Below are 965,443 nucleotides of genomic sequence, written 5' to 3'. Positions count from 1 at the left end.
TTGAAACAACAAATCAGTTATTCGTCAGAGCAAGTTCCGTGCAAGTGATTCACAGAAACAGCCTACCCGGAACCAGCACCAGCGATTTACTATCAGCCAGACAAAAGAATGTCCATTTAGACCCATCTTGCTCTTTTAGAATGTTGGTGTTGTTCTTGATGTGAGAAGTTGCACCTGAAGCAAGATACCACACTTCATCTTCCCCAACTACCTCAGCAGCAACTCTCCTCCGGACTCCAATTTTACAACAATTTTCGCTTGCTATGGATTTTCAATTTCGCAAACTTCCCATGGGAGAACAGGCCCAATTCCTGGAACTTCTGAATCAAGAATGGACACAAGATTCCTTCCCAGAGGAGGCACAGTCTCACCATCCCGATCCCCAAACCAAACAATGTGGGAAACGAAGTCTACAAGTACCGGCCAATTTCTCTAACATGCTGCGCATCGAAGATAATGGAGATGATGGTGAATAGGAGACTACTCAGTTTCCTGGAAGACGGTAATCTTCTAGACCACCGCCAACACGCATTCAGACCGGGCACGGGACCAGCACCTACTTCGGATCCCTAAGCAAGGCCCTTCAGGATACATTTTCCAAAAACCATCACGCAGAACTGGTCACTTTCGACCTATCCAAAGCATACAACCGGGCATGGATGCCGGGAGTACTTGACCAGCTGAAGAAATGGGGATTCAAGGGACACATCCTAAAATTTATCCAGAACTTTTTGTGCAAACGTACCTTCCAAGTCACGCTTGGAAACTGCCGATCGATCCAAAACATTCGAGGAGGAAACAGGGGTACCACAGGGTTCCGTGATCGCCGTTACCCTTTTCCTCATTCACGCGGTTACCAGTTGGAATCTTCATCTTCGTCTACGTGACGACATCGTGCTAATGGCTGTCAAGAAAACGATGAAGGCACTGCGAAGAAAGCTTATTCAGGCCATCACCTACGTATCGACATGGACCTCGTCGGGCGGCTTCCAGCTATCCGCTACTAACAGCGGGTTCACCCACATCTGTCCGATAAAACACCAAGTCCTCAGCACCAAAGTCTGCATCAAAGAAGACCTAATTCCGTTTCGGAAAACGATCCGAATCCTCGGGGTCTGCTTTGACCGACATCTCACCTGCGATACACAATTCAACGATGTCAAAAACGGATGCAAACAGCGTATCAACCTGCTCAAAACTCTAGCGGGACGCCATCCAAATGCCAACCGAAGATCACGACTGAACGTGGCGAAAGTCATCATCAACTCACGCCTAACCTACGGAATCGAAGTGATCGAAAAGCTAGCGCCGGTCTATCAACAATCTCTCCGAATCTGTTCGGGTCTTTTGCCAGGTACCCCGGAATAGCTGCTTGCATCGAAGGAGGACTGCTCCCCTTTGATTGCTTCTTCTCCAAAACTATCTGCCAACGAGCCATCGGACTTTACCAGCAGACATAAGGAGACGACAAGGAAGATTCCCTCCTCACGGAGACGAACAATTCACTCACGGAAGCATCCAATCCGACTCTCCCCCAATACCCAAGTTTACTGGGTCGGAGTGAGGGGTTGGAACAAGCCGAAGATTATGACCGACCACACAATCAAACACCAATTCAGAGCTGGTGCCAATCCTTCAGCGGTGGCACAAGCGGTACTCCAACTCCAGAACCGGAAATACGGAGGATACACCATTCGGTACTCGGATGGCTCGGTAGCCCAGGGAAAGGTAGGAATCGGGATTTTCGGTCCAAACCTCGCGGAATGACATAGACTCCCGGATCAGTGCTCCATTTTCTCTGCGGAAACCATTGCCGCCTTCATTGCAGCCCCCATTCCCGACGACCGACCAATAGCCATATTCACCGAATCCGCTAGTGTGGTAGCCGCACTGGAAACCGATACGAGCAAACACCCTTGGATCCAGGCTATACAGGAACACGCGCCAAACAACACAGTCTTTGTGTGGATACCTGGACACTGCGGGGTCCATGGTAACGTAAAAGCGGACCAACTAGCCAACACAGGTCGTTGTATGGCCAAGTACACGCGAATTGTACCTGTTTCGGACCTCAAAAAATGGGTATCAAAAATCACCAACGAAAGTTGGGCTCGCGATTGGGTGGCCAGTGAAACCCCTGCCAGCAGAAAAATTAAAAGAGACAGCTCCAGGTGGACGGACCCACCGATACATCGAGAGCAGGTCATAGTATCCCGACTTCGAACACATCATATAAACATCTCCCACAACTACAAGGGAGACGATTCCATAGGATCTGTGATCTATGCCAAATTCCACAAACGGTGGATCCCGTTATCTGCCACTGTCCGAAATACGAAGCACCAAGAACCCGCTACGACATTCTGGGAAGCATCCGCGATGCTCTCGATAACGATCCTACCAGAATTACAGCCCTTCTAGCTTTCCTGCGGGAAGCTTAGCTGTTCGATCTAATCTGATCACCTCACTCACCATCATCATCATCACCACCATACCAGATCACACTCGGAACCTGAATCTCACAAGTATACAGACCAACGCAACGAAAACGGAATTCTCCAACAAAAAGACAGAATTAAGACAGCCACAAAGCAACTAAGGGACCCCTTTTCGGAGCCCCACCCTCGGAGGTTCCCTTCCAGGACCACCTAATTAAAAACTCCGTAGCTAAAAACTCTGTTTCTATGGCCCCACGCTCTTTTCGGAAATCCCCTCTGGAATCCAAACTATGTTGTTAGGGTAATTTCCCTCTGGAATTCCCACCCCCATCAAATAGGAGATTCCCCATCTGGGATTCCCAGAAACGAACCAGCTCAAGGCTAAAAGTTTCTTTAATAAAGAAAAAATAATAATAATTTCGCAAACTGTCATTTTTTTTGCAGCAATGACAGTTTCTCTTTGCTATAGGTTTCTTCTTCAAGGAACCGATCGTTAGAACTTCCTTCTTAGTCCAGCAAGTATCTCTTGGAAAAATTGACCACCAAATTCACATCTGGTCGACTTTTGAGTACTATTATCAATCTGCCGTCGTTAAGCGATTCAAAAGTTTCGCGAACGAAACAATGCATTCATTTGCGATCCTTTTGACAATCATTCAAAATCAAGCTGAACATTGAATTAGGTCTTAAGTAACATTGACAGATTCTCTTCGACTTTCTCTTTGTATCCCTACGGCCATGTAAAGACATTCGTAGGTATTTTCTGCACACCGATCGATAAAAGAAGCTTTTATCTAGCATCTAATACGACAAACACATCAAGAAACGGTTCTGTGCTCAAGTTAATAGCGAAAGAGAAAGTCGACGAAGAGAATCGATCGATGTTACTTAGGACCTAATGCAATGTTCAGCTAGAAATGCGAAGCAAGTAACGTGAGAATGAATCAATGGATGAACATGAACATCAATGAACACTGTCAACCTTTTCATGTTTACCTCCTGTTGTGTGAGCGCTAAACTCTCCACAGCCAGGGTTGCTGAGATATCACAACAGAAAAATGTTCAATGATGATTTCAAATTGAACGTTTCGAAAATGATTTTTAAAATGCCTGGTGGAGGCGACTTCTTCGGACAGCAGAGGACATCAAGGCCTTAGCCTGATTGGTAGGGCAAGGTAAGTTATGAGTGACCTACGTTTTTGCGAGTTTGAGTGAACGATACTCAAATATAAGTCAGATTAATTTGCCGTTTGTTTCATATAGAAAATGCCAATCTATCAGTTATTCTTCGTGCTGCCACTAATACCCCACGAGAAATATTTTACTTTCCATAGAGTTCTCCAGATGCACAAAAGTGTGCGTGAGACCGCGCGCTACCTTTTTAAGTAGTTGTGATATCGCGATACCTTTTTGTTTCTTCTTCTTCTTCGTTGTTACGTATGGATGTTGGATTTTAGTGTTCGTGAGATTGCGCTTGGAGATCTCTATAGGGAAAAAGTTCAAGGAATCGTTTGCGCATGCTCACATATAAACCTAATCTCATTTAATTAAATTCGTGATATAGATATAAAAAACACACTTATCAAAAAAAATTTGAAGATCACTGATTTTCTCCGAAGTTCTCAGATTTTTCCTGAAGCTTGTTGATCTTCTTTGAAGTTCTTAGAATGTTCGTGAAACTTGCTGATCTTCTCTAAAGTTTGCAGAATTTTACTGAAGTTCGGTGATTTCCTCTGGTTGTCAGAATTTAGTAAATTTTGTTGATCTTATCTGACGTTATAAGAACTTTCGTTAAATTATCTGATCACTGATCTGAGTTCTCAGATTTTTCCTGATTTGCTGATTTTCTCGGAAGTTCTCAGAATTTTCCTGAAGTTTATTGATCTTCTCTGAAGTTATTAGTGTTCGTGAAATTGTTGAGAGCACACAATAAGCTAATATGCGCTAAGCAATAAGCTTGAAAATGCGAATAAGAAGAAGAAGAAGAAGATACCAAAAACTGAAAATTCTCAGAATTTCCCTAAAGTTTCCTGATTTTCTGTAGAGTTCTCAGAATTTCCTGAAGTTTGCTATTGTTTCAGAAGATCCCTGATCTTCTCTAAAGTTCTCAGTCAATTTCTGGAGTTCCCTGAGTTTCTGTGAAGTTCTCTGAATTTCCCTGAAGTATGTTAATTTTTTTCTGAAATTCTTAGAATTTTTGTAAAATTTGCTGATCTTCTCTTAAATTTTCAGAATTTTTGTGAATTTGTGATCTTTTTCTGAAGTTCCCGGAATTTTCCTGAAGTTTTCTGATCTCTTGTAAAGTTCTCAGAATTTTCCTGAAGTTTGCTTATTTTTTCTGAAGATTCCTGGTCTTCAAAAGTTCACAGACAATCTCTGAAGTCCGCTAACTTTCTCTTAAGTTTTCAGAACTTTCCTGAAGTTTGTTGAGCTTCTCTGAAGGTCTTAGAATTTTCGTGGGATTTGCTGAAGTTCTCAGAATTTTCCTGAAGTTTGCTAAATTTTCTCTGAAGATCCCTGCGCACTGACTTCAGATCGCCGAAGTCGGTAAAATTTAACCAGATTTAAGAACAGCTGAAAAAGTCAGTTAAATTACAAATAAGAAATCTATAAAATCGACACATATTATTTTTTATCATCAAATGGGATTAACTGAACAAAGTATTGGAACTTAGTTCGGAATCCATTTTCTAATTTTTCTAATTTTTCGCTAATTCTAGATAGAGCTGGAATTAGGGCGAAACAGCTTTTGTAAACAATGACTTCTCTCGATGATTTCTAGAAAGCCAAGACTCGCTCACTCAAATCAACGTCGCCATCGGGTAGGGGAAGACTTCACCTTCCCGTTGGCTATGTTGGTTTGCGTGGGCGTGCCTTGAGTTTTGAGAAATCATCTAGAGAAGTCATTGTTTGCAAAAGCTGTTACGCCCTAATTCCAGCTCTATCAAGATTTTTTTTAACATTTACCGAACACCGCACGCCTGGATTAGTGTGTGTGGTCATCTCTGAAGATCTCAGACAATTTCTGGAGTTCCCTGATTTTCCCTGAAGTTCTCAGAATTTACCCGAAGTTTGTTGATTTTCTCTGAAGTGCTAGGAATTTTCGAGAAATTTTCAAATCTTCTCTGAAGTTCTCCAAATTTTTCTGAAGTTTTCTGATCTTCTGTAAAGGTTTCAAAATTTTCCTGAAGTTTTCTGATTTTCTTTGTAGATTCCTGGTTTTCTCTTAAAGTGCTCAGAAAATTTCTCAAGTTCCCTGATTTTCTCTGAAGTTGTCAGAATTTTCCTGAAGTGTGTTCATTTTCTTTGAAGTTTTAAGAATTTTGAAGCAATTTGCAGATCTTCTCTGAAGTTCGCTGATTTTCTTTCACGCTATTAGAATATTCCTAAGGCTTTCTGATCTTCTCTTAAGTTCTCAGCATATCCCTTTAGTTTACTGGTTTTCTCTGAAAATTCCTGGTCTTCTTTATGGTTCTCAGAAATTTTCTGAAGTTCGCTGATTTTCTCAGAAGTTCTCAGAATTTTCGTGAAGTTTGTTGATCTGCTCGGCAGTTCATAGAGTTTTTATGACCTTCGAATAAGGTCTCGAAATTTTCCTGAAGTTCACTGATTTTTCTGTTGTTCTCAGAATCTTTCGGATTTTCTCTGAAGGTTCCCGGTCTTCTCTAAAGCTTCCAGAAAATTCCTGAAACTGATTTTCTCTGAAATTTGTGAAATTTGCTTATCTTCAAGTTTTCGGAATTTTCATGAAGTTTACTGTTTTTTTTTCTGAAAATCTCTAGTGTTCTCTAATGTTCTCAGGAAATGTCTGGAGTTCGTTGATTTTCTCAGAAGTTATCAGAATTTGTCTGAAGTTTGTTGATGTTCTTTGAACATTCTAAGAACATGTTTGTGAAATTGGCTGATCTTCTCTAAAGTTCTCTTAATATTCCTGGTGTTCAGTGATTTTCTCTGAAGTTCTTCAATTGTTCGTGAAGTTTGTTGATCTTCTCTGAAGCTCTTAGAACTTTCGTGAAATTTGCCGATCTTCTTTAAAGTTTTCAGATTTTTCCTGATTTATAAAGTTCTCATAAATTTCCTAAAGTTTGCTGATCTTTTCGGAGGTTCTTAGAATTTTCGTTAAATTGGCAGTTCTTAGAGTTTTTGCGATCTTCTTTAAAGTTCTCATAATTTTCCTGAAGTTCACTCATTTTCTCTTAAGTTATCAGAATATTCCTGAATGTTTCTGATCTTCTCTAAAGTTCTCAGAAAATTTGTGACGTATGCTAATTTTTCTCAAATTTTCAGAATTTTTCTAAAGTTTGTTGATCTTTTCTGAGGTTTTCAGAATTTTCGAAAAATTTACTTATCCAGAATTTTCCTGTGGTTCACTGATGTACTCTGATTTTCTCAGAATTTTCCAAAAGTTTTCCGATCTTCTGTAAAGATCACAGAATTTTCCTGACGTTTGCTGATTTTCTCTGAAGATTACTGGAGCCTCATTGCGGAATTCAAAACAACGCTTGTATGAAAAAGTTTGTCGTTTCGACTTGCGAAATGAGGCAATTTTTGAGTTCTGAAAATTTTCCAGATGTTTGTTGATATTCTCCGCAATTCTCAGAATTTTCAGAATTTTCTCTGAAGTTCTCAGAATATCCGTGAAGTTTTCCGATCTTCTCTACAGCTCTCAGACAATTTCTGAAGATCGCTGATTTTCTCTAAAGTTCTCAGAATTTTCGTGAAGTTTGTTGATCTTCTCTGAAGTTCTGAGAATTTTAGTAAAATTTACTGATCTTCTCTTAAGGTCTCAAAATTTTCCTGAAGTTTGCTGATTTTCTCTGAAGATATCAGAATATTCCTGCAGGTTTCTGATCTGCACTGAAGTTCTCTTAAGTTCTCAGAATTGTCCTGAAGTTTTCTGATTTTCTCTGAAGATTCCTGGTCTTCTCTAAAATTCTCAGATAATTTCGGAAATTCGCTGAATTTCTCTGAAGTTTGTTGATCTTCTCTGGAGTTCTTAAAATTTTTAAGAAATTTGTTAATCTTTCGTAAAGTTCTGAGAATTTTCCTGAAGTTTGCTGATTTTCTCTGAAGATCCCTGGTCTTCTCAAAAATTCTCAGGTAATTTCGGAAATTCGCAGATTTTCTCTTAAGTTCTCAGAATTTTCCTGAAGTTTGTTGATCTTCTCTAAAGTTCTTAGAATTTTCATGAAATTTGCTAAACTTCTCAAAAGTTCTCATAATTTTCCTGAAGTTCGGTGATTTTCTCTTAAGTTCTCAGAACTTTCCTGAAGTTTTCTGATTTTCTCTGAAGTTCTCATAATTTTCGTGAAGTTTGTTGATCTTCTCTGAAGTTCTGAGAATTTTAGTAAAATTTTCTGATCTTCTCTTAAGGTCTCAAAATTTTCCCGAAGTTTGCTGATTTTCTCTGAAGATATCAGAATATTCCTGCAGGTTTCTGATCTGCACTGAAGTTCTCTGAAGTTCTCAGAATTTTCCTGAAGTTTTCTGATTTTCTTTGAAAATTCCTGGTCTTTTCTACAGTTCTCAGACAATTTCTGAAGTTCACTGATCTTCTCTGGAGTTCATAGATTTTTTGAGAAATTTGTTAATCTTTCGTAAAGTTCTCAGAATTTTCCTGAAGTTTGCTGATTTTCTCTGAAGATCCCTGGTCTTCTCAAAAATTCTCAGGTAATTTCGGAAATTCGCATAACTTTCCTGAAGTTTGCTGATTTTCTCTGAAGATTCCTGGTCTTCTCTACAGTTCTCAGACAATTTCGGAAATTCGCTGATTTTCTCTGAAGTTTGTTGATCTTCTCTGGAGTTCTTAGAATTTTTGAGAAATTTGCTAATCTTTCGTAAAGTTCTGAGAATTTTCCTGAAGTTTGCTGATTTTCTCTGAAGATTACTGGAGCCTCATTGCGGAATTCAAAACAACGCTTGTATGAAAAAGTTTGTCGTTTCGACTTGCGAAATGAGGCAATTTTTGATTTTCTCTGAAGTTCTGAAAATTTTCCAGATGTTTGTTGATATTCTCCGCAATTCTCAGAATTTTAAGAATTTTCTCTGAAGTTCTCAGAATATCCGTGAAGTTTTCCGATCTTCTCTAAAGCTCTCAGACAATTTCTGAAGATCGCTGATTTTCTCTAAAGTTCTCAGAATTTTCGTGAAGTTTGTTGATCTTCTCTGAAGTTCTGAGAATTTTAGTAAAATTTACTGATCTTCTCTTAAGGTCTAAAATTTTTCCTGAAGTTCGCTGATTTTCTCTGAAGTTATCAAAATATTCCAGCAGGTTTCTGATCTTCTCTGAAGTTCTCTTAAGTTCTCAGAATTTTCCTGAAGTTTTCTGATTTTCTCTGAAGATTCCTGGTCTTCTCAAAAATTCTCAGATAATTTCGGAAATTCGCTGAATTTCTCTGAAGTTTGTTGATCTTCTCTGGAGTTCTTAAAATTTTTAAGAAATTTGCTAATCTTTCGTAAAGTTCTGAGAATTTTCCTGAAGTTTGCTGATTTTCTCTGAAGATTCCTGGGGCCTCATTGCGGAATTCAAAACAACGCTTGTATGAAAAAGTTTGTCATTTTGACTTGCGAAATGAGGCAATTTTTGATTTTCTCTGAAGTTCTGAAAATTTTCCAGATGTTTGTTGATATTCTCCGCAATTCTCAGAATTTTAAGAATTTTCTCTGAAGTTCTCAGAATATCCGTGAAGTTTTCTGATCTTCTCTAAAGCTCTCAGACAATTTCTGAAGATCGCTGATTTTCTCTAAAGTTCTCAGAATTTTCGTGAAGTTTGTTGATCTTCTCTGAAGTTCTGAGAATTTAAGTAAAATTTACTGATCTTCTCTTAAGGTCTAAAATTTTTCCTGAAGTTCGCTGATTTTCTCTGAAGTTATCAAAATATTCCAGCAGGTTTCTGATCTTCTCTGAAGTTTTCTTAAGTTCTCAGAATTTTCCTGAAGTTTTCTGATTTTCTCTGAAGATTCCTGGTCTTCTCAAAAATTCTCAGATAATTTCGGAAATTCGCTGAATTTCTCTGAAGTTTGTTGATCTTCTCTGGAGTTCTTAAAAATTTTAAGAAATTTGTTAATCTTTCGTAAAGTTCTGAGAATTTTCCTGAAGTTTGCTGATTTTCTCTGAAGATCCCTGGTCTTCTCGAAAATTCGCAGATAATTTCTGAAATTCGCTGATTTTATCTGAAGTTCTCAGAATTTTCCTGAAGTTTGTTAATCTTCTCTAAAGTTCTTAGAATTTTCATGAAATTTGCTAAACTTCTTTAAAGTTCTCATAATTTTCCTGAAGTTCGGTGATTTTCTTTTAAGTTCTCAGAACTTTCCTGAAGTTTTCTGATTTTCTCTGAAGTTCTCATAATTTTCGTGAAGTTTGTTGATCTTCTCTGAAGTTCTGAGAATTTTAGTAAAATTTTCTGATCTTCTCTTAAGGTCTCAAAATTTTCCTGAAGTTTGCTGATTTTCTCTGAAGATATCAGAATATTCCTGCAGGTTTCTGATCTGCACTGAAGTTCTCTGAAGTTCTCAGAATTTTCCTGAAGTTTCTTGATTTTCTTTGAAAATTCCTGGTCTTTTCTACAGTTCTCAGACAATTTCTGAAGTTCACTGATCTTCTCTGGAGTTCATAGATTTTTGAGAAATTTGTTAATCTTTCGTAAAGTTTTGAGAATTTTCCTGAAGTTTGCTGATTTTCTCTGAAGATCCCTGGTCTTCTCAAAAATTCTCAGGTAATTTCGGAAATTCGCAGATTTTCTCTGAAGTTCTCAGAATTTTCCTGAAGTTTGTTGATCTTCTCTAAAGTTCTTAGAATTTTCATGAAATTTGCTAAACTTCTCAAAAGTTCTCATAATTTTCCTGAAGTTCGCTGATTTTCTTTAAAGTTCTCAGAATTTTCCTAAAGTTTGCTGATATTCTCTGAAGATCCCTGGTCTTCTCGAAAAATTGCATATAATTTCGGAAATTAGCTGATTTTTTCTGAAGTTCCCAGAATTTTCCTGAAGTTCGGTGATTTTCTCTTAATTTCTCAGCATTTTCCTGAAGTTTGCTGATTTTCTCTGAAGATTTCTGGTCTTCTAAAAATTATCAGATAATTTCTGAAATGCACTGACTTTCTCTGAAGTTCTCAGAATTTTCCTGAAGTTTGTTAATCTTCTCTAAAGTTCTTAGAATTTTCATGAAATTTGCTTAACTTCTCTAAAGTTCTCATAATTTTCCTAAAGTTCGGTGATTTTCTCTGAAGTTATCAGAATATTTTGTTGATCTTCTCTGAAGTTCTTAGAATTTCCGTGAAATTAACTGTTCGTCTCTGAAAGTCACGGAATTTTAGTGGAGTTTGCTGATCTTCTCATAAGTTCGCAGAATTTTCCGTAAGCACAGTGATATTCTTTGATGTTATCATAATATTCCTGAGGTTGTCTGATCTTTTGTAAAGCTCTCAGAATTTTCCTGAAGTTTTCTAATTTTCTCTGAAGTGTTCAGAAAATTTCTGATATTCGCTGATTTTCTCTGAAGTTTGCTGATCTTCTGTAAAGATCTCAGAATTTTCATGAAGTTTGATGATCTTCTCAGATAAATTTTGACGTTTTCTGATCTTCTGTAAATTTCTGAGAATTTTCCTGAAAATTTCTGATCTTCTGTAAAGTTTCCAGAATGTTCATGAAGTTTTATGATCTTCTATAAATTTCTCAGAATTTTCCTGAAGTTTGTTGATATTCTCTGAAGTTCTCAGACAAATTTTGAAGTTTTCTGATCTTCTGAAAAATTCTCAGAATTTTTCTGAAGTTTGCTGATTGTCTCTGAACAGGAATCTTCTCAGGAAGTTCTGAGAAAATTTTCGAAGTTCGCAAATTTTCTCTGAAGTTATCAGAATGTTACTGAAGTTTGCTGATCTCCTCTGACGAACAACTTAAAGACATTTCTTATCCGCCCTGGTGTATTGTAGCTCAAGGTACAGTACTGGCAATAATAACATAATCACCGTGAAACTTGTCAGTATTTGTATCAAAATGACTGAAATATTGGCAACTGGTGAATCAAATATTCAAAGTTTATTGGTTATGCTTTATGCTTCATTGAATTTTATCAAATTGCTTTTAATTGAAGCACAAAGATCCAAGTAGGCTGTATTTTAAGAGAGGAGCGGACTGGCTTGTTTTGAGCCAAACGAACTGTCAAAGCCAGAGCCAATCGAGCAGCGCCTATCTTGATTGCATTGGCAATGTTGCTAGAAATCACCTAGACATAGGTTGCCAAGGCAGTTTGTTTTGAATCCGCTCTCCAAATCTCCATTGTTTTGAATCCGAATCTCCAAACTCATTCAAACAACTACCAACATTTATGGTCAACGGATAACATCAGCAAGATGACGACTTTCGGTTTTCAAAATACCTTCTCAAACACTATAATATGAGTATTTTTGTAACAGAGAAGATGGAACTGTTGACCGCGAAAGGCTCTAAATGCATATTTCCTGCTAAATTCCCATTCTGGACCATTGTGCAATAATACTTCATGCCCAAGGAAGTCGAGAAAATGTCCTGCCCAAGATTTCAATGACCGGACCAGGAATCGAACCCATGCTCCTAACGATAAAGGTCATGATTTCAAATTTCACCCCCGGAAAAGTCACGAACGACCTAAAATGTATTGAAGAGACTATAATAGAAGAAAAGATTCAGCGAAATTATTAAGATAATTCAGAGACTAGGAAAAATTTTCAAGATTTTGAGATGAGAATGTTAGAATGTAAACCTCAAACTCACAGGTTTTTTTTTCCTCTTCAATTTTGTTTTATGGTGATTCAGCTTCAAAAGAAGAGTGTTTTGTGACGAGTAACAAAAACTACAAGCGACAACCCTATGGGGTTGTATGCAATGGTGACGTAGGACTACGTGGTCTTATATAATAAATCTTATTTATTAACTGCAGCAGCAGCTTGTGTTTTGTGTAGGAATAGGAATTTGAGCGGGGTTTTCTCTGTTTATACTCTTTAGTATGACGCGCTTGACATAGATGGCCTACAGCGACTCACGAAGAGCTACTGATTCCGATCAATAGCGGTGCAGCTGCTTCCTCCTTCTATGAATGCCCAAGTGGGCTGCAGCTCTCTGCTATCAGGCAGCCTTTCGTTGTGTACTGGAGAACACCACCACTCACCACGCGGTGATTGAATAAACACCGTTTGGTGAGACCGGATGGAATTCAACTTTGAAATCTGTGTTAGGGAAATCGCTTTTCGCAGGCAATCGGTAATAATTTTAACTATCATAGCAACAGTTGCACATTGGTGTAAATTTCAAAAGTGACATTTTGAAAAATGATAAAGTCTTAAATTTCACAGATGCGTAGAAATATTTCTGATCCATTGGTTATAAAATTATTGAAATTGGCTCAGGGGCAGCTGAGTTATTAACGTTCAAAATCTTTCATGATTTTGTTACATGTTCCATTTTCGGTTTTCACAAAGTGTACCCCCATATAGAAATCACAGACGTAGCCCTACGTCAAAAAATTATGCTGAAGTTTGTTGATTAACTCACTAAAACTGATTTTATACCGCTCAAATGTCATTTGACAAAACAGAAACTCGTGAAATTTTATGTCTTTTTGATATTTTTTTATATATTGCTTAATATGCTCAAAAGCCATGAGCAGGCTCATTTAACTGAAACACTACAAACATTGAGAATCAAAACAAAGTTGCCCCTCTCTATTCCGAACCCTGGCGACGCCCTTGGGTGACAAATATTGAAACTACATTGTTGAACCTTAGAAAATTGATTTTCCAGCGTAGGAAGAAATTTCCAAGATTTCGTTGTCGTTCTCTGAAATTCTCTCGAACAGATTCGTCCCATGAATGCTCTACTAAGGCGCAACGTGCTTGAGTGAGTACGCCAACGAAGGCCCAACAATCGCAAATCTAAACTAATAATCGACTGCCAATCCATAAGGACAGGAGCTCTTATTATCCAATACTGTGTAGGTATTTATAAAAATCAATCCAAAATATCATTCATCCCGTAAAATATACACAAACCATTGCGTAGGTAATCCATGTCCACTCTATAATCGTCTGCTTTTCGGCATCCATTAAATAATAAAATAAGAGTACGATTGTTGAATTTGTTTCCCGATTCTTGCCTTACGCTTCCTGTTGCGACATAGACCTTTATCAACAACAAACATCTTATTCAAATCTCGCCACGTAGGTATTCCAATTCAATCATCTCCACTGCACTACTACTGTCATCAATCACTCAAAATTTACAAAATTCCAATCCGTACATATTACAAATATATATTCAACTTTTATAAAAAGTTTTCACCAGCAACATCAAACTTAGCTCGTAGCATAATCCAAGTGGTGCATTTCGTAATATTTAATAAAACTCTAAATTACACACACACACACATACAAGTCTACGTTACTACAATTAAGACGAACAACAAGAAATCAATTTGTAAAAAAATAATCCATCAAACAAGAACCAGACACGTTGCATTTTCTCTCTCGGAATTTTCCGATTTAAGTTTACACGTACGTAGGTTATGTTTAGAGTGTAAGAATCTCGAAAACAACAACAAACTATACACAAACTCTCAGCAGAGGTATAGGCTTCTTCCGAATGATTGCTAACAAGGTGATAACTCGAACAATGAAAGCTGCTTCCGAGCAAGACAAGAAAAGGCTCTTTTGTAAATAGTGACATATCAGTTTTCTTTTTTCAACATAACATTGATGGTTTCTCTTCCATCGCATTTTGGGAGATTCCCTTAATGCTAATAAACTGTAAGGTGATAAGAAGTTTGGAGCGTAGGATTTCCTTTCTTCTACTCATACAACAAACAACACACAACGGACAAGTAAGAAAAAACAACAACAACAAAATATGGTCTAGTCATTTGAAAGGCGAAGTATATTCGGTCAATTTAAGTAGAAATCAGTTCGTTTTTAACATAAGAAGGGATTATTTCCCCTACGCGATCGACGAAAGTAAGGCGAATTTTTGTTTTTCGTAATGTTTGATAAATTTCAGTATTTTAACGATAATCGAAATCAGAAAAGTTATTAGACTAGTTAAGAATCAATTTGCTGCTGCAGAAATGGTTACATCAAATGATAAGAATAAACGGAAACTGAATGCTTAAGCGGTGCTGTTAAGCGGTTATTGATCCGAACATGTCCCTTATTGTTAACATTGGGAGGGCTGTCATCGAAGAAAAACGCCCCAACGGAGTACTCTAGTAAAATTGTATTTGTTTCTACCCAGAGATGGATATCCTAAAGTGGAAAGTACAGTAATATTGGTACGGATATCATGCAAAAGTCTATCTAAAAAGGTTCATTACTTCTCTAACCTCGATTCACGAGTCTCACAATTTGGTAACGCCCTAATATTCGAGTATCACCAATGCGCATAGCTCGATTGACTGATCTACATTGAATTTAATTCCAGTTTGTCCTACCCTACTAGCCGATAAAATCTATCGAAAAAAAAAAGGATTACATTTACAATTTATAAAATGTCAGCCGTCTAAAATAATCCCCAAGACCCCGCCGCCTTCATCTTCCAAGGGGCAGTGTGTGACCTACCGTTAAACAAGGAAAACATCTGATCCAATCTGCCGCGCAGCGCAGCAGTGCGGACGTCTATTAGTCTCTCAATTAACCTACCCATTATTATTAGTTATATTATTGTAGTTATCATTTCGATAAAAAGAATCACAAGTGTTTTCCTCCCATTTTAGTTTTGCTTTCGCCCCTAGCAGAATTGGTTTGGCACTTACCCTGGCTTATTTTCTTACAAACTGCGCTCAGTACTGCTCGTCGCGATAGGTGCGGAAGAAGCGGACCACAATCTCCGGCAGGTTCGGGGCCCGGCAGATGTACCGGTGGCCGTAGTGGCTCGTTTTCTCGAACCGATGGAACTCGATTGGGCCCCACGATTTGCCGCGGGTGTCCAGGGCGGTGCGGTAGAGCTGCAAGTAGAGAAGGTTGTAAGTGGTTGGTTAGTAATCTTTTCTTCAATTAGAATAGTGGTGGATCGAAGTAGGTCGCGCTGAAAAAGTTACGTGTTTGAATTTTGCTCCCATAGAGAAGATTGGCTACATTTATCGTACGCACACTACGTCACGTATACTAATGTTTTCATCGGGAAAATAAAACTTCATAGCGGAAAATTTTCCCGATGAAAATAAATCACTGACATAATCATACTTTAGCAATCTCTATTAGCGAATTTGTTTTTGATTCAGTTCCAACCTGGATCGGGTATCAAGATTGGGTCTGCTTGTTGCCTTTCAAACGTCAGTGTTAACGTTTGTTTTTGTAACCTGGCTCGGGTTGAGGTTCGCATTGGCAATGAGCTCGGATTCGCACGGGTTGGAACTGGTTCCAACCTGGATAATAAACAAATTCGCTATATGTTTCTGTGATTTAAATTTCCAAATTCAGGACCAACAATTGAAAAGGCCTCAACCCCATTTTGTAAACCAACGTCGTGAACCGAAGTCCGCCAACGCAAACCAACAAAATGAACAGGTAGGGGAAATTCTCCTACACCCGATTGTGTTTTAGGTTTGCGAATGTAGGTTTCGGTTCGCGACAAAATGGCCTTACAAGGTTTGTTTACAAAATGGAGTTGAGGCCTTTTCAATTGTTGGTCTTGAAGGGTGAACTTTCTTGCGAATGTGTTTTTGCGTATTGGAATTTTTGGATCTGAGAGTAGATTAAAAGTGCAATTCATCGGAAACAGTTACAGCTGATCGGAAACGAGGTTCTGACAATGCTGAAATGACGGTGCGTTTTTTTCCGATGCACTTCTTCCCGAGGCCAGGAGAAATTATCAGGATCAAGGAGATGGAGCTTCATTTGGGAGAACAATTCAAGCTGAACATTGCATTAGGTCCTAAGTAACATTGATCGATTCTCTTCGTCGACTTTCTCTTTCGTTAATAACTTGAGCACATAACCGTTAACCCAACTCCGTAGCATCTATAGGGACAATCAGCAGATACATGCTAGTTGCCAGTATGCAATCTACGGATTACTCCGTTAAAAATGCAACGCAACGCAATCTTTTCTTCAATTAGAATAGCTCTGTTGTTTTACACAAGAGTACTGTACTCGTAGCTTGCCATCATTACATATTTTTTTTCATGGAACTCCCGGACATGATGAAGAACAATAATAAGATCACATTCCTACCTTGGAATCGATTCTGGCTGTTCTGGATTATGGTTCCATATGGTCAAATGTATTATCTACAATAAACAATTCAAATGACATATCAAATCACATCTACTCGACGAAATATGTCCAATGGCACTTTTCAATTTGATCTCCAGCTTTGCTCGGGTAGTGCAACTTCCAGCTGGAAAACCCTCTAAAATGAACTCTGGGTAAAATCCAGGACGATATTTAAACGATATTTCCGAGCGTAATCGAATAAAATGTCCGAGAAATCAGAAGAAAATTTGGTTGAATAATTCAAGGATAAAATTTAGCAAATTATAGCAAGAATTTTGAAAAGTCCGAAAACGTTTTGTAAAATGAATACCTAGATTTATTTCGAGAGAATCTTTAGAGTGTTCTGCTGACGAATCCTACACGCAAACCAAAAATCTATTACAATAAATGTTAGTTCCGTTTCCTATCATCCTCTGTTCATGAATATCACAACGAATGTTAGGAATTGACCATGCAAGCGATGTAATGGTTTTTTGTCTTTTTTATTTCGTGTTAGCGTGGATATTTCGACTATACCAGTAAGATTGTAGAACGACGCACGTTGTAGAACATTGTAGAACGACGCACACACTTGCCTCAAATGCCTCTAAGGGGCTGTCCATAAACTACGTAGTCAGTTTAGGGGGGGGGGGGGTTGACAATTATCCACGGCCCATACAAATTTTAAATTTTTTGCATGGACAATTGTCTACGCAGGGGGAGGGGGGGTCAAGAATCCCAAAAAACTGGCTACGTAGTTTGTGAACAGGCCCCATTACAATGAATGTTAGTTCCGTAATGGTTTTTGTCTTTTTCATTTCGTGTTCTATCTACGCTTTCGACTATACCAGTAAGCTTGTAGAACGACGCACATTGTAGAACCACAAACGAAGTGACAGACGGAGCGGCTCGAAAACTTTGGTGACTAACCTGCTATTGCAATTTTTCAGTGTACCACATGGCAACACCACTACTACTGGATTGTACCACATGGCAACACTACTACTAGATTGAACTAGCATTTTCACCAAATGTACTAGAATGTTTTGGTTCTATCTCTTTCACTCTACTCAAAACTGAAATGCATAAAAAAATGACAAAATGATACGCACTGTTTGCACACTGTCAAAGAATCATTGTACACAAAATCAACTTTGTTCAAATCAAAACAAAAAACTAACCCATCTGGTGGATGATGGCACAAGCTTCCAAGAAAATTCTATTACACCTGACAAGAGCAAAATGTTCTATGTAACATTTTTCACGTTTTCATAGAAAAAAATGTATGAAACGGGTAGATTATAATTTCAATTTCAATTTTACTATCGCATTTTACTATTAAAGGTCTTAAAAATGTCAAAAGTTGATTTGGTTTAAAATAGTATCAAAAAAGATTTTGTCAATCTTCAACCTCGTTTTTCTCGAAAAGAGTGAAATGTTAGATAGGACCTTTTGAAAAGTTAGGCGAGAATTCATCTAGAAAATTTTGAAATTCTTGAAAACAAAAGTCCATCATCATTCAAGACATCATCTAAAGAATGATGCCACAAAAAATTGCCTGTAGTTCAATTTTTAACCATATTTCGTGAAATTTCTCGTTCAGGTATACAGTTTACGGGAAAATACAGTCTATGAAAAAGCATGAAATAGTTGAACTAAATAGAAAATGCTGATGATGGTACAGCACGCAACAACTACCCTACTGCTTTCTCTCTGAGATGACCACGTTGGTCATGACGAGAGGAGCAACACAGTACTCGATGAACAATTCAAAAAGTCTTATCTGCTTTGATCGGTTCTCTTCATCGACTTTCTCTTTTGATAACCACTGCTATGCAAACAGGTTTTGCGCTCTTTTTACCACATGGTTTGATAAAGGATGATCTTATCTTGCCTCCAATAAGTCAAATACAACAGGAAAAGGTTTTACAGCTGAGTCATTAACGAAAGAGAAAGTCGATGAAGAGAATCGATAAATGCAGATAGGACATTTTGAAATGTTTATCTAATGGTTTGGTAAAGAAGAATTCTCGATGAACATTTCAAATGGTCCTATCTGCTTTGATCGATTCTCTTCATCGACTTTCTCTGTTCATAACCAGTGCTATGCAAACAAATTTCGCGCTAATTCTATCACATAGTTTGATAAAGGAGGTTCTTATCTAGCGTCCAAAACGTCAAATACAACAGGGAAAGGTTTAGCAGCTGAGTTATTGACGAAAGAGAAAGTCGATGAAGAGAATCGATCAATGCAGATAGGACCTTTTGAAATGTTTATCTAGAATTGCATTATAACAAACCATCGACTGGAAAATGCTCTCGCAACGTGGGGCTTTAGGTAGTGATGAAACGTCGCTAGAACTATTCCACAGCCGCAGTCAGTAATGAGCAAGGGCGGACGCACATCTTTTTGCCTGTAGATTTGAAGACATACCTCAAATCTCCGCGTACATCGTACGCGTTAGGTAAAAAGGTGTGCGTTTGACTTTGTACTGTCGCATTAATCGCTCATTTTCAACTTCTATTCAATTTTCATACTGCCGTACTCTAACGTAACTATCCACCTACACTCTTCTAAAGATCATTCTCTAGCTAATAAATTATCACACTAAAGCTTCATGTTAGCATTTCCAACCAACTCAGAAAATATACGTTTGAAAATTATGAACGGCAATCAAAATCCGATTAGTATGGTAAATAGTGTAGGAATACGAAAAAGATCAGTCTAAACTTATAAAATACTGTTTAATAATTTAAATACCTATAAATCATTATATAGATTATGATCGCTTGGATCAAACGTGTTACAATTTTTAATAAATTGTAATACTCCTGGGCTTCTCCTTACAATCCAATAAAAAAAAATCTCTCCTCCGATTCACTAAGTTCTTTTGATCATTATACCCTTGGAATATATTCCAACGAATTCAACTGAAGTTCTCCTCGTACAACCTATTGAATTCTCTCCATAATCACCTTGAAATTCTCCAATGGAATTAAAAAAAAAATACTCTCCAGAATTCCCGTAACCTATAGCTCATACCGTAGTAGGCTGTGTATAAAAGAAAATGATTTACTTAGTTTGACAGTTACACCATGACGGTGTGGCAGCGTATTCGTGATTTGTTCCAAGCGCAAATGTCGCAAAAAGACATTTCAACCGCCGTGGGAGAAAGGACAACTATCAGCGAACGTGGCCACAGGTCGTCCTAGGTCAGCTCAGGTTCCGAGGGTTATCGTTGCTATCAAAAGGAAGATTCCGGTGAATCCAGTGCGTTCATAAAGAAAATGGCAAAGGAACACGGGATCAGTGACTTTACGGAACTTCTTGGGGCTCCGAGCCACACCTCGAACCGCACTCAGAAGTGGTTGCAGGAACATCTTCTGTTCTGGGCGAAGGATATGTGGCCGCCATCCAGCCCCGATCTTAATCCGCTGGATTACTCAATATGGCGCGTCATGAAGGCCAAGGCCTGTTCTAAACGCCACCCGAGTACAGCAAGCCTCATTATTAGAACCTGCCGTGCATTCCGGAAGCGTGTGAAGGTCGTAATTGCAGCAAGTGGAAACTCGATCGATGATTAACATAGTTTAAGAATCTGAGAAACATCCCCCGTTTGAATAAATAAAAAAAAACTCGAAAAGAAATTTTTGAGATTTTTTTTTAAATTTTGACATTGCTCAATGGTGCAAACATTATCACGCATAGGGTACAGTGTATCTCAAAATTGAGCGTACAGAGGTCCTTAAATTAAAGAAAAACTGCTTTAAAAGCATAATCTAAAGAGATACGTTTCTGAATTTCTGGCTGCTGAATCATCATAAATTTATCAACACAGTGTTGGGCTTATCTGGTTGCGTTGATCAAAAGTAAGAGCTTATTGAGAAAAACGCCTTTTCCTTGAAAAATCATAATATCTTGAAATGTAATGAACTAAACTTTTTTTTTGAAATTTTGACCATTTTTAGTCATAATAAAGATCATTTATATCCCACTGATTTTACTAAAATTCGTCCACTAAATAAAAAGTTGAAAATTGAGCGTTTTACTAAAATAAATCTAACTTAATACAGGTTCTTCCAATAAAGTCCAAAACTAAAGCGATAAATCAATAAACACCTGCCTAACCACCAGCCAAGATTTAAAAATATATATTTATTCACAATGTTTCACTAGGGTGTATTCAAAATGTTCCACTAGGGTGTACGCTCAGTTTTGCGATACACTGTATATACAGACCATGCAAATATTGGATGTAAGATCTTTCAAAGGGGGGGTTGTTGAAAAGCCCAAAACATGCTTACATAGTTGACTCCAATGAATTTGGAATTACACCAAATTATGTAGTTAATGTCGTAGAGCAGTCCCGTAGCCTTGTCGTCTTTGTCGGATACCGTTTTCGCCACCCCCTCACTACGTTCCTGCGTACAGGAACTTACGTGGTCACACGCTTCATTAATGATGTATAAAATTGAAATAAGAATAATCGTAAGGAAAGATTGTGAAAATTTTTCCGATTCCTAACCTATACTGCCTATAATCGCATATCAGTCCCATATGGATTTACGTTAACAACGTTTTCCACTGTCAATTGGCATCTACTTTCATATTACGTGATAAAACTACGGACTTTGATCATGAAAAATGTGAAAACAACATCAAGTCAGTTTGTCCCATCAAGCAAAGTAATCGCATATCAGTCCCATCCTGAAATTCAATCGTCCAGTTACAGTTCTGCTTTTTGTGTTGCCATATTTTTCGCTGGTAGGTATAACAAACCATGGTAGGGGAAATGTTGGCTTCGGCAATACCTTAACCTATTATCGTCAGGGGGTAAACAACGTCCTTGAGAGCTCAATTTGGGTCATGTTGATACATTGTGTTTCAGAGCATCTATTGGCCAAATGTGAGTGCTCTAGGACTTTGTTTGCCCCCATGACGATAATAGGTTAAGGTATAGCCGAGGTCAACATTTCCCCTAACTGATTTTATCTTGAAAAAAAATATGAATAAATTTACTATGATTTTTCATATATTTACATGGGAATTGCACTTCGTTACTTCAACTGTCAATTTCTCAATGCCTACTTATTCCATATGGGATTGATATGGGATTATAGGCAGTTGACCACTTTGTCAAGCAGTTTTGGCGTGATTTTCCACCAGCGATTTCACAAAACTGGACCAACTAATTTCTATTTTTTTTTTATGAAACGTATAAATGACTTTTCGCGTGAAGAAAAAAATCTCAAAATTATGTTTTATTTCAGTGGTAGTGGTAGTAAACGTCATTTTTTAACTGCTCGAATGAAGTGGTTAGTTGTGGCATCTGCGTAACAGACGCCATCGAATTCTGTTCATTTCCAGCAGATCGCATTTGCTGCGCCACTGCTGAGTCAAGATTCCCTAACTGTCGTCAGTCATCGACCACCCTACAATACGTGTCGAGGTACATACTGCATAATCAATTTCCGAGGAAAGGATCTAATTACTAATGCCAATGCACTACGCCTGTTTCCAAGCGGCGTTATCACCATGCGACATGTAACGTGGGAAAGCCGCAGCGTGGTTTCTCTCTTGATCATATCTGTCCCTCTCTTGCTCGATCTATGTATCGATCGCTGATTGACTAGCAAATACATAATGACTTCAAATACCTCCAGTTTAGGCTAAGTTAAATTTGAATAATAAAATCAATCTTGTATGAACCATCAACAAGTGAAGTTGAGTCTTTCAATGAGAAACACAAGTGACTACTTCGCACAGTATACTACCTATAATCCCATATCAGTCACGTATGGAAAAAGGAGGCATAGAACAACTAACAGTTGAAGTTAAGAAGTTCGATTTCCATATAAATATTTAAAAATCAGTTACCATGAGGCTTGCATGTTTTGGTCTATCAGCGAAAAATATGGCGATTCAAAGAGTAGCACTGTAACTTGACTTCTGGACGATTGAATTTCAGGATGGGATTACTTTGCTTGATGGGACTCACTGACTTGATGTTGTTTTCATATTGTTCATGATCAACGTCTGTAGTTTTGTCACGTAATATGAAAGTAAATGTCAATTGATTGTGGATAGCGTTATTATCTTAACATTGACGAAAATCCATATGGGACTGATATGCGATTAAAGGGAGTCTATTTTCCTGATGATTTATAACGATTGTTGATTCCAAACGTAAAAAAATGTATGCAAGTTAGGTGACAGTCGCATCCCCTCCTTTGATTCACATCGAGTTCTCATTCATAGTGATATGACTTACCTTATAACCTAAGCTGAACGGAACCACATGATCATCCTCGGCGTGTAACATCAGCACCGGTTGTCTGAATTCAGCAATGTGTTGATCTGACTCGAATCGCAGTTCGTTGGCGTACATGGGACGGGAAATTGTGTAGTCGAACCACGGGAGGTGCCGATATAACTAAAATGATTCAGTGTTATTAACGTTTGTGATCTCGCACAGACATCATACCTTAGAAAATGGATGCGCGCAAATCTCCTCCCGAATATTGTTGAACGGACTCTCCAGCACGACAGCCCTCGGTCCGGGCAAGCTCATATCGGTCAGTAGCGACAGCAAATGCGTGGCCACTCCGGTCCCCAGCGAGTGGCCCCACAGGTAGACCGGGTTCTTACTAATACTAGTGATATACTGATAAACGGCCAGCGCATCGTACACGACTCCCCGCTCCGTGGGTGAAATGTCGGCCGAATCGCCGTAGCCCCGGTAGTCCAATGCCACCACGTGGTAGTTGAGACTGCGGAGCAGTTTGTACAATTCCACTCGATGGGAAGCACCCCGCGATGCGGTGTTCCCGTGCAGGTACAGCACAATGTCATTGGTGGTGGCCCGGAGGGTCTCTTCGAACAGTTCCTTCTGGGTGGCTTCATCCGCCAGGTTCAGGTTCGAGCGGTGAAGAATTCGCTCCAAATTACCATACTTGGATGAGTCATTTTCGGCAAGCTTGTCCACTTTGTCGCGCACGTCCTCCGGGGCCGTCATGTTGGATAGAGTGGCCTGCAAACCGGAGGAAAGAGATGAATGATCGTTAACACGATTTACAAGCAAAATGCGAGATGAAGCATGAATCCTATTTATAGCGCACGCGACTCGTTTTGCCCTAATTTTCTTATGAAGAATTTCGCTTTCGAACAAGATTTGCGTTGTTTTGTGCATATGTTGCTCTATTTACGCTCTGCCTTTTCGCAACCGACGACGCACATGCTCTTTGGTATGTACATATAGGAAAATGTGCTAAGTACACTTGAACTGACATTTGCTTTTACAATGTAATCAAGTTCAATTGACTCAATTAGCTTCGAGAGGAGTAATTCCTTCTTATCAGCTCAAGTTACCTCATCAATTTGCAGTTCCTTCCCGAACCGTCGGACGAGATCATTAGGAAGCACGTGCCACACCGCGACGTCGACATCGATATCCTCCTCCTGGTCCCGATAGGTGACGTAGAGATTCCGCGTAGCACACAGCCCACTCTTCTCCGGTTTCTTGAGATCTAGGTTTGGTGGGTAGGTTACTGAAAAAAAAGAAACCGACTAAATTTTAGTTCTATTCAAACTCACCCAAATACCCACACTTACTGAACGTGAGAAACAGAATGCTTTTCTGCAGGGCAAAGGAAAACTTGAATATCAACGGCAGCACGATGAAGATAATCACAAACACCAGGATGCTGATTTTGCACGTCGTCAAACAGATTCTGCAACGAGAAAGAAAAACACACCTCACTGATTACATAAGTTCACACGCAGCGGAATAATTGCTCGAGATTGGGAAGATTTCTAGAGGAGAAACGGACTTTTTTCGCATCGCAAAATAGGGCATCCTGACTGGCTGGTCCAAACCAGTTCGTAAGCGCTATAAGTCACCGCCGTCGTTCGAAAGATATCGGTGCCTCTCAGTTGATGCAGCGTGCTTGAACTTGACCTTGAATACCTCAGACGGTGGTTGGTGGACGTTAAGTAAGTAAGTTATGATAGTATGGTGTTCAATAGTTGATGGGCCACAGTTAAGCTCGGTGTAAATCGGGATTACAGCGCACTTGCAGATTGCCGTTGGCAGTAAACTCTTTCGCGCGGACGACTTAGCCGGTCTGAGAGTCGATCGGTTCTCAGTCTCAGTCGTAGCGGCGGTCTACACCGTCTGTCCATCGCTGTTGCAGCAAAGTGCAAATATAGATTAGTTTATTTTCATTTCACGACTAGACTGGGCGTGTAGCGGCGGGCAGACGGGGCGGATGAGCCGCCGTCTTCATAAAACCTTGCACTTGAGAAACGTTGCCGAGCGGTTTATGGGAAAATATTTTTGCAAACATTTCGCTTCTCTGGGGGAAGCTACTGTAAACAAACGGTAGAATGCGTGGTGTGTTTAAATTATGTGTCACTGGAAATGAGCTGCCAGAAATGTAAAGGAATGAGAATTGCACAAGCTGCAGAAACATTGGAAGGCATAAATTATCCTATGAGAAGTTAAATGAAAATTTGCGTTGAATTTGTATGGACTCTCGGTTGACACGGTTGAATTTGTATGGACTCTCTTAAAAAATATAAAATTCCGAAGGGGCAAAACAAATTCGGCCATATTTAAAATTATTATTCATTCTGCGCTTTTTTCCTAAAACTATTTTTTTTATATTAATTTATTACGTATTAATTCATAACCTAAAAAATCAATTTCCCTTGTTATTTATATTTTTGCCACCATACCCCGACCCTCCACTCGACCTATTCAAGAACGATTCATGGAACTATGTGGAGCAGGTTTGGACAGCCATCAATCTGGGTGATCGCACACTATTTCTATTCGCTCTGATCGAGTCCGGGACAATGAACTCATCGATACTCACTGTCAGGCGTTTCGTGGAGTCCATCTCATAGCGGATTCATGTATCCAGATCCTGATAGTTCTACATTTCCCGCAGGAGCTATTAGCCTTCTCGACAACTACAGTGCAACAACGCTCACAGGACAGGGCTCCATCAATTTCCTCGGCTCCTTGTGCACTAGCTAAGCTAGTTCCACATCACCCTCCTCTAATTGTCACTGTTGAGGACAAACTCGTGAATGATTTCGAAGAGCGTCATAGATGGCATGAGAACATCCTTGATCCAGATAACGTTGAAGCAGCAGCGCAAACCTTTTCACATGTCTTGGCATATGCCATTGACAGACACGTCCCGAAAAGAACTCACCAAAAAGTGTCTCACCCTCCCTGGCAGGCGAGAGAGCTAGCTAGGTTGAAGTCAATCAAGAGAGCAGCATTGAGAAGATTTCCGAAGTATCTAACGCTTCCTCTGAAATTACATTATGTGAATCTGAATCACATGTACTAGCGAGTCAGTCGTGAATGCTTTTCAAGTTTCCAACGAGGCATCCAGCGCAAACTTAAGCTAAACCCGAAATCCGTTTTGGAACTACGTGAACCAGCAACGCAGGGAATCTGGCCTCCCATCGTCTATGGAATTCAACGGAGAAGTTGCTGCCACCGTTCAGGATATATGCCGCCTTTTTTCCAACAGGTTTGCACTAATGAGATACTAACTGACGACCATATTAACCTGGCTGCCAGGAACGTTCCAGTAAATGATCAAACACTGGGTGCAATTGATGTTAATACTGAGATGATTTCCAAGGTCGCGACTCTGCTCAAGTCATCCTTAAATCCTGTGGACCTGATGAAGTTCCATCCAAGGGGCAAGACAGCTGTACTCAGAATAAATATATTTGCTGCGAGTAGGTTTGAGTTGCTCATATTTACTCAAAAATGAACAAAGTAGTCTCGTATTTTTCATCATAAGAAGTTCTGGAAACAACCACCGTATGACAGAATGTTTTGTTTAAATATTTTCAATTAAGAGAAAATTTAGCATTTGGCGTTACATTATCAACTTTAATATAGCATGATGTTCATGAAACGGCAATATTAAGTTTTCATTTTTAAAAGATCCAAGGTAAATTGATTTTGTCCAGGCCTCTTTTGCTTTCTAGGGATTGATGATCTTCGAAGATTTTCGTAATGTGGTGGTGTGATTTCAAGTCCAAATAAGTTGGGATTTGACTAGAAATACTCATAGGGAGAGATGGGCGGAGAAAACAAAATACAATTCGGCAGCAGTGATTTGTACCTAAATTATCTTACACCCCTTGTTAGAAGCTAGCATTTCAAATGACTTTCACTTTCGATTCGATTGACGTGCAAAATAATAATTGAGTGCATCTTGAGTGCATCGCAATATATTGCACATTTCTTGGTGCCATTAATTAACCAACTAAGATCAATTAATCAATAGAGTTAGAATATTGTTTTTGATCCCAAAAACTAGTTGAATTTGAGAAGCACACGAAACATAAAAGTGATTGAATTTCTGTTCGATTGCAATACTCTCAAATTTAATGTAGTAAGAATAAGATATGTTCGGAAAAATTCTAATGGGAATGTTCGTTTGGTTCAGATTTTGACAGTTCATTTGGCTCAAAATATTCTCTCCGCCCATCTCTCCCTCTGAGTATTTCTAGATTTAACCTAATATTATTTAAGCTCATGAAAATTAATACTAAACCTCTCAAAATCGATTTAAGAGGCTTCTTGTTCTGTGGAATTAGTTTCTGGCATAAGGAAACTCAACATTACTTATTATCTATAATTGAGGTGTACAGTGATCAGCAAAATTAAATTTACAAGCTTCCATAATGGAAGATCGATATAAATCTCCGGAAAAAAATTCTATAGAAAAAGTCAGACTAGTGGTAAACTGTCACTATAAACTTCCGTTGTTTTCCCTGATACTCTTAGAAAAAGACATCCACATTTAGCACAAATGGAACATTGATGAATGCGGTTTTTATGTAGCTGTTCATCCTAAGTCACAATAGGTTAGTTTTGGCTAACTTCATAGTTGATTCCATTCCGACACTTATAGCGAAACCGAACTTTTTGTCAGTGTGAACCTCAACCTGAGCTGGGTTTTGAAAACAAACGATCAAACTGACGTTTGTCAGAAAACAAGCAGACCCAATCTTGACACCCGATCCAGGTTGGAACTGAATAATAAACGAATTCGCTATTACATGAGTGATCGTCGAAGGAATTGGAGGAATTCCATCATCTCTTTTTTGTCATGCTACTTAGAATTGTTCAGAATCTTCCATTTGGGATGACTGTAGTCCCCCCTGAGATTTTCTGGAATCTCCCTGGAATTGTAGGGATTCCTTTCTGGGATTATTTGGAATCCTCTCTGGACTGTCATTAATGCCCCTCAAATTAACTGAAATCGTCCTTTTGACTGTCCATAATCCCTGTTGGGTTTGCCCGAAGTCCCCTCTGATGTTGTCCGGAAGCCATACTGAGAGTGTATGAAATCTTTTCTGATAATTGTCTGGAATCACCCCTAAGCTAGTTCAGAGTCCCTCCGTCATAAATTCCCTTTTCGATTGACTGGAATCCTTCCAGAGATTGTCCGAAGTCTTCTAGGGATTGTCCAGAATCCCTTTAGGAGTGTCCTGAATCCTTCTTGTGATTGTCCATCAGAATCCGTATTATGTGGTTGCTAATGTTTCGCAGCGTGCTATATGAAAGTGCAGTTGCCGTATTACAAATTTACAAATGCAATTACCCCCCTTTGAAATGTTGTCACTGAATTATCTTTGCTTGACAGCATCGGTTTCAACCAAACAATCAGGTTGCTATGTGTAAGAGCAACCGTAACGGTCGTTGTCATTTTAGTCACTCTTCTCCACACCGGTCGCTGCTATCGCGGTTATCAATTTTTTTTTCCTCTGGTTTGTTTTCCGTCGATCTTGTTTTCCGTGCTGAGCACCAATGCTACCGACGCCAGGAAGGCAGCTCCCACACCTGGACCCTACCTATCGACCCATCAACTCATGAACCGGGGACCAACGGCTTTACTTCCCTTCCGAAGGAAGGCGTGATCAGAGATGTTATGCCTCAGAACATCCCGGCGGCACCGCTCGGTTATCAATTTACTTACCGTAGTCCATACCGGTAGTGAGCATTTTGACATTTCTACGAATAGCAACCTTTCTCCCGCGCTGCTATCGGGCTGCTAAATTTGGTAACGCGCTTCTCACCGAGAAGCCGACTGCTATTTTAGTTACTCGTATGGCTGCGCTATGATGAGGGCTGCTAAAATGAGTTTAGCAGCGTACCGTTACGGTTGCTATAAATGTTGTTGAACAATGCAAGTTACTCACAGTTACTCAAAATTAACTCCGATTGTACTCATGATCGAAAGCTGTCTTGCCCCAAGGTTCCATCTGTATTTTCGAAGAGGCATATTGCTAGCTTGTTAATTCCGTTTCAAGGAAACGAGCTGTGGATAACTATCGAGGAATTACATCGTTAAGTGGTGCCGTTTCGAAGCTATTCGAGCTAGTGATTATGGATCCGTTGCTGTCCCATTGCAAGCAGTATTTGAGTGCTGATCAACATGGGTTTACTGTCGGCCGCTCTACAACCACTAATCTGCTGTGTCTCACATCGTATATAACCGAAGGCATGTCGGATCGGATCAAACGGACGTTATTTATTCAGATTTATCCGTAGCATTCGACAAGTTGAACCATGCTATTGCGATTGCTAAACCCGGCAGGCTCGGTGTATGCGGTAATCTTCTGAGTTGGGTTCGGTCATATCTTACCGGTTGCCAATTAACAATTGCCACAGGAGATTGCAGATCAGCTAGCTTCTTCGCCACATCAGGTATACCTCAGAGAAGCCACATGGGACCGTTGATTTTTATACTGTACTTCAACGACGTGCATCTGGTCATCCAAGCTCCTCGGTTATCATATGCAGATGACCTTAAAATCTTCTTACGAATCCGCTCCATTGCTGACTGTCACTTTTTTCAACGTCAGCTGAATGTATTCGCTAGTTGGGGCAGTTTAACCATAGAGGTAACTCCCGAAGAAAATCATTATTATTTTTGGCTCACTCAGTACCAGAACAACGGTCCCAAGCAGTCCCAAGCTATTTCACTCACCCCTGCATGTTCTGCATGAATCCACACACCCCTGATGTTATCTGTCAAACTTTCATAGCGAATCAAAACAAACATAGTGTACAAACGATTTTAAATTGACTCACTACTTGACTAGCCTAGTGGTCCCAAGCAAACGATTAACGTACCCCATTCTAGTCGAAATTCTAGTATTACACAATATTTGTTTTGATTCGCTATGAAAATTTGACAGATAAATTGAGGGGTTCGTGGATGTTTCGAGGGGTGCATCGATTAGCTTGGGACCGAAGATAGTACCAGAGCTGAGCCAAAAAGTTAAGCACGTTTCTTCGGGACCTTCTAGTCTTAGAGTTATCTCTATGGTACTACCATAGAGGTAACTCTAAGACCAGAAGGTCCCAAAGAAACGAGCTCAACTTTTTGGCTCAGCTCTGGTACTATCTTCGGTCCCAACCCTAATAAAAAAACACCATACCCGAACCATAACCCAAATTATTGAACTATTCCACAAATGGTTGGGATGATACCCTAAACACGTCGTTAAGCAAAATAACCATACAAATTTTATTAGGGAAGCTAGTCGATGAACCCCTCGAAGCATAGGAAAATCCACGAACCCCTCATTTTATCTGTCAAACTTTCATAGCGAATCAAAAGAAACATAGTGTAGTACTAGAATTTCGACTATAATGGGGTACGTTAATCGATTTGCTTGGGACCAATAGGCTAGTCAAGTAGTGAGCCAATTTAAAATCATTAGTTTCGTATTGATTGATACCAACTAAGTAACATTTAAATTGATCGTTAAATGCGTATTCGATTAACAACTTGCGAGTGATATGTCTGTTTGTCTGGTATGGTATTCGTTTCAGTGTAGAATGAAAAAAAAAGAGATGAACGCCGAATTCGGTAAACAGAAATACCGAACACACACAGTTAATTAAAAATCAGTTTACCGAACTTCTGATACTTTCAGACAGTCAAACCGTGAGACTCGTTTGTTTACAATAAAAATGCTAAATCCAGAAAGAGGCGACACTTGGGAAAAGTTATTCCCATCAAGCACACAACCTGTCAAATGGTCTAATGACCCAATTCAGCCTCTGTAATTTACAACTGAAAGGTTAGGGCCTCCCTTAGCTCAGTCGGTAAAGGCACAGCTACAAAGCAAGACCATGCTGGAGGTGGCTGGGTTCCCTGGCTGGATGCCCGGTCCGGTCAAGGCATTTTTCTGGTTGGAAAATTTCTTGACTTCCCTGGGCTTGTTTTTGACTACCCTTACTTGCCACACAATTATACTAATGCAGAAATGGTACTGGCATCGAAAGCTCTCAATCATTAAACTGTGGAAGTGCATCTAGAATACTAATAGCGAATTCGTTTATTATTCAGTTCCAACCTGGATCGGGTATCAAGATTGGGTCTGCTTGTTTGCTGACAAACGTCAGTTTGATCGTTTGTTTTTAAAACCCAGCTCAGGTTGAGGTTCGCACTGACAAAAAGTTCGGTTTCACTCTGGGTTGGAACTGGTTCCAACCCCGATAATAAACGAATTCGCTATAAGATGAGAGCACGCACGGAGATGAAAAACTAACCAAAATTAAGTACTTTTCCCTCAATTCCGGGGTTTAGCCCAATAACCCAATTATGAGTAAATCGCATATAGTAGTTTCCATTTAACACCAGCAAAATAAATGACTTACTCTTAAGTATATTCTACCCAAAATTAAGTTTAGTTCACGTAAATTTGAGAATATGCAATTTACTCAAAAGTAACTTATTGGGCTGAACTATATCGTTGGGTCGAATCTCTCGTACCTTTTTTGACAACAGTAAAAAGTGCAAGTGAGAGGCTCTCAACTCAATATTGAGTAAAAAGAACTTAAATTTTTTTTCCGTGCGCAATAATCTAATATCAAGAGCAAATTTTCATTACGTCGAATGTAACAAAGGTAAACAAAGTCGAGCTATCAGTGTCAATCGATGCTCCTGCTATTACACTATATACTGTACGAATATAGGATCACATCCCATTTTTAAATTTATTTACCAGTCGAATTGCTTTTTGACGTAATCACCTACCGATCAAAATAGTTTTCGATGTTACTTAAGTCACCCGATTTCTATGGAGATGCCGTTTGCCTTAAGTAACAGCACTGAGAAACCCGTGAAAAGTGTACTTTCGTCGTTTCGCTTTCTCATTATTAAAGTGAATAAATAGAACTGTTTGTTGCTAAGATGATTTCGGTGGACCTAAAATGATGAATGGGCTGCACGTAAGGAGACGTAATTGATAATTCTCCCGAATATCCTGGTAAATACACTTTGACTTAAGTAACAATAGGGGCCACCAAACGACGTATAATAACTTTTGACTCAAAAACCAGTATTTCTTAGCATGAAAGCTAGCGATTTGCCTTTGTATGATCAAAACCCGACTAAATATGTTAAACATTGCTATCACTATGAGATTATATGTGTTTAATTGGAAATAGGAATAACTTTTCGGTCATCAAAGCAAAACTTTATTTTTCTCGGATCGGTGCGAATGTTACTTACGACATAATGAAAATTTGCTCTTGATATGCGCTAAGCAATAAGCTTAAAATGCGAAGAAGAAGCTGTAAAGTGCGACCGTGACCAGGTATAAAAACACATGTTAGACCGAGGGGGACAACTCTATCTACGTTGCAGAAAAGATTGTGTTTTGCTGTGGCAAGCTGCGTGCACGCTGAAAGCAGATTAATGAAGATTCTGAAGATTTCCTGTAAAAAGATGCAAGTAGATGCGAGAACTGAAAGAAGAGTTTTCAAAGATTGATTCGCTAGTGTGAAATTTTTTGAGCATCTAGTATTGAGATTTAGATGTGTAGTCCCCTCGTGTTAGACTATAGTGAACGCATCACCACTGAAATGTACCGTGAGTAAATGTGTATTTAATTAGCTCAATTATTTTCCAGGCATTACCAGCGCTGGCGTGTTTTTTTGTGCCGCGAACATATTTTTAGTTATCCATCTGAATCGAGATCTGAACTGCATCACCACATAAAAAGACACCTGCAGTAATTGACGGCGAATACATTTTCGATTGTTACGTTCGATATGCTAATTTATTGATTTTTACCCGGGCAGGGTCTGCGGATATCGAAATATTATCAAAATTATATTAAATTTTGTATACCTTTTACGCTGTTTTCCTTTTAATTCTTTTACTATTGTATAACTTTCACTTTCACTAATTCACTTCCACTATCACTTTAAACTATAACAGATACGTATTTAGTTTACTACTTGCAAACTTCTTCAGTGTCTAGTCATAGACTTGACTAGACACTGCAGAAGTTTGTAAGTAGTAAACAAAATACGTATCTGTTATACCTAGTTTAAAGTGATAGTGAAAGCACGTAAAAGTGAATTAGTGAAAGTGAAAGAGTGAGAGTAAAAGGTATACAATTATTCTACTAAAACGCTCATCAACCAATTTAGATTAAATTTTGTTTTTAAAAGCATATTGACAACAAATTTTGAAAAAAGTTTTCCCAAAACAAAAGTTGAGTTCATCGTGGACATGTAAAGGGTGTTACTATGAAAGTTTGGTCGTCTTAAACTTAATGAATTTCTTTTAATCGAGCATTTAACAAACCTGAACAGTCTTCATTTTTGTAGGTGTGTGCGTGCAGAATGATGCCGTTATTTTGATTTTGACATTTGCTCTTCTGTTATCAAAATGGCGTCCAAGCAAGAGGAGCAACGCATCAAAGTTATCCACGCGTGCACGCGAAACCTTTGTCAAGGCAGTCTTTAAACAGCATCCTGGGCAGGAGTTTGAGACGGCAACCGGCATAGGACAGGTGACAGACATTTTCAAGCATATGAAACTGTCGAAGTTCGCTAAGAAATATCTGGTTTGGCAGACTATCTGTACCTGTGGCTTGAAAAACAGGGACCATCAACCAGGAAATTTACGTGAACGAGTGTCTGGAAAAACGTCTGCTGCCATTCCTGAAGCAAACAACGGCGTCAACGAGATTCAACCATGGCGCCAAAGGGTCCGAAACCACTAAAGGCTCTTTCAGGCTCAGCTAATCAAATCAATGTTCGTATTGCGCGTCTCGAAGAACTATAGGAGTCTATCAAGGAGACTGTTTGGGAGATAGAAAGTCATGAAGATTTCGAAGAGAGTGAAACCATTCAGAAGCATCAGGCCGAATTCGAATCCCGTTTCTTCGATGTCAAATCGTTCCTGTTGGACAAGCTGAGCGAGTTGCAAGATATGTCATCCCTAAAACGCTGTCCAGACTGAGCAGTTATACATGTTATAACGGTTGTCAAATAATTGCAACACAGAAACCACCATCAAGATAGCGCTATAACATGTTATAACTCTGTAGTCTGTACGTACTATAAGTCAATCCGTCCGAGGAGGTGATGCTTCGTTGTGGAACATGTTCGTCTAGCAATCCAACTACAACATTTTGATGGGAATATAGAGTGGTTGAGCTTCACGGACGTATACACTTCTCTGATTCACCACAAAACTGAATTCCCACTTGTTGATAAATTTCACTATCTCAAAGGATACCTAGGAGGAGAGGCAAAGGCACTCGTTGATCCTCTGAAGATTACTGCTGCCAACTATTCAATTGCGTGGGATACGTTGGTGAAACGTTATGATAACAGCAAACTTCTTCAGCAAGTTCAGTTAATGATCTACAACGACTGGTAGAGGAATTCGATCAAGTAGTAGATCCTGCGGAATACAAGAACTTGGTGTTAGTTGAGCTGCTCAGTTCCCATTAGATCCTACAACTCGGCACGGTTGGGAGGAAATTCACGTCTGCTAAAGACAAGGGCACCGCCAAGGATTTGATGGATTTTCTTCAACAGCGAATCCAGATCTTGAATCGCTACCACTTAAACCAGAGACAAGACTGAACTCTACGCTACAGGAAATACGAAAACCAGTTGTTCAAAGAGCAAGACACAATGCTGTTCGATCCAACGGTGCAAAATATGTTTCCTGCTCAGACATCCACGGATTATATATTTGTCCTGTTTTCTTTAAGATGTCGATGTCTTCCAGGGAGTCATTTCTGCGTAGCAACTCTCTTTGCAGCAATTGTCCGAAACGTGGCCACATCGCTAGGGAATGCTTTTCAAAATTCAGTTGCCGGAAATGTAAGGCTAGACACCACACCGTTATGTGCTTCAAATCAGAAGGGTCCAGTTTTAACCATAGTTCATCAGAACCTGGAGCAAACACAGAAGGCGCTAAGCTAAGTTCAGCGATTTCAGATCCAAAAGCGTCGACTTAAACTTCCACGACTACAGAATCATCTCACATGGCAAAGGTTACGTCGTCCTAAGTTCTAATCTAATCTAATCTAATCTTATCTAATACAATCGCAGCCAGTACGAGAAAGCATCCTGGAAAATCATTAGGTTAGATAAGACCTGATGATTTTTCTTGTCAACATTGATGTTTGCAGTATATCTGAGATATGACACAAACATCAAATTGGCCAGGCTTACTGCGTTGCATTTGCCGCAAAGATGATTATGTGAAAGGATTCGAGTTCAAATAAACCGTGGAGGCACCATATTCGAAGCCGTTCCTAAATCGACGCACTCCATAACGTTCGACTATTTTGAATAATTATGTTTGAAATGTTACTTCTGCAAATATTAGTTTCAGAGCTCTAGGGATGATGGTGTTACAAGGTTTAAAAAAATATTTTGTCAAAATAGACGAGTGCGTCATCATTAGGAACGTGTCAAATATGGTGCTGGCACGGTATATCTAAACAGCGATGCATTTCGTGAATCTTCAGGCGTGGAAGGATGCGTGGACATACCGTACCAAACGCTCCGATCTCACCAAATGCCTCCAATGTTAACCAAATTCCCGATTTCCATTTGACGTTTGTCAGCTGTAAGCTTCTTTCTGGCACTTGAAAGTCCTACCTCGGCAACATGATCGCACTGAACGATGGGACGTTGGGGGTTTGGTGGCTTGACAGCGGCTCCAGGAACAAGCTGGGGGATATTGTAGGTCCTGCAGACCGTCGATGTACGTACACTCGCGGAGTTCCGAATGGAAGATCTTCCGTTGCTGATGATTGGCCATTTGCGCCAGGAATTGAGCTGCTCGTGAAAATAACATCTTGAATCTCGGCTTTGGTGGCAACCCAGAACCGGGCAATCGAATCCAGGTCCATCTATGGTAGTTGTTGACCGGATCAGCACCCAAGTATAAATATAACACAGGTCATCACTGGAATTTCGAACCGCGGAAAATGTGCTCCAATTACGAGGCAAGCTATCACACATAAATTATTAATTTTAAATTTTCCAAATTTTCAAACGCGACAAAGAAAACAAACGTCACGGCCGTACCGACGCACAGCCTACTCTCTACGGCGTCCTAAGTTCTAACTAACAACTACTTACTAGCGTGCACAGGAATCTTGTGAAGGAGGGGCAATTGTTTTTTCTATGGTGCATTTAATCTGGGGATGGGGAGTATTCCAAAGTGCGTGGGAGATGGTGATGTCCACCCACCACTGTTTCCCTACTGTTCAATTTAGCTAATTTTATTTATTTTTTATTCCGGTGGTGGTTCATCTTCTTCAATGGAAACTGCTTTCAGACAGCCAATGGAATTGACAATTTAATCCCATCGACAATGTCGATGATGATCAGTTCGTCAAATGGTTGCAATAGTAGGGCTTTAACCGAAATGATACATTCGCTGCAATGTTGTTGCCTTGGTGGTTGGATTCAGCTGAAGTCACTTCAGATGGTGGTGATAGCACCGACAAACTGATATGAATGACCAATAAGAATCGCATTCTCCTTTCGCATGCACACTGCGTCGACAAGTACAAGGTTCAAACAGTGCGCATAGCAGTGAACAAACAGTGTATTACTCTTGATCAATCCAATCTTGATCAGTGGTGTCGAGTACTTGGCACTGATGAAGTCTGCAAGTAGTAGACGAAATACGCGTATCTGTCAAAAGAAAATAAACCAACACACTCAAAGCTCTTCATAAAAGTATATTGCTGTTTTCGTCCTTGCACTTGGCTTGTACTCCAGCAGTGCTGCCAGCCATTGGGCTGGCACTGCCAACACCTGCTCCCAAGAAATCTGCATCGCTGTCAGGACCTCAGCAATAGTATTGAAGATGGTCGTCGCGTCTGTTTTCAACATCCGTCTCACACCCACGAATGTTTCCGTCGGCCGATCATTATCAATATACCTGATGACAATCGCCAACTGCTCGTTGTAGCCACAATCGCTCGTCTCATCTGCAATGATTACCACTGGTTTTCCTCGCAAGGATTTCGCAATGTTCCGCAACATTACATTGTGCAACGATGTAATCATGTCATTTTGAATACGGTTACTTGTGTACTGGCAATTTTTGGCTCCTTCCGCCAAGTGGTTTTCCAGCACAGGATCGTAGTTAGTCACCAGCTGGGTGGCACATTTTCCTCTCCTTCCGAATGTTCACGAAGTGGTCGGCCACCTTTACAAAGTATGCGCATAATATCGATGAAACGTTCCATTATATAGCGATTTTGTAGCCGCTTTGCCTTACTAGCAGCAATCATACCTCTTTTTTTTTATTTTGTGGTCCAGTTCTTCGTCGATACCCTTCCTGATTTTGAAATTCTTCCACGCTTCCATACTACCAACATGGGTATCACTGCAATTGTGTTTGCCCAGCATCTCGGTCGCTTTCTTCCAATTTCTGAACCCTGTAGGAATCGTTGTAATAATGTTTTGCGGCATGCTCTTCTTTACAGGTTTAAAATATAAACCAAAGAAAATAAATTCTTCAAGGTACTGGTACCATCTTTTATGCAGTTACCTTTCTGAAATGTTGTGCAGTACGTTTTTGTATATTTTGAAGGTATCATTACAGTTTATTTTTGACCATTTCAAGGTTTTGTAAGCCCTTATATGCACTTAACTATTACCGTTGCGAGTACGTTGAACTTGGTCATTTTCAGCGAAAATTGTAGTTCTATTTTTTTCAAATTTTGACCTAAATACCAAGGATTATACGATCATTAAAGAGGTTTAACAAATATTGAACGACTGGAACAAACGCGCACAAAACTATTTTGACAAGTGAGTACATGATTGTTAACGGAATGACGACTTGTGCGAAGGATTGAATCCCAAAGTACCGCCAGTCGGGGTGACAGAAAATAATATTCAACATGTTTTAAAGATGATGTAAAGGACAAACCCGAATTTATTGCAACGCACATAAACAGCTGTAACTTTTTAACCACGGTAACAAATGACTTTAAATTTTCAGACAAGATTCTTAGACGAATTTTTAGTAACACAACAATAGACCAAAGTTCAATGGGAAACTAATACCCACTTTTCAATTAAGGAATCCAAAAGCTGTCTTTGTACAGTTGCGAAAAAGTCCATCCTCAGAATTCCTTGAGGTTCTTTTCGAAATTTTTAGAACTCTATGAGCTTTTTTGAAATTCTTCTCAGAAGTCCTCTGGAATTATTTTTAGAACTCTTCTTGACTTTTACTCAGAACACCTTGGAACTAAAATTCCCTTGGAGTTTCAGAAGAATTTCCTCTGTATTCTCCAGAAATTCTTCACAGAATTAGCTTAAAATTATCCTCGGAATTCCCTTGAAATTTTCCTCAACATCCCTTTGGAATTTCATTCAAAATTTGATTCTCTCGGTATTCTTTTCGAAATTATCTTGGAACTATCTGCAGGATTCACTAGAAATTATTCGCAGAATTTTCATGAAATCATTCCCAGAAATATTTTCTTTTGGAACTGTCCTCAGAATTCAATACGCTTTACGTTCTTCTTGGAAATCAAGTTTAATTTGTCTGTCTATTCACCAAAGCGTTGTAGTTTTTCTACCAGAAATGTTCAATAAAACTTGCCCCTCCATTCACCAGAAATGTGCAATTTTTAGATCAGTAATTTTCAATTTCCATGCAGCAGAATGTCGCAAATCATACACCAGAAATTATCAATGCAAACTTGCCCCCAGAAAATTTAACACCAGAAAAATTGAATTGACCAGAACGATGCAAATCTTCCACCGTTAATGTTCAATTAAAATTGCTTCTCCAATCTTCTGATTGGTGCCGATTTTCTTTTTCCATTTTCCACCAGACATTTTCAAATAAAGCTTGCCCCTATTTACATATTTTTCACCATAAATTTTCAGTAAAGCAGCTTCCCTCCAATCATCAGAATGGTGCAAATTTTACACCAGAAATTATTATTAAAATTTGTTTCTCATTCAGCAAATTTAAGACCAAACATTTTTCGAAAAGCTTGCCCATCCGTTCACCCGAATGATGCAGATTTTCCACCAGAAATTTTAAATTTAGCCTAATTTTAAATAAAGCTTGTGCCTTCATTTACCAGACTAGTGCAAGTTTTCCACCAGAAATTTTCTGTTCATTTCATGTTCATCGAAAGCTTTGCATTCATTAGAACATTAGAAAAAGCTTTTTCTTCGATTTACCACCACGAAGGTGAATTTTTTTAACCTTAAATTTACCCTTTTCTTTTAACCCTCCATGAACAATCTTGATAAAAAAAAATTACACCAGATTTTTTTTTTGTGTTCACCAATGTGGTGCAATTTTTGACCTAAATTTTTATTGAAGTTTGTTCCTTCATTTGTGGTGCAATTTTCAGGCACCATCTCTAAGGAATTGACGCAATAAAAGGGTTTCAATTTTACCTTCAAATCAAGTTATCAAGAAATCTAGATATTTTTTATCATAACTTTGAAAATGTAGATTGCCCCACCCTGCGCACGCCAGTCAACTACTCTCCAGCAGGAATGCGCTGCGAGGAACAGTTCAGCCGAACAGTACAAGGGGAAGCAGATGGTCGCAACACCGAAGCCCTTCCTAAGGACTGTAGCGGTCGGACACGGAATAAAGAACGATTAGTTACGAAATACTTAAAATCTTTATTTTTACTTTCAATAGAAAAACAACCACGTTCGCGCGTTGATAGCTGCGTAGCAAAGATTGACAGCTTGAGTTCTTTTTCTTCGACGACGACCCGATGGAAGCCAGGCTGACCAGTGTTGCCGGGCGATGCCACAGGGCCCCTCCAGTTACATCAAAAATCTTACGCGATGTCCAGATTGTGTAACTTTCGTACGATGATCATCTTGAGGATATTTCTGCAAATCCGGATTACAAGTGAAAGCTGCTTTTATTCGGTCGACTGAAATGCGCTGCTGTTTTCCAGAAATAAGTACGTCGAAGAACTTATCATCTCGTCTTATTACCTTGAATGGACCTTCATAAGGATGCTGCAACGGTCGCTTCACAGAATCCACTCGTACAAATACATGTGTACATGTTTTCAAATTGGCGTTGACAAAAACTTGTCGTTCTCCATGACGTTTAGTATCGTGCGGTTTTATATTGTCGAACGTACGGTGAAGCATTTGGGCAAACTCCGATCGGTCGATATCTCCAGGTGCAGACTGAAAGAATTCACCAGGAATCCGTAAAGCCTGACCGTAAACCATATCCGCAATCGAGCACTGCAGGTCGTCCCTAAATGCCACCCTTAGTCCCAGAAGAATCATTGGAAGTTCGTCGTACCAATTCTTAGAGTTTACACACATTATCGATGCTTTCAATGTTCGGTGAAAACGTTCTACGATGCCGTTTGCTTGTGGGTGATAGGCATTCGTACGAATATGGTGAACACCTAACATTCGCGTTAACTCCCGAAAGAGATCGGACTCAAATTGCCGTCCCTGGTCGGTTGTCAGGTTTTCTGGGACTCCAAATCTTGCTATCCATGTTGAGTACAGTGCTTGAGCCACAGATGCTGCAGTCACATCGACAAGTGGAACCGCTTCGGGCCATCTGGTAAAACGGTCAATCATGGTCAGTAGGTAGCGGTATCCTTGTGACGGCGGCAAAGGACCAACCAGATCAATATGAAGGTGTTGGAAACGAGCCTTCGGTAGGTCAAATTTTCCCAACGGAGAGACGGTATGTCGATGCACCTTCGACCGTTGGCAGTCGACGCAGTGTTTGACAAACTCATTTATTTCACGGTTCATAGCTGGCCAAACGAATCGCTCGGAGATTAACTTCCTGCTGCCTCGTGCTCCTGGGTGAGAAATTCCGTGTAGGCATTCCATGATGGTTCTCCGTTGAGTACTTGGAACGAAAGGTCGTGGTTTTCCGGTCGAGACGTCACAGTAGATCGGTTGAGAACAACCACTCATCCGTTTTGCTTCAAATTTCAGCGAAGTAGATTTGGATTGCATCAACTGCTGAAGCTCCGCGTCGTTTTTCTGCTTTCGTCCGATTTCTTCATAGTCCACCGAAGTAGGCGCTAGTATACTCTCCACACGAGACAATGCATCGGCGACGTAATTTTCACTTCCACTGACATGTTGTATATCCGTAGTAAATTCCGAGATGAAACGTAGGTATCGTTCTTCATGCGGTAGCCGAGAGCTGGAATCGGTTGTTAGCGCGTATGTTAGTGGGCGATGGTCAGTGAAGATCGTGAAGTTGCGTCCTTCAACGGAAGTGCCGAAAATATTTCACAGACATTTTCATCGCAGTCAGTTCACGGCCAAAAGTAGAGTATTTCATTTGGGACATCGAAAATTTTTCGGAATAAAATCCGAGTGGTTCCCAATTCTGACCATTTAGCTGCTGCAAGACAGCCCCCGCAGCAATATTTGAGGCATCGATCATCAGAGCTAATGGTTTCGACGAGTCAGGATAGTGAAGCAGTGCTGTCTCCGCTAATGATTTTTTACAACGCTCGAAGCTTGATGAAGCTGCATCTGTCCACTGTAGTTTACGTATGTCGTTTTCCTGTTCCCGGGAATAAGCTTCTGCAACTCAGCTTGGATGTCGGATGCATGACGAACGAAGCGTTTGTAGCCGTTGGCGAGTGCCAGAAAGCGACGGAGTTCCTTGACTGTTGTCGGTTTCTCGTAGTCCATAATGGCTTGGACGCGTGACGGGAACGGCCGCACTCCATCACTGCTGATCAGGTATCCTAAAAATTCCACTTCCTTTTGGGCAAACACGCTCTTACCCAAATTTAGAACGAGTCCGTGCTGGCGTAGGCGGTCAAACACTATGCGTAGATGCTCCTGGTGTTGAGCAAGGGATTCAGAAGCGATGCATATGTCATCTATAAAGACAACAACGAAATCAAGATCACCAAAGATTCGGTTCATGTAGCGCTGGAACGTCTGACTTGCGTTACATAACCCAAATTGCATGCGGGTGAACTCAAACAAGCCAAACGATGTGATGACCGCCGTTTTGGGAATGTCTGCTTCCTCCACCGCAACCTGATGATACGCTCGCTCCAGATCAAGAGTTGTGAAAACGGACTTACCATGAAGCGAATGCAGCAAATCGTGGATGTGCGGTACCGGATAACGGTCAGGTGTAGTGATATGATTTAAGCGACGGTAGTCACCAACGAAACGCCATTTCCCTTTCAGCACACAATGCAAAGGACTTGCCCAACTGCTACTCGATGGTCTGCATATTCCTAGGTCACACATAAGGCGAAACTCTTCCTTAGCAGCTTTAACTTTGTCCGGATGCATTCGTCGAACTTTAGACGCCACGGGTGGTCCACGAGTAACTATGTGATGGGTTACGTCACACTGCGTGACAGAACGAAGCGTCGATGGCAGAGTTATTTCCCGGTACTCCATTAACAAATCGTGGAACGGATGATCGGCACCAACAAGTGTTACACTGTGCAGAACAGCAGTCATCATACCTCCAGAAGACTTCAATCCTGTCTGGCCATCTATCAGTTTTTGGTTTTTCAAATCGACGAGTATGCCGAAGTGCGCCAAAAAATCAGCACCGATTATTGGCATCGTCACTTCAGCAACGAGGAAATTCCAGGTGAATCTTCGTCTCAATCCTAGGTCAACAGGAATAAATTTCGTTCCAAATGTCCGAATTCTACTTCCTTTGGCTGCGTGGAGCTGTTGTATAACGGTACCGTTCAATCGATCTCTCCTGGAGGCAGGCAATATTGTGACGTCCGATCCAGTGTCGATTAGAAAGCGTGTATTGTTCGTCCTTTCAAAAATTACCATTCGGCGACTTTCCGACACTCCGGCCACCACCGCCGATGATGGTGGGGAGGATGCTAGTTTTTTGAGCTCAGATGAGCAGTTAGTACAGCAAGGTCTAAGGTCGGTTCCGTCAATTTATGGCAGTCGCAGATGTGGAAAAAATGTTCCGGCAGATTTGGGTCAACCGGCTCGACAGTGCATTCTATGGTTTGGCCCAGAAAACCAAATTACCACACATGAACTAATTACGGTGACTTATGGTACGAAATCAGCACCGTTCTCAGCTACTCGTACGTTAAAACAATTGGCAGAGAATGATCGAGCGAACTATCCATTAGCTGCTAAAGCCGTTGACGAAGCCGTTTATATGGACGATGGGATCTCCGAAGCGGATGATAAGGAGTCTGCCATTGGCGTTGACGGCGCCTCTGTAACTCTTTACTCCTATGGTAAAATCCATAAGCAAACGTCAAACTGTGCGTGAAACATGGCGGACTTCGTACTATTCTTTCACTCCACCGAGAAATTCCATAAGAAACTGTCAATATTTTCTAGAAGAGACGATTTTTCGACGGTGCCGTCAACGCCAATTTAACTACGATGTCAATTGGATGCTATGCTAAGGGCTGGTAGTGGATATGTAATATAATAGTAGTGACTTTAGTGACTAAAATATTGAAAATAGTGACCAAATAGTGACTTTAAAGAAATAAAAAGAGGCTAATAGTGACATTTTTAATGGGAAAAAATGGTTACAATATTTCGTTGACTGCAACCCACTTCGAGAAATTTTATAAACTCACAATCACAACCCATCCTGAGCATTTTTCATGCTCCTTTAAAATAAAACAAATAATGGTTTAGCGATCCCATAAAGTTGACTCGAAAAATTAATATTTATTTATTTTACAGTGAACCAGGAATTCAGGGAAACCGGGGAAAGGGCGCGAATTCGAAATCGCTGGGAAAAAATCGGGAAAAGCCCGTAAATTTCGATGACGAACCGGGAAAAATAATAGTCTGGATCTTTAAACAATTGTAAGGCCCCTGGACTGTAAAATGTTTTCAGGATACAGTCACTTTAATGAACTAAATATTATGAGAATTTTTAAAAGATTTTAGGATGAATGCTGCAGATAACAACCATGTTTTTTTTAGAGATAAATACCAATAGATCTTTTTTAAGAACTCTAAGAGATATTTCACTACAACTTTGTGGGACTTCAGTCGTTCAGAGTAGAATCTTTAGGTAGCTCTTTTGGAAAATTAATTACGATTGTGAAGCCGATTCCAGGTCCATTTCAAATGAATAGTCAAAATAAGTTCTTGAGAATTGTGATAACAATCCGAAGGAAATTCTTAGAAAATTTAAAGATAATTTAGTGCATTCTAAAGAGAGTTTCAAGGATCCCACGATACATACCAAGGGAATCGAATTTTACAATTCCAAAGGAATTCTGACATGAGTTTTATGAGAATTCCGAGTTTAATTCCAAGAGCATATCGAGAAGAATTTCAAGGGTATTCTGAGGAGAATTCCAAGCAAATTTTCAGAATTATTTAGTGGAGAGCTCCAAGATAATTATGAGCAGAATCTGGGAGTGTGTTCAATCACTTCAAAAATTGTCTTGTCATAATCAAGTCAACTTATATTGGGTTCCTGGTCATTGCGGGATTGAGGGAAATGAAAGAGCTGATGCACTAGCAAGACTCGGATCTTCTCATAAGTTCATCGGGCCAGAGCCCTTTTGTGGCTTATCGGCTGCATCTCTTAGAATGGAGCTAAAAGCGTGGGAATCTTCAAAAGTGGAGGAAAACTGGAAGAACACTTCCATTGCTAGGCAGTCGAAGCGATTTATTAATCCAAACATTTCTGTGACCCACAAAATCCTGGAACTTTCTAAGAAAGATCTTAGTATATATGCAGGTCTTATAACAGGTCATTGTCCGAGCCGTTATCACTTGAAGCTGATTGGAAAACTTCAAGATGATGTGTGTCGCTTCTGTGGCATAGAAAAGGAAGACTCGGAACATTTGCTATGCCACTGTCCGACAATTTTCAATAAAAGGCGTAAGTTCTTCGACAAGGGGCTGATAGAACCCTTTGACATTTGGAGAACAACTCCCAGTACGGCAGTGCACTTTATTCGAAGTATAATGCCGTGCTGGGATAATGCTGTTAGTCAAACGATGGCGATCACTCCTAATAATAGTGATACGGCATCTTGATATAGCTAAAGAAAAAAAAAAATGGGGAATATATCACAATAGATCAGAAAAATGGTCGCAGTGATGAAAATACCCGACAAGGAAAAAAAAAAAAAAAAATGAGCAGAATTGTATGACAATTCTGAGGAGAATTGCATGAAAATTTTAAGAAATATTCAGACTAATTCTAAATAGAATGTAAGGAAGTTTCAGTAAGTTTTTTTCGAAACGAATCTTAGGATGAATTCTTCGATCTCAAAACAACCGGGGAAATCAACAAAATTCCGGGAAAACCCCGGAAAATTACAAATTGGGATTTGCTGGTCATTATGATTATGACAAATTCAAATTTGATTTTTGTTTTAAGTCACCCAAAATTTGAAAATTTAGCTTTTTTTAAATCGTTTTCCTCTCTACGCTTTATTCAAAGAGTGCACAAAATATGAATTTATCATTAAATGAGTTGCTTATACGTAAATTTATTTCATTTTTTTTATTTTTTATTATTTGCCCCTCCTCGACCTATTTGAGTGATGTCGGACATGAAATGAAAATATTATTTGCATCATCCGTATGCCTTATTAGTTAATCAAATAATAATAACAAGACAAATGTTAACAATTTTTAGACAATCAATTTTGAAGACCTCGGATATAGAAACCACAATTTTTCTAGATAGCGGTCCAAGCAGAAATCTCATTATTCTGGAACGAGGTCAATTTTCCAAGATGGAAAGATCGTGAATTCACACGGCAAATCAATCTGACTCATAATGGAGTCAAGTTCACTTATATTGGCAAAAACGTAGGTCAGTGAGTAATTTTTTACTCAAAGGTGCGTAAATGTCACTCATCAATGAATAAATGTCATTCAAATATGAGTGATATTTGCTCATATTTGAGTAAAAATTTACTCAAATGCGAATTTTAGTGAACGTGGGACTCACATATGAACCAGATTTATTTGCCGTGTAGAATATTTGGCATGCGTCTCGAACTTACCATCTGGAAATCGAAAAAAAAATACAGATTCTGGGATAAATTTTAGAGATTTTGGACCAATTTAATTTTGCAGGGCTGGGACTTAAGCATTCGAAATCTCTAAGACAAACAAGTTAAGAAACGGCCCGGAATAATTTTCATATTTTGAATATATGGACTTTAAGTTCATTATTATTATTATTATTATTTTAATTTTATTTTATTTTTTTTTTTTTGTGGGCGTTGGCCAAATTTGGATTTTTCAGATGTAATCCTAAATAGGACCTAGATTATTTAATACTCTAGTAAACTCAAGTCCGTGCTCTGTCACAATGTTTCATTGTGATTAATCAACACTCAAAGGGGTAAAATATAAAATTTGGGGTAAATTTGAAAGAAAGGGAACTTGGAGTGTAGAGCTCACTGCCCACTGGACGATTCTGAAGCCTGGCCAAGTCAGTGGGGTATGGGTTTATTTGATTGAACGTCATTTCCAATGTATATATTGATACATTCAAACCATTGGCATTTTTTGATAAGACAGAGATAGGATGCGGAGGGCCCGCTTAGGAGGAGCGTAACCCATGTTATGGTTTCCATTTATTAAATAGTTCAGATAGGCTAGAAATGACAGGTTTATAGTGAGAGAATGTACCATATTGGGAAATCATAATTTTCATAGGGTTCAGAGCGGCTGAGCTGTTCGTTTGTAGTTTGACCTTCCTTCAAAACCAATTTGGCTCTTGAACAATTTTAAACTTGTTCTGCATTATTCACATGTTGCAATTATTGAAAAAGAGCTCGATATAAGATAGCCACAGAGAACAGACGTTGAGGCTCCAAAATTTCTCTAAAAACTTGTGTAAAGATTCCTATTCGACTTAAGCGCCACTAACGGCGACTTCCCCACTTAAAACCCTCTTTGACAACATGATGGCGCTGGTGTTGCAAAACTTACACTAGACACTTAGTGCTGGTCGCTGGTGGCAATTTTCAGCAGATAATTTATCGATACTAGCGCCAAATTGGTCGAAAGTGATAAATTTATAGATGAAATCAGGAGATGCTAGCGCTACGTAACGGCAACGTTTCCACTTATCTCTGTGAGATAGCTTAATACAATTAAATAGAAATGCCAAAATCTTACCGAGTAGTTTAGCTGTTTTGATTTCGGTACAGTTTGTTGAGGTCGGGTATAGTTTCTGAGTATGGATGCCCATTTTGAAATAACTTATACTAGCACAGAGTAATAGTTTTATTGCTAGGGAACATTCTTTTGGGATCGTCTTTTCTTCATACAATTCTCATTATTCATACTATACTAATCATGTTCAGTCTTAGACATGTTATATGTTTAAGCCCCGTTCTAGATTTGTTTGTTATTCATATCTTATGCATTACAGCTCGCGAGAGGTTACCAAATATGGGTTCTTTTTCTCATCCACAATAGTTTGGAGGGAGGGGGCGATCTGAGAGCTGAATAGAGGCAAATAAAATAGGGAACACAACACCATGACCCAAATGACTAACCAACGCACTTAACTTGTTCTATTTCTTTCTTCCCCTCATGTACCAATATTACCCACCTGAGAACAAATGGGAACACGGCCAGAATTTCAATAGGAAGAAGGAAAAAGCGAGAAAACGTAAGAGAGTAAGCAGTCAGAAAGGATTAGGCCATTTGGAAACAGCCAATTTATACTGGATGGAACTGGTAAGTAGGATAAGAATTGTAAAAAGGTGTGTGCTTGCATGATTTACCTATTTTAGAATTACCTATAAGCCACATAAGAATATCATTTCCTTCAATTACTAGTCCATTGCAGCACACACCTAATAATGATCACTAACATTCATATAGTTTCAGCATTATCGACATTTATAATCAAAAGGTGAGTTGCAAAGTATAATTACCATGCATAGATATAAGTTAATGTACCAGAACCTGGACGAACACGAGCCTACCCAGGGGAGGACCCGAATACGACCACCCATGTGTGTCTAGAGTATCGCACGAGCTGACGAGTGCAACGGGAAGGACAGTAGGTGTATAGACTAGGGGGTTAGTCCCTAGATAAGTCAACTTAGCGGTTGGCACAGCCTATACACTGAACAATTAAAATTACAATTACAATTTAAGTTCACAATCCTTGAAAAATTTAAATACTTCTGAAGCGTAAATAACATTTTATGATCTTGGACATAGATTTTTTTCTAAAATCTAGTCTTAAAAATGTTAGGACGAATATTCAAGCTACCGAGCTTCAAAGATTTTTCAAAATTATAGTCTTTGAAAAAATGTCTAGCGCAAGTGAATTTTCCTAGACCATTTTTCGAAATATCTAAGACATGGAAAACTTCCTAGATCACGAAGTAAAGAACCCAGGATGTTGAAATCAGTTTTTTTTTTTATCGAAACCTCTGAAAATTTGAGATAAAATTTTCTTTGGCTATTAAAAGATCACAAGGCAAAGGACAAACTTAGAAATTTTATAATCTGTTCTTGAAAAAATCGAAGATAACGGACCCGAATGTCTAGATCACGAAGATGAAAAAAATAAAATAAAATATTAGTGATTCTATCAGCACCAATTGGACAGTTCTGGTTTGTTCGCAACTATTCTTTGCCGGACTTTACACGCTGATTTTTAACGAACCTTTTTAACACAAATTTGTTACCAAATCAAGCTGTTACTTGCTGTGATTTTTTAAAGACAAATTATTCACTCTTGGCATTATTAGTCGTAAAAAAGTGACTTTAGTGACTAAATTTTAAGAAATAGTGACTTTAGTGACTTTTAGGTGAAAAAAGTGACTTTTTAGTGACTGAGTTGAAAATAGTGACCAAGTCACTAAAAAGTGACCTGCTACCAGCCTTGTGCTGCTCACTGCTGCTATCAGTCGATCACTCACTACGTAGTGTCTTCGCCGTGTCCGACAAATTCGCTCAGCTATAATTGTGCTCGTGTAGGGTAAGTGATAGTTGAACAGCAAAGCGTTCAAAATCTTATTATTATTAAGAAGGGTATTCGCCCTTTCCTTGTCTTCACCAAGTTGAAAAGTTGTGGGGAAGACATGTGAATTTCTTTTTTTTCGATCTCGTTGAAGACTGTTTCTTAAAACACAAGAATGACATCCCTGTTTATAAGAGAGACTCTAAAGCGACTTAGCGCTTTTGAATTACAGATCAGTTATTTGCCGTTCTCTTCACTGGAATATTTTCAAAGAATTTCGATCGTTCCACAAGTGTCATATTACAATAAAATTGAAAACCATTACCAAAGAAAAACAACATAGAACAACATTTACTTACAAATCCGACAGCCACAGTGTCGTTATGATCCCCGGAATAACGAACGTCTTGAACAGGGTGCTGGTGATCAGATCGATGTCAATCAGTGCCATCGTGCGTTTTTGTACTAAGTTGCTTGACACACCAAATCAAAGAGAGCACAAACTTTCGTCGTTGATATTTTTGCGCACCCGGGGAGTTGTTTTTGTCGGCTTCTTCTCTTTTCGCTCACCTCAGCCTCAGCTGTTCCGTTGTTGACTATTAGGTACTATCAAAGCAGTATAACACACGGAACACTTTCACGCAGCGAAATTTCCCTATCAGCGAGCGTTGATTAAAAACTATTCACTACTAGCTTTCGAGTTATTCGTATGCGGGTGGTGGCTTTCAGATGAAGTATTTTTATTTATACCTCTCCTACGTCGTCGTACACATTCAAAGCATGCACTCTTGATCTACTAAATGATCGGAGCTATCCCCTTTGTGTTGTTATATCACTGGCTGAATGGCTCGCTTTTTGTGCCACTTCCGCGGCGACGACTTCTTGGTTGTATATTTTTAATTCTTTTAAGCAAGCGTTTCCTTTGTCCCGTAAAAGGAAATCAAGAGCTTTATTGAGGCATTCTCACACGAAACTACTAGAGGGTGAAACCAAATTGAAATACAGCGTAGGTACTAGATGTGTACCACAATAAGCAAATAGTTACAATAGCTCTTACATAAGCGCGTAGAATAACTGTTATTTGTTAATGCTAGCTAACACACTCCGGTTTGTTTGGGTCGATATCGATTAGTCAGCAGCAGAAGCGACTGCAATTTCAAACTTTACTCCACTCACTCACAGTTCACGTTCGCTGGCCGAACAAAAGCGCAACAACTGGTACACAATTATTGTTTAAAATATACGTACTTTCCACGACAAGAGAAACCGGATAGAATGAAATGATAAAGAAAAAAAAAATAGTTACTATAATCACCTCTTGAACAGTCGCCGTCGAAACGACAGGTACATTCTGAGCGTTCCGACCGCTGACGACAGACTAGTTGCTTTGACTATGATGACTGCTCTCCTCATCCCGTACAATGCTCAGCTTCTCAGTCCGGCTCGTTTTGATTCTCTCTCGACTGTTTTTTATTTTTTGTTCGAGAATTTCACTGAGACCGGTTTGGCGTCCCTCTGCTGGCTGGCTCTGAATCGTAAACAATGATGCCTAGTTAATGCTATCAAGTAGCAAGCGAAAACATGACGGCTTGACTTGTACTTATGTTCTCTTTCTTTCCTCGCGCTGTTTGCTGATAATGTTTTCTTGGGCGATTGCAAAAAAGCGGTACCGTTTTCGCGATGTTACTGAGTTGTTGCTCGACTCGGTTCGCGGTTGATGGAAGACGCACTCACGTCGACGGCAGAGAGTAATCGCATGAGGAAATTACGATAATCGTATCGCACTGATTATTCTTTCTCTGGGTAGCGGAATTGCTCGGCTCAAAGGTCGATCATGCGAGGCTCGGTAAATTATTGTCAGCAAATGAGGATGTCGCTGTTTGCTGGAACAGTAAAACAGAAACAGATATTCAATATTATCACCTATTACCTTGTTAACTGTCATTTTAGTCAATGACAAAAAATAATAACTGGGTTTGAGAAAATTGAGCTACAGTTCCTTAAATATTATACGGCAATTTGTAAAACTTATACAAAGTCAATCAAGCAGCATTCAAGCATTTTGTTTAATTGAAATGTCCATTTGAAAAGACCAAAATAATTTAACTAATATCCGCAGAGCACGTTCTAAAAATAGAACAGTGGGGCAAGATGGGTCAGCTAGTACATTTATAAATTTATGTGTTTGTCACAATCAACAGGTTCAATGCAACCCCAATACCAACTTTTTTCTCAGTGTGCCTGCTGTGCCGAGAGTGTCATTAGACTGATTTTTTTGTTTCGTATAATGGTATTGTTGGCAACCCGGTTAATTTGACAGTTCAAATGTTTTGTTTTGAAGACAACAAAACAACAAGCAGTGGAATCCTATCCCATATACTAACTGCCGTGACTCTCGGTTCGTTGCTCTTAAATTCTATCGGAAAAGGACTACACTAAACCTAATAAGCAACGGCCTCAGCCACCGAATCGAAGCTTGGAGCGATAACCTCCGGGGGAGGTACTTCCAATTTTTGACAGGACAATAACTTCTACTGGATTGGAGTATGATGAGGACTCGGATGAACCACAGGTGACGGTGGTAAGTAGACGAAGCGAGCGTGCATCATCAGAGGAAACTGGTCCAGATCCTCTTCAGATTCTGATGAACGCTTCCGTGAGGAGCGATGCATGCGTCGCCAGCGTTCTAGTGGGAGTTTCAACCGGAATCAGACTTCCCTGGTGGAGGAGGGGTTTAATATTTCCACACGGTAAGATAGTCCAACGATCGGACAAATGGAGAGAAGTATGATGTCTTTGGCAAGAAGCAGTGCCGGCCAGAGAACACCTGTAAAAGCTGGGGCGCTGTCAATGGTAGAAAAGCAAACACCGGTGAAGATTCACCTCCGAATATGGTCCGAATGATCATCGAAGGCGAATACATCTATGTCAGTTACAATGAGGATCGAATCATGGAACTGAACTGGTTGGTTGATCAACGAAGTGGTGAAGCGTTACGGAATCAAACATGCTAAACGACCACTGATAAAACTACTACGGCCAGATGGTGGCCTTTGTATGGACACCAATCCCCCTACGAACTTTTGTGCGGCTCGGATTCCATAATCTATTCGTATCTCATAGAGTTCGAAAAGCTGCGTTCGGATCAGTTCTACGAGGATCGCGATATTGAAATGCTTACCGAACTGCTCCAATCGCTGGGCACCATGGAAAACACCGATCTCTAAGAGCTAAACCTATAAACCTTCAACCAACTCACCGATATCAACTTTCAGGAGCACACCCCGCCACAAATCGATCTACCAACATCTTCAACGTTCCATTCACTCCCTCCTTCAAGGTTTCGCTCTCCCCACTAACCAACTAACGAATCACATTCCAAATCGGCATTATGACCAGTCCCTACATGGTCATCTTTTCAATCAGCTTCCGGAACGATGCCACCCCTTTCCCAACTTCGATCAAACTGTTCTGAAACACCAAAGCCTTCCGCACCAGATCCTCGAACAGTTCGATCGTCTTGAGTGGAGGTTCTCCGATCTCGAAGTCTTTCGGTAGCGACTCCAGCACCATCCGGAAGACCTCCATATTACCAAAGAGGTAACTCTAAGACTAGAAGGCCCCGAAGAAACATGCGCAACTTTTTGGCTCAGCTCTGGTACTCTCTTCGGTCCCAAGCTAATCGATGCACCCCTCGAAACATAAGAAAATCCACGAACCCCTCATTTTTTTCTGTCAAACTTTCATAGCGAATCAAAACAAACATAGTGTAGTACTAGAAATTCAACTACAATGGGGTACATTAATCGATTTGCTTGGGACCAATAGGCTAGTCAAGTAGTGAGCCAATCAAGAGGTGGTCACTCTACACACTTATTTTGCGCCAACATTTTTCTCAGTGTACCTCAGTGTGCCGCAGCTGTACGGGCAGTGCCAAGAAGTCATTGAACTGACTTTTATTTGCTTGTGAATAATGCCTTGCTTGGCAACCCGGTATTTTAACAGCTCTTGTTTTTGTTTTGTTTTTCAATGTTTTCAAAAACGACATGGACTCCCGTTGGGATTATACACTGGATGCATCCGTCTCCAAGGATGCCTGCAACGGACGAGCTCCGTTGCTACACGATCCTTCCATCTTCGGTGGAGCCGACCCCGCACAAACTGGAAACCAACACAGGCCAGAACACACGTTGGACTGATGAAAGACGCACCGCTAACCCGAAACGGACCAGTCAACTTCATTCAATCGGCACAGCAACAGAGCGCAGTGATGATGGTCTACGGACACGATAACAACACAGCCAACACCAATAAGCTGTTCAATCTGTTCTGCCTGTATGGAAATGTTGTCAGGATCTCGGCAGGATAAAGTTCCTGAAGACCAACGAAGGTACCGCCATGGTCCAGATGGGAGACGCCATCGTTGTTGAACCAGTCGAACGCAGCATCCATCACTTGAACAACATCGAATGAATGGAAATGATGTGGCAAAATTCAAATTGCATTTTCCAAGCAGAACTACTTGTCAGAGTCCACCAACCCGTACACCATGCCAGACAATTCGATAAGCTTCAAGGTCTACAGCGCCTCCAAGAACAATCGCTTCCCAGGCCAGCAAAAATCGCATTCTCCACTTCTTCAATACCCCACCCGTATGCCGTCCGAGGATCTGCTGCTGACTGCATTCACCACCAAGGACAACCACCCGTCGCAAGTGCGAATGTTCCCGCTGAAATCGGAAAGTTCCTCCACCGGATTGGTCGAGTTCTCAAGCAACCCTGGCGAACGCCATCACAAAATTCCCGTTCATTATGAACTTGTGCTTCTCCTCCTCCAAGAAGATTAACGGTGCGTGGAGCAACGAGAACATCGAAAACACGTTAGCTTTGAAAGAGCCGAAGTTTGTTTTTCTAAGAACAGAAAGGATTTTCCTTTTTATGTGTAGTTAATTTTATAATTCGTTATTAGGTATAGGTAATTTCTTATTGTGTTGGAAGTGCAAAAAGTCAAGAGAGTACAAATAATTTGTTGAACTATTTGAGATTTTGCCAAGACGGTCCTCCAACATTATACGTTGAATGATGGAATCTTTGGTGTAGCAGCCACCGCCATGGATGTATTCGAGCAGTTTGAATGGTCGGATGGTATAGTTTTTGTATGGTTGTTGACTTTCCGATTAAATCTCAAACACCGCTTGTCGAGACCGGACCGAGATTTCCATCGTCGACCACGGCTATACGAATTAGCGATGCAACTCCCGCGGCTGCTTCCAATGCTGCTGCTACTGCTGATCCTTCTGCTGGTTCGTCTCCTGTAAAATTCGCCAAAAAAGACGGACCAGCAGCAGCATTGGAAGCAGCCGCAGCCGTGGGAGCTGCATCGCTAGTTAGTGTAGCCATGACCGGAAACCTTGTTCAGGTCAAGATACCGATGTCAGCTGTTCTTCGTCTGGGAGGAAATGTGGATGCGACTGCCGTCACGGGTGTAACGGTTTTGAGAATCCATGGCGAGACTTGGTGGAGATTCACGGTTGTTTTGAAAGTAATTTGATTATATTGTGGCAACATCAATAACAAATTTTGACACATGCACACTGCAAGCGCAGAAAAAGTTCAGTGTTGCCAGTAACTTTAAAGATCATAAAAATTGTAACCATGGGTGCCAAACAGCACCAATGACTTCGCCCGGGTGTGCCCAAGTTTGATTTTGGCACACTGTGTAGAGTGACCAACCCCTTGGAGCCAATTTAAAATCGTTAGTTTCCACCGGTTGATATTACTGTTGTACTTGGCAACGGTCATCGCCTTGATGACCTAGCTCATCCTGTAAGGAAATTCACGGTTGAAGTTATGAAATCAAAAATCGGATCGTGTCAACAACAATGATTGTCATTTTGACACATGCACAGAGCAGGCGCAGATATAGTACAGTGTTGCCAGTAACTTTAAATATCATGACAATTTCTAACCAGGGGTGCCAATGAAAATGCCCACGTGTGCCCGTCTGTATTTTTGGCACACTATGCGGAGTGGCCAACCCCTTGGAATATCCTTATAGATCTTCGCAGAATTATTTTGGATGTGTACCCTCAAAATTCGCTACCTACGGCATTATTCACGATTCCTGGAATCCTCTTCACTCTTGGGAGTTCCTCTTAGGGATTTTTCGAAAGCTAGCTAGAAAATCTTCTCAGAAATACCTTGGTGTTATCTTCAGAACTCTTTCTAAAATCTGTTCAAATTTGCTTTAAAAAAAATTCTAAAATTCTCTTAAAAGATCTTCAAAGTGACTGTATTTTGAAAATCTAATCTTTTCTTCGAATACCACACACTCTTTTGGATAATCTGAGCGCCCGTTTTGTTCCACCATCTCTTCATCTATGTTGTAAGTTGCGGCTTACCTGCCCGATTTACTCCGGCGGGGCGGCTACGAGCAGAGTACTTCCCCCAAAGACGTTCGGATTTGGATGGATTGATGAACGTCTATTAAAGGGTGATACGGTCAAAATTTGGTCAAGGGAAAACGCGTGTAAATCGGTGAAATCAAATTAAATTTCTTTTTCAAGTTCAATTAGTATAAAATTCAGGAAAAATATTCAGTTAGGCTTCCGCTTCTCCAAATCAGAATTGCCGGGCCTTACGCTTGACCCCTGCCATCAGATTTTGTACAGCCACCTTGTCCACCTTCTTCGCCGCAGAAAGCCAGTTTGCCTTGAACTGCTGCTCGCCCTTAGCAGTTTTTTTGGTCTTCTTTAGGTTCCGCTTGACAATAGCCCAGTATTTCTCAATTGGGCGGAGCTCTGGCGTGTTGGGAGGGTTCTTGTCCTTGGGAACCACCTGCACGTTGTTGGCGGCGTACCACTCCATGGCCTTTTTACCGTAATGGCAAGATGCCAAATCCGGCCAAAACAGTACGGAACAACCGTGTTTCTTCAGGAAAGGCAGCAGACGTTTATTCAAACACTCTTTCACGTAAATTTCTTGGTTGACAGTCCCGGAGGCTATGAAAATGCTGCTTTTCAAGCCACAGGTACAGATGGCTTGCCAAACCAGATATTTCTTTGCGAACTTTGACAGTTTCATGTGCTTGAAAACATCTGCTACCTTTCCCCTTCCTTTTGCCGTGTAAAACTCCTATCCCGGAAGCTGCTTGTAGTCGGCTTTGACGTAGGTTTCGTCGTCCATTACCACGCAGTCAAACTTCGTCAGCATCGTCGTGTACAGCCTCCGGGATCGCGCTTTGGCCGTCGTATTTTGTTTATCATCGCGATTTGGAGTCACTACCTTCTTGTAAGTCGATAGTCCGGCTCGTTTTTTGGCTCGATGCACGGTTGTAGACGATACACCCAGCTTATTTGCGGCATCTCGGAGAGAGAGGTTAGGGTTTCGCTTGAAACTACCGGCAACTCTCTTTGTCGTCTCAGCGGCTTCCGGTTTTCGATTTCCCCCCGATCCAGACTTCCTGGCTGTCGACAAACGTTCCCCAAACACTTTAATTACATTTGTAACGGTTGATTTGGCAACTTTTAGCGATTTTGCCAACTTTGCGTGCGAGTAGCTCGGATTTTCGCGATGCGCGAGCAAAATTTTGATACGCTGCTCTTCTTGCTTGGACGGCATTTTGACAACTGAAGAGTGAATTCCAAAATCAAAATAGGAGCAACATTCTACACACACACACCTTCAAAATGAGGGGTGTTCAGGTTTTTTTTAATGCAAAATTGAAAGAAATACGTCAAGTTGATATTGACCAAATTTTGACCGTATAACCCTTTATTCTCTAACCTTTCCCTTTTCTCCTTGTTGTCCTCGGTGTCCTCGGTGGGGCCCTTGGACGATAGCGGCGGCGGTTGCTGTTTGTTCACTTCGGCTCCAGACACGGTCTGTGCCGAGCGTTTTCTCCTTCACTTTAGCTGCAGCAGCGGTCCTTGGCGTTTAGCGGGGGGGGGGGGGGGATGAGCAAGGCTCCTTTATCGGAACCCCCCGGCGACGATGGTGACGAATTACCGGACCAACTACTCGCCGTAGATGGTCCCGGTAGTCACCGCAGTGCACTACCCAGGCGAACGCTCCTTCGGTTCGGCCTGCTTCGTCCCTCCTTGACTTTTAACTGCGGTGGCGAAACTGGCTCTACTGGCTGAGCCACCGCAGTGAGGACGGTGGGTGTTCGGGATCCTTGATGGTTAGCCGGGAAGCGAAATAATCCTTTACGCTTAGCTTCCCTTGGCGGCGATCCGACACTCTTCACTAATGCAGCTCACGAACCACGGCACTTTTCGAGGAAACGACGTCACTTCCACGCGACGATGCTGGGAATTATCCCTAGAGCAGACAAACGCCACGAAAACGGCACTCCAACTCTCGTTTTTACTTAAAAGGACGGGGCAAAAAAAAAGATTTCCTACCGTGGCTCGTAACTTTTTCTCTTTTTCCGTACTAGCTGACAATCACCGACAATACAATAATCGCCATCGTTCTCCTGCAACCGCGCTCGAATGTTGTGCTGCTTATGTTTTCACCTTCTTTTGCAGCGGGAGGAGAAACGGGACCTAATTTTATACTAAACGCGAGGCAAAATCAATCGATAATTTTTGCACTACATTCTAATCCTAAAAACATGCCTACACGAATAAAATCTACTAAGAAAATAACAAATTAAAATATTTACAAATAAAGCAGTGGTGAGTATGTTGCCGAGCGTGCGACCAAAACAAAAACAATTCATAACAGACAAGGCACACGCTAGTGGCAAACACGTTAAAAGGGTGGGTTATTAATTGTCACCCTAGACGAGGGTTACACCAACAATCAATACGAAACTAACAATTTTAAATTGGCTCACTACTTGACTAGCCTATTGGTCCATAGAGGTAACTCTAAGACCACTGGGTCCCGAAGAAAATCATTATTATTTTTGGCTCACTCAGTACCAGAACAACGGTCCCAAGCAGTCCCAAGCTATTTCACTCACCACTGCATGTTCTGCATGAATCCACACACCCGTGATGTTATCTGTCAAACTTTCATATAGCGAATCAAAACAAACATAGTGTAGTAATAGAATTTCAACTAGAATAGAGTACGTTAATCGTTTGCTTGGGACCAATAGGCTACTAAAGTGGTGAGCCAATTTAAAATCGTTAGTTTCGTAGTGATTGTTGATTGGTCCCAAGCAAACGATTAACGTATCCCATTCTAGTCGAAATTCTAGTACTACACAATGTTTGTTTTGATTCGCTATGAAAGTTTGACAGATAAAATGAGGGGTTATTGGTTTTTCCTATGTTTCGAGCGGTGAATCGGTTAGCTTGGGACCGAAGAGAGTACCAGTGCTGAGCCAAAAAGTTGAGCACGGTATTTCGGGTCCTTCTCGTCTTAGAGTTACCTCTATGGTTACACTGTCACATTCCGAGTCACCCTTCCACTCTTCTTCAACTTTTGTTTGACAATTGCCCACTATTTCTCAATTGGGCGGAATTAAGGGCAGTTGGGTGGATTGATGTCCTTTTAGAAGAAATCTATCCCCGTTGTCCCCGATACCACTGTAGAACTTCTCCGCTGTAGTGGCAACTTGCCAAATCAGGCCAAAACTTTACAGGTCCATTGTGAGCCTTAATGTACGCAAAAATAGGTTTTTTTTCAGGCACTCCTGCTGGTACATTTTTAAATCCATAGTCTAGTTTGTCACGAAAACCTGGGTTTTTTATCCGCAGCTGTAAATACCTTGCCAGATCATAAGCTTTCTTGCAAATTTATCGGCAAAAACGAATCTTTACTTGCTAGGGACATCACCTCGACCAGTGGCTTTATAGAACTTTTGTCCGGGAAGCTGCCCATAATCCATTTCCGTTTCGTCGTCCCATGATGGATGGATCCTTCGTGCTTTGCAAGAACCTCATTGTACAACTTCCGGGCACGTTTGCTGGCCACTAGATTCTTGCTTCAGTGTCCTGTTTGGTTGCTTACTGGCCCGAAAAGATCGAAATCCTTTTCGCTGACGAATCTTTCTAATGGATGCTTTGCCTGGCATTGAATTTCTTGGCGATATCATAATCCGACAGCCCTGGGTGTGCCCTAACCGTTCTCAACATTCAACACTTCTCAACAACCGTTCTTCAAATGCAGCTGCAGATCCTTAGTTCCACTACCTGCCGATCGATAGTATGCTGCTCACGGAAACGTTTGAGAACACTGCAAACGATCGATTTAGCCAATTTCAACGACTTTGCGATTGTTGAACTATCCATCATAACTTCTTTTAAACAAAATTAATCGTGACGAACTTTTCAGCACTGAAAAATGAAACACTTAAAAACAAAATGCTGTCAAACATTCCACATTCGACCGGTAGGAGCACTGCAGTAAAATAAACATTGCGTCCAGATGTTAAATGACTCAAGCTTTAGTCCAGTCCAAGAGTCGAAATCGTATTTTTTTCAAAGAGAGGACGAGGTACAAATTCCCATTTTTTCCGGTTTTCCCGGTTCACTGGTTATTCTGAATTTTATACATCAAGCACTTGTTTTTAACCCCATTATATTTGTTTTGCCTTGAGCACATTTTGAGACCCAGCTCCGCAAGAAAATTATTCCGGATAATACGCTTAACCAAAAGTTTATTCGCGGGCGGATTCCTCCAGTGGGAAATCGTAAAAGCGCTTTCACCTCCAAAATTCTGTAAGCAATAACATTACAATACTAAAACTTCTCTGAGAAGCTAATTTTACGAGCTAACCAGGTTTACAATGAAGACCTAGAATACTCAATAAAGCCACTCTATGCTGTCAAGGCAATGCTTATCTACGTACAGTGGTGGCCTTTAAATTAGCACAATAGGCGGATTTCCATACAAACTAGCCAACTTTGACATGTTACAACTACGTTTTGTTTTGATCAATTGAGCTGAAATTTTGACACAGAACTACAAATATGCTGAATTTTGCGTGTACTTAATATCAAATTATTGGAAGCGCTTGTCGGAAATTGCCGGGCTGGTTGAAATGGCCAACTAAAATTTAATCGGGAAAAGACTGTCTTCACAGAATTTCAAATGTCTTCAAAATGAGGACATATCGACAGTGAGCATGCATAAGGGCGAATACGCGATGATCGATTCTCTTCATCGATTTTCTCTTTTCATTGCTACAGCTAAGCGAAACAATTTTCTAGAATTTGTTCAATCCAGAGTAGTAACAGGTTGTATTGGGTATCAAAAGCAACAGCAAACGCACCGAGAAACGTTAAATCTAGCGAGTTATTAACAAAAGAGAAAATCGACGAAAAGAATCGAACATCGCGTATAGGCCCTTATGCATGCGATATGTTCAAATCTGGCAACCCCAGGGAAGTCGCGAAAATTTCCTACACGAGATTTCCTAGACCGGACCAACTCCCCGCCTCCGGCTTGGTAATGCCGCGTCTGTACTGACTAGGATATCTGAGGCTCCACAACCCTAATTAGTGGACTTCCCATGAATCACGCGGACCTTTCCCACACTGCGTAGGCAATCATCCATACCGTGCATATTTTTCAAACCACCTAAACTTAAACCCTTCCCACAAACTGTGCACTTAGACATGTGTGAGTATGTGGACAACCCCTAATATATCGAAAACAAAACTGGTGAAACTCTCTGGAATCAAAAGCTTGTATAATCTTATCTCATCTAGGTTCAGACATTTGCGAGATGCTGCAGTTGTGCTGCAGGTGAATGCAGCAAGCATTCTTGATATTAGTATAAATTGTCATAGTTGATATTTTAACCAATCACCGACGGGCATCGATTGCCAATTGGCTTAGCCAATCCTTGATAAATCACCGACGGCAATCGATTGTCAGGAAGGCGACTGCACACCTGGAACTTATCAAACCCATCAACACATGGACGCGGACGGACGACTTTGATCCCGGCTGGATTGGAACCCAGACACATTGGGGGTGAGAAGGCAGTAACGCTTATAGTTGATAATTAAACAACACCATTAATAATTAAATAATGTCTCGAAAAAACGCTTGCCCGCCGTGCTTACGTTTGACTAAATAAATTACAATTAACAATAATATTATTGTAGGTAAATATATTAACAATTATTATTGAATTATTCCAATAGATAAACACATTTAAGTCTTCCAGTAACAAACAAAAGTATGAAAATTGTCGTCATCGCTGCTGCCTGTCTTCCTATTGAATTTCCAAATGCAAACATAACTACAACACCTACCGTTAAAATAGTTCCACCGGTTGTAAATAGTGCACAACTAACGGGATCGTTTGTAACAATGGATCAATGATCACACTAGAACACAAATCGCCCACGCAAATACGAATGAAAACCAACCCGACTCCGAGCCGCAACCGAAGCACTGAACAAAACAAAAACAGCTGTCCGGCCGCAATTTTGACGTTTTCCGTCGGCATGGTAGAAGAAGTGTTGCCACTCACTGTTAGCTTCTGCTTGCCTTGAAGTTGACAACTACTCACATCTCTTTTCAAAGCTGCCAACAAATTTTGTTCTTAATATGCGTCTGCATCAGCACCCACCAATGAAAAAAGTTTTGTGCTGATTTTTAAATAATGTTTCCACAGAAATACGTGCCATGTCTACTAATAAACTAAATCTAATAAAAAATCATTGTACCACATTCGGTTCCAGATTTTAGTTTATTATTCCCCTCTAGTTTTGCATCGTTTCAAGGGGACGAACCCGGAATTATATTCCCTTTCAGTTCATCCCTCTGAGAAACCCCTAAATAATTGTGTGTACAATAAAACACCGCACGACCGAACGGTTTACTTGTTGGCCTCCCACTTGGCCTGTTCTTCGTTTTCACGCTTGACCTCCTCCAGGTACGGTTCCAGATATTTGGTATCCTCCTCGTACTTGGTCCACTGTTCCTTGGGCAGGATGGTCTTGGTCAGTGACAGGTGCAACGCCCGGGTGATGCGGTAGTTGCGCTCATCCTTCAGCTTCTCCGGCAGACGGCGGATCGCTTCCTTCACTTCGTCATCCTCGTACAGGCAATCGTCACGGTGCAGACCTGGATTGGAAGCAGCAGGCATAATTGTGAGGTTAGCGCGGTGCTGGGTGTTTACTTCGAATCCGATTACGGAGGTCGCAACACTTACCGTACTGGTTGAATCCGGACAAATTGTAGGCCCACCGTCCGAGAGCGGCTGAAATTGGGAAATTGGGACGCTTTAAGTTTTGTGAAAATTGAAGCAAGCTCTAGAGGCGAGAAGGAGCAGCACAATAACATTATGTAATTTTTCGCGGATGGCAAAGTAGCACAAAGTATGTAGCTTTCTGTGGAAGCATTAGGCACAACTTCCAAAGGGGAATCGATGTAAAATCACTGAACTAATAATGCTTACACACAACTTGCGGCCCCTTCCTGGCAACGTAGGACATTTTTATCGTGGAAAATCTGGGTTTATTTCACGAGAGACTACGATACAACTTCTACACACTCGGGTGGAGGAAAGTTCTACAACGGGGTTTGTTCGTGAAATGACAATTCGCGAAGTGACGTTTCCTTTTCTTGAAGTTGTCGAATAATAGACGTTCGATTTGTGCTAGAGTGGTTACGATGTGGAAAACAACGGGGGAGTTGAGGTTGAGCGTTTCAGATTAACCTTTTATTTTTCACAAAGATGGCGCTGTTCCATTAGTACTTTTTATCGGACAAAATGGGCCGAAAGTTCTTACGGATTTTCCCGGACATCACGTACTTTGAAAATTCATAACTCATAAACCAAGAAAATAATCTCAGAAATCCATTTAAGATATAATTTGAAAAATGCTTCGCACGAAAATTGTCACGATGGAGGAAAATCAGGAAAAAACATTTTCTGAGTGATGAAAATGTTTCCATAAATTTTTTTTTCACGCTTAAAAAACCTGGGTACTGTGAACCTCGATGTGAACTGTCAAACGGGAGCCAAACGTTCAGCAGTAATAAATTCAGATACTGTTCTTGTCTATCGTCAAGCATTGTAATCTAAAGTTAAACAAGCTACAATTAAATGAAAGTATTGCGCATTTCACACCAACTGAACAAATGAGCGCGTTTTTGTAACTTCTACTCAGATGTGTATATAAATTTCTAAAACTGCAGGAACTCAGCGCTGAGACCTGCAGTTTTTAGAAATTTCGCATAATTTCTGGATGGTAATGTTAATTTGTGTGGGCGAGCCTTGACTTTCTAGAAATCATCGAGAGAAGTAATTGTTTACAAAAGCTGTTACCACAGACAAACAGACATAACACATTGAATAATTCTCACTGTAAAACATGGTCGCTAAAACATTACCGCCATCTGTTAAGCACACTGTGCTGGGTAGTACCAACAATCAATACGAAACTAACGATTTTAAATTGGCTCACCACTTTAGTAGCCTATTGGTCCCAAGCAAACGATTAACGTACCCTATTCTAGTTGAAATTCTATTACTACACTATGTTTGTTTTGATTCGCTATGAAAGTTTGACAGATAACATCAGGGGTGTGTGGATTCATGCAGAACATGCAGGGGTGAGTGAAATAGCTTGGGACTGCTTGGGACCGTTGTTCTGGTACTTAGTGAGCCAAAAATAATAATGATTTTCTTCGGGACCCAGTGGTCTTAGAGTTACCTCTATGGTAGTACGCTGAACAGATGGCGGTAGTGTGTAAACGTCATACGCAAGGGAATTGACTATGCGCGCCGCTGGTGGCGGTACTACCAACTACGATACTTTTATATTGTCCGTTAAATGCTTGTTTGATGAACAACTTGCGAGTGTTATGTCTGTTTGTCTGTGCTGTAACCGTAAACCGCCCTAATTCTGCGCAGTTAAGGAATATGAAAATTCAACTAAGTATTAAAAAAAAATATCATAGATGCTAGCGATAAACTGTTTTTACCCGAAAGTAGTGCTATTATAGTAGTATGTCAGGAAAATAAATCACAACCTAAATCTACGACCAAATTTTTTTTTAAAAAAGGAAAATTGTTTCCGATGTACTTGTGCCTAATTCCACGCATTTGACAAGTGAAAATCCTAATTCCGTGCAAAAATGACCCTAATTCCGCGCACGTTAAAAATAATTATAATTGAGAAATTTTTTGCGCTTTTGTGATTGCGACTTAGTCGTACATCCAGGGATATCCCACGCGTATAGGGACGATCCATAAATGACGTAGCATTTGAGGGGAAAGGGGAGGGGGCTTACACAAGTTGTGACTAACCATGTATAGAGTAAAGAAAAAATTGCTACAAGGAAGAATAAGATGTCTAAAATTAGCCAACCATATGCTATGTCATTTATGAATATTCCCTTAGTTCATTCTTCCATATGAAAAAAAAACACCTATCTTTATGAAAAACAACTCAATAATTCAGCATATTAAAGGTTTACTTTAAAAAAAATGTTTGGAACCTGGTTTGGAATTGATCTTTACAAAATTTTGCTCTTCATTTCTTCTGTTTTAGCAATCGATCGAATTTCTTCTTAAGCATTTCTCTTTCCTTCTGTTTTTTCTTGAGCATTTTCTGGTCCTTTTTTTTTTGGCGTTCCACTTCTTCCTGCAGCTTGTTTTTTTAATTCCATCCTCATAATCCTTATAGGCCTTGCTCGTGGCTACCGACGGCGGATGGCCTTTCTTCATCTTTCGGGCAGGAACCTTCAATGTTGGCTTCTTAAATGATTCACTGAAACTGCCATTAGTCTCTTTCTGTGAGTTAGCGATGCTTGGTGCAGATACATCAAGGGTGTTATCTTAATACAATTAAAACAAGTTACGTATTTTTGAACAGCTGGTGCACGCCTAAAACAAAACGGTATACCTTTCGATTTCTGATCGTCTAGGCGAAAACCCTCAAATGGGGGTTCGTTTTCAAGATCATCAAAATAACAATTCATGGATGATGACACAAAACTGGCTTCCATTCCTAATTTTGCTTTTTTCCATACAACGAATAAATTAGTGTCCTGGATCGGACCCGCCCAATCTCCCTATCGATATTTGCTTGGAAACGTTGTTGTTGTTCAGGTGTTAAGTATGTTTCCAATTCCTTCAAGAAATCATTGTTGATCGTGGATACGATGTGAAAGCTCCTTGTTCGTGGTGTTCAAGACTCGATGCCTCATTATTGTCTGTTACCAATGAATCGTAGTTGACTGCGTCTACATCAAAAGGGTACAATCCGGATCGCCGAAAGCCATTCACCAAGGTTGATGTTAAATGAACCATCTTTCCAATGGCTTTTTGAAGCAGAGGTGCGATTTCACTTCTTGGAAGTATTTCACCTCCGTGATCGATTCTCCATTCCAAAAAATTAAACGTCGAGTGGCTGCGTAATTTGCGTGGTAGATATATCAGTATTATATTTGCTTTCAGACACAGCTCCAGATAGTGCGGGGGGACACGTGGCTTTTGTGGCCGTCTACAAATACTACAACCGGTAAAGCAATCTTCTCTGTCAGCAGCCATGGATGGAACACGTCACGAAGGTACAAATAAAACGTGTCCCTATTCATCCATCCCGTTTCCGTTCTCCCAGCTGCCCAATTCGGTAGTAATTTTTTCAAAAATTTCTCCGGGAATCCGTTGCTTGTATGGAAATAGCATTAAGCATTAGAGTTGGCGCTAATGTTCCGGAGCCGATCGCGGCAAATAAAGCAGTATAGGACTCTTTATCGGAATTGCCAACACGAACATGAAGATGACGGGTTCCTGTGCCAACTAATTCTTTAGTCGGTATTGTGCGCACTGCGGTTTCGTCCATGTTAAATATTCTCGATGGATCCTTCAAAATATATCCGTGGCCCTCCGCTTGGATGTATCCTTTAATTTCCGTAAACCAGTGCCTGATCTGGCATTCGGATACAGCAGCTCGGTGCTTCGGAAGCACACTTGGGACACGTCGAGCTATGTTTGGGTGACGTTTCAAAAAAAGCTTCATCCATTTTCCTCCCGGAATGCCTCCTTTAAACTTTGTCTTCCTTCCTTGAACGTAATGTGCCAAACATGCGGTCAATTTCTGGGTATTGACAGGGAATCCCACTTTGGCCATTTCCAAAATCCAAGAAACGATGCGGTTTTCTTCATCGTATGATAAAACGGTAGGCGCTCCAGGTTTCTCTTGTTGGGAGGTTGTTTTCAATTTATCCCGCAGCGTACTCTCCGGGATTCCACTGGAACGAGATACCTGACGGATCCGGTTACCCTTCCGGATTGATGCCAGAAAAAAAAAGAAGGTGACACGGCAACAGACCTTGGGGCACGCGAAGAAGATGACAGGCTACCGGCCCCTGATCTTCAAGAAGTTGAGGAGGAGATCGGTCGGTTGAAGAACAACAAAGCAACTGGTGTAGATCAACTACCAAGTGAGCTATTAGAATACGGTGGGGAAGCACTGGCTAGAGCGCTGCACTGGGTAATTGCCAAGATTTGGAAGGAGGAGATTTTACCGGAGGAGTGGATGGAAGGTGTCGTATGCCCAATCTACAAATAAGGCGACAAGTTGGATTGCTGCAACTACCGCACGATCACACTGCTGAGCGCCGCCTACAAGTTACTCTCCCAAATTCTATGCCGCCACCTGTCACCATTTGCAAGAGAGTTCGTGGGGCAATACCAGGCAGGATTCATGGGTGCCCGCGCAACCACGGACCAAATTTTCGCGATTCGGCAGGTTCTGCAGAAATGCCGCGAATACAACGTGCCCACACATCATTTGTTCATCGATTTCAAATCCACATACGACACAATCGATCGAGATCAGATATGGCAGATGGCGATTGGTCAAGGCGACGATGGATCGAGTGATGTGCGTTGTTCGAGTATCGGGGGTTACGGCAAGGTGATGGACTTTCGTGTCTGCTATTCAACATCGCGTTAGAAGACAATAGTGGCACGGAACTTTGAGACGATGGCGGAAACGTACATCAGACGAAGGCTGAAGCTAGGCGGATTGTACTTGCCATCAACGCATCAAATACAACATACATGAAAGGAAGAGGTTCTAGGGAAGACAATGTTACCCTCCCACCCCGAATTTAGATTCATGGTGACGAAATCGAGGTGGTCGATGAGTTCGTGTATTTGGGCTCACTGGTGACCGCCAAAAATAATACCAGCAGAGAAATTCAAAGACGCATTATGGCAGGGAATCCTGCCTACTTTGGACTCCGGAGGACGCTCCGGTCGAATACAACTCGCCGCTGCACGAAGTTGACTGTCTACAAGACGCTGATTAGACCGGTGGTCCTCTACGGCCACGAGACCTGGACTATGCTCGTGGAGGTGTTTTTGAACGGAAGGTGTTGCGTACCATCTACGGTGGAGTGCAGATGGATGACGGAACGTAGAGGAGGCGAATGAACCACGAATTGCACCAGCTGCTGCGTGAACCATCCATCGTCCACATTGCAAAAATTGGGCCACTACGGTGGGCTGGGCACGTCGTAAGAATGCCGCACGACGACCCAGTGAAAATGGTTCTAATTTTCGCTAGTGGATTATTCTAATTTTCAACTGTAAAAGTAGCGACAGTATTATAACATCGACTCTGAGCCTAATGACCCATCACGCTCTGTGCAATGTTCCAAGTTTCGATCAATCACGGTCTACTAACTACGAATTTTATGGGCATCGTTTACTTTTATCTTACCTTAAGTCGATCTACTCGAACAGCCCATTGCTATATGCAGGCGTTTCCATTGTCATCATCATCATCACTAAATTATTGTATGACCCCAGTAAATATCTAGATAGAGCTGGAATTAGGGAATAACAGCTTTTGTAAACAATGACGTCTTCTCTCGATGATTTCTAGAAAGTAAAGGCTCGTCCACTCAATTCAACGTCACCATCGGGTAGGGGAAGACTTCTGTTACGCCCTAATTCCAGCTCTATCAAGATATACAGTTTCAAAACATAACCTCACTTTCCAAGAAATTTCTCTATACACTTCTTCACATATAAAACATTGTCTAAAGGTTTTTATAACATTTTCCATATTATTGTTGCTCTAATACATTAATCGTACAAGGTACTAGTATTGTCAAACCTAAGCCTAACTGTTGTTAATCATGTCTACAGAATAATAGTATATAGTGATGTTATTGGATTACATATCTTTTAATAATTTGTGCACAGTCCGCCTTCGATCGATAAACGATAAAGTCAAGAACAGAAATTGTGTGAGTTGTAGCCAGGCCAATTTCTTAGTACTCAGATTCAGCTTCAGCAAATTATTTATCGGTGGTGCTGGAGGGACATACCAGTAGTGCAAAAAGCAAAACTCTCCCATCGCAACAGACCACATATTCAAGATCTCTTGTTACTTTGAATGTTAATAAAAACGAATCAACTCAAAAACTAAAATGTGTGTGTTAGTGAAAGAATAAACGAAAAAAAAAAATATTCTAAGTAAGCGTTCGTCAAAGAAACCCATCCTAAAAATAAATGATATGGTTTGTATTCTTGATCAAGTTTCTGCTTAGTTTTCCACGCGGAGAAAGGAAAAGAAAGTAACGTTCTTGGCAGCTTACGCTAACGGCTAACGGTGTCCTAAATATAAGAATTTTAGCAGTCTAAACTAAACACGAATGAAATACACATCCCAATTTGTAACTAAATCAAAAAAATCGCTAAGAACAAAGTAAATATAATTACGCTCTAATAATAAAGAAGCCTATGTTTACTATATGAAAGGATTGAAAAGGTGATGATTCCCAACTTCCTTCAATCAAGATTTCTAAATTTGTCAGTGGAAATTTTGATCATTTTGTTTTTCTGTTAAGATAATAAAATTAACCAATGTCACATAACTGCATAACTGTTATAAACAGTAATACATTTACGCGATTACCATGTTTAACCAGTGCTACATAAATCTGTGGTACAATTATCACAATTATATGAATTTTTGTTTGGTCCTAATAAAAAAAATCCTCTCTAGAGTAGAATTTCGGGGAGCTTCCGATGCGGTTGTACACAAGCTCGTTTCAAATTTATTTTAAATAATTTGTTGTCGTCAGTCTTTTTCTTTTTCTTCCCAATTTTCACCTCATTAGAATGCGAATCGCATCCGAAATTTTAAAATGATTAGCACTTCATTTTGCCGTCGATTTGTTTCGACAGTTGTTTTTATACTACACGCGGTCGCCCGAACAATGGGGTGGCGTGGGGAATCGAGGTGATAAAGAAAAATGTGGCACAAAAAAACAAAACCGATAAAGAGAATGGTTTCGCAAAAAGTGTCGCCCTGTGTTGTTTGTGTTGTTACGCTCGCGCCCCTTGATAGTTTTTTTTTCCATTCCGCAAATCTACATTTTAAATGACCAACACACTTTAACCCTTCGAAGGCCATTTCTCGAATGGTTGTAAAAATACACGACCGACCCCGGCCAGCCGGCTCTGTTGTGGAATTTGATGAATCATTGCACTTGCCGTTTTTTAGAACTTTTTTTTTTGTTAGAGTTGTGTCACATAGGCTTTCATTCGTCACGACTGTTACCGGGACCGGCACTACCGGTATTTCAAAAACCCATAGCATGCTTCAGGTTCTCGGTGCTGGCACCCTTCATAGCGTCCAAAATGCCATGGAAGCAGTCCTCCATGTACGGTTTGCCCACCAGATTCGATACCACCGGAATCGGTTCCTGCCCTGGGACGAGCAGGCTGATTTCCTGGATTATACCCTGGAAAAAAACAAACAAAGCAACCATTAATATAGAATATAGGTACCAATCAAAATAGCATCCGACCAACGCACCTTCTCAACATCGACCTTGACCTTCATCTCATGCTGTTGTTGGTCCGCGCCCTCCGATTTCAGCTGGATGCTCTTCTGGACGGAGAATTTCGGCGTCTTGCCAATGCGCCAGTCCCAGGAGGAAAAGTTCTCACGCAGCTCGCTGATACCGGGGAACCACTTCTCGGTGGGATTGATCAGTTGGAAACCGAGCTGTTTCATCAGCAGGTCACGACCACCATCCGTCAGTTGCGTGGCCGGCGTGCGCAGAAATTCGTATCTGTGCGGTAGGGACAAGAAAGACGTTGAAAATTAAGGCCACATTTCTTATAGGTGGGTAATTTGATAAGATTTCGTTTTTTTTTCTTTTCTTCCACAGCTTTGTACTCACCCAATGGCCGATAAGAGCTGCTGGATGTTGACGGTGCGGTTCACGTCGGTCAAATTTTTGATTGGCGATGGCACTGAAGCGGTGGCCTTGCTGATGACTTCGGCCTGGAAATAAGCAGCCAAGAGAAAAGGCGGGAATTAGTCACTTCTTTGAATAGTAGAATGGGCTCGAATAGAGAATTGGACTTCCGTGTGAACGACGATAATATATGGATGTAGTAAAGACATTTCGTTTTTGAAAGTTTATTTATTAATTTTGACGTAGAATTAAGTCTTTCGGCAACATATTGGCAAGGCAATTAAAAAAAACAAAATCGACCGCGTTACGAAAAGTGGTCAGGTTTTCACCACTTATTCTGTCAATAGCGGATGGATTTTAATTCTAAACAAACCAATCGATTGGTAATTTTTCTACTAAATGAATACTTTATCAATTTCTAATGGGTCAATTTTTTTTTTTTTTTTTTTTAATTCTTTATTTAAGAGATTTTCTCTAATAGGTCAATGTCCAACTGTTGCAATGGTGATTAAAATTATCTCCGATTGCCTGCAAATAGTGGTTCCCCTAGCATAGTCGCCAAATATTGATACCGATCCTACGTTATCCTACGTCAAATCTACGGTGGAGTCTTGGATACAACCTCTTAATTTTTTTGGGAGTTCAATGCTTTTCTAACTCGCAGGGCTCCATGGAGATGTGCATGTTAAGAAGTTCCAAAGGATTAGGGCGGTACTTTCGGTTGCAGAACGATAATCGGCACCTGCTTCATATCTCCGGCTCCAAGAAGGGAATTCCAGTACTGCTAATTTTAATCTCAAATTTCAATGTTAATTGTATTAAAGGGTGATACGGTCAAAATTTGGTCAATATCAACTTGACGTATTTCTTTCAATTTTGCATTTAAAAAACCTGAACACCCCTCATTTTGAAGGTGTGTGTGTGTGTAGAATGTTGCTCCTATTTTGATTTTGGAATTCACTCTTCAGTTGTCAAAATGCCGTCCAAGCAAGAAGAGCAGCGTATCAAAATTTTGCTCGCGCATCGCGAAAATCCGAGCTACTCGCACGCAAAGTTGGCAAAATCGCTAAAAGTTGCCAAATCAACCGTTACAAATGTAATTAAAGTGTTTAGGGAACGTTTGTCGACAGCCAGGAAGTCTGGATCGGGGGGAAATCGAAAACCGGAAGCCGCTGAGACGACAAAGAGAGTTGCCGGTAGTTTCAAGCGAAACCCTAACCTCTCTCTCCGAGATGCCGCAAATAAGCTGGGTGTATCGTCTACAACCGTGCATCGAGCCAAAAAACGAGCCGGACTATCGACTTACAAGAAGGTAGTGACTCCAAATCGCGATGATAAACAAAATACGACGGCCAAAGCGCGATCCCGGAGGCTGTACACGACGATGCTGACGAAGTTTGACTGCGTGGTAATGGACGACGAAACCTACGTCAAAGCCGACTACAAGCAGCTTCCGGGACAGGAGTTTTATACGGCAAAAGGAAGGGGAAAGGTAGCAGATGTTTTCAAGCACATGAAACTGTCGAAGTTCGCAAAGAAATATCTGGTTTGGCAAGCCATCTGTACCTGTGGCTTGAAAAGCAGCATTTTCATAGCTTCCGGGACTGTCAACCAAGAAATTTACGTGAAAGAGTGTTTGAATAAACGTCTGCTGCCTTTCCTGAAGAAACACGGTTGTTCCGTACTGTTTTGGCCGGATTTGGCATCTTGCCATTACGGTAAAAAGGCCATGGAGTGGTACGCCGCCAACAACGTGCAGGTGGTTCCCAAGGACAAGAACCCTCCCAACACGCCAGAGCTCCGCCCAATTGAGAAATACTGGGCTATTGTCAAGCGGAACCTAAAGAAGACCAAAAAAACTGCTAAGGGCGAGCAGCAGTTCAAGGCAAACTGGCTTTCTGCGGCGAAGAAGGTGGCTGTACAAAATCTGATGGCAGGGGTCAAGCGTAAGGCCCGGCAATTCGGATTTGGAAAAGCGGAAGCCTAACTGAATATTTTTCCTGAATTTTATACTAATTGAACTTGAAAAAGAAATTTAATTTGATTTTTTAAATAAACGATTTCACCGATTTACACGCGTTTTCCCTTGACCAAATTTTGACCGTATCACCCTTTATCAGCTAGGTCATTTAGTACTATACCCGTTTGATTAGTACTAAATTGAACAAAATTTCCTCTCCATTAGATTTTAAAAATAATACCAAATTGAGGATCAAATAAGGAGATAAGGACAGAAGGCTGAATCACCAAAGGCCGAAAATGTATGAACCTATCACAACAGGCCGAAACACAAAAGCCGAAAATGTATGAATCTTCGATAATTGATCACTCCGCTTCGACTCGTCGTTGATCAATCGTGACTTCATCAGCTCGTATGTCATATCCTGCTTCGCAAGATTCTCTAGCGCCGTCACTCGATTCAGCCATTTGAAGTTGACGAATAAAGTCTGTAGCGGTATTCTGATTAGATATTAAATTAATGTAGCATGAAGTTCAAATGCTACAAATGTTCACTGTTACTATTCGAAACGACACGACCTATCCCAATTCACTTGTATGCAACTGGTGAACTCATATCAAGATTAAATTATCCCTGCATGAAATTTCACTCATTATTTTGTTCATCCGCTCACTAGGCGCGTAAGTTTTCTCATTTGAGGTGGCATGAAATTTGATCCGTGGGATTGAGTATAATCTCCCAGTAGGATTACTTGTCGTCGGAAATTTAATAATAAGAAAAATACTTTAAGTTAAAAATTGGAATGAGCTAGACAGATGTGGGATACTTGGGAGGAAAAGAGGTAGTATCTCTGATCGAATCGGAAGGTAATCGGAGATCGCCTTGATCGTTTTTTCGGTTTCCGGAACGAAGGCCAAGAATTGTTAGCGGCCTTTCTGAGGAATCCCAAGTTCTTTCTCGTCCACTTTAATCCAACCCGTGGAAGAGGCAGGACTGTGAAGTTTTTTTTTAATAGTTTCGCGGTGTGTTTGTAGAGGTATATTTAAATGTGAGAAGTGTCTTAAAGTTCAGTGTAATTAATTGTTCGTTAATTCCTTTTGATTAGGTGTAGTTACTACTGAATAAGTTTAGTAGGCTACTGCGATACTGTGCGCGATTTAAGTTTCAACAAAAAGGTAAATGATTTGCTATGCGGTTTTTCAACAATGCGCTCATCCAGTTGTACAGCCGTTTGACGGCTTTTTGTTTCTAGTTTCGTCCCACCTCCCGCTCGGCATACCGCGCCCCCTCGATATTACCACTACCCTGACCCCACGCGTCGGTATTAAAGGACCTAACTTCGGCCGGAGTTAGAAGGGAGCTGCACCGTCTATATCGCGCTCCAGGTGAGCACTTTTCCCAACCACCGGGATATCCCCACGCAACGCAGTTGGTGAAGAGCAGTCGGTAAAGCAGAAGCGTGAGTAGAACTGTACAATGTCCGCATGCATGCATTAAATCTAGATGAAGCGCCAGTTATAAATAGCCATTTAGAAATCCACACAGTTAGGTAGGGAATTAGAGAGAGAGTAAAGAGAAGAACGATGGTTCCCGGATAAAAATGTTTAGGTAATAAAATGTTCGTTCTATTAGTTTTTCTAAATAAATGCTTTTTAATTCTGCTAAATAATTGTGTTGATTGTTAGGTTAGAATTTCCCGTTCAATGAGTGCACTGGTCTGAAGAAGTTTCTCACGTTTCGTTCGTTCTTGTAGTTTTCGTTGTTTGGTTTTACTCCAAGTCGGACTGCTTGGGAATCTCAGTCCACCGTTTCTGTCCTGAAGCGTGTAGATTTTGTGTTTGGGGAAGAGCTTGACCTGTGCTGAGAACAGGTCGTCCAGTGCATTCGCTCCGGTAGTTTTAGTTAGTGGTTAGTTTTCATTCGGTTGGATTTAGTGTTTTCTTTTGAATCTAAAGTACTTTATGTCTACTAGCGCGTTCCAATCCTTTGCATTAGACTGAACTCGCCTGGGGTTTTGAGTTTGCCGGGCATCCGAAACGACAAGTGGTCCTCTATGGAGGTGGCGCTTAAGCCATTTGTTTAAAAACCAATCTACGGAACGCTCTAGTAGACCGATTTCGGCTAGCCAACTTTATGACGGCTACAAGTCTTCGAACTCTAGGAGATGAGCGCGCATCGAAACTCCTTCCTTCAGGTGTAGTCTAGCAATCTGCTTCATTGCTGTTTTTTTTGCAAACGTCGAGGGTCTTCCACATAGCCTTCACTGTAGTTTTGCCACGAATACAGCTAAGGTATTCATCGGCTATAAAACGGTCCATGCCTTGATCTCTTCCTTGATGACCGCATCACAGACGTTGCACGCGAAACTGCCAGGTGCAAGGGATAGGTCACTCCACACACCAATATTGGGTCAACATTTGTCTCAGTGTGCCGCAGGTGTGCCGATTGTGTCCACAGGACTGCAACGCCTGTCATCTGCGAACAACTCGAGTGAAGCCAAATTTCTCTGGTGTTCTGGTGCTAATTTGACAGCCCCTCCTTTTCCTCTATGATTAAGCTTGGTACACACAGATAAAAATTCTGAATTTTAACTGTGATGTAAACATTCATTCACGTAGACTTGTATTTCATTTCACGCAACCGAGGAACTTGCAAACAATGTTATTTACAAAGATGGGTTTTTGTATACAATATTTGTGCCAGAACTTTACATGATATATAATGTAAACGTATATGATATGTGATGCTCCATTTATGTGCATCATATTGAACAGAAATTTACACTACTTTTTCGAACTGTGCATGTCGCGCAGCGTTGCGGAAAATAGATAGAGTTTTCTAGATAACATTATAGGAAAGCTGATTCACGCAAATTGTGCTCCTCAATTCGCAAACATCTAAATCATTTTTTGATTGTCCATTGCGGAAAAGTAATAATGGTTTTGAAGGCATTACATTTGTTGCCACTGTGCCGCATTTAATGTTACATGGTATAGCTTAAATATGTTATGGATCACCAGTGTTACTGATGTTTTCGGCAGTTTCAAGAACTGGATCGCATTGCAGGGGGTTGATTGTGCCGATTGTGCGATTTTTTTTTGTAAAATACGAATATTATGGTATATTTGGCAACCCGGTATTTCTGAGAGCTTGAATGTTTTGGTTTGCAATCGCAAGGATAAAGGCCCGAACGCAATGCGGACGGAAGTGGAACCGAAACGGAAAGTTTGACAGTTGTCACAAATGACATCAAGAAGCCTAACCGATGTCGATTTGGTTCTACCTAGTTTTTAATCCGACAAGTAGGCTTACTCAGATTGGGCTTTTTCGTTTCGTTTGGGCCTTAACATCGGTCTAGCGACAACCAAGGAGGAATGCTGACGAGATGGACCGTGAGCGGTATCAGCCGTCCAACAGGACACAACAAAGAAAAAAAGTAGAAGGATCTGTGCCTAGGGGCACGAACGGAAGCTTGACGTAGGACCGCTAGTGGACGGAACAAATGTGAACATTTAGTTCTTTTAATTGATCAATCATCAATTATCTTAACTCTTTCCGTTTTTTATTTGTAAGCGTATAAAATTTTTAGTATTTATTTCAAAGAGAAAGTTGATGAAGAGAATCCAAGGGACTGTCAACTTGAGTATTTTCGATTCATCTACCCGATATTTATGAATTTTTAAGTTTTGTGCATTTTGGTATTAGAGTGTATTCAATTCACCCCTCACAGGAATTCCTTCCGAATTATATGAATGGGGCGGGGCGGAAAGTGTCGTTTGTGCAGAAAATGTAAAAAAGGAGGGACTTCGAGAGATTGAACTCGTGAGAGCTAATTTTCTCACAAATTTGATTTTATTGGTTTTCTGAGGACTGAATATACACCCAAAGCGAATTATTCCCACTTCTCTCAAATTCTATATGGATTTTTAACACTTCCTACCAGCGTGTTCTGGAAAATGGTCGGACGATGATTAATCTCACCAATACATTCGGGCCTACAATTCCACACCTTCTATAGAGACCAGGTTGAGCCTTGATAGCTAGCTGCTTGCGGGAACTGATGACCTTGACAAATGTCCAAATAATACTCTTAACCTTTTTGTGTGATGGTTGAGTAATGCTGAGCTGAGCACGACGAGCTACTGGTTCCGATCCTAGCCTAGCGGTGGGAGTTCTGGAACTTAAACGAAAGAAACGAATCGTGCGGAATGAAAGCCGAGGAAAAACTAATTGCACCAATATATTCAGGCCTACAATTCCACACCTTCTATAGACAGGTTGAGCCTTGATAGCTAGCTGCTTGCGGGAACTGATGACCTTGACCAATGTCCAAATAATGCTCTTTAACAAATTTTTGGTGGCCCTGAAAAGGACCGTTTTATAGTGATGGATGAGTAATTCTGAGCTAGGTGTTCAACACGGATGAGGCTGTCGAGCTGTATGTCGTTTGGAGCGAGGGTGACACGCTTGGCATAGATGACCGACCCGCAGCGACTCACGAAGAGCTACTGATTCCGATCCATAGCATAGCGGTACAGCTTCTTCCTCCTTTGATGGTTGTTTATGCGGGCTCTGTAGCTCGCTGCTTGCAGGCAGCCTTTCGTTGTTACTGGAGAACAATTTTCAACACCACACGCCGAAAGCACTGCTACTGCTGCTACTAATTTCGACGACCGAACACCACCACACAGTGGTGTGGTCGTTGGGAGCGTGTGGTTCTGAGTATGGCGATGAGTGTGCAAAATATTACGCAATTCCATCCTCCCTATTCGCACGCGCCCGAGGATCGGAGGCGAATGCCACTTCGACTTGTTTCGTCTACTTACTACTCTCTGACGACTGTGCTGGGGAAGCAGCATATGCATGTAGGTAATTGGTGGATTTGTTAGTTAATTCGACGCTTTTGGACAATGCTGGACATTTGCCATTTTTTTAATAGTTTCTTGTTGAAAATCAACATTTGGAAGCATTTTTATCGATGCGTAGCCATATTTCTGATCACTTGGTGATAAAATTATTGAAATTGGACCAGGGGCAGCTGAGTTATTAACGCTCAAAATCTTTCTTAATTTGTTACATGTTCCATTTTCGGTTTTCACAAAGTGTACCCTCATATAGAAATCAAAGACGTAGTCCTACGTCAAAAAACCGGAGAGCAACCGAAAGTGTCCCCGCATCGAAAACCGTTGGATGCGATAATGGAACGGCCCCGAAAATGTCGAATATCGTGCTCGATAAGGAACCAGAGTTTTCCCAAGATGATTCGCTGCAGAAGGTGGATTGCATTCTGACGGCGGTCGGCGTAGACGAGGAAACCATTTACAGCAAATCCACCTCGCTGCAGACCTGGCTGCTGGGATACGAGCTGACCGATACGATTACGAAAGACAAGGCCAATTTTGAAAAGCTGCTGGAAGCAATCAAGGGATCCAAGGACAACTTCTGTGACTCGTGGCGAGCTTTCGTCAACGACAAGAGCTTCAACACGGTTGACATCAGCGTCCCAATCGGGTACATCATGTGCTCCAAGGAGCACTCCGAGGTTATCACCATCAAGAAGGCTTGTGGAGGCCTCCTTTAGCTCAGTCGGTAAAGGCGCAGCTACAAAGCAATACCATGCTGGAGGTGGCTGGGTTCGATTCCCGGTCCGGTCTAGGAATTTTTCGGGTTGGAAAATTTCTCGACTTCCCTGGTCATAGAAGTATGATTGGACTTGCCACACAATTATACCAATGCAAAAATGGTGCAGGCATTGAAAGCTCTCAATTAATAACTGTGGAAGTGCATCTTAGAACACTAAGTTGAGAGCACGCAATAAGCTAATATGCGATGCGATATGCAATAAGTTTGAAATGCGAAGAAGAAGAAGAAGAAGAAGAAGAAGAAGAAGAAGAAGAAGGCTTGTGGCCTGGTGACGGTAGACGTATTCAACAAGTACCTCAAGGATCACATCATGGAGATATTATCGATGCAGATAAGAAAGTAACACATGGCAAACTGTCGCAGGGTGTCGAGCAGGCTCTGACGAACAAAAGGTACGTCTCCGGTGTGGATACCAACTAGTTGGACATGTGCTACCCGGCGATTATCCAGACGGGTGGCGATCACTGGTTGAAGTTCAGTACATTCCTTTGGTTTGTTTTTTCCGTCGATCTTGTTTTCCGTGCTGAGCACCAATGCTATCGACGTGCCAGGAAGGCAGCTCCCACACCTGGACCCTACCACCTATCGACCCATCAACTCATGAACCGGGGACCAACGGCTTTACTTCCCATCCGAAGGAAGGCGTGATCAGAGATGTTATGCCTCAGAACATCCCGGCGGCACCGACTGGGATTGAACCCAGGCCTACTGGGGTGAGAGGTAATCACGCTTACCACTACACCAGCGGCGCCGTTAAGTTCAGTACATTCAACGACAAGAACTATCTGCACTTCGGATCGATCATCTGTGCTCTGGGTGCGCGTTACAAGTTCTACTGCTCCAATGTCGTCCGAACGTTGCTGGTCAATCCGAAGGAAACAATTCAGCAGCACTACACCTTTCTGGAACGGCGCCGGTGGTGTAGTGGTAAGCGTGATTACCTCTCACCCCAGCAGGCCTGGGTTCAATCCCAGTCGGCGCCGCCGGGATGTTCTGAGGCATAACATCTCTGATCACGCCTTCCTTCGGATGGGAAGTAAAGCCGTTGGTCCCCGGTTCATGAGTTGATGGGTCGATAGGTGGTAGGGTCCAGGTGTGGGAGCTGCCTTCCTGGCACGTCGATAGCATTGGTGCTCAGCACGGAAAACAAGATCGACGGAAAAAACAAACCAAAGGAAAAAAAAAAAAAAAAAAATACACCTTTCTGCTCAATCTGGAAGAGTAACTGCTGAAGGTGATGCTTCCGGGTAAACAGCTCTCCTATGCCAAATGGGTTAATGCAGTTCGCTTTATGATTAACTTTTACAAATTGCTGGAATCCAATCTAGCGGGACAAAATTAATAACTCAGCAAAGAACTATTTCCGTGGCATAGAACCTTCAAAAAAGTTGTATTGACATAAGCAGGTACAGTCAACTCTCAACTACTCGATGCCCACTAACTTGATATCGAATAATGTGAAAGTTAATGTCATGGCCACTGTGATGGTGATTTCCCATGGGATTGTTGTTCTATAACTCGATAATTCTATTACTCTATGGTCCCTTTAATATATATATCCAGTAGAGAGTTCACTTTAGTTCGAAGCTATACCGGTGGCTATACAATCTTCGCCAAAATTTAAATTTTTATTTAGACATTTTGGAGACTTGCCTTCAGTGCTTGAACTTGATTTAATTCTCGTCAAACTGCTGAATCTTCCCTACCTAAAAACCAGCAAACATGGCAGATTTTTATAGATTTTTAGATTTTGATTTGCTGGCTATTTTTTAAAATGTACTCGTATCCCTGTCAACTAGAAATACTATAGAAGGCAGAGCTGCCAGGTGGTTTTATAAAAAATCTGTATCCACTCTATTAAAAAATCTGTATTTTCTGTATTGACGATTTTTTTCTTAATTAATCATGTTTTGTTGTTTTACAAATACAGTGCATACAAAATAACCATAAAAAGTGCTTAACCACCTATTCGGGCTATCGTACTAACCATACGGGATATAATTGCGCCATTTGTGATATCGTCCATACTTATTTATAAGAGTGATATGAAGCCGCTTGAAAATGTATGGAGATTTTAGTTTCTATTCATTATCTTCCTGATAAGCAGTTTTAAATGCAAAAAAGTGCACGAGTTCATTACTATTTGATATTTTTAATATAGATGAATACAATTAATTACATCATTTGTGTGGTATTTACACCGAAAAGTCAAGAGATGTCGCCCCGCCAGTGCTGGTAAAATCATTTTTGCAGTATGGAGAATATCAGAAAATCCGCAATTTCTTACGAAATACATTTTCAATGCAAGTAAAATGTTTACGAGTACTTGTATTTGTACCATTTTAATGTGCTCGGGCACTTTTCTTGTATTTAACATACATGCTTATATTGGAAATATTCAATTAATACTGTAAATCCCCATACAATCTCAAATCGTTTACTACCAGCTCCATATGCATCCGAAAGCGGTTGGTCCTCTGGTTGTGAATGCTGTCAAAAACACCATCACATGATTAATTGTCGATGGAAATTTGATAGGTTCCCGAGCAGAGGGTGAGAACAAAATGAAAACAAGAATTATGTTGTTTTCATTATTCCTGATAACTCAAATTGATTTCATTTTGATGGAGTTGATGGCTACCCGCATAAATCACAACCTTACTGTTACCACATTGAAAATGGTTTATCTTCCTGTGAAAGTTAAAGTAAAGTTTTGACCATATTGATTAAGGTTTTCGAAGACCTAACCATACGAATAATGGGTGGTTAAGAACGTTCACCATACGAAATCTCACTTTTTCCCATACATTTTTTGCAAAGAAACTATGGGCTAACCACATCAGAAAAGGTTCAAGTTGGAAATGTGAAACCTATTTCCATTAACGTTCGAATAAGGTACCCGCATAGAAAAGAACCATTTCTAGAACAGTTCAAACTTCACTGACACCTTACTAGCTATGTTAACTTTATACAAAATAGTTTTGTTATGGTTTATGAAATGTAATAAACAGAAAAGAAACATTACTTTCTACTGTTACAGTTTCTGGTATATTCCAGCTACATTTTGTTACGGTTGATCAACTACGAAACTATTTTGAACTGTTTCAAAACATTACGAATAATAGTTGTATACAACTTGTACAATGCTTACGTGTTTCGCTTATGGTTGCCTTATGTTTTTTCTTTGGAACGGCAGCCATGACTTCACGGTTTTTTTTTTTGCTTTATTATTTTATTTTTAAAACTACTCCAAATGGAAAACATGTTTTATCGTTGAGAAAAATGAATAAGGTAAGTAATACCAGCTTAAAGTTTAAAGTATTTCTAAAATAGCATGTATTTCCTACAAAAATATCTAGGGCCTTTGACAATCCCAACCATCATGGATAAGTAACAGCGGTCTACATGGGTTGGAAATTTTGATTCTTCTGGCTCACATCAACCCAAACAGGAAATCGAAGCAGGTTCATTTTGCTGGTAAAAATTTATCTATTTATTAAAATAGAATGGAGGTTTGTTTTGCAGGGTATATTTTTTTAGTGCTATGTTTATCTGAAGAACAATAAAAACAATTTCCAAGTGAAGGGAGAGGTATTCTCAAAAAGCAATCTTGTAAATCACATTAAAATTAAAGAACAAACTATATCTGCTGTATTCCACATAAGCTACGACAGTATTATAACGTCAATAAGTATGGTCATTTCTACCCGTTCATAGTATATATTGAGGTTAACAACAATGGTTGTTTCTAAAACGTACTACCTTATTCGAACGTTAATGGAAATAGGTTTCACATTTCCAACTTGAACCTTTTCTGATGTGGTTAGCCCATAGTTTCTTTGCAAAAAATGTATGGGAAAAAGTGAGATTTCGTATGGTGAACGTTCTTAACCACCCATTATTCGTATGGTTAGGTCTTCGAAAACCTTAATCAATATGGTCAAAACTTTACCTAGGTACGGTTCGATTAAAGTTGACTGAACCATTCTCATTATGGTTTTCACAGGAAGATAAACCATTTTCAATGTGGTAACAGTAAGGTTGTGTTTATATACAACTATTATTCGTAATGTTTTGAAACAGTTCAAAATAGTTTCGTAGTTGATCAACCGTAACAAATGTAGCTGGAATATACCAGAAACTGTAACAGTAGAAAGTAATGTTTCTTTTCTGTTTATTACATTCCATAAACCATAACAAAACTATTTTGTATAAAGTTAACATAGCTAGTAAGGTGTCAGTGAAGTTTGAACTGTTCTAGAAATGGTTCTTTTCTATGCGGGTAACAGAACAAAAATGAGAGCTAAAAGATATGCGAAGAATATCAAAATTATAACATATATTGATATTAGTGAGAACTGCTTGATAACTTATTTTGATATAGATTTTTTTCTCAAGCATTTTATAAAAATCTGTATAAATCTGTATTGTAATTTAAAAATCTGTGATAAATCTGTATTCTGTATCGGGTCTGTATTAAGATTAAAAAATCTGTATAATACAGATAAATCTGTATAAATGGCAGCGCTGATAGAAGGAGAGATGAGCGGAGAGAATTTTTTGAGCCAAATGAACTGTCAAAATCAGAGCCAAACCCATTAGATTTTTTCCGAGGATTTCTTATTCTTACTATATTAAATTTGAGCGTATTGCAATCGAACAGAAATAAAATCACCTTTATGTTTCGTGTGCCTCTCAAATTCAACTAGTTTTTGGAATCAAAAGCAATATTCTAGCTCTATTGATTAATTGACCACTTTGTCAAGCAGTTTTGGCGTGACTTTCTACTAGCGATTTCACAAAACTGGACCAACTAATTTCTATTTTTTTATAAAACGCACAAATGTTGGCTACTTTTCTCGAGGTTCTAGAAGAAAAAATCTCAAAATAATGTTTCATTTCAAAGTTCGAGTGGTAGTAAACGTCATTTTATCTGCTCGAATGAAGTGGTTAATTGATCTTAGTTGGTTAATTAATGACACCAAAAAATGAGCAAAATATTGCGATGCAATCAATTATTAATTTACACGTAAATCGAATCAAAAGTAAAAGTTATGTGAAATGCTAAGTTTTAGCAACGGTTGCAAGATAATTTAGAAACAAATCCCTGCTGCCGAATTGTGTTTTGTTTTCTCCGCCCAACTCTCCTTCTGAGTATTTCTACTGTAAACTATAACCTTACTTTGTACTCGGTTCGCACTGACAAACCTGATTAAACAAAAATGTATTATCAAAAAAAAAATAAAAAAAAATAAAGGAGTTCATATCTGAGTCTATCGGCTTCAAAATCCAATCACGCAAACAAGTCGTCCGAAGCAACAACACACAGAGAAAGCCGCTTGTTTTGAAAAAAAAACTTGGAAGGCAGGTCTGTGCTCTGAACCTCCCTGCACTATGCTTCGTGGACATTGGACCCCACGTCTCGGGGCGGCAGATCATTCGAATTACGCACTTGGCGTTGTTTTGAACCGGCTGCCACAGCTATCATACACATTTAACATGTTTGTTATCTTCCCATTTCTGTCTTGTCTTCTTCTTATTCACCCACTTGAATGTAACCAGTTCAAACTGGCGGTTCTAACCGGACGGAACTCAGTTCAAATCAACAAACGATGATACATTTTGCACACCATTTTTTCAGAAATTGGGGCACTCGTGTTGTGGAAAATTTTCCGTATTTACCTTGTTATTGGAAATTATTTCTACCGCTAACTCGTCTTGAATGCTACGCTTTGTTTGATTTCTTATCAGCGTCGAATAGCCCGGGAACAATCAGTCAGAGAGCCGATAACACCGACAATACCGGCTTCTTCTGGAACCGGTTGTTTTGTTTTCGGCCAAATGCACGGTACACATTAAGATGCGGCAGTAACCTATATCTAGTAGGAATACGTCGCAAGGAAGCCCAAGGTCTAAAGTTCGATGAAGTTTATCACTCCCGGTGACTGCTTATTGGAAATCGAAATCGGTGTTTGCAGCTCATGTGTCATTGAGGATGAGGATTTCCTTTGTACGTTATCAACGAAAGGTTCTTAATTAGGCATTCAACTGAAATTGAAAGTGTTGTTTGTCTAGATTTTGTCTAGTAGATTACAGTGACGGTTGATAAGACATTCATTTTCTCGGCCGAGACGGTTTCTATGCAAATGTTCTGCCATCGTCGTGTGAGGTCAGACAAAGCAACAAACAAGTTGTTTGTGCATCAATCAAGATCTTATAAAAATTTATGATATGGCAACAAGCTCGAGCTATTAGACGGGTGCAGTTGGTACTTACGTTGTCTTTGACCAGAGATTCTCCCAGATGAAGCTTGTTCGAGTTGACCAGCAGGGTGCAGTGATGGTATGCGTTAGGTTGACCCAGTTTAGCCGCGGTGCCTGAGATCTGTAATGGGAAGGAGATGGAAATTGGCATTAGATTTTATCATTTGAAAGAACGATTTTTTTTTTCTAAAAATGTACGTTTCCAATGTGGAAGACTAGTGACGTGCAGCCGAGGGAAAATGCAGCCACGCGTCCCGAACGTGAACAGAGACCACAGAGAAAGAAATCGCGTTTTTCATTTTGAAAACACGCACAACTGAACCCCCTATATTTATGGGACAGCTCGCACGTCAACCCGCTAATGGATGTACGTAAGTATCCCGACTGTCAGGAAATTTCAAGTTAATGGCAAAAAACCAAGAGGCAAACATTTCTTTTCGGTAACACCGAAAAAGACGATGAAGATAAACAACTGACAGAACAAGCTCAAGAACGCACGAGTACACAGAAAACAAAGCAATTGACACACATGCACACGCGGCGACTCAATGAACCTTGGACAACGGATCCGTTATTAATGCAGTTAATGGAAATAACCTATGCCAATCGCCAATGTCGTTGACTGTTTGGCTTTCAATACAAGTTGAATGAACCTCAACTTGGAACTAACCATCCAGAAAAGCAAGTCAGTTCCAAAAACGAGTTCACCGGTTTGATTCAAGGATCATACTAATCCGCATCTGTGTATTCAATCGCCCCCATCAACCAGCCTGATAAGGAGCATCGGTGCACACCCATTTCGACCAACATTGGCGCAAACCGGTACTAAACCTGGCAATAAGCGCGCGCGCACGTGATTAGGGATATAGTAAACATTCATCCAAAGGTAGAAAATGCAAAACCGAATCAATGTGGGCAAACATAAACAATTGGAAAACCGGTTCTGCGCCAGCAAAGTCACGCTTCCAGCACGTGATACCGGCGTAATATAGTGGCGAATGACCCCCCGATCGTCGTCAGCTTCGGTCCACATGTCCGAGCATGGCGTTTGGCAATGCGTCGATGCTGGAAAGGAAATTGCAAAAACAGATATTTTTTGCAGCTCGATCACAGCTCGGTTGTCAAGCTGAAGTTTAGTGAAATATAGTGGACGTGACCATCCGCACGGTTCCTTATCAGGTTCCAGCCAATATTAATATGAACTCGATCGCATTTTGTTTTTCATTCTAAATGTTTTTTTTTTTTTTATGGAAGTCAATAGGTGACTTTTGTGGTTTGCTTTGTAACTGTTTTGTTACAATTTGTCACAATTTTGTCTTACTTATGATATGTACTATTTTCACGTGTTAAAATTGCGAATAGAAATAAAATACTGCTTTAATTTAAGTTTTGTCATTGTAATGCAATGGGACAGAAGCCAGCGTTGTTCTCGTTAGTGATTGTTGTGTCATTATTTCTGTCGAAACACGTACCCACCCACACAGATACTAGAAAATTTATTATATACATACATACACACATGTCGTTAGATGGGATTCGAACCATGACCTTCCGATCATCAACCGCTTGCCTTGCCATCTGAGCTATCCTAGCATACATCATATGGGCAGCTACATACAGCGTTGCCAGGTTGCCAGATTTATCTGGCACAGCCAGAGAAATTTAAGCTCTGCCAGACAGATTTTTTGAGAAATCTGGCAGCTCCCTATGTATATTTGCTGTGCCAGATTTTTGCCAGACATTTTTTTCGGGTTTTGCCAGATTTTTTCAAAATAAGCCTGGCATTTCTGGCTACATAAGCAATAAAAGCTTGAATCTGAATACCTATCAGCACGCCTAGCCGTAACTCTAGCTAATTCAAGGAGATGTGAGAATGATTAATTCATTCATATTTGTTTTACATGAGACCAATGTTAACTCTCCATCTCTCTAAATTCGATGGATTCTGGGCTATTCTTTTCGATAGATCGATGAATTGGTTGTCGTGAGCGATACGATCTATGATTACGATTTAAATTAATTAGGTGTAGACAATAAATAAAAAAACAGGGATGAGGCTGGGATTGAACTCACGACCTTCTACTTGGAAGGCGGAAACGGTAACCACTATGCAACCAATGTCGTTTTGTTGTTTGCCTGAAACAGTGTTGTGGAATAATGAATTAATACGCCGTTTGTAAAGCATTTACAAAGCATGCAATTAAAACATGGACGAATAGTGGTATAAGAGCTATTATGCTGACTGTATTCACCTTTATTCAGCAATATTGTTAAGCAATGCAATGGAATCTAATAATGGACCTAGAAAACAATTATTAGACGTACAATAAAGCATGCTATTAAATGAATTGAAAACAGTCGAATTAAAGCGTCAATGTATGTGCAAATAACACTTATTCAGTTTGTTATAAGATCAAACTTCTGGTGTTGAATCAGGAAGACAGTCATCGTTTGTATAGCTTTCAATAAGTATATTAATCAAATCAGAGCAAATAGCGGAATAAAGGCGCATCTATCGATCTTAATGAGGTTTTTTCAGTACATAATTTGACAACCCGTTTTATTCAGTATTGTACACTGTTATAAAGCATTTATTCACTATATATGCTTATTTGTGACTCTGAATTGTTTGTTGGGCAATGGAGGGGACCGCTTTGAGAATCGGTCAAGAACGGTTATGTGTTTTTGCTCCGCTGCGTGCTTTTATTTTATTTTATTTATTTTTTTAGCTCGGGCTGCTTAGTGCTGGCATGTAGTTTTTCGGTGCTCGTCTAAGAGGAAGAGAAGACAACTGGCTTCTTACCAAGGGGTAAGTCACTCAGCACATTGTGCCGAAATTAGATTCGGCACATCCATCGGCACACCTTCGGCACAATCACGTTCATTCGATCGTTGTAAATAAAATGGGAGCATTGCTGGACAACTGTCATTGAAGTTGTTCACAACATTACGTGCTGTTAAACTGTATATTCAGGAACATCCTCTATATTCTGCGGTCAAGCGTGACTCAGTGTATGAAGTGAATAAGCTTTGGCGCAATAGAAAAATTGTTGGCGCATTGCAGTGCATTTTTCGGCGGTCCAATTGTGCGTTTCGCGGTGTGATCACGAACGGTGACGAGGAGAGCACATTTTGAAGGTGAGCCATTTTACGACGATCGAAGCGCCAGGAACGATAACGAAGCAGCCAGGAGCGACAGCAGACATACTGGATTCGCAGCATAGTTGGAAAGTAGTGTGCATGTTTATCATCAAGGTGGTCTGTTGCATGTGGTTATCGAGAGGCATCCATAAATGATTGAATGTGCATGCGAGTTTCTCCTTTACAGCGTAGCCTTGTGGGTTCTCTCAATGGCAAGGGCTCGGAAGTCTGCTGGAATTTTCGGCTTCACTCTAAGACAGGGTGCGGACTATTGGATGACTTTCCGGACGCTTGTTGGACAGAATCGTTCTCGTATAGACGAAATCATGAACTGCTGTCCACCATGCAGCATCTTACGATGGTAGTGGACAACGACGATGTGTGAGAATTTTCGGGTGTTTGCGACGGGTAGGAATCGATGCGTGACGAAGCCGGCTGCCAGTATATTTGATGGTTCTCGAGCTTCTCTGCCATTCTTCAGACGTTTAAGCTCGTGCGAGAAACTTTCTCGTACCAATAGCTTCAGAGCGAGCGTTGTGAGGAATCCAAGACGTCCAAGAATCCACAGCTTGCTTGATATGCCCAGCCTCAACCAGAATTTCACGCATTTTTTTTCTGACTGGGGCGGGGCTTAGCAACCCTAATAAAAATTGTATGGTTAATTTGCTTAACGACGTGTTCTGGGTATCATCCAAACCATTTGTGGAATAGTTCAATGATTTGGGTTATCGTTCGTTTATGGTTATTTTTTATTAGGGAAGCAAGTTTTATGTTGAGAAATGCATAAGTAGAGTTACCAGATATGTTTTGAAGTCTGAGAAAGGAATTTCTATGTTTGTTGACTGCACTTTCCTCTGTTTACAACCCATGGAAAACAGTTTGTGTAATTTTTAATAGATGTCACCACACACTCAACAGTGATGGCCAATAAGTGCAGAAACGATTTCCAACGATTAATTCCCTAGAAACTGTTATAAGTATTCCCTTGGAAATTAACTCCAAAAGCAAGCTGCTGTGGAGAGTTCAAATGCGGCGATCTAAAGAATTGGAATTTTCCTCAGAATTCTCGTGGAATTATTATCAGAGTTTTCTTTTAATTAGTATGAAAGTATGAGTTTTCATTTAATTAGTATGAAATTCTCCTCAAAATTAGTTTGCATCCGAATCAAAACTCTGTTGGGAAGCTTCTCCGGATTATTTTGAAGCTCTCCTGCAATTATTCGCAATTTACCACCATGAAGTTCTGCTCCGGCTTATTTTTCTCTAAAGAACTTCTTGAAATTATTCTCAGTATTCTATTCCAAATTTCATCAGAATTCCTTAGGAGTTTAGCTCAGAAATTCCAATGGATTTTCATTAAAATTTCCTTTGAATCCTATTCAGTGGCTTTGTTGGAATTCTACTAAGACAGATCTACCTTGATATTCTCTTTACGTTTCACATTGAGCCTGGAATTCCTCAGAACTACCTTGAAAGTAGATTCAAGTTGGTATTTTCCTCACAATTGGGTTCTTTAATTTTGAAACAATTATCGCCTTTTATATATCATCTGAAAGAGCTTCGTTTTCTGAGTAAAACGATATTTTTTCGATCCCATTTACTTGCATCTCGATTTTAAAATCAAGATTCACTGTTTGTTACAAAACTACCAAATTGACAGTTCACTCCCATACAAAGTACCATCGAGGGGCGCTAAGATGGTGATATTCACCCCTATTCTGAATTTCGTTTCGAACGAAATTCTCATACAAAAAAATATTTTTTTGTATGAGAATTTCGTTCGAAACGAAATACAGAATAGGGGTGATTTGCTAATTCAAACCAGTGATGCAAAATATCATAACTCTCACGTGACACTCGTCTACGCATCAACCGACTATCGCTGACAGAAGGTTTTGTCACGCAGTGAGTGGCAGAGCCATGGCAAACAACAATCACCAGTAATGGTCGTTGCTCACAAGTAAAAAGTTACACTCGTTGCTGATGATGAAATGCACAACGAAAACAGTGAAGACTTCTGTAGTACGATCATGAGAAAAGTGAAACGACAGAAGAATATGAAAACAATGCCTGCGTATTCCAAATTCGTCTCGACAGGTACAAACAAAGCAGGCACCATTAAACGGAAGCTGTTGGGCTCACTGACCAACACACTCACATAAGCAAGCAAACCAGCAACTGCTTGAAAACGAGCACAGATGAGTGTCGTGATTGTCGGGAATGACCAGATCGGTGATGGATCACAACAGAAGACGACATTCACCAGTTGCTTTTTACTTCTTTCGTCAACTTGATGGATGATCATGGAGAGAGCTTCGACGAGCACATCGATAGGAATGTACAAAGCGTTACTACCATCACATCAGCTGTTTGACGATCGTGATTGTGATAGGTTGCAACTCTGATTCAAACACATTTATTTAAAATAGATCCAGTGCTCCAAAATTGATAAAATTTCGGATTTTGGTTCCATTTGATATGCAGATTACGAATATTCAATAACCTCAATACCCCTAAGGAACCAAATTATGCTGAAAAGGTAGTTCACTACCAAATTGACAACTCGCTCCCATACTAAGTACCACCGAGGGGTGCCAATTCTTCCCAGAACTCCAATTGGAAAGAGTTCCATTTAAATCCCCATCAAATTCATTCATTCAATTTCATGAGCTTTCAAAATTTTGCAAAGTCCTTAAAAATTTGTTTTTATCAAATCTGTGGTTTTGTAAAATGTGTTATGTCCAATATCATGAAACATCAAATAAAATTAAAACTGAACCAGACTAGTGGGAGAAAAATCCACGCTATACTGCAAATAAAGCGCACATCAGCGTAGCATTTACTATCTAATGAACTGAGACATGAATTGACATGAACATGTGAAGTTCAGCTCTTACTTTTTCAATGAATAACTTAAAGTAAAACGATCGCATATGCAACGGTTGAATTAACGAAATATTTTTATCTGTGACTTTTTGCACGAATTGAACCCAATAAATTGAAAAATCATAGTTGGTTGGAAATGCTAACATGAAGCTTTAGTGTGATAATCACATCGACTGGAAATGCTCTCGCAAAACGTGGGGCTTTAGGTAGTGATGAAACGTCGCTAGAACTTATCCACAGCCGCAGTCAGTTATGAGCAGAAGGAGGACGCACATCTTTTGCCTGTAGACTTGAAGACATACTTCAAGTCTCCGCGTACATCGTACGGGTTAGGCAAAAGATGTGCGTCTGACTTCAAAAACTGTCGCATTAATGGCCCTTCGCTCATTTTCAACTTCTATTCAATTTTCATACTGCCGTACTCTAACGGAACTATCCACCTACCCTCTTCTAAAGATCATTCTCTCTAGCAAATAAATTATCACACTAATAGCGAATTCGTTTATTAACGGGGTTGGAATCAGTTCCAACCCAGTGCGAAACCGAACTTTTTGTCAGTGCGAACCTCAACCTGAGCTAGTTTTTAAAAACAAACGAGCAAACTGACGTTTGTCAGAAAACAAGCAGACCCAATATTGATACCCGATCCAGGTTAGAACTGAATAATAAACGGATTCGCTATAAAGCTTCATGTTAGCATTTCCAACCAACTCTGAAAACGCTAACTTCGCGTATGAAGTAACATAAAAACACTTTGAATGAAAATCATACAACGTACATCCGAGCATCATAGCGATGGAATTTTCCATTCGACTCTAGACCCGTTTTTATCAGCCTCTGTCCGCTCCTTCCTATGCGCTAGCATAGTGTTCTAACACACAACACCGAACAGCATATACCTATACAAGAAAACCAGTTCCCAACACCACCCCTTGTGCGTTTACACTCACCTTCTTGCCCATCACGGTGATATCGTCCCGGTCGGAGATGTCCGCACTGATACCGTACTCGCGGTACAGCGCCCTGGTGATCAGATTCAAGTTGTACTTCCGATCGTACCGAGCGCGTGGCGTAAAGAAGGTACAATTCAGATTGCCCAGATCGTGATAGACCGCTCCTCCGCCGCTGTTCCGGCGGGCCAGTTCCATCCCATTGCGCATCAGTGCCGACACATTGGCCTCGGCAAATGGGTTCTGATGGCGCCCAACGACCACCGTCGGCGAGTTGATCCACAGCATCAGGATGTGATGATGGGCGAAATCAAAGTTCCGATAGATCCAGTCCTCCAGGGCCAGGTTCGAGTAGATATCGTTCGACTGGGAGATGAAGACGGACTTTCTGACTTCGCTGTCCGGTATCTTCTTCACGTCGGCCGACGACAGCTGTTTGCCTTTGCCGCCGTTGTTGTTGTTTTGAATTTGCACCGGGCTGGTAGTGGTGATGGTTCGCGCCAGCAGTGATGTGTTCGTACCAGTGCTGGCCACATACAGCTTGCACACGGCCCGTGCAGCTGTATTGCAGCGTTGTACAATGAGGGCAGCCATCTTGGAACTTTCTCACTTCTTTATTTTGATCTCTTTGTCCTATATATAATTTCACTTTTTGTTCTTTTTCTTCCCTGGTGGGCTTAAATTTTTGGGGGGCGATGTTATGATTTTTTCCTTTACAGTGTTGTGTATTGCGTAACGAACGATGGGATAGGATGATGGATCTTCAGGAGTAGTTTTCCTTTTCGGATAGTTCTTGAACTTTTGATGGGTTGCACTGTTCGGGATCAATGAGTTCTAAATTTATATCACAAGCTAATTTTTCGATGTTGGCAGTGTTCGTTGACAGTTCTCGTCGCAAAGACAGTTCACGGATTTTTTACACTTTTGAATTGACTAGTTGAACGGATAGTAGGAAGGCTGTAAATGTTCTTTTTCTCGGGCTAAAAAAAGTTGACAATCTTCGCTCTTTTCACCTTAACACTATTGAACTGATTGATTGCTGCTATTTTAGTTAACACTTTTGCTTAATACGCTAGTAGGGTAAGATTTCGGTAGGCTGTGTTGTTGGATTTCTCCTTAGATCGCGCACTTAATTTCCTGGCCGGTAACGTCTGTATCGGACGAGCTCATAGAGATCAGATACTCGTGCAGGGCGATGGTCTGGTGCAGCCACTTCCAGGTCTGGTGCAGGGAGTTGATGCGGTATCTAATACCAACACAGTCGCGACTGCAATTAAAGGGCATTCCTTTCAGTTAGCGAACAGTAGAAAAAGGTAATATCCGCACTGCCTATCGATGAACGGCAGGCACAACTGTCCCTATTCGCTACGACGTAGATCTCTCCACGTTTTCCACTGCACAATTCTAATCACCCAAACTTGGGATTCACACTTCCACTGGTGGTTGAACTACTTCTCGATCTGTTCATAAGAACGAAACAGGGTGACATTCACTGATTACAGCTTGGAGGCCAATCACTTCACATAAAATGCGTTAGACGACGAGATGAAAACACAGAAACCACTCGGAAGGACGAACGAAATGCAACTGAATGCGAAGCAGGTTCGGGTCGTTCATTTATATATTTATTTCACCCTCCAGTTGTCTGTTGCCTACACTACTCCACTGCTGGCACGACAACCGTGAATACGGGCGCGAACGAGCACACTCTACGCGCCGTAGCCACAATACAGCCAATGCATCAAACGCACTTTACGACGTATTGGTTGACACACGAAGCTGCCGCTGCGAGTCGAACTCGAACCACGATATCAGCTGATGATCCACCGCAAACGTTCCTCCCAAACATGGACTGGGGACGCGTGCTCAAGATTCAGCTGAGTCCGTACGTGTCGGGTCGGGATGCTCCCTTTTTCGACATAGCAACATGCTGCCCGGCTCGACGCTCGCTTTTATTTGCGTTCTTCGACCTGCGGCCTACGGCTTATGGCCGATGCGTTTTCACGCGAGTGCACATGAACCAAGCTCCAAGCCGTCCGTTGTCGTCGTCGTATGTTTCGAGATAGGATGTTCTGGATGAATGGAAATTTCCCAAAGCTTCAGCTTCAGGAGGTACATATTGAGCGGCGTTGGTTTCATTGTTTGTCTCCTACCTCTTTCCTTGAGGAAGGTCAGGAACTGGACCTTGCCTCGCCGGCTGATTGACTGACATGTTGTGAACAAGGGTTCCGTGAAATGTTTGTTGGAAAATATGACTGATGCTGTGGGATATTTTCAAGTGTTTTAAAATACATCACAATTTCAAGCAAACATATTGAACGACTTCTCGTTTACGCCTCGCAATGCTAATTTCAACTAGGATACTATTTTTCGGAATTATTAAACAAACTATTTTAGCTGAAATGAGCATTTGCAAGCTTGGTTTCAAGAGAAATTAAAAAGACAAATTAGACTAACACGCGTTACAATACATATTTACATACCTACACTGTCATAAACATAATAAAGTCCATTGAGTTGCAATTTGTTGCAAAATGAAATAATATAGTGTGACATACTTTGAAGTATTTTGAACCGGTTTAATGCATTTCTGGTTACTGTAAATAAACATTGTTCAGTAAGTACCTGGTTGTTCATGTTTGGAACCTTTGAATGGGATAGGAACTGAATTTTGAAATATCAAAATTTCATTCAATTAAGGATGCTGTACTTTGAATTAAATGTTTGTTTATTTTAGAATAAAATTTATCAATGAACATGAGCATGATTGACCGCCCACGGTTGCTACTCTGTTATTGCCAGATCAGCCGTAATTACACAGAGAACCCAACGATGCTTGGGACTAGAATTTATCCTCAATGTGTAAAAACTGGTGACCACAAACTAGGTATTACCAGCACCGGCTGCGCCCGAACGCAGGTCAAGAAAGGAATGGGTATGAATGTGTTGACTTGACACTCGCTTTGATGGAAGCCGAGAACACCTCTGCACTTCCACGAGGAATCATTGGGATGTTGGGTTGGGTTTGCAGCAGGGTTCGTATATGTCCTAACGATCATTTAACGTGGAGGAGCTTGGGATTGAACCCACGGGCTTCTGCTCAGTAAGCAAAAACGTTTGCCTCTAGGCAAACGAGCTCCTTTGTAATCATCGAGTTGCTGCTATTAGCACGTAGTCATATTAACAAATAAAATGATTGACGAATCTTGAATGTAGATGGGCCTGAGATTCGACTCATGATGTTTTGTTCAGTAAGCAAATACGGTCACTCTAAGGCCATCGAGCCCCTCTTAACACATCATACCGTTACTCGAGTTGTTGTAACCATTCAAACCCGGAACAGTTTCGCAAAATACACGATAAACAAGCGACTCGATCATAGGACTGCGATTTTCTGTTCAGTAAACAAGCCAACCGACGATCTTTCAAATCCGAAAACTAAAAGCTGCGAAAAAGCACTTAGGCCATCATTAAGTTCCACTTTCTATGATAATCAGCGAAATTATCTGCAAGCATCAAATTGATGATACAATTTTTCTTTTTCTTCCCAGACGCGTACGAATACGTAAATACTATAAGGTACAAGTCCATTTGATACGCAACTTGCTGCCGAGTTTATTAAGAAATATATATAGTAGATAAGCGCCGAGCAATTTACCCAGGGCTGGTAGCGATCAATGCTGTCAAAAATAGTGATTTTAGTGACCATGTTGAAGAAATAAGTGACCAAATAGTAACTTAAAGTTGTAAAAAAGTGACTAAAAAGTGCCTAAGGGAAATAAATTAGTCGTTCTGATGGCATACCAAATTAATGTTTGACTTATTCAATTAGATTCTCACAAACACTTAAATATGTACGATAGGAACCAAAGTGAAAGATTCAATAGACAGTTTATGACTAAACCTCCAAGCTTCTACTACCTGTAAAAACATGGAAAACCAGGAATTCGCAGGGAAATTTATTTTTCCTGAAAATACCTGAAAGGATCAGGGAATCTTATCATTTCTTAGGAAATTTAATATTTTTTTTTTTACTAAGACTGCATTTTAAAATAAAAACATTTAATATTCCTAGTTATTTTCATTCACACGTTGAACTTTATAGATCCACAATGGATTAATCTTCAGTAACAAATACATAAATTTATAAATTCTGAACTGAAAAGTAATAATACTTTCAGAAATTTACAAGAATCTGGAGTCGAATTCCTTGCACAGTTTAAAGGCTCATGGAATTTTATTATAAATTCTAAGGACCTTATTCCACGGGAGTTCTGGAAAAAAAAAATTATGAGGAAAACGTCAACTGCAATCTGCTTTCATGGTACTTCTGAGGAATTTTAGACTTCATGTGAAGCCTAAGCTCCGTTGAATATGGAATGGACTAATCTGAGGTCTTCATAACTACTTGAAAGTTCCCAAAATATTCCTGAATTTAATTAAACTGCCTTGAAGTTCTTTTGTAGTTTGAGAAACGAACCTGATGCTCGCAATACTTCTCATCATTTCTTATAACTTCTCTAAACTTTTTCGGACTTCCTAAAGTCTCCACAATTTTCCTAACGATCATGAATCTTTACTGAATTTCTCGAAACTTTTTTAAAATTTATGTAATATCCCTGCTCTGGAATATCTCTGCTCTGAGGATATCCGTTCTTTCTTGAAGTTTTTTTTTGTTTAGAGCTTTATTAGCGAGATCAATATCTTTCTCGAAGTTCTCGAAACTTATCTTAAGTGTTTGCAGTTCTCATGAAGCTTGTTGTACTACCATAAATTAAATTGAACTGTTCTAAGAATATTTAAGCTTGCATGAACTTGACTTATGTGAAAAACTCAATAATTTTCTTAACATCTCTAAAGTTCTCTGAAAATCTGGGAACTTCTTGAAATTAATTGAACTGAACTCCCCTGAAATTCCCTATGTTTTTAGAGCTTCACTAAACTTATTTGGGATGCTCCCAAGATGTCCATAAAAGTTCCTGAAGTTCTCGGATCTTCCCTTAAGTTCCATAGACTTTTATGAAGTTCTCAAAATGTTTCTGAAGATCTGTGTACTTCTGTGAAATTTTCGAAGTTGTTCTGAACTTTCAGGAACTTTTTTAGGCTTCCGCTCCGCAGCGAAATAATTAATATAGTTCTATGATTTTCACTGAAGTTCTCAAGATTTGTCTGAAGTTTAAATTATCGAAACTAATTCATAACTTCTTCACTAGTCTAGAGTTTCCTGATGTTTTTAAAACTGTCCAAACTATTTCTCAATTTCCTTGAAATTCTCTATACTGCCCTGCCTTAGTATATTTTTAAAGAACCCACCATTTTACTGGAATTAATTTAATTGCCTTCAAGTTCTACAATTTTCCTTAATTTTTATAAAGTTTATAAACGCTCACGGAACTTTGCCTTAAATCATTAATTTTCCCTGCAAGAAGTTTTCTATGCTTACCTTAATTTCTCTAAATTGATCAAATGTTTATCTAATAAACTTAGCTAAATTTTCGAATTTTCTATACATCTTGAAATTCCCATGATATAACACACCCTTGAAATACGCTCACATTTTCCGGATGTTCATATAATTTTTATTGCGTTCCAGAAATTTTCTCTGAGCAAACCGAAGTTTCCGAAAATTCCGGTTTCTGAAATTTACTTGAAATTTTTGTAACTGCCCTTTAATTCTCTGATGTCATCATGTTCTCGGAGCTTCCCGAAAGATCTCAATTCTAATAGAGATCTCAGTTCTGTTTTTTGAATAAATGGAATTCTCTGGATTTCTGTGAAGTTCCTGAAATATTTCTGAAGTTTTTATAAATTTTCTGAAGGCCTCTATACTGAATCTCTCGGAACATCTTAAGGGTTCTCGATTTTATTTCAGCACCTCATGGAACTATCGTGAATTTTTCTAAACTCACACTTATAGATTTTTAAACCAATTCAAGTGTCGGGAACTACCCCTTAAGATCTCTGGAATTCCCCAAAGATCTCTAGATCTAGCTTTTCTGAGCTCTATAGAACTTCATTAAAGATTCCACATTTTTGATAGTACGAAACGTTAAGACATTAAAAATGTTGTGATCTTAGACTTACTAAAATGAAGTAAGTGTTCGACTTCAACATTTAATGGATTTGAGCTAAAGCTGTTTCTTTAAAACTGATTGTCATGTCTTAAAAAGTTTGCATATTTTTAACGCATTTCATAAATAGTATTCTTTTCATAGACCTGGCAATTATCCGCCAAAGTTATGAAAAAACCTGGAAAACTCAGGGAACTTTATTTAGCCAAATGAGTGGACACCCTGTAGATAGAGAAGAACGATTAAACGTAAAAAAATCCCTGTACCAGGTCGTCAACTTCGAATTGTTCAAAAATAGAACAAAATATAGGTCTATCCAGAAGAATGATCAATCTTGAAATAAATTCACGATAAAAAAAAGTTTGAAATAGTGACTTATTACAAGAAAAAGTGACTTTAGTGACTTGGCCTTAAAAAAAGAAACTTTTTAGTGACTGGCTTGAAAAAAGTGACTCGCTACCAGCCCTGTTATCTAAAAGTATCCCTTCTTTCAAGAAATTTTAATTTTAATATCAAATTTCATTTAAATCTACTTTACAATTCAACAGGCATTGTGGCTATTTCTCAGAGTCTTGTCACCAATAACAAGGCATACAATGTAACAAGGACTAAAATGTGTTGCTTTGATTACTGAAAAATCCTGTTCCCCTAGTTTGAAGTTGTCAAGACTAGGGTTCAGAGGTAGATCTTATGCCAGTAACGTACCACGAAAAGGTGATATTGGTTCCAAATATATCTTTTCCAAGGAAGAGACAAAAATGTGTTAACCATGATTTAAAACGTAGACCCTATTCTGCGTGTCGTGTGACTCTCTGTTACTAGTGAGGTGACAAAAGTCTCGTCGTGTGTCACTCTCGGTGCAAATCAAATGTAAAATCATCTCACACGACGTGACTTTTGTCACCTCACTAGCGACAAAGAGCCACACAACTCGCAGAAAAAGGGGGACCATTTAGATTACGTCGCCTACATTCATCAGCGATGATTTAATATATTATTAAAACTCTATACTGATGCCGGATTTAACAACGATTAAATCCAGTGCGGCATAAACATTCCGGTGCATTGCCGGCCATCCCGCCGTGCGTAAATGCCCTTCGGAGGTCAACTATTCTAGTTTACCTCAATTTATGCACCACATTACCTCCAGTTGACGCGATCATTGGGAGACGTGAATACTGGATCACGTGTTCGTCCCACTATTCCAGAGCATCACCGTTTCCCATACAAAGAGATGAAAGCAGGCGCGTGGTCGTGTAAACTTTTACTACTAGAAACCCACGTCTCTGGTTAGAATGTATTAGCAGCTTGATTGGACCACTCTGATAGATGATAAGCGTCATTCGAGTGAAAGTAGGACAACATGGTGATGTGTTGATCTGCTTGTGTAATTGATTCTGGAAGGCATCATTCCCCGGCGTCACTGAGCCGCGCAATAATTGGAATCGTAGATCAACTCGCACCGGGAAAACTGATCAGCCGTTTGTTATCAGCACTCAGCAGATCTATTTTAGAGGCTGTTCTTTGAATGGCGCAAAGGGGCTGTCGGAACTTCTATCGGAAATTGTTTCATTTCTTTACATTTTACAACACAATCGACCGTATTGCTCATAAACGAACAAACGGCTATTATGCCATCCAGGTCGAATCGCCGAAAACAGCAGCACGCGGTAGGTATGATCTCTATCCATGACCATGTGGAAAACGATTGTGAACTGAATTTTGAGGGCTGCGGATTGAAGAATCTGAATGGCCAATATGCCATATAAATGAAGAATTGTCCAATATCCACTTTTTCGGAGTACATTTTTTGAAATTTAAATCCAAACGGCATGTCTTCCAACAGTTCCAACAGAACGTTTATCGTTTATTATAGCTTAATACATTTAAACCCCTTTTAATTCAACATTTTAGTTTTTGGCATATTAGCCATATCTTCATGTATGGGCAGCGTAGGTATGTGTTGAACTTAGATTCTGCTGTCGGCTATCAATATTGTTTACTCGTGTATGGTTTCGTACGAACGTACACTTCGAAACATTTCTCTTTCATCGGAGAAAGAATCGCCTATAAGACAGGAGCAAGTGCAAACGCTTAATATAAACTGGTTTAAATCAGTTCAGAACTAAGATTGGGTTCTGGAATACGGCGCAGCGCGGTTGCAAATCAATATTACGCACTTGCCTGCAGTTGAGTGCAACTAATAACGCAAATTGTAGCAATTGCTTGTTATAGTTCCTTAGCTGGAGCGGTACGGTGATGAGGTGATGATCAGATGTCCGGTCACCGGAACGTTCGGTCGGACATATGTGCCGAGTCACTGCGTGAAACATATGGCAGAAGCTTATAAAGAAATTTACATGGACTGGCCGTGACGACTGCTGCAAACAGTGCTGCGATTCGTCAATGCGAGTCATTATCAGTGAGATATGTTCAGGTTGATGATATATTGATAAAGGGTGGAACGAACAAAAAGTAGTAAATTCAAATTTAGTTCAAAACAAACAATCATTGATTTTCGAAGGTGTGTGTCTGCGAAATGTCTTGTCATTTTTGGTTTTGGAATTTTGAGTTCAGTTTTTAAGATGGCTACCAAACAAGAGAACCGGCATTTTAAAATTCTTCACGCGCATTCGTTAAATTCAAACCATTCTTTGTGAAGGCTGATTTTGAACAGCTTCCTGGTCAAGAATGTTATACCATAGAGGTAACTCTAAGACCACTGGGTCCCGAAGAAAATCATTATTATTTTTGGCTCACTCAGTACCAGAACAACGGTCCCAAGCAGTCCCAAGCTATTTCACTCACCCCTGCATGTTCTGCATGAATCCACACACCCCTGATGTTATCTGTCAAACTTTCATAGCGAATCAAAACAAACATAGTGTAGTAATAGAATTTCAACTAGAATAGGGTACGTTAATCGTTTGCTTGGGACCAATAGGCTACTAAAGTGGTGAGCCAATTTAAAATCGTTAGTTTCGTATTGATTGTTGGTTATACTGCAACCGGAATAGAACTAGTTCAGGACAACTTAGGCAAAAAAAAAATCAGATGACATTCCTGATGAATGTGTGCGTCTTAGTGGAATACCTGTATAAAGAGAGAGAGAGAGAGAGAGAAAGATTAGTAATTTCCATTTAATTCCACTACCTTATTTGCTTATCCTTGACAGATACGCGTATTTCGTCTACAATGTGCAGACTTCTTCAGTATCTTGAACTAATACTCGACATTTTCAAGAAAACTATTTGTTCGGGCAGGTGATAATAACCTCTGATTGTCATCAACATATCACAGTTTGAAGGGCCAAAAACGAGAATCTCCTTCCAGCCACATGATCATACAATTGGTCAAAAACGAGCCGTCCGCCAGAAGGATACCCCAATGAGTGTGGAGAAGAGCCCGCCCTGTTTGCACGAGATGTTAACAACAGGGAGTTGACAGTTTCACTCTCCCCATCCAAATCACTTCAATTGGGTGCCCTGGTGGTCCCTCCACTTCCCATCATTTATTAGTTCATATAAATAATAATATAATGTTTTATATGCATATGCTATCATTTTGTGAAAGTATATACGGTGACTTACCTTTGATGATGAGGTAACTTACCTAACTGATAACCATCTTTTGTTGACCTTCTTGTAGGTGGTTGGCCTAAGGTCTCCTATCCTCTGATGGGACTGCCAATCTTAGGTGTAGCTTCCGGGGAAGAGCATTTCTTATTCAGCCGCTGGATGCCAGTCAGACGTTTTTTGAGCCGCACCTCCGTGGTGGACAGACGCTCGGAGGCGAAGCATTTCCTCTACCGCCGTGCTATGGCTACCGCGCCAGTGTTCGCTTCGCACCCCCTCACTTTGCTATTGTCGGATTGACAACATTACCCAGGCTACGCCACCCAGCTGTGTCCATATTTCAGCTGGTAGTCGTTTGTAATCATATGACTCGTAGAGGCGTGAGGTAGGGACTTGTGAGGACCGGAGCTAGGAATCACTCTCCTTCCACGCTGTCAACTCACCATTTTGTAGCCCACTAACAACGTTGCAGTTGTAGACAAAAACTAGAACCCACCAATATATAATATATATATAATTCGGAAATTTTTAAAATATTGATCATCCATCACGAGAAACCTCAAGAAGGATCCAGAATAAGTTGATGTGAAAAAATCAAAACAAAATGGCGTACATTGTCAAATGATTTAATTTAACAATACAATAAGGTTGTGCATATCATTCTAGTCAAAATTCTAGTACTACACAATGTTTGTTTTGATTCGCTACCTTCGAATTGAATATTCACATCGGTGACATCATAAAATGAAAATGAAAATGTTTAAATCCGTTGAACCTTCGCTGAGATAGGGCCATTTGGTACAGATAACGTAAGTTTTTTTTTGGCACCGACGAATGCTTAACAAAATCACACTTAACAAAATCAGAGAGCGTATAGGACGTCGTTGTGCCTATTTGGTCGTGGCACATTTCGAGTATGAGAGAGTGATTGCAGTTAGACCAAAAGAACCTGAGAAAAATGCAAGCACTTTCGCGGATTACCCGGAGTTGCGATAGTGAAGGTATGATCACAGACAAGCAGACATAACATGCTTAAGATGTTCATCGAAATCGCTTATAACGGTTAATTTAAATGTTGCTTAGTTGGTACTACCATAGAGGTAACTCTAAGACTAGAAGGTCCCGAAATAACGTGCTCAACTTTTTGGCTCAGCTCTGGTACTCTCTTCGGTCCCAAGCTAATCGATTCACCCCTCGAAACATAAGAAAAACCAACAACCCCTCATTTTATCTGTCAAACTTTCATAGCGAATCAAAACAAACATTGTGTAGTACTAGAATTTTGACTAGAATGGGGTAGGTTAATTGATTTGCTTGAGACCAATAGACTAGTCAAATAGTGAGCCAATTTCAAATCGTTCTCAACAAACAATTGCCTCTTGACGATTTTATTCAACTGCATGCTTAATAATATTTGTACTATTTTGATAATAACTTCTGTTCAGACTTTGTTCACACAAATCTGGAGAATTTATTCAACCACAACATCGACATATTTGTTGTTGAATAAGGTATGTCGAGAAGCTTTTATTCGACTTGCAAGAGTTGTAACAGAGCTTTATTCGATCAATTTTTTGATTATTCAGCGTTTATTAGACATCATTTACTTCCTTAAACAGCGATGGTATAATGGTGTATTTATATACGTTTGATTCACATGTGAAATAATGTTTAATTAAACACTATTATACGATTATTCAACTACGGGATAATTAATCCGAAAATAAGAACGGCACAGAAGCAGGGTTGTTTTTCTCGTTCGTGATTGTTGTGCCATTAATTTCTTCAGTCGCAGCACGCACCCGCCAGACAGATACTAGAAAATTTACTACATGCATACACACACATGTCGTTAGATGGGATTCGAACCATGACCTTCCGATCACCAGCCGCTTGCCTTGCCATCTGAGCTATCCTAGATTACATCATATGGGCAGCTAAATAATCAATAAAAGCTTGAATCTGAAAACCTATCAGCACTCCCAGCCGTAACTCTAGCTAATTCAAGGAGATGTGAGAATGATTAATTCATTCATAGTTATTTAACATTAGACCAACGTTACCTCTCCATTTTTTCTAATTTCGATGGAAAGGATGCTATTCTTTTCGATAGATCTATGAATTGGTTGTACACAGAAAAAAAAAGATGTTGTATATTACATTCAAACTGCTGGAACCAGGTCAATCCATCGGTTGTGTAATATAACGTTGTACGATGTACATCGATTTTGCGAACAAAATTACATCCATTGATGTAATATTGTATCTGCTTTTTTGCTATTACATCATTATTTCATACATCAGCTTGAATTACATTGATCGATATTACATTTTTTTTTTGCTGTGTATGTAGTGAGCGCCTAGCATCTCTATTCAATACCGCACAGGAAAGGCAGCAGGCTTGGCGGAAGACGTATGTTTCTACGACGACGGTTCGCCCCGGAGGTAACAGGTACTTCTTCTGATGCTATATCTTCAGCTTCCTGTTGAGGCTTCACATTTTTCGGAACTTCCCTGTTTGAATGAAAATGCTTCAACTTCATCTTCCTCATCCAATCCATCATCGAAAAATTCAACTACGGATTCATCCCCCTCGAAGGTCAATGCGGATTGAATGTTATCGTCAGTATCTGGAAACAACCCTATTATTTATAACTTACATTCATTATGTTATTGTCTTTTACAATACTATAATCCCACTCTGCGAATTCAGTTGCAGTTTTCGGTTGTAGTTTATAATAATCACAGGAATAATCACTTGTTTTATAATCTCGTGCAGGTAGCTTGCCGAGAGACGTATCTTCATCTCTATCACCAGTTAGAAGCATCATTTTTCGTGTTATTCCGGAATCGCTATCGTGTAGATTCGCCGGGTGTTTTTCTGAGACGTTTGGAAGCAGCAGGTTTCTCGGACAACGTGTGTCTTGTACGACGGCGAATTGTTCTTGAAACTTCTGATATCAAATCTTCAGCTTCCTCTTGTGGCTTCACTCTTTTTTTTTAAATTGCCTTGTTTGTATCAGATACTTCAACTTTATCCTCGATGTCGTCGTACCATCCTCCGATTTCTTGAACTTCACATACTTCTTCCTCGAAATTCAATGCGATTTGAACATTATTGTCAGTATGTAGAAATTGCAGGTATTTTTTGACGTAGGACTACGTCTTTCGGGAAGGCTGCCAATCTAGGGAAATGCAACGAAAATTGGTCAGACTTTAAATGCTAATAACTTGGCCAATAATTAATGGATTTTGATGGTTTGTATGTCGTTCGATTCGGCAGTTTTATAAGATTTGTGTAGTATGTCACACATTATAAATGCTGATCATTTAAATAGTTAAAAATTAAGAAATATGGAAACATTCAAATTTCTCATACATTTTCTTCGACCGTAACGTGCTCACGCCTAACACAGCCATCAGAAAATTGGTCCCTAACAACACAAACCGAAGCCGCATCATTTAGCGTTGCACGTTGGACGCGTCGACCTCGAACTTGCTCGCTGCAGGGTGGACATCGTAGCATTTTTTTTTTTTTTCATTCACCTACACGCGATTTTAAATTGGCTCACTACTTCACTAGCCTATTGGTCCCAAGCAAATCGATTAACACTATGTTTGTTTTGATTCGCTATGAAAGTTAGATAAAATGAGGGGTTCGTGGATTTCCCTAGATTAGCTTGGATTAGTTTGGGACTGAAGATAGTACCAGAGCTGAGCCGTTTCTTCGGGACCTACTAGTCTTAGAGTTACCTCTATGGTTTGACTACAGTCATTGTTTGGCTGCCGAGTGATAAACAGGGGTGTTAGTTGCGTTGCACACTGAAAACGAAACTAGCTCAGAGAGTGAATAACTTTTACTCAGTTGTGAGTCACTTTAACTCATTCGTATGAAATTTTTCTTAAAGCGTAGGTTATTCAACGCATGAGTAACCTACGATTTAAAAAAAAATCTCCATACGAGTCAGTAAAAGAAACTGATTCTCTGAGTATTATTCGTTTTCAATGTATTTAGCTTGCCATCTCGGCTAGAAATTGGATGTTGGATAGTCAAGCGCAGTGTGCAATTTGCAACAAATTCCATGTTTTAACTTGACAGCACGGCCAGAAAGTAGGTTTCTGTATTCAGTGAAGTTATTCGGATGGACAATACCTATCGCATGATTGGTCTCTTAGTTCAGAATTCAGTCACCATACAGCGCAAGTAACATTTGATTCAAAAGGCTGGCTTAAGCAGTTTACATTCACTGAAAATGAATCTTATTCAGAGAGTGAGTCACTATTGCTTAGGTTACTCATGGGCTAAGTGACGCATTTAGAAATGTATCCTTATGAATGAGCAAAAGTTACTCACTCTCTGAGTTAGTTTCGTTTTCTGTGTTTCGACTAGATAGGCGATTGCTATCTCTGGTAATCCAGAGATGATTGGAAATGCTATCTAACATGAAGCTTTAGTGAGATAATTTTTTAGCTAGAGAATGATCTTACAAGAGGGTAGGTAAATAGTTCCGTTAGAGTACGGCAGTATGAAAATTGAGTAGAAGTTGAAAATGAGCGAAGGGCCACTAATTCGACAGTCACACAGACAAACGCACACTCTTTGTCTTTAAATCTACAGGCAAAAAGTGTGCACCTGTCTTTACTTAAATACTGCCTGCGGCTGTGGAATAGTTCTACCGACGTTTCATCACTACATAAAGCCCCACGTTGCCGAATGCATTTCCAGTCGATGGTGTATTATAATGCAATTCTACTTTAGCCAACTATTCTGTTGCTCCTCTCCATCGTAGCTAATCCATCTGATTTCATCGTACTTTTCTTCTTCTTTCCTTTATTTAACGTCGGTCTCTGTTCCGCAATCTAGTGCCAATCACCGACGGACATCGATTGCCATCCATTGACGGCAATCGAATGTGCAGGAAGGCAGCTACCACACCTGCGTAGGGTATCGTACCCATTCAAACACACATGGGCCGGGACCAACGGCTTTACTTCCCTTCCGAAGGAAGACGTGACCAGAGATTTTTATGACTCAGAAAAATCACACCGACCTCGGCTGGGATTGAACCCAGACTCTTTGGGGTGAGAAAGCAGTCACGCTTACCACTACACCACCGGCGCCGGCATTTCATCGTACTTCTAAAGCACGTTTTGGCTGTATCCCATAGGAACGTATTTTTCACTTTTAGGACCACAATTAAATTATGAACAGAAGTTATGATTTCATATAATGAGAATCCTACCCAGAACTGCCATTAAAATTATAGAAATTATGACTCAAATTCAAAACCGGAAAATTAATTAGTGGTTTTAGTGCTTAAAGCTGCATACAATCGTAAAAGTACACACATAGATTATTTTACCGAAATCTGTGAAATTTTACCGAAATCTCAACAGCTGAACGTTCGGTAAACAGTTCGGTGATTTTTCACAGTTATCCTGTAATTTTTCAACGAATTCCGTGAAAAATCACAGAAAATTTGTGAAAAATCACCGAACTGTTAACCGAACGTTGAGCTGTTCAGATTTCGGTAAAAGTTCACAGATTTCGGTTAAATAATCTAAGTGTGTAGTCTAAACCAATAAATCCGTACCTTTCAACATAGCTCGACTTTTCTAATTAACGACTTGCTCAGCATCGCGTAAACATACATACAGATTTTATTTCTGATATAAATTCTCCAGCAGAATTTCTCTCACTATTCTCGGCTTCAGCTCCAGATCATCAGCTCAGAACCAGATCCGGAGCTGAATAGTGAAGAATCGAGAGAGAAAAAAATCCCAAGAGCTGGACGGATCCGAGAGTTGTCATCCTAAACAGCTTCCAGTGAATCATTCGAGTCGATGATTCGGATCCGGAGCTGAGCTGATAAGCTGGAGAGCTGCATTTCGATTTTCGATTATTTGCTTTTGTGCGGATCTTCCGCTCCCCCAGAGAATGATGGAAGGAGAGGTGAGAGCACATATGTTGGAGGAATAATATCAGCAATAAGAGCCGGGTACATACATAAATTGCATAATACCAGTAGAAAATGAACATCGCGTAGCACATGTACATATGTCACTCTCTCTCAAACAGCCGCTTGGAAGTTTCCTTTTACCGTTGGTGCTGTCGATCAATAGGCATATATGTTGTATTGTGCATGCGTCTTGGTTTACGTGGTCCTTTTTGAAAAGTTCCGCTATGAGTGATGGATTGAATGGTTTAGACTTGTGATATCAGTGAGCTGATGAGCTGCGGTTCCTAAAAAATAAACTGCGGGTCATCAGGTCACTTTAGAGAATCGGGTATATAGAAGAGCTCGGCAACGGATCGCCCATCTCTAAGGTGGTGTACCCACTGGAGCTGGAATGACCCATAGATGAAAACTAACTAACTCATTTTGACGTAGGACTACGTCTGTGATTTCTATATGGGGGTGCACTTTGTGAAAACCGAAAATCGAACATGTAACAACATTATGAAAGATTTTGAACGCTAATAACTCAGCTGCCCCTAGACCAATTTTAATAATTTTATCACCAATCGATAAGCAATATTTCTACGCATCTCGTAGTTTAAGACTTTATCATTTTTCAAAATGTCACTTTTGAAAATTGCACGAATGTGCAACTGTTGCTATGATAATTAAAATTATTACCGATTGCCTGCGAAAAGCGATTTCCCTAACACAGATTTCAAAGTTGAATTCCATCCGGTCTCACCAAACGATGTTTATTCAATCACCGCGTGGTGAGTGGTGGTGTTCTCCAGTACACAACGAAAGGCTCCCCGCAAGCAGCTAGCTATCATGGCTGATCGGATTCAGTTCCAATCACCGTGTGTGATGGTGTCCGGTCGTCGGCATCAGCAGCAGCAGTGCTTTCGGCGCGTGGACTAAAGACTACCTGCAAGCAGCGAGCTGCTGCCCACATGAGCATACTTAGAAGGTGAAAGAAGCCACACCTCTATTGATCGGAATCAGTAGCTTTTCGTAAGTCGCTGTGGGTCATCTATGCCAAGCGCGTCACCCTCATTCCAAACAACATACAGCTCACCAGCCTCATCTGCGTTAACACCCTAATAGCTCAACATAACTCAACTATCACGACAAAATGGTCCTTTTTTAGGACCACCATAAATTTTAGTATTTTTGCACATTTGTTAAAGGCCTTCAATCGGATGTCAGTTCCCAAGATAGAGCTGTAATTAGGGCGTAACAGCTTTTGTAAACAATGACTTCTTTCGATGATGTCTTGATAGTCAAGGCTCGCTCACGCAAATCAACATCACCATCAGGTAGGGTAAGACCCCTACCAGATAATTAAAGCTCTTCGTGAGTCGCTGTGGGTCATCCATGTCAAGCCCGTCATACTAAAAAGTATAAACAGAGAGAACTCCGCTCAAATTCCTATTCCTACACAAAACACAAGCTCCTGCTGCAGTTAACAAATAAGATTTATTATATAAGACCACGTAGTCCTACGTCACCATTGCATACAACCCCATAGGGTTGTCCCTTGTAGTTTTTTCCTTGTTTCAAGATCATCCTCGGTGGACAAAGCCGATACTCTTGTCACTATCAACAAGGCATAACAAGTAACAAGGACTAAGATGTGTTCCTTTGATTACTGAAAAATCCTGTTCCCCTAGTTTGAAACAGTCAGGAGTAGGAATCGGTGGTAGATCTTACATCCCGTAACGTACCACGAAAAGGTGATCTACCCACGTTACGGGGGTACTAGAAGTTCAAATTAAAGATTAACCCCGTTAATATGCACGCGGTGTCGTTCAGATTAACGGGGGTCCACGCTATTTTATTATGAAAAAAAACACCGACAATGACAAGGAAAGGGTTAATGTTTCCAATATTTTCACGACTGAAAGTTTAAATCCGCGCCTGTTCCAATATAGGCCCTGCAAATCCCACTTGTGGATTTGACCAATCACGGAGTAGCAACTACGAATTGTACGGGGTCATCATTGGCTCATGTTCAACGGTCGCTGGTCATTTCGGCATAAATAAACTCCCTTACAACAGTGTGCATTTACTTTTCACATAAGCTAGACTTAGTCACTTTACTTTCTGTTTCTTTTGCTTGTTTTTATTTTTTTTTGCATTCGTATGCCGATCGATACATTTAGATTAGCTGAATCCGAAGTTTCTGCTTTAGCTAGCGGTCATCATTTTTGCTTTAGCAATCTTCATTTAATAATTTTTGCTTTCTTTTCTCTGCTACTAGCCAAAGTGCGGTTAATCGATTTTGCATCTGGGTTCTTTCATGTTTGTTGACAACATTCAAATGGCTGCTTAAAACCTAATATGAAGATTTGCTTTTTATTTTTTTTTTAAATGTTTAATATAGCTTTCTCTTACTTTGCGATAAATAAATCTCTCATAAAAACAAGGAAATAATGATTTCGGGGGGAAGAAAGGAGTTGGACAAAACACAGAAGGGTTGCTAGAAACTACACTACTTATAAAACTCTTGTCACTATTAAATTGTAGGTAATGATAGGTCAACTAACTGAGAACTAAAACGAAAGGATCGGATTACATGGGATTAATTTGAAAACAAACACTATAAGGAGGATGTGATGACTAAGGAAAAAAAACCCAACTTGGGCACCGAATTGGCAATCTGCACTTCGGATGACAATTATACGATAGTCCTAAACGAAACGATCAAACATTACACACTGGTGGTCGTAAGCAAAATGGTGTTGTAGTACACTTCCTCATTGTTCATTAACGTTAATGTTTCGCGCAAAAAGCTTGGTTACAAAAATATATGATTGTGTGTTTTGTTTCGATTTTTGTTCTAAAAGGTCACAGACTAAACCTTTAAATACGCAACATCCTTTGTCCTAAATGAACAAACTACTTTTTAAAAAAGAGGTTTTATCGGGAGACATGTAAGATTGTTTTCAAAAGAGGAAAGCAAATAACGGAAAACAACAGAAGAATTCTACACGGATAGAGAATAAGTTAAGGGGGGTTCTGTTAACGGATAACTTAGTACGTTCGATCTGTTCTATTGCTCCTCTCGGAAGCGGAAGCTTCTGCGACTGCTTCTTCGTTCTCGGAATGTTAATTAAAATTAGGAAATAAATAGACGTACAGAAATACACAGTAATAGATAGTTGTAATAGTAGCAGTTAATAGTAGTAGTACACATATAGAATCTACACAGATTGCAAACGATCGTGAAACGAGTCGAAGAAAGAGAGAAATTCGATTACAAATAAGGCAACGATTTTTATCTTTTCATTATTATCCGTTCGCTCCGTCATTTTTTTGCTTCCAGCTGATAGCTAACACGATCACTAACTCTTTATCCACGGTTTCGTTATTGCAATGATTTTGGTCGTACGTTTGATTGATTCCTTTTCCCATACTGCCTTCGTAAATCGCCATTCAGTGAACACGATGATGGTTGTTTTTTTTTTGTTGGTTAAATACGTTCAGCTAAAAATTCCACTAATTCATATACTTTCTTTCAGGCAAATTTTGCAAGAGAACTAGGATTTACTTTGTTTGTTGGTAAAGAGGTAAGACGATTGAGAGGTTGGAAAAAGTATGCAACTATGTTTGATATATGATGTAAATTTTAGCTACGATCGCTATATGTATAATGTCAATTGTTGTGTAGATAAAGGAGCACGACGAAATGCTTGGTACGAATCTCTCTTTCTCTGTCAACGTTCAGCAATATTTTAGCATTGATCTCGTCCTCTCGGGAAAATGGTTTCCAACTTCCCGCTTTGCAAACATGAAACATTGAAAGCAAATACTCGAATAATATTTCCTCTGCCCTTTTTTCTTTCTCTCTCTCTCTCTCTCTCTAAATATAGACTGCTTCCATCAATCAATAATATAAGCTTCTTGATTTTTTTTTCCTTTCTCATGTGTTTGTGTGTAAATATTGTTAAATATTGTTCAACAACTTTGCTTCTTATCATTGTTATTTTTTTTCTCCAATAGCAGAACAACATAGTCAGACATAAAGCGATTTGATTGTTTTTTCTTGTATTTATCATTTTATATAATATTTGTCCTCTCGTTAATTAAAATTAGAAAATGCTTAAACTAGAACAACTGTCCTTATTTTTCGCCATTCGTCGCGGAATCGTCGGCATGTCGCATTCAACTATTTATACTTTCATACTTAAAATTAGCTCGCGTCGAGAAAAAAAAATGTAAAACAATAGTGTGTGAAAATTGTGATGACATTTCTGTGTAGAAACCGGTTTACTACACACAGCCGGACAAAAGCATGCTGTATTCTTGCACGTGACTCGCGCAGACCTGCCCCGAGGGTTCCAGTTTTGAATCGTCAAAATCATGCTCGGCAGACCTTACCTTTTTTTTAATATTTTTGTTCGTTTACTGCGTTTGCTGCTGGATTTCGATCTTCTCTACGGTCATATCCGGATTCATGGCGGTTGCTTCCTGGAATGGGGAAAAATAACGAACCGATCAGCACGGTGGAAATCATATACTTTCACTACCCGTTCTTACGGGGACCGTTTGATACAATTTAGCTTATATCGGGTTGAAAAAAAGTAGTTATAACGATCCAATTTGCAATTCGTGAATGGAATAAATAGGAAAACAAAAAATATATAAGCACAATACAAATGGTAGTTAAATGAAATCGAAGAATTGTGATAGCAAAACAGAACACAGAGAAAATAAGCAACCAATTAAAACTCAAACTGCGAATGATTTGGACGAGAAAAAGGAATGGGAAACTTTGGAGAATAATTAAAAAAAAAGATTATGTAAACGGTGGTTAAAATGAATAGCTGGGATAAAATGAACAGGTACTGTTACAGTAATCATAATGAAAATAGTAAGGTGTGACCTTGTTGAATAATATAAATCAAACACCCTAAAGTGGCCTGAACTTTTCTGAGATTCCCTAGATTTCCTGGAATGTCTAAGACGATCCCTAATGTTAATGAATGAAATCCTTCATTCAAGCATGATCAATATTCCCTAAACCAGCGGTTCTCAAACTTTTATCGAATGCGACCCACTTTGACACATTTCATAATCTCGCGACCCACCAATATTGCCTGCAAATGTTGTAAGGCCAAAATGACAAAAAAAACTCCAAAGAACATGTGTAAATGACGGGGTATTTGAGACGAGGAGACGAGGATAAAAGAATTTGTAAACTGTCAAGTATTTTTAAAACCTAATAAATGTAAACGATAGAGCTTTTTGTACTGAACAATATTTGTTCTATGAATACTTTTGTTTTTAAGTCAAAATCAAGAAAATGAAAATATCAAAAACTATTTTGATATATTCAGCTAAGGTGTCCTGCCCCCTGGATGCTCATAAAATGGCTTCAAGGTGATTCCTTGTTGAGTACACAAATGGCCGCTACGTTAAGTCTGGAACGCGCAAAAATTGGTCAACTTCAAATTGGTGTACTTCTGTTAAAAATGCATAAAAAACCTGAAATGCTGCATTTGGAAGTTGAGTGTATATGGTTGCTATGATGAGTTTTCACGCAGCAAGAGAATCCGACGTTGTCAAACGTCAAGTTAGCAAAATTGTTGGATGTGGCCAAATCGACCGTGACAAACGTTTTAAAAGTGTTCGGGGAGCGTCTGGAAGCCTGGAAGCGGCGGCAATTGTAATCCGGACGTGGCAGCGACGACGAAGAAAGTGGCGGTGAAATATAAGCGGAATCCTAACCTCTCCATCCGGGACGTCGCTGGCAAGCTCAATGTCTACCATACTACTGTGAAGCTGGCCAACAAACGAGCAGGGTTGTCGACGTTTAAGGAGGTGAAGGTGGCGAACCGAGATTACAAACAAAACACGTCGGCAAAGCAGCGGTCCCGAAAGCTGTACACGAATCTGCTCACAAAGTTCGACTGTGCCGTCAAGGACGACGAAACTTATGTGAAGGCGGATTTCAAGCAGCTTCTGGGACAGGAGTTTTATCCCGCCTTAGGAAAAGGGAAGGTGGCTGAAATTTTCAAAACCATCAAACTATCGAAGTTCCCTACTAAATATCTCGTCTGGCAGGCCATATGCATTTTCATTACGACGGGAAACATCAATCAAGAGATCTACGCCCAGGAGTGCCTGGAAAAGCGGCTGCTACCATTCCTAAAGCAACATAATAGAGCTGTGCTGTTCTGGCCGGACTTGGCGAGCTGCCCCCATAGTGACCAAAAAAGGCAATCTAGTGGTGCGATGTGAACAACGTACCCAAAAACCAACCCTCCCAACAGCCCAGAACTCCACCCTATCGAACGGTATTGGGCCTTGGTCAAACGGAATCTCAAAAAAACTAATCCATGGAAAACGAGCAGCAGTTTAAATCTACCTGGCGTTAAGTGGAAGGCACGGCAGTTCGGATTTGGCAAACCAAAAGAATAAACGAACATTTTTTCCTTAAATTATATGAATTGAACTACCAAAAGAAAAATAAGAAGATTTTTGTGATATAAATTTTGACTGAAAGAAATTTTTTTTTTGTCGACCAATTTTTGCGAGTTCCAGTCTTTAGGCTATACATGCACTTCCACTTCGAATTTTCAATTACGCAAATCTCGGAAATCAGTGCACCATTTCATTTGAAATTGCTACTTCATGTCAGTGCTGCGTGCTGCCAACAATGTCAATTGACGTAAGATATTGGTCTAGCACTGAATTTCACTTCCGACACTGATATTCGTAGTAAGCATAATACGGCATAGGTACGGCTTTGATATTACTATCCATATGAATATCACAAGGGAAAAGTTTAAAATCTTACTTTTATCCCGATAAATCAACTTTTTTGTATAACCGTTGCATTGTTTTAATATTCCTGATGAGTTTTATAAAGATCGGTACTCGATTAGCTGACGTATATAAGAAACATTTGCGGTAGTACTTTGAATATTAGTGGTCCCTTTACGATGTCAATGTCATTTGAACACTGACATTGAGGCGAATGATATGGATATTATAACAGTGTGAACTGATACTGACATCAGGTGTCACAGCGAATCACCTTAAATCGCCAAATTGCATGATTAACTGAAACCGAAAAACTTTAAAATAGCCATTGTTTCCAAAAAACTTAAAATATCTAAAAATTACAGACGGTATACTGCCTATAATCGAAGACAACAAATCAAGAAGACTGGCAACTCTTCCATTTTCTCATACGAACGCTATGAGACAGGTACAATTGCGTCATCTGCCGCTCAAAGGTAAATGCTTCGAACGAATTTGATAGCAAAGATTACATCCTCAGACGAAGGGTTTGTGTATTTGCTCATTTTTCTATGCGTTGCTTCCACCTTCACTCAAGCGCAGTGCTACTGTATCTGTCGCTTGGATTCTGGCAGAGTTGCCAGTCTTCTTGATATGATGTCTTTGCTATAATGCTATATCAGTCCCATATGGAAAAAGTAGGCATTGAGAAAATGGCAATCGAAGTACGAAATGCGATTCCCATATTTGAAAAATCATAGTAAAATTATTATTATTTATTTCAAGTTAAAATTGTGCTTGAATTATGTCAAGTTCAAATTCAAGTTAAAATTGAAGCTTGCATGTTATGTTATATCAGAAAAAATATGGCAACTCGAAAAGTAAACTGTAACTTCACCTCTGGACGATTGAATTTAATAATGGGACTGATATGCGATTACTTTGCATGATGGGACAAACTGACTTGATGTTGTTTTCACATTTTTCATGATCAAAGTCCGCAGTTTTATCACATAATATGAAAGTAGATATCAATTGATAGTAGGTAGCATTGTTATCTCAAAATTTACGAAAATCCATATGGGACTGATATGCGATTATAGGCAGTATAGTAAACGCAGACTGGCGAAGACGAATCCAGCGGAGGCCAAACGGATTGTCAAAAAGTGTATCCAAACGGACAACCGTTTCGCTTGTGGAGAGTATTGAAATCACCAAACATTATTCCAATAAGGAAAATATATATAGAGTTTTCAGAAGGGCAATTCAATAAATAAAAAAATTGAAAGCAATTTTTTGAAAAAAGAGTGGAACGGTCAAAAATTTGTCGACGAAAATTTTGCACTTAAAACACTTGAACACCCCTCATTTTGTGAGTGTGTGCGGACGGAATGTTGCCTTTATTTTGCTATTGCCATTTAATATTTAGTTTTCAAAATGGCGTCGAAGCAAGAGGAACAGCGTATAAAATTTTTGCTCGCGCAGACTTGGAAAATCGTTGACACGTTATTAAGGTTCAATTTACTTTGATACATTTTTTAAAAATTTAAAAGCAGTTTTTTTCTACGCATTCTTTTAGATTGCAAAAAGCTCGCGTCATTTTGTGTAAAATATCAAAAGGAATCGAATAGTGCGAGCTTTTTGCAATCTGAAATAATGCGTCGGAAAAAACTGCTTTTGAAATTTTCCAAAAAGCATCAAAGTAAATTGAACCTTAAAGTGTTCGGGGAACGTCTGACGACTTCTAGGAAACCAGGCTTAGGAGGAAACCGAAAGCAGGATGCGCAGCGACTAGTAGAAGAATGGCTAGCGTTTTCAAGTGTAATCCTAACCTTTCCATCAGAGATGTGGGAAAGAAGCTAGGAACAGGGCTTGAAACAGTTGACGTTTTTACAACACTCGCTTCGTTGTCGTGCACGACAGTCTGTTTGTATTCGTACACTCATGCTCTATCGTCGTCTCTCTCACACAACACATCCGGTAGAATAACATTCGAGCAAAAAGAAAATTATCAAATAACTATCATATGACATGAGTGATTTCGTTCTAATTCCGCAATTTGGTGTAAATTAAACCATTTCTGATTAGAAATCAAGAGCCACATGTGAAAAGGGCATACAAGATTTTTGTAAACAAACCTTTATAGGCCCTATAGGGCATAAGAAGGTTTGTTTACAAAAAGCTTGTATGCCCTTTTCGCATGTTGTTCTTGAACTGATATTCCTAGGATATCATTGCTTACTATTTTCAGAATTCACACAAGCACAACATCAACAGCTCTTATTATGAGAAAGACTAAAATACATACATTCGTGACGGTCTTCTGCGACAGTGTCGTTTGACAGAGCCTTTCGTATGACATTTGAGTTTGGTACTGTGCTATGATAGCTTGTTTTGCAAGTGTCGATTATCACAGAAAATGTGTCGACTACCGTGACCGCATATAAGACTGGCTGGGAATATCGCACACAACAGTGCAAAGAGCCAAGAAACGAGCCGGATTGTCAACATACAAGTGACACCCAATCAAGATGATAAGCAAAACACCACACAGCGTTGCCAGATATAACGATTTTCGAACTTGATACCGATGTACAGATATGGTTTCTCTGCATACCGATTTTTAGTTTTTATACCGATTTATACCGATTTTTGTTACCGAATGGGAATTTAAGCAGGGTTCTCTCTATTTATACTGTTGCTGTATGCTGTATGACGCAAGTTGATTGACATAGACGGCCTATAGCGACTCACGAAGAACTACTGATTCCGATCAATAGCGGTGCGGCTTCTTCCGTTGAATATGGAATGAGCTCTTCTGAGGTCTTCAGAACTACTTGAAAGTTCCCATTTTTTCAGAAGTTAATGAAACTGCCTTAAAGTTCTTTTGTAGTTCGAGGAACTAGCCTGATGCTCATAATACTTCTCATCAAATTCTTAAACTTCCCTGAACTTTATAGGACTTCCTAAAGCTTCCTCAATTTTTCCTACGATCATGGATCTCCTCTAAAGGTTTAAAAATTCGCTGAAGTTCTCTAAACTTCTTTGAAATTTATATGACTTCTCAAATGTCAACGGAACTGCTCTGAGGTTCTCTGTTCATCTCTGAAATTCTCAAAACTTCTCTAAATTTTTTGAAGTTCTCATGAAGTATGTTGTACTGCGCTGAACCTAATTGAAACGCCCTAAAAATGTTTAAGCTTTAGTGAACTTCTGATCTTATTTTTTTAACTAGTGCGTTTATTTACTAGGCTCAGTCGTGTGTGACACTTTGCGGAGCCAAAAATCAGTAATTCTTAAATTTACATCTTTGTAAACAACATTGTTTGCAAGCTGCTCGGTTGCGTAAAATGAAATACAAGTCTACGTGATTCAATACAAGTCAATCACAATTAAAATTCAGAATTTTTATCTGTGTAGGGTAGTATTGGGTACCAATTACTCGTGGCGGGCTCGATGTTAATGGGTAACAATTTCGATTGGAAGGATCTAGGTAGGAAACTGTTTTCTGAAGCCTCCTTCAGAACTTTCGGACGGTTAACCAAATCCTGGCAGAAGGAAAATAAGACTGGGACACAATGGCTGGAAATTGTGTGGAAACGAGAGGATGGTCACATCAAACTCTAACATCAGGCAAACAAAGGAATTCGTAGATCGCCTGCATGTAGGGAAGATCACGGGTTCCTGATACATCTCTTACTTCACGGAAGGGTTGTCTACCTCTGGCCACAAGGGTATCCAAAAGTCGTGCTCTGGAGGCGTTATTACTTGGGTAATACCAAACTGCGTGATCGATGTCATCATAACCGGTTCTGCACCTACATATATTGATGTCAACGAGGTTTATTCTGTAGAGATGTGCGTCTAGCGAGTAGTGGTTGGACATAAGTCTTGACATCACGCGAATCCCCGACTTACGTCCAGACCTTTGAAACACGCTCTCGAAGAAACATTTGGAATAATGGAATGTAACCACCGCCCGAGAGAATTACTTGTCCAATTGTTTTGCCAACTTAAAAGTGAACTCTGACGTACTAATGGGAAAAATTCATCATGTGAAATTCTTCTATCATAAATTTCGCCTTGTTGTGCGCCCATCTTTGCGAGAGAGTCTGCCTTCTCATTGCCTGGGATTAAGCAATGTAAGGGGACCCATACAAAGGTAATCATATATGATCTTTCGATCAGCAAACTCATCTGCTCCCTTACCTCTGAAAGGAAATAAGATTAGTGCCTACCTTGTTTCGTCGACCGAATAGCCTCAATCGAACTGAGACTATCCGAGAAGACCTCAATTAACTTTTAAACGTCTCTGAAGCTATCTTAAAATTTGAGAACTGCTTCAAATTTCCCACTAATTTTCTGAAACTAATGGAACTGACCTCCCTCTGAAATTTCTCCAATTTTCGTAGCTTACTAAACTTCTTTCAAATGCTCCCGCATTTTGCTAACGTTCATAAAAATTCCTGAAGTTCGGGGATCTCCCCTTAAGCTCCATAGATTTCTGTTTCTCAGAAAATTCTTAGAGGTTTCTACAATTTCCTTGAAATTATTTGAACTGCTTTTTGATTCTCTGATCTGTCTTGATGTTCTCGAAGCTTCTCGGAAGCTCTCAATTCTATTGAAAACCTCGCTTCTGTTTGGAAATAAATGGAATTCCCGTAAAACCTTTAAATTTCTCTGAAATTCTCTGTTCTTCTGACAATAGAGAAAGACGATTAAACGTCACAAAGCAAAGAATGATAATTGATAATTCACGCTAAAAAAAGTTGAAAATAGTGACTGATTACAAGAAAAAGCTACCAGCCCTGCACCCCGTAAGTTATTTTCCGCTTCCTACGGAAAAGTTCATTTGGAAGTTTCTTCTGACTTCGCTCGAAAGGTTCTTCCGTCTTCTCCCGCCAGTTTTTGTTTTTCAACTTCCCCGGAACTTCAGGGATGCTTAAAGTGTTTTATTGCGGTTACATTTCTGGTTCAGAAAAACTGCAGGAACTTTCAAGAAGTTCTGAATCTTCAGAATAGTCCATACTTTGGTAAGTTTAAAGATCTGCCAGGGTACGTTCCGATGAATACAAGAAAGTTTAATTAAATTCTGTTAAAATTTGAAAACCCGGGAATTTCAGGAAAGTCCAGAAAACTCCAATGAAACTAAGAAAATATCAGAAATACTTTGGAAACTTCACAAGTGCAAAGCACTGCAGGGAAATTTAATGGTTTTCAGAACTGTTCCATTTTTTTCCGGGGGAATTCAGAGAACTTAGGGGAAGCTCTGAGAACATCAGAGCAGATCATTTAATTTAATGGAAATTGCTGAAACTTTAAAGGAGGTTAAGAAAACATTGGAAACGTAAGAGAAGTAACATGAAGATTAGAAAATTGTACGATCATATTAAAGAAAGTTTCGAGAACTTTCAAAAAGTAAAAAAATCGAGAAGATCAAGGAACTGACTGATGTTCCCTTAATTCAAGAATAAAGTGAGGAATGTTCAAGAAACTTCAGGGGCATTGTTGGGTCTTCAGTGATGTTTTATAAAAATCAGGAAAATTACTCAGAAACATTAGAACATGTAAGGAACTTCATGGAATGTTGTGCTAAAATCCCCAAGAAATCCAGATGTTTTCCCTAAACTTCTCCTTGAAGTTTCTTTCGACCAAGTCCCCGGCAAAGTGACATATAACCTAAGTTTCACGTACCCACTTGCAAATAGTAGATGTCGCCACCAAGGTTGCAAATATTCATTTCAGCTAAAACAATGTTTTTTTTTAATTATGAAATAATTTGATGCCATGATAATATTTTGTATTGGTAGGATACAAGAAGAGGTTGCAAAGAATGTGTTTGACATATTAAACCTGTTTATTTCACTTCATGAGAGTCAAAATCAGCGATTTTTCACAATCTCACTAACTCACTCACTCACTCACTCAGCGATCAGAAAATCGCTGATTGTGACTCATAGAATGCAAAATTTACAGGTTTTATATTTCAAACGCATACTTTGTAACCTCTTCTTGTAAGTTACAAGTAAAACATACCGTCATACCATCTTTTGGTTTTATTATTCCGAAAAACATTATTTTAGCTGAAATGAGTATTTGCAACCTTGGTCGCCACACGACGTAAACAATAGGATTGTCCTTCACCGCCGCAACGGTATTTCTCTATGGAAAAGCAACTTTTTGTTTCACCATGTGTGGATGTCAAACAACAGACAAGAATGCCTTACAAAAAGAGCTAATTTATGATTTTCGTGGTGAAATGAAATAAATGCATAATAATACTTTAGTTTCTTCAGTTTTTTTCACCTAAATTTGATTATCCTTCAGATTATTGCTTTGAGCATAGTTGTGTAATAAAGGCTTGTCCTGGGCCCGTAAAAAAAGTTTACTTTCCCGTGTTTCTCTTAAGGGGTAAGTGAAGTAAACAGCTGAAATTAAACAAAGTTCACCACTGTACAAGGGGTAATCAACTCTGCACCATGTGCCGATACACAGCATGGCACACTGTGCGGCACGTTAAGGCACACTTTGACAAGTAGGACACAAATAATATAACATAAAACGGCATCACTGTTGAGTGTTGACGTTTTGCCAATCGTTGCTAAGGTTTACTACACGGTTGAATACTTTGTTTATTCAAAAACTAAGCTAGGGGCCTCCCTTAGCTCAGTCGGTAAAGGCACAGCTACAAAGCAAGACCATGCTGGAGGCGGCTGGGTTCGAATCCCGGTCCGGTCTAGGAATTTTTCGGGTTGGAAAATTTCTCGACTTCCCTGGACTTAGAGTATAATTGTACTTGCCACACAATTATACTAATGCAAAATGGTACCTGGCATCGAAAGTTCTCAATTAATAACTGTGGAAGTGCATCTAGAACACTAAGTTGAGAGCACGCAATAAGCTAATATGCGATAAGCAATAAGCTTGGAAAGCGAAAAAAAGAAGAAGAAGAAGTGAGAGAATTTGTTATCATACTGGTTATACATCGATTCAAGCAAGAATTTAAAAACGACAAACGGATCGTTTGAAAAATTCTGAAAGTATTATCCGAATCCACACCATGGGCGGTTGAGAGCGTCTTGTCGATACAGCAGTCAAAATGGCCGAAACGGATTACCTCTAGAGACGATTCGTTTTCGATTGAAACATGCCCGACAGTTGTCTTTGATGGTAAATTTGGAAGACAACACAAACAATTCCATCAATATCAAGCAAATGGAACCCAACTATATAACGGGATGGCGGAACACCTAATCTATGCGGTTATTCGTACAAAAAGAAGAATACCATACATCCTGTGAATATCGGATTTAAGTTTTATAACGGTGAGCATCCTCACATTGAGTATTGGACAACTTCACCAAAAATCAATATGACTCGCGAACTTTTCCAACGCTGCTCCCATTCACGCCCACATGCCTTACACAAAAGTACTGAAGGCGTATTCCAAAATACGTTTCTTATTTTTGAACTAAACCATTTGGACCGTCATGGGTATCCAATATCGAAGCGTACAATCAACAATCAATACGAAACTAACGATTTTAAATTGGCTCACCACTTTAGTAGCCTATTGGTCCCAAGCAAACGATTAACGTACCCTATTCTAGTCAAAATTCTAGTACTACGCAATGTTTGTTTTGATTCGCTATGAAAGTTTGACAGATAAAATGAGGGGTTATTGGTTTTTCCTATGTTTCGAGGGGTGAATCGATTAGCTTGGGACCGAAGAGAGTACCAGAGCTGAGCCAAAAAGTTGAGCACGTTATTTCGGGACCTTCTTGTCTTAGAGTTACCTCTATGGTACAATCATAGAGGTAACTCTAAGACCAGAAGGTCCCGAAGATACGTGCTCAACTTTTTGGCTCCGCTCTGTTACTATCTTCGGTCCCAAGCTAATCGATGCACCCCTCGAAACATTAGAAAATCCACGAACCCCTCATGTTATCAGTCAAACTTTCATAGCAAATCAAAACAAACATAGTGTTGTACTAGAATTTCGACTAGAATGGGATATGTTAATCGTTTGCTTGGGACCAATAGGCTCGTCAAGTAGTGAGCCAATTTTAAATCGTTAGTTTCGAATTGATTGTTGGTACAATGAAGGATCTTCTGCGAGAGCTGAGCTACATTAACATTTTTGTTATGGAGAATGAGCAATAAAGAAGAACAAAAACTTATCATAGGGGAGGCGGCCAGATTTTAATTCCGGGTTTGTCGAGGATCTTCTGAGATGGCCCTGCATTTTTCCTCGGCTATTATTCCCAGTTTCATTTAGTATGGACTACAGTCAGATGGGGGATGTCAATACGTATTAATCCCAAATATATAAGCTCTTGAATCACGAATCGCTAACATTTATCATCTGTGTGGAGCTGAATGGATTGAGGGGAAACTTCTCTAGTTCTATACAGACCTACAGGCGCTTTCACTGAAGACTGCGGTTGCCGAAAATAATCACCGATACCATAGGTTTGAGTTATATCTTCGAGGACACCCACTTCTGAGTCGATCAGATGCTTTATAACTGGTTCGACGATGTTGTTCCTAGTGGGATTGAACTCTCGCTCGTTCAGGTTCTAAGGGAGAATTTAATAGGCCAAAAATCATCGATCGGATGTCTCCTTTTTTCCTGTACACCTGTCCATCAACAGATCAAAGAGACATCGAGCCAAAATCTTGTGGATGGGTTAAATGTGCTTGAACGTAATAGCCAATATAGCCATCAATCCCAGTTCCGCTTCCACCTCCAGACCTACTAACGCCATAGAGGTAACTCTAAGACCACTGGGTCCCGAAGAAAATCATTATTATTTTTGGTTCACTCAGTACCAGAACAACGGTCCCAAGCAGTCCCAAGCTATTTCACTCACCCCTGCATGTTCTGCATGAATCCACACACCCCTGATGTTATCTGTCAAACTTTCATAGCGAATCAAAACAAACATAGTGTAGTAATAGAATTTCAACTAGAATAGGGTACGTTAATCGTTTGCTTGGGACCAATAGGCTACTAAAGTGGTGAGCCAATTTAAAATCGTTAGTTTCGTATTGATTGTTGCTAACGCTCTAATGAGAATGAAGGTGAACGTTTGCCATGATCAGAGAAATTGAAATACACAATGTTTGTTTTGATTCGCTATGAAAGTTTGACAGATAAAATGAGGGGTTATTGGATTTTCCTATGTTTCGAGGGGTGAATCGATTAGCTTGCAAGGCTGGTAGCAACAATCAATACGAAACTAACGATTTTAAATTGGCTCACTACTTGACTAGCCTATTTGTCCCAAGCATACGATTAACGTACCCCATTCTAGTCGAAATTCTAGTACTACGCAATGTTTGTTTTGATTCGCTATGAAAGCTCGACAGGTAAAATGAGGGGTTATTGGTTTTTCCTATGTTTCGAGGGGTGAATCGATTAGCTTGGGACCGAAGATAGTACCAGAGCTGAGCCAAAAAGTTGAGCACGTTTCTTCTGGACTTACTAGTCTTAGAGTTACCTCTATGGTAAAAGCGTTGAAATCATCGATAGTATCCACGCTCAATTCTCATTTGTTTCGTTTAATTCGATGACAAACACATATTTTCGTTTTACAAATCATAGGTATGTTAAAACTTTTTGTTCTGTTCTGCTCAAAGACACACGAGACTACAAAAAAAGTTTCATAAATTGATTATGAATTGTGCATACGACTGAAAATCAAAACGACATTTCTCGTTTGCATCACTGGATTTCCTATGTCGCTAACGTTAATTTTGACGTCGGACGCGCATTCCGGCTTGGTGGGCGCGCGACAAAAAGAAGAATTTTAAGCTTGGATTGTACTTATTGTACATCATTTCCGCAGTCGCCCTAATCAGATAACCCTTCTGAAACTTGTGAGTTTGACAGAACCACCAGCACCAAATTGTCGGCGTACACTGGCAATATACTGGAGTTGTCAAGTTGCCCCGGGTTGCTTTCGACTGATCCGTAAGCCACATGACTTCCGATTTGCTCCAGAAGTTTCTTCCAATCTACCTTAGAAAGTTTCTTCCAGCGTCTCCAGGAAGTTCAATTAAACTTCTACCCAATGTATCTCCCAGAAATTCCGTTCCTCTTCCTCTGGAGCTTTCCCCATAAGCCATCATCCGTAGGTTTTTTTTCGGCTTCTATTGGAAGGTTTTTCTGAGCTTATTCTGGCTTTCCCTGGAAATAGCTACTCCAGGAAAGTGTTTCAGATTTCCGAATCTTGCCTGGCTTCATCTGGATGTGCCATCCGATTTTTTCCCGAAAGCTTCTTTAAATTGTCACCAGAAGTTTCTCAATATTTGTCTTGGAAGTTCCTCGGATGTTTTTCCGACTTCTATTAGAACTTTCTGCAAACTTTTTCCAGAAGAGCCACTTTATTTTTTCTCTGGAAGTTTTATCTGCTTCCTTCAGAAGCTAGTTCAGACATTGCCCGGAAATTTATTCCAACTTCTCCTGGAAAGCAAATTTTCCATTTTTAGTCCAAAAGTTTGAATTTTTGCTACCAAAAACGACAAAAATATCAAATTAATTAAGATATTAAGTACCGATAGATACCGATTTCTTTAAACGGTTGATACCGATAAGCCGGGAAACAATCTGGCAACACTGTCACCACGGCCAAAGCAAGAGCACGTAAGTTTCAGAGACCACTCAAAGGCTCTTTATGCGATGATCTTATATCTTCAAAGAAATCTGACCAATTCTCAAGGTTTTGAATAAAAACTTTTGATACCTTTTACGTATAACTGCGCTGTCGACTTTCCGAAACCGTTGACACTACAATGTTGTTAAACTTTAATAATTGTAAAGATTTTGCTTTACAACGTAGCCATTTTTTTGTATATAAGACAACATTTCGAGTAATCCTGAGTGAAGTGATCATGCTGAATGTGATGAAGTAATACGCATAAGCTAACAAACTAGACAACTATTAGGGGTACATTCGAACGACTGAGCCTTTAAGCATGATCATGGTCATTTTTTTTCTCAAACCAAAACAAAACCTCTCTCTTTTTTTTAACAATTTGAAACAAAACGAAAAACAATCATCGGAACAAGCCTACCAACAACACCGTACCAACCGCATCGCCTTGCAATATCTCTAGAACGTAATGTTCGTTACTGCGGAAAATTATACTTCTCGTACATGTAATTCTTAAACTGAGCGATGCGCTCCTCTGGATCCGTTCGGAATCGCCGGGAAGCCTGCACACAAATAAGGATTAAACAGATGTGTACACATTTAACGCGAAAGCAAAGATTCAAACGAAAACTGTTTGTAGTAGTACTACTGTGATTGTGTGCCTTTCATGTTTTTGGAGGTGACCATTTCGATTGCGAAAGAAGACCAGATTAATCAAAACAGGCTATCAATAAGCTAAATTTTGCGAGTACAAATGATATAGAAAAAGAAGTTTCAAAATGTGATTCGTGGATTTTTGGTTAACCAAACTTTCGGCAGTACTGACCTGAATGGCTTCTGCTAGCGCCTTGTCGTGATCGATCGGATCGCCGTCCGATTGGATGGTGATCTTCTGTTCCACTCGCGTTTCCACCACTCCGTCCCGTTCCGTTTTGTACTGCAATGGTTTTATTGATTAGTATGAGGAAGAGAAATCGAATCAATGTGGGCAACTTACGGTAATTGTTTCCACCGTTCGCGTCTTGCTGCTGACCGTCTGAGAGGATACAATCTCACCCTCAGCTGTGACGCCTTCCTGCGAATCGTCGAGCAGCACCCGATGGTGTTCCACATTCGGACCGGTTGGAACCTTCGATGCTCCAGCAACGTCATCAACACCCTACGGAATAGGAACGGGGGAGAATGTTCAACTCTAGATGTCCAACAATTTTTAAAAGTAGTTTCGTTTTGACTTTTGATATTTAAATGCGAGCAATTATGCTACGAAATGGTTACAACTATCCATCGAATACCAACCGTGTAGCTCTTGTTGTAGATAACCGTGGAGTCGTCCTCCTCGCCGTACGGACCATCGATTGGGGTTCCGGAATCGCCGGAACTCGTCGACGAAATGCTATCACGGCGGGTAAACTATAGCATTTACCGCGTGCATTACATCAACCAAATCATACAATCAAACACAGTTCAAGCGGGAGCCAATCGGGAGCGTAATTAGCATAATTTGTAGAAGCATGCGCGCAAAATTAGGTTGTGAAGGGGTAAAAACGTAAGAAATAAAAATAAAAACGAATTATTAAACGATGCGGTATGGAGAAATGGGTTTATCAAAAAAGCTCTCGTGTCTCGCGGGGTACCCTACCTGATCGCCACTGGTGACGGTGGCGGTGGTCTTGACTTCCTGTGTGACTACTCGCTGCTCCTGTTGTTCGCCGCGTTGCGTCGTAGTCGTTGCGACGGTCTTCTCCTCCAGCTGTTGCGTCTTGACGTTGCTTTCGAGATTTTCGTGGGTCGTGGCCGTGCGCGTCGTTACGGCCGTTGCCGTTAGGAATTTACCCTGAATGTCACTGGGGGCGTCGGCCTGCGATTTTCGTGGTTTGATTCGGTTTATGAGGTTAGGTTATCATGGGAGACGGGTTGGCGCTACCAGACGATACACTCAAATGGGAGGGGGCGTGTTTTGCCATTCGCGTACCATTTAGGACCTACTTTCATTGGTGTAGCTAATGGGAATGCCTAGGGTACCTGGGCCTTCCAGAATGATCCAGGCTCCCTCCAGATTTTTTTTGTAGATTCTAATACATATACTTTAAATTATATAAATCTTCAAAAAATGCTGGAGGGGGCCAAGATAATTCTGGAGGGGGAAAACCCTAGGCAACCCCATTAGCTACGACAATGTCTACTTTCATGCATTCAAAATGTCATGGGGTTCTCCAAACCGTGCTGGAGTTTAGATCACATGATTCGGGAACTCTATGAATCTGCTTCGACATGTATCGTTGGTGCAGATATCACGAAAGCTCATATTGATCCGGTAAATCAAATGATTTACACTCGACGACGTATTGGAGAACCTTGAGCGTCTTAGATACAACACAAATTAGAACATAATGTACATGGACTCTAGGAATCTGCTTGGACATGTTTTGTTACAGAGGATATCGTGCAAGTTCCGGTTGATCTAGTGGATCGAATGATCAGAACTCCAGTATGATTTGGAGAACTTAGAACACCTTTTGTACAAGGAACGTAAATGATGCACAAAGATTTTTTGAATATGCTGGGGATATCTCTGTATCCATGGAATGCGATCGTATATGATGAGAATGTATTCCATAAATCTGTATCGTTGCATCGTTCAAACCCTGGTTGATCTAGTAGATCATGCAAGTGGAACTTTTGAACAATTTGGAGGACCTAGAATATCTCATGGCTAAGGAAACTAATCCTGACTGTCGTTTGACTGAAAAACTTGGCTAGATATATCTTTGAACTCCAGAATATTTAGGATAGATTGCGTCCTGTGATTATCAGCAATGGAGATCTCTTCAATCACAACTTGACTATCTCAACGTAGAAATATTTATGATAATCAAGTTGTTTTTTAAGAAGGTAACTTTTCTTTTCTCAGACACCAAATCTCCACAAGGTTTTGGAGATGTAGGTCGACAATCATATGTAAACAACTATCCTGTAAAGTCAACGTCAGAATGTCAGAGCCAATGATAGGAGTCAATTGTATGCCCAACCCAAAGGATATCATCTGGTAAACCCAACCAACGGACCGAGGTTAATTCTGAGGGTTACACTTGAGTAACGCTGCAAGCGTCTTCTTTTTGTTTTGTACAATAATGATATCAAGAGCAGTATTGTCATGCACAAAAGCAGCAATTTCGAGGGCTATTTAGTATTTGCTCTAACAACAAAGAAGCATCACTCAAACTGTATATATATACATACAGCAATCAAGCCTACCGCTATCCCGCTTACCTTATGCTCCTGTGTCGAGTAGACGATCTGTCCGGTTCCCAGATTCTGCACCTCCTCCTCGACGTTATGCGTAACGCCATCTTCGTTCTTCGTAATAACCTGCTTCGTTGTCGTTTTAACCACCGTTGGCGCTCCGAACTTTCCACCGGCGGCGGCGGCTGCCTTCGGAGTTCCCGAGCTGATCTCCTTAACGTTTTCGCTGTCATACTGGGCCATCTCGTCGTCGGAGCTTTCCGAGTCCCGTCGGATCGCCTTCTTGCCCAGATGCTTGATGCCTTCGTAGAACTGTTCCCTCGTGATGGGGACCGTTTCCTTCGTGACCGTTACATTCTTGCCAAAGTGGCTCGGTTCGATGTCGGCGTAGTTGAGGATCAGTTTGCCCGTCACCGGATCGCGGATAGCCGTAGCCGGATCGATGTCTCCGGTGTTCGGGTCGATGTGACCCCATTCAGATTTAATGCGTCCGGTGAGTGGATCGATTTCACCGCTCAGGGTCATAGTTTGGGTAACGGTGGTGCGAGCTCCGGCAATGCTGGGGTCATTGGGATCGACCTGATAGGTTTCCCCGGTAATTGGATCGCGCATCTTGTACACGTACACCGTCTTGGTGGCAATGTTGTTGATCTTGCCGGTTATCGGATCAAAGTCCACTCCGTTGACATCGACCTCCTCGGGTTTTCCACGTTCATCCTTCTTCGTCAGGATGAAGATCTTGATGATCACCAACCTACCGGTCTTTGGATCCACCTTGCCGACCTTGGTGTAGATCTCTCCGCTTTCTTCGTTGATTTGCGAAGCGGCGAACAATGGTTCACCCGTTGCTTCATCCACTTGACCGGTGGCAGCATAGATCTGTCCAGTCGTGGGGTCAACCTTGGTAAGATTAGGATCCAGTTTGGTCTGTTTCTCGATATCGTTGGTCTTCGGATTCAGATAACCGTAGATGGTGATCACGTAGCCTGTCTTCGGATCGACCTGGCTGGAAGTGTAGATCGTTTCACCGGTTCGGGGATCCTTACCTTCCGGCACCCAGACCTGGTTGGTCTTCGGATCGATCCTGATGTCCTTATCTTCAACTGTGGAAACATGCTTTCCTGTAGCCGGATCGATGCGATTATGAACAATTCTGATAGAAATGATCCTTCCGTAATCCTTATCGGCCTTTCCGGTCTTGGGATTGACCTGGTTCTTCAGCAGCACCTGTCCCGTAACCGGATCGATCTTGACTTCTTTAGTCTCAGTTTTACCCGTTTTCGGATCAACGAACGTTAGCGTCTGTTTCGCCAAATCAAACTGTCCGAACTTGGTGTTGATTTTACCGTCCTTGGTATCCAGCTGGCCGGTGCTCTTATCGAATGTTACCGTCTTCGGATCAACGATTCCCTTCTTGTCCAACTTACCGAGAACCGATGTGACTTCAACGACCGGATCTACCTGGTTGCCAATCGCCACCAAGTGAGCCTGACTGTTGTCGACCTTATGCGTCTTGGGATCAGTAACTCCCACGATCGTAATCTGTCCGTTATCCTTATCGACGGCTACCGATCGACTGCTAGCTTTTCCACTCTTTGGATCTACCGTTCGCAACTCCCCGGTCTTGGGATTGATATCTCCGTACTTGGTAGACACAACTCCCGTCTTGCTGTTCAGAATACCTCGAGTTCTTTCCACATCGCCATTGGTCGTATCGACCTTACCGGTGTTGGGATCGACCTTACCCGTGATGGTCGTAATTTCCACAATGGAATCGTCATCCGGAGCCACAATGATAACCTGTCCCAGATTGTCATCCACCTTTCCTGTGCTAGGATCGACCACTCCGCTAACAACATGAAGCTGTCCGGATTTCGGGTCCGTCTGTCCCTGGAAGGTTTCGTTCTGTCCGGTTCTTGGATTGAAGTTGACAACCGTACCCGCCTTGGGATCAATCACTCCATACTTACTTTCAATCTGACCGGACTTCGTGTCCAGCACTCCAGTCGAGTGTTCCACCACGCCGCTAGCCGTATCGACCTTCTTCGTCTTGGGATCAAATCTCGAAATGATCACCATGATCTTAACCTTCTTTTTAACCGGTTCGAGTGGTCCCGCAATCACCGGTACAATTCCTGCTACCTGTTCTCCCTTGATAAAGGCCGCATTCGGATCGGACTGGATGTCATCCAACGGGCGGAACGATCCCGCTCCGCTAGTCAGTGGGTCAACCGTCTTACCCTTGTTGGGTGAATACGAGCGGGCACTGGTTCTTACTCCCTTCTGCTCATCTGTCTCCCCAGCCAGTCCCCTGCCACCGGTCTGGGGCGATAATTTGTCCTTCGCATCACCCGCTTGCGGTGAACCAGGACTACCAGGAGCCTTACGCTTCTCTACCGATTCCCGGACCTTTTCATCCTCCCCAGGGGCATAGTTGAACGCCAAGCCCGTGGCCCGTCGGCTCTGCGAATTCGGACTAAGCTGTGCTTCCTCCTTGTCCCTAGCATACTGCGAGGGATCCTCATCGTACCGAAAGCCACGGGATTTCACGTTCTTCTTGTTGGGACTAGTGTCCTTTTCGCTCTCCGAGTACTCGTACGGTTTAGTGAACCCGGGTTTGCCGGCGTCTTTCTGCGCCTGCTGAGCTTGCGTTTGGGCCTCGGCCAGTTCCTTCACCGGAGAGGCATCTCCCTTCTTGCTACCGTCACCGTTGGTAACCGGGGTAGCCGTAGCACCAGCGGTCTTCTTCTCCTTGGGAGATTTGCGACCCGAAGAGAACAGGAAACCCTACGTCGAAATTGTGAAGCCATCGTAATACATTACCAAAACGTACCAAAACGAAAAGGGAAACGAAATAAAAAAGAAAACTTGTGTAAAAATCTAAAATTACTACGGCAGACTTACAACCTATTATTGGGTAAAGTATTGGGATGTAACACCTAAACAAGGCTCCGGGTACAGTACATTCTAGGATATGAGGGTCCAAAATATCAAACTTGGAATCGAGAAGTATTCGAAAGTACGTACTTATGAAAGAGTCTAGAGCTACTACTAGAGGAAGAATACGTGAAAGAAGAAAACAAGTTACAGACTAAGTACTGACGAAGGACAAAAGTGAATTTTGCATTCTCAGAGATCTTAAGTTCATGTAGGTAGATGATAGATGTCGTGTACTTCTGGTCAGGACTTACCTTTCGCTTTCCAGCAGGGGAGGTCTTCTCCTCGGTGGATGAATTGAGCGCTTCCTGGTTGCCGTTGTTGCCTGAAAATCAAAATAAATCCAAAGTTAACAAGACTTCAAAGAAGAAGAAAAAAGCAAGGTGCGAAATCGAAGTCACGCTACTACCATTGACGCCTTCCTCCTTGACAGGCGAAGCCGGTTCCTTGGCTTCCTTGTCCTTCTTTCCGGCACCGGGGAAGACTGCTATTCCACCGATCGGTTTCTGTAAGAACGTAACAATCATCGGTCCGGTTAGATGGTTGTCGGCTTTTTTTTTCGATATATACAATATAAGAGATTTTTTTTCAATACTTAAATGAGAAGGATTGATTCAAAACAAAAAAACCAGTGCAGCCAAAGCGTCTAATCTACGGAGGCGATAGAAGAAGGAAGGTTAGTACGATGATTCCCAAACTGATGACTGGCAATTTGTAGGGATAGCTGGACGTGCCACGTAAGCAAATAGACAACAGGTACAATACAAATGTTCACTTTTAAGAAATTCAAACAAATAAGGTACTTGATCGGACTTTTCCGAGCGAGTTGTAAGCAAGATGTGCAGTGGCGTGCGCACCCCATGCGGCCTCTTGATGCTTTATCATCCACAAAAAATACTTTTAAGCTATCAAAATAATTTTAAAATTTATATAGACATCCCAGACTCCCTATTATTGCAATTCAATCTCTCAAAATTTTCAAAAGAGATTAATAGTGACTTAGAACTTCCAAATGCTTCAAAATCAAAATCAACAAGTTTCTATCGAAACCCTAAACGCCCTGATGTTACAGTTCAACCTCCAAACAAATTTTTCAGGAGATTTGCAGTGTTACTAAGCGTCCAGTCGTCCAAAAAAATAGTATGTTTCTAAATACACCTCGAACGTCCTTTAGTTGCAGATCAACCTTCCAAAATGTTGGTATAAGTTCAATTTTCATCTTTTACGCCCTATTGCTACCTCAAAATCATCAAATTTCTATAGATGACGATGATGATAATAGACCACCTACTGTAACAAGGCGCCTGCACATAGCAATGGACTGTTCCTACTACATGACTTGATCAAGATTTGATTTCTTATCATACTCATCATACTCATGTATGAAGGGCAAAAAACGGTGAGACGGACCTGTAAGACACTTTCGCGAAACCCGCGGGAGTGATAGAGATTCTCCTTCCAGAAGTAAGATTTTTCAACCAGAAACCAAATCAAGCCATCGTGTGGAAAAATGTCCCAATAAATGGGGAGAAGAGCCCACCCTCTATCCACGAAATATTAGCAACAGGGAATTGGCTATAGACACCTTAAACGCCCTGCTGTTGCAATTCAAACTAACATATTTTTAGCACTGTAGTCATCCTAAACTTGCTTGCTTTCTACCATTTGATGGTCCTTAAAAAATATATCAAATTTCTGAAGGCACCTGTAGCAGTTCAATCTCCTAAAATATTTAAAGGTCATCAATAGTGACTTAGAACGTCCTTCTGCTGCTTGAAAATTATCCAAATGATCAAGAAGTTTCTATCGACACCCTAAAGCCCTGCTGTTGCAGATCAACCTCCAAAAAAATTGGGAGGAGATCTGTAGTCATCCCAAGGCGTTGGTCCCTCCGCACAGTGTGCCAAAAATACAGACGGGCACACCTGGGTACTTTCATTGGCACCAATGGTTAGACATTTTCATGATATTTAAAGTTACTGGCAACACTGTACTATATCTGCCCCTGCTCTGTGCATGTGTCAAAATGATAATCATTGTTGTTGACACACTCCGATTTTTGGTTTTATAACTTCAATCGTGAATTTCCTCACAGCGGACATGTTGTCAAAACATTAGGATGAGCGAGGTCATCAAGGCGATGACCGGTGCCAAGTACAACTGTAATCTGGGGGTCTTACTAGGTTTCTTCCCGATGGTGCTGGAGTCGCTACCGGAAGACTTCGAGATCGGAGAACCTCCACTCAAGACGATCGAACTGTTCGAGGATCTGGTGCGGAAGGCTTTGGTGTTTCAGATAAACTGTTGTTCGAAGTTGGGAAAGGGGTGGCATCGTTCCGGAAGCTGATTGAAGAGATGACCATGAAGGGACTGCTACTGGTGATAATACCGATTCGGAATGTGATTAGTGAGTTGGTTAGTGGGGAGAGCAAAACCCTGAAGGAGTAAGTGAAAGGAACGTTGAAGATGTTGGTGGATCGATTTGTGGCGCGAAGATTCGTGACGGAGCTGAAATCAAAGCCAAAGGAGGTTGAGTGGAATTGTAAACTGTTGATTGGTCATTGATTGGTGGGCTGAAGGTGAGCTCCTGAAAGTTGACATCGGTGAGTTGGTAGAAGTATAGGTTTAGCTCTTAGACACGACCCGGGTAACTCAGAGCTTGAAATAGAATATTTATAGGCTTGGCGGTGAAGAAGTCCCGGTGAAGTGTAAAGAGACCGGTGTTCCCCATGGTACCGAGCGATTGGAGCAGTTCGGTAAGCATTTCAACATCGTGATGTTTGCAATCATCCTCGTAGAACTGATCCGAAAGCAGCTTTTCGAACTCTATGAGGTACGAATGGATTATGGAATTCGAGCAGCAAAGAAGGTCGTAAGGAGATCGGTGTCCATACAAAGACCGCCATCTGGCCGTAGTAGTTTTAACAGTGGTCATTTACAGGTGTTCTCTGGCCGGCACTGTTTTTTGCCAGAGACATCATATTTCTCTCCATTTGTCCGATCGTTGTACTATCTTACCGTGTGGAAATATTAAACCCTACCTCCACCAGGGAAGTGTGATTCCGGTTGAAACTCCCACTAGAACGCTGGCGACGCATGCATCGCTCCTCACGGAAGCGTTCATCAGAATCTGAAGATCATCTGGACCAGCTTCCTCTGATGATGCACGCTCGCTTGGTCTACTTACCACCGTCACCTGTGGTTCATCCGAGTCCTCATCATACTCCAATCCAGTAGAAGTTATTGTCCTGTCGGAAATTGGAAGTGCCTCCCCCGGAGAACGTTATCGTTCCAAGCTTCGATTGGATGGCTGAGGCCGTTGCTTATTAGGTTCAGTGTAGTCCTTTTCCGATAGAATTTGGGAGCAACGAACCGAGAGTCACGACAGTAAGGATCTGGGACACTGCTTGTTGTTTTGTTTCTTCAAAACAAAACATGTGAACTGTCTAATTTACCGGGTAGCCAAACACACCATTATATGAAAAAAAAAATCAGTCTGATGACACTCTCGGCACTGCCGGCACACTGAGAAAAAAGTTGGCGCAAAATACGTGGGTAGAGTGACCACCCCCTGAGTCATCCCTAACGTTCTTCCTACTTCAAAATCATCAAAAAAATCATTAAATTTCTTAAGACTCCTCTAACGCCCTACTTGTGAAGTTAGGAGAAAACTCTTTCAATGATTGCAATACGTTTGATCGCCTGCCAACTCTTCTTCTACATGGTTATCTTAGTTGAAGCCTAAGAGTAGAGTTTTAATTTGCCCGTAATTTTGAATACCCAAGTTTCAGGAAGTAGCCGATTTGCCTTGGAAGATTATTCTGGCTCTCTGGCTTACTTCCCCAGGAAGACTCTTCTAGCATCTCTTTGAACTTTCTTCCAACTAACTTAGAAGTTCTCCTAGCTTCCTTTGAAAGTATCTCCGATTTTGTTTTACATTTTCTCTCTAAAATTGTTTTCTTTGAGATTTTCTTCATATCATCCATAAATGTTTGGTTCGCATTTCATTCGTATAATAAAGCTGTTTCTAGGCTAGTCACACCAATCGCTTCCTAGCTAGTTGGGTAATCGCTTCCTGAGTATGAAACTAGGCTAGATTGCTATTGAATCTGATCTTCCACAACTTTTTAGATATAATCCAAGATCTGCTCAGGTATGATAATTCGTCAAGGATAACAGCAACGTCCACAAGGCAATAAAGGAAATGGAGACGGATATCAAATCCACCATGATTGCTGCCAAACGTGAACAGGATGCGCTGAGGACGAGAGCCGGGATTGCAGAATGGGCACTGATCGACGCCAAGGAGAAAGCAACAGTTGAAGCACAGCAGACGCCGAAGGGACCCCGAAATCGACACTCGGACAAGAGGAAAAGGAAACGCCAGGAGAGGAAGAGGAGTTGAAAAAACCTAAGAACGACAAGGAAGACAACAAGGTTGGCGTACCATCGAGAAGCCGAAGGAGGATTGAAAAAAAAAACGAAAGGAAATAGAAGTGAAGAAGAAAGAAGAACCCTAGGCCTCGTCGGGAACGCAGTAAGGGCGATGCTCTGATTGGCAAAGCAAAGGACAAAACGACGTACGGGGCACTCCTCCGAAAGGTTCGAGAGGATCCGGAGTTGAAGGAACTAGGAGAGAAAGTGGTGAAAACCAGGCGCACCCAGAAAGGTGAGATGCTCTTTGAGCCTTCAAGGAGCTCGTCGAAAAGTCGACCCCAGGAGACAGTGGTTGAGTGCAGGGATCTGGACAAGATCACTTCAGAAGAGGAGCTAAAAAGTGCGTTTAGAGTGCACTGCGATCTGGGGGATGTCCCGATGTCAATCCGGGTAAGGAAGGCGTACGGCGGCATGCAAACGGCGGTGATACAGCTTTCGACAGCTGCAGAGAATAAGCTGCTGAAGACGGGCAAGGTGGTCAGCGTGCTCGCTGAAAGTCACTCCTTGGGTTACCACGCAACTGGAGCGATAGGTTTCGGACACCAGCCGAGAAACTGCAATAGCCTTGACAGATCTGATCTGTGCAGGAAAAACGGGGAGAAAGTTCACATTGCAAGAGGCTTCACAGTAATGGAGGTAACCAAGATAAACCTCAATCATAGCGACACTGCAGAGCATCTGTTGTGGTAGTCGACAACAGAAATAAAGTGCGACGTATCGAGTCCCTCCCGATAACGGTAACTGTGTGGCGGATAGAGCTCGGATGGCTGCAATACAAGTTATGGGCAGATACCCCATTCAAGAAGTGGTAGCGAGCTCATACGAAGGTGTCGTGATAGTCAAAATTAACGGAATCTTCATATGTAACTGTTACTCACGATGGAGCAGTTCCATGTGATGCTGGATGGACTTACCGAAGAGCTGATCGGACGAAGACCGGTAGTCATCGTAGGACACTTCAATGCTTGGGCAGTGCAGTGAGGAACCAGATGATCCAATGCAAGAGAGCATAGTCTGCTGGAAGCTCTGGCAAAGCATGAAGTTGTGCTGTCCAACAAAGGCACCAGTAGCACTTTTCGCAGAAATGACCGGGAATCCATTATCGACGTCACTTTCTGCAGTCCGTTGCTGGTGGCAAAGATGAATTGGAAAGTGTACGAAGGATATATCCATAGCGACCATCAGGCGATCCGATATGACATCGGTCAACGGAATACCGTGGCAGTACGGAGGACGAGAACTTGCGACTGGAAGGCTTTCGACAAGGATCTTTTCGTTGAAGCACTCCGTGTGGACATGGGCCCCGCCGTTTTGAACGCGCACGAGCTGACAGAAACGTTAGTGAGAGCATGGGACACGACCATGCCGAGGAAGCTGGAGCCAAATAACAGACGGCGTCCAGCTTACTGGTGAAACGAAGCTCTTAGCATCCTCCGCGCTAGTTGTCTCAGAGCTAGAAGACGTGTTCAGAGTTCTTGTTCTCTGAGCAGAGAGGAACAAAGAGGAGTGAGTGTTCCGAGTGGCCACGACCGCACTTAAACGAGAGACTGTTTTAATGAGCTCTGTCGGGACGCTGATGCCAACCATTCGGGCGAGGCATACAGAGTCGTGATGGCGAAGATCAGAGGTTCAACGATGCCCGCTGAAATGTGCATAGAGAAGCTGAAAGTCATCGTGAAAGAACTTTTACCGAAGCCCGACCCAACGACCTGGCCACCTACACCGTACGGAAAGGGAGAGGGAGATAACGTCAAAGTCACCAACGAGGACTCGTGGCAGTGGCGAAAGGATTGAAGGTGAAGAAAGCTCCCGGTCCGGATGTAATCCCCAACGTGGCGTTGACATGTTCAGGGTGGTGCTACAGAAATGCCTGGACGAGGGTCACTTCCCTGACAGGTGGAAGATACGGAAGCTAGTTTTGCTGCCGAAACCTGGAAAACCGCCAGGGGATCCAACATCGTCTGCTGGATACACTCGTAAAACTCTTGGAGAGGATCATCCTAAACAGACTGACGAAAGCACGGAGAGTGAGCACGGATTGTCGCAGAGGCAGTTCGGATTCCGGAAAGGGAGATCAACGGTGGATGTAATGCGGACAGTGGTCGAGAGAGCCGAGAAGGCATACAAACAGAAGGGGAGAGGAGATCGATATTGCGCCGTGATAACGGTCGACGTCAAGAATGTGTTCAACAGCGCCAGCTGGGAGGCCATCGCCGAAGCGCTGCATAAAATGAAGGTATTTGACTACCTGTGCAGTAACATTAGTAGTTATTTCCAGAACCGGGCTCTGGTCTACGATACAGACATGGAACAGAGATCGATTAGGATCACAGCGGAAGTTCCACAAGGTTCCATCCTTGGCCCAACGCTCTGGAACGGGATGTACAACCACCGACAAACCGACATGAATGACCATAGAAATTACCTCCAAATTTCTGCTCAAAGCACACTATCGACATCTGTCTCCGTGTTCGCGGAAAACGTTTATCTAAGCCATGAACACGAGTGCAAAACGTATGGATTGGTTCGTGTATGATCTATTCTGGACAAGTTATTTTTATCTAGATGAAAAGTTTCTATGGTTTCGACAGATGGTATCGCTGCACATTTGAATCGACCGTTATAGATTTTCGAGCGAAAGTTAAGTTTAAGTTTCATGTCGGTTTGTCGGTGGTATAACCATAGAGGTAACTCTAAGACTAGAAGGTCCCGAAATAACGTGCTCAACTTTTTGGCTCAGCTCTGGTACTCTCTTCGGTCCCAAGCTAAACGATTCACCCCTCGAAACATAGGAAAAACCAATAACCCCTCATTTTATCTGTCAAACTTTCAAAGCGAATCAAAACAAACATTGCGTAGTACTAGAATTTCGACTAGAATAGGGTACGTTAATCGTTTGCTTGGGACCAATAGGCTACTAAAGTGGTGAGCCAATTTAAAATCGTTAGTTTCGTATTGATTGTTGGTATAACGGCGTGCTAACGCTGAAGCTGCCCAAAGGAGTTGAGATCGTTGGCTATGCGGACGACGTCGTCTTGACGGTAACAGGCGAGACGCTGGAAGAGGTGGAAGTGTTGGCGACCGAGGCGATCGACCTAATTGGCGAAGAAGCGAAACTGCAGATAGCCCACCACAAAATGGACGTGCTATTGGTCAGTAACTGTAAAGCGGTGCAGCGTGCAGAAATCACCGTCGCCATAACCTCGAAACGTGTGTTGAAATACCTGGGAGTGATGATCGATGACCGGCTAAACTTCAACAGCCACGTCGAATATGCTTGTTAGAAGGCTTCGAAGGTCATCAACGCGATAGCTTGAATCATGCCCAACAACTCTGGTCCCAGCAGTAGCAAGAGGCGTCTTCTGGTCAGTGTGTCGTCGTCAATACTGAGCTATGGAGGTCCAGCCTGGGTTACAGCCCTGGAAACGAAGCAGAACCAAACGAAACTGAGCAGTACGTTCCGGCTCATGGCCATGCGAGTCGTGAGTGCGTACAGAATCATCTCGTCAAAGCAGTAATTATCCCTATCGGCATCACCCTGGTGGAGGACAGCCGGAAGAGTACGGAAAGTGGTGAGAGCGGCTAAGTCGTTGGCTAAGTGGTAACAGAAATGGAACACGGCGGAGAACGGACACATATAATAATACCGATTCTTTCGACCTGGGTGATCAGAAAACACGGAGAAGTCAACTTCTACCTAACGCAGTTCCTTTCTGGCCACGGCTGGTTCAGGAAATACTTGAATTGTTTCGGACACGCAGCGTCACCCCTCTGATCGGCGTGTGGCAATGTCGATGAAACGCCGGAGCAAGTGGTCTTCGACTGTCCAAGGGTCGAGGCAGTGCGAAGCGAGATGCCCATCCTTAGCGTGGATAATGTCATCGATAAAATGTGTACGGCGAATGAGAACGACCCAAATTTAAGTTTAGTTCACTCATAATCGCCAAAAGTGCAGGAACTCAGCGATGAGCAAAATTTGTGTCATGGTTTCCTGTGGAAAACCTAAAAAATCTGCCGGAAAATTTCCTCATTGATGAAAATTTTATTCAGTTTCGGAGTAGTACCAATAGACTGAGTGAATCCAATCTTTACTTTCTCAAATTCGGGAATTTTTCCCTGGAAAAACCAGGGAAAACATGAGGCAAATTTACTCATCGCTGAGTTCCTGCACTTTTGGCGATTATGAGTGAACTAAACTCAAATTTGGGTTGTTCTCATTCGCCGTGTGTCGAGAGGATGGCACTTGGAATGCCTGTCAGAGCTGCAGCGTAAATGGAGAGAAGAGCAGTGATCTAGCAACGCCAGCTAGCACTGAGAGTATCAGAATTGCATGAGCACAACCCCACAGAAGAATGCTCAAAATGAGGTATTTAAAAAAATTTAATGATCCTAGATCTAAACAAAACAAAAATCATTTTAATCGGCCTTGAACAATTTTATAGGCTCTGAGACTTGGAAGAATTTTTAGGTTCCAAACAATTTAAAGAATAATCCATAGAATTCTGATGCGAATACCTGTGGAATTTTGAGAAAAATTGAACTACCTGAGGCTCCTAAGAATTTTAGAAATGGATGTAGTATTTAAATACTTCAAATTCTTAATGTCCCGGGCAGTGTTGGCAAAATCCTCAATCAAATAATATTTTTCCGCTCTCATACGCTCTCAATATCACGCGTGATATTGGATCAAAATATCATGTTTGATATTGATTTTTCATGATCCTTTGATATTGCGAGACTATTCACAGCATGCAAAAATCAAGCTGAGAGTTGACTCGACACAAAACTGATTCCGTTGCACATCGTATTCTTAGAAAGAGAAAGCATAGTTTGCTATCTCTTTTTAATCTTCACCGATGGTAGACACGAAGGGACTGCTGCAAGCCGTTATGGAAGTTTCGGTTGTATTCGGGTGTAAAGCAAAAATCATTAAACTCAATCTCACCACAGTTTGGGGTGAGATTTGCAGTTGCTGAGTTTTGTTAGCTTGATATTCCGAGCTGCGATATCACAGCTTGCAAATCAACCGCATTTGTTTGTTTTTTTGATTTTTGTCTGCGAAAATCAAACGTGATCTTGGGCATTAATAAGATTTGATTTTTTGATATTTTTCCAACACTGGTCCCGGGTTTCTGGAGCTCTGTTGCAAGAATCTCTGGAGGTTTTACGCGCCATAAAGAGTCCCAAAAATGACGAACATCTTCAAGTTCCTCGGGTCGGGATTCTAGGTTTCTTAAGTTCCAATAGCCCCGGAATTTTCCAAAGTTTAGGAGTTACTCTGTATTATTATTCTTCACAATATCCGGCAGAAACTTTCTGAACAACAACAGCACGTGCGACGCTTTCTTTCGTTCATCTTTATGGGAATCATTGTAGCATTTTTTAAAGTGAAACTATGAACTACTATTCTACGGTACAGAATGTTTGAAAGGGTAAAAAGAGAGTTACGAATGTCATGCAAAAACAATAAACCTAAAGAACTCATAATTGGAACATAACACATAACGTTCAATAAACGCAAGGTAAAAACGGAACAGGTGGTTGAATTTGATACCAAAATGCGCACTGTAATTTATTTCTCAATCTGGACGAAAAAGGAAAACGGACAGCACAGATGTAGCTCACATATTTTCTCTTAAACATCACGCGAAAAAAAGTGGAAAACTTTCGATTACACAATCGGACGTGGAAGCCAAAATTGAAGCGCCAAAACAAAGCGAAAAATTTCGGAATTCTGCATAATCGAAAGTTTAAGTTAAAAAAAAAAACTAGAAACTCCCAGTAATTCCAGGTAATTCCGCAACTGATTGCGGAAGCACCTACAATCGCTTCATGGGAAAAAAGGGAAGCTAAGATTCATCGCCGCATCGCTAGAACTCCCACTCGAATTCGGAAGGCAGAAACTCAAAATAGGTAGAACTTAAAATGATGGTTGATAAGTTATAGGAAGTTGTAAGATATAAAAGGGAAAGCTTTGTTTGGTTAGTACGGGTGTTATCATAACCTGGCTCATCGGAACAACGTTAGACGACGACGCAGTGATATCGTAATCACCCTCGAGTGAGCTCTGAGACGACGCTGAAGCCGTTCCGGTGCTAGACTCGCGCTTCAGCTGCAGTTGAACGTTGTTGTTGTTGTTGTGGTCGAATGTGTTGATGTTGTTGTTGTTGTTCGAATGTTAGAATGTTGATGGATTTGGTTAAGTGTGATTGTGTGAGATTGGTGTTGTTGTTGTTGTCGTCGTCGTTGATCCGAACGATAAAAAAAAATAGTAAAAGAATACATAAATACATACGGATTAGTTGTTACGCTCGGTTAGTATGCAAATAACCACCCAAAATGTAATACATGAAATCCCATAACCTTCAAGAAACAAAGATGAACTGAATGATTTATGGGGGTGAAATACTGGATTTTATGTTGAATCGGTATCCAATAGAAAACAGAGCGAGAGAGAAAGAGGGAAGATAGGTAGTCAACTTTTGTTATCAAGCTGTTTAGTGATGTTGTTTCGGAATACAAGGAATTCTATATGAAACAAGAGTGGTGGGTGAAGTAAACGGGGGTTTCTCAACGGGGGGTGTTTTATTTCTGTAACGGATGAGGGGGACAGGAGACTCGGTCTAGTGGGTACTCACGCGTTCTTTCTTTTCCTTTTTGATCGGGCTTCGGGAGCCACGGGTGGGCGATTCCAGATCCGGAATGTGATCCGGTGGATGTGACATGGTGTGTCGTTTGTTGGCGTCCTTGTTCGGGTCCTTGAGGGCAGCTCGCTCCTTTTCCTGGTGGCCAAGGGCTGCAAAAAATACGATTGATTATCTTCTTATTTTTCGCATTTCAAGCTTATTGATTATCGCATATTAGTTTATTGCGTGCTCTCAACTTAGTGTTCTAGATGCACTTTCACAGTTATTAATTGAGAGCTTTCGATGTCTGTACCATTTTTGCATTAGATAATTGTATGGCAAGTACAATCACACCAAATTTTGCAAACCGAAAAATTCCTAAACCGGACCGGGAAATGAACCCAGCCACGTCTAGCATGGTCTTGCTTTGTGCTACGCCTTTACCGACTGAGCTAAGGGAGGCCCCGGTTGATTATCATACGCCTAAATCTGGACTGACCCTTCCAACTTACCATCCATGCTTCTGCTGGACATCCGCTTCCCGGTGAGGCTTCGCTTGAAGTCGGGCGCCGGCCGATCGACGGGGGTCTTCCGGGTTTCGTAATGCGTGCGCCCGGAGTAGCGGAACTTGGAGCCTAGCCGCGGGAAAAGACCCGCCTTGGACGTCGGTTCCGGCGTCATCAGGCGGAAGAAGGTGTGATGCTCGACGCAAGCCTTCCACAGCTTCTTGGCGGCGCGATGGTTCTCCAGCTTGAAGCCGATCGTCGATTCGTACTGCTCGAACTCACCCGGCCGGATCTTGATGTAGAAGTTGTTTCGCTTGTACGAGATTTTCAGGATTTTGGGCCATGCGAAACGATTGATTCGGAGTCTGCAAGTAGTTGGTTGTTAGAATTTCATTCACCCTGTACGCAGTTAAACTAATGAAACTTACTTATCTCTGTACACCAACAATCCGGACGCACAAACTCCCAGCATGATATCGACTCCTTCGGAGTCCTTGGCGGGATGCAGATCAACACCGTACATTGCCAATTTCTTGGCATTCTCCAGGTAGTGCAACTCGGCTTCCGCTGGGGTCTGACTCCTGCACAAAAAAAAACACTCTTGAGTAACTAGTCCCGAAAGGCCAAACAAAAACACCCTTACTTGTGCGTCTTGTGCAGATCCATCACTTTGTCCAGCAGTTCCGGCGTCTGGTTCGGTGCAATCTTAAACTCCTTCAGGTACGCGCGATCCTTCATCTCGTCCGGATCGTAGTCGCCCAGCTCCGACTGAACTAGATACGATCCGAGCAGGGCATGCGTCACGAACGAACATGGCAGCCGGCCCTCGAGGATGTCATTTCGCACTTGCAAGCACAGATGGTAGCGGGTGATGTCCTCCTGCAGCTGTGCCGGTTCCGGAGGGTAGAATTTGACTTCAAAGTTCAGCTCCCACGGATCGGAGCGGAAGAATTTGGCTACCGGTCGTTCCAGGTCCAGCCATACCCGGGGATCGACCGCCGTTACGTACGTCAAACCGAAATAATCCTTCTCGATGATGTTCATCCCAGCGCAGACTGAGTTCAGCAGATCTCGACCGCGAGCTTTGCGCTGGAAAAAAAAATCACTCGTTAGAATTATTCAAAGTTTCGGCTCGAATCACACTCTACACTTACATCGATGGTCACTTCCAGTATCGATCCATCCAGGACTGTGACTTTGGCTAGCGCCGCCTTACCGGACGACGTGGCGGGCTTCTTCTTCGGTGTGCTCGGATTGGTGGCTGGCGCCGGTTCCGCCGTTTTGGACTCGCCTGGCATCGTGGCAAAGGTGCCTTGTGCCGGCAACGGTAAAGGATGGTTGTTGGCTCTGTTTCAATTTTATCCTGACCACCACCACCAGCACCAGGAACCAGGGAGGTAGTAGGTGCGCGTTCCGAACTGCAAGAGAGATGGAGAGGAAACAGGAAAGCGCAATTTAATTTCACTCAATATGCTCGCAACTCCGGGACGCCTGTCGTCGTCGTGGTGGTCGTCGTCGTCGTCGTCGTCGCCGGTGACCATTAATGAAATGGGTGTCCATATTTCAGGAACCGGATGGATAGAAGCAGGTCGTTCGAGCACGAAGGAAGGGGAAAGTAATTGAGTTATGTGGGTAAATGGGTAGGGTAAGAGGGAGCAAAGGAACGGACGAACTAGCGGAGAGTGTAATAATTAGGCGACTGACTGGCTAGACCTTTTTGCTGTGTGCGAGTACCGAGCACCTCTACTGCTGGCTGTACATTAGGATGATAGTGCAAATTGGACGAGAAGATATTTTTTGCCTGGCAGCCAGGAGGAAAATTATGGAAATGCAAATGGACCAATTAGAGCACTGCAACCGGGGAATGATTTGAATAATTTTGATCGGGTAATCATGCGATTACGCGGGTCAAATTGCTTGGATGGAACAAACAGGACGTCAAGTGTCGTTCGGTCCTCCCATGTTGCATTTCGGTCTTCGGTTTCGATACATCAAAATGTAAACAAAATGTACACACGCGCAATGCTCAACCATATCTTATCGAATGGAACATGTGCTTTCGAGCCTCGCTTCTTTCAAGTTTTTTTTTGAGTCATCCGTTGCAGTGATCCCGTACCCTTGCCCTAGTAGCACGCTTGTCACAAATTGGTTGTGGCAACTTCTATACAACTTATGCCAGTCATAAACAAGTTGCTGCAACTTATTGTGACGGAAATGTGCTACTCGGGTGAAGCGGTGCACAGAATGTTGGATGTTTTTTCAAAATTCGTCAAATGATTTTGATCCTAAATTGAGCTTCTATGGTAGTTCATTATACAAAAGTTTTCATTGAACACATCACAAATTGGAAGGATCAACCAAAACTAAAACATAAATAGGTAGACGGGCTTGCAATGCATCGGAAGAAAGAAGATTCGAACGTGATCGATTGAAGATAACCTTCATAGAATGATCTATTTTATAGAAAATCAAAGGAAAAAAAATGACATTGAAGCTTTAAATAAAAAAGGACACTGAAATTCATTTGAAATTTGATTGTTGATAAGCAAATTTGACGAATAAATCCGTTGAAGCTTTCAGAAAATGTTGGAAGACCTATTAAGGACTGATCTTATAAAAATTCAACAAAACCTTTAGCCTTTAATGAGTAAAGGATAACATCAAATTGAACAGAAGATTCAAATAATCACGAGAAGACATTCAAAAAGGAAAAAAAAGTTACTCTAAGAGTTCTATAATAAAGTGATACTGCAGATAGTGAACTTTTTTCTATGTTGAAAGGGCTTTAAAATAATCATCACAGCTTCATATTGGTCTTGAAAATGCGTGTTCCTACACACTTAAACAGAGACCCTGAGTTCGGTAAAAAAAATTACCGTCTTAGATCGGTAATCCTAAAAATTACAGATGTTTCGGTATTTTCTCGCTCTATTGCTGAAAACTGTGAATAAAATTACCGAATTTCGGTGTTTTCATTTCAATTTAACGAAAACGGTAAAAAAAATTACCGGTAGATCTGTAAATCAGCTTCATCACTGACTTCGGTGAAATATTTTACTGAAGTTTCGGTAAACAAACCGTTCCATTACCGAGTTCGGTAGTTTTCACAGCGAGAAACGTCAAATTCACCATATTGTGATTTTCGACCTTCTTAAAAAAAAATTGTAAGTGGAAACTTGTGAAAAATAAAAAGTTCAATTATGGAGGCTGTTACGAGCCAGCTGCAACACCAAGATGAGCGAATCGTAGATATTTTCCGTAAGTAATGATATTTCGTTATCTAAATAAATACCCATTGTTACAGATGGCCGATGCTGTTGCTTGTTTTTTCATCAATGACCACATAAAAAAGAAAGATTTTATACCGGCAAACACAATTTTTGATTGTACATATCAGAAATGTGATGCAAGATATAGAAACTTCTATTCTTTAAAACGCCAAATCATTGAAAAGCATCCACTTGAAGGCTTTGTTCCAGCCGGAAGTACCACGAAGGGAAACGATCCACTCGGGGAAGCCCTTTTCATCGGTCATGAAATGCCTACTCAATGCGATGAAGCAAGTTCTACCCGTGAAACAGATACATCATTGAATGAACTCAAAAAAACTATTCATCTGAGTATTTGTATTTAATTTGTATAATTGATAAGACCCGAAAAAATACTTTGAAACAATATTAAACCGAATTAAATTTAAGTCGGTAGACTTTTAAAAAAATTACAGATCTTTCGGTAGTTTTTATTTTCCATATCGACTCCAAAATTACAGTTCTCCGGTAAAATCAATTACAAATCAAGCTTGTTTTTTCGGTAAACGTTACCGATCGTTCGGTAAATTTGACAGCTAATTTTGCTGATTCAGTTTACAGATTTTTCGGTAATGTTCTCGATTACCGAACACATTACCGACCGATCAGCTGTTGAGAATTCGGTAAATGAATTACCGAAGTCGGTATTTTTTTCTAAGTGTGTACCAAGCGTTCTGGATTGCTTTTCTGAATGTCGTATGACAGAACGCCGTTTAGCCGAATTTTCTTGAAGTGATTCCCTGAATTCCTTGAAATGATCCGCAGAATTCCACAGGAGTGTTCCTTCACTAAAGATGATTACAGCAACAACCTTGAAAGTCTCCCTAGAAATCCTTTGAAATTCACCATAAAACTTCGTTGGAAATCTCCTAGAATCTTTCATCCAAACTACTTTCAAATACGCCTAAGAGTACTTTTGAAATAATCCTCAGAATTTGAATTGAATTATTTTCCGAATACTCTTTGGATTCTCCTTCTTCTCTTGGAATTCTATTTACAAGCACCTTGGAGTTTTCCTTAGAATTCACTTTCAGTTCTCCCTTCAAATCCCTTAGAAAAGTTTCTTCAAAATTAATTTGCAGATTTAGTCAGACCCAGGCATGGCAAATCATTTACATTCATTTGCCTCTAACTTTTTTCATCAACAGAATTCCATGAGATGATGTATGAAGCTTTTGTAGGTTTTGATATTAGCTACAACCTTTTTGAATAACTCAAATCTGTATATCTTATGCATGATGAACCGGGGTGAACAGAACTTACCTATGTTTTTCAGTGAATGTAAATTACATTCACTGAAAAATAGTAACAAGTTCTGCCCACTCTAGTTCATCATACGTAAGAGGTACAGATTTGAGTTGTAGTTAATATCAAAACCTACAAAAGTTTCATACATAATTTAACGGAATTCTGTTGATGGAAAAAGTTAGAGGCAAATTAATGTAAATTAATGCACGTAATGAATGTTATTGATTTTCCATGCCTGACTCAGGCTTCTCTTTGAATTCTATTTGGAATTACATTGAAATGTTACACATAATGTTCTTGTAAATATACTCTGAATTCTACTCAGGATTCCCTTAGAATTACATTCAGAACTACCTTGGAATTCTCCTTACGTTTCACCTGGAGTCATCCTCAGAATTAATTTGAAAAGAATCCTGAAATTTCAATTACCTAAAAATTCATCCATTCATATTTTCCCCTGAATTCCCTTTAAATTATCCCTAAAGATACTTGGAAATTCTCATAAAATTTATAACCTTTGAAACATTTGCAATATCCTTAATTTATTTGAAATCTGGGATCTTGGAATTTATTCTATGACCATAGTCTTGAATATTTATTTTCGATTCTTGAAAATTTCTGCAAGTTTGATTTTATCAGCTCCAATATTTCAAAAAGCGGTCTAAGTTTAAAATCTATAATAATTATCCATGTTAAAAAAACACAATTATAGCTTAAGAATTTATGTTGTTACTGAAGATAATTATTTCGCTGCCTTTCGTTCAAAGAGTAAAAGTAGCAAACGAGGAATATAAAGTTGGCTGAATTATAACATATTTTAAAATTCCTGGAAAGGTTCTCTGACGTACTTCAATACTGTTCTAAATTAGATTAGATTTCTAGTCAGAACACTTTTCAAATTATCCTACGAATTTCTTTGAAGTTCTCTTGGAATTCATCTCACATTTAGACCCTTATTACGGGTGTCACTTCACTACACGGCGAAAACGAAGTGAAGTGACCAGTTGTCACTCACGGTGAAGTGACTGCCATGTAAATCAAATGGGAATCACTTCACCGTGAGTGATAAGTTGTCACTTCACCGTGAAGTGACATCGGTAATAAGGGCCTTAATTGTACTCAGAATCATCGTAAAATCACCGTGATAATAATTTTATAAATTTTCTCCGGACTTCTTTGCAAAATTTCCTTTGAATGATATTCAGGATTCCATGGTGAGCAGCAAATCCCGATTAGCAATTTCCCGAAATTTTGGAATTTTTCCCGGTTGTGCGATAATAAAACCATAGAGGTAACTCTAAGACCACTGGGTCCCGAAGAAAATTATTATTATTTTTGGCTCACTTAGTACCAGAACAACGGTCCCAAGCAGTCCCAAGCTATTTCACTCACCCCTGCATGTTCTGCATGAATCCACACACCCCTGATGTTATCTGTCAAACTTTCATAGCGAATCAAAACAAACATAGTGTAGTAATAGAATTTCAACTAGAATAGGGTACGTTAATCGTTTGCTTGGGACCAATAGGCTACTAAAGTGGTGAGCCAATTTAAAATCGTTAGTTTCGTATTGATTGTTGATAAAACTAAATGCAATTGAACCGAAGAGATAACCAAGTTAAATGATTGATTACTAAAACAGCAAAATTTTTCCTGGATCTTGAATTTGGTTCTGCGTTCTTGCAGACTTCGAATTTGCATATGAAAATTCCCTCAAAACTTAATAGGATTTAATTTAATTGTTCTCGAGCATTTCCATTCGAACAATTTCCCTTCACAGAGTTCTTTTCAGAATTCTTCTAACAGAAATTTGATATTCTCTCTAAGAGTACCTTGAAAATGTTTTTATATCAGTTCAGAAATTTTGGCAGAACACTCCAAAAAATTCATGGAATTCAACCTTAGATTTTAAACTAATTTTGAACTTTTTTTCTAAGAATTCACTGAAGCTTTCGAATTGTTTATTAAACTGGCTTGAATCCTACCTAAAATTCCCATTCAATTTACATCAGAATTGTCTTACATTTTTACTCAGAATTACCTTGGGAATTCTCCTCTAAATTCTTCCAAAAATTCACTTGTAATTCTCCATAAAATCAACTAGAAATTCTTTTTGAGTGTGTTGACTGTTGTTCTTTTTAATTCCGTTCTGATTGCTTATCTTTTGACAGACACGCGTATTTCGTCTACTACTTGCAGGCTTCATCAGTGCCAAGCACTCAACACCACTGAACAGGGGCGTCGCGTAACCTCACTTTTTACCTGTGCACCAACTTTCAAAAACAGATTTAATGCAGATAAACAGATATTCATACTCGAATCGGTTGAAAAATACACTGAATCTTCTAGTTAACTCGATATCTATCAATTGCAAGCAATATTTTGACAATTGTTTATGTTTTGAGAGTTGGTGCACAGGTAGATTGAGGTTACGCCACTGCCACTGAAGAATCCATATTTTATCTACGACTTATATCAGATCAGAAATCTGCTTCGCATAAGCTGGCCAACCTTCGTTCAGGAAATTCACCACTTGCTGAAGAACTGGATCTGGTGCGTGACTGGAAGGTTGCTGATGGTGTCGTTGAGAATTGCTTTGGCTTCCGATTCGATGTACACGGCGTCCGTCACGTAATCCTCGTCGGCGGCCGTCACGTAATCCTCGTGATGCAATGACATTAGCCGGGACAGGAAATCTGCATGGACGAAACGTGATGGATGTCGAAATCGCACAGCAGGAGTGTCAAGGCCCAGCGCTGCAAACGTTTTGCTGTGTAAACGGGCATACCTTTCTTTGAGCCGAAAAAACCTTGAGCAACGGTTGATGATCGGTTTGCAGGAGGAAGTGTCGTCCATACAGCATCTCGTGGAAACGGGTGACTTGGTGGTTGGTTTTATGAAGGTTCTGCAGACCATGATTTAGACTTGTAAAATGCTATAAAACCTCTATAAAACTGGAAATGTTACTTGGGATGCTTCACTTGTCCGTAGTTCATCTGTGCTGGGGTCAGTGAGCGATGTGAGCTAGTGAGCTGCTGCAACAATGATCTCCTTAGACGGGTCGTAGTGTGTAAGCAGCAGGTCGGAAAGTAGAATGGTCTTAATCTGCTCGAAGATTTCTGGCAATCCTATGTTCAGTTCCAGCGTGCATCTTTTTTGAGAAGGTTGACTTGGGGAGCCCTGAGTTTTTTTTTTCTTTGATTTGGTTTCCGTCGATCTTGTTTTCAGTGCTGAGCACCAATGCTACCGACGCCAGGGAGGCAGCTTCCACACCTGGACCCTACCTATCGACCCAACAACTCATGAACCGGGGACCAACGGCCTTACTTCCCTTCCGAAGGAAGGCGTCATCAGAGATGTTATGCTTCAGAACATCCCGGCGGCGCCGACTGGGATTGACCCAGACCTGCTGGGGTAATCACGCTAACCACTACACCACCGGTACCGCTGGGAGCTCAGAGTTGCTTCATCTGCTTCACGAATCTACCATAGAAGTTGACAGCGCCGAGGTAGGAGCGGAGTTGCTGGACATCCTTCGGAGACTGTATCTTCGAAATGGCTTCTGTTTTTGCAGGATCAGGTCGAATGCCGTCCTTGTCCACGATGTGTACGAGGAACTCGATCTTGGAGAGTTCGAAACGACGTTTTTCTAGGCGTAGGTGAAAACCATACTCACGTATCTGCTCGAGAACCGCGTAAAGACTGCGATCTTGTTCCTGTCTTTCAGATACGGGTTGTCTCCGAGAATGTCAGCCACCATGCTGTCGATGATGCGCTGGAAAGCGCCGGGTGCCGACTTGACTCCAGGGGATAGTCGGTTGTACTGGAACAGTCCACGATGCGTGTTGACCGTGAGTAGCTTTCGCGATTCCTCTTCGACCTCGACCACTAGGTAGGCGTCAGACAAATCGAGATGGGTAAATTAACGTGCTCCAGCCAGATCCGCAAAGAGGTCGTCGGGATGAGGGAGCGGATGACGGTCACATTCCACCACCGTTGAATAATCGCCACACACACGACGAACTGATACGTTGTCCGACTTACGTACGACGACTATTGGTGCTGCCCAATCCGAGAATTGAACTGGAGACGTTGTTCTGGAGCCTTTCAAGTTCTGCGTCCACCTTGTGGAGTGCAGGGTACGCTACTGGTCGTTTCGGGCAATAGGCGGGACGTGCTTCGGGCTTCCGGTAAAGCTTCACTTGTGCTTATGTGCAACTACCCAGCATGCTTCGGAATATCTCTGAAAACTGTTGCTTGAGTTGATTGGTGAACTGATCGGAACGATGGTGAACGACGTTAACCAAGCTGCTTATCGGCACAGACCACAAATCGAACAGATCCATCGCTTCGATTCTTAAAACGTTGAGCTCAGAGCTTCTCGAGATGAAAACGCAAGAACAGCTGAATCGCTTCACAGTGTTTGTTCACCATGGCTGAAAAACCGACTTCTGTCGACCGAACAGTTTCTTCAATATTGCGACGGTCTCGTACAAGCTCTCTCATTCACTGGATCTTCTTTTCCAGCTCATTTTCAATTGCGGGGGACCAGCGATACCTAGGGGGCCTTTTCGATCGCTCACCTTCCAAGATGTCTATCCTGTGTAGCAGCACATTCGTTCTGCCAAGTTTTCCGTCTCCTTTCAGAATTTCAACAATTCCCAGAAGTTCTTTCCTCTCTCCTGGCGCTAGTTCTTCCGTTGAAATTTGAGATAGCTTCAAATTGGTTGGTTTCTCGACAGACGGTAAATCGAGACTGACAATAATGTCCGGTTTGATAATGTTGGTTGATTGGTTCCAGTACTAGGTTAATTGGTCGGATTTCGATTAGGTTTTTCTTTTTACATTTGAAGGACTCACCCTGAGTCTCGCCCGGATTTCGATCGTCTTGCTTGGCGCTAAAGTGAAGTAAGTTAAAGAAAAATCCAGAATCGGTTCCAACCTTATTTTGATCCGTTACAAGGTGTGATGCTTGGGAAGAATGGTATGGACATACTTCTCGTGCAAAGGCGTGCTTAGCTTGCGTAGAAGCAAAATCACACGGGCGGCGTCATCCAGGGAATGACCGTTGTTTGTAAAAACATCCTCGTACCTCGCATACCAGCCATCGGATCCCGCTTGCCATGCACTCAATAATCTTCTCACTGCCAGCAATCGGATTTCTCTGATTTTCCAGGTTTTCAATTCACATTACGGAGTTCCACGTCGGACATCTTCTTGCTTGAGGCTTCAAGATACTTGAGGGTCTTCGAGATGCTTCCAAACCTTTTCTCGTCGCCAAATTGTAGAACTAGTTGTTCTTAGGATCTACTATTTATTACGTCTCACTTGGTTGGTGGTTGGAATACTAATGACAATCTTTCTACTATCATTCAGGTCTACAGTTTCAGGAAGGGGCAGGGCATTTTATTTATAACATTATAGAACGACGCACACAGTTGCCACAATTATCTCCAATTCCCGCTCAGTAGAAAAAGTATGCGAAATTGAGCGGTCGTACTATGAGCGTTTCTTATTTCCTATTAGCATTTCCAAGTTCTGACTACTGGAGAGAGCTGTGGAGAAACCTCCTTAACCTCAATCTACCTGTGCACCAACTCTCAAAACATAAACAATTTTCAAAAAATTGCTTGCAATGGATAGATATTGAGTAAACTAGAAGATTAAATGTATTTTTCAACCGATTCGAGTATGAATATGGCATTAAATCTGGTATTGAAAGTTGGTGCACAGGTAAAAAGTGAGGTTACGCGACGCCACTGTATCACCTACAACTTTGGTGAATAACTCAAATGTGTAAATCTGACATGTGAAAATAATTAAACCATGCCCTAGCAAAGTCGGATATCAAAATAATATCAAATTACGTTTTTTTTTTTTTTTTTTTTTTTTTTTTTTTTTTTTTTTTTTTTTTTTTTTTTTTTTTTTTTTTTTTATTGGGTATCAAGCTGGAGCTGCGTGACAGCTTAGTTTTCAAGACTTGATCCATTTGAATAAATTTTGCTTCTATCTTTGACAATACAGCAGAAGGACTAGCCTATGTTGGCCGCTTGAACACTGGATTCCGTATGTATTGTTTCAAGATAGTTATACAAAAAATGCTGTGACGTGTGCGCGTAGATACATCCGCGTAGTAAACCGATTGAATAAGTAAATCCGTTTCGAACGAAATATCTAAATTATGTAAGTTACGAAAACCGCGCGAATTCCGAAAGCCGTGCGAGACAACCGAAGCGAGAAAAAGGCTTATTATCATTTAAAGAGTGCCACCAAAATAAATGTGATAGCCTATGTTGGCAAGTTGATTAATTTTGGTTTCCTCCCTAGATATTCTACTTACTTACTGCTGAGCTTTGTATCAAATTAGTTAATTTAAAGAACGTATCAATTATTTCAAGATTTCGCGACCGCACCGAACAAATTCTATGAGCTCAAAAGCGTTTGACAAACTTTACCGAATTGCGTATCACTTCTGCGTAAGCTCCGTAGACGTAGGCGCGTTGAATCCGACAGTCGGCAAAGGTTTAACCTGTACCAACACCGCTTAAGGAACGACCTCAAGTCAAGTCAGTGAAACCGTTTATAGCTAAACATCTAAAAACGCCACGCGAAACAACCGTAGAGAAAAAAAAACAACTTATTATCACTTAAAGAGTGCCACCAAAATAAATGTGATAGCCTATGTTGGCAAGTTGATTAATTTTGGTTTCCTCCCTAAATATTCTACTTATTTTACTGTTGAGCTTTGTTTCAATTTAGTTATTTTACCGCACGTATCAATCATTTCAAGATTTCGCGACCTTAACGAACAAATTCTATACTACAGAAGCTCAAAAAAACTTTTGGTGAGCTCTACCGCATTTGCGCATCACTTCTGCGTAAGCTCCGTAGACGTAGGCGCGTTGATTCCGACAGCCGCGAAAAGTTAAACATGCATCAATACCACATAAGGAAAGATCGATTTTACGTATGGTTTAGTTCATAGATTAGCATTGACTGCTGTTTACAAATGTAAGTACTTGAACACTAAGAAATAAGTTAACTCAAATGCTTTAACCGCATATATAAGAGATTTCGCGTATTGAGAGAATTATATAGTAATCGAGTACAACAAACTCAGGGGAATACAATACATCCAAAAGTTTAAAAGCTATTAATTGTCACATACCTTTACTTTTACTTATTTCCTAAACTATTCCTCTCCTTGTTAATCTGCTGCGTTTTCTTGTTAATGTTCAAACCTAAATAAGAAGATTTATTCTACAACTTTAAAGGTTAGTTGCCTCCTAAGCGGACCCCCCGCATCCTAATTCTTTTGTTAATCTACTTAATGTCTTTAGACTTTCTGAAGTTTCTTATTTAAGTTCATTTGATGATTATGATATCTCATTAGTCTAATTTAATAAATTATTAAAAGCTCTAATTCACCTAATCAATCATAACCCATGCTTTATAAAGTACCTGCACTTGTGCTTGTAATCTAAAATTAAACGTGTTTCAAGTACTTTTGATTTAAGCCTATACCTATTTATTATATCTTAGTTCGACCCAGGTAGCACCTTCATGTGACTAAAATGCTTCATTTTGAAGTTAGTTTCCTAGCTGATATTTACATTATATAGGGTATATGTTCCAATTACGCTCTCACGTTTCCACTATGTCGCACCACAAAAATACATATGGGTATGTCACAATAGAAGCACACCACAGTGGAAATCCCGAGCCATAGTTCAAACACTTATCCCAAATCAAAATGAAGCACATATAAGATTATTTACAATACCATGTCCAAAATGGTGTTTAACATTGTTCCCTGAGTAATACCTCAATGAAAACAACAATGAAAGCTTGTCACGCAAATAGAAGGAGCACCGATGGGCACTTTCTGAAATACTTCAATAGTATAATTCCCTTGCAAACCCAAATAAATCTATCGTAAAAAATAAATAAAATAAGAGTGATTTGCGGCAAAACCCGCCAGTATCACACCCAACGTCAGTGCCTATACGTAAGCGTACTACGACGCGGCTCTCAATAAAAGGAGTAACAAGTGTGATACTATCACTGCTAGACTAGATCTTTGGTTCTCTCATGCAGTGGTTTATCAGAGAGGGGAAGCTTAGTAATCCCCATTGCCTGCCCATGACGCCATTCTATCGCAGCATGAGCCAGCAACGCCGACCATAAACCCACCGTCTCCAACACTCCACTAGCATGAAATTAAGCCCGCCCACCAACAGCAAGGTGCAAAAACTAGCCAAGGGGAGGGAATAATATCAAATTACGTTTTTGAAATCATATTGATAACATATTTTGATATACCGTAAAACGGGGTATCTTCGATAATGCGGGTAACTTTGATAGTAGAATACAATGATTAAATTTACTCTCTGAGCCTTTTCCGAATTGGAAACATTGGTTCCATATTGTAGCTTAGGGCATTTCCGTTGATATGGTATATAGTTTTTATATTGTATGTGTTACAAATTTTACAAACATATTAAAATTCAATTTTCTTCTTTATCGCCTGTTTGAAAAAGCACTAAAATCATCACTTATGAAATGTATTTCTAATATATCCATCATAAATTAAATGTTGTATTCTTATTACTGATGATGTTTTCTGATTATATACTCATTCAAAGTTGCATATTTCAAGAACTAAATTGTTTGATTTTCACGCATTTTCTTCTACATTCAACGAGGATTATCAAAGTAAACCCAAATCAAAATACTGATGTTCTGTCACAAGACTAAAAAAATAGTGCAAATGATTTAATTTCCGTCAAGCATATTACTAACGAAAGATCATCAGTACTTGTTTTAAAAAAATAAAATTTGAAAAACAAATTATTGCTGTAAAAAATGTTTAGAATATGCTTAAAAAAACTATCAATGTTACCCCGTTTTACGGTACTATTTTTTTAATTTCAGTTGAATTCATATTTTGATTTTATTTTGATATTTCTAAAAAATATAATTAAAAGCAAAATGTTATATTTTATGAAAAGAGCATCCACATTTCACATTTCAGCATCACAAAGACAATTATGATTTTTACAGTTATATTTTACAACATTTATTGATATTAATCTACCTGCGAATTTAATTTACAAATAGATATCGATAGAACTGATTGATATATAGGTTTGTTTTTATTTTGAATAAATGTAAACTTATTGATAACATATTTAGATATTGCAGCTTGATATCAACCAATAGATATCAAAACATGCAGATTACTAAATTTGATATTATGATATCAAAATAATAACTAATTTAGTTTTATTTTTTGGTTTCCTACCACAGTTAAAATAACATATTGATTACTTATTTTGTTTATTATTAACGAAATTACTGATATCAAAACGCATTCAAAGATTTGTTATCAAGAAAACATGATTTGTTATATTTTTAATTTCCTTCATATACCATTTAGATCTAATTTTTGTTATGATTTCTGTTAACTCGATCACACAAATATCTTATCACGAACGCTTATATCAAAATATCAAATTAAGTTTTCATTTTGTTTGCATTCTCTGCTTGGGTGGGCTTCAATTCATTCGTACGAAAAATAATTATTTAAAGAAGGAGAAGATTATCATTATCGAAAAACAGCTCTTGAGCAAAATAATGGTAACCCAAGTAACGTTGCAAGTTTTATAGTGGTTTTAAAGCATGCTACAAGTCTAAATCATGGTCTACAGAACCCTCATAGAACCAAAATTGTTACTTGAGAAGTTTCGTGATTCGGTCAAACGACCCATCATAAAAAGCAACCCATATCGAAACCCAGCTAGCCTTCGGCACTTATCTGAATATAACAGAAACCATAAATGTACAAAGAAGGTTAAGATTGTTCTCGAAGAACAGCTCACGATAAAAAAAAGAATGGCCAATGTTGTGTTTCGATCAAATAACTGATCATGAAAAAATTGCCCGTATCAAAACAAAGCTAGGCCTTTGACTCTTATTTGAAAATAACATAAATTATGAATGTACAAAGAAGACTAAGATTGTTCGCAAAGAACAGCTCATGAAAGAAAGAATGGACAATTTTGGGGATTTTTCATTGAAACATGAATTATTCCTAATGTTTATTATGCTTATCGTATTTAATGCCTAACGTCGTGCACCCGAATTCACCTCATCATTTGAGAGTATTTCAAAATATTTATGAAAAAAGGATAGTGATTTGTTTTGGGATGCTTCTGAAATTCTTTGAGTCTTGCATTAAAATCGTATTGCTCTTATAAAATTCACTTGGGTTTTTTCATAAATTATCTCAGACCTTTTTCAAAACTCTGCATGCTGTCATTGATAGTTCTTTGTGTAAAACTTTAATAAAAGTTTTTAATAAAAGTTCCGGTGATTCTTTTTCCACAAAACATCCTAATTCCACGCTACCGTCTCCAACACACAGTGACACACATTTTTCCATTTCATTTCACTTGTCCGGTCCTTCGCTTCGCTTATCAGTGCTGTCGCTCCTCACATTGTCGCCTGCCACCGTTCCGGTACTAGTGGAAAGATATTTATTCCCTCTTGCTTTTTTATTACGACAACACAAATAAACAAGGGGCGCAACAGTAAACAAACATTGCCAAACGATTCTCCCCCGGGAAGATTGAGCAATACACCGGCAAGAGTTTAAAAACGCGATACCTATTCAAACATTGAGCAATCGCTTTAGTGAACATCTTCTTCTCCTCCGTGGTGGGGGGGTGAGGTTACCAACTTTGAACAAAGTGAGAATTCAAAGAATTCCCGCACATAAAAAAACTCTGTCGGATGGAAACCAAACATCCTTATCAGGAAGGATCGCAAAAGTTAAACATCAATTACCATTCGTGCTTGTTGAGGCGGCAGGTGGCGGTCGCAGACTTGTTGTCGTCGTCGTCTCCCACACACACTTTCCACGGAACCGATAACAATCGCCACCGGCCATGGTATTAAAGGTGCGAAATGTCAGTCAGTGAGTAATAAATGCTACCGATGTCCTTGCTCTGTCGTAGGTACAACTCGAAGCCTGCGCCTGGGGGAGTTCCGTTTTAACGATTTACGTTATCTCTACCTAAACCAAGACCCAGCTGGACGTTCGAACGGCTGTGGTGACTGGGTGTGGCCACAGGTTGATACAATGTAGTAAACATAAAACTCAAAACCATGGCATGGCTTTGGATTTCTCGACGCTAAAATATGCCTCTTCCTTAGTGGGTCGTTAAATTCGAGCAATTTGACGATGAAGGGGAAAAATTCGATTCTTGGAAATGGAAGCCCAAGGAACGGGTTGGGGCTATGTGGGCTCTTAACTGGAGGCATAGGAACCAAAGTAGTTTGAGGTTAATAGGATACAATTTGGCTGGCGCCAAGATGGCCGTACTGGCGAGTAGGTCGGGCCCGGGCCGGGTATTGCGTAATTTGTGTGTTTTCTTCTATAAATGGTAAAGCGACACGGTAACAATGGACTGGAACGTAAGGTTGATGGAAAAACTGATGGCTTTAGCTAGGTTTTAATCGTGAAGAAAATTTCCAGGTTATGGTTATCAACTGAAATAGCAATGGCCCTAGGGCAGGGGTTTTGGATCACAGCAGAACGCGTTCAGTAGTTCTTCATTTGAACTAAATTAAATGGTTTTGAAATGACAAAAACAGCGTCTAGTTGGAAAAAAAAACTACAAGGGGCAGCCCTATGGAGTTGTACGCAACAGGGACGGAGGACTACGTGTTCTTATATAATAAATCTTATTTGTTAACTGAAGCAAGAGCTTGTGTTTTGTGTAGGAATAGGAATTTGAGCAGGGTTATCTCTGTTTGTACTCTTTAGTATGATATGCTTGACATAGACATTCCAACGCCGAATCACGAAGAGCTACAGATTCCGACCAATAACGGTGCGGCTTCTTCCTTCTTCTATGGATGCTCATGTGGACTGCAGCTCGCTACTTGCAGGCAGCATTTCGTTGAGACTGGAGAACACCACCACTCACCTTGCGGTGATTAAATAAACACCGTTTGGTGAGACCGGTTGGAACTCAACTTTGAAATCTGTGTTAGGAAAATCTCTTTTCGCAGGCAATCGGTGTTAACTTTAACTATAACAGCAATAGTTGCACATTCGTGCAAATATCAATAGTGACATTTTGAAAAATGAAATATTTCTAATCGATTGGTGATAAAATTATTTAGATTGGTCTAGGGGCAGCTGAGTTATTAACGTTCAAAATCTTTCATAATATTGTAACATGTTCAACTCTCGGTTTTCACAAACCCCATATATAAATCACAGACGTAGGCCTACGTAAAAAAAATACTTCGTTTAGCCTAAATTCAATGCAGTGGATTGTAGCCCTACATGATACCAGTAATTAGCGAGTCTAGAGCTGACTATTGAGACCCCTTAAATCAATATTTACGGTTTGAAGGCCATAAACCCTTTTAAGACTTCCCAAATTGTCACATGAGATCTATGTAGATGTGATTCTTGAAACTTCTAGACAGGAATCAAAGGGCTTTTGAAATTGACCCATCTATTCAGTTCCAACTGCTGGTAATCTAAAAACAAATCTAACTAGTCCAGCATGGTCTTGCTGTATAGCTACGTCTTTACCTACAGATTAAAGTTGACAGTAAAGGCTAGTACACACCTAGATTCTTAGTTGCGCAACAACGTCGCGATCGCAGCAAGCTGGACGCCGTCAGCCAACTCGCTGCGATCGGGACATTCTTAAGCGTCAAATAACCTAGGTGTGTAACTAGCCTAATGATCTTTGAACCATACGATCTTCGAATTAAACTCTGAAATACACCCAAGATATCCGACATCGATCCTCTCTGAAGATAATGAATACGGCCTAAGGATTTGACCTGTAAGGCATTTCGGTATAATCTATAAGATCGTTGCTGATCATCTATCATATTTCCATAGTAGATCCATAAAATATCTGGAATTTAATCATTACGCTTCTTGAAAAAACCTATAGGGCCCATAAAATGACCTCGATGGATATGTAAACTTATCCCGTAAAGATAATGAGGGATTCGTAGTGTATCCGAGGGAATTGACTAGGAAGACTTCTACATAACTTTTATCCATAGGATGACTCTGAAATTGACCCAGTAGATATGTGAGATTAATCCGTAAGGGTAGTAGGGAGGACCCACAAGTTATCTTATGTGGTTCAATAAAATTTCAATCTCTAAAGGTCATCCCTATGTAGAAACACTGATCTCCGGAATTATCCATAGGGTGATTTGAACCATCAAGATTTTTGAAATTACCCTGCGAAAAATCGAAGTTAATCAATATAATCAGTACAATGTATAAGGTCTTATAATTTAACGTTTTTTTTTTTAAAATCAGAAGCCGATTTATAGTTCGAAAGGGATATGAACTCAACCTATTACAGGGTGGCCAGTGAATTTTCATTTTGAAACGTGACCAAGCGTAAATTTGCGATGATACTCGATGGATATGTTGGTTTGTGTAGGTATGCCGTGAATTCCTAGAAATCAACGAGAAGCCATTGTTTACAAAGGCTGTTACGCCCTAATTCCAGCTATATCTAGATTTGTTCTTTATGTTAGACTACGACATGTGTTTTGAGATGTGTGACTTTTAAAATTTTCGCGATCTTAGATTGCGGAACCACAAAACAGAATCGGATTTTTTGTTCCATCCATTCCATTTTCAATCTGAGGTTGAAAAAAATACCCAAAATGTAGATTTGAAGAAAAAAAAAACATATTCAAGGTTCTTACAATTTATAGAATGTTCTATAAAATTCTGACGATAATACCGATAATCTGAAGCGGAACTAAAAAAAAAGAAATGAAGTGTTGAGAAGGAACCTAAGAAACTTTAAGGAATTACAACCAGAATTCCAAGATAATTTTAAGATAAAGTCCTAAACAATACTGAGATAAAGGCCAAGATAGTTCAAAAGAGAAGAAATTAATTCACAGATTATTCTCAGAAAAATTCCATAGGGATTGTGAGGAGAACGTCAAACTGAATTGCTAGGTTGTGAGCAGAAGAGCAGATGGATTTTAATTAACATTCCGAGGGATCTGATAAGAATTGTAAAACAATAGTAAGGAAGATTCATAACAGAATTGAAAGAAATTCAAAGGAAAGCTTCAAGAAAAGTCAGAAAGTAAATTCGAAGGATTTATGAGGAAAATTTTAGGGGATTTCTGAAGAGAAGTTCGAAGGGTTTCTGAGAAGAGATTTGACTACAGTTCAAAGAAAAAAAAAAGGTTCAAAGGAATCGAGCTTTCATGATAGCGCCAAAGGATTCAAAGGAAATTATTAGGAGAGTTTCGAACCGAATGGCCAGTGAATTTTCATTTTGAAATCCTCGGTTCAAATCTAAAAAAACGGTTTTTAATGTTCTCCAAAAAGCTGAATTGTTAAAATGATTGCAATATCTCTTTATTTTCTAGATAGGGTGGTGTTCCAGTTATGGCTATACGTTCCTATTATGGTGTATTCCAATTATGGCCCATGGAATTCCCATAGGCCATAATTGGAAAACACCATAATAGAAACGTATAGCCATAACTGGTACACATAACCTACTTAATATCATAGGTCATTATACCGAACTTTAGAGTGAAAAATTAACGATAAACATACTTTGATGCATTTTAAAAAAAAATCAAAGGCAGTTTTTATCATCACATCATCTCAGATCGCAAAAATCTCGACGAACAAAAATTGTTTTTCAGTTTTTAGAAAATACATCAAAATAAATTGAACCTTAACTTAATACATTGTTTTAAAAATCGTGAACTTTATACAAATATTTCGAAGCAAGAAAATGTTTATTCGAGATTTGCGACTTTAAATGTGAGATTTCGAAAAGTTCCCAAGATCCCAGATTTGAAAAAAAAAATATTATAGCCTCTGAAATATTTTTAGGGTTCTAATAATTTGCTGGTTTTTTAAATAAAATCGAAAATTCAAAGGAAATGCAAAATAATTTCTAGAAAATTAAAAGAAAATATTGGAAAACCCTTCAAATCAAAATCCCAAAAAATGAATAAGTTCCATGAAATTCAGAATCCTAAGAATGCAGAGGATTTCCAAGTGAATTAATGTGTAATTCTAAGGATAATAGCTGGTTTGAACACTCTGTAATCTATACTAACAGGAATGTTGAAAAAATCTGAGGCTTCGAAATTTCTATTTTTTTTTAATTTGTTGACCTAGACTTCAAGATCGTAGAGCTAGAAAAAAAAAAACTGATTTTATTTAAAATATGGGATTGAAAAAAAATTCGAAGCATTAAACTTTTTAAAATTTACAAGAACCTAAATTAAAAAAGATCCTAACGGAAATCTGACCAGGATTCCAAGATAATTCAGATAATGTCATAAGGAATTCTGAGTCAAATTCCCAAGAATTTCGGGGAAGAAGAAAAGAAGTTCTGAAATGAATTCCTAAGTAATTCATAGAATAATTTCGTAAATGTTGTGAAAAGAACGTCATGTGAAATTTTATGGGGATCGTGAAGCGAATAGCTTAAGAGTATTTCCTTCAGAATGTTGACGAGAATTCAAACAGATTTATAAATAGACTCAGAAAAATGTCTGAGACAAGTTTTCAAATCTGGTTTTCAGATGCTAGGATTCCAGAGGAGAAAAAATATTGCTGAATATTGAGAATATTTTCAAAGGAAGTGCATTCTCAGGTTAGTATTAAAGGGTTTATATGGAGGATTCCAAAGAAAATTATAAGGTGAATGGTATCAATGGAATTCTGAAGCTAATTCCAAGGTACGAAAAAAGCTCCATGGATATTTTCTTGTGAGATTAAAGAAAATCCCATGATGATACCCAGAAAAATTTCATGGTAATTATGGAAAAACAAAAGCTGTTTATTGATGATGAATAGATTAATATTAAACTATTTGGAAAAATAATTAATGATTTTCCCCGGTTATTTCACGGTTCACTAGCCACCCTGTTCAAAGGAATTTCAAGAAGAATTCCGAGGAGAGTTTTCAGTAATTTTAAGAAGAATTTCATGATAATTATCATGCTATGGTGATGTTACGGAACTATCACTCACTGTAGCAAGACAACTGTCGGTAGACTGTTAACTATCCTTGCTGTTCGACTTGATCAAGATTAATATCCTTTAACTGTACTTAAGCTGCCATTGTATGAAGAACCATAGGTGAACCTGTAGGCAACATCGCCCACGTGTCTCCACGATATAAATGAGAATCTCCTTCCAGCACCAGGATCATATAAGCGGTCAAAAACAGGCAATCCAACAGGAGGATGTCCCAATGAGTGGGGAGAAGAACCCGCTCTCTTTTCACGAAATGTTAAAGACAGGAAGTTGGTATTTCCTCTCTCCCCATCCATTTCGCTTCAATGGGGTGCCATTCCATGATAATTATGAGCAGAAACCCACGGTAATTCTGTGATTAATACCATAGAAATTCAAATAAAAAATCATGCTAACATCGATTTACAAAATCAAGGATAATTTTTAACTATAACTTCACTAGTTGATTATAAAGCTATGGCGTGAAAAAATTACCAGTCGTTAAGGATTATTGATTTTAATGTTAATGCTGATGTTATGAGTTTGATTATCATTAATTCAATCATTGCATAATTTTGTTTGGATCATTATCTATTTATGTTCCGAAGAAACAATACGAATACAATGAAAAATGAAAAAATATTGAAATTTTTTGTTTGTCATTTTATAAACTGAACCGTCCTTATTGTTGTGGATTTCAAGCCATTTTGGCCTTGCAATATTTATTTTCAATATTGGTGAGTAGCGAATTTTAAGACATTACAAGCTTCATACAAAATCAGGACTGGTAACCATCACTGCTGTCACAAATAGTGATTTTAGTGACCATGTTGAAGAAATAAGTGACTAAATAGTGAATGATCGTTGTAAAAATAGTGACTAAAAAGTGACCCTGAATTGAATTAAAAATAAATTTTATTGAAAACTCTTAGGAATTTCTGAGAAGCACAACTCCTGTGAACTTCAAAGGAAAATTCCAAAGGCATTCTGAGAATAATTTCATAAAGTGTGTGGGAAAAAACAAATTCGGAGCATAAGTCCTTGGATTTTTTTTTTGAAAATACTAAAAGAAGGATTACAATATCTGAGAATAACTCCAGGACATCTTCAAAGGAATTTGGAAAATAAATTCAGGAGAGTTTTCCAAACAACTTATGAGAAGAAATCTAAGGAAATTGTGAGTAGAAATGCCAATGAATTCTTAGGAGACTTTCAATGTGAGTAGAATTCCAAGGGAAGGAGTGAAATTCAAAAGGAAATCTGAAATGAATTCAATGAATATTCTGATAATCTTTCCAAAGGGTGTCTTATTGTGGAGAATTTCAAGGTAATTCCGATAAAAACTAAAAGAAAATTGAATTCGGAGGATAGCTTCATCGAAATTTCCTTTGAATATGAAATGGACTATTCTGAGAACTTCCCAATTTTTTCCTATGAAGTTCTCGAAATGTTTCTGAATACAACTGTTCTACTGTGAAGTTTTCGAAGTTTTTCTAAATTTCTCGAACTTTTGTGCTTCCGCAGTTCTTATGGAATTAGAATGAAATAATTAGTATAGTTTTATGATTTTCACTTAAATTCTCATGATTTTTTTGAAGTTTATGAAACTTCCATTAAATTATCGACACTAATTTAAAACTTCTTCAATAGTCTAGACTTTCCGGGAGTTATTAAAACTGCCTAAACGAATTTCTTTAAAGTTCTCTTGGTTGCCCTGAATTTATCAGTATTTTTTAACAACATGCAACTTTACTGAAATTAATTGATTTGCCTTGAGTATTCTAACCATTAAAAACGCTCACTTATTTTCCCTGAATTATGCTTACCTGAAGTTCTCTAAATTTGTTTGTCTGGCAAATTTTCTGATATATATTATATATATAAAATTCCCTGACCCTGATCAATCATAGAATTCTTGGAATAACCCATAATTCCACGGAATTCCTCGTAAGTCACTGCAAATTTACTTAAGTTAATGGGATTATTCTGAAGCTATTTGATCGTCCTCGAAGTACTCGGAGCTTCGCTGAATATCATGAAACTATCTAAATTCTAAGTTCTCTGGAATTTATTGAAGATATTTATCGCTGTTTACTAAAAGTTCTTACATTTTTTTTTAAATGAATGGAACTTCGTTGGTATTCTCTAATTAACTTAGCTAAACTTTCGTAGTTCTTGATATTTCCATGATATAACACTCTTAAAATACTCTCACGTTTTCGGGATGTTCATATAATTTTTATCACGTTCCAGAAGTTCTATCGGAGCATTGTTGAAGTTTCCGGAACTTCTTTAAGGTTTCTACAATTTTCTTTAAATTATTTGAACTGCCCTTGATTCTCTGATCTGTCTTGATGTTCTCGAAGCTTCCCTAAAGCTCTCAATTATATTGAAGATAAATTTCCCTGAAATTCTTTGGACTTCCTGAAATATTTATGAAGTTTTCATAAATTATCTGATGGTGTCTGTACTTCCCTGAAATTCTCGGAACATCTTAAGGGTTCTAAATTTTCCTAAATTTACGATTATAGATATTTAAACTGCTCTAAAAAGTATGAACTAAAGTCATAGGAACTGCTCTTAAGATCTGAAATTCCCCAAAGATCTCTAGATCTAGCTTTTCTGAGGTGCTTAGATTTTTTTTTTAATTTGCACAATAACCCTCAAGGTTTCTATATTTCTCAAGTTTGCTTAACACCTGTGATGTGCTCTGAAATTCTAGGAACTTCATAAAAGTTTTTGAAAATTTTAGAATGTTAAAATAACCGATTTGAGAATCTTAAAGTTTCCAGTAAGTTCCTCATAATTTCAGTGTGTTAACTTCCCTTATGCTCCCGCAGTTTGTTTATGGAGCTTTACTGAAATTCTCAGAATTTCCTTTCATTCCTCAGAACTTCTTCAAAGTTCCTACAATTGTTGTGAATTAATGGGACTGCAATGCAGATCTCTAATATTTCATAAAGTTAATTACGAACTTGAAATAAATCATTTAATGTTTTCCTTAATTCAGGCACTTTGAAAATTTTCAATATCATGAACTTGTACATGGAATACGAAACTACAAGACATTGAATGTTTTTAGATTTTGGACTTACTCAAATTAAGTAAGTTTTTTTATACTGTGAACAGTGAAAAATTAAGTTCAACATTCATTGGATTTGATTACAAACTTGTTTCTTTAAAACTGATTGCCATGTCTTAAAAACGCCTGAGTTAATTACTGTTGATCTTCCAGAAAAAGTATATTTTGAACGCATTTTAAGCCTTGAATTTATCCGTTAAAGTTCTGGGAAAACCTGGAAAACTAAGGAAATTTTATTTAGAGTAGACAGCCTGTAGATAGAGAAAGAGGATTAAACGTCACAAAGCATTTAATGATCAATATTGAAATAAATTCACGCTAAAATAGTTGAAAATAGTGACTGATTACAAGAAAAAGTGACTTTAGTGACTTGACCTTAAAAAAAGAGACTTTTTAGTGACTGGCTTGAAAAAAGTAACTCACTAGCAGCTCTGAAAATTTAACATACTACATCTCATATTGGCAATATCGTACATTCTAACAAATCGTGCCAGATTTCATAGAAAAAATAAATTGTTTGAACAAGAAATGAACCGAAACGTTGCTCGTCCACGACACAACATCTGAAAATGTAATACTTGCATAGTTTCTCTACTAGCGCTCCCCTCAAACTGCAACCGACACCATACCTACATAAACCAATATTTCAACAGTTATGTGATATACCTGAACAAAGAGAACTGTTTAGCACTGACGGCACTGACGGAGGACGACACAGGTTTTGGGAAATTGGACCCCCTTAAAAGCATACACCACCATTAACGACGACCAGCTTGGCATATGGGCATGGCTCGCCGACGACATGCGTGGGTTCGCCTCTATTCATCTTTCACTCACCAAGCTGACCACCACCGTTTCGTCCCTTTGTTGTGGTTGCTACATTTGATGGGAAAGCTGCCTGCCTGCCTGCCTGCCTAGTAGGTCTACCAGTAATTAGAAACAGGTTTTCTCCTATGAATTGTAGCAAGCGAGGGTCAACTTTGATAGGTTTATAATTGTGGCCGCCGCCGTTTACGCGTGTAGTTGCTTGACGATGATGATGATTGATTTCGGCAATCTGTTGCGAGGAGAAATTTCTTGGAAACTGACGATCCCAAATCTTCCGTAAAGTACAATTTAGGTTTCCACCTACTGTCATTACTGTAATCACTATTACCGAGATCCACCCCGAACGAATATACGAGCGCGCAAACACAGTGGAAACCGGAAGCTAATCTCCCTGCATCCGACTGTGAGCGGCGTGAGGAGATTGAGACAAAAACTACAACTCCCTGTGGTGAGGAAATGAGCTTCCAAGCAATTACGCGTAAGCTACAAGAACAAGAGGGAAAATCGGTGCACTTCGAATCTTTAGATCGAGTGGCGAGAGTTTGGTGGATTATTCACCTCTAGGGAACGTATGAACATTACATACATGCCCATCTTGTTGGCAACGGGTCTCACTCAACTGTACATCGCGAGAGGATTCACACGGACGGAGGTGTGAATGTGTAAACACATCCCTAATTGATTGATTGATGTTGTATGGCGGGCGATGGCGATGGGATGAGAGGAAATTTGCTTTCAACGTTGCTTCCAATAGAAGAAGGGGAAACGACGGCAGCGAGATACGTAATCGCTTTGGGACGAATTAGGTTGATTTGCGGTGGGAAATTTACTTTTCCCGGTGTGTGAATATGTGCTCAGTTGTTAGTGATGTAGGTCAACGTGAGTCACTAGAGCGATTATCGGAGTAAATTAGCGTGAACTACTTAACAGGATTATGACCAGTAGTGTGATTCGAAATTAATTTTCTCTGAGCATGTAGTTCAATTGATTTTGAATTATTTCTTGCTACACATACCTCCAAGAATCTTCTCCTCTATTACTTTCCATCAGATACGTTTTAGATGATTTAATAAAAGAATTCTTTAAATTCTGGTAATACGTATTTTGATTATGGAGGTATTTTGATTATGGAGGAATCCCTTGAAGTTTTTCAAGAAATTTGTGAGAAATACATTAAGGAACTACATTAATTGTTGGTCTTAAGGGATTTACTGAAATACTTCAAAACTACAACATAGTTTTTATTCCTGATAGAACTCCAAAAATTGCATGCATTTCTGATCGAAATCCTGGAGTTTATGGAATAGTCAATAACTTGTCCTTGAATACCTGGTGAAGTCTTTTAAACTTCTGATGGGATTTCTAGAATTCCTAGTTGTAATCAAAGAGTTTTGATTGAATTCCAAAAAGATTTTCTGATAATTATGGTGTTATTGTTTTAATTTCCGATAGAACTCCAAGAATTGATCCGTTTGAATTATTTATGGGATTCCAGAAATTACTGATGGAATTCCTTAAATTCCTTAAGGAATATTTTAAATTCCTGATGAAATTGTTTGAATTCTTGAAGAAATTCCTGATGCATTTTCTGAAATTGATGATCCAATTCCTCGCATCCCTGATGGGATTTGTTGAAATTCGCATGAAATTCCCTTGAATTCCTCGAGCGCTTGATTGTTTATTGAAGGAGAATTCGTGAAGTAATAGTTGATGTTTAAATTACTAAAAGAATTTCAAGAATTGGTTGAATTACCGGTGAAATTCCTGGCACCAAATTCTTCGAGAGGAAGTGCTCCGCCAAAGGAATTACTGACCAAACTCCTCGCGTTTCTTATTAAATGTCTTGAAGGAGAATTTCTGACATGTTGGCTTGCTGTTAAGAAATCGCATACCATTCAAGAACTGCCTACACTACTGATGGTATTGCTTGAATTCCGGATTGAATTCGTGGACTTTTCGATAAAATTTCTTGAATTCCTGAAGGAATTCCGACCCGCAACCTAAAGTTCCTTTAACACTTTCAAAGTTGTTAAGAGTCGTGAAGTGGAAATGGGTTTAATATTGGTCGATTGATGCGTGATGCAGCCCTTTCACGTGAGATAGAACCCACGATCTTCTGCCTAGTAAGCAAAAACGTTCACTACAAGTCCACCGAACCCCTTACATCACAACAAACCACGATGAACGACTGTTTTCGAACCCGGATCAAGCCTACGTTATATTTCAAAGCGAAAAAAACTATTTTTCTTTTTCGCTCTGGACTGTCCAAGATCCATCAAACAGCAGTTCCAGGCAAAAAGCGAAAAAAAATTGAATCAAGCTGCAACTCTTCACGCAATTGTTTGTTATTATCACATATTTTGCCAAAATTCAACCATTTTGAATCATAAAAAAATTATCAAAATGGTGGCTTTGATCTAAATGATGGTTGAGACAAAGTTGTAGAGAAAAGTAATGTCATTCTGGGGAAACATATACAAAACAAGTGAAAGTGATACAATAGTACTAGAATTAAAAGGAAAAATATCGTATTAAGATATACAAAACATGTTTTAATTTATTTTAATAACATTTTAAAAAATATAAAAAAAAACCCAAATGCCTCCAAATGTCTTTACTCGATTTTGAATTGAAAAATATGAAAAAAGCCTATAAAAATACTAACTTTTGGAATGTTTAAAACCATGGACACTTGAAAACTTTTAAAAAATCGTAGAACAAGAATATTTGTTCAAATTTCTGAACTTATTGTTAGTACGCTTTTTTCTGTATTTCATCACAGAAAATGAATTTAAGTGTCTTAAACATTGTTTTCTGAGTATATATAACTCACAAAAAACGTTTTAACAACATCATTCCGGTGAGTGGTTCCTATATTTGTTGGATGGTACCCCCCCTGAGCCTCTACTCTTTGTTGTATATTCATGACAGGGTGGCCAGTGAATTTTTATTTTGGAATTTCCGGTTTTTCTCGGTTTTCCCGGTTCAGAACTAAAAAATATCCCGGTTTATAATATTCAGTAAAAAAACGAAGGTAATTCAATCGTTTTTTTAAACGTTACAAACTGCAAATTTGAGATGATATGGCTGGGTGAGTTTTCTTAAAGAACCATTTTTCGAAGTACAATTCAACAAAATGGCTCGCTTGATATATTCGAAAATAAACCATCGATTTTTACGATGTTTCCATCCATTACACATCCATTGTACAGTCATCCCACCATTATGGATCAGATAATAATAGTGATGAACATGTCAGTCCAACGTGTCAGTAAATTGGAAGTGATCCTTAAATTTGGAGTGAGCGAAAAATTTCTGAATTAAATCTCTCACTCTTTACAATGCGGTCTAATGACCAATTCAGTTCAATAGCCTAGTGACCATTAAAATGTTCCATGCATCAGTTGCTCAATAAGTTCTCGGGCTTTGCAAACGTAAGAGTATCATTTACTTTTGGTTAACCAATATTGGTATGGTCGCTAGGCAGAAGACTATTGAGCTGAATTAATCATGTTACTTTGCTTCTGCGTTAATTTTCCTTCAGATGTCACTGCTGCTCTTAATGGTGACATATATCAGAAATTACGCATACACTTAGTTCCGTTAATTGTTAACAGAGGGCAGTGCGCTCAAAACATGTATGATACTTCTATATATGCAGTTATATTAACATCCGAAGTTCCTCCTTTCTTATTTTTCCTAAATGGGAAATCTTAGGGTTTCAAAATATTTTCAGGACTAGGTACTTTATTTTGTAGTCTGTGAAAGGGAAATCACAAATCATGTGTCATTAATATACGTGGTATGTTGAGAGATTGACCTCGTGAGAGATAACTTTCGCTCTTGGATTAGATTTGTTTGGCTCTTTTGTGACTGGTAGTAAAGCGGATAAAAATTGTTTTTATTTAATTGTAGCTTGTTTAAGAATAATATTCAGCAAGCAAATGAACGACAAACTCCCTGACTGATTTCTTTTGACCTGAATATGCATCGAAAGCGAATTATACCCATTTCTCTCAATATGAGGATTTTTTATTAATTCCTACCAGCGGAACAGCGCCATATCTGTGGAAAACTGCCTGACGATATCATTCATTGGTCATTAGACCGAATTGTAAAGAGTGAGAGATTGAATTTAGAAATTGTTTACGAAATCTCTAAATACAAATGAAATCTACGGAAAATCTCGGAGTAAGACAACGTTTGAATACTCCGGACACACTCAATCTAACTCGGTAAAATGTGCAAAATCTGATTAGCACGTCATTTACTTTTGCTGGTATATATGCGAAGTATCTATTTGTTAGTTAAGATCTCTGCGAAATTCTTATTCGTTCGGCAATTAGCAAATTAAAATGCTGAACTAATCGGCTGTTAAAATCTCGGTAATAAAAGTTAAGAGTGTAGTTTGAACTAGCAGAAATCTTAGAAATGGGAATAAGAACTTTTCCAATATTTTGAAGCTATGAGATTTGTTAGGAGCATTGGACTGTGATTTTTTTTTTAAATTTTGATCGCAAAGTTCACACCGCGTTAAACTCATGCGCTGAAAATAAATAGGTACACAGTAATATTTTTGCATTTGACAGTAATATTTTAAATATTTGACTTCTTAAAGTTTTGTAGATCATGAATTTATTAGTGTAGCTTGTCCATAGCTTTCAAATGTGTCAATTTTAAAATTTTCTGACCTGTGCGAAAACATTTCTATGCAATAATGTTGCTTATTACTATGCAATTATGTTACACATTATGATCTTAGATTTAAATAAAAATGATTTCTTTAAGAATATGGCATTGGAAAACATACCTACTCACAATGGGGAATGTAAGAAAATGTACAAGATCACAAATAAAAAAAAAACAATATTTTAGTCCTGGACAGTTTTAAAAGCTCTGCAACTTGGAAGAATTTAAGAATAAAATACAGAGAAAAATAACTAAATGGCAAAGGTAAATGACTAATGTTGAGTGAAACTATTTCTGCTTGTTATGAAACCATACTAGAAGGCAAGAACATGTATTTATGTGGTGATATATGCTGCGAATAATCCACTTCCTACAGGTGGGAATCGAACCCACACCTCCCAGTACGCTAGACGGGCGCTCTACCTCTATGCTACCGCAAACTTGATGCTACCCTCATCAATCTTACGAAGCGGTAATGTGATAGAGACGCTCCAACTCTCCATTAGTAAGCGGGATGTGATTCATCATTCTCGCAACACACTCAACCACCACATGTTCTCTACATAACTACAAAATTCTGATAAACATCCTAAGGGACTAGGATTCCATGATAATTTTCCATGAAATTCCAAGATGGATTCCAAGGAATTTACGGGGAGAATAAGGAAAGTTCTAATTTGACTTCCTATGTAATTCTTAGAATAATTCCATAGGAGTTTTGAATTTTCATTTTGATATTTCTCGGTTGGTAATTTTCAGCAAGAAACGAAAATGATCAATGATTTTATGTTTTCAAAGTAATCAAATACAAATTGTCAAAGTTATTCTAATCTAATCTAATACACACGCAGCCAGTACGAGAAAGCATCCTGGAAAATGATTAGGTTAGATGATGTCTAATCATTTTTCTTCTCTAATTGATGTTTACAGCATATTTGAGATATGATATAAACATCAATACGGCCTACTGCGTTGTATTTGCCGCAAAGATGATTCTTGAGAATGAATGAGAACATTTCTAGAATCTACAGGGGTGGAAGGATGCGGGGACATACCGTACCAAACGCTCCGAGTTACTATGTGTAGTTGTGTGTAATGTGTAATGTGTAAATATTTGTACAATATTGAAGAATCATAAAATAATGCAATGGAAGGATCTTACCGAATTTTCTCCTATGTTGGTAATGATTCTTCTATAAAACATAATTATTTGCAGATAAAAAAGAGCGATCTCACCCAAATAGTCAAGTGGAGCTCCTCCTTATCAGCTGTTCCAGAAAAATTGCTATACCAGCTCCGATGCTTCAAGTGAATATTTTCAAGCTACTCGTCAGCGTGGATCAGAGGCAATTCACAAAGAGCCGTAGATAGCGATGAATACGCAGCTTGTGAAGAAATGAACTTTGAAGTTTGGCTCTGGTAACAGGTTGGGCAAAACGGCCTTCGATAGATTTTGACCGGATCAGCAACCAAATAAAGGGGGGAAAACACAACAACCGACGGAAAATCGACACTGACTACTTCTTGAATGCTTGGAAATAAATTTTGTCACATACTTTGAAGTATTTTGAAATCATAATTGTTCAATTTACGGAAGGAAAAAACGCAGCTGAAAAACAACACGTCAGATTTTCAGCGCAGCCTACTTCAATCTATCCAAATTGTCAAAGTTATTTGTTAATAATTCCAAACATTTCAGGGACTAACAGATTTTTTTGTTTATCAAAGAAAGATCTCAGTGTCTTGGTTTGATAACAGTACATTGTCCATGTAAAATGGTATCACAATAGAACAAAGTAATGGTCGTAGTGATTAATATACCCAACACGAATAAAACAATTTGATTTTTCCCGGTTCTCCCATTGAATTTCCGGGATTTTCCCAGTTTTCCCGGATACTTTTCGAATTCCCTGATAATTTTCATTTTTCCCGGTTCGCTGGCCACCCTTTTCATGATATATTCATATACCTTACTTATCATTGCGACAACATGTTGATTTTTCTCGAGGAACTCTCGAAAATGATAGAGAACAATCATAAGACTCCACACCTACCTTGGAAACGGTTCCAGATGTTCCGAATGATGGATCCATATTGACAAATTTATTATCTATCATAACCATATAAAATATGGCTCTACGGTTGTCGTTTTGAGAGTCATTGGTCATATTTTGTCGAGTAGATGTGATTTAATATGTCACTTGATATGGTTTTGAGACATCAAATATAACCATACGGAATCATAATCCGGAATATCCGGAACCGGTTCTACGGTGGCCATATGACTCTATGGATGTCGTTTTGAGTGACATTGGTCATATTTCGTCGAGTAGATGTGATTTAATGTGTCGCTTGATATGGTTATAGTAGATTATAAATTTGACCATATGGAACCATAGTCCGGCACATCCAAAACCGATTCCATGGTAGGCATGTGGTCTTATGATTGTTCCATCATTTTCTAAAATTCTCTTAATAGTTCTTCAAAGTGACTGTATCCTGAAAATCTAGTCCAGAACGCGGTATAGTTTTCCAGATTTGTAATCCTTCGTTTTTTCCGGTGACTTAAAATTCCCAGATTTTTCCCGGTTCACTGGTCACTCTGCATTTTCCATATGAAACACTTGTTTTTAATCCCATTATATTTGTTTTACCTTGAACACATTTCGAGACCCAGCTCCGCAAGAAAATTATTCCGGATAATACGCTTAAACAAAAGTTGATTCGCGGACGGATTCCGGATCGTGAATGCAGCACTTTCACCTCCGAAATTCTGTAAGTTAATTCCATCTAAATTGCAATAGCAGCAGCTAATTTGACTAGGTAACCAGGTTTACAATGAAGACCTGGAATACTCAATAAAGCTGTCAAGGCAATGTTTGTCGACGTAGAGTTGAATCATTATTCTACTCCAAGCAATAAAAAAAAATCCTCCCAAGTAAGACCATTATCCTAAATTCTAATTTAGTTAGTTCTCTGAGATAATCAAGCTGTTGAGAACACAATAAAGAACAATAACTAGAAGTATTCAGAAGAAATCATCATCTTCTCTTAAAGCTGGTTTTAGACAAGGCAAGTCAATTGATCAACTCAGTTGAAACCGTACCATTCAACTGACTTGATCAACGCACTCGAATTGAAAAAAAAATCGGTTCAAGCCAATTGAATTCAACTGAGTTGATCAATGGCTTGCCTTGTCTAAGCCCAGCTTAACTCTCTCCAGTCGTAGGATGCCTTCCTTCAAATAACAACTGAAGTGCGGTAAAAATTCGGTAGAACTGTTTCAAACACACAGTTGGTACATGAGCGGGTCGGTTTTCATCTCTTTTTGCCAGTGGTGGCGGGGGGGGGGGGACACTCCTCACCATCCCTCTCCAAAGGGGGAGTTTGGTAAAGAGAGATGAAAAAACCGATTTGTACCTTCCTTAAAAGTTGTCCTAGCTCGCTTGTCTAATATCTATATACAATCTTCACACTGCCGTACTCTAACGGAACTATCAACTCTATGCTTTCATCTACTCAATCTATCGTATAAAAATTACCACTACAGTCTGTTATTTGAAATTAGCATCTTCAACTATGTAAATCGTTGACTTCACGTAGAAGTAATACTAAAAACATATAGTCAAAGTAAGATTTCCTGGTTTTCCAGGTACAAAAATGAATTCCCTGATATGTCCTGATTTTCTGGGTATTTACAGGTAGTCGATACCCTGGAAAGTTAAAACTGATTCTTCCAAAAGAGTTGCAAAATTGGAAACATGTTAAGAATTTTATTAAATCTTCTTATCATTCATTGTTTAGGTGAAGAAGATTGAAGGTAATATGAACCGATTATGTTCCAAATATTCACAAATCTTCAACTTTCTCGCATTTCGAACTTCGATTCAAAAACAGCAAACCGCACTCGCACCGATAGAATCAAACTCCAACCACGTCGCCTGATCCATCATCTTCCAACAGCACAGAAGGGCGGGAAAATGTTATATTTTTATCGAATCTGGCAGATGACCTAATTCTCTTCATAAGCAAACCCAGCCCAGCCAGAAACGGCCACGCGGCCGCGGTCAAACACGATATAGCTTTCTCTCGCCTCGATGATGACGGCAGCGACCGGTAATCGACGACGACGGACGGACACACGTTTGCTGGATAGATGTTGAAGATTTTTTTTTTTTTCTACGTAAACTTTCCAACACACACACGACTGCCATGCTATGATGGCATAGATTTGCGGACCCGCCGCCAAGCACCGAAACAATGGCAACAAAAATATACATTCTTCGGTAGTCGACAGTACATTAAAACGCTACAGCGCGACGACCTTCCTGAGGCTGTGTTTACCTTTCGGTAGGGAAAACAAATTGTATTTTCAGCATCGAGTTGCGTCAGTTTTGAGCTAACGTCTTCGTCATTGTTTCGCACCCGGAACCGAGGAGGAACACAAATGCTTGTTAGTTAACTCATTTCATGGGTGAAATGAAGTCACGATCTTCCCAAACGGGGAAGTAATTTCACAATGTCATTTTGCCGCACGACGATGAGTCTAGTTGGAGCAAACTGCAGAAGATTTGGCCGTATGTACATTTGATCAACGATTGCATATTTCGGGTATTAAGGGTATAGATCATAGAACGAACAACGCTCGGACCGGATACGATCGCGATTGCCTGTGTCTCTGTTCCTCGATTTTATTTTGTTTGCTTTATATCGCCTTCATTCGCGGCCATGCGATGAGATTCTTTATTGCAATGACCTTCAATTGACGCAAACATTGATAGAGGCATGTGGTATTTATGGTTTCTGTTGATTCGAAACCAAGTGCGCAAATGCAGCTTTAAATTTGGACAAAAAATCCTTACTGAGTTATTGAAACCACCTATGTCTCACAAGATTCTAATACCAAAACAGATTGTCAGGCACAAATTATTTCTGTTGTTCAAATTGAAAGTTCAATGCAACATAATCTCGACGGAAGCCATGCATATTACGCCCAATTACGCCCGTCACGTCAAGTTGACTAATTCAATCTCCCAGTTTATCTCCGCCACCGCTATCATCGTCGTCGTCGTCGTCGTCGTTAACACGTACCACATCCATGCTCCGCTCCACACGCGTCATCATTTTAAATTCAAATTGCTCAAAACTTCACGGCTTTTACGCTACATTATGCACTGTGCTTCAACTTGAATTCACTCCATCATAACCCATACAAACACAATGATGTCATCAACGAGCGCAAAATCCACCTTCCCCGCACATTTACGATTGCATCCAAACGTTATTACCTACGCCTTCTTGCCGTCAAATTCAGAAAGAAACAGAACCAAGCCTATATGAGAATCCATCTTTCGTAATATCGTCGACATCATCGTCGTTCGCGCCACCATCACCGCAGCCAAGTCACGAACAAAGTTTGGACCCCCGATGATGTCATCTCAGTCGAGAATCGATTCAAGACTACTTCCACAGTCATGCCAAAAAAAAAATATGTAGTCGCACCATCTGCACACTTCACAGTCTACATACAGCAGAGCAGTCGAAAAAATCCTTTCCTTCCGGAAATGGTCCTGTCCAAAGCCAGCACGTGCTTGCTTGTATTACTGCGTCCGACACAATCTGGCTGGCGTCCAGTTGTTTGCAATCTTGGACAAAAGGAGTGACCAACCACTGACCGGGATTAAACATATAAATCACCAAGCCCGCAAGCATGCCAGCAGAGATGGAATTAATTATGCACGCGCGCCACACGAACCGAAGTTTTGAATTAACAACTACGAAAGCATCATTCATATAATTAAACATCTCACGCTGTGCGAAAGTGAAACCCACACCTCTCTCCGGTCTAGGCGTTGTCATCGGTGCTACTAGGGTCGACGCCCTTATACGGAATAGTTGGCTGCGTGATTCGAAACTATTGTTCAAAAATGTAGTTCACTGTTTTTAGAGGTGAACATTTGAGGTCGTTGAAAATAAAAATCCCATCCACTAGAAACCACTACATACAATGTACCGCGCCATTCAAGCTCGTTTGTGTGTTTACAATAATGCACTGCACAAGATAAGATAAAACGCTATTTTCAATGTTGACCTGCTGTTGCACCGGACGTCATCCGACAATGGAATGGATTGATCCGAATGCAATGCCAACAACTATAAGAACGCGATCAATCAAGAGCTTCGATTGCGATTGATTGATTTATCGACGAATTGACCTTGGCGCGCAAATCCAGGCTAGTAGTGTGACTCCAATTCAGTTCAACAACTCAAAACTCATAATCATATCTGCTCTGACGTTATCTCTAACCAGGGACAATACGCACACACCCACCCACGCCCACAGCTAGTGCTCCTTATTTCCGTCGTTTAGACAACTCATCAGAAGCGGCGCCAACCGACAAAGCAATTACAAACCAAAACAGAGAAGCGCCAAACCAAAATAAAACCAAAGATTGATCATCTCACCTTTGTGCTTTGTACCACCGACCGACCGTTTTGCAACCACACACAGCTTAATTAGGTTTGGGCGTGTACTTTTTCTAGGTTACCAATTGTTGTACTACTACTTACAACCTTTGCTCAAACCTGCCACTCTCGCTAGAGAGTAGGTAAATACTAACAACATAAGCTTTTTCCTCTTCAGTGGTCGTGCTTGAATGTTTCTGGACTAACATTTGAAAAGAGCGGAAGAGCCAAAGTGTAAACGAACTATATTTTGCTACATATAGGGAGAACAGTTTACAAACTACTCTGTAAATGCGAACAAGTAGAAGAAAGTATCATTTCAAATCATCACCTGTTTGTTACGCATTGCACCAACACTACGAATTGTAATGTTTTAATATGCAAAACTACGTATTAATTCATTTGAAATGCAACCGTTTGATATTTCATGTGTAAACAACAAACAAAAAGAAAGCCAAACAATTTCCGGCTCCACTCTCACGAAATAGTTGACAGAAGAGCCAAGGCGGAACAACAAACAAAGTAATCCCGAGGGTGTCATGCTTGGCATGCACAGTTGTACTCACCAACTGCTCATTTGGTAATAACTTTTCACTCAGATGTTGAAATTTATTTTTCTTTAAAGTAATTGATAGATTAGGCTCATAGTTTACTATAGATATGCGAAGATTAGGTAAAGTTTAACATTTGAATCAACAGTAATCAATTTAACACTTAAATTCCGAGATGTGTAGTGAGCATTTCTCACCTCATTTTTACAACGCAAAAACAAATACAGTTTACTACTAGCATTAAAATCTACTTGGTTTTACATATCTATAACAAGCTTACACTCTGTTTTATCTACTGCTTCAAAAAGAACTATGTTCCGTCAGCTGTGTGCAAAGTTATTATCAAATGAGCAGTTCGTGACCAAAACTGTGTATGCCAAGCATGGAGGGTGTATTTCCACGGCTTATCACCACACACTAAGATTTTGTTTTCGTGTTCGGTAAATTTGACCGAAATCAGAGCAGCTTTGACCTTCATTTTAGAGGCTATTGAATTTGAAAATAATTTCAAAACATGTTCAACCTTGTTTAAATGATAAAATCTTGTCATTTTACTGGAGATTTTGTTTCAAAGTGGGGGAAATGACGGCTTCGGCATGCCAGATTATTTTCGGCAACCCAAATTGAAACACTATTTTCACTGGATTTTCTTACGAAAACACTTCGCTGAATGCATGCAAACGATTCTTTATGCTTTCAGCTTCAATTTGACTATATTTTTACCACTGAGAAAAAGCAATCTAGCAATGTTTTCTTGAAATGAAACACACGCACTACAAATTGTAGCAGATATCGAGTTGCCGATAATAGAACAGCAGATTTACATGCAGTTCAAATGGAACGGTTGCCGAAGAAAAACTGGTTGCCGACAATACTCGCTCTCACTAGAGAACATTGAAGCTTTGTAAAAGCGTTTCAAAACAGTTTTTGACAATTCTTTCGACTGAAATTGTTAGAGCAGCTGGCAGCAAAAGATTGTAAACAAACCAATACTGCATATGTGTGCGTTCCTTAGAGAAAAAAAAACTATAGAAAGAAAGTCGCTGCTTAGGTTGCCGAGAATACGTAAATTCCCCTAGCTGAAAATCAATTGAATTGAATTGCATAAATTTTACCGAACAGTTCAGCTGTTCAGATTTCGGTAAAAACTACCGAAGTCGGCGATAATTTTTAAGTGTGCAATGTTGGCAGTTCAGAGGGTGATTACACTATTAACTATGAGTCAAGCAAATAAACATCATCCAGGAAATGGTAATTCGTGAAATGGGATTTATTTTTTTAGTAACCAAAATTCGGAAACGGTTTTCTCGATATGGCGATTTTGGACTTCGGCCCTTTTCAGATGTTAGTTAAGGTTTAAGCTCAGTTATCGGCGCCCCGGTCGTTGTGGTTGTTCGCCAACAGTCATCATCGGCGAGGCTGTGATTCATCGCTAGAAATATGCCACTCGTGACTCTCGTGGTGTAGTTGATTCTGATTTTCACTAGAAATAACAACGGCAGTCTGTCAATGGGGCTATAATTAGACATTCAACTGAGTGCAACTGATGATTGTAAAAATCGACTGCGAACGAGTATGTGCCCGCTTTTGGAGAACATCGCAGATAAGCGTACCCAGCAGAAGCAGTTGGTAAATCGACATCAACATTTTAAGAAGATGAAACAGCTTTTGTAAACGGGGGGGAGGGTCATTAGGCCGAATACCAATGAGTCACTAGGCCGAAATTTTAAAAGTATTTCATTTTTCATCATACGACATCAGTATTGATACGGTTTATGAAAAGAATCAACAGCTACTAAAAAAAGGCCAAATCTTTCTCAATTCATCTTCAAGTTGGATGTTTAAGATATGCTTTGGTGCATAAGACCACTGCAAAGTGAACCAGGAATAAAATCTAACAGGAAAAAAATAATGGCGCTCTGGGATTGCATTGAATTGAGTTAACGTCTTCAGTGAAGTTTTTTGAATTAGTTAGGACTACAATTTGGTAGATGTGTGCTGTCGTCGGCAAAGTCGTAGAACGTGAAATTTTATGAAAAGTTGACGGAGACATAAGAGCTGTACATCTTCGAACAACTGTTATATACGAAGTTTATAAAATTTGCCTGAAATTCACGTTTTTGACGTAGGACTACGTCTGTGATTTCTATATGGGGGTACACTTTGTGAAAACCGAAAATGGAACCTGTAACAAAATTATGAAAGATTTTGAACGTTAATTACTCAGCTGCCTCTGGACCAATTTCAATAATTGTATCACCAATCGATCAGAAATATTTCTACGCATCTTTAAAACTTTATCATTTTTGCAAATGCCACTATTGAAAATGTGCAACTGTTGCTATTTGCTATGTTATATAATAATAAATTATCACCGATTGTCTACGAAAAGCGATTTTCCTAACACAGATTTCAAAGTTGAATGCCATCCGGTCTCACCAAACGATGTTCAATCACCGCGTGGTGAGTGGTGGTGTTCTCCAGTACACAACGAATGGCTCCCCACAAGCAGTTAGCTATCAAGGCTGCCCACAATCGCTGATCGGATTCAGTTCTAATCACCGTGTGGGGTGGTGTCCAATTGTCGGCATCAGCAGGAGCAGCAGTGCATTCGGCGCGTGGCGTTGAACATTGGTCTTCAGTACACAACGAAAGGCTGCCTGCAAGCAGCGAGCTGCAGCCCACATGAGCATCCATAGAAGGAAGAAGTGAGTCGCTCTCGGCCATCTATGTCATACTAAAGAGTATCAACAGAGAGAACCTCGTTCAAATTCATATGCCTACACAAAACACAAGCTCCTGCTGCAGTTAACAAATAAGATTTATTATATAAGACCAGGAAGTCCAACGTTACCATTGCGTAGAACCCCATTCGGTTGTCCCTTGTAGTTTTAGAATTATATTTTGACCATTCGTTCGAAAGTATTGTTTTATCATTTTTCCTCGATCGGTACAGATCAATTAAATATTTTCCAGATTATTTGGAGTACTGAAACATATCACATGAAATTAAAAAAAAATACATGATTTTCTGAATGAGTTTTCCAAAAACATGCGCTTTGGCGCTTACTTCGAATGGCGAGTATGATGGAGAACCAGAAATCCTTCATGGACGTAATGTGGCAACAGTGACCCGGCAGAACATGGAGATGCAACACATCAATTCGCGCTAATTTTTTAAGACGAATACGACGGATTACCACAGAACTCTCTTAGACGAAATCTGGACACAGTGGCCAGTATCCGGATCTTCCAAAACCGGGTTTCGTTGACCATTTTTCTCTCCGACAAAACATGGACTTGTGACACACAAATTTACGCTATTATTCAAAGGCGAATAAGATGGGGAGTCGAGTTTCGAACGCCTTTGGATACGGTTGTGCATTAAGTGTGTTCTCTGTTTTGTGCGTGCATTCGCTTTCATAGTTTTCGGCTGCATTTGCCGGATTAACGCTGGCACTCTGCCTCCCGGACGGTTATACATGTGTGAGTGGCGGTTTTCTCGCTTTCCGAGAAGTTTTAGAATCGAGAAAGAAAACATGATTCATCATGTTTGCAAGCAACAGAAGATTTGACGCTATCTGCGTTTGATTTTTTCTCCCGGTCCAGAAATTTGTGGCATCGCGAGTGATAATTTTAATTTTAGTTTATTTACGCGGTGATGATGTTGGTTCACTCGCAACTATTTTTGAAAAAAAAAAATTGAGTGTTTTCGAACGAAAGTGTACCAAAAGTGCTTCTGAACGTGTTTCGCAGTTGGGTGTAGTGAAATTCGTGCATTCCCGGTTGATTGTCGAAATCCGTATCACAAAATTGCCCACCGATTTCTTTTTTTTTTGCCGTTCGACGACGACGGGTGTGCTTTCGCAAGAGTGACGTTTATTGGATCAGTTTCTTTGCACGGGTATTTTTTTTATAACTAGCGTAAGTGTGCCTGCGATTTGCATTGAGTGTCGGAGATTGAGAGTAAGCTGAAGGATGTCTCGCTGGATATGCCCAAGTCTGGACAAGCGGTAGCTGGTGGCCGTGAACGGTTCCTGGGGAAAGCACTAGATGCGACCCGCCTCCCAGATGGCCATGGCAATACAGGAAGTATTTCAACAATGGTAATTGCTATTAGATATTTTGCAAACAGTGACAGATAGCGGACATGAAGGACCATTGGAGGTGCGGGGCAAAGATGTTTATCCTAGACAAATGGTAAGTTACAAATTCGCCGTTATCGTTGTCGTAGGCGCCGTCGTAGTCACTGTCGTAATCGCCGTCGTAGTCGTAGGCAGTACCGTTAGTATATTTAAAATTAACCACCAACCGCTGAAAATATGAATTATCGCGTATTTCTGTTGTTCATTACATGCCAAGTGAAATTCGAGAACGTAATTTTATTTGAATAACTTGTTTAACCAGGTCTTAAACAATCGTCACGTCGGTCATTGCTTGTTATGATTGCCTGAACCATGCGTAAAGAGAAAATCGAAACATTGAACGTCGCGTGAAAGTGGATCTTAATGAAGGCCTAAGTACTCTTTCGTAGCTTTTAGTTTTAGGATTTCAAAGATCGTCGGTTGCCGTGGCTTGCTTACTGAGCAGAAAAACGCGGTCCCAGGTCCTTTCATATTAAAAATGTATGGTAAGATCACTTGTTTATCGTGTATTTTGTAAAACTTTTCGTTGTCGTCGGTGCCGAGTTTGAATAGTTATAAAAACTTGAGTAACGCTATAATGTGATATGAGGGGCTCGGTGGCCTTAGAGCAACCGGTTTTGCTTACTGAGCAGAACATCATGAGTCTAATCTCAAGCCCATCCACATTCAAGATTCGTCAATCGTTTTATTTGTTAACATGACTATATGGTAATAACAGCAACTCGATGATTAAAAAGGAGCTCGTCTGCCTAGTGGCTAACGTTTTTGCTTACTGAGCAGAAGACCGTGGGTTCAATCCCAAGCTCCTTCGCGTTATATGATTGCTAGGACATCAATTCAGCTTATCGTTTACCAAAACGTACCCTGCTGCAAACCCAACCCTCTTATCCAACATCCCAGTGATTCCTCGTGGAATTGCAGAGGTGTTCTCGGCTTCCATCAAAGCGAGTGTCACGTCAACACATTCCTACCCCTTCCTTTCTTGACCTGTGTTCGGGCGCGGCCGGCGCTGGTATTGCCTAGTTTGAGATCACCAGTTTTTACACATTGAGGATGATTGGTAGTCCCAAGCATCGTCTATTGGTTCTCTGTGTAATTACAGCTGGTCTGGCAATAACAGAGTAGCAACCGTGGGCGGTCAATCATGCTCATGCTAATGCTCAATATTCAAAGGCGAATAAGATGGTGTATCAGAAATCCCTCCTGAATATAACCTGGACACAGTGGCCAGTATCCGCATCTTCAGAAATCCGGTTGCGAGGACACCTTTTCACCACTGAAAAATACTGATCAATTAAGGGCAGTCTTGAGAACTTTAAAGAAATCCAGTAATCGTTTAGGCACCAGGAAAGTCTAGACTATTGAAGAAGTTTTAAATTAGTGTCGATTATTTAAGGGAAGTTTTATGAACTTCAGAAAAATCTTGGGAACTTCAGTGAAAATCATAGAACTACATAGATTAATTATTTCGTTCTAATTCCATGAAAATTGCGTTAGCACAAAAATTCCATAAATTTAGAAAAACTTCGGAACTTCACTGAAATACAGTGCTCTTCAGAAACAAAAAAAAAATTATTTCTTATTGAATATTAATCCAACTGTGAATCTTTAAAGTTCAAAGTGTAAATGAAAATAACGAGAAAAATTAAATGGTTGTATTTCAAAATACACTATTTTCTTTAAATCATCCTTAGTGAGAACATTTTTAAATTCTTTGAGAATTCCAGGTATTTTAAGGAAACAAAAAGTTTCCTGAGGATTCTAATTTTCCAGATTTTTGAAGTTAGTAGACACCGTGACTAATACCGTGGGTTTGGTTATAAACTTTCTATTGAATCTCTCGTTTTAAAGGTTCATATCGTACATAAGTGTTTACGAGATGTTTTAAAAAAAAATTAAAAGAAATTTTTAAGAACCGGCAACTTTACTGAAATTAATTAATTTGGCTTGAAGTGAAGTTTCAAAAAATTTCCTTAAGTATTACAACCATTATTAACACTCGCTTTTCCCTGAAGTTCTCTAAATTTGTTTAATAATCCAGCAAATTTTCTGATATATATTCATAGTTCCCTGACGCTTCTGACGTTTGAGGATCAATCATAGAATTCTTGGAATACCTTATAATTCCACGGAACTCCTTGTAAGTCGCTGCAAATTTTCTTAAGTTAATGGGATTATTCTGAAGCTATCTGATCGTCCTCGAAGTACTCGGAAGTTCGATAAAAATCATTAAACTATCTAAAAATATCTAAATTTAGTTCTCTGGAATTTCTTGAAGATATCGCTGCTTGCTAAGAGTTCTCGCTTTTTTTATTAATGGAACTTCGTTGATGTTCTCTACTCAACTTAGCTAAATTTTCGCATTTTTAAGTTCTTCGAATCTCCATGATATAACACCCTTAAAATACTCTCACATTTTCCGGATGTTCATAAAATTTCCAGGAATTCTTTCGGAGCTTTGCTGAAGTTTTCGGAAATTCACTGAGTTTCTCGAAACTTCTTTAAGGTTTCTAATATTTCCTTGAAATTATTTGAACTGCCCTTTGATTCTCTGACCTGCCGTGATGTTCTCGAAGCTTCCATAAAGCTCTTAGTTCTATTGAAGATCTCGGTTCTGCTCGGAAATAAGTAGAATTCCCGTAAACACCTTTAAATTTCCCTGAAATTCTCTGGACTTCTGTGAAGTTTCTGAAATATTTCTGAAGGTCTCTGTAGTTCCCTAAAATTCACGGAACATCTTAAGGGTTCTCGATTTGTTTTTTGAATTTATCTAAATTTACGATTCAGATTTTTAATCTATTTTGCTTTTCTGAGGTGCTTAGAACTTCTTAAAAAAATGTGCAATACCCCTAAAGTTTTCTAAATTTCTCAAGTTCGCTTGACACCAGTGAAGTTTTCTGAAATTCTAGGAACTTCATAAAAAGTTCCTGAAAAGTTTCGGATGCTAAAAGAACTGCTTTGAAGTTCTTACAGCTTTCAATAAGTTTCCCATATTTTCAACGTGTTAACTTCCCTTATGTTCCTGCAGTTTGTTTATAGAGCTTCACTGAAATTCTCAGCATTTCTTTTCATTCCTCAGAACTTCTCCGAAATTTCTACAATTGTTGTAAACTTAATGGGATGGGATTAATGGCATTGAAGATCTCTAATCTTTCATAAAATTAATTACGAACTTGAAATAAATCATTTATTTTTTACTTAATTCTGGCACTTTCAATATCTTGAACTTGTACATGGAATACTTCGGACTTCGGACATTTAATATTTTTAGATCTTGTACTTGCTTACTTGGAAAACTCAGATAATTTTATCCAGAAAAATGAGTAAACATCCTGTATATTGAGAAAGACGATTAAACGTCACAACGCAAAGAATAATGAATCTTTAAATAAATTCACGCTAAAAAAAGTTGAAAATAGTGACTTATTACAAGAAAAAGTGACTTTAGAAGGGTGGTCAGTGAATTTTCATTTTGAAATTTCCGGTTTTCCCGGTTCAAGTCTTAAAAATTTCCCGGTTGTTAATATTCAGCAAAAAATGAAACAGTACGCATTTTTAAAAACGCGACCAACTGTAAATTTTCGGATAAAACAGCAAAAAAGGTTATCTTCCATTTAATTCCACTAAATTAATTTTGGTATTCATGACAGATACGTATTTCGACTACAATGTGCAGTCTTCATCAGTATCATTCCCACTAAAGAACTTATCAAAATCTAACCCCCTAGAGGGATGAGTAGTTAAGGGATCGTGGAGTTATAACTATCACGGTTCGCATTTTAAGGGTTATAACATATTACAGAACAATCTATAGAATCTTGCGGACAAACCCTGGAATTTTTAGTAAAAATTAAAACGATTCAAAGTGTTGATTTCAAACAAATATTGAGGAGGATTCCCACATAATTTTCGAAGAGAGAAGTTCTGAGCAGAATTCCATGATTATTCTGACATGAAGCCCTTAGAAATTGTTAGAAATTGTGCAGAAGAATGCAGATTCTAAATTAAACTCTTAGGTAGTTTTAGAAATTTCAAAATGAGTTTTGAAAAAAAAAAAATCTTCAAGGGAAATTCCTACGTGATTCTGAGGAGATTTGAATGGGAATCGGGAGGAAAATCACGGTTGAATTTTAGGACGAATTCCAAGAGAATTATGATGAGAATTCAACAAGAAACAGAGTTCTAAGAGTGTTCCGGGAATAATTTTAACCCTAGTACGAAAAATTCATCACAGAGCTCCTACAGAATTGATTGCCAAAAAATTGCTGATAATTAGAAAGAAATTCTTTAAAATACTTCAAGGAGTTTTTAAATAAAATTTCAAAAGATTTCTGCTGTTTAAAATAGAAAATTTTGAAAAGAATTTCAAAGGAATTAAAGTCTCCGAATAGGTTTAAGGCAATTCTAAGAAGGATTCCAATCAAATTCTTAGAAAGAGTTTCATGGAAATTCCAAAAAAGAATTCAACGGTAATTATTACTCGGAGTGTTTCTGGTTAATTTCAGAAAAAGTCCATGATAATTCAGAGTAGAACTTCAAGTTAATTCTGGAATTCATATCATGAGCATTTTGAAGTATGAAAAATTAAAACCCCAGAAAAGAATAGTTTAGTTTCGGTTTTACAAATATTTGTTTCGAAAGTCCAGCATCTTCAATATTTTCTTGTAATACCCATGCACTTTACATCTGAAATCACCAGAGATTTCTACTGCACATAATGCGACCACGATGACTAGCATACGGATCTTCCGAAATCCGATTTCAATGACCACTTTTCTCCCCACCATAACATGAGCCGTTATTTCACACTAAGGCGAGAACCATGGAGGAATAGAGATCTCTCCAAGATGCAATTTGGTGGTCAGTATCCGGATCATCCAGACTCTAGTTTTTAAGTCCAATTGTCTCTCTAACGGATTGATTTGCAACATCCCAGCATTAAAAGGAACTTTCTATTACTGGATAGCCTCACTCAGATTCCATAGCATTATGCTTTATTGTGCGACCGACAACCTTTATAAACATCAGAATACGACTGAAATAAAGTTACAACCAGTGCTGAGATTTGTCATTGTCACTGACAGATTTTCGCGCGATATTGACAAAATTGTTTGTCAAAAAATCACTAATAGAGTTGATCCTCAAAAAAACCTTTGTCAAAATCTCATTCATCTTTTCGTCAAATGACAAAGATTCACCTGGTAACAAAAAGCGTAATTTTGTGCATTCTCAGTCACATTATTGTTATCCAAGCAGTTCAGGACGTAGATACTTGTTCACTTTAACGGCTCAATGCAATTGTTTTGCTCAAGTCATTTAATTCCGTTTCAAATTTAGCTAATAAAAAAAAATGTGTACATGTTCGTCACTGACAGCATTGTCACTGACAATTGAAATGGTTTACCTTGACCATGACTGTTAGCTCAAATGAATGGACAAAGCAGAATTTTGAATATCGCTGTGTATTGTCGAGATTTTGCAGCACTGGTTACAACACGCAAAACACATTTCTCTTCTATTCAATGTAAGGTTGGATTTAATACATGGTCTGTATGTTTCATGCAAACAACGTAATGGAAGTTCTTGCAATGGACTGTAAGCAATCCAAGTAACAATTCAGCAACCATTTGGCATCCACTCTAATTTATGATGGTTTTATAATGGCAATGAACAATCCATTTAGTGAAAATATAGCATTTCAAAGTGCAAAACATTGCTGTTTAGTAATTCAGCGTGTTGCTGTTTCAAAAACCTTTTATAGTCTGGCGAGAAAGTCGACGATTGCCTAATTTTAAAAATAAATTTAAAGCAGTTCTCAATCCCTCAATCATAAACTTCGTCAGCAATTGTTTATTGATGTCTTGATCAAATACTCTATAAAAGTGTTCTAAATTATTAGTTTTTAAATGAGAGCAAAAGGCACATTTTAATGTTTTTTAATCTTTTTAAAGTGTATTATAAAAGCCACCAATTCTCTGCTTACAAATTGAACTTAAAAGATATGGATCCTCATAGTGAATAAAACCAAAATTTATGACAAGGAAATCTCGAAGGATGGACGTAGTAAATTCAAGCGATTCTAACGATCGAAGGGAAGTTTATTTCAGCAAAATTTATTTCTTTAGAAGAACCAGCACTTCCGGCTGAACCGGTACCAATAGGTGACAATCGGAATTACTTGGATCAGTACCGACAACAAATTGCCAGCTAGCAGAGATTAGCTGATTTCCGATCCATGGCAGCGATTTTATTCGGCGAAAGGGTTAACTCATCAAAAATTTCATTCAAGCGTACATTCCTGCGTCGTTGGATGGTGTACTTCGGAAAACATCCGGAAGAAGAGGATCGTCTTCGGGAACAAGCTGTTCGAAATGCTAAATATAATACAACAATATCGCACATTAACTGCACAACTATAGAAAGATAAACAAACTTTGACATTTAAATTTTTGCCGGCAGCTTTGCCTCCATAAATGCTGGCATAAATCTGAACGGGTTAGGATCAAGCAAAACGGCTTTGGATAAATACAATTCAGTCTGCAAGTTTTCTTCGTAAAAGCTTTTTTAAAACCTTTTTAATTTGTTAGGGATTTCTTGAAAGCAAAAGAACTTTTTCACAAATGGTCCATGAAAATTAACTTGTATGCCTCCGCCATATTACAATTATTTTGTTGGTTTTCCACCATCGTCGTTTATCAATCTACATTTCCTTGGACGTAACTTTATTTTGATCAATTTAGCAAATAACAATCTTAAGAATAATTTTGTTTTTACTTAAATTTAAAATAATTAGTAAATTCGACATTTTCCGAGGGCGGACTAATTTTGTTCGGTGCTATCACGTAAATTTCGCATGAGATGTAATATGACACCTAAGACTAGGCCGCTTTATGATAACAATTAAAATGATTTAGGTAATTCAACAGGATTTTTATACGATCAGTTTTTATTTTAGTTATTTTGATAAGATCGGATGGTAATTATGAATTCTTTTCTATCTTGATTGATGCTTTTCTAGTGGATATAGCAAGCAGCTAAGGAAAACGGCTCAAGAAAGAGTTTTATTGTAGGTTTTCAAATGGTTCTCAATGCGATCGTCATATAACCTTCTTGCAGTAAATCAATCTTGAAGAGCTCCGAGAATACATCTTTCAGAACCTTCTCCAGGGTGGGCCAACTCGACAGATTCTAGTCTTAATGAGGTTTTGGTTGATGCATCAATGGCAAAGCAGCCTTAACCAGGGTTTTGTGAATATTGTTTTATTGTAGCTTCGTAGTATTTAATAACATTTAAAATGTTATTTGGGAAGTTTTTTCAGAATGCATATTTTTGTATAAATCCATCACGAGGATGATTTTCTGAAGGCAATGCATTTTGGGAAACAAACTTGTTCGGAAAAAAGTTAACATAAAAATTACAAAACTATTTTTTTTTTTAATCCGGCGACCACATTTCAGAATTTGCTCATGTCGTAAAACATTGAAAATTCTGCATTATTAAGTAATGAAATTGGGTTGTTAATGGAATGCACTTGGTCTCGGTGCTGCAACCTTCGACGAATGTTTCAACCCTATATACTATATGGAAGAAAAAAGTCATTCCAAAAGTTGAGCAGCAGATAAAAATATCGAATGTATCGTCAAATGAAACGATTTACAACCCTACGAGTCAGATAGGAGTTGTACAGATAGGGTTTTCGAAAATCTAGCTAGCACAGGGAATCAGGTGGCTCCACTGCTCGACGCGCACGAAGTGAGAAAAACCCGAAGGCGCGTAAATCACGTGATACGATCGTATGATGATAATTGGCTACCTACATTCAAAACCGGCACTTCTATATAAGGGTCCCGATCCTTAATAGAGGCCTCTTGTATCCTGGGAAGCGAAGAAGATTGGTATATCCAGAAAAGTTAATTAAAAGTTAAGCAAGTTATTGCAAATCGTTATTTTACCGTAGTTAGAGAAGTTTTGGACAGCCAGTATTAATTACTCTAGCCGGTTGAGTCTTTACAGAGTTATAACGTGTTATAGCACTATCTTGATGGTGGTTTCTGTGTTGCAATTATTTGACAACCGTTATAACATGTTATAACTCTCCAGTCTGGACAGCGTTTTAGCTCCAAGTGCAACCTAACTCGCCAAGAACAATACACGGTAGTGTGTGCTTTAGTGACCACGTGGTGGTATACTGAACCTCCTTATCACTAACATTGAAATTAGAATACTGACAGGTCGTCTTCCGGTTTGTGAAGTTTAAGTCGACACTCTGAAGAACTGACCGTGAAGTAAAAACCGGTCCGGGGTCGCGGTGCGAGTTAGGTTGAATTCCTCTCGAAGTGTGTGAAGATTGCGCACAGTGAACCGCTTCCCAGATGCGCTGAACCGGACGTCAACACACGACCTAGCACCCCGTTTTGAATCGGAACGGTATCAGCATCGGCCCTGGTAAGGGTGAAGCGATCCAGCGGCAACGGCGGCGGTGTCGGCATTAGCGAGGCAAGCATCAGCAGACATCAGGCAGTGAGTCAAAACCTTAGAACATTTTCGATTTCCTAAAATACAAAAGTGTTCCAAAGTTTGATTCTTGATATTATTGAATTTCCCTTGAATATATTGTTTGGCTTGATGTTCTTAACGTAACGCTTGTGTTCTAAATCTTGCATGCACCGAAAGAAAAGTTTCAGGTTGGAATTTTGTCGCTGGTTGGATTCAGGTGAGTTGCTTCTACTGCGGTTTGCCGACCCTGAAAATTAGAGTTGAGCTAGCCGTTAGTTACAGCGCATATGTTGATCGATGGGATATGTACCGGCGAAAAATAAACAAAGGAAATAAAAGTATTGCACACTCAATATGAGATGGATTCGCAAAGTGGCACAGAATGTGTCTTCGTACCATCAATTTCGGCTCATGATCATAAAAGAAGATGACAAACAACCGGCCCGTCATAAATCGCTCAGTGCTAATAAAACAAATTGCTCTGTGCCAACATATGTGATGGAGAAAGATCGAGCACATTTGCACATGGCACACCACATTCGAGACTGGACTCCTTTCGAGCTCAAGAAAGTTGATTCGATCTCAAAAGTCAAATAATCAACGACCAAACGACGGAAATGATGATTTAAGCAAAATAGAAATAACTTTCTGTTTGATCATTAATCATACGGAACAGATTTTCCGGGAAGACGAATTTTTAGTCTGCAAACTCGAAGTAATTCAAAATGTAGAAATAGAGACAGGACATGAAACCCAGACTATCATCCTCTGGGCACGCACCTACGGTAGGTCTATTTCGCCATCGTCTGGTGGTCTGTGCCATGAAGTATCTATATTTATGTACCTATGTCATGTTTTATCGATACACGTGCTTCAAACCGCGTTTGGACGATTTTCCAACAGGGCGAGTGCTTTCCAATGGAAGGAGATGCGATATACTTGTTGCCTCATCGTCATTGTTAGGGTTCGATGGTTTCATCAAATTATGACAGGCTACAAAGCAGTAACACAGGGTTTGCAACCTCAACGACAAGGCCGTTCGGAAATGTATTGCGGAAAATCTGTGCCACCCCAGTAGAAATTACACCAATCGTTCCAAATTTCTGGTGTGGAAAGCAAAAAACTCCGAGCTCGTTAATTATGCTTCCTGCTTCGCACGTCACGAAACCAATAATAATGTGGGAGCCGGAGAGCGCATAGATTTGGACAACCTTGGCAAACATTGAACATTGGGGTGACCTCAAAAAAGGAAGCCAAGTAAAATTAGCCGGATCGTGCGTCCACTGGCTTTTACTTTCCTGCTGTCATGTTTGTTGTTGTTGTTGCTGCTGTTGATGAGGGGCATGGCATGTGCCACAATAAAGAATACAGTTGAATGCCGAGCCCTTGAGAGACGTAGTTGTTTATGAGAGATGCGATGCGGTAGCAGCAGCAACACCAGTGGCAGTAAAATATTTTGAGACTGGGAATGTTTACCCTTTGCGATGCGGATTTGGGTGTTGACTAAGCTTGGGTCAGAAATTAAACTTCCAAGAATTTTAGGATGATTCCAGGAGAAATCCTCGGATTCCTCCGACAAAATAACTCTCCACTTCGCTCACTACCCGTTGACATCACGTCCACTGGGGAACCGCACAAATTATTGCCTCATCGCTAACGCCCGGCAGTCATTAATCATACCGAGAACTATACACACTCGCTGCTACCCATACCGCAATGTTTATTTTGCCTCCACGCTCCCACAACTCGCATCTGGCTATTAATCGCTTCCCGAGCACGTTCCAACCATGAGTGGCTCACATTGTACTATTATTAATATTAGAACCAACTAACGGCTTTTCGCCGAGCAGCAAGTGAAGATTACAGTTGCGCTTTCGGAAATTGAAGAATTCAGGTCAACGATCAAGATCATTCCGAATGGAGTTTCGCTTGTCCAGCTGTTTGATAGAACCCAACGGCCATCAACAATAAATTCACGTCAAGTACCACCGTCATATCTAGCCGTATTTGAACCACTTGACCCCGCGACTGGAGCTGCATCGAAGATGATTTATCATGCCACACGAACCGTAAGTGGTCATCATCATGGAATGGACGGAGTCGTAGCGAAGGGATGCATCATCATAGCTCGCTGCACAATAATCGCGTGTGTCAGTCAAAAAATCTCACTCCGGAAACTCGAAACACTCGTGGAGCATATGACTACAACGACGACGACGACGTCATGTTCCAAACTTGTTCAAGTTGAAATTTAGATCCTGACATCATCACGCAATCTGACGACGACGACGCCTGGATTTATAAAACAACTCCATTAGACTTCCGTTTCTCCCTCGAACTCTCTACCACCGCAATTTGTAACGTTGGCTCAGTGACGTCAGCCAGCAGATGACTTCATCTGTAAAACTTTACACAGAATGAAACTGAATATATGGGGACCGCAGGAGCACTTCGTCGTATGACAGGCAGGTGAAACATATTCCATTAGCCCGAAACTACACACACACACACACACACACACACACACACACATGTGAACTTTTCCTTTCCGCACCCGGTGGGACCAATTTCCTCTCCATTAGGTACTCCGGTATAGGCATCAGCGGAATCTGGGTCTCGTCCAGTGTGTGCCGTAGTCGTCTCTAATCGGCCGGCAAATCCAATTATCCCGTTCAATTGTTTTCTAATATTGACATGTTTTTATTGTATGATTATAGACACCAGCTTTGTCGATGCTTGTCGTAAAACCGGTCTATTTTTGGGCAACCTTCGTAATTGAGTTTGCAGATATTCTCTTGCTCCCCTGTCTTCGGTCTTGGGGGTTAAATGTTATGTGTTCCATTTTGCAAGGTCAAATTTTGATAGCAGTCATAGCTCTTTGGGGCCGGGATGATGATGATGGGTTCCATGGGTGGAAAAAGGGGCACTCGAGGAAGGTTTGTGGAGGAAAGTGGATGAACACCCACCTTTTGGCTTACCAATGCTTCGGAAGGTTTACCTGGAATAGAAAAAAAAAGAGAATGGATTAGACCGGCGGTGTTTTAAAGCTTACTATATGTTAGTTACAGTATAAAGTCTTAGGTAACATTTGAAAAGGGCGTATAATTTTTTGTAAAGGCCCCTTTTGCGCGAACCGAAGTACCCCCACGCAAACCAAGAACACTATAGGGAAGGGGAGAATTTCTTCTACCCTATGGAGTTGTTAGTTTGCGTCGACGTACTTCGGTTCTCTTGGAAAGTGCCTTTGAAGTTTTGTTTGCAAAAGATGATATGCCCTTTTCAAATGTTACGCGACAATTATCTTTAAGGAAAGTTGATTTTGTTCGCCAATAATTTATTTTTTCATGAATTCGATAATGGAAAATAAAATACGTGTGGATGCAGTTCTCCGCAATTTCTAATAAATTTTTACATAATTTCCATAAAAATAATTAATAGTTCGCAAACTAACAAAGTTGCAATCCATTCTTTTTTTTTGTAAGAGATTTCTGATTTAAATGGGACACCATTCAATTCCGTAGAATTTAACTCAAATTTAAGTTCCGAGAAAATTGAGTAAAAATCTGCTTGAGACTCTAATCGACTCGCATAGTTTTTTAGACGCTATGCTTCTGATTATCTGATAATTGTATTAAATATTACTCAGGGTGGCAAGTGAATTTCCATTTTGAAATTCCTGGTTTTCCTGGTCAATGATTTAAAAATTTCCTGGTTTTAAAAACCAATTTAAAAAACAATTTTTAATAAAAAAAAATATAGTGAATCCTTGTACCATCATTCTTCGCGCAATGCGGAATTTCACGAACCAAAATAAGTATTAAGGTTCTTGTGAATGCCCGTGAAATCTTTATTTGTAGGGCTAGTAGGGAGCCGCGCTACTTCGTCGTATCATGGCGCCTATTTCCGTTCTATGTGCTAAAACTATAATAGCAAAGCGTTTCACTCATGTTTTTGCAAAAACATCTTTGCAGATTAATTACGATTGACACTGAAAAATTTGCGATAACCCGTAAAATGAGCGATTTTAGACGACCGACTATCCCTATCTAATGTCTGAAATTTAGAGATCTATAAGCCCCTAAATCTTGAGATTTCTGTTTTTGAAACTATGATTTTTTTTAACTTTATTATTGAGATTTTTAGCCAACGGTGAAATTGCGAAGTGTGATATGAATGAGGACTCTTTAAACAAACCTTTGCTTCTAACAATTTTACGGATTTCCAGTTTGTTTAAATATTCCGCAAATTTTCAACGATTAAGGATCTTATTTAGCGGAATTTTGATTACAACATTATTTCAAAATCATATGATTAAAAGATTTCATAAACAACGCCTAAAGTTCGTAGAACTTCCCTGAAGCGTTAAGGTCTTTCCTGAAGGGTTCATTGAAGTTTGTATTGCCTGAATTTCATGGGACTTCCCCGAAGTTCGGAGGACTTTTTTTAAGATCTTAGGACTTCCCTAAAGTTCGGAGTTTTTTGAAATTCATGGGAATTTCTTAAATATCGTAGAAGTGCCACAAAGTTCGTAGAAATTCTCAGAAGTTCGTAAGACTTCCTTCAAGTTCGAAGAACTTTCTCGAAGATCTGAGGACTTCCCTGAAGTTTGAAGGACTTAACTGAATATATGAGGACCCTAAATTTAGAAGAGCTTCCCTGAAGCTCATAAGGCATTAAATATCGAAGGGTTTCCCAAAAGTTTGTGGGTCTTTTCTTAATTTCTTGGAAATTCCATGAAGTTTGGAGAGCTCCCATGAATTTCGTAGGACTTTAGTTCAATCGACTTCTCGGAAGTTCTAGGAACTTTTTTGAGCTTGGAGAACTATGTTAAGTTCAGAGGACTTCCCAAGAGTATTGAAGACTTCTCTGAAGCTCAGTAAAAATCCAAAAGTGTCATAGGATTATCCTTAAGTTTTAAGCAATGCCTAAAGAAGTTACATTAAATCTGTAGAAAATTCTGTAAAATTCGTAGTTATTCCCCAAAGATTAAAGGACTTCCCTGAAGTTCGTAAGACTTCTCTGAAATTTGTAGAACTTCTCTGAAGATTCGAAGAGATTTCCTGACCGTCGTAGGTCATCACAGTAGTTCACAGGATTTTCCTGAAACTTGTAAGACTTTCCCGAATTTTGTAGAACTTGCATGAAGTTCAAAGGCCTTATCTGAAGATTTAAGAAATAGAACTTTTTTAGACCAGGTACTTCAAAGTAGTTACACTGCTTAAGTCTGCTATAAATTAAGCACAAATCATACATGCAATTGATCCGGGAAAAAAATTAAATTAAAAATAAATACAAAATATATTTACTAAATTCTCAGGGTAAATTTTGTTCATCAATGTTTAGTTGTAAGATTTAGCTTGAACAAAATTGTTACTTTTGACCTGATTATAAAAAGAAACTTTGACGTACATAAAATTTAAAACCTATTTAAATTATACAAACAAGATTATTTTCCTGGTGGACTTATGAAATTCCTGGTTTTTTCCCGGTTTTTCCTGGTGAAAATAAATTCCCGACTTTTCCCCGGTTTTCCTGGTTCACTTGCCACCCTTTATGTATCAAAAATTCGGAATGAGGAGGGACCATCAGGGCACTCAACTGAAGCGATTTGGATGAGGAGAGTGAAGATGTCAACTCTCTGTTGCTAAAATTTCGTGGATAAATGGTGAGCTCTTCTCCCCATGCATTGAGGCATCTTCCTATTCTATGGCTTGTTTTCTGACCAATTGGCTGATCAAGTTGTTGGAAGGAGATTCTTAACTGTCCCAAGGAAATGAATAGGCGAATCGCCTATCAATCCATCCATTCGTTTTCGGCCCTTCAGTTCGGTTTGCTGATGATAATCAGAGGTTATTAAGCTTGATCAAGTTCAACAGTGAGGAGAACCCAAAGCTATCGAACTAGTTTCCATGCTACAATGAGTGGTAGACCACTATCATCATCATCATCATCATAAAAACTGAGTAAAAATCTGTTTGAATCTGAGTAAACACCAATTGCTCGACAGTTACTTTGATTCGAGTAGAACTTCACTCAGTCTATGGCAGTTTTAGCGAAACTGAGTATACGAATTTTAAATTTGAGGTAAATTCTACACTCAAAGAACTACCTTAAAATTCTTCTCAAAACTTATTTAGAATATTCATTAGAAATAGTGTATTCGATTCATCCAGTCAGTCAGAAAAATTGTGGTGTCCTAGATATTACAGACGTGTCAGTCTAAACCAAACAGAATAATGGAACCTGAGATTGAACCAACGATTTGTGCTCATTAAGCAAACATGGTCGTTACTAGGCCACCGAGCCCTTCATCATCACAACACACTACTGTTGTTATTACCATTGAAATTCGGCATTTTCACACAAAGCGAAGGCTGAGCGAACCAAGCAAGCAATCAAAGTGCTACAATAGAAGATAAAGTTCAAGTGGTGTAATGATCAAAAAAAAATATTTTAATAAAATAACTCAAAAATTTTGGTTAAATTTCGGATTTTCTTCAACAATGTTCAAAGTTATGTATTTTATCTGGGCGTGTATCAAAATTCCTGAAATATTGAATTTTAATCTGTACAATTTTAGGCTTGATCGATTGGGTCTGTCGGCAGAACACTCCAAACTGTGGAATCCACCCCAATTTGAATCAAATTTTAAATAGTTCTACGAAGAATGCACTGAGGCGTCCTTGGATCATCCTATCTAAAACTTCAATGTACCTCTGGAATGTCTTGAAATTTTGCTAAAAATTATCGTTGAATTCTCCTTTGATTATAATAATAATTGTTTCTGATAATCCACTTGGAATTCTCCTCAAATTTCTCTAGAAACTCTTCTTGGAATGCTCTTGGTATTATCCTACACACTCAGAATGTATTGTCGTGTTCGGTTTTGTTTTACCGAAATTTAAACAGCTGAACGCACGGTAAATCTTTGACCTTCATTTTAAAGCCTATGTTGCTCAAAAATAATATCAAAACACGTTAAATCATGTTCAAATGCTCAAATCTTGTTATTTTAGTTACGGTTAGCCATTTTGCAGTCAATATTAATTGTTTATGAAAAGAGTTAGAAGATACTGAGAGGTAAGCACATATTATCGGTTAGAGACGTGTGTGTGTGTGTGTGTGTGTGTGTGTGTGTGTGTGTGTGTGTGTGTGTGTGTGTGTGTGTGTGTGTGTGTGTGTGTTGTAATTGTAGTTGAGATTTCGTTTTAAAATAGCTTTAAAACAATTATATTGACTTGCCAAAATTTTTCCGAACAGTTCAGCTGTTGAAATTCCCTTGAAACTCTTCTCGGAATTCTCTCAGAATTTTCTTTAAAATCAACTTGGAGTTATTCTCAAAATTTCATTGGAAGAAATTATTTAGAAACTATCCTCAGAAGTAGTATTTCCAATTCCAGGCAATTTTTGGTTTCCCGGGAAACGGGAAATATTTTAGTTCAAGGTCCAGGCAAGTATTACGTTGAATTAATGACAGTTGCGGAACAGAATTTTTTCTGGTTTCTGCAAAACGATTTATAAGTAATCAACCACTTCTTCCATAATTTTAGCTACGATTACTCTCGGGAGTTTCTTTTGATCCAGAAGACATATCCGAATTCTCCCAGGGGTCTCTTAAAATTTTCCTAGAAATGTTCATCTGATTTCATCGGAAGCTTCTTCCAGTAGTACTTCTTCAGCAAGTTTTTTATAACTTTCATTGGCAGTTTCTATTCAATTGTTTTAAGCTAGCCCAGAATTCGACGTCCCAGGAAGTTTCTTCCGACTTCCTTGATTAGTCTTTTTCAGTTCGCATAGAAATTTCGTCTGAATTCCCCTAAAGTTTATCCAAGACTCGCCCAGAAATTTCTTCTGACTTCCCTCGGAAAATTCTTCCGACTTCTTCTGGAACATTCTTTCAATTTACTTTAGAAGATCTTCAGATTCCTCTGAAAGTTAATGCAAACTTCTTCTTTGGAAGTTCTGTTTTGCTCCTTTGGGAAATTTTCATGTAATTTCACCAAAAATAATTTTAAAATTGTTTCACGGGAATTTGGAACAGATTCCATTAAATTGGATTAGAAAAATTTTTTTTCAACGAATTCAGTATTTTTTATTAAAAACATAATGTCTAATCTTTAAAAAAAACGTCAATGAATATTTGAGAAGGGGCCCTGGTCAGCCGTACGACGCAACTTAGTCGCGATGCTATTACAAGAGCGCTGGACGGCACTGAAATCATTCTCATTTTTTTTGAACACCCGTTACTTTGCCGCATTGTGTAGAATGCATTATGCGCCGCTCTTCTGTTTGTCTAAGATTATTGGTCCGGGGAACAATATTTCTAAAATGACTCAAATTTCCTGCAAGCTGATTTAGAACTCACGCAAACGCGATTTAATCTTCTTCTTCTTCTTTCTCGCATTTCAAGCTTATTGCTTATCACATATTAGCATATTGCGTGCTCTCAACTTAGTGTTCTAGATGCACTTTCACTGTTATTAATTGAGAGCTTTCGATGCTTGTACCATTTTTCCATTAGTATAATTAAGTGGCAAGTACAATCATATATTCTGTGCCCAGGGAAGTCGAGAAATTTTCCAACGCGAAAAATTCCTAGACCGATCCGGTAACCAGAGCAAAGTAAAATAACGACCCGATATCATCTTGAAAACAAGTCTTGTTAATCCAGATATCATTTTGTGTCAACCTCGACTAATTTAGCTATCGGTTGTTATTACAACAAAGAAGGAGAAATTTTGGATATTTGAAATCTTCCAAAATCCGGTTGTTTGTCTACGGCAGAGATCTCGAAACAAAATTAAAATTTCTAAAATGTTGCACCCTTGTAATACTTTTTTCAACCTTAATCTATTTAGAAATTGAAGTCTGTAGCCTCGAGTAAGTAGTGAACGATCGGACCCTTCGACTAACTAGAATTTTAACATTTAATCAAAGTGTTTTGTTACTTCATACGTGAAGTTTACGATTTTCAGAGCTGCGAGAAAATGTTATACTAATATCAACGTGAAGCTTTAGTATAATTTATTAGCTAGAGAATGCTCGGAAGAGGATAGTTTGATAGATCCGCTAGAGTACGGCCGTGTGAAAATTGAACAGAAGTTGAAATTGAGCGATGGGCCATTCATGCGCGACAGTATTAATCAAATGCGCACTTCTTTACCTAGCTCATACTTTGATGGATGAAGGGATTTGAGGTATGTCATCAAATACACAGGCAAAAGAGTGCACGTTTCATTTGCTCATAAACTGTCCTACGATTGTGGAATAGTTGTAACGACGTTTATCACTACCTAAAGCCCAAGTTGCCGAAAGCATTTCCAAGCAATGGTGTGATATAATGCAACTCTTTAACCCAACTATTGTTTTTCTTCTCTCGTCATAACCAACGCAGTCATTTCGTAGGCTTTAGGTAGTGATAAACGTCGCTAGAACTATTCAACAGCCGCATACAGTATATGAGCAAGTCAAACGGGCACTCTTTGGCCTGCGGATTTGTGGACATACCTCAACTCTCCTCATCCATCAATGTATGAGCCAGGTAAAGAAGTGAGCATTTGATTAGTATTGTCGCATAAATGGCCCTTCGCTCAATTTCAATTTCTGTTTAATTTTTACGCTGCCGTACTCTAGCGGAACTATCAATGTATCTTTTTCAGAACTTTCTCTAGCTAAAATATTATCGCACTTAAGCTTCATTTTGATATTAGTATAGCATTTCCTCCAACTCTTAAGTTTTTGGGGAAAAATGTAAAACGAATCATTGAATTACGGTCCAGCGAAACTACCGCCAGTGAGCCTTGATAAATAAATTAGTTGTAAAAAATGATAAATGCTTAAAATTCTCTCTTGAATGCATCGAACCAAATGTTGACAACATTGAAGCGATAAAATTTTACGAACATACATTTCGAAAATTTTCCTCGCCGCCACAATCCAGACTATGTAAACATCCCGAACTCATCGACACCCAATGAAGACCGACTACTTGTTCATCATGTAGCACATAGGCATAGACGCATAGACATATCCAACCACATAAAAGACCCGATGAGACAGTACTCCCCGTGCCTATATGTTGGCGTCACTTTTACTAGACTCGTTATTTTCCTCTTTTCCCTTCTTTTTTTCTCCACATAAAGCGACCTGCGAGAAACGAAAGAGGCCTACAACCCCGCTTTCCGCTGCCAGTTCGTCCGATCACCATCCATCCGCTATGCTAGATATTCCACCAAGTATCCATACAGCACTCGCAGACAGTCAGTGTATCAACATTATGTCGAAAGTGTGCTTGAAGAATGCGTTACATACCTACTACCGACATATCCTACGAACGAATGCGATAATCGGGTGCGTATGACAGGAAAGTTCATGCCTTTCTCCAGTTATTAAATGTCGAATATCTTACCCCGAGACGGTTTTCTCTGTGTGACAAGTCGATCCATTCCGCTCAAACGAAACGATTATAATCACACACGAACCCCTGAATCATTTACGATGGCGCGAGGAAGGAAGCGACGACGATACGACTCGGTGAAATATGTGCATGTGACGAGTTCAAAAATCCAGTAAATTAAAACATACCACACTCTTCTAGCCCTTCTGACGACGAGCGGCTTGAACCCATCATAAATGCTGCTGTCATTTGCATTTCACTGCATATATGTAGCACCTTCTGCAGCAGTCGGGGAGTCGAGTCACATAAAAAGCTCAATAATAATGTTCTGTTGACATTCCTCCGAAAGACTCTAATTATTATTCTTGAACTTTCAAGAAAATGTTTGCTTTGTTGAGAATGTGTGTGGTTGGGAATGTAGCCGCTGTCGCTGTCGTCGTCGGGTTGGGTTGGAAGACAAATTGAATACTTAATTGACCGTTAGGAATGGTGTGAGAGACCATCGTTTCGACACGAAATAGCAAAAGTTCGATGAGTCATCATCCGTTTTTTGGTAGCAGAGTTGATAGTCCGAGATCGTCGGTAGATATTAGGTAGCGAACCGAGTGCCTGGAACTTTGGTACGGCATGATGAGATGCGATGGAATTGATTAGGTACAAAGTATAGGTAACTAGAATTAATCACTCCGGGTACTTTTATGTTTCGAATTGGAAACCGGTTGCTGTTCCATCCATCGCTAGAACTGTTTCGGTTGTGGCAGAGTATATAGGCAAATGAAAGTGGTCGGATATTGTCTATGCTTCGGCAAGACATATACTAAAATTGGAACGATACAGAGAAGATTAGCATGGCCCCTGCGCAAGGATGACACGCAAATTCGTGAAGCGTTCCACATTTTTTTATTAAGAGTCTACTCATATTTTTAAATGCCCGAAATACATTTCGCTAAACTATATCATATTAGCTACTTTGACTTCAGCACGAATTTTTGTCGAGAAGAAAGCATATAACATCTTGTAGAGTGTTGAACGGCAACAACGATCTTTTGTCCAGTAAGCAAAAGCAGTCACCACTAGGCCACCGAGCGTTAACATCACAACAAATGATTACGACGATTGTTCAAAACCCGGAAACATGAAGATATTCATATGAAATGACGTTCCCGAATACAGTCAACAATTAAAGTGAACGCAGCGACGCTCAGAGAATGTTTATGAGCATTAAAAGAGAATTATAAGCAGAATTTAAGGAAATAGATTCAAGGAAATTCCGAGAAAAATACCAAAGGAATCATATTCTGAGATTAATTTTTAAAAAGTGGAGCAAAATTAAAACGAAATATCTTAGGAAATTTCCAAGAAAATTCTAAGGGATTTCTGAGGAGATTTCCAAATGATTTATGGGGTGAGTTTTGACTAGAAGATTGAAAATAGAATAAGATTAAATAGAAAGTTCAAAGGCATATGAATATTCACGTTTGATGATGATGATGGTTCCACCGCTTACCCCTAAAAAGGTTTGACCTGGGCAATTTATCTTTAAGATAATTAAGTATAACATTTCCAACCAGATTAGCAAACAAAAACGAACTGGTTACAGTTACAGACAGTGACATTGATCATATTTCGTCGAGTAGATGTGATTTGATATGTCGCTTCATATGGTTACGAGAAATATCAAATTTGACCATGTGGAACCACTAACCAGAATATGCAGAACTGGTCCTACGGAGACTATATCGTTTCATGGTTGTTGTTTTGAGTGTCATTGGTCATATTTTGCCGAGTATATGTGATTTAATATGCGTCTAGCATCAAAGTACAAGAAGTGAATCTATTACATCTGAAAATCATACACATTATTTTATTCTGCAAGCGCTGTAATCTAGATGAGTCTAGATGAGGAGAGATGATTGATTTGTATAGCTGTATTTTATTGGTAATAGTTAAATCGTTTTTCAACCAACATAGAATTCCATAATTCTTGGCAATTTTCTTGATGACATTGTCAATGTGAGAGTTGAACTTAAGTTTGTCATCAATAATCACGCTAAGATATTTAATCTCCCGAATGCGATCAAAACGCCCCCATCAATTACACAACAGAGACGTTCTCATTTACTCGATTCCGCGAAATTACCATGAATTTAGTTTTACTTATATTCAATCTCAATTGCTTATACTTCAACCACTTGCTTAAAGAATTCAAATCTACATTCAAGTGCAAAACGACATCATTTAAATACTTGGCTGTAATGAATAACACAGTATCATCTGCAAAAAGAATTGTCACAAAATCGTAAAACACTTCACAAGTCATTAATATACATAATAAATAAAAGGGGCCCTAATACACTTTCCTGGGACACTCCAAGGTTATTCCTCACGGAACTTGAAACAGCATCATTCAAAACAGTCCGTTGAGTTCTTTCACACAAATAGCTTTCAAACCAGTTTTATGTAGTAACACGAGTGATTGATCGTAGCAAATAGAAATTGTTTCAAAAGCGCGTTTTAAATCCAAAAAACAGCAACAATCGTATTTTTACGCTGCAAGTTATCTTTCCACTTCGCTAATACCAAATTCAAAGGGGTTTCACAAGATTGTCTTCCCGATATCCCGATTGTTTTGGTATCAACAAACTATTACTATTTAGATACTCTAACACCTGGCCTTTCACAACAAGTTCTGAAATTTTCTCTAATGTGTGCAACATGTTGATGGGACGAAACTTATCGGCTTTAATCGTTCCAGCAACTTTTTGAATAGGAGTCACCAAGGATTCCTTCCAATTTGTGGCACATGCCCAGTTTGCAATGATTCGTTAATAACGTCCAACAAGATGTGGCCAATGACATAAAACCAATCCTCAATAACTCTAGCATTAACATTATCACGGCATAGGTACGGTATTACCAAGCCGAAGGCGGTGGGTTCGATTCCCATCGAGTTCGGCCGAGGAAATCTTTCGGATTGAACATTTTCTCGACTTTCCTGGAATAGAATAGGACAGCTAGAACGCAGGCACATAAGCTGTACACACAAATGTTAACAAAACCACACTGCTGTATCACTTCAAACAAATTCCGGGAAACCAGTATGTGACTGACTGCGAAAGACAAGTTCGATGTTTTTTTAGAGTCCCCAGGAAACAGCAAGTGTCGAAGTTCCCCAAGAAATTTATGATTTGGCAGGCTATTTGTTCGCTTGAGCTTGAGCTTGATTGACCGCCCACGGTTGCTACTCTGTTACTGCCGGATCAGCTGTAATTACACAGAGAACCAATAGACGATGCTTGGGACTAGCAATCATCCTCAATGTGTAAAAACTGGTGATCTTAAATTAGGCAATACCAGTGCCGGCCGCACCCGAACACAGGTCATGAAAGGAATGGGAAGGATTGTGTTGACATGACACTCGCTTTGATGGAAGTCGAGAACACCTCTGCACTTCCACGAGGAATCACTGGGATGTTGGATAAGAGGGTTGGGTTTGCAGCAGGGTTCGTTTTGGTAAACGATAAGCTGAATTGATGTCCTAACGATCATATAACGCGAAGGAGCTTGGGGCTAAACCCACGGTCTTCTGCTCAGTAAGCAAAAACGTTTGCCACTAGGCAGACGAGCACCTTTTTAATCACCGAGTTTCTGTTATTACCATGTAGTCAATTAACAAATAAAACGATTGACGAATCTTGAATGTGGATGGGCCTGAGATAAGACTCATGATGTTCTTCTCAGTAAGCAAAAACGGTTGCTCTAAGGCCACCGAGCCCCTCATATCACATAATACCGTTGCTCAAATTTGTGTATCCATTCAAACCCGGAACCAACGACAACAACGAGTTTCGCAAAATACACGATACACAAGCGATTTTACCATAAATCTCTTTGATATGTAAGGACCTGGGACCGCAGGCCACTGTAACCGACGATCTTTCAAATCCGAAAACTAAAAACTACGAAAAAGTACTTAGGCCTTCATTAAGTTCCAATTTCACGCGACGTTCAATGACAGGGTCGTATCCAGGATTACATCAGAAAAATCCAAATCTGGCCAACGCCCACCTAAACCTGTTCTAATCCACCTGAAATGACTAACGAATGGAAAACTTTGACTACCCAGCCATGCAATAGTCTCATTCCGTGCCTTATGGCAACTTGATGATTCTATTGCGCTCACCCAGGGGAGACTTGGTCCTGTACCCAATGCTTAACTTATCTCCATTCCACTCAGCTACTCGCAATTTCTTGTGATATAGTGGGCGGAATATTATTATATGAGACAATTCAATGCAGACGTCTTTCCAAATTTGGCAGATCGACAGGTAATCGGTGAGTTACCACGATAGTTGCTATTCAACAACTCGACAACGTCCCATCGTCAACGCCTGCTATGAGAATTTCCCATAGCAGACGCCAACGAAATGACGTCAACGAGCTATCGACCAACTACCCTGGTTATCGCCTGGTACCTTATAGCACGATGCTAGGAGACGAACCGGAAGAATCGATGAGCTACCTCTCCCCCGATTTGGCAGACGATTTGTTCGTGCGAAAAACGGAGCAAGCCCTTCGTAACAACTACAACCGTAAATGGCCAAATCTACATGAATGAGTGCTTGAAGAAACGACTGCTTCCATTTCTGGAATCATATTTTCCTACAATATTTTGGACGGATCTAGCCTCCCACTCCAAGAACGTTCTGAAGTGGTACAAGAGGAATGAAGTCAATTTCGTACCGAAAGATCTCAATCCCCCGGATCACACCGGAGTTACAGCCGATCGAAAGATACTGGTCTGTAATGAAGCAAGAATTCCGTAAGCATCCTAAAGTTGTCACTACGGAGCAGGAAATATTGAAATCATGGTTGGAAGCAGAAAACAATGTCGATTCGACCGTTGTACAAAACCTTAAGGGTGGAATTATGAAGAAAGTTCGGGCATTTGGATTTGGTGTAGAAATAGAGTGAAAGAAAGATACGTAAACCAAGCTGTTTTTATAATATTACATTCCCTGAAAATTTCATGACAATCGGTTGAGAGACTTATTCATGGTGAGTACTTCTAAGTGATGCAATTTAACTGTGGACACCCTTTAAGTCCCCTGGTTAGGTTAGGTTAGGTTAGGTTATCTTTATTATTAGGGAATCCAGAAGGGGTCCCCCCTAGTGACAGAGTTGGAAATAGCGGTGGGGAACCAGAAGGGACCCCCTAGTTATAGAGTTAATTAGGTGGGGTATCCAGAAGGAAACCACTAATTAAGAAGAGTGGACAGTCCAGAAGAGACCTCCCTAGTAACAGAGTTGGCTGTCGATGTGCTGTCGTAGTTAGTAGATGTTCCTGGTTTGGTGCATTTGGTCGGCTAATTGTTATGGTGGTGTATTCAGAGTCCGTTATAAGGGTTGGTCCTGGTTCGATGCAGTGGGTCGGTTATGGTTGGTTCTTGTCAGTGAGTTAGGTCAGATGTTCTAATATATGATGACGTGCTTGATGAAACATATAACAGCTGCTTCGGTTGAAGGGTCATTGGCCAAGGCGTTTCTAATGTTCGTCGGGATGCCATAAAGATCCCTAATTCCCTGGAAACCTGGGCAATTCACTAAGAGGTGCTCTACCGTCATCGTTGTGTTGCAAATATCACAGTGTTTTCGGAACGAAGTCGCACTTCCCATATTATGGGTCGTCCGAGTATGTTCTGAGTGGAGACGAGAAAGAATCAGTAGTTGGTCATGACGGTTTGGGGAATCTTGTCACTTGGTGGTTTCCCCTTTGTTTTTACGGAGGAACGGTTCCCTTTTGCTGGCCAACTCTTGAGCCCAAGCATTCCGAAGTTTGAACTTCATCCAAGTCTTGATATTAGGTCCTTAAACGATTTTAGTAGCGAGCCTTCCAGATCGGCCCGTAGCCGCAAGATGGTCTGCTTCACAATTCCCCCGGATGTCGCAATGCCCGGGGATCCATAGGAAGGTAGTGTTCGACGGGACGTACATAGTACTGGCGTGGAAGATTGCCGCACTTTCCGTAGAGAACACATATAACTGGCCCAGGAGTCGGAAGAAAAAACTGGCAGCGGGATCTGCAATTCCAAGGCCGACCCAAGGTCTTAGAGCCATCCGTATATCTGTGGTGGTGGTTGGAGTATTTCGCACGAAGCAGTTCAGTCACGTATGCGTGCATTTCTCGCGAGTTGTTACCAGCCTGGAATCGTCTAGCAACCGAGAGGTCAACGTGAAGGCTTGGTTCTGCCCATCCTCTGGTTCCGGTCCATTGTAGTCTCGACAATGGGGGGAGCTCCTGATGGGCCTTAAGTCCCCTGTCCTAGGGGCCAGGCTTCCCCCTAGAATTACCTAGTCTCCACGCAGAATTTTTTGTGATTTGTTAATTTTTACCCCCAACAAACAAAGATGTTTTTAATGTCCAATTTACAGACTACTTTTCTTAACCTTTACGTACCTGACCCTCGACACCCACAATTCAAATTGCTACCAATACGTCACCGTTCGATCTAATGCGGGTTAAACACTTCGGGATCTCTAACATTAACATTGAAGGCCTAATAGAATAGAAAAATTTAAATACTTTTGAAACATAGAAAACATGTTATGATGCTGGACATATGATTTTTTATCTAAAATTTGGACATGGCATTTTTTTTTATTCCAGATTACAAGTCCAGAAAAAATACAATACAATCTAATGGACTTAGAAAAGAACTCAAGATTCTGCGACATGATTTTTTTTTTCTCGATAAGTTCGATAGGTTGAGATTCGGGAGCAATTTGAGAGTTCTGTTTTTGAGGTGCTCTGTCGGTGTCCTGGACGATATGTCTTGGATACAAGCTCTTACTTTAACTCTTTAGTTAACTTTTTTATCAGTCATTTGTGGTCCTGAAAGGACCGATGGGTTGGAAGCTTGGAAACCAGTTTAGAGCAATGCTATGGATTTTTTTCCTCGATGTTCTTGGATATGATAGCGGTGCGGAAATGATATCTGTGTTAGGGAAAACACATCAATCACATAATCTGAACATACCAGACGTTACCTACGTTTCTACTTTTTATGCCCCTTCTATTAAGAGAATTCGGCAAGATTTTTTTTGGCATAATTCTCTTAATAGGAGGGGCTTAAAATTTGCATTAAAAGCCATAAAGATAGGTACCGTCTGGCATGTTCAGGCTTGGTATCAATATTCGGCGACTGTGTTAGGGAAACCACTTCTCCCATCACGGAAATGCCTCGTGATAAAATTACGCATTTTCGTGCTCAAAACGACCGGAATTTTTGGGGGGGAGGTAGCTCATCGATTCTTCCGGTTCGCCTCCTAGCATCGTGCTATAAGGTACCAGGCGATAACCAGGGTAGTTGATCGATAGCTCGATGACATCATTTCGTTGGCGTCTGCAATGGGAAATTCTCATAGCAGGCGTTGACGATGGGACGTTGCGAGTTGTTGAATAGCAACTATCGTGGTAACTCACCGATTACCTGTCGATCTGCCAAATTTGGAAAGACGTCTGCATTGAATTGTCTCATATAATAATATTCCGCCCACTATATCACAAGAAATTGCGAGTAGCTGAGTGGAATGGAGATAAGTTAAGCATTGGGTACAGGACCAAGTCTCCCCTGGGTGGTGCCAAAAGATGAGCGCAATAGAATCATCAAGTTGCCATTAGGCACGGAATGAGACTATTGCATGGCTGGGTAGTCAAAGTCTTCCATTCGTTAGTCATTTCAGGTGGATTAGAACAGGTTTGGATTTTTCAGATATAAGATACATTCATACCATTGGCATTTGGTATTTGAGATAAAGACAGAGACAGGATGCGGAGGGCCCGCTTAGGGGGAGCGTAACCCATGTTATGGCTTCCATTTATTAAATAGTTCAGATAGGCTGGAAATGATAGGTTCATGGTGAGAAAATGTACCATATGGTGCCCGTTCACTGATCATTGCAAAGTTGATGATTTCCTATAGTGACACATATCACCTTCTTAATGCTTCAGTATGCCTCAAACGATTAATTCTTAGTTGTTAATAGAACTTCCTTAATGAAATCGGCTGCTTCATGCAGACTGAGCAATTCTGATTATAGTGTCAGATTTGTTCTGTATACAGAGGAACTGGGAGGGCTTATTAGAAACTTATCACCAATAAAATAATGATCTTCTAGTAAATTTTGCATTTAATTTTATTAATATTTTATTTTATTTAAGCATATTATTTTTGTTACAGTCAATTTGCATTAGCATATGATACAAGAGATTTAATATTACTTGCTCGTTTTCGCGTAAAATAATCAATATTTATCTTACTTGTAATTACCTTTGAAAGGTTTTTTTTATGTTTTTTTTTTGTGATCTGAAAATTTACCCAGTTTGGTTAGAAGTTTCGAAGCTAACGCATGTCCACAGGCCTAATAGAAAGATAGGCAGAACAAGTGTATCATTAAGAATGGTTGCATGCAGGGTTGCTTCCACTCACTTGCTATAGATGAGTGATTTTCGGAGCTTTGAATTCGTTAGATGTTGTAATGGAGATTTGTGCTGTTGGATGCGGGTGGAGATTGGAGGGCGGGTGTTTGATGCATAGAGCCTGTCAATTTCGCTTTCAGAGTGTCGCAGTCAGCGGTTTTATGATTCGTGAGCGCTCGCGATTCGTAGAATCGTTGATTGTGACTGCTAGTGGATTTGACGGGTTTTGTGTTTCGGACGCTTGTTTTTGGCCTTTTCTTGTGTCTAACATGTGCAGAGTATCATTATAACGTCTACTGGTTTTGAGATTCCTGGTGGCGTGAAATATATTTGTGAGAATATCTTTTTGAGATTTTAACAGTCACGTTTTGTTTGTAGTTTATATTTTATTTATTCATGTAATTATCGTAAATAATAGTTATTCAATAATAGATAGTTCATCCATATATTCGTACTTTGACGCGAAGCGCTGTGGATTATGAGATGCTCGATGACCCTGGAGGGATCGATTTTGCTTACTGAGCAGAAAATCATAGATTTAACCCCAAGCTCTTCAACAGCACAATAAATCGCCACCATCATGTGTATATTTGATATTAAACATTAACCTTGGAAACTATTTGCATATCAAGCGAAAACGTAGTCCTGTATTGTCGCGAAGCGTTATGGTTCTGAGATGCTCGATGACCCTGGAGGGATCGTTTTTGCTTACTGAGCAGAAAATTATGGGTTTAATCCCAAGCTCTCCGTCATGACTCTTAAAATTCATTATCACTAAACAAAATTAATATGTTCTTTCGATAGCCGGCTATCGAGAGATTAAATAAACAACAAATAAACAATACATACTTTTGGTTGCATCGCCAACTTGAGGTGAATCCTAACCGAATACCCTACCCAACCCTCCAACTCCGTAGCACTTATGAGGGTGTCGCTAAGTCGGTGGCCTCTCGTTAAGTAAGTACTACATCAACATTTCCTTCCCTATCCCTAGTTATGGTAAAGATGGGCGTGGCCGGGAATAGCGACAGTCATGCTTCTGTTACTCTTGTTTAGATTGGAACCAATGTTTACTCCTCAGCATTATTCCTGAAAGTAGTCTAACTGAGAATTTCAGAAGAGACGTGAGTGTCGCTAGTATCCAATCTACGAAGTATATCATAACAACGCTAACGCTAACGCAAAACGACCGGAATTTTTGGCTTTTTGGCTCGAGATAAATAGTAAAAATAAAGCAAAAATTGTTTGAATTTCTTTGATAAATTTTTCCCATCGCGAGATGTTTGCGATCATCATCCATATAAATTCGTAAATCTGTGTTATATCTCAATCAATCGGTGATAATTTTCAGTATTATTGCAACAGTTACACATTCGTGCAATTTGAAAATTGATAAAGTGTTTATTCTAGCAGATTCGTAGATGACATTCCAATCGATTGACGTGTTTAGAATTCATATCCATCCGCTATTGACAGAATTATAAGTGGTCAAATCCTTTTTTTTCCGCTTTTCGGTGCGGTCGATTTTGGTTTTTTGAAATCCCACCCCCAATATGTTACCGAAAAACGTAATCATACTTTTTAGTGACTGACCTGAAAATAGTGACCTAGTCACTAAAAAGTGACCTGCTACGAGCCTTGTAAGTTCCGTTAAAATTTCGGGTTTACTAATTGGGATCGGTGTTTGAGCATTGTTAACCGGCCCTCAAACTGGGTCACTTGATCATTGTCAGCAGCCTCTCGATTTGGAGAGTGTCGCTTAAGTTGCTGTTTGCAAAGAGCTTAAAACGTTCGTTATAACACAATATACAAATTCATTGGTTGGCATAGAAAGTTCAAAATAAATAACTATGTATCTGGAAGTGAAGTGTATCTAGAATACTAAGTGGAGACCCGTCAAAACGCTCGCTACAGAAGCGTAACAAAGCCCAGAAGACGAATTCTGAAAAAAATCCCATTTGTGCAATCGCATATCGAGATATCTTTCTCAGAGGAAACGAAAACAGAACCGGATGACCAGTTCCGAGCGGATAGAAGCCTCTTTTTTACGATATCGAATCAAGCTTTTCCCCCTCGTATTTTCCACCTTTTTGCTTCCAAGAGACATTCTGCATTTTATATAGATAAATAAAGGCGAGGGCCACTGTGTGTGTGCGTCTTCACGGCGACCTACACGGGAATAACAGGTGTGCTCTCACCTCAAATGTCGGATATTTAATCGATGTAATGAATGTTTAAACAACTTGTATTTTACGAGAACCTTCTTCTCCGTGAAAGTGGGACCACGTTAAATCCCTAGGGTTTTGTTTCTTGGGATGCGTGTATACGTGAATTTGAGCGGTGGAAAAAAGAACTGTTCCTACGTGATGATTGTGCACAATGGAAAAATGATGATATTATTCTCAAATAAATTGGTAAAGTATAAGTCTTAGCCGTTCGCACGAATTATTTTCCCACTGTGCATTATGATTAATTTCATGAGTTCCGAAAATGACGTCTCTCATATGTTAAAAAGAAAATAGTTCAAAATACTAACAACAACCTCTGTCGGAGGAATATTTGTGAACTCACTAATGGTCGATGTCGCATATTTGTTTCCACGAGTAACACCTGTTCTAAGAATTTTTTTTCCGTGGAATTTTAAACCGTTACATAGACTGACCAGTCGAATGTTTTGTTTTGACGAGTCCTACGACAGGAGCGATAATTTGAGCCTTGTCTTACGTAGACGTAGAACATTAATCATCATAAGAATTTACGCCACATAAAAAAATAGTGAAGGACAAGTGTGTAGCATTTCTCTAAAAGCTAAAAAAAATGTGGAACGCTTCACGATTTTGCGTGTCATCCTTGCGCAGGGGCCATGCTAATCTTCTCTGTATCGTTCCAATTTTAGTATATGTCTTGCCGAAGCTAAGACAAAGTCTGTCCAAATGCACCTCTCTTATATAGGAAGTTTTTAATTAAATTGATTCTAGCGATGCATATGAATCACTCAGTCTCCGTCAGGTACAACCGTTCCAATAAGTCAATAACAACCGGCTTTTCCCCATGTTTGCCAATTAAGCTAACATTCAAATTGGATTCCGGCCAAAGTAGATGCACTGCATGGAAAAACTACACAGTATAATCTCCAATCAGCCGGCAGCTAGATTTTCCAGACTTCCCCTCTAGTCACAAGAACGGCGACAACGACAATGTGCATAATACCCGAGCAAATCAAATTTGTCTGGCAGCTCCAATTAGACTCGTTAAAATTTAAATCACTTCCACCAACTAGCATCCAGCGGGGTGTCGTCTCTGCTGGGGTTTTTCTCGTTGTTACTTTGAACGCCATTCTGCATTATATTTTCTCCAACCATCGTTAAATCCCATACAATTTGTTTCAATTTTTGTTACTCGCCTCATCTCAGGGGGTTTGGGCAATATAGTCTTAACGCCTCCGAAAGATAAGGAGGAATCGCTTTCCTCGTCTCGTAAGCTGATCACCACCATCATCATCATCACCATAAGCACAGGCAGTTGCGAAAAACGATCAGCACACAAGCGGTGATACTTTTCCCTGGCATATTTTTTCCGGTTGACTAGGGTTGATTTCCTACCTATCCACCTTTGCTTCACGTGAAGAAGAGGGGAAGGGATATGTTAAAATATTAAAACGTGTCATGTTCGTTACACGCGAGGTTTACTTCCATTACAGCAAACGCAAAATTTCTCTCGATTCTCGGAAAGTCTAATTGCAGAGGTATGAATATCGTCTTATAAGACACAATACTACCCCTCTAGGGACCTTTTTCAATCCATCAATCGCTAGAACCATTCCGTTTCTTTCGAACTATATAAGCATATCAACGTACCTGGGAATTGTCTTCGCTTCGGCAAGACATATACTAAAATTGGAACGATACAGAGAAGATTAGCATGGCCCCTGCGCAAGGATGACACGCAAAATCGTGAAGCGTTCCACATTTTTTTGGTACCTTCAAAACAGGGTAGAATACCGTTGATGTTGCACTAGGACTACGATTTGGTAAAAAATAATTAAAATCCTTAAATCGATACAGATTGGTTGTAAAATTGGGTTGGACGGCTCCGTAAAACTAACGCGATAGAGCCTCTAAATAAACGAGCTAGAAAACTAGATTGGTAATTAAAATTATAATTGCTTAGCAATAGTTCTAATGGTTGTGGAATTGATAATTTGTTCAAAGTTTTTGGTGAAAATCTTAGACTGATGCAAAGTTTGAAATTTTCGCTCCAAAATGCGCAATCGGTTCCAAATCGGGTCTCGATTAGCCTCCCAAAATTTGAACTCATTTGGTATGGACATCCAATCTAAAGTTAGGTACTCTATTCTGAAATCTGTGAAAGGGAATCTAGTATCATTTAGAATAAAACTTCCAATGTAACATTTATTGATTATGTCATTGAGACAAAAGGTTTGGGCCAAGTCAGTTGCTGACTAAATGAGATCAAATTTTGGGAGGCTAATCAAGACCCAATTTGGAACCATTGGATCACTGTGTAGTGAAAATTTCAAATTTTGCATCAGTCTACTGTACACTGATGAACCGATAGGGGATCCCTAACACGGACTACAATTGCAGATACCAAAACACGAACAGAGACTTAAATTCAATCATTGAACAAATTTCATATGTGACTGCAACAGCAAATGGGTGGAGTATCATGCGTTATTTCGTTCTAATTCCTCAATTTGGTGAAACATTGAACCATGTCTGATCAGAAATGTTATTTCTAGGACATCGTTGCTTGCTATTTCCAGAATTCACACAAGCACAACATCAGCACCTCTTATTATGAGAAAAACTAAAATACATACATTCGTGACGGTCTTCGACAACAGTCATATGACATTTTGAGTTTGGTACTGTAATTTGATAGCTTGTTTTGCAAGTGTCGGATGCACAGGCAGTCGATTATGTGACCGCTTACAAGACTGGCGGCAACAGCTCGAAGTGAATAATTATTTGCTTAAACTTGAGAGCTCCACTGGATCAGAGGTGCCAGGTATTTTGAGAAAAAATCTTCAACGAGATGGAATAAATGTCATCAGCCGCTTTTGATCAAGTTGGAGTGCTGTGGGGGAAGGATTTCTGTATATGATGTCATTATCAATAATCCTTAAAGCAGAAAAGATGGATACAGAGAGAATGCTAATACAGTTTCTTAATAATTTTTCAGATATTTTTTAGATTTCGGAAGTTCAAGCATATTGAAACATTTTATAATTTTACGTATCTACAATGTAAATTGTTTATGTGCGCGATCTAAGCTTTGTCTCTGATTTCGATGTCTGTGAACACTACTGGGATAAATACGTGTCATGAACACAACTTTTGCAAACAGAAGGAATACAGTTTGAAATTGTTTTCGACCTTTTGAAATTGAATTAATTGAGATCCGGAACAAATTTTTAAAATTTCATTGATTAAAGAATCTTCATGACTGTGATATTCAATGCAATTTTGAAAAGCATTAGTTAGATTTCTAAGATTCTAAAAAAAAATATAGGGCTGATGAAAATGTTCAATTCTTGTACAAGATTATTCAAGGGGCTTGAAGAAATTTTCAAGATTCTGGAACGAAGATTGAAAGATTGAAATGTTTTCCTAGATCCCAAAACAAATATCAATAAAATGGATCTTAGGAAATATTCAAGGTTCATGGGCTTGAAGAAAATACTCATGATTCTGGAATTTCTTGGCATTACCTTGGGAATTTCTGAAGCATTTCGAAGCAAAGTTAAAGGGATTTCTAAGGGAGTTCTGACTGGAATTCCACTTTAGGTTTGAGGAGAACTTCAAGCGAAGTCTGTGGAATGCTTCGAAGGTTAATGCTCAGGAAATTTTAAAGGGAGTTCTGAGATGAATTCCTCGGTAGTTCTGAGAAGTATTCAAATGAGAAGAGTTTCAATTTAATTCTAAGTAGAATTCCAAAATGAAAAGAAAGTTCAACAGATTATTCAAACACAATTACTAAGCAAATGTGAGAATAATTCTAATTAATTTTTGAGTAGAATTTCAACGGGAGATCCAAACATGATTCCACCAGAAAAGAGGAAATTGGAATATTGGCTAGGAATTGTGAGGAGAATTGTGAGGTGAATTTTAAGGCGAATGTGAAAAGAATCCAGAAGATAATTTGAAGGGAATTCTGGTTACAATTTCAGGAGAATTATTCGATAATATAATTCGATTGAGTTTCTTAGGATACATCCAAAATTACTTAAGGGTGCATTCCAAAGGAATTCTTAAGAGAGCCTAAAAATAATTCCATGGAGTATTCAAATGCAATTCCTATGAGAATTTCATGGAAACTAAAAGTGAAATTCCATTAGAATTCTGAAGAATATTTTGAGGAATTCCTGAGCAGATATAAAAAGTAATTTAAGGAATAGGGCCTTAGATCTAATTTTGGGCCTACTAAGCACAACTGCCTTTTGCCTCTATTTATCGAGCGGATTTTTCTTCCACAAAATTGAATGTTTTCACTGCAGATGACTTCTAAATGTATTTACCTTTCCGTACGGACCGTAAGATTTGCTAAAGTCGAACACTGCTTCTTGACCCCAAATTCGGCTTACGGATTCTAAATTAGTATAATCGAAATATCGAACATTGAAAAAAAAAAAATAAAAATTTCAAAATTGAATTATTGGACTAAACAAATCCAGGTCTCTAATTAGGACTTTGAATTAATTTCATGGAATTCAGCAAAACAAATCTGAACTGGGGTTAGGAAAAAATATTTAAATTTAAAAAAGTACGTCTTAGCCTTTCTTAAATCTCAAACTAAAACACAAATCAAAAGTGGTTCAAAAGTTATGAATTTTTGAAAAAAAAAACGATTTTTTAAATCTTGACTTTAAGAAAATCAAGATTCTGGATCCAGAAAAATGTCAAGATCCTTAATTTAAGAACGCTGAATTTGGGGGCCGCAAATATGGTACGGTATTATAAAGCCGGCGGCCCTGGGCTTTGAGTATTATTGTACTAGCTTCATAATATACAAATCCAAGGAAAAACTTCCCTGAGAAACAAGAAGAGATTTTTGGAGAAAATTTATATGAAATCCTAAGAAAATCACGGAAGAAGAAATATACAGCAAGAGTAAAAAAAAACCCGGAAAAAGACAGCAGACAGTTCTAGACGAAAGCAGGCAATTCTGGAGAAAGTCGGTAGAGACTTCCGGTAGAAGTCAGAAAAAAAAAACAATCGGGTGAAGTGTGAACCAATTTCCAGAGGAAGTCGAACGCAACTTCTGGGAGAACACGAAAGAAACTTCCAGGAGAAGTAAGAAGAGGAAAACTTCTGGAGAAAGTCATAAGAATCTTCCGGTGGAGCCGGGAAGTGATTCCGAGGGTTGTCGAAAGAATCTTCCGGAAGGAAGTCAGACGGACTTCTAAGAGATGTCAGGAGAAACATTCGGAGAAAATCGGAATGACAGAAAATTCAGCCGAATCTTTAAAGAAACTTCCGGAAGAAGACGGAAGAGTTTTTCATGAGAAGTTAGAAGGCATTTGCGGGAGCAGTTGGGACAAAACTTTCAGGCGAAAACTTGAAGGACTGCTCGAAAAAATTCCAGATATCAGAATGAGACACTTCCCGATAACACAAAATTGGAAGAATTTTCCAGGCGAAGTCAGAAGAAACTACCGGGAGAAGCTGGAATAAATTTTCGATAGCAGTCGGAAGAAACATTCGAGGGGAACTTTTCAGGGGATGTCGAAATATTGAAATTAAGTGCTTGAAACTATTTAATACTTCCAGAACCTGGCTTCTAGAAAAGCCAAGAAAACTTCCGGGCAGAATACAATTCCAGACGAAAGCAGAAAGTCGGAAGAGACTTCTGGTAGAAATCAGAAGAAAAATAAACTATCGGGAGAAGTCGGAATAAATTTCCAGAGGAAGCCGAACGAAACTTCTGAGAGAACTCGAAGAAACTTCCAGGAGAAGTTAGAGTAGGAAGTCATAAAAATCTTCCGATGGAACCAGCAAGTGTTTCCGAGGGCAATCGAAAGAATATTCCCGAAGGAAATCGGAAAAAAAATTGGAAGACACTTCTGGGTAAAGCCTGATGGACTTCTAAGGGATGTCAGGAGAACCATTCGGAGAAAATCGCAGATCTCAGAAAATTCACGCGAAAGTTAAAAGAAACTTCCGGGAGAAGACGGAGACTCTCCCGGAGTTTCTTTTAGGCTTCGCCTAAATTTTATGCGATCTTGCGATTCTTCCCGAATGGTTCTCCTGACATCCCTTATAAGTCCTTCTGGTTTTACCCAGAAGTGTCTTTCAACTTTTTCCTAATTTCCTTCGGGAAGATTCCTTCGACCGGGTGAAGTGAGAAGGCATTTTCGGGGGCAGTCACAAAGAAAAACTTTCGGGAGAAGCTTGAAGGACTTCTCGAAGACATTCAGGATTCGGGATTGAAGATCCAAAGGTAGTAGGAAGAACTGGTCGCGGAACATAGGAGAAACCGGTGGAAGTCGAAAGAGTTTAGCAAAGGAAATCGGTCGATACTTCCGGGAGAGTTCGGAATAAACTTCCAGGGAAGTCAGAAGACTTCTCCAGAAAAAAACTAGAAAGGCTTGTATCACAAACATCCGGGGGAAATCGATAAAAAGAAACTTACGGGACACGTTGGAATACATTTAGTGGGAAGAAACATTTGGGCGGGAATTTGGGGCGGACTTTCAAAATATTACAATTAAATACTTAAAACTATTTAATGCTTCTAGATCCTGGGTGGTCACTGTTCCGATTTCCACGAATTTCCAGGAAGAATCATCAGCTGTTTCCCGATTTGCGGGTAGCTAAAAATGGTCGGTAAATAGATACACTTTCGCTAATTCTCGCAAAAAATTCATAGATTTATCTCCAACTTTACATTTCCAGATCTTTTAAAATTACGTGGAAAATTCCTCTAACTTCCCTTAGTATACCGTTCAGATTTACTTTAGAATACTTCTCAATTTCAAGAATTTCACCTCTGAATCGCCCTGCCCAGAACTCATCTAAAAAATCCTCGGAATTCTTCTCAGAATTCTCTAAGAATGCTCACACAAAATCCTTGAATTCTTGACGGAATTTACTTCAAACTAACCCTGAATTCTCTTGGAATTCTTTCCAAGATTTCATAAGAGTTTTGCCCGGACTTATTTCAGTTGTCTTCAGAATTCCCTAGAGTTGCTTACGGAAATTCGTTGCAATTCTCCTTAAATTTTACATGAAAAAGTAGCACAAGTCTTATTATCAGAATTTCCTTAGAACTCGTTTTCTTTGGAATCTTCTTCAGAATGCCCTTCAAAATATTTTCACAACTCCCTTAGAATTCTAGTCTAATCTAATCTAACACCAAAAGTATCCTGGAAAATATGGAAATACCTCCATAATGTTTGTCTATTTCTTGACATCGAAGAGCAGGCATGGAAAATCATTTACATTCATTTCGTGCATTCATTTACATTCATTTGCTCCTAACTTTTTTCATCAACAGAATTCCGCGAAATGATGTATGGAGCTTTTGTAGGTTTTGTTAGTAGCTACAACTTTTGTTAAAAATTAAAATCTGTAAATCTTATGCATGACGAACCAGAGCGAACAGAAGCCACTACTGTTTTTCAGTGAATGTGTTTCATAATTCAACAGTAACAAGATCTGCTCGCTCTAATTCGTGATGCATAAGAGATACAGATTTGAGTTTGAGGACAAAAGTTGTAGCTAATAAAAAAACCTACAAAATCTCTATACATCATTTTGTGGAATGCTGTTGATGGAAAAAGTTAGAGGCGAATGAATGTAAATGAATGCATGAAATGAATGTAAATGATTTTCCATGCCTGTCGAAGAGACGACACACATATCAGAACGGCTAGGACTACTGTGCGGTATTTAAGGGGCAAGATTCAGATTCAGAATCAGAAATCATCGGGCCTACACACTTAGAAATTATCGCCGACTTCGGTAATTTTTACCGAAATCTGAACAGCTGAACTGTTCGGTAAAATTTATGCAATTAAATTCAATTGCTTTTCAGCTACTTTGAAACTGAATCTCCTCTAAAATTACAAGATTTGATCATTTAAACAAGGTTGAACATGTTTTGAAATTATTTTCAAATTCAATAGCCTTTAAAATGAAGGTCAAAGTCTTACCGAACGTTCAGCTGTTCTGATTTCAGTAAAATTTACCGAACACGAAAACAAAATCTTAGTGTGTAAAAACACTATGCTTCAGAATCCGGAATATTGTTCCATGTCTAAAAGCCCTGCCACTCAGACCTGTTGAGGAAATCCTTCGGATCTTTCGCCTGAAGTTTTGCAACGCACCATGAAGGAAATTTTTCTGTAAACCATTTGAATTTCCACTCAATGCTAAATCGATGATGTCGGAAATGCCCTGCTGGGGGACCTTTCAGATGGCTTCCTGATCTCCAAAAGAATAAAAATTTGCATTCGTTCGACGATTTTATCGCAAGACAAACGGTTAACTTTTAGGGTGAGACGTTTTAGCGTGAGAGGACTGGCAGGGTGGATCCACAGAATTTGTGGTTTTCAAGATGGATTTTACAAAGACATTTTCAAAACCATCACTTGATAATTCTGCAAATTTCTGTGAATAGAGGCACACGCTAACATAGACATCAATTTCAAGTACGTTAACTGGCCAGCGGAATCATTCTAATGAGCGGAGGTTGAGTCATAATTACGGAATTTCCTGTAGAAATTGGATCACTGAACTCAAGTTATATGGAAGTACGGCAACCATGGGGTTGATTTCCTAACACAGACATCAATTTCAAATATCTAAGCTAAACGATCAAAAGCATGTCACTTTTGGATGAATGGGGATGTGTCGATTGTGAATGCAATGCTCCCTAACACTTGCTGTCTGATAGTAAATAAAGATTTTTCAATTATTATGAACTTCCTTCCCAAATCGACCAATCGAAAATATTAACGTGTCGGTCACGAATGCAATGTTCCCTAACACAGACATCAAAATCATGATAGTATGTAAAGATTTTACAATTATTATCAACTCCCTCCCATATCGACCAAACAAAAATAAGGACGTTACGACTTCGTCAGGTCGATGTACAATATATTAGTCCAGTAGTCCCTATTTCTAAATCATCTAGAAATTTTTAAAGAACTATCCTTAGATATAATTAAGATTATTCGAAAACATAAGCTTGTAATTTAAATCGTTATCTCTAGTCATCCTTGAAACTTCTTCTGATTTTACTACAGATGATTATCGAACTAACTCTTAAGGTTCTCGTAGTTCTCAGTGAGACTTCCAAATATGCTCTAAAATTCTCGTGATTCCTATAAGATTCCTTAACATTTCTCAAAGCCCAGCACTCAACCAGAGAATGGAGAATTCTCTTAGTTTTGTATAAATCACAACACATACAGATTCTGTTATGTTGTTGCCGTTTTGCATATACAAACGTTTCAACCCGAACTTGCCTGCGAACATGTTCCAAAGAACATTTGAGCTTCATTTAAGTGTCCATAGTCCTCAAAAAGACACCCATTCTTCAAACTGCAAACACAAATTTCGTTTCGTTTTACGATGTAAACACTTGAAACATGTGCGACTGCAGAGATGTGAGAGGATGTTACTTTTTCCCGGTGCACACTGCAGTATTTCCCTGCCCGCACACAGCCACATTTCACGGCGGAAGAAAAGCAAGTGTATTTAACATCGAATGGGCGTGCAGCTGGAAAGTGTCACGAGTTTTCCCCCATGGCTGCCACGGCCTTCCTCTCACTCTCCTCAGAAGGAGGAACTCGGAGACTGCAGAATGTGGCTCCGTTCAAATGAACGCGCACGGGGCACCATGTGAGCATCGAACGCCCGACGAATCCAAATGAGGGAAGTAAACTGGCAGAATGCATGCATTTTGCTTTCGTAGTTGTTGTTGTTGTTGCTGCTGTAAAGCTAGATCGGATGTAGGTCAGCCAGTTTTCTTATTCCCGCTTGGCTCGCTTCTGCTGGTCTGCCTGATACGAACAGTGATGCCACATTTTTTTTTTCAATTTGAATTGCAAAAATCTTTTTTATCTGTGAATGCTCAAGAATCGGTAAAATCTTTATAAATCTGTACATATTTTCAAAAATCTTTATCTGTATTAACAGATTTCGGAAACGAGAATTTTCAAAAAATTCTGTGCATATGGCATCACTGGATGCGAACCGATGAAAAATGCGGATTCTATGTAGTTAGGTACTACGGGCAGGTTGTTAATGTTGTTTACAGGTTGCACATGCACATGAACGATGGAAACAGGAAGATGTGCACTGCGATGCAAGTGGGTAACCATTCTCCTCGAGTGCAGTAATATAAACAAACTTTGAGACGATGGTGTCATCAACATGCACGCGTTGTTTACTGGATTCCGGATGAAGAAGTGAGCTTTCTCCGATTGAGTTGGTGTTTTTCTTCTTCTTGATAGTAATATGAGGATGGGCGGAAGGGTGCCCTTGATTGTGTTCGATATGCGCGAGTTGTAACGGAAAAAAATAGCTACTTCAACACAGCGCGCGGCACCGTTATCAGTGCGATGACTGTGACTGTCTGACGGTGGATGATGGAAAGGGAAGGTCTTTAGGATAAGAGCAGAAGTGGGTGACATACCTACCCAGTTCATGATACAGTTGAAATGTGATTATTTGCTAAACACCGTAATTTTCTGAAATTGAAGGGTTTTTGGACTTTCAATTGACTTCAACTTTTCTGGAACATAATATTGGACCTTAACATTGAATTTGAGAGTGTAAGTCATAGCTTTTCCGGTTCAATGTAAACAGCTAAATATGGTTAGAATACCCCAAGTTTTATCGAGGTTCTACAAGAGCATGATAAGACCTCAACTGTTACTTGGAACATGGATCATTATCTCGGACATTACCTATCGACCCATCAACTTGGACCGGGGACCAACGGCTTTACTTCCCTTACGAAGAAAGGCGTGATCAGAGATTTTATGCCTCAGAAAATCCCGCCGGCGCCGACTGGAATTGAAGCCAGGCCTTTTGAGGTGAGAGGCAATCACGTTTGTCGCCATCTTGCCACATGTTGAATGTGACAAACTTGGGGAGCCAGGACTTCGGTCATCCCAAATGGCTGAACCGGAAGCCGGAGAACACGATGGGGCCAGACTCCGTCTACGGCTTTTGAATTGCCCCTATTTAAAGTACCGGGAAACCTCGGTTTACTGAGATAGCATATCGATTGACAAACTGAGATTAGATTAGTTTTATTTATTGAGGACGAACCTCGTATTGTTGGGGGGGAAACTTCGGATTATCTGGGTAGAACCTCGATGTTTTGTGAGGAGATAGGGACATGTTCACACTTTGTATGTTGATTGGGACGTTACATTCTCCAATAATTACCGGGGTCCAATTTACAAGTCTTACAACTTCACAACTTCACGCAGTTTCAGGGCTGCTCACACCAAATTATCGTTTGACGTTTTAGACTTATTCAATAAGTATCTCATAAACACTTATGTACGATATGAACCTTGAAAGCGAAAGATTAAATGGATAGTTTATTAAATTTTCCTGAAAAAACCTGGTAGTCGCAAGAAAATTAATAATTTTATCGAGTAAATTTTAAAGAAAATAATGCATTTTGACAACCAAACATTTTCCTCGTTATTTTCATGCACACATTGAACTTCATAGATCCACAGTAGATTAATTTTCAGTAACAAATAAATTTAAAAAAATCAGGGCCTTCAATATTTTGTTCTGATTTTCGAATATTCATATTTCACACAAATTTAAATTTGAACATGTTTTTGAAATCCCGGTTCTAAAAATTATAATACTTCAAGAAATTTTCAAGCATCTTATCTTATCAAGCATCTTATCTGTGTTAGGGAAATCGCTTTTCGCAGGCAATCGGTGATAATTTTAATTATCAAAGCAACAGTTGCACATTCGTGCAATTTTCAACAATAATATTTTTAAAAATGATAATCTCTTAAACTTAACAGATGCGTAGAAATATATCTCATCGATTGGTGATAAAATTATTGAAATTGGTCCAGGGGCAGCTGAGTTATTAACGTTCAAAATCTTTCATAATTTTGTTACATGTTCCATTTTCGGTTTTCACAAAGTGTACTCCCATATAGAAATCACAGACGTAGTCCTACGTCAAAAATTAAGATTTCATGAGAAGCCGGAGATAGGGGAAATGACGGCTTCGGCATGACAGACTATTTTCGGCAACCCAAATTGAAACACTATTTTCACTGGATTTTCTTACGAAAATACTTCGCTGAATGCATGCAAACGATTCTTTATGCTTTCAGCTTCAATTTGACTATATTTTTACCACTTAGAAAAAGCAATCTAGCAAGGTTTTCTTGAAATGCAACACACGCACTACAAATTGTAGCTGATTTCGAGTTGCCGATAATAGAACAGCAGATTTACATGCAGTTCAAATGGAACGGTTGCCGAAGAAAAATTGGTTGCCGACAATACTCGCTCTCACTAGAGAAGATTGGAGCTTTGTAAAAGCGTTTCAAAACAGTTTTTGACAATTCTTTCGACTGAAATTGCTAGATCAGCTGGCAGCAAAAGATTGTAAACAAACCAATACTGCATATGTGTGCGTTCCTTAGAGAAAAAGGCTTCCGTGAACTTCTGACCTTATGTGAAGACCTCAATAACTTTCTTAACATCTCTGAAGTTCCCTAAAAGCCTGATAACTTGATCATGGATCTTCTCCAAAATTTTAACAAATCACTGAAGTTCTCGAAACTTCTTTAACATTTGTGTAATTTCTCGAATGTTAACGGAACTGCTCTGAGGTTATCTGTTCGTTCATGAAGCTTATTGTACTGCCCTGAAATGAATTGAACTGCCCCAAAAATGTTAAGGCTTCCATCAACATTTCAACTTTGTCACATAAGCTCAAGCTCAATAGATTTCTTAACATCTCTGAAGTTCTTTGAAAATCTGGGAACTTCTTAAAATTTCCCGCTAATTTTCTGAAACCAATGGAACTAGACGCTCCCTGAAATTCCCTCTATTTTTGGAGTTTAGACTTCTATGAAGTTCTCGAAATGTTTCTTAAGATCTCTGCACTTCGGGGAGGTTATCGGGGAGGTTGTGAAATTTCTGGAACTTCTTTAACTTAAGGGTCCTGTGCACCACCAGCGGTGCAAAGGGCCAACGTGAAAGACTTCCATCCTGGGCGGCTGCTCGCTTTTGCCAGATTCCTATCGACTTGCTTAATTTCCTTATTGAGGCTCCGCCGCCATGAGCCCCTGGGTCTGCCTCTGCTGCGATGTCCTGCCGGATTCCAATCCAGCGCTTGCTTGCAGATTTCGTTTCCGCCCCGTCGAAGTGTGTGGCCGACCCACCTCCACTTTCGCTCTCGAATTTCTGTTGCTATCGGCTTCTGATGACATCGACGATGGAGCTCGGCATTCGAGATCCAGTTGTGAGGCAACCAGGCACGAATTATATACCGCAGGCATCGGTTGATGAAGACCTGCAGCTTTTGAGTGTTCTCCACTGATACACACCACGTCTCGCTGGCGTATAACAACACAGATTTCACGTTCGAGTTGAAAATTCGGATTTTGGTGCGTTGACTTATCTGGTTGGATCTCCATACGTTTTGTAAACTCGCAAAGGCAGCCCTAGCCTTCTTGATTCGTGCACCTATGTCGCTCTTGGTCCCGCCGTCCAACGCTATTTGGCTGCCAAAATATTGGAAACTTTCGACCTTCTCCACTGCTTTCCCCGCTACCGTAAAGTTGGAAGGGTTGCTCGTGTTGATATCCAACGATTTGGTCTTGTTGACGTTGATGGTGAGACTCGCCGCAGAGGAGCGTTCGGCTAGGTCATTGAGCTTACTCTGCATATCAGAGCGCCGTTGTGCTAGTAGAGCAACATCATCAGCCAAATCGAAGTCGTTGAGATGCTCCATGGTGATAGGCTGCCAAAGCAGCCCACGGTTCGGTACATCGTCGATTACGATGAGAAACAGTAGCGGTGATAGTATACATCCTTGTCTCACACCAGCGACTACCCGGATAGGGTCGGACAAGGCTCCGTTATGCAGAACTCTGCACGTGAAAGCCTCATACTGCGCTTCGATGAGGTTGACGATTTTATCCGGGACTCCCTTGCGTCTCAGGGCGCCCCACAGATTCTCGTGATTGAGACGGTCGAAAGCTTTTTCGTAGTCAATGAATACCAAATAAAGGGACTCTTGGAATTCATTGACCTGCTCCAGGATGATGCGGAGCGTGACAATATGGTCCACACAAGATCTTCCGGCACGGAATCCTGCCTGCTGCCGTCGGAGAGTCTCGTCAATCTTCTCCTGTATCCGATTCAGGATAACTTTGCACAGAACTTTGAGAACAATACACAGTAATATGATGCCTCGCCAATTGTCGCAGACAGTCAGATCCCCCTTCTTTGGGACCTTCACTAAGATGCCCTGCATCCAGTCGGCGGGAAAAGTCGCGGTGTCCCAGATATTACAGAATAGCTGACGCAACATTTGTGCGGATAGCATGGGGTCAGCTTTGAGCATCTCTGCTAATATGCGATCGACCCCTGGAGCCTTGTTGGATTTCATGCTTCGGATAGCTGCTTCAATCTCCTGCAGTGATGGGGCCTCGGAATTGACGCGAGTGATGCGCCGCACCCTAGGCGGATCATGCCGAGATGTTGATGGCTGGTTGGCCGTCGAAACTTGAAGAAGTTGTTCGAAGTGCTCAAACCAGCGTTTCAGCTGGTCAGTGGGGTCGGTAAGCAATTGTCCAGTCGTGTCCTTCACTGGCATCCTCGGGTTCATCCTTGCTCCACTCAGGCGTCGTGAGATATCGTAGAGGAGGCGTATATCGCCAGTGTTTGCGGCTTTCTCTCTAGAGCCGAGTACCGTTGACGGGCTTCGTTCTTGGCTCCTCTGGTTCTCGCCCGCTCTATCACGGCTTTTGCTTCTCTACGCTCCTCAATCTTCCACCAGGTTTCATCTGTGATCCACTCTTTCCTCTCGGTGCGCAGCTCACCCAAGTTGTTCTCGCTTGTTTCTATAAAGGCATTCTTGATGGCCGTCCATTGTTCTTCTACGCTGCCACCTTCTGGAACGTCCGCAGCTCGAGTCTCAAGTTCTTCAACAAAAGACCTTTTTACCACTGGATCTTCAAGTCGGCGTGTGTTGAACCACCGCCCGAGTCTCTCTTCCCGTCGCTGGATCCGCGCCATGTGTAGGAGGATTTCACCGATTAGAAGGTGATGGTCAGACGCGATGTCGGCGCTGCGTTTATTCCGAACATCAAGAAGGCTCCGTCTCCATTTTCGGCTGATGCAGATGTGGTCGATCTGATTTTCGGTATGTCCATCACGGGAAACCCACGTGACTTTGTGCACTGGCCGATGGGGGAAGAGCGAGCCCCCGATCACCATGTCGTTATTGCCACAAAATTCTGCAAACAGCTCACCGTTCTCGCTCATTTCGCCGAGACCATGGCGTCCCATGACACGCTCATAGTCCGTGTTGTCGGAGCCGATCTTCGCATTGAAGTCGCCAGTGTAGATCTTTCCCAGTGAATGCGAATTTCCACAGAGCCACCATTCACGGGTTTTACCGTTCCGATTGGCCACCCACAACTCTAATCGGTTCCTTGTCTGTACCGTTTGAAAGTAGATAGTCATACCTTTCAAGTAGTGGCTCAATCTTAAGATGTGGTAACCAAATTGCCGAGAACCAGTCATGTCAACATGAATCAACACGCATTTTGCTCAGGACTTTTCCGGGTTTTTTTCCGTTCCGGCTGGTCAACCACAGGTCCAATTGGGTTCCTATCTATTCAAAATAAAATTAGATAGCCATATCTTTCGATTGGAGGCTGGAACCATGGGTCATCGCATTGCTGAGAACCAGCCATGTCAACTATGAATCGACACGCATTATGCAGCCTTGGTACTTTGAGGAAGTTTCGATGGCTTGGGATTATGGCAGTTAATAAGGAGACTTTCAGCCCTGGGCTGGTTCGTCTCCGGAATTCTGAAATGAATGGAACTGAACTCACCCTGAAATTCCTCCGTATTTTTGGAGCTCACTAAACTTCTTTGCAATGCTCCCGCATTTTGCTAATGTTCACGAAAGTTCCTGATGTTCTCGGATCTTCCCTTTAGTTCCAAAGACTTTCTTCTTCTTTGAAGTTCTCCAAATGTTTCTGAAGATCTCTGCACTTCTGTGAAGTTTCCGAAGTATTTCTGAAATGTCTGGTACTTCTTTAAGTTCTTGTAATTTTCTTGGAATCAAAACGGTAATTAACAAAGTTCTATTATTTCCACTGAAGTTCTCAAGATTTTAAGATTTCATTAGAGTTCTCTACCCAAGTAACAATTTTGGTTTAATGAGGGATCTGTAGACCATGATTTAGACACGTAGAATGCTATAAAACTTCAATAAAACTTACGATGTTACTTGGGTAGCCTTCCCTGATTTGTTCAGTATTTCTTATAAGAACCCGTACTATTTTTATAAGAATTTTACAGGAATTAAATGATACTTCAATCCACAATTTTCCTTAAGTTTTATAAACTTTACAAACGCTCACGGAAGGTTGCCTTAAATCACTAATTTTCTCTGAAGTTATATGGATATCCCTGAATTTTTCAATGCTTAGGGGCTGTTCATAAACTACGTTGACAGTTTTTTTGGGATTCTTTACCACCCCCTCTCCCTGCGTAGATAATTGTATGGGCCGTGGATAATTGTCAACCTCCCCCCCTAAACTGTCTACGTAGTTTATGAACAACCCCTTATCTGAAGTTCTCTAAATTTGTTTAATGTTTCTGAAGTTTTTGTTCAATCCTATCAATCCTATCCTTGGAATATCCCATAACTCGACGGAAAGGAGTTCCGTAAGCGGTGCCGGTGGTGTAGTGGTAAGCGTGATTACCTCTCATCCCAGCAGGCCTGGGTTCAATCCCAGTCGGCACCGCCGGGATGTTCTGTGGCATAACATCTCTGATCACGTCTCACGTCACGCCTTGAAATTATTTGAATTGGCCCTTTGATTCTCTGATCTGTCTTGGTGTTCTCTGAGCTTCCCTGAAGCTCTCAATTGTATTGAAGATTTAGGTTAAGTTTTAGTTTAGAGTAGAATCATTACCCATTACCAGGGTGGCCAGTGACTTTTCATTTTTAAATTCTCGGTTTTTTCCCGGTTTTCCCGGTTCAAATCTTAAAAATTTCCCGGTTGTTGATATTCAACAAAAAACGAAACTGTACGCATTTCTTAAAACGTGGCCAACTGTAAATTTTCAGTGGTTATTTGTGGGAAAAATGAAAGCCAAATTACAGAAAGTGTTTTCTAAAGCTATAAGAAAAATTCAACTCTATGAGTCACTTAGTATTCAGAACAACTTATTGATCTTTCGAGATAGATTTCGAGAATTCTATCACTTTTTATGATCGACAGAGATGAAGGTTACTGGGCCAAATGCTATCTGGATTAATAGGTTATAAAATAGGTGAATTGTGAAGAATAAGAGATTTAATTAAAAAAAAAATGTATCAGAAAAATGAACTTGGTACAAATGAGAATAAGAGTAAATTGATAGTGATATCGGATAGAGAAGATGTGTATTCACTGAAAGATTATTTATTTAAAAGACAGATTCCCAAGAATCTGGGGCTCTGAAAATAAAACTTTTCTTCAAAATTTGGGATTAATAACAATCTTCGTGATGCAAGATTTGGAGAAAAATTAGTTAAAATGTGAGTTTAAAAATTTTTCAACATCACAGATTTAAAAAAAAATCATATTTATTAAATAGTCGTGCAGTTATAATTTTCAAGGCTCTGATACTTGAAAGTATTTTAAGAGTTAAAACAAATTACAGAACAATCGATACAATCTTGCGGACAAATCCTAGAATTTTCAGTAAAATTTAAAATTATTCTATTGAGGAGGATCCCACATAGTTTTCGAAGGAGAAGTTCTGAGCAGAATTCCAAAATTATTCTGAAGTCCTTAGAAATTATTAGGTAATTTTTGAAGAATCCCAAGAGAATTATGATGAGAATTCAACAAGAAACAGAGTTCTAAGAGTGTTCTGGCTATAATTTCAACCCTAGTGTGAATGATTGATCAAAGAGCTCCAACAAAATTTATTTTAAAAAAATTGCTAATAATTAGGAAAAATTTCTTTAAAATACTCCAAGGGGTTTCTAAATGATTCCAAATTTCGAAAGATTTATGTTAGAGTTAAAAGAAAATTTTTAAAAGGATTTCAATGAAAACAAAGTCTCCGAATAGGCTTAAGGGAATTCTAAGACGGATTCCAAACAATTTCTTAGAAGGGATTTCAAGGAAATTCCAAAAAGAATTCAAAGGTAATTAATACGCAGAGTGTTTTCTGGTTAATTTTTAAAGAATTCTTAGATAATTCAGAGCAGAATTCCAAGTTCATTCTGAAATTTATATCATATAGAATTTTTAATAAAATTAAAACCCGGGAAAAGAATAGTTAATTTTCAGTTTTTACAAATATTTGTTTCTTAAGTCCAGCATCTTCAATATTTTATTTTAAGGCCCATGCACTTTACATCTGAAATTGATTCGCAAAAATCAATTTGAAATATTACTGAGTGATTAAATTCTAAAAACAATAAGGCGCGAATCCGAAGAAAATTATGCAGCAAATAAAGATTAATTTATTTTTCCCGGTTCTCTCATTGAATTCCCGGATTTTTCCCGGTTTTCCGGTTACTTTTCAAATTCCCGGATATTTCCCGGTTTTCCCGGTTCACTGGCCACCCTGCATTACAAACAATTACGCAAAGTTTCTACAAATCAGAGAAGGTCGATTCAAAAAATCATTATTTGTTTCGCTATTTAGCCTGGAACTGCTCAGCTAGTGAAAAATTAGCAAAAATTGCATTCCGTCGAAATTTTTGTATGGGTCCAATATTAGGGACATTGACCCTATACAACTGAAATGACACAGCCCCACGCTTAGCTAAATTTGGAAAGTTTCGCCATGTCATCAAGAACTATGTCGGCTTGCGCGAACCATGTTCAATCGAATAATACTCCAGAATCCAATTATCACCGTTGGGCAAAACCTCAGTCTACTTTGCTTAAAAATAGATCCCATAAAAGCCACTCACAACAGCACACCGCAGTAACCCTTTCACACGTGCCAATTCCCGCTTGAATGGACTTCGATTGTTGTATTATAGTTTGCATTCGCCATCGCCTCGCATTCTTGTCCCATCGCCGTGTGTATTGTGCTTTATCAAGTGCGCATTGACTGCCATTGTCACCGCCACCGCCGCCTGGCCGTTTCCAAAGTGGCCAACATAATAGGTCTGTCTCCAATTCAGAGCATTTGCAAAATAAAAAGCAAAAACACCCAGCTCCGGTTGGAAGTTGGAATGGTTTGGGTTCACCACAGCAGTCGCACGCACGACGAGAATGACGTTTCACTCCCCGTATAGGTACCTACTCGTGAAATGCACTCCCGTTTGATAACGGTAAAGTGCTTTGGCTTAACTACTGGTGAGGTTCTATTATGCTTATAGCTGGTTGTTTTGATTGACTTATAAAGTGGTGGCTTTCAGCGTACATCATGCAGCAGCTCATGGGCATAGGTCACCTCTGTTCTTTTGGGATGGAGCGTACCTACGAGGAGGACCTCAATTGAAATCTCGATAGCGATCAGTGAAATTCAATTAAATATGAGCTCGTTGGTAATTGAAATTGATTGAATTGATGACGACGGACTAGAGGCAGATGATGTGAGCGAAAAATCATGTGTCTCTGGATGTCATTTGACACAATGCGAACACTGCACAGCAGCTCTATGCACAGGCCATCTGGTGATATTAATAGCACTTGGTCGAAATGATACCTCTGGAGAATTTGAAACGATCGTCAACGAGCAAGTGAAACGTTCTTGACTGTGGCGGCATTCGTGTGTCATATTAGAAATAAACAAAAACAAAAAGTCGAAAAGGTCGTACCCCGAGGAATATGAAAATAATAATATTTTCATTCGGGAGGATGACGCCACCTTTCAACCATTTCTCAGTGCTGTGCGATGAAATTATTCATTCGGCGTGACTCGGGGCCTGTTTTGGGGGCACAGTAGTTTCAGTTTTCGCAATTGGAAGTCAAGGAATTTTGGGGGGTAATTTAGGCAAATGTTCTCGCCTACGCGTCGCAGTCAAGTCAGAAGAGTGCTCGGCTCTTATGGGTGGTAGAAAGGGATGGGCTGCCGCCAGTCTCTCATCATTCAATTTCAATATATATAGTAAACGTTGCCGGCGAGTGTGTTTACAAACGGAGCGACCGTAGAGAATTTTGTTTACGAAAGATCATCATTTTTAAGATCAAATGGCGTAAACATTCATCCAACTTTACTAGTGGGATAATCACTGACAGCAACATCCAGCATGACAAAGGGCCTATAATGAGGAGGATCAAATTTCCTGGTTTGGAAATACAAATTGAACTTAGCAGCGGGGTATAAATAGTAAACAAGTTTTTATGCATAATTCTGCTGTTTGAAGCATCACTTTCCATAGATGGAGTCAAGGAGCATCGGATTATTGTCGATTTCAGGGCTGGTAGTTGGTATGTAGTAGTGACTTTAGTGACTAAAATAACGAAAATAGTGACCAAATAATGACATTTATTGATCGAAAAAAATGGTCCCAATCTTTCGTCAATCACTTCGAGAAATTTTATAAACTCACACTTTTATACCACACCCATCATGGGCATTTTTCATGCTCAGGGTGTCGACTCAACGAAGCAGACAAAATTCCCTGATATTCCCTGATTTTCCAGTAATTTTCAAAAAAAAAAAAACATCCAGGTGCGGTGCCTACCCGGTTCTGAAAACACAACCCCATCTGCTATAACTTTCCTCAGAATATATTAGTGCTTTATGGTCATTTTTCATGACCTCTACCTTCACGGACCTCTAAACCCATGAAGAGTGGTCCAGTACAATTTTAAATTACCTAAATAAAGCCTTTTCATACATTTTATAGAATAAAAAAAATAGAAATCTCGTGTTGCCAAAAACGGGAAGGGTTCACATTCTACACTAGGCGCATAAATTCATCCAAATCTCCTTCATCTTCATGGTGACCAGCAAATCTCGATTAGCAAATGTCCCGTTTTTCTCCCGGAATTTTGGAAATTATCGCGGTTTAGGTATTTTAATCAAGCACAAAACTGAATGCGATTAAGACGCAGGTTAAATGGGTAATTTCTATGACAGCAGCACCTTTGCTGGATCTTGAATTTGGATCTGCGACAGGTTCGAAGTCTTCACAATTTGTGTATGAAAATTTCGCTCAAAACTTTACAGGCTTTTATTTGATTGTTCTCAAGCCTTTCCTTTGGATTAATTTGCTTTCACAGAGATCTCTTCAGAATTCTTCTAAAATAAATCAGAAATTCTCTCTGAAAATCCCTTGATTTTTTTTTTTAATAGAACAGAAACTATCTGTAGAACACTCAAAAAAATTCTTAAAATTCACCCTTTCTTCGAATTTTTAACTTCTTCTAAGAACTCACTGAAGCTTCATTTTTTTTAAATTTGCTTGAAATTCTTCGTAGAATTCACCTTGGACCAACAATTGAAAAGGGTCTATTGGCTTTTGTGAGCAAAACTTGTAATCCCCCTTCCCTGCCAACACCATCATCAGGACTGGTAGCGATCACTGCTGTCAAAAATACTGATTTTAGTGACCATGTTGAAGAAATAAGTGGCCAAATAGTGACCAAATAGTGACTTATAGTTGTAACAATAGTGACTAAAAAGTGACCTAAGAGAAAATAAATGTTTGAAGTTTTAGACTTATTCAACAAGTTTCTCATAAACACTTATGTATGATATGAACCATTAAAACGAAAGATTAAATAGAATGTTTATGGCCAAACCTACGGTCTACTAACTGCAAAAACCTAGAAAACCGGCAATGGTTAGGAATTTTTTTTAAATACCCGGAAGACTCAGATAATTTAATAATTTTCTAACTAAAGATATTTAAAAAAAAAGAATGAACTATAAAATACAAGCATCTAATGTTTCTCGTTTTTTTTTGTTTGGAACATGCACATTTCCTAGAAATTTTGAATTTGAACTAGTTCTGGACTTAAAAGCTATAATACTTCAAGAAATTTTCAAGAATCTGGAGTCAAAATCCATGCACAGTTTTAAAAGCTCGTGGAATTTTATTATAATTTCTAATGACCTCATTTCGATGAAGTTCTGGGGAAAAATCTTTCAGAAAAACATCAAATGCGATCTGCTTTTAAGGTAGTTTATTGAGGAATTGTAGATTTTTTGTGAAGTCTGAAAGTTTTGAATAGAATTTCAAGAAACCCTGAATTTAATGCAATTTTTAATGAAAACTCTGAAAATTTCTGAGGAGCACAACTCCTTCAGAGCAAAATTCCAAGGGCCTTCTGAGGATTATTTTATAAAGTTGTGCGAGAAAATTAATCCGGAGCATAAGTCCTTGGAATATTTTTGAAAATACTAAAAGGCGTATTACAATTCAATCCGAGAATAACTCCAGAACACCTTCAAAAGAATTCGGAAAATAAATTCAGGAGGGTTTGCCAAACCAATTATGAGAAGAAATCTAAGGAATTTGTGAGGAGAAATGCCACTGAATTCTTAGGAGACTTTCAATGTGAGTAGAATTTCAAGGGAAGGAGTGAGATTCAAAAGGAAATCTGAAATGAATTCAATGAATATTCGGAGATTTTTTTCCAACGGGTTTCTTATTGTGGAGAATTTCAAGGTAACTCCGAGGAAAACTAAAAGAAATTTTAATTAGGAGGATAGCTTTATTGACTTGTTGAGGAATATTTCAATGGAAATCAGAATGGACCATTCTGAGGTCTTCAGAACTACTTGGAAGTTCCCAAATTTTTCCTGAAGTTAACGAAACTGCCTTGAACTTATCTATGGTTACCTGAAGTTCTCTAAATTTGTTTAATAATCCGGCAAATTTTCTAATATATATTCATAATTCCCTGACGCTTCTGACGTTTTCGGATCAATCATAGAATTCATGGAATACCCCATAATTCCACGGAACTCCTTGTAAGTCTCTGTAAATTTGCTTAAGTTAATGGGATTATTCTGAAGCTATCTGATCGTTCTTGAAGTACTCGTAACTTCGCTGAGTATCATGAAACTATCTAAAAGTATCTATATTTATAAGAAGTTTTCTGAAATTTCTTGAAGATATCACTGCTTGCAAAAGTTCTTGCATTTTTTTTTATAATTAATGGAACTTCGTTGATTTTCTTTAAGCATTTTCTTAAGTTCTTGAAATCTCCATAGTATAACACGCTTAAAATACTCTCACGTTTTCCGGATGTTCATATAATTTTTATCACGTTCCAGAAATTCTCTCGAAGCTTTGCTGAAGTTTCCGGAAATTCCCTGAGTCTCTCGCAACATCTTCAAGGTTTCTACAATTTCCAAGAAATTATTTGAACTGCCCTTTGATTATCTAATCTGTCTGGATGTTCTCGAAGCTTCCCTAAAGCTCTCAATTCTATTGAAGATCTCGGTTCTGCTCGGAAATAAATGGAATTCCTGTAAACACCTTTAAATCTCCTTGAAATTTTCTGGACTTCTGTGAAGTTTCTGAAATATTTCTTAAGTTTTCATAAATTCTCTGAAGGACTCTGTGCTTCCCTGAAATTCTCGGAACATCTTAAGGGTTTTCAATTTTTTTTAATGGAACTATCCTGATTTTTTTTTTCTAAATTTACGGTTATAGATCTTTAAACTACTCCAAAAGCTAAAGCTATGGAAACTGCTCTTAAGATCTGAAATTCTGAGGTACTTAGAACTTCTTAAAAATTTGCACAATACCCCTCATGTTTTCTATATTTCCCAAGTTTGCTTGACGCCTGTGAAGTTCTTTGAAATTCTAGGAATTTCATAAAACTTCCCGAAAATTTTCGGATGCTAAAAGAACCGCTTTGAGGTTCTTGAAGCTTCCAGTAAGTTCCCCATATTTTCAGCGTATTAACTTCCCTTATGTTCCTGCAGTTTGTTGATGGAGCTTTACTGAAATTCTCAGCATTTCTTTTCACTACTCAGAACTTCTCCAAAGCTCCTAAAATTACGAACTTAAGATAAATCATGGGAATTTGAAAATTTTCAATATCTTGAACATGGAATATCTTAGACTTACTCAATTTTTTTTAACTTTATTAAGTGAGAAATTAAGTAAGTTTTAAACTTGTTGAGAAATTAAGTAAACTTGGATTTTATTGGAAAGCTGTTTCCCAAACTTTTTTAAAACATGGCAATCAGTTTTAAATGATTGCCATGTCTTAAAAAAGTTTGGGTAAATTGCTGTTGTTTTTTATGTATAAAAAAAAACATATTTTTAACGCATTTAAAAAATAGCTTTCTTATTATAAACCTGGAATTTATCCGTAATTCTATTTAGAAAAATGAGTAGACACCCTGTAGATAGAGAAAGGCGATTGAACGCCACAAAGCAAAGAATGATCAATTTTGAAATAAATTCACGCTAAAAAAGTGGAAAATAGTGACTGATTACAAGAAAAAGTGACTTTAGTGACTTGGCCTTAAAAAAAAACGACTTTTTAGTGACTGGCTTGAAAAAAGTGACCAAGTCACTAAAAAGCGACTCGCTACCAGCCCTGGCATTCTGGCAGGGGAAATTCTCCTGCCGAGAATCGTCTTAAAATTTTGCTAAGAATTATCTTGGAGTTCTCCTCTAGATTCGTCTGAAAATTGCATGGAATTCTCATCAACACTCTCTAGAAATTCTTTTCGAGATGCGCTTGTAATAATACTTGGACTATCGTTATAGATCTTCACCTAATTATTTTGGAACTGTACCATCAAAATTCACGTTCCTTGGTATTTTTCAAGAATCCTGGAATCCTCTTCACTCTTGGGAGATCTAGTAAAACTCTTCTATAGGTTTTCCTAAAGCTCCCTAGAAAATATTCTCGGAACCTTGGTGTTATCTCTAGAATTCATTCTAAAAAAGGCGTACAAGGGAAAAAAATGGTTTTTTTTAAGGACTTGAATGTTGAATGTCTAGATCACGGAGTTGAAAAAATCTAAATATTAGTGATTTCAACACCAGTAGTTGAACAGTTCTGGTCTGTTCGTAACTCTTTTCGTCGGACTTTACACTCTGTTTTTTAATTAACCAAATCAAGCTGTGATTTGAGTTGATTTTTGAACGGCAAATTCATTCCTCTTAACATTATTGGTCGTAAAAAATTTTAATAGTGACTTCGATGAAAAAAGTGCCTGACTTGAAAATAGTGACCTAGCAACTAAAAAGTGACCTGCTATCAACCCTAATATTTATTTTAAATCCCGGCAACATGGAAATGAATTTTTCATCGCTAGTTCATAATTCAGACCAATAAACAAACAAAATTATGTTAACAATCAACGAACGACTTTATTATTTAGAAGTCGCTTATTGGTTACTCGTTCTTTCCATCAGTATAGTTGAAAATTTGATACTCAGAGTTGTGCTTTCACAAAATTAGAGATTTTGGTCCATGTGACCCTGAGTTCAATATTTAATCATAACCTACTATTTCAAGCAATCAAAAATTCGTCCAGCAAGCAGGATCATAATTCTACATTTTCATGGGAAAGCCTAATGTCCGAATTTATCCGGATATTATTATGCAAACAATGAGGAACTAGAACTACAAGTATTCAGAAATATATTTTTAACTTTTGGTTATTCTTGCATTTTTTGTTTGACCGATCTAAACACAGAACCACCCAGAAACGCGCATGAATTTTGTCACAACCAACAATGAATAGCTCTACTCAAAGATGTAAATGGATTTTTACCGTCCCTCTGGATCCCACTTCAACTCAGGGACAGCCCAAAATCAAAGAAATTAAGTTCACCAAGCAGAATCTAACGAAAAATAGCGTTTAAATTCATAGGATTTTGACAGTTTTTACAGTAATGAATCTGTAATTTTTATACAATACATATGCAGCTGGGGAAGGCTATGTTCTCTGTTTAGGCAATTGATCCGTAATACTTTTCAGAGAGGATTAAGAAATATTTCCCTGTTTTTTTAATGAAATTCCCGGATATTGCCAGACTTTCCAGGTTTTCCTAGGTAGTAGACACTCTGCCTGATATCTGATATTGAAGTTCTGCGATATACGATGATTCGACTTAATGAAAGAATGGATACCTTCAAGAGAATTCATAAGTATTATGAGGGATTTTTAAGAAGTTTTCGGGATGGGTTTTTGCAGGAAATTATGAGCATATTTCCAATCTGCAAGAAAGCTCAAAGGAGAGTTACAAGATGATTCAAACGAAACTTAAAGCTAGACAGATTGGACTTGCCATCAACGCATCGAAGACGAAATACATGAGAGGAAGAGCTTCTAGGGAAGACAATGTTAGCCTCCCACCCCGAGTTCAGATTGACGGTGACGAAATCGAGGTGGTCGACGAGTTCGTGTATTTAGGCTCACTGGTGACCACCGAAAATGATACCAGCAGAAAAATTCAAAGAGGCATTATGGCAGAGATTCGTGCTCCGGAGGGCGGAGTGGTTGAATAAAATTAGTCACCGCACGACGTTGACTATCTACAAGACGTTGATTAGACCGGTGATCCTCTACGGTCACTAGACCTGGAATATGCTAATAATTTAAGCCAAAATTTTTTGGAATGTTGTTTAAAAACATACTGAAAACCCGAAATTATTGCATTTATTCAATTCTCTTAAAAAATGTAAGTATTCTAAGACCATTTTTTTTACAAATTAAGGACTATTGGACATAGACGTAGCCAGGGGGAGGGAGGCAAGTGCTCAGCTGCAAAATATATTTTTTAGATTTTAATTATCTGGAAAAAAAAAGTTTATTTTTTTTAGTTTAACTAGCTTTTGTGAACTTTTTTTATAATGTTTATCCTCCACATTTTTCTGAGTTTCCGAATCAGATTGAAGTTAGATTCATTATTTCAGTATCGAAAAAAAAAGCATTTTTTTTCTTGGTAATTACCGACAACGAAACATCTCATGAATCTTGGTTTTTGTTAAAGGACTAAGAACAGATTTTAAGATTTTAAAATATTTTGTTCTTTTAATCCAATTTGTAACTTTGATTTTTTCTTTTCCATGAAACTCAAATGACTCTAAAACTTTCCCAAGAATCTGACATATTGAAATATGTTCAAAGTTCTTATAATTAGCTTGTTTTTCAACAGTCTGACAATTTTGGGTACAATTCTAAAGAAATTTTAAGCTCGAGGGATAATTTCAATGGGTCCTTAATAAATATTAGGGAATTTTAAGGAGAATCCTTGCAACATTCAAAGAAAAAAATTAACAAAGTTCTGACGAAATTTTCAGGAGTATTCCGAGGAAAGTTTGAAGAAAATTATTAGCAGAATTCAATAGCAGGTCTGAGGTGAATTTCAAAAGGTTTCTGAAAAATGCTTATAGGTAAATCTGAAGAATTGACCAAAGGAACTGTAATGAATATAACAACAGTATTTTATACATTGAATAAACTGAAGTGCTAGTTTTCATGAGAATACCAACAATACTTTAAAGTGAATTAAAAAAAAATCAGTAGATGGTGAAAGTTTGAAGGGAATTTCAATTAGAATCCAAATTGTTTCTAGTGTGTCAGAAGTTTTACTTGCGTAAATTTATATATTTTTTAAATTATCACAATTGGGTGCAAAACATGGATGGTCGAAAAATAATCGTAAGTGCCATTTTTTTTATCTAATTCCCACCCCTTAAATCTAAAATAAAATTAAAATAAAAAAGTTTCTAACAAATTTTCAAGTTAATTATAATGATTATTATTGAAAAACTATTATCAAATGAAATGGTAGATCTCTACCAAGACTAAGTTTTCAAACATAGTTTTGTAAGTTGTTAAAGATAAATAGATGATATGAGATGATAAGAAGAAATCTTTAAGTATTGAACGTTCACCAAATTGTAGAATATTAAAATCCTTTTTATGCAAAAAAAAGCGCAACATCTTTTTAATTATACGTTTATTTAAATTTTCAATGAATTAGGGATACTAAAGATGTTTTATCATTTTGCTTTGCTTAATTTAAGTTCCAAAATATTGTAAATTTTTTTAAATGCTAATCGTTTAGAGTTGATTATATGGACAACTTTTAAAGGACTATTATTGCAAGGTTATGATCCTTTTATAAGTCTTGGTTTAGAAAAAAAAAAATGTTCGAAATGTTCAACATTTACCGAAGCAGAAAAAAATTTAAATTATATTAGAATCCGAATTTTTTAAATCTCCTACTGTCTGGTGAAAATAAAGTTCAGATATCGAGCAAAACATGAGTTCGTAGCCTAAAAAAAACTATTCTTTGAATCTTAATTTCTTGCAAGCTTTAGATGCCTTAAACAATTCCTGAAACCGATTTATCGCTTTTCCACCCTGGTTAATTATTAATTCTGATTTTCTTCCTAATGTCATTGAGCATGATTCCCGTCATCTTTATCAATAATTTGAATGAGATAACTTGAAACTTGTTACTAAAAAAAATTCTTGGGAAAATTAAAAAAAAATATGTTGTTAGGCGTTAGACTTAAAACTAACTTAATTTTAATACGACTAGGAAAAAACTTGAAACTTGAAGACAATCCCTAGAGTTTTGAAAGGTTCTGGCACCCTGGATACATTATTTATAAACATGTTGTATTTTTATACAAATTCATAAAATACCGATGACGTATGCAGAAGTACAACTGAAATTCAGTTTCGGTTAAACGACGATCGACCTAGTAATCCATACGGTATAATGGTGTCCAGCTAATCGGCGTCCAACTTAATAATCCATAAAAAAATGTTTTACTCCCCCCCCCCCCCCCCCTAATTCGAAACCTGGCTACGCCCTTGCTATGTGATGATGATATCACGACACTTTCGCACTCAAATATTATAAGTCAAAAAAATCTCGATTTTGGCAATTATACATATAGCAGTGTGTGGAAAACCAAGAGATCCCGCTGACTTGATATTGCATTTGAGATCTCTAATGCAATGTATATTATTTACATGTAAAATTCTGTAACATCTCAGACAGGGCTTCTGTCTGTCCTTTTTTTCATGCGCAGTCAACATAACCATTCATTCAATTTCATGTAGTCTTTTGTGTGCGGTACTTCGTATACCATCCGTTGCTCCACGCTACTTTTCGCATTCATACTTCCAAATGCACAGCTTTACGAATAGGTAGAAAAATCAGTTCTTGCTCCCTCTCGTAAAAAATCCTCTCTCGTTTAGTCACTCTGCTTCGTTTTGATTTTTTTTCACATTTTCATTTCGGTCAAGTTCCCTTTGTCGTTTGCTGTAGTGAATGACTGCAAAAAAAATCAGTTCTACGGCAGTCACCTCTAGCGCAGATAGTGTTATATGTTATATTTGCAAACTTAGCAGTGTTGTTTTTAATAAGAAACTGGTTGAAATTGGAAAGAAAAATCGCAGGCAAGAGGAAGTTTCGTGATTAGGCGAAGGATTTCGTAGTGCAAAATTACGTGGGTGTGTGGTGTAGGTTGAGTGGTGATGAAAGTTGTAAATATTTCCAGAAGAATTTTGATGCGGGAAATTTTGTGCGTAATTTTCGCAGTACACATTTTGCGTTGGCCAAGGAAAGGGTTTTTTTTTTAAGGAAGGTGAGGAAGTGGAAGCAAAATCGAAGAAAATGAAATAACGTCGGTGGCTATTGTCGATTCATTGAGGAATATGCCTTTGTCTTCGATTGACTGGCCCGAAATGCGTGCGATTCTTGACACGCTAGCTAGTGCGTTAGGTACCAGTTTTTCATCGGGGAAAACCAAGAAATACATTAACATCGATGCTGAGAAAATTCAGAAAAACATTCCACATGAGATGAGAGGACAATTAATTTCACTGAAGATCGACTCTGCATCGCGACATGGTCGTCATATTTTGGGGATTAACGTGCAATTTGAGAATGAAGACCAAATCGTCATAAGAACCCTTGGTAAGATATATATTTTTGTTCAACCGTAGTGCCTCAACAAATTGGATGGTGTTGTGCTAGTGGTCACCACTATTTCATCGCTGTTTTTCAATTGATTGAAGGAAAGCGCAGAAAAAGCGGTGAGCAGATAGTATCACTCTTAATTTATTCATCATTTAAATCTATGGTGCGGTTCCATTGCAGCATACCTCACTTCACTTCGGCAAACCCCCAAAAATCAGTCTTCCGACAGCGCCATACACACAGCTTTTTTAATTAAACTTCTGAGCAAATCATTTCTTACATTTATATATTTTGGATATCGCTGTTTGTATTCATTATTTTTGACGCGTATAACGGAAACTTTTCCAATATTCTGAAGTAGTGCTTCACCCTACAACCTTGTTTCTAAGAGCATTCGTTCTCAAGTTATGTACTCTTATAGCAAGTGATGTTCTGAAAACCTCGAAAAGTTGAACTGAAATTCGCTGAGATAAACTCTAATTTTTCCTTCCATCTAATAATAATAAACTCTACCCAAGGGCAACATTTTATTAAATTTCGATACTCTGATACCCTTTAGCCCACTCGCAAATAAAATAAACGTAACATTTCCCTAACCACCCTTTATTAGGACAAACCTGTAAGATAATAAAGAAATGACCCCAGTTCGAATGCTTTACCGTTTTTTCCCTCAAATTCGATACATTTTTTACGCTAGAGATTGCTAGGTTGCTAAAACAACAGGCTGAAAATGTTCATAAATTATCTTTAGCATATCCATGACTTACCTCTATACAAGGGTGTTTAAAAATATAGATTTTGCTCTACCCTGCTCAATCGATTATAATTTCTGACTATTCTCCAGAAATTTGAACCCATTTGGTTGCGATCTTATACTTCTCTTTGATTTTTATAAGGAAATTATTACGAGAAAATTTGAGAAAGTTCTTTCAAAAAGTGGTCTCCAAATTTTACATAAGAAAAGATAGTATGCATACCCGTACATCATTTTGGAAAAAGGCTAAAACGAAGAAAATAAAACAAAATATTTTTTTTCCCTTGTAATTGCCATTTAAACCTCGAAAGGCTATTGTGGTATGAAATAACAAGCAAATTACAACTCAAACGCAAAAGAATAATCTGGACGGACCTACTTTGGCGGAGGTGGAGCAAAATCTGAAAAATCATTGCAGGGGTTTCTTTCCAAACACTTCTATGGCCACTAGAGGCCCTACGGGAACCAACTCCGGGACAATCCATCGGATGATCACAAAATTATGATAAACAGTCTCCTGCTGTAAATTCATGAATTTTGATACCCATATTGTAGGGGTTTCTTCCAAAACTCTTCCATGGCCACTAGAGGCCCTACGGGAACCTGCGCCGGAATGGCCGTTCCGGGGAGAAACCTTAAACTGGTCCTCAAGTAAGCTGAAATTGTTTCTTGAAGGAGATTCTACTTTGATATCGATTCCTTCAATATTCTAGCGAGAGGCAAGAAAATGCTTAGTTATGGAACATTATACAAGAAATCCGGATTTCTGGGAACCAGACTATTCCGAATGGACATTGTTGGCAATGTCCAGAAAGAAGACAAGTTTCTGAATCCTATGGTGCCAAAAGATTCAAAATCGATCAAATTTGGCCGTAGTAGCAAGTATTTCAATTTGTGGAAGTACCTTGTCGAGCTCCTAAAGGTGTTTTTTTTGTCGATCACATAACGGTTAATTACTTGGCTACAAAACCGTTGCTGATAATACCTTCTTTTATCAAACTGTGATTTGAAAATAGCTGGAAATTAATATTTATGGCCATGCAAAGATAAAATCGACAAAGAGAATCTGTCAATGTTACAAAGGATCTGATTCATTGTTCGGCTCGGTAGGAAGAAAGAAGTCGATTTCATTTTTGTACGTAAAAAGTATTAACCAGAGACTTCAAATATTAAAAATTAGATCGATTGGTTTGAAAACAGCCGAGTTATAGCGGTGAATATAACATATTTCCTACCGCGTTTATCGGGAGACTCGTACAGCATAGCTCACCATTGGAAAAGAGAAATGAAAACAAAATACGCAGAGTACTCCCGGTCATTCTGCAGCTTCAACTTTCAACATGCACGATAAGCGGGAGAATGAATGAATTGAAAAATCGGCTTCCACCGAGTTGCTGCGGCAAACACCACACAAGCAATCGACAAAAGGCAGAACGACTGCGCCATTTTGCCAGTCAAACCGCCGTGCTTGCTTCGCACATTGAATGCAGAAAACGTACGCGATCACGCAGTCACAGTCGATATGCGATCCCCTTTCAAGCCCTGATCTCAGACACAGCCGAATTTCTATACTATTCATCTGAATCAGTGAATTGTGAGATTTTTAGATTAAGGCTCTACAATCTTAAAGATCCAAAAGGAACTTCGATTCACTCGCTTCAACGCTCTCGCGTTCCAAGACCGAAACGTCCAACAGAGAGATAGATTTAAAGTTCGTTCGAGACGACTGTTATATAATCTGAAAAACACAATAACATAATTCTGGGGATTATAAATAATTTAAAAATTCCAATCTAGGAAAAAATCTAAAGAAGTTTCTGAGACTAAATGTGATCTCGGATTAACACTTTTTCATGATTCTTGAGTTTGAACTTTTGAATTTTAATTAATAAATAGAGTCAATCAACAAACTGAAAATAGAACCCGATTCAACAACTCCAATTAACTTACTTTAAAAAATCTTTGATTGATGGCAAAATTATCTGATAATTTGAGGATTTTTTAGGTTTTTTGCATTCTCTGATTATTCCAGGTTTCCAAGTTTTTTTTTCAGATTATTGCTACCCTGTTATTTCCCGAGATCCCGGGACATCCATTTTTTATTCCCGATTACCGGTAGTTGGTTCCCCCGGGAAATTTGAAAACCCTAGTTTTAATCAAGAAAGTGTTGTCTTAAAAATTTGGTACAGTGGTGAAAAACTGCATTAACGGATTATGAATCTTTATAGTGTGATAGAAAATACTGTTTTTGCTTAGCGTAAAAGGATTGGTTTTTCATTTAGAGTTTGGATTTTTAAAGTAAAAATGAGGCGAATTTTTGAAGTGTAATTTCTGACCAGCTGCACAACATCTCAAAAAAAAAAAAAACATTTGGCAACAAAATTGGTTTGGTTCCAGCAACAATTAAGGAATAATTTAATTGCATATCCGCTGATTTCAAATTTGAGACTGTACAACATTTTTTAGACAGCATGTTGTTTTCATAACTATTATTCGAGATAAAGCACCTCTCAGACCTCCATAAAAATTACATCCGTATGGTATGGACTTCTGGTCTTCACTTAAAATTTCACGTCATTTGGTATAAAAGTTTAAAAGTTACTGCTAAAAAGGTAAAACCGAAGCATAACGGAGCTGTAATTCATTACGTTGTCATTGCAATCACGCAAATCTCGGCAAACAGTAATTAATATTTACTTAACACATCAACGCAATAATCCATCTTTCGAAAAACCAATTTAGAATGATGGAAGATCTCCCTATACGGCATGTCGAATGTTTATTTTAAAGCTCAATACGATATTTACAACAAACGATTAATTGAATAGAGTAGAAAACCAGATCGACGCCGTTAATCTAATCGTTCTAATAATCCCTAGAACCTGAACAAGCTTACCATTGCGTAACGATACTAATTAATATCTCCGACTGTTGGCGGGGATTCACCAGCAGCACTCGGATCACCTTGCGACTGTCCGTACCAGGGTGAAAACAGATTGCTTCCATTCCGCTTTTGGCACGTCCTTGTCGAAGGAATGCCTAAAGTCAAAGCGTCAATAAAATCTCGACAAAAATTACTGCGGAATACTATCCGACAGCCGAGACCAGGCAGCAGCAGAGATGCGGCATAAGTATGATGTCTCTCGTCGTTCCTCTGAATTTATGCTTTGGTAGTGTTCGCGAGAAGGGACCCTCTAAATTTACTTCGTAAACAAAGTCTCAAGACGACGACGACGACGACGGACTGACGAAGATGCCCCTAAACCGTACCGCAGCCAACAGTGAGAAACGGTTTTCCAAAATTGATCTGTATGTGTCTGTGGTACTTCTCAACCACTCGCTCTTTCGTCGTTTTCTACCGTTGAGGTGTTGCCTAAGAAAGTTTCACCGTCACGATTCATGCCTTCAAATTTTGATTTTTTGAATTCAACTTCCAACCATCCGATAATCGACTGATTCGAGATTCCAGCTGCTAGCCACCGCCCGTCGAATATGTCATACATACCTATCTAGCGGCTAGACATGTTTGTGTGTCTTTCTGTGTTTGGAGTGGGTTTCGCGAAACAGACCGGTCGGTACTGCAGCAGCCGATCGTGGTTTGAGTGACAACAAGTGCCAATGCGACTCAAGTGGTTGGATGATGACGTATCTACTCTCGATGTATCGAAACGGAGACCGGGCACATATACTCGCTCGGAATTCAGCGTTAATCATCAACAACAATTTTATCGCGGCTTGACCGTGGCTCACCAATGAATGACACCACCCCTTCTGCAAATTCGAGTCAAGCTAAAAAAAGACGTGGGAAATTCTTGGATTTCATCTCGTTTCTTTTCTGCATCATTTACACAAACATTTCGGCAGTCAGTGCAGAAGGACGACGACGACGGTTGGATGAGATAAAAATTATGTCATTCCTATTTAAATTTGTTTGATGAAGAACAGCCCCACCAGTCATTGTGACAGTGTGTGTGTTTTGTTTGTGACAACGTGGAGTCAAGGTTGGGAAGTACTCTCGCCGCGGAGGAATGAATTCCTAAGCAAACTGGCAGCGCACATCGATGCTCGGATTTTAGGAATTGTTTTTTTCTGTCGATGACATCTGAAAGCGATTTTCCTTCTGCTGATTATTCTTATGAGTTGTTACTAACAGGTATACCTCGATCATAGACAAACAGACGCATTTAACGGTTGATTTGAATATTATCAGTTCCGCGAACAACTCGCCGCAGCGCTGGCGTCGGATCACTTTGACGTTTCTATACATTCAATAGAACTTTATGCAATAATATTTGCGAGTTAGCGAGCAAGCTTGTTTTCCGCGAGAAGCCCGGGAGATGTCGTTACTGAGGTCCTATGTTTTGAGCTAATATGTTTTTAAGAAAAACTTTTTCAAAGAGTTACTAAAACTGAAGTATTTACTGCACATAATTATATTTGTAACAATACCTTTAAAAAAATCAAATTCTCTTGGAGTTCACTTTAGAATTGGTATGGAAATATCCTCAATTCAATTACCTTGAGCTTTGCCACGCCAAATGCCGAATCAATCAGACGCAACCTTTTCCGATTTCAGGGCTGGTAGTGCTGATGCGATATAATAGTAGTGACTTTAGTGACTAAAATTACGGAAATAGTGACCAAATAGTGACTTGTAAATACTAAATAAGTAACCATTTATATGGTAACTTAGAAATTCAAATACGGTTTGATATTTAAATAAACTTTGTATGTCATGGAACTCAAAATCAAATTTCATAAATTTCTCTAATTTAATCGAATCTCACAACGGAATCTCCTGTGAAGAGCATTTGAAGTGATTTGAATAATTTACTTTTGCTTACGTTATACATGATGACTAGCAAATAGTAATTCCCATTTTTTATGATCTTCAATTTGGTTCTGCGTTCGAAATCTTTAAATATTTGATATATCTAGGTGGATAACTTTAATAATTTGCTATGAACTTTTCACAGAATTTCTTCAGAATGATCTCTAGAACTTTTTTAGAATAATTTCCCTTCTCTTAAACTTAGAGGAAAATAAGCATTTGCAAACATAATATTGCATCCTTGAAATTATTTTCGTAGAATAGATTATTTTCGTAGTTGGAAATGCTTAACATTAAACATCAGAATTAAAATGGACATTGTAGACGATGGATGAGGAGATGAAAGTAAAGTAGATTATTTTCGATTTTTTATTGATTCTTCTAGGAACTCCCTGAAGGCTCCTTCCATAAATCCATCATAAGAATTTCCATGCAATTAACCTCAGAAATTCCACAAATTTCTGTTTAGAATAATCTTGGACTTCTCCCTTGCATTCAATTCATATTCTCCTTAGAATCCTCAGAATTCTCAAAACAAAAATCCATCACAAGCTTTGAAACTCTTCTCAGAATTCCGTTGGGATTGAACCCTCAAAATTCGATTCAATTGGAATTCTTCTCGGAATTTATTTCGAACTCTTTAGAATTCTGTTTGAAGTATCGTCAGATATCACCCCAGAATTCTTTTAGAACTATCCGCAGAGACCATCTTTGGAGTTCACGGGATTTTCATGGAATTTTCATCAGAGCCCACTTAAGCAACATTTCAGAAATAATGTTGAATTCTTATTAGAATTAGAATCCTCATCCAATCATCATAGAATTCTTCTCAGAACTCTCGATAAAATGCACTGTCAATTATATTAGAATTATTTCCTAAATTGTTTCGGAGCTGAATTTTGCGTCTCTTATAATTTAAACAATAATCAAAAGCGACGCTCGTATGTGTTAAACCAAGTTTAACTATATAGGTAAACCTGGCTTAAGATTTAAGCAGAGAAGAAGAAATCGGTCCTCAGAGCACTTAATTTTACATGAGACTTTCGTAGTCTGTACTTTGGTATTCTTTTCCGATATATCTAGGTGTCATCCCTAGAATCCTTTAAAATTCTCTTAAAATTTACTTTGGATTTTTTAAAGTTCTTAATCATCCTTGAAAGACTTTTGAAAATCCATCACAGACCTTTGGAAGGTTACAATTTATTTTCTGGGAAAGGAGGCATATTTTTCCCGATTTTTAATCGAAATTGTAGGCATTTCCCAATAGATTTCCTGGTGTTCAAAAGTTTTGCGATTCACTGGTCACCCTGGTTAAAATTTTCAATTTTTTAACAGATATGTATATTTTGTTAAAACTGCTGTATACTTTCTTAGTGCCAAGTACTCAATTTAAACATTTTGTTGATATTTTTAAATTTCACTCTATTTTAGTAGTGAAAAAGTGACTTAAGTGACTATTTTTAGGGAAATAGTGACTTTAGTGACTTTTGAGTGTAAAAAGTGACTTTTTAGTGACTGGCTTTAAAAAAGTGACCAAGTCACTAAAAAGTGACCTGCTACCAGCCCTGCGATTTTTATGAAACTTTGCAGAATTATGGTGGCGTCCCATAACCTTACTTTTTACCTGTGCACCAACTTTCAAAACCAGATTTAATGCCATATTCATACTCGAATCGGCTGAAAAATACACTTAATCTTCTAGTTTACTCGATATCTATCCATTGCAAGCAATATTTTGATAATTGTTTATGTTTTGAGAGTTGTAAATTTTACCGAAATCAGAACAGCTGAACGTTCGGTAAAATTTTGACCTTCATTTTAAAGGCTATTGAATTTGAAAAATAATTTCAAAACATGTTCAACCTTGCTTAAATGATCAAATCTTGTCATTTTAGTGGACATTTAGTTTCAAAGTAGCTGAAAAGCAATTGAATTGAATTCGATAAATTTTACCGAACGGCTGTTCAGATTTCGGTAAAAATTACCGAAGTCGGCGATAATTGCTAAGTGTGTATATTTACTTAATCTAGATACTAGAATTTGATCCTAAAATCTGGTAACATACAATTTGTTCCTAAACGCTATATACTGGTAAATACTAAGTGACTAGTAGTAGCTTATTCTACATCGTTGGCGTGCCTAACTTAAATAATAATTGAATCCCTAAATCCTAAATCTAACAAAATCTTTGTTGAAAGAGTGACGGAAGATAACTCTCGGTTTGAAAAATCTCCCGCTCAGCCTCCTATCGCTTTTCATGAAGGAATTTATCTTCCTCCAGCGCTTTTCTCCTGCTGCAACTGCTCTAGGGATTCCTCCAGGCTGACCTCATTGGTACTTCCTTTTCCAAATTCGGATCCGGCATCAATCCTCGCACTATTCTTTCTGCTAGGTGGTTTCTTTGGGACAGACTTCTTGGTTCCTTTTGGTACCTTCAGCATATTTGTGCACTTCGAGCACGTCTACGGAACCTCCTTTACAGCTGTTGTCTTACCAGCACAACTATAATGGGTCCAGAAATCGCAGACATCACACTGGACCATATCATCTACGTGGTCATGGCCTTCACAAAGCGTACAGTTTCGATCGCTGTTCTGTTCTTCACTCAACGGTGGTGTTGATCCCTCTGACATTTTGAGTTTATATCCGATGTTGTTCTTCAAGAATGATCGGATTAATTAAAGCAACTTCCTCAGAGCAGTCTCGTTTTGGACAGCTTGAAGCTGAAATAGGTTTTGTTATATGCATTAAGATTGGTTTAGATTTTATATTAGTTTAATAAAACCTATTTCTGCTTCAAACTGTCCAAAACGAGACTGCTCTGAGGAAGTTGCTTTCATTAATCCGAACATGTCTATATTTTTAAGTGCACAAACTTGATTTTCTATGGATCACTTTCTTTAGTTTAAGGTTACGGATCAATTGCAATATGTTTATGGGTAATTCGTTCAATTTCAATGCTCATTCTTTAGAAATTTAACGGTACATTTTTAAAATTGTGTTGCTAAATTTTACATAAAATATGGATCATATTCATATTTTTTATGGATCATTCACACTTTTTTAAGGATTTTCTCCGATGTTTTATGGATCATTTATTGGTTTTTATATTCAAACGTATGTTTGCCCCAATACATCAGGGTAGGGGAAAGCTTTCCCTAGCCTATATTGTCGTTGGTATGCGTAGAAGAGCTTCAATTCACAAGAAAAAGCCGCTAGAAGTTTTGTTTACATAATCTGATGAGGCCTTTTCAATTGTTGATCTTGATTTGAGCTCAAATTTGATCATTTTGAATCAAAGTTTCAGGCAAATTGAAGAAGGTTGAGCCTGAAATTCTAGTTTTTTTTTGGGTAATCGGCCTGGAAATGCTCCTGGGATTATTCTAGGAATTTCTTACGAACTCTTCACTAAATTTCTATGAATTCTCCTCGGAATACCTTTGCATATATTTTAAAAATTCTCATTGAATTATCTTTAAAATACCTTTGAAATGATTTTAGAGTTTTAGTCAGAACGAACATGAAACACTCAGGGTGGCCAGTGAATTTTCATTTTAAAATTCCCGGTTCAAAACTCAAAATGTTCCCGGCTTTTAATATTTAGTAAAAATCATTATTGCAATATCAAGTTATTTTCGAGCTACTTTGAATCAATAGGGCGTGAAAATAGTGAGTTTTAAATAATAACATAGTTATTAATAGTGAAAGTTATAGGGTGGCAGAACATTTTCCAGAATTTCATCCGAACATTTTCAAGAACATTCTTAGGATGTGTGAAGGAAACTGCAACCATCTCGATATAAATCTACTTTCCTGGATCTTGAATTTAGCTCTGGGACCCGTTCGAAGTATTCACAATTTGTCTATGAAAATTCACTCAAAGCTTAACAGGATTTTATTTGATTGTTCTTAAGCATTTCCTTTAGAATCATTTCTATTCACAGAGTTCTTTTCAGAATTCATTTCAATTTTTGACGCCCAAAAATTCATGAAATTCATCCATAGATTATCTTTGAATTTTAAACTCTTTTAATGAAGCTTATTTTTTTTTAATTCGCTTTAATTCTCGGAATTCTCCCATGACATTTACCTCAGAATTCTTGACCACCAATTGAAAAGCGTCTATTAGCTTTTGAGAGCAAAACTTGAAATCCCCTTTCCCTGCCAACACCATCGGGCAGGAGAAATTCTCCCGTCGAAAATTGTCTTCAAATTTTGTTCAGGACCATCTTCGGGGTCTCCTCTAAATTCATCTGGAAATTGCTTGGAACTCTCCTTAAAATTATGTAGAAATTCTTTTCGAAATGCGCATGGAAACATCCACAGAATTTTCTTTGGAATTGTTCACTCCAAAGTCAATTCCCTTGGTATTTTCTTACGAATCCTGGAGTCCTTGTCACAATCGTCATGAAAAATCACTCAATTGACATCTCTCTAAAAATGTTCTTGAAATACTTTGGTGTTATTTCTAGAATTTATTCTAAAATCTGTTCAAAGTTGTTTTGGAAAAAAAATCTAAAATTATCTTAATAGTTCTACAAAGTGACTGTATCCTGAAAATCTAGTCGAATCCAAGGGTCTTGAAATCTATTTTTTCTTTTTCGAAGAGAGGACGAAATATGTTTTTTCAGATTTGTCATCGAAATTCACGGGATTTTTCCGGTTTTTTTCCCGATGGCTTCAGCCCGGCTTCTCGGTTTCCCAGATCACTGGTCACTATGCAAAATTTGAAATTTTCACTCCACAATACTTAAACGATTCCAAATCGGATCCTGACTAACCTCTCAAAATTTAAACCCATTTGGTGAGAAACTGAGATGGCACAAACCATTTGAAGTTTGTATGGGAATTACTATGGTAAAACCAAGATTTTTGTTCATGTCTATCTAATAATTCACCATATCAGTCTGCTTCAAAAGCTACAACTTTGCTCAAGACCACTTTTTGATTAAATGCAAGGATCGAAAATTATCAATGGTTCAATGCGCTGATGTCTTATGATCATGCTCAATCAACTGCTCAGCAGGCAACATTGGTGTTTCTGGGGTGTTGAATAGGACACAAGAATTATGGCTACTATGTCACACTGCAAAATAGAGTGTTGCCTACAGAGCAGCTGCTCGATCATGTCATAAGTTTACCAATCTCTTAAATAATTAATAACTTTTTCCTGTCTCGTTTTACATAGAAACAATCTGGAGCAAAGTTGTAGCTGAGAAAATTTTATATAAGAATGGCTATAGAACTGTTTCGCAGCTTAATATGGAAAAAGACTAGAAGGCTATGAACATAAAGTTGAGATATCCCATAGTAATTTACATGTAAACTTCAAATGGCTTGTGCGAAGTCTGTTTCTAACCAAATGAGTTGTAACTTTGAGAGGCTAATCAGGACCCGATTTGAAACCATTTAAGCAATGTGGAGCGAAAAAGTCAAAATTTGCATCAGTCTACTGGTCACCCTGCATTTTAGATATGAAGCACTTGTCTTTAATCCCATTATTTGTTTTCCTTTGAACTCATTTCGAGACCAAGCTCCGCTATAAAATTATACGGATAATACGCTTAACCAAAAACTAATTCTCGGGCGGATTCGGGAAATAGTAAACACAGCGATGTCCCCAAAAAATCTGTAAGTTAATTTTACGACTATAGCCCAGTTAAAAAGCAGTTATACACCAGCAATAGACGTCACATTTAGTTTGAAATTTCGTTGTCATAATTGGTGAGGGACATTCGAATGGAATATTAGGTGTTAATATAAATAAATTTGTAATTATTTTCATCTCACATTGAAATCAAGACTTGAAAGCGTATTTAGCGAAAGCGTTAAGCCCATTTAAATCGCAAGTGCAATGCAGTGAAACTATACTTAAGAAACATTACACTGTTTCAACTTAAGACACGTGAAATTAACGTCGATCAAACAAGCCATTGAAGTTCACCTCAGTGTTTTTTTGACGTTTGACGCATTTACTGACAGGTGCAAAATCAGGATGGCAAGTAATTTCCATTTTGAAATTCCTGGTTTTTTCCTGGTCAATGATTTAAAAAATTCCTGGTTTTAAGGACCATGTATTTAAAAAACAATTTTTAATAAAAAAAAAATATAGTGAATTCTTGTACCATCTAGAGTCGGTGTATAATGAGTCACGCCAAGAGTGAAGCCAAGTCTATCTATTGAATTGTCAAACCGGCTACCTATCGTGCAAAGTAAACAAGCATTACGATGCTATGAAAGGTCAACGAAAGGTATTGCAATTAAATATAAAATATAATCGAAGAAATGATCATAAACACGCAGTGAGCATTACATTTGTCATGCGATACGTTTTGTAATGGTCAGTAATGAGAATTTCTACTATTTTTCGTTAAGGTAAATTGACAAAATCACTAATTTAATGATGTACTACAGTCTTTACTTTTTTTCCTCGCTAGAAGTCATTTAAAGTTGATGCAGAAGTCCTCTGTTGCCAAGTGAAAAAAAGGGAATCTTTAGAAAACCGTGATGCGAGTTCAACTGTTTTTCTCTTGGCGTGACTCATTATACACCGACTCTAGTACCAGCATTCTTCGCGCAATGCGGAATTTCACAAACCAAAATAGGTATTAAGGTTCTTGTGAATGCCCGTGAAATCTTTATCTGATTGTTTGCTGTAAAGAAGCTAGTAGGGGGTCGCGCTACTTCGTCGTAATATGGCGCCTATTTCCGTACTATGTCTTCTTCTTCTTATTCGCATTTCAAGCTTATTGCTTAGCACATATTAGCTTATTGCGTGCTCTCAACTTAGTGTTCTAAATGCACTTCCACAGCTATTAATTGAGAGCTTTCGATGCCAATACCAATGCATGAATTTGTATATTGTGTGGCAAGCACAATGATACTCTATGCCCAGGGAAGTCGAGAAAATTTCCAACCCGAAAGATTCCCTCGACCGGACCGGGAATCGAACCCACCGCCTTCGGCTTGGTAATACCGTGCCTTTACTGACTAGGCTATAAGGCCCCACACTATGTGATAAAACTATAATAGCAAAGCGTTTTCACTCATGTTTTTGCAAAAATATCTTTGCTCACAAGATTAACTGCGATTGACACTGAAACATTTGCGATAACCCGTAAAATGAGCGATTTTAGGGGTGTCTGACGAAGAAAAGCTAAGATACGACGGACTAGCGCGGAGCCCTATCTAATGTCTGAAATTTAGAGATCTATATGCCCCTAAATCTTGAAATTTCTGTTTTTGGAACTGTGATTTTTTTAACTTTATTATTGAGACTTTTTGAGTTTATCTCAAGGTGAAATTTCGAAGTGTGATATGAATGAGGACTCTTTAAATAAACCTTTGCTTCTAACAATTTTAAGGATTTCCAGTTTGTTTAAATTTTCCGCAAATTGTCTACTATTAAGGATCTTATTTAGCGGAATTTTGATTACAACATGATTTCAAAATCATATCATTAAAAGATTTCATAAACAACGCCTAAAGTTCGTAGAACTTCCCTGAAGCGTTAAGGTCTTTCTTGAAGGGTTCATTGAAGTTTGTATTGCCTGAATTTCATGGGACTTCCCCGAAGTTCGAAGGACTTTTTTTTTAAGAACTTAGGACTTCCCTAAAGTTCGGAGTTTTTTTGAAATTCATGGGAATTTCTTAAATATCATAGAAGTACCACAAGGTTCATAGAAACTCTCAGAAGTTCGCAAGACTTCCTTCAAGTTCGAAGAACTTTCTCGAAGATCTGAGGACTTCCCTGAAGTTTGAAGGACTTAACTGAATACATGAGAACCCTAAATTTTCCTGAAACTTGTAAGACTTTCCCGAATTTTGTAGAACTTGCATGAAGTTCGATGGCCTTCTCTGAAGTTTTTAGAAATAGAACTTTTTTATTGAACATGTTGAACAGGTACTTCAAAGTAGTTACGCGTCGGCACTGCTTAAGTCTGCTATCAATTAAGCACAAATCATACATGCAATTGATTCGAGAAAAAATTTAATTAAAAATAAATCCAATATATATTTACTAAACTCTCAGGGTAAATTTTGTTCATCAATGTTTAGTTGTGTGAAAGATTTAGCTTGAACAAAATGGTTAGTTTTGACCTGATTATAAAAAGAAACTTTGACATACATAAAATTTAAAACCTTTTTAAATTATACAAACAAGATTATTTTCCTGGTGGACTTAGGAAATTCCTGGTTTTTTCCCGGTGAAAATAAATTCCCGACTTTTTCCTGGTTTTCCTGGTTCACTTGCCACCCTGTCAAATGCACTCAAAGGATTGATTTTTGTTGAACACAGCTGGATCGAACATATACATCAATTTACTCAAAGGTTAAATTTTGCCAGATACAACTAAGCGCAACATATATTACGAGAGGCACACTCATTTCGAGATAACATTTTGCAACAACTAACACCGTCTAGCGACTACAAAAATGGGGTTTTTATCAACCCTCAAGGCCCAAAAACAATGTGGACGGAAGCGAAACGGAAATGGAAAGTTTGACAGTTGTCACAAATGACTTCAAGATGCCTGACCGAAGTCGATTTGGTTCCAACAAGTTTTCAATCCGACAAGTTGGCTTACTCAGATCGAGCTTTTCCACTGTCAGTTGAACTCAGGAATGTTCCAACACCCAATGGGAGCTGAATTTATGTTAGACCCAAAATCATCGAAAAATCCTTTTATTTAAATTTTGAAAAATTTGAAATGAGCAACCATCTTCATACTCCACCGAGTTATTGTTTAAAACTTGCGATATAAATCATACTCATTAATAAGTTTCTGAAGAAAGATTTCCCTGAATTTGAATGAAATTCCCTGAGATTCCCTGATTTTCCAGACTAAAAATGAATTCTCTAATATTCCCTAATTTTCCAGTTTTTTTTTCTTCAGGTAGTTGACACCCTAAATTATTATGCAATTAACCTCAGAAATGTCCTAAATTTCTGCTCAGAATAATGCTCCATTAAAATACAGCCATCAAATTTCGTCAAAACTCGTTCGTATAGTAATCGTGCTCGCTTTTTGGTCACTAAATTTTGTTTCAGGGAGCGATTTGGATGTTTACTGGCAAAAAAAGACTTATATCCTTCTCTTGAAAGGATGTTACGCACGGTGGAAAAGTTGGAATCGTATTTCTTTGCCAAATCCCGTATGGAGACACCTGGGTTGCTTTTCACGTACCTCAACGCCTTTCTCCTCAGCTCTTTGTCCCTAGTGCCACTTTTATGATAGATGCACTGTGCTCTATCCACACTCAGAGTATCCTTGTAACGTTTGATTACAATACTCACCGTTGACTTTGGGAATTTTAACACTTTTGCTATTTTTGAGACAGACCACGAAGGGTTCTCTAGATGCGTCGATCAATCGAGAAAAACTTTTCACCAATTTCTTCGTCAATGAAACATCAACAAATGGCTGTCAAACGTTTTTTTGTTCCAGGGGCGCGGTGGTGTATTAAACCGTGCGTCCAGATTTACTTTCAATCGAGCTTAAGTATGGGCATCTTGAAAAACAAATGATGAATGCTTTGTGTACAACACAATAAGATTGTCGATCGTGGACTTCGATGATTTCAAGAAAGTTTTTGGAAAAGTTAACATACACAGTAAAGATTCCATTATATTCAACCAAATGCATCCACGGCAGTATTTACAGAAGGACGATACGACAACGGATCTTCTGAATCAGTCAACAGGAACATTATTTTAACTACAAAATATGGTAGCAGCTATCAACTTGATGAATGAACACACCATGTGACAGAAATACCATAATTGTTAACTTCGTAGCTCCTAGTTGTTTTTAGACAATTATACGTACTTTTTTAATAATGCCAATATTGGAAGATGTGTATACATCGTTGCTACATAAAATTGCATTTCAAATCATGTTATTTTGTCTTTGGTTAATTTCAAGATCATTACACTGCTTCTTATCAATTGAATATAATATCTTTAATAATGCACAGTTTGAAAACTGAACTATAATCTGGTGTTTTTTTAAATATGAATTCCCGTTTCTCTTAATATTTTACATCATAAAATAAAGCTTCTACTTCCTGAAATGACTCATTGAGTTTCTTTTGATCATATAAATCCTGTTTCGATCATTCGTGCACTCAAATCGATTCGTCAATAAAAGATTCAGTAAAAAATTCTTTGTGGGACAGTTATGCGTAGAATTTCAACATGGGACAGTTAGATTTGATGTTGTTTTCAAATAAGCCCAAAACAAATAATATGTTTTTCTATTTTCATTCGAAAGTTTACCTAAAAAAGTACTGTTTTATGAACAAAAGTGAAAAACGTCCAAAAGTGACATGGGACAGATATGCGTAGAACGGCAGTACAGAGCTTACGGGATTCACAATTCAATACTGATTCAATCGGATTACTACGAGGATGTATCTTTTGCCTCGTTAATACGTACTCACATCACAGCATTTTTCTCCAAAATTATCTTGAAACAATACACAAGAACCAGTGTTCAACCTGCCAACATAGGCTAGTCCTTCTGTATTATAGTCAAAAGATAGAAGCAAAATTTACTGAAATTTTGAAAACTAAGGTGTCACGCAGCTCCAGCTTGATACCATACAAAATAATAATAATAATAAACTGTATTCTTTTAAATAACAGACATTCCACTTGGCTTTGTAAGTATCTCTTTCATAAATTTCCTTCCTCATCCCAACCTTTATCTAACAAATTCAAGTTCCCAAAAAATCCCCCTTCCATGTAGTGGTGAGACCAATATCCCAATGTTTGTGTTTACTGCACCTTATTAGCTATTCCGGTGGGGCTCTTGCCGCTCTCCGATGACGACGCAGAACCTGACTGGTTGGGTGGCTTTTGCTGTCTTCTGTTGCTTCCTCCGCTTTCTCTCTCTCTCTGACTCTCCTTTTTGGTGTCTGCTTCTTGCTTCTACCACACTACTTCTTTACTATACTTTTACACACCTCTTCAATGACGGTGCATCGGTGTCACTATTATTTTCCGCACTTCTTCTTAAATCGCTCACAAACACTCGCACACACTATACTTCGTAGAAAATGATGATTATGAGGCGCTACGCTACGGGAAAAGCATACGCGCAGTTTTCCAAATATTACTGTAGTAATAAAACTTCTTCCAATTGGATTCTCCGGGAAACTTTCTTCTAACGAAAATAAAGCAAAAACACTACCTGTAAAGCAATCACATTATTGTTTTGTTAAAAACAACCGAATTTCCCCACCATTCGGTGCCACTGCACCGAAGCCATTCAAGAAAGAAATTGGGAGGCTCAATCATTTCCCATTGTTGCTTGACGTTGCTTTGTTGTGATTTTCTCAACCAAGCCACAGCAACCAAAATAAAACGAACGGAACACTGAACGAAAAAAAAATCAAAACAAAACTTCCACCTCACGCACCTTGGCCGAGAGGAAAAATAATTCTCTTTTGCTGCGAATTAAAAAAAAACTAAAATCCCCAAAAGAGACACACGATTGTAACGAAACCCACTTTTTATTTTATTTTTTTGGTTGCGTTTTACTGTTTCCCCTCTTTGCTTCTCACACGGGCATATTATTTTGAGGCCGAGCGTCGCGAACCGCGAATTATCAGCTTTTCTTCTTTTTCTTCCCCTGAAAATTCGATTGATGACTGTCTCGCCTTCAGTGCAGCGTCTATCCTACTAGCCCGGAAAAAAAAATTACACAAAGGCACCAAGGTTTTGCGTTTTTCTCAGCATCTGACACGCACTTTTCACGCAGGATTTTCCCGAATTCACACAAATTTGTCGTTGTTTTGAGCCATCCGTCGTTGTCGTCGTCGCTTCTTGGATCACTTTCACGCGATTCACACACCCTGCCTCCAAACACACGACACCAGATAGAGCGAGACGGCAAAAAAAAAATGCTACAACCGATTCTCCTCCTCCTCCGCCCGCTCCCGCTGTATCCAGTGTTGAGGAAACAAGAAGACAAACCATACACACTAGAAACACTTTTGATAGAAGAACAAACCGCCGGGCGGGATTGCACACACGAATAACCGCTACGAAACACGTCCACTTTACTCAACGTTCGCGATGCGATTAAAAATAAAAACCGTTGCCTTTCGCTTCGCCGTTCGTCCGTCGCTCGCTGTTCGTTCTTTTGATGGTGTGGGGTAACGGATTCGCGATTCGCGAGGCCAAGTTGCACAAATGAGAATGAACGAGATGAAAAGTATCGCCGAAGATCATTTGCTGGAGCGAGCTGGAGGATGTTGAAATGAAGGATGACGTCACCCTTTCGTTTATGCAAAACAGTGATGCCGCATTGAACAATTTATCTACGATAAAAGTTTTTTTTCAGGAAAATTTTCGACGATGAAGTCTGTTAGTATAAGCACTGATTTTTGAGGTACACAACCCTAATAAACAAATACCATAAACGAACGATAAACCCAAATAATCGAACGCACGAACACGTCGTTAAGATAAATAACCATACAATTTTTATTTGGGAATTTTGAACAGCATGTGGGGAAAAATTGATTCACTTGTTTTAAAGGCTTAAACTGAAGATTGAAGATTATTAAAACTCAAAATTAACCACTTCATTCGGGCAGTTAGAATCTCGTTTAAAATGACGTTTACTACCACTCAAACTTGAAATAAAACATCATTTTGATATTTTTTCTTCTAGAACCACGAGAAAAGTAGCCAACATTTGTGCGTTTCATAAAAAATAGAAATTAGTTGGTCCAGTTTTGTGGAATCGCTGGTAGAAAGTCTCACCAAAACTGCTTGACGCAAAGTTCAGATGGAAATATGGAAAATATGGCATCACTGATACCTGTCACGTTCGATTTGAGTGTAGGGGTTCGTTAACGGATTTTTTTTGACACGAAAGAAACGAAAGTTCTCCGCTGCGAAGCTTTTGGATAGATGATTCAAAATTGTTAACGGAAAGGGTTCCGAGGGGTTCGTCGAAGTCCATGAAGCTTTCTAGACGAAGATTTCAAAAGATCCTATCTGCTTTGATCGATTCCCTTCATCGACTTTCTCTATTGATATTGTGTTGAGAAATTACAGTATAAGCTCTACGCAGATGTCGCCACTGCATGATGATGATAATGTCGACAGACTGCATAGAAAAGTCATGAAAATGAGCATTAAAACACAATTTTCATCAAATCTGCAAAACATCCATGCAATACAATTGTGTAGGAAAACGTAATTGCAATCAGACTCCTGTGCATCTTCGACTTTTCCAGTTGGATTTTTATACGAAACCTTTATTTCATTTCATGACCCCGTTAACAAAAGATGTAAACAAGAGTAAATTTCATAAATTGATCGAAATAAAGATGATTTTCCACTATGGTATCACCATACAACCAACAATCAATACGAAACTAACGATTTAAAATTGGCTCACCACTTTAGTAGCCTATTGGTCCCAAGCAAACGATTAACTTACCCTATTCTAGTTGAAATTCTATTACTACACTATGTTTGTTTTGATTCGCTATGAAAGTTTGACAGATAACATCAGGGGTGTGTGGATTCATGCAGAACATGCAGGGGTGAGTGAAATAGCTTGGGACTGCTTGGGACCGTTGTTCTGGTACTGAGTGAGCCAAAAATAATAATGATTTTCTTCGGGACCCAGTGGTCTTAGAGTTACCTCTATGATACAACCAACAATCAATACGAAACTAACGATTTTAAATTGGTTCACCACTTGACTAGCCTATTGGTCCCAAGCAAATCCACTAACGTACCCCGTTCTAGTATAAATTCCAGTACTACACTATGTTTGTTTTGATTCGCTATGAAAGTTTGACAGATAAAATGAGGGGTTATTGGTTTTTCCTATGTTTCGAGGGGTGAATCGATTAGCTTGGGACCGAAGAGAGTACCAGAGCTGAGCCAAAAAGTTGAGCACGTTATTTCGGGGCCTTCTAGTCTTACACTGAAACAAGGATCATAGTTAGGAATACTATTTTGCAGAAAACACTTATTATCAATATAACCACGCTTATTACTGTTAAATCTACTATGAATTCAGTATAGTTGACTACGAATGTAAAACAATTTACTATGATTCTGGCGAAACTACTATGCTTGCTCAAAATGCATAGTAATTTTGATAGAAATAATAGTAAAATTAAATGAAATTGTTTTCTGCACAAATCTATTGGTAAGGGTATTTAATTTAAACCAGCAATATAGTATTTTTGCCAATAGATTTAGTATCAGTGTAGAGTTACCTCTATGTTAACAGTGCCAGTCTTCGAACTAACTTTATTTGTTAATAATTACGGGTTTCCAGTATTTTGACAGCTGGCACGGATCTTAATCGAACCCCACACGTTTCAATATATTGTTGCGAAGGGGAATTATTGACAATAATATTGATGATGTGAATACAGAAATATTGTCAATACCGATGTATTGACGTCAATATAGAATGTATTGACAATACAGGGGGTAAGTCACTCTGCCACCTTGTGCTAAACACATCAAAAACACCTTCGACACACTTAAACACCCTTTAATCACCATGAGAACAATTTTTCAATCTTTTTTGGCCGCACTGCCTAGAGCCAAGAATGTTTACATTCGTGTGATGCTCTTTTTTGTTTTTTTTGTATTTTTCTTAAGTAGAGATCACCCTCCAGCAATCGGTAGGATTCCACAGAAATCTTATCGGGACACGGACTCCTGATTTCGTCGAACGTCTGTCGGTATCAGGGTCGGTATGCGGAATTTCGAGCGGTGGACCGAGTTGTGACGATCTGGAACGGGAGGATTATGACGGTTCCGTGTTTGCAAGTCGGATGTGTTTGCAAGTCGGGACGTGAATGTGGTGGAGAAACGACTGTTGATGAAGTTTCTGCAGAGTTGCGCAAGTTGGGAAGGGGAAGGAGAAGGGAGCGAGCATCAGGCAGCGGAAGTCGAGGGAAAGACGTTCCTGGAGTATTTGAAGAAACAAAAGTTGACCCCGCATTGGGGAATGACCACACTAGCTGCCGGGGCGGGTTACAAGGGGTGAAGAAGTTTCTGCTTAGTTTGGGTCGGTACGGAAATAGTCCGTTTCTGTTTCCGATGTACGGATGCGGGGAGATTCCGCAGTGTTTCTGCCGGCTGTGCGCCGTTTTCGGAGGGATTTATTGTCTGGGTAAGCCGATCGTGGGTATTAATTTAAAGCGAGATGAAAGGGGCTATCAATCGTTAAAGTTCGGCAATCAAACGATAGAGGCCAAAGGGTTGGTCATAGGGCAGGGGTACGTTGAGTAAGAGGTTTTCGGAGAAAAGGAAGGCTCGAGGGAAGAGAAGCGAAAGGAGCACTGTGGACAGATGGCACGTGCTATATTTTTGACGAATGTTCCGTTGGGTGGTGCATCGCAGAATTCCGGTGGAGGTGGCGTGTCGCTGATGAAACTGTCCCCCGTGGAAAGGCACGAAGATGAGGCTACCATTATCCAGTTGGCACACTTTAGGGGCATTTGCCCAAAGGACATTTGTAAGTAATCAGGTCTGCCTAGGCGTGTTGACAATTTATTATTTATTTTGATTGTTTTCAAGATCTCATCCACGTGACGGCAAAATCCATCAGCGGTGACCCGAGGGCAGATTTGGAGCCCTACGTGTCGCAGATTCTCTCAAAAGATTATTTCATACCTCCGGAAGAGCTTGTGGAAGACAAGGAAGCACTGGAGAATAACGTATAAACAATCCTCTATGAATTGTACTTCAACATTCCAAAATGCGTCGCGTTCCAGCATCCGTCCAGCTCCCTGCCGGAAGGAATCCATCTGGCCTGCGGTCCGCTTTACGAGTTGGACTACGCTGAAAGCATAGCGCGAGCACGTTCGATCTTTAAGGATATCTACCCGGATGAGGAGTTCCTGCCGCGAGCTCCCGATCCGGAGGGTCTCTATTGCTGCAATGATGACTCCCGCAATTGGGGATGATGATTCAACGTCAAGCTCAACATTATAAAAGTAGACCATTTCAGCCTAATGAGCTAGATTATCCGTAACTATATGTAGAAATGAGCGGATTATAATCATCCAGTCAATGATTGACCGATGGCTGTAGAAAGATATTCCTTTCTATTTTGGTAGTCATTCCATATACGCACTACCAAATCAGAGAGATCCGGCCTACAGCCGGCGGTTAATTTTTGCAGGACGAGTCTAGGGGGCACGATAATGAAAGTTGATCGAATGGTTGCTGAGCAGATGTGGGCTATTTCATCGGATTATTCAGAATATGCTTTGTTCTTCCCGTTATGCCACTCAACAAGTTCATATATGGCTATGAAGACAGTTACGAAGAAAAAGCTGGTTATGCATACTTTGTGTGTATGCCAAAACTAGCGCTACTTGGGAAAAATCCATTCCCGTATTCGTGAACTACTATGAAATATGCACCTGTTCCCGTTCACTAAGTATATTAAGACATCAAACGACCAAATGCGTGCTTCGTGGGTGGCATAATTGAAATCCTCCCGATCATATTTGCATCGATCCTTGCTCCATGTATTCTTACGAGGAGGTCACCACTCGTTCCGACCCATTCCACCGGCAATGGGTTGTCGGCTGCAATATCCGATGTATTCTTTGACGGCCCGGTCATCCCTAATACAAATGTTATGGTTAATTTGCTTAACGACGTGTTCGTGGTATCATCCAAACCATTTGTGGAATAGTTCAATCATTTGGGTTATCGTTCGTGTAAGGTAATTTTTGATTAGGGATATCAAAGCAGGATCTAACGTCTCCAGGTAGTTAGCAGTCATCAAGACAATTCTCGCCTCCGTCGATGCCACTCCGTTCGTTTAACAAACCACTAAACGATTCAAACCCTCGAATGCTGCCTTTTGCACGCGATAATAAAGCGGCGTCTATGTGTACTAGTATGATCAATTGCTAAGGTGTCACGCCTATCACTTGATTCTGGCTGCAAACAAAGAAAATCTCAGTGACATTCACTCAACTTTTTGGCTCAGCTCTGGTACTCTCTTCGGTCCCAAGCTAATCGATTCACCCCTCGAAATATAGGAAAAACCAATAACCCCTCATTTTATCTGTCAAACTTTCATAGCAAATCAAAACAAACATTGAGTAGTATTAGAATTTCGACTAGAATAGGGTACGTTAATCGTTTACTTGGGACCAATAGGCTACTAAAGTGGTGAACCAATTTAAAATCGTTAGTTTCGTATTGATTGTAGGTATTTCCGCGTGCAAATCCAGTGTGTGTTGTTCTCTGACTTGGTCCACCATGATCCACGTTCATCCGTATCGCAGCACGTTCGGCAGGAGTAGTCTGAAAATTCAATACCAACATTTCAAAGGGTTGTAATTGCATTTGTAAACAATGTAAACAATACACAAATGAGTGCATTGGTTGACATAGAAAAAGTTTTTTTTATTATATATCTTTATTAAGGAGCCCAGGGCTGAAGGCTGGTTCGTCTCCGACTAGAAATATAGAAAATGATCTCAATTAATAACTATGGAAGAGTTTCAAAGAACACTGGCCCCAAACATCGTCAATATTATCAAATTCAGTCAGGCAAACTGGCTCGCACCTGCTCGGAAGTCATTCTGTAAAATGCGGCGAGGTAAAATGGACGGGTGGCGATAGCAATCCGAACCCCTGCGCGTAACTTTCTTCATCGATTTCTTCGCTCTTTCTGTCGCATACCGAAAATCGATCAACGCCGCGAAAGCTTTCGGTTTTCTTTTCCGAAACTTGCAACACTTTTTTCCCGTCATCGCGAACGATCCGGCATTTTACTTTTCTTCCTGCAAGTAAGTTTTTTTCCCTGGAGCTAGCGTGAGATTTTTCGTCTGAAAACAGCTAAGTTGACCTCATTCTTCAATCCTTTCCAGCTGCAGCAGCATCAAGTAGTGTTTGAAGACCAAACCGAGCGAGCTAAAATGGGTGTACAGGTTCAAACGCTTTCCGCCGGAGACGGTAAGTTTGAGTGGAATGTGGAATGGTGAAAAAATTGTGGCTCCTGCAGCGAAGCGGAAAGGCGAAGCAAAGGAATGACCTCCTTCCGCTTGTCATGCGAGTCGTGCTTAGGCGGAGACATTTTTCTCACTTAATATGGCGTGTCTTTTATTTCCGATTTCCGCAGAAGCAACTTACCCAAAGAAGGGCCAGGTTGCCGTCGTGCACTACACCGGCACGTTGGACAACGGAACCGTGTTCGATTCGTCCCGCACCCGTGGCAAGCCATTCCGGTTCACCGTTGGAAAGGGTGAGGTCATCCGCGGCTGGGATGAGGGCGTAGCTCAGGTGGGTTTCGGCATGTCTATTGATATTTATTTTTCTATTGCATGGGAATTTTACTGGTCCATTGACCTTGTCATTTTTTTTTGTTTCGAACGAGGGGTGAGTCACTAGGGAGTGGGTTGCTAAAATAAGACCACATTTTGATTCTTGTATATGGAAATGATGTTTACCCGAAATTTAACGTAATTTTTCAGATGTCGGTCGGACAGCGTGCCAAGCTGGTGTGCTCACCGGACTACGCCTACGGAAGCCGTGGTCATCCAGGAGTTATTCCACCAAATTCCACACTTACCTTTGATGTTGAACTGTTGAGGGTTGAATAAGCTGAGAAGGACGAGGAAGGGTCTTGTATCATCTAAAATAGCAAATAACAGCAATGAATACGAAACCGGCAACTTGATAACTCACTCAACAAAGAGAACAAAACAACCACAACACAAACCACAACATGAAAATAATGAAGCAATCCTAGAATCCGGGCCTGATAAGGAAGCTCTATGTAGTCCTTTAAATGTAGTGATGAGGGAATCAACGATCGATAATCAAACCGTAAGAAGGTCATCGTTATAAGTTACATACTCTCTCTCTCTCCCAGGTTTTCACTCCGACATTCAACAAAAGTAGGAACAGAACAAATCAGCAAACGATGCATTTAAACTGTAGCCAATCTACTTCCAATTTTATTGCGGCATGTGCAGTCGACAGTTTCTCCTTCTCGGAATTCCAACTTTCGAAAAACATATAAATTGTGTATTGTTCCAAGTTTTTTTTTTTTAGCAGAAAGTATCATCTCTCTTTGCTCACACTTTGAAAACGGAAGGAAAACTAGCAAAACCAAAACACTTTTACACGAGTTAGTAGTTATTGTACAACACACTTACTTCTATTGCTCCGGTAGCAGTTTCAAAACTCATACTCTATTTAAATATACAAAAAGTTCAAAATTTTAACTGAAAATCTGTTTGCTGTCTCTTATTAACAGTAATAATCAGCATGTTCCGAAAGAAAAGTAATTATTAATATCTAATCCAATCTGAGTCAGAATTACAAAAGCAAACATAGACAGCATTTAAAGGTAACAAGACTCCATTTGACGTTACGATTACAGAACAACAACAACAACAATACCTATCTGATTAATAATATGAGGTAAAGAAAGATCAATCGATTTGGGTTAGGTCAGTTAAGTCCGAAAATCCTTGCAGTGGTAGACTTCGTTTGTTTCTGATGTTCAGGCATAACGGCACAAAACCATTTGTAAACAAACTTTCTAAGGCCCTTTAAACGCGAACCAAAGTACGCCCACGCAAACCAATACAACTTTCGGAAAGGTGATAGTTGCCCCTATCTGATGATGTTGTTGGTTTGCGTGGTCGTACGTTGTAAAGGGCCTTAGAAGGTTTGTTTACAAATGAATGTGCCGTTATCAAATGTTATGCCTGATTTCCTTAGCATGGACCAGGAGGATTAGAAAGAGAAAAGCACAATCAACTCGCGCCAAACACGTCGAAATCTGATCGTCGACGCACAAGAAGGAAGCAGGAACCAAATCGTGAGGTCCACGAATATGGTATATGGGGTTGTTTTTAGTTCAAGTAATAACGAAGGTGGTCATTGGGCCAGCTCTTCAGGCCGAAAACTGCACGGCCGTAGAATTTACCTAAAATTTATTAAGAGCTTTGAGTGGGTTGGTTTATTTCCTTTAAATTCCGTTATAATTGCTTATCTTTTGACAGATACGCGTATTTCGTCTACTACTTGCAGACTTCATCAGTGCCAAGTACTCAACACCACTTGGCACTGATGAAGTCTGCAAGTAGTAGACGAAATACGCGTATCTGTCAAAAGATAAACAATTATAACGGAGTTTAAAGGAAATAAACCAACCCACTCAAAGCTCTTCATAAAGGGATTCCGTTAAGAGGTTCGACAAATTTAAAGGATTAAAATTTATTATTATTATTATTTATGGTAGATGTTGGCCAAATTAGGATTTTTGAAATAATCCTAATAAGACTGCTACGCCAAGTGATCAAAATTTCAAATTGAATCAACCAACAACATCATCGAGAAGGGGAAAGTTTCCCCTACCCGGTTGTGCAATATAATATCTAAGCAGGCCTTGATAACATGATAGTTAATAAATTCAGAATATACTGTGCTACCGAACAGATAACAAGTACTTTAACTGTTTGTTTGCATGAATTGGAATCAGAACATACCAAAATAACCACACCAGAAACTGCGAAATGTTTAAGAGTGCTGAAAATTAGACTTCCGTATCCTGAGCACTCAATCAACGCTGTGATTCCAGTAAGGCAACGGCAATTTCCCAAGATGCAGAACGTTCAAGTGAGGATTCCCGTTAATCAAGATGTCACTCCAATCGTTCAAAGAGCCCGTCGTCCTCCTATTGCATTACTCAGTCGGATTGAAGATAAATTGGATCAGCTTTTAGCTAGGTCGGTAAATGCTGGGTAATGCGCATTACAGATCCCATTGAGATCACTAGCCTCTTCCCAGCAACTGCTATCCCTACCTCCCCGTGGTACCGGCCTGGAACTGTGAGCAACCTTAGGGAAGATCGGGTAACCAACCCCGGTGGGAACTTTGGTCATAAGCTGACAGGGAAGGGGGGTTTGCTTCGGCAAGCCTGAGCGTCTGTTCTCCAGGAGGAGCGGCTCACAACAGCGTCTGTTCCCCATGTTAGGGGCGGCTGATATACGTCCGAGTGCCAGTGAAGGACTCCAAGCACAACTGTGCACCCTGGTCCTCCGGAAAGTTAGAGGGTTGGTGTCAGGCCCTGCGAGCCAGCCGTAAAAAAGGCATTGCAATGGAAAATTAGCAACATAGGCATACGAACCGAGACCAACGGCAACGACCCCAGCGACGAAATAGGACTTGCGATTGGAAACTCGGTACGTGGAACTGTCGATCTCTCAATTTCATCGGGAGCACCCGAATACTCGCCAATCTACTGAAGGACCGCAGATTCGGCATCGTAGCGCTGCAGGAGGTGTGTTGGACAGGATCCATGGTGCGAACGTTTAGAGGTAATCATACCATCTTCCAGAGTTGCGGCAACACAAGCGAGCTGGGCACAGCTTTCATCGTGATGGGCGAAATGCAGAAGCGCGTGATCGGTTGGTGGCCGATCGACGAAAGAATGTGCAGGTTGAGGATCAAGGGCCGATTCTTCAACTTTAGCATAATCAACGTGCACAGCCCTCACTCAGCTTATGAAATAATTAGATGCCATGATCAAATTTTGAATTGGTAGGATACAAGAAGAGGTTGCAAAGAATGTGTTTGACATATTAAACCTGTTTATTTCACTTCATGAGGGTCACAATCAGCGATTTTTCACAAACTCACTCATTCACTCAGCGATCAGCAAATCGCTGATTGTGACTCATAGAAAGCAAAATTTATAGGTTTATGTTTCCAACGCATACTTTGTAACCTCTTCTTGTAAGTTACAAGTAAAACATGCCATCATACCATCTTTTGGTTTTATTATTCCGAAAAACATTATTTTAGCTGAAATGAGTCTTTGCAACCTTGCATAGGAGACCTAAACGCTCAGGTAGGCCAGGAGGAGGAATTCAGACCGACGATTGGAAAGTTCAGCGCCCACCAGCTGAAGAACGTGGCCATACGTAGCACCTTTTTCCGTTACACCTGAAGATCCCCACAGCAGACGGAATCGCAAATCGACCACGTTCTGATTGATGGACGGCACTTCTCCGACATTGGGCCTCCCTTAGCTCAGCCGGTAAAGGCGCAGCTACAAAGCAAGACCATGCTGGAGGTGGCTGGGTTCGATTCCCGGTCCGGTCTAGGAATTTTTCGTGTTGGAAAATTTCTCGACTTCCCTGGGCAAGGAAGTATGATTGGACTTGCCATACAATTATACCAATGCAAAAATGGTACAGGCATCGAAAGCTCTCAATTAATAACTGTGGAAGTGCATCTAGAACACTAAGTTGAGAGCACGCAATAAGCTAATATGCGATATGCAATAAGCTTGAAATGCGAAGAAGAAGAAGAAGAAGAAGAAGAAGACTTCTCCGACATTATCGACGTCAGGACCAATTGGGAGATTGCCGTAAAAGCTCGACGCAGATGTCGCCACTGCATGATGATGATAATGTTGACAGACTGCATATAAAATTCGTGAAAATTAGCATTAAATCATAATTTTCATCAAGCCTGCGTAAAATCCTTCCAATATAACATTCGAATTGAAGAAGAAAATGTTTTCACGATCAGACTGATGTGCATCTTTGACTTTTCCAGATGAACTTTCATAAGATATATTCATTTCATTTCACAGCTCCATCAATGCTGCATCGTACATATGATGTTAACAGAAGTAAATTGCTCAATTACTCAAAATAAAGATGATTTGTCATCTTGTTATCACTTTATAAACCATCGAGCACCATTTTATAGTATTGTGCGTGTTGAGTAAATTAAGTTCCGTTGCGTTTTCCGTCGAAAATTGCGAGGGGGGCGACACATCTAAATCTCAAGTTTAGATGGTCAACAAATCTCACACTAGCGAATCAATCTTCGAACAATCTTCTTTCATTTGTCGCATCTACTTGCATCGCTCATCAATTTTTTGCAGGAAATCTTCAGAATCGTCATAAATCTTCTTTCTATCTACTCAGCGTTGGCGCAGCTAGCCACAGCAAAACACAATCTTTTTTGCATCGTAGATAGAGTCGTCCCCCTCGGAAAATTGTGAGTATCAATATGTTTCCTTAAAAAAGGCCAAAATGAACATTTATTGAATATTGGCGTCCTATACAACCAATTCTCTATTACCACCAGCATGATACCATAGAGGTAACTCTAAGACCACTGGGTCCCGAAGAAAATCATTATTATTATTGGCTCACTCAGTACCAGAACAACGGTCCCAAGCAGTCCCAAGCTATTTCACTCACCCCTGCATGTTCTGCATGAATCCACACACCCCTGATGTTATCTGTCAAACTTTCATAGCGAATCAAAACAAACATAGTGTAGTAATAGAATTTCAACTAGAATAGGGTACGTTAATCGTTTGCTTGGGACCAATAGGCTACTAAAGTGGTGAGCCAATTTAAAATCGTTAGTTTCGTATTGATTGTTGATGATACAACGTTTCCTAAGTAAATTCACTTAATTTCCACATTCATCTTAGTGAAAATCGCACATATTCACCGTTTTCCGAAAAATGCAGCTGCGCAGGAGGTAACCTCTCCCTGTGGGTGCAAACTTGTTATGCATAATTTGCCATGAAAACTTCTCCGATCCATACCGAAATAATAACAGTTAGTTTGCAAACACGTTTTCTTACACGATTCAAGCAAAAGTTTCCACCTGAAATTATTAGTTTTTCTTTATGGACCGATTTGCCCCAAAAATCGTCTGTTTTACTTAGAGAATTTGGAAACTATCCTCCTTCTAGTAGTTCTCCCTTCGAAATGTAGGTGGAGAAAGCTTGGAAAAGTTTCACTGCAAGACGCCAATCGTGGCGCTAACATCGACTCTGACCACTACCTAGTTTGAGAATAGGTTAAGATCATGTCGAACCTTAGGCCTCTATCATTCGCTTTACCAGATAAGAATAGAGTTCGAAACGTTACGAAACTTCGGAGGGAATCAGCTACTAGATGGTTCTATTGGTCTGTCGCCCCTATGCCCAATTCTGACATTCGATTTGCACGTCAGAACTGCTTCGATCCTCCATCAGGGTTTCCCCTGACTTCAACCTGATCAGGCATAGTTCACCATCTTTCGGGTCACATCCTGCACACTCACGGTATGTTGTGGCACGGTAGGGCCCCGGAGGGCCTCATCGCATGCCTGGTACAACACCCGGGGATTGAGGGACGCTGTAGAGAGCCACGCCCGTAATCCCGCACAGCTCAAGTTATGTTTTTTGTGTCTTTGGTGTTCCGGAGGACAACCATTGGCTCGCGCCCAAAACTTTGCGTCATCAACAATGTACGGGAACGGCGCCGGTGGTGTAGTGGTATGCGTGATTACCTCTCACCCCAACAGGCCTGGGTTCAATTCCAGTCGGCGCCGCCGGGATGTTCTGAGGCATAACATCTCTGATCACGCCTTCCTTCGGATGGGAAGTAAAGCCGTTGGTCCCCGGTTCATGAGTTGATGGGTCGATAGGTAGGGTCCAGGTGTGGGAGCTGCCTTCCTGGCACGTCGGTAGCATTGGTGCTCAGCACGGAAAACAAGATCGACGAAAAAAACAAACCAAAGGAAAAAAAAAAAAAGAAGATGCGGATTGTATAAAATCGCTCATAGCAGAAGTTGACAAGATGGTTCGAACGCAGACCAGTGAAAGTGATGTGAAACGATGGTTGAATGACCAAGTTATAGATTCTGAGGGAAATGTGCTGTGTGGAACGAGTCAGGTATACACCGACGTTGAGATTGTAACTGGCGTTCTCCGTGGTTTCGATGAATCAGTCTGCATGCAAGAAGAGTGGCTAAACGACACCGACGAGAGTGCTTCAGGCAACGTTTCCGGATCTGGGCTAATGACAGTCGATGAGGAACCGACAACAAAGCAGGATTTCGCTAATGTACTGCAATCACTTGACAAGGTCATTCAGTACGTAGAAAACGATGTTTCGGAGGTTACGCGACTCAAATCCTTGAGAACTAAGCTGATTGAAGCTGAGTGGCAAAAGCAAAACCTGTAATGTGTGCAATTTTTATTATTTTTGTATGAATTTCAAATAAACATTCATTAAACACAATACGCAATGTAAAATGCATTCGTTCACCCCTAGAAAAGAATTGACGTCTGGTTGTCAACTTCAATTTGACAAGAGATTTTGACATCCAGTTGCTTTTTAATTGGGTCACCGCCCAATTAGCGGAGGCCCAACCATAGAGGTAACTCTAAGACCAGAAGGTCCCGTAGAAACGTGCTCAACTTTTTGGCTCAGCTCTGGTAATATCATAGAGGTAACTCTAAGACCGCTGGGTCCCGAAGAAAATCATTATTATTTTTGGCTCACTCAGTACCAGAACAACGGTCCCAAGCAGTCCCAAGCTATTTCACTCACCCCTGCATGTTCTGCATGAATCCACACACCCCTGATGTTATCTGTCAAACTTTCATAGCGAATCAAAACAAACATAGTGTAGTAATAGAATTTCAACTAGAATAGGGTACGTTAATCGTTTGCTTGGGACCAATAGGCTAGTCAAGTAGTGAGCCAATTTAAAATTGTTAGTTGCCACCAACTAGCGGAGGCCCAATTAAAAAGCAGCCCAAGTATTAAAAGCCCAACCACCGAATTCCAACTGTATCTCCGGTCCCAAGCTAATCGATGAACCCCTCGAAGCATAGGAAAATCCTCGAACCCATAATTTTATCTGTCAAACTTTCATAGCGAATTAAAACAAACATAGTTTAGTACTCAAATTTCGACTAGAATGGGGTACGTTAATCGATTTGCTTGGGACCAATACACTGAGATTATTAATCAATCGAATTTCATAGAAATATCGTATGATTTTTTGCGACAAGATTTTATGTTGAATTTCATACGACCGAACTATGAAGAACTGTCAGTTTTTCGTCAATCAGCCATCGTATGATTTTTCATGCATATAACTATGAATCTCAATATAAACGAACGATAGCTATCATTGGATATTACGAACAATTTCTTTTTTTCATTTCGTATGAAACTACACACTCAATTTTGAAATCAAGTTCCAGCAAAACAAATTGCTGAACAGCTTCCAGCAAAACCATGTTCTGCTGTATGTTCAGTAATTTGTAATATTTTGCTGGATGCTCAGTAACGTGTGTGAGCTCTCAAACTATCACCCTTCACTTTCCCGCGTATTCTGTTTTGCAATTTCAACAGTGCCAGCTATCATTAATTACAGGTAAAAACAATGAGAATAATTGCAAATTTATTGTGAACTCTACATTTAATTTAAAATCTTGTTCGTAATATTTCTATTCTCTGCTTTAATGTAGCTGCAACAATTGCCGGATTAGACAGTCAATGAGTATCGTCGAGTGTACGATGAATCAAAGCGGATCCAAGGGAAATATTTACCTTTTTTAAATTATAAACAACAGTTATCTAGTTAGTTAGTCTATGTGTAATTTTTATGCGAAATTTAAAAGTGCGTAATATAATACCACATTAGATTGTGTTTTATTTCATTTTTAAATGCAATTCCAATTCAATCGTATTACAACAAATTACTGATCTTTCAGCAAAATCATTGCCTCTCGGGTTTGCTGGATATCCAGTAAATATTGCTGATGTTTCAGTAAACAGCTGTCACTTTTACGTCGGGTCATTTTGCTGGTCGTTCAGCAACAATATTTTGCTGGAAGAATTGCTGATTTTACAGCTCGGCAAAATCCAGCAAAACTTTGCTGGTTTCCAGCAAAATAAAAATAGTGTGTATGGATATGAATGAAAAATATAGTTTGAGTTGATTAATTACTATATTATTATTATAACATTTTTATTATTACATTTTCCAAGGACCTCCTTTTCTGCAGCACTTTAGCGTCATTTTCTGTCAACCATGTTGCCTTCAACCGAAGACAACAAATCAAGAAGACTGGCAACTTTGCCAGAATCCAAGCGACAGATACAGTAGCGCTGCACTTGAGTGAAGGTGGAAGCAACGTATAAACAAATGAGCAAATACACAAACCCTTCTTCTGAGGATGTAATCTTTGCTATCAAATTCGTTCGAAGCATTTACCTTTGAGCGGCAGATGACGCGATTGTATCTGTCTCATAGCATTTGTATGAGAAAATGGAAGAGTCTTGATTTGTTGTCTTCGCTTCAACACAGCTGGAATAGAAGATTCCAGTTGAATTATTGAAGCTGTGGCAGGAGGAAAAGCTGATTTGGATATTGATGGTGGTTCCAATTTCTGTAAACAAAAATTGTAAAGTTAGGTTAGGTTTTCTTTATAAGGGAGGCTTTTAGCTCGGGGCTGGATAACCTTCGGTATTGTAAAAAAATAACGAATCAACTGAGAACTTTATACTTACGATTTTGCGAGTAGTTTTGCTTGTACTCGTGTCCGATTCCCGTTCAAAAATTTTTACTGTTGTATTAAATTATCAAAACAAAAACGAAAAATAAATCTGACACTTACCCGATCCGGTTGTCTCTTCCGACGTGCTGTTGAAAGCAGAAGCAGTTGTAGCAACAATCAATACGAAACTAACGATTTTAAATTGGCTCACCACTTTAGTAGCCTATTGGTCCCAAGCAAACGATTAACGTACCCTATTCTAGTTGAAATTCTATTACTACACTATGTTTGTTTTGATTCGCTATGAAAGTTTGACAGATAACATCAGGGGTGTGTGGATTCATGCAGAACATGCAGGGGTGAGTGAAATAGCTTGGGACTGCTTGGGACCGTTGTTCTGGTACTGAGTGAGCCAAAAATAATAATGATTTTCTTCGGGACCCAGTGGTCTTAGAGTTACCTCTATGGTTGTAGCAGCAGCAGCAGCTTGCTTAACTGTCTACAAATGTAAATAAAGTTGTAAACTACAATGAAACAATACGAATTACATTTACTTACAGGTTTACGGAGCCTTGCGCCACGTCTTGAAGCTCGATCCGCCATCTTGTTTTTTGTTGTTTTGATTTGCACTGTCTTAATAAATTTCTAACGATCTTCGTATGATTTTTTGCCGTAAGCTGAACCAAAATAATTCATACGATGTGTTTATGAAATTTTAATGTTTTTCGTATCCTTCTTGTTGTATCAAATTATGAATACTATAGATGGAGTATGAGAACATAAGATAATTTATTATGAAATTGATTCAGGCTTGTATTTGCATGCGTTCATACGATGTAGTTTATGAAATTTGTAGGGATAATTATCTCAGTATAGGCTAGTCAAGTAGTGAGCCAATTTAAAATCGTTAGTTTCCACTGGTTGCTGCAACTATATAAGCAAGATTAGTATTCTGTTTGATTCAACAGTGTAACATTTTGCCACAGACAAACAGACATAACGCATTGAATATTTCTCACTGTAAAACATCGTCGTTAAAACATTACCGCCATCTATTGAGTACACTGTGGTGGGTAGTACGTTGAACAGATGGCGGTTGTGTGTAAACGTCAAACGCAAGGTAATTGACTATGCGCGCCACAGGTGGCGGTACTACCAACTACGATACTTTTAAATTGACCGTTAAATGCTTGTTCGATGAACAACTTGCAAGTGTTATGTCTGATTGTCTGTGATTTTGCTCTCATTTTGCTGTGTTAACCGTTAAGTCAACCACAATGAGATCAACTGGAGTTATCAAAATAAGTTACATCATAACAGCAAATTTTGATTTCAATTTGATCTCCAGCTTTGCTCTGTGGACAAAACAACCAGCCAACAGGAAGCAACACATGCGGAAAAGGACGAAAAAGGAACTTCGGATAATGAAACTTAGAACAACCGATTACAGTACTACATAATTATATTTACGTCCAACATACACGAGTTGTTGTCTGCTATTGAAAGAAATAAAACAAACATCGCTGCACACTGAAAAATATCAGATCAGTATCTCGAATTCAACTACCTTACCAAGGTGTGTGTAGATAGGTGGTCAATGATATTCTCCTACACTCCTCCTCAATGATCACCGCAGAAATTCATCCGATGAGTCCAGTTTGTTCCAACATCTGTCGAAACTTGGTCGCTCCCAACGGTTTTGTTAGTGCATCAGCTATCATCATCTCTGATGGACAGAACTCCAATTTCACAACGCCTTGATTTACCAAATCCTTGATGAAATGCTGCTTTGTATCAATGTGTTTGGATCTCTTGCTTGTTCGTTCCGCCTTGATGAAACTCAAACAGCTTTGATTGTCCTCGTAGACTGTTGTGCACTGCTGAACTTGCCCAAGATCTTCCATCAATCGACGCAGCCAGATTAGCTCCTGGCACGCCTCGCTTAATGCCACATATTCCGCTTCCATAGAAGATAAACTTACACAGGATTGTTTATGACTCACCCATGCAATCGGTCCAGCTCCAAAGAAGAATATGTACCCACTTGTAGATTTCCGAGTCGCTTGGTCGCCTGCCCAGTCTGCATCTGAGTAGCCCTCGAGTATCCATCCTTTTCCAGCTCCAAATTCCAGCTTAAGGTCTTTTGTTCCCTTTAGATATCTGACTACCCGCTTCGCCGCTTTCCAATCTATTTCTGAAGGATTGCTCACTTTTCTTCCAAGAAGAGATACACTTGCTGCCACATCTGGCCTAGCATTTACCGCCACGTAAAGGAGGGCACCTACTAAACTTCGGTACAGAGTAACATCTTCAAACGGCTTGCTGTTGCTATCCGATTTGACATAGCTCGGATCCATTGGTGATTTAGAAGGGTTGCAGTCCTTGAGACCAAACTTCTCGATCAAAGCATCGATGTAACTTGTCAAGCGTAGGCTGTAGAATCCTCCATTGCAGCGCACCTCATGACCAAGAAAATGCTTCACCTTTCCAAGGTTTGTAACATCGAACTCCTTCCGAAGTGCTTCGAACACAGCATCTATAACTGCTGTTTGCGTACACGCAACTAATATGTCGTCGACGTATACAAGAAGATATACCGTCTTCGAACCATCACGTCGAACATACAAACAGGGATCTGATTCACATTGTTCAAGCTTTAGCTTCATCAACACCGCATGTAATGCACGATTCCAGCATCGTGCTGACTGCTTGAGGCCATAGATGCTCCTCCTGAGTCGGCACACCATGTTCTCCTTACCAGCAACTTCATATCCGGGGGGCTGTCGCATGTAGATCTCCTCTTCGATGGTACCGTGTAGGTACGCCGTTTTAACATCCATGTGTTGCACTACCATACGTTTCTTCCCTGCTACTGCCAGAAGCGCACGTAGAGTTTCCTGCCGCGTTACCGGAGCGAACACATCCAAGTAATCAACACCGTAGCGTTGATTGTAGCCTTGCGCCACCAGTCTTGCCTTATGCTTCACGACTTCCCCACTTTCGTTACGTTTTAGCTTGAACACCCACCGTGACCCAACCACTTTTCTTCCTTCCGGTAGATGAACCAGCTCCCAGGTTCCATTCAAGTTGTGTGATCCAATTTCCGAATCCATCGCTTCCTTCCATTTCGAAATCTCCAACGCCTTCCGGTAATCGGTTGGTTCAAATGAAGAAAACTCAGCGATACCCACAACAAAATTGTCATACCGTCTTGGTAGAACACCTCTAGTTCTCCTTTGAATACGCTGCAATGTTTGCTCCTCCTCTTGACGATCACCTTCATCACTGAAACCTTGAAAATCTTCTTCTGACGGATCATCCGCAGAACTCCAACCTTCAAAGTCATCAGAAGAAACATCATCGTCTACAGCATTTCGACCAGTCGTCACCGGGTTGATCGGGATAACAACGGAATCATCCAACTCCTCTGACACAACCTCAGATTTCCGTTCACCCAATCGTTCCGATCCATTACCAAGCTCAATGAACATCGCATCTCTACTTATGGTCACACGATTAGTAACCAAATCGAGAAAACGATATCCCTTATGGTCCTCAGAATAGCCAACGAAAGTTAGTTTAATAGACTTCTCATCTAACTTAGATCGTTTTGCATCAGGTATGTGCACATAAGCATCACATCCAAATACACGAAGATGTTCAAAACTTGGCTTGCGTCCTGTCCAAAGTTCGAACGGTGTCTTCACTACAACCCTGGATGGTAGCCGGTTTTGCAGGTAAGTTGCCGTCAAGACAGCCTCGCCCCAATACAGTTTTCCTAATCCAGCATCTGCTAACATACAAATCGCCATTTCCTGTATTGATCGGTTCTTGCGCTCGGCGACGCCGTTTTGTTGCGGAGAATACGGCATGGTGTACTGCGCCTTTATGCCCTCAGCTTCATAAAACTCCCGCAGCTCACGGTTGACGTACTCGCCTCCGCCATCGGATCGAATGACGCGTGGCTTACGCCCGAAACAATTCTCCACCCACCGAACATACAGCTGAATCTTTCCTGAGGCTTCTGATTTATTCTTCAGCAGATACACGGTTGTGTACCGGCTGAAATCGTCAATGAGCGTCATCAGATAGCGATTTCCCGATGGTGTAGTGGTTTCCATTGGGCCACACAGATCCGTGTGAACCAACTCCAGGGGCTGTGAAGATTTCCGCTCAGTCACAGGAGGAAAAGGCTTTCGCGCAAGCTTGCCCTTCATGCAACACTCGCAGACGATGCGAGCCCCACAATCATGTAAAATGAAACCACTTACCAGCTCATCTGCTACTATTCGCCTCAGCACATCAGGGTCTCGATGGCCAATCCGACGATGCCAAGTATGCTGGCACCGCTCATGATGTTCACCGCCAACTTTCATTGAACGTTCATAAATCCGCAACCGGTATAGGTTGCTAACTTTATCTGCAACTAGCACTGATTCACCCTTTTCATTCTGGATCACACACGACGCTGCATCGAATTTCGCCGCGAATCCATTCGCAGCCAGTTGACTCACCGAAATTAAACCACCATCCAGTTCCGGCACGTACAGTACGTTTTTCAAAGTTACTTCTACCCGGTCACCACGTCCGTTCTCACCGAAAACGACGCCCTCACCGACACCGCACACTTTCGTTTTATTACCGTCGGCAAGCGTAACTCTCGAATAGTCACTAGCGTTCATTGACTCGAAAAACGATCGATCACTCGTCATATGACGCGTCGCACCACTGTCAATTACCCAACAGCCCGGCATCGCATCACCAGCCATAAAACACACGGATCCCCCAGAACCACCCGCGTTATGGGCCTGTTTTGCTTTAGGATTTCCACCTCTGTAATTATCATCCTTCCGATGCCACTGTTTCTTCTCATCTTCACAAATATTCTTCTTCGACTGCAACTTCTTGCAATGCTTTCGAAAATGACCGGGTTGTTTACAGAAATAACACACTTTTTCTCTTCTGTTTTCACCTGCATCGAGCTTCATCGCTTTCATATCGTTCGACAAAACATCACTTCTCTCCCGCCGTTGGTTGTACTCATCCAAAAGGCGAGCTTTTACCAGCACAACTGTCCAATCAGCATCTGCCCGGCACTGTAAACTTTGCACCAAGCTTCGATACGACGGAGGAACACTACGGAAAATCATTGCTATCTGCAACGACTCGTCCAAGTTTTGCCCCGCAGCAATCAACTTATCAAACAACTCTTCCATCGTGTTCAAGTGTTCTTCCATGTTCCCATTTTCAGCCATATTTGCACTACACAGTTGGTTTAGATAATGCACAACGGTGGACATTGTTGCTTTTTCGTGGTGCTCCCGTAGAGCATTCCACATCCCACGAGCACTGTCTGAATTCTTCACCAACTTGAATTGACTTTCATCGAGAAAAAGTCCAATGTTCGCACGAGCTTTCCGATCGCGACTCTTCCATTCTTCCGTCTCCGGTTCCGGCTTTGCAACACTTATGACATCCCACAAATCCTCCTTCTCGAGCAACCATTCCATTCGTTGCTTCCAAGAAGCCCAGTTCGTTTGACTCAACTTGGGGAATGAAACTTTTGCACCGTCCGCCATTATGAAAAAAAAAAAATGGCTACCACACGTTTAGAGTCCGCGAGAAAATAAAATAAAAAACACTAGAACAGTTTCTTTTTCAGTTCAGCACTTTTCTTCACTTCTCCTGCGCTGGGCCCATAACCTGTGGACAAAACAACCAGCCAACAGGAAGCAACACATGCGGAAAAGGACGAAAAAGGAACTTCGGATAATGAAACTTAGAACAACCGATTACAGTACTACATAATTATATTTACGTCCAACATACACGAGTTGTTGTCTGCTATTGAAAGAAATAAAACAAACATCGCTACACACTGAAAAATATCAGATCAGTATCTCGAATTCAACTACCTTACCAAGGTGTGTGTAGATAGGTGGTCAATGATATTCTCCTACATGCTCGGGTAGCGTTCGGCCAGGAAGCGCCTAAATGTATGTATCTCCTATGTGATCATTGATGATCAACCAATGATTTTTTTTTGTGAATTTTGAGAACTTCTACCGATTGAATATGCTTAAAATTTAGCAAAAATCGAGATTAATGAGAACTCTTTGATTAATTTGGAGCCGCAATAATTGATGACATGCTAAATCATGCATCGGAAGTTACCAATTTCCCTTCGATTTTGTATGGCGTCTTTATATTTATTTCCGTAGGAGAAAATCACCTTTCCTTTTTTTCTCCTAGGTATATTATGTAATTGGTTCATTCTTAGGTTTATATTGTAACATGATAATGTGACTTCCAAACACGCATGCTTTAGAATTAATTTGATTCTTAAAGTTTGGAGGAGCCATACATAGACACGTTAAAGTCTTTATTGTATTTTGATCCAGTAAGAGCGACTTGACCTTTTGACCATTTGAACCATTTAAGTATTCGACCTTTTTGTCTATTTTTTCAATCTGTTATGCATCGATATTGACGGGAGCAGAGGTGGTAAATGTACATTTTTACTGCAGAGATGTCCCCACTAAATGGTATGTGGTGCTTAGGAAACATGAATGAATCAAAACATATTTATAGTGGAGAATAGAATACTTTATTATAGCAAATCTTCCAGAATCCCTTTAATGGTGACCTCAACGTCAATGATTCAAATTGACTAAATACTCTAATACTTTGTAGTTTGATATATTCGATTTAAATACAACGATTCCCCAAAATGTATTACCGAGTGTTTTCGCCTTCCCTCTTCCCGACTAGCTAACAATAAATACACCATAAGATACAACAAAAATAAAACCACATCCACTAGCTTAGTAGAAGAACAGTTCCGGGAAATTGTTCTCGTAGATCGGCCGCTGCTGGTTCAACTTGCCCCCTCCAAGTCCGCCGCCAATGCCTCCGTCCACGACCGTCGTCGCAGCGGCGGAATTCAGCACCAGCTGATTGCCGCAGTGGATCTGCCGCTCCGCCGACAGCGAGTTGAAGATTTCGTTCAGCTTGTTCTGCAGCACATCGTGTTGCGGCTCCGTCCGGCGAACCAAATCTTCGAATGCCGTCTCGCGGAAGGTTCGCCCGATGGCGGCTTGCTTTTCGCGAGCTTCGCGCTTGTTGGCCTCCGTCGGCTCGGCCAACACCCGCTTCATCGATTCGAAGTTGAAGTCCAACGGCAGACTGCGCTTCTGTACCCCGGGGGAACTGCTGACAGATTCGACGTCGTTGTAGTTGGCGTCCACGATGCTGTTCCGGGCTGCACCTGAAATTCGGAGAATTTGGAAATTGATTGGTTGTTTTGATTGAGATTCGAACTATAGCACTTACTGGTATCGACCCACGAGTGGCGATGAGCGGACATGTCCGTCTGGTTCAGAGAGTAGGGCGTTCCCGTCTGCACTCGGTTGTGCTCCAAACCCGCCTGCTGGAGGCATTCGGCCAAGGCCAGTTTGTCGATCATCAAGTGGGGTTGATTCGTGTTCAGCGTGCTCGGAGCGGGCTTTTCGTTATCCATCAGCGGTGGCAGCAGGTAGGTGGCGTCCTCCAGACGAGATTGAATGACTTTTTCGGCGTATTCCACGAGAGTTCCGATGCCGGTGCAGCGACCGATTAGGATCAACAGAGCGACGGCAATGCTGTGGAGATTGCAACGATGCTTCGGAGACAGCTCGACTTCGGTGATGGCCACCTGCTGGACACTGAAACGGTGGAAAAGCGCGCGTTAAAAGACTAAACGGTGATCAAGTATCTAGAAAAAAATACCTTAGTACAAACAGCAGGAACTCCTGCACCGTTTCGCTGCAAGCCATCTCCACGATCATCAGTCCGGCGGTGTTGTACGACGATTTCAGTACTTCCATGTGGTTCTCCTGGGACATTCCATCCAGAATTGCCTGCAGTATGTTCGATCCATATTTGTGCGTGAAGAGGATGTCCGATCGGGAAGCTTGCTCCACCGTGAGGGTGGGATAATTGCTCACTTCGATCACGAACAGCAGGTGCTGATTCTGGTGGCGATCGAGCAACTGTTGGAAGATTTGCATGACAATGACTCGAATCGGAACGGATGTGGCCCGTGCCATCTTGAGCAGTGGCTGCAGGAACGACACGGGGAAGGCTTTTTCAAAGGACACGGTCCGATACTGGGTTCCGACTTTGAGCAACGACTTGAGAAGGATGTTCTGAAGAAGCTGATCGCCTTTGCTCTTCTTCGAAGGGTCCGGAACGGTGTTCATAATGAAGAGCATAATTTCGATCTTCTGATAGTCCGGGTGGTGATTGGCAAACTCGCCTAGAGCGTTGATCAGAGCTTCCTGGTACTGGGTCTCCTCCGGAGTGGACTCGTGCTGGGTACTGACCGATGTCTTCAGATGCGTTAGCAGATTGTTGATAATGTCCAGGGCGGATGGTCCTACGCTCTCCCCAGCAGCGATGGCGATGATCTTGGATAGAACAACCGCGAGCGAAGTTCGTGTTTTCGGCGAGGAAGCCAAGTTCTGATCCAGATGGGACATCAGCGTCTCGACTACGGTGTACGAATACTGAGGTTGAATCGAGATCATCACAATCCGGAAGGTGTCGATCGCAAAGCGATTCGGTACCCACAGCTTGTGGCTATCCAAGTGAGTCAGCAGGGGTTTCAACACTGCTCGGATATGTCCAAAAGAAGCACGGGAAACCAGCTCCCTGAGCACAGCTTCCGCCAGAACCGGAGGCGTCGACGGAGTCGCTTCCTGGTCCACCGACTTGCTACCACTCGCCGATTGCATATTGAACAGCAATGACGGAACGATCTTCTCCATGTGCTGTTTCTCCCAAATATTCTCCACCAAATCATCCGAAACCGTCTTCCGGATGACCCCCTGCAGCCCCTTAATGCCCGCCATCCGCATATTATCCCTCAGTTCCACATCATCATTGTTTCCGTAGCACATCGAGCTGAACTTGGAAATGAAGAAATCGTACCGCCGATGATAAGAAGGCGTATCCTCCTCGATGTTCGCGAATCGCACAAACGAATTCGTTGCCATAATCTGCAGCGTCGGATTGGTGTCCTCCATCAGTTTCTGCACCATTCGGAGGAAACTCTCGACGAACAGATTCAAAATCTGAGCATGGCAAGCCATCAGCAGCAAGTCCATCGCCTCCATGGCTATCTCCACAAACTTGTACCGCTTCCGGTTGATGTCCTTCGACGCTCGCTGGTACAGATACTCCCCGATGCGGTCCAGCTTTTCCGGCGAGCGCAAAGAATAGAAGGTGAGCTTCTCCATGTTCGACTTGACCAGGCCATCCTCCGGGTTCACCGGGAAGATGTTATCCACCAGGCGTTTGTAGCGAGGCCGCAAGGCCGAACAGCAACCGCAACAACCTGAAGAGAAAATCGATTGTTAATTTATTTAGTAGGTATTGCCATTAAAGGGATGAGTCATTGCATTAAACTTTTTAATCATTTTGATTCAATGCCAACATGGCTGCGTCTGATGAGAAAGTAGAAAACGGTGATTTACCCATCATTTTAGGACGATATTTCGAGTGAAGAGTCACTTTTCAATCACTGAGCTTTACACGTAAACAGACTGAATACATTAAGGGGAAAATATGGTCAGTTTTGTGCACTTTTGATACATTTTTCTTCCAGACGGATGAAAAGAAAAAAAAACTGAATCCAAAAATTATTTTGGTGTGAGTTGTTATTTTTTTTTTTTCGTCCAGCACGACTGTCAACAGCGGGGAACGGAATGGAAATGGAACGAACGCAAACATCATCAGCTGATTGAAAACCGACAGGGGTGTGACGGTCTGATGAAGCCTTGACTCTGAGTGCAGGGTTGAACTCACTGCTCGTAAAATGCAGTGCACAAATGGCCTTTTTCATTATCGGTAGCTTTTATCGGTAGTTATCGGTACCCTAATAAAAAATAACCATAAACGAACGATAACCCAAATCATTGAACTATTCCATAAATGGTTTGGATGATACCCAGAACACGTCGTTAAGCAAATTAACCATACAATTTTTATTAGGGTAGGCCGTCTTAAGAAGGCTTTCCCGATACTTGATACACTGTCCTTCAGTTCTTCTGCTTTAAACGTGTCGAAATCAATATTTCTTATTTTAATCTCGATTCTAATGCTAATTCTGACTACACGGAAAACAGAACATTGGTATTGAACATTTTTCAAGGTTACAAAAAATCTGTGATTCTCGGTAGGATAAGGGAAAAATCGGTAGCATTTCTAGATAGAGCGGGAATTAGGGCGTAAAAGCTTTCGTAAACAATGACTTCTCTCGACGATTTCTACACAGCAAAAAAAAATGTAATAGCGATCAATGTAATTCAAGCTGATGTATGAAATAATGATGTAATAGTAAAAAGCAGATACAATATTACATCAATGGATGTAATTTTGTTTGCAAAATCGATGTACATCGTACAATGTGATATTACACAACCGATGGATTGACCTGGTTGCAGCAGTTTCGATGTAATATTCAACAACTTTTTTTGCTGTGTAGGAAATAAAGGTACGCCAACGCAAACCATAGATAGAGGAAGCCTTTCCCTATTCGATGGTGATTTTGATTTGTGTGGGCAAGCCTTGGTTTTCTAGAATTCTTCGAAAGAAGTCAGTGTTTACCTAAGCTGTTACGCCCTAATTCCTGCTCTATCTAGAATTTAACCTTTCGTCTGTGAATCGGTAAGCAAATCGGTAGGTCTGGCCACCCTGTGCACAATCTTGAGGAATAGAGCTGGCAGCTTTTGCCATTCGATCGATGTACACAAGCAACACGCTATTTTTGAACGACTCACTGGGTGAGTCGATCGTACTCACTTTTGTCCGATGTATGGAATTGTCAAAAATTGAGTAAACGAGAAACGTAAAATTGAGTAAAAGCCACTCAATCAGCAACAGCCGGTACTTTATAAAGGATTCCATGTTATCTGTTGGTACTGAAATGATAAGGTTTTGCGCCCACTATAGTGTGGGCTTTTCCCCTCCAAATAAATAAGCGTGAAGTGAAAACCAGATTCAATGTTATAGCGATTAGTGACGTTTAACGAACGCACACGGCGAATGAGAACGACCCAAATTTGAGTTTAGTTCACTCATAATCGCCAAAAGTGCACGAACTCAGCGATGAGTGAAATTTGTATCCTGTGGAAAACCTAAAAAATCTGCCGGAAAACGAGGAAATCCCTAATAAACAAGTAGCATAAACGAACTGTATCCTGGATGGGTAAACTATCCCACAAATGGTTTGGATGATACCCCGAACACGTCGTTAAGCTTTCTTTTATGGTTATTTTTATTAGGGATTGATGAAAATTTTATTCAGTCTCGGAGTAGTACCAATAGACTAGAAACACTGGAATAAGAGACCAGCGGCGAAAAAAAAAAACATGAATTTGGCCGAGGGGGACGACTCTATCTACGATGGAGAAAAGATTGTGTTTCGCTGTGGCTAGCTGCACGCACGCTGAGTAGATAGAAGGAAGATTTATGTCGATTTTGAAGATTTCCTGCAAAAAGATGAAGCACGATGCAAGTAGATGCGAGAAATTAAAGATGATTTTTCGAAGATTGATTCGCTAATGTGGGATTTTTTGAGCATTTAGAATTGAGATTTAGATGTGTCGCCTCCCTCGAATTTGGCAACAAGATAAACATCAATGCAATCCTGGCGTCATTTGCATTTGTAACTGCTTGCGAGTGACTTCGCCAATGCACCGACGATCGAGTTCATGAGTGATTGGTAAACGATTTTAATACTCCTCCCTAATTGAAGCAAACCATTTGTTAACATTGCAGATTGGAACCACTTTTGACAGTTCGATTGGAATCATAACAGTGTCTCCGCTGGTGTTCCAGCATAGAGGTAACTCTAAGACCACTGGGTCCCGAAAAAATCATTATTATTTTTGGCTCACTCAGTACCAGAACAACGGTCCCAACCAGTCCCAAGCTATTTCACTCACCCCTGCATGTTCTGCATGAATCCACACACCCCTGATGTTATCTGTCAAACTTTCATAGCAAATCAAAACAAACATAGTGTAGTAATAGAATTTCAACTAGAATAGGGTACGTTAATCGTTTGCTTGGGACCAATAGGCTACTAAAGTGGTGAGCCAATTTAAAATCGTTAGTTTCGTATTGATTGTTGGTTCCAGTGTTTCTACAATAGACTGAGTGAATCCAATCTTTACTTTTCTGAAATTCGGGAATTTTTCCCTGGAAAATCCTGGAAAAACCTGCGAAAACATGAGGCAAATTTACTCATCGCTGAGTTCCTGCACTTTTGGCGATTATGAGTGAACTAAACTCAAATTTGGGTCGTTCTCATTCACCGGGGTCACTAGCGGGAGCACTTTACACGGCAAGTTGTTGATTATTTTCCTCTGGATAACCTAAAAAGTGTATGAAAGTAGATCTTTCAAAATGAGGTTGACATCGATTTGTTATATATTTTCCTCGGATATTCACTAGCACACACAAAAAATATTCGTTTATAAAATTAAAAAAACCATTAGTAGAATTGAAAGTTTGCATTGGTTCTTTTTGGTAGAAAGTCATTAGCATTCAAAACAAAAGTCTGTCAACTCTCAATTCAAAAGTTGCCCCAAAAGTTGAAACTTTCAAAACGAATTGCAGCACTGTGAAATGAAAAACGTTGCAGTGTTGAAATTAAAAGTGGATTATTCTCATTTCAAAACAAACTTTTACCAGAAAAGTGTGGTGTAGTTAAAATGACATGGGCTATTTTTAATCGGAAATAAAATAAATTCATTTTTAGAGCAAGCGTTTCTTAATTTGAATTTTAACAAACGTTAAAAAAAGCATTATTATACAGGAAAAATATTTATTTACAATTATGTTATAAAATGACGTCTAGAAAGTACTTGTGCTGATAGAACACTTGGTAGGAATCACGACAGGTGATGGTCATCACGAAGAATGCGCGGAACGCATGATCCGGTTTCGGACACTGCCATACATTGGAATGTGTGTATACCCGCCGAGTGCCTCGTTGGTCTGCATTTTGCAATTGTACCTTGCTTGTGCCATTCTTTACACAGAAAAGGAACACCAGGGACCACTACGAGTAACCGGTTTTCTGCAAATACAAAAATGTTTTTTAAATTTAACGTTAAGTGTGTTGACTTTCGTTATCAACTAATTTTAACTCACGCAGCGGGTACAGCCGTCGTCGATAGCAAACTACGACATCATAATATCTGATTGATAACCATGTCTCCGATCAAGCTACTTCCATCGGATCTACCCTCACCGTATGGTCGATCCCTTCCTTCGTTTGTCGCACAACCTGGTCGAACCTGTCCCCGTGAAGTCGTGAATCCGAAGGCAACGGTTTTGTCGAAGGCAAAGATCAGATTGAATGAATTCTCGATCATTCCAACGAGCAACCATATTCTAAAATTTAAAATAATATTCAGTTTCTTACTCACACCAACCACGAAACTATCCTCATCAGCCACTTACCACTTTGAAGACAGTTCAATGATTATATTAAACACACTCATATTTAATAGACAATCGAGGCAAATTACAGAATTACATTACGGCCGCTGTTTTTCATTTCTTCTGGAATAAAATTTATCTCGTTTTCGCAGCTGACGTCAACATTCCACAAGTGGAAAAGGCGGCAATTGTAGGTTACCCGGGTTGCCAGTAAACGCAGTAATCACATCGTTGAAGAGATATTTTTGACAGTTAAACACGTTTAATTTTGAAAAATGAACTTTTAAAATTACAAGTTGATCGTGAAAAAAAAACTTTTATGCCAACAATTTAACTTTTATGTTGACTGTTTTTGTAGTTAGTTCATAGAATTGAGGGGAACTTTTAAATTGAAAATGGACTATTTTTATAGATACAATTTTTGTTCTTTGTGTGCACGCTCTCACATACACGCAGAAAAAAGTATCGTCGTAACAAAAATATTTGAGGTAAATTTAAACGTAAATTCAGTTTGTTCTGGCCACAAACATAAATTAGGTTGATTTCAAACGTATTTCTTGTTTGAAGCCATGTGAAATCAATGTTTAAAATAAAAATAATGTTACGTTTATTTCAAAAATATTCGTGTTGAAAATAAACGCATATATTTTTGTTTGGTTTGACAGCTATGCGAACAATAATAAATATGTTTATTTTAAACATGCTTCTCATGTTTGCAAAGAAATGAAAAAAAGAACTTGGGGCAGGGCATCTAAATTCCTGCTCTTTTTTCGGGTGCGATTAAAGGTGACCTGTGGGTATTGGGGTCCTGGTCCGGGATGCGAGGACCCGTCGGGGTGGGTGTCCGGGGGTTCCAGTTCAGTGGAACCGGTGCAAATTTGTGTTATTAGCGTCGTTTTGCCGTTTCTGCCTCGGTTTCTGCCACTCGTCCTCATACCGGTTTCTTCCCATGTTCGGTATCGGAGGAGGATCCGGAATGGATGGCCGTTTTCTGTTGAGGTTGAGCAAAGCTGGGGCAACTTTTTCCGAATGTAACAAGAAGAAAATAAAAAGGCATGACACGCTAAAAACCATTTACCCAAATCCTATATTGTTGAAATAAACATGGTTTTGAATTTAATTCAAACATAAATATTTTGGTTTTAAACATGCTTTCAATTTACTTTGAATAATTCATATGTTTAGAGTACAAACATTTATATTTTTGTTTTAAATGAACAAAATTCGTATCCGTGTAAATCAAGTTCAAAGCAAAATAATTACTTCACTGTTTGACACAAAACTAGCAAATTAACAGCTCGCACCCATACAAAGTACCACCGAGGGGCGCTAAGATGGTGACTTTTGCTAATGTAATCACACTTATTTAAAATAGTTCCAATGATCTAAAATTGATGAAATTTTGGATTTTGGTTCCATTTGTAATGCAGATTTCGAATATGCAATTACCTCAATACCCCCAAAGAACCCAATTATAACATCGAATCTGGTGAAAACCAGAGTCGATGTTATAATAAGATCCCCGCCAAGAGAAAATGTTGCGAACAATCAACACTGTTTGTGATTTATTTTTCGTCAGAGTAAACGTGGTGAAAAATGGCCTTGTAAATCTCTATGAAAGATTGTGGACGGATGGATCACACAAAAAATGCTAGATGTCGGAGCTGCGGGAAGCTGAATCATTTCGCGAACGTTTGCCGTATGAAACCTCTTAGGTCTGAACAAGGTGACTACATATCAGGCATAACATTTGATAACGGCACAAAAGCATTTGTAAACAAACTTTCTAAGGCCCTTTACACCCGAACCAAAGTACGCCCACGCAAACCAATACCCCTTTCGGGAAGGTGATAGTTGCACCTATCCGATGATGTTGTTGGTTTGCGCGGGCGTACTTCGGTTCCCGTGTAAAGGGCATTAGAAAGTTTGTTTACAAATGCTTTTGTGCCGTTATCAAATGTTATGCCTGATATATACCCACCATGGGTCTGAAGAAGAACGAAGAAAAGCAGGAGTGGAAAGTGGAGGCAAAAGTATACACGCTTACTTCAGCTTACTCACCGGGTGAGTCGATCGTACTCAATTTCGGCTGATGCATTAGGTTCGAGATTAGGTTGTCAAAATCTGCGTAAACGAGAAATGTCAAACTGAGTAAGAGCCACTCAGTCAGCCAAATCTGGGAAAAAAGGCAAGCCGTGTCAGAGCAAACCCTAATAACCGGGTACCATACACTAACGCTATCATAGATGGTACGACCATAGCATATAAAGTTGGGATGATATCCAGAATTGGTGGTTAGGCGCTTCTTATGGTTATTGTTTATGCGGGAACGCTTTAAGAAACGGCGAAATTATTGTATCCAGCTTGCTATGCTCGGTAATGACGGCGTGTTTGTATGATAAATGTATCCTTCACTGTGCTTTTTGACACTATCTGGATTTTGACCCCTCCCTTTCGGTCTCCCAGGAACAGAAAAAAATGGAACAACATACGTCATATAGCACAGTGAAGGATACATTTATTCATACAAACAGGCCGCCATTACCGAGCATGGAAAGCTGGATAACACCGCCCGAAGTTTATTAAGGTTAGTAGGAATTGTATGCGGAGACGGTTTCCAGTCGTCTTCAGCTCCAGTTAAATGAATCTGGAGCAGGTAAATTCTTTTTTTTTATCGAAACAAATAAAAAACAAACTTCCCGGCGGAAAATATCACAGAGTGGTTTTGACGGACATGTGCTCTCGAAGGACGGTTTGACACCAGACCCAAGTAAGACGACCGTTATTAGTAAAATGCACCAGCCTAACAACGCAGTAGAATCAACAATAAATACGAAACTAACGATTTTAAATTGGCTCACTACTTGACTAGCCTATCCAGCTTTCCATGCTCGGTAATGGCGGCCTGTTTGTATGAATAAATGTATCCTTCACTGTGCTTTTTGACACTAACTGGAGGGCGTATGTTGTTCCATTTTCTACTGTTCTTGGGAGAGGGAAAGAGAAGGGGTTGAAATTCGAACATCCAGATAGTGTCAAAAAGCACAGTGAAGGATACATTTATTCATACAAACAGGCCGCCATTACCGAACATGGAAAGCTGGATTGGTCCCAAGCAAACGATTAATGTACCCCATTCTAGTCGAAATTCTAGTACTACACTATGTTTATTTTCATTCGCTATGAAATTTTGACAGATAAAATAAGGGGTTAGTGGATTTTTCTATGTTTCGAGGGGTGAATCGATTAGCTTGGGACCGACGATAGTACCAGAGCTGAGCCAAAAAGTTCACCACGTTATGTCGGGACCTTCTAGTCTTAGAGTTACCTCTATGGTAGAATCGCAACGGTTTCTTGGTCTAGCGAACTAGATGTCAAAGTTTATACCGAAGCTTTTAGAAATGAGTGTGGAACTCGGAGATGCTCTAGCAGAAGATGCGTGTTCTTGGGGAAACCGTCGCAGAAAAGGCACTCGAGGCTCGGAAGAAGCAGATTACTCGAAACGATGATTCAGTGTGACGCGAGCAGTTCTGCGATACACTGAAACAAATCGACATGTACCGTTTATTGGATCCATCTTATAACATAGCAATGTCAGGAGATTTATTCATTCTATGTGATGATTGATAGATTCCAATGGATTATCACTTAAAAACTATGACTGCGATATGGAATGATTTCTATCGTAATTTCACATACTTAGTACTTGATAATACTTTGCTTCGAACGTGGTTAGCGATAGGTAAGATGTATATGAATATTGTCTGATATATTTCATGGTGAAAAACTGTTGATATGTCATGGGTGGGAACAGGCATCTAGAAACTAATGGAAAATCATATAAGTTTGCACTATGAGCAAATCGAGTAAAATGTACCTGTTTTCATGATGAATATTGCTCACTAAAAGATATATCATATAAGATAATCATGTATATTTTATTGGAGTTGGTTTTAACGATTTTTGACGTTTGTTGATATGTCGCGTGTAAACAGACATGTAGAAACTATTGGACTGTCATTTAACTTTGCAGTATAGGAAAACATGTATATCTCATTGGAATAGCTTCCTTTGATTTTTGAGGTTTGAATATTGTAAAAAGATCTATCCCAATCATTAAATAGTCATATAGATTTGCCTTTTAAGAAATCCAACAGCAAACATTTGTTTTGGTATGTTTTTCTGGGATGAACATCGCTCCCAATAAAATACATCTTACATAATTGTTCTTTATAAATTATTGAAACAATTTTCAACTATGTTATCGTACACTCATTAGAATGATTAGTCGAACTAAATATTGCTAACAACAATGATACTGTAATAAATAATCATTGTTTGTTATTGTTTCATAAGATAAGGGGTTCCGGAAAAGAATGTTTTGAGATTGAAAAAAAATGATTCTACTGCAATATTTATTTGCTAAGATTCTAATTGTAAGCCTTCTACACGGCTAATTCAGATTCCAGCACTAGTACTCGAACTTCATGATCCAGTTCCATGAACTCATATAATGTAGTCGTTGTTTTATTGCACACAGGAGCATTAATAATGATTTGAATACACGACACCACTGAAACGGAGCATATATTGGTCAGTGCTATTTTTCTTCACTCTAGCAAAACGAGCATAACGTTGCTCTATATTCCATGTTGGGAGAGCTGTTATTACTTCATGCTAATTGAACGAGTTCAATATTGAAGTCAGCCGTGGCCCAATGGAATCGAGCGCAGACACGAAAAGCATCACAGCTCAACAGTTCTGGATCGAATCTTAAATCAGCTACAATAAAAAAAACACAACTGTGAAAGCTCCCACTGCCTGGTGTTTATTTTTCTATTTATTTTTAGAAATCGATTAAATATATGTGTCAAAAGAATAAGTAAATTTCATGTGATTTTCACATAAACTTTACTTCGATTGATTTATGACACATATATTATATTGTGGTGAAAAGTAAAGCTTATGCTTATGGGTTTCAAATCCATTTCAGTTAATTATTATAATTTGACCGATTTTCATTTATCATATGGCGATCATATAAAAGTTTTCATATTATCAGCATTGTCAATGTATCAGATATTCATATAGAATTTACCTGACACATTTTCAATCATATCATTTTTAATGGATTATCTTATAGCGCAAAATTATTAGACTTCCACATAACAGGAATATGTCAAATTGGTTCAGTGTAGGTTCGGTTCTAACATAGAGGTAACTCTAAGACCAGAAGGTCCCGAAGAAACGTGCTCAACTTTTTGGCTCAGCTCTAGTACTATCTTCGGTCCCAAGCTAATCGAATCACCCCTCGAAAACATAGGAACATCCACGGACCTCCCATTTTATCTGACAAACTTTCATAGCGAATCAAAACAATCATAGTGTAGTACTAGAATTTCGACTAGAATGGGGTACGTTAATCGTTTGCTTGGGACCAATAGGCTAGTCAAGTAATGAGCCAATTTAAAATCGTTAGTTTCCAGCGGTTGGTTCTAATGCATCGGTACTGTATGCTGACTAAGACCGAACAAAAATATGCTCAGATCGAGAAGGAAACTCTGGCAATTTTATTCGCGTGTACAAGGTTCGACCAATATATATTTGGGAGTCAGCGAGTTATGGTAAAGACTGACCATCTAACGGTACTATCGATCTTCAAGAAGCCAGTATCGTGTGCCCCGAAACGAATCCAGAGGATGATTTTGAGTCATCAACGCTACAATCTGGAAGTGAAGTACGTCAAAGGAAATAAGCTAATTCTAGCAGATATCCTCTCACGGAACTTTGACGTAGATCAGACAGCAGATAGTGAAGAGATAGAGGCGTTGTGAAAGGCAATTGAGAAGGTTAACACACTGGAGCATATCGAGATTCAAGACGATCTGTTACAACACATAAAGCGTGTCCACAGTTAAATTGCATCACTTTCAAAAAGTTGTGACATTTTGCGCTTTGGATTAATTTTAATGAAATTTTGGGTGAGATGGCGTCAGCGTGTATTGTTTACACTACGTGAGTTTCATTGTGAAATTTCTAATAGTTTTGAAAATAGAGTCAACGCGTGCGCGAGAAAATTTTGCACACTCACTTCAATAACCCAAATCTTTCGAGCCATCGGAAAGATGTTGGGAATCCAACAATCTACTGTTTCTCGTGTCATAAAACGTTTCGGAGAATGTTTAACTGTCGATCGGAAGCAATCGAGTGCAAGAAAAAATGTTCCGTACTGCGTTAAAGATCACAAGTCAGTGGTTGCTGCCTTGGAATGAAAGCTCTAAACCTATTACACTACAGTCATCAGGGAGAGCGAGCTACACAGCGGAAAGCGCATTCGGTGGTATACTGGCCAAACATGAACGATCATATCCGTAACCAGAAACTGACGGGCAGGAAAACCAGAGGAATTTTTCCAGTTCCTCAGCATCAACTGCAAATCAAGTCAGTAGATGCAGATCGAGTCAGGGAAGATGAAGTCTAAGTTCTACCACGACAGGGCAGTACAGGAGTTGTCAAAACTACAGCGCGGACAGTTGAAACCGAAAAGTACCACGCAATAGACCCGAGGAAGAATAGCAGAAGTTCTGAATGATCTTGACTACCAGGTACAAGTAGGAGAAGCAGTCTATCGCCGAAATAGGAAGTATGTGTGGGATGCTAATACGTCAGCATTTTGTGGTTACCAGGACTCTACGGAACTGACCAGAACCAACGGTCCTCAGGAAGCAACAACAGCCGATAGTTTTCTCAGTGCATCTAGTGGCCGAGATCAACATATTACAAGTACATCAAGAACCAATACATCGTCTAAAATCAAGTTTGAACCTGCTGAAGATCAACAAAGCACTCCGATCGATCAACCACGGCTTCGAACCACGAACAGTCGACATCGACCGATCTTCGTCGTTCATCAACAGCGCGTGCAGAGACTCCCAGTCGTCCTAAGCGGACTACCCGACGATCGTTGTGGCTAGATGATTACCAGTTGGAGGATTAGTTCTTCGACTGTTCGACTGTGTGACATCCAAATACATGGCATGTTGAGAAATTGAGCTCGTGAAAGAGAAGTTGCTCTCTCAAATTTGATTTTGTTTGGCTTTTCCAAATTTCAATATGAGGAATATTATTACTGCCAATGGAACAGCGCCATCTGTGTGAAAAACAGCCTAAACTCATTCATACACATAGTAGTAGCACAGACAAACAGACGTAACACTTCATTGTGTATCTTCGTTCACGCATTTAACGGTTGTTTTGAATATTATCAGTTCCGCGAACTACTCGCCGCAGCGCTGGCACCTGATCACTTTGACGTTTATATACATTCTATAGAACTTTTATGCAATATTGTTTGCGAGTTAGCGAGCAAGCTTGTTTTCCGCGAGAAGCCCGAGAGATGTCGTTACTGAGGTCCTATGTTTTGAGATACTATGTTTTCAAGAAAAACTTTTTCAAAGAGTTACGTCTGTTTGTCTGTGGTAGTAGATAGATTAAAAAAAAAAATATTTTTTTTGCTATTTTACCAGGAACTGCTCAAAAGTGGATTTACTCAAAATCTGATGGATGAAAGCACTTTCAATTACGGACCGAAATTGAAATGCCACACGAGTATAAGCTTTTGCTCGGGAAAGACTCGATGCTCTATTTGGATCGTTATCCGTGTTCATTTTTTGATAGACATAACCGTATCGAATAAGTCCGTTTATTATTGTCCATTACCACCCTCTCCTCCTCCTTAAACACGATAGTCCATAATCTGATTGTTTTTACGTCAAGCTTTGTCTGATGAAAAATCATTTAAACGACGGATACAGCCATAGCTATTGCCATCAGAATAAAATAGAACGAATTAGCTAAGAGCAACAGCCTTCTTCGTTCGAGCGACTATATGTATAGGCTACACACATCACCAAGGCCTACTACATGCCAATTTTCTTATGCTTGCGGACTGTTGAAAGTTATATAATCCCAGTAAAGGAGGAAGTAATTGTCCTCGTGGGAAAATGTTCCCGAAATGCTTAGCGAATCAATACTTACATCCTTCGGTGCATTTTTTCACAAACGAATCCAGAAACTCTGGCATCTCCACCGGTTCGAAGCAGCATCTTATCATCGACATTTTGCTTTTGTTTTGGAGTTTATCTGCTTCGTACTAACTAATGAGATGCTTCAAAATTGATACAATTTTACACACTGATAACACTAAGCTACAACTGGTTGAACTTTTTTGGTAGAATCGAGCATTTTGGCTGTTTTTACGTCGAAGCAAACACTTGGGCAAACTTAATTAGGGTTGATCTATAAATAACCTTTAGCAGGCTTAAAGCTTATTTGAGAACGATTCTGATCTAGTTTCAGTTATACGAGCACAACAATCGGAAGCAATTACGACTAACTATTGGAACTAGTTTTGCGTTTCGTTTCCACTATTTTCACGACAGAAAAAACAGAACTCAATGGAGGCCCACTTAGAGATGACCTTTCCGCTCCATATCTCGCTTGCTTTTAAAAGTTCACTTTGTTGGCAAAAATTTTCATCTACACTAAAGTTCGCGTCATGCGCAGTCTCATCGTTTATTACTGTACCTACGGTTATCAGTGATTGACTAAAAGCGAAGACGACGCGGCGATTTCCCATCGCTGTAGCGGAGAACTGAGCTAGTAATTATTGTGCCAACGAAAAAAAAAAACAAACAAAACATAAAGCGCACACAACAGCAAACAACAACCCCAAATCAACTTACTCACCATCCACACCAGATCAAGCGAGCGAGCGAGCGATTCAAAAACTCACCACACCACCCCCCGCATTGAACGGACACAGGCAAGCTACACAGTGTGAAGATTTCCCGCCTCCTTGGTGACTTGCGTGACTGCGCATGGCCACCCTCGATGTTTTGATTTTGGAATTTTCCCTCGAGTGCGGCCGATTTTTATGAATGAACGTAAAGCTGTGGTGGTGTGGTTCCATATTCACCACAAAAGCGTCACAGCTGATTTCGTGCGAACTTGCGAAAACGTTTGACAGCTAGTCATCGTCGTCGTCGTGGTCGTCGTCGGTTGGAGTGAAATTCGGTTCACCTCAAATACTTTGACCTTAGAAACCGCTGCCGCGGCCATCATGATGCATCAGCGGACGGGGGATTTTGAATTTGAATTTCGTGTTTTAAGGCTGTTAAAGGTTTAAAGATTTACTCAAAAGAGAACACTTAGACAAGGCTGGTTGATCGAGCAATGTTTCTATTGACAAACAAGAAACATTTTAACGTAGCTGTTCTGAGCCGTGAAGCATGGAAAATGTGTTTAAATTGTTGTGGTTGACATTTCGGGAATGTCACAAAACGCTTGGCAGTCGCCGACGAAGCTATTTTACACATAGCAAAAACAAATGTTTCTAAGTAACAAAAACCTGAACGTAGCATGCCATGTCATGCCGCTGAACAAACTCATCAATCGCGCACGGGGCTAACGAGTGGCCATATGTGCGAAAATGGTTGAAAAGCGCGATCAATCATAGCAATCCAGCCATAGCCAAACAACCTGCTGTCAGAGTGCAGCTTTTGCACACACACACACATGGCATGCTGCGCTGCGTCGCGTTGGTCGCAGAAATTTTTGTTTGGTCCGGTTCGTTTCAAGGTCGAACAGTTGTTGGCTTTGTGCTAGCATGTTGTGGACGGTCCGAAGCGCTTGCCTTCGGTATTGGATGCTCCGCTTATGGAACTGGCCCGCTTTTTTATGCTCGTCTTGCTGGTATCTCCTTCGGTGTACCTGTCTGCCTTTGATTGACAGTGTGGGTCGATTCGAGCAATTAGGGTTCATAGTGATAGCTTGTTTGGGAATTTCGTTGATACTTTAAGGACAATGTGCGAAATGAACTCATTACAACAGCTCCGTAAAGCTGCGTGATTGAGCCTTCCAAAAAATAAAAATTGAAAAATAAAAACATCAAAACAAGGGGAAAGAGAAAATAGATATGTATAGAGTACACGGTAACAGGACACGGAGTACATTTTCGAGGGAAACTGGGACTACCCATTAAATGAGTAAAATTTTACCCATTTATGAGTAATTACAACTACAAAAACAAGTATAGTAAGTATTAATTTTTGAGTAGCAAATTCTCATAAATGGGTAATATTTTTACTCATTCAATGGGTAGTCCCAGTCTCCCTCGAAAATGCTTACTTTGTAGTCATTATTGGGTATTTTGCGATTACCGTGTAAAGGTCGGCTTCAGCACCCATTGACTGTTTTCGGCAACCAAAATTTAAACGTTAATTTCACTGTATTTTCCCATTAAAACACTTCTTAGAAGTCTTTCAGCTTCAATCTTATTACATTTTTACGACTGCGCAATCATGTTAAAAACTAATACCATAGAGGTAACTCTAAGACTAGTAGGTCCCGAAGAAACGTGCTCAACTTTTTGGCTCAGCTCTGGTACTATCTTCGGTCCCAAGCTAATCGATGCGACCCTCGAAACATAGGAAAATCCACGAACCCATCATTTTATCTGTCAATCTTTCATAGCGAATCAAAACAAGCATTGTGTAGTACTGGAATTTCGACTAGAATGGGGTACGTTAATCGATTTGCTTGGGACCAATAGGCTAGTCAAGTAGTGAGCCAATTTAAAATCGTTAGTTTCCACCGGTTGCCTATAGTGTACATAAATGAAAGGCTTTCGTTAGTTGAGCTAATCTATCAAAGCTACTATTGAAGCACAAACACACATGTTAACAAGCTCAGTTCAAAGGAAAAAATTCGCTGCAGACCCTCCAATCCGCAGTCTAAACGGTCAAAACCAATAAACGTAACGTTCCGGTTACCTTCACTGCTGCACTTGACCTTCGGTGTCAATAAATGACAACCCGGTCGGTGGATGTGGTGATGATGGCACACAGTCAGATTGATGTCGAATCAAACCACACATCGATTACCCACAACTGCTACCTTACCGTACCGATGATGGTGATGATGATGGCTGCTACCGGCGGCGGAGAGGACCTACTAAAACTCCATGAAGATCGGTTTCATTTTTTTTTTCTGTTTTCATTGTTTACTTTTTTCCGTTTTCGGATGGTCGAATCTTTGCTTTGACATTCGCAGGGCATCATCATCAACATCGAAGCCTACTTTGTGTGCACACTCCGACCGGCGAAACGACGAAGCGAGATGGACGAAAGCGCTCTAGGCAGAGGTTTCTGTGGATGCCCATCTCGTAATCCACTTGCCTACCCCGCGTGGCCGTAATTATCTGTAATTTGACTGTACCCCTGGGCATTGTGTAATCGCCGAAATACCTATCTATCGAATCAAGCTAACTGAACGGGCAAGAATCCTCGAAAACGGAGATGTTTGTTTTTGTTGAACCGGCGCGGCATGGCCACAGCAGAAATACATTTTCACCAATAATTTGGAATCGATTGCTGTGGCAAGGTCTCCTTCTCGCTGGTTGTGCCATAATTTAAATGCAAAGAAAGAGAATCCGAGAAAGTGCTTGGCTCGCAAAATTGGATAGTCCATCGTTGGGTACAAATAAATGCGAAATGTCCTTGCTGTGGATAGAAATGGGATGGAACAGAAAATGTCAGTACCGGAGAGCTTGCGAAGGTCATTTGTGATTGTAAGCAAAAACGATCGAGGAAAATGGCACACTCACTCGGACATGGACCAGTCAAGCGGCGGAGAGGTAGAGAATGGCAGAGCCGTAAAGGTGCGCAATTAAACGATAATTGCACGCGGAAGATGGGCTGTAAATTTTCGCATATGTACATGCTTTTCGTCGGCTTGGTGGCTACTGCACGTAGCTACAAGTGTTTTCGAATTGAGTAATGGTCAGTGTCGGTCAGGCGAACAAAAATGGACCACAGATCAATAAAATTTGGATTGTGAACAACACTGAGGGACATTTAAAAATCCGTTCCAGTGCATCATAATAAAGTGAATGCAATATCCATTACTGACACACTGCAGTACATACATCATAGCAACGTTCAATACTGAACGCAAGACAATTCCGTGGGATTTACGCCAAAGGTACAGCACAGAAATTGGTGTATGTAGATAGAACGCACTTGGTGGTAGATAGAACGCTTATGATTAGAAATCCTCAGAGGAAGCGAGTGGGACCGAGATTCTATTCGAAGACTATAAATATAGCAACTATATTTCGCATTCCCCTGATTTCGTGTATGTCGACTTCCAGTATTGCCGAATTCACTCCAAATAAAGGTCACTCGCCCATGAAATCGGATGTGGGACACGCGATGTCCAACGACAATATTTAAATTAGTGACATAGGAAGTTCAACTATGCCAGCTAGAAAATTTAATGTCGTTTTGATTTTCAGTTGTATGCACACTTATATAGATTACAGAGAGTTAAATGGAACTTCTGAAAACGATTCCAAAATAATGCTAAGGATATGAATGCTGAATTCCGTAGTAAATGGTAGACTGCCCCGGCGTAGTAGTTAACATCCATACCTCTCACGTCAAAGTCACGAGATCGAGTCTCATCCCCGTACAAGACATGAAAAATGTAATTCCTAAGAGAATCACACGGGAGTTAAATGTAGAATTTCAAGCAGTGCTATATCATGGACCCCCGGTAATCTGGCCGTTTTTAATCTGAACACTTTTTAATTTGAACCCCGCTAATCCGCGCGCCGTGCTAATTAAAAATTGCTCAAACGTCATTTAGCGCATGGCATGGAGGAAAGCGAAGTGGAACATTGTGAAACGGAACGCAGCATCAAAACAAAACAGTAAATAAAACTACCAGAAACATGTTTTTTTTTAAGATGGGGGGTTAGTAAATCCGGAGTGATTTGAGATTTGGGCGTAATTACATTTGTAAACAAACACGTCAATCGACGATTTCTCACAAATAAAACCTCAATCTCGAAAACTAATAACACCATCAGGTAGAGGATTGGTTTATCTATCATTTGGTATAGTTTGTGTACGAAATTGAGCGTTTATTCGTGAGAAATCAGTGATTGACATGTTTGTTTACAAAAGCAATTACGCCCAAATCTCAAATCACTCCGGAAATAGAAGCTCGAATTAAAAATGAACACCGTTAATTTGAATGAAGTGTCGTTCAGGTTAGCGGGGGTCCACGGTTCGAGGCACTAAAACTAATAAAAACCCAATAAATTTGTCCCATTCACTTCACATCAATTGTAGGAACTTTACGGAAGATCTGAGGAATAAATGGTAATGTTAAGAATTAAGGTGAAGCTTAATAAACAAGCTTCTGGAACATGAGGGAAGTTCTTAAAACATCTAGAAAATATGTGGAACTTCACGGTAGCCTTAAGAACTTCAAAGCGGTTCCATTAGCTTAAAAAAACTGCAGAAACATTAAAAAAGTTCTTGTAATTTCAGGAATATTCAGAATTTTGAGAAGGCCTGAAAACTTATAAGAAGTTCCAAATACATCAGAAAAGCTAGATCTAGAGATCTTTGGTGAATTTCAGCGATCTTAAGGGCAGTTCCCGTAACTGCAGGAAAGTCCAGACTATTGGAAGAGGTTACAAATCTATAAGCGTGAGATTTGATGAATTCAGAACAGCATCATGTTCTTCCGGGAAAACAAATACGAGAACCCTTATAGATGTGCCGAGAATTTTCAGGAAATATAAAGACCTTCAGAAAACTTATGAAAACTTCTGAGAAATTATGAAAACTTCTGAAAAATCTCGGGACGTTCACAGAGGTCCAGACAGCTTCAGGAAAGTTTAAAAGTGTTCAGAAGAGTTTCATTTATTTCAGAGCAGAACCAATATATTGTAGTATTGTGAGTCAGGGAAGCTTCTCCGATCTGTAGTTCAAATAATTTCATGGGAATTACAGACATTTCGATAAATTCAGGGAAATTCCGGCAAAGCTCCGAAAAAATTTCGTAAACTTAAGGGAAGTTATATTAATATCAGGAAAATGTGATAGATTTTTAAGAATTTTATATGATTATGGAATTTGAAGAATTTATAAAAATTGGCGAAAATTTAACTAAGTTGATTAGGCAGTTCCATCAATAAAAACCCGAATTTATCCACCTATGGTGTGATCAGACCCTTCTTACTTATTCAAGTTTATTTATTTTATTGTCATTATCAGTGACCAAGCCCCCCACCCCCGTGTCATCCAGTGACGCTACGCCACTGCCTGGGGGTACCCGGAATATATCCGGGTGTAGTCTATTTGGTGAGGCTACCAATCACCTTATCATCGTATTTTAATGTGATTTAATTCAATTAATATTCAAGCAACTTCCCCGGGGTACCCAGAACATGTCCAAGTGTGTCCAATGTGGTCTGGAACACTTAACACGACTTGCATTGATCTTATTTTTGAATTCTGTAGTAATTTGATGTGTCGCATGATGGTTTTCCGTTAAATCCAGCGTGAAGGCCCATATTAACCGGATCTTATTCCGGCCATATCTCCGGAACCGGTTCACCGATTCCAAAACCGTTCAATAGCGTTCAATTGGACCCCAAGACCTATCATTTGGCGCCGAGTTTGTCCAAATCGGTTGAGCGGTTGCTGAGAAACGTGAGCGCATTCATTTCGTTACATACACACACACATACACACATACACACACACACACACACACAGACATGTTCCGATCTCGTCGAGCTGAGTCGAATGGTATATGACACTCGGCCCTCCGGGCCTCGGATCGATAGTCGGTTTTTCAAGTGATATCTATACCCTTCTTTGTAAGAAGGGTAAAAAGGTATATCTTCAAAACATTCCAGAGATCAGCATAGAAATCTATTTTTTTTCCTTGATTTGTTTTCCGTCGATCTTGTTTTCCGTGCTGAGCACCAATGCTACCGACGCCAGGGAGGCAGCTCCCACATCTGGACCCTACCTATCGACCCATCAAACTCATGAACCGGGCGTGATCATAGATGTTATGCCTCAGAACATCCCGGCGGTGCCGACTGGGATTGAACCCAGGCCTGCTGGGGTGAGAGATAATCACGCTTACCACTACACCACCGGCGCCGCTAGCATAGAATTCTTAAAACATTTACATATTTCATGATATTTAGAGTGCATCGAGGACAATATTAGCAGAGACTTACAAAAAGTTCCGTGGAATTATGGGATACTCCTAGAATTCTATGAATGATCCGAAAACTTCATAAGCGTCAGTGAATTATGGAAATTTAGGGAAACTACAGGGATGTCCAGAGAAGTTCAGGGAAAATTAGTGATTCAAGGCAAAGTTCCGTGAGCGTTTATGAAGTTTACAAAACTTTAGGAAAATTATGGAAAATTAAAGGCAATTCAGTTAACTTCAGTCATATTGCGGGTAGTTATAAAAATACTGAGCAATTCAGGGCAGTCTAGAGAATTTAAAAGAAATTCCGAAATCTTTTGCACAATTTTAATAACATCAGGAAAGTCTAGACTATTGGAAAAAGTCATGAATTAGTGGCGATAACTTAAGGGCAGTTCTATGTACTTCAGGAAATTCTCGAGAACGACTATGCAAATCTTTGAGTTTTCTTCCGGAACAGGCCCCTATGAAGGCTAAGTCTTAAGTGCACAGGCCACACTTCAGAAGGCAAGTGGAATTACACACTTAGAAAAATTCATGTAAATTTAGGTGCTCTGAGAGTGACATATACGAGCGTCATTTTTGACATAAATTTGAGTCATAACAGACGCGAAATATAGCTCAATCAAACGTACTTTTCGTCGCACAATGAACTTTTCAGTCTCTGAGCATTTAAAATTACATAACATGTTTGTTTACGTCTCATCTTTTATGTCAAAGATGGATTCCGTCAAGTGTAAAATTAGTTATTTCTAAGAGTGTAGGTGATCTTTTTTTAAAGCTTTGTTAGCGAGATTTTTAGCTCGTTGGCTAGTTCATCTCGTGGAACCAGGTGATCGATATGAGAACTTTGATGAAAATTTTAGATCTAAATTAATAAGGGGAAATTTCGGCTTCGGCAATGCCTTTACCTATTATTGTCGCCCTTCATCCAAACAATCAGCGCTCAACGACTTCATTTACCCTTGACGATAATAAGTTAAGAAGTTCCGAACCCGTACTCTCACTTATTTCGTTTTTCCAGAAAAATTGAGGAAACCAAAAAAAGAAATTTCAGGGAAGTGAAGACATTTCAGAAAAAAACAGAGGTCTTCAGAAAAAAAAAACTTCGGGAACTTCATGGGCTTTCATGGAGCTTTAAGAAAGATCCAAGAGCTCCACGAATGTTTCATGAGCATTAGGAAAATATGGGAATATGTGAAAGAAGTTCGGTAACCTCCAAAAATTCTGGAACTCCAGCATAGTTTCATGAATTTCAGGAAATTAGCGGTAAATGTTGAGAATTTCCCAGATTTTCGTTGAACTTCACAGATGTTAAGATTTTTTTAGTTATTCTCATAAGTTCAGTGAACTTCACGGAAGCTTAGACATTTTTAGGATAGCTTAATTAAATTCATGGCAGTACGAGAACTACAAAAATGTTAGGGAGTTTTTTTTTAGAATTTCAGGAAAAACAGAAAACCTCTGGGCAGTTTTACAAGCTTAAGGGAAATAACATAAATTTTTAAATAGTTTCGAGAACTTCAGTGGATTGCTAAAACATCAAGAGCTTCCTAAAAATCTAGAAAAAATTCGGAAACTTCATTGTTGTCAAATGAAAAAGTGACATAGTCGAAACCATGTTCAATTTTCACTTTTCACCATATTCGAGTTCTGCATCCGTAATGACACCCAAAAACACTTAACACTTGCAGAAACTGTTCTGAGACGAATCTAAGGACATTATGCATCCACGTATGACTTAATTTTCAATCACTTCTTTCATAATCCACAACCTGGTAATTTGGTTTCAGCCAACATGATCAACATTCGAGTAAAATTTTTCCAAACAACCTCAATTCGGGCAACATTTCACTTCTCGGCATATCAAATCGGCTCGACAAAGGGAGCACGGCTTATGCAATCCTTCCACATTTCTGGGTTCATTATCCAATGCCTCACGACGCTCTGACTGACAGCCACCGACGTCGTCCGTTTGGGGCAGTTCGAAGCCAGCGGCTTTCAGCTGATTCGATTCGCCCCACTTGCGCGCGGTAATCGACACTAACAAACCACATACACACACCCATCACTCAAGTATGGATGATGACTGCGAGAAAATGCGAAATGCAAAACATCATCTTCAACCTCCCCCCCTCCCCCATGTGGACCTTGCCCACGCAGTTTCTTCTTTATTATTATAATTTAATCAAATGTTGCAAGGTCTGCCAGCGTAATATGGAAGATGGCCAGGTGAAGATCGCCTCCCTCGGCTGCCTTCATTGATATTTGATTATACTATTATTGCACTGTTGTTGCCCGCCCATCGATCGCGGTCACACACTACTGCCGCCTGCCTGCCCAATTGATGCCTCTAACACACAATCAATCAGATTTTGTTTGTGCGATGATGACTGGTGATGGCGATGATCGCGATGGGTACCGAAGTAGCGGAGGTTTACCGTCCAAAGTTACGCCCGATGCGGTCCAAATTAGAGCATTTTAGTCAAATTACACCAATCAGCGCGAAATGGTCCCATTTGGGCGCGGGTGCAGTGGCCAAATCATGCGCTAGTGGCCAAATTTGCAAACATATGTTTTGCACCCGCGCGCTCCGTTGCGGTTTGGATTCGATTGGATTGGATTGAATTGAGCAGACAGGCAAGGTTGGGGTCGGTTGGGTGGTAGTGGAATTTTACGCTTCATTCATTCCGAATGCTGCCTCGAGACACACTCTACTCTGCGTTTTACGTGCTACCAATCAATAGTAGGTACCTCATTGTGAGTGAGTATGGTAAACGCTTGTACAGTATGCGAATGCATGCATAGACCGTTTTGTCGATCGCGATCTTTGTCGAAAAGTACCAGCCACCAGTCACCAATAGCTCTCGTGGTCTCGTGTTGTGATCGTTAGTTTTAATAGCAGCAGGTCACGGCATGTGCGCAGCAGTAGGACTTGTTGATGTTGGTATCCGTAGTTGCAGGTAAACGTTAACACTTCAGAAAATATGCTCATAAATCAACTAACCGTTTTGTTGGGTGTATTGGATCTTTTGGATGTGTGCTTTGAAATTCTATGAAGTTCTTAAACATTTAAACATCGTTCTTCATTTTGCAAATATCTTTAGAAGGATCATCACCACCAAAATACAAACCATTAACCCTAACAAAAAATACCAATAGCAAACGATAACCAAAAAGGTACAACTGTTCCACAAATAACAATACCCCAAACATGTCGTTCAGCATTTTGTATAGATTGTTTCTTTTATTAAAGCAACCATCTCTGCTAACTAAACCGTAAACAGCAGGGCTTAACTTGTTAACAAGATTGCTTGCTCGTCATAAGCAAGATAGGTACTTACATACAATATTTCTCGTCGTTTTTTGGCGTAGGATTACGTCTGCCGGCAATATATGGATTTTAATTCTAAACAAGCCAATCGGTTGGAAATATTCAACTGGGCATCTATTTCAATGGTGTTCAAAGTTATTACCGAATGCCTGCAAATAGCGCTTTCCCTAACACAGATTTCAAAATCGAATTCCACCGGTTACCGTCAAGACGACATCGTCCGCAAGCCAACGATCTCAACTCCTTTGGCCAGCTTGAGCGTCAGCACGCCATTGTTCATTCCGTTCCACCCATTATTTTCAGGCTGATGGGTATGAACATCTTTAAATCGATTTATCTGCGTAAATACGGCTTTAATCGAGATTTGGAGGGCTTTTCGGTGTCAGAATTTTTTCCCAAAAAAAATGTCCCAACCCATTATTTTCAGGCTGGCGGGTTTTGAAAATCTTTACATCGATTTATCTCCGTAAATACGGCTCTAATCGAGAATTGGAGGGTTATTTGGCGTCAAATTTTTTTCCCAAAAAAAAAAAAAAAATGTTCCAAATGTCCCAGGCTGGCGGGTTTTGAAAATCTTTAAATCGATTTATCTCCGTTAATACGGCTCTAATCGAGATTTGGATAGTTTTTTGGCGCCAGAAATTTCCTATTTAAATCGATTTATCTCCGTTAATACGACTCTAATCGAGATTTGGAGGGTTTTAAGGTGTCAAAATTTTTTTCCCAAAAAAAAAAAAAAAAATGTCTTAACCCATTATTTTCAGGCTGGCGGGTTTTGAAAATCTTTAAATCGATTTATCTCCGTAAATACGGCTCTAATCGAGATTTGGAGGGTTTTTTGGTGTCAAAATTTATTTCCCAAAAATAAAAGGTTCCAACCTATTATTTTCAGGCTGGCGGGTATGAAAATCTTTAAATCGATTTATCTCCGTAAATACGGCTCTAATCGAGAATTGGAGGGTTATTTCGTGTCAAAATTTTTTTCCCAAAAAAAAAAAAAAATGTCCCAACCCCTTATTTTCAGGCTGGCGGGTATGAAAATCTTTTAATCGATTTATCTCTGTAACCACGGCTCTAATCGAGATTTGGAGAGTTTTTTGGCGCCAGAAATATCCTATTTAAATCGATTTATCTCCGTTAATACGGCTCTAATCGAGATTTGGAGGGTTTTAAGGTGTCAAAAATTTTTTCCCAAAAAAAAAAAAAAATAAATGTCCTAACCCATTATTTTCAGGCTGGCGGGTATGAAAATCTTTAAATCGATTTATCTCCGTAAATACGGCTCTAATCGAGATTTGGAGGGTTTTTTGGTATCAAATTTTATTTCCCAAAAAAAAAAAAAATGGCCCTACTCAATGTTTTCAGGCTGGCGGGTATGAAAATCTTTAAATCGATTTATCTCTGTAAATACGGCTCTAATCGAGATTTGGAGGGTTATTAGGTGTCAGAAATTTTTTCCCAAAAAAAAATGTCCCAACTCATTATTTTCAGGCTGGCAGGTAAGAAAATCTTTAAATCGATTTATCTCCGTAAATACGGCTCTAATCGAGATTTGGAGGGTTTTTTGGTGTCAGAATTTTTTTCCTTTTGGAAGGAAGAAAACAAACTATTTCAGGATAGGGTTTTTAATACATGAAGCAATTGCATGGCTTTCGAGTTCTCAGAACCTCTGGGCTTTTTTTTAAATCTAGTTCGTTTATTTGTAAGGCTCAATCGCGTTAGCTTTACGGAGCCGATAATTCATTGTTCTTTGTTTGTAACAAAATTCACTTAATTTTATGTCTAGTAGGAGTTGGGCCGAATACTCGCGGCTTACTCGAGGTTAGAGAGGTACATTGTCGAAGGATAGGAAAAGGAGAGGAGCTTGGGAGTAGGGTTTAGTTATCTCATCAAAGCGTTGTCGCCAGTATGAACGGTAGTGTGGTTCTAGATTGTCACGAGCGTTTTGAAAGATACTTTCTGTAGAACTCGTTCCTGCTGTTACGAAGAGTGAATCTGCAAAGTACAGCCGGTGTCATTCCTGAACCAATAGGTACACGAGACAGTCGTTGAAGGTCAACCAATGGAATACAGTTCTCAGCACAACCGATTGAAACAGCAATCTTCCAGAAAATACCTTGCAAATCCTCTCGGTCTTGATGCGGAATTCCAGAGAAAATCAAGTCTTTGTTTTTGTCCATTCGGTAAGCAACTTCGATTGAATGATCCATATCACTACGAACAGCAGTTACAGCTTCCTCAAGTCGATCTACTTTTTCGGAACACTCCTCCCGCACAGCCACCAGCTGTTTGTCGGTGTTCGAAATTCGTTTCTCTAACACATAATTACAGCTCTCAATTTTCGTCTCAATCCGTTCAGTGGTGTTTACAAGCATCGATTGCATTCTGTTCCACAAGTCATCCAGGCTGCCAATTTCACCCTCATCAGATTGTTTTTATATATCATCATGAGATCGCTTGGTCGATGAACAAATTGCACTCAGCGATGAAGCCGATCCAGATCGAGTGACGGTTTTGTTGTTTTGAAGGTGATTGGTGATGTATTTTTGTTAAGAAAAATCCTTTAATAAGCCACTTCATACTGTTTCTTCTTAAGCCATAACTACAGAAATCTAGCGTCACGAAGTAGTAGCACAATATTTAAGAAACAGAGCTATTTTACGGGTGATAAACGTTTGGTTTGGCTGCGAGCACTTTTGAGCTTATTCACTGCCGTACATCCCTTCAGAAAACTGTATGCCATTTAATCAAATGACAATTTAGCTTTCACTTTATTCAACCTTTAGCACTTTTAACCAATCAATAATCAGCCATTGCTCTCGCACTTTGGAGATATGTCGCATATAATTTTCATTATTTATTAGTGTGTGCCTCATAATGCTACAAAAGCTTTGGTTGTCAAACAACCTGTGTTAAGATGCTGATTTTCCTCAGAAATGTCGATATTTCCGATACATCATGCAGATGCCTTAACGAAGTTTTTGGGCAAATTTATTCTATTCCTCTTCCTAAATAGCTCCACTTTTCTTATTATCGCATACATCCAGTTGTTTGTATTCAACCATACTAACGATCTCGAGCGTTGGAAAAGCTCCACATGCATCGCGTCAACACAGAGCATAAAACACCGAATCGGTCTGCAGCGTAGTGGCGGTGAGAGGAACGCAAAATGAATCGGTTCAACGGTCCTGCTGTGCAAAACAAAACAAACCCGAAAAAAATGCGCACCAAGATGGCATGCAGCCATGCCAAGGTAAATTTGCTGAGCGCTACTCCATCATCATTAAGCACCACAAAGAAAGGGAAAAAAAAAGCCCATAGTTACAGGTTGTTGCGAAAAAGCAGTTCATCTTCAGTCAAAGGTGATTATATGAATGACGTTGAGTGGTTTGAAGATTGCCGATCTCGGGACAACTTTGCTTGTCCGATTGTCTGTGAACTCGGCCATGCGTTCTAACCAAAACAAAAACCCGCCACTTTTTCGGCATTTTTCGCATCGCGGATTCCGACTCGTTATTTATGGTTATTGCTGAAAATTGTTATTCACAAAATTAAAAACTCTGCATAAAATTATGCTCCCGCGAGTGAAGGGCCTCCGCTGCCCTAATGGTTCTCGAGGGGATTCCGGCAGAAAAAGGGAACATGCTGTGAGTTAATCAAAACTTTTCCCTCGGGCGGAGATCGCCGATCGCAAGTCAAACGTGGGAAGGACTTGGACGGGAGCGGAAGCGACGAACGGCGCGCGTGTTTTGTCGAAACGAGGACTTCATTAGCGCAAGAAATGCAATGCACGTTTGTCCTTTCCGAATCCGGCAGTGTCATTGAGCATAATCCGACTCGAGTTGTAAAATATGACCGAGCATATTTCAGAGTACGGTTTAATCCTAATTTAATTTATTTGCAGCGGCTGCTCCCAATGTAAGTGTACCGCTCTAATAAGGTTGCAATTCTCGGGTCATTGGAGTAGGTGCAGCAGCAGCGGTGGCAGTCGACGATGGGTGCAACGAACGATCATCATCGTTAATGGCAGGGAGGATAAATTTCAAAATTATTATTGCCAGAAGCGCACAGTATGACAAAGCCGAACGGAGCAGGGAGTGTCGGTCGTCCCTTCACGAACACTGAGCGCGGTTGTTATCGTTTGTTGGTTTAGGGCGATCGGACTGCGAGGTTCAGGTGATCCAAGGGGAGAATTGACTGCGCTGGTAACCCTTTCCGACACAACTTTCGGTGGCCATTGCGATCAGACCGGCGAAATTTGCGCGTTAATTTGATTTACGACCTCTTTTGAGAGTCGTCGTCGTCGTCGTCGTTAAGGAAAAATGCGATTTTCTGAGATGCTTCACGGCACGCAAATCCCGTTGACCTCCTTGGGACGAGCTTTACGTCTTAATTTGAGAGGAAATTTATTTCGACAAATGAGTATAAATAACTCAACCGTACAAATGAGCAAACAGAAATTTCACTTCTAAATAAGGAAAGCATACTTCCAACAAACAAGCGACGGAAATGTGTGACAGCATAACTCAGATAGTTAAACGCGCTAATTTGCTAAACAAATTCCAACATTCCCTCGGTAAAGGTCACGCCTTCGTTTACGCCGTTTAACTATTTTTCGTGCCTAAATGATCTAAACTACAGGCAGCCGGATCTACTCAAGCGTGGCACCTACTGGTGCACTGGAGAAAAAAAAATGCCTCAAACCGCAAAAGTGCTATATTTCATTCTGCTACAAAAACCACGATTCTCTGTAGATCTTACAATGAACTCTCTTCTCCCGCATAAGCCATTCACGCCGTCCGCCGATCTGATCGTCGACCTGATCGTCACCGCGTGTCAATTTGAATCTCAATTTACACCTTCACCCACCTGTGTACCAGAAGCCAGAAACGGTTCGCGCATAGTTGTGCGAGAGATTTAGCCTCAGTTCAAGAACGTTGTCGTCGTAGTTGACTATCTACCCACACAACAACGCCCATTTAGTCAACAAGTCCTACCTATAGTCTCTCTTTCGTTGTTTCTCTCTTGCTAAAAGTTTCTAAGCCGCACTTGTGTATTTGGGGGCGCCTCGCCTTGCCGCCGTCGTTCGGGATCCGATCATCGCGGTTCTTCGACTAGCTGTGTTCAAATCGCATACAACTGGTTCTTTGAGTGACTTCGTATGGTACCTACTAAGACACTGTCGTCGGGGAATCTGATGGTGTGGAACGAGTCTCGCACACAATTCATGGATTCAATTGTAGTTGAAAGTTTGCGTAATTGCTATTTATGGGCAATGATGCACATTTTTGCTAAAATTCGGCCATTTTGAATATTCTAAAATTTTCAAAATAGCGTCCTTGTTTTTTTTTTAAGAAAAATGTAGAATCGAATCGAAATGACGTCTGAGATGAAATTGTCGGGAAAAATAATGTATTTCTAGAACATGAGCATTAGACTGATGCAAAATTTAAATTTTTTGCTCCACAGTGCTTAAACGGTTCCAAATCGGGTCCTGATTAGCCTCCCAAAATTTGAACTACTTTAGTAAGAAACTGACTTGGCACAAACCATTTCAAGTTTGTATGGGAATTACTATGGGAAAACTTATGTTTTTGTTCATATGTATCTAACAATTCACCACATCAGTATGCTTTTAAAAATGATAGCAGTGATTGTAGCAAATTTTTTTAGCTACAACTTTGTTGAAAACCACTTTTCAAACAAATGGAAGGAACAAAAGTTATTAATGATACAAGTCACTGATGTCTTATGATTATGCTCATTCAACTGTTCAGCAGGCAACATTGGTGTTTCTGATGCGAAGAATAGATCACAAATATTATGGCTACTATGTCACACTGCAGAATACAGTGTTGCCCACAGAACAGCTGCTTGATCATGCCATAAGATTATCAATCTCTTAAACAATTAATAAAAATTTAGTTTGACATTTGGCTGAAAAACGATATTACACAAAGTTGTAGCTTAGAATATTTCCCGTAAGAATAGTTATAGAAATATTCGAAATAGCAATATTAAAAATGGGTAGAAGACAATGAACAAAAAGTTTGGTTTTCCCATAGTAATTTCCATATAAACTTCGAATAGTTTGTGCCAAGTCAGTTTCTTACCAAATGAGATTAAATTTTGGTAGGCTAATCAGGACCTGGATTGAAACCGTTTGAGCACTGTGGAGCGAAAATTTCAAATTTTGCATCAGTCTAATGAGCATGAGCATTGAAGGCCATACATTTCAGTAGTTGCTACTCTAGTGGGAAGAGTAAGTTAGATCTGGAATCACATTGGGAAGTGATGCGATCTTTTAAAGCCTGTCAAGCAAATGTCGCGACCCTATCAACTCAGTAATTTAAAGGAGCTTGGGTTCTAACCCACGATCTTCTGCTTAGTAAGCAATAACGGTCGCTCTAAGGCCACCGTGCCCCTTTCATCACAACAAGCTACGACCGACGATCGTTCATTATCGGTTACAAGAAGCTATTACAATGAAATGAAACCCTCCAAAGTAGTTAGCAATGTCTTCCGAATCGGATCAGGCGTACGTCACATTGGTCCAAGTATACTTATTACTTTTCTGAATCGTTCCTCCAATTTCTGTTATTAACAATTTTCTACAATAGTGGCCTGGATGATAGATCAACTCAGTAATGCAATGAGACTTGGGTTTTAACCCATGATCTTCTGCTCAATAAGTAAAGACAGTTGCTCTATAGCCACCGTGCCCCTTAGATTACCACAATCTACGACCAACTTAACAGAAAGCTATTCAAATGAAGCGACGTCTCTGAAAGCAGCCAACAATGTCTGCCAAACTAGATCACGCATACACCCTTTCCGAAACTCATGGTTTAAACAATTCAAGTATTGATTATTAACTGCGCTTTATGCTCTCGGAACCCAACGATGGCGGTTTAATATGTTGTGGGAGAGCTTGTACCGCCAACTGCGACTACAATGTAACTCTACTCTCTGTATCCCGGTAAAAACGCTCAGTAGCAAGAAACCTCTCGAGCTGTGTCTCAAAGTCGGCTTACTACTGGGTAATCTGGAGGGGCTTCGCGATCCTAATGTGCAGTACTGTCACCTGACTAAAAGCTATGGAAAGTTTAAGTGACACAGTAATCAAAGGGTGTATACTAATTATTTATTAATAAAAGCTATAGCAGGTGTGGATTGGATTTCTAATAGTAGTTCTATTGAATTTTATGGGTGTACAGTGGGTTTTTACTATGGGGGTTTGACGTACCGGTACTGAACTGCTGCCGTTGGTTCTGCTCCGCCGAAGACTACTCTGCCGATGTGCGAGCGCTCGCCGATGATCCTACGTACGACGAGCTTGACGTCGGGCGAATAAAGCTTGACAGGGTGGTGATGTTGGAACAACAGCTCGACTCAACTTGATGGTGATCTGCGGTCTCCTGGCGTCTACCCTCGTTGACGAGAATCACCAGAGTCCAGGCAAGGCCGGAGTGACTCTGCTGAGAGGGGTCCTCTTTTGCGTTTAGAGCCGCCTTGGCCCGAGGAATGCGGCGATTTTGACCTTGCAATGCCAAATCGAAATGATGTCCTTTACTGTTAGGATTAATAGCCACTAAGGACCAATAATCCGACTCGTGTGCTTCCTGACCGACTTAGTCGGTTGGTTCACAAAATGGCGCTGTACCGAATGGTACCACAAAAAGGTCCTGATTGAACAGATAGGTATTCCCGCGATTCACCACTCACTTTTATTACTTTAAGGACACTTGGTTTTAACGGTCCGAAGCACACGAACGCCAGATACTGATTCAGGAATGGCGGTTTTCCTTCGCGCTTTTCCCATCCCATTGCTCTCCTCGTTAGACGTTATTTTCCACCCATTTTGAATTCGTAGTTTCGCCCGAATGTTGTTGTACCTACTGGTAGAATACTCATACCCACTATACTGTTGTACGGTTTTATACAATTTTCAAATTTAAAAACAATTAATCCTACTAACAAATTAACATTTTTTTTTTACAACGACTACTAACCCTACTAATTCAAAACCAAATAACTTTAAGAGACGTGACGGTACATTTAACAACTGTGCACAAATTAAAAATCTAACATGTTTTGTAACAAACAGTTACAACAACGTCAAATACGACGGTGCCTACGACGATGACAACAGCGAATTTGTATCTATCCATTTGTCCAAGAGGATATAACACCTTTGCCCGGCACCTCCACTTGAGCTTCATGTCTGCTCTCTGTCACTGTTTGCAAAAATATCTAATAGCAATTACCCTTGTTGTAATACTTCCACTGTCATCTGGAAGCATGTTCGCGTCTAGTGCTTTCCCCAGGAACCGTTCACGGCCACCAGCTCTCTCCAGTCTTGGGCGTATCCAGCGAGGCATCCTTCAGCTTGCTCACAATCTCCGACACTGGCGAGAGACCAGCAAACGAGCACTTTTTCAATCACCACCAAAACCCGCGACGGACACATTATCAGCACTTTCCCCGGCTAATCCGCCAGCCGGACCGTGTTCAAACTCGCACACGGTGAGGAGACTCTCGATAGAACTACACGCCTAAAGCGTGACATCCGCACACGGTGAACCGTCCTCCTGGGAGGCAATGAAAATCACAAGCACACTTACACTCCGCTGGTTACAAAAAACACACCCGTGCAAAGAACGGATCCAATAAACGTCATTCTCCCGAAAGCAAACCCGTCGTCATGCTTGGCATACACAGTTTTGCTCACGAACTGCTCATTTGCTAATAACTTTGCACAAAGTTGACGAAACATAGTTCTGTTTGAAGCAGTCGATAGAATAGAAGTTAAGCTTCTTATAGATGCGTAAAAAATGATGTGTTAATTTTAGTAATAAACTGTATTTGATTTTGCGTTGCAAAAATGAAGTGAGAAATGCTCGCTGCACATCTCGGACTTTAAGTGTAAAAATTCATTGGTGTTGATTCAAAAGATAGGATTTACCTACTCTTTGCATGTCTACAGTAAACTATGATCCCAATCTATCAATTACTTTAAAGAACACTGGATTTCAACAACTGAGTGAAAAGTCATTAACAAATGAGCAGTTGGTGTGTACAACTGTACATGCCAAGCATGCCCGTCGTCGTCGAACGGCAAAAAAAGGAACTTTGTGATACTGAATTTCAACCGTTCATGCACAAATTTCACCACAGTCAACTGCGAAACACGTTCAGAAGCACTTTTGGTACACTTTCGACATCAATTTTAGTCACTTAATTTTTTGCAAAAATAGTTGCAATCGAACCAACATCAATACTGACCGTGCCGAGCTCTTTCACGCACCTTACAGTGCGTAAATAAACTTTAAAAATTATCACTCGCGATGTCAAAAATTTCTAGTCCGGAAAAAAATCAAACAACGCAGATAGCGACATCTCTTCTGATGCTTGCAAACATGATGAATCACGTTTTCTTTCCCCAGGAAAAATAATGTCTTCCTAGAAAAAAAAAAAAAACAAACAAAAAATGTTTTTTGACGTAGACTACGTCTTACGGGAAGGTACAGGTAAATAAAAAATCAAAAATTGTAGCCGTCACAAAAATGTGTTGGATTTTAAACGCTTATAACTTTGTCATTTATAGGTAACATTAAAATCCAAATACACTAATCGATAGGAAATAGCTTCACAAATCTACTGAAATAAATATTTTTCCAATTTTTCATAAAAATCTTCTGAATAGGTACAATTTTTTTTCCCTTGATTTGTTTTCCGTCGATCTTGTTTTCCGTGCTGAGCACCAATGATACCGACGCCAGGGAGGCAGCTCCCACACCTGGATCCTACCTATCGACCCATCAACTCATGAACCGGGGACCAACGGCTTTACTGCGTGATCAGAGATGTTATGCCTCAGAACATCCCGGCGGCGCCGACTGGGATTGAACCCAGGTCTGCTTACCACTACACCACTGGCGCCGCTTAAAAGGTACAAATAAAAAGTGATAACTTTGTCATTGTTTCAGCAAAAAAAAAAAGGTTTTCCCTAACCCAGTCGTCATCTTCGAGTACCACTTGGTTTCGCATCATTCTGCTTGAATATGTGAAGTTATAAAATAGCGCTGCTATCGCGGCTCCGCTCAATATTCTCTGCAGTTCAGTTCAGTTTTAGCTCGTGCTCTCGAGTTGTTTGGAAAGTTCGTTGCGATAGTGTTCGCGTGCTCTCGTTCGCGGTGTTTGTGTGTGTGTGTGTGTGTGCTCCAAAATGAGAAAACATCGCTCGCAAAGCCCGCTGAAGGAAGCTCGGGTGTACCTACATCCAACAGGTTTGCTGTTCTTCCCATCGATGGGATTACCCAGCCAGCTGTGCCTGAAAAGCGCAGCAAGAAAAAGAAGAAAAAGAAGAAGAATCGGGGCCAGTCCGATGGTGACTGCGATGAATGACAGTGATGTTGGAGATTTTGGTGACGCTGCCAAAATGAGCGTGGCAAAAGTGAAGCTAGCTCCTTTGATAGTGAAAACTGCCCATCTTAACGAGCTCATCGCGGACCTGTCGCCGTTGGGCGTCAAAGCCGAATTCAAGTTGGGCAAATTCGACACCAAGGTGGTGCTCAGTACGAAAGCGGAGTATGACTTGCAAGGTGAAATTCTTCACCCACGACATTCCCAGTGAGAAAATGTTCTAGGTCGTTATCAGGGGTCTACCAAACTTCGACCGGAAGTTTATCGAAGCTGAAATCAGAGACCGGTACAAGCTGGCCTCAAGTGCCGTCTATCGAATGACAAGGAGAGACGAGAATGTGAAGGCGTATTCGGATTGCCTTTTCCTCGTACACTTCCAGAAGGGAACGGTGACGCTCAACGCGCTGAAAACCATCCGGTCCATCAATTCCATCATCAGGCCCTCTTGGACAGGATGAAACTGGAGTACTTCTCGCACGACGTCGAGGCCATCAAGCCGCTGAAAGTGGTGCTGCGTGGGCTCCACGACATGGACACCACCACCTTAATGGACGAGATTAAGGCGAACGGCCTCAAGCCGGTCGAAATCCACAAGATGACCCACAGCAAGGCCATCAAGTATCGTGACCAGCTCTACCTGATCCATCTGGAGAAGAACTCCACAACCGTGAAGGATCTCCAAACGACACGCACACTGTTCCACATCGTAGTGCAGTGAGAGCGGTATAAGCCGACCCACCGTGGCGTCACTCAGTGCTCGAACTGCCTATTGTTCGGGCACGGCACCAGGAACTTCCGCATGGCCAGCCGCTGCATCAAATGCGGCAAAACCACAAGATCGACGACTGCGACAGCATCGAGGAAGCCGCTCCCACATTCACCAACTGCGGTGCCGCCCACAAGGCCACGAGTAAGGCCTGGCCGAATCGGGCCGAATACGCCGAGATCCGGAAGAAGGCCTCGTCCAACAACCAGGTCGAAAGAAGGTTCCGGAAAACAACGCGCAGAACTTTCCTCCGTTATCACCGGTCCAACCACGGCCAATTCCAGTGTTGCCGCCGCTCCCGTTCAACCAACAGTTGGCTGCTGCACAGTCGGCTGCCGCTGCAGTACCCGGTCAACCTCCGGGCCATCGACGGATCCCCCTGCTCCGGGATTGGCCGGTACAACCGGCGAAGCTACAGACGATTCTCCGCTGTCAACGGATGAGATCGTCACACTGTTGGCCCAGGCCATCATCATCAAGCGCACCTACTCTACAAGAACACAACAGCTCCAAGCTATCATCTCCTTCGTCGCTAATTATGGACCGTGAAGCCATAAAGATCGCCAACTGGAACGCTCGCTCCGTAAGGGCGAAAAACACGACATCGACGTGGGCCTTCTCACCGAGACCCACCTCAAGACCGGTGACAGCTTCTGGCTGCCCGACCACAGCATTGTCCGGCTTGATCGCACCAGCTCCAGGGGGGGGGGCGGTGTCGCGGTCATCATCAAGAAAGGCATCAAGTACCGCACCCTACCCCACTACCGCACTTCCATCATCGAGGCCGTCGGCGTAGAGGTAGAAACATCGACCGGAAACGTCCGGTTCATCGCCGCCTACTGCCCCCGGCAATGTACCGTTAGCAATGGTACAGCACAGCAGTTCAAGAACGACCTTGCCATCATAACCCGCACCAATGCCCGCTTCGTAATCGGAGGGGACCTGAACGCCCGGCACGAGGTCTGGCGTAACTACCAGCAGAACCAGAACGGCCGCCTGCTATTCGACCATTCCCAGCATGGTCTCTATTCCGTCTGGTTTCCGGACGAACCAACCTTCACATCACCGGCGGGCAACCCATCGACGCTGGACCTGTTATTGGCAAACACCGGATTAGCCAAGCCGGTTGCCGTCAACGACCTGAGTTCGGACCACCAACCGGTGCTGACCGAGCTGGGCTACAACGTGGCCCCTGCACCGTGCCTGCGGAAGGACTACCATCGAGTCAACTGGGTCCAGTTTCGGCGCGTAGTCGACCGCCACATCGACGACAACCCACCGCTCGACACAGTGGAGGACATCGACCGGGCCCTGGAGGGTCTCCATCAAGCCATATCCGTGGCTGACGAAGAGTGCGTTCGACGAGTTCCTGTAAGGGGTAAGTTTCAAGCAATTGATTCCCACACCAAACTCTTGATTCGGCTCAGAAATGTTCGTAGACGCCAGTTTCAGCGGACTGGGGATCTGCAGCGTAAATACGAAATGGTCGATCTGAATCGACAGATCGCTTCCAGAATGGTCTCAATCCGGAACGAGAACCTGGACGACCGTTCCAGACCATTCTGGAAGGTTGCCAAGGTGCTGAAGTCTCACCCCAAGCCCATTCCACCACTTAGAGTCAATGACGAACGGCTTATCACCAACGAAGAGAAGGCCAATGCGATTAGGGAGCACATTACCCAGTCGCATTTGCTTGGCTCCACAATCCCAAGTCCACTCGAGAACCAGGTTGTGCAGTGCGTCCAGACGTCCCTTGTGCCGTCCCTCCAGAAGAACGTATTACAGAGGAACAAATTTGCTCAGCGCTGAAATACAGTAAGAACATTAAGGCTCCCGGGTTTGACGGAATATTTAACCTAGCGTTGAAAAATCTCAGCCCGAGGGTCCACTCGCTGCTGGCTGCCATCCTCAACAGATGCTTGGAGCTGCACTACTTTCCAAGCATCTGGAAGGTGGCAAAAATCATCCCGATCCGCAAACCTGGGAAAGACCCTTCACTACCGTCAAGCTACAGACCGATTAGCCTGCTCTCAGCGCTGAGCAAGCTGATCGAAAAATTGATCCTCAGCCGACTGAACAAGTTTGAGGAGGAACATGATATTCTTCTTCCGGAACAGTTTGGGTTCCGTAAGGGGCATTCCACCAATCATCAGCTAGTGCGGGTGATGAATAACATCCGAAGTAACAAAGCTGTATCCAAGTCCACAGCCATGGCCTTGTTAGACGTCGAAAAGGCGTTTGACAATGTCTGGCACGACGGACTTATATACAAACTTTGTAACTCCAACTTTCCACCATACCTTGTGAAAATCACCCGTAACTACCCCCAGCAAAGGTCGTTCAGGGTGTCGTTGAATAGTTCCCTTTCGGGACAATTTCCGATCCCAGCAGGTGTTCCGCAAGGGAGTCTGCTGGGACCACTGCTTTACAGCATCTACACGTCGGACATCCCTCCTCTAGGAGACGGTTGCGTGTTCTTTCTGTTCGCAGATGACACCGCGATAGCCGTCAGGGTAGGATGCGTCGTGAAATTACGAACAAGCTCCAACGATGCCTTGACACCTTTACTGATTATGCCACCACGTGGAAAATCAAAATCAACGCCTCGAAAACCCAAGCGATCATGTTCCTTCACAGACAATCGCCAAAACTTAAACCGTCTCCCTCCTGTACCGTAATAATGGATGGTACAAGGGTCGAGTGGTCCGCTGATGTTACTTATCTCGGGATGTTGTTCGATGAGAAGCTCCTGTTCCGCTCGCACATAGAGAAACCCCTAGTTAAGTGCTCCGCCTTGGTTAGGTGTTTGTATCCGCTCATTTGCCGCAGATCCCGCCTCTCAAGGCAAAACAAACTGGCTGTTTACAAACAGATCATAGCCCCCGCGATCTTCTATGCCGCCCCGGTGTGGGAATCGTGCGCTCAGACCCACAGGAACAAAATCCAGGTTGTACAGAATAGAGTGTTGAGGATGATCCTAGATCGTCCATTCGACACAAGAATAGCAGACCTCCATCAAGAGGCAGAAATTCCCAAAGTAGATTCCAAAATTGAGGATATGCCAACCAAATTTATCCAAAAATGCAATCTTTCTGAACATGCTTTAATAAGCAATTTGTACATAGTAGGTTAAGTGTATATAGTAGAGTAGGTTAGTTTTAAGCTGTAAATAGTAGTATTAAGTAGTTTCTCTTCAAATTCTAAAAACAAAACGAACCAATCCCTCCAAGGTGGTCGACGGTGTACTAAGTCTAGGACTAATTCTGTAAATTTTTTTAGATGAAGAAAGCAATTAAATCACTTAGAAAAATGTATATGGTAATCATCCAAGTTGAACTGAAATAAAGATCATTTAAAGTATATAAAGTATAAGTTGTTGCATATAACAGTTGCGATTCACCAGTCCAACGGTAAACAACCAGATCCAGAAGGCATGACTGGTCGTGGCAAGGGTGGCAAAGGATTTGGTAAAGGAGTCGCCAAGTGTCATCGTGTGATAACATCCAGGGCCTGCCATTGGTCGTCTGGCTCGACGTGGTGGTGTCAAGCTCCGGTCTGATGTACGACGAAACGCGAGGTGTGCTGAAGGTGTGCCGAGAAAATGTGATTTGTGATGCCGTCACTGAATATGCAGCTGCCTACACGTCATCATTATCTTCCAAGGGCTTTAAGCCTGTACTATCATCGGCCCTTTTCAGGGCCACCAACATTTTCCAAAAGAGTTCTGAACATGTCCCAAATAAAATTCATATCAAAAGGTTCTTTTCAGGGCAATCATAGTCATACTAAAGAGTATAAACAGAGAAAACACCGCTAAAATTTCTATTCCTACAGAAAACACAAGCTCCTGCTGCAGTTAACAAAAATATTTATTATATCATACCACGCACGCTATGTCTGAAGGCACTTTTTTTGCAACATTCATGTACCTCAGTTTTATCTTCACAGGAAGTTAGAAATGATCATTACAATCAAATCTGCGAAGATTTTAAAATATTTCATCTTGGGTTTTTTGAGAAAAAGTGTTTTGAAGTTTACTTAGCTGTTAACAAAGGTGTATACGGACTATTGATGATACAAAACTGTTACGGATCGAAACAAATTCAGCTGAAAATGATTCAAAAGGGGATTAAAGTTGTCAAAACACTAAGTTTCAATGATACAGTAAGATTCCCTCTTCGGTACCGTCAGATATCGTAGCAATGTCATGATCTCAGAATGTTTAAATTAATCAAATAATTAAACAATGGTTTAGTCTTTAAATTTACTATTATTAAGCCATTTCATTGCAAAACGATATATTGTTTCTCAGAATTTGGTAGGAAATGGTAGTTTTGATCCTTATCGTAAATTTATTTTTTGTCGTTAGGGTGACTATTTCAACGTTAGGGTAGTCCAAGAAACGTTTATTTTTTATTTTTTTTCAAAAATGACTATTTTTAAAAATTTGTAGCTTTTGAACAACTGGGCCAATTTTAAAGATCAAAATATCAAATGAAAGGTAATTAAAAGTACTTGTAATGATGCAATATAATGATATTAAAAAAATTGGATTTTATATTTGAAAACATTGATTGTATTCGTTTATTATGGTTTTCATGGTTTGTAGATAGAGGGTGCAAAGTGTTTTTATATTTTTTATTAAAAATTTAGGCTTTTTTACACAACATATCGAAAAATCAGCGATGTGTTGTTTTTCATTAGCTGATGATTAAAATTTCATCCTTCAAAAACTGCACGATTATCAGGCAATGGCGTTTATCAAGCACCTACAATGGCGACCAGTGAATCAAATTGCGTATGCTGAGTCGCATTTGCGGCAGCCACCATATTGCGTTATTGGGATCATTCTTGGCCGCGTTGTCTTTCCTCATAGCTGATTTGAGGCCGTCTCATACATTTAGCCAATTTTAGCGTCTATAATATAACAAAAGTATAGTTTAAAGTCATGTAAAATATAAAGTTATAAAGATAACTGTTGCATACTGACCTTATTAACACTCAGATTAAGATCTTTCTTAAAGCTGAGTAAATCTTCGTGAGAAATCTTAGATTTTTTCCTGACTGTTTCAAATTTAAACGCATTGGTCTTCCTGCGACGTTTGAAAAACTAACCTAGACTAGTTTTTTGCCTGCTAACTATCTAATGCGTTTGGCAACAAAGTGATGCTTACTTTCATCTGCCAATTTGGAGAGATTCTGAAGTCTGAATCCTGAAACCTGCGTCCGACATAATTTGAAATTTTTTATGAATTTCTTTTTTTTCTGTGGTGTTTTTTTCTTACAAATATCTACACACCCGAACAACTTTGACTGTCGAGTTTGGTCTTCTGGATATTTATGAACCTCAATTTTCATAAACTGCTCCCTTTTTTATACCGGTAAACGGCAATGTAACATGCGTGAGCCGTACTCACGATTTTTTTTAGGTGGCAAACTCTCATTTTTACGCCCTTCCACCCTGCTAATGCCCTCGATCACATTTCATAAAGGAAGCGTAAAAGAGAAAGAGATATTGCAACAAATTTCAATATTATACCTGTTTTCTAAGACATGGAGTTGGAGTTGTTTCACCAACGACCCGATGAGACAGCTTATAGAAGTTACATTCAAATTCAAATCCCTGTTCATATGTTTTCCTTGATTTCGTTGAACTTCGACGAAATTCTTATAACTTTCATGATGTTCTTTGATGTTCTTGTTTTTTTTCCTGAAATTCTCAGACGTTTTTTAAAATTCATAGTAGGTACTTTCCTAATGTTATTAAATTTTCCTGTGGTTCACAGACCATCCTAAAGGTTGCAAAAATTTCCTCACGTTTAAAGAACTGTTTGCAGAACATCATTGAAATTCATATAATGTTGCTATAGTTCACAGAACTCTCTTGAAGTTCGTAGAACTTACCAGGAAGGCATTGAACTCCTCTGAAGCTCACAAAATGTCCCTGAAGTTGGCAGATCTGGAGAGCGAAGCACACCTGAAGTTCAATGAACTTCTCTGAAAGTTGTTGAATTTTTCTGCTTCTTTGGAGGAACTAATTTATAGTTTGCCGAAATTTCCTAAAATTCACTACAATTCCCTATAGTTCGCAGAATTTCCTAGAAAGTGCTGAACCTTCCTAAATGTTTTCTTATTCAAAATATGGGAATTGCAATGAAGCTCTAGCAATTCTGTAGTAATTCAATGTTAGGACTACCTAAACTCACTGGGCAAAAGTAGCTAACCTCATGTGAGTTTCATTCCTGTATTATCGGTCATGGTTGCCAGAAATTATTTTCGATCTCGCCATTGAGTCAAACATATCTGTTTTTTTTTTTTAAATCCAAGCAAATTGTCCACTCCTCGGGATGTTTTTAATCTTTCCAGATTTTCTACACGATACCTCCAATAAAAACAAAAACACTCGAAACAGGAAGAAAATCAATGCCTACTATGATTAGCTGGCTGCCTCAGAATGTCCTGCTCGTTTCTTTCTCTTTTACTATTATAAGGGAAGAGAAATTAATTAAGAAGTTGTTCTAGCAACAATTATTAATTGATTTTGGTCAAAGTCGACATAATCAATACGGATCTTACTTGAGAGTCAAAGAGAACTCTTTAATGCCATTTAGATTAATTCAATCATCATTTGAATCTTGTTTAACTGCATTTGTTCAATTCGTAATAGTTTTGTATCGTCAATAGTCCATATACGCCTTCATAATCGGCTTTGTAAACTTCAAAACACTTTTTCTCAAAAAACCCAAGGTGAAATATTTTAAAACCATCACAGATTTGATTGTTAGGATCAATACTAACATCCTGTTAAGGAAAATCTGAGGTACATGAATGTTGCAAAAAACGTGCCTTCAGACATAGCGTGCCACGTAGTCCTACGTCATCATTGCGTTCAACCCCATTGGGCTGTCCTTTGTAGTTTTTTCATGCGTTATAAACCGAAGACAACATATCTAGAAGACTAGCAACTCTCCCATTTTATCATACGACCGGTATGAGACAGGTTCAATCGCGTCATGTGCCGTTCAAAGGTATTTATCTCCGAACGAATTGAATAGCTAAGATTCCATCCTCATAAGAAAAGTTTGTCTTGTTTATTAATTTATTTGATAAGGCTCAACCGAATTAACTTTACAGAGCCGAGGATTCTTGGTCACTATACAATACATCTTAAAATTATAGTCAAAAGGTACAACACAATAAATACTTTATCTTCCGCTATCCAAAAAGCCTCCTCCATCATAACTGGAGCCGCTTCTAGTAGTTTCATTGTATGGCAAATTGTTGTACGCCAACGAGGGTCAGAGCGCGTCCATTGCAGCAATGGACGCAAAACGTGGTCAGCACTCACACACTCATCACGAAACAGTTGCTTTCCAAAGTCGACGACGCATCGACCGAAAGAACTGCTGATGAAGAACAATGAGGAGGACCACACAATGGTTGCTGCCGCGAAAACAGACGATCGCGTGGCACACATCGAGAGTGGCCTGCTTTTGTCGACAGCCGAGTGAACACTGATAAGAAAAGTTTGTGTATTTGCTGATTTTTCTATGTGTTGCTTCCACCTTCGCTCGAGCGCAGCGTAATTGTATCTGTCACTTGGGTTCTGGCACAGTTGCCAAGTCTTCGCATGAACTCTACCTATATTGGCAAAAATTCATAAAATTCCGAGACCCTTCGGTCCGTTTTATCCGATGATAATAAATAATCCCCAAGTAAATTTAAGCGTTGAAGGATGCTCTAAAACCTTGATAAAACTTACACAACAAAAAACAGAATTTTTCTTGTGATGAAAACATTCCTAGCGTTAGCGTTAGCATTAGCGTTGTTATGAAATACTTCGTAGATTGGATATTAGCGACACTCACGTCTCTCCTGAAATTATCAGTTAGACTACTTTCAGGAATAATGCTGGGGAGTAAACATTGGTTCCAATCTAAATAAGAGTAACAGAAGCATCAGTGTCGCTGTTCCCGGCCACGCCCATCTTTACCATAACTAGGGATAGGGAAGGAAATGTTGATGTAGTACTTACTTAACGAGAGGCCACCGACTTAGCGACACCCGCCTCATAAGTGCTACGGAGTTGGAGGGTTGGGTAGGGTATTCGGTTAGGATTCACCTCAAGTTGGCGATGCAACCAAAAGTATGTATTGTTTATTTGTTGTTTATTTAATCTCTCGATAGCCGGTTATCGAAAGAACATATTCATTTTGTTTAGTGATCATGAATTTTAAGAGTCATGACGGAGAGCTTGGGATTAAACCCATGATTTTTTGCTCAATAAGCAAAAACGATCCCTCCAGGGTCATCGAGCATCTCTGAACCATAACGCTTCGCGACAATACAGGACTACGTTTGCGCTTGATACGCAAATAGTTTCCGAGGTTAATGTTCAATAGCAAATATACAAATGATGGTGCCGATTTATTGTGCTGTGGAAGAGCTTGGGGTTAAATCCATGATTTTCTGCTCAGTAAGCAAAATCGATCCCTCCAGGGTCATCGAGCATCTCTTAATCCACAGCGCTTCGCGTCAAAGTACGATTAAGTTCTCTTTAGGTATGTAACGAACGATTAAGATATGCAGAATTCATATGCAGGTTGCAGTGAACATATTAGTGATGTTTCATTCAAAAAATCATGTCCAAAGGGTTTACGTTTTGGGCTGGAAATGCCCCATAGATTAGCATTAAGCAAGTTGCACAAATTCGTAGGTGGTACAAGTCCTAGACCATTTTATGTGAGTACTGCCACCTCCGTCCATTACCGTATTGACCGAGATATGGGATTGATCTCGGCCTCTTAGATGAAAGTAGCAGTATCAGTGTAACTGCTGCGGATGGGAAGGATTTTTAGTTGGACACTTACTTAAGAGAGAGATGCAGAGAACTCTACGACCGCTCATAAGTGTCACAGGAGTTTGAAGGTTTCTTAGTGAGGAGGGTAAGGCCATACATTCGGTAAACGTTGCTGGCAGATTTGCGATAGCATTGGTTATGTTATATTTATGTGTCAAAATAAAGTAAATGTGTATGTGTGAGTGTTTTAATAAATAAAAATGGATAGCTTTCACCAATTTTGCGATGTTGAAAGCTGCTTCTTGCTCTATTTGAATTCCTTTGTGATAAATTCATGGGATTCCATTGGGTTGGGTTTCTAGCCAGTTTCAAAATTTTCCAGATTTAGCAGACTTTTCTTGGTCATTGGCGATTCTTGAAAACTATCTGTGTAAAATCGTACTAAAATCCAAACGTAACTACCCGAAACACGAAAAAACGGAACAAAATCAATATATTTTCTGTGCTGGAAATGCCCTAGAGATGCTCGAAAAATCTCAATCTACGAAAAATTTACTTCCATTTTTTGCATCTACTTGCATCGCGCTTCATCTTTTTACAGGAAATCTTCAAAATTTTCTTTCTATCTACTCAATAATTGGGATGTGAACATTCCTTAACGTAAACGTATTTAAATTCACGCAAAAGAGCAACTTATGAGCAATGTTGTTTACAAAAATGGGCTTTTATACAAAATATTTGCAACTTTTCATGAAATGTCTCAGATCTTTACACGACTTTCAATGTAACCTTATATGATATGAGACGCTCCATTTATGTGCATCATATTGAACAAACATTAACACTACGTTTTTCGAACTGTGATTTTGTCATATTTAGTTGTTTTTATTCCGAAAATACTATCCTAGATAACCGGGAGAGACCGGAAATTTCAAATCTTAAATCCAGAGGCCTCGCATCATTGCAGCATAACGGTTTGAACCTGATAGGGTTAAATACCCTATTTCCGGCCTGTTAAGCACAACCCGCACTTAATCTTTCTTAATCTAGCGCAGTTTAGCACCAAATGGAATGATATTATTACTGATGGCTTCCAAAGTTATTTACCTTTCCGTATGTACCGTGATATTTGATAAAGAGAAACCAATCGTTGAGATATTGTCAAAAGTCTAACACTGCTTTTTGACGCCAAACTCGGCCTACGAATTCTTAACTCGGCCTAACGCATTGAAACGCCATTGAAACGCCAATGAAATCACTTCGGCCTATCGGATGAAGATATAAATTTATTCGGTCGGAGCGCTTCTTTTGTTTTTGGGAATAATGGGTGCAAACCTTCATATCACGCGTTCTAATTGACTTCGTTCCGTAGCTTATTAACTAAAGCATTGGACCAAACACATAATTGATTTGTTAACTCTGAAATCATAGATTTATTTGAAGATTTCTGCTCGATAGGCCCAAAATGGGCTATTAGGCCGAAGTAGTTCCCTACCCTACAGTTTTCTTTTCATATAAAGTTTGAGGGTTACCTTTAACATGGCACAAAATTTGCTGTACTGTTAGCTTCGCAAAAAAGCCCAAGATTGGATCCAGTTAAGTAAAGACAAAAGGTGGTAAAATTTCGCTTTGGAAGGATATGTATCTTTTTACCGTATTAATTGCCAATTAAAATTTGGTTGTTAGAAAACTTCCCGATTACTTTTTCGACGGAACGTATCAGTTTTTGTAAAAAATCCATTTTCATTAACTGGTAGCTCACCTACGCATGCTAACGGATAGGGGAAATATTCCCCAACCTGATAGTGTTGTTAGTATGTGTGGGTGAGCTACCAGCTACGCCAAACCGACGATCAAACGCATTATTTACAAAAGCTGATACATACGTCCCTTTGAAAAAAGTAATCGAGACTTCTTGCTTATGTGATGCCAATAAATGTGACATGTTTTCCCTAGGAATTTTATCAGAGCTTCACTAACATAATCTCCCCCCAAACAAGCACTCTCAGTCTCAGCTGCGCGTGCAAAACCACTGCATCGCATTCTCACCACTAAGGTAGGTACTAAGACAGCGATTCAACCTGATCCTCCTAGTCGCTGCTTGCATACTCATTGTAGTGGATAGATCGACATACTAAAGAATATAGATACATATTATACACAATACCCGTCGTCGGTTTGCATGAATGAACCCGAAAGGCTGCTAGCTACCTTTTTTGGCATCTGATACTCACCTTGCTCGGCTGGGCTGCGAGCGCGTTGTTGACTCTATAGAGCTCTGCTGCGGTGACACACGGCAGGGGGAGGGGGGTTGAACCCGGTGCTCGGAGAGTCCACCAAAGATCGCGGTTCGTTCTCCCGCATTCAAGCAACATTCTCGCCGTTCCAAGCCCGCTCATTCGTGGGGCGTCCGTCCATGTAGGTAAATGTGCCTGCGATTCGGTTTTGATTTGTAAATTTTTGCAGTCTCAGTTCGATCGCGGTGTCGCGCGCACTTGTTTTCTTCTGTCTCTTGTCGGTTGTGTACTGTCAGCCTGTCGATCAAGTTGGATTTCAACGACTCTGCTCTCCACTTGCTCCGTGTTGTTTGTGCATTTTTCGACTCAGCGAGAGTGTGTTCTTGGAAACGACGATCATTCGACGATCGACGACGACGACGACGACGCTAATTGAATTTTTCCACAGGATTTCTGCGGTTTCATTTTTTTCGAGTGCTGAAACGACTTTCGATTTTCGGCTTTTCGGTGGTGCACTGTGCTTAATCGAGAAGAAAACGAATTGTTTAGCATAATTTTAGTTTTTGTTTTGGTGACTGAGTGATTTCAAAGATTCTCCTGATCCCAGTCGGTGCGAGTGACTGCGGGAGAATTAGCAATAAGTGACGAACCCCGAATCGAAAACACAGGTGTTTGAGAGCGGTGAATAAATTAGCGACCTTTCAGAAGTACGTGTGATAGAAGCAAATTACACATCTAGCTACCCTCGGCTCGATCACGAACATCTCGAGTGCCATTCAAACGAAGTGATAAACAACCCAATCTTTGTGATCATTTTTTTTCCGCTGAAGATTTGAGTGATTTCAAAAGTGCCAGACCACAAGGTGCTGAAAGGTTCTTGACTCGACTGTCAACCTGAAGTGGAAAATTGAATAAATCCTAGAATTTTACGACCCGTCCGGATTATCATTGGAAATCATCAGATCCGCTAGTGCTGGAGTATATTTGGCAAACGCTGATCTTCAAAACAAAACAAAAAACATTCTGGAAATACCCGCTGTTGTCATCCTGATTTCGATATTCTTCTTGACTGCGATTATTATTTTTTTCGGTAAGTTAACAATGTTGACATTGATGTATAATTACGCTTAAAGAATAATCAAATAGTTTTAGAACGTAATTACGGTCGCCGAGTTTGACAAGTAAATAATTTCGATGATTGTCGCTCTATCGACATTATTAAATCCAATATCTTATTTTTTATATGGGAAAAGACAGTTGGGTAAATAAAGTTCTTGAGCGCGGATTTTCTGTACCAAAGTGAATCATGTCCTAGAGCATCGTTTAAATTATCATTCTAAGACTTCATATACCCCCTTACGATAACAGGTAAAGACGTGCTGAAGCCGTCATTTCCTCTAGTATTGCGCTTTTTTGCCGTTCAAGTAAATTGTGCTAGGTATATTTTCATTGTATTTCTTTATACAAGACAGAATTTAAAAAGTGTTAACATCATTTGAATAGTACTTTCAAGCCACACAAATACATTCATGATACAATTTCTTAATAAGATTTAAATTTAAATTCTATGATTATTACTCCATATCGAGTTATAGAACCATGGTAAAATTAAATTTCAAGGCTACTACGATGGTGATCTACTAACGGATTGTTTGTCAACAACTCGATGATTCCTTTAATTTCGAGTTCACTGCATACTGCACACTGCAAACTATGTACAGGGTGCGTGACGAATTTTTGCAGTAAATGGCATATTTTAGAAAAAATACACCAGTTAGTTATTCTAGCAATGAATTTTGTGCGATTTATTTTCTTTCGCAACATATGGAAGTTGTAAGTAAATTTATTCAAAAAAATTGCCTTCCCTTTCGACGACTGTAGTTAGACGCTTCCGGAAACTGCAGTATGCACGTTTTAAAATGTTTAGATCCATAGATGTCATCACTGCCTTGATTTTAGCTTTTAGCGACTTAAGTGTGGTGTGAGGGGTTCTATTGGTATCCCGTTGGACGACGCCCTATACAAAATAATCCAACGGATTGATATCGGGACTGCTTGGGGGCCAAATTTCTTCCTCCCAAATTTACGAAATATTTTCCGTAAGCCATTTATGTGCTTTATTAGCAGTATCAGCAGGTGCTCCGTCTTAACACTTTCCCAATTATTTCTTTCATGCATACTCCGGCGCGCAACAAAGCGACAACGGCTGACAGATTGCTCTCTTGTTTCGACATCTTTACGTTTACTCAACATTGTTTGTTTAAATCTTACACCTAATAGTATAAGCTATCCAGTGCTGCCAAATATATCTAAATCATGATGCACAAGCATGAGAAATTACTATTTGAAATTTACTGCAAAAATTCGTCACGCACCCTGTACATGTGCTCTGATGCTGCGATATACGAGCGTCAATATTGAAATAAAATTGAGTCATAACCGACGTGAAATTCAGCTCAATCATACGTAATTTTCAGTCTCAGAACCAGTGTTGGAAAAATATCAAAAAATCAAATCTCTCCAAAGCCCAAGATCACGCTTGATTTTCGTAGACAAAAATCAACAAGCACACAACTGCGGTTGATATTGCAAGATGCCATGTCGCAGCTCGGAATATCAAGCTAACAAAATTCACCAGCTGCAAATCTCTCCAAACTGTGGTGAGATTGAGTTTCATGATTTTTGCTTTACACCCGAACGCAACCGAAACTTCCATAGCGGCTAGCAGCAGTCGCTTCGTGTCTGCCATCGGTGAAGATAGAAAAGAGATAGCATTATTATACCTTCTCTTTCTAAGAAAACGAGGTAGAGCACTACTTCGTCGTAATCGCCCATCTATCGATGAGAAAAGATCAATGATATCAATGATTTCACCGTCCACAAATCAAAAATATGTAGGTTTGTTCCGATGCGTTAGTTCATTAGCTACAACATAAATCCTGTTAGAGCGCATTGTATGAATATTTACGCTCATTGTTCTCAAAACGAAACAAGTGCTCCTAGCGCATCCCCTTTTTCTACGCTTATACGTAGGACGAAGAACATCTAATGGCGTTTCAATGCGTTTGGACGGAATTGAAACTCGTAGAACGAATTTAGAATCAAGAAGCAGTATTAGATTTTAAACAATATCTCAACAACTTGTGACCCTTTATCAAATCCAACGGTACGTATGGAAAAGTGAATAAATTTAGGAGGCATTTTTGACTGAAATATTTAATTTTTTGTTTAAACTCGTTCAGAAAAGAGAGGTAAAGTGCGGGTTGTGCTTAGTAGGACGGAAATTAGATCCTCTCCTCCTCCTTCTTCGCATTTCAAGCTTATTGCATATCGCATATTAGCTTATTGCGTGCTCTCAACTTAGTGTTCTAGATGCACTTCCATAGTTATTAATTGAGAGCTTTCGATGCCTGTACCATTTTTGCATTGATATAATTGTGTGGCAAGTCCAATCATACTTATATGCTCACGGAAGTAGAGACATTTTTCAACCCGGAAAATTTCTAAACCGGACCGGAAATCGAACCCAGCCACCTCCAGCATTGTCTTGCTTTGTAGCTGCGCCTTTACCGACTGAGCTAAGGGAGGTCCCAACGGAAATTAGATCAAAAACCCTATAACGAAATCATTTTTGCGTCGATTCAACTCTCAGCTTCTACTTTACACGTTGTGAATAGTCTCGCAATATCAAGGTAGCTTGTAAAATCAATATCAAGCATTAAGGGTATTCACGTAAACTTCCATTACACTCCAAATGACCCTGCTATTTTTACAACTTTTCTGAAGATTCCACAGTTTTCCAGAAATTTTTGGAACATTCTTGCAATTCTTGGAATATTCTATAACTCCTTGGCACTTCTTGAAAGTTCCTGAAATTAATTAACGGAGTTGCTCGAAATACTCGGAACATCCCTGAAAATAATAAATCTGCGGTGGAAGTCTAGAATTCCCTAAAATCCCGGAACTTCTTATAGTTACTCAAAACTTTCTTGAAGCTCATGGTGCAGTCCTGAATGTATATAATTTAATGCTAATGGTGGTTTCGACTGGTTGATTGGAATTCTTTTATGGGGTGGCTTTCTCAGTCTTTTAGTAGAAACGATGAATTTTTTACGTTCCCGACGTTTCGACCGTTTGGTTGCGGCCTTTCTCAAGGGTTGTAATCAGTGTTGGAAAAGTTCGCGATATTTCACGAAGTTCACCAAGGGAAAAGTTCGCGAGTCATAGGGAACTTTGATGAACTTTTCCATCACTGGTTGTAATGTCTATCGTTTCCCGTTATAAACTTTTACGCATCGAGGACAGCGTAAATGTAGATTTTTCATGACCTGTTGTTACTTGCGCCTCGTTACTCGATGGCTTCAATCTGCATGGTCTGTATCAAGTTAACTATATTATTAATCAGAACATGCGAATTTTGGATTTCGCTTTGGTGAATGAAGCAACGCTCTCTCGATGCCAGATTGAAGCAGCTGTAGAACCACTCTCTTTTCTTGATACCGATCATCCCGCTTTTGAAGTAAATATTAGTCTCGAACAGCCTACTGAATTTGAGAGTTTCCCGGACGAACCTGGGCTTGACTTTCACCTCGCTGACTTTGGAGGATTACTTGAAGAGCTTCGCCAAACTGACTGGCACATCCTTGAATCCGCTGAAGATATTGACATTGCTGTAAGGTACTTCACCAGTGTGTTGAAGAGTTACTTGGTTGATTTTGTTCCACTGCGCAGGCCATATTTGAAACCACCTTGGGGAAATATACATTTACGACGACTCAAACGTCTAAGATCCAAAGCACTCCGAACCTACTGCCAGTCTCGTTGTCCTTTTTCCAAGCAACATTTCGCACGTGCTAGTAACAATTATCGCACGTATAACCGTTATCTGTACAAACGCTACTGCAAGCAAACTCAGTAAAATCTACGCAGACATCCACAAACATTTTTGGAAATTTGTCGGCTCTAAACGGAAAGAGCCATTCAGATGTTTCTGGGCGATGAAGTCGCCACCTCCGCTTTGGAAAAGTGCAATTTGTTTGCCACTCACTGTAGAAGGGCATTTAATGATTCTACGTCGTCTGCACGTCAAATCACAGCAGCTCACCGAGTGGGGTCTGTTCTCTGAGAAGCTTTGCGATCACGTCGAATCAGGTGGACTCCGCAATAAACAAATTGAAATACTCTGTGTCCAGTCCAGATGGCATGCATCCTGAAAAAATGCGGCGAAGAGTTGATTTTCCCTCTTACGACACTTTTCAACATATCATAACGAGAGTGGTTGTTTTCCCACAAGCTGGAAAACATCGGTCATGTTCCCCGTGTTTAAAAAGGGGGATCGACAGTACATCGAGAATTACAGAGAAATAACTTCGTTGTGTGCTTGATCGAAGGTTTTCGAAATCATAATAAATGATGTAATTTTCGACTCCTGCAAGAATTATATTTCTACGGATCAGCACGGTTTCTACCCCAAAAGATCAACATCTACGAATCTCGTCCAGTTTACTTCGTTTTGCATACGCAACATTGATGCTGGTGTTCAGATCGACACCGCATACACTGATTTGAAATTAGCTTTCGATAGAGTTGACCACGGAATATTACTGAAACGTCTAGGAAGAATTCATGTCTCTGCGGATCTTGTTAGCTGGTTTGGATCATACATTACGGATCGTAGCCTCACCGTTAATGTCGGATTTGAATCTTCGGAACAATTTTTAAACTTATCTGGTGTGCCACAGGGTAGCAACCTGGGTCCTTTGTTATTCTCACTCTTCATCAACCGAGCTTTCTCTCGTACTACCATCTGGCTGCCGTGTGTTTTACGCTGATGACGTCAAAATATACATGATCATTAAAGGTATCGAGGACTGCTATGCTCTACAATTGCTGCTGAATAGTTTTGCTGATTGGTGCACCCGGAACTTGCTGACGTTGAGCTTCCACAAATGTAACGTTATATCGTTTCATCGCAAGCTCAACCCGATTACGTATGATTATTCAATTAATGGTCAGTCCCTTGAGCGTTGTCTTCAAGTTCATGATCTTGGTGTCATCCTGGATTCAGCGCTGACCTTCCGATCGCACTACAATGATATTATCTGTAGAGCCAACCGACAGCTGGGATTTATGTTTAAAATATCCTGCGAATTTACCGATCCTCTCTGCCTCCGGTCTCTGTACTGCGCACTGGTGCGATCGATTCTGGAATCCGTTAAACCTACCACAATATGGAGATCGATGCAGAAACTTCTCACAGGAGAAACTGACGCACCGGAGTTACTAGGTCAACTTAACCTTTACGTTCCTGAACGATTACTTCGCCAACGGAACTTTTTGCTGCTTGAGCCCCGCAACTCCTTGTACGGCCTTCATGATCCTGTCCGCTTTATGTCGACTAGGTTCAACGAAGTCTACATCCTCTTCGACTTCAACTCTACTGTGGCAACATTTAAGCGTAGACTGACTGAATTGCATTAATGGATCGAGTGAACCAAACAGTCGAAACTTCGGGAACGTAAAATATCAATCGTTTCTACTAAAAGACTGAGAAAGCCACCCCATAAAAGAATATAGAATTTAACATTTACAGATCTCAGTACTACTTAGTATCCTCTGCAAAAAACTACAGATCAACAATCTTTCCCGAAAGTCTGAACCTAAGATTTTAAGATCTCTAGAGCTAGCTATCTTAAAAGTTTCCAAAATTCTCCTAAAAGTTCTGCAGACTTGTCAGATGAAGTTTTCTGGATTTCTCTGAAGTCTTTGAACGTCTTAAAAGTTACAGCAGTTCCCGTGAAGCTGATGGATTCGCCTTGAAGTTGAAGATGATATTCCCACAATTTTACAGAAGTTTCCTTATTATCATGAAACTTCCCCGAAATCCTCGGTATTTTCTTTCAATCCTCAAGTTTTCGAAACTTCCATTTACCTAGAGAATCTCATTCTTGAGGGTTTCCACATTTTTTCGGATGTGAATTCATCATTTGTCAAGTTTCTGCATTCATATTCCATCAGATGTCACTGCTGTTGTTTGCGGTGACATCTATCGGAAACTACGCACAATCTGTTTTCCGTTAATTGTTCACTGAGGACAGTGCAGTGCAAAACAAGTCTGGCACCTCTATATGTGCATCTAGATTAGTATTCGAAGTCCTTCCTTTTTTAAATATTCTGCACAAAAAATAGCTCACTCCTCACTGGGACGAGACTTGACAAACGGGGAGCGATTTTGAGCCAATCTGCTGTCAAATCCGAGGCAGTTGCTGATTGGTCGATTTGACAGTGGCAATCGTGGAATAAAAAGGGCAGAGGGATCACATCAATCTGGCTGGCAGTGATGCCGGAATCAATGTTGACGTCAATGGCGTTGTTAATTGTTTATATTTACGAAAGGAAAGTTGGAAAATAGGGTCTACGGCGTGCTTTAAGAGATGGATATTCTTGTTTTGTTTGTGGTTGTTTTTATTGTGTTAAGTAAAAATGCAGTAGAAACTCCAAACCAAATTAAAATTAAAATAGAAAAAAATCATTTTGCAATCCTGGCATCATTGATTAACTCCGTCAAACACCATGCACTAATTTTCGACAGCCTTTCAAAACATTAAGAAGAGTGAGAAGCTGGATTGTTAAGTCCAGGTAACATGGCAGGTTTGATCTCGGTTTCATAGCATTCTACAAGTCTAAATCATGGTCTACAGAACCCTCATAAAACCAAAATTGTTACTTTGGGTGGTCAAGTCCCGTCCCGGACTCCTCACAGGATTTCCTGCCGATTTTTATGAATGGGGTGGGGCACAAACTATCTTTTGTGCAGAATATGTAAAAAAAGGAGGGACTTCGAATGTTAATCTAAATGCATGTATAGAGGTACCAGACATGTTTTGTAGTGTCAGGTACTCTATTTTGTAATCTGTGAAAGGGAAATCACAAATCGAGTGTCATCAAATACATGGCATTTTGAGAGATTGAGCTCGTGAGAGAGAATTTTCTTTCTCAAGTTTGAATTTTTTGGCTCTCTGGGGACTGATACTAAAGTGGTTGAAAAGTGTATGGGAAAAAACCTATTTTATTTAATTGTAGCATGTTTAAGAATAATTCCCAGGAAAAAAGTGAACGACAAAGTCTATGAATTATTTCTTTAGGTTGTCGTCAACTTGTTTTGACACCATAGCCGGTCGAACTCCAGATGAAACTAAAACCGCACTACCGTTCATACGGCGACAACGCTCTGATGAGACAACGAAACCTTACCCCAAGCTCCTCCCCTGATCCTATCCTTCGACAATGTACCACTCTGACCTCGAGTAAGCCGCGAGTATTCGGCCAAACTCCTACTAGACATAGAATTAAGTGAATTTTGTTACAAACAAAGAACAATGAACTATCGGCTCCGTAAAGCTAACGCGATTGAACCTTACAAATAAAAGAACTAGTTAAAAAAACTTCTTTTGACCAGAATATGCATCAAAAGCGTATTATTTCCACTTTTACAAATTTCTATATGGGGATTTTTATTACTTTCTACCCATGGGACAGCGCCATCTGCGTGAAAAATAGCCTTGACTAAATGGTTCATTGAACTGACATAAAGTTTTCAAAATTTTCCTGAAGTTTTAGGACTTCCAATTTTTTTGATCTTTTCTGGAGTTTGTTTTTGGAAAATCTGTAAAGTTCCTGCATTTTCCTGAAGTTAATTTAACTGCCCTTAAGTTTTCATGTTTTTCCTAAAGTTTTCGGAACTTCCCTAAAGTTGCCACTAATTAAAAGTTCCTGGTGTTTTTTGAACTGTCACGAAATTATCTGTTCTACATCTTAGTTCATGAAATTTTCCTGAATTTTTGGAATTTACTTTTGTGAAAGAATTTTGAAGTCCTCTGAGCGTCAGAAAAATTACGAGAACTTGAATAAAGTTCCAAGTGCTTCGAGAAACTTATGAAATCATTAGATTAGTAAGCGGTGCCTGTGGTGTAGTGGTAAGCGTGATTACCTCTCACCCGAGCAGGCCTGGGTTCAATCCCAGTCGGCTCCGCCGGGATGTTCTGAGGCATAACATCTCTGATCACGGGAAGTAAAGCCGTTGGTCCCCGGTTCATGAGTTGATGGGTCGATAGGTAGGGTCCAGGTGTGGGAGTTGCCACCCTGGCGTCGGTAGCATTGATGCTCAGCACGGAAAACAAGATCGACCGAAAACAAATCAAGGAAAAAAAATATATAAGTTCCATTAACATCAAAAAACTTGCGAGAACTTTCAAGAACCTCAAAGAATTTCAAGGAAATTCTGAAAAGTTAAATGAAGATCTGAAAATTTCAGGGCAGTTCCATGAACTTAAAAAACGTCCAGAACAACTGGAAAGTTTTAAATCTTTTAGGGTTGGTTACGATAGGGTCAGGAAAATTTTGAGAACTTTTGTGAAGAACGAAATGCCTCAGGTCAGTTCCATTAACTTCAGGAAAATTGCAGGAGCTTTGATTGAGTTCAGTTAAGTCTCAACATCGTTAGGGAAGTTATGTGAACTTCGGGCAGTGCTGTGAAATTTAGGGCAGTTTCATGAATATTAGGAAAATTACAAGTACTTCAGAGGAGTTCCAAAAATTTCGGGTAAATTTTAAGAGCTTAAGGGCAGTTCCATTAAATTCAGGAAAGTAGCGACAACTTTCAAAAACTAAAAAAATAAAAAAAATCAAGAAAACATCCAGTAAGTTTAGTTAACTTGAGAGAGAATTGAAACTTCACAGAAATTTCGAAAAATTCAAGGAAGTTCAGAAAACGTATTGAAGCATGGGGCAGTTTAAATAATTTCAGGGCAATTTCAGGAACATTATTAGAAGAACTGAGGAATGAAAGGAAATACCGGCGAAGTTTCATGAATAAACTGAGGAATAATAAGGGATAAGGGAAGTTCAGAAAACTTTTGTAAAATTTCGAGCACAGGGAAGCTTCGAGAACTTCAAGACTGGAAAACGGAAACTGCAGGAACTTTAAGAAACTCAAGGATATCTTCAAGAAGAACTTCAGGAATGTCAAGAAAACTTCAGAGAGATTCAGAAAACTACAAGTTAGTCGCTATAAATAAATGGAGACGCATGGTAGTAGAGTATTGAGCGATAACCCAAAACTTGATAACTTAAAAAAAATATAACTCTAAAACGAAAAAAAAACATACATCGCTGTTTTTTTTATATGCCGTGTAAAAAAGCCTTAAATTTCAAGGAAAATTTTAAAAACATATTACAAACCATGAAAACCATCAAAAATAAATACAATCAATGTTTTTCAATATAAAATCATATTTTTTCAATATCATTATATTTTTTCTAAAAAAGTTTGTTTAATTACCTTTCATTTTATATTTTGCTAAAAACAAAAAGTGGTTCAAAAGTTAAGAATTTTTGAAAAAAGTCATTTATGAAAAAAAAACGATATTTTAGACCACCCTAACATGGAAATGGTCACCCTAATACCAAAGTAAAAAATATGGGTCTAATATTTTGCGATACAAATTTTTACGAAATTTTGGTATGAGTCTGCATGAACGCATTTTACTACTATTGACATTGTCTCAGTCAAGTTGACCTTTTCGATCGTTTGGTCCGATATCCAGGACAGTTTGGAGAACCTAAAACATCTAAAACTCATAAAACTGGAATTTGAATTTTGCGGATGAACATCATGAATCTTTGATGACATTCGTTACTGAGTGCAGAATACAAAACGTGGTTTATCTAGCAGATCATTTGTTCTGAACTATCGGACGATGTGGAGAACCTAGAACAAAATACATGAAAACAAGTCGTGGATGGTGTCCATATCCTGTATGCATCTGATTGAACATATATCATTGCTGAGGACCTCGTGCAAGCCCTGGTTGATCCAGTGGTTCAAATAATCTGAACTCAAAGACATTTTGGAACCCGAGTTGAAGACCTTAGAAATTACGGTTAAGTAAAATTAAACTGAATTATGATTTAGGCCCTAAACAGGATCAAGTGCATGTGCTTAAACATAAAATCTTCATAAAGTTTTGGATATCTGTGACTTCTTCTTTCTTTATACTTAACATCCGAAAGTACAACTTTTTCGAAGATCTTCTTCTTCTTCTTCTTATTTGCATTTCAAGCTTATTGCATATCGCATATTAGCTTATTGCGTGCTCTCAACTTAGTGTTCTAGATGCACTTCCACAGTTATTAATTGAGAACTTTCGATGCCTGTACCATTTTTGCATTTGTATAATTGTGTGGCAAGTCCAATCATACTTCTATGCCCAGGGAAGTCGAGACATTTTCCAACCCGAAAAATTCCTAGACCGGACCGGGAATTGAACCCAGCCACCTCCAGCGCTTTGTAGCTGCGCCTTTACCGACTGAGCTAAGGGAGGCCTCGTTGTAACGTTTAGGTATTAAATAATATCCTTCCTTAAGGATAAACAGAGAGCAAAACTAAACCACTTATCGTCTACATGCGAATAGGACGCGCGTGGGCGTGTTTAACTTAATTTGAACACATTATCGTTCCTAGATAAATAGTGCAAGGAGATTATGTAAAAGAGCGATTGTTCCTTTTTCCTTGCTTTTCAACCTGGTATCGACATCAGCAGGACTTGTGCAACTATATGGGTCCCCTAGACCCCCCTTATTTGTGGTAATAATGCATGTAATCTTTTGATCTAAATGTTATAATTTTATTTTTTCATAAACTCATTCAAATATTACGACCATAAGGTGCAATTTTACGATGGAGTGTTTCATAAAAATTCAAAACCAGTTTTTTCGATGCATCATTTCAGATTGCAACAAGCAGTCATCAATTTGTTCCCATTGTCAATTTACATAAGATGACATCAGCTTATTGTACTCTAACCAGATCCGAAGAAAAAAACTGGGATGCAATTTTTGAAAAATGCATCAAAGTAAATTGCACCAGAGATCAGATTTATGATTTTTACAAGCGATTTAATTTCGTCCTTACCAAGTCCTTTGGGGCGATTACGTGAATGTGAATAGTAAACAAAGCTACCCAACTATAAGTAGCCAAAAGCAACAGTAATGAAACTCAATATATTACAACAGTTGATCCTACCCTCATGTATGCCGATTTGGACCGCACAAGTACCGTGTAGGCCGCAAACAATTACATAAGAAATATTGCGAACCATTCATTATTGACACTTTTTGCAGCTACAGCTGAAATGAGCTCAAATTTTCGCGCACACCAGACGACAAGCTGCCCAATCGGGACAAAACAAGAATCCGACAGCGGAGACTGCAACAACAACAACAACCAAAAAAACCTGTCCCGAACCTCCCACACCGAAAACCTCCGGGCTGCCGTGCTGTCGTCGAACTTCACAGAGCTCGTTTTAATGACCATAAGCCAAAAACCGCCAAGGTGCTGGCTGACGAACGGTCTCCATCATTGAGCGCAGACCTACCTGTCCTGTCAGCGCGCACCGGTGATCACGACGACCGTTCGAAGCTAGGCGATATTTTCTTCGACCGGTAGGAATCGTGATTGCTTCTCGGGATTTGGGCATTCAATTCGGAGCGAGGACAGTGACTCGGTAATATTAATCTGCACTCGCGGTAAGATCCCAGCCGATCCTGTCCCGGTGAATGATGATACGTATAAAGACGATAAATGACACCGATCGCGATCACGACGGTGCGAACCCACGCAGAGTGACCTGTTCCCGGGTCCCGAAATTTTCGGAACCCACCAAGTGGGAGACCGATGCGGGGAAGCAATTATCGAAAATTAAATGAGACTCTTAATTCCTGATTAACAGCGTCTTCGTCGTCCTCGTCCGCGCCCGGGCCCTTGAGAAATGGGCAAAATCGTCCACAGAAATCAAAAATCGGCTTCGGTAGAATTGACACCTTTGTTTGGCCAAGTGTGCTGCCTGCTGGAGTGAGCTTTTCGGCTTTTCTGGACCCACCACCGTCGTCCGGCCTGCAATCAATGGGGGGGTTTGACTTATGAGCTGGAGCTGGAATGACTTGGCTGTCAAAATATTGTGTTCGATTTAGGATTTGTGGGCTCGGAATTCGGAGAAGCGGCGTAACAAATCAACGAAAATTCGAAACGTCACCACTCGGGTGTCGGGAGGGTCAAATCTCCCATCGAAGCGTTGTCATAAATCGCGTACTTTGCAAATTCATCGATGGGTGCGTCGTCGGCAGTGTTGATCAATATTCATGTGGACAGCGAACGCAGAGGTCATTAGCATTCGTGATGGACAACCTAAAGTGCCGAATAAAAAAAAGGTGCTGCTCATCACCGTTTAAGCATGAGCATAAATAAAGATCTCCGTGCATATGCTTTTTTTTTGTTTGGGAAAACGCTCTGTCGAACCTCATTTGAAATTCATTGAAGCCGCTTGATGGCGAATTAATTTCCCCAGTCGCAATTCGCTGTCTCTTCGATCTCGACAAAAAACAACAACAACAACAACAACCCATTTATTATCTCCCTATGGATGATTCTCCGCACAGGTGATGTCACCCTCGCCAACAAAGCGAAAGGGTTAAGCTGATCAATCTGTAGGAACGTCTTTCGGGTGACCGAAAACAATTGAGTTGAGTGATGGTGGCTAGCTAGGTACTTATCAATCAACAAAAAGCGACACAATGAATTTGAAAAGCCAGGTGTCAGACGCAGAATGTATCTCATTGTGCCTTTACGGCGAAAAGTGCCTTATAAATCAAAAAATGTGCCAGACATGCAGGTATTAAAAAAAATTACTGAACACGGTAAGTGAATCCATGAAGATTGTAGACTTGGACTGTGCGATGAGACCCGAAAATTGAAGGTAATTCACCTATTGGGGGTGAATACTTTTACGTAGCTCACGGTAAACAAATGATTTACTCGGATTGAAATCTACAGCAATATTTTATATGATTTGCCACATTATTTTCATTGGACCACACAGGTCTTCTCCTAAATTCTTCCAATTCTTCTGAAGCTCTTGGTACTGCCCTGAATTTAATACAACACAGTTAAATTTCATTACCTAAAGGCTGAATAAAAGTAAATTGATACGTCCCTCGCGCGGAGCTAGCACGCCTCTAGTTTTGGGAATCCAACATTTTTGACAGTGGTTTGTTTAAAATTCTATGGAGAACAACTGCTGCAAGTTTGATCGAAGTAGTCGATCGCGTTCAGAAATAACGTCAAATGGAACTCGAAAGAAGAAAACATATTGTGCACAAACATCTTGAAAATCCGGAGTGGTCCGGCTCCAAGCTGGCTAAAGTGCTGAAGATGCCGAAAACCCTGGGGATCGTCAGCTGCGCAGCAAGGTGTTGAGGTGCGTTAAAGCCAACCCCGGTCTTTCGATCCGAGATGTGGCCAGAAGGTACAACGCTAACTTTCAAACGGTGCAGAACATCCTTGCCAGGGAAGGATACAAGTCGTACAAAGCCAGTAAACATCCAAACCGGCACATGAAGCAGAATTCCGTGGCCAAAAATCGTGCAAGGCTCTTGTACGACCGTGTTTTGACGAAGCACAAGGGCTGCACTTTGATCGATGACGAAACATACGTCAAACTCGATTTTAAGCAGCTTCCCGGTCACAAGTTTTACATCGCGACTGGACGTGGGGATGTGCCGGGAAGATTCAGGCCATGATTTGGCAAGCGATTTGTAGTTGTGGCTTGAAAACAGAACCATTCGTCACATCCTCAACGATGACATCCCAAGTTTACATCGAAGAATGCCTGAAAAAGCATGTATTGCCGTTCATCCGCAAGCATAGGGGCGAAGTCATCTTTTGGCCCGATTTGGCAAGCTACCACTATTCCAAGGTGGATCTGGAATGGTATGCTGCCAACAAGATCGATACTGTCCCCAAGCTAATGAATCCTCCGAATTGCCCGGAATTTCCAATCTTACCCTAATTGATGTGGACGTTCATATACGTTTTGGAACTTTCCGGAAATCTTTGGTACCATCTCTGAAAGTCCCTTCAGATCTCAAAAGCTACTTGGAGCTTCAACTTCACAGACATCCACATAGATGGAGCTTAGGGTAAGATTTCCATCTTCAGTGTACTAGTTGACCGATTCATTCTATTTTTAGATCGGTACTGACCCTAGTCAGCTCCTCACGGTCTGGGGGAGGGGAAGAATGCGTAGTTCGACAATCGTTGCTACTAGAGATCGATTTTACCTTTGCATCTCTACAATTACCACGGGAAGGATAGTTGTGTTAGTGGTTTGGGTTTTTTTTTAGATTACTGTGGTAAGTGATGCGATCATTAAAATCAATATTTAAATCTAGTGTGGATAGAATAAGGCATAGTGAAAAATTGCAAGGAACTCCCGACCTTCTGCTCGGTAATCAGAAACGGTATCCACTAAACTACCGAGCCTCGTATCACTTTTCCGAAATTCTGCATATTCCTGAAGTTCTTAAAACTTCTTTAAAGTTTCTGCAGTTTTCCTGAAGTTAATGGAAACGTCTTGAAGATCATCAAGCTTTTCTGATCATCCCAAAATTTACAAACAGTTTTCGGAACTTCCCTTATGTTGCCGCTGTTTGTTTATGAAACATTCCTAAAAATTCCCTACACATTCAAGTTATTACCATTCCGGTCCGGAGAGTGCTTATGACCTGTGGTACTCCTTGCAGCAAGAGAAGTTGACTTCGCACAGCCTCTAAAGCCGATCCCTTAAGACATTCCTGAAGTCTAACAAGGTTCTCGACTTCTGTGAATCCACAAGCCTCCGTGGAGTTCACGAAACTGCTATAAAACAGTGGCCATTCTTCGGATCTCCCCGTAAATGTGGGCAGATTCTTTGAGAGTACCTGCCGAGCTGCACGCTGAGCTCGCGTAGGTCCCGGTTCGTACCTCGATGCTGTGCCAGTCAGTGAATTGCAGGTCGCGGATATATGGGTTCCCGAACTCCCTACTGAAGAGTGTTTCATCGCTCTCATCGTCGTTGCGCGTTTCGTGGGCACCAACGTTGACAGTGCCGAGGGTTGGAATCTTCTTGTTTTTCAACCAGTCAACGGCTGTTTGAGGGCTCGATATCGCCTCTTTTGAGGTGCTTATCACCAACTGCACCTTTCTTTTCCAGCTTTTCTCCAACCGCGCCTTCTTGCTCATAAAGCCCATGTGCAGTAGACTGATGCAAAATTTGATTTTATCGCTCCACAGTGCTTAAATGGTTTCAAATCAGGTCCTGATTAGCCTCCCAAAGTTACAACTCATTTGGTTAGAAACAGACTTCGCACAAACCATTTGAAGTTTACATGTAAATTACTATGGGAAATCTCAATTTTTTGTTCATTGCCTTCTAGTCTTTTGCCATATTGAGCTGCAAAACAATTCGATAGCCATTCTTATAGAAAATTTTCTCAGCTACAACTTTGCTCAAGATCGTTTCTGTGTAAAACGAGACAGGAAAAAGTTATTAATTATTCAAGAGATTGGTAAACCTATGACATGATCAAGCAGCTGCTGTGTAGGCAATACTGTATTTTGCAGTGTGACATAGTAGCCATGATTTTTGTGTCCTATTCAACGCCCCAGAAACACCAATGTGGCCTGCTGAGCAGTTAATTGAGCATGATCATAAGACATCAGCGCATTGAACCATTGATAACTTTCGATCCTTGCATTTAATTAAAAAGTGATCTTGAGCAAAGTTGTAGCTGGGAAAAATTACTACAAGTACAGTTGAAAGCTTTTGAAGCAGATCGATACATATGGTGATACGATATGGTGAATTATTAGATAGACATGAACAAAAATCTTGGTTTTACCATAGTAATTCCCATACAAACTTCAAATGGTTTGTGCCATCTCAGTTTCTCACCAAATGGGTTCAAATTTTGAGATGTTAGTCAGGATCCGATTTAGAATCAATGAAAGTATTGTGGAGTGAAAATTTCAAATTTTGCATCACTCTAATGTGCAGCTACGTTAAGCTCGGCCTTAGCACCACAGACAAACCGACATGAATGACCATAGCAAAAACAATAAAATTTCTGACCAAAGCACACTAGTAACATCTGGTTCTGTGTTCGCGGGAAATATTTAGCTAAGCCATGATCCCGCATGCAAAAGTTATGAATTAGCTCGTGTCTGATCTATTCTGGACAAATTATTTTTATCTAGATCAAACAATTCTATGGTTTTGACAGTTCGGATCACTGCACATTTAAATCGATCGTTTACTATTTTCGGGCATAAGTCCGAATTGAGTATCATGTCGGTTTGTCGGTGTTATCACACTCTAACTTCTCCCTGAGAAAACACTGCTTCTGCTGGAATGCTGCCTCTCCAGCTAACCGTGTTTCCAACAGAAACTTCTCTTGTGCAAGCTGTATCTGCTTAAGCTCCCGCTCCATCAACAGTCGCTTCTTGGCCAGAATCTGCTACTTCCAGATGCCTTTCGCGGATAACTTGTTCAATATTCATCTCCATTTCCGCTTTCAAGAATTGCTCTTCCATTCGACGGAACTCGACCTGCAACCTCCTTGATTCAACTGTTGTAAGATCATTGCCAGCTGCTTTTTTTCGAGGGTTTTTCATCACCCAGATTACCAGCAACACTGCTACCATAGAGGTAACTCTAAGACCAGAAGATCGCGAAGAAACGTGCTCAACCTTTTGGCTCAGCTCTGGTACTCTCTTTGGTCCCAAGCTAATCGATGCACCCCTCGAAACATAGGAAAATCCCCGAACCCCTCATTTTATCTGTCAAACTTTCATAGCGAATCAAAACAAACATACAAACATACTCACGATTTTCCACTTCGGGACTTAAGGCCGGCGCACAATATATACGTTTTCAGGTTTTTTGACAGTTAGTCCATGCATTATCTGTCAAAAAACCCGAAAACGTATCTATTGTGCGCCGGCCTTTACTCCTGCACTACTGAAATGCAGCCACACTTTACACTCGTCACAAGCCACCATCTCCGGGGTGTCTGGCTGATCGCACTTCGTACAACTTCCCGGCATCTCGAATTGAGGTTATAACATTCTTTGAGAATGTTGGGGATGATTCGGATTGTGCGAGAGAAATGTAATTATTAAAGCAGCTCGTTGTTTATCAGCTCAACTATAAGGTTAGTACACATTTTAGGATAGGATATTAGGATAATTTGAAGTTACTTACATAATTTTCGTATTCTTTTCTCCCGTGTACAACGTGCTCCTGACCTGATGGGGCTCGTAGTTTTAGGTTCCAAATTGGTAGAATAGGTATTTTAATTCATTTAGGTAATAAGAAACTTACTTTTAGGTGTTCAAATTCAGTTAGCAAGTAATTTTAGTACAAGCGCACAACTATTTTAAGCAAATTTAATTGTACTATGGATCACTTCTGTTCACGTTTCAACCTAGAATCGTATTTTGACTTAGGACTACGTCTGTGATTTATATATGGGGGTACACTTTGTGAAAACCGAAAATGGAACATGTAACAAAATTATGAAAGATTTTGACCGTTAATAGCTCAGTTGCCCCTGGACCAATTTCAATAATTTTATAACCAATGGATCAGAAATATTTCTACGCATTTGTTAAATTAAATCGTTTTTCAAAATGTCACTATCAGGCATGGAAAATCATTTGTATTCATTTCTAACATTCATTTACATTCATTTGCCTCTAACTTTTTTCATCAACAGCATTCCACAAAATAATGTAAAGAGCTTTTGTAGGTTTTGATATTAACTACAACTTTTGTCGATAACTCAAATCTGTGCCTCTTACGTATGACGACCTAGAGCGGGCAGAACTTGTTACTATTTTTCAGTGAATGTAAAATACATTCGCTGAAAAACAGTAGTGGCTTCTGTTCGCTCTGGTTCGTCATACATAAGAGATACGGATTTGAGTTGTAAACAAAAGTTGTAGCTAATCTCCAATCATCATTTTGCGGAATTCTGTTGAATAAAAAAGCTAGAGGCAAATGAATGTAAATGAATGCACGAAATGAATGTAAATGATTTTCCATGCTTGGTCACTATTGAAAATTTTACGAATGTTAAAACTATTACCGATTGCTTGCGAAAAGCGATTTCTCTAACACAGATTTCAAAGTTGAATTCCATCTGGTCTCACCAAACGGTGTATATTCAATCACCGCGTGGTGAGTGGTGGTGTTTGCCAGTCAACAACGGAAGGCTCCCCGCAAGAAGCTACCTATCAAGGCTGCCTGATCGGATTCAGTCCAATCACCGTGTGTGGTGGTGTCCGGTCGTCGGCATCAGCAGCGCAAGTGTTTTCAGGGCGTGGCGCTGAACATTGTTCTCCAGCACACAACGAAAAGCTGCCTGCAAGCAGTGCGCTGCAGCCCACATCTATGCCAAGCACGTCACCCTCATTCTAAACAACATACAGCGCACCACCCTCGTATGTGTTTAACACCCAAATAGCTCAGCATTACTCAACCATCACGACAAAACGGTCCTTTTCAGGACCACCATAAATTTGTAAAAGAGTATGTTTTTGGTAATTTGTCAAGGTCCTCAATCGGATGTCAATTCTCATATCAAGATAGAACTGGAATTAAGGCGCAACAGCTTTTGTAAACAATGACTTCTTTCGATGATCACCATCAAGTAGGGTAAGACTTCCCCTACCCGACGGTAACGTTGGTTTGCGTTAGCGTGCCTTGAATTTCTAAAAAAATATCCAGAGAAGTCATTGTTTACTAAAGCTGTTACGCCATGATTACAGGTCTATCTAGATATGTTTAAATCTAACATTCTTGAAGACAACATTGGGGGTGCAATTTCAAATACCAAAGTCGATCTTATTTTGATCCAGAGATGATGTATTTTAATTCTTAATGCGCCAATCGATAGGAATTTTTTTTACGATTCTGTTAAAATTAAGACTTTATCATTTTTCAAAATGTCAATATTGAAAATTGCACGAATGTTCAACTGTTGCTATGAAAATTAAAATTATCACCGGTTGCCTGCGAAAAGTGATTCCCTAACATAGATTTCATAGTTGAATTCCATCCGGTCTCACCAAACGGTGTGACACGTAGTCCTACGTCACCATAGCGTACAACCATAGAGGTAACTCTTAGAAGGTCCCGAAGAAACGTGCTCAACTTTTTGGCTCAGCTCTGGTACTCTCTTCGGTCCTTAGCTAATCGATGCACCCCTCGAAACATAGGAAAATCCACGAACCCCTCATTTTATCTGTCAAACTTTCATAGCGAATGAAAACAAACATAGTGTAGTACTAGAATTTCGACTAGAATGGGGTACGTTAATCGATTTGCTTGGGACCAATAGGCCAATTTAAAATCGTTAGTTTCCACCGGTTGGTACAACCCCATAGGGCTGTCCCTTGTAGTTTTTTCTTCCCTTTCCTGGTGACATCATCTCATACCTGTCAGTCCTCGTATCTGTCATGTCATATAGAATTTCGATCTATCAAATAGCGGAACCAATTCAATATATAATAGACCAACAACTGAAGAGGCACTTTACTTTCATAAACAAAACGTTGATTATTCTTTCCTCGCAAATCGAACGCAAATTACCGGCACCATCGGTTAGGGGAAACTTTCCTCAACCCAAAGATGGTGTAAGTTTGCGTAGGCGAGCCTTGAGTCACGAGAAAAGGGTCTCCGAAGTTTTGTTCACAATAGCTGGTGTGCTCTTTTCTGTTGTTGGTCGTGATTTTATCGTTTGGTTCCGCTATTTGACAGCTCAATTAGTTTCCCGAGATTCTATCCGCCAGACTATGAATATAGCGACTATATTACTAATGAGGTAGGCTCATAACTGCCTTGCTGCATAGTGGGCTTAACCTGGGACGGGACTTGACAATAGGGTAGCGATTTTGAGCCAATTTGCTGTCAAATCCGAGCCAGTTGCTGATTGGTCGATTTGACAGTAGCAATCGTGGAATAAAAAGGACATAGGGATCACATTAATCTGGCTGGCAGTAATGCCGGAATCAATGTTGACGTCAATGGCGTTGTTAATTGTTTATATTTGCGAAAGGAAAGTTGGAAAATAGGGTCTTCGGTGCGCTTTAAGAGATGGATATCCTTGTTTGTTTATGGTTGTTTTTATTGTGTTAAGTAAAAATGATGTACAAGGTGCTAAACTGCGGTAGAAATTCCGAATCAAATTAAAATTAAAATAGAAAAATCATTTTGCAATCCTGGCATCACTGGTCAACTTCGTCAAGCACCATGCACTAATTTTCGACGGGCATTCATCAAAAACATTAAGAAGAGTGAGAAGCTGGATTGTCAAGTCCCATCCCGGAGCTTACCACTTAGTAATAATATTTCCCGATTCCTGGGAGCTTTACCGATTCTGCAACATCGTTTACACAAAACTGTAAGACAACCTAACACTCTCTGGTTGGGTGCATTTTGAAACGTTGAAGATAACATTTCCTTTTCTTTCTTGTTTTCAGGTAAGTGCATACGTCACTACATAGATATTCCTACACATCGATTGCCACAGCTCCCGTCCCACTCAAACAACGTGCGACATTCAATTCGCATCAATGAGCGTAAATAAGCCGTGGCGTGCTATTCCAGGTAAATGTACAATAAAAGACACATAAACAGTCATCGATTTCCCATGGGCTGCTACGATTGGCCACCAGCACACCACCGATCGTCATCTCCCAAGAACTCTCACAACCGTGTCCCATCTCCTGAAGACCTGCACCCGCATGACCTGTGGCGCGAATCTTCCCCTTGGGTCCCCGCACACCAATAAAAAGTCGAACAGCACTTTGTATAAATTTAAATAAACAAGTAATATCTGCAGACTGTCACCCTCGCAAAACAAAACAAACGCGAACGGTGGACCAAATTCAAGGCGCTTGCTCTCGGCCCGGAGCCAGCTGAGCTGAGACACTCACCACTGGGACAGTGCCGCCCAGTCGATCGCGTTTATTGCATATGATTAAGTCTCTATTTATGACGATGACATCATGGAAAGCAAAGCCACCACTTGCGAGTGAGCCACTTTGGGGCGGACCGGTCGTCGTCGTCGTCGAATAGAGGGAAGAATTTATCTGAAGGCCGAACGCGAGTAGTGTTCTTTTCCTCCTCTCTGCTGCTGGGTGAAAAGTGTCACTTCCAATGCCACTTTTTTCGCTACAATAATGCTCCGATTATTCGAAAAAGTTCCATCTCGATGGGACAGTTTCACAAGTTTTTTTTATGCAAATCGAGTCCTTCACACGTATGTGGAGCAGTGAATGTTATTGCATGTCACCCGCCATCACGAATACCGCCGGGGTCACCTAGATGAGCGAACAAAACGAACCTTAATTTGCAATTGTTGTTGTGACCGGACACCGCGGATTCATGAGCTCGCATGGCACACGCGGTTCGTCGCTTGGTCGGCAGAGTCGGTCATTGAGCTCACCGTAGGCAACCATTGCATTGCAAGAAGCGCTTAGTCAGATAACAAGGCGTTTTCAAAACTGAATTGAATGTGGCTCGTGCTGACACAGCTAGGGGGGACCGCTCAATTTCTATTCGGTATCGGCGGCGTTTGCCGCGACAGATCCCAGCCGAAAGTGAAGAGAAACTTATTAAACCGTTTCATCGATGTGTCATGCGCGAAAATAAATAGCCGAACGATGGTGAATATTTTGCATCTCTTGGACGGGATATGGCGATGGTGGGAAGATTGTGCTGAGTTAACACCTAAACGTAACATATATTTTCAACCACAGGAATATGTAGTTGCTTGGTGGGACACCTCGGTGGACGAAGATGATGGGTCTGGAAACGTGAACGGTACAAAAGAATTCAATTAAGGTATTAAATTTCACTTTGTTTTGTATGGGCAGAGGGGAAAAATGAATCATGGAGACAAATTGAGTAAAGATCATTGAAATAAGAAGAATAAGCTGAAAATTAAAAAGTAGCTATAAATACTGTTTATGTATGCTTTGAAGAAGAGGTTTGAAAGGACGAATCGAAGGAAAGTTCAGTGGTCCTTAACGTGAAGTTCACTAGGGCCAGATTGTTGTAAAGCGTAAATAAGAGAAAACCCAACTAGTTTGATGGAGTAATGAACAACGACTGAAGATAATTTATTTCTGCTGATTATACTGCCCATAATCGCAAGTCAGTCCCATCTGTAAAAAACTGGAAATGAGAAAACGGCGTTCAAAGATTTTTCAAGTTTTCTGATTTGACACTTATTTTGGAGGAATAAATTTTAAAATTAACATACAATATGATAGAATGCATCTATGTTTACCCAAAAATATTGGAAAAATATCGTGAAATTTTTATTTTATAGCCAAAATCTGAGTGGGACTGACTTGCGATTACACTTAACGTCAATGAGAAAAATAACCGCAAGTCAGTCACAATTCCATGACGATGCTGCATTACTTTAGCACAGTATTGAACAGTAGAACGAAACCATGGTCCCATAGAACGTTATTAAATATTTCTGGATTTGTTCCGCTGGTTCCAGAGCAATAGCTGGAATATATTCCGGTAAGTATGGGTTTTCATCAGACCAGCGATTTTCATAAACGTGCCAAACCCACCATGCGATACATCAATTCACATGAGCATTCAAAAATAAGATCAATAAGAGTCATGATGAGTGACCAGCACCAAGTTGGCCACACCCGAACATGTTCCGGGTATCCCCGAGGAAGTGATAAATATCCATTTTAAATCAAAATCCATCAAGCGATACATCTAATCACATGAGAATGCAAAGCCAAATCCATTGGCGGTCAAACTGAGTTTCGTAAGAACTACATTGGCCACATCCGGACATGTTCTAGATACCCTAGGGAAAGTGGACAAAATCTGTCTTGACACAAATCTCATGATGCGATGTGTTATCTAACATTTCTAATATATTTTTTTTTCTAATGGGACTGACTTGCGGTTACTTTTCGCTGTGGGACAATTTCACTTGGTATTGTTTTTCATTTTTCTAGAACAAACCACATTTTTTCAATAGTACATCTTAAAAAACATAGAAAGATAAACTGAATAATTATGCTAACTCAAAATTGATAAAAATGCAGATGGGACTTACTTGCGATTACCGGCAGTATAATGCTTGCTATGATTGAATGGATACTTATTCTAGGTTGCTTCGTTGAATGCAGTTTGAATTCGCACTCAACACTCCTCCTCAACATAGTCAACGATTGCCTTCCAGATTTCCTTGGACGCCAATCGCCTTTCGATGTCTTTCCAGCTTCACCCGGTCCAATGGCTTAGTCATCAGATCGGCTTCCATCTGAGCGGTTGGTAGATACCGCAAATCGATAATCCCTTGTAGACGTTGATGCATGCTTCGTTTCAAAGTGTTTCCATGCGATCGAACACGACCATCTTGATGCAGGATTGCTTGTCCTTCCACACAACGATTGGATATGCTGGTTCCTCATTGATATCGTTCATCAGCTTCCGCATCCATAACAGCTCCTGGCATCCCTGAGCCAAGGCCACAAACTCGGCTTCTGTTGAAGAAAGTGCAACGCAAGACTGTTTGTGGGTGCCCCAACTTACCAGCCCTGCACCGAATTTGATCAGGAAACCAGAGTTGGATTTTCGGTCTCCTTCATCTCCAGCCCAGTCTGCGTCGACAAAACATTCCAAGCTTTCATTTCCGGATCCCAGATGTAGGGAAAAGTCCTTGGTTGCCTTGAGATATCTCAGCACCCGTTTTACCTCCGTCCAGTCGCGGTTTGTTGGTTTGGAAACCTTCCTTCCCAGCAATGAAGTTGCAAGGCAGATGTCTGGCCGCGTGTTGACGCCAACGTACAGCTAACTACCTACCAAGCTACGGTACGATTCATTGGTAGGCAGTTCTTCCTCCTCCTTTTGCTTTACGTAATCTGGGTCGAGTGGAATCTTGTCGATGTAACCGGCCTGGTTCAACACGTAGTGTCCGTCTTGCTTCTCGATGCGTATCCCAAGTAACAGTCGTAGTTCTCCCAGGCTTGAGAATTTGAACTGCTTCGCCCGCGCTTTTATGATTGTCTGTAATTCGTATTTTGAGTGGAAGCTCACAACCATGTCATCAACGTAGATCAAGATGTAACTGCTTTTACCATGTTGCTCCTTCACGTACAAGCAAGGATCCGATTCGGCAGAATTGAATACCACACGCTATGTCTGAAGGCACTTTTTTTTTGCAACTTTCATGTACCTCAGTTTTTTCATCACGTGAAGTTTATATTGATCCTAACAATCAAATCTGTGAAGGTTTTGAAATATTTCATCTAGGGTTTTTTGAGAAAAAGTCTTTTGAAGTATACTTAGGCGTTTATGAAGGCGTATGTGGACTATTGACGATACAAAACTGTTAAGGATCGAAGCAAATTCAGCTGAAAATGATTCCAAAAAAGATAAAAAAATACTACAAATATTAAATACAAATATCAAAATACTACATTTTACTGGAACAGTAAGATTCCCTCTTCGGTACCGTAAGATATCATAACTTTGTCATGTTTAAATAAATAAAATAAGTTAATTACAATGGTTTTATCTCTAAATCTACTATTATTACACTAGTTTACAGCATATTTGAACTTTGTCGCTGATGGTCATTTCCCATTTAAAATTGTGCGCTGAATCCAAAAATGTCAGTCGGACAATAGCATACATATTGTCCAAAACTTTTAGCTGATGATCAAAATTGCATCCTTTCTAAACTACACGTTTATCAAGCACCTACAATCGCGACCAGCGAATCCAAATTGCGCATGCTGAGTCGCATTTGCAGCAACCACCCAATTTGAAGCGTTATCGTCGATCACATTTCATAAGGAAAGCGTAAAAGAGAAAGAGATATCACAACACATTTTCTCTATCATACCTGTTTTCTAAGACATGGAGTGTAAGTTGTTTCACCAGAGACCCAATGAGACAGCTTATAGAAGTTACATTCAAATTCAACTCCATGTTCATAAAATTTTCCTTGACTTCGTTGAACTTCGCTGAAATTCTTCAAACTTTCCTGATGTTCTTAGAACTTCTTTAAAGTTCACAGAACGTCTCTGAGTTTAGAATTTTCTGGAATTCTCAGATATTTCTTTAAGTTCACAAGTTTCCCTAATGTTATTAATTTTTCTCTTTGGTTCACAGACCATCCTTAAGTTTACATACATTTCTTGGCTTTTTGCAGAGCATCATTGAAATTCATCTAATATTGCTATAATTCACATAACTCTCTTGAAGTGCGTAGAACTTACCAGGAGGATATTGCACTCCCCTGAAGCTCACAAAACGTCGCTGAAGTTGGCAGAATTTTCCAAAAGTTTATAGAACTTCTCTCAATATCGAAGCATATCTTTAAAGTTTAAAGAATTTTCCTGAAGTTTGTACAACTTCCCTGAAGTTCAATAAACTTTTCTGAAAGTTACACAAATTCACTACAGTTTCATGTAGTTCGCAGAATTTCCTTGAAAGTCGCTGAACCTTAATGACAGTTCCCTTAGAAAAAATATGCGAACTGCAATGAAGCTCCAGCCAAGGGGTGAGTCACTCAGCACATTGTGCCGAAATAAGATTCGGCACAGCTTGGGCACATCGATCGGTTGTGAATAAAATGGGAGCACTGCTGGACAACTGTCATTGAAGTGGTTCACAACATTACGTACTGTTTGACTCTATGTTCAGGAACATCATCAAATTGAATATACCAACTCATGAACTCAGACCAGAAGTTCAATTATAGATCTTAATACGAAATATAGCTTCTAGAGTGAGCTCAAGAGAAATAGACAGTTAATCAGACCCCTTCATTCAAATAATGCTACAACTCACACAAAACAAACTAAAGAAGTCTATTCATCATCCTTTATAGTCGATTTTCAACAATATTCCCCACCGGTTCTAACTCTTTCCGGCCGCTGATATACCGCTGCTTTTCACACCACGAAAGGCTAGGTTTCTGCTCTGCCTTTGATGGCATTACAGGACTCTAAAACACAGGACTTTTATTAGCCTATGAACACAAAACACCAAAATTTCGCACACTCGCCACTTCCCGCGTCATCCTGAATCCAATTTATCCTTGCTTTCAAACAAAAACATACAAGGTGTCAGAAATACCGGGTTGCCGGGATGGGTATTTTACAAACAATCACAGCTTGCTCTATGACCTGCACAATCAACACACTTGCGGCACACTGACAAAAAAGATGACCCAAGATTGGTGTGCGGAGTGACCTACCCCTTGGCTCCAGCAGTTCTGTAGTAATTCAAGGTGAGGGCTACCTAAACTCACTGGGCAAGAGTAACTAACCTCATGTGAGTTTAATTCCTGTATTATCGGCGTTATCGCCTAAACAATTTTCAAACAAATTCGTCATGGTTGCCAGAACTTATTTTCAATCTCGCCGTTGAGTCAAACATGTCTATTTATTTAAAAAAAAAATACAAGCAAATTTTTTGCCGCACAGGATTGCAAATGCCACCTTTGCCACCTGCTGAGTACGGGACAGAAAATGTCGGATACGTACTATCTCCTTTATTGAACTCCGATAAAAATCTTTCAACGATCGTCGCTACTAAAGTGGAGTGAATTTTTTTCTTGACAGAGTCGCTTTTTCGAAGCACAACAAGCGAACGCTCTATTTTCTCCGTGATTTTTTTTTATTTTCCGGATTTTCTACACGATACATCTATAAAAAAACACTCGGAACAGGACGAAGATCAATGCCTACTATGATTACGTGGCTGTACTAGACTGTCCTGCTGGTCCTTTATATTTTACTCTTATGAGGGAAGAGAAATTAAACAAGATGTTGCTCTAGCAACAAATATTTATTGATTCTGCGTAAATGGATCAATACGAATCTTACTTGAAAGTCAAAGAGAGCTCTTTAAAGCCATTTGGATTAATTCAATCAACTTTTAAACCTTATTTAACTCCTAAGTTCAATTTGTAATAGTTTTGTATCGCCAATATGGCCATAGACTCGGCTTTGTAAACTTCAAAACACTTTTTCTCAAAAAACCCTAGGTGAAATATTTTAAAACTACCACAGATATGATTGTAAGGATCAATTTTAACATCCTGTGAAGAAAAAAACTGAGGTACATGAAAGTTGCAAAAAAAGGGCCTTCAGACATAGCGTGCACCATCTTCTTAAACGTGATGTCGATTTACCGGTTCCAAACCCGTGCCGATTGCTTCAGCCCGCAGATGCTGCGTTTCAACCGACAATCTCCTTGTGCGACCAACCTGGCCTTGTATCGCACTGTGTTGACATTTTTAACGAGCTTTTTCCACTTTCACACAACGGTCTTCCTTCCAGGGGGCAGTGGTACTAACTCCCAAGTTTGGTTGTCCAGTAACGACTGTAGCTCCTCCTTCATTGCGAAATTCCGGTAGTACTGATGACGCCGTTGACCTCTGAGTAACGTGTCGGCAGGATTACCTTGGTGACTCTCGTGGATCGTCTCAGTTCAGTTGGTGGTTTGATGTTCACATTGATATCGCCGTCGCTTTCTATGGATTGACTCGATTGATCAGCGTCGTTGTCGCCGTCGTCGACGTCGTCTGGCTCGCTCCCAACAGCAGTATCGTAGTCATCACCACCGTCATCGTCTCTTCTTCTTCTCGACCGTCGTCCTCATCGTCGGGCATATCTGCTACGGTGGGCTTCAGTGTCGAATGATATTCTACCGTGTTCTCCTGCTGAAGATTTTCGATCGGCTTTTCTGGTCCGGCCTCGACAAACGTTGCGCCCCGGCTGATGTAGATTTTCCGGGTTGCTTTATCCAGGAAGCTATACGCCTTGTGGTCCTGGGAACATCTGACGAAGATCAGTTTCTGAGCTGTAGGGTTGAGCTTCTTCCTCTTTTGCTTCGGGATGTGTACCCAGGTACTGGTACCAAAAACTTGCAGATGACCAACGTCTGGTTTTCGGTCGTTCCAGAGTTCGTACGGCGTGACTGTAACGGATCTTGATGGTGATATGTTTTGCAAATACACCGTCGTATTCAATGCTTCCGCCCAATAACACTGATGCAATCCAGAATCGAACAGCAGGCACCTACCCATTTCGATGAGATAACGGTTTCGTCGCTCTGCCACTCCGTTGCCTTCTTGACGGTAGAACGAACGCAGTTTCTCGCTGCTATATTCTCCTCCTTGATCGGACTTCACGACTCGTGGTTTGCGGCCAAACTGGGTCTTGACCGTTTCGACATATTCGACGATTTCTCTCTCAGCAAATACAGCGTACAGTACCTCGAATAGTCGTCGATAATGGTCATGAAGTATCGAAAACCACCTACCGATGGTACATCCACTGGACCACACACATCCGTGTGCACTATGTCCAACGGTGCCTTCGAGCTCGATTTCGATTCCTTGGGAAAGAGGATACGGGAGCTTGTATAAAAACTCGCAATTCTCGTTAACTCCGCATTCGTTGATCTTCAATCCGCTGACCAAGTCATCCTTCTCCATTGGGGTTATCGCTTTGAGATTTCTGTGACCGAATTTCCTGTGCCACTCATGTTTGCAGCCTTTCTTGTGGTTCCTGCCTGCCAGCAGGATTACTACGTTCGGCTGCTTCAAGTAGTACAAACCTTGTTTGAGCGTTGCCATGGCGACTGTTTGCTCGGGGTCTGTTTTCAACTGCTCCAAAACCCAATCAGCGAACACACGGCACTGTCTATGATCGTTACGTTTGAGCTCCTGGGTCAATTGGATCTTGTATGGGTGCAGACCCAAGTCTCCACGCAGGATTCGCCAAGTTGAAGCCTGCGAGAGGCCCAGTTCTTGTGTGCGGCAGGGAATCGACTGCCGCGAGTTCTCCTGCATATTCTCGGCCAAACCTTGCGTTCCGTTCACGTACGGGTACCAGTTTCCTCGAATTTGTTCACCACATTGCGAATAGTCCTCTCGGTAGGACGATTATTTCGACCGTGAAATAGGCGGAACGCTGCTCGCAAAGAACTCTTACTTTGATAAAACAATTTTATCATTTGCACGTGCTGTTGGACGCTGTAACTTTCCACACTCAATAAATGACAGCTAATTTAACACTTTTAGCTTCAACAATATGGCCGCAAATAACTGTGAAAGTTAGGAAATACCTATTGGAAAACCCTTTATTGCTGAGAACATTGCGAAAATACGGTATACTTAGTACCATATGCCCTGAACTCCAGGACGATTTGGAGAATCTAGATCACCCCTTTGTTCAGGTCTTAATCTCTGTGACCAATACATTGATCTTTTGTGATAATGAATCTCCTTAGACCTGTATCGTTGCTGATAACATAGATGAATCATTATTAATCTAGTAAAGTATGGCCCATATAAAAAATGCGAAAATTTTCATATCACAATAATCCCTAGTCCACTGTTCCGCCTGGAATTTCTAATGTTCACTGTCGAGCACTTGGGAATCAACTCCAAAGGTCTTACTGATTACGCTAATAGGACTCATTAGTCAGGGTTTGTTAAAAAAAATATCGCCATTTTGAATTTATTTTCGAGATTCAAACTGGCCGAATTTTAGCTTAAATGTGAATGATCACCCATAACAAACAAATTATCAAAACTATCATGCAAATTGGAAAAGGTCGCGTCAGATCGACCATTGAACTGATCTAGTCCTGTTGCACAGTGGTCCAGAATGGGAATTTAGAAAGAAATATGCATTTAGAGTCTCAAATTGAACCTTTAGAGAACGAATTTCTTCTACTTAGTTGTTTCTTAAAGTAGGCCCCCATTTTGGTGTCAATAAGTACTAGGGTGGTCTATTTTATAATTAAAATAAACAAAAAATACAAGGGTCAGCCCTATAGGGTTGTACGTAATGGTGAAGTATGACTACGTGGTCTTATATAATAAATGTTATTTGATAACTGCAGCAGGAGCTTGTGTTTTGTGTAGGAATAGGACTCTTTAGTATGATGCGCTCGGCATAGATGGCCCACAGCGACTCACAAAGAGCTACTGATTCCGATCAATAGCGCTGCGACTTTTTCCGCCTTCTATGGATGCTCATGTGGGCTGCAGCTCGCTGCTTGCAGGCAGCCTTTCGTTGTGTACTGGAGAACACCACCACTCACCACGTGGTGATTAAATAAACACCGGATGGAATTCAACTTTGAAATCTATGTTAGGGAAGTCGCTTTTTGCAGGCAATCGGTGATAATTTTAATAATCATAACAACAATTGCACAGTCGTGTAATTTTCAATAGTGACATTTTGAAAAACGATAACAGACGCGTAGAAATATTTCTGATCCATTGGTTATAAAATTGCTAAAATTGGTCCAGGGGCAGCTGAGTTATTAACGTTCAAAATCTTTCAAAATTTTGTTACATGTTCCATTTTTGGTATTCACAAAGTGTACTCCCTATAGAAATCACAGACGTAGTCCTACGTAAAATTCCACTACATGTTTAATCAAAGTTGATGCTCAGCTAATTTCAAGCAACTTTGCAATAAATCTTTTAAATTTGTCGAACCTCTTAACGGAATTCCTTTATGAAGGTTTATTTCCTTTAAATTCCGTTATAATTGCTTATCTTTTGACGAGTATTTCTTCTACTACTTGCAAACTTTATCAGTGCCAAGTACTCAACACCAGTGGTGTTTTAATATACAACTCTGTTTGGTTCTCTTGAACTAACCGTTTGAGAGCAATTTTCCTTAATTGACTTAGGGTGTTTCTAAAAAAACAGTGTTTCTGCTACATTTTTTTAAATTTCAAATTTCTCGGCAAAGTTGTCTGGAGATAACTGTATAGAACTTCTGAAGTCGCGCTGAACTCGTCGTTATCTTTTGCCGATCAAGAGTTATTGACATTTTTCCATTGTAAATACGACTTTTTAAAATGATAATGTCTCTTGTTGAGGCAATACAATTCAATGTATACAAATATTTTATTTTTATAATTTCTATAAAATCGATTTGACTTTGATCCTTTTATTAAATATAATTGGGTATAACTTCTTTATATAAAGAGATACAGACGACGTTTTTCCAACAAAACATGCGTCCCGTGATGCTTAAAAAGTTTTTCGATGATGACTTTCATGATAAATTTTAATTGTATAGCTATGACTTCACCTACACTCTACCTTTCCAGCAGTTCAACCTACTGTCGTTTTTCATCATCATCCAAAATTCTGATTCCCATTTCCAAGAACCTGGCATCTGATGGTCATTAGAATGACATTGAGCTCCGCACTGAAGACAGCCAGACAGGGTTTAGCGAATCGGCTTACCGCGAGCCGACCGGATCTGGACTCTTCAACGGCAAGCAACGCAATAAAACCCTTCATCCATGTGTGAGTGTCGCTAAGCTAGAAATTCCTAATGAGCATTTAAGTGCTACTCGCCCGAGAGTGAAAGACACAGAACGGAAACGAATGACGCGCACAGATTCTATCGAAGCCATTTAATCGAGAACTTGAGTGTGTGGGCCAAAAACGCTTCCCGCTGTCAATCTCCCGCTCAATTGGAAATTGGCGTAGTGATGGGGGATTGCGTAGTGGAGGGGAAGGAGCGATCTTCTAATGATCGCACACGATCGCACCTCTCTTTGGGTGGTTGATTGATGTTTGCGACGGCGGCAGTTGAGAGATTTAAGATGACAATAAGCCGGTAATTGGATTTACTGCGCGCTCCGATGATGACCTTGACCGAGCGATGCTGGCAGTTCCCCCTCGATAGTGGGATACTTTGTAGCGCGTAATCTCGGGAGTTTTCGGGGTGTGGTGCTTCTCGGTGGTGTTCTTTGTTCTCTGGTCAGTCGAGCGTGAAATAGGGCTGAATGTGTACAAACATAATTTAGGGCAACGAACGTGAATGAACGATGATGGGCTGATGGTGGGAGCGATTTAATTGTCCGATATACCTTGGGAGGTTGATTTTTAAATGATCAGACATTTGGGTCACTCGGGTAATGATGAGAATTGTGATTGTTGGAGGTTAATTTTCCAACATTCAAATCGGGTGACCTTCTAGCTAAGTGTAGATATCTCTGATCCTAAATAAGATCTGTTGATCGCTTGATCGGAATCTCAACGACTGCCAACGAACTGCCGTGTAAACACAACGCTTAACCAAGCAAAAGTGAAAACAATTTCGCGCGTTCAAGGTGAACCTGCCCCACGTTTGTAGGTATGTACCTTATTCTTGCATACACGAAGCATAGCACTTTCCACAAAAGGGAATCCATCTCGCTTCGTGTGCCCTGTTGCATTGCATAATCGTTTCAAGTTGATCTGCCATTGTGCGAGCATGCAGTCTTGCTGACGATAGAGCTCGATGTGTTGTCCGTAAAAGGAAAGCTGCAAGAAATGCCGACGACGACCGACGTAAATCATGTGAACCGCTCTCGGAGTCCAGCGAGGAACCTTGCCCGAGGGGTCCTGCATGATTGTTTTGTTAAGCTGCCATTCATAATTGTTCAACCTCCGAAGGGGGCATCGCGGATGGACCAGCAAAAAGGGGCACGGTTGGGTCTTTCTTTCGGTCGCTGATCGAAATTTAGGTTACCGGTAATTGGTCGGGTGCCATATTAGTACCGAGCAGGTTCTCCATTCGTGTGTGGCGCTCGCTTGGCATCTATCTTGAAGAATCTATCGGCCCGATTGTGATTAATTATGGCGGTGACCGTACTGAGACGACAGTTGAATCGGATCAATTTCTCGGCGATCGAGAGCCGGAATTCACGACCAAACTGTAGCGGCACAAATTGCACCAATTCGTGCAATCGCTGATCGGTGATACGTGCGACCTGCTGCTGTCGACGGTGAATTAATTTATTAAATAAATCAGCACCCCTTAAGGGGGGTGATTTCACCATAAACCGACCGCGTTGGTCCAAGGTCCAGCTAGTCATGGCTCGAGTTCTAGGCGGTTGGCGGGAAATTGGAGCTCGAGTTGTGATGCTAACAACGGCAAACAATTGAACTCTTCATTAGTTCTCTTCCCCTGTTAAAGAAAAAACACGCCCACGATTTCCGATTGCGTGGTCGAGAGCCAAAAGCGTGCCAAACGTTTGCGCTACTTAATTGTAAACCCACGGAATCGCTAATAGTATTATTTATGAGATTCTGTGTGTGTGTGCCGGAGACAAAGAAACCTGCTGAGTAGTTTCATATCGCGTTTACGGAGCCAAATGAAAAATTCTCGAAATACAATGCGCCTTGATCCCGAAAGCACTTCCCAATGCCAGGTTCGTCGCTTGCGATCGTGCATTGAAGTCTGTCGGTAGAAATCACGAAACTAAAACCCATTCGAACCGCCATAAGATTCAATCAGCAAATCAATTACATGTTAATTATTCGAACAAGATTCGTTCAATGCTTTTTACATAATTTTTACGACAGTTGCTCTACCCGCGGATCATCGCATCATCATCGTCTTCTCGGCGGAGGCGGCCTCAGCTCAACTCATTGACTGAAATTATGTCACTTTATTAGCAATTTTCCCACTTTATGCTCACCTCTAGCAAGGCGCGCTTTGGCTTGCAAGATCGTTGATGCTTTTTTGTTGCTTCTAACGCATGTAGGAAAATCTCATCGTGCCGGAGAAGAAGTGCTAATAACAAAATATGCAATGCTGGTGAGGCTGTGTTGCAACGATCTTGCCCCCGGAGGGCGATTTCGGCTTCTTTCGCACCCGATATTACTATTCATGCTACCAGCTACCGCAACTCCACAACAAGCGCTGCCGATATCGACAATCTTTGGACCAACCGAGCGGCAGCCAGTGAACCAGCCCCGCCCGGCTCTCTTCTAATAAATATGCTGATGAGCGATCGAACGCACGGCCGATTAAACCGACTCAAATTCGAGGTTCGTTCCACGCCAAATAACGAATCAGAAAAACTTGACCTTATCCGATTTGCATGAAACTTTGCATAATTGTTTGTTATGGGCAATCACACACAGCAAACAATTCTGAGTTTTAATTGTGATGTAAACATTCATTGACGTAAACTTCAATTCATTTCACGCAAAGGAGCAACTTGTAAGCAATGTTGTTTGCAAAGATTGGATTTAGTATACAATATTTGCAACCTTTCGTGATATGTCTCAGAACTTTACACGATTTAGAATGTAAACTTATGTGATATGTGACGCTCCATTTATGTGCATCATATTGAACAGAATTTTACACTACTTTTTCGAACCGTGCATTCAAAATGGCTTCTTTGTCTTTCTTCAAGAAATTGTAGTTCGAAAACGGTACTTCTGGCTGAAATGACGTCCAAAACAAGTTTTTTGTTGTGTAAATTTTAGTAAAAAAAAAATAAATAAAACTAAACACTGAAATATTTCAAAAAGCATATAACGAATTCCAGGCTAACTCGACTTGGCCACACCCTCTCAGATTTGAAAGAAATTTTGTTGGTGTAGCGATATTTTCTGCAAAAAAAAAACTTTGCATACTTAATTTATTTAAAAAAATATCAACACCACCATTTGAAAAGGGCTGAATAACATTTTCTACAAAAAAAAATGTGTGTGTGTGTGTGTGTACAATCTAACCCCCACTGTCCGGCAGTGTTATTATGGAAGAAAACTGCTTTTTATTACCCTTAAATTAAAGCAGGTTTAGTCCGGGAGTTAGAAGGTGTTAGCTCTATTGCAGCTCCAGTGACCCATTTCAGAATGCCTGGTAATTCACGACCACTCCGAGGTCACTTTTACTTACAATAAGCCCCGCATGTTCACTCTACCTTTATCAAATGGATAATGGTATCATAAACACACTTCCAGATTCAAAAAATATTATTTCCAAATCTGGCACGTATATAGTTTTGAAATTTGTTCAACTGTATTAAATCGATTTGAATGGACATTTCTTATCAATTTTGTTTCGAATACCTCTTGATTGATCTGCTGGCAGCACTTACTGGCCCTTACCGGCGACCAACTCATCTGCCCGCAAATGCAACAACGCCTAAATCTCAAAGCTGACCGAACGTCCCCTCGAAAATGCAATCGAGATATGTATAAGAACAATCTTCAACTGGAACGTACTCACCAAATCAATACATCCGGGAGAAAATTCCCGATGCTTATTTTTCTCTCGCAAACCCGTCGTCGTCGAACGGCAAAAAAAGGAAACTCGGTGAGCAATTTTGTGACACGGAATTTTCACTGAACATAAACCGCGAATTCACGAATTTCACCACACCCAACTGCGAATCTCGTTCAAAAGCACTTTTGGTACAATTTCGATCAATTTCTTTCGAAAACACAACAAAAAAAGTTACAAGCGAGCCAACATCAACACCGATTGTGCCGAGCTTTTTCACGCACCTTGCAGCGCGTAAATAAACTGAAATTAAAAATTATCACGCGCGATGCCACTAATTTCTGGTCCGGGAGAAAATCAAACAACGCAGATTACGACATCTCTTCTGATGCTTGCAAACATGTTGAATCACCTTTTCTTTCTCTAATCTAAAATTTCCCGGAAAGCGAGAAAACTACCAATCACACACGTATAAACGTCTGGCAGAGCGCCAGCGATAATCCGGCAATTGCAGCCGAAAACTATGAGAGTGAACGCACGCACAAAACAGAGAACAAACTTAAAACACAACCGTATCCAAAGGCGTTCGAAACTGCACCCGCACTTTAGGTGAATCATCCTGTCGCAAAAAAGCCATGCAGGAGACGGATTCTTCATCGCCTTTAACTGGTTTAGCGCATTGGTCACAGGCGGAAGTCATGCTGACTCAGTTTCCAAAAGTGATTTAGAAACAGCGGTGGAGATGCTCTAATACGCAAAAAGGAATTGGATTCTCAAGATCGCCCAATGCTAGACAGTATACACTACAATATGTCTGATTGGATAACTTTTTCACTGTTTTCACAACACAAAATATGCTCTAATTAGACGATTATCGCAACGAACTGCACTTTCTACTAACAACCAGTACAATATTACAGGTATACCGAACGGAAAAAAGCGAATAACGATAGCCCGTGTGATAAAAAATCGACAAATTTAGCAGCGCACAATCACGACGATGTGAATAACAACAACTGTCAAATTCACATCCACATTTTCTACAAAAAAAAAATATATATATATATAGCTCAAAATTGATAAGTCCTATACAAATGTTTTCAAGAAGTGATTTGTAGAAAATTGTATGAAGTGTCATAATGAAATATGAAAATAAAAAATAAAGTTATTACTACACTAAAAAAAATACTTAAAATGTTTTAATAGAGTTTTCTCAAAAACAATTTTTTTAATCTGAATTTTTTATACAGAAATACAGACTATTTATCTACAAGTTATCCATACATCTTAAGATGGCCACTTTTGAAGAAATAAAGCTATTCGTGACAACAGTAACAAATATGTTTTTAGTGTAGTATTTTTTTAAATTTTTTTAATATTTTTTTTTTACTTAATGCTCATAAAATTTCCTACAAATCGATTTATTGGATTTATCAATTTTGAGTTATATTTTTTTGTAGAAACTATGGTACAGGTTTCCCGACTGTGTAGAGCATGAGATCAATGCCTACTATGATTACGTGGCTGTACTAGACTGTCCTGCTGGTCCTTTATATTTTACTCTTATGAGGGAAGAGAAATTAAACAAGATGTTGCTCTAGCAACAAATATTTATTGATTCTGCGTAAATGGATCAATACGAATCTTACTTGAAAGTCAAAGAGAGCTCTTTAAAGCCATTTGGATTAATTCAATCAACTTTTAAACCTTATTTAACTCCTAAGTTCAATTTGTAATAGTTTTGTATCGCCAATATGGCCATAGACTCGGCTTTGTAAACTTCAAAACACTTTTTCTCAAAAAACCCTAGGTGAAATATTTTAAAACTACCACAGATATGATTGTAAGGATCAATTTTAACATCCTGTGAAGAAAAAAACTGAGGTACATGAAAGTTGCAAAAAAAGGGCCTTCAGACATAGCGTGCACCATCTTCTTAAACGTGATGTCGATTTACCGGTTCCAAACCCGTGCCGATTGCTTCAGCCCGCAGATGCTGCGTTTCAACCGACAATCTCCTTGTGCGACCAACCTGGCCTTGTATCGCACTGTGTTGACATTTTTAACGAGCTTTTTCCACTTTCACACAACGGTCTTCCTTCCAGGGGGCAGTGGTACTAACTCCCAAGTTTGGTTGTCCAGTAACGACTGTAGCTCCTCCTTCATTGCGAAATTCCGGTAGTACTGATGACGCCGTTGACCTCTGAGTAACGTGTCGGCAGGATTACCTTGGTGACTCTCGTGGATCGTCTCAGTTCAGTTGGTGGTTTGATGTTCACATTGATATCGCCGTCGCTTTCTATGGATTGACTCGATTGATCAGCGTCGTTGTCGCCGTCGTCGACGTCGTCTGGCTCGCTCCCAACAGCAGTATCGTAGTCATCACCACCGTCATCGTCTCTTCTTCTTCTCGACCGTCGTCCTCATCGTCGGGCATATCTGCTACGGTGGGCTTCAGTGTCGAATGATATTCTACCGTGTTCTCCTGCTGAAGATTTTCGATCGGCTTTTCTGGTCCGGCCTCGACAAACGTTGCGCCCCGGCTGATGTAGATTTTCCGGGTTGCTTTATCCAGGAAGCTATACGCCTTGTGGTCCTGGGAACATCTGACGAAGATCAGTTTCTGAGCTGTAGGGTTGAGCTTCTTCCTCTTTTGCTTCGGGATGTGTACCCAGGTACTGGTACCAAAAACTTGCAGATGACCAACGTCTGGTTTTCGGTCGTTCCAGAGTTCGTACGGCGTGACTGTAACGGATCTTGATGGTGATATGTTTTGCAAATACACCGTCGTATTCAATGCTTCCGCCCAATAACACTGATGCAATCCAGAATCGAACAGCAGGCACCTACCCATTTCGATGAGATAACGGTTTCGTCGCTCTGCCACTCCGTTGCCTTCTTGACGGTAGAACGAACGCAGTTTCTCGCTGCTATATTCTCCTCCTTGATCGGACTTCACGACTCGTGGTTTGCGGCCAAACTGGGTCTTGACCGTTTCGACATATTCGACGATTTCTCTCTCAGCAAATACAGCGTACAGTACCTCGAATAGTCGTCGATAATGGTCATGAAGTATCGAAAACCACCTACCGATGGTACATCCACTGGACCACACACATCCGTGTGCACTATGTCCAACGGTGCCTTCGAGCTCGATTTCGATTCCTTGGGAAAGAGGATACGGGAGCTTGTATAAAAACTCGCAATTCTCGTTAACTCCGCATTCGTTGATCTTCAATCCGCTGACCAAGTCATCCTTCTCCATTGGGGTTATCGCTTTGAGATTTCTGTGACCGAATTTCCTGTGCCACTCATGTTTGCAGCCTTTCTTGTGGTTCCTGCCTGCCAGCAGGATTACTACGTTCGGCTGCTTCAAGTAGTACAAACCTTGTTTGAGCGTTGCCATGGCGACTGTTTGCTCGGGGTCTGTTTTCAACTGCTCCAAAACCCAATCAGCGAACACACGGCACTGTCTATGATCGTTACGTTTGAGCTCCTGGGTCAATTGGATCTTGTATGGGTGCAGACCCAAGTCTCCACGCAGGATTCGCCAAGTTGAAGCCTGCGAGAGGCCCAGTTCTTGTGTGCGGCAGGGAATCGACTGCCGCGAGTTCTCCTGCATATTCTCGGCCAAACCTTGCGTTCCGTTCACGTACGGGTACCAGTTTCCTCGAATTTGTTCACCACATTGCGAATAGTCCTCTCGGTAGGACGATTATTTCGACCGTGAAATAGGCGGAACGCTGCTCGCAAAGAACTCTTACTTTGATAAAACAATTTTATCATTTGCACGTGCTGTTGGACGCTGTAACTTTCCACACTCAATAAATGACAGCTAATTTAACACTTTTAGCTTCAACAATATGGCCGCAAATAACTGTGAAAGTTAGGAAATACCTATTGGAAAACCCTTTATTGCTGAGAACATTGCGAAAATACGGTATACTTAGTACCATATGCCCTGAACTCCAGGACGATTTGGAGAATCTAGATCACCCCTTTGTTCAGGTCTTAATCTCTGTGACCAATACATTGATCTTTTGTGATAATGAATCTCCTTAGACCTGTATCGTTGCTGATAACATAGATGAATCATTATTAATCTAGTAAAGTATGGCCCATATAAAAAATGCGAAAATTTTCATATCACAATAATCCCTAGTCCACTGTTCCGCCTGGAATTTCTAATGTTCACTGTCGAGCACTTGGGAATCAACTCCAAAGGTCTTACTGATTACGCTAATAGGACTCATTAGTCAGGGTTTGTTAAAAAAAATATCGCCATTTTGAATTTATTTTCGAGATTCAAACTGGCCGAATTTTAGCTTAAATGTGAATGATCACCCATAACAAACAAATTATCAAAACTATCATGCAAATTGGAAAAGGTCGCGTCAGATCGACCATTGAACTGATCTAGTCCTGTTGCACAGTGGTCCAGAATGGGAATTTAGAAAGAAATATGCATTTAGAGTCTCAAATTGAACCTTTAGAGAACGAATTTCTTCTACTTAGTTGTTTCTTAAAGTAGGCCCCCATTTTGGTGTCAATAAGTACTAGGGTGGTCTATTTTATAATTAAAATAAACAAAAAATACAAGGGTCAGCCCTATAGGGTTGTACGTAATGGTGAAGTATGACTACGTGGTCTTATATAATAAATGTTATTTGATAACTGCAGCAGGAGCTTGTGTTTTGTGTAGGAATAGGACTCTTTAGTATGATGCGCTCGGCATAGATGGCCCACAGCGACTCACAAAGAGCTACTGATTCCGATCAATAGCGCTGCGACTTTTTCCGCCTTCTATGGATGCTCATGTGGGCTGCAGCTCGCTGCTTGCAGGCAGCCTTTCGTTGTGTACTGGAGAACACCACCACTCACCACGTGGTGATTAAATAAACACCGGATGGAATTCAACTTTGAAATCTATGTTAGGGAAGTCGCTTTTTGCAGGCAATCGGTGATAATTTTAATAATCATAACAACAATTGCACAGTCGTGTAATTTTCAATAGTGACATTTTGAAAAACGATAACAGACGCGTAGAAATATTTCTGATCCATTGGTTATAAAATTGCTAAAATTGGTCCAGGGGCAGCTGAGTTATTAACGTTCAAAATCTTTCAAAATTTTGTTACATGTTCCATTTTTGGTATTCACAAAGTGTACTCCCTATAGAAATCACAGACGTAGTCCTACGTAAAATTCCACTACATGTTTAATCAAAGTTGATGCTCAGCTAATTTCAAGCAACTTTGCAATAAATCTTTTAAATTTGTCGAACCTCTTAACGGAATTCCTTTATGAAGGTTTATTTCCTTTAAATTCCGTTATAATTGCTTATCTTTTGACGAGTATTTCTTCTACTACTTGCAAACTTTATCAGTGCCAAGTACTCAACACCAGTGGTGTTTTAATATACAACTCTGTTTGGTTCTCTTGAACTAACCGTTTGAGAGCAATTTTCCTTAATTGACTTAGGGTGTTTCTAAAAAAACAGTGTTTCTGCTACATTTTTTTAAATTTCAAATTTCTCGGCAAAGTTGTCTGGAGATAACTGTATAGAACTTCTGAAGTCGCGCTGAACTCGTCGTTATCTTTTGCCGATCAAGAGTTATTGACATTTTTCCATTGTAAATACGACTTTTTAAAATGATAATGTCTCTTGTTGAGGCAATACAATTCAATGTATACAAATATTTTATTTTTATAATTTCTATAAAATCGATTTGACTTTGATCCTTTTATTAAATATAATTGGGTATAACTTCTTTATATAAAGAGATACAGACGACGTTTTTCCAACAAAACATGCGTCCCGTGATGCTTAAAAAGTTTTTCGATGATGACTTTCATGATAAATTTTAATTGTATAGCTATGACTTCACCTACACTCTACCTTTCCAGCAGTTCAACCTACTGTCGTTTTTCATCATCATCCAAAATTCTGATTCCCATTTCCAAGAACCTGGCATCTGATGGTCATTAGAATGACATTGAGCTCCGCACTGAAGACAGCCAGACAGGGTTTAGCGAATCGGCTTACCGCGAGCCGACCGGATCTGGACTCTTCAACGGCAAGCAACGCAATAAAACCCTTCATCCATGTGTGAGTGTCGCTAAGCTAGAAATTCCTAATGAGCATTTAAGTGCTACTCGCCCGAGAGTGAAAGACACAGAACGGAAACGAATGACGCGCACAGATTCTATCGAAGCCATTTAATCGAGAACTTGAGTGTGTGGGCCAAAAACGCTTCCCGCTGTCAATCTCCCGCTCAATTGGAAATTGGCGTAGTGATGGGGGATTGCGTAGTGGAGGGGAAGGAGCGATCTTCTAATGATCGCACACGATCGCACCTCTCTTTGGGTGGTTGATTGATGTTTGCGACGGCGGCAGTTGAGAGATTTAAGATGACAATAAGCCGGTAATTGGATTTACTGCGCGCTCCGATGATGACCTTGACCGAGCGATGCTGGCAGTTCCCCCTCGATAGTGGGATACTTTGTAGCGCGTAATCTCGGGAGTTTTCGGGGTGTGGTGCTTCTCGGTGGTGTTCTTTGTTCTCTGGTCAGTCGAGCGTGAAATAGGGCTGAATGTGTACAAACATAATTTAGGGCAACGAACGTGAATGAACGATGATGGGCTGATGGTGGGAGCGATTTAATTGTCCGATATACCTTGGGAGGTTGATTTTTAAATGATCAGACATTTGGGTCACTCGGGTAATGATGAGAATTGTGATTGTTGGAGGTTAATTTTCCAACATTCAAATCGGGTGACCTTCTAGCTAAGTGTAGATATCTCTGATCCTAAATAAGATCTGTTGATCGCTTGATCGGAATCTCAACGACTGCCAACGAACTGCCGTGTAAACACAACGCTTAACCAAGCAAAAGTGAAAACAATTTCGCGCGTTCAAGGTGAACCTGCCCCACGTTTGTAGGTATGTACCTTATTCTTGCATACACGAAGCATAGCACTTTCCACAAAAGGGAATCCATCTCGCTTCGTGTGCCCTGTTGCATTGCATAATCGTTTCAAGTTGATCTGCCATTGTGCGAGCATGCAGTCTTGCTGACGATAGAGCTCGATGTGTTGTCCGTAAAAGGAAAGCTGCAAGAAATGCCGACGACGACCGACGTAAATCATGTGAACCGCTCTCGGAGTCCAGCGAGGAACCTTGCCCGAGGGGTCCTGCATGATTGTTTTGTTAAGCTGCCATTCATAATTGTTCAACCTCCGAAGGGGGCATCGCGGATGGACCAGCAAAAAGGGGCACGGTTGGGTCTTTCTTTCGGTCGCTGATCGAAATTTAGGTTACCGGTAATTGGTCGGGTGCCATATTAGTACCGAGCAGGTTCTCCATTCGTGTGTGGCGCTCGCTTGGCATCTATCTTGAAGAATCTATCGGCCCGATTGTGATTAATTATGGCGGTGACCGTACTGAGACGACAGTTGAATCGGATCAATTTCTCGGCGATCGAGAGCCGGAATTCACGACCAAACTGTAGCGGCACAAATTGCACCAATTCGTGCAATCGCTGATCGGTGATACGTGCGACCTGCTGCTGTCGACGGTGAATTAATTTATTAAATAAATCAGCACCCCTTAAGGGGGGTGATTTCACCATAAACCGACCGCGTTGGTCCAAGGTCCAGCTAGTCATGGCTCGAGTTCTAGGCGGTTGGCGGGAAATTGGAGCTCGAGTTGTGATGCTAACAACGGCAAACAATTGAACTCTTCATTAGTTCTCTTCCCCTGTTAAAGAAAAAACACGCCCACGATTTCCGATTGCGTGGTCGAGAGCCAAAAGCGTGCCAAACGTTTGCGCTACTTAATTGTAAACCCACGGAATCGCTAATAGTATTATTTATGAGATTCTGTGTGTGTGTGCCGGAGACAAAGAAACCTGCTGAGTAGTTTCATATCGCGTTTACGGAGCCAAATGAAAAATTCTCGAAATACAATGCGCCTTGATCCCGAAAGCACTTCCCAATGCCAGGTTCGTCGCTTGCGATCGTGCATTGAAGTCTGTCGGTAGAAATCACGAAACTAAAACCCATTCGAACCGCCATAAGATTCAATCAGCAAATCAATTACATGTTAATTATTCGAACAAGATTCGTTCAATGCTTTTTACATAATTTTTACGACAGTTGCTCTACCCGCGGATCATCGCATCATCATCGTCTTCTCGGCGGAGGCGGCCTCAGCTCAACTCATTGACTGAAATTATGTCACTTTATTAGCAATTTTCCCACTTTATGCTCACCTCTAGCAAGGCGCGCTTTGGCTTGCAAGATCGTTGATGCTTTTTTGTTGCTTCTAACGCATGTAGGAAAATCTCATCGTGCCGGAGAAGAAGTGCTAATAACAAAATATGCAATGCTGGTGAGGCTGTGTTGCAACGATGTTGCCCCCGGAGGGCGATTTCGGCTTCTTTCGCACCCGATATTACTATTCATGCTACCAGCTACCGCAACTCCACAACAAGCGCTGCCGATATCGACAATCTTTGGACCAACCGAGCGGCAGCCAGTGAACCAGCCCCGCCCGGCTCTCTTCTAATAAATATGCTGATGAGCGATCGAACGCACGGCCGATTAAACCGACTCAAATTCGAGGTTCGTTCCACGCCAAATAACGAATCAGAAAAACTTGACCTTATCCGATTTGCATGAAACTTTGCATAATTGTTTGTTATGGGCAATCACACACAGCAAACAATTCTGAGTTTTAATTGTGATGTAAACATTCATTGACGTAAACTTCAATTCATTTCACGCAAAGGAGCAACTTGTAAGCAATGTTGTTTGCAAAGATTGGATTTAGTATACAATATTTGCAACCTTTCGTGATATGTCTCAGAACTTTACACGATTTAGAATGTAAACTTATGTGATATGTGACGCTCCATTTATGTGCATCATATTGAACAGAATTTTACACTACTTTTTCGAACCGTGCATTCAAAATGGCTTCTTTGTCTTTCTTCAAGAAATTGTAGTTCGAAAACGGTACTTCTGGCTGAAATGACGTCCAAAACAAGTTTTTTGTTGTGTAAATTTTAGTAAAAAAAAAATAAATAAAACTAAACACTGAAATATTTCAAAAAGCATATAACGAATTCCAGGCTAACTCGACTTGGCCACACCCTCTCAGATTTGAAAGAAATTTTGTTGGTGTAGCGATATTTTCTGCAAAAAAAAAACTTTGCATACTTAATTTATTTAAAAAAATATCAACACCACCATTTGAAAAGGGCTGAATAACATTTTCTACAAAAAAAAATGTGTGTGTGTGTGTGTGTACAATCTAACCCCCACTGTCCGGCAGTGTTATTATGGAAGAAAACTGCTTTTTATTACCCTTAAATTAAAGCAGGTTTAGTCCGGGAGTTAGAAGGTGTTAGCTCTATTGCAGCTCCAGTGACCCATTTCAGAATGCCTGGTAATTCACGACCACTCCGAGGTCACTTTTACTTACAATAAGCCCCGCATGTTCACTCTACCTTTATCAAATGGATAATGGTATCATAAACACACTTCCAGATTCAAAAAATATTATTTCCAAATCTGGCACGTATATAGTTTTGAAATTTGTTCAACTGTATTAAATCGATTTGAATGGACATTTCTTATCAATTTTGTTTCGAATACCTCTTGATTGATCTGCTGGCAGCACTTACTGGCCCTTACCGGCGACCAACTCATCTGCCCGCAAATGCAACAACGCCTAAATCTCAAAGCTGACCGAACGTCCCCTCGAAAATGCAATCGAGATATGTATAAGAACAATCTTCAACTGGAACGTACTCACCAAATCAATACATCCGGGAGAAAATTCCCGATGCTTATTTTTCTCTCGCAAACCCGTCGTCGTCGAACGGCAAAAAAAGGAAACTCGGTGAGCAATTTTGTGACACGGAATTTTCACTGAACATAAACCGCGAATTCACGAATTTCACCACACCCAACTGCGAATCTCGTTCAAAAGCACTTTTGGTACAATTTCGATCAATTTCTTTCGAAAACACAACAAAAAAAGTTACAAGCGAGCCAACATCAACACCGATTGTGCCGAGCTTTTTCACGCACCTTGCAGCGCGTAAATAAACTGAAATTAAAAATTATCACGCGCGATGCCACTAATTTCTGGTCCGGGAGAAAATCAAACAACGCAGATTACGACATCTCTTCTGATGCTTGCAAACATGTTGAATCACCTTTTCTTTCTCTAATCTAAAATTTCCCGGAAAGCGAGAAAACTACCAATCACACACGTATAAACGTCTGGCAGAGCGCCAGCGATAATCCGGCAATTGCAGCCGAAAACTATGAGAGTGAACGCACGCACAAAACAGAGAACAAACTTAAAACACAACCGTATCCAAAGGCGTTCGAAACTGCACCCGCACTTTAGGTGAATCATCCTGTCGCAAAAAAGCCATGCAGGAGACGGATTCTTCATCGCCTTTAACTGGTTTAGCGCATTGGTCACAGGCGGAAGTCATGCTGACTCAGTTTCCAAAAGTGATTTAGAAACAGCGGTGGAGATGCTCTAATACGCAAAAAGGAATTGGATTCTCAAGATCGCCCAATGCTAGACAGTATACACTACAATATGTCTGATTGGATAACTTTTTCACTGTTTTCACAACACAAAATATGCTCTAATTAGACGATTATCGCAACGAACTGCACTTTCTACTAACAACCAGTACAATATTACAGGTATACCGAACGGAAAAAAGCGAATAACGATAGCCCGTGTGATAAAAAATCGACAAATTTAGCAGCGCACAATCACGACGATGTGAATAACAACAACTGTCAAATTCACATCCACATTTTCTACAAAAAAAAAATATATATATATATAGCTCAAAATTGATAAGTCCTATACAAATGTTTTCAAGAAGTGATTTGTAGAAAATTGTATGAAGTGTCATAATGAAATATGAAAATAAAAAATAAAGTTATTACTACACTAAAAAAAATACTTAAAATGTTTTAATAGAGTTTTCTCAAAAACAATTTTTTTAATCTGAATTTTTTATACAGAAATACAGACTATTTATCTACAAGTTATCCATACATCTTAAGATGGCCACTTTTGAAGAAATAAAGCTATTCGTGACAACAGTAACAAATATGTTTTTAGTGTAGTATTTTTTTAAATTTTTTTAATATTTTTTTTTTACTTAATGCTCATAAAATTTCCTACAAATCGATTTATTGGATTTATCAATTTTGAGTTATATTTTTTTGTAGAAACTATGGTACAGGTTTCCCGACTGTGTAGAGCATGACCACCGCATAACAGCCAAAACCAGAACACAAATCGGCAATTACACCAACAAATCAGAAACAGGTGTTGATTCTCTTAATGAACGGATTTATTAACACCTTTCTTCACCCCACATTCCTCTAAATCGATATCCTAACTCTTCCTCTTATGCTTACTATTCTTCTTCTCTCTAATAACTACATACCACTGCCTTCATATAGTTGTTCTTCGGCTTCGTTTGACGTCCGCCCACAAAGTATTCCGGAACGTACTCACTTTTCTTCACTCCTACTGCTCACCATCGGCTCGCTGCTGCCGTGACTGCACTGCGTACGCGTCCTTCGACGGCGCGGGAAAGGTTCCAGGCTACCAGCCATTGCCTGCCAGCGACCCACCAAGCCAGTGCATCGTACCGCAAATCTTCGTGACACGCCGTGATCACAAGTTTGCCTATCGCCTACTTCACTTGCCGACTGCGTTATTCGTCGAGGCTTCTCGATGCCCAGTTATCGCCACGCCACAATCGCTCAAGGCGAAACGAATCCGAAGCCGGAGCAAAAGTCCAAACGAAAATGTCGGAACAGAAAAGTCCAATAAAAAACAAAAAGGGATCCTGTGTTAGGGAAGCGGTTTAAGTTTGGGATCGATTTTAGAATCGTATTGCACTTACGGTTTTATTCGATCCCTTTTGTGCTTCGAGCCTGCCTGCTCGATCGATACTACGGCCCCGTGTTTGGCCTCTGACCAGCTTAGCTTCCGGCTGCGTTGGATCCTATCCCAAAAAGCAGGGTTAACACAGGTCTTGCATCAAAAGCTATCTCTAGTTACCTGCACCTTTCTCCGCAGTTCGTTCAAATAGAACCGATTGGTACCCGGTGTTCTTCCTCGGTGCAGTTTTACAGATGCTCACAATCCAGCAGATCGATGTAAGTCCGGACGACCAGGTGGTTCGGTTGCACTGCGCTAGTGTGAATTGCGAACGTCTAGCCTTTTCTTCCGTACGCGGGGTCTGCTGCATGCTACCGAAAGTGAAAGGTTGGTTTCACGTAGAACCGAACAATGCCGAGAGATTTTGACAAGCGAATGGCGGAAATCAGGATCGCTTGCACCGCTTTTGTTATAGCTTCACCACGGATCCATCCGCCGGGTGGCGTGGGTTTTTCTCCGTACACTTTGTCTAACCCGCGAACTGATCGACGATGTTCTCGAACCGACAAGCAGGAAAAGAAGTTCCCACGGCAGTAAGAAAGCGCACTCCGAATGAAAAGCTTTTTCCGGCACTCTGAACCACGCCGTTTGCGTGTCAGTCGAACGATGTCACTCTTTGTTCTCATCGTTCGCTGCTGGCGAGGGTATGCTTTGTGCGTGCCTTGTTTGTGTGTGTGCGGTGTGAAGAATCCAATACGATGACGTGGCAGCTTGCGTGTGGTGCACAGCCTAGACGGTGTTGTCGCGAGGACGCTCGTTTTCTCACAGTGGGTTCGGCTCTTATGGTCGAAGCATAGTGCGAGTGGCGAAAAGTTTGCGGCGAGATTGATTGGTTGTTGTATTTTGCATATCGAATAATGATTCTAATAACATAATATTTACAAACGTAACAAATATTCGAAAAAAAAAGTTTGGCCCATACACACAAAAAATAAAAATTGTTCCTTCAAAAATAATGCATTTTCAAATTAAAAGTGTCCCAGCTTTGGTTGTTTCAACTACGACAATATTTAACATGAAAGCATTATTGTTATTTTAAAAGTTTGTCTTTCACTTTATACTTGTTATTTTAAAAAGGCATATTTTCAAAATGAAAATTGTTAAACTGTCAAAAATACCATTGACTAAATGTTGGGTTGTTTCGTTTTTTCGTGCACCACAGCCATCACAAGTGAAAAAAAAACAAAAAAAAACCGGGGAAAAAATCTACCAGTTTGATTTACTTAAATTTAGTTTAAAATATTAAAATACATATGAATTCGCATGTTCAGTGGAGTGCAGTGTGCAGCATATGGAAGTGCTGGAATCAGGTTTGGCCAAGAGTAGGAAGCTTATTTCGGAATGTGCAACTGGAGTTGAATAATAGGTAAGTTACGTTGGGGTTAGCTTTTAAAGGTGAATTATTTAAAGGTGGTCTTATCTTGTTGCAGATATTGACTCGTTTCTTGAAAGTACGAAGCACTTTGCACCATCTTCGGTGTTGACACCACAGAAGCCACTACGGATGCCATTGACGGTGGTTTCACCGGGAAAGCATTCCTCTAGCCGATCCGATGTATCCTCCGGAGCGAGAATTGCAAGAACTGACAAAGGAATGTTATTAGAAGTATCCGGCGCCCAGCTTGGCAAATATGAAACGGTACATCGAAGGAATACCCGCATAAACGCGAACCATAAATTGACCTTACCTAAAATGGTTAAAAATTGTTTATAATCCCTGCTAAACTTTAACTGAAATGGTTATGAAACTTTACATGAACGTTTAATGATAAAGTTTCAACCTTATGTATTATGGTTTTTTGGAAGCGGACCTTACAAATAATGGGTTGTTAAGAACCATTACCATTCCAAATTCTTGTTTTCTCCATACATTTTCGGAAAGAGAACTATATTAGAACCTTTTAACTTATGGTTTGAGAACTTTAATGGTAATGGTTATGGTAGTCAGTAAGGTCCACGAATGGTTTTGTAACATCGATCAACTTTATGTGGAATATATCGCAAATTGGTTGCCTGTAATTTACTGATTACCAATTCACGATATATTCCACGTAAAGTTGAGCGATAATACAAAACCATTAATGGACCTTACTGACTACCATAACCATTACCATTAATGTTCTCAAATCATAAGTAAAAACGTTCTTATATAGTTCTCTTTCTGAAAATGTATGGAGAAAACAAGAATTTGGAATGGTAATGGTTCTTAACAACCCATTATTTGTAAGGTCCAGTTCCAAAAAACCATAATACATAAGGTTGAAACTTTATCATTGAACGTTCATGTAAAGTTACATAACCATTTCAGTTAAAGTTTAGCAGGGATTATAAACAATTTTTAACCATTTTAGGTAAGGTCAATTTATGGTTCGCGTTTATGCGGGTATCGGAGTCTATAAAACCTGCGAAAAATATCGTAGTATATAAAACCTTCTCTTGGACCTGGAGTACTTCCCTAAAGATTACGAGTAACTGGGATATCAATAAATATATATTAATTAAATTATAATAAAAACATTAGGAATTAAAAAAACTGATACTAATATTTTATAGAATTTAAAATGAAAATTATGTGTTATAATATTAAAATTGCATATTTTTTAACTGAATTTTTATTATTTCAAACGCAAAATTACCCCTCTTATTTCATTCATACCAAACTTTCAAGCCCAAAAGCATGATTTTAATTTAAAAAATCCACTTTTAATTTCAACCCAGTTGAGCTTTTCTTTTGACAGTAGAACAATTTATTTTGAAAGTTTCAACTTTTAAAAACAGTGACCAGGCAACTTTTGATTAGAAAGTTGTCTGACTTTTGTTTTGAATGCTACTGACTTTCTACCAAAAAGAACCAATGCAAACTTTTAATTCTACCAATGGTTTTTTTTAATTTTATTAGCGATAATTTTTTTGTGTCAAGATTTTTTTTTAATAAAAGAAGCATGCAAAGTTTCTTAAGTAAAAGATATCTTTACATCGACAAAGTTTCATTAAAATCTGAGAGGGTTCTTCCAACCATTTGTAAATAGATGAACACATAAAGTCATCATATTTAGTTACAAATCCTCTGAGCAAATATCAATTTGCATACCAGGAAGGTAAGTCATCAGTAACAGCACTCCATACGGTTGTTACAAAACTAGAAAGATCTTTTGAAGCAAAAGAAACTTCACTAGCTGCATTCCTTGACATGACATTGAAGGTGTATTTGATAATTCATCTCACGATTCAATGACTACAGCTATGATGAAACGTGGTTTCGATCAAAGCATTGTAAATTGGATCAATGAAATGTTATTAAAAAGAGAAATATCAGCAAACCTTGGAAGCTCACTCATCAGTGTAAGAGCAACCAAAGGATGCCCGCAAGGAGGCGTGTTATCACCTCTATTGTGGTCTTTAATAGTTGATGATCTTCTCAAAAATTTAATAGCCCAAGGCTTCGAAATAGTTGGCTTCGCGGATGATATAGTCATAATTGTACGTGGCAAATATGATTGTATTATCGCTAACAGAATGCAAATTACTTTAAATTTTATCTCATCGTGGTGAGATAGGGAAGGATTAAACATAAATCCTTCTAAAACTACTATCGTGCCATTTACCCGAAGGAAGAAATTTTCATTAGACAACATAAGATTGAAAGGCACACTTTTGGAACTTTCTAATGCTGTCAAATATCTTGGAGTAATCCTCGATAGTAAACTTAATTGGAATATGCACCTAGAGCAGGCAATAAACAATTGGTCTGGTGGCCAAAAACAAAAGAGAGTGTTGTTCAGAGAAAGTTAGAAAAACTCCAAAGGTTAGTAAATCTCTCAATAACAGGTGCAATGAGAAGTACACCATCGAAGGCATTGGATGCTTTGCTTTATATGCTACCATTGCATCAATTTGTACAATCAGAAGCCGAAAAGTGTGCTCTAAGGATTACAAGGTCAGTGACACTCTTTGAAGGAGACCTTAGAGGACATCTGAGGATTCTAAAAACTGTTAGTATCAACTCTCTAGTAAGGAACAACGAAGACTGGATGGAGAAAAGATACAATTTCAATCGACTTTTTCAAGTAGTTGTCGCTGGGCGTAATTCATGGCAATTTGGTCCAGGATCGATTGTTTTTTAAACAGATGGTTCAAGATTGAACAATCAAGTGGGAGCAGGAGTAACTGGCCCAGGGATAGAAATATCGGTTCCTATGGGCAGATGGCCAACTGTGTTCCAAGTGTTATATGTTTGCGTAGAAACTATAAGAGTTCAAATATATGCGTCATGTCCGACAGTCAAGCTGCTCTAAATGCTTTAAAGTCGGCGACATGTACATCAAAACTTGTCTGGGAGTGTGTTCAATCACATCAAAAATTGTCTTGTCATAATCAAGTCAACTTATATTGGGTTCCTGGTCATTGCGGGATTGAGGGAAATGAAAGAGCTGATGCACTAGCAAGACTCGGATCTTCTCATAAGTTCATCGGGCCAGAGCCCTTTTGTGGCTTATCGGCTGCATCTCTTAGAATGGAGCTAAAAGCGTGGGAATCTTCAAAAGTGGAGGAAACTGGAAGAACACTTTTATTGCTAGGCAGTCGAAGCGATTTATTAATCCAAACATTTCTGTGACCCACAAAATCCTGGAACTTTCTAAGAAAGATCTTAGCATATATGCAGGTCTTATAACAGGTCATTGTCCGAGCCGTTATCACTTGAAGCTGATTGGAAAACTTCAAGATGATGTATGTCGCTTCTGTGGTATAGAAAAGGAAGACTTGGAACATTTGCGTTGGCACTGTCCGGCAATTTTCAATAAAAGGCGTAAGTTCTTCGATAGAACCCTTTGACATTTGGAGAACAACTCCCAGTACGGCAGTGCACTTTATTCGAAGTATAAAGCCGTGCTGGGTTTGTAGAGTTGGCGTGAAATTCATCATATCCTTAATTTTCAAATTAAAAAAAAAAACTGTTGGAAAATGCATACTTTTGGAATACTTTTAGGGTTTCTATATTATTCGTAGAAAGGCTATTTTTGTCTACAACTTTGTCTCAGACGTCATTCGATTAGAAGTGACTTTTTGGTACTACAATTTATTGAAAAATGTCAAAGATGTAATTTTGAAAAATAATTCAAGATCCAAAATGGCCGAATTTAAGCAAAAATGTGAATGATTGACCATAGCAAACATTTATGCAAAGCTTCATGCCAATCGGGGAAGGTTCAGTCATTAAAATTTTTGTTTGGCTATTTGGCCTGGAACTGCTCTTTTTCAAGATACTTGAAATTTCCTCCACACATTGGAAAAGTTATCTACAAGATGTGTGCCGAAACAAAACTTATTTGTTCTTTGTTTTGCTTTTTGGCTTCGAACAGCTTTTTATTCAAATTCGCAAAAAGCATAGGTTACTCAAAGACTGAGTAAAATTTTCCTCGATTTTCCAGGAAACAACTTTTAGAATATGAGGAAAATCGAGTGATTTTCCTCATATTCGAGCAGATTTTTGTGGAACAACTGTCAATCAGCCCACTCACTTTTGCGTCGATCGCATCGGCCGTGCGAGGAACAAAGTAGAAGCAAGTGGCCAGACAACATCGCGAAAAGCGCATCCCATTGACAGGAGGACGCCCCTTTTGGGTGATTAAAATCTAGTTAAAAAGGCGCCGCGAGTGTGAAGGGGCGGTGCGGTCCTTTGAGGGGCAGGCTGAAGTGGAAATGAGAGTGAATTAAATTGGAAAATTTGGGAGAAACAAAATGAGAAGAGGAACATTACTCCGTAGGAAGGCTGATTGATCGGTAAGATGCTCTAAAATCAGATCGAGTTGTGTCTTTTTCCAGGCAACGTTGTTTAACGCATTATTTGCAAAACGTCTGTCTAGCCTAGCAACGCCATACGAAAATGAAAAAGAAGCTTGTTAAGTACGAAAGCACAGAACAGAAGGGGAAGTGCAAACAAATCAGTGAATCAAAAAGTTGTTCGGTTTTCTGCTCAACAAGCGACGTGTTGTGGTAGCGTTCCACACGGGCTTTCTATGTGCACTCACACTATCATAGCATGCTGCCTGTCTTAACTGCAGGCAGAAGATGCCTTCTACCGCTAGGTGCGCTAGTGTTCGCAAATGACAAGTGGAGCCACTTTCTTATTCGAAGTTCCACTCCTGTGACGAAAGGCTAGCTGTGGATTTTCTCGTTTTGCTTTATGCCCTTTCTTTTCAATAAATTGTGCAGTTCATGTTTGAAACAAAAATAAAAAGGTAAAACGATGGTCTTTTAAAATTAATAATCTCCAAGATAGAAATCTCCTATAATTTTCAAAGTTCCGGGAGTAGAATGTTTTTCCATGTTACAGAAGATAACACACATTCTGCTATGCTTTGTGGTTTTGTAATCCCGAGCCAAGTCTAGAAATCTTGAAAATTATGTTAAACCCCTTTACATTTAATATTTGCTTTAATCGCAGAGTAAGGAAGATTTTTTCTAAAAATCTTGAAATTATTTCCAAGCCTGTAGCCTTGGCATTTTAAGAAGATATGGCTTTTTGAATTTTTGTTTCTTTTTTTCAAGCAACATAGCCGTGATATTCTTTTGTCAAATATGTTGGAATTGAATCGTCCAAGATTTTGTAATTTTTCTAACCCTCGGAAATCTCTACTTAATGGAGTTCTGTGGGAACAGTCGACCTGATTATACGCATTTTTAGTTAATCTTGGCTTGAACAATCCTCGTTCGTAATGGTTTGTTGCTATGTGAGCAGCTCGATGACCTAGTAGCAACCATTCTTGATTAAATTCCGTTAAAGGGTTTTTAAGAAGAGAAGGTAGAAAATCGCTGCTGACAGAACATGATTGAAACTGTGGTGAAAACCAGACTTGGAAAAACACCCACCGGCACTGCGAGCCGTGCAATAATATTGCTCCCCGTTTAAAGCTAACACGCACTCGGTTTCGGTACCTCTTGTCGGCTCGCCACCGATACGAACAAGAAACCTGAACGCGGAGCCGTTTTATTCGGCTTGGTGCCGTGCTATGGTTATTCGGTGCGCTCCGTGCGGGCTCCGTGCCAGGGTCCGGTGCCAGACAGAATACCGTGCTTCTTCTTCTTTGTTTCCATTATCGCAGTCTACCTGTAACTAATTTTTATTTCGTTCCTTTTCTGATTGACCTTTCCGGCGATACTGTACCTCTTTACTCCTATGGGAAAACCCCACCAACAACTGTCATTTTGTGCGTGAAGCATGGCGGGCTGTTCCGTACTCTGTCGCTCAAATGAAAAATCTCAAATGGGGCTGTTCATTAACTACGTATACAGTTTTTTAGGATTCTTGACCCCCCTGAAATTTTAAAATTTGTATGGACCGTGGACAATTGCCATTATTTTGCCCCCCCCTCTAACCTGTCTACGTAGTTTATGAACAGCACCTAAGGAACTATCACACTGTGAAGAGCCAATGCCGTCAATGCGAATTAATGCAACAGCGATTTTCACCATGTAGCATTAATGCGGCAAATATAATTGCCTTAAAACCATAGTTTTTTTTTCCGCAAAGGTCAATTACAAGTTAATTGTTTTGTTCTTATTTTCACTGGCGAATACAATTTGCTTCACTATAACGTTAGGGGCTGTTCATTAACTACGTAGACAGTTTTTTGGGATTCTTGATCCCCTCCCCCTGCGTGAACAATTGTCCATACAAAAATTTTAAAATTTGTATGGGCCGTGGATAATTACCAAACCCCCCCCCCCCTCTAAACTGTCTACGTAGTTTATGAACAGCCTCTTATTTAGAAAACTTTCTTTAGTTTACGCAGCGCGGCACAACATGTACCAAACATAATCGTAGACGAGAATGATGAGTGGTAAAATTAGCACCAGAGCACCAAAGAAGTTCTGTATTAACAATAGAAAAGGGCCCTTCAGCATTTGTAAACAACCCGTTCTAAAGACCTTTCCTTACTAAGCGAAGGCCACCCACGTAAACCAACGCCATATCATGTAGGAGAAACTTTCCCTTATCCGATGATGGTGTTGGTTTGCGTAGGCGGCCTTTGCTGTGTTAGGAAAGGGCTTTAGAACGATTTGTTTACAAATGCTGATGGGCCCTTTTCTATGGTTGATCTAGACATTTTGCTTCACCCGGTTATTCATAATTTTCAACATTTCGAAAATGGCCAACACATCCGTATCCGAACGAACCCTGTTCCTGTCGAGAGAAATGACGGAAGCAATTAAGAACGCGTTTTAAGTTTGCTTCGCACCATAGATTCTTATGTAAAGGGAAAAGCTACTTGCCCATTTTTCTAAACTATTTCATAACAAATTTCTTGAGTTCATCGAGTATAATTAAACTATGAGCTACTTGCAACCACTTCCATTGAAAAACTCAGTTTTGACAAAAACGCAAATGGGACCGAGTATAGCGCATCACCAACAACGAACGATACGAAATCATGAGCTCCGTTGGCTCCGTGCCGCACGGTGGCGAGCCGAAGCCCGTAGCACCGCGTTTGGGTTTCTCTTTTGGTTCGGTGGCGTGCCAACATGTTGCACCGACACCGGGTGCTTTATCGGAGAAACCAAGTGCTGTGCATACATGAGTAGGGTGCCACCGAGCCGCACCGAGCGGTGTTTTTACCAAGTCTGGTGAAAACAAAAGCAGGATTCTCAGTTAAATATAACGTATCTTCGGTTCGGGTTAGTAAACATAGTTGAGTCATGCCATTCCATTTCAATAGCTTCATGTTACCTTGCGAAATCATCTTGCGTAGTGCTTAGTTGTCATAGGGCTCTATGACCTAGAGGAGATCATTTTTGCTTATTGAGCAGACAATCGTGGGTTTAATCCCAGGCTGCTTTACTTTACAGAGTTGTTAGGGTAGCATTGTTTACTTGTTACACAAAGGATCTATGAAGTTTTGACCGTATTTGGCAAGCTGCAACTACAGCCTTCAGTGGTATCGTGACAACGGGGTGGATTTAATCAAAATGGTCATTAATTGCCCCCAATTCCACACCATCAAAACATATTGGCCTATTATATAACAGAAGTTGAAGAAGACAAACTCAGGATGCTGCAGAGGTGGCCAGTTGTTGGAGCTCTGACCATACTTGGCATACACAGTTTTGGTCACGAACTGCTCATTTGCTAATAACATTGCACACAGTTGACGAAACATAGTTCTGCTCGAAGCAGTTGATAGGACAGAGTTGAAGCTTGTTATATATGCGTAGATTTTAATTCTAGTAATAAACTGTTTTTGTTTTTGCGTTGTAAAAATGAAGTGAGAAATGGTAGAGGTAGCTCATCGATTCTTCCGGTTCGCCTCATAGCATCGTGCTATAAGGTACCAGGCGATAACCAGGGTAGTTGATCGATAGCTCGATGACGTCATTTCGTTGGCGTCTGCAATGGGAAATTCTCATAGCAGGCGTTGACGATGGGACGTTGTCGAGTTGTTGAATAGGAACTATCGTGGTAACTCACCGATTACCTGTCGATCTGCCAAATTTGGAAAGACGTCTGCATTGAATTGTCTCATATAATAATATTCCGCCCACTATATCACAAGAAATTGCGAGTAGCTGAGTGGAATGGAGATAAGTTAAGCATTGGGTACAGGACCAAGTCTCCCCTGGGTGGTGCCAAAAGATGAGCACAATAGAATCATCAAGTTGCCATAAGGCACGGTATGAGACTATTGCATGGCTGGGTAGTCAAAGCCTTCCATTCGTTAGTCATTTCAGGTGGATTAGAACAAGTTTAGGTGGGCGTTGGCCACATTTGTATTTTTCAGATGTAATCCTGGATAGGACCCTGTCATTGAACGTCGCGTGAAAGTGGAACTTAATGAAGGCCTAAGTACTTTTTCGTAGTTTTTAGTTTTCGGATTTGAAAGATCGTCGGTTACAGTGGCCTGCTTACTAAGTAGAAAAACGCGGTCCCAGGTCCTTACATATCAAAGCGATTAATGGTAAAATCGCTTGTGTATCGTGTATTTTGCGAAACTCGTTGTTGTCGTTGGTTCCGGGTTTGAATGGATACACAAATTTGAGCAACGGTATTATGTGATATGAGGAGCTCGGTGGCCTTAGAGCAACCGTTTTTGCTTACTGAGCAGAACACCATGAGTCTAATCTCAGGCCCATCCACATTCAAGATTCGTCAATCGTTTTATTTGTTAATATGACTACATGGTAATAACAGCAACTCGGTGATTAAAAAGGTGCTAGTGGCAAACGTTTTTGCTAACTGAGAAGAAGACAGTGGGTTTAGTCCCAAGCTCCTTCGCGTTATATGATCGTTAGGACATCAATTCAGCTTATCGTTTACCAAAACGAACCCTGCTGCAAACCCAACCCTCTTATCCAACATCCTAGTGATTCCTCGTGGAAGTGCAGAGGTGTTCTCGGCTTCCATCAAAGTGAGTGTCATGTCAACACAATCCTTCCCATTCCTTTGACTGTAAATAGCAAAGTTTTCAAAGATAATGGGGGGAATTTCCTGGGTCTTCAATGAAAACTCTAGCGCCTTCAGCAAACGGCAGCTTTTCACTGAGATCCAGCGAAATAAAATGCTGAGCTGCTTGGTGCTGCCCATTTTGGCAAAACCAAAAATCTAGGCATGTAAGAAATGCTCCTCGTGTTTATTCGCGAAATTCACTTTAATAAAAATTTAAAAAATGATCACTTGCGTAGGAAATCAATTTGGCAAAGCATTTTGATCAGCAAACACTTTCCGGTTGGATGAAACAGGTCCAAACCTATCCAAATCTGTTCGTAATTTTTGTTTGTTTTCGCATTCTTTATGGCAAAACATGGCATTCTTTATGAGTATTAACATCAAATAACTCACTAGCGGACCCCTTGGTTTCCGCTGCTGTGTGACGATGTCATGGATTCCTTTGCAACATATCGGGTGAGATCTTTCCTTTATTTTTATCTTAACTTTCATTCCATTATATGAAACCTCGTATGAAACATTAAATGCTGGGGACGGGAGGGTCCAACTAGGGTTCCGATTGAAGTGAAATGGATGGGAGAGTGGAAATTAGACTGTTGCAAAATTTGAAATTTTCGCTCCACAGTGCTTAAACGGTTTGAAATTGGGTCCTGCTTAGTCTCCCAAAATTTGAACTACTTTAGTAAGAAACTGACTTGGCACAAACCATTTCAAGTTTATATGGGAATTACTATGGGAAAACTTATGTTTTTGTTCATATCTATCTAACAATTTGCCACATCACTATGCTTTTGAAAATGATAGCAGTGACTGTAGCAAATTTTCTCAGCTACTACTTTGTTCAAAACCGTTTGCAACCAAATGTAAGGAACAAAAGTTATTAATGATTCAAGTCACTGATGTCTTATGATTATGCTCATTCAACTGTTCAGCAAGCAACATTGGTGTTTCTGGTACGAAGAATAGAGCACAAAAATCATGGCTACTATGTCACACTGCAGAATACAGGGTTGCCCACAGAACAGCTGCTTGATCATGCCATAAGATTATCAATCTCTTAAACAATTAATATCATTTTAATTTGACATTTGGCTGAAAAACTATGTTCGGCAAAGTTGTAGCTTAATTGCCCGTAAGAATAGTTATAGAAATTTTCGAAAAAGCAGTATGGAAAATTGGTAGAAGACAATGAACAAAAAGTTTGGTTTTCCCATAGTAATTTCCATATAAACTTAGAATAGTTTGTGCCAAGTCAGTTTCTCACCAAATGAGTTTAAATTGTGGGAGGCTAATCAGGACCGTTTGAGCACTGTGGAGCGAAAATTTCAAATTTCGCATCAGTCTAGTGGAAATCTCAACTCCCTGTCTTTAACATTTCGTGAATAGAGGGCGGGCTCCTCTCCCCACTCATTGGGGCATCCTCTTGTTGGATGGCCTGTTTTTTGACCGGTTGTATGCTCCTGTTGTTGGAAGAAGATTCTCATTGATGCAAGTGGGCGATGTTACCGCGGATTTACCCAAACCGTTTTTGGCCCTTTATACAATGGCAGGTTGAGTACAGTTAGAGGCTATTAAACATGATCAAGTCGAACAGCGAGGATATTCCACAGTCTACCGACAGTTGTCTTGCTACAGTGAGTAGTAGTTCCATATCTGAGCGAGCTGGTAGCAATCAACTTAGCATTTGGGATGATTTCCAACATGCCCGCAAGATTACAACCATTACTGCATCTTCTCGGATAGTCTCAGTTCGATTGAGGCTTATCGGTAGATGAAACCGGGTAGGTACTCATATTATTTATTTTTTAAAGTAAAGGAGCATATGAGTGTGCTGGCCGAAATAACATATATGGGTCCCATCACATTGCTCAATCCCAGGCAATGAGAAGGTGGGCTCTCTCGCAAAGGTGGGTACGCAGGAAGGCGAATTGTATTACATGCAAATTTCACAAGATGAATTTTACCGATTAGTGCGTCAGAGTACGCTTTCGAGTTGGCATTGGTGGTTACATTCAATTATTCTAAATGTTTATTCGAGAGCGTGGTTTAAATGTCTAGTATAATAATTTAATTCGTGTCTCTTTTGCATCTTTTTATTAATTTTTGTTTATCTTGTGCTCCCGTCTCGATGAGTCTCATAGTCGCATACTGGTCACCATAGCTGGTCGAAGTCCAGACAAATCCAGAACCGCACTACAGTGCATACTGGCGACAAAGCTTTGATGAGACAACAAAACCCCATCCCTAAGCTCCTCCTCTGATCCTATCCTTCGACAATGTACCTCTTTAAACTCAGGCAAGCAACGAGTAATGAATTATCGGCTCCGTAAAGCTACCGCGATTGAGCCTTCAAAATAAACGAACTAGATAAAAATGGTGGGAATTTCAAGAAAAGTCCTTGGGTTTTAAGAAGTCTAATGGAACAATTTTGTGATATTTTGTAATTGTGCAATAAAACGCTTCAATTTGACAACATTACAATTTTGTTACGTCAAACCGATCCCCAAATCAAGCTGAGCTACTCTCTTGGGTAGCTGGAACATGCTTTACATTATCGGAAAAAAACAACAGTGCATTTTCAGGCAAAAAAGCAAAATTAAATTAAATTTCAGACTCCACCTTTTCCAATTTCCATGAAACTTTGCATAATTATTTGTTATGGTTAATCATTCACAATTGTGCTAAAATTCTGCCATTTTGTATCCCGCTAAATAAAAAAATCAAAATTGCGTAATCGGTATTTTTCAACAAATCATAACAGCTTCACTTCTAATCGGAATCTGAGACAAAGTAGTAGTAAAATTTAAGAAATATCTAATAATTTTGGCTAAAAATCCCAAAAAGTGTTTAAAACATAAATTTCAAAAAATTACCCTCTTCAATATTTTTTGAATATTGTTCATTAAAAAGCTTATGATAAATGATATCTTTTGTGCAAATCTTCAAGTTGGACATATTAAAATTTTTCAAAATCATAAAAAACAACTTGCGCTAAAATGTTTGTACTTTTTTGATATATTTTTTGATGTGAATTTGTGCACATAAAACGAATGTGAAAGTCTAAAAAGCGGTTTCAGTTAAAAAAATCATGATAAATTGTTTGAACAAAAAGATTTAAAAAAAATGTCTACGAGATGATGTTCTATGATTTTTGTTAATTTTAGTGTGTACAACTTGAAAATTTGACATAAGATAGCATTTTTTATATGCCTTATATCATGTAAAGTTCTGACACATTTCATGCAATGTAGCAAATATTGTATACAAAAGCCCATCTTTGTAAACAACATTGTTTGCAAGTTGCTCGGTTGCTTGAAATGAAATACAAGTCTACGTGAATGAATGTTTACATCACAGTTAAAATTCAGAATTTTTATCTGTGTGTACCAAGCTTAATCATAGAGGAAAAGGAGGGGCTGCCAAATTAGCACCAGAACACCAGAGAAATTTGGCTTCACTCGAGTTGTTCGCAGATGACAGGCGTTGCAGTCCTGTGGGCACAATCGGCACACCTGTGGCATACTGAGACAAATGTTGTGTGTGTGTATTCAATCTAACCCCCACTGGCCGGCAGTGGTATTATGGAAGAAATTTGCTTACAACAATCCTTGATGTAATAATTTAAAGCAAGTTTAGTCCGGGAGTTAGAAAGCGATAGCTCTACCGTAGAGGTAACTCTAAGACTAGAAGGTCCCGAAATAACGTGCTCAACTTTTTGGTTCAGCTCTGGTACTCTCTTCGGTCCCGGAGTCGAGTTTCGAACGCATTTGGATACGGTTGTGTCTAAATTTGCTCTCTGTTTTGTTTTCATAGTTTTCGGCTGCATTTGCCGGATTAGCGCTGGCACTCTGCCTCCCGGACGGTTATACGTGTGTGAGTGGTGGTTTTCTCGCTTTCCGAGAAGTTTTAGAATCAAGAAAGAAAACATGATTCATCATGTTTGCAAAATTGCAAGCATCAGAAGATTTGGCGCTGCGTGGTTTGATTGTTTCTCCCGGACCAAAAATTTGTGTCATCGCGAGTGAAAATTTTAATTTCTGTTTATTTACGCGGTGATGTGCACGGAGTGTCTTGAAAAAGAAAAGTGAAGAAAAGTGATATTTGGTTGTTGTGTGGTTGGAGTGGAGAGAAAAATATGCGTGGAAGCATCGGGAATGCGCTCCCGGGTGAAGTGATTTTATGAGCACGTTCCAGTTGAAGATTGTTGACAATTGTATTTGTGGTGATGCAAATTATGGTTTAGATGACGCATGGCTTCAAACATTTTGTGTATCCAAATAAAACATATTACATACTAAATACGCACAGGGCATCGTCTGCTGACCATTGCCGCGGGTATATCGTGGGAGTCCCAGGTACTCGGTTCAAGCTTTAGTTGGCGGCGGTGGCTCTTCTTGACCTTCTACCCCCTGAGTAGTTAGTGTGAATAAGGGCGTCTATGTGATGTTTTGCTGTACCTGTTGTGGACATCTAGTACATCCTGTTCCCTTAACTTCTTGAGGACACCCTGTCTTGCCTCAAAAGTTACCCTTTTTGAAGTACTAGTCTTCACAACATAAAGGACACCATTACGGAGCATGAGATTTGATCAAATTATTCGCAGTACTACTTGTCCAACGCCCCCGGCTGGGTGAGGGATAGAGGATGACACACACACACAGATAGCATTTTTTATATGCCTTTTAATGAACACTATTTAAGGGTATTTTTTGTTATTTAAGTTTAAAAATTGTTTTTTTGATATTTTACTAAAACTTACTTAATTTTCTACCGTGTATATTTTTTCCTGAAAAGAAATTATGCTTTCTTATTACTTTGACTCAGACGTCATTTCGATTGGGAGTGGTGTTTTCAAGTTATGATTGTTGAAAAGAGTTGAATATTCAAACGAGTTTGAAAACAGCTGAATTTTAGCTCAAATGTTAAAGTTTGACCATGCAGCGAACAATTATGCATAGTTTCACGCAAGTTGGAGAAGGTCGCATCAGATCGATTCATCATTTGGACTGGAAATGCTCTTAAACTAAATTTCAGATTTTATCACATTCCAAAAGGGTCGATACAAAATCTGCAAACAAACCCTGAATTGGAATCCGACAGGACATTGCATCAGGGATAGATCTAAGGATTTAATGTCTTGATATCACTGTAAAGCACTACTGATATGATTATTGAACAATAGAATCGTGGCAGTTAAAATCTCCATAATTCAGAAAATTCATCTTTTAATTCCCATAAAATCTGACGGTTGATGACAGCTAAGACAACGCTTCACCAACGTCGAATTGTTTTACACACCATCAATTTGCAGTCCACCGATACCCACGGATCCCGGTCTAGTTTGCAAAAAATACGCCCATTAGTATTCCGCTCAGACCGCATTAAAATTTATGACTATATTTGGAGCGCTCGCTGTCTTCCAAAGAAATCCCTCGTATCGTCGTTACCCCCTTTCAGTCATTAATTCGCATAAAAGTATAAATCGATACAAATATCACCTCGATAGAGGCGTTCTCAGGTGGCACTCGTCACGAATCTGTTGTTTCCTCGCTCCTGCTCCTGGTGCCCCGGCAGGCAGAGATATGTTAATTTACCACCTTTTAGTGCCAACTGCCATTTGGCTTAAGAATTTAATACTGTCACCCAACCAACCAAACCGAATCCGATCGAATCGAATCGTTTAAGTGTCCGTCCAGCGTGAGCTGCACTGTTGAAATCCAATCGATCGATATGTCGTTCAAATGGGAGCGAACCGGTTGGTAACGATAGGTTGAGTGATTTGACCACTCTGCAGCCAAAGATCACTCAGCTCAGTTCGGATCTCGGACACAGTCACTTACACCACTGCGGTATATAGAGAGATTTGGAGTAATTATCAGAGTAGAGTCACAAATTGGCTTTTAAATTTATTAATGTTCGGAATTGGCTCAATTTTGGAGTGAGATGTTGATTTTTCGGATGCCGATCTTTGATGTCAGCTGTCGGCGAAGCGGCTCTGATCAAACGAATGTGCTTCAAGGATTGTAACCGAAATTGGAACCTTTTTGCACGTGTCTAAGGAGGATGAAGCGGAAAAGACCATCACGAATTGCTGTTTGAACAATTGCTCTGGTCACGGCATGATTTGGTCGTTTTATCCTTATTACCAATTATGAACGCAAATTTGACGTTCAAGGACAGCGTTCCACTTTGCTCCCCGTGCACTTAATTTGAATCGTTCCCTACGATACGATCGCATATATCACCTTCCCGAAGGTGGTGATGTCATGTTCCTTGTTTACCCCGGCAGAGACTGACGCCACAAACATGTTTACTCACTTTTACCCGAACAATTGAAGTCGATTCCGTTTTGCCCATTTGTTAACGCAAACCTTCGCGCCTTTTATGACGATGGGTTCCACCAGGGCATTATTTGCCTAAAGACTGACGCCAGAGCCAGAGCACTCGGTACGATTCCAGTCTTGATTAATTCCCAACAGCATGTGTCACACCTACGACAATAAATAAAAAGTGACTGCACCGAAAATAAAAAAAAAAAAAAACCTACAACTTAAGACACTGAAGTGCCAAATCTAAGGCACGTTTGTTTTGCGCAAATAAGTACAATAGCCAAAGCGCGAAGGAACAATTAAAATGTTTTTATAGTTGGCACCTTTGCGAACACATTAATGTCAAACTGGATGGGTTGGATGAGTGTTCTGTTTGGCACGGTCGGTTAATTTTAATGCGTTTACGTTTTTTTTTTATTTGGTTTTGGTGGATCAACAGATCGTTTCCTTGTTGACCGGCATTTGAGCGATTTCCGATTGGTTCAATTTGGAGCCGAACTCTATTCCTCTATTGCTGCAAGGCAGACATTCTTATGGTTATCCTAATGAACGTTGGTGTCCATAGTGGAATATTTGTCTAATGTAATCTAATTTCCGCCAGTACGAGAAAGCATTCAGGTCAAACGACCGAAATTCTGCTGAAAATGCACAGTGAATTATCCTTAGTTTGGCCATAAAATCTTGCACTCGCGAACTTCTATAGAAAAATGTTATCAATTGGCAGAGCGCCTCCAATGACATTTAAATAAGGTCTGGGCCAACAGGCAACTTGCTGGTGTTAAAAGCAAAAATGTTGTAAACATTGCTGAACATCTGCGAACAGATAGAAATACGTCACTGCCAACAGCTGTTTCGTGTAAAAAGATAAACATTGCAATAAAATACGAACACCACTAAACATTTGCACATTTCACTAACACCAATAAGCCCTTTGGCCCAGACCTTATATAAACGTCATTGGAGTGCCTCCGCATTAAAATTGAAAAAAAAATGCTACTGAAAAACATATATGTCTATAGACGAACAATTTGACAACCGGAAAATTTTCGCGTCCGTTTAGAAGCAGGGCACACTTTGATTCTTGTCTAAAGTGGAATTACGGTGTAGATAAATAAAGAGAAGGATTAGTCATTTCTGTAACCGCGGCAGGAGCTCGAAGAACGTTCGGAATATAAAACTGAACTAAACACCTCATCACGACACGTATTCAATTACTACAAGAACTATATTTCCGTAAGAGGCTAGAACGATATAATGATGCGTACTGTTTAGAGGTTTACTTTGACTAATTTGATACTGGTTTGCATTTAGGAACATACATATGGGAATTCAAACTAGAAGGGATTGCTCAAAAAGCCTTTCCTACTCTCTATCGAGATCAATTTAAAGGCCAGTGATAGCAGAGGCAAGATTGTTAATGACATTCTTATGGGAGTAAACGAGATCGATAGTGCTATCTTATACCATTGTCTATATCAGTGCATGAGTTTGTTGAAATAGGGATACATTAATTCTTAATCCTAGGGTGGCTCCAACAATTTCCATTTAATAGGCTTTTTCAATGCACCACTTATGTAAGGGGCGCCAGGCGAGTTCGAGAGGAAAAATCAACCAAACCGTTTGTTTACATCAGAATACAAATTGAAGCATTTTCATTGAACATCTTAACCAATTTCCATTGGTAGTTGTCTTATTTTACGGTTTTCTACAGATCTAAGATGATTTACATCTCAACTGTTCACACACAGGAAATCCGGGAGATCATAACCTCTATGCCACCAGGCTTGCTTCCACTCACTTGCTATAAAAAAATGATTTTCTGAATTTTGAAATTATTAGATGTTATAATGCTATTTTGTGCTTGTTAGATACAAGAAGAGGATGAAAGGCAAGTGTTTGACTCATAAAACCTGTTAATTTTGCTACCAGAGTATTACAATAAGCGATTTTATGATTCGTGAGCGTTCACTCAGAGTGTGCGCTCGCTAGTCGTAAAATCGCTGATTGTGACTATCTGAAAGCGAATTTAACAGGTTTCATGTGTCAAACACTTGCATTTCAACCTCTTCTTGCATCTAACAAGTACAAAATATGATTATAACATCTAATGATTTCAAAATTCGGGAAATCATGTTTTTATAGCAAGTGAGTGGAAGTATAATTTTCCATTTTTATCAATAAAAATATTCCTGAACTCCGGCAGGATGCTTGCAGAAACGATGCAGAATTAAATTTGTCAACTGTAGATGGCGTTGTATAGCATCTCAGATGAATCAATTTATCAGGAAAAGTGAAAAAATGTCCTGTTTGCTATGTCTTACCGCAACAATTTCTGCTCACAACACTCTTTTTGACGTTCTCCGATTCACCACGAGAGACTGAATCGATCGATTGGATTCTATTAAAAAGGCGTATTCCACTACTTGCATATTGACAGATACGCGTATTAAGGCTGTGAACCATTTGCCGAGTTAAATTTAACTCGTGGTTAAAAGTGACATTTCGAAAGTTATTTTCTATGTTCGAAAATCCCCGTGCTGTCGATCGACCGGTTTTCGAGCCACGGTTGTCAAAATTTAACTTCTTGTCTGTCAGAAATAACCATGCTCGGATAGCAGGGTTAATCGATAACTTTTCATCTGTCAAATTTTAACCAAAAGTTAAAATAATCCACCAAATGGTTCAGAGCCTAAATCTACAATGAGCAGACTTCTGCAGTGTCTTGCACTAATACTCAGTAGTATGTGGTGGTGTGTGGGTATTTGTAAATCAGTATCCAGCTTTCTATGCTCGGTAATGGCGGCCTGTTTGAATGAATAAATGTATCCTTCACTGTGTTTTTTGACACTATCTGGATGTTCGGATTTCGACCCCTCCCTTTCCCTCTCCCAGGAACAGAAGAAAATGGAACAACATACGCCCTCCAGTTAGTGTCAAAAAGCACAGTGAAGGACACATTTATTCATACAAACAGGCCGCCATTACCGAGCACGGAAAGCTGGATACCAACAATCAATACGAAACTAATGATTTCAAAATAGGCTCATTACTTGACTAGCCCCTCGGTCCCAAGCACATCTATAAGTTATAGAGGGCCTAGTATAAGAGAGGAGCGAATTCAAAACAAACTGCCTTGGCAACTTATGCCTAGGTGATTTCTAGCAACACTGCCAATGCAATCAAGATAGGCGCTGCTCGATTGGCTCTGGCTTTGACAGTTCGTTTGGCTTAAGACCAGCCAGTCCACTCCTCTCTTATACTAGACCCTCTCTACTATAAGCGTATCCCATTCTCGTACTAGAATCGTGTTTGTTTTGATTCGCCTTATAAATTTGGTAGAATTTAATGAGGGGTCGTGGATATTCCTAAGTTTCGAGGGGTGATTCAATTAACTGGGGTCTGGTACCAAAATATTGAGCATGTTTCTTCGGGACCCTCAAGGGGTAAGACAGCTGCTTGCTTTTCAGGCATCTCGAGTAACTCACATTGCTCAGTGAGCAAGATCACTGTCATTTGCTTTCTAACTTTTCGCATCACAGCAACATATGGAGGTGCGAAGCCCAAAAGGTGCTGTCAAGCAAAGCATCAACAACAATCGGGGGCTTTCGGCCTGCGACTCCAGGCGAGTGGGCTGAAGACTAAAATTGACTCGTTTTTCTTGGCTGATTTGATCGTATTGACGGAAACATGACTGGATGACCAGATCTATGCATCGCAACTTTTCGGATCACTTTATTCCGTCTTCAGAACTGACCGATCTCCCCTGAACAGTCAAACATCGCGCGGTGGAGGCGTTCTGATTGCTGTCTCAACAAGACTAACCAGCTACCCATTTCCAGTCTACTGGAACAGCTCTGGATTGTCGTGGAATTTCCACAACATATTCTCAGTATAGGCGCTGTTTACCTGCCTCCCGACCGAAGAAACGACTGCACGATCATCCGTTAGATTATGGAATCGTTAGGCTCGATGTCGTCTCGATTGTGTCCCCGCTCTCCCACTACAACCAAGCTGGTTTGCAGTGGCGCTTCACCGACAGCGACACACCATTCATTGAGCTACTGCTATCGCATATTTTTTGGACGAGTTTACTCAAGAAAACACTTTTCCGAACCGAAACGGACGATTGCTAGATCTTGTCCTGGCCTTCCAGATTCCGAATTACCGGGTACTTCTACTTCTTGACCGGTCGAGCCACTGATTACGAGTGTCACTTTACGGTGAAAACGTGAGTGATAAGTTGTCACTTCACCGTGAAGTGACATCGGTAATAAGGGCCGTCACGTCATTCAGGTTACCTATTCCGGTTTTAAATAGACCAATCTACATTGATCGATTCTCTTCATCGACTCTCTATTTCGTAAACAACTCGGCTACAGAAACGTTTCCTGTTGTCTTTGTCGTATTAAATGCTGGATTGTTGCTCCTTCCATCGATCTGTGTGTCGAAAATATCCGGAAATATCTTAACACAAAGTCGGTGAAGATAATCGATCAGTGTAGATAGGATTTATTGAAAAGCTATGAGATAATTTTATTTTGTTTACAAACAGGACTGACGCCTAATATGTAAAGGTGGTAAACGGAGTAAGCCGAGCAGTAAACACATTAGGCATATCATTTGATAACGGCACAAAAGCATTTGTAAACAAACTTTCTAAGGCCTTTTACGCGCGAACCAAAGTACGCCCACGCAAACCAACAACATCATCGGATAGGGGCCACTATCACCTTTCCGAAAGTGGTATTGGTTTGCGTGGGCGTACTTTGGTTCGCGTGTAAAGGGCCTTAGAAAGTTTGTTTACAAATGCTTTTGTGCCGTTATCAAATGTTATGCCTGAGATAGAAAAATCGATGAACGTCGATTAAAATTGGAGGTACTACACAGCAAAAAAATAATTTTGATATCACATCAAAGTGGATGCACTACAATCATGTCGAAAATTTCATGTAATTTTTATGACCACATAAATAAACAAATGCAGTAAAAGCAGCGTAATGTCAGTTCATGCATTGTATTAATGATAATTTTGTCCTTTTTAGCAAGTAATATTACACCATATTTTCGACATGATTGTAGTGCATCCACTTTGACGTGATTTCAAAATTATTTTTTTGCTGTGTACAGTTAGTTACTCGCTGAAAAAAAAAACAACTCAGAGTAAAGTTGTCTCACCCCTTGGGGACCCCCTGGTCTTAGTGTTAGTCTATGAGCATACCGGGATAATTTGACTTTTTGTCCCATTCAACGTTTAGTCCATTCGACTATTTGTTCCTCTTTGAGCCTTTTGACCTTCTGTCCCTCGTTCGACCATTCGAGCTTTTTTCCCCTCTTTGAACCATTCGACCTTTTGTCTCCCTTATTATCATTCGACCGATTCTCGTCATTCGACCTTTTGTGCATTCGAAAATTTGTTCATTCGACCCTTTGATCATTCCACCTTTTGTATTTCAATGTTTTATCATTCGAGGTTTTGTCTTTCCACCATTTGTTCATTCGACAATTTGTTCATTCGATAATTTGTTCATTCGACCTTTTGTTCATTCCACGTTTTGTATTTTAACGTTTTGTCATTCGACGTTTTGTCTTTCGACCATTTGTCCCACACCTGCAGAATTTATGACAAAAGGTCGAATGAACAAAAGGTCGAAGGGTCAAAAGGTCGACCACTTGACCAGATGGCTGATAGTAGAAAGAATACTTTACGGAAATTATGGTGGCTTTAAGAAATTAATGTAGACATCTCCAAAGGTTCAGGACCTGACGGGATTCCACCCGTATTTATGGAAAGCTTAGCAATGGAGCTTACGGTCCCACTGTTTTGGATTTTTAATAAATCTCTGGAATCTGGGAACTTCCCGAAAACATGGAAAAGTTCTTAGTGCCACCATAGAGGTAACTCTAAGACAAGTAGGTCCCGAAGAAACGTGCTCAACTTTTTGGCTCAGCTCTGGTACTATCTTCGGTCCCAAGCTAGTTGAATCACCCCCCGAAACATAGGAAAATCCAATAACCCCTCGTTTTATCTGTCAAACTTTCATAGCGAATCAAAACAAACATAGTGTGGTACTAGAATTTTGACTGAAATGGGGTACGTTAATCGATTTGCTTGGGACCAATAGGCTAGTCAAGTAGTGAGCCAATTTAAAATCGTTAGTTTCGTATTGATTGTTGGTGCCACGGGGCACAGGGGAAAAATCTGACATACGTAATTACCGTGGGATTGCCATTATCTCTTGCATTCCAAAGATTTTTGAACCGAAAAGCATTCCATCAAATCAAAAACAGAATCACTTACATGCAACATGGTTTCTTCAAAGGCCGTTCAACTAGGACAAATTTACTCGCATTTACCAACTATTCGCTGATTGCAATGGATAATGGAAATAGACTTCAGTAAGGTATTTGATCGCACTGACATACCCTTGCTACTCTTCAAATTGTAAAAAAATGGGAACTGAGCCAGGACAACTCAAATGGCTCGAATCACACCTAGCTAATCGCCAACAAATAGTTAGATACAAAGGGAAGAAATCGAATCCCATTAAAGTCACCTCAGGAGTACCGCAAGGATCCTCCTTTGTTTATATTTTTTTGTATATGACATATCCTTTATTCTAAAGAACATAAAAGTTTTAATTTATACCGACGACATGAAGCTCTTTCTAGAAATAAGGAACAAGGAATACATCAGGACATTCCAGAATGAAATACAAATGTTCTATATTTGGTGCAACAAAAGCCTTTTACAACTAAATGTAAAAAAATGAAGTTCAATAGCTATTAGTAGAAAAGGAAGGATACCAGATATTATAATCTTTTTAGGAAATCATCCGGCAGAAAAGTGTGAAAGAGTTAGGGATTTAGGAGTTATCATATATTCCAAACTAACATTCAGCGAACATTATAAAGGGTGATACGGTCAAAATTTGGTCAATATCAACTTGACGTATTTCTTTCAATTTTGCATTTAAAAAACCTGAACACCCCTCATTCTGAAGGTGTGTGTGTGTAGAATGTTGCTCCTATTTTGATTTTGGAATTCACTCTTCAGTTGTCAAAATGCCGTCCAAGCAAGAAGAGCAGCGTATCAAAATTTTGCTCGCGCATCGCGAAAATCCGAGCTACTCGCACGCAAAGTTGGCAAAATCGCTAAAAGTTGCCAAATCAACCGTTACAAATGTAATTAAAGTGTTTGGGGAACGTTTGTCGACAGCCAGGAAGTCTGGATCGGGGGGAAATCGAAAACCGGAAGCCGCTGAGACGACAAAGAGAGTTGCCGGTAGTTTCAAGCGAAACCCTAACCTCTCTCTCCGAGATGCCGCAAATAAGCTGGGTGTATCGTCTACAACCGTGCATCGAGCCAAAAAACGAGCCGGATTATCGACTTACAAGAAGGTAGTGACTCCAAATCGCGATGATAAACAAAATACGACGGCCAAAGCGCGATCCCGGAGGCTGTACACGACGATGCTGACGAAGTTTGACTGCGTGGTAATGGACGACGAAACCTTCGTCAAAGCCGACTACAAGCAGCTTCCGGGACAGAAGTTTTATACGGCAAAAGGAAGGGGAAAGGTAGCAGATGTTTTCAAGCACATGAAACTGTCAAAGTTCGCAAAGAAATATCTGGTTTGGCAAGCCATCTGTACCTGTGGCTTGAAAAGCAGCATTTTCATAGCTTCCAGGACTGTCAACCAAGAAATTTACGTGAAAGAGTGTTTGAATAAACGTCTGCTGCCTTTCCTGAAGAAACACGGTTGTTCCGTACTGTTTTGGCCGGATTTGGCATCTTGCCATTACGGTAAAAAGGCCATGGAGTGGTACGCCGCCAACAACGTGCAGGTGGTTCCCAAGGACAAGAACCCTCCCAACACGCCAGAGCTCCGCCCAATTGAGAAATACTGGGCTATTGTCAAGCGGAACCTAAAGAAGACCAAAAAAACTGCTAAGGGCGAGCAGCAGATCAAGGCAAACTGGCTTTCTGCGGCGAAGAAGGTGGACAAGGTGGCTGTACAAAATCTGATGGCAGGGGTCAAGCGTAAGGCCCGGCAATTCGGATTTGGAGAAGCGGAAGCCTAACTGAATATTTTTCCTGAATTTTATACTAATTGAACTTGAAAAAGAAATTTAATTTGATTTTTTAAATAAACGATTTCACCGATTTACACGCGTTTTCCCTTGACCAAATTTTGATCGTATCACCCTTTAATATACAGTGTCCCAGAATATCTAAGCACAACTTTTGAACACCCCTGCTTGTTTCAGATGACGTTTAAACAGCTGATTATCGCGCTGGATCATTGTTTACATTTCGACGAACAGTTTCGTGTATCGTAAGTGCATCGAAGCATTTCTCCGGAAAAGTGCAAACAGATCGTGCACAAATGGTGTTGTATCCCCAACATTTCCTTGAGTCAATTAGTGAAATTGGAAGGTGTAAGCCGTTCGAAACGCGATTCGGAAATATGGTGAAGTAGCAACTCTCCAGGACAAGCAAAAATCTGGGCGTAAACCGAACCCTGTTGACCGAAATCTGGACCGGAAAATTGTGCAAACTTTCACTCGCAAGAAAAGTGTTTCGGTTCGAGATGTGGCTAAAAAAGAGGGATCCTCGAAAATTAACGTCCAGTGGGCCAAGGCAAGAATGGGGCTAAAGACGTATAAGAAGCAGAAGAAGCCAGTGAAAAACAAGCCGCATCTGTCAAACCGGTGGCTCGGAAGTTATACCATAGAGGTAACTCTAAGACCAGAAGGTCCCGAATAAACGATTCACCCCTCGAAACATAGGAAAATCCACTACCCCTAATTTTATCTGTCAAACTTTCATAGCGAATCAAAACAAACATTGTGTAGTACTAGAATTTTGACTACAATGGGGTACGTTAATCGATTTGCTTGGGACCAATAGGCTAGTCAAGTAGTGAGCCAATTTAAAATCGTTAGTTTCCACCGGTTGGTACTACACCGTTCGTGATGGTCGAAATGTTGACGACGCGGATAAGTCGATTTTTACCGAAATCCAATCTGATGCTTGATTTAATATTCTTGAAACAATAAACGCCATTCCATGCTAATGATTCATCAAATTTCCAATCACATGTGTACACAATGGTAAGCAAGATCAGAAAAAAAAACCAGTCATCCCTCACGCTTGACCAAATTCTCACGAAAGATGTAAATTAGCTTGATCCACAAAATCAAAACAAAGAAAAACGACGCAGACACACCGCGCCAAAAAAAAAAAGCAATACCTACTTACCAAAACTAGGAAACGTGCAATCAAGACGTCGTCGTCGTCGTCATCCTGAGTACCGCCGCCACCGTCTGACTATTGATTGACATTGATTTCTGTTGCGTCACTGCTGCTGAATGTGGACAAAACCAAAACACAATCCAAACTGCCCGTATTCATCTCCGGCTGCTACCTGGCAGAGAGAAGCACGCGCGAAATCAATGGGAAGCGATTCGATTACAATTCCAGGCAAGTCCACCCGGATCGATAGAATAATGGTCCTCGCGTGACGACAAACCAAAATGCACCCGTCGTCGTCGTCGTCGTCAATCCAAGTTGGCCATCTTCGCGATACACTTCATTCAGATGATGGAATAGAGTAGTAGCCGTTTGCTATACAAAGATGTTGCAAGATGCTACCGGAATGCGAAATCGCAACGTCGATTAGTGCCATCACTATTGGGCTCATTGAAAACTGACGAAACGAGGGAAATTATACCCCCCCGGACGAGAGGCGAGAGAGAATTCGCTTCTCGAAACCGTGATTTGGCAGAAAGGAGGCGCTGTAGATTTAGAGTTGCAAACTAGAAGCCAATTATCCAATTTTCGCTGCAAACATTGCAAATCTCGCTGCAAACATTGAAATTCTGATCGGTGGTGGAGCCGAGTGCAATATCATAGCTCCATCATCATTTCACACGTCCTCGAAGCGGTGTGAGATTGAAACTGAGTGGTCATTACTATTGAGAGAGGACTTCTTCTCTTCCATCCTCGCCATCTTCGATGGCGAATGATGAAGAGGAAAGCATCATGGTAATCAAATCGAAGCTCAACCATTGCCAGAAGAAGGTCAACTCCACCGTCGCGCCGTCGTTGGAAGCGCCGTGCTCTTCTCGAACGATGCTTCTTGCACGTTTTAATTGAATTGCATGGGCGAACCCCGATGGAACGTGGCGTGGAATACATTAGAGGTCGATTCGAGCCGGACGGATGGATGGCAGTGAGCGCGTTTACGATGGGAATATTTTACATTATGTAAATTGATGGAACCCAATAGGTAATCTTCACTTTTTTTTTAGAACCCATCGCCCATCGTGAATTTAAGCTCTAGGCAAGTTCTGATCATCACCGCCTACTAATTTGAATCGCGTGCACTTCTCCAGCCGGCGGCGGTCAGTTTGGCATATGCAAATCGTACCCAGTCAGTGTAGTGGGTGTCAGAATGACAAAAAACCGGTTCAATATCCATCCACACTGGCTCTGTGCGTGAGAGAGGGTGTCTGTATTTGTCTGTTGCAGATTTATGCTGTTTCGAATGCGCCAGGTGGTTTTCTTGCTGACCACCTGAGACGCATAGCAGCATAACAAGTGGCTGACATTTCGAATCTTGCTAAATCATGGCAGCCTCCGATCGAAATGTGTATGATTTAAAACGGATAATAACAGGACGGTTGCCTTCTCCGGGCTGACAGTTGATGAGGTGCGTGACCCTGACTGACGCGTGGGGAGAGAACCGCTGCATTCGTTGAGGGTTGTTACACAATGTAGGATGCTGCAGTGGATCCGGTTTGATACTTACAGATAAACACGTTTAACAATTTTATGAATTCAAATTCACAACTGTTATAAGAAATTTGCATGTTTTCCCAATCATTTCGGACGATCACTCCGGTCGGCAGAACCTTTTTCCGCGTATTTTTCGCGAATCCGGAACCTGTTTCTCGGTGGTACCTAAGTTTGTAATCTGGAGTGAAAATCGTGGGAAGTTCCATCAGATAATGCATTCCGATTAATTGTGTGTTTGATGTTTGAGCGTGGCGAATATGTTGTCGCTTTATGAAGAATCCAGTTTTGCAATTAAGGCCAGCAGTGTGGAATGGTTGTGTGTGTGTGTGTGTTGTTTTGTGGATGAAAAGAAATTTCGAGTGCACAGTAAACGGTTAACATGAAATTCGATCCCCTTAGTCTATGTTTATCAGATAAACTGATATTTCATCACAAAGTTGGTAGTCTTTTGGGCAAGATACGCTCGAATTCAATGCTGATTTTTGAGCATTGCCTCTTTGACTAGGACAATAACGGGGCTGTTTAAAACATGCTCATGATTTTGGGAATGAAAATTTAGAATCTTAAATTGAGACAAATTTACAGAAGTTTGATTTTTTATGATTCCTGTGACTGAGGAAAGCATGGTGAATTGAGCAGGCTTGGCCTTCTAAGATTTGCATGAATCCTTAAATAATCGTTTGTTATGGGCAATCATTCCCATTTGAGCTAAAATCCGGCCATTTTGAACTTTGTATTTTTTTTATAAAATAGTCTATTTAAAAAATTTCAATAAATCGTAGCACGAAAACGTCACTTTCAATCGAAATGACGTCTGACACAAAGTTGTAGGGAAAAATATTAACTATCTAGAAAAAATAAATACGTTAATAGCAAAGAACTAACAACCCAAGTTCTTAACTTTCAATACAAGGTATTTTTTAGTAATTTGAAATAAAAATTCAAAAAAAAAAGTGATAAAGCTTGAATAACAAAACATTTTTTTGCTCAACATTTTAGATTTTTTTTAGAATAAAAAAGAAATGCAAGCTTTTGAAACATTTTTAACCTTGGACACTTAAAAACTTACACTTAAAATCGTACTTTTGGTCTTATTTTTGATATATTTTTGTTTGTAAAATTATAGGATTTTTTGCCCAAAATCAATTTAATAGTTTTCAAACATCCTTTTCTGTGCAAAAATTGCAAAAATAAAAGCGTTTTAACAAAAAGTTAAAATATCTGATCAACAGTTGTTTTACTACGATTCTAGTCAATTTTTAAGAGTCCATGGTTTTTAAAATTTCAAATGGCAGCCTTTTTCATAAGTTTTTTTTTCGATTGAATATCAAAATATTAAGCGACATTATTTTTTGTTTCTTAAGTTTTTAACTTGTTTTTGATTTTTTTTAATACTATTGTTTTAACTCATGTATATTTTTCTTATAAAAATTTTTTTTTTCCACTACAGCTTTGCCTCAAATGTCATTTCTATTAGAAGTGACGTTTCCAAGCTACGATTTGTTTTATCTAGTTCGTTCATTTGGAAGGCTCAATCGCGTAAGCATTACGGTGCCGATAATTCATTGTTCTTTGTTCGTAACAAAATTCACTTAATTCTGTGTCTAGTAGGAGTTGGGCCGAATAGAGGGGTACATTGTCGAAGGATAGGATCAGGGGAGGAGCTTAGAGCTACAATTTATTAAAAAATGTCAAATACGTCATTTTGAAAAAAAAAATCAAGATGTCCGAATTTTAGCACAAGTGCTAATGATTACCCATGAAAAACCATTATGCAAAGTTTCATTCAAATCGAAGCAGGTCGAGTCAAACAATATTTTTTCTTGCTTTTTGGTCTGGACCTGCTCAGGACTTACAAAGGACCGAAACATTTCCAAAACCTTGGAAATTTACAAATTTTCATATTTATGGGCTTCAAAAATGGGATGCTCTAAATCCTGTGAGACTTTGTCAAATTAACAAGCTTCTGGAGCTTCTCGAAAATAAAAATCAAATTGCATGTTTTTTTTCGTTTTTGAGTTGTATTTTTTTAAGTTGTCAAGTTTTGGGTTTTCGCTCAATACTCCTATGCGACTAGACTACCATGCGTATCCATTGATTTATAGTGACTGTAACATGGTCACATTTTCTATACTTGGCATGGCAAGGGGGTCCCATTGAAGTTGTTTTAACTTCCCTGAAGTTCCCGAAATTTTCGTGAAGTTTATGTAACCACCCTGTAGCTAATGGATCTTCTCTTTAAATCTCTGAGATTTCCTGATCTTCTATTTTTTCCCTTTTTTTTTACCGAACTTGTTTTCCGTACTGAGTACCAATGCTACTGCCACCAGGAAGGCAGCTCCCACACCCATCAACTCATGGACAGGGGACCAACGGCATTACTTCGCTTCCGAAGGAAAGCGAGATCAGAGATTTTATGCCTCAGAAAATCTCAGGTGTGGATTAAGCCCTGATCTTCTATGGACTTCGCTGAAATTTTCAACGCTTTGCTGATTTTTTCTACATTCCTAGATATTCATGGAACTTCCCTAAAGACCGCGCAATTTTCTCAGAACTTCCCTGAAATTCTCGGAATCTCCCTTAGTGGCACGGAGGTTCTATAAAGTGCATGCAATTTTCCGGAAGCTAATGGGACTGCATCGAAGTTCTCTGTTCTTCTCCGAAGTTTATGGATATTATTGAGATGTCCTAAAGATCACTGAAATCTCGTAATTTATTAAGCCTTAAGGTAATTCATACCGGAGACGATTACTAGAGACGTGCAAAGGCTGAAGCCAAAAAGACCAAATGAACCTTCAAGCGCTGAACCAAACGGGCAAAGTACATAAGCATTATCGTTCCCAGACCCAATGCACTTCAAGTATTGCGTTCATTATAGAAAATATTTAAATCTATTTGCAGAAAAAACAAACATAACAACACATCGTTTAGTGCATATTGTTGTCGATATCTTAATGCAAGCATTTCAGTCAAAACTATTTCAGGACACATGGAGGTTATTATCTCTCAGAACCATCATTACTGAAAATACTTTTTCTAAGCCTTTCGATGCTAACACAATTGCTTCCTGAAATTAATGGAATTGCTTTGAAATCCTCTGTTCTTTCTTAAAGCTTCCGCAATTTTCTTGAAGAAAAAAAAATCCATGATGACATTGATGAAGCTTCGTAAAGATCTCTCCAACATCAAACTGATCAACTCTTGAAATAATTTCGGATCAAGCTGCCACTTGAAGACTCGAAAAAAACATTCAGGAAACTTCATTGAAATCTTCAATCAGCTGGGGATAAGAAATAATTCAAGAGATTACTTATCAAACTGCCATCGTGAGAGCATAAAGGGTGATACGGTCAAAATTTGGTCAAGGGAAAACGCGTGTAAATCGGTGAAATCGTTTATTTGAAAAATCAAATTAAATTTCTTTTTCAAGTTCAATTAGTATAAAATTCAGGAAAAATATTCAGTTAGGCTTCCGCTTTTCCAAATCCGAATTGCCGGGCCTTACGCTTGACCCCTGCCATCAGATTTTGTACAGCCACCTTGTCCACCTTCTTCGCCGCAGAAAGCCAGTTTGCCTTGAACTGCTGCTCGCCCTTAGCAGTTTTTTGGTCTTCTTTAGGTTCCGCTTGACAATAGCCCAGTATTTCTCAATTGGGCGGAGCTCTGGCGTGTTGGGAGGGTTCTTGTCCTTGGGAACCACCTGCACGTTGTTGGCGGCGTACCACTCCATGGCCTTTTTACCGTAATGGCAAGATGCCAAATCCGGCCAAAACAGTACGGAACAACCGTGTTTCTTCAGAAAAGGCAGCAGACGTTTATTCAAACACTCTTTCACGTAAATTTCTTGGTTGACAGTCCCGGAAGCTATGAAAATGCTGCTTTTCAAGCCACAGGTACAGATGGCTTGCCAAACCAGATATTTCTTTGCGAACTTTGACAGTTTCATGTGCTTGAAAACAGCTGCTACCTTTCCCCTTCCTTTTGCCGTATAAAACTCCTGTCCCGGAAGCTGCTTGTAGTCGGCTTTGACGTAGGTTTCGTCGTCCATTACCACGCAGTCAAACTTCGTCAGCATCGTCGTGTACAGCCTCCGGGATCGCGCTTTGGCCGTCGTATTTTGTTTATCATCGCGATTTGGAGTCACTACCTTCTTGTAAGTCGATAGTCCGGCTCGTTTTTTGACTCGATGCACGGTTGTAGACGATACACCCAGCTTATTTGCGGCATCTCGGAGAGAGAGGTTAGGGTTTCGCTTGAAACTACCGGCAACTCTCTTTGTCGTCTCAGCGGCTTCCGGTTTTCGATTTCCTCCCGATCCAGACTTCCTGGCTGTCGACAAACGTTCCCCAAACACTTTAATTACATTTGTAACGGTTGATTTGGCAACTTTTAGCGATTTTGCCAACTTTGCGTGCGAGTAGCTCGGATTTTCGCGATGCGCGAGCAAAATTTTGATACGCTGCTCTTCTTGCTTGGACGGCATTTTGACAACTGAAGAGTGAATTCCAAAATCAAAATAGGAGCAACATTCTACACACACACACCTTCAAAATGAGGGGTGTTCAGGTTTTTTAAATGCAAAATTGAAAGAAATACGTCAAGTTGATATTGACCAAATTTTGACCGTATCACCCTTTATGTCAGATATTTCATTTAAATATTGTGACAATTGATATGCTGGAGAATAAAAGCTGATCTACCTGAAAACGTGAATATACAGATTCGATCACCTGGAGATCTTTTAAAGACCTCCTGCGACCTGACATTTTGACGACATATCTGAGTGACATCGTTTGAATTTTAGGACAGTCGGAGATCTTGCGACGCCAGGGAGGCAGCTGGACCCTACCTATCGACCCATCGATCTTATGCTAAGTTCCGAAAGTTTTCGAAATTTCAAGACCTTTGTACTGGAATAGAGTTTCAGGATAAAGTCTTTTAGAAGACTTAACAAAATAATTCCGCCAATTTTGAAAAGATTCAAGAATGGACTATAGAGATAACACCTAAAAATTTTAAAGAGATTTTTGTGAAGAACTCTACGAGAGTTTTGTCTAGATATCCAACTAAATTGTGAGGGTTCAGAGTAAAATCTGTGGACTTTTCTAAATAGATCTAATCCATACGCCAAAAACTATGTCAGTAGCGAAACGACACTGGCCGATTTACTATAAAAATAGAATGCCTCGCGAGTAACGCCACTCGACCTTGTTCTGATTCTCCCAAGGCCGAGTCCAGTGAAATCTTCAGGAAAGTTGGGAAAAGAGAGAGTTGTGACTTTGAACGAAGGCCCAGCGATCAGAATAATCTCTCGCATTGCCGATCTAGTTCTAAGAAGTTCGCGGGAAAATCGAACTTCCGTTCAGTTCGGCCGACGTCACCTTCCCTAATCTGAGGGTCACGGTTTCGCTTCACTTTCGTCCGAACCGCAGATTACAGTGGAAGTGTTTGGTTTTGTTCGCGTTATTGTATAGTTTTGTAAAGTGAGTTAAAGCAACGTGGTTTTACCTTGTACTTCTCATTTCTCCTTGTTGATTGTTTAGACAGTTAGTTATAAAGCATAGGCTAGTCATAGGCTAGATTTTGTGTGCGAATAGTCGAATCTAGACCAGGTAATGTGCTCGTCGACGTGCTTGTTAAATATAATATGTGCATTGTGGTAAATGCTCTTTTCAACAGCCGATGGCTACGTCGACTTCCAACGCCATCACCTGCATCCCCGGGGTGAAATATTCCGGCAACCGTCCCCTTGTCCGGTGGAAAGCGATATGCAAGCACATCGCTTATCGGTTGTGGTTGTCGAGTGCCACTTCTGGTCAGATCACCGTTCGTCCACCCACGTGGTAATCGATAGCCGTTTAGCAACCAACGATCGAACGCCAAACGGTCGAACGCGCATCATAGTCGCAGCTGGCAACAACAGCGCAGGAATCAACAGCAGTTAAACCAACTGGTGAGTTCGTCCCGATTGTTTTTTGTTGAGTGTGGCGTCCGGTGAAGGCGACACGGAGGATATTCTTTGCCGACCATAGGTCGATGAGCATAATGCTTCATGAATTTGGACAAGTCCCATGAATTGGAGGTTGGGTGTCGCAAAAACGCGCGCACGTGTCGTCATCCATGGACGTCATTTGATTTGATTCCGTATCGAAGACAACAAATCAAGAAGACTGGCATCTCTTCCTTTTTCTCATACAAACGCTATGAGGCAGGTAAAATCGCGTCAGCTACCGCTCAAAGGTAAATGCTTCGAACGAATTTTAAAGCAAAGATTACATCCTCAGAAGAAAGGTTGCCAGTCTTCTTGATATGATGTCTTCCGTAAAATACTATTATTGAATGGAATGAGAGGAAGAAAGTGTCGTCACGTTGTTTTGGGTCCGTTTCGTAATTCTGTTGTTGTCTTCCGCGTGGTCGGAATTTGACTTTTATGTTGAGTATCTCTTTTGCTGTGCGGGGACGAACCAGCATTCGGCTGACTGAAAGTCTTCTTAATAAATATAACTAACTAACTCTTTTGCTGTGCCTGCGCCTCTGGCGGAAAGCAGGTGGAACTGACCATGAGGAGAACTTGACGTGTAGCGTCGTTTTAGGTTTGTGTGCTCTCTTACCGGGTGCTTTAGAGAAATATTTCATTGATGTGATAGATTATGCTGCTTCGCAATAGGGGTTTCTACCCGATCAAATTCGGTGGTAGTCAAGCTGGTTCGATCTCTTCTTTTTAGGAAGATTTATACTTGGACTCGCCCGGATACAGTCTCATGCGGGCAAACTCAAATTGGCATGCGGTCTTCTTTACCGGAGTGGCGCTTAAGCCACATGCTTACACGAGATCGGCCAGTGTCGGCAACAAGGGTCAGTGATAAATACTAAGAGAATAGAATTTTTAAGGTACAATTCCAAAAGAATTCTGCGAACAGTTTTATGGGAATGACGACGATATTTCCAAGGGCATTTCGAAAAGAGTTTTGACGTAGGACTACGTCTGTGATTTCTATATGGGGGTACAATTTGTGAAAACTGAAAATGGAACATTTAACAAAATTATGAAAGATTTTGAACGTTAATAACTCAGCTGCCCCTGGACCAAGTTCAATAATTTTATCACCAATCGATCAGAAATATTTCTACGCATCTTTTAAATTTAAGACCTTATAATTTCCAAAATATTGCTGTTGAAAATTACACGACTGTGCAGCTGTTGCTATGATAATTAATATTATCACGGATTGCCTGCGAAAAGCGATTTCCCTAACACAGATTTCAAAGTTGAATTCCATCTGCTCTCACCACAAGGTGTTTATTCAATCACCGCGTGGTGAGCGGTGGTGTTCTCCAGTACACAACGAAAAGTTCCCCGCAAGCAGCTAGCTATTAAGGATAGCCTCAACCGCTGATCGGATTCAGTTCCAATCACCGTGTGTGGTGGTGTCCCGTCGTTGGCATCATCATCATCATCAGCAGCAGCAGCAGTGCTTTCGGCGCGCGGCCCTGAACATTGTTCTCCAGTAATGGGGTGTTTACATCTGTGTGGATTTACTAGCGCTAGTGTACTCGCCAACTAGCACGAATTTCAGTTGCTCCTGAAATTTCATGCTGGTAGACGCTGATGCACTGTTTACATTATGCAAGTGGGATTTTTTGCAAGCAGCTAGCTCATTAGCACTAGTGAAATAGCATACGTGTAAACACCCCATAAACAACGAAAGGCTGCCTGCAAGCAGCGCGCTGCAGCCCACATGAGAATCCATAGAAGGAGGAAGAAGCCGCACCGCTATTGATCGGAATCAGTAGCTCTTTGTGAGTCGCTGTGGGCTATCTATGTCAAGTGCGTCACCCTCACTCCAAACAACATACAGCTCACCAGCCTCATCGGTGTTTAATATCCTAATAGCTCAGCTCAACCATCACGACAAAACGGTCATTTTCAGGACCACCATAAATTTGTAAAAGAGTATTTTTTTTGGACATTTGTCAGGGTCATCAATCGGATGTCAGTTCCCATATCAAGATAGAGCTGGAATTAGGGCTTAACAGATTTAGTAAACAATGACTTATTTCGATGATGTCTTGAAAGTCAAAGCTCACCCATGCAAATCAACATCACCATCAGGTAGGGTAAGACTTCCCTTACCCGACGGTAATGATGGTTTGCGTGGGCATGCCTTGAATTCCTAGAAATCATCGAGTCATTGTTTACAAAAGATGTTACGCCTAGTTCCAGCTCTATCTAGATATGTTTAAATCTAACACACCATGTACATTAAGAAAACATTGGGGGTGCAATTTTAAAAATCAAAGTCGGTTGCGGCATGAAAGTGGTCTGATTTTGATTCAGAGCAGAGATGATGGATTTTAATTCTTAAAACGCAAATTGATAGGATTTTTTCTACGAATCTGTTAAAATTAACGCTTTATTATTTTTCAAAATGTCACTATTGAAAACTGCACGAAGGTGCAGCTGTTGCTATGATAGTTAATATTATCACGAATTGCCTGCGAAAAGCAATTTCCCTAACACAGATTTCAAAGTTGAATTTCATCTGGTCTCACCAAACGGTGTTTATTCAATCACCGCGTGGTGAGTGGTGGTGTTGTCCAGTACACAACGAAAGGTTGCCTGCAAGCAGCGGGCTGCAACCCAAATGAGCATCCATAGAAGGAGAAAGAGGCCGCACCGCTATTGATCGGAATCAGTAGCTCTTCGTGAGTCGCTGTGGGCCATCTATGTCAAGTGCATCATACTAAAGAGTATAAACAGAGAGAACCCCGCTCAAATTCCTATTCCTACACAAAACACAAGCTCCTGCTGCAGTTAACAAATAAGATTTATTGTATACGACCACGCAGTCCTACGTCACCATTGCGTACCACCCCATAGGGCTGTCCTTTGTAGTTTTTTGAGAACTTTAAGACAAGGTTGCATATACTCATTTCAGCTAAAATAATGTTTTTTTAAATTATGAAATAATTAGATGCAATGATCATATTTTGAATTGGTAAAATACAAGACGAGGTTGCAAAGAATGTGTTTGACATATTAAACCTTTTTTTTCACTTCATGAGAGTCACAATCAGTGATTTTTCACACACTCACTAACTCATTCACTCACTCACTCACTCAGCGATCAGCAAATCGCTGATTGTGACTCATAGAAAGCAAAATTTACAGGATTTATGTTTCAAACGCATACTTTGTAACCTCTTCTTGTAAGTTACAAGTAAAACATGTCATCATACCATCTTTTGGTTTTATTATTCTGAAAAACATTATTTTAGCTGAAATGAGTATTTGCAACCTAGCTTTAAGACAGTGTTCTGAGCAAAATTTTAAAACTATTTTGAAGTGAATTGCATGATAATTCTAAGCAGAATTCAAGCAAATTTAAACAATGGAATTCAGTGAATTTTATGAGAGTAAAAAATAACATTCAAAAAGAATCTAAGGACGAATTACATGATTTTTTTTTTACGTTTTCTGCTGAAAATGTCCGGATTGGTATGAAGAAATCGTCAATGCAAATTTAAGTTACAAGAATTCTAAAAAGATCTTTGTAAAGAGAATTGATTCTAAGGCAAATGTTTGAGAACTATCCAATGAAATCCTGTCCTGAGTTTTTAGCCAATTTTCAAGGTAGTTAGACACATTTGAAGAACGTGAAACCAAATTCAAGATCCTGGAAAATGCTACTTAAGTCTTACTTATTTAACTTATTCTTATTTTTTTCGAATCAATCCTATTTGGTTTTGTGCTCAACTTAAATGCATATATCACAATTCCGAGAAAACCGGGAAATTGCTTATAGTTTTACTTGAATAATTCCTATTAATAGTGCAAGTAGTTCATGTTTAAGAATGGTTCGATATACAGTGGTGGCCTTTAAGTTAGCACAATAGGCCGATTTTCATACAAACTAGCCAACTTTGGCATATTGCAATTATGCTTTGTTATGATCAATTGAGCTGAAATTTTGACACAGAACTACTAATTATTGGAAGCGCTTGCCGGAAATTGACGGGCTGGTTGATAATGGCCTTAAAGGGGAAATCGATGTAATGTTGGCCTAAGTGTCCCTAATTTGGGTCCATACATAAATTCAGCAATCGACTAAATTTTCAATAGCGACCAAAAATATCCAATAGTACCGTACCAATGACGCGTTCTTCTAGATAAAATTGATAAATAGCAGATTTTTAGCGATGGGCCCAATCTTCGATCCATAGGCCAACATTAGAGCCATTTCCCCTAATTTGCACATTTATAATTCCAAATTTCCGAAGTGTTATAGTTTTTAAATTTTCAACCATATTGCCAATAAACGACGGAGTGCTTAAAAAAGTTATTTACGATATGTTCAAAAATTTCCGAAATAATAGAGTTCGGAAATTTTGAATCAAATCGAGAAACTTCTCAACACTTCATGGAAGAGCAAGGAAGTGTGCACAGAAGTTCAGCGTACTTCGTAAAAGCTCGGCAAGATTTTTTAGAGTTTCGTGCTTTGAAGATGGGGATATTGTAGAAATTCTAGATCTTTGCCAAATTTCCTGGAATAGTGAAATCTTGGCAAAATCTTGTAAAATTTTAGTTGTAGTTTGTGTAAGCTATAAATAAATCGCATAAGATCAGAAAATTTCGTAGAAGCGGACTCAACTTTCCAGCAATTCGCATAGCTTCCGAAAATGTTGGAAACTTCATAGAGGTTCAGGGATAAGTTAAATGGATTGGCAAGAAGTTCAGGGAGCTTTATTTGAATTCATGGAATTGAATTAAAGTATCTTTGTAGAAGTGCAGGTACATTCGTATAAATTTTATAGAACTATAGTTGATATCCATGGATTATCAATATCATTTTGATAAAGTTCTCTGGATGATTTTCAAAGTCTTGATAAATGAAAAGGTTTATTCAGTATTATTCTGCAGATCTGAAACACATCTTCATAGACTTTGTTTTCAAAATTAAGACATATCTTCAAAAAATGAAGAGGTTTGACCTTTATATGAGACGTTTGCGTGTAATTGAACAAAAGATAAAGGTCAATCATCATGACTATAAATTTAAAATCGCAGCAGAGTTTTTTTTTCAGATAATCTGGAAAAATATCGTAATTCTTACATGTAATGCAAAAAAAAAGATTGCTCTTGTATTAATTTCATAAATTCACTGGGTTAATTTCATGGCGTCAATGGCCGATTCTTCTTCAATCCGCTTTAATGTTCACGGATTGGAGTATCGGTAGGCCACAAGTGACCTTGATAGGCTGTTCCTGGCATAAAGGGTGATACGGTCAAAATTTGGTCAAGGGAAAACGCGTGTAAATCGGTGAAATCGTTTATTTAAAAAATCAAATTAAATTTCTTTTTCAAGTTCAATTAGTATAAAATTCAGGAAAAATATTCAGTTAGGCTTCCGCTTTTCCAAATCCGAATTGCCGGGCCTTACGCTTGACCCATGCCATCAGATTTTGTACAGCCACCTTGTCCACCTTCTTCGCCGCAGAAAGCCAGTTTGCCTTGAACTGCTGCTCGCCCTTAGCAGTTTTTTTGGTCTTCTTTAGGTTCCGCTTGACAATAGCCCAGTATTTCTCAATTGGGCGGAGCTCTGGCGTGTTGGGTGGGTTCTTGTCCTTGGGAACCACCTGCACGTTGTTGGCGGCGTACCACTCCATGGCCTTTTTACCTTAATGGCAAGATGCCAAATCCGGCCAAAACAGTACGGAACAACCGTGTTTCTTCAGGAAAGGCAGCAGACGTTTATTCAAACACTCTTTCACGTAAATTTCTTGGTTGACAGTCCCGGAAGCTATGAAAATGCTGCTTTTCAAGCCACAGGTACAGATGGCTTGCCAAACCAGATATTTCTTTGCGAACTTTGACAGTTTCATGTGCTTGAAAACATCTGCTACCTTTCCCCTTCCTTTTGCCGTATAAAACTCCTGTCCCGGAAGCTGCTTGTAGTCGGCTTTGACGTAGGTTTCGTCGTCCATTACCACGCAGTCAAACTTCGTCAGCATCGTCGTGTACAGCCTCCGGGATCGCGCTTTGGCCGTCGTATGTTGTTTATCATCGCGATTTGGAGTCACTACCTTCTTGTAAGTCGATAGTCCGGCTCGTTTTTTGGCTCGATGCACGGTTGTAGACGATACACCCAGCTTATTTGCGGCATCTCGGAGAGAGAGGTTAGGGTTTCGCTTGAAACTACCGGCAACTCTCTTTGTCGTCTCAGCGGCTTCCGGTTTTCGATTTCCCCCCGATCCAGACTTCCTGGCTGTCGACAAATGTTCCCCAAACACTTTAATTACATTTGTAACGGTTGATTTGCCAACTTTGCGTGCGAGTAGCTCGGATTTTCGCGATGCGCGAGCAAAATTTTGATACGCTGTTCTTCTTGCTTGGACGGCATTTTGACAACTGAAGAGTGAATTCCAAAATCAAAATAGGAGCAACATTCTACACACACACACCTTCAAAATGAGGGGTGTTCAGGTTTTTTAAATGCAAAATTGAAAGAAATACGTCAAGTTGATATTGACCAAATTTTTACCGTATCACCCTTTATATTGGGCGTAGAATTCAAACTAATTCACTTGGGGAAAATCCCCAGATTTCTTGTGGTCAGACAAAATGGAGCCCAACATTTTCGTAACGATAGACTGCAGATCTTGAACAGTAGATGGATCTGATGTTTGGTAAGCTCATTTCTGAACAAGCTGACATCCTTTGACGCGGTAAACAGCGGGTGAATCTTTTCCTGTTTCTAAACTGGAGCTACTCCCGCATCCTCGCGAAGAACCGAGAATGGATTGATCGACCGAATGGCCTAATGTTACATGTTAAAATTTTCTGAAACACGTTAGATTTTCGGAGTCAAACAAATCTTCAGTTTACAAATCCGTCCACTACGATCGTTTTAATAACCGAAGATGTTTGTTTCATTACTAAATGGACCATGCTTTAAATGTCCATGAAATAAATTTCAATAACAACTTTCAACACATCCCCCAATAACTCCCAATATTTATTTAACTAGTAATTACCTCCACATCGCATCCGTAGCCAATGAGTCGGATCGAAACAATTACAAATATCCAATCGATGCGGCAGGCAGTCATCACCCTCAAAGTCGTGCCTACTCGCACTCATCAAGCCCAAGCCACTTAAAGGTCAATGCAAATTCAATTATTCACCGTAAAAAAAATTAAATCAGCGCAAAACGTGCCTTCCTTCTACTGCTATTTGAGTAGGAGCTACTATGTACCTACTAAACCAGGAAGCCGATCACTTACCACACACACGCCGGAGAACGAACCAGAAATTATTCCATTCAAGAACCCTTCCCTGCCCCCTGCTTCTTCCATCGCACCAGTCGGGATCAGCTCTAAGCTCTAATCCAAGCCGTCATCAGGTTCGAGGTGGTGGGCTTCGAGAGAACCACAACACGGAGCTCTAGGACGTTGTCGTCGTCGTCGTCGTCGTTGTTTGGAGGTGCAGTGAATAAATCAATTCCTTTTGGATCTGTGCTCTGTATATGCAAAGCAAGAATCTTGCCATCCCATATGAATCAAATTCCGTAGGCAGCCCGCGGTTCAGAATGTTTGCGGTTTCGTCGCCGTCATCGTCATCACACTGACTGCGAGGATGAGACCGGCGCCGCCAGCAGGGACAATGTCAGTGACGCGCGCGACTATTTTCAAGGCCATCATCGACTAGCAACTCCAAGTAGCTTCCGTGATCTTTCCTCTTCGTAGAGATCGTAAATTTCACTCGGTCGCTGCTGGGCGTGCTGGAGCCTCGTAACGAAGAAAAGGGCGTTCCGGTAATGGCAGCAAACCACAGGGGCTACGGTAAATTGAAGAATGATCCCGCGACAGTTGCGCAAAATTTATACCACCACATAATGCGCTTATTACAGTCTATTAAGGTGAATTTATTGACTGATTAATGGCAACTTAAGCCAGGTCGTAAATATCCTGCGTGTCGCGATCGGTCGATGAAGGGTCCATTTGGCTCTGGGCTGTGGGGAGGTGATCACAGGATCACAGCCTGGTGGTGGGTGACCTTCGGGTTGTGGTTTTATTGCTGCTTTGCCGTCGCCGTGAAATTGAAAACTATACTCACAGTCAATGGCTGCCAATATCAACAAGCCACCACCACTCTACAACCAGTCAGTCGGGTCGGAAGACGGAGCAGGAGATTTAATTATTCCGGTTTTTTGTAGCGCGGAAAAAAAACAAGTCATTCGCTGATAGCGAGAGAAAAGGATTGTTTCGAGCTTTCCAGATCAAGGAATCAACCGCCGTTGGTTTACGTAGATACAGAATAATCAGAATAAGGAATCCATTATTAAAGATTAAAGTTGATCCCGTAATTTTTCTGAAGCAGTATTCGCGACCTTGGTCCACCGTCAGCTTGGAAATCGTCCGCCCGAACATCACTGCTGTTAAAGCATCACATTCCTTTAATGTTCCAAAGTGTTGTGCTTTCGCTATGACAGCACGCCAACAAGCTTTGCGCTGCTGGGTTCGGCCGTTTGGGGGTTCAGCAATTGTTACCTCCCATCCAATACTCCTCCTCAACGATTGCCAGCATCAAAACCAATCATCGAAGAAAATTTCAATAACTTGATCCTGCCCAGAGCGGTTTGGTGAGTACGTCCGCTACCATCTCTTCGGTCGGACAGCAAACCAACTCAAGAATCTTTCCATCACAAAGTTCTTTGACGTAGCATTCCCTAGTCTTGATGTGCTTCGATCGACGACTGCTTCTTTCCGATCCGACAAACTTAATGCAACTCTGGTTGTCTTTCATTATTTTCACCAGTTCCATCACAGGTTCGCCGAATTCCTCCATCAGTTTTCGTAGCCATACTGCCTCCTGACTTCCTTCACTTAGAGCAACGTACTCGGACTTCATCGATGACAAAGTCACGCAGCCCTGCAAACGACTTGCCCAAGACACTGCTGCACCAGCATACAGAAAAACGATGCCTGTCGTTGGCTTCCGAGTATTGAAATCACCGGCCCAGTCTGCGTCGGAATACCCCATCAGTTTTCCTTCTGGATCTCCGTACTGCAGACGCCAATGTTCCGTCACCTTCAAGTATCGGACCACACGCTTGGCTGCTACCCAATCCTCTTCCCGCGGTGCACTAACACTTCTTCCTAATACTGAAGCACTTACTGCTATGTCCGGCCTTGCACAGACTGCAATATACAGTAGAGCTCCTACTAGGCTTCTATATTTTGTCACATCCTCCAGAAGTGGACTCTTGTTGTCAGCCTTCGTGAATCCTTCTTCAATTGGACCTTTGCGTCACGAAGTCCAAATCGCTCAGCCACACGGTCGATGTAGCCTTCAAGAGAGATGCTGTACTTCCCTTCCGATCTGGTAACCTCCAGACCCAGAAAGTAGTTCAAATCACCAAGATCAGTCATCTCAAATTCCTGTCTCAGTGCATTATAGATTTTCTCTATTTCTGCATCGCTTTCACTGCCAACCAGAATATCGTCCACATAAACCAGCAAGTAGACGCGCTTTCTGTCGACGATCTTCGTGTAGAAGCATGGATAAGCCGTACCTTGCTTAAAGCCTAGCCCTAGGAGAACGGAATGTAGTCGGTGGTTCCAACAGCGGGCCGACTGCTTCAACCCGCAGATGCTCCTCCTCAAGCGACAGATCAACGTCTCCTTGCCTTGGACTTCGAACCCAGTTGGCTGCTTCATGTACAGCTCCTCCTTCAAGTTATCCGTACAGATAAGCCGTCTTTACGTCGAAATGCTTCAGGGTCAGGTTTCGCTTATTCGCAACGGCCAGCAAAGTCCTCAGCGTAGTTTGCTTTGTCACAGGGGCAAACACCTCATCGCAGTCCTGTCCGAACTTTTGACTGAACCCCTGAGCTACCAACCGCGCCTTGTACTTCATCACCTCGCCAGTTGCATTCCGCTTTAGCTTAAACACACCCATCGGCATCCGACAGGCTTACGACCTTCAGGTAACTTCACAAGACCCCACGTTCTATTAAAAGCATGTGATTCGATTTCAGCTTCCATAGCACTTTTCCACTCGGTCCGTTGCTTGCAGCTGACCGCTTCCTTAAAAGTGCTTGTTTCCTTCAGCTCCTTGGACGTAAGATCACCGACTGCAAAGATCTCTTCGATCAGTCTTTTCGGTGCAACTCCTTTGCTCGACCTCGTTGAACGCCTAGCAATCGCGTCCAAAGGAAAACCTCTAAATGACGATTCCCCTTCAGATGCATTTTCGTACAACGTGGTATCCAAGCTCGTATCCATGTTTGAATCCGCTACTTCATCATCGCCAGGATCTGATTCTGAATCCGTTTCGGTGTGTGTATCCACTGGTTGATTCTGATCGCCACTCGACACCATTCGATTGTCCGTACCTTCTGCAGACGATTTCTTCTTGAGCGACTCCGATTTCTTTCCTGACGGCTGCAGGATCACTGGTTGTTCACCTGTACATTCTTCGACTCGCGTTGAATCGCTCAAGCTACCAAACTCGAAAAATGTGGCATCCCTGCTGATAGCGATCCAGTCATTTTCCGTGTCCAGGAAACGGTATGCTTTTCGCCCTTCCGCGTATCCAACGAAGACCATCTTCGTTGCCTTCTTGTCCAGCTCCCGCCGCTTCTCCTTGGGCACATGATGGCTTCTTTCCATGCCACAGTTCGTACGTTGGCAACGATTCTGCAGATAGTTTGCAGTACAAATCGCTTCCCCCCAGTATTTCTTGTCGAGACCCGACTCCGCCAACAAACACCTCACCATCTCTACTTCATACTGGTTCTTACGTTCCGCCTTCCCATTCTGCTGCGGTGAATAGGGTGCCGTTTGCTGCAGAATAATACCGTTCTCAAAAGGGTAGTTCCTTAAAGATGCACTAGAATACTCCCCGCCTCCTTCGTTACTGTGTATTGTTCTCAAAGTTCTGTGCAAAGTTATCCTGAATCGGATACAGGAGAAGATCGATGCGACTCTCCGACGGCAGCAGGCAGGATTCCGTGCCGGAAGATCTTGTATGGACCATATTGTCACGCTCCGCATCATCCTGGAGCAGGTCAATGAATTCCAAGAGTCCCTTTATTTGGTATTGATTGACTACGAAAAAGCTTTCGACCGTCTCAATCACGAGAATCTGTGGGGCGCCCTGAGACGCAAGGGAGTCCCGGATAAAATCGTCAACCTCATCGAAGCGCAGTATGAGGCTTTCACGTGCAGAGTTCTGCATAACGGAGCCTTGTCCGACCCTATCCGGGTAGTCGCTGGTGTGAGACAAGGATGTATACTATCACCGCTACTGTTTCTCATCGTAATCGACGAGATCATGGTAGGTGCAATTGACCGTGTACCGAACCGTGGGCTGCATTGGCAGCCTATCACCATGGAGCATCTCAACGACTTCGATTTGGCTGATGATGTTGCTCTACTAGCACAACGGCGCTCTGATATGTAGAGTAAGCTCAATGACCTAGCCGAACGCTCCTCTGCGGCGGGTCTCACCATCAACGTCAACAAGACCAAATCGTTGGATATCAACACGGGCAACCCTTCCAACTATACGGTAGCGGGGCAAGCCGTGGAGAAGGCCGAAAGTTTCCAATATCTTGGCAGCCAAATAGCGTCGGACGGCGGGACCAAGAGCGACATAGGTAATTCGTGCCGGGTGGCCTCACAACTGGATCTCGAATGCCGAGCTCCATCGTCGATGTCATCAGAAGCCGATAGTAACAGAAATTCGAGAGCGAAAGTGGAGGTGGGTCGGCCACACACTTCGACGGGGCGGAACCGAAATCTGCAAGCAAGCGCTGGATTGGAATCCAGCAGGACATCGCAGCAGAGGCAGACCCAGGGGCTCATGGCGGTGGAGCCTCAATAAGGAAATTAAGCAAGTCGATAGAAATCTGACCTGGGCCCAGGTCAAGGCAAAAGCGAGCAGCCGCTCAGAATGGAAGTCTTTCACGTTGGCCCTTTGCACCGCTGGTGGTGCACAGGACCCTTAAGTAAGTAAGTAAATCTCCGTCGGTTCGAATAACTTTCGAAGCCCAAATCTTCACGCACTATCTTCGATACCGCCTCAGGATCACGATGCCCGAACCTTCGATGCCACAGGTGCTGGCACAGGTCCGGATGCGCAGCCTTGGTCACAAGTGCTTGGTGAGAAAATTGCTTCAAGCGGTATAAGCCACCACTCCTCTCGCCCACCAGCACAGATTCCTGACCTTTCAAAACTTTGCATCCAGCTCGATCGAATAAAACATTGTAATCCAAATCACAAATTTTACTCACTGAGAGCAGGTTTCTTGACAACGAAGGGACATCCAAAGTTCAAAGTGACATCCATCCGAATACCTTTACCGGTAACTGACACCACCTTTCCGCTTCCAGCACCGCTCGACTTAATTTTGGTTCCGTCGGCCAAACAAATTTCCGGCTGCTTCGCTGCGTTCACGTTCTTCACGAGCTTCTTGTCACTGGTCATGTGAGACGTAGCACCGGAGTCAAAGTACCACTGGTTTGCCCTAGAGGTCGTCACAGCCATCAGATACATCTCCATCCCGCCCGGAACTTCAGCAGCCAAATTCGCCTTTCCATCTTCCGACTTCTTCTTTTCATGCCTACCTTTGGTCAACTTCGGACACTCCCGTCGAAAATGACCATCTTCTTGGCAATAATGGCACACACCTTTCTTCTTCTTGTCCGTCGTTTTAGACTTCACACTTTTCATCACCTTCTCGCTGCTATGCACACTTCCACCGTTGCACTCGAAGCGACGACGCCAACTCGTCGCGCAGCTTGCTCTTCACGAAATCCACCATCAGTTCGTTCTGCGGCTTGTTTTCGATCACGGTAATCAAGCTGCCATACGATGGCGGAAGGCTCGACAAAATTAGCGCCATGAAAACACGATCTTTCAGACCTTCCCCAATCACCTCCAAACGATTCTCCAAATCCGTCATCTCGTTCAGGTGCTCGGGAAGATTACCCTCTTCCGATAGCCGCAGGGAACACAGCTTTCTTAAGATGTGAAGTGTCAAAGATAGAGACGTCGCCTCGTGAATCTGTTTCAACGAGTCCCACATCTCCTTCGCCGTCTGCTTTCCAATGATGTGAACCAGCTGACCGTCGTCCCCCGCCAAGCCGATCATAGCGCGAGCCTTCCCGTCTTCCGCTAGCCACTCCGCACTGATCGCTTCAGGCTTTGGATCCGTCACAAGCTTTAACAATTCTTCCTTCAGCAGCAGAAGCTCCATCTTGAACTTCCAGATTGAAAAGTTCTCGTCGTTCAGTTTCTCCAACGAAACCTTTGCATCCGCCATTTTGTTTTACACTCGCGACGCAAAATTGTTCGTTCTTGAAAAACACTTGACGTTCCGGGTTTTCACTATCGTCCACAAATGTACACAAAACTCCGCGTTACACTGGGCCCTTACCCTATTGGGCTGAGCTAGCAGGTTAAATAATAACACCGGAATTAATTGGTTTGATAATAAAAGTAAACTGATTTATTAAACAAATGTTTACAGTTCGAGATAAGAAACGATAATCAGCAAAATGGGCGATCGCAGTAGACGATCGCATAGAAAAGCGTCTCTCATTTCTAGTTGTGCTTTCGCTATGACAGCACGAAAACAAGCTTTGCGCTGCAAGGTTCAGCGGTTTGAGGGGTTCGGCAATTGTTGCCTCCCATCCAATAGAACTTATATTTCGTATTTAGATCTGATAGTTCTTCTGGAGGATGCTCCTGAATATACAGTCACACAGCACGTAATGTTGTGAGCAACTTCAATGACCGTTGTCCAGCAGAGCTCTCATTTTATTTACAACAATCCAATGCCTACGAGATTGTGCCGAAGGTGTTCCAATGGATGTGCCCAAGCTGTGCCGAATCTAATTTCGGCACAATGTGCTGAGTGACTTTCCCCTTAAAAAAATACTATAGCTCAAAGAACGATGAGAGTTGCAATCGAATCATCACAGTTGAATGTTTCGAGTGTCAACATTATTTTAAATCAAATAAAACTAGCAAAGGAATCGAAACTGTTATGTTATTAATTAATATTATTTGAGATGTATTGGTTCATTTGTGACAAAAATTCAATTATTAAGTAAATTGCACGTAAATTACGCATTTAAAAGAAAATTGACGAAAAGTACCTCCCCTCACCTAATGCGATTATTATCGTCACAATGACGGGACGCTATATTGTTGCGCATGCACTTCACTATTGCAATAAATTTGTTTGGTCACAAAGACCATTACTCACATCTTCTATAGATTTGTTTTTTTTTTAGTATATCCACATCCGCTCAAACCACTTAAATTGTTCTTTACTCAACCTTATCAACCAGCAAACATCAGCTCAGTTCCGTTCTCGGAATCAAGACTCCGCGCTTCATAGCGGGGTTAAAACGAACACACGCCAACCCCCCTCCCCCTTCCTCATTCCGAGAATGAGCCGTAATCATTGACGACTCCTTAAAAGGCATCGGGAAGGTAACCTCCTTTTCCAGAAGTAGTGGCCTACGTGATATGTGTGAGTGCGGCTCCATAGCCTACTGTGCGCCGCGCGCTGCTGGTTCAAAGCGGTTCAAATGGGCGCTTGTTTATGAAGTATTACTGGCATTCTCGCCTACCGGGATGACGAAATTCCCGCACATTGCGCTGCGGCAGTTTTTATGGACACATTGCGCTTCCAGGTTGTCAAAAAATAATTGATTAAGTTTAAGTGCATCCCGTCTTGAACAATTAGATGTTTCTTCCAGATGCGGAGATTGGCTCCTGACTGAAGATGTGTGATTAAATTATTACCAGTCGTTAACCGACGAGTTACTGCTATTGTGTCGAGTTTCGAGAGAGCCCAGCAGCCGCAGAGTCGCAGACAAATTTGGAGCTGTGTACTTGAGATACCACTTCCTCTCTCGCTTAAGTCGTCAACCTCTCCGGGGGTAGTTAATGACCAATAACAACGGGCGAGAAACCGTTGAGCTTTGTCTTCTTGTTCTGCCTGGCTTGGAGAGGAGCGGGCCATACGGTTACTGTTTCAGTTCTGTTGATGTGTCCCGTAGGTTGTAACCCTACGATGTAAGAAGAAGAAGAAGAAGAAGAGAAGTACAATGGACCCGATGGATAATGGATGGTCTCATCTCAACCCCCGAAGGCGGTGGTGGTGGCGAGAAGTCACCGACCACCACCGCACTGAGTCTGAGCTTGAGCTCGTTGCTGACCTCGAGAGATACGAAAATGGGCATGCCTCCGGTGGTTGTAGCGTGCCGATGATGAATCTGCAAATTGGCTGCAGACGACGCGACGCGCTTCGTCTTCGTCCGGGGTCGCTGGATGTGGGAATGTTGTGACTATTTTCGCTTTCCTTGGAAGGGGACGCCTCGGAATAGGTACCTGACTGTCTTGTCTGTCTATATAGCTTTGTTGACTGATTGGGGCTGTGGGTTTTTTTTATTGGTAGCTGGCCAATCCATCATTTATTGACGATTATCGGAAATATGATCGGATGATGACTGTATTCTGTTTTTCTTTTGCAGATTGACCTAGACAACGCGAAACACTGAGTACCTGAACTAAAAGTCTGACTGAAACTATAGTGAATAAAAACCGATACTCTTCAACCGGAGGTAAGTGCAGAGATTCTGTGATTCTAAATAAACTAACGTAATGACGCATTTCAGATCGCATTTCAACTTTTTTTCTTCAGAGATTTTTATTTTACTTTTCAAATGCTCTCAAACGAGTGTTACGATTTTGAAAAGACCAACGAATGTTTGAAGAGTTGGGTTATGGTTCGCTGCAAAATTTTTCGTTTTTTTCATACTACACAATACTTTGCTTTATTATAGAGACTTTCAGCCTTTAGCTGGTTCGTCTCTTTGAAAGGAAGGGGCTCCTGAGGGGGTCCCGGAGAAAGAAAATAAATATATTACATAGTGTTTGTTACAGAGTTTAAGGATCTCAGAGTTCTGTGTCGATTGTTGTAACAGTAAGGAAGGTGAATTTCCAAGAGAGAGAGTCAATGTCCGTAGCCTGCAGGGTTGTCATCGGTGTTCTTCCGTTTGACATGTCATTTACCGAGCTGGTGTTGTCCAAGTGCCGTCGTTCGTCCGTTGTCGTGTCATTGTTCGTTGCGGGGTTCTACGTAGATTGATAATAGCCTGTGTCTTTAAGGAAGTCGAGAAGTGATCTTTCGCTGTCTGGGTCATTGGATAATGCGTCTCTAATGCTGCGACCGATACCGTATTGGTCTCGGAGGTTTTGATGTGCAGGGCAATTTATTATGAGATGCTAAACTGACATTTTGGTTACTACACAACACTACTGTTTTAAGCAAGAGTATTTATATATGATGCGCCCGAATGCAAAGGGATGCAATAGAAAGTTTGGTGAAACTTGCCATAATTTAATAATTGCCAAAGGCACTGTTGACCCTCGCTAAACGTAACTACAATTAATTTATCAATGGCTTATTTTTAATTTGAACTTCTTGTAATATTCCGGATCTACAATAGTAATCAGGGGTTACCTTTAATTTTTTAAGCTGTAGTGCAGGAGCCATTGAGAAATAGGTAGGAACTGTTGTGGCGTTACGTAGAATGTGTCAGAGTGTATACATTTTATTTGTGTTCGAACCTAGGACCGTTTTCGGCCATTTGGAATTAAGTGAATGCACCATTGGACATCCGGGATAACCTCGATCGTACGCGATCTTCTGTTCGGTTTTAGTTAGAATAATTGTTTTGGTGTATTTTCGTTATGTTGTTTATGAACGTGTGACAGCTCGGTTGGAGTGATGTGAAATAAAAAAAGCGATAAAGTCGGTAAGAAGTGACAGATGCTCCACCCGGGTGCAAGAACATAGTTGAATCTTGCTGGGAAGAGACATTCTCAAGTAACATTTCTGGTTTTATAATGTTCTTCAATTCAATTCTTAACCTCTTCAAAACCATGATAAAACCCAAATTGTTACTTGGGATTATGATCTAAATGGTGAACACAAGACATAGACAGCTGTAACTTTTTAACCACGATACCAAGTGTCTTGGAATTTTTCTAATCATGAAATCAAAAGGTTGTCTTTAAAATTTTGTTCAATTTACTTTAACATTTAGCATCTATTCTATTGGTCTATTCTTTGTTCAATTTATTTACCGATTATACAACTTTAAAGTGTGGCAGAACTTTCTGTTTTTTTTTTGTTTGAAAGGTTTGAGTTGTCGTTTGCTTAGAGGGGTTTGGTTTTTTTGCGTCAAAATGAACTAAAATTTGGAAGCGTTATAACTGATCAACTGCACTATATTTGGAGATGGAATAAAATGGCCAAAGATCAACAAATTTACAGCCTGAACCAATGATTTAAAGTTCGAGACCGAGCAATTTTATTTTTATAGCGGTGTGTTCACTTTACTGTAACTCGGGATTAAAACATCTCTTGGACGGTCTACACAATTATACGAGTAAAATGTGGACTAATGGAAATGTCATTTGGTAACGTGGTTAAAAAGTTGCAGCTGTTTATGTGTGTGGCATTAATTTGGTGATCACCCTTTATCGCATACCACCATTGTAGAAAATCATAGCTGACAGAGCTCGGATGGATGATTCAAATCCTTCAATTTTAGATTTAAGACATTAATAATGTATAACGCAAATGATAACTTGACTCTGTAAAGTTTATGCACTTGAGCCTGTACAAATAAAGTAATTAATAAAAAAACGGGTGAATCGATCAGGGATGATAAGAATGTTTAGAAAAAATTGACGATCCAGTTTGGAAAATAATCAGACTGCTTTCAGGGACGTAATTTCATTTGAATAGCTTTTTTTTCCAGGGCTTGAACAAAAATGAATTTATTAGAAAGTTAGTTGTATATTCCGGGCAAAAGCCGTGGAAAACCAGGAAAAACGTCTCGAATATGACGAAAATCCATGAAAATTTTACTCAGTCTGCCTTGACCATAAGTAGAAAATATCAACCATATCAATCGTATCAATACATACACACACAACGACTTGTTCATACTATATTGTTACTGTTTCTCTGAAATGTGCTGCCTCTGTAATATGAATATAATAAATACACGTAGAGTAACCGTGTGCCTTCACCATGACAGAACAGTCCAAATCATCATCGCTTTTATTTAATAAAACCAACGTAGAAAATTGCGTCCTATCGTGCACAATGAAGGAGTATACTAATGAGTGAAACCTCTTACGATTTTCTTCATATTAGAATAGTTTTTCCCGGAAAAGCCCGTAAAATTCAACTCTCTTTTGAGTATATCCACTTTAGCCGAAATTGAGTCGACTCAACTAAATTTTGGGTCGGTCAGAACCACCGCATAGATGGTATGATATGATATGAGGGGCTCGGTGGCCTTAGAGCGACCGCTTTTGCTTACTGAGCAGAACATCATGAGTTTAATCTCAAGCCTCTCCAGATTCAAGATTCGTTACTGGCTTTATTTGCTAATATGAATAAATGGTAATAACAACAACTGTTGTCATATAAGGAGCTCGTTTTCCTAGTTTCAAACATTTTTGCTTACTGAGCAGAAAACCGTGGGTTCAATCCCAAGCTCCTGCGCATTATACGATCGTTAGGACATCAATTCAGCTTATCGTTTACCAAAACGAATCCTTTCTCACCCTTTTATCCAACATCCTCGTTGAAGTGCAGAGGATTTCTCGGCATCCATCAAAGTGAGTGTCACGTCAACGCATTCCTACCCATTGCTTTATTGATCTTCATTCGGACGCGGCCGGCCCTTGTATTGCCAAGTTTGAGATCACGATTGAAAACCAATAGATGTCTGGTGAAGGAAGCTTTAGAAATTACTTAATCAAGGTGGTGAGAATGCCAAATGAGTTTTGAGAAGAACTGTAGAGGAATTCTAGGGATGATTATAAATGAATTCTGGGGAGACTTTCAATGGAATTTGAATATTAATTTCAGGTAATTGCAGCTCTACTGTCTGTTCCCGGAAAGTTCTCAATAGCAAGAGACCTCTCGAGCTGGGTCTCAAGGTCGGCGCTTACTGCTGGGCAATCGGAGGGTCTACGCGACCAAATGTGCAGAATACTATTATTGTGGGTGTGGGTGTAAAGTGGGTGGTTTATTTTCGAAAAACGTACCGGTACTGCTAATGATGATGACTGATGCTGAAGATGGACGGCTTCGACGAAGTTGGGCGAGCGCTCGCTGGACTCACTGTGCTGCGAGTTCTGCAGGATTCGATGTGGTGATCGTGGTCAAAGTTGGCTGTGTGGCGGTGTGAGGGAGCGGTTTCGTTGGCGCCTGAAACCACTAAAGGTCCTCCCAGGCGTCTTCTCTCATAGACATACATCGGCAGAGCCCAGGCAAGGCCGGAGTAACTCTACCGAGAGGGAAACGTCTCCTTGGCGGTTAGGGACGGTTCCCGAGACAAATTCCTTCCATCCGATTATTTTTGGTCTGGCTTGAAAAAGGCTAGTTCCTTTGCTTTTAGACCTAGCGGCCCTTAGAGACTGCTAAGCCGGATCACGTGCGCGTCGGTTGATCTTGTCAACGGACAAAATGGCGGTGTGTACCAAACGATAATACAAAAGGTCCTGTGAGGTTATCGAATGAACGTTAGTTCAGCCGTTAGCTTTAGTTTGGGCAGAGAACTATTTACCTGAATTGAGCTGTGGTGCAGCAAATCGTCACACTCGAATATTACCACTCATTACTGGCTATTTCAAGCACTTTAATTGTTCAACACCTTTCACACGCGAACGCCTGGATAGTTATGAGAAATGGCGAATCGTTAGTGGGCTATCTGACCTCTGTCCCTCCGCTTTTCCATCGCTCCATCCATCCTCAAGTTAATTGGCCATGAGGCAAACTTAACTATGACTACAATTCTGAAACAACACCTAACGATCACCCATAACTGAAAACCTCTTAAATGTTGATCGATCGATTAATCAAAGATAAATTCTGATGAGAGCTGCGATAAAATAAATGCAATAAATCCAAGGGAATCTAATAATATAGCTAAAACAAAAATCGTTACCGAAGTTTAAGCTAGTTTGAAGAAAGTTTGAAGAGATTTTATAAAGAAAGTTATGGGAATTTTTAAGAAATATCAAAAAGTATTGGAGGACTTGGCTGGAAATTTAGAGAATATTTCAAAAGAATCTCTCAGTAGTGTTCCAGAAGATTCTGAAGAAATTTACAGGGGAATTCTAAGGAGAGTTTCAAGAAAATTTCTAGAGATCTTCGTCCAGAGCATTTTGGAAAGCATTTCAGGGAAATTCGAATGAAAATACCTATCGAATTGTGAGGATAAATACAAGAAAATTTTGCGATGACTGTTTTCTAAGTTCTAAATGGCATTTCCAGGAATATTCCCAACGAAGTGTGAAGACTATAATGAAGAGAAATTAAAGCAATTTCTTGCCAGAATTTCTAAGAATACAAGAGTTAATTTCAAGAGTTTTCTTTCTTTCTCTATAGTGTTCTGCACAAAATTACGACTTTTATCGGGGAAATTTCTAGGGACTACCGGTCAAAAACATAAAATAATTGAGGAGAATCCTGAAAGCAAAAGCAATTCTGAAGACAACTTGCAATGATCCTAAGGAAATCCTTCAGATATATGCAAACATATCCTATTATAAGTTAAGGCCACCCCCAGAAGGGTCCTCAGGTCGCTACGCACCTCTTCTTCTTGTTCCTGTTGGGTCGCTTTCGAGAACCATTTTCACTGGTTCTCGTCCGGCATTTCACTGGTCGTCGTCCGGCATTCTCACGACGTGCCCAGTCCACAGAGTGGATGATGGATGGTTCTCCCAGCCAGAGTTGCGACCTATCACAATCACGATCGTCAAACAGCTGATGGTAGTAACGCTTTGTACATTCCTATCAATGTGCTCGTCGAAGCTCTCTCCATTACCTTCCATTAAGTTCACGAAAGAAGTAAAAAGCAACTGGTGAATGTCGTCTTCAGATGTGATCCATCACCGATCTGGTCATTCCCGACAATCATGACACTCATATGTGCTCATTTTGAAGCAGTTGCTGCTTTGCTTGCTTATGTGAGTGTGTTGATGAGTGAGCTCAACAGCTTCCGTTTAATGTTGCCTGCTTTGTTTGTAACTCACACAGTCGCGCCTGCCGAGACGAACGTGGAATGCGTAGGCATTGTTTTGATTTTCTTCTGTCGTTTCGCTTTTTCTCATGATCGTACTGCAGAGGTCTTCACTGGTTTCGTTGTGCTTTCCATCATCAGCAGCGAGTGTAACGTTTTGCTTGTGAGCAGCGACCATTACTGGTGATTGTTATTTGCCATGGTTTTACCTCTCATTGCGTGACAAAACGTTCTGTCAGCGATAGTCGGTTGATACGTAGACGAGTGTCACGTGAGAGTCATGATATTTTGCATCTCGGCTCCCAGCAGCTGGTGCAATTCATGGTCCAGTCGCCTTTCCACGTTCCGTCATCCGTCACACACTTAGATTTTGTGCCAAGATTAGTACCACCGAGCAGGCTCGGCATTTATGTTTACTGAGATCTCAGCAAAATTTATGTTTGTTAGCTGAGATCTCAGCAAAATTTCCGTTTGTGCGCTGAATCTCGGCAAGTTTTTCCCTGAGATCCAGCAAAATAAAATGCCGAGCTGTTCGGCGGTGCCCATCTCGGCAAAAAATATAAGTGTACACCGTGGATGGTACGCAACACCTTCCGTTCTAAAACACCAAGGTTGGTTCTCCACGAGCATAGTCTAGGTCTCGTGCCCGTAGAGGCCACCGGTCTAATCAGCGTCTTGTAGATAGTAAACTTCATGTGGTGACGAATTTTATACGACCGGAGTGTCCTCCGGAGTCCAAAGTAAGCCCGATTCCCGGCCATGATGGGTCTTAGCATTTCTCTGCTGGTATCATTTCCGGCGGTCACCAGTGAACCCAAATACACGGACTCGTCGACCACCTCGATTTCATCACCGTCAATCTGAATTCGGGGTGGGAGGCTAACATTGTCTTCCCTAGAACCTCTTCCTCTCATGTGTTTTGTCTTCGATGCGTTGATGGCTTCAGCCTTCAGTCTGATGTACGTTTGCGCCATCGTCTCAAAGTTCCGTGCCATGATGTCAATGTCATCGGCGAAGCCAAGAAGCTGGATGGAATTCCTGAAGATCGTATCTATCATAGCTCTTCTTATCATACCTTCTAATGCGATGTTTAATAGCAGACACGAAATTCCATCACCTTGCCGTAACCCCTTTCGAGATTCAAAGGGACTCGATAGTGTCCTCGATACTCGAACAACGCACATCACTCGATCCATCGTCGCCTTGATCAATCGCGTCAGTTTATCCGGAAATCCGTACTAGTACATAATCTGCCATAGCTGATCTCGATCGATTGTGTCGTTTGCGGATTTGAAATAGATGAACAAATGAAATGTGGGCACGTTGTATTCGCGGCATTTCTGCTGAATAGTTATAGGGGACGGCATTGAATTTGGGAGAGTAAAGACTGACTAAAAGTAAATTGGTACGCACAAAAAGACCTGCAAATCGTGCGTGATTCAATAAGTTTAAAAAGTCCATTAATGATTGCTTCACAGTACTTTTATTAAAACTACAAAGTTACAGCATTAGATGGTTACATTTCTCCAGTTCGAACGAAATCTCGAACCTTCCTCTTGATGGAGTTCATCAACACCCGCACAGTGGAAACGAACACGCAATCTGTGCATTTCTTCCATTTTGCCCGCATTTGCTGGATGTCCCTGACTGCCCCACCGCTTCGTCGAAGTTGGTGCTTTGAAATTGCCCAGTATTTTTTGATTGGTCTTAATTCTAGGAAATTCGTAGGATTCATTAGTTTGAGGACACAATGGACCTTGTTGGCAGCATACCACTCCAGAACCATCTTGGAGTAGTGCCAGCTGACCAAATCGGGCCAAAAGATGACTTTGCCCCTATGCTTGCGAATTAACGCTTTTTCAGGCATTCTTCGATGTAAACTTGGGATGTCATCGTCGAGGATGTGACTGTGAACTGCAAATCGCTTCCCAAATCATGGTCTTCTTCGCGAACTTGTTGGCAAACATGAACTTGAATCTTCCCGGAACATTCCCACGTCCAGTCGCGATGTAAAACTTTTAAACGGGAAGCTGCTTAAAATCGAGTTTGACGTATGTTTTGTCATCGATCAAAGTGCAGCCCTTGTGCTTCGTCAAAACACGGTCGTACAAGAGCCTTGCACGCTTTTCGGCCACGGAATTCTGCTTCATGTGCCAGTTCGGATGTTTACTGGCTTTGTACGACTTGTATCCTTCCTTGGCAAGGATGTTCCGCTCCGTTTGAAAGTTGGCGTTGTACCTTCTGGCCATATCTCGGATCGAAAGACCCGGGTTGGCGACCCCTGGTTTTAGTTTTTTCGTAGGTCCACTGATTCCTTTCCACACTCAGGGTTTCCTTGTAGGTTTTGAGCCCTCGACAAACTGTTGTGTTCGGCATTTTCAGCACTTTAGCCAGCATGGAATTGGACCACTACGGATTTTCCAGGTATTTGTGCACAATATTTTTTTCTGCTTCCGAGTTCCATTTGATGTTATTTCTGAACGCGATCGACTACTTTGATCAAACTTGCACCCGTTGTTCTCTATTGAAGTGTAAACAAACCACTGTCAAAGATTTTCGATTCCCAACACCAGAGGCATGCTAGCGGTGCGCGAGGGGCGTACCAATTTACTTGTAATCAGCCTTTACCTTGTAAGTGGCGCTCAGCAGTGTGATCGCGCGGTAGTTGCAGCCAGCTAACTTGTCGCGATCGGGCATACGACACTTTCCATCCACTCCTCCGGTAATATTTCCACCACCCAAATCTTGGAAATTAGTTCAGCTTAACCACCGTATTTTAAAACCTCGCTTAACTTCCTGGAGATCAGGGCCGGTACGCAGGGCTGGTACACAGAAGACGACATCTGTGCGTGCTCCTAGGTCTGGTGCCGTGCCACCTTCGTTTTCTGCTGCATTACCGTTAAGGTTCTCGTCATAGTACCATCTAGTCCCTCTCTAGAATTATCTAGGCCCCCTCCAGAATTATCTCGGCCCCCTCCAGATACATTGTCTAGCTACGCCAATGAGTACCATAGAGGTAACTCTAAGACCGGAAGGTCCCGAAACGTTTTCAACTTTTTGGCTCAGGTCTGGTACTCTCATCGGTCTCAAGCTATTCGATGCACCCCCCCCCCCCCTCCCCCCAAACATAGGAAAATCCGCGAACCGCTCTTTTCATCTGTCAAACTTTCATAGCGAATCAAAACAAACATAGTGTAGTAATAGAATTTCGACTAGAATGGGGTACGTTAATCGATTTGCTTGGGATCTTTTTTCCTTTGATTTGTTTTCTGTCGATATTGTTTTCCGTCGATCTTGTTTTCCGTGCTGAGCACCAATGCTACCGACGCTCAAGCCCTACAGTAAAAGTATGGACGTCTGTCAAAAGTTGTTCCAATCGAACCGTCAAAATGCACCGCTTTGCTCGATTGGAACAGCTTTTCCAGTTTTGTGGTGACAGTCGTCCATACTTTTACTGTAGGGCTTTAACCGACGCCAGGGAGGCAGCTCCCACAGCTGGACTCTACCTATCGACCCATCAACTCATGAACCCATGACTGGGATTGAACCCAGGCCTGCTGTGGTGAGAAGTAATCGCGCTTACCAATACATCACCGGCGCCGGTTAGTGAGTCATTTTAAAATCGTTAGTTTCCCCGGTTGATAGTACTGCTTCCACCTCTCAACAAAGAATATTGAGCCTTCAAAAATGCACAAGTAAACAAACAATACGATGCTATGAAAGGTCCACGAAGAAATGATCATAAACACGCAGTTAGCATTAAATTTTCATGGGATTCGTTTGATAATGATCAGTAATGAGAATATATACTATTTTTTCTTAAGATAATTTGAGAAAACCACTGTTCTAATAATTTACTACAGCCGCTATTTTTTCTCGCTAGAAGTCATTTGAAGTTGATGTAGAAGTCCTCTGTTGCCAAGTGAAAAGAAAGGGAATCTTCCCAAAACCAAAAAAGGAGAAACAGAAAAAAAGCATATCCTCTAGGAGACAGACAGAGAAAGTCGATTAAACTAGAGTCGGTGTATAATGAGTCACGCCAAGAGAAAAACAGTTGAACTCGCATCACGGTTTTCGAAAGATTCCCTTTCTTTTCACTTGGCAACAGACGACTTCTACATCAACTTCAAATGACTTCTAGCAAGGAAAAAAAGTAATGACTGTAGTACATCATTAAATTAGTGATTTTGTCAATTTACCTTAACGAAAAGTAGTAGAAATTCTCAGTACTGACCATTACAAACCGTATCGCATGACAAATGTAATGCTCACTGCGTGTTTATGATCATTTCTTCGATTTTATTTTATATTTAATTTCAATACCTTTCGCGGACCTTTCATAGCATCGTAATGCTTGTTTACTTTGCACGATAGGTAGCCGGTTTGACAGTTCAATAGGTAGACTTGGCTTCACTCTTGGGGTGACTCATTATACACCGACACTAGATTAAGCTTGCTTGAGCTTGAGCTTGAGCTTGATTGACCGCCCACGGTTCCTACTCTGTTACTGCCAGATCAGCTGTAATTACACAGAGAACCAATAGACGATGCTTGGGACTAGCAATCATCCTCAATGTGTAAAAACTGGTGATCTTAAATTAGGCAATACCAGCGCCGGCCGCGCCCGAACACAGGTCAAGAAAGGAATGGGAAGGATTGTGTTGACATGACACTCGCTTTGATGGAAGCCGAGAACACCTCTGCACTTCCACGAGGAATCACTGGGATGTTGGATAAGAGGGTTGGGTTTGCAGCAGGGTTCGTTTTGGTAAACGATAAGCTGAATTGATGTCCTAACGATCATATAACGCGAAGGAGCTTGGGACTAAACCCACGGTCTTCTGCTCAGTAAGCAAAAACGTTTGCCACTAGGCATACGAGCACCTTTTTAATCACCGAGTTGCTGTTATTACCATGTAGTAATATAATTTATAAAACGATTGACGAATCTTGAATGTGGATGGGCCTGAGATTAGACTCATGATGTTCTGCTCAGTAAGCGAAAACGGTTGCTCTAAGGCCACCGAGCCCCTCATATCACATAATACCGTTGCTCAAATTTGTGTATCCATTCAAACCCGGAACCAACGACAGCAACGAGTTTCGCAAAATACACGATACACAAGCGATTTTACCATAAATATCTTTGATATGTAAGGACCTGGGACTGCGTTTTTCTGCTCAGTAAGCAGGCCACTGTAACCGACGATCTTTCAAATCCTAAAACTAAAAACTACGAAAAAGTACTAGGCCTTCATTAAGTTTCACTTTCACCCGACGTTCAATGACAGGGTCCTATCCAGGATTACATCTGAAAAATCCAAATCTGGCCAACGCCCACCCTAAACCTAAACCTGTTCTAATCCACCTGAAATGACTAACGAATGGAAGACTTTGATTACCCAGCCATGCAATAGTCTCATTCCGTGCCTTATGGCAACTTGATGATTCTATTGCGCTCATCTTTTGGCACCACCCAGGGGAGACTTGGTCCTGTACCCAATGCTTAACTTATCTCCATTCCACTCAGCTACTCGCAATTTCTTGTGATATAGTGGGCGGAATATTATTATATGAGACAATTCAATGCAGACGTCTTTCCAAATTTGGCAGATCGACAGGTAATCGGTGAGTTACCACGATAGTTGCTATTCAACAACTCGATAACGTCCCATCGTCAACGCCTGCTATGAGAATTTCCCATTGCAGACGCCAACGAAATGACGTCATCGAGTTATCGATCAACTACCCTGGTTATCGCCTGGTACCTTATAGCACGATGCTAGGAGGCGAACCGGAAGAATCGATGAGCTACCTCTCCCCCAAATACACCGACACTAGATTAAACGTAAACAAACTCATCCGTTTGGATTTAAGTTGCAAAACGTATCGCGTTCGATCAAATTGATTGACTATAGTCGGAAAACAAAACATAGGTATTCAACATTTGGCATTACTAAAAATCTGTGATTCTCGGTAGGAAAAGGGAAAAATCGGTAGTTTTGAACAGGGGACTGGCAACCCCATATCAATCCTATACGTTTGATAGTAGGCAAGATCACGGGCCACGCCTGACCTATACAAAAAAGGGAAAGGACGCAAAATCGTGTTGTAAGCAGAAAGACAAGAGCAGATGAAAGCACCAAAAACATGGCCGCCAGCCAGGACCCTGGTTTTGAACCTTTCGCCTGTGAATCGGTAGGCATCCCGAAAATCGGTAGGACTACCGATAAATCGGTAGGTATGGCCACCCTGGTCAATCTCAACATAACAAGCCAATATTCACAATAGAGCTTTTGACGTTTAATCGGCGCACACTACTGCACCATTTAAATTGAACGAGTGTGAGCAAGAGGGAAACAGATTAGTGGGAAAACAAACCGTTCATTCATCCATGTGTGCTAGATAGAGAAAGATCATTAAACGTCAAAAAGGTCAATATACGTGAGGCACACTGAGAAAAAAGTTTGCGTAAAATAAGTGTGTAGAGTGACTACACCCTTTGGTATGCAAAATTAATCGATTCTTTAATCTACTTCATTTGATTCAACAAGTTTGAATGTGTCCAATGTAGCCCGTCCAGTCCAAAGAAGGCCACCACGATGGTTATCAAGATTGTAAAAATTGCCTGGGGTCATATTGACCCCAAGATACAAACAAAGGATTAAATTAATCAGAGGTTTGGTTTGAAGATAATGAAAATTAATGACTGTAAAATTCGACTTTGTGCACCCAAAGAGTCCTCCCAAACCCATAAGACTGTCAGCGTATCAGTAAGTATTCAACCTATAAAAAAAGTAATGCGATCTGATAATTTGACCGATAGTTTGCACATAGTACAGCCGTAGTTTAACACACGCTTTCCCTAATTTAAACCCATGCACCAAAGTTCTCGGAATTGATGTTCAAAATCTTTTCTATCCCCCGTGCAGACTTTAGATGCAGTTCTTAGCTGTGTGCTATTGACTACCGTAGTTTAGTTCATTTTGTCTGCTTAAATGAGTTCAAGCCGATTGTAGTCGTAGTCGTAGTATATTATAAGCCTATATATCGACCCTGCAAAAATTTACCGCTATGAGTAGATGGAACCTTGCCGCCGTACGCCTTCTTCTAGCTTTGGTGTCGTAGTAGTCGCACCAGTAGAATGACGGATGTTGCCCACCCGATCCTGCCGATTCCTTCGCTAGCCGCTTCGACCAACTCGAACTCGAAAGCCACCGCTGCTGCTGCTGCTGCTGCCACTGCTGGTCCCCAAGTGCCGCCGCGTACCGTGTCCTTCAATCGGGACGTGCATGTCAAAAGAATTGGTTTGTCAAAATTTTCAATTGCTATTGCTTGTGTTGCTTTATGTGTTCAAAAAGGTCACACGCATCCGTCACGATCGTAAATAATCACTTGTTTTGAACTGCACGCTAACCGACTAATGGAATGATTTACACCACACGAACGGTGCTTCCTAGTTGCACACCCACACCCGCGCACACTCACACTAATATTCCGTTCCGTTTTGGCGCTTAACTAATGGCGATGTATTAACATTGATCCTAGTAATTAACTGTGAAACTAATCACTGTAATTGTAACTCCCGTCAGAACGTGCAAGCTGTGAATCAGTGCGGAAATGCCTCACAACACATTTTAGCACAGTTGGGGCTAACGCGTGACACACACTTGACAATTAACAACCGCCTTACGTCACTCGCTCACATATGCAGGCCGTCCCCGGAACAACGATGCTAGATAAAAAAAAATGCGTGGAACTGTGTCAGGCCCACACATCCGAAAGAAGATGCAAATTTACATAGCCGAGCAAGAATCTAGCACTATAAAACTTGTTCACCGCGACGACGACAACAACAAATAGCACATGTCATCGGGAGAAAAGAATTCTAATTCACCAACTCAGTAGGCCGAGCGGCGACGTCATGATGGTGAAGCCTTGAGATAGGTAGATACTCTTGTGAAATCTGCGGAGGTTTACCGCCGCGTAGCAGCAGGCCATGCTAAAGCGAATCAAAATGCGCATGATACAGTTTTCGTGGGCGGCCGCACCACCGCTGCTACAGAATGGGAAATGAGCGGAGCCGGACGGTCAAAGAATGATCTTGATCTTATGTAAGTTAAGTAGGAAGATCTTGGCGGTCTCGTCGAGACGGAATGCCGTGCTGTCGGATAGGAGTTCCGTGATTCAACACGCGTGCGGAAGTTATTGCTGCGGTGGTGTAGGTGGCATGTTTAGGTTAAACTGGGTTGTTGATTCGACCCGATTTGTCTGACGGGAGTTCAGAACTTCGTTCAGGATGCTAGGGAATCGGGCAACAATGTTTCAACGCTATGATTTATCCAACCTTAATCCAATTTATTAACGTCATCCGTGAAATTGATTTTCCCAGCCCAAGTGCACGCCTGGGAGGTGTCGGAAGGTTCGAAACAATCTTGCTCTCTCTCGCGCGCTTTGGCTTGGTGTGTTCCGAATCATGCTGCTCCGTTTAGCATAAGGCATAGTTGGCGGTGCGAACAAGCAATCATTTAAGTGGTGCGCTGAGCCGCAAACAGCAGTAGGCCGGTGCTGATTTATGCCACATCCATTTATGTTGGAGCAGCGCGACCCCGTGCGAGCGTTCTTCTCGAGGGTACTCCCACGGAGGGCACACTTTTCGAACATAAACAGCACTTTCCTTCGGAGCTGCTGTTGGTGCTACCTTTTCTCCGCTTTTGAAGGAGAGAAGCAAAACAAACAAGTGCTACTTAACTTGCACAGAACGATCACTTTGTTGTTTTTGTTATTGTTGTTGAGTAGAGCCACTTGTACAGATGCATAAATAATAACCCGGTGCAGCCGGTGGTAGTATGCGTTGACGGTCAAATGAGCCTTACAGAAACACGTAGCTCGTAAATTACGGCCAAGTGCCTACTTGGACCGCTGCTCCGGTGCTGGAGGATCCTACAGGTCCGGGTTGCTTTGCATAAATTGTTACGATTTCCAAGAATTACTTGTGAACGTCATAAATTAGACCGCTTAAACCTGTTTCGGAATGTGCTGGTGAATGCTAATCTAGAACTGATGCCTAATTTTATCACTCTAATCCATTCCTTACCAAGGCTAACAGCTTTCTATCATTCCCCCTCCCACAGGATCACGTTCGGAACCGCGAACCTTCCCTACCAATTCGAACGTCCGCAAGGAAGCGCAGAAGCTATCTCCGGAAGCCCTCCGCAAGGAGGCCGAATTCGTTCTAGCCCAAGCGGATCGCCTAGATCGGGCTCGATCCCATAGCAGCAGCACCAACGGAAAGGACGACAAGTTCAACTCGCTCCCGTCGAGGAAGTCCCGTGGAAAGGCCACCGTCAACCGAAGTTCCAGTGACGCTTCCTCGAAGAAACCTCAGAAGAATCTGCTGAGCTTGTTCAACAAGACCAGGCATGACGGATCCGGATCTGTGAAGCCACCAGCCGAAGACAAGCCCCGCATCACCGTCAGCCGTAGCAAGAGTGATGTTGGTCAAAACCGTCAAGTGAGAACTCCTCGTCGAATCCCTCGAAGAAACACCCAGGAGCTGAAAAATGATCCACTAACACCGATCATTGAAGCTTCCCCCGTGGAGTACACCAAACCCGTAGATCCACTTACCGCGTACACTCAACAGAAGCATCCGACCGGGATCCACAGTTTCCTAGCCAGTCAGGACTTGGATATCTTCCCAAACCGACCCGCGTCCAAGCCCGTAATGGAAACCATCGCCCTGCTGCGACACAACTCCAAATCCCAAGAACGCCTGCACAGCTCCCAACAACCACCGGACAAGCCCAACCTCACCAAAGGCGTAACCGTCGAGAACATCGTCAAACGCCTTTCCACCGAACGACACACCTCTCCGCCACCAGCACAGATCGTTCGCGACGGCTTCTCGTACACTCGCCCAAGCGAACCCATCGTCTACGCCCAGGTCGTGTGCAACAATGATAGCAAGGAAAAGCACACCGTCCGCAATCAATACCTAGCCAACACCAGCGACGAAGACGTCAAGAAATGTAGTCCACACGACGACCTCACCGACAGGATGGCCACCAAGGAGTACCTCACCATGAAACGTCCGAGTCCTCCACTTCCCAAGTACACCCTGGACGAGACGGACAACTTTCCTCGGACCAAACTGAAACCCTACAACAGCGACGAAGACGAAGGCTTGGGCATAGACTACAGCAAACGCTTCTCAACCTCCTACCTCAAGACCACCCACCAGACGACGGCGACGGCGGTGACGGATTCCTTCACCAATTCCGACGAAGATCACATCACTCCAACCGTCAAGTACACTCCGCCGTCGTACGTTGCAAATCACAACTTCAGCGCCAACTACCGTGGCCAGGCCGATGGCAAGGAGTACTTCCCCGAGTTTCACGAACTCAGTCAACGGCGAGAGATTCTGGAGTCAAGAATTCGCAACCGCATCGGCTCGAGGGAAGTGCTGGACAAGGGCTCACCCGATCGAGATGTGGTTAGACGGGGCAGCGCTTCCCACTACGAGAGTTACCTGCAAAATAGCACTGCGCGGAGAAGCGTTGATCGGATGGCCAGTGCTTCACCGGTGCGAAGGAGCACTCTGTCACCACCACCGGTGGAGGAAGACTTGATTCGTCGTAAGAATTCCAAGAACCAGCAGGTGGAATCATTCATCACGAAGACGGTGGTTAACCGCGATGGAAGACCGTACTCGGAAGAGTACGTGGAGCGAATCAAGTACCCGAGCAAGAACATGGAAGATATCCGGACGACGAGAACTACGTTCGAACGGGATGGATCCGTGGAGCGGACTGAGGTGCAGAACTTTTCCAGAAACCTGGGTGAGACTAGTCACTCGGGGCAAGTGATGGACAAGGGAGACTCCGGGATTGAGAACGACTTCCGAAAGGATTCGCTCAATAACGAGTATCCAACGGGGTGAGTTGGATAAGAATTGGTAATCTGAGGATTTCAAATAAATTTGTATTGTCGATTTCAGGAAGAAATTCACCTTGGCCCAGAACATACATGCAAGCGAGAGTTTTCTTCGTCATGAACGGAATCATACTAACAGTTGTCTCCGAAAGCCGAAGCGGATGTATTCCTACCGGGAACGGAGCATAGACGACGGCAGTCGGTTCGATCCCCGGCTAGATGACTATCCGGATTCGGGCCGTGGTTATCAGAAAGAGTTGAAATCTTCGTTGAAGCAGGAGAAAAAGACCGGTGGATTGGCTAAGGTGAGTCATCGGAGGTGGTCAACTGATCGTAAACTAAAGCGAGGTTTAAATTTCCAGGTCAAGCAGTTCATGAGTTCCACCAAGAAGAAACTGGTCAGGATGGGTGAATCGGACAAGAAGGACTCCCGGCAGAGTAGCATCCGTAGCGATGAGAGGATGCGATTCGATGATCAATACAACTCCAAGGTAAGACGATCTTATTGAATTACATTAAAATGTTGGTCAACAATCCTCGAATCCACAGGTCCCAGACATTGCCAACCGCCGGCGGTTGTCAACCCCAAAGTCCAGCCCATCGACGACAAAGCGTTCACTGTCGTTCAAGAGCACGAAAACGAGTGATACGCCGAAAGCTTCCCGTACGGACTGGTTTAAGTCATTCGATAGGTTGTCCCGCAAGAAGTCCGACTCCAAGTCACAGCTGGGAAGTGACCTCAAATCGTCCTCCGGTGGGTCGAAGCAGCAGAAAAACCTGCGGTTCTTCGGTGATACCGATACAGAGTATGCCAATGCCCCCAGTAGACCTAGTCGGTAAGTAATTGCAGATCCAGCCTGCATTCCTCCTAATTCTACCGTTGTCTCGTTTTCCAGTTCCAAGTCTTCGCTGACGAAGGCGGATAAGAAATATCAGAGCGCTTACGATTTGGAAGCGACACCAAAGATCAGAGAGACCCGCAACCGTGCGACGTCGATGCAGAATCTGGACGAAGAAGAGCACCGAAACGAATCTAAGGTATGATCAGGCCCTCCGATAATTTAGAGTTCTGATTCATGTAATCTCCCGCTCTCAATACAGAGAAAGGACCTGTATGACATTTCCGAGTACTCGACGAGCTATCGGATGCACTCGCCTTCACCTGGTGGCAATCCGGTACGGCGGCAGCACAGCATGAGCCGAGAATACACTCCGGATCGCACCATTAACCGCAAGAGCTACAGCCGCTCGCGAGAAAACAGTGTAGATCACGTGGAATCCGAGCGTTATCAACGATCCAGTCGAAGTCGCAGCGAACAGCAACATAGGAAACCTCCTTCCGGTCCGCAGAAGCCGGCTCGAAGTTTCGAACGGAGAGGTAGCTTAACCAGGTGAGTTGTCGACTGAGGTTGATGGTAGAGCTAGGCTAACCTAATGTCTAATTCACAGGGAAATGGATCGCGTTCAGGACAGTTCCGGCACCGAGGGTGAGTCTAGTCAGCAGAGCCAGCGTAGCGTGGTATTCCTGCACGCAACCACCGGTGAGCTATTCAACAGCTATTCTCCTCCAATGCATACAGTTATCTTACCATTCCTCACATTTTCAGTTGGCGACATTCCTCACCCGCACATTGCGAACGCCCACCGGATGGCGTACTCCCGTGAATCGTTGAACAACCCGAAAAACGTCCAACCGATGACCCGTACGGTTTCACGATCGGTTTCGGTTCTGGCTCCGTGGAAACCGAAGCACATGCGTGATGGCTACGAAATCAACTACCACAACGACCAGCAGCAACAGGTGGTGAAACCGATCTCAACCCTACCGCGACCGATCAAGAATCGATCCTCCAGCCAGTCGACGTTGAGTCGCACCAAGCAGAAGACCCGACGGAGTCAAACGGGCAGCAAGGACGATCTGGATTCGGACAAGAGTTCATCGTTTGACAATTCGAGGAAATCCTATCGGACGTCCGACGGGGATGGCAGAGTAGCCGGCAGCGGCGGCGGCCATCAGACACATTCGTTGCCTAGGAGAACGCGGGAAAGCGGGCCGGCATCCGGTAGCTCGAAGACTAACACCCTTCAGAAACAACGGAGAATCTAACCTCAAACTGCGAATCGGCGTGAAGTTACTAATCCCTGGAATAATTTTAACCATTTCTCATTTTAGCTTCACAATGAAATTAGTAATTATTCAAGCCTGCAAAAATTCGGCCGTGTGATGATTGATGTTTGGATCTGGAGTTTTAAAGTGGTCACATTTCTGTTTAACAAAAGGGGAAAAAATGTTGCAAAAAATGTTAACGTTTGTTTTGAGAGATTTTTTTTTACTATTGAAAATAATGAATGTACTAAAAAGTAATAAAATTTGAATAAAGCTCACCGAGTTTCCCAATACTTGGGTTGGGTTGTTTATTTCTGTCACATTTTCTGCGGATTTTTAAATTCGATGATAGGTTCTGCTTATATCAAAATTCAAAAATATTGCATGACTTGGAAATACCGTGGGGGCGCTAATCTGAACGGCACTTCATGCATATTAACTATGTTCATTTTTTTTTACATCAGAAATGGTAGCCTTATTTGCTGTTTTGTTTTTATTCTGCGTCCTCGTCTGCGTCTCGTTTCGGAATGTTTTATTTTGCTTTCCTCCATTCCATATACTGAATGACTTATGAGCAAATTTTAGTTTGAACGGTGTGCGAATCAGCGGGGTTCAAAATAAAAAGTGATCAGATTAAAAATGGTCAGATTACCGGGGGTCCACGGTAGAATGCATGTTGATTCGGTATTCAAATGTTTTTATTCATTATTTGCGACTAGACTCCGATTTATTCACCTTGCCTAAAGCAAGCAAGTTTCACGGTTCACCCTGTGACTGAAGTTTCAATCGTTCCACTTCCCATTGCGTTCCTCTTGAGAAGCGATGAACGTCAAAATCATTTGGTTTGGATTGTTTTGTTTTGTTTTTACAAACAAACCGGTTGTTTCCGATCCTCGAGAGTTTGGTATTTCCCACCCAACTCCTCTGGGAATATCACAAACAATGAAAGAAAATGCCTTCGGATCAAACGGCCATCCCATCCGCAGTCGATAGCGACCTCGGAAATGTTCCCCTACCGACGGCGGCAGTAGATTCTCTCTCGTTGCTGATGATCGTCGTGGTGGCACTCTTCTGGGGTGCTACGAATCCGTTCATTCGGCGGGGAAGTCTCGGCTACAACAATCTGAAATCGCCGACCAAATGGAGACAAATTTGGCTGGAGGTCAAATTCCTGATCTCACGGTGGCAGTATTTGCTCCCGCTAGCACTGAACCAGTTCGGGAGTGTTGTTTACGTCTTTGCCCTGCAGCGAACGGAACTTTCGTTGATTGTTCCGATGGCAAATTCGCTGACGTTCGTGTTTACAGCCATAACTGCACGGCTGCTCGGCGAGCAGGGCACCAGTTCGAGTAAGTATGGTTTGACGTTGGATTGTTTTCAGTAACATAGATTTGAATTTTGTTTTAGAAACATACACTGGAATGGTGTTGGTTATTGCTGGGACGGTACTCTGCAGTATCGAGAAGGTTATGTGATAGAGATTTGGCCAAATTGTTAGGATTTAAGTTTTTGAAATAAATAGTCGGCTTGTTGAAATAAGTAGAAATCTGTAGTTTTACTTTGGTAACATGTATAGTGGTATAATGGACTGTGATAACGCCAAACTATTAGCAGAACTCAGTGCACCATTTTGTCAGTGCGAACCTGAGTTAAGTTTTAAAAAGAAACGATCAAACTGTCGTTAGTCAGAAAACCAGCAGACTCAACATTGATAACCGATCCAGGTTGAAACCAAATACAATATATTAACAATATAGTTCACTCTTCGATTTTCCATATACATCACGCAGGGGACAGAAACTGCCTTTTCGCCACACAATGTAACGTCCAACTAACATGCACTAAACAATTATACAATTCATTATTAGATTTGAAAATAAACATTTTTCAAATACGCCGGTTGCGCTTCTTAGACTAAATTTTACACTATCATACACGGCGAATGAGAACGACCCAAATTTGAGTTTAGTTCACTCATAATCGCCAAAAGTGCAGGAACTCAGCGATAAGTAAATTTGCCTCATGTTTTCCCAGGATTTTCCAGGGAAAAATTCCCGAATTTGAGAAAAGTAAAGATTGGATTCACTCAGTCAATTGGTACTACTCCGAGACTGAATGAAATTTTCGTCAATTCCCTCATTTTCCGGCAGATTTTTTAGGTTTTCCACAGGAAACCATGAGACAAATTTTACTCATCGCTGAGTTCCTGTACTTTTGGCGATTATGAGCGAACTAAACTCAAATTTGGGTCGTTCTCATTCGCCGTGTAGTTTTAATTTTATACTAAGTATAAATGACAGTCAAAAAGTCTTCATAATTTTAAAATTTCTAAAATGATGATGCTCTAGTATACTTCTAAAAATCTTCAAATCCGATTTACGTGAAAACATAGGTGGTTTTCGTCCACCCTATTTTTCACGTAACTTTTACCGGAATTACACGTAGCCGATCAAAATCCAGCTTCGATTATCTACGTGATTAGTCAGGTAAATAAGACCTGATTTTCCCATACTGCTTACGTGAAATCGGGGTGAAAACTACTGGACAACTGGTAACTTTTACGTGACATTCCGTTTTGTTTAATTTGTAATTTGTACGTGAATTTTGAATGCAAATAAAGGAACGTATATATAAAAGCAGTCAATATTATGCAATTTTATCGGGCAGATATAAAATCCACGTGTTGACATTAATGCTTATATCTACTCATAAAATTGTAAATTATTGACTAATTGATTATTATGAGGTAGAAACGTGTATGAGTTTTTTTTTTATTTCTGACAAACTTTTAACAATTGTTTGCAGCGATGTTTGCAGACTTAAAATGCTGATTCCACCGTCTGAAATTATAAAACTAGAAAAATTATACTGAACGCTATGGTAAACTTTACCGATCTTTCAGTAAAATTTACAGTCCAGGTCAGTAAATTTTGACAGGCCACAAGCGAAGAAAATTTACAGAACGGATTGTAAATTAAAAAATTACCGAATGTTCAGCTGTTCCTTATTTGGTAAAAAATTACAGTATACTGTAAAAAAATCTTAGTGTGTAACAAATTGTTTACAAAGGTTGATAGGCCGTTTACAAATCAGGCATAACATTTGATAACGGCACAAAAGCATTTGTAAACAAACCTTCAAAGGCCCTTTACACGCGAACCAAAGTACGCCCACGCAAACCAACAACATCATCGCATAGGGGCAACTATCACCTTTCCGTATGTGGTATTGGTTTGCGTGGGCGTACTTTAGTTCGCGTGTAAAGGGCCTTAGAATGTTTGTTTACAAATGCTTTTGTGCCGTTATCAAATGTTATGCCTGATTTACATTAATTGAGTTATGATTATATGTCGCATTTTTCTAGTTTTATAATTTCAGACGGTGGAGTCAGCATTTTAAGTCTGCAAACCTCGCTGCAAACAATTGTTAAAAGTTTGTCAGAAATAATCCAAACGGCCAATTAGATCAACCCTCATTTGAGTTCAGTTTACTCATCAATCGCAAACGTGCAGGAGCTCAGCGATGAGTAAATGGGCCTCATGTTTTCTCCGGTTTTTCAGGAAAAAAAATTCCCGAATATGAGAAAAGTAAAGTGGATTCTCTCAGTCTATTGGTACTACTCCTAGACTGAGTAAAATTTTCGTCAATTTTCCTTATTTTCTGGTAGATTTTTTATGTTTTCCACAGAAATTTACTGAGTTCCTGCACTTTTTGCGATTATGAGTAAACTGAACTCAAATTTGGGTTGATCTCATTGCCCGTACAGGCTGTTGGAATTCATTCAATAGCTTATTCATTCTTGGTTGTAACATAGAGGTTGTAAGCTCCATCGAGTATAAAACGCAATTTAATTAAGATTCTCAAAAATCTTGATTAAATTGTAATACCCCATTCGGTAAGCTCCAAGAGAGGATAAAAATTAGGGAGCATGCAGCCATTCTCTCTCGCATAAGGTAGAAAATTTCAACGAGTGAGTGAATTCTGTTTTGCCGGCGGAAGAAGAGTACTAGACCAATAATTGAAATAGGTAGAACTAAAGAGGCTGAATTTATAAAGAGACGACATGTCAGAATTGGAACAATCGATTATCTGTTAAAGTCATTCCAATCGAGCAGAAGACCTGTCTCGTATTTTGCATCATAAGAAGTTCTGGCAACAACCACCGTCTGACAGAATGTTTTGTTTAAATATTTTCAATTAAGAGAAAATTTAGCATTTGGCGTTACATTATCAACTTTAATATAGCATGATGTTCATGAGACGGCAATATTAAATTTTCAGTTTTTAAAAGATCCAAGTTACATTGATTTTATCGAGGCCTCTTTTGCTTTCTAGGGATTGATGACCTTCGAAGTTTTTCGTGATGTGATTTCAAGTCCAAAGAAGTTGGGATTTGACTAGAAATACTCATAGGGAGAGATGGGCGGAGAAAACCAAATACAATTCGGCAGCAGGGATTTGTACCTTACAAATTATTATCTTACAACCCTTGCTAGAAGCTAGCATTTCAAATGACTTTCACTTTTGATTCGATTTACGTGCAAAATAATAATTGAGTGCATCTTGAGTGCATCGCAATATTTTGCATATTTCTTCTAATCTAATCTTATCTAATCTAATCTAATCCTACACCAACACAGCTAGTTCATGAAAGCATCCTGGAAAATGATAGATATACCTCCATCCTTTCTCTTGTCTATTTGGTATATTGTGTACCTCAGAGATGCGCAAAATATACCAAAATGGCCAGGCTTACTGTGCAGCATTTAAGGTGCAAGATGATTAAGAAACATCGGGCATGTTAAAAAAAAAAGATTTAAACACGATGCTTCAGAATCCAATAAATGGATGATCTCGTACCGCACGTTCCGTTGTTATAAATGATTGGTCGTTGGGAGCATCTAATCTAAAAAAGTTATATGATGCTCCATTTTCCTCGAGTGGTTGGGCTATATGCCATTACTCGCTTTCTGAAAAGAAAAAAAAAATGGAATAAAAGGCCGTAGGAGAAAGGAAAAGGAAGAAGGAACCCTAGTTCTATCTTCCCATGTGTAAAAACTGAAAAAAAAACAGATCTTTAATCAATATACAGGAAAAGTTTACTCACAATGACTCGATTTTTCCATAATTTTCTGCTCAGTAAGCAAAATTGGTCAACAAGCTCCTTAAATCACAGAAAAATTACGATAAAGTTCCCGTTCAACTTGCTGTCACTAGATTTCGATCCCAGCGGTGATCTTACCGACGCCGACAACAACTGCTCTTGAGAAGGATTGTATATGTAATTCCGATCAACACATTAGCGTTAGCGTCAGCGTTGATACGATATACTTCGGATACTCACGTCTCTTTTGAAATTCTTAGTCAGACAAGTTACTCATAGATACTCAAAATTAACTCCGATTATACTCATGATCGAAAGCTGTCTTGCCCCAAGTATTCACCCATAGCTCGTACATTCCAACTTCACCAAATTTCCTCTGCATACCGAGTAGCTAAAACCACTTCCTTGGTAAGTTCAATCGTTCAATCCACTTCCAATAAATTCCGTCATATTATCTAGCTTCTCATTATTCACCTAACTGCAATAAGCAGAAAAATTTGACAAATTTCAGTGAAGTTATGGAAATCTCAGATGAGCTCAACTTCATAACATAACTTCATTTAGAGAACATAACTTCACTAGACTTCTCAAAATTACACTAAACATCTCAAAACTGGTCTGCATACATAATAGAAGTTCAGAGGGAAGTTCACATAGCTTCAGAGAAGATCTGCGAACTTCAGTTAATCTTCCTAATTAAATTCCTATGCGTTCTGATGAAGTATGCCCTACTTCAGAGCGGTTTTACAATCTTACGAGTAATCTTACCAATTCCCTGTAAACTTCAGAGAGGCTAAATATGTATAGTGTAGAGATTATAATTTCTGGCCTATTCTGCGTGGTGTGAGATGTGAGGTGACTCGCTGTCCTGGTGAAGTAACACGCCACCTCAACCTTATAAGTACGTTCAGACTATAGCTGATATCATGTAATATAGGCTATCTTGCAATGAGCACTCATACATAGGATTTCCAGTGAAACTGTACGGGGTATTAGACATGATATTTGAAGATCACTAGATTAAACTTGAAGTTCACAAAATTCGGAGAAGTTCTCGAGTTTTAACGTTCGAAGAATTTTTCTGATGTTCACTGCCCTTTTCAGCATAGTTGTCCCATTCGTTAAAACAGCAAGCTGAGAAAAACGCTGTTGAAGATTTTTTTCTCCATGGGCTCTTATGGATGGGACAACATAGTTTTGTTATTTTTCGCGACATTTTCTGAACAACGTAGGATTTTTTTCGTATACATTGTAAAGTGATGGTACTTGACAATCGATTCCAATGTATAACTCATAATCGCCAAAAATGCTAATGGGACTGTTATGCCGCACAGGGCAGTTCACACAATAATTCTTAAGTGCGCTAAACTTTTTAGAGCTTGCAAATTCCTTGAACATCGCAGAAGTACTCCGAAGGAGCTTTAAAGAGTCCTTTGCAATATATGAACTCAAGGGAAGTTCTCTGATCTTAGAAGGAAGTTCTCTGAACTTCAATCGAAATACTCTGAAATTCAGTGGAATTCTCTGAACTTCATGCGAAATTCTTTGAACTTCAAGCGAAATTCTTTGAACATTAGGCGAAAAGCTCTGAACTTAAAGAAAAGTTCACAGAACGCGTAATTTCCGAAAAATGATCACAGAACTTCCGACAAAAAAGTTTACAGATCTTCCCTGAAGTTCACCCAACTAACAATTTTCACAATATAAACGCTTAACTCATTTCATGTATACAGCCTCAAGCTGTATTCAAACGTTATACGATATGAGGAAACCTATATTCAATCCCTATACAAGCAAATCTGACGAACTTAGTCAGCTACTTATGGCTGTTGGGACTGTTGGGACAAGCTCTTATTGCATATCCATTTAACGCTTCTATACAGCTGTTATCCTGCTGTTTAGTTGTGTGTGGACTTGAAAGGCGCTTATTCAACCTTTTCCCGGTTATCCAATAATAACTACACAGCTTTGTCTTGAAGCCGGGATAAATATTATTTACGCTATTTTTTAATGGAGGAATTTATTGAGTTTATATTTTGCTGTAAATCAAATTAATCCAAATTAGTTACAAGCAACACCACCAAATTATTTACCCTGCACTGGAATCTGGAATCGAACTTGAGGCGACCGCATTGGCAATACTTGACACTACCAACTGTGCTACGCTAACACTTTGAACTGATGTAAAAAAATTAACATGCCCTTCTACAACAAAATCGTTGAGTAGAGGCTTTATAATAGTGCACATGACTCACTTTTCTCGACTAGTTACTTCACCTTTGTGAAGGAGCAGAGTAAAAGCTGTAAAACTGCACACGTCTAAAAATAAACCTAGCTAACTATAAAAATGCGTCCAAAGCAGTACTAACAAAGTTTATAAGCTGAGTACAGGTTGTTTAGTTGTTGGAAAAGCACTTTTGATGTTGATGTTAATCATCAAGAGTGGTTGGTTGTGTAGAAGCCATCAAATGAGTAACATGTTCACTTTATTAGCTTTGCTTTGCAGCTAGAAGTTGAAAGTTGATTCGCATGTGTATAAAAGTGACATTAGCGTTTATTGGCCGTTGTTATTCAGTGAGACTGGTAAATTGAATAATTATTGTGAAAAAGTTGAGTAAACGCCCTTCAAAACAATTTTGCTAGCTTCTGTTTGTAGCTGTATCTGCAGCTTTTTTCCAGCTACTTGACAGCACAACGCTGCAAAAGTTGGATTACAAAGCTGAAAATGTTAGTTGGGCAGAGTACTTAAAAAATTCTCTTAAATTCAGAGAACTTCCCTTCACAATCAAAGTTCCCTGAAGTTCGACGAAAATTTCAGAGAACTTCCGACAAGAAGTTAAGAGAATTTCCGACGAGAGGTTCAGAGATCTTCTTAAGAGAAGTTAAGAGATCTTCCAACGAGCAGTTCAGATTACTGCTGATGAGATGTACAGAGATCTTCCGACGAGAAGCTCAAGGAACTCCTGCTGAGAAGCTCAGATAACTTCCGACGAGAAGTTCAGAGATTTTCCGAAGATAAGTTCCGAGAAGTTCTCAGAACATAATTTAAGTTCTCTGAAATTCTGACGAGAAGTTCAGAGGGCATCCCAAGAGAAGTTCAAAGCTTACGAGAATAAATTCAACGAACATCCGACGAAAAATTTCAAAAAAATCCGATGAGAACTTCACAAAATTCCCGACGAGAAGTTCAGAAAACGTTCGAGGATAGATTCACAGATTCTTTGATGAATGCCAGAACTTTCGACGAGAAATTCAGAGAACTGACGATAAATTCCTAAAAGTTCCTACTAGAAATTCACAGTACTTCCGACGAGAAGTTCACACAGCTCAGTTGTCTCACAGCTGTCTACAGCAGCATTTCGGTGTGAATCACGCGATAGCCTGTTTTCGAGACTCGCTATTATATAGGTAGTTGCTCTTTGTTTGTTGCTAGCAGTTCGGTGCCTTTTGTTGCTATGGTGCAAGATGTGTGAAGTAAAAAACACCATCAAGACTTATGATGCTAAACCAAACATCGGAGAGATTGCAAATTTCGCCAAAGCACTCGACGCGGCTGAAATGGAAGGTGTTTATTAGGGTGTTTTATTATGGAAAAAAATGATATTTTTGATAGGCCACCCCCTAGTTCAGTTCATAACACAAAAACAAATTCTTGTGCAAAGAATCAGCCAAATTGGTCAACGTTAAAAGGTCGCGCCAACGATTTCAATTTTGTTCGGGATTTTCGTCAAATTAGTATGGGAGAAAATGATGACCCACTAAAATCATTCTAACTTTTTTCTTAATGAACTGATGTGCATGAAATTGAATAATGTTTTCGGAACTCAGATTGCAGATAAACCTTGATTTGAGCAGAAAAGCAGGTATGCTGATAGGGCATATTTCATAGTATGCTTTGCCAGATTTTTTTTTTACCTCAATGTTTATAAACACATTGTGCTGTCACCTCTGGATACAATAGTGCCATAGAGTTGAGAAGTGATACGGAGAAGTGGTTGATCAGTCAGCTCATTAGCAGGTTCACCGGTAATTCCGAGTAACTGAGAAGTACTCCAGCGCTTCTTTTTTCATCGCACACAATCTCGCTCCACGATACGACAATGCTGCTGGAAGGTGGTTCAATTGGCAGAATGATCCCGAATTGGCAACACGTTTTTTGACAAACATGGAACATAATTTATGGGAAATAGGATGTTGCGGAAAAGTCCGTTGTGGGATTTTATATTCTTGCCGACACTTTGAATCACTTGCTGTTTCCTCCCGAATAAGATGCGTAGAACTTTACCGAATTTATTTACTGCATCGATCGGATTGTCCAGGAGATGAAGACGATGAAAAATAATGCATCCGCGGAAGGCCGTTCCAATTGGGACCAGGTCTGGTAGCTGCAGACAGAACTGCTGCAGCGAATCGGATTTCACAAACATAAACAGAAAAATTACATTTGATTGCAGTGCAGTGTGAGCAGATCTTGTTTTGGCTGCGTTCTTTTTGAAAATCCAAGATTTTCTCTAATACGCCGAAATCGGCGTATTGAAGTTATATCTGAGATTAATATTGAGGATAATACGAGCCCCTTCTATCTAGTCCAGATGTTAAATTAGAGCAAACAATAAAAAATTAATGTCACACTAGAGCCGCCTGGTAAGTGAATTTTGAACTAAACCCTTTTCCTTAAGATAGTCCTGTACATCTAAACAACTTTGCTGAAGACGGAAACCACCCATTTGAGCAGGATCTGTAGATAGCGTTATATAATGCGTACATAAGATGGCACAACTTGATCGTTTTCGTGTTTGCGCCATCTAGTGAGTAAATTATTTCAAACACCATGCATAAAGGCTAATTAAAAGTAAATTGGTACGCTACTCGCGTGCCGCTAGCACGCCACTAGTGTTGCGAATCGAAAATATTTGACAGTGATTTGTTTACAATTCTATTCAAGAACAACTGGTGCGAGTTTGATCAAAGTAGTCGATCGCGTTCAGAAATAACGTCAAATGGAACTCGAAAGAAGAAAACATATTGTGCAGAAACACATGGAAAATCCGGGGTGGTCCGGTTCCAAGCGGGCTAAAGTGCTGTAGAAGTCGAAAACAACAGTTTGTCAAGTGCTCAAAACCTAAAAGGAAGCCTTGAGTGTAGAAATGAATCAGCGGACCTACAAAAAACTGGAACCAGGGATCGTCAGCTGCGCAACAAGGTGTTGAGGTGCGTTAAAGTCAACCCAGATCTTTCGATCCGAGATGTGGCCAGAAGGTACAACGCTAACTTTCAAACGGTGCGGAACATCATTGCCAGTGAAGGATACAAGTCGTATAAAGCCAGTAAATATCCGAACCGGCACATGAAGTAGAATTCCGTAGCCAAAAAGCTTGTAATGCTCTTGTACGACCGTGTTTTGACGAAGCTCAAGGGCTGCACTTTGATCGATGATGAAAAATACGTCAAACTCGCTTCAAGCAGCTTCCCGGTCAAAACTTTTACACCGCGACTGGACGTGGGGATGTGCCGGGATGGTTTATGTTCGTGTTTGCCGACAAGTTCCCGAAGAAGGCAATGATTTGGCAAGCGACTTGCAATTGTGGCCTGAAAACGGAACCATTCGTCACATCCTCGACGATGACATCCCAAGTTTACATCAAAGAATGCCTGAAAAAGCGTGTATTGCCGTTCATCCGCAAGCATAGGAGCAAAGTCATCTTTTGGCCCGATTTGGCAAGCTGCCACTACTTCAAGATGGTTCTGGAGTGGTATGCTGCCAGCAAGATCAATTTTGTCCCCAAGCTAATGAATCCTCTAAGTTGCCCGGAACTTCGACAGACAAATGACATCTAGCAAATGCGAGCAAAATGGAAGAAATGCGCTGATTCCGTGTCCGTTTCCACTGTGCGCATGCTGATGGGCTCAATCAAGAGGAAGGTTCGAGATTTCGTTCGAACTGGAGAAATGTAACCATCCAATGCTGTAACTTTGAAGTTTTAATAAAAGTACTGTAAAGCAACCATTAATGGACTTTTGAACATGATTGAATCATGAATTACAGATCTTTTTGTGCGCACCAATTTACTTTTAGTCAGCCTTTACTTTTGAACACCTTGTATTCCTGAATATCTTTGCAAAAGGAAGCAACATCCTATTTGGTTGGGATCTGGTGATAGAAACATCTCTATCATCAAAATATGCCACTTCATGGCTATACATGCCTAACGTAACAGGGAAACACAGAGTTGTGGAAACGCGCTTAGTAAGTTGGGTGTAGAGTAGAACACAACAAGAATCAAATCTAACCGAATTTGTATCATAGCCGTAGATGGACGCCATAATTAATCAAAGACGGATTTATGCAAAACCACGCATACACTTAACAAAAAAACGTAGCCTCTGTAAGCCACACAACCAACACAGTACCTATCCAATTTTCTAAATCCTCTTAATTGTAGAAATCCTTGAAAATGTTGAAATATATCACCGAAACGTCGGAGAGTTGAAGCAATACAACGTTTTTGCTGCTGTAAAAAGACTGAAAGAGCCGTTAAACCCTTCAATCAATCCATATAACACACCTGTCGTAAGCTCTCAAACTTTCGACCTTTTTATGTTCCTGGTGTTCATTCAGGACCTTTTTTTTGGTTTATTCCACGGATATCCTCACGATCGGCACTTTTCGACTAAGTCAGTCTCGACTGTCTTGGTCTAAATATCAAGGAACTTCAACTCTCCGGCTTAATAATTGCCAGAAAGGAGAGCATCCTCGGACTCGGTAGTCCTAATTGTTAAGGAGGACGACCCTGCTCGCCTCGACCAAGGTGGCCTTGTCACGGTCAGCTGATGTTCGCCAACGATGGGAGACGCCGTGGACACCGAAAAGGCTACTTCAGTAGCTGCACAGGGATTGCTATATTCCCTGGTTGCGAACCGCCATCGCAACGCGCAAACCCAAGCCTCAAACCCGCCATTGTAGTGACCACAACTCCAGTCACCAGGCGCCATCTTCCAGACCAGTTGAAGACACCGATCCGCCATTGTCGACGGAGTGATTAAGCCACAGATCGCCATCGCGGTCAAACAACAGCTGCCCAATATAATCACCGCCATCGTCCAGCAAACACCACCGATACGTACCAAGGAAGCAGAAACTCATAGAACACACCCCATAATAGCCAAATAAAACCATCCGCACCATAGTTCCATTTTAATAAACTTCTAGACTTTTTCCACCCACACTTTAGCTTCCAATTAATTTCACTATCACTTAATAAATCCCACAGTTTCTGCACAGTTTGTTCCGCGTACCCCTCCGAATTACCAAGTAGCATGCCGGCCCTGTGACACAGTTCAGGGGTCTCATGATACTAAGCTAGATATCCGGGAGTCTTGGTTGAGCCACTAGGGTGAGTCTCATCTAGTCTCAGGTTTGTTAGCATTAATAGTGCTAGCTAAAGGGTTATTATCACCAGTAGTGTTGAAATGAGGTCAATTTAACGCTCTGAACTAATGTTTATGGTTGCTTGGATAGGCCAAAGGCATTCTCTTAAAATATAAATCAGAGCATTATAAATTTTGAATTCAAAACAGTTGACCTATTTTCATGGAACCAAAGATGGTATCCTAAAAATGCATTCCATCCAACAGACCGCAAATCATATTCCAGCATTCAAATTTCCCCGTTCAATTCGGATGACTCACTAGAAAAATCCCACCCGCACTAGTGCCCTACTTTCCAGAATGCGCACAGCATAGACATAAAAAAGCCCCCACCAAGTTCTCACTCCACTCTAGCAGTCGATAAATAACTCCTCTTTCAATGCCATTGCCGAGATCAAAACAGATAAACAATTTTCCACTAGCAGAACATAGAAAATCTCATGCCGGGCAATGAAGCAAATATGTACGAGGCAGAAAAAATCTGCGAAAACACGTGCATCAAGCTTAAAGCTACTCCCTCTCTCTTTCTTTGTCTCTCTTTCCGTTCCCTCTTTAGTAGCATAAAGCATCAACAACAAGGACCACAAAGCTAGTAGAGCATAGCGAATGTGAATCCTTCTTTCCACTCAGCACTCCCTATGCCCGGGAAAGAAAGGTAATCGCTAGGGATATGCTTTCTTCAATGTCGAAGGCTTTTCCCGCTGACAAAGCAGCATTGTCACTGATTGAGGCTTTCAGATTCTGCTACTCATTGGTACTTAGTAGTAGGCTGTGCGGAATATGCAAGATCAAAAAAAATCACAGCACACGTGCGAAATGCTGCATAGCAGGCGGATGCTTTTCAAGTTCGCGACGCAGCAGTCAGTGTAATGGAAACGGAAGGGCCGGGCATTGTTTATGTTTGTTATGCTCTCCAGGTTGGATGAGCTCTCGTGGATCGTGTTCCTCTGGCTGGAAGGTCTCTGCTGCTTCGGGAGCAGAGAGCTAGGAAAGAAGAAAAACGACGGGTCCGTCCAACCCACTTGAGAATGGCAAATGAGAGCGAGAGAGAGAGAGAGAGAGAGAGATTGGGATTACCGGGAGCATTGCGGAAGTTGGCAGCAACAACAGAAAGGATGTTATGTTTGTCCCGAACCCGAGGGATGTGATGGGGAACAACACTGTCAAACGGTCGGGTTTTGAGCTTCGGGTGGAAATGTGGAAGTCAATGCAAATGTGACGGAAAATCACAATCCCCCCGCTATCGTTGCAGGGTTGATTCGGACAAATTCGGACTAGTCAAGGACCAGGTTCAGTGAAGCCGCCTACCTGCCCACGTTTTAAATAACACAAATCTCGCCTAACATTTAAAAATGGCCGATTTCGACAGTGAGCATGCATAAGGGCCATGGCCTAGGCCAGGGCCTAGGCCAGGGCTGGCAAATGTCGTTTTCAATGAAAAATCTCACGTGATATTTACAGAGATACTTCTGTCATCATCGGATGAGAAAACGATGATAGAGATTTTTTTCAAAATCTCATCTAATTTTTTGTCATGACAACGTGACAGTGTTGTGGTCATCGTAATATTTAGCTCATTTATTGCTATTAAAGTTACTTGTACCGAGAAAATCTCAATAATATATTCACTCAACCGATTACACATGGTTGTTTGCTTAAATTAATCTAAATCACTTAGAAATGTTGATGTCAAAACCGCATAAGAATTATTCTCATGAGTGCTTGATCACTGGAAAATGACAAGGAATCTCGTGATAGGTAGTTTCGTCTCGTGATAGTGAGAGGACCGGTTTTCTCACTGTCACATGACGGCCGTGATATTTACCAGCTCTGATAAGGGCTAATTGCGATGATCGATAATCATTCATTTTAAATTGCTACAGCTAAGGCAAGCAATTTTCTAAAATTTGTCTAATACAGCGCTGTAACGGGTTGTATTGGAAGCCAAAAGCAACAACAAACGCACACAGCAAAAAATAAATTTTAATATTACATCCAAGAGGATGCACTTCAATCATGTCGAAAATCTCATGTAATTTTTATGGTCACAAAAATAAACAAATGCAGTAAAAGCAGCGTAATGTTAGTTCATGCACTGTATTAATGATAATTTTGTCCTTTTTGGCTAGTAATATTACACCATATTTTTGACAAGATTGAAGTGCTTCTAATCAAAATTATTTTTTTGCTGTGCACCGAGAAATGTTAATCCAAGCGAGTTATTAAGAGCACCCGCACCAATGCGTTGCTAAAGCTCCTTTAGCAACCCCCACCATAACGCAACTACCGCACCGGGGGTTGCTATTCAGAAGCTGGAAATAGCAATCCACACCTCGGGAAGTAGCGAGTTCATAAATCTAGCAACACGGTAGCAACCGAGGGGGACGACTCTATCTACGATGCAGAAAAGATTGTGTTTTGCTGTGGCTAGCTGCGCGCACGCTGAGTAGATAGAAAGAAGATTGATGACGATTCTGAAGATTTCCTGCAAAAAGATGATGCGCGATGCAAGTAGATGCGATAAATGAAAGAAGATTTTTCGAAGATTTATTAGCTAGTGTGAGATTTGTTGAGCATCTAAACTTGAGATTTAGATGTGTCGCCCCCCTCGGTAGCAACGCATCGCAAAGTTGCTATTTGAAACAAACGTCAAATGTTTGTTTTGCTTTTTGTCCGCCTTGATTTTGTTTACGTGATTTTCGTTGCAGGCGGTAATTTTTAAAGTGCTAATATTACAGTTTTTATACAATGAGTGCTTCAAAACGCGGATCAAATTGGACCACGCAGGAGGATGAAGCATTTGTGTATTGCGTGGTTGAATACTTCGCAGGACGCAAGTGTCGGTACCAACCAGCGAGCGAAAACAATGTACGATCGCGTGTATAATAATTTTCTTGAGATTTGCTCGGAGAAACAAGTTCCAGCAAACCCGGAGCTACGTGCCCCTAGTGGCATCAAAGCCAGATGGCACCATATCAGTAAAATGGTTAGCAAGTTCGCTGGCAGTCTAGCTCAAATAGAGAATCGTTGCCAGAGTGGTGCTTCTCCGGAAGATGTAGTTAAAGAGGCGGTTGCATTATTTGCAACCAAGGAAAAAACTACTTTTACGTTGATGCACTGCTTCATATCATTTTACATGGTGCACCGAAGTGGCAGCAATACCACACAGTAAAGGTATGTATTTCTTATATTTCAACCATTATTATTACGAATATTATTGCTGTTTTTCTAGACACCACCGAATCGAAAAAGGGCCGCAACAGAAAACATTGATTTGGCAAGAGAAGAAACAAGTATGCCAGACGCTGAGCCATCATCTTCCAGTCGTCCGATCGGGCAAAAGGCCAGTAAAGCTCGAAAGGCAAATCAACAATGTGCCACTGCTCATGCAGGAATTGCAATGGCAAAGGCTGGAAATCTGCTGGCTTTTGCTGCAACGGAAAGGTTAACCTACAGTAAGCAAAAAGCTCTATCTTTGAGCAGATTGGCAAACCATTCAATAATGTCAATGGACTTGAATGGTTTAAATGATACTGCCAGGGAATTTTATTTGCTGGAGCAGAAGAGGATCCTTAACGAAACCAGAAAGTATGCCCAAATGGAACTGAAACCGAGACCGGAACTTCTGGATAATGATGGTTGGGTGTACGTGGATGGTACTCCCGAAGAAAATGACGAGGAATATGATCCAGATGGAACAGCCGAACATTTAATTGACAGCGATTTTGACGATGATTTTTAGCTTCACTGTACCGTACTCAAAAATCGTTCTTCTGTTACTTAATCCATAAGTATTGGTTAATAAAAGATACTTTATTGGTTTGAATTTATTATAGAAAATAATAAAATGTGAAACACAATTCAGTTCGGTTTCTTTTTGACTGATTGACACAAGCCATTAGGGCTGTCTAGGAAACTAAGTTCCTCTCGAGGCCCCTCCTGAGTTGTGTAGGACCTCTATAATGTAACAACCTATTAGGTTGACAATATGTATCGCTTCCGAACACAATTTTTTTCAAGACTTATCATACAAAAACATCTATAAGCAGAGATGCTGCTTATTGACCTTTCTGACGTTTATAACACGCACACTTGCGTAATCCCATTTTCAAGTGCGTGATTTGTTATCCTCACTTTCACTCCAGTCAAAAAGGTTGGTTTGTTATTGTTATCCTCACTTTCGCACTGTCAATATTCGTGCGCATAGAAAGGTTAATAGGTCCCAGGTTAATAGATGTTCCCAATTTTGATTGTTTGAATTCTTCCAGATCTCTTGCAGCAGGTATGTTCAAATGCAGAATTAACATTCAAAGTAATAAACGATATTTTTTTCATGTCGAAGAATGGTCCCCAGGATGGTCCCTCCAAGATATAGTCTGGCCACGGTAGTCAATATCCAGATCCTCCAATTATACAACTTTTTTTCTGCAACGGAACAAAAGCACGCGACGCATTCCAGGCTAATTTTCAAAGACAAGTGTGATGAAGTACCAGAGATCCTTCCAAGCTGCAGTCTGGGCACGATGGCTAGAGCTTCTGGAATGCGGTTCTGCATGCCACTTTTTGTCCTCGACGGAACATGAGCATGCAACATATAGTTCAAGCCAGCTCATACTAATTTTCAACGGCGAGTATGATGGAATATCAAAGATCTCTCCAAGTTGTAGTCTGGTCACGGTGATCAGTATTCATAGCTTGTGAACAGGAGGTGAGATCGCTTCAAAACAGTTTTATAACCTGGGTTTTTGAAATTCTTTGATTTATTACTTGTTAAGATTGAAATTGAAGCAACATTGAAGTAAATATTAAATTAATCTTCGTCCCCCTTCATATTCCACAGACGCTCAATCAGATCATTCTGAGGTTGATGGTGAAGGCTTGTGTTATGTACTTTCATATACCGATTCAGGAACACTGCAAAATTATCCACTGGTCTCATTACTTCATGAACACTATTTTCCTCTCCATCGAATGGCGTAGGATCATCATGTTCATTTTCAATGATCATATTGTGTAGAATTATACAGGTGCGAATAATGGATTTTAAATCCTCTTTATTCCACAACCTGGCCGGATTTTTTATAATGACAAACCGAGCCATCAACACTCCAAAGGCACGTTCAACATCCTTCCTGGCCGATTCTTGCTTTTCTGCGAAGTACTGTGAACAAAAGAAATAGTGGAACAAATTTTTTAAACATGAACTTAAACTTAACAAATGTAACTCTAAACTTTTTTCAAAAAAAGGTTTTAAAACTTTTTCTTTTGGAAAAGTTTAGAGTTACAGTAATTTATATATGGGTAAAAAAGTTCTTTTCAAAGAGAAATGCTCTAACTCATCGATGCGGGAGGTTATTTAGCTCCAGTTGATATTTTTTTTTTCAATTTTGTCCTGGTTTTCGAGACATACAGTTAAGGTTCCTATTAGTACGGATTCGTTTATTCCGGATTCCTATAGAACGGTTGATTTGGCTTTAACGAATACACGTAGTATATGGGATTTGAGCTAATTGGGACCCAACTCTGGGGCCACATTGCGCAGCTCGAAACGGAACATTTTTTATACGAACGCTTGTTTGAAAAGGTTTTTCGTTTCGAGCTGCGCAATGTGGCCCCTGATTTTGGGATTATTTCAAGAGAGAGCTTCCTGGTGTCTTTGGGGAAAATGTTGTGCAGATAGTATTCCTTTTGGTAGAACTTTGCTTCCAGCAGGTCACTAACTGGTCCTCCGGAAGATCCGGAACAATCGAAAAAGTAGTTAATTCATGAAACTGTTACTAGAGCTCCGTGGTTTTTTCAAAAGCACTTGTTGATGTGTTGTCAGAATGAATTCAAAGTTGTGACCGAAAAATGGTCCCTGGGGCCTTGGGGTGAACCACCGAATGATCCGGAACAACCGTAAAAGCGGTCAATTAACTAAGTTGATCATAAAGCTCCACGATGTTTTCAAAAACACTTGTTGATGCGTTATCAGGATGAATTTGATATTGTGACCGGAATAAGGACCCTGAAGGGTACGGGATGATCCTCCGGAAGATCCGGAACAACCATAAAAGTGGTTAATTCAAAAAACTGATTATACAGCTCTGCGGTTTTTTCCGAAAGCACTTGTTGATGTGTTTTTTAGGATACATTTGATATTTTGTCCGGAATATGGACCCACTGGGGGCTACGGGGTGATTCTCCGGAAGATCCGGAACCACTGTAAAAGTATTCAATTTATGAAATTTATCCTAGAGTTCCGTGGTTTTTTCGAAAGCACTTGTTGATGTGTTATCAGAATGAATTAAAAATTGTGACTGAAAAATTTACCCTGGAGGCCTTGGGGTGATCCTCCGGATGATGCGATACAACCGTAAAAGTGGTCATTTCATGAAACTGCTCCTACAGCACCGTGGTTTTTTCGAAAGCATTTCTTGAATGAGTTGTCACAACGAATTAGATGTTGTGACCGTGAAATGGACCCAGGGAGCTTCGGAGGGATCATCCGGAAGATCCGGAGCAATAGTAAAAGTGATCAATTCATAAAATTGATCCTAGAGCTACGTGGTTTTTTTTAAACTACTTTAGACGTCTTACCAGAAATAATTCGATATTATGACCGTAATATGGACCCTAGGAGCCACGAGTGATCCACTGGAAGATCCGAAACATCCGTGAAAGATCCCAATTAAAAATAATTGTTCTAGAATTCGGAGGTTTTTTCGAAAGCACTTGTTGATTTATTTTCAGAATGAATTCGAAGTTGTGACCGGAACATGGACCCCCAGGGTGATCCTTTGGAAGATCTAGAACATCTGTATAAGTGGTCAATTCATGAAATTTATCCTAGACCTCCGTGATTTATTCCAAAGCACTTGTTGATGTGTTATCGAAATAAATTCGATGTCGTGACCGGTAGGCCATGGGTGATCCTCCGGATTCGGAACAACCATACACCGTAAAAGCGGTCAAAGCATGAAACTAAACCTAGACTAGGCCTAAGGCCGGGCGCCCATTAATGTGGCGGAGGTGTGACATCATAAAACATGTCATGTTTTGACATGCTAGCAGATGCCCCACCTCCACCACACTAGTGGGCGCCCAGCATAAGACTTTTTATAATACCTACATGAATAAACATTTAACTACATACCTTTCGTTTTTGTCCAGCGGGTGACGATATAGTTTGTACCAGTGTGGAGAGAGGAGGATATATTCCGTCAGCTAAATAATATCCGGTGTTGTAGGTGCGACCATTGACACTGAACTCAACTGGTGGAGTTTTGCCGCAGTAAACGTTGGAGAAGAGCGGAGACCGATCCAGCACATTTATATCATTGTTGGATCCTGGCATTCCAAAAAAAGCGTGCCAAATCCACAGATCATACGACGCGACCGCTTCGAGGATTATAGTAGGTTTTTTCTCCTTCCCTCTATACTGCCCAGCCCAAGCAGTAGGGCAGTTTTTCCACTGCCAATGGCAGCAATCCAGCGATCCTAACATACCTGGAAAGCCCCGCTTTTCTCCTACTTCAAGTAATCGTTGCAAATCCATTTGCGTTGGAGAGCGCAAGTATTGCTCGCTAAAAATTTCATCAACAGTGCCACAAAACACCAGCAGGCACTTCCGAGCTGTTGACTCTCCGATTCGGACGTATTCGTCTATAGCATCCGATGGTGAGCCATATGCGAGTTGCCGGATAGCTGCAGTACATTTTTGGATGCATGTCAAACCCAACTTTCCTGTGGCATCAGGTTTTTGAAGGAAATATTCGTTTGTTTCCATCGCTGTTGTGATTTTCAGAAACAAATTCCGATGCATCCGAAAGCGCCGTCGAAACTGTTCATTCGTATAAGTTGACGTCTCAGAAAAATAATCATCATGTAATCGGGCTGCTCCTTCCTCTGCATGTCTGTTAATGTTCGGCCGTTTCCCAGGCTGGGAACCACCCCGACTTTTTTCAGCATTCAAGAATACGGTTCCCTGCGCATGTAGTAGTAGCTTCACGGCAAATTCTTCTTCCTCATCACTGGATTCTGAGAAATACTCAAACAAAATCTCCGCGTTCTCCATTTCACAATTGTTGTTCTATCCAGCACGTAAATTTAGAAGAAACTCAAACAACAACAAATAGCTGTCACTCTTTCAGAGTTCTTCATGCAACCGGTGATAGTTATCAGAATTAGCAACTAGCGGTGCGAAAATTAGAAGGTTAATTAACAACTATTAGCGAATTCGTTTATTATTCAGTTCCAACCTGGATCGGGTATCAAGATTGGGTCTGCTTGTTTTCTGACAAACGTCAGTTTGCTCGTTTGTTTTTAAAACCTAACTCAGGTTGAGGTTCACACTGACAAAAAGTTCGGTTTCGCACTGGGTTGGAACTGGTGTTAACCCCGATAATAAACGAATTCGCTATATGATAGCAACGGCGGGTGCGTAAATCGATAGTTAACTAAAATAGCAACCACCAAAGTTATCATAATAACAGCGCAAATGGCTATGCATTGGTGCGGGTGCTCTAACAAAAGAGAAAACCGACGAAGAGAATCGGTTATACCAATGAGTAAATAAGGCACATTTACCAACCTCTACCATAACGCTACTTGCGTACCGGGGGTTGCTATTCAGGTGGGAGAAATAGCCATCCGCACCTTGGGAAGTAGTGAGTTCATACATTTAGCAACCCGGTAGCAACGCATCAGACGGTTGCTATTTTGAATGGGGGCTTCAGTGGAGCTAGGTAAAATTAAGTTAAACAGGAAAACTCAATTTTGAGTAATCCTGATGAAGAATCCATTGAGTAAAAATAACCTAACGATCAATCGAATGGAACAGGTGAAAAATACCCAACGTACCAGCATGCAACCGGTTTTCGTTGCAAATTTTTTTTTGTCTAATACCCCCTATGGATACCAAACACAAACGATATCTGTTAATCGCTAGCCAGATGGGCTAGTTTAAAGGGATTCCCCTAACCTCTGGTCTAGCCACGGAGATCATCTGGGATGGGCTACACTCGCCTCTTTTGTTGGCTAGCTCGAACTTGAAACCCTGGAGCTTCAAGGTCGGCTCCTGGCTTGTCGACACTGATCAGAAGTACAAAACACCTTTTGATCACTTTTTACTAGTTTATTGTCTCACTCACTTGTTATGTCTGTGTGTGTGTAGTGCTGGCCAGCGATGACGGGATTCTGCAGTGGGTGGGGTTTTTCCGCGACGGTAGATGCCAGTGCTCGACGGTTGTCACCGTGTGGCACGACGGATGTTGCACTGGGGCTCGATCGGGTGATCGACGGTGGTTGTCGGTGTATTACCGATGGACGCTTGCTATACGGGTGCTGGCTTTATAACGGACGCCCTCGTGTTTTAGCCCGTAATTAATAGGTCCTGAAGGAAATATGAGAGGTGGTTTTAAGGCTGGGAATTCCTCTACCGGGTTATTGATTGGGTCCTACCTGACTCCGTATTCGGTGGTGTTAGCCGGTATTTGTTGGTAACTCTTCACTATTTTTTCCAAAACTTATAGCAAACTGGGCAGATCGATTTATCTCACGCAATGGCTGAAGTGAAAGAGAACCTTCTCTTCAGTTTGACCCAGTAGCTTCTCCCTTGACCTAAGCCCATTTCCACCTCCATCCCACTTTTCCACCACCCCTTGTCCATATCCTTCTACTGTTTCCAACGCCCACCTTCATCCTTACTCCTTCCCGCACACTACCAAAAAGTAATGTAAATTTCCGTGCCCAGAGACCGACACATGCAAGCGGCCCAAATGACATAAGAATCAGTTGAAAGAAACGAGAAAATAAATTCAATCAATCGTACTTTTCGTCGAGTTGCGTATGTTTCGGTTTGAGAACACTTAATTTTACATGACATGTTTGTTTACGTTCCATAATTTACGTCAAAGATGGATTACGTCTCATGTAAAATTAGTTATTTTTAAGTGTGCGTTATGTGTTCTGTGTTACGTGTTGTTGGTGTGACTGGGTTACAATATTTAATTGGACCGTTGGTTTGGGAGTGGTCTTTCATTTGCCTCACATATTTTATTATATTTACATTCAAAACAAGACAATATTGCATACAAGAAACTGACATACAGATTGAATTCACAATGAACACACATATACCCTATTCCTCGCTCTCGCTATCTCCTGATTTTTCTTGCTCGAAGAGAATCAATAGGGTACAGGAACCAAAACGGTAACATATCATAGATGGTACGACCATACCGCATAGAGTTGGGCTGATATCCTGAATTGGTGGTTAGGCGTTTCTTATGTTTATGCAGGATATGTACCAAACACTAACGAAGATTAACTTTTCAGTCTCGGAGCACTTAATTTTACATTACATGTTTGTTTACGTCTCATCCTTTATGTCACAGAAGGATTCCGTCACGTGTAAAATTAGGTATTTCTAAGTGTGTAGATAAGAACCTCCTTTATCAAACTATGTGGTAGAATTGGTGTGAAATCTGTTTGAATAGCAGCATAACCACTGAGAAAGTCGATGAAGAGAATCGATCAAAGCAGATAGGACCATTTAAAATGTTCATCGAGATTTGCAGTCGGGATATTGGCGAAAGATAAAATTTTGTCAGTTTTCATATAAGCGAGAATACACGGTAAGAAAAAAGTACCCAAAAGTAAGTTCTTTTCACACATTTCGGCACTGTAGTGCAGGAACCCAAAAGTAGGTAAAACCTGCTGTCAAATCAGCCTACTGATCATTCTTGTATGAAACTGGTTCCAAACGTAAACAAACGCTGTATGTTTCTTGTTTACGTTTGGAACCAGTTATGCGAGGTAGGCGACGATTGTTCGTATTTGACAGCCACCTCCCCCCCTTGGGTAAAACGGGTCAAAGTAGTTTTCATTTACTTGTGTGCAATTCGTATGGAATTTTCCACTAACTTTCTACCCAAAAATTAGTTAGTTGTACCCAAAACTTGGTAAATAAGATTATACTCAAAATTGGGTTCTCACACTTTACCTAAGAGGAAGAGGTGACAATTGGCTTCTTCCTCTTTTATTTCTATATCTATGTCTATCTTTATCTATCTCTATCTCTATCTCTATCTTATGCACATGAAATCGGCCAATCAGGAGCTGGTTCACGTTTGACAGAAAAGTGGTTCATTTTCGCCCCCGTATTGTCACCTCTTCTCTTAACAGTTTACTACCCCTGTTGGGTGGTTTTGCTCCTCCGTTTTTGATTTGGAGAAAAGGAGACAAACTAGTCAAAAGTAGGTGAAAGTGAATTTGCCGTTGGGTACATTTTTCTTACCGTGTAGAATTAGAGTTTTCTCGGTTTCTTCTTCCTTTTACTTCCTCTTACGTAATTTTCTTCTATTTTTCTCTTTCAGGAAGCGAGTAATGGCACTATAACCATAAGCCATATAGGGCAAGGATAAGTGTTAGTGCTCTTCTCCCGATCACTAGAGGAAAATGGAGCATCTCTTAACCTTTTAAGATTAGGGTGATTCTGGTTGGACCTATCTAAAAGCTGATGATAGTTGGACCTATTTTTTCAATCGCTAGTTTAGTCAATCTTTGCTAATTTTTTATTTTCAAAGATCACTTTACTATCATAAAAAACTCTTTTTCTTCAATTTGAAAGGGTGTTTTATTGAAAAAACTTCAAAACAATTGAGTTTCAATGTGTTTTCAAAACAGTTCACTTTCCACGCATTAGCTCGTCATCATGCCTTACTTTCAAACATACAAAAAAGGAATATTTTTTACATTTATTTTAATTTTCATGCAGTAAAATACTGCTTTAAGGTGTAAACAACACGTTAGTACGCCATTTATCCATTGGATTCACTAAAATGTTTGAATAATTGACGAAATTCGAATAGATAAATATGATCATGGTTGGACCTACGGATGATAATGTTTGTATCAATGTGTTTCCTAAGACGGCCGCTAGGTGCGCTTCGGTTTGTCTACATCCTTCATGCGCAGCTGATTTGAAATTCGATTTCGTTTTGGCCGAGTGATCAGTTTCTTCGATTGAAAAAATGGCTAAAGAAAAGAGTTATACGGTCGAAAATCTTAAAAAGGCTGTTCTTTTAGTAAGAAATAAATAACTTATCGCGTATCAGGCACAGAAAAGGTACAATATTCCGAAAACGACACTTCACGCAAAAATTAAGGGAACACGGCAAAAAATATGGAAGGGAAATAGTGTTGAATGTTGATTTGGAGAACCAGCTAGGGGATTGGGTTTGTATGTGCGCTGCTTCTGGCAGTCCCAAGACGACCAAAAATATCTTGGAAGCTGCTAAAGACCTTGCGTCACTAGTTGGGCGTAAATTTAAAGGAGGAATTCCATCGTCAGGTTGGCTGAAAGGGTAACCACCGATTTCCGAACTACCACGAAAGCGCCGAAAGAATCTGTTAATATGAATTTACATTGAGTACTTCTCATACACCTTCTATGTGTGAATTAATTTGAAATAAAATGTTAACAAACTAAAAATTGCTAACTAAAGCTTATTTCCGAAAAAAAAACACCTAGGAGAAAAAAAAAACTATAAACCGGAATTAGGTTCTGATATTCAGTCATTTTATACCGCTAAATTCTCCGGAGGCACCCAGAACATGCCCGGAAGTGGCCAATGTGGTCCAAGGCACTCAATTTTGTTATTGATCTCGTTATCAAATGATAGGTTTTATTCCTTCCATGTCAAAATTAGGTCCATGTTCCATATACCCTGGAATTTGTTCCGGCCATATCTCCGGAACCAGTTGACCGATTCCAAAAATATTAGATAGCTTTCAATGGAACCACAATACCTATAGTTTGACGTTAAAAATTTTCCAAATCGGGTCAATGATTTCCGAGAAAATGAGCCATGATGAATAGCTAATGCGTGGAAAGTGAACTTTTTTAAAAACAAAGTTAAACTCAAATTTCTTGATTTTTTTAAAATAGCAAATTCATAAAAACTGTATAAAAAGGGTTTTTCATGATACCAATTAGCTCTAAACAAAGTTTTTGAACAAATATGGGCTAAACTAGCATTTGCAAAAATAGGTCCAACCATCATCATTTTTTAGGTCCATCCAAAATCATAATTCTTTGCTGAATAAAAACGTTTTATAAAATCATTTGTTCATAATATTTAACTTTTTATGTTATTATTAGAAACAAGAAAGGTAGATCTTTCCCCCAATCACGCATTTTTCATAATTATATGTTGAATTCATAAAAAAAAAATACGACATGAATGTTGACGTCGTGTGAAACCGGCCTAAATAGGTCCAACCATCATCAGTTACCCTAGATGCTCACAACGGCCAATTATTTATGAATAAAAAGATTGCAATTGTTTGCCGAAACACTAATTCTCGCGCAACATTTTCTCTTTCGCGAATTGGCGTTCACGGCGACTGTGTAGCTCTTTACTGCTAAGATGAAATACATAAGCAAACGTTAGACTGTGCGTGAAACATGGCGGACGTCGTACTATCCCAAGTAGCATTTCTTGTTTTATTGCACTCTATTAGTGGTTATTGAGATCAATTTTATAAAACCGTCAATAAAATTAATAGCTCCAGCACAACCTCTTGATAACCGCTATAAGATCGTCTTCCAGCTTAGTGGACCACTCTTGATAAGGTTTATAAAGCATGTTTGAGAATCACAATAAAGCTGTCTTAAAACCTTTTATCAGAAAGCCCCATACTCTACAAAAGGTTCTCATAGCCTCTATAAGAGTAATATTGTATCCAAGCAGCTTTATTACGCTTTGGTGAAAATCAGTTATAAAGCCAATTTAATTTTTATTGGCTTCAAAGCAACCGCCATAAATTAGCTTGTTGTTGTTCTGTTCTGCTGAAACTTTTTTTTTTCAATATGGAAATCTTTATCGGTAAAAATAGGTTTGAGTGTTGGTGTCAAGATCATCATGCAATCAATTTTGTTTCATGGCGACATTAGTGAAAATCTTAGAGAAAATATACGACTTTTTTGAAGTTCCAAAACATATGCGCTTGAAATTTTATCGTGTATATTGGGATAATATGAGCGTTAAATAAATGCGCCTCCAAAATAATTCAAGTTAACAAAAAAGATTGTTTCAGAAATCAAATGAATTTGATGAAAGAACCTTAATTTTACAGAAAATATATCTCAATACATAAATTCATACCAATGCACACTGGAAATCATTTCGGATCCCTTATTTAGCCATTATTTTATTGAAATTTCTTGGATTTTATTCCAAGGCTAATGGCATTTTCATAATGACAATATGGCGACAGAGGACAGCAGGCAAGAAAAACACCAAGCGCAATTTCTTAAAATGTCTTGCACACTGGGTCACAAATCCAACCTAGCGGAGCAAAATTAATAACTCTGAAATGAAACATTTCCGTGACTTGGTGTCTTGGGCAAAATTTCTCATCATAATAAGGACCATCTATTGACATAAACAAATAGTTCAAAACTCTTCCGCAAAGATGGTGCCACAATCTAACTTCTTTCTCTGACGTTTTGGAGACTTGATGTCTTGGGCAAAGTTGTTTATCTTGACAAAATGAACAGCTCTTTAAAAGACGTTAAATTTGCACAGTCTACTAGTTCCAAGTTATATGGAGTTAAAGAAAAAATGTCGAAAATATGGTTTTTTCTTTCTGTTTCGGTTTTTTTGCTTACAACTATATAATATTATATTTTTCTCTTATGCAAATACATTAAATAAATAGCTTTTTTGAAGAAACATACTGTGCGATTTAAGTCTTTACATGACCGTGGGGATGCAAAGAGAAAGTCGAAGAAGAGAATCTGTCAATGTTGCTTAGGACCTAATGCAATGTTCAGCTTGAATTCATTTTTTTATTTGAGGGCAAATGTATATTCCTATACTACGGGTGCAACCGATGAATTTTACAAACATTTGGAAAAATTTTGAATGGTACATTAACCTTTATGAAAAGTTATGCGTGATTTCAACCTTTTTGTCCTAGGACTGTCACCATTCCATGCATTTCGACCAAGATTCGACCGTGTCACCCCATGTATATGCGAGTGAGAACGAAAGAATTATAGAGATTGCTGACGTTTTTCTTACGCACACTACGTCGCGTATACGTATACACGAAATGTTTTCATGCTCATGCTGACAATTTTGTTGATATTCTTTGCGCTCCGCTTGGAAGTACCGGAAAGTTTTGATTCTTTTCTATGTTGCAGAAATAAACCGCCTATTTACATTTCTGACAAGTTGCAACTGAATGCTTATAATTGGTTTAAAATAACCATTTCATGGCCAACTAGTTTTATTGCGCTTACGCATAAAGCAACAACAGGATTTAGTTTTTGGGTTTTGTAAGGGCAATTCATATTACTTTTTTTTATACTTCAAAGCAATCATAAAACCTTTCATAAGTGAAAATAGCATTAGCATCAGTTGGTTTTTTAATTAGCTTTATAGGGGTTTTGTAGCTAGCTATAAGAATGTTTCATGACTTGCATTGTATATGACCGTCATAAAGCTGTAGGTAATGGTTGCAGCTGCAATAAAACCTTTATAAATTTTGAATATAGCCAAGCAGCTCTAGAATTGTTACTTGGGATCCTTGCACTCAACCAAAAATTCCCATAAGAAACTGTCTATACTGGCTGGAAGAGAAGATTTTTCGACGGTGCCGTCAACGCCAATAACCCGACTGCAAATGAATTCGACGGTGAGCATGCATAAGGGCGCAAACGCGATGATCGATTCTCTTCGTCGATTTAATCTTGTGTTAATAACTCGCTAGAATTAACGTTTCTCGGTACGTTTGCTGTTGCTCTGCATTGAAGAAATTCGAGAAAATTGTTTCGCTTAACTGTATCAATGCAAAGGTAAAATCGATGAAGAGAATCGATATTCGCGTATACGCCCTTATGGATGCTCACTGTCGAATTGTTTTCTAAGTTCATGCATTTTATAAAGCCCTACAGTAAAAGTATGGGTATCTGTCAAAAGTTGTTCCAATCGAACCGTCAAACTACAACACTTTGCTCGATTGGAACAGCTTTTTTAAGTTTTATGGTGGTAGTCGTCCATACTAACTAGAGGGATTTAGCATTTTAACGTTCCACTGCAATCGCCAATACAACGATACGGTATGTTCCACGTTTCATCATTTTATTGGATTCTAAAAAAATCATTAAACAGTCCCGATGTTTCTGTATCATCTTTCCCCTTAAATGCTGTACAGTAGGCCTGGCCATATATTTTGCGAACGTCTGATGTGCAACATGTACCAAATAGGGGAAATGGATGTAATGTCGGCCTAAATACAGGAATCGACTAAATTTTCAATAGACCAAAAATATCCATTAGTACCGTCCCAAGGACGCGTTCATCTTGATAAAATTGATAAATAGCAGATTTTTAGTGATGGGCCCAATCTTAGATCCATAGGCTAACATTAGGTCGTATGAATAAAAGCGTTTACTTTACTTTCCCCGTAAGAAAAGCACGGGAAAGTAAAGTAAACTCTTTTTATTCATACGGCTCATTAGACCCATTTCCCCTATACAAGAAAAAACGATTCTTTCATGAACTGCCTGCGTTGGTTTTTGATTACATTAGAATAGACACAAATCTCATCAACCATATGCCGTACTGATCTCGAAATTTAACTCAACGCTTGCATCTCTGCAGCAAATACTGAGTTGCATTTTCAGCTTCGCCCGTTAAGTAAATCGTCAGTTGCCTGCCGGAGAAAATTCAAACCCGTAAACCAAGCTGCAAACGGGACAGTTTTACCACTCAACCATTGATTCCCCACCGAATGCGCTCCGGAGCAAATCATGAATGAAATCGCCCCCTGTACGTGCTTCGATTCGCGCAGCTTTTCCCCTCCGGCAGGGTGCATTTTCCGAACGCGTAAAACAGCACCATAAGCATTTCCCTCCGTGACACATCCATTGAGCTCTTGGCACTAGCCATCTTACCACATGACAGCTGCAGAAGAGGAGAAAATCCGACCCACGACGAACGACGAGCCAGTGACGAGCCAAGAACGGAGCACGACAGGACGACCCCGTCCACCCACGATCAGCTATTTCAGCGAACGACAGCCACCGAATCGTCTCATACCGAGCTCTGACTTGGAGCAGTGAAGAAGGCAAAAGTTACTCCTCTCGTTCGCCGTCGGTTCTCATATTAGTGTGTGGAAAAGTGGTGGAAAATTTAAGCTCCCTTTCGGGTTTGGAATTGGAAAAGTTAGGGCAGTTTGTGAGTTGTGACAAGTCACCGTTGGATCATTGTACTTAACGAAAAAAAAAGTGAGTTGATTGTTTTATGGATTGATCCTGCCGAATTGTCCCGCAGAGATCGGTAATTGCTCACCAACACATATAGACAGAAAATGGAAACAAACATAGGGGTTTTTTTTTTCATTACTCGCGCAATCAAATATTTACTAGACGAAGTTGGGTCCCTGCTATTTCCTTTGACTTAAGATTGAAATTGTTCCAATACGAATAAGATCGACGATTGATAGTTCTTATGAGTTTTCACGAAAAGATTGCTGCTGCTGCGACTGCGGCTGATACCATTGACAACAAGTGTTTTCCAGCGCCCACTTGGTGGGGGGAGTGAGTGTGTTTGTTTTTATCCCCATTGCTGCTCGCGCGTGTCGTGGTTGTCAAAGGACAAGAAAAAAAATGATGCATGTATGTAGCATAAAAGCTGGGTAGGGTGGTGAAAGTGGTGAAGCATGAAACTGATTGAAAAGGACAGGAAAATCGTGGCATGTTCTTTCCCTCCGTGCTCGCTTACCACTACCATCACTGCTGGTCCGGCTTTTGTCACGTTTTTTGTTCTTCTTCTTTTTTGATTCGACGATGTTCACCAATGAAGAGGTTTGTCGTTTTCGGGGCAAGGTGAATGATTCAGCGTGTTTTAGCGAATGATGTGTTAATCTAACGAACCTTATAATAGAGCTTTTTGCTAGGCAGAATATTGCTATTTGATAAGTAGCGGAGAATTTGGAAGTTTTTTTTTGTAAGTGAGACAAAATCTGATAGTTTTTGAAAAATCTCGTTATTAAAGGGACCATTGAGTTAGGGACGATACCGAGCTAGGGAGGTAAATTTTGGAAACTTGTGTGGGAAAAGTGGTCAAAGTAGCCTACATTTCCATTAAGTTAAAGAGAATATCGAGTTAGAGCAATGATTATCTGGGAATTTGAAAAGAATAGACTATATTGAAGTATGCCAGAGATCCATCTCAAGAATTTCAAAATATTTTGTAATGCAACCAAATTTATCTTTCTCGTTAGTTACTCTTACTCTTTAGACGAAATACTTCTGGAGTGAATTTATCTCCAGTAATAACATGAATTCCTTGGCTGCAATCATGTTTTTTACAGTTCAACAGATTTTAATCTAACATTACTTTTTTGAAACCTTGTACCTAATGAAATCAAACTTGGAGACATTTTCAAGAATCTGTAACGTTGATCAAATTCCAAGATCCAAGATTAAAAAATAAATGGGTCATGCAAAAGTTTCAGCTTATGAACTTTAATGAATCAATTTGATGATGATTTTCAAGGATCACCAGCAATAATTTCAAGAGAATTCAGAGGAAAATATAAAATGATGATTTTTTAAGAAAGTGAAATCTACGGATTCTTTTCAAATTAGTTCTGCGGAACTCCAAACTCCAGATGAAACCTAAGGAGAATTTCAAGGTAGTTATGAGTAGAATTACAATGAATTCGTGAGTAGGATTGCAAGTGTAAGATAATTCTGTGGAGCATTTCAAGGTTAATTTAAAGAGAATTCAAAGATAGTTCTGACTAAAACTGCAAAGTAACTTTGAAGAGACTCTTCTAATCGATTTTTAAGGAGAACTGCAAACAAATTTTAAGGATAACTTCAAGGTGAGCAGTTCCACGCCGGAAATTGGAATTGGAAAAACTCGACCTTCCGATCGATTTGCATAGAACTATGTATAATTGTGAGTTATGGACAATCAACCAGATTTTTAAAAAAATCGGCAATTGTGGATGTCGAATTTCTTTTTCGAAAGTGTATTTTTATTTTTTTTTTTCAATAAATTGTAGCACGAAAATGGCAGTTCTGATCGAAATGAGGCCTGAGACAAAGTTGCAGATTACAATAAAGGTTTTCTGGAAAAAAATATACATTGTATTTTTGCTTAGTAATTTCGATACAAAATAAAAAAAAGTGTAAAAAACCCCAATTGTTCAAAAAGTTCTCCATGTTTTTTTATTAAAAAAGCTCATAAAAATGTAAACTTTTGGAACATTTAAAACCTTGGACAATTGAAAATTAACAAACATCGTTGAACAAGAACTTTTTGTCAATTTTTGCTAGTACGCCTTTTTTATGTAATCTTTACACAGGAAACAATATATGAGACATTCTTAACCATTCGCAGTGCAAAAATTATATGAAAAACCAAGTTAAATACTCCTAAAGTTTGCATTTTCGTGTACTTTATTTAATAAATAAATTATTAATATTGAAGATGTACTTTTTGATATATTTCAGTGTTTAACACTTTTTTGAATTACTCAAAATTACTATTAAAAAATAACCGTGTATATTTTTCCCAGAATTACTTAACTTTTCCAAACAATTTTGACTCAGACATCATTTCGATCAGAACCCAAGTAACAATTGTGGTTTAAGAGGGTTTTGTAGACCATGATTTAGACTTGTAGTACTGCCGTTATACGCATAAGAGTCCTACGATGCATAAAGACTGCATAGAACATGGGACAGTTATGCGTATAACGGCAGAGTATGCTTTAAAACCTCGATATAACTTGCTATGTTACTTGAGAAGTGCTACAATTTATTGAAAAACAACAAAATCACAAAATACATCTTAAAACTATAGTGAAAAGGTACATTACAATAAACACTATATCTTGCCCTATTCAATAAGCTTCCACCATCAGTACGGAAGAGGCTTAAAGTGGATTTATTGTATGACAGTATCGCCAACGGGGGGCAGAGTGCTTCCATTGCAGCAATGCACAGTGGTCCTGAATACAGATTTAGGTGGAATGATATGTTTTGAGCCTGAAATTGAAACTTTAGACTTAAAGTCTCTTGTACAAAGTTGTTCTTTATAGTTAGGCCCTCATTTTTATGGCAATGAATTTTAGGGTGGTTCCTATTATCAATAAAATCCAAAATTTAACTTATTTGTTTGAATAAATTAAGGTATACATTCTTGGGCAAAGTTATAGCTGAGCTAATTTAAAGCAAGTTTGTCGAAATTAACTTTTTTGCATCTCTTAAATTGGCCGATTTAGAGCTATTTCCTTGAATTGAGTTAGGGTGGCTCTTAAAAACCTGCTCTAGTTTTCTTATTTTGAATTTATTAGCAAAGGTATCTTCAGATAACTTTTAGATCTTAAGAAGGCGCAAATTTTTGCTACACAAAGCTTGTCAATATCTTTCGCCGATCAAGGGTTATTGACGTTTTTATACTAAAAATATGCACTTTTCAAATGTTAATATCTCTGGTTGGGGCAAACAAAAAACAAGTTTTTTTTTACGGAATTTGAATAGGCGAATGTTATTCTCAATAATATGAAAAAATTGGAGGTATGTTATTTTTTAAACTCGTATAAAATCAATTTGAATTTATTCATATTTTTTACTAAATTTGGGTATATCTTTTTTTTTATTAAAAGAGATACAGGCAACAAACTCAGCTATAGAACATTTGTCTTAAGGAGTTTTAAAATTCTCTAGAAGATAACTTTCATGAGAAATTTCAAATAAAAAAGTTATTGCTAAAAAACTATTTTTTCCAGGAACACCCTAAGTCAACTCCAAAAAATTACTCTAAAATAAGAACGTTAAGATATAGAAAAAAAATTACTTCGACAAAGTTGCTTGCAACTAACTTTGCTACAAACATGTTTTTATTTTGTAAAACAAAAAAGTTAGTTTAAAAAATTCCCTAATTTGAAGACCACCCTGACGTTTGCAAACACCAAAAGAGGGGAATTTTTAAGAACAAAAACTACTTCCAAGACACTAAATATCCAAATATTGAAACAAATGTACTAGCACATTTTTTAGTAATTTGTCATTAGAGTGACCCTATGAAATCCATCTCTTGCCAATAACTTTTTTATTTGAAATTTATCATGAAAGTCATCTTCTAAAGACTTTTAAAACTCTTTAAGACAAATGTTTCATAGCTGAATTTGTTGCCTGTATCTCTTCTAATAAAAAAGATATACCCATATATAGTAAAAATTGTGAATAAATTCAAATTGATTTTATACGAGTTTAAAAAATAACATACCTCAATTTTTTCATATTATTGAGAATAACATATGCCCTTTCAAATGCCGTAAAAAAAACTTTTTTTTTGTTTGCCCCAACCAGAGATATTAACATTTGAAAAGTGCATATTTTTAGTATAAAAACGTCAATAACTCTTGATCAACGAAAGATATTGACAAGCTTTGCGGAGCAAAAATTTGCGCCTTCTTAAGATCTAAAAGTTATTTGCAGATACCTTTGCCAATAAATTCAAAATAAGAAAACTAGATCAGGTTTTTTAAGAGCCACCCTAACTCAATTCAAGGAAATGGCTCTAAATCAGCCAAAAAAGTTAATTTCCACAAATTTGCTTGAAATTAGCTCAGCTATAACTTTGCCGAAAAATGTATACCTTAATTTATTCAAACAAAAAAGTTAGATTTTTGATTTTAATGATAATAGGAACCACCCTAGAATTCATTGTCATAAAAATGAGGGCCTAACTATAAGGAACAACTTTGTACAAGAGACTTTTAGTCTTAAGTTTCAATTTCAGGCTCAAAACATATTATTTATAGGATTTCGCTTATATTTCACCGCCACCTTCTTCGTCGTCGCTGCCACGTCCAGATCAGGCTTCCTGGTGGTCGACAGACGCTCCCCGAACAATCGCCGCTTGTAGCTCCAGACGTGGCACGGAAAGGGGTTTCAGCGGAGCAACTTTTGTTTTAGCCGCCACCAACGCGCATCGAGGAGAACCGTTGTCCACGAAGCGAAGATACAAAACTGCTGCGCAAGCCACTTCGCTCGCATCTACGAATAGATGTGCCTCGACGTTCTCGAGAGCGGAGCTGTTCACTCCTTTGAAGAAGCATCGCGGTACTGCCACCTCTTCCAAGCGCTGCATGTACTCACACCAACACCGCCACTTATCCTGCAATTCCTCCGGAATAGGTTCGTCCCAATCGGTACCGGATCTCCAGATCTGCTGCATTAAGATTTTTCCGTGCACGACGAAATGCGAAACCAGTCCCAGCGGATCAAATAACGACATGACAGTGCGCAGAACCTGCCGTTTGGTTGGGACCGTTGAGCCGCTAATCAACGTTTTGATCTCTTCCTTGAGACTGCTCATATCGAAGGTGAAGACGTCCTCTTTTGGCCTCCACACCAGACCCAGTATACGCTCCGAGTCTGTCGATTTCTCCAAGTTCATGGATACTTCCTGTGGTGTTCTGCATTCCCCGATGCTTGCCAGTACTTCGGCCGAATTGGAGCAGAAGTTTCGGATTTCAAACCCTGCTTGAGAGTGGATGTATTTCACCTCGTTGATCAACGCCACAGCTTCCTCTTCCGTGTCTACACTATCCAAGAAATCGTCAACGTAGTGGTTATGAATTATTGCATTCACCGCCCTGGGAAATGTCTCGGCAAATTCCTTCGCGTTCACGTTCTTCACGAACTGTGCCAGACTAGGCGAGCAGGTCGCACCGAAAAAGGCGACATCCATTATGTAGATCTGTGGATTCGATCCTGGTTCAAGGCAGAAAAGGAAACGCTGTGATTGTTTGTCTTCGTCCCGGATGCGGAGCTGGTGAAACATCTCCTTTATGTCGCCGACGATAGCAATGTCCCTCTGCCTGAAACGCAACAGTACTGCTACCAGCGCCACCAAAAGGTCCGGACCCTTCATCAACATATCGTTGAAAGACACTCCTCCAGCTCGAGCCTTGGCATCCCAGATCAGCCGTAACTTGGCCGGTTTCTTCGAGTTCTGCACAATACCTAGAGGTAGATACCAGACCTTGCTGGGATCCGTAGACTGCAGCTCGTCTGCCGTGATACGATGTGCATACCCTTTCGCTTCATACTCTGCAATCTGCTCCCTCACCTTCGCTTCGAGGATTGGGTCCTTTCGCAATCGCTTGACCAGTGCGTTCAGCCGACGTAGCGCCATTGGGTAGCTATCAGGGAAGCAGATGTGATCGTACTTCCATAAAAGTCCCGTCTCGAAAGCGCCATTCACCCTTCGGGTCGTAGCTTCCATTATCTTCCACGCTCGCTTATCTTCTTCAGCTTCCGGTTTTATGGTAACGCTGGACTCTTCGACTGCGAAGAATTGCTTCATCCACAGATGTAGTTCTCGATTATCGGGATCACCATCAAGGTGCAGATTCAATTGTTCCAGCACGGAATCATTGCCGGAGTTCTTTCCGAAAATGCACCATCCGAGGCGCGTCTTCGTCGCCACAGGTTCGTTGTCTTTACCTTCTCGTACTCGCAACGAAGTTAGAAGTCGAACGTGTTCTAGTCCGATAATGATCCCCGGCGTAGCTTCCGTATAACTGCGAACTGGCAGACCCTTCAGGTGCGGGTAGGTCTGCTGCAACTCTTCATACTGCATTGTTTGACTTGGAAGTTGAAGCTCTTGCACTGTCCGAACGTTGCTGAGTTTGAACTTCTCTCTAACGCCAGAGATAACCACGGTTACACGTTGAGATCCTTTCTCCTCCCTCGAAATATTTCCGGTCCAACTCAAACAAAAGTTGTCGGTTGGCCCCGTGATACCCAGCGCCGATGCAATACTGGATTCAAGGAGGGTAGACGACGAACCATCATCCAGAAAAGCATAGGTGTTGATTTGCTGACCGTTACCATGCATAGTCACGGGTAAATATCGAAACAAAGAGTATGCAACCGAAGAGTGGAGATTTTGGTGCACAACGTTATTCGTAGACCGCGACGAGCTTCCTGCTTCCACTCTGTTTTGCGAGGGATTCCTAGTTGAATGCAGTAGCTTGTGATGATGAACTCTGCATCCATCGACGCCGCACTCCTTGTTAGAACGGCAGGGCCACTTCCGATGTGGTATGAGACAGCTTCTGCACAAATTCTTTTGTTTGATCGCCTTCCATCTCCCATCCAGATCGAGTCCCTTGAACTGTACGCAGTTCACGATTTCATGATTCGCACAGGCACAGTACGTGCAGGTCTTCTTCATCGACTCCACTGACGGCTTCTTGTCGTAGTCCACTACTTGTCCAGTTTTCGTTTCCTCGGAGTGTACATACAGCTTCGGTTTTTCCTTCCCCGGTTTGATGGATCTCGCGTTCATGGTGAGACCGTCTATTGGAAGCGTAACGTCCGAAGCCATCACCACTAGTTCGGACATGAAAGCGCTGAAGGTCGCCAGGTTGACATAAGCGCATCTGCTCTTGTAATAGGACCACTGCATTTTGAGCTGAGATGGCAGTTTCTCTATTAGCTCATGAAGCAGTGTCGGATTCCACAGATGGTCATGAAGATTGGCGATAGACATATGGTCCACAACGTTTTGCACCGCGAGACCGAAGGTTATCTGTGACTGCAATTTATCGGTCTTCGGAGAGGGAACTGAACGCAATTTTTGGAGGAGAGAATGTATCAGAATTTCCGGTCGACCATACAACCTCCGTAATATATCAATTACAGAGGGCACCGACTGTGGCATCAGCAATCGGCTTTTAACTGCTTCCAATGCATTCCCCTTCAAACAGCGCTGCAATCGCGCCAAGTTTTCGGAGTCTGTGTACCCGCATGTTTCCGTAGAGTTCCAAAACGAGCTATAGAACAGCGGCCAATCTTGAGGATCTCCTGAAAAGTTCGGCAACTCTCGTGGCATCACCTGTCTCGCTGCAAGTTGTCCACTAGATGGCCCACTTCTAGCTGGATCGACAGGATGCTGATGTTGTGGATGTTGCGGTTGAGATGGTGGTTGTTGGCTAAACCAGGGAATGCGGGAATCTCTTGAGCCCGCCGCTGATTGCGTCACCGGAATCTCGAACTGAAGTGGATCAACGATGTATGCAGGTGGCACCGTCCCATTAGAAGTTACTGGGGCCCCCCCATTGTTGACAAACGTTCTTTCACGCTGCGATGGAACTGGGATGTGACTTACATTTCCCGATTGTATCCCACCGACATCCGTACTGGCCAGATTGTTATTGATCCACGTTGATTGACAACCGGAACTTAACACTGGTCGGGAGTGTACCAGTGGTACTGATGAGACGGGATTCTGGGATGACCCTTGACCCCCGGTGACTAATGACGTTCTTGGATTAGTACCAACGTTTTGAAAGGCGACGCTACTACTATAGTTTTGTGCCGGAATGCTTGTAGCGAACGGTTGACTCTGCCCTGATACTGCGGTCGGAAATGCGGAATTGTAGCTAACAATTGGCGTACACCCATAGTTTATAGAAGAGACTTGTGGTACGCTTGTAATTACTATGCTATCCTGCAATATTGGCCTACTACTTGAGGGAAATGTGACGGCATAATCACCACATCCCGATGCCCTACTCCCACTAATTGGATCTTTATTAACTCGTGGGTAATGACTACTGGACATAGGGTGAATTTCTATATTCGGAGGCGGAGCACTACTGTTGACTTTCCGCGGACCATCCATCGTAGCTGAAGTGTCGATCCCGACAGTAGAATTGCATCTCGTAAGCAAGGAGGAACTTACCAGAGGCCGTTGGGGAACGTCGAATGTGATTTCGGTGCGTGATACGAAGCTGCCGTCTGACCTCACTGGAATCGGAATTTGAGGTACCATCGTTGCCAATGAACGCTTCACGCTTCTGGAACCATCCACTGAATTTGGCGTTGAAGTTGACGCTGGATCCGAAGTTACTATGGCGGGAACGTTTGACGTGATCGGACTTGATGTGATAGGAGCTGGAATTGTAGACTGTTGAACTGCTTCTGTGGCTACGACCGTTGACTTCATGCTACTGGAGGGCACTACTGTCACTTGCTGTGCTGTGCTGTCTTCCTGTCTGCTAAGCCACGATCGAACCTTCTCTCGACTAGTTCGACTGCTCAGTCTTGATTTCCTACTGGCTCCTTCTTCCGCATCATCCGCTTCGGTCATGAGCGATCGTACTTCTGCCTCAAAAACCGCTCCTCCTCTTCGGCTAGCTTGTTTCGCGCTACTGCTTGAGCCGCCTGTTCCTCTAGGATTCTCCTCATCCGCAACGCTTTCTGCTCTTCAATCATCTGCAGGCTTAGCTCTACTCGGGTCGAGCGTTTACTCATAGACGAGCGACTGACGGACGTCCTCGAATGGGAAACAACATCATCTTCCAGCGATCGGCATCGATCACACTTCCAAGTGCGATCCGGATCGGCGATGGAGTCCGTAACACCCGCGCAGTCGAAGTGCACCCACGTCTCACACATATCGCATCCAACGAGATGGTTTGCTGTGTCCAGCCGATCGCATTTGGCACAGTGTTTTGCATTACTGTCGCTCATTTTTCGGTTCGACTAGAACCTCCGGAAAATCTTTAAAGATTGTTCGGATAGATTTTCGGGCAGACGTAAACACGTTTTGATATTGAAGTAATGAAATTGGGTTGTTAGCGGAATGCTAAATAAAACAGCAAAAGGGTTTATCTTCCATTTAATTCCACTTAATTAATTTTTGTATCCATGACAGATACGTATTTCGACTACAATGTGCAGTCTTCATCAGTGTCATTCCCACTAAAGAACTTATCAAGTTTTGATAGCAGCATAAGCAGCTTCAAAGCTGTAATTGTATATTTGTTTGAGTTTTAATGGATTTTAAATAAAGGTTTTCACTTACATTTTCGTGTTGTTCTTCCTGTTCAAACCCGAAACTCTATGTGAACGTGAATTATCGCTAGCAACAAATTGCCCTAGGTTTTATAAATATTGATTAAGTTTTACAAATTTCGCATGTTAGGATAAGTTTAATTAAGTACTTACTCTTAGGTTTGTAATATTAAGCAATTGGTATAAATCCAGCCGTACTAATAGTAGAACTAGTTATCTATAATAAATTTAGGGTTAGGATTTTCTTTGCGCGTAAATAGGCAATAAATGTATATAATTTTACCTAGGTTGATAATTTCATTAAATTCACTTGACAATAGTTCACCAAATCTAGATTTACAAGCTTTAGGTAGGATTTACTTATTATTATATTCGATTTCATTGACTTTTAGTTTACTCTCGAATTTACTCCACTTTCACGATCACATTGTTGTTTTTTGCTGAAGTGACGTTTGAGTGACACGTCACCGGCTATGCTCTGTTTGACGTTTGCTGGTTGCCAGATCTTGGGTGGTACGGAACTCACCTCGCTACCAATGAGCCTGCCCTGTGGTATCGTAACAACACTGACAAAAAAGATGACCCAAGATTGGTGTGTGGAGTGATCTACCCCTTGGGTATTTCAATGATTTTGGGTCTAATATAAAATCAGCTCCCACTAGGTGTTGGCACATTTCAAAATTGAACTGAGATTCTGAGGGTTGATAAAAATCTATTTCCGTAGACGCTAGACGTTATTAGTTGTTACAAAATTTAACCTCCAAATGGGTATGTGCGTCTCTTAATAGATGTTACATCTAATTGCTTCTGACAAAATTTAACCTTCGAGTAGATTGGTGTGTCTGCTTGATTCAGCTGTGTCCAACAAAAATCTATTCTTTGAGCGCATTGGAGCGCCTTTAAGTAAATGCAAAAGTAGTAAAGAGTTAAGATAATTCGATGATTTTTTCCGAATATTTTTAGTTCTTGCTCCTTATTGTGTTCTTAACAGCCTGATTTTCACAGAGCATTGGAAATTACTTACATAATTTTGAAGGTGATATCGCTGTTTTTACGATTTCCCACCAGAGGAATCCGGCCGCAAATTAGCGTTTGGTTAAACTTACCAGAAAATTCTCTTGAAACTGTACTCGGATTTTCTTTGGACTGCCCTTGAAACTCTCCAAAGCATTCCCTTGGAATCCATCTTAAAATACCGTTGCAACTAAAGTGATAAATTCCAGACAACATTCTCGTTGATCTCAAAACTCTCATAAGCAAACCCCTAGATGTTCCCTGATCAAACCCAGCCACCTCCCACCATTGTCTTGCTTTGTAGCTCCGCCTTTATCGACTCAATGTGAATGTAGTCTAAATTTGCATCGAGTTAGGGACAATTTCGAGTAACGAAGAATTTACTGTAGTTTCAATCTAATCACTTTAAAAATGAAATACTTTAATCATACAAGAAAAAAGCAACAACACCACAGCCAGCATATTACCGCAATTAACGCAGTTGTGCGTCACGCCGAAATATCCGTCTACTACGTGCTAAACGGCTCCACAGGGCATTATTTATGTTTACCTTTTCTGTCTCTATTTTGGTCCTTTCAATTACCAGGAATTTTCGTCGCCTGCTGCTATGCGCTTTTGTTGCTGTTAAGATTACACACAGAAATTTATGTTCTCATTTTCGTTTCTTTTCATGCATCTTCATCCCGGCCGTTCCAGGATAGAGGAAGAAGAAACCCTCTGCTCCCCCAAGAGGCGCGGTGGTGGTGTTAGTGCGATACAATCGACCCGACGTGGAAAGCTTTCTTTTTTACCGATAAAGTGCGTGTGTATGTGGTAGCTCTGTGGGAAGGAAGTGAAAGGGAAATCCCAACCCGGCAGAGGAGGGAAAAGAAATCAAACACCACGACTACTACGACTACGATCTGTGGTCGTTGTTGTCGTTGACGTCTGTTCAGCCACAGGACCCAGTCTGCTGTGGTTTGTTTTTCCAGGCTCTCTTTCCTTTGCGTGTTGTTTGCTCACATATGGTGCCGGTGTATTGAATTTCAGCTAGGTGAAGAATAAGAAGAAACTAGGGAAAAACATAAACATATTACAAGGCTAGGACGAGTTTTTTTTCTTTTCGGGTGGAACGAGTCGTCGTTGTCGTCGTCGCCGCAGCCACAGAGCGGAGCGGATAGAAAGAAGGTAAGTTTTGGTAAATATAGATTATCGATGGGGGCGACGGAAGCGAGTAAACAGCCGGGCGTCTCCATGATGTAATGTTATTGTTGCGTTCGGGCGCCTCCTTATCTGCAGCGGTTGTTGAAAGGGATTTTCCTCGGTACCCAATGGATTTCCCATTTCGCTTCGGACTGCCAACATTAATGGATTCCAGAGAATTTATATCACTCATATTTCTTGGCTGTGAAGCCGTAGATGAATTACAAAGAATTTATGGGATTTTGTGCTGCGCAATTGGAATATCCGTCTTAGGGAATCAACTGCGATTCAATCTTGAAAGTTGGAAATTGAAAAACGATTTTTTTTTTCGAAAAAGAAACTTTTGTCATCATGATGAGGTTGCCGTGTGTCACTCGTGTTATGTGGTGTAACAGCTCATTCTCTTAGAACGTTGTTTTCGACTGGCATCTGCTCCATTCCCGAGAAAATCAACTCCGGAAAGTAAGAGATGAACTAGCCCCAGGCTAAAAATCTCTATAATAAAGACTAAAAAAAAAAAAAAAAAACTCCGGAAAGCCTGTCACGATGTCACGTCAAACCAATGAAAATCCATTATCTTCTGGGGCTTTCCGTCCAACAAGCAACCAGCCGGTGGGATTACATACAAGGTAGGGTAGGACAGGCCAAAACGCACCCCTGGGGGAAAATGTCCCCGCGCGGCTTTTCATAACTTTCCCATTATCAATTCGGAGATTTAACGTGCATCATTGGTAGGTCAGTACTTGCTAGCATTTCGGCACCTAAAATCCCAGAATGTGCAATGGGAAAGTAATGAAAAACCGCGTGAGGCCTTTTTCGCCCCCGGGATGCATTGTGGACCGTTCTCCCCTACAGGTCATGTAGGTTTTGGTACGAAGCGTTGCTCATTCGTATCCATATTGCGACGGGAAAGTGAAGTGATTCTCTACATGTTGATTCACGGTCGGTTGGAGGGTGAAACGTGTTCGCGAGAGATTTTTCAATTTTAATCTTTGTGATGTGACTGGAATTTCAGGCATTTTCCGTCTTGGAAAAGTCACTTGGTGTCGAGATTGGCGTCCATTAGCGAAAAATGAAAATGATGTTTTTACATATACATATCGCTTGGAAAACCGACTTTCGATCCAAGCTTTTCAAAAATAACTGGTAAATGCACCCAAAAAATCTGGATCCTCATAAAAATTTATATTGGTAAGACTCCACTGTTAAAAAACCTTTACGAAGCCGAGACTCTATTGATTTGAAGATGTAGCATTACTAATTATCGTTGACATATTGAATGGAAAAAAGTTAACAAATGTTCCATTACGAATCGATTACGAATAGTTCTGAGTAGAATTCCTTGGAATTTATAAATTGGATTCAAAGTAAGCTTTAACGAAAATTAATTACCAAGGTTATTTCCTGAGGAATTTGGGGAAAATTCGGAAGAGAATTCTGAGAATTAATTCAAGATAATTCTGAGGAGAACTTCTAGGCAATTACATTTTAGTAAGCTGTGACATTGTAAATTTCTGCTTTCGTTCGTTTTTACTTGTGTCTCTGTAGTGTTGCATGTAAAGTTTATGTGTATAGGTGGATAGATAAGGCAGAGTGTGCAATATGTTATTTGGGAATGTTGGTAAGTGATTTGCCGGTTATCTGTGTGGGTAAGTGTGCTCGTGTATTTCATTGCAAATGCACTGCACTTACGCGGACTCAGACAAAGCCTATCACGGACAATGCAAATGTTCTGTTCAAGTGTGATCATTGTCTATATTGATCAGAGTTGCGACGAGCAGAACGATCTCATCTCGCACGTCAAAAGGATAGAGGAAGAGATGAAGAATGTATTTCAACTCTCGGACTCGATCACTGGCATTGGCATGCTGCGTTAAAGAGCGGGGTGGTAGACATTAGCCGAAATGTAAATGGTATTCAAAAATTAATTTATGAGAAATTGGACAATATGAAAAACTCATTTTTCAAATTACAGCGGAAAAACAATTAGCTGTAACGAATGACCAGCGCATTGTATCTAGGACGATTCAGTCGGAATCGGACCAAAATACCGGACGCAAAAAACGTAAATTAGTAATAGTGATCATGATGATGATGTTTTTCAAGAAAATGCGAGTTTTGCGGTTGTTGTAAAAAGACATAGTCGTGCAAGTAAAAGTAAAAATATTAGTAACAGTAACAGTAACAAACAGAGTAATCGTTAGACTCGTCCGGTCATTGTGATTAAATCAAAAGAGTCTATAAAAGACTTTTTGATCAGAAGAAAAGCAGCTTGCGTTTCGGTAAATAGAAGCCAAGTTCCAGGAATGTGAATCCTTTCGATTTTTTGAATTTGAATATTGCGGGGTTGTCAACAAACTACGTAGCATTACGTCAGATTTTTAAGGAAAAACGTCCTCTTTTGGTTTTATTATCTGAAACTCATATTGTAGAAACTGAAGCTTTTGATCAATATAGTATTCCGGAATATAGTGTTGCTGCTTGTTTATCACATTCTAGACACACTGGGGTGTTGCTATTTATGTCAAAGAATCAGTTCAATTCACCCTTCGTACCAACGAAGTTATTGATGGCAACTGGTTCTTGGGCATTACAGATGTACGTGGCATGAAGATGGGTAATTATGGTGTTTTGTATCATTCTCCCAGTTCTAGTGACCACCGTTTTGTTGAAGTTTTAGAGAACTGGCTAGTAAATTAAATATATTAGCTGATGATTTTAATATTAATTGGCGTGATAACCATAATTCGAATCATTTGAAGCGTTTAGCTGAGTTTTTTTTTTAATTTACAGCAAGCGGTATTTCTAGGCACAGTAGAACTTAATTGATCACGTTTATTCCAATTTTGATTCCATTTGTTCAGTTACGGATACTGACTTGAAAATAACCGATCATGAGACTTTAGTGATTAATATCTTAGACCATGTTAACGATAACGATAATTTTGTAAAATTGAACTGCTGGAGGAAATATTCGAAGCAAGCTGATTCGAATCTTGTTAAGAAGAGCGTGGATTTTCCATTCGTGGCCGGTAACTTAGATGAATCTACAGCTGTTCTTAAGAACGCTTTGAAAACGTGTACCAAGAAATCAAGTTGAGCAAAAGTTTGTTTCTTTGAAAAACTCGAACAGCTGGTACAATTTGGATCTTTTGCGTCTTAAACGGAAATGGAAGAAATGGAACAAAAAGTTGTGTAGATCAAATAATGACAATCATTGGAATAGGCACACAATCGCGTATAATAAGTATTCACAATCGATAAAGAAACCTCGTTGTGAATATGTTCAAAGGAAGATTGATCAGCATCAAAACAACAGCAAAGAGTTATGGAAAATTTTGAAATTTTTATTAAAACGTAGTAATTGCATTCCGCGATCCATAACTTTTAATGGCACGTTAGAACAGTCAGAACAAGTTATTACATCTAAGTGTAATGATTATTTTGTAGACAGTGTTTCATTGATTAATCAATCCATTGAATTGGTCGATGAACCTGACGAAATAAAACAGCCAGTTAATAGTAGTTGTAGATTTGAAGGTTTTCACCCAATTGCATTAGATGAACTTAGAGTTATTTGTATTTCATTAGGAAAATCAGCTGGAGTAGATTATGTTAATGCTAGAGTTATTCAAGATTGCTTTCATGTCATTGGCCACATCTTGCTGGACATGTGCCACAAATTTGGAAGGAATGCTTAATTGTCTTTATTCAAAAAGTTGCTGGAACGATTAAAGTCGAAGAGTTTGGTCCCATCAACATGTTGCACACATTAGAGAAAATCTTAGAACTTGTTATTAAAGGCCAGCTGTTCGAGTATTTGAATAGTAATAGTTTGTTGATACCAGAACAATCGGGATATCGGGAAGGTTATTCTTGTGAAACCGCGTTGAATTTGGTATTAGCGAAGTGGAAAAATAACTTGGAGTGCAAAGATACGATTGTTGCTGTTTTTTTTATCTTAAACGCGCTGTTGAAACAATTTCTAGGCCCTTATTGTTAAGATCAATCAAGCGCTTTGGAATAACGAGTACTGCATACAAATGTTTTGAAAGCTGGTTTGTCTGACATACCTCAACGGACTGTTTTTTATAATTCTGTTTCCAGTTCCGTGGAGAATAACCTTGGAGCGCCCCAGGGAAGTGTATTAGGGCCCCTGTTATTTATTATGTATATTAATGACTTCCGACGTGTTTCACGATTTTGCGACATTAATCTTTTTGCAGATGACACTGTGTTATTCCCCAGACAACCAGAATGCACGTATATTCAAAGTTGTTTTCGTGATATACAAACATATATACAAACCAACAAATCGTATAGAATGCAAAGAAATGGCTTATACGTACAAAAGTGGAGGCCATATACGTGCAAATTTTAATTTAATTTTAAACGAGTAGATTTAACATCATATACGATTTAATCTGTAATAACAAATTCACTTTGAAAAGACTTACGATGTAATCCGATTTGATTTGTGATACCGTACTACTGAAAAATGAATCATCGCATATAGGTCGGAAATTTGGATTCTATACGATTAAACTTAAACATAATGCGATGCATGCCATTCTTATATGCGATTTTGACTTAAACTATAGCAATTTACGATACTGTCTGCACATTGTTATACGACTTCTGGTTGTCTGGGTCATTGCAGCTAAGGATTAAGATGATGCCGTTTTACACTTGAATGAAGATTTACGTTCTCTAAGGAGATGGTTGAAGTTCAATCAGTTGAAATTGAATACAAGTAAAACTAAATTTATGGTAATTTCGCGGAATCGATTAAATGAGAACGTCTCTGTTGTAATTGATGATGAGACTATTGATCGCGTTCGGGAGATTAAATATCTTGGCGTGATTATTGATGAAAAACTTAAGTTCAACCGAAGACTGGCAACTCTGCATAAAATCAGGAGACAGTAACGGCAACGGCTCTTCAGAGCAAAAGTGGAACCTGTGTGTGATGGTGCGACAATCCTCGATCATTAATTTGCTAGCTCAGAATTATCTTCCACTTTTCCTTAGCCCTTTAGTGATGTATTTATGGGCATTCGTATGGTGCATTAGTAAAATGAATGCCCGTTTCGCACGGCTTTGGCACCTGAATTTTCACCAGCTTTCGAATGACGGTAGTTCACTCAACAGAGGTAGAATCCGCCAATTCTTTATAATTGATTGCTTCCAACAGGCAAAGTAAACAATATTTCGGTTCATCGTACACAAGTAAAAATTACTTTCACTTGGTATCGATGACAAGTTTTTCGGTTTGGAGTAGGAAAACCACCGGTTTGCTGTGATTAGGATAGAAATTGCCGTAAAATTTTGTAGAGCAAAACAAAAACAACAACGAGTACCGTGTTATGATTATTCGTTTCGGTGACATTAAGTCACATACACAGTCACTGTGTCACAACTTGTGCTTCAAAGTTCCACCTTTGATTGGCAGAGGCGCTGTTATCAGTGACGTTTGCAATTTGTTTGGGAGAAGAGAACAGTTGCCAGTCTTCTTGATTTGTAGTCTTCGGTTCAACTCTCACTTTGTCAACGTCATCAAAAAAAAAAAATTGCCAAGAAGTATGGAACTCTATGTCGACTGAAAAACAATTTAACAAATAGCTGTAAAATATAGCTATAAAAATCAATCATCTCTCCTCATCTAGACTTTTGCCCTTCCATTTTAATTCTAGCCAATGAAACACAAATATCGAGATTACAGCGCTTGCAGAGTAAAATAATGCGTTTGATTTCGAGATGTAATAGATTCACTTCCTCAACTTTGATGCTAGATGCCATACAATGGTTGTAGGTGAAGCAAAGAATTGTATATTTGAGTGTTCATTTTTAAAGTAGCTAACGGTGCCTCGATATTTGTGTGATCGAATTGAAAGGGGAATGTTACACTAGCGCTGCCTGGTGAGTTAGTTCAGAGTTGAATTCTTTACCATAATATAGGTCTTGTGAATCTGAAAAACTTTGCCAAGGACGGGAACCTTCTATCTAGTCAAGATGTTAAGTTAGGACAAACGATTCAAAATTACCATAAGCGCTACCTAGTAAGTGAATTCTGAACTAAACTCTTTACCTTAGAATGGGTCTTGTCCATCTGAACAACTTTGCCGGAGACGGAAACCTTCTATCTAGGCCATATGTCAAGTTATGGAAAACAATATAACATTATTATCACACATCAGCACCGCCTGGTGAGTTACTTCTGAGCTGAACTTTGACAAAGAATGAAACCTTCTGTCTAGTCAAGATGCTAAGTTAGGACAAACAGTTCAAAAACAAATGTCACACTAGCGCTGCCTGGTGAAAGAATTCGGAACTAAACTGTTCACCTTAAAATTGGTCCTACCCATCTGAACAACTTTACCCTAGACGCAAACCTTCTATCTAGTTCACATGCTAAGTTAGGACAATCAATGAAACATGAATGTCATACTAGCGCCGCCTGGTGAGCGAGTTATGAGCTGAACCCTGTACCATAAAATGGATCTTGTTCATCTGAACAACTTTGTCCAGGACAGGAACGTTCTATCTAGTCAAGATGTTAAGTTAGGGCAAACAATGGAAATTTAATGTTACACTAGTGCCATCTGGTGAGTGAAATCTGAACTAAACTCTTTACCATAAAATAGATCTTGTTCATCTGAGCAACTTTGCTGAAGACGGAACTTTATATCTAGTCCATATGAGAGCTAATAATTCAAAATGAATGTCCCACTAGTGCTGCCTGGTGAGTAAATTCTGAGCTGAATGCTTTACCTTGGGATAGGTTCAGTGCTGCAAAATATCAATATCAATACCTACAAAATGCTGAATTTCCCTAGTCACCTGATGTCAGCATCAGTTCACACAGTTAGAATATCAGTATCATTCGCCTCAATGTCAGTGCGCAAATGACATTGACATCGTAAAGGGATCACTGATATTCAACGTTCTGCCGCAAATGTTTCTTATTTGCGCCAGCTAATCGAGTACCGATATTTAGAAAACTTATCAGTAATATTAAAACAATGCAACGGTTATACAAAAAAGTTAATTTATTGAAATAAATGTAAGATTTTCAACTTTTCCCTAGTGATATTTATATCGATAGCGTACATTTGATAGATGATTACAAAGAATATCAGTGTCGAAAGTGAAATTCAGTGCTAGGCCAATATCTTACGTCAATTGACATTGCTGACAGCACGCAGCACTGGATAGGTCTTGTTCATCTGAAGAAATTTGCCGAGGACGGAAACCTTATATCTAGTCCATACGGTTAGGGCAAACAATGAAACATTATTGTCACACTAGCACCTGGTGAGTGCATTATGAGCTGAGCTCTTTACAATAAACTAGGTCTTGGTCATTCGACCAGTTTTGCCGAAGACGGGAACCTTGTTCCTAGTCAACATGTTAAAGTAGGGCAGACAATTCAAAATTTATGTCACACTAGCACCGCCTGGTTATTGAATGCTGAAGTTAACTCTTTACCATTAAATAGGTCTTGTACACAGTGCTGCAAAATATCAGTATCAATACCTACAAAATTCAGAATTTCACTAGCCACCTGATGTCAGTATCAGTGCACACAGTTTGAATATCAATATCATTCGCCTCAATGTCAGTGCGCTAACGACATTGACATCGTAAAACGACCACTGATATTTAAAGTTCTGACGCAATTTTGTCTTACATACGGCAGCTAATCGAGTACCGATCTCTAGTAAACACATCTGTAATATTAAAACAATGCAACGGTTTTAGAAAAAAATTGATTTATTGAAATAAAAGTAATATTTTCAGCTTTGCCCTAGTGATATTCATATGGACAATAAAGCCCGATTCAGGGTAAATTTGGACGCATTCAAGTGATCATAACTCGAGAATTAAACAACATACACGGTTGATCAAAACGTCAAACAAAAGGGTATTTATTCAGCTTTCAAACGATATATAACAAGCTATTACATTTTACCATTTCGAACGAACTGTCGTACTTTAATTGTGATTGATGCCATCATGAACTGCACAGTCGCTGGTGACACTGTACCGGCGAACTTATTCCACTTTAAACGCATTTGTTGTGCATTTGTCACTTCTTTACCGCATCCTCGAAGTTTTCACTTGACAATTGCCCAATATTTTCGATCGGTCTGAACTCAGGGCAATTCGGAGGAGTAATCTCTTTGGCGTCGAAATTAACATTGTTTGCAGCATATCATTCTAGTGCCTCCTTAGAGTAATGGCAGCTAGCTAGATCCGGCCAAAACATAACGTTGGTCTTGTGTTGCCGAATGAAGGGTAAAATCCGCTTTTTCAGACACTCTTTAATGTAAACCTTCGACGTCATTGTGTGAGATGTGATGAAAACCTTGGTTTTAAGGCCACAACTGCAGATTCCTTGCCAAATCATTAGTTTCCGAGCAATTTTATCAGCAAAAACAAATTTATACCTGGAAAGAACATCCCCACGACCAGTTGACAGGTAAAATTTTCGTCCGGAGATTTGTTTATAATTCATTTGGACATATGTTTCGTCATCCATTAAAATACAGCCATCAAATTTCGTCAAAATTCGTTCGTATAGTAATCGTGCTCGCTTTTTGGCCACTAAATTTTGTTTCAGGGAGCGATTCTGATGTTTACTGGCACAAAAAGACTTATATCCTTCTCTTGAAAGGATGTTACGCACGGTGGAAAAGTTGGAATCGTATTTCTTTGCCAAATCACGTATGGAGACACCTGGGTTGCTTTTCACGTACCTCAACACCTTTCTCCTCAGCTCTTTGTCCCTAGTGCCACTTTTATGATAGATGCGCTATGCTCTATCCACACTCAGAGTATCCTTGTAACGTTTGATTACAAGACTTACCGTTGACTTTGGGTATTTTAACACTTTTGCTATTTTTAAGGCAGACCACGAAGGGTTCTCTAGATGTTTTTGCACAATTAATTTTCTTTTCTCAAGTTCCATCATCCGTAATTTCGGGATGCGTCTATCAATCGAGAAAAACTTTTCACCAATTTCTTCTTCAATGAAACATCAGGCATTTGTGTCAAACGTTTTTTGTTCCAACCACCAGGGGCGCGGTGTCCAGATTTACTTTGAATCGAGCCTTAATGTCCAATCCGACAATTTTGCTGGAGTAGGGAACCTTGTATACAGTCTAGATGTTAAATTAGGGTAAAACCAAGGGGTGAGACAGGTTTACTCTGAGTTGCTTTTTTGCAGCGAGTAACTCAATGTACCTCAATATTTTCTCTGCCTACTCCGTTTACTCTTTTTAAGCATATACGTCTCATATTAGACGTCAGTTTTGTTAGTAAATAAAGTAATCCCAAATGTATTCTGAGCGTTTCGAATAACTGGAATATTATGCAAGAACCTGTGCCGGTGCCTGGTTACTACCAATAACAACTCACATTTCCAACTAGCTTTAAGGGTTGTGCTTCCTCCTCAGCAACCAGTCCCAGTCGTCACTTCGAAACGATCATCTCTGATCAAAAAACTCTCCAATATCTTTCTAAACATCTGAAATTCCACCTATAATGCAGCGATCCCATCATCTTAGATTTCTTCAGTCGTAACAGCAGTGCTATTGGAAAAGGCTTCACCAGTCAATGTGGTAATAACTAACACCGATCCCCTTTCAACTAAAATTCCCGTTGGCACCATGGCAAACAAAGAGTAGTGAGTAATATTTCAACCATAGCCCCTCCAACGGCACCCGCCGCCACAGTTTTCGGTATAGAAAATATCTCTCGGTGGGGCAACAACCGATTAGCATCCAATTCCATTACCCCGTGAAATGTTTGGCCAAAGCATCAGTGCAGCCGCTGCCACTGCCGAAGAGGAGGATGACGATGAAGTAGCTGCTGTTTCCGGTGAATGCGATCCTCGTTTGAACTTCAAACCCATTAACGATCTACCGGACGAAATCGAAGTGAAAACCCGTCATGAAGACGAAGCACAAATCAAGCTGACAGATTCTCTTCGTCGACTTTCTCCTGGAGACTTCGGTTGACGGCCGCAGCAGAAACGGAACAGCGCCGTGGTAATTCAGAGCTCGGTTCGCAGTTCCATCCAACGGCAGTTTGTCAAGCGATGGGGCGGCATTGCTTCGACGAGTATCGATTTTGAGTATTTGGTCAGGCAGATCGGGTTTTCTACCATATCAACCTGATAAGCATTCGACTGTCGTAAGTGTAAGGTTGCAACAGGTTCCAATCACGTTCACGGTTGGTAAGGGTTGAACGAAGGTTATTAAACTGAGATGATTTAAGTGTCTCCGAGTTCCGCTTTTATTGTTGTTTTATTTGACAGCAGCTTTTTGGTTTTGCATGAAGGTGTACCTTTAAATGTTGCTGTGATGCGAAAAGTGAGAAAGCAAATGTCAGCGATCTTGCTCACTAAGCAATTTGAGTTACTCGAGGTGCCTCAAAAGCAACTCTGAAATTTCTCATGATTAGGAGCTGTCTTGCCCCTTGGGTAAAACGAATGACACACTAGCGCCGTCTAATGAGTGCATTCTAAACTAAACTCTTTTCCATAAGATAGGTCCTGTCTATCTGAACAACTTTACTTAAGACGGAAACCATCCATATGAGCAACATCTGTAGATAGCGTTATATACACATGAATATGCTATAATTAGTTCGCTGTATGGGCAGGCGCAGTATTGAATTATTCCGTAGGGCTCGGGGTTGAAAATTGATGTCATCTTGCTCAAGGACAACAGGGCAATCGGTGCGTCCTTGCAAAATATCTGCAATTAGTAATACCCTTGCTGTATCTCTTCGGACTGACAGGGGCTCCAGATGGATCAGTTGCACACGACTTTCATAGCTAAGAAATCGGAAGGGATCCGTCCACGGTAGTTTACGCAGGCGGCAACACTTTTGACACCGTTGTTGTAGTGAGGAGTCCAGACAACCGAGCAGTATTCTAATGTGGAGCGAGACAAGGAGCAGTACAACGATTTAGGGCAGTAGATATCCGTGAAGACTACGGCAATCCTGAAGATAAACCCTAGAATTCTGGAAGCTTTGTCGACGGCATACGAGATGTACTGCTTGAAAGTGAGGTGTGTATCCAGAATCATACCTAGCTCCTTAATTTGCTTAACAAAACATAATAGTCTCTTTCTTGCGCGAAAAAGAGATAACCGAGAATTTGGACGGGTTAACCTACATACGATTCAGAATACACCAATCACCAAAAGCATTCAACTGACGCTGAAGGAAGTAACAGTCTTCAATTTAGTGAATTCAAAGGAAGAGTATAAGGTCATCTCAAGGGGTGGTCACTCTACACACTTATTTTGTGTCAACCTTTTTTTCAGTGTACCTCAGTGTGCCGCAGTTGTAAAGACAGTGCCAAGAAGTCATTGAACTGACTTTTGTTTGCTTTTGAATAATGCCTTGTTTGGCAACCCGGTATTTTAACAGCTCTTGTTTTCATTTTTTTCAAAAACGACACGGACTCCAGTTGGGTCTACACACTGGATGCATCCGTCTCCATGGGTGCCTGCAACGGACGAGCTCCGTTGCTACACGATCCTTCCATCTTCGGTGGAAGGCCGACCCCGCCAACGAACGTCAATCATGAGTCAACCAGTGGGAGCCGGTGGAGGAAACGGACTTGCACCGATTTTTTTTACCGCCCGAGTATCATCCGTTGAAAAACTGGAAACCAACACCGGCCAGACCACACGTCGGACTGACGAAGGGCCTGACCTGATGACCCGAAACGGACCAGCCAACTTCATTCAACCGGCACAGCAACAGGGCGCAGTGATGATGGTCTACGGACTCGGTACCGCCATGGTCCAGATGGGATACGCCATCGCAGTCGAACCAGTTGAACGCTTTTTGCAAGCAGAACTACTTGTCAGAGTCCATCAACCCGTATATTCTGCCGGACAATTCGATCATCTTCAAGGTGTACAGCACCTCCAAGAACAATCGCTTCCATTCCCGAGCAAGTTTCTCCACTTCTTCAATACCCCACCCGGTATGTCCGAGGATTTGCTTCTGACTGCATTCACCACCAAGGACTGCCACTCCTCGCAAGTGCGAATGTTCCTGCTAAAATCGGAACGTTCCTCCTTCGGATTGATCGAGTTCCCGAGTGAAGCCCTGGCGGTGTACGCCATCATGAAGTGCAACCACATCGCGATCGATCACAAAGGCACTAAATTCCCGTTCATTATGAAGCTGTGCTTTTCCTCCTCCAAGTCTCCGGTGCGTGAAGCAACGAGAACATCGAAAGCACGTATGCTTGGAAAGAGCGGAAGCTGCTTTTTCTGAGAAAATAAAGAAATGATTTTCCTTTTTCTGTGTAGTTAATGTTATGATTCGTAATTATAAGTGTAAAAAGGCAGGAGAGTAAAAATAATTTGTTGAACTATATGAGATTTTGCCAAGACGGTCCTCCAACATTATATGATTATATGTTGGACGATGGAATGGTTGGTGTAGCAGCCACCGCCAAGGATGTATTCAAGCAGTTCGAATCGTCGGATGGTATAGTTTTTGTTTGGTTGTTGACTTTCTGATTAAACTCAAGCACCATTTGTCGTGACCGGCCTAAGATTTCCAGCGTCAGCCACGGCTACACGAATTAGCGATGCAGCTCCCACGGCTGCGGCTGCTGCCAATGCTGCTCCTGCTTTAGTTACTGCTGTTCCTTCTGCTGGTCCGGCTCCTCTAAAATTCGTCAGAAAAGACGGACCAGCAGCAGCATTGGAAGCAGCCGCAGCCGTGGGAGCTGCATCGCTAGTTCGTGTAGCCATGGCCGGAAACCTCGGTCAGGTCAAGATACCGCTGTCAGTTGTTCTTCGTCTGGGAGGAGATGTTGACGCGACTGCCTTCACAGGTGTAACGATTGTGAGAATCCATGGCGGGACTTGGTTGAAAATAATTTGATTATATTGTGGCAACATCAATAACAAATTTTGACACATGCAAACTGCGCAGGCGCAGAAAAAGATCAGTGTTGCCAGTAGCTTTGAAAATCATTAAAAATTGTAACCATGGGTGCCAAACAGCGCCAATGACTGCACCCGGGTGTGCCCAAGTTTGATTTTGGCACAATGTGTAGAGTGACCAACCCCTTGGGTCATCTGCGTAAGATAATAGTGTTCCCTCAAATACCAGATTCACGTTGTTGAAGTAAATCAGGAAAATCAGTGGTCCCAGATGCCTACCCTGGGGTATGCCGCACGTGGCAGCGAACATACGGACTGGTGAGCATGCTTGGCATGCACATTTGTACACACCAACTACTCATTTGTTAATAACTTTTCACTCAGTTTTTGAAATTTAGTGTTCTTTAAAGTAATTGATAGGTAAGGATCATAGTTTACTGTAGACATGCAAAGGGTAGGTAAATTTTATCATTTGAATCAACACCAATGAATTTTTATACATTAAGTCCGAGATGTGCAGCGAGCATTTCTCACTTCATTTTTGCAACGCAAAATCAAAACAGTTTATTACTAGAATTACAATATCCTTTTTTAACGTATCTATAAGAAGCCTAACCCAAGTAACAATACAAGCTGAACATTAAGAACAGAAGCTGATTGTTGGTTGATTTAAGATGTACAAGCTGATTAACATCAGGCTGAATATATAGTTAATTAGTAGTGCATGAAGCGAATTGTATCCCCATAATCCAACCTCAATAGGTGAGCTGATCCAAAGATTGAACAAGCCTTATTTAAGCTTAACATAACTCCACAAATCAGCAATGCGTTGCACATATTTTGATAGCTTGATTTGTTAATTACTAATTACTAATTACATCCAAACGACCATCAAAATAAGTCGCGTGCTTGTGTCCACATTGTGTTAAGTGCACTTGAAAATGAGAGGAATCTTTAACTGTAACCAGTTGTTGCTTACAATTCTGCATTGCTGTATAATACTGTTCCGGGTGCTGTTATTCAACTTAAATTTGACGTGCTTCAAATTAATGATCATACCTTTTACCACACATATGCCTAAATGGTCCAGTAGGTATGGTTGATGCCTATGATTCAGCGACTGCTGGTTCGAATCTCGAAATGCAAAGGTAATTTTTAGACTTATATTAACATTATAAATATGTTAATCCAATTAGTCAGCAACAAGTTGAAGCAGTTCCAATATAAATACATAAGATATGAAGCGGTCTTCTATTATTATTTTTGAAAAAAAAACTAGAAGGCTGAACAAGAGTTGGAAAAGACTGTTACTTAATGCCTTAAAAAGCTTATAATGTCTATTACTGTTAAGCTTTTGGCTGATTAAAATCACCAGATTTAAATGTTTAAAAGCTGGACAAAGGTTAACGTGGTCTATGTACAGCAATTATTCAATCTAAGGCTAAATTCCCAGGTAACAATTTAATGCTTAACAAGTGTTGATTAATCGATTTCAATTTAGCCTTAGATTGAATAATTGCTGTAGTTAGACCACGTTAACCTTTGTCCAGCTTTTAAACATCTAAATCTGGTGATTTTAATCAGCCAAAAGCTTAACAGTAATAGACATTATAATCTTTTTAAGGCATTAGGTAACAGTCTTTTCCAACTCTTGTTCAGCCTTCTAGTTTTTTTTTCAAAAATAATAATAGAAGACCGCTTCATGTCTTATGTATTTATATTGGAACTGCTTTAACTTGTTGCTGACTAATTGTATTAACATACGATTTAGGTTAGCGACTGAAAGTCAATTTTTATTTTGTTATATGCGACAGTTAGAAGATACTGAGAGGTTAGCACATATCATCGGCAAGAGACGTGCGTGTGAGAAAATTTGCGAAAAAATCTAAGGGCACCGGTGGGATTCGAACCCACAATTCCCATTCAGTACACGGGTGCATTTCCAATTATACAACGGTGGACCTATGGTCTACGGATGTATTTGGCTAATGACATATGAGTTTCGAATCCGTTTCCCTCCCTTAGTCTTTTTGCGCAAGCGTTCTCAATACACAACAATCGTCTATTACCGACGATATGTGCTTGTACCGCAACCACTCAGTATCGGTCGATGTGAACAAACACAACTCGTGTACTGAATGGGAATTGTGGGTTCAAATCCCACCGGTGCCCTTAGATTTTTTCGCAAATTTTCTCATACGCACGTCTCTTGCCGATGATATGTGCTAACCTCTCAGTATCTTCTAACTGTATTAACATATTTATAATGTTAATATAGTCTAGTCTAGTCTAGTCTAGTCTAGTCTAGTCTAGTCTACACATACACAGCCAGTACTTGAAAGAATCCTGGAAAATGATACATCTATCATTTTTCTTGTCATTATTAATGCCTGCTGCACATCAAGGATGTGAAACAAACAATAAAGCGGCCAGGCCTACTGTGTAGCGTTAAGTTAATTTTTGTGGAAGTGAATGTTTACCATGTCTACTTAATAAGTATAGACAGTGGTTAACATTTAATCCACAGGTAATCAAAGAGCGGGGACATACCGTACCAACCGCTCCGTATGCAGGATTTGAAAATAGGCTATATAAATCGTTGGGAGTGACAGAGCTAAGAAAGTTAATGTACACTCCTTGATTGTCCGATCTCCTGGGATGGAACACAGGTATTTACCCCTTGTGTTCGAGCGTACAGTCCTCCCTCCGTACAAGCGTGGACGGCACCGCCAACCCACTGCCATCCCTCAATCGATCCAGCCGACCTCAGTCGAAGGACAACAGAGAGCGGTGTGCGGACGTAACCTATACGGAGGGAATGCTGTATTCGCCTAGGTTATAGCGCCCTTGCTCGCTACCATTTTCTTCTAGCGGTTGGGACCTGAGCACTAACTCTTGTCCTAGCCCTATATGGCATATGGTTATAGCGCCATTACTCGCTTTCTGAAAAGAGAAGAAGGGAAGGGAAGGAGAGGAAAAGGACTTGGGAAAAGGAAATGCGGAATTCCTTTCCTCATTAGTATTTGTATCGTCAACTTTTATGAAAACTATATAAATCATTCTTCCTTGGTCAGAGGTATTATTACGACATTTGAATAAGATTGTCTTATCATTTCCCTAATAAAAATAACCATAAAAGAGAGCTTAACGACGTGTTCGGGGTATCATCCAAACCCTATGTGGGATGGTTTACCTATCCGAGATACAGTTCGTTTATGGTATTTGTTTATTAGGGTTGTTATTCAAAATTTAATGTTATAATGATCAACATAGCTTTGGATTATCCAATATAAATCGGTAACACTGTCCTGCAACCGATGTAGGAAGCACCAAAGAATATATATAGACAAATCTCAAAAACACAGTTTTAACTGATAGTACTTTATAAACATCAAACTGTCCAATATTGGATCCTGCCAATTATTAGCACCAGAATAAATTGCAACGGACTCACCAAATTGATCCATAAACGATGTCTTGTTACAGTGATCTCCATACTCAAGGGTTGGTTGACTGGGCTCGAAAATAGGTTTTCCTATTCTTAGTATCGGACAAGCGAACCAAAAATCTTGTATGGCCAATCAGTTGATTAGTCAGATGATGAAAGCACAATTGTGGCTGAATGGATTCAGGCTGCTAATCGGAGAATCTTACCCACTTGTAAGGAACACAAAGAGCCACAAAGAACAACCAATGGTGCTAGGTTCCGAGATGATCAGTGGTTTAAGAACGCTGGGGTGGCAAATAGTTGAAGGAACACTAATTACAACTTCACAAAAGTCTAGAAAAAACGGAGCAAAAATTCTAACATATTTATAATGTTAATATAAGTCTAAAAATTACCTTTGCATTTCGGGATTCGAACCAGCAGTCGCTGAATCATAGGCGTCAACCATACCTACTGGACCATTTAGGCATATGTGTGGTAAAAGGTATGATCATTGACTTAAAGCACGTCAAATTTAAGTTGAATAACAGCACCCGGAACAGTATTATACAGCAATGCAGAATTGTAAGCAACAACTGGTTACAGTTAAAGATTCCTCTCATTTTCAAGAGCACTTAACACAATGTGGACACAAGCACGCGACTTATTTTGATGGTCGTTTGGATGTAATTAGTAATTAGAAAGGTAGGCAGTGAATTTAGTAGAACTAAAATGTCGGACATGCAACAGAAACTGACGACATGTAACAAATCAAGCTATCAACATATGTGTAACGTATTGCTGATTTGTGGAATTGTGTTAAGCTTAAATAAGGCTTGTTCAATCTTTGGATCAGCTAACCTATTGAGGTTGGATTATGGGGATACAATTCGCTTCATGCACTACTAATCAACTATATATTCAGCCTGATGTTAATCAGCTTGTACACCTTAAATCAACCAATAATCAGCTTCTGTTCTTAATGTTCAGCTTGTATTGTTACTTGGGTTGAAATCGATTAATCAACACTTGTTAAGCATCAAATTATTACCTGGGAATATCTAATCTATCGACTGTTTCAAACAGAACTATGTTTCGTCAACTCTGTGCAAAGTTATTAGCAAATGAACAGTTCGTGAGCAAAACGGTGTATGCCAAGCATGCTGGTGAGCACCATTGACAACAGTAAGATAGCGATCGGTGAGGTACGACTGAAACCATTGCAAAAGGCAGCTGTGGATACCGAGCCTGTCCAGTTTTGCGATTGATATGCGGTGATTCAATGTATCGAAAAAGAATTCGTCTTGTTTATACTTCAAGGTAAACAATTCAAATTTAAACAATGTATGGAAATTATTTAGAGGAAAAAGTTATACTATTCCCCTGTTGAAAGTTATGTGGGGGGTGGTGTAATAACTTACTACTCCCCCCTAAATTGGCGTCTATGTCCGCTGGTCACGGTTGGTGGATTCACCAGGATTTTTTTATTTGTTTTGTTGTCAAATCGATCTGTGCGTTGCTAGAGCATGATGTTTACATATCTGAGTTTCATGTGCATTTAATATCTTTTCCGTAATACAGTACCTTCTCGTTTTTGACGGCAACACATGTTTTGGGTTCCTTTATTTTCCATAAAGGCCAGTGAATTACATTTATAAATTGATTTTATTTCATTACTAGAACGTTCTTTAGTGATCAGAGATATCTGGTACTGTATCAAAAATTATCCAGAAAACATTAGTACACAATTGGGTAAGAAATAACTGATAAAGTCGTGTTGTCAAAAAATAGCAAGGCACTGTACACCAAAAAACCACAACGTTCCCCCGCATAAATTAATGAACTCAAATATAAACCAACAATAACCTCCTAAATTTTACGGTCTCCCTGCTGAATTTGTTCCCTCGAAGAAGCGGTTGAACGAAATCATCTGCTTCCTTCACCTTTGCATTCACAGAATAAATAATCGATAATTTTCATACGAAACCGCGTTTGCACACTCCTTCGAGCAGGCAGATTTTCCCACAGTCAAACATTCCTCGCGAACCAACTGGCATGGAAAGAAAGTGGTTCCTGTTATTGTTAAGCAGGCAGGTTACACTATTCCTATTTTTAATTCCTCCTCCTCCATCGCCTCCTGCTTTCTCAAGAAGACGCGCACGGATTTGGAATCAGAGCAGGCATCGTTTTTCACTTTCCCGCTCGCTATTTATCTTGCCACGCTTCCGCTCCGGTCTTCTGTTGCAGAACGATAATATGTGAACTCGTCGCATAAACAATTAATTCCAATTTTTTTCACGAACTGAAACTCTCCGATTGTGTTTACATTAGTCGCATCACACGACGAAAATGATGGGTTAATTTACTGCATGCCGGGTGAATTGGGAACATCTGGAGATGGGAATAAGCGTAATTTTCATCTATCCACAATCACGCTGAAAACGTAAGGAAAGTTCGCTAAAATCTTACTTTTGGAAAATGTGCTATTAGCAATTTTGACCGCATCCAAAAAAAATGTACACCAAGCAAAACATGGAACATCCAAGCAACCATTTGTTTGCATCAACGTCTACTCCTCACGTGAGCACAACGGGCACAGAAACCGTCCACAAAACAGAACAAACCCAAAACAAACACCGGAAAGAGACAGATACCACGCCACTTCCGCCCCATACTGCTGTTTGGTTGTCATCATCCTCCCTGCAGCTACAAAATAAAAACCCAACTACAATAATTTTCCACATTAGTGAAAGCTGCTTTGGCTTTCCGCAGGACTAAACCCGTACGGGCGGAGCCCTGACAAAACCAGAAAGGCGTGTGCTTTGGGAGTCCGAACCGGAACACGAGTGGTACGGTTTTTCCTCCTAGCCCGTTGTAATTCTCCCGAGCTCGTTAACTTGATAAGTTTTTACATTAGAGCTTTTTCCTGCTTTTTCCGCTTACAGTTGGACAAACTTTGGGGGAGGAAAAGATGACTTTTTCCTCCGGAGCATTTTTTTTTCGACCAGTGAAGTAGTACACATTTTGCGTTTTTTCGCATTCTCTCAGTTTCTCGCCTGCTTCGTTCTTCTGCTGTAAGGTTTGAGTCTACAATAGTCGTTCGCTTCGATGATTTTTTGAATAGTCACATTAACACTCTTGGGTCATTCGTAACTTGAGATTTGAACTCGTGACTTTGGCGTGAGAGGTATGGATGCTAACCACTTTGAAGTGGTAAAAGTTATGCAAAACATGTGAATACAATTCTCGCGACACAAAAGTTGGACGGTCAGAAAAATGATTCGATTTCTAGAACGAATTTGTACCACCCCGATTTTCATTTGTTTCGATCACGTGCAGCGTGAATATTAAACAACAGCCCAAAAGCGATCCTAAACATAGATTCCACGCACAGCACCAGCATTGCGTAATTTAGTATTTTCGCCAAATCATTATTTTGAGGTGCGTGCAGCTGAAAATAGTGCCACCTCACGATTTTCACCCCCTTATTTCGACTATTTCTGGGACAGTCCACAATATCTATACAAATACAACTCACGAACACACAACTGGCTGCAGAGGAAAAATTATGTCGCTATCGATTTTGTAACTTGTAGCATCCGGTCCCGGCTCGGTCCAATTCCCCTAGGCGCCAGAAGTAACAGCTGCCTCTAAGAGAGTTTGTTTTGTTTTTCTCCAGCCATGATATGGCATTGATCCTGACTAGCCATCTATAGATACTGATACAGAGACTGCGGCAATCGAAATTCCGAATCAACAAGCCCATAACCTTCGTTGTCGTGTTTGATGTTGTTGTTGTCTTCGTAGCCGGCGACGTTTAATATGTGTTTCAATTTTTTTTATTTCTGTGGAACCATTCCGAAATCGCGAAGACATTCCCAACAAACAATTTTAGCTGCAGCTTAGCTTATACAGGCAAAAATTAGCTGCATAAGGCAAATTTTGGCTGTATAAGCTAATCTGCAGCTAAAATTGTTTGTTGGGTTTTGCAATAAAATTCCAACTAGGTACCTTCTGACGCATGCTTTAGATGATCCACACGTTCAAGCAGTTTAGCAGAGAAGGTATGCGTTGTACGTGAGCGTAGCACATTTTGGCCCGCACGAAAATTCAAATGTTGCCCAAAGATTGCCTGGGCCTTTGATCTAAAATTATCGGCGCTGGTCGGTGGCTAATCAAAGCCGATTCCAAGGCAAACGATTCTGATCAGAAGCTTTCCGAACATGCAATCACAGACAAACATACGTGGATTTGGTTTTTATTTTTCAAGTTGCGAAATTGGCAAATTGATATGATGAGGATTTAGATATAATTTTCGGCCTACTTTACCTCTCTTTTTCGAACGGGGTTTTATATAAAATTGAATGTTTTTACTAGGGCTGACTTCAAAATTCATGTATCTTTCCATATGTGCCGTTGGATTTGATAGACAGTCACTAATTGCTTTTACAGTCAACTCTCCATAACTCGATATTACAGGGGCCATCGAGTTATATAATAAACTAAATTGATCGTCTATAATTTAAGGAATAATACCGAAGTAGTCGATTTACTGGAATATATAGCTTTATTTACTCATATATATTCAAAAAATTGTTCAAGGTTCCATTTGTGGAAGTTAGCAGTTAATTTATAATATTAAATTAATATACACAAAACACGCAATAGGGCAGCCAGCTCTTGAAATTTAATTTGTCAATATATCAAAGGTTCTGGTCAGTCCACCCTAAGGGTGATGACGAGCTTCCTTTCACAGTTGTTATGATTTTAAGATTTTAAGTGCTTCGATATTTGTTCTAACTGCTTGGACGTACCAGAATCTTGGAAATTTCTCCATGTTCTGAATATTTTAAAATAAACTCCTACCTCAGTACTTAATCCGGATCATGACATTTTCTAAATCTCAACATTTATGAATTTATTAAATTTTTCCAATCTAATCCTGGATCTTGATTCTTTCTTTTTGACCAATATCTAGAAAAAAATCTACGATGGAATCATCCTAATACACTGGAACCTCCATTTACGAACCAAAACGGGGGTTCGTAAATCGAATTAGTTCGTAAAAAAAACCTCGTTATTTGGGATTTACTTCGTAAAAAGAGGTTTTTGACAATATTGTCAAATACCCCACAATATGGGTATTTTTGGAATCAGGGTGACGTGTAGGGACCGGAAATCGATGTCTGACGCCATCTAGAAATCCAAGATGGCGGCTTGCGGTAGCGTAAAAACATCGAAATTCTGTCAAATACCCTACAATATGGGTATTTTTGGAATCGGAGTAACGTAAATCGATGTCTGAATTCATTTTGAAATCCAAGATGGTGGCTTCCGGTTACAGGTAAACATCGAATATCTTGATGAAGTAATGAAATTGGGTTGTTAGCGGAATGCTTAAATAAAACAGCAAAAAAAAAGGTAATCTTCCATTAAATTCCACTTAATTAATTTTGGTATCCATGACAGATACGTATTTCGACTACAATGTGCAATCTTCATCAGTGTCATTCCCACTAAAGAACTTTTCAAAATCTAACCCCCTTAAGTACTCATCCCCTAGGTATAAAAGTCAAGATCACAGGTATAAAAATGAAACTAAAATGTGTTGAATCGGAACTTCATTACTTCATTATCAATCTTTGGTTTTAATTAGTTAGGTAGGCGACCTGTGAGAACCGGGAATCCATGTCTGACCCTATTTCGAAATCCAAGATGGTGACATCCGGTTACAGAAACACTGGAAAATACTGTCAAATACTCCACAATACAGGTTTTTTGAATCGGGGTGACTTATTAGGACTGAAAACCCATGTCTGACGCCATTTTGAAATGCAATATGGCGACTTCCGGTTACATAAAAACATAAAAATAATGTTAAATAACCTACAATATGGGTATCTTAAGAATCGGGGTGATGTGGTGGTATTTGCCAATTTTTCTGTAACCAGAAGCCACCATCTTGGATTTCAAAATGGCGTCAGACATAAATTTCCGGTTCTTAGACATCACTCCAATAAAAAAACACATATTGTGGGGTATATGACAGAATTTCCAAGCTTTTCTGTTACAGAAAGCCACATCTTGGATTTAAAAATGGCGTCAGACATCGATTTCCGGTCCCTAAACGTCACTCCGATTCCAAAAATACCCATATTCTGGTGTATTTGGCAGAATTTCAAGTAACAAGTTTTTATGTAACCGGAAGTCGCCATCTTGGATTTAAAAATAGCATCAGACATTGATTTCCGGTCTCTACAAGTCACTCTGATTTCAAAAATACCCATATTGTGGGGTATTTGGCAGAATTTCCAAGTTTTAATGCAACCGGAAGTCGCCATCTTGGATTTAAAAATGGCATCAGACATTGATTTCCGGTCTCTACACGTCACTCCGATTCCAAAAATACCCATATTGTGGGGTATTTGGCAGAATTTCCAAGTTTTTATGTAACCGGAAGTCGCCATCTTGGATTTCTAAATGGAGTCAGACACCGATTTCCGGTCCCTACACGTCACTCCGCTTCCAAAAATACCCATATTGTGGGATATTTGACAGAATTTCCATGTTTTCCTGTAACCGGAAGCCATCATCTTGGATTTCAAAATGGCATCAGACATCGATTTCCGGTCCCTACACGTCACTCCGATTCCAACAAGATCGATATTGTGGGGTATTTCACAATATATCCCAGTTTCCCAAAATCTCAAAAAAAAAAAACTTGTTATTTGGAATTTACTTCGTAAAAAGAGGGACGTAAATTGAATACTGCGTAAAAAAAAGACTTCGTAAATGGAGGTTTCAGTGTACTGTAAGAAATCTGTACAGGGTATCTTCAGTATTTTCTGAAAAATTTGCATCTCAGAATACTCTCAGAGTTCATCTTAGACCTCTATCTAGTATTTTCATCTGCAGAACACTTTTTGAATTCAATCTGCAATGCTCTTCAAATTATTATTATTTGAAGTAGTATATATTACATAGAAATTCCCATGTGATTTTTCCGAAAAATGTACTCCAATTTGTACTTAATATACATGTTCTCTGTAGTATTCTCCTTCAATTGGATGAAAATAATCCGCAGTTTCTTTAATCGTATGCCAAGGAGTGAACTTTTGATCTGACGCTGCCCATGAACTTCAGCACAGATTTCTTGCCAATAATTTTGGCCACATTTGTCCACCCTAATAACAATAACCATATAAGAGAGCTTAACGACGTGACATTTATAGGAAAGTTTAGCCATCCGGGATATAGTTCGTTAATGGTATTTTTATTAGGACAGTCTTTTTCAAATTCTTCCATTGGATTCACTTCGCAAGGGCCCAAAAAGTTTCGATTGTTCGGGCCTCCGAACAATTCGGAGGATTCATCTCTTTTGGCTCGTATTACACTTTGTTTGCTTTGTACCAAGCTACCGTGTCTTTCGAGTAGTACATTGACACCAAATCGTACCAAAATAGTACTGAGCCATCATGTAGACGGATCATGGGCCGCAGACGCCGATTCAAACACTCCTGAACGTAAATTTCAGTGTTCATCGTCTCCTTTGTCACAAATGGCTTTGACAACTTGCCGCACTCACATATCGCTTGCCAAACCATGGCCTTCTTGCCAATTTTTTCGGTAAACATTGACTTATCGGCATCTTCATCTTCCTAACCATCACGGACTGTGTAGTATTGGTCTCTTGGAAGCGTCTTGTAGTCAAATTTGACGTATGTTTAATCGTCCATGATAACGCACGCCAATTTCCAATACAGCAGGCTATCATATACCTTCCGAGCCCTCGGTTTGACAGATGCGGCTTGTTTCTGACTCCGTTTCGGCTTCTTCTGCTTCTTGAACGTTTTCAGCCCGTTTCTTGCCTTGGCCGTTGGACGTTATCCTTCGATGTTCTCATTTTTTTGGCCAAATCTCGAATAGTTAGAGGCACTTTTCTGATTGACGAAAGTTTAGTGATCTTCTGGTTCACTTTTCGGTCCACCGGTCCTGGTTTGGATGTGACCTCGAAGGTAACTTTATTACCGAACTTCCGGATGGTGGTTTGGACTGCTCCGATACTTAATTCCTTACTGATAGTTTGGGAATAGTGTGCCATTTGTGCAAGATCTGTTTGCGCTGTTCCGGGGAAATGCCTCGCATTCTGATGATTTTGTAAAACAAAACTTTGAGCATCCACACTTGTTGAGCAATAAGTAAACAACAACACACATCGATGAACAGCTGATATACTTCATCGGGGTAGAAATGGCGGTGAATTGAAAGTGTGCTTATACTATCTGGGACACCCTATATTATCTAGAAACCATGGAACTTTGCTAAGAATTCCTTTTAAAATTTGGTTCGTGACTCCCATAAATTCTTTGAAATGCTCCTCACATTTCCTTCGGAACTTTTCTTTGAATGATCTAAAAAATATCACCGGAACATGATTACAATTCCCATGAAATGTTACTTGAAATTTCTTTGCAATTATCCTCGGAATTCAATTCCGAAGGAATTTACCTTGGAATTAGCTTGAAATGCTCCTTAGTAAGAATTGCTGTGGAATTATTCTCAGAATTTTCAATGACTTCATTTCAGAAAGTCCTTTGAATTCGACTCCTTCCCTTGGAATTCTACTCAGTTTGAATGTTTCATTAAAAATTCATACATTGCTCTTTTAAAATTATTTGGCATATGTGGGAGATGAGATAAGGTGCCGTAATTAAAACTTATAATAACTCATAACTTCCAGGGTAATACTCAACCATACCTTTATATTAACCTCATTGAGTGGAACCCACCAAGGCGAAAAGTCGAAACGAGTCCAGTTCTTTCTCTTCCCCTTTGCTTGAGTGGCGTGCTCTAATGTCGTGTTCGTTTTTGCGGTGTAGCACCGGTGTAGTGTAAGCAGGAATAGGCGCGAGTCTTTGACAGTTCAACATCATTTCTAGATAGAGCTGGAATTAGGGCGTAACAGATTTTGTAAACAATGATTTCTCTCGATGATTTCTACAAAATCAAGGCTCGCCCACGCAAATCAACATCATCATCGAGTAGAGGAAGACTTCCCCTACCCGATAGTTGTATTGGATTGCGTAGGCGTGCCTTGAATTCCTAGAAATCTTTAAGAGAAGTCATTGTTTACAAAAGCTGTTACGCCCTAATTCCAGCTTTATCTAGATTTGTTTGTAAACAAAGGTGCATTCTATATCTACACCGTAAATTACTTCGGTGTACGGCAGTGTAGCACCGGTGTAGCTACATCGCAAAAACGAAAACGACATAAGAACAGAGGTATTGTCTGTATTGGTGTCAGTGTGCGTTTATTTCTTGCTTCGTGACGCAAATGGAAAAGAGGGGAAGCTCGTAGATATGGAGTGGTTTCGTGTAAGTGACATCTACCAGTAAAATATTATGGATTTGGCCGTATGCTTAAGAACTGATTGAAGTGTGTCAGTGTGTTGAGATAGAAATTGGACGTGACGAGGGGATTGACTAGTAACGGGATTGATACGACGACTCTTGCTGCGAACGGACGCATGTGGATTACAATGGAGAGTTACCACAGCATACAAGTCTGAACTCTTCTGGAATTCATTTCCGAGTTTCTTTGAAGTTTTTTTGGAATTATTTTCAGATTTAATTGTAATCCTCCTTTCAGCATACTACCGAAAATTCCATGGGAATATGCGCTGGATACTTTTTCTCCCTAAAACTTCTTGAAATTATCCTCAGAATTCCATTTGAATTTTTGTTGGAATTTCCTTGGAGTCCTCCTCTGAATACCTTAGCAATTAACTTCAGAAACTCGAATGAGATTTCATTAACATTTCTATCACCCCTCACCAATTGGTGAGTTTGGTAAAGGGAATGCTCGACCTGATTCGAACCTTCCTCAAAATTGTCCTTTACTCGCTTTCTACTTGCTACAGGCAATTTTCACACTGCCGCATACTGAAAAATTACAGGAAATCTGTGAAAAATCACCGAATTGTTTACCGAACGTTCATCTGTTGAGATTTCGGTAAAATTTCACTCATTTCAGTAAAATAATCTAAGTGTGTAACGGAACTATCAATTCTTTGCTTTCATCGACTCATCTATCGTATAAAATGTTCACTTCAAGTCTAACATTGACGTTAAGTATCTCTAACTATACTTATATTTTGTTAAATATGCAAAACTGCTTCTTGATTCCAAATTTGGCCTGCAGGTTTCAATTTCATGCAAACACGAGAGAACGTCGATGGATTTACCAACCGGTGGAAACTAAAATTCTAGTACTACACTATGTTTGTTTTGATTTGCTATGAAAGTTTGACAGATAAAATGAGGGGTACGTGGATTTTATATGCTTCGAGGGGTGCATCGATTAGCTTGGAACCGAAGAAAGTACCAGAGCTGAGCCAAAAAGTTGAAACGTGCTCACCTTCGTGGGACCTTCTGGTCTAAGAATTCCCTCTATGGAAAGACCAGAAGGTCCCAAAGAAACGTGTTCAACTTTTTGGCTCAGCTCTGGTACTATCTTCGGTCCCAAGCTAATCGATGCACCCCTCGAAACATAGGAAAATCCACGAATCCCTCATTTTATCTGTCAAACTTTCATAGCGAATCAAAACAAACATAGTGTAGTACTAGAAATTCAACTACAATGGGGTACATTAATCGATTTGCTTGGCACCAATAGGCTAGTCAAGTAGTGAGCCAATTAAAAATCGTTAGTTTCCACCGGTTGGTATAATTCTGAAGATCTAGAACTGTACATCATTTCAGTTGCTCAAAAATGATTCCAAAGACCTTTAAGTTTTCAAAGATCTTAATAAGGACCTCTGGATATTTTTCCATGACTAGAGGATGATCAGGCATCATTTTGAAAAACTTTAAAACTGCATAACAATTCAACTCACGCTGTATTTGATTTCTTAAAGGACAAACCAGTTTGCTACAACTTTGTCTCAGACGTCATTTCGATTAGATGAGCCGTTTTCGTACTATAATTTTGATTGATTAGAAAATATCGAATACGTAATTTTGAAAAACTAGGCGAGACGATAGTCAAAATTCCAGCACAAACTTGGTTCATTATCCCAATTGCGAACAATTTAACGAAGATTCATGGAATTCAGAAAGGGGAACATAAAATCGATTCGTCAGTTGGCGGTGGCAGATGGACAATGGAAATGTGTTGTCCGTTTGTCAGTGGTTCAGGTGGCCAGTCGGCGATCTGATGGGCTATTCTGCTTCGCGATAAAGGATTGATTGAATGTGTGTTTTTATTTCGCTGCTGCATGGAACGGCTCGGTTGCTCTTGGGTTCAGGTAGATATGGCCTCGAACGCACCTTTTTCGTGGTAGGCCTCGCTGCTCTGAGAATAGGTTTCGCAAATATTGTTCCAAATGATTATTTTACATGAATATTACACGGAGCTTGGAATGGGTAAACACGTGTTCAAACAAGGATAATAAAGCATTGGCTGCGGGTGCGGTTGCGAAAGGAATGCTGCGTGGCTGGTTGGAATTACGATGCGAGGATTTATTCTGGGTTCGATGGCGTTTGTGTGTTAGGCAAATATAATTTGGGGTAAATTTCCAATTGTTGCTTGGGCTTTTTGTTATTTTGTATATGTATTTGTTATTATTAATTAATAAATATTTCTAGAGGTTATTTTAAATTTATATTCGTGAAAACTTTCTTAATAATAGATCTTTTGAATGATTATCGGAGCCCAATTGTTACATGCATCATTTGCTTTGCGTTTTTGTCTATTCTTTATTTGAGAGATATTTGAACTTTAAACGATATGATTTATTGAATCATTGATAATCATGCCCCATTACAGATGAAAATTACTGTTGATCCGAGTGCTCCATGGATTGATTCATCCATAAAAAAAAACTCTCCCAAACGCGATCTAAAGCTTATGATCGTTGGAAAACAGATAAATCTAGTGCAGCCAATTGGAATGCTTTTGCACGGTTGCAAAAGTTGCACGGTTTATTGACTTATCATGCTGTAAGATAATCTAATGACGCTTACTTTTGGCGCCTCCTTAACCCTTCTCTTTTTTCCAATAAACTTTGGGAGAATATAAAACGTTTGGTTACCAGTTACCAGTCACTCAGTGTTTTGAAAAATGCTCTCGTTTTGATTTTTCCTACTATAACGAACGTATACAATCACATTATAACAACTTCAACATTTCCACAACCAGTGTTGGCAAAATCATCAATCAAATTATATTTTTCCGTTGTCATACGCTCTCAATATCACGCTTGATATTGGAACAAAATATCATGAATAATATTGGTTTTACAAGCTCCTTTGATATTGCGAGACTATTCACAACATGCAAAAATCAAGCTGAGAGCTACTGACGAAGCTACTGCTGCCAGCAGTGACGATAGTTTCGGGTCACGTTCGGATGTAAAGCAAAAATCATTGAACTTAAACTCACCACGATTTGGTAAGAATTGTAGCTGGTGAGTTTTGATAGCTTGATATTCGTAGGTACAATATCATCCGGAGTTGCTTGCTTGTTGATTTTTTTCTACGAAAATTAAATGTGATCTTGGGTATTGGTGAGATTTGATTTTTTTTTATATTTTACCAACACTGATCACAACTATGGAAGACAGCACGTGTTATACCAATTAGCAAAGTTGATAACCCAATGAACAGCAAGGACTACAAACTGATTAACATCCTTCCCGCTATATCTAAATTTTTTGAAAGTCTTCTGAGCAAACAACTAAACATTGTAGGACCACAACAGCTTTAATAAACTGCGCTTGACAAACGGAACATAACAATTCTAGTTCTTTTGAAAATTAGCAAATCTTTCGATTCTATCAATCATAAATTGTTGTCTATCTCGATACAACTTCTGTAAACTTACTTTCTTCATATCATAAAGGACGTTCGCCATATGTTGAATTCAATAATTCTAAATCGGAGCTCTTAAATGTAACAAGGTGTGTACCACAAGGGTATGTTGTAAGACCACTGCTATGTTCCATGTATATTAATGACTTTCTAAGTAATATAGATTATTGCGCTTACCATCTCTTTGCCGATGATGTTCAATTATACCTTTTAGATAGGACCAATGTTTAAGAGTACATTATTTTTGCTAAAATAATGCACTCTTAAACATATTCGTTCGGAGTTAGTCCAAAGCCTCCTAGTTCCGCTTTTTAATTATGCTGATGTCCTAAACACATCTACTTCTTACAATAATACACGAAAATTGCAACTTGCATCTAGTTCTGTTACAAATTGACATCAATCACAAGAGGATTCTGGGTTGCACTTATGAAAATGGTACGAGCTGAGAGTATGTACCCAAACGTACAAAGTTTTGACGAAGGTCCTGGGTATTTTCATTCTTTTTATTTCTGAGGTCATCTCGTTCAAATGTGACATTTACCGGACAGAAATTTTAAGATGCTATTTTCATGAACGTGCTGTAAAATCATGGAATGAACTGCACTGTGAATTTCAAACAAACTGTTACATATGTGAACTTTAAAAACCAATGTATAATACTATTTTCTAGATGGAATTGATCATCTCTCAGTGTAGTTCGAGCTTTGAGAAGACATGGGGTTATTTGTAGTACATACATATATATTATTTGTTTAATTATATATATATATATATATAATTAAACAAATAATTTAGCCGTCGGGTACTATTGCACATAGTGTTTCTATTTTCCTGACAGTTTTGGTTTTCGGGAAACGGGAAACAGCTGTTGGTTCTTCCCGGAAATTCCAGAGATTTGGGAAATATTGTAGTTGAGAGAAGTTTAATTCTAATCACAAATTTAACCACTAAATTTTAATATGTTTGCTTCCATTAATCATTTCCGAGCTGCATTCGAATTTTCTTCCAACTTTTCCTCGGGAGTTTCTCGAAGATACATCCAAATTCTTCTAAAAGTCTCTTCCAACTATCGTAGAAATTTTCGTATGAATTCATCTGAACCTTCTTCCAGATGTACTTCTGACTTCCACCAACCGGTCAGCACTCATGTTTTGATTAGCCCCAGTACCTTTCAAATTGTCTCATTATTTATGAAAGACCCTTATATTTGAAATTGGCGTTGGATGTCAAAATTACATTTCACATTCATCTAGTGGAGTCCGAATTTTATTCGAATAATCGATTAATCGATTAACGAACTGAAAAATAAATTACGTTTAATCGGTAACATCATGTCCAGTAACTTACAAGCCTTAATTGTTATGATGTATATCTAAAAACTATAAAAACATATGGCTAATAAAAAATAAAAACACTATGGTGGCTGAATATTCTGTTTATCACTACTCTTAACCTTTTCTACGAATATCTTCGAACAGCTGGGGTTTTTTTTCCTGAAGTTAAATAAAAACAAAATTCCCAAACCTTCCAGGAAGTTCATTGAGTATTTTTAAGTAAGTCCTGATACGAAGTTCCCTAAACTAAAACGAAGATACCTGTAGTTCTTAGAAGTTTTCTGAACTTCTACAATATTCTTGGTTCTTCTACGAGGTCTGCTGAACTTCTACTATGTTTATCGAGCTTCTACGAAGATCCATGAACTTTTACGAAATGCTCTGAATTTCTTTGAACTTTTACGAAGTTCCTATAACTACTACGCAATTCTCTAAACTTCTAGGTTCCCGAAGGTTCCCTGAACATTGAAAAAAACTGCCTGTTTTCTACAAAGTTCCCTGAAATTTCCTGAAATTCTTAGGAATTCCAATAAATATTCCTAGGCTATAAAACTTCAACGAACTGCCCTGAAGTTGAAAGAAGGTAACCAAACGTTTAACGACGTTTCCTGAAATTAAGCAAAGTTTCTTAAACTTCTACAAAGTTCCATAACATACATCTATTGTGAAATTTTTGAATCAAAATTCGTGGTTGCGCTTCTCCAAATCCATAAATTGGAATGTGTCATCAACAATTCGACTGTGAGCATGTATAAGAGCCTAACTGCATGATTCTCTTCTCGTTTATATAACCTGTTACAGTACTGTATTGGACAAATTTTCAAAAATGGTTTCCCTTAGCTGTAGCATATTAAAGAGAAAATCGATTGAAAGAATCGATCATCGCAGTTCGGCTGTAATGAATGCTCACTGTTGAATTATTTTACACATCAAGCTGAGCAAATGCATTAGGTCCTAAATAACAGAATCTCTTCATCGAATTTCTCTTTGCATCCTCACGGCCAAGACATTTGCTGCTATTTTCAGCACACAGATCGGTGAAAGAAGCTATTATCTAGCTTCTAATACGGCAAACACGTCTAGAAACAGTTCTGTACCCAAGTTATTAACAAAAGATAAAGTAGATGAAAAGAATTGATCAATGTTACTTAGGACCTTGTGCATTGTTCAGCTAAACATGCGCTGCGCAGGCGTAGAGATAACACAGTGTTGCCAGTATCTTCAAAGATCATGACAATATGGTTAGAAATTGCCACAGAAAACGGTGTTTTCGGTATACTGTGTGGAGTGACCAACCCCCTTGGAAATGGTTCATTCGGACGAATGTTATAGAATCCATCTAGAGATTGTACTCGAAAAAAATGCAACACTTTCTTTTGTGTATAACTTTTTATTGCATGGGTAAAAATTGGTGATATTTTGAGGAAAACTAGTTTAGAGTGTAATGTTAACATGTGCAAAACTTCATCACAATCTGTCAAGTGGTTGTCGAGATGGCTTCCAAGCAAGAAGTACTTTGACCAGTGTTATGAAAATCACTTGTATCATAAATATCACGCCAACCAAATATCAGCTCTGATTAAAACTCATTTGATATTTTTAAATACGTCACTCATTTGAGTTACTGCCAACCCCCCAAGCAATGATGCATTACAACTCAGCACTCACGTATTATTTTCATTTTTCACTCTCAAAGGATTATACCCATGCACTTTCCATTCAATGAAACGAAATATGCAAACGTTTCGTTTTGTGCACCAACACCTCAGTCTATATGTGTGAGTATTGATGTTCCATAAGTGGGGATAACAATACGAACAATCGTCGCCTACCTCGCAGAACTGGCTCCAAACGTAAACAACCAATAAGAAACCTACAGAGTTTGTTTGCGTTTGGAACCAATTTCATACAAGAATGATCAGTAGGCTGATGTGACAGCACGTCCTCCCAGCGAAAGTGAGGATAACAAACTTCTCACTTAAAAATTGGATTACTAAAATGTGCGTGCTATAAACGTCAGAAAGGCCAATGAAAAACAAACTGCCAAAACGACCAGCAGCAAGCAGCTATAGACCTTTTTGACGTTTAATGATCTTTCTCTATCTAGCACACGAAGATTAATGGATTCATTGTTTTCCCACTAATCAGTTTCCCTCTTGCTTGCACTTCTTCGATTTAGCTAGTGCAGTAGAGTAGTGCGCGCTGATTAAACGACAAAAAGCTCCATACACGTAACCTAGCGCCTATGATCAGATAAACAGATCGTGCGTTCTAAATTTACCACCTCTTTCTTTCCTAAGTTGTTCTTATGGAACGTTTGCGTGACATCACAACAACATTCCAAAAGAGTAACAAGGAAAAAATACATTTCAAATTCATGTTGCATCACCTGTTTTTTTCCGCTCTTCCCTAAGAGGAAGAGGAGACAACTGGCTTCTTACTCTTTTATCTCTATCTCTATCTCTATCTATATCTATATCTATATCTATCTCTATCTTACGCACTTCAAATTGGCCAATCACGAGCTGGATCGCGTTTGACAGAAAAGTGGTTCGTTTTCGCTCCTGTATTATCTCCTCTTCTCTTAGGTTCTTCCTGACAAGATGACCCTCATTTTCCTCTTAGGCTGTGAACCATTTGCCAAGTTAAATTTAACTCGTGGTTAAAAGTGACATTTCGAAAGTTATTTTCTATGTTCGAAAATCCCCGTGCTGTCGATCGACCGGTTTTCGAGCCACGGTTGTCAAAATTTAACTTCTTGTCTGTCAGAAATAACCATGCTCGGATAGCAGGGTTAATCGATAACTTTTCATCTGTCAAATTTTAACCAAAAGTTAAAATAATCCACCAAATGGTTCAGAGCCTTAGTTGCTTAGATTTTGGATCTCTGCGTTGCGCGTTGCTCCATTTTCACTTTAGAGCACTAAAAATATCATAATGACAGAAAGCATAGCCAAAGATTTCACGGCTGATTCAAAGGCCGTGCGTGTGTGAGTGTTATAAGTAGAGTGAGAGAAAATCTCACGTGAGTTTTTATTATGACACTATGAGTGAGTTACCATTGCATATCACTAGTGATAGCGGATCTATTGTGAGAGCAAATTGATATTTTTTTTATCGTTAGTGGAACAACATTGGCTTTGACAATAAATTATGAGATCGGTCGTGGAAAATCCAGGCCAGTCCCACAGGCGGATCGCGAAACAGTTTGAAATCGAGAATTCGACCGTGTCCCGTGTGGTAAAATCGTTCAAGGAGACCCAGACGACCCAGCGGCGAGCTGGCAGTGGAACAAAAGCGAAGACGACCGACCCCGTGAACGCAAGGAAGGTGAGAGTTTTTTCTTCTGTCTAGTTCGTCCAGCAGACAATGAAGTGGGTCGGACTTCATGCCTCCAAGGTAAGAAAGGCGCCTAACCGAACTGTTAAACAGAATACGGTGCCCAAATCCTGCGCCAGGAAGCTGTACCGCGAGTGGTTGTTCCGGAGATGTTCCGACAAATTTGCCAAGAAGTACTTAGTACGGCTAAATAAATAAAGAAGAATGCCTCCAGAAGCGCCTGCTGTCCTTCCTCCGGTCCCACGAAGGTGACATTCTGTTTTCGTCGGATCTGGCATCGTGCCATTATGCGAAACCGGTGATGGAGTGGTACGAAGTCAACGATGTTGTTTTTGTGCCGCCAAACTCGCCAGAACTTCGCCTAAAATTCTGGGCGATTATGAAGGGCAAGCTCCGGAAAACAGGTAATGTCTTCAAAAAAGACAAGGATAGAAAGAGTGGCGCAAGTGTTGCACAGGATTTGATGGGTAGCGTTAAGTTCAAGGTGCGCGCATTCAGCCTACGAGAGGAGGGTGAATAAACCAACTTTGCAAGAATATCCTAAATAAAGTGAGACAAATTGAAAGGGTGACAAATTGTCGTGTCGTGTTATCAATAATATTGACGCAAATATTGACGACGAAAGTATTGATGAACATATTGACGCAAAAGTGGACCCCACACGATAGCTTTTATTTCGTGGTTAAAAGTGACATTTCGAAAGTTATTCTCTATGTTCAAAAATCCCTGTGCTGTCGATCGACCGGTTTTCAAGTAGAACTCAGCCACAGTTGTCAAAATTTAACTTCTTCTCTGTCAGAAGTAACCACGCTCGGATAGCAGGGTTAATCGATAACTTTCCATCTGTCAAATTTTAACCAAAAGTTAAAATAATCCACCAAATAATCAGAGCCTTAATAGAAACTAAGCGATCGCTTCAACCTCTGGTGGTGAATAATAGAACATCAAAAAAAAAAAGTGTTGTGAGCAGAATTTATTGCCGTGAGACATACGAAGCGGAATATTGCCGTAAGACATACGAGGCGGAACACTTTTTCACTATTCCTGATAAATTGATTCATCTAAGATGCTCTGATCTACAGTTGAAAAATTTAATTCTTCGTCGTTTTTGGGGGATCCTGCTGGTGTTCAGTTGTTTGTTGAGAAAAATGGAAAATTAGAAAAGTGCTTTAGTGGTGATGATCTTCCGGATTTCTTGTGTGTGACAAGTTTAGATGCAAATCAGTTCAGATCTATGGAAAATTGTTAAATAAGACAATTTCCAATGGAAATTGTCAAAATATTCAATGACAAATTCTTTAATTTGCGTGTGTATAATCTTTATTCTGATGTAAACAAACGGTTTGGTTGACATTTCCTCTCAAACTCGCCTGGCGCACTCTACGTTGGTAGTGCCTTCAAAAAGGCCTATTGAAGCAGCGTCCGCACTTCTATAAGGCTGTTCACGAGACAGTTGAGATCAGCTGACTTTTTGTTTACCAAGAACTTTTGACAGATCTCAGTAGAACTGGCAGTTTATTCTCATATGAATTTCTGCTTTGTTTATGCATACACAGAAATTCAAAACAACCCAAAATTAAGTTCTTTTCACTCATCTCCCATGTTCCGTACGATGTATGTATGTATGTATGTATATACAATCCAACTTCCACTGTCCGGCAGTGTTTTTATGGAAGAAAAATGTTTGCAATATAATCTATTATTATTATACTGACCTCATTGCAAACAATTCCTGCTTTGTAGATGGCACGTATTTAGTAGGATGCATTTCATATTTTTATATCTAGTTGTAATCAGTTAGATCTCACCGCTTATGTATTGTGTCCTCGACGTGGAAGGATCTTAGTCTAATCTGCAAAATCATCTTTCCCGGTTATTGTCCAGGGGGCAGAACGCCAATACCAAATACGTAAAAAGACACGGCAAACGTTGCTTCCGGGAGTGGAGGCGTAGCACCGAAACACATTAGCACGACGCTACAGCAACACAACTATTCAACAAAAAAAATCTAACCCGGGAATTTTCACAATAATTTACAATATTAAAACACCGATAAATTAATCATGATGAATCTATATTCACATGATAATAATGAAAACGAATTACTTTTTTCCTTGGTACAAGCCAAACAGCACGCGGAAAACACGGAATTTGTGACAGCGAAATTAAAACCGACCGTTTGCGGGCAGAGCCTACTGCGCACTCCATCTCCCATGTTCCGTACGATAAGCCAAATTTGGGTAAACCGGCTCAAAGTAGTTTGCATTTAAGCACGGCAAAAAAAATTACCCATCGCTATGTTATTTTCAATTTTTTCTACCCAAAATTAAGTTCAATTAACTCAAATTTGGGTATATCGCATATTACTCAATTTTGGCTTCTCGTACGGAACTAGACGGTTGAGTCGAATCTTTCGTTCTATTTTTGACAACAATAGCGAGAGAAAATGAAACGGGCAGAGGTCAAATAACTCAAATTTGAGTTTAAAAAACCCAAGCGGTGGGTAGTTTTGTTTTTCTGTGTACATTCAGTACCATTAACACCAGATCACTCACACACTCTAGATTTCTAGCTGTCAGTTCCACTGAGAAACGTCTTTTGGATCACCTTATTAGCATTTTCTTAGCGTCACGCACGCATACATTTCTAGATAGAGCTGGAATTAGGGCGTAGCAGCTTTTGTTAACAATGACTTCTTGTGACTATTTCTTAAAAGTCAAGGCTTGTCAACGCAAATCAACATCACCATCGGGTAGGAGAAGAGTTCCCCTACCCGATGGTGATGTTGCTTTGCGTCGGCATGCCTTCAATTCCTAGAAATAATCGAGTGAAGTCATTGTTTCCAACAGCTGTTACGCCCTAACTCCAGCTCTATCTAGATTTATTTGCTGCTTGCTGCTCTATCCCATGGTGGGTATATACATGGTGATACAGCTTTGTCATTATATGGGCGAGGAAGAAATCGCGAGGGGGGGAGGGCGGTTTTTGAGCAAATTGTAAACAAACTCGGTCGCTGTCCCATACAAAAATCCAACATGGCTGAATCATGAATCTGACACATTAGAACAACCTTGCTCTATCCATTCCAATAGACAGAATTGGGTTGTTTAGGGGTATTGAGATAAATACATATTCGTTATTTGCATTATTAATGTAACCGAAATCCAAAATTTCATCGATTTTGGTATCCTGGAACTATTTTAAATAAGTACGATTACATTAGCAAAAGTCACCGTCTTAGCGCCCCTTGGTGGGACTTTGCATGGGAGCGAGCTGTCATAGATCATAGATTTAGTGTCAACGATCAAAAAATTGAATCTTGATTTAAAAATCGAGATGAATGACTACGGGATCGATAAAAATATCATTGTGCTCAGAAAACGAAGCTCTATCGGATGATGTATAAAAATCTGTTTATTTTTCGAAATTAAACAACCCAATTCTCGCGTCACTTTTCAAATAGACCAATAAACATTGATGGATTCTCTTCATCAACTCTCTTTTTCGTTAATAACTTGGCTGCATTCATATTTAGGGCTAATTTTGGTACATAATCTGTTGAAATCAGAACAGCTGAACGATCTGAAAAGCATTTGAATTGAAGTGCATAAATTTTACCGAAAAGTTCAGCTGTTCAGATCTCGGTAAAAATTACCGAAGATGGCGATAATTTCTAAGTGTGCATATTTCATTTACAGAAAAATCTGGCATCACAGGATTGCTCAGTCGTAAAAATGTATTCAGATTGAAGCTGAAAGACTTAGCATTCGTTTGAATACATTCAGCGAAGTGTTTTGACAGGAAAATACTGTAACATAACCGATTAAATTTTGGTTGCCGAAAACAGTCAATGGGTGTCGAAGCCAAAATTTACCCTAAATGATTTAAATTCGATTTTAATCAGGCCACGTTATGGTAAGTGTGGCAAACCGTCGGAAATAAATCATCCGTTGTTTCAAAAGCCTAGTAATCCATAAACAATCCAAGTACATCTGTGGAACCAATTCTCATCTGCATGTGACGTAATTTGCATTCCAATGCCACAAAGCACCAGGAAAACCTCTAAGCAACCATAATATATTGTCATCCAACTGTAGTTCCGAACAGCACCAACAAGGACATGCGTGCCGAAAGGTCAATCGAAGACACCGGTGACCTTCATTACCATTCATGCACAGAGTGTGTGTGTGTGTTGGTGACCAAAAGCCAACCATGATCGAATAAATCACTCAATTGAATGGAACCCCTTTTGATCGTCACCGAATCCGCTCGAAGTAGGGTCGGAAAGACAAATTATCTTCTGTCACCGGTAACGAGCAGAAACGGGTTCCTGTGTTTTCCTTTGCTATTGACTAAACATCGATTAAATACGAGAAGAAAGGAAAAAACATGTGACGTAGCACACCCCAATTCCAGACACGGGCAAAAGATCAAAAGTGGAAGATTTATCTTTGGCGTGCTTGTCTTCGGAGTCATCAGTAAACTGGTCACATATGGATGATGGCTGAAGCTACAAGATGGGATTGACGAGGATCGAGATAGGAGCACAAACTTTCAATCATCACGTTTAATCTTTGAGGGGTGGTGAGTGCGGACGGGAAAGAACATGAATCAATAAATTTTCATATCTTGACTTTTGTGCCACATTTTTCATTTTCAAGAACCAAATAGAAAGGTGTGAAATGAGAAAGTTATGGCTTGAATGATTGATGTTTACTTTGGATTTGCGGAAGTTTTTTTTTCTCATAAAATTTGACAGATTGATCGAAGATGACTTGCTCGAAAAGTAGCTGCAGTACGTGTACCAGTCGCGTTTCGTGTTGTAGTCCATTCTACAAAATGTCACAATTCATTTTGTCTGACAAGACTGATATTGACAATCGTGAAACAAAATAGCATTGCATTTGACAACCACATCTTTGAACGCATGCTGAGTAGAAACACTGGAATAAGAGACCAGCGGAGACACTGTTATGATTCCAATCGAACTGACAAAAGCGGTTCCAATCTGCAATGTTTACAAATGGTTTGCTTCAATTAGGGAGGAGTATTAAAATCGTTTAACAATCACTCATGAACTCGCACGTCGGTACATTGGCGAAGTCACTCGCAAACAGTTACAAATGCAAGTGATGCTAGGATTGCTTTGATGTTTATCTTGTTGCCAAATTCATGTTTTTTTTCTCCGCTGGTCTCTTATTCCAGTGTTTCTAATGCTGAGGTTGTCAAATGCAATGCTTATTTTGCAACAATACTGATCTGATGTTGGTTCTCGCGTTGCTAACACGGCCGATGAGTTCAACTCAATATTGAGTCGGATTTTACTCAACATCGTAAGATATGTTTTCCTCGGTTGGGCTCTTTAAGGGTACAGTAATCCTTCATCCTTCATTTATGCGGTGGGTGGTACCGTCCACTCACCGCTATTTCTCGACTGCCCTTCCACCGTTACCGTGACGTCCACTGTCAATGTCAAATATAAGGGCCGGTCGTAAACAATTTGAAAGGGACCGGGGCTAATCACAAATGACGTCTCCATGATAACTGACACCCACCGCATATATGGAGGGATTACTGTATTGAGATAAATGCCTCTTTGTCATCTACATTAAAAATTAAACCGAAATCCAACATTTCGTCAAATTTGGTGCATTGGTACTATTTTAAATAAGTGCGATTACATTAGCGAAAATCACCATTATAGCGCCCCTCGGTGGGACTTTGCATGAAAACGAGCTATCAATTAGTTAGTTTAGTGTCAAAATGTGAAGTTATTATTTTACATTAAATCTTGATTTAATGTAACATTTTTTTTTTTCAATAAATCAAGCTGAACAATGCATTAGGTTCTAAGTAACATTGATCAATTCTCTTAATCAATTTTATCTTTCGGTAATAACTTGGGTACGGAACCGTTTCTTGTCGTGTTTGCCGTATTAGAAGCTGCCGATCTGTGTGTTGAAAATAGCTGGGTCGAGAAAATCGACGAAGAGAATATGTCAATGTGTTTGTTAGACCTGTTCATTTTAAACGAAATGTTCCGAATGTAACGGGTCAACCGTGATTACTGTTCGTCATGTTAATTTGTACTTCTGTGTAAATTTTCAGCAAAATCGATGATGATTTAGAGGTGCTTCAAGTTAATTTTATGTTTTTAAGGTAATTAATCATATTGTCGAGCAGTTTTGGAATGACCTTCTACCAGCGATTTTACGGAAATGAAACAATAAATTCCAGATTTTTCAAGCATATTACAATTAATACCCTATTTTCTCTAGGTTGTAGAAGAAAAAATATCTTAATATTGTTCCACGTTAAAGTTCGAGTGGTAGGAAACGTCATTTCAAACTGCTCGAATGATGTGATCAATTTACGGCTTACAATATTTGTATCTCGAGACTGAAATAACGAAAACTGCTGTAACAACTTTCATAGCAAAGTTTAATGTGTCATGTATCAACTTTGTAACCAAAGGTTGACTATTCGAAGTGATTTTATTGAATTTTCACTTAGTTTCATGCTCGAAGAAATCTTAAAATGTGAAGAATTTTAAAGTATTTGTTCTACAAATTTTCCACCCATATGATATAAAAATGTGTAGTGTACGGCATAATGTTCTTCATATTGTTCTAGAAGTTTCGTTCCAACATAGTTTTCGTGTATATTTCATAGATTGAGAGATAAAAATCAGAAAAGAGGCCGTTTAGCTAAAATTCACAAGACAACAGAACCAATAAAAGTCAATTAGATTGACAGAACATAGTTGCATTGCTTTTCAATGACGACCGATGACTGTTTCATTGATATATGATTTTTTCATAAATATGAATCCTCAGTAGACGTGTTTTTTTTATCAAAGGCAAGTGTCACTCGAGCCATTCAAAATGTTCGTTATTTTATAAATTGCTGTTATGGTTCGAGTGACACTTGCCTTTGATAAAAAACACGTCTACTGAGGATTCATATTTATGAAAAAATCATATATCAATGAAACAGTCATCGGTCGTCATTGAAAAGCAATGCAACTATGTTCTGTCAATCTAATTGACTTTTATTGGTTCTGTTGTCTTGTGAATTTTAGCTAAACGGCCTCTTTTCTGATTTTTTTCTCTCAATCTATGAAATATACACGAAAACTATTTTGGAACGAAACTTCTAGAACAATATGAGGAACATTATGCCGTACACTACACATTTTTATATCATATGGGTGGAAAATTCGTAGAACAAATACTTTAAAATTCTTCACATTTTAAGATATCTTCGAGCATGAAACTAAGTGAAAATTCAATAAATTCACTTCGAATAGTCAACCTTTGGCCACAAAGTTGGTAGATAACACATTAAGCTTTGCTATGAAAGTTGTTACAGCAGCTTTCGTTGTTTCAGTCTCGAGATACAAATATTATAAGCCGTAAATTACCTTGAAAACATAAAATTAATTTGAAGCACCTCTAAATCAACACCGACAAATTAACATGACGAACAGTAATCACGGTTGACCCGTTACATTCCGAACATTTCGTTTAAAATGAACAGGTCTAGTGTTTGTGCATCGTCAATTATTTGTGCCACTACCCACTGTACGATTCTAGAAAACAATATACTTGTATGCCTCCGCCATGGCAGGATGGCGATGCAATCGGTGCGTTTTAATTCTATCCATGTTCGTAATTATCATAACAATCAACACAACGTAGCGATCCCGTCCGTGCGCGATCACAATATTACTTAGGACCTAATGTAATGTTCAGCTTGAAATGCTATCTGAGATAGTTTACTTTTTTTTAAGCCACAAAAATCGTCTGCAATTCATGCACGCTTGAACAAGAAGTAGCCTACTTGCTTGCTTTTCACCGATTAGCAACAAAAGACATCGTACGACAATAGCAAAGTAGGCCAATCGGCCCCATCTTCTCTTCAGGTTATTTAGTAACAATTCCACTTGCACAGTTTTCCTCCCACATTCATTCCGTCCATTCCACGTTCTCTGTATGTGAAATGAATCCATTGCGAGCCATGCCTATAGTGTGTATACGTTACCGGTGCGGTGGCCTTCACTTGCAGCAGACCGATTCCATTTTCCATTTCCCTCGGTCGTATGAATTTCTTCATACGACGACAGCGATGGAGGTGAAAAACGAGACAGGTCTTCCTGCTCGTTGCAAAAGTCCACACAATGGCACGATGGCGTAAACACACACTCACATATATCATCGAGTGTCACGTTACGGGTTTCATCCTGCTAGCTTGTTGCTGCGACTGACTCCCACCGCAGGACACTGGGATCCGGGTGGGACTGCCCAGCTGGGAGTAGCCATTCGCAAAAGGCACATCCGTTCCGTCATCATATTTATTATATGCAGAGCATCTATGAATTATTGTTCGATGCGGAAAATGTAGAATTTTGCAATTTAGGCGACAGTAAACTTTTGGAATCAGCCATGCGTCTCCATCATAACGGTGTGCAGTGCAATCAAGTGAGAATTTACCACACGGCCAATGAGCGTAACCCAAATCGAATTCGACTCAACAGTGCTAAAAGTGGAGTTACTCAGTGGGTGAGTAAAATCATCCACATTTTTCGGGGAAAAACTGCGTGAAGAAAATCGACTGAGTAACTCCACTTTTAGCCCTTTTGAGTCGAATTCGACTCAATTTTGCGTTACTCTCATTACTCGCCGCCGTGCATTGAAAGTCTCGCACCTTTCCCACTCGCTAGCTTTGTGAAAGAGATGAGCTCCTTAAATCACAGACCAACTGACAGCTCGTTTACTTATGGAAGCTGCTGCACCTCGTTTGCTACGATTGCCATCCATGGCGACCATGGAGGGCGACGACGATGAACGCAAGAAGCTGCTCCAGTAATAAACTAAACTTCATTTCAACACCTGTGCTGACAGACGGGCGACTATTTACGTAGAAAGCGGTTAAGGGGTAAGCGGGAGGGGAAGGGGGGTAATGGAAATAATAATTTCCACACGTACGCAACTTCCAGCAGGGTCTGGCTAGTAAAGAATGTCTTACTAATGTGATGAAATGAGCACTACCAGGTGGGCGACGAAAACAAACAAACAGTAGGCAGTTGGGGGTGTTATTTCGCATAAACGATGAGCTGGACGGAAATTGATGGAGGGAGCCCGGGAGTAAAGAATTTAATCAGCATATTTTCACGGATGTCTACGGATGGAGTGACGAATCATAAATCGTTCAATGATCTTAAGGTTGCAATGGCTAAGCGTGATGTTATGAAATTATTTTCTTGTGACATCATAGTTTGTTTTAAGGAGTGGGAGGGAGAGTGATAAAATGACAAAATAGGGTACCGAAGACAACATATCAAGAAGAGTGGCAACTCTCCCATTTTGTCATTCGACCGGTTTGAGACAGGTACAATCGCACAGGCACAGATTGACACGATTGAGATTCTCATGGATTTTTACGCACTCACACTGACAATGCAAAAAATTGATTCCAGCTTAAAATTAATAAAAACCGCTCAAACGCCATTTGTTATCATGCTCATGCATGTTTTGTTAGTTTTCTATACACTAATGGAAAAACAACAGTATCAACAATAATAACGCCAAAATATAAAGAAATGATTTTTTCAACCTGAAAACTCATCGATTAATTTGGCGCAGTGGAATTTCACACGGAAAAACTCATTGGCGATGAAACTCACGCATGAGATTTGAGTTTTCGAGTTTCTCCGAACACTGATGACAGCTGATGGTTGAGTGGTTGAATGCTGATGTGATGTGATGGATTTTTGACCAGATCCTCGGGGGCATCCAAAACATGTTCAATATGTGACCAAATGCTGTAATTGACAGATGTTGTAACTGATGAGATTTCATGTGTCAGATGAAGATGTTGGGCTGAAATCATATATTTCTCACTTCCTTAGGACACTGTTTTTGGCTATGCAGCCGGAACCATTTCTCCAATTAAGATTATATTTGCGTTCAATGGAACATAAATACATATACAAACTGGTGATCAGCGCACGGAAATTCGTTCCCTCAATCCCAAGAAAAGTGAGTAATTTTCAAAAAGTAATCACATCATGCCAGAACTGCGGTGCAGTCAGGATTTCTGTGTGTAAAGGGTTTTGTTGAAATACAAAAAAAAACTGCCTACACTGGTTGACGAAATAAATAAATAAACAAAAAGTAGGGGAATGTAAGTCGGCCTAAATGCCCCTAATTTAGGCCCATACATAAATTCTGCAATCGACTAAATTGTCAATAGGGACCAAATATATCCGATAGTACCGTCCCAATGACGCGTTCAACAAGATGAAATTGATAAATAGAAGATTTTTAGCGATAGGCCCAAATCAAACTGTAGACAAATGTGAAAGAGTTAGGGATTTAGGAATTATCTTAGACTCTAAGCTAACTTTCATAGACCATTACAATACAATTATTCACAGGGCAAATAACATGCTAGGCTTTATCAAGCGCTTTTGCTATAACTTTCAGGACCCTTACACAATTAAAACACTATATATTGCCTATGTGAGGTCAATACTGGAATATTGCAGCATTGTATGGTCTCCATTTTCAATCACGCACGAAGAAAGATTAGAATCAGTACAAAAACAATTTCTATTATACGCTCTTCGTAAATTAGGTTGGACTTCATTTCCTCTTCCATCATATGAAGCACGCTGCATGCTTATAAACATACAAACATTAAAAGAGCGTCGTGAATATGCAATGGTTTCATTTGTAAATGATATCGTTTCGCAGCGAATTGACTCAACAGAACTTTTATCAAAATTAAATTTCCATGCACCCCTTTCGGCAACTCCGAAATCGAAATTTATTTGCCATAAAACATCATCGCACAAATTATGCAAAATATGGGCCATTAAACCGCATGATGGCCTCTTACAATAAACACTGCGAAACCATTGACTTAACAATGTCTCGGCATAAACTAAAGCAATATTTTTATTCCATAAGAAATAACAACTCATAAAAGAAAAGACAAGAAAGCTGACACTACTTTTTTATATAAATATATATTTAAGAAAACAAAACTGTATTAGTTGTACTAGTCTACGTTGGTTGACGAAATAAATAAATAAATCTTAGATCCATAGGCCAACATTAGAGCCATTTTCTCTATTTTGAAAATATTGTCAAATACCCCACAATGCAAGATGGCGACTTTCGGTTAAAAAAAAACTGGAAAATGCTGTCAAATATCCCACAATATGGATATTTTAGGAATTCGAGTACCAAGAAAAAATTCTGAATTTTAACTATCGCGTAAAATCTCCCTTCGTTTAATTTTGAGCTTTACTTGGCATAAACAGCGAAATCGCTTAAAATCTTGCATACAATATTTCTAATTTATGCGATATTGCGCTTAAATTTACACGAAATATAGTGTAAATTTATGCCAAATCTAGTGTTAATTTTATGTGCGCTATATCTCGCAGAAATTTGCATGAATTTTTTGAACGGTGTAACGTATAGGGAACGGAATATTGTCAGACGCCATTTTTTTAAATCCAAGATGGTGGTTTCCGGTTACAGAAAAACTGAAATACTGTCAAATTCTCCACAATATGGGTATTTTTGGAATCGGGGTCACGTGTAGGAACCGGAAATCCATGTCTGGACCCATTTTGAATGACTGAAATATTAACAGGACGTAAAAGTTATTGAAAAGTAGCAACAGAAAATAATGGAATTGCAAATATATAACTACAATTGAGCACAAAACAAGTGAAGGAAGTCACTCAAAAATAGGCTTACCTTGTTGTACAAGGGCATGTAGATTTGTTTACATCAGGGGCCACATTGCGCATCTCGAAACGAAAAAAAATTTCATACAAGCGTTCAAAAAGTCTTTAGTTCCGAGATTTGCAATGTGACCCCAGCTCAAAGTGTTTGTGTAGCTAAGTTGGTAGTGTCAAGGTTTGCCAATGTGGTCGTCTCGATTTCGATTCCAGGTTTCCGGTACAAGGTAAATAAATTTAGTGGTGTGGTTATAACTAATTTCAATTAATTTGATTCTCAGTAAAACAAACTTAATAAAACCCTCCAACAAAAAAGCGTTAAACAATATCTAACCCGGCTTCCAGAGAAAGCTGTGAAGTGATTATTGGATAACCGGTAAAAGGTTGAATAATCGCCTTTCAAGTTCACACACAACTAAACAGCAGAATAACAACTGCATAGAAGTGTAATTGGATATGCAATAAGAGCTTGTCCCAACCGGTCCCAACAGCCATAAGTACACCGAGGCAAAAGAACGTAAGAATTCCATAAGAACCACTTATGAATTTTAGCCACAAGAAATCGGTATGAATTTCATAGATTTGCCTTATGAAAAATAATGTCGACAAAAAAATAATTAACTGGAGCAGATTGGAACCGAACCATGGACGTTGAGATTACGGGTCTTGTGTCTGGACCACTCGTCTGTCGACGCTTGGGTGAATAGAATGGCTAAACGCGTATAAGACCTACCTTATGTTAGACGAAAATCTTTCATAAGTCGCGCTTATGAAATTCATATGTGTCGTTCATAAGTCGAGGCTTATGAAATTATTAAGTCTATTTGCCTCAGTGTAGCTGACTAAGTTCGCCGGATTTGCTTGCAAAGAGATTGAGTAAAGTTGCCTCATATCGTATAACATTTGAACACAGCTAGAGGCTGTATATTATACAGTGTATAAATGAAATGAGTAAAACGTATACGTTGCGAAAATTGTTAGTTGGGAGATGTTTTTCGATGAATCAGTTTATTCAAGCTTTGTATCCAGCTTTCCCTAAGAGGAAGAGGAGATAACTGGCTTCTTTTTGTCTGTGACGTGTTCTTCTTTTCTCGCGTAAACGACCGGGCAAAACTATAGTCGCTATATTCATAGTCTGGCGGATAGAATTTTGATCTATAAAAAAGCGGAACCAATTCAATATATTTTAGACCAACAATTGAAAAGGTACTATCAACTTCTATAAACAAAACGTTGATTATTCTTTCCTCGCCAATCGAACGCAAATTACCGGGATCATCGGATAGGAGAAACTTTCCCCAACCTAAAGATGGTGTTAGTTTGCGTAGGCGAGCCTTGAGTCACGAGAAAAGGGTTTCCGAAGTTTTGTTCGCAATAGCTGATGTGCTCTTTTCTGTTTTTGGTCGTGATTTGCTCGATTGGTTCCGCTATTTGACAGCTCAATTGGTTCCCAAGATTCTATCCGCCAGACTATGAATATAGTGACTATAGGCAAAACTATTTCATTATGGGCGATGCAGTCGACTGTCAAAATACAAGAAAATAGATCCCCATTGTAAATTTTTTTCTTTGTTCTCATTGCCCCTTATTAGACTCACAGGCAAAAAAATTTGTCTCACCAAAATATGCTCACACCCTTCCACTTGGCTCTACAGTGTATCCCGAAATTTAGATACCAACAAAACTGTGGCATGATTTATCATTAAAGCAATAGTTTCAAGCTATCTGAGATATTAAATAACAACAAAAGTGCAATCTAATTTCATTATATGCTATCAAAACGCAAAATAAGTATAAATAATCTTGATTTATTTACTGGCAATCAGAATTAATTGTAAGCATACAATTTTATTTTGATTTTTTACCGTATCAGTATTGTGGGTACTCACTGTAGTTGCATTTTGACAGAAGATTTATGTTTACGTTCTGTGTTTACGCTGAACTTTCGAATCAAACTGGATTTTATAGAAAGCAGTAAGTAGATATTCATAAACAGCAATAAATTTATTTATTTTCATTAAATTATTGAAATTTCTAGGAAAGAAATCATGGCCGATGCAGTTATGCGGAACAGTGATTCCCAATCGTTCGAGGTTTTTTTTTTTTTTTTTTTGTCTTTATTTTAGAGATTTTTAGCCTGAGGCTAGTTCATCTCTTAAAATCGTTCGAGGATCCACCTAACGATCCTTTGATCGATTACGAGGATCCATCTATCGATCCTTTGATCGACTACGATTTGGAGGAGCTGGAGGAAGATGAACCAGAGGGAAATAACCCGGTGAAGGAGCCTCCACCAAGTGATACTACGGGCGGAGTGCGTAATCATTCGGATGGTTTATTTTTCTGCAATTTGAATGCGTACAAGCGGCAATTTAAAGGCTAATCGTCTGGCAGTTACATCGCTCGTTGGGAAATTTCAGCCGGAAGCAGTGATCAATTTGTGCAGAAAGTGTGGAACTAGTCCAAGGAACATTTGGCCCGTGAAATCATTTTCGTTCCTAACGCGGGTGGAACTACTAGCCCAAGTTGGAGCTCCGACGACTCTCCTGCGAAAGGCGATTTCGAAAAGTTTGCCATTTTCTAGTCGGGACGACGCAGCTACACGTTGGACAAGTTGAAGGACAAAAAATCGAATCTTCTTCGGAATTGGCGTGCTGTGTGGAATGCAGTAAAGGAAGCATTGATCGACCTCACTGAGAAAGACAGGTCAGGTGCAGCAGTCACACACGCCGTTTTTTTGATTTGTTGGATGAATTGAGAGCTACTCACGGGGATCACCTTGAAGGACACGGCATGGCATGGCCATTTTGGGCCAACACAATACTAAATGCACCGGCTCATCTAAGGGAGTAAATGAAAGATTATCGTCCATAACATTTGGTCCATCTGTCAAAAGAGCAAAAGAGGACCCACGCGTTTGTGCGATGCGCAGAGAACTCACTGTGGCTCACAGTTTTAACAGAAGCTATTATGAAGAGCTCTCTTCCATCCGTCAAGCCCACAATGTCGTGGAATTAGACGTGAACAATGTGATGATATCAATGAGGACTTTGAAGAGCTGTTTGGAAGCTTTGGAAATTCGAGATAGGCTCAGCGAGTCACTCATCAGAGCAATGGAGACATCTGTAAACGTCCAAGAGGACCAGCTGGGAGTGTCTTTGAGTTCTCAGATAACCGATATCAAAGACATTGATCATGTATAATGTTTTGATTTACGATTTATTGTTTTTAATATCAAGCTGTTTTTACAATATAAGTTTATTAAAAGGCATATAAAACCGAGAATAAAAAAATTCAAATGAATGAAAAAAGTCACACAGTTTCTTCACAAACCAAATCGATCAAATTTTCAGGAGCAGCAATAGTGGGATCAAATTTTCCTCCTGTATGTAACCACACTTGTGGAATAGTTTGTCCATTTTGTATTTAGAGAAAGACATCATAATTTCGGCAACAGTCATTTTCAAATCCTTCGATGTGTTTTCTTGATTAACCTTTTGCATCCTCTTCTTAACCAAACCAAACACAATCTCTATAGGATTGTAAAATGGACAGTATGCTGGTAGAAAAAGATCAAATACACCCAAAGAGCAAAGGTACGAGATTATTTTGTCATCACAATGAATCCGGGCGCCAGCAAGGATCCATACTGAGTGGAAACCCGGATACGTCTCTACTTTTCCACTCCTCAAAGCAAATTGCTTGCAGTGTTGGAAGAAATTAAGTCTAGTAAATGTTCCTTCAGTAATGGAGCATTCCAACATACCCTCTTAGCCTATCATGCATAGACACGAAACTCGGGGCTTGCGAATGAACTGACCCCGGCAGATTAGTTTCGTTCCTTTAGCTGAGTAGCCACGGTTTCGGAGCATGCCACGACTCTCAAAAGATACCTCATCTAGGAAAACTAGATTAAGATAGTCCAAATTTAAGTCGCTTAGCTCCTTCCAAAACCTATAGATGTCTTTCTGCTGGATTTGTATGGCCCTTCTCTCTATCCGTTTCCTTGTTAGTCCCTCGCTGTGAAGTAAACGGCATACGGAGGCCGCAGATATCTTCATTTTAAAATGCTCTTCAAATGCAGTCTTGGCCTCATCCAAATAGAGCAATGGATGCTTCTTTTATAAATCTACCAGCCATTGCCGCTTTTCTTCTCCGAAATTCCGAGCAATTGCTCTTGCCAGTTTCCGATTGAAACAACTATTTCTCTCGTAACTGGAGATCCAATTTGATATTGTACTTGGGGGGGGGGGGGCTCACAATTCTAGATGCTCGAAAAATCTCACAATAGCGAATAAATCTTCAAAAAATCTTCTTTCAGTTTTCGCATCTAGTTGCATCGCAACTCTTTTCGCAGGAAATCTTCCGAATCTTTTTGCAGGAAATCTTCCGAATCATCATCAATCTTCTTTCTATCTGCTCAGCGTGCGCGCAGCGAACCACAGCAAAACAAAATCTTTCCTGCATTGCAGATAGAGTCGCCCCCTCGACTTTTTGTCAATGCGAACCTCAATCTGAGCTAGGTTTAAAAAACAAACGAGCAAACTGACGTTTGTCAAACAACCAGATCCAATCTCGATACCCGATGCAGGTTGGAACAGAATAATAAACGAATTTGTGCCGGCATGTCATACTGGAATCGCTCCAAAATGGCTTCTCGGTTAAACTTATCTCGACATCCATTTGGTTACGCTTCGTTTCACTTACGTTGACTATACGCATTGGGAGTGATTTGCCAAACCCAGCTCGACAGGATCCATGGAGCAGTGACTTTTTAAAACCGCAACCATTATCATCTAAATAAAGGAAGCGACTGACGATAATATCTCCAACTGACAAACTCCAACTGTATACACTTTCGTGCCGTCATTCACCATTTGCAGAGTGATATGGAAGCAAGCAGACGCGATGCTCGAAAGCGGGGGTGATTACAATCATGTTCGCTTCGCTATCAAATGAATGAACCCAAAGTCACAAGGCTTGCACCGAAAACAAAAGAAAAAGAAACTCTCATTATGAGGAACGATTCGAGTCACCTATTTGCCATCGATGACTGAGCAAAGTCCCTTCTTTTATTGTTTGCTATGAGTATGAGTGTGTTTTGCTGTTATCACAGTTCGGAGGTAAGCACAATAGAACAAAACAAATCTTCTGTGTCTACCACAAGGATTATGCAACTGCCGTTCAAGAAGATGTTGAGCACGGGGGAAAAAAACGTTTCAAAACCGTGGGTGATGGAGAAAATGAAGGGAAACCGTAGATGAACACAAGCAACAGAACACAAAATGAAGTGACATTATCTCCAGCCGTCCTCCTTCCGCTGCGTTTTTTTATATGTTCTGAGTTGAGATGCTTCTGAGCTTTTTTTTTCGCTCCTTCTGAGCGAAGAGTGGCGATAGTGCCGTTTGTTTCTGTGTCGATGTCCTACAACCAACTACCTACCTACATGTGAACGCGGAAGAGGGGAGGGGTTAGGGGAAATCGTAGTGCCTTTTTCTGCTTCCATTTCTCCTGAGAGCACTTCTACCGTGAAAAGAAAAAAAAAATAGCGATATCGTTGCCTTGGTATCGATATGGTTTTAGATAGTGGCAGAGAATGGAAGGAAACTGCAAATTGTGCTCGGGAACGATCGGTGATAAGAATGCAATGAGGTACAGAGAGAGGTGGCGCAGATCGTGAAATAGGGTTGTATTAGTAAACCAAAAAATCAACGTAAACGCAAGTAGTGACGTCACTACTTGCGTGTACTTGCGTGTATCGTACAGTGGTTGTGTGAGTGATTGCTTCACCTCGGTAATCCAGCTCATTGATAAGAATGAGGTTAAAATTTCGATTTGAAGGTGGTTACTTTTGAACTTTGTGATTTTGTAGAGATCCGGGCTGACTAACAAGTTGGATAAGGTCGATTTCCGTTTCGTGGTGAAGAAATCGTCTTCATGGTAAAACACAGGAGCAAGTAGAAAAGATATAAAGAAAAGGTCAAAACCAAGTTCTCACATCATCGTTATGGTTCTGTGGTTTCAGCCCAGGAAGGGGAAACCCATTTATTCCAATGGATTAGTCCTTTGAAAATATAACAAACAGTTTCAGTTTATCACAATCTGACACCGCACTGTAAATCTCCACAGGTATCCTGCTTCGGGTAGTGTAGCATATAGAAAGATTTGTTCATATGAAACTTTAGCCGATTAGTTTAAGGTACTAGATCAGCCATTCCATAGCAAAACGATATAGTGGTTCTCATAATTTCGTAAAAATTTGTAGTTTTGTTAATTACCGTAAAATATTAAATCCGTTTTTATTTTTAATATTTTGTCATTAGGTTGACCTTTTCCATGTAAGGGTGGTCCACAAAGTTATTTTTTTTTACAAAAATTACTTTTCAAAAATTCGAAACTTTTGAACTACTGGACCGATTTTTTTAGGAAAAATATAATGTTATATTAGAAATTTAAGATTTTGCATTAAAAATATTGATTGTATTTGTTTTTTTATTGTTTGCATGATTTGAAGACAGAAGTGAAGTATATTTTTTTTATTTTTCCTTGAAAATTCAAGCTTGTGAATTTATTTAAATTAATATAAGTAACATTTTAGTTGGTTCTTATGCAGGGTGTCTACTTATTTTGCTAAATTATCTTGATAATATTAATGTGATTTCCAGGTTTTTCCTAAATTTTTCGGATAATTTCCATGTTTATAAGGTTGCTAGTTGCGTAAAAAATGTGCTATTTTTGATAAAACAACAACTTTATTTCCACAAACGATTTCAAGATATGACGATCAGTTTGTACAATCAAAACCATGAAAAGTTGAAGCGGGAATTCGAAGTCTCCAAGAGAAAAACTGGTAAAATCCCACGAATTTCGATGACAAATCGGGGAATAAAATTGGAGGTTATTCCGAGAGTCGAAGTCACTTTTGTTACTAGTGAAGTTCCGAGAGAATAGCCCTCAATTACTTAACTTTTTTGACGTAGGACTACGTCTTTAATTTATATACTGGGGTTCACATTAAAAAAAATCAAAATTCAGACATGTAACGAAAAATCCCAAACACGGACGCAACGATAGAGCGCAAATCGAACAAACGACACATTGCGCATGCTCACAAAACCTAGCTCAATGCTCGGTTGATCGCTTACTATTTCGCTAATGAAAGGAAAGGAGGAGAAAAGCAGCGATACTAAAAACGCTTGCCAAATCGTTTTCTTCGTCTCGTTCGCAAATCGAATGAGCTCCGCGTTGTGTAGTGACGCTCTCGCTGACCCAGCCATGGGTAAGAAATCGCACGATAACGCGAGTGCCGGTTTACCGGGAAAACAGACTCGCGACCACCGAGCCACCCCAGAAGAAGCAGAAGAAAACCCCATTGCCCGTCCCGACGGGCGTTGCGGACCCGCAGTTGGGGCCTCCCGGAACTAAACGACCCAGACCTGAAGACAGCATCGGCAGCAAAAAAGCTGCTGAGCAACAATCCGTTCTCGGCCCTGCAGAACGGAGCCCAGCCGCAGTCGGACCCTGAGACGGTGCCGAAAAAAGTGAAGTTGCCACCCTTCTATGTGAAGGGCTTTCCTCCCGGGCTATGGGAGCAGCTGGATTTCTACATTAAGCAGGGCCTTCGCTGCACCATTCAACGGTGAACGGAAGGCTACAAACTGATGGTCCCGGCCGAAAAACACTTCAACACAGTCCAGGCCCTCTTGGACAGGATGAAGCTGGAGTACTTCTCCCACGACGTCAAGGCCACCAAGCCGTTGAAAGTGGTGCTGCATGGACACCACCACCTGCTGCATGGACGAGATTAAGGCGAACGGCCGCAAGCCGGTCGAAATCCACAAGATGACCCGCAGCAAGGCCATCAAGTATCGTGACCAGCTCTACCTGCTCCATCTGCAGAAGAACTCCACAACCGTGAAGGATCTCCAGACGACACGCACACTGTTCCACATCGTAGTGAAGTGGGAGCGGTATAAGCCGACCCACCGTGGCGTCACTCAGTGCTCGAACTGCCTATTGTTCGGGCACGGCACCAGGAACTGCCGCATGGCCAGCCGCTGCATTAAATGCGGCAAAAACCACAAGATCGACAACTGCCAACTGCGGTGCCGCCCACAAGGCCACGAGTAAGGCCTGTCCGAAGCGGGCCGAATACGCCGAGATCCGGAAGAAGGCCTTGTCTAACAGCCAGCTCGGTCGCAAGAAGGTTCCGGAAAACAACGCGCAGAACTTTCCTCCGTTATCACCGGTCCAACCACGGCCAATTCCAGTGTTGCTGCCGCTCCCGCTCAACCAACAGTTGGCTGCTGCCCAGTCAACTGCCGCTGCAGTACCCGGTCAAGCCTCCGGGCCATCGACGGATCCTCCTGCTCCGGGATTGTCCGGTACAATCGGCGAAGCTACAGACGATTCTCCGCTGTCAACGGATGAGATCGTCACACAGTTGGCCCAGGCCATCATCATCAAGCGCACCTGCGCTACAAGAACACAACAGCTCCAAGCTATCATCTCCTTCGTCGCTAATTATGGACCGTGAAGCCATAAAGATCGCCAACTGGAACGCTCGCTCCGTAGGGGCGAAAAACATTGAGCTTGCAGACTTCCTCCGCAAGCACGACATCGACGTGGGCCTTCTCACTGAGACCCACCTCAAGACCGGTGACAGCTTCTGGCTGCCCGACCACAGCATTGTCCGGCTTGATCGCACCAGCTCCAGGGGGGGCGGTGTCACGGTCATCATCAAGAAAGGCATCAAGTACTGCACCCTACTCCACTACCGCACTTCCATCATCGAGGCCGTCGGCGTAGAGATGGAAACATCGACCGGAAACGTCCGGTTCATCGCCGCCTACTGCCCCCGGCAATGTACCGTTAGCAATGGTACAGCACAGCAGTTCAAGAACGACCTTGCCATCATAACCCGCACCAATGCCCGCTTCGTAATCGGAGGGGACCTGAACGCCCGGCACGAGGTCTGGCGAAACTACCAGCAGAACCAGAACGGCCGCCTGCTATTCGACCATTCCCAGCATGGTCTCTATTCCGTCTGGTTTCCGGACGAACAAACCTTCACATCACCGGCGGGCAACCCATCGACGCTGGACCTGTTCTTGGCAAACACCGGATTAGCCAAGTCGGTTGCCGTCAACGACCTGAGTTTGGACCACCAACCGGTGCTGACCGAGCTGGGCTGCAACGTGGCCCCTGCACCGTACCTGCGGAAGGACTATCATCGAGTCAACTGAGTCCAGTTTCGGCGCATGGTCGACCGCCACATCGACGACAACCCACCGCTCGACACAGTGGAGGACATCGACCGGGCCCTGGAGGGTCTCCATCAAGCCATATCCATGGCTGACGAAGAGTGCGTTCGACGAGTTCCTGTGAGGGGTAAGTTTCAAGCAATTGATTCCCACACCAAACTCTTGATTCGGCTCAGAAATGTTCGTAGACGCCAGTTTCAGCGGACTGGGGATCTGCAGCGTAAATACGAAATGGTCGATCTGAATCGGCAGATCGCTTCCAGAATGGTCTCAATCCGGAACGAGAGTTTCGGGCGGCTCGTTCAGAACCTGGACGACCGTTCCAGACCATTCTGGAAGGTTTCCAAGGTGCTGAAGTCTCACCCCAAGCCCATTCCACCACTTAGAGTCAATGACGAACGGCTTATCACCAACAAAGGGAAGGCCAATGCGATTGGGGAGCACATTGCCCAGTCGCATTTGCTTGGCTCCACAATCCCAAGTCCACTCGATAACCAGGTTGCGCAGTGCGTCCAGACGTTAGATGCCTCCCCTTGTGCCGTCCCTCCAGAAGAACGGATTACAGAGGAACAAATTTGCTCAGCGCTGAAATACAGTAAGAACATGAAGGCTCCCGGGTTTGACGGAATATTCAACCTAGCGTTGAAAAATCTCAACCCGAGGGTCCACTCGCTGCTGGCTGCCATCCTCAACAGATGCTTGGAGCTGCACTACTTTCCAAGCATCTGGAAGGAGGCAAAAATCATCCCGATCCGCAAACCTGGGAAAGACCCTTCACTACCGTCAAGCTACAGACCGATTAGCCTGCTCTCAGCGCTGAGCAAGCTGTTCGAAAAATTGATCCTCAGCCGACTGAACAAGTTTGTGGAGGAACATGACATTCTTCTTCCGGAACCGTTCGAGTTCCGTAAGGGGCATTCCACCAATCATCAGCTAGTGTGGGTGATGAATAACATCCGAAGTAACAAAGCTGTATCCAAGTCCACAGCCATGGCCTTGTTAGACGTCGAAAAGGCGTTTGTCAATGTCTGGCACAACGGACTTATTTACTAGCTTTGTAACTCTAACTTTCCACCATACCTTGTGAAAATCACCCGTAACTATCTCCAGCAAAGGTCGTTCAGGGTGTTGTTGAATGGTTCCCTTTCGGGACAATTTCCGATCCCAGCAGGTGTTCCGCAAGGGAGTCTGCTGGGACCACTCGAAGGTACGAAAATACCATTTAGAAATATTTATGTCCAGGTATAACGATTTGGAAAACCTAAATCATGACTTGCGTCAAATTTATGGAAAAAATCAGGAATAAACATTTCGAACACCTAAACACCCATCGAATCGCGATAAAGGCCATATTTACGTAGATAAATTGGTTTAAAAATATGGAAAACCCAAATCATGATATGGATATCCACATCTTTAAACCCATTTATCTCCGTAAATATGGCCTTAATAGCGATTTGAGGGATGTTTGGGTGTTCTCAATTTGGCGACCCCGGCGTAGTGGTTAGCATCCATACCTCTCACGCCAAAGTCACGAGTTCAAATCTCATCCCCGGACAAGTCACGAATGACCCAAGAGCGTTAAAGTGACTATAATAATAAAAAAAAAATAATTTGTATACTTGTTTTTCTCCGTAAATTTGGCGTAAAATCAAGATTGGTGTTTTCCAAATCTTTAAACCAATTTATGTCCGTAAACATGGCCTTAATCACGGAGTGTTCACTTCGTGTCGTGGTGTTCGAAATTTTTGCCTGTCAGTGTCTGTAGCCTTCTTGCTCATTCACCGCAGGCAGTTCATTTCACTAGCTCTAAATTATCAACCCCCGCCGCCGATGGAGAATCATAGTATTTCATTACCATTTGATGTAATTCGACACCTTGCCCTGCCTTACAGTATAGTGCCGTTGGTGGTCTGTGGTGGTACCTTCGTTAGCAAAATGTGGTCCATGACATCCTAGCAGCAGCAGCACTCCTGGAGCATCGTTCCGGTTTGCAGTGTGTACCTATAACTAGATGTCGCCAGTAGAATGGCATGCTAGTGGATTTAGATTATAATTTGTGGACGACGCCGTTCAGGTTGGGTTTCGGAATTTAGTGTTCAGCACAGACACTTAACTCGATAACGCACGGTGTTAATGAGCGTAATAATCGAGTGAGTAGCTATATAGCACGTTTACACGAGGTGGTCCCAGTTTGCATGCACCAACTATTTACGAGTACTTGCGAGGACAGTTGAAAGGATAAATTAATGCGACTTGTTTTTGACAGCTCAGCACTCTTCGGCCGAACGTGATTTAGGTGTAAGTGGATGGTTTGCTTCCAGCGAACGATTAGATTAGCTGCATGTCTCTAGCTGGATCATTGTGGCGAGGGTTTCGGTTGTTATTGAAGTGGTTTTGGGTGATGACGGTTTTGGGTTTTAGATTTTAATTGGGTTTTAATTCATGAACAGGTGAATCTCCAACTATCCAATCAAAAAGTTCGCAGAGAAGTTGTTTTTATTCGGATCATTACTTTTAAAATTGTGTAGTTGGGAAATCTTTCAATCCTTATTTAAAAAGCTAAACTTATGACAGACAAGCAAAGTACACCGTTGTACTGGTTTGAGCTAGTACCACAAATTGTACTTTTGGAGGTGTTAGATTAAAGAAGTACAACGGCACTGCTTTGTATGTCTGTCCTGTCGATGGTATTATCTGCAGCTGCTTAATTGGGCTTGGGCTATTTTGTAAACGACATGCACGTTTGTCAAACGACTATCTGAATCTATTTCTATCTTATTTTCATTTCAGGTACGTTGATTGCATCGCTCATCCATCCTTTTGTAAGTTCGCTCTTTCCGATCATCTGTGCCTTGTCACACAAAAATATCTCCAATCAGCGCAGCTGCTTCCTAGTACATTCGTAATCGGATAGAAAAAAAATATGTTGCTATCGTCTACCTGCAGGTGTGATCAATTTTCTGTTTGTCACAATGTCAGCACAATCGAAAGACAGCTCTATTCAACTGATATTTGTAGTACTCACGTGTCATGCGTGGTGCATATGCAAACAACTGTGCCTTCGTTTGCCTGAATGGTGATAATTGAAGGCCATTTTGATTCAAGACTCTATATTCCCATTTCTAGAATGCCTAATAACTCACGAACATCACAATATTTTCACTACTGAGCCGATAATGGAGAATAAACGGATTATGGTGATACACAACCACACTTATACCCTGTTCACATTCCAGCCTATATCACGTAATATAGGCTGTCTTGCAATGAGCACTCATACATAGGATTTCCAGTGAAAACTAGATGCATGAGTGCTCATTGCAAGACAGCGTATATCACGTGATATATGCTGTAATGTGAACGGGGTATTACATTGTTTTGCCGTGATACGAAGACGGCATTCCGTAGATAGCTAGTTCCAAACACCCAAAGCTTTTCGATTACTCGCGTAACACGCAGAACCGAAATCCATATACCTAACGTCTATAACGGTTAACATCACATATCCTTCCTATAGTTTTTCCAAGCAACATAGAATTACTCAAAACTATAAGAAAATTTATACAAAAAGTCTCTATCTCTTGAATCAAAACTCGTACGCTGCACAGCAAAAAAATAATTTTGATATCACATCAAAGTGGATGCACTACAATCATGTCGAAAATTTCATGTAATTTTTATGACCACATAAATAAACAAATGCAGTAAAAGCAGCGTAATATCAGTTCATGCATTGTATTAATGATAATTTTGTCCTTTTTAGCAAGTAATATTACACCATATTTTCGACATGATTGTAGTGCATCCACTTTGACGTGATATCAAAATTATTTTTTTGCTGTGTGTGGGGAGATTTAGAAGCTGGTATGGCGGAGACGTAATGATTTTCGAACCAAGTTGAACTGTAAATATCGAACCAACGTTTTTGCTGTTGGAAGGAGAATACATAAATGCATTAAATGTAGAGTAAATAGCGAATCGTAATTTTTTCACAAATCCCTTCAAAATAATTCCCATGCTCATGTTCAGTTTTTCCGGTGCACTTGCAGTGCATGTACAGAATAATCTCGTGACTCCACATTCCAATAATTATAGAAAAACGAAAAAAATCGAGCTAAACAATTACTATGAGAGAGTCACGCATTGATTTGTTTTGTTTATCAATTTGAAATCCATCGCAGCAGTCTGAGGGTGACTGAGATTTGTCTCTGCCAGACCCAGTTAAAAAGTATGCGACATGCAATGTGTGGAAAAAAAACGTGAGTAAGACAGTAGGAGGCCTTTATCGAATTACACAGCTGTCTTTCGTCTACAGAAATTCCTGCCGTGGCCGTCAATAGCATCCACTGTATAATCGGGGTACACGACGTTAGACATACGGACGTTAGGCATTCGGATGTTAGGCATACGGACGTTAGGCATAATGGACGTTGGGCATAAAGGACGTTAAGCATAAAGGACGTTAGGCATAATCTACCCGATGAATTCCAGAAGGATGATAATGGGGACCGTCTATTGATTGCTGACTACGGTGACTATAATGAAAGAGCCTTAATTTTTGGAACTCATGAAAACTTGCGACGTATTAGGTTACAGATGGTACGTTTGCCACAGTTCCTTGTTTGTTTTGGGCAACTCGTCACTGTTCATGGAAGTATCGCTCCCTCACATCAGCAGTCCGTTCCGCTAATTTTTCTTCTGATGACAACAAAAACAGAATCGTTGTAACGAAAAATATGGCAGGACATCCTGGAAGCAGCAAGTATGTTTTTTTGCTATTGAATAAAAAACCCACAGAATTCAAAATTCTTCATTTCATGAGCTGTTCTTTGGCATCATATTTTATTCAACCTTAGCTGTTTTTTTGTTATTGAATGAAAAATCACAGAATTCACCAATCTTTATTTCATGAGCTGTTCTTTGAAGAAAATCTTTTCTTCTTTGACAATTGCAATACGTATGTAAGAATATATTACAACAAATGTGTGATTTTTTTATTTCTAGATGCGATAGATTTCAAGATATAGTTCAAAACTATGCTGAGTTTTCATTGCCAGATTACTTAACCGCAATCGCTACTAATCTGGGATTTAAGTAAATATGTAGCTACGTCACTTATGATATGATAAATAATGGCTTCCAAACTGTGCTTTTTAAATATACTATGTTCACAGACAAACAGACATAACACTCGCAAGATGTTCATCGAACAAGCATTTATCGGTCAATTTAAAAGTATCTTAGTTGGTAGTACCGCCACCTGTGGCGCGCATAGTCAATTCCCTTGCGTTTGACGTTTACACACTACCGCCATCTGTTCAGCGTACTACCCACCACAGTGTACTCAACAGATGGCGGTAATGTTTTAACGACGATGTTTTACAGTGAGAAATATTCAATGTGTTATGTCTGTTTGTCTGTGCTATGTTTGTTTAACTTGTATCATTTTTTATTCAACGCTTAGCCTAATTTAAGCATTGTTTACCATGCTCGAAACAGGTTTGTAGAGTTGCACAGCAGCAAGGTATTTTATGCCTAACGTCCATTATGCCTAACGTATATTATGCCTAACGTCCATTATGCCTAATGACTTTATGCCTAACGTCCATTATGCCTAACATCCGTATGCCTAACGCCCGTATGCCTAACGCCCGTATGCCTAACGTATTTATGCCTAATGGGGTAAAGGAAGGCTCCTCGCTCTTGAGATTACCGAATGAACATGGCATCTTTTATGATGATGATGATGATGATGATGGTCCAACCTCTTACCCCTACAAAGGTTTGAGCTGGACGAGTTATCTTTAAGATAATTAAATATAAACATTTTAACCAGGTTTGCAAACAAAATCGAGCTGGTTACAATTACAGATATAAATGTCCTGTTAAATATGTTAAAGGCATCAACCAAAAACATTCAAAGGTGTAACTAGTTATCAAAAGTCCAAGTATAGTCCTCGACAATACTTCCATTTACACGTGACCTGGGATTTACACGTTTAAGCTTCCGCAGTGCCAGGACTATATCCAAGGAAACGACTTCCAGCCAATCCTTTACTAATTCAAGGCTTTTGCCACAATTTCCACGTATTAGTCATTTATACCTGTATTCCGCGCGCGAAGCTCAAACCATTGTAGACTACTCAAAGCTATTTTTACTATTACTAAAACAAAATCAAAAAACTAAAAATCCATCATCACCATCGAGGCAAACAATGTAGTTTTTTGTATATGCTACACAAATTACTAAAATGTCTTGATGACAGTCTCCATACAAAATAATCCGTTAGTGATAACTTTGTCAAGATACATGATTTATCCATTCATAAAAATTTAACTGCTCAATAAACAGCTTTTACATGTGAAATGCAGCGTCTCTTGAATTCTGTAAGTGTAGTTGCACGCTTGATGTGTCTAGGCATCGAATTGAAAACATTTATACCTTTGAAAAATAATGAATTTTGTGAAGCATTATTCAAAAGATGTGGTGTTCTTACTTCATCCGCGTTTCTAGTGTTATATCTATGAAAATCACTTCCTCTTTCAATCCGATCACACAAATATCGAGGCAGCAAACCGTTAACTACTTTAAAAATGCACACCATAGTCAAAAACACAATTCTTTGCTTCACTGACAGCCATTGCAAAGCGTCCAGCATAAAAGTTGAGGAAGTGAATCTATTACATCTTAAAATCAAACGCATTACTTTATTCTGCAAACGCTGTAATCTCGATATTTGTGTTTCATTGGCCAAAAATAAAATGGAAGGGCAAAAGTCTAGATAAGGGGAGATGATTGATTTGTATAACTGTATTTTACTACCAATAGTTAAATCGTTTTTCAAGCGACAGAGGATTCCATACTTCTTGGCAATTTTCTTGATGACATTGTCAATATGAGAATTGAACTTGAGTTTGTCATCAATAATCACGCCAAGATATTTAATTTCCTGAACGCGATCAAGTGTCTCATCATCAATAACAACAGAGACATCATCATCTACACGATTCCGCGAAATTACCATGAATTTAGTTTTACTTATATTCAGTTTCAATTGTTTATACTTCAACCATCTACTTAGAGAACGCAAATCTTCATTCAAGCGTGAAACGGCTTCTTCTAAAACTTTAGCTGCAATGAATAACACAGTATCGTCAGCAAAGAGATTAATATCACAAAACCGTAAAACTCGTCGCATGTCATTAATATACATAATAAATAAAAGGGGCCCTAATACACTTCCCTGAGGCACTCCAAGGTCATTGTTAACGGGACAAGATACAAAATCATTAAAAACAGTCCTTTGTGTTCTGTCAAATAAATAGCTTTCAAACCATTTGTATGCAGAACCCGAAATTCCAAAGCGCTTGATTGTTCTCAACAATAAGGGCCTAGAAATTGTCTCAAAAGCGCGTTTTAGATCCAAAAACACAGCAACAATCGTATCTTTATGCTCAAAATTTTCTTTCCATTTAGCTAACACTAAGTTTAACGCGGTTTCACAAGAATGGCCTTCCCGGTATCCCGATTGTTCCGGTATCAACAAACAGTTACTATTTAAATATTCTAACAGCTGGCCTTTTACAACAAGTTCTAAAATTTTCTCTAATGTGTGCAACATGTTGATGGGACGAAACTCTTCGGCTTTAATCGTCCCAGCAACTTTTTGTATAGGAACAACTAAAGATTCTTTCCAAATATGCGGCACGTGCCCAGATTGCAATGATTGATTAATAAGGTCCCGCAGAGTGTGTCGAATGACATGAAAGCAATCTTGAATAACTCTAGCATTAACATTATCTATTCCAGCCGTTTTTCCTAATGAAAAGCAAATATTTTTAAGTTCATCTAATGTAATTGGGTGAAAACCATTAAATCTACAATTACTATTAATCGGCTGTTTTATTTCGTCCGGTTCATTGATCAGTTCAATAGATTGATTGATCAGTAAAACGCTCTCGACGAAATAGTTATTAAACTTAGAAGCAATTACTGGTTCTGACTGTTCTAATATGCCATCAAAAGTTATGGTCCGCGATTTACAATTACTAGGCTTCATCAAAGATTTCAAAATTTTCCATAACTCTTTGCTGTTGTTTTGATGCTGATCAATTTTCCTCTGAATATATTCACATCGAGTTTTCTTAATTGATTGTGAATATTTATTACGCGCGACCGTTTACCTATTCCAATGATTATCACTATTAGATCTACAAAACTTTTTGTACCATTTGTCCCTCCTACGTTTAAGACGCAAAAGATCCAAATTGTACCAGCTGTTCGAGTTTTTCAAAGAAACAAACTTTTGTTCAACTAATTTATTGGTACAAGTTTTCAAAACGTTAGTAAGAACAGCTGCATCTTCATCTAAAGTTCCGGTAACTAATGGAAAATCCACGCTTCTCTCAACAAGATTCGAAACAGCTTGCTTCGAATATTTCCTCCAGCACTTCATTTTTACAAAATTATCGTTATCGTTAACACTGTCTAAAACATTAATTACTAAAGTTTCATGATCGGTTATTTTCAAATCAGCTTGAGTAACTGAACTGACCGAATCAAAATTAGAATAAACATGGTCAATCAAAGTTCTACTGTGACGGGAAATACGCGTACATTCACTTACTAATTGTTTTAAATTAAAGAAATCAGCTAATTGCTTCAGATGGTTCGAATTGCTAGTATCATGCCAATTAATGTTAAAATCACCCGCAAGTATATTTAATTTACTAGAATCTAAAAATGTCTCGAACCAGTTCTCTAAAATTTCAATAAAACGCTGATTACTTGAACTGGGAGAATGATACAAAACACCATAATTACCCATCTTCATGCCACGTTCAACTGTTCATGCCTAAGAACCAATTGCCATCAATAACTTCGTTTTGGCGAAGATTGGATTGAACTGATTCTTTGACATAAATAGCAACACCGCCAGTGTGCCTTGAATGTGACAAACAAGCAGCAGCTTTATATCCCGGAATGCTATACTGATCAAAAGATTCAATTTCTACAATATGTGTTTCTGCTAACAAAACCAAAAGTGGACGATTATCTTCTACAATCTGACGTAATGTTACGTAGTTTGAATATATCCCCGCAATATTCAAATACAAAATCTCTAATTTACTCACATTACTACTGGAACTTGGTTGCTATTTATTGAAATGTAAGCTGCTTTTTTCTGATCATATAGTTTTTTATACACAAAACAATTAGAACTAAATGCTGCGTGGTTGACGTCCAGATTTAATTTACGCTCCTTATTAGTTTTTAAACAATTAACGCATTTCAATACAGTTGACGTACACTTAGAGGTGCTATGTTGTTTGCTGCATCTAGAGCATCGTTCGCAATTTTTGCAATCCATGCTTTTGTGCCCGAATTCTCCACATCTGAAGCATCGCAAAACATTAATCACGGGAACTATCGAGCACCGATCAAACCCTACATTTACTTTTTTCGAACATAACAAACATGTATACGTCTCGATATCGACTTCAATCACAACACTAAACTTGTTGTAAGTGAAGCGTGGATTTTCAAACATGTTAACTACTTTTACATCATTAATTGCGATGTCTTCATTTTGACTTTTTAAGAAGTCAATGAAGACATCGGAGGAATACTGATCACTCATGCCCAACACTTTTAACATTGGCACCGATGTGGGAACAACAGCGTTGTAGTTTTCACCCAAATTGCTTTCAATGCCCTTTTTCACCTCATTTCTATTGTATCCTGTTGCACACTCAACAATAATGGAGCCATGTTTCCCGTTTCTAAAGTTACTAATTTTGTGTGTTTTTGGATCCAGGTTTGTTTTCAAAAACTTGCGAGTTTCCTCGCAGTCTTGTTTGGACTCTTTAGGTTTAATCACAATGACCGGGCGAGCCTTACGGTTGTTCAGTTTTTTACTTTCAAACTTACTTTTATCATTTTCAACTTTATTTTTACTGATATTCTTACTTTTACCGTCCCCTTGTCCTTTTTTCAAAGCATCCGCGAAACTACATTTAACTTTATCATTAGTAGAATTCTCTTCGTCATGACTATTACTATTACCATCGGGGATTTGACCCGCTTCAGAGAGAATCGGCCCAGATCCACTGCTATTATTCATTGCAACTAAATTTTTGTCCGCAATAATTCTCGAAAATGAACTAGTCATATTTTCCAATTTTTCATTTAATAATATTTCAAGTCCGCCAACGGCTTCCTTCAGGGTACCATTTACATTTAAACGGATAGCTTCCATACCGGTCTTCAACGCGTTATCAATTTGAGCAGCAATCTGATCTCGCATGTTTGTGATCGAGGCCGAAATAGAAGATATTCTCTTCACTTCTTCCTCAATATTTCTAACATGCGAGATCGAATCACTCGGCTCGTCACAACTAGACAGACAATCGTCACACTTGTATAGGAGATTAACATTCTCCATGACAACCTTTGCCGTACTCCTTGTAAGTGTAGTGCATCTCATGTGGAACACACGAGAACTCTTACCACTACAGGTTAACGGCAGATCGCTTGCCATTACCCCCGACTCGCATTTTGGACATTCCATTTTTACCTAAACACAGTCAATAAACAATACACAGGGTACAGAAGAGACAATTAAATATCGATTTCACCGCCGCAGCTACTATAGGAAAGCAATTGCTTCCTTTCAGTGCGCCGGGGGGATCGAAGAATAAGCAAAATTTTACGAGAACGGCTACTTTTGTAACCTGTTCTCCTACTTATCCTGCAATGAAATACAATTGGGCACGCGTTGCAATTAATCAATCGCGGCACACAACACAATTTCACACGTAATTAAAAATAATTTTTTCACTGCACAACAAATTGAACTACACTGTTTGCCATCACACAGAGCAATGGTGCAAATAGTAACGGAATGGCATAATCTCTATCCGGGATACTTCCCGAAAGGATTTTCCACCGCGTACCATGAAGATAACGTTCTTAAAATACTCCGGCATGTATTTAACGTTGGCTACTTATAATTATTCTTAAATTATCTCGCAGTCTGTGCAAGACTAGAAGATTCAAAATGATCGAATTTTAGCGAAATTGTAAATCATTGCCCATATCAAATAATTATAAAAAGTGTCATGCAAATTGGAGAAGGTCGAATCCTTCCGATTCGTCATTTGGCGTCCCGTTAGGTCTTTAAACACAGTTGAAGCTTTGGCAACTCCTGTTAAGTTCATGCAATTTTCCAAAATTTAATGGACCTGTTCCTGAAAATTATGGAAGTGCTCTGAAAGTATTGAAACCTTATACTTGAACTTCTCGGTAGTTCTGATGATTCATGCAATTTTTTTTAATTTTTCGGTGTGCCATTATTATCGAATACACCCTTTAGATAATTCAATTCTATTAGTCTCCCTATCAAAATGCAAAATTTTCGCACTGTAGAGCCATAGAGGTAACTCTAAGACTAGAAGGTCCCGAAATAACGTGCTCAACTTTTTGGCTCAGCTCTGGTACTCTCTCCGGTCCCAAGCTAATCGATTCACCCCTCGAAACATAGGAAAAATCAATAACCCCTCATTTTATCTGTCGAACTTTCATAGCGAATCAAAACAAACAGTGCGTAGTACTAGAATTTCGACTAGAATGGCGTACGTTAATCGATTTGCTTGGGACCAATAGGCTAGTCAAGTAGTGAGCAAATGTAAAATCGTTAGTTTCGTATTGATTGTTGGTAGAGCCACACTCTGTGTTTTCAATAAAGGTGCACTTTAGAGTGTTTTCGAGTGCACTTTCACCATAACGTAAGCTTCTCTGTTAAAAATAATGAAAAAGTTTCAAAAGAGCGCAAACGAGGGAAAACAAATCTGACAGTGCAAGCAGAAGATGAACCGTTCCCGACAGAGCTTGCTGTGATTTAAGCCGTCTAGTAAAGGTATGAACGACTGTCATCATATTAACTGTCAAAATCCGTTCCAATCGAACAAAGCAAAGTGATTTGGTAGTTTGATTGCATTGGCGTAGCTAAAAAAATTATCTGGATGGGGCTTAGGGGAGGGGGGGGGGGTTATATAAAAACTAGCGAGGATGCTTGTTTTTGAGTACATTTTTTCTGTAAAACAATCATATGACATTGAGGCCTACTTTTATTTTAATGGTGATACAGTAAATTTTATTATATTTATTTCATAGCAATGATTGGGACCTCGATTGGGGGAGTCTTAAAAGATTACTGAATTTAAACAATCAATGATCCTTTGTTCATGCTATGCATCTGGATGTCATATATTTAAGCATCTCAAACTTAGGAAAATGCTCAGAGTTAGGTAATTCCATGAATTTTATGTCTAGTTTTTTTTTTAGATTCTGAATATTTCATCATCAGTTAAATCTCAGACACAGGAACCACAGACAAACAGATATAACACATTGAATATTTCTCACTGTAAAACATCGTCACTAAACATTACCGCCATATGTTGAGTACACTGTGGTGGGCACTACGCTGAACAGATGGCGGTAGTGTGTAAACGTCAAACAAGGGAATTGACTATGAGCGCGACAGGTGGCGGTGCTACCAACTACAATACTTTTAAATTGTCCGTTAAATGCATGTTCGATGAACAAATTGTGAGTGTTATGTCTGTTTGTCTGTGCAGGAACCATACTTAAATTCTAGGTGTTTGAATCTGAAACATAGTAAAGTGCAAACAAAATAAATTTCATACTTTTAGGACTTTAACATGTTCCAGATTAAGATTTAAACATTTCGAAAAATATTGAAAAGTCTGGTTTTAATTTGTCATGATTCTGATAGTTAAAAGAAAAGAAAGTAATAAAGCATTTATTCAGAACAATTTTGTATTCGATGCATCGGACTGACTAACATTCGGAGTCAAGTAAGATTTAACTTAATTTCTAATCGAGAGGAATGAACTCGAAACTTGAATGATTGTGTCCCTGTTTGTAATTAGATTATAATTGACTTTATTTTTAATAAAGCATTGTTTATTAAATTTTAAATGAAGTTAGTTTTGGTTATTCCCATTTGGATCCAATTAATTATTTACACGAGCTTTTTAGGTGTTCTTGGTTTATTTAAAAAAAATATGCACAAAAGCACGGATTTTTTTATGTGCCAAGGCTGAACTATCCTGCAGTTGAATTTCGGGCTTGAATTCGAAAAGAAATAAATTCATACATATTTGATATAGGGAAAATGGCTTTAATGTTGGCTTATGGATCTAAGATTGGACCCATCGTTAAAAATCAGCTATTTATCAATTTTATCTAGATGAACGCGTCATTGGGACGATACTAATAAATATTTTAGTTTACTATTGAAAATTTAGTCGATTGCTCAATGTATGTTCGGGCCCAAATTAGGGGCATTTAGGCCGACATTACATCAATTTCCCCTATGTAGAAATTTCCATATTTTAATGTTAAAATTTATGCCCGAAATTTAGCTGCTGGAGTGCTAATTCTTGATAATATAGGTGAATCACCAAGGCCCCTTCTCTATATAGAGAATGTACAAACATGTCCATACAATCTAGATTCATCATTCAAGATACAATCAGATTGAATTAGCTGGAAAACTTTTGAATACCGTAATCCGAGGATAAATTGATTACTATTTAACGTAAATAAATAAATTTCTACAATAAATTAAATTGAAAAACTAATGGTATTTAAATTAGAAACTGTGAAAGCTCCATCGTTCTGCATGATTTCTTATGATATTGAATGTTTTTTTGGATATTGGAATTTTTAGGAAATTTTTGCATTTCTAGTAATTGTTCTTATTAAATGTGAGTTCCCTGAGCCCGATTCAGATGCTGAAACCCTTGTGTGAAAAGTATTTTCAGTAGAAACGCCAAAAAAGATGTCTTATATGCACAGTTGCACCTAATTGTAGGCAATTTCATTCAAAATCTCTGGTAATTTTGTGAAAAACCCTGGATTTCGTGATATTCGAAACATTCTACCGCAATTTCTTAAATAATTCGGATTCATTGGCACTTAGCTTAGTAAAACATGATACTTGAATGGTAATGACATCAATCATTGCAGTCCTACGATCGTTTGTTTGATGTTAATATTGTATGTATTTAACGTCAGCTCTATTAAATTGAAATTTATGCAATCATTTTGTTTTGTAGGAAAAACACATCTAGGCAATCATTGGAGTCTTTTGAAGTCTTTTGAATATTTCCTGCTGTCTAGGAAGGATGACTGAAGGAATATCCTGTAACTTATGCAACGTTTCCTGAACATCTACAAAACTCCCTTAAGCTTTACGAAATTTCCTCAACTTCTATGAAGTTCCCTGAATTTATTCCAAACTCCATATTGTGTCAAACTCTCTTAATTCTACGAAGATCTCTGAACATCTTTGCACTTCTGGAAAGGCACCTATCATCTACAAATACTGTTGAACACCTGAAAAGTTCCTTGAAATTTAACAAAGTACTCAAAACCCCCAAGAAATTCATGGATCTTTTCTGAATTATGATCTCTGACAAACTGCAACGAAGTTCTCTAAATATACTGAAGCGAGGATCTCTGAAGTTCCTAGAAGTTTATTGAACTACCATTAGATCTTCAATAAAATTCCCTGAACTTTTTCAGAATTTCTTACACTTATATGAAGTTTTGCGCAGCTCCTCAAAATGCTACGAAATTTGCAAAACTTCTACAAAGTTTGCTGTACTTCTACGTTTCTCGATGATTTTCCGCGAAGTTCCACGAACGAAATTTCTTGCATTTGTACGTATTTCCACAACTATTCCAAGACCATGAGGCTTCAAAAAAGTGCCCCAAAATTATATACCAGTTCCCGCTCAATAATGAGCTTCCCTAAAATAAAATAATGTTCCCTTAACTTCTAAGATGCTTCTCAAACTCAAATAAATTTTCCACATCTACGCAGTTTTCAGAACTTTTCAAGTTCCTTGTTTGTACGATTTTTTCTGTAGATCTCTGAAGTTCTCAAAAATATGTGATAAGTTCCCTCAATTTCTACGATGTTCCCTGAACTTCTTAGAAGTCCTTGAAGTTTTACGAAGTTCCCAGGAATTAAAGAAAAATCCCTTGACTCATTACCAATTAGTAGAGCTTGTAGACGTCTTACTATGCCATCGATTAAATATCGATGCAATATAATTTATCAAAATTGCTTCTTCAAGTCCAGAACGTAAGAAAAGTAGTCAACATAAAGGACTTCAAAAAAAGATTAGTAACATCGAAATTGATAAACTTGACAAAATACCGGTGAATAAATAAAAAAAAACACCAAAAGTTCTGGGGCGGGGCCTAGATAATTCTGGAGGGAGCCTGGCCCCCTTGGCACCCCCAGTAGCTACGCAAATGTTCGATTATAATGGCTTTCGACAGACGTCTAAACATTTTCTTCAACCAAACAAATCCATGCCAACCCAGATGGATCCCGGTTACAATAAATGACCGCAATAATTGCATCACCATTCTTAAATATAATATTCTGATAAAAATGCAACCTAATAATAATATTTCCCTATTAATTTCCTTTCGCTCCAGCGCACCCTGCACTGCCGGGCAAATTTCACGCAATATTTAACAACAAATTTGCATATTTTCTTACCAGCTCTTCTCGCTTTCTCCGACGAACGAATAACTGTGTACCGTCTTCTCCGGTATTATAAGGCACGAACCACCCCTTTGCCCAGTGGGCTGCTAGGTCAGTGCAAAGTTGTAGCAGCTGGCAGTGCAAAATGTTGTTCCTTTGTAGGTGCAACGCTGCACGTAAATACATCCGGAAGGGATGGAGAAAGCATCAATTTTGTTAGTTCACCCTTCACCGTTGCTTGGCCCCTAATTAAATTGTTCATGCCCAGTTTACTGCTTAAATTCAATGCCATCTTCCTTGGCTAAAGGCGGAAGGCACTGCATAATTGATTATGTGAAAATTTCCCAATTGGATCTTTACCGTACCGGGACATGCACATGGAGGAATTTGGTGCACTAGGCGTTATTTATTACCGGATAGCATGCTACTTCCTTGTGATTGACAGGCACGAAACCGATGTCGTGCCTAAAATGCGTCCAATCAGCAAAGAAATTAGCATATCATATTTCGCGATTGCAGACTAATTTCGGAACGCGGAATCCGGAACAACAAAGGGGAAAGAAATCACCACTCTTTCCTGTCATACTCATAAGCCTTTTATGAACCCCTTCGCCACTGTCTGCCGGTGGTGGTGGCAGAATAGAAAAAAAAAATCAAGTCGTTAAAAGGCCATTTCCTGTTGTCGGATTGCAGCAGAGCTGTTTTGTTGGCAGGAAAAGCTAACTTGCCACGATGATTTTTTTTATCCGCAAAATAAAAAAAAAATATGAAAGGTCATGAGCCAACCATAAAAGCCAAATGTGAATCGGTGACACACAGTTTCTGGCAAATCATTCACCACCTGTTGCATCATGGACGTGGAAGGGCAGTCGATGGGTCGGTGGGTAGTTGTTAACAGTGCACGGTAAGAAAATATTACCCAAAGTTAAGTTATTTCACTCATCTCGACACTAGGGTTTTCTTATTTCCCGGGAATCGACCTCCCAGGAATTAGAAAATGAAAACCCAAATTTCCCCGGGAATGAGAACAAAATGCTCAAAAATAAACATAAGAATTGAAAAGGATATTCTTTTTCTAACAAAGCAAAAGTAATACTTAAATCATCATCTTATTCTTTTTTCTTTATTAGGAGACTTTCATCCATCGGCTGGTTCATCTCAAAAATATTTTAATATTACAGTCGTCACATTTTGTCATCAGTCCGTTGGAAAAACATTGTACATCGTTCAGTTTTGTTGCATCAAATTGAATAGGGAGAAGACACAATCACTTTCAATTGAAGTCCACTGGATTATCTTAGCTTAGCATAGCTTAGCTTATACTGACTGCACATATCAATGGTTGCTACTCCGTGATTGATTAGAATCAGTGAAATTGTACAATGAATCAACTGAATGGGGCTGGGAGTGACCGTCCATTCGCATTGTACAAGTTTAAGTGACTCCATGTTTTGCAGATGAATAACGGCGCCGGCCACGTCCTTGCAATCAGGTGGGAGTAGGGAAGGAATATTAGAGTGACCTTTGCTGCTTGTGGGCCGTGTTTACCTCTGCTCCCCAACAAAAGACACAGGAAAGGAGATTGTGTTAGTAAGTTGGGTTCGTTGGATCAGGATTCACCTTGATAAGTGATGGGACCATGGTTTTAAATGAATCAGTGTTATCATGCATTATACTTGGATTTGTCTGAAGCCTGAACAAAATGGTGGATCATTATAATATAAATCTGAAGACGTTCCATCATTGAAAAGCTGAAAATAAACTTAGAGCATGAGCATGAGCAAAATTGACCGCCCGCGACTGCCAACACCAAAGAGCTGTGAAAGCTGTAAGAGTGAATAATTACAGTATTAATCTAATGATGTTCCGTTATCGAAGAACTGCAAGAAATATTTAAATAATTTAAATCAATAGATCTAGTCTGAATGAAGGCTGGAAAAAGGGAATAATTATACAGCAATGACCCCATTTTGTCAGCTAGCAAAGTATGTGTATCTTAAACATCCATCTTGAAGGAGGAAGATATGAAATCACAGTTATGTGGAGTTACTGAAAAATAACAGTCTGATGCGCGGAGAGGCTGACAGGATCGGGTCATAACTGTAATGTGAATATTAGGAAGATTTATCATCATCATCTAACTATTCTTGAATTAACATGGAAGAATGCTTGTGAATAATTGTTGTACAGATAAATTTAATTGATAAACTAAATGGTTCAAACAACAACTCCAGCCTGTAGAAAAGCTGAAAAACGGGAATCTTTACAATGTGTATCCTACGCTATTCCACTATCGATGAACTGAAAGTATTCAGTCTAGATCAATAGATTTAGTTATTTGAACTAAAGCTGGAAAAGAAAGAAAAAAATATACGATTCACATCCATCGTAGTAAAAATGTACCACGTACCAAGCCATATAATACATTATACGTTCACTTGAAGTCCGCTGGATTATCTTGAAATCATAAAGTAATTGCTTAAAGATCATGAGTAAAAAATTATTAAAAAAACATATTGACTTCAGGTATTTCTTGAATAGTATAATCAAGTTGTAGTAAAGGGTGTTACGGTCAAAATTTGGTCAACTTAAACTTAACGCATTTCGTTTAATCGAGGAATTAAAAAAACCTGAACACCCCTCATTTTATAGGTATGTGCGTGTAGAATGATGCATCTTTCTTTTTTTTTCCTTGATTTGTACGTACTGAGTACCAATGCTACCGACACCAGGGAGGCAGCTCTAACACCTGGACTTTACCTATCAATTCATCAACTCATAGACCGGGGATCAACGGCCCTTCGTGATCAGAGATTTTATGCCTCAGAAAATCCTACACCCAACCGGTGGATGTAAGATTTGCTTACAATTATGTGGGATTCATCATCAGAGGATGTAAGTGGAGACCGCATGAACCGAGGATGCAATATACCTAGCTGCGGTCCAATGCAAGAGAATTGGAGACCGAAAAATGTGGAGTGTATTAGTGAATGAAATGAATCATGTCGAAAAAAAAAATTGGAAAAAGGTTGCCGACTGGGACTCGAACCACGAACGTTGTGATTATCAGACCTGTGCTTTCTCCACTGCTTCTGAATATGGATAGCCTAAAAGCAAACAAGAAGCGCTCATTTCCTCTCACACTTGACTTCGTATGCTTTTTCTGCTGGAGAGATTCGAGGCAAGTGTGTGCGTCGTTCTGCCATGTTATACATAAAAATCAAGGCAAATGCTTGCTTGTGTAGATGAAAGAACAGACAGAACACGAAATTAAAAAGGCAAAAAACTATTACATCGGCTGCAAGGTCAACTTCTAACATTCGCTGCGATGTTCATGAACAGAGGATGATAGGAAATGGAACTAACATTCATTGTAATAAATTTTTGGTTTGCGTGTAGCGGCTCCGATTGGCATTGAACCCAGGCCTTTTGGGGTGACAAGAATGATGCCTCTATTTTAATTTTGTCATTTGCTCTTCAGTAAGCGGCTCCGGTGGTGTAGTGGTAAGCGTGATTAACTCTGACTCCAGCAGGCCTGGGTTCAATCCCAGTGGGCGCCGCCGGGATGTTCTGAGACATAACATCATCACGCCGGAACAACGGAAGTAAAGCCGTTGGTCCCCGGTTTATGAGTTGATGGGTCGATAGGTAGAGTCCAGGTGTGGGAGCTGCCTTCCTGGCGTCGGTAGCATTGGTGCTCAGCACAGAAAACAAGATCGACGGAAAACAAATCGAGGAAAAAAAAACTAAGTCCGACAGCAGTTCTCTGTTTGTCTTGATCAAGCTTAATAACCTCTGATTGTCCTCAACACGTCGCTGTATGAAGGGCCAAAATGGATTGCGTGAATCTCCTTCCAGCAAAATTATCACCCAATTGGTGAAAAAGACGAGTTCCCAAACAGGAAGATTCCCCCTTGAGTGTTGATGAGAGCCCGCCCTTTATCCACGATATGTTATCAACAGGGAGTTGGCATTCCCACTCTCCCAGTCCAAATCGCTTCAATCGGGTGCCGTGTTGGACCCTCCTTCCCTTTTGTATATGTATTTAAATGTTATGATTATTGTCACAACCAACAAATTATCATCACAGAAACCAAATTTGAATCGTAGACCAGCTCCATTAACAATACACTCGTTCCGAGAAGGGATTCTATAGTACCACTCATCCTGTATAGTCATCTTCTTCTTCTTCAAGTTCGCTCACCACCCGGAATAAACGCTTGGTGCGGTTAGTACTATCAAATAGTGTTACATGCAAACGAAAAAGAGCTACAACCAACAAATCAATCTTTGAGCATCAAACCCAAATCCTATTTTCACTAAATAAAATTTCATTGTATTATCTTCAAATGGACTTGGAATCTTTTGAATCGACTTCAAAGCAAAAAAGGTTATGTTCCATTTAATTCCACTTAATTAATTTGGTATCCATGACAGATCCGTATTTCAACTACAATGTGCAGTCTTCATCAGTGTCATTCTCACTAAAGAACTTAACAAAATTGAACCCCCTTAAGTACTCATCACCTAGTAAAAAAAGTTTTTTTTTTATCTAGTTCGTTTATTTGGAAGGCTCAATCGCGTTAGCTTTACGGAGCCGATAATTCATTGTTCACTGTGTGTAACAAAATTCACTTAATTCTATGTCTAGTAGGAGTTGGGCCGATTACTCGCGGTTTACTCGAGGTTAGAAGGGTACATTTTCGAAGGATAGGATCAGGGGAGGAGCTTGGGGTAGGGTTTCGTTGTCTCATCAGAGCGTTGTCGCCAGTATGAACGGTAGTGCTGTTCTAGCTTCGTCCGGAGTTCGACCGGCTATGGTGGGTGACCAGTGGGCGACGATGAGACTCATCGAGACGGGGGGACAAGACAAACAAAAAGTAATAAAGAGAGACAAAAGATAAAAGGAATTAAATTCTTATACTAGACATTTGAAGAAAAACATAAACGGACTGCATATAGCAGAGATCACGGGTTGCCAACACGTCTCTGATAGGAACATAGGGTTGTCTTCCTTGGGCCTCGAGGGTATTCAAAAGTCGCTTTCTGGCGGCGTCATTATCCGTACATTGCCAAACTGCGTGTTCGATGTCATCATCGTTTCCACACCGACAGATGTTGCTGTCCACGAGGTTTATTCTATTGAGATGAGCATCTAGCGAGTAGTGGTTGGACATAAGTCTACTCATCACGCGAATGAAGTCACGACTTAAGCCCAAGCCTTTAAACCACGCTCTCGAAGAAACATTAGGAATAATTGAATGTAACCACCGTCCAAGATTTCCAGTGTCCCAATCGGTTTGCCAACTCGAAAAGGTACTCTGACGCACTAAATGGTAAAATTCATCGTGTGAAATTTGCCTGTCATACAATTCGCCTTCCTGCGCGCCCACCTTTGCGAGAGAGTCCGCCTTCTCATTGCCTGGGATTGAGCAATGTGAGGGGACCCATACAAAGGTAATCATATATGATCTTTCGACCAGCACACACATCTGCTCCCTTACCCTTGAAAGAAAATAAGATGAGTGCCTACTTGGTTTCATCGACCGAATAGCCTCAATCGAACTGAGACTATCCGAGAAGATGAAGTAATGGTCTGTGGGCATATTGGAAAATATCCCCAATGCGAAGTTGATTGCTGCCAGCTCAGCAACAAAAACGGAACAAGGTTCCTGAAGTTTGCGGAAGGCGCTAGAGTTTTCATTGAAGACACCGAAGCCAGTGGATCCATTGAGACGGGACCCGTCTGTAAAATATCTTTTCATGCAATTGACTTGTTGGTACTTTTCAGTAAAAATACGCGGAATAATAATAGGTCGAAGTTGATCGGGAATCCCATGAGTTGCTTGTTTCATGGTCAGATCATATTCAATTGAGGAACTGCGATTGGTGAAGTGAACACGGTCTGGAGTATAACAAGGAAGACACATATCTGATGATATGTAGTGGTGGTAGATTCTCATAAATCGAGATTGTGTGTTCAGCCCAAGAATTTCTTCAAAATTAGCAATTATAAGTGTGTTCGTCACTCCGCATTTGATTAGTATTCTGAGAGAGAGCTCTCAGAAACGGTTCTGGAGGGGTGTTACTCCTGCCAGAACCTCGAGACTCATGTTATGCGTTGAGTGCATACAGCCTAGAGCAATACGCAGACAACGATATTGAATTCGTTCCAATTTTATTAGGTGACATTTTCTTGCCGAGAGAAAGTAGAAAGAGCCGTACTCTAGAACAGAGAGAATAGTTGTTTTATAAAGCGTTATGAGGTCTCCCGGATGAGCACCTCACCATGTGCCGCAAATTGAACGGAGAAAGTTGATCCTCTGCTGACATTTTTGCTTCAAATACGTAATATGGGCATTCCAAGAGTACTTTGAATCAAACCAGACCCCAAGGTACTTGAAAGACAATGATTGGGTAACGTTTCTGCCCAAAAGATTAAGCTGCATTTGGGCTGGGTACCGCTTTCGAGTAAACACTACCAGTTCAGTTTTCTGCGGCGAGAATTCGATCCCTAGTATCATAGCCCAAGAAGACAAGTTATCTAAGGAATTTTGCAATGGACCTTGCAAGTCCACGGCATGTGGACCTCTTACGGAAACCACTCCGTCATCTGCAAGTTGTCTTAGCGTGCATTGTTCTGCCAAACAGTTGTCGATATCTTTGACATAAAAGTTATAAAGAAGAGGGCTGAGGCATGAGCCTTGGGGCAGGCCCATGTAACTAATTCTGGAAGTTGTCAGTTTTCCAAGAGAAAAGTTCATTTGCTTTTCTGACAACAAATTGTACAAGAAATTATTTAAAATTCCAGAAAGTCCACATCTGTGCAGATTGTCTGACAGAATTTCAATGGAAACTGAATCAAAAGCCCCCTTAATGTCCAAGAATACTGAAGCCAATTGCTCCTTGTGCGCAAAGGCCAGTTGAATATCTGTGGAAAGCAGCGCTAGACAATCGTTTGTTCCTTTGCTCTTGCGGAACCCAAACTGTGTATTTGATAGCAAGTTATTTGTTTCGACCCACTGATCGAGTCTCCGAAGGATCATTTTCTCCAACAATTTCCTAATGCACGAAAGCATCGCAATCGGACGGTATGAGTTATGGTCAGACGCTGATTTCCCAGGTTTTTTAATGGCTATTACTTTAACCTGTCTCCATTCAGGCGGTACAATGTTGTTTACTAGCAAGGAATTGAATAAATCTAGCAAGCGTCTTCTAGCGATATCTGGGAGATTTTTCAGAAGATTGAATTTAATCATATCGCTTCGCGGTGAGGTGTTGTTCGATGAAAGAAGAGACATAGAGAAATCCAGCATTGAGAATGGTCTATCCAGAGAGCCGCCGCTAGGAGACGCTTCTCGAAGAATATTTTGTGCTGGAACTGAGTCCGGACAGACCTTTTTAGCGGAATCGAATATCCATCGGTTGGAGTATTCTTCACTCTCATTGAAAGATGAGCGGTTACGCATGTTGCGAGCCACCCTCCACAAGGTGTTCATTGAGGTTTCTCGTGAGAGTCCCTCGACGAAATTGCGCCAATAACCGCGTTTTTTTGCTTTGATTAATTGTTTCAGCTTTGTCTCAAGCTTTGAATATTCCTCGAAGTATGTGGAGGTTTTGTGTCTACGAAAAGCTTTGAAAGCATCAGATTTTTCTACATACAATTTTGTGCATTCTTCGTCCCAACCAGGTGTGGCTGGTCTCCTTTTAAAGGGTGCACTTGGAACTTTTCTTTTTTGTGCTTCCAGTGAGCTTTTGTAAATCAAATCGGCTAGGAATCGATATTCTTCCAATGGTGGAAGCGCATCTATTGATTCGACACCGATTGTCACCGCCGTTGCATATTTCTGCCAGTCGATGTTCCTTGTAAGATCAAATGGAACCCGAGATGGTTCTGCAGAGTGAGGGCCACACTTAATTGAAATGATGATTGGCAAATTATCGCTACCATGGGGATCATTGATAACCTTCCACTGACAATCCAATGATAGCGATCTTGAACACAAAGATAGGTCGAGTCGGCTTTCTCGAGCCGGAGGATTTGCTATACGTGTCGCTTCACCAGTGTTCAAAATAGTCAAATTGAAATCGTCACATAAATCGTAAAAAATAGCCGCTCTATTGTCGTCATATAGATCGCCCCACCCAGTACCATGGGAGTTCATATCACCCAGAATTAATACTGGGGATGGAAGAATCGAAACTAGATTCCAGAGTTGACTACGGCTAATGGAGGTTCTTGGTGGAACGTATACTGAAGCTATGCAAAGATCTTCGTTCTTCACATTTATTTGGCAAGCAACGATTTCGACGCCGGATAGAGCAGGAAGGGAAATTTTGTAGAAAGGGTAGCACTTTTTGATCCCTAAAAGTACTCCTCCATAAGAATCGTCTCTATCCAGGCGAATAATGTTAAAATCGTGGAAGTTGAGTTCTTTATCGGAAGAAAGCCATGTTTCAAAGAGAGCAAATATATCACAATCAGAATTATGAAGTAAAAATTTGAACGAGTCTAGTTTAGGCACTAGACTACGGCAGTTCCACTGTAGCACCGTGATCATATCTTCAACCTCGTTCGACGAATTATCCATCGAAAGATATGATTGATGCAAGGAGGGGCCATGAAACAGTCAATTGCTTAAGATATGATTCTAACGTTGGAAGCAAGGCAGAAACTAAGCTTCTTAGAGGGTCTTGTATGTTGAACATGTTTAATATGAATTCCACAATGTCCGAAAAAGCTAGCAAACCTCGTTCGGACTTGGATTTCTTTTGGGAAGTTTGAGGAGCAGCTTTTTTATTTTGTTTTATCTTTGTTGGGCAATGGCGGAAAATTCTTGCTGCATCCAGGGATTGGATCAACAGGAGCCTTTGGTTTTGTTTTTTCATCCCCATTACCCTGGGAATTTGGCAATCGTCTCGAGGTGACTTTAGTTTTCTTACGGCGCACTTTCGGGGAGGGGCATTTTCTTTTTGAGGAACCGTCCATTTTTGAAGGTGCGTGTACCACCGTAGAATCACCTTCATCGGATGAGTCAGAGTCCGATTCTTCAACTGACAAAACCGAAAATTGGTTTGCATCTTGGACGGCTGATGCAGCCTTCAACATTTGAGCATATGTCTGCTTGGAGCGTCCAGAGATTGAACGCTGCACTTTATCGGAGTGCTGTTTGTACATCGGGCACTCCTGCAAGGGGTGAAGCCGTTGGACATAGACACTTAAATAAAACAGCAAACAAGGTAATCTGCCATTTAATGCTACCTTATTAATGTTTGGATCCATGACAGATGCGTATTTCGACTAAAATGTGCAGTTTTCATCAGTGTCATTCCCACTTTCATTACTTCATAACGACACTTGAAAATTAACAAAACTCGTAGGACGTCAACTTTTGGTCATATTTCTAAACTTCTTGTTAACTAGCTTCTTTATGTAATTTTGGTACAGATAACGATTTACTATGTCTCAAATGTTGTTTCCTGTGAAGAACGAAGAACAATGAGTAGGACCACACAATTGTTGCTGCCGAGTAAACAGACGATCGCGTAACCACACATCGATAGTGGCCTGCTTCTGCCAACAGCCGAGTGAACACTGAAATCCGTCAGTTCTATAGCTGTAAATTTATCCTCCAAAAAATTATTGATTTAATGTCCACCTTTCCTGCTGTTTCCGTTTTTACCGACATTCCCATACATGACCTGCTAATCGTTGAACTTGACTCCTCGAATCAGGCTGCACTAGAAGCGTGTGGTCTCTATTTCTCTCTTTTTGAATCATTTATCGCCCACGATATGCAACGATGACTGCCAGTGTAATGCCATGGACGGTTGTAAAAACCAAGCCGAAAATGGGAAACTGACGACCAAGTGACAGCTCTCCGTCACAGGAACGGGAGATAATGAATTTAGGAGCAATTTACACGTGAAACAGCCATCACACCACGTTGGCTTTCATGTTCCATACATAGTGCTAACTGATGAAGAGCAGCGAACAATGTTCGTCGTCATTCGTGCGGCTTGACTTCTACGTGAATCGTTTTAGCATGGAGGAAAAAATATATAGATCTACCAGTAGTGTAGCATGACGACGACGACGTAAGTGACAGCGCTAAGTGAGTTGAGGGTGTTAAAACATTCACTCCCATCATCAATCAAGCTGTGCTCGAGCAGCGGCGTTTCCTGCAGCGGAAGGCTTGGCGGAAGTTCGTCGCTTTCTTTTGGTTGGTGTGGTGTCAGTTCACTATGAACGATGATGACGAAGCTTCCTATGCAAAACCAATGCAAATGTGAATGTTCTACAAAGTGATTTTTTTTTGCATTTATCGGCATATTCGAAAGGCAAATGAGTGATTTTGAACCTTCCTTTCCTTCTTTGTGATAACGTAGTGGAAAAAAAAAGTTGAACAAGAAGCAATTCTGTCGGTAATTTATCACCCTGTCCTGTGAAGTCAGAATCAATATAACGAGCACCGCCATCGATTTCGAATCCAATCGAAACATTATTTATGATTTTCATTCTACCTTTCTGTACTGTTGCTATTTGCTGTGTTGTTTCATCAGTCCTTTGCCATTTTTCCTATTTGCTGCTATGTGGAATCCGTTCTCGGCCAGCATGACGACACAACGCTCTTGTTCGAAGGGAGGGGAAATCCACCAGGGCTTATCGTTCGGTCTGTTTTCCCAGTCAGCCTCGGCATGTTGGCTCGATTTCGTTTTTGATACACTTTATCGTCCAGAATGCGCTACAGCCCCCATTGATTGTCTGCGCAAATAGGAGATATTGTGGTCTGTCAGCTTCTCGGTTTGCATTGAAATTCATTTTTTTTTTATATTCGCCAGAAAATTTACCAAACCCTTCACTGAAAAATAATCACAACTGCTGCCAAACCGGGGGCCGAAAACTTTTCCAATAACCGAAACGGAGGTCGAAGATACAATCGCCTGTCGGAATTTTAATTCGTTCTCTTTTTCGCCTGTCGTTCCCCTTCTAAGCTTCAATTAATTTCCGGTGTCTTACGGAGTTAGTTTTTCGAATGCGTCTCGCTTTTTGTTTGTGTCCTTGGAAGGGATTTTCCTCGCAAATAAACAACCATATATATGTGTCCATTGTGGGTGAAGAGGTCAAAAAACAAACCAAAGAACAAAACAATTTCACACCATGTCGGTTTTGGATTGCCGGCTGGAGATGCCTTCACTGTACTGCTGGGAGCACACAATATTTGATCAGCAAAGTGGAACTTGTTTACTTTAGTTGTGACACTCATCTTCGGGCAAAATATTTATTCGGTTGTTTTTTGTTTACTCATGCAGTGTATTTTTCTAACAAACATTGCGGAAATCTGTTTGTTTGAGCATGAAAGCTAGTCTAGATGGGGTTTGCTCCTGAGTGCTTAGAGCGGCATGAATTTACATGCATTTCAATCTATGATGCTTGTAGAAACTTTCTGGTGCAGCTGGAGTTCCCATTTAAAATATGGGAAAGAGATAATCTGCACACTTAGAAAAAATGATGTAAATTTAGGTGCTCTGAGACTGACATATACGAGCGTCAATTTTGACATAAAATTGATTTATAATAGACGCGAAATTCACGTCAATCAAACGTACTTTCGATCTTTTCAGTCTTGGAGCACTTAATTTTAAATGACATGTTTGTTTACGTCTCATCCTTTATGTCAAAGATAGATTCCGTCACGTGTAAGATTAGGTATTTCTAAGTGTGTGTCTTGGGGCAAGACAACTTTTGATCATGAGTTGATTTTGAGTAATTCTGAGTAACTCGCGTTGCTCAACATCAATAACTCATAGCAACCGATACTGTCAAGCAAAGTAAGTTTACGTATTTCAACAATTTAATCGGTGTGCTTGTAATGCTTAACCGGGAAGATCTTTCGGTAATGGAAGGGAAATTGCACGTGTACGAAAGGAACTACAAAGCTGCACCCTCAAAATGTATGGAAGATTTTTATCACAGAGAACAGACGAACTGGCTCATACGAATATAACGAAAAATCATGTGTAAGATTTTTAAAAAACCGTTTCGATTGCTAATATAGTGGCGCCGCATTACGGCGACATTCCATACCAAATTACGCTACCGTAATGATAAATGTTTATCTCTAGACAAACGTGTGAGAAAGGCCAGTGTGCCAAATATAAACAATGTCTTTAAACACCTAGCAAGACTCGTGCAAGCAAGCCAATAGCCGCATCTGGTAGAGCAAGTTTGCTCTATTCTAGTGTAGGGTAACCCGGTGTAATATGCCCCCCTTGAGAAAATATGGAAATATCCGTATGCTTAACACTAGATTACATGTATTAATCACGTTAATTGGTTCATTAGTTAATAGATTGATTGAAAATTGCACCTACGTAATATTAAAAAAAAATATATGATCTTTTCTATCATCATCTAAATCTTGAATTTCAAATAGAACCAGGACAATATGCCTCAGCTGCAGTGTAATATGCCCCACAACAAATGGATAGTATGCCCCACAACAGATGGATAATATGCCCCACAACACAGGGGTTATACGCCCCATCTATGCCAGACATTTACGTCCGACACAAAATTACAGAAGAACGTCATAGAGAACAAAATTATAAACGCATTAGAATCACAGTTTGCTATCAATTTATATTTATTTTCGAAGAAAACAACTTTTCAACAAATTCATACTCACTTGTTAAACAAATCCATGGCACTGCCAAATTATATCTTTCAAAATAAAACGATGGTTTCTTTTCAATTCAGTTTCAAACGCGTTTGAAAATAGGTATAACAAATAAAAGAGATCCTTGTAAGGTGTCTTTTTTGTAAGTCGAGTCAAGTGGACCAACAGTAGTCGGCCTTATCACACTACATCGTTTGCCTGCTCAGTTTGACGCGGTGATCATAGCTGAATGGATTGTGTCGACTCGATTTTCAAAACAGACCCTTAAATGCAGATATAGCATGTCACAGAGTCAGCAGTTGAACCCTGACAATCGATATGGAACCACTCAGTGCATTTGATGCACCGCTTCCACCCAACTCCATTCAAGGAAGAACTGAAGGCCGACCTACACGTCGGACATAAAACATCTTCCAGTTTATCGTCTCCCTTCGATTTGCGTTTACGGGTAGGTTTCTTCTTGATGTTTTTGATATCCTTTAGTGCCTGAGCTTGCTTCAGCTCTTTTCGGTACTCGGACGAGGTCAGTTCGGCACACTCCTGCTTCCTATTACCAGCCTTGCGTTTCTTCTCTCTTTGAATTTGAACATCAGGGTCGAGATCGGTCATCCGTGGGGGAAGCACGAAGGTAGAAGATTTGTTTTGCAACTTCGGGAACCCACGATCCCATGGACGTCGCTTCAGGTTCAGCGGTGTAGCGATTGCAGATGGAGCAATGTTTTCTTGATCTTCGTTCGATGGTTCGATGATTCGATGGTCGGTCGGTCGGTCGATGATCGATGGTTCGATGGTCGGTATTGGTTCATCCGTAGTCAGACCTTCGTTAGCATCCATCGATGTGTGGACCAGATTTCCTGAGCTATGAGTGTCATCCTGAACATCCGCACAAGTTGTCAGGAAACTGTAATCCTGATAGTTTTCCTGCACAATCAGCGATGTGACGATGCCGTTGTCATCAACGAAGTAGAAGGTAGAGTCGTAATCACATCAGAGACATTGATCACATTTTGCGATACAATTGTACTAGCTGTAACAAAAGCAAGCGTTTGTTTAATTACTGTGATTTTTAAATAAACAGAATGATTCTTTGACATACCTGTCAACTGTTGAGGATCACTCGATGAGCCTTCCAATGGTACACACGCCAATCCGGTTGAAACTGAAGATTCTGCAGCATTTTGGTCCACTGACTGAACCAGGAAATCAGCCGGAGCGTAGTCGCTTTCTGGAAAAACTTGTCGGTTGAACGGGTAAATTCCGGTTTTTCGGAACCCATTCTGAGCTACACTGACCGTAGCTGCAGCAGTAAATGCATCATTAACCAAACCAGCAACGTGATAGGCAGTGATAGGGTTTCCGTTCAACCGTTTCATGCACCTGTTCAATGCCTTACCATAGTAGGTTTTCAGCGGACCCATGAATGATACGTCGAGAGGTTGTGATTTGTGCGAGGTATGGGGCGGAATGGAGATGATATGAACATGGTTTATCTTGGCTTTCTCCAGCACTTCCAAATTCTTCGTATGGCTCGTGTGGCCATCCAAAATGAGAAGAACTGGGTCCTCAGCTGTCGGACGCGCAAACTTTAAAAAGTAGTCGAAAGTTTGTCTCGAAAGTGCTCCAACCAGAGGCGTTACATGTAAACGCCGATTCTGGGGGTGAACCAACCTTGAGTCCATCATTCATACGCAGCCGCTGGAGAATGAAAAAAGGTGCCATAAACTGTCCTGCTGCTGACATGGCAACCGTCACAGTCGTATTCACACCACGCTCTGCTGAGGCCATTTTTCCAACTTGGTGCTGTCCCTTTCTTGCCAACACTTTCGGGTTTCGCGACTGAACCTACAAACAATAAATTAAGAGAACCGTTATTTAGTTTTGAAAACTGCTTAAATCCTATTGATAATGTAATAGGAAGGGATAATAAATCACGTCACGTATCAAGTGCAGACAGCTTAAAAGTGTGATAACTCATCCAACATTTTCGTAGGACCAAATGTGTGTCTAGGCTTTAAAAGTGATCAATGTTACCATGATGTCATTACCGTAACATCCCATTCGGGCTTTAAAGTACATTTAAATGAACAAATGTTGCTTACCGTACTGACACATGTTTCGTCGAGATTCCAGATTCTGCTCGGTGGATACTCGTGCTCCTCGTTAATCCGTTCGAGTAGATTGAAAAACTTTCCGACACTTTCCGGATTGAAACCTCTTGCTCGTGCTAGTGATGTGTTTTCCGGCGCCCGCATTGTGAGTGCTGGGTGGCGCTGGAGAAATCTTTTCATCCAATCTGGGCCGGCTAGTTTGAGCTCCGCATCAAATGGGTGTGGAATGCCATTTTTCTGCGCTATTTGGAATGCCAGGCTGCGCATTTCTCTGGCACTTAATCCATATAAAGATTCACCCAATTCAATGGCGTAATTCACAAGCTGCTGCTCCTGCTCCACAGTGAAGACGGGCTTGAAGTTTCCAAGGGGATTAAGCTATACTTGCTCTGGTTTCCCGGCCGTTTCGGATTGCTTTTCCAAATACTGACGAAGAGTGCGTTTTGGAATGCCATGTACTCTAGCTGCCTGATTCCGCGACATGCCGTGCTTAACCGCCGTAACGGCCTGTGTCATTTTATCAGCAGTCCACAGGCACCTTTCGGGTTTTCCGGTAATCTTCCGCGGCATCTGCAACAATGCAATTTGTAAATAAAACAATAAATGACAGACTGGTTCCAACAGTGGGGCATATCGCCCGGCCGGCGGTGGGGCATATTGTCCAGAGCTGAGCCGTTGTAAAAAAATGAATTTTTCAGGGAATTTACCTTCGTTTTTCACCGTACCAAAAGATGACGGACGTTCTTCAGTCTCTACGTTGATTTTTTTTTTTTTTTTATAATCCATTTATTTGTTAAGGCTCAAATGCGTTAGCTTTGCGGAGCCGAATATTTTTACATAATTGTGTGTGAATATCATTTTCTTACAACTAATGTTAGTAGAACGGTGGCCGATTACTCGCGGTTTACTCGAGATTAGGGATTACATTTATTTATCATTTGGAGGGAGGACAAGGGAAAGCATTTTGAACTAATTTAAAACTTAAACGTAAAGGATGACTAAAACACAAAACACTAAACACATAAATCAACAGCTTTAAGAAAGTCGTAAATAAGCTTCATAAAGTCGATATCACGGCAAGCCAAGACGTCTCTAATTGGCTTAAAGGGTTGTTTTCCTCGGACCCTAAGGGAATCACACAGAACGGATCTCGCCTCATGATGCAAGGAGCAGGACCAAACAACATGCTCGATGTCGTGATAACCGTTTCCACAGGTGCACAAGTTGCTGTCGGCAAGCGTAATACGGAAGAGGTGGGCGTTTAACGAACAGTGATTGGACATGAGCCTGGACATTACACGAATAAAATCACGACTCATATCCAACCCTTTGAACCAGGGTTTGATCGACACCTGTGGGACAATAGAATGTAGCCATCTTCCCAGATCACCATCATTCCACTTTTGTTGCCAGTTGGCGAGGACTTGCTGACGAGAAATCGTGAAAAATTCGTGGTAGGCGATTTGTCGCTCGTAAATATCGCCTTCCATAGCGCCCACCTTGGCCAGCGAGTCCGCTTTCTCATTGCCCGGGATAGAGCAATGAGAAGGGACCCATACCAAGGTGATGACATGTGAGCTGTTTGATAAAGCACTCAATGACGATCGTATTTCCTGGAGGAAATACGCCGAGTGCTTCATCGGCCTCATTGAACGCAAAGCCTCCAGGGAGCTTAGGCTATCCGTAAAAATGAAATATTGGTCAGATGGAAGTGAGGCAATACGCTCTAACGTGTACGATATAGCTGCTAGTTCAGCAACGTATACCGAACACGGCTTTTGAAGCTTGTATGAGGCACTATGAAGATCGTGGAATACTCCAAAACCAGTGGACGCATTTATCACCGACCCATCTGTGAAAAATCTCTTCTCGGTGGGGACGTGGCGGTATTTGTTCGCAAAAATAGTTGGGACAATCAGGGCACGGTGAGGCTCTGGAATTCCTTGAATCTCCTGCCTCATTGTGAGATCGAATCTCACGGAAGAACCACTGAAATGATGGGAGACAGCGCGATTGGGGTTGAACGAGGAGGGGCCGATGTCCAGAGTCATGTACTCGTAGTACAAGCTCATGAATCGTGTTTGAGGATTCCGCTCTAGCAGCTTCTCAAAGTTTTCGATCACCAGCGGGTTCATGACTTCACAGCGGATGAGGAACCGGAACGATAAATCCGCAAAACGATTTGTTAAGGGGAGGACGCCCGCAAGAACTTCAAGACTCATGGTATGCGTCGATTGCATACAACCTAGCGCGATTCGAATGCAACGATATTGAATCCTTTGGAGCTTCAATATGTGCGTCCCCGCCGCCGATTGAAAGCAAAAGCTACCGTACTCCAAAATCGAGAGAATGGTGGTCTTGTAGAGTCTTATCAGATCTTCCGGATGGGCTCCCCATGAAGTGCCGGTAATGGAACGAAGGAAATTGATTCGCTGTTGGCATCTCTGCCTCAGATACGCTATGTGTTTTCCCCAAGTGCACTTGGAATCGAACCAGACACCTAAATACTTAAACGACATGCTGTGAGTGATTGTTCTACCCATAAGTTGAAGCTGAAACTGTGCTGGATAAAGCTTCCTAGAAAAAACAACCATCTCTGTTTTCTCCGGAGAGAATTCGATACCCAAATTCATTGCCCAAGTAGACAAATTATCCAAGGTATCTTGCAATGGTCCTTGCAGGTCCGGTGCTGTTGGTCCAACCATGGAAACCACGCCGTCATCTGCAAGCTGCCTTAGCGTGCAATTTTCGGCCAGACATTCATCAATGTCTTTGACATAGAAGTTGTACAGGAGGGGACTTAAACATGAGCCTTGTGGAAGACCCATGTAGCTGATTCGTGCAATTTCCGTGTTGCCATGAGAGAAGCTCATTCGTTTCTCGGACAACAAATTAAACAGGAAATTGTTGATAATCGGAGAAAGCCCACTCGCATGGAGTTTGTCCGAGAGGATGTCGATGGAAACAGAATCAAACGCCCCTTTAATGTCCAAGAAAACTGAACCCATCTGCTGTTTTTAAGCATAGGCTAATTGGATTTCAGTTGAAAGCAACGCAAGGCAGTCGTTCGTCCCTTTGCCCCTACGGAATCCAAATTGCGTATCTGAGAGTAAGCCATTCACCTCGACCCACTTGTCCAGACGAAGAAGAATCATTTTTTCTAACAGCTTCCGAATACACGACAGCATCGCGATGGGACGGTACGAATTATGATCCGAAGCGGGTTTACCGGGCTTCTGGATGGCGATAACTCTCACTTGTCTCCAATCATCCGGAACAACGTTAAGCTCCAGGAATCGATTGAACAAGTTCAACAATCGCCTCTTTGTGACGTCTGGGAGGTTCTTGAGCAGGTTGAACTTGATTCGATCTATTCCCGGAGCCGAGTTATTGCATGAAAGAAGAGCAATTGAGAATTCTACCATCGAAAACGGGGAGTCTATGTCATCGTTTTCCAGCGGCGGATCGCGAGTGTTGCATCGAACCGGAACCGAATCGGGACAAACCTTACGCGCGAAGTCGAAAATCCACTTGTTAGAGTACTCCTTGCCCTCGTTGACCGACGATGCCGCGTTACGCATTCTCCTGCCGACATTCCAGAGCGTTTGCATGGAAGTCTCTCGCGATAGCCCTTCGACGAACCGACGCCAGTAACCGCGTTTTTTGGCCCTGACCAAGCTCTTAAACTTTTCCTCTAGCACCGTATACCGCTCAAAGTATTCGCGGGAACCGTATTTACGAAACTGTTTAAACGCGGTAGACTTCTCTTTATTCACGTCGGTGCATTCCTGGTCCCACCACACAGTGGGAGGACGTTTGCGAATGGTAGTGCCAGGAACAGGCTTCGTTTGTGCTTGAAGCGCGCAATCCACTATGAGCCGCGATAGGAAGGAGTACTCATCCAACGGAGAGAGAACGTCGACCGATTCTGAACCGTCACGGACCGCGTTCGCGTATTCTTCCCAATTGATGTTTCTCGTGAGATCGTACGCGATGTTGATTGGACACTGTGAAGATGAACCGTTGGAAATCGAAATTTTGATGGGCAAATGATCACTACCATAGGGGTCTTGGATTACCTCCCACATGCAATCCAATGATAGTGAGTTCGAACAGAGTGACAAGTCTAGTCTGCTCTCTCTTGCTGGAGGTTTGGCTATTCGAGTTACTTCACCGGTGTTTAGAATGGTCATATTGAAATCGTCGCATAGGTCATAGATGATGGTTGAGCGGTTGTCATCGTACAGCTCTCCCCAGCCTGTACCGTGGGAATTAAAATCCCCTAAGATCAACCGCGGCTCAGGTAGCACTGAGCAGATGTCAGATAGCGCTCGCCGAGAAACAGCCGTTCTCGGAGGGATGTATAACGAGGCAATACTGAAGGTTTTACCTCTAATATTCACCTGACATGCGACAATTTCAATACCTGACACTGGAGGAAGGTCGATTCTGTAGAATAAGTGTTGTTTGTTGACCCCTAGGAGCACCCCACCGTACGAATCTGCACGATCGAGACGGATAATGTTGTAGTCGTGAAGAGAAAGGTTAACATCTGGAGAGAGCCATGTTTCGCAGAGAGCAAACGCATCACAGTGTATGTTATGCAGTAAAAATTTGAATATGTCTAGTTTTGGTAAAATGCTTCTACAATTCCATTGAAGGAGAGATACCTTATCATTTTTTGGAAAATTATCCATCGAAGGATACGAATGAAGCAAGGAGGGGCCACTTGGAAGCAAATTGCTTCAGAAAAGGTTTCACGATTGGAAGCATCATGTTAATGATTCTCCGAAGAGGGTCAGTGATGTTGAACAGATCGAGAATGCTGTCCACAATTCCAGAAAGCGTGAACATGGCGTTCTGCTGTTCTGGTTGCAAAACTGGGACATCTGGGGTTTTAGATGTTCCCGGAAGCCCCGGAAATTCTTTGTCATAATTGACAGGCTTAAAACCCGGTGGATTGGGTTTCGGTTTATTTCCGTGACCTCTTGATTTATCCAAGTGGGCTTGGGAGTCAGTTTTTTTAGTTTTCTGCGAGTCATTCTTGGATCGCTTCCTTGAAGGACCTTTGAAAACAAAAGGACTTCCGTCATTGCCCTCTGAGTCAGTGTCGTCCTCGTCAACTGGGAGAAGATTGAACGGATTATTGTTTTCTTTTTCCGGAGTGATTTTGGGAGGAGGATTGAAAGTCTTCAAGATCTCCGCAAAGGAACGCTGAGAGCGCGCCTTCAGAGACCGTTCAAGTTTTTTTCCTTGCTGTTTATACTTCGGGCAATCTGCGAGAGGATGCGGAGGTGCCAAACAATAAACACATTTAGGAGGAGCACCACAAGCACCCTCCGCATGCTTCTCGCCGCACTGATCGCATCGTGGCTTGTTGCCGCAGAAGGCGGCGGTGTGGCCTAATTGTTTGCACTTGGTGCAGTTCATCACCCTTGGTATAAACAACCGCACAGGAAGTCGAACCCTCCCAATTCGGACGTAATCTGGCAGAGTCGATCCGGAGAAAGTCACTCGAAACGAGTCAGTCAGCGAATAGATTTTTTTTGTCCCGTCGAGGGATGCTGACTGCATTTGGGTGCAGTCAAGAATCTTGACTTCTGGAAGAACGGGGTTCTTGAAGACACCAACCCCCCTCTTCAAGAAGTCATCGCAGGTCAAACTCGCTTCGGTGACCACTCCTTCGATTTCCACGTCACGACTGGGAATGTAAACGCGGTACTCTAACGTAAAAAGCTCGCAGGCAACAATCTCATTCGCCTGCTTGCGGTTACCAACAGTGACGCGCAGTTTGTCTGGCCTCACCTTCAAAATGTCGGTCACTGACGAGAAACGTTTGAATAGATCTTTTTCGATCTGGTTAACGTTAAGCGGTTTTTGTTTGGGTCGGAAAAAAACAACCCATGGGCCTGTCGAGGCGTCTGGGTATGACTTATGGCGGGGGGCAGTTTTTGTTTTCTTGGCGGGGTTAGGCGGAGTAGGGGGAGACGGTTTTGGCGGTGTGGGGGGAGAGGGATTAGGTGGGGTAGGGGGAAACGGGTTTGGTGGTGCGGGGGGTGACGGTGCTGGTGGTGTTGGTGGCGATGGATTAGGCGGGGTAGGAGGAGATGGGGTAGGCGGTACGGGCTCCGGTGCTCGTTTTCGCCTGGGCCGCTTCGGGATGGTTCCGGTGTACTTCTTCACCGTGGCTGACGTTTCCACGTCGGACAGTTCATCTTCAGTGGGAAGGGCAGGAAGGGTATTCCCCCCGCCATCACTATTACCATCCATTGCGGGGCAACTGCCACCGCAATAGATACAAAACAACTACACACAGGGAACACACAGGGACAAGAGAAAAAAGAAGAAGAAGAAGAAAATATTTGCGTGGGATGGGAGAAAGGGGAAACTAAAACAAAGGGGCAATAAATAAAACTTATTCGCTACTTAACTACACCGGCACAAAGCGTGTGTGTGGAAACGCTGTTATCACGTGGTGCGTTGGTGTTGGTCCACGCTGCTATCCGGTGGTGATGGTTGGTGTTGATGGGTCAGCAAGCTGGTGATACGACACGCTTCACTATCACTTGCACACCCTCGCGACGGCGTGAAAAAATGATGGACTTGACGACGCCGTTAACTCCGGTGATGGATTACCGGGATGAATTAAAGCTGGATGGTAACTCCAAGGGGCTCGGCCGATGGAATTCCACTTCCTCTGTTGGACACTGGTCACTTGGGGCACCCAATGGGGGGTGAAAAAAACCGCTCGGGCGGAAAAAACACCGAAAAAAACTAGATGCCGCGCAACTGAAACCGGGACGTTGTTAACCGACTGAATGCTCAACTAGGAATGGCTCTCTACGTTGATGTTTCACCACTAGTTTCTATTTAATTTTCGTTGTTTCACTCCGTAAACGCTTAAACTGACTGCGACGAAAATAACATCAAATCACGGCTTTTGATACTTTTTGTTTTGTTTTTTTTTTGCTGCGCGCTACAGCTGTCAATATTGCATAGTAGGGTGGTCCCATGATTAGCTAGGGTTCCCAATCATTTTTAATCTTAAATAAAGTCTGATTTGCCCAAATTCTAAGGGGGGCGTATTGCCCGAGTGGGGCGTATTATACTGAGTTACCCTACAGTCAGGAATCCTTATTGCCAGATTCCTTATTGCCGGGCTATCCGCGAATAACGATACCCACAGCTTATGGGATTTTCACTAATGGGGGCTGTAGTGGATTATCTCATTTGTTTCAATACATAAAGCTATACTTTTTTGGACAAAGTTGCTGTACTGGGTTAGACCAACAAGTCTGTGCCATTGTATTTAGGTTAAATTGGGAACTACGCCGCTAGAGGCGCTTCACTTTTATGCTACTTATGACGGGCGCTATAATATATGAATCATATTTCCAACTTATTTTTTCCAACATAGAATATTTCGTGATCCTGGCCATATAGAAAGTTACTGTCTTCAGCAAAGTTGTTCAGGTGACTAAGTCCTTTCAGATAGTGGCCATATTAGTTCAGAACTCTCTCACTACGCAGCGCTAGTGTGCATATGCAATTCCTATATAAACTGTATCTGGAGAGACTGGTCATATAGAAAGTTGCTGTTTTCAGCAAAGTTGTGCAGGTGATCAAGTCCTTTCGGATGATGGTCATATTAGTTCAGAACTCTCACACTACGCGGCACTAGTGTGCAAGTGAATTTCCTATATAAACTGTGTCGCGGACAACGCGATGGTCCGAGATACCACTGCACAAGCGACACAGAACAAGCAGAAATCTAAATGTATTGTATCCACACGCCGCACAGAATTGTATTTCGCTCTACACTCCACACAGCAGGAATAGACAAGCAGCTACATCACCTAATAATATCCTCTCGGCTCGATCACTCCCGATCGAGTCGGTAGGTATAAAAGTACCGGCACCAAACATCAGTAAAAATCGAACCATTATACGAATCACATCCGTTCAATATATATACAATTAATTTCTAGAGCCGCGAGTTCATTTCTTTTCTCCTGACCGAAACCAACCACAAGCCAATCAATCAGTCTTTTTCAAGACTAAAAGAGTTTGAACTTTCTGAACTTAACCCTGAACCAGTGACCATTTCCGGATAGTTCACTCAGCCGTTGCCAGGCGTTGGAGCTCATCGAAGAGGATTCCCAGTGCGTGGACAAACTGTATCTCGAGAGCCTGGCCATATAGAAAGTTGCTGTTCTCAGCAAAGTTGTTCAGGTGACTAAGTCCTTTCGGATGATGGTCATATTAGTTCATAAATCTCACACTACGCGGCACTAGTGTGCACATGAACTTCCTTAATATGTTATGTCTCGAAAGCTTGTCCATATAAGATGTTGCTGTGCAATGTGAGAACAGAAACCGGAAAAGGGATGACGTGTAGAGGCCGGAAATCGATGTCAAATGCCATTTTGGAATCCAAGATGGCGGCCATCGGTTCAAGAAAACCTGTAAAATACCCTACAATATGGATATTTTTGGAAAGGGGACGACGTGCAGAGGCTGGAAATGGTTGCCAGACGTCATTTAAGAATCCAAGATGACGGCCATAGGGTCAAGAAAAACTGTCAAATACCCTACAATATGGGTATTTTTGGATAGGAGATGACATGTAGAGACCGGAAATCGATGTCAGATGCCATTTTGGGATCCAATATGGCGGCCATCGGGTCAAGAAAAACTGTCAAATACTCTACAATGTGACAAATTAGAGTCGGATGAACCTACTTTAAAACATTTCAGTAATAAGCTGACCTTTCCAATAGATGTTGAGAACTTTTCTTTGGAATTCAACACATCAAATAGTTTATCGTGCAATCCGAGAAACTCCGCAGTTTTCAAGGCTTCAATTGGTAGCTCACCGGTTCCAATAGTGACGCATAGCAATTGCGCAAGTCTCGTTAAGAGTTCTTACAGCTAATGGAACGTTCATGGCTGCGAAGGGCGGCAGATACACGCATTTCTTCATCAGGTTCGGTTCTAATCTTAAAGGTGATGCAACATCAACCTCAAATAGCTTCTTAATGTGGCTGTATGATGCTATGTCAGCGCCATCAAATGCCGCATTGTACTTAAAAATAGCATTCCTTGAGTTCTTGGTGAGATGCGGTGGATCGTACATGAAGGCCACTTCCTCGTTATCGAAACTGATTATGGGGTTTAATTTAGTTACTCCTGCTTCACGTACCATCTCAATCTTTTTAATCTCTCCGTCATCACGAAATCCGTGAAAAACGTCTGCTTTGGCACAGTATGACAATTCTGGCTTTACCGACATGCCGTCGCAGGAAATAGCAACACAACCTTATCCTTCCTGACTTTAAAGTGCTTCACTACTCTTTTTATTGTTCGTAATAGCGCATCACTCGATCCCGGTTTTATACGGATGTGCTTGTTGTATCGGTATACCGAGTTTTTGTGGGGCAACACTATTTTATTCGTACTCCTCATAAACCGGTTAGTACGCGGGCCGCTCAAATAGGACCTGGTGGAAAATTTCATCGTCTCTGGATGGTGTCTACGGGCATGAGGCTTCCTTGTGCTGTTGATCAGCGTATCTTGGATTATTGGATTTTTCCTAGCCTGTTCGCAAGCGTCGTTGGCTTGATTGTCTCGAAACAAACAAGTTGCGTCTTAGTGCCATATTTTCGCTCTTCAGTATTCTGTTATTTTGCCGTTCTACCTTCAGTAAGGCATCGGACTCTGAACTTCCCTTTTCAACCGAGATTTTTTGAAGAATACCATTCTCATCCTTTTGTCCTGCAGCCATATTCGATGTCCCTGTATGTGATGTTGTTTCCATCCACGTTAAGAAGTCAATATCGTCTTGAAGAAATTCGCATTCCATTTGCTTATCTTCTGGTAAAATCTTGCCTTCATCTCTAACAGCATATAAATGCTCACCGGAAGTTAAAAGGAAGTCAACGAGCGGTGCAGCATTTGGTAGCAACCTATAATTAAGAAGTTTTGATTGACGTCATGGTGGTCCCGGTAAGATTCTAGCGCAAAGTGGTCGGAACATAGCTTTTTTTATTCGAAGGCTTTTGCACCACACCAGTTAAATATTTCGGTTGCCTCCGTAGAGTTGCAAGATGCGCCCACAAACGGCATATAAATTATCGCAAAAGAATTAATTGATATTTTCCCAAATATATGCATAGGGTAAACGCTCCTATAGTTGCGGTACGTTAGAAGCGCTAGGTTCCAATAGTTGTGTATTGAGTCTCCATGCACAACTATAGGAACTAAACGCTTCTAACGTACCCCAACTATAGGAGCGTTTCCCCTAAATGTACTTACAAAACATCATTTTTGGGATGTTTTCCCGATAGAATTTTCTTGTTGATGCCTGCACCAGTAGTACTCGTACTTACGACCCATTTTTTAACTATCGTTTTGTTTATATACGTTGATGGCAGCTCGGATGGCAGAACAGAACATTTTTCAATATCATCAATGTCAAAATCGAAACACTAGCGCCTCTACAATCGACAGTTTCAAAACTTTACACAAGTTTTCATGTGAGCTTGGACGTTTGTTCTCTGTGTTTTTATGGTGACCTTACAGAACAGTCAGAGATGTTTTTCACTACTGCCATGCCGATGACGTTCGAGTAGCGTAAACGCTCCTATAGTTGTGGTACGTTAGAAGCGTTAGGTTCCTATAGTTGTGTATTGAGTCTCCATGCACAACTATAGGAACCTAACGCTTCTAACGTATCACAACTATAGTAGCGTTTCCCCTACTGCGAAAATTAGCAACCGCAAAGAACGGATTCTCACTCCACTGCGTCCTAGCAAGAAGTACGGTCGACTTAGTTCGCGCTCCGCTATTTTGGAAGTTTTCTCGATATTCACTTGATTTAAATTATCAGTTTTTCTCGCTTAGTGTTTCCTGACATAGTTCCCAGTTAAACAATTAACTAAAAGTGAGTTTTTTTCTGAGAAGAAAGTGTGTTTTCGGCCTCATCGGAAGGAAAATTGTTTTGGCGATTGCCAATTCGCCAACCATTTTGCGCACCATCGGTGCGTGGTAACGCATACCTGCACACGGATCATCGTCATCGAGTGTCAGCATCTGCCTCCGCATTTACACCGCTCATCTATCATCGTGTGTTCAGCTGAGTGCCGACCCTCATACAAGCACACACCAACGAAGACCGCCCGCACACGCTGATCGAAGATCATCCACGCTGCGCGTCGCTCCGCTGCTGCTGTTTAAACGCTCGGTGGTAGTAGTATAGGAGTATCAGATAAGTTTTTGTTCTTGTTTCTCTCTTTCGCCCATCTGTTAAATTTTAAGTTTGTGTTCTGTGTTTGTAGTTTTTTTTTTGTGTATTGTGTCCGAGTGATTATCGTTTCAGTGGTAGAGCGTTTTTCGCTCCCACTAGTACGGCAAAATGGACATTTTGTCGCAAGACGAAATGGACGTTTTGTCGGAAGATGACACCACTTTGCCACGCGATGGCAAGAAGGGTCGAAAACGTACGTCATCTCAGAAGAAAGATGATGTCATCCCTGGTTCATCGTCTCAGTCTGGCAAAGGACAGGCTCAGATAAACCCCCGATCGCGAGCCTATCCAGATGACTCGACTGGCCCATGGGTTGTCTACTTTCAGCCCAGAAACAAACCTTTGAATGTAATGCAAATTACGAATGATCTGACGAAGCGATACTCGGCCGTGACTGAAATCACGAAGGTTAGGCACAATAAACTTCGTGTCTCCGTCTCTAACCTGAAGCAGGCTAACGAGATTGCTGCCTCCCAGCTCTTCACGCTCGAGTATAGAGTTTACATCCCAGCTCGTGATGTGGAGATCGAAGGTGTGGTCACCGAAGCGAGTCTGACCCCCGAGATCTTGGAGAAGCAGGCGGTTGGCCGTTTCAAGAACCGTTTGCTTCCTCCGGTGAAGATACTGGATGTCCAAAAACTGGGCTCAGTATCTGTCAGCGAGGGTAAAAAGAGTTTTACCCCCACAGACTCGTTCCGTGTGACCTTTTCTGGTTCAGCCCTTCCTCACTACATCGAGCTGGGAAAACTTCGACTACCTGTGCGCTTGTTCGTTCCCCGGGTCATGAACTGCCAAAACTGTAAGCAGTTGGGACATACGGCGTCCCACTGTGGCAGCAAGGCACGCTGTTCCAAATGCGGGGAGAAGCACGAGGATGGCGCCTGCACAGTCACTGCACCAAAATGCGTGTACTGTAAGGGAACTCCTCATGGTATCTCGTCATGCCCGGTGTACAAACAACGCGGGGAGAAATTACAACGCTCACTTAAGGAACGTTCCCGGCAGTCTTTTGCAGAAATGCTTAAGACGGCCACGCCATCGACCAACGACAAAAATCCCTTTTCTCTTTTGTCAGATGACGAGACTGACTCTGACTTGGCTGAGGAGGGAACTTCTTTCCTTTTTTCAGCACGGAAACGAAAACGCATCCGTTCGCGGAAAGTTGAGAATGAAGAACCTCAAATCAGCTTGCCCAAATCAAGGAGTGGTGGAAAAAAGGAAGTTTCTACTCCTCCTGGATTCAGAAGAACTGACTATACCCAGGATTTTCCACCTCTCCCGGGGACATCCAAAACCCCTGATGTCCCATTTTTAAGAACAGAAGCCCCTTCTTCATCTGGGTTGTTCTCATTTGATAAAATTGTGGACGATATCCTCAAGTACCTGAATATTTCTGATCCTCTGAAAAGCATTGTTCTGGCAATGCTTCCTACTGTGAAGACCCTCTTAAAGCAATTGACATTGAAATGGCCCCTCCTTGCAGCAATCATTTCCTTCGATGGATAATTTTCCAAACGAGGTCGGGGATTTGATCACTATTCTACAGTGGAATTGTCGAAGTCTTATTCCTAAATTAGACTCTTTTAAGTTTTTAGTTCACAATAATGATTGTGATGCATTTGCTCTTTGTGAAACTTGGCTCTCTTCAGATATTGATCTTCCTTTTTATGATTTTAACATTATTCGACTGGATCGTGAGGATTCGCGTGGAGGAGGGGTACTTTTGGGGATCAAAAAGTGCCATTCCTTCTATAGAGTGAATCTTCCACAATTTCCAGGTATTGAAGTTATCGCATGTCAGGCTATTTTTAAAGGTAAGAGCCTTTGTATTGCTTCTGTTTATATTCCTCCTAGAGCCGTTGTTAATCGAAAACAACTTTCAGATATATGTTCGGTACTTCCTGCTCCACGGTTGATCATGGGAGATTTCAATTCCCACGGTACAGGCTGGGGGGAACTGTATGATGACAACCGTTCTACTTTTATATATGACCTCTGTGATAACTTCAATATGACAATACTTAACAATGGAGAAGTAACACGTTTGGCTGGACCATCCTCGAATGGAAGTAAATTAGACCTCACACTTTGCTCTAACTCATTATCGTTGGATTGCACGTGGAATGTGATCCAAGATCCCCACGGTAGTGATCACTTGCCGATCAAAATTTCGATTGCCAGTGGGTTCAATCCGTCGGAATCCGTTAACGTCGCGTACGACCTCACCCGTAATATCGATTGGACAACGTTCAAGACCGCGATAGAGGAAGCCGTGTTGTCGGTAGAAGGGCTTCCACCATTGGAGGAATATAACTTCCTCTCCAATCTGATCTTGGACAGCGCGCTTCGAGCTCAAACTCGGTCGGTTCCTGGAACGTCTTTGCGTAGGAAACCTCCTTCCCCTTGGTGGGACCACCAATGCACAGAGGTTTATCGTAAAAAGTCCGACGCGTTTAAGCTTTTCCGGAAACGTGGAACACCCGTGTATTTCGAAGCGTACTCGACTCTTGAACGCGAACTCAAAAGCCTCATCAAAGCCAAGAAACGCGGATACTGGCGGCAATTCGTGGACGGATTATCGCGCGAAACGTCGATGAATACGCTGTGGAATGCGGCGCGAAGGATGCGTAACCGGTCTTCAAACAACGAGAGCGAGGAGTACTCAGATCGTTGGATTCTTAAGTTCGCACGAAAAGTATGACCTGATTCCGTGCCGGCACGGATGATTCCTCGCGAAACGACGAATTCGGTAGACGAGATCAGCCAGCCTTTTTCAATGCTGGAGCTCTCACTCGCGCTCCTTTCGTGTGGCAATTCGGCTCCGGGGGCTGATAGAATCAAGTTCAACTTGTTGAAGAACCTCCCAGACGTCGCTAAGAGGCGCATGTTGAACTTGTTTTGTCAGTTCCTAGAGCTCAATATTGTTCCGGATGATTGGAGGCAAGTGAGAGTTATAGCCATTAAAAAGCCTGGAAAACCGGCTTCAGATCATAACTCGTATCGTCCCATCGCGATGTTATCGTGCATTCGAAAATTGTTGGAGAAAATGATCCTTTTTCGCTTGGACAAATGGGTTGAGACGAACCACCTACTCTCAGATACTCAATTTGGTTTCCGTAGGGGCAAGGGAACGAACGACTGTCTCGCGTTGCTTTCCACCGAAATTCAGTTGGCTTTTGCTAAGAAAGAGCAAATGGCTTCTGTGTTCTTGGATATTAAGGAGGCTTTTGATTCAGTATCGGTTGAGGTCCTTTCAGACAAACTCCACGCATGTGGCCTTTCTCCATTAATTAATAACTTTTTGTACAATTTGCTGTCAGAGAAACATATAAGCTTTTCTCATGGAAACTCTACAGCTTCTCGATTTAGTTACATGGGCCTCCCCCAGGGCTCATGTTTAAGCCCCCTTTTGTATAATTTCTACGTCAGAGAAATTGACAATTGTCTAAGTGACAACTGCACGCTGAGACAACTTGCAGATGACGGAGTTGTGTCTATGACAGGGCCCAGAGAGGCCGACCTGCAAGGACCCTTACAGGATACCTTAGACAATTTGTCTACTTGGGCTATTCAGCTAGGTATCGAATTCTCCACGGAGAAAACTGAGTTGGTCGTTTTTTCTAGGAAGCATAGCCCAGCACAACCGAAGCTTCAACTTTTGGGTAAACCGATCACTCATTCCATGTCTTTTAAATATCTCGGGGTCTGGTTCGATTCCAAATGCACCTGGAGATCCCACATTGAGTATCTGAGACGAAAATGCCAACTAAGGATCAATTTCCTTCGATCAATTACCGGAACGTGGTGGGGAGCCCATCCACAAGATCTTCTGACGTTGTACCGGACAACGATTTTATCGGTTTTAGAGTACGGTAGTTTTTGCTTCCAGTCGACGGCTAAAACGCACATCATCAAACTGGAACGGATCCAGTATCGCTGTCTTCGTATCGCGTTAGGATGCATGCACTCGACTCATACGATGAGTCTCGAAGTGTTAGCGGGCATGTTGCCACTATCTGATCGGTTTTCGGAATTATCCCTCAGGCTCCTCACCCGTTGTGAAATTATGAACCCACTGGTGATTGCAAACTTTGAGAAGCTTCTTGAGCTAAACCCCCAAACTCGTTTTATGACATTGTACTACGTGTACATAACACAGGATGTCAGCCCTTCACAGCATAATCCTCATCGTGTATGCTTCTCCGACTTCGGCAGTTCAGTTAGTTTTGATTTATCTATGACGCGGGAGATTCGTGGGATCCCAGAACATCATCGTTCCATGATTGTTCCGTCAATTTACGCTGCAAAGTTTGGCCAAGTTGATTCCGCAAGATCGTTCTTCACAGATGAATCACTAATAGAGTCGTCCACTGGTTTTGGTATTTTTAACGAATTTCATAGCGCCTCTCGAATGCTTCAAGCTCCTTGTTCCGTATATGTTGCTGAACTGGCGGCAATACACTATACGCTAGAAACGATCGCCTCACTTGCACCAGATCACTATTTTATTTTTACGGATAGTCTCAGTTCTGTCGAGGCTATTCGATCCATGAGGCCGGTAAAGCACTCCTCGTATTTTCTCATGAAAATACGAGAGCTTTTAAGTGCTTTATCTTTAAGATCTTTTGTCATCACCTTTGCATGGGTCCCATCTCATTGCTCGATTCCGGGCAATGAGATGGCGGACTCACTTGCTAAGGTGGGCGCTATGGAAGGCGATATTTACGATCGACAAATCGCCTACAACGAATTTTTCTTCATTTATCGTCAACAGTCACTCGTCAGGCTATATTCGATCATCCCTAAGGTGTCGAAGAGTCCTTGGTTCAAGGGGTTGGATGTGGGTCGAGACTTCATTCGTATGATGTCTCGCCTCATGTCCAATCACTATTCGTTAAACGCTCACTTGTTCCGTGTTGGGCTGGGAGACAGCAATCTCTGTGAATGTGGACAAGGTTACCAAGACGCCGATCACATCCTTTGGTCTTGTGCTGAGCATCGTGGAGTCAGATCTGAGCTGTGCGATTCCCTTCGGGCTCGAGGTAGACAACCTAATGTTCCAGTTCGGGATATTTTGGCTAGACGTGATCTGGAGTTTATGAAACTCATATATGTTTACTTTAAGAATACTAACCTTAGATTGTAAGTTTTATTAACCTTGTGTTTAGTTTGTGTATTGTGCGTGTAGTTTTTTTTAATGTTTGTTTTCAAGATGAATAGAAATTAGTTCATGTTTTAGGATTAATTAAATATTTGTATAATAAATCATATTTCAAACCTCCTTCTCCCTTTCCCCATCCAAAAAATTGTAAATCTCCACTAACCTCGAGACGACCGCGAGTATCCGGTCCAGCTCCTTTAACTTATATATAATATAAAACATCAATAATGTATAACGAAAATGATAATTCGGCTCTGTAAAGTTTATTCGATTGAGCCTGTACAAATAAAGTAATTAATTAAAAAAAAAAAGATCGGATTCTGAAGGACAATCACAAGGATGATTCATGACAGTCCCAGTGGGGAATCTGTACAATCCCTGGAAGGATTCCAGTCAATCACAAAGAGGATTTATAACAGTCTTAGTAGAGATTCCGAACAAGCCTAGGGAGGTATTTCAAACATTCCCAGTGCGGCTTCCCAACAATATCAAAGGGGACTTTGGACAATCCAAAGAGGGAATATTGACTATCCCAGAGGAGAATCCGGTCAATCTCAGGGAGGATTTCACTTAATATTGAGGGGGATTCATGACAGTCCAGGGGGGATTCCAAACAATCCAGTCAATCCAAAGGGGGATTCTGGACAATCTCAGGACGAAAAAATGAGATGTCATTGACAAACTTCATATAAGTTTCAAAATAGAATCAACTATGAATTTGGCCAGAACTAACCTAAATTTGACGTGGGATGAACAGCTAAATAAAATACCACATTCAACAATGTTCCTTTTGTGCTAAATTTGGATTTGGATTTGAAATGGCAACAACACCAGACGATGAAGATTAAACCCGTTCTTGTTCACCATTTTTCAACTCGTGTTTATTGATGTCTTTTTGCAGGACTATCAGGAGAATCAAAGGACGTTTCAGGAGAGAATTGACCCTACTCTAACTTTTTCAAGCTAAATATTCTCAGAGATTTTTATCGCTTTTCCGTTATGAATGCTTGTAAATACAATTTTGTTAATCACCATAATTGTGCAACCTCTTCGACCGACAAATGATTGAATGATACGTCAATTTTCAATAGTTTACTTATGATAAATTCCTATAATCTTTATACCAAACAAATCTTACATCAATTCTGAATCAAAGGATGTGAAAAGAATTGAAATTCATTAATAAATGGCAAAGTTATGGGCGTTTAAAACCTCACACTATTTCGTTACACAATGTTTTGATTTGCATCCCAGTATAGTCCGCAAAGACGAAGTCCTACGTCAATAAATAACTGTGAAAGTGCTGCAAAGAACACTAAGTTGAGAGCAGCTGGAAGCTCGTATTAAAGCGTCATAGCCAAATAGAGAGAGTGGTTTTGAATTATTAAACCAACGCTTCAAATGTCTAACCGGAACCACGAGTAACCCCACCAGAAGCGCCCAAACCAGTCGTGAAGGCACCGCAAACTAAAATTGAAAATTTATCGCTCGCAAAGTTTGCACTAAATTATCGATGACAGCCGGTTCTGCAACCCACCGCTCTGGCAACGGGAAGCAAATCGACGCAATCCAGACATCAAAACAACGTTCTTTGTCTGTTGGCTCGTGCGCTTCCCGGTGACATATCAATAGCAGTGGTGGGTGGACGCCACTTCGCTTCCCTTCCGGATGTGGGATATATGGCACTGCAGCACAGAACAGAACTGGAACGTTGTTGCATCCAAACACTAGTGCCGATTCTTTCGCAATTCCCCTTCTGTTCTGTGACTGCAGTGCTAATCGAATTTCCCCGCATCAGACAGAGCCCCCCTTCGACAATGATTGTCACCAGCGTACCAATTCCAAATCGAGCAGTGAGCTCTTTTGATGATTATGGTTCAAAGATGAAGTCGCATCCGCAATCTGTTTTCCCTCATTGAATCTGAGGAAGAGCCGACGCCATAATCCAAGGAAAATGCGGGTAGAAATTTTCCCGACCATCTCATTATGTCAGCAGATTTTTGGTTTTTTTTATCACGAATGGTAGGATTCAGTTTGTGATTCAGGAGGCGATTCTAAGTGATGATGGGATTGGCTCTCGGAATTTGAAGAAAGATGTAGATTTGGCAGAGGCGAGTGTGTTTAAACATCAATCCTCTCCATCTCACAGCGATAGGATCCAATTCCTGAGTGAACATTTCTCGCGTCACTTTTCAAAAGGTCCTAAGTAACAAATGTAAATAAATCGAGCTAAGCGATTCAAACTGTTGCTCTATTATCATTGTATGTGATACAAAAACACTCATACAAATTTACTTTTATTTATTTAAGATAATCACAGGTAAAAAATTGTCCAATTTACAGTTTGAAATGGTGGGTACATGATTGTTACTTCGGTCATTTGGACTACCTTACATGATTGGTGCTCATTTTCTAAGGGCGGGGTCAATCTAAAGTTCGATACTCTACTCTGAAATCTGTGAAAGGGATCATGTAGAACAAAACGTCCAATTTTTTTTTCTATATTGCAGCATGAAATTCAAAGTAAATTTGTGATTTTACCGTTTCTACTGAATTTTCAACGATATTATTTACTGATAACATTAAAAATTGTACTGCAAAATGTATTGTTTCTAAACAGTTAAAATAATAATCTGTCGAACTTCAACTTCGATTTTCTCAAAATGGCGGATATGTTACATTGGTCTATTTGAAAAGTGACGCGAGATTTGTCCAAATCCATTTAATTTGTTCGATTCCATGTTTGCATTAACGGTTCAATCGGAAAACGTTTCAATTTTGCTATCTCGAAAATCTGGCAAACATCTTTCAAATCCACGCCTTTATGTGATTACACTGTCGTCTTTCAATCGTCGTCGTCGTCGTCGTCGTCGTACAGTACAATGTTTGCACAGACTATCTTCCCTTTTTCGTGTGCCCCATTTCGACTGGTAATCTTAATTTACGGTTTCTGTTCCGCTGCCAAGGACATGCATACCGTTGGAATCATCAAAGTGTGAGAACAAATGATTTGATTTTGGTGGAATTGGTTTCGTCGGCACGTGGGCGAGATTCACATTGCGGGTGTGAATAAGGTCTCTTCGTCTCTCACTTGTTTTCTTGTGCCACGACGTCCTGATGGGTTTAACCAAATCTTAAAGGTCGAGGATATTTTCGGGTCGCTCGGCTTTCCAGGACTGAGAATATCATTGTGCTTGCTTAGACAAAGTCATGCAATGATGGACCTTTAATGCTCTCACAATGATCAAAGCTTAGTAAAGCAAACGTAAGTAGTTATCAAATCGCTTTCATCATGGACCACATTAAACCAATTATCGATCAAATAATCAAACTAAAAAATCACTTCCTCTTCAATTTACTGAACTCCTCCTGGAAATAGAACTGCTGACTCGGCTCGTTGTTCTCGAATTACCAATCAATAGCCAGCAGTAAGCACACATAATTTACGACCTTTCTAATGCAATAATCAATGCTTTCAATTCCAATCCAGGCTTCATCGGAATATCTGTGTGCATATCCGCTTTCGCCTATAGTCAAAGGAAATTACAACCAAAGAGAGAGAGAGAGAGTGAGAGAGCCTTTCGATAAAATGCACCCACCCACACCGGCGGTTTCCGCCCAGCCCCATCAAGTGATTTTATTTATTAGGAGTTGAAATTGCTACTCTCAGCCAACTTCCTTGCCCAGGCCCACAAGAAGTGCGGAAAACTTTCTGTTCAAACAATGGAAAATTTCCCACGGCATTCGATTTCCGTTTACAACCACACTCTTCGATCCTAGGAAGGGTAGGGAGAAAATCGGAAAAGAAATATGTGCCACTAGTTCTGTTCGTCGATTTCTTGCTCCAGACCAGACGCACAGCACAGGGTAGTGCTAATCTGCAACTAACGTGGAAGTGAGCCATGGCAGCCAGGCAGCCACAAGGATATAACCATTGCGATTACGAGGGATTACCCACACCCTGGTTGCTGTCTGCCCTTGTTCGATTTCTGCTTCGAAAGAGTTCATATGGTTAAGTTGGTTTGTTCGTCGTGTGCGGTTTGGCAAGGTCGTTAGTTCTCTTCCGGGATGCACTAATTAATTGAGGCTTGGGCTTATTGGGTGGAGCAGCAATTTTTGGTTTGTTTTCAGGAAATGCTAGGAATGGGAAGTTGCTGTAGACATTCTTTTCGTTTCCGTGCCAGAATATGATCGTTGGCTAGCTGTGAGAGCAGCAGAACAGATAGTTGTTATCAATTAATTCGTTGGTTGATTGGGAGTTTAGTGACATTTGACATCAGGATTACGTCTTTCAGCAACATATTGGGGGTGCAATTTAAAAAAAAAAGCAAAATTGACTGCATTACGAAAAGTGGTTAGGTTTTGACCAAATATAACTCTGTCAATAGTGGATGGATTTTAATTCTAAACAAGCCAATCGATTAGAAATTTTGCTACGAATCTGCTAAATTGAACACTTTATTAATTTTCAGTAGGTCACTAGGATTTAATTTTCATTGAACGTTCACTCGCCTTACATGCTGCCAGCCACATCACCCCCAAAGCTCTTTGATAATGTACCCAGCAACCAAACTTTTGTGATCAAATGCGTCAAGTATTGAAGTGGTACATAAAAATTCTCGCCATGACCGAATACCACATGACCATGCCAAATAACCAGAAACACTTCGTAGGTTTTCTCCAGGACGCTAGAAAAAGCAAAAAGCATAAATCAAAAGCTCTGTTCGTTTTGTGCATGGAAATGCGTAATTTTGACATCAGAAAACGAGGCGTTTCCGTGATGAGAAAAGTCGGTTCCCTAACACAGTCGCCGAATATTGATACCAAGCACTGAGCATGCCAGACCGTACCTATTGTAGCCGGTATAAAATCGGCTAGCTGAAATCGGTCTACTAGGGTGTTCCATAGATTGGTTTTTAAACAAATGGCTTAAGCGCCACCTCCATAGAGGACCACTTGTCGTTTTGGATGCCCGGCAAAACTCAAAACCCCAGGGCGAGTTCAGTCTAATGCAAAGGATTGTAGTAGTAGTAGACATTAGTAGACATTAAGTACTTGGGATTCAAAAGAAAACACTAAATCCAACCGAATGAAAACTAATCAGGAACCGTCTTTCTACCGGGGCAAATGCACTGGGTGACCTGTTCTCATCACAGGTCAAGCTCTTCCTCAAACACAAAATCTACACGCTTCAGGACAGAAATGGTGGACTGATATACCTAAGCAGTCCGATTTGGAGTAAAACCAAACAACGAAAAACTACAACACTACTACCTAACTGTGCGGATTTTCTAAATGGCTATTTAGAACTGGCGCTTCATCCAGATTTAATGCATGCATGCGGATATTGTACGGTTCTACTCACGCTTCTGCTTTACCGACTGCTCCTCACTATCGTCTGTCGCCCCTGCGACGCTCGCTGTACGGAATACAATGGACTCTCCAAATTGGGTTCGAGTCTCGATTCGCTAATTCACCAACTGCGTTGCGTGGTGATATCCCGGTGGGTGGAAACATTGCTCACCTGGAGCGCGATATAGAAGGCGCAGCTCCCTTCTAACTCCGGTCGAAGTTAGGTCCTTTAATGCCGAGCGGGAGGTGGGACGCAACTATAAACAAAAAGCCGTCAAACGGTTGTTCAACTGGATGAGCGCATTGTTGCAAAACCGCATACACGCAAACCAAAAATCTATTACAATGAATGTTAGTTCCGTTTTCTATCATCCTATCATCCTGAACATCGCAACGAATGTTAGAAATTGACTATGCAGGCGATGTAACGGTTTTTTTGTCTTTTTTATTTCGTGTTCTATCTACAATTTCGACTATACCAGTAAGCTTGTAGAACGACGCACATTGTAGAACATTGTAGAACGACGCCAAAGATATCTAATTAACAAGATAATCGCAGTGCCATCTGTTGAGTGCACATTGAAACGGTTGGGAGTTCCCCGCCAACTTCACCACCAGGGCTCAATAACTGACAGATTTCAACGCGCATTATATTGCAATAGCAAGATTCTTACTTGTTTGTGATTGCTCCGATTGTCAATCATTACCACTTTATACGCAACAGAAACACTTGAGAAAACAATCACACATCCAAGCGTGCATCACGCTTGTAATATTTTTTGATTTCGAGCGAAAGAGTTTCCAATATACCACCGGTATCAGTAAGATGCAAATCTTCAATAGTAATAGTAAAATAATCTTAATAAGCATAGAAGTAAACATGGGAAAAACATTCACTCTCTCTATAGAATTATTTCAACACCCCAGCCACTGGAAATGCAACGTATCGAAATCATTGCTAAACGTAATAAAATATGCCATTCTATTCAAAAATTACGTTGGAAAAATCATATGATATTACTTTCCTATTTTATAACGTAGGAAGTATTTGTCAACGCCGGTGAAAGCCAACGCAAACGGAAGTAGCCGAAGCTGAATGATGACGATGAGTGATGACACCCCCCCTCGTGTTTTGATTTGCGCTGTACTGTCCGCTCAATTGTGTGGATTCGTACATGTATAGATGTTGGTGTGCGTGTTTTCTTGCAACGCTGTAGTTCAACGTTGTCTCGTCACAAACCGTTTGATGCTGATATCTGTCTCTATAAATTCCAAAGAGTGAAGGGGGTCTGACGACGCACACACTTGCCTCCAATCTCTCCAGCAGAAAAAGCATACGAAGTTGAGTATGCGAGAAAATGAGCGCTTCATGTTTGCTTTGGAGAGAGCAGTGGAAAAAGCACAGGTCTAATAATCGCAACGTTCGTGGTTCGAGTCCAGTCGGCAATCTGTTTCCTATTTTTTTTCGACATAACTAATTTACCTCACTAATACACTCTACATTTTTCGGTCTCCAATTTTCTTGCATTGGACCGCAGCTAGGTATATCGCATCCTCGGTTCATGCGGTCTCCATTAACATCCTCTGATGATGAATCCCACATAATTGTAAGCGAATCTTACATCCCCCGGTTGGGTGTGCCACCTCAAATCAATGTTGCTGATTGATGAGAGAAGCCGCGATTTGAAACCGACAATAATCTCCACGGGAGAGAACTACAAACCAAAACTGTCTCTGTTCATCAGTCACCTACCGCTTCAAGAGAAGAGCGAAAGAGTGCCCTTAAGGTTTACGCCTTTATCCGTTCATTCTATGAAATGCACAAATCCAAGCCGATACCGAGGAAACTCGGGCACTGAGTGAGTGCCGCTCGAGTTTCAGGTGGCTTGTATCACTGATTGACTGAGTCAATGGTTGAGCAAGATTTTACTGGTTATGTTATGTACGGATACGGAGACACGACAAAAAGAGAGAAAGAAAGTTTCTTTTTCTCTCTGCCTGCCGCAGTCCGCGTTCTGTTTCATTGGTGAAACACCTAAATTTTGCTGCGGGGAGGCGAAATAGTTTGCAACAAATGGATGGTTTTGCGCTAACGAGGCAACTTGAGTTCAGTGAGGGAAAGATGGTCACTTTCTGTTTTAATTCAAAAAATAGTGTCGCATAAAATTGAATGTACTAAAATTAGTGCTTTAGCTCACAAAGTGCTCTGTTTTTAATTTATGAAATGTTGCCCACATGCAGAGTTTATAGTTACCGGAAATCCGTATATGTCACGATGCAAATCAGGGCTAGAGATTGTTTTTGGATTTATAAACAATAATAATTAAATAAGGGCTCTTCATTAACTACATGGACTGTTTTGGGGGTTCAACACAGTTAACGTTTTTAGTGCATATTTTTATTGAAAATTGTGTGAACTATGGACATTTGCCATATCTCTTGTCCTATAGATAACTACAGTAGTCTGGGGGCAAATAGATCACCGGGGTAAAATTGATCACAATGAGATGTATTTTTGGTTAGCTTATAGTATATTTTTGGTGGTAGATATCAAGACAATTCTGATAGCATTTCATTGTGAGACTCCAATAACTGCTTTGACGAGTTTTTCAAAACATACATGTTTTTCTGCATAAATTTCAGATTTATTGAAAAGATGTAAAAAATCATCAAATTTCATCCCTCAAACAAGTACAATAGAAATTGATGCCACTGCACAGTGTTGCTTTTTGCCGTTTACGTGCGCTTTTTTAATAACTTCTCAAACATTGATTTAAGAGGTATAGTTTGTTCAAAGATGTTTTTGCATATGTTAATCCATTTCTTTTGATGTAGACGGTTTGGTGATTAATCTACCTTAAAGCGAGATCAAAAATATATTTTTTTATCTGATTTAGATAGAGACTTAACGTCTTGCATAAAGTTGTAGCAAATATTATTTTAAGCACCTTTGTTTAACACTCAAAATTTCTAGCTCTTATAAATTACGAGACATGTATCATTTTTCGTGAAATGCGCCTTTAAATCATACTTTTTAATATAACTGATTTTCTAGGCATCCTACAATTTTAGTTTCTTCTACATTTATATTTTGCATGTTTAAACACATGCTGATCGCGCACGGACAGAACTTTTCCTACGTTGTGTTTACGGATGTATGAATAAAAGACACGACCGAATTACTGACCGTCCTGCCATGGCGGAGGTAGAACTACTATTCTATTTATTGATAGCGTATAGGGATACAATACAACACACAGCTGGTAGGGTAGGAACACAGGTAGTGGACGTTTGCACAAACACATGCTTTTGCTGAACATTGTAAATAATTATCTCTTGAAACAAAAAAGTTATTCTTGAATAATCGATATTTTTAGGGGTATTTGCTCCTCAAATAACTATTTCCGGCGCAAATTGGCGCAAAATTCTAGGAAGGATTCTGAATCTATACTTATTTTACTGCCGAAAAGTTTTAAAGACATGTGGCAGCACGTGATATTTTAGGTGTTTTTTAATAACTAAAAAACTCCTGCAAATGTCTAATTTTTGAATACACTGGAGTCGCTTTTTACGCGGTTTTTTTCACACGGTTTTTTTCACGCGGTTTTTTTTTGCGGATTTTGGAATTTACACGGTTTTTTTATCCGGATTTCGGAACTTACGCGTTTTTTTTTGCGCGGATTTTGGTTTTTTTACGCCGATTTCAGAATTAACACGGTTTATCGTTATACACTAGAGTCGCTTTTTACGCGATTTTTTTACACGGTTTTTTTACGCAAATTTCGGAATTTACGCGGTTTTTTTTACGCGGTTTTTTTACACGGGACGTATCCCCGCGTAAAAAGCGACTCCAGTGTACATATTTTAATTTTAAAAGATAGCATGTTACAATGTTCAGCAAAAATATGTATTTTTTTTTTCCTTTGGTTTTTTTTTTCGTCAATCTTGTTTTCCGTGCTGAGCACCAATGCTACCGACGTGCCAGGAAGGCAGCTTCCACACCTGGACCCTACCTTATCGACCCATAAACTCATGAACCGGGGACCAACGGCTTTACTTCCCCCATCCGAAGGAAGGCGTGATCAGAGATGTTATGCCTCAGAACATCCCGGCGGCGCCTACTGGTATTGAACCCAGGCCTGCTGGGGTGAGAGTTAATCACGTTTACCACTACACCACCGGCGCCGTTTGAATATGTATTTTTGTATGGCAAACAACTATGTAGAATATGTTAAATATACAGTTTTCATTTCTGTGGCACTCTTGTTCCATCTGGCCCTATTTTACCCGCCCCCTATGTAATAATAAGTAACGAAAAATCACCCTTTCCCCACATACGTTACATAATTTGTAATGCAAATCATAAAAGATTTTTTTATATTTCTTTTTCAGTTTTAAAAATAATTGTTTCTGTACTTACCCGAATGAATAATTTCAACATTCTCATTCTCATCCATGCATTGTGCGTTTATTGCAAAAATGTGGCGACCCCGACAAGACACTGAATCTATTTTCAGGTTCAACAGTCGCCCCTATGCACGCTTACTATAAAGTTGTTTTATTTCCCTTGCCCCTTTATCAACGTACCCAGGTACATCTGCTTCAACGAACATGTAGACTCACTCTAACTCAATTTGTCTCTATCAGCACACTCTGACTCAGACCTCGAGTTAGAAGCATGGTGAATCAGAACGACTAAGCTCAATTACTGAGAGAGAGAAAGTCTGGTTAGATGAACACATTCTCAGCATTTGTCTGTTCTCCCACTGAGTTGAGTCGGAATATTTTTGTTATTGCCTCTGTCCTATTCGTAGTGAGAGCCTGGTTGGAAAGTGAACATTGTGAGTTGTATCTCTCAAATAATGGTACTGAGTTTTCATTGATGCGAAAATTTGCAACATTGCCTCAAATGAGAAAACTTACGCGTCTAGCGAGCGGATGAACAAAATAATGAGTGAAATTTCATGCAGGGATAATTTACTCTTGATATAAACTGCGTTCACCAGTTGCATACAAGTGAATTGGTATAGTGTTGATTTTCAGGATACAGTGACTTTGAAGAACTATCAAAAGAACTTTCCAAAGTAGTTTTGAACAGATTGTAGAATATATTCTAGAGATATGTAATACCAAGGTACTTCGGACAAAAAGTTCTAGAGAGTTTTGGGATGAACTATACGAGGGTTATTACTAGAGCTCCAAGTCAATTGTGTGAGATCAGTGTTTTTTTAAGTAGCCCTGTGAACAATTAAATGTGTACAACTTGGACTAGAAACTACTTGGAAAGCAGTCCCAGATAATTTTAAAGAGGACTCAATGTGAATTTTCAGTAGGAGTTAGAGGAGAACTCCAAGACGATTCAGATTAAAAATTATAAGAACTCAGAGGTGAACAGTATGGGAATTTCTAAGGGGGTGAATTCTTTAAAAAAGTTTATAATTCAAAGAGAATCTAAGGATGAATTTGATGATTGTTTTAGTGTTCTACAGAGAATTTCTGCACTGTTGTAAAGAAAATTCAAGGCACTCCCAGAGATAAACTCGAATTTATTTCAGATGAACTCTATAAAAATAAATTCTTTTGTAATAAATACTTCAACTTAAATATAATCCTGTTAAGCTCTTTAAAGCTCTGGAACTTTAAATACGGCAAATTGGAATTTAAATTGTTACCCATAACTGATCAGTCTCGAATACCTATTTCGTTACAATATATAAGAACCATATTGTAACTAAAATCAAACACTTCATCAATAAGTAGCTTTTGGTTTTACATATAATTAATCTACTGATTGGTTTAAGTTAAATTTGAATCCACATCTCTAAAATTTCACCTTTTACAAAGTTAATGTACCTGATGAGTTTAAAATTTTATTCTTGTCAATATCCATAAAATAACCCTTGGATCATTTTCAATGTCCTAGAACTCTAGTTTTGTAGGCAATTCTGTGTGGAATTCCAATGCAACCTTGAGTAGGATTCAATACAAATTTTAATGAAAATTCATAACGGCTTTTGACTCTAATTTTTAAGGAATTATGAGAAAATTTGAACGAGAAGGAGGATTACACCATTATCATTCTGAGGAGAATTTCAAGATAATACAAAAGATGACATTCAGAGGGTAATTTAAAGAAGATTCTGGAACAAAAAGAATCTGAAGCATATTTCCATTTGAGTTTTCGGAGAAATCATAGGACTACAATTGGATATGAGTATGATTTCTATAGAACCTTAAACCAATTCGGTCAAAAATTTCAAGAGGGTTCTGATAAATTTTGTGGAGAAATCTAAGCAAAAGTGCAAGTAATTTTTCACGTGTGAATTTCATAGTTGTGAGTTGAATACCAAGGAAAGGTGCAACATTCAATGATAATTCCAACATGTATTCAATTAGAATTTTAAGAATACTTCCAACGGATTTGTTAGGAATATCCTTAGAAAATTCTTAGTTAAATTTCAAGTGGATTTTGAGGAGTATTCTAAGGATATTCCGGTGTTATTTTTTTCAGATAATTCAATGGAGAATCCCAGCAACATTTCGAAGAATTTTTGGGATTTCCTAGCAGGTCACTTTTTAATCACTTTTTTAAATGATTTTAGTCACTAATTCACTATTTTTATTGCTGAACACCGCTATCAGCCCTGCACACAGCGCACGCACCAATACAGCCAGGCGTGAAAATCTCTATAGAAGAGCCTTAAAATTTGCATCAAAAAGTATAAATTGTAGGTAGGCTCAGATTCAGTGATTGGTGGTGGGGTGGTACCCCATTTCCAGCCTATTAATCACTACCCGCCCTCAGTCTTTCTTAATCTAGCGTAGTTTAGCACCAAACGGAATGTAATTATTACTGATGGCTTCCAAATTTATTTACCTTTCCGTACGCACCGTAAGATTTGAACAAGAGAAACCAATCGTTGAGATATTGTCAAAAGTCTAACATTGCTTCTTGACGCCAAACTCAGCCTACGGATTCTGAACTCGGCCTAACGCATTGAAACGCCAATGAATTCATTTCGGCCTAACGAATGAAGATAAAAATTGATTCGGTCGGAGTGCTTGTAGACTCTTCCCAAAACCAAATAAAGCACTAGGCATCGAATTTTTATAGCATAATGATATCTATTTGATCATTCGCCCACTAAATGCTGCGCACTGCCTATAGCCCTACTAAGCGCTTAGAACTATCTTCAATTCCTTAACATTAGAGCACTCACTCATACCACTGCTTACTCCACGTTGACCCGCTTGGTGATAGATTGCCTCGATGAAGTCGCTTCGTCACTGCAGGCCACTTACCCTTGACATCTGCTCCACTCGCATGAGGGCGACCTGGGCGTACTTAACCTTTATCTGTGATCGGCGGACCGCTCCAGCCAATGTGCTATGAGAAGCGGATCTCCTGTTCCTCCGTGTTTGACGGATCACTACTGCCGACGAGATGTGTGCAACTGTTCCCTCGTTTGTGATCGGTGGACAAGTGGTCGCTCAAGCACCGTATTTGTCTTGATTCTATCAGTGACCAACGTACTCGATCCGTTCGACCAGCACTGTGGACGTCCAGGAGAATGTCAAAGCTACAGTGGAAGAAAAGAAGCCCTGCAACGCAGTGCGGTTAGCTTCATGCGTGTGGTTTCCTGCATGCATCATCACTTACTTCACGGTGAAGGCTTCTTTCCGGATGCTTTTGACCGGATGCTTTTGACCGGATACTTTTGACCGGATACTTTTGGCCGACTAATCGTCTGTCGTACTTCCTCCAACCGCTGGATATTTGCTGTCTGCTGCAAAGACACACGTTGTCACTCACACGTGAACAGAACCAACTTAACGGTGCCAATTACCTTGTGGCCGACTTTCTCTGTCGACTAGATACACCTATGTGCTTTGCCTCCTCGGGTCAATCTTCCGATCGTACTGGTGGGCGGATGTTGCCACGTGTCTCTCGGTGGAATTCAGTGGATCCGGCTGATCAACACCTGCTCTGGCGGTTGATGTGGGCGTAACGTGCCTGCCAATACCGCAAAGGTTTCAGTATCAATAAACTGGATGCACGGCGCTCGAATGCTAGGAAATTACCTGTTCCTGCTGGTTAGAAAAATCCTCTTCCTGCGTCGCCGTCAACGACGGACGTGACGTATCCGATAGTGCTGTACTCGCGCCGTTCACTTCACTGATCGGAGTGGTCTTTCAGCGGCGGGTGATCCGGCAATCTCGCTCCCAAATTCGCACACGTGCCGTCACTTTTTACGTAGATGGAGTGCCAGAGCATCAAACACCACGTTTCACTGCGACGAACCAAACCGAAATGATGTCTTGCCCGTGCTATGTCAGTCAGGGTGGCCAGATTATTTTTTTCATTATCGGTAGCTTCTCAAAACTTTTGTCGGTAGTTATCGGTAGGCTGTCTTGAAGGCTTTTCCGATACTTGAAACCTTTGTGAGCGGGGGGAATCTGCTTCAGAACAATACACTGTCCTTCAGCTCTTCTGCTTTAAACGTGTCGAAATCAATTTTTCTAATTCTGACTACACGGAAAACAAAACATACACTTGTGTTCAATATAATAGCAGCAAGATCGATTGGGCTGAAATGTTCGCCACCGAACTACATAAATGTTCAATTTTACTATTACAAAATACCAAATTTTTGGAAGCACCTGCCGGAAAGTGAGACACTAGGTAAAATTTGTTCAAAATTTTGTTATTTTGTAATCGTTAAATTGAACATATTTGTAGTTCTGTGGCGAACGTTTCAGCTCAATTGCTCATAAGCTAACAAAGTTACATCATGTCAAAGTTGACCATTTTGTATGGAAATCATAAAATTCGACACATTTTTATTGGCGAATTCCCTTGTAAAATTCCACATGATTTCCATGTGCCCACATATAAACAGAATCCACTCAGAAGTACACATGAAATTTATGAGTCAAATGAATAGTATGTGTGGTTACACATGAATTGTATGTGTACACGTAAGAATTATGTGTCCGACACATGTATATCATTTGTTTAGCACATTGCAAAAATGAATGTGTGCGACACATAAAAATTAGCATTGAATTTTTATTAGTGTATGCGCTGCTATCAGGCATGATTTTCGATAGCTAATAAAAAACCTACAAAAGCTCTATACATCATTTTGCGAAATGCTGTTGATAAAAAAAAAAGTTAGAGGCAAATGAATGTAAATGAATGTATGAAATGAATGCAAATTATTTTCCATGCCTGGCTGCTATTATATTGAACACAACTGTAGGTATTGAACATTTTTCAAGATTTCTAAAAATCTGTGAGTCTCGGTAGGAAAAGTGAAAAATCGGTAGTTTTTAACCTTTCGTCTGTGAATCGGTAGGCATTTCGAAAATTGGTAGGACTACCGATAAATCGGTAGGTCTGGCCACCCTGATGTCAGTCTTTGCCAAGCGGAAATCTTTCGGAACTGTCAACAGGACGGCAGCGACAGGCAGCGAATCTCCCTTTCTTGCATTTTCTTGCAAATGTGTTACTGGCTGCGTTCTATTTGTTTATCTTGGCTACACGGTAACTGATAATTACCTATAATGTTGTTTGCTCATGCTACTAACTAACGTAACTGTAACACGCTTTTTTTTGTTTTTGGGAATAATGGATGCAAACCTTCATATCACACGTTCTCATTGACTTCGTTCCGTAGCTTATTAGCTAAAGTATCGTACCAAACGCATAATTGACTTTGTTCGATCGTGGAGATCTAATTACCGGCCACCGGAGGTATTACTACCCGCTATTTCCAATAGCGGCACACCAAACCACGGGAAAGGGTAATTCTTGAATTTAACTAAGTTCAAAACAACACACTTTGTCCACGAAGAGCATGGAAATCGGAAGAGGTTATCGCAATAGGAGGAATGTTTAATGGAATTTTTCCAGGTTGATGAATCATTATCATCATCCGTAAGCATATCAAATTGATTGCTCAAATAATTTTCAGCAGAAGGGGAATCAAGAGATTGCCCTTTTCTTTTGCGTTTAGGCACCATGGTGCCAGAACCAAGTTTAGAATGTGTTACAAGGACAAAAAAATAATCCTGGTTGTATCTCTCTTTCATTTGCATGCATTCAGGGTGACGAGCGAACATGATGAAGAAGATGGCTTTATCGGAACGAGTGGATTGTTGAACGACATGGTCTACGATTCAAAATTGGTTTCTGTAATGATAAGTATCACGCTCTTCATCGAAAGGTAAGTATTATTGACAATAATCATAACAATCAACTCGTATATACATTGCAATACATAAATAAAAGGGAAGGGACGGTCCAACAGGGCACCCGATTGAAGCGATTTGGACGGGGAGAGTGGGAATGCCAACTCCCTGTTGATAACATTTCGTGGATAAAGGGCGGGCTCTTCTCCCCACTCATTGGGGCATCTTCCTGTTTGAGGGCTTGTCTTTTTGACCAATTGGCTGATCAAGTTGCTGAATGGAGATTCTCTTGTTCCGTAGATGCGTATAGGCGACATTACCTATCGATCTACCCAATCCGTTTTTGGCCCTTCATACAGCGACATGTTGAGGACAATCAGAGGTTATTAAGCTTGATCAAGACAAACAGAGAAGAGAGCCCACTGCTGTCGGACTTAGTTTCCGTGCTATAATGGGTGGTAAACCACTATCATGCATCATCATGCATGGTGCCAGAACCAAGTTTTTCCAAATCGACTTCCAAGCAGATGACTATAAGAACCCGAAGGATCTAAGAGGAATTTTCCAAATCGATATCCAAGCAGGATTACGTCGAGTCGAGGATCTAAAACGGTAACAAATATGCAAGTAGTATTTAGTACTGAAAAGTACTATTAAAATTTGTTGTAGCTTTAGGTAGTAGTCACATGGCCCTTAGCTCAGTCGGTAAAGGCGCAGCTACAAAGCAAGACCATGCTGGAGGTGGCTGGGTTCGATTCCCGGTCCGGTCTAGGAATTTTTCAGGTAGGAAAATTTCTCGACTTCCCTGGGCATAGAAGTATGATTGGACTTGCCACACAATTATACCAATGCAAAAATGGTGCAGGCAGCGAAAGCTCTCAATTAATAACTGTGGAAGTGCATCTAGTGCATCTCAACACTAAGTTGAGAGCACACAATAAGCTAATATGCGATATGCAATAAGCTTGAAATGCGAAGAAGAAGAAGAAGTAGTCACACTTCCTTCAGCAAAAAGTAAATACATCTGCACGGCAAGAGAGCACGGTGCGAACTTTGTTTCGTTTATCTAAAGTTATGGTTTTCTCTCCAATCCGATTTCATTTCCACAGCCTGAATTCCCATCATACTCCGGTGGATGCCGGAATATCTCCGAAATGGTTTCGAATTAAAGATGAACAACTTGCTGTTAGGTAGCTTACATCAAATCCTATAAAATATTACAAAAATGGTACTTAAATGCCAGCAATTTTATTTTTGGACATCGAGGTCAGATACGTGAAGTTTATCTTTTGAAATCATGGCTCTATCCTTCAAAGAACCGAACTAAAAATTAAATTGATTTTTTTTTCCGAATGCTGTACGCCATGGTAAATTAATAATGAAATTTAAATTATTGCCCCCAAATATTTTCATGTTACGACCCACGCACATAACTCACAACTGCCATGTTCAGCCAACATGTTCAATCCCACCCACCCAAGCTGGACGAATGCCAGGATGTTAAACATTATTTTAACGACTCCACCTCAATTGCACATTTTTCCCAATTCACTACTGCAGCGCGGAACAAACACACAAACATAAAAAAAAAATTAGCAACGAGCAAGAATCATAAAACGGCCACTTCTTCCACTCCATTTACACCGCGTGCCGGTTGTCCGTTTGATGACCTTTTCAATTATCCGGATCGGACAAAAACACACCCAGTCGTACCTTAAAAAAACAGTCAAAGAAGAATCAAATTTGTCACTTCAATTATCCTACGGCTGTCTCGTCGCAACCAACGGAAAAATCCCGACTCATGCCAGGGCTCGTAAAAAAAATGACGATAAAAATTATCGCCAAAGTGAGGATATTACTCAAATCCGGCACCGGGCTGGAGGTGGATGCAGCTGAGATTGAGGTGTTTTTTTTTTACGGTGAGGAGAAGGCTTTTAGAGAAAAATAAAATTTATCGTCCCATCTCGGGAGGCAGTTTCAGTTTTAGGAATTATTGTGAGGCACGTTATTTTTGCCCGTAAAGTGGGAGTAAAAAGGATTGTTATGCTTTGTGATGGGCCTTCTCAAATTTAGGTCATATTTAGTTGAAGCCACCCCATTTGTCCGAATTGCTCCTTCAAGCCGTGTCGGTGTGAAGAAAATCCCACCAAACAATTGCTAGGATTCGTTTGAAGGATTTTACTTACCACCATTTGGCGGATGTGGTTCGTTGCGCAGCATGGTCCATCAATCATCGCGGTAAATAAGGCAATAACACGCTGCTCGTTGCTGCTGTCTGTCGGATTGCATGAACGCAGACGATTACTCAGAATCACAGAACACTGGACTTGAAGTTCATTGAATTGGTTGGCTTTACTTGATGTTCGTCTTACGTGAGTGTAGCAACTCTATCTTTAATACGAACCTTCAACGGTTTCAGTTTTTGATCCCGGGTATGCAAAATCCGCAAATCACCTCATCTACATTTTCACCCAAGAACACATATGGGAAGCGCCTCAAATGGTGACAACATTCCGCCTGGTTCGTATATTATGCAAATAGTAGACGGCGAAAACTACGGACCTGGCTGAGAGCCGCAATATAGACAGAGAGCGGGATTACCGCACACTATGTATGTCATGCCCGCACAAGGTAAATGTGTATGATTTTTGTCCCGTTTTATCAACTCTGAGAAGTATGCACGTGGGTGGCATGTGAAGAGCGTTCCCTGCCAAGGCTGAATGCCTATAAACTGTGGCAATAGTCTGATTCGTTGCTTTCTCACAGTGGTTAGTAAAACTTGAATAGATTTCATAAAAGTGCGATGTCCTTGAGAAACGACAGACATAAAATCTTGGTCCTGGTTTCGATCAAAGGCAATCGTCATAAAGCGAGGCACTTTTCTCTTGCAGCGCAATTCCCACAATGTGACTTTCCTCAGTGCACCAGCTATAGGCAGCAAAATCCCAGGCTTATAATCACATTGTCTAGATTATCCACCATACAAATAGAATGGTTCCTGGAAGAAGCACGTTTACCCACCCGGTGCGGTCGTACGAGCAAATCAGTGTAATTTAATAATCCCTCCAATATAGCCCGCAGAAGCTTTCCCGTTTGGTTGGTTCGAATCACCTTGGCGGCAGTGGCACACGTGCGTCCACATCATGGTCTGAATTATTCAAATTGAGTTACTACTACACTGCTTATTTCTGTTACTTTACCCTCGGAAGTCATGGCCGGAAAAGCGTAGGAAAGTCACAGCTCAGAGTGTCGGTTTGAATCAGTAGTTACCATCGGGGATGAATTGGGGGGTTTCTGGTGAAATGTTTACAGAACTGCGCAAAAATCGGTATGGTTATGGGCAAGTTTTGAACAAATTCAGATAGCCTTAAGGGGCCACCCAAAGTGACAGCTACCGTATGCGTGATAATGTTTGCACCATTAAGCATTGTCAAAATTTTAAAAATTCTCAAAAATTTCGTTTTCGAGTATTTTTTTTATTTATTCAAAGGGGGATGTTTCTCAGAGTCTTAAACTATGTTAATCATCGATCGAGTTTCCACTTGCTGCAATTACGGCCTCCACACGCTTCCGGAATGCACGGCAGGTTCTAATAATGTAGTCTGGATCAATTTCTCTCCAGATACGGCTCAATGTTTGTCTGAGGCTTGCTGTACTCGGGTGGCGTTTAGAACAGTCCTTGGCCCTCATGACGCGTCATATTGAGTAATCCAGCGGATTAAGATCGGGGCTGAATGGCGGCCACATATCCTATCGGCCCAGAACGGAAGATGTTCCTGCAACCACTTCTGAGTGCGGTTCGAGGTGTGGCACGGAGCGCCATCTTGTTGAAATACAACATTTGGCTTCGGACCGTACTGTTCTTTGATCCACGGAAGAACATACTTACTTAAAATCCCGATGTAGACCTCCGTGTTGACCTTGCCGCCTTCTGGAATGAACACCGGGTCCATTTGTTTGCCATCGGAAGCCACCAATCCAAACACCATAACGCTAGCAGGATGCTTGGTCAGATACACGTTCTTGTGCTCGTCGGCCACGTCTTTTACCGGAAGAGAACTAATATACCGGTCGGTTCTGGAGTTTGATACGGGATCGACGGTAAACATGCTCTCGTCGGTGAAAAGGATTACCGGATTTTTTCGCTTAAGGAAGTTCAAGATTTTCTTACATCGTTTGACTCGTAGCTCCCGGATGCGGTTGGTAATCATGTGAGTTTTGACGTAGTACTACATCTTTCGGGAAGATGGGGGTACACTTTATGAAAACCAAAAAAGGAAATTATGAAAGATTTTGAACGTTAATAACTTAGCTGCTCCTGGACCAATTTCAATAATTTTATCACCAATCGATCAGAAACATTTCTACGCATCGAAACAGTGCTTTTGACTGTTGATTTTCAAATTGAAACTATTGAAAAAGTGGTAAATGTCAAGCATTGCCCAAAAGCGTCGAAACAACTAACAAATCGACCAATTACGTACATGCTTGTGCTGCTTCCCCAACACAGTCATCAGAGAATGGTTCCAAATATATCATATTAACAATATGATCCATTCATGCCTTTTCCAAATGGTGCAATGGCGACCCACCAAATATTGCTTCACGCACCATCTAGCGTTGAAAAAGGTCAACAACAATCATTCAATTATAAGCGAAGGGTGCGAATATATCACTTATTACAAAAGTAAGAGTAAAATTATTTTCATTAATTACATTGTGTATATTACTTTAAAATTTGTCTGACATGTCACTGTTGTCATCGAATAAAATAAAATGCTGAAATACATTCATTTGAAATATTAAACAAATTTTCATTTGGTTTACCCCTCGTGACGATAAACAAATACATTGGTAGCTTTTTTGGCCACAGAGGTGCTTTCATCGCTGAAAATTCGGTTCGCCAGCTAAGCGAAAGAGTGGATCATATTGTTAATATAATATATTTGATGGTTCCTAGGGAATAGAATACGAATAGGGAGGATGCAATTGCGGAACATTGTGTTGCCAATTCAGAAGCACACGCCCCCAACGACCACACAAAATGCTCTCCATTTTTTTCCTTGGATTTGTTTTCCGTGCTAAGCACCAATGCTACCCACACTTGGACCCTACCTATCGACCCATCAACTCATAGCCCGGGAACCAACGGCTTTACTTCCCTGATTAGAGATGTAGAACTTCCCGGCAGCGCCAACTGGGATTGAACCCAGGCCTGCTGGGACGCTTACCACTACACCACGGGCGCCGCTGCTCTCCAGAGTAGTAATCTTGTAACCAAACTTGGAAGCAGGGGATACTCTATATAAATTCTATACTAACTCTTTTCTGAAATGAGCTTGGTGGCCCTGAAAAGGGCCGTTTTGTTACGTTGGTGATAAGTTTTAACCTCCGAAACCGGACAACATCCATGGCCGTGACGGTTTTGCGCTTGGCGTGTTCAGTGTAGGTGACGGCATCACGGATCATATTTTCTAGGAACACGTTCAGCACAGCTCGGGTTTCCTCATAGATCAGACCGGCGATACACTTGACACCACCACGTCGAGCCAGACGTGGTATGGTAGGCTTAGCAATACCCTAGAAAAGAGTTAAAATAGAATTTATCCTGCATTTTACGAGCGCTTATGACCGCCACAATCTGGCTGAGTTTCTGGTAGGGAACATAAGATTTGAAGGCGTGATTACCTCTCACCCCAGCAGGCCTGGGTTCAATACCAGTCGGCGTCGCCGGGATGTTCTGAGGTATAACATCTCTGATCACGCCTTCCTTCGGATCGGAAGTAAAGCCGTTGGTCCCCGGTTCGATAGGTAGGGTTCAGGTGTGGCTGCCTTCCTGGCACGTCGGTAGCATTGGTGCTCAGCACGGAAAACAAGATCGACGGAAAAAAAATAAGATTTGATGTTTGACTTGTGTCGTTTGACGTTTAAACGATCAAATTTGAGAGTTTACACGTCAAACGACACAACCCAAACGTCAAATCATATGTTCCCTACCAAAAACTCAGCCAGGTTGTGGCGGCCATAAGCGCTCGTAAAATGCTTCACCCATTCAATTTGTCACGCAATACATCCAAGTGATACAAAAATCAAATAATTTGTTAGGGAAATAAATTATGTTCTATTTGTAGTCTTATCGGTGGGTTAAATTTATTCCGTTTCACTTTCAGAAACTAAGAAACCCTCATCGTATGCATTCTCCTCCTGCGCGACATCTTCGAAAACGTCCGAACCGTTAAAACAGAGTACAGAGAGTACAGACTAGAAAATCGACCACAAATTTCGTAGTCCTACGTCAACAATGTGGTCGTGTCTTGTACACCACCCTCCAACTTTTTTTTCGTGCCCTCGGCTTCGCCCCGCAATTTTCCTTTACGATCTTCCGTTCCGTAAAGTCACTGATCCCGTGTTCCTTTGCCACTGGATTCACCCGAATCTTCCTTTTGATAGCAGCGATAACCCTCGAAACCCGAGCTAACCTCGGACGACCTGTGGCCACCTTCGCGGATAGTTGTCCTTTCTTTTCGCGGTCTAAAACCCTTTTGACGGTCCACCGGGACACTCCCACGGCGATTGAAAAGTCGTTTTGCGACATTTGCGCTTGAGAAAAAATCACGAATACGTTGCCACTTCGTCATGGTGCAATTGTCAAACTAAGTAAATCACTTTTTTTATACACAGCCTACTATGGTATGAGCTATACACGGAACCGAAAAATCACCCAAAATTAAGTTCTTTTCACTCATCTCCCGTATTTCGTTCAATAAACTACTTTTCAGTAAACCGCTTATAGTAGTTTTTTTTTTTTTTAGTTCTTTATTAAGGAGATTTTTAGCCTATGGCTAGTTCATCTCCGAACTTATAGTAGTTTACATTTGACTACGGCAAAAATAATTACTTACTCGTTAGTATTTTCTACCCACAATTAAGTTCAATTGACTCAAATATGAGAATATCTCAAATACTCACTAGAAGCTTATTGAACGATAGTCATGAGAAATTCGAATCTCTCGTTCCGTTTTTGACAACAACAAAAAGTGAGAGTGGGATGCAAAACTCAAAATTACCCAAAATTAAGTAAAAAGAACTTAAATTTAGGGTATTTTTTTTTCTCTGTGAAGGTTACGTGCATGCAAAGAAAACCAAGGCTTTGTTTGCACAGGTGAAACGGGAACCTTATTTGTACGATGGCGCAAACATTATCACGCATACGGTAAATCTAAAGGGTGTCCAACATCAAATTGCATCACGGAGAAAACGCTGTAGAAAATTATCTAATTGACCGATCCTTTTCAAACTTTAAGACAATAAAATATAACCCATTAGTAAGCTTTTGGTATATTTATTTCATTCAACTTCAATACCATAAATGGGACGCTCGTGCCCTGGGGGTAAGACAGCTTTCGATCATGAGTATCGGAGTTCATTTTGAGTAGCTTTGAATAACTCGCGTTGCTCAATATCTTATACACATAGCAACCTGATTGTTATATTGAAAATAATGTTGAAACCGATGCTGTCAAGCAAAGTAAGTTGACGAGCTTTCCAGTTTTCAATGATGAACCTCGATGTAAGTATCAATTAAAAGAGGAAACTTATAATCAGTGTTGGGAAAATATCAAAAAATCAAATCCAACCAACGCCCAATATCACGCTTGATTTTCGTAGAAAAAAATCAACAAGCAAACAACTGCGGTTGATTATGCAAGCTGTGATATTGCAGTTCGGAATATCAACCTTACAAAACTCACCAACTGCAAATCTCACCAAATTGTGATGAAATTGAGTTTAATAATTTTTGCTTTACACCCGAATGCAACCGAAACTTCTATAATGGCTTGCAGCAGTCCCTTCGCGTCTGCCATCGGTGAAGATTGAAAAGAGAGAGCAAACTATGCTTTCTCTTTCTAAGAAAACGATGTGCAATGGAATCATTTTTGTGTCGAGTCAACTCTCAGCTTGATGTTTGCATGTTGTGAATAGTCTCGCAATATCAAAGGAGCTTGTAAAATCAATATCAAGCATGATATTTTGTTCCAATATCACGCGTGATATTGCGAGCCTATGAGAGCGGAAAAATATCAATTGATTTCTGATTTTGCCAACACTGCTTATAATCTACAGTATGCAAAAAAAGTTTATCCACCCCCCTACCAATCATCATTTTTTTTTGTTTTTCTGGTGAAAATCAGTTTAATTTTATGAGTGTTCCTCCATGATTTATCAATTTATGTTTATTTATCACATTGCCATTGAAAATACGGCGTTTATATCTTTTCTTGAGATTTCATGTGATAAATTATGAAAAATGGTGAAAAATTTCGCAAAAAAAGTTTATCCACCCCCAAACGGATACTATGATTTAAGTGTGTTTTACATAGTTTTAGTGTGTATTCTGCAACTTTATCGAATGTAAACATTGTGTCTATCTGTCATTTAGTGCTCTTGAAGTTTTCGTGCTCAAAATTGCAGTTTCGTGTTCAAAATTGGAAGTTATTTGTTTCAAAATGCCTAAAAAAGAACAAATTTCGATCAGACTCCGAAATTTGATTATTGAACATCACAAAACTGGCATAAGCTACCGTGATATTGTCCAGCTACACAAAGCTACGGTCACTAGAATTGTGCAGATGTACAAAAAGCGTGGTTCTATTTCACCAGCTAAGCGATCGGGGCGTCCTTCAAAGACAACTGGCTGAATTGACAGAGGTATCGTGAAGAAGGCGGAGCTGGACCGGGGACTATCAGCTCCGAAAATTGCGAAACAGATTGAAAGCGAGTTTTCAATTCAACTGACATCACAATCCGTACGAAATCGTCTTCATAAGAAAAGTCTTAAGGGCAGAGTAGCTCTTAAGAGGCCATGGTTGTCCGCAATATATATCAAAAAAAGATTGCAGTGGGCCCAGGACCACATTTCATGGACCATGACGAGACGAAAGTAATGCTATTTGGGTCTGATGGTATCAATGGTGACCCAAATAGCATTACTTTCGTCTCGTCTGACCAGATTACCTTATTCCAGTCATCACTAGTCCATGAAATGTCGTCCTGGGCTCACTTCAATCTTTTTTTAAAAAAATTTGCGGACAACCATGGCTTCTTAAGAGCTACTCTGCCCTTAAGGCTTTTCTTATGAAGACGATTTCGTACGGATTGTGATGTCAGTTGAATTGAAAACTCGCTTTCAATCTGTTTCGCAATTTTCGGAGCTGATAGTCCCCGGTCCAGCTCCGCCTTCTTCACGATAGCTCTGTCAATTCGGCCAGTTGTCTTTGAAGGACGCCCCGATCGCTTAGCTGGTGAGATAGAACCACGCTTTTTGTACATCTGCACAATTCTAGTGACCGTATCTTTGCGAAACTGGACAATATCGGCAATATCACGGTAGCTTTTGCTAGTTTTGTGATGTTCAATAATCAAATTTCGGAGTCTGATCGAAATTTGTGCTTTTTTTGGGCATTTTGAAACAAATAACTTCCAATTTTGAACACAAAACTGAAATTTTTGGCACGAAAACTTCAAGAGCGCTAAATGACAGATAGACACAATGTTTACATTCGATAAAGTTGCAGAATACACACTAAAACTCTGTAAAACACACTTAAATCATAGTATCCGTTTGGGGGTGGATAAACTTTTTTTGCGTAATTTTTTACAATTTTACATAATTTATCACATGAAATCTCAAGAAAAGATATAAACGCCGTATTTTCAATAGCAATGTGATAAATAAACATAAATTGATAAATCATGGAGGAACACTCATAAAATTAAACTGATTTTCACCAGAAAAACAAAAAAAAATATTAATTTGTAGGGGGGTGGATAAACTTTTTTTGCATACTGTATAATCTATAAGCTATAATCTTTCAGAGATATAGCTTTCACCCTGGGGAAAATTCTAAGCTTTTTATAATTCGTGCTTTTTATTTACAATGTGTGTACAGTCACGTCTCTAGAGTTAAGTGGTGTTCGGTTGAATTTAGGGTTAGTAGTAGGATTAGTAAATGTTAGTATAAATGTCTAAATGGTAGTGGTTTAGTAGAAAATTTGAAATTATTTAACAAACTAAGTGGCTGTTGTGTGCAAGCCAGTTGGTAGAAGGAGAATGTGTGTAACACAAGAAGGTGGCACCCCTATATCTACTAATAACAAGTAGTCATAGCGAGCATAGTCGCGGGCCCACGCTCTGGGCCCACTTGGATTGATATGTGATCACGTTTTTATGCTGGCTACGAAAAGAAGGCGGTGTGTCAGGCCCTTTATATAACAGTTGATATGGAAAAAAGGACTATATCCTGGGTGGTAGAATATAAAAAAGTGGCAACAAACTCTCAATTCATGAAGTGGAAGGAGTAGAAGAGGAATGGCGTAGGTTGTCTTAAACCCCTAGAAAAGCCGCTATTGCCTCATAATGTATGAAACTAATGTTCTACCCGACAACGATGCAGCAGCATGAAACTCTGCGAACTGTGTTTCATAGTCGGTGCACTACCGGGCAAACTGGCAGGGCTTCGCGTACTCAAGCTTTCAAATTAATTAAAACACAGAGCAGATCAACTTAACCACTATATTGTCCAAACATTTCTCAATACACTTAGAAGTGAGCAGTGTGGTGTGTTAGATATTCTGGCACGTACCTTTACGACAACTACGACAAATGCAGTCCAGCGAGTGTTCGCTAAAATTTCAGAACTATTCTGGTCATGGTATACGATCAAAGGCTGACCTTGTCGGCAAGATGGCGATACCACCGACTGGTCTACCGGCGACTACAGCGATGGTGGTCTGACTAGCGCGTCTACCGTTCGTTGGCTGTTGTGCGATGGGTGTTTGGTTTAGTGAAGTGGTGTTTTGGTGATAGGCTGGTATGACGGATTGTGGAGCTGGTCCCGATGTACAAGGGCTTCCTTAAGACGAAGCCAGTCGACGACAGCAAGGCCGCACTCTGTCGAACCGGGAAGGGAATCTCTTCTTAAGGATTAGGGCTGTCTGCTCTAGAGCGGTGTCCTCCTTCACGAGAAACAATGGTCCTTGGCTATTAGATATCCGTGACTAGAAAATCACTTCTACTGTAGCGTGCAACGGAGGTCCGAAACTCGCCAACCAGTAAGTGGTTCGAAAAACGTACGGAAAAGGTCCTGAATCGATAGGTTAAATTTACCTGAAGGATAGATCACATGGTGCAATTGAGAAAACATTGAATTTAAAGTTTGTAACAGAACGGTTACATGTATCAGGCGTTCGTGTGTTATACACCAGTTCCCTCTATTTTGGACTGATCAGGCCCAATCAGACCACACGATTCGGCTAAGTGGATCAAGCTTCACTTCTCTTAACAGTCAAGGACCAATTCCAACCTCTGGTCCGACTGAACACGAAGGAGGTTTAAAACTCGGGAAGGTTACCCCTAACCGAAAAAAGAGCATTCCCCTTTTGACACGGTCACTCCGGTATCGTCCTAGGCCGTTTCAATCCTCGCTAACGAGAGAAGACGCCTGAAGGCTTCCAAACTACACACGAATGACAAGCCCCGTCAAACCGGCGTGCAGCCAAACCACCATTCCCCATAGGTTCGGAAAACACCAGTCACCGTTCGTCGACAGCAGTAGCAGCAAGTACTTGCAGTACGTCGCCAGATCTTTGACATCAGCAGTAAGGTAGCAGTGGTACATTACGCAGAAAACCCCAACAAAGACAAACAGTAGATTGCGTAATAAAACTAACATATAGATCTTAAATCGACAGTCTTTTCACAGTTTCCCCGCCAATCCATATCTTTCAGTTCATACTCCGCAACAATCTCTAGTCAGGTAACCGTACACTGCACATCTTGTTCACGAAGTCCCTTGGACTACCATGTAATAAGCCGACCCTGAGACCCAGCTCGAGGAGTTTCTTGCTATTTCACTTGCCGGTACAAACGAATAGTTACACGTTATTGAAACTTTGGATGTTGGATTTCCTCATGTCTGATATTAGTTCAACAAGATGAGAGGGATCTTTTACAGACTGTGCAAGATAAATTATTTATGTTCACAGGGCAGAAACTACTCAAATCTCTGGTCGCGTACTAACATGCACAGTCCTGAAATAACCATCCTAGCATCAAAAATCTTCAAGGACAACACTTTAACCAATCGATCCCTTGTCTGCCGTGGATCTTTTAAACTGTGTTTATATTGAAAACCAAATATGCTGTCTTGCCCCTTGCTCGCACCTTACGCTTAACTTCACTCATTAGGTTCTGACAACACTTGGAAGCAGTTTATTCTGTACGGAAACCTACTTTTTCTTCATGTCTTTCTCAGATTTGTGCTCCTTGGGATGCGTCCGTAGTGCCTGCTTCGTAATAGCCCAGTATTTTTCGATGGGCCTTAGTTCCGGTGCGTTGGGGGGGGGTAAGGTTCATGTCATTGGGTACGAAAGTGACCCCGTTGGCTTCTTACCACTCCAGGACAACATTTGAATAGTGGCACGAAGCTAGAACCGGCCAAAAGATCGTAGGGCCCTCGTGTTGCTTCAACAGAGGAAGCAGACGCTCCTGTAGACACTCGTTGAGGTAGACCTCCCCGTTTACAGTCCCGGAAGTTACGAACGGCGCACTCCGTTTGCCACATGCGCAGATCATGTATTTCTTGGCAAACTTTGAAAGTTTCTGCTTCCTTACTTCCTGCGGAACATCAAACTTGTGCTGGGCGGTGAAGAACAGTAGCCCCGGAAGCTGCCGGAAGTCCACCTTGATGTAAGCGCCTCATGATCCATGATGACACAACGAGGCTTCGTCAGCATCTGGGTGTATAGTTTCCGGGCTCGTGACTTTCCCACCGTATTTTGCCGTTCGTCGCGATTTGGAGCCTTCTGCACTTTGTACGTATGCAGTTCCTCCCGGTCCTTGGCTCTCTGAACGAAAGACTTGGACAGATTCAACTTTTTGGCCACATCCCTGACCGAAGTATTGGGATTCCGCTTAAACGCTTTCACGACACGCTTGTGATCCTGATCGCTAATAGAACATTCATTCTGACCGCATTTGACTGCACGATTCCGAGTTGTTTTCCGATTTTCCAGGTGCTTGTGCAAAATAAATTCGCGACGTTGCTTTTCAGGTGACTTTCGAAAAACTGACAGCAATAAAAATACAATATAAACAATACACTCTTAACTACTTCTACCCAAATTTTCAAGAGAAAATTCCCAATGGGAAATTTTCTACAGCATTTTTTTCGTGATGCAATTTGATGTGGGACACCCTTTATTGTCTAACTGTCAAATTTATGCCAACGCAAATCAAACGGATCTAATGTGGGTGGTCCTTAAGAGTTAGTCAACACGGCAGTTGGGATACTGATTTAGAGTGCTGTGTGAGGATCCATTCGGATCGGTCACGTTTTTTTTTTTGCTAGTCCACGGGCCTCGCGTGTGATACTTTTATTAAATTAGTTGTCGCATGCGTTTTGGTCTTCAGTTATTAGAGTTTTTCGGTTTTGTTGGTAAATTTAGAGCTGGGATCGAAGTTGGTCACACTGGAAAGTTGACGCGATTTTATTTTGCTGCTGATTTTCATTTTGTGACTTAAACCATTTTAACCATGTTTAAACAAACTTCCGATTGCTCACCATTTCTCATTGGTTTTTCAATGTTTTTCTTCGTTCTACGAATGAAGGCATACAAAATTGATTTGCAAGGAGCGCTGCTTTTGTTTTGAGAACAATGTGTGTAAATATTCAAACAATGCGCTCGTGTAGACTTTGCTTTGTAGCTTATGAGCTAACGCATCAGATCAAACGTATTATTGAATTGTGAATGGTGAAATCATTGATATTATTGATATTTTCTGCTCGATAGAACGGAAATGGGCGATAACGACGACCGTTTACCTTATAAAATAAGTAAGAAGTTGTATAAACGATACGACCGTAGATTTGACGAAGGACTACGTGCTCGGTATCAATATTCAGCGACTGTGTTAGGGAAACCACTTTTTCTCATCACGGAAGCGCCTCGTTTTCTGATGACATAAATACGCATTTTCGTGCACAAAACGCACGGAATTTTTGGTTTGTTCAATTGATAATAAACAAAGCGAAAATTGATTGGAGCAATTCCTTGCTAAAATTTTCCAATCGCGAGATACTCGCGTTCAACCATTCGTGATTTTTTTTTACTTTTTTATGGCGTCCTGGAGAAAACCTTACCTTAATTCGAAGTGTTTCTGGTTAATTGACAAGGTCATGTGGCATTCGGTCATTGCGAGAATTTGTATGTACCACTTCAATACTTGACGCATTTGACCACAAACTTTTGGTTGCTGGGTACATTATCAAAGAGCTTTGGGAGTGGCAGCAAGGCGAGCGAATGTTCAATCTAATCTAATACAAACGCAGCCAGTACGAGAAAGCATCCTAGAAAATGATTAGGTTAGATAAGGTCTAATCATTTTTCTTGTCTAATTGATGATTACAGCATATCTGAGATATGATATAAACATCAATACGGCCAGGCCTATTGCGTTGTATTTGCCGCAAAGATGATTCTTGGAAATAAATGGGAACATTTCTTGAATCTACAGGGGTGGAAGGATGTGTGGAAATACCGTACCAAACGCTTCGAGTTACCATGTGTAGTTGTGTGTAATGTGTAAATATTTGTACAATATTGAAGACTCATAAAATAATGCAATGGAAGGATCTTACCGAATTTTTCCTATGTTGGTAAGGATTCTTTTGCGCTTAAAAGTTTCATTGGATGCATCCGCTCCTTGTTTATCATGGGGATTGGGATGCAGTTCCTCGTCATTGCTCGTGGTTATGTTTAGTGATGTGATGGAGATCATTTCTTTCACAAGAAACTTCTACTCTTGGCTGATCCGCCAGCCTTGCATCGAGCTGGAACCGCAAGCAATTGTCTCCTCGCTCGAATCATTCGTTGTGAGTGGTTCCGATAGATACGCGCCCATTTTGGCTTGCAGACAGCAGCACTTTGCAGGAGAATATTTGCACGTTCGATTTTAACCTACTTTCACTGGATATCACCGTTACCTCCTGGACTTATTTTGTAACTTCCGGTTTCCGGATCGTTATGCACTTGTAACTAAACCCAAACGGACACGATTCAACAGCGTACATTAGAAAATTCAGCGGAGAAACTCTTTCGATCCTATTTTTTTAAATAACCAAACCCAGCACTAATAAACACACGCGAAATTATTGAAACAGTTTTCAGGTGTCCAAAATGTACCAGCTAAAGGACTAATTGCACTAAATTTTCAATAAACATCTCGGAAAATAAAGCAGCAGCAAATTCAAAACACGTCATCTTCAATGCACGGCCTACCTCGATCTCCAAGGCGAGCGAATGTTCAATGAAAATTAACTTCTAAACAACAATAATTTATGGTGATCCTGAAAAAAACCGTTTTGTCGTGATGCTTGAGTAATGCTGAGCTATTGGGGTGTTCAACACGGATGAGGCTGGCGAGCTGTATGTTGTATGGAACGAGGGTGACGCGCTTGGCATAGATGGCCCAGAGCGACTCACGAAGAGCTACTGAATCCGAGTATTTGGACTTGACCTTCTTCATGCGATTAAAAGTTGTACCGCCTTTCGTTCAGTTCTAAAAGCTGTACAATCTAAAACTAAAAGTGGACCTGATGAAGTTCCCAACCGTTGCAACCTGAACCCAAACAAAATTACTAATTCTTCAAGATCTTCAAAAGTGTATAGACTTTTGAGATTTTCCGGTGCCCTAAAGATCTCTGAAATTCAGTAAAGTTCTCAAAAGTTTTTTCAATTCCTCTGAACTTTTTCAAAGATCCCGAAACTTTCCAGAAATTAGATGATCTGCCCTGAAATGCATTCAGATGTTCCTGCATTGTTCCTAATGTTTTAAAACTTCCTTGAAAGTCATGGAACATTTTTTTGAATCTCTAAAGCTCCCTGAACTTCTCTGCACTTGCAAGAAATTTCCGTTCTTCGATGATATTGCTTCGAAAATTTTTTAAGAAGCTCTTGGGGCGTTTCTAACGTTCCATAAATTTTCCGGATATTCATGCAAATTATCTCCAGACCCCGCAATATTCTTGAAATTTTTGAAACATTCCTGAGATTCTTAAAATTTTCCATAATTCCTATGAACTCCTTGAAAGCTCTGGCAATGGTACTGCTATAGAATTCTCTGATCATCCTTCGAGATGTAGGAACATCCCTGATATTAATGACTCCTCACGCATTGTCTAGCCGTTTATTAGCAAAATAGGGTATGGTTAGATTTAGCCAACATAAGATAAGCTTAAGAGTTAGTGAACATCACTGTGGAAACTGAATTAACTACATTTCGACTGCAGTTTCAGAGGATTCGAGGTGAACGTTAAGATGGTTTGGGGCTGCTTAAATTCAGTGAGTTCCAAACAAATTCCGCCTTAAAGAGTAACAACAACTTGTTTATGACTGTAGTAAGTCTTATTAATAATGCCTCCACAAACCCGTCTGCAATAAATGTTCTACTAGGGCTTTTCGTTCATAGGAAATGATTTCCCAGCTTCGCTTGGATGTTTAGCGATCCGAAGACTTCCTCGAACGAATAAAGCCTGTCACTTCTACCACATTCGCATTTAAAGAACAACTGGCTGTTGCCCTCGTCAGAAATCAAACATGCTTTATGACACGTGGCAACGCTATCGGGACCCCTAAATTCAGACTTTAAATACATTCCAGAATGTTGCATCTTCAATTGCACAGGAAGCACGTTGATATTATACAACGTTCAGTTCGAACATTGCGTAACACCCCATGCAACGACAGCTCGTTGCCACATATTGCGGAATTCTGCCGGAACTGGAGCACAAAGAAACTTTCCCATATATTTGCTTCCATTCAACCGTCACACTTGCTTCGAAGTTCCGTGCTTTTCCTGCAGCAATATGAATCAGTAGAACCAGACGGACAAATTCGCCAATGCTGCCCCCGCAAAAACTTGGATCGAATCCAATCGGCAGCAGGGCTCTCTGCAGTCGACGCCCGGTGAGATACTGAATTGGCAAACAATTTTCCACCCCACAGCAAAAGGGTAAAAAAAGCCTCGTCATTTGTTTAACTCTCTCCCGGAAGGCCGCATCGGTGCCCATAATTGCTGATCAATAAATTCCAATGCCAGCAGTAAAAATCGCTGAAAACGAGCTATTAATTGGACTGTCACGTCGTAAATCGTTTCTTTTGTGCGAGCAGCTCCGAAGAAAAGTACTAAATATGCTGCCACCCACACCCAAAACAAAAACCGCGTCAAATGAACGCATCTTGTGGCTTCAAAGTAATATTAACCCCATCATTAATGATTGATGTGCCTAAGCCCCCTCCCCCTTCCAACAAGTGCAATCTATTTTTAACACATTGAGTTCGACGAAGACAAGCCGTTTCTTTCGTATTATCGACTAATGTCCTTATAAAAATAGACCACGCGAAAACGAATCGGCCCGTGATGATGATGATGATGATGATGATGATGATGATGATGATGATGGTTGCCTGCAGCAGCAACAGTAGCTGTCTCACTCGGGTTTCAATTGATCCCTGGCACGCCAATTTGTTGAACCTGTAACCCAGCGGAAATCGATACCCTTGAAAATGTCTGGGCTGGCAATCGATCGGCCCCAGTCCGTTGGGTTATAAATTGAGGAGGGGTTTTAGGAGGAAAGGCTCTGTTTAATATGGATGAGCTTTCCATGATAGTTTTTAATTCGTGGATTCGAGCAAGTATCTACCAGGGTGCCAATGAAACATTTTTTTTTTAAACGGACCCTACACAAAACGTTCATTGCCTCGAAAAAACTCCAATGCAAAATTTGGGACCTGATTTAGGGGTGCCGCTGGCGGTCAAAGTTTGAACTTTTTTCATCTAAAAAATATCCAAGGTAGGATACATCAAATTTCGGAAATCGAAAATTGTTTTTAATGTCGAATTTCTTAAAAATACATAAAAACGTCGAGAACTAGTGTTAACTCGAAAACTTTTTTTGTTGTCGAAAAACGACTTTCTGAAACTTACAGAGTGAATCTAAAAAGCTGTCACTTTTAAACATGGTCAAAACGATTGAACGCTTGCATGATTTTTTTTATATCGGTATATTCCAGATTTACAACGTACACTCTTAGAAACGATTACCAACTTCGGTAATTTTTACCGAACTTTCAACAGCTGAAGGCTGAACTGTTTATTTTAATTCATTACACACTTAGAAAAAATCATTTAAATTTAGGCTCTGAGACTGACATATACGAGCGTCAATTCTGACATAAAATTGAGTAATAACAGAGGCAATATTCAGTTCAATCAAACGTACTTTTCGTCGAGTAACGAACTCTTAAATCTTGGAGCCCTTCATTTTACATTAAATGTTTGTTTACGTCTCATCCTTTAGTCAAAGATGGATTCCGTCACGTGTATAATTAGTAATTTCTAAGTGTGTAGCTTTAAAGCTTCAAAACAAGGAAAACTTCACCGCAATGGCAAGACTCGAATTTTTAAACAAGGCTGACAATGTTTTGAAGTTAAAATGTATTTTTTTTTATTATTATTAATTTATTTGATAAGACCAGAATTAATTTTACAGAGCCGAGGATTCTTGTTCACAATACAATACATCTTAAAACTATAGTCAAAAGGTACAACACAATAAACATTTTATCTTCCGCTATCCAATAAGCCTCCTTTACCAGAACAGGAGCCGCTTACAGTGGTTTACTTGTATAGCAGATTCGCCAACGAGGGTCAGAGGGCTTCCTTTGTAGCGATGGACGCAAAACGTGGTCAGCACTCACACATTCATCACGAAACGGTTGCTTTGCAAAGTCGACGACGCATCGACTGAAAGAACTGCTGATGAAGAACAATGAGGAGGACCTCACAATGGTTCGGTAAAAAATTACCGAAGTCGGTTATCATTTCTAAGTGTATAACCTTCAACTCAGCATACTTTGATTAAAATCTATCTCTCTTTACCTTTGATTATCAGCTATATGTGTCACAAAAATGAACCACAGTTGGCACGCACGTTTTAGCTCCAGCACTTTTGGAGTCCTGGTGATGCGTCTAAGCTCTGACATTGAACGGATTTTCCACGCATGGTTCCTCTCAAATGATGCGAAAAATAAGGATTGCAGTTTCTAAAAGATAACACACGGATTTATACAGATTTATGACATGCTCCATTTTCACGTCCATGTCTACTTGAAATCGAAAATGAATGAAATTTCAAATCCTACTATCAATACAAGCTGATATGTGTACACACTTTAATACAAAAATACTTGAACATATACCCATTTTACCCATTGAGAATTGCATATTGGTGAAATCGGTAACAGTTATTCTGAATCACCTTGTAAAAAATTTCAGAGTGACTTAAAATGCACGAAACGTCGGGATTTGGTGTGAACTTGAAAAAAAAAATTTCGGTGAAAATCAACTTTCTGGGACTTTGATTTTTTTTTTCGAATAGGGTTTTTGATCTAATTTCCGCCCTACTAAGGACATCCCGCACTTTACCACGCTTTTTGGAAAGCGTTTGAACAAAACATGGAATGTTGTCATCAAAGATAACTTCTAAATTTATCCACCTTTCCATACGTACCGTTGGATTTGATAAAGAGTCAAACAATTTTGAGATATTATTAAAAATCTACTACTGCTTCTTGCTTCTAAATTCGTCCTACGCGTTTCAAATCCGTCCAAACGCATTGAAACGCCTTTAGATTTTCTTCATCCTACGGATAAACGGAGAAAAAGGGGATGCGCTAGAAGCGCTTCTTTTGTTTTGAGAACAATGAGCGTAAATATTAATACAATGCGCTCTAATAGGATTTATGTCGTAGCTAATGAACTAACGCATCGGAACAAACGTATTATTGTTTTGTGCATGGTGAAATATTATTGATGATTTCTGCTCGATAGAACGGAAATAGGCGATTACGACGAAGTAGCGCTCTTCCCTATGGTGAGGGTATTCTGAGATGATTCAAGCAAATTCCTCAAAAAATACTGCTGAAATCCTGAAAATACTTCCAAGGGTATCAGGATGATTATTACATAGAGTATTGATGAAAAAATCACAATCCAGGATTTGGAAAAGTTTAATAAATTAATAAATTTTGGGATTGTATCTTAAGAAAATATTATGCTGAAAAACCTGGAAGACTTAGGTAATTTTATTTTTTTTTTAAATCTGACATGAATATATTTCCAAGATTCTGGAACACGAGAAGTTTTCAATTTTCGAAACTAACAGAATTATTCGTAATGGGATTTGTGGGAGAATTTTAAATTCTGTATTGGAAAATGTATGATTAATTACACAAAACTATTTATTTGCTTAGAAAAAAAAATAACTACATTTTTAAAAATCTGAAAATAATAAGCCGATCAACTTTGGCGAAGACCACACATTTAAAAAGTGACTAAACGTTAATTTAGGCAAAGTTCTCCACACATACCTACAAGCTCATAGAGGCGCCTGTATGTGCATATTCGCTGTGCAATAGGCCCAAAGCAAAATAATAATAACTGTTCTGCATAGTATTCCCTATCTAAGTCCAAGTTTTGGTCAACATTGAGCAAGTTTTGAGTTTTTGACAAGTAAATTAATAGTTTCAGTGGTTAGCAGGATGTTGTGATGTACCATACAAAGTTGACCAACCCTATTGGTCATGTTTTTAAAATGTATCTGAATCAAGGGGGACGAAAGTAATCTGTTCTACATTTCTTTAAACGAATTTCAATAAAATTTTCTTAATTTTCTCGAATTTGTTTTGGATCAATTCGATTCGTTATGAATTAACGTGCGCCTTTCAAAATTATCCGATTTCAACTACTATTCATGGATAATCTTGAATGTGATAGAATTATCGAGCATTACGCTGATATTATTTTTAGTGTGTAGCGTGGTGTGAACTTTCACATCCTGAGCAACTGTGATTGTGTCAAACCTCTCAAGCTTCAAGTTCCAACTCTGGAAGCAACGAAAATATCTACACGGAAGGTTGGTGACCTAATTGACTACCGGCATTGATGGCTAAACGTGACCAAACCATAGATACCATGTCGATGCTTATGTTCACCGGATGCCAGCGTTGTCCAAATCGTAGTCCGTGATCTCGAAACGACTATACCCAAGGCAAAGATGAATGTAGTTCCTCTTTTTTTTTAAATATTTCTAGAAGGCTTCCTATACATTATGTTTATGTTGGTTTGTGTGGGTGTGCCACAATTTCCTAGTAATCATAAAGAGAAGTAATTGTTTACTAGAGCTATTACGCACTACTTCCAGCTCTATCTATGGATTTGTTTTAGAACAAAGATTTTCGAGCTCGACCAACAATACAGAAGGGCGGATCAAACTAGTTGTAATTTCCTTATCTTGCAAACCGAAGCTCACCTAACCAATCGAACACCACTATCGAATAGCAGAGAATTTCCCCTACCTGATGGTGTTGTTCGTTTGGCAAGGCAAGCTTCGGTTCACAAGGAAAGGGCATTAAAAGTTTGATTACAAAAGATTATTTGCCATTTTGTATTGTTGGTCGAGATTTCGCGATGATTCTTTCTTATAAACAAACGGCTGTCACCGTTACTTGTCATGATAATTATAGAGATGTGATCCGATAACAGAGATGTGAACTATACAAACATATATTATCCGTTTTTAGAGATTTAAGCTAGATTATATCGGATACAATCCATAAAATGGATTTGTCCGACTATGAATCCATTAATTGAACTTTAGAGTTAGTTTTGGCAACATTTGAATAAACCTGGGGCTTTCATCCCCTCGATCTGAATTTAAAATTAGGTTCATATGATCGAAATTGAGCTACAGGGTGTTAACGATGTTTTGATGTTTTAAAAGCTGTTCTGTCATTTAATTTCCATTTTGGCATTGTTATGAAAGTTTTGGCAGTTTTTGGGATTTTAGAACCATTTGGACGTTTTATGAGAAATGTCTTTTCCGAGGTTATTGAAAGAGTTGTCAGGCCTTTTGGAATGACTTTGGACCATTTCGTGATTTAAGGGGACGTCGGGGTTTCAAAAAATCGTTCTTTTTGCAAATGGATGCATCGGCGTCCTTATACCTTCTAAAATGTTGTGTATGTTGTGTATGGAATCAAGAGGTTGGTTACACAGCACAGTGTGCCAAAAACAACTATGGAAACACTTGGGCACTTTGGGTGTCAAAATTTGATTGTTGACACAAACAATTTTTAGCAACAGATAATTTCACCGGAGCCTCCAACTCACCTTTACTGCCATGGTCCGAACCGGAACAACGGAAGATGCCGACATCACGGTACTATTAATTGTAATTTATTTAGTCTTCGATACCCTGCTGGTGGAACCTTTTATCAGGTCAAGGAAAAATACATTAGAAAAATTTACATTTGGAAACTAGATAGTGCTTTTACACCTAATTATCATTCATTTAATTTGAAAACGAAATTGAATACAAGCGCTTCTACACTTAAATTTGGTTCATTACCCTCTGAGGGCTCCACCTTCAAATGTTAGGTTATTCGAGGTGATGGCACCATCGATCCTTTGTGTAGTGGTTCCTCGGAATGGTGAATGACCCCTTTGTAGATGTTGTTGCAGCCTGCAACTTGCAGGTATTCAGGTAGGATCCTCAGGTATCCATGTCGCAAGAAACAACTGATGCGGTTTCGGTACCTACATTGTTGAACGTCAACTTCACATTCTGATACTTATCCTCATCCTCTACGTTGTTGCACGATGAATCCGGCTCCCGGCTAACCCAGTTGCAGTAGACCTTCGACATGATGTACAGTATGTCGATTACGTTGCCATCGTAGTGAATCACTTCCCCGCGGTACTTCCCATCCAAATAGATCGACCTGCGAGGTCCACACGGAATCGTAAGTGTTCCAACGGCCAAATATCGTTTCTGTTGATCTGGCGTTGACGCGACCATTGTCTTCGACAACTCGTATGGTATGCAATACCGGGGAGTTGTGACCGTCGGAAGAGCACTCAGCAGAACCGAATAGTCCTCACTGGAGGAGTTCTTCATCAAGGCTGAATTGATGTCTTCCGATTAGTAGAATTTTTGCTTCGAAGGACTTTCAGCTATATTGTTTTTGCCACTGAGTAGATTCAATCAGTTTGTTAACGGGTGCTAGAGGGCCACAATCGACACAAGTTCATGCAATCTTCCAAATACGTCTTTGTCGACTATACTGGAGTGCGAATCAAAAAATATGTGTGGTGAAATAGTGTTAGGTTTTGAGCGCTTGTAGCTTTGTCATTTATAGATGAAAATAAAATCCAAATACGCAAATCGATAGGATATTCCACAAAAAACATTTGAAAAATGAACAAATGAAAATTTTATCTCTGTTTTCATAAAATAAACAATTTTCCCTAGCCCAGTCGTCATAATCGAGTACCATTTGGTTGCACATCGTTCTGCTTGAACCTGAAACATGAGCTTTTTAAGGAAGTAATGATGTCTAATAAACGCTGAATAATCAAAATTTGATGGAATAAGCTCTGTTACGATTCTTGTAAGTCGAATAAAAGCTTCTCGACATTCCTTATTCAACACCAAATATTTCGATGTTGTGGTTGAATAAATTCTCCAGACTTGTGTGAACAAAGCATGAACAGAAGTTAATATTAAAAATAGTACAAGTATTATTAAGCATGCAGTTGAATAAAAATGAGAAATTATTAGTTGGGAAGATATAGAACAGCGCTGCTGTCGTGCTTTTGCGCATTACCGCACTTGGTCCTGCAGCAAGCAGTCTTAAAGGACACAACCCTTTAATTTTTTTATTAGGGCAGGGGCAGGTCGGCGAGTGTGAAATAGTGTTCGTAAATCTTCGTCCATTTCACTAGTCAGGCTGGGAAGGGAATCTTGATCGTGATAAGGTCCCGGAAATTATTGTTAAAGAAGCTACAATTAAATAAAAACCTATTTTTCCCCATACAGTTTTACCTGCTTTACTACTAGTCCCCAGAGAGCCAAGAAATTCAAATTTGAGAGAGAAAATTTGCTCTCACTAGTTTAATTTCTCAAAATGCCATGTATTTTGATGAAACTCTATTTGAGATTTCTCTCTCACAGACTACAAAATAGAGTACCTAACACTGCAAAACATGTCTGGTGCCTCTATATACGCATTTTGATTAACATCCGAAGTCCCTCCTTTTTTACATATTCTGCACAAAAGATACTTTCTGCCCTGCCCCATTCATAGAAATCGGCGGGAAAATTATGTGAGGAGTGAGCTATTTTGTGTGCAGAATGTGTAACAAAGGAGGGACATGGAATATTAATTGAAATGCATATATAGAGGTACCAGACATGTTTTGCATTGCAGTGTCCTCTTGGAACAATAAACGGAAAACAGATTATGTGTAGTTCCCGATAGATGTCACCGCAAACAACAGCAGTGACATCCGCGAGGGGCTTCTACTAAGCTTGTAAGGGGATCGCTAATCAAAAATTACCACAAATTATCAAAATTATTAGTGATTTTTGAATTACTCAGTTATTTCAATGTAATAAAAATAATTATGGGTAATTTATGGGTAATTTCAGTAATTCCTACTGTTTTGAAAATAATTTGGTAATTTTAAAGAAAAAAAAAACAGTAATTTGAGTAATTCCATAAATATTTGTACTCTGGAATTATCATATTCTTTATTATTCTATGTCAATTTTATGATTTTAGTTGCTTCAGTTCAGATATGGAGATTAGTGACATTTAACGCACGCACACTAGCGGGTACATCGCCGTGTAAAGTTGTTTATTATTTTCCTCTGGCTAACCTAAAAAATGTATGAAATTACTGTCAACATGAGTTTGACAACGATTTGTTATGTATTTTCTTCGGATTTTCACTAAAATGCTCTCACATATCGCACCAATACAACTGAACATGAAAATTATTAAATTAGTGGAAATCGAATTTAAATATAAAAAAAATCAAATCTGAAAACAATAGGGGCCATATTATTATATCCTCGATGCAAGAAAATCAAAACCATAACAAAATCATAAACCCCCGCCCTCCCCCTCGCCATCATCCCTTATAGCGCGATAATCGAGATTTGATTGCCAATAGAGATTTTCACGCCTGGTTGTATTGGTGCACTGTGTGAAACTGTGGGAGTGAAAATCCGAGGAAAATACATAAAAAACTGCTGTCAAACTCATTTGACACGTCGAATTACATACATTTTGAGGTTAGCCCGAGGAAAACAATAAACAACTTTACACGGCGATAGACCTCCGTTAGTGTGCGTGCGTTAAACGTCACTAATCTCAATTATGTTGACATTCGCATCAGCGCGCATAAATGTCCAAATCCAAATCAAAACAAAAGCAACAGACGAGTCATGCTATATTGAAATACAGCATTTACAGTAAAACTTTCAAATTCCGATTTTTCAATTAAGCTTTTTTTAAACTCAGGTTGAAATATGAGTTTAACATGATTCCAGTTTTGGTTTTTGCTGTGCAGCTCATTTTTATTAATCGAGCTTGGATTTCATTGTATTTCTCTAACAATTCCATCGTTGGAAACATTGTTAATCATTAAATTTTAATAATTGATTAATTCCAAAGTAATTCCTAAAATTATTCAAGTAATCGTAGTAATTTCGGTAATCGAGAGTAATAAAAGTAATTTCAAAGTAATGAAGTAATTTTAATTAATTGAAAAATAATCAGAGTAATTTTCGGTAATCTGACTGGCACTGACCGGTAATTAACGCTAACGGACATCCGATGTAACATGAATGCAGAAGTTTGACAAAATGATTAATTAAAATTTGTTGCAACGAAGCTTACATATTTTGTTATAGGGGAAATGGATGTAATGTCGGCCTAAATGCCCCTAATTTGGGCCCATACATAAATACAGCATTCGACTAAATTTTCAATAGCGACTTGACCTTGTACTAGCTGCCCGTACTATAAATTATTTAGGTGTAAGTAGGTTTTAAAACAAATTATCATTAAATTCAAATTTTACCTTTTAGCATCCGATATAGACTACACAATTTCAGGTTATAATTATGTCTAAAAACATTTTTTGAGATTCACTATCAAAATGATCCAATTATAGTTCAATGTACTAACTTTAAATACTACCTTATACCTACATAAGACTGCCACAAATAGGATTTCACTTGGCGTTGACTATAATAAGTTTAAATATAAAATTAATCAGCAAATTTTACTGCATGGAACTTTCACTTTCTATGGGTATCTTTTCTTTATGTGGTTATTCTCACTCACTACTACTGTGATACGACGAACTGTCAAGGCCGGTGCGTATTGGGCGGTTGCGATGATGTACGCGATGGTCAAACCCGAGCTACAGTAGAGGCGCGCTGGCGTGAAATATCCATTAGTACCGTTCCTATGACGTTTTCATCTAGATAAAATTTATAAATAGAAGATTTTTAGCGATGGGTCCAATCTAAGATCCACAGGCCAACATTAGAGCCATTTCCCCAATCAGCGACGAAAAATATTGCAATTCAAAAGGCAGATCTGTAACTTGACCGATAGACGATTGAATTTTGGGATGGGACTGATATGTGATTGCATTGCTTTATGTGTCCCACTGATGTTGTTTTCATATTTTTCATTATAAATAATAGCCGATAGTTTTATCACAACAAATCTTCTGAAAACACTTTATAGCTCAAATAAAAAAAAGTCAGGCTCTAAGAAAAAAAAGTTTCTTATTTTGCCTGTCACAATCAGGGCGTCACAATATCAGCTTCAATCGACCAAATCGATGCGACGAAGAGACTGCTGGCTTTCTTTTTCTGTTAAAGTCGAACAGCTTCGCAGCATTCTAGAACCACAGTCGGCGTGCACAAACTAATGTTCAATCGCTTGTCTCTCTTTCTCCCGTCGCTCCATTGGTCTTCCTTTCAAGCTTCGGTGAAACGGATGAGCGAAAGAGCGATCGATTTTGACAGTTTTCTCTTTCATGAAACATATCAACAGAGGTTTCATGACGTATATGACGGAAAATGAAATAACACCTTTAAAGCATTTCTCACGTAAAAACACTTGAAGATTACACGTAATATTTTTAATTTATCTTCCATCCATATATTTATCTAAAAAATATGATCGAAAACGGGACAGAACGCATTTTAAACAAATTGAAAGAGCGGTGATAGAGTGTTCGTGAAAGGGGATTGAAAGCCATAATGAGGTTTCGTTTAACTAGAAAATCGACTTTAGTTACATTGAAAGCGATGAGCAAAGCAACGACGAGAAGTTCCACAGCCAGCCTTTCCTTCTAAGCGTCCTGCTTTTTTATTTTCGTTTTTGCTAATAGTCTAGCTAGGCATTATAGAAATGAAGCGTCGATCACACGAGTTCATTTTAGAGCTTCGAAAATGTAGAGCCCTGGTCACAATCCATCACACTGAGGTATCATATAAGAATTCAACAACCAGTTCAATGGTAGTCATGCTGGTCACATCCGGCCATGTTCCGGAAAGCCCCAGGAAATGGCCAGTTTTTGAATAGGGTCAAAATCCATCATGCGATACCTCAAATCACATGAGAATGCATCTATCACCTCACATCTTTTATGTCGGGGTTTCTAATAGTAAGAAGGATCAAATCTTACCATAGGTGGATTAATTAAGATTTTTCTTCTGAATCTCAAATTTTAATAAGAATGTCTGAATCAATTACTGATCTAACTTTTTCACTTTTCATAAACGCCCAAATGCCCCCGAGCCTTCTAACCTAACCCATGCTCAATATTATGATAAGTTAATTTTGTGTTCTATCCGAAACTTTCACAGCAGATTGCATTTCAATTGAACGTTCATATAAATGCTCATATTCTTTCAGCAGATGCCAAACATCATTACTGTGGGGGTAATAAAAGAAATTTATGATCCACGTAGCACACTGGACTTCATATGAACGAAACCTCGTTCCACTACTGTTACCGTTGACTTTCTACACTACATCCACCAGCAGGACACCAACATTTCCCCGTCATGTTCTATTCACCACCCTGGAACATAGCTATGATGCCAAAACAGGGTGTGATTTTCGCATGTCGTACATGAAACACCGACCTCGTTCGGGCAAAAGTCGTTTCCTAATTGGGAGTTGTGTTTTGTAGCAGCAGCACCATCATGGCCAAGGGGTGTACTTACGACGAAGACGACGACGACGACGACGACGAAATCAACAACATTGATTTTCGCAAGAAAGCTCAAGCTTCCAGCTGTTTTTCGAGCGAATCAAGGTTGGTGGGGTGAGGTTGGAGGATTGTCGAGACAGGATTTCGGCTGTCGCCCCGGGCGATACCTAACTGTTGCGTGTGGCTGTGTGAACATTGGGATCGGCCCCTGTCGCATTGTCCGGAGCTCGTTCGAAGGCGTGTAATCGATACAGCTGGCGGCTAGCAGAGAGGACGGGTTTCGCTAGAACTTTACCGGGCTCGTTGTTGCCCCATGAATTAGTTAGGCTGGCATTAAGCTAAAAAAGCAGGAGAAGGTAGCAGGTGGAAAGTTTCATTTCATGTCACGGATAGGCCTCAATTATAAATTAATGGCAATGGAAATTATCCAACCCGGCGTTAGTTGGTTGCACGTGTCGAGTTTGTCGAAGTTGTAAAGTGATAATGTTGGCTCTTTTCGAGTCAATTTCGGGAATGAGGACCATACCATTTGTCACTTTGTGACAAATTTTCAGAGCAAGATCGGGCAGCGGTGCCTGTCCAGAAGATTGTGGCATATTTAGATGGGAGCAATAAATAACAATAACAATAACGCAGCTAATGAACATCATAACATATTAGCACTTTCTCTCCGTGAGCAAATCCAGGCCGACTGACGAAACGATTTTGTTTTACCCTCTCCGAAATGCATGAAACTTCGCATAATTGTTTACCAAGTTTGGCCTTTTTGACTCTTGGCTAATTTTTCAAAATGGCGTATTACATATCTTTCAAAAAATCATAACACGAAAACGGAATGATGACAAAGTTGTTGGAAACTGTATAGTCATTACAAACAATACACTGAAAAAATTACAAATTTTCATCAAAAAATTAAAAAAAAAAGTGTGAAGAACTTTAGTTACAAGTGAATTTTTAAGATTTTTAACTTAAAAATTAATCAAAAATGCTAAATTTTCTGATTTTAGATACAATTGACACTTCAATATTCACCAAAATTGTAGAAAATCAACTGTTAGTTAAAATTTTGAACTTTTTTTTTCACAAATATTTTTTGTTGTTTTTAATGCAGAAAACATTTTCTTTATTCCTGAAAATCGTTTCATGAGCACAAATTACTTAAATATTGTATGAAAAAAATAGATCAGTAATTTTACTAAAAGTTCCTATCCTACCATTTTTGTTAAGTTTAAGGTTTCTAATTACAGAAAAGGTAGAATTTTCGATAAGCTTGCAAACAATCATAAGTTTAAAACTCTTAAAACTAATGTTTTGTTGTTGTTGAAGTTATTAACATATGTTATGTTATGTTTTTTTTATGTACGAGGAAAATTTGATAATATCATTTCAAATAGAATGCAAACTACTTTAAATTACGTTTCGTAGTGGTGCGCTAAAGAAGGGTTGAATATAAACCCTTCTAAGACCACTAGGACACACTATTCACACGGAAAAGGAAATTTTCTATAAATAACTGAAAATTGAAAGAAACCTCTTTAGAACTTTCACGAACAGTCAAGTATCTGGGAGTCATTCTTGACAGTAAACTTAACTGGATTTCACATATAGAGCAGGTTGTTAATAAGGCAATAAATGCTCTTTGGATAAGTAAAAAACATTTGGTAGGCAATGGGGCCTAAAACCAAAAATGAACCACTGGATTTATTTGATGATTGTAAGGCCCAGAATATCCTACGCATAATTAGTTTGGTGGCCGAAAACTAATGAAAAATCGGCTCAGAAGAAGCTGGGGAGACTGTAAAGACTAGCTACTCTCTCAATAACTGGTGCAATGAACAGCACACCGAGTATTTCACTAGATGCTCTACTTTATCTGATTCCGTTGCATCAATTTATCCAATTAGAAGCTGAAAGGAGCGCTTTAGGGATTCAACGAACAAAGTACTTCCTTGAAGGTGATCTTACAGGACACCTTAGCATTTTAAAAATGTTTGATATTGATTCTCTTGTATTAAAAAATGAAGACTGGATGGAGAAAAAATATAATTTCGATCGTTTATACAATGCAGTGTACGTGTGGGAGCAGGGGTAACTAGTCCAGGGATTGATATCTCAACAGTTATCGCTCAGCTTCTGAGACGCGAGGACGTGTTTTTCTTGTCGTTTTAGCGCTATTTCAATAGTCAAGCCGTTGAAGATATTTTTTAGCTTTGCTATCCGTATCGTGCCGCGTCGCGTGTGCAGTGTCCGCGATGAGGCGTGAAAACACTTTCAAGATTGACTATTCGAGTTTCCCCGTGAAGCCGTCGTTCGAGAAAGTGCACGGCTTCTGCCGTTCAGTGCTCGGCCTGAAGAAAGAAGACGTGCAGAGACTACAGTGCCAACGCGGTGGAGCATGTGCTTTCGTCAAGGTCAATGACCTGGCGTTAGCACAAAAAATCGTTGACAATCATGACGAGAAGCACGAAGTTGAACTGGACGGAAAGAAGCACAAGCTTCGTATTACCATGGAGGATGGTAGTGTGGAAGTGAAGGTGCATGACCTGCCCGAAGACGTGTCCGAAGAGAAAGTGGTAGAGTTCCTGAGCGCGTTCGGTGAGGTGTTATCGATTCGCAAGCTAATGTGGGGTGAAGGCTACGATTTCGGTGGTATTTCGCTCGGCATATGGTCTGCTCGAATGCTCGTAAAGAAAAATATTGACTCGTGGGTCACCATCGACGGCAACGTTGGGTGCATTTCCCGAATTGCCGAAGCAGACGGACACGAATGCGCAGAGTAGTAGCCAGGCCGCAACAGCTGTAGCGTCCCTGTGTCCGCAACCACTACTAGCGCAAATGTCGTCGTCGCAACGAGTGCCATCGGTAACTGCCCAACCACCCAACACCAGCACGGCTACGGTTGACCGGTTCAAGAAGCCCCCACACGCTCTGCGATCGCAGAGCAAGAGTGGGAATGGCAACGAAACCGACGAATCTTCCACATCCACGAGTAGCAGGCGGGACAGGGCCGACCGCCGAGCAAAGAAACCGCGCCGGACCAGCGAGGACGAAGAGCGGGGTGGAGAGAAGCTCCCATAAATGGCTCTCACATCCTACAACGTTGCTTCCATCAACATCGGCACCATCACGAACCCTACAAAACTAAAAGCGCTCCGAACCTTCATCAGTAGCCAAAACCTCGATATTGTGTGTCTGCAAGAGGTTGAAAACGAACAGCTCTCCTTGCCTGGCTTCGTCCTTTTCGCCAATGTAGACCACATGAGAAGAGGTACAGCTATTGCTCTGAAGGACCACATCCATGCCACTCACGTCGAACGAAGTCTGGACGGCCGACTGCTTGCGCTGAGAGTGCAAGATACAACTATCTGCAACGTTTACGCTCCCTCCGGCTCTTCGCAGCGCGCAGCTCGGGAGGATTTCTTTAATGGGACGCTTGCCTACTACCTCCGTCATCGGACACAGCCTGTGATTCTGGCTGGTGACTTTAATTGTGTGCTGCGAGCATGCGATTCAAGTAGCCCCAACACAAGCCCCTCACTCAAAACAGCTGTGCAGCAGCTCCAGCTGCACGATGTGTGGGAAAAGCTTTGTCCACGCGATACAGGCTTCACCTACGTCAGCAGAAATGCTCAATCGCGCCTCGACCGCATTTATGTCAGCAGCGTTTTGCGCGATAATCTGCGAGCAGCACACACGCATGTCTGCTCGTTCACCGACCACAAAGCGCTGACACTCCGAATATGCCTCCCTCAACTTGGACACGAACACGGCCGTGGATTCTGGTCACTTCGGCCCCACCTTTTAACTGACGAAAACGTTGGGGAGTTCCAATATAAGTGGCAATATTGGACCCGCCAACGCAGAAACTACGGGTCATGGATGGAATGGTGGCTCTCGTACGCTAAGCCTAAAATAAAATCGTTCTTCACAAGGGCGTAGCCAGGTTTCGAGCTAGGGAGGGGCGAAAAAAAAAATTACCATGGAAAATTTGGCCGAATGCCATTTCACCGAACGCCATTTCCTCGAAAGCCTTTGTGTTGCCGAGTTTAGGGGGGGCAGTCGCCCCCCCCCCTGCCCCTATCTGGCTACGCCTATGGTTCTTCAAGTGGAAATCTCGAGAAGTTTTCGACGAATTCTACAGCGCACACCAGCGCCTCTTATTCGGAGCTACGGTTAGTGTACGACGGGTATTACCAGCACCCAGAACTGATAACCACGATCAATCGATTGAAAGGGGAAATGTTGGCACTGCAGCGTAATTTCTCCCATACGTTCATGCGGATCAACGAAACGCACGTGGCGGGGGAACCACTGTCGATATTCCAGTTGGGGGAGAGGCGGAGAAAGAGAACCGTCATCACACAACTGGCCACGGAGCAAAATGCAAACATCGAGGAACCGCAAGCGATCGAGGCGCACTTGCTGGGCTATTTCTCCGAGCTCTACTCGGAAGAAGCAAACGGTAAAGACGACAACAGCTTCGTTTGTGAGAGAGCCGTTCCGCCGAACGACCCACTGAATGAAGCCTGCACGAGCGAAATCACCACGGCAGAAATTCTGTCGGCAATAACAACAAGTGCTCCCAGGAAGTCTCCCGGCTGCGACGGCATCCCGTGAGAGTTTTATTACCGCATGTTCGACGTTATCCACCGAGAGCTGAACCTGCTGCTCAACGAAGCGCTCACCGGCAATCTTCCCGCCGCATTTGTGGAAGGCATTATCGTGCTGGTTAAAAAGAGAGGAGGAGACAACTCGGCACGATCCTACCGTCCGATCTCGCTGCTCAACAGCGATTACAAACTGTTCTCCCGCATTATCAAGACCAGGCTAGAGCGGGTGATGAGAGCCCACCACGTGCTGAGCGATGGACAGAAATGCTCTAACTCCGAGCGGTCGGGCAAATCGAGGCGATAAATGGTCTGTTCACTCGCTTCGAGCTAGCCGCCGGCGCCAAATTGAACTTCCGGAAGACTATTGCCATTGACGTTGGGTTTTGCGAAGGCAACGCGATCATCACCCCGTGGCTGCAAACAGCAAATGTAGTCAAAATTCTGGGTGTTGTCTTCGCAAACTCAATCCGCTTGATGACGACGTTGAACTGGGATGCACAAGTAGGGAAGTTCGCGCAGCAAATGTGGTTGCACTCTCTACGGACACTAACGTTGCACCAAAGAGTCATCATGCTGAACACGTTCGGCACCTCCAGGATATGGTACCTGTCGTCGATACTGCCGCCCCTTGCCAAGCACACGGCGAAAATTACATCAACGATGGGTACCTTCCTGTGGAGAGGAATGGTGGCCCACGTCCCAACGATGCAGCTAGCACGGAGCAGAGAAGACGGAGGACTGAAGTTGCATCTACCAGCACTAAAATGTAAGTCGTTGGCCATTAACCGGCACCTTCGTGAGATCGATTCCCTTCCTTATTATAGATCCCTTCTGCTCCACGTAAATCCCCGCCCAGCAATCTCTATAGATCTTCCTGACCTCAAAATAATCCTATCTAGTTTATCCCAAATTCCCCACCAAATCCAACAAAACCCCTCCGCCGATCAAATCCACCGACATTTCGTTCTCCAAACCGACCTGCCAAGGGTGGAACGTAATAGCCCGACAACCAACTGGCCGCGCAGCGGACGAGACTGTACCTCCTGGTCAATGAGAAGATCGAGCATCGCAAGCTATTTTTTGTGATGCAGCGTGTGGCGGACGAGAACTGCACACATTGTGACAATCAAACGGCGGAAACTCTCCTCCATAAATTCTGCACCTGCACTAGGGTGTTTCATTTTGAAAAAAGTGATGAATTTTTGATAGGCCACCCTCCAGTTCGATTCATAGCCCCAAAATATGAACCTGTGCAAAAAATGGTAAAGATTGATGAAGGTTTAGAGGTCGCGCCAATGATTTGGATTTTGTATGGAGATTTTGGTGAATTAGTATGGGAAATTATTGATTTTCGTTTACATTGCTCTAACTTTGGTTGTAGTTGTCCAAACGTTGAAAAAAAAAATATGTGGTTGTCATGACAATGATCAACAAGCCTGTTGTTGTTGCGATGAAATTGGCGTTGTTGCCTTGTACATATTCATCTGTCAATTTACCCTATTTTGCCATTTTTTCACATTTTTATAATTCTTGATACGCTGCAAAACTGAGCGTAGCAACTGTAGGCTTTTTGTTTATTGCCATAGCAATAACATACTAAATTTTTTCGACATTTGGACAAGTAGAAGCAAAGTTATAGCGATATAAGCGATTTTTTAAATTCTTCCATAGTAATTCCCATACAAATTTCAAATCATTGGCGCGACCTCTAAACCTTCATCAATCTTTACCAATTTTTGCACAGGTTCATATTTTGGGGCTATGAATCGAACTGGAGGGTGGCCCATCAGAAATTCATCACTTTTTTCAGAATGAAGCACCCTAACCTGCACTCGTGTTGGCCCGGCTTGGACGGTCCTGCAGCAGAGGATAACAGGCATTTTGGATGGATGGAGACGACTCACATTTGAAGACCTGGTGAGACCTGCCTTAATAGGAATAGGAAATACGAAACGTGTGGAAATTCTTAAACTTTTTATTAATTACATCTGCTTTGTTAATGGATGTAACGGTAGAATTGATGTAGCTGAGTTGAATTTTCATCTAGATATAGAAAACTAATTGTAAAAACACTGACAATAAAAACTAAACTTAAAAAAAAAAAAAAATCTCAATATCCATGGGTTACTGGCCAACCGCGTTCCAAGCAGAAATTTAAGCATTCAATTCTTGAATGCTCTGTAATATGCTTGCGCAGGAATAATAAACATTCGAATATCTGCATTATGTCTGATAGTCAAGCAGCATTAAATGCTTTAAAACAACAAGCAACATGCAATTCCAAACTCGTATGGGAATGTGCAATGTCACTTCAGAAATTGGCCTGTCAAAACCAAGTAAACTTATATTGGGTTCCTGGCCACTGTGGAATTGAAGGGAATGAAAAAGCCGATACGTTAGCCAGGCTAGGATCATCTCAACAATTCATAGGACCAGAACCATTCTACTTGTTCTCTTAAAATGGAGATCAAGAAATGGAAAAAAATGAAAGTGGAGGCCAATTGGAACAACACTTCCATTGCTAGGCAGTCGAAACGGTTCATAATTCCGAACATTTCAATGACTAGCAAAATTCTTGAATTATCAAAGAAAGATCTCAGTGTCTATACTGGTTTGATAACAGGACATTGTCCATGTAAATATCATTTGCAGCTAATAGGAAAACTTCAATAGGATATGTGTCGATTATGTGGTATAGAAAAGGAAGACTCTGAACACCTGCTATGCTCTTGTGCATTGAAGATTATAAAAGGCGTATTTTTCTGGATAAGGGGCTGGCAGAACCCTTTGATATTTGGAATGCAGGTCCCAGTAAAGTAGTACATTTCATTCGAAATGTAATACCTGGCTGGGAAAATGCTTTTGGTCAGTCTATGTCGGTCGGTGATACGACATAACTGATAAAGCACTATAAAAACGAAGAATATCACAATAGATCAAAGTAATGGTCGCAGTAATGAATACACCCAACACGAAAAAAAAACATACCTATGTTTTCATTTTTTGATAAAAAATTGTGATATTTTTTTAGCGTGTATTTTTTTTAAGTGCAATCCAGCTTCTTTCAACTTTGTCTCAGACGTCATTTCGATTGATTTATTGATATCAAATACGCCATTTTGAAAAATTAAGTGATAGTCAAAATAGCCGAGTTCCAGCACAATCTTGGTTCCTTGCCCCTAGTGAACAGTTATGCGAAGTTTCATGGAATTCTGAGAGGTGAAATCTGAAATTCGTTTGCTACTTGGCGTGGATTTGCTCCCTTGGCTTGTGCGTGGTTCAAAGTTTTCTTTTCGCCACCATCCGTCTTCATAAATGTGACTGTGCAAGGGAAGATGGAAAGTGCAAGGGGGTGCGGAAATGGATGTCATCAGGACACGCACATCCGGTGGAAATCCCGCTTCATACACTCACAAACACACACATACCAATCACGTGGCGTTTTAAGTGCACAAGTGAACCGGTTTGTCGACATGGCTTTAATCCAGATTGATTGCGTCGAGCATTGTGACCTTGATGGTGGCAAATGGTCCATCAATTACGACATTGCGCGGAGACTAGCTCCTTGGTAATACAATCCAATTACATACACGGCTCAGCGTTGCCTTGCATTTGTTGGATGAATAATTGTCTATTTGATCGGTTATCCGAGGGACTCTATTGTTCGTGAATAATTCAGTGTAGTCGTATCATTCCCAGGAAGGACGATAATTAACTCAACGCAGGTGACAGGGCCGGGAAACTTTACGGCTGATAACGATGAATTGAGTGGGAGAGAATGTCGGTTTCTTCTGAGATTGTGTCAAAGCACGTCGCTGATTAATGAAACTTTGCGTCTCTGCGGTCGTTGATTAATGAAATGCTCGGGTTTGGTAAACTTTTTTTTCCACCTTCAGGGCTTGTATCCAGCCAAAACTGTGCCAAGAGATTGACTCCACGCAAAGAATCATGGAAACGGATCTAGAATTTAAAACGGATGCAGAACTTAAAAATACATAACAGAACGTGTTTCATGCTTGAACTGACTAATCAGGCTGCTCAAGACAGTGATTGGTCGATTGGTGAATTGGTAGGAACCTTGGGATCGAAAATGCCCTCTGAACAATGTTGTTAGGGTGTAGTTTCAAGGAAGGCTTTTTGATTGGTTCGTTTATAAAGAGTCAGATTGGTAGCAATTCAATGAAGATAAATATGTGCCTGATAACCAGATCAATTTCATCACCACAACATGGAATCCACACATACAATTTTGACCAAATTCTGATAACTTGAACCGAAGATACAGGTCTAGTAGGCTCTGCATCCACAAACGGTTGGTTTGTTTTCGTTGTTGCTGATTTCATGAGAATCCGCTTATTTTTAACTTGTGCCAAACCCAAACTACAATTCTTGATAGAGCTGGAATTAGGGCGTAACAGCTTTTATAAACAATGACTTCTCTCGATGATTTCTCGAAACTCAAGGCACGCCCACGCTAACCAACGGGAAGGGGAAGTCTTCTTCTACCCCATGGTGACGTTGCTTTGAGTGAGTGAATCTTGGCTTTCTTGAAATCATCGAGAGAAGTCATTGCTTACAAAATCTGTTTCTCCCTAATTCCAGCTCTATCTTGAATTGTTGTTGCGTTTGCATAAGTGTAAGTGAAATTCTATTTATTTTAATTTATTGTAAAAACTTTAAGACAATAATTTGAATCGAGTAGCTGTGGCGTCGTGTTCTTTTTGCTTGTTTGGTGCTTCGCCTCCGCCCGAAGAATAGTTTTACCGGGTCTTTTTTTCGTTTCTTTGTGCCTTCTGAACAATACACGCGACAGAAAGTTTCCCAAGTTTTCACTTTGAAGTTTTTAGCCACGTTTTCTGGCTCTGCAAGGCGAATGAGAACGACCCAAATTTGAGTTTAGTTCAATCATAATCGCCAAAAGTGCAGGAACTCAGCGATGAGTAAATTTGCCTCATGGTTGCCTGTGAAAACCCTCAAAAATCAAATATAGGTAAATTGACGAAAATTTTACTCAGTCTAGGAGTAGTACCAGTGACTGAGTGAATCCAATACATACTATTCTCATATTCAGGAAGATTTTCCTGGACTAACCTCGAAAAACCTGCAAAACATGAAGTAATTTTACTCATCGCTGTGTTTTTGCACTTATGAGTTATCTAAACTCAAATTTGAGTCGTTCTCATTCGCCGTGTGGATGTAATCAAATATTCGATGGGAGAGATTTTTGCACACATGAAGGCTGACAAACACCTGGAAAATACGGAGTGGTTCGGTTCCAAGGTGGCTAAAGTGCTGAAGATGCCGAAAACAACAGTTTGACGAGTGCTCAAAACCTACAAGGAAACCCTGAGTGTGGAAAGGAATCCGTGGACCTACGAAAAAACTGGAACCAGGGATCGTCAGCTGCGCAGCAAGTTGTTGATGTGCTTTTAAGCCTACCCCAGCCTTTCGATCCGAGATGTGGCCAGAAAGTACAACGCCAACTTTCAAACGGTGCAGAACATCCTTGCCAGGGAAGGATACAAGTCGTACAAAGCCAGTAAACATCCGAACCGGCACATGAAGCAGAATTCCGTGGCCAAAAAGCGTGCAAGGCTCTTGTACGACCGTGTTTTGACGAAGCACAAGGGTGGCACTTTGATCGATGACGAAACATACGTCAAACTCGATTTTAAGCAGCTTTCCGTTCAAAAGTTTTACATCGTGACTGGACGTGGGGATGTGCCGGAAAGATTCAAGTTCGTGTTGCTGACAAATTCGCGAAGAAGGCCATGATATGGCAAGCGATTTGTAGTTGTGGCCTGAAAACAGAACCCTTCGTCGCATCCTCTACGATGACATCCCAAGTGTACATCGAAGAATGCCTAAAAAGCGTGTCTTGCCGTTCAACCGCAAGCTTAGGGGCAAAGTCATCCTTTGGCCCGATTTGGCCAGCTGCCACTACTCCATCGATTTTGTCCTCAAGCTAATGAATCCTCCGAATTGCCCGGAATTTCGACCAATCGAAAAATACTGGGCAATTTCAAAGCAGCGACTTCGAAAAAGCGGCGGGGCAGTCAAGGACATCCAGCAAATGCGAGCAAAATGGAAGAAATGCGCTGACTCCGTGTCCGTTTCCACTGTGCGGGCGCTGATAGGCTCCATCAAGAGGAAGGTTCGAGATTTCGTTCATCGTTCATCGCACCATCAATGCTGTAACTTTGAAGTTTTAATAAAAGTACTGTAAAGCAACCATTAATGGTCTTCTTAAACTTATTGAATGATAAATTACAGGTCTTTTTTGTGCGTACCAATTTACTTTTAGTCAGCCTTTACAGTGAGACCCGCTTTCAGGCTTTAATTTCCGAAATTTTCTTAGTGTTAAGCAAAATCCTGTGAAAATGAATTAGATTCAAAATACTTTATTTTTCAAAATGAAGCACCCTAATAACGGATTGTCTCTTAAAATACATCACCCTCAATCAACGTCCCACGAATTCCTGAATCTTATCACTCATTTCAGATTCCATCCTTCGCATAAATTATTCCTAATATCACCAAATCTAACCCTCGTTTTTTCTGCTCTCAGTCTTGCTTTCGTTTACAGGACTCGCCCCGTGACTGGACACCGCACAGAATGGATCACCATCAGCAGCAACAGCAAAAGGTGCACATCGAGAAGGCCCAGAACTTTATGCGCCAGTACCGGGATCCGGAGTCGCGGGAACTGAAGAAACTGTCCGCCAATCAGTTCATGGACGTTTGGAGTCATTACGATGGCGATGGTAAGTGCGGGGTTGAAAGTTTCCCACTTAGAAGAACAAGACGACGAAGATGCACGCTGGTCGAAGGTTTATGGGGTGTTTACACTAGTGCTGATTCACGGGCTGGTGAGTCTATCGTTCGCAAACCCTGAGTGATGCGAAGACGGACTCCAAAATGGAACTAATTTCGAGCTGACAAATAGAAGCCATTTCTTACCCGCCCGGTGTGACGAAACAAATATAAGCATTGCAGTCCATCAATATTAAAAATGTTCAAGCTTGACTCAAATCATTCTGTGTGGGATGTGTTTTCAAATATATCAAAATAACTATTAAACTTTTTTTCATCAAAAAATTGCTTCATTTTGATTCATCCTAATCATTCATGAATTTACGAATGTGAACAAACAATCAAAGAGTCACGTTTGAGCTTTACGCATCATACTGTCTGGTAACGCTTGCTGCCAGCCGATGGCAAAGAACAGCACTGTCAACATTGAAAAGAAGCCATCGCATCACGCAGCGCAAACCTTTGGTTATTAGCATGATGTAAACAGTTTTTCGGTGCTGATTAACATTGGCGCACCAATTTCTGGCACAAACTTAATCGGAATTCACCAATTTTGGCCATAACGCCCCGTTTACATTAGAGCTGGTTCACTAGCGGAGAAGAGCGAGCTGCTAGCAAAACTGGTCATCAGCATGTTTTCTATCAGCACTCCAGTTGTGTCAACACTAATGGAGATTTTTGACAGCAGAAAAATTATCAGCGCTAGTCGCTGTTTCACTGTAAGTGTAAAGTGGGCATTAGCAGAGAAGATGAGCAGAACGTTCAAGAGCAGGTGGAATTAATGCTTATGCTTTCGGGTTCTGATTTTCTTCCGGTCAACAAAAGCGGTAGCTTCTGAAGCGGAAAAAGGCAACTTTTTTGTTCGTTTTCAACCGTTGGCGTTTCCACCAAAAGAAGATTTTTTCTCATTGCTTCCGCCGGATTCCGGATGGGATCAGTAACATGGATGAAGCAGCAGATGCTGTAAACACATTTTCCGTGCTTGACTGTCAATGGAGTATAAATCGGAGATTATGAAACGTAATTACTCGAAAGAAAAAGTCCGGGATAATCTATATCCTTCTTTCGAAAAATTATCCTTCTTTCGAAAAATTATCGTCCTTTTGAAAAATAATCGTTGAATTGCATTTTTATTTTCGTTATTTTACTCATAAGAAGGTCTTTCCAAATTTATCGGTATTCGACCGGGATCAGTTGACTGATTCCAAATATATTCAGATACGAACTATGTGACCATCAAGCAATTGAAAATATCTCCAAATGACAAAATGACAAGTGATCAACGAGCCGAACGCTAACGCTTTGTCAGAAATGGAAACCAATAATGATACAATCTTCATCCCTTTTTATCATGACAAACTGCCTTTGTAATATAGCTCGCTCTGGTCGATAGAAGGAAACGACCAAATTGTTGGCAAGCTGCTTCACGAAGTAACGCCCTAGATGATACACGTGTGATAATGGGAATGTTTTGTTATGTCCTTTCTCGATTCTGATCGAGCTGTGTCCTAAACCCTGTATATTGCAACAAAGCTGGCAAGCTATATATCATTGTCTTTCTAGAAATCAAGCTACATTACCGAGAGAGTTTATCATGGTAGTACTAGCAAGCGTTTTGTCTTTAAAGTTGGTAACTGCACTCAAATGCAGGGATCGTCTGGAAGCACGTGCACTGCTTTAAAAAAAGGTTGTGCTGTGCGCTAGCAACCGCTCCCTTGCACTAAATTTTTTGGAGAAGAAGAGACCAAAAATTGGAGTTTCTTGAACAAAGATACACGCTATTTCAAAACTACCCAAATTTTAGTAGAATCCACCCAGATCGGTCAAAACTGAGCCTAATTAAAAATGGGTAAACTATGTTGGGAGTAACAAGTTGACAAATGAACAAAGTCGATCGGATTCATGTCGATGTTGTCTATTTGTCAACTAGTCACTCAAAATATAGTTTACCCATTTTTGGGTAGGTTCAGCTTTGACCGATCTGGGTGGATTCTACCCAAATTTGGGTAGTTTTGAAATAGCGTATAGGAAGGAATCAACTACCTGTTCATTAGAGTAATGCAAAATTTGAAATTTTCGCTCCAACTTTTTCCTGTCTCGTTTTACATAGAAACGATTTTGAGCAAAGTTGTAGCTGAGAAAATTTTCTATAAGAATGGTTATCGAACTGTTTCGCAGCTCATTGTGGAAGAAGACTAGAAGGCAATGAACAAAAAGTTGAGATTTCCCATAGTAATTTACATGTAAACTTCAAATGGCTTGTGCGAAGTCTGTTTCTAACCAAATGAGTTGTAATTTTGGGAGGCTAATCAGGACCCAATTTGAAACCATTTAAGCACTGTGGAGCGAAAAAGTCAAATTTTGCATCAGTCTACTGTTCATTCTCACCGTCAAGCAGTTAAGTTCAGTCCGGATTTCCGCTCGCTTTCTCGAGTTGTTCCGCTCACTTTCTCGAGTTTGTTTTGTTTCAAGCCGTTGAAGTGTCGTCATTGTCACACGCTCTGGAAAGTTTGGTTCAACTCACCAAAAATCAACAAATGGTACGTCAACGTACTAGCGTATCAGCAGTAGGGGTACCTACGATGAAGGCCCGAACGCAGACGGGAGCGTCAGTGGACGACGCTGATGTCCGTGTGCTACAAAGCAACCAGTTCTCGCCGTTGCCATCACAAAAAAGAGCGGATTCCCCCGCTCTTCACGTCAATGAAGGATGTCGACCAACTTATGACGAGATCACAACCCACAGCCTCGGTTCAAGCTCTGCAGCGTCGGTACGAAAATGGTGTGCTCCAGGCTAGAGGAGTACAAGTCGATCGGGAGTTTCCTGCAGGACAACAAGGTGGATTTTTTCACCCATGATTCGCGGTCGCTGAAGCCACTGAAGATGGTTTTGCAAGATTTGCCGTCATTCGAGGCGGCCATTGTGAAGACTGAGTTGAAGCGGCTTGGTCTACAGCCAGAGGCAGTGTATCCGATGAATCGGCGACCCGAGCTGAACACCAGCTAACGGGACCAGTTATTCCTGGTCTACTTAACAAAGGGCTTTACCACCACCGAGCTGAACGACAACATCCGGGTTCTGTTTCAGGTCATCATCTTTTGGCAGTCGTACAGACCTCAACAACGCTGTGCATGAACTGCCTCTCTTTCGGCCATGGCACGAAAAATTGCCATATGAAGCCACGATGTGACAAGTGTGAAGGGACTCACGCAACAGCGTCCTGTGGTCAAGCTGATGACAACGAGTCAATGTGTGCCAACTGCGGTGGAAACCACCGTGCTTCCACTCGTAACGGTTCCAAGAGAGTGGAATTCATTCATATTCAACGAGCCCTTAGTACCCCCGCTGGGTATTCTCCAACAGAGCAAGCGGCCCCCAGCATCGCCTCACTGCTGCAGCGGCCCTGCCTAGGTCTCTCCACTGCCCCTGGTTTATGGTATACCAGTGCTGTGTCAGGTGAGTCCGTCAACGATTGCCCGTTTACTTCGGAGGAATTTGTTACACTCGTGGCAGAGGTCATCATCATCCTGCACACTTGTAGGACCCGATCTGAACAGCTTTATGCTGCCCTTGCCTCTCGCCACTAGGTATAGACCGTGAAGTTATAAAGATTGCAAATTGGAACGCTTGTTCACTGAAGAACTGCATGACTTCCTTATCGCCAAGGAGATCGACATTGCCATCATCACCGAAACCCATCTAAAGCCGGAAGCGAACATCTACCTAACGGACTTTCGGCTCTTGAGACTCGACAGAACCAGTGCAAGACGAGGAGGGGGGGGGGGGTCGTTACTGTGAGGTGCATCATCACCTGCCACCTGCTGCCGAACTTCATACTCAAAATTATCGAAGCCATCGGGGCTTAGGTTAGCACATCGCTTGGCCCCATCACCATCATAGTGGCTGAACAGGGATGGGATGGCAGCGGACCTACAACGATATATCATCTAGCTGACTCGGCAGCGGTAAAAATACATCATCGCTGGTGACCTGAACGCAGGTAACAGTCGACGAAATCACAACGGCACCATCCAGAACAACGACCTGCAGGAAGCGCAGTACAACATCTTGAGTCCGGACGTTCCCACCCGGTTGAGTCGGTCTGGTGTCCACGCTATCAACGATATCTTTATCAGCAACATGGGCAACAACATCGCTCAACCTATCACCTACCAGGAATTCAGTTCGGACCACTATCCGGTGGTGGCCGAAGTTCATTCCTCGGTGAACCGATTCGAAGCTACCCGGCGCAACTACCATTGTGTCAACTGGGATCAATATCAACACTGCTTCGACACAACCATCAACTACGATGTCCAACCGGAGACGTCCGAAAACGTTGATCGGTGTCAGCAATCTATCGAGGAGGCAATATCCCGGGCCAGGGAATGTTTCATCGCCATTTGCTAACACGTCTGGCGTCCCACAAGGATGCAATTTGGGGCTGTTACTATTTGTCATATTTTTCAATTACTTTGCATCTTCACTTGTCTATAGATGCAAGCTCATATATGCTGATGATCTAAAGATATATGTGGTGGTACGCTGCATCGAGGATTGTCTTCACCTGCAAATGGTGCTCAACATGTTTGTTTACTGGATTCGCTTGAATAAACTTGTCATCAGCATCGCAAAATGCCACGTGATGACCTTCCATCGTTCCAAAGACCCGATAATTTATTAATACCACATCGATGATACTGTGATTGATAGGGGACCAATAGACTGATGCAAAATTTGACTTTTTCGCTCCACAGTGCTTAAATGGTTTCAAATCGGGTCCTGATTAGCCTCTCAAAGTTACAACTCATTTGGTTAGAAACAGACTTCGCACAAGCCATTTGAAGTTTACATGTAAATTACTATGGGAAATCTCAACTTTTTGTTCATTGCCTTCTAGTCTTTTTCCATATTGAGCTGCTCAATAGTAGCCATTCTTATAGAAAATTTTCTCAGCTACAACTTTGCTGAAGATCGTGTCTATGTAAAACGAGACAGGAAAAAGTTATTAATTATTTAAGAGATTGGTAAACTTATGACATGATCAAGCAGCTGCTCTGTAGGCAACACTGTATTTGGCAGTGTGACATAGTAGCCATGATTTGTGTGTCCTATTCAACGCCCCAGAAACACCAATGTTGCCTGCTGAGCAGTTGATTGAGCACGATCATAAGACATCAGCGCATTGAACCATTGATAACTTTCGATCCTTGCATTTAATTAAAAAGTGGTCTTGAGCAAAGTTGTAGCTGGAAATCCTACAAGTACAGTTGAAAATTTTTGAAGCAGACCGATATGGTGAATTATTAGATAGACATGAACAAAAATCTTGGTTTTACCATAGTAATTCCCATACAAACTTCAAATGGTTTGTGCCATCTCAGTTTCTCGCCAAATTGGTTCAAATTTTGAGAGGTTAGTCAGGATCCGATTTGGAATCGTTTAAGTATTGTGGAGCGAAAATTTCAAATTTTGCATCACTCTAGTGGACCATGTGACCGATCTTAGTGTTGTGTTGGATTCGAAGCTCTCCTTCCATTCCCATTACGCATCGATTATTTCCAAGGCAAACCGTCAACTTGGATTTATCTCCAAAGTCGCCAAGGTCTTCACAGATCCACACTGTCTAAAAGCGCTGTATTGTTCCATCGTGCGACCGGTTCTAGAAAACACTTTACTCGTATGGGCTCCAAACGACGTTACATGGAACCTAAGAATCGAGCGAGTCCAAAAAAGTTTCATACAGCTTGCTCTCAGGAATCTGTCTAACTTTCCAGCGTATCCTGCTAGATGCCGTCTGCTTGGTCTTGAAACGTTTGATCAAAGACGAAAATTACAACAAGCTACGTTTGTCGTTAAATTACTCAACGGTGACATCGATTGCTCCTATCTTCTATCGCTCCTCGACTTCCGTGCTTCAGGTAGGATATTACGTCAGCGGTCCCTGATGCAGCCGGGATTTCATCGTAATCTGTATGGTTATAGCCAACCTATATCTGTAATGGTTCGTTTGTTTGCATCGGTTGAATCCGCGTTCAATTTCGGGTATGTCAACGCCTCAATTTGTAAATAGAGTAAGAAGATTGAACATAATTTTGATATTCATTAAGACTGTTTGTCAGATGATTTACTAAACAATAAATAAATAAATAAACACGTGCCAGTATCCAGGCAGGTGAGTAACACTCTGAACCTTGACAGCCCTACTAAAGATCTCTTTAGACTCCGTAACACCATTCGTAGGCAGTACCAGCGTTCTGGTCTGCCTAACTTGAAGACCAATTGCAATCGATTAACAAAGATCATTCAGATCCATTCTCTCCCGGATTGTGCAAAGCCCATTTCACCACTTGTGCCGTTGAATCAACCCAATGATTCAGTCGTCCATTTGATAACCTCTGAAGAGAATTCTGATGCTATAGATCAACACTTCGTCAGTTCTCATAATCTCGGACTGAACATGGCAACTCCATGCGATACTGCAGTTGCTGAAATTGAGATTACAGCTGACAAACTTTCGACCAAATTCTGAATCTAGAACTCAAACACTTGAGTTCCAGATTCTTCAACCAACTGGCACTGATTTCTAATCAGTGCCTTAGACTTGGCCACTTCCCCTCGTGCTGGATGTCAGCTAAAGTCATCCCCATCCGGAAGCCTGGGGAAGATCCGTCCTAGCCTTCTTTCGTGGTTATCTAAGCTGTTCAAAAGGGCAGTTTACAGTCGGCTTCTAACTTCTGCCCAAGAAAACAACATCTTACTCGAGGAACAGTTTGGTTTTCGAAAAGGTCGATTGACCGTCCACCAACTGACCCGAGTAACAAACCTTCTTAGACGGAACAAGGCTGCTTCTAAAACTTCTGCTATGGCATTGTTAGACGTTGAATAAGCGTTTGACAATGTCGGGCATGATGGCCTGGCGTACAAGTTTCATCGATATGGTCTTCCGATCTTCCTCGTGAAGGTCATACAAAATTATCTATCAGACAGGTCGTTCCGGGTCTATCTGAATGACATCACATCAAATGCCGGTGCAGGTGTGCCCCAAGGAAGTATCCTTGGGCACATCATGTTCAATCTATTCACCTTCGATATTCCGGCTCTCCCTGATGGTGGATCGTTGTCTCTGTTCGCAGACGACACATCCATCGTCTACAAGGGTAGGGCCATCGGAGCTCTGACTACCAAACTCCAGACAGGCTTGTATGTCCTGTCTGAGTATTTCAACAGCTGAAAGATCCGTATCAACGTTTCGAAGACCCAGGTCATATTTTTTCCACAGTCAAAATCCCCCAGACTTATTCCGTCTGAGAATAATAAGATCAACTTAAACGGCACCGTAGTCCAAAGAGGTAGTCTACCTCGAACTGACTCTTGACATTGGGCTGCTTTTCATGGAGCACGTTGACAAAACGAAAACCAAGTGCAACAGCTTGATAAGATCATTGTATCCACTTATGAACAGGAAGTCCTCGCTGTTCCTGAAAAATAAGCTTGATGTGTACAATCAAATCTTCCTTCCCGTAATCGAGTACGGTATGCCAATTTGGGGGAGTTGCAGCAAATGTCATCACCTTAAACTCCAAAGGATCTCGAACAAGATCCTTAGGATGATCCACGAACGTGACATTCTGAGGTCCACCTCCTGGCTGGTCTTCAGTCTCTGGAGGAGCGAAGAACGGTCTTCTTGGTTAGGTTAAGTTATACGGGATTCACGTTCGTGAGCCTCGATGTGAAAATCTATAATAAATATTTCGTGCTCAGGTTAACATCCTTCCATTCCGCCAGCAGAGCAATCATTTGCTGATGGACCGGCTTCGATATCTTCATCCAGATGTCTTCGTAATCAATGCCGTTGTTACAGTTTTCACTTCCACTATTAGAACACACACACTGAAAATTAATAAACAGTAAAAGAAATCACCGAAAATTAGTGCACAGTTTAAAAAAAACCACCGTACCGGTTGTTTCCCACGATGAAAATGAGATGGTTGAGTGTTTGTTGATCTGAAGCTGTCAGAACTATAGATACTATAGATTCCATTCGCCCCGTAACGTGGGTAGATCACCTTTTCGTGGTACGTTACGGGATGTAAGATCTACCACCGATTCCTAGTCCTGACTACTTCAAACTAGGGGGGGAACAGAATTTTTCAGTAATCAAAGGAACACATCTTAGTCCTTGTTACTTTTTATGCCTTGTTGATAGTGACAAGACTCGGCTTGGTCTACCGAGGATGATCTTGAAACAAGGAAAAAAATTAGTTAAGACTAGGGTTCTGATGCATGGTCATTATCGGTGTCATACCTTAATTTTGTTGCTAAGGAATCCAATTTTGACTTACAAAGGGGCCCGTCTTTGGAGGGTGTTTCAACACTCCGAAGGGTATAAATAGCGAGACCTTTCAATTAGAGTCGGATCCTTGCGATAAATGCAAGAGTGGCAACTGTAAAAAAATCGAAAACTTCAACATTTCTCAATAGTGATGGAGTAATATGACATGCACTAAACTATGGACACGGGATATACTACAATAGATCAATTTACTGGTCGCAGTAGTGTTAGGTCCCGAACAGGGGAAAAAAATAGATTCCATAGATAAGCGGAGACACAAAAAGTAGTTTTGGCAACCATGAAAAATAAATGATCTTACTGGCATCCGTGAAAAAAGTTCATGCCATCATAGAGCTCTTCGTTGTGCAGTTTTGTTTTTTTTTTTTTTTTTTTTATTATAGTCACTTTAACACTCTTGGGTCAATCGTGACTTGTCCGGAGGTGAGATTTGAACTCGTGACTTTGGCGTGAGAGGTATGGATGTTAACCACTACACTTAACCGGGGTCGCCCCCAGTGTGCAGTTTTGTTTTGTTTCGTGCGCAAAATTTCAAAATGAAGTGCAAAACAAATCTTTGCAACAATGAACCGAGGAATGGTTTACTTTATCTTTCGTTCTTCCGTTGACCACGAAATAAATCGGAATGTGGAGTGTGGAAAGCGTTTTGTGCTCAAAATATTACAATACTACTCCCTCAAACAACACCATGATGACGTCATGCTCGTTTGGCTACACTAACTGACAGTTCGTTTGGCTACATTATACTTTGCCTCCGCTTATCTATGGAATTTATAGAATATATAGTCAGAACGGATCAGCAGTTTGCTCATTAGCAGTGATGCCGGATTTTTGTGAAACAGTTTGGAAATAATAATTGCAATATTTTTATCATTCCGGTTTTCACTATCCAGTATTTTACGATCGCTTATGGCCGCCACAATCTGGCTGCGTTTCTGGTAGAGAACATAAGATTTGAAGTTTGGGTTGTGTCGTTTGACGTGTAAATGATCAAATTTGAACGTTTATAGGTCAAACGACACAACCCAAACGTCAAATCATATGATCCCTACCAAAAACTCAGCCAGATTGTGGTTAAGTTTGCCCGTATATATTTTTCGAAGTTAAGATAAACAGTTTGTGATAAAATAGAATAAATCTAACTCGTGAATCGATCGACAGAAGTTAATAAATGAACATGCTAATGAAAAACTATAATACATTATATCTGGGAACTAGACTACTAGGAACTAGGGAATTTCCGCGATAAGCCATCGTTTGTTTCCCGATTCCTGGGTAGTTAAAAATTGCTGCGAAATGAATGCACTACTTACTCTGAACCATATGGCGAATTTTTTAACTTTTAGTTAAAATTTGACAGATGGAAAGTTCTCGATTAACCCTGCTATCCAGACAAGAAGTTAAATTTTGACAACTGTGGCTGAGTTCTTCTCGAAAATCGATCGATCACAGGGATTTTCGAACATAGAAAATATCTTTCGAAATGGCACTTTTAACCATGAGTTAAGTTTAACTCGGCAAATGGTTCACAGCCTTAGAAACCTAAGATAACCATGCAGAAAAAAAGAAAAAGAATTGGCAGTATCAAACGTATAACAATCCTTGGAAGAGATCATAATTTCCTCATACCACCACAAAAAATAACGGATTAGTAGGCGCTAGAGAGAGTCTAGTATAAGAGAGGGCCAAACAAACTGTCAAAGCCAGAGCCAATCGACCAGCGCATTGATTGCATTGGCAGTGTTGCTAGAAATCATTTAGGCATAAGTTGCTAAGGTAGATTGTTTTGAATCCACTCCTCTCTTATAAGGACTGTTCATTAATGAAAGTAGACACCTGTTTCTCAAAGGAAAATATTTATTTTCGAACAAATTTATTAGTTTACTTTATATAAATGAAAACCAACATACATAAAGGGCGAACACGAAATTATTGCGACACCGAAAATGTCATGCCAATTTTCTTATAATGTTTAGAATCAAACCAAAATGTTAGGGTAGTTTTATACATATATTTACTTCAAAAATCAAAAGAAAAAAGTTAATCGATGGAGCCTTGAGTGTAAAATTGAGCGCATTTTCGCTTGATGCCCTCCATCAAAGTCTTTACAGTGTCATCCGGTACCAGTTTCTCAGTTTTTTTTCCATTTTCTTAACATGTCCTTCTCGTCTTTGACTGTCTTCTTGCTCTTCCGAAGTTCCCGCTTCATTATTGCCCAGTACTGCTCCACCGGGCGCAGCTCTGGACAGTTTGGCGGATTCATGTCCTTTGGAACAAAATGGACAGAATTGGCCTCATACCACTCCAGGACACTTTTAAAATAGTGGCATGATGCCAAATCTGGCCAAAATAGCGGAGCTTCGTCGTGCTGCTGCAAGAACGGCAAAAGGCGCTTCTCGAGGCACTCAGATTTGTAGATCTCGCCATTTACTGTGCACTTTGTCACGAAAGGCTCACTCCTCAGTCCGCAAGAGCAGATGGCCTACCAAATGAGATATTTGGAGGCGATCTTCGACATTTTCTTCTTCATAAATTTGTCGTCTACATCGAACTTGCTCTTGCCGGTGAAAAACTCCAACCCCGGAATTTGCTTAAAATCGGCTTTTATATACGTTTCGTCGTCCATCACACAGCAGCCATATTTTGTCAGCATCTTCTCGTAGAGCTTCCGTGCCCGAGTTTTAGCCGTCGATTGTTGCCGCTCATCGCGGTTTGGGAAGTTCTGTACCTTGTATGTATGTAGTCCAGCTCTCTTCTTTGCATTCTGGACGTAGCTCTGCGACATGCCGATCTTTTTAGCCAAATCACGGCTTGAGACGTTGGGATTTGCTTTAATCATCCGCTTCACCTTTCCCTCCGTCTTTTTGTTCTCCGGTCCCGGTTTTCTTCCAGCTCCTTTGCCGTGGTCCAACGTCAACCGCTCCTGGAACCGCTTCAACACTCTGGAGACGGTTGAATGGTGAATGTTCAACATTTTTCCCAACTGCCGGTGCGACAGGTCAGGAAATTCCAGGTGTTTGGAAAGAGTTTGTTCTCTCAACTCGCGTTGGTTCACCTCCATTTTCGTTGAATCGAAAAACACGACTTCAAGTTTGACAGCATGTACACAATACACATCAATGAGAAAGTATGCAAAATTTGGTTGATTTTTACCCAATGGTAAAAAAGTTATGCCCTGTTGAATGTGTCGCAATAATTTCGTGTTCGCCCTTTATGACCGATTTCACGTGAGTTTGAATGTTTACTTCTCATTTCTGAAGCACCCTCGGACTTTTCTCTTGATACCGCCCATTAGATTCTGCACAACTTTCTTCTTAACTTTTCGTTGTGCTGCGGACCAAATTTTATTGAGGCAGTCAACAGAGCTTGCTTCTCTTCCATCTTTCTTAAGATGCCGTTTAATGATTGCCCAGTATCTTTCGATAGGACGCAGTTCAGGGCAGTTTGCAGTTTTCTTAAGCATCTCCAGCGTAGCAGAAGCATAGTGAGCAGATGCCAGATCCGGCCTAAAACAATGGAGGATCCGTATGCTTACGGTAGATGGGTGGAAGCCGTTTTTTGATGCATTCTTTTCTGTCATGTTCACCATTGATTGTGCCCGTTGTGAAATACGAAGAACTCTTCAAGCCACATGAGCAAATGGCTTGCCATCCCAAAAACTTTTTTTCCAAATTTTTTCGGTTCGGATGTATCGCACATTATCAGGCACATCTGTCCTCTGCTCAGCTTTGAAAAATTGGGACCCGGTAAGTGTACTGGTATCGAGGGGGACGACTCTATCTACGATGCAGGAAATATTGTGTTTTGCTGTGGCTAACGGCGCGTACGCTGAGATTTATCAAGATTTTGAAGATTTCGTACAAAAGATGATGCGCGATGCAAGTAGATGCGAGAAATGAAAGAAGATTTTTCGAAGATTTATTCGCAAGTGTGAGATTTTTTGAGCATCTAGAATTAAGATTTAGATGTGTCGCCCCCCTCGACTGGTATCCAATTTGACGTACGTCTCGTCGTCTATCAAAATGCGTTACGTTTTAGCCCTAAACCATTGATAAACAGGTGTCCACTTTCTTTAATGAACAGTCCTTACAAGACCTTCTCTAGTAGGCGCTAGAAGGTCTCGTAGTAAACATCTTAATTTTATGTTTAAACAACCATGCTTTCTGATGTTATGCTCCATGTTGAGACATACGAGCCAAGATTAGAAACTGTAAGCCGATCTATGTTGTTATCATTAGGATAGCAGTGACTTGTACGATTTTTTACCACCCAACGCCAAGAAGTCCCATCCCATGTCAGCAGTGTAAGCCCTCCGGAGAACAAGTAACTTGTGTGTTGCGCTTCATAGACACAAATCCGTTGGGTAAAAGCTACAACCGACCCCCGGCCCTGGTCAGCGTCATCCGTCCAGCCCAGCTCTTCGGGAGGATTATGAAAAGCTTTCTATTCAACTCCGAAAGTTACTTCTTCCACGTCGTCTTTTCACACAGAAGGTCAAACCTCTACCAAGTATGTACTTCTCTCAATTTGCTCTACATGCCATTCACAACGTTATGCGTTTTGGGGGGTGGGAGTCATTTCCGTTAGTAACTTTTATTCGCAGCGTATGTATAGCCCATGGTGGTCCACTTGTTTATGGGGGACCTTTTTGTCGGGCTTAACTGCGCTTTCCTTGAGTTGGAAATTTCAGTCTACTTCCTTGGGCACTGTTTGCAATCGTAGCTACTCTTTTTTTTTCTACGTGCACACTGGCTTAACCATCCGGATACTGAGCTGAGTGAGCGAACGAAACTGGAATGTGAATGAGCAGCGCTGCCCGGACGATGCAGTTCGTGCCGTGGAATGTCGGAGAAGAAGTGAATGAAATTCATACGTGATTGCCGTCCACTTGGTGGTGACTGATGACGGTGTCTTTTTGCAGCATGATGTTGAAGTAGGTCCGGAACTCCGGCGAAGAAAACCTCAACGTGGGTGGGTCTGAGAAGTAGGACGCTGTTGCTCCATTCAACGGAACGAGACAATAAGTAGGGAGTATTAGCGAGTTTTGCGATGGGAACGCTCGAACTGGGATCCCGTCATGCTTTGCTAATGGTGATTGCGGGATTGATGTTTACAGCGGTTGTAGGTCATTTGGCATAAATTCGTTTGGTATAATGCTATAATATAATGAAAACTGAACGTCCATAACGTACGGCATTATGCCAAACGACTTTAGGCCAAACGTGGCACAATCCTTACAGCTTCGGAATCGGTGAACGCAGTTGAACTTTTTTATTCTACATCCCTGGTTTAACTCAAACAAATAAAACTAAGCTCATCGGTTTGGAGAACGATGACATCTTAAAGTGCCGCGAGTGACAATATCTAGAACAAACATATCACCATCCTCATCATGCCAAACCAACCCAACCCAAAGCGACGAGTGGTGCCCGATAAGATCTTCGTCCTTCTTGTTCTATATGTTATTACGCTGTTGCAATCGTTTGATATCTAAACCACATTCATTGGAATCACTTTCTTCTTCTTTTCCGATTTTCACACACCCACACGCCCTCCCATCAGGAAATGGATACATCGAAGGCACCGAGCTGGATGGGTTCCTCAAAGAGTTCGTCTCCAGTGCGAACGCGACCGATCTGGGGCCAGAGGTAAGGATTACAACCCTTGGGGGCACACAAAAGAAGATCACGATGCTAACACATCTCTGATGCCGGCAATCATCTTGCTCTTCTTTCGTGCAATGAATTTGCTACTGCTGCTGCTGCTGCTGCCGGGTATGTTTGGCTGATACTGAAAAGACAAACAACCATCAGCATCGGTGGTAGCGCAGCAGGCCAATATGCTCAAATTTCATTCACTTTTATGATGTGGAATTTTATTAATCATTTTCTTTTCTTTTCTTTTTTTTTTCGTCGCAATTTTCCTTCCGTTCGACGTTGGAAATTTCTGTCCTTTCGGTTCTTGTGTTTATTGCAATTCCTGTTTTATCACATACATACACATGTTCCATCATCAAGAGAGCGGTTAGTATGAAATGATATGAGCTAGTAGAGTGGCTATGGTGAATGAATAAAAAAAAACTAACAAGTTTAGATGGTAGCTTGCAGTGACTTACGCTTGAGGGTGTTTGTTGTAGAGTTAATGTGTCTTGTTTGCCATACTTTATGAACGATAGAAAAAGCAGTAGTGGAAATCTGTGTGGGTTGATTTATTGGAATATTTGGACACATTTTTGAATAAATACAATAAACCTATTCGAGAGAAGCTTGCTGTAGGTTCTTACAAGAGATTATTCATCGGTATCTCGATTAAGATTTAAAGAGAAGTCTTCGTGCTGTGATTTATTGTCCAAGATCGTTTACGGCATTTTGAAAAATGATGATGTAGAGTAAAATTGGCGCATTGTTCATAGTCAAAAATTATTGCGTAACTTTTCAAAAGTAACAACAGTTAATCGATGCAAATTATTGCTCTTCTCTCATTGTAAAAAGTTCGAAAAAGTAGTATAAATTTCCGTTCAATATGATGGACATAAATGGAGTGTCACATATGATAAAAGTTTACATTGTAAATCGGGTAAAGTTCTGAGACATTTCATGAAATGTTGCAAAACTTGTATACAATTGCTTACAAGTTGCTCGTTTGTGCGATTAAATTTCAATTAAAATTCAGTATTCGTTGCTTTGCATACGATACAAAAACACCCATCTATATTGACTTTCGTTTATTTACAAAAATGTTAACCAAAAAAATTATTAGTACAGTTTTGGGTATTTGATTGCCGGACATTTGGTTCGGCTACCGGTGCTCATATAAAGTAGTGATTGCGTTTATTACGGCAGCCCCAAGTTTGCACCCTTAGAATTAATGAAACGACCGTAAAAAAGTGAAAATTGTACAGTGTTGCCAACAAATTTATATTTCCGTTAAAGTTTCTCAGAATGAGTATGTTTAGATTTGCATAAGAAACACTTATCAGTAAAAATTAATTTGCATATTTCCTGAGATACAGCATTTCCGGAGTGATTTGAGATTTGGGCGTAATTGTATTTGTCAACAAACAGGGAAATCGCCGATTTCTCGTGAATAAAAGCTCAATCTTATAAACAAACTATACCAACTGATAGAGGAAACATACCTCTACTTCATAGTGTTATTAGTTTTCAAAATAGAGCTTTTATTCACGATAAATCGGTGATTAACGTGTTTGTTTACAAATACAATTACGCCCAAATCTCAAATCACTCCGGATTTTTAAGCAAGTAATGCTAAAAAGCATACGAACATTCGTTTTTGACGTAGACTACATTTCACGGGAAGGTATTGGGGGTAAATCGAAAATCTAAAATTGCGACCGTCACGAAAACGTGTAATTTTTTGAACGCTATAAGCTTTGTCATTTATAGATGAAATTATAATCCGAATACACCAATCGATAGGAAATACCTTTCGTAAGCTGTTGCAATAATTTTTTTTTTCAATTTTTCATAAACAACTGTTTAAAAAATGGACAAATTAAAAGTGATAATTTTATCACTGTTTTCATGAAATAAACGTTCTCCCCAAACCCAGTCCTCATAATCAAGTACAATTTGGTTGAACATCTGAAAAGTTATAAAACAGCGCTGCTTATGTGCCTCAACTCATTTTCGCTTCGGACGGCGGGTAAGCAGTTAGCAGAAGCAGCAGTTAGCAGAAGCAGCAGTTAGCAGAAGCAGCAGTTAGCAGAAGCAGTAGGAAAGCAGTTCCTGTCAAGCAAGCAGAGTTCGAGTTTTGCACCTCGAACTTTGTGCGTCGTTTCCGTCGAGATCATTGGCTGCTGGTAGCGGCATCGTCTCGATGGCGCAAGCGCTCCTTGCTTGAATGATAACTACAAATCTCGATTACTTTTCGGAAGGACATATCAGCTTTTGTAAACAACGCCTTTTATCGTCGGCTTGGCATAACTAATTATCCCCTATCTGATGGTAGTACTAGCATACGTGGGCGAGCTACCAGTTACGCCAAATCGACGATCAAATGCGTTGTTTACAAAATCTGATACGTTCCTACGAAAAAGTAATCGAGAAATACTTCTTGGGCTGCGTACCAATTGCCGAGTTGAATTTAACTCGTGGTTAAACGTGACATTTCGTAAGTTATTTTCAATGTTCGAAAATGCCGGAAATTGATCAGTTTTCAAACAGAACTCAGCCACGGTTACCAAAATTTAACTTCTAGTCGGTCCGAAATAACCACGCTCGTATAGCAGGGTTATTCGATAACTCATCTGTCACTTTTAACCACGAGTTAAATTAAACTTACCCATTGCGACACAGCCTTGGAAGTAAAATTAGGGCCTTCCATAAATTACATATATTTTTGACCAATTAACCCCCCCCCCCCTTCCCCCTCGGAGCGTGTTTTGCAATACACCTAATACATGGCCGGTCCCAACTTCTTAAACCTCTCTCCTCCCTCAACTACTACGTTATTTATGAAAGTTCCCTAATCATTGGGCAACACTGAAAGACAGCAGCACACACCACACAAAAGGGGTTGGACATTTATGCGAAATTTCGGTATTGATAGTCAATATTTCGCGATCAGAATATTTTAGCTTGAAATCCTTCCATTTAATTCTTGGTACATCTTTAATCTATTGATTGAATTAAAAAAATCTTAATATGTTTTTTTTTAAGATTTCGTGCGTTTTGTGAACACACATTTATTATTTTGAATAAGAAAACGGGAACGGGGTGTTTATGTGGTGATAAAAAGGATAAATGTGATAAATTATCAGACGGTACCTCTATTTATGCTTTTGGATTAGCTATGAAAGTCCCTCCTACTTGCAAAATTATGATAAAGAACGGTTTATACAACCCCAGTTTTTGCATAATTCTTCTAGTAGGAGGGACTTGCAATGCTTATCTCTTAGCATAAATAGAGGTACCGTCGAGTTTATTTTCAGTGCTAGGCTCTGAAATTCGACAGTGAGCGTTCAAAAGGGCCTACTTGTAATGTTCGATTCTCTTCATCGATTTTCTGTTTACAGCTAAGCGAAACAATTCAAGCTGAACATTGCATTAGGTCCGAAGTAACACTGACAAGATTCTCTTCGTCGATTTTCTCCTTGAATCTACTCGGCCCAGGTATTTTCAGCACACATATCGATAAAAGATTTTTTTATCTAGCATCTAATACGACAAACACAACAAGAAACGATCCTGTGCTCAAGTTATAAGGCTGTGTTCCATTTGGTGAATTTTTACTTAAATTTGGCAGATGAAAAATTTTCAAATAAACCTGCTATTCCAGAAGACTTATTTCTGACAGACGAGGAATCAATTTGACAGACGCTTTCTCGAAAATCGGCCGATATACAATAGAGGGATTTTCGAACATAATTTATTTTCGAAGTGTCAAATCTAAGTGAAAATTTTCCAAATGGAACACAGCCTTAGTATTTTTTTTTTATTTGTTCAATCGGTAGATAAAAGATGTACCGAGAACTTATTGGAGGGATTCATGGCTAATTGATATCATCTCGATCAACTAATGAAATGTTGCATAACATTGATGCAAAATTGTGCACTCCGTTTTTGTGTGTGCATTTATTTTTAGCGTTTTGAAGTTGAATCGCTGAGGATCAATCTCATTACCACAGACAAACAGACATAACACATTAAATATTTCTCACTGTAAAACATCGTCGCTAAAACATTACCGCCATCTGTTGAGTTCACTGTAGTGGGCACTACACTGAACAGATGGCGGTAGTGAATAAACGTCAAACGCAAGGGAATTGACTATGCGCGCCACAGGTGGCGGTACTACCAACTACGATACTTTTCAATTGTCCGTTAAATGCTTGTTCGATGAACAAGTTGCGAGTGTTATGTCTGTGTAATTACCATAGAAAAATTTCAAGAGTAAAGATATCAGCTCTCACAAAACTTATAACAAAGAAACTGGAACTTCATGTTTGTTGCAGTCCAGTACACAAGGAGTTTCAATTTCATGAGTGATGTCACAACCGTCCAAGATTTGTGTTCTAGAAATCTTGAAGTGATAGGGAATATCAGCCATCATGACGGTCATTGTTGGACGCTTCATTGAATCACCTGAATAAAGCCTTACTCATATCTGATTGTAATTTAGGAACCAAATGAAATAGAATATGTATTCGCATTTTCATGAGGTCCTGAAATTAACCAAGTTTTACTAAGTAGGAAATCAAAAAAAATATGTACATAGGACCGAAATCATAGGTTACTTCTACTGTATTTTAAATCAATATCTAGAGAAAAAAAAATGCACGAGAATTTCACTACACAGCTTAACGTAGTCTACGTCAACCCTGCGGTCGTGTCTTGTACATGTTGGGCACAGCCAACAGACACGAACGAACACGATTTTTCTTGTTGGCTCACTGCCAACGAGATCGACGGACAGACTGATTGTTGGCCACTGCCAACGATGAACACGAACCATGCTTCGTTGGCCCACTGTCAACGACAAGCGATGGAACGGATTGCTGCTCCCGGAACAGAGTGGGCACTAGTTCTGCTGGTGAAGCCACTTACCACACGATATCGGAAGTTCTGAAAAGAACTCCGATGAAATAAACTCTTTTGGAAAAGTGATAATGTGGAAACACGCAGCAGACAACTAGTAGGACCATGTCAGAGCAGGACGCTGACGACCGGAACTTCAAACAGCAAGCAGACGAAACCAATCAACAGCAGGAGCAAGCAAACTGGAAGACGTTTCTTCTTGAAATAATACTGCGAGAAACCTTTTTACTTGTTGTGGTTGCTTTATTCTTCAGGATGCAAGAAAGACTGACAAAGTTTTTGGTGCGTACTCTACTTTTAAACATTTTAATATTTGATCAGCCACTGCTGATTGGCTGTTACTGCGCAACGCAAAAAGGATAGAAAAGTGTACTATTAAATACAATCTTGATTGTGATTGGTTGTTGTCATGTTAGTAGGGAGGCCGTTTTCCCGCGGCTATCTCGGGGTTAGTAAAAAAAAGGATGAGGAGGAAGGAAGGGAGATTTTTTCTGCTGCTGATGCGTTGACGGTCGGTAAACTCAGGACGTTTACAGTGCCAGCGGCGGTGCAGGGTCGTCTCGAAACTTATTCGCTGCCTCAGGCTAAAAATCTCTAAAATAAAGACAAAAAAAAAAAAAAAAAACTTATTCGCTGTTGCGAACAGTACACAACCCCACCAATTTTTTTTTTGATTTTTTTATCGCCCACTCTTCTAAGTAAAATAACTAATTTTGCTCGCCTACTATATCTAATGATTTTTTTTTTCAATTCCGCATCATAATACCTGTTTTTCCGTCACTCAGCTAAGTTTTCCTAACTAAATTAATCGTACACAAAAGTAACTTTTGCTCACGCTTTTGAGTATTGTCTTGCTTCTCGTCTACCAACCGAGACTTTGAAAAATTGTGACATTCATATTTCATATAAACTGCTGGATCAGAAAGTGTTGGTCATACGCATGGACGTCCATATGCAGTTTATCTAGAAACAGCGTTCTGTACTGATAGAAATAATGAAAACTCAAAGCTTGATGTGAAAGCAAACTTGATCAACCGACTTTATAATATCTTAGAGGAATGATTTGAGCTATTGAACAATTCTTCAGAAGTTCAGAATAATTACTTATCTACCAGAAGAGTTCTAAATTACCCAGAGAACATTATGCTGGTATTTGATTAATTGAAGGTCTTTGGTTTATTCACATCTGTGGACTTCAAACATTCTTGTGAGCTTTAGAAAAGTTCAAAACAATTCACTCAAATTTTGTGTTTTTAATTTTTTTTTTTTCAATTCAGCAAACATTAGAAATATTCAATGATTGTCAGAGATGCAAACCTTTGAGAAGCTTGTAGAATTCTTGGAAAAATCGCATGTAAGTGAACTTCTCTGAACGTTATTAATTTTTTCTGAAACTCACGAAATTCTATGAAATTTGAAGGACTTTGCTAAAGTTTGTATTTATTTACTAAATTTCTAAGATCGTCTTTTGAAGTATACAGAAATGATAAAATAATGTATTATTGAATTATAAGAGACGGTGTGGGTGGCATTCACTAGCCCGTGCTCCCACTTGCCCATTCGTAACACTGGTCCTTACGACATAAAAGGCGCGGATGCTAGCCTCTTCATAGTAGCATGCAGAAGTAGCTAAGCTGCGTACTCCTCCATCTAAATAGCACCGCAGCTGAGCAGTAGTAGTAAAATTACTTTGACTATATGTTTAGTATTATTTCTGCGTGAAGTCAACGATTTACATAGTTGAAGATGCTAATTTTAAATAACAGACTAAAGTTGTATGTTTTATACGATAGATGAGGAGATGAACGTATAGAGTTGATAGTTCCGTTAGAATACGGCAGTGTGAAAATTGCATATAGAAAATAGAAAGCGAGCAAGGACAACTTTAGGAAAGTACAAATCGGTTTGATCATCTATCAGGACAGGAGCACATACCGTGGTAGAGGTAACAATAGTTGCAATTTCCAAACCTACGACTGGATGCCTTCCTTCAGATAACAACTTGAGTGCGGTAAAAATCGATAGAACTGTTTCAAACACATCGTCGGTACATGAGCGAGTCTGTGATCTGATGATCTGATGATCTGATGAGTTGACCTCAGACAGGTGTCTCAGAACTTTTCCAGGATGTAACGTGCCAGTGCGGTGTTACTCCCAGCACTGATGAGACCCCCCGTCTCCAAGCCTCAGGGTCGGCACACGCTCGTGATAATTCCGCGAACCAAGAAAACACTCAAAGTTCACTCAAGACAAACTCCCACTTTATTCGCTTTGATGACACTCACTTCACGGACGGTCTCCCACTTCCTTAAATGTCTACTCCTACCTTGTGCTAGCACTACTCTTCTTTTGTCTTCGGGGCCCCTTCACCTGCCACTGCCGTCGTCGTCGTACGCATCACCTTCTTGGGCCAGGGGTGGACGCCTCTACCTGTCCCGTACGCCCCTCGAGTATGGTGACCGACTCGAGGTTTCAACGAACCACAAGGGTAAGTTGGCTTGCCTGGATTGGTGGCGCACACAGTAGCTGAGGGATCAGGTTCTCGAACTGCGATTCGGACACACTACCGACGATTGGCGTGGTCGACTCCGGAAAAATACGTTGAGTGCGCAAATGTTACGGTAAAACCACGGTTGTCCAATGATACGTGGCAACTTCCTCTACAACTTCTTCAAACTTCCAACTTAGCTCACTTTAGCACTTTAGCATTAGTTTTCACCTTCAAACTATTAATTTTTAGCTTTGACTTTCGCTATGTGACCGTAGTCTATAATGATCACCAGACTTATCACTGTGCCTCTTGGTGGACGATGACCCCGAACCGTGACCGTTGAACCGTCGTACGTGCCACGAATTCTCCACGCAATGGCCCCAATTACGCCACCCCTATGGCCGTCCATTCATGACTTCACACAGCGTGCTCTGGCGGTGGCTAGTGGCATTGTCCTACAATTTATATGCACGCTATTTCAAAACTACCCAAATTTGGGTAGAATCCACCCAGATCTGTCAAAACTGAACCTACCCAAAAATGGGTAAACTGTGTTGGGAGTGACAAGTTGACAAATAAACAATATCGACATGAATCCGATCGACGTTGTTAATTTGTCAACTTGTCACTCTCAACATAGTTTGCCCATTTTTAGGTAGGTTCAGTTTTGACGGATCTGGGTGGATTGTACACAAATTTGGGTTGTTTTGAAATAGCGTGTGGAAGTGTCTCCTGCTGGCTGCGTTCGTGGGGATTCTGGGACGTTTTACCTTTTACAAACATTTAAACCTTTTCTTGGATTTAAAAAATAAAAACAAAATATACAAAAACTACACGCGATTAATCTCACCAATCTTGGACGCAACACTTACACTTGTTACAAGGATTAAACTCTCCGTTCTTCTAATGTCTGAATTCCAGCCAGGAGGTGGATCTCAGAATTTCTAGTTCGCGGGGTGGAGAAACCAGCCCAAGGCTGAAAGCCTCCCTAATAAAGCTAAATAATAATAATAATAGTTCGCGGGGGACTGTTTAGGACCATCCTAAGAATCTTGTTCTGGATCCTTTGGAGTTTGAGGTGATGACATTTGGCGCAACTCTCCCGGATTGGCATACCGTACTCGATTAAGGGAAGGATGATTTGATTGTAAACAGCAAGCTTATTTTTAAGGGACAGGGTAGACCTCCTGTTGATGGATGGATACATGGATCTTATCAGGATGTTACACTTGGTTTTTCTTCTATCAACGTGCTCCCTGAAAATCAGCTTGCTGTCTAGTATTAAGCCGAGGTAGACTACCTCTTTCGACCATTCCACCACTGTGCCGTTCAGGACGTCCAAGCCTCTCTGAAGTTTGGCAGTCAGAGCTCCGATGACCCTACCCTTGTAGACGATGGATGTGTAATCTGCGAACAGAGACAACAATCCACCATCAGGGCATATCAGACAGTGAACAGGTTGAATAAAATGGGGCCAAGGATGCTTCCTTGTGGAACCCCGGTACTGATACTGATGTTGAAAGCATCCGATGTGATGCCATTCAAAGAGACTCGGAACGTCCTGTCTGATAGATAGTTGTTAATTACTTCACAAGGCAGATTGGAAGACCGTAGTGCTGCAATTTTAACACCAGGCCATCATGCCAGACATTGTCGAACGCTTTTTCAACGTCCATGGATGTTTTCGACACAGACTTGTTCCGTTTTTTTTTTATATACATGGGGAAATCTGCTCACAGACACCTGAGAAGGAACTCAGGGTGTGGGGATGGGAGAATTTCACTCCCGATCCACTAAACCTTACCCTGTGCGCTTGGCCCTTGACCTCCCCGGAACCACCCGAAGGCATTACTTCGTGGGAGGGGCCGCTGTAGCGCTATGGCGCCTCTCTAGCAATACTCTAACGATCTAGTCGGGCAGTAGGTAACTGCTGCTTGGCACGCCACTGTCGTTGTTATACCGAAACTATGTGGGTGACCGCAATCACCACCGCGCTCCAGTTCTCGGTGGTACCACACATCCTAGGAACGATGTTATCCGGACTGGTATCCGCTCCGCATATCACTAGCATAGCGCTCGATACTGGCTCGAAACGTGGACAGGCGAACACAACGTGTTCAGCGGTCTCCTCGACGCCAGCACACGTGGGGCAAATGGGAGTACTTGCATGTCCGAACCTATGCAGGTAGCTCCTAAAGCAGCCATGGCCTGACAGGAACTTTGTCAGGTGGAAGTTTACTTCCCCATGGCGCCTGTTGACCCAGCTTGATACGGAAGGTATCAAGCGGTAAGTCCACCTCTCCTTTGTGGAGTTTTCCCATTCCGATTGCCATCTCGCGGTCGACACAACTCGCGCGTTGTTGCGCACCCCTCGAACGGTCCTCGCGTCATAGCACACCACATCCTCCTTAATGATAAGGCTGATTGGCATCATCCCTGCTATGACACAGACGGCCTCTCTCGAGATAGTGCGGTATGCACTGGCCACCCTCAAGCACATTAGCCTGTGTGTGCTCTCTAATTTCTGCCTGTGGCAGTCAATATCCAGTACCGCACTCCACGCAGGGCTGCCGTATCTGAGGATAGATACTACGACCCCAGCGAGGAGCCTGCACTTACTGGCATTCACTGCCGAGCTGTTTGACATCATACGGGATAATGCCCCCAAAGCCATAGACGCTCTCTTGCAGGCGTACTCGACGTGGCAGCCGAAGCTGAGCTTATCATCGAGCATAACCCCCAAGAGTTTCAGAGCGCGCACAGACCTAATTGTTCTTCCGCAGACTGTTAACGTCACATGCTGTACTGACATACGCTTGTTGACTACGACCACTTCCATCTTGTGATGGGCGAGCTCCAGTTTCCTGGTTCTCATCCATTCCTCCACAAGTCTGACGCAGTGAGCCGCTGTCAGCTCTACCTCCTCGAGGGATTCCCCGCAGACTACCAGTGTGACATCGTCGGCAAAACCTACAATTTTCACGCCTACCGGGAATTTTATCCTCAACAGTCCATCGTACATGACGTTCCATAACACCGGGCCCAGGATAGAACCTTGTGGCACTTCTGCGGTGACTCTAACGCATGTTTCGCCATCTTCTGTGTCGTACTTCAACACACGATTCTGGAAGTAGCTTTCCAGAATCTTATACAGCCCTCCGGGAATTTGGAGCTGGTGTAGCGAGCGGGCTATCGCCCCCAGCACGCGCTGTTGAACGCGTTCTTCACATCTAAGGTAAGCACCGCGCAGTAGCGAATGCCCCTTCGTTTCCGATGGACCACCTCTGCCGTCTGGATGACGTCGCGGAAAATGTTTGCTGGTGGACGGTCGAACGACCTTTCCGAAAACCAAACTGTTCCTTGAGTACATGTTAGCAGTCGGTGATAGAATGCTCTTTCGAACAGTTTTGATAACCCTGAGAGAAGGCTGATTGGTCGATAACTTGAAGGAGAAGACGGATCCTTCCCAGGTTTCAGGATGAGTATGACTTTAGCTGACACGAGGGGAAGTAGCCAAGTCGGAGGCACAGATTAAAAATCAGTGCCAGATGGTTGTAGAATATGGAACTCAAGTGTTTGAGTTTCAGATTCAGGATATTGTTGAAACCTGGGGCCTTCATGTTATTTGATATAGACCAACAGCTCGTCAGCCGTAATCTCGGATTCCTCGTGAAAAATATTAGGAATCTGATGGAGCTTGGTTGTGTTTTCAGCAACCTTAGCTTCGTGAGGGCTGACGATGTTTTGTCCGAGATTATGGGAGCTGACGAAGTGTTGACCTATCGCGGCAGCCTTTTCTTCAGGAGTTATCAGATGAACCACTGGGTCGCCGCGACTATCCAGTGGGGTCAGTCAGGTGGAATGGGTCTTTGCTTATTTTTAAGGATTTTGGTAAGTTTCCAAAAGGGTTTTGCACAATCTGGGAGAGAGTGGATCATGTTAGCAAAGTTCTGATTTTTTAGGTCCACCATCCTGGCTTGGATGGTTTTTGTTAGGCGATTAGGGTAGAGCGCTACTTCGCCGTAATCGCCCATTTCCGTTCTATCGAACAGAAAAGATTAATAACATCAATGATTTCATCGTGCACAAATCAATAACAGGAATGTTACTATGCGTTAGTTCATTAGCTTCAACATAAATCCTGTTAGAGTGCATTACATGAATAATTACGCTCATTGTTCTTAAAACAAAAGAAGCGCTCCTAGCTCCCCTTTTTCTACGTTTATCCGTAGGACGAAGAAAATCTAATGGTGCTTCAATGCGTTAGGACGGAATTGAAACTCGTAGAACGAATTTAGAATCAAGAAGCAGTATTAAATTTTAAACAATATCTCAACAATTTGTGACTCTTTATCAAATCCAACGGTACGTTTGGAAAGGTGAATAAATTAAGAAGTCATCTTTGACAGAAATATTTTGTTTTTTGTTTAAACTCGTTCAGTAAAGAGCGGTAAAGTGCGGGTTTTGCTTAGTACGACGGAAATTAGATCAAAAACCCTATACGCCCTTATGCATGCTTACTGTCGAATTCTCTTTCTCTTCGGTCGATGCTATGCAGACATAGTGATAGTGCAAGAATTTCCGCCAAGCGGAGCTCCAAAGTTATCACCGAGAACATATTTTTTGTCGCCCGCTGTGGCGTGGTAGCAATCAAGACATCTTCAGAGAGCCGTTCAGATCTGAAAACACCTATCTATCCTATATTATTTCAATGAACTCAAGCTGAACATTGCATTAGGTCCTAAGTAACTTTTCGTTTTTATGGCTTTCTCAGTCTAGGGTAATTCAAACAGTTAGTTTTGCATTGCCCGACGTTTCGGCCGTTTATTGTGGCCTTTTTCAAGGGTAAAACAGTCTACCGTTTTACCCTTGAAAAAGGCCACAATAAACGGCCGAAACGTCGGGCAATGCAAAACTAACTGTTTGAATTACCCTAGACTGAGAAAGCCATAAAAACGAAATCTCCATAAAACCAGTCGAACAACCAAATCAGTCCTAAGTAACATTGACAAATTCTCTTCGTCGACTTTCTCATACGGCCATCTTAAGACATTCCCAGGTATTTTCAGCGCACATATCGATAAAAGAAGCTTATATCTAGCATCTAATACGACAAACGCAACAAGAAACGGTTGTGTGCTCAAGTGATTAATAAAAGAGAAAGTTGACGAAGAGAATCGATCAATGATACTTAGGATCTAATGCAATGTTCAGCTTGAACTGATCAACATCGATATCGCGAAAAATCCCAATCGTTTTCAATTTTCATCATACACTAAATTGAATTCAAGCCGAACATTGCATTAGGTCCTAAGTAACATTGATCTATTCTCTTCGTCGACTTTCTCTTTCGTTAATAACTTCAGCACATAACCGTTTATTGTTCTGTTTGTCGTATTATATGCTAGATAAAAGCTTCTTTTATCGTTCTGTGTGCAGAAAATACACTGGAGTTGCTTTTTAAGCGGTTTTTTTACACGGTTTTTTTACACGGTTTTTTTTTACACGGTTAGTGCCGCTGAGTCGCAATTTACGCGGTACGTTTTTAACGATTTCTCGACAACGATACGACCTGTCGACTTGATTCCAATCACATTATCCGTTTCAAATTATAGGTAATCGAATGGCATACTTTTAAAAAAATCACAATTTTTGGTGTAAATACAGAAATTTTTAAAATATATCTATATGGACCATAGCATGCTATAATAACGAATGGCATCAAAATCCGGTTTATAAAAAATATTTAAGCATATGAAAAATCAAAATCTCGGTAGTTTTTTTTCACGCGGTTTTTTTTTACGTGGCACGTATCCCCCGCGTAAAAAGCGACTCCAGTGTACCTGCGAATGTCTTTACATGGCCGAAGGAATACAAAGAGAAAGTCGACGTAAATGTTACTAAGGCCGCGGCCAGTGTAGACGCGATTCGCGACGCGACGCGAGGAATAATAATAAATAATAAGATTCTTTTGAATTGGTCGCGTCGCGTCGTGAATCGCATCTACCCTGGCCGCACCCTAAGGATCAAATGCTTGAATTGCCAGCAGCATTGTTGTTCATTTCTATTGCGATCGCGATCAAGTGTGCTGTGAGCACTGCCTACAGACGGCAACAGTAACACACGGTCGCGTTGAATTCGTGTTTATACAACCGTTAATTAACGACCTAATATCAACCGGTGGAAACTAACGATTTTTAATTGGCTCACTACTTGACTAGCCTATTGGTCCCAAGTACATCTATAAGCGTCCCCCATTCCAGTCGAAATTTTACTACTACACTATGTTTGTTTAGATTCATCATAGATTGGATTTTCCTATGTTTTGAGGGGTGCATCGATTAGCTTGGGACCGAAGAGAGTATCAGAGCTGAGGCAAAAAGTTGATCACGTTTCTTCAGGACCTTCTGGTCTTAGAGTTGCCTCTATGCTAATATGGTGTGTTTAGAACAAAATTGTAACAAAGCTTAACGAGATAGAAAGTTGGTGTCAAAGAGATAAATGTAGAACGCTTTAAGAGGAAAAAAAAATCACTTTAACGTTCGCATTTAAAAAAAAATTACAAAAAATGTCGATTTTTCATTGGTTTACCTTCATCCGCACTGACGAAACTACCTATGCAGCATCAAGCATAGTAACCCATGAGTCAGCAAACAAAATTTGACAGCTCTATCAGTTGAACTCTAACCGTGATGGCAAAAACAGTGAAGCAACTCCGTTCAGAAGTGTGCGCGTTCAAAGAACGGCACCCCACCGCGTCGAAAACGGACATCGTGCGACACTTTGTAGACGCCGGATACGCCCGTTCCGGAATCTACAACATCTTGGCACTATTAGACAACAATCAGATAATCGAAAGAAATCTCGGTTCTGGACGGCCGACGACCCTGAGCGACAAGAAGCTCCAAAGGATGTAGAAGAGGAAGACTGACGGAAAAGTGGCTACATCGCTGCGTGCGCTTGGCCGGGAGGTCGGTGCAACCGGCCAAACAGTGAAAACATACCTGGCGAACATGAACATACATGTCAGGAAGCGGAAGTCACGTCCACTGGTTTCGGAGCTGCCGGCAATGACGCAGCGGCAGCGGCTGAATAACATGATCAACTCGTTTTTCCCGGCGAATCGCGACGTGGCGGTGGTGATGGACGACGAGACCTATCTTACCCTGGATGGCAACGACTGGCAGGCAGGGATGGAAAATCATTAACATTCATTTCGTGCATTCATTAACATTCATTTGCCAGTAACTTTTCTCATCAACGGAATACCGTAAAGTGATGTTTAAAACTTTTGTAGCTTTTGATATGAACTACAACTTTTGTCAATAATTAAAATCTGTATCTCTTATGAATGACGAAATAGAGCTGGCAGAACATGTTATTGTTTTTCAGTGACATTCACTGAAAAACAATGGTTGGTTCTTATCGCTCTGATTCATCATGCATAAGAGATACAAATTTGAGTTGTTTACAAAAGATGTAGCTAATATCAAAGCCTACAAAACCTTCAAACACTATTTTATGGAATTATGTTGATGAAAAAAGTTAGAGGCAAAAGAATGTAAATAAATGCACGAAATGAATGTAAATGATTTTCCATCCCTGCTGGCAGGGCACTTCGTATTTTACTTCCCCCACGAACGAAGTGAGCTCCGAGGTGAAGTTCATTTCACACACCAAGTTCCCCAAGAACGTGCGGCTGTGGCTGACAATTAGCGAGAAGGGGATGTCAAAGCCGCTCTTCTTTCGCTCCGGACTGGCCGTGAACGGGGAAAATTATAGTACGAAATGCCTGCCGGAAGTTGCGTCGTTCATCAAGAAATACCATAAGGGTGAAGACGCGGTGTTCTGGCCGGATCTGGCGTCGGCCCACTACTCGAAGCGATCGTTGGAGGAGATGGAGCGGCTGAATATCGATGTAATACCCAAGTCGGCGAACCCGGCCAACGTCCCCCAGCTGCGTCCCATCGAGAATTTCTGGGCCAACCTGAAGCGTAAGATCTACTCCAACAATTTTGTCGCGAAAACTGAGGAGGAATTGATAAATAAAACGAAGAAAGAACTCAAAAAGATGCCTACACGCATGTTTTCGTCCGCCATGGCGAATGTTTCGGAAGGCCGCTCGCAAGGGCGTAGAATTTTTTGCAAGTAAGCTTAAATAATTACCTTCCATGGGAAATTTATCAAAAGAAATTATCTGTCTTAGCGTTTTTTTTTTATCACCATCCGAAAAAAAAGTCCATTTTTCAATGCAAACGTTATTACGTATCTTTTTAAATAATCAGGGAAACACGTAAAAAACACCAATTTTAGACATATTTATCTCTAAAATGTAACCTAATGCAGCTAAATTGAAGTAAACTTTTAAGTAGGAAATTTCCTAAGCTGTCTAATGAAGACAACAATGTTTTGCTAAGTAGCATATTTTTTTTAGTTAGGGCCAATATATGGCAAGCATAAACCAAAACAGAAAAGTTCAATAACTTAGTAATCTTTGAGATTTGATAATATGCGTAGAAATTTTGTTCATCAAATATGATCATCTATCACTCCTTAACATATTTGCAATAAGAAACCGAACACTCTGTATATATTGAATTTTGGAGCTGATTACTCGTGGAGTAACAATGAGTAATCACCATGACAGACTTGGTCGGGACAAAAGTGGCTTTATTTTTGCTTAGGTTCACCCCTTATGTGAGGCTAGTAACAAAATGTTATAGAAATTTTTATTTTTTCGAATTGTTTAGTGTAAATCATGTCCAAAACTCAATTTTTAAAAAGATTTAACCTCAAAAAAGTATGGAAAAATGACCCCCCGATGAAACAGTTTTAAATGAAACTGGGGCACCGAAGATTTCGTTCGGTGGGTTTTTCAGCGATACTTATTTTAACGTGATTTGAAGTGCCGTTTGTTGATTTTCGGCCCTTACCAGAAATGGTTCTAGATCATTGATTTTCACGATTTGCCTGTGCATTCAATAGCTTTAAATAGTCGAGCACTTTAGTTATTTTTAAGTTGTTTCTGTTTACTACTTTAGTCCTAAGTTGTTTTAGCCATCCTAGATGATTTGTGCAATCCATTGAAATATCGTTACCCCCCTGCACCGTTTATGTTGCAATCATAATTTCGCTTCTCAAATATCCACAGTCCTTTTTTAATAACCTTTTCAAACTAGCAAACGACTCCCCCTTAAAAACGATGATACCATTCCAACTAACAGCGTTCCTTTTTCTTTTTTTTTCAACCATCGTTACCCCAGTCACTGACAGACGAAATGCTGGTCGAGCTGAAATCCTGCTTCATGGAGGCATACGACGATAATCAAGACGGAAAGATCGACATCCGGGAGGTAAGTGGCGGCGCTTCTTGGCGCTTATTTACATTCAAAAGTTTTCAGTTTTCTTTTTTTTGTGGGCTTTTCCGTGACATAAAATAGCTTTCCTGATGGGCTAGGATGATTCATCCAGTTTTTTGTTTGAGAAGAGCTGCGATTAGAAAAGTGTAGCTTTCTTAAGTTACGTAAAAGTTTTTTGCTCTGGGACGACGACGACGACGACGACGAGTCGGTAGAGCAGCGTACGATTGCTGCCCAACAATTGAAAAGTGGGGGAGATTGAGCCACTTTTTTCGCTTGTCTTCCTTCGAGGAGCACCGGAAAATTGGCAATGAATATCAAAATAGCGTTTCGGCCGCAGCTTGAATAAGAATTTCTTTTAGCACTTGTTTATTTAAAAAAAAACTCTTGAAGCAAAGCAACGGCAGAGGAAGAAGTTGTTTCATAATTTTATGGGATTCTAATCTTGACTCAGCTGCTTTGCCGCCTCGTGGAAAGTTTCCACACAAACACCGGAAATCGAACCAACTCCCGAGTCTGCATCCGGGCCAGTTGGAAGGCGCCATCCACCATTATTGCCACGGACGTTACGGATATGTCTTTTCCTCTCCGCATGTGTGCTCACTCGGGTCCGGTGGAGGGGTATTTCAGTTCGGAAGAGTTATGCGTGTTTTCGCCAACCCAAAGCAAAAAGGTTTATTTATCATCGGATACATTCATCGCCCGAGGAAATTCGCTTTTAAATCAGTTCAAACATGTGCCTTGCGAGGCGTTTCAAACAGTTTCATCCCACGTATCGAAATTTGATAGTAAAATAAAAACAAATTTGTAAATCTGTATGAAAGCAACGGCAACAGTGCATATTCTGATTTGCTTTGATTTGTAGAATTCCGTGAACATATCCGATGGAGGATACGTAGAATCTTTTGAATTTTGATTGCAATGCTATAATATAGCAAATCCACCGTTCCAGTTTGTGGTTGAAAGCGAATCAAGCTAATCAATTTTCGATCGAAAATTTACAAAGGAATTAGCATGTAAGCAAACCAATTAATGATATTTTTGAGCAGATTTGGGACGACCTTCTACCCAGCGATGTCAGATTTGAAGACATTTTTCTCCCGCAGACATTTTGAAGACATTTCCATTAGGCTTCCAAAGGCTAACAGTGCTGTTCGATATAATAACACTGTATAATCAGACAAGTGAAAATTTGTGTTTAAAAAATAAAGATTTGTACTACCTATTTAAGGCTCATTTTTTTCAAATGTTAATTATGAAAAATGTAATCAAAAGCCTTTTATCACAATACCACTTGATCAACCTGAAGTCTTGAAAAAAACACTTAATTGAAATCGTCGAACAGCTGGAGATCTTTTAAATACTTCTAGACCAACTAGTCATCTAAGAGAGAATATCTGGAGATGCCATTTCAATTTTTGAACAATTGTAGGACAAAAGGTCGAATTGAACTTAGAGGGTAAAAAAGTCGAATGGATAAAAGGTCGAAGAGACAAAAGGTCGAAATGAACAAAATGTCGAATCAACAAAAGGCCGAATAGACAAAAGGTCGAATGTAAAAAAGTTCAACAATGATACAAGGTGGTCGATAAGGATACAAGTTCGAAATGGATAAACTGGTCAAGTGGCCTACTCTCAAATATGATTCCTTCGTTAAATCATTAGCAGGTCTTTGGAAAATAAACATAAAATGTATTTACTGTAATTTAAGAGACGCATAACTGCCTTTCTCTAGGATATATTCCTTCATTAATCATGAGTAGTTATTTGAGAACATTTCTTTAAAGTTCTTTACTCTCAACGAAAATTTAATAAACAATATTTATATATTTAACAATATATTTGTTTAATGTTGGTTTTTTGAACTTTTATCCAGTTGAACTTTTTGTCCTTGTCGACCTTTAGTATTCAGAGATCTAGGATAAGAGAGCAGTGGATTTAATATAAACTGCCTAGCATCACTGGCAATACCATCAAGATAGGCTGCTCGATTGGCTCTGGTTTTGACAGTTCGTATGGCTCAAAACCAGCCAGTCCGCTCCTCTCTTATACTAGACCCTCTCTAACTCAACCTATTATCCATTTCTGCCTTTTGTCCACTTCAACCATTTGCCCATTCGACCTTTTGTCTATTTCAACCTTCTGTTTATTCTACTTTTTGTTCATTTCAAGCTCTTGTCCCGCTAAGTTCAATTCGACCTTTTTGTTCCTTCGATCTTTTGTCCCTTCAAGTTTACTTTGACCATTTGTCCCACTAAATTTAATATAGCATTTTGTCCATTCGACTTTTTGTCCCTTCGACCCTTTGTCCATTTCACCTTTTGTCGTTCGACTTTTTGTCCTTTTTTAGATTTTGTCCATTCGATGTTTTGTTCATTTCGACCTTTTGTCCATTCGACTTTTTGACCCTCTAAGGACAACAAGCTTTTGTCCCTTGAATTTTTGTCTTTTGAAATTTGGTCATAGATTTTGTTGAACAGTAGAAGATCTTCAGAACTGCATCTTGATCAACCTGAAGTCTTGATCAATTAACTGGAGAACTTAAATGATTTTTTTCTTCAGCTGGAGATTTTTTGGATAATTCACAAGATAATATCTGAGCAACCATCAATCTTGGGAGATTATTGCCCGTGCGAAGTAAGAGAAGAAATTCTGTCAGCCAAAACTTCACATCGGTTTTCAGTTTGAATGGGCATACATTTAAATGTATTTCCCATTTCCAAATCTTCAGATCAATCTGAAATCTGAAGCAAGACTTTACTGAAGTCTTTGGTCAGCTGGAGATCTTTTGAATTATGTTCAGCCTGCCATCTTGTAGCGTGATCTGTGATAGGACATTTGATTTTTTGAGAACAATTGAAAATCCACAGAAAAATACTTGGTCAACTTGAAGTGTTGAATAGTAACTAGAGGACAGCATTGTTTTGTTATCGAGGTTCCCTGAATTTCCACAAAGTTTTTTGAACTCCATCTAAGCTCCCTGAATGTCTTTCCAAACCATCTTGAGCTTATTGGAAGTTCCCTTTAACTTCTATTAAGTCCCCTGAACTTGTGGGAAGTTCCCTGAACTTACATCTCATACAAAGTTTCCCAAATTTCTAGGAAGTGAACTGAATCTTTTTCAAGTTTTCTGATCTTCTTCAACTTTTTTATAGCTTATTGAAATGTTCTTCAAAATTTCCGTAGTTTCGAGAAAATTTCCTCAAGTTTTTCGAAGTTCCCTGAACATCATTCAACTTTCATTTTTTCCCCTAGCTATCTTAATTCTAAAACAATTTCAGAGCAACTATGAACTTCTCAGAACTTACGAAAGACCCTCAACCTTTTCTACAAATATTCCTGAACATCTGGGTAGATCTCTGACATTAAATTGAGTTCCCAAAAACATCCAGCAAGTTCAGTAAGCTTTTTTGAAATTAGATCTAAAAAAAAGGAACAATTTCAAAGTTTGACGAACTTCTAGGAAATTTAATGAACTTTTACAAAATTCCCCACACAACACTTCACTATGAAGATTTTTGAAGTTCTTCGAAGGGCTACATAATAATAAAAACTACTATGAAGCTCGTTTCATAGATTTCTGAAGTTCTATGATGTTCCAAAAAATAAATACTTCCTGAACATCAGCTGCTTCCGATTTTCTACAATACTTACTAACTTTATCTAAAGTTCGTACTTTTTCAACAAAGTTCGCTGAACTTCTACAAAATTCGCTGAACTTCTACAAAATGTGCTGAACGTCAACAAAGTACACTAAAATTTTACAAAAGTTTGTTGAATTTCTACAAAATGTGCTGAACTTTAACAATGTTCCCTGAACTTTAGCAAAGTTCACTGAACTTTAGCAAAGTTCGCTGAACTTTAGCAAAGCTCGCTGAACTTTAACAAAGTTCGCAGAACTTTAACAAAGTTCGCAGAACTTCTACAAAGTTCGCTGAACTTTAACAGAGTTCGCTTAAGTATAACAAAATTGGTTGAACTTCTACAAAGTCCATTGAACTTTAACTTCTACAAAGATCACTGAACTTCTATAAAGTTCGCTGAACGTCAACGAAGTTTGTAATTGTTGTACAAAGTTCAATGAACTTTTACTACAGTTCGCTGAAGTTCTACAAAATGGGCAGAACTTCTACAAAGTTCGCAGAACGTCTACAGAGTTCGCTGAACTTCGACAAAGTTCGCTGAACTTCTACAAAGTTCGCAGAACTTCTACAAAGTTCGCAGAACTTCTACAAAGTTTGCAGAACTTCTACAAAGTTCACAGAACTTCTACAAAAATCGCAGAACTTCTACAAAGTTCGCAGAACTTCTACAAAGTTCGCAGAACTTCTACAAAGTTCGCAGAACTTCTACAAAGTTCGCAGAACTTCTACAAAGTTTGCAGAACTTCTACAAAGTTCACAGAACTTCTACAAAAATCGCAGAACTTCTACAAAGTTCGCAGAACTTCTACAAAGTTCGCAGAACTTCTACAAAGTTCGTAAAACTTCTACAAAGTTCGCAGAACTTCTACAAAGTTCGCAGAACTTCTACAAAGTTCGCAGAACTTCTACAAAGTTCGCAGAACTTCTACAAAGTTCGCAGAACTTCTGCAAAGTTCGCAGAACTTCTGCAAAGTTCGTAGAACTTCTACAAAGTTCGCAGAACTTCTACAAAGTTCGCAGAACTTCTACAAAGTTCGCAGAATTTCTACAAAGTTCGCAGAACTTCTACAAAGTTTGCATAACTTCTACAAAGTTTGCATAACTTCTACAAAGTTTGCAGTACTTCTACAAAGTTCGCAGAACTTCTACAAAGTTCGCAGAACTTCTACAAAGTTCGCAGAACTTCTACAAAGTTCGCAGAACTTCTACAAAGTTCGATGAACGTCAACAAAGTTTGTAATTGTTGTACAAAGTTCAATAAACTTTTACTACAGTTCGCTGAAGTTCTACAAAATGGGCAGAACTTCTACAAACTTCGTAGAACGTCTACAAAGTTCACTGAACTTCTACAAAGTTCGCTGAACTTCTATAAAGTTCGCAGAACTTATACAAAGTTCGCAAAACTTCTTCAAAGTTCGCAGAACTTCTACAAAGTTCGTTGAACGTCAACAAAGTTTGCAATTTTTCCCTAAAGTTCACTGAATTTTCACAAAAATTCGCTGAAGTTCTACAAAATGCCCTGAACTTCTATTAAGGTCACTGAATTTCTACAGAGGTCACTGAACTTCTACAAAGTTTTCTGTATTTCTACATAGTTCACTGAACTTCTACAAAGTTTGCAGAACTTCTACAAATTTGGCTGAACTTCTACAAAGTTCTACAAAGTTCACTGTACTTTTACAACAGTTCGCTGAACGTCTACAAAGTTCGTTAAACTTCAGCAAAGTTCGCTAAACATAAACAAAGTTCGCTAAACTTTAACAAACTTCGCTGAACTTGTTCAAAGTTCTCTGAAGTTGAACAAAGTTTGCTGAACGTCAAAAAAGTTCGCAATTGTTCTACAAAATTTACTGTACTTTTACAACAGTTCCCTGAACGTCTACAAAAGTTCGCTGAACTTCTACAAAGCTCACGGAACTTCTACAAAGTTCGCTAAACTTCAACAAAGTTCATTGTACTTTAACAAAGTTTGCAATTTTTGCATAAGTTCGCTGAACTTTTGCAAAGCTCGCTGAACTTCTACAAAAATTTCTGAGCTTCAGCAAAGTTCGCTTACCTTCATCAAAGTTCGATGAACTTTTACAAAGTTCGCTGAACTTCTACAAACTTCGATATAATTAAACAAAGTTTGTTGAACTTTTACATAGTTATCTGCAGTTTAACAAAGATCGTTGATCGTCAACAAAGTTTGCAATTGTTCTATAAAGTTCCCTGAACTTTTACTACAGTTCGCTGAGCTTCTACAAAATTCGCTGAACTTCTACAAAATTCGCTGAACTTCTATAAAATTCGCTGAGCTTCCACAAAGTTCGCTGAATGTTAGCAAAGTTCGTAGTTTTCCTTCAAAGTTCACTGAACTTTTACAAAACTTCGCTGAAAGTCTACAAAATGCGCTGAACTTCTACAAAGTTAGCTGAACTTCTGCAAAGTTTGCTCCATTTCTACAAAGTTCGCTAAACTTCTACAAAGATCATTGAACTTCTGCAAAGTTCGCAGAGCTTCTACAAAGTTCGCTGAACGTCAACAAAGGTAGCCATTTTTCCACAAATATCACTGAACTTTTACAAAAGTTCACAAAGTTTGCTAAACTCCTAAAAAGTTCACTGAACTTCTACAAAGTTCGTTAACCTTCAGCAAAGTTCGCTAAACATTAACAAGGTTCGCTAAACTTTAACAAAGTTAACTGAACTTTTTCAAAGTTTGCTGAACGTCAACAAAGTTCGCAATTGTTCTGCAAAGTTCACTGTACTTTTACAACAGTTCGCTGAACGTCTACAAAATTCGCATAACTTCTACAAAGTTCACTGAACTTCTACAAAGTTCGTTGAACGTCAACAAAGGTCGCAATTTTTCTACAAAGTTCATTGAACTTTTACAAAAGTTCGCTGAACTTCTACAAAGCTCGCAGAATTTCGACAAAGTTCGCGGAACTCTACAAAGTTCGCCAAACTTTAACATAGTTTGCAATTTTTCTACAAATTTTTGAACTTTTACAAAAGTTCGCTGAACTTTTGCAAAGCTCGCAGAACTTCTACAAAGTTTGCTGAGCTTCTACAAAGTTTGCTGAGCTTCTACAAAATTCGCTAACCTTCAGCAAGGTTCTGCAATTTAGCAAAGACCGCTGAACGTCAACAAAGTTTGCAATTATTCTGCAAAGTTCACTGAACTTTTACTACAGTTCGCTGATTTTCTTCTAAATTCACTGAACTTCAATAAAGTTTGCTGAACTTCCACAAAGTTCGCTGAACGTTTACAAAGTTCGTAGTTTTCCTTCAAAGTTCACTGAACTTTTACAAAAGTTCGCTGAATTTCTAAAAACTTTGCTGAACTTCTAAAAAAAAATCAGAACTTCTACTAAGTGCACTGAACTTTTACAAAATGAGCTGCACTTGAGCAGTCAAAGGCAAAATAGCGAAATGAAATGAATTTTTGAATAGAACCTCCGATTTGTATGAAACATTGCTTAATTGTTTATTACGAGCAATCACAGTTTTGCTAAAATTCAGCCATTTTGGATCGTGTAAAATTTTCAAAATGGCGTCCTGAAATTTAAAAAAAAAATGTAGCACGGAACGCCATTTGTGATTGACATAACGTCTGAGCCAAATTTGTTCATGTTTTCTTTAAAAAAAAATATTTAAAAATGAAAACTTTTGGCATATTCCAAACCATGAACATTTAAAAATTGACCTAAGCCGTAGAACAACAAATTTTGAATTGTTTGTTAGATAAGTTGTTTGGGAAAAGATAGAAAATGGTCCCAAAGCCGTATTTAGGAAGAGTTTGCGCCCAAACCGTCAGTTTTGGGTGTCTTCGGGAAAGTTTTTCATATTTTCGGCCAATGTTTTTATGTTAGTTAAATTAGGGTGGTCCATAAAACTAGTGAATTTAAAATAAAAATTCTTTTATAAAAGGATGTAGAACAATCAATTCCAAGCAACTTTGCTCAAGACACCTTATTTCTATCTCTTATGGTTCATGAGTTATGATTTTTTTAAACAAGCAGGTTAGAGTGGCCCCTAGAAAATCGGCTTTCTTGAAATATCTTTTAAGACGTTCATTTCTCGGAAAATTTTTGTTCTAGACACTTTTAGAACTTTTTGTGACGCATATATTTGACGCATTAAGGTGATACTCTAAGGAAGCCTTAGCGTGAAACTTTAAAGGCACAAATGTCAGCTTCCACAAAACATACAAATTTGAAATTGCTGCTCCTTGTTTGCTGCGCTACTACAAACGGAGAGTAGCAATTTCAAATTTGTATGTTTTGTGCAAGCTGACATTTGTGCCTTTGAAGTTTCACGCTAAGGCTTCCTTAGAGTATCACCTTAAAGCAACTAAGTTGTTACCTCTCTATTTGAAAACTTATGGCTAAAGGGTGATACGGTCAAAATTTGGTCAATATCAACTTGACGTATTTCTTTCAATTTTGCATTTAAAAAACCTGAACACCCTTCATTTTGAAGGTGTGTGTGTGTAGAATGTTGCTCCTATTTTGATTTTGGAATTCACTCTTCAGTTGTCAAAATGCCGTCCAAGCAAGAAGAGTAGCGTATCAAAATTTTGCTCGCGTATCGCGAAAATCCGAGCTACTCGCACGCAAAGTTGGCAAAATCGCTAAAAGCTGCCAAATCAACCGTTACAAATGTAATTAAAGTGTTTGGGGAACGTTTGTCGACAGCCAGGAAGTCTGGATCGGGGGGAAATCGAAAACCGGAAGCCGCTGAGACGACAAAGAGAGTTGCCGGTAGTTTCAAGCGAAACCCTAACCTCTAACTCCGAGATGCCGCAAATAAGCTGGGTGTATCGTCTACAACCGTGCATCGAGCCAAAAAACGAGCCGGACTATCGACTTACAAGAAGGTAGTGACTCCAAATCGCGATGATAAACAAAATACGACGGCCAAAGCGCGATCCCGGAGGCTGTACACGACGATGCTGACGAAGTTTGACTGCGTGGTAATGGACGACGAAACCTACGTCAAAGCCGACTACAAGCAGCTTCCGGGACAGGAGTTTTATACGGCAAAAGGAAGGGGAAAGGTAGCAGATGTTTTCAAGCACATGAAACTGTCAAAGTTCGCAAAGAAATATCTGGTTTGGCAAGCCATCTGTACCTGTGGCTTGAAAAGCAGCATTTTCATAGCTTCCGGAACTGTCAACCAAGAAATTTACGTGAAAGAGTGTTTGAATAAACGTCTGCTGCCTTTCCTGAAGAAACACGGTTGTTCCGTACTGTTTTGGCCGGATTTGGCATCTTGCCATTACGGTAAAAAGGCCATGGAGTGGTACACCGCCAACAACGTGCAGGTGGTTCCCAAGGACAAGAACCCTCCCAACACGCCAGAGCTCCACCCAATTGAGAAATACTGGGCTATTGTCAAGCGGAACCTAAAGAAGACCAAAAAAACTGCTAAGGGCGAGCAGCAGTTCAAGGCAAACTGGCTTTCTGCGGCGAAGAAGGTGGACAAGGTGGCTGTACAAAATCTGATGGCAGGGGTCAAGCGTAAGGCCCGGCAATTCGGATTTGGAAAAGCGGAAGCCTAACTGAATATTTTTCCTGAATTTTATACTAATTGAACTTGAAAAAGAAATTTAATTTGATTTTTTAAATAAACGATTTCACCGATTTACACGCGTTTTCCCTTGACCAAATTTTAACCGTATCACCCTTTAGTAGGGGAAATAGTTCTAATGTTGGCCTATGGATCTAAGATTGGGCCCATCGCCAAAACTCTGCTCTTATCAATTTTATCTAGAGGAATATGTCATTGGGACGGTACTTAAGGATATTTTTGATCGCTATTGAAAATTAAGTCGATTGATGAATTTATGCATGGGCCCAAATTAGGGGCATTTAGGCCGACATTACATCCGTTTCCCCTTTTTGCTGAAAACATGACTTTTTTTTAATTAAATTTAATGCTTTAAACAAAAAACGTTCTCGCAGGTTTTTCACCAAAAATGAAGAAAAATACGATCTTTCAAATGGAATTAAAGTGGGAAAATCGGTTTGCTCCATTTACAAAAAAGTCACAAGTTGAAAAAAGTCCTTAAACTTTTTGTTTATACAATTTGTTTTTTGTTTGTGAAATTTTTGCACAGAAAACGATTAAAAAAGTTCATAAAACTGTTGTACAAAATTTCACAAAAAGTTGTGGTTCATGATTTTTGTTAATTTAAAAATGTCCACAGATGCTTGAATTTTTCATAAGGTTTCCAATGAAAATTGTGCTAAAAATATTGAAACAGGTATTTTTTATATCTAAGAATTAAATTTTTTTTTTTTTTTTTTTTTTTGGAAATAACGTGAAATTTTTAACCGTGTACAATTTATCTTGAAAAGTAATTATTTTTTTTCCCACAGTTTAGTCTTAGACATCATTTCAATTGGAAGTGACGTTTTCGAGTTATGATTAGTTGAAAAATATCGAATACTCCACTTTGAATTGTTTGGCTAGATTGCCGAATTTATGTTCATATGTGAATTATTGACCATAACATACAATTATGCATAGTTTCATGCAAATCGGAGAAGGTCGCTTCAGATCGATTCGTCATATGTCGTCATACTGAGTTTAATAAGTCAACGTCATCCCAGGAAACATACCCACAAGGGAGGCTCAAATTTATCATTTTACCCCTCACAGCATAATACATTTCAAATCAGATTCTGATCCCAAAACTTTCGGCTGCAAGTTTTAAGTGTGTAGGAGGAATTACCAATACCAATTACGGATCCTAAAATTTAGGGGAGATAATAATTAATGACCAAACTTAGTATCCATTGAATTCTTTATATCAAAATGAACAACCCCATCCATTAATGAATGAAATTCCTGAATCTATTTTTAACTCATCAAACCCCCACGTAATTCGTGCTCGAAGAATATCACATTCTGCCGGTAGGTTGTAGGCTTCATCTCCATCCGTCCGACCAAACGAACAGACACGTAAACGCTATATTCATACATTTTTCCACATGGTTTGATGCGGTTCGGTTGGTCGCTCACTCTCTCTCTCTTTCTCTCCCTATCCATCGTGCTCAGCTCAGCTACTGCCCCACATTGTGAAAAGCTTTGCACTTCCCGGAAAGGAAATTTTGGGATTTAATATTACGTGCAGCACGTTAAGCTGGGATAATGGCTTGAAGCCGATTGCATTGTTTGTCTGAATCTCATGGCTGGAACGAATGAAATGATTTTCCTTTGTGTTATTGGTGTGTAAAATTGAATCTGAAGTTTACTAACTGTGAAAGACACACACGCAAATTACGAACCAATTATCTGCCATTATAGGTCTGGTGGATGGTTCTGGAATAAGTCTGGAGCGTTAAGGATTAACGGTTCTCAATTATTGATTAATTTTCATATGATTAAAATTTGATATTCTTTGATTAATTAAGTGAATATGATTAATCAATAAACCATAATTCACAATTATTAACGATTGTGATTCATGAATAAAGTGTTTCTTTGATTATTTATTATGATTAATGAATAAACCTAAATTAACAGGAATGGACAAAAGGTTGATCATTCCTAGTTGAGCATTCAGTCGGTTAACAACGTCCCGGTTTCAGTTGCGCGGCATCTAGTTTTTTTCGGTGTTTTTCCGCCCGAGCGGTTTTTTTCACCCCCCATTGGGTGCCCCAAGTGACCAGTGTCCAACAGAGTAAGTGGAATTCTATCGGCCGAGCCCCTTGGAGTTACCATCCAGCTTTAATTCATCCCGGTAATCCATCACCGGAGTTAACGGCGTCGTCAAGTCCATCATTTTTTCACGCCGTCGCGAGGGTGTGCAAGTGATAGTGAAGCGTGTCGTATCACCAGCTTGCTGACCCACCAACACCAACCATCACCACCGGATAGCAGCGTGGACCAACACCAACGCACCACGTGATAACAGCGTTTCCACACACACGCTTTGTGCCGGTGTAGTTAAGTAGCGAATAAGTTTTATTTATTGCCCCTTTGTTTTAGTTTCCCCTTTCTCCCATCCCACGCAAATATTTTCTTCTTCTTCTTCTTTTTTCTCTTGTCCCTGTGTGTTCCCTGTGTGTAGTTGTTTTGTATCTATTGCGGTGGCAGTTGCCCCGCAATGGATGGTAATAGTGATGGCGGGGGGAATACCCTTCCTGCCCTTCCCACTGAAGACGAACTGTCCGACGTGGAAACGTCAGCCACGGTGAAGAAGTACACCGGAACCATCCCGAAGCGGCCCAGGCGAAAACGAGCCCCGGAGCCCGTACCGCCTACCCCATCTCCTCCTACCCCGCCTAATCCATCGCCACCAACACCACCAGCACCGTCACCCCCCGCACCACCAAACCCGTTTCCCCCTACCCCACCTAATCCCTCTCCCCCCACACCGCCAAAACCGTCTCCCCCTACTCCGCCTAACCCCGCCAAGAAAACAAAAACTGCCCCCCGCCATAAGTCATACCCAGACGCCTCGACAGGCCCATGGGTTGTTTTTTTCCGACCCAAACAAAAACCGCTTAACGTTAACCAGATCGAAAAAGATCTATTCAAGCGTTTCTCGTCAGTGACCGACATTTTGAAGGTGAGGCCAGACAAACTGCGCGTCACTGTTGGTAACCGCAAGCAGGCGAATGAGATTGTTGCCTGCGAGCTTTTTACGTTAGAGTACCGCGTTTACATTCCCAGTCGTGACGTGGAAATCGAAGGAGTGGTCACCGAAGCGAGTTTGACCTGCGATGACTTCTTGAAGAGGGGGGTTGGTGTCTTCAAGAACCCCGTTCTTCCAGAAGTCAAGATTCTTGACTGCACCCAAATGCAGTCAGCATCCCTCGACGGGACAAAAAAAATCTATTCGCTGACTGACTCGTTTCGAGTGACTTTCTCCGGATCGACTCTGCCAGATTACGTCCGAATTGGGAGGGTTCGACTTCCTGTGCGGTTGTTTATACCAAGGGTGATGAACTGCACCAAGTGCAAACAATTAGGCCACACCGCCGCCTTCTGCGGCAATAAGCCACGATGCGATCAGTGCGGCGAGAAGCATGCGGAGGGTGCTTGTGGTGCTCCTCCTAAATGTGTTTATTGTTTGGCACCTCCGCATCCTCTCGCAGATTGCCCGAAGTATAAACAGCAAGGAAAAAAACTTGAACGGTCTCTGAAGGCGCGCTCTCAGCGTTCCTTTGCGGAGATCTTGAAGACTTTCAATCCTCCTCCCAAAATCACTCCGGAAAAAGAAAACAATAATCCGTTCAATCTTCTCCCAGTTGACGAGGACGACACTGACTCAGAGGGCAATGACGGAAGTCCTTTTGTTTTCAAAGGTCCTTCAAGGAAGCGATCCAAGAATGACTCGCAGAAAACTAAAAAAACTGACTCCCAAGCCCACTTGGATAAATCAAGAGGTCACGGAAATAAACCGAAACCCAATCCACCGGGTTTTAAGCCTGTCGATTATGACAAAGAATTTCCGGGGCTTCCGGGACCATCTAAAACCCCAGATGTCCCAGTTTTGCAACCAGAACAGCAGAACGCCATGTTCACGCTTTCTGGAATTGTGGACAGCATTCTCGATCTGTTCAACATCACTGACCCTCTTCGGAGCATCATTAACATGATGCTTCCAATCGTGAAACCTTTTCTGAAGCAATTTGCTTCCAAGTGGCCCCTCCTTGCTTCATTCGTATCCTTCGATGGATAATTTTCCAAAAAATGATACGGTATCTCTCCTTCAATGGAATTGTAGAAGCATTTTACCAAAACTAGACATATTCAAATTTTTACTGCATAACATACACTGTGATGCGTTTGCTCTCTGCGAAACATGGCTCTCTCCAGATGTTAACCTTTCTCTTCACGACTACAACATTATCCGTCTCGATCGTGCAGATTCGTACGGTGGGGTGCTCCTAGGGGTCAACAAACAACACTCATTCTACAGAATCGACCTTCCTCCAGTGTCAGGTATTGAAATTGTCGCATGTCAGGTGAATATTAGAGGTAAAACCTTCAGTATTACCTCGTTATACATCCCTCCGAGAACGGCTGTTTCTCGGCGAGCGCTATCTGACATCTGCTCAGTGCTACCTGAGCCGCGGTTGATCTTAGGGGATTTTAATTCCCACGGTACAGGCTGGGGAGAGCTGTACGATGACAACCGCTCAACCATCATCTATGACCTATGCGACGATTTCAATATGACCATTCTAAACACCGGTGAAGTAACTCGAATAGCCAAACCTCCAGCAAGAGAGAGCAGACTAGACTTGTCACTCTGTTCGAACTCACTATCATTGGATTGCATGTGGGAGGTAATCCAAGACCCCTATGGTAGTGATCATTTGCCCATCAAAATTTCGATTTCCAACGGTTCATCTTCACAGTGTCCAATCAACATCGCGTACGATCTCACGAGAAACATCAATTGGGAAGAATACGCGAACGCGGTCCGTGACGGTTCAGAATCGGTCGACGTTCTCTCTCCGTTGGATGAGTACTCCTTCCTATCGCGGCTCATAGTGGATTGCGCGCTTCAAGCACAAACGAAGCCTGTTCCTGGCACTACCATTCGCAAACGTCCTCCCACTGTGTGGTGGGACCAGGAATGCACCGACGTGAATAAAGAGAAGTCTACCGCGTTTAAACAGTTTCGTAAATTCGGTTCCCGCGAATACTTTGAGCGGTATACGGAGCTAGAGGAAAAGTTTAAGAGCTTGGTCAGGGCCAAAAAACGCGGTTACTGGCGTCGGTTCGTCGAAAGGCTATCGCGAGAGACTTCCATGCAAACGCTCTGGAATGTCGGCAGGAGAATGCGTAACGCGGCATCGTCGGTCAACGAGGGCAAGGAGTACTCTAACAAGTGGATTTTCGACTTCGCGCGTAAGGTTTGTCCCGATTCGGTTCCGGTCCGATGCAACACTCGCGATCCGCCGCTGGAAAACGATGACATGGACTCCCCGTTTTCGATGGTAGAATTCTCAATTGCTCTTCTTTCATGCAATAACTCAGCTCCGGGAATTGATCGAATCAAGTTCAACCTGCTCAAGAACCTCCCAGAAGTCACAAAGAGGCGATTGTTGAACTTGTTCAATCGATTCCTTGAGCTCAACGTTGTTCCGGATGATTGGAGACAAGTGAGAGTTATCGCCATCCAGAAGCCCGGTAAACCCGCTTCGGATCATAATTCGTACCGTCCCATCGCGATGCTGTCGTGTATTCGGAAGCTGTTAGAAAAAATGATTCTTCTTCGTCTGGACAAGTGGGTCGAGGTGAATGGCTTACTCTCAGATACGCAATTTGGATTCCGTAGGGGCAAAGCGACGAACGACTGCCTTGCGTTGCTTTCAACTGAAATCCAATTAGCCTATGCTGAAAAACAGCAGATGGGTTCAGTTTTCTTGGACATTAAAGGGGCGTTTGATTCTGTTTGCATCGACATCCTTTCGGACAAACTCCATGCGAGTGGGCTTTCTCCGATTATCAACAATTTCCTGTTTAATTTGTTGTCCGAGAAACGAATGAGCTTCTCTCATGGCAACACGGAAATTGCACGAATCAGCTACATGGGTCTTCCACAAGGCTCATGTTTAAGTCCCCTCCTGTACAACTTCTATGTCAAAGACATTGATGAATGTCTGGCCGAAAATTGCACGCTAAGGCAGCTTGCAGATGACGGCGTGGTTTCCATGGTTGGACCAACAGCACCGGACCTGCAAGGACCATTGCAAGATACCTTGGATAATTTGTCTACTTGGGCAATGAATCTGGGTATCGAATTCTCTCCGGAGAAAACAGAGATGGTTGTTTTTTCTAGGAAGCTTTATCCAGCACAGTTTCAGCTTCAACTTATGGGTAGAACAATCACTCACAGCATGTCGTTTAAGTATTTAGGTGTCTGGTTCGATTCCAAGTGCACTTGGGGAAAACACATAGCGTATCTGAGGCAGAGATGCCAACAGCGAATCAATTTCCTTCGTTCCATTACGGGCACTTCATGGGGAGCCCATCCGGAAGATCTGATAAGACTCTACAAGACCACCATTCTCTCGATTTTGGAGTACGGTAGCTTTTGCTTTCAATCGGCGGCGGGGACGCACATATTGAAGCTCCAAAGGATTCAATATCGTTGCATTCGAATCGCGCTAGGTTGTATGCAATCGACGCATACCATGAGTCTTGAAGTTCTTGCGGGCGTTCTCCCCTTAACAAATCGTTTTGCGGATTTATCGTTCCGGTTCCTCATCCGCTGTGAAGTCATGAACCCGCTGGTGATCGAAAACTTTGAGAAGCTGCTAGAGCGGAATCCTCAAACACGATTCATGAGCTTGTACTACGAGTACATGACTCTGGACATCGGCCCCTCCTCGTTCAACCCCAATCGCGCTGTCTCCCATCATTTCAGTGGTTCTTCCGTGAGATTCGATCTCACAATGAGGCAGGAGATTCAAGGAATTCCAGAGCCTCACCGTGCCCTGATTGTCCCAACTATTTTTGCGAACAAATACCGCCACGTCCCCACCGAGAAGAGATTTTTCACAGATGGGTCGGTGATAAATGCGTCCACTGGTTTTGGAGTATTCCACGATCTTCATAGCGCCTCATACAAGCTTCAAAAGCCGTGTTCGGTATACGTTGCTGAACTAGCAGCTATATCGTACACGTTAGAGCGTATTGCCTCACTTCCACCTGACCAATATTTCATTTTTACGGATAGCCTAAGCTCCCTGGAGGCTATGCGTTCAATGAGGCCGATGAAGCACTCGGCGTATTTCCTCCAGGAAATACGATCGTCATTGAGTGCTTTATCAAACAGCTCACATGTCATCACCTTGGTATGGGTCCCTTCTCATTGCTCTATCCCGGGCAATGAGAAAGCGGACTCGCTGGCCAAGGTGGGCGCTATGGAAGGCGATATTTACGAGCGACAAATCGCCTACCACGAATTTTTCACGATTTCTCGTCAGCAAGTCCTCGCCAACTGGCAACAAAAGTGGAATGATGGTGATCTGGGAAGATGGCTACATTCTATTGTCCCACAGGTGTCGATCAAACCCTGGTTCAAAGGGTTGGATATGAGTCGTGATTTTATTCGTGTAATGTCCAGGCTCATGTCCAATCACTGTTCGTTAAACGCCCACCTCTTCCGTATTACGCTTGCCGACAGCAACTTGTGCACCTGTGGAAACGGTTATCACGACATCGAGCATGTTGTTTGGTCCTGCTCCTTGCATCATGAGGCGAGATCCGTTCTGTGTGATTCCCTTAGGGTCCGAGGAAAACAACCCTTTAAGCCAATTAGAGACGTCCTGGCTTGCCGTGATATCGACTTTATGAAGCTTATTTACGACTTTCTTAAAGCTGTTGATTTATGTGTTTAGTGTTTTGTGTTTTAGTCATCCTTTACGTTTAAGTTTTAAATTAGTTCAAAATGCTTTCCCTTGTCCTCCCTCCAAATGATAAATAAATGTAATCCCTAATCTCGAGTAAACCGCGAGTAATCGGCCCCCGTTCTACTAACATTAGTTGTAAGAAAATGATATTCACACACAATTATGTAAAAATATTCGGCTCCGCAAAGCTAACGCATTTGAGCCTTGACAAATAAATGGATTAAAAAAAAAAAAAAAAAAAGGTTGATAGGGAGAAAAAGTCAAAAGGGACAATAGGTCGAATAAACAAAAGGTCGAAAGGACGAATGATCGAAAAACCAATAGCTGTTGAGGTGGGCTCGGAAATCGGATTTTTAGTAACGCGTCGGTCATACTCTAGGTGTCAACTAGGAATGCATTTATTGAAACGAAATATATAGAAGTAAAGTGCGATGAGCAAAGCGACAATGTTTGTAAAATTACGAAGGTCTTAAAAATAACGAAAGAGGAAAAGGTTCTACTGCTGACTGTGAGGTCACAGTTAAGGTATGCGTAAACTGTGTCATAAAAACTTGGACACAGAAAGCAACTAGGAAATGGATAATTGGTATGCTTTGGATGAAATTTCTAGAAAATGTAGGATTTGTTTGGGAGTAACCAAACTACTACACTGATGTCAATAATCTGAAACTGATTTTTCATGATATCAAATTAATTCTGTAAAGTAAAATATGATTAAATATTTTTTGAACAGTATGGTGGGTCAACCTTATATGACTGACACAACCCCCGGCTTCCCACAGCTCTTTCGATTCGTATTGGGATCCCCAACAACTGTGTCAAATTTGAATGAACTCGGTTACGATCTGGATTTGCGGGAGAGCTTTAAAATGTGTATGGGAAGAGATATGGGAAACAGAACAACAGTTTTCATTCGCTTGACAAAATTTAAAAAATTGCTCGATTTTCTCCAAACTTGGGACTTAGATTGAGAACATTATACAGAACAACTTCATGCAGTCATGATTCGACTTCTGTGCAAAACGTTATATTATTGTCGCCCTGGTTTTCCGCGCATACCTACAAGCTTATAGGCACCCCAGTATGTATGTGCGGAGCACATGGTCATAAATTAAGATTAATAACTTTTTGAACAGAAGTCGAATTGATTTGTGGTCTTGAACGAAGTTGTTCTGAATAGTTTTCTCAATCTAAGTCCCAGCCGAAGTAACAATGCAAGCTTTATAGAGGTTTTATAGCTTTCTACAAGTCTAAATCATGGTCTACAGAACCCTGATAAAACCAGAATTGTTACTTGGGAGGTTTGGTAAAAGTTGAGCTATTTTTGAATTTTTGCAAGCAACAGAACAGCTTTGAACCGTTTCACATACATACAACCATACAAAATTTAAAATTCTCCCACTAACCCAGATCGTACCCGAATTCATTCAAATTTAGAACAGTTGTTGGGGTCCTCAACACAAATCGAATGGGCTGTGGGGAGTACGAGGTTGTTAAGTTGACCAACACTACTGAGCAGTTCCACGCCAACGGATGAATCACTCTACGAATTCCATAAACCGACACATAATTGGGGCAATGAACAAAATTTATGCCGGAATTCGGCCATTCTGACTCACGCCTAATTTTTCAAAATGGCGTATTCGTTATTTTTTAATAAATTAGACCACGTAAACGACTCATCTAATCGAAATGATGTCTGAGACAAAGTTGTAGGAAACTGGTATGCCCTTCAGAAAAAACAACACACACTGAAAACGTATGAGACAAAGTTGTATGGAAAATTAAATTAACAGATGTAATGCAAACCTTTGGAATATTGAAAACCATGCACATTTAAAAATTGACAAAAATCAGAGAACACCAACATTGGGTTTAATATTTAAACTTTTTGTTCGTACGCTATATTTTATAATGTTTGCAGTGAAAACGATATTTACAAAAATAAAAGTTAAGAAATATGACCAAAAGATGCAGTTCCACGATTTTTGTAAATTTTTAAGTGTTCATGGTTTTGAATATTCCAAAAGTTTGCATTTTTCATAAGCCTTTTTTTATAAATTAAAATTACTGAATAAGGGCATTTTATGTTATTTAATTTTTGGTCACATCTGTTGATATTTTTTCTCAATGTTAGAAAAAAAATCAACGTCTATATTTTCCCTAGGATGAATCTAATTTTCCCTACAACTTTGTCTCATACGTTTTCTATGCACATTTTTTCAACAAAGACTTTCTTTTTCCCTACAACTTAGTCTCAGACGTCATTTCGATTAGAAGAGATGTTTTCGTGCTCGATATTGGAAAATGTCGAGTACGCCACAAGATTTAAAATTTTCGAATGTTAGGCGAACTGTGAACGAATTCCTATATCAAACAGATTTGCAAAATGTCATGCAAATCAGAGAAAAGAGAGTCCAAAATTCAATTTTGGCCTGGAACTGCTCTATGAACAACCTCTGGAATTTCAGAGTTGGTTGGAAATGCTAACATGAAGCTTTAGTGTGATAATTTATTAGCTAGAGAATGATCTTTAGAAGAGGGTAGGTGGATAGTTCCCTTAGAGTACGCTAGTATGAAAATTGAATAGAAGTTGAAAATGAGCGAGGGACCATTAATGCGACAGTATAAAGTCAAACGCACACCTTTTGTCTAACCCGTACGATGTACGCGGAGACTTGAAGTATGTCTTCAAGTCTACAGGCAAAAGATGTGCGTCTGCCGTTTTGCTCATTACTGACTGCGGTTGTGGAATAGTTCTAGCGACGTTTCATCACTACCTAAAGTCCCACACATACTTCAAGTCTTCAAGGCAGGGTTAGGCAAAAGGTGTGCATTTGATTTTATACTGTCGCATTAATGGCTCTTCGCTCATTTTCAACTTCTATTCAATTTTCATACTGCCGTACTCTAACGGAACTATCCACTTACCCTCTTATAAAGATCATTCTCTAGCTAATAAATTATCACACTAAAGCTTCATGTTAGCATTTCCAACCAACTCTGAAAATCGCAAACTTCGCGTATAAAGTAACATAAAAACACTTTGAATGTAACCTATGGAACTTCATATGGACTTACTCCGGAACTTCCTATGGACTATCTCTGGAACTGCCCATGGGCTTCCTGTAGAACTTCCCATGGACTCATCTGGAACTTCATATGAACTTCCTATGGCTCCCTCTGTAGCTTCCCTTGGACTTGTTGTGAATCGCTCTGGAACTTCGTATAGACTCATCTGGAATTTAATAGGGACATCCTCTGGAACTTCCTATGGCCTTCTTTTTGACTTTTTCTGGAATCTCATATGAACTCCTCTGGACCTTCCTACACACTTCCTATGGACTTTTTCAAGAACTTCCTATTGACTCCTTCTGGAACATCTTATGAACTTACTCCGGAACTTCCTATGGGCTTCTTCTGAAACTTCCTATGGACTTCTTATTGAATTTAATAGTGTAATAACCCGATTACAACCCCTCTATGAAAATCTTGTTAAATGTTCTACGAAACTCATTCGTTTTTGCAGAGGTTTTATTGCATCAAAATATACTTTAAACTACCATCTTGAAGATGAATGAGAATAATTTGGAACTACGGTTAAATTAAATTATTGAAAGATACAAGTTTTATGACAAAATCGGGTCATTACTTTAAAGACATCTTCTGCAACTTCTCATAGATTTCCTCTGCAACTTCCTATATATATCCTCTAGAACTTGTTATGGACATTCTTTGGAACATCCTATAGATTTTCTCTGGGACATCCTACGAACTTTTCTGGAACTTCATATAGACTTCCTCTGGAACTACAAGACTTCCTTTGCACTTGCTATCGAAGTCCAATGGACTTCCTCCAGGCTTCTCCAGACTTCTCCAGAACTTCTGGACTTCTCCAGAAGTCATCTAAAACATCCTCAAAAAGTCCTCTGGAACATCCTTCTAAAGATTCTACAGAAGGCCTGTGGGCTTGCTTCTGACATCTCCCAGTATTCCCCAGAAGTCCTCTAGATTTTCTCTTGAAGTCCTATGGAATTTTTCTCTGGAAGTTCTATGGAATTTTTCAATAAATCCTCTGAACTTTTTTCTGACGTCCTCTGGACTTTCTTCAAAAGACCTCAGAACTTCTTCCAGAATTCTAAAGTTCCTACAATACTAGTTACGTGAACGTCTCTTTGGAAGATCCTAGAGATAGATTTTAAAACTTTTCATCGGACGTTCCCAAAGTTTTCCTTCGGAAATTTTTAAAACTTTCCTCCGGAAGTTCCTGAAACTTCTTGTCGGAAGTTCCTAAAACAACTTCCCGTTCAAAGTTCCCAGAACATCCAGTTGGAAATTCCTAGAACCAGGGCTGTAAAGCACATCAGAGAGTTAGGAAAGCAACTTTGTGCATGCATCTCACAACCAACACTCGACAAAGAGTGTGTGGTTCTCCCATTGACTTCGCACACTCTTTTCCAACTAATATGTGAAAAAGTGATCCACACAATGAGCGGTGCACTTCGTGCGGCGCAGGGAGCGAATATAATACAAAAAGTGCTAATGTCTTCTTTGCATTCTTTGCAGACTTTGCTTACCACGACTGCATGCATAGGAGATGAAGAACGGTATAACGATGAAGAATTTTGTCTTTTTGCTGGGTTTCCCTTGAGTGGCGCTCATAGCCTAGTCAGTAAAGGCACGGTATTATCAAGCCGCAGAAGGTGGGTTCGGTTCCCAGTCCGGTCGAGGGAATCTTTCGAGTAGGAAATTTTCTGGACTTCCCTGCGCATGGAGTATCATTATGCTTGCCACACAATATACAAACTCATGCATTGGTATTGGTATCAAAAGCTCTCAATTAATACCTGTGGAACTGCAATTAGAACACTAAGTTGAGAGCACGCAATAAGCTAATATGCGCTACGTAATAAGCTTGAAATACGAATAAGAATAAGAAGAGTGGCGCTCTTTGCGTCGGAGCCGTCGGAGTGATGGCTACACATTGAGCATTCGTTATTTCTGGGTGTGTGTTTGTCTTCTCTTCTCTGCTGCTTTACACTTGTGCAGGGTGAAAGACAAGCAAACTTTGTGTTTGCTTGATTCTCACTTTGTTTATTTAAGAAAATCAGAACATTGCGTGCATTGAGTCATCATATGACAGCGCTGCCTAGAATTATCTCTAGGAAGTTCCTAGAAATAACCTCAAGAAGTCCTCTGGACTTCCATTAAAAGTCTAGTGGACTTTCTCCAGAAGCCCTTTGAACTTAAGAAGCCATCTAAAACATCCTCAAGAAGTCCTCTAGACATTCTCCAGAAGGCCTGCGGGCTTTCTAAAAAGTCCCCCAAAATTCCTCAGAAGTCCTATGAGTTTTCACTAGAAGTATCATGGACTTTCTCCAAAAGTCCTCTGAACTTTTTCCAGACGTCCTCTAGATTTTCTCCAGAAGACCTCGTCTGGATTTCCTCTATTTGATAGTTCCTAGAATTTCCCGTCAAAAGTTTCGTGAACATCTCTTTGGGAAGTCCATTCGATAGTTCCTATAGCTTCCCATCGGATGTTCCTGAAACTTCCCGTTGGAAGTTCTTAAAACTTTCCTTCGGATGTTCCTATAACTTCCCATTGGAACTATTTTTTGGAAGTTCCTAGAACTCCCTCTGGAACTTCAAGACTTTCTCTGGACTTCCTTTAGAAGTCATCTTCAACATCCTCTAGAAGTCCTCTGGAACTTCCTCCAGAAGTCCTCTGGACATTCTCCAGTAGGGCTTGCTTCTGAAGTCTCCCAGAATTCCCCAGAAGTCGTCTAAATTTCCTTTAGAACCTCCTCTGGAACCTCAAAATATCCTCTGGACTTCCATTAAAAGTCCTGTGGACTTTCTCCAGATGTACTTCGAACTTTTCCAAGAAGCCATCTAAAACATCCTCAAGAATTCCTCTAGACATTCTCCAGAAGGCTTGCGGGATTTCTCAGAAGTCCCCCAAAATCTCTCAGAAGTCCTATGAGTTTTCTCTAGAAGTATCACGAACTTTCTCCAAAAGTCCTCTGAACTTTTTCCAGATGTCCTCTAGATATTCTCCAGAAGACCTCTGGACTTCCTCTATTTGATAGTTCCTAGAATTTCCCGTCAAAAGTTTCGTCAAAATCTCTCTTTGGAAGGTCCTAGAGCTTCCATTCGATAGTTCCTATAGCTTTCCATCGTATGTTCCTAAAACTTCCCGTTTGGAAATTCCTAGAATTTCCTCTGAAACTTCAAGACTTTCTCTGGACTTTCTTTTGAAGTAATATACAACATCGTCAAGAAGTCCTCTGGAACTTCCTCCAGAAGTCCTCTGGACATTCTCCAGTAGGGCTTGCTTCTGAAGTCTCCCAGAATTCCCCGAAAGTCCTCTGAATTTTCTTTAGAACAACCTCTGGAACCTCAAAACATCTTCTGGACTTCCATTAGAAGTCCTGTGGACTTTCTCCACATGTACTTTGAAATTTTCCCAGAAGCCATCTAAAACATCCTAAAGAAGTCCTCTAGACATTCTCCAGAAGGCCTGCGGGCTTTCTCAGAAGTCCCCCAAAATTTCTCAGAAGTCCTCTAAGTTTTCTCTAGAAGTATCACGGACTTTCTCCAAAATTCCTCTCAACTTTTTCCAGACGTCCTCTAGATTTTCTCCACAAGACCTCTGGACTTCCTCTATTTGATAGTTCGTAGAATTTCCCGTCAAAAGTTTCGTGAAAATCTTTGGAAGGTCCATTCGATAGTTCGTATAGATTCCCATCGGATGATCCTAAAACTTCCCGTTGGGAGTTCCAAAAACTTTCGTTCGGATGTTCCTATAACTTTCCATAGGAATTATTTTTTGGAAATTCTTAGAACTCCCTCTGGAACTTCAAGACTTTCTCTGGACTTTCTTTTGAAGTAATCTACAACATCCTCAAGAAGTCCTCTTGAACTTGTCGTTGTGCTTAAAATGATCAAGGAAATTAAAAAACTGATACTATTGTCTTGAAACGTGAAGCTGTGAAACATGGTGGTGAATTTGCATTGGTGTGGGGTAATATGTTCTATACTGCAGTGGCCATCATGCAGTGTAATGAAAATAAAATGTTAAAACTATTACAATATTTTGCAACACAATATCACCAAAAATACCACGAAATTTCGATTGATTAGGGACTTTGCCTTCATGTACGATAATGACCCCTAAGAGAAATCAACCCACACTGGCACTTAAACACATAAAGGTGTGTTTTAATCGAAGATATCATATCAAGAAGACTGACAACTTTCCCAGAATCCAAGCGAAAGAGAGTAGCCACAGAACAGACGTGGAACTTTGGATCAGAAAGTGGCTCCACTCTTCATTGGCGAACACTAGCGCACCTAGCGGTAGAAGGCATCTTTTGCATGCCGTTAAGATAGGCAGCATGCTATGATAGTGTGAGTGAACATAGAAGCCCGTGAGGAACGCTACCACAACGCATCGCTTGTTGAGCAGAAAAATGAACCACTTTTTGATTCACTGATTTGTTTGCACTTCCCCTTCTGTTCTGTGCAGTAGCGCTGCGGGTTGAGCGAAGGTGGAATCAACACATAGAAAAACTATCAAATACACAAACCTTTCTTCTGAAGAAGAGTACAACCTTTGCTGTCAAATTTGTTCCAAGCATTTACCTTTGAGCGGCAAATAACTCGATTTTGCTTGTTTCAAAGCGGTCGTATGAGAAAATTGAAGAGTTACCAGTCTTCTTGGTATTGGAGACCATATAAAACCGGAAATGTTGCTTGAGCAGTGTAGCTTTTTAAGTTCCTTTGAAGAAAAAATAGACGTGAAGTTCCGGATTTAGGGGAAATGACGGCTTCGGCATGACAGACTATTTTCGGCAACCCAAATTGAAACACTATTTTCACTGGATTTTCTTACGAAAACACTTCGCTGAATGCATGCAAACGATTCTTTATGCTTTCAGCTTCAATTTGACTATATTTTTACCACTGAGAAAAAGCAATCTAGCAGGGTTTTCTTGAAATGAAACACACGCACTACAAATTGTAGCTGATTTCGAGTTGCCGATAATAGAACAGCAGATTTACATGCAGTTCAAATGGAACGGTTGCCGAAGAAAAACTAGTTGCCGACAATACTCGCTCTCACTAGAGAAGATTTGAGCTTTGTAAAAGCGTTTCAAAACAGTTTTTGACAATTCTTTCGACTGAAATTGTTAGAGCAGCTGGCAGCAAAAGATTGTAAACAAACCAATACTGCATATGTGTGCGTTCCATAGAGAAAAAGGCTATAGAAAGAAGGTCGCTGCTTAGGTTGCCGAGAATACGTAAATTCCCCTACTTCAAAACAAAACGGGAATCTTTCGAAAGGTGTGTATTTTAACAAGATAAAGAAAATTGCTCAACATAGACCTTCTTCAATGAAACCCCATTTCCGCCATTTTCAAATCCTATGAAAATCAATTATGCACTTGAAAATTCAATAAATTCCATCCACGCCATGAGCGGGTACCAATTTTCAGTGATTTTTCGATACTTTCTGCTGTCGTCCTTCCCAGGATTTCTACTTGATGCAATTTTCACCTTAAACCCCTTAACAAGAGTTCGGCTCCATGTGGGCGTTGCAGCCGGGTTTCCATTTTCTGCTAGCCATGGAAGGTTTCTCCGCCAAAAAAAGGAAAAAACTCCCGAAGAAGTAAGTTATGAAAATGTTCCATCGCTGGCGGTCCTTTTGTCTTCCTTGCAGGCATCCGGTGGCCGTTGATTGCCCGAAGGGGTGTGCTTTTGTTTCACACCAACCCCTTCTGGGTAAGGTTTTTCTCTTAAAGGTTTAATTTTTCGTTTCTCGCTTTCGGTCAAAATAGGGTGGTGATGAAAGTGAAAAATGTTTCTTTGCTTACCTTCTTCCAGAGGGTGTTTTTTCTCGTGGCTTCTTTTAGGGAAATTGCGTAATTACTAACGGATTGAGATAGCTACGAGGGGAGGACTTGGCGTACTGACCTCCACAGTTTTCGGTCGCTTTTAAATTCAATTAATGGACGGAGCGTGAAGCGATAAGAGATGAAATTAATGGAATTCGCTTCTGTCCGGTTGAAGGTCGGCTGGAAGTTGGAAAATTTAGTGTAATCTTGATAAGATCCTGTTTGTTGCTTGAGCTAACAGAGGTGTCCCTAATGTAATGTTTGTGTAGCCTACACCAAAGTTAAAAAATAATGGATTTCAACCTTTTAAAAAAAACTGAACTTCCAAAGTAAATGTAACGTGAAAGTAATGTTCAAGTAAAGTAAAAGTGGAGCAAGCGTAAAGTAAAAGTAAAGCAAAAGTAAAGAAAATATAATGCTCCAACCCCTTCTTTAATGCAATGATCCCTTAAATATCTATTTCAGTCGAATTTACTGAGCAACGTTCAACAAGTTCAAACCTGCCAATCATATTATTATGATTTTCAGATGAATAATTCAGCTGCCAACCGTAATGCATGCATTGCTAGTTGGCTGAACCAACTGTTTCAGCATTTTCGATTTATCGTTGGCTCGATTTCCTTTTCGCAAATTTTTCATATTCGACCATTTTTCGTTCGCCGAGAAGAACCAGAAAAATCGGTTACACCAAGCCAAACAGCAGCAGCAGCCGCCATTCCGATCACGTCCCAGATGAGTTTTCATCTTCTCGACGACCGGCAGCCCACTGTACTTTTTACAGTTTTTGGCTCCGTATGTGCTCGATTGTCTTTCTTGGCTCGACGATGCCGCTCTCGATGGGATCTTTACATTTCTGAGGGGGTTAAAGGAAGGATGAAAATTCCTCCCTCAAGTGCCAGAAAGTAAGAGTGCTGCTCTGCTGAGCAGCAAAATCCAATTACATTTGATGATAAGGCAATTGTAATTAAGATCATTGTGCCGAACACACTAATCGCCCGTCTGACGTCCGGTGTTTTCTTTCTTTTCCAGCTCGCTCAGCTACTGCCGATGGAGGAAAACTTCCTGCTGCTGTTCCGATTCGATAACCCGCTGGAGTCGAGTGTGGAATTTATGAAGGTAAGTAATTGGGTGGGAAAATTTAATCGGCATTTTGCAATTTTGATTGAATCGATTTGGACCCGTAATTAAAGATGCGATTTTTGTTTGTTTCGGTTGAATCTGAAATCTCAAAATGATTAATTTTTTTGCCAACAAGCTCAATTTTTCAACCATCAGACTATCAGATTGCATCCCTTAGGGGGAAGAAACCAAACTCCAATCAACTCAATTTGAAGCAGCACGTCTGTGGAAAACTTTGGCTCCACCTGTTCTTCTTTTCTCTTTTACCTGACTCATGTATTTTTCCTATCTCCCCTCTCTAGATCTGGAGGGAATACGACTCGGACAACAGTGGCTACATCGAGGCAGACGAACTAAAGGTAATTGTCCGATGGAATATTGGTAGCCAATCAATGAACCATGGCAGATTTTGGTGATGGCTTGGAAGAAGGTTTGGTTTCGAGTGGTCTTGACTTCTGCGGTCATTAGTGCGGACGGTGTTGAAAGTTCAATTTGATTTGCCGGTTTTTTGACATGGGGATAAAATGGGATTTGAGTGAGGGTATTTTGCGAAACTAATTCAACGTGGGCTCATTTGCTCATTTAACTTTTACATTACTTCAACCACAGCCATCTGATAAGATTGGCATAAGCAGTCACGATTTTCAGGTTATAAAATGCAGAATAATAATCAGAAACGCGCATCGCTTCAATTTTTTACATGACTTACATTTTTTATATTACTTTTACTTTACTTTTACTTTACTTTTACTTTACTTTTACTTTACTTTTACTTTACTTTTACTTTACTTTTACTTTACTTTTACTTTACTTTTACTTTACTTTTACTTTACTTTTACTTTACTTTTACTTTACTTTTACTTTACTTTTACTTTACTTTTACTTTACTTTTACTTTACTTTTACTTTACTTTTACTTTACTTTTACTTTACTTTTATTTTACTTTTATTTTACTTTTACTTTACTTTTACTTTACTTTTACTTTACTTTTACTTTACTTTTACTTTACTTTTACTTTACTTTTACTTTACTTTTACTTTACTTTTACTTTACTTTTACTTTACTTTTACTTTACTTTTACTTTACTTTTACTTTACTTTTACTTTACTTTTACTTTACTTTTACTTTACTTTTACTTTACTTTTACTTTACTTTTACTTTACTTTTACTTTACTTTTACTTTACTTTTACTTTACTTTTACTTTACTTTTACTTTACTTTTACTTTACTTTTACTTTACTTTTACTTTACTTTTACTTTACTTTTACTTTACTTTTACTTTACTTTTACTTTACTTTTACTTTACTTTTACTTTACTTTTACTTTACTTTTACTTTACTTTTACTTTACTTTTACTTTACTTTTACTTTACTTTTACTTTACTTTTACTTTACTTTTACTTTACTTTTACTTTACTTTTACTTTACTTTTACTTTACTTTTACTTTACTTTTACTTTACTTTTACTTTACTTTTACTTTACTTTTACTTTACTTTTACTTTACTTTTACTTTACTTTTACTTTACTTTTACTTTACTTTTACTTTACTTTTACTTTACTTTTACTTTACTTTTACTTTACTTTTACTTTACTTTTACTTTACTTTTACTTTACTTTTACTTTACTTTTACTTTACTTTTACTTTACTTTTACTTTACTTTTACTTTACTTTTACTTTACTTTTACTTTACTTTTACTTTACTTTTACTTTACTTTTACTTTACTTTTACTTTACTTTTACTTTACTTTTACTTTACTTTTACTTTACTTTTACTTTACTTTTACTTTACTTTTACTTTACTTTTACTTTACTTTTACTTTACTTTTACTTTACTTTTACTTTACTTTTACTTTACTTTTACTTTACTTTTACTTTACTTTTACTTTACTTTTACTTTACTTTTACTTTACTTTTACTTTACTTTTACTTTACTTTTATTTTACTTTTACTTTACTTTTACTTTACTTTTACTTTACTTTTACTTTACTTTTACTTTACTTTTACTTTACTCGAATTTGAACTTCTCAAGTTTATTTTAAATTTAAACTCCTTAGTTTTTACTTCTCAATTTAACCTTGTCAGTTGAGCTTCTCAATATGAACTTATCTGTTTGGACATCTCAATTTTAGCTTCAAAATTTGAACCTGTCAATTGAACTTCACAAATCAATCTTTTCCCTTTGGACTGTCAATTTGGGCTTTGAATTTAAACTTCTCAATCTGAGCTTCTCAATTTGAACTTCTCAGCTTGATATTCTCAATATGAAATTATCATTTTCGACTTTTCAATTTGATCTTCTCAATTTGGATTTCACAAATTCAACTCCGCAATTTAAACATCTTAATTTAAACTTGTCGATTTGAGCTACTCAATTTTTGAACATCTCAGTTTGACCTTTTCAATTTGAACTTTCCTGTTTGTTCCTCTGAACTTGAGCTTCTCAATTCAAAGCCTCTCTAATAAAGAAAACCTAACCCAACATCTCAATTTGAACTTCCAAATTGAGCTATGAATTTGAAATTCTCAATTTGGTATTCCCACAATTTAATCATCTCACAATTTGATCTTCCTTCAATTTGATCTTCTAACGATTTGAACTTCTCAATCTGAGCGACTCAATCCAAACTTCTTAACTCGAAGTCCTCATTTTGGACTTCTCAATTTGAGCTTATGAACTACTGAATTTGACAACACAATTTGAAATACTCAATTCAAAGTTGTCAATTTGAGCTTCTCAATGCAAGCGTCTCTGCTCAATTTGAACTTCTGAATTTAAACCTTTCAATTTGATCTTATCAATTTGAACTACTCGATTTGAACTTCTCAATTTGAGCGTCGAATTTCAACTTCACAATTTGAACTACTTAATTTGGATTTCTTAACTTGAATTTCTCAATTCGAACTTATCGGTTTAGACTTCTCAAGTTGCACTGCAGAATTTTTAAATTTGAACTAAACCAATATGAATTTTGAACATTGACTTTGGAACTTCTCAATTTATACCTCCCAATGTAAACTTCTTAAATTGAGCTATCCAATTATAACTTCTCAATTTATCTATATTTAAACTCGTCAATTGAGCCTCTCAATGTAAGCATCTCAACATGAACATCTCATTTTAAATTCTAAATTTTAACTTCTCAATTTGAACTTCTCGAATCGATGTTGTCAAATTGGAACTTCTCAATTTGAACCTCCCAATTGTAACAAAATCTCAATTTGAACAGCCAACATTAAATTTCTCAAATGGATCATCTCAATTTAAATTTCTCAATTTGAACTTCTCAATTTGAACTCCTTAATTGGAACTGCTCCCTTTTAACTTCACAAATTGAACTTCTTAATTTGATCCTTTCAATTTGAACATCTCAATTTGAACTTCTCAATATGAGCGTCTCAACATGAACTTCTCATTTGGAACATCTCTATTTGAACTTCTGAAATTGTGCTATCCAATTTGAATTTCTCAATTTTATCTCCACAGTTTGAACATCTCAATTTGAAAATCTAAATTTGAACTTGTCGTTTTAAGCTTCTGAATTCAATCTTCTCAATTTTGAACATTGCAATTTACGCTTACGAATTGGAACTTCTTAATCCAAACTTCTCAAATTGATCTTCTTAATTTGAACAGCTCAACTTCCAAGTATCGATTTGAACTACTAAGTTTAAGATTGACTATTTGAACATCTCAATTTGTGCTTATCATTTTAAAAATGTTTAATTTGAACAGCTTACTTTGATCTTCTCAATTTGAACATATCAATTTGAACATCTCAATTTCAACTTCTCAATTTGAACTTCTTAATTTTGGTTTCTTAACTTGACAGCTCAAATTGAACTTTTCAATTGGATCATCTCAAATTGAATTTCTCAATTTGAACTTCTCAATTTGAACTTCTGAATTTGAACTTCTCAATTTGAACTTCTTAATTTTGGCTTCTCATTTTGACAGCTCAATTTTAACTTTTCAATTTGAAAATCTCAATTTTAACTTTTCAATTTGAACATCTCAATTTGAACTTCTCAAATTGAGCCATCCAATTTTAACGCCACAGATTGAACTTCTAAATTTGAAAATCTCAATAAAATTTTTAATTGAACTTCTCAATGTGAGCGTCACAAAATGAACATTTGAATATCAAAATTTGATATCCTAAATTTTAACTTCGCAAATCGAGGTTGTCAAGTTAGAACTCCTCAATTTGAACTTCTTAATTTGATCCTTTCAATTTGATCCTTTATATTTGAACTTCTCAATTTAAACATCTCAATTTGAACAGCTCAAGTTGCATCTTCTCAATTTGAATTTCTTAATTTCAACTTCTCAATTTGAACTTCTCATTTTAAAAATTATAATTTGAAATGCTCAATTTGATTTTCACAATTCGCACTTCTCAATTTTAAATTCTCAATTTAATCATCTCAGTTAAACTGCACAATTTGAACTTCTAAAATTGGACTTCTCAATTTGATCTTCTTAATTTAAAAATCTGAATTTAAGCAGCTCAATTTGAACTTTTTGATTGGAACTGCTCCATTTTAATTTCACAATTTAAACTTCTCAATTTGATCTTCTCAATTTGAACTTCTCGACATGATGATCATGACAACATGAACTTCTCATTTCGAACATTTATATTTGATATTCAGAATTTGGAATTCTCAAAGTTCTCAATTTGAACTCCACAGTTTGAACTTCTCAATTTCAAAATCTCAATTTAAACTTGACAATTGAGCTTCTCAATGTGAGCGCCTCAACATGAACATCTCAATTGAACATCACAATTTGGCATACTGAATTTGAACTTCTCAATTTGAACTTCTCCAAGCGAGGTAATTTGAACTTCTCAATTTGAGCTTCTCAATTTGAACCTCTCAACTCAATCCTCTCAATTTGAGCATAGCAAATTGAGCTCACCAATCGGAACATCTCAATATAAACTTCTCAATTTTAAAAACCTTAATTTGAACATCTCATTTTAAAAGTATCAATTTGAACAGCTCAATTTGATCTTCATAAATCGGACTTCTCAATTCAAGCTTCTCAATTTGAGCTTATCAATTTGAAGTTCTAAATTTAATCATCTCAATTTGAAAAGCTCAATTTGCATCTTCTCAATTTGAATTTCCTAATTTTAACTTCTCAATATTAACTTCTTAATTTGAACTCCTCACTTTGAAAATTTTAATTTGAAAAGCTCAATTTGATTTTCACAATTCGCACTTCTCAATTAAAACTTGTCAATTTGAAATTCTAAATTAAATTATCTCAATTTCAACTTCACAATTTGAACGTCCTAAATTGGACTTCTCAATTTAATCTTCCCAATTTAAAAATCTGAATGTGAACAGTTCAATTTGAACAGTTGGATCTTTTCAATTTGAACTTCTTGATTGGAACTGCTCCATTTTAACTTCACAATTTGAACTTCTCAATTTGATCTTCTCAATTTGAACTTCCCAACATGAGGTCGCAACATAAACTTCTCATTTCGAACATCTCTATTTGAACATCTGAATTTTAACCTCTCAATTTGAGCAGCAGTTTGAACTTCTCAATTTGAACTTCGCAATTCAAAGTTCTTAATTTCAACATCTCAATTTAAACTTGTCCATTGAGCTTCTCAATGTGAGCTTCTCAACATGAACATCTGAATTGAACATCACAATTTGGCATACTGAATTTGAACTTCCCAATTTGTACTTTTCAATTTGAGATTCTCAATTTGAACTTCTCCAATCGAGGTTGCTGAATTTAAACTTCTCAATTTGAACCTCTCAATTCAATCTTCTCAATTTGAGCATAGCAAATCGAGCTTACCAATTGGAACATTTCAATCTAAACTTCTCAATTTGAAAACCTTAATATGAACTTCTCATTTTGAAAATCTCAATTAAAACAGCTCAATTTGAACTACACAATCCGGACTTCTCAATTCAAACTTCTCCTTTTGAGCTTCTCAATTTGAACTTCTCAATTTAAACATCTCGATTTCAACAACTCAATTTGCATCTTCTCAATTTGAATTTCCTATTTCAACTTCTCAATTTGAACTTCTCATTATAAAAAAAAAATTGAAAAGCTCAATTTGATTTTCAAAATTCGCACTTCTCAATTAAAACTTCTCGATTTGAAATTCTCAATTTAATCTACTCAATTTCAACTGCACAATTTGAACTTCTCAAATTGGATTTCTCAATTTGCTCTTCTCAATTTAAACATCTGAATTTGAACAGTTAGATCTTCTCAATTTGAACTTCTTGATTGGAACTGCTCATTTTGAACTTCACAATATGAACTTCTCAATTTGATCTTCTCAATTTGAATTTCTCAACATGAGGTCGCAACATGAACTTCTCATTTCGAACATCTCTATTTGATATTCTGAATTTTAACTTCTCAATTTGAGCATCAGTTTGAACCTCTCAATTTGAACTTCGCAATTCAAAGTTCTTAATTTGAACTTCTCATTTTAAACTTGTCAATTGAGCTTCTCGATGTGAGCGTCTCAATATGCACATCCCAATTGAACATCGCAATTTGGCATACTGAATTTGAATTTCTCAATTTGATCTTCTCCAATCGAGGTTGCCGAATTTGAACTTCTCAATTTGAACCTCTCAATTCAATCTTCTCAATTTGAACATAGCAAATCGAGCTTACCAATTGGAAGATCTCAATCTGAAATTCTCAATATGAGAACCTTAATTTGAACATCTCATTTAAAAAAATTCAATTTGAACTTCAAAATCCGGACTTCTTAATTCAAACTTCTCAATTTGAACAGCTCAATTTGCATCTTCTTAATTTGCATCTTCTTAATTTCAACTTCTAAATTTGAACTTTCCATTTTAAAAATTTTAATTTGAAAAGCTCAATTTGATTTTCACAATTTGCACTTCTCGATTTCAAATTCTTAATTTAATCATCTCAATTTCAACTGCAAAATTTGAACTTCAAAATTTGAACTTCTGGAATTGGACTTCTCAATTTGATCTCTCAATTTAAAAATCTGAATTTGAACAGCTCAATTTGAACAAGTGGATGTTCTCAATTTAATCTTCTCAATTTAATCTTCTCAATTTGAACTTCTTAACATGAGGTAACAACATGAACTTCTCATTTCGAACATCACTATTTGATATTCTGAATTTGAACTTCTCAATTTGAGCATCAATTTGAACATCAATTTGAACTTTGCAATTCAAAGTTTTTAATTTGAAAATCGCAATTTAAACTTTGCAATTTAGCTTCTCAATGTGTGCGTCTTAACATTATCATCTCAATTGAACACCACAATTTGGCATTCTGAATTTGAACTTCTCCAATCGAGTCAATTTGAGCATAGTAAATCAAGCTTACCAATTGGAACATCTCAATCTAAACTTTTCACTTTGAACATCTCATTTTAAAAATTTCAATTTGGTCTACGCAATCCGGACTGCTCAATTCAAACTTCTCCATTTGAGCTTCTCAATTAGAATTTCTCAATTTGAAAACATCTCAATTTGAAAACATCTCAATTTGAAAACATCTCAATTTGAAGTTCACAATTTGAAGTTCACAATTTGAACTTCTTAATTTGGACTTCTCAACTTGATCTTCTCAATTCAAAATCTCAGTTGGAACATCTCAATTTGAACTTCTCAATATGAGCGTCTGAGCATGTTCTTCTCATTTTGAACATCCCTATTTGATATTCTGGATTTGAAGTGCACAGTTTGATCTTCTCTATTTTTTTTTTTTTTTTTTTTTTTTTTCCTTTGGTTTGTTTTTTTCCGTCGATCTTGTTTTCCGTGCTGAGCACCAATGCTACCGACGTGCTAGGAAGGCAGCTCCCACACCTAGACCCTACCTATCGACCCATCAACTCATGAACCGTGGACCAACGGCTTTACTTCCCATCCGAAGGAAGGCGTGATCAGAGATGTTATGCCTCAGAACATCCCGGCGGCGCCGACTGGGATTGAACCCAGGCCTGCTGGGGTGAGAGGTAATCACGCTTACCACTACACCACCGGCGCCGTTATCTTCTCTATTTGAATTTTTCAATTTGAACTTCTCAATTTAAAGATCTCAATTTTATCTTCTCAATTCAAACTTCTCAAATGGAGCTTTCCATCTTGAACTTCTTAATTAATTTTTTTTAAATTTGATCTTCAATTTGCGCGTCTCAATTTGATCTTCTCAACATAAACATGTAATTTATGTTTATTAATATGAGTGTCTCAACATGAGTTTCTCAATTTGGATTTCTCTATTTGAACTTTTCAATTCATACTTCTCAATTTGATCTTTTCAATTTAAGCTTCTCAATTTGAATTGAACTGGAACTCAAATTTCGCTTGATTGAAACTCTTCTGCTTTGGCTACTTTGGCGTATTTAAGCTATTTCGTCTTGTCATGCCTATATTTGCGAACTTTGGGCAAATATGTATTATGTAGACTTTTTTGATAATTCTGAAACATTATTTTGGCTTTGTAATAACTGTCTTCAATATTGGTGCGACGAATGTCTGACAACCACTATTGTAGCAGATAAGGTTTCTCTGACCTTTGTTGTTCTAACTGTCAATCATGCTAGGCTTATTATACTCATTATTATGACAATAATAAGCCTCCTACGAATCACAGTTCTTCACAGCAAACCAAAATTGGAAAATAACCAAGCTGATTCACATCTTGCTTTTCCAACTAACCGAAGGAAGCTCTTGTTGAAACTTATCAGTAACTCACACCGTCAGCACCATCAACTTAAGGACCTTCAAAGGATTTTAATGAACTCGCAGCATTTTGCGTTCAACACCCATCGCAATGCGCCACCACTGGAATCCCGACCACAAGAAACGAAATCTTGCTCGCTCGCCATTAAGCCGTGAACCGCCATGGCTTCACGAACATTTCACGTCTTATTTACTACATTGTTCTTCCCTCCCCTCCTAATCAACAGAATTTCCTCCGTGACCTTCTGAAGGAAGCCAAGAAAATTAACGACGTGTCAGAGGATAAACTAATCGAGTACACCGACACAATGGTAATGATCTTCTGTTTTTTTGGAAAAACGGTTTTTTCAGCTTAAGGAAAATTTGATTCTTCTCCATTGCAGCTCCGGGTATTCGACGCCAACAAGGACGGTCGATTGCAGCTCTCCGAAATGGCCAAGTAAGTACCGCACTCACTCAGTGACCTACCTGCCAATTTGGTTTGATACGAAGTGGCAAAAATCACGATGGTGACACCGACCGGTTGCAGCGTGGTCGGACCACGCTGAGGCGCAATTTGACATGTGATTAAATTTTACGAGCCCACATGGCATTCGGGTGGTTTTACTGGAATATTTATCCTTTTGTAGTCGGATAAAGGGGGAGGGTGGTTGGCACCCAGTGAGTTATGATAACTTTATTATGGCACTTTGTCCTTCAGATTGCCGAGCTTGCCGGAACAGAAACGGCGCAGGGTATGGTGGCAATCGAGAAGAGCAAGGCCAAGATTGATGATATTAAATTAACGTCCATGGAATTGATGCCATTAACTGAGATTTTAGCAAATTGCAACCGTCTCTTGATTTCCACGGAGTGTGATCATCCACGAGGGAGGTTTACAAACGTTGAGTGAATTAAAACTTTGAGCTAAGTCAACTTTGTCTCGAATGTCATTTCGTTCAGTTTCCTGCAAATCGGAGAAGGTCGAGCCTTATCGATTCGTCATTTGGCGTAAAACTAGTATATAGACTAATTATTTAATTTTTTGCATTTTGGCAAATAGTGTGATACTGCAATCAGCTAAACTCATCTCATCGAGTTGCACACATCTGAATTAAAACATTACACTCACAAAATCACATTCCACAGTGATGATACCAATGACCCGATCCGCTGACTCTCACCAAACCCATCCCAAAGGATTGCGGTCACACAGCTTCATTTAACTCAATTTTCACAGTCAAAAAGTTGCTCTGCTTTCGTTGCCACCATCGTTGGTTGTCGTCATTGTTTTTGCGAGTGGTATTGAAAGTTTTAACCTGTGTAGAAAATTTCCGCAAAATTTGCCCTACTATTTTAGTCAACTTAACCCTAATTCTCTCTGTCTCGTTCTCCTCCAACAGATTGCTCCCCGTGAAGGAAAACTTCCTCTGCCGGCAAGTGTTTAAGGTAAGATACTCGCTATTTGCTCTGTTCGTGTGCTAGCGATTGCTTATTTGAATGTCTACATACCTACATCATGTTTGTGATTGACGAAGGAAACTCATTCTCTTGTCCCACTCGACACAGAATATTCGGTCTTTTTCCTATAAAAAAATAAATAACCCGGTACCCGCTTCCATTTATTGTTGATTCGTTAAATATTAAAACTGTCAAACGGAATAATTCCAGTTGATCACATCCAATCAAACGGAAAACATTCCACTTTCCAGCTCATATTTTCAATTGAATTCAATTCGTTCCGTCCGCTAATTTAAAACATTTTACATTCTACGGATGCCGAAATTGTTCCGTATCACTGAACATTGACCATTATTTCATCGCCGGGATCAATTTACAGCCGGTATAAATGAAAAAAAAAACATTATCGGGGTTTAATCCGGCAATAATCCCAACCCTCGAGGATGCCACCAATAATCCACTCCACGTTCGGCCAGCAGTCGTTCAGTTTTTCAACAATAAGCAACAACAGCGATCCTCACGTGGCTGATGTGTATGTGCCTTTGTAATGGTGAGAGACACGCTCGCTGTCGATTGCGTGCCACTCAATTTCCCAATTGACTTTTCCGGGCCGGTGTTTGGGTGGGGATGGTGGAGGGCAGAATTCTAAATTGAATTTTCACTCGATAACAATCTGATTGTGGAATTATCAAACACGCTACTCTGAATTGGATGTTGCTGCAACCGGGGACTGGTTTCCGTAGTTGTTGGATAATATTCCGCTGGAGCTAACTACACTGGATGGCCGTGATTGTTTTATGGATTCGATTTGTGGTGTATGGTATGGTAGGCTGGGAGAATTGAGAAGGAATGGTGACAAAATCGGGATGATTACTCGACAGAATTTTCAAATCATTTGGCATTGGATGAATTTTTAATTGCTAGATACTGCAGTTACAGGGCGGAATCGATTATCCGGAGTCTTGAAAAAAATTTCACTCCGGATAAAAGAGCCCTCCGGATAATCAAGCCATAAAAAAAAAATTTTTTGGTCTTATGTGGTCTCATTTAATGTTTTTAGTGGTCCCATTGTACGCTATTGAAGGATTATGGAATCGAACCGCTGGTTTTGTAGATATGGCCGGAATAAGTTCCGGCGTTTATGGGCCATGAGGCTAAATTTGACTTGAAAGGAACAAAACCCATTAAGCGACACATCAAATTAAATCAAAATTTGATATCAAAATCAATGGTGGAAAAAATTAAGTATCTTGAACCATATTGGCCACTTCCGGACAAGTTTCAGGTGCCCCGGGAAAGTGACCAGAATCGGACTTCAATAACCTATCTAGAGGCACATTAAAATGCATCAAAATTCGATAAGAAGATCAATGGAATTGAACCCATGGACCATCCGCTTGAGAAGCGAACGTGTTGCAAATCACGCATGGGACCCCTCAACTTGAGAAAAATTGTAGTCTCACGACTCTCACAAGTTTGTAGAGACAAAGTTGAGCTTGGCTAAAAATCACGGCTACCGTGAAGGCACCATATTTGACGCGGTTCCTAACTTGACGCACTCGATCAATTTCGACCATTTTCCATTAATATTTTTGAAATGTTAACATTGCAAATATTAGTTCCGGTGCTCTAGGGATGATAGTGTAACAATTCAACTGATGGTTGCTGATAAAGCGGCTACAGGCGAAAATGAAGACGAGAATGCGGAATTCGATGTCATGTCTGATGCTGACATAGTCAATGCTGTTCTTAAGGGGGTATTCCCAATCTTTTGCCTTTTTTCGGCCTGTTTTTCAATTAATTTTTTTTCAAGGAAAATGAATAGTAATGCGCCTAACTCTTTGGGATTCTTGTTTACTGAACGTTAAAGTTTACAAATAAATTTTTTTCGACACAAAAAAAGACATTATTGACGTCACAAAATGGCGGCAAACAGACCCCTGTTCGCCGTAAACGCCTGGACGGGCGAAGACTTTTCTCTGGAACGGCTTCATCTGAAACAGATTTCGTGATGAAATTATAATCTGCATAAGATTCTCTGGAGCTTCTCCCGTTGGCAGCAAAAAATCTTGCAAATTAACAAAATGGCGGCCATATGAAAAAACAGGCGATTTTTAGCCCGCTGTTTTGCAGCTTTAAGGTGCTTCAAACAATGTTAAATGTTAATATTTTTGGCTGAAAGTGGGAGAAGCTCCAAAAAATTTAATAAGGAACAAAATGCGCAAAAATTCAAGTCAATATCTCTTATAGTTTCTGAGAAAAATCTTCGCCCGATAAAAAAAAATGTGGTTTCGAGAAAAACGCGTTTAAAGTTTTGACTTTAGTTAAAACCATTTGGGGGTTCTTACCATTAGTCAGCTATGCCTGGACACCGAATTCGCTGATCGGAAAACGGCTTGGGGGGATGAAAGTATATAGTCTAAAGTACAAAAAAACGTGAAAAAAAAAATTTGATTTTTTGAAAAAAAAGATCGGGAATACCCCCTTAACCATGATTATTTTTATGAAGGAGAAAGCGTGACGAACACCACTCTGGATGAAACTGCAAACATTTCTACAGCAGATGACAACCAAGATGAGGAGTACGAACCAGTTCCAGATCAATCAGCGCTGAACAGTATGACACCATGCTTGGCATGCACAGTTGTACACACAAACTGCTCATTTGATAATAATTTTTCACTCAGTTGCTGAAATTTGTGTTTCTTTAAAGTAATTGATAGATTAGGATCATAGCTTGCTACAGATATGCAAAAAGTAGGTTAATCTTAACATTTGAATCAACACCAATGAATTTTTACACTTTAAGTACGAGATGTGCAGCGAGCATTTCTCACTTGATTTTTACAACGCAAAACAATTACAGTTTATTACTAGAATTAAAGTCTACTTTTTCGTACGTACTTATTACAAGTTAAAACTTTATTCTATCTACTTCTTCAAACAGAACTATGTTTTGTCAACTGTGTGCAAAGTTATTAGCAAATGAGCAGTTCGTGACCAAAACTAAGTATGCCAAGTATGATTGACACTATCATCACATGGGCTGAGGAAAACCAATTGCCGTTGGAACGGCAGTTTTTACTTCGTGAAATCAGGGGAAATATTCTTGATAAAATAGTCAATAAGGATTGATTTATGATCAAATTTGCAATTCTCTTTGTTTTTACTGAATCACTTTACTGATGAACTACTGTTTTTACTGAAATGATGAATAAATGAATTGAACTACAAAATAAGATAAGAAAATTGAAATAAATTTTCAGGTATGAAGCCACCAAAAGACCAACTCTCACGAAACCCCCCTTTAACCCTCCGTTACTCGCGCCAACTTTTATAACACGAGTACTCGCGCGTTGTACTTTGTACAACAGTGTGAGTTTTCCATTGCCATTTTGCAGCCGAGCTACCAATCGATATGAAACCAACGGGTATTCATTAAAAAACTTGTTTTTAACTAAACAAGCTAAAATTTTATCACAGTTGTGTGTGTGTGTGTGTGTGTGTGTGTGTGTGTGTGTGTGTGTACAATCTAACCCCCACTGTCCGGCAGTGTTATTATGGAAGAAAACTGCTTTTTATTACCCTTAAATTAAAGCAGGTTTAGTCCGGGAGTTAGAAGGTGTTAGCTCTATTGCAGCTCCAGTGACCCATTTCAGAATGCCTGGTAATTCACGACCACTCCGAGGTCACTTTTACTTACAATAAGCCCCGCATGTTCACTCTACCTTTATCAAATGGATAATGGTATCATAAACACACTTCCAGATTCAAAAAATATTATTTCCAAATCTGGCACGTATATAGTTTTGAGATTTGTTCAACTGTATTAAATCGATTTGAATGGACATTTCTTATCAATTTTGTTTCGAATACCTCTTGATTTATCTGCTGGCAGCACTTACTGGCCCTTACCGGTGATCAACTCATCTGCCCGCAAATGCAACAACGCCTAAATCTCAAAGCTCTCCGAACGTCCCCTCGAAAATGCAATCGAGATATGTATAAGAAAAATCTCCAACTGGAACGTACTCACCAAATCAATACATCCGGGAGAAAATTCCCGATGCTTATTTTTCTCTCGCAAACCCGTCGTCGTCAAACGGCAAAAAAAAGGGAACTCGGTGAGCAATTTTGTGACACGGAATTTTCACTGACCATAAACCGCGAATTCACGAATTTCACCACCCCCAACTGCGAAACACGTTCAGAAGCACTTTTGGTACAATTTCGATCAATTTCTTTGGAAAACACAACCAAAAAAGTTATAAGCGAGCCAACATCAACACCGAATGTGCCGAGCTCTTTCACGCACCTTGCAGCGCGTAAATAAACTGAAATTAAAAATTATCACTCGCGATACCACTAATTTCTGGTCCGGGAGAAAATCAAACAACGCAGATCGCGACATCTCTTCTTATGCTTGCAAACATGTTGAATCACGTTTTCTTTCTCTATTCTAAAACTTCCCGGAAAGCGAGAAAACTACCAATCACACACGTATAAACGTCCGGGAGGTAGAGCGCCAGCGATAATCCGGCAATTGCAGCCGAAAACTATGAGAGCGAACGCACGCACAAAACAGAGAACAAACTGTCCTGTAGCAAAAAAGCCATGCAGGAGACGGATTATTCATTGCCTTTAACTGGTTTAGCGCATTTGTCACAAGCGAAAGTCATGCTGACTCAGTTTCCAAAAGTGATTTAGAAACAGCGGTGGAGATGCTCTAATACGCAAAGAGGAATTGGAATCTCAAGATCGCCCAATGCTAGACAATATGTCTGATTGGATAACTTTTTCACTGTTTTCACAACACAAAATATGCTCTAATTAGATGATTATCGCAACGAACTGCACTTTCCACTAACAACCAGTACAATATTACAGGTATACCGAACGGAAAAAAACGAATAACGATAGCCCGTGTGATAAAAAATCGACAATTTTAGCAGCGCACAATCACGACGATGTGAATAACAACAACTCAGCGTCTGTTATCAGCTAAAATTTTATCACAGTTAACCCACAAAAATGCGGACAATAGAGAAAATGTGAATGGAAACCGCGTAAACGGTGTCCGTACTACGTGGGATTTGACTTAATTGGTTACAACATGGAAAATCTCGAGATCCTGACCAGATAGAAAATTACTGTCTTGGGCAAAGTTGTTCTAGAGATGATAATCTTTTCGCTGGTGGAGAGTAGTTCAGAATTTTCTCACTACGTAGCGCTAGAATACATGTGAAATTATCGCATGTGATATATCTCGAGATCATGACCAGATAGAAAATTACTGTCGTCGACAAAGTTGTTCAGAAGGTCAAGGCCTTTTCGTTGGTGGACAGTAGTTCAGCGTTTTCTCAATACGCAGCACTAGTATACAGGTAAAATTCTAGCATATATAAAATATAACTAGATCCTTACCATATAAAAAGCTACTGTCTTCGGCAACGTTTTTCAGGAAGTCCAGATCTTTTCGTTGAAGGAGTAGTTCAGAAAATTCTCACTACGTGGCGCTAGTATAAACATGCAATTTTCGCATGTACAATAGCTCGAGATCTTGAGCAGATAGAAGTTACTGTCTTCGGCAAACTTGTTCAGGGTGACAAGTAGTTTTGGCTGGTGGACAGTAGTTCAGAATTTTTTCACTACACGGCGCTAGTATAAACGTGAAATTCTCATATAAAATATCTCGAGATCCTGACCAGATAGAAAGATACTGTCTTAGGCAAAGCTGTTCAGGAGATCATAGCTTTTTTGCTGATTAACAGTAGTTCAAAATCTTTTTACTAGGTAGTGCTCGTATACATGCTAAGTTCTCGCATGTGATACATCACTAGATCCTGACGAGATAAAGAATAAATCTTTGGCAAAGTTTTTCAGGAAGTCAAGATCTTTTCGTTGGTGAACAGTTGTTCAGAATTTTCTCCCTAGGTACTCGGTGCTAGTATACACATGCAATTCTCGCATATACAATAGCTCGAGATCCTGAGCAGATAGAAAGCTACTGTTTTCGGCAAACTTGTTCAGGGGGTCAAGACTTGTTGGCTGGTGGACAGTAGCCTAGAAATTTTTCACCACATGGCGCTAGTAAACGTGTACAATTCTCGCGTATGCTAAGCTCAAGATTCTGAACAAGTAGAAAATTACTGTCTTCGAAAAAGTTGTTCATGAGGTCAATGCCTATTGCTTGGTGCACAATAGTTCAGAATTTTCACACTACGTGCCGCTAGTATATACACGAAATTCTCGCATGTAAAATATCTCGAGATTCTGATCAGATAGATTTCTCTAGTGGACAATAGTTCAAAACTTTCTCACTACACGGCACTAGAATACACGTGAAATTCTGGTGAACAATAGTTTAGAATTTTCTCATAAACTCTAGGCTTTAAACTCCTGAACAACTTTGTTCAAGACAGTAACTTTCTATCTGGTCAAGAACGTGAGATATTTTATATGCGAGAATTTCACATGTATACTAGCATCATGAAGGAGAAAATTCTGAACTACTGTCCACCAGCCAAAAGACCTTGACCTCCTGAACAACTTTCTATCTGATCAGGATCTGGAGATACAGCATATGCGAGAAGTGTACATGTATACTAACGCCACGTGGTGAGAATATTATTAAATACTGTTTACCAGCTAAAAAATCTTGACCTCCTAAACAACTTTGCCGAAGACAGCAACTTTCTAGCTAATCAAGATCTCGAGCTATTGAATATGGGAGAAAGGCACGTATATACTAGCACCGCATAGTGAGAAAATTCCAAACTATTGTCACCCAACAAAAAGATCTTGACTTCCTGAAAAACTTTGCCGAATACATTTACTTTCTATCTAGTCAGGATCTAGAGATATTTTATATGCAAGAGTTTCACATCTATAGTAGCGCCGCAAAGTGAGAAAACTCTGAACTACTGTCCACCTGCGAAAAAGCCTTGACATCCTGAACAACTATGCCGAAGACAGTACCTTTCTATCTGGTTGGGAACTCGAGATATTTTATATGAGAATTTCACGTGTATACTAGCGTCGCGTAGTGAGCAAATTCTGAACTATTGAGCACCAAGCAATAGGCTTTGATCTCCTGAACAACTTTGTGAAAGACAGTAACTTTTTATCTTGTCAGAATCTTGATATATTCCATGTTGTAATCAATTAAGTCAAATCCCACGTAGTATGGTCACAGTTTTCGCGGTTTCCATTTACATTTTCCCTATTATCCGCATTTTTTAGGTGTTTACTTTAATCAAAGTTTAGCTTGTTTAGATCAAAACAAGTTTTTTTGAGGAATACTCGTTGGTTTCAGATCGATTGGTAAGTCAGCAACAAAATGGCAATGGAAAACTCATGTGTGTTGTACAAAGTACAACAGCACGAGTAACGGAGGGTTAAAGGCCCTTTGGTAAATTTTTTTTTACGGATCTTCGAAAATTTTGTTCGGTTGGCATTCGCCGCTTCCCCCCCCCCCCCTGAAACGTGACGTAATTAGTGAACGGACCATCATGGGATTCAGTTTTTGTATGTTGTTGTGGCACATGATATGTTTGATTCCTTTCAGGTAAAAATTAATCCAAAACCCCTTAACGCCGGATTTTGTAACAAAGGCACACAAACACTTAAATATAGTCATTTCCCGATCTTGTCAGACTGAGTCGAACGATGTATGTTACTCGTCCTCGGATCGAAAGTCGGTTTTCCAAGCGGTTTATGAAAAATAATTTGCAAGATAGGTAAAAAAAATATGACTCCGGATAATCGAGCCATTTTCTCCGGATAATCGAGCCTCCGGTTAATCGAGCCTCGGATAATCGAGTCCGGCCTGTAGTAGGTTTTAGATAGGGGAAATGGATGTAATGTCAGCCCAAATGCCCCTAATTTGGTCCCATACATCATTTCAGCAATCGACTAAATTTTCAATAGCGACCAAAATTTCCATTACTACCATCCCAATGACTAATGTTGGCCTATGGATCTAAGATTGGGCCCATCACTAAAAATCTGCTATTTATCAATTTTATCTAGATGAACGCCTCATTGGGACAGTACTTTTTTTTTTACTTTATTAGAGAGATTTTTAGCCGTTGGTTAGTTCATCTCTATAAAATAGGAGGCCCCAGAGGGGAGTTCTGCCTGCAAATTTTGTTACGGAGTTGGCTTACAATTCACATGTACTCAAATAGAAGCAGTTAAAATAGATTCCAATAAAAACAATCTGTTACATCAAAGTTAGGTATGGTTTTGAAAGAGATCGGAGCTCCACCATAGGAGGGGTAATCCCCCGTCCGGCAGAGATTTCCCGTCAGCCAAAAGAAAGTTAAAAGGACCTAAATGTTGTTGTATAGCCCAGCGTCCTTGAGGAAATAAATAACTGTCGCAAAATTGGAAGGCTCGTCGCCCAGTTTGTCCCCCATGCTGTTGGGAAGTACGTGCTGCTCCCGTAGATGTTGGTATTGCGGACACAGGCATAGGATGTGTTCCACCGATGCAGTGGTTCCGCAAACGTAGCACATTCTGTGGAACTGCGTCCCACCAAAACTATGTGAGATCCTTGTATGGCCTGTCCTAAGACGAGAAACCACCTTCTGGTCCCGTATTTTCGCTCGCTTTGATTCTTCGGATGAAGAGGGATTGAGATTGGCACCACTCTGCTTCCCTGGCTTCCCACATTTCGCTGACTATCCATCGCTTTATGTCCTGTAGTGGCACTTCATCGGTGTAATGGGGGCCAGACCCTGCCAGGCTGTCGGCTTCGCTATTTCCTGGCATACCGCAGTGCCCAGGGATCCAGGAAAATACCCTGTATCATGCTGTACAAATCGGATAGCACCAGTATGGGCCGGACCGAGGGTGTTGTAACGGCATCAAAGATGGCCGCAGCTTCGGCGGAGAAAACCGAGCATTGTGGCGGTAGGCTGCTACTCATCGGTGCTGAAATTCCGGCTACTCCAATTCCGACCCCGGCTCGGGAAAGCGATCCGTCCGTATATATGTGGGCATGGGTTGGGTAGTCCGAGCCTAGCAGTTCGGCTACTGATCTCCTAAGCGCTGCATCCTCCATCCTTGAACCTGCTCTTTATCCGACTCTTGATTTTTGGTAGAGGCATGCCTCAACTTTTGTCTCCGTACCAGTGGACCTTGGTCACTAGGGGGAGCTCCGAATTGGCAGCCATACGGAGGAGTCTGTTCCCCTCATCGAGGAGAAAGATCCTGTCATTTCCGGTGGTCATTGCTGTAAAGGCAGCGGATTTCGTTGCAATTGCTGCGGTTATACGATGGCGGAAGGTGGCGATGCACGTCATCTCACGACCGTACAGTAGGCGACTATCGATGACGGCTCTTGCAACACGGAAACGAGTGTCCTGATTGTTAGACTGGTGGGGGCAAGAGATAGTGCGGATCAAGTTGATCCTACTGCGGCAGTCGTTCTTGATCGCCTTAAAGTGCTGCTCTAAGTTGAGGGACCGGTCAACAAGTACCCCCAGAATCATTGGCGTGAACAGGGTGGGTCAAGGTGGGGCAATTGCCCCCCCACCCCTTTATAAATAAGATTTGTATTTCCACATTTACAGAATTATAATATAAATAACTTGGTTTCTTGATAACTTGATTTGAAGGTAAAATAACTTTATTTCATAATATAAGGGCACTGAAAACCTTTTATTGTGTCAAATCCTTTGAGATGGTGCCTGAAAATTGCACCACAAAGGTGCATGAAGGGACAAACCTAAATGAACTTTTTTGGTCAAAAAATTTCTGGTGTAATTTTTTTAAAGGTTGTTCATGGAGGGTTAAAAGAAGAGGGTAAATTTAAGGTTGAAAAAATTCACCTTCGTGCTGGTAAATCAATGAAAAAGTTTTTTTTTATTGAATATTTCTGGTGTTAACATATCATTAAGGTGCCTCCGTGCTTCCGTCTATTAACGTCTTTTTAAACTGTTCCCCTGGTAGAGGAGAATTAAGTTCATTCGAGACGGCTCAGCTATCATCAAGGTGGTGCATGGAGGGACTAATCAAAATGAATAACTCTGGTGGAAAAATTGAATCACGCGTAAAATTTGGAGGTGCACATTTAACTGAAAATTTCTGGTGGAAAGTTCGCAATAGAAGCAAGGTTTATTCATTTTTCTGCTTTATGATGCTTTATTGAAAATTTCTGGCGCAAAATTGCAAAATTTGCATCGCTCTGATAAATGAAATGAACAGAAAATTTCTGGTGGAAAACTTACACTGGTCTGGTAAATGAAGGTACAAACTTTATTTATAAGTAAGCTTTATTGAAAATTTCTGGTAGAAAATCTGCACCGTTATGGGCAAGCTTTTCGGAAAAATGTTGGTATTAAATTGACATCCTTCTGCTGAATAGAGAAACAAACTTTAATAAAAATTTGCACCATTCTGATGATTGAAGGGAAGCTGCTTCACTGTAAATTTATGAGCTTAATTTGGTGGAAATCCTGCTATATTAAATCTGGTGGAAAATGGAAAACGGAAATCTGCACCAATCAGAAGATTGGAGAAGCAATTTTTATTGAACATTAACGGTGGAAAATTCGCACCGTTCTGGTCAATTGAAAATTTCTGGTGTAAGATTTGCAACAATCTACTGCATAGAGGGGCAACCTGAATTGAAAATTCCTGATGTAGAAATTGCACAGTTCTGGTGAATGGAGGAGCAACTTATTTAACATTTCTGGTAGAAAAACTACAACGTTTTGGTGAATGGACGGACAACTTAAACTTGACTTTTGAGAAGAACCTCAAGGGTATTAAATTCTTGGGACTGTTCCAAAATATATCTGGGGACAATTAAAAGAAAATACTGCGGAAAATTTCTAGTGCATCCTGCACATTTTTTCAAGATAATTTCCAAAAGAATACCGAGAAAATCAAATTTTGAGTGTAATTCCAAAGGAATTTTAAGCTAAATTTCAAGCGAATTCCGAGGATACTTTCCAGCTCATTCCGGGAAAAATTTCTGAAAATCTAAAGGAATTTCAGTTTCAAGGTGCTCTGAGAAAAATCATGAAGAGTTCTAAGTATAATTCCAGTGGACTTCTGAGATGAATTTCAAACGAGATCTTAGGAGAGTTCTAAAAAAAATCCGAGAATAACCTCAAAGATAATGAATTCTGAGGACAGTTCCAAAGAATTCCTGGGGAGTATTCCAAGAAAATTCTTCGAATAATTTCTAGTGAATCCTGGAGATAGTTTCAAGATAATCCCAAAAAGAATACAGAGAAAATTAAATTTTGAGTGTAATTCCAAAGGGATTTTGAGGAAAATTTCTAGAGAGCACCGATAATTTCTAGCTCATTCCGGGAATAATTTCTGGATAATACTGAGGAAATTCTTCTGAAACTCTAAGCGAATTTCAGTTCCAAGGTGTTATGAGTAAAAGTCAAGAAGAGTTCTAAAAACAATTCTAGTAGACTTCTGACAAAAATTTCAAACGAGCTCATAGAGTTCTAAAAATTTCGAACTGGCATGGTGCCGGGATGGACACACGTTGCACCTGACGCTTCTGGTGGCCGAAAGCTGAAAACCTACCGAACTGGCCCACCTGGCTACAGCGGAGACTGCTGCCTGGGCCTTGATCATGTTACGTTCTGCTGTTGGGCCGGTAGTTACGATGAGTACACCGTCAGCATACACGAAAATGTAAACATTTTTCGGCAGTCCTCCGAAAACTCCGTTCATGGCCACAAGGACGAGGGTAACGGCTATAAGTGAACCTTGTGGGACGCCCGTCTCTTCTCTGAAAAGCTGGGACCTCGTGTTGCCAACTGCGACTCTGAAAGAACGATCGGTCAGTGGACCATGGGTCCACACAGTCCCCAGTTGACAAGCTGCTCTAAGACGAGGGGCGTCCACGTCCTGTTGAAGTCCTTCGATATATCCAGCGAGACGATCTCGGTGTGAAGACCGCTATCGTTGGCACTCTTGAGGACCTTCCCTGATGTTGCGAAATATGTTGACGTTCCGTACCCTTGACGGAAGGCGTGCTGTCGATGGTCTAGCAGGTTTTCGGCTTCAAGGAAATGCTTTAGCCTCCTGTTGACCATTCGCTCCAGGACCTTGGTCATACAGCATGTCAAGGCTATTGGCCGGACCTTGCTAACTTCACGGGCTGTTTCATTGGCTTTTGGGATGGGAATGACTAAGCTGGATACGAGTTTGTGACGTACTAATGGATATTTTTGGTCGCTATTGAAAATTTAGTCGATTGATGAATTTATGTATGGGCCCAAATTAGGGGCATTCCATTTCCCCTATTATTAGAAGCTTTCGCACTTTTGATTATATTTTGTTTATGAAACATAAGTACAGTACCGAACAAAAGTACATCTTGATTATTTTTTCTCTTCGAAAAAGTTCTGCAACTTTTCAGGAAGTGCATACTAATTTCTCAAATTTAGGCTTTCGCTATATCGGCCCTTATTACGGGTGTCCCTTTCCCGGTGAAATCGAAATGAAGTGACAACTTTTCATTCACGGTGAAGTGATTCCCATTTGATTTGCCCGGAAATCACTTCACCATGAATGACAGTTTGTCATTTCACTTCGATTTCACCGGGAAAGGGACATCCGTATTAAGAACCACCAACTATTCAAGGTGTATCGGGTTTGAAGTTGACATGAAGGTTGGACAATTCTAATAAAACGCGTCTTATTTGTTTTCCCATTTTTAGGACAATGAACCAAGTCTACTGAAATTTTACACATTTTTAGGCACTTTGTTCTTTGAAATGCTTTAAATTTGAGTAAAACTTTTTCATGATATAAACTAGTACACACCTAATTTATGTTTTCAATATCAGTAAAACGGATTGCTGGATCATGATCAGCAATCCAATGCTTTACTGAAAAACAACTAACGATTCCCTAGTAGCACGCTTGTCGCAAATCAATTGTAGAAACTTATATACGACTTATTTCAGTCATAAACAAGTTGCTGTAACTTATTGTGATGAAAGTGTGCTACTCGGGTTTTTTTTTACCGAAAAAATCTGCTAACATAAACGGTTTACTGGTAAAGAGCTGTCAGACTGTTAGCATCACAGTCGCAAGTATTTTTGCATTCGTACACCATCGTCAACACCGCAGGAAGAGGAAGGACACTGGCCCGGACACTGGTTTTATTAAATAAATTACACATGGAAAAGAGTCCGTTGATTTTATCTTCATTTTGTATTAACGATCTTTTACAGAAGCTGGAAGTTCCCAGTGAAAACCAATTCGATTGACTGAGTTTAATAGTTTTATCAGCAAAATGCTGCCAAATGTCAGAATTTTGGATTGCTGAAAAAATCAGTAAATAAATATTGCTGAAATCATTACTGATTTTCAGTAAAATGTTGTCATTTTGACAGATGTTGGAATTCCTGGAAAAGTCAGCAGCAATATTTGGCTGGAACGTTTGCTGACCTTTCATCAAGTCTAAAATCAGCTAAATTTTGCTGATTTTCAGTGATTTAAATTTGGTGTGTAGCATAGCATATGGGTCATTCCAGCTCAAGTGGCTACACCACCTGTGGTCGATGTCACCGATTTGAGCCAAACTTGGCCAAAACGCTTATTTTGGCATTCTGAACAAACGCCTTTTTTAATTTTGCTCTGAAGTGCCTAGATCCCTCTCGGCTACAATCCTGGATTTTGTACAAACAAGTTTTTTGTGTTTATGCATATACTTGACAAATCTAGAAGTTCAAGACGTCCTATCTGCATTTATTATAAATTATATTTCATTATTCTTTCGATATTCTAATTGAGTAATGATTTAAAGAAAAATGTAGTCTTCTTCTCTTTCTTCTTTGCCTCAACTAGAATTTTACGCTTGCTCTCAACAGATGGGATTAGAGACAAAGGAGTGCAAGTGATTTTGTTTGGTTCTCTTCGTCGACTTTGTCTTTTGTTAATAACTCAGCGACAAACATATTCCTTGATGCGGTTGCTATCTTGCATGACAGTTGAAAACCTCTTTAACAAACAATGCAGCAGAAATAGTATGAAATCGGTTGGTAAAGCAGTGGTCACAAACAAACAGACATAACACATTGATTTTTTTTTTCAATAGTTGAATAAACTGTGATGGGTAGTACGCTGAACAGCTGGCTGTACTACCAACTACGATACTTTTAAATTGACCGTTAAATGCTTGTTCGATGAACAACTTGTGAATGTTATGTCTGTTTATCTGTGCCGTGATTATCAAAAGAGAGAATCGATTAAAATCACTTTTACCTATTTGCCTCTAACCCCCTCAACTGTGTTCTTTGAGCTCTTCCACTGCTGTTAATGGAGAGCTTTCTTAGCCTGCACCATTTTTGCATTCGTTTATTCTGTTGCAAGCACAATCATACCCTATTCTCAAGGAAGTCGTTTTTCCAACCCGAAAAATTCTTTGACTTGTCCGGAATGAAAACATAGCCACCTCCACTATGGTCTTAATTTTAGCTGTGCTCCTTTATCGACAAATCTCGCGTCACTTTTCAAATGGACCAATGTAACATATCCACCATTTTGAGAAAATCGAAGTTGAAGTTCGACAGATTATTATTTTAACTGTTTAAAAACAATACATTTTGCAATACTATTTTTAATGTAGTCAGTGTATAATAACGTTGAAAATTCAGAAGAAACGGTAAAATCAATTTCATGCTACAACAGAGAAAAAACCACATAGGACGTTTTGAGAAGTGGAGTTGTACATCGGACATGTTACATTGAACGATTTTTCTCAATGACATAATCAATGAGTGTTACATTGGACGTTTTGTCTACATGATACTAGATTCCCTTTCACAGATTTCAGAGTATAGTACCTTACTTTAGATTGGCCCCGCCTTTGGAAAATGAGCACCAATCATGTTAGGCAGTCCGAATGACCGAAGTAACAATCAAGTAACCATCATTTCAAACTGTACAATTTTTGATCAATGATTATCTTAAATAAATGAAAGTAAATTTGGATGGATGTTTTTGTATCACATACAATGATAGAAGAGCAATAGTTTGTATCGCTTAACTCGATTTGTTTACATTTGTTACATTGGTCTATTTCAAAAGGGTCGCGAGAAATCTAAGATACCATCAGATTTTCGGAATAAATATGTTTTCTTCAGACCTAACCAACAGATTTCAAATTGGTAACCATGCTCCCAAACTTGGTGAGAGCGGAAGCGAGAGAAGATTTCAATTCTACATTAATGGCGGCAAACTCCAACTCTGATTAACTTTTAATAAAGTCCCTGTTTGGAAAATTTGCTACATGTTTGCTTATGATTGTATTGATTAACACCAACGTTGATACCAAATCAGCCGGACATTTGTGATCGGGATTTAATCCGAGTATAATAATGTCGTTCCACTTGAAAGCTGGAAATTCAGACTAGCGAAAACCGCTTTTTTCTGGTTTGTAATCACCCAATGAAACGCTCTTCAGCGCACTATCCAACTTTCCATGCTCGGTAATGGCGGCCTGTTTGTATGAATAAATGTATCCTTCACTGTGCTTTTTGACACTAACTGGAGGGCGTATGTTGTTCCATTTTCTTCTGTTCCTGGTAGAGGGAAAGGGAGAGGTCAAAACCCGAACATCCAGATAGTGTCAAAAAGCACAGTGAAGGATACATTTATTCATACAAACAGGCCGCCATTACCGAGCATGGAAAGCTGGATACCTTAGGTTTAACGTTTAAACCAAGTCATAGGGTTTGGATTGGGCGATTTTCAAGGAAAGATAAATAATTGCAGGATCGATTTTTTAATGGTCCCCCTTAGGTAGCTCAGTCGGTAAAGGCGAAGCTACAAAACAAGACCATGTTGGAGGTGGCTGGGTTTGATTCCCGGTCCCGTCTTAGAATTTTTCGGGTTGGAAAATGTGTCGACTTCCCAGGGCATAGAGTATGATTGTACTTGCCACACAATTATACTAATCCAAAAATGGTACAGCCATCGAAAACTCTCAATTAATAACTGTGGAAGTGCATCTAGGACATTAAGTTGAGATCACGCAATAAGCTGATAAACGATAAGCAATAAAATTGAAATGTGAAGAAGAAGAAGAAGAAGAAGAAGATCGATCTTTTCTTCATAATGCTGATTTATATTTATGCAATTTGAAAGAAATAACAAAAGACATTTCCGTTTACTCGTGTTGTTCAAGAGATTTGTTTGTTTATCATAAGAACTTATTAACAAATTCCTTAAATGGAGACGGTAAGAAAAAAATCGAGTGGTATCAAAGAATCAGCAATGGAATTAATGCCACAATGCTTTAAATTGTCAATTTCAATTGTAAAAATTTGTAAAAATGTGACGGCAGTCATCATAACCCCATATCATGGAATATTAACTTGGTAACGTGGAACTACTCGTCTTTGTTGTCACCTATTTTATATAAAATTAGAAGCCACTATTGTGATGCAGATTTTCAGGTTATTTTTATTAAATTTTTCAAATGGTTTGTTTCCTTGAAGATCGAAAAGATCTTTCTGTCTGAAGATCGATTTTTAGGATTTTTAATTAACAAAAAACCTTTCCAAAAAATCGAAAATCTAGATAAAAAAGATAGATCTCTCAAAGACCGATCCAAGATCGATCTCTCAAAGATCGATCCAAGATCGCCCAATCCTACATAGGGTAGAGCACTACTTCGTCGTAATTGCCCATTTCCGTTCTATCGATCAGAAAAGACAAGAAAAGATTGATATTATTCAATTATTTCACCATGCACAAGTCAATAATAGGTTTGTTCCGATGCGTTTGTTCATAGCTACAACATAAATCCTATTAGAACGCATTGTATGAATATTTACGCTCATTGTTCTCAAAAAAAAGAAGTGCTCCTAGCGATTCCCCTTTTTCTACGTTTATGCGTAGGACGAAGAAAACCTAATGGCGTTTCAATGCGTTAAGATGGAATTAAAACTCGTAGAACGAATTTAGAATCATGAAGCAGTATAAGATTTTATACAATATCTCAACAATTTATAACTCTTTATCAAATCTAACGGTACGAATGGAAAGGTGAATAAATTTAGAAGTTATCTTTGGCAGAAATATTCCAGTTTTTGTTTAAACTCGTTCAGAGAAGAGAGGTCAGCGCGGGTTGTGCTCAGTAGGACGGAAATCAGATCAAAAACCCTATTATGTTCTATTTATTTCACGAGTCATATTTCCAGCTTCCAAGTGGATCGACAATACCGGTTGAGGGTTACCGCCTTAAGCATGTTTCAATTCGATAGATTGTACAAATACAACGTTGTACGAAATACAGCGCATTTTGTCCGGCGTTATGTGTTCCATACAGATCGAGTGTAAAATCAATTGGCCCGTGTCGGAATTTTCGGTTTTCTACTTTACCATTTCTACTTTACGTTACTATACGAATGAATTGTATTGGTAGAAAAATATTTCATTTTTTATGAAACTGCTTTACCTGTCATTAAAACTGGTATAATGCTACCAATATTTTCTGTGCAAAAAGCGTACTTTCCACCGCTAGGTGGCACTCTGAAGCACATCGATTTTTTTTTCACTTTTCGAAGCAGAGATGAGCTTCCTTTCTTTGGTACGAATCAGATCGAGCATCCCCTTTACCAATCTCATCCATTGATGTGGGATGGTTAGGGCTATTTTCCCCCGCCACCACTGGCAAAAATATGTTCACGACCAAGACCAGTTATAGCAGTTTGATTTTTTTTTCCACCATATTAAAAACAATTATGGTCAATTTATAAATTCATTTCGAAATCCAAGATGACGAATTCCTTTAGTCAAAATAGCTTTAAATACACTATAATGCAGGTATTTTCGTAACAGGGATAACAAACCTCTATGCAGCCAATTTATAACCAATATTAAAAAAAAGGGAAACGTTCTGAAGATCTGTATATTGACTACAAATGTGCAAAACTTCAGTTGATAAGAAACGTTTTATTATAATTGTTCAAACTTCATGCAGACTCGTCAAATCAAGCGCAAAACTATATCATAAAGCTTAAATAGTTGATCAATCAGCAACCGAAATTTGATGAAAAAAAAATTGATCAGCATTAGGGTGCCAAAGAAAACGGTCATGTTGGCTTTTACAAACGGATCATATATAAAATGTTTATTGACTCGAAAAATGACCCTGGTTTAATCAGACGTGATTTTGGGGTTACTTGAACCTTTTTTGATCTGGAAAATCACCCATGGTTAGGGATACAAGAAATAATGGAAATCGAAAACCAAAACACACACACACACACACACACACACACACACACACACACACACACACACACACACACACACACACACACACACACACACACACAAAACAGATCCCTAGAAAATATGTATGAATATTTTTTTTACATCAGTAATTTTCTCAATGCATTCTTCACTTGCTAGAGACCCATGTTACATTGAAAAATAAATCATTCAAATCAACGGGAGTCTACTGTAGCTCCATGATTTATAACTTCTGTTCGAAACAGTGACTGTGATCACCAATAATGCATTGTCATTACTATTACAATGGTAATCTAAAGTCAATATTTCAGTATTCGAAGGGCTGAAATCAGCTCAAAATTGAAGAATTTCATCACTGTGTAATTTGAATGTCTTTTGACAGGTTACTTTTTGTATGAAAATCAACAAATCGTAACTCAATGGAAGGGAATGAAAAACTTCACATCAGACTTTTACCTTTCAATAATTTCTTTTAACCGTAATTTCAAATCTTTCTCATTCATCTTCAAAATCACAGTGTTCACTCGGCTTTTGGCATAAGCAGGCCACTCTCTCGGCAGCAACCATTGTGTGGTCCTCCTTATTGTTTTTCATCAGCAGTTCTTTCGGTCGATGGGTCGTCGACTTTGGAAAGCAACCGTTTCGTGATGAGTGCTGACCACGTTTTGCGTCCATTGCTGCAATAAAAGCACTCTGATCCCGTTGGCGAATCTGCCATACAATGAAACCACTGAGAGCGGCTCCCGTTCTGGTGGAGGAGGCTTATTGGATAGCGGAACATTCAATGTTTATTGTGTTGTACCTTTGGTCTAAAGTTTTAAAATGTAATGTATAGTGAACCAGAATCCTCGGCTCTGTAAAGTTAATTCGGTTGAGCCTTATCAAATAAATAAATGAACAAAAAATCTTCAAAATCAATGGGTAGGATATCGTAGAACATTAGAAAATAGGACTAATATATATTGAAATTCTAGGAATTACTTGAAGTTAATTCAGGAACATAGTGGGTCACACAGGTCAAAAGATTGAAATTCCCTGTCTTAGACAGATTATGCCGATTCTAGTTTGTCACCGTTCTTCCCATATTTCTACCAAGTTTATAAACAATCAATTCAACAGAGTTAGCTCCAGTTCAGGATTTAATTCGTTTCTGATGAACATTCGGCGAGCATTCGAATCCAATTCTGCACGAAAATCCCACTCACCGCACAACACACGTACGTCATTCGCCCGTTAGCTCGTAGTGGTTATCGAATTGAATAGCATTATAATGGCCATAAATCCCCTTATCCTGAATAGATATATATTCTGCCCCTCCATTAGCGATAAATTATTACAGCCCTACACGTTTGCGACTGCCATCCCATTATAGTCAATAATAGGCGTAGAAAAGCGATTGCCGAGTGATACTGATTCCGTAGAATTGTGAGCAATGTAGTTAATCTTTAAAGGTTCAAAATTTAATCACTTTTTCCGGTAGCTTAACTGAGAAACAGCTGGAAAAATTCAATTTACACCATCGACAATAAAATCAGGCCTTCGGCGGTCGGTAGCGTGAACAAAAGCTTATATGAGCTACGACAAAGAACGTACCTACCTCATGCTGCGTTCGAAAAGCCATAAATTCACACGGGGGGGTTCATGCCTTCGTCGTTGTCGTCGTCGTCGTCGTCGTCGCTTTCGCTTCCGGTTGCTCCCTGCACGATCGTTCAGGCCAACTCAAAATTGAGTCGAGTCGAGTCTCAATTTCGGTGAAAGTGAGTTGAATTTTCCGGGGTTTTCCAAGAATAACTTCTCGAATACACATTCAATATTTTTCGGTAAATTCTCCAAATACCTCAGCATTTACTTTTGCTGATATCTCTATGTGACGAAAATCGATAGAGGTTTCATTCAGTCTATTAGTATACTCCTAGACTAAGTGAAATTTTCAAGGATTTTGAGTAAATCCACTTTTGCAGCAATTGAATCAATTTTGAGTCAGTCTGAACGACCGTGTACTATAATCTGGCTGGCTGGAATGGGGATGCATTGTGTTTAACCCCTTCGCTTCCTGTAATGAACGGAAGTTGGAACTGCTGGAGGAGAATGACCCCGGGTGCTCGGGGGCCATAAACAAAAGAATGGCTGTAAATTTTCCCATTTCGCGTGTCGAATCCAAAAAAAAAAAGACGCTTTTGGATTGTTTCGTCCCGGCCAGCAGAGGAAAACAAATTGCTCTCAGTGTGCAATCAATTTGCATCGGAAGCACGGCTCTGTTTCATTTGTCGTCGGTTTTATTGTAGGTCAATTGCCGGTGGTGATTGGATATAATTGAACCATAAATTTTCAACCGGGCAAACAGTGTGATTGAGCCATGTTCAGGTCTGGTATTTTAATCAAATCAATGTCGGAAACGGCACTCCTGCTTCGGCGGAAATTTGCACCCCCACAAAAGGATAAACCGTAACGGCTCTTAAGAATTTTATCACTTCATCATGATCGCGCGCACAGCAAGCAACCGAACTCATAAAAGAAACGATACAAAACGGTTTGAGAAAGTCCTTCACTTCCGTTGATTGGTGAAAGGTTTTACCGCAGAGGAGCCGAGCTAAATAGCAAACAAATTTTCCATCAGCCTCCCTTGCGGCACTTCCGTCTCCTTCTCACTTTCGAACAGGACAGGCAAATTGCCGTTCGTGGGAAATTCCTGAACACAACCGGAGCCTGCTGGAGTCGCTTCGCTTGCCGCTTCCTGCTTCCGCCTCAAAGATAGCTATTATAACAAATGAGATTTTCATAGCTCGCTTCCGGCGGGAGGGGCGGGGGATGATGAGTGGGTGCTTATACTAGGTAAATGCTTTCAGGGTGGCGAATTTGTTTGCTATAAACAAAATGCTTCGGAATGATTTTACTGCAGTTGATGGCCCTTTCGAAAGCATTGCACAGTGGTCCAGGATGAGAATTTAGTCAAAAATCCATGAGGAAGTGACACCCGTAATTTTTAAATGTCGATCCCCCCATACTACCTATGGTTTATAGTTTATGTGCCCAATATCTTAGTTACGCCTATGTTGGACCTTCTGTTGATTTTCCTCATATTCATAATTTTTATCTTGTGAAATCGAGAGATTTGTTTTTTACGTAGGATTACGCTTTTCGCCAACTTATTGGGGGAGAAATTAAAAAAAAACCTAAATCGACCGCGTTACAAAAAGTGGTCAGGTTTTGACCACTTATAACTTTGTCAATAGCGGATGGATTTTAATTCTAAACAAGTCAATCGATTGGAAATTTGTCTACAAATCTGTTAAAATGAAAACTTTATCAATTTTCAATATTCAAAATTACACAAATGTCCAACTGTTGCAATTGTGTGTAAGGTACAAACCTTATCTTTTTCTATTTCATTTAAGCATGCAAATTACCTTATCTTTTTCTATTTCAATTAAGCAAGCAAATTACTATTGACAAAAATCTCCCACGACAATAAATTTCAAAAGACATTAACGTTAAGACCCAATCGACAAATAATCACAAAATGCATGTTTGCAATCCGAGACTTCCCGAACAATCAATTCCCAGCGTAAAACAACATTTTCCAGAACCTGTAAGGTACAAACCTCGGGGCCTCCCTTAGCTCAGTCGGTAAAGGCGACTTCCCTGGGCATAGAAGTATGATTGGACTTGCCATTGCCACACAATCATATCAATGCAAAAATCGTACAGGTATCGAAAGCTCTCAAATAATAACTGTGGAAGTGCATCTAGAACACTAAGTTGAGAGCACGCAATAAGCTAATATGCGATATGCAATAAGCTTGAAATGTGAAGAAGAAGAAGAAGGTACAAACCTTATCGGTGATCAAAATTATCACCGATTGCCTGAAAAAAAGCGCTTTCCCTAACACAGATTTCAAAATCGAATTCCATCCTGTCTCGCCGAACGGTTCTTATTTAATCACCGTGTGTGGTGGTGTCTGGTCGATCGTCATCAGCAGCAGCAACAGCAGCAGTGCTTTCGGCGCGTGGCGTTGAACATTGTTCTCCAGTACACAACGAAAAGCTGCCCGCAAGCAGCGAGCTACAGCCCATATGAGCCCTCGATTCACCGAAGAAGGAGGAAGAAACCACACCGCTACTCATCTGTGTTTAACACCCTAATAGCTCAGCATTACTCAACCATCCTGACAGAACGATCCTTTTCAGGATCACCATAAATTATTGTTGTTTAAAAGTTCATTTTCATTGGACTGTTTGCTCGCATCACCCCCAAAGCTCTTTGATAACGTTCGTGGTCAAATGCGTAACAGTATTGAAGTGGTACATACAAATTCTCGCAATTACCGAATGCCACATGATCTTGTCAACATATCGAATTAACGTAAGCAGGGTGTCTACTGCCTGGAAAAACCTGGAAAACCGGGAATTTACAGGGAATTTTATTTTTTCTGGAAAAACATGGAATATTCAGGGAATTTTGGTTCCAGTCAGGGAATTTTCTAATTATCACTTCATTCGTAATTCAAAGAAGTTTTTCGTTCAGTTTCTCGAAACGTTTCTTAAGGACACTGAACTTGACAAGCATCTGACAGCTAAGACAACGTGTGCGAACGAGACAAGTTCATTCAGAGAGTCTTGTCACGCTCGCTCTTCGCTGATTTGTATGTGGAGGATCAAAGTCGTCGTAAAAAGGAAACAGCCGAAAAAGAGAGACTGACAACCGTCAAAAGGAAGCATACGAAGCATGTATTGTATAAGAATAAGCATGCCAGACAGCAGGTCTGAGAGCCTACATAGATTTTTTTTTGAGCTTCAGGGTAGTTCGTAGATCTTGAGAACAGAACTACAATCAAATTAAAAGTAATTAACAGAAATTCATAAAAACAAAATCACAAGAGAGGTCGTAGATCTACAGATAAATGTTCAAAGAAATTTTCAAAACTTCAAGCAAGCAAAAATAATTTCAAATTAATTTGTAAAACTACAAGCGAAATTTTGCAAATCTTCAGGGAAATTCGCATAACTTCAGACAAGTCCAAGAATCTACAGTGAAATATAAAGTATTTCACAGAAGTTTAGAGATCATCGAAACATTATTCAACATCAGAAAAGTTCGTAGATCTTCAGAACAGAGCTACAGAACTTTGAAAAAAATTACAGGACTACTGAAAAAATCACAAGATGTTAATGGATCTGCAGTAAAAATTGCAGAACTTCAGGGAAGTTCGGCGATTTAAAAAAAAATATCTACACGATTTCAGGAAAATTTGTAGATCTTGAGAGAGACATTTAAAACTTCAAAGAAGCTCAAATATTGTATAACGTTGTCCTATGGCATGGAGTTGTCCTTGGATCAGTCGAGGTCGTCATCGCAGAGTTGATCGGGAACAAAAAAGGAAACTGGTAGCAAATATCATCAGATGTACATTAATGGACAGCTACGCACCGTCTTGCAACAATTTGCTGATTGAAAGCAGTTGCATGTGTCGAACCGTATCGTCACCTATCCAGCAGACTACGTTGAAACGGGCAGACATGAACCGTATTGGATCATGTAATCCGTAATTAGGTGCACGGAAACTTCTCGATCGTAGAACTCGTTCAGGTGCATAGATTTCGAATTCAGCCAAAATCCCGGGAGAGTCGATTTCGCTTATCAGCACTTTTGCTGCAAAAACTGCCTGGTTAATCTTCCGCCTACGTTCAAGAGTTTCAATACCCAGTAGTTGGCAACGATCTTCGTAGGGTGGAAGATTCGTAGGATCGTACCAAGGAAGGTGGCGAAGAGCGTAACGAACGAATTTCCTCTGAACAGACTCGATCCTCGCTATCCAAACTGTTTCATACGGACACCATACTACTACACCAAATTCCAAGATCGATCGCACTACAGAACAATATAGAGCTGTCAGGCAGGTAGGATCCCGAAACTCATCAGAGATCTTAAAAATGAATCCGAGTTGCCTGTTAGCTTTGGCTATGATATCCGTGTAATGTAGCTTAAATGTCAAAGCAGAATCAAGTGTAATTCCTAGATCACGAACGTTGTCCACACGTTGCAGAGGTTGGTTTTCGATCGTATAATTTAATGCAATAGGTTTTAGCTTGCGATGGAAAGTGTGCATTTTTGAACACTCAACGTGAGAAAATTCTTGGAGCACCACTCTTCGAAACTATCGATCAGGTGCTGCAACCGCAGGCAGGCAGTGAAGCATCGCACAACCACGTACATCTTGACATCGTCTGCATAGAATGACCGGCAGCCAGTTGGAAGTATCAAACCGATTTCGTTAATGAATATGGAGAATATCAGCGGTCCCAAATTGCTGCCTTGAGGAACGCCTGAGTTGTTTGAAAAATATTCCGAATGATCAGACCCGATTTTCACACAAAGCTCTCGATTGGTAAGATACGATTCAAACGAACGAGTGAGTCCCTGAGAAACACCAAGCTTCTCAAGTTTGGCAATTAGAATGGCATGATCAACCCGGTCGAAGCAGCCTTGAGATCCGTGTATACGACGTCCACCTGTGCCCTTACCTCCATATTCCGTAGGCATAGGGAAATGAAAGGAGCGAGGTTTGTTGAGACCGAACGTTTGGGGTGGAAACCATGTTGGTCAGGAGAAATGTAGTTTCTAGGCAAATAAAGCGTCGTTGATGATTATCTCGAATACTTTCGAGCAGGCACAAAGTGAAGTAATTCCTCGGTTATACTCCACATTTTGTTTGTCTTCTTTCTTGAAAATCGGGAACATGAACGAAGATTTCCAACGAGATGGAAATACACCTTGTTGTAACGAAATATTGAACAGCTTTGAAAGCGGAGAGGAAAGCTCTGTTGAGCATCTTTTGAGTATGGACGATGGAATGCCGTCAGGCCCAACAGCGTTCGAGAATTTCAGCTTCTGGATGGCAGAGTCGACGAGGTCCAATGTGACCGTGAAAGCTGAACGCGTCACTGGGAAATGCTCAGCCAGGAGGTTACATTTCTCTAAAGAAGTGTTGGCTCTTTTATCGCTTAGATGAATCTCAACCGGTAGCCCATCCTCTTTCCTTTTTGTCTTCATAAACGTCCAGAATAGCTTAAGATTACGCCGGAGATTGGTCTGCATACGTCTTGAGTACTTCTTGTATAGAACATGGTTGTACATTCGGTAGTAATTACTTGCTAACGAAAATAATCGCTTGGTGAATGGATTACGGGACTGGCTGTATTTTCGAAGAGCCTTCGATCTCACAAGCTTCAAGTGTTGTAATCGAGCATTGGACCGTGCAGGCACACAATCCATTATTAATCGGCTAACAACTTCGTCGAAATAGTTAACGGCTTCATCAATGGAGGAACACAAGTCAAGCGACTGCCAATCTACCTGGGCCAGTGAGACATTCAATGCGACGTAGTCAGTTCTACGAAAGTTCAGGCTTTGTACATCAACTATGTTTTCATAGAGAACAGGAACTGATCGATTGATGAATGCTTGCAACGCTGGATGATCGGCGTCTAGATGTATCAGAGGCTTGGATGCCTCAGCGACACTGCACTCTAGTGCGGTGGCTTCGTTCACCAACACAAGATCAAGCAGCCGAGAGTTTCTGTTTGGTACAGAATTAATTTGGATTAAACCATGCAGGCCAAAACCATCCAAAAGAGCACAGCAGGAAGCAGGCATGTACGACCGAAGAATGTCAATGGTTGGATGATCATTCGCGGAAATATTCCAAACAAGCCCAGACTGGTTAAAGTCGCCAAATAGCAGAGATAGATCGTTGTGATGTAATCGGGACAATACAGCACCAATGGAACTGATATGGTTCTCAACGCAGCTCAAATTAGATTTACGGTCAGGAGGAAGGTACATAACGCCGATGCTTATCATGTTGTGTGACGTTGTACTCTTCACCCATAACTGCTCAAGAGAAGTACTAACCGGAGCAGGATCGAGGCTACAGTTCAGTCGTTTGGAAACCGCAATCAAGACGCCACCACCGCGTGATTTTGCACTGTTCATCCGGTTACGGTCATTACGAAAAACTGAGAACCTACTGCCAAATAATTGTGCTGAGTGAATTCTATCATCTAGCCAGGTCTCAGTAAGAGCTATTCCCAACAAACATTGTAAGCAGAATAAGAGCTTATTCAAGCAAAAATATGCTTCTTCAGCAAAAAAAAAATCTTATTTAGCTCTTAATCAGCACAAATTGTTTGTTGGGTTGCATCGTAGTTGGACTCAACAGCAGTCAAGAATAAGTCGTCAATTGATAATACACCACAAGTCCATCGGATAACATAGGTTGGCAATCGGAAAGGCAAGGTTCAGTCGGTGGTGAAGAAGACATTGCGCTGAAACGTGGAGGCTGATCAGGCGAGGATTTGGTTTCAATAAACGCATACTTGCCTGGAATCGAAGCTTGGAAGACCCCTTCACCGTTCTCAACCACAGGGCCAGAACGACTACGATGGCAGGAATCAGTACACACGACTGCGTTGAGAGGCTTAGGGGCTTCCATGGGGCGGTAGGCAATGCGTTCTGGGCTGACAGTTTCAGAAACGTGGCAGCTACGATTCGGGGCAGTATGTTCAGAATCGGTGTTATAAAGGAAGCCGTCATCGGTGGACTGCAGACCGTGATGTTCAGGATTGAAATAAGCATCATTGGAAACTGTAACTTGAAGGCATATCAGGTGAAGAATTGTCTTGATCACATTTGTAAAGGGTGTCCACGATGAAATTGCCACACACAAAATTGATTCGCAAAATTCGAGTTTTCATCCGATTGCCATCAAATTTTCAGGGATTGAGAAATAACTATTAAACTTCATTTTACCATTTTACTCGTATTTTATTTACAGTCCATACGCAAATGCCCGCACCTTGGCCTTAACCCCGGCCATAAGATTCTGCACAACCTGTGAATCAACCGTTTTTTGCATGTAAACCCATACTTTCTTCAGTTCCTCGACTGTCTTCACTACCTTAGGTCGTTTAAGAAAGTGCTGCTTCATAATCGCCCAGTACTTCTCGATGGGGTGGAGCTCCGGAGTGTTGGGAGGGTTGAACATTTTCGGCACGAAATTGACCTTATTGTCCGCATACCACTTCAGCACGTCCTTGGAGTAGTGGCATGAGGCCAAATCCGGCAAGAAGATTGTTGGGACGTTGTGGGCCTTCAGGAGAGGAAGCAGCCGCTTCTGGAGGCACTCTTTTATGTACACCTGTCCGTTCATCGTGTCCTGGGTCACGAAAGGTGCACTCCGCTTCCCGCACGTGCAGATGGCTTGCCAAACCAGGAATTTCTTCGCAAATTTGGACATCTTCTGAGTGCGAACATGCTCCGGAACGCTGAACTTATCCTTGGCCGTGAAAAACAGGTTGCCGGGGATCTGTTTGAAGTCGGCCTTCACATATGTTTTGTCGTCCATGATGCAGCATTCAACTTTCGTCAGCATGGTGAGGTACAACTTCCTGGCGCGGGATTTGGCGGACTTGTTCTGCTTCTCGTCGCGATTAGGGGCCTTTTGTACCTTGAACGTTCGAAGCCCAGCCTTAGTTTTGGCCTTCTGTACAAAACTTCGACTTAGGTGCAGCTTCTTAGCCACATCCCTAACGGAGGCGTTCGGATTTCGGTTGAAGGCCCCAACTACGCGGTTGTGATTTTTGGTGTTGTACGGAATACTTTTTCCTTCACTTCTGGGCTTCCGATCGGTGGTCAACCGTTCCTCGAACCGCTTAATCACTCGCGACACCGTGGAATTCGCGATTCCCAACGTTTTAGCGATGGAACGATGCGAGAGATCCTTGTTCTCGTGATGAATGCGCAAGATTTTATCACGCACGAGCTGTTCTTTCGACTCCATTTCCGCGAGTTTTGATCACAGGACTTTAAATTTTGCAGGATGTAAATAATGCACTATGAACTAAATCCACCCAAATTTTCATTAAATTCTACCCAACGGTTAAAAAGTTAAAGCAATTTCATAGTGTGGCAATTTCATCGTGGACACCCTTTACTTGCCTGTTGAAGCAAGCTGGAAGACCCCTGATCCACATCTAGTCACAGGACCGGGACGACTGTGATGAACGCTGGCAGGAAGCAGCGGGACTGGACTAGAGGAACCAGGGGCTTCCAAAATGCAGTCCATATTGCGACCCGGGCTTGAAGTTTGGTGACTCATGCTGTAGAGTGGTTGTTTAATGCCGTTGGCAACATAAATGCTACTCAACAGGACATTGAAAGACATTTACAGAACTTCAGGTAAGTTCGCTGATCTTTAGAGATATTTGCACAGCTTCAGAAAAATTAGAAAAACTTCAGAATACTTCCTGAAACTTCCGGAAAGCTCAAAAATCTTTTAATTCTTTAGAAAATCGTATAGAGGTTCAGAGATATTTGCAGATATTCATTGAATCATGAAAATCTGCAGAGCAAATTACAGAACTTTCGAGAAGTTGGTAGATTATAAGAAATTTTGTGAACATCAGAGATAATTGTTGATCTTCAAGGATCTTAAATCTTCAGGGATTCAGGAACTTTGTAGATTTTTAGGAAAATTTGCAGAACTTCTGAAGAACACACAGAACTGCAAAGAAATCTGTAGAACTACCGAGACATTTGCAGATTGTCAGGAAAGATTGTTGATCTTTAAAGAAATTTTACCGGAGAACAGAAACAAAACTTCAGGGACGTCGGAAGGTTTGAAGACTTTGCAGAATTGAGTTTTTAACAGAAATTTTCAGAACTCAAGGAATCATTTATATCTAGTGAGAAGTTTTCCCACTAGCTTGTCTAAAGTTGGTATCGACATCCTGGCGAAGTTTTGAAATCCATTTTCATCTTCATATCGCAGCTCTTGATGGACAAGATGAGCAAGATCCCTGCCGGTGTTCCTCCTGAGCAACCATTTCCTACCCCACAAAGTTCACCTTCTCTTTCTCATGTTATTTAAAATAATAAAAGCAAATACGTCTGCCGAAACTAGAGCAATTTTCCGGTAATTCATGATGGAAATATTTACTTTTGATTCCTGATACAGTTTTGTTTTGAAATAACCAAGAACCAATCGTTGAGATATTTTTAAAAGTCTAACACTGCTTCTTGACGCCAAACTCGGCCTACGGATTCTAAACTCGGCACAACGCATTGAAACGCCAATGAATTAACTTCGGCCTATCGGATGAAGATAAAACATGGTTCGGTCGGAGCGCTTCTTTTGTTTTTGGGAATAATGGGTGCAAACATTGATATCACGCGTTCTCATTGACTTCCTTCGGTAGCTTATTAACTAAAGTATCGTACCAAACGCATAATTGACTTGTTAACTCTGAAATCATGGATTTATTTGAAGTTTTCTGCTCGATAGGCCCAAAATGGGCGATTAGGCCGAAGTAGTTCTCTACCCTATACATAATTTTTCCAAAGTATTTTCGCGAATCACTTGAAAGGTTTTTTCCTCTCGAAGTATCAATCGACAGAAAATTCAAAGGAATTTTATTTAAATTCAAATTCGAATCGTGGAAGTTCTCGTGAATGGGAAACAGAGTTAGTGTGGAATAGAAATTTAGTAGAATCGAGTGAGCGTGAAGCGTGAATAGACCGTATGTAAACAGAATCTGATTAGTTCGGGAATTTTGATACAGCTAGGGGTACAAATATGAGGTACCTAAGCTCGTTGACGTCATTCTTATGACGGACTGTGGAGAGAGCGGACGACCAGCCAAGGACCACCAGCAGAAGGGATAGCGGCACTAGCGGACTAACAGAGGTAGCAGCAGATTCGTGGATCCGTGACTGAGGCTGGAAACCTCGGTCCGGTTACGGACCGCCAGCTGAGTGGTAGATTTGTGGAACTGTGACCGAGGCTGGAAACCTCGGTCCAGTCACGACAAACACGTCAAAAATTAAATACGTAACTGAGACGAGACCGATGTGCAGAATCTATAGGTGAGGCAGAAGGAAACTTTAGTCGACTGTTTCATTCATCCAGGGCTCTCGTTGGATCGAGAGAAAGAAAGAGTCGGCTAGTTTCCTTCTGTCTCACCTATAGATCTAGCCGTTTTCGCTCATCGAGACAAAACTAGTGAACTGAGATTTTTAACATTTGATCAGCGCATCAAAACACTATCTCGAACAAGTACGAGCAGGAGGACAAATAACGATTTATCCAAGAAGTAGGTCACTCCACGCACCAATCTTAGGTCATCTTTTTTTATAGTGTGCCACAAGTGTGCCGTAGGTGTGCCGATTGTGGCGGTCATAGAGCAAGCTGCGATTTTTTGTAAAATACCCATCCCGGCAACCCGGTTTTTCGGACACCTGAAATGTTTTGGTTTGAAATCATTTCGGATTATCTATGCTCGAATCTATTAGTAAACCAAGAAGTGAACTGCTGGTCTGAGTTCCTCAGGTATATCTCATTAGAGGATATTGAGCAGTTCTTTCATTTTATTTACAACAATCAAATGCCTATGAGATTGTGCCAAACGTGTGCCGATGTATGTGCTCAAGCTGTGCCGAATCTAATTGTGGCACAATGTGCTGAGTGACTTACCCTTTGGATTCATTCATGTGTGCTTGATAGAGAAAGTGCGAACAAACGTCAAAAAACTAAATGACGCTAAATCGCTGCCTCATACAGGCTTGTTAGAGGTTACTCAAGCATGAGTCAGACGTATTCATTTTCATAACTTCTTTTTAAACTTCAAAGCATGAGTAGTTGGGATTTTTGAATATGAGTAACCTTGACGCAACAATAAATAAATAAATAAATAAAGGCGGATCTCAATTTTGAGTTTTCAGCCCATTTGTTGACTCAAAAAAAAAACAAAATGGAATTGTGAGCAGGCCTGAAAAATCTTATGACAGCTAAACCGCTACTTTTCAAAATTATGGAACTATGAGATATTATAATAATTTTTTTTTTATGTAAGATACATGAAGAGGAGGTAAAGTTTGTGTAGGACTCATAAAACCTGTCAATTTTGCATTCAGAGGGTCACAATTAGCTATTTTAGCTGTAATGAAATATTTCAATGAGTGATTACCCTTCGTTATAATTAATAGCTAATTGCGACACTCTGGAAATGAAATTGACAGGTTTTATGTGTCATACACAAACTTTATCTCCTCTTCTTGTATATTACATATAAAAATTATTATTACAATATATCATAGCTTCATAATTCCTAAAAGTAGCATTTTAGCTGTAGCATTGATAATTTTTTAAAGTATATTCTAAATATTTTTTGCAGCAATGAATATTTTTTATATTTTATATTTTTAAAACAAGTACTGGAATCCAGGACTAAATTCGTTAGTTATTTGTTTAACGGAAATGAAAGCATTTGCACTATTTTTTAAGTTATGTGACCGAACATCAGTATTTTAAATTGGGGTTACTTTGATAATGCTCGATGAATATAGAAAAAAAATCGTGAAACTCAAACTTTTCAGTTCTTTAAATATGAACCTTTGAATGAAAAAACATCATAGGCAATAAGAATACGACATTGAATTTGTGATGGATATATCAGAAATAGATTTCATAAATGATGGTTTGAGTGCTTTTTCAAACAGGCGAAAAATACGAAAATGGTTTTTTAATAGGTTTGTATAATATGTAACACATACTTTATAAAAACTACATACGATATCAACGGAAATACCCTAAGCTACAATATGGAACCAATATTTCTAATTTAGAAAAAGCGTAGCGAGTAAATTTAATCTTTATATTATACTATCAAAGTTACCCGCATTATCAAAGATACCCCGTTTCGCCGTTTTACTCAAAATTTCGCCGTTTTCGCCGTTTTACTCAAAATTTAGACTATGTTACTAAATTTAGAGTAGATCCGGTTTCAATGAAATTTAGTGGTTTTTCACTCAATTTTGAGTAGCCATGAACGAGCGTGCACATAAGTTCTAATTTCAATGCGTTCAAGATGCATTTTACCGAAAAGGTGTTGCGGATTTTTCATCGGCGTGACATAAATTTATTCGGCGGCGTGAACGATTTTTCTGCGGCGGCGTGCCAGCTCAATTTCATCGGCGGCGGCGGCGTATGAAAATCGTCGACGGCGGCGGCGTGGCGCGGCGGCGCACAGGTCATGATAACGTTTGTGGTGAAATGCGTAACAGTATTGATGTGGTACATACAAATTTTCGCAATGACCGAATGCCACATGATCTTGTCAACATATTGAATTAAGGTAAGGTTTTCTCCAGGACGCTAGAAAAGAGCAAAAAAATCTCGCGAATATCTCGCGAAAATAGAAATTTCTCCAATCAATTTTCACTTTTGTATTATCTATTGAATGAACCAAATTGAAAAAAAACCAAAAATTGTGCACGAAAATGCGTAATTTTATCATCATAAAACGAGGCGTTTCCGTGATGAGAAAACGTGGTTTCCCTAACACAGTCGTCGAATATTGATACCGAGTACGTAAACCTACGTAAAATCTACGGTCCTGTCTTGGATATAACCTCTTACTTTTTGCAGTCTATGAGTAAACTACAATTTTACAAATTTGAGATGGTTTAATCACCCGCGCAGATATTTGACGCAAATCTAAGGAAATTTTTCACAGACCACAATGCCTGCGTTTTTTTTGCGAATTTGAGTAAACGGATCTCAAATTTCAGTCGGATTCAACGGCCGTGCAATTTGTAGTCCAAACAAAGCCCAGAAACATTGCTCAAGACGTCAACCAAATTTGATGCAATCCAAGAGCGGTATTAAATAGTCCTGCTAGATTTCATTTCTGGCCCACTGTTCAATTTATCAATTTTCCGGGTTAAGACTTTCTCCAACGTTTCGAGCTAATAAAGGTTTGGATCATTAGGTCTTATCAAAGCTATGCCTAATGGCCAACCGGAACAGGTCCTTTAAAGTTTCAAAAAGGCTTCGAAAGGGTCCAATCATTGCATCACTCATCGTAAATACCTAGCAGCTGCAACAAATTGCCAAACCAATAAAGCCGATCGGCACGTTCATTCTTGCGAACGAAGCTCTTCTGCTGAGCTAGAAACAAGATGTTTCTTTCCATCGTTTTTCACTGCAGCAAAAAAATCTTTTCGTTCATATTATTTTCCACTTTCCACCATTTTTCCAGCTATCCTCCGATACAAAGTAAAAAGTCCTCTCCAAAAAGGTATCTCTGCATCACAAACTTGCTTCACTCTTGCGACGACGACGACGACGACGAGCCATGGGAGAGCTCCTTTGCAGCGTCGAAACTTTTTCTTCCCTTCTACTACGACATACACACCCACCACTTAACAAGTTCCGCAGCCAGCAGCAGCATCCGCATCTCCTTCCGGCTTCCGGCACTACTTTCCTAGAAGGAAGCGAGCATTCCCTCTTCTTACCCACTGCTTTCCACCGTTTTCACTTGCCTTTATACCTTCCAAACTCACACTGCCTCTTGATGTGCCACCCCACAGCCCAGACTATCCCTTTCTTCCACTCAAACGTTTCTTTTGAAGTGTGTTTGTGTGTATGTGTCTTGCAATCTCTGTGATCTCTTCCTCTCCTAGCCACGTTTACTGTGTTCCACTAGTCTGTTGAACTTCTTTTTTATTACGCTCTTGTGAGGGCTTTCTATTACTTCTTTTGAATACTGTGCACCTTGTTCGTGAGTATGAGCGTGTGTGTGTGTGTCAATGTGAATCAACACCCTCTGAGTGGCGTGTGTAAGTGTTCTTGTAGCGTGTGAACTGAAAGAAATCAACTAATTTACTTAAAACTGAACCTGGAAGGCAGTTTCTTTAACTAACAACTAACATAGGGATTTAACTAACATTTGTATCATATTTAAAATAATTAAAAAAAAACAGAACCTAACCAACATTATCCATAAAATATCACAATATAAGCTTCTAAATCTATGCTTTTTCCTATACAAAATTTCCTCGAATGCACTTCCAAACTCACGTTTTGCTACAACTCACCGTTGAAATATCAAATCTACTTCCTCACGCTGGTCGTCACCGTCCATGTCCGTGCAATGAATAAACGAAAAAAAAATAATATAAATCAAAATACACCACAAAACCACCATCAATCTGCACCTGTGAAAATGCACACTAAATCCACACCACACCCACACAGGAAGGCAGAATAGACGAAGAAGTGAGTATCAACATCAGGGCAAAGGAGGCGCGGACATGCAAATCCGCACTCAGTTTTCGTTTTCGTTTTTTTTTTTTTTTTTCTATTGTGTTGATCTTTGCATTGTTCTCGTAGGTACTTCCACCTTCTACGTATATATTCAGTGTTTTGTTCAGCGTGGCAACATAGTTTTCTGATTTCTGGTTTGAAGCAAAAAAAAAATGTTTCCATTTCGCAATTTACATTTTTCGCGCTTCCCTTGAGCGCGTAATTTGGATTTTCAGTTTTCATCACGACGGGGAACAGTGCGTTACCGTGAATATTATTTGTTTTTAAAGTAGATTTTACTGTCTCGCTTATGTTGGAGGTTACGTTTCAAGTTTCGTTTTAATCAGTAGGTAACGAGTTGTTAGTTAACAGCGCTGTTGGTTGGTTCAAAGGAAAAGCAAAGTTGTTGTTGTTGTGGTCGAATTAGACATCGGATGACCGGTGTCAAATATGCAATCTAATCATTATTATCACACATTTTCACTCACACACAACACCAATTAACACGGCAAATAATTCCCGTAAAGCTAAATTAAATCCAAAGCATTAAATTGGTGTCCATGGAATGTCGATTAGTTGATGTAGCTACTCATGCTGTTTGACTGCTGTAGCAGTAGTTGTTAGTGGTAGTAGTGGTAGTAGTAGTGCATGCCGTCGATTAGATTATGCCCACTTGGTTAGCTTCATTCACACTTTATTGATACAGTTGTTAAGTAGGTACTTGGCAGTCATTATAGTTATGTAATCAAATCGATGACAATGGGAAATATTGATCTGGGATATGGAACAGCTGTGCCATAACAGTGGCAGTGGTATTATGGAAGCAAACTGTTTATTATAACCATTACATTAAAGCTGGTTTAGTCCGGGAGTTAGAAACTGTTAGCTCTATTGCAGCTCCAGTGACCCATTTCAGAATGCCTGGTTTTGCTTCTCACCCCAAAAGGCCTGGGTTTAATCACAGTCGGCGCCGTAGGGATTTTTTGAGGCATAAAATCTCTGATCACGCCTTCCTTAGGAAGGGAAGTAAAGCCGTTGGTCCCCGGTTCATGATTTGATGGGTCGACAGGTAGGGTCCAGGTGTGGGAGCTGCCTCGCTTGCGTCGGTAGCATTGGTGCTCAGCACGGAAAACAAATCATGTTAAATACGCTTCCAGATTGAAAATAAAGATTTCCAAGTCTGGCGCATATATATGTACTTAGTTATGTAATTTGTTCAACTGCATTGAATCGATTTCATTGGAAAGTTCTTTCCAATTTCGTTTCGAATTCCTCTTGATTCATCTTACTTCCATTTGCATATTGTTTTTGACGTAGGACTACGTCTGTGATTTCTATATGGGGGTACACCTTGTGAAAACCGAAAATGGAACATGTAACAAAATTTTGAAAGATTTTGAACGTTAATAACTCAGCTGCCCCTGGACCAATTTCAAGAATTTTATCACCAATCGATTAGAAATATTTCTACGCATCTGTTAAGTTTAAGACTTTAGCATTTTCAAAATTTCACTGTTGAAAACTGCACGAATGTGCAATTGTTGCTATGATAGTTAAAATTATCACCTATTGCCTGCGAAAAGCGATTCAACTGCTGATCGGATTCAGTTCCAATCACCGTGTGTGGTGGTGTCCGGTCATCGGCAGCAGCAGCAGCAGCAGTGATTTCGGTGCGTGGCGTTGAACATTGTTCTCCAGTACACAACGAAAGTCTGCCTGCAAGCAGCGAGCTGCAACCCACATGAGCATCCATAGAAGGAAGAAGAAGCCGCACCGCTATTGATCGGAATCAGTAGCTCTTCGTGAGTCGCTGTGGGCCATCTAAACCAAGCGCGTCACCCTCATTCCAAACAACATACAGCTCACCAGTCTCATCTGTGTTTAACATCCTAATAGCTCAGCATTAAACGCTGGAGACAGATTGGAGAGTTATAATATGTTATAACGGTTGTCAACTAATTGCAACACAGAAACCACCATCAAGATAGCGCTATAACATGTTATAACTCTGTAGTCTGAACGTACTATTACTCAACCATCACGACAAAACGGTCCTTTTCAGGACCACCATAAATTTGTACAAGAGTATTTTTTGGACATTTGTCAAGGTCATCAATCGGCTGTCAGTTCCCAAGATAGAGCTGGAATTAGGGCGTAACAGCTTTTGTAAACAATGACTTCTTTCGATGATGTCTAAAAAATCAATGCTCGGCCACGCAAATCAACATCACCATCAGGTAGGGTAAGACTTCCCCTACCCGACGGTAATGTTGGTAGGCGTGGGCGTGCCTTGAATTCCTAAAAATCATCGAGAGAAGTCAATGTTTACAAAATCTGTTAAGCCTTATTCCAGCTCTATCTAGATATAATTAAATCTAACAAACCATGTACTTTAAGCCAACATTGCACAGTGGGCAAAAAATTACAAAACCGCGACTAAATTGAATATCTCGGCTGCCAAACGATTTCAGTCAACATGTTATACATATTCTCAAAGGAAAAACTCTCCCAAATCGATTGGTGGTGGTTCAGATGCCGGAGACTTTTGCGTACAGAGATAGAGGGCCGGGATCAACCCGAGTTCCCGGTAATGTAGGAAATGCCAATATCTATCGACATAATTTTAGAGTTTACTTAACGTATATTACTGGAAATTGATAGTACTAAGTATATATGGTGTAAAGACACCATATACACCCTCAAGAAAACTCTACTGGCCTAAAGGAGGATCCGGAACGACCGATAAAGTGGCCACATTATAAAAAATGTCCTAGATCCTTGCGATTTTTTCTATGTTGTTCAGAATCAAGAGATCAAAGCGTATTTAATATGGAAACTATATTTTGGGGTGTAGTGGCCATATTCTGGTTCTCAAATCAAATCAAATCAAATCAAATCAGATTGACCGCCCACGGTTGCTGCTCTGTTATTACCAGATCAACTGAAATTACACAGAGAACCAACAGATGATGTTTGGGACTAACATTCATCCTCAATGTGTAAGAACTGGAGATCTAATATTTAGCAATACCAGCGCCGGCCGTGTCCGAATGCAGGTCAACTAGGGAATGGGAAGGAATGTGTTGACGTGGTATACTCGCTGTGAAGGAAACCGAGAAATCCTCTGCGCTTCCACGAGAAATCACTGGGATGTTGGATGTGGGGAAAGGTTGAACGCACACGCAGGGATCGTTTTTTGGTAGAGCGATTATAATACACAACACACACACACACACACACACACACACACACACACACACACACACACACACACACACACACACGCGCGCACTCATCCAATTTCTATTTTTAGATCAGGACCCACACTGTGGTAAGTGATGCGATCGGTGTTAAAGAAGAATTTGTTTTCATTAAAATCTAGTGGGTATAGAATAAGGCAAAGTGAAAAATTGCAAGGAAGGGGACGGGCCTGGGATTGAACTCCCGACCTTCTGCTCAGTAAGCAGAAACGGTAACCACTGAGCTACCGAGCCTCGTCAGTAGTGGCCATATTCTGGTTCTCCAGATAATCTGGATTGACTGATAAAGTGACCACGTTATAAAACATATCCTACATGCTTGTGATTTATTCTATATTGTTCAGAATCAAGATATCAAAGCGTATTTAACTTGGAATACATATTTTGGAATATAGTGGCCATATTCTGATTCTCCGGATAATCTTGATTGACCAATGAAGTAGTCACATAATAAAAATTGTTCTAGAACCTTTCAATTTTTTCTATGTTTGTTCAGAATCATGAAATCAAAGCGAATTTAATAAAGAATTTAAATTTGGGGTAAGTGGCCATATCCTCCGGAAAATCTGGATTGACCGTAGAAGTTGTCATAACGTGTAAACAGTCCTGCAAAACTACGATCTTTTTTCTTATCAATCTTGTTCATATTCAAATAATTAAAACTATTTTTATTTAAAAAAAATCCCTAGTATCTCACTTCTGGAAGGTGCTTTAAAAAAATTGGTACTTTAAATCGAAAAACTGTACACATTTAAAGTTCTGTGAAGAAGGCCACTACACCCCAAAATATAGTTTCCATATTAAATACGCTTTGATCTTTTGATTCTGAACAACATAGAAAAAACTGCAAGGTTCTAGCACAATTTTTATAATGTGGCCACTTTATCGGTCAATCCAGATTATCCGGAGAATCAGAATATGGCTACTACACCCCAAAATATAGTTTCCATATTAAATACGCTTTGATCTCTTGATTCTGAAGAACATAGAAAAAATCGCAAGGTTCTAGGACATTTTTTATAATGCGGCCACTTTATCGGTCGTTCCGGATCCTCCTTTAGGCCAGTAGAGTTTTTCTGAGGGCATATATGGTGTCATTACACCATATATACTTAGTACTATCAATTTCCAGTAATATACGTTAAGTAAAGTCTAAAATTATGTCGATAGATAGTGGCATTTCGTACATTACCGGGAACGCGGGTTGATCCCGGTCCTCTATCTCTGTACGTAAAAGTCTCCGGCCAATGAGACTACCACCAATCGATTCAAGAGAGTTTTTCCTTTGAGAATATGTATAACATATTGTCTGAAACCGTTTGGCAGCCAAGATATTCAATGTAGTCGCGGTTTTGTCATTTTTTGCCCAGTGTGCATTGGGGTGCAATTTCAAAATCCAAAGTCTGTCGCGGTCACTTTCATGTCTGATTTTGATCCAGAGATGATGGATTTGAATTCTTAATACGCCAATCGTTAGGAAATTTTTCTACAAATCTGTTAAAATTAAGACTATATTTTTTTCTAAATTTCGCTGTTGAAAATTGCACGAATCTGCAACTGTTGCTATGATAATTAAAATTATCACCGATTGCCAGCGAAAAGCGATTTCCCTAACACAGATTTCAAAGTTTAATTCAATCCGGTCTCAGCAAACAGTGTTTATTCAATCACCACGTGGTTAGTGCTGGTGTTCTTCAGTACACAACGAAAGGCTGCCTGCTAACAGCGAGCTGCTGCCCACATGAGCATCCATAGAAGGAGGAAGCAGCCGCACCGCTACTGATCGGAATCAGTAGCTCTTCGTGAGTCGCTGTGGGCTATCTATGTCAAGCGCATTATACTAAAGAGTATCAACAGAGAGAACCCCGCTCAAATTCCTATTTCTGCGCAAAACAGAAGCTCCTGCTGCATTTAACAAATGAGATTTATTATATAAGGCCACGGAGTCCTACGTCACCATTGCATACAACCCCTTAGGGCTATCCGAGGGGCTGTACCTTGTAGTTTTTTATCGTTTTTCTTCTCTTTTTTCCCTTGTATTCCCTTGTTATCATCTGGAATATAGATTCTTCAATAATCCTGCACTTTTTCGATACATTCGATTTGATTTTTAATAACAACCTGTTGACTTGATTTTGTTAACCTTTTAATCCTCTACATCTCTACATACACCTATTAATTTATAAACTTCTATCCCTAGCTAAGCTTATCCATTCTTCTTCTGTTGTATTTGCTAACGTTGTGTTTCTTTGGAACTCGTTCGAAAGTAGTAGTGTTTCGCGCAGCTTCTGACAGCACTCATCACCAAAGGGCGAGCCACCTTCGATGAGCTGGCGGAAAATGTGACTTCAGAATGTACACTAGAGTATTTCAGCGTTATATGGAAAAAAGTCAAATTCTGGAATTTCAAACGCTACTCCCTGCAATGTTTGTTTTGGGGGGTCAGGAACACCCCGCCAAAATGTGAAGTCATTTGGTTCACGGGAACCCCTCGATCAAAGGGCTTGAAGTTTGTATGGGAGAACGAGCCACTTTCACATTCCGGTTCCGGGATTTATTCCGGTTCCAGGATTTATTCCGGGTTTCCCTGAGGCCAAGGGAGGGGGGGGAAGGTTCCAGTCGCCTAGAAAAAGGTGATGCTGGAAATCCACAGCAACAGGCATCTATGAGTAGTTCTGATTAATATTTTAATAAAACCAACCCACAGCCTGGTTTTAAATACTGAGTGTCTACCGGAAGGCCATCCGGTGAGCCGGATCAACCTTAATCTTAATTAGAGAGGGTTTAATATAAGAGAGGGGCGGACTGGCTGGTTTTGAGCCAAACGAACTGTCAAAGCCATAGCCAATCGAGCAGCGCCTAGCTTGATTGCATTGGCAGTGTTGCTAGAAACCACCTAGGCATAGGTTGCCAAGGCAGTTTGTTTTGAATCCGTTAGACACTCTCTAATCTTGATTATTATGTATTTTTCATCAAAGTATGCATTGATTATTCTCTGCAACTACATGGAATGAAGTAAATGGTGATTTTGTACATATACGATGATCTGCAAAAAAATCGGATAGTCTGTAAAATTGATTGCTGTGTAAATTTAATCAAAGTAGGCCTTGTGTCTGTGACTACATAAAATGTGGTTAAATGTTTTTTTATATTTTAAATTTGATCAAAGTATGCATAGATTTGTTTTGATACTATGTGAAATTTTGATTGACTCTGACGGACTAGATGGCCCACCGGAAGTTCCAGACCATAAGTAAAATTGATTGCAACGTAAATTTCATCAAAGTAGGCCATGACTTTTCTCTGTAACTTAATGGATTTGATTATTTTATATATAAATGTTGTTAATTGGTTCTGAGTGGTCACCAAATGACCCATCGGAAGACCCGGAAAATCCGTAAAATTGATGGCTGTGTAAATTTGATCAAAGTTTGCATATCTATATTTAGAAGGGCCTGCCTAGCAGCGTTGCCAGATTGTTTTAGAGTTTATCGGTATCTTAGTTTTTTTTTTTTTTTAACTCGGTATTTATCGGTATTTACTTTTTTATTTTATTTTATATTAAAGCTGTTTTTGAAAGCGAACATTTTAAATTTAAGACTATGATCGGAAAATTCTGAAACAAAAAAAAATGAATGTTTGAATTAGCTTCTGAAGGGACATCCAGAGAATGAAGAAAGAGGCTCTTCTGGTCGAAATTTGAGGAAAGTTCTCAGAAAAGTCGGAGAAACATCCGAGAACTACCAAGACAAGAATTGAGAAACTTCTACACTGATAAAATTCAACACATTTTTATTGTAAAATTCCATGTAAAATTCCACATAATTTTCAGGTGTCCACACATTAACAGAATCCACTCAGAAGTACACATGAAATTTATGAGACAAATGAATAGTATGTGTGGTTACACATGAATTGTATGTGTACACATAAGAACTATGTGTCCGACACATATATATCATTTTTTATCACATTGCAATTTGTATTACTGTAAGAGAATATTCAAAGAAACCGTCGTAAAAAATAGGATGTTACATCCAAAGGAAGCCAGAAAAGTTTCGGAAAATAGAAGTAAATTCCAAAAGTAGCCAGTTCTAGGGGAAGCCAGGAGAAGTTCGGAAAAACCTTCCAATAGAAGTTGAAAATCTATGGCTTATGAACAAACTTTCAGAAGAAGACGGAAGAAACTTCCTGAAGACGCTGGCTGACACTTCGTTATGTATATTGCAAGAAACTTCTGGAGAAATTCAACAGTCGAAAGAAACAAGGATATAAAAGGAAGAAAGAAATTTCTGGGGGATGTTCTAATGATCCAGCAAATTTTCCTGATATTCATAAAATTTCTCTAAAGACGCCCCTGAAGTTTTCGGGACATTCGAAGTTTTCGGAACATGCACTTAGGAATATTCCATAATTCCACGGAATTCCTTAAAAGTTCTTGAAATTTTCTTGAAGTTAATGGGGATGTTTTAGAGTTCTCTGATCATCCTCCAAGTACTCGGAACATTAGCTTTGAATATCTCTGATCTTCCCAATTTTTAACATGTTAATTCTTGGCACTGCCATTCAAAAGCACGGAACTTCCCATTAAATGTTCTCACAGTGTTCTAATGTTCATGTAACTTCGCTTACGTTTCCTAAATTTGTGGAAAATTGCCTGAGTTTCTCGGAAATCCTTTAAAATATCAGCATTTCCTTGAAATTAATTGATCTGTCCTGATGTTCACGGAGCTTCCCTAAAGTTCTCTCAATTCTCTGAAACAAATTTAACTTTCTCGAAAACCATTAAATTTCCCTGAAGTTCTTTGGACTAGTGAAGTTTCCAAAATATTTCTGATGTTTTCGTAAGTTCACTGGAGTTCGCTGGACATTCCTGAAATTTTCGGGTTTTGGAATTTGAACAGAAGTTAATGAAACTATCTTTAATTAGATTTTAATTTATCGGAACTTACTCAAAATTCTAGACTTTTTTGAAGTTTCAGAACTTCTTAAATGTTCCTGCAGCTAGTGTGAATCCGCAATAAACATCTGAAAACATCCCTGAAGTTCAGGGGAGGTTGCAAAAACTGATGGGAGAAGACGGAAGCGATGGCTGAAGAAGTTTCCAAGGGAAGTTGAAATAAGTTTTCGGGAGGGATCGAAAATTTAAGTTATGGTGTAAGGTGGAAGAAAATTCAAGGCGAAAGTTGGAAGAAAATTCAGGAAGTAAAGAATGGACAAAAACTTAAGGAAGCTAAATAATGTTTAAAAAGTATTTCTCGATTCTCTAAGAATAACCGGAAAGCTGCATCGACAGTTTCTCGATTCATGGGTAGCCAAAAACGGTGAAGAAATGGAAACATTAGTCCAAAATAGTATTAAGCATATAACATTTTCATATATGATTTTTTTTTAAGAATTTTGAAGGCTCCAAAATTTTAGGTTTTTTCAAAAGATACAAGTCTCTCACAGTAATTTTCTCTGAAATTCGAGCGCGGGTAGGCAATAATAATTTTGATCATTTAAAAAATCGGTATAAATCGGTATTCTGAGGAATCTTATCTGTATATCGGTATCCAGTTCGGAAATCGGTATAAATACCGATAAATCGGTATATCTGGCAACGCTGCTGCCTAGTCAGCACGGTACAACCAAGCTGGAGGCAGCTGGCTCGATCCCCGTATTTCGAACTGGTTTCGATCTAGATATTAGAAAAAAGGGGAAAAAGTGTGGTTAAAAAAGAGCCCTGATAAGCAGATAATCGATTGAATTCACTTCGATTAGTTAATTTTATTATTAAATTTACTGACCTGTAACTAGTTTAGTACTAGTAACATTTTTTTCGATTCACAGTTTACTTTTGTTTACTTTTACGAACACGCGCACAACAATATTATTTTTCTCGATAGCTCGATAGTGACATAATTTTCACCCAATTATTGGTTAACACAACTTACTCAAAATATTGGTAAATATTAACGTTTTTATCGGTAAATTAAACCTTAATTATGGGTTTTATGCTGGGGAGGGACGTGCTGTCAAATCAGCCTACTGACCATTCTTGTATGAAATTGGTTCCAAACGTAGACAAACCCTATAGGTTTCTTATGGCTTGTTTACGTTTGGAACCAGTTATGCGAGGTAGGCGACGATTGTTTGTATTTGACAGCCACCTCCTCCCCTGGGTTTTATGGTACATACGAATTTTTCGGTAAAAACAAAACCTAATTTTAGATAATCTGATCTTAGCGTGTGGGAGATTCTGATTTGAAATGAAATCATTACTAAGACAGATAATTTTCAACGAATAAACAATGTTCAGGAATTAAATGTTGGAAATGATTAATTCAATTAAAGTTATTTAAGACTCGAGCAAAAGATAATTTTATTTTTATTTTCAGAACGAGTTAATCCGATACGAAGGAAATACATGGAAGTTAACTGTTTGGGATCAAAATGCTCCCTGCAGACTTAAAATTAAATCTTTTTTAGAATTGACATAACAGATGTTCAGTTGACTGTACTGAGATTCGTGGTTTAAATTGCCATACTGGGTGCCATACTTCGACGAAAGCATCCGGTGTTATCTTTTTAACATCAATGTAGGGTGGAGAACCGCTTCTCCCCTCTCTCTTGAGACCTATAAAGGGGAAGGGAGCTGAAACCGTTCTCTACCATACATACGTTTGTTTCAAATATGTAATCCGCTGTGTTGGTTAATTGGTTTGTCTCCAATGGGTTTCTATTGAATCTAGAAATCAGGACAGGACCAAAAATAGTTGGAGCTGACCTCATCTCAGACGAGAGGGTTTTGGCTCCATTGGCTCCACTAACAGTTTAAAATCTTTAAAACTTTCTATATCACAAAGTTTCAACATACATTTCAAAACAAACAAAACTCTTCAACCGAATAAAGGGCTCTTTCCTGCAATTGCTTGTCACCGCCAAAATTCAACATCCCACTGACTGATATCACAAACTTCGACAGCGCCAGACATTCCATCTAATCTGCATTCAAATAACGATAAATTTCAACACGCTTCAGTGGCCTCACAGCGAAACCTAGAGAGAACCAATTCACGACCCACATAACTAGCCCTATCATAACATTCAAATTATAATCACTTCACGCTGCGCATAAATGTACGTATTCAATTTTGCCCCGGACGAATGCCATCTCCCTCGCTATCGCTATCATAAATCAGTTAGACGCCCCCTAGATTAGCCGGGACGAAAAAAAAAGGCGACCCCTCGACAAATTGAATTGATATTCCATCCCATCCGGCCCCATGATGGCCCGAATAACTAGCATGTGTATTTCCCATCGTTTCATTTGTGCCCGCACAAGTACCCGGCCGGGACATATTGAATATTCATGTAATCTGCAGTTACGTAAATAGATAGAAGGGACAACATTCTGCGGTTCATCACCGATGACGGAAAAAAGGATCTATTCAAGAAAAGTGTGATTTTGGATGAGAAGCTTCGTACGTAATTTGATACCAAACTTTATCACGCCGGCAAAGAATTAATCTGAAAGCAAACCCATCAACGCACTTCATCAGTCCATTTTCCGTGCGATAAGAGAGGCATCAGAGGATCAAACGGTGGAAGCCAATTACTTCAGAAAAGCTCATCTTCACTTTAAGCTGAGGCGGAGGGTGTTTATCGGCTCAGGAAAATCTCACTGGAAGCTGCACGACTCAAGGGGCTAACGATAAGCGTTGAAATCCATACATATATTCATAAGAAAACGTGCCTCTGGTTTGGAAAATGCTGCCACCGCACCATAGACATGTGCAAGGCGTATCGTTTCAAACAATGAGATGATCAGGAAATTGTAGCAGCATTTAGGAAGCATGTATACGGCAGTAGTAGTACATGACAAAGCAAATACCTTCTATTGGGTATCATGTCTCTGTCACGACTCTGCATCTTTTTCAGCAGCTATTATAATAGCTCGTAGCAGCAGCAGCTGCAGCAACACCGAAAGATTCAGGTCAAACGATAACCGAAACGTTGCCATCATTGCATCGGGAGGTAGTGGTGAAGTGAAACGGATGAATACTGACACAGAAGCTAGTCTTATTTGATACCACTTGAGGAGGATCACACTTCAGGATTAATGACTTGGAAATCAGTTGTCAGAAAGTTGATGCTTTCGCTTTGTTTTTGACGCCGCACCCGATCAAACCACACCCAAATTCAAATTACAGCAATACCACTAGTAGGGCGGTTTAAAATATCGATTTTGCTCCACCAAGATCTATCGATTCTAAATCAGGTCCTGATCGGTGTCTTAAAATTTGAGTTTATTTTGAAGCGAACTCATTGAAGTTTATATGGGAATTACTATAGGAAAAGCGAAGTTTTTGTTCTCAACGTCAGTGCTGATAAAAATAATTTTTTTACACTAAACTTAGCTGAAAATGAAGACAACCTTAACAGACAGACCAACTACCTGCATGAATTTGATTTTTTTTTTTTTTTTTTTCCTTTGGTTTGTTTTTTCCGTCGATCTTGTTTTCCGTGCTGAGCACCAATGCTACCGACGTGCCAGGAAGGCAGCTCCCACACCTGGACCCTACCTACCTATCGACCCATCAACTCATGAACCGGGGACCAACGGCTTTACTTCCCATCCGACGGAAGGCGTGATCAGAGATGTTATGCCTCAAGAACATCCCGGTGGCGCCGACTGGTATTGAACCCAGGCCTGCTGGGGTGAGAGGTAATCACGCTTACCACTACACAATTTGAATTTTGACCTATATAACAACATTCTCTTGATCCAGGCAACCTCTGAGTATCGCCGTCAACATTTGTTTTTTCTTCATTCGTGGCTGGATGTTCATTATTTCAATCCCAGCCGAGGTCGGTGGGATTTTTCTGAGGCATAAAAATCTCTGGTCACGTTTTCCTTCGGAAGGGTAGTAAACCTGTTGGTCCCGGCCCATGTGTGTTTAATGGGTGCGATATCCTACTCAGGTGTGGAAGCTGCCTTCCTGCACATTCGATTGCCGTCAATGGATGGTTATCGATGTCCGTCGGTGATTGGCACTAGATTGCGGAACAGAAACCGACGTTAAATAAAGGAAAGAAAAAGAAGAAGAAGAAGAAGAAGAAGAAGAAGAAGAAGAAGAAGGAGAAGAAGAAGAAGAAGAAGAAGAAGAAGAAGCTCATTATCGCCTCTGTTGTTGTCAATATTAATAATCGCCTTCATTTTGGTGAGGATGATTTTGAGGATCAAATCTCGATGAACATTTCAAATGGTCCTATCTGCTTTGATCGATTCTCTTCATCGACTTTCTCTTTCGTTAATAACTAAGCTGCAAAACCTTTCCCTGTTGTATTTGACGTTTTGTACGCTAGATAAGAACCTCCTTTATCAAACTATGTGGTAGAATTAGCGCGAAATCTGTTGGAATGGCAGTGGTTATGAAAAGAGAAAGTCGATGAAGAGAATCGATCAAAGCAGATAGGACCATTTGAAATGTTCATCGAGAAATGCATCATGATTATTTTCATTTTACACAAATATAGCGCTGAAGAACGTGTCGTGTTGGTGTTGGTTCATTTCGCTCGTACGTAACAGTGAAGATTTTTAAAACAAACGCAATTCATCTACACTGGGTTGAAACGCTACTCCATGCGTGTAATAGTAAATAATAAAAACAGACACTGCTCAACGTTCTAGCCCTTCACGATAATGATTTACGGGAATGCTTGCTATCAGCTACAACTTTGCTCAAGACCACTTTTTGATTAGACTTCAAGCGAAGATAACAAATTAAGAAGACTGGCAACTTTGCCAGAATCCAAGCGACAGATGCAATGGCGCTGCGCTTGAGTGAAGGTGGAAGCAACGCATAGAAAAATGAGCAAAAACACAAACCCTTCTTCTGAGGATGTAATCTTTGCTATCAAATTCGTTCAAAGCATTTACCTGGCAGATGACGCGATTATACCTGTCTCATAGCTTTTGTATGAGAAATGGAAGAGTTGCCAGTCTTCTTGTTTTGTTGTCTTCGCTTCAAGGTAATTAGTTTTTAATTGATTTCGAAGCCGCCAGCTTTCTGATATGACTAATCGACTGCTTTAAGGGCAACTGCATATTGCACTTATGACATAGTACCCTGGATTTTTTATCCTATTCGTCACGCCAAGTACACCAATGTGGCCTGCTGAGCAGTTGATGGAGCATTTCACAAGATCATCATCAATTAATGAATAATTCAAGCATAACTTTTCAAAAGGACGTATGTAACATTTGATATGAAATTAGAAACATTGGATAGCAATGTCTATATGAGATTATTAAATCCTATTTAATAGTTAATGCTATTTTTTTTAAATCTGTTTGTGCTATTAGTTGGATAAAGGGATTGCGTTTAAGTGAATTGTGAAAAATGTTGAGTTTTGCAAACACGGACAAGACTTTTGATAAAACAAAATCATACACCTTTTACTTGTGTACTACTCACATACACCCTGATCGATTCGTCGGTATCACACCCTGATTGTTACATACACCCTGCATGATTCGTCAATTTGACAGAAGGGTTTTCACATACGTCAAATCAGATACACCGGTTTTTGCTTTGCAGTGAAGATACGTCGGCAGCTCGAAAAACATTGAGGAATTGTCGGATGGTTGGTTTATTTACATAACTAGCCAGAGTTGTGAATTAATTGATGTTAAAAGCGGAGATGAGAGGGTCATCGCATTATCTGCTGTCAGATTTGTGTTTTTCGTATAAGGAAAGCCCTGGTCAGAATGGTATGTGAAGTTCAATAATAAAGTCAAGATTAAGGTGCAATTTTATTAGAATACTTTTGAAATAATAAACATGTTGCTCCTGGAAATACAAAAACAAACATATCACAGCGTTTTTTGCAGGATTCAAACATAGACTTCATCGTAACCGGATGTAAAGCGGCTCGGATATCATCAACCGATTGTCGTAAAGCGTTGTTATTATTCTGACGATTTCAATTTCAAACCTTGTTTTTCATCAACTCGTAGGAAAAGCATGTATTTTATATTCGTTTAGATGCAAAATATCGCTTTGTTTATTTTTTGCGACTTACGTCCTTTTGAAAAGTTATGCTTGAATTATCCTGACGTTCAATTAAAATGCGGTAGATTATTACAGCGAGGGGTTGAACGATGATTACAAAAAGTTCTCTTTTCCCATAGTAATTCCCATGGAAACTTCAAAAAGGCCAGTGCAGTATGAGTTCGCAACCAAATGAGCGCAAATTTTAGGAGAATTATCAGGACCAGATTTGAAAACGATAGAGCTGGGTGAAGCAAAGTTATGATGATTCCACTTTTGAAATAATAATTTTAATGTCACAATGGCGGTTGATTTTCAAAATTGTTGTTTCAAGATGGTGAATAATTTTCAAGATGATGGATTCAAAATGGCCGGTCTTTTATAAAACGGTCGACCTATGCGATCGATTCAACCTCCGGTAGTGAGTAGTAATTTTTGCCGTGAGACATAGGAAGCGGAACACTCTTTCACTTCTCCTGATAAATTGATTCATCTGAGGTGCTCCAAAACTAGATCTACATCGTTTCTGCAAGGTTCCTGCTGGTGTTCAGGAATATGTTTAATGACAAAAAGGAAAATTAGAATAGTGCCTTAGCGGTTATGATTTCCCGGATTTCTTGTGTGTGAATAGTTGTGAAATCAGTTCAGATCTTTAGAAAATCACAACATCAACATTCAATTGCCGATGGAAATTGGCAAGATGTTTAATGCAAAATTCTTTATTTTGCACTGTAAAAAATCCTTATTCTGATGTAAACAAACAGTTTGGTTGACGTTTCCTCTCGAACTCGCCTGGCGCCCTCTACATAGGTGGTGCATTAGTAATTTAATTTCCAAGTTGGTAAATTATTTACAAACTGGATTATACAAGATGGCAGTAGATTTCCAAAGTGGTGGATTCAAAATGGCCAGTCTTTTATTAAATTTTATATCAATGAAATGTTATTGCAATTGCAATTAAAATTTCAATTCCAAGATGGTAGTTAATCTTCAAAATGGTAGAATCAAAATGCTGAATGATTTTCAAAATTGAGAATTCAAGATGGTGGGTGTTTGATAAATTGGTCAATGCAATTTTGTTGTATAGTGATGATAATCTGCTATTGCAATGAAAATTTCAATGATTTTTCGTATAAACAAATAATTTAACAAATTAATAAATTGTTTAAAAAAAAGGTTTTAAGATAAAGCACAGGACGATTTTGACTAGGACTTAATTTTGCTTTTCCCGTTCAACATTATGTAATTTTTGAAACAGGGGAGGGGGTGACATAAAATTTTACAACAGTCTTAAAATTAGTTGTTTTTCCACTAATTTATTTTCGGACCTGAGATCTATCGAGATTCCAAGGGGCAATAAACTCTGCACACTGTGCCGAAACACAGCATGGCACACTGTTCGACACGTTAGGGCACACGTTGAATTGAAGAATACAAACAATATAATATAAAATGGCATCACTGTCAAGCGTCGACATTTTGCCAATCGTTGCTAAGAATGAATACTTTGTTTTGTCCAATTTTATGCCCAATAAGTAAATAGATTGGTACATAAAGTTAAAAAACAAACCGATAGACATTGAACATCAGTTTATGCACGTTTGCAGTACATATCTCTGTAGTTACGAATCGGAACGGTGACTAAATTGTGCCGGCTGCAGAAGAAATGACGAAGAATTCCGTTTTCAACGGTAGTCGAGCAGACTTCCGGAAAAAGTGACTGTATGTAAGTAGATTAGATTCCTTCTTCCAAACAGCCCTTGAAAATATTGCTCTTCATTGCAGCTGATTTGTTACAAGTGGAGATGTTTCTGACACCGGTGCCCAGAACGTACAACAAAGCCTTAACCGAAACGGGAACGTCCGGAAAATTATCCTGCGTCATGCGATGGTCAAATTTACATTTTGAACGAAGGTGCCCTATCCTTCGAGGATATTCTATGAAAGTCTAGCTAAATTTACAAGTTTGTTATGTAGCATAACTGATGAATGTACATCAGCCTAACGTACTTCAACTTTATATCCCAGCATCGAATAATGAATAAAGATAAAACGATTACCATAGGGGTTTTTGGCCAGGTTCGAATATCGGTTTAGCCGAGGATCTTCCTGTATGGAATTTTTCTCCTTTTCCCTTGCGTGTTTCCTCAGCTATTATTGCTTGTTATTCAGGCCTATTCCTAGAATCGTGTGACTCTCTGTTACTAGTGAGGTAACTCTCCATTTGATTTGCGCGGAGGTCCCCCCCCCCCCCTAGTTCAACTTGTTCATTGCAAGAGGCCCCGGTGCGATGGGTGGCCGATCGGTCATTTCATGGGTTCTATTTACCAAGAGCCTATGGGCGTGCAGATGAGCCAACTACACTGTGCAACACATATTTCAACATTTCAATCCGGCAGGGATGGCTCTAGGTTCGCACTAGGTACGCGTCGATTACATGACCATCGTTCATCTTCCCGTCCATTCAAGTTCGTTGTTTGCTTTAGTTATAGAGGATTTCAAAGTATGCCGGTGGCATTTTCTTCCTCCATCGATTTCGTCCCTGAACACCTGAAAGTAATCAGTAATTCAAATAGACTTCGAGCCAGAATCTTGTGGATCGGTCGAGATTGCTTGAAAACCGTATACGTTTGATAACTTCCATCAGTTTCTCTTTCACCTCCTGCTCCGAAACTGAAAATTTAAACACAATCGCAAATGTCATTATAACTTCAGGGTTGCCAAACTCATGGGATATTGGCACACTTCGGCCTACTTCGACACTTTGGGCAAAGAGCATGGCACAGATTAAGGTGTGAATACCCCTTGTAAGATTCCTTAATATCGGTTTTGGCCAACCTAAATTGAGAGCGACAGATGAACCTACGATCGGCGATCTACAAACTCCCTTAATGTTCGACAGTGTGTTGAAGCCAGTGGTATGGGAGATTACGATCTCAACCATACTGATAACAGAATCAGTGATTGGATGCATTACCTGCGACGAATGATGAAAGCAAATGAAATATTTCCCCGATGAGGGTAGTAGGGGGGGGGGGGGGTGCTACTACACAGCAAAAAATAAATTTGGATATCACATCAAAGTGGATGCAATCGTGTCAAAAATATGGTGTAATATTACTTGCCAGAAAGGACAAAATCTAGGACAAAATTATCATTAATACAGTGCATGAACTGACATTACGCTGCTTTTACTGCATTTGTTTATTTTAGCGGCCATAAAAATTACATGAGATTTTCGACATGAAGTGCATCCTCTTGGATGTAATATTAAAATTTATTTTTTGCTTGTGAAAAAAAAACATTGTGAAAAAATAAATCATGCATCTCAATTTTAGAGGGATTAATAACAAAATTCATATCTTCAAGTGACGACGTATATCTTGTCTATCACTTTAAATCCACGTTTTCTTAGCAGCGTGTAAAAAGACTTTTAAACCCACTGGGACGAGAAGGTAGGATCCGTTTTACAAGAGAACTTGAACTGAAGATTCTTCAGACACCCAACCAGCACCGGGTTAATCTTATCCACTTTCAAGTAGTTCATTTCCCAGCCCCCGCCCGGTATCAGTTTTCCGCCCATTCCATGTACATAGTAACTATAACGACGACTGTTTGCTTGTAGTTTGTCTTGATGTCGGCTTTCTGTTCTGCACACTCAAAGCTTCCTACGTCGAACTTTTGTTTGCACGATACTCGCATGAGTGTCCCGTATTCCTTTTCCCTTCTTTTGGTTTGAAAATGTTCCATGCATAATGCTTATCTTCTTCTTGCCACTGCTAAAACATCTTGTACAAATTTATCCCACCCAACATAGTTTGAATTCATTTTGATCGCATTTCCCGGTTCATTTCATCTGCTCGTAGATTGTAGTTTTTTTTCGTTTGCCAACATCAGCTGGAGCTACACATTGCTGGCTGAAATTGTTTCCGCCATTCGTTTCAAACTGAAAGCTTTGCAAACAAGCAGAAGCTGAATTTGTGCCTTTTTTTCGGTCGACGTCGTCGTTCGTAGTTTTTGGGAAAATTGTTTTCTTTACTCGTTATCTTGACTATGTATATCTTGATGTTCATGTACAGCTTCTACTCGCTCACGTTCCTACAGTCTATGATTTTTGGCGTTTGTTGGTTCGTTCGTTCGTTTATTGAATCAAGTAAAAAGTATTCGTAGGTTGAGTAAAACGAAGAATGAAGCCGTAAGCAGCGTAAAAAAACGACTGCAGTTGAGTATCATATTCGGATAATGGTAATTGTTGGATAATCTCTTGGAGTGTTTGTTTTAATGAGCGACTTACTATTGCTGAAGTTTATTTTATCACTCGTTCCTTGTTACTTTCTTTGTCGTTTTTCTGTTTTTTTTTATTCAAATGAAGAAAGGGAAATGGATGTGAAATGTGAGATTAAACTAATCCTTGTGAATGTGTTTCTTTTTTGTTCTTTCGCACTGCCGGATGGATTTACAGGGAGCAGCCCGACTGACGAAGGATGACATCGAGAAGGTGTTTTCGCTATACGATAGGGTGAGTAACTGAAATTAAATCTCCCAATTACATTCAATAACAAACAATTATGCATAGTTTCATGCAAATCGGATCATATCGAATTTTTCCGATTCGTAATTTGGCGTGGAACCACCGACAAACCGACATGACACTTAATCCTGACTTATGTCCGAAAATCGTAAACGGCCGATTTAAATGTGCAGTGATCCTGACATAGGATTTTGGATAGGACATTGATCTAGATAAAAATAATTTGTCCAGAATAGATCAGACACGAACCAATTCATAACTTTTGCATACGGGTTCATGGCTTAGCTAAATGTTTCCCACGAATACAAAGCCAGATGTCAGTGGTGTGTTCTTTAATTTTGAAAAAAATATCAGTTTTTACCATCTGAAAGAGCTTTGTTTTCTGAGCCCAACGAGGTTTTGATCATGGTATTCTTCTTCGGCAAATGTCTCGTCTGGGAGTTTCAGACGGTTTGGTAGATTGGCTAAAATCGTACCTTTCCAACTCTTAGACACTAAGCTTCCGTTTGACTTACTTCGTTCAGTGGTAGTCACTACGGCAAATCGTCAACTTGGGTTCATATCAAGGATCTCAAGAGATTTTTCGGATCCGTACTACTTAAAGGCACTGTTCTGTTCACTTGTGCACGCGATTCTTGAGACTTCATCTGTTGGATTCCTTGCCAACTTTCCTGGAGCATTAGAATAGAACGTATTCAGAAAACATTCACGTCGAGCATTCGAGGCCTGTTTGAGGCCATAAAGCGTCTTCTTCAAACGGCATACTAATCCTTCTCCTACTTTGTAGCCTTCCGGTTGCGATATATAGATTTCCTCTGCAAGATCTCCATTGAGCAAAGCGGATCGAACATCCATTTGATGGATATGCATCCGTTCTTTGTTCGCCACAGCTAACAAGGCTCTCAGTATGTCTACTCTAGCAACCGGGGAATAAGTTTCAGTGTAGTCGTAACCGAGACGTTGGCTTAAACCACGTACAACCAGACGCGCCTTATACTTGTCTGGCTCATCTCCATTCCCGGGTTTAATCCTAAACACCCATTTGCAAGACACCTCGTTCTGCCCATCGGGAAGTTTCATTAGATCCCATGTGCTGTTTCGCTTCAGAACATCCAGCTCCGCCTGGATGGCCACCTGTCATCTTGGCCAGTCATCCCTCTTCTTCAGCTCTGCTACGGTACTCGGCAAGTTGTCGACGTACTCCATTGCTCCAAAAGCGAATCGCACGAACGTCATGTCATAATCCTGCTGCCATACAGGAGACTTCCTGTTCCGGGTTCCAGTTGTTGGTTCACCACTTGCATCACCACTGGGTTCAATCCGAGTTGCTTCATCGCTTTCCTCTTCGCGCGTGGTGTCATAACAGCTATCGAAACCCTCTTCTTCGGAGCCATCTTCATGATCCGACTCGCTATGATCGCCACCTTCGCTCTGCAGCTCCTCCTTGGAACTCTCATTCGTAATCGATTCGCTCGATACACGAATCATCGTTGGTATCGATTTCTCCTTCTCGATCGACTCCGCTTTGGCATTCTCGTCAATGATAACATCGCAAACTGTGACATTCCGTCGTTGTTTGGCATTCCATACACGATACCCGTTTGCACCGTAGCCCACGAAAATTTCCTTCCAGCTTCCTACGGGTTTCCTTCGGAATGTGACAATAAGCCGGAGGGCCGAAAACTTTCAATTTCGAAACGTCCGGTCGCTTACCATTCCACATCTCCGCTGGTGTCACCTTCTGCCCAATCGCACAAGCAGGGCTCCTGTTCGCTAGAAACGCCGCCGTTTCAATCGCTTCTCCCCAGAACGTCTTGCTTATGCCGGAGTCGAACAGCATCGAACGGGCCTTCTCCACGAGCGTTCGATTCATCCGTTCGCTCACTCCGTGTTGTTCGGGGGAGTAAGAAACTGCGAACTCCATTTTGATTCCCTGCTACTGGCAGAACGAACGCATCTGTTTGCCAACATACTCCCCACCGTTGTCCGAACGCAGGCGGGAAATCTTAGAGCCAAGCTTGGCCGTTGCTTGCGCCTCGTAGTCCTTAAAGTAGCTAGCAACCTCGTCCTTTGACTTGATCAAATACACCACCGTGAACCTCGACCAATCGTCAATGAAAGTGACGAAGTATTTCTCCCCACTCTAACTTGCCGGTGTCACCGGTCCGCAAACGTCGGAGTGCACCAGCTCCAACACTCGACTCGATCGCCAGTCCTGCCGCAACGCAAAAGGATTTCGCGTCTGCTTCGCCGCTACCCATGGTTCACAGATCGCCAGATGTTTCTCATCCTGCACCGCTTCCATCCGTCGACTATCTCCCCATTCAGCAGGTGGCCGAAACGCCGATGCCAGAGTTCATTCGCCTTATTTATTTGACCAGAAAATAATAGGGAATCTCACACACATAGTTGAGCTTATATAACTTATCTCGCCGAGTTCCAGTGGCCACCATCACCGAGTCTCGTAGAATCTCGACATGACCGCCTTCAAACACCACCTGCATTCCAGCAGATTCCACCTTGCTGATGGGGAACAGGTTGGCCCTTGCCTCGGGGATGTACACTACATCTGGACACTTTCGCTTCGCCTTGATGGATTTATCTTCTAGCACTGAAATTACTGTTATATATTCACCACTTTTGGCAACAGTAAAGTCCACCCACCAAGGTGGTCATTCTTAAAACAGGCCTGATAGGACTAGGAACTGTAATTAATAATAATTGAAATTTCAAAAAAACTAAAGTTGAAAAGACGCATCTGTGTCACTTGATAAGTAATAAATGTAAACCACACAAATACAAGAAATAAAGATCATTTAAAGTCAAAAAGTCACAGCAATGTCCATTGGCTGCGCCATCGGAACCAGTTTGTCAAACAGTCGTTTATCGTTGCATATATGCTCGGTTGCACCCGAGTTAATGTACCACCGAATTTTGCTTCGTTCGCCTAAATTCGTTTCGCCATCGCTCAAGAAAATCACTCCGTCTTTTCTCTCACTCGTGACGTGCGCAGACGGCTTCACTTCACTCTTGTTCTTCTTCTCAGGGCAGTCCACCAGTTTGTGCCCTTCCTTTTGGCAACCGAAACACTTAAAAAAAAATCTTCTTCTTCTTCACTAGCTTCTTGCCGGCACCATAAAACGCGGCCGACTCAGTTTTCACACTACTAGCATCTGACACTGAACTTCTTCTTTTAATCTCCTCATCGAGGAGCCTACACTTCACAAAATCCATGGTGAGTTGTTCTTCCGGCTGCGACTCGATAGATGTCACCACTGCATCGTATTCCGTCCCCAACGAGAGGAGCAACCGACACACCACATCAATATTGTCCATCAAACCACCGGCATCACGAAAAAATCGAATCAAGCGATCAAACTTTCACAAAGTGTTCTTGCAGGCTGCCGCCACCCGTGTACCGCAACTCGTGTAGCTGCCGGTTCAAATGCAGCCGCTTTGCAACACTCTTCGCTCGAATATTTTTATCAGCGAATCCCACATTTGCTTCGGAGTGCCTCTCCCTGGCAAGTGTTCCAATTGATCATCATGGATCCGGGACACTATCATCGTTTTACACTTTTTATCTTTCTTACGCCTCTCCTTGAGTGCTCTTTCCTTCAGCTGCACGAATGCTGCCGCGTCTTTGGCTTCGACTTTAAAGCCCGGCACATCATCTATTTCGGTCTCGACACATTCCACTAGATCATCACACTACGACCGCAATCCACTATATTCGACCGCTACGCGTCCAGTAAACGATCCTGGGCCCATAACCAAGATTTCGGATCGGAAAAAGACCGGTTCGGTTTTAGAGATTAACAAAAACGCGTGTTTATTGTTCGGACTTGTTGATACAATATGTTATGAAAAGGAAGAGGAAGTAGTATCTGACATTTAAGTTGGCAGCAGTGTTCACGTGCCGAGGGATAAGTCAGTTGTAAAAATTACCAACACTAAACGTAAATTGCACTCTCATTAAAACTATCCACTGCCAGGCGGTTATTGTCCAGCTGAACAGGTTTACTCAAGACTGAATCGTTCGTTTTGTATCTGGTATAGTTAAAGAACTATAACTGGAATTGCTCGCGGTGTATTCAGTACATGAAGCTACAGCGACTGCTGGAAGGTTATCTTCACTAAATGAATGTCACGCACAATTACAGTGTGATGTGATCAATCCCACTGTTTGATGATCATCATTGATGACACCTTCTAAGACTGGCAGTAAGTTGCCTCTTAAACATGTGGCATTATTGTTGGGAATGGATGAGCACCTTGATATATAGCCACCTTGGCATAAGAGAAAACCAATTTGATTACTGGCTACACTGTATTTGATCCTTTTGACGTTTTGTATCATTCCATAATAAATCAGTTACTTTCACACACGCGTTTCTAGTTTTTCTCCCCGAAAGTATCCGCGGTTTCTTTTGTCTGCTCTCTGGTGTTCCCTTTGTTCGTTTCCCGGTGATTCCGTGCGACTCTGTTGGTGCGTCCAGGTCCACAGGTTATGGGCCCAGCTGCCGGAAGTGAACAAGGAAGTATTTGTGCGATTCTTGCCGAGAGCTGGTTTACCGGAAGGCAGTGTTTGGTCTTCCGAGAAAAGTTTTAGTGCGGAGAAAAATCAAAATGGCGGACGGCATGCGAGTGTCGTTTGCGAAGCTGAGTAGCGGAAATTATGTTTCCTGGAAATTCCGGATGAAGTCGTTACTTGAACGTGAAGAGTTGTGGGACGTGATTGGTACAGCGAAACCGGAGGAAGTGGATGAACATTATGCGCAGTGGAAGAAGAACGATGTGAAAGCTCGCGCGACGATTTCGTTGTTTATTGATGACAACCAGCTGCGTTTTATCAAGAAAGCCGAAACCGCGCGTGATATGTGGAATAACCTGAAAACCTATCATGAGAAAGCAACGATAGGCACCCAGGCAATGCTCCTGCAGCAGTTGTGTTCGATTAATCTCGGTGAGGGTGGCGAAGTTGAAAAGCACCTGGAAGAAATCGAAAACTTGTTTGATCGGCTTGACAGTAGCGGTGTTGAGATCAGTGAGCAGTTGCGGGTGATAATGATGCTGCGCAGTTTGCCTCCGTCTTTCTCGAGTTTTGTTACGTCGCTGGAAAATCGGCCACACGAAGATTTAACAATGGACTTAGTGGTGGCTCGATTGCGCGATGAGTGTAACAAGCGGGCGAGCCCAAGAGCGGGTCCCAGTGGAATCAGTGTTAAGGAAGAAAAAGTCCACAAAGCGGATGCTAACGTGGTGAACAGTGACAACGTGAAGTGTTTTTTTGTAAACAACCTGGCCATTACAAGAGAAATTGTCGCAAGTTGGCCGCATTGAAGAACAAGGACAGTTCGGATGAATCGAGCAAGAAGTCGAGTTCCGGTCAGCAGGCTAAAAAGGTGCAAGCGGAAAATGCACAGCAATCGAAACCAGTGGTAGCAGAAGATTCGTTCTGTGGTGCCGTGTGTTTTGTTGCGGGTGGTGCTATTCCGGGAGCATGGACAATCGACAGCGGATGTACTTGTCATATGACAAATGATCGCGGGTTTTTCGTTGAATTCAAGAGCGGTGTTGTTGTTGATGTTACTTTGGCTGACGGTACAAAAACGAAGTCATGCGGTATCGGTAGTGGAAACGTTATCGGTGTGAACGCTAATGGCCAGCGCGTTGTGATTACGTTGGAGCGAGTGCTCTATGTCCCCAATTTGGAGGGAGGACTGGTTTCGGTGCGGAAATTGGCCGAAAAGGGATTCACGGTTGTGTTCAATGTGAATGGTTGTGAAATCCAAGACTCTGACGATAAGGTTGTCGCAGTGGGTGAACTGGTTGGCTGCCAATACAAGCTGAAGATTGGTGAGCAGTGTATGGCTGTGAAAGGTTGTCATACGGATCTGTGCCAACATACGTGGCACCGCCGATTTGGTCACCGCGAAGTGAACGTGGTGAATGTCATCACGTCGAAAGGACTGGCCAGCGGATTCGAGGTCAAGGACTGCGGAGAGCGTATAGTCTGACGCAGCCATTGGATCTGATACACACAGATTTGTGCGGACCAATGGAAAATGCGACACCGGGTGGGAATAAATATTTTATTACCCTGATCGACGACTACAGTCGTTTCTGCGCGGTGTTTCTCCTTACGTCGAAGAGCGAGGCAGAGCACAAGATTCGGGAATACGTTCGGTGGACCGAAAACGTGTTCGGGCGGAAACCTAAGGTGATTAGGTCCGATGGAGGAGGCGAGTATATCGGCGAGGCTTTACAGCAGTTTTACAAAGCCGAGGGCATCGTTTCGCAGTATACCACTCCGTATACACCACAGCAGAATGGTGTAGCGGAATGGAAGAACCGCGCACTGCAGGAGATGGCCAACTGTATGCTGTTGGATGCAGGGCTGCCCAAATGTTATTGGGGTGAGGCCGTGCTTACGGCGAACTTCGTCCAGAATCGGTTGCCATCGCGAGTTGTGGATAAAACGCCTTACGAGCTTTGGACAGGAAAAGTACCGGATTTGGCTGAACTTAAAGTGTTTGGGTGCGAAGCCTATGTGCACGTGCCCGACCAAAAACGAAAGAAATTCGACCCGAAAGCTAAGAAGCTAGTATTTGTCGGCTACTCAAGTCAGCACAAAGGCTATCGCTTTCTTGACCTCACAACGAATCGCATCACTATAAGCCGTGACGCGCGCTTTCTGGAGCTGGGAAATGGCTCAGAACAGCCGGAGGAGGAGCCAGTTCCTTCGGAGATTCCTGTTGAGCAGAGTGGTGATAGTGTGAGTGATTGTGAAGAAGAAGTGATAATCGAGGATCGTGGACGACGTCCAGAAGTGCGTGACGAACAGGAACAGTCTGAGTACGATGATGCTAGTGAAATGAACGATAGTGATTTCCTGGGCTTCGAACCGGAGGTTCCAGAAGAACAACCAGTGTTGAACAGAGCGAATCGGCGCAATCGGGGAGTTTTGCCAGGACGTTACGATGACTTTGTAGTGGGGCAAGTGACTGTAGATGAAGAGCCCGAAGATTATAGAGAAGCAGTACTAGTGCCTGCTTGGAAAAGTGCCATGGACGCGGAAATTGCGGCACACAATGCGAATAAGACATGGGAGTTGGTGCAGCTACCCCATGGGAAGAAAGTGATTGGAGTGAAGTGGGTCTTTAAGCTAAAGCGGTATGAAACGGGGACCATAGTCAAGCATAAGGCCCGTATTGTCGCTAAGGGATATACTCAGCTGTTTGGGATTGATTTCACCGAAGTATACGCTCCGGTTACTCGACAGGCGACGCTACGTGTGCTGCTGGCGGTGGCTAGTAAGGAAGGCTTACTGCTGAAGCAATATGATTTCAAGACAGCGTACCTTAACGGAACCGTTGATGAGGAATTGTATATGTCTCAGCCGCCCGGATTCTGCGCCGAAGGGAAGGAGGAAATGGTTTGCAGATTGCGTAAGAGCATCTATGGCTTGCTTCAGTCGGCCAGATGTTGGAATAAGACATTAAATGCAGTGCTGCTGGACCTGAAGTTCAAGGCTTGTGAATCTGACCCGTGCCTCTACGTTCGCCGTGGTCGGAGTGTCGTCTATCTCGTTGTGTACGTTGACGACCTGATTATTGGCAGTGTTGATGAGAAAGAGATTGATGAGGTATACAGGAATCTTCGTGACAAGTTCGAAGTGACATCCCTTGGTCAGCTTCGTCATTTTCTCGGGTATGAGATCGGAAGAGAAGGTGGTTATTACTCCTTGCGGCTGACGCCGTATATAGAGAGCGTACTCCGGAAGTTCAAGATGGAGAACTCTCATGCGGTGAAGACACCAATGGAGCTCGGATATACAGCAGAGAACGAAGGCAGCAAACCGTTCGAGGACACGACGTTGAACCGGAGCTTGATTGGCGCGCTACTATACCTGGCCGTCAATGCTAGACCAGATTTGTCGCTGAGCGTGGGTCTGTTGGGACGCAAAGTCAGTCAGCCGAACAACAGCGATTGGAATGCGGCAAAGAGGGTGTTACAATACCTAAACGGAACCAAGGATTTTAAGCTAAGCTATGGGTCGCAGGACGGATGGAACCTAGTAGGATATTCAGACTCGGATTGGGCCGGCGATAGGCGTACTCGGCGTTCTACCACCGGTTTCGTATTCTTTTACGGAGGTGGTCCTGTCAGTTGGACCAGCAAGGGCCAGGACTCGGTTGCTCTTTCGTCCTTGGAGGCCGAATATAACGCGTTGTCGTTGGCCTGCCAGGAAGCGATGTGGCTGAGACGATTGTTGGAGGAGCTGAAGGAGCCGGAAAGGAATCCGACAGTTCTGTACGAAGATAACATGGGATGCCTGAGTTTCGCCAAAGCGGAAAGATGCAGTGGCAGAGTAAAGCACATAGATACGAAGAGACATTTTATCCGTGAGTTGTGCGAACAGAAGACCGTAAATTTAGTGTATTGCCCAAGTGAAGAGCTGGCCGCCGACGCTCTTACTAAACCAGTCGGTCCGGCCAAACTGGATATGTTCTTGACGAAGGTAGGACTGAAGAAGTGATTAGGGCGGTACTCATCCAGGAGGAGTGTTGGGAATGGATGAGCACCTTGATATATAGCCACCTTGGCATAAGAGAAAACCAATTTGATTACTGGCTACACTGTATTTGATCCTTTTGACGTTTTGTATCATTCCATAATAAATCAGTTACTTTCACACACGCGTTTCTAGTTTTTCTCCCCGAAAGTATCCGCGGTTTCTTTTGTCTGCTCTCTGGTGTTCCCTTTGTTCGTTTCCCGGTGATTCCGTGCGACTCTGTTGGTGCGTCCAGGTCCACAATTATCAGTAACTGTTTTCTATTGCTTTTGTGTTTGGGCTCCTCCGTCTTAAATACAACAGAGCCGAGTGACTGATAGATATGTAGAATAAAATGACAGATACTAGGTTTTCTGCTCTCAGAAAATCTTTCCTATTTGAAGCTCGATTTGAAGGTGGTCTACTTCATGGCCATAGAAGACCTATTCAAATGATACCTAATGACACTTTTTCCTCTATTACAGGACAATAATGGATCCATCGAAAATGAAGAACTGCGAGGATTCCTGAAAGACTTGCTTGAACTAGTGAAAAAGGTACGTACACTGACTGTCTATATCTAATCATAATATTCTGCTAACTGGAATGTCTTCCCCCTTACCCAGGATTACGACGCGCAGGACCTGATCGAGTTCGAGGAAACCATCCTGCGAGGGGTGGGCTACGACAAGGAGGGTAAAATCTCCCGCAAAGAGTTGACCATGATCCTGCTAGCCCTAGCCAAACAACCCCCAGAGGACGAACAGTAATATGGGGAATGCACTTCTCTCGTTTCGCACCCGCCGCCACAAACGTCATGGTTGTCGTCGTCGTCGTCGCTGCAACGGTCGTCATCATCGAGCCACCGTAGACTGTCCCGAGCTGGTTCCCTTACATCGGCTCTGGCCGTGCACCCGATTGCCAAGTTGCGAACGATGCTTGGCCTAGGTCATCAACATCAACAGCATGGCAATGGCAGTAGTAATGGTAACGGTCCTCATCGGCTATCACAGCAGCAGCAGCAACAACAACAATCACTACCGGAAACGCCGGTGTCGTCGTCGTCACTCCCTAATGTAGTGGAATCACCAGTAGCAGAAACAGCAACCAGTAGTTCAGAACATCACCAGCAACAGCAACAGAAACAACTTCTACCGGTAGTCGTCGTCCATGATCGGGTAAGGGACTTTTACCGTCGGATCATGCGGCGTGGTAGGAACCAGTAGATTACACTTCAATTACACCAGCACCAAGCACGAATCCCAAATTGAAGCCGAAATTAGTTGGAATCGAGCAACAGAAAACCAGATTAATGTAACGAAACTAAATCATCCACACACAAACTTACCAGAAGTGAAGCTGAACGAATGGGGATCCATTGCATCTGGATGAGGGGGTTAAACATTGGCGAATCGATCGAGAAGGAGAAGCAAAACAAACAAACAAACAAAATAACGAATTCAAGTGCGCCTACTTTGACGGCAGGCAAAGTGGGCGACGAGTTTTGAATCATGGCCAGCCATGATGCTGAACAAGTCTTTAGAAGAAGAAGAAGAAGAAAAATCAAAGCACAATTTAATCCGTCTTATGAATATCGTCTTTTAGAGGATGGGCAGTGGCCACTCACCCGAAGGTGGGCAGCTGCCTTATCCGGATTGAGATTTCAAGATTTACGAATTAAGAAGGAAGAAAACCGAAGAAGAGGAAAAGCTACTTCAAATCCCAATTCCGATCAATTTATTCCTTATAAGAAGAGTCCTTACCGTTCCAACCTCCGGATGCTTCTGTATAGCTACTTGTTCCCAATCTATCGCTATCTGTATCTCCAGTTGCTAATATGTTGCTCTGTCTGTCATGGAAGGTTGCAAGCTCTCCTCTGGGTTAATTTTAAGCGAGTATTCAGTCAATTTTAATAACTTATTGTGTGCCCGAGAAATGATTTTGGCAGACATTTGGGATTTTATCAATTTTCCCAGTGGAGCGCCCAACCTTCCCATTTCTTCCGTTGAAACGTTTGGCTGAAAACTGTCTAGATTGAATTCGAGATTGATTGAACTGAATAGCTGGTAGTGGACGTTGTTTTGTAATCACCCCTTAGTGAAATAATTAAAAAAAAACTCAATTACTTTAACACTCGAAATCCAAACTTGGCAATGAGTATGTCCAGCTATTTTTCAGTTTTTAGTTGTTTTCAAAGGTAGTGTGGATTAGTATTACAGTACATTTTTAAAGGAGAACAACTGACCAAAACTCAAATTAAAGAGTAAACCATTCATTTATGCTTATGTTGTCCAAACGGCATTCGACCAAACGTCTTCAACACCTTCTGTAGATAGTTCCCCTTATGAAATTATTTACCATAAAACTTTCAATCTATGTACTAAGAAATAGGATTCATTGTTGAAGGCAAATAAAACGCAAACAAATTTCAATTACAATAAACACATTCTCAGGCCCATCAGCTAGCAAACACACATAAAAATGTAGAGTGAAAACGAATCATGCACCGAAAGCAGCTAGGAAAGAGAAAATTACGAAAATAAAAAAGTTAGAAGAACAACACATATGATAAATAAAAACAAGAAAATTGAAAAATTAACAAATGTTAGATTAGTAAAACAAATCAATAAATTTACGAAACAACCAAGCAACAGAATATATTTATGTGGCCTAAGCTGGAAAAAGATGAAAAAATCCGTTGAGAATTAAAATACCAATGTCCTAAAACAAAAGGTTACAAAGTGAACAATGCGTTTCTGTTAGTTAAATAGTTGAACAAAGGAAGATCGAACGAACAATAAATAGGAAATCTCGCTTATCTAAACTGATAAATGGGATGAGTTAAAGAATACTTTCATGAGAACCCCGTGCCAAACAACACAGAACACAGAATGAATCAATTTTTAAACCCACATAAGCGAACAAACAAAAGAAAATCGAAAACATTTGTTATCCCATAACCAACCCAATTCTCTATACCCATCTTTCCTCTACCCGCAGAGATTATAATATAATTGATGTTAACTCGTGTCTAAGGCAAACAAGAAACCTCTCTCTCTACTTATAACAAGAAAGCTGTTGAAACATTCTCAAATTCTATATCTTATTGAAGAAGAAGAAAAATCTGTAATAACTGTTACTTGTTCTCAAAACCAACCATTACATATTATAACACACTACTATTACTACTACTACTACTACTACTACTACTACTACTACTACTACTGTTGTACCATTGTTACTATCCGCTGTTTCTACTTTTTTCCTAAGATGTACGGTTCAACGAAAGCAAAGCTTAGCTAGGAGTCGGACGGAGATGAAGCAGAGAGTTTTTGTACCTTTCTTCCTTGTTGTAGAGCAGCTCCGACGGGAGACTCAATTTCGCTCTTTAGCACTCTTTCAGCATACTTGTTTACTTTACTAATCTTTCCCATCATCGCAATCTCCTTGAACTTTGAAGTTCCAATCCAACAAATTGTGAGTTAAAACTGAATAGAAAAAGAAAATTTTAAAGTAATCAAAAATCCGGCCATTTAGATGATGAATGCGAGACACATTACAGGCATGTTTGATTTCTAACCTAACACACAACCGTTCCACACACACACACACACATTATCACTTCTACTCAAGGATGCCAATGCTCATTTCGCATGAAAGCATGTTTTTCGAAATCTGTCAAATTGGCTTTGTAAGAGTCACAATCAGCGATTGAGTGAGCGGAAATTGATAAAATCGCTGATTGCGACTCTCAGGAAACGAAATTGGCAAATTACAAAAAATCATATAATCATATGATTACGAAAAGCATTTTTTTTAAACCTGAAACTAGTATTTGCAATCTTGCTTCTATTTTGTATTGTTCTTGATGAAAAAGTTAGTACGAAAAGCATGCAAGTGGAAGGCAAAGTTAATTTGCATTAATAAAATCAGAAATGTTTTGTATTCATTGAACAGTCAATGTATCGCTTGAAAAAAATTTATGTCAATCGACGTATGTGAAATAGATTTAATTTTGTTGAACGATTTCCTAGGAAATTTCGCAACATAATCAAATGTATGTCTCATTATTTACGTTCTCCATTTCAATGTTAAGTACACAGTGAATCATATGTTAATTATTTACAGAATGAAGAAGATTGTTAACTCAAGCAGAATGATGAAATATATATTACGAGATGCATCGCTTATAGTACTTGATATCATCCGAAACATTCCTGTATCATAGCATTGCTGTAAAAATGTTCGTTTAGTATTTTAAGCACAAACATTTATTTGCAATTTCGTGTAAATTTAGGTGTTTTGCGACTGACATATTTATATTGAGCTGGAATTAGGACGTAACAGCATTTGTAAACAATTACTTCTCTTGATGATTTCTGTGAAGATCAGTGCTTTAAAGGGGATAGCTTTTGAGGCAAGACAAGATATCCTCAACAAGTTTAAGGAAAAGGATGTACTAATGTCCACAACAGGTACAGCAAAACATCACATAGACGCCCTTATGCGCACCACAAACGAAGTGACAGACGACTAACTGGCAAAGAAATCAATTAAAATAATGTGGTTCGCAAGCTAATCGGTACTTACCTTACCAATCAGGCTAAGGCTTTGTTGTCCTCTGCTGTCCGAAGAAGTCGTCTCCACTCTACTCGATCCATGGCCACACTTCGCCAGCCTCGTAGTCTGCGAAGGGTCCGCAGGTCGCCTTCTACTTGGTCGATCCACCTTGCCCGCTGCGCGCCTCTTCTTCTTGAACCTGTTGGGTCACTTTCTAGAATCATTGCGGCATTCTTACGACGTGCCCAGCCCACCGTAGTCGCCCAATTTTTGCAATGTGGACGATGGATGGTTCTCCCAAGCAGCTGCTGCAATTCTTGTTCCATTCGCCTCCTCCACGTTCCGTCATCCATCTGCACTCCACCGTAGATGGTACGCAGCACCTTCCGTTCGAAAACACCAAGAGCGCGTTGGTCCTCCACGAGCATAGTCCAGGTCTCGTGGCCGTAGAGGACCACCGGTCTAATCAGCGTCTTGTAGACAGTCAACTTCGTGCGGCGGCGAATTTTATTCTATGGCACGATTCCCTGCCATAATGCGTCTTTGAATCATTTTCGGCGGTCACCAGTGAACCCAAACACACGAACTCATCGACCACCTCGATTTCGTCACCGTCAATCTGAACTCGGGGTGGGAGGCTAACATTGTCTTCCCTAGAACCTCTTCCTTTCATGTATTTTGTCTTTGATGCGTTGATGGCAAGTCCAATCCACCTAGCTTCAGCCTTCAGTCTGATGTACGTTTCCGCCATCGTCTCGAAGCTCCGTGCCAAGATGTTAATGTCATCGGCGAAGCCAATAAGCTGGATGGACTTCCTGAAGATCGTGCCACTCGTGTCTATCCCAGTTCTTCTGATCACACCTTCTAACGCGATGTTGAACAGCAGACACGAAAGTTCACCACCCTGCCGTAACCCTCTTCGAGATACAAAGGGACTCGAGAGTGTCCCCGATACTCGAACAATGCATATTACTCGATCCATCGTCGCCTTGACCAATCGCTTCAGTTTATCCGGGAATCCGTACTCGTGCATAATCTGCCATATCTGATCTCGATCGATTGTGTCGTATGCGGATTTGAAATCGATGAACAAATGATGTGTGGGCACGTTGTACCCGGAAGAACGGACAACCAGCAGGTAGGCGGAACCGGAGTAATAGCGGAGGTTTTCGATAAGCGGAATAAAGACGCGACCGAACTCAAGCGAAATGTGTTTATTTGTGCCTGTGCCCATATAAGTACAGTGTGCAGAAAAAGGAAAAGATAGGACTCAAGGAGCATAGCAACAAAAGTGCTTCAAATTTATTTTCTCCGTAGTTCCCTTTTGTCTCAATCTGATGACAGTTCAGTTGTGGACTGTTTACGTGGACTCAGTTGATTTTTTCTTGGGTAGATTCTATCGATATTTTTTTAGACTGCAGTGTGATGTAAACCACATGTCTGCATTGTCCACGAGCAACATCCTTTCACCGCGCTGTTCCTCGACAATTTGCAAGGTAAAATTCGAAAATTTTAGAATATTTTTTTTTTTTCGAAAAAACTACTAACTGCTTGTAACCTAACTGCCAAAAAGGTTCAGCCACGCACACGTTTCACTGCACTACAGTCGTTAGGTTCGCTGACTTTTCTCCCAAGCAAGCCGACGCTCAAAGACAGATCAGGTCGCGCGTTAACGGCCAAGTATAATAACGCTCCTATGAGGCTTCGGTACAGCGTCGGATCATCGAACCGCTTACTGTCTTCGTTAGCTGACGTCAGGCATGGAAAATCATTTACATTCATTTCATGCATTCATTTACTTCATTTGCCTCTAACTTTTTTTTATCAACAGCATTCTACAAAATGATGTACAGAACTTTTGTAGGTTTTGTTATTAGCTACAACTTTTGCCCATAACTCAAATCTGTATCTCTCATGCATCACTAACTAGAGCGGGCAGAACTTGTCACTGTTTTTCAGTGAATGTAAAATACATTCACTGAAAAACAGTAGTGGCTTCGGTTCGCTCTGGTTCGTCATGCATAAGAGATACTGATTTAAGTTGTTAACAAAAGTTGTAGTTAATAACAAAACCTAACCAAAATTTCTAACATTATTTTGCGGAATTCAGTTGTTGAAAAAAGTTAGGGACAAATGAATGTAAATGAATGCACGAAATGAATGCAAATGATTTTCCATGCCTGGCTGACGTGTACCCAGTATCCATTGGAGTCTTGGTTTGCCGACAGTTCTCCATCTTGTACTTACAAAGCAATGCGTCGATGTACGCCGACAACTTTAACGTGTAGAAACATCCCTCTCTCCCAATCTCATAGCCCAAGAAATGACGCACGGAGCCTAGAGAAGTAACGTCGAATTTCTTGCGGAGACTATCATATACCTTGGCTATATCGGACTCACTAGTAGCATAGAGGTAACTCTAAGACCAGAAGGTCCCGAAGAAACGTGCTCATCTTTTTTGCTCAGCTCTGGAACTCTCTTCGGTCCCAAGCTAATCGATGCACCCCTCGAAACAAAGAAAAATCCACGAACCCCTCACTTCTCAAATTGGAGCTACAGGGTGGAAGCGTACCTGGAAGAATTGGGGTTGGAGCACTGCATCCGGAAGAGCTTGGAAGAAGAAGATTTTTTCGTCGATGCGGCGGTGGACACCGCCGAAGTGAAGGCGCAGAAACACCAATCGCGGGAACGGCGAAAGCAGCAGGACGCGAAGTGCAAGTCCATATTGATCCACAAGATCGCGGATTCGCACCTTGACTTCATAAAAGGAAAAACCACTCCGAAGGAAATTTGGTCCACGCTGGAACGGCTGTTCGAGAAGAAAGGTGTCGCTGGCATATTCTACCTGCTCAAGCAAATGTCAGTGATGCGATACGACGAAAATCGCCCGTTGGAGGAACACATTGTTGCCTTCGAGAAGAATGTTCGAGATTTGGAATCTGCTGGAGTGAAGTTCGACGAAAAGGTGACCGTTTTCAACTTGCTTCAGTCAATGCCGAAATCCTACGGGCAGTTGATTACGGTGCTGGAGACTTTGCCAGTGGAACAATGCTCGTTGGAATTCGTCAAGACGAGGTTGCTGAGCGAAGGTGTGAAACGACAGCTTGGCGAAGTGCAATCTGAATCTGGCACGGCGTTTGCTGGAAAAGGTGGGAAGTTCGTTTTCACGTGCCACGCATGTGGTAAACCCGGACATAAGCGAGCAGATTGTCCTAGTAACAGCCGGAAGCAGGAGCACGGTGCGGGAAAGACGTCGGGGAAGCAGAAAAAAAAATCCAAGGAGAAGGCTAATGCTGCTGATACACAATACGATGATGCGTTCGTGGGCACGGACGACAGAAGTAACACCGATGGCGAAGAATTTCGTTGGGTGCTTGATAGCGGAGCCTCCGAGCACATGGTCAAGGATAAGAAGTTTCTGCACAACGTGTATCGTCTCGACCAACCGGTCGTCATCACAGTAGCGAAGTCTGGACAGCAACTGGTGAGTGAATTTGCCGGTGAAGTGAAAATGCTTGCGAAAGTAGGCAAGAAAAAGCTGCGGTGCGTTGTATACGAGGTCCTTTTAATTCCTAATTTGACCATCAACTTGTTTTCCGTCAAGAAAATTGGGGAACGAGGAATGCGCACCACGTTCACACGGGATGATGCGTACATCACGAAGGCGGATGGTTCGCAGGTTTGTACGGCCACACGAAAGACGAAATTGTTCGAGCTGGATGTCGAACTGATCCATCCACCAACTGAGTCGGCTCTCGCTGCAGATACCAAAAATCGAATGGTTCTGTGGCATCGACGATTCGGCCACATCGGCCACATGGTCTGAGGAAGCTTGTTCGAGACAACATGGTGGACGGCCTGGAAATTGGAAATAACCTGGAAGAAGACGAGAAAATTTGTGAATCATGCATGAAAGGGAAGCAAGTGCGGCTACCATTTGCGGACACACCGCAAGCAAGATCGAGTCGTCCGTTGGAAATGATACACACGGATGTGTGTGGACCATTCAAGCCGGAAGCTTGGGATGGAGGCAAAATGTTCGTGACCTTCATCGACGATTTCACGCACTTCACGGCGGTGTAAAGGCGAAAAGTGACGTTCTGGCAATGTTCAGGAAATATTCGGCGATGGCGGAGGCACACTTCGAGCGCAGGGTGGCGCGCATTGGGTGCGACAACGGTGGCGAGTACGTCAACGAAGAATTCATCAGTTTTTGTGAAGCCAAAGGAATAGTGATGGAGACTACAGCGCCCTATACGCCACAGCAAAACGGCGTTGCGGAGCGCATGAATCGCACCATCATGGAACGATCTCTAGCGATGCTGGACGACTCTGGATTCAAGCGGCATATGTGGAACGAAGCGGTGCAAGCAGCAGTCTACACGATCAACAGAAGCCCAACATCAGCGTTGCAGGAGCCGGTGACCCCCTTTGAAAAATGGAACGGAAGTAAGCCCAATGTTTCGAAAATGCGAGTATTCGGAAGCAAGGCGTTTGTCCACATCCCAAAGGAGAAGAGAAGCAAGCTGGACGATAAGAGTAAGTTGTGCAATTTCGTCGGATACGCTGTAAACGGGTACAGACTGTGGGACTCGGAAAAGCGGAAGGTTTTCATTTCGCGGGATGTAGTAGTTGAAGAGATCCAGCACAAAATGTCACCAGTTTACACGTCGGACCACCTTGTGTCCGATAGGGAAGAATCAAGCACTCAAGTCGCCGAGGAAGAAGAGGATCAAGAAATCAATGACCAGGAAGCTGCATCCGAGGAAGAAACGAGCAGAGAAACCGAATCGGAACCGGATGAAGAAACAGAACCAGCAAGGCGAAGTGGGCGGAACAGGAAGAAACCAAGCAAGTTCTCCGATTATCAGCTGTACGGAGCGTTTGCGCTGAATGCTGAAAGCTACACACAAAATCTACCGGAAACCATAGGCGAACTGAAGCAGCGGGATGACTGGGAGGAGTGGAAGCTGGCGATCGACGATGAAATCAAGTCGTTGCAGAAGAATAACACTTGGAACCTGGTTGACCTTCCTGATGGCTGCCGGGCGGTGCCCTGTAAGTGGGTCTTCAAGATCAAATACAACAATGACAATTCGGTAAGCAGGTATAAGGCGCGACTAGTAGCGAAAGGCTGCTCTCAACGGTTCGGACTGGACTACCAAGAAACGTATGCTCCAGTGGTTCGAATGAGTACCGTACGCACGTTACTGTCAGTGGCCGTACAGCAGAAATTGCACCTGCATCAAATGGACGTTCGGACTGCCTTTCTGAACGGAACATTGTCAGAGACGGTCTACATGCGGCAACCACCAGGATTTGAGAAAGGGAAGAAGGTGTGCAAGCTCAAAAAATCCCTATATGGTTTGAAGCAGGCTCCTAGAAGCTGGAACGAGCGGTTCCACAACTTTATGGTGAAGCTGGGTTTTCAACGATCGCAGTATGACAGCTGTCTCTACACAAGAACGGAAGGAAAGGTTCAGATCTACGTTGTCCTGTATGTGGACGACATCATTCTGGCGTGCAATTCGTTGAAGAAGTTGGAATCGACCAAGAAGCTGCTGTCTGCAGAGTTCGACATGATCGACGAGTTGAAGAATTTCTTGGGATTGCGAATCGAATACGACATGAAGCAAAGTACGTTGTCTATCAATCAAACTAAATATTTGCTTGATCTTTTGAAGCGATTCGGCATGGAAACGTGTAAACCGGTTTCCACACCATTGGAACCAAACACCAAGTTGGAAAAGCTACACGATGACCGGGAACAATTCAAGTGTCCCTATCGAGAGCTGATGGGATGTCTGACATACCTCATGCTGTCTTCCCGTCCGGATATTTGTGCCGCTGTTAACGTCCTCAGTCGGTTCCAGAGTGCGCCATCAGAGGAACATTGGAAGGCTCTCAAAAGAGTCCTACGCTACCTTCAAGGGACGAAGGAGTATTCCCTTGTCTATCATCGTGACGAGGAGTACGTTCCACTGCTCGGGTTTGCGGACGCAGATTGGGGCGGCGATGTGAACGATAGAAGATCCACGTCAGGATTCTGCTTCAAAGTTTTCGGCAACACGGTGACATGGGTAACACGCAAGCAAGCAACCATTTCGTTGTCCTCAACCGAGGCGGAATACGTTTCTCTGAGCCAGGCTGCATGCGAGGCAATTTGGCTACGAAATCTCGTTACGGAGTTTGGTTTTGTGCTGGATGCACCTCTTGTCATCTTCGAGGACAACCAGTCCTGCATCCAAATTGCGAAGGAGTCAAGGGACCAAAAACGGCTCAAACATCTTGACATTCGGTACAACTTTGTTCGAGAGCGAATCGAGCAACGAGAGATCGAGGTGAAATATGTACCGACTCAGGACCAATTTGCTGATATCTTCACCAAGGGCCTTCCAACGGAGAGCTTCAAGAAGCATCGTAACACGCTTGGTTTGAGAGGGGGTGATGTGAAGCAAACCGAAACATGAAGCTGAAATTAAAAGTAGTAGGCTTTGTGATTAATCAATTAGCTATATAAGTTCCTGTGAGATTATACTCTTTCTTTTGCCAATAAACCACTGCCTCGACAACACCTTTCAATATTTTCAACATTCATTCGAAGAGCTTTACACTTAAGTTTTAAGTGTTTTGGTCTGGGGGTGACCCCGGCGTAATGGTTAACATCCATACCTCTCACGCCAAAATCACGAATTCAAATCTCACCCCCGGACAAGTCACGAATAATCCAAGAGTGTTAAACTATAATAAAAAAAAAGTGTTTTGGTCCATGAAAAGTTGAAAAATCTTACCATATCAATGTAAGTGTATTGCACGTTGAATCCATTTGCACAATTTATTAAATCCCGCTACTGTTCAAAACATAAGGATTTTAAGGCCGTTCGCAATGCTGTTGTATTTTATATGGACTGTTTCAATTTGAAACTAGAACAGAAACGCACCTCTCGCAATGCTGAGTTGCAGTTTCATTATTCGAGCACTATTTTGCACCAGATTTGCAACTGCTCGACTTCTGTTTTATTCTGTTTTATTTCTGAGCGAGTTTGAAACACGAATGGAACTCTGTTTCAAATTTCTTTGGATGTGTTGAAGATGTTTCGAATAGCTCCACAAAAAAAAAACGGAGAACTTCATAGAGAACAGTAAAGTTTATGGAACTTGATGATTACAAACATGTTTTAGAACTGTGCGTTGCGCTGATCGTGTTGCAGTTTTATTTTTGACAGTTTCAAATTATAGAATTGACGAGTAGTTTAAAACAATTTTGAAACTCAGCATTGCGAACGGCCTAAGTGTTTTGCATTTCAGCACGATATGATTTGCTTGTTCTGCAAATGTAAACAACAGAACTTTGTTTGCCACCTGTCAAATGCATAAGCTTGATTCGAGTTATTAAAATTCGTTCCGTATTATCCTAGGTTTTATCATTCAATTTGCTGCTGAAGAAACAACTGTGATGTTCACGATATTGTCCAGGTAATTTATACTAGAAATTTCTGATAGATTTTCTTAATACATCCTTGATTTTAGCAGCAGATAAGGTACTATGAAACCGAGTTTGGATTAATTTTACTGCAAACAAAATCGGGATGGTGATTTGTTCAAAATATGCCGCCCATAACATCAAGCTTTAAACAACTTTTTCTTTTCAGAACTGATGTAATCTAGGATTGGCATGGAGATGATCTTTGGTGAAGGAGAAAGCGGCAGCTCAATTGTTGTCTCGATTTTCGTAATGTGTACGATCATTGTATATTTAACCGACGACTTCACGGTCGTTGTCGAACGGAATTTGGAAGAACGATCATCCGTATGGCGATTCCAGTCGCAGTCACTGCGGCTGGAGGAATATATGTACCTTTCGCGTGATTTCTCGACCGGAACGGAGAACGGGAGTAAGAACGAGGCATGTCTGGACCAAACAAAATCAGTTTCAATAATGTTCAGTATTATTATCTATTGTAATTGTAACATTTTAAATAAACTTTTTGAAAAAAAATAATTGATTAATAGTATGCAGGACACGCAATTCATGTATGATTGACAATATGATTTTGAGAGTAGAATATTCGACAATTATGTGATTGATTGTTGCCACTGACATTTGAAGTCCATGAAATCCAAATGTGTAACAAATGGCTTTACTGAATATATTGTATCATCTGATTCACACATGAAATAGATGTGTTTAACAATTTGCGCGAAATTAAGTGTGAAACACATGATAGTGACGTGCTCATTTTTTTGAGTGCATGCGCCAGCCGAGAGTATTGGATGTTTCTGGCTTTTTGAGTGAAAATCGGATCATTGCTGTATAAGATTCATACTAATCGGAGTAGGTCAAGTCTGAAATCCATTTTCTTTTTGCTATTTGGCCTGGAACTGCTCTGTAGCATTCTGGTGAATGAGAGGATGAATTCTCTCACTAAGAATGAAAAAAAGGTGTCATTTTTATTCAACAGCACACATTAATCACAAAATTTCACACACCACGAGAGAGATAAACCACAAGCAATACTTCACCGATACCTCAAAAACTCTCTTCAGCCGTAGTATGGCTTCTTATTCTGGTAGTAACTATTCTTCACGTAGACCGGAGCTGGCTGCTCATAATAAATTGGATCCTTGACGTAGACAGGGTAAGACTTCTCCACGTGCACCGGGTAAGGTTTGGCCACTTGGACGTACTCCTTGTGCACTACTGGGACGTTAACCTTAACGGGGTAGGACACCAGACGTTCAACGGGAACATGGACCTGCTTCTCGATGTAGACCGGGACTTTCTTCTCCACCACGATTGGGATGTGCTTCTCTACTTCTACCGGGTACAGAACGGGAACGTTATTGGTAACCGTCACATGCTTGGTAACGTGAGACGCATGAATGGGTTCCACGAGCAGAGGCTCTTCGAAGCCAAAGTTGTGTCCAATCTCCACGAGTCCACGTTTGTCTTTCTTGCTGTCGGCGTTTTTCGATTCTTCGGCTGGTGCTCCCAGGGCGAGGGAAATCGTCACCGATAGAACGATGAAGAGCTGTTGGAAGACAATAACAGTATCAGACAGGAGCACCCGACTCGGTGAATGGGGAATGAGTTTAAATTACCTTCATGGTGCTGTTTTAGACTGGTTAACGGTTGAGAGATTGCGAACGACTGATACCTGACCGATGGTCAGTGGTCACGTTTTATAGTTCAAAGTGCAGCTCATCAACGATTCAGAAGCGCGGGTTTTTTTTTTTCGGGCAGCGGAAGCGAAGGTGTTTAGATTTTCATTATTGGGCTAGTCGTGGATTGGCGACTGTTGGGTTTGCTGCGACACTAGATACCATAGAGGTAAGGTGCTGAATGGGAAATAAAAGTTTTGTTCGACCGTTCGTCCAAGACACTAATAAAGGCTATAATAAAATTCATCAACCGATGACGATTTATACGGTAGTCAAGGATGTTAGAAATTAACTCCATGCTGTCTGAAATCTGTGTTCTAATCACATTCAATAAAATACGTTTTCTACAGAATAACATTCCACACATTCTTGAAAACGTTTTACGTTCTTCAATCGACTACACACTTAAAATCAAAATCTGTCCTAGGTGAAATATATTGCCGTAACAGAGTTCAGTAAATCTTTAGCTTCATTAGTCTTTTTTTTTAATTTCAAGGGAAGGTTTAGGAGAAACCGTAGAAATTCAGAAAGTTTAATATACATTCGGGAATTGGGAATTTCGTTGAAGTTAAGAGAATTTTGTTTAATTTTATGAAACTTCATAAACATTATTTTAGCTTTAGGGCACTTCGTTAAAGTTTAATGGACTAAAATTTGGAAATTTCGTAAAAATTCAGATGTTCTCGGAATCTCGTAGAATCTCAGTGTGTATTGTAGAGGTTCAGTTTCCTGAAGTTTGGTAAAGAGAATCGATGTTCTACGTTCTTGGTCGAATTGAGAGAACTTGGAAACAAGTAATAAGGAGCTGTCCATATACCACGTGGACAGTTTACGGGGAAGAGGAGTAGTAGCAAATGCCACCTTCGCCAGCTGCTGAGTACGGTGCTGTTTTATTGTTGTTTTACATCAACATGCTAGATGAAGCCCCAATGATTATTATTATTATCTCTATTTAGGAGATTTTCAGCCGCAGGCTGGTTTAGCCCCAATGATGTTAACCTTATCAACCATAGTAAAAAAAATACATTCAAGCATGGTCATCAGTTACTCCTGCCGGCGAAAAACAGAAGAAAGCTTTCGACGAAGCGCATCACGGGAGAGATGAAAGTCGAAAACAGATGCACCTCGGTTGAATATTCTCTGCAGTCCGCAAAATGCACCGTATGCTCCATAATGTTTGCGACGTATAGAGGCAGTCTTAGCATAAGGTTATTACGAAGCGGTCGGGGTTGAACATTCAGGTCAATTTGCCTCAGGATAGCCTCGCAATCTATCCTTCCTGGCAGGATATCGGCCAAGGTTGGGGCTCTGCTTGTGTCCCCTTCTAGTCCGGAGAAGTTCTAGGTCGATAAGTTGACAACGGCTTTCGTAACTGGATAATCGAAACGGATCATGCCAAGGCAATCAACGCAATGCAAAACGAAGAAAGCGACGTTGAACTGATTCAATTCTCTCGGCACCGTAGTTGTAGTTTGGGTTCCAAACCGCTGAACAATACTCAAGCGTCGATCGAACAAGCGAACAATAGAATTGAATGAAAGCTGCGAATCCAAGATCACACCCAAGTCTTCCACCTGATTCACGCGTTAGATTTTCGAGCCATGCAGGTCATAGCTATATATTATCGGTTGTTGTTTTCGTGAGAACGAAATAGCGGAGCATTTGGCTGGGTTCACTACCATTCTGTTTAAACTTCACCATCTAGCGAATACATTCAGCTGACGTAGAAGAAAGTGACAGTCAGCAGTGGAGCAGATTCGTACACGGTAAGAAAAAAGTACCCAAAATTTAGTTCCTTTCACTCATAACGTGGCTTCCGTGGGGCTAGGTAAAATTAAGTTAAAGAAGAAAACTCAATTTTGAGTAATCATGATCATGAATCCACGTTGACCAAGTTGACAAAAAAATAATAAAACGGAGTAGACTGGAACCGAACCATGGACGTTGAGATTGCGGAGCCCGTGTGTTGACCACTCGTCTATCAACGCTTGTGAAAATGAAATGGTTAAAGGCGCATAAGAGCAACCTCAATGAAAATAAACTTATATTTGAGTTCATTTATTATTACTTAAGAGATGAACTAGCCTATGGCTAAAAATCTCTTTAATAAAGAAAAAAAAAAATAAAATTATTATTACTCAATAGTTGAGTAAATTTTAACCAACGCCGCTTTTCTGATTCACTCAACGGCGGACCTCAAATGATAGAACCCAACGTTGAGTTTTTTTTTTAACTTAATTTTGAGTATTTTTTCTTACCGTGTAGGAAGATTTTGAGGTCATCTGCATATGATAACCGAGGAGCTTCGATGATCAGATGCACGTCGTTGAAGTACAGTATTAAAATTAACGGTCCCATGTGACTTCCCTGACTTACTTGCTTAACGATCCTGCACACCTCCAGGCCTTTGTGAAAGATTTTCATCCTGGGCGATTACTAGCTTTGGCCTTGACCTGTGCTCAAGTCAAATTTCGGTGAACGTTCTTAATTTCACTGTTTAGGCTCCGCCGCCACGAGCTGCTCTGCTGCGACCTCGGCTGCGATGTCCTGCTGGATTCCAGTCCAGTGATTGCTTGCAGATTTCGTTTCCGCTCCGTCGTAGCAACAATCAGTACGAAACTAACGATTTAAAATTGGCTCACTACTTGACTAGCCTATTGGTCCCAAGCAAATCGATTAACGTACCCCATTTTAGTATAAATTCCAGTACTACACTATGTTTGTTTTGATTCGCTATGAAAGTTTGACAGATAAAATGAGGGGTTAGTGGATTTTCCTGTGTTTCGAGGGGTGAATCGATTAGCTTGGGACCGAAGATAGTAGAAGAGCTGAGCCTAAAAGTGGAGCTCGTTTCTTCGGGACCTTCTGGTCTTAGAGTTACCTCTAGGGTCGTAGGTTGTGGTCGACCGACCTCCACTTCCGTTCACGAATTTCTGTCTCTATCGGCTTCTGATGGCACAAACGATGAAGCTCGGAATTGGAGATCCAATTATGGGGCCACCAGACACGAATTATGTACCGCAGGCATCGGTTGATAAACATCTGCAGCTTCTGAGTGTTCTCCGCTGATACACACCATGTTTCACTGGCGTATAACAGTACAGACTTCACGTTCGAGTTAAAAATTCGGATTTTGGTGCGTCGACTGATCTGATTCGCTCTCCATACATTTCACAAACTGGCAAAAGCAGCCCTCGCCTTCTTAATCCGTGCACCTATGTCGCTCTTGGTGCCGCCGTCCGACGCTATCTGGCTGCCAAGATATTGGAAGCTTTCGACTTTCTCCACTGCCTGCCCAGCTACCGTGAAATTGGAACGGTTTTCCGTGTTGACATCCAACGATTTGGTCATGTTGACGTTGATGGTTAGACCTGCTTCAGAGGAGCGTTCCACAAGGTCGTCGAGCTTACTCTGCATGTCAGAGCGCCGTTGTGCTAATAACGCAACATCATCAGCCAAATCGAGGTCGTTAGTAATAGGCTGCCACAGCAACCCACGGTTCGGTACACGGTCAACGGGTCCAACCATGATCTCGTCGATTACGATGAGGAACAGTAGCGGTGATAATATACATCCTTGCCTCACATCCGCGATTACCCAAATCGGGTCAGACAAAGCTCCATGAGAAAGCCTCGTACTGCGCTTCGATGAGGTTGACGATCTTATCAGGGACTCTCTTGCGTCTCAGAGCGCCCCACAAGTTTTCGTGTTTTAGTCGGTCGAAAGCTTTTTCGTAGTAAATGAACACCAAGTACAGGGACTCTTGGAACTCATTGACCTACTCCAAGATGATGCGGTTCGTGACAATATGGTCCATACAGGATCTTCCAGCACGGAATCCTGCCTGCTGTCGTCGGAGAGTCGCGCCGATCTTCTCCTGTATCCGATTGAGGATAACTTTACACAGAACTTTGAGAACAATACACAGTAACATAATGCCTCGCCAGTTGTCGCATACAGTTGGATCCCTCTTCTTGGGGACTTTTATCAAGACGCCCTGCATCCAGTCGGCCGGAAAAGTCGCGGTGTCCCAGATATTGACGAATAGTTAATGCAACATTTGTGACGATAGCATGGGATCAGCTTTGAGCATCTCTGCTGATATCGAGGAGGGCGACACATCTAAATCTCAATTCTAGATGCTCATAAAATCTCACAGTAGCAAATCAATCTTCGAAAAATCTTCTTTCGTTTCTCGCATCTAATTGCATCGCGCATCATCTTTTTGCAGGACATTTTCTGAATTGTCATATATCTTATTTCTATCTACTCAGCGTGCGTGCAGTTAGCCACAGGAAAACACAACCTTTCCTGTGTCGTAGATAGAGTCGTCCCCCTCGGCTGATATGCGATCGACCCCCGGGGCTTTGTTGAACTTCATACTTCGGATGGCTGCTTCTATCTCCTGCAATGATGGAGCTTCAGTGTTGACGCGAGTAACGCGCCTCATCCTTGGCGGATCATGCCGAGATGTTGATGGTTGGTTGACCGTTGAAACTTCGAGAAGTTGCTCAAAGTGCTCAAACCAACGTTTCAACTGGTCAGTGGGGTCGGTGAGCAACTGTACAGTCGCGTCTTTCACAGGCATCCTTGGGTTCATCCTTGCCCCGCTCAGGCGTTGTGAAACATCATAGAGGAGGCGGATATCGTCAGTTGTTGCGGCTTTCTCCCCTTAATCAGCCAGGGAGTCCACTCACGCTCGCTTGTTCCGTATACAGGAACACTTAACTTCCCTCTCTAGAGCCGAATACTGCTGACGGGCTTGGCTCCTCGGGTCCTTGCTCGCTCTATCACGGCTAAAAAAAAAGATGATGGTCCCACCTCTTACCCCTACAAAGGTTTGAGCTGGACGATTTATCTTTAAGATAATTGAATATGACATTTTAACAAGGTTGGTAAACAAAATCGAACTGGTTTCAGTTACAGATATAAATTCCCTCTAGAGTTTACAGTTGCTTCACAGCGATATAAATGCGGAAAAGCTCAGGCGTCCACCTCTTAGTTCGCCTTTTTGTCCACCCAAAATATTCCACTCCTTCCTCTGAGTGCGCAGCTCACCCAGGTTGTTCTCGCTTGTTTCAATAAAGGCATTCTTGATGCTCGTCCACTGTTCTTCTACGCTGCCACCTTCCGGAATATTAGCTGCGCGAGCCTCGAGTTCTTCGACGAACGATCTCTTCACTGCTGGGTCTTCCAGTCGTCTGGTATTAAATCGCCGCCCGAGTCTCTCCTCACGCCGTTGAACTAACAATCAATACGAAACTATCGATTTAAAATTGGCTCACTACTTGACTAGCCTATTGGCCCCAAGAAAATCGATTAACAGTCGAAATTCTAGTACTACACTAAGTTTGTTTTGATTCGCTATGAAAGTTTGACAGATAAAATAAGGGGTTCGTGGATTTTCCTATGTTTCGAGGGGTGCATCGATTAGCTTGGGACCGAAGATAGTACCAGAGCTGAGCGAAAAATTTGAGCACATTTCTTCGGGACCTACTAGTCTTAGAGTTACCTCTATGGTTGAACCCGCGCAATGCGTAGGGGGATCTCACCGACCAGGAGATGATGGTCAGACGCAATGTCAGCGCTGTGTTTATTCCGAACATCAAGAGAACTCCGTCTTCATTTTCGGCTGATGCAGATGTGGTCGATTTGGCTCTGTATGTCCATCACGGGAGACCCATGTGACTTTATGCACTGGGCGATGGGGGAAGTTGTCGTTGTGCCAAAAAACTCTGAAAGCAGCTCGCCGTTCTCGCTCATATCTCCGAGACCATGGCGTCCCATAATGCGCTCATAGTCCGAGTTGTCGGAGCCGATCTTCGCAATGAAGTCGCCTGTGTAGATCTTGATATCAGTGACCTCTTGGAGTCTTATCCACGACAGCATTCAGTTGACTGTAAAAGTTCTCTTTGTCCTGCAATTCGGCAGCATCGGTTGGCGCATAACATTGTATTATGGTAAGGTTTCGGACACGTGTTCTGAATCTGGCAACGATTGATAGGTTCCCACTTGATGAGCGCAGCATGTGGTTGGGCGCTAAGCAGAAGGCCAACTCCACGATGTCGCGGAGCGTTTTCACCTCGCATACCAGAATATAAAAGTACCAGTCCCGAAGGCAGCTTGTGTTCTCCAACGATTTCTAGCTTCATACGGCGGGCCTCACTGGCGAGTTGTGCCAGTTTACCCTGTTGGGCTAGCGTCAGTACATTCCATGTTCCAATTATTGTCCGTTGTTTAGCGCTAAAAGTCGTTGCCATAAAATCAGTTCGTAATCTTTCACTGTAGGTTTCTGTAACAATTTGAAGGTTTCGGAGACAGTAGGTGGTTGGCCTAAGGTCTCCTATCCGCCGTGATGGGACTGCCATCTTGAGTATAGCTTTCGGGGAAAAGCATTTCGTATTCAGCCGCTGGATACCAGTCAGACGCTGTTGGAGCCGCCCCTAACATGGAGAACAGACGCCGTTTTGAGTCGCACCTTCATGGTGAACAGACGCTCGGGTTTGGTGAAGCATTTCCTATATCACCGTATTATGGTTACCGCGCCAGTGTTCGCGTCGCACATCTTCACTTTGCTATCACCGTCCTAGTGCCAGCGTGGGACTCTAAACAGAGCTGTGCACGATGGTCCCCCGGCGAGACAGGGGGTTGGGGCTGGTCCCACAAGCCACCCTGGAAAAAAACATAAAGTTGCAAATACTGATGAAAGAAATATGGATCGGAACAATCGACACAGACCTACGCGACGAAATAAGGTCTACGATTGGAAACTCGGAACATGAAAATGCAAATCGCTCGGCTTCCTGGGCTGCGATAGGTTAATTTATGACGAACTTCAATCACGCAACTTCGAAGTCGTAGTACTGCAGGAACTTTGCTGGACGGGACAAAAGGTATGGAAAAGCGGGCATCGAGCGGCTACTTTCTACCAGAGCTGTGGCACCACCAACGAGCTGGGAACCGGCTTTGTAGTGCTGGGTAAGATGCGCCAACGCGTGATTGGTTGGCAGCCGATCAACGCGAGGATGTGCAAGTTGAGGATTAAGGGCCGTTTCTTCAACTACAGCAACTCATCAACGTGCACTGCTCACACGAAGGGAGACCCGACGACGAGAAAGAAGCGTTCTATGCGCAGCTGGAGCAGGTGTACGACGGCTGTTCGCAACGGGACGTCAAAATCGTCATCGGCGACATGAACGCTCAGGTAGGACGGGAGGCAATGTATAGACCGGCAATCGGGCCAAACAGCCTGCATGCCGTATCGAACGACAACGGCCAACGATGCGTGAGCTTTGCAGCCTCTCGGGGTATGGTAGTTCGAAGTACCTTTTTCCCCCGCAAGGATATCCACAAAACCACCTGGAGATCACCTGACCAACACACAGAAAACCAAATCGATCACGTTGTAATCGACGTACCGCAGTGAGAACATAGATTCGAACCACTACCTAGTTGCAGTATGCATGCGCTCAAAACTCTCGACGGTGCATAACACCCGTCGAAGTCGAACGCCGCGACCCAACATTGAGCAACTACGGAGTTGCCCAGGACTACGCGCAGTAGCTGGAAGTTGAACTACCCCCGGAAGAGAAGCTTGGCGCAGTTTCTCTTCTATCCGTTCCGTCATAGGTAGTGCTGCTGCAGCGGCACTAGGTACTGCAATCCCGGACCGAAGAAATGACTGGTTTGACGGCGAATGCAAACTGTTAGTAGAGGAGAATAAAGCAGCACGGGCGAGAATGCTGCAACACCGTACGAGATTGAATGTCGAGCGATACAGACAAAACTCGGTATTCCGAAGGAAGAAGCGTCAGCAGGAAGACAGAGATCGCGAGGCGATGGAAAATCTGTACCGCATAAACGACACACGGAAGCTCTACGAGAAGCTAAATAGTTCGCGCAAAGGCTGCGTGCCGCAAGCCGATATGTGCAAGGACTTGGACGGTAACCTTCTCACGAACGGGTGTGAGGTTTTTTTTTTTAATTCTTTATTTAAGAGATTTTTAGCCTTAGGCTAGTTCATCTCTACGAGTGTGAGGTGATTGAGAGGTGGAAGCAGTACTATGACGAGCACCTCAACGGTGAAGCAGCAGAAAACGAAGGTGGCACGGCAACAGACCTTGGAGCACGCGCAGAATACGACAGGCTACCGGCCCCTGATCTTCAAGAAATTTAGGAGGAGATCGATCGACTGAAGAACAACAAAGCAACTGGTGTAGATCAACAACCAAGTGAGCTATTAAAATACGGTGGTGAAGCACTGGCAAGAGCACTGCACTGGGTAATTGTCAAGATTTGGGAGGAAGAGATATTACCGGAGGAGTGGATGGAAGGTGTCGTATGCCCAATCTATAAAAAGGGCGACAAGTTGGATTGCTGCAACTACCGCGCGATCACACTGCTGAGCGCCGTCCACAAAGTACTCTCCCAAATTCTATGCCGCCGCCTGTCACCATTTGCAAGAGAGTTCGTGAGGCAATACCAGTCGAGATTCATGGGTGCCCGCACTATCACGGACCAAATTTTCGCGATTCGGCAGGTTCTGCAGAAATGCCGCGAATACAACGTGCCCACACATCATTTGTTCATCGATTTAAAATCCGCATACGACACAATCGATCAAGATCAGATATGGCAGATTATGCACGAGTACGGATTCCCGGATAAACTGAAGCGATTGGTCAAGGCGACGATGGATCGAGTGATGTGCATTGTTCGAGTATCGGGGACACTCTCGAGTCCCTTTGAATCTCGAAGGGGGTTACGGCAAGGTGGTGGACTTTCGTGTCTGCTGTTCAACATCGCGTTAGAAGGTGTGATCAGAAGAGCTGGGATAGACACGAGTGGCACGATCTTCAGGAAGTCCATCCAGCTTCTTGGATTCGCCGCTGACATCGACATCGTTGCACGGAACTTTGAGACGATGGCGGAAACGTACATCAGACTGAAGACCAACGCATCAAAGACAAAATACATGAAAGGGAGAGGTTCTAGGGAAGATAATGTTAGCCTCCCACCCCGAGTTCAGATTGACGGTGACGAAATCGAGGTGGTCGATGAGTTCGTGTATTTGTGCTCACTGGTGACCGCCGAAAATGATACCAGCAGAGAAATTCAAAGACGCATTATGGCAGGGAATCGTGCCTACTTTGGACTCCGGAGGACGCTCCGGTCGAATAAAATTCGCCGCCGCACGAAGTTGACTGTCTACAAGACGCTGATTAGACCGGTGGTCCTCTACGGCCACGAGACTTGGATTATCCACAGCTCGTTTGCTTCCTTTTTTGAGGACGGGAAACATGTTCGCAAATTTCCATCAGGATGGAAATATGCCACTGGAGAGAGACATTCGGAACAGGCGAAGAAGCGGAATTAACAAGCTAGCAATATGTCTCTTCAAAAATACAGATGGAACTCCACCAGGTCCAGGATTAAAGGATTACTTGAGCAGAGTCGCGGCCTTAGAAATCATCTCAGCATTAACATCAATTGAACCCAGCGTTTGATAATTGACTGGAACGTTCCTGGCAGCCAGGTTAATATAGTCGTCAGTTAGTATCTCATTAGTGAATACACTGGAAAACTTGTCGGAAAAAAGCGGTATATATCCTGAACGGTGGCAGCAACTTCTCCGTTGAATTTCATAGACGATGGGAGGCCGGATTCCCTGCGTTGCTCGTTCACGTAGTTCCAAAAGGATTTCGGGTGTAGCTTAAGTTTGCGCTGGATGCCTCGTTGGATTCACGACTGTCTCGCTGGTACAATATGTGATTCAGCCTCACATAATGTAGTTTCAGAGGAAGCGTGCGATACTTCGTAAATCTTCTAAATGCTGCTCTCTTGATTGACTTCAACCTACGTAGCACTCTCGTCTACCAGGGAGGGTGAGACGCTTTGTGGTGAGTTCTAAAGATGGTACTAAAGGTGCTACTAAAGATGTCAAATGCTGAGCTCGATAGTAGTGCGCACACGATATATGCGAGTGTGTGAGTGATTTACTCTTAACTTGTTCATCTAAACAACACCAACAGAAGGCTTTCGGATGGCAGTGAATGTAAAGCTACGGAAATATGCGTAATTTGTCGTGCCTACTTTCTTGATTATATTTCAGAACAGCAGTTACCTTGTGTATTTTCATTGGCAAACCACCCGAATGTGCGCCAATGAGAAACGATTAAAATTGTATTACTTCTTTAGATCTTTTCTACCTTACACACGTACATAATGCATTTTTTACTTATTTCGCTTGTGTAGGATAGCAGCAAGGGCAAACAGGTTTAGTTTTACTATCACAAAATATGATTAAACAAAATCAAAGGAAAACTGGAACCCACACACGGTACGCGGTTCCGGTATTGTTTGAGGCTGCTGGACTGATTAAATGGACAGGATTAAATCTAATAAATCGATCTACCAGGAGGAAACTCAACAATGACGACTCAACGATGGCGGATTGACTTAAAATAGACAAACATGATTGCATTCAACAGTTTCATCTCAACCAAAAGTGATGGTTTCTATGGAGCTCAATTAGTTTCGCGCAAAACGGAAAATTAACGGTTAGTCAAGTTATTGCAACTACCTAACCAATATATATATGTACCTATATATCGATTAAAGACGAACGGTCGGTATTTAGCTCACGGGATGTTCTCTCGCTGCCTATTGCTGCCTACTCTCCTAGTTCGGGGCCTTATTGCAAAAGTTCTTCTTGTGTATCTTGAGATGGTTCGCCTGTGCGAAGCACTTGCCGCAAGTTTGGCAGCGAAATGGCAATTCGACCGTGTGGGAGGAATAGTGATCGGTCAGCTCGTTGAGATCCGTGTAGTTTTTCCCTGTTGGAGACAGATGGTTGGCAAGTGTTAGTGTTGGGTAAAAATATGAGATACATTTTATATCTTGAGCAGAAGATGTCAGTAGTTCTAAAACTGGAAATTTGAGCCAAAGTAGCACCAGTAAAAGTGACAATTTCTTTAAAAAAAAAACATGGAAAAACTGAAGAAAGCTCTAAATTTCTGAACGATTTTGAATTTTTTAAGAATTAAGAACCAACATTTCTAATGAAGAGCTTTGAGTGTGTTGGTTTATTTTCTTTTAATTCCGTTAGGGTTTTTGATCTAATTTCCATCCTACTAAGCACAACCCACGCTTTACCTCTCTTTTTGAAACGGGTTTGAAAGAAAAATGGAATAATTCTGTCAAAGATGACTTCTAAATTTATCTAAATTTTATTAGATTTTACACAATATCTCAACAATTTGTGACTCTTTATCAAATCCAACGGTACGTATGCCGTTGGATTTGATAAAGAGTCACAAATTGTTGAGATATTGTGTAAAATCTAATACTGCTTCTTGATTCTAAATTCGTTCTACGAGTTTCAATTCCGTCCTAACGCATTGAAACGCCATTAGATTTTCTTCGTCGTACGGATTAACGTAGAAAAGGGGGATTCGCTAGGAGCGCTTCTTTTGTTTTGAGAACAATGAGCGTAAATATTCATACAATGCGCTCTAACAGGATTTATGTTGTAGCTAATGAGCTAACGCATTGGAACAAACCTATTATTGATTTGTGCACGGTGAAATCATTGTTTTTTTTTCTCCTTGATTTGTTTTCCGTCGATCTTGTTTTCCGTGCTGAGCACCAATGCTACCGATTCCAGGGAGGCAGCTCCCACACCTGGACCCTACATTTCGACCCATCAACTCATGAACCGGGGACCAACGGCTTTACTTCCCTTGATCCCGTGATCAGAGATGTTATGCCTCAGCACATCCCGGGTGCGTGGGTGCGTGGAGATTGAACCCAGGCCTGCTGGGGTGAGAGGTAATCACGCTTACTACTACATCACCGGCACCGCTAAATCATTTATATTATTGATTTTTTTCTGATCGATAGAACGGAAATGGGCGATTACGACGAAGTAGTGCTCTACCCTATAATTGCTTATCTTTTGACAGATACGCGTATTTCGTCCACTACTTGCAGACTTCATCAGTGCCAAGTACTCAACACCACAAGATGAGCAATTATAACGAAATTAAAAGGAAATAAGCCAATACACTCAAAGCGCTTCATAGAGGGATTCCATTAAGAGGTTCGACAAATTTAAAACATTTCTAAAACAAGTGCAAACTCGAAGGGACGAATTCATTGGTACGAATTATTAAGTACGTTCTTCATCTCCGGTTCGGTTCGGAAGCTCAATAGGAATGTTAAGAAAGTAGCAATAATCATCAACATTTAAATTTAATTTAGGTGTTGTGGAATGCATAGCCATCAGGCGTGAAACTTTAAATACTGGCAGAATACATATAAAGCCTAAATGTATGCTTCATTGGAACAACGTCTGCATCAGCATTTTAGTGATCTTCCTTAAGAAGTCCATGAGGTACAATTCAAGCTGAACAATGCATTAGGTCCTAAGTAACATTGATAGATTCTCTTCTTCGACTTTCGCTTTCGTTAATAACTTGGATACTGAACCGTTTCTTGTCGTGTTTGTCGTAAAAAATGCTAGATAATGGGCCTTATTATGGGTGTCCCTACACGGTGATAAGGAAGTGATACTCAGAATAAGAGCCGTGATTGCCGTACAAATCAAATGGGAATCACTTCACCGTGAAGACAAGTGACAAGTTTTCACCGTGAAGTGACATCCGTTATAAGCCCCAATAGCTTGTTTCATCGATCTGTGTGCTGAAATTAGCTGGGAATATTTTAACATAGCCGTGCGAATGCAGGAAGAAAGTCGACAAAGAGAATCTCATATTTAGGACCTAGTGCATTGTTCAGCATGAATTCTAGATATACCTGTAATCAGGGCGTAACAGTTTTAGTAAACAATGACTTCTCTCGACGATTTCTTGGAATTCAAGGCACGCCCGCGCAAACCAACACAACCATCGAATAAGGGAAGTCTTTCCCAACCCGATGTTGGTTGATTTGCGTGGGCGAGCCTTGACACATATTTACATACTCTGATGCATTTCCGAAAATAAATATCAAACCCAGGGGCCTCATTGTGGTAGTCGAAACGAAGCGCTTGTAGGAAAACAGTCCTTTCAACTTGGTTCCATAATGTGGCCCCAGTTTTTAAAGATTGCAAAAAGTTCACATTATGTTGTGTAAAATAGTAAAAGGAATGTAATGACGAGGGCCTTCTACAATTTGAATTTTTGAATATCGCACCTAGAGAGCGTCAGATTGTACCTCACACACGTCACTCACCACAAATACTGCAATCCAGTGGATTGTCCTTCTTGTGAACCTTCGTGTGGTTCTTGATATGGCTCTGCTGGATGAACGACTTGTTGCACACGTTGCACCGATAAGGGCGCTCGTTGTTGTGGATCCGAATGTGGTAGATAAGGTTGATCTTCTGGATGAAGCTGATGCCGCAGATCAGACACTCGTGCGGTCGCTCGCCGGTGTGGATCTTGGTGTGGTTGGACAGGGCCGAGCTCTGCACGAACGCCTTCCCGCAGGTGCCGCACTTGAAGGCTCGCTCGCCTGCAATCAAATCGAACAGTTAATAATCCATTACAAACGATTGGCCTCTACCCCCAACTCACCAGAGTGAATACGCTTATGATTGCTCAGGGTCGATTGGTGGGCAAACACCTTGCCGCAGATGTCGCACCTAAAAGTATACCTTCAAACCTTTAGTACCCTATGTTCTTTGCCCGGCAGCGGACCCGACAGTCCCCAATCAACAATAAATACCTGTGCGACAGTTCCGGACTGTGGATCCTCACGTGGTAGTTGAGCTTGTACTTGTCCTTGAAATACTTTCCGCACAGCTCGCACCGGTACTCGCTGATCTGGTTGTAGTCGTGGTACTTCCGTTCCTTCTTGCCCGGTGGTTTGATTGTGCGAATGAACTGATCCTCCGGTATTTTGGTCACCGTCCTCACATAGTTCTCAGTGTACTCCTCCTTGATCTTAACGATGAACCCTTCCGGCAGCGGTGGTAGGACAATCGTTTTAGCTGCCTTCGATTTCTTTTTCTTCTTACCGGACGTCGTCGTCGTCGTCGTTGTAGTCGTGACCGTTGTACTCGTTGTTGGATGCGAGATCAAATCCTGGTTAAGAGGGATTGCCCCCACCTGGGACAACAGCTGCGGTATGTACACCTGATGCGGGATCGTCTGCACTACAACGTTCTGCGACACCGGAGGCGTGATCTTATCGTATGGGTCATATTCCTTCTTCAAATTGATGATCGATAAGGCCAGCGGATCCGCTCCTATGTGGTTCTGGCTAGTGCCGGACTGCTGCAGCGGCTGCTGATGCACTTGCTGTTGTTGGTGCAGATGGGGATGAGCCTGCTGGAGTACCTGTGGAAGCAACTGCGGTGGAAGATGCTGCTGAAGGTAGAGTCCCTCCCGCTTCATCTGGTCGTTCTGTATGAAGCTGCAACAATAGAGATAGAGGGGGTGGCACAACACAATAAAACCACATATCTCCCACACAGAACCCGATTCCCTGGTCGAAACTTACAAGTTCATCGTTTGTTTACGGTCGCGGGGGAACGGTAGCAACGATTTTCACTTCATTTGCGGCAAAATTTTCCAACTTTTTTCTTTTTCGTAAGATTTTAGCAAAACAACGCTAGACACAAGAGGGTGAAAAATGAATGAAAAGAAAACAACACGCAAAGGACGAGAGAGCGGAGATTTCGCGAGCGGAAAAAGAGAGAAGCGGACGAGAGAATCTGCGAGTGCCAGTGACAGCTGTTGGTCCGGTGGAAAGTGGATGGCGGCAGGTTCCCTGCGGTTTTAGATTCCAACGAATGACTGGGGCTTGTTCACAACAGTGTTTAGACTGGTCCACTGGTCAATGTCCACTCTGTACGGTCCGGGACTACTCGAAAAAAAAAAATTATAATAAATCAACGAAATTTCAATAATTTTAACTGTTGAATTTAGAGTACAATAAAATTTATTGTTAAATTGTTGTACGGGAGAAAAAATAAAATTGGTTTTTTAACGAAACAATTCTCAAACAATGAAAATTAATGCGATGAGATCAATTTGACTGCAATAGGATACGTTAATCGGTTTGCTTGGTACCAACAGGCTAGTCAAGTCAAGGGGTAACTCACTCTGCCACCTTGTGTTTAACACTCCAAAAACACAGTTCGACACACTCCAAAAACACTTCCACCAAAATTTTCCATTAATTCTGGCACCACTTCTATGACTGTTTACATTCAATTTTTATGTTTATATACAGTAGTTTAGCGTCTACGACGAATGTGTTACTCTTTACTCTTATTGGCAAATCATATAAGCAACTGATATGCGGAAATCATAATGGATTGTTCCTTGCCTTTTCACTCTAGTGAAAAAGCCGAGGGGGATGAAAGTCCCAGATTTATTCAAATGTTGCCATAACTAACTCTCAAGTTCAATGAATCGATTCATAGTCGGACAAATCCATTTTATCGATTATATCCGATATAATCTAGCTTAAATCTCTAAAAACAACTAATATCTGTTTGTATCGTTCACATCTCTGTTATCGGATCACAGCTCTGTAATTATCATGACAAGTAACTGTGACAGCCGTTTGTTTATAAGAAAGGAACATCGCAAAATCCCAACAAACAATACAAAAAGGCAGGGGGTAAGTCACTCTGCCACATTGTGTCTGTGCTTATTGTGTTTCATGTGGGTTTTTGGGTGTCGGAAGGTGTTTCTGTGTGTTTCTTCGTGTCGACCGAGCTGTCAAAACTTGAACCGAAAAAATATACTTACTGGCAACCATATCCTTGACCATAACAAAATGACGGATCCATCAGCGACTTCTTCGATGTTATTTGCTTATAACAACAAAGTACATCTGATTCACTACCGAAGATATTCGAGAAAAATGTGAAAGCCGAACTAAAACAGCTGCTTCAATTCATCAAGATGTGCAAAATTCACTTCTTAAAGCAACATAGCATAAACGGAATACTACCAACAATCAATACGAAACTAACGATTTTAAATTGGCTCACCACTTTAGTAGCCTATTGGTCCCAAGCAAACGATTAACGTACCCTATTCTAGTTGAAATTCTATTACTACACTATGTTTGTTTTGATTCGCTATGAAAGTTTGACAGATAACATCAGGGGTGTGTGGATTCATGCAGAACATGCAGGGGTGAGTGAAATAGCTTGGGACTGCTTGGGACCGTTGTTCTGGTACTGAGTGAGCCAAAAATAATAATGATTTTCTTCGGGACCCAGTGGTCTTAGAGTTACCTCTATGATACTACCAATAACCACTACAAGGAGCACGACCACAGAGGCGAGGTGGACTGAACCCGGTAGTGATCTAGAATTCTAAGCACCTTACTGATGTTGTGACACTCCCAACCTACCAAAATGAATTCATCGGAGCATTCTGACGGATCTTGACAGACTTTTCTACTTTTTGAAGTTGTAATTTATTTAAAAACACGGACACGCAACAGACAGCACACGGCCACCCATTCCCAAGGATCATCCATCCATTCCTCCTCCACAGTTGATATTGATTACTGCCTACATACCAGCACATACCAGTACCTAGCTATCGTATTCAACCTTAATCCTCGCCATCATCAATGCGCTCTCTTAGGCCCGATCGTATCCAGTCATTGAAATTCCAGGTCGCGGAATACGGTGTAAGTATCACTTCCGAGTGATTTTCTTCATCGAGGTCCGGTGCAATCCAACAAACCGACTCGCCGTGGTTCTCTCTCCTTTGCAAGAAAAAAAAACCACTGAATTGATCAACAAACGTATAAACATTATTGGCAGTGGAAGGGTGTTTGAAGTGTGTCGAAGTGTGCTTTTGTGGGTTTTAGCACAAGGTGGCAGAGTGACTTACCCCCTGGATAATATCGAAAGACACGCGTTAATTCACAACGAATCGAATTTATCCAAAACAAATTCGATAAAATTAAGCAAATTTTATTTATTTTTTAACTAGTTCGTTTATTTGGAAGGCTCAATCGCGTTAGCTTTACGGAGCCGATAGTTCATTGTTCTTTGTTTGTAACAAAATTCACTTTATTCTATGTCTAGTAAGAGTTGGGCCGAATACTCGCGGCTTACTCGAGATTAGAGAGGTACATTGTCGAAGGATAGGATCAGGGGAGGAGCTTGGGGGTAAGGTTTCGTTGTCTCATCAGAGTGTTGTCGCCAGTATGAATGGTAGTGCGGTTCTAGTTTCGTCTGGAGTTCGATCGGCTATGGTGACCAGTGGGCGACGATGAGACTCATCAAGACGGGGGGACAAGACAAACAAAAACTATTAAAGAGAGACAAAAGACAAAGGAATTAAAATCTTATACTAGACATTTGAAGAAACACATAAACCGACTGCATATAGCAGATATCGCGAGTTCCCAACACGTCTCTGATAGGATATTCAAAAGTCGTTCTCTGGCGGCGTCATTATCCGTACATTGTTAAACTGCGTGATCGATGTCATCGTAACCGTTTCCACACCGACAGATGTTGCTGTCCACGAGGTTTATTCTATTGAGATGAGCATCTAGCGAGTAGTGGTTGGACACAAGTAAACAAATTTTATTGAAATTCGTTAAAAGAAATGTAGAACAGATTACTTTCGTCCCCCTCGGAAAAAGCATATAGTAAGTATTTTTCTGCCCCAGGCTCTGTGCTTAATTTTTTTCCTAAATAATTTACAATATAATTATAAAACCAGCGGACTGAATTATTTTACACCAGCAAAACCTTCAGTAGAACAAAACCCGTCCGTCTGCGTATGTCCATCCACCTCTCGATCCACCTTGATTATTTTTTTTTCGAACTTGACTAGGTAAGCTTTGATTCAGATCTATTCTGTACATATGCGGTACCTGCGGAGTTTACTACGGTCGAAAATGTTCAGCAGAGAATAAGCCACGGAGCTGATGTGCCACCACGTTCCTGACGGTACTCCTTGCACCTTCCGCCTACAACTAAATGGAACATTGCTTAATATCAGAAAATCATACACCCTCTGATTGCTGTCATCGGGTCGACTCAAACGATCTAGTGATCGGCTACAGCCAGCATCTTATGGGAATTTTAGATGCAGTGAAAGGATAGTACGGGAGAACAGCCCATAATGCACCCCTGGGGTAAAATGCCCACTTTTAGAAAAACAGCGATAACTTTTCCTCAGATGCATTTTCCGGATAACGGTTTGTGATTGTTTTCAACTGGAGGTTTCACAAATAATTCTTGATCATAAAATCATGTATTGACCTACTGATTCCTTAAAAAAATTGCATTTTGTGCAAAACAGGACACTGTTGTTAAAATCATCGACTGTAAATTAAGCTTTTAACATCATACATCACAAAAAAAAAATTAACAAATTTTCGTTTAGTATAATTTTTAGATATGAATCACAGTTTAACATTCTATTGAGATGTTGAGACCTTTTTTCTGATGTAACATAAAGAAATAATCATTTGAACTACCGCTTCCCTTTGCATTATCTACTTGCAGGGGTTATGGTTTGTTTACCATGGGGTGCATTTTACCCCAATGTTGTGGTGCGTTTTGGCCATTGTTGTCGTGCGTCTTGTCCCAATGTTGTGGTGCATATTGCATCATGAATCAGGCGTTTTGCCCCGCTATCATTTTGGAAGCAATTTAAAAAAATACCTTGAAAGTCATGGAAAATCATCCTTTTGTAGTTCTAAATCACTCGATCTTTGTAGAAAACATGGTAATGAACCAAACGACATTACTTTCTTCTTGACTTTAGCTTCCATTCGCCAGCCATTGACGATTTTGCTTAAAGGGTGCGTTTTGCACCATCCTACCAAAGATGAATACTAAGATGAAACTGTTGGAAGAAAAACTTTCTATTTTAGTGTCCTCTTTCACGGTCCCTTTCATCCAATGAATACCCCCCGTATTCAAGGTAATTTTGTGGTTTTGCTGCCCCCTCGACAGAGATGAAATTTTGCGCTCATTTTTATCAAAACAAACACACCAAAATCAGAGGTGTCCCATTTTTTAATTACTCGATTAACATCTAATCGATTTTTTTTTGTTCGCTGTGCTGCCATATTTCCATCAATGAGAATGCAGCACATGTTTGAAACGATCAGTGATGATCCTCTGGAGAAGTTAATGCATATAGCGGCATGATATAACCGATTACAAATATTTTAATTTTCGGTTCGTTAATCGATTAATCGATAATTTGAATGAAAATCGGCCATCACTAGATTAATGTGAAACGTCATTTCAAATATATGAACCGTACATAAATAATGATACAATTTGAAAGGGACCGGGGCTCATCACAAATTACGTCCTCACGGTAACTGAAATAAACACGAGTGTTCACCGGTTGATCCTACCCTACATAGTCCGCCATGCATCACGCACAGTCTGACGCTTTATTGGATTTTACCAAAGGAGTAAAGAGCTACAGAGACGCCGTCAACGCCAATAAACAACTACGATCGCAGGGAGGTCTGTCATTTTCAGCGTTGTGGATGTCATGGTTGTCAGTAAACATTTTATGGTTCAGAGTTGGTTGGAAATGCTATCTAACATGAAGCCGAGCATGACGCTTTGCTTTAATGTGATAATTTATTAGCTAGAGAATGGTCTTTAGAAGAGGGTAGATAGATAGTTCCGTTATAGTACGGCAGTATAAAAATTGAATAGAAGTTGAGAATGAGCGAAGGTCCATTAATGCGACAGTACAAACAACCGGTAGAAACTATAGTCGCTATATTCATAGTCTGGCGGATAGAATTTCGATCTAGCAAAAAGCGGAACCAATTCAATATATTGTAGACCCACAATTGAAAAGGTACTATCAACTTTTATAAACAAAATGTTGATTATTCTTTCATCGCCAAAAGAAGATAAATTACCAGCATCATCGGATAGGGGAAACTTTCCACAACCTAAAGATGGTGTTAGTTTGTGTAGGCGAGCCTTGAGTCACGAGAAAACGGTTTCCGTAATTTTGTTCGCAACAGCTGATGTGCTCTTTTCTGTTGTTGGTCGTGATTTGCTCGATTGGTTCCGCTATTTGACAGCTCAATTGATTCCCGATATTCTATCCGCCAGACTATGAATATAGCGACTATAGTAGAAACTCATAGCGAATTCGTTTATTATCGGGGTTAACACCAGTTCCAACCCAGTGCGAAACCAAACTTTTTGTCAGTGTGAACCTCAACCTGAGCTAGGTTTTAAAAACAAACGAGCAAACTGACGTTTGTCAGAAAACAAGCAGACACAATCTTGATACCCGATCCAGGTTGGAACTGAATAATAAACGAATTCGCTATAACGATTTTAAATTGACTAGCTTGACTAGCCCATTGGTCCCAAGCAAATCCTATTGGAGAGGCAACAATCGTGCCACCCCTACAGTATACGTGTTGTGCGTGTACATCCCTATCGGTATGTCAGCAGGGTCGACTGCGTAGCAGAGAGAAGAAAGTGCAAAAGAACCATTTTGTTTAATCGTAAATGTGCTCTCGATGTGACAACATCTTAAGTCAATATATTCTTATTCGTATTCTAAACCTGGCCTTTCATTACACTGTAATCCTAAGTCCAATAGGTTATGGGCCCAGTTAAACGTGAAAGTGCGATAGTTTAGTTGTTCGACGCGAAGTGTATTAAAAAATATCGAGAAGAACAGTATTGTAGTGCCGGAAACAAAATGGCGGATACGAAAGTCTCGATTGAGAAACTGAACGATCACAATTATGGCATCTGGAAGTTCAAGATGCGGCTGCTATTGACGCGTGAAAAGCTGCTGAAAATGGTGACCGATCCGAAACCTGCAAGTGCTGATGCGACCTGGACCTCGAACGACGAGAAGGCGCAAGCATTGATCGGACTGGCACTGGAAGATACGCAGCTGATTCACGTCATGCAGAAAACGACGTCGAAGGATATGTGGGATGCTCTGAAGGACTGTCATGAGCGGGCATCTCTTTCGAGCAAAATACATGTTGTGCGTCAGTTGGTATCGTTACGTATGCCAGAAGGTGGAAGTATGGCGGAGCACCTGAAATCGATGGCGGAGTTAAGGCTTCGGCTCACGGCGCTAGGCGAAGAGGTGAAAGATCACTGGTTTGTGGCATTGATGCTTTCTAGCCTACCTTCGTCGTACGATGGCTTGATCATGGCACTTGAGAGTCGTCCGGATGACGACCTCACAGTTGATTTCGTGAAAGGGAAGCTGCTGGATGAGGGTCGACGGCGAGTTGAAAAGTCTCCTGAAGCAGAGAGTGCATTCGCCACGGGTTCGGCTAGTGGAAGGCAGCATAAATTATTCAGTGAGAAACAAAAAGTGAATAAGGAGAAACAAAAAGTGTGCCACTACTGTAAGAAGGAGGGACATTTCCGGCGTGATTGCCGAAAGTTGGCCCAACATCGTCAAGAGAATGGAAAAGCTAATGTGGCTGCCGAGTGTGATGAAAGGTTCGTGATGTGTCTTGCGGCTGGGAGTACTGGAGAAGCAAGTGTGTGGTATCTTGATTCAGGTGCTACCTCTCACATGACCAATGACGCATCTATCCTTGGAGAACTCGACGGTTCCAAAAGTGCGACCATCTGTTTGGCTGATGGAAAGAAAATTAAATCAGCTGGTGCTGGTTCAGGTAAGATTGCCTGTGTGAACGGTGATGGCACTCGAGTGAATGTGAAACTGGAGAACGTTTTTCATGTTCCTTCGCTCGCAAGCAATCTGCTCTCCGTAAGTAGGATTGCTGATTTAGGACTCACTGTGTTGTTCGAGAAGTCCGCTTGTAAAGTGTTCAAAGGAAACGAAGTGGTCTTGGTTGGTCAACGGAAGGGTGGCCTGTATCACCTTAAACAGTTTCCGGATAGAGCGCTGTCGGCTGAAGATAAGCATAGCGATTCGTGTGAGCATCTGTGGCATCGTCGCCTGGGGCACCGTGATTCGAAGGCTGTAATAAAAATAGTGCGTGAGAGTCTTGGTCATGGCTTGAAGATTGGACAATGTAATGTGAAATCGGTGTGTGGACCATGTTGCGAGGGGAAGATGACCCAGACAACCAGAATGCACGTATATTCAAAGTTGTTTTCATGATATACAAACATATATACAAACGAACAATTCGTATAGAATGCAAATAAATGGCTTATACGTACAAAAGTGGAGGCCATATACGTGCATATTTAAATTTAATTTTAAACGAGTTGATTTAACATCATAAACGATTTAATCTGTAATAACAAACTCATTTTGAAAAGTCTTACGATGTAATCCGATTTAATTTGTGATACAGTACGACTGAAAAATGAGTCATGGCATATAGGTCGGAAATTTGCATTCTATACGATTTAACTTAAACATAATGCGAAGTATGCTATTCTTATATGCGATTTTGACTTAAACTGTTGCAATTTACGATACTGTGTGTACATTGTTATACGATTTCTGGTTGTCTGGGGAGTCGGGACTCATTTCCGAAAGCTTCGAAGAGTCGGGCTAATGAAGTTGGTGAACTTGTGCACAGTGATTTGGGTGATCCGATGGAAGTGGCAACACCGCGGGGGAATCGCTTCTACATTATTCTAGTCGACGATTACAGTCGTTATTCGGCGATTTACTTGCTTCAGCGCAAATCGGATGCTGAAGAGAAGATTCGTGAATACTGTAATTTGATAAAAAATCGTTTCGGACGTTACCCCAAGTGCATCAGGTCGGATGGGGGTGGTGAGTATTCTGGTGGTAGTTTGAAAAAGTTTTTCGCGGACAATGGTATTGTTCAGCAGATGTCGGCACCGTATTCGCCACAGCAAAACGGGGTGGCTGAACGGAAGAACCGATATCTCAAGGAGATGATGCGATGTATGCTGGCTGTGTCGGGTCTGGAGAAGAAGTTCTGGGGCGAAGCGATCAACACTGCGAACTATTTGCAGAATCGCTGCCCATCGTCGTCGATTGACCGTACACCGTATGAAATATGGAACAAGAAGAAGCCATCGTACGATCATCTGAAGATTTTCGGTAGTGAAGCATACGTGCACGTTCCGAAGGAAAAACGGAAGGCTCTGGATATGAAGTCCGAAAAGTTGATTTTTGTTGGTTATGCGGAGGGACGAAAAGCGTATCGTTTCTTGGATGTGCAGACGGGCTATGTCACGATCAGCAGAGATGCAGAATTTCTGGAGCTGTGCAGCGTGAAAGAAGCCGTCCGTACGTTTCCAAAAGCTGAGTCTCCAGCCACAGGAGAATTTTTCGACGTGCCACTGGTGATGCCTTCGGATGAATCAGATCAGGAAGAGGATTCTGATGGATCTTCGGAGACAAATGATGAAAATGATGATTCGGATCTGGATTCGACAATGTATGGTAGTGCTTCTGATGGTGTTTCTCCATTTCATGGTTTTCCGTTGGACGAAATTTCAATGCGTTCCACGAAGGGCGTTCCCCCAAGCAGATTGATTGAGGAAATATTTTCAGCTGGGACTGTATCCGGGGAGGAAGTGGAACCGAAGAACTTGAAGGAAGCACTGACCTGTGAACGAAAGGAAGAATGGAATGCAGCCATGGTGGATGAGTTGAAATCCCATTCTGAAAATGGAACGTGGGAATTGGTTAACTTACCTAAGGGACGTAAGCCTGTCGGTTGCCGCTGGGTTTTCAAGTTGAAACGGAACGCAGCTGGTGCGTTAACCAAGCACAAGGCACGCCTGGTAGCGCAGGGTTTTTCCCAGAAGTACGGTGAAGACTACGATGAAGTTTTTGCACCGGTAACTACACACACAACGCTTCGACTTCTGTTGGCAACGGCGAGTAAGAGAGGAATGAGGTTAAAACACTTTGACGTGAAAACCGCCTACTTGCATGGCCAACTTGACCAAGAGTTGTACATGGTGCAACCACCCGGACACGTGGTAAAGGGCAAGGAGAACATGGTGTGTCACTTGAGGAGGAGCATTTACGGGCGAAGCAGTCTGCTAGGTGCTGGAACAAACGACTGGATTATGTTCTTCAGAGCATGGGATTCAAGCAAAGCACATCCGATAGCTGTCTGTACACGAAGATAGTGAAAGGGAAAAGGATCTACTTGCTGGTATATGTAGATGATATTCTCGTTGGTTGTGAGGAAGAAGCGGAAATTGAAGTGGTGTACGAAGCGTTGAAGAAGCAATTCGATATCACGGATCTGGGCAATCTGAGTTATTTCCTTGGCTTGGAAGTACATTGTGATGCAGGTGGATACAGTGTGTCTTTGGAGGGATACATTGACAGAGTCGTTGAGAAATTCGGACTTCGTGATGTAAAAGGGGTAAAAACTCCAATGGAAACCGGATACGTGAAGGTGGAGGACAAGAGTCCTTTGCTGTCTGATGGAACAAAGTACAGAAGTCTCATCGGAGCACTACTGTACATAGCGGTCTGTGCTCGACCGGATGTGGCAGTAAGTGCATCAATACTTGGGCGAAGAGTAAGTTCACCGACAGAGGCGGACTGGGTGGCTGCGAAGCGAGTCGTGCGCTACCTGAAGACGACTAAGGATTGGCGATTGCGGTATGACAGTACTGGTGGTGACCTGGTCGGATTTTCTGATGCGGATTGGGCTGGTGATATCCGTACCCGGAAGTCAACCACTGGTTTTGTGTACATGTTCGCTGGTGCCGCCGTTTCGTGGTGCAGTCGAAAGCAAACGAGTGTCACTCTGTCTTCGATGGAATCGGAGTATGTGGCGCTCAGCGAAGCAACTCAGGAATTGGTGTGGCTTGTGAATCTGCTCAAGGAGTTTGGGGAACCATGTCAGGGTCCTGTAACAGTACTGGAGGACAATCAGAGTTGCATCACATTTGCGAGCTCCGAACGTACGAGTCGTCGTTCGAAGCATATTGAAACCAGATCGCATTACGTTAGGCAGATGTGTAACGACAAGGTGTTGAACTTAAAGTACTGTCCGACGGAGCATATGGTAGCAGATGTGCTTACAAAACCGCTTGGTGCGATCAAGCAGAAGAAGTTTGCTGAAATGATGGGATTGTTTTCAAGTGGTGACAGCATTGGTTGAGGAGGAGTATTGGAGAGGCAACAATCGTGCCACCCCTACAGTATACGTGTGGTGCGTGTACATCCCTATCGGTATGTCAGCAGGGTCGACTGCGTAGTAGAGAGAAGAAAGTGCAAAAGAACCATTTTGTTTAATCGTAAATGTGCTCTCGATGTGACAACATCTTAAGTCAATATATTCTTATTCGTATTCTAAACCTGGCCTTTCATTACACTGTAATCCTAAGTCCAATAAATCCATTAACGTACCTCATTCTAGTCGACATTCTATAGAACTACACAATGTTTATTTCGATTCGCTATGAAAGTTTGACAGGTCAAATGAGGGGTTCGTGGATTTTCCTATGTTTCGAGGGGTGCATCGATTAGCTTGGGACCAAAGATAGAACCAGAGCTGAGCCAAAAAGTTGAGCTCGTTTCTTCGGGACCATCTGGTCTTTTAGAGTTCAGAGGTCTACAATGTAACTAGAAGCAAGTGTGTTTGTATTAAAATTGTAACCTTAGTTTGAAGAGGTTTGAAGAGGTCACATCTCAGTTGGATTCGGTGGTAGATGTTACACCGCACCGCACCGCACCACTTAGAGGCGATTAACCAGCGTTGCGAGACGACGTGCCTTCTTAATCTCCCGAGTGAACATAGTCGAGCTCAGTCTGCTACCGATAGGTGAAGAGGAAACACGTGCTCCAGTCAGGATGAGATTGATCAGTGTGGTTCTAGTGCTGCTGATAACGCAGCTTACCCGTTGGGTATCCTGTGCAGAATCGTCGGAGGAATCAACTAAAGATTATCTGAAGGATTTTAAGGTGAGTACCCGTTTTTTTGCTTTGCTCATGTTCGGAAACACATTTTAGTCGAACTACGATCGGACTCAAATCAGATTGGAGATTGCCAATAACTCCGTAGGTAGTGCGAACAAAGCATAACAGGTCAAAGGTACTTGCTTTTATCAGCGCAGTGATTCTACTCGCGCATCACGGTACAGCTCGGGGGAATCCCAAAGGAAATATTTACATTCGACTTTTCCCACCGTTTGTAGTTGTTCTGCTAGATTTAACCGGTTTTTTTCATACACTGACTGAATGTGTATTAATGTTTACGTTTAAGCTTGCAAGTTTGTGTTGAAATTTTTTTTTTAAGATTTTGAAGATTTTAGCTAAATTTTAAATGTTCTGAAATTTATTAAGTACACGCAAAACAAAAAGCACAAACATCATTTCTTACAACAAAAATAATGTCAAGAAAGTTGAATATTTGTATTCAACCTTCTCGAGATGATTTTCTAGCCGCAGTGCATCTGGGGAAGCAGATTTTGTTTGAAAATGTAGCTAAAAATAAATTTACAAAATTATTCAAGAAACCTTCCGAGACCAGTTTACCAGTGTAGTAGAATCTTGCATTTCCCATTCGGTACATTTGCAGACATGCCCAGGAGGATACTGCGTTCAGACCTATCTATGCCTAAATGGGACAATCAACACCGACGGTGAGAACATTTTCCAAGCAAGGTAGGTTAACTATGTTTGGGCACGTTTAGCTTAAATACAGACATAATATTTTCTTATTCTAATTTCAATCAATAATTATTTTCAGAATGAGCGATTTCGATGACTATGTGGTAGATGTATGGTATGTATTTATTATTGATCTTTAAGGTTGGTGTGCCCTGAGGCTTACTGATCGTTTCTTATTTAACTCTGCATTAGGGTCGATCCCGCGAACGACCCATGTGAGGAATTTTTAATGCGTTGCTGCGCTTCGGAAAGCGTGTCCAAAGGGGGAGGACACGACATCGTACCCGTAGTAACGGAAGATCCAATTCAACCGCCACCGCCGAGCTGCGGTACGAACCATCCCGATGGGTACATCTATCGGGTGAAAGATAGTTCCATTGCTCAGTTTGCAGAGTTTCCCTGGATGGCGTCACTTTTGCAACGAAAATCGCTTCTGGGAAAGGAAACCTTTGAATACTTTTGTGGTGGATCACTCATTCATCAACAGGTTGTTCTAACGGCGGCTCATTGCATGCGGGATCATAATGTACTGGATGACGTCGTGGTTCGACTGGGCGAATGGGATACGGTGACGGAGAACGAACCCCTAGCATATCAGGCAAGCTTCTATGATTGTTGACAGGATTGAATGCTAATCGTATTAATTTTCTAGCAATACGGTGTGCATAAGATGATCATTCACAAGAATTTCGTGGATAAAAAGTTCCACAATGATTTGGCTCTGTTGATCTTGGATGATGAAGCCGACCTAAACAAGCACATCAACCCGATCTGCCTACCAACTGCAGAAGACAACTTCGACGGTAACCGTTGTATGGTTTCCGGTTGGGGCAAGGAAAACTTCAACCCCGCGGGAAAGTATTCTGAGGTGTTGAAAAAGATGGAGCTTCCGGTGGTCTCACGTGAACAGTGTAAGCGAATATTCAAGTCAACCAGGCTAGGCCCGTTCTTCCGGCTGCATTCGAGTTTTATGTGTGCAGGCGGCGAACCCGGAGTGGACGCCTGCAAAGGCGACGGCGGTTCTCCGTTGGCCTGCAAAAGCGGGGATCACTTCGTTCAGGCCGGTATCGTTGCGTGGGGACTGGGCTGTGGAGAGGATGGAATACCGGGAGCGTACGTCAAGGTGTCCAACTTTGTGGACTGGATCCAGACCACGCTGCTGGAGGAAGAAATTGAAGTTTGATGTTCGGGGTTTAGAAGGCGCAGTTTATAGAATGTAGAGGAAATAAAGCATACTTTTGATAGAACGAAATTGCAATTCCGTTTGGTGAAACAATGGGTAATGGTTCAAAGCATATTTAACAACACCAGCAAACCCCAGAATCAAAGGGAAGTTCGGATTAAAACAATTCACCAACCGTACTATTTGCATCCACACGCACTCATACGCCCTTGTTAAGCAGAGATTCCTTGAACGATTTCTTGCCACTCAGGTACATCAGCGGTTCGCCCGGATGGTTCTTGTTCATGTGAGCTACGTACATGTTCCTGTGCACGTAGGCCGCACTACACACGCTGCACCGATAAGGCGCTTCGCCACTGTGCGTTCGCATGTGTATGTTCCACACCGATTTGCAGTAGAATGCTTTCCCACACAGGGGACACTTGAAGTCTCGCGTCTGGTTGTGAATTTTCAGGTGGTAGTTTAAAGTGGACCTGTGGAAGAAGAAAAAAGTCATCCCTTAATTTACAACCTTCAAAAAGTGAACGTAAATATCCTACCTATTACCAAACTTCAGCGGACACAAGCTGCAGGCAAACTTCCTTTCCGCGTGAACGCTCTTCATGTGCGACTGCAGGGCCAGCCGACTGATGAAGAGCTTCCCACAAGTGGAACATGTGCACTCCTCGCCCTTGACGTGATTTCGTCGGTGGTGCGTTCTCAGGTTATACTTACAGTTGAACTTGTCGCCACACACATCGCACTCGTAGGGCTCCAGCCCCATGTGTCGATTCCGGTGGCCATCAATACGACAGATATCGATGGTACGGCCACACAGCTCACACACCACGGTTGGCTTCTTCGGGTTTGTTTTTCCTTGTACATACTGACGGTACTCGTCCGGTGGGAGGTCAATGGCTTCTTTGAACTTTCTCCTCCATGGGCGGGGAACGACGATGCGTTCCCCGTTTACATCCACCTTCGGTGGTTTGGGTGATTTTCTCGTAACGTACTTTTTCTTGGGCTTCTTCAGTGGAGGTAGATTTCGGAAGAACTCATCTTCAGAATCAACCTCAGCATATTCTTCTTTGGAGGCTTTCTCCACTTTAGCAGGATCGACAAATTTAATAACTAGCGGACAGGCTTCATTTGGTGTGGATTTCTTATCGGAACTGCTTATCTGCTCTTTCGATGCCAGTTGGAATGACCGACAGTCACGTTTGAAGGAGTAGAACTTTTCGACTAAATTAAAGCATGAATCGCAAACATCCTTTGATTGACGGGCATCGTTGACGTCAACCTGGAAAGCAGCTGGCAATGAACATTCTTTTTTTTTTTTGCTGATTTCATTAAGACTTTTAACTTACCCACATGCAGATTATGTCCAGAACCTTCTCCCGAAAGAAACGGTCCGCAAGTCGTCCATTGGCGAGGGAACTTTTGGTGCACAATCTACAGACACCCATCGTGATTCGAAGACGACTGACTTTCACCTAAAAATTTCACTTTTCACCAGTACGCTTTCTTCGAGAGCAACGAAAATCCGTAGCTAAACAGAAACCAAACTCACAAGGTCACAACGTTCCTTGTTCCATTGCGTTCCCTATAGCCGCAGATGACGCCGGTGCGGTACGTTCCTGAAGGGGCAGTATAGTTTACGCATCGCGGTACGAGTTTCTGTTTACAAATCGCGTTCGATTAAAATAAATGGGGAAACATGTCCCGCCGGTTGGCCAACCTGAATCCGTACGAGCTGCACAAGCACCTGATCAACGAGTACATCCTCACGAAACCGGGTGCCACCAAATTGCTGCAGCGGGACACGTCCCGCGATAAAACCGATCGCGATGTGCTTCGGGAGCACCATCGCTTCCTGTGGGACGGCGAAACAGTGGACTCGTGGGAGAAACAACTGGCCAAAAAATACTACGACAAACTGTTCCGGGAGTACTGCATTGCGGATCTCAGCCGGTACAAGGAGAATAAGGTGAGTGGCTCGACATTTTAATGTGTATGGAACGGTTCTACTGGGAATTGATGTGTGTTGTGAATGGTTGTTCAGTCATGACAAAATCAAAATACTGCTATTTAATTTTTGTCCATGGACAAAAATTAAATAGCAGTATTTTGATTTTGTCGAGACTGAACAGCCATTCACAACACACACCATTTTAATAACAATAGAATTTAAAATATATTTTAAGGTTCCAATCTGGTGATGTTGGTTTACGTGGGCTAGTCTTGACTTTCTAGAAATCATCTAGAGAAGGCATTGTTTACAGAAGCTGTTAGGCCCTTTTACCAGCTCTATATTGATCTTTTTTTCTTTAAATGTATTCAACAAGGCCGAAAATAAAATACAAGAAAAATACGCACAATTTACCCATAATCCAAAAAACCGCAGGTGGCAATGCGCTGGCGAATCGAGAAGGAAGTATTGCTCGGCAAGGGACAGTTCATCTGTGGTGGTCGATCGTGCGAAGAACGGGATGGCCTCAGGAGTTGGGAAGTCAACTTTGCCTATCTGGAGCACGGAACGAAGAAGAATGCACTGGTCAAGTTGCGTGAGTAGTCGGTACACTTTCTTTCGGTCAGGTTTGATTCTAATGAAGTTTGTGCCTCCAAGGACTGTGTCCCTCGTGTTCCGACAAGCTGAACTACCATTCGAAGAAGCGCGAGATCAAGCGGCTGAAAAAGCGTGTACGAAAGGAGAAGCATTTCGGAAGGAGAAAGGACGGCGAACCGAATGTCGACCTGCCTGGACGTGATATTCCGATTTCAACAGAAGAACTGCAAGACGATCGTGAAATTGTTGAAGATCAATCCTCGATAGAAGCAATAGCACCACGGGAAGACGAAGTTCAAAGTAGTTCCTCTGCAGCACCGGATAGTTGCTGGACTAAGGGTCAGTATCATCATTCAGTCAATCGCAACGATCTTGTAATCATTGTTTTTTTTTTTCTTTGTGTAGTTCCAGAAGTGGAGGAAAAATCAAGAGAAGATGAGTTTGACGAATACTTGGAAGACTTGCTGTTGTGAAACATAAGCAATTGCATTTAAATAGTTGTAAGCTAAAACGCGTACAGTTATGATTTCCGATGACATGCCACAAACAAACAAAACTGTGCCAGGTTGGTCATCTACCGATAAAGAACGCCAAAATACACTCAAAATGGTTTTATTAACTCACCTCTTCGTCCACCAAATGCGATCTCTCATGCAACAGGAGATTTCTCCGCTTGGGGAAAACCTTATCGCACTTATCACAGCTGAATACCTCCTTTCCACTGTGTAACCTTTTATGATCCATCAGTGAATAGATCCTACCGAAATCCTTCCCACACTCGTCGCATCGAAACCGTTCCGCCTGCGCGTCGTGAACTTTTCGGTGATTTTTTAAATCCCTGGCTGCCGCAAACCCTTTGCCACAGACGTCACACTGAAATCGCTTCCCATTCCGGTGCCTCTGTTGGTGCGAATTGAAACTGGACCGAGATTTCAGAAACAGTCCACACTGTTCGCACTTGAAGCGCCGCCGGCTGTGGCATTCCACGTGGCGAACCAACTTTCGTGGTTCATCGAAACGCTTGGAACAGATGTTGCACACAAAGCCAGCGCTGTCTGCCACGTGGCCTTCCACTACGGAGGGTGGTCGTTCAAATAGTTCGCCGATGAGGATCTCCTGGCAGTCTACCGGGGTGGATGCCTGTTAAAAGGAGGAATGGAATTTTGATATCATTAAATAACTCGGGTATCATTTTATGCACTATTGTTAGAATGTCAGAACGAGTTGAATTTTTTTAATAATCCATCATACAAATTCTTCAATACTCTCATGTTTTTCTAGCCCCAGAATATACTGATTTTTGTCGGGTCACTTGGCTATCGGGCTGAATGAGTCAGTATTTAGGCTGAACTGTGAAGAGTGAGAGATTGAATTAAGAAATTGTTGTAAAAATCTTGATCTTGATTTAAAAGAGATCTAGGGAAAATTGTTGAAAATCTCGGAGCAAGAAAACGTTTTAACACACTAAATACCCAAAGCAATCGTATTATGAGATATTTTTTTGAAAAATTAGGAATATTATAAAGACAATTCTAAGGGATTTATGAAGAGACTTCAAAAGTATTTCTGAGGTGAGTTTTGACTAAGAAAATTTTGAGAGCATTTTTAAAAGTATGGAATACTTAGGACCGTGGACCCCCGCTAATATGAACAACATTGAATTTATATAAAGAAAGAGAGAAGGATTAGTAATTTCCATCTAATTACCAAGGGGAACGAATGTAAACCATTATACTTTTAACACACACTGAGGCAAAAGAACGTAAGAATTCCATAAGAACCACATATGAATTTTGTTTATTATTTATTGTTTATTGAAAAATTCAACTGACAAATACTGTCTAAATGAATAAAACTTAAACTAAATAGTTACGGTCAACGGTACGGAAAAGGCCAAGTAGCCGATGATGAAACACGTCAGCTGATACATTGAAGTCGAACATATAAAAAAAGTTGTTGAATTGCCGGTTGATTGCTCGAATTGGCTCGTGTTGTGTATAATTCCGGCTCCGTGGTTCCAAAAACAGAAAGTCGCGTTGACGAAGAGACCTCTCAGGGGCATACATATTTAGTTGTGACAGCAGTGTTGGGCAGTCAATGTCACCTGTGATCAGCTTTCCAGCGAACATAGCTTGAGCGACCGTCCGTCTCACCTCTAATGGCTCGATTCCCAGGAGACGGCAACGCTCCTCGTACGGTGGCAAGTTCGTTGGGTCACGCCAGTTGAGGAAACGAAGAGCATATCTCACAAACTTGCGTTGAACGGATTCAATTCTAGTGATCCAGCTAGCATGGAAAGGGCACCAAACAACTGAACTTGACTCCAATAAGGATCGCACAAGCGAGCAGTAAAGTGACCTGAGGCATAGCGGGTCACGAAACTCGTCGGCAATTTTGAAAATAAAGCCCAATTGTCGATTAGCTCTGGAGATGATGTCATTGTAGTGGATTCTGAAAGTGAGTCTGCAGTCCAAGGTAACGCCGAGATCCTTTATGTGCTCTACACGAGCAAGACAGCGTCCGTAGAGAACATAGTCAAACATGATTGGTTCGATTTTTCGGTAATAGGAAATAATGTTACATTTTTCTATGCTTAGACTCATCAAATTTCTGGAGCACCAGTCAGCAAAAATACTTAACATATTCTGGAGATCCCAGCAGTCCGAGAGGCTTTTAATAATTTTGTAGATTTTCGTATCGTCTGCATAGAAAACGCGGCATCCTGATGGTATCAGCACAGCAAGGCGACGTCGTTTTAAAAGATCGAAAATACTAGCGGTCCTAGGTTACTGCCTTGCGGGACTCCCGAGTTGTTTGAGAAAACATCCGATTCCGACGCGCCAATCTTGACATGTACATAGCGATTCACCAAGTAAGATCTGAACCAATCCACAGTAGTTGACGAGATGCCAAGTATCTCCAGCTTGGCCAGCAGGATATTATGGTCCACCGTGTCAAATGCAGCTTTTAGATCCATATACGCAGTATCGACTTGCCATCCTGAATCCATGCATCGCAGACAGTTAGAAGTGAACTGCACCAGGTTCGTGGACACGGAGCGCTTCGGGTAGAAACCGTGTTGTTCTGTATCGATATAATTTTTGCAGCGTGCGAACAGAGCACCATTTATGATAATCTCGAACAGTTTTGAGCAGGCACACAGGGAGGTGATTCCACGATAATTTATGACATTCCGTTTATCTCCTTTTTTGTGCAGAGGGAACAGATAAGAAAGTTTCCAGCTGCAGGGGAACTCACATTGCTGTGCCGAGAGATTGAATAGCCTCGCAAGTGGAAGGCAGAGATTGGCTACATGTGTGTTTTAGAACTGATGACGGAATGCCGTCATGTCCGGAGGCGAACGATAGCTTCAGTCTGCGTGTTGCGGCTATCACCATGTCTTCTGAAATGCGCGGAATAACGAAACTAAACACATCACGTGGCATCCCAACAGCAGCATCCAGCACTTGTGTTGGCGAAGCGGAGAAATCGTTGAACACTTGCTTGAAATGACGAGCAAACAAGTCGCATTTTTCTCTTTCACTATTAGCCGAGTCATTCCCGAGAAACATGGAACAAGGCAATCCGGATTCCTTCCGTTTTGAGTTGACAAACGACCAAAAACTTTTCGGATTCGTGCGAAGGTTCGCTTCCGTGCGTCTCACGTGTCGATTATAGAGAAAACAATTGTAATTTCGATAACTACGACTCGCAAAATTGAACAGTCGTTTGTAGTACGGCGAGCGAGAGTTACAATACTTTCGGAGGGCGGCAGAGCGTTGACGTTTTAGCACGCGTAGGCGTGGGTTAGACCATGCAGGCTTTAGCGGAGGTCGTCGAGCTGGGACAATGCGGAAAATAGCATCTTCCAGTGCAGCACTGAAAAAATCCACTGCATCATTCACGCTAGCGGCAGTTTCGATAAATTGACAATCAATTTCCGCAAGCGCATTGTTCAATGCAACATAATCGGCCCGGCGAAAGTCCAAAGAGTAGCACTCAGATGACGGCGTAAAAAGAATCGGCGCAGGTAAACTAAATGACACGACGAGAGCGGGATGATCGGCATCTAGATCAATCAGTGGCTCGACGGGCAAGGAAACAGAAGTGCCCGGTAGTGCGGAATCATTTGCCAGGACAAGATCTAGCAAACGTCCATTTCGGTTCGGAAAAGTATTCACTTGTGTGAACCCGTAAAAGTTAAAACCGTCCAAAAGAGCACAGCAAGCAACCGGCATATGCGAAAGCAGTGGATCAATTATTGGTATGCCACTGTCTGTAAAGCGCCACTGTAGACCAGCTTGATTGTAGTCACCAAATACGAAAGCGGGAGAGCAGGGCCACATTGCATTAGGGTTGATGCATATATTATGTCACGCTCTAAGCGGGAGGAGGGATCTAAGATTTTGTGACAAGCAACGCATTAGGTATAGAAAAAACGTGTCGATAGGGGGGACGGGGGGGGGGGGGTAAATTTGTCCTCGATTTAGCGTGACATAATTAATGCATGGGCCCTTATGAAAAATAATGTTGACCAAAAATAATAAAACAAAGCAAACTGGAACCGAACCATGGACGGTGAGAATACGAAACCCGTGTGTTGACGTCTTTCAACGCTTGGGAAAGGTTAAAGGCGTACAAGAGCTACCTTATGTTAGACGAAAATCATTCATAAGTCACGCTCATGAAATTCATATGTGTCGTTCATAAGTCGAGCCTTATGAAATTCTTAAGTTTGTTTGCCTCAGTGCAGACAATGTATGTACACTTGTACACTCATAAAATAAATCACATAGCCAGTGGAAAATATCCATGTGAATTTCACATAACTTTCATGTGATCCCATTATTGGAAATTGCACCACTAAATCACATGAACTTTATGTGTCCAATGAAATCTATATGATATCTCATATAGAATTTCTTATGCTATGTGATATTCAGATAAAAATAATTATTTTTGTTATTGGAAAAATATTATGTGCGTTCCTATTAGAAACTAGGTGAAAACTTTTTTCAGTGTATATTTTTCATCGGACACGCATTTAACGCTCATTTTTTGTTTGTTAAAGTATTGTTTATTTCTGTGTTAAAACATTAATTTACACGTATTATTGTTCCAGGGTGTCTACTCAATCCAAGGAATCAAATTCCCTGAGTTTTCCAGGTTTTTCCAGGTCGGATGAAAAAAATTCCAGGTGCATACAAATTATACACATTATTATTTTATCGAACCCCTCAGTTTGCTGGTGTTCACACTGCTTGCACATGTCGAAAGAACGTCAATTTAGATTTCAAAACAAAACTGTATCATGAATCAAAAGTAAATACTTCCATCATGAATTACCGGAAAATTGCTCTAGTTTCGGCATACGTATTTGCTTTTATTATTTTAAATAAAATGAGAAAGAGAAGGTGAACATTGTGGAGTAGGAAATGGTTGCTCAGAAGGAACACCGGCAGGGATTTGGCTCATCTTGTCCATCAAGAGCTGCGATATGAAGAAGAAAATGGATTTCAAAACTTCACCCGGATGTCGATACCAACTTTAGACAAGCTAGTGGGAAAAGTTCTCACTAGATATACATGATTCCTTGAGTTCTGAAAATTTCTGTTAACAACTCAATTCTGCAAGGTCTTCAAATCTTCTGACGTCCCTGAAGTTTTGTTTCTGTTCTCCGGTAAAATTTCTTTAAAGATCAACAATCTTTCCTGACAATCTGCAAATGTCTCGGTAGTTCTACAGATTTCTTTGACGTTCTGTGTGTTCTTCAGAAGTTCAGCAAATTTTCCTAAAAACCTACAAAGTTCCTGAATCCCTGAAGATTTAAGATATTTGAAGATCAACAATTATCTCTGATGTTCACAAAATTTCTAATAATCTACAAACTTCTCGAAAGTTCTGTAATTTTCTCTGCAGATTTTCATGATTCAATGAATATCTGCAAATATCTCTGAACATCTATACAATTTTCTAAAGAATTGAAAGATTATCTAGAAATTTTTGAGCTTTCCGGAAGTTTTAGGAAGTATTCTGAAGTTTTTCTTATTTTTTTTTTGAAGCTGTGCAAACATCTCTAAAGATCAGCGAACTTACCTGAAGTTCTGTAAATGTCTTTCAAAATCCAAGAACCGCAGTAAAATTCTTAAAATTTATTTAAACATCTGCTAATTTTTGAGTAGATTTACGATCTACCCTCTGAACTTTTCTGAAGTTCCTAAAATTTATTTCAAATTCTGTGAAGTTTTCTGACGTACTGAGTTTCTGCTCTAAAGATCTACGAACTGCCCTGAAGTTCAATAAATTTCACAGTAGATCTCCGAACTTTTCTAAAGTTCTTTAAATTTCTTTGTGGATTCTTGATCTAAAGATCAGCGAATTTTCTGACGTTCTACAGACTTCTCTTAAGGTCTACGGACTTCTCTGAAGTTCTTTAGATCTATCTATTTCCGACTACCATGGAGTTCTGCAAAATATTGTACTTTTGTACTTCGCTGCGATTTGTTTCTGGAATTGAGGTGCTTTTCTGACATTTAACGAATTTTTCTGAAGATCTCACATTTGTGTGAAACTGTGAAACTTTCTGTCAAATTCCTGCAAATATCTTTAAAGTTCTGTAAAGTTGTCTTAAGCTCCGTAGCCAAGGAGTCAAAAGTATCTCCAAATGACAAAATAACAAGCGATCAACGAACCGAATAATAACGCTATGTCAGAAGTGGAAAACAATAATGATATAATCTTCACCGTTCTTTTTCATGACAAGCAGCTCGTGCGAACCAACTCATTCGGGGCGGTAGAAGGAAACGAGCAAATTGTTAATGGGAATTTTTTTGTTATGTCTTTTCCCGATTCATATCAAGCTATGTCCTCATCCGTGTATATTGCAACAAAGCAGGCAAGCAATATATCATTATCCTTCTACCACTCGGATCGAGCTTTGTTACAGAGCGAGTTTGTCATGGTAGTCGTAGCAACCGTTTTGTCTGTATCGTTGGTTGCTTTATGTGTTTGGATTAGCTGTCCGTAGCTCTATTCCCAAGATCTTCAAAAAAAAACTTGAGGCTCAATAAATTTCTCAGTAGATCTGCAAACTTCTCTGATGTTTTGTAAATTCCTCTAGGGTTACCCTGAAGATTTGAAAATTTCCTTGAAGATTACCTAAAGTTGTCAAAATTTATCTGAAAATATTTGAGCTTCTTTGAAGTTTTAAATGTCTCTCTCAAGATCTACAAATTTTCCTGAAATCGTGTAAATATTTTTTTTTTAATCGCCGAATTTCCCTGAAGTTCTGCAATTTTTACTGAAGATCCATTAACATTTCTGAGATTCTTGTGATTTTTTCAGAAGTCCTGTAATTTTTTTTTTTCAAAGTTCTGTAGCTTTCTTCTGAAGATCTACGAACTTTTCTTATGTTGAATAATGTTTCGAGAATCTCCAAACTTCTGTGAAATACTTTATATTTCACTGTAGATTCTTGGACTTGTCTGAAGTTATGCGAATTTCCCTGAAGATTTGCAAAATGTCGCTTATTGTTTTACAAATTGATTTGAAATTATTTTTGCTTGCTTGAAGTTTTGAAAATTTCTTTGAACATTTATCTGAAGATCTACGACCTCTCTTGTGATTTTGTTTTTATGAATTTCTGTTAATAGCTTTTAATTTGTTTGTAGTTCTGTTCTCAAGATCTACGAACTACCCTGAAGCTCAACAAATTTCTCAGTAGATCTCCGACCCTCTCTGAAGCTCAAAAAAAATATATGTTGGGTCTCAGACCTGCTGTCTGGCATGCTTATTCTTAAACAATACATGCTTCGTACACGGTAAGAAAAAAAGTACCCAAAAGTAAGTTCTTTTCACTCATCTCGGCACTATAGTGCAGGAACCCAAAAGTAGGTAAGGCGGGTCAAAGTAGTTTTCATTTACTTGTGTGCAATTCTTATGGAATTTTCCACTAGCTTTCTACCCAAAAGTAGGTTAGTTGTACCCAAAAGTAGGTAAACATGATTATACGCAACGTTGGGTTCCCACACTTTACTACCCCTGTTGGGTGGTTTTGCTCCTCCCTTTTTGACAACATTAGAAGGAGAAAAGGAGACAAACTAGTCAATAGTAGGTAAAAGTGAACTGGCCGTTGGGTACTTTTTTCTTACCGTGTATGTTTTCTTTTGACGGTTGCCAGTCTCTCTTTTTCGGCTGTTTCCTTTTTACGACGATTTTGATCCTCCACATACAAATCAGCGAAGAGCGAGCGTGACAAGACTCTCTGAATGAACTTATCTCGTTCGCACACGTTGTCTTAGCTGTCAGATGCTTGTCAAGTTCAGTATCCTTAAGAAACGTTTCGAGAAACTGAACGAAAAACTTCTTTTGAATTACGAATGAATTGATAATTGGAAAACTCCCTGAGTGGAACCAAAATTCCCTGAATATTCCAGGTTTTTCCAGAAAAAAATAAAATTCCCTGTAAATTCCCGGTGTTCCAGGTTTTTCCAGGTAGTAGACACCCTGTGTTCACAATCGATGTAAAAATTTAGGGCACTAACATCTATTGTATCGTTAACAGAATTAACATAGTCGATGTACAATACAAAGATTTTCAAAATTTCGTTTCGTTTTCTTAGCCCTATGTTCAAAAGTTCTGGTCGAAGCAGATCCTCGATGGACAGCCTTTGCCAGCCACCGAGTATCGTCGTAGTCTTCTGCTGTATGGAAGCCCATGCGTGCGCCACGCGGGGGCAGGCGCTTAACTTGTGCTGCAATGTTTCAACCGTAGCGTTGCAGTGCAAGCAGCTCTCGCCGGCTGCCCGTTGGATGATCTTCATCAACCTTCTATGCTCCGTCTTCTCGTTGATCAGCATATACAAGCTGCTCCGATGGCTTGATGACAGTTGTTTCGGCCCGATATTCGACCAAATACGTCTCCAGTTTGATCCAGGATATTTTCTCTCGACCCGTGGTGTATCTGTCCGCTCCAGAAGAACACGATGAATTTGGTCGCTGGAGGGGTGTTCTCGGATAAGTGGGGGGAGAAGTGGAATTTGTTGGGCTAATAGTTTAAGGCAAGGAAGATCTGCGGGAGGAGGAATTGCTTGGTTCAGAAGGGATTGATAATAGGGAAGGGAGCCACTATCCTGTAAGTGACGGTTCACCAGAAGCGCTTTGCATTTGAGTGCCGGTAGCTGCAACTTTAGTCCGCCAGGTGCTTTGTCTCGTGCCAATTGTTCCATAGAAACCCGCGCCGGTTGGCCGCGCCACAAGAAGGAACCCATGGTTGCTGTGATTTTCGCTGTGTGGACACAATATGGTGGAAGGATTGATGCCACGTACCAAATCCTTGCCGTGATATAGGTATTTAGCAAAATAACCTTCTGTTGAAGGTTAAGTCCCCTCATCGAGTGCAGCCACAAATGTTGAGCAAATTTGGTAACTTGAGCATCCCAATTAATCTTAGTCATTGCGCGGATTGAGTTAGTGAAATAAATGCCAAGAATCTTCACCGTTTCTACTGTTTGCAACCATTCAGTGGATCTCCATCAATGAGCCCGACGTTGATTGCAACAGTTTTCAATCTATTGAGCTTTGCGCCGGAGGCACGTTCAAAACGTCCGAACAGGTCATTGATGCGCTCAATCACGCGTGTATTGGTAACTATAACAGACACATCATCTGCGTAAGCTACCACGAGATCGGGGCCGACGAGTCGCTCCAGTTGTTGCAGAAACGGATGGAGGTAGATGACGAACAGTATCATAGACAAAGGGTCCCCCTGGCGAACCGAACGTTCGATGGCGAAGCTCTGCGAGAGATGCCCGTTGACCAGCAGGCGAGACGAAGATTGTCCGGCAATACGAGCCAGTAAACCGACGAAGGCTGGGTTTATCCCCAACTGCCGCATCGTTCCATAGAGAAATGAGTGGGACACTCGATCGAAAGCGTGATCGATATCGTAGCTTATTAGTTTCCCTCTCCGCTTCCTCGCTATCAGCTCTGCAATGCGATCCTTCAGAGAAAGAGTTGCTTGAAAAATTGAGTGCCCTTCGTTAGAGCACTTCTGCGCATCGCTCAAAACCGGGTACGACCTCAACACAATCTCCAAACGAGATTTGAGTATCCAGCTTTCCATGCTCGGTAATGGCGGCCTGTTTGTATGAATATATGTATCCTTCACTGTAGTTTTTGACACTAACTGGAGGGCGTATGTTGTTCCATTTTCTTCTGTTCCTGGGAGAGGGAAAGGGAGGGATCAAAATCCGAACCTCCAGATAGTACAGTGAAGAATAGATTAATTCATACAAACAGGCCGCCATTACCGAGCATGGAAAGCTGGATACGGCTGAGGATTTTGTAGTCTGCGTTTAGAAGGCTGATCGGTCGGTATCCTCGTGCCGTGTTTAAAGTTCCTCTCTTTCGTACAAGCACGATCACTCCATTGACGAACTCCGCGGGGAGCTCCGTGGCCATAGCTTCGTTTAAAGTGAACCCCACACGTTTCAATATATTGACGCGAAGGGGAATTATTGACAATAATATTGATGATGTGAATACACCAATATTGTCAATATCGATGTATTGACGTCAATATAGAATGTATTGACAATACGATTATTGTCAATAAAAGCAATCGTGTAGGGTCCACTTAAAACGAGATTTAACTCTCGGTGGATGCCGTCGAACGTACGTTGGTAAAATTCGACGGGAAGCCCTTCGCTGCCAGCAGCCTTCCTTTTAGCCGATGTGCGAATAGATGACATTATTTCTGCTGTTGTTATTTCAGCCATACACGCCTCGTTTCGCTCGTCACTTTCTGGAATCACTCGTTCGCAGTGGAAAGAAGATTGTGCCTCCTCGCTCTCGTCAGACGCTGTGTAAAGCTCCCTGAAGTAGTTTAGCAGGTGGTTTTCAACTGTTTCGGAGCTGTTTAGAGTCTCGCCGTTCCCGATACCCAGCTCTGTTACGACGGTTTTTTCCTTCGCCTCTCGCCAAGCTGGAACGTGCTGATATTTTCCCCTGCGATGAATGTATCGTTGATACGCATAAAGTGCTGGGAAAACATTCGCTGGTGAGTAAGCATCTGCGCTTTCACACGGTTGATCGTAGCCAACATCGTTGGATTTTGATAGTAGTTGTTACATGCTTGCCGAAGCTGCGAATACAAACGTTGGTGTTCAGCATGAAATTCCCTGTACACCTCGCGAGATTTCCAGCGAAAAAAAGAAAGAATTTTCGGTTTAGCGCATGATATCCACCACGTTATCCAGTTTGGAAAGTTCCGTCGCTGTTGGGTTACATACTCCCCCCTATTCTGCGAGTCACGTGACTCTCTCTCACCGGTGAGGTGACAATAGTCACCTCGTGTGAGGTGACTCTCCATTTGATTTGCATGGAGAGTCACCTCACACGAGGTGACAATTGTCACCTCACCGGTGAGAGAGAGTCACGTGACTCGCAGAATAAGGGGGACTGCCATCTAATCTGGAACTCTTCGATGTTCTCTGCAGTGAGAATTTGGGGACGAAGGGACCAGTAACCGCGGCCAGGTTCACGTCCGAGGCTAGGGAGGCATATTCTTGCGGTAAGCGCTTTGTGGTTCGTAAAAGAGCATACATGCGTGTCTGCACTGCACTCCGGAGATACGTGCATAGACCATTGCTGACGTATATGCGGTCGAGCCTGGAGACCGAGTTGTGCGTTACGTATGTGGAGGAGGGGGTCGTGGGGTACAACTTAACCCAAACATCGTTGAGTTGTAGCTGCTGTACTGTGGCCTGGAGAGCGGGGCTGCTGTTGAGTCACATGATCGTAGCACACAGTTAAAATCTTCGGCAAGTATTAGATGTTCGGTGTTATGCCGAAGATAAAAGGCGACGGTATTCTTGAAAAAGCATTCTCGCTCGGCACGCATTGCTGTGCCCGACGGTGTATATACGTTTGCCAATGTGGTGTTTTCAACCCGCAGAGCAACGAGCCTGCCATCCAAGCTCTTTTCTATATGGGAAAACCGAATGTATTCTTTTAGCGCTATAGACGGATTTCACGCCAACTCATCCAGTGGTTGGCAGCACCCTCTCAGAACCTTATGGAACTTTGTGGGTGTGGAGACTTAGCAATTTTAAGCAACTTTGCGTACTTATTTTTTTCAAAATTTATCTCGCCTAACATTTGATAAGGGTCAAAGTTTTTTGTCGATTTGTTTTTCAAATCGATATAGCTTAAAAATGACAAGCCCTACAAAAAAGTGATGTATGGCGAACTTTTAGCAAATAATCTGAAATTTTATAAAAAAATTTAAATAAAATAAAAAATCGGTTTCTACACTCTAAAAAAAAAATATTTAAAAATTAAAAGTCATTTTCCCAAAAATGGTACCCCTCAGATTTGCTTGATATTTTTTCTCATGAAAGGCAATATAATTACCTAACTTTTCTTCATACATCGCAAAGTGGGCGCTTTTAAGGAAAAAAAGTTGTTCGAACAACAACTTTTTCATGTTAATTTTTTTTTAGCGTGTTTCACTCAAAGTCGAATAGTAATACGCGCACAACCTTATTAAAATTCGATTAAACTTTATGGGTATACTTTTCGATAATCTGGGCGAAATCTAGCCTAACATTTGAAAAGGGTACAGAGAAGTTACCTGCAAATCGTCCAATAAGAGTTCAGAACAAAACGTTCTAATGAGGAACAGCCATCTCAGCATGGTTTGCACTTTCCTGTGATGGATTGTATTATAATATATGCATACACTCTATCCAACTTCTATAAAACCACCCTCAAATTGTTCCAAATCAACAGGTAAACTAAGTAAAAATCACTTAGTATGTTTTATTCATGAAAAGATTTCAATTCATGTATTTGTGATTAATTTAATTAGAAAAATAATCATTCATTTATTTTTATGTATTAGGTGTGTCCATTAGTAAGCAATATGCATATATGTTAATACCTCATCTCTCAAGTGAATACATATAATAGCGCAGGTAACTTAACGATTATTTAAGGCATGCCTAAAATAATCGTTAAGTTACCTGCTATATAGCAGTTAGTCACATGAGAGATATAAGGTATAAACTTAAAGCACCGCAGTCTGTTTCTACCGACATAATCTAATATTTAAGTTTGGTGATATCACAACAATGCTCATAGTTGCTGTAGTGCATAGTTGTTGAAAGTGTAGTGCTGCATAGTTGTTGAAACGAAAAAGTGTTTATATATACAACAATGGAAAAATCTGCTGAATTGATTATTAAAAGGGTGCAATGTAGTGCCAACATAAACAATCCCAATTGCAGCCGCAATAATTTACGTAATTTATCATCAAGTCTCATAGAGAAAATACATTCATGGGGCTTTGATCATCAATTGGATGTAACAATGCGTATTTGTGAATCATGTCGTGGAATTTTAGTGCACAATAGGACACCTCTCCCGAAAAAGAGGCGATCGGATGGAAAAGAATCAAGCCATGCTCGGAAGTTTGAAGAGCCGCAACCATCAACAAGTCATCAGCAATCAGAACATCAGGAATTTGATGATACACTAGGTAAATAATAATAACTTTAACTGTTTCAACTGTGTGGTTTAAGGATTGTACATCGAAGATACAACTTCATTTTCAACATTTTTTTAGAGCACGAGCTGGATGAACCGCTTATCGTACAAATTTGATCGATTGGTAGGCCAACCTCGGTGAACAATCTATCAAATTTTCACGACTGTACGATATGCGGTTTATGCAGCTCGTGCTCCACAAACATGGGGAAAATTCAGATGCGGCTTCGATGTACCGTAAACGGGGATGTCTTTGATAATGGAGGTAACTTTGATAATGCAGCTAATCCAAAAAGTTATGACTTAATGCTCTTCGTATTCATTATTTTGGAAGGGAACATCGGTTTCCTATCCAAAATATTGCGTACGATGTGCCTTAAGTCATAAATTTTTGGCTTAGCTGCATTACCAAAGTTACCCCTATTATCAAAACCACCCCCGTTCATGGTACTATCACCTTAACAGCGTTATATATTAATGTGTGGTAATATTTTTTTTTTTCTTTTCTTTAATTTTACAGATACAGATCCATCGCTAGAATCAATCCCATCAGCGGATCAGATCCAAGGTCCATATAATGTGGAACAATTCAATTGTATAGCTTCAACCTTACAGTTATCACCAATTTCATCGAGAAGTATGAGAAGTATGAATTATCGTGTTTAAAAATCTGCAGAGATCACAAAGGCAGTGCGTAAAAATATATTTGGGATGGATTCAGACGATGTCAACAAATCAAATGATTTTGACGAAATGATCATGCAGTTAAAGGAGAAATTTAATTTGCCTTCTACGAGTACAAATGACAAATTAAAAGTGTTATCAGTGCTCCCTAAATCATGGTCAGTGAATCAAATAGTTAATGAGTTTAATGCACCCCATCATACAGTGAAACAGATGAAAAGGCTAGTCAGAGAACAAGGTATTCTTTGTAGTAAGAAAGCAAGAAGTGGTCATGGATTTAATGATACTGAAAAACAAATTGTTTTAAATTTCTTTGACAGTGATGATATTAGTAGGCCTATGCCAGGAAGTAATGATTATGTTTCTGAATATCGAAATGGATATAAAGAGCATGTTCAGAAACGTTTATTGATGATGTCTCTTAAAGAGGCTTTTATGATTTTTGAAGAGAAATACAAAAGTGTTAAAATCGGATTTACTTCGTTCACTCAGCTCCGACCAAAGCATTGCATACTGTTGGATAGTACAGGTACACATAATGTATGTGTCAACATGAAAATGTTAAATTGATTATTAATAGTGTAAAATTTGATTCATATAAAGAAATTGCAGACAAAATACTTTGCAGTAGTCCTATTAGAACCATAGATTGTTTTTATCGTACATGTGAAGAATGCATTTCCACAGATAGTATCGTGAGGGAACTTACATCAGTATTAGAAGCAGATGATATGGAAGAAGTTTTATTTCAACAGTGGTTGACTACCGACCGTTGTAATTTGGAAACTATTATTAAACCTGCAGATGAGTTTGTTCAATATTTGACGGAAAAAGTTGAAAAGCTCATAACCCATGATTTTATTCATAAAGAGCAATCATCTTACCTAAGTAATAAAAAAAATTCTCTTCAAAACGGTGAAATTTTAGTGATTTGCGACTTTTCTGAAAATTATTCATTTATTATTCAAAACTCAGCACAGGGGTATCATTGGAACAATAATCAAGCTACGATACATCCTTTCGAAATTTACTACATAAAAGAAAACAAGTTGGAAAATTTAAGCTTTATTATTATTTCAGAAGTATTGACCCATGATACAATAGCAGTTCAATTATTTATATCAAAATTGTTAGATTTCATTAAACAATCTATTAGTTTCACAAAAATTACTTTCATGTCAGATGGAGCAGCGGCTCATTACAAAAATAAAAAGAATTTTGCCAGTTTGTGCAACTTCAAGTCCAAGTATGGATTGGAAGCAGAATGGCACTTCTTCGCAACGTCTCATGGGAAAGGCCCATGTGACGCAATTGGAGGAACTCTCAAACGAATGGCAAAGAGAGCAAGTCTTGCTCGAGATTATGGAAACACAATCACAACTCCACAAGAACTGTATGACTGGGCAGTTAAACAAACAGATACAAGCATAACAAAATTGAACTTCTGCTTCATATCAAATGATCAATACACAAAGATGTCCGATGAACTCAAGGAGCTGTTCAGTCATGTAAAAACTATACCTGGTACACAAAAATTTCATTGTTTTGTACCTATTTCTCAAAACATAATTTCTACTAAGCGATTTTCACATTCAAAGGAAACTCCGAAAAATTTCACTCTGTTTCCGATAGACTAATAATCAATGAAAAACTCAAATTATGTATGGAGAGTTATAGGAAAATAAATTATGCACTAAACAAAAACACTAGAGTTTTCATTTATTAAAACACCATTCGAAATGCAGGAAAATCCTCTGTATTAGGCCCTTTCAAATGTTAGGCTAGATTTTTGTTTTAAGCACGCCCAGATTATCAAAAGGTCAAAATCTTTATGCTCATTAAGTTTCAACGGATTTTAATAAGGTTGTGCGCGTATTACTATTCGACTTTGAGTGAAACACGCTAAAAAAAAATTAACATGAAAAAGTTGTTGTTCGAACAACTTTTTTTCCTTAAAAGCGCCCACTTTGCGATGTATGAAGAAAAGTTAGGTAATTATATTGCCTTTCATGAGAAAAAATATCAAGCAAATCTGAGGGGTACCATTTTTGGGAAAATGACTTTTAATTTTTAAATATATTTTTTTAGAGTGTAGAAACCAATTTTTTAATTTATTTAAATTTTTTTTATAAAATTTCAGATTATTTGCTAAAAGTTCACCATACATCACTATTTTGTAGGGCTTGTCATTTTTAAGCTATATCGATTTGAAAAAAAATCGACAAAAAACTTTGACCCTTATCAAATGTTAGGCGAGATAAATTTTGAAAAAAATAAGTACTCAAAGTTGCTTAAAATTGCTAAGTCTCCACACCCACAAAGTTTCATAAGGTTCTGAGAGGGTGCTGCCAACTCCGAAGACGAGTTGGCGTGAAATCCGTCTATAGCAGTCCCCCTTCTCGAATGATCGACATTTGCGACAACGTTATAGCCAGGAATCGAGAGCTGCTCGTTCTCCACTTCTTGCAGAAACACGATGTCAAGCTCCATCGTTCTGATAAAAGTTCGGAAGGCGTTGAGTTTTGTTTCGCTGGTGATCGTGTTTACATTGATAGTAGCGATGTTGTAGCTGGCGATTGGATTCACGATTGGTTTTCCAGATCCCGCTCGTCATTGATACCATCTCGTCGCTTTCTGGTTCTAGGGCGTCCTCTAGGGATTGAGCTGTGCGTTGACATTGCCGAGTCGTCTGTCTTGTTGCCATCGGACTTTCCACCATCAGGGGGCTGTTGACCGGACGTGTTGGACAGCGACCTTTTCTCCGGCGGCGGTTTTGGACCCGATACGGGTATGATGGGGAGAGTGAGTGAAGGAAATTGTGTCTCCGACTGCGTGTTAATTGGTTTTTGTGTAACCGACAACAACTGCTGTTTCGGCTTCTTCGACGGTGGGGGTTTTGTCTGCAACGTTGGCTTTTGGCTCCGTGGCTTCGCATTTGGTTTGGTTGGTGTTGGTGCAGGCTGCTTTGTCGCATCGGCATACGACTTCTGCACTAGCAGCTTTTTGTTCTGCACGCAGGTGGCGCCGATGTGGATGAAATCCCGGCAGTGTCGGCAAGTTTGATGTTGACCAAAATAGGATAGCAACGCCGATTCCCCGTCGATAGTGACCCACGACTCGATGTTGTGTTTCACGATCATCTTGGCAATCCGAACACCAGTGGAAATGCCCGGAAAGTACAAATCACCTCCGCACATGTGTTCGCGAACTGAGATGACGTCACCGTACGCGGACAGGAATTTGATGATGGCTTCGTCCGATACGTCCTCAGACAGATCATACAACTTCACCTCCACTGCCCCGTCTTCCATGGTTATTCGCAGGGGAACCATCTTCCCCTCACTCACTTGCACTTCGTGTTTTCCGTCGTGTTCTTCGCACACTTTTTGTGCCAGCTCCAGGTCGACAACCTTCACGAAGGCACACCCGAGACTTCTGCTACACTGTATTCTCAGCACTTCACCGGGCTTTAAACCCAACATGGTTCCAATAAAGTTTTGCACTTTTGCATAGTCCGGTTTTTTCGACAACATCGCATAATCTATGCGGAATGTTATTCACGCGACGCGCCATCGTGGAGTCGTAGTACGCGGGAAAACGCTACGGCTCGGCGATGGAAAAACGCAGCGCGACAAACGATATATAGCTTGAGATCGACTTCCAGAAATAGCGATAGCGTAAGTACGTCTGCTTGGCTCGGAAGTTGAGCGCTCACGAATTTAAATGTGTCATAATTGGTAGTGCCGCCAACTGTGGCGCGCATAAGGGCCACCCACATTAGATCCATTTGCGTTGCGTTGACGTAAAGTTGACAGTTAGACAATAGATTTAGCTGTCACTTTGCCGCAACGCGTCCGATCCGGATCTAATGTGCGTGGACCTATAGTTTGACGTTTTCACACTACCGCCATCTGTTGAGCGTACTGCCCATAACCGTGTACTCACCAGATGGCGATAGTGTTTGACTGATGATGATTTACAGTGAAAAATAATCAATGCGTTTTATGTCTGTTTGTCTATGCTTTTAATTTAAAAGATTTTCAAAAAAATTGCCTAATAATTCAGATTTTTTGGATAAATTCGATTCAAAATGAATAATAACACGCACCTAAAGGGTGTCCACGATGAAATTGCCACACTATGAAATTGCTCTAACTTTTTAACCGTTGGGTAGAATTTAATGAAAATTTGGGTGGATATAGTTCATAGTGCATTATTTACATCCTGCAAGTTTTAAAGTCCTGTGATCAAAACTCGCGGAAATGGAGTCGAAAGAACAGCTCGTGCGTGATAAAATCTTGCGCATTCATCACGAGAACAAGGATCTCTCGCATCGTTCCATCGCTAAAACGTTGGGAATCACGAATTCCACGGTGTCGCGAGTGATTAAGCGGTTCGAGGAACGGTTGACCACCGATCGGAAGCCCAGAAGTGAAGGAAAAAGTATTCCGTACAACACCAAAAATCACAACCGCGTAGTTGGGGCCTTCAACCGAAATCCGAACGCCTCCGTTAGGGATGTGGCTAAGAAGCTGCACCTAAGCCGAAGTTTTGTCCAGAAGGCCAAAACTAAGGCTGGACTTCGAACGTTCAAGGTATAAAAGGCCCCTAATCGCGACGAGAAGCAGAACAAGTCCGCCAAAACCCGTGCCAGGAAGTTGTACCTCAACATGCTGACGAAAGTTGAATGCTGCATCATGGACGACGAAAAATATGTGAAGACCGACTTCAAACAGATCCCCGGCAACCTGTTTTTCACGGCCAAGGAGAAGTTCAGCGTTCCGGAGCATGTCCGCACTCAGAAGATGTCCAAATTTGCGAAGAAATTCCTGGTTTGGCAAGCCATCTGCACGTGCGGGAAGCGGAGTGCACCTTTCGTGACCCAGGACACGATGAACGGACAGGTGTACATAAAAGAGTGCCTCCAGAAGCGGCTGCTTCCTCTCCTGAAGGCCCACAACGTCCCAACAATCTTCTGGCCGGATTTGGCCTCATGCCACTACTCCAAGGACGTGCTGAAGTGGTATGCGGACAATAAGGTCAATTTCGTGCCGAAAATGTTCAACCCTCCCAACACTCCGGAGCTCCGCCCCATCGAGAAGTACTGGGCGATTATGAAGCAGCACCTTCTTAAACGACCTAAGGTAGTGAAGACAGTCGAGGAACTGAAGAAAGTATGGGTTTACATGCAAAAAACGGTTGATTCACAGGTTGTGCAGAATCTTATGGCCGGGGTTAAGGCCAAGGTGCGGGCATTTGCGTATGGACTGTAAATAAAATACGAATAAAATGGTAAAATGAAGTTTAATAGTTATTTCTCAATCCCTGAAAATTTGATGGCAATCGGATGAAAACTCGAATTTTGCGAATCAATTTTGTGTGTAGCAATTTCATCGTGGACACCCTTTATAGTCGCTATATTCATAGTCTGGCGGATAGAATCTCAAATACATATACTACAGCTACAAACGAAAATAACTAGGAAAGTATTGTCAAGTTACTAAAAATGTATAAGTCTTAAATTTTACACTTAGCTGTTGGGCGTCAAGCGCCTTCGGTCAGCAAAAAAGGCAGAGAATCTTCGGCGAAGCATATTCCGTGTCAAGTGGAAATCGAACATCGACGCTACTCGGTTGAACACTCGCTGCAAGCCGTAAACAGTGCTCCCCAGGCTATAATTAGTTCGAAGAAGTGGAAGTCTTAGCATAAGACTGTTGCGTAGTGATCGAGTTTGAACATTAATGTTCACTTGTTGCAGAATTGCTTCGCAGTCGATTCTTCCTTGCAGAGTATCGGCGACGGTTAAGGCTCTAAAAACATCTCTTCGGATACGTAGGGGCTCGACATTGATCAATTGGCAACGATTCTCGTAGCTTGGAAGAGCTTACGGAGCGCGAAGCGAAGAAAACGTCGTTCCACAGATTCAATTCGCTCGGCCCCATTAGTGTAGTTCGGGCTTCAGACTGCAGAGCAGTATTCCAACGTAGATCGTACGAGAGAGCAATCGAGCGATTTCAAGCAGTAAATGTCTGTGAAGTTCTTAGTAATCTTGAAGACAAAGCAAAGATCCTGGACGCTTTGACGACGACATACGATATATTATGGTGTGAGTGTGTCAGCTTTGAGTCTAGAAAAACCCCTAAGTATTTTACGCAATGCACCCGTTCCATAGTCGTGCCTAGTAGTTTGTAGTTGAAAATAATTGGTTGTTTCTTGAGTGAGAAAGTAATGACTGTACACTTAGCTGGGTTGACCACCAGTCAGCAAAGATGTCAATCTGATTTTGGAGAGAACGGCAGTCGACAAGTGAGCGGATGCGCAGAAAAACTTTCAGATCGTCTGCAAACGATAATCGCGGCCCTGTGATAACATGGTGAACGTCGTCGAAGTAAAGGAGAAATACCAATGGTCCCAGATGGCTACCCAGAGGTATACCGGACATTGCGCAGAAGCTTGCTGAGCGACAAGTACCCAAAGTTACTGACAGTTGGCGCTCCGTGAGGTATGAACGAAACCATCTCAAAAGATTTCCACCGAGCCCTAGCCTATCAAGCTTAGCGATCGCAATTTCGTGTTTCAGCTTATCGAAGGCTGCCGTTAGATCTGTTTGGGTCCCCCTAATAAAAATAACCATAAAAGAGAGCTTAACGACGTGTTCGGAGTATCATCCAAACCATTTGTGTGATAGTTTACCCATCCGGGATACAGTTCGTTTATGGTATTTGTTTATTAGGGCCGAGCAATCAAACTGTCTGTAATATAAGACGTTGGGCACAGCAGGTTCGTAGTTGTGGAACGCCCAGTTATGAATCCGTGTTGATCTATACTTAGATATTGCTTGCAATGCGCATTTAGGGACTCTATGACAACCAATTCAAAAAGTTTTGATACAGCACTCAGCGACGACGTGATTCCCAGGTAGTTGCTTCCCTTTTTATGAACAGGAAACATATCCGCAGTCTTCCAGCAAGACGGAAAGATGCCGCTGGAAGGAGAGAGCTGAAATATGTGGCGCTGTGGATCTAAAAGACAAGTGATGTTCGGGTCCAGCCTTAGCTGAAGTCTTAAGTTTAGATGCTGCTCTATAAATCGTATCTGTAGTGGCTTCGACCATGCTGAGCGTTTGGTTGACCAAAGGAACATTACTGGCCGCGGAAGTAATGAGATAAGCGGAGAGTTGCTCGTCTTCAAACACACTAGCAAATTTGGCTGAGAACAGGTTGCAAATGTCTTGTTGATTGCCAGCAGTTTCACCATTTAAAATCATGGAAGAGGGTAAGCCGACTTCCCTGCGTTGCTCATATACGAAGTTCGTTGATCGATTATCTTCATCGATTTTCACTTTTGCGAATAACCCGACTGCAAATGAATTTCCCATAGAGTGTGTTGTTTCAGGCACAAGCTAAAATCATCTTCTGTCGAACTGTGCTGTGAGCTTAGCGAGAAATTCGTATATGTTGCCGTGGTAAACCAAAGAGAAAGTAGATGAAGAGAATCGATCAACGAGGATGTTACGCGAGAATTCCGAGAAGAGTTTTCTGTTAGTTTTACCAAGAATTTCATGATATAGGGGAAAAGTTGGCTTCGGAAATACCTTAACCTAATATCGTCAGGGGGTAAACAAAGTCCTAGAGCACTCAAATTTGGCCAATAGTTGCTCTGAAACACAATGTATCCACATGTCAAAATTGAGCTCTCAAGGACGTTGTTTACCCCCTGACAATAATAGGTTAAGGTATTGCCGAAGCCAACTTTTCCCCTATCTCATCATAATTCTACGGGATTAATACCTAATAAGAATTGCATAGAGATTGCTGACGTTTATCGTACGCACACTACATCACGCATACGTATACGCAAAATGTTTTCGAAGGGAAAAAAATCTTCATAGCGGAAAATTTTCCCGATGAAAACAAATCACTGACGCAATCATACTTTAGCAATCTCTATGGTAATTCTGATTAGAAACCGTAAAAAATAAAATGTCGGAAAATTTTAAGTTGAGTTTCGGTTTTCACACGTTTTTTTTTTTTCAAGTCCGGTATTTTACTTTAAGGATCATGTCAATTAAACCCGGATTGGAGTAGGGATGAACAATCCATTTGCAATATTGGTGAGTAATTAAAATAAGACGAATAACTGATTGCAATTATACAGCAAAAAAGTAAGTTTTTCTTTTGGTAAAGACTTGCACTGTTTCACTTATTAGTTCTGAAAATATAGCGTACAAATTTGGCCATATATTAAGGTTTGTAGATTTTTACCAGTTCTCCCTTCAAATTCCCGGTTTTCCTGGTTACTTTTCAAATTCCTTTATTTTCCCGTCATCTCGTAAAATGAACTTTTGAATGCTGAAGAATTGCTCTAACCTTGTCAAATGAAGAGCTAGATAAAAAAAAATGGTGTTTTAAGGAAAGTTGCAGCCAAAACTACTGCGTCAAATTTGGTAATCCTACAACAATCAAAATAAAACAGAAATTGAGGACAGAATTTAAATAAATTTTTGTCACGCTAAAATTAAATTTTTTTCATGACACTTTGATTTATTTGCCTTACTTATACTTTACATGATCACTGATAAGTCTCAATTGGGTTTTTTAAGGGTATTTAGGTAAATGCATATTCGTAATCTGCATTAAAAATGGAACCGAAATCCAAAATTTCATCAGTGTAGAAGCACTGGAACTATTTTTAATAAGTATTATACTAGCAGAAATCACCAATTTCCAATTTTCACCACTTTAAAGTACTGAAATGATCACTGTTCTCGATGCATCTTTTTAATCGGGTTTCCACTGCACTTACCCCTGCTTCTTCTTCCACGAGTGTATGCGTCTCGAAGGTTTCGATTTCCTCGTTCACTGCGACACTGTCTATCGAAATCTCACTCATTTCATCGCCCAGGTTTTCACCGGACATTTTCGTAACAATTTCCGTCACTAATTTATTGCTGTGATGAAAGTTGTTGAGATTGCAAAAAAAAAACAATTTTATTTTTGTTTTAACCCACACTAATCACCGGCAGCACAAATTTGTAAAAAACAACCATTTCTGAAGGGCTGACAACATCATCATTATCATCGATGGCAGTGAAGTTGGCGTCGCGTCATCATCGCTCATTTTTGACGTCTGAGCAGTGAGCGGCGAAAGGAGACATTTTCCGATATAAATAAGCCATCTCGAGTATAGATACTCATTTAGTAGATGTGCGGGTACCAAATGTTGTATCCAAACGAGCATTTCCATACGATTTGACAGTCCGTTTGAATACATCAGCACGTCTATTAGGTGAGTTTCTATAACCACGAGCGGAGCGGATCGAGTGGCAGCTGCCGCAGCACTTTTCATGTGAAGAAAAACGAGTGGCTTCACATGAAAAATTGCAAAAAGTAATTTTCCTCTAAAACAATGGACTCTGACACTGAAACAGCGATTAAACATGAAAAAGTGGAAGATCAAGCCGACAGTGGCAGCGAGCCGGTGGACGTTGAGGCCCAGGTGAGTGTTTTGGAACGATTTTTAATGCGTGAAAAAATACCAGTTGGTTTGTTGATCGTCTGACGTCAGTGCATCTTTGATTTTCATTGTAAACCTCCAAGCTTAATCCGAGGTTGAAAGGATGCTGGAAAAGGTTCTCCATTAGATTTACATTTTAGCGGTAGTTGGGGTTTTGCTTGATTCGGAACAATATGTGGAGTAAAATAATGCCAAAAAGTGTATTTTGTCAGAAGTGGGATTCGAACCCACGCCTTCAGAGAAGACTACGACCTGAACGTAGCGCCTTAGACCGCTCGGCCATCCTGACTTGTTGGGTGGCGGCGGTCCGGGAACGCATTTTCATCATTGAACTCTAATGGTACCGATGATTGTTCTTCTATTCTCAGCCATCGCCCCCGCCGATGCTGCCGGCGCACGGCCTGCAGTCGATGTTCGATACGATCGACTATCTGATCGTACAGGATGGATATCAGTGTGCCGCCTGTCCGATGGAGAAGCGTCGAGCGTATCCGAATATGCCGGCGTTGCGGCGACACATGGTAAAGCACGTCAACGGAGGACGGGCATGCGGCGGAAAACGGGAAATCCGATGCAACCACTGCAATCGAACCTTCGAACGGGTCGATTTACTGCGGAAGCATCTGTTGGAAGCGCTGAACAAGGAGTACGGCGGTAATTACAGTGCCGAAGGTGATGAGGATGACGATGGAGGTGCTGTGACGCCGGTGATCTACATCGTCAAAGATGGATGCTTGACGTGCTCGGCTTGCGATGCGGAGTTCGGAGCGGTTACCCGGTGGAATAAGGAAAAATTCAAGAAGCACGTTGGGATGCTGCACTGGAAACATCCGGCGTTCAAGTGTGACGAGTGCGGGAAAATGTTCCACAAAGCGGACAGTTTGGAGAAGCACATGATACGCCACGCTGAATCGCTGGAAGTAGGATGGATGGGTGAGTTGTAGGGTTTCTGTAATCGTTGCACTTGTTAAGATATTCTGAATATTCTAGGAACGGAACCGTCAACATCCAGTGGAAGTAAGCTAGGACTGCACGATCCAATAGACTCAAAAGTCCCAATTGAAGATTTGCAAGATCCGATGGACACGTTGCACACACAGGAACTACCCCTACCCGAGGTGCAGATTAAGGTTGAACAGGATGAAGAGGAAGGAAGCGATGAGTCCAACTCCAGCGATTCGAGTTCGTCTTCATCTAATTCTTCTTCCTCCTCCTCTCCAAGTTCCGACTCAGACTCGGAGTATGAACGCGCCAAACGCAAGAGGAAGAGCACACCGAAAGCTCGCAATAAGAAACAGGTAAAAACTCCCTCCCGGAAAGTCCCCGGCGAAGCTGATGGCTCCATCATTCTCGCCTGTAACCTGTGCGACGAAGGATTTCTCGTTCAGGAGCTTCTGGATCGCCACATGGCCCAGAAGCATGATGACCGGGACCGACCATTCCGATGTACTGATTGCGGAAAGACCTACATGACCAATGGGAACCTTCAGGAGCACATACGAATGGTTCATTCAGGAATTAAGTTCCCCTGCAAGGTATGCAAAATCAAACTGTCTACCAAGAGCTCCTGGAAGCGTCACATGAAAGGTCATACGGAGGAAGGTTTCAGCTGTGAAATCTGCAAGGAAAAGTTCACCTCGCATTCAGTTTTGGCCAAACACAAACGACGAGTTCACGAGAAGGTGGCCAAGAACTTCATCTGCCTGGAATGCGGCAGCACATACGACAGCAATGCCGCGTTACGGGAGCACAGAATATCCCACACGAATGAGCGCCGATGGGAGTGCGAGCAGTGTGGCATGAAGTTCAAACGAAATCACAATCTAATGAATCACAGAAAGACGCATCTGGTGGAGAAGGCGGTGGTGACATTCAAATGCCAGGAATGCGACGAGGAGTTCACGACGAAAGGTGCCCTAACAGCGCACCGGCCCGTGCACGGTAAGGTCTGCTGTCGAATCTGTAAACGAACCTTCGATTCGCAAAGTGAGCTGATGCAGCACCGCAAAGATGACCATCAGCTCTTCAAGCTGCCCGGAATCGAATGTCGGACGTGCTACTTGAGATTTCCGAATTCCGACGAACTACTTCAACACCGCAGATCAACTCATCCCGACGATGACTCGATGCAGTGTAACATTTGCAATGCCTCTTTTGCAACGCCAGCAGCGCTGAGAAACCACCAGCGCGGTCATCAGCGAGTAACCCTGTACAATTGTCCCAACTGTACGGAAACGTTTAATTCCCAACTGCTGCTCGATACGCACCTGAAGAGTGTCCACTCGGACGCTAAGAACCACATGTGCGACCTGTGTGGCAAGGGATTCCCCACTCGGAAGCAACTGGCCTCGCACTTGATGAGACACCGTAGACCACAGAAGCAGCACCATTCCAACTTGCCTGGGCACTATATCTGCGACATCTGCGGCAAGGAGTTCAACTTCCGAATCACCCTCAAGCGCCACGTGTTCAACATTCACACCAATGAGAGCAAGTTCCAGTGTACGGTGTGCGATAAGGTGCTGGTTTCGGCGGAGGGATTAAAGCTGCACTTGCGAAGTCACTCGGAAGATCAGATGGTGGTTTGTGACCTGTGTGGCCACAGTTTCACGCAAGCCTACCGACTGCGGGTGCACATGGCTCGACACGAGCGCGAAGGAAACATTTTCCGCTGTCACATCTGCAACCGCGTATGCCGTGATCCGAAGAAGCTCGAATTGCACATCAAATCTCACACCGGAGAAACGGAGCACAGCTGTGCTCCCTGTCAGCGCCACTTTGCCACAAATCGGCACTACCGGTTGCACATGAAGCGGATGCACGAATCGGAAGCGCACTGTCCAGTGTGCGACAAATTGTTCCCCACGGAGGCTAAGATGAAGAGCCATATTCGGATTCACGACAATCCCCACATGTTCGAATGTCCCAAGTGCTACACTTGTATCAAGGACAAGAAGCACCTGGACCGGCACCTGAGACAGCACAAGAACGATGGCATCCGGTTCCCGTGTCGCTACTGTCCGCAAAAGTTTGTAATGATGAAAACGCTACGGTTCCATATGTCCAAGATGCACAAGGATGAGGATAAGGAACTAGCCGGGCACGAGATGCTGGTGGACGAAGAAGGCCCCGGAACCATGGGCGATGATGACTCGGAGGAAGGCTTAATGGCCGATCAGCGCGAGGATGAGGTAAGTGTGGGTTGAATTTGAATAGCACTATGTTAATATGTAGTTCGATAGTTGTGAAATCGATTGTGTAGCACACGGAAGTGTTGAGAGATGATTTGTCTTCGAAAATTCCTTGCAGTTTGAGCGTGAACATTGATGACCGTCCATAGAAATAAGCACAAAGAACCCAAAGAATGGGGCTTCGGATCAGCAAACCAGTATCTGTGTACTAATTGTGGTGAATCTGTATTTTCAAGAACAATAACGGTGGGCGTTGGCCAGATTTGGATTTTTCAGATATAATCCTAAATAGGACCTAGATTATTTAATACTCTAGTAACCTCAAGTCCGTGCTCTGTCACAATCTTTCATTGTGATTAATCATCACTCAAAGGGTTAAAATATCAAATTTGGGGCGAATTTGAAAGAAAGGGAACTTGGAGTGTAGAGCGCACTGCCCACTGGACGATTCCGAAGCCTGGCCAAGTGAGTGGGGTATGGGTTTATTTGAGCCACATGAAAACCTCATTTCCTTCAATTACTACTCCATTGCAGCACACACCTAATAATGATCACTAACCTTCACATAGTTTCAGCATTATCGACATTTATAATCAAAAGGTGAGTTGTAAAGTATAATTACCATGCATAGATATAAGTTAATGTACCAGAACCTGGACGGTCACGAGCCTACCCAGGGGAGGAAGCGGATACGACCACCCATGTGTGTCTAGAGTATCGTACGAGCTGACGAGTGCAACGGGAAGGACAGTAGGTGTATAGACTAGGGGGTTAGTCCCTAGATAAGCCAACTTAGGGGTTGGCACAGCCTATACACTGAACAATTACAATTACAACAATAACGGCGCCGGACACGTGCTTAGGAATATCGGCAAAGGGAAAGATTGGTAGTTTGACAGACACTCCACACGCCATAGGAAAGGAATTTATGTTAGTGGAAAACAGGGAATAAGGAAAACAACCGGGAATTTGATTGGAACTTTAACATATAATTGTTATTAATAAATATTCAAAATCCGATGTCTCGAACATTTCTCTTAGAATTTCGAATCCAGCTCCATAATCTTGAAAAGTTTTCTAAGATCAGGATCTTGAATCTTGACAATTTTTGTTAATTCTGGATCGTAATTGTTTGTGTATAGAATTTAAAACGTAACTAAATTAATTTATCTATTTTGTTTGTATTACTTCTGCGTTAAGTTAACGATTTACATATTTGAAGATGCTAATTCAAGACCAACAATTTAAAAGGCCTCAATTTTATTTTGTAAACAAGGGTTGTTGTAGACTGTTTGTCAATATTTTGAGCACCCCTATCATATTTCTTCTCTCGATGCCTTGTATCGCAGTAACACACATACAAACACATGTATTTTTTCTTATTTTGCTTTTATTTCGACGCAATAAAGCGAGTTGTTTTTGACGCTACAGTGAATCGGACGCGTTTCTTTTAAGGTCCGAAAGCTTTCTCGAAGAAATTTACAGTCCACTTTACTAAATAGAAGAGACATTGTGGTCCTTCTTGAGCCGAATTTTCATAGAAAACCAGTGTAGATGTGCTTTCACCGCGAAAAACTGTCATTTCGGGTGAAATTTTGCGAACATTCCGACAGTGAGCATGCATAAGGGCCTATACGCGATGATCGATTCTCTTCGTCGATTTTCTCTTTTGTTAATAACTCGCTAGATTTAACATTTCTCGGTGCGTTTGCTGTTGCTTTTGATAGCCAATACAACCTGTTACTACTCTGCATTGAACAAATTCTAGAAAATTGTTTCGCTTAGCTGTAGCAATGCAAAGAGAAAGTCGATGAAGAGAATCGATCATCGCGTATTCGCCCTTATGCATGCTCACTGTCGATTCGTCCGTCGCCGATCGGTCGAGTGTAGCGGGGTGCTAGCCGCCATTTTGCGCATGGCACGCTCGTTCTCTGAAAACTCTAGCTGTGTTCGGGAGTGTTAGCGTGAGTTTGACCTTATGTGAAGAGGAATTCATGGTCAACACGCCGAAGAAGCTTACGGTTGAGGAGCAAAAGCTCCTTCAGAAGAAAAAAGAAGAAGCTATCCAAACGGAAGAACAGTTCAAAGTGTTGGTTCATCAGAGGGGGGCAGTGAAAGGGAAGCTCACTCGTGTGAAGAATTCGTTAGTGCTCGATGAAGATGAGCCGAACCCGAACATTAGCAATGTGCATTTCCTTCGACTGCACTTGAAGACAATGGAAACTTGCTATAGCGAGTACAATGACTTGCAAAACAAAATTTACGCACTAACCCTCTCTGATGAACGAAGAGCCGAGCAAGAAGATCGGTACATCGATTTCGAATCGTTGCATAACGATTTGGTAATTCGCTTGAATATGCTACTGGAGGCAGCAACGAACGATGCTGCAAAACCGTTGATGCCAGTAGTCAGTTCTTCAATTGTTATGCCAGCCCAGCCCTATTTACCTCCTCTCCAAGCGCCTCTACCAACTTTCGACGGATCCTATGAGAAGTGGTTTTCGTTCAAATCGATGTTCACTACTATTATGAATCGATATCAGCAGGAGGAACCAGCAATCAAGCTGTTTCACCTGCGAAATACTCTCGTGGGATCGGCAGCGGGTATCATCGATCAAGATATCGTGAATAATAATGATTACGCAGCCGCGTGGAAGTTTCTCACTGAAAGATACGAGGATAAACGTCTGATCATGGACAAGCATATTCAGGCGCTGATTAATCTGAAATGAAAGTTGATTGATACCTGCACCAAGAATGTGGAGGCACTCAAGAATCTGGTGCTACCAGTCAATGGGCTTGGAGAGCAAATGCTGCTTCACCAGATCTCGTCGAAGTTGGACAAGGGCATGGGAAGGTCGGCAGAAAAAGGGTGTATACCCGAACTACGAAGCGACGATCGAGTTTCTGCAAGAGCAGTTCAGGATTATGGAGAAGATTAACATCAACACGAAGCCGTTAGTGGAAAGTGCAAAAGTGAAACCAGTGAACAAATGCCACACACTAGTGGCTACGAATGAACACAAACATGAATTGAAGTGTGTGATGTGCAAGAACAATCACGAACTCTGGAAGTGTGACAAGTTTAAAGAACTGAATGTGAGTGAAAAATACAGTTCCTTGAAAAAGTGGGGATCTTGCTTTAATTGCTCACAAAGGGGGCATCGTACGAGTGGGTGCTCTTCATCGCACAATTGTCGCGATTGTGGCAAACGTCATCACACATTGCTACACAGTGGAAGTGTTCCGAACCGCGTACCGGTGGAATCGACAACAAACGTGAACGATGAATCGAAAGCAGCACCGAGCTCCAGTAAGAAACCAGATGCTGTTCAACTAGAATCTGCTACCACCTTGTGTGTCAGCGCAGCCATCCCTTCGAAACAGACGCTTCTTTCTACCGCTGTGGTAATGGTCAATGGTGGCAGCAGTGCACATTATCCCTGCCGAGTGTTGTTGGATTCGGCCTCACAGCTACATTTCGTTACTGAACGGTTTGCGAATCTGCTGTCACAGCAGAAGCAACCCATTGATTACTTGGTTAGCGGATTAAACGGTTCCAATATTCGCCTTCGGAACATGATTCGCACTACAGTGAAATCTCGTAATGGAGCATTTGCAGCCGAATTGGAGTTTTTGATAGCACCACGAATCACCGGTGACGTTCCGGTGAAATCTTTCGATGTCTCGAATTGGCCAATGCCTGAGGGAATCGAGTTGGCCGATCCAGCATTCAACAAACGAGGACGCATCGATATGCTAATCGGTGCTGAAATCTTTTGGGACCTAGTCCAGAATGACCGAATTCGTCTCGCACCAAATCTTCCAGTGTTTACGAAGACTGAATTTGGATGGATAGCTGGAGGAGTTCTTGCCAAGGAAAGTCCAGTTATTGCTCGTTCACTCTGCCTGATCGCTGGAGATGAGCGACTCGAAGACATATTGAAAAACTTCTACCGCTTGGAAGCTTGCGATGTGAATCGTACTTCCTTTTCGAAATCCGACCAGGACTGCTTGGAGCACTTCAAGTGTACTCATGTGCGAAACAAGGATGGAAGATACTTCGTTCGACACCCATTCAATGACAAGAAAAACGAATTGGGTGATTCCCGGGAGATGGCAACTCAAAGGTTCCTGAACCTTGAACGGCGACTCGATAAGCAACCAGAGCTGAAACAACAGTATTGTGATTTTATCGATGAATACGAACGGCTTGGCCACCTGCGAGTGGTTGAGATTGACAAAACTGAGAAACCGGGGTCTGTGTTCTACTTGCCGCATCATTGCATATTGAAACCGACGAGTACGACAACAAAGTTGAGAGTCGTATTTGACGGGTCTATCTGACGGGAAATATCAGCTGTTTCTGTATAGAAAGCAGCGTGATGAATTATTGACTGTAAGGGAGCTTCAGACTGTGACTTACGGGTTGACATCGTCTCCGTTCCAAGCTACGATGGTGTTGAACCAGATTGCGGAAGACTATCAAAAAGATTTCCCCGAAGCAGCGCGCGCGATCAAGAAGGGCGCTTACATGGATGATATTTTGGCGGGAGCGGATTCACTACCGGAAGTTTGCAAGCTACAGCAGGATGTTAATGATATTCTAGGTAAAGGTTGTTTTGGAGCGCACAAATGGTGTTCGAATGCCGAAGAAATTATGAATTGCATTCCTGAAGAGCTTCGAGGAGTCACTTTCGAAGTTATCGGAGACAACTCGAACGCTGTTGTAAAGACTTTGGGCGTAGTGTGGAACCCAAGAAAGGATTGGTTTTCGTATAGCGTTACTGAAGGCGATCCGGGAGCTTCTACTAGAAGAAAGATTCTGAACGAGGTGGCAAAAATATTTGTCCCGCTCGGACTGATTGGACCCGTAATTACGACGGCCAAGCTGATACTGCGAGAGGTTTCAATGCTGCAGACAGATTGAGATGACCCGGTCCCACAGGATTTGCTCCAAATTTGGCGTTCTTTCCGGAACGAGCTTGTGCAGCTGAACGAGATGCAAGTTCCTAGATGGATTTCATCAGACGATGCGTTGAAAGTGGAATTGCATGGCTTTTCCTATGCGTCAGATCAAGCCTACGGGGCTTGTGTGTACACACGTGTGATTCATCCCCACGCAGTGGCTACGATGCACTTGATCTCCAGCAAATCACGAATTCTACCTCGAAAGTTCGGAAAAACTAAGACCATCACGACGCCTCGCGGTGAACTTCTTGCAGCTGTACTGTTGTCAAGGCTGACCGATAAAGTTTTGCATGCCATCGACCTACAAATTGAATCTGTGAACCTCTGGACTGATTCGAAGATTGTGTATTGCTGGATTAAGAAACCGCTGAAAAGTCTACAGATCTACGTCTCCAATAGGGTTTCGGAGATACAGAAGCTTACCAGCCACTTCCAGTGGCGTTACATTTCAACAAACGAGAATCCTGCCGATTTCATATCTCGCGGGCAGCGTCCCCGAGAAATGAACAAGAATGAGATTTGGTGGAAAGGACCACCGATGCTGAGAACAATATCCGTTGAAGCTGCAGAGGAACCAGAACTTCCGGACGAAGAGTTACCAGAATTGTGCTCCGGAGTCAGTCTAGCTGTCACGGCCGCAACACAGAAACGAATAAAGATGTTTGATACATTGAGTAGTTTTGAAAAAATGCTACAATCCATGGCCTACGTTGTTAGGTTTGCTAACTACATCATTTCGAAACGAAAGATAATAGTAAAGGGGCCACTGAATTCATCAGAAAGGCAACAGGCTGTTAAATTGGTGGTGCGATTGGTCCAGCAAGAGACTTTTCAACCGGAGATTCGAGCCTTAAGGATAGCAAGTCTAAGCATCGTCTATGCGGTCTCAAGGCGTTCCTAGATCCAGTCGAAGGAATTCTGAGAGTGGGAGGACGAATTAAGCACGCTTTCATTCCGTATGACAGTCGTCATCAAATGTTACTTCCGGCGAAGCATCCGGTTACGGAAGCACTCGTGAGAAATCGTCATCGAATTAACCTCCAAATTGGACAAAAGGGTCTTCTAGCGATCATCCGACAACAGTTCTGGCCGCTGAATGTCAAGGCTACGATTCGGAAGATAATTCGAAACTGCACTACGTGCTTTAAGACCAGTCCTATGAAGACAGTACAACTGATGGGTGACCTACCTTCTTATCGCGTACGACCTGCACCAGCCTTTGCGAACACTGGTGTTGACTTTGCTGGACCGTTTCTACTCAAATCTACGTCTGTGGGACGGAAGCCGTTGATCTCAAGTCTTACATTTGCTTGTTTATGTGTATGCTTACTCGTGCTATACACATCGAACTCGTCTCTGTTTTGACGACAGAAGCCTTCCTCGCCGCACTTCGGCGGTTCACCAGCCGGCGGGGAGTTCCTTGCAAAATGTATTCGGATAACGCGACGAATTTCCAGGGTGCACAAAACGAGCTCCACAGACTTGCAGAGATGTTTAAGAACCAGCAGGAGGCTCGGAAGATCGCTGAATTTTGCACCAGTCTAGGGTTTGAATGGTCATTCATACCACCACGAAGCCCCCACTTCGGTGGGATTTGGGAGGTGGGGGTGAAACAAGTAAAGTTCCACCTCACACGAATTGTTGGAGATCGAAAGTTGTCCTACGAGGAGCTTTAAACCACTCTGACTCAGGTTGAAGCTGTCCTGAATTCGCGGCCACTTGCACCGTGCTCAGATGATCCGAGCGACTTTACCGCAATCACACCGGCCCATTTCCTGATTGGGCAAGAAATGCAAGCTGTCGCTGAGCCGTCGTATCTGAATCTCCGTGAATCTACACTATCCCGCTGGCAGCTTGTCCAAACCATGTTGCAGCACTTCTGGAAGCGATGGACAGCAGAATGTTTGCCAGAACTGCAGAATAGATCGAAATGGTTGAAGCATAAAAGCATTCCGTTAGGCGCTCTTGTACTCGTCGTGGATCGAAATGCGCCACCGTTACATTGGCAGCTTGGGTGGATCATCGCTCTTCATCCCGGACCTGATGGAGTGACACGTGTCGTGTCGTTGAGGACAACCAAAGGAGAGTATAAACGAGCAGTGACAGAGATATGTCTACTTCCATTGGACGTGGATAACGAAGATTGAAAGGAGTTTCAACGCCGGGGAGGATGTTTGTCGATATTTTGAGCACCCCTATCATATTTCTTCTCTCGATGCCTTGTATCGCAGTAACACAAACACATGTATTTTTTCTTATTTTGCTTTTATTTCGACGCAATAAAGGGAGTTGTTTTTGACGCTACAGTGAATCGGACGCGTTTCTTTTAAGGTCCGAAAAAAGTAGCTTTCTCGAAGAAATTTACAGTCCACTTTACTAAATAGAAGAGACATAGGCCATTTTGTCGAGAACTGAAGTCCGCCAACGCAAACCAACAAAAGGAACAGGTATGGGAAATTCTGCTCTACTCGATTTTGTTTTAGGTTTGCGATTGTAGGTTTCGGATCGCGAGAAAATGGCCTTACAATGTTTGTTTACAAAATGGAGTTGAGACCTTTTCAATTGTTGGTCTTGAATTCAAATATTAGATACGATACATCACGCTTTTTTTGCTTTTTTTCTATCCTTTCTATGTGTCAGTGAATTGCTTATCATTGATGCTGTAGTGGTGTGAGTGTACATCATGCACTATCGCAACTACCGTAAACATAGCTTCTAGAGTTCGCTATTATCAGGGTCGAATGTGTAAATGTTAATTAAAAAAATTAGAAAGGTAAAGAATAAGTTATGTCCATATTATTGTTAGTTTCAACCTTCGTGATTTTTAAAGCGATGAAGATTTCTCTTTATCATCCAATATTGAAACTATCACTACATTTCTATTCAATTTGCCAATATTATCGACCTACCACTTCCCAGGACACCCCTTCCTATAAAGAAAATAATTATGCGCCTAGCCACCAAGACCAACTGAGTCAAGTCATCATAGTAGTTAATTGATTCAACATCACACTTTGTACACTTTTGTTACATACGACCTGTCCAAAAGTGATTCCAGAGCTCAAACCTGCGGGTACACGGTAAGAAAAAAGATCCCAAAGTGACTCATTTTCACAAATCTCGCCACTATATTGCAGGAAGCCAAAAGTAGGTAATGTGGGTCGAAGAGTTTTCATTTACTTGTGTTCAATTAGTATGGAATTGACAATTCTCTTCTACCCAAAAATAGTTAGTTGTACCCAAAAGTAGGTGTATATGATTATACTCAAAGTCAAAAGTAGGCAAAAATGAACTGGCCGTTGGATATTTTTTCTTATCGTGTATGTTTTTGTTTTAGAATCATCCTTTTTCCGCCTTTTGCGTATCAGCTGATTGCTTCGAGCAGTGCACCCAGAACGACACATATGTTTTCTATAGAAGATTTCTAAATTTATTTACTTTCATTTTTTGTCTTGAGAAACAAAATAAGAAATTGTTTTAAACATTTATTAGTGATGATTTCTAAATTGAACACATTTTAAGCACATTAAAAAGCAATAAAAGCATTGTTTTTACACAATTTGATTCAATTAAATCGACTACACTCGATACGATGATAGATGATTCGTACACACACCTTCGCAATGCGGTGTGTAGAAAAAAGGTAAACAAAACAGTTTCAGCTTGCAAAATTATTCGCGGCTCGCGTTTTTAACGATGCAAATGATATTATTTAAGTAAATATCGTCTTTAAAAGTTAATTAACTTGAAAGTGCTTGTAGAAGCACGTGTCGTAATTGTTTTTAGTGTGGTTCTGAGAAGTGAAAACTAGTGAAAACAGTTATTGAAATTTGATGCCCTGGGCAGAACAAAATCGACCGATCGTACATTTTAATGTAAATATTATCAATGCGTGAAGGAACTGGCAATATTTTGGTGGAAAAGTATCAAAATATGTATCCAGATCTTATTCATACAATTCAGGCCCATTTTTAAGGTATGTAATTAGTAATTTACTGTTTTGTAGGAAGATGTCTTTCGTACGCATACCAAAACACGTTTATTTAATGATTGTAGGAACAGCCATTGTTGGATGACGTGCCGTATCACCTTAAAGAAAGCGAGCCCTGACAACTCGAAGGTGACTACATATAGGTGTTAGGATTTTGTTTACAATTTGCTCTAAAACCGCACTTTCCCCCCCGCGACCTCCTCGCCTATATAGTTTATTTGTTTATTTATTTAAAAATTCAACTGACAATTATTGTCTAAATGAATAAAACTTAAACTAAATAGTTAGGGTCAACGGTACGGAAAAGGCCAAGTAGCCGATGACGAAACACGTCAGCTGATACATTGAAGTCGAACATATAAAAAAAGTTGTTGAATTGCCGGCTGATTGCTCGAATTGGCTCGTTTTGTGTATAATTCCGGCTCCGTGGTTCCAAAAACAGAAAGTCGCGTTGACGAAGAGACCTCTCAGGGGCATACATATTTAGCTGTGACAGCAGTGTTGGACAGTCAATGTCACCTGTAACAGAGAGGTAACTCTAAGACTAGAAGGTCCCGATATAACGTGCTCCACTTTTTGGCTCAGCTCTGGTACTCTCTTCGGTCCCAAGCTAATCGATTCACCCCTCGAAACATAGGAAAAACCAATAACCCCTCATTTTATCTGTCAAACTTTCATAGCGAATCAAAACAAACATTGCGTAGTACTAGAATTTCGACTAGAATAGGGTACGTTAATCGTTTGCTTGGGACCAATAGGCTACTAAAGTGGTGAGCCAATTTAAAATCGTTAGTTTCGTATTGATTGTTGCCTGTAAGCAGCTTTCCAGCGAACATAGCTTGAGCGACCGTCCGTCTCACCTCTAATGGCTCGATTCCCAGGAGACGGCAACGCTCCTCGTATGGAGGCAGGTTCGTTGGGTCACGCCAGTTGAGGAAACGAAGAGCATATCTCACAAACTTGCGTTGAACGGATTCAATTCTAGTGATCCAGCTAGCATGGAAAGGGCACCAAACTGAACTTGACTCCAATAAGGATCGAACAAGCGAGCAGTAAAGTGACCTGAGGCATAGCGAGTCACGAAACTCGTCGGCAATTTTGAAAATAAAGCCCAATTGTCGATTAGCTCTGGAGATGATGTCATTGTAGTGGATTCTGAAAGTGAGTCTGCAGTCCAAGGTAACGCCGGGATCCTTTATGTGCTCTACACGAGCAAGACAGCGTCCGTAGAGAACATAGTCAAACATGATTGGTTCGATTTTTCGGTGATAGGAAATAATGTTACATTTTTCTATGCTTAGACTCATCAAATTTCTTGAGCACCAGTCAGCAAAAATACCTAACATATTCTGGAGATCCCAGCAGTCCGAGAGGCTTTTAATAATTTTGTAGATTTTCGTATCGTCTGCATAGAAAACGCGGCATCCTGATGGTATCAGCAAGGCGACGTCGTTTTAAAAGATCGAAAATACTAGCGGTCCTAGGTTACTGCCTTGCGGGACTCCCGAGTTGTTTGAGAAAACATCCGATTCCGACGCGCCAATCTTGACATGTACATAGCGATTCACCAAGTAAGATCTGAACCAATCCACAGCAGTTGACGAGATGCCAAGTATCTCCAGCTTGGCCAGCAAGATATTATGGTCCACCGTGTCAAATGCAGCTTTTAGATCCATATACGCAGTATCGACTTCCCTGTCCAAGGATGAGGGGCTTGATGATGATTTGTCAAGTGTCGCTATGATTTTTTTTTTAATTTGTTCAAATTCTAGTTTTTCTTCAGTTCATTGATTTGAACGAACCAAGCGAGTTAATTTCACGGAGCCGTAAATTGTAGTTATATAATAAAATAGTAATTTTAAATTCGCTTTTGTAATGCTAAGGTAAATAGTTAGCTTTGAGTGTAAAGTTAATTTATAAGAAAGTTCTAACAGTTTTTTTTTTGCACTTCGAAACTTGACGGGTCATACCTCTAACATAGTAGCAGTGACAGTGTCGCATGTCAACATGTCAACAACTGCCTGTGACTAGTGTTCGAGGGGCCGACAGGGCTGAATAAGGGTCAATACTAACAAAACTCTAACACTAACATGACCCCGAAACTAACGTTCATCCATTGCACTAATAGTTATAATGTAGTTGTACTTTCCTAATAACCCATCTATCACAGATAAACAGACATAACACTCGCAGGTTGTTCATCGAATACGCATTTGACGGTCAATTTGAGTGTTTTTGGTTGGGGGTGCCGCCACCTGTGGCGCGTACGATCGGTTCCCTTGCGTTTGACGTCTGCACACTAGCGCCATCTGTTAAGCGTACTATCCATCACGTGATACTCGACAGATGGCGGTAGTGTTTTAGTGACTATGTTTTGTGGAGAGAAATATTAAATGTGTTATTTCTTTTTGTCTGTGCATCTATGTTTCTTTTTCGTTTGTGTGTGTGTGTGTGTGTGTGTGTGTGTGTGTGTGTGTGTGTGTGTGTGTGTGTGTGTGTGTGTGTGTGTGTGTGTGTGTGTGTGTGTGTGTGTGTGTGTGTGTGTGTGTGTGTGTGTGTGTGTGTGTGTGTGTCTGTGTGGGTGGGTGTGGATGTAGGTGAGGGGGGTGGGGGATTAATGTTACCAATACTAATACCTTCCTCTCTGTTCTTTTATTCGTTTTCTATATCCCTTCACCATCACCCCATATCCCATCATCTTGACGAGAGATGAGCTACTTGCATGGTGCATGCCCAAGTCGTACTACAGGATAATATGCTGAGCGTGGTTCTATCACAACAACCACGCAGGAACGCAAATCGATACAGCTGAAGAATAATGAGGTAAATTCTACACAGTATTTTAAAGGAGCCAACTCTAAAGGGCCACCCACATTAGATCCGTTTGCGTTGCGTTGACGTAAATTTGACAGTTAGACAATACATTTGGCTGTCACTTTGCCGCAACGCGTCCGATCCGGATCTAATGTGCGTGGGCCTTAAGCAGGTAATAATAGCAATTAATAATCAAACAACCATAAAAAGGTAAGAATGAATTTATTTATTTTAAATACAGTAATGACGCGATTTTGGCAGCCCCTCCGCGCTTCAGACTTTTTTCTTTCAATAATTTCACATACCCATAAATCTATTTTTTTTTTCTCATTCATCGTTAAGAGGGATATTTAAAGTATACTTTGGTGCAATAGGTTCAAAAAGATTACCGAAAAGAGGGCATGGGTTTTGTAGAACATTGGAATACATTTTTTAAAAAGGAGGCTGACGAAATCGGGACATTACTGTATTCCATTTACATTTACATGATTTATCACATATTTCCGGAGATCTTCGAGGTTGGAGCGTAGTTGCTTTTGATGGGCACGTCATTTGCCGGTTTCTCGCGAATTGGGGCTCAGGTTGGAAAAACTAATAACACAAACAGGTAGAGGAATATTTCCTCTATGTTATGGTATAGTTTGTTTGCAGGATTGTTCTTTTGTTCGCGGGAGACCGGTTGTTGGCGTGTTTGTTTGCAGGGGCGATTGCGCACAGATCTCGGGGTTCTCCGGATTTATGGTCGTAATCTAACACACAATACGAGCCTAAATGCTGCAGTGACCTAGTGAGCACCATAGCTCGAGTCGTCTGAAAGTATTGTGTATCGCATGGAGAGCCCAACCGAGATGCTAGCCTATTAAGACTGCAGTTGGTCAACTCCCGAAAAAAAAAATATATACGCAGTATCGACTTGCCATCCTGAATCCATGCATCGCAGACAGTTAGAAGTGAACTGCACCAGGTTCGTGGACACGGAGCGCTTCGGGTAGAAACCGTGTTGTTCTGTATCGATATAATTTTTGCAGCGTGCGAACAGAGCACCATTTATGATAATCTCGAACAGTTTTGAGCAGGCACACAGGGAGGTGATTCCACGATAATTTATGACATTCCGTTTATCTCCTTTTTTGTGCAGAGGGAACAGCTAAAAAAGTTTCCAGCTGCAGGGGAACTCACATTGCTGTGCCGAGAGATTGAATAGCCTCGCAAGTGGAAGGCAGAGATTGGCTACACAACGTTTTAGAACTGATGACGGAATGCCGTCAGGTCCGACGGCGAACGAGAACTCAGATTGCGTGTTGCGGCTATCACCATGTCTTCTGAAATGCGCGGAATAACGAAACTAAACACATCACGTGGCATCCCAACAGTAGCGTCCAGCACATGTGTTGGCAAAGCGGAGAAATTGTGGAACACTTGCTTGAAATGACGAGCAAACAAGTCGCATTTTTCTCTTTCACTATTAGCCGAGTCATTCCCGAGAAACATGGAACAAGGCAACCCGGATTCCTTCCGTTTGGAGTTGACAAACGACCAAAAACTTTTCGGATTCGTGCGATGGTTCGCTTCCGTGCGTCTCACGTGTCGATTATAGAGAAAACGATTGTAATTTCGATAACTACGACTCGCAAAATTGAACAGTCGTTTGTAGTACGGCGAGCGAGAGTTACAATACTTTCGGAGGGCGGCAGAGCGTTGACGTTTTAGCACGCGTAGGCGTGGGTTAGACCATGTATAGGCTTTAGCGGAGGTCGTCGAGCTGGGACAATGCGGAAAATAGCATCTTCCAGTGCAGCACAGGATAGTGACAAAGCAGTATCACCATTTATATACCCACCATGGACAACTCTAGATAAACATTTCAAAAGATCCTATCCAAGGGGGGAGGTGGCTGTCAAATACGAACAATCGTCGCCTACCTCGCATAACTGGTTCCAAACGTAAACAAGCCATAAGAAACCTACAGCGTTTGTTTACGTTTGGAACCAGTTTCATACAAGAATGATCAGTAGGCTGATTTGACAGCACGTCCCCCCCTACACGAAACGAAAATCAATTATTTAATTCATGTGTTTCACTTATACATTTTTGCCAAAGCATCAGCCTTATACATTCCATAAGACAAACCACATAGGTCCTATTAGAATGCATAAAAGGTATGTGTGACCGCTTATACATTTCATTATTTGACACATGATCTTTATTAACTTTTTGCAAGGCGTCTGCTTATTAGTTGACTTATACATTTTATGAATAATCAGCAATGGAAATTTGCCAAAAGGTATAAGGATATTTCTATCCGTGTAGGTCCTATCTGCATTGATCGAAAACTGAACCTACCCAAAAATGTGTAAACTGTTTTGGGAGTTACAATTTCACAAATGAACAACATCGACATGAATCCGATCGACGTTTGTTGCAACACCGCAGAGGTGAATCTGGCAACACTGCATAACGGTACTGCAGATTGAGTGCTGCCGTTAAATGTTGACAAATAGGAATGGAGATAAGTAAACAAGATGATAGCAACAATCAATACGAAACTAACGATTTTAAATTGGCTCACCACTTTAGTAGCCTATTGGTCCCAAGCAAACGATTAACGTACCCTATTCTAGTTGAAATTCTATTACTACACTATGTTTGTTTTGATTCGCTATGAAAGTTTGACAGATAACATCAGGGGTGTGTGGATTCATGCAGAACATGCAGGGGTGAGTGAAATAGCTTGGGACTGCTTGGGACCGTTGTTCTGGTACTGAGTGAGCCAAAAATAATAATGATTTTCTTCAAGACCCAGTGGTCTTAGAGTTACCTCTATGATGATAGTATGTAGTAGTAGTGGTAGTAGTAGTAATATAGATAATAGCAACAATCAATACGAAACTAACGATTTTAAATTGGTTCACTACTTGACTAGCCTATTGGTCCCAAGCAAACGATTAACGTACCCCATTCTAGTCGAAATTCTACTACTACACAGTATTTGTTTTGATTCGCTATGAAAGTTTGACAGATAAAATGGGGGGTTATCGGTTTTTCCTATGTTTCGAGGGGTGAATCGATTAGCTTGGGACCGAAGAGAGTACCAGAGCTGAGCCAAAAAGTTGAGCACGTTTCTTCGTGACCTACTAGTCTTAGAGTTACCTCTATGATAATAGTGAGTGGTAAACATAATTCGCCATCGCAAATATAATCTCGATGTATTATTAGAATATAAACAATTCAGTTCCGCGGTTAAAGTTATAAATCGAAAATCTCATATAAATAGTGTTAGATTGGTCGCAGGAGGTACAAAAAACGTTCCTAATTTATCGCTAAATCCTGTAAGTAAACGAAAAAGAATAAAATTGAGTTAAGTTAGTGTATGAAATTGAATGTAAATATTTACCCTCGTTTACTTACCTGCAGCGACGGTCGATCGTGGTGGATACCTGTAAAGGATACATTCACCCAAAAAGTATCTACCATTCCTCGTTGGATTAGATTGTAAGTAAAATAAAGTATGATACACATATTCTTAGTAACTAGAATGTTTTTGATAGCACCTGCAAATAGGTCGAGCATATCGCACAACAACGTTAGGGTAATTGGACCGAAGTTCGGATCAAGCGCAAATTATACAGCAAATCGTAAGTTTCGTATCGTTAGTGATGAGTGATCATTAATTAAAATTAATTAATTTAATAGGATTAACAGAGAGAGTGTAGGAGGAAGAATAGGAAGCTTTATCAGTGGGAAAGGAAACCACTTTATTGTAAGTAACATCTAATATTAAGAAAAATTGTAAGCTAATGATAATAAATGTTGACAGTTTGAGCGTTGCTGAAAACTAGTCAGCTGCTGTTGAAAATTTGGTTTCCCTACGGGAACAACGTTGTTAATTTGTCGACTTGTCCCTCCCAACACAGTTTACCCATTTTTGGGTAGGTTCAGTTTTGACAGATCTGGGTGAAGGCTACCCAAATTGGGGTAGTTTTGAAATAGCGTGTATACCGCACATGTTGATTTGTTTCAGTGTACAAATCTGAGAAATCTTCATTGCCGATTCTCACTTATCATTAAATGACTCCGAAATCAAGTGTTTCTCACACATCACTTTTCACTTGACGTCTTTCACGTCTCAGACCGCTCTCTCCTTTTGTTTGTAAACATTCCTGGTCCATTCGTAGATGTGAGAGCGATCCTTTAAGGTGTATTCAGATCTGAGCGATATTTCACGCGCGGAGAGAGATTTTGCGAAGGTACGAGAGGGAGAAAAGTACTAGTTGTCTCTCTCATTCCAACGCAAATTTTGCTCCGCTCCGCTAATGTACGCTCAGATCTGAATACACCTTAAAGGTGTATTAGCTGAGCGGAGCAAATTTTGCATTGAAATGAGAGAGACAACTAATACTTCTCTTCCTCTCGTACCTTCGCAAAATCTTGCTCCGCGCGTGTAATATCAGATCTGCGTACATTAGCGGAGCGGAGCAAAATTTGCGTTGGCATGAGAGAGACAACTAACACTGTTCTCCCTCTCGTACTGAGCGATATATCACGCGCGGGCCAGATTTTTCGAAGGCACGAGAGGGATAAAAGCGAGGATAAAATTACTATTAACAACTGTTGTCTCTCTCATGCTAACGCAAATTTTGCTCCGATCCGCTAATGCACAATCAGATGTGAATACACCCTTAAACGGTATTCAGACATGAGCGTGCATCAGCGGAGCGGAGCGGGATTTGCGTTAGAATTAAGGGTGTATTCAGATCTGAGCGATATTTCACGCGCGGAGAGAGATTTTGCGAAGATACGAGAGGGAGAAAAGTACTCGTTGTCTCTCTCATTCCAACGCAAATTTTGCTCCGCTCCGCTAATGTACGCTTAGATCTGAATACACCTTTAGAGAGACAAAAATAATCTAATTGTCGCTCTCAACCAACGCAAACCTCGCTCCTGGGCCCGCTCACATGTTACTCTATTCGCATAGCAGTCCCACGTCCTGCGGAATTCCTATCCACATGGGACTGTTGTGCGAATAGCGCCTGTTTACGTATGCCATCGTTCCGTTCTTGGATTGTGGGCGACGTGCTGATGAAAAGCGTTCGGCTGGGGAGGATGCAGTGTGGAAAACCAGCAGCAACAGAAATGCTACGGTGAGCGGAGCGCAAGAGCGGAAAAATACTCACCCATCATCATCACGAAGAGTGAACGGTGACCGCTGGGATGCGAAAGAAGATTAATCGGCCATTTTCCCCATCAACAACATTCTGCAGCATCAATCACCGTAGAACATCATACCTTGGCAATATCGTGATTTCCGGTGAAAATTGGTGGATTTTACTGTGGTAAAATAGCATGTTAGTGATCTAGACTCAAGTGCAAGAATTGGAAGAGTGAATTGGAAGCAGTAGATCAACGAAATTGAGTGCAAAACTCCAAATCAAGAAAGATGACAGCCGTAGACGAGAGAACGATTTATGCAAAGCTCGAAGCCATGAAGGATATCCGGTAAGATTACTCAATCCAGGAATAATTTATCTTGGAATACAAAAATGACGCTTTTTTCAGTTCGAAAACCCTTCAGCTGGAGAAAGTCAAGCTGAAAATAATCCGCGAGGTGGAAAACGGAGATGCAGAGGAAAAGTGCCTCTCCGAGTATCGCCGGGAGTTGGAACTCCTGATGCAGGAGAAGATGAGTCACGTCGAAGAGCTGCGGCAGATCCATGCCGATATTAATGCCGTACGTTGAACGTTGTTTCAATTCGGAATTGCAGGTTAATCTCTGATATTTCTTACAGATGGAAACGGTCATCAAACAAGCGGAGGAGAACCGGATTCGGTCCATCAATATGGCAAATCGCTTTCACGAAGAATACGTCCCACTGAAAACGGAAGTCGATACTATGCGTCGGGAGTACCTAGGATTGGAACGACTACCGGAACTGCACGAGGATGAGGGATCAATTATCTCTCCCGAGTAGTAAAAATGTTCCCAACTGTAGGGGATTCCTGAACTAATATGTGTACTTTTCCATTGCAGCCGCTTCCAAAACTACTACACAGGAAACAAATCAATGACGGCACCATCGGTTGCTTTCGCCAGGCCAGCCCTGTCCGCCCACCATCCGTTGCCTCCGGATGGTCCGGTGACGGCTTTGCCTCCTTCGGCGCCACCAGGTTTCCTACCGCCACCACCGGTAGCCATGCGTATCAACAAACCACCGGAAATGCCCACCAACCGTCTCCAGCCCGCTCCATCGTCCATCGGAATCGGCCATCCCACGTTCAGGTCTGATTTCAATGTCAGTCTGAGGTGATTTTTTTTCGTTTCCAGTTCATTTATCGCCTTCGGTTTAACCATCTGTTTGAGTTGCTAACAATTACGACCCTTCCGTTGATTATCCTCGCCTCGGCCTTTCCCCGACGAGCATTCTTCACAATCGTCTAAAGATTTTCTCTTCACAGACAACAACCACCACCGATGAAGTCGTGTCTCTCGTGCCATCAGCAGATCCATCGCAATGCACCGATCTGTCCGCTGTGCAAAGCCAAAAGTCGTTCGCGGAATCCGAAGAAACCGAAGAAGAAGGAACACTAGGAAGTTGTGGAACACGCAACCTAATGCCAGTGAGCGAAAACCGGAGTTGCATTTCTCGTGGGTATTTTCTCGTCATGACCAAAGCGCACCCCATCCGGTGGTGCGTGTTTGAACTGATTATTTTATTTTACAAAGCGAATCGCACAAGTACTTTTAGCATTTTTGATGATTTGTCGGTCGATTCCTGCAAATGACATTATTTTATCCCCTTACGAATACGCATGTTTAGTTTATTTTTTAGAGTATAAGCACATAACAAATACCTATAATCGCCAATTCTAGAACGTGGAGTACACTGGTTTGTGCGCCATCAGCCAACAACAATTTTCAATAAATGATAATCATGAATATTCTAGCGCATCACAATAGCAGTATTCGGATGAAATAGGACGAAAGAACATCCTATAATTGGAATATGCGTGGTTTGTTTCGTGTCCAAAGAAAACTGGTTCAGTAAATAATCGAGAAAGGCCAGGGACAAGCACAGAGTCAGTTCAGCACGGATGGAATTCGCATCGTCTAGGCCAGCTGCAATGCCAAATTAGTCTTATACCTACGTGAAACCATGCTGCTATAATAGGTAAAGCTTGTTGGTTATCAGCTCGCCATAAAATTTTAAAATACTAACTAGGAAGAAGTTGAGGAGGAAATCGGTCGGCTGAAGAACAACGGGTACGATTTTCGGGCATAAGTCAGAATTAAGTGTCATGTCAGTTTGTCGGTGGATCAGTGAGCTAGTGAGCTATTAAAATACGGTGGTGAAGAACTGCTGCAAGAAGCGCTGTACTGAATAATTGCCAAGATTTGGGAGGAGGCGATATTACCGGAGGAGTGGATGGAAGGTGTCGTATGCCCAATCTACAAAAAGGGCGACAAGTTGGATTGCTGCAACTATCGCGCGATCACACTCGCCGGTACAAGGTACTCTCCAGGCGGGATTCATGGGTACCCGTGCTACCACGGACCAAATTTTCGTGATTCGGCAGGTTCTGCAGAAATGCCGCGAATACAACGTGCCCATAACGTGTCGATTTAAAATCCGCATACGACACAATCGATCGAGATCAACTATGGCAGATTATGCACGAGTACAGATTTCCGGATAAACTGACGCAATTGGTCAAGGTGACGATGGATCGAGTGATGTGCGTTGTTCGAGTATCGGGGACACTCTCGAGTCCGTTTGAATCTCGAAGGGGATTACGACAAGGTGATGAAGGTACACAATGGCACTGAGAGAGTCGAGTCCGTTCAACGCCGCTTTCTGCGATACGCGTTGAGAATGTTACCTTGGAGAGACCCGTTTCATTTGCACAGCTATGAAAGTCGCTGCCAGCTGATCGACTTGGAGTCTCTTCGCACCAGAAAAGATACTTCAAAAGCCCTACTTGTCGCGGACACGTTACAAGGCAGAATTGATTGCATGTCAATCTTGGAGCAAGTAAACATTAACGTCCAACCCCGAATGCTTCGTAACAATGTTATGCTGAGAATGCCACTACGCTTGAGCTTGAGCTTGATTGACCGCCCACGGTTGCTACTCTGTTATTGCCAGATCAGCTGTAATTACACAGAGAACCAATATACGATGCTTGGGACTAGCAATCGTGCTTAATGTGTAAAAACTGGTGATCTTAAATTAGGCAATACCAGCGCCGGCCGCGCCCGAACAAAGGTCAAGAAAGGAATGGGAGGAAGGATTGTGTTGACATGACACTCGCTTTGATGCACTTCCACAAGGAATCACTGGGATGTTAGATAAGAGGGTTGGGTTTGCTGCAGGGTTCGTTTTGGTAAACGATAAGCTGAATTGATGTCCTAACGATCATATAACGCGAAGGAGCTTGGGACTAAACCCACGGTCTTCTGCTCAGTAAGCAAAAACGTTTGCCACTAGGCAGAGGAGCACCTTTTTAATCACCGAGTTGCTGTTATTACCATGTAGTCATATTAACAAATAAAACGATTGACGAATCTTGAATGTGGATGGGCCTGAGATTAGACTCATGATGTTCTGCTCAGTAAGCAAAAACGGTTGCTCTAAGGCCGCCGAGCCCCTGATATAACATAATACTGTTGCTCAAATTTTTGTATCCATTCAAACCCGGAACCAACGACAACAACGAGTTTCGCAAAATACACGATACACAAGCGATTTTACCATAAATCTCTTTGATATGTTTTTCTGCTCAGTAAGCAGGCCACTGTAACCGACGATCTTTCAAATCCGAAAACTAAAAACTACGAAAAAGTACTTAGGCCTTCATTAAGTTCCACTTTCACGCGACGTTCAATGTTTCAATTTGCTCTTTACGTATTGTTCAGGCTATATATAGGCCCTTTTCAAAAGTTACGCGAGAAATACGCACAATCGTCGCCTACCTCGCAAAACTGGTTCCAAACGACAACAAAGGCATAAGCAACGATGGATTGTTGAACTTTGCTGGCTGGTGTAGTGCACAGCAAAAAAAAATGTAATATCGATCAACGTAATTCAAGCTGATGTATGAAATAATGATGTAATTGTAATTTTGTAATTTAGCAGGACACACCCTGGTCGACCACTGTGAACCAATCTACCGTTAAGCGACTACTGAAACCTGGCCGTAGGCCTATGCTAGACCGTATAGCATAACGACCTTCTTCCACTAGCAGGCCTGTTTCTGTTTGCACAGGCAGTCCCACTAGTTTCCGGGATAGTAAGAGATTAAAAGAATAGAGAAGAGTTATAGAGGTTTTTTGTTGTTGTTTTGCTGAAAAGAGAGAAACAGAACTAAACGAAATTACACCTGCTGAAAAAAGATAAGTCTATTATTTTGGTTAGTGATCGTTTGGATTTGGGTCACCCCACGTTGTGTTTAGGTTAGTATAAATAAATAATACTATATAGTCATATAAATCACCACAGCTCATTATTTTCAGCGTTATCGGTTTTTGTTTCCGGATCTTTAGTTGCCTCTGTGATATACTTACTTGCGGCATACTATTTTGGGAGTGTATATGAGCGTGTACCATGTACGGTAGCTCATCTCTCATCGTGATGGGACATAGTAGACAAATTAGAGAGAAAACAAGGAGGCATTAGTATTAGTTATATGTAAACAAACAAAACAAAAGAAGAGAAGAGGAAAGAAGAGCAGAAAAACAAAAAGAGAATAAAGTAGATAACAAAGAAAAGAAACGTAGGCAGATTATTAGAAAAGGCATTATCCGAGACTCAGCAATCAAATGTCACTCCCGCCGAGATCTCAGCGAAACCTCCTCCCCGCCGAGACCCGCACAGCCGAGCTCGGTAGAAAAAACTAAGTGTGTAGATAGATTAGTAGGAAAATAAATAAAACTACTTTATGACTCAAAGTGCAATGAATGAGCGTTAGTTTCGGGATCATTTCAGTGTTAGAGTTATGTTAGTTTTGATCCGTAATCAGCCCTGCTGACCCCTCCAACATTAGTTGCAGGCAGTGGTTGTTAGATAATGCGGCACTGTAACTACTACTATTTTAGAGGTATGATTCGTCAAGTTTATACAACTCAATGTTTCAATTGGGTTCTTTAATTTTGAAAAATATATCGGGTTTTGTATATCATCTGAAAGAGCTTCGTTTTTTTTTTTTGGTGGGCGTTGGCCAAATTTGGATTTTTCAGATATAATCCTAAATAGGACCTAGATTATTTAATACTCTAATAACCTCAAGTCCGTGCTCTGTCACAATGTTTCATTGTGATTAATCAACACTCAAAGGGGTAAAATATCAAATTTGGGGTGAATTTGAAAGAAAGGGAACTTGGAGTGTAGAGCGCACTGCCCACTGGACGATTCTGAAGCCTGGCCAAGTGAGTGGGGTATGGGTTTATTTGATTGAACGTCATTTCCAATGTATATATTGATACATTCAAACCATTGGCATTTGAGATAAGACAGAGATAGGATGCGGAGGGCCCGCTTAGGGGAAGCGTAACCCATGTTATGGTTTCCATTTATTAAATAGTTCAGATAGGCTGGAAATGACATGTTCATTGTGAGAAAATGTACCATATGGGCCCGTTCACTGATCAAAATCAGATTCACATCGTCAGACCCTGCCCAAGAATAAGGGGATTGACGATGACTTGTCAAGTTTTATTTTGAATTTGCGTTTTGCATTTAATACTCTAGTAAATCTCGCGTCCGTGCTCATCAGCGTTGCCAGATATACCGATTTATCGGTATTTATACCGAGTTCCGAACTAGATACAGATATACAGATAAGGTCACTCAGAATACCGATTTTTGAGGTTTTATACCGATTTATACCGATTTTATTAAATAATCAAAAAGATTATTTCCTGTCGCACTTGAATTTCGGAGAAAATTATTGTTAGAGACTTGTTTTTTTTTTAATATCTCAAATTTTTTGAGACTTTAAAATTAAAAAAAAATACATCTTTAAAAATATTTTATGGATACTCTTTCGATTAATGTTTCAATTTCCTCACCGTTTTTGGATACCCATGAATCGATAAACAGTCGATGGCTCTTTCTGTTAATTCCGGTGGAATGATTAATAACATTATTTAACTTCCTGAATCTTCTTTCACCTTACATCGTAAATTATTTTACGATTCCTCTCGGAAACTTATTTGACTTCCCTTGGAAGTTTCTTCAACCTTCGCTCGAATGAGTCTTCCATCTTTTCCCGCCAGTTTTTTTTTTTAACTTTTCCGGAACACACTAGCTACAGGAACTTTTAAAAAGTTCTGAAACTTCAGAAAAGTCCAGAATTTTGGGTAAGTTTCGATAAATTGAAGAATGTTTCAATAACTTCTGTTAAAATTCTAAAACCCGGTCCAGCGAAGTCCAGTGAACTTAAGGAAACATCATAAATATTTTGGATGCTTCACAAGTCCAAAGAACTCCTGGAAAATTTAATGGTTTTAAGGACAGTTCCATAAGTTTCAGGAGAATTGAGAGCAGTTAAGGAAGCTCCGAGAACATCAGGACAGATCAATAAATTTCAAGGAAATCGCTGAAATTTTAAAGGAGTTCCGAGAAACTCAGGTAATTTCCGAAAACTTCAGCAATGTTCCGAGGGGCTCATGCAAATTTAAGAAACGTAAGGGAAGTTACATGAACATTAGCACATTGTGAGAACATTTTATGGGAAGTTCCGTGCTTGCAGTGTTGATAACTTTTAAAAATTAGAAAAATCGGAAAGATCAGAGAACTCTAATGCTGATGTTACAATATATTCAAGAAAATTGTGAGAGCGCTTAAATTATTTTGTAATCTTCAAGAAAGTCTAGAGACCTTAAAAGTTTATTAGAGATATTCCGGTAGTCTCATTATAATCAGGGAAGTATTATAATCCAAGTATTTCAAAGATGATCAGAGTACTCCAAAATATGAAATATTCCTAAGTACATTTCAGGAATGTTCCGAAAACTTCAGGGGCATTGTGGGGTCTTCAGGGATGTTTTATGACCATTTGGAAAATTTTCTGGATCATTAGAACATCCCCCAAGAGCTCTTTCTTCCGGAATTATGTCCTTATTTCTTTCGACTGTTCCGTTAGCGCTCTGGCTTCCGACTTTCTCCAGATTTTTTTCCAATCTACCTTAGGAAGTTTCTTCCGTCTTCTCCAGGAAGTTCAATTTAACTTCTCCCAGAAATTTCTTTCGTCTATTTCTGGAATTTTGTCCAGTTGGTTTTTTTTTTACTTCTACTGGAAGGTTTTTCCGAGCTCCTTCTGGCTTCGCCTGTAAATGGCTACTTCTGGAATTTATTTCCGATTTCCGAAACTTTTCTGCCTTCCTTTGACTGTGAAATCCCAATTTTTCTAAATGTTTCTTTACATTTTTGTCAGAAGTTTCTCAATTTATGTCTTGGAAGTCAAATTTCCTCCAGGAGAGCTTCTTTCTCCTTTCTTTGGATGTTGTTTTCAGCTGGCAGCTTCCTCCAGAAGCTAATTCAAACATTCTCCGGAGTTTTCTTCCGGAATTTTCCAATCATAGTCCAAAAGATAAAAAATTTCGATAGATTCCTAAATATGGGTTCTCTTTTCCGACCATAATAGTGTGAGGGAAGGGGGTGAGTTCTGGATCAACAGTGGATGGGGGCCCATCGGCGTTTGTGGGCAGACCGTCCAAGGCCCGTTCCTCACGGATCGGAGGCTGCTCACGCAGGCCAACACCATCTTCGTGTAGGTGGAAGTTTCCCCTATCCGATGATGGTGTTGGTTTGCGTGGGTGGCCTTCGCTTTGTGAGTGGGGGGCTTTGGAGCGGTTTGTTTACAGATGCTGATGGGCCCTTTTCTATTGTTGATCCAGAGTTCAACGTTGCGATATGAGAGCGAATAGAGGCAAATAAATAGGGAAGACAACACCAGGACCCAAATAAGTAACCAATGCATGCGGCCCACACTTAACTTGTTCTATTTCTTTCTTTCTTCCTATCATGTACTAATATTAACTGCCTGAGGACAAATGGGAACACGACCAGAAGATCAATAGGAGAAAAAGAAAATTCGAACAAGAAAAGAAGAATTAAACTTGCACCGGCAAGAGGAAGCAGACAGAAAGGATCATGCCGGTTGGAGACAGCCAATGTATACTGGACGAAGCTTGTATCTAGGAAAAGTCGTATGTGCAGGAAACCGTAAGTAGGATAAGAATCGTAAAAGGTGTGTGCTTGCTTGATAAGATCCTTACTTTACTTTAAATACACGGTAGGAATCGAATATCCATTTATGATAAAGGTTTTGCCCATTTTTCAGTGGGAGTGGCAATTGATGAGTGATTTATCGTACCCATTTATTAGTAACTGTTAGCAGCTAATGATTAATTGATTTACCTATTTTAGAATTACCTATACTTCACATCAGAACCTCATTTCCTTCAATTACTACTCCGTCGCAGCACACACCTTATATGGATCGCTAACCTTTATTTAGTTTCAGCATTTTCGACATTATAATCAAAAGGTGAGATTTAAAAGTATAATTACCATGCATATAGATAAGTTAATGTACCAGAACCTGGACGGACACGAGCCTACCCAGGGGAGGACCCGGATACGACCACCCATGTGTGCCTAGAGTATCGCACGAGCTGACGAGTGCAACGGGAAGGACAGTAGGTGTATAGACTAGGGGGTTGGTCCCTATAGATAAGCCTTCTTAGCGGAAGGCACAGCCTATGCACTGAAAAATTACAATTACAATTACAATCATCTGAAAGAGCTTCGTTTTCTGAGCGCAGCGGATATTTTTTTCGAACCCACACACTTTCATTTCAATTACAAAAGCAAACCTAAACTTACAATTATATGCAAATGCAAAATGAAACTTGACAAATCATCGTCAATCCCCTTATTACAGGGTAGGGCCTGACGATTTGAATCTAATTTTGATCAGTGAACGGGCACCATATGGTACATTTTCTCACCATGAACCTATCATTTCCAGCCTATCTGAACTATTTAATAAATGGAAGCCATAACATGGGTTACGCTCCCCCTAAGCGGGCCCTCCGCATCCTGTCTCTGTCTTATCTCAAATACAAAATGCCAATGGTATGAATGTATCTATATATAACTTGGAAATGACGTACAATCAAATAAACCCGTAACCCACTCACTTGGTCAGGCTTCAGAATCGTCCAGTGGGCAGTGCACTCTACACTCTAAGTTCCCTTTTTTCAAATTTACCGCAAATTTGATATTTTACCCATTGAGTGTTGATTAGTCACAATGAAACATTGTGACAGAAGTTGAGGTTACTAGTGTATTAAATAATCTAGGTCCTATTTAGGATTATATCTGAAAAATCCAAATCTGGCCAACGCCCACCCTAAACCTAAACCTGTTCTAATCCACCTGAAATGACTAACGAATGGAAGACTTTGACTACCCAGCCATGCAATAGTCTCATTCCGTGCCTTATGGCAACTTGATGATTCTATTGCGCTCATCTTCTTGCACCACCCAGGGGAGACTTGGTCCTGTACCCAATGCTTAACTTATCTCCATTCCACTCAGCTACTCGCAATTTCTTGTGATATAGTGGGCGGAATATTATTACATGAGACAATTCAATGCAGACGTCTTTCCAAATTTGGCAGATCGACAGGTAATCGGTGAGTTACCACGATAGTTGCTATTCAACAACTCGACAACGTCCCATCGTCAACGCCTGCTATGAGAATTTCCCATTGCAGACGCCAACGAAATGACGTCATCGTGCTATCGATCAACTACCCTGGTTATCGCCTGGTACCTTATAGCACGATGCTAGGAGGCGAACCGGAAGAATCGATGAGCTACCTCCCCCTGTTATGCTGAGAATGCCACTACGTAGGACAAACTATGCAATCAACGGTGCAATAGGCGGACTGCAGCGAGTATTTAACCGAGTTTCATTAGTAGCCAGGACTAACACTTCGGAGACGTTTCTCTTCATTCTTCTCCAGAAATGGACACAGTCAATGATCATGTTTTAATGTTTTGCAGTTTCAACTTATGACTTTAATTTTGGTTTTAAGTTAAACTATCATTGGGACCAGGGCTTCTGTCTGTCCTTTTTTCATGAGCAGTCAACATAACCATTCATTCAATTTCAAGCTGTCCTTTGTGTGCGGTACTTCGTATACCATCCGTTGCTCCACGCTACTTTTCGCATTCATAATTCCAAATGCACAGCGTAACGAATAGGTAGAAAAATCAGTATTTGCTCCCTCTCGTAAAAAATCCTCTCTCGTCTAGTCACTCTGCTTCGTTTTGATTTTTTTCACATTTTCATTTCGGTCAAATTCCCTTTGTCGTTTGCTGTAGTGAATGACTGCAAAAAAAATCAGTTCTACGGCAGTCACCTCTAGCGCAGGTAGTGTTTGCAACCTTTTTTTACCCTTCTTACAAAGAAGGGTATAGATATCAGTTGAAAAACCGACTATCGATCCGAGGCCCGGAGGGCCGAGTGTCATATACCATTCGACTCAGCTCGACGAGATCGGAACATGTCTGTGTGTGTGTGTGTGTGTGTGTATGTGTGTATGTGTGTATGTGTGTATGTGTGTGTGTATGTAACGAAATGAATGTGCTCACGTTTCTCAGCAACCGCTCAACCGATTTGGACAAACTCGGCGCCAAATGATAGGTCTTGGGGTCCCATTGAACGCTATTGAACGGTTTTGGAATCGGTGAACCGGTTCCGGAGATATGGCCGGACTAAGATCCGGTGAATATGGACCTTCACGTTGGATTTAACGGAAAACGTATTAAACCATCATGCGACACATCAAATTACTACAGAATTCAAAAATAAGATCAATGCAAGTCGTGTTAAGTATTCCAGACCACATTGGACACACTTGGACATGTTCCGGGTACCCCGGGGAAGTTGCTTGAATATGAATTGAATTAAAACCCATTAAATCACATTAAAATACGATGATAAGGTGATTGGTAGCCTCACCAAATAGACTACACCCGGATATATTCCGGGTACCCCCAGGCAGTGGCGTAGCGTCACTGGACGACACGGGGTGGGGGGCTTGGTCACTGATAATGACAATAAAATAAATAAACTTGAATAAGTAAGAAGGGTCTGATCACACCATAGGTGGATAAATTCGAGTTTTTTTTCTTTGGTTTGTTTTTTCCGTCGATCTTGTTTTCCGTGCTGAGCACCAATGCTACCGACGTACCAGGAAGGCAGCTCCCACACCTGGACCCTACACCTATCGACCCATCAACTCATGAACCGGGACCAACGGCTTTACTTCCCATCCGAAAGAAGGCGTGATCAGAGATGTTATGCCTCAGAACATCCCGGCGGTGCCGACTGGGATTGAACCCAGGCCTGCTGGGGTGAGAGGTAATCACGCTTACCACTACACCACCGGCGCCGTTATTTGCAAACTTAGCAGTGTGGTTTTAATAAGAAACTGGTTGAAAAGCGGTGAGCAGATAGTATCACTCTTAATTATAAATATAAGGTGCGGTTCCATTGCAGCATACCTCACTTCACTTCGGCAAACCCCCAAAAATCAGTCTTCCGACAGCGCCATACACACAGCTTTTTTAATTAAACTGGTGATGCGTATAACAGAAATTTTTCCAATATTCCGAAGTAGTGCTTCACCCTACAACCTTGTTTCTAAGATCATTCGTTCTCAAGCTATGTACTCTTATAGCATGTGATGTTCTGAAAACCTCGAAAAGTTGAACTGAAATTCGCTGAGATAAACTCTATTTTTTCCTTCCATCTAATATAAACTCTACCCAAGGGCAACATTTTATTATATTTTGATACTCTGATACCCTTTAGCCCACTCGCAAAGGAAATAAACGTAACATTTCACTAACCACCCTTTATTAGGACAAACCTGTAAGATAATAAAGAAATGACCCCAGTTCGAATTCTTTACCGTTTTTTCCCTCAAATTCGATACATTTTTTACGCTAGAGATTGCTGGGTTGCCTAAACAACAGACAGAAAATGTTCATAAATTATATTTAGCAAATCCACGACTAACCTCTATACAAGGGTACACAGCAAAAAAATAATTTTGATATCACATCAAAGTGGATGCACTACAATCATGTCGAAAATTTCATGTAATTTTTATGACCACATAAATAAACAAATGCAGTAAAAGCAGCGTAATGTCAGTTCATGCATTGTATTAATGATAATTTTGTCCTTTTTAGCAAGTAATATTACACCATATTTTCGACATGATTGTAGCATAGAGGTAACTCTAAGACCACTGCACAGCAAAAAAAAATGTAATATCGATCAATGTAATTCAAGCTGATGTATGAAATAATGATGTAATAGCAAAAAGCAGATACAATATTACATCAATGGATGTAATTTTGTTCGCAAAATCGATGTACATCGTACAACGTTATATTACACAACCGATGGATTGACCTGGTTGCAGCAGTTTGGATGTAATATTCAACAACTTTTTTTTCTGTGTGGGTCCCGAAGAAAATCATTATTATTTTTGGCTCACTCAGTACCAGAACAACGGTCCCAAGCAGTCCCAAGCTATTTCACTCACCCCTGCATGTTCTGCATGAATCCACACACCCCTGATGTTATCTGTCAAACTTTCATAGCGAATCAAAACAAACATAGTGTAGTAATAGAATTTCAACTAGAATAGGGTACGTTAATCGTTTGCTTGGGACCAATAGGCTACTAAAGTGGTGAGCCAATTTAAAATCGTTAGTTTCGTATTGATTGTTGATTGTAGTGCATCCACTTTGACGTGATATCAAAATTATTTTTTTGCTGTGTGTTTAAAAATATATATTTTGCTCTACCCTGCTCAATCGATTATAATTTCTGAGTATTCTCCAGAAATTTGAACCCATTTGGTTGCGATCTCATACTGCTCTTTGATTTTTATAAGGAAATTATTACGAGAAAATTTGAGAAAGTTCTATCAAAAAGTAGTCTCCAAATTTTACATAAGAAAAGATAGTAGGCATACCCGTATATCATTTTGGAAAAAGGCTAAAACGAAGAAAATAAATCAAAATCTTTTTTTCCCCTTGTAATTGCCATATAAACCTCGAAGAGCTATTGTAGTATGAAATTACAAACCAGTCAAAGGTCAAACTCAAACGCAAAAGAATAATCTGGACGGACCTGCTTTGGTGGAGGTGGAGCAAAATCTGCAAAATCATTGCAGGGGTTTCTTTCCAAACACTTCTATGGCCACTAGAGGCCCTACGGGCACCAACTCCGGGACAATCCATCGGATGATCACAAAATTATGATAAACAGTCTCCTGCTGTAAAATTCCTGCTATAAATTCATGAATTTTGATACCCATATTGCAGGGGTTTCTTCCCAAACACTTCTATGGACACTAGAGGTCATACGGGAATCTACTCCGGAATGGCCGTCCCGGAGACAATCCATCGGATGATCACAAAATTATGATAAACAGTCTCCTGCTGTAAATTCATGAATTTTGATACCCATATTGTAGCGATTTCTTCCCAAACACTTCTATGGCCACTAGAGGCCCTACGAGAACCTGCGCCGGAATGGCCGTTCCGGGGAGAAACCTTAAACTGGTCCTCAAGTAAGCTGAAATTGTTTCTTGAAGGAGATTCTACTTTGATATCGATTCCTTCAAAATTCTAGCAAAAGGCAAGAAAATGCTTAGTTCTGAAACAATCTGGATTTCTTAGAACCAGACTATTCCAAATGGACATTGTTGGCAATGTCCAGAAAGAACACAAGTTTCTGAATCCTATGGTGCTAAATGATTCAAAATCGGTCAAATTTGGCCGTAATAGCAACCAGAGACTTTAAATATTAAAAATTAGATCGATTGGTTTGAAAACAGCCGAGTTATAGCGGTGAATATAAAATATTTCCTACCGCGTCTATCGAGAGACTCGTACAGCATAGCTCACCATTGGAAAAGAGAAATGAAAACAAAATACGCAGCATACTCCCGGTCATTCTGCAGCTTCAACTTTCAACATGCACGATAAGCGGGAGAATGAATGAATTGAAAAATCGGCTTCCACCGAGCTGCTGCAGCAAACAGCACACAAGCAATCGACAAAAGGCAGAACGACTGCGCCATTTTGCCAGTCAAACCAACGTGCTTGCTTCGCACATTGAATGCAGAAAACGTACGCGATCACGCAGTCACAGTCGATATGCGATCCCCTTTCAAGCCCTGATTGGGACCATATCGAGTCTGTTGATGCTGACAAATAAATAAATTCAACGGTATGCCCCGAGAAACACTACATTTGTATGGATTCCGGGTCACTGCGGCATTCATGGTAATACGGAGGCGGATCATCTAGCGGCTTCTGGAAGACAAGCCCAACTGTTTACCAAGGAGGTTCCATCGGGGGACCTGAAAAAATGCCAACAAAATCTGGGACTTATGGTCACATACATGGTCCCAATCAACAAGCATTTTACTGTAGCATGTTATAACACCCCAGTCTGGCCAATGTTTAACCCAAAACGGAACCATTTCGGAAGCAATACAAAAAACCTACTCGGTTTTTATCAAGAGATATCAAGAAAGTTTATTCATCATCAATCAGATTTAACCGTAACACTTGTTTGTAGGTTAGTTTATTTGTTTACTATTTCCGTACTGTGTTTTCTTCTTGTATGTAGTGTTGAATGCGCTGTGTAATGGGTAATAGTGTATTGATTTATTTGTTTCTTGAATTCTGTTCAGTGTTCAGTTTCGTTCTGTAATGCTTTTCTTAATGAATATTCACCTAGAGATTCTAAAACATACATCATGCAATGTATACAGACAAGAAAGTTTTAGCTTATTATTCAGAGAGTGAGACAACAACAGTGGAAAGTCTAGCATTTTATCTACACGGCCAATGAGAGTAGCTCAAAGTTGCAACAAGTGGGGTTACTCAGTGAATGAGTGAAATGTTGCTCAATTTTCCACCAAAAACGTCTTGAATATGGCGAAAATCGAGAGATATTTCACTCAGTATACTCCTAGAGTGAGCATAATTTTGATCGATTTCCTCATAGTCCCGGAAATATAGAGAAAATTTCACTCACTCACTGCGTAGCCCTACTTTTTGCAATTTTGAGTTAAACTCGACTCAGTTACTGAGGGTACTCTCATCGGCTGTGAAACTTATACAATGAAAGGAAAACTGAAGGATCACTTAAAACACAGACATTTTCTTACAATTGAATTTAATTTTCTTTGCCCGAATCAGTTCCACATTTGATATTAAAATTTTACAACCTGCCACGACTAAACTAAAACTTTGCATCGCCAATTACAGCTTTTTGTTTTGCTTTGCTTGCTTATAACTACTACCAATACTCAAGAGAATTTCGTTTACTTTAAACTAATTTACAGATTGTTTCCACTTATCTGACGTCTGCATTTAATGTCTCTTCACAACAATATGTGTTTGTGTCCGTGTCTGTGTGTGTGTTTGTATGTGTAACATCCACTAGAAAAAAAAAGGATTCTTTTCGAATCTCCAAATCAAACCGAAAGGTAGACCGACGGCAACGAGGCGTTTCATTCTAAGGTAAGTAAGGATGGACGTTTATTTTTTTTTTTGTTTTTTTTTTACTGTTGCACACCGAGATGCTGTTTTTTTGTTTTTACTTTTTTACGATTTTGAGTGGTAAACATTCACATCTTTTTTCTTTGTATTTGTTAAGAGCACTTTCCATCCATTTCCTCCACATTAGATTTGTATATGTTTGGGTTCATGCGTTTATATGTATGTATGTTAGTGTGTTTGTGTGTATTGTTTAACTGCATTTAATCACTTCCCACGCATTCTAAAAGATAGGATATTCATCAGACTTTTAGTGTAACTCTTCTTATTTGCTTTTCCTCGTTTTCATATAGCACGTATTTTCAATGTTTCCTCGTCAATGTTCTTTAAATTTTAAAATATATTTTTGTTAAGCTGGTTCTTTGCCTATCCTTCAATCTTGCGTTTGCATTCTATATAAGGTATTCGAACATAGCTGCGATCAAAACAGCCATCAAGCAAACAGTTAAGGAGATTTTCGTGTTTCCTGCGTCAACTTATTTACAGAATGGTGATTTTGGAGCTCGCTTCTCACATTTAATGCTACAAATCTACCTAAGTAGAATTTTTGCGTAGTTTTGGTTTATGACACAAAGTTAGTTCTTTCGGTAAATGCTGATTGTTACTTTTTTTTTATCTGTTCTAGTTGTTTGTTTCTCCGTGAGATGAAATTATTTTTTTTTTCATTCCAAACAAAGGTAGATTAATCTCACTGGATTCGTTTGCAAGGCAGAGTGGAGAACGAAGGAGATTTAAAACGATTTTGAACCAGTCTAATTTGCTCATTCTTTTTACCAATGAAGAATTCCATTCGAAGACTTGCCTCTTCGAGAAGATATTTGAAAAACGAATCAGTTGCTGAAGTTAGCACGGCTTCCATTTACATGCTTAAGCGCGTGTGCAGAAAGACTGAAAATAGAGCGAGAGAACGGTAGGTACATATACTCTTTGCACGTTTATTTTCGATCAGTAAAAATCTAAAGATTCCTCGAAGCGCCTATAACTATCGTCTTATTTAACCCCGCTGTCACGGAACGAGATTCTTCAGTTACAAACTCTTCTTCCTCTTTTTGAGCAAATCTTGTTGAAGAGAAATCGAAAATTAAAAAAAAGTAAGTAGTTAGATCAATTCGATAGAAGTAAGTAGGTAAAATTAAAAGCAAAAGGATAAATTCACATCAGCTGGGTACTGAACTTTGTCCTCGGGGGAAAAAAAAAATCATCATTTTTGGTCTAATCGAGAGGTGAAGCAGAAATACCTCTTTACAGTGTGTGGTAGTTCCGTTCGGTGCGGGCCTTGTAGAACTTCCACAGGACCAGAGCGATTGCGAGGGATCCGTACGCCAGGATCATTCCGCCAAAGAACGAATAACCGTCGAAGCGCTTGCAGTGGGGCACAGGAGTGGGAGCCGGCGAAGGCGTCGGAGCTGGGGTTGGGGTTGGGGTCGGAGTCGGGGATGGGGCCGGGGTGGTGCTGGTAGTTGTTGTGTTGTGGTTGTCCGGAGTGGGCGACGGCGTGGGCGGGGCGGTGGTAGTGGTGGTGGTTGTGGTATTGTCCGGAATCGGTGTGACGGTCGTCGAAGTGGTTGTAGAGGCAGGCGTGGTGCTGGTGGTTGTCGTCGAACTGGTAGTGTTGATGTCCGCGGCCTATAATGATGGATGGGGTGAAGTATAGTGAAATTTAATCGATATGAGTTATTTGATTTTGAGGACCACTTCAAGGAGAATTCCCAGGTGATTCTGAGGAGAATTGTATCGGCATTGTGAGGAATCATTAAAAAGGAATACTGAAGACAGAAGAAAATGTCAAGGAAGTTCCGGAAGGTGCTCCGGAAGAAAAATACTAAAACACTCCTCCGGAAGGTTCGAGAGAATCCGGAGTTGAAGGAACTGGGAGAGAACGTGGTGAAAACCAGGCGCCTCCAGAAAGGCGAGATGCACTTAATAAGGATCCTACGATCAAGAGTTCAGCCTTTAAGGAGTTCGTCGAAAAGTCTCTTGGCGAAGGGGCGAGCGTAAGAGCTCTATCGCAGGAGATAGTGGTCGAGTGCAGAGATCTGAGAAGTGCGATGCATGCGACATGCAAACGGCGGTGCTATGGCTTTCGACAGTTGCAGCGAACAACCTGTTCGAGACGGGCAAGGTCAAGGTTGGCTGGTCAGTGTGCTCGCTAAAAGCCACTCCTCGGGTTACCAAGCAACTGGAGCGATGCTTCAAGTGCATGGGTTTCGGTCGCCAGCCGAGGAGCTGCAATGACCCTGACAGATCTGATCTGTGCAGGAAATGCGGGGAGAAAGGTCGCATTGCACTATGATGTACGAAGCTACCGAGGTGCATGCTCTGCAAATGGAGGTAACCCAAATAAACCTCAATCATTGCGTCACTGCACAGCAACTGTTATGGCAGTCGACAACAGAAACAAGTGCGACGTTGCAATCATTGCGGAACCGTATCGAGTCCCTCTCGATAACGGTAACTGGGTGGTGGATAGAGCTGGGATGGCTGCAATACAAGTTATGAACAGATACCTCATTCAAGAAATGGTTGCGAGCTTCTACGAAGGTTTCGTGATCGCCAAAATTAACGGAATCTACATATGTAGTTGCTACGCACCCCCCAGATGGACGATGGTCAGACTAGATTCTGCCTGAAAAAATAGGTTTCAATTTGACATTAACGTGACGTATAACTGGCTCTGATTACCCAACGAAAGAGACAGACAACATTTAAAAAACGTAATGTAAAGTGAGGATTAGATCGGGGCTGTGGTGAGGACTGGGTGCGCGAACAAGTTAGAGCTCCACGGTAGGAGACAGTGCCCGGTCCGGCGAAGAAATCCCGACGGCAGAAAAAATAGAAAGGTGAGGAAAACACGATCAGCGCAGCCACCGACGGGGGGCTAGATTTGATCATACCTCTTTCAGAAAGGCGATCAGCGCAGCCAACGTCGAGGGGTCGTAACCAAGCAGATTACTGACGTTCTCCGGGAGTCCATGTTGTTCGCGTAGCTTCTGGAACTCCGGGCAGACACACAGCACGTGTTCCACCGAGGCGGGGATGCTGCAAATTGAACAAACCTTGCGGAAAGGTGTCCCACCGAAATTATAGGAAATCCTCGCATGACCGGTCCGAAGTCTTGAGATGATCCGCTGGTCCTTGTACTTTTGACTGTCCGACCAGGAGCGTACGGTTTCCTTGATCTTCCTCAGGAAAGTGGTCCGTGACTGGAACCATTCCTGCTGCCAGGCTTCCATAATAGTATTCACAATCCACCGCAGTGTCCGGGGATCCACGTAAAGACGGTTGAAGGTGGGGCGTACCGTGTAATGGCTTGTATCCAGGGGTGACTCGGGGTTTCGGCTTCCAGCGCTTGGATGACGCTGTGTGAGTTAGTTAACACGAGGATCGGTTGATCTGCCGGAGTGATGGCTGCGTCTAGAATAGCTGCGGCTTCAGCGGAAAAGACGGAACACTCCTCCGGTAGACTTTGACTCGTTGCAGTGTTCGGTCCTGCTACTCCAAGTTCAACTCCAGCCCGTTAGAGATGAACTAGCCTAAGGCTAAAAATCTCTTAAATAAAGAATTAAAAAAAAAAAAAAACTCCAGCCCGCAACCGCGATCCGTTCGTAAAGCGATGAACGTGCCCGGATAAACCGACCCGAGAAGCTCAAAGCTACAGAGTTATCTCCGGCTTGGAATCCACTCTTAATCCGCTTATCTATTTTGACGACGTTGGCGATCAACCAACTCTTCTCTCCATGCCAGTGGACCCTGGCCACCTGGGGGGGAAGGTCACGGTTGGCTGCAGTGCGGAGGGCTCTGTTCCCCTCGTTGAGGAGAAAGACGCTTTCGTTCCCGGATGTCTTAGCAGCGAGGGCAGCGGCTTTCATAGCAATGGCTGCAGCAGATTGATAGCGGAAAGGGAGGATTCCGATATCCACACATGCGGCTCCTGCAGGCGTGGAAGGGATAAAACCGGATACGATGCGCCCGTAGGTATTGTATACCGGAGCGAGGATGTGGTTGAGCTTCTCGGTGGCTAAGCAGGTTATTTCGAGGCCGTAGAAAAGTCGACTGTCGATAACAGCCCGAGCGACACGAAGGCGGATCTCACGGTTGCTGGAGCGATCCGGATGGGAGATTGTCCTTACTATGTTTACTATAGGGCTGATCGGACGAAGACCAGTAGTAATCGGAGGAGACTTCAAATTTTGGGCAGAGGAGTTGGGAAGTAGATGTTTCATTGCAAGAGGACTCAGTCTGCTGGAAGTTATGCCGCGGATACTACACTTGTATGACAAACTATGAACATGAGCGTTATTTGAATATTACATTATAAGCCCATCCGAAAACTATACAAGTGAACCTGCGACCGGAAGTGAAAGACGGAGGCTCTTTTCGTTGAAGCACTCCGCGTGGACAGGAGCCCCGCAAATTTGAACGCGGACGAGCTTAGTCCAAGGAAACTGGAGCCAAACAACAGACGGCGTCCAGCTTACAGGTGGAACCCTCCGCGATAGTTGTCTCAGAACCAGAAGACGTGTTCAGAGAGCAAGAACAGAAGCAGATAGAGAGGAACGTAGAGGAGTGTTCCGAGCGACCAGGACCGCACTTAAACGAGAGAAAAGGCAGACCAAGTCAAACTGTTTTAAGGAGCTGGTTCGAGACGCTGATGTCAACCCCTGGGGCGACGCATACCGAGTCGTGAAGGCGAAAATCAGAGGTCCAACGATGCCCGCTGAGAAATGTGCCAAGAGAAAGTGAAAGTCATCGTGGATGAACTTTTCCCGAAGCACGACCCAACGACCTGGCCACCTACACCGTACGATGAGGGAGAGGACTGAAGGTGAAGAAAGCTTCCGGTCCGAATGGAATCTCCAACGTGGCGTTGTAAGCGGCGATCCAGGCGTCCCCGGTTATGTTCAGGATGGTGCTGCAGAAATGCCTGGACGAGGATCACTTCCCTGGCCGAAACCAGGAAAACCGCTGGGAGGAGGTCATCCTAATCAGGCTGACGAAATGTACGGATTGTCGGAGAGGCAGTTCGGATTCCGGAAAGCGAGATCAACGGTGGATACAATGCGGACAACGGTCGAGAGAGCCGAAAAGGTGTCCAAACAGAAGAGGAGAGGAGATCGATATTGCGCCGTGATTGACGACCATTTTCCAGAAGTTTCCTAGAGTATTAAAACAACCTAGACTTCCAAGGTTAAATACTTTCCTTTGACATTGGATAATAGCTTTTTGGACATCACTAAAATAAATCCCGGTTGAGGGTTGCTTCCATAAAAGCAAGTCATCAATAGCAACACCTATAGAATACCTATAACCTCCTATAACCATCCCCAACACCGCACAATGCCGCGTTTAGTAATGTGGTAGAAACTCTTTCAAGACTATGGGATTCCCCGAATAAAACGAGTTTGGTTCAAATAATAGCCTACCTTCGTTGTCGTCGTTATTTCCGTGGTGCTGGTGGTTGTGGGCGACGGGGTTGTAGTATTGGCATCCGGAGCTAGCGTCGATGTTTCCGGAATCACCGGCAATTCTGTGAACGAAAATAGCAGCAGATTGTGGTCATTGTTTGCGGGACGAACTTTCTTTCAGATCAAGCAAAAGGCCAAGGAGAAATTTTCTTCCCCACACAAAAGAGTGAAGGAATAATGCAATCAATGCAACTCAGTCGGTAATTGATTCCAATTGCCTTCAATACGCTGCGAAGCAGTGTGCATTTGTCACACACAAAGTATCGTTATCAGTACGCATTTATAATATGGTAATTGAGTTATTCAGTAAGTTAAAGCATAACTTACTGACTAGATTCAACTGGATTCGACTCCGCTTTATCTCAGTCTAAGGTCGGTTTCCCGATCGCATTTCTGTCAGCAGCTGCCAAACTGGACAGCATACAAATTATAAAATTTCAATTACCATTTCTAATTGAATGCATCGCCAGTAATCTCATCGCGGCCCGATGAACCGAAAAATCATAAATCAGCACTTTGGCTTTGCCTCGTCTAATAACAAGGGACTCAGTGTCGATTACAAATGCAAAACACTGATAAAGTTTAGTGGCAAATAATGCTTATACGGCTGGAACCGTGAATTACACTTGTACACAAAGATGAGGCAGCGTGTAGTGGTAAGTATGTAGTTTGTTGAATGCAATTAGAGACGAATGGAGCCTTCCGAAGTGGCTGCCTGCCACTATCGTCGACGTCGGTGCATACATCTACCAATAAACCAACTCATACAAAAATCGACTGTTCAGCCGTGGATGATTCATGCATTATTTTCCTACCTCCTTGAATGCGAATGATGGAAATTACCCTTGACATAATGCAATGCCTTGCCGAATGGAAACCCGATAAACTTACCATCGGCACCGTTCTGCTGTCCGCTGGTGTTGACCATCAGGCAGGAAACCGCTATCACGGCAAACGCCAGCACCACATTCCGCAACTGTGACGGGGACATTTCTCCGAATCGGCTTTTTCTGCTGTCGTGTGTTGATAGGCCGGAGGGAGGAAATCGATCGATCGGCAGCTGGCGCTGGGAACTTGGAATCCGGACAACAAAGCGAGCAAACGTGAACGGCAGGTTCTGCACCGAAACTACACACTGCTGCTGAACGTGGACAGGTCGATGATTCCGATCCGAAAACCAGGAAATTAAGATGGAACGTAATTACCGACAGAGATTGTTCGTTGCGCTGCGCTGTTTTTCGTCTGGTGCGAGCACTTTTTCTTCGTCTTTTGATGTGATGGAGCTTCTTTTCTTTGCACTCACCATCAACTTCCACACGGAATGGCTTGAGCTTGACTTTTGCTGCGTACACACACACACGACCTCTCGCTTGCTCTGGAACGTACAAGCGGATACGTGTTGTTTTCGGCCTGAATGAGTGCCTTGCACGATGCTTTGCGCTTTGACGTCTCTGATGATAGCGGTACCCCACACGCGAGAATGAAACGGGCTCTATCGGAGGCATTACTCCCGTTGGAAAGAGTGAGAGAGAGAGACATTCAAAATGCTTCCTGCAGTGTTCTGATGTGTGCGAGTGGTGTCCGGCGAGGAAAAGAAACCGTGAGAGGTGAGAAAATGAGAGGTTGTCGGTAAAGAAGGTCTCTCTGATTGATTCTGATTTAATGGGACACGTTTCTGGAGGGCTTGCATTCAGGGCTATATTCAGCGTTGACAGTGGATTTTAGATTTTTTGTTCGTCGGGATTTAATTTGACTTCAGATTTAGAAACATTCAATTGTCTATTTTTTCCACATGGGACTGATATACGATTATAGGCAGTGTAGTTCTATGAGTTTTCACCCCAAGAAAGACTCTAGGTAACCTTATACCATAGAGGTAACTCTAAGACCAGAAGGTCCCGAAGAAACGAGCTCAACTTTTTGGCTCAGCTCAGGTACTATCTCCGGTCCCAAGCTAATCGATGCAACCCTCGAAACATAGGAAAATCCACGAACCCCTCTATTTATCTGTCAAACATTCATAAGGCCCACGCACATTAGATCCGGATCGGACGCGTTGCGGCAGTGACAGATAAATCTATTGTCTAACTGTCAAATTTACGTCAACGCATCGCAAACCTTATACCAACAATCAATACGAAACTATTGATTTTAAATTGGCTTACTACTTGACTAGCCTATTAAACTTCCTCCATTGCAATCTTCTCAGAAGCTTTGCAATACCTTACTTATACAACAACAGAGTGTTCTTCCGTTCTGACAGTTATTTAACGTATTCTCATCGATTTGAAAAAAAAAAATGTGGTCGGTTCAGGGGTCGTTTTTATTTTGACAGGTATTTTAACTATTTTCCGAGGGGGAGGGGCTCTATCTACGCTGCAGGAAAGATTGTGTTGTGCTGTGGCTAGCTGCTTACCGCGAGGCAATTAATTTAAAACCAAAACCATAAGATAACCACATAATTGAATCTCGTTTGCATCGAATTCGCAAATCGGTTTATTTTTATATTGTTTGATTTGGTTGAAAATTTACCGAAACGTTCCATATGACCGACAATGCCATTTTGCATCTTCATATCGCCATTTTGAATCCAGCCTTATTTTTGAAAAGGGCATATAACAATATCAAGCTTATCTTCAGAAATGTTTTACTCGAAAACTGTTTGCCTGATCGGTTTGGTGGCTTGCGCAATATTGCAGATAATAGATGAGACTATTTGAAAAAAAATATGCACTCTAAAAAAAATTACCCAACTTTTTTTTAAATTTCAAATAAAATCTTAAAATTAATTTTTCTCAAAAAGGATTTTTTTGTTTTTTTTTTTTTTATTTGTTGATATGTTTTAGAGGACAAAAAACGCCATCTATTACACTATAGGTCAAGATGGAGAAATGATGGACAAAAAAGTTATGAGTTTTTTTAAACTCAAGTTTTTGGAAAAATTTCCAAAACTTGGTCCAATTTACTTTTTCGATTTTATGTAATGAATGTTCACCAAATATACAATAAAAAAGGCCCACAAGTATTTTTTTTCTAAATCTCACCGTTTTCGAGATGTAGCGGTTTGAAAATGGATATTTTTTAAATGTTGGTAGTTTTTGGCCATTTTTAAATGTATTTCGCGGTTCTCCACTTTCGAAAATATTTTTTTTCGGAAAGATCCGATAATTTTACAATAAAAATACAAATTTTAAATTTTAAAAATATCTACTTTAAAACCGCTACATCTCGAAAAAGGTGTGATTTAGCAAAATTTTACTCAGGTGCCTTTTTTATTGTAAATTTGGTGTGCTTTTATTATATAAAGCCAAAACAGTAATTGGACCAAGTTTTGGACATTTTTCCAAAAACTTTAATTTATTAAAAATTTATTACTTTTTTGTCCATCATTTTTCCATCTTGAACTATAGTGCAATAGATGGCATTTTTTGTCTCCTAAAACATAACAACAAATAAAAAATAAAAGAAATCAATTTTTGAGAAAAAATAATATTTTTTTTTGGGTATCAAGCTGGAGCTGCGTGACAGCTTAATTTTCAAGACTTGACCCATTTGAATAAATTTTGCTTCTATGTTTGACAATACAGCAGAAGGACTAGCCTATGTTGGCCGCTTGAACACTGGATTCCGTAGGTATTGTTTCAAGATAGTTATAGAAAAAATGCTGTGACGTGTGCGCGTAGATGCATCCGCGTAGTAAACCGATTGAATAAGTAAATCCGTTTCGAACGAAATATCTAAATTATGTAAGTTACGAAAGCCGTGCGAAACAACCGAAGCGAGAAAAAAGGCTTATTATCATTTAAAGAGTGTCACCAAAATAAATGTGATAGCCTATGTTGGCAAGTTGATTAATTTTGGTTTCCTCCCTAGGTATTCTACTTATTTACTATTGAGCTTTGTATCAAATTAGTTAATTTAAAGAACGTATCAATCATTTCAAGATTTCGCGACCGCACCGAACAAATTATATAAGCTTAAAAGCGTTTGACAAGCTCTACCGAATTGCGTATCATTTCTGCGTAAGCTCCGTAGACGTAGACGCGTTGAATCCGAGAGTCGGCAAAGGTTTAACCTGTACCAACACCGCTTAAGGAACGACCTCGAGTCAGTAAAACCGTTTAGAGCTAAACATCTAAATTACGTAAAGCAAACCCCACACGCATCAATATATTGACGCGAAGGGGAATTATTGACAATAATATTGATAATGTGAATTCAGAAGTATTAAAACAGCAAAAAAGGTTATCTTCCATTTAATTCCACTTAATTTTGGTATCCATGACAGATACGTATTTCGACTACAATGTGCAGTCTTCATCAGTGTCATTCCCACTAAAGAACTTATCAAAATCTAACCCCCTTAAGTACACATCTCCTAGGTAAAAAGGTCAAGATCATAGGTATAAAACACACAACACATTGTAGTTTCATTTTTATACCTATGATCTTGACCTTTTTACCTAGGAGATGAGTACTTAAGGGGGTTAGATTTTGATAAGTTCTTTAGTGGGAATGACACTGATGAAGACTGCACATTGTAGTCGAAATACGTATCTGTCATGGATACCAAAATTAAGTGGAATTAAATGGAAGATAACCTTTTTTGCTGTTTTATTTAGCATTCCGCTAACAACCCAATTTCATTACTTCATCAGAAATATTGTCAATCTTGATATATTGACGTCAATATAGAATGTATTGACAATCCGATTATTGTCAATAAAAGTAATCGTGTAGGGTCCACTTAAGATACGATTTCATTCGCGAGAAATTGACGGCTAAAGTCATTGTTTACAAAAGCAATTACGTCTCTTTGAAATGTCGGTAAAGGGTATCACAAACAAACAGACGTAACTCTTTAAATTTCAAAATATTGCAACTATTGGAACTATCGACATCTTTCCAGCTATTCGCGGAAAAAAAAAGTTTGCACCCACATTAGATTCGAATCTAAAGCGTTGCAGCAAAATAACAGCTTAATCTATTGTCTAACTGTCAAGTTTACGTCAACGCAACGGAAACGGATAATAATGTTGCATACAAGGTCTATTGAAACGTCAAACCGATCCGATGGGGTATTTGCGAAGCTAAACATATTTAAATTGAACTTTGAATGCATGTACGACGATTGATGATAAAGTGTTACGTCTGTTTGTCTGTGGATAAACGGTTAAAGCAAATATTAACAATATGATCCATTTATGCCTTTTTCAAATGTTGCAATGGAGACCCGCAAAATTTATTTATTTATTTATTTATTTTATGTATTTAATCTTCGATACATAAAAACATCGTACAGACAAAAATAACTTATCTACTAATTCTAAGCTTAAACACAGTTTTAGTCATACCAAAATCAAACATATTGGAAACCTCGTTGAAACGATTACAGCAGACATCCAGAGGGTTGTTCATTCCATATTCAGTACGGTGATTCGATCGGCGGAAGAACTCCGGTTGCCGCGTCACCCGAAACGGTGTGTTAAAGCGGAGTTTCTCAAGTATGTCTGCACAGTCGATATGGTCTGTCAGGACATCAAAGATGAGCATGCGTTGAAGGAATACTCGTCTGCTTGATAGTGTTGGTAGATCAATCAACATGCAACGGCTTTCATATGATGGCAGGTTCGTTCTATCTCTCCAGTGAAGGCCTCGAAGAGCATATCGAACAAAGTTCTTTTGAATTCGTTCAATCCGATTGATGTGAACTGCATGGTACGGGGCCCAGACTTGCACCCCATATTCTAAAACACTGCGTACAAGTGAGCAATACAGCGTCTTTAGACTGTACACATCTTCAAAGAATTTCGTGTTACGCTTCAAAAACCCCAGCAGAGAATACGCTTTGGCTGTTACTGAAGCGATGTGTTCGACAAACCTTAGTTTGCTGTCAACGAGAATCCCCAAATCCTTAACGGTGCTCGTACGTTTCAAGCAACAAGTTTCCATTCTGTACTCGAAAGCAATCGGTGTACGTGAACGACTGAATGTAATCACGCAACATTTCTTGATATTGGCTTCCATTCCATTCAAACTGCACCATTCCAGAAGTCCGTCGATATCCGTTTGAAGCGCACAGCAGTCTACCAGCGACGTGATTACTCGGTAAAACTTGAGGTCGTCAGCATACAAGGATTTTGGAGATTTTATCTTCATGCAGAGGTCGTTAATGAACAAAACAAACAGCAAAGGTCCCAAGATACTGCCTTGAGGCACTCCGGAATGAACCTGGAATGGAACAGAGTAGGACTCACCGACTTTCACCGAAGAACTGCGCCCTGTGAGATAAGACAGAATCCATTGTGTCAGCCACTCAGGAAGTCCTATCCTTTTGAACTTTTCAACTGCAAGGATGTGTGGCACCTTATCAAAAGCTTTGGCAAAGTCCACGTATACAGCGTCGACTTGCTGTCGTTTTTCCATCCTATTCACAAGAGTCGATACATAGCTTAGCAGGTTCGTTGTGGTCGAGCGCTTTTTCATGAAACCGTGTTGTTCAGTAGAGATAATACATTTGGTAGACTGGTACAGCACATCATGCACCAAGCTTTCGAAGATCTTCGGCAGACAGCTGAGAATGGAGATCCCACGATAATTCTCTACATCGTTGAGCGAACCAGATTTATGAATTGGTGTGATTGAAGCAGATTTCCAAATCGTAGGAAAGCACTTCTCGTTAAGTGAACGGTTGAACAAAATGCTTGCAGGTAACGCTAGAGAATTCGCACAATGTTTAACGACAAATGGAGGCAATTGGTCAGGCCCAGCGCCTTTTGAACCGTCGATTGATTGCAACTTGAGCAGTACATCGTTTGGTGAAAAATTCATCCGTGGCACGTTTACATCATACTGCGGAATACTGTCCAGGTACGTTACAGACAAAGGTGGTGAGTTATTACTTGACACACTTTGAAAGTAAGACGAGAACATATTCGCTGATTCCTGCTGCGTAGTGGTAGTCATTCCTTGGTAGCGCATGTTCTGAGGAATCCCTTTCGTCGATTTTCGGTCGTTAACGTAATTCCAGAATGATTTCGGGTCCGCTTTCACGTTGTCCTCGATGCGATGAATGTAGTCACGAAAACATCTTGCGTTTAAAGAGTTGTATTGAGCCTCTGTATCACGCATTTCAGTTTTTCGTGACTCACTTCTGCGTTTAAAGTATCGTTTCCTAGATTTACGAAGACGATTCCGAAGGTGCCGAAGGTCCGCGTTCCACCATGGCTGGTTTTTGTGAAGTTTCCGTCTGCGTTTTCTCATCGGTACACTAGTTCGGATGATTCCAAAAAGCTCACCGTAAAAACGAACAGCTGCTTCGTCCACTGAATCTGTTCTTAATAATTGTTCCCAGTCAACTTGTTGAATTTTCCCATTCAACACAGTGAAGTCAAAGCGATGAAAATCAAAGCATTCAGACTCCTCTTCGACAAAATTGTTCTCAACAACCAGTTTTAAAACGATCGGTTTGTGATGTCTGTCCACTTGCAACAGCGGTAAGGGTGGTTCAAACATATCTGCACAAGCTGAACTGTTGGTAAAAACCAAGTCGAGTAGCCTATCGTTGTCATTAACGAAATGGTTCTGCTGCTGCAGTCCTGTAGGCAACATAGATTCAACCAATGCTAATTCAGACTCCGTGGACGCATTTATCGGCAAGAAGCAGTTCATGTCCTCGTCATATTGCCAGCATAAGCCTGGCAGATTGTAATCACCCAACACAATCATCTTATCACATGCTCTAGCAAGCGATGTCAGTTGCTGAACACAAGTGGAGTGTGTTTCGTAAAGCGCAGGGTCAGAATTAGGAGGCAGGTATACTGTACAGAGAAAAATCTTTTCGTCCTTCAACTCAATGCAAACAGCTGTTTGTTCCAGTATAGCGTCTTCCGAGAAAGTAACAGATGTACTCATCAGCCCGGTTTTGACACCTATCAATACACCACCACCTCGACGAAATTGGCTAGTGGCAGAAAATATTGCTTCACGCACCATCTAGCGTTGAAAAAGGTCAGCAACAATCATTCAATTACAATCGAGGGGTGCGAATATAGCACTTATTACAAAAGTAAGAGTCAAATTATTTTCATTAATTACATTATGTATATTACTTTGAAATGTGTCTGACATGTGACTGCTGTCATCAAATAAAATAAAATGCTGAAATACATTCATTTGAAATATTAATCAAATTTTCATTTGGACTACCCCTCGTGACGATAAACAAATACATTGGTAGCCTTTTTGGCCACAGAGGTGCTTTCATCGCTAAAAATTCGGTTCGCCAGCAAAGCGAAAAAGTGATTCACTGGGTACTGCGGAGTCGACCAATTTTATTTTGCAAGCCAATGGAAAACTGCTTGAAAATTTTCTCAAGTTTAAAACTGGTTTGCTCTTTCTCAATTGATTCCCGCCAAAAGCTCTGAGCCAGGAGTGCTCGAGCCCCCATGACTCTATCAAAGTTTGTTTACATACATGTTTCGCCAAAGTATGTTTTACCACAGACAAACAGACGTACTCTTCATTGTGTATCTTCGTTCACGCATTTAACGGTTGATTTGAATATTATCAGTTCCGCGAACTACTCGCCGCAGCGCTGGCATCGGATCACTTTGACGTTTCTATACATTCTATAGAACTTTTATGCAATATTGTTTGCGAGTTAACCAGCAAGCTTGTTTTCCGCGAGAAGCCTGAAAGATGTCGCTACTGAGGTCCTATGTTTTGAGATACTATGTTTTCAAGAAAAACTTTTTCAAAGAGTTACGTCTGTTTGTCTGTGGTTTTACTGTAATTGAAAACTCAGCTGCCTCATAAAAACTATGCTGGTTTTAATACTTTCATCACTGAGCCTGTTGGTTTTTATCTTTGAGCTTAAAACTAAGAATGTGTTATGAAAAAGTACAGATCATTTTTATGAGATAACAGTGCTTGATGGTAGATTAGAACGTAACTGCATTTGCTGCTTCTGAATGTTTGGCTCCCGCTTGACAGTTCACACTGGCTCCCAAGTGAAAAGCACCTTCAGTGAGTCCGCAGTACTCAGGTGAATCATATTGTTAATAAAATATATTTGGTTAAAGGCAGTCGTACAATAGATACGTTTTCAGGTTTTTTGACAGTTAGTCCATGTATTATCTGTCAAAAAACCCGAAAACGTATGCATTGTGTGCCGGCCAACTCGGAGGCAACTTGACAGCTCCAGTACATTGCCAGTGTACCCCGACAATTTGGTGCTGGTAGGTGCTGGTGGTTCTGTCAAATTCACAAATTTCAGAAGTGTTATCTGAAAAGGGCGAATGCAGAAATGATGTCCGGTAAACAAAACTAAAGTTTAAAATTCATCTTATTGTCGCACCAAGGCACACACGTTACTCTCAAAAAATCCCACACGTCATCATCATGTATCTCACACTTAATTGTGCACTTATTGTGAAACACATCCATTTCTTGTGTGAATCTTATGCTGTGAACCATGCCTTAATACTATTGGTTCGAATTGTGACACACTTGGAATCTATGGGCTTCACATGGTGATATCAATAGCTTTGCACTTAATAGTTCAAATGTTGTACAATATTATACTTCATCGACTTCTACTTTACCGATTCCAAAATTTAATCGACAAATATATAAACAAAGCTGCCAACTCATCTGTTTCTTGAGACTTCAAGTTTGGTGAGGAATAACGTTAATGATACGGATGGGTGTAACACAAGATAATCACTTTAATTTATTTGTTTTAGAAGCTCATTATGAATATTTTTTGTTAGACCCTTATTTGATTTAATTGATTTAATTATATATATTTTTTTTCAATTTTAAATGGATCTACAAAATGTTCCTCATCACCCAGCAAACTACTACTCACCGCGAAATATAATCAGTTTTGTAAGTTTTTTGCGGATAGAATTCTTAATACTTCCAATGTTTTTGGCATATTCCTCAAGCCGGAGTTTTAAATAACAATCGATGCACAATTTTACCAAGATATTGCGATGATTGTTTACTGCATCCTGCTTAAAAAGAAGTTCTGATAGTTAAAAAAAAACATGTTGATGAATATTGCAGATGCTCATTAGGATTCTATTTTCAAGCCGTATGTAATATCTTCCAACGTTGAAATATTTGTGGTGATTAATGAGTGTTTTCAGTTTAGTTTCAGAAGTCTTGCATGTTAGAAGAATGCACAAGAACACAAGAATAGACACAGGAAAGTAAAATTTTGTTTATTCATACGGCCCATGGCAAGCCTTTATCGCACCACTATGATAAAAAAATCTGTAGGCTGATTATATTCAAGAGCAAAACAAATTAGAAGGCAGCAAAGTATTTTTATTGTCATTTGATTATATAAGAAAATGAACCTCCATCAATCGGTTTCAATTTGTTTGGATTATTTCATTTCACCACGAAAATAATAAATTCGCTCTTATCATATAGCATTTTAGCCTGTTGTTTGACATCCACACATGGAGAAACAAAAAGTTGACTCCCCATAGAGAAATGTTGTTGCGGCGGTGAAGGACAATCTCTTTGTTTATGTTGTGTGGCGACATCTACTATTTGCAAGTGGGTACGTGCAGGGTGGCCAGACCTACCGATTTATCGGTAGTCCTACCGATTTTCGGGATCCCTACCGATTCACAGACGAAGGGTTAAAAACTACCGATTTTTCACTTTTCCTACCGAGAATCACAGATTTTTTGTAATCTTGAAAAATGTTCAATACCAATGTTTTGTTTTCCGTGTAGTCAGAACTAGCATTAGAATTATAAATATTGATTTCGACTAGTTTAAAGCAGAATAACTAAAGGACAGAATATTTTTCTGAAGCAGAGTCCCCCCCCCCCCCCGCTCACAAAGGTTTCAAGTATCGGGAAAACCTTCTTAAGATGGCCTACCGATAACTACCGATAAACGTTTTGAGAAGCTACCGATAATGAAAAAAAATATCTGGCCACCCTGGGTACGTGAAACTAAGGTTATCTGTCATCTTGCCGGGGACTTGGTGCCGGCCTTAAAAATGTTGGATCATACGTTCGAACGTGTTCAAACATGTCTACTGACGTTTCAAGGAAGCAAGCGCTTCTTCGTATTTCCTTATCTTTTATTTAGAAACTGTCCACAAACCACGTCAACAGTTCGGTAAGTGTCGGTAACCATTTTTTAAAATGGTGATGGCTGATTGTGCACACACGGAAAGGACGGTCTGAAGTATTTCAATAATTTTCCACGTCGTTGTGGATAGTCACTTATCATGTCATACGATATTAAAGCCCTAAAGATTATATTTACTACTTGAGCCAAAGCCAACCTTGGAAGTTGCCAAAAATACACCCAGATAAGAATCAGTCTAAAATAAGGAGGCATGTAATTATGTTGTTAGCACAGCAAATTTATTACATGCGTCTGGATGGACTGAGAGCCTGTCTGGAAGTGACGAAGATTGCTCCCGCTTGTGAAGTTAAATTAAAAAAAGGGCAGTCATCGTTTGTATGGCGAAATATTAGTATGATAAATGCATTTTTAACTACTCGATTACTAACTAATCGATTATTTTTTGTTCACTGTGATGTCTTTTTTCCACCTATATGAGAGTACACACTTAAAATCAAAATCTGGCCTCAGTGAAATGTGTAGTCGTAACAGTTCAGCAAACTGAAAATATGCCGAAATTTCATTGATAGTAAATAGTTAGCCGAAATTCAGAGCTTGTTATAAGCGAAATTTCGGTAAAACAATCATTTACCAAGCTTCGTCAAAAGTAATTACCCTAATATATTTGTTTTGGTTATTTTGCTTAACAACGTGCATTTGTGGAAAAGTTCGACTGTTTGGGTTATTGTTCGTTTATGGTATTTGTTTATTAGGGTACTGATCTAACTGGGGAAAGTGTCAAACTACCGGAATCCAAAAAAAAACAAATTGAGTAACTTGGCGGCATTCTTATTTCACTTTGCCGAAAATAGCGAGGGGGCGACACATCTAAATCTCAATTTTAGATGCTCAAAAAATCTCACGCTAGCGAATCAATCTTCAACAATCTTTTTGCATTTCTCGCATCTACTTGCATCGCGCATCATCTTTTTGCAGGAAATTTTCAGAATCGTCATCAATCTTCTTTCTATCTAGGGGCAACGCTCCTATAGTTGCGGTACGTTAGAAGCGTTTGGTTCCTATAGTTGTGCATGGAGACTCAATACACAACTATAGGAACCTAACGCTTCTAACGTACCGCAATTATAGGAGCGTTTACCCTACTCAGCGTGTGTCGCCGCCAAAAGCTACTTTCTTCTCGGGTTAGGGAGAGTCTTTCGCTTACTAGGTCAGACACTGTTTCTCGATTCTAGGAGCTACTTTTTTCTCCGGTTAAGGAGAGAAGTTTTCACTTCTAGGCCGAAAGTTCTTTCGGATTCAAAAAGAGAAGAATCTGGAGTAACCTACGGAACTTAATTTTATTCAACAAAATTGTACAAAGTGATCTTACGGCTACGTGTTGCATTAGCAACTTATAATTATGTAAAACTTTTACATGATTTGTCCAGGGTTTAACATATCCCTTTCAATACCGAACCTAATTTGCCTATTCTAATTAGCTAGGATTCCGATCGCCCTTGAAAGGGTAAATTTGTGTTGTTTAGACCTTATATACTATGCCCTCTCAGATCTGGGATTTCTCAGATATCTTGTAAGTTTATTTATTTTTGTAACTCAGATCTGATATGGCTCTACAAATAAGAATGTGACATTTGTAACTTTTAAACATTATAATTATATCCTTCGTTAAAGATAAACAGAGAGGGAAAGCTAAACGTAACCTAGATGCGCAGGCATGGCATGCGTGGGCGTGTTTATCCCACTTGAACGCAGAAACGTTCCTAAGTAAATACTGCAGTTAGATTATGTAAAACGAGCTCTCGCTCCTTTTGCCCTACTTTTCATTTCATATTCTTGGCCTTGGTATCAACGTCAGCTAGGGCTATAGGGAATTGGTCTCCTGTGGCATGTCGGTTCGTCGGTAATATGACCCCGGATGAAGACAAAATCAAAAAAAGAGAACAAGGAAGCGGAAACCAAGTTCAGCAGCGATTCGATTACTTATTTATTTATTTATTTAATTGATTCCATCAACAGGCTTCAATAAGCCCCAATGATGTTAAGTAATACAAAAAAAACAACATGATTGTCTGTGCTTAAAACTTAAACATTACACTGCTATTCACGGTTACCTGTGCCCGAAAATATCGAGGAGAAACTACGGCGAAGCGTCTGACGTGTTACGTGAAAATCGAACACTGAGGCAACTCTGTTGAAAACTCGCTGCAGTCCGTTTATTGCTCCATTCATTCCGTAGTTCGTGCGACGAAAGGGAAGTCTCAGCATAAGACTGTTTCTTAGTGCACGTGGTCGTACATTCAAATCGATTTTTTCGAGGATAGTAGGACAATCGATTCTCCCTTGCAATGTATCGGCAACAAGTAAAGCCCTTGCAGCGTCTCTTAGGGTCGAAAGAGTTTCCAAACCAATCAGCTGACATCATCGGCTTTCATAGCTAGGCAAACGGAAAGGATCTCTCCAAGGCAATCGCCGAAGGGCGAAGCGTAAGAATCGGTGCTGGACTGATTCGACTCTTTCAACACCATTGTTGTAGCTTGGATTCCAAACTGCTGAGCAATATTCAAAGACTGATCGGACCAGTGAGGAGTACAATGACTTCAGGCAATAAATATCAGTAAAGTTTTTGGTTATTCTAAAGATAAAGCCTAGTGTTCTGGAAGCTTTATCAACGACATACGAAATATGCTGCTTATATGTGAGTTGCGAATCCAAAATGACTCCCAAATCCTTCACGTGGCTCACTCGTTCAATTGCTGAACCCAATAGGTTGTAGTTGAAGATGATTGGTTCTTTTATCCGAGAAAAGGAGATTACTGAGCATTTCGCCGGGTTAACTTCCATTCGGTTCAAGGTGCACCAGTCAGCAAAAGCATGAAGCTGGCGTTGAAGAAAGTGACAGTCGGCAATGGAACGAATCCGAAGGTAGATTTTTAGATCGCCAGCATACGATAGTCGAGGTCCGTCAAGCACATAATTCACATCGTTGAAGTAGAGCAGGAAGATCAAAGGTCCAAGGTGGCTACCCTGGGGTATCCCCGATGTAGCAGGATAAGTATCAGATCGGTAATCGCCTATGGCAACCATCAGTTGGCGACCGGTTACATACGATCGAAACCATTGTAATAGGTTACCATTGATCCCAAGTCTGTCTAGTTTAGCAATGGCAATAGCATGGTTTAGCTTATCGAACGCTGCTGACAGATCGGTATAAATCACATCCGTTTGAGCTCGGTCAACCATGCTATCAGTTACATAAGATGTGAGGCATAGCAGATTGGTGGTGGTGGAACGACCTGACATGAAGCCATGCTGATCATCACTCAAAACATGCTTGCAGTGAGAAAGTAGCGGTTCCATTATGACTAGTTCAAAAAGCTTCGATACGGTGCTCAGTGAGGTAATTCCACGATAGTTGTTGACATCTCGTTTGTTTCCTTTTTTGTGAACAGGAAACATGTGAGCAAACTTCCAGCAAGAAGGAAAAATACCACAGCGAAGCGATAATTGGAACACGTGACAGAGCGGAGTCAATAGACTATCGATATTCTTCTTGAGAAAAACGGACGGGATTCCATCGGGTCCAGGGTTGCAAGAAGATTTCAGCTTGGAAGCAGCTCTTAAAATAGTCATATCGTTGATGTCGATGCCATTTAATGTATCGCCGTGCATTGGAACGTTGCTTGCTGCGAGGTTAACATATTCGTCAGATAGGCTCTCGTCAGTGAAAACATCGGCAAATTTGAGAGAGAAGAGTCGGCAAATCTCCTGATTTGTGGATCCCACTTCGCCATTGAACACCATGGACGATGGAAGACCGGATTCCTTTCGCTGCTCGTTTACATAGTTCCAAAAGGATTTCGGATGTGATCTCATCCTGCGCTGAATTCCCTGCTGATATCGCGGGGATCCGTTTGAATTGATGGTTTAGTCGAACATAATAGCATTTTAATTGGAACGTACGGTACTTGGTGTATTTGCGTAGTGCAGCTCTTTTAGTAGATTTCAGTCTACGAAGCTTCTTAGTCTGCCATGGATGATGAGCTGTTTTCTGGTGACTTATCTTCGGGACATGTCTGTCGATAGTATACGCCAAAATGTGTGAAAACGTTCTTGCGGCTACCTCAACATCGTGATGATCGAGGATGTTTTCCCAGTCCAAGCTGGAGAGCAAGTCTGAGATGCTGCGGTAATCTGCTTTTCGAAAATCGTAGGAAACAGCAACGGGCGTTTCGTCGAAATCGTGAAGTAACTTGCTCTCCACAGTCACAATCAAAGGAAGGTGATGTGGAGTTGGTTTCACTAGTGGAGCGGGTGCACAGGAGATGAATGGAGCGACATCCTGAGAACTGACGAAACAAAGGTCCAAGCTGCGGTTGTTCTCGTTGACTACATGATTGATTTGCGATAACGTAGACGTACTGTAGCTATCAAGAAGCATAGTGGCTCCACAATGGAACACTGATCGTTCTGGATCCGGATACAGAAAACCGCTATGGGATGGTTGCCACGAGATACCAGGTAAATTGTAGTCTCCCAAGACAATAACCTCGTCAATAGCAGTTGCGCTTTCCAAGACAGCTTGAATTGAACGACAATGGGCGTCGATGAAATCTAAATCTATATATTTACATGATTACCGTAAAGACCCGACGTATTGGCGACAAAGAAACTATTCAATCATCAGCATTGGGTTCAATATAAGCAAGCAGAAGAAAGAAAAAAGTTGCGTGGACGGAAAAAACAGCAAACAGTCACCTGCCAGGACGAAATGAAATTAATTTTATTTGGATATTAAACTGCATTAATCGGATCCGTAATGCTAACGCAATTGAGCCTTACCAATAAATAAATGAAAAAAAGAGTAATGAACAATACATTTGGATTTCCCATACTAATTCCCATACAAATTTCAAATGGTGCACAGTCAGTTTCTTATCAAACAAGTTCAAATTTTGGTAGGATTACTAAATGCTGCATCAGTCTAGTAAGTATTCTAGTGTAGGCGTACCAGTTATGGCTATAGGTTTCTATTGTGGTGTGTCCCAAAAAATTCCACAGGACATAATTGGAACACACAATAATAGGAAGGTATAGCCATAACTGGTACACCTACCCTATAGGCAAATAATTTGCAACCTGTGCGAAAAGAAAACACAAAACAGGATTATCTGACTGAATTCGGACCCGCCGCGGCGCTGCGTCGTAGAATATGAACATGAAAAACAGGCACGAGAATGTTCGTATCGTGGTTCGATGCGATCACCATCGACCGGTGGATATGAACGAAGTTGGTTTCAGTAAACTGCCAACAAGTTTCTTGTTTGCATTGAATCCTTTGAGTAATCCATCTAGTGACCTTGTCGACGGTTGTCATCATATCGGCACTTACTACGATCACTGTTTATCTCCGATGTATGCAAATGAGCAACTTGATTGATTTGTACTATTGTCCGCGTCAACAACCGTGCGTCTCCATGGTTTCACAATTTTAAAAATCATAGCGAAAATAAGACTGTTTACGGCAACGTAACACCATTTCCCAGTCACGAAAGAACCGAAAAGTTATCCGCGAAGTTCATTCACGTTATGTTGCACTGAACCATGGCACTCGCTCTTCTGTCGAGTGAGCACCTTCATATTATTTAGTTCGCTTTACGCAGATTGTGACTGGCGGAGTTTCTTTCAACTTGTCAGACAGTTTGGTTTCAAATTTCGAACCGATCGGTTCTTTCTGTTCTCTCCATCCGACGGGGGATTTGAACGGTCGGAGAAGAGAAACGGCCATGTGCTACTTGGATGATAAAAACTGAATAGGGAATTGTTTGTTTTGTATATCTGAATGAGTGACAGACGAAAACAGAATCTGTTACAGCTTGCTACGATCCGCGTGATATTTTTGTGAAACTTTATTATTGGTGTGACTTATTTGCCGTGAGAAACGCGTGGGCTGCACCAGATTTCCGCTTGAGCGGCCAGCAGGTGGTTGAAGAAGTTGACCTGAAGTGCCCGTGTTCACTCTGCTTTATCAGTGCGTCGGATTTGCTCGTGACCGGAACGACGTGCGGTAGGTATTTAAATATTGTGCCATCAATTATGGGAGATGAGCGATGCTCGAGAAATGCATGTAGGAAATAGGGACAGTGCACTTTGTTGTCGGATTATCGGAGATAAGTTTCGACATTTTAGGTCAACAATGCTTCTTGGTTTGTTTGGCTGTCGTTCAACTGCATCGACTCGCTGTCGCATCGGTGGTCGGAGATTATCGCTGTTACTCAAATAGGCCCGATTGAAAACAAATGGCGCTTCACGCGTCAGTTGCGAGTCACGTGTGAATTGTAGAAGGTAAGGGGATTGAAAATCACATTGAACGGAATCTCATATTTGGGACAGTTCAGAGAGCTTGTTAGCATTTGAAGCGAAAGGACTAAATTTCCGGTGCAGTTTTTCAGATTTTGATTTTACATTTTTAGAACACACACATTCATAGCGAAGTATAACAAAAGTTAAAGTCCATGTAAATAAGCTCTTTGTACTGTCAATCAACGATTTAGTGGATTCAGTACAGATTTACGTAAATTTCAATCAGGGGATCGCAAATAATTAACGGCAAAACTTTGACTCAGTCATGCTAGATTTGAAGACATGTTTTCATTTTGAAGACACTTGAAAAACTGTGAAATTGTCTTCCCGCCAAGCTTATTAATTTTTTTGAAAACTTGTTGAAATTTACAACTATTATGTCCCGGCCTGTTCAGTAGCAAGTGACCCCTATTGCAAATTATGAATTGAATAAATTCTTTGGTGGGAAATAGAGATTTTTATTAAGCAAACTGGTCTACTGGTGGGACTTTCGGGAATTTTGAGTTAGTTTTATTGCTCTATTGTGGTATGGGTGCGAGATGTTTTTAAGACAGGTGGGCAGCAACTCACGTTCTCCCAGTGTTGGTGAGTTCTTTGCCGTTAATTTTCACGAAAAGTTCACTAACTTGCCATACAGAAATTCAAAACAAAAATTTTTATCTGCGGATTTGGACAGTTTTTGACCTGTTTCATACGACCGGAAGGTGTATGCTGGTTACAAATGCCGTGCCAAATTGATTTCCTACGCAATTAATCAATCTTTGATGTGAATTTCGCTAATAAACACAAGGAGCATTTCTTATAGCAAAACTTGCCATAACAAAATGGGCGGTTCATTTTAGTAAACAAACTAACACTTTTTCCGACTGTGGCACCTCTCTTACTCGCCTAGGTATGGGTGTATGTTTTCGAGGGGATTTTTCTTCGGTACGTACTAGAAATACTCAGCGAGAGATATGGGCGGAGAAAACAAAATACAATTTGGCAGCAGGGGGTTGGCAATTATCCACGTCCCATGCTAAATTTAAAAATTATGTATGGACAACTGTCTGAGGCAGGTGGAGTGGGGGGTAAGCAAAATCCCCAAAAAAAACTGTCTACGTAGTTAATAAATAGCCCCTTGACTGCAGCAAAGTATGTTTTTGACGTACACACTACGAAAAAGGCATGTAAGTTTCAGTGCCCTGAGACCGACACATGCAAGCGGCCCTTTTGAAAGAATCAGTTGAAAAGGACGAGAAAATCAATTCAATCAAACGCACTTTTCGTCGAGTTGCATATGTTTCAGTTTCAGGACACTTAATTTTAAATGCCATGTTTGTTTACGTTCCATGATTTACGTCAAAGCTGAATAACGTCTTTATTCCTGACGGTACTCTATTCCAAGAGCACTTTTCCCGGTAAGTTACTGGATTACTTTGTTTGTTCCGGAGCAGCTTCTGGTGTGCCATTGTCTTCAGATGTTCCCGAAACGTTTAGTTTAAATCACTCAGGAGAAACCATGTTGGGCAACAGATGACCTATCCCATTGATGTGGAACCACTCAAGTTGAAATGGGTGTTCCAGCTGAAGGAAGATGAGAACGGCAGACCAATTCGCTACAAAGCCCGTCTGGTGACGAAGGGCTATATCCAGAAGCAAGGCCAGGACTATGAAGAAACCTATGCACCTGTAGCTCGATTGGCAGCCATCAGGATCGTTTTTAGCAGCAGATGTGCACAGACAATACTAAAGGGTGATACGGTCAAAATTTGGTCAAGGGAAAACGCGTGTAAATCGGTGAAATCGTTTATTTAAAAAATCAAATTAAATTTCTTTTTCAAGTTCAATTAGTATAAAATTCAGGAAAAATATTCAGTTAGGCTTCCGCTTTTCCAAATCCGAATTGCCGGGCCTTACGCTTGACCCCTGCCATCAGATTTTGTACAGCCACCTTGTCCACCTTCTTCGCCGCAGAAAGCCAGTTTGCCTTGAACTGCTGCTCGCCCTTAGCAGTTTTTTTGGTCTTCTTTAGGTTCCGCTTGACAATAGCCCAGTATTTCTCAATTGGGCGGAGCTCTGGCGTGTTGGGAGGGTTCTTGTCCTTGGGAACCACCTGCACGTTGTTGGCGGCGTACCACTCCATGGCCTTTTTACCGTAATGGCAAGATGCCAAATCCGGCCAAAACAGTACGGAACAACCGTGTTTCTTCAGGAAAGGCAGCAGACGTTTATTCAAACACTCTTTCACGTAAATTTCTTGGTTGACAGTCCCGGAAGCTATGAAAATGCTGCTTTTCAAGCCACAGGTACAGATGGCTTGCCAAACCAGATATTTCTTTGCGAACTTTGACAGTTTCATGTGCTTGAAAACATCTGCTACCTTTCCCCTTCCTTTTGCCGTATAAAACTCCTGTCCCGGAAGCTGCTTGTAGTCGGCTTTGACGTAGGTTTCGTCGTCCATTACCACGCAGTCAAACTTCGTCAGCATCGTCGTGTACAGCCTCCGGGATCGCGCTTTGGCCGTCGTATTTTGTTTATCATCGCGATTTGGAGTCACTACCTTCTTGTAAGTCGATAGTCCGGCTCGTTTTTTGGCTCGATGCACGGTTGTAGACGATACACCCAGCTTATTTGCGGCATCTCGGAGAGAGAGGTTAGGGTTTCGCTTGAAACTACCGGCAACTCTCTTTGTCGTCTCAGTGGCTTCCGGTTTTCGATTTCCCCCCGATCCAGACTTCCTGGCTGTCGACAAACGTTCCCCAAACACTTTAATTACATTTGTAACGGTTGATTTGGCAACTTTTAGCGATTTTGCCAACTTTGCGTGCGAGTAGCTCGGATTTTCGCGATGCGCGAGCAAAATTTTGATACGCTGCTCTTCTTGCTTGGACGGCATTTTGACAACTGAAGAGTGAATTCCAAAATCAAAATAGGAGCAACATTCTACACACACACACCTTCAAAATGAGGGGTGTTCAGGTTTTTTAAATGCAAAATTGAAAGAAATACGTTAAGTTGATATTGACCAAATTTTGACCGTATCACCCTTTATTTCCACCAAATGGATGTTCGGGCTGCTTTACTCCACGGTTGTCTGAAGCAAACCATCTCCTCTAATCGCTGTATGGTTTAAAACAGTCCCTGAAGTGCTGGAATGATCGGTTTGAACAACGAAGCAATTCTAAACATGGGTTTCACAAGATCGAAACACTATTAACCGACTTTAAGCTGGGTTTAGAATAGGCAAGTCAAATGATCAACTCAGTTGAATTCAATTGGCCTGAAAAGTTGAGCCTGGTCCAACTTTTTTCAATTCAAGTGAGTTGATCAAGTCAGTTGAATGGCATGGTTTACACGTTCAATTCGCGTTCAAGTCAGGTGAATTCAACTGATTTGATCAATTGACTTGCCCTGTCTAAACCCAGCTTTACAAGAAGTTGGAAGGCGATGATGAAATTATCGCCCGTTGATGACCTATTGGTGGCGGCAGCCCGTAAACCGTTTTGGTTAAAATTTGACAGATGGAAAGTTATCGATTAACCTTGCTATCCGAGCACGGTTGTTTCTGACCGACAGGAAGTTAGATTTTGACAACTGTGGCTGAGTTTTGCTCGAAAATCGTTCGATTGATAACACAGGTGTTTCGAACATGGAAAATAACTTTAGAAATGTAAGTTTTAACCACGAGTTAAATTTAACTTGGCAAATGGTACACAGCCTAAGAAGTTCCCTGTGTGTGTATGTGTGTGTATTCCCTTTAACCCCGACTGGCCGGCAGTGTTAGTATGGAAGAACTCTCTCTACAATGTCGCATTTATGGTCATTGTAGACAGTTCGGGAGTTAGAAGATAATAGCTCTATTGCAAATCCAGTAACCCATTTCAGAATGTCTGGAGAGTCACGCCCATTCAGATGTTACTTTCACTTACAATAAGCCCCGTATGTAAACACTATCGTTATCATATGGATAACTAAGAGGAAGAGGTGACAATTGGCTTCTTCCCAAGGGGTAAGTCACTCAGCACATTGTGCCGAAATTAGATTCGACACAGCTTGGGCACATCCATCGGCACACCTTCGGCATACCTTCGTCACAATCTTGTAGGCATTAGGTTGTTGTAAAAAAAATGGGAGCACTGCTGGATAACTGTCATTGAAGTTGTAAGTGCTAGCTACCTCAGTTGGGAGCGATCCTGAGAATCCCTGACTACGTATGTAACACTCCCACTTTCTTAATTTCTATCTGACCTGTTTCGGTTGTCTTTCCCTTCTTCTGCGGGGCCCCTTGCAGATCCACTACCACGTTTCCTCGACGACTGCTTCGCTCGGCTCCACGTTCCACCTTCTTTCTTATCTCCTTCCGTGGCGTTGGAAATCTCCTTCGCGCGCTATTCAACTTCTTATGCTGGCTGGGCTACCGAGTGTGTTGACGGACTCGGCTTCGGCGGTTCATGCCGGAATTGTCCTTACTTGGCTGGGGACTGGCGTAGCCTACCGGTACGTCTACCAGGTATATCTCAGTGGTTCTGTCTAAAATTTACAGCGGGGTCCTAACAGACAAACGGTTCACATAAGGACCTTTGAACCAAAATGGTGATTCCGGGAATTTACCTGCTGTCCGTTTTTTCCTCTCACTCTTTTTCACTTTCCTCTTACTATCTTCAACTATCTTCTGTCTGCACAGTAATGTTTGGTATATTTCACCAGAGACTATCGACCGTTTATATTGATGGTTCTTTGATGATAGACTTGATCGGTGTATGTAGCCTAGAAATACGTTCTTTGGGTCACTGTCCTTTGACTAATGGTCCGTGACCCAGGCCATTCGTTTTCCATCGCCAGTCATCGTGTCCGTTATGCCGTTTATAATGGCCTTTTTTGTCGTCACCTCTCATGGCCGCCTAAATGCTGCTTTTACTCCATCTGGTGGTGGGTTTTGTAGACTACGGTGGGTGGATGGCTGCGTAATACTGTAGGCTACTCTACTCTGGCCTACCAGGGAGATTTACTGACGGAGAAAAACTGCACACATATACGAACATTACTTGCCATTATTTTTCAACATATTAGCGAGTACTCTACACGATATTCTAAAAAAAATTTGACACTGAAACGTGAACACTCACAAAGTTGTTCACAACATTACATGCTGTTTGACTGTATATTCAGCAACATCCTCTAATTGAATATACCAGAGGAACTCAGACCAGCAGTTCACTTATAGATCTAAATACGAAATGTAGGTTCTAGAATGGGCTCAAGAGAAAGAGAAACCGGTCTCTTTCCGGCTGCTGATAGACCGTTGTTTTTTACAGCACGAAAGGCAAGGTTTATAGTCTGCCTTTGAGGTCATTATGAAACCCTAAAACACAGAACTTTTATCATCCTATGAACATAAAACACCAACACCCGCCACTCATCAATCAATCAGGTTTATCCTTGCGATTTCAAACCAAAACATTTAAGGTGTCAGAAATACCGAGTTGCCGGGATGGGTATTTTATAAACAATCGCAGCTTGCTCTATGACCGGCACAATTGGTACACCTCCGGCAAACTTGCGGCACAATGACAAAGAAGATGACCCAAGATTGGTGTGCGGAGTGACCTACCTCTTGCTTCTTCCTCTTTTATTTCTATCTCTATCTCTATCATTATCTATCTCTATCTCTATCTTACGCACATTAAATCGGTCAATCAGGAGCTGGTTCACGTTTGACAGAAAAGTGGTTCATTTTCGCCCCCGTATTGTCACCTCTTCTCTTAGATGGATAATGGTACTGCAAACACACTTCCAGATTTTGAAACGAGAAGTTTCCAAATCTGGCACGCCTATTTAGTAGTATATGGAAATAGGATTTAAAATTGATTTATAATCAGATTGATCTCACCAAAGGTCACAGCCTAAGAAGTTCCCTGACACCAAAATCAACTCAGTGCCAACATTTCAAAGGGGCGTAATTGCATTTGTAAAACAATGGTTTTAGTCGTCGATTTCTCGCGTATGAAAGCTCACTCATAAAAATGAGTGAAACCAGCTGGTAGAGAAATGTTTCCTGTACCAGCTAGCAGGGTTGCTTCCACTCACATCCTATAAAAAATACGTATCTGTCATGGATACCAAAATTAATTAAGTGGAATTAAATGGAAGATAAACCCTTTTGCTGTTTTATTTAGCATTCCGCTAACAACCCAATTTCATTACTTCATTATGATGGCTACCAAGCCTTTGGGGATTTTCCTTATTAGAGAGTTGTATAGATTTTTCTCCTTTAGCTTACTTAAATCTTTGGTTTTTATTAGTTAGGTAGGTTCCGATTCAACACATTGTAGTTTCATTTTTATACCTATGATCTTGACTTTTTTACCTAGGGGATGAGTACTTAAGGGGGTTAGATTTTGATAAGTTCTTTAGTGGGAATGACACTGATGAAGACTGCACATTGTAGTCGAAATACGTATCTGTCATGGATACCAAAATTAATTAAGTGGAATTAAATGGAAGATAAACCCTTTTGCTGTTTTATTTAGCATTCCGCTAACAACCCAATTTCATTACTTCGTTTTTTTCTGTATTTTGAAATCATCAGGTGTTATAATTATATGTTGTAGGGTTACGGTATGTAATGTGGGTCTAGTCCTTTCATTCGGCCTATCACGCAAATAAATAATTAATTAAGGAATATTACACAAAAAATAAGGAAAATATTGATCACTGATGATTGATAAATGTGTACCACACACAAATCAATTTATATCACAACATTTCAATACATTTTCAGCTCTCGTAAGTAATAAAACTGGTTGAGAATATCACTCTGTTCGGAGTTTTTAGCCGCCATGACTTCTAAGGTTAAGATGGGAAGGTTGCACTGACGATCATCAAATGGCCTGATTATGGCATTTATTGAATGGAATTACCTGATAATACACACTAGACGTAAAACTCACAGTTACTGTTTGAATATTTTATGTTTATTTTAATTGTTTAACAACGTTTTCACAAGTAAATCATGGACCCAACTTTAGGGACACATTTCTTTTCTATGTTCCTAACTTTGGCCCATGAAATTCATTTGACAGCATATAGCAATAAGAGTAACGTCAACAATGTGGTTTGCATTTGGATGATAAGGAACGAACAGGAAGGGAGATTTTTTCTGCCAAATCTGTATAATGAACATCACAATGTTTTGATTTAGATATTCTGCGGTCGAAAGACGATAAGCGAAATTTTTAATTTTTAATTTTTAACTTGAGTGATTTAATGTAGTTTTCGTAAAATTTTCTCTAAGAAATGTTTTGAGGAATGAAGAGTATTAAGTTAACAGTGATAGTGATAAAAAAAAATACATAAGAAAACGTTACCAAGAGCGTTTTTTTTGAGAATCAAACAGGATAGGACGAAGTTGCATCCATAAATAGACCCAATTTGGGGACAATAGACCGATATTACATACATTTCCCTGGTGAGTTTTTGTCTTAAAAAAAGTAAGTTTTTCAACTTTTTGCGGTTCCTGATAGCAAACGACATGATAAGCATATCTAAGCATACCATTTAGCAGTAGAATATCGTTTGCAGGTAAATTAATTGATGAGTTATGATTAAAAACGTAATCTATGGCTGCATATTAGACCGAGGTTAGGGACGTATACCCTACTTGTCAGATACAATAAGACGTTGAAAGGCAAGTGTTAGACACATAAAACCTGTCAAATTCGCTTTCAGATAGTCGCAATCAGCAATTTTAAGACTAGCGAGCGCTCACTCATAGTGAACGCTCACGAATCATAACATCGCTGATTGTAACACTCTGGAAGCGAAATTGATAGGTGTTACGTGTCAAACACATGCCTTTCAACCTCTACTTGTATCAAACAAGTACAAAATCTTATGATTTAAAAATTCAGAAAAACATTTCAAGCAAACCTGCCAGCTAGCATTGGTAATTTGGAAGGGTGGGCTTTTATTAGCGAGAAATCGACGGCTAAAGCCATTGTTTACAAAAGCAATTACGCCCCTTTGAAATGTTGGCACTGAACTGATGTTTCCTTGACTTCAAGGAGTTTGCTCTTGACTTCTACGAAGTTCCCTATTCTTCTATAACCCTTCAGCGCCCATTGTCACTTAGAAGAGGTGACACCTGTTTTGTTTTCGGTATCAAACAAATCGCCAAGAGCATTGCACTATGAATGTGAGAATGGATACGGTTAGGTTGTTTCAATGACTGTTCCGGTTCGCATTTGAATGTCATCTGACCTGTATTGCAAGGTAAACAAGTACATTCACCTTTTGCTACTTGTCCATCAGTTCCTGCCTTGTTGATGCTGCGTTACTCTATGTACACAGAAAACAAATATGAATAGGTAGTATTGGTTTTAGTTACCGTAAAACGGGGTAACATTGATAATTTTTTTAAGTATATTCTAAATATTTTTTGCAGCATTGAATATTTTTTAAATTTTATATTTTTAAAACAAGTACTGAGGATCCAGGAGTTAATTCGTTAGTTATTTGTTTAACGGAAATTAAAGCATTTGCTCTATTTTTAAGTTGTGTGACCGAACATCTGTATTTTAATTTGGGGTTACTTTGATAATGCTCGATGAATATAGAAAAAAAATCGTGAAACTCAAACTTTTCAGTTCTTTAAATATGAAACTTTGAATGAGTATATAATCAGAAAACATCATAGGCAATAAGAATACAACATTGAATTCATGATGGTTATAACAGGCGAAAAATACAAAAATGGTTTTTTAATATGTTTGTAAAATATGTAACACATACTATATAAAAACTATATACGATATCAACGGAAATACCCTAAGCTACAATATGGAACCTATATTTCTAATTTAGAAAAAGCGCAGCGAGTAAATTTAATCTTTACATTATACTATCAAAGTTACCCGCATTATCAAAGATACCCCGTTTTACGGTACCTGGGTATGATTGATCCAATAAGCTGGAGTACATTCTTAAATTCAGAAGGCTATAATCGAGTTTTTAAGTTTTGCTACGAGTGGTAAGGAAAGGAACAACTCAATGTGGGCGTGGGTGCAAGTGTTAAGTTTGACAGCTGACAATCATAACAGGTGCAACCGATAGCTAAACCCTGATTTTTTCGGTGTTCGGCGGTGTAGCACCGGTGAGCAACACCGCAAAACCGAAAACGACATTAGTTTCCTATCGAAAAAGTATCACGGATAGAAATCTCCTTATACCTTTTGGTAAATTTCTATTGCTGATTATTCATAAAATGTATAAGTCAACTAATAAGCAGACGCCTTGCAAAAGGTTAATGAAGATCATGTATCAAATGAAATGTATAAGCGGTCACACATACCTTTTATGCATTCTTATATGTGGTTTGTCTTATGGAATGTATAAGGCTGATGTTTTGACAAATGAATGTGTAAGTGAAACACATGAATAAAATCAAGCATAACTTTTCAAAATGACGTATGTAACATTGGATAGGAAATTAGAAACATTGGATAGCAATGTTCATTTCAAATTATTACATTCTATTTAAAAGTTAATGCTATTTTTTAAATCTGTTTCTGCTGATAAATTGATTGTGTTTAAGGAAATTGTGAAAAATGTTGAGTTTTCGCAAACACGGACAAGACTTTTTTATAAAACAAAATGATACACCTTTTACTTGTGTACTACTCACATACAGCTTGATTGTTACATACACCCTGAATGATTCGACTATTTGACAGAATGGTTTTCACATACGTCAAATCAGATACACCGGTTTTTGTTTTGCAGTGAAGATACGTCTCTCGAAACTTGTGGTCCGAATAGTGGGATGTTCTTTGGCAAGTGCTTTGTCTTTCTTCTTCTCGTCGTACACTACCTTGGCTGACATCTGATGTAGTTCGTGTTGTCGTTTTAATTCTTCCTTCTCAGCATCATTTCTAGCTGGCTACATCTAAAAAAAAACATTTATGATATTTAACAAAACATACCTACCTAGCAGTAGCTGAATCCCGTTGAAATCCATTTTGTATCTACTTAGAAACAACTTGACGCATCTGCTGATTGATAAGGGTTGCTTCGTTTTTTTCACATACGACGCTTCCCTGTGAGCGAATCTGCAGTTTTTGTGTTATCATCAAATTTTAACAGTTAAGTCATGTTGACAATAAAAAGGTGTATCAACACCAAACAATGAAAGAAGATCACATAGGGCGTTAATTAAATATATTTTCCATAATTCATTAAAATTTCCAACCTTGTTTTTCATTAACTCGCAGTAAAAGTGGTAAAAGCATGTATTTTATATTCGGTTAGAAGCTTAACAACTCAGCAGCACGAGACTCCTTGAACTGTGTCTCAGAGTCGGCGCACTACTGGGCAAACTGGAGGGGCTACGCGGACGAAAAGGCACTCAAGCTTTCAAATGAACTGAAACACAGCGCGGATCAACTTAAACACTGTATTTTCTCCAATTAACGATAGTGTGGATTGTGTGGTGTTGTGATCGATTTTCTTGGCACATACCCTTGATGACGATGGCGACTACGACGACTGCAGACCAGCGAGCGCTCGCTGTGGTTCCGGAATGATCCTGTCGATGGCGGATGATTAAAGGCCGATCTTGTCGGCAAGATGGCGGTACCACCGCTCACTGAAATTCCGGTACAATACCGACAATGGCGGATGAAGCGAGGCTGACCGACCGTCGGCTGTAGTGCGATGGCGGGTTGACTTTACCGGGGATGGTATAGCGATTTGTGGAGATGGTTCCGATGCACAGGCGCTTCCTTCTGACGAAGCCGGTCGACGACGGCAAGGCCGCCCTCTGTCGAACCGGGAAGGGAAATTCTCCTTGGCGTTTAGGGCCTTCAGCCCGAGAACGATGTCCTTTACGTTTAGGTCAAGATAACTAAATGTCACCTAGACCGTAGCGTGCAATGGCGGTCCTTGACTCGCCAACCAGAAAACAATTTGATTGGTTGAAAAAGATCCGGAATCAGCTGAATTGGTGATTTACACTTCACCTGGATTCACTACTCGCACTCAATATTCTGTTAAAGTATACTCCACAGACACTTCCGGTCTACACGCTCTCCTGAGATAAAGTCAACGATGGCCGTTCTATAAGCATCGCAGAACCCTTCAGCTCATTACCCGTGACTCCGTGTCCATTTCACCGCGGCCATGCGCGCCTTATTCAGCAGTCGGCCGTTAAGCATGGCCGTGTCGTCTGCCCAGTGGGTTTCACCGCAAGTGTCACACAAGTTTATTTGAATGCTCGATCACATGGTGCATATTTAAAATATTGTATTGGACCTTTGTAACAGAACGGTTATAAATTTCTGCATAGCTCGAGAACTAATGAAGCAACTGGAACCAAATTTGGCATATGGAGGCATAAAGAGATGGTCATAGGGGGTAGCCCCTTAGATAATAGGGGGGGGGGCAGTATAGCATGCTTTTTTTTAATCGGCGCATAAACTCAAGCTAATATTGAATCTTGAGCAAGGTCGGGCACACTCAGCTAGTTATAAATAATTAGCAATGTTGTGTTTCCTCAGGCCAGAAACTAGTCCCACAGAACAAGAAGCCTCTTAAATCAATTTTGAGAGGTTGAGCATTAATTTTCATAAGCTAAAATAATCTTCTCATAATATTAGGTCAAATTTCAACTTCTTTGGTCTTGAAATCACGCCACCACATCACAAAAAACTTCGAAGATCATCAATCCCTAGAAAGCAAAAGAGGTTCCTGATCTGGAAAACATCAATTTACCTTGGATCTTTTAATAATGAAAACTTAATATTGCCGTTTCATGGACATAATTCTATATTAAATTTGATAATCTGATGCCAAATACTAAATTTTCCCTTTATTAAAAATATTTAAACAAAACATTCTGTCAGACGGTGGTTGTTTCCTAAGAAGAAGAGGAGACAACTGGCTTCTTACTCTTTTATCTCAATCTCTATCTATATCTATCTCGATCTCTATCTTACACACTTCAAATCGGCCGTTCGCGTTTGACAGAAAAGTGGTTCGTTTTCGTCCCCGTATTGTCTCCTCTTCCTCTTAGGTTGTTTCCAGAACTTATTATGATGAAAAATACGAGACTACTTTGTTTATTTTTGAGTAAATAGGAGCAACTCAAATTTACTCGTAGCAAATATATTTACTCTGAGTACAGCTGTCTTGCCCCTTGGTGAATTTCCAAATAATTCTGAGGAAAATTAAAAGAAAATTGAATTTAGAGGATAGTTCCAACGGAATGTAGAGGTATATTTCAATGGAATTGCGAGAAATATTCTAAGTATATTCTGATGATATTTTTTGAGAATTCAGAGAAGCGTTCCAAGTGAATTTCCAGTATAATTGAATACTGAGGAGATCCCAAGTGAATTTGCATGAGAAATCTCTGTTAAATATGGAATGCACTGATGTATTCAGAACTACTTGAAGGTTCCCAAAATTTTCTTAAAGTTAATGAAACTGCCCTGAAGTTCTTTTGTAGTTTAAGAAACTAGCTCACAATACTTTTCATATTTTTTTTAAATTCCCTGAAGTTTTTCGGACTTCCTAAAGTTTTCTCAATTTTCCTATCGATTATGGGTCTTCTCAAAAGTTTTAATAATTCACTGAATTTATCGAAACTTCTTTAAATTTATGCAATTTCTCTAATCTTATTGGAGCTGCTCTGAGGTTTTCTGTTCTTTCCTGAAATCTCGAAAATTCTCTACAGTTTTTGCAGTTCTCATGAAGCTTGCTATTCAGCCCTGAATTTAATTGAACTATCCTAAAAATGTTTAAGCTTCATAATTCCTCGGAACTCCATGTAAGTCCGTCGAAGTACTCGAAACTTCGCTGAATATTATGAAACTATCCAAAAATATATAAATGTCATAGAAGTTCTCTGGAAATTGTTGAAGATAACGGTGCTTGCTAAAAGTTCTCACATTTGGAATTCTCGTCAACATCTTTAAACTTTCCAGGAATTATCTGGACTTCTGTGATGTTCCTGAAATATTTCTGAAGTTTTCATAAATTCTCTAAAGATCTTTGTACTTCCCTGAAATTCTCGGAACATCTTAAGGGTTCTCGTTTATTTTTTTCAGCACATCATGGAACTATGCAGAATTTTTCTAAACTCACGATCTTTGAACTGCTCCCTAAGTCTGGACTAAAGTTACAGGAACTGCCATTAAGATCTCTTCAATTCTCCTAGCTCTAGCTCTTCTGAGGTACTTCTTCTTCTTCTTCTTCCTCGCATTTCAAGCTTATTGCGTATGGCGTATTAGCTTATTGCGTGCTCTCAACTTAGTGTTCTAGATGCACTTCCACAGTTATTAATTGAGAGCTTTCGATGCCTGTACCATTTTTGCATTAGTATAATTGTGTGGCAAGCACAATCATACTCTATGTCCAGGTAAATCGAGAAATTTTCCAACCCGAAAAATTCCTAGACTGGACCGGGAATCGAACCCAGCCACCTCCAGCATGGTCTTGCTTTGTAGCTGTGCCTTTACCGACTGAGCTAAGGGAGGTCCAAGAACTTAGGTACTTAGAACTTCTTAAAAATTTCCCCTATTTTCCTCAATTTTTCTATATTTCTGAAGTTCTCTTGACACCGGTGTTCTCTGAAATTCTAAGAACATCTGGAAAGTTCCTGCAGTTTTTCGGAAACTAATACAACCGCTTTGAAGTACTTATATCTTCCAGTAAGTTCCCCTTATTTTCATGATGTTAACTTTCCTTATGTTCCCGAACATTGTTTATGAAGCTTCACTGAAATTCTCAACATTTTCTTTCATTCGTCTGAACTCAAAGATTTTATTCGTTCTGAATAATTCTAAAATATGGACCAGATATACGGTTGATCCTGCAATTCTTTTCATCAGTAATTAGTAGTGGTTTGAAAAGTTTAAGGTGAAAGTTGATAGATTGTACAAATGGCCGCTATTTTGGATGTTTTGCCTAACCTCTTTGAAATTTTAATGGCACTAAATCTCAAAAACTACTAAGATTTCGTGTGAAAAATTATAATTACTCGTTTGCTGCACTGAAGCATACATGTGATTGCAATTTCCTGCACGAAATCTTCATAGTTTCTGTGATTAGTGCTATAAAAAATTCGAAGTGGCAAGGCAAAACAAAACAATCGACAAAGCAATCAACGATGCAGACTTTTACAATTACTTCCAGTCGCCACTTTTTCTTTGCAGTCGTAAGAGTGTTTTTTTTTTCAGTAAACAAATAAAGCGCAAATTATGTATACCTCAATTTACGCAGACCACTCAGCAGAAGGAGTCACGTGACGGACAAATCCGGTCTGATCTGGACTCAGGAATTTCTTGCATGTTGCCATTCTTCTGTTCTTTAACTCTTCGGTTGTTAATGAGGTTTGCGAAACCTTTCGAGTGTGCGTACCTAAATCCCTTCGTAAGAGCATGGTCACATATTCCGCAACGCGAATAATTTATTCCCATCGGACTATTCTAAACGTATTCGAATATTTCAAACCCTAAAAAAGACATAGGTCATAATCCTACTTCACTTCCTCCTCTCGATGCCTCGCCAACCATTTATGGAATAATAGATCGCTGATCAATTCATGCTGGTTTATGTTTAAGGTGGTTTGGTCACATGATTGCTCTCTTCTCTGAATTTATATTTTATCTTCACGCGTCATCAACAACCGGTTCACACGTCGTTTACACCGGTTGCAAATTTAGGTTGTCTGGAAGCTCTGGCGCTGTTAGTTTTTTAATTGTATAGGGGGTTTTTGGATGAATTAAATCTATGGGAAAATGATACCCCTTCGCTCTATCGATTATAAAAAAGCGTTCATTATACAGTGTCAATTCGCTACCAAAAGCAAACCGCTTCAAAATCAAAAGGATAAATTTTTATGGCTAATATTGCTTCATGCAGAAATCGTGTTTCACAATGATTTTGTTTTACTTTCTCTATAACTCTGGTTTGTTGTTTCCATAATTCCTTCTGGGCTTATCCTCGTCTTCCTTCGAATGATATTTGACAGGTAGTTTCATTTAACTTCCCTCTGAATTTTCTAACAACTTTTTTTCGGGAAGAAATTTCCCTGGAAGCTTCATCTAGCATTTCCCAGAACTCTTTCGGGTACCACCTGGCAGTGTTTGGTTTCTGACATCCTTCTGGACGATTTTTCTGGCATCTCAAAAAAAAAAAATTCTAACTGTTCTATAACCTTTCTGGCATACGCTGGAGGATACTTCTATATTTCTACAGAAGTTTCCTTCAAATTATCTCAAGAGGATTCTTCCAGTTTCCATCATCTCCAGGAAGCTTTTTTAGCTTCCACTGGAATTTTCTTATTAATTCTCCGTGAAGCAGTATTTGACTTCCTCTGAAAGTTTCTCCAGAACTTGCCCGAAGGTTTATCCCAACTTATACTAGAGTGTTCGGAAAATAATTCTCAAATCTCATTCATTGAGCCTCCCTGCGAGAATAAACTCGCGTGCGAATGCGGCAAACAAAATTCACGTTTGAGATTCTCATGTATATTCACGCACTCACGCTCACAACGCCAAAAAATCATTCCAGCTTTAAACTCATAAGGCTGTGAACCATTTGCCGAGTTAAATTTAACTCGTGGTTAAAAGTGACATTTCGAAAGTTATTTTCTATGTTCGAAAATCCCCGTGCTGTCGATCGACCGGTTTTCGAGCCACAATTGTCAAAATTTAACTTCTTGTCTGTCAAAAATAACCAAGCTCGGATAGCAGGGTTAATCGATAACTTTCCATCTGTCAAATTTTAACCAAAAGTTTAAAAAAAATCCACCAAATGGTTCAGAGCTTTAGGCTGTGAACCATTTGCCGAGTTAATGTTAACTCGTGGTTAAAAGTGACATTTCGAAAGTTATTTTCTAGGTTCGAAAATCCCTGTGCTGTCGATCGACCGGTTTTCGAGAAGAACTTAGCCAAGGTTGTCAAAATTCAACTTCTTGTCTGTCAGAAGTAACCACGCTCAGATAGCAGGGTTAATCGATAACTTTCCATCTGTCAAATTTTAACCAAAAGTTAAAATAATTCGCCAAATGGTTCAGAGCCTAAAAACCACACAAACGTCAATTGATATCATGCCTATGCATGTTGTGTTAGTTTTCCAACCCCTGATGCACAAAAATAGTAATAATAATGAATTACGCCAAAATATAAAGCAATGAATTTTTGAACCTGAAAACTCATCGGTGATTTTTGCGACGTTGAATTTTGCAAGGCAAAACTCATAGGTGCATAAACTCATGCATGAGATTTGAGTTTTTGAGTGTTTCCGAACACTGACTAGAAGCTTCATGCTAGGTTCTTCTGGCTTCCTACGTCCGACTTCCCGGTAAGTTGTAGCTGTAGCCGACTTTTACACTTCCATCGGAAGATTCGAACATCTTTTTTTCTGGGATATTTCTCCAAATCCCACAATAAGTCTTATTGGATTCGTCTTTGAACTTTTTTAATGTTGATAGATTGTTTGACCTTCTTTAAAGTTTCTTCCGACTTCCTCAGGAATCGTTGAGCAAATTTCTCGGATTTTTTTTTCCACCGGGAAAATATTTCCGGAAAATTTGCTCGTTTCCGGAGGAAGTCGAAAGAAACTTTAAAGCTCTTTATTCTTAGCATGTTCTTTTTCAAACAAAATAGCTGTTACCCGTGAAACCGAATCGAATTCCCGTGACTCATGAAACGTTACTTTTGGTCAATTTATCAGGAATAGTTGGAATGACCTGGTTAGGAAATACTAATTAGAAGCTCCTTCTCACTCCATTAATTGTGGACATATTGCGAATAGAAGCAAATTGCCGCTCTATGACATCAATAATTACTACACACTACGAAAAAGACATGTAAATTTCGGTTCTCGGAAACCGACACATGTAAGCGGCCCTTTTGACATAAGAATCAGTTGAAAGAAACGAGAAAATCAATTCAATCAAACGTTCTCTTCGCCGAGTTGCTTATTTTTCGGTTTGAGAGCACTTAATTTTACATGAAATGTTTGTTTACGGTCCATGATTTACGTTCAATATGGATTACGTCTCGTGTAAAAGTAGTTACACAGACAAACAGACATAACTCTTAGAAGAAAATTCTTCAAAAAATATCGTCAAGCGTATTTTGCATGCGCACTAGCACCATCTATCATCCACATTCTCAAACCATGACATCCCTCGTTCATGCGATTTTGCCATTTGACTGTGGTAGTTATTTCTAAGTGTGTAGGCTACACACTACCAAAAAGTAATGTAAATTTTCGTGCCCTGAGACCTACACATGCAAGCGGCCCAAATGACATAAGAATCAGTTGAAAGGAAACGAGAAAATAAATTCAATCCATCGTACTTTTCGTCGAGTTGCGTTTGTTTCGGTTTGGGACAAGTCCCCGGCAAGGTGACAGATAACCTTAGTTTCACGTACCCACTTGCAAATAGTAGATGTCACCACACGTCGTAAACAAAGGGATCGTCCTTCATCGCCGCAACGTCATTTCTCTATGGAAAACCAACTTTTTGTTTCACCATGTGTGGATGTTAAACAACAGACAAGAATGCCATATGAAAAGAGCTAATTTATAATTTTCGTTTGAAATGAAATAAATCCATACAAATTGAACCGAGTTTCATCTTATTATATCATCGAATGGCAATAAAAATACTTTGCTTCTTCAGTTTTTTTTTTTGCTCTTGAATTTGATTATCCTTCAGAATATTGCTTTGAGCATAGATGTGCAATGAAGGCTTGTCCTGGACCTGTAAAATGAAAAATGCTTACTTTCCCGTGTTTCTCTTATGGGGTAAGCAAAGTAAACTCCTGAAATTGAAAATTAGTCAAATTGCATGATATATTACATATTTAGCTAAATGCATTTAAGGCCTTAGAAAGACGCATAAAGTTCACCACTGTACTTTTTTAAGTTAATACCTAATAGCGTCGAAATCACCGACAGGATCCTCGCTAATTCTCATTCGTTTTTCAAATCATGTTTAAACTTTTGGTTGTTCTACTCAAAGACACACGAGACTACAACAAAAAATTTCCATAAACTATACATACAACTGAAAAAGCAAAACAACATTTCTCGCTGGCATCACTGAACTTCCTATGTCACTTATGTTAATTTTGGTTTGGTTGGCGCGCGACAATGAGATGAATTTCAAGCTTAAATTTTATTTATTGTTCATCATTTCCGTATTCGCCTTATTCAGATAACCCTTCTGAAACTTGTGAGTTTGACAGAACCACCAGCACCAAATTGTTGGGGTACACTGGCAATTGGCGTTGACGGCACCGTCGAAAAATTTGCTCTACCAGTAAATATTGACAGTTTCTGATGGGAACTTTCGGTGGAGTGAAAGGATAGTACAAAGTCCGCCATGTTTCACGCACAGTCTGACGTTTGCTTATGGATTTTCTCATAGGAGTAAAGAGCTACAGAGTCGCCGTCAACGCCAATATACTGGAGTTGTCAAGTTGCCCCGGGTTGGTTTGGGAACACTTAATTTTACATGACATGTTTGTTTTCGTTCCATAATTTACGTCAAAGATGGATTACGTCTCGTGTAAAATTAGTTATTTTTAAGTGTGTAGTTCAGAGTCTTTCCGACCCTTTTCGATTGGCTGGAATCCTTCCAGAGATTGTCCGAAGTCTTCTAGGGATTGTCCAGAATCCCTCTAGGACTGTCCTGAATCCTTCTTGTGATTGTCCATTAGAATCCGTATTATGTGGTTGCTTATGTTTGGCAGCGTGCTATACGCAAGTACAATTGCTTTTCCATTGCCGAAATATCTTCTCGGTTAATCTTTAGTTTGAAAGGGCATCGCTTAAAATTTTGAAATACGTATTACAAATTTACAATTGCAATCACGCCCCTTTGTCACTTGATTATCTTTGCTTGATAGCATCGGTTTCAACACAACAACCAGGTTGCTATGTGTAAATGTTGTTGAGCAATGCAAGTTACTCAGAGTTACTCAAAATTAACTCCGATTATACTCATGATCGAAAGCTGTCTTGCCCCAAGAATTCACCTCAGTAATAAACCCTTTGGAAAAGTTCTCAGCATTTTCAGTGAATTCATTTCAGATTTCCTTTTGAATCTCATTAATTCCCTTGGAATTCTACTCACATTGAAAAAAGTCTCAAAATAATTCATTTGAATTTTTCGTCACTTCCTTAGACTTCTCCTCATAAATTGATTGACAAACACTCCTGGAATTCTTCTCCGAATTCCATGAAGATCTCCTCCTTTAAACATCACACTCTACCTCTAATTTTTCGCCAAAAAATGCTAATGACTTATTCCTCGGATTAGTTTTCTCTCACAAACTTCATGAAATTATTTACACATAGTATATATAATACAGGATTTCTGATCCTCAGAAATCCCTATGAGTTTTCATTTAAATAAATTTTTAATTCAACTGTGGGTTTTCTTGTAATTCTACTTAAAACTATCACCGTATTCTTGTTTTCGTTCGAACCGTATTTTCCATACAAAAAAAGGGTGTATATCATGAAAACCCGAACGGATTCGGAGTAGGCTCTGCCGACGGTCGGTTGGCTTTTTAGGAGCAGTCACGATTTTTTGCTATTTTTCCGCGAGTGTGGTTATTCGGATGAAACAAATCATTAATGATAGTGGTTTAGGCTGTGAATCATTTGCCGAGTTAAATTTAGCTCGTGGTTAAAAGTGACATTTCGAAAGTTATTTTCTATGTTCGAAAATCCCCGTGCTGTCGATCGACCGGTTTTCGTCCCACGGTTGTCAAAATTTAACTTCTTGTCTGTCAAAAATAACCAAGCTCGGATAGCAGGGTTAATCGATAACTTTCCATCTGTCAAATTTTAACCAAAAGTTTAAAAAAAATCCACCAAATGGTTCAGAGCTTTAGGCTGTGAACCATTTGCCGAGTTAATGTTAACTCGTGGTTAAAAGTGACATTTCGAAAGTTATTTTCTAGGTTCGAAAATCCCTGTGCTGTCGATCGACCGGTTTTCGAGAAGAACTTAGCCAAGGTTGTCAAAATTCAACTTCTTGTCTGTCAGAAGTAACCACGCTCAGATAGCAGGGTTAATCGATAACTTTCCATCTGTCAAATTTTAACTAAAAGTTAAAATAATCCACCAAATGGTTCAGAGCCTTAGGCTGTGAACCATTTGCCGAGTTAAATTTAACTCGTGGTTAAAAGTGACATTTCGAAAGTTATTTCTTATGTTCGAAAATCCCCGTGCTGTCGATCGACCGGTTTTCGAGCCACGGTCGTCAAAATTTAACTTCTTGTCTGTCAGAAGTAACCACGCTCGGATAGCAGGGTTAATCGATAACTTTTCATCTGTCAAATTTTAACCAAAAGTTAAAATAATCCACCAAATGGTTCAGGGCCTTAGTAGTGGACTTAGGGTAGAGCGCTACTTCGTCGTAATCGCCCATTTCCGTTCTATCAATCAGAAAAGATCAATAATATCAATGATTTCACAGTTCAGAAGTCAATAATAGGTTTGTTCCGATGCGTTAGTTCATTACCTACAACATAAACCCTGTTAGAGCGCATTGTATGAATATTTACGCTCATTGTTCTCAAAATAAAAGATGCGCTCCTAGCGAATCCCCTTTTTCTACGTTTATCCGTAGGACGAAGAAAATCTAAAGGCGTTTCAATGCGTTAGAACGGAATTGAAACTCGTAGAACGAATTTAGAATCAAGAAGCAGTTTTAGATTTCAAACAATATCTCAACAATTTGTGACTCTTTATCAAATCTAACGGTACGTATAGAAAGGTGAATAAATTTAGAAGTCATCTTTGACAGAAATATTCCATTTTTTGTTTAAATCGTTCAGAAAAGAGAGGTAAAGCGCGAGTTGTGCTTAGTAGGACGGAAATTAGATCAAAAACCCTATCTTGCAATGATATGTTTTCGGTGTATAGATTTAGGCTGTGAACCATTTGCCGAGTTAAATTTAACTCGTGGTTAAAAATGACATTTCGAAAGTTATTTCTTATGTTCGAAAATCCCCGTGCTGTCGATCGACCGGTTTTCGAGCCACGGTCGTCAAAATTTAACTTCTTGTCTGTCTGAAGTAACCACGCTCGGATAGCAGGGTTAGTCGATAACTTTCCATCTGTCAAATTTTAACCAAAAGTTAAAATAATCCTCCAAATGGTTCAGAGCCTTAGCCAGTGGTTTGTTTGGAAGAGCAAGTGAAGTGTTTCGTGTTGTCCGTTGGGTCAGCGTCGGTTAGTGAGGGAGAGTGTCGCCGATAACAGCGAGTTCGCCCACAGAAGCCATCCTGCAAGAGCTAGCTGAAGCAACTGGGGATCGTCGAAAGCCTGGAGTATGGGGATTTGAAAGGATCCTCCATGATATATGACGGATGTTCTGTTTATAGTCATGAGTGCGTATGTGTGGCAAGGAGGAAACCTTCAAAAAGACTATCGTACCACCGCATGATGACCGGGCGCACGATCGCGGTGACACGGTGTGGTGGATTCTTACCGCACACAAACCTCCTTGGACGCCTTGCCCTATTCCCCCAGAACCACTTGTCGTATTACTTCGGAGGGGGCTGTGCATTACGCACCTCAGCGTTTCCAGTTCGCTGATCGTCTTTCCAATTTGTGAGCCATATAGCTCCCAGCGTCGCGTTCTACTCAGCTAACCCCCGGCGATGGATTCAGCCTACTCCGACGGAGATTTCTCCCGGCTCCGTTTTCACTTTGCACATGTGTGAGCTCATTACTACCTTTCTAACTGGTCTTCTCTTGCAGCGCTGACATGATCTACTGACGGCGTTAAAGCTGCCCTCCTCTTGACACATTTCTTCGACGACATTCTCCGCGCTAAGGGCGAGCATATCCTCTCGCACAGCATCAAATCTAGGACATTCGAAGACCACGTGCTCTGGTGATTCTTCCACATTCCCACACTCCAGACAGAAGGTTGACGTTGTGTGTCCGTACCGATGCAGGTACTTCCTGAAGCAGCCATGACCAGACAGGAACTGCGTCAAGTGGAAGTTGACTTCTCCATGCTTCCTGTTCACTCAGGTCGAAATAGTCGGTATTAGCCTGTGTGTCCATCTATCGTTCTCTGCTGCATACCACTCCTGCTGCCACTTAGCCATAGACACCGTTCTCACCATTTTTCGTACCCCTCTGGTTTCTCTCGTCATATAGCACTCGTAGTCCTCCGCCAAGGTGATGCTAATTGGGATCATACCGGCGATAACGCATACTGCCTCCATCGAAATGGTTCGCACTCACGACTCGCATGGCCATGAGCCGGAACGTAGGGTAGAGCGCTACTTCGTCGTAATCGCCCATTTCCGTTCTATCAATCAGAAAAGATCAATAATATCAATGATTTCACCGTGCACCAACTAATAATAGGTTTGTTCCGATGCGTTAGTTCATTAGCTACAACATAAATCCTGTTAGAGCGCATTGTATGAATATTAACGCTCATTGTTCTCAAAACAAAAGAAGCGCTCCTAGCGAATCCCCTTTTTCTACGTTTATCCGTAGGACGAAGAAAATCTAATGGCGTTTCAATGCGTTAGGACGGAATTGAAACTCGTAGAACGAATTTAGAATCAAGAAGCTGTGTTAGATTTTAGACAATATCTCAACAATTTGTAATTCTTTATAAAATCCAACGGTACGTATGGAAAGGTGAATAAATTTGCAAGTCATCTTTGACAGAAATATTCCAATTTTTGTTAAAACTCGTTCAGAAAAGAGAGGTAAAGCGCAGGTTGTGCTTAGTAGGACGGAAATTAGATCAAAAACCCTACTGCTCAATTTCTTTTGGTTCTGCTTCGTTTTCAGCGCTGGACCTCCGTACCTTAGTATCGATGAGGACACACTAGTAAGAAGACGCCTCTTGCTACTGCTTGAACCAGAATTGTTCGGCATGATTCTGGCTATTGCGTTGATGACCTTCGCCGCCTTCTCCCAAGCATATTCGATGTGGCTGTTAAAGTTTAGCCGGTCGTCGATCATCACTGCCAGATACAATGGTGTGCTCTCCAACGGTGATTTCTGCCCGCTGCACTGCTTTGCAGTTACTAACCAACATCACTTCTGTTTTGTGGTGCAGCTTCGCTCCTTGCATCCAGTTACCAATTGTATCTATCACCTCGGTCGCCAGCATTTCCACTTCTTCCAGCGTCTCACCGGTTACCGTCAAGACGACATCGGCCGCAAAGTCAACGATCTCAACTCCTTTGGACAACTTGAGCGTCAGCACGCCATTGTACATTCCGTTCCACAGCGTGGGACCTAGAATGGAGCCTTGTGGAACTCCCGTCGTGATTCTAAGCGATTTCTGCCCCGTGTCTGTCGCGTAGACCAGGACCCGGTTCTGGAAGTAACTACTTAGAATCCTGCAGAGGTAGAATGCACATTAGGGTGCTTCATTCTGAAAAAAGTGATGAATTTCTGATGGGCCACCCTCCAGTTCGATTCATAGCCCCAAAATATGAACCTGTGCAAAAATTGGTAAAGATTGATGAAGGTTTAGAGGTCGCGCCAATGATTTGAAATTTGTATGGGAATTACTATGGAAGAATTTAAAAAATCGCTTATATCGCTATAACTTTGCTTCTACTTGTCCAAATGTCGAAAAAATTTAGTATGTTATTGCTATGGCAATAAACAAAAAGCCTACAGTTGCTACGCTCAGTTTTGCAGCGTATCAAGAATTATAAAAATGTGAAAAAATGGCAAAATAGGGTAAATTGACAGATGAATATGTACAAGGCAACAACGCCAATTTCATCGCAACAACAACAGGCTTGTTGATCATTGTCATGACAACCACATATTTTTTTTTTTCAACGTTTGGACAACTACAACCAAAGTTAGAGCAATGTAAACGAAAATCAATAATTTCCCATACTAATTCACCAAAATCTCCATACAAAATCCAAATCATTGGCGCGACCTCTAAACCTTCATCAATCTTTACCATTTTTTGCACAGGTTCATATTTTGGGGCTATGAATCGAACTGGAGGGTGGCCTATCAAAAATTCATCACTTTTTTCAAAATGAAACACCCTAATGCACATCAATCGTAATCACGGCGCAGTATCGATTTCCTCTCCGCTTCTGTTTGGAAGGTTTCTCGGCTCTGTCAATCACTGTCCGAATTGCATCCACCGTCGATCTCCCTTTCCGGAATCCGAACTGCCTCTCCGACAACCCGTGTTCACTCTCCGTGCATTTCGTCAGCCTGTTCAGGATGATGCTCTCCAAGAGCTTGTGACGTTGTGTGTCCGAACCGATGTGTGTGTGTGTGTGTGTGTGTGTGTGTGTGTGTGCGTGTGTGTGTGTGTGTGTGTGTGTGTGTGTGTGTGTGTGTGTGTGTGTGTGTGTGTGTGTGCGTGTGTGTGTGTGTGTGTGTGTGTGTGTGTGTGTGTGTGTGTGTGTGTGTGTGTGCGTGTGTGTGTGTGTGTTTGTGTACCTATTATAAATCGCTACAATCAGCATTAGTTTACCAAAACGATCCCTTCTGCAAACCTTTCCCTACATCCAACATCCCACTGATTTCTTGTGGAAGCGCAGAGGACTTATCGGTGTCCTTCACAGCGAGTACCGTAATGCACCGAATACCGGACATTCCGTTAATCCGGATATTTTATTTTTAATTAATTAATATGTCTACTTTGCAACATAATGAACATATTTGATAATTCTGAACGTTTTAATAAATTTTACGTGCTGTTTTGAGCATGATAGGCTTTGATATTTAACTTTCAAAAGTGTCCGAAATAATAGACTAAGTATTTCGGTGCATTTCGGTATCATGTCAATACATTCCTTCTCATTCCCTATTTGACCTGCATTCGGACACCGCCGGCACTAGTATTGCTAAATATTAGATCTCCAGTTTTTACACATTGAGGATGAATGTTAGTCCCAAACATCCTCTGTTGGTTCTCTGTGTAATTGTAACTGATCTGGCAATAACAGAGCAGTAACGGTGGGGAAGAGATGAACTACCCATATGGCTAAAAATCTCTATAATAAAAAAAAGTAACGGTGGGCGGTCAATCATCAATGTTCATGATCAATAGTTATTTATGAAAAACCACTTGTTTACCATTGATCGAGGGCCGCGCACTCACTCGCCTCAAAAACGTCATGAAATAGACCAATAACAACTGTTGCTTATTCAGCGCGAAAATATGATAAGGAAAAACCCAGAGATCTAACTTACGCTTCTACAATCCGTTCGTCTATTTTTAATCAGTCAGTGACACACGTGTTTTGACAAATATATCCCAACACCGGAATGCTACAAAGGTAGTTAAATATGTACCTCATCTCCAGCAGCGGCAAGATTAACGCCTGTTTGTCTCATTGCCAACTATCTACTAACATCACAACAATTATACATCCTCTTGCCCAATGCGCCGTTTCTTGTAATTTGGACACTTACTACTTATCTAAGCGCGTAATAAATTTCCACCGCCCGTCGGCATCCTCCCACTACTGACTATCGTCTCGCAAAACAATTTTACACGAGGACTAGCTTTAAGCTGGAAACGATGCACAACCGGAGGCTACTGTAAAAATCCGTTAGGCTGCCTGGCGACTACCACGACGACGACGACGAATAATATTGCACTCTTCCTTCTGATGATAATTAAATCTTCTTCTTTCCATTACAGGTTCCTGCTAGTGTAGAGATACCTGTCTCTAGTTGACGACACTCATTGGTCAGCACCTCCTATCTTAATTGCCCCCCGACAACCCCGAACACATCGCGTATTAATCGAGTACAAGCGGAAGTGAGTCCAATCAGTCGCGTGTGAGTCGGGTAGGAGAAAGGATATCCTTTTTTTGGGGAGTAGATCTCGAAACGGAAGAACAAAGTACTACGAAGTCATCATGCATGGTGCAAGTTACGATCCGCGGATAAGCGAGTCTGATGGTTCGAACTGTAATGGCGTTACCAATCGTGGATTCTTCCAGGATCTGGTGGACGAAGGCATTAAGCCGGAGAAGGCCGCCGCACCAGGGCTAGCTCCGTTGGCAGTGGCCAGACCTCTTTACCAACAGGAGGAGCTGAACGAAGAGATGCAGTACAGTGTTCCCGAGCGGCACTTGGTTCGGGAAGCGTTGAACAGCGTCAAGGGGTGGAGTGCGAAGGGATGTGCCAAGAGTGTGTTTCCGATTGTCGGGTGGATGTCGCAATATTCGTTGAAACGGGACATCGTGTCGGATCTGATCAGTGGCTGTACGGTGGCGGTGATGCACATTCCCCAGGGCATGGGGTACGCACTTCTGGCCAATGTGCCTCCGATTGTGGGAATCTATATGGCGTTCTTTCCGGTGTTGGTGTACTTTGTGCTGGGAACTTCGAGGCATAACTCGATGGGAACGTTTGCCGTAGTGACGATAATGATGGGCAAAATAGTGTTGAAGCATTCCAATGAGGAGGTGGGTCCGATGCAGGTTGCGACGACCGTTTGCTTCATTGTCGGGATCATGCAGGTAAGTAAGGTGCCTACTGGGACGGTGGTATGTGTCAATTGGGAGTGTTTGTAAATTACCAGGGGCTTTCATCTATCTAGATTTATCCAACGAGGCTTGCCGAAAAAACAAGAAAAAGTAACGAAAAGTACCGTAATTTTGCGCACCAAGGAATTATTTCGTGCAGTTTTGAAAATTTCTAAAATAATTATAAATTGCATATAATTTGAATTAAATTGTACACGAAGGTTAATACCTACCACCTTTGTATGGGAAAAATATAAATTTAGATAAAATTGTAATACACTGCAAATTTTCGTCGAAATGCGCAGAATTAGAAGCTGCGCAGAATTATGGTACTTTTCGGCACTGATATTTTAGTTAGAGAAGTAGGCCGTTGTGTTATTCTAAAGTGTGTCGAAAAGTGACACAGTGGTACAGTATGCCAAAAATACATCTACGAAGTCAAATGAAACACAGTTTGGAGTTTATCGGATTCATGAAATTTCTTAATCAAGCTGATTAGCCGGGGGTCTCACAGCCTAGTCAGTAAAGGCACGGTATTACTAAGCCGGAGGCGGCGGGTTCGATTCCCGGTCCGGTCGAGGGAATCTTTCGGGTAGGAAATTTTCTCGACTTCCCTGGGCAATAAAGTATCATTGTGCTTGCCACACAATATACAAATTCATGCATTGGTATCGGCATCGAAAGCTCTCAATTAATAACTGTGGAAGTGCATTTATAGAACACTAAGTTGAGAGCACGCAATAAGCTAATATGCGCTAAGCAATAAGCTTGAAATGCGAACAAGAAGAAGAAGAAGCCGTCCAAACAACCTGATGCCGATCATCTCTATCTTGTCTACGTAAATCGAATTGATACCATAAATTCAAACCCGATACCATCCAACCGATTGACACCAATCATCAGCCATCATAGCATCGTCTGCCCTGGATTTATTGCTTTATACTTATTTGTTTTTGATCGTTCCACGCTCGAACAAACACCAAACACCCCAACAGCTGATAATGTACGTTGGCCGACTGGGAGTCATTTCCTACCTGCTGTCGGACACTTTGGTTTCCGGATTCACCACTGGTGCCGCCATCCACGTGCTCACATCGCAGATCAAAGATCTCCTCGGACTGTCGTTGCCTCCCCAGGGTGGAAATTTTGAAGTGATAAACGTAAGTGTGACCACTGCTGAATCGTAAGCTGTTAGTTAGATAGTTGCCCTCTAATCCCGCATTTACGACTGCTGTAATTCTTCTGACGGACACTGCTTTGATTCCTTTAGACTTACATCGCCATCTTTACGGACATTGCCAGCGTCAACTGGGCGGCCATCGTGATATCTGCCATTACGATTGTGGTAGTGATGATAAACAACGAATATCTGAAGGTGAGACAGTCATTCTAAGGTTAATAAACGCCAGATGTAACAAGCTGCAAGTATGTCATGACTCATGACCGCGCAAAAATGTTGTTTTGCATCGCAGGGCCTACTTGATCTAACCGCAAATGTTTGTTTCTGTTTATTTTTTTGCGGATAGCCCATTGTCGCCAAGCGAAGCACCATTCCCGTTCCAATCGAGCTGATTGCGGTCATCGGTGGGACCTTGATTTCGAAATATGTTGATCTACACGGACAGTATGCGATCAAGACAATCGGCAACATTCCAACGGGATTTCCAGGTGAGTTTCAAAAAGTGGAAAGTTGTGCAAATTGCAGTTCAAAGTATAATATAGTCTATAGATGGGGATTTCTTATCTGACTAAAATTAATGACCGCAATTTTTAACCGGGGACAGGGAGATCTCTTCTTATCTTAGTTAGTTCAGGCGCAAGACCATACTGGAGGTGGCTGTGTTTAATTTCCGGTCTGGTCTAGGATTTTTTTCGGGGTTGGAAAATTTCTCGATTTGACTGACTCTATTTGTATGAGTATACTTGCCACACAATAATAACTAATGCAAAAATGGTACCTCGCAATTAACAACTGTAGAAGTGCTCAAAGAACACCAAGTTGAGACCTGGCGTAATGTTCCAGTAGGGGCGCAATAAAAGCCAAAAGAAGAAGAGAAGAAATTCCAACCGAAGTTCATAGCCTTGCCTTAATTTCTAAACCTGTCTAGTCGAAATTCCTGACCGAAATTTAAAGTCGTATAGTCGTCCTAAATTTAAAATTCCCAAACTGAGTTCCTCACCAGAATTTCCAACCGGACTGATGGATTACTAACCTTTTCGCAATTTCTAAAAGAAATTGCTTTTATGAATTATTTAAATCAATTTCCAAATGGAAACCCTGATCTTACTTGCAATCTGAACAAGCTTGCCGAGAATAATTCCGGACTGGAAGTTTTCTTGATCAGAATAATTCTGGACCGAAATTATACTTTTCCGGAATTATTCATGACCGGATGTATTTTTGACTTGAATCATTCTTGACCGGAATCATTCTGGACCGAATTCATTCTGGACTGGAATTATTCTTGACGTGAAATATTTTCAAACGGATTTTTCAAACATAATTTCCGGCTGGAGTTCAAAAACTGTACGGAATTTATAACCGGAATAACGATAAAGAATTTCGTAATCACATAGTATTTCCTGATAGCAGTTGCTTTCCGGACATCTTTAATGGAATTCATTGTTTTGGAAAATATTTATAGGATAAGCGAAGCACATATGATCGCAATGATCTATTTGCAAAAAAATCTACATAACCGATGGGATATGAACCCTCAAATCACATTTGTGTCTCTAAATATTAAACAAAAAATATATATGATTAATGACAAATGAGTTGATAACTATAGAAAAGTTTACTGGAATTCTTAAAAGAAAATCCTGATCTGGGCTTCCAGCCAAATTTTATGAAGGGAATTCCGAAAAGATATAACGGGAAAGAATTTTTAACACCAGCAGTCCTAACCAGCACTGCTAACCATAATGTTTAGTGGAATTCCTAACCGAAAACCGAGGGGGATGACTCTATCTACGATAGAAGAAGATTGACGATGATTCTGAAGATTTCCTGCAAAAAGATGATGCGCGATGCAAGTAGATGCGAGAAATGAAAGAAGATTTTTCGAAGATTGATTCGCTAGTTGGAGATTTGAAAAGCATCTAGACTTGAGATTTAGATGTGTCGCCCCCCTTGCCGAAAACCTTAATCAGAATCCCTAACCGAAAATCCGAACTGGAATTCCTAGCCGGAATTCCTAACCAGAATACGTACTCAGAAATTCAAACTTAGCTGGATTCCCTGACCAGAGTCGATACCCCTAGATCTAAATTCTTTGACTGAAATTCTCTAACCAAAATTCCTACGCGGAATTCCTTATCAAAATACCTAACCGGATTACCTAACCAAAATTCGTGACTGGGATACCTAACCAGAACTCCATTCCAGAACTCCATACTGGAACTCCTAACCAGAACTCCTAACAAAATTATTAAGCGGAATCCCTAAGCAGAATTCCTAACCGGAATTCCTAACATGGATCCATAACCGACATCCCTAACCAAAATCTCTACTCGAAATTTCTAATCAAAATACATACCCAGAATCTCAAACCGGAATGACTAACTGGTTTCCCTGACCGGAATCCCGGAGTCGATATTCCTAGACATAATTTTTTTTGACTGAAATTCTCTACCGGAATTCCAAACCGGAATTCCAAACCGGAATTCCAAACCGGAATCCCTAACCGGAATCCCTAACCGGAATCCCTAACCAGAATTCCTAACCGAAATCCCTAACTGGAACTCCTAACTAAAGCTCCTAACCAGCACTGTTAATTATAATCTTTAGTGGAATTCCTAACGGAAAACCTTAATCGGAATCCCTAACCGAAATTCCTAACTGGAATTCCTAACTAGAATTCCTAACCAAAATCTCTAACCGGAATTCCTTACCAGAATACATACTCAGAATTTCACTGAAATTCCCTAACCAAAATTCCAACCCGTAATTCCTTATCGGAATACCTAACCGGATTACCTAACCGAAATTCCTGACTGGGATACCTAACCAGAACTCCTAACCACAGCTCCATACCAGAACTCCTAAGCAGCACCCCTAACCAAAATTCTTTAGCGGAATCCCTAAGCAGAATTCCTAACCGGAATTCCTAACCAGAATCCATAACCAACATCCCTAACTTAAATCTCAACTCGTCATTTCTAACCAGAATTTCAGACCGGAATGACTAACTGGATTCTCTGACCGGAATGCGATATTCGGAGTCGATATTCCTAGACATAAATTTTGTTGACTGAAATTCTCTAACCAAAATTCCAAACTGGAATTTTCTACCGGAATCCCAAACCGGAATCCCTACCCGGAGTCCCTAACTGGAACTCCAAACCATAGCTTCTAACCAGAATTCTTTTTTTTCTCTACCGCAATTCCTAACCATAATTCCTAGCTGGAATCCCTAACCGGAAATCCTAGCCGGACTCCGTAACTGGAACCCCTAACTGAAATTCCTAACCGGAATCCCTAACAAGAATACATAACCAGAATTCATAACCGGAACGACTAACTGGTTTCCCTGACCGGATCCTACATTCCTAGAACAAAATGATTTTGACTGAAATTCCTTAAACAAAATTCCGACCCGGAATTCCTTAGGGGTCGTCCATTAATTATGTCACACATTTAGGGTGGAGGGGGCGTTTTGAAAACTGTGACGAGCCATACAAAATAAATTAAGGTCCATACAAAAAAAATGTGACAAAGGGGGGAGGGGGGGTTGAAAATGGCCCAAATTTGCGTGACATAATTAATGGACCATCCCTTACCAGAATACCTAACTGAAATTTCTAACCGAAATTTCTAACTGGGATACCTAACCAGAATTATTTAGCGGAATTCGGAAACACTAACCGGAATTACTAACCGGAATTCCTAACCAGAATCCAGGATTTCAAACCAGAACGGCTAACGGGATTCGCCGACGCGGAGTCGATATTCATAGACCCAAACTATTTTGACTGAAATTCTTTAACCAAAATTCATAACCTGAAACCCTAACCGGAATTTCTTACCAGATTTTCTTACCGGAATTCCTTACTGGAATTCCTTACTGGAATTCCTTACTGGAATTTCATACTGGAATTCCTTACTGGAATTTCATACTGGAATTCCTTACCAGAACTCCTAACCAGAACTCCTAACCAGAACTCCTAACCAGAACTCCTAACCAGAACTCCTATGCAGAATTATTTACCGGAATTCCTAACCAGGATTGTTAACTGGAATACCTAACTTGAATTTTTTACCGGAATTCCAAACCGGAATCCCCATCCAGAATCCTTACTGGAATTCCTAGCCGTTACTACTAGCCGTTACTCCTAACCAGAAATCCTATGCAGAATTCTTTACCGGAATTCCTAACCAGGATTGTTAACTGTAATAACTAACCATCTAGAATCCTTACTGGAATTCCTAGCCGGTACTCCTAACCAGAAGTCCTATGCAGAATTCTTTACCGGAATTCCTAACCAGGATTCTTTACTGGATTACCTAACCAGAATTTTTTACCGGAATCCCTATCCGGAATCCCTACCCATACAACCAGAATGCACGTATATTCAAATTTGTTTTCGTGATATACAAACAAACAAGTCGTATAGAATGCAAAAAAATGGCTTGTACGTACAAAAGTGGAGGCCATATACGTGCATATTTTCGTTTAATTTTAAACGAGTTGATTTAACATCATATACGATTTGATTGTACGATTGATACAGTACGACGGAAAAATGAGTCATGGAATATAAGACGGAAATTTGCATTCTATACGATTTAACTTAAACATAATGCGAGGTATGCCATTCTAATATGCGATTTTGACTGACTGTAGCAATTTACTATATTGTCTGTACATTGTTATACGACTTCTGGTTATCTGGGTATCCGGAATCTCTAGCCAGAATCCCTAACCGGAAATTCTTACCAGATTCCATAGCCGGCATCCCTAACCAAAATTTCTAACCGAATTTCCTAACCAAAATTCCTAAACGGAACGATTAACTGAATTCCTTGACCGGATCTTAGATTCCTAGATCCTAAATCTTTCTTAAATGGACTTCCTATCCAGAATACCTACTCAGAATTCCTAACCGGAATGACCAACTGGAATTCCTAACCAGAATCCATAACCGGCATCACTAACCGAAATCTCTAGCTGGAATTCCGGATCCGGATCCTAGATTCCTAGATCTAAATTCTTTTGACTGGAATTGCTTCACCGAAATTCCTAGCTAGATCTTCTAACCAGAATACTTTACTAGAATTGCTAAGCGGAATCCCTTACCAGAATTCCAAACCAGAATACCTACCCAGAACTCCTGACCGGAAAGACTAACTGGAATTCTTAACTGAAATCCCGGAGTCGATATTCCTAGATCTACATTTTTTTTGACTGAAGTTATTAACCACATCTAAATCCCTCACCGGAATTTCCAACAAGACTGAAGGATTATTTCTCATCGATTATTCTAATGTAAATTGCTAACAGGAATTCTTCACCGGAATTTCTAAGAGAAAATCCTGATCTGAATTCCTATGTAGACTAAACTACACACTTAAAAATTTTCGCCGAAATTCCAACAGCCGAGTAATTCTGCAATTTATTTTGCTGAGATTCAGTAAAACAATTGCCGAGACTCAGCTAACAAATAATATTTTGCTGAGATATCAGCTAACAAACAGATATTTTGCAGAGATATCAGCAAAAGTAAATGCCGAGGTAATCGGCTGTTGGAGATTTTACCGAGCTAGATTAAGTGTGTAGACTAGTTCACTAGCCTGCAAATTATAAACCAGAGTTGTCAACCTAAATTCTGGACAAGAACTCCTATCCGAAATTTCAAATAGTAATTCTCTGCCTTCAAAGTTCCTGATCAGAATTCTTAGACCTTGAGTTCTTGACTGAAATTCTTTTCCGAGTTCTTTTCTGGAGTTCTTAAACAGATTTTGCCACCGATGCGGTGTGAAGGCATTCTTTGCAAGAATTCTTTAATGTTGATCCTGATACTGGTCGGAAATTCTAATCCGAAAATTCTGATTAGTATTCCTAACTGCAATTTTCTTCCCGGTTTCTATCCGAAGTTTCGAACAACTGTCTGTCCCACCAGGATTTCTCATTGGAACTTCTGACTGAAATTTTTAACCGGAATTTCTAGTCGAACTTCCTTACCGGAATTTCTAAATCTAAAAACTGAACGGTGCTACCAACATGAGCTCCTTGCCGTAGTTTCCAACTGAACTGAAGGGAATTTCTGTCGAAAATTTTTAGTGGAAATCTCAAGTGGAAATCCTGATCTGATTTCCTGTACGAAATTCTTGATCAGAATTCGTAACCAGTGTTTCTAACCGGAATTCTTTACTGTAATTCCTAACAGGAAATTATAACTGAAAAGTTAATCAAAATGTCTAACAATCATGTCTAACTGGAATTCCTTTCCTCAATTCCTCACCCAAATTTCTTGCTGGAATTTCTGGTCCAACGACATTTCTAGATCTAAAATCCTTGACCAAAATTCCCAACTTAACTTCTCAGTCTGAGTTCGTGACCAAGGGCTGCATTGCACATCTCGAAACGAAAAACTTGTCCATACAAGCGTTCGTTTAAAATGTCTTTCGTTTCGAAATGCGCAATGTGCCCCCAGAATTCGTAACCGGAATTCTTAACTTCTCTGTAATTTCAATCCAAAAACCTAAACCGGAATTCCATAACTTAATTCCTTACCGGAACTGCTTGCTGAAATTTCTTGTTGAAATTTCTGACTGTAATTCCTAGATCTAGAGTTCCAGACCGAAATTCCCAACCTGGGTTTCCTAAACCGGTCCGAAGGGAATTCCTTACCTCAACGGAATTCCCAACCACAATTTCTACACACTTAGATTTTTTCGCCGAGATGGGCACCACCGAGCAGCTCGGCATTTTATTTTGCTGGATCTCAGTGAAAAACTTGCCGAGATTCAGCTAACAAACGGGAATTTTGCCGAGATCTCAGCTAACAAACATATTTTTTGCTGATTTTCCAGCAAAATAGAATGCCGAGCTGCTCGGTGGTGCCCATCTCGGCAAAAAAAAATCTAAGTGTGTAGTAGGCATTGCTTACCAAAATTTTCAAATGGAAATCCTGATCTGGATTCTTGACAGTAATTTCTGACTGCAATTTCAAGCTTGAATTCTTGTCAGAAGTTTACAACTGAAGTTTGTTACCAGAATTCTTCAATGGCATGTCTATCCGTAATTTCAAATTGTACTTATTAATCGAAATTACCAACCACAATTTTATTTGTTGGAATATATTGCCTTGATTCCTTACTGGAGTATCGTGTCGAAATTCCTTACCAGATCCCTTGACTGGAATGTTTATCCCGAATTCTTAGCCGCAATTCCAAACCATGATTTCGAGGGAGACGACACTTTCTTCGATTCAGGAATGATTTCGTTTTTGCTGTGCTGAGCTGCGTGCACGCTGAGTAGATATAAACATATAAAGAAGGTTAATGGAGATTTTGAAGATTTCCTGTAAGGGATGGTCCATTAATTATGTCACGCAAATTTGGCCCATTTTCACCCCCCCCCCTCCCCCCTTTGTCACATTTTTTGTATGGACCTTAATTTTTTTTTTGTATGGCTCGTCACAGTTTTCAAACCCCCGCTCCCCCCTAAATGTGTGACATAAATAATGGACGACCCCTAAACAGATGAAGTGCGATGCGAAAAATGAAAGTACATTTTTCGTAGATTGATTTGCTAGCACCGACAAACCGACATGAATGACCATTGAAATTTCTGCTCAAAGCACACTACTGACACCATGTTCGCGGAAAACGTTTAGCCAAGCAATGAACACGTGTTAAAAAAATTATGAGCTGGTTCGTGTCTGATCTATTCTTGACAAATTATGTTAATCTACATGCACATTTGATTGTACCGTAATAGATTTTTGAGCAAAAGTTTAGTTTATTAACCAATTTGGTTTTGATTCATTTCCAACCTGGATCGGGTATCAAGATTGGGTCGGCTTGTTGTCTGTCAAACTTCATTGTGAATGTTTGTTTTTGTAGCCTGGCGCCGGTTGAGGTTCGCACTGATAATAAGCTCGGGTTTGTACAGGTTGGAACCAGGATAATAAACAAGTTCGCTATAAGTGTCATGGCGGCTTGCTTTTTCGAGCATTTTGGATTGAGATTTAGATGTGTCCCATCCCCTGCCGTAATTTCTGATTGGAGTTTCAAACAAGGTTTCAAATTGGTATTCCTTATCCTAATTCCTCGATTAACTTCTTGACCGGGATTCATAAACGGAACTCCTAGTTGAATTTCCTAACTGTTATATCTAACCTTAACTCAATCCGGAAGTAGAAACAACCAAATCTATTCCGATGCCCGACCGGGAATCCTAACCGTAAAAGCTAGCCGAAAATCCTTGCCTTAATTCTTTTTTGATATTTCCAAAATTTCTGACTGGATCTAATATTCTTGGCTAAAACTATTGACCGGAATCTCCAATCTGAGTTCCTATCCAAAATTTCCAACTGGTCTGTCAGTAATTCCTGATAGTAATTAGCGTTTGAAATTCCTTACCTAAATTCAGAATTGATTCGACTCATTTTCGAAAACCTCTTCTTGAAACTTATAAGTACAAAGTATTATCCATAATTTCGGAAAAAATTTTTTATAGCGAAGTGAGTCGAAGCAACATTTCTTCAATTCATAAACCTAGGTTTCTGAATGGAATTTTAAACTGTATATCTTGGCCGGAATTCCTCGCCAGTTCAGAAAACCTTTACATGATTTTTTTTGCCACTTTCCTTGCCGGAAGTTCAAGTCGAATTTCTGACCCAAACTCCTAGATCTAGAGTTCATGACCAGAATTCCAAACCTGAGTTCCTACACAAAATTTACAACCGGACTGACGGCTCTGACCTCGTCGAAATCCATGACAGCAATTGTTAATAGGAATTAAGCTAGAACGACAATATACAAAAATTAAATCCTGATTTGAATTCCCGTCCGGAATTCCTAACCAAACCCATTATTAATCTAACTACCATCATCTCGTTCCTCGCCATTCCAGAACCCGCCCTACCGGACACCTCGCTGATGCAAACGCTCCTGCTCGAAAGCTTCCCAGTTGCCATGGTCGCGTACGCCGTGTCCGTCTCGATGGCCCTCATCTTTGCCCAGAAGGAAAACTACGAAATTGACTTCAATCAGGAGCTGCTGGCCATGGGCACCAGCAACGTGTTCGGATCGTTCTTCTCCTGTCTGCCCTTTTCGGCGTCTCTTTCCCGTTCGATGATCCAGTACACGGCGGGTGGCAAAACGCAAATCGCCTCCGTAGTTTCCTGCGCCATTTTGGCCATTGTACTGCTTTGGGTGGGACCGTTCTTCGAGCCCCTGCCGCGGTGCGTCCTGGCTGGGATCATTGTGGTCTCGCTGAAGGGACTGCTCATGCAGCTCACGCATTTCCGACAATTCTGGCGACTCAGCACCGTGGATGCCATCGTTTGGATGGGAACTTTCCTGACGGTGGTCCTGGTGGCCATCGATATCGGGCTGCTTGTCGGGATGGTGCTCAGCATTTGCAGCATCTTCTTCCGCGGTATGAAGCCGTACACATGCCTGATGGAGAACGTCCCCAATACGGATCTGTATCTGGATGTAAATCGCTACAAAGGCGTAAGTTGATGCACTGAACGCCATGGGCTTCAGAGTTCTAGTAATATTTTGAATTTCCTTCTAGACAATCGACATTTCTGAGGTGAAAATCTTCCACTTTTGCGGCAGTATGAACTTCGCCACCAGGGCTGGCTTCAAAGCGAGTTTGTGCGAAGCGTTGAAGCTGAATCTCACCAAGGAGATCAAAAAATCCAAACGGAAGGACTACAAAAAGCAGTTCAGCTTCAGGTTTCTGGTGCTGGATTTCACGGCCTTGAGTAACATCGATCCATCGGCGGTGTCCGCGCTTAAGGTTTTAATCACGGAGTTCGGTAAGCTTTCGGTGAAGGTTCTGGTGGCTGGATCGTCCTGCCCGGTGTACGAGAGGATGGTCCGGTGTAAGCTGATCGGTTCGGAAGACCATGAGTACTGTAAGATATTCCCTACCGTGCACGACGCGGTACTCTGGGCAAGGGAGACCTCAGCGAACGATTCCGTGAATCTGAGTATCGTGGAATCGGAGGAAGCGTGAGATGCGGTGATTGGTGAATTTGTTAGTTGATAGTCTTTCGGATTAACGCGGGTAACAGGTTTTAATGTTACGCCTCGAAATGTGCCTCTTTATAGTTTGTAACACCATTGCTCAAATGTTGATTGGAAAGGGGTCACCTTTCCAGTCGATCGAGGGCGAAGTTCTCAGTATTTTGATAGTGGATTAAATATTATCGTTGGAAATGATCTTTGTGCGATAGGTTTTGTTTGCTTCGAAATTCCTTAGTTTTTAGTTTGATCTACATCTATCTACCTTTCTATCTTTCTACTCTTTGTGAAACAGGTAAACTACACAAGCGAAAATAGATTTACTCTCGTTCTATGCGTTATAAATTGTGTCGGAAGTAGTGCGCATTATTGACGAAGAACAACATTAGTTTTTCCCTAACTATCAAAATGTCGGACAAAATGTAACCGTTAGTTCTAATCATTTAAAGACTGTATTTTTAAAGCATATTTATTCCATTAAAAAAAAAGTTGTTCTCGCAGTTCTACCAACCTTCTGGTCTTAGAGCTACCTCTATGGTTCTACTATCAAATGCTGCGTTATGTGTGATCTTTCAGAAGCTACATCAAGAATAAAATATCTATCCAACTAGCTGAGATATTACCATATGTAGACTGCTAGTTTTTTTCGGATTAAAACTACCCATAACGTTTGAATGGGTAACCCAAATACTTTTTGAGCAAAAATGTGCATCTTCCCTAGAACTCTTTATAGGACCACTTTTCGAAACTTTTGAAAATAGAAAGTTAGAACAAAACAAAAATATTATTTTAGGGGCACCCTAGTTTAATGCCGAAAAATAGTTCTAGCTTGGTCAAATGAAGAGCTAGAGAATTGTCGTCTTCACCAAAGTTGATTGAAATAATTGTTCTACAACTTTGCTAGAAAATGTAATCACTCATAACTTAAAACATAAAGTTATAGTTCTGATTTAAGTTAACATGAGGACCACCCTAATCATAAAAAAGAAGGTCCAATTAATTACATATATATTAAATTTTAACTCATATCTAAAACAAATAATTACTCAAATTTTGTAACAAATCGAAGAAAATCGAGCCTGATTTTTTTCTTGTTGTATTTGACCTAGAAATGCTCTTTATTGAACCAAATTAGATAATCCACCCAGCCCCAATTATCATGTATCGTTCTTTGCGGATTCGTTATTTGCAGCGCAAATAATAGTACAAGACATATACATAATTATATCTGCATCTATTCCTTACAGCCTCCTGCTAGCGTAGAAATACCCATCATCTCCAGTCGACGGCAGTCTTTGGTCTGTAGCGCTTATCTTAATTGCCCCCAAGAACCCCAAACAAACCACGTATTTATCGACTACCAGCGAAAGTGATTCTACTCAGTTGCGCGTGAGTCGGCCAGGAACCAGGGCAAACTTTTTGGGACTAGAAGATCTCGAAACGGAAGAACAAAGTACACCAAAGTCATGAATGGTGCGGATGTTAATGGAGTTGCTAATCGTCGTGGATTCTACCAGGATATGGTGGACGAAGGCATTAAGCCGGAGAAGACCGCCGCGCCAGGGTTGTCAGCGTTGGCCGTTGTCAGACCTCTTTACCAACAGGAGGAGCTGAACGAAGAGATGCAATACAGCGTTCCCGAGCGGCAGCTGGTTCGGGATGCGTTGAACAGCGTCAAAGGGTGGAGTGCAAAGCGATGTGCCAAGAGTGTGTTTCCGATTTTCGTGTGGCTATCGCAGTACTCGTGGAAACGGGACATCGTGTCGGATCTGATCAGTGGCTGTGCGGTGGCAATGATGCAAATTCCCCAGGGCATGGGGTACGCCTTTCTGGCCAATGTGCCTCCGATTGTGGGAATCTATACATCATTCTTTCCAGTGTTGGTGTACTTTGTGCTGGGAACTTCGAGGCATAACTCGATGGGGACGTTTGCCGTAGTGGCGATGGTGGTGGGCAAAATTGTGATGAAGAAATCAAGTGTAGATGTGAGTCCGATGCAGGTTACGACAACCGTTTCCTTTATTGTTGGGATTATGCAGGTAAGTAAAGGTGCAGCAACGGGACCTTTTTTTTCCCCAACATATAACATATTCAGGAAATTCACTTGCACACTAGCGCTGCGTAGTGAGAAAATTTTGAACTTCTGTCCACCAGCCGAAGAACTTTGCCGAAGACAGGGAATACTGGGATATGACTGGGATCTCAAGATATATCATATTCAGAAAATTTACCTGCACATTAGGGTCGCGTAGTGAGGGTATCCTGAACTTATGGCCATCAAACAAAAGGCTTTGATCTGTTGAACAAATTTGACGAAGACTGTAACCATCTATATGATCAGGATCAGGCGGAACGGACAACCAGTGCTGTCATTGTAACTGATTTTTCATATGTCCGGCGTACTTTTCGTCGAGTACCGTACTTTTCAGTCTCGGAGCACTTAATTTTACATGACTTGTTTGTTTACGTCGCATCCTTTATGTCAAAGATGGATTCCGTCACGTGTAAAATTAGGTATTTCTAAGTGTGTACTCTGAAGATCTCGGAACTTTACTGTGGTCTTCCCAGAGCGTCCCGGAACTAGGATGTTCTCAAAGTTAGCCTGAAGTTTTTGCAATTCTCCTGAAGTACTAAAGGTATTGCCCTGAAAAAAATGGAACTTCCAAAATATGTTTGAAGTTTTCTAAGCTTTTCTGGAGTTCTATGGACTCCAAAATGGAAGTTTCTCGACATTTTTCTGAACCTGCCTTGAATTTATCTAAACTAACCTGTGCAGATCTTTTAACTTTCTTTTTTTCCGTTTGATTCAAAATGCATTTGGGGAACCCACATTTGAAACAAAAGTGTCAACAAAGGATCAACTTTCTACGGTCAATTTCTGGGACATGGTGCTCACCCGAAAGACCTCATTTAACTGAGTATGGATCTTTTTGCTTCCTCTTGGCAAGAAAAAGCCACCTAATCAAATTGCAAAGTTATTCAATATCGCTGCAGAACCGTTGATGGGAACTCTAATTAAGAATATTGATCAAATGTAGTCTCAAGTAACAACCTTGTTATTGAAAGCATCGAAAAAATGCTCGAATTGAGCCCCAGTTTAGATTCGAGCGAATCTATCTTAATTATACCATAGAGGTAACTCTAAGACTAGAAGGTCTCGAAGCAACGTGCTCAACCTTTTGGCTCAGCTCTGGTACTCTCTTTGGTCTCAAGCTATTCGATTCACCCCTCGAAACATATGAAAGTCCACTAACCCCTCAGTTTATCTCAGTGGCGTAACTAGGCGAAATGGCGCCCATGGCAAGTACTGAGATCGCGCCCCCCCCCCCATGAAAATGTACTGAATCATTGAAGTATCAACCGATTATCTTTAACCTATAAAAATAAGTATAACCACAAAATAAATCACATTGTATATTTTCAATCATGTATATTAACAATCATGTACATTAGAAGAAACTGACGTCTGCGTCCGTTCTAAACGTGTATCTTCCTCGCCTTCGCTGCGGCAAAAGCATCGATAATGGAGTTAAAATCAATCTTCTCGACCTCTTCCCGTTCAACACTCAGCAAAGCAAGGTCGCTCAACCGATCCTGTCCCATGGAGGCTCGAAGATAGTTTAAAATCAATTTTAATTTGCTGAAAGATCTTTCGCAGCTCGCAATCGAAACAGCAATCGTTAAGAAGATCTGAATGGCGATTCGAAGATTCGGGAACACGCTCTCATCTCCGTATTGCACGATGAACAGCAGAACATCAGGTCGTGTTAGTTTGACGTTCGTCCTCGTACTGATCATCATTCTGAAGTCCAAAATCTCCTCGTACAGCTGCTCACCATCAACATCACGGTTGTAAGTCTGGCCGAAGTTCTCGCACTTTGTCTTCAAGATGTCCCTGCTGATACCGGTACATAATCCCTCGACGTCGAGAAGAAAGCCAAACTTCGCATCAGTGTCGTGCAAACGAGTGAATCTGTCGTCCATCTCGGTGTGCAGGCGGTCGATCGTCTCCTTCATAGCTCGTTCGATTTCCTGCGTTGTTTTCAATCCAGCATCTTTAGATGTTTCGCCAGCCATTGTCTTCTTTCGTCTTGGTCGTCTTTCCGTCTCAACCTCCCACTCTTGACAGAGATTAAGCCCAACCTCCAGAGCTTTACTCACTAGTCTTTCCCTCTCGTTGTAGAAATGATCTCGTAGGCTTTCCAGGTCTATCGCGGCATCGTGGAAGTTCATCGCTGGATCTTGCAACCTTTTCTGGACTCGGTCGATCGGGAGAAGCACGTTGGTCCAAAATCCAAGTAGGGTCAAAAATTCAGGAGTCAACATCCGGTTGTAGAGCTGCCTCGCTTCGCTCCGTGTGTCTGTGGTCTCCGTGGCACCATCCATCATGGCTTGAAGGACTTGGAGTATCTCGTCGAGGTGGTTGTTGATGGGCTTCACCGCTTCCACCCTTGCGCTCCATCTGGTTGTTGACTCCGATTTCACAACTTTAGGAACAGCAATCTTGAGTTTTTCCCAGCGCTGAGTCGAGGAGGAAAAGAATACGTAGAGAGCTTGAATGGTCCCAAAAAAAGTCACCATCATAACGTCCTGTTTGGCTGCGTTGACACCAACCAAGTTGAGTGAGTGATTGTCGCAGTTCACGAAAACTGCCAGGTGATTCTTCTCGATGATCCTTTGTTGAACACCACTTTTGTGTCCCGCCATCACAGCAGCGTTGTCGTAGCACTGCGACCGGCAATCCTGGAGGTCCATACCGTCTTTCTCCAACTGGCTCAAAATGGTCCCAACTAAGCTCTCAGCGTCTTTCAGGTTGATCTGGATGAATCCTAGAAAAGATTCTGCAACACGTACCGTTTTCTTTGTAAAATCCACGTCCACTCGGAAAAAAATCCGTTCCCGAAAACGGGAACGGACCGTGAACTAAAAATCACGGCCAACTATCCAGAACAAAATTTTCTCAAATATACACCGTGAGCTCTGGTTCACGGCTGTGGTTCACGAATATGGGAACTCTTTTTTCCCGTGCACATATCTAACTACTTCTGAAACTTGCTCACGGTGTGCTTGATCAGGGGTCGAATCAAACATGATACCAAAATATTTCGCTTGACGGATCGTTTCGAGCATATTTTCGCGAACAGTAGACGCCATCAAATGGATAAACTCGTTCTGTGTGGCTGCCGAGAGGTAAGAAGTCGATCCGGGACGATTTTTGGCATTTTTGAGGTGCGCTTGCATGACAGGGTCGAAGGCGGCGAGAAGTTTCAGGAGTCCAAGAAAATTCCCGACGTTAGAGGCGTCGTCCAACTGGAGGGATTCTCGGTGTCCTCGCAGAGCCAAGTTTTGCGTCGCAAGAAACTTGATGCAGTGAATAAGTCGTTCCAGGATGTCTCGCCATTTTTGTTTCTCCACATCAATCTCTGACTGCAGCTCCACATCGATCAATCCTTTGTTCTCGGCCAAAGTCCGTTCCATTTGTTTCCATTGAGTGAAGCATTCACGATGATTCTTCGACATTTCATGAACAGTCATGCGCTCAGGTGCTTTCCAATGATTGAATCCGCATTCCTGCTCCAAACTCGACTGAGGGTTTGATCGAGAAAAGAGCAAACAGCAGATGCAGAAAGCTGATTGCTTTGCTGGAGAATAAACTAGCCAGGACCGAGTCACCTTCTCCCCGTTCGCCAGTGTCCTTTTGAACCAGGATTTGTTCATCGACCGGTTGTTTGTTGGTGCAAACGGCCCCTCGTCGTTCTGGAAATAGGTGGAACCCAACTGGACTATTTCCACTCTCAGAGAATCAGCAGCCTTGACTTTTCCGGCAGCACCGTGGAATTCCAGAAGTCCAATGTCAGCATCTCCAACCGTGGAACTGGCAGTGTCCGGTTCAGCGTGATCTTTAGTACTGTACCAGGGAGGCAACTTCAAAATCATTTTCAGAACTTTGTTCTGAATCCTTTGAAGTGCTTTTTTTCCTGGTAGTGCAACAACAAGACCATATTGGCACAGCGTAAAGCATGGCCGGTCTAAAAACTTGTTTATATATTAGAAGTTTATTCGTCAGACAAAGTTTGGATTTCCTATTTATAAAAGGATACAAACATTTAAAATATTTGTTACATTTAGCTTGAATGCCCTCAATGTGATCTTTAAAAGTTAATTTTTGGTCAAGTATTAATCCAAGATATTTCACTTGGTTTGACCAGGAAATTGGAACTCCGTTCATAGTGACTATGTGACTACTACTAGGTTTCAAAAACGAAGCTCTAGGCTTATGTGGAAATATTATAAGTTGAGTTTTGGAAGCGTTGGGCGAAATCTTCCATTTTTGTAAATAAGAAGAGAAAATATCTAAACTTTTCTGCAGTCTGCTGCAAATAACACGAAGACTTCTTCCTTTAGCGGAAATGCCTGTGTCATCAGCGAACAAAGATTTGTGGCAACCCTGAGGCAAATCAGGGAGGTCCAAAGTGAAAATGTTATACAATATAGGCCCAAGAATGCTACCCTGAGGAACTCCTGCTCTAACAGGTAGTCGATTAGATTTGGAATTTTGATAATTTACCTGCAGAGTTCTGTCAGTTAAATAATTTTGAACTAATTTCATAATGTAAAGTGGAAAATTAAACTTTTTCAATTTAGCAATCAAACCTTCATGCCAAACACTGTCGAATCCTTTTTCTATGTCTAGAAGAGCAACTCCAGTTGAGTGGCCTTCAGATTTGTTTGAACGAATTAAATTGTTAACTCTTAAGAGTTGATGAGTAGTTGAATGCCCATGGCGAAATCCAAACTGCTCATCTGCAAAAATTGAGTTCGTATTGATGTGAAGCATCATTCTATTCAAAATTATCTTTTCAAAAAGTTTACTTATTGAAGAAAGCAAACTTATTGGACGGTAGCTAGAAGCTTCAGCTGGATTTTTATCCGGCTTCAAAATTGGAACAACTTTTGCATTTTTCCATTTATCAGGAAAGTATGCCAAATGGAAACATCTGTTAAATAATTTTACCAAGAAAGACAAGGTACTCTCTGGGAGTTTTTTGATGAGGATATAGAAAATTCCATCATCACCTGGAGCTTTCATATTTTGAAACTTTTTAGTTATAGACCTTACTTCGTCCAAATCAGTCCCCCAGGAATCATCAAAAATATTTTCCCGAGAGAAAATATTCAGAAAATCCCGAGCAACCTGATTCTCAATAGGACTAGTAAGACCCAAACTGAAATTATGGGAACTCTCGAATTGCTTAGCAAGTTTCTGAGCTTTTTCCAAATTTGTGATCAAAATTTTACCACCTTCTTTAAGCGCTGGAATTGGCTTTTGAGGTTTTTTCAAAAATTTTGTGAGTTTCCAAAAGGGTTTGGAACTCGGGTCTAATTAAGAAATATTATTTTCAAAAGTTTTGTTCCTCAGGGCAGAGAATCGCTTTTTAATTTGTTTTTGCAAATCCCGCCAGATAACCTTCATGGCAGGATCGCGTGTTCTTTGATATTGTCTCCTACGGACATTTTTAAGACGGATCAAGAGCTGAAGATCGTCGTCTATTATAATTGAATCGAATTTAACCTCGCATTTTGGTACTGAGGCAGCTCTTCCTTCAACTATAGAAGTAGTCAGAGATTCAAAAGCATAATTAATTTCATCTTTGGTTTGCAAAGGAATGTTTGGATCGAAGTTATATTCCATAAATGTTCGATATTGCTCCCAATCAGCCCTATGGTAATTGAAAGTAGAACTGTTGGGATTACAAATTATTTCTTGGGATATTTCAAAAGTTACTGGAAGGTGATCAGAACCGAAGTCAGCATGGGTAACCAATTGGCTACAAAGTTGACATGAATCAGTTAAGACCAAATCAATAGTTGAAGGATTTCTTGCAGAAGAAAAGCATGTTGGGCTGTTTGGATATTGAATAGTGCAATAACCGGCAGAACAATCATCAAACAGAATATTACCATTGGAATTGCTTTGAGCATTATTCCATGAGCGGTGTTTTGCATTAAAATCACCAATAATGAAGAATTTAGACCTATGACGGGTAAGTTTCTGGAGGTCACCCTTGAGAAAATTCTTTTGCTGGCCTACGCATTGGAATGGCAAATAGGCAGCTATAAACGTAAGTTGTCCAAAAACTTTGGTTTCAATTGAAGAAAGAATTTTATGTTTGATTCGTCTATGAACAATGATGGCAACGCCACCACAGGGTCCATCAAGACGATCATTTCTATAAATCAAATAATTTGCGTCTTTCTTAACCTTATGGTCAGGTTTAAGGAACGTTTCAGTTATAACGGCAATATGCACGTTATGAACTCTCAAAAAGTTAAATAGCTCGTCTTCATTATCTTTAAGAGATCGAGCATTCCAATTTACAATATTTAAAGCTTTAAAATCCATTACTGAATTTTAAAGTCATGACAATATTATTAGCAAATTTTACTCCAGTTTGAATAGCATCAAACATGGAGTTAGATTTAAGCATATCAGAAATCATGTCAATTAATGAATAAAAGTAAATCTGGTTTCACGGACAACTAATTTCTTTTCCTGCAAGGTTTGGCAACCCGCAATTTTGTGTTTACTTCAAGTGACTTTTAATTTGAGCGACTGTCGTCTGCTTCAGCATCCCGGTAAAATGAATACTTTTATAACCGTATCGGCAGTATCGCTATTCAATGGAAGTATTTGAAGACTCAATTTTTGGCAACTCTGAGTGAAACCAAATATACCACGTTGGAAGGTATATCACCGACAAATCGACATGAAACTAAACTTAACTCTTGATCGAGAATCCATAACGGCGGATTTGAATGTGCAGCAATCCCATCTGTCAAAACTATAGAAATTTGTTATCTAGATAAAATAATATACCCGGAATAGATTGGACACGAACCAACTCATACATTTAGTATGTGTGTTCGTGACTAAGATACACATTTTTCGCGAACACGGCGGCATATGTCAGTTTTGTGCTTTGATCAGAAATTTGATGATACTTTGTATGATTATTCATGACGGTTCGATTGGAACTTTTGGCTTCAGTCTTCGCGCGTCTCTTATTTAACATCTGGGTCAAACCTCCCTCCTCTGAAATACTACACTTTTTGAATACATTATTCATATAATACTTCGAGAAGTCTGTTAATACTTCCGCGACTGCTAGATCAATATTTTTATTGTGATTCTCTTGATACTTCCTCTTCAGTTTTCGTTTGATTAGGGTAGAGCGCTACTTCGTCGTGATCGCCCATTTCCGTTCTATCGATCAGAAAAGATCAATAATATCAATGATTTCACCGTGCACAAATCAATAGTAGGTTATTTCCGATGCGTTAGTTCATTAGCTACAACATAAATCCTATTAGAGCGCATTGTATGAATATTTACGCTCATTGTTCTCAAAACAAAAGAAGCGCTCCTAGCGAATCCTCTTTTTCTACGTTTATCCGTAGGACGAAGAAAATCTAATGGCCTTTCAATGCGTTAGGACGGAATTGAAACTCGTTAGACGAATTTAGAACCAAGAAGCAGTTTTAGATTTTAAACAATATCTCAACAATTTGTGACTCTTTATCAAATTTAACGGTACGTTTGGAAAGGTAAATAAATTTGGAAGTCATCTTTGACAGGACTATTCCATTTTTTGTTCGAACCCGTTCAAAAAAGGGAGGTAAAGCGCAGGTTGTGCTTAGTAGAATGGAAATTAGTCCAAAACCCTATCCCAAATACAAATTCTATCGGCTTGAAAAAAGGGCAGTAGGATGGCAGGAATATGGCATAAATGCCCAATGACCGGAGATAGGAAATTATCGCAGCGTCGCAATGTCTTCTAGCACCATCATGAATCCAAACAGAATGGAACCCAGGGTAGCACTGAACCGTTCCAGATTCCAAAGCAAATTTAGTACAGCATTCGAAAATTTTTGCTCTGTTAAAAGTCCCTTCTGGCGAGAATGGTTCAGTTAACCCTTCTTGTTCAATAAAGCATAACAGTGACATTCTGGGTTTTCTGACAAACTCGCCCCAACAAATCAAACGTTCACCTCTTACTCCGTATCCTCTAGATCTAAGCATTGACCTATTATCAAAACTAACTTCATCCAGGAAGATTAAATTTTGATAATCCCATTTGATGTCACTCATTTCTGAGGCAAACCGGACGACGATTTTGCTACGTATTGGAATAGCTCGTCTCTCGAGTGCTTTCCAGCTAAGCCCTTCCTAAAGAAGTAGGGTAGAGAACTACTTCAGCCTAATCGCCCATTTTGGGCCTATCAAGCAGAAAACTTCAAATAAATCCATGATTTCAGAGTTAGCAAGTCAATTATGCGTTTGGTACGATACTTTAGTTAATAAGCTACCGAACGAAGTCAATGAGAACGTATGGTATGAAGGTTTGCACCCATTATTCCCACAAAACAAAAGAAGCGCTCCGACCGAATCTATATGTCTATTTGCATCTTCATCCGATAAGCCGAAGTGAATTCAAATTAATTAGGCCGAGTTTGGCGTCAAGAAGCAGTGTTAGACTTTTGACAATATACAACGATTGGTTTATCTTTATCAAATCTTACGGTACGTACGGAAAGGTAAATAAATTTGGAAGCCATCAGTAATAATAACATTCCGTTTGGTGCTAAACTACGCTAGATTAAGAAAGACCAAGTGCGGGTTGTGCTTAATAGGCCGGAAATGGGGTAGTTAACCCTATTCGACAAATTGGTGATGCAGACATGGCGATCCGGAACGTGTCTTCAAACAACCGCTTTGCTTCGTCCAGATAAAGAGTCTGTTTGCAGTGATACAATTCAACCAGTCATGTCCGCTTATCATACATTAATTTTATGATAATTCTCAAGTGTAAATGTTTTAATAATTACCTGCGTAATGATGGGATATTGTTGTGTTTTATTGCAATTCGACAGATCATTCACTGAGACGATGACTGAGGAAAAAAATACCTGTCAACTACGATCCTCACAGTAGTCTAAAAACTCATGGCATGAGCAATACATTATGTATGGGCCTAAATTAGGGGCATTTAGGCCGACAACCATTTCCCCTATGACATTTTATATCATGATAGCCTACATAACGTGATATCATCTGAACTCTGAACATAGTATAAACCTAATTGACACCATAAACTCAAGCCTGATAATTCAATTGTCATCGTCTGTTAGAATTTATTACTTTGTATTATATGCATTTCCTTTTTCCATCCAACAGCTGATCTTGTATGTAGGTCGGCTGGGAGCCATTTCGTTCCTGCTGTCGGAAAGTTTAGCCTCCGGATTCACCACGGGTGCCGCCATTCACGTGCTCACATCGCAGATCAAACATCTCCTCGGGCTTTCGTTGCCTCCTCAGGGTGGAGCTTTTGAAGTGATAAACGTAAGTATGGCTGAGCTGCTGCATCACAAATCCGCATTTATGACTGATGCTGTAATCATTCTTCTGTCGATTCCTTTAGACTTACATTGCCATATTTAAGGACATTTCCAGCGTCAACTGGGCGACCATCGTGGTATCGGCCATTACCGTTGTGGTAGTGGTGATAAACAACGAATACTTGCAGGTAAGACACGTAACAAGCATGTCATGACCGCGTGCAAGCGTTGCTGTTTTGCAGCACAGGGTCTACTTGATCTAACCGCGAATGTTTGTTTCCTTTTGTATGTTTTCTGGTAGTCTATTGTCGCCAAGCGAAGCAGCATTCCCGTTCCGATCGAGCTGATTGCGGTCATCGGTGGGACCTTGATTTCGAATCATATGGATCTTCGCGTGCAGTATTCGATCAAGACGATCGGTAACATTACAGCGGGATTTCCGGGTGAGTTTCGAGAAATCTCGCGTAACATTTGAAAAGGACCTATCCTCGTTGATCGATTCTCTTCAGCGACTTTCTCTTTGGTTTACCACGGTAACATTAACGAATTTCTCGCTGAGCTCGCAGTACAGTTCGACAGAAGATGATGTTAGCTTGCGCCTGAAACAACACACTCAATGGGAAAGTCCATTTACAGTCGGGTTATTGCGAAAAATCGATGAAAAGAATCGATCAACAATGATAGGCCCTTTTCTCGTGTTGCGCAAGAAATGATTACGACAAGGATTTCTCGTCAGAGTTGAACTAATTTCCGTTATTTCTTCAGGAGTTCCGGTAACTTTTATTTATTTACCTTCTAGATGAAATACAATTATTCAAGATTCTAGACTGATTATCTTAACTGGAATTCCTCACCAGAGTTTTCGACCTAATAGATGGATTATTTATATTGTTACAATTTCTAACGGAAAATGCTGAAAAGAATTATTGAATTGAAATTCCGAACTGGCATTGGCGTAGTTAATGGGGTTGCCAAGTGGGCCAGACCCCCTTCAGAATTTTCGGTGTTTTTTGACTCACCGGTATTTTTTCAAATTCGATGTTACTATTTAACAGCGATTAATAAAATTGGACCACAAACAACATTTTTTTTTAAAGTTCTTTATGTTGACTACTTTTCTTATGTTCTGGGCTAGAAGAAACAATTTTGAGAAAGTATATTATTTCAATATTTAATCGATGGCATAATAAGACGTCTTGAGGCAATATAAATTAGCAATGAGCCCAGGGACTTTTCTTTACCTTCTGGGAACTTTACCTTCTAAACCTTCAGGAAATTCTAAGAAACATCGTAGAAATTGAGGATACTTATTAGAAATACTGAGAACTTCATAGATCTTTAGATAAATTCGTAGAAACAAGGAAATTGGAAAAGTTCTCAAAAATTGCGTAGAAGTGAAAACATTTATTCATGTTTGAGGAGCTTCATAGATGTTAAGGGAACATTATTTTACTTCAGGGAAGCTCAGTATTGATCGGATACCGTAACCCTCATCTAGTGTGACAATTAATAACCCATCCTTTTAACGTGTTTGTCAGATCCTGTTTCTCCTTCCGCTACAAAAGACGGCGAAAAACATTAGCAGCATAACATTCGAGCGCGGTTGCAGAAGAACGATGGCGGTTATTGTATTGTCCGTGATTGTCAGCAAGTAGGAAAAACAGGGAGAAAGTTACGAGCCACGGTTGGAATTCGACGTGTTTTTTCCCCGTCCGTTTAAGTAGAAACGAGAGTTGGAGTGCCGTTTTCGTGGCGTGTGTCCGCTGGAGGGATAATTCCCAGCATCGTCGCGTGGAAGTGACGTCGTTTCCTCGAAACGTGCCGTGGTTCGTGAGCTGCATAAGTGAAAGGTGTCGGAAAGCCGTCAAAGGAAAGCTAAGCGTAAAGGTCTCTTTCGCTTCCCGGCTAACCACCAAGGATCCCCGAACACCCACCGTTCTCACTGCGGTGGCTCAGCCAGTAGAGCCAGTCTCGCCCCCGCAGTTAAGAGCCAAGGAAGGACAAAGCAGGCCGAACCGAAGGAGCGTTCGCCTGGGTAGTGCATATTGGGAATTCGGGCAGTGGTAACGGAATCGGATTAAGAGAAAACGGACAACGTATTTAATTAAACGAACAAGATTTTAATGAAACGTGTTTTTTTTGCTAGGTACAGGTCAAGAATGAAAAAACTATTGTTTACTTCCGGTGTCTAATGACAGCTCATTGTCGAGGGGTTGTCCGATAAGGGTTTGTGGTATAAGGGATAGAAAATTGACATTCCCAACACCCCCGCTCAATTTACAGAGCCCATCAACCCTAGATTTGCTCGATGTTTCTGGAAAATCCCAGCTGGCAGACCCTTGGTCATCACATCCGCCAACTGGTCCGTCGTCGGCACGTACTGCAGCATGATACGCCCTTGGTGGATCTCGTTCCGGACGAACATGTGCTTCACATCAATGTGATTCAATCGGCCCACTCCACGCTCATCCTCAGCAACACGGATCGTCGATTGATTGTCCTCAAAGTACGTAACGGGGTCGCTCATCTTGATTCCCAGATCTTCCAGCAACCGCACCAGCCATGTCCCCTGACATACCGCTGTAGTCAAGGAAACTAACTCCGCCTCGGTAGAAGACAGAGAGATCGTCGACTGTTTCCGCGTCAGCCAACAAACGGTACTGCCACAGACAAACAGACATAACAGTCGCAAGTTGTTCATCGAACAAGCATTTAACGGTCAATTTAATAGTATCGTAGTTGGTAGTACCGCCAACTGTGGCGCGCATATTCAATTCCCTTGTGTTTGACGTTTACACACTACCGCCATCTGTTCAGCGTACTACCCACCACACTGTACTCAACAGATGGCGGTAATGTTTTAGCGACGATGTTTTACAGTGGCAAATATTCAATGTGTTATGTCTGTTTGTCTGTGGTACTGCCATGAATACGGAAAACATACCCGGATAATGACTTCCTGTCCATCACGTCGTTCGCCCAGTCTGCGTCTGCGTAGGCTTCCAGTATCGATGCGCCGTCGTCTCCTCTATAGACCAGTCCGAGATCAAGAGTTCTACGAATATACCGCAAAAGTCTCTTCAGGTGTACCCAATGCTGTTCGGTTGGACAACTCTGGAACTGGCTGAAGTAGTTGACAGCCGTGCACAGATCGGGTCGCGATGTAAATGCCACGTACATCAAGCATCCGACCAACTCGCGGTAGGGCTTGTCCGTCCGTTCCGCTTCTTTTCCTCGTTCCAGGCGAAGGCGACACTCCATCGGTGTCGAGATAGGCTTGCAATCCTGCATGTTGAACCGGCAAAGAAGACTTTCCAGGAACCCACGCTGGCTGATTCTTAGGATCCGATTCTCGACGTCTCGCTCCACCTTCATCCCGAGGAAACTCTTCACTGCGCCAACATCCGAAGTTTCGAACTCGTCGACGAAACGACGTTTCACTTCCTCTACTAGCTTCAGGCTCCGAGATGCGATAAGGATGTCGTCGACGTACAGAATGAGAACTATCATCGAACTACCTGTTCCCTTCACATACAAGCACGGATCGTTAGCATTCCTCCGGAATCCCAACTCCTGCATGAACCGATCGAACCGCTGATTCCAAGCTCTCGATGACTGCTTTAACCCATACAGGGCACGGTTGAGGCGACATACCAAGCCATCCCTCTGCTTGTATCCCTCTGGTGGGGTCATATAGATTTCCTCGGTGATCTTTCCGTTTAAGAACGCGGTCCGCACATCCATTTGGTGGACGTGCCATCTCTCCTGGTTCGCTACCGCCAAAAACGCTCGGATCGTATCTAGTTTGGCTACCGGAGAATACGTCTCCGAATAGTCGAATCCGTGCCTTTGCGAAAAGCCACGCGCCACTAGTCGAGCCTTACAACGGTCCGGCTGACCATTGTCAGATCTCTTAACCTTAAACACCCACTTACAGGAAATCGGCTTTCTCCCCTTCGGCAGCTTCATCAATGTCCAGGTGTTATTCTTGATAAGGGATTCCATTTATTCACGAACAGCTTGCTCCCACTGCGGCCAATCCTCTCGCATCTTCATCTCAGCCAACGAACAAGGTAGATTATCGACGAAACTGGCGGCATTCAAAGCGAAACCAGTGTAGTTGAACTGGTAGTCTTCATGCCACCCTGGAGCATTTCGCTTCCTCCGCGGTCTTCGCTCCTCATCGGCCAAATTTTCGTTCACAGCTTCCGGATCGGACTGCTCGACTTCCGGATCGGACTCCTCGCCTGCGCTACCGAATACCTCTTCGTCATCCTCGGAATTAGCATCGTCCTCGTCCTCGGAATCAGGATCTTCCTCCTGGTCACTTCGTACACTTTTGTCGTCTGCATCTTCGGTTTGCCCGGGTAGAATCCCAAACTGATCGCTTCCAGGATCTTCATTCACTTGCTGAACGCCATGATTTCTTTCTTCTACGAATATCACGTCACGAGCCGAAACGATTTCCTTCAGCACAGAATCCCAAATCCGGTAACCGTTGGCAGTATACCCGACGAACGTACCGCGCCACGATTTCGCGTCGAGTTTCTTCCGGAACTCTTTCGGAATGTGAACGTACACATCCGCACCGAACACACGAAGTCTCTTCACATTTGGCTTTTCCCCATTCCAAATCTCAAACGGAGTCTTTTTCGAGTCAATAGCATTGGCAGGGCTACGGTTAGCCAGAAACGCCGCGGTTTGGATTGCCGTACCCCACAGCCTTTTGTCAACACCACTGTCCTCGAGCATCGAACGCGTTTTCTCGACCAACGTTCTGTTCATACGTTCACTCGTGCCGTTCTGTTCGGCCGTGTAGGGTACCGTCCACTCAATCACAATTCCCTTCTCCTTACAAAAATCAGTGAACGCGCGGCTCTTATACTCCCCTCCGTTATCGCAACGGAACCGAGAGATGCCCCTGCCAAACTTAGCACTCGCGATCGCCTCGTATTCCCGGAACTTTTCGGCGAGTTGGTCCTTCGAACGTATCAAAAACACAACAGTGAACCGGCTCCAGTCGTCTATGAACGAGACGAAATATTTCTCTCCGTGTATGCCCACCGGCGTCACTGGGCCACAGACGTCCGAGTGAACCAGTTCCAAAACTCTTTTGGACTGTTTGCCCACGCGCGCGGAGAACGGTTCTCGAGTCTGCTTACCGGCGATGCACGACTCACACACGGTTCCGACGTCAGTCTTTTTCGCGGTTCCAAAGTTCAATCCGACGACCATATCGTTACGAGCAAGCACTGATAAGTTCTTCGTACTCAGATGTTCGAGATGTTTCGGAATCCGACCGCAAAAATACGACGACTTTTCTGCAATCTCACTTTCTCGGCGAAAGTTCATCTCGTACAGTTTTCCGCGCCGTGAACCGACCGCGATTACTCTCGAACTTTTCTCGACGCACACTTTCCCGTCAGCGAACACAATCTTCAACCCTGCGGTTTCCATCTTCCGCACGGAGAGCAAATTAACTCTTGCCTCCGGAATGTACAAAACGTTCTTAAGGGTAATTGGAATGGACTTACTGTTGATGATGGATGTCAGTTTCACCTCGCCGCTGTGCTTCGCGGTGATGCACTCGCCCTCCTTCGCGACAGCAATCTGCATCGGCTCTGCCATCGGGGACAAACTCTCGAACAAACTCCGGTCGTTTGTCAAGTGTGCGGACGATCCCGAATCGATGATCCAGCTGACTTGCTGCGTGGGTGGAGATCCAGACGATCCACTCATGAAACACACACCATCTTCACCCTTTCCGTAATGCGCACTGTTTTTCTTCTGAGGGCAGTCGGAAATTTTATGGCCTTCTTTGTGGCAGCCGAAACACTTCCACTTCTTTTGTTGTTGTTGCTTTGCGCGAGGCTTTCCGGTGCTCGAACCGGCGAAAGCGGCATCGTCACTTCGGGGAACCGACATGTCAACACTGGCACTCTTCCGCTTGATTTCTTCGTCCAGTAATCGGCACCGCACAAAATCAAGGGACAGATTTTCTTCTGGCATTGTTTCCAGTGCCGTCACTACCGTCGCGTACTCTGACCCGAGCGTCAGCAGCAAATGACAAACGATGTCAATATCTTCCAGCACGGCGCCCGTTGCCTTGTAGTCACGTACAGCACGGTCAAACACAAGAAAATGTTCTTGAAGAGAACCACCTTCGTGTCGCAACGACAACAACTTCTTCTTCAGGTGCAAGCGACTCGCGATGCTTTTGCGCTCGAAAATCCGCTGCAGCGCCAGCCAAATCGCTCGTGGGGTCGGCTTGTCCTGAATGTACTCGAGTTGGCTATCGTGAATCCGCGAAATCAGGAGGGACTTGCAGCGACGGTCCTTCTTCCGTCGTTTTTCCGCTGCTCTCTCCTTCACCTCCTTCACGGCATTCGTGTCCTCCTGCTTGACGACGTATTCGTCAACTTCCTCCAGTTCCACCTGTATGCACTCGGCGAGCTCTTGCTTCTCCAGCACCACCTGCATACGGAACTTCCAGGAGGGATAGTTGCTTCCGTCGAATTGCGGCACACGCGCGATTTCGCCTTCTCTCTCCATTTCTACTTGACCGGGCACGACGATTCAAAAACACTTCGATCCCGACACTCGCGAATCCACTGGGCCCATAACCTATTGGGAATTGGGGCAGTGGTAACGGAATCGGATTAAGAGAAAACGGACAACGTATTTAATTAAACGAACAAGATTTTAATGAAACGTGTTTTCTTTGCTAGGTACAGGTCAAGAATGAAAAAAACTATTGTTTACTTCCGGTGTCTAATGACAGCTCATTGTCGAGGGGTTGCCCGATGGGGTTTGTGGTATAAGAGATAGGAAATTGACATTCCCAACAGTGCACTGCGGTGACTACCGGGACCATCTACGGTGAGTAGTTGGTCCGGTGATTCGTCACCATCGTCGCCGGGGGGGGGGGGGGTTTCCGAGAAAGGAGCCATGATCATCCCCCCGCTAAACGCCAAGGACCGCTGCTACGCAGCTAAAAGTGAAGGAGAAAACGCTCGGCACAGACCGTGTCTGGAGCCGACGTGAAGTAGAATAGACGTCTTAAATTTCATATTTCTTTCTCTTTTTCTATCGTTAACGCCCAAAATCCGAACGTTTTTGGGGGAAGTACTCTGCTCGCAGCCGCCCCGCCGGGGTAAATCGGGTCAGCTATAGGCTGGCAGGTAAGCCGCAACTTACAGTACCTCTATATAATTTCAGGGCACTTTTTTTAAGCCTCATGGACTTGGAATAGTTGTGGAAACTACGTAGAAATTCAAGAAGTTTTGCAAATTTCACAGCATTTTGAGGAGCTGCGTTAAACTTCATGCAAGAGTGACAAATTGTAAAAAGTGAAGGGACTTTTGAATAAGGTCTAAAAATAGTGCAATAATCTTATAAGAGTTTCAGGGATCCTTGCTTCAGGTTTGCGAAATTCGTTGCAGTTTGTTAGAGATCTAACTTCAAAAAAGCTTCATGATCTTCTTGTTAGATAGGATTTCCAACCAACTCGGTATTTTTACCCGTATACAGTACGTGTTAATAATAAAGTGGTACCGAATGGGTTTAAACAAAACGAATTCCATTTAAAATTTAAAAGATATCCCAAATATATTCAACTAGTATCTAGTTACAAACAGGGACACAATTATTCAAGTTTCAAGTTCATTCCTTTCGATTGGTGTCAAAGTTAAATCTTGTTTTATATATAACTCCAAATGTTAGTTGACTAACTATTAGACTGATGCAAAATTTGACTTTTTCGCTCCACAGTGCTTAAATGGTTTCAAATCGGGTCCTGATTAGCCTCCCAAAATTACAACTCATTTGGTTAGAAACAGACTTCGCACAAGCCATTTGAAGTTTACATGTAAATTACTATGGGAAATCTCAATTTTTTGTTCATTGCCTTCTAGTCATTTTCCATAATGAGCTGCGAAACAGTTTGATAGCCATTCTTATAGAAAATTTTCTCAGCTACAACTTTGCTCAAGATTGTTTCTATGTGAAACGAGACAGGAAAAAGTTATTAATTATTTAAGAGATTGGTAAACTTATGCCATGATCAAGCAGCTGCTCTGTAGGCAACACTGTATTTTGCAGTGTGACATAGTAGCCATGACTTTTGTGTCCTATTCAACGCCCCAGAAACACCAATTTTGCATGCTGAGCAGTTGATTGAGCATGATCATAAGACATCAGCGCATTGAACCATAGATACATTGATGGTCTTGAGCAAGTTGTAGCTGGGAAAATTTCCTACGAGTACAGTTGAAAGCTTTTGAAGCAGACCGATTTGGTGAATTATTAGATAGACATGAACAAAAATCTTGGTTTTACCATAGTAATTCCCATACAAACTTCAAATGGTTTGTGCCATCTCAGTTTCTCACCAAGTGGGTTCAAATTTTGAGAGGTTAGTCAGGATCCCATTTGGAATCGTTTAAGTATTGTGGAGCGAAAATTTCAAATTTTGCATCACTCTACTAACTATGCTTCAAATTAAAAATTGTTCTGGATAAATGGATAATTCATGACTGGAATGATTCATGATGGGAATTCTTCTCGACCGAAAATATTCTAGACTCGAATTTAAGAATAATTTAAACATTATTTGTGAACGGAGTTCCTAATTTGAGTGGAATTTCCAATCGAACTAACGGCAAGGAACTTCCTTATCACAAAGGAATACCGGAAACGTTTTCTGTAATTCTTAAAAGGGAATCCTGATTTGAACTTCCAACCAGTTCTCTTGTAACCATTTGGTCACAAGTGCATAGGATTTTGTCGTTTATGTTGTATTTTCAGAACCTTCACGTTTCTTGTGCAAAAACAGTAGTATATCACAGAAGTGATAGGGTTCTATACCGTTGTGAAAATGTTGTGCCGTAACTTACCCCACCCAGCACAAAACCATCGAATTTACAATTCGAAAAAAAGAAACTGTAAATCGGAGTTCTTTACCAGAATTCCTGTTCCGAATCCTTAGTGGACTTCTTTGTCAAATTCCTTAGCAGAATTTATAGCCGAATTCCTTGCCAAAATTCGATGATCTAGAATTCTGGACTGGAATTGCAAACCTGAACTCCTATACGGAACTTACAACCGGACTGACAGCTTGGAATCCACGACAGCAATGGTTAATACAAATTCAGCTTGAACTCAAATTTACAACTGAAAATCCTGATCTGAATTCCTGTCCGCAATTCAAAATCCAATATTCACCAAGCTAACCCCAACCCATTCCTCGCCATTGCAGAACCCGTCCTACCGGACATCTCGCTGATGCAATCGGTCCTGCTCGAAAGCTTCCCGATTGCCATGGTCGCGTACGCCGTGTCCGTCTCGATGGCCCGCATTTTTGCCCAGAAGGAAAACTACGAAATCGACTTGAACCAGGAACTGCTGGCCATGGGCACCGGCAACGTGTTCGGATCGGTTTTCTCCTGTATGCCCTTCTCGTCGTCCCTGTCCCGTTCGATGATCCAGTACACGTCGGGTGGCAAAACGCAAATCGCCTCGGTAGTTTCCTGCGCCATTTTGGCCATTGTACTGCTTTGGGTGGGACCGTACTTCGAGTCACTGCCGCGGTGCGTCCTGGCTGGGATCATTGTGGTCTCGCTGAAGGGACTGCTCATGCAGCTCGCGCATTTCCGACAGTTCTGGCGACTCAGCACCGTGGATGCCATCGTTTGGATGGGAACGTTCCTGACGGTGGTCTTGGTGGCCATTGATATCGGGCTGCTTGTCGGAATGGTGCTCAGCATTTGCAGTATCATCTTCCGCGGTATGAAGCCGTATACATGCCTGATGGAGAACGTACCCAATACGGATCTGTATTTGGATGTTAATCACTACAAAGGCGTAAGCTGATCCATTCACCGCCAGTCTTTAGAGTTCTATTAATATTTTGAACCCTCTTCCATTTTAGACAATCGACATTTCCGAGGTGAAAATCTTCCGTTTTTGCGGCAGTATGAACTTCGTCACCAAGGCCGGATTCAGGGCGAGTTTGTGCGAAGCGTTGAAGCTGAATCTCACCAAGGAAATCAAAAAATCCAAACGGAAGGACTACAAAAAGCAGTTCAGCTTCAGGTTTCTGGTGCTGGATTTTACGGCCTTGAGTAGCATCGATCGATCGGCGGTGTCAGCGCTGAAGGCTTTGATCACGGAGTTCGGTAAGCTTTCGGTGAAGGTTCTGGTGGCCGGATCATCCTGCCCGGTGTATGAGAGGATGGTCCGGTGTAATCTGGTCGGTTCTGAAGATCATCTAAACTGTAAGATCTTCCCAACGGTTCACGACGCGGTACTCTGGGCTAGAGAGACGTTGGCGAACGACTCCGTGAATCTGAATATTGTGGAATCGGAGGAAGTGTAAGACGCGACTGATGGTAGGTGCATTTGTTAGTTGATAGGCTTTCGGATTAACACGGGTAGGAGTTTTAATGTTACCCCTCGAAATGTGCTCTTTATAGTTTTTAAGATCGTTGCTCAAATATCATCTTACCAGTCGATCAAGGGTGAAGTTCTCAGTATGTTGATAGTGGAAGAATAATATCGTATAATCTTTATGCGATGGTTGTTGTTTGCTTCGAAATTCCCTTTTAAACTTTGTTCTACATTCGGGGAGGTTTATTGATCTACGTTTCTATCAACTACAGTGTATCAAGATGGATTTAGAATCGGTACGCTTTCAATCAAATGTATCTCATAATCTGTTTGGTTTATAACAAAACGGTTATAGAAGAAAATGTTATGTATTTATTATTGTTTAAAGAATGGGTTTTGGAATTTTTATTATACTTAAAAAAAAACATTCTGAGAAGTCTTAGAGAAGTTCACAGATCTTTCGCGCAGTTCGAGTAACATCAGGAAAACAGGTAAATCGTCAAGGAAAGTCTAGACTTAAAGGGAACATCTAGGAGAATTAGATTCGATTGTTTATGGACAGTTCCACGAATTTCAGGAAAATTTAGATAGCTTCATTCACAACCCAAGAACTTAATAAATTATTTCGATTTAATTTCAGGAAAAGAGGTCCTTTGTATTTGAGGGAAGTTCAAAGGTCTTCAGCGAAGTTATTAATTTTCAGGAAATCTTCGAGAACACAGCAGTTCAGAGTACTTCGGGAACTTCATAGAAGATCTTCAAGAAAGATTCATGACCATCGGGAAAATGCGGGAACATTTTAAAAGAAGTTGCGTAAGCTCAGGGCATTTTCTAGAATTGGGTGAATATCAGAGAAGATGCAGTTTCATTAGTTTCAGGAAAATATTGGTAAATTTTGAGATGCTTCCTCATTTTCAAGTAGTTCAGAAAACTTCTGAGATGTGGAAACTTCATAAAAGATTTGAAAACTCCACCACTTAGGGATTCTTATGACTGTTCTATCTAGTTAAAAGTAATACCAACAATCAATACGAAACTAACGATTTTAAATTGGCTCACTACTTGACTAGCCTATTGGTCCCAAGCAAACGATTAACGTACCCCATTCTAGTCGAAATTCTAGTACTGTTTGTTTTGATTCGCTATGAAAGTTTGACAGATAAAATGAGGGGTTATTGGTTTTTCCTATGTTTCGAGGGGTGAATCGATTAGCTTGGGACCGAAGAGAGTACCAGAGCTGAGCCAAAATGTTGAGCACGTTATTTTGGGACCTTCTAGTCTTAGAGTTACCTCTATGGTAATACCATAGAGGTAACTCTAAGACCAGAAGGTCCCGAAGATTCGTGTTCAACTTTTTGGCTCAGCTCTGGTACTATCTTCGGTCCCAAGCTAATCGAAACATAAGAAAATCCATGAACCCCTCATTGTATCTGTTAAACTTTCATAGCAAATCAAAACAAACATAGTGTAGTACTAGATTTTTGACTAGAATGGGATACGTTAATCGTTTGCTTGGGACCAATAGGCTAGTCAAGTAGTGAGCCAATTTAAAATCGTTAGTTTCAAATTGATTGTTGGTAAGAGCTTCCGAAGAATTTTAAGAATTCTAGGGAAGATCAGATAATCTTCCATTAGCATCAGAGAAATTACAGAAATTTTAAAAGAAGTTTCGAGAACTTATGGAAAATTTTTAAAACTTCAGGTACTTCCCTTGAATTTCAAAAAAATTGTGGGAACTCTTAGGAAGTCCAGAGCAGGTTAGGAAAGTCTCAATATTTTAAAGGAAGTTCCGTGAGCATCCGGGTAGGTTCAAAAAATTTAAAGCAGTCCAATTTACTTCAGCCACATTGTGGGATCTTTTAGAAGTTCTGAGGACTTTAGAAAAGTACAGTGAACTTCATTGAAGTCAACAGAATCTCAAGAGGTCCCAAGAAATTCACGAAAAATTCAGAGATCTCAGGAAAACTCAGGGATTTTTAGAGATGTTCTATGAATATCTAGAAAATTGCAGGATCTCTTTTTATAGATTGTATAGATGTTCCAGGTCAAATATACAAAAAAAAACAAATGTTGACTCGACCTTCATCGATTTACATAAAACTTTGCATAGTTCTGTGTTATGGGCAGTTATCAAGGGGTAATCAACTCTGCACACTGTGCCGAAACACATCGTGGCACACTGATCGGCACGTCATGGCACACGATGACAAGTATGACACAAAATATAATATATAATGGCATCCATGTTTTGCGTTTAAACTTTGCCAATCGTTGCTAAGGTCTACTACTTTGTTTAATTCAAAGTAAAGAGGAAAGGGAAGTTTTGTTAGTTAGAGTAACCACGCCACGTAAAATAGACTTGAATACGTGTTACCCGCAGATGGCCGGAGAATTCGGACCTAAGGCCAATTGTATGGGTAAGAAGAATTTTAGAATGCAGTGCCGATTTCAGGGCTCATGTACAATATCAACAAAAGCCTGGTGCCGAACGATGACTGTGGAGGCTGGTGAAGCTAGTACTTAGATCCCATGTTACCGGTTCGCAGTCTCTCTACGCTCATTCACTACTGGTTGTTCGTTTCACTGACGGCAATAGCAATAATAAGAAAGATGCTGCTAACAGAATTGTAAAAGTAGCCACACCGGAGGTAACGGAGACAATCTGATTCACGGTATTATTGAACGCAATTGGAACCACCAACAGATTCAGGGAGACTAATATGCGATTCCGGCATGACCAAGAAAGATATAAAATGTGAACGAACAACAAGCAGATATCATCAAACGACTGAAACCAGTAATAAGATCCTGGACCGAAATTTGGATGCTGCCAACCACGACTGCTGACTCTGGGAAGCTACTGCGGTCTATTGTTGCTTCTACTATCATTTCCCGAGTGGCAATGCATAGAATCTTCCACTTGCCGGTTGGGTACTTGGTTTCGGCAAATGCCTGCCAGAACGACGAACGGTTCATAACTTTCTTCTCCTGCTCCAGCTTCTGCCATCAGTCACACTTCTCTGTCTCATAGAGGGGCTGTTTTTCTAGTGTCACTTCCTTGAAGCTGATGACTGGCAACGAGATCGTTTAATATTGAAATTTATCTTGAAATGAATGTTCTCCAATTTTCCCGTTTTCATCTGTGGGAACTTGAAACTGTATACAAATAAATCTCAAAAGTCATAACTGCAGGGATGCCAAACTCATGGGATACTGAGACTGATATCTTGATTTCCATACTTCCGCACGTTCGGCACAACGCTTGACCCAGCTTTCGGCAACAGATTGAGATGTGCAGAGTTGAACACCCCTTGGCAGTCATTCGCATTTTTGTAAAAAATCGGCCATCTTGGATCTTTATTTTTTATAACTGGCATATTTGACATTATTCAATAAATTATAGCACGAAAACGTCACTTCTGATCGAAACCATTGTGTAAGCCCAAAATTGTTATTTGCAAGGGAAACTGCCAGAACTTTTCTCATTGAACTTCAGAGATATCCAGAGAGCTTAAGGAATCTTCAGTAAATTTCAGATAACTTGAGAATAATTGCGGAAACGTTAAAGAAGTTCCGAGAACCTCAGGGAAGATAGGTCTAAAGATTATCAGAGGAGCGCATAGATCTTAAGACTGTCACAATAACTTCAACGACATCCAGACTTTCAGACAAGTTTAAAGATCTGTGAACGTCAGCAATCTTTTGAGAAACTTTAAGAAGTTCCAAAAATTTCAGGAGAGTCCAGAGAGCTTCTAAAAGTTTATGAAAACTTAGGAACATTTTGTTCAATCGCAGTTGACGCCGTCGGGATGTTCTGAGGCATAACATCTCTGATCACGCCTTCCTTCAGAAGGGAAGTGGGCCGTTGGTCTCCGGTTCGTGAGTTGATGGGTCGATAGGTAGCGGAGGCATACAAGACACTGTTTTATTGTGTTGTATATTGTTTTCTAGAATCTTAGGCCACGGCCAGGGTAGACGCGACACGCGACGCGACGCGATGCGACTCACGCAAGGAATAATAATAAATAATAAGATTCTTTTGAATTGGTCGCGTCGCGTCGCGAATCGCGTCTACCCTGGCCGTACCCTTACAGTGGGTAGGGTAGTGGCACAAATAATCTACGATGCACAAACAGGAACATTTTGGAAATTTCACAGAAGTTCAGAGATTTTCAGGAAAATTTTGCATATAACGAAGCAGGCAGCACCAAGATAAATTGCATCAAGTACAACATTTGAGAAGGTTCTATCAATAACACTTTGGATACCCCAGACAACCAGAAGTCGTATAATAATGTACAGACAGTATCGTAAATTGCTACAGTTTTAGTCAAAACCGCATATAAGAATGGCATACCTCGCATTATGTTTAAGTTAAATCGTATAGAATGCAAATTTCCGACCAATATGCGATGGCTCATTTTTCCATCGTACTGTATCACAAATTAAATCGGATTACATCGTAAGACTTTTCAAAATGAATTTGTTATTACAGATTAAATCGTATATGATGTTAAATTAACTTGTTTAAAATTAAATTAAAATATGCGCATCAACTTTTTTTTTATCGGTATATTGCAACACTGCCCACAGATTGTTATGGTCGATCGTTGGTGGTCACGTGAGCTGCTTTTTATTTGATAACAGTGTTATTTTAGGGGCTCTTCATTACCTACGTAGACAGCTTTTCGGTATTCTTGACCCCCCCCCCCATCCCCAAGCGTAGACAATTGTCCATATACAAATTTTAAAATTTGTATGGGCCGTGAATAATTGTCAACCCCCCACTCCCCCCCCCCCCGCGGAAATAATAGAAAAATGGTTGACATGAAAATTTCGATGTGCACAATCACATTGTTTTGGTTTGATTGAACATTTTAGACGTTTTACTCGTATAAACACAAAGGACCGAAGTACAGATCTGCATTGTTTTGGTTTTTCTGATACTTCAGACGTTTGCCTTTATGAACATGGTCAAACGTCTTATGTAACAGTGAAACATCGTTAATGCAAATTTGGACTTCAGACGTTTTGTTAATTTAGAATTTTCTCAACTCAATTGACATTAATCTGAATGTGTGTGTGTGCATAATGTTCTTAGGTACAAATGTTACAATGTGCATTTATAAACTCAATTTGTTTACATTTGTTACTTAGGACCTTTTGAAAAGTTAGGCGAGCGTTCATTCATGCATGCGTGCTAGATAGAGAAAGACGATTAAACGTCAAAAAGGTATATAAACACATTCTCTTGATCAAGGCAACCTCTGAGTATCGAAGTCAACATTAAATGTTGACTTCGATACTCAGAGGTTGCCTTGATCAAGAGAATGTGTTTATAGACCTTTTTTACGGAGTTGCAGTTAAGGCCATTTCAATTGTTGGTCTTGATTTGTTTTTGTTCATTCGTGGCTGGAAGTTTATTATATTTATAAGTTGTTGTCATGTTGTCAATATCAATATTCATCTTCATCTTGGTGGGGATGATTATTTTCATATAGACGAGTGCACGGATGGATTTGAGTTCACTCACTCGACAAAAAGTGACACAATAGTGGGCCCTGTTTACTAAAAATGAACACATGAATAATGCTCGCATAACATTTGAAAACGGATTATGAATTTTTCTAAACAACTTGCAAGGTCCTTTTCACGAGAACCGAAGTATGCTTACGCAAACCAAGAGCACTATTGGCAGAGTTAATGTACACGTGCATCCATCCCGCGTGATAGAGACACGCTTTCAATCAGATCGTAGATGCCTGGTACATTTCGAGACGAATTATTTTGCGTCTCTTTTTATTCCTACGTGCCTCATTCGTGTCACATGTGCTGTGTCTCATGAGCTAAGCTCGGCGAGCTCCAGGGAGATCGGCAGCGTACCTACGTCCTGCGTGCATGCTAAAAGTGGCTGGTTGGTGTTAAAGAAAACAACGGAGAACTGTTGATCGAGTAGTCCTGTCACACTCTAGTGTTGCTGGTACAGCTGATTGATTTGAACCAGATGGTATTCAGTTTTTAAGGGTTGAGAGATTGTGGTTTTATAGAAGTATTTCAAGCGGAAGATGAGTTAAACGATTACAAATCAATTACCGGCGGGGTTATTTGTTACCGATCCATGCGCATGGAATTTTCATGGTTCATGATTTTGCTCGACCAAGTTCAAACGATTCAAAATCTTGATCATTCTCACAAAATTTGATATCATTAGGATGAGAGCTCATACTACACTTGGCCCTTTGAAGTTTATGTGGGAATTGAAAAATTGAACGCTAGGATAATTAGTTATTAATTGATTAGGAAGATGATGTTCTTCTGACATGCTCCATTTACTACTCAGCAGACAACGTTGGAATAATAGGAAAAACAATCCAGGCTATTATGTCATAAGGACAAGATGCAGTGTTGCCCTGAAAGCAGCCGATTAATCATACCAGAAAGTTATCAACTTAGAAATAAAGAAATAACTAATTTTCTAGACATTCAATTAAAACGTGGTTTTAAACAAAGTTGTTGCTGGGAAAATTTTACGTAGGGGGGGGGGGGCTCCGATGAACAACTTTTTACGTAAATCATTATGATGTAGGGCTAGAACGATGAGGACAAAAAGTACACTTCTTATAGCAATTCCCATATAAACTTCAAAGAGCCAGTGCAGAATGAGTTCGCCATCAAATTAGCTCAATTTTTGGGAGATTGATCAGCCTGATTTGGAACCAATTGAGCTTGGTTGATGAAATTGAAACCATCATAATATAATAGGTATTTTCTAGCTGGCAGATAACCAATAGTTCAGAAAGCCCTTTAAAAAAATGTCTTCGCTGTTGAAATTGATTCGTGTGACTTCATCCAGCTGTAATTTCAGCCTTTCAAGCTGTAGCCGATAACATCACTAGTTAATTCAAACATGTACTTAAATTTGAGAACTGTTCAAATATATGTCTAATCTAATATTTA

General features: G+C 40.6%; 24 protein-coding genes, 4 non-coding genes and 2 pseudogenes across 46 annotated transcripts; 15 read left to right on the top strand and 15 right to left on the bottom strand.

Annotated features, from left to right (window-relative positions):
* Window positions 1-14,667: 14,667 nt before the first annotated feature.
* On the bottom strand, window positions 14,668-61,265 carry LOC135705690 (lysophosphatidylserine lipase ABHD12). Of its 5 annotated transcripts, XM_065227501.1 has the most exons (8): window positions 61,142-61,265; window positions 50,237-50,804; window positions 49,281-49,897; window positions 24,266-24,384; window positions 24,023-24,201; window positions 23,139-23,684; window positions 22,926-23,087; window positions 14,668-15,404 (listed from the first exon to the last, which is right to left on the bottom strand). In XM_065227501.1, exons 3-8 carry the CDS (start codon window positions 49,370-49,372, stop codon window positions 15,240-15,242), a joined length of 1,263 nt encoding a protein of 420 aa, XP_065083573.1. In that variant the 5' UTR covers window positions 49,373-49,897; window positions 50,237-50,804; window positions 61,142-61,265; the 3' UTR covers window positions 14,668-15,239. The 5 variants fall into 5 exon arrangements, with proteins under 5 accessions (XP_065083573.1, XP_065083555.1, XP_065083585.1 ...); XM_065227483.1 differs by lacking the exon at window positions 49,281-49,897 and having other exon boundaries at window positions 61,142-61,264; XM_065227513.1 differs by lacking the exons at window positions 50,237-50,804; window positions 61,142-61,265 and adding an exon at window positions 49,979-50,200.
* Window positions 61,266-61,567: 302 nt separating this feature from the next.
* LOC135704388 (cytochrome b-c1 complex subunit 7-like) lies at window positions 61,568-62,440 on the bottom strand. The gene is made up of 3 exons (XM_065225830.1): window positions 62,293-62,440; window positions 62,047-62,094; window positions 61,568-61,958 (listed from the first exon to the last, which is right to left on the bottom strand). The coding sequence occupies exons 1-3, from the start codon at window positions 62,327-62,329 to the stop codon at window positions 61,711-61,713; spliced, it is 333 nt and encodes a 110-aa protein (XP_065081902.1). The 5' UTR covers window positions 62,330-62,440; the 3' UTR covers window positions 61,568-61,710.
* A 5,465-nt stretch (window positions 62,441-67,905) lies between these two features.
* On the bottom strand, window positions 67,906-91,606 carry Lipt1 (Lipoyltransferase 1). The gene is made up of 5 exons (XM_065227537.1): window positions 90,917-91,606; window positions 83,953-84,060; window positions 70,056-70,159; window positions 69,686-69,944; window positions 67,906-69,611 (listed from the first exon to the last, which is right to left on the bottom strand). The coding sequence occupies exons 1-5, from the start codon at window positions 91,508-91,510 to the stop codon at window positions 69,450-69,452; spliced, it is 1,227 nt and encodes a 408-aa protein (XP_065083609.1). The 5' UTR covers window positions 91,511-91,606; the 3' UTR covers window positions 67,906-69,449.
* A 378-nt stretch (window positions 91,607-91,984) lies between these two features.
* On the bottom strand, window positions 91,985-92,559 carry LOC135706148 (uncharacterized). Its single transcript, XM_065227769.1, has one exon. The coding sequence runs from the start codon at window positions 92,198-92,200 to the stop codon at window positions 92,033-92,035; it is 168 nt and encodes a 55-aa protein (XP_065083841.1). The 5' UTR covers window positions 92,201-92,559; the 3' UTR covers window positions 91,985-92,032.
* A 16,809-nt stretch (window positions 92,560-109,368) lies between these two features.
* cora (coracle) lies at window positions 109,369-258,474 on the bottom strand. 4 transcript variants are annotated; one of them, XM_065226957.1, is made up of 15 exons: window positions 257,917-258,474; window positions 142,834-143,097; window positions 142,323-142,768; window positions 142,108-142,260; window positions 141,686-142,044; window positions 141,186-141,343; window positions 140,552-140,659; window positions 130,520-130,616; window positions 130,365-130,435; window positions 127,201-129,960; window positions 125,570-125,788; window positions 125,227-125,340; window positions 124,928-125,089; window positions 124,757-124,867; window positions 109,369-110,995 (listed from the first exon to the last, which is right to left on the bottom strand). In XM_065226957.1, exons 2-15 carry the CDS (start codon window positions 142,975-142,977, stop codon window positions 110,930-110,932), a joined length of 4,968 nt encoding a protein of 1,655 aa, XP_065083029.1. In that variant the 5' UTR covers window positions 142,978-143,097; window positions 257,917-258,474; the 3' UTR covers window positions 109,369-110,929. The 4 variants fall into 4 exon arrangements, with proteins under 4 accessions (XP_065083029.1, XP_065083038.1, XP_065083046.1 ...); XM_065226966.1 differs by lacking the exon at window positions 140,552-140,659 and having other exon boundaries at window positions 257,917-258,322; XM_065226974.1 differs by lacking the exons at window positions 125,227-125,340; window positions 125,570-125,788 and having other exon boundaries at window positions 257,917-258,322.
* Window positions 201,745-201,851, top strand: LOC135706211 (U6 spliceosomal RNA). The gene has a single exon (XR_010518155.1). It is a non-coding gene; the product is annotated as a U6 spliceosomal RNA (small nuclear RNA).
* LOC135704826 (rab proteins geranylgeranyltransferase component A-like) lies at window positions 205,438-263,087 on the top strand (annotated as a pseudogene).
* On the bottom strand, window positions 212,244-212,350 carry LOC135706202 (U6 spliceosomal RNA). The gene has a single exon (XR_010518154.1). It is a non-coding gene; the product is annotated as a U6 spliceosomal RNA (small nuclear RNA).
* Window positions 213,297-213,403, top strand: LOC135706191 (U6 spliceosomal RNA). Its single transcript, XR_010518153.1, has one exon. It is a non-coding gene; the product is annotated as a U6 spliceosomal RNA (small nuclear RNA).
* A 1,929-nt stretch (window positions 263,088-265,016) lies between the features above and the next one.
* Fkbp12 (peptidyl-prolyl cis-trans isomerase Fkbp12) lies at window positions 265,017-266,351 on the top strand. The gene is made up of 3 exons (XM_065227768.1): window positions 265,017-265,101; window positions 265,268-265,428; window positions 265,620-266,351. The coding sequence occupies exons 1-3, from the start codon at window positions 265,065-265,067 to the stop codon at window positions 265,746-265,748; spliced, it is 327 nt and encodes a 108-aa protein (XP_065083840.1). The 5' UTR covers window positions 265,017-265,064; the 3' UTR covers window positions 265,749-266,351.
* A 14,748-nt stretch (window positions 266,352-281,099) lies between these two features.
* Window positions 281,100-296,148, bottom strand: stmA (Protein EFR3 homolog stmA). Of its 2 annotated transcripts, none has more exons than XM_065227070.1 (4): window positions 296,003-296,148; window positions 282,242-283,850; window positions 281,807-282,177; window positions 281,100-281,741 (listed from the first exon to the last, which is right to left on the bottom strand). In XM_065227070.1, exons 1-4 carry the CDS (start codon window positions 296,082-296,084, stop codon window positions 281,299-281,301), a joined length of 2,505 nt encoding a protein of 834 aa, XP_065083142.1. In that variant the 5' UTR covers window positions 296,085-296,148; the 3' UTR covers window positions 281,100-281,298. The 2 variants fall into 2 exon arrangements, with proteins under 2 accessions (XP_065083142.1, XP_065083151.1); XM_065227079.1 differs by lacking the exon at window positions 296,003-296,148 and adding an exon at window positions 283,990-284,137 and having other exon boundaries at window positions 281,101-281,741.
* Window positions 296,149-328,865: 32,717 nt separating this feature from the next.
* blo (bloated) lies at window positions 328,866-444,639 on the top strand. 2 transcript variants are annotated; one of them, XM_065227009.1, is made up of 11 exons: window positions 328,866-329,704; window positions 425,723-425,812; window positions 438,235-438,609; window positions 440,437-442,243; window positions 442,305-442,545; window positions 442,603-442,731; window positions 442,790-443,076; window positions 443,137-443,278; window positions 443,342-443,631; window positions 443,690-443,781; window positions 443,848-444,639. In XM_065227009.1, exons 3-11 carry the CDS (start codon window positions 438,447-438,449, stop codon window positions 444,345-444,347), a joined length of 3,651 nt encoding a protein of 1,216 aa, XP_065083081.1. In that variant the 5' UTR covers window positions 328,866-329,704; window positions 425,723-425,812; window positions 438,235-438,446; the 3' UTR covers window positions 444,348-444,639. The 2 variants fall into 2 exon arrangements, with proteins under 2 accessions (XP_065083081.1, XP_065083091.1); XM_065227019.1 differs by lacking the exon at window positions 328,866-329,704 and adding an exon at window positions 350,073-350,156.
* Window positions 444,640-445,284: 645 nt separating this feature from the next.
* On the top strand, window positions 445,285-445,861 carry LOC135704382 (transmembrane protein 234 homolog). Its single transcript, XM_065225818.1, has 2 exons — window positions 445,285-445,696; window positions 445,755-445,861. The coding sequence occupies exons 1-2, from the start codon at window positions 445,300-445,302 to the stop codon at window positions 445,820-445,822; spliced, it is 465 nt and encodes a 154-aa protein (XP_065081890.1). The 5' UTR covers window positions 445,285-445,299; the 3' UTR covers window positions 445,823-445,861.
* A 15,828-nt stretch (window positions 445,862-461,689) lies between these two features.
* LOC135704808 (uncharacterized) lies at window positions 461,690-464,935 on the bottom strand. Its single transcript, XM_065226328.1, has 3 exons — window positions 464,605-464,935; window positions 464,015-464,160; window positions 461,690-462,040 (listed from the first exon to the last, which is right to left on the bottom strand). The coding sequence occupies exons 1-3, from the start codon at window positions 464,933-464,935 to the stop codon at window positions 461,690-461,692; spliced, it is 828 nt and encodes a 275-aa protein (XP_065082400.1).
* Window positions 464,936-473,972: 9,037 nt separating this feature from the next.
* Window positions 473,973-776,829, top strand: Cbp53E (Calbindin 53E). Of its 7 annotated transcripts, none has more exons than XM_065227714.1 (15): window positions 473,973-474,160; window positions 485,477-485,578; window positions 485,810-485,947; window positions 642,664-642,859; window positions 656,825-656,910; window positions 673,576-673,665; window positions 700,611-700,697; window positions 701,003-701,059; window positions 709,656-709,739; window positions 709,812-709,867; window positions 710,811-710,856; window positions 745,212-745,232; window positions 764,021-764,077; window positions 773,132-773,203; window positions 773,273-776,829. In XM_065227714.1, the coding sequence occupies exons 4-15, from the start codon at window positions 642,712-642,714 to the stop codon at window positions 773,414-773,416; spliced, it is 948 nt and encodes a 315-aa protein (XP_065083786.1). In that variant the 5' UTR covers window positions 473,973-474,160; window positions 485,477-485,578; window positions 485,810-485,947; window positions 642,664-642,711; the 3' UTR covers window positions 773,417-776,829. The 7 variants fall into 7 exon arrangements, with proteins under 7 accessions (XP_065083786.1, XP_065083779.1, XP_065083772.1 ...); XM_065227707.1 differs by having other exon boundaries at window positions 485,477-485,586; XM_065227700.1 differs by having other exon boundaries at window positions 485,477-485,593; window positions 485,814-485,947.
* On the bottom strand, window positions 478,770-481,373 carry LOC135704804 (uncharacterized). The gene has a single exon (XM_065226315.1). The coding sequence runs from the start codon at window positions 481,371-481,373 to the stop codon at window positions 478,770-478,772; it is 2,604 nt and encodes an 867-aa protein (XP_065082387.1).
* On the top strand, window positions 497,564-534,822 carry LOC135704798 (uncharacterized; annotated as a pseudogene).
* Window positions 776,830-785,749: 8,920 nt separating the features above from the next.
* Window positions 785,750-786,314, bottom strand: LOC135704549 (uncharacterized). The gene is made up of 2 exons (XM_065226016.1): window positions 786,309-786,314; window positions 785,750-786,238 (listed from the first exon to the last, which is right to left on the bottom strand). Exons 1-2 carry the CDS (start codon window positions 786,312-786,314, stop codon window positions 785,750-785,752), a joined length of 495 nt encoding a protein of 164 aa, XP_065082088.1.
* Window positions 786,315-796,437: 10,123 nt separating this feature from the next.
* LOC135705711 (zinc finger protein 83-like) lies at window positions 796,438-801,027 on the bottom strand. Of its 2 annotated transcripts, none has more exons than XM_065227550.1 (5): window positions 800,874-801,027; window positions 800,097-800,786; window positions 799,946-800,025; window positions 799,602-799,883; window positions 796,438-797,203 (listed from the first exon to the last, which is right to left on the bottom strand). In XM_065227550.1, exons 1-5 carry the CDS (start codon window positions 800,879-800,881, stop codon window positions 797,049-797,051), a joined length of 1,215 nt encoding a protein of 404 aa, XP_065083622.1. In that variant the 5' UTR covers window positions 800,882-801,027; the 3' UTR covers window positions 796,438-797,048. The 2 variants fall into 2 exon arrangements, with proteins under 2 accessions (XP_065083622.1, XP_065083630.1); XM_065227558.1 differs by having other exon boundaries at window positions 799,946-800,013.
* An 11,025-nt stretch (window positions 801,028-812,052) lies between these two features.
* Window positions 812,053-814,172, top strand: LOC135705726 (phenoloxidase-activating factor 2-like). Its single transcript, XM_065227570.1, has 5 exons — window positions 812,053-812,221; window positions 812,838-812,923; window positions 813,009-813,044; window positions 813,122-813,527; window positions 813,582-814,172. The coding sequence occupies exons 1-5, from the start codon at window positions 812,111-812,113 to the stop codon at window positions 814,110-814,112; spliced, it is 1,170 nt and encodes a 389-aa protein (XP_065083642.1). The 5' UTR covers window positions 812,053-812,110; the 3' UTR covers window positions 814,113-814,172.
* Window positions 814,173-814,289: 117 nt separating this feature from the next.
* LOC135705778 (zinc finger protein 62 homolog) lies at window positions 814,290-815,611 on the bottom strand. Its single transcript, XM_065227636.1, has 3 exons — window positions 815,459-815,611; window positions 814,652-815,391; window positions 814,290-814,585 (listed from the first exon to the last, which is right to left on the bottom strand). The coding sequence occupies exons 1-3, from the start codon at window positions 815,555-815,557 to the stop codon at window positions 814,312-814,314; spliced, it is 1,113 nt and encodes a 370-aa protein (XP_065083708.1). The 5' UTR covers window positions 815,558-815,611; the 3' UTR covers window positions 814,290-814,311.
* Window positions 815,612-815,721: 110 nt separating this feature from the next.
* LOC135705914 (protein FRA10AC1) lies at window positions 815,722-817,212 on the top strand. The gene is made up of 4 exons (XM_065227751.1): window positions 815,722-816,078; window positions 816,496-816,655; window positions 816,718-816,996; window positions 817,063-817,212. The coding sequence occupies exons 1-4, from the start codon at window positions 815,809-815,811 to the stop codon at window positions 817,128-817,130; spliced, it is 777 nt and encodes a 258-aa protein (XP_065083823.1). The 5' UTR covers window positions 815,722-815,808; the 3' UTR covers window positions 817,131-817,212.
* A 37-nt stretch (window positions 817,213-817,249) lies between these two features.
* Window positions 817,250-839,900, bottom strand: LOC135705989 (gastrula zinc finger protein XlCGF7.1-like). The gene is made up of 2 exons (XM_065227757.1): window positions 839,695-839,900; window positions 817,250-817,797 (listed from the first exon to the last, which is right to left on the bottom strand). Exons 1-2 carry the CDS (start codon window positions 839,806-839,808, stop codon window positions 817,273-817,275), a joined length of 639 nt encoding a protein of 212 aa, XP_065083829.1. The 5' UTR covers window positions 839,809-839,900; the 3' UTR covers window positions 817,250-817,272.
* A 277-nt stretch (window positions 839,901-840,177) lies between these two features.
* On the top strand, window positions 840,178-843,678 carry LOC135705365 (zinc finger protein 595-like). Its single transcript, XM_065227060.1, has 3 exons — window positions 840,178-840,387; window positions 840,774-841,338; window positions 841,396-843,678. Exons 1-3 carry the CDS (start codon window positions 840,298-840,300, stop codon window positions 843,609-843,611), a joined length of 2,871 nt encoding a protein of 956 aa, XP_065083132.1. The 5' UTR covers window positions 840,178-840,297; the 3' UTR covers window positions 843,612-843,678.
* On the bottom strand, window positions 840,612-840,694 carry TRNAL-CAG (transfer RNA leucine (anticodon CAG)). The gene has a single exon. It is a non-coding gene; the product is annotated as a tRNA-Leu (tRNA).
* Window positions 843,679-846,389: 2,711 nt separating the features above from the next.
* LOC135704787 (uncharacterized) lies at window positions 846,390-847,943 on the top strand. Its single transcript, XM_065226291.1, has one exon. It carries the CDS (start codon window positions 846,390-846,392, stop codon window positions 847,941-847,943), a length of 1,554 nt encoding a protein of 517 aa, XP_065082363.1.
* A 12,640-nt stretch (window positions 847,944-860,583) lies between these two features.
* On the top strand, window positions 860,584-862,318 carry LOC135704363 (zinc finger C4H2 domain-containing protein). Of its 3 annotated transcripts, none has more exons than XM_065225811.1 (5): window positions 860,584-860,868; window positions 860,929-861,100; window positions 861,159-861,340; window positions 861,401-861,649; window positions 861,826-862,318. In XM_065225811.1, the coding sequence occupies exons 1-5, from the start codon at window positions 860,810-860,812 to the stop codon at window positions 861,956-861,958; spliced, it is 795 nt and encodes a 264-aa protein (XP_065081883.1). In that variant the 5' UTR covers window positions 860,584-860,809; the 3' UTR covers window positions 861,959-862,318. The 3 variants fall into 3 exon arrangements, with proteins under 3 accessions (XP_065081883.1, XP_065081876.1, XP_065081871.1); XM_065225804.1 differs by having other exon boundaries at window positions 860,593-860,868; window positions 861,159-861,337; window positions 861,401-861,673; XM_065225799.1 differs by having other exon boundaries at window positions 860,594-860,868; window positions 861,401-861,673.
* A 13,701-nt stretch (window positions 862,319-876,019) lies between these two features.
* On the bottom strand, window positions 876,020-882,806 carry LOC135704923 (integumentary mucin C.1-like). Its single transcript, XM_065226469.1, has 3 exons — window positions 882,395-882,806; window positions 881,462-881,565; window positions 876,020-877,664 (listed from the first exon to the last, which is right to left on the bottom strand). Exons 1-3 carry the CDS (start codon window positions 882,492-882,494, stop codon window positions 877,281-877,283), a joined length of 588 nt encoding a protein of 195 aa, XP_065082541.1. The 5' UTR covers window positions 882,495-882,806; the 3' UTR covers window positions 876,020-877,280.
* A 42,062-nt stretch (window positions 882,807-924,868) lies between these two features.
* Window positions 924,869-936,901, top strand: LOC135705454 (prestin-like). The gene is made up of 6 exons (XM_065227206.1): window positions 924,869-925,491; window positions 926,493-926,657; window positions 926,768-926,872; window positions 927,024-927,165; window positions 935,580-936,184; window positions 936,249-936,901. Exons 1-6 carry the CDS (start codon window positions 924,886-924,888, stop codon window positions 936,693-936,695), a joined length of 2,070 nt encoding a protein of 689 aa, XP_065083278.1. The 5' UTR covers window positions 924,869-924,885; the 3' UTR covers window positions 936,696-936,901.
* A 1,268-nt stretch (window positions 936,902-938,169) lies between these two features.
* On the top strand, window positions 938,170-958,508 carry LOC135704778 (prestin-like). Its single transcript, XM_065226282.1, has 6 exons — window positions 938,170-938,742; window positions 947,940-948,104; window positions 948,184-948,288; window positions 948,402-948,543; window positions 957,357-957,961; window positions 958,029-958,508. The coding sequence occupies exons 1-6, from the start codon at window positions 938,170-938,172 to the stop codon at window positions 958,473-958,475; spliced, it is 2,037 nt and encodes a 678-aa protein (XP_065082354.1). The 3' UTR covers window positions 958,476-958,508.
* The last annotated feature ends 6,935 nt before the right edge of the window (window positions 958,509-965,443 follow it).

Source organism: Ochlerotatus camptorhynchus, unplaced genomic scaffold (genome assembly GCF_037179485.1).
Source record: "Ochlerotatus camptorhynchus isolate MF236.1 unplaced genomic scaffold, CSIRO-AGI_Acam_v1.1 ptg000022l, whole genome shotgun sequence".
Lineage (NCBI taxonomy): Eukaryota > Metazoa > Arthropoda > Insecta > Diptera > Culicidae > Ochlerotatus > Ochlerotatus camptorhynchus.
The sequence above is the reverse complement of the archived record's forward strand: the minus strand, read 5'-3'. Positions and strand labels throughout refer to the sequence as shown.

Bases quoted from the DNA above. Each gene is read 5' to 3' on its own strand.
- LOC135704363 (XM_065225799.1), top strand. From the start codon at position 860,810: ATGACAGCCGTAGACGAGAGAACGATTTATGCAAAGCTCGAAGCCATG. The intron at 860,869-860,928 runs GTAAGATTACTC...CGCTTTTTTCAG, and splicing joins GAAGCCATGAAGGATATCCG to TTCGAAAACCCTTCAGCTGG. The intron at 861,101-861,158 runs GTACGTTGAACG...TATTTCTTACAG, and splicing joins TCCATGCCGATATTAATGCC to ATGGAAACGGTCATCAAACA.
- LOC135705778 (XM_065227636.1), bottom strand. From the start codon at position 815,557: ATGGGTGTCTGTAGATTGTGCACCAAAAGTTCCCTCGCCAATGGACGA. The intron at 815,392-815,458 runs GTAAGTTAAAAG...GCTGCTTTCCAG, and splicing joins TGGACATAATCTGCATGTGG to GTTGACGTCAACGATGCCCG. The intron at 814,586-814,651 runs GTAGGATATTTA...CTTCTTCCACAG, and splicing joins CCGCTGAAGTTTGGTAATAG to GTCCACTTTAAACTACCACC.
- LOC135704388 (XM_065225830.1), bottom strand. From the start codon at position 62,329: ATGTCCTACGTTGCCAGGAAGGGGCCGCAAGTTGTGT. The intron at 62,095-62,292 runs GTAAGCATTATT...TCCCAATTTCAG, and splicing joins GAAGGGGCCGCAAGTTGTGT to CCGCTCTCGGACGGTGGGCC. The intron at 61,959-62,046 runs GTAAGTGTTGCG...CTTCCAATCCAG, and splicing joins GTCCGGATTCAACCAGTACG to GTCTGCACCGTGACGATTGC.
- blo (XM_065227009.1), top strand. From the start codon at position 438,447: ATGACGGATGTTGCCCACCCGATCCTGCCGATTCCTTCGCTAGCCGCT. The intron at 442,244-442,304 runs GTGAGTTGGATA...TGTCGATTTCAG, and splicing joins AATAACGAGTATCCAACGGG to GAAGAAATTCACCTTGGCCC. The intron at 443,279-443,341 runs GTATGATCAGGC...CTCTCAATACAG, and splicing joins AGCACCGAAACGAATCTAAG to AGAAAGGACCTGTATGACAT.
- cora (XM_065226957.1), bottom strand. From the start codon at position 142,977: ATGCCAGGCGAGTCCAAAACGGCGGAACCGGCGCCAGCCACCAATCCG. The intron at 142,261-142,322 runs GTAAGGGTGTTT...TTTTTTGTGCAG, and splicing joins GATCTGCACAAGACGCACAA to GAGTCAGACCCCAGCGGAAG. The intron at 142,045-142,107 runs GTAAGTTTCATT...AACTACTTGCAG, and splicing joins TTGTTGGTGTACAGAGATAA to ACTCCGAATCAATCGTTTCG.
- LOC135704923 (XM_065226469.1), bottom strand. From the start codon at position 882,494: ATGTCCCCGTCACAGTTGCGGAATGTGGTGCTGGCGTTTGCCGTGATA. The intron at 881,566-882,394 runs GTAAGTTTATCG...TTTCGTTCACAG, and splicing joins ACAGCAGAACGGTGCCGATG to AATTGCCGGTGATTCCGGAA. The intron at 877,665-881,461 runs GTAGGCTATTAT...CCATCATTATAG, and splicing joins AAATAACGACGACAACGAAG to GCCGCGGACATCAACACTAC.
- Fkbp12 (XM_065227768.1), top strand. From the start codon at position 265,065: ATGGGTGTACAGGTTCAAACGCTTTCCGCCGGAGACG. The intron at 265,102-265,267 runs GTAAGTTTGAGT...CGATTTCCGCAG, and splicing joins AACGCTTTCCGCCGGAGACG to AAGCAACTTACCCAAAGAAG. The intron at 265,429-265,619 runs GTGGGTTTCGGC...GTAATTTTTCAG, and splicing joins GGGATGAGGGCGTAGCTCAG to ATGTCGGTCGGACAGCGTGC.
- stmA (XM_065227070.1), bottom strand. From the start codon at position 296,084: ATGTCGATGATAAGATGCTGCTTCGAACCGGTGGAGATGCCAGAGTTT. The intron at 283,851-296,002 runs GTAAGTATTGAT...TTTTCTCTTCAG, and splicing joins GAAAAAATGCACCGAAGGAT to GTTGTTGCGGTTGCTGTTCG. The intron at 281,742-281,806 runs GTAAGTGCTATA...TCCGAATTTCAG, and splicing joins CCACTCGTGGGTCGATACCA to GTGCAGCCCGGAACAGCATC.
- LOC135704804 (XM_065226315.1), bottom strand. From the start codon at position 481,373: ATGCAGTGGTCCTATTACAAGAGCAGATGCGCTTATGTCAACCTGGCG.
- LOC135705365 (XM_065227060.1), top strand. From the start codon at position 840,298: ATGGACTCTGACACTGAAACAGCGATTAAACATGAAAAAGTGGAAGAT. The intron at 840,388-840,773 runs GTGAGTGTTTTG...TTCTATTCTCAG, and splicing joins CGGTGGACGTTGAGGCCCAG to CCATCGCCCCCGCCGATGCT. The intron at 841,339-841,395 runs GTGAGTTGTAGG...TGAATATTCTAG, and splicing joins GCTGGAAGTAGGATGGATGG to GAACGGAACCGTCAACATCC.
- LOC135705726 (XM_065227570.1), top strand. From the start codon at position 812,111: ATGAGATTGATCAGTGTGGTTCTAGTGCTGCTGATAACGCAGCTTACC. The intron at 812,222-812,837 runs GTGAGTACCCGT...GTACATTTGCAG, and splicing joins ATTATCTGAAGGATTTTAAG to ACATGCCCAGGAGGATACTG. The intron at 813,045-813,121 runs GTATGTATTTAT...ACTCTGCATTAG, and splicing joins GACTATGTGGTAGATGTATG to GGTCGATCCCGCGAACGACC.
- LOC135705690 (XM_065227483.1), bottom strand. From the start codon at position 50,334: ATGAGGAGAGCAGTCATCATAGTCAAAGCAACTAGTCTGTCGTCAGCG. The intron at 23,685-24,022 runs GTAACTTGAGCT...TCCGGTTTGCAG, and splicing joins AGGAACTGCAAATTGATGAG to GCCACTCTATCCAACATGAC. The intron at 15,405-22,925 runs GTAAGTCATATC...CTCTACTTGCAG, and splicing joins CGTTCAGCTTAGGTTATAAG to CTCTACCGCACCGCCCTGGA.
- LOC135705711 (XM_065227550.1), bottom strand. The intron at 800,026-800,096 runs GTATTTATTGTT...AAAGGTTTGAAG, and splicing joins AGTCCGGAACTGTCGCACAG to GTATACTTTTAGGTGCGACA. The intron at 799,884-799,945 runs GTGAGTTGGGGG...ATTTGATTGCAG, and splicing joins TCATAAGCGTATTCACTCTG to GCGAGCGAGCCTTCAAGTGC.
- Cbp53E (XM_065227714.1), top strand. From the start codon at position 642,712: ATGGATCACCATCAGCAGCAACAGCAAAAGGTGCACATCGAGAAGGCC. The intron at 709,868-710,810 runs GTAAGTACCGCA...CTCCTCCAACAG, and splicing joins CAGCTCTCCGAAATGGCCAA to ATTGCTCCCCGTGAAGGAAA. The intron at 764,078-773,131 runs GTGAGTAACTGA...CCTCTATTACAG, and splicing joins TGTTTTCGCTATACGATAGG to GACAATAATGGATCCATCGA.
- LOC135704778 (XM_065226282.1), top strand. From the start codon at position 938,170: ATGAATGGTGCGGATGTTAATGGAGTTGCTAATCGTCGTGGATTCTAC. The intron at 948,105-948,183 runs GTAAGTATGGCT...CGATTCCTTTAG, and splicing joins GAGCTTTTGAAGTGATAAAC to ACTTACATTGCCATATTTAA. The intron at 948,544-957,356 runs GTGAGTTTCGAG...TCGCCATTGCAG, and splicing joins CATTACAGCGGGATTTCCGG to AACCCGTCCTACCGGACATC.
- LOC135704382 (XM_065225818.1), top strand. From the start codon at position 445,300: ATGCCTTCGGATCAAACGGCCATCCCATCCGCAGTCGATAGCGACCTC. The intron at 445,697-445,754 runs GTAAGTATGGTT...ATTTTGTTTTAG, and splicing joins CGAGCAGGGCACCAGTTCGA to AAACATACACTGGAATGGTG.
- LOC135705989 (XM_065227757.1), bottom strand. From the start codon at position 839,808: ATGTCCGGTGAAAACCTGGGCGATGAAATGAGTGAGATTTCGATAGAC. The intron at 817,798-839,694 runs GTAAGTGCAGTG...TCCTTTTAACAG, and splicing joins TCGTGGAAGAAGAAGCAGGG to GCATCCACCCCGGTAGACTG.
- LOC135705914 (XM_065227751.1), top strand. From the start codon at position 815,809: ATGTCCCGCCGGTTGGCCAACCTGAATCCGTACGAGCTGCACAAGCAC. The intron at 816,656-816,717 runs GTGAGTAGTCGG...TGTGCCTCCAAG, and splicing joins GAATGCACTGGTCAAGTTGC to GACTGTGTCCCTCGTGTTCC. The intron at 816,997-817,062 runs GTCAGTATCATC...TTCTTTGTGTAG, and splicing joins GGATAGTTGCTGGACTAAGG to TTCCAGAAGTGGAGGAAAAA.
- LOC135705454 (XM_065227206.1), top strand. From the start codon at position 924,886: ATGCATGGTGCAAGTTACGATCCGCGGATAAGCGAGTCTGATGGTTCG. The intron at 927,166-935,579 runs GTGAGTTTCAAA...TCGCCATTCCAG, and splicing joins CATTCCAACGGGATTTCCAG to AACCCGCCCTACCGGACACC. The intron at 936,185-936,248 runs GTAAGTTGATGC...ATTTCCTTCTAG, and splicing joins ATGTAAATCGCTACAAAGGC to ACAATCGACATTTCTGAGGT.
- Lipt1 (XM_065227537.1), bottom strand. From the start codon at position 91,510: ATGGCTGCCCTCATTGTACAACGCTGCAATACAGCTGCACGGGCCGTG. The intron at 84,061-90,916 runs GTGAGTGTAAAC...TTCCCATTACAG, and splicing joins TCACCGTGATGGGCAAGAAG to ATCTCAGGCACCGCGGCTAA. The intron at 70,160-83,952 runs GTAAGTACCAAC...GCTTATTTCCAG, and splicing joins AATCTCTGGTCAAAGACAAC to GCCGAAGTCATCAGCAAGGC.
- LOC135706148 (XM_065227769.1), bottom strand. From the start codon at position 92,200: ATGCCCTTTAATTGCAGTCGCGACTGTGTTGGTATTAGATACCGCATC.
- LOC135704808 (XM_065226328.1), bottom strand. From the start codon at position 464,935: ATGGAGAACGCGGAGATTTTGTTTGAGTATTTCTCAGAATCCAGTGAT. The intron at 464,161-464,604 runs GAAAGTTGGGTT...CGCTCTTCTCCA, and splicing joins TCAAAAACCTGATGCCACAG to ACGTTTACTGCGGCAAAACT. The intron at 462,041-464,014 runs GTATGTAGTTAA...TTTTGTTCACAG, and splicing joins CCGCTGGACAAAAACGAAAG to TACTTCGCAGAAAAGCAAGA.
- LOC135704787 (XM_065226291.1), top strand. From the start codon at position 846,390: ATGGGCTTGGAGAGCAAATGCTGCTTCACCAGATCTCGTCGAAGTTGG.